At 37.1% G+C, this 1,057,716-nt stretch overlaps 1 protein-coding gene, 1 long non-coding RNA gene and 1 pseudogene across 2 annotated transcripts; 2 read left to right on the top strand and 1 right to left on the bottom strand.

The window, feature by feature from the left end:
* The first annotated feature begins 24,648 nt into the window (after positions 1-24,648).
* On the top strand, positions 24,649-34,923 carry LOC150096626 (uncharacterized). Its single transcript, XR_016549789.1, has 3 exons — positions 24,649-24,669; positions 31,267-31,445; positions 34,655-34,923. It is a non-coding gene; the product is annotated as an uncharacterized LOC150096626 (long non-coding RNA).
* A 72,195-nt stretch (positions 34,924-107,118) lies between these two features.
* Positions 107,119-1,037,900, top strand: LOC150096624 (CD109 antigen-like). Its single transcript, XM_090407963.1, has 35 exons — positions 107,119-107,153; positions 165,228-165,306; positions 193,720-193,901; positions 227,900-227,925; positions 274,293-274,443; positions 292,720-292,793; positions 313,143-313,194; positions 331,493-331,566; positions 350,521-350,560; positions 391,066-391,150; positions 401,880-401,991; positions 414,871-415,092; positions 428,598-428,945; positions 477,681-477,875; positions 490,289-490,438; positions 495,708-495,830; positions 515,547-515,601; positions 547,830-547,986; positions 559,375-559,492; positions 580,628-580,741; positions 604,240-604,344; positions 642,644-642,772; positions 696,681-696,825; positions 725,910-726,086; positions 775,181-775,262; positions 835,781-835,937; positions 876,119-876,181; positions 885,533-885,707; positions 922,355-922,563; positions 953,779-953,937; positions 967,795-967,857; positions 985,204-985,316; positions 1,013,276-1,013,441; positions 1,030,829-1,030,931; positions 1,036,448-1,037,900. The coding sequence occupies exons 2-35, from the start codon at positions 165,248-165,250 to the stop codon at positions 1,036,639-1,036,641; spliced, it is 4,377 nt and encodes a 1,458-aa protein (XP_090264089.1). The 5' UTR covers positions 107,119-107,153; positions 165,228-165,247; the 3' UTR covers positions 1,036,642-1,037,900.
* Positions 828,996-829,104, bottom strand: LOC150096625 (U2 spliceosomal RNA; annotated as a pseudogene).
* Positions 1,037,901-1,057,716: the final 19,816 nt, after the last annotated feature.

Below are 1,057,716 nucleotides of genomic sequence, written 5' to 3'. Positions count from 1 at the left end.
CTGAAATACCCCAGAGTTTTGTGCTTTCTGACTTTGATCCTATTCATAGTTATTCCTCCTCTTCATTCGAGAAATCCTGTGATACTCTGATGATTGAGTATTACAAATTGCCAATAAGTAAGTAAGAGAAGTAATTCTAATACTAGAGGGATAGAGCAGGTTCAAGGTTTTTAGAGGTGCAAGAGGAGAGTGTGTTCCAAATACTGAGTACCCTGAATGGCAGTAAAGCTGTGGGACTGGCTGGTATTTCACCATGGATTTTGAGAGAATGTGCTAAAGAACTGTGACAGCTCCATTGACCTGGCTTTTCAATGAAAGTCTGGCTACGGAGAAGGTATCCAAGGAATAGAAGGAAGGTAAGATAGTGCCATTGCATAAGGGTGGTAGCAGACTAGATGTGTCTAACTATAGGCCAGTTTGTGTTTCATCGGTAGTTAAAATCTTGGAGAAAGAAATTATTGAGGGAGGGACCATATACAGCATTGGGAAGATGAGGGTATTATTTGTGAAAGTCGACATGGATTTGTTAAGGGGTGCTCTTGCTTTAGTAATATGATTGCCTTTTATAATAGAGGGAAAAGCATATACTGTCATTTTTTTGGATTTTGCAAAGGCATTTGATAGCGTACCACATGATAAGCTGATACTTAAGTTGCAGCACATGGGTTTAGATGTCGGGTTAGTCAACTGGATTCAGGTTTAGCTGTCTGATAGGTATCAAAGAGTTGTGTATGGCGGGGCAGTATCAAGGAGGCAGAAGGTAACAAGTGGGGTCTCACAGGGCTCAGTGCTGGGACCTGTATTGTTTAACCTTTATATCAATGTCATTGACATGACATGATTGCAGGGTGATATTCAATTGTTTGCAAATGATGTGAAGCTGGGAAGAGTTATTAGTAATAGTGCAGAAGATTTGAATAAACTAGACAGATAGGTAGGTGAATGGGAATGTCGGTTTAATGCAGCAAAGTGTAAAGTCTTGAAGTTTGGGATACATCGATGGGAGGCTGCATACTCGATTGGAGGAGCTGTACTGGAGGAAGTAGGGGAGATGAGAGATCTGGGGATGATGATTGATAGAAAACTGAAATTCAGGAAACATATTGTATAGGTGGTGAGGTAATGCAGAGGTTACTGCAATACTAAGAAGGATGCTGACCTGCAGAGATAAGCGTTATCGTTCCATTGTATAAGACCCTTATCAGACCACACTTAGACTATTGTTCTCAAATTTGGTCCCCAGAATTTGAAGGAGATAAATTAACTGTGAAATGGGTCCAGAGGCAGATAACGAAGATGGTTTCAGGGCTGTACAATGTTAGTTATGAGGAATATGGACTGCAGAGTTTGGTAGATAGAAGGAGGAGAGATGATATGATTGAGACTTTTAAACTATTGAGAGGTATTTACAGGGTTGATACTTCTTTCGCTTGGTGGAACAGTGGGAAGGAGCAATGACAAGGGACCATCCCTGGAAGTTGCAAAAAGCTCTGAACAAGAGGGTGAGGAGTGGTTTCTTTGCATGGAGGGTGGTTGAACCGTGGAATGCATTCTCTGATAGAGTGTTGAGAGAGCAAGAACGGTCAATGAGTTCAAGGTGGTATGATGGACTTTGTGTTTCCTAGGAAGGACCTCCTACGATGAGTATTTTGACTCCATGGAGGGCTGAATAATAATAATCAATGACTGAAATACTGATCTCCTTGCCATTCTTGAGTAGAATGAAGACAAATTAGTGAATTTCAATGTTGTTGAAACTCAGTCCTATCTTACTACCCACAAGAAAGATCCTACTTCACTCCCGGTTACTTTTTTGATAATGGTCTGATATCCTTTCAAGATTACTTTCTCTTCTTAGACTGATTATCACATCTAGCTTATCCTGGCACAAACATATTGCATTAGTAGTCTCTTAGTCTCTGAAAAACTTGCTCTTTTTTGTTCCAAACATTATTTCTCTCCTGCTCAACTCCTAACACTTTATAATTCTTGGATCCAACCAACCTTGGAATATTGTTTTCACATTTGGAATGGTGCACCCAAAATTTCCATAATAATTCTTGATGATATAGAACAGGGCAAGTCACTTAAAAGGTGATTCCCTCTCTCTCACAGTTTCCCTTAGGTTCTGTTTCCACATTCTGCTTTTCTGTAGGTGCTTTCTTGAGCGTTAATCTGCTGAATGGCCATCATCCTCTACTTTCTTCTAATCATGTAACTAGAGCAGCTACTGGTTTGAATGTCTTGAATTCAGTAATTTTGGAGATTGCACTTGCTGAGAAAAACAGTATGAGGGAGATTGTTCCAAAGAAAAAAGCATATGAATAGAATGTTCAGTAGTTTTGGAAAGAATTACATTCTTTCTTTCTTTTTTTTTTTTTTTACTCCAGTTTTGGAGAGAATGTAATTCTCTCCAAAACTACTGAACATACTTATCATCTTCCTTCATTCCATTCATATGCTTTTGTTCTTCGGAACAATCTCCCCCATACTGTTTTTCTCAGAAAGTGCAGTCTAATAGATGACTTCTTTCTTAATCACTTGCTTACACATTGCACAGTTGTATTATAGGTCTTAGTCTCTCATGTGTGGGTCATTATTTAAAAAAATTGCTGCTTCCATTAAAAGTCAATATGTGTGCAGTTTTACTGATCTACATGTTGATGACTTCCAGAGGCATTTTAAGATATCACCCACCCTCTATTAAAGGCATGAAATATAATTTTTTTTCTTTAATTAGAACTGAATAGGAGATAGAATCCAAATTGATCACCAGGTGGTAGATGACCATCATTCAGTGAACTACCATAACCCTGCTTATTGGAGGTGTGATTTTTGCATATGCCATGTTTGGTCTCCAGAGCAGGGATTTCGGTTTCTTTCCATCCCCCCACCCCACCCTTCTCTGTGCAGCAAGAGCAAAACCCTTCAAGGCCATGAGATCCATAACCTCCTCCATATCAAGGGTATGTAAGTTAAAATGGTGGTAGAGCAGGCCTGCTGCTGCATCCTCTACCAAGTCATGCCTGAAGAGGGAGTCTGAGTAGTGGTATGCAGGAGGCACTATTGAGGCCATGTTGCAAAGGTACTAGTTGCTCTTTGTATTGGTGTCATGTCCAAAAGTCTATCTACTTTCACTGCACATCTCTCCACTCCATTCTTCTATCTAACCATGAACGAACTAATGATGAACCTTACAATTACAGTGACACTGCCACAAAAAAGGAATCTCACTCATAAACTAATTCCAATAAAAAAATACACAGTGCAGCAGCTACTTACATACAAACCATGCCAGAATCTCCTCATTAAAAACTCACTTTCACATCCATGGAATTAACATTAATAAATGTTATTCGCTATCATTTACTGTCATCGAAAAGGCACAGGTGGCACCTGTGCCTTTGTGAGATCAGATGTTGCATGACAAAGAGTGGCTAATTTAGAATCCCCTGATTTTGACCACCTCTGGCTCAAGGTTTCCTTGCCCCCATCAAGTAATATTCATCTGCTGAATTTACCATCCTCCAAGATCCGATAACTACTTGCACTTCACATTCCTCTCTATGAAATTCAACCACTTGCAGTCCAGCCATCCGAATAGTGAGGCCATCTTCCTTGGCAATCTCAACATCCATAATTAGAACTGGCTACCCTTTTCTAGCACCACCAACCAAGCTGAACAAGAGGCAGAAATCTTTCCCTTAAACAGTGACCTAATGCAAATCTTACATGCTTATGCTTATATGAATTCCTGATTCATTAGCATGTTAAGAGGGTTATATAAGAATAACCTTATAACTCGCTCAATACTCTGAATCTCATTTTAACCAGTTCTCCCTCCAAATATGTCATAGATTTCATCTCACTTCTGGCTCAGACCATAATGTTGTGCAAGTCTCCTCCGACAGAATGCTCTTCCTCAAGCCACTCCATATCTCTCATCCTCTGGCACTACGAAGATGCCAAATGGGATGAACTTCATAACTTCTGCTGCTCCTTTCCCATTCTACCCAGATTCCTTGTTTACTTTCCAAGCCAACCAACTCTTAACTAAATATGAATCTCAAATCTGCCTCTGCTTAGAATACTGCTCACATATTTAGGGTGAAGCACCTAAAACTTCTCAAAAATTATTGATGCTATCCAGAGAAGATGCAATTTGGCTCATAGAGGGTCGTCCTCTTACCGATTCAATTCAACATCCTATCTCATACACACAGTGTTTCGACAGTGCATCTATTCTAATAGATTACTTCAGTGGTCATTGCTCCGCTGAACTGGCAACTATCATTTCTCCACTTTCTTTTCTAACCCTTTATTGTGCAACTCCAAACCAAACCTACTTTTCTTTCTTCTCTTTTATTTCATATACTTTTATCATCTGGAACAGCCTACTGCAATAAGTATTTCCAAACAACTACTACCTGTAACTCTTCAAAAAAAAAAAAAAAAAAAAAAAGTCAGTAAATTTCAATCTCAGTTTTCACTTATTTCTCAGACACTGCACTGATGTGCTTATAGATACTTCTACCTCTTGTGTATGGGATCAATATATGTAACAAATTAATCATACAACATTAACAAATTTTTGAGCATTCAGATTTTCTTTCTGGTCTAACACAGTTGAATACTCTTTCCTTATGTTCCTTTGCTTTAATTTTACTTTACCTAATCCTCCCTCTTCTACTTTTTTTTTTTTTTTACAGTGTTGAGGTTATTTTTAGACTTCGCAACTGTATCAATGATAAGGTGGTTTACCCTATACCTCCCAGTGTGTCTTATGTCTGTAGATGTGTGTGTGTTCGTTCACGGGGCTAATTTGCGTGTTCTGGCGGACGAAAAACCTCAGTTTCCGGGTGAAAAACCCTTCCCCCTACATCCATATGAGACCGGCTAACTCGCCTTTCATCGACAAAGACTAGATAAAGTTCCTCGCATCATGGATGGGAATTGAATCCAGGTCGTTCCCAACCGAAGGGCTTCCACCGTACCGACTGAGCTATAGAGGCTCTGTTTTAATTCTAAATAACTGAATTCTTTGCATGCTAGGATTGTCTCTGCATTTATGCCCTTACTCATCAGTGTAATGTACAATATGCCAATTATTCAGTTCACACACTGAATTTGTGATTCAATTTCTATATTTACCGTGCAGGTTCTTTTTTTATTTTATTTTATTTTTTTTAGATCAGGATGGGAACTTTATTTCATTAAAGACCAAAAGGTCTTTAATGAAATAAATTGCATGTGAAGTTCGCATGCAATTTATTTACACTTACTTAATTTGCTTACACTTGGATAAAGGATTAAACCAAGAATATAATTTCTGGGAATGAATCTTTAATTTATCATTATGACTTATAAGTCATCTTTTGCAGGTTCCATGAAAATTCATTGAAAGACAGTTTATCGAACGATAATTCAATACAAGCTATTGTTTAAAAGTGTTCGGTAACAATGCCTAACATTACTCAAGCATTCCATTTTCCCAATTCACCTGTCTCCCTGTTATAACTAGATTGCTAATCCACAATTTTCCTTTAGTAAACCCATGCTATTCATCAAAGAGAATATTACCATCGACCTAATTTTGAATTCTGGTCCTCACTAGCCTCTCTAATAAATTAAAAACTACCCAAGAAAAACAGATTGGCCTGTAATTCAAAGCCAAGTCTTATCGTCCACTTCATGAAGAGGAACAATTTTCTCCTCTATCCCCTCCTCTGGAACCTGATAAAATCTGACTCATGTTAAAGAAAGCTGTTAACTCTTCGAAACATTGACTCATGACACACTGTGATGTATAAACAAGTCCTACATCCTGATTGACATTGAGTTTACTCAGTTCCTCACATACCTCCAATTCACTCACCAGTGTTCCTCCTCCTCCCTCCCTACTGATTTCAAGTTTGCAGGATATTATTTTCATGAGAATGAAATACCTTTATGAAATGTTCATTTAACATCTCTACTATATCTGCCTTTGGTTACCATTCACTGTAACCAGTATAGCCTGTTAATGATCCTTTATATCGAAAACAAAAAATTGCCACACATACTTCACTTCACATGGCTTATAATTCATTTTTCAGTTAACTATTTTTGGTGAATTGTTTTTCGATTTACTGCTGATTGGTGAATTGATTTTCAGTACATTGTTTTTTGTGAACTTTCCTGTACACCCCTTGAGGGTACATGGCAGGAATTTGATGATGATGATGTTTTTTGTGAATTATCCAGATGCCAAGGGTTGCGTATCTTGATGACTCTGTAGCTTAACTATTTTTCATGGCGAAAATTCCTGCATTAGGTTACTAAAGATGTTTTTGGCATTAATATGAAGGCAGACAACCCTTTTTTTTTTCACATTTGACATCCATAGATGCTCTATGGTCACTGCCATACCTCACATGGTTTTGGCAATGATGTCTTCTGCTAGAATAAGTGGTAGGGTCGCAGATTCCCTTTCCACACAAAGTTTGTAGGAAAATCACAAACATCCATGCCCATGGCAGGATTCGAACGCACTGCCTCTTGGCTGGAGAGCGGACAGGCTAACCATGCGGCCAACCATGCCAGCAATTGACAACCATCATGGTCTTAAAAGGTCAAAAAGAAATTGTTATATTGTTATATGCCAAGTAAGTGGCGAGAAAACAAAGCAAGTGTTAGTAAGACAGTATCGACAGTAAAAAAAGGCAATATTAAACTCGTAATTAATATTGAACATGCTGTGGTGGAAATACAGGAGAACACAATGGAAGAGAAAGCTCTTATTTGGTGGTAGCAGGGATTTTTTTCCTGGAAACTTAGGTTTTTCATTCTGCTTACAGACGAATCGGCCTTCAGAACACACAATTTATGGACAAATACTGTTGATGATGATGAGCGGTTAATGGTAGTTGGAGAATTAAGTAGTGGAGAGGGAGTAGCGTGCCCTCCCATGATGAATCGGATGCCCTGGAGGTGCCACATAACTAAATAACCAAATATTGTGCTTGCATGTTTTCCATCAGAGAACAAAGTGCGAAGTCGAAAACTTTGCAGAAACAAAAGTACATTAGCAGGATTGAGAAGAGAAAGAAGCAAGTGGTCAGAAATAACAGTAGACATGTGAAGAAACAAGATCAGTGTATCAGAGGAGTAATTAATAAAATTATAAAAAATTTGTTTCCATAGAGCAAAAATTAACGATATTAGTCATGCCATCTGGATGCAGAAAACTAAGGCGAAAGATCTAATCGTCTTGGTTGCACTAATGATCTCAAAAAAAAATCGGCTAACTCCTTTTATTCCCGGAGTAGGCGAGGCCGCTTTAGCCCTATCTAACTTTTGTGGAGACAGTTCAGTCTCAACTTGTACCCAATCATAGACAGCTGGACCAAAACTCTCTAATTAAGTGGCAAGCATTGAAGAGACGGCTCAACAAGTGCTGCCATCTCGTGGTCCCTAACACTATGTTTAATGTCTGAAAATAGTGTGGATTCTAAGTTGATTTTCTTGAGTTTAATGATCTGAATGATGAAACGTATTCTATGAGGGAGGATGGTGACGAAGTTGTTGGATGAAGCAAAAATGAAGGGTGAGAAGTACAGGCATCAGGCAAGAAAGATAACGTATGTCGCCCATCGCAGCCATGCTATGATAGAAGAGAATTGAGGAGGAGGGGTTGATACCAAACGAGTCAATATGAAGGTAGTGCAGAAGGAATGATATAGGATTTGGGGAGCTACGGTCTGATTTTGTATAAAGGATTTGTGTATAAAGCTAACAGACTGCAGCTAAATGGTTTTGGTGTTAGGTTCATAGAGAAATCTTTCTTCACCAAACATTGTAATGTGCAAATTCAAGAAAACGAGCAATTAGGTTCTTACAGGTGGGGTGTGGGGAGAAGAGACAAGTGATTGTGAGAATGATCAGCAAGTGCAGAATCTAGTTTCTCAAGCAAAAATATTGAATAGAATAGTCAATTTTCAGGAAATGAGAGTGATTGAGGTCCTAAAGGAATGTTGCAATATCTACATTAATGCCACAATATCGGGAATAGGGCAGGGGGTTGGCAATGGTCAGTAAAACCTCGCCAAAAGTCATAGGTATTAGTGAGGCTTAGCTAACAGCAGATGATACAGTTGCAAGGATGGAATTTGAAGTGTTTAGTAGTTTCAGGGAGGATAGAATGGGGAAGAGTACTGCTGATATGATAGATGAAATGCAGCCAAAACGAATAAGTGATAGGCGGAATTGTGTCCTTACGTTTTAAGCAGACTAAATATATAGTTCTTTGGCTGCTATAGGCTGGGCAGTTCCAGAGATGATCTGGATGATGTATCAGAAAATTAATACAAGTGCAGGTTGAGTGATTATTATGGAAGTCTTCAACTATGGAGACATAGATTAGAAGGAAGAAAGATTGCATGGCAGGGAGAAATGGAATGTATAACTAGTTCACCTAGAATCAGCAGCGTTCCTTTGGTTTTTTGCCGCCCCTCTCAATACACACCAAAAATACTACAAAAAGTCGAAACGACGTATAGGGTAAGGTTCAGGGTGCTTTCCGGGGCGTACTCCCCCCCCCCAGCTACACCACTGCATAGAATGACCTGGTCATAGGATCAGAAGAGATATCAATAACCGAGGTGACCAGATTCTCACTGATTGTGGAAAGTGACCAAATTGTCTTGACTTGAGAAATTATAAAACATGAGGAATATTCTGTCAAGAAGAGGTATATTAATTATTATTATACGGACACCTCCATGGAGTCTGAAGATCATTGCTGGAGACACAAGCTATCATACCTCTCGTTGAACCTATTACAGGCAAAGCACTCACAACTGACTCTGGCAACTCATTCACAACTCTCCAAGCAATAAATCTAGTCCACACTCCTACTGACCACCCCTTTATTCAATTTCCAGGGATGATCGCTTGTTCTGGTCCCTCTGTCCAAGTGCTGAAGCATTTCCCCTGTATCTATCCTATAAAACCCTTCAGGCAAGTTAAATATTTCCATCGAATTCCCTCTTTTTCTCCAATCAACCAACTTCTGCCATCCACACACCTTCAATCTATTCCCTATGAGTAACGAGGCCTTATAAAGAGGAATAACCACCTGTGTTTTTCAATAGTCAAGTAATCTTATGGACTACCTTAGCAATACGTCCTCTAAACTTTAACTCTGTCTACGACCACCACCCCTAAATCTCTAGCTTTATCTGTTTCCTGGAGTAAAGTATCATCAATGTGATACACGGCTGTAATCCCAAAATGCATAAATTTATATTCTCGACATTAAACTGACACCCATTATTTTTGCCTTTTCGCCTATTTTTGACAGCCTATTTAAATCGTTCTGCAAGCTCTACACATTGCCTTGATTAATTGTTCTACATAATTCGCATGATCAGCAAACAACGGAATGTTTCCTTTCATATTATTTCCGTTTATGTACAAATTAAACAGCAATGGTCCCAGCACTGAACCTTGCTGAACCTAGTCTGTTTTCGCCTCGATTCTTCCCCTCCATATACTGCTTTTTGATATCTGTCCAGCAGCCACTCTCTTCACTTAACCAGTATCATATCCATTCTTATTCGTTTTAATTTGTGTAACAGAGTTCCATGTGGTATTATGTCAGATGCTTTACAAATGCCAGCAAAATCATAGTACAGCCTTTCCTTTATCCAATTCTGCTGTTACTCTATTTTTAAAAGTTAGTAAATCACTAAGGCATGACAAACCCTACATGCAGGCGTGTTGCCCCACATACAGTATCGTATTTTCATCCACCCATTCTTGAATTCTCTATTTAACAATTTTTCCAGTACTTTTGCCTGAGATACTGATTGGTCTATAATTTGCTACTGCAGTCTTAGAACTTCCCTTATGCAAAGAAATTATTTTGCCCTCTTTCAACTCCCTTTGAACTCTACCAGAGCTGAGACTTAAATTAAAGGGCATAACCCCTCAATCATATGCTGCCATTTCCCCTTGCAAATTGTTGCAGAACCCGTTCGGATATCGAATCTAATCCCACAGCTGTATTTACATTGAAATTCTGCAATATCCTAAGAAACTTCAATTCATCCACCTCTGTTCCCACATTAAGGTCTGTCACATTTGTTAAAGAACCAACATTACTGTTATGATATACCTTTGCAAAGTGGTCACTGAGTAATTCAACAATTTATATGCTTCTGTCCCCCTTGTAACCATCATCACTCATTAAGGTTAATCTTCCATAGTCATTCGTCCTTTTACTTCCACATAATGGAAGAACCCTTTTGGATTTCCTTTAGCCTGCTGAACTAGATTCGTTCCATGTTTTTTTTTTTTTAATATGTTGGAACCATATACAGGAGGTTGGCTGGTCAACCTGTAGTACGTTAGTACCGTACATGTGGTGGGTTGGAAAGGAGAAACTTGTTTATGTTAGATTTGAACGCCTGTATGTTGTATTTCTTGGGAAATACGTCTGGGATTATGGGAAAATACGTTTCATAATCTTATTTTGCCTTCCTTGCCATGCTGGTTACCTTTCTTACCTGAGTTTTGTACTGTTCACGAGTTCGCTGGTCAGGTTTCTTTTTATATGCCATTCACAGCATATTCTTCTTCCGTAATTTGTGTTTAATGATATTACTCATCCATCTAACTCCTACCCGATTAACCCTCCTTACCTTAGGTATACAATTTAATACCGCTCTTCCTCTACATGGCCCTTAACAATCTGATGCACTACTAATGTCCTTACCCTGTAAGGATGCTAGTAAGGTGAGTTTAGGTACTTAAGCAGGGGGCGAATGCTGGGCTTGAAATTCACACTTCCTCTTCTTATCATTCAGGGAGTGAGAGGTGTGATTGAAGTCTGATTAGCGGAATAATAAATTACTAACCATTTACAACTACTTATTTAGAAATTTATGTACATTTAATCATACAAAAACAACATTTATCTTACAAATAATATTCTATTTTTCTCAATTTAGCTACTTGAATACAAACTGTACCCTATGGTTCTTCTTTATGAACTGGTCAATAACATCGTCATAAAAAGTTTCCATTGCAAATTATTGCAGAACCTGTTCGGATATCTCATCTAATCCCACAGCTGTATTTACATTGAAATTCTGCAACATCCTAAGAAGCTTCGATTCATCAACCTCTATTCCCACATCAATGTCTGTCACATTTGTTAAAGAACCAACAAGTTCTAACTTAATTTTCCCAAGCAACACGCACACTTGTAAAGGCTGGCTGAAGCTCACTGGCTAGAGCTGCGTTGACTGATATATCCTGTGTTTAAGCAACAGAGTGAGACGACGTGAAATGGCTAGGCGCACGCATGAAATCACAGTGCTGCTGCGAGGACGTGGAAGCTCCTACAACCGAGCAAACCAAGGTAGCTTTGACTAGACGAGCAAGCATCGGCCTTCGATACACAACGCAAAGCTCAATTATTGCCGCGAAAGCGTAAGATGTCTTCTGTCTACAAAAATAAAAGCCTAAATGGAATGCTTATAAATGCATGCATTTATTAACAAATAAATAATACTTCTTTCTCAATTAATGAGCTTGCGCAGCAAGCATAGAAGCATGGAGAATTCTCCCCCGTTCCTAAGCATGTCATAATCACTTGCTTTATAGTTCCACAAATCCCCCTTCTTGATAGTAAGTTACTAGTGCATCGGTTATAGTTAAGGGCTATGCCATGCAGAGGAGAGCAGTATTAATTTGTATACCTAGGGTAAGGAGGGTTAATCAAGTAAAAGTTAGATGGAGGAGTAATATCATTCCTTATGTTTTACAATCTCCCTAGTAAAGATTGCATAGTACTTTTGCCAATTGGAGGCAATGTTGTCACCTTGGTTATGGAGAGCTTTTTTGATCCTATGACCAGGTCCAATAATCTCTCACCATTAGTCCCCTCTATCACATGCTGCCTCAAGTAGTTATCTCTCGGCAGGTGTATAAATTGCATTTCCTTCCTGCCATGTGATCGATTTTCCTTGCACTCTATATCTCCTAAGTCCCCCATAATAACACTTGACCTGTTCTGATTGTACTAATTTGGCGATGCATGTCTTCCAAATCATCTGTGGAACTCCCTGGCCTATAGCGACAACCAACTGTATACATCCTCTGTCGAAAAAGAAACCAAACTTTTCGAAAATAGGAGAAACTAGTGGCGCTACCTGTTGTATCTTTTTGTTGTCGAAAGCGGCAACCTTTATGTGTCAACTGTTTATGACATTTTTCATTAGAAGCCGAGTTATAGTGCCAAGAGTGACAGTGTGTTTTGACGAACGGTCGGAAAATGAGTTTCAAACAGAGCTGCGATTGACTTTTGTGTTAAATTCGGTAAACGTTTTACCGAAATGCATCAAATGTTTCAAAAAGCATACGGTGATGAATGCTTATCCCATACTCAAGTTTACTAGTGGTTTAAGCGATTTTAAAGTGGTCGTGAGACCTTCGAGGACAAAGGAAAATCGGGCAGTCCAAAAACTGGACTGAAGAAAGTTAACATCCAGAAAGTGCGTGATATCATCAAAGAAAACCTGAAATTATCCGTGGGATTGACTGAAGATGAATTAGGGATTCCAAAATCAACTGTGCACAACATTTTGACAGAGTGTTTGGTGATGAAACGTGATGTTTTGAGTATGAGCCCGAAACAAAGCGCCAGAGTGCTGAGTGGAATCCACCAGAAGAAGGGTATTCGAAAAAAAAAAGTCAAAAGTTAAGACAATGCTGATTTCTTTCTACTATTCCAAGGGCATTATCCACAAAGAATTCGTTCCGCCTGGCCAAACGGTCAATGATGAGTTTTATCTCGAAGTTTTGAAGCGATTAATAGCGGGAATTCGTCGCGTACGGCATCAATATCGTGATGCAGGCTGCTGGTCAATTTTGCAAGAAAATGCACCATTTCATCGTTCGAACATTGTGAGTCAGTTTTTGAACAAAAAACCAAGTTTGTGTATTGAATCACTCGCTGTATTCATCTGATTTAGTACTTTGTGACTTCTTTCTGTTCCCCCGACTTCATTTACCGATGAAAGGAAGGCGATTCGACACCATTGAAAACGTATTTAAGCGCCAGTAACCACGATCTCAACAGTATCCCAAAAACCGATATAAAAAACTCATTTAACGAATTAATTGACCGTGCCAAATGCTGTATCGAAGCTGATGGAGAGTATATTGATTGAAATAAATAATTTTAATATGTATGTTTAGGCTGGGTTTTATTTTCTATCAATAGTTCGGTTTGTTTTTTGGATAGAGGGTGTATTTTGTCTCACTGGCCTTAATCTGACACCAGATTGATTCAAATGAACAGCCACCCTCCTGCCTGTCTCCTATTCTTTTTGATTTGAATTAATCTGCTATCATCAGCAGTACCTCTCCCATCCTATCTTCTCTATCTTTCCTGAAAATACTAAACCCTTCATATTCAATTATTTTTAACTACATCTGCTGTTAGCCAAGTCTCACTATTGCCTATAACTTTTGAAGACGTTGCACTAACCATTGCCAAAAACTCCTCCCTCTTAATCCTGATACTTCTGATATTAGTATATAGAAACTGCAGCATATGTATAACAAGGCAGGTGATTATGGCAATCTTCGTAGGAATCTCGAAGCTGTGTCTTGGTATTAAAAGTTACATGGGAAGTAACATAATAGCTCATTGGAGATAAAAGGCATGTAGAGGAAGCAAATTGTATCCCTAAGTTGAAGAGGGTAAATCAGGTTGGAGTTACATGGATGAGTAGTAAGTATGAGATGCAAAGAAAAAGAAAAAAGCAATTGTTGTTGAGGATTTATAAGGATAAAGGTAACCAGCAATCTCTAGAACTTTACAAGGACAGAAAAGTGAAGTGCCACCAAATTAAGAAAGGCAAAATCATATTATGAGAAGAATCTAGCCGAGCAAGCCAAAGGAAATCCCAAAGGGTTCTTTTGTTACGTGACAAACGAGAGAAAGAATGACTTTGAAAGAATAACCTTAATGACTGCAAATTGTGAAGAGGTGACAGAAATAGATAATATAGTTGAATCATATAGTAAACACTTTGTGATGATATATCATCCAAGTGAGGTTACATCTCTGACATACGTGACTCAGACTGATATGTGAACAGAGGCGGTTGAATTGGAGATTTTTAGGATATTGCAGAATTGCAATTTAAATACAGGTGTGGGATTAGATAAGATATCACCTCTCGTTTTAAGAGAATATGCAAGCAACATTTAATACCTCTTGCTAGCTTCTTTAGTTTAATCCTCTGGGCTAGTAGAGTTCCAATGGGCGAAAAGAGAGCGAAACATTCCTTTGCATAAAGGAGGATCTATATCTGGGTAGAAAATGAGAGACCAATCAGATTCTTCATTTCTTTTTGGGCTTCTTCTTCTAGATGTTGAGTTGGAGCTTGTTCCAATAGCTAACTTTTCACTCGTCTGATTCCCTGACGAAAGTAGCAGGGAAATTGTTTAGCCGGGTGACCCGCCCAATCGGCGTGAAATCTTATCTCGTTGTACCATCATATGCATTTGTGATTTAAGCCAATAGAGAGTACAGTTTGGCAGGGGCGCGCAGGCCATATGTGCAATGTGTGCGATGCACACAGGCGCCAGGATAGCGTTTCCTACTCCAAAGAGTAGGAAACACTTTAAAAAAAAGTTTTTTTAAGTGATTTTTTTTATTTGAGGGGGGATAGGGGCGCCAACTAAAATTTTGCACACAGGCGCCAGACACTACTGGCATGTTACTGGGTATAGGGGGTGCCAACTGAAGTTTTGCACACAGGTGCCAGACACTACTGGCGGGCCCCTGCAGTTTGGTCGGCCTTTTTCCAAATTGGCAGCCCATCCTCATTCGTTTAGTAACCAGTATATACCTACTAACAGGGTGCACCACGTAAAGGTGAGGATTGGATATTAGGTCAAAAGCACCAGCCGATTCTCCACATTCCTGAAATCACCGTGAAGGGCACCTCCCAGTTATTTGGCTTTGACCCTTAAGTGACCTTACACTTCCATATATTTGCTCTATTTTCGTAAAGCGCGCAAAAATATTTAAGCAATATATGTGATCAAAGTAGTATTTACTCCCTTTATCAAGATTAGATCTTGATAAAGTTAGTCTGAAATCCACAAAACCTCGACATATCCCACTTTAATATCATTGTGTTTATCAGCTATGATGCGATAACCGGTCATCTTGCTGTGGACTGACAGAAAAATCATATTAAAGTGGGCTATGCAGAGGTTTTGTGGATTGCAGATTAATTCTATGCTTACACCTGAAGAAATCCTGTGCAATTAGGATGAAACGCTATGTTGTCAATTAAAATAAATTTCTTTCATCTTATTCCAGTGTTCTGCCTTATATAAACTGTTAATTATAAGTCATGCTGGAAGTTTATGTATATATATATATATATATATATATATATAGAGAGAGAGAGAGAGAGAGAGAGAGAGAGAAAGAGAAAGAGAGAGAGAGAGAGAGCTGCAGTAAGTTCGCAGGTGGTTTCACATCAGGCGATGAAATTCATTTACCACCTAAAGTCAATTACAATCATCCATGCTCATTGCGGGATTCGAACCCGCAACCTGTTGGTTGAAGAGCGGATTCGCTAATCACTAGGCCAACCGGTAAGGCAGGATTAAACCTAGGAAATAATTCCCTGTCAAGCATAGATATCGTGCTGATCTGTTTCACAGTTTGTTTAACATGTTGCAGAACTAATATCAAAATTTTTCTTTAAGTGTATGAGTTTATAATAAAAACTATAATTATCCATGTGAGGTCCATTTTTATCTGTTCCAACATGTTGCTGTCGTCCTTAAACCTGCATTCTTTGGTGTTTATATTTGAGTATAACTTAATGCATTTCCATGATCCTGTCTTAAAGCGTTTGAAGAAATGCTTGCCATAGAAATTATTATTATCATTAAGAGATATCTCCAGGGAGTCAGAGACTCATCGAGGGAGGCCACATACTACACACCCCAGCTATAATACTTATTCTTGAATTCATTCACACTGCTTGCGCTCACAACATCCAATGGCAATCCGTTCCAATCGCGCACCACCCTATGAGATAAAAATCTAGCCCTCACCCCCTGCTTAACGGCATTCATTCGTTTCAGCATTGCAATTATGTTTTCAGTTATGCAATTATGCCCTCTTGTCCTTTTCACACCCTCTATATACTGAAAAAGTCCATCAATTGAAATACTGTATGATCCTTTCAGAAGTTTGTATCTCAATCATATCACCCCCTCTTTCTCCTGTTTGCAACTGTCTGCTCTCTACAAATTCTCGATCTCTCTTCATAATCAGTATTCCACAATCCTAATATTGATTTTAACACTCTCCTTCGTACTCTCTTCTCAATATCAGAATCACAATGGAAACCAGGAGACCAGACCTGTGCACAATAGTTGAAGTGAGGTCTTATCAAGGTCTTGTAAAGAAGCAAAATGACATCCTTATTTTTACATATGAACGTTCGTTTCAGCATTGCAATTACGTTTTCAGTTGTATATGCAATCTTTGCTACATGGCCCCTAAACTTCAACTTCCTATCTACTAACATCCCAAGAACCCTAGGCTCATCAGTTTCTTCAAGCATAATCCCACCAATATAATATGACACTGGATATCTAATTACACTGAAGTGAATGACATTACATTTACTGACATTGAACTGACATCCATTTTTCCGTGCTCAGGATTACAGCCTATTCAAATCATTCTGCAAAAACTGCATATCAGCAGCATTTCTGATTACCTTTCCTATCTTTGTATCATCGCTTCGTAATGCTTCTTGAATTTTACTACGTGACCAGTGATTCCTTTATAGGCTGACCATATTTCCTTGAGACAAAAACAGGACATAATGATGCAAAAACGTGACGTATGTTATGTAATGTATTCAAGAAATAGTAAGACGAAAGAAAAGTTTTATTACATAAACATATTGAGCTTGCTATTATTCTTCAGTGATTCTTCAGTGACAGAAGCATGCAAAAATTTAAGTAGACGTAGAGGAGGACAGTATTTCATCACGATCGTACCAGGAATATTTCTCCAATGAGGTGAACTTAGGCAGCAAATTTCGGTCTTTCAACAGCTTATTATAAAACTTATGACATTCCATGACACAATTTTGTCCTACAACTAACATAGCCCTCATTGTCTCAACACTTAATCTAGATTTCTCCTTTGATCCCAGACTGTTCATAACAGAAAATATTCTCTCAATAGGTGCTGTTCTTACTGGAAGACAAAGAATAAACTACAGTATTACATAAGTCTTGAAAATGTAGGCGTTTTTCGTTCATTTCAGAAAAAATCTGTACCTATCTACCAGACACAGGAATGTGATTCTTTATTCCATTTATCCAACTGCATCACAATTAAAGATTTTATGAGGGTCTGCTGATCGGATACATGAGTTTTTTCCGTGTGTGTGTGTGTGTGTGTGTGTGTGTGATGAGTTCCTCGTTCAGGCTGTCATGTATTTATTTCCATTCAGGTGTCTTCCTTAGTAGCACCCACTTGAAGTTCTCAGTGTTTCCTTAACTACACTTCCTCTTGTTGATATATTCTAAGCTGGTTTCATAGAAATTCTCAACTACCTAAAAAACATATCCTCATTAATTTATCCTGAATCTACTAACAATTTAAGTAGTTACAAACACTTCACTTATTCTGGGCTCTAAATTGTTTACAAGATTTTCAATGTTCATTTTTACTTCTGTTGCTGGAATATTATCTTTTTTATTAAGATAATGTATGTTTGGAACGTAGACACTTGATCTATTGCAAATGACAACCACAATTTCAAACAGGATCATCAAACGATTTTCGCAATATAACAGGCCATTTTTCTTGAGAAAGAAAAATAAGAACGAAGCCTATCAAACTTGCTTGAAATTCTATCAAATGATGGACTCAATGGCAAAAATCTTGTATTTCCATGCTCTACCAATTTAGCGTAATTGTTTCCTGCAAAGTCACAAAAGTTTTTTAGTTCTTCAACTCTGATTGTGTATATACTGAAGTATTTGTATACTTTCGCTGCAAAACATTCAATATCAATTGAGAAAAGTCGACAGCACACTGGTGACATTTGTGTAACGTGTGCCCCACAGCCAATATCCGGTAATCTGCCCTTCAGTTCAGTTTCAAGTTTTTGTTACAAATTATTTTTGCAAAGTCTTTTTCAACCACCTAAAATTTGTGTTCCTGTTTTCTGCACACAAAGCAACAATTTTGTTTTGTAAGGCAAATTGTCACTTAGTTCCTTCAACATAGTACACTGTAGGTCGGCTGTCTTGAACACCACAATTACCGCACTACGATTGGAAAATGTTTGATGTCTTTTTTGTTTGATTCTAAACTGACTGTAATACTTTTTGTTTTATTCAAATCCTCCATTACTTCGTCAAATATGTATGGTGATAAAACGTTGGAAAGTATTGCTTCTGATATGATACGTGCAGAAGAAAATTTTGGTTCATAAATTTTATTTATCAGTGTCGGCAAGCAGTCACCATCATGTCTCACCATAAACGAGCTGATGTTTTTAACTGGAGCCAGTCTTTTCAGCATCTTTATGTCTCTGGCTACGTAGATGTTGGTTGATGTCGCTTCTGCCTCCATGAGCAAGGGGAAAATGAACATTACAATGTTGGCATAACAATTTTCTTCTATCACTACACAGCTTCTCCAGTTTAATAAATTTGAATTTTTTCTGGAGATCGTCGTTAAAACTGCAGTTCCGCCTCTGACAGTGAAAGCATAGACTTATTATTATTATTATTATTATTTTTATTATTATTATTATTATTATTATTATTCCTGACACGAGCCTCTGTAGCTCAGTAGAAATGGCGTTTGCACTCTATGGCGCTTGACCGCCCGAAGAAAGGATTTGGTGGTTTAAATCTAGTCGCCGATTAGAGAAATTTTTCCTAAGCCTTTTTTCGGCCGGTTCCCGAGTTAGTCAATCTCTGGCACGGGCTAGCGTGTTTTTTCTCCCGGAAACTCAAGAAAATCGACCGTCGAACCCACAATATTTTCAGACATTAAAAATATTGCATTAGGGATAGAGACAATAAGATGGCGGCACTAGCTTGCCGCCTTCTTCACTGCGTACCGATGAATCAGTGATAGCCCTGGGACAGCTATCTCTCTGATTGGCTACCAGTGGAGATTGAACTACCCACTCAGTCTCCATAAGTTAGATATGGTAAATGGCCCCGCCTACTCCCTATATACGGGAACAACACAGGCGCTAGCTGATAGCTGAGCTATTCCTGACACCTCCAAGGAGTCCGAAGACTCATCGCGGGAGGACATCTACAACTGTCTCAACTACTACACCGAAATTCTACTACGAATCATCTCCATCATCGCCATCTACCGCCCACCTCCACCACGACTGTTATTCTATGTCTGTAAATTGCGTGTGTTCTGAAGAGCGATTTGTCTGTATGCGGGATGAAAAACCCGAGTTTCCAGGAGGAAAACTCTGCTACCTCCGTATGAGATCGACTAACTCACCTAGACTTAATGCTTTAAAATTTAATACTTAAAACTTTAAAAAAATATGAAATTTAAACCACAGGCATTGAATAACAAAATCACTGGTTAGCATACAGGCAAAACAAAAATTAATGTTACAGTAAATCAGATGCCGCATCTGAGACGCAGAAGTGTTACCAACATCTATTTTTTTATTTTCTCTGAATAAATAACGATATTTAGTATCGAACAATGCGACTCTATGGTTATAAATTACTGGTATCCATGATATTAATATACGATTATAGGTTATGAATAATAATTTATGAGTGACCAATATTTAAGTATATTTATAGTTTTTACTGAAAACGGGACGACCGGGAAATAAAAAAAAAAAAACTGTATTTTCCAGTTCAAAACGGTACGTATGGTCAGCCTATTTATACTTCGAATCATTGTATCTCCAGGAACGGGGAGAGCGCTTAAAGAGTTGTGCCTATCATAATATAAATAATATTTTTCATGAATGAGACAGATTTTTTTAGGTCAACGTTATGAATGTGCTTTTGATCCATAAAACAGTGTTAATGGATTCTGCTTTTCTTTATCGTAAGAGTCGTAAGAATTTTTTGACAAGTGTATGCGTGTTGAAAAAGTGCCGATGGTTACTGAAACTAACCACTCACAGGTAAGTGATCTGTATTTATATTAGGCCAATTCGCTAGGCCTAACCGGCATTGCTGACTTATTGTTCTAAATATCTCACAATGTGTGAGGAAGAGGATGATGATGCTTATATTAACTCGCTCAGCACCAAAGGTCGTCTAATTAATATACTCAAAAAGACACTGATAAAAGCTGAAAATGATTGGCCCGGAATTCTTAATTTCTACTAATTGCCAAATGAAATTGAAGAGTGCGAAGACCGTCCCCAGACTGAAGAGAAACTCGATTTTTTGATTTTCCCTACTACAGACTTCGACGAAACTTGGGCTCGTAAGAAACGTAAAACTCTGACATTGAACCTCTCATGGATTTAGGTATGGAAGAGGACACCCCAGCCTTGGTCACACTGCCTCCCTTAAAGAGAGGGTACCTCCGAGTGTCCTACGGGAAAAAAGGAAGTGGACACAACTGAGATCCATCATGTCAAACCTTCAGATACAGTATATCTCGGCTAAAAATACTGATGATGATGGCCTTAGTATTCAGCCTACTGCTGTGTTAGACTTTAGAAAACTAACTAAAGAGCTGGATTCAAACAATATCCAATACCATACATTCTCTCTTGGCTCGGAACGAAATTTGAAGGTAGTTCTAAGGGGTCTCTCTGAGGATATAACCTCTGACGAAATAGAGGCTGACCTTCGTCTTCAGGACCTACCACCTATCAAAGACAGCAGGATGACTAGAGCAGACAAAACACCCATGCCTCTAGTTTTAATAGAGATACATCAAGTCTACAAAAATATCTATGACCTCAAATCAGTATGTGGTCTTTGAATGAGCCCAGAGCCTTTGAGAAAGAAGGCTTCTACTGGACGATGCCAAAGATTCGGTCATATGCAGAGACTTTGCAAGGCAGAGTTCAAATGCTTGAAGTGTGCCAAAAGCCACCCTACCAACACATGAACAAAGCCAAAAACTACTCTGGCAAAATGTGCCAGCTGCGGCCGCCCTACCAATTATAGAGGTTGCATCTATAATTGGTAGGTTGCATCTACTGCCAATTATAGAGGTTGCATCCAAAACCCGAAAAACAAGCAGACGGAAGCAGGCAGTCTCTCCTCTCCCCCATAGCAGACCTATCCCAGAGATCACAACTCCACAATCCCGACGGACATCCAAAAACGCTCAAAAACTCATCCCCTGCAACCAGATATCTCTAAAAGATCATCTCAACGGAATCAGACAAAGACATATGCAGACGTAGTTCGTGTAAAAAAGTTAACCCAGGAAAAGATTCAACCAGCTCCACTGTCCAATTTGACAGCTATCAAAACTGCCTCTCTAGCAAATATGCTGCTGGATTTTAGTAGATCCAACCCCTCACCTTCTTTCTCCAAAAGCTTCCTAAAGGATACACAAACTATCATCTCAGTACTCACTAATGAACATTAACAAATTAAAACCAGACTCTCTAGAAATCATCGCGTGGAATGCGAACGGCATGAGGAGTAAGATTTTAAAACTTCAGGATTTCTCACAAAGACATCAGCGATATGTCTTTTTACTAAACGAGATGCACCTAAGACCTTCAGACAACCACAAAATTTGCGGATATCAACTGTACAGAGCTGATAGACCATCCCACAGAGGAGGAGGCATGCCCATTTTCATTAAACATTTCATCTCTCATCACTCTATAAACATCCCTCCTGCCACCAACCTCGAGGTCACCAGCACTGAGATTCTCACGAGTTCTGCTGGCAAATTAAAAATCTTCGCAGCATATAATCCTCCACAAAAAATATTACTGTTCTCTGATTTGACCGCCTTATTCGATACTGAAGAGCCTATCATTGTGGCAGGTGACTTAAATGCCAAGCATTCTATCTGGAATAGCCATTCCACCAAAAAAAATGGACACATACTACAAAACTATGCTAGATTCAACAACTTGTTTGTGATAGGTCCCGCCGACCCCACCCATCACAACACATGGTCGGGCTGATGTTTTGCACATAGCCGCACACATAGCCATTTGCAGCACATTAGACTCCAATACAGTTTAATGACGATTAATGATCTATTATCAGATCACAATCCAATACCATTAAAATTGGGAAACCTTGAAAAATTATCTTCCCCCGCCCTCACTCATTCATTCCTTGGAAATGCTCTCCAAGGTACTTCCGAAATATATTGGTCCTGTTTCCATCATAAAATCAAAAGATGAAATTGAAACAGCCGTTAAAAATCTAAAAGAACAGATTAAAGCAGCCTGTGCAATAGTTACTACCCCCACAACTACCCGCAAATCCAACCACTTGGCAGAAGATATTATGAATCTGATCAGAGGAAAAAACAAAGCAAAGAAAAACCAGGGCGCCGCAAGACAAACGGATCTTGAACAGGTTCAATTCTGCACTGAGAGATACCCTCTCAGCCCATAGATGTCAACTCTGGGAAGAAAAATTGACTCCATCTCTCCTGATAACCACTTCATATGGAATCTCATCCGAAAGATTAAAAACAGAAATAAACATCTTCCCTCCCTCCAAACAGATTCAGGTCTCATCCACACTGACGCTGATGAAGCTGAGACAATAGCAAATCAACCAAAAAAAAAAAAAAAAAACAATGTAAACCTGCATACGATCGCCTGGATTTTAACCATATATACAAGATCCAACGTAACGTCAGATGTTCATTCAAATCTTCTGTTACATATTCCACTCAAATTGCACCCACCTCACTTGCTGAAATATATGATATTATTAAAAAGTTTAAGAACAAAAAGGCTCTTGGATCTGACGGTATCTCTAACAAGGTGATAAAGCTTCTACCACGTAAAGCTGTTGTCCATCTGACAAAAATAATTAATTCCAACCTTCACTACAAAAATTTCCCTTCCTACTGAAAACTGGATGGCATAATTCCAATCCATAAACCTGGAAAAGACCCTAGATTGCCTCAAAGTTACAGACCAATCAGCCTCATCTCAAATTTTGGCAAAATTGCCAAGAAGGTAATTCTTACCAGACTCCAAGATTCAGTACACCCACTAAATATCCTGCCTGAAGAGTAGTTTGGCTTCTGCCAATCTCATAGCACCACACAACAAATACACAGATTAGCAGAATATATCATCACGGGTTTTAACTGGCGTCAATGCACTGGGGCTATTTTCCTTGATATAGCCAGTGCATTTGACAAGGTTTGGCATTATGGTTTGCTATACAAACTGATATCATCTGGTATTCCAATGGGAATCATTCATCTAATAAAGGCATACCTCTACGATAGGCACATGCAACTCAGGATGTGTGTGGTAGTTTCGACACAAAAACGCATCTTGGCTGGAGTTCCACAAGGATCCTTACTAGCACCGATTGTATTTTCCTTATACTTGTGTGATATGTCGCACAACCTATTGTCTTCAATCAAAGTTCTATACGCAGATGATAGAGCGATATTGGCCAGATATTTAAAGCCGCACCTAGCCATCAAGAAACTACAAGAAAACCTATCACAAATTGAACAATGTTTCGCCAATTGGCGGCTCCAAGCGAATCCCCAGAAAAGCGTTGCCGTCCTATTCTCTAGAAGATCTTTGCTTCCTAAAGAATATATCCTCCTATTCAACAAAAAAATCCCACAGCTAACTGAGATCAAATATCTTGGAGTAGTATTAGACAGAAAACTGACTTTCTGCTCCCATATCAAGACTCTCTGTGCAAACACATCAAAAACCATCTCTATCCGCTAATTAACAGAAACAGCAAGCTGAGCACCAGAATCAAACGACTCATATATAAACTGATGGTTCGCCCAATACTCATCTACGCTTCACCAGCCTGGAGTCATACCGCTAATACTAATATTCTTAAGTTACAACGTGTGCAAAATAAATGTCTCAGAATGATCTTGAACGCCCCATGGTTCATACTTACTGTGCAACTTCATCGGGACACAAATGTCCCCTATATTTACACTTTCATGCAGACTATAGCAATCAAATTCTTCTCAAAAGCATCTGTGCATCCTAACAAACTGATCCATCTAGCTGCAGATTATGACACAATGGATTATTTCAAACATAAAAAGCCTAAAGCCATCCTAAACTTCAAGACTGAGGACTAATCTCCAATCCCACTCAGGGCGAGCAATTAACTCATAAACTTTCTCCACTCACAGTTTCTCTTAAGATAGCAGGGAATATGAAAAGCTTTTGCTTCACCCCGTATGTCAGTACAGTTTAAAGTTGAAAATCTCCAAGAACGTATTGTTTTTATTTCAACTCTATGAATAATATCTGCTGTTAGTTAAGTTTTTTCCTGCTTGTCAATAGGTGGCGAGCTGTTCCAAAAATCCCTTGCTCAAAATTTGTGTTGGAAGGAATCGTTCTTTCTTTCAGTGGATGTTGTGAGTGTTGGATGTTTTCTCTTGCTGTGGTGTGTTCATATCATTTCAAGTATCATGCATATGTAGATTAATTTAATTAGCCGCTTATTTCCTTTATATTATATTTATATATTTTCTTTTGATAATCGTTATTTGTTTAAAAATATCGATGTCGGGAGAAAATTCGTTATTTAAAGTGGAAAAGAGAAAGAAAGAACTTTATATAAGAATTTACAGAAATTTTTGATTTTATTTTATATGTATATTTTATATATATGTATATTTTATATATATGTATATTTTATATATATGTATATTTTATATATATGTATATTTTATATATATGTATATTTTATATATATGTATATTTTATATATATGTATATTTTATATATATATATATGTATATTGTATTATAGCTACGTAGCAAAATGTTTTCCTTTGTGAGTTGCTGTTACATTTTTATATAAATATAAATACTTAATGTAGGTTTTTTGCCACTTGGCTATAAACGAAGATATTACTAGACGTTAAAGAGGATAGAGACGTGTTAGACAGTATATTTTTTAAAATAACAGCCTCGTGCATTAATAAAAAAAAAAAAAAAAAAAAAAAGGAATCTATCACTATATATTTCGCTCAATAGGTCATGAGCTTCATGACCTATTGAGCTAGAAGTGATAGATTCCATTCAGTTTTTGTCTTTTTTTTTTAAGCGGTTTTGGCCGTGAAGGGTAATAAGTGCTTTAATGATGATACCTTTATTGTCAGTTCTGCTGCTGAAGTAGTTCCTGATGTAAATTCGTGAAGGCTGAAAAGCACTAAGGGGTAATCCTAAAATGTGCATTTTTACCTTGAGTTTCAGATAATACTTATTTTTTAGATTTTTATTATTTTTTTTTTTTTGCTGAAGTTAAAAATGTCAAACAAGTTACTGGATTGTACAATGAGTAATTTAATCGCAAGAATCTGTTTCAGTGGACTAAATAATCAAATTTTGTAATTCTCGTCTATACCTACTTAAAAATTAATGTAGTAACTCTGATCTAATATGATAACACAATAACTTAACCATATTTCTAATCGGATCTTAACCAAATTCCCCTGCACATTTGTTTCTGGATTTTCCATTGAGATGCACTGATAACTACTGGTCTGGTATTTTGTCACTGCATGCTGTAATTTTTTTGCATTTCTCCAGATTATATTTCAAGCACATTTTTGAAAACAAGTTATATTGGCATGCAGTACAAAAGATAGTTGCAGAATCAATAATATATCATTTCCATGTTAGTTGGTTAAAACAACTAGATCAAAAATATCATAGCTTTAAACACTTGCATGAGGGTGTAGAGCCATGTGTAGCTAGCATACTCTTGAATTTCTTCTGCACCTCCACTTCAGAAGAAAGCCATGAGATTACAAGTTTTGGCTGATTTTGTAATTGGCAGTAAAGCACTGCTGAAACATGGTCTGTGTAAAAGCTTGAGTGCCAGGAGACTTATTAAAGGCTTAATGGAATAGAACAATCCTTTCTGTGCTATTTTTATCAAATATTCTTCCTATATTGCCTATTGCAACATCAGGGTATAATGACACTGGTAATATCTAAAGGCAACAACTGAAATATGTGAATGAGACTACTAACTAGCTGGGATCTTGTTTCTCATATTTGAAGAAGTTCGCAACCTATGGGCTGCTTTTTGAGAGCAACTGCAGATTCTAAAGTCTTGCTTCTAAATTTACTGTGGAGCATGGTCTTTCTTCAATTGATTCTGAGTTGTATTCAAAACATGGTCTGAAATGCTTTTAATACATGATGCTGACTGGTCTTCCTATCTGTCCATAGTTTCCTGTTCCTAACTTGCAGGAATAGGGAACATTAATTTATCAGATTTGGTGAGATTGTAATCTAAAGTTCTGTATGTGGAGCATTTTCTGAGAAATGGCTGGTTTTCTATTTTATTCACTACATTAAGAATAACAATAGTACTTCCCTTATCAGCTCTGGTGTTGACTACTCTTATCAAATAGCTTCTTGAGGGTTGGTCAGTTGGCAAGATGGTGATTTCTTTTAGGAGGGAAATATCTAGAAAGAATGCTGGCAACATCCAGCCTAATGTTCTGGAGCTAAGCTAGTGTTGGCCATTAGGTCTAGTGCTTCTACTTGCTTCAGAGCAATGGTTGCTTTGTTAAGACTTCTAAACCATCACTAGAAGCATAGGTTTAGAATCCAAAAGATTATACATTTTATGTATTATTTCCAAGAATACTTTCTAAGCAGAGGCTTCTGAAATATTAGAATGATATTTCAGAATATTTCTAGTATTCTATTCAGTGTTCAGAATGCAGTGCTGATGCTGCATTATAGTAGGAAGGACAATGCATAAATTTCATGCAGCTGGGCAATATTTCTGCATCTTTATCTGCATAGATATGGTCATGCACATTGAGTGTAAACTGAAATTTAAAAAAATTCTATTGAATTTCTTTATCCTGTCACTGTTTGTCAATGTTCTCTTAACACTATATTGCTTATAAAAAAAAAATTTTTCCTCCTGATATTTCATGTAGTTCAGCAATAGTTGTCTATCTTGACATCTTCATAGATATGGTCATACATTGTGTAAACTACAACTTAAAAAAATTCTATTGAATTTCTTTATCCTGTCACTGTTTGTCAATGTTCTCTTAACACTATATTGCTTATAAAAAAAAAATTTTTCCTCCTGATATTTCATGTAGTTCAGCAATAGTTGTCTATCTTGACATCTTCATAGATATGGTCATACATTGTGTAAACTACAACTTAAAAAAATTCTATTAAATTTATATTTATCACATCACTGTTTGCCAATATTCCCTTAACACTATTATAAAAACTTTTTCCTCCTGATATTGCAGATCTCTTTTCCTTTGCTATTCATTCTGGATATATTTTGGTATAAATAGTGTCTGTTCTGTGCTTGCCAAATTTTTTTATGGAATATTTTGAAAAACTAGCTCTTGACTGCCCATCTCAAACCTATCTGGTAAAGATGTTTTTTGTTTGACCTCAGAACCCAGAAGCATTGCTCTTTCATCTTAAGTCTTCATCCTAGAATCTAGTTTACTTATAGAAAAGGAAACTAATAGTTTGGTTCTGGACAGGTCTTCCCAGTGGTAACCTGCTCTTAAACCCACTGACATAGGCAGATAAATTTCACTTTCCCCCACCTCAGTGACATACAATCAGTAAAACAATGTAAGGTTCTGAGATTTGGTAAGCAACGATGGGATGCAAAGTATACACTTGGTAGGGAAACTTTAATGGAACTAGAAATGAGAGATCTAGAACTGATGGTGGACAGGCACCTGAAATTCAGAGGTCACATCGCAAAAGTTGAAGACATCACATTGCATAATGGCAATAATGTAGAAATAGAGGTTATGATTCCATTGTATAAGGCCTCATGGATTATTGTGCTCAGATTTGGTCACTGGGTTTTCATTGTGACGAGGATGTGTTGGGAAGGGTCCAGAGAAGATTCACCAAGGTGGTCTTTGGAATGTGGAGTATGAGGACAGAGAATGTATGTTGCAGAGCATCAAATAGAAGGATAAAAGCTAGTCAGGTTATTTATCGAATCGACGTGGAAGAAATTTTTCATAGAATGAGAAGGGAGTAGAACTAGGGACCATCACTGGAAACTGTATAATAGAGGATGTAAACAGAGGAGTAGGTTGCATGGAAGGTGATTGGAATGCATTGAGTGTAGACACATTGAATCAGTTTAAGGCACGGTTGGATGTGCAATAGTGAGACTTCCCACAATGTGTCTGACACCATGGAGGTCAAATGTTAATAAAACACTAATCAATATCATATTACCTTTGCTTCAGAGACCTCTCTTGCAGAACTTATTTACTCCTCACCTTGGCTATAGCTCTCACAATATATAAAAAAAAATGTTTCTCTGCAATCCTTGATCTCTTCAGAAAGATTTTAGTAATGTTATCATCCCATATATCTGAGGCACTTAGCATCTTTTGCTTTCAAGTCTCACTTGAAGCTATCTACCTTTCTAACTATCCCACCAAAAGCCAAATCCCTCATGTTGTGGATTTGGCTTTTGGTGGGATAATTCCCTGTTCCTTCAAGTTACCCTACTATGAACACAGGAAGAATCTGCAGCTCTCAGAAATCAGAAATTGGCTTAATTTGAATAAATAGGGTTTCATCTAACTTCCCAAAATATGGAAAATGCTACATGGAGATTCCCAGTTTACATCCTGGGATGCTAATAGGCACTCTAGTCTTTCGTTCATATGCACTTTCTTTTCTGTTGCCTTTGTGTATGTATTATGTCTATTCTACTCCCTGATAAATCATAGTGACAATGAAATGTTGGGAGAATTATACTTTTAATCTTTCTTCTCGACTGTTTTATTCCATTAAGCCACTAACATGAGAAACAAGTGTAGTTGCATTAAAAGACCAGCCCTAACCAAACAGTAGTAAATACGGGCGGGGGGGGGACTTGGAAGTAATGATAAACACCTAGAACAAAAATTATATTCAAGCAACTAGAACGAACAGTTGCCTTCATAACTACTAGTATGTTCTTTCTTGTGGTTATATCAGTTGCTTTAATTTAATATAATTTTTGTTCTAGGTGTTTATCAGAACTTCCTAGTCCCCCAGTATCAAACTGATGTGTATCATTGTTTACATTACCAACTTCCTCTCAATTTCTTCTAAATTAGTCTGTCTCCTTATCTTAGTGTTCAAAAGGATCCATGTGAAGATAGATCTAAGCAAATTAACCATCTAGATCTTGCTTTTTCCTGCCATGCTGGTATCACCCGTCTGATTTGTAGTTCACCTGTTATATGCAGTGCTAATCTAGTGAACTAGAAATGCAACTTTCTTGGTCATTCTCTTATAGGTGATTAAGCCTCTCCAGTGCAGGAGTGACTTATGGTTAAAAACTTTATCTACTGTCATATACACTTCTTGGAAAAAGTCAGTGGACACTATAGTGTGAGGAACAAACAGCCTTGGTGCACCCTTAAGATGTAGGACCTCTTTGCAGTGATGACTGCAGCAATCCTATGGGGAATGTTTTGGCTGTTGAGGACCATATTGTGGAAAGAATACAATATTGATCAGTGGGAATTGAGGATTCTTCCTGTAGTCATGTAATGAGGTCCTGGACTGGACCTCACATGACTAGTTCACCCCACAGATGATTGATGTGCATTGAGTTGAGATCAAGGGTGTATGTAGGCCAGTCATTTTCTTTTAGATTTAGAAATGCAGTGCATTGGCTATCTCTAAAAGAGATAATGTCAGTTTTGTAGAAATTCTACAAAATGAGCATTACATTATTCAGAATGTTCAGATACCTCTGAGCACAATTTTTTTCTGGCATCACAGAGGTCAGACCAAACCAGCAAAAACAGGACCATCACACCTCCAAATTTCATAGTTGGGGTTACACTCTGGTAAGATGTTCATCAGGCATCCTCCACACCACATCCCATCTATCTGCCTTTTAGAGTAGCATGATTTGGTGCTTACCAAGCTTCTATGACCTACTGTACGTGATCTTTGAACAACTCAAGATTACGCATTGGCTCAGATAAGGCTTTCATATTAGTCCTAGAATGAAAACCTGTGTTGAGCCATAGTTCTGAATGGTTTTATGCAGAATTGTGTTCTAGTCAATGCCTGGAACCCCACATTCAGCATGTCTATTGACAAATTGTGGTTTTTACATTTCCTTTGTAGCACCCCATGGTAATGTTCAGTAAGTGTCGTGGGTCGTCCATTGCGTGTAGCACCGATTGTTGACCTGAGATGGTTCAGTTTGCTGAACAGATAGGCCTACAACATTGAATTCTATCATGCCTTGCAAAATCTTCCAGTTCCTTTATATTACATTTCACCCAAATAGTTGCACTGATTTTGGAGCACCATATTCTAACTTATACTGGCTACAAACATAACTAGTTTCATTATGATTCACCTTGCCCATAGGTGTGTCCATTGAATTCTTTCCAAGTAGTGTATATAAATCACTTGCCATTAATCCTATCTACAACTTTGGTGGTACACTTTGTCCTATTCATTTGAAATAGTAGTTTTCAGGTGTCTCCAACTTCAAGATTTAAAACCGTTGTTCTCTATACTATCATTCAGTTGGTCAAGGTTAACCTGGAGACTCACTGCTACCAAAATAGTTTTCTTAAATATTTCAATTTTCCGACTTTTACTCAGTGATATTAATTACTGGACAGATTGGTCTTGCTGCCCTTTGGACAAAAAAGTTAACAGTTTCTGCAAGACACTTTGCCTAGGATAAGTTTAATTTTTTTTATTTATACACACAGCAAAGTGATCAGCCAGTTATAAGTCTTGTATATGTGAATGTTGTCTGGCTAGGCAGTTGCCTTTTGAGAGATGTAATGGATTTTTACTTATCTCAATATTTTAACAGGTTTATTTTGCTGGATTTCAAATAAGCTTCTTCAGAGTATAAGTATTAATATAGGGAAAAAACATTTGAAATTCTAATTAGGTGCCTTTTGGTCTTAAGATGTTCTCTACAATTTTGGCAGATTAGTGCAGTCACTTATTAATATTTTTCCATCTCTTAAAAATAGCTTCTGCCATGTAATATTTTCTACATGATACACTAATTTCCATCTGATCCTGTGATATTTGAAGCATGGGCTGCCTTCCTAGCTTGTCTTAATGGATTGGTGAATGTGATTGTTTTTCAAGATAGATATATGCTGTCCCCAGGACTTCAGAAATCCACCCGCCACGGAGTAAACAAATGGTAAGTGAATTTTTGGCCTCATTGTAAATGCTTTTCCCCTCCATAGTTTATACTTTTTTTTAACATTAATTTGCTGTCAGGTTATTTGATCACAGGTGGCTGCTGACAAATTCATTGGGAGTTTTATCTCCAGAGTTGCAAGTAAAACTTCTGGATCTGAAATCCTTAATTAGAACACATTATTTTTCTTCTAAAGAATGTCTGAAACTGTTGCAAGTTTAGTTCACAGTTTTCTAAGTCATGACATGAGCCAGTCATTGCTTTTTTTCCCTCCTTTATGGTTCAGAATGTTATTTTTCTTATGAATTTTTTTTATTGGTAGTTAAGCTTGATCTGTTTTATCTCCCCCTCCCCCAGAGTACCAAATCCCTTCTCACTGCAATATTGCAGGGTTTTCACTCTGCATAGACTTACTGTTTAGTTATAGCACTTATAACAGTAAAGTAGTTTAGTTATAGCAGTTATAACAGTAAATCTCACCTGCTTGGTGAGCAAGGAATGCAAGTTTTTCATATCATTAATGCATTTAAATAAAATTAGTTATTTCCTGTAGTTTTAATAAAATCAGTGCATTAGTTTAGTTTAATATTAACTCTAGATGTGTATAGTACCCATGATGTGAAATAGGCAATATTTTTTTTTTAATTCATTGTACTCTTCTAACAGTTTCATTAACAAAATAAACTAGTTATCTCAATAACATCTATGAATGTTCTTCCAATTCCTTTACCTTTGAAGGTAGGTATGCAGTTATAATATTAATTATCCTGAGCTTCACAAGATGAATTGGTTCACTGCAATTAAATGCATGAACATGATTAAATGATTGTTAGTGTTATTTTTTTAAAAAAAATTATCTGTCAAGCAGTGTTGGCTCGTGGCTTGAAATCGTGGGGGTGCCGCAACGTTCGAAACATGCATACTAAGTAAAGTGTAACAAGAACAGAAAGAAAATTTAAAACATTTGTTTATAAACCTAGACTTAAATGACACAGATATACAATGGCTATATGAACAAAGAATTAATCAATATCTAGATAAAGTAAAACAAAATGAAGAAATAGAATTGCTTAATATAAAAACGATACTAAATGCAGCAGCAAATGAAAGCTTAGGAAATACCAAAAAATTCAATAAAAGGAAAAAACTGAAGATATGGGGTGATACAACCAAAGAAATAATCAAAATGAAAAAAGAAGCCTATCATAAATGGTTAAGTAGTAAAAGATTAGAAGATGAAATATAATATAAAAGAATAAGCCATAGCTAAAAGAGAAGTCAGAAAAAGACAATCATGGAACAAATTCGTTTCTAATTTAGAACATGATTTATAAGATTTTGAAACATCTAAATGCAGATACTACAGAAAACAAAAACACTATATTGAAATTAGAATTTATAAATTTCTACGCTGAGTTGCGGACAGATAAATATTTTAAAAAAGACTGACAAACACTTAATGAAAAGGAAATAATTAAAGAATTAGAAATCAGCCTAAAAGAAACAAACCAAAAATTATCTGGAGAAGGTAAGCAAGGTTCAGAACTATAAATATGCAGGGACAAGATTCAAAGAAAGCCTATTATTTTTAAAATTTATACAACTGGTAACCACCCCAATAGAATGGAAAAAAGCAATTGTGATTCCTACTTTAAAAAAAGGTAATAAAGAGAGTATACTAAATTCCTGTTACAAAATATATATCAGAATTTTAAATAGCAAACTAATGAAATATTCTGAAAGCTTTATTTTAGAAGTACGGAATGGATTTAGAAAAGGACGATCATGTATAGACCCAGCCTTTTGCCTAAAAATAAAAGAGAATACAATTTAGAAACACATTGCATTTGACAAAGTTAAAAGAAGCATTTTATTTAACATATTAAATGAAAGACATACCAACGAATATCCTAAAAGTGTATATATATATACACTTTTATATATATATATAAAATATATATATTATTTTCATATATATATATATGAAAATAATAAAATACAAAAAAAAAAAAAAATCAGCTAACGCCGTTTTATTCCCTTATACGGGAAGTAGGCGAGGCCATTTAGCCCTATCTAACTTTTGGAGACTGGGCAGTTCAATCTCCACTGGTACCCAATCAGAGATAGATGGCCCAAGGCTATCACTAATTAAGCGGTACACAGTGAAGAGAGATGGCTCAAATGTGCCGCCATCTCGTGGTCCCTAACACAATATATTTAATGTCTGAAATAATGTGGGTTCTACGGTCGATTTTCTTGAGTTTACGGGACGAAAAACCCGAGTTTCGGGGAGGAAAAACCCGCTTGCCCGTGCCAGAGATCGACTAACTCGGGAACCGGTCGAAAAAAGGCTTAGAAAAATTTCCTCTAGTCGCCGGCTAGACTCGAAAATGAGTAAACAAATTTCAAGACTGATACTCAGTCTTTAAATTTGTTTACTCATATCGTGAGTAAATATAATCGTGTTTAATCAGTCGCTGAGTAAACCCGATAAGCTCTACTACTGGTGCATACTGCATATAAACAGTGGAACTGCGCGACGGACAGTGCCGCATTACGCTAATAGCTCGCATCTCGCTATGACGTGCATATGCTTGCTAGCGTGCTACAAGATGTTTATTATTTTTTATTTTTATACAAAATAAGAGAGTTATATAGGATTGTTGATAAAATTTAAATATTACAAGCAAATATAAATATATCGAGAAAAATTAGGGTTGCTGCAGTTCCGCGGTGCCTATGCACGAGCCGCTTCTGCTGTTAAGACAAGTCAGACCAGATGTTACTGGATACATCGCGCATGTGAATGTTAAATTATTGTTCATGGATAACATAAATTCATCCTTCATTGTGAATAATACACGAAAGAAACTGTGTGTATCTTAAACCCACCTTATAAGAAAACTTTCTGCATAGATTTGTAATATAATATATATTGCGACTTAAAGAATGTATTATTACTTTGTTTTGTAAACACGCTTAGTTTATCACCCATAACAATATTTAAAGACCAATACCTCGGGTGGTTAAATTTGTTTTAACTAGTAAACAACTCTCCCTGTCCAAGTAAACCATGTTAGTTGTTGGCTTAAAGTGCTGTTTTGAAAGCTATATTTCTTTGTTACTTGTATATATATTCAAATGTACGCTAGATATTACATGGATAATAGTATTGTTTGAGGAATTGGGCATGTTATCTGTTTTTATAGGTGTTGTAATCATTGGTCAAGTGTTGCAAAGGTAGTGGTGCATCACTTAGAGCAAATAGCCCAGGCCAAGAGTTAACATAGAGCAGCATTTGAAAAGTGACTAACAGAAGACAGCTCATGTGAAATGAATTTAAAAAATTTTTAAAAATTGTCCAAAGAAAAGAGAAGTCATTGCACTGTTAATTTTTATTTTTTTCCTTTTTTGATTTCATTAAATCATATTAGTAGTACCTAAGCAAATAAAATACAAAATGTGTCATTGAGGTTAACCATGGCTGGAAGAATTTTTTAGTTACTAAACATGTAAATGGAGGAGGAAATGACTGGCTTTAGGGCCGGGGGTTGAGTTTGTGAATATTCATGATCTCATTAATAAGGGATGGTTCCACTGGTGGCTCGTCCATCAGGGCTGCAGACCCTCCAGTATAAAAAAAAAAAAAAATTAAAAGTTCCCGTTTTATTATCGATGTGCTTAAATTATTATATTTATCTAAAACTGTTATTTTCTTGTTTGTAATGTAATACAATACCACTCGATAGTATATAATTCATTTTGTAGCAATAGTTGTATATGTATATTTTGCAATAGTCAACGTGCTGTGCAGGCTAGTATATTCAACACGAGCTGCATCCAATGTAGATCGCATCAGACCGATTAACGTCGTTATCGCAGGTAAATATTGTGGGGATTTTCTTTTTCTATATAATATTTAATTTATTTAATTTGCATCTTTGTATGAATGAGCGAAGAGAATAGTTGTTAGTTTTATTAATGATATAATTTTTTCAATCCATGGACTTTGTTTTACTTATTGTTGTTACAGCGCCACCACTACAAATTCTTACGAGCCGCCACTGGATGGTTAAAAAAAAAAAAAAAAAATCAGCTAACGCCTATTTGTTCCCGTATAGGGAGTAGGCGAGGCCGTTTACCCAATGGTTAAACAATGTATTTCTTCGAACCAAGTAATAAATTCATTTGATTATTTTCTGATGAGCAGTGACATTGATCGATAATATTGAAAACATCTGGAACCTCCCATGTCTTGTGGTATTCATCTTGATTCTGAACTTTCATTATCCTTAACATTGGTTGTTTTGCTCTTATATAATTTTAAGCCAGCTATTTTAGGTGGTTTGGATTTGGTCATGATCCAAACCATCTAAAATCAATACTGCAGTCCAAAGAAAACTCAATTCCATCTGGATGACTGAACTGGAATAGAAACAATTATGCAGATATACATAAACATGCAGCATATACGCAAAAAAAATGGCCATATTAGGATTTTTCGTAATTTTTCAAACAGCATCACTTCTAGTTAATTATTATTATGCGACACCTCCAGGAAGTATGAAGACTCATCGAGGGTGAGTCTTCTATAGCTGTCACCGACAAAAAGGCCATCTACCGCCCGCCACTAGTATTTTCAGACAATCTCAAACATTCATGCCTACGGCGGAGTTCGAACTTGCAACCTTTTCGCTGGAGAGCAGATACACTAACCACTCGGCCAACCAGGTCGACAGTTATGAACTGAATACTGAATTTGGGTGAAAGGACTTCCACATGCATGGACTACAATTGCATGGTTTTTGAGTTAGATCTTTGAAGAAATATCTTTACATGTGAATGTTCGTTTCAGCATTGCAATTATCTTTTGAGTTGTTTGCAATCTTTGCTACATGGCCCCTGATCTTCTAGCATAATCCCACCAATACAAAACTACATTAGATATCTAATCTGACTTAGTGTGAGTTGACAAGACAACTTAATATTGAATTGACAGCTATTTTCACAGGCCCAGAATTCCAACCTATTCAAATCAATGTGCAAGTACTGCATACCAGCTGCATTCCTGATTAACCTTCCTGCTTTGCATCAACAAGTCATTAATATAAATATTGAATAACAGTGGAGTAACCCTTGTGGTACACCAGTGGTTACCTTAAATCTAGCAGACTTGCATTCCCCATATATGTGTATATAATTTTGATTTCAGCATCTTATCCATATTAATATGGATAAATATTAATATTTGTAATCCAAAATCATACTCCAATTTCAGCAAGTGTTGAATCTTAACCCCCTTTGATGTATGCCAGTCTTCTGTTCTGTGACATCATTTTTTGCATTACTGTATCCTTTATAATTTCATCCTGTTTCACTTAGAGAATTTGAATTATTGAAGATTCCTTTGAACTAGTCTCATAGCTACAACCAAAGCAAGCACCTGCCGTGCGACTGATTTTGTAATTCACGTTTTTGAACGTAATAATTTACATTCTCCCTGATGTGTATGTGACATTCATCCATCTGTTCATTGATTGGGTACTCAGATGCTCAGTGATGTGCATCTGAGTGCCCAATATGCTTTTCTAGAAGATGCTTCTCTGAAGATCAGTTACTCCAGACACCATCCATCTCACTTCCTATTTTTCATGGAACGTTACCTTCTATTACTCTTCTGAGAAGTCATTGCAATGTATCCGAAGTATTTAAGCTTTCTTGTCAATATCCTTAAGGAGCCTTAAAGTTCTGCTGATCCTTTTAGCAGTCATCCATTTGTGTGCCTATCAGTATATGGTATCCTAAACGGCTTTTTGTAACACCATCTCAAAAGCAGCTGTCCTTTTCCAAAGAATTCTTTAGGTTCCAAGTCTCATCCATAAGTCGCTGTTGGAAAAACTGCTGCATCTAAAATCCCCAACTTTCTTACTGTGGGGGAGAGGAAGATCCAGATTTTAGAACAGTACTAGCCATTCCTAATCTTATGACATCTTTTGAACAGCAATCCTTCACATTATTAATGGATTCCAGGCACTCGAACTTGCTGACTTAATTCTTTCTCTATTAAGGTACACTTATTTTTCAGGAGCTTCCTATCTGTATTTCATTTGAGAACCACAATCGTGTTGCTAGGATTCGGTTGAAGTCCTCTGTTTTTACTGATGTCGTTAACTTTATTAAAAATTTGTCCTAGTTCTACCTTGACATTAGTGGAATACTGTATCAACATGCCCCCAAATTATTGATCAATCTGTAACCTATCCTAATTCTTGTCTTGAGCTCATCCAGTGCTACACACATGGTGTCTTTGCCTAACTCCCTTTCTAGCTTGGAGTCAATCAGTTAATCCAACACCTGTTCTTACCGTGGCTTCTTGCTTCCTTTACAAGTTAGCTATCAGCCTTAGTGCATTGAGGAAAACTCATCCTTTTTATTACTTCTCAGTTTCATATGCTGAACAGTTAAAAGCTTTAGTCTATGAAACTACTATAGGGAGACTAAATTCTTTATACTTTTTCTATGATCTGTTGTACCCGTTACCTTTCTTAAAACCTACTTGTTCCTCAAGCATATCTGCAGCAACTTTGGCCTCAATCCTATTTAGAATGATATTTAATAAAATCTTGCTTGTATGAAAGATTAAATTATTGTTCTATGCAGACCGCATTAAGGTTTTCGTAGGTCTAGGCATTCTTGCTTTCGACTCCCTGCCTCCTCCCGACGTACCCCTAGACAGACATTCCAAAAACTGTCATATCGACTTCGTAACGTGCAAATCCATTGGTCGTAAATTTTTATGATTCCGGTTTTATGTAAAACCGGAAGTCGTAAATTTTTATGATTCCTAAGCTTTCGCCCGTACTCCCCTCATATAATATATATTATGGTATGTAAGGTGGGAAAGGGCGCAAAGGAGAATGTATTGTAGATGAGAAAATTGCATGATTTAATTGTATGCTTAAAATGATGTGATATATATTATATATATTGTGATTTTTGAAAAATCGCCGAATTAAATTTCGAATTAAAGTGTTATATCCAATATCCAATTATAGATTAACAAAAGGAGCTTGATAAAAGAGGAGCTGCCTATAATTCTTCGACTTTTGACTTATTGATAATTCAATGTCAGAAGCGAAAATGTTTCCAAAGCAAAGACTACTCCATATATAAGATTCTTTTATGCACCAATTCTTATTTTCAAAATTTCCGGAGTGCCAAACAGTATTCGAATTTTCTTCGAACCAATCTTGGGAACGAATGCAGAAGGTGGACGAGCATTTTTAACATTAAATCGTATAAAAAATCATTTGGGATTTGGATTATCTCAGTCAGTTATCTTCATCAGCATTTTCTATACAAAGTGAAATACAGCAATCCGTCGATTAATGCATTCTTTAAAACAGGCGCATTAATCGAATATAATAACCTATGAGAAAGTATAATTCGTTCCTCAACTTCGTTTTTGATTTAATTTTTTTATTAAAAAATTTAAGTTCAAAAAAAGACATTGAAACATTTTGAATATGAATTTATTATTCTACTTAAAAAAAAAAGAATTGGGCTAGCGTAGTTTCTCTGGCAGTTTCGTAGTTTCTTCTGTTTCTTTTTTCATACAACAGAGTATGGCCCTATTGCTTCTACTGCTTCTCTCGTCATCATGGTCAACCTCTAAGTATTGCTACTTAAAAACTTCGATTGTACGAAAAATATTTTCAAAATGTTTCTGGGAAATCTCTTTGGGCTTGTCAAGGATTGTGCATCTGAATTTAGTAGATTGGAATCATTGTTTCTCAGAATGAGATTTAATTAACTTAGACTCAAGTCTAAAATCATTTGCACAATGTGGAAGAATGCTTCCAAACGGCTCGCATATTGCTAACAATTTCATTCGACTTTGTGACTTGATGGCTGAGATTTCTCTGATTTGGCCAGAAAAGTCCCTCAAGGCATTCGCTTCCAAACGGCCGGTTTCATCGACACCTCTTCTTTCACAATTTTCTTTCTTCACTCTGGATAATTTGCAGCCAACTCCCTATCTGCACTTGCAGCTTCGCCCGTGATTAGAACAATATGTAGGCTATTTCTCTTTTTGAAACGCTCAAACCACGCAGCAGTAGCATGGAATTCTTTTCTGTCATTGATAGCCCTTTCTTTCAAGGTTGCAAACAGACATTGCTTTTGAATTAATAAAGTCAGTGTTTAGTCGGAACCGTTTTTGGTTACAATCTTCGATCTATGTAGAAAGAAGTCTCTAATTCAATCATTATAATACTTTGATTTCGAGTGCATGCATAATGAACTTGAAGCTGCCTTACTTTTTGTATTCAGCAGCTTTGCTGAAAATTGCTCTTATAATTGATTCAACCTTTTTTGTTGTCCTATCTTTGCTTTGTACTCGCATTAATTTTCCTTTATTTCAAATTTTTCTTTCAATGAGATTACTTTTAGATTAATTTTCACACTTCCAATATTTTTGCTCACTAATTCTTGTACTCATGATGAAAGGTTGGGCAAAATATTGTAAAATTAAAAAAAAAGTAAAGAAAACAATTGCAAAGGAGGCATGAGATATGATCAGCAAAACGTTGTAATTAGCAGACGACAACTTTTGGCGGTAAATTTGGAACATAGTGTACATGGAAATAGTATGGTATGCTGTTAAATAATCTTATGAAATGTTTTTAATCAGTGACCAAATTATTTCATCCTGGTGGCTGATTATTTTAAAATAGCCATAAAAATGTGTGCGAGCATAAATTTTTAAATCTAACGTACTTCTAAGATGTATAGGCACACTAATCGAATTTGGGTATAGAAAAAAAAATGCCTCGTTAATCGAAAATGCACTAATCAGAGGCGCATTGATCGAGGGATTGCTGTAATAAAACTGACCGTCGAAATTAAGAGAATTTTCCAATAAATGCGGTAAAGCAAATATACCTTAACCATCTTATGTTGCATGTGATTCATGATTTGTTTTCAAGAATTTTTGAATAAACATTTTTTTTTTTTTAAAACTGATATTTGTGAATGGAAATATAAAATCTTTTGAAAATTTTGTTTTTCTGTAAAAGTTTTGTAAATCCTGTTTTTGTATGCTCTAGCCACTGTGCCTAATGGATAATGTGGCCCTGGTTCTATAGTTTTTGCGATCCTTATCTCTATTCTTGTGTAGTGATAAGAAACTGACTTTTTTTCAAGTCTCTATGCCATGAACCTGTCTCCCACATCCTTGTAACAATATGAAGCACTCTTATCCCTCCATCTCCTGTGGCCTTAACCATACTGTGATTCTGTCTTCATCTGGGGCTGTTTAACTGCTCTTGCAACTTCAATAAGTGGAGGAGATTCTGAATCAAAATTTTCCTGATGAAAGGGCTTCTCCACATTTTCCCAGTATTCTTTCCATCTGTTTGTGATTTCCTGTATTTCTCTTAGTATTGTTCTATTCCTGTCATTTACATTCAATTTGGACTCAGTGAGACAGGGCCTGACTTGAAAGATTGGTCTCTTTTGACTTACTAGTGCATGGTCAGTGCCAGTCTGCTCCACAAGTATGCACATTACGTGCTTGTCTTCCATCGTTTGATAATCAGGATGTAATCAATCTACTTTTGTTAGATGTCCCACATTGGTCTGGCGTGGGTGTTTTTGGAAGCCACCATTGGTAATTAATCTGTTAGCATGGTCAAATTCCAACAGTTTCCCAAAAGGTGATACCTTCATCCAGATCAAATATGCCACACTCAGGCCTTTCCCTCATACTATTTCCCAGTTTTGCATTAGTCCCCTCAGATGTCAAGTTAATCTCTCCTTGGTGGGTAGTCAAATTAAATTCATTGAATTCCTTACTCTTAATCATGTTTATCTGCATGGGGTTATTAAACTACCACAATTGATAGGGGCGTTACGTCAAATACAAAGTATCCTGTCATTAATGGGATTATAAATAAGGATTCTTGCCTGAACTGTCTTCAATATAATTACCCATGATGCTTTGATTCACTTGAATAAACAATAGCACTTACTCCTGTCTTGAAGTGACCTGCATTCCATCTGCTCTGTAATTCCCAGGATATCAATTCTATAGCCTTACATATCTTTACAGACAATATCAAGAGTATCCGACCTATGGACTCTGAGCATTCCATGTGGCTATATAAAGTTCCCCCTCTAAAGATTAATCCATACCTTTTTGTATTCCCCATTCGCAATGTTACTGAATTTTGTTGGGGACTAATGTACTTCTTGAACAGACCCTCTGCCTAAACCCTGTAAGTGGTTCTTATTAGTCTGTGACAACCGATGTTGCTTGAGATGTATTATAAGGCACAACAATATTAGCATTTTGGAGTGAAGTTGCTGCAAGAAAAAAGTAAGGTTGTAGAGATCCTTTCCACATCTGGAATGTTTTGTTCCCTATTCATCCCACATTGGTCAAGTTGCGTGAGACTTCCTCCTAAGTGAGGCATAGTCCCACTGCATAAATGAAATAGCAAAATAGGAAAGATTAACCCCTAGCCTCCAATACTCTAATAGCATTGGGAGTGGGAGGCGAGAGAGAGATTGATCTCCAGACAATATAACAGATGTATATTACAAGAAGTAAGGCATGGTCCAGCATCCAGTACCTTGAATTTGCCACTCTGTACTCACTAAAGTGAAGCCCTTGATGTATATGTAACATTGCACCAAATATATTGCAGTTTTTAATGAATCTTCCATCCTAAAATATCTTGTTTCCTTAAAACAATTACTAGACTATGTGCAGAATATTGGAAGGCTATACGAAATTTGATATTCTGCATTTGAAAAGTGCTAACTTTGATGCTTTGATAATTTCTTGCTATGCTTTATTGTTCTTTAACCTTGTTTAAAATCAATGAGACAATCAAACTGTATATTGCATATAATTTAGCAACGAAATTTTTTTTATATACAAATAACACAATTTTTCAATACAACATAACATGCTTATGGCCTCTAGCTCAGTGTAGTGACTTTTGCATCTCCTGCGCTAGGCTGCCCAACGATACTGGAGGAACTTTTTCGAGCAGTTTCCAAGCTAGTCGTTCTGGCACAGGCAAGCCGGTTTTATATCCTGCAAACTCAAAGAAAATCGACCCTAGAACACATTTCAGACAGTAACCTTATAGCTGGCAGCACTTGTTTGCCAGTCTCTTCATTGGTGGCCGCCTATAACTAGTAATAGTCATGGGCCAGCTGTCTGGTTGGCTATTGGTGGAGACAACTCCCCACTCTGTTGCCAAAAGCTAGATAGGGTTAAAAAAGCTTTAGCTTATTGGAGTCTGGTAAAACTAATAATTGGTATGAGACCTAACACAATCGGAGAAAGTAAATTATAAAGGGAGGAATGGTGTGAATGCGAGTCTAAGAGCGACAATGGTATATAACTTAATGATGGGAATGGGCTTTATCATGGAAAGGTTGAAGAGGCGAGAACGATTTCCGGTTAAGATAGTCTGGTTTGGACCAATCATATGTGTGCAAAGAAAAGAAAAGTAAGGCACTAGAGAAGAATAGAGATCTGCAAGTTGTCCAACTGTGTCAGGCAGACTGCAAACAAGAGTATACAAAAGAACATGCAGGTAGATTATTATGTCTGTACACGAATGCTAGGAGTATCAGAAACAAAGGGGTAGAGTTTGCCTTAGTCAATATGTTGCAACCTCTGATTGTAGGAATTAGACCTGGCTATCAGAATGAGACAACTGGTATCGAGTATTTTTAAGGATAGAGTGGATAGGAGAGGAGGGGGCATGCTGCTAATGATATTGGATGACCTACATCCAGTTAGAGTTGAGACTTATGAATGTAGTAATACAATACTACTAACAATAATTCATGTGGCAGTGAGTTTGAAGCCATCTGGTGTGAGGTGGAATCTAACAAGACAAATTACATGTTACAGGGGTTGTTACAGACCTATTGGATCGGTTGCTGGTGATTAAGAAATGCATTACCAAATAGAAAAGATCAGCGCGAAATGAGTAATCATAATGGGAGAATTTAATTATCCAAATCTTGATTGGGTAACAGTAGAATCTCATGAGAAGAATGAAAAATGCATTTATTGAGCTGTTGTGGGACAACTTCCTCAAGCAGCATGTGACAAGGAACTTGAGGTCGAAGAGTTAGATTTGATTATAATGTCAGCGCGTTTCAGTTAAAGGAAAACAACTGTCAACAACGAAAGGCAGAATAGTTATTGTAACTATTCTGCCTTCCGTTGGTGACTGCGATAATGCGGTACTCACTTGGGAAGTGACTAAATTTATGAATGTTCCATTCAGAAAATTACATGCTGAACTACAAAGTGGGAAATTATGACCAACTGAGGAGTATACTGAGTTCAGTGGAATGGGATCGGTTGCTGGATTGATAGAATATCGACAGTGCATGGGAAGCTTTTAAACAATACTTAAATAATGCGATATCAGAATGTGTTCTGAGAGTTCGAAGAATAAAGAGTAGGAATCAAATGGAAGTGTAATCTTTATTAAGCAAGAGGTTCATAAGAAAAGGACGATGTAGAACGAATACTGTTTGCATAACAATGACGTCCCTTATGAACACAAGCAGCAGGCTAGAACAGACAACTTGTATGGAAAGCAAAGTCTGATTATGAAAAGAAACTGGCTCTGCATGCTAAAGGCAGCCCGCAAGAACTATCGATATGCTGCAAGTAAAAGAAAGAATGAATATGAAAATAACTTCTAAATCCAGATGGTGTGAGCGTTAAAGATGCACAAGAGTTTCAGTTAATGAGTGGCCATTTCGTTAAAAGCTATCAACCTGGTGAGCACAACATTGAACTCGCTGTTACCTCTTCACTAGATGAAGAAACGCAGATGTGTGAGGCTGGGGTATTAGAGCTGTTGCGCAAACTGAATAAGAATTCAGCAATAGGGACTGGTGGAATATCAGCATGCATGTGTGCTAAAAGTGTTCAGCTGAACTAGCATTGAACTGGTCATTACTTTGACCCAGGATGTTTAATGAGTCTCAGAACAGAGAAGATTCTGCAGGAATGGAAGGAATTTATGATAATTCCATTGCATAAGGGTGGTGCAAAGACTGGTGTATCCAACTATCGACCCATTAGTATCAGGAGTGGTGAAGATATTGGAAAAATTGGTTAGGGCCTGCTGTCAGAAATGGATTGACAGTGAATCTCTACTTTGCAATGAACAACATGGGTTTACTAAGGGAAGGTCATGTTTTAGCAACTTGCTCACATTCTATAACGATGTTACCATTGAACTAGACAAGGGGGATAGATACAATGATACTTTTGGATTTTGCTAAGGCGTTTGATAGAATACAGCATGGCAGACTGCTGCATAATTTGGAGAAAATGGGTTTGGGTTATATTAGCAGGGATAAGTGGATGGCAGACTGACATCAAAAAGTGGTATATGGGGGATCTGAGTCTGCAAGGTTTAAGGTAACAAGTGTACCACAAGGACCAGTGTTTGGTCTGCTGTTATTCAATCTGTACATTAATGATATTGGGAAGGATTTGACAAACGACATACAGTTATTTGCTGCTGATGCAAAGATAGGTAGAGTAATCAGGAATGCTGCTGATATGCAGTGCAGTCTTTGCAGAACGATTTGAATAGGCTGGAATTGTGGGCACATGGGAAAATGGGTGTCAGTAAATGTAGTCATTCACTTGAGTATGATTGGATATTCAATGTCATATTATATTGGTGTGATTAGACTAGAAGAAACAGGCTGGGGATCTTGGAGTGTTAATAGATAAGTTGTAGGTAGGAGCCATGTTGCAAAGATTGAAAATACAACTCAAAAAATAATTGCAATGCTGGAACATATTCATATGTAAAGATGTCATTTTGCCTCTTCACAAGACGTTGATAAGATCTCACTTGGACTGCTGTGCGCAGGTCTGGTGTCTATTGCGATTCTGATATATTGGAGAGTGTTAAAAGTGATATCAGTATTGTGGAATATGCAGACAGATTGAGAATTTATAGACTGCAGACACTAGCAAACAGGAGAAAGAAGGGTGATATGATTGAGACTTTCAGACTTCTGAAAGGGTCACATAGGATTTCAATTGATGGAAATTTTCAATTTTTGGAGGGTTGGGAAAGGATGGAATTTTTTAGCACTCAGCGAGAGCGTACACGCAAATTACAAAGAATGATTTTTAGTTACGTATTTTGCCATACCTCAGTGGTTACCTTAATCCAGCTTTGTCCTTTGGCAATAGTGGGGGGGGGAACTTCTATTCTTCCTTTTCCTTGGTCTATTCTTATGTTTCTGATTCACACCTATTCAGATTGCTTTATCGAAATCTTTACTGGCAGGAAACCTATCCATTCTATTCAAAATTCTGTTCTGCTTACCTTAGTAAGCCTAGGGTTCAACGGACGTACCTGCAGTCGTAGAACTTATGGTAGGGATGGCATGCAATATCCTCAGCTTTTCATACTGAACCTGTGCTTGAGAATGCCAAACCACTGGCAAATCCAGATGGCTTCATCTATGGTTGAAATGCAGTCTACACTTTCCGATCCCTTACAAAGGAGACGCTCAACTACGCTTCCTCTCTCATCCAGTAACTACTTTTTCAGTACCTAAACACTGAACTCATCACCCTTTTCTTCCAACTCCTGCAGAGATGACCCAAATCGCACTACATTGCAAGCAACTGAGCACCAGATATTGTCCAATTTTAGCAAAAAAAAAAAAAAAAGATTGGACACTTCTCTTCAATTGCATTCCCGAATAACCTGTCCTCCACATCACCTATTTCACCACAAATGTATAGATTTAGCCAGCACTTATCCCAATGCACGAAAAAAAAAAAAAAAATCAGCTAACGCCTTTTATTCCCGTATAGGAAGTAAGCGATGCCGTTTTAACCCTACTAACTTTTGGAGACTGACTGGACAGTTCAATCTCCACTGGTACCCAATCAGAGATAGTTGATCCAAGGCTATCACTAAGTGGTATGCAGTGAGGAAAGATGGCTCAACAAGTACCGCCATCTCGTGGTCTCTAATCCTAACAATATGTTTAATGTTCTAGAATAGTGTTTAATATTTAATGTTCTACAATATATTCTAGAATTGTGTAGGTTCTACAGTCGATTTTCTTCAGTCTATGGGACGAAAAACCTGAGGTTCCAAGAGAAAAAAATCCCCTTGCCCATGCCAGAGGTCGACTAACTCGGTAACCGGTCGAAAAAAGCCTAGAAAAGTAGAAAAATATAGTTTGCCCACCAATTAGAGATCCTTCGACACTTCTGTGCATGTTAGAAAAAAAGAGAATCTATTCCGATAATAGGGTAATCAGTCCGCATTGTGGGATGAGTTGTTTATTATTATCGGTCGGAAAATTAACTTCTCTTTTATGATTATTGTAGTCAACTATGTTGCTTGTATAACAGTTGGAAAATTTTACCTATAAAGCACGTGATTTCGTGTGGTGGCGACCAATTCGGACGTCCTTCTCTTCCTTTCAGCATGAATCGATTATTTTTGGTAATACGCGAAGCAGAGACCTACAAACGGTGGGCAAACTATACCTCTAGTTGCTGACTAGATTCGAAACCAAGAAGTCTTCCTTCATACGGTCAAGCGCTGTGGTGTGCAAATGCTACACCCACTGAGCTACACAGGTACGAAAGTAAGCATAATCGAATAAAGATAATTGCCAACCTTTCTGTCATCTCATTCCTCCGAAATCAGAAAATTAACTTTATGTAGTTTCTCCAAGTAATCAGCAACTGCAAACAGATTTCACGAAATTAGATCCATGGATGATCTTTTAGCCTACATCACTTACTACTGGATACATCTTATGGAAAGATTCAGAGAAACATGCTTACTGAGATTTTCAGGGCTATGGTCATGTAGCATCGAAACCTGCTAATCAAGTTGCCTCCCTTCAATCTACCTGTCATACTAATTGGATAGCTGGCTTTCCCTCTTGTCATTCACTGCATATCATGGATGGCGTCTTCGAGTTTTTCCGCCGAAGTAGGAATACATCAGGGCTGTTATTGCCTAGTCTTATATATACATAAAGTATTCTCGATCACTTGTAGTCCTATTGACATCTTTCTGACAGTATAGTATGTTCTAGTCTTTCTGTAACAGAGCTCAGACCAAGCTTTCAAGCTAATTTACTACCAGTGCCTTGGGCAGTGATCTCTTACCATACTTCATTGGTGACCAGCACATATGAGAAAGTGTCACGAAAGCAATAGGCTCCAAAAATGAGTTTCAAACATGGTGTGGACTTTTTCTGCATGAAACAGTGATGTACTTAGGGTAGCCATTTGTAGGAGTTGTTCAACTTTAGACCTCGGCAAACAGTGGTCAATTGCAGGCATTGTGTATTTAGTACTGCTCATGAGCATGTGACTATCTTGCTGTTAAATTTCTTCAATGTTTCTTTTTTTTTAACTCCTGCTTAATGGAGGGCTCATCTTAATTTACCTTACATGATATTAATCTCCTGAGCTGGGCCTGGGTGGGTAGTCTGATTCAGCATCTTCAGTTTGCTATAGTTAGTACTTACCTTTTGCTGCTTAGAGCCACTTTGAGTTTGGCAAATCACCTGCATTCAAATTCTACATATTTACCACTTATGAACTGAAAATTCGATAGGCTTGACAACCTTCAAGGAGAGTATTACATAGTCACTTTCATCCCACCTCGAGGTAAAGCGACAGTCATGGATGGATCATCTATCACCATTCCTGTACAAACTACTAATTGCCTACACCATGTGCTTTCGTGTAATCTCTCAATGGTTGCATCAACTCTCACGTAGTTATGCAATATGAACGCAATAATTCTGTGAGAAAATTAGCATTATACTAACTGCACGTGCTCTCCAATGGATTATTTTCATATTTTATATATAAATGCATGCTAGTATAGCCTTGTCATGGGGTATGGCATACTGTTGGACCGTCAGTTTCCAACCAGAGGAACTTTTTCTAGCAATTTTTATTCAGCATAATGCCTAGTTATTCGAATCTTTGACACAAGCAAGTTATATATTTCCCTGAAATTTAATTTTTAATCCTGCATCTGAAAGTCAACGATATAAATTCCTATTTCAGATAATGGTCGGGACCATTATCTGAAATAGGAGATGGCGGCAGTTACCTGCTGCACTTTCCTCAGATGGCTGAAGAAATCGCTGCTGACTTTCGGCCAGCTGTTAGTACTAACGGTGAAGGATAGCTATCCACAGGGGTCTTTAAAACACTAATTATTCTTAAACAGTCTTCATCGATCCCTTTGAGAAATAAACTGCAATAGTGGACATTTGTTACAAAATTAATAACCATCCAAGTCGGTTTTGAGACTGGAATGAAACAAAGTGGCACTTACTGCCTTTTTTTGTTTTGTGTGTTTGTTTGTTCATTGACAGCTAGAGTTTACTCTCAGTAAAGGATAGATAGACTTTGAAAACGTCGGATTAAAGAACATCTTACTTCCTTATGTATCCTATATATATAAAAGTTCTTATGACAACGAGAATCGAATTAGATGTTTTATAGTCAATGGGTGCTATGTCCATTGTTCTTTCAGCTGTGCTATGTGAAGTTGTCAAACGCCATGTCATACGTGAACTTCCTAATCTGCAAAGAAACCGAAAGACTTGTGAAAGATTAAGTTTAAAAGAGTAACTGTCTCTGACAATAGGAGTAGGTGAACGAAATATTTACATTTATAACAAAAGTTATAAATGTAAAACAGAATTTTTTCACCTTAGCCCTGAATTAGAAGCATTTCTTTACATTTTTATAAAATGTAAGGAAAGCAAGAACTAAACTTGACAAGTTAAAGAAACTTGTACAAATACTTTTCCAGTAATTAATGGAAGCAGTTTGCCTGCACACGCTTTATTATCATAATCCCACACAAGGTAGAAATCCTTGAACTGTAATTCTGTGGAAGGGTGCATCTTAACGAGAAAGCTTGCGCAATGAATAAAACATGGACCTTTTCAAGTCGTTAGCTCTTCATTAAGAAGAGCTGTGATCACTGGGTAATGAAATTCATGAACATTCTGAAGACATTCAGATATTCCACTCCCATAGTGGGATTCGAAACCCTTCCTGGGAGAGGAACTACATTATTCAATCCTTCAACCACCCTAGATGAAATTCTGTCAGCATTAGTATTTGAACCCCTGCCCATATTTGCCTACAATTCAAGCAAATTGCATTAACCAAAGGTCTTATTTCATTTTCTGATTTTGAAATTTTTTTATCCCTTATCTCATTCTCAACCAATATTCCGGGTAAAAATAATGCTGATGTTTCCCTGTTTGTAAGAATTCGCTACCAAATTTAAATGAAACGAGGACCAAAGACTATTTACGGTTTGATTGTCAGTGCTGAGAAAATTTCTGCTCCTCTCCCCCAGAAAACTGTTCTGTTGTCCTTAACAGGCGAATAAGATTTCTCCTAGAAGAAACTAGTATTTCATCCTATAGCACTGCTAACTTCATTGTAAACCACTAGGATGTACAAATAACTTAAAATGAACCCTCACACGAAAGATTGGTTATTTGACACTCGTTTTAAAGCCTTAAATGTCTGTGTGGAAAATTGCATTGAGAAGGAAATATTCATTTTGTTAGAAAGAATATTGTAAAATGAATTCCTAACCATGTGGAATGAAGAGTGAGAAGTCGCTTTGAATTTGGAGTAGAACTGCATTGGTGGATGTTGGCCAGCAGCTGCCTATTTTTGTACCTGAATAAGTTAAGGAATTGTGATAGCCAAATCAGAAATCCATTCATCCATCAGTAGCTTTAACATGCACTTAAACAGCCTTCAAAGTATCCTTGGATTTCTTAACCGTATTACGAGGATAAGGCGATTACTCCTTGCCTCTAAGTATTGTCTGTAAATTACGTGTGTCCTACTGGTCTCTGTCTGTTTTGAGGGACGAAAAACCCGAGTTTACAGGAGGAAAAAACACTCCACTTTATAAGATTGGCTAACTCAGCTTTAGTCGAAAGAGACCAGATAAAGTTCCTCCCATCATGGACCACAATTGAACTCGGGTCCGACTAAAGGCTTCGTCTATACCGACTGAGCGATGGAGGCTCCCATATAAGGAATAGCATCCATAAAATACCTATGGATATGCCTGAGGTAATGTGAATAGCACTCTTGTAGATATAATCGATTATTTCAAGGAGAATTGGGTGCATCCCTCCCAAAATTCCCAAGTTTACTGAGGTTTGGCATATTTGGTATTTAAAAAGTGCAGCTCTGTGGAAGTGGTGCTTGCATTCTAGGATGCAAGGCACTAGGCCACCCAAAGATACTTAGTTTCTAGTTGCCGACGGGAGGAACTTATAAGCCTTTCTTCGGCCTGTTCCCAAGTTAGTCGATCTCTGGCATGAGCAAGAGTTTTTTCTTCCCCCCCTCCCCCGAAACTTGAGTTTTTCGTCCCGTAAACTCAAGAACGTAGAGCCGACATTATTTCAGATTGACATCTTAAGGTTAAATACCAAGAGATGGCAGCACCTGTTTGCAGGTCCTTTCATTGCTTGCTGCCTATAATTAGTGATAGTCATGGGCCAGGTATCGCTGATTGGCTACTGGTGGCGATTGAACTGACCACTCGTTAAAAGGTTAAAAGGCTAAAAGGCTCCTATAAGGGGAAAAAACGCTTTCGTTTATTGTAATAGAAACTTCTAGTGATAATTCAGGATGATAAAGAGATAATAAAGTACTCCCTATAAGAGTAAAAAAAAAAAAAAAACGCGTTCGCTTATTATAATAGAAACTTCTAGTGAGACAAAGATAATTCAGGACGATAATAGATAAAGTTCTCCCTATAAGGGAAAAACGCGTTCGCTTATTATTATAATAGAAACTTCTAGTGAGACAGAAAAGATAATTCGGGACGAGAAAGAATACCAAGGTTTTTGATATTCACATCATACCTTGATGCGAGAAAATATACAGCAGTGAACAAATTAATCCAAACAAGTCTGATTTTCATGAAGTTTTTGTTTCATTTCAGTTTTGGTTTTAGTTCACTGTTTTGGTTGAGTATTTCGTGTTTTAAGTTTCTCTAAGATGTTGTGCGTTTTTAATAGTGTAAACAAGCTGATATTCGTAGTGTTTTATTCATTTTGTGTAACTGTAAAGGAAATGCATCTCCAAGAAAGCATTCAAAAATATGCACTTTCTCACTACACATCATGACTCAATGACAAATGGCCAATTAGTGGTGTTGGTTTGGGTAATGTTAACGCGATTTTAAAGAGGTTTAGGGAGACGATTACATTTTTCTCCTGACAAAAGGAAAATAGGGACGAACAAGGAAACTTACACTTGAGATTGTTTACTAGTTAAAAAAAAAAATCAATAAATTCAAGATTATCTGCTATAGTCTTACGCTTGGCAGCTAGTGAGATTAACGTTTCTGCATAATGATCAGAAGACTCTTGGAAGCAGGAAGATTACTCAAAGACCAAAAAACAACTTATGACTGTAGAAAAAAGTATATTGCGCAAAACTCTACAAAGATTGGACTCGAAGTGGAAAACGGCCATATTCTCAGATGAGAGCCATTTTTATCCAAGCAGAGAGTATGCCCTATGTTTGCAAATCAATGACTGAGAAGATATCTCTCACCCACCTTGAAGCTCCTAAACACACAGCTCAAAAGGTTTACACGTTATGGTCCAGGATCGCCTGTGACTGTATGATTAATGACAATACATAAAAATATTGGAGAAGTGCTTCCACAGATCCAGAAAGTCATCTTCCAACAGGATCTCTCTTCATGCCACACTTGAAAAAGTGAAACACTACTTAAAATACCACATCCAATTGCTTCAGAGGACAGGTATCTCCTGACATTAACCCAATAGAAAATTTGCCGGTCATTTTGAAAAATACACTTTGGAAATTAAATTGTAATATAAAAGATCACTTAATACAATCCATTATAAAAGTACCGCGAGTACTTACTGATGAATTTGCCGAGACAATGAGTCAGTGTTAACGGCATCAGTCATACTTCCCTCAATCTCATAATCCTGCGTAGGCCACATGTAGGAAATGACGTAGGGGGAAAGGAACTGCAAAGGGCTTCTAAATATATGTAGTCGTGGATGATTATATGGGTTCATATACGAGATTAGCGCCCAAATGCTGCAAGTCATTGAAGTATGCGCCACTCGACAGCTTAGTCATTGTTAGTTTGGTTTAATAATTCGCTCGCATTCTTAAATTTAACAAGCAGCTCGCTCAAGCTAGCAGACTACTGCAATTAACCTTCAGCTTAAAATCCCTATAACAGCTGTCTCCTCAACGCAATTCAAACCACGTTTGCTCAGAAGGTAACCTTATTGACTGAGAATGCATCACTTGTTGTAGCCTTGTCAACGTCTTTAGTTCAATAACGCTTGATCACCAGTAGGAAGAGAATTTTAATGATTCTAGTAATCAATTGTTTTCTACTTTTCAGCAACAGGGTTTTCTCTGGCTGGGATAAATCACAAACTCGCTGATTTATGACACTAAAGTAAATTTAGTGCTCATTTACTATACTTTTTTTTAAATATTTTAAAAATTATAGTAAATATTTTAAAAAAAAAATAAGATTATTTTAAAAATTATAGTAAATATTTAAAAAAAAAAATAAGATTTTTTTTAAAATATAATATAGAGAATGAAAGGTGTTAGCTGATACACATTTCCCCACTTAAGTAAGGGTTACGTTCCGCATACTTAAAGTAACTCGGATTTTACCATTCCCACCTTAATCATATCCTATTCAATTGCTTACTGATTTACTGTTCATGTACGAGGTATTCTATTAAGGTGTTTTAAAGGTTATTTGTTAGTTTTATTCACGGAATTCAAACCCAATAATGATTACATTTTTAAATCCAGTATAATATAATACGGTATAAACAAAGAGAAAATATTTTGGTTTTATTTGGCAGTTCAACCTTATTTATGAAATTTTCAAGAGTAAGGTACAGTGGTATAGTTCTTCTCTTCATAAATCTCTGGATAACAGGCTAATACCTCATCTATTTTTCTTTACAATGAGACATTAGTATCCACACGAACACTAAAAACGATAGGGCTCGCACTATAAATATGCTGCTTTAAAGCAAGATCTGTTGAAAGATGGGGCATGTGCTATGAGGGCTGCCTGTCTTACAGAACACTGCCGTTAGATGAAAAGCATAGGCGGGTCAAGCGAACTTTTTGTAAATTAAGACTGTTCCAGCCAGTTATACTGTAACTCTAAGGAAATTTATGTATGTCGAATTCACTTAAGTCGGGGATTGGCTATATATCTCAAGCTGAAAGAATTGACACAATTTTGAGCACGTTTTATTCCAGTGAGCTAGATGGGGGGTATCATATTAAAATATGCAGTTAATTCACTTGTCTTTGTGTTAGTGGAATATTCTATCTCTAGTGATTATTGTAAACAACATGTTCATTTCGTTTATGATTATACTGTGGACGAAAGCTAATATCCTATAGAAAGTGAGCAGCAAATTTCCATAATTTTAAGGAAACAAATGATTAAAATATCTCCCTTCTTATTGCTGAAAGGCCTTTGGAAGAATGATCAGCAGGTAGTCTTTACTCTTATCCATCACTGGTCATGACTCACTTTGAGTCAACTTTAAGTTGACTCAAAGGCATCAGCACAGTATGGAAAACTCCAGCTGCCCACTTGTAATCCTGAACCATAAATGGCTAAAATAAAGTAATCGATATTTGCTCGAGCTCCCGAGTTTTTTTTTTTTTTAAAAAGATCGAATATCCTTAACTACTTAGCCAAACATTGGCTATCTTAAGAAAACTATTTTAACGAGCTGCTATCTTAAGAAACAGATGAAAAAATTCCTCTCGCCAATTTAGAATTGAAGAGTGTAGAACTATGGGAACTAATGCTATTTCCCCCTGTGGAAATAGCATTAGTTTCGTGAAGTACAAAAAGCATTTCGTGAAGCAAAAAGCACTTGTACTTAACGAAACACACACATCACTATCGTCTTCCCTTGGATTATAGAACAAGAATTCCCCTATGTGGTGACATGAGATAAAAGAATGCTAGCCTTATTCCAACTTTTCGACCACTGCAGACATTCTTAACATATGGGTGATTTATGCAGCGTGTTAAATGCATAGCCGCTTACGTTTTGTGAATAAAATCTGAAAACAGTCACGATGTAAACTTGAACCCGTATATGCATTATGGACGCGCTTATTAACGAAAGTTACACAACGCATCTAGATTTAAAACACTGAAATTTCTCAACTTGGTCATAAGAAAATAATTAAAAACTAAAATTTCATCAGTCGTGAAGTTTTGTCCATATCTTGCTGCATACTGAAATTTGTGTCATGATGTAAATGAAAGGAAGCAAAAAACTGAACTATTTCATCCCACATAGCTGCAGTTAGACTACAAAACATTAGTGGGTAGTAGATAATGGAGAGTGCAAATGGTAAATAGCGTGGGTCGAAGTACCGTTCTCTGTCGAGTCGGAATGCTTGAAGGTGTTATTTAACAACAGTATTACTGGATGTAAAATTCAATCTAATTTTCCACTGTATCTATTGGAGATTGAATTGGATATTAAGCTTATAATAGCAGAATACTGTCACTGAGTCAGTTGAGAGAGACTCGTGTGTCAAAGAGGGAGTGTGACTGACAGTTATCGAAATTAACACGAAAAAAAAACACAAACCTATGAATTTGCCAAGAGTACATAAATCCTAACTAAGCTACTGCGTATGTGTTTCAGGGATCTATTATTAAAACCAGAATCAAAAAATTATTAAATACAAAACATCCAGAATTTTTTTTTTCTGGATCTGAAGGACTAGAAATAATTCCTTTTGAATTAACATTCACTGCATCTGTAAACGGGAAAAAAAGTTGTAGAAATGGGCAGAACAGACTAGATTGAAATATAAGAAAATAGCCTGGTGGTAATTATCATACACAAATGCCAGGAAAATCGAGAACAAATGTTTTGAATTCTTCGCTTTACTGAAATCTGGTTATCAAAGTCCATTGTAACTGTGATTGATTCAAGTGAATCGTATTTCAAGGAACGACAGACAGGAGAGCTATAACGATATCAAATGAGTCCTGCTAGTGTAGAAACTCATAAAAGCCGAAATGATAATGTCCCATGATACAGTGAGTTTGAGGCTATTTGTTGAAGTGGAGACTAACATAAAATATATGGTGTTGCTACTGCCGTGACGGATTCAGATGCTAGCGACGACAAAATGCATCGCAAATTATCCTGATGGATACTAAACGAGTTATCATTATGAGTGACTTTAAATAAATTTATCCAAATATCCATTCTGAAGAAGGGAAATTCGCATAAGGATGGCGAATTTATTGAGTTCTTCCAGACACATTTAGCTGCATGTGGAAGTCGGAACAGAAGTCAAAATGCATTACACTGGAACACAGCATCAGGTGTCTCAGTGAAGAATTTACTGGCAGCTGATGATAGCAATGATGCCTTTATTTCCCGGTAAGTAGCTAAATATACAATGTTCCAATTAGGTAGGCTGACCATGCGTACCGTTTTTTTTTTTTTCATATTTCCAGGCAGTCCCGTCGTTTTAATAAAAATGTAAATTTTGTCCCGTTTTTAATAAAAACTATAAATATACTTTAATATTGGTCAATCATAAATTATTATTCATAAGTTATAATCATATCAATATCATGGATACCAGTAATTTGTATAACCGTGGAGTCGCATTGTTCGATACTAAATATCGAACGAGAAATACTAAATAACGAGAAATCTAGATTAAGTGTTGACAATGAGGGCTATGTTAGTGGTAAGACAAAATTGTGTCATGGAGTGCGACAAGTTTTATGATAAGGTGTTGAAAGACGGAAATTGCTGCGTAAGATCACTTCATCGGAGAAATATTAAGGGTACGATCGCGGGGAAATACCGTCCCCCCTCTACATCTACATAAATTTTTGTATGGGTTCTGTCACTGAAGAATAATGGGAATCTCAATATGTTTATGTAACAACTTTTTTTTCATTGTCTTACTTTTTCATGAATACAGAATATTACATAATCCCCGTCCCGTTTTTGCCATTCTAATGTCCCGTTTTTGTCTCAAGGAAATATGGTCAGCCTACAATTAGGACAATTTCCATGTCGAACTACAAACCTGGAAATTATGACCATCTCCGAGGAATATTATACTGGATCCTATGGTGCGAGTTGCTGACTCGGAAATATCTGAGTAATGTATGGGAATTTTTGAAAACACTTAAATGAGGCAGTATGTGAACATACGCGCACAATTCGAAGAACAAATAGTGAGTGAAATCGACATGTAACAGTAATAAACAAGAGAATAATAAAATGTGTAAAGCGCCGAAAGGGTATTGTGCAGAAAGCTAAGGCGAAAGGCAATCTAAAAGAAATTTACTATTATATTATACTCTAAATGAAAGGAAAGAATTGAACGTCGAAGAACAAATAACTTTAGGGAATTTGTGTAGTTAGGCAATGCATTTAACTGCCAACTCATCGCTATCTGTGGAACGGTGGTCGAGAATATCGAGAAGTTGGTAAGCACTGACCAAAAAAAAAGATTGATAAACTGTCGTCTGTGAGGAATAGCATGTGTTAACAAAAGTGAGGTCATATTTGAGCAGTTAGCTCATGTTTTATAACAATGTTATTCTTGTGATAAAGGAATCAGATATACTACTACTGTTGGCCTCTGCTAAGGCATTGGATAGAACACCACATGAAATTGTTCTGTTCATACACTGGAAAATAGGGGATTGGAATATGAACTCCTGCCTTCCATAAATGGATGGTTGATGAATAATTATCAGAAAGTGGTATAAGCAGGCAATGAATTCACAGACCTAAGGTGACTAGTGATGTTCCCTAGGGATCAGTCTTTGGATCATTCTTGTTCAGTATACATATTAATGATATTAGGAAAGGATGGGAGATGATCGACTCTTTGCTGATGCAAAGATAGGAAGGATAAAATACTATTGATATTCAGCACTCAGAAAGATTGAACACACTGGATTTGTGGGGAAATCATCTCTGTCAATTCGATTTTAAGTACAAAGTTGTGCAACTTGGCGAGAATATCAAACGACATTGTATTGGCAGGGTTATGTTACATGAAGCTGCTGAGGCTATGAATTGAAGTTATGGTGGATAGGAATTTGAAATACAAAGTTGACAGACAGCAGAAATTGCAAATACATCTCTCAATAATTGAGACGTTTAAACGAGCCTTGACATTTAAGTAAAAGTCGATTTGCTTATTTAATGGACTACTGTGCAGATTTGCATTCTGGGTTGGTTGGAGACAAAGCTGTGGCAATGGTGCACAATATTTGGGGATATCCATGGAAGTTTGTTTGCAGTTAAAGGGATAAGGCACAATTTTTCTCAAAGGGCAGTGAATGTGTGTACCAGTCTGCCTGTTTAATTGATTAGAAAATCTAGTGTGAAATGCAATTAGAAGCGAGATATGACAGCTGGCGTGGGTGATGTATTGTCTCTCTCATAATCCTCGACTCCTTGGTGGTCTCGCAATAACTGCCTTTCTCACAAAATATAAACCATACCATCGGAGGAATGACTTATGAACATAGTACTGACTAAAATTTTAATCTGATTAACCTTCAAGATTACCGAACTTCTCGTCATAGAGATAATATTCCTTCTCTGGAATGATGAGAGGATACATATTAAAGCTGAATCTGAAAAGAAGATATTCAGTGGTTTAAATGTTCAGGAAAACTGTTTTCAGCTGCTAAGCTTTATAACACTTACATTTTTCTAAAAACAATGCAAGACTGATAACTGAAACAAGGAAAAGAATGCAGGCTTGTGTAGCTCAGTGGAAGTAGTGCTTGCATCCTTTGCGCTTGGCAGCAGGAAGGTAGACTTAAGTTCGAGTCTAGTCGCCCACTGTTTCTAAGCCTTTCTTCGACTGGTTCTGGAGTTAGTCGATCTCTGGCACAGGCACACAGATTTTTTCTTCCCCCGAAACTCGGGTTTTTCATCTTGCAAACTCAAGAAAATCGACCATAGAACCCACATTATTTCAGACAGTAACATATCCTGTTAGGGTTACTTACCAAGAGATGGCAGCACTTGTTTGCTCGTCTCTTCATCGGTGCGCCTATAATCAGTGATAGGCATTAGCCAGCTATCTTTGATTGGCTATCGGTGGAGATTGAACTGCCCATTCAGTCTCCAAAAGCTAGACAGGATTTAAAGGCCTTGTCTACTCCATATAAGGAAATTAAAGGCATTGGCTTATTTTTATTTATAGGAAAAGAATGCAGCTTGGAACGATTTTACACTTCGAGATTGTTTAGCTGTTCTAATGATACAGACGTTTGTAATACCACTACTATACATACTGTATTACAGTATCAGATCATGGAAGAATTCTGAACAGAATAGACGATGTAAATAAATCATATGCCTATTCAAGAGAATGTCAATCTTATTAGTCCTTTTTATTTATTTAAGAAAAAAAAAACTAAGTGATGCATTTGCATTCTTCCATTACAATGGTAACTGAAGATGACAATCTCAGAAGTTGCGAACGTAATGAAATTAATTAAGCAAGGAAAGATACAATGAAACTTAACTTTAATGGAGGCTTTTTGCATTAGAGGAAGTTTATTTGTCTGGAGACGATAACTCTATCTTCATTTAATAAAGAGCAATCAAAAAATTTACCGAATATATATGGCAGATTAGAGTCTGTTATATATATATATATATATATATATATATATTAGTAATAAAATAATGGCGTCTCTTTTTAAGAGGAATCTCAGGGATAGCTAGATTTCTTAAGAGAACATCATCATAGTATATAAGTTACTTATTAGGGGACTGAAGAAATTCCAAAATTTGAAACTATTTTGTAATGGAACAAAACATTCCATATATGAGAAACCTACATCGTTCATAGAATATTCTATAAGAGAATTTCACATTTGACTCGCCAACATTCTTGACATTTATGGAAATACTTGGCAATCTCCACATGAATCTTATCTGTTATTGCTTGCAGAACGTTAATCTCTATCATCCAGCTACCTTCTACATCATTCCTTCTGTACGAATAGTAATATATTATATTACTATTCGTATTGCAAGATCCCCCTTTTTTTTTAGCTCTCCTGAACACTCATTTGGGACTGTCCCGTTTTTTTTTTTTAAACAAACTGATTGTTCTGACAAATTTGAAATTTTTACAGTTTCACAATCTTTTAAATTCGAATAGTTAAATACTTCATATGCCGAATGCATCATTCACACCTAAATCGGAACGACTATTTGTTTACCAACAGTTTCGAAGATATATATATATATATATATATATATATATAAAAACTCATTTTAGCACCAAATTCCAACTTCCAATCTGGTGATTTTGAATATTTCTCTCTCAACGATGATTTCTTAAGCTGATGAAAGTGATAATCTCTTTGGAGAACCCAAACTTCATAATTGAAATTTTTTCTCAGCTAGGAGGGAGCTTAGCTTGATCTGTATCGATGATGCCCTTTCCTTGGAAGTACCTCGATTCATATTTTAACACGTGAAGATCATTTATGAGGAGTTTTACCACAGCTGAGTTGGTTAGTCTTATGTAGTGGTAGAATAAACTTTCTCCCAGAAACTTGGATTTTTCATGAAACAAAATGAAAAAACGCGAAAATAACATGCAATAGGAATAAAAAAAAATAAGTGACCTAATAGCAACTTAGCTTCTTTAGACATAATCCCAACTAACTTTTTTCTAAAACTGCAGAAAATATACAAAATTATTTGCAGTTGGTTATGATTTCTGAGAGCCTGTGTAGCCCAGTAGAAGTGGCGTTTGCACTCTACAGCGCTTGACCGCACGAAGAAAGGATTTGGTGGCTCAAATCTAGTCGCCGACTAGAGGAAATTTTTCTAAGCCTTTTTCCGACCGGTTCCCGAGTTAGTTGATCTCTGGCATGGGCTAGCCGGTTTTTTCTCCAGGAAACTCGGGTTTTTTGTCCCGTAAACTCAAGAAAATCGACCGTCGAACCCACACTATTTTCAGACATTAAACATATTGTATTAGGGTTAGGGACCACGAGATGGCGACACTTGCTTGCCGCCGCCTTCACTGCATACCAATGAATCTGATAGCCTTGAGCCAGCTATCTCTCTGATTGACTACCAGTGGAGACTGAACTGCCTACTCAGTCTCCAAAAGTTAGATAGGGTAAACGGCCCTGCCTACTCCCTATACGGGAACAAATAGGTGTTAGTTGATTTTTTGTATATTTTTTTATTATGATATCTCTAGTTACCACTTTGTTCCTGTAAAAAATTAGGCAGGGCAGAACATCTTTTTGTTTTAAGATTTGAAATAAGCTTCCTCCAATCTTTAGAAATGAGCTCCAATTAGCAATGTATCTGGTCTTTCAAGGGAAGAATTGCAGCAACCCCACTATCTCGATGCCCTAAACTGTAAGAAGTACATAAAAAAAAAAAAAAAAAAAAAATCGGCAATCGCATTTTATTCCAGTATAGGGAGTAGGCGAGGCAGTTTTAGTGCTATCTGACTTTTGGAGACAGTGGGCAGTTCAATCATTGTTACCCAATAAGAGATAGCTGGCCCAATGCTATCACTAATTAAGTGGCACGCAATGAAGAGATGCTCAACAAGTGCCGCCATCTAGTGGTCCCTAACACAATATATTTTTAATGTCTGAAATAGTGTGGGTTCTACAGTCGATTTTCTTGAGTTCGGGACGAAAAATCCGAGTTTCCAGGTTGTAGTGTGTAGTTGTAGTCAACAGTGTGGTGTGCAAATGCCGCATCCATTGAGCTGCACATGCTCTAAGTAGTAATTTTACTTTGCTTGTGCTAAAAAACTTAGAAAATCCAGTTGAATTACATACAAAATGTCCTGTATTCGGCGACTAGAAGTGAACCTCTGGACTTTTGAAATGATTCTTTGGACAGAATGATCAGTAGCTGCAAATAAGAGTAGTATTTCCAGATGGTTACACAGGCAATCGTTTGTAATGATCTGACAGCGCAGACTTTTTTAACTAGCTAGCTAACTTCACTGTCATCTGAAGGTGAGTGATTTTCTCGAATATATGCTGTAGATATCAGCTGTTATAGTAAATTAGACTATCAGGTCGTCCAGACATTTCTTGCTGTGAATAAACTGTCACCGATGTCAGGATTGTATCCTTTGATACAACAACAATAGTATCAAATGGAATCATTTTAGTGATTTCTACACTTCTCTTTCATGGACTGTCTATACTCTTTACCTAATGAAAGACATCCACTGGAATTGAGGACCTTTAAACCTCACCCAACACAACTTTCAGTCATTGTGTACTCCTGGTTCCCAACTAACAATTGTAAAGCAGTCCTACATCAAAATTCGGCATATTTCACGTCAAAACCTTGCCTCCGTTTACCCAACAGTATAGCTTCAAAATATCTAGTAAATAATTTAATTCATTGTTAAACTATATTTGGTCACTCAATTAGATAATTTAAACTGAATTAATTAATTGATATTGATTTTTAATTGACCAGTGATTTATAAACATACAATGTCAGCATGTTTCGCCAAAGGAGCTGTTTGGCTTCTTCAGGTCTTATAACAATAAGAGAACTAAAAGTGGCTCGTCAGAGAAAATGGAGTAACACTATCGTATAAATTAAGAAATTGAAATAGACGCGTAATTTTACAAGCAATAATACTGCATTAGGTCACAAGATGGTAGTCGCTGCTTTCTATATGCACATACACTCTCTCCCCTAATGGTATTGATATATTAAGTTCAGTATCAGTAGTTTTACAGGTAAAACTAACTTCCCTTCTGTCTTCAAAAAGTAGGTTGGAGCTAAAAGAGTTCTAGCAGGTCTGGCGATTAACAAGAGTTTTATTTATGTTTTAAATCGATTAACACCTTTTATTCTCTGTATAAGTAGTAGGCCCTAATGTTTCAGCCCTGTCTAATTTTGAACTCAGGTGTTCAGTCCGCACTAGTAGCCGATCAAAGATAGGCAGTCCAAGATCATCACAAATTATAAACGGCATTCGGCAAAGAGGGAGACAATGGCTTGATTTTATTATATAATTGTTCTGAAATAGTGGGTTCTACGGTCGATTTTTTACCTGAAAAAAAAAGTTTTTGTTTTCAACAAACTGATTTTTCTGACAAATTTGAACTTTTTACAGTTCACAATCTTTTTAAATTCGAACAGTTAAATAAATATTCCAAATGCATCGTTCAAACCTAAATCGGAACGACTATATTTGTTTACCAAAAGTATCGAAGATTCATCATCATCATGCCTATCAACTTCCACAAGACTACACAGGCTCTGTTAATATTCCTGAAATTTTACAGTTGATATTTTATAATTAAAGCAATGTCATTAGATGTAGCATAAACCCTAAAAATCCTGCCCAAAAGGGAGTAGTAGCGAAACTACTTTAGCTCTTGTCTTATTTGTAGCCAGAATATGATAGTGAGCTCAAGCTATTGATGAATTATGGCCTTTTAGGAAGATAAAGGAGAAAACTAGCACAGCATTAATTGAATGGATATTAATTTATACATTGCATAAAATTTATCATGCTTTTAACATCTTTCAGTTTTGCAGTGGATATGCTGACCATCTGAGTTCAATCATGCTCCCTGGCGATTAGCAGTAGTAACCGAATCCATCTTTCAGTCAACTGTGAAACAATTTTAAAATGCGGAATATGAAAGGTCACAGTACTGCTTAAATGCTAAGAAATTTAAGGAGAACAGTAGGTGCATGTAGCCTAGAAAATATCCCCTGTTGTCACCGACTAGGACTATTTATTCACTATAGGGACACCTACCGGTTGGTAGCTTATGTGCAAAATGGCATTAGGACAGTTGCGAAAAATGCCAGTTGCTGACATTGCCACGACGGGAAGAAAAAACAAATTCATCCCTATGAATTTGCTATGGACGCCAAAAGAAATTAGATACGCTGCCGTCAGAAGTACTCGTTTCCTTTTTAAAAGCCTTTCACAAGCGACCAGCGAATATTAACTTCGTTATGTCAGTATAGAATTAATTAACTAATTTCGAAATACTATTTAAGACAGCTTAAGGAAAAAATTGTTGGAATTTTTATTTTTCTCAAAATCGGAAAAAAATAATTATCCCTCTTTGGTAGAAATGGTTCTCATTAGGCGAAATTAGTTCATCTAATGAAGCATTTCTACCAGAATAGACATCATATTAGGTGACACCTGCAAGGAGTCCAAAGACTCATCGAGGGAGGGCACCTACTCTACAAATTCCCGTCACCATCACTTAATCCGGCAACTACAGCAAACCACCACTACCATTATCACCTACACCAACGCTATCTACTACCCACCACCACTAGTATTTTTGTGTGTAAGTTGCGTATGTTCTCGAGGCCGATTTGCCTGTATGCGGGATGAAAAACCCGAATTCCTAAAAAAAAAAAAAAAAAAAAAAAAAAACTACTTTTGTTTGAGATCGGCTAACTCACCATCTATATCAATTGAAACAAAAAAAATTCCTCTCATCACAACGAGAATCTGTCCAGAAAGCACAGGTTTTGATCCCATAACTCAAAAAATAAAGCGACTGCAGAACTTATACTATTTCAGGCAAATAATATAGTGTGCAAGGGTTGGGAATATGAGATGGCGGCTGTTGTCTCCTGTCATACTAAAATTTATACTTATTGGTTATAAAATGGACGGGAAGAAAGATAGGCAGAAGATTTTATTCTCATGATTCTTAATGTCTTCTGAAGTATGTGGGAAATAAAAAAGTAGTTTAAGCTGCATGATCCTTTTAATAGCTTTAGTTCTTGTAGGTTGTGGTTGGAAAAGGTGAACTGCTAAGTCGGCTTGACGGTGCCATTTCGACTCCCCTTTCTTCCCTTGCAAAGTATGTAGAATTCTGGTGAATTCTTGCGATATACACAATTGAATAGAATGCTAAAAAAGGCTACTTGTATACCATATTTTTATCTTTTCGTATTGAATTTAACATCGGGACGTACATCGCTAATTTGTGGAAAGGGAGCAGAGATTGTAAAATTATAGGTAGGAAAAGTGATGCCGAACAATAGTATGAATGCAGCCTACTTACTAACGGATCAACCCGCAGTCTTACTAAAAGCCAAAATAACCTGCACTCATTACCTGATGAAGCCATAGCCGAGACAATAATACCTTTAAGAAATCGAAAACTTAATGTGATAGAACCCCCATTGTTCCTGTGGTCTACCTCCACCCACCCTCACCAAAGAAGATATTCCCACCTCTCGTATTGCAAGATCCCCCTTTTTTTTAGCTCTCCTGAACACTCATTTGGGACTGTCCCGTTTTTTTTTTTTAAACAAACTGATTGTTCTGACAAATTTGAAATTTTTACAGTTTCACAATCTTTTAAATTCGAATAGTTAAATACTTCATATGCCGAATGCATCATTCACACCTAAATCGGAACGACTATTTGTTTACCAACAGTTTCGAAGATTCATCATCATGCCTATCAAGTCTTTAGACCTAGAGTGGCCTGTTCCGGCCTTAGACGTCATCGTTGAATCTTTTAAGAGGACGTTCAGGTTTTCTTTTTCCTAATGGCTTGTACTTTAAGCAGTGGCGGCCCGTTCATAAGCACTGCGACACTGAAGCACCCCGAAGGAAAAAATGAAAAATTTAAATTTTGTTTGTGTTTATAAATAATAACAATGCTTACAACATTGAATAATTAATAATTTGAATTGTTCGATTAAAGCTTTAGCTTATGAAACAAATACACTGCGATCTAACGCAGTGTCGGAATTATCCCGTTCGACCAATCGCAGCCAGTCTCGCCGATATTCGTTTGCGCTTGTGATTGCATGTTACAAGTCATTCCGACACTGCTCGGTTGGGCAGTGTATCGTATGATTGCGCGTTATTTCTGTGAGATACGAAACTTTTATTATTGGTGTTTGTTAGTGGTGAGGGTGAAATATTTTTAATATGTAAATTTATTTGTTAATAAATTGGTTACTGATTAGGAAAATGAATTATTTTATTTTATATGCAGCATCCCCCACTAAAAATAGAGTATACTTTGCAGTTTTTCTCAAACTTCATTTCAGCTTTTTTGTTATTAATCTTTGTTTGCCTTTTTGTTTTATTGTCCAGATTTCACTTCCATACAATAAGACTGGTAGGGCTAATGCATTGTATACTTTTAGTCTGGTTCGTTTTTGAACTGGGTTTGATTTAAATATAAAATTAATTACGCCTGTTATTTTTAAATATTTTGCAATTTTTAGGTTTCTTTTTTCATTTTCATAAGTAATCATACATCCTAAGTAGTTAAATGAATTCACCTGTTCTAAAATCTAGTTATCTATTACTATTTTAGTTCTTATATATTTGTTCTGCTATATATTTTGTAACAGGAATTTAGTATACTTTTACCTCTATAGTTTTTAGGGTCATCTCTACAAACTTCTTTAAAGACAGGAATCACAATTGCTTTTTTCCATCCTATTGGGGGGGGGGGTACCAGTGGAATAGATTTTATTTAAAATAATAGGAGTCTTTCTTTGAACCTTGTTCCTGCATATTTATATAACTCTTAACCTAGCTTATCTTCAGGTGATTTCTAATTCTTCTTTAGTTATTTCCTTTTCATTTTCATTAAATGTTTGCCAGTTATCTTTTTTAAAATATTTCTGTCTACAATTCTGTATAGAAATTTTGAAACTATTAATTTCAATTCAGTGTTTAAGTTTGTTTTCTTTAGTATCTGTATTTCAAAATCTTACATACATTCGGTCTTATTTTACATAAATTATATTCTAAATTAGAAACAAATTTGTTCCATGATTGTCTTTTTCTGACTTCTCTTAGCTATGACTCTTATTCTTTTGTATTCTATTTCATCTTCTAATCTTTTACTGCTTAACCATTTATGACAGGTTTAATTTTTCATTTTGATTATTTCTTTGATAGCAATCAGAGCACTTAGCACACACAAAATGCCCTAAGGAGCGGAGGGGAGTCGAGTGCCTCGGGTCAACCTTTTTGACTCGCGGAGCCCTTTTTAGAATCAATTTCTATGGCGGAGCCCCTTAGGTCCATACAATAAACTCAGTTCCTCCAATTTAATCATTACATCCAATTCAATTCAAATACATATTCGTTCATTACTTGTTATTCGAAATTTTTATTAAGACGATTCCTATTTAATTTTACTAACTACAGTGCAACTAGAGTGCACTGTAGTGCAACAGTAGGCCTAAATTAAGATATAACTTAAAATAACGTATAAACCTTTAATGAGACACCTGTGGTTGCATTTTTTTGCACAGTTTCTTTATTTTAGATTCAATTGATAATTGCAGGGAATGTCTGGTTCCGCATTTAAGCGGCTTCTGTATTTTGTTTTGGCACCTGTATACGCGGAGAATCCCGCTTCACAGAGATATGTAATTGAGAAATTCAGCAATAGTAATTTTGCTTTCTCAGACAAGATTTTGAATTCATCTTGTAAATGCAGCCAAAACTCCGGTAGACTTTGGTTTTGAAACGCGATTTTTAGTTCGCTGTGAGATGTCAAATTTATGAGGACCTCGTATTCCGCTGAGCTTAAGCTGGGTGTTTTTTTGTTCACGCTGAACATATTCAGTACCCATTTAAAGTCATCAAGCACCGTCTCTTGAGCCGTCGGAAAATAATGTTCAAACGGAAAATAATGTTTGAATAATCTTTCAAAGCTTCGAGATGAGCCTGAATATTTTTCTCTATTTTTTCTTGAATCTTGATGTTATTTTCATTCAAGAAGCTTTTTGTAAGAGGGAAGCAATCAACATCTTCCTTTTCCACGCACTCCAACCAATAAATAAGTTTCCTCTTAAAAGAAGACACTTTGGCGTTTGCATCAAAAACTGTGGCAGTTTTCCCTTGCAATGATAGATTCATTTCGTTCATTTTGCTAAAAATGTTGGCCAAATTCGCCAGTTTGCACACCCCGTCATCATTTAAAACCGTCGTCAATAGAGCGTTGTGGTTCATCAAAAATGCTGCTACCTCTGCACTCAGTTCCATCAAACGTGTCAATGCTTTTCCTCGAGACAACCACCTTACTTCAGTGTGCAGCAGGAGGGACTCATGGTGGCTTCCCATATCTTCACAAATTAGTTTGAAGAGCCTGCTTTTAAGAGGTCGCGATTTTATATAGTTCATTATCTTTTGGCATCATTCAACACTATCATAAGCTCAAAAGGCATTTTTCTCGAGGCTAGCGCGTGTCTATGAAGAACACAATGGCTTTCTTCATTTCCTTATCTTTAATTTTGGCAATGGCTTCAGCATTGTGACCCATCATTGCCTTTGTACCATCAGTGCATATATCTGCACAGTTTTCCCACGGTATTTCATTTGGTGAGAAGAATTCATCCAAAAGATTAAATATTTCACCCCCTGATGTGTCGTTTGGTAGTGGTTTTATAAACAAATGTTTTAAATTTTCTTTCTGTTGATATTTGTAGCCATTTAGGTGGCAATCTTAATTTTATTTTAACGAGGAAGTCGTCACTACTTATTTCATATCCTCTGTGAACTCTAACATCTAAAGAGAACTTGGTCTTTTAATTTAAAATAAAATAATCTAATATTGAAGATTCTGATTCTGATTGAAGTTTCGAAGATTCTGATTCCTAATTATTTGTTAGTTTTCTATCATTAGCAATGCTATAGTACTAGGTGTTGGTTTGTGCTGTTAATGAAATCCATTGTTTGGTTTTAACTCTTGAACTTATGCCACTTCACTGATAATGGTTGTCCATTTTCAGTAAGTATTTTTCCATATTAATTATTTTGCTATTTGTTATAATTTATACCTATTCTGAAAGTTGAGTGAAATTTATATTTACGGGAGTCGTGAGATATAAATGCTTGAGAGCCCCTGAAACAGTTGCTCGAGCAGTTGCATGCACTAAAAACAACAAAATAAATACTGTCCTTCTCGATAGATGGCAGCACCAACATCACAATATACTACTAGTTTCTACCTGTTTCGATACAACTCATTTTTTGTTCCTTTTATTTTCTTGGTTTACTTCTTTGCTTTTTTTAACGTTTACAGATAGGAACAGTTCAGATGTGTATCGTTTTTGCCAAGGTATTGCTACTAAGAACGTAAGTGAAATTTTTCAATTTGCAATACATCAACCCATACTCTTTAAAAGTTGGGTTGAGATTATTAGGAGAAACTAATGTAATAATAAATTTAAGTGACCCAGTTACAACTTTTATTTAGGCCAGTATTTTATTGTATATATTTGACATACACGTGAAAAATTCTCGTAACAAAGTAAATATTGTGTGTGTGTATGTATGTATGTATGTGTATATATATATATATATATATATATATATATATATATTATGGTATGACATAATTTTTTAGATGTTTTTAGCATAACCCCCAACTTTCAGCAAGTGATAGTATAGCAAAGTATAAGATAATACACTAAGGAAAAACATCTGTCAGATGCCATAAATTACAGATAGAATACTTCCAGTTTCATGTTTCCACAAAATGAGTGACTTCATATTATAATATATAAAGTGTTTCCATGTAGTTCCAATAAATTTTCTTCTGTAGGCGTGTCATTTTAGTATAAGATTTCTTTGGAAAGTATGATAAACAAGAATATATATTTTTTGTGAATTTATGATTCATATAAGCAGTGTATTTTTAACTTGTAATACTGCGTTCTGTATTACGTTATTTCCATCATTTTAATGTTATTTTAAATGTCATGAGTAGGACTGTCACAAATATTTTGGTGCGCTAACACAGCGCTTCCCAAACTGTGCCGCGACCCCCTTGGGGTCCGTGAAATAATGAAAACAAATGTAAAATGTTTTAAAACAAACTCGTACGAAATAAGATTTTTTTTATCTTAAAAGAAACGTATTTAATTATTATTTATTAGTTGTTGTTTTTTTATATTTTAATGAAAAAAATCACACATTGGTGTTGGTTCACAAATTTTGCTTCCTTCGTATTTCGGCGCTTAATGAATATTAGTAAATATATGCTTATTCATATAAGTTTCATTTACTTGGAATGCAGGGCGACTGCGCTGATAGCACAGATCACATGCATCAGAACTATAAACACCGGGGATTCCCTTATTCACGTAATTCACTAGTTTCATCTTGTTAGTCTGTGGTGTGCCGGTATCGGTACTATTATTTGATATATTCTACATTAAAAATTTAACCCTGAGATGGATAAGTGGCTAGTAAAAATTTTTTTTGCAATATTCCCTGTGTACATTTTGTATTGAATATAAATACAATAAATATTATAATAATGTCTGTATTATTTTTTTTTTCGATGGGGGTGAAATATTTTAATTTTTCCAAAGGGGCCTTTACATCCATAAGTTTGGGAAGCACTGCTCTAACAGATGTGGAGGGAGAGAAACAAGGTCCTCCCCCTAAAAACAATCAGAGCACTTAGCACACAAAATGTCCTAAGGAGCGGAGGGGAGTAGAGTAGTCTCTAGAGCAGGGGTTTCCAAACTACGACCCGTCGGTCACATGCGGCCCGCGATATGATTTTATCCGGCCCGCCAATTGGAGTAATTTTTCAATAAGAATCCGCAAAAAAAACAAAAAACAAAAAAAAAAAACAACTGGGTGTTGATAGATTTTAAATTCATTCATTAAAATTGTGTTCAAAATATATTCCCGAATAGCAAAAAGTAAACGTAATCCAAGTTACGGTCTTTCTGATTGTAAAAGGCCGGTTAAAATGGACTAACAAAGAAAAAAAAAATTAAAGAATTCAAAACGAAATAGTTACATCCGAATAAACTTTTTTATCAACAAAAAAAATTTATCTCGTACGAAATGAGACCACTTAAAAAAAGTAGGTATTAACGAGCTAAAAACGAAATAAAAACAATTTCCCGATCTGTATTCATTGAGAAAAATCTCGAAGTTATACGAGTTTTTTGAAGCACTTCAAAATTTGAACCTGAGTTTAATAAGATTTTAAAAACACACAGTTACATCATTCACATTAATGGTTTTATTATAATTTGTGATTAAAAATATGAGAATTTGCTGATAGTGTTCGTTGTCATTAATATACTATAATTTAATCTCACATACTCTGTAATCAGTTTTTATATGCTTTCAATAAAACTCATATCTAGTTCTAGAGTTTTTTTTTACTGAACAGTGCTGAAGTACCCAATGTGCCTCTCACGGCAAAAAGTTTGGAGACCACTGCCCTAGAGTATTCTTCTGAGAGAGGCGTGGGTTTCTATGGGGAAGGGGTTGGTCCGACATACCTAATTAATACATAAATGCTGCCTATGAAGATTAAGCAAATATATTTTTTAAAAAAATGGTATTTTTAATCCACTCTCTTTGCTTTCCCTCCAAAATGTTTGTTTCTAATATTAAAACTTGGATAGCCACTCAGGAGACAATGTTTGGCGAAAATACTGAACTTTAGTAAGATGACGCATGTTACAAGCGGCGCTTATTATTATGTGACACCTCCAGGGAATCCAAAGACTCATCGAGGGAGAGTGTGCCAACAGCATCGAAGGATTGATCTCCTTACAACTACTAACCGCGTTCAAACTTAACTTTTTGCGAGCCATTAGTAGCAGAGGGTCTACCAATCAACCAACCAACCTTCTCTAGCTCTGACATGTTAGTTTCGCTAGAGGTGCAGTTTTGATAACTAAATTTAGTTGCAAAGTAGAGATAATCCTGATATCTCAGGTGATCGTGTTATCTTAAAGAAATCAGAATAAATATTGTGAATATTCGCTTAGTAACAAAAACGAAGGCTGTGTGTGTGTGTATTCTTAATACATAAAAAAATCCACTGATGCCTTTTATTTCCCAAGTGAAATTGGCGACACCATTTAGCTCAAAACAACCCTTTTGAAGAATGGCAGTCAGTTAGTCTCCACCCTTAACTATAACTAAGCTAATTTAATGCTATCAATGATTTTCTTAGTTATTCAAGAGGATACAGCAGCTGCCATCTCACATTCCCCAATCCAAGCACACTGTATATTATTGCCTAAAATAGTGCAAGTTCTATGGTTTTTTATTTTTATTTTATTTTTTGAGTTGTGGGTTAAAAACTGAGCTTGCTGGCCAGAAAGTTATACATAGCTGTATTTAAAAACTGAGTAACTGGAAAATTACCAAAAAAAAAAAAAGAAAAAACATCTAGTTGGCGACTGGATGCATGCTTATTAGTCTTTTCTTCTGGCTGTCTATGATTTCACTATGAAAGAAAATGTCATTTCCTCAGTGATACACAGGTACTATATGGGTTTTAAAAAATAATATTATTATTATTATTATTATTATAAAAGTGTCTCAATGGAGTCAAAAGACTCGTTGTGGGAGTCCTTACATTGATACACTAACCATTATTTACACAATACCTATCATACCTCTCCTTAAATTCATTCATAAACGAAGCATTCACATGGCAGTGCATTCCACCCATTTACAACCCTCCAAGCAAAAAATCTAGTCCTAACATCCTTGTTAACCACACTCTTACATAATCTCCAGGGATGGCCCCTCATTCTCTCTTCCTGCACTGGTCTTAAAAATGTCATCAGTATCAATCCTATAAAATTCCTTTAATAATTTATATGCCTCTATCGTATCTCCTCTCCTATGTCTATTAGCTAGTTTTTGGAGTCCACAGATCTTCAATCTATCCTCGTAGGGAACATCCCACAGACCTGCAACAATCTTTGTAACTTGCCTCTGAATCCTTTCCACCATTTCTTCATCACCAAGAAATCCAGGTGACCAGATCTGTGCACAATACTCCAAATGCGGTCTTATTAATGCCTTATAAAGTGGAACAATAACTTCCTTATCCCTACTTGTTAGTGTGTTCTTCAACAACCATTAATTTGATGTGATTTTTCGGCAATCTTTGCAATATGCTCTTAAAACTTAAGTTCTCTCTCCACAATAACTCCCAAGTCCCTTGCCTCATCAACTTCTTGCAGTTCAGTTCCATCAATATAGTAAACAGCATGTGTGATCAACCTCCCGAAGTGCATCACCTTACAATTAGCCACATTGCACTGACAGCCTTTTACCTTAGTCCATACTGTCAGCCTATCTAAGTCATCCTGCAAAAATCTACATCTGAATTGACTATTGCTCTTCCTAATTTTACATCATCAGCAAACAAGTGGATATTTCCTTTTAAAGTATTCCCAATATCATTGATGTACAAATTAAACAATAGATGACTGAGCCCTGAGGTACACCACTAGTCACCTGCCTTCTCCTGGACTCAGTTCCTCCATAAACTACTCTTTGATATCTATCTACCAGCCACCCTCTAATCCAAATCACTAGCTTTGGATCCATACCCATTTGCTCTAATTTATGCAACTGAGTTCTGTGTGGAATCCTGTCAAATGCCTTTGCAAAGTCCAGCAGTATCACTGAGTAAGGATTTCCTTTATCCACTGTTACTTTATTATAGAAAGTAAGCAAGTTACTGAGGCAAGACCTACCCTTCACAGAACCATGTTGTTCCTTATAAAGTATCATATTGCTGTCCACCCAGTCCTGAATTCTAATTTTTACCAATTTCTTCAAAACCTTAACCACCATTTCAGATATATGGATTGATCTATAATTTGCAACCTCTGTCTTGGAGCCTTATGCAGTGGAATTATTTTCCCCGCTATTGGTACTTTACCAGAACTGAGGCTTAACACATTGACTGCAGTATGCAACAAGTGTGCCTCACACAAACAATTTCTGCTTGCACCATGTGATACGTATTAGTTTCACGGGTTAACTTATTATTCACAGTGGCCTGTGAAGCTGGAAAAAAAAATTAGTATCGCAGCAGTTAACGTATTAAATTAAACAGCCTGGTTAGAGGATGTTCTAATTCTCTTGCACATTCTTGTAACACATGGGCCGATATGCCATCTAACCCAATGGCAATGTTAGCATTAAGGTTCTGTAATATATTATGCACCTCTATTTCATCTATCTCTAGATCCTGATCACTCAATGACACATTTGACACTACAACATCACAACCAAGATGGTACTCTTTTGTACAATGATCGCTAAGCAATTCAACTATTTGATTTGCTTCTGTAATTTCCCTACCATCAACACTTTTTAAAGTAATCTTTCCATGGTTATTCTTCCCATTACATGCCACATAGCAAAAGAACTCCTTAGGGTTTCTTTTGGATTCATCAGCTAGCTTCCTCTCATAATTAGCTTTGGCTTTCCTTACCATACAGGTTACTCTTTGCCTATACCTTGTACTGCTCATGGGAACCTGATCACCTTTTCTTCATACTTCCTCCACAACCTTTTCTTTATCTGTAACTCCTGCTTAATAATATTATTATTCATCCATCTTACTCCTACTTGATTTCTCCTTCTGACTCTGGGAATACAGTCTGATACAGTTTTCTTTAAATACTCCTTGACAATATCCCATGCACCGTCATCTCTCCCCTTCAAATTCTCATTGCTGAAAGCTGACTTCTCAGCTTGTCATAATCACCAGCCTCATAATTCCACATATACCCTTTCTTAACAGAATATTCAGCACATCTTACAATCTCCCAGGTCAAGACCACATGATTGCTTTTCCCAAGTGGAGACAGTGTAACTAAATTACTTATTGATATGTTGTTTGATGTTATGACCAGATCACACTCTCGAATCTCTTGTTCCTTCCATTACATACTGTCTCAGGTAGTTATCTCTTAACAACTGTATAAACTCCATTTCCTTTGTTCCTTGTGACCATTCCTTCTTGCAATCTATGTCCCCAAAGTTAAAATCCCCCATAATGATTACTCGACCTTCACTCATTGTGCTAATTTGCCAATACATACTGTCTACATTCTCCCTTATACCTCTTGGATTATAACAACAACCGATTACATATTTCATCCTGTTGATCTCTATCTCACACCAAACAGCCTCGATCGAACTGCCCTCTACATACTTATCACCTTGAGGCACTTCTACCTTTTTTGGCTTCAATGCTTCGTCTATCATTAGTAAAACCCTTTCTCCCCTATTCTGTCATCTCTGTCCTGCCTGAAAATACTGTACCCCTTACATTCAATCCCTATAACTATATCATTCTTAGTTAACCATGTCTCACTCATTCCTATAATTTTTGGCCAAGTTTCACTAAGTAATGACAAAAATTCTTTGTACTTATTCCAAATACTTCGAGCATTAGTATACATAAACTGCAATACTCCCTTCCTCCCATAATCTCCCTGTGTGTGAGTTAGCCCACTCTGTATACTGTTAATTTTGTGCAAACAATTAATCCCAAATTCACAGCGATTAATGACCTTAATACTATTTACAGCTGACTATCACCTGCTTCCCTAGTAATTCCCATTTCCCTGTTTTTGACCATTTACTCTATCCTTTATCAATAAACGTTCTAAATGCCAAGCGTCCAATCAATTTAAGTGCAAACCATCTCTCTTAAAATACTACTTCCTTTTATCAAACTCATCCCAGACAATCATAAAATGAATATTCAGTTTAATTTCTTTGCAAAAAGCTTTTAAGCAATCTTGACATCATTCCATTTACTATAATTGCTCTTCTTTTAATTCATCACTATCAAATCTTGGTAGCACACTCATGATCTTTCCAATCTCGCTCTTTGCATTCATTGCTATCATTAAATCCTTCAAATCCTGTCTCACAGAAAATCTTTCGCTACCTAGATCATTCGTCCCTATAACTGCAATAATCTCACTCGCTCTCTTTCTGCAATTTCACAGCCTCAGTTATATCCTTAATCTTTGATCGTGGATAACACGCTTTAATTACTCTATCATCCTTCACACCCTTAATTATAGAATTCTCATACAGCACAATATCTTTTTTGCTCCTTTTTCATTTGACATCCTTTACCCCCACTGATGCTTGTTTTTGTCCCTGATCTTCTCTCATATTCTTTTGTATATCGCCCAGCAATCTCTGTATATGTATTTCTGCACTATTTATTCCATGCACACACTCACTTAATCCGTTACTAAATAATCTGTCATTCTCATTCCTTGTCATTCTTAATCCCTCCATACTTTCAATTCCATAAAAAAACATTAGAACATATTGGAATGCTGCAAGATAGATATGAAAAAAAAAGAAGCCAAGTACTGAAGAAAAAGAGGATTCCGTTGCACTTTAGAAGCAGCTTTATTGGCATTATTTTTAAATTCACATTGTTGTTGCTGAGGTAATTAGGGCTTACTCCAATTTCAGAGGAAAGTTAAATTCTGAATAATTAAAACAGTTGAATCCAGTTAGCTGCTTCTGCATTAATCTAATTACTGCTTGTTCACTACTTGGCTCACTTTTTTAATGAGATATCACTAATTTTTTATTTATTGTTAGATGTATGTAAAACATTTGACAAATAACCAATCATAATTCTGTTGAATATTCAATGTTTGTTTGAGCTTTTATTTGTTCCTATCCTTAAATCCTGCCATTCAACTATATGGGACACTTCACACAACTGAACCGAATCATGAGAAATAGTAACTTAAGAAATACAGGTTATTCCAAATTTTGTTGAAAATTTGCAAAAGCTTTTACACAATCTTGACATCGTTCCATTTACTATAATTGGGTGAGTGATACGATCTATACATGTGTCAGAAGGAAGATAATCTTCCAACAATCTCCAACCACTTACATTTTAGCCCAGTTAGGCAGAATTTCTATGCAGATCATTACCAAAGGAACAGGTATATTCTAAATTGTCTCCACATCTGTCCAAGAACACAAATTTTCCCATTACAACTGTCTTTTATATTTGTTCAAAAGGATTGAAATTCTCATGGGAAATTAAATAGCAAGCAATATCAATTTTCTAAATTTGATCAAAATCAGTTAAGTGATGTGGTCTGTCAAGGGAGTTCTCTTCATTTTAGTCCAGTTAGGCTGAATTTCTTTTATTCAGCAATAAAAAATATTCATTGATCATAAGTGATCAATGAATTGAAACTAATTCATTATTCAACTGATTATTTGATCATAAGCAGTGAATAAATGTTAAACATATTGATAGAAGAGAAAAAAAATCATGTATCTGTGGTTATGCTATTTTCTGAGTACCCTAGTTCTTTTTTTCCATTAATTGGATTTAGCATTTCAAATTCTTATGCTGTGTCCTGTTGAATACCTTTGTTGGATAAAATTGACAGACTAATAATTTCCTATATAGAACCAGAGGTAAAGCAGGTCAGTTTTGGTCCTGTTGATTTTTGTATTAAGAGTCAGTGATTTGCTACTGTAATTGACTTAAGAGTCACTGCTTCTTTGGAATGGCCTCCATCTCAATGGAATTATGGCACTTGTTTGCTTTGATTGGAAAAGGTTTGATATTTGTCAAATGGTGTTGTAGAGAACCATTCATCTTTAAAAAAAAAGGGGGAGGAGGGCTCTAGCAGAACTGAATGAATTGGCCTTCATTTCATATGGAGATGAAGAGAAACACTGAACATTTTCTTAAAACTTATTTTTTCATTCTGTAAACAAACTAATCTGAGAATACACCCTGTTTAAAAAAAAAACAAAACAAGCCTAACAGAGATACAATAGTATTGAGTAGAGGTGCCTCCTGCAATAACACTTGAAACTACAAAGTGTTGGGGCCAAAAAATAATTATAATATTAATAAAATAATTTTTCAAACATTGAAATTTTGAAGTGATATCAGCCTATATATTAAGAGAATGTAAAAAGAAACTGGCAGCTTCTCTGACCAGCCTATTTAAGTCTCATTTCTGGAATTTTCCAATGAGTAGAAAGAGGGAAATAGTGCCATTGAATAAAGAATGGTGGGAAATTAGACTTGTATCTTGGGAGGAGTGGTTAAGGTATATTGGTAAAAGGTAAACTTCAGAAATGGGTGGATTGGAATGTGATACTATATGGGCAGTGAGTAAGTTTTGCGAAAGGTAGGTCTTACCTAAGCAATTGCTCACTTTTATAAAGTGACAATTGAGTTGGATAAAGGAAATAGTTATATAGTGATACTGCTTGAATTTGTGACAATATTGGACAAAGATACTACATGGAGCTTTGTTACATAAACTGAAGTAAAGGTCAGATATGCAGCTGGTGAAGTACTACATGGGGAATTGAATTCAGGAGAAGGTGAGTGAGAAATTGTATACAGTAGAACTTTGTGCTCAGGCTGCTGCTACTTAATTTGTACATTAATGATGTAGGAAATGATTGAAGGGAAAATATCTAGTTTGCTGACTGCACAAAACTGGAATCCGTGATAGTCAATGAATACGACATAGACATATTTCAGGATGACTGAAATAGACTAGTATTATTGGCAAAGGATAATAGCTGCCATTTTAATGTGGTTAAAAGTGTAAAGTAATGCACTTTGGAAAAAAGATCACAAGTTGCTGCATTGATGTAACTGAACTGAAGGGAATTGAAGCTAGGGATTTGGGAGTGATTGTACATGGAGTTTTTTTTAGAAAGTATACTGCAAATGTGACAGAAGACAGCTCATCAGTATTGAAGCCTTATAAAGCTTTTATTAGGCAAAGATCTGGTCATCTGGATTCCTTGGAGATAGGAGGGTGGGGGAGGGAATCCAGGGGCAAGCAACTAAGATCATGACAGATCTACGGAATACTTGCCACCGTCTATACTGTTTTGTTTTAATTTATCTGTGAGCAATTATGTGAGAGCACATTGCTTTTTTTGTTTATATTAAACTGAAGTTTTACTATAATTACACTTGGTGGGAAAACTTTAAATGAAGTAGAGGAGATGAGAGATGTAGGAGTGATGGAAGACAAGGACCTGAAATTCAGGAGCCACATTTCACAAGTCGTGAAGACGTCACATCAGGTAATGGCAATGATGCAGAGGACCTTGACATGCAGAAATAGAGAGGTTACGATGCCATTGTATAAGGCCTTGATCAGACCTCATAGATTATTGTGCACAGATTTGGTTGCATAGCTGGAAACTGCATAAGGAGGGTGTGAACAGAGGATTGAGGAGCAGGTTCTTTTCAAGTGGTTGGTGAGTGGAATGTGTTGCCTGAGTGTGTCGTGAATGTAGACACATTGAATGAGTTTAAGGCACTAAAAAAAAGACACATGTTGGATGAGCATTGTGTGCAATACTGTGTACCTCCCACGATGAGCCTCTGACTCCATGGAGGTCAGATAATACTAATATGGTTATTTCCATAATTCTTAATAAAGAATGCTAATATGGATATGGGATAAAAACAAGAATGTAATTTCCTATTTATAATTTGGAATAGTTACACAGGTCTATGGAATGTTTTTTGTGAGGACAGATTGAAGTTCCATGGGTTACAAAGGCAAACTGATAGCTTGAAATGAGGGAATATTGTAGACACATTAAGGTTATTAAAGGGATTTTATAGGATTGACACAAAATAATGTTTTTAATATATATAGAAATAAGAGAAAGGGTGACCCCTATAAAATGTGTAAGAGTGTTTAGCAAGGGTGTGCAGACTAGATTTTTGTTTGAGGATAGCAAATACGGTGGGATTTGTTTGCAGACAATGAGTTTCATCAAGGAGATATATATATGGTATTGTGTGAAAAACAGTTAGTACAGGTCTCTCTCTCTGCTGATTGTTTGACTCCATGGAGATGCCAAGAAGGAAAAAAAAATCTTCGACATCCTGGTTGCTTGATTGGTTAGTATATCCAACCAACCCAATTACTGAAGTGGCTTGAAAAGGTTTGTTTTGGTCTCCAGAACAGGGTTAATAGACTATGTAAAAATAATAATATATCATCATCAGCCATTGTCGATCCACTGCTGGATGAAGGCCTTTCCAAGATTACTCCAAAACTGTCCATGGCTCTCCTTTTCCATGTCGCTCCTGCAAATCTGATATCATCAATCCACTGTGATTTAGGTCAGCGTCGTGGTCATTTTTCCTCTAACTGGATTAGATTCCTCTTGGAATCTAATCCAGTACTTATGTCCATCATTGCTCTTGTTTTCGAGCAATATTCCCAGCCCATTGCCACTTCAGATGTTTCACTCTTCCTACGATGTCAGAGACTTTGGTTTGATTTCTTATCCATATTCCTTTTGTGATCCAGTCTTGTGATACCAAGCATACTTCTTTCCATACTAAATTGTGTTGTTCTTAATTTTTGAATTTCCTTTATATTCATCCTTGGTTAAAAGTTTTTAACCAAGAATACACTGGTTAAAAACTTTTCTCTTCAGGCATAATGGTAGTTGGCTTTTGAATATTGAATGTAATTTTCCAAAAGCTTTCCACCCCAAGCATCATGTGCCTTTTAATTTCGTCCATGATATTTTGTTCCATTGATATCTGTTGTCCTAAGTATACGTAATGATCTACTTGTTTAATTTCCTCAATATTGAATTTTATTATTTCTGGTTGGACATTGTTATTGAACATCACTTGGGTCTTCTTTAGGTTTACCACCACATAAGCGTGGTGGTGGAATACTGCTTATGATAAGTGACGACTTATGATCTCTGGGAGTGGGGGCTTTGGAAGACAGTGACAATAAGGATTTTGAAAGCATATGGTGTGAGGTAGAGGTGGGCAGAACAGGATATTTAGTGGGGTGTTGCTACAGATGAAGGAGCACAGAGGGTGGGGACCAGGAGATGTTTAGACAGTTGAGCTTGGCAAGTGCAAGAAGAATGATTGTTATGGGAGATTTTAACTACAGCAGTATAAATTGGGGAGAGGAAGATGCATGTAGCAATAAGGGAATGGAATTTCTAGAATTCTTGAGGGACAAATGTCTTAGACAACATGTAATAGAGGGAACAAGAGGTTCAAGAGTTTTGGATTAGGTCATAGCATCAGAAAAGTTGATAACTGAGATGACATCTCTCCCACCAGCTGGAGAGAGTGACTATGTGGTTTTGACTTGGAAGATGAATAGACATGCAGGAGTATCAGAGAGATGGGAATGTATGAGGAATTATAAGGTAGGTGATTATAATAGTCTTAGAAATCAACTTGGGGAAGTTTCATGCAGGGAGGAATTGGAAGGCTGGGATATCATTGCTGTTTGGGAAATTGTGAAGGAATATTTGTTAGCAGCAATAGTAAGCTGTATTCCACAAGTGAAAAAGAGGACACAATTTGGTGTAAAGTGGATGACAAACAATATTAAACAGGAACTTCAGGTGAAAAAGAAGTTATGCAAGAGATATAAGGAGAGGGGTGGAGAGCAGATGCATGAAGAATATAAGACACAGGCCAGGAGAGTGACTAGTATGGTAAGGAATGCGAAACTGGAATGCGAGAAGAGATTGGCCCTAAGATCCTAGGGAATTTTTTAGCTATGTGGCCAGTAGGAGGAGAAATGAGTGTGGGAGATTGACATTGTGCAATGAAAACTGGAATAGAGTGACTGATGCAGAGGACATAGTAGAATTGTTCAATGAATACTTTATTGGAGTATTTCATCCTGGAGGAGTAAATTTTAATACTAGAGGGATAGGGCAGGTTCGAGATTTAGAAGTGCAGGAGAAGTGTGTTCCAGATGCTGAGTACTCTGGATGTCAGTAAAGCTGTGGGACTGGGTGGTATTTCACCATGAGTTTTGAGAGAATGTGCTAAAGAACTAACAGCTCCTTTGACCTGGCTTTTCAATGAAAGTCTGGCTGCAGGAAAGGTGCCCAGGGAATGGAAGGAAGGTAAGATAGTGCCATTGCATAAGGGTGGTAGCAGACTGGAAGTGTCTAATTATAGGCCAGTTTGTGTGTCATCAGTAGTTAAGATCTTGGAGAAATTAGTGAGGGTAATATTATCTGTGAGAGTCAACATGGATATGTGAAGGGGGCACTCTTGTTTTAGTAATATGCTAGCCTTTTATAATAAAGTTACAAGAGCAATAGATGAGGGAAAGGCATATACTGCCATTTTCTTGGATTTAGCGAAGGCATTTAACAGGGTGCCACATGATAAGCTGATATTTAAATTGCAGCACATGGGTCTGGATGTCAGGTTGGTCAACTGGATTCAGGATTGGCTGTCTGATAGGTATCAGAGAGTTGTGTATGGTGGGGCAGTTTCAAGGAGGCAGTGGGTTACAAGTGGGGTCCCACAGGGCTCAGCACTGGGACCTATACTGTTTAACCTTTATATCAATGACATTGTCAGTGGATTGCAAGGGGATAGTCAGTTGTCTGTGGATGATAAAAAAAAAAAATTCTGTGTGATGATACAGCGTCCCCCCTTTTTACGGGAGTTCATGGTACCATCTATTCCCCCCAAATTTTATCCGGGTTCCAGAACCGGCATAGGCTGATGAATCAGACTGTAATTCCTGACTGTAATCGGACCGGTTTGCCTGCTTGTGGGATGAAAAACGGCAGATAAACTGGTAGAAAAAACCCTGCTGTCCATGTCCAACTGCTAACTTGGCTATGGCTGTGAGGAGCCTTGAGCTCCTCACGTCGTTGACGGGAATTTAACCTAGGACACTCCTTCCTGTTTGCGAAGTGCAAAGCCACTAGGCTAACCGCACGGACTCTGCGGATGATGTGAAGCTGGGAAGAGTTATTAGTACTAGTGCAGATATGGTTGCCCTGCAACTGGATTTGAATAAGCTAGACAGATGGGCAAATTAATGGGGTTGTAGGTTTAATCCAGCAAAAGCAAAATGTAAGGTCTGGAGGTTTGGGATACATCGATGGAATGTTGCATTCTGTATTGGAGGACTGGAAGAAGTAGGGGAGACGAGATCTGGGGTTGATGATTGATAGAAACCTGAAATTTAGGGGACATATTGCAAAGGTGTTGAAGGTAACACAGAGGATTGCTGCAATAATGAGAAAGACACTGACCTGCAGAGATAAAACAGTTATCATTCCGTTGTATAAGACCCTGATCAGACCACACTTGGACTATTGTTCTCAGATTTGGTTCCCAGGATTTGAAGGGGATAAATTAACTGTGGAAAGGGTGCAAAAGCAGATAACAAAGATTCTTTCAGGACTGTACAATGTTAGTTATGACGATTGGCTGAGGGAATGTGGACTACAGAGTTTGGTGGATAGAAGGATATGATTAACCAAGGGTGGAGTTGATTCCCCAAAAAAGTAATTTAGTTATAAACAGCCTAACTCTTTGAAGAATAAAAGGCCTAATTCCCTTTTTCAAAATGAATAGCAGTAGCTGAATTTTTTTTAGATTAAATTTATAATAAGAGGTGATAAAATTAAAACGTAGAATGCATTTTATATATTTTCATTTTATTTACATTCCATTTTATTGGATTGCATTGCATTTTCATGTTATGTCAAAATCCAAACAGGGATTTTGCTTGTAAATTTCTTAAATTTACATAGATACAAGTGATCATTGTGCCAACACTTAATGTATATACATTAATCTGTGGAATACTGGACCTTCAGCAACATGCCCATTTTGTAGTTTTTTCTAGAAAACATGAAGATTTTGTTTTGATATAAAAAAAAAAAAAAAAAAAAAAAAAAAAAAAAGATAAAATGAAGTGATTTGTTGATGTTTATGATGAGCTGCTTGATTGCTGATAATACTAAATTGGGGATTTTAACTTCAGAGGGAGCCTCCATATCTGATTCAGTAATGATGGATTTGAGGGAAATGAGTCAGTATTAATGGAAAGATCAGGATTTGAATTCTCTGAAGAACCTTAATCGGATCTGGAGGTGGCAGAACTTTTCTCCCTGAACTCAGGTTCTCCATTCCACAAACATTGAAACTTGCTCCATAGCCCACATATCAAGGCATAATGCATTTGCCCTGATGCTACACAAAAATGGCAAGCATTTATTAAAAATGCTGTAAACCTCTAACACGGTGATAATCCATTCTTGGATTGAAGAGCGACGTCAGTTCTAACGTGATACTACTGCAAGAATTGAATAGATTGCCACTTTTGGTAAGATAAATGGAGATATTGGTTCTAAGATTACTAAATGTAAAGGTGGGATGAGACATGTTATTATTATTGTTCAGGCCTCCATGAAGTCGAGACTCATCATGGGAAGTCTTTCCTAGAAAACAGTCTATCATACCACTCATTGACTGCTCGTGCTCTCACTATTATCAGCCAATGCATTCCACAGTTCAACGACCCTCACCATCTTGCTCACAGCTTCCTTTTGTAACTTCCACGGATGGCCCCTTGTCCTTGCTTCTTTTCCCAGTTCCACCAAGCAAAAAAATTCCCCAGTGTCAACCCTGTAACTACCTCTCAACAGTTTAAGCTATCATATCACCTCTCCTTCTTTCTACCAAACTCTGCAGTTCACATTCTCATAGCTGATCCTCATAACTAATTGTACAGTCCAGAAACCATCTTTGTTATCCACCTCTGTACCCCTTTCCACAGTTAATTTATCCCTTTCAAATCCTGGGGCCCAAATTTGAGAACAATAGGTGGTCTGAGCATGGTCTGATTAGGGCTTTATAATGGAATGACAACTCTTTTATCTCTGCAGCTCAGCATCTTTCTCAGTATTGCAGCAATCCTCTGGGTTACCTGAAGGTATGTTTATTGCATATTGCAATTGTTTATTGCACTTTAGGGTACATATTGCAAAGGTACGCCTCTGCAATATGTTCCCTAAATTTCAGGTATTTATCAATCGTCACCCCCCAGATCTCTTGTCTCCCCTACTTCCTCCAGTATAGCTCATCCATTGAGTATGCATCCTCTGATCGATGGATCCCAAACTTTAAGACTTTACATTTTGCTGCATTAAACCGACATCCCCATTCATTTGCCTATCTGTCCAGTTTATTCAAATCTGCTTGCAGGGCTACCACATCTGCACTATTATTAATAACCCTTCTTAGCTTCACATCTACAAACAATATCCCCTGCAATCTACTGACATTGTCATTGATATACAGGTTAAATAATACAGGTCCCTGTGGGATCCCACTTGTAACCTTCCTCTTTCATATTGCTCTACCATTACACAACTCTCTGGTACCTATCACATAGTCAATCTTGAATCCAGTTAACTAACCTGACATCTAAACCCATGTGCTGCAACTTAAATATCAACTTATCATGTGGCACCCTGGCAAATGCCTTTTGCAAAATTCAAAAAAAAAATGGTAGACTATGCCTTTCCCTCATTAACTGCTCTTCTCATGTTATTCTTGTCATGATATATCTCATCCCTCAGCTTCATTGACATCCAGAGTACTTTATTGAAATACTCAAATAAGTTGTTCATTGAACAACTCCACTATGCCCTTTGCATCAGTCGCTCTATTCCCATTTTTATCCCATAATGTCATTCTTCCACAATCATTTTTCCTCCTACTGGTCAAATAAAAAATTCTCTAGGATTTTCTTTGGGTCTTAGGGCCAATCTCTTACATATTCCAGTTTTGCCTTCCTTACCATACTAGTCACTCTCCTGGCCTCAGTCTTGTATTCTTCATGCATCTGCTCTCCACCCCTCTCCTTATCTCTTCGATAACCTCTTTTTCTCCTGCAGTTCCTGCTGGATATTGTTTGTCATCCACTTTACACCAAACTTTGTCTGCTTCTTCACTCATGGAATACAGCTTACTATTGTTGCTAACAAATATTCCTTCACAATTTCCCAAGCACTAATGATATCTCACCCTTCCAATTTCTCCCTTCATGGAACTGCCTCAAGTTGATATATTATTATGTAATACCTCCAGGGAGTCCAAAGACTCATCAAGGGAGGGCACCTCCTCTACAGCTCTCTATCTCAACCACTCCAGTAACCTCAACTACCTTCATCATCTACCCCAATGATCTACCGCCGACCATCACCATTAGTATTTTCACAGACAATCAGAAACATCCATGGCCATGTTGGGATTCGAACCTGCAGCCTTTTGGATGGAAAGCAGATATGCTAACCACTCGGCCAACCAGGCTGGCTTTTACCACTCTGTTCCTTGATTGCTCATCTGCCTCCCTCACTCTCTTCTCCAACACTTTCTCTCTGCATTCCCCTACTTATCTGCCATCTCTCTATCCTTGGTTACAGCACTCCCTTGCATTCTTCTCATTCCCTCTCTTCTACTCTTTCTATTCTCTCCCCCCTCTTCTATCATTCCCACAACTCTCATTTCCCCTCTTCTACTGTTTCTATTCTCTCCTCTTCTATCATTCCCATAACTCTCTCTCTCTCTCTCTCTCATTCCCTCTCTTCTACTCTATTACCTCTCTACTACATATTCCAATGGAGTTTTGCTTTAGGAAGCAGAGAAGACAGGATCTAGAAGAATTTGCATTGCAGATAATAAATTTAATTTCAGGTGACATATTGCAAAAATTGAATTGTGACGTTTAGTGAGAAATGTTTCCTTATGCAAAGGATACTAACAAGTAGAGAAAATGACATACTATCGCTTCATGATGCACTGATTAGACCATATGTAGATTTCTGTGTTCAGATCTGGTCATTAGGATGTTTGGATGAATGACAATATACATTAGAGAAAAATCCAAAGGCAACTGACACTGTTTTTCAGGACTGTGAAACATTGAGTATGAGGAATAGATTGAGAGAATGTGCTCTGCAGAGCTTGGCAAATAGGAAACAAAACAGACTATATGATCAGAACCAGCTCTTGGTTTTCCTCCTTCAACCAAAAATTTTTTGCTTCTTTTTTGTTCACGTTTTGCTTTTTTTTTTATACTTTAATTAAAAAAAATGAAAATAGAAAACTTGTATTTCATGAAATTAAAAATAAATGTTTTCTTACATTCAATAAATACATGCTTATTTATTTTAATATAATCAGTTACAGGAATCAAGATTAAAAAAAAAAAAAAATTGTTTTGATATATTGATGAATGCCTCTCTTGTAAATGGGTCGTCCCAAGCATGCCTTTGCTTTTCTGGTGCCTAGAGCTGGTTCCTGGATATGATTTAGACATAAGTTTGTGACAGTAGTCTAGAAGGTGGAAGAATGAAGTTTTGTTCCAGGAAGTTGAGTAAGGGTCATGAAAGTGTTTAGTGTTTTTTTTTGCATGGAGGGTTGTTCTTGTACCAGGACTAAGTGACAGCCATTTCTTGGACCCCTGAACTTTAGGAGTTTCATGAGCCAAATCAATGTCTCCTGATAAGTGTTTTTTCAAGTAATTATCTTCATTTTCCCCATTGAAAACAAAACATACTACTGGTATCCTTATAAGTGTGATCCTATTTCCATCTTTCTTCCCCCCCTCTCTCGAAACTCTTAATAACTGGCGCCAGATTAGATCGCGCCCTCAGGCAAACAATTAAATATCTCCCATGATGGATTATACGACAAAAATATAAGAAAATCTCCAATTGCTATTTTGTTTTTATTACAAGAGAAACATTAATGCAAAACGATTACATATACTATCAATTAAATGGTTACCCTACGGAGATATAGCACAATAAAACTGTTTATAAGCTTTTCTAAATTTAAATTATAAGTTATGTCCGCCTCTAACGATATAGCTGCTAGACCAACCAATCTTTCTTAGGTGATTGCTATTCACAAATATTTAATCAGTATAAGCTTGGAAAAACTTCTTACATCGCCCCGCAAATAGAAATTGTTAGCGTAGCGACGTCGTCTACCGCAATATGGCTGAGCGCCCTTAGTAAGCTGCGTCGTGAGGCAGGTTGCCTCTATGCTACACCCTAGTACTGACTGGCATTATTGTATTTGTATTTAATAAAATGAACTTATTTTATTAAACTTGTTAATATTAAAATGAGTACTGTTAAAGTAAATTGAATGAGGAGATATAACGAATCTGATTAAATTTAAAAAATAAAACTTGTGCAAATCTTAATCAAAGTATACTGGCGTATGAATTTGATCGCTGCTGTGACACTTCTACTCTGCTTACTCGGCACGAAAAAAGAAAAGTTCTATTCTATGTTAAATTATATAAATCAAGTGGATATTAATCCAGCATTATTTCAAATCCGAATGCAGAAACTATAAAAGTTTCGTACGAAATTTGACCAGAGAGCTTACGGGTATACACTCACCGGCACTTAAGAGTTGCCCTGGCGCGTCTCTGGTCAAATTTCGTACGAAACTTTTATAGTTTCTCCATTCGGCTTTGAAATAATGCTGGGTTTAATATCCACTTGATTTATATAATTTTGCATCGCTGAAATGAAGCCTTTTGGCTCTTTATTTTAGTAAATACTTTATACGCCGCCCGAGAGTTCGCTTACGAAAAACACACCTCTGAAACTTCGCGGTTCCTTAGCACTGGGAAGGAGAGATTGGTCGACTGTGAGATGCGGTGATCAATACCCTTGGAGGGTAATGGATGGCAATGCTGTAGTCAATGAAGTTCTAACTGAGGTTCGGCTATTGCTGTTACTCTCTTGCCATGATCAGAGCTTTAATAATAGCTCAATAACACCTTATCCCTACACTGTCCTCTACAGATAACGGGGAAGATGAAAAGCATTCTTGCTTCGCCCCTTTAAGCCAGTCCTTATAAGGACAATAAGGTCCTTAGCACCGGATACTTACTTGAATGATTAGTGACGCGTTTTGATCAGTGCGATAGTTTTGAATGATATTTATAGAGGTAAGCGTTCATTTTCTGAAATTTCATATACTATTGCTTTGCGCATTTAGCTAATCGCTCGATATTGCTGGCAATCCTTTTAATCTGCAATATCCGCTACCAAATTTCTGCTGGCAGGTCTCAAGACCTGCGGGATTTCTAATTGCGATCATAAGCAATTTTAAAAGCTAGATATAACAACGAATAAAACAGACATGAATAATATTACTGATCTTCTAGAGCATCTAAACAAAGAGCAAGCACTAAAACTGTTTAAATTATTGCTTAAAAAATTTGATACGGAATGGCCAGGTTTCCTAAACCTGTACACACAACCAGAAGAATCCGAAGATATAGAGGACGAAGTGGAAGAGATCAACGATACGACCATCTCCCTACGCGAGAGCCACAATCAGACAGTCCTCACAGAAGAACAAACGAATAAAAGACGAAGAAGCGAGGATGATCATATAGAAAACGAAACACCCTCACAAACAATGCCGGAAAAAAGGGAAAAGGTTCCCCCCGGTAATTCTCCGTGAAAAGGAAAAATGGACCACAGTTGCAAGAAACCTGAGAGAACATCAAATTGGATACTCCTAGGCCAGAAACACCGACGAAGGAGTAAAAATTCAACCAACAACAGTCACAGACTACAGAAGGATAACAAAAATGATGGACAACAACAAACTGCAGTACCACACCTTCGGACTAAGCAGCGAAAGAAATCTAAAGGTTGTACGGTGAGGTGTCACCGAAGGCATTACCTCTAAGGAGATCGCGGCAGACCTTACCATGCAGGGCCTAACACCAATCAAAGTCAGCCGGATGTACAGATCCGATAAACAACCGATGCCATTAGTATTGGTCGAGATCCAGAACACACAAAGACGAATTTATGACATAACTGTGGTCTGTGGACTTAAGATAACAACAGAACCACTCAGGAAAAGGACATCAGCAGGGCAATGCCATCGTTGCCAAAAGTTTGGCCATGCCCAAAGACTGTGTAAAGCCGAGTTCAGATGCCTGAAATGTGGCGAGAAACATCAAACCATTACATGCACAAAACCAAGAACCATACCAGCCCAGCCAAATGTGCTAACTGTGGAGGTCCCCACCCAGCAAACTACAAAGGATGCAACTACCACCTCAGAAATCACGGAACTACAAGACCTGTCCAACCTCCCCCAATCTGGAGCACTCAAAGCATCTCTGCTGCACAGTCATCAAACCAACAAAACCCTATCCATAAAAGTCAGGAAAGGGCTCAACCTTCCACCAAGACCTATGCAGGATGCATGCCCAAAGGACAATACAAAGCAATCAAATAGGCTCCAATATTACAGCAATACTGACTGCCTCGCTAGCCACTATGCTGCAGGAATTCAGCAGAACAAACCCAACTCCATCCTCCACAAAGAGATTCCTGCATGGAACCCATTCCATACTCACAGCACTGAATTATGAATAAAACAAAGATAAAACCGCACTCGCTTCTAATTGCAGCCTGGAATGCCAATGGCCTCACCAACAAGACACTAGAACTACAGGAATTCACACAAAGACACAATCCGGACATAATGCTGATCAACGAGACCCACCTAAGACCTGCCAACAACCCAACAGTGAGAGGATACACAACATACCGTACGGATAGACTCATCACCAGAGGGGGAGGCACTGCCATCTACATCAAACCGTACCTCCACCACAATGCCATATCCAACCCACAGACCTGGAGACCACAGGAATACAAGTCCACACAAACAATGCTGGAAGCCTCAAGATATTTGCTGCCTACAACTCGCCAAGCAACCCTCTACTGACAACAGACCTGGATGCAGTCCTTGGCACCACAGACCCCACCATCATAGCAGGAGACTTGAACGACAAACACACAGCATGGTTCAGCACCACCAACAACAGCAGTGGATGCATACTACACAACTATTCAACACTTAACTCAGTTGTGGTAGTAGGACCTGCTGAGCACGCTCATTACAGCCCTCATGGCAGATTCGATGTACTTGACATAGCTATCCTTAGAAACATCAGTTATCAATACAAACTAGAGACGATCAGTGAACTCTCATCTGACCACTACCCAGTCCTGATCAAACTTGGCACGCAAGACCAACTGGCCCACCAGCACACTTTCATATCATGGGATAGGCTAGCTAAAATCCTACCAGAATACATCGGTCCTGTACCCATCATACACAAAAAAGAAGAAATAGATGAAGTAGTAAGCAATCTAACAAGCCAAATTAAAAAAGCACTAGAAGCAGTCACCAAAACCACAACCAACCACCCAACCAGTCGGCTCCCAGAAAACATCATGGATCTCATCAGAACAAAAAACAAAGCCAGGAAAAGATACCACAACACAAGAGCCCCACAGGACAAGAAAATACTGAACAAGTTGAACAACCAAGTCTGAAAAGCACTTCAAATTCACAGGAATCAGGATTGGGACAATAAACTATCATCACTCAACCCAGAAGATCAGATCACTCAATATGGAAATTTCTGAAGATTCTGCACACCAAACACAACCCCCTACCGCCCATGCAAACTGCTCATGGAATGGCGCACACTGATAAAGAAAAAGCAGAAGCAATAGCAGAAAACTTAGAAAAACAATGCAGTCCATCATATGACAATATAAACATCACCCACATAAAGTCCACCCGCAGGTCAAGCGTACCTTAAGACAGTTCGAAGACAAACCAGCCAGCATCACCCCCACTACTCCAGTTGAAATAACCAACATCATAAAACATCTAAACAACAAAAAAGCTCCAGGTCCAGATGGAATTACTAACAGTATCATCAAATTACTTCCTAGAAAGGCTATTATACACCTGGTTAATAACCAATGCAATAGTGAGGATACAACACTTCCCCACTGCGTGGAAAACAGCCGACATCATACCAATAAAAAAGCCAGGAAACAATTCACAACTCCTGCAAAGCTAGCGTCCAATAAGTCTGCTTTCCAACCTAGGAAAGATTGCCGAAAAAAATTATCTTTTCAAGACTACAAGAAAAATCAGACCAATTAGGAATAATTCCAAACGAACAATTTGGCTTCTGCTGTATGCACAGCACAGTGCAACAAAAACACCGACTAATGGAGCATATCACTCAAGGATACAACTGGAACCTTCACACAGCTGCAGTTTTTCTGGATATTGCCAAGGCCTTTAATAAGGTATCAAGGATTACTCTACAAACTCATTCAAGCCAACATTCCAATAAACCTTACCTGTCTAATAAAATCATACCTCACTGACAGATCCATTCAGATAAAAATAAATGGCACCATCTCAACTAGGCACCAAATCCTGGCAGGAATACCACAGGGATCTCTATTGGCTCCTTTACTTTTCACAATCTACGTGGCTGACATTCCTCAGAACCTAAGGACTACTATCACAGCCATAATGACAAGATCTCTCCGCCCACACCTGGCGATCAGTCGTCTCCAGGATGCCATCACAAACTAGAGAAATGGTTCTCTGACTGGAGGCTACAAGTAAACCCCATCAAAAGCTCAGCTATACTATTCACCAGACGCAAAGCCTTCATCCAAGATGATATTCATCTCCTCGGTAAAAAGATACTATGGCAGACAGAAACCAAATACCTTGGAGTACAGCTAGACAAAAAGCTAAATTTCTACAGCCATATCAAGCTCATAGGCACAAAGACATCCAGAACCATAGCCCAACTCTATCCCCTAATCAATCGCAACAGCAAATTGGATAAATGCAACAAGCTGTTTTTATATCAGATGGTAATACGACCAGTAATCACATATGCATCCCCGGCATGGACTCGCACATCCAAATCTAACATCCGGAAACTACAGAGGTTACAAAACAAATGCCTGCGGATGATCTTGGACGCCCCATGGTTCGTCAGAAACAGGCAGATCCACAGAGAAACTGGAACCCCTGACATCCGTTCTCTCCTTCATGACCATGTGGAAAAGTTCTTCAGCGAGGCACATTCTCATCCCAACCCACTAATCAGACAAGCTTCCAGTTATAGTGCACATACTATCACAAACATAAAAGACCTAAGGCAATCCTGCTTTCAGCAGAACAGAGCTAACTCCATAGTTCACAAAGTGCGAGCATAAGACTCACAACCTCCCCCCATCAAGCTTCTCGACACATAAAGGGGAAAATAAAAAGCATTTTATGCTTCACCCAGCAAGCCAGTAACGTTGTTGTTGTTGTTGGTTCCTTAGCACTGGCATTGAATTATTCTGGGAGTGATGAAGATGGCGGCTCGCTTGTTAGTGTTGTAATTACGATAAGACGGTTTCAGTTTTGATTCTAGGTAGCTATCGCGGATTAGGAGTTAAGATTAGGATTAGCTGAGTCGTATAAAGCCTAGTGAATGTAATATCCTTTAATTTGACTAATAATGTCTGAGTTTTGGTTTAGATTCGGAATCAAGTAGCAAAAGTATGTATAAATGAAGTGTTTTGGTAAGTAGTTTTGTTCAGAAAACTTTTTTAAGTGCAAAATTTTGCTACCTATGCTGGTAGATCGATTTGATCTACGGGATATTTACATTGGGCTCTAGGACCCATTTCTCAAACTTTATTCTAACAGAGTTATTACCTCCTATCAGACATGTCAAAACCTCTCAATGAAAGCATATTCGAAGAAGTTTACAGAGAATTTCTAAGATTAGAAAAACTATTGAGCAACAACTGGCCAGGGAAAGTAAAGTTAGATACATTCCCCCCCTACAGCAGTCACACAGGATAGAATGGATGATTTAAATGATGGAAGTATGTTGACTGAACAAGAATTAGGACACTCCATGAATATAGAGGATGCTGCATCGCTAGATAATACTCAACAGTTTTTGGAAACCAACACAGAATTCCAAACAGTCAAAAAGAAAAGGAAAATCTCCTCTACTGCAGATGCACCCAAAACAGCAGAGATAGAACTAGATAATGAACTTAAAGAAAGAGTACCCCAGTTGTCCTAAGGGCCAAGGAGCACTGGACGTCCCATTGCGTCTGCACTGAAATCTTCAGATATCACCTTCATGAAAGCCACAAACATAAATGAAGGGATATGTATACAACCTAAGACGTCGTCAGACTACAGAAAAATAACGATACGTCTAGACAACAACTTCCTGCCATACCACACTATTGTACTCAACAGTGAGAAATATCTAAAAGTGGTATTAAGGGGAATAACTGAAACATTACAAATAGAAGACCTCACTGCAGCCCTCCAGTTTAAGGAATTTAGCAGAATTAAAGTCAGCTGAATGCAGGGAGCTGATAAAACACCTTATCCCCTAATTCTGGTGGAAATAAGTAAAGACCAAAAACATATATAAAATCTCTAAACCATCTGTGATCTAGTCATAAACGTTGAGTCATTGAAACATAAATCAACTACAACCCGGTGTCATAGATGCCAGAAGATTGGGCCCGCACAACGATGCTGCAAGGCTGAATTTCGTTGTGTGAAATGTGGTGGCAAACATGCATCAAATGAATGCCAAAAATCCTGCACACTTCCAGTAAAGTGTGCAAACTGCAGAGGACCACACCCTGCAAACTATAGGGGCTGTATAGCATTTCCCCAAAACCAAATAATCACCCAAATCAGCTATTTCGACAAGCAGCGAACTACAAACCCTCAGATCGTTTCAAACATATAAAAAACCAAAACCTCCATCGCAAGAGAAAGCTGATACAGCCTCGATGCTCAGAATGAGCGGGTAAATTACCCACAATAATCTCATCACGCACAAACTAAAATCCAGATGAAGGGATAATGAGCCAAGGACCCAGTCCATCAACCAATTAAGTTCAAAGTTCCTTAGCACTGGATTATGTTGATGATTCTGAATTGTGATTTTGATGAGATCAGACGTGTTATTTTAGGCTGTGCCTGATTGAATTTTATACAAGGTTTTTCGAGAAACTTTCATTGCACTGGCGCTAACACAGTTCGACACCTACTGTCTCCCCCTCTTCATGAAAAATGCATGAGGTCTGATGGCTATATAGGCCCCACCCGCTATGAGGGCCAGTGGTGGACGAATGGTATATTAGGGAGGTAGGTTTTCACTCTGTGTGTGGCCACGTGCGTTCTTGACACTCCTTTTCCCCTTTATTAGGACATTACAATTTAAAAAATTGCTGCTATTTCGCGCGTTTTTCCAATGCTCGGTTTTGCTGGACGGTCCTTTGCGGCTGCGGGATTCTCTCTGCGGATAGAACATTGAGGAGTTTTATGTGGACTTAAGGAACCACTTTCTTAAACAGTGCTGTTACACCTCATTTTCTCATAATGAGTGAAGTTGACGCTGATGCCCTGGTAGAGTCCCCTTGACAGAGGGTTGGACATAAACATACTTAAAAAGATGCTTAAACAATTGAAATCAATTTCTACTCTGTCAGGGCATGACAAAGAGGATGAAGGCAATGCTCCCACAGAAGAGAGGCTGAAGTTGGTGATCTCCACCCTCTCAGACTTCACAGAGGTCCGAGTGCGTAAGAAGCGAAAAACCGCGGCCTCTGAACCACCGAAAGAGGATGGAATGGAAGAAGATCGTCCAGTTTCAAACTCCTCTGGCTCCACTAGAAAAAAGATACCTCCGATCAGACTCCGCGAAAAACAAAGATGGATGTCGCTTACAGCCACCATGTCCAATCTACAGATCTCTTATATCACCGCCAAAAATGTAAGGCATCAGGATTCAGCCCACCACAGTGATTGACTACCGAAAATTGATAGGAGAAATGAATGCCAGATGCATTCAGTATCACACATTCTCTCTCTCAGCTCAGAGAACAATCAGAAGGTGGTGGTCACAGGAGTGTCTGAAGACGTATTCACAGAAGTGGCTACTGATTTACGCCATCAGGACCTGCCATGCATCAAGGTCAGCAGAATGACCAAAAAAAAAAAAAAAAGACTCAGATGTCACTAGTATTAGTTGAGATCCATCAATCTTACAAACAGATTTGAGCTGACCTCAATCTGTGGACTTAAAATGAGTCCAGAACCCTTAAGGAAAAGGGCTTCAACAGGTCAGTGCCACAGATGTCAAAAGTTTGGTCATGCCCAGAAAATGTAAGGCTGAGTTTAAATGTCTAAAATGCAGGGATAGTCACCCTACCAATATCAGTACAAAGCCGAAAACCACCCGGGTTGAATGTGGGCCACTGCGGTTGGCACACAGCCAACTACAGAGGATGCATTCAAAACCCAAAAAAATAGAAGATCGGAGATAAACAGCATTCCTCCCCCAGTAGATGCATTCCAGAGGCCTCAGCTCCACAGCCTCTCAAAGACCAGCAAAAATTGTCAGAAGCCCATCTGCCGCAGACAGAGGCCTTTAAAAGAACACCTCAACAACCACAGACAAGAACATATACTGATGTAGTCCATTCTAAACAGATAACTCATGAATCAGCAGTACGACACACAAATCTGACAGTTATCACCTACTCCTCTCTGGCAGATTCAACTCTATGCCATCCTTTACTCGGGTCTACAGATTCCTAAAGTATACACAAACTATCCTCATAGCGCTCAATCATGAACAGGAATAAACTAAATCTAGACTCTCTGCAGATTATCTCGTGGAACACGAACAGCCTCAGAAATAGGGTCATGGAGCTCCACGATTTCACCCAAAGATATCAGTGAGATGCAGTTTTGATAAGTGAAACGCATATGAGACCATCGGACAACCCCAAAATTAGGGGATATCATCTGTACAGAACCGAGAGGTTGACCCACAGAGGTGGCAGCACTGCCATTTTCATCAAAAATTATATTAATCATCACTCTGTAAACATCCCACTTACCACTAATCTTGAGGTTACAGGTGTGGAGGTTCTGACGAGCTCGGCTGGTAGACTAAAAATCTATGCAGCATACAATCCTCCATTAAAATCATTACTATCCTCGGATTTGGATTCCATCTTGGTCATCAGAGCCTGTCATCATTGCCGGTGATTTAAACGCCAAGCATCCCGTCTGGAACAGTCGAACTACCATATAAGAATGGCCATATACTTGCTAACTATATAGGATCCGACAATGCGGTTGTTACAGGTCCCACTGAACCTACTGATCATAATATGTATGGCACTGCTCATGTTTTGGACATAGTCATACTGCAGAACGTGAGGCTCCAGCACAGTTTAATGACACTAAATGACCTTTCATCTGACCGTAATCCAATACTGCTGCAGTTGGGAAACCAAGAAACCCCCCCCTCCCTGCACACACTTATTCATGTCACAGGAAAGGTTATCCAAAGTACTGCCGAAATATATTGGTCCTTTTCCGCTTATAAAATCCAAAGGAGAAATTGAAACAGCTGTTAAAGACATTACCCAATATACACAGCCCTCATGGCAGTCGCTACTTCCACAACTGCCCTCAGGCCCAACCACTTGCCAGAAGATATGAACCTGATCAAGGAAAAAAATAAGGCTAGAAAAAGGTTTCATAATACCCACGTTCCACAAGACAAACGAATCCTGAATAGGCTCCATTCTACAGTGAGAGATGCCCTTAAAGCATATGGAAGTCAACTTTGGGAAGAAAAATTGACTTCTCTCCTGGCAATCACTCCATTTGGAATCTAATAAGAAAGATCAAAAACAAATCTCCTTCCCCCCCCTCTCCAAACAGATCTGGGCCTCATCCACAGATATAGCTGAAGCAATAACAGAAAACTTTGACAAGCAATGTAAACCCTTATGAACATCTAGACTTCAATGACATCTACAAGATTCATCGACAAGTCAGATGTTCATTAAAATCTTCTGTAACCTGCTCCAATCAAATTGCTCCCACATCACCAGCAGAAATATATGATATAATCAAGAAATTAAAAAACAAAAAGGCTCCTGGATCTGATGGCATCATCAACAAGGTGATCAAGTCTCTGCCTCATATAGCTATTGTACATCTGACCAATATAATTAATTCCATCCTCCGTTTCAAACACTTCCCTTCCTGTTGGAAGGTGGTGGATATAATTTCAATCTATAAGTCCAGAAAAGACCCGCACCTGCCTCAAAATTATCGGCCCATCAACCTCATCTCAAATTTGGATAAAATCGCAGAAAAAGTTATTCTCACCAGACTCCAAGCCTCCGTACACAAATTAAATATTCTTCCTAAAGAGCAGTTTGGATTTCTTCAAGCCCATAGTACCACCCAACAGATACATAGACTAGTGGAATAAATCTCCATTGGATACAATTGGCATTAATGCACTGGGATTGTTTTCCTTAACATAGCCAGTGCATTTGATAAAATTTGGCATTTCGGATTATTGCATAAACTGATCTCACCTGGAAGGCCATTGGAAATGGTTCACCTAATTAAATCACACCTTTTTGACAGGCATATGCAAATCAAGATCAACGGTACAGTATCAGCCCAGGAACGTATCTTGGCTTGAGTCCCACAAGGATCCTTACTAGCTCCGATTCTGTTTTCCTATACATAGCTGATATCCTGCACAATCCATTTTCATCCATCATGACCCTCTACACAGATGATACATCAATATTATTAGCCAGATCTTACAGCCACATCTTGCCATCAAAAAAACTTCAAGAAAACATACTACAGATTGAGAAATGGTTCTCTAAATGGAGAATGCAAGTAAACTCCCAGAAAAGCATAGCCACACTATATCGATGCTTTCTAAAGATGACATCTTCCTGTTTAATACAAAAATCCTGTGGCAAACAGAAGTCAAATACCTTGGTGTACTACTAGACAGAAGCCTAACTTTCAGCTGTCATACCAAGACTCTTTGTACAAAGGCATCAAAAGCCATTGCGCAACTCTATCCTCTAATCAACAGGAACAGTAAACTAAACACTAGAATCAAACTACTTATCTAGAAACTGATGGTTCGTCCTGTACTCACTTGCGCTTCTTCAGCCTGGAGCCATACCTCTGATACTAATATTCTCAAATTACAACGAGTGTCTAAGACATTTGGCATTTTTTTTTAAATAGTACGATGTAGAAAATGATCTACTTTCAACATTCTTAACGAATGCGTCTTGATGTTGTTTGGGTCCAGTTTTAACACAAAATAATCTAAATTTATCAGTTATAATATTTGGCCACAAACCTGGATCATTTATATTCACTTGATCACCATCGTTGTTATTGTTTTCATCGTTATTTGCTGTATCTAAAACGTTTGTATAATCAGACGCGTCTTTTTCGACGAATCCCGCAGTTTCTACATTTTCGTTGAAAAGTTGTGTACTTGTTTGGAGTTTTCTTCAGTTGTAGCAATTTCGTTGTCAGATTTCTTTTGTAGCCATGAAAACAAATCTGTTTGTGACTTTTTGAGATTTTGCTTTTTTCTTTTCTGCTGATTTCCTTTTTTGATACCCAGAGGGATACTTTCTTGGCATGGACATTATGGGTTAGGCTTTGCCTGTCGAATAAGTAAATAATATTAAATATTTTTATTCCATTAATTAACAAAAAGTTAAATATATACATACTATTTACAATATTACAAAATTTTAGAAACACTCAAGGAATGTGTATTTTTTCGTTTGTTTACTTCAGTACATCAGTTTCATCCTTATCTATCACTATTAACTGAGTTGAAATTAGCGTAGTTGAGATCTAATCACGTGCAGACAACACTTCATAATCCTGAATATTGATAATACATTTCACATAGCTTTAAAAATAACTTACTGTATTTACTGGAATATAACTGGTCCTCGCGTATGACTCGCACCCCTGATATTACTTTGCGAAATAAAGAAATTGAAAAGTTTCGCGTAACCTCGCACAGAAAACAAAAGTTTAATCACGTTCACCTCATGGCAATAGTGACTCGCTTCCCGTGGCAAACCATGCCCTCCATACTAGCCAATACATCTGCAGACGCAAATAAAAGCAGGTCGTTTTATTATATCACTGAATAAGGTACAAACATTTGCAGTCTGTGTAATATATTTCTCAACACATAGTGCAATTAGAGACAGCTGGGATAAAAATGGCACTAACTAATGAATCGCATGTCCCTTCCCCCCAAAACTATGCTATTTAGTGGCAAGCAAAACCATATGCTGCACTGGCAAACACTAAAAACTAGATGTGTGGGAGGCTGCCCCCCCCCCCCCCCCCCACACACACAGCTCAAATGCAGAGCAACAATAAAAATCAACAGAAAGTGTTAAAATTCGTAAACGTGTTAAAGCTAGGAAATATATAGTGAATATTGTTTATGCCACTTTCAGATATTGAATTTGGTTGAAGAGAATTAGTATTTCAATTCAAAAATTGTCTGCTGACTTTTATCTTTGACTCGCGCGATCTTTTGTTAATACCGCACCAATCATATGCACATATCTTTACTGGCCTAGTACCATGGGTGTCTGCTCATTAGTCATTCGTGAAGGATTGTTCATTAAGTATTTTACGTGTTACTTTATTATTTAATTACTATGCTACAGGTTCCACTAAAAATTTAAAAAAAAATAAGTGTTTTAAGTCTTGTAAATTATTGCTAATTTTTGCCTGAAATAATGGGAAAGCAGATGGTGCTATTTGGGTAGGATGCACACAAGGAAACTGCTCTCTAGGCAGGAAATAGCAATTGCAATATATGCGGGGATTTTACGAAAAAAACTGAAAACTTTAGTTTCCGAAAATCAATGTAAAGAAAATTTGCTTTTATATCTATTAAGTTTAACATATTAATTGACAATAAATACTTTTATCCATATTTTAATGACTTACGATATACATATTTTAATGACTTACGATTTAATAAAATACAAATACACTTTAGAAAACGGATACGTTCTTTACAAAACATGAAAAGATATATCAAATAATGGTCAAGGAGGCACGCTACGTCTGGATGCCTGACGAATAATGCAACAACTGAACTGGACAAAACATGTACATCAGTATATCGCGGAGATATATCGATGGCTTGGAAATGGGATGTTCATTTCTAATTTTCTTATTACTTATTATTATGAAATAGTTAGTAGAGTTTAATTAATTATTGCATTTTTATTTGGTATAGCTGTACTTAATAAAATTGTATTATATTAAGTTAAAATATGTGTCAGCGAAGATGTTTGAAATGTATTTTTTTATTTAATTATTTTTTAAGATGAGCCCTGGGTTGCTTGCCGGAAAAAAGTCATTGGCGTGCCACGTTTGGCAGGCATGTTACGGGTTGTCCACCCCTGCTCTGGACTAACCATATATAAAGAATATAATAAATATTTTTTCAACGGTTTCAATAACGAGCCAAATGATATAAATGTGTAACAGATTAGAAAAAAAACTAATAATGAATCAGGTATTTTAGCATTTTAGGGTAAAAACGAAATCATGTTTGTTAATTTTTATACACTGCATCAAAAGTGTTAAGCAAAAACCTTAATATAATAGAGAAACACAAATATTATTATTACCGGGGGCCCTAAAATCCTGTCGATGAAATCCCTTTAGTTATAAGCAAAATTAGAAGGAAAAAAAAATAAAATAAAAAATACGTTTCCGCAAATGTGTACTGACTGTGCCCACTCGATCGTGTGGCCCGGGTGCATTGCACCCATCGCATCCCCCGAAATGGCGGGCCCTGGCTGCAGTGCTCTGTGATTGAAGCACTGCTGTTTAATTTGTACATAAATGATGTGGGAAAACATTTAGGAGGGAGATCTTCAATTGTTTGCTGCTGATGCAGAGTTAGGTAGGTAGGGTAATAGTTAATCAAGATGTAAAAAGCTTGTAGGATGATTTGAATAGGCTGACAGTATGGGAAAAACATAATGGATGTTAATTTAATGCGAAAAATTGTAAACTTATGCATTTTGGGATACAAATATTACAAGCTGCGTATCACATTGAGGGAACTGCACTTCAAGAAATTGAACCCACAGATTTTGGGACAGTAGTAGATAAAAAGCTGAAATTCAGAATGGGCTTACTGCTGAAGTAGCAGTGTAGCTCACAGGATTACTTCGCTATTGAAGAACACACTAATAAGCAGAGATAAGGGAGTTATCATTCTTCTTCTTCTTCTGCAGCTTCTCCCACTTAAGTGGGGTCACTGTTGATGATGAATCTCCTCCACATCCACCTGTCTTGGGCTGTCACCACATCCAAGTTCTTCATCCTCAAGTCCTCTTCTACCAGCTCCCTCCATCCCTTCATTGGCCGCCCACGCTTCCTCCTTCCTTGCACATCCATCTGCATGACCCTTCTTCTCACATATTCGTCCTCCCTCCTCATCACATGACCAAACCATCTTAACCTTGCCTGCTGTATTTTCGCTCCTAAGTTCGTAACTTTCACTGTTCCCCTCACATAGTTATTTCTCAGACGATCATTTCTGGTCGCACCGCACATCCACCTAAGCATTCTCATCTCTGCTACTTCCATCCTGCTGATGTTATTTTTCCCCAGGGCCTCAGTTTCTATAGCATACGTCATAGCTGGCCTCACTACTGTCCTATAGATTTTGCTTTTCAGATTGATCGGCACCCTCTTATCGCATAACACTCCAGCCATCTCCCTCCAGTTCCTCCAATCTGCTTGTATCCTGCATCCCACTTCCTTCTCAGCTCCTCCATCTTCTTCCACTGTTGGACCTAAGTATCTAAAGTCCCTCACCTTCCTGATGACATTTCCTTCCAGCTGCAGGTCTGTCTCCTGGCCGCCGCCCACTGTGCAACACATATACTCTGTCTTACTTCTGCTCAGTCTCATACCTCTCTCTCTCTCTTCCAGTACTTTTCTCCATCTTTCCAGTTTAGTTCCCGCTTCTTCTCTTGAATCTGCACACAGCAAGATGTCATCTGCATACAACATTGTCCAAGGCGCATCTTCTCTCACTTCCTCCGTCACCACCTCCTTCACAATGTTAAACAGAAACGGACTTAATACTGATCCTTGATGCAAGCCAACTGTTACTTGAAAACTTTCTGTCTGTCCCAGGCAGGTCCGAACACTTGTTTTCACATTTCTGTACATTTCCCGCACCAACCTAACATATTTCTCCGGAACCTTCTTCTCCTTCAGACACCTCCAGACTTCTTGCCTTGGCACTCTATCGTATGCTTTCTCCAGATCAATAAACACCAGATGTAGCTCCCGTTGTTTCTCTCGAAACTTTTCCATCATCTGCCGTAACCCAAAGATAGCATCTGCTGTTTTCATCATTCCTTTCTATAAATCCTTGAAATGACCACATCTGAATTACTGTGCTCAGGTCTGGTCACCTGGGTTTCTTGGGGATGAGGAAGTGGTGGAGAGGATCCACCACTTCATCGAATACTCCCAATGAGGATTGATTGAGGGTTTGTGGATTGCAAAAATTGATTGATAGGCGAAAAAGGGCGATATGTAGAAACATTTAAGTTACTTATAGGATTGATGCAGGGAAAATGTTTCAGCACTTGGTTAGATGGGGAAGAACAAGAGGTCATTCCTGGAAGTTGGGTAAGAGTGTGGTCAGCAAGGGCATGAGAACTTGATTTTTCAGTTGGAGAGTGGTAAATGAATGAATGGAATGGGTTGCCTGAGTCAGGTGTGAGTACTTTGTCTGTTAATGGTTTCAACGAGAGGTGTGATAAATATTGTGTTGATAGTTTAGGTCTCCCATGATGAATCTTAGGACTCCATGGAAGTGCCATGAAATAATAAGCAGGACGGGGAAGAACAACTAGCCAAATAGTGGAATTGTCTTATTAACCCACTCACTGCTGTACAGCAGTTTTCAAATTTTTATAGACTTCCCCCCCTTTTTTTTGTAAAAAAAAAAAAAAAAAAATAACAATTCTCGCATCCCATAACATGATGTATTTTATTTGACATGTATTTATTTATCAAAAAACTGTACTAGTTAAGATGTTTATAAATTTTTGATAGTGCATAACTATACTTCAAACCAAGCTAAAAACTAAAATAGTACACACATATTTAATTTAAAAATTAGATTTTTTAAATGTCTAACGGAATATATTAATGTTGAAAAGTGGCGCGAGTATTTTTAATGGTATATTATATCAAAAAAAAAAATCAGCTAACGCCTTTTTATTCCCGTATATATAGGGAGTAGGCGAGGCCGTTTTTAGCCCTATCTAACTTTTGGAGACTGAGTGGGCAGTTCAATCTCCACTGGTATCCAATCAGAGATAGCTGGCCCAAGGCTATCATTAATTAAGCTGCACGTAGTGAAGAGTGACGGCTCAACAAGTGCCGCCATCTCGTGGTCCCTAACCCAACACTCGTATTTAATGTCTGAAATAATGTGGGTTCTACGGTCGATTTTCTTGAGTTTTACGGGACGAAAAACCCGAGTTTCCAGGAGAAAAAACCCGCTTGCCCGTGCCAGAGATCGACTAACTCGGGAACCGGTCGAAAAAAGACTTAGAGAAATTTCCTCTAGTCGCCGACTAGACTCGAAATCAAGTCTTCTTTCGTGCGGCCAAGCGCCGTGGTGTGCAAACGCCACATCCACTAAGCTACACAGGCTCTTATATTATATTACAATTATAATCATTTTATTAATTATAAAAATTAATTATATAAGTATATTATATTATAATTTATGGAGAGTGGGGAAGAACGAGAGGGCATCCTCGGAAGCTGAGAATGAATGCCTCTAAGAAGGGGGTGATGGCTAGATTTTTCTCTCAGAGGGTAGTGCGGGATTGGAATGGATTGCCATTGGATGTTGTGAGTGCAAGCAGTGTGAATGAATTCGAGAATAAGTATGATAGCTGGTGTGTGTAGTATGTGGCCTCCCTCGATGAGTAGTCTCTGACTCCCTGGAAATCTCTCTTAATAATAATATTATTATTAAAATAAGAGGATCGAATGTCGAGCACATGTTCGAAAATAAACAATATTGACCATTTTTCGCCTCACCATCCCCTTGGGGACCTCTCTCCAACATTTGAAAAGCACTATAGTGGAACTGAGGACTAATGTTGTACCATCAGTGATGTACGTAAAAGCTTTGTTTCGCCCGAATCGAAAGAAACATTGGACGGGACACTTTCTTACCCCCCCCCCCCGTAATATCTCAGTAAGAAATGCTGCCTTAGATTTTGAAACATTTAAAATTAAATGTTGGATACTTCACGTGCAGTCTTTCTTTGCTTACACTTGAATAAAGGATAAACCAAGAATATAATTTCTTGTCATATTTAATTTAAAATTAACGAAAACTTTAAATGTAAAGGAGCTTACTAGTTTTTTTGATATGCAATGTACAAAGAAGTGAATTTTTTTTTTATCAGCATATTATTATTATGCGGCACCTTCAGGGAGTCCAAAGATTCATCGAGGGAGAGCGTGCCAACAGCATCGAACGATTAATCCCTTTCAACTACTACCCACACTCAAACTTGCTTAACTTTTTGCGAGTCATTAGTAGCAGAGGCGCGACCAACCTTTGCTGGTTATTTAAATAACAGTAGTGATATTTATTTGCTACATGTATTTGTTGTCGTTCATGGAATATGAAGATGTGAAACAAACATAATAATGTAAAGAACTGCATTACCGTACCATCGTGTGCAATATATTTCGTCACAGTCTCCACAAATTTTTAGACCATTCCCCCCACCACCCCATCGAATGCTTACACTGCACCCTACGGTGCATCACTGGTTAATTATGACATGTTAATATTATTCAGTGATGTCTTAGTGATTCAGTAACGCGTGGGAAATGTCAATCCCATATTTATTTTTGTAGAGGGAACGGCGTTCTCTTATCTGATTAATATCTAAATCTTCTGTTTATTTTTTTAACTTCAATGTTCCAACTTAGTGACAGCTACACTTAAATTAAAGCTGTGCACAATAAGAAAAATAAACATAAAAAAATGGATAAGGTATGTGTAAGCTAAAAATGAATGAAATAAGTTTTTTTTTCTTACGATGAAACACGAAAAATCGATTTCAAACTTAGTCTGAGAAATTAGAAAGGAGAAAACTCAGAAGACTTATAAGGAAAAATTTTACGACAGTGTATACAAAGTAATAAGAGCCTGTTTAGGTACTAAGAAAGGAGGTGAGAGTTATCGAACAATACCATGAACTCAAGAAAGAAAGGCCTATAATAAACTCTGAGATGCTAGGTCTCAGAAAATTAAAGAAATTCAAAAATTATGAAAGAATGATTAGTTGAAAAATTGGCAGGAGAAGAGAAATCGTGTGTGACAGAATGGCCGAAGAAGCCCAGAAAGATGAAGAGTCAGGCTATTATATAAAATTGTGTGAAGTAACAAGGAAAATGTGCTCTGCAAGGAAGAAGCAAGAATATACAATGCAATTTAAAATGCGAGATTTAAATTAAATGTGGAAATCAATATAAGTGATTTAATCAGTAGTAGAATAAGTTTGGGTTTGAATATTATGTTAGAACCAGTGTCTAAAACTAAAATAACGTAATAAAGAAGATGAAAAATGGAAAATTAATGATATTATAGCAAAAGAAATGCTTAAGACACCTGAATAATTGCAGCTGATAAACTGTAAGTTATTCAAGTGCTTGAGACTGAAAAGTAGTCAGATAATGGCAAGAAGCAATGATACCATAATTCCAAAGAAAGATGAATTATTCTAATATCAGTACCCACAAAAAAATTTTAAGATTTCGATAAATCGAAGTTAAAAAATGAAATGGAAAACCAAACTAAAGCATGAGCAGTTTGATTTTAGAACACGTGGAGTGTGCATAATTTTTTGCTTGAAGGAATATAATCGAGTCTAGAATTTATAACCTCATAATTTTATTGATTTTGCCAGTTTCAAGACAGTATTGATAAACATTATGGATAATTAATAAATGCTATAGAATTGCTAAAAAACTGTGAGAATCATACAAGAAGTGTATAATGAAAGTAAATTTTATGCTGTTGCACAGCAAATAATATTAGAATGGTTTGGTATGAGAAGCTGCTCCTCTTCAGCATACTGAAGAGAGCGGATACAGTGTTGATTTGGTCGACCAGACAGGGATTTCTAAGTAGAGTAATCCCAAGGAAATTCTGAATATTGTATTCTCTCTCTCTCTCTCTCTGGTCAGTTTCAAAATGCTCATTGGTTATGAAAGAATAACATGCATTTAATATCATTTTTTTGAATAACCTTGAGCTAAAAGAATGCTTTGATTTAAGATTAAGAAAATTTAAAAATCTCGTTGGTTTTAAAAATAATCGAATCAAAGTAATGGAAAATGTCTTTAACAAAATTTTGGAGGTAGTGATAGAATTACATTTAATGGTTGAAATAGTTAAAAATTAATTATTGTAGGAGACATGCTGTTTTCTTAACATAATAAATAAAACTGATAAGATTTCTTTTGCGATTGTGATTAATATCTTGGAAAAATTATTCAATCAGCGATCGTAATATTTCCACATCTTGGTGTCTGCAATACTTCGAAACAGGTGTTGGCTACTATGCCTTTCCTCTGGTTAGGAAAAGTAGGGTGGGGGTTGGAACGTGTGTTACGCACTTACCTTGAACTGCCACTCTTGCTTCACAACATACCTTTTAAGAACAGTAATACCTGACTATATCCCGCCTTTCGCCGAGTTCGCCAATCGGATAGTAGCATACGGATGACGAATGTATTACAAGGATCATGTGGGAATTCATGTGGGTGAAGGATTAGTTCACACTTTATTAGAAATGACAACACAGTTGGAATATTTAATACGTGTTAGAAAGCTGGCATCCTCTTTTCTTGGCAATTATAAAAAGAAAGGCAACAAACCGTGACCTTCAGTCGATGCAGTGATGATATCGATGTATTAGTAAACACTTTTTTTTTTTTTTAAGTTTTAGAGTTTATCGAAACTTCATCCAAGGTAAGCTTATACTTCCCTTTCTTTTTTTTTTGCCATTGATGTTTTTACAAATTTTTGTATGTAGGGTTCAACATTATTTGGGATATCCTGCTAAATTAAATATATGAATACCTTATTATAATGATCAATTACAACGATTGTTTTATTTCATGAGCTCTTAAAATTGGGTATTTTTGGTAGTGTTTTCGTTTGGCATCTCTCTCTCTCTCTCTCTCTCTCTCGCGCGCGCGCTAATACATTATTCCTTGAAACAAATTAAAAATTTTAAATGTGTTATGAGTACAAAATTATAATTAAAAGAAATTTTTAAGTAGTGATCATTACTACTTGCTCTTCAAATATTTCTCGTCCTGTCTCCACCCAATAGGATGTACCTTGGTTGGTTATGAAAATTCTTTGTTAGACTAATTTCGCCTCACGCTTTGTGACCACTAACCAGCAGCGTTGCTAGGTTTTTAGCGCCATTGACAAATTCATAGCAAAGCGCCTTTTATAGTGTGACAATTTCGATAATTGATAAAATAACCTGACACCAGAGTTCTTGGCAACAACTGCCCCAATGCCAAAGCGTTCCTACTCCACTGTCATCATCCTTCTTATTTGAAGATTCTGAAGTGCCTTGAAAAAGATTTATTTTGGTCTCTAGAAACAGAGGAGCCAGATTATAAAGTTGCTAATAATTCCTGCTGTATTTCTGTTCAGGACATGGATTAGTTATGACTAGCACAATGTTCCAACATAAAAATGTGCACAAATTCACATGGAGAGAAGATGAAAGAAATAAGTCTCATTGACTGTTATAGTTGATGGCAATGTTTTCCCACTGGTACAGAATACGAGTATACAGAGGATTCGAAATAGGTAGTAATCACTATTTACTTTTGAGCAGGATAAAATTGAATTGTCCATTAAAAAGAAGTATGAAGAAAGTTTTAAAACGAATCAAAGTTTAGCAGCTCTCAAAGGTGCAATGTAACATGAAGTACACAAACATCATTGAAGAAAAAATCCGTTCGAAAACAGGAACTGAACCTTGGAGATGCATTGGCAAACCCTGAAGAAAACATTGATTCAGTCAAAGGATGATGGGATGTTGGAGAGAGAGTCCAGAGTCGACTGACGGAGTTGGTTTCTGGAATGTGGAATATGATGATTGAGAGAATGCAAATTACAGTCTAGTGAATAGGAAGAGGGAAGACATGATTGAGAGAAAAGTTTGTAAGGGATAATTACCAGATTAACGTGGATGAGATTTTTCCTAGGATATCTGGAGACGGGGTTAGAACGAGAGGTCATCCCTGGTATATGGTGGATGTGTGCAAGGGCGTGAGGAGCAGATTTTTTTTTTTGCATGGAGAGTGGTGTGTGACTGGAATGCATTGCCTGAGTGTGGTGAGTGCAGAAACAGTGAATGCATTGAAGTCGAGGCGTGATGAGTTGTGTATGTTAGAGTTGGACCTCCCACAGTGAGTCTGATGGCTCCCTGGAGATTGGTTGACAATAATAATATTCTGGAAGCTACTGAAAAAATTTAGAAATGTGGAAATATGGAAAAAATACAGTAAAAGGAATCAGAAATGATAAAGGTGACATAAAAACTGAAGATAAAGATATTCTAGATTTCTGGAATAATTAGTTTGAAAAATTGCTAAATGAAACAGATAGTGTCAGTACAGTGGTAGAACTCCCAACAGGAATACATATTCATATTTGAAGTTGAAAAGTCAAACACCTTAAATATGGACAGGCAACTGGAGTAGCTGAAATTTGACCATTTATCTGGATATATTCGACAATTTATCCAGAAATGCTCAAATATGGAGGTATGAAAGTTTTACAGTGGCTGCATTCAGAAGGCCTTGTCAGAGGGTCGAATTCCGGATGACTGGAGCAGATCTCCCATAGTATCCATCTATAAAGGATATAAAACTGAATGTGAGAATTACAGAGGCATATCACTTGAATTGAATAACACTTACCAGGAACACTCATTCAAGTATGCAAAATTGCGCAAGGGAAGCTTGGTGCAGAACGAGCTGGGTTCAGGCCAAATAAAGGTTGTCAGGATTAGATTTTCACTTTAAGACCAATAGTTAAGAAATCTTGGGAATACAAAAAGGATATGTATTTAAGTTTTGTTGATTTGGAAAAGGCTTATGACAAGGTACCAATAGATAAGCTCTACAAAACGCTATGGTTATATGATTCAAATGGGACATTATATCCAGCAATACATAGTCTCTATTTAAGCTTGTAAGCAAGCAGTTAGAATTGATGGAAGTACAGGAAAATGGTAATGTTAAATCAGGTGTGCGACAAGGGTGCACATGATCTCTATGGAACACATTATGAAGGAAGTGGTATTAAATCTTTGTTAAAATTGGCTATGCTAATCTCAGCCCTTTACTTCATGCAGATAATGTTATACTTCTAAATAAATCCAGTACAAGTCTGCAAGATTTTTTCACTAAACTGAATAACATTGTAATAAATTTGGTATGAAAACCAGCAATCAAAAGACAAAGACGATGATAATAGGCAGAAACATTGAAGGCACGAACTGTATCCTGAATGGTGAACCTATAGAACAAGTAAAATATTTCAACCGTTTTAGCACGATTTTTAGTGATGATGGTAAATTAAAAATGGAAATATAGGAAAGAATTAGTAAAGCTGGTATGGTAGTAAGTCAGCTGAATAAATGTATAATGGAATAAAAAAGAAATTAGTTAAAACACTAATAGAAGAAAAACTAAACAATTATAAACAAAAATGGATTGAACATGTAAACCGAATGGCCAACACCCGACATCCTAAACAAATACTAAAATATTAACCAATTGGAGAGAGAAGACCTCAAAAAAGGATATTGGATGGATAATGAGACCGGAACAGACCAATATGGTCTATACCCGTAATTAGTGTTATGATGATGATGACTAAATTAGTTGCATGCAAGAGTGTTCAGTTTTAATTTATGGGTCTGAGGACTTGGTCAGAAATAAAACACTCGATCAGAGATTGGAGAGCTCTGAAATGAGAGTTCTGAGAAAGATCAGTGGTGTGAACAGATGGCATCAATCAATGTTAGTATCATATTAAAAATAAGGAAATTGAAAGAACTTGCCATTGTTTATCATTCAGGAATGTGTTAATATAGCTAATCTCAGGTATGGTGACTTAAACAGAATAGGAGACGAAAGTTATCGAAACATGTTTTCTTTAGCAGGGAAAAAGACTCCAAGAAGATATAGTTGGATTGATACAGTAAAAAGTGCCCTAAAAGACAGAAATATAAGATCTGATAATGTTGGAGTCTTGACTGATACCAGGTTACTTTATTTTTCCGTGTATAAGACGAACCCTACTTTTTTGAACCCAAAGTTAAAAAATCAATATTTTAAACATAATTGATATTTTTTTAAAATATTCAAAGTATATTTAGTAATTAGGTAATATTTTTAAGATACATGCTAAGATGCATTTTTAGGGATGCATTTTCTGGGCTAACTTGGTTCGTGTTCTCATGGCCAACCCTTCTCTCCTCATGAAGTTGAATCACCATTTTGCCTTTCCTATGAAATAAACGATGCTCCTTTCTCCTCTTGCAAACCTTTTGGCCTCATATTGAATAAACTTGGTTGACACACATATCCCACTCTTGCGCTGCTCCATAATCCAAGTCTTAAGCTTCTGCTCCAAGTTTGGCCATTTTGCTGGTTTTCCTCTTAAGGCCCTTTTCTTTTTTGGCATCTTGAGTAATTGTTCTTCCTGTTTCTCCACTTTTTAACAGTGGCGGCTCGTGGCTTGAAATCGTGGGGGTGCTGCAACTTTCGAAATATATATACACACTGTAAGTACAGTGTATACGTGTTTGGATAAAATATCAAAATCATGGTAAAAATTAAAAAAAAATTGAACATGAAAAAATATTGTTTATTATCGATAAAATTATACAGTTTGGTATAATTCAAAATTACTTAAAAATAATATATATTCTTCTTGTTTTGTTTCATGAAAAAAATATTGTTTATTATCGATAAGATTATAGTTTAGTATAATTCAAAATTACTTAAAAATAAAATCCATTCCTTTAATTACAATTAAAGGAATGCATTTACAATTTTTGGACATTTTCTCTCTGAAACTCGGGTTTTTCGTCCCGTAAACTCAAGAAAATCGACCGTCGAACCTACATTATTTCAGACATTAATTATATTGTGTTAGGTTTAGGGAGCATGAGATGGCATCACTTGTTGAGCTGTCTCCCTTCATTGCATGCCGCTTAATTGGTGATAGCCTTGGGCCAGCTATCTCTGATTGGCTGCCAGTGGAAATTGAACTGCCCACTCAGTCTCCAAAAGTTAGATAGGGCTAAACGGCCCCTCGCCTACTCCCTATACGGGAATAAAAAGGCATTAGCTGGTTTTTATTTTTTTTGGACATTACAATTAAATCCTTTAATTGCAATGTCCAAATATTTAAAGAGACGAAGTAAACACGATAAGCACTACGAACACTACTTCTGATGCAAACTGTATATAAACAACAGTGGAACTGCGCGACGGACAGTGCCGTATTACACTAAATAGCTCGCATCTCGCTATGACGTGCATATGCTTGTGCGCATAGCAATATGACACTGTGGTAAACACAGTGCTGCCAGCGTCCTTCACCCTCTTAAGTTCTACAAGATGAATTTTTATTATTTTTTATACAAAATAAGAGAATTGCATAGGATTGTTGATGATCAAATTAAATATTACAAGCAAATATAAATAAATTAATAAATATATTTATACATCGAGAAAAATTAGGGGTGCTGCAGTTCCAGCCACTTATGCCCATGCTGTCTAATCATACACTCAGTGGGAGGAGGTCCAAACGGTCTCTCTCAAGCTTTATTTCCATGTTCTTTTGCGGTTAATTGATGACTTAACTTGAATTTTGAAGAATATGACAATCGATTTTTATTTGCAGACATTTTTATGGGCTAGTGCTCAAAATATTGTTAATGCATTAACTTACCCCGCCAATGAGTTGCAGACGTATGAATGCTTTCAGAGTTCTGATTGGTTAATTCAGAATCAGCCATTAGTGAGGTATCGACAGAATTGACAAGGGTTAGTGATTGGCTGAAATTGGCTGATTGGTTAGTGAAGTCTGTTCGCGGAGACAAGATACTCTTAGCGTCGCTAGAGCAACCTCAGGTCTCTCAACTGGTTACCCCCCCCCGTGTATAAGACGACCACCAAATTTTGTTCTAAAAATTTTAGATAAAAGTATCGTCTTATATACGGAAAAATACGGTAATTTGGAGAAAAATTATCGATCGGAAGTAATAGGATCGTTAATTCCGATCAACGGTAACTTTCATGTAGTGCTATCATAATTATCCTGTACACCCCTTGAGGGTACAAACCAGGAATATGATGGTGACGACCTATGTTTTTCACCAAGTTAAAAATGAGTGACCTGGACGACTTCGCAATCATTTCCATGTTTAATATGCTTGCTTGCCATTATCGCTGCAGTGTTTTGCCAGTTTTGCTATTATACTGACCGTCTTCAGAATGTTCATATTTAGCTTAATTTGCATAATAACTGAAAGGGTTTACTGCTGTGTTTTTTGCTAAAGCAGTAAGTGTTATCATTGAGCTTTCTATCTCACTCGGCTAACACAGCCTTTTCGTACATTTTTTGAAGAAAAATTCGGATTCGAACTCGTCAAGGATGCAAAAAATATTTTCAGTCTTCTTAAGATGATGAACAATGGAGTAACTGCAGTCCCCCCCACCATATTTACCCTCAGAGCTTTTAAAGGGGAGGGGGGAATCTAAGATGTGCGTTCTCCGCATTGTTGCTAGCCCAGATAATTCACTTGGACAGTTAGTCTCAGACAGAGATGAATTCGTCTGTTTCGCAGTTCGAAAGCTGTTCATCTATCCCCTCTCTCCACCGATAGTAATCCTTGAAATACAGTAATATATAAAAAAAGCATAATTGGAAAGAAATGAATCACACAGCTTGGCATATACAAGTGTGCGTAGTAATAAGAATTGAAACTTACTAGCATATCCGATGACCATAAAGGATATTTTACGAAGTTCAGTAAGTGAACGGAAGAACAAGTCTTTAAAATGTATATATTTCTGATGTCAATTCCACTCATGAAAGGTCATTGTAAAAATAGCACATTATTACAAATGGGCTGAGGATTAATCAATGCAGAAACCTTTCTCTTAACGACTTAAAATTATGTGCACCACCACTTACAGACATAAGTGGTGATGCATATCGTTTTAAAATGCTGAGATCGCATTTTTTATCAGAACTTGAACTGGAAGCCACAACCACTACTGTTAATTTCAACTTAACAAGCTACACACTTCTTGACTTCTGTCACAAAAATTAACGTGTGCATTTGTCGAATCTGACACTTCTTGTTAGAGAATAACGAATTTTTAATTCCCTCTTTAAGGTGTGCTTTGGGTTCAATATTTCATTGATCCCATTTAGTTGCATTCATTTGCTATCTCTATCAGTTTACAAATTCTGGTAACCCCTCTGACTCTCTTTATTTGTCTTCGATGCTTGATTAATCTACAGCCCAAATACCCAAATGATGTTGCGATTGGTTTCCGTGTAGATTTCAGTGTGTATATTTTTGACTGACTTCCCTTTTCCAGTCCACTGATCAAACTACTAACCCTGATCATTCTACTAACGCTCATGATCTCTTAACTATTTCTCTTGACCAATATACTGTATCTCTCCTCTTGGTAGATCATAATCTTACTCAGGTCTCCTTTGCAGAACGCCCTCCACCAGTTACTCTGCTTTGTCCTATGGTACTGCAGTAGTGCCAAATGGAATGATCGGAATTTTCCTGCCATCTGTTTTTACTGTTTTGATGCAAACATCAACCAAACAACTAAAATAAATTTTATTGGGATGGAGTTCCCTATACTGCTATCTAAAGTCTGTTTCCCAACAATCATCTTAAAATAGCTCGCGAAAACATTTCAGCATCTCACAAATGCCTCTAAACCGAAACTCCATCGTACATTGCATTGCGCAACAAGCAAAAAAGACCATCGGTAAGTTCAGAGAGAGAGGAAGTAAAGTTTTCTGGTTACTCGCTAAGAACATCAGGTTCAACTTCTGTCCATCCATATTTCCATCTCTCTCACATCCAGTTGTTATTATAACATCACTCAAAGACAATTAATTTCCTGGCATCATTGTTTTTCACCTTCTGCATAGACGACCAAAGTATCTCCCGCCGATATGACGAACTGCTCACTGCATTTCTCTATTGACCTACCAGAAAGAAATCGGAAGAATCCTGAACAACTTCGATACTAACAAGTTTCATGGTCCTCATGGTATCCTTTCAATTGTACCTGAAAACTTTGCTCCAGAATTAATGCTTGACATCAACTTTATGGAATGAATCTGGGCTTGCTTTCAGGCTTATTTACATGCATTTATCTGTGTCGTATCAAAAATAATAGAGAAAGTCATCAACAGTTAATTCAACTGCAAGAAGCCAACCAATTAATCACTGAATGACCTCCTGTGTGGTTCCACCACAGTCGATTTGCTGGCCAGCATCACCTATCCATAGACACAAGTTTTTAAAAGGTTTATTGAGACCCTTATTGCCCTTCTAGACGTTTATAGGCCTTTTTAGGTCTGCTTACCAAATTACCATCTTATGGTCTGCCAATCACTCTCTTGAATCGAATCTCCAATTTAATCTCTAGTTATTTACTATATGTCACAATTGGCTGCTTCCTTTCAATTTTCCCTAATAGTTCTGGAGTAGCCAAGAACTCTGGACTTTTTGCACAAGCTTTTTGTCCTATTCATAAATAAAACTAATCTCAATTCCTATTGCATTTGTGTGTGTGTTTTGCTACAAAAAGTTTTTTGTAATCCCTGAAGATGTCTCTGTGATGGAGACGAAATATTGGAAGTATTAAAATTAGTTTTAATCCTTTCTCAGTGCTGATAATCCCTTAAACCTCCAACATGAATTCTTCACAGCACTTAAACCTCAACACACGGATAGAATAGAATGACTAATGAAGAAGAAGAGTTATCAGTTGTCCCAGGTTTCTGTCCTAGGACTACTGACTGTTTACTTTAGCCTATTTGCTAATGATATTGCATGTGGCTTGCAGTTTGATATTCAGCTCTTTTGTACATGATGCAAACTTGAACAGAACCATTAAGATTCATGTTAATGCTGGTGCTTCAGAACGATTTGAATAGACGCCATGAGGACATCACTTCAACAACAATAAATGGAAAGCTTTGCATTTTGGAACTTTCAAATGTAACGCTTTATCTTATACTGGTTTGATTTTAAAATTACAGAGGTAAATGAAATGCAAAGGAAATATTGCAAAAGTGATAAAACAGCACGAAAATGCTACTAGTATTCACACCTAAAGATAAGGAGATGATCCTTCCACTGTGCTAGGCTTTGATTAAATTTTGCGTTAGTGTGCATTGTGATTTAGTTGCCTGATTTGTTAGAGTAGAGCAAGCCTTGGAAAATGTTCATAGGCGGATAGAAAAAGTTGTATCTGACTTGTGGAATATTAGCCATGATGAAAAGTCAAAGGAATATACTGTAATTTAGGATCTAGTAAATAGGCAAATAAGGGATTATATGACTGAAATAAATTAAGACAAGCTTACCTGCTAGATAATTGAGATTCTTAAAAGGGTTGAAGGGAAAGAAAGAAAAGGAACAGGGACAAGAGATCGTTTCTGAAATTGTATAAATGTACTATATATAACTTGATTGCATTGCGTGTGGCTTTTGGATAGAATGTGTTGCCGAGTGAGATGTTAAAGGTGCAGACATTGAATCAATTTAAGATTAGATAAAACAGATTTTTCGAAACTTGTTCTAAGCGTAATATCAGCTTCACACACACACACACACACACACACACACACACACACACACACACACACACACACACACACACACACACACACACACACACACACACACACACACACACACGCGATATCTAGGAATTTGATGCTACATCACTGAACTGGAAACCTATGCTATTATATTGCTTTGTATTAAGTCTGTGCAGGTGTGCGTGTTCCTCTTTCACGGTGTAAACTAAGGGCTCGTTTTTGAGTACTGTCGTCTCCAAGGTTCCTGTTTTAATGGCAGTTTATTTAAGATATCTGGAATGTAAATTTTCTGGGTAGCTCTTCCATAATAATATTCAATATAAATCATTGGCGAACAATATTTTGTTATAAATATATTAAGCATTGTCAAAAAGAGGATAGTTGTTTGAAGCACATCGTTTATTTGTAAGAACTTTTGCTATATTATTATTATTATTATTATTATTATTATTATTATTATACAGGCATCTGCATGGAGTCAGAAGACTCATCACGGGAGACCCAAAATATCCACACAATATCTGTCATACCTTTTCTTGAACTCATTGTCAGCCGAAGCATTCACAGTTGAGTCAGGCAACGCATTCTATTCACTCACCACTCTCCAAGCGAAAAATAAAAATCTAATTCTCGCACCCTTGCTATCTATACTCTTACTTAATTTCTCGGGATAACCTCTTGTTGTTCACCACTATCCTTCTGCTGAACTATATTCCCTTCATCAATCTTATGAAACATTTCAATAACTTGAATGTTTCTGACATATTATTAATGTATGGAGCATTCTTTATATCACTCACCAACCTGGTCATTTGCTTCTGAATCTATTCGACCACTTCATCTCGAAGGAATCCAGTCGACCAGACCTGAGCACAGTAATCCAAATGTGGATGTATCAACACTTCATAAAGAAGAATATTAACTTCTTCATCCTTGCATGTCAGGTGTTCTTCAATAACCAAGTAATCACATGAGCTATCTTGGACACCTTAGCAATACGCCCTCTGAACTTCAACTTTCTATCCACTAACACTCCTCTAGTCCCTAGCCTCATCAATCTCTTGGAGTACAGTTCCACCAATGTGGTACACAGCTTGTAATCTTTTAATCCCAAAATGCAAAACTTTACACTTTTCCACATTGAACTGACATCCACTATTTTTTGCCCATATTGTCAGCTTATTTAAATCCTGCAAAATCTTGATATCAGCTTGATTAATTGTTGTGCCAACCAACTTAGAATCATCAACAAACAACTGAATGTCTCCCTTCAAGTCATTTCCTATATCACGTATGTACAAATTAACAATAATGGTCCAAAGACAGCCTTGTGGTGCACCACTGGTCACCTGCTTCATCCTGGACTCTGCTCCTCCATACACTACTTTTTGGTATCTGTCCATGAGCCATTCTCTTATCCATATCAGCAGTTTAATATCATTTCCATTTGTTCTAATCTGCTTAACAGTATTCCATGGAGAATCCTGTCAAAAGCCTTAGTAAATTCCAGCAGTATCACTGTGTGGCTTTCCCTCGTCCAACTCAGCTGCCATTCTCTCAAGACCGAACTTTAATAAAACTTTATTGACCCTCATTGAGTATCTTATACTTATCCACCCCTTCCTGAATTCTGTCTTTAACCGATTTTTCCAATACTATTACCACCACTCTCGAGATGGTGGTAAAATAATGGTGTATAATTTTCTACCGCATATAGACTGTAGAAATTAAAAACAAAACTATATATAAAATAAATTTGATAATGTCTTTTATTTCATAACTTTATTTTTATTTCATAACTTTAGTCTTATGACTTTAGGAGACCCGGAGGTAGGGACAGTTTAATTTCCACCAGTACCAATCAGAGTTAGAAGGTCCAACGAATTATAAATGGCATCCGACAAAGTGAGGCTCACGCACGCAATAAAATACGAATAAGTCAATATAGTTATGAAAGTGAAATCACTAAAAGCAGAAAATACTTTTAAACGATAAAATTAAAATATAAGAATGTTTTCACTTTACGTGAATGAGATGAACACTTGTTAAACGATAACATGAACTTCGATGATAAATATGGAAAACTTTTTATGGCTAATATATTTTTCTAGGAAATATTTACCAATCTCTCTAATCACTTCGAGTGGTCACTCGATAACGCGATGGAGTATTTAGTAACTTTAACAATTTCTTCTTTGTAGCTTTACTTTCTCACGCTATATGTAAAGGATAATGTGAAATATTTAATATTCGTATATGCAAAACTTGAATGGAATTAATGAATTCAGAAGTAATTTAATCAAACATGATACCACAAAAGCTTAGTTGAAGACATTTATCAAAAGCATATTTATACATTGGTGTCCAAAATCTAAGGATATAGTACATTTTTTCTGCATACGAAAATATTTTCTTGAATAACTGCCAAATTTGCACATAAATGTATTCCTAGTATACTAGCAAATTATATTATATAAAAATGTGTTAGAAATTTCGTACAAATTAAATTGTAATACGTTTTTGGCAAAGTTACAAATTTTCTAAGGATGTCATTAAGGAATTAATATACAATCCATAAAGATAACTATGTGGAGAGACATTTCATCAAGGATAAGGCTTTGTTTGTTTTCTGAGGGGTATTTCGAACAGCAATGTGTCTCCCTATTGCATCTGAAACGTGTTCTATGGGATTTAGGTCTTAGGAGCATGCTGGCCACTCGATTCGATTAATATCCCCAGTCTCCAGAAATATTTCCACTGCTCGGGTACGATGTGGTGTGGCACTGTCATCCATACGAACGAATTCTTCGCCTACAGCACCGCAGAACAATCGAACATGACGTTGAAGAGCTTCCTTGCAATATCGGTCATCAGTCATAGTCCCTTTTTCCAGCACTGTAGCTAGGTGCGTCCATTAAGAATAATGCCTCCCCACATCATGACCTCTGCACTGCCATAGATATCCCTTTCAAGAACATTCTCGCGATGATAAACGGTAACAATTTCACACTAGATCAAGTATCAGCCAGAATCAGAAGAATGACTAAAACGACTCATCTCTAAAGACATTAGCCCATTGGTGTTTTGTCCAATTTTTATGGCTATGACACCATAATACCTGGATAAAGGGATGCAGACTATGGGCCTTTAGACGTATATGCCTACTTGTTGCAGACGTCTTGCCACAGAGTGTCGAGATACTCTGTGGCAAGACGTCTGCGACAAAGTGTCGAGATATCTGCGTACCTGTGCTTGAATTGAGCCGACTTGCAAGCTGACCTACCATGGTGCATCGATTACCTTTTGCTTTTCTGTTCGTGCTCTGTAGTAGAGCTAGCATAAACTCTTATCAAATGTTTGGAACACATTCCATTTTTTTGAAACTGCCTAGAGTCTGGATAAGATTCAAAACTATCTGGCATTATCAGTAATTCTGCTGCATTCTTGAAGCTTTTCAATAGTTCACCATGTGAGATCATCTAGCTAATATTTTTAAGACATTGCCAGACATCCAAGTTTGGAACTTTATCCCTTCACTTAAAGAGCTTCCTTAAAACACAAATCGCTTAGCTCAGCCTTTTATTCTTCTGAGTGCTAGCGATCCTTTTGCACAGTTAGAAAATTTTGAATATGTATCCACTTTCTATGCCACAATTTGTCTCATTCGTCTGAATTTGCGGTTATAATCTTCAAAAAGTGTTCATCCTTAGGTTTTGGACACCAGTGTACAATTGTGTATACTTGATACGAAAGGCAATGCATTTTATACACAAACAGGTACCATTTTTCTGCCCTCTCTTCTCTCAATCTCAGGATATTGACTTGTCGATGAATTACTTTCTCATAAGTATTGGGGTGTATTACTAAAACGGAAATAACTTCCTTAACGTTTTGTTTCCAAAGGGAGCAGACAAAACCGTTTTAACTGTGATTTTTGGAAATCAATAGGCAGTATTAAATTTATTAAATTCATGGCTAATGCAGGTTCGTAGATTTTATAAGTAAGCAGAAAATGGTGGACCACTCCTGCAGTTTTGTGTACCTAATATTAACTCATATTATTGTCTGAAAGAGAGTTCTGTCGGTTTTTCTGAGTGACGAGATTAAAAATCAGAAATTTCAAGATAAAATCCTACTTGTTTATGTCACTTCGTTCAGTCAACAACTAGAAGGGGACCTGTAGCGGTCTTTACTCTGGCCATTTCGTATTATGGAAATGCTACGACAGTACTTAAAACTTGTGTATATAACAACAAATACTAAATTAAGAACCAAACAATGAATAACAACAACACATGAGAATTGCTATTTTATGATATGCAAAACAGACTTGAGAATTTTGTAAACTATATTCAAATTCAATGGCAATATTTAATTTCTTTATTTTTTTTTATTTTAGAAAAGAGTGATTACATAAGCTGAAATTATCATGGAAGTAGAACAATAAGCCTTAAACTTTTCATAAAAGAAGTCCTGAGTTAGTCCATCTCTGGCAAGGGCAGACAATTTTATTCTCCCGGAAACTCGGGTTTTTCGTCCCGTAATTTCAACAAAATCGACCGTAGAACCCACATTCTTTTCAGACACTAAACGTAGTGCTAGGATTATGGACCACTTGATGGCGCACTTTTCAGCCGCTTCTCTTCACCAGACGCCATGCATAATTAGTGATAGTCTTGGGCCAGCTCTCTCAGATTGGCTACCAGTGGCGATTGAACTCCCCCCCCCCCTCAGTCTCCAAAAGTTAGATACGGCTGAAACGGCCTCGCTTACTCCTATTTGGGTATAAAAGTCAGCTGAATTTTTTTAAAAAGATGGATCTGTGTAAGCGAATGCACAAACCTATATATATATCTTCTTTTGCAACTGTTTTTATTATTATCCCATTAAAGGAGAATGCCAATGTCCCTCATAAAATATTTTTCTTTTATCAAAGCATGTTCTGAAGAAATATCCAAAAATACTCATATTTTCCTTAATGCAAATGCAAGTTTTAATGCTAATGACTGTTCTCGAACTATAACGAATAATTTACTCGTAGCCTTATAATTCGTGTTAGGAGACATTTCGAGTTAGCATTCAGCTCAGTACTCACATAGCACATCAGTTTATAACAACAGTTCTCAAACTTGGTCTCAGAACCCCTTTACACAAATTTTGGACCACAGAGATTTTGTTTATGTGGGTAATGTCTACGATTTTACCTCAGAAACTAAAAGTGACAAATTTTGAAATATTCATTAATTCATTTAAAAATAGCATTAACAAATCCATTGCTTGTTAATAAATAACTTTTTTATGAAAAATAAATATATTTTCCAAAACAAACGAAATTAAAGAGCCTGTGTAGCTCAGTAGAGATGGCGTTTGCGCTCGACCGCACGAAGAAAGGATTTCGTGGTTCAAATCTAGTCGCCGACTAGAGGAAATTTTTCTAAACCTTTAATCGGCCGGTTCCCGAGTTAGTCGATCTCTGGCACGGGCTAAAGATCTACTTTTTTCCCGCTAGCACGGGTTTCGAGAAACCCGTGCCAGCGGGTTTTTCGTCTCGTAAACTCAAGAAAATCGACCGTAGAACCCATACTATTTTCAGACATTAAAAATATTGTGTTAGGGTTAGAGACCACGAGATAGCGGCACTAGCTTGCCGCCTTCTTCACTGCATACCGATGAATCAGTGATAGCCTTGGGCCAGCTATCTCTCTGATTGGCTACCAGTGGAGATTGAACTGCCCACTCAGTATCCAAAAGTTAGTAGCGTGAACGGCCCCGCCTACTCCCTATACGGGAACAACATAGGCGTTAGCTGATTTTTTTTTTTTTTTTACAAAAAATTAGTTGCAGCAGTGTTTATATTTTTATTATTATTTTTTACATTTACATTTTTGCAAATCTTTAATGTCTGGCTTAACGGAAGAACGTTGGATTCTCATACCCGTTTTTGTATTCAATCTGTTGATTGATATGTTGTTTTTGTAGGTATATGGAGAAACCTCCGCTGTACACTCGTGAAAAAATGAGAGAAAACAACAAATGAGATGTCTTAATATTATTATAAAAATTGCTTTGACCTCACCAACTCTATAAAAGGGTCTCAAGCATCTCCAGGAATACGTGGACCACACTTTGAGGAACTGGGGTATACTATAAGTTGTGTAATCATGGAGAGTAGCATATTATGGCACATAGGAATCATGGATGGTGGTGTGAATGGAGGACCTTGATTTTTATTAATGAAAAAAAAAAAAAAATTCAGCTAACGCCTTTTTATTCCCGTATGGGAAGTAGGCGAGGCCGTTTTAACCCTATCTAACTTTTGGAGACTGAGTGGGTAGTTCAATCTTCACTACTATCCAGTCAGAGATAGCTAGCTCAAGGCTATCACCAATTAAGCAGCACAGACAGACGTCTCAACAAATGCCGCCATCTCGTGGTCTCTAACCCTAACACAATATATTTAATGTCTGAAATAGTGTGGGTTCTACGGTCGATTTTCTTGAGTTTACGGTACGAAAAACCCGCTTGCTCGTGTCAGAGATCGACTAACTCATGAACCGATCAAAAAAAGCTTAGAAAAATACCTCTAGTCGCTGGCTATATTCGAAACCAGGAAGTTTTCCTTCGTGCGATCGCCACATCCACTGAGTTTATTTGTATCAACAACAGCAGCTGTGTGCATTTAAAAATAAATATATATACAGCTATTTACAATTTGTACATAGGCTGCTAATTCTATTAGGCATTTTCATTTACTCGTTACAATATACTTATGACACCTGTTTTACAATCACTGTTTAAATACGATACAACATGTCACATGCTCAATTTCTATTTTCCTTATTGTCCTATTGAATTATTTGAGCTGTTATTTTGTTGGTATATGTTACATAGTGATTTCAGTCTATTTATAAGGTCCATTATCAGATCAGTCTATTCACGTTTATATATACATATATATATACATATACATCCACATACATATATACATATATATATATATATACATATACATCCACATACATATATACATATATATACCTACATATACATACATATATATGTTAGCATTGACATTTTCCATATGTACAGTTCGTTATACATATATCTTCATTCTATATCTTTGTTTACATATTTTGGATGATTATTTTATTAACTTAATTTAAATGCACATCTTATTCTTAAAATACATACATTGCTTATGTTTTTATTTACATTTATATATGCATATATTTTGGTAGTATCTCTATACCTCATGCAGATTTTTTTTTGTAGGCACTCTTATTTTTTACAAAATGAATTCCATATTGCTTTAACATTATATTGTTTGCTTAACTTAAGAGGTAAATCTGTAATTTCTTATATACAAAAGTTTTCTGAATTGCAGAATTAGTTACAGGTCTATAAATGGATAACATATCCTATTTACATTTTGGGTTATTATCATGTTATGAACTTATGTTATCTGCATTTCTTACAATTGACATTTTTACCGTACATGTGTCTGTATATACAATAACATATACATATTTCTGGTAATATATCTTAATCTACATATTTATTACTCGAATAATATTGACTTATCTTAAGGAGTAATTGCTATTTACATTTACATTTCCCCCCCCCCCCCCCCTTACACAATTATATATACATATATATAACATTCTTATCCCTTATATATAGGCGTACCTATATATTATTATTAATATTTTTATTATTTTTTTAAACTTTTATTTATATATATTTTTTTCAATTTATTTATTTTTATTTTATTTTATTTTATTAGATTTGATATCTTGTTGTCATTATTCCTCTCATTGTGGCGAATGGGCCTACGTTAACAGCACCTTTGTCTGGGATTATGCTTTTTGTTCAGATAGTGGGGTTATCATTTTTGTTTACCACTAACTGCGGGGGTTCCATTATCGGTATAAGTTTTATTTTTCCTTCTTCTTCTTCTCTTTCTTCAATTAGGCCGAGTTTCCTCCATTGCTGTGTTGTTATGCTTTTGGTTTGTGTAGTGTTTATGATAATTTCCTTTAAATAATTGTTAATTTTTGCTAGTATGTCTGGTCTGGTGTCTCTTCCGTGTATTTTGTCACATCTGTGGGACCATATTGCATACATTGTTATTATTATGATTATTAGTTCTGTTTTTTTTTTCATTTTTTGGTCTTCCAATCAAAATAATGTGTTTTCAGAGAATGGTTGTGTCTTATGTAGGAATTTCTGTATGGTGTTCCATACTGTGGACGTTTTGCTACAGAACATCATAATATGATATATTGTTTCTGGGTCGGGACAGAAATGACACTTCGCTGGGCCTTGTAATGGGATTTTTTTTGCTACACACCACATTTTTGTGGGGAGACAGGCATGATGTACTTTATAGAAGAATGTTTTGTATTTTGGTGATATTGGAAGTCGGAAAACTTTGCTAAGCACCGGACTTAGCCTAATTTCTCCTTTTCTTATTTCCCTGTGTTGAGGAGGTGGGAATGTCACTTGACTTAACGTTTTATATAGTTTTCTTGGTTTGATTGTCAGTAAGGTTTCGGTATCTGAGTGTTTCATTATATATGTGTACCCTTCGGCTATTTCTTTGAACATTCTCGGGCTTGGTTTTTTTATATCTGGAAGTGAGCTTATAAACCTATGCGGCAAACACTTTTGTAAGAATGTTGCCGCATAGGCATGATAGGTTTTTGTGTGTGCTCGGGCTGCTGTTATTGCCCTGCTGATGAGAGTTTTCAGATGGATGTTTAGCAATGCTAAACCTCCATCTTCAACTTCATGGAAGAGTGTTGATCTGCGTATGGGTTCATACTGAGAGCCCCAGATGTATGTTGCGCAGAGCCTGTGTATTTTTTCGGCCCACCTTCCGTGATACGGGAGTGTTGTGTATCTTGTACCACAGGCGAGATGTTAGGTAGATGTTGCAAACCCGGGCCCTTCCTCTGACGGACAGCTGTCTAGGGCGCATTGCATTAATTTTTTTCTTTATGCCGTCATGGAGTTCTTTCCACTGTTCTTCGTGTGATTCTGAGCTTCCGATGTTGATGCCCAGAACCGGTATGTAATTATTCACGTGTATTCCTGAAGGAATCCTCGGTTGGTTTTCCCACTTTCCAATTATTTTGCAGTGGGATTTTGCCAGATTCACATTCAGTTCCGAGGCTTTGCTGAAGTCTCTTGTTATTTTGAGTGCTGTGTCCAAGGATTTTTGTGTTCCTAGTGTTAAAGTGAAGTCATCAGCATATGCCAAAATTTTGGCGTCACTTTCTCCGTGTATATGTGTTCCTTTGATATTGTTGTTTGTGTTAATGGCTATGAGTGGTTCTAGGGCTAGAACAAATAGAGCCATGGATAGTGGGTCTCCTTGCCGGATGGAACATTTTATTGGGAAAGAGGCTGAGAGATTTTTATTAATGATCAGCCTACTTTCCGCGTTTCTGTACAAAAGCTTAATCATTTCTTTCCAGAGTACTCCAACTCCTATTCGGTCTAGTGTTTCAAACAGGTATTGGTGGCTAACTGTGTCAAATGCCTTTTGAATATCTAGCTCCATTACAATACATGGATTTTCTGTGAGGCTGTAATAATCGCAAATGAATTGGAGGTGCATTATTGTGTCAAGAATATTTCTTCCTTTCACTGCACATGATTGTGCTGGTGAGATAAGTTTATGGAGGTGCTTTTGTATTCGGTTTGTAAGTATTTTAGATATTATTTTGTAATCAGTATTCAGTAGGGTTATGCCTCTCCAGTTTTTTATGTCTTGTAACTTCTGTTGATCCCCAACCTTTGGTAGTAGTACAATGTGTCCTGTATTGAATTTTGCTGGCGTTGTCTGTGTTGTAATCATCGTGTTGATCATTTTAATAAAAATATGTTCAAATTTTGTGAAGTATTCTTTATAGAATTCGCCTGTTAGTCCGTCTTCACCTGGTGATTTGTTATCCGGGAGCTGTTTCAATATAAGACGGCATTCTGCTAAGGTGATTGGTGTGTCGATCTCCTCAGCCTCCTGCTGGATGATTTTGGGGAGGAGTGAAAGGAATTTTTCTCTTTCTTCCTGACAGCTGGGTTTTTCTTGAAATAGTGAAGAAAAGTATTTTTGAACACCATGAATTATTTCGGAGTCTTTGTTTAGAGTCTAGCTTTCGTATGTTATGGTTTTTATTCTCTGTTTTGCGTTCCGTTGTTTCTCAAACAGCCATGCTGTCGAGGTCTTCCCTTCATCATTTTCAATTATTTTGAGACCAGCATGTAGCCACGCTCCTTCTATTTCCTGAAACTGTTTCGCTGTTATGCGGTTTTTAATTTCTTCTATTTCTGTTCTGATGTTTTCATTATTTCTGTCATGGCGGTGATACAATTTTGATAATTTCTTCGTGTCAGCGTTCTGTTGTTCCTTTGTTGCTGCTTTTTTATTCTACTAATTTTGATTGCTGTTTGTTTTGTCATGTGTTCAAATTTCTCCCAGGCTGTTACAGCATTTTCTATGGATTCTATTTCCTCAGCTATTTTTCTCTATGTTATTGTTGAATTCATCGTCATCTTTAAGGTGTTTATTAAATTTCCTTAGGGGGAAATATCTGTTTGTAAACTTATCAGCTGTTTCTGTTTGTTGATATTGTAGTTCAGCCATCACCATATGGTGATCGCTGAACATGACAGGTGTGTGTTGTACAGTTTTGACCTTTATATTTCTGAATGTTTGGATGTATATGCGGTCTATTCTAGAGGCGTTTCCGGGTGCAAAATATGTGAATTCCTTCTTTTGGGGATGCAAGATTCTGAAGGCATCTGATAGGCCATAGTGGGTGAAAGCTCTTGTGAAATTTTTCTGCGGAAGTAAGTTTGGGTGTTCTTGATCCTTTTGTGGTTGTTCTGTAAAGTTCATATCTCCTGCTATTATTGGGTTATTTTTTTTGTTGAATATAGTGTCGCACTTCCTCCCAGAAGGTGGTCTTATGATTATGTGTGGCTGGTCCATATATGTTAATTATGTTGTGTATTTTTTTCTCCCAAAGGAGCTCGACCTCCAGAACTCTATGCCTGATTACGACATTATGGGATAATATTTGGAGGTTACCCGATTTTTTTATTAGTGTAGTAACTCCACCTATTCCATTGGTCTGAGCCTCTTTGGCAACGATATGGTACATTGTTTGTAACTTGTATTTGAAGCTGTTTGATGGGTCAGTGTTGTTGTGTAGTCTAGTGTCTTGTATCATAAGTATATCGGGTCTGTGTTGAAAGATTAAATTAACTGTTAGTTGAATCGATGTTTTATTATTTAGCCCGTTTACATGTAGTGTAATGATTTTTAGATTGTGAGTCATAGTTAGAAAGTTGAAAGTTTTCTAGAGCCTTTTCTTTCCGGACTCTTAGCTAATTTTTTTTCTTTGGGTTTTGACTTCCGGCTTTTGGTGATGTTAGGCGTAAACTTCATTTTTGCACGCATCCACTGAGCTACACAGGCTCTTTTTATTAATGAAATAAAAATAAAATATTTAATTTTTAAGGAATTATTTTATACATTTTTATAGAATTCCTAGGAAATTTGTTGCTCTACGGGGGTCACCTATGGGATAATACATGTCTGATCGCAATAATGCATTTTAAAGCTCTTTTGGGTTGATATATTATATATATGTATTATATTATTTTATATATGTTTATTTTTATTTTAAGGCGACCTGATTTATAGTTATCCATTCTCCCAAATGTTTAGTAGTATCAACTGTGTTACCTTTTATATTTTGGCTAAGTGGTTCCCGGTATGTTAAAACTTTTTCTGATTCATCTGAAATGCCTCTTAAATGTATGAATATAGTCTGAATTTAGATGATATAGTGAAGTGTACCATCAATTTTTGAGCACTGTTCTCTGGTATTATCAAATACTCTTAATATATTGTTTTGCGTGGTGCTTTATATTTGCCCTAATATCGAAGTGCAATTAATGTTAGTCGATGAGGTCATCCCCCCCCCCTCATCCTCGAACATGTAACTGAATTCGCATTCGTTTCAGAGTGTCGCCTAGCCGAGTGATTAGCGTATCTGCTCTCCAGCCAAAAGACTGAGAGTTCAAATTCCGCTGTGGGCATGGATGTTTGTGATTGCGTGTGAAAATACTAGTGGTGGTGTTGGGCAGTAGATGGCGTTGGTGTAGATGATACGGTTCGCTGTGGTTGGTGGAAACGGAGAGTTTCCACCAACCACATTATTACGTGACATCTGCCGGTAGTTCAAGCACTCATCGAGGAAGGTGAAGACTCTATAACTGTCTCCACCACTCAATTCACCAACTACAACGAACCGCACCTACCATCTACACCACCGCCATCTACCACTACAACGAGTATTTTCACAGACAATCACAAACATGCATGCCCACGGCGGGATTCGAACCTGCAGTCTTTAGGCTGGACAGCGGATACGCTAACCACTCGGCCAATCAGGCCGGCATATAAATGCTTAATTTATAACATTTATGCACATAACTATATAACTGCTTTAAAAAAGCTATTAAACCATTACATGCATTTACAAGTCCGGGAAAAAAAAACGGCAATGATTCGCTATAGGACGGTGGTCTGGAACCCAACATGTTGTGTGACTTGGGTATTTCTCTAGTTCCATTTCTCTAGTTCCAGAGCTTATTCCTGGAGAATAGTTAAACTGTTTTCCAGTTTTAAAGAACAGTCGTTTAGTGACGAGGAAGGAACATCTAAAAGGATTCGTTTATGATGAATACTATCATAATATTCAAAAGAAAGTGATGATGAATGAGGAGATCATAATATGACATGCTCTGGGAAATAATATTATTAGCTAATTGTATAACTTTCTAAAGGAGCTAATAAAGCAGCAAAAAAATAATAAAATAAAATAAAAATAATTTTTTTTTGGTGTTATTATGAAAAATCAACTTATGCGTTTTCATAACTGTTGATACATTTAAGAATGAATACAAAATGTTGGCAGACGATATGTTTAAGGAAACCAAATTTCCTAATGGCTAATAAAATTGAACAGGAATTGAACACCAACAAATACTCGTTTTCCCCATACAGTTTTCCCCAATGATTATAATCCTCAGGTCTTTAAGATACATCAACAAATTCCTTTCTTCTTTCTAGCCCCTATGACATGACAGAGTGCCTACACACGGCACTGTCATGTCATAGGTCTTTTGACCTTTCGTGTGTGTGGGTGGGGGGAGGCACTCATTTATAAATAAATATATAAATATATATTAGGGCACTGCTTTGACTTAAATTTTAATATTTCAACATTATCCAAAACATATTTACCAAAAATGTAAGTTTGCTCCAGTTACAAAATCTATAAAGATTGTGTCTTGAAGATATGAGAATTAACGATATTGGGAAAACCATATGAGGAAGACTGTTCCAAAGAGCTGAGGTTTACAGTATGAAAGCGGGAGATGAGAAGCTTGGTGGATGAGTTTGCAGTTGAACTGTATATGGGTGTATACTAGCATTTTCTCCTGTTCTTACATGATGAGGAAAGTGGAGAGATGTGGTAGCCAGTTCATTGGAGTAGAACCCATGGAAATACCTATAATGAGACAATACATTAGCAGAGCATCTATGGAAAAGCGACAGGAGGCAGTCGATGAGGAAGGAGCACTAATTAAGCGAATTGCTCGCTTCAGAATATAATCAAGCATTCTGAGAGAGGGTTTTGGTGCACCACACCAAATGAGAGAACAGCATTCTAAGATCGAGCGGATGTGAGCTTTGTAAAGTGTCAAGAATTGGGCAAGAGAAGTACTGTCTGTTCAGAACGAATACAATATCATACTTATTCGGAGACTAAAGAGGCTATGGATCTGACGTGCTTTTGTCAGGATAAGTAGATTAGATGTGATAATTAATAACAGTTAATCCAAGAAGAGAGAACTGGTCCTAATTGGCAGGCAGAATATTGTCGAAAGTGAGGAAGATTGAGGCATTGTCTTTCTTCCTGGAAATAAGATAGGGCGGCTGCATTTTGGTGGCATTAATGTTCGCCATGTTATTTTCATCTCATTTGAGGTTGGTAGCGAGATCAGTGTTTAGGGCATTGGTTAAAGAAAATCTCGAGTCACTAATTATCAGCATTACTAGAATTAGAAAATGAGTAAGAGGAATTGAGAGTACTGTTGTCAGCAAATGAAAAATTTGATTGAAAAATCTCCATCATCCACCATGACGCTCAGTGCGACCGGATTCGAAGTTGGCAATTCATTCATAGAGGTAGCCAGGAATATCATAATATGGTATCATGGTAAAATGCCATCATTCGATCAAATAAATGCCTTGGAAGTATCAAGTGCAACCACTTGAGCTTCTCCAAACTTTTCCATGGCCTGCATCAAATGGTGGGTGAGCTTAGCTAGATCTGTTGTGGAAGGAGAATGGCGGAATCCATATTAAGGTCACTAAGTAGTTGGTGAGTTTTAATAGTGAAGAATTGACTGTTGATTATTTTTCCCATTATTTTAGGGACTGTTGTGGTTAGAGCAATAGGCAATGATTGGAAATAATTGTTTGACTTTTATCTCCCTGTTTTGGGAACAGGTTAGATAGGAGCTTGTTTCCAAGCTGCCATATAAGTACTTGATGAGTATGACATCTTGGAAAGACGATATAGGATGGGTATAAGTTTTCGAGCACAAGTTTTAGTACAACTGGAGGAATACTATCAAGGCTAGGAGATGTTGCAGAGCACTTTTCTGTGTCTTTCTTGCGAAATTTCACAGGAGGCATCCTATTGATAATTTGCCCTTTATACAACAGTTAAATGAGAAAACTCATACCAAGAAGTTTTTAGGAGATGCTATCATTGTAGCATCAGGATGTGTATGTGTGTGTGTGTGTGTGTGTGTGAGAGAGAGAGAGAGAGAGGTGAAATATAAGGACAGAAGCTGCTTGGCAGAAGGTGGCTTGCATCTACGAGGGTGAGCTTGAAAATTATGATAAACACCTAGAACAAAAATGATATTAAAGCAACTAATATAACCACAAGAAAGAACATACTAGTAGCAGAGTTATGAAGGTAACTTATATTCTTATATATTCTCGTACAGTAGCGCACTCAGGATTTAATCTTGGGAAAGAGGGCCCGCGTTGAGTAGACTATTTGAGAATACACACTAAGCATGGCATATGACTTATGACTGAGCATCTGTAATGATCGCTAATTCATAAGTAGTATAGAAATAGAAGACATGACACAACATAAAAAAAAAAAGAATTTTAGTTAGGAAAAGATTTTTGGGAAATTTTCTACTGCTTTTTCCCCTTTTTCTTTCGGAAGAAGGGCCCTTGGCTCCCCTCTGGGTGCGCCACTGTCCTCGTATGTTCTTTCTAGTGGTTATATCAGTTGCTTTAATAATATTTTTGTTCTAAGTGTTTATCAGAACTTTCCAGACCCCCTTCTTTGCAGTTAACTACTGATTTCTATTTAAGGTGTCTTTTGAATGAATGATCTCTGAGGACTCCTTGAACAACCTGTCGACGTAATTCTGTTCTAAGTAAGGCACTGAGAAAAGTTCTTGCCAATTTACCATGTGATGTTCTTTGACGATGTGTGCTATGAGTCCGCTTTTGTCCTCCCATTTGTGTTCAACATCGGCTATATGTTTTTTGTTATGGATTTCGAAACTTCTCCCAGTTTGACCTATGTACATCTTTCCACAAGAACATTGAATCTTGTATACATTTCGATTTTATAAAATGGAACTTTGTTTTTAGGGGACTGTAGAAAACTTCACAAGGTGTTGATTAGTTGGAAGGCTGTTCTGATGTTGACTGTCTTTAATCTTTTGGGTATTTTCTTAATGCATTGCCAATATATGGTTCGAATATTGTGCCATTCTAATTAATTTCTGGATTATCACGGGATAGTTCATCAAAAAAAATGTTTCTTTAGTATCTTTTTGGAGTGGCTATTTTGGAGGAAGTGATTAAACATGATACACGAATCGGAATAAGAACGAAAAAGTTTTTATTTTCGTTAGATTTCACCCTAATTTTTTGTTGAGGATGATGGAATGAGCTTGCTTGTAGGCCTACCTATGTGGGTTTCTTTGCTGGAGGATTATCATTATTATTATAAACCATACCAGCTGAGACAGAGATCAGAACTGAAATTAAAAAAAGTTCTATGATACCAAATGGCGTCCCTTCGGAAATTGCGCCTCAGGCAGGATTGCTCTGCTCCCAACCTACACAACGACTCTGCACCTAGCTCAAAATATTACTGTATAAACAGTTTTTTTTTTTTATCCACGCGATATCTCACACTGGATGATGAAATTCATCTCCAAATTTGATTACCAAATCAAAGCAGTTTAAAATTTCTTATTACAATTCTTGATTCATATGATTTTGTGCATAAGGTATTCCATACAAGGTTGGTCGATTGGTAGAGCCTCTGCTACTAATAGCTCGCAAAAAGTTAAGCAAGTTTAATCGCGCTTAGTAGTTAGAAGGGACAATCGTTCGATGCGGTTGGCACACTCTCCTTCGATGAGTCTTTGGACTACCTGGAGGTGTAACATAATAATTTTTTTTTTTTTTTTAAAAACAATTTATTGTCTCAGTATAAGTTACATACAATAATAATATTTACAATAATTACTATAAGGATTATACAGAATTTTTGATTTTAGAATATACATAATAATAATAATAATAATAATTTTTTTTTTTTTTATTATGTCTCAGTATAAGTTACATACAATAATAATATTTACAGTATTTACAATAAGGATTATACAGAATTTTTTTTTTTTTTTTATGTCTCAGATGAATTGCATACATAGTTGCTGTAGTAATTATATGTATATAATATTTATAACGCATTACAGGTGTGTATAACAGATACTTGCAAGTTAGTAATTTTCTTCCTCGAAGCTTAGCAGAGCTTATCTGAGGAAGATAATAGATGACAGAGGGTGGTGGTTTCATGGTTGTGTTCCTATAGTGGTCACAAGCCAGGTGTTGATTTTACTGTTTGTTGGTACGTGCTTGAAAGACTTCGACTGCTATTACAGTTTAACTTTTTTTTTCTTTCTTTTTTTTTTTGTGCAAATAGGGTTGGATTTAGACATGGTGTGTTCTTGTAGTAGTAGTAGTAATAATAATAATAATAATAATAATAATAATAATAATAATATATATACACAATATATATATATATATATATATGTTAAAGATACCAAGTTATTTTAAACCTGGTTTTACTCCATTATATATCAGTGGCATCGCGTGCCCATTTCGGTTGGGTGTGCTGTTGTGCGACTCATGCAGCCCGCGCTACGAACTTCACGTCAATTTGACCGTATGATTGCATTTTTTATTGATGTATGAAAGTTTTAAGAGTGCGTAGCGCATCTTTTAAAACTTTCATTGATCAATAAAAATGCAATTGGTTCATTGCAATTAATTGTAGGATAACTCTGAATACTTTAATTGTAACCACATATGCGTAGAATTGGGTAAAATGTGTTTGTTTTAAGATATATCAGCAAACAATAATGAAGGAGAATATCTGAAAAAGAGAGTCAAAAGGCTTCACTTCGGCAATGCAAAATTATTCAAATTAAGTGGATATTGAATCCAACATTATTTCAAAGCGGAATAGAGAAACTACAAGAGTTTCATGCCGAATATAGATAGAAACTATAAAAGTTTCGGCTGATCCAAGCTTGAGCAAACTTTTCATGACAAGGGAAACTCATAGTAAAGGTGGAATAAGATGTGATCACTATCCTTAGTATTTCCCATGGATAGTGATCAGAGCTTACTCCACCTTTATTACGAGTTGTCCCTGTCATGAAAGGTTTGCTTACGCTTGGATCCGCTGAAACTTTTATAGTTTCTATCTATATTCGGCATGAAACTCTTGTAGTTTCACTGAAACTCTTGTAGTTTCTCTATTCGGCTTTGAAATAATGTTGGATTCAATATCCACTTAATTTGAATAATGAAGGAGAATGCTCTTTTTGGTTGGTATATTATTTGAAATACTTAAAGGTATAAATATAATAGTTAATTGAAGAGGAGGACGAGGCTTATCTCCTTTGTCTACAATTATATTAACCACAAAAGCTCTGGCAGAAATTGGCACATTCAGTAGATAGTAAACACTGTTTCCCATTGTAAATATGGGCATAAAAGTTATGAATTATTTATAGGAAATTATATATTAAAAACCAGTGCCTTAGACCTGAGTTTGACTGAGTGGTCAGTGTATTCGTTCTCCAGCCAAAGGCTGTGGGTTTGAATCCTGCCATGGGCATGAATGTTTGTGAAAATACTAGTGGTGGTGGGCAGTAGATGGCGTTGGTGTAGATCATAGGTCGGCATAGGGGTCGACATTGACCCCTGGGGTCGATGTGGCTATTCAAGGGGGTTAATAAATGTCTAGAGGGTCAATAAACCACTAAAACGATTTTGAGTAACAACTAGTAAACATGCAATGCAAACCGACTGATCGGCTGAGCCAACGAGGGAGAAGCGCACGCTCTCCCCGATGAAGACAACTTGAACAGAGACAAATCAAGGTTTCCTTATTTATCTCCCATAGCTATAAGAGTGATGTTCAGTGGTCTGATAACTTTGAATTACTGTTGAAATTACTGTGTAATTTTTTTAAAGTTATAGTGCCCATAATGACCTCCCCCAATAGTAAGAAGTGCCGTCAGTATTTGCAAGAGTATTTAAAATTTGAATTTATACCATTGTAAATATGGGAATAACATGCCCATATTTACTATGGTATAAAATGGTATAAAATGAAACAATGTCTATGTGCCTATTATGTGAAAATATTTTCAGTAATGATGCCATGAAGCTTGCAAAGATGAAAGACCATCTGAAAGAGGTTTGCTCTAATAAGAAAATCAAGTAGATCGTAAACACTGTTTCCCCATTGTAAATATGGGCATGAAAGTTATGAATTATTTATAGGAAATTATATATTAAAAACCAGTGCCTTAGACATGAGTTGCGTCTTAGGACATAACTGAAGTCTAAGGCACTGAAAGAAAAGATCATAAAAGATCACTCAAAGAAAAGATCATAAAACGACCAAATTTAAAGACATTTTTAAAAGCACCTACCAGTGGAAATTATGAAAGAGGACTGAAGGCATCATACAGTATCTCTCTTAATGTAGCAAAGAAAGGAAAACCACATACCATTGGTGAGGAAATCATCATACAGCCATTAAAGATATGTTGAAACCGTTATGAAGAGAGACTGTCAACTCGTTTTTAAAAATGTATACCTTTAACCACAAAGACAGTGCGGTGGCATATTGATGAAATGCGGGTCGATGAGAGATCAAGGATTCCATGAAGGGGTCAACAGTACAAAAGGTTTGCCGACCCCCTTGTAGATGATGCAATTCACTGTAATTGGTGGATTGAGTGGTGGAGACAGAGAATTGTAGAGTAGGTGCCCTCCCTCAATGGGTTCTTCAGACTCTTTGTAGGTGTCACATAATAATAATAATAATAATAATAATAACAAATCAGCTAACGCCTTTTTAGTATAGGGAGTAAGCGAGGCCGTTTAGCCCTATCTAACTTTTGGAGACTGAGTGGGCAGTTCAATGTCCACTGGTAGCCAATCAGAGATAGCTGGCCAAGGCTATCACTAATTAAGCAGCACACAGTGAAGAGAGACGGCTCAACAAATGCCGTCATCTCGTGGTCTCTGACCCTAACACAATATATTTAATGTCTGAAATAATGTGGGTTCTTTCGGTAGATTTTCTTGAGTTTATGGGACGAAAAATCAGAGTTTCCAGTAGAAAAATCCCGCTTGCCCGTGCCAGAGATCGACTAACTCGGGAACCAGTCGAAAAAAGGCTTAGAAAAATTTCCTCTAATCTACAACTAGATTCGAAACAAAGTCTTCTTTTGTGCGGTCAAGCGCCGTGGTGTGCAAACGTCACATCCACTGAGCTATACAGGCTCAGTAGCTCAGTGTAAGTGGCGTTTGCACTTCACATCACTTGATTGCTCGAAGGAAAACCTAGGTTAAAATCTTCTTGCCGACTAGAGGAACATTTTTTAAGCCTTTCTTCGACCGGTTCCCAAGTTAGTCGATCTCTGGCATGAACAAACAGGTTTTTCCTCCTGGAAACTTGGACTTTTCATTCTATAAACTCAAGAAAATCTACCGTAGAACCCACACTATCTCAGACAATAAATATATTGTGTTAGGATTAGGGATTATGAGATGGCAGCACTTGCCAGCTGCTTCTCTTCACTGCATGCCATATGATGTTAGTGATAGTCTTGGGCCAGGTATCTCTAATTGGCCTCCAGTACAGATTGAACTGACCCCCTCTGTCTCCAAAAAGTTATATATATTGCCAAACTCTCTCTCCTACTCCCTACAAGGGAATCAAAGGTGTTAGTGGTTTCTCTGTATATTACTTTATATATATATATATATATATATATATATATATATATATATATATATATATATATATATATATATATATATATATATATATATATATATATATATATATATATATATTAATATTAATTTACTTTTATATAACCACTCTGCCAGCCAAGATGGCCGAGTGGTTAGCGTATGCGCTCTTCAGCCACAAGGCTGTGGGTTCGAATCTGCCATGTGCATGATATTTCTGTTTGTCTGTGGAAATACTAGTGATAGATGGCGTTGGTGTAGTGCGGTCAGTTGGTGGATTGTGGTGGAGACAGAGTTGTAGAGTAGGTTCCCTCCCTCGATGAGTCTTTTGACTCCCTGGAAGTGTCAAATAATAATAATAATAATAATAATAATAATTAAAAACTTGTCTATATTGGTGTCCTAATAAACACATCAGTTCACAATTCATGCACTCAAAACAGATGAAACTCAGAAAACAAAAACAGCAAGGCATGCAAATAACAAGGTTCAATTGGATTGGTCGACATCATAACCAATCACAGCCATTTCTAGGTGCTATTGTCTCAGTGCACAACTTGCCTCGCCTTCTTGGTGGTTTAAAGCTATCTGGATTGCTAATAATTTGACCTAATGCATCATCTGTACGTCTATTCAAAGGGCTCAAAGATGTTTGTATTTGTGACCACATACCCTGGCTATTAATGCGAATATAATGCAATATTTACATGTCGAAGAGTGTCCTCTTCATTATTATTATTATTATTATTATCAACATATGACCTCCATGGAGTCAGAGACTCATCGTGGGAGTTACTCACTATTGCATACAATGCTCATCCAACTGCGTCTTTAACTGATTCAGTGTGTCCACATCCACAACACACTCAGGTAATGCATTCCACTCACCAACCACCCTCCATGCAAAGAACCTGCTTCTCACTCCTTTGCTCACACCCTCCTTATACAGTTTCCAGCAATGACCTCTTGTTCTACTCCACTCTCCCATTCTATGAAAAATCTCTTCCCTTTTCACCTGATAACAACCCCTGACCAGCTTATATATCTAAATCATATCCCCTCTTCCTTCTATTCACGAGGCTCTTCAACTTACATCCTCTCAATCTGTCCTCGTACCCCACATTCCAAAGACCACTGACTACCTTTGTGAATCTTTTCTGCACCTTCTCCAACATATCGTCATCACCACGAAAACGTCTAGTGACCAAATCTGTACACAATAATCCACATGAGGCCTGATCAAGGTCTTATACAATGGAATCATAATCTCTATTTTTCTGCATGTCAGGGTTCTCCGCATTATTGCCATTATTTGATGTGATGTCTTCACAACTTGCAATGTGCAATGTGGCCGCTGAATTTCAGGTCCTTGTTCACCATCACTCCTAGATCTTTCATCTCCTCTACTTCTGTTAAAGTTTCCCCACCAAGTGTTTACTTTGCATCCAATCGTTGCTTACCAAATCTCAAAACCTTACACTTGGCAACATTGAACTGATAGTTCCACTTGCGTGCCCATTCATGCAATCTATTTAAGTCCTCTTGTAAGGCATTAACTTCAGCCTGACTGTGCATTGCTCTCCTCAGTTTTGAATCATCCGCAAACAGCTGGATATCACTAGTTAAATCCGACCCCATATCATTAACATACAAATTGAACAACAATAGCCCCAAAACTGACCCCTGTAGCACAACACAACACTGGTGACCTTTCTCTTTCGAGATACTGCACCCCATATACAACTTTCTGATATCTATGTGACAGCCAACCACTGATCCAACACAGAAGTCTGTTATGCAATCACATCTGCTTCAATTTATTTAAGAACTTGTCGTGTGCCAGTCTATCAAAAGCCTTTGCAAAATCCAAGTACACCACTGCATATGCATCCCCTCTGTCCAAGGTATTTGTCACCTTGTTATAGTATATAAGTAAGTTAGTGAAACATGATCTCCCCTTAACAAACCCATGCTTATAACCACAGAGAATACTGCTGTTATCAACCATTTCTCTATCCTACTTCTCACCAATCTCTCCAGGACCTTCGCCACAACTCCAGATATACAGACTGGCCTATAATTTGAAGCTACAGCTTTATCACTGCCTTTATGCAGTTTAACAATTTTACTCTCCTTCCACTCCCATTGGAACCTGCTGTTGCAAAACTCTTATTAAACAGGCATGCCAATGCTACTGCCAGTTTCCTGGAACATTCCCTTAAGATGCGTGGTAATATGTCATCAAATCCTATCGCCTTATTAACATCAAGGTTATTTATTTCCTCAAAAACCTCCTGCTCACTCACAATTAAGCTATTCTCTCCTATGTTTTGTACACTTAAGTTCTTCATGATCCCACCCTGATCAAGATGAAACACACTTATAAATTGATTACTGAACACCTCAACAATGTCTCACCATTCTACCACCTTCATCCCTTAATTTCATCTTTCCATGATCATTCTTCCTTCTACTTGCCACATATCTAAAAAACTCTCTAGGGTTTTTCTTAGCCTGATGTGCCAATTTCTGTTCATACTCTACTTTTGTTTTCCATATACTAACTGAATCACTCTCGTGGCTTATTCTTTCTATTTAGAGGAGGTGGAGAGAAAATGCAGAGATGAGCGACCAAGATGATAGCAGGTCTATGGAATGAACCTTATGAGTACAGGTTGAAGATTTGTGGGTTGCAGAAATTGGTTAATAGGCAGAAGAGGGAGTGATATGATTGAGACATTCAAATTACTGAAGGGTTTCTATAAGATTAATTCAGAAGATATTTTTGAGAACAGGACTGGTAGTGGGAGGACTAGGGGCCATCCATGAAAACTGGGCGAGAGCTAGGTTTTTACTTGGAGAGTGATGAATGAGTAGAATAAGTTTCCAGAGTCTCTTGTTGGTGCCATGACTATGAATGAGTTCAAGGCGAAGTATGATAGATACTGTGTGAATGTGGAATAGTTGTTCTTGACATGATGTTAGGCCTCCTTGGAGTTGCCCGTTATAATAATAATAATAATGTTACTGATTACCATTATTCATCTTGTACTTCCGCCAAAGTACTTTCTTTTTCCAGATTTCATGCTTAAGCTCCACATTCATCCATTTTACACCTACCTTATTCAGCCATTTGGCCTTTGGGATACATTCGTACATTGATGCTGTTATGTATTTCTTTCCAATGCAGCATTTATCTCCTTACCGCTCAACTCCTCATTCCATCTTATAGCTTGAAGTTGTCCCCTAAGCTTGTCATAATCACCAGCCTTATAATTCCACATATATCCTTTCCTCGCAAAACCCTGTATATGAGTAGCCACAACACAGGTGATTACTTCATGATCATGAAGCATATCGTGTTTAATTTTAAGAATCACGTGAAACCAGGAAACAAATAGGGAAGTCTTTAACAGGAATAAATGCAAAAATATAATATTAGTGATGTTGGTATTCTGTGGATCTGCACAGCAAACCTAGCACACATTGAATATACATCCCTGATGTATATATACACCCTCTGTCCAAAAATAAACCTAACTTTTCGAAAATAGAAGAAACTAGTGGCGCCTCCTGTTGTATCTTTTTGTTGTCGAAAGCGGCAACCTTCATTAGCGTTGTGTCAACTGTTTATGATTTGTTTCATTAGAAGCCCAGTTATAGTGCCAAGAGTGACAGTGTGTTTTGACGAACGGTCGGTCGTCACGATATTGATGCCGTACGCGATGAATTCTCGCTATCAGTCGCTTCAAAACTTCGAGATAAAACTCACCATTGACCGTTTGGCCAGGCCGAACGAATTATTTGTGGATAATACCCTTAGAATCGTAGAAATAAATTAGCATTTTTATGACCTTTTTCTTGACCACTAGTATTAATAAATTAAAGACTTAATTCTGTATGTTAGTCAAGTAAATAATAGTTTAATATTCGACATGTTTCACTGACTAATATCTGTCATAATATCTAATGGCTACCTTACAAGAATCATCAACAAGATTCTCTTTAATGACATACCGCAAAGACAACGAGATGAAACCCAATACATCAGCTCTATAACAATTCCATTTGTTAGTTTTCCATATCCAAAAAATTAGCTCTTCTTCTAAAACTATATATAATATCAGAGTAATCTTCAAACTTATTGAGACCATTCAAAAGTTTATAAGATCCCGAAAGATAGCCATCCTTTCTACAAATATTCTGGAGTTTACAGCTTACCCTGTTCATGCGGTATCAATTACATCAAACAGACATCTAGAAGTTTTGAAATAAGAAAGAAAGAACACATAGGCTATGTAAGGAATAACAGACAAGATATATCAGGCCTTTCTTCCCACTTCGCCTCTACCAACCATAATATTGAATGGGATATGAGTCATATGCCCTACATAGAAGAGAACTACCATTCCAGAACATCCAAAGAAGCTGCTACAGTCGCCCGTTCAACAGGTAACTCAAATAAGAATCAAGGCCTAATCTTAACAGATATATGGAAAACTCTAAATAGATCATTTAACCAACAAGAAATGAACTTTCATGAAAATTACAATAAATATCTCAACAAATAAAACGTTGTACTTGCGACACGCGTATTGTATTACGCACAGTGATAACTTTATATAATTTTTAGAATTGTCGGTTAGTTTCCTTGTTTTTGTTACTTTCCATTGCTTACCAGTGTATCCTTGAAAATGTTAACAGATAGTAGTCCGTGAAACATATCGGATATTAAACTATTATTTACTTGACTAACATACATAATTAAGTCTAATTTATTAAATTAGCATTGTCTTTACTTTTGACTTCTCCAGGCGACGTTTTTTCGGATGCCCCTCTTCTGGTGGTCTCCACTCAGCACTCTGGCGCTTTGTTTCGGGCTCATACTCAAAACACCACGTTTCGTCACCAGTAACGATCATTTCAAGGAAGTTCGAGTCCTTACGAGCGGTTTTAATGAAGGCCTTACAATGTTCAATTCGATACATTTTTTGGTCGTCGGTCAACTTGTGGGGAACAAATTGCGAATTCAATTTACGAAGACCCCAAACTCTCGGTCAAAATGTTGTGCACAGTTGATTTTGGAATCCCCAATTCATCTTCAATCAATCTCACGGGCGATTTCTGGTTTTCTTCGATGAAAGCACGCACTTTTTGGATATTAACTTCGCTGAGTCCAGTTTTTGGACGCCCCGGCTTTTCGTCATCCTCAAGCGTCTCACGACCACTTTGAAATCGCTTAAACTACTCGTAAACTTGAGCACAGGATAAGCTTTTATCACCGTATTCTTTTTGAAGCATTTGATGCGTTTCGGTAAAACTTTTATCAAGTTTAACACAAAAGTCAATCGCAGCTCTCTGTTTGAAACTCATTTTCCGACCGTTTGTCAAAACATACTGTCACTCTTGGCACTATAACTCGGCTTCTAATGAAGCAGTTGACACAATACTAAGGAAAGTTGCCGCTTTTGACAACACAAAGATGCAACAGGTGTCGCCACTAGTTTCTTGTATTTTCGAGAAGTTCGGTTTCTTTTTTGGACAGAGGTATATATAGTTAAGAGAATCTCTTAACTGGCCTATTGGAGAGATGAATGCCCTAGATACTCGCCTGTTTAATTTGGATGAAACATATCAGTCTAAGAATGGTTGAATATTTCATCGACCATTGTTAATTTGGTAGTGGGGATTGACTCTAATTTATGATTGATGCTCGTACATCATGGGTTGTAGAATGGTTAACAGAAAACTCTAGATGGCATTAATTTTACCCTGTGCAATACCTAGTAAATATGTATTTTTTTGTTGAGGTTACTGTCAATTTTTAGTCCTTAATAATTTATAGTATTCACATTGCTGATTGTAATGCAGTGTAATTTAAGTTCATTTTGCAATTTCAGTTTTATATAGAAATATATGAATTAAAAAAAAAAGTTTTACTGATGAGTGTATTTCTCATTTAAAAATGATAATTTTTTTTTTCAGCACTAAGAATACGTGTATTATAACATTTTATAATGTGGAATAAATACCTCAAAGAGTCGCTGACTCCTTGGAGGTCCCTCTTAATAATAATCTTAGCAGAACTAGTTTGTCACAGTTTTCAGATCTCTGTTTGCCATATTTTGCATTTCACTTACAACAGTGGAGTTAATTTCAGTCTTAAATGCAAAGATTTTATTATACTAGATCAGGTTAATTCACAGAAAAAAGTTGATATAGATCATAAACTTGGTGATATCATCTCAGAATGTTATAATAAATGTTCTATTATTGCAATAATAAATATTTTAGGTGTTAGAGGATTTTTTGTTGCCTTGTGTGGGATTATTGCCTTGGTTATTGGAGGCCTGAGAGTTGGGAAACTGTAACCCTTTAGTCCACACAGATATATTAAATGTAGAATAAATTTATAACATTTCATGGATGGGATTCACATTTAAAAAAGTATCTGTAATGCCTACAGGAAAAAGATGGCTAGGTATGTATTAGGTTATAATCCAGTGAGTGACAGAATCATTTTTCTCAGAGTGAGTGGACATCCAATGAATATGACTATCATTCAGGTTTATGCACCAACTACAGAGGCACCAGAAGAAAACATTGAAGAATTTTATGGCAAGTTACAAGAAGTGATAGATGCAACACCCAAAAAGCGTGATTTATAGCTACTTATCGGAGATTGGAATGCAAAAGTGGGAGAGACACTGAGGAACAAGGGGTAACAGGTCGTTTTGGTTTAGGTATTCGTAACACTGCAGGGAAGAGACTAGTTGAGTCTTGTGCAGAGAATTCTTAATTTGTTGCTAACACCTGTTAGCAACAAACTGTCCAGCTGCAGACTGTGGAACAGACCATGAGTTATTAGTGGCTACGATATATGTGAAATTATGGAAATTGAAAACAGCACAAATGTCGATCAGATATGATCTTGGAAATATACCAGCTGAATACAATATTAGTATACAGAACAAATTCAACACACTCAATTTGTGTAAAAGAGAACCAGATGAACTATGGGAAGAGATTAAAGATATAATTAAAACAGAAGCAAAGAAGAATATTCCAACTGTTTGTAAGAAGAAGTTTAAATGGCTGTCAGAAGATGCCATCAAAACTGCTCATGAAAGGAGGAAAATGAAGGCCACAGGAAATTTGCAGGAGGTATGGCATTTGAATGCAGAGTTTCAACGACAAGCCAGAAGAGACAAGAAAAAATACTTTCCAACAAATAGAAAACAAGAAAGGAAAAACAAGAGATCTTTTCAAAATGATCAGAGAACTAACAGGGAAGTTTAGTGCCAAGGTGACAATATTGAAAAGTAAACACAAAGGATATTTTACAGAAACTTCACAGACATCAAAGAAAGATGGGAAGAGTATACAGAAGCCCTTTACAGAAGGACTCCAAAATTACTGAGAAATTGAAGAGCAGGATTATACACAGGAACCAGTACCACTGGAGAGTGAAGTGAGGTGGGCATTGCAACAGTTATCCACTAAGAAGGCACCAGGAGGAGATGGAATACCTTTTGAGCTGCTCAAAGCCCTGGGAGAAGAGGCAGTTAAAATTTTTACAGCTCTATGCCAGCAAATTTGGATCACAACTAAATGGCTTAGGGAATGGAAAAAATCAGTTTATATACCTTTATTGAAGAAAGGCGATGCAAGAGAGAGAGTGCGAAAATTACAGAACTATAGCACTGATTTCTCACGCAAGTAAAGTTTTACTTAAGATCATTCAGAAAAGAACCATTTTCGAAAAAGCAGAGGAACAAGAGATCAAATCGCCACTGTGAGATGGATAATTTGCCTAGGTATGACTGTGGTGAAATGAGGCGGAGAGCAAGAATTCTGAATGATATGCTGGCTGAAATGTGTGAGGAGATGGGAGTACAGTTTGTTAATGTGTGGAATAAGTTTGAGGGACAAAGTGGGCTGTATGGGCGCGATGGACTGCATTTGAGTGGTTATGGTGTGAGTCACTTGGAGAGACTGCTGCTGGAAGGTAGAGAAGTGAGTAGAGTGAGAGAGAATGAATCAGATCGAGAGAGGAGTGATGTGGAAGAGCAGGAGAGTAAGACAGGAGAGATTGAAGAAGTGGATATGAATGGGGAAGTGAGTGGTATGAGTATAGAAAATCAGAGAATGGGTGTGCAAGAGGAGCAGGGAAAAGAGGAGGCTCAGGGTGTATGGGTACACAGTGTGAGAAAGGTGGATGCTCCAAGAGGAGATGAGAGCATGTGTCGGCAGGAAAGGAATGGGATGACCAAGGATAAAGAGGAAACAGTTGGAATTGAAAAGGCTTCTAAAATGAATAAGCAGAAAGGGAAATGGCTCCAGTCGAGCATGGAGAAATCACATTGAGTGAGTGGTATCAGTGGAACTAGCTGTAGATCTAGAAATGAGCTGTTGTGTTTGTATACCAATGCTAGAAGTATAAGAAACAAGGCAGATGAAATGGTTGCACTAATTGCGTCTGTTCACCCAAAGATTGTCGAAATAAGTGAGACATGGTTAGAAGAGAATGACATCCTGACAGGAATAGAGATGGAAGAGTATGATGTGTTTCGTGAGGATAGAAGGGGTAAAAAGGGAGGGGGAGAGCTATTGATGATAGAGAAAGAGTTATGTCCATACAAAGTAGAGATGCAAGACGGAAATAGAGCCAGTGGTTTTGAGGCAGTATGGTGTGAGATAGAGGTGAATGGAATCAAATACTTGGTGGGATGTTGTTATAGACCAGGTAATGTGGATGGTGGTGATGGTGAAATGTATAGTCGAATTAGCCAAGCAAATAAGAAAAGGGGGAGCATTATGGGTGATTTTAATTATGGCAATATAGACTGGAATGATAAGATAGCAACTGGAAGTAAAGAAAATGAGTTTCTTGAGTTTTTGAGGGATAACTACCTCAGACAATATGTAACAGAGGGCACACGAGGATTAAGGGTCTTGGATTTGGTCATCTCATCAGAGGATGTAATTATAAATGAGGTGTCAAATCATCCACCAATTGGTGAGAGTGACCATGAGGTGATTACCTGGATGGTAGCCAGCAGTGTGAGGACCTCTGTGAGAAAAGGGTATATGTGGAACTACAAGGGGGGGGGGTGATTATGAAGAGCTCAGGAGACAGCTTGCTGGTATAATGTGGAATGAGGAGTTAGCTGGAAAAGAGATCAATGCAGCTTGGGGGATTTTCCAAAACTGTCTAGTAGATGCAATGTCTAAATGTATTCCAAGGTGAGAAGGGTAAATAAGGTAGGTGTATGATCGATGAATAAAGAGATTAAGCATGCGATACAGAGAAAAAGGGCATTGTGGAGGCAGCATAAGAGAAGTGGTAATAACCAATTTCATGAGGTCTACAAAGACTAGGCAAGGAGGCTGACTTGGTTGGTGAGAGTAGCTAAAGAGAGGTATGAACAGCAGTTAGCTAATGAAGCCAAAACGAATCCTAGGGAGTTTTTTCAATATGTAGCCAGCAAAAGAAAGAATGATTATGGAAGGATGACATTGATTGGAGAAAATGGTATAAAGACAGCTGATGCAGAATTTGTGGTGGAGATACTTAATGAGGAGTTCATAAAGATCTTTCAATCTTGTGAATGTGACTTCATGGAGAGATTGAGAGCAGTTGATAATGGGGAGGAGAGACTGACTGTAAGTGAGCAAGAGGTGTTTGGGAAGTTGAGGAAACTAGATGTAAATAAGGCTGTGGGACTTTATAATATATCACCACGTATTCTGAAGAAATGTGCCAGGGAGTTGACACCTGCCTTGACATATTTTTTAAATACGAGTCTTCCACTTGGTCAAGTTTCTAAGGAATGGAAGGATGGCAAAATTGTGCCACTTAATAAAGGAGGTGATCGAACTCAAGCATCAAACTATAGGCCTATCTGTGTGTCAGGTGTTGTGGTTAAGTTGTTGGAGAAGCTTGTGAGAACTAGGATCCAGAATTGGGTTGACAACAATGGTATTATCTTTGATGGACAGCATGGATTTGCTAAAGGGAGGTCATGTTTTAGTAATCTACTTACTTATTACAATAAAGTGACTGCTTCCTTGGACAGAAGACTTGAATAAATTGAGTGATTGGGCACGGAAATGGGAATGTGAGTTTAATGTTGCAAAATGTAAGTTTTAAAATTTGGAAAACAAAGATGGGATGCAGAATTTATGCTTGGTGAGAATATATTGTTGGAGGTAGAGGAAATAAGAGATCTGGGGGCGATAGTGGATAAGGATCTAAAATTTAGGGGACACATTGCCAAAATTGTGAAGACTACACAAAGGCTTCTGGGAATAATGTGGAGGACACTGACGTGTAGAAGTAGGGAGATTCTTGTTCCGTTGTATAAGGCTTTGATTAGGCCACACATGGACTATTGTGCCCAGATTTGGTCACCGGGTTTTCAGAAGGATGAAGAGATGTTGGAAAGTGTCCAAAGGCGACTGACTAAGGTAGTTTCTGACCTCTGGAATGTCGAGTATGAGAAAAGATTGAGACGATGTAATTTGCAGAGTCTGGTGGACAGGAGGAAGAGGGGAGATATGATCGAAACCTACAAGTTGGTAAGGGGTTGTTATAGGATCAATGGTGGAGAAGTTCTACAGAGAATAGCGGGAGATCAGTGGAGAACCAGAGGTCATCCCTGGAAACTATATTAAGAGCTTGTGAGTAGGGTAGTGAGGGGCAGGTTTTTTTCGTGCAGAGTTGTGAATGATTGGAATGCCTTGCATGAGAGTGTGGTGTCTGCAAGGAATTTCAGTGTGTTTAAGACACTGTATGATGAAATGTGTGTGTGTGATAAAAGGACCTCCCAGATGAGTCTTTGACTCCATGGGGTCTTGTGGTAATAATAATAGAAAGAGCACAGGAATATCAAAAGAATGTCTACCTTTGTTTCCTTGACTATAGCAAGGCTTTTGACTTTGTAGATCATATGAAACTATTGAATGTGTTAAGAAAAATGGGAGTACCAAAGCATTTCATTATCCTTCTGAGGAATCTGTCTGAACAGATCTTGGAGAAACTGAGTATTTCACAATAGGTAAAGGGGTGCAACAAGGATGTATTTTATCTCCATACCTGTTTGACTTGTACAGCAAATACATTTTAAGAATAGCAGGGCTGGAGGAGTCTTCAGTTGGAATTAAAATTGGTGGAAAAAATTTTAATAATTTGAGGTATGCAGATGATATCACCTTGCTAGCAGAATGCAAAGAAGATTTGGAGGAACTTATTATGCAATTTAAAGAAGAAAGTGTAAAATATGGTCTTAAACTTAACCTCAAAAAGACAAAAGTTATAGCAACATGTGAAATTAATGATTTTGAAGTAGATGGGGAGAAAATGGAATCAGTTAACAATTTTGTGCTTCTAGGATCCTGAATTGATCAATATGGTTATTGTACTAAAGAAGTTAGAAGAAGATTATTACTTAGAAAGAAAGCAATGACAAAGTTAAGCAAGATCTTTAAAGATAAAGATATTAGTCTCGTAACAAAAATCAGAATCGTGAAAGCAGTGGTATTCCCTGTGGTACTGTATGGATGTGAAAGTTGGACTCCGAGAAAGAATGAAAGAAGGAAGATAGATGCATTTGAATTATGGGTTTGGAGACACTTACTAAGAATACCATGGACTGCAAAGCAAACCAATAAATCAGTGATAGACAGAATAAAGCCAGATTGCTCCCTTGAAGCTATGATCATCAAGCAAAAATTGTCATACTTCGGACATATGCAAGCAAATGACAGTCTGGAGAAGATGATGATGCTTGCTAAAGTTAATTGAAGCAGGAGAAGAGGAAGACGAAGAATTAGATAGTAGATGGAGTTAAAGAAGCAACTGGAATGCGCTTGGAAATTCTGAAAGATATGGCCAGGGACAGATCTGAATAGAGAATATATGTTCATAGAATCACCAGGAGTCAAAAACGACTCGATGGAATATAACAACAACAACGCCTACAGTCAATGAAAGTAATCATTTAATGTTGCAGTGGGTGATCACCATGATTCACTAAGTGAGAAGGCAGGTATGTGAATTAAAAGATTGAAATAATTATATCTAGATACAGCATAGCATGTCATTGAATAATTAGAGGATTTGACTGGTTTGAATTATGGGTGAATCAACTAAGCCTGTGAGACTATTATATTATGTCTGTTCATTGCCTGTTTTCTCTAGTCAGTTTGTCTGTTTTGCAAATGTAAAATCTAATTTTGGTGGAAATACCCTACTTCTTGTGCAGTAGGAATGGTGTAATTGTGAAAGTAGCAAATTATATGCCATTTTGTATCACAGGAGTGTTCGTTAATGTATTGGAGAACTTAGTGAAAGACAGAATTCAGGACTGGGTGGATAGGAATATGGATAGAAATGTGGAGGGATTATAAAGATAAAGGTGATCTGTATGTCCATGAGCACTGGCAAAAATGCTGCCTGTATGGTAAGGAAGGCCAAAGCTAATTATGAGTGAAAGCTAGTTGAGGCCAAAAGAAACCCTAAGGTGTTCTTTCCCTATGTGGCATGTAAAAGCAGAAATTACTATGGAAGGATGACTTTTAAAAGTGCTGATGGTGGAGAGGTAACAGAACCAAATCAAATAGCTGAATTACTGAGTGAGCATTTTCCAGGGGTGTACCATCTAGGTGATGATATTGCAATGCCAGGTGTGATATTGACTGATAGGAGAATAGAGAGAGAAGAAATGGAGGTGTTTAAAATATTGCAGAACCTCAATATGAACACAAGCCATGGGATAAGATGGCATATTGGCCCATGTATTATGAGAATGTGTGAGGGAATTATCAGCTCCTCTGACCAAGCTGTTTAATTTAAGCATTAGTACTGGAAAGGTGCCAATGGAGTGGAAAGAAGGCAAAATAGTTCCATTGCCTAAAGGAGGCTTCAAGACAGAAGTAGGCAAATTATAGGCCAATCATCATCTCAGGAGTGGTTGTTAAGGTATTGGAGAAGTTGGTGAAAAACAAAATTCATGACTGGGTGGATAGGAATATGTTACTCTGTTAGGGACAACATGGTTTTGTGAAGGTCTTGCCTTAGTAATTTGCTTATTTTTTATAATAAAGTGATGAAGTTGGTTAAGGGAAATGGCTACTTAGTGATATTCCTAGACCTGTGCAAAGCCATTCTAAAAGATTCCACATAGAATTGTTGCATAAAATATATCAAATGGGTATGGATATGAATCTGGTGATTTGGATTAGAGGGTGGCTGATGGACAGATATCAAAGAGTGGTTTATGGAGGAGTCGAGTCGAGAAGAAGGTAAGTGACTTGTGGAATACCATAGGGCTCAGACTTGGTCCTTTGTTGTTTAATTTGTATATCAATAATATAGAGAATTATTTGACAGGAAATATTCAGTTGTTTGCTGATGATGCTAAACTGGGAAGAGCAAAGGGGTAAATGAAGGTGATGCAGAGATTCTGCAGCAAGACTTATACAGACTAGCACTATGGGCAAAGGTAAACGGCTGCCAGTTGAATGTGGCCAAGTGTAAGGTAATTCCCTTTTTCATTGAGATCAGAAGCTGTATACAATATTGATGGAACGGAACTGCAGGAACCTGATGAGGCTAGGGACTAGGTGTGATTATGGACAGGGAGTTGAAGTTTAGAGGGCATATTGCAAAGAGAACCAAAACAGCACATCAGATTATGTGGTTGTTGAAGAATACACTAACAAACAGAGATAGAGGTGATTGTTCCCCTATATAAGCTTTAATAAGGCAACATCTGGACTAATGCACACAGCATCTGGACACCCAGATTTCGTGGTGAAGTTATGGAGAGGATCCAGAGGCGAGTGAAAAAGATTGAGGCAGATCTGTGGAATGGTTCTTACGAGAATAGATTGAAGGTCTGTAGGCTTCAAAAATTGTCTGATAGATGAAAAAAGAGGAGACATGATAGAAGCATTTAAGTTATTAAAGGGCTTTTATAGGATTAACACTGAAGACTTTTTTCAGTACATGGCAGGAAGGGAAGAGAACAAGGGATCCCCAGTGGAAGTCGTATAAGAATGTGGTTAGCAAGTGTGTTAGGACTAGGCTTTTTTGCTTGTAGAGGTGGTTGTGATGCTTCATCAGTGAATGAGTTTAAGATATTGTGTGAATGATGGCTAGTGTGTGGATAAATGCATTCCCGAATGAGGCTGGAGTATGGATTGAAAGTGATAGTGGTGGGAGAATGTGTAGAAAGTGTATGCAAAGTGAGGAGTCGAAGTATGTGTCAGGTTGTGAGACAGTTATGGTTGAAGAAAGCCAGAATGCGAGTGAAAATAGTGGATCGATAGGGAATTGCGGTGTACAAGATGGCAATGTGAGCGGTGATCTAAGAAAGAGCGAGAGCAATTATATAGAAAGAGAAAATGGTTTGAATGATAAAAAAAATGAGGAATTATTTGTAGGAAGTGAGATCGCTAGGCTGCGCGCAGTGATACAAGATGCACAGCGGCAATTAGAGCACCTGCAAAACTCTTTCCAGAGTGATTCGGCTAACGTAAATAAACAGCGTGGGTGAGTTTCCGAAATGAAGGAGAGAGTGTTGTATGGTGACTCGTTATTAAGAGGAGTAATAGATGGGAGTGTAACTAAATCGTACTTACCGGGTGCGAAATTTAAGGATGTAAGTGAGAGCATTAGAGTGCAAAAACAGAGGGTGAAAGAAATAACAATTGTGGCTGGTACGAATGAATTGAAAGGTGATAAATTTTTTATGAGAGAGGACTTGAAAGTATTGTTAAAGGTAGCGAAAGAAAAGAGTGACAGAGTTAGAATGGTGAGTCTGTTACTGCGGTATGACAGAGAGGAGTTTAGAAGGAGGGCCATAATCGCAAATGATATTATACGCAGGTTATGCGGACGGCGTGGTGTGGAATTTGTGGACGTGTGGAATGAGTTTGATGGGCGAAAGGACTTATACAAGATGGATGGCCTGCATTTGAATGGACTTGGGGTGCGGAGACTGGAAAAAGTGTTGCTGAATGAAGTGAAAATGGATGTGCAGAACCAGGGAAACTAGAACTACCAAGGAGGGGGGGAAGTGGATATCCAGACATCAGTGAGACAGTTGAGTGTAAAAATGTATATAATGTACCTGAGCCAGCAAAAAGGACAAAAAATGGGAATGGGATATTTAGAATAACGCATCAAGATAGGGGTGGGACAAAGGGAACACTGCAATTCATGTATACTAATGCCAGGAGTATTAGGAACAAGAAGGAAGAATTTTTGGCCTTGATTGGCTCTTCCTGGCCACAGGTTATTGGCATTAGTGAAACATGGCTGACGGAAGATGATATAGTTAGTGGGATAGAATGTGTAGGTTATAGTATGTTTAGGAGGGACAGAGAGAATAAAATTGGGGGAGGGGTGTTATTGATGATAGCTGATGAACTGCAGCCAAGGAGAATTGAAGTATTGCAGGATAGTGAAAGGAGCTCATTTGAGGCTATTTGGTGTGAGATTGATACTGGCAGAATAAAATATACAGTTGGGTGCTGCTATAGACTAGGTGATGGAATAGATGGTGGAGATGGTATGCATAAACAAATTGATGAAATGAGTGGAAGGAGGGTAATTATTATGGGGGATTTCAACTATGGTAACATTGATTGGAAGGAGGAGAGGACACACGTGAGGAAGGAAATGGATTTTATTCAATTATTAAGGGATAACTATCTGAAACAGCATGTAATTGAAAATACTAGGGGTGTGAGAGTGCTTGACCTGGTAATAGTATCTGAGAATTTGACTGTAATGAATATGACCATGTTGCCACCTATTGGTGAGAGTGATCATAAGGTCTTGACCTGGGAGGTGGCTAAAGGTGTGAAATTTGTGATTAAGACAGGTTTATGTGGAATTACCGTGCTGGCAAGTATGACAAGCTTAGGAGATTGCTTGGATCAGTGCCATGGCATGTACAACTGCAAGGGCTGGACGTCGATAGAGCATGGGAAGTGATCAAAGAGCATTTACAGGAGGTTATGGCTGATTGTATACCTAAGGTCCGAATAGTGAAACAAGGAGGGGTTAAATGGATGAATAACACCATTATGCTTGAGCTGCAAAAAAAGAAACAACTATGGAGGGAATTTAAAGAAAGGGGTGACCTGCAGGCACACGAACGGTATAAAGTACAGGCCAGAAGGGTAACGAGTGTGGTAAAAACAGCAAAAGCCGATTATGAAAGGAAACTAGCTATGCAAGCAAAAGAGAATCCCAAACAGTTCTTTCAATATGCTGCAAGCAAGAAAAAACTGTACATGGCAAAATGATTTTAAGGAATGACGATGGTAAAGAGTTCACTGAACCAGTCGATATAGTGGAGTTACTGAGCGCGCACTTTGCAAAAGTATATCATCCAGGTGGTGACGTTGAAAAAATGAAGGAACCATTAGTTTATATGGGAATTGTGATGAATGAAGTGGAGGTGAATAGTCTATTACAGAACTTTAATGTGAATACATCTGTGGGATTGGATGGTATACCGGCACGGGTCTTGCATGAAGCGGCTAATGAATTATCAGTGCCCTTGACCATGTTGTTTAATCTGAGTCTCAGGTCTGGCTTAGACCCGAAGGCGTGGAAAGAGGGGAAAATAGTTTCACTGCATAAAGGAGGATCCAAGACTATGGTTGCAAATTACCGACCGATCAGCATATCAGGAGTCGTTGTCAAGGTCTTGGAGAAAGTAGTCAAGGGAAAAATACAGGAATGGATTGATGAAAATGAGATACTGTACAGAGGACAGCATGGCTTTGTGAAGGGTAGATCATGCCTCAGTAACTTGCTCAAGTTTTATAACAAGGTGACGGCTGAACTGGATAAGGGAAATGGGTTTACAGTGATACTGCTGGACCTGGCAAAGGCGTTTGACAGGATACCACATGGAATTCTAATCCGTAAACTACAACATATGGGAATGGATATAGGGTTGGTGAGATGGATAGCTGGGTGGTTGATGGAGAGATATCAAAGAGTAGTTTATTCAGGAGTAGAGTCCAAAAAACGGCCTGTGACTAGTGGTGTGCCACAGGGTTCTGTTCTTGGACCACTGCTGTTTAATCTGTTCATTAACGATATAGGGAAGGGTCTAAGTGGGACAGTTCATTTGTTCGCTGATGATACAAAGTTGGGTAGGGCGATAGTGAATGCAGAAGATGTCAAAGTCTTGCAAGATGACTTAGATAGATTGGAGTTCTGGACTAAGGAGAATGGATGTCAATTTAATGTGACAAAATGTAAGGTTATGCATTTTGGAGTGAAAAGATTAGCAGCAGTATACCACATTGGTGGAACTGTACTCCAAGAGATTGATGAGGCCAGGGACTTGGGAGTGTTGGTGGATAGGGAGATGAAGTTTAGGGGGCACATTGCGAAAGTAGCTAAATCAGCTCATCAACTCACTTGGTTGTTGAAAAATACGTTGACGAGCAGAGAAAAACAAGTTATTGTACCTCTGTACCGAGCCTTGATAAGACCTCATCTCGATTACTGTGGCCAGATTTGGTCACCTCGGTTCCTTCTTGATGGGGAGGAGGTTGAGAGGATCCAGAGGCGAGTGACTAAGATGATAGCAGGTCTATGGAATGAACCATATGAGAACAGGTTGAAGATTTGTGGGTTGCAGAAACTAGTTGATAGGCGGAAAAGGGGAGACATGATTGAGACATTCAAATTGCTAAAAGGATTCTATAGGATTAATTCAGATGATATTTTTGAGATCAGGACTGGTGGTGGAGAACTAGGGGATACCCATGGAAGCTGGGCAAGAGCGTGGTTAGCAGGGGTGTTAGAGCTGGGTTCTTTACTTTTAGAGTGGTAAATGAGTGGAATAAGCTGCCAGAGTCTGTTGTGGGTGCTATGACAGTGAGCGAGTTCAAGGCAAGGTATGATAGATACTGTGAGAATGTTGAACAGCTGCGTGAACATGATGTTTAGGGCCTCCCTCGATGAGTCTAAGGACTCCTGGAGTAGCCTGTGGTAATAATAATAATAATAATAATAAATGGATCTCATAATGAGTCTTCTGACTTCTGAATAATAATAATAATAATTATTATTATTCTTCGATACGAGACCAACCAACTTACCTTTAATTGCCAAACCTTAAAAAAGGTCCTCTTCATTCTAGACTTGAACCCATATCTCACTGGACAAAAGGCAAATATCGTGTCTTTGGTAAGCCAAACCAGATAGGAAGGAGATTAGAGTTCAAGCCCATTTAAAAGCAGGTATGTTTGATTGCCTTCCAAGAGTTAGGAGGAATAACCAGTTTTATGAAGTGGATGAATAATGCTATTAAGAAGAAAGTGCAAAGGGGAAAAAATGCTGTTGATTTGTTGTAAGTAGGAAATTGTATGTGGAGTATAAAGTAGAAACACACAAAAAAGTAAGAAAGAAAGAAAGGAGAAAGAAAGTAGTAAGAAAAGAGAAAACAAAATAAGTAGTTAATGAAGCTAAGTGTAATTATAGGTCACTGTCATTCACATTACATTCACTGTCACTGCACTTATTTCAAGCACAGGCAGTGCATTCCTATTACCCACCACTCTCCATGCAAAAATTAACCCCATGCTCACAACCTCCTTATACAGCTTTCAGGGATGGTCTCTAGTTCTCCCCACTGTCTTCAGATATTCTATGAAAAATCTCATTCACGTTAATCTGGTAATTAACTCTTAACAACTTATACGTTTCTTCCTTTTATCCATTAGGCTCGTAATTTTTATCCTCTCAATCTGGCCTAATATTCCACACTTCAGAGACCAGAAACCAACTTAGCCAATCTTTTCTCCACCCTCTCCAATATCTCATTATCCTTTTGAAAATCAGGTGACCAAATCTGTACTGTATGCAAAACACAGTAATGCATATGTAGCCTGATCAAGTCCTTCTACAGTGAAATCCAAACATCCTTCTACATGTCATTGTTCTCCACATAATTCCCATAATCCTCTGTGTTATTCTCACAGTTTTAGCAAAATGTCCATAAAATTTGAAGTCCATCACCCCCCCCCCCAGATCTTTCATCTCCTCCACCTCCTCTAAAATATCCTCACCAATCCTATACTCCACATCCTATCTTTGCTTCCCAAATTTAAGACCTTACACTTTGTAACATTAAACTGACATTCCCCCATACACTTGCCCATTCAGACAGTGTATTTAAGTCATCTTGCAAAACTGCGACATCTGCTCTACTTCTCATAACTCTCCCCAACTTTGCATCATCTATAAACAACTGAATATCACCATTTAAGCCCTTTCCAGTATCATTTATATACAAATTAAACAACAATGGCTCCAAAGATCACTGGGGCACAGCACTAGTGATTTTCCTCTTCTGAGATATCACCCCCCCCCCATACACAACTTGCTGATACCTATCAAATGGCCAATCTCCAATCCAGTGCACTAATCTACTATCCAAACCCTACTATTTTGTTCCAATTTAACTACTAGTTTTTTATGTGGCAATCTATCGAAAGCCTTTGCAAAATCTAAATATGCTACTGTATATGCATCCACCTTGTCTAATGCATTCATCACCTAGTTATAATAAGTAGCAGACTGCTAAAACACAGTCTTTCTTTAGCAAACCCATGCTACCTATTAAAGAGAATTCTGCTGCTGTTAGCCCAGTTCTGAATCCAGTTCTGAATCCTTGTTCTCACTAGCTTTTCCAACACTTTGATCACAACTCCAGACAAGCTGATTTGGCCTACAATTTAAATCTTTACTGTTTTCAACCCCTGCACGAAGTGGAACCATTTTGCCATCTTTCCACTCCTTTGGAACTTGGACTAATCTAAGACTCATGTTAAAAATGTAAGTTAAAGCTGTTGTTAATTTCCTGGAACATTCCCTCAAGACACACGGTGATATACCATCAAATCCCTTGGCCTTGTTGACACCATTTACTCAACTCCTCATATACCTCCTGCTCACTCACCATCATTAGTTCCTCCCCCATTCGCACTGCTCTCAAGTTGTAGATGATCTTGTAGCCTGGGATGTCAGAATACTGCATGGTTTGTCAAATGAGTAGGATGAATGCAGAGTATTTATATAAATAAATACATTTATATAAATAAATATATATATATGTGTGTGTGTGTGTGTGTGTGTGTGTGTGTGTGTGTGTGTGTGTATATATATATATATGAGACAGCATGTAATGGAAGGGACAAGAGATTCAAGAGTGTTAGATCTGGTCATAGCAATGGAGAACATATTAGTAAGTAATTTAGTTACACTGTCTCCACTTGGAGAAAGTCATCGTGTGGTCTTGATCTAGGAGATTGTAAGATGTGCTGAATATTCTGTTAAGAAGGGGTATATGTGGATTACAAGGCTGATGATTATGACAAGTTGAGACGTCAGCTTTCAGCGGTGTTATGGCATGAAAATTTGAAGGGGAGAGATGTTGATGGTGTATGTGTGGGAGATTATGAAGGAGTATTTAAGGAAATATGTATCAGACTATTCCCAGAGTCAGGAGGAGAAATCAAGTAGGAGTAAGATGGATGAATAATATTATTAAGCAGGAGTTGCAGATAAAGAAAAGGTTGTGGAAGAAGTATGAAGAAAAAGGTGATCAGGTTCCCATGAGCAGTACAAGGTACAGTCAAAGAGAGTAACCTGTATGGTAAGGAAAGCCAAAACTAATTATGAGAGGAAGCTAGCTGATGAATCCAAAAGTAACCCCAAGGAGTTCTTTCGCTATGTGGCAAGTAAAAGGAAGAATAACCATGGAAGCATGACTTCAAAAAGTGTTGATGGTAGTTAAATTACAGAAGCAAATCAAATAGTTGAGTTATTTAGTGATCATTTTGCAAAAGTGTACCATCTTGGTTGTGATATTGCAGTGCCGAAGGTATCATTGACTGATGAGGGTCTAGAGATAGACGATATAGAGGTGCATAGTATATTATAGAACCTTAATGCCAACACTGCCATTGGGTTAGATGGCATATCGGCCCATGTGTTATGAGAATGTGCAATAGAATTAGTGCCTCCTCTAACCAGACTACAGCTGCAATCAGACTGTTTAATTTAAGCCTCAGTTCTGGTAAAGTTCCAATAGAGTGGAAAATACTTCCACTGCATAAGGGAGACTCCAAGACAGAGGTCTATCTATAATTTGCTCCTCTTTCCAGAGGTAGCAAATTATAGACTAATCAGTATATCTGGAGTTGTAGTTAAGGATTAGAATTCAGGACTGGGTGGACAGAAATTTGATACTTTATAAGGGGGGCATCATGGTTTTGTGAAGGGTACGTCTTGTCTTAGTAACTTGCTTACTTTCTATAATAAAGTAACAGTAGAGTTGGATAAAGGAAATCCTTACTCAGTGATACTGCTGGACTTTGCAAAGCATTTGACAGGATTCCACATGAAACTCTGTTGCATAAATTGGAGCAAATGCGTATGGATCTGAAGCTGGTGATTTGGATTAGAGGGTGGCTGATGGATAGATATCAAATAGTGGTTTATGGAGGAGCTGAGTCCAGGAGAAGGCAGGTGACTAGTGGTGTACCTCAGGGCTCAATGCCTGGTCCTCTGTTATTTAATTTGTACATTAATGATATTGGAAATAATTTGATAGGAAATATCCACTTGTTTGCTGATGATGCAAAATTAGAAAGAACAATAGTCAATTCAGACGATGTAGATATCTTGCAGAATGACTTACGAGGGTGGTCTGAAAAGTTATCAGCCTAACAATGAAAAAAAAACCGAATTTATAATTTCAAAATTATTTATATATTTCAATGTAATCTCCCTTAAGACTAATACATTTATTCCAGCGATGCTCCAGCACAATTATCCTGTCCCTGTAGTGGTTCTCAGTAAGATCTGCAAAACATCCCTCTACAGCTGCAATCAGCTCTTGATTCGAAGAAAAACGCGACCAGCGAGGAAGAGTTTTAGTTTTGGGATGAGATAGAAGTCAGAGGGAGCCAAATCTGGGGAATAGGGTGGATGTTCCAACAATTCATAGTGCAGATCCCTTAATTTTCCCATTGCCAAAACAACTTTGTGGGCAGATGCATTGTCCTGATGAAAGATGCTTTTTTTCTTCTGCAAACCAGGTCTTTTCTCACAGATTTTTTCGTCTAGTCTGGTTAAAAGATCAGAATAACATTTCGTGGTTATTGTTTTACCCTTTTCAAGAGAATTAATAAACAAAATGCCTTTAGCATCCCAAAACACCAATGCCATGACCTTTCCTGCTGATGGAACCGACTTTCTCTTCTTTGTCGCTGAACAACCGGCTTCTGTCCACTGTTTTGACTGCTGTTTGGATTCTGGTGAATACAAGTCTCATCCACAGTAATAAATTGATGCACAAAATCAGTTTTATTCTTGTTAAAATGCTCCAAGCACTGTTCAGAGATTTTCATGCGAGTGTGTTTTTGATCTGCTGTGAGCAAGCAATGCACCGATCTTGCGCAAAGCTTTTTCATTTGCAAATCTTCATGCAAAATATATCCTACACTTTCTTTTGAAATGCCTATAGTCTCAGCAATTTCATGCACTTTGACTCGCCAGTCATCCAATACCATATTGTTCACTTGATCAATGATTTCTGGTGTTACACTTTTTGGACGTCCTTCATGTGGATCATCTTCAAGGCTGGTACAGTCATGTTTAAACTCTGCAGCCCATTTCTTTATTTTTGAAAATGAAGGAAGAGTGTCCATAAACTTTTATGAACTTCGAATGAATTTCTTTTGGCGTTAAGCCTTCTTTTACAAAGAATTTTATAACTGGACAGTACTCAATTTTATCCATTTCAAGGAATACAGACAACACTTTTATTTCAGACAGCTGTATAAAACAAACTATTTGATAGAATGACTTGCAATTTCAAATGGATGCTTATGACAGATATACCAACTTAGAAAAAAAAAAATCTTGCCAATAGCAGTCTATGTCGAGGCCGAGAACTAATCAGTCCACTCTCGTAAATAGGCTGACGATATGGACTAAGGTGAATGGCTTTGAAAGTATTTTACCTTCGGTATTATAAATGTTAAAGATACCAAGCTATTTTAAACCTGGTTTTACTCCATTTCCCAAGTAAGCAAACAGACAAATAAGTCAAGTTTGCACCTGCACGTAATGCAAGTCTAGCTGACCCTGCAGGTAGTGCAAGACCAAGGTAACTCATGGTAAAAGTAAAATAAGCTCTGATCACTAATCTTAATATTTACCCATAATGTAAAGCACATCTCCTGGAGGAGATGTATGATGCTTTGTATTAAAGGCAAGGGGCCACTACCCAGACCGGTTTCGACCTTTATTGAGGTCTCATCGGTGGGAGCCAGGCTAGAAATCTTGAATAATGGTTTACCAGAACCTTCTACATTTATATCTCCTCCTGAGATTTTTATTTAATAAGGTTAAAACACCTTATGGTAACTTGTTCTGGTAAAATACTTATAAGCTCTGTATTACTAAAATCTTGATATTTCTAGCCTGGCTCCCACTGATGAGACCTCAGTAAAGGTCGAAACCGGTCTGGGTAGTGGCCCCTTGCCTTTAATACAAAGCATCATACATCTCCTCCAGGAGATGTGCTTTGCATTATGGGTAAATATTAAGATTAGTGATCAGAGCTTATTCTACTTTTACCATGAGTTACCTTGGTTTTGCACTACCTGCAGGGTCAGCTAGACTTGCATTACATGCAGGCGCAAACTTGACTTATTTGTCTGTTTGCTTACTTGGGAAATGGAGTAAAACCAGGTTTAAAATAGCTTGGTATCTTTAACATTCATGAATGGCTTTGAGTTTAATGTGGCTAAGTGTAAGGTGATGCACTTAAGGAGGATGAGATCATATACTGTTTATTATATTAATGGAACTGAACTGCAAGAAGTTGATGAGGCAAGGGACTTGGAGGTATTGTAGACAGAGAACTCTAGTTTAGAGGGCATATTACCAAGGTTGCCAAAACATCACATCAAATGACATGGTTGTTGAAGAACACACTGACAAGCAGGGATAAGGAAGTGATTGTCCCACTTTATAAGGCATTAATAAGATCGCATTTGGACTATTGTCCCATATCTGGTCACCTGGATTTCTTGGTGATGAAGGTGGAGAGGATTCAGAGGCGAGTTATGATTGCTGCAGGTCTGTGGGATGTTTCCTACTTGGGTAGATTGAAAGTCGGTAGGCTCCAAAAACTAGCTGATAATCATAGGAGAGAAGATATGATAGAGGCAAATAAATTATTAAAGGGTTTTATTGGATTGATGCTGATGACTTTTTTTTTTTTAAGACCAGTGTAGGAAGGGTGAGAATGAGGACCATTCCTGGAAATTGTGTAAGAGTGTAGTTAACAAGGGTGTTATGAGATTTTTTTTAGATTTTTTGCTTGGAGGGTTGTGAATGGGTGAAATGTATTGCCAGAGGTGGTTGTGAATGCTTCATCTGTGAATGAATTTAAAGAGAAGTATGATAGTTATTGTGTGAATAATGGTTAGTGTGTCAGTGTAGGTAGGATCTCCTGCGATGAGTCTTTTGACTCCATGGAGACACCGTTATAATAACAATAATAATAATAATAATGTGTGTGTATATATATATATATGTATAATTAAATTGACTGGCTATATAAGATATGAGTGGGACTTCCAATTCATTGCTGTTAAGTCTAAAGTTTTGAAATTTGGAAGGCAACATTGGCATGCTGTGTGTTAGATTGTTGGTGAAGTATTAAAGAATATGAAGGAGATAAGGGATTGAGGGGAATTATGATAGACAAGGATTTCATATATAGGTGCTGCATGGTTGTGACTGTGAGGTTAACACAGTGGGATATGGCAATAATAAGGAAGCCATTGACATATAGAACTAAAGAGGTTCTACTGTACAAAAGCTTTGGTCATATTGACCACTGTTTACAGGTTTTGGCAACTTGGTTTTTGAGAAGATAAGATTTTGGAAAGGGTCGAAAAAGCGTAACTATGGTGGTGGTGGTAGTGTAAGTGTTTTGGAATATTGGGTATCAAAACATATTGAGGGAAGGCCATCTGTACAGAGATTTTTCATAAAAATCTGTCAAATCTCTGTTAAGGTGACAGAAAATGAGGTAATTTCTGGAAGTTATCTAAGGAAAGTGTGTGCAGGGAAGTGAAAATTTTTAACTTGTAGATTATGGATGAAAGGAATGCATTTTCTGAGATTGTGGCAAGTGTAGAAATAGCAAATGAGCATTGTGTTTGATAAGTGAGTACCTCACGTAATGAGTTTTGAATCCATAGAAGTATCATGATGGCAATAATGATGATAATAATAATTATTATTATGGACTTTAATAGTCACGAGATGCATTGTGAGAGGTTCATGTTAGATAATGTCTGTGATGAATTTTTTAAACACATTTGCTGTCAACACACTCATTACCATCTCAGGTACTTTCCATGTAAGCAAGCAAGCAAAAAAAAAAAAAAAAAAAAAAAAATAGAGTTTCTTACCCTCTTACTTATTGGGTCCTGTCCTTGTCCTTATTTTATCCTTGTTCTACTGTGTGAGAATCCTCCCTAGTATCATTGTGGTAGATTACTCTCAACAGCTTAAATATCATAATCATACCACCCCTTTTTCTTTCTACCAAACTTTGTCTCTTGAACTTCAAATTTCTGTTGATTGATCATCACTCCAAAATCCCATGCCTCATTCACCTCCTATTATGCAGCCTCCCATCTGTAGATCCCAAATTTCAAGACCTTTCATTTAGTTGCATAAACTGATATCTCCACTCATTTACTCACGTTTTTCACTTATTCAGATTCTCTTGAATAACCAGAACATTGGCCCTATTCCTAATAACATTCAGCTTTTCATGATCTGAAGCAGTTTAATATCAATCTAATGACAGTATTGTTGATATGAAGGTTTAAAAAAAAAGGTAAAAAAAGGTTTGAAGCAGTGACATAAAGGTTGAATAATAAAAATCTGAGAACTAAGCCCTCTGGAAACCCTCCCCAAATTCATTGATATATTTGAGTGAGTATATATATATATATATATATATACACACATACACACACACCTTTTGTAGGTGGGAGCAAGATATAAAAAAATATATTTTCATTGATATAATTTCATCTCTTTATCTTTAGATAAACACTGAGTGTATCATTTCACAAATTCATTCCTTTTATTTCTGATATTCCTGGCATTTGTATTTAAAAAATCTAGTACGTTATCAGTATTCCATACTTCTCTATACATTCTCACTATCAGGTCATCCATTATTCTACTCTTCCACCCAACTCCAGATTATCATATAGATGCTTAATGTCTTTCTGCTCACACTTTTCTACTGAAGGGTCTAATATCAATCTCAAATCTTTTGCTATATGATCAGCACTGCCTCTCAGGTCATTTGTACCATCCATCACTGTCATGCCATCCACATTTTCAACTTACTATTTCATTTCACCTTGCATTAATAATAATAATTTAATCAAAATTAAATTTTGTAACACCAAAAAACATAATAATAGAAAACAGTTTCTTGGAAAGAGTCTCTTCATATATACTTAGGTCATCTCATTGATCTAAACTATGGACTCCAAAAGGAAATAAATAGAAGAGTTCAACTTGCCTAGAGTGCATTCATAAAATTGAAAAACATTTTTCAAAACAATGATGTCCCACTCCGTTTAAAAAAGGAAGATATTTAACCAGTGTATACCTCCACTCATCACATATGGTTGTGAAACTTTGTCTCTAACAAAAGCACTGACAAATAAACTAGCAACAACTCAAAGAAAAATGGAGAGGCTGATGCTAGGCATCACATTAAAAGATAAGAAGTGAAACACCTGGATAAGAATCTAGACTCATATTACTGCCATCATTCTTTACCACAAGCGACTAAAATGGAAATTATTATTATTATTACCACCACAAGACCTCATGGAGTCAAAGACTCATCTGGGAGGGCCTTTTATCACACACACAGCTCATCATATCATGTTTTAAACACATTGCAGACACCACATTCTCAGGCAAGGCATTCCAATCATTCACAACTCTGCACGAAAAAAACCTGCCTCTCACTCCCCTACTCATACCCTTTTTATACAGTTTCCTGGGATGACCTCTGGTTCTCCCCTGATCTCCCAATATTCTCTGTAAAACTTCTCCAGCATTGATCCTATACAACCCCTTACCAACTTGTAGGTTTCTATCATATCTCTCCTCTTCCTCCTGTCCACCAGACTCTGCAAATTTCAATCTTTCCTCATACTCGACATTCCAGAGGTCAGAAAATACCTTAGTCAGTCTCCTTTAGACCCTTTCCAACATCTCTTCATCCTTCTGAAAACCCGGTGACCAAATCTGGGCACAATAGTCAATGCGTGGCCTAATCAAAGCCTTATACAACAGAACAAGAATCTCCCTACTTCTACATGTCAGTGTCCTCCGCATCATTCCCAGAAGCCTTTGTGTTGTCTTCACAATTTTGGCTATGTGTCCCCTAAATTTTAGATTCTTATCCACTATCACCCCCAGATCTCTTATTTCCTCTACTTCCAACAGTATATTCTCACCAAGCATAAATTCTGCATCCTATCTTTGTTTTCCAAATTTTAAAACCTTACATTTTGCAACATTGAATTTACATCCCCATTTCCGTGCCCAATCACTCAATCTATTCAAGTCTTCCTGTAAGGCCACAACATCTTCACTACACTTCATGGTTTGTCCCAACTTTGTCTCATCTGCAAACAACTGAATATCTCCATCTAAATCTTCACCTATATCATTAATATACAAGTTAAACAGTAATGGACCTAAAACAGACCCCTGAGGCACTCCACTAGTGACTTTCCTTTTCCTGGATATCGCTCCCCCACACACAACTTGTTGATACCTATCAGATAGCCAGTCTCCAATCCAATGCACCAATCTAATATCCAACCCCATCTGCTCTAGTCTGACTGTCAACCTATCATGAGGTACTCTATCAAAAGCCTTTGTGAAATGCAAGTATATTACCGTGTATCCTTCTTCTGTCCAAGGAAGCAGTCACTTTATTGTAATAAGTAAGTAGATTACTAAAACATGACCTCCCTTTAGCAAATCCATGCTGTTCATCAAAGATAATATCATTGTTATCAATCCAACTCTGGATCCTAGTTCTCACAAGCTTCTCCAACAACTTAACCACCCTTAACAACAACTTAAATGGACCAGACATCTATCCAGAAGAGAAGATGAGCGATGGGCCACCGTACTAATGAATTGGGTTCCAAAAGAAGGGAAATGTAGCCGAGGATGACCTAAAAGAAGGTGGAGTGATGAACTGTCAAATTTTGCTGGGAAAAAATTGGTCAACCATTGCCAAGCACAGAGAATGGTGGAAGGAATTGGAGGAGGCCTTCGTCCAGCAGTGTACAGAAAATGACTGAAAAGAAGAAGAAGAAGAATCAGAATTAAAGTTTGGAGACTTGCTCTTTAGAATCTTCTTTTAAAATACTGGATTTCAGATTAATTGTGCAGTTTATGTTATAATACTTACTAATATTAATAAATTTGATATTCATCATCATTTTTTTTATATCTCCTTCAGGAAATAAATATCAATTGAAGATGTTTATCCTTTTGCTGTTAGTGGTGTTTTGCTCATTTTTGCCTTTATGGACTCAAAAGTAAGTCACTACTGCATTATTTTGCTTTAGCCAATTTATAAATGGTAATGAATTGGTCTTTTAGCCAATCTTGTTTTATAAATGGTATTTGTAATTTAAATAGATACTTTAACATATATATTTTTATGGATGGGCAATCAGTGCCACCAAGAAGGAAAAAATGAATAATTTTGTTTGTTTGTTTGTTTGTTTGTTCGTTCGTTCGTTCGTTGCTCTAAACAATTAGGGAATATTTTGGTTTTCTTGAAAATTATAAAGTTATAAAAAGAATGTAACACAATTTGTAATAAATATCGATTATTTAAACAATATATCATCAGTAACACCCTATCCATAAGTAAGAAATATTTATTCATCTATAAAATACCCCTGGTTGGCTGAGTGGTTCCATTTGAATTCCACTATGGGCCTGGATGTTGGTGATTGTGTCTAGATGAGAGATGAATTTTATCACTTGGTATGAGATCATCGTCCTGCTTATTGTAGGCCTGAAGTGGCTTGGAAAAAAGTTTCATGTTTTCTCTCTAGAGCAGGGTTTCCAAACTGTGTAAAAAAAAAAAGAAATGGAAAAAAAATGAAAATCAATAAAAAATAGAAAAAAAATCTTTAACCCATCCACGTTACGAATGTACCAAAGGTTTACAAGTAAACCTTTCATAGGTGGACGCCACAATAAAAAAAAGAAAGAAAAAAAAGTAACCTGTTATATATTACCAGTACCTGTTAGGTAAATATTGACATAATACTTTGTGCCAGATATAGTTTATAATAATAGTCAAGAAAATTTTATTCTTGCACATGACTGTCAAAATAAGTTTACACAGGTCACCATTTGTGTAGGTCTGATTCAGCAGAATTTTATGAGCTTGGAATATGAATGAAGAACCTACTTCATTCATAACGCGATATATAGGGCGAATTGGCAGCTGGAGCATTGGCAAAATTGTTTACCGAGCATACCATCTAATAAACAGCAAAAGTGTGATAAGAAAAAAAAGAGTATGACCGTGAGTGTAAACAAAATGAAAGAGCAAGTGTTGTATGGAGATTCTTTAGTAAGAGGTGTGATAGATGAGAGTTTGACAAAGTTATATCAACCTGGTACGAATGTTAAGGATGTGAGCAAGTCAATTAGAATGCAAAAGCAGAGGGTGAAAGAATTGATTGATAGTAGTAGCAGGAACGAATGATTTGAAAGGAGTCAAAATGGCTATGAGAGACGATTTGAAGGAATTATATAATGAAGGGTTAAAAGAGAAGAGTGAGAGAGTTAGGATGGTGAGTATGTTGCCGCGGTATGACAGTGAAGAGTATAGTAGGAGGGCCATAATTGCTAATGACTTTATGCATGGATCATGCAGGAGTGGTGTGGAATTTGTGGATGTGTGGAGTGAGTTCGATGGGCAAAAGGATTTATATAAGATGGATGGTTTGCATTTGAATGGATATGGTGTACGGAGACTTGAAAAGGTGTTGTTGAATGAAGTGGAAGTGGATGTGCAGATTCAGAGAAACTAGAGTTATTAAGGGGGGGGGGGGGGGAGTAGATATGCAGACTTTAGGGAGAGAGTTGAATATATGAATGTGTGTAATATGCCCGAGCGAGTATGAAGGACAACAAATCAGAATGGGATAGTTAGTATAAGGCATCAAAATAGGGATGGGACAAATGGGCTTCTGCAATTCATGTATACTAATGCCAGAAGTATTAGGAACAAGAAGGAAGAATTTTTGGCCCTGGTTGGCACTCCCAGGTCACAGGTTATTGGTAGTGAAACATGGCTGACAGAAGATGATATAGCTAGTGGGATTGAATGTGCGGGGTATGGTGTGTTCAGGAGTGACAGGGAGAATAAAGTGGGGTGTTAAATTGCAATTAATAAAGTTCTTAAGAGAATTTATTCCTTCATAATTTAACAAGCAATGACCCTATAAAAGAAAATTGCTTGCATCAAAGTGGGTAAATGATATATGTGAAAAAATTAGGATCTTTTAAGCAAAGAGAAAATAATTGTGAAAATGTATAAGATAAGATTGTTATCCCATTATATAAATAGGATATTTGAGCTAGTTGAATTGGTTGTGAATTTTCTAGGAAAATAACGTTAATGTATAATTGAAATAGTATAATATTCCTAAAATTTAGATAGACAAAGCATGGCAAAATGACTCATATTTTGTTAGCGAGAATTAGGGCTTGATTCAGGCCAAAGCACAGGATTAAAAGAAGATGCCGTAAGCATATTGTGTGCACATGGCACACGATGAATGAGCAAAAATGGAAGAAAACCACCACCAAAGGACACCACATTGAGCGCTGTCTATACGTCGGGGGGGGGGGGGGTTACAGACGGTGCTGATAGGGTGAGGTGATAAAAGGGTTAGGAATCCTTTCCCACCAGGCCTTTTGAGTTTTTTTCTTCGGTGTGTGGACTTCGTGAGTGGAGGTACAGTTCCAGAACGGGAGGGGAATCTTTGCCCCGATTCCTGGCAGAAGAGAATGGAAAGTGCTACATATCTATAGGGAAGGTTATGTATTGCAAACCCGAGGAGAATAATATTATTCCAGAAAAGACAAGGTAGTCTGTGGAAAGGCTCAGAGTCTATGTAGAATGCTTCACGTCGAAGGAGTTACTTTAACCTAAGTATCTCCCTGAAAATAAAAAAGGGTGCATGACCTACTGGAAACGAGTAGGCCTATACATGATCGAGAAATCCCAGATACTTTTCCCAGCAAGAAGAAATCATTTAGAGGATCCCGAGACGAGTAAAGAAAGAAACAAGCGCAGGAACCTACTGTAAACCAGTATCGTGAAATTTTCTTGTTAATTAATGTGAATGAATGATATGTAATTCAAGATCTGAGGACTTAAGCAGAGATAGAATAGGACTGAAGCATATTATAAATTGTGAAAGGAAATGAGTGTAAATTTTGGAGTACAGTCATACCCCGACTTACGCTACCCCAACTTATGCGAATCCTGAGTTACGCGGTTTCTTATATGTACGTATTCCTGTCCCACTTCATTCCTCACCACTAGTTGTATCTTTCAAGTGCTGGCCGCATTCGCCAGTGTCGCACATGCTGTGAACAAGCACTGATGTCTTTTGCGGTCTCCATTCATACACGATTTTTATAGTCTACAAACCTTGCAATTGTTTAATATTATGTTCTTGATAAAAATTTTATCACATAAAAAATAATAATGTCATCCACAAGAAGCAAGTCCGATTCTTCTACGGCTAGCAAGAAAAGAAAAACATTGACTTTGGAAACAAAACTCAACATTATTAAGTATTTTGAAGGTGGAATGAAAATTTGTGAGCTGGCAAAGAAGTTCGATCTACAGGAATCCACAGTAAGAACAATCATAAAAGAAAGGTTTACAGATTTTGGAGGACATAAATTCTAACGAGGAATGAATTGTAGCCACAAGGCAAGGAATAAAAAAATCATTAGCTTGCTATGAAGAAATTTTGCGTGACAAGAAAAAAACATTATGCCATAAGACGAATCTATTAGATTTTATGAAACCATCGACATCGAAATAACTTTTTTTTTTATGTACGAAAAACTACAATTATGATTATATTTCTTAAAAAATATAGGTGTTTTTGTAAACCTTGAGTCCCAATTGTAAGTTTGTATATATAAATTACATGCAAAATTATACCCCGAGTTACGCGAATTCGACTTACGTGCTTTTTGTTGGTTGCACCTACCGCATAACTTCGGGGTTTTACTGTATTAAACTAAGGATGTGTGTTTATAAGGAGCTAATGCATGATAACTAGATTTTATTAGAGAGGAATTTGAAGAATTTATGTGTGATATCATTTGGAGCAGCACAATTGTCAATTCTATATGAGTTACATGACTTAAATCTCACATTTGCTGATAATATTTGCACAATATTTTGTAGTATTGAATTGAATTTTACCAAATTTCCATGCACTGTATAAATGTTAGTATGTTGAATAAACCTTTTGCTTCTTCTAATTCAGTAGTCTGTGTGCACTATCCGATGCACCGCTTGTTAAATATATGAACCTGGGCTGGAGATAAGTAGTGAATTTATGGTCACGATTGCAAAGTTGTTAATCATTGAGGTATAATCTGAGTATCCTCTTCTTGTTTAAGATTTCCTCTTTTAAACTAATTGTCCTAAGTGGCGCAGCATTAACAAATAAATGTCTTAGGACTTTAAGAGAAGAAGAAGAACCTCAGAAGCTTTGTTGCAGTTGGATTGGCTCAACCCCAAGGCAAATCCTTTGTACTTAGACAGTACCACACGACACCATAGGGTGAACATAATATAGAGAACATAATTAACAAAGTAATTAATGAAAAAGGGACACAACAGGGGGAGGGGAGTGTTATTGATGATAGCTGATGAGCTGCAGCCAAGGAGAATAGAAGTTGAACTTCAGGATAGAGAAAAGAGCTCATTTAAGGCTATTTGGTGTGAGATTGAGACTAGCAGAACAAAATATACAGTTGGATGCTGCTATAGATCAAGTGATGGAATAGATGGTGGAGATAGTATGCATAAGCAAATAGAAGAAATGAGTGGAAGGAGGGTAATTATTATGGGAGATTTCAACTATGGTAACATTGATTGGAAGGAGTAGAGGACACATGGAGGGAAGGAATTGGATTTTACATGGTTATTAAGGGATAACTGTCTGCGACAGCATGTAATGGAAAATACTAGGTATCAGAGAGTGCTTAGCCTAGTAATTGCATCTGAGAATTTGGCTGTAACGAATATGACCACGTTGCCACCAATTGGTGAGAGTGATCATTGGGTCTTGACTTGGGAGGTGGCTAAAGGTGTAGAATTTACAATTAAGACAGGGTACATGTGGAATTATCGGGCTGGTAAGTATTACAAGCTTAGGAGATTGATTGGTACAGTACCATGGCATGTACAACTGCAAGGGCTAGAAGTTGACAGTGCATGGGAAGCGGTTAAAAAGTGTTTGCAGGAGGCAATGGCTGACTGTATACCTAGAGTCCGAATAATAAATCAAGTAGGGGTTAAATGGATGAATTGCACCATGAAGCTTGAGCCGCAAAAAAAGAAACAACTGTGGAGGGAATTTAAGGAGAAAGATGACTGGCAGGCACATGAATGGTATAAAGTGCAGGCCAGAAGGGTAACGAGTGTAGTAAGAAAAGCAAAAGTGGATTATGAAAGAACACTAGCCATGCAAGCTAAGGAGAATCCCAAACAGTTTTTTAGATATGTTACAAGTAAAAGAAAAAATGTATACGGCAGAATGATTTTAAAGAATGCCGATGGTAGGGAGGTAACCGAATCAGTTGATATAGTGGAATTACCGAGCAAGCACTTTGCAAGAGTATCCCATCCAGGTGATTACATTGCAGAAATGAAAGAACCAACAGCTTATCCGGGAATTGTGGTGAATGAAGTGGAGGTGAATAGCCTATTACAAAACCTCAATGTCAATACATCTGTGGGATTGGATGGTATACCAGCTCATGTCGTACGTGAAGCAGCTAAAGAATTGTCAGTGCCCTTGACCATTTTGTTTAATTCGAGTCTTAGGACTGGGTTAGTCATCCCAAGGGGATGGAAAGAGGGGGAAATAGTTCCACTGCATAAAGGAGGTTTTGGAAGGATAGATAATGCCTCAGTAACTTGCTCACATTTTATAACACAGTGACGGCTGAACTGGAAAAGGGTAATGGGTTTACAGTGATTCTACTGGACCTTGCTAAGGCCTTTGACAATATACCACATGGAATTCTAATCAGTAAACTGCAGCATATGGGGATGGATATAGGGTTGATGAGATGGATAGGAGGGTGGTTGGAAATGGAGATGGATATGGAGAGATATCAGAGAGTAGTTTATTCAGGAGTAGAGTCCAAAAGATGGCCTGTGACTAGTGGTGTGGTGTGCTGCAGGGTTCTGTTCTTGGACTACTACTGTTCCATTTATTCATTAACAATATAGGAATGGATCTGAGAGGAAGTGTTCATTTGGTTGCTGATGATGCAAAGTTGAGTAGAGCAATAGTGAGTGCATAGGATGTCAAAATTTTGCAGGATGATTTGGATAGTTTGGAGGACTGGGCTAAGGAGAATGGATGTCAATTTAATGTGGCAAAATCTAAGGTTATGCATTTTGGAGTGAAAAGATTAGCAGCAGTATATCACATTGGTGGAACTGTACTCCAGGAGTTTGACGAGGCCAGGGATTTGGGAGTGTTGGTGGATAGGGAGTTGAAGTTTAGGGGGCACATCACAAAAGTGACTAAATTAGCTCATCCAATCACTTGGTTGCTGAAAAATACTTTAACAAGCAGAGACAAACAGGTTATTGTTCCTCTGTATCGAGTATTGATACGACCCCATCTGGACTACTGTGCCCAGATATGGGCACCAGGGTTTCTTATGGATGGGGAGGAGGTGGAGAGGATCCAGACACGAGTGATCAAGATGATAGTAGGTCTATGGAATGAACCTTATGAGAACAGGTTGAAGATTTGTGGGTTGCAGAAATTGTTTGATAGGTGGAAAAGGGGTAATATGATTGAGACATTCAAATTACTGAAGGGTTTCTATAAGATTAATTCAGAAGATATTTTTGAGAATAGGATGTTGGTGGGAGGACTATAGGCCATACATGGAAGGTGGGCAAGAACGTGGTTAGCAGGGGTGTTAGAGCTAGGTTTTTTACTTTGAGAGTGGTGAATGAGTGGAATAAGCTGCCAGAGTCTGTTGTGGGTGCCATGACTGTGAATCATTTCAAGGCGAGTTATGATAGATACTGTGTGAATGTCGAATAGTTGTTCTTCATGTTAGGGCCTCCTTCGATGAGGCTATGGACTCCTTGGAGTTGCCCATAATAATAATAATAATAATATCCTTCTGGTGAAATTTTAGAAGTGGATAAATATTGTGAATAGTTTGTGGTATAGTGGGAGCAGATTTTCCTTGGTTATCTCTACAGTTCTAGGAGAACTAATGCCAGGATGCCTTCTTTATCTTTAGTTGTTACCGTTGAACCATCAGGATGTAAGAAAGGTGGAATGTGGAAGGGTATAAGTTGTATTTGAGACAAGCTTTCTATAAGATTAATTCAGAAGTTATTTTTGAGAATAGGATTGGTGGTGGGAGGACTAGGGGCCATACATGGAAGTTGGGCAAGAACGTGGTTAGCAGGGGTGTTAGAGCTAGGTTTTAATTGGAGAGTGGTGAATGAGTGGAATAAGCTGCCAGAGTCTGTTGTGGGTACCATGACTGTGAATCAGTTCAAGGCGAGTTATGATAGATACTGTGTGAATGTCGAATAGTTGTTCTTCACGTTAGGGCCTCCTTCGATGAGGCTATGGACTCCTTGGAGTTGCCCGTAATAATAATATCCTTCTGGTGAAATTTTAGAAGTGGATACATATTGTGAATAGTTTGTGGTATAGTGGGAGCAGATTTTTCTTGGTTATCTATACAAGAGTTCTAGGAGAACTAATGCCAGGAGGCCTTCCTTATCTTTAGTTATTACCATTGAACCATCAGGATGCAAGAAAGGTGGAATGTGGAAGGGTATAAGTTGTATTTGAGACAAGCTTTCTATAAGATTAATTCAGAAGTTATTTTTGAGAATAGGATTGGTGGTGGGAGGACTAGGGGCCATACATGGAAGTTGGGCAAGAGCGTGGTTAGCAGGGGTGTTAGAGCTAGGTTTTAATTGGAGAGTGGTGAATGAGTGGAATAAGCTGCCAGAGTCTGTTGTCGGTGCCCATTTTAATTTGCCCATTATAAAGTCATCTTTAGATTTGATGATTCTTTTTTGCAGTTATAAAAGCTCTGTAGCATAAATTATTTGAAAGACTGAAGTTTTTGCTTTGAGCCATTGAGCATGTGCTGAATTTTTTTGGCTTGGACTACTTTGACACAGTTGTTGAATCACAGTTGTTGACATGGTTTGAAAAGGGTTGGGGGTTTTGATTGGAGGAGGGATAAAAGCACTCCTCCCAGTGACAGTGATTTCTGTTAATAGATCAGAGCTGGAGCTAACACAAGAGTGCTAAAGCAATAAATCTGATCACGGAAACTAGGCATAGAAACACTGAAGGTCATCTCAATTGGTACCAGTGTAGCACTACAGGATGCAAGGCTGAGAATGACTGGGAGAAGGATGAACTGTGTTAATCCAAACATAGACACGGTTATGATCAGACTGCCAAGAGGAGAGCTAACGTCAGCAGTATATTTGGAGTGAGAGCTAGTTAAGAAGAGGTCAGGGTGTTGGGAGAATAATGAGGATTATCAGGCATTCTGGTGGATTGATGAACGATTTGTGTTAAATCATTACTGATAGCAAACAGTTCAGCTTATCTTCCAGCTTGGTCTGTAAAGTTAGAGAATGGAAGCCATTCTGAATTTTGGATGTTGAAATCACCTAGAAAGAATATCTCACTGTTGGGGTAATTAAATTGTATGAAATTGACTTTTTTATGCAATTATAAAGAGAATGGTAGAGGCAACAAATGAGGCCAAGAAAGTGAGGTAAAGATATATTGAGCCAAAGTAGATTACATAAAGGGGATTCCCAGTCTGATAACCTTACGAATGAGTTATTAGAGCTGACCAATGTTGAGTCCCACTCTTCTTACGAAAGATTTCATGGAGGATATAGTTGAAGTGAGATGTTGCAGAAGATGCCAGTCATGGTTCAGTGATAAACATCATTGATATTAGGTTGAGACCTCAAATATTGGTGAATTCAATCTTGAAGTTTTTTATTATATGGATTTGTGATATTTATTTGATTTTTGGGGGTATATTTTTGCAATTTTTTAGAACATTTTTGGTATTTTTTGAGATTTTTTTGATGATTTTTGTATTTTTTTTTTCTGTTTGTCATGGTAGCAGGTAAATTAATGGGAAAATTTATAAAGATGGTTATGCAATAGGAATGAATGAAATCACTACTCCTACATAGGGATTACCTACACCCCAATTCAACTGTAGTCTTGGATAGTGTCCCCCCCCCCCCTCACTGCAAGCTGCTATGGTTGGACTCCTTTTAGGCACAACTTAGCAATGTAAGCAGCAGCAGGATTATTTGCCAGTTGATTGGGAAGCCTCCCAAAGAGTTACCTACAGATTTGGTTCCATGTGCTATCTGGCAGATGGCCTGCAGAAACTGCTTTACTGTTGTACCCTCAAATGTAGCATGCACTGTCTCCCTTGTGAAATATTTATGGTGTGAACCAGGTCTTCAACTACACTTCATGTAGGAAGAAAGGGAGGGGTGTGGAACTGGAAACCCTATTCTAGTGATAAAACATGGCAACACCACTTTGCATCTCCTGTAAGCAAGGTAGCAGTTCTGTTTCACCTGGCAATGAAAGACATCTGCTGCCCAGATGTAATTTGTTATATTAAAGTTACTATAAAACCAAAATTCAATAAATTATTTTTTATTTATTTGTAATGTGAATGCTATCCATGAAAGGTTAGATATCTGGTTTCCCTGTTGTAGAGACCAAACATGGTTTTCTTCAGATGATCACTTTAGACCTTCAGTATTGTGGTAGTATCATATACTAGCTGACAAATATTGAAGGTCTAAAGTGATCATTTAAAAGCATTTGCAGACATACATGCCCATTATGGCATTTGAACCCACAGTCTGTTGGCTGGAAAGTAGTAAAGCTGTCTACTCGACCAACCTGAAAAAATAATCCAAGTTAAGTTGTGAGTTACGAATGTCCAGTGAACCTACTATTCTAGATGGCATTTCAAACAAAATTTTACATTTTATTGTGGTCGGCTAGGGTTGGGATAATCTGGTTATTATTATTATTATTATTTATGGCTTCTCCATGGAGTCCAGAGACTCAAATCAACCATCATACACACAAATCCTATCATACATCTCCTTGAATCCATTCACTGTCAGGGAGTTTACCAGTTCTGGCTATCCATTCCACTCACTACTATCCACGCAAAAAATCTGGTCCTACTAACCACACCCTTACACAGCATTAATGGATGGCCCCCTAGTTCTCTGACTATTTGTCATATATTGAAAAATTGCTGTTTTTTTATTTTGCTTCTCACACCAAACATGACACTTTTTCAAGCCTTTAATAAATATTCTGGTGTTATTGCACATATAGTCTGTTCAAGAACATCCATACCTATATGGAATTTGAATAGCCTTGTTGAGTGGAGTGTGGTGATGCTAGCCAATTGTCCAACCCAAACAGATAATCAAAGTTCATTTGTCAGTTATTAATGGACAATGAACTTATAGTCCTAGATGGAAATTCAAATAAAATGGTAACATTGACATAATATATCCAATCAGTCAATATGTATTAATACTTCAACAAATGGTTAGGTTGTCATTTATTGATAGCTAATGAATCCATACTCCTTGCATACTACATTAATTAGTCGTATGTCTCACTAGAGTTTCTAATTTATTAGGAGATCAATGTTTGATTTCAGTATAATAAGTATGAATTCTTAGTATCTGCTGTATAGATCTTCTATGGCTCAGTGAGTAAGCCCTTTTCATATGAAAAGCCATTTATAAGGGCTTTTCACCTGAAGACTAGTTAGCTGGTCTCTTATTGGGGTGGTAAGGTTTTTTCCTTCATGGATACTTACATTTTTTAATCCTATATATGACATGTCAGGTATATATATACACACTGTTTTGGAATGAAGTCAACTGACACTATAGTGTGAGGAACAAATAGCCATGGTGCCCACTTTAATAAGATGTAGGACCTCCTTTCACTGTGATGACTGCAGCAATCCTACGGGGCATACTTTCCATAAGCATACACCCTCTATCCAAAAAGAAACCGAACTTTTCGAAAATAGAAGAAACTTGTGGCGCCACCTGTTGTATCGTTTTGTTGTCGAAAGCAACAACCTTCATTAGTGTTGTATCAACTGTTTTATGACATTTGTTTCGTTAGAAGTTGAGTTATAATGCCAAGAGTGACAGTGTGTTTTGACAAACGGTCGGAAAATGAATTTCAAACAGAGAGCTGCGATTGACTTTTGTGTTAAACTTGGTAAAAGTTTTACCAAAATGCATCAAATGCTTCAAAAAGCATACAGTGATGAATGCTTATCGTGTAGTCAAGTTTACGGTTTAAGTGAGTTCAAAGTGGTTGTGAGATGCTCAAGGATGACGAAAAGCTGGGCTGTTCAAAAACTGGACTGAGCAAAGTTAACATCCAAAAAGTACGTGATTTCATTCAAAGAAAACCCGAAATCGTCCATGAGATTGATTAAAGATGAATTATGCATTCCAAAATCAACTGTGCACAACATTTTGACAGAGTTTGGGCCTTCGTAAATTGAATTCGCGATTTGTTCCCCACAAGTTGACCAACGACCAAATAAGTATTGAATTGAACACTGTAAGGACTCAGACTTCCTTGAAATGATCGTTACTGGTGAGGAAACGTGTTTTGAGTATGAGCCCGAAACAAAGTGCTGAGTTGAGACCACCAGAAGAGAGGCATCCGAAAAAAAGTTGCTTGGAGAAGTCAGAAGTAAAGACAATGCTTCATCATTCTACGATTCCAAGGAATTCGTTCTGCCTGCCCAAACGGTCAATGGTGAGTTTTATCTTGAAATTTTGAAGCGATTGATAGTGAGAATTCATCACGTACAGCATGAATATCGTGATGCAGGCAGCTGGTCACTTTTGCAAGATAATGAGCCATCTTGTTTGAACATTGTGAAGCAGTTTTTGAGCAAAAACCAAGTTTGTGTGTTGGATTACTCGCCTTATTCACCTGATTTAACACCCTGTGACTTCTTTCTCTTCCCCTGACTTCATTTGCCGATGAAAGGAAAATGATATACGACACCATTGAAAACGTTCAAGCATCAGTAACCAGGATCCTCAACAGTATCCCAAAAACCAATATAAAAAAACTAATTTAACGAATTAATTAACTATGCCAAACACTGTATCGAAGCTGAGGGAGAGTATGTTGATTGAAATAAATGATTTGAATAATTATAATTGGCCTGTGTTTTATTTTCTATCAAAAGTTCGGTTTCTTTTTGGACAGAGGGCGTATGATAGGAATCAATGGGAATTTTGGGCCATTCTTCCTGTAGGCACAATGAGGTCCTAGACCATTGTGGGGCAGACCTCCCTCGACCTCACCTAATGCTCTACTTCATCATACAGATGTTCATTAGGTTTGAGATCAGGGCTCTTTGGAGGCCAGGCAAGTGTGGCAACATTAATGTCCACAAACCACACAGTTACAGCCTTATGACACAGTGCATTGTTTTGCTGAAAGATACAGTGGTCACTTCCATAGAAATGCCACAAAGTAGGAAGCATTGCATTGTCCTAAATGTTCAGATATCTCTTGGAGGTTAGTGTTCATGGCACCACAAACAGAGGTCCAAGCCAAACCAGCAAAAACAGGACCATACCATCACACTGTATTTCTGAATTGCATAGTTGGTTATGCACTCTGGTAAGAGACATTCACTGGGCATCTTCCACACTCACACCCACCCATCTGTTGAGAGTGCAGCATGGTTCACCATTCTATAACACTGCTTTCCAAGCTTGCACATCCCACTTTATTGCACCACTGAAGACTATGCTGCATGTTGGTTCAGGTAATGTGCAGTTTGCATATTGCAGTCTTGCCATGGAAACTCATGTTGTCAGCCTTGGTTCTGAATGTTTTTGCACAGATTCATGTTCCAGTTGATGGAAGCCCGGAAATCTGTATTCAGTATGTTGGCCGACGAATGGCACTTTTTATATATTATCCTTCGTAGCACACTATGGTCGTGTTTGGTGAGTGTCGTGGATCATCCACTGTGGGTAACACTTGCAGTTGACTCCCTAAACTTGTAAGGTATCACTGATTGTTGATCTAGGATGTCCCAGTTTTCATCAATTTGCTGAACAGATAGCCCTGCAACATGGCATTCTATCACAATGCTTTTTTCAAACTTCATCAATTCCTTTCTCATAGCCATTTAACCCAGACACAGTTGCACTGACTTGAGAGCATCATATTCCTTCAATTTATACAAACACATGACTCGTTGCATAGCACAATGCACTTGTCCACAGGGGTGTCTGTTGACTTCTTTCCAAGCAGTGTGTGTGTGTGTGTGTGTGTGCATATATATATATATATATATATATATATATATATATCAGTGGCGGTCTGTACATAAGCACTGCAACACTGCAGCACCCCAAAGGAAAAAATGAAAAAATTAAATTTTGTTTGTGTTTATAAATAATAACAGTGCTTACAACATTATATAAATGCAGTACAACATGTTAAAGGTTACAGCTTATGTTTTGACATTGATTGAATAGTTAATAATTGGAATTGTTCAATTAACGCTTTAAATTACGAAACAAATGCATTGCGATCTAACGCCGATATTCGTTTGCTCTTGTCGTTGCATGTTACATCATTCCCAACTGTAACTGCTCAAAGGGCAGTGTATTATTAGTATGCTTACGTGCCTTATTTCTGTGAGATATGAAACGTTTATTATTGGTGCATGTGCCTGGCGAACTATTTTTTGTAAATCTTATTTTATTTTGTTAAAATAACATATAATTATTTATTTATTATAGATACAAGGCTGAATTATGACGAGGGTCACTGTCGAAAATATGAAAAGAATATTTTTTCAATTATCGTTACACGAAACAAATGCACTGCGATTTAATGCCGATATTCGTTTGCTGTCGTTGCACGTTATGTCATTAGATACTCTGCCGTTTGGGCAGTGTATCTTATGCCTGCGCTCATTATTTCTGTGAGATATGAAATGTTTATTATTATTGGCGCGTGTTCGTGGTGAACTACTTTTTTGTAAATCTTATTTTATTTTGTTAAAATAACATATAATTATTTATTTATTATAGATACAAGGCTGAATTATGACGAGTGTCACTGTTGAATATATGAAAAGAATTATATTTTTTCAATTATCGTTACACAAAACAAATGTACTGCGATCTAATGCCGATATTTGTTTGCACTTGTCATTGCTATTGATACGAAACTTTTATTATTGGTGTTTGTTCGTGGTGAGGATGAAATATTTTTAATAAAGCAATTTTTAATATGTAAATTTATTTATTAATAAATTCGTTACTGATTAGGAAAAAAAAGTTTTTTTTTTTTTTTTGTATATGCAGCACCGCCACTTAAAATTTTCACCGGCCGCCACTGATATATATATATATATATATATCTGTGTAGCTACAGTACTGTTCTAACAGAAATTCATAACAACTTATCCACTATAAGAAATAAACTTCTGAGATAGGAAAGTATCTTACATCATCAGAAAGTGATATATGGAGGTGCTAAGAGGAGGGAGACTAGTAGTTACTATAGGCTCTTTACTTGGGTCATTGTTGTTTGACTTGTACATTAATAATATTGTCGCCGGTCTAGATTGTGATATCCAATTATTTGCTAATGATGTTAAGTCAGGAGGGATGTCTGAGATTCGCTATCTTTTGCCCATTTATATGGTCAAATGATCATGAATATTACATCTACCTTGATAAGACCTACCATTCCCAAGCATGATGATTTCTTCCTCCATAGAGTACTACTATTTTTATTAATTTACTCCTGAATTCTGCTTTGACCAACTTTCCCAACACTTTAACCATCATTCCTGAGATAAATACTGATCATATTTAGGGTTTAGCAAGTTTTGAAGAGTATGATAACAATGGAATTTAATGATTTTTAAAAGTTGTTTACATGCATTATAGTAGTGGAGTTTGCAATATTCAAACTATGGTTATTATAAATATTCAAACAAAGTATGGTTATCTATATTTAATATTATTGCACAGATCTAGGTTGGTCACATATTTCATGGATGGTTTTCACATAGTTCATGAATGGCAAATAATTGTCTTCCATTAGTGTGAAATAAATGTAGACCAGAATTATTGTTTTGAATATCTTTGCCAATAACAGTGGTTCAGTTATTCCTTTATAACAGAAAAAAATATTATTTTATCATATTATCATTTCAGATCATTTTGATTATAACCATGAAATTGTAACATAAACAAAAAACAAACAAAAAATGGCATCCAAGAATCCTTCAGCAATCAGCTTGACCATAAGATTTTTTAAACACCAAAAATTTCTGCATCATTACATGACAAAAGACAAGCTTAACTGCCTCTGAGCAATTTCTGCAACTTAATTGTTTCGAAATGAATTTTCATTTGTCGATATTTTCATAATTTTCATGAAAAAAAAAAAGCCTATTGTGAGATCTGAGACACAATGCATGTTATTCAAAGAGATCTATCATGAGTGTGAAGAGGTAAAAATCAGAATATATCAAAAGTTATAGCACATTTATGAAATGCTAACCTGATGAGCTGCAGACATGATTTTGTAATTTTATTTTGTCTAATTTTGCCACTACAAATAGGCTGATTCAAATCAAATTTGAAATGATGTCACACATTTTCAGAGATCTTAAGTACCAATTTCATCAAGTTCTCTTCAACCAATGCCAAATTATTATGTCAGTTCAAATCATTTTGTCAATAAAAGTGATACACTTAAAACAACAATTTGAAGCATAGACACCAACAGCATCCATTTGCTTCAAAGTTTCTTTCAAATCTTTTGATGAATAGGAACATGCTTAGGCATCTTACATTTTCATGAAAGGAATAAACAGAGAAATTATGTGATAGTGTTTATCATAAAATATTTACCAAGCATCAGTTTCCAGTCTGAAAGATCTGGAGCAGAACAGTCTGATCCTAGAGAGCATGCATGCATGCATGTTATCATGCATGCTCTCTTAAAACAATGTTTTCTGGAAAAAAGCTTATAATCTTACATAAAAGCCATTTCGTTTTTGGAGCAGTTATACATGAAAGCTGCAAAGCATTGTTACATTACTCAAATATCAATAGTTATTGATATTGGAGCAGTGTAACAGTTTATAGTTAGGGTAACTATAAATAGAATTATAAATAGATGAGAAGATCAAATACATGATCCTTGCTTCTCATTTGCTCAACATTCCAGAGGCCACAAACCACCTTAATCAATCATCTCTGAAGCCCTTTCCAGTATCTCTTTATCCTTTTGAAAAATGGGTGACTAAATTTGTGCACAGTAATCCATATGTGGCCTTATCAAGTCCTTATACAATGGAACCATGACATCCTTACTTCTGTCAGTGTCCTCCTTATCATTGCCATATTCTCCACTCTGCTATTCTCACAATTTTAGCAGTGCCCCTGGAAATTTAGGTTCTTGTCCACGATCACTTCCATATCTCTCTTATATTCTCTATCTCCTCCAAGATATATCCACCAATTGTATACTCTACATCCCATCTTTGTTTCCAAAATTTAAAAACCTGGAAGCTTTGCAACACTAAACTGACAGCTCACTCACTCACACATTCAGCACATGCATTGAAGTCTCTTCTTGAAAGCCATGAGATCCATTCTACTCCTCATAGTTTTCCCTAACTTTGAAAATATTATTGACATACAAGTTAAACAGAATTAAAGAGAATGCTGCTGTTGTCAACCCATTTCAGAATCATGGTCCAAACTTGTTTTTGTAGTGCTTTAATGACAACTCCAGAACACACATAGATTGGCCCATATTTCAGTCTTTAAAAACTAGAATTTTCATAAAAGAAAAGCTAATTTTCCGACTAATATAAGAACACTGGGCGCACAGTATGCGTGAACTAGTAATCACCTCCCTTATGAAGAAGAATTTTGCCCTCTTTTGACTCCTTTGGAAGTTGGCCCAGTGCAAGTCTCATGTTGAAAAGGTAAATATCACAGCCATTGTTAACTCCCTGGAACATTCCTTCAAAACATGGTGATTGGGTTACAAGTGGGATCCTACAGGACTCAGTACTGGGACCTATATTGTTTAACCTTTATATCAATGACATTGTCAGTGGATTGCAAGGGGATATTCAGTTGTTTGCAGATGATACGAAGCTGGGAAGGATTATTAATAATAGTGCAGATGGGGCAGCCCTGCAAGAGGATTTGAATAAGCTAGATAGATGGGCAAATGAATGGGGGGTGTCAGTTTAATGCAGCAAAATGTAAGGTCTTGAGGTTTGGGAAACATCGATGGGACACTGCATACTCTATGGGAGGAGTTATACTGGAGGAAGTAGGGGAGACAAGAGATCTGGGGTTGATGATTGATAGAAACCTGAAATTTAGGGGACATATTGCAAAGGTGGTGAAGGTAACACAGAGGATTGCTGCAATAATGAGAAAGACACTGACCTGCAGAGATAAAACAGTTATCATTCCGTTGTATAAGACCCTGATCAGACCACACTTGGACTATTGTTCTCAGATTTGGTCCCCAGGATTTGAAGGGGATAAATTAACTGTGGAAAGGGTAGAAAGGCGGATAACAAAGATGGTTTCAGGACTGTACAATGATAGTTATGAGGATCAGCTGAGGGAATGTGGACTGTAGAGTTTGGTGGATAGAAGAAGGAGAGGTGATATGATTGAGACTTTTAAACTGTTGAGAGGTGGTTACAGGGTTGACAGTGGAGAGTTCTTTCGCTTGGTTGAACAGCGGGAAGGAGTGATGACAAGGGCCATCCCTGGAAGTTACGAAAGGAAACTGTGAGCAAAAGGGTGAGGGGTGGTTTCTTTGCATGGAGGGTGGTTGAACAGTGAAATGCATTGCCTGATGGAGTGGTGAGAGTGAGAACGGTCAATGAGTTTAAGGAGTGGTATGATAGACTTTGTGTTTCTTAGGGGGGGGGGGGGAACTCCCATCGAAGAGTCTTGATAGACTTTGTGTTTCTTAGGACCTCCCGCGATGAGTCTTTTGACTCCATGGAGGCCTGAATAATAATAATAATGTCATTCAAACCTTATAGCCTTATGAAATTGAAGTTTACTTAGTTTCTCATATATCTCCTGTTCCCTCACCATCAATGACTCATCCTCTCTTCCCAATGCATTCAAGTTCTGCATGATGTCACATTCACTAGAATGAAATACAATTATGAATTGATCATTAAATATCCCAATTATATCCTCTGCAGTGGTTATCATTCTGTCATTTTCACCAACCAGTGTTATCCTTCCATAATCATTCTTTCTTCTACTGGCCACTATATCAAAAAAAAAAAAAAAAAACTCCCTGGAATTTTTGTTAGCCTTATTTGCTCATACCTTACCAAACAAGTCGCTTGTCAGCTCTTTGAATTCCACATGCAGCTAGTTAGTACCACTCATCTTGTGCTGCCTATATAATAATACTCTCTTCTTTCAGATTCTATGCCTTACCCCTTAATTCATTCGTTTCACCCCTGTTCTATTTAACCTTTTAACTTTTGGAATACATTTTGACATTGTCCCCACTAGATAGTGTTTGAGTAGGTCCAATCAGCATTGATCTCCTTTCCAACCAGTACCTCATTTCATGATATTACTGTACGTTTTCTCCTCAGTTTTCATCATCACTAGCCTTACAGTTACATATATCCCCTTTTAACAGAAGTTCCTCACGTGGCTGGCCATTGTCCAGGTGATCACCTCCTAGTCACTCTCATCTATTTATAATAATGTTATCTGATGAGAAGATCAAATACATGATCCTTGCTTCTCATTTGCCATCAACTCCTAAAGTAGTTGTCTTAAAAACTCAAGAAATTCTTTCTCTTTTTGTGTAAATGCATCTCTTCAATTCAAATGTATATTACCATAATTTAAGTCACCCATAATGATCATTTTTTCTTGTTTACTAAGCTTATTTGCCTATACATTTCCTTCTCACTACCTTCCACATTACCAGGTATTTAGCAACATCCATGTAAATATTTTATTCTATCCACCTCCAATTCTACCTCATAATCAAATTTTATATATATTAATTGTCTTATTGCATCAGTTTTAAAAATATTATTATTATTATTATTATTACCCTAAGACCCCATGGAGGTAATGACTCATCTAGGAGGTCCCTTTGTCATACACACACTCATCATGCTGTGTTTTAAACACATTCAAATTCTCTGCATACACCACACTCTCAGGCAGGGCATTCCAATCATTCACAACTCTGCATGCAAAAAACCTACTACTTCCTTCTCTCTCTCACTACCTTCTATATTACCAGGTATACAGCAACATCCATGTAATTATTTTATTCTATCCACCTCCAATTCTACCTCATAATCAAAATTTATATATATTTATTGTCTTATTGCATCAGTTTTAACAATATTATTATTATTATTACCCTAAGACCCCCATGGAGGCAATGACTCATCTAGGAGGTCCCTTTGTCATACACACACATCTCATCATACTGCGTCTTAAACACATTCAAATTCTCTGCACACACCACACTCTCAGGCAGGGCATTCCAGTCATTCACAATTGTGCATGCAGAAAACCTGTTTTTCTGCATGCACAATTGTTCATTCCCTTGCTCACATCCTTATACAGCTTCCAGGAATGATCTCGTTTTCCCCTAATTTCCCACCATTTTATGAAAAACCTCTTCAATGTTAATCCTATAACAACCCCTTACCCAACTTGTACATCTCGACATATCAGCCCTCCTATTCACTAGACTCTGTAAATTGCATCTTCTCAACCTTTCCTCATATTCAACATTCCAGAGATCAGAAACTGCAATTTGGAATCAGAAACTGCAATCAGAAACTGGACTCTTTTCAACATCTCTTCATCCTTTTGAAAACCAGGTCACCAAATTCTGTGCACAATATATGTACAGATTTGGTCACCTGGTTTTCAAATGGATGAAGTGGCCTAATGATTAGACCACATGTGTGGCCTAATCAGAGCCTTGTACAATGGAACAAGAATCTCCTTACTTCTACAAGTCAGTGTCCTCTGCATCGTTCCCAGAATTTATTGTGTTGTCCTCACAATTTTGGCAATGTATCCTCTAAATTTTAGATCCTTATCAACAATCCCTACCATATTCCAAATTTATTCCAAAATTAAATCATAATATTCCAAATTTTAAAACCTTATGTTTTGTAACACTGAACTGACATCCCCACTACTGTGCCCATTCACTCAGCCTGTTCAAGTCTTCTTATAACATCTGCTGTACTCTTCATAATTTGTCTCAACTTTGCATCATCAGCAAACAACCATATATCCCCAATTCACATCATCCCCAGTATCATTAATATACAAGTTAAACAGCAAGGACCCCTAAAACAGATCCCTGAGATGCACCACTAGTGACTTTCCTCTTCTGGAATATTGCTCAACCTACAGGAATTTTCGACACCTATCAGACATTCAATCTCTAATTTTTATTTTTTTAATTTTATCTTTTTTTACCTTTTGATTTTTATTTTAATCTTTAGTTTATTTTTATTTTATTTTACTTTTCTCTTCTTATTTATTACTCTTATTTTATTTTATTATTATTATTATTATTATTATTATTATTATTATTATTCAGGCCTCCAAGGAGTCAAAAGACTCATCGAGGGAGGTCCTTTCTAAGACATAAAGTCTGTCAAGACTCATCGAGGGGAGGTCCCCCCCTGAGAAACACACAAAGTCTGTCATACCACTCTTTAAACTCGCTGACCGTTCTTGCTCCCACCACTCCATCAGGCAATGCATTCCACGGCTCAACCACCCTCCACACAAAGAAACCACTCCTTACCCTCTTGCTCACAGTTTCCTTTCGTAACTTCCAGGGATGGCCTCTTGTCATCACTCCTTCCCGCTGTTCAACCAAGCGAAAGAACTCCCCAGTGTCAACCCTGTAACCACCTCTCAACAGTTTAAAAGTCTCAATCATGTCACCTCTCCTTCTTCTATCCACCAAACTCTGCAGTCCACATTCTCTCAGCTGATCCTCATAACTATCCTTGTACAGTCCTGAAACCATCTTTGTCATCCATCTTTGTATCCTTTCCACAGTTAATTTATCCCCTTCAAATCCTGGGGAACAAATCTGAGAACAATAGTCCAAGTGTGGTCTGATCAGAGACTTATACAACGGAATGATAACCCTCTTATCTCTGCAGGTCAGTGTCCTTCTCATAATAGCAGCAATCCTCTATGTTACCTTCACCACCTTTGCAATATGTCCCCTAAACTTCAGGTTTCTATCAATCATCAACCCCAGATCTCTTGTCTCCCCTACTTCCTCCAGTATAACTCCTCCCATAGAGTATGCAGCATCCCATCGATGTTTCCCAAACCTCAAGACCTTACATTTTGCTGCATTAAACTGACACCCCCCATTCATTTGCCCATATATCTAGCTTATTTAAATCCTCTTGCAGGGCTACCACATCTACAATATTACTAATAATCCTTCCCAGCTTCGCATCATCTGCAAACAACTGAATATCCCCCTACAATTTACTGGCAATGTCATTGATATAAAAGTTAAATAATATAGGTCCTAGTACTGAGCCCTGTGGGACCCCACTTGTAACCCTCTGCCTCCTGGAAACTGCTCCACCATACACAACTCTCTGATACCTATCAGACAGCCAATCCTGAATCCAGTTGACCAATCTGACATCCAGACCCATGTGCTGCAACTTAAATATCAGCTTATCACATGGCACCCTGTCAAATGCCTTCGCCAAGTCTAAGAAAATTGCAGTATATGCCTTTCCCTCATCTAATGCTCTTGTAACTTTATTATAAAAGGCTAGCATATTGCTAAAACGAGAGCGTCCTTTCACAAATCCATGTTGATTCTCACTGATAACATTACCCTCATCTGCCCAATGCTGTACACGGTCCCTCACTACTTTCTCCAAGATCTTAACAACTACTGATGACACACAGACTGGCCTATAATTAGACACTTCCAGTCTGTTACCACCCTTATGCAATGGCACTATCTTACCTTCCTTCCATTCCCTGGGCACCTTTGCCAAAGCCAGACTTTCATTGAAAAGCCACGTTAAAGGTATTGTCAATTCCCTAGCACATTCTCTCAAAACTCGTGGCGAAATACCATCCAGTCCCACAGCTTTACTGACATCCAGAGTACTCAGTATCTGAAACACACTCTCCTCCTGTACCTCCAGACCTCGTACCAGTCCTATCCCTCTAGCATTAAAACTGACTCCTCTAGGATGAAATACTCCAATAAAGTGTTCATTGAACAATTCCACTATGTCCTCTGCATCAGTCACTCTATTCCCATTTTTATCCCACAATATCATTCTTCCACAGTCATTTCTCCTCCTACTGGCCACATATCTAAAAAATTCCCTAGGATTTTCTTTGGATCTTAGGGCCAATCTCTCATATTCCAGTTTCGCTTTCCTTACCACACGGGTCACTCTTCTGGCCTGTGTCTTTTATTCCTCATGCATCTCTTCACCTGTCTCCTTATATCTCTTCCATAGCCTCTTTTTCGCATGCAATTCCTGTTTAATATTGTTTGTCATCCACTTTACTCCAAATTGCGCCCTCTTCTTCACTCGTGGTATACAACTTACCATTGCTGATAACAAATATTCTTTCACAATTTCCCATGCACTGGTGATATCCCGGCCTTCCAATTCCTCCCTCCATGAAACTTCCCGAAGTTGACGTCTAAGACTATTATAATCACCTGCCTTATAATTCCACATCAGTTCCCGTCTCTTTGATACTCCTGCATGTCTATTCATTTTCCAAGTCAAAACCATATGGTCACTCTCTCCAACTGGTGGGAGAGACGTCAACTCAGTTATTATTAACTCTTCTGATGCTATAACCAAATCCAAAATTTTTGAACCTCTTGTTCCCTCTGTTACATGTTGCCTAAGACATTTGTCCCTCAAGAATTCTAGAAATTCCATTCCCCTATTGTTACATGCATCTTCCTCTCTCCAATTTATACTACTGAAGTTAAAATCTCCCATAACAATCATTCTTCTTGCACTTGCCAAACTTAGCTGTCTAAACATCTCCTGGTCCCCATCCTCTGTGCTCCTGGGTCTGTAGCAACACCCCACTAAATATCCTGTCTTGCCTACCTCTACCTCACACCATACGCTCTCAAAATCATTTGTCTCACTACCTTCCAAATTGTCCACTCTTAGAGGACATAGGTCATCACTTATCATAAGCAGCACCCCACCACCACGCTTTCCCCTCCTATCCTGGCGAAAAATGCTATACCCAGCGACTTCTATTCCTGTTTTCTATATCCCCTTCTGTCAACCACGTCTCAGTGAAACACTCAGTAGGGAAATACCTCTGTAATCTCACATTCAGTTTTATTTCCCTTTTTATAAAAGGATACTATGAGAGCTCTACTCCAATCATCAGGAATTCGTCCCTCTGTCCAAGCATTCTGAACTATGCAGTGCAGCCACTGTAAGACTCTTATACCACTATACTTCAGCCCTTTTTCCTTTTATTTCTTACTTCCTGATTATCTTTTCTAATCCCTTTATTTTATCTGTTTAACAAGTCACTACCGCTAACATTTCGGACATGCAATGTACTCTTATTCTTTTAACCTACAGAAACACTATGAGAGAAGCCTTCTTTTCCTTAAGGCTTGTATTCCCACTAAAGTTTCCTTTATCTGTTTTTTTCTTTCTAGGAAATAAAAAATATTAAGCATTTAGTAGATATCATTTGAAAATAAAAACACCAGCAAAGGCAACAACATCCTAATGCATCCAAGCCAGCAAATAAGGTGGGACATCTTTTGGTTACTCGTATATGAAAATATGACGTCTGCATTACTTCAACATTAGTATCATCTCTGCTTCTGGCTCCCACTGATGAGACCACAATAAAGGTTGAAACTGATCTGGATGGCGGCCCTTACCTTAACGCATAGCATAGCCAGCAAAGGTTGGTCGATTGGTAGAGCCTCCACTACTAAAGATTCACGCAAAAAGTTAAGCAAGTTTGAGCATGGTTAGTAGTTAGAAGGGGTGAAGTCATTCGATGCTGTTGGCACACTCTCCCTCGATGAGTCTTTGGACTCCCTGGAGGTGTCACATAATAATAATAATTATACATGTCCATAAGGATATGTGCAATTTGGGATAGTAAGGCAAGTGATGTGAAGTCATTAGCTTCTATATACAAGCTGCTCAGTACTTAAATTACTTAAGGCGCAAACTTTGTTTGCTTACACTTGGATAAAGGATTAAACCAAGAATATACATGACTTATTTTTTAATGGTATTAACAACACCAAATAATTTTATCAAAAATATGTTTTATTAATTGCTTATATTTTGCTGAATTTCAAATCGGCATCATCAGAGCACAACACGCTAGTACACGTGACAGTGAAAGTGAAACAATACAATTGCAATGGACAAAAGATCTAAAGACCTATTTTGGCACCTTCTAATGTTAAGAAAAAAGAAAAAAACATTACATTTCAGCTATGTGGGAGCTGCTCTTTGGATAACAGTTTTGCAAATTTTTGACTTCGTCACAACTTTGCATCATCTGCAAACAACTGAATATCTCCATCCAAATCTTCACCAATATCATTAATATATAAATTAAACAGTAATGGCCCTAAAACAGACCCTTGAGGAACTCCACTAGTGACTTTCCTTTTCCTGGATATCGCTCCTCCATACACAACTTGTTGATACGTATCAGAGAGCTAGTCTCCAATCCAATGCACTAATCTAATATCCAACCCCATCTGCTCTAGTTTGACTGTCAACCTATCATGAGGTACTCTATCAAAAGCCTTTGTGAAATGCAAGTATATTACTACGTATCCTTCTTCTGTCCAAGGAAGCAGTCACTTTATTGTAATAAGTAAGTAGATTACTAAAGCATGACCTCCCTTTAGCAAATCCATGCTGTCCATCAAAGATAATACCATTGTTGTCAACCCAATTCTGGATCCTAGTTCTCACAAGCTTCTCCAACAACTTAACCACAACACCTGACTCACAGATAGGCCTGTAGTTTAATGCTTGATTTCGATCACCTCCCTTATGAAGTGGCACAATCTTGCCCTCCTTCCACTCCTTAGGAACTTGACCGAGTGCAACCCTCTTATTAAAAAATATGTCAAGGCAGGTGTCATCAACTCCCTGGCACATTCCTTAAGAATACGCAGTGATATATTATCAAGTCCCACAGCCTTATTAATATCTAGTTTGCTCAACTCCCCATACACCTCTTGTTCACTTACAGTCAGTCTCCCCTCCCCTTCATCTACTGCTCTCAATCTCTCCATGAAGTCACATTCACAAGATTGAAAGACCTTTATGAATTGCTCATTAAGTATCTCCACCACACATTCTGCAACAACTATCTTTATACCATTTTCTCCTATCAATGCCATAATTATTCTTTCTTTTGCTGGCTACATATCGAAAGAACTCCTTAGGATTCTTTTTGGCTTCATTAGCTAACTGCTGTTCATACCTCTCTTTAGCTACCCTCACCAACCAAGTCATCCTCCTTGCCTGGTCTTTGTAGACCTCATGAAATTGGTTATTTTCACTTCTCTAATGTTGCCTCCACAATGCCCTCTTTCTCTGTGTCGCATGCTTAATCTCTTTATTCATCCATCTCACACCAACCTTATTTAACTCATCCTTGGAATACACTAAGACATTGCATCTACTAGATAGTTTTTGAAAATCCCCCAAGCTGCATTGATCTCTTTTCCAGCTAACTCCTCATTCCATGCTACACCTGCAAGCTGTCTCCTGACCTCTTCATAATCACCCCCCCCCCCCTTGTTGTTCCACATATACCGTTTTCTCACAGAGGTCCTCACACTGCTGGCTACCATCCAGGTAATCACCTCATAGTCACTCTCACCTATTGATGGATGATTTGACACCTCATTTATAATTACATCCTCTGATGAAATGACCAAATCCAAAACCCTTAATCCTCGTGTGCCCTCTGTTACATACTGTCTGAGGTAGTTATCCCTCAAAAACTCAAGAAACTCATTTTCTTTACTTCCAGTTGCTATCTCATCATTCCAGTCTATATTGCCATAATTAAAATCACCTATAATGCTCCCCCTTTTCTTATTTGCTTGGCTAATTTGACTATACATTTTACTATCACCACCATCCACATTACCTGGTCTATAACAACATCCCACCAAGTATTTGATTCCATTCACTTCTATCTCACACCATACTGCCTCAAAACCACTGGCATTATTTCCATCTTGCATCTCTACTTTGTATGGACAGAACTCTTTCTCTATCATCAATAGCACTCCCCCCTCCCTTTTTACACCTTCTATCCTCACGAAACAGATCATACCCTTCCATCTCTATTCCTGTCAGGATGTCATCCTCTTCCAACCATGTCTCACTTTTTCCAAAAATCTTTGGGTGAACAGACGCAATTAGTGCAACCATTTCATCTGCCTTGTTTCTTATATGTATGGCACAGATATTTGAGTTCTGTGGTCAGAGCTGTATCGTTGGAACAAATGGCTCTGGCTCTGTGTCTAAGTGTTTTTAAAATGCCATGCTGTTGGACTGGATGAAGATGTGATTGTTTTTGTAGGTATCTTTCTGTGTATGTTGGCTTTCTGTAGATGGAAAAAGATAGTGATCCATCTGAAAGGCAGGTGACTAATATGTCAAGAAATGGTAAATAATTGTTTGATTCTTTTTCTACTGTGAAGTGGATTTTGGGGTGCTGACTGTTGAGGTAGGTGACAATCACATCCAAATATATCTTGTCCATGGGGCCAAATGGCAAATACATTATCTACATAGCATAACCACACTTGTATGTGACTGTAGTAAATACTTTGTTTTCAAAGTCTTCCATGTACAAATTTACTAAAGGAGGGGACAAGGGGGGGAACCCATAGCAGTATCATTAATCTGTTTGTAGATTCCTCCTCATGTTAAGTACCCTACATACATATTAAATTTAAATAATTCAAAAATATCAGGAAGAAATTTAGACTTGATTAAATCAAGTGTCTATAAGTGGTACATTGGTAAATATAGAGGTGACATCAAAGCTAACTAACCATTATGTCTGAAGTTTTTAGGATAAGATTTTTAACTAGTGTTTTAAAATGGACTGAAATTTTTACAAAAGTAGAGGAGTTGCTAATAAGGGGAGCAAGTGACTTGACTAACTGTTGGGCCAGTTTATACATGGGACTGTCAACTATGGGAGATAAGGATATATTAGATTTGTGTATTTTTGATAATTCATAAATCCGGGGTGGTTTAACATGAACTGGTTTTATTTTTTTAATGATTTCTTTGGGCCAGGAGGTCACTTTTTTCAGTAATTTTTGGACTTTTTTCTTTTGCGACATAGTGAGGTCCCGATGTATAATTTGGTACATGGAACTATCACATAGGAGATCGTGACTGGCAGACCATGCTTTCGACACTCCTTCACACAGGATTAGATGGAAGAAAATATGTGCTATTTAGGAGTCGTACAGATCTGAAAGATTATTTTTTGAGTCAGCAATGGCTTTGAAGAATTCTCCCAACCTTAACAAATATGGTTGCATTAATTTGCCAAAAATTTGGGATACTTTTATCCAAAGAACAACTCCTACATAGCTACAATGTAATGTTTTTTTTTATCAACATTAGAGGGCACCAAAATAGAACTTTAGATCTTTTGTTCATTGCAGTTGTATTGTTTCACTTTCACTGTCGCGTGTACTAGTGTGTTGTGCTCTGATGATGCTGATTTGAAATTCACCGAAATATGAGCAATTAATAAAGCATCTTTTTGATAAAATTATTTGGTGTTGTTAATACCATCAAAAAATAAGTCATGAATAACCATCAACACCTAAGCTTATCTGTTAAACCAAGAATATAATTTCTTGGCATCTTTAATTTATAGTATAACCAAGTGGAAAAATTCCAATATCTATCTCTAATCCATAGTATTTTAATAATAAGGTGTGACTCCTTTTGGCTACTAGTATATAGAAATATATTGATGATCATCTATAATCAATATAGAAATATTGATTATAGATGACTCCTTTTGGCTACTAGTATATAGAAATATGACTTCAGCATTACTTCAACCTTGGTATCACTTCTGGGTCTGGCTCCCACTGATCAGACTTCAATAAAGGTCAAAACCAGCCTGTGTAATAGCCCTTACCATAATGCATAGTATTATACATTATGTGTCTGTAAGCATATATATGCTTTCCATTATAGGCTGCTAAAGGCAAGTGATGTGAAGTCATTAGCTTCTATATACAAGTTGCCCAGTTCTGAAATTAATTCATGCTCAAAGTTTGTTTGATTACACTTGGATAAAGGGTTAAACCAAGAATATAATTTCTTGGCATCTAGAAAATAAGAAATTGGTGAAAATAGATATCCATTATTATTTATTTATTATTATTATTTTTTAATAGTGCACATCTCCAAGATATGTACACCGTAGTTGCACCAAAGAAAATACGCCCAAAAATGGAATATCATGTTAGTGTAACAATATTTGATGCACCCGCACCAGTAGAGGTCTCTTTAGTTATATTTGATCATTCCGGCAGCACTTCAAATGATAATCATGTAATGATTGGACAGATTCAACCAAGTAAGTGTTTGTTTTTGTTTTTTCTATAGGGCCTTTCTAATCATTCAGCATAAGATTATTTTCTTTCTATGACTACTGACCATATATATACTAACTTGAATGTGGATTGTGCATTTGTGATGTAATGTGGGGTTTGAATTAATTTGCAGAATTCTTTACTTTCTCATTTACCACTAGGTCATGAAGTGCCATGGTACAATATTTTAGTATATTGTGATATTCTGATGTATAAAAATATACTTTCATATTCTGAAATATTTTGCATGATAATGAACTTTATTTCATAATCCTGGACAGAAAGAGAGGAAAAGAACTGAAGCAATTACAGCTGAGATATATTTCTGAGATGATGAGAATTCTTGACTCTGTGGAAGTTCAGAATATTGATAATATTATAATGATACAGTTGAAATAACAAATTTTAATAGTGATCCTTGTTATCTTTTAGATGGCCACACACCTCACAGTAATGAGATGTAAGTTTAGACTCGGTAAAGACAGTTGTTAGCATTTAACAGTTTAATTAATTATATATATATATTATTATTATTATTATTATGGGTATCTCCATGTCATCAGTAGACTCATCGCAGGAGACCCAAACTATCAAAACAATATCTACCATACCTCTTCTTGAATTCATTTACAGACGAAGAACTCACAATTGAGTCAGGCAATGCATTCCACTCATAACCCCCCCCCCCCTGCCTTCAAGCAAAAAATCTAGTTCTCACACCCTTGTTAACCTCACTTTTCCTTAAAAGAGGTCATCCCCAAGTCCCAGGGATGACCTCTTTTTCTTCCATCACCATCACACAGCTGAAATATTTCCCATGCATCATTTTCTTATAAAAACCTTTTAGTAATTTAAATGTTTCTATCATATCCCCTCTTCTCTGCCTATCAACCAACCTCTGTAATCCACAAGCTCTCAATCTATCAATGTAGGGAGCATTTTTTACATCACTCATCAACTTAGTCACTCTCTTCTGGAACCTCTCCACGACCTCCTCATCTCCAAGGAATCCAGGTGACCAGGCTTCAGCACAGTAATCCAAATGTGGAAGTATCAATGCCTTATAAAGGGGAATAATAACCTCTTTATCTCTGGATGTTAGTGTGTTCTTCAATAACCAAGTAATCCTATGTGCAATCTTGGACACCTTTGCAATGCGCCCTCTGAACTTCATCTCCCTATCCACCGACATCCCCAAGTCCCTAGCCTCATCAATCTCTTGGAGTACTGTTCCATCAATGTGGTACACAGCTGGTAATCTTTTAATCCCAAAATGCATGACTTTACACTTTTCCACATTGAACTGACATCCATTACCTTTTGCCCATTTTGCCAGCTTATTTAAATCATCTTGCAAACTCTCAACATTAGCTTGATTTTTTATTGCGCTATCCAACTTTGCATCATCAGCAAACAACTGACTATCTCCCTTCAAGCCATTTCCTATATCATTTATGTACAAATTAAACAATGGCCCAAGCACAGAGCCCTGAGGCACACCACTGGTCACCTGCCTCATCCTGCATTCTGCTCCTCCATACACTGGTATCTCTCCATGAGCCATTCTCTTATCCATATCACCAGTTTAGTATCCATCCCCATCTCTAATTTGTGCAACCATATTCCATGGGGTATCCTGTCAAAAGCCTTAGCAAAATTAGAAGTATCACTGTGTAGCCATTCCCCTTGTCCAACTCAGATGTCATTCTATTATATTAGATATATATATATATATATGCCTCCGGGGCTCACTTTAGTGAGTACGGGCGTGGCAAACCAGAGGTACCTGATGCTGGACCATGCATTACTTCATGTAATATACATCTGTTATATTATCTGTAGACTGATCCCTCCTCTTCCTTCCTTGCATCTTTCTTTCTTCTCTTCTTGCTCCTTCCCCCGAATGCTATTAGAGTATTCGAGGGGAATCTTTCCTATTTTGCTGTGTCATTTCATCTTGTGCTAACAGAACATTATCAAACACTGTAACATGATCAGGCCATCAAAAAATGTTCACATCGCATCATCCGTCGTGCGAGTTATCAAGGGACGTGTTCGGGTTTTGGGCAGAGGGACCTGTTCGAAAAATATGTTACAGTCTCCCTTAGACACCACTCCTCGGCACTTTGCTAGAGGAAACTCCATCAATGGGCCTGCCGCCCGTTTGGGGAGGTGTTTAGGGGCAGCGCAAAGAAATGGTTCTGCAAAAGGACGTAAATGGCAATGACAACGGCACCAGACTATGGCTTTAGGCAACTGGAACATCTTCTCTCTGACAGGGAAGGAGTTGGATCTGGTCGAGGAAGCCAAGCGCTACCAGCTAGACTTAGTCGGGCTTTCTTCAACCAAGAGGAGAGGCTCTGGAACTGTCGACCTAGATAAGGGGTGGAAGCTCTATTACTCTGGTGTGAGCCTGACAATGTCTGCTCAGGCGGGTGTGGGGATACTCACAAGCCCCCAGCTGTCAGACTGTGTTGCTGAGTGGATCCCATTGGAGGGACAGGTGTGTGTGTTAAGGCTTCAGATGAAAAACCATGATTTGGCTGTGGTGCAAGCCTATGCATCTAATCTGGAGTTAGAATACTCTTCCTTCCTAGAGGAAGTGGATGCTGCTTTTGACAGGGTGGCAGACATGGAATCAGTCCTGCTAATGGGTGACTTCAATGCACATGTTGGAACAGATGACCAGACATAGATGGGTGTGGTTGGGAGGAACGGCGCCCCTGACCTTAACACGAATGGGTTGAAATTATTGGACTTCTACTGTACTAACAGCTTGTCCATAATGAATATCTTCTTCCAGCACCGAGAAGTCCATAAGTAACCCGGTACATGGATACACTAGAACAAAGGTCTCTGATTGACTTCTTTATAGTCTCAGCAGACCTATTTTCCTCAGTGTTGGAAGTTTATGTGAGAAGAGGGGCAGAACTGTCTACTGACCACCGCCTTGTTGTGTGCACTCTACGGCTTCAGAAACCAGATGCTACCATCATTGCTGGTAGGCCTAAGCGGCTATACTGCGTGAAATGGGAGGCATTGGAAAATGAGGCTGTGAGGAGGAATTTTGAAGATGATATTTCCTCCAGGTTCAAAGAGATTCCCAAGCATACTGCAGATGTTGAGGAGGAGCGGAAGCTGTTCAGAACAGCTGTCACTGCCTCTGCACTCTCATGCTGTGGCAGAAAGCGGCTCGGTGTGACAACAGGCAGTAAGAAAAGGACACCTTGGTGGAACCAAGAAGTCCAAAAAACTGTCCGGGCAAAAAAGGAGTCCTACCTAACATGGCTTAGAGTCAGGTCACTTGAGATGCGTTTGCGGTATGCTGAGGCACGAAAAGCTGTTGCGAGGCAGTAAAGACAGCAAAGCAGAAGGCTTGGGAATCCTTTGGAGAAAAATTAGACTCATCCTATGATGAGTCTAATCTTTCTCCAAACAAAGTATTCTGGCAGACCATCTGCCACCTTCGAGGGAGGAAATTGTGCACAGCAAGGGCAATTAAGGCCTCTGATGGTGCACTTTTAACAACCGAGCTGGATATCCTCCATCCTGGATTCTGCTCCTCCATACAAAATGGAGGGAATACTCTGAGAGCCTTCTTAACCCAGGTGGCCCAGCAGTTGTGGACATCCAAGAGGTGCAGATCAGGGCAATGACTAGTCTCACAGCAGAAGAGGTCCATTTAGCAATAAAATTGCTAAAATCGGGCAAGGCTGCTGGCGATGATGAAATTCGGCCCGAAATGCTACAAGCATTAAATCGAGACGTGTTCTCTGGCTGACTCGAGTGTGTCAGGCCGTTTGGATATCTGGGCGAGCAACAAAGCAATGGCAGACAGGCATAATAATACCAGTCTTCAAGAACGGAGACCAGAAGGATTGTAGTAACTATCGTGGCATCTCTCTGCTCAGCCTGCCTGGGAAAGTGTATGCTAGGTGCTTGGAAAGACGATGCAGGAGCATAGTTGAGTCAAAGTTCCAGGAAGAACAATGTGGCTTTCATCCTGGTAGAAGCACAACTGACGAAATCTTCACTTTAAGGCAAGTCTTTGAGAAATCTTGGGAATATGCCAAGAATGTCTACACATGTTTTGTGGACTTGGAGAAGGCATATGACTGGGTTCCTCGGGATAAGCTTTGGCAAGTAGTACAGGAGTATGGAGTGGATGGCCAACTATTAGCTGCCATCAAGTCCCTGTATGAATGCCCAGAGTTTTGTGTCAGGGTAAAAGCACGAAATCTGAACCTTTCACAGTCTCCGTTGGCCTCCGCCAAGGGTGTGTATGTTCTGTCACCCCTCCTTTTCATAATATTTATGGACTGGATTGATAGGCACAGCCGAGGCAATGAGTATGTCAGAATTGGGAGATGTAGCATTGGACGTCTGCTTTTTGCAGATGACCTAGTTCTGCTTAGCGCTCCCACAAGTGACCTCCAGCAGACCCTGGATAGGTTTGTAGCTGTTTGTGCAGATGCCAGAATGAAGATCAATGTGGCCAAAACTGAAATATTTGTGGTCTCAAGACAACCATCCCAGTGCACTCTACATGTAAGTGGAGTCCCAATGAAGCAGGTGGAGAAGTTTAAATACCTTGGGTCCATATTCACGGATGATGGAAAATGGGATGTAGAGCTATGATACTCGAATTGGCTTAGCAAGCTCAATATTGCTGGAGCTTGGCCGTTCGCTAGTATTGAAGCGGGAGTTAAGCCAGAAGGCAAAGCTGGCTATCTTCAATACAGTCTATGTCCCCATCCTCACCTATGGTCACGAGAGTTGGGTAATGATCGAAAGAATGCGGACACGAATCCAAGCAGCCGAAATGAGGTTCCTTCGAGGGGTTGCAGGGCTGACAAGACTCGACAGAGTCAGAAGCTCTGCAATTCTGGAAACCCTCAATACTCAACCGCTGCTTCTCTGTGTTGAGAGATCACAGTTACGTTGGTACGGGCACCTTATCAGAATGCCACAAGAGAGGCTTCCTCAGCAGGCCCTCTTTGTCAATCCAGAGGGTGGGAGGTCATGTGGAAGGCCAAGGACTCACTGGATAGATTATATCCAAAACCTTGGGTGGACATGTTTGGGAATCCCACCAGAACACCCGAACTTGGTGGCAGAGGATCGTGACCATTGGAAGTTCCTCTTGCAGCTGTTGCCCCCACAACCCAATTAGGAAAGGTGGGCCTTGAAGATGTATATATGTATGTATAGATATATATACACAAGTGACTAGGCTTACTATTTATTATTACTTCCAAACCTCCATGAAGTCCAAAGGCTTATTATAGGAGGTCAAATACTCACAGACCGCAATAACTATTGTACCTCGCACCAACTTGGTGCGAGGTACAATAGTTGAATGCTCCAACATTCAGTGTTGGAGCATTCACCACCCATTCCAGCAGTGCATTCCACTCATTTACCACATCTAGGGATGACCTCAAGGTCTTACATCATCCATTATCCTATACAATAATTCCCCTCTGTCTATTTGGTAGGCTCCTCCTCTCACTAGCTTATATGTCTCTATCATGTCATCCTTCTGTCTGCACAGCTTTGAAGACCACATTGCCTCAGTCTGGCCTCATATTCAATATATAGTATTAGAATACTATAATTATAATATTACTACGATATTCAATATATACACTAATGTTTATAGAAACTGCATCACCTTACATAAATATAGCTTTTAGTAGTTAAATAGTTATTTTCATTGAATATCATGAAATACAATGAAATATTATTAGATATTTCATTATATTGCATCATCTATCATTCCCACAGATTTCTGTATAATGTAATAGTTGCTACTATTATATCAGAATATTTTTTTTATGCTATAAATAGACAGCAAAAGTTAGTTTTTGCATTTTTTTGCTTAAATTGTTATAGCTAGTTATGTGCTGTTAAGACCTTGCAGAAAAAGTGTAATTCAAATTTTGAATAGAGAAAGCTATTCCTCTCGTGTAGTCAATCTATTGTGGTATGGCTGCTGTTGAAAGTGAAGGAAACCGGATCTGCTGAAAGGAAGTGGACAGGAAGAAAGCCACTGTCTACACCATGCCAAGATCAAGTTATAACGTAGTTTAGAATGGGAGTTGTGTCAAGCTCTGTAACTGTCAGGAGAAGACTCATTAGATAGGAACTGAGAGCCAGGCAGCCTAAAAAGAAGCCATTGTTAACCAAAAAATGAGATTGGCTTGGTTAAATTGGTGCAAATAGCATGCCAAATGGAGCATGATCAGTGGAAAAGGGATTTTTTCTGACAAGAAAAAGTTTAACCTGCAAGATGCCAACAGCAGATAGACAGTTCAAAGATGATCAAGGGAAAAATGCAACCCTGATTGTCTGAGGTCAACAGTCAAATTTCAGCCAGTCAGATGATCTGGGGGCTACATGTCATATTATTGTGTTGGTTGCTTGCATTTCACAAAAGGTTCAGTGAAGGCACAAGTGTTCCAGAAAATTTTAAAATCATAATTGCAGTCTACTATCAGAGATCACTTTACCATAAACACGAACTACATCTTTCAGGATGACTCTGCCTCTTGTCATAGGACAAAAAGTGTAAGTAATGCTATAATAATAATAATCCTAAAACATACGATACAAATTGAGTTTAGTACTTACAAAAGCTTTAATTTTTGTTGCAGGTTAATAAGTAATCCAATGAACACTCAATGTAGTGATTACTTTGGCCAGGATGCAGCCCAGATCTCAACTCCATTTAGAATTTGTGATACCAAACGGATACTGAAATACACAAGAAGAAGCCAAAAACACTTTGGGAACTACAAGAAGCCATTATAAGGGTATGGAACCATGAATTGGCAGTTGCATCCATCAGGAAATTGATTTTGTCAATGCCCTACCAATGCCAAGCTGCAACATAGGCAAGAGGAAGACCCACAAAGTACTAAACAGCCGAGTCATAACTGTCATATAGTCGAGTAAATCCATTGCATCAAATATATATATATATATATATATATCAAATATTTACTTATGTACAACTTTTCACTATAATACGTTACATACTTCATGCTTAGTGCATTTTTCTTTTTAACATTATTTCTTTTAGACTTAGTATAAAGTAATTTATCTAAGTTAGCCTACCTCTAATCAGCTCACTAGTAGAATGCATAAATTTCTTTGTGCACAAAGCCATAGTTATACACAGTTGCACATACGTAAACAGATATATATGATGATGAAACATTAAGGGGAGGTAAGTTCTTAAGTGAGCACAATTTCAAGAAACAAGAATCAGGAACATTTAACCATAGGAGTTTACCAGGTAGGTGCTTTGAATAATTCTCTCACCATGTTTCTTTAGCTGTTGAAGAAACAAAAGAAAGTGTTTCTTCTGCTGTTGCAAACTATTCTTGTTTTCTCAGTCTATGGCATGTACTACTTTCTGTGGTGACTTTCTTTGTATGCAGGGATAGTTACTTTTATTCTTACATGGCTGCTTTCTATCCAGTATCTCTTTTCCATTTTTGTCATGACCTTTGCCTGCTGTGCTTGTTTGTTTCTTTCTATCCTTCTTTTTTCTTCTCCATTATGTTGCACAGTGCTGAGTAATGTCCTTTCATTTCATTTCCCTAGGCTCTCCTTGTACTGATTGTACTTGCTGATATGTTGGTGACAGAAGGCTCTATGTTCTATTTCATCAGAAAAAATTAGATATCATTGGAGAATTCCATCACTGTGGTGTTATTAAAATGGTCAAGTAGAAATAAAAAAATACATTAGTGATCCTAAATACCAAACTGCATGAAATTCAATCAAATTGTTAAGAAGTTATAATTTCAGATTATTTTGCATATTAAAAAGAGATTATAATGGGAGATGGAAGGAAAAAAAATCTTTTGTTAATAAGTCTTAAACCCCAGACTGGGTGAACACTTTCTAAAGTAATCCCCCAAACTTTGAGCAAATTATGACTCCCATAGTTGTTGAAATTATGCAGTTGTTGCTGAATGAAAATATCTCTCAGATTTGTAACAGTTTCTGAATCTGATGGGTGCTCAGAATGTGGTCTACTTGTTATGACCTTGCCACAGTGATAGTAATGTATGCAATTTTTATGCAGATCAAAGACTGAAGTCTTCCCATGAAAATAGCTAATAAAAAGTCATGGGAAGACTTATTATTATTACATGACCCCTCCAGGGAGTCCAAAGACCCATAGAGGGAGAGCACCTACTGTACAACTTTCCACCAACTACAATGAATCACAACTACCACCATCATCTACATGAACGCCCACCATCACCACTAGTATTTTCAAAGACAATCACAAACATCCATACTCACAGCAGGATTCAAACCCACAGCCTCTTTCAAACCCACAGAAGGCTGAATTCCAGATGATTGGGGTGGAGCTCTCATAGTTCCTATTTATAAAAAATGGAATAAAGCTGAATGTGAAAATTACAGAGAAATTTCTCAGCTAAGTGTCACAGGTAAGATTTATGCAATCATACTTTAAAAGAGATTGAGAACTTGTGGAACAGAAACTTGCAGAAGAACAAGCTGGATTCAAGCCATATAGAGGTTGTCAAGATACGATTTTCATTCTATGACAAATAGTTGAGAAATCATAGGAATATTTCAAGGATCCATTCTTAAGTTCTGTAGATCTGGAAAAGATGTAGGACAAGGTGTGCCTGAGAAAAGCTTTTCAAAACACTACAATTATTATTATTATTATTATTATTATTTTTGGGCTACTCCAGGGAGTCCTTAGACTCATCGAGGGAGGCCCTAAACATCATGTCCACACAACTATACAACATTCTCACAGTATCTATCATACCTTGCCTTTAACTCGCTCACTGTCATAGCACCCACAACAGACTCTGGCAGCTTATTCCACTCATTTACCACTCTAAAAGTAAAGAACCCAGCTCTAACACCACTGCTAACCACACTCTTGCCCAGCTTCCATAGGTGTCCCCTAGTTCTCCCACCACCAGTCCTGATCTCAAAAATATCCTCTCAATTAATCTTATAGAATCCTTTTAGCAATTTGAATGTCTCAATCATATCTCCCCTTTTCCGCCTATCAACCAGTTTCTGCAACCCACAAATCTTCAACCTGTTCTCATATGGTTCATTCCATAGACCTGCTATCATCTTAGTCACTCGCCTCTGGATCCTCTCCACCTTCTCCCCATCAAGAAGGAACCGAGGTGACCAAATCTGGGCACAGTAGTCAAGATGAGGTCTTATCAAGGCTCGGTACAGAGGTGTAATAACTTGCTTGTCTCTGCTCGTTAAGGTATTTTTCAACAACCAAGTGAGTTGATGAGCTGATTTAGCTACTTTCGCAATGTGCCCCCTAAACTTCATCTCCCTATCCACCAACACTCCCAGTCCCTGGCCTCATCAATCTCTTGGAGTACAGTTCCACCCATGTGGTATACTGCTGCTAATCTTTTCATCCCAAAATGCATAACCTTACATTTTGTCACATTAAATTGACATCCATTCTCCTTAGCCCAGAACTCCAATCTATCTAAGTCATCCTGCAAGACTTTGACATTTTCTGTATTCACTATCGCCCTCCCCAACTTTGCATCATCAGCGAACAAATGAACTGTTCCACTTAGATCCTTCCCTATATCGTTAATGAACAGATTAAACAGCAGTGGTCCAAGTACAGAACCCTGCGGCACCCCACTAGTCACAGGCCGTCTTTTGGACTCCACTCCTGAATAAACCACTCTTTGATATCTCTCCATCAACCACCCACCTATCCATCTCACCAACCCTATATCCATTCCCATATCTTGTAGTTTACGGATTAGAATTCCATGCGGTATCCTGTCAAGCGCCTTTGCCAGGTCCAGCAGTATCACTGTAAACCCATTTCCCTTATCCAGTTCAGCCGTCACCTTGTTATAAAAACTTGAGCAAGTTACTCAGGCATGATCTACCCTTTACAAAGCCATGCTGTTCCCTGTACAGTATCTCATTTTTCTCTTGACTACTTTCTCCAAGACCTTGACAATAACTCCTGATATGCTGATCGGTCGGTAATTTGCAACCATAGTCTTGGATCCTCCTTTATGCAGTGAAACTATTTTCCCCTCTTTCCATGCCTTCGGGACTAAACCAGACCTGAGACTCAGATTAAACAACATGGTCAAGGGCACTGATAATTCCTTAGCCTCTTCACGCAAGACCCGTGCCAGTATACCATCCAATCCCACAGATGTATTCACATTAAGGTTCTGTAATAGACTATTCACCTCCACTTCATTCATCACAATTCCCGTATAAACTAATGGCTCCTTCATTTTTTCAATTACACCACCTGGATGATACACCTTTGCAAAGTGCATGCTCAGCAACTCCACTATATCGACTGGTTCAGTGAACTCCTTATCATCGTCATTCCTTAAAATCATTTTGCCATGTACAGTTTTTTTCTTGCTTGCAGCATATTGAAAGAACTGTTTGGGATTCTCTTTTGCTTGCATTGCTAGTTTCCTTTCATAATCGGCTTTTGCTGTTTTTACCACACTCGTTACCCTTCTGGCCTGCACTTTATACCGTTCGTGTGCCTGCAGGTCACCCCTTTCTTTAAATTCCCTCCACAGTTGTTTCTTTTTTTGCAGCTCAAGCTTAATGGTGTTATTCATCCATTTAACCTCTACTTGTTTTACTATTCCGACCCTAGGTATACAATCAGCCATAATCTCCTGTAAATGCTCCTTGACCTCTTCCCATGCTCTATCGACGTCCAGCCCGTGCAGTTGTACATGCCATGGCACTGATTCAAGCAATCTCCTAAGCTTGTCATACTTGCCAGCATGGTAATTCCACATATACCCTGTCTTAATCAAAAATTCCACACCTTTAGCCACTTCCCAGGTCAAGACCTTATGATCACTCTCACCAATAGGTGGCAACATGGTCATATTCATTACAGTCAAATTCTCAGATGCTGTTACCAGGTCAAGCACTCTCTCACCCCTAGTATTTTCAATTACATGCTGTCTCAGATAGTTATCCCTTAATAATTGAATAAAATCCATTTCCTTCCTCACCTGTGTCCTCTCCTCCTTCCAATCAATGTTACCATAATTAAAATCCCCCATAATAATTACCCTCCTTCCACTCATTTCATCAATTTGTTTATGCATACTATCTCCACCATCTATTCCATCACCTGGTCTATAGCAGCACCCAACTGTATATTTTCTTCTGCCAGTCTCAATCTCACACCAAATAGCCTCAAATGAGCTCCTTTCACTATCCTGCAATACAACTTCAATTCTCCTTGGCTGCAGTTCATCAGCTATCATCAATAACACCGCTCCCTCCATTTTATTCTCTCTGTCCTCCTAAACACACTATAACCTACACATTCTATCCCACTAACTATATCATCTTTCATCAGCCATGTTTCACTAATGCCAATAACCTGTGGCCAGGAAGAGCCTATCAAGACCAAAAATTCTTCCTTCTTGTTCCTAATATTCCTGGCATTAGTATACATGAAATGCAGTGATCCCTTTGTCCCACCCCTATCTTGATGCGTTATTCTAAATGTCCCATTCCCATTTTTTTCCTTAGTGCTGGCTCAGGTACATTATATCCATTTTTACACTCAACTGTCTCACTGATGTCTGCATATCCACTCCCCCCCCGTCCTTGGTAGTTCTAGTTTCCCTGGTTCTGCACATCCATTTTCACTTCATTCAGCAACACTTTTTCCAATCTTCGCACACCAAGTCCATTCAAATGCAGGCCATCCATCTTGTATAAGTCCTTTCGCCCATCAAACTCATTCCACACGTCCACGAATTCCACACCACACCATCTGCATAACCTGCACATAATGTCATTTGCGATTATGGCCCTCCTTCTAAACTCCTCTCTGTCATACTGTGGCAACAGACTCACCATTCTAACTCTGTCACTCTTTTCTTTCGCTACCTTTAACAATACTTTCAAGTGCTCTCTCATAAAAAATTTATCACTTTTCAATTCATTCGTACCCGCCACAATTATTAATTCTTTCACCCTCTGTTTTTGCACTCTAATACTCTCACTTACATCCTTAAATTTCGCACCCGGTAAGTACGATTTAGTTACACTCCCATCTATCCCTCCTCTTAATAACAAGTCACCATACAACACTCTTTCCTTCATTTCAGAAACTCGCCCATTCTTACGCTGGTTATTTACGTTAGCCGAATCACTCTGGAAAGAGTTTTGCAGGTGCTCTAATTGCCGCTGCGCATTTTGTATCACTGCGCGCAACCTAGCGATCTCACTTCCTACAAATAATTGCTCATTTTTTTTATCATTCAAACCATTTTCTCTCTCTGTTTAGTTGCTCTCACTGTTTCTTAGATAATTGCTCTCGTTGCCATCTTGTACATCGCAATTCCCTATCAAGCACTATTTTCACTCACATTCTGGCTTTCTTCAACCATAGCTGTCTCACAACCTGAAACATAATTCAACTCCTCACTTTACTTACACTTTCTGCACATTCTCCCACCACTATCACTTTCAATCCAAACTCCAGCCTCATTCGGGAATGCATACATTCCACCAGTGGTGCACTTATGATTTAATCTTGGAGGGGGCCGAGCGCTCAGGATTTAACCTTTGGGAGGGGGAGGGGGGCGAGTTGAGTAGATGTTTTGTGAATACACACTACACATCGCATATGACCTATAACTGAGCATCTGCAGTGATCGCTAATTCATAAGTAGCACACAACATAAATAAAAGAATGAATTTTAATTAGGAAAAGATTTTTGGAAAATTTTCTAGTGTTTTTTCCTTTTCTTTGGGGGGTACCCAGGCCCCTTGCCCCCCCCCCTCTGGGTGCGCCACTGCATTCCACACACATCACATTGGACAAATTCTCTCACATTATAGTTTTTGAACAATGGCGTCGTATTTTTGGACGCCATTATCTTACGTCGCATTGGCGCCATATTCAAATCTATGAAACGTATCGTTAAATACTAAATTAAATAACGGAATTTACACCAAAATCACACAGACACCACAAGCTACCAAAATTAGACAATATTACGTTATGATTTTAACCTATATTCTAATTTTCATTCAAAATTATACTTAGCTTTCGGGAGCTCCCTGAAAACATGACCAACCGTCTGGCCCTCTAGTGGCCAAAATCCAAAATCTCTGTATAATGTTCCATTTATCCCATATAATGGGATAAATGGAACATTATACAGAGCAATATATATAGCCTACATTTAAGTTGTTAGTCAGCAGTTAGAAATAAAGGAAATAAATACAGGAAGATTGTTTGATGTAAAATCAGGTGTAAGTTGAGGATGAACATTATTTTCACTATTATTCATCATTTATATGAATCACATTATGAAATAAAATGGCATTAAATCTAATATCTCACATTAATATTTAACATTAAACCGAAAAGGACTTGTACAAGAAGGATGGTTTGCATCTGAATGGATTTGGGAGTCTGGAAAAAGTGTTGTTAAATGAAAGTGGATGTGCACAATCAGGGAAACTAGAGGTTTTAGTGGGGAAACTGTTGAGTGGGTACAGATGATTGTGATGCAGCTGAGTGTAAGAACGCACACAAAATGCTTAAGTTAGTAATGCAGGTAACAAATCAGAATGAGATAGTTAATATAAAGCAGCAGGACAGCAGTGGGCTTTTGCACTTTATGTACACTAATGTCAGAAGCATTCAGAACAAGGGGAAGGAGTTTTTCGCATCATTTAGTTCATCCTGGCCAAAGGTTATTGGCATTAGTGAGACATGGCTAATAGAAGATTGTATAGTGTGTGTTTAGTGAGGATTGAGAGAGAGAGAGAGAGAGAGAGAGAGAGAGAGAGAGAGAGAGAGAGAGAAAAGAATGGGGGAGGGGAAGGAGTATTACTGATGAGAGCCAATGAACTGTAACCAACGAGAGTTTAACTGCATTCCAGTGAAAATAGCACATTTGAGGCCATCTGGTATGAGATAGTGGCCAGCAGAACAAAATATACAGTTGGATGTTTCTATAGACCAGGGGATGTAAAAGATGATGGGGATAGTGTACATCAGAAGATAAGCTCAATGAATGCAAAGGGGTAATAATTATGGAGGACATCTACTATGGAAACACAGATTAGAAAGAGGAGAGGATCTTGGGAGGAAGGAAATGGAATTTAAGTAGTTACTAAGGAATAATTACCTGAGACAGCATGTGATGGAATATACTAGGGGTTTGAGAGTGCTAGATCTAGTGATTGCCGCTGAGAATTTGACTATAACTAATATGAGCATGTTGCCACGAGTTGGTGAGTGATCATATGGTCTTGACCTGGGAGTCAAGGGCTGGTATGACAAGCTTAGGAAATTGCTTGAATCAATGGCATTGCTTGTGAAACTGCAAGGGCTGGATGTTGATTGTGCATGGGAAGTGATAAGGGAGTGTTTACAGGGAAGTAATAGCAGACTGGGTACCTAGAGTTAGGAGAATAAATCAAGTGGTAGTTAAATGGATCCATCATTAAGTTGGATCTATAAAAACAGAAAAATTTGTAGAGAAAAATCAAGAAATGTCAAAAAAATGTAGAGGGAAATCAAGGAGAAAGGTGACTAGCAGGTATATGTGCAATATAATGCACAGGCTAGAAGGTTAAGAAGTGTGCTAAGAAAGGCAAAAAGCAGAGCATGGAAAGAAATTAACGGTGCAAACAAAAAGATAATCCCAAAGAGTTCTTTTGGCATGTCAAGTAAAAGAAAGAATGTTTATAGAAGAATGATTTTAATGAATACATGGGATTTGGGGATGTTAGTGGATAGGGAATTAAATTTTAGAGTGCATATTGCAAAAGCAGCTACAGCAGTTCATCAGATTACTTGGTTACTGAAGGATACCATGATGAGCAGAGACTAGCAGGTTATTATACCTCTTTATACAGACTTGATAAGATCCCATTTTAACTACTGTACACAGATATGGTCACCTGGGTTTCTCAGGGATGAGGAGATGGAGGGGATCCAGAGGCTAGTGACAAATGGTGGTCAGGACTATGGAATCAACCTTATGAGGACAAGTTGAAAATTTGTGGCTTACAGAAATTGATTGGCAGATGGAAAAGGGGTGATATGATTGTGACATTCATATTATTGAAATGTTTTTACAAAATTAATAGGGGAAATTTTTCAGAACAAGTCTGGCATTGGGAGAACTAGTGGCCATCCTTGGAAACTGAGCAGTAGTCTTGTTAGCAAGGCTGTCTAGACTAGATTTATTGTTTGGAGAGTGGTGAATGAGTGGATTATGTTGCCAGAGTCTGTTGTGGGTGCCATGACTGAATGAGTTAGAAGCAATCTATAATAGATACTGCACGATTGTTGGCCAGTGCTTGACATGATGTTTAGGGCCTTTCTCCATGAAAACTGAGCAAGAGTGTTGTTAGTAGGGATGTCTGAACTAGATTTTTTACTTGGAGAATGGTTGCTGGAGTCTGTTGTGGGTGCCATGACTGTGAATGAGTTCAAAGCAATGTATGATAGATACTACTGCACAGATGTCAGGCAGTGCTTGGCATGATGTTTAGGACCTCCTTCATTGGGTCTAAGGACTCCATGAAGTAGCCCATAATAATAATAGAATAAGCGATATCAAACTTGACTCCTTGCTTTTTGCAGGTGATGTTGTACTCACAAACACATCCAGTGCAAGTCTCCAAGATTCTCTAACTAAATCGAATAACAACTGTAACAAATTTTCTTCAACTGTAACAACAAAATGACAAAAGTTGTGAAAATAAGTAGAAACACGGAAAACTTCAGCGATATTCTCAATGGAGAACTTATAGAGTATGTAAAGTATTTCAGCTATTTAGGTATAGTTTTTAGTGAAGAGATGACAAATTAAATATAGAAATAGACAACAGAATAAGCAAATCTGATATGATGGGGAACCAGTTCAGTAAACTTGTATTGAATGAGAGAGAAATTAGCCAAAACTCCAAACTAGCAATATACTAGACAGTGTTCAAACCAGTTTTAAGTTATGGATCTGAGAGTTGGGTTAGAAATAAAGGTCTTTATCAGAGACTAGAGACCACAGATATGAGGGTTCCGAGAAAAATTAGGGGAATGAACTGATTGCATCAGTGGCACAATCATATTAAAAACAAGGGTATTAGGAAGAAACTTGACATTATTAGCATTCAAGAATTTGTGAGCAAGGCTAATCTAAGATAGTATGGTCACTTAAACAGAATGAGAGAAGAAAGGTTAGCGAAAACAGGTGTTTGTTGCTAAGATGGCAGGAAAAAAGACTGAGAAAGACCAAAGTTAGGTGGTTCAGTTGATTCAGTCAGAAGAGTAAAATGTTAGATATGACAACATTGGAGCCCTGACAAGTTATAGACCAAGTTTGAGGAAAATTTTTGTCAGGAGGTTAATAATAAGGTAAACTTAATCACGTAGTGCTGTCACAGTAGCTTGAATACTCCTTTGAAAGTACATATTAGGAAATTGACGATGACGATTTTTTATGTAGGTGGATATTAACAGTTTTTTCTATCTCGCTTTCTAAAGTAGACAATTGTCAAGTGCATGGCATTTCATGTTTCTGGATGTGTCATAGGATGAGTGCTTATTCTTAGAAGAATGGATAAGAGTTTGCTGATTTGATATGTGGTTTAAAGATGTCACACAGATCATATATTTATAAACATTTTTAATTATACTTTACATAGAAGTGTTTCAGTGTGGAAGAAATCCATTACTGCTGAATACTCTACTTACTTGTATTATAATCCACTGCACTACACCATATTATCATGAGCAAATTTTCTTTTGTGCCATACTATTACTCCCATTCACCTCTAAGGCTGTCCTTGAGCATCATTTTTGGAGAATGCATTTCACTATGCTGCCATTCATGAAAGCTGTATGGTCAGCTAACTCTCAACTAGTTCACTGGCATTTGAAAAGTCCTTATACCTGTTTCTTGCATCCTAGAGGACTTTAACTTAAGTCCTTCCAACCAAATTATGTTATCACCACCGATAATGCTATGGAGATTTTTTCTACTTTTTTATAATTTTCAAATTTTATAAAATAAACAAACTTGAATATCTCTTTCTTCGCAAGAAAAGGATATTAAATCTGATGTTAACATGGGAAATATTGGATTCTCTGCTGTCAAATGATGGTTCTACATGTTTTCGATATTCATTAATGAAATTGAAGTTTGGAGCATAATTAAATTAAAAAAATCAGCTAATGCCTTTTATTCCCCTTATAGGGGTAGGCTAGGCCATTTTAGCACTCTAACTTTTGGAGACTGAGTGGGCAGTTGCAATCTCCACTGGTAGCCATTCAGAGATAGCTGGCTCAAGACTATCACTAATTTTAAGTAGCATCTGATGAAGAGATAATCGCACCATCTTGTGGTCTGTAACCCTAACACGATATTTTATTATCTTTAATAGCGTGAGTTCTGTGGTCGATTTTCTTGAGTTTATGGGATGAAAAACCTGAGTTTCCTGGAGAAAAAATCCAATTACCTGTGCTAGAGATCGACTAACTCCAGAACCAGTCAAAGAAAGGCTTAGAAAAAGTTCCTCTTGTTGGTGACTAGAATTGAACCTAAGCCTTTCTTTGGGTGGCCTAGTGCTGAGGAAGCAAATACCACTTCTACTGAGCTACACAGGCCTTGCATAATTAAATGCATTATTTAATTTCAAAACATTATAGAGCATAATGAGCTGACTATACACATAAATTATGTAAGGACATGAATAGTGTTTAATATAAAACTTAAGCATTTTGTATTAAATACTATTTTTATCCTTATATAATTTATAGAGTGAGCACTTAAGAAATCAACCATTAGGTAAAAATTGGAAGTGTAAAAAGAATGTTCTTTCTAAACTTCTGACACCAGTAAAACAGTACTGATGGTAATCCGAGGAACAAGTTATATAAAACCAAATTTAAAGAAAACAATAGAGCACAAGGCTCACCAGAAATCTGTATTGTAAAAGAAACTTTTTTTATACAAAAAACAGGATTATATTTGGACTGGGAGCCTGTGTAGCTCAGTGGATGTGGCGTTTGCATACCACGGTGCTTGGCCGCACGAAGGAAGACTTGGTTTCGAGTCTAGCCGGCGACTAGAGGAAATTTTTCTAAGCCTTTTTTCAGCCGGTTCCCGAGTTAGTTGATCTCTGGCATGGGCAAGCAGGTTTTTCCTCCCGGAAACTCGGGTTTTATGTCCTGTATACGCAAGAAAATCGACTGTAGAACCCACATTATTTCAGACATTAAATATATATTGTGTTAGGGTTAGGGACCATGAGATGGTGGCACATTTGAGCCGTCTCTCTCCACTGTGTACCGCTTAATTAGTGATAGCCTTGGGCCATCTATCTCTGATTGGTACCAGTGGAGATTGAACTGCCCACTCAGTCTCCAAAAGTTAGATAGGGCTAAATGGCCTCGCCTACTCCCCGTATACAGGAATAAAAAGCCGTTGGCTGTTTTTTTATATTTGGACTGGAGATGTAAAAGTTTTGGTGAATGGCATTAATTTTGTTGGTAAATGTTGAGTGAAGGCAGGAGAGGAAAATAGAGAAATTGAGAGAGGAATTAAAAGACATGAAACTGATTTGGGAAAGGTGGAGGGAGAGATTAGAAGACTTGAGAGATTAACTGGTGCAAGGTGAACAAGAGTAGAAGTGAGAGAACATGATAGTGGGGAGAGAATGGAAGAGGACAATGGAAAAAGGAAATGTCTTGGTACTGGAACCTAGTTAAGAAATATTTGTTAGTAACAATGGCAGATTGCATATTTCAAGTGAAAAAGATAAAGCAATGTGGAATAAAATGGATGATTAAGAATATCAATCAGGAACTGCAGAAAAAAGAGGTTATGCAATAATTATAAAGAGAAAGAGATGGAGAGCAGTAGTGTGAGAATTATGTAGTGTTAGAATAATGTGAGAAGGTGACAAGTGTAGTAAGGAAGATAAAATAAAAATATGAGGGCAGTTAGTGATGAGATTTAAGGAAAATCCAAAGAAATTCTTTCATTATATAGCCTGTGGAAGGAGAAATAATTGTGGACAAATGGCCTTAGTAAATGGAGATGATGGTTGAATGATCATAACAGAACTTCTTTAAAAAAAAAAAAAAAAAAAATTAATGGCATTTGTGACATAGTAATAATGATTAAAATATGCATTCACAAGAATTAATAATAAAAAAATTTATTATTGAAAATACGGCCTGAAACTAACAGGCCATCATCAGGGCCCAAGCAGATTCACAATTGAAACACGAACAATACATTGTTATTCCCTTTTTACTGATCTGAGTCACGTGTTGGAGTGCCACCATACATCAGGTGTTTACAAAATAAAAATGATTAAAATTAACACTAAACATAAAAATAAATTAAAATAACATGAAATAAACACTATAAAATAACAGTAATAAATTACATAAATTACGAAGGTGATCTGAAAAGTTCTCGGCCTCAACTATAGATGGCAACACTATCGGCAAGATTTTTTTTTCTAAGTTGGTACACCTGTCATAAGCATCCATGTGAAATTATTCTTATTATTATCAACATTTGACCTCCATGGAGTCAGAGGCTCATCATGGGAGGTACTCACCATTGCATACAATGCTCATCCAACCACGTCTTAAACTTATTCAATGTGTCCACATCCACAACACACTCAGGCAATGCATTCCACTCACCATCCACCCTTCATGCTAAGAACCTGTTTCTCACTCCTTTTCTCACACCCTCCTTACACAGTTTCCAGCAATGGCCTCTTGTTCTACTCCCCTCTTCCATTCTATGAAAAATCTCTTCCATGTCTACCTGATAACAACCTCTGACCAGCTTATATGTCTCAAATTGTCCGGACACTAGTAATTTACAATTGAGACTAGCAGGCGAACCCTAGTTGATGGAGGCTTTCCACCAATGTGTGGCAGACATCAGGTGGAATTTGTCTCCATTCCTTAATCAAAGCATCACTGAGTTCAGCGATGGCTGAGTGGTTAGCGTATCCACTCTCCAGCCAAAAGGTTGCGGGTTCGAATCCCACCGTGGGCACGAATGTTTGTGATTGTCTGTGAAATTGCTAGTAGCGGTAGATGGCATTGGTGCAGTGGCGGTTCGTTGTCACGTAATAATAATAATAATGATGTCTCAATTGCAAGTCATTCTATCAAGTAGTTTGATTTATACAGCTGTCTGAAGCAAAAGTGTTGTCTGTATCCCTTGAAATGAATAAAACTGAAAACTTTTTTTTGTAAAAGAAATTTTAACGCCAAAAGAAATTCATTCGAAGTTAATAAAAGATTATGGGCACTCTTCCCCCTTCATTTTCGATAATTAGGAAATGGGTTGCCGAGTTTAAATGTGGCCATACCAGCCTTGAAGATAATCCACGTGAAGGACGTCTAAAAAGTGTAACAACATCAGAAATCATTGATCTAGTGCACAATATGGTATTGGATGACCGGTGAGTCAAAGCGCGTGAAATTGCTGAAACTATAGGCATTTCAAAAGAACGCGTAGGATATATTTTGCATGAAGAATTGCAAATGAAAAAACTTTGCGCAAGCTGGGTGCAGTGCTTGTTCATAGCAGATCAAAAATGCGCTCGCATGAAAACGAACTGTGCTTGGAGCATTTTAATACCATTACACACCAGAATCTAAACAGCAGTGAAAACAGTGGACAGAAGCCAGTTGTTCAGCACTAAAGAAGACAAAGTCAGTTCCATCAGCAGTAAAGGTCATGTCATTGGCGTTTTGGGATGCTAAAGGCATTTTGTTTACTAATTATATTGAAAAGGATAAAACAATAACTGGGGAATGTTATTCCGATTTTTTAACCAGACTAGATGAAAAAATTTGTCATGAAAGACCTGGTTTGCAGAATAAAAAAATCATCTTTCATCAGGACAATGCACCTGCCCACAAAGGTGTTTTGGCAATGGGAAAATTAAGGGATTTGCACTATGAATTGTTGGAACATCCACCCTATTTCCCAGATTTGGCTCCCTCTGCCTTCCATCTCTTCCCCAAAACTAAAACTCTTCCTTGCTGGTCAGCGTTTTTCTTCAAATCAAGAGGTGATTGTAGCTGTAGAGGGGTATTTTGCAGATCTTACTGAGAACCACTACAGAGATGGCATAATGGCACTGGAGCATTGCTGGAATAAACGTATTAGTCTTAAGGGAGATTATGTTGAAAAATAAAAATTATTTTGAAATTATAAATTCGTTTTTTCATTCTTAGGCCGAGAACTTTTCAGACTGCCCTCATACATGAGGAAAAAAAAGAGGGGAGTTGATTTGGAAATCAGGTTTTTAACCCTGCATCTTAAAAAATCAACCATACAACTTGCACTATTACAACAATAATATCAGTGCTAGGGCGTAGTGCCTATGATGTCAGCAACTGTCTGCTACAATCTCTCTCTCTCTCTCTCTCTCTCTCCCTCTCTCCCCTGAAAAACCTTGATGGATATTCTTGGATAGTGATAGCTTGGGCTTGCTATTTGTGACGGACTTGAAGGATGGAGACTGGCTTCTCACCTGTCTTCAAAAAAAGTTATTACTGTAGTTGTAAGGTCATTATAACAGACTACACTGACAGTTAGAAGTAAGGAAGTTAGTGTTCCATTGTATAAGGGTTTGATTAATTCACATGTGGATTACTATGTGCAGATTTGGATACCTGTTTTCAAACAATACGGATGTCTTGTGAAGGGGTCTAAAGTCATTTGATTAAGGTGGTTTCAGGTCTCTGGAGTGTTGGTTATGAAGTTAGTGTTCAAGTTCCATTTGCAGAGCCTCATAGATGCATGCTAATTTCTTTGAAACTTTCTGAATTCAATTCCAACTTATTCCACAGATATGGCTGCTCTCTCTCTCTCATTTGGTAAGCACATTACAAGTAACTAGGGGTAATGGAAATTGGGAACCATCTACACAACTGTGAAATTTCAGTTGTTTTGATTTGAAAAAATTGATGGTTGAACTTAAATTTATTTAATTTAATCAATTTATTTATTTTCATTATTATTATTATTAATGGTATATAATAATGGTCACCATGAGAGACCTATGCTAACCATTATTCATACAATAACCATCATAATTCTCCTTAAACTCATTCAACATTGGGTCACTTACAATTGCTTCTAGCAGTCCATTCCACTTATTCACCACTTTCCAAGCAAAAAACTAGTTTGCACTTCCATACTAACCATGCTGTTAAACAATTTTCAAGTGTCATCCCTTGTTATCTCCCTGCTCATCTCATCTATTGAAAAGTTTCTTTTGTGCCAGTCTTATACAGCCCATATAGTAATTTGTGGTATTTATACATGGAGTGGCCATTGATCGGGTCATTGTCTCTTTGGTGTGCTGTGTAAAATGTGGTATAGCTTGTCTCTGTGTATGTGTGTGCTCCGGATGATGACCTTGATATGAGGGTCGAGGTGTTGGGAGGGTGGAATAATTGTTTCTAACACAGTTGTGGTATCCATTATTTGTCTGAAATGAACAGGTTCTGAGGTAGAGATAAAACATGATCAAAGACTGGAGATAACTGAGAAAGATTAGGTGTCTGAACAGATGGCATCAGTGGCAGTATCATATTAAAAAAAAAAAAGAGGATATTAGGAAGGAACTTCACATTGGTAGCATTGCAAAATGGGTGAGCAGAGCAAATCTGATGGTGGTATAGTCACTTAAACAGAATGGGAGAGGAAAGATTAGCAAAACAATCATTTTTGCTAAGATGGCAGTAAAAAGACCCAGAGGAAGACCAAGATCTAGGTGGATCGATACAGTAAAAAGTTCCTTAGAAGAGAGAAATATTGAGATGATATTATTTTGAAGTTAGTATTGTGTGTAAAAGTTACATCATTACTGTCTTAATATTCTATATGCTATGTATTCTGTGATGATATTTGTATATTTGAGTCTACAGTTTACTTTTGAAAGATGCTCAACTCAGATTTTTTTTAAAACTGTACATATTTTCCTTTTCTGTATAATATTTATTTTTTTCTCTTCAAATTCATTGGTAATCACTCCCCATTTCACATACTAGATACACATTTGTATATACAGAATGTGAAATCATAAAATAAAACAGTGAATAAAACATTTCTTGTGTTTTCCCCATGTGAATTAATGCACATCCTGATGTTGGTACAAGATTGTCAGTAGTGACAAGTTCATGTCCTTGAACTGAAATCCTGCAGATAGTTATTTATTATCTTAGTATACTCCATTTTTTTTCCTAAATATTTTAGTATTAATTTCCTATTTGGCCTGGTGCGAAGTGGTTTGTGTATCCACTCTCCAGCCAAAAGGCTGCGGGTTTGAATCCTGCCATGGGCATGGATGTTTGTGATTGTCTGTGGAAATACTAGTGGTGATGGTGGGCGGTAGATGGTTTTGGTGTGGTCTCTGAATCCTTTTCACCACTTCCTGATCCTAAAATAATCCAGGTGACCAAATCTCTGTCAAGATGCGGATCATAGTCTTATAAAGAAGGGTAATAACTTCCTGATCTTTATTTGTCAGTATATTCTTATTCTTCAATATCCAGATAATCCTTTGAGCTGTTTTGCCAACTTTTGCAATATGCTGCTTGAACTTCAAATCTCAATCATTTACAAAACTTCAATTAAAACTTGACCATTACCTCCAAATCCTTAGCGTCATTAACTTGCTGTAATTCAGTATCATCACTATGATGCAAAGTATGTAATATTTTCATCTCAAAGCACATAACCTTTTATTTTGCAATATTAAATTGACACACATCTTTTGTTCATAATGCCAATTTGTTTAAATCTACATCACCTTCCTATTGCCATCCCTAGTATTTCATTCATGTGCATCCATTTTAAAACTTCTACCATTAAATAATACAGATATTTAGGTTAACTCTGATATCTCCCCACTGTTCACCAATATTCCCTTAAATGACACCTTATCATTTATGAAGTTTTCCCTCCTGAGATTACTGATCTGTTTTCCTTTGCTATCCTTTTTCGATATTTCTCTTGGAAGCACAAAATGTATAAACAAAGGATACCTCTGTGGATTCTCCCCCTCCCCCCCGCTTTGCAATTTTTTATGGAACATTTTTAAAAAATAAGCTCTTGACTCAGTCCCTCTCAAGCCTTCTATCTGGTTAAGATATGTGGATGATGTGTTCTCTATTTGGCATTATGGCCTAGACATGTTAGACTGTTTCCTCTCTCACCTCAATAGTCTTCATCCTAGAATCTGGTTTACCATTGAAAAAGAAACTAAAAGTTTAGCCTTTCTTGGTAACACACCTACCCAATTGATGAGGTTATCTTAGGCCTCCTCCCCTTCCATTGGAAGATGGCTTCAAGATCAGAATTGAGGTCAGTGGTGGTTGATGTTCTGTAGGTTGAGGTGAGTTGTGTAGAGTAAGGTTTATCAAATGAAAGGGAGTGCAAAGTGCTGTCATCTGCAAAACTGTGTATTGGGTTGGAGGTCAACTGAAATAGGTCATTGATATATAGAAGGAAGAGGGTTGGTGAGACAACAGAACCTTGTGGAACCCTGTCATTAGTTGGATGGTGAGAAGATAAGGAACCATCTACCATTACACATAGTGTGCATTTAGACAGAAAGCTGGCAATCCAACTGCAGAAGTCCTGAGACAGTCCAAATGATGGAAGTTTGCTTAGCATACCTTTGTGACAGACTCAGTCAAAAGTTTTGGGGATATCAAATGCAACCACTTGAGATTCACCATATTTCTCCATGGCATTGCCCAGAGATGGGTGGTATATGAGAGTAGATCTTCTGTTGATCCTCAGCGACGGAATCCATACTGGTGATCACTTAATAGCTGGGTGCCTTCAAGGTTGTGTAGGATTTGGGATTTGGGGTTTTCTCCATCACTTTAGATAGGAGTGAGATGAGTGAGATAGGGTGGTAGTTAGATGGTTGTCGCCCTTCTTGGGAATTGGTTGAATTCCCAAGAAGGCCAATTTCCAGGGTGTGGGATAAATACTAGTGAAGTAAGAGAGTATGTACAAGTGTCATAGGATTTAATTCTGGTGCAGAAACCTTCAGGACAATTGGAGGAATGCCATCGGGGCTAGGAGATTTTTTTTTTCTAATAGATTAGAAACGTATTAGACAATAGGTTTCTAATCTCTTTCTGGCAAAAAGGATATAGGGGCATTGTATGTTGAGTAGCTGGAATGGTTGGGGGCATTTACCGTTGTCAGTTATGTGTGAATTGGAAGCAAAGTGTGAAGCCAGAAGATTGGCTTTTTCTGTGGGTGATGATGCAATAGAACCATCTGGGCATGATAGGAATGGTAATAGTGTTGGGTAAAAGTTACAACCAGATACTTCGGCAAGAGACCAACCTATAACAACCTATAAGAGAACCTATAACCTTTGTTCCACTGAGTCCTTCCTTACAGCAGAACTTAATCATACACACCATATCTTCTTATCTAATGGCTACAATTCCCACAGTATCAAAAAATAATCAATCCTTCCCCCCAATCCTTGACTTTCTCTTAAGAAAAATTTTAGTAATGCTATCATCATCCGCTATGTCCAAGGCACTTCATAAAAAAATAGCCTGAGTCGTAAAGAAATATTCGCTGGTATAGTGGATAGTAGCAGTGCTAATGATACGAGTAACATTCAAGAGCACATTCGGTTCGAGGGAGTTGCAGGGATGAGATTTGCCTTGCTGAGGCACTTTTTTGCCAGCCTGGTTGGCCGAATGGATAGCATATCCACTCTCCAACCAAAAGGCTGTGGATTTGAATCCTGCCGTGGACATGGATGTTTGTGATTGTCTGTGGAAATACCATTGGTGGTGGTTGGCGGTAGATGGCATTGGTGTAGCTGTGGTCAGTTGGTGATTGAATGGTGGAGGCAGAGTTGTAGAGCAGGTACCCTCCCTCGATGAGTCCTTGGACTCCCTGGAGGTGTCAAATAATAATAATACTAATCTCTGCATGGCTTTCAAGTCCACTGAAAGCTTTCTAACCTTATATGTTCCACTAAAAATCAGTTCCCTCTTCTTGCTCTGTGAGCCTGGAAATTGGCCTATTATGGACAGACAGGAAGATCAGTCTACATCCGTATGAAAGAACAAAAAATACATCTACAGTCATGACTATGGTCATTCAGGCCTTGTCAACCATCCTTTAGATATAGCTCATAAAATCAGTTTGAAAATGACCACCATGCTCCATCACAGTAAATTTAGAAGAGAAAGACTATATTTGGAATTCTGCAGCAGCTCTCAGAAATAGGCCTAATTTAAATAAATCTCTTCTACTTCTTCCTAGCATTATATCCTGCTTAGTGCAGGGTCTACTGTTTTGCATTTGGCTCTCTATTTCATTTGGTTTGCAGAATCAGTAGGGCAGACATCCATGGCCTACATGTCTTTTTTAGGCTGTCCATCCATCACTTTTTCGGGTGTCCTTTAGATCGTCTGCCATCTGGGCTAAGTGTAAGGGAGCCTAATTTAAAAAAATATGGTTGCATAAAACTTCCCAAAAGTTTTACATCTTAGGCCATCAACAGGTGCACATGGAAGATGCCCCACCTAGTTAGGACTCTAGTCTTTCATCCATGTGTTTCACTTATTTTTGTGTTTCATTTGTGTGTGTGTGTGGGTGGGTGGGTGGGCGTTATAATTCTCATATTGTACTTCCTGACAGTGTCTCAATGACTGAGACAAAATATTGGAAGAATTAAATAATATTTTAATACTTTTTCAGTGCTGTTTCACTCCATTAAGCTTCTAACACCAGTATTGCATCATTAGCAACTGAATGTACCCCCCCATCAATCATTCCCTATCATTAATATACATATTAAAGAGTAATGGCTCTAGTACAGTGCCCCGAGGCATTCCACTAATCATTCTTGTTCGCAATGATTCAACTTCACCATATATATCATTTTGTGATGTCTATCTAAGCTCCCCCCCCCCACCAACACCCATATCCATGCTACCAGATTAATAACTATAACCATTGTTCTAATTTATGTAATAATTTTCCATGCTGGTCAGCAGTATTATGGTGTAACCATTTCCTTTATCCACTTCCACTGTCACATTTATTATACAATGTGAATAAATTATGACAGACCTACCTTTTACAAAGTCATGCTGCCAACCATAGAGTATCGTATTCTTATTTCCCAGTTCCTGAATTTTTCCTTTAACTAACTATTCTGATACTTTAATCACTCATTTATTACCTACTACTTCTTAGATACTAAATACTAATTGATGTATAATTTGCTACTTGTGTCTTGGAGTCCTTTTTATGTAAAGGAACTATCTCAGTGTCTTTCAATTTCCTTGGAACCTTGCCAGAGCTGAGACAGATGATACATCTTCATCAGAGCCCTTGCTAATTCTCTTGCACCTTGTAGCACACAGGAAAACATGCTGTCCAATCCATTGTTGTATTAATGTTGATATTTTACAATATGCTGAGCACCTTCAGGTTATCTGCCTGAATTCTCACATTAGTCTCTGTCACATCAGTAATTGCACAGTCTCCACCTGGATGATACACCTTTGCAAAGTGATTGCTTAGTAGAGCAACTATTTCTTCCGCTTCTGTCACTTTCCTGTTCTCAGTTCACTTACTTGCTAGTTAGTGAAAAAACTCTTGACTTTGGCCTGCTTAGCTAATCTCTCTCTCTCTCATACGGTGAATCCTTCTGTGCCATACTAGTCACTTTTCTTACCTGCCCTTTGTATTACTCATGAGCATCTGATCAACTGTTTCTTTGTATTCCCTGCACAATGTTTTATATTTTTTTGCAGCTCCTGTTTTATATTGCTGCTTATCTGTTTAATACTTACTTGTTTTTTTGTTGAAAGTTTTTCACTTGGTTATACTATAAATTAAAGATGTCAAGAGATTATATTCTTGGTTTCATCCTTTATCAAGTGCAAGCAAACAAAGTTTGTGCTTGAAGTAACTTCACGACTGGGCTCTTTGTATATAGAGGCTAATGACATCACAAAGTTTGTGCATGAAGTTACTTCACATGCAAACTTTGTTTGCTTATACACTTGGATAAAGGATGAAACCAAGAATATAACCACTTGGTTTATCTTCTTGACTCTGGGTATGCTAATACTGCTTCTCTCAAACAATCTCTGACCATTTCCCATGCTCTACTGATGTAGCTTCTTAAGCCATGGCCCTGCTCCATGCTGCCACCTAAGTCTGTCATAATTACTAGCTTTATAGTTCAGCATAAATCCTTTCTCTACATAGAATTCCACATGTTGAGCGACCTCCCAGAACAAGACTTGCATGGCAGCTTTCTCCAACTGGAGATGAAGTGTCTGTGTTGGTTACACATCTTTTGATGCTGTTACCAGATCCAGCACTCTTAAACACCTAATCTTCTCCACGATATTGTGTTTTATGTAATTATATAACCTGATAACTATATAAATTCCACTTCTATTTTGCCATACCCCTTCCCCCCCCCTCCAGTTTATATCTCCATAGTTGAAGTCCCACATAATAATTTCTCAGCATGCACTCATGCTAATCTGCTGATGCATGGCATCCACATCTTCCTGTGGTTCCTCTTGTCTATAGCTGCAATCAACAATATATTTTGTCCTGTTGGCCTCTATCTCACATCACATAGCATCAAATAAACCATCCCCCTGAAATCTAAAATCCTCCTTAACTTCTATTTTTCTTGGTTGAAGTTCCCCAGCACTCATTAGTAATACCTCTCCTCCTATCCTATTCCCTTTATCCTCTCTGAAAATTCAATATCCCTTCATTTCCTGATGCTAATAATTTTTTGGCCATATCAAGCTTAACAGTGCCAAAACTCTTCTTTATTTGTGATAATTCTGACATTTGTGTACATGCATTTCAGCATCCCCTTGTGCCCACAGTTACCCTTGCTTAATGTCATTACTGGCCCATTTAGATTCAATATCTGGAAAACTCCATCTGGCCATTCATGATCATTTTTGCAGTCACACTGCCAGGCAATTGAGCATGTGGCTAGACTCATGCTCAATCACTCCCCAAACCCTCCAGTAATATCTCTCGTTTCTCTGAATGTGCGCATCTCACTGAACAAAACTTTCTCTAAACATCTAACTTCAAAACTATTCAAATGTAGTTCATCAGGCACATACAATGCCTTTTGTCCATCACTGGATACATCTATAAACTATACACCACTCCTTCTGTACAGTCTTCTAATTTACTCATTAGCAATCACGGCCCTTCTTCTCACTTCTGTCATGACAAATTTTAAGTAGAACTTGTGTGATTATAATATTTATTATATACACGTATTCACAAGGATATAGTAATTTTATAGTAATAAAATTTTATTATTATTATTTTGGTAACCACCATGGAGTCAACAGACTCATCGTGGGAGGCCCACTCAAACAGCAACATATCTATCATAATGAGCTTTGAAGTTATTTACACTAACTGCATTCACAGTGCACTCTGGCAATGCATTCCACTCACCAACAATTCTCCACGCAAAAAAAAAAAAGAAAAAAAACTCCTCACACCCTTCTTCACGACATCTTTATACAACTTCAAGGGATGACCTCTTGTTCTTCCCATCTTAACATCTTAGCAATTTTATAGTAATAAAATCACTATATTCTTGTGAATACATATGTATAGTAAACATTTTTATCTATCATACTGAAGCCACAGATTCAGAATCTTTCCTTTTTCACTCATCATTTTCACTTCTTTCACATTCTCTCCCTCATTGCATATTTCTGACCTCTCAAATAATTTGTGCTTACCAAAACAAACATCTCTTTCACTTCTCCCTTCTACAAACTAACAACTTCATTAACATCCCTTATCTTCATACTTGGGAAACATGCTTTGTCACTTTTTCGTTAAGTACATCTCTCATTTTCATACTTTTTCCATTCACTTTTTCTTTCATTCTCCATCCTGCTATAACACATACTAAATATTTGTCCAGTCATTCAACCTCAATTTTTCTTTTCTGAAGACACTGTGTAAATGTGCTGTTTCTCTCCTAACTGTCCTCTCATCATTCATCCACATTACTTTCAGCCACTTCTTTGATACTTTCATTCGTATTTCATACACTATCATTCACATCTTCCACTACATTGTACTTTTACTATCCTGCTTACATTGTTAGTACCAGTTATTTCATTCTCCCACTTTCAACATAACTCACGTTTTTTTTTGCATTTACTTACAAAACATTTCCAACATTCTCTCTCACTTTCATACCACAAACCATTCGCTCTCAGCAATGAATATGTTGAATGCATGCTACATCACATGAAATTCCTCCTATTGAAAATCATTGAAAAAGATTCACAATTAAACAAACACATTCAACTACACAGTCAAAAATAAAGAAAAATTCAGTAACAATGATTAGTGATATCATGAATATATACTAAAAATAAAGACTTATCTGAAAAACATGCAATCCTACTGTTTTAAAGGATGATGCTAGCAACCTCTCTATCTCTTAGCCCACACATGCTACATTATTAACATGGATGGGATTACAGAATATTTAATTTTTTTTTAAAATTTATTTTAATAATTAATTTATTGTGTCTTTTACGTAATCCAGAAATCCTCCTTTAAAGAACATACGTGAAACTTTTTAAGCCATTTCAGGTTTCCAATAAACAGGACATGGTCTCACATCATACACTGAAATTTATTGCTCATCTAAAAACATTCATTCCCCGACACTGATTTCCATTGATATAATTCAAACCTAAGTCTGTTGTTTGGAGAGCGAGTAAACTAACCACTTGGCCAACCAGGCCAGCAATGCAGAATATGGGAAGTAGTGTCAAGTATCTTACTACCATGCTACACATGGCTCACCTAATTTGTTCCTGATGATATATTGCTACAGAAATATTGAAACATTACATCATGTCTGGCTTAAATCGACAAACTGAGTTATTACATAGACATATCTGATAGAACCTTTAATTTTTAATTTTTTGTTCAGTACAGTTGGGACAGAGATTTGGTCATCTGGAATGAGTGTTTGGATTCCCCACAGTTGAAAATAAAGAAAAATCCAATAATAATGATTATTGGAAATATACTGTTTTGTAAAATGAAGATGCCTTAATTTCATCAGAGACAGCGTGTGTGTGTGTGATTTTATTCAAATCAATTGTCATTATATGATGAAATTATCTGTCATGAAGAGAAATAGTGAAATTTGTATAAAATATGCTGATGAATTTCTGGCAATTAAATAGGAAGTATTCTATTTAAAACTAACATGCACTTAATATTCATATTTATGAAATTAGGGACAGACCCAAAACACACTTGTTGAAATGATTATTTTACTAATTATTAATAAAATAACACTTGATGTTTTGACCCCTGTATTTAGTCATCATCAGAAGGATAGATGTGTATAAGGAACCAAGCTACATGCTCTTGCACTCTATAAAGGTAAATTAAATCTATGCTGTTAATTAATCTGTTTCTTAGCCTGACCGCTGGTGATAATTAAATAAGATAAAATAAAAAAAAAATAATGAATAAATAAAAATTAAATAAATATATAAAAATAAATAAATAAAAATTTAAAAAAAAGTAAATAAATATATAAAAGATTGTTATACTGTGATTTTCTTCAGGACTTGTACAGTTCAAGTTGCTATTGAATGTTAAGGGGGAAAAAAAAAAAAAAAAAACACTTCACCAAGTCTTCTTATAGTGGGATTTTTATTTGGCTTGTTCTGGTTCGGTCCTCCAGATTCTTGGAATGGTTAGGCCATCATTTTTGTTCAGATTTGGATTATGTTTGAGCATTTCACATGCTTCTTTAAATTTCCTCTCTAACCAGGTTTTGGTGCAGTGTAGGGACTTGGTATTTTTCCAATCGATTCTGTGGTATGTTTGGAGTGCGTCGTCAGAAAGGCCTGTTTTTCTAAAATGGAGGTATTTAATGTGTCGCTTGTGTTCATCCTTCCTAATTGGGGTGGTTTGCCCTGTTTCCCCTATGTATGGTAGGTTACATGTGCATTGTATTTTGTAAACCCCTGGGTGGGCTAGGTGTGGAAGAGGATGTTTGGAAGAACTGAGTAGGTGTCTTAATTTTGTCGGGAGTTTAAAGGTGTTTTTGATGTTGTATTTGTGTAGTGTTCTGTCTATATTTTCAGAAATGCCTAATAGCATTCTTGAAATCTTTTTTGTTTTTACTAGTATCTTTGTGGTGGATCTTGTGAATAGTTTTTTTACTATCCATTTTTTATAAATGTATGGTTGATGATCTTGTATTCCTGGTTTAGAGCTTGTTCATTTGAACAAATAGTTTGAGCTCTGTGTTTAAGGGTGCTTATGACACCTAGTTTTTTGTGTTGGGTGGTGATACGAATTTTTGTGTATATACTTGCCTCTGTGTGTAAGTTTGGAACGGAAGAGAGTTGTTCTTTTTCTATTTTGATGGTGAATTGGATACGTTTGTGTTGTTTGTTCAGGTGGCTAAGGAATGTATTTAGTGGTTCGTGGCCGTGGGGCCAAATGGCGAAAATATCGTTGACGTATCTGAGCCGTATTTTGGGCTTTAGACATGTTGATTCTAGAGCTCGTTGCTCAAAGTCTTCCATATAAAAGTTAGCTATTGGGGTGAAAAGTGGTGAGCCCATGCCTGTACCCTTTTTTTGAAGGTAAAAATTGTTTTGCCACATGAAATATCCGAGCAGAGCACGCGGGCAAAGAGGGCCATGATGTCATGTGGAAATATGTTCTGTAGGAGCAAGATAGTATCATTGATTGGGACATTGGTGAAAAGGGAAGTTATGTGAAAGCTGACTAATAAATCTTGGTTGTTGAGTGTAATATTTTTAATTTTGTTTATGAAATGTTGTGTATTTTTTATAGGAAGGGGACTTACCTACCAATTCCTTGAGTGTGGCCACTAATTTTTTGGTTAGGTGGTAATTTGGGCTGGCAATTCCTTCAACAATCGAACGTTGTGGTGTGTCTGCTTTGTGTATTTTTTTTGGCAGACATAAATTCTGGGCACTCGGGCATAATGAGGTATTAGTTTTTTTTTTGTTGTTTCTTCTGGCCATGTGTTAATAGATTTAATTAATTCGGTTGTTTTTTTTGCATCCCCATTTGCAGCCAGAACAAGCCAAAGAAAAATCCCACTGTAGAAGACTTGGTGAAGTGTTTTTTTTTTTTTTTTTTTTTCCCTAAACATTCAATAGCAACTTGAACTGTACAAATCCATAAGAATCTTAGTACACACTTTAGCAGAGTTTATTGTAGTTATTTATTTATTTTATTTATTAATTTTTTTATTATTTTATTTTATTTTATTTTATTAAATTTTTTTTTATATATTTGTTTAATTTTTTTAAATTTTTATTTATTTATTATTTATTTTTTATTTTATTTTATCTTATTTAATTATCACTAGAGGTCAGGCTAAGAAACAGATTAATTAACAGCATAGATTTAATTTACCTTTATAGAGTGCAAGAGCATGTAGCTTGGTTCTCTATACACATCTATCCTTCTGATAATGAGTTCAATACAGGGGTCGAAATGTGAAGTGTTATTTTATTAATAATTAGTAAAATAATAATTTCACCACGTGCGTTTTGTGTCCATAATTTCGTAAATATGAAGGCTGATCACCATGTAACCTTAAAAGAAAGATGCACTTAATATATTGTTCTGTTATTATGAAACATTATTTATTTGAAAATAGGTATATGAAACAGCATTTTAGTTAACATTTACTGTTTTCATAAGCTTATGTTCCTGAAAATGTATGCAATTTTCTTTCAAATTTTTATTGAAGGATTCTTTTTATATCATCTTAGCCAGTGTCTATATTTTTTTTCTTGCAGAAAGTACTGAAGTATTTACCTTTAAGGTAAGTATATCTAGTAAACTATACAGTATATTTGGCTTGCATCATTGTCATTATCATAATTTTCTGATATGTACCATTAAAGGTGGTGTGTGGAATAGATGCTAGGATAATCAATAATAATAACTGCAGTTATTAACTTACAGATCCTGTAAGTTAATAACTTACAGGATCCTAAGATTCAGAATGACTTAAGTATAACTTATGTTTATGCTTAAATATATATATATTATATGTAAATTGCATGTGTTCTCCTGCTGATTTGCTGGTTGCACGATGATAAAACTTCATGTGAACTGACTTGCATCCTAAATGCCCTGATAAAGGATCTTTGCATTCTAGATGGGACTTGAATGTAGGAGGCTCTGAAAGGTCCTGAAACTAAGTGAGCTACTAAAGCTCTGATACTATGATAGGAATGTGTAAGTTTACAATATTACTAGCATCCTGTCAGTAATTTTATTTGAAACTAATCAGGTTTTCAGTAAGTTAGATCCTATATTTCAGTCTTTTAAGACACAACTAACTGCATCCGTCCACCTATCCCATGAGCTTTCAGTTTTCATATCATGTTTGATGCCACTTTTTTTTCAAGATGTGGCCCTTTGATGATGACATTATACACCTGACTTGACAACAGCATAACAACAACATTCAGTTCAAACTGTTGACTTACAGTGTATAATTCTAGGATTTTGAGGTTACTTGGCACCCTTATCATATGATTTTTCAGCATCTGTAATTTTTAATTACAGATCCTTGTTTTATCCCATGACTCTGACTGTTTGTCCTAAGTATAAATCTGTAATCCTGATAGCATATTTGACTTGAACACAACTCAATCTTCCCCAAGTTTCTTTTCAATGATATTTTTAGCATTTCCCTCAAGAATTCAGGTAAATTACTGTGTAAATCTTACCTAGAAAATTATTCAGCAAGGAAATATCCTTTTCTAGTTCTCACATTTATTTTTATGTATATTTTCCTTGTACATAGGTACTATGAAAGTTCCACTTCGATCATCCAGAATTTAACATTTTGACAGGTGTTTTGAATTATTATTATTATTATTCTTTCACTTCATGGAATTTCATGCAGTCAAAGGCTCATTGCAACTTACTCTAACCATTGTTCAAGCAATACCTATCGTACCTCTCTTTGAACTCATTCACAAGTGATGCATTCACGATCACCTCTGGCAACCCATTCCACCTATTCATCACTCCCTGGCTACAAGTAAAAAAAAAAAAACTATTTTAACATTCTTGCTAACTACACTTTTACATAATTTCAAGTATCCCCTTGTTCTTTCCCTTAATGCCACCATGTATTTTAAAAAAGAAACTTTAGTGTCAATAAAATAACCCTTTAATAGCTGGTCAGGCAGATTTGTGATTTTTATAGGATTAAGAGCTGTTCAGAGTTGTTATTATTATTATTTTACAGCAAATCCATGGAGTTTGGAGACTCATTGTGGGAAACCCAAATTAATTAATTAATTATTGTATGATGATACACCGGCCATGAGTTCCCTTTACGGGAATGTACGACACCATCTCAGTCCCCCCCCCCCCCCAAATTTTATCCAGGCTCTGAAAACCGGAATAGCTGACGAATCAAGCCTAAGGCTGGGTCAGTATTCCTGACTGTAATCTGTGTGTGTCCACAGGCCAGTTTTCCTGCTTGTGGGTTGCCCAGATAAACTTGTGGAAAAAACTGTGCTGTCCACGCCCAAGACTGGCTAACTTGGCTATGGTTGAGACAGATCCTTAAGCTCCTCATGTTGTCGACAGGAATTGAAACTAGGACACTCCTTCCCCAGGCATATGGTTGCGAAGCGCAAAGGCTTGCCGTGTGGAAGTGGGAGACCCAAATCAACCCTCATACACACACACACATTTATCATATCTCCCCCCCCCCCTTGAATCCATTCACCATCAGGGAACTCACACCCAATATAGGCAATGCAGTCCACTCACTCGCTACTCTCCATGCAAAAAATCTGGTCCACACACCTCTACTGACAACACTCTCATACACAACTTCGAGGAGTTAAAGTGACTCATCAAGTGGAAGAAAAAGCCTAATTCAGAGGAAGCAATAGTTGTGATATGTTTGTGTCAAGAGAGAATAGCACTTAGAGTTATTCCAAGAAGTTGAATCTCAACTTGAATCTCAACAAAAAAGAAACCTTGGTAGAACAGGTTTCTTTTTTGTGGGAAATAATGCAGAGCTGTGTTTGCCAGTATTGAAATTGACAATATTATCCAATCCCATTGATAAATGCTTAGATGGAGTGTAATGTGCTATTATCAGCAAAACTGTGTACTGGATTGGCAGTCAGCTGGAGTGGATCATTTATGTTTAGGAGGAGAGGGGACAAGACAACATAGCCTTGTGGGACCCCCAGCATTAGTTATATAGATAGAAGATAAGGAGCCATCCACCATCACTCAAAGTAAACATCTAGACAGAAAGCTAGCTACCCACTTGCAGAAGTCAGGGGACTGACCAAATGATCGGAGTTTTCCTAATAGGCCTTTATGCCAAACTCAGTCAGAAGCTTTGGAACTATAAAGAATAACCACTTGAGATTTACCAAATCTTTCCGAAGTGTTTGTATGAAGATGTGTGTTAGTTTAATAGATTCCTGTTGATCAACAGTGATGGAATCCATACTGTTGGTCATTTATTAGATGAAAATCTTCAAGGTAGTGTAGGAGTTGGCCATTGATGGTTTTCTTGATTTCTTTAGAAAGAAATGAGAGAAATTGTAAACTAGTTTGAAGGTAAGAATTTGTTACTTTTTTTAGGAATAAGTTGTACGAGGATAGTCTGAAAAGTTCTCGGCTTAACAATGAAAAACGAATTTATAATTTCAAAATTATTTTTATTTTTCAATATAATCTCCCTTAAGACTAATACATTTATTCCAATGATGCTCCAGCGCCATTGTCCCATCCCTGTAGTGGTTCTCAGTAAGATCTGCAAAATACCCCTCTACAGCTGCAATCACCTCTTGATTCGAAGAAAAACGCTGATCAGCGAGGAAGAGTTTTAGTTTTGGGAAGAGATAGATGTCAGAGGGAGCCAAATCTGTGCAGTAGTCTGGATGTTCCAACAATTCATAGTGCAGATCCCTTAATTTTCCCATTGCCAAAACACCTTTGTGGGCAGGTGCATTGTCCTGATGAAAGATGATTTTTTCCTTCTGCTGCAAACCGGGTCTTTTCTCACGAATTTTTTCGTCTAGTCTGGTTAAAAGATTGGAATAATATTCCCTGGTTATTGCTTTACCCTTTTCAAGATAATTAATAAACAAAATGCCTTTAGCATCCCCAAACACCGATGCCATGACCTTTCCTGCTGATGGAACCGACTTTGTCTTCTTTGGCGCTGAACAACCGGCTTCTGTCCACTGTCTTGACTGCTGTTTGGATTCTAGTGTGTAATGGTGAATCCAAGTCTCATCCATAGTAATAAATTGATGCACAAAATCAGTTTTATTCTTGTTAAAACACTCCAAACACTGTTTTCAGAGATTTTCATGCAAGTGCGTTTTGATCTGCTGTGAACAAATGTGGCACCCATCTTGCGCAAAGCTTTTTCATTTGCAATTCTTTTGAAATGCCTATAATCTCTGCAATTTTACTCACTTTGACTCGCCGGTCATCCACTACCATATCATGCACTTGATCAATGATTTCTGTGTTGTTACACTTTATGGATGTCCTACATGTGGATCATCCTCAAGGCTGGTATGGCCACATTTTAACTTGGCAACCCATTTCTTAACTAACTAGAGGAGTGCCCAATCACGTTTATAAACTTTGAATGAATTTCTTTTGGCATTAAATCTTCTTTTACAAAGAATTTTATACCCACACGATACTAAATTTTATCCATTTCAAGGGATACAGACAACACATTTGCTTCAGACAGCTGTATAAAAGAAACTAATTAATAGAATGACTTGCAATTTCACATGGATACTTATGACAGATGTACCAACTTAGAAAAAAAAAATCTTGTTGCCATCTATGGTCGAGGCCGAGAATTCTTCAGACCACCCTCGTATATGGGCTAATTTCCAGACCGCAGGATAGATGCTGGCAGAATAAGAAAGTATAAATAGGCAGCATAAAGTAGAAGTCAGTTCTGGAGCAAAGATCTTTAGAACAATTGGAATGATGCCATCAGGGCCGGGAGTTTTTTTGGTATCCAGTTTGAGCAAAATTTTAGAAATTTTTCTGATCTCTTTCTGGTGAAAGATCAAACATGACATCAAGTGTTGGGTGCATGGAATAGTTGGGGGGACATTTACTCTGATCTGCTATGCAAGAGTTGGAGGATTTTTCTTATTCTTAAAATCTAGTTTGCAGCTTCGGCATTTTAAAGCTTTGAGAGTTCTGTCTGTGGCAGCGAGACTCTTAGCACTTTGTTGTCACTCTACATAGCTACACGTTCACTGCTAATTCTTGCTGTGGCTGATATTAAAGTATGAGAAAACTTTTTTTGAAATGCTTGGAGTACTTACGGTTGATTTAGCAATCTTTAGTCCCTTGATAACTATTGCTGTACTTTCTTATGGGGCAGAAGATAAAGTTAAATCACTTTTGAAACACGTTATAATAATAGCACAATTTCCAAGTAACAATTCAAAATGCTATAGACTATAAACTGGGCAGAGGAAGCAGCATACATTACCAAGAGAGCTGAATTGTTTGCATTAAATTGGTGTGGGTGACAAAATAGTGCTGACTAGGAGGATGAATAGGCATATAGAAGAATCAGGGTGGAAAGAATTTATCTGGAATTATAAGGCAGGCAACTATCAGAGACTTAGCAACCAACTTGGAGCAGTACAGTGGATTTGAAGGAAGAGAGGCCAGTAGTAAATTGGAGATATTTAAGAAAAATCTGTTGATTCCAGTTGTAGGTTGTATACCTTGAATGAAGAGGATAAAGCAATTTGAGGTCAAATAGTTGTCTAGAAAAATTAAACAGAAATTACAGATGAAAAAGAGAGATTACAGAAGACATAAAGAGGGAGGTGGAGAACAGTTGCATGTGGAATATAAGGTCAGGTTAGGAATGTGACTAGTAGAGAGGACAGACAAATTAGAATACGAGAGGAGATCAGGGTTGAAATCCAAAGAGAATCACAAAAAGCTTTTTTATTTTGCTATGTGTTCGGTAGGAGGAAAAATGGTCATGGGGCAGATTACCTTCTTGGATGAAGAAGGGACTTATGTGACCAAGCCAGATGACAGTTGAGTTATTTACTGATCACTTTATAGAGCATTCCATACAGTTAAAGCAGGCTTTATTCCCAGAGGAATAAGGACAGTGAAGTGTTAGAAGTAAACGAAGAGGGTGTATTCCAAATACCAAGTGTACTAAATATCCATAAGGCATGGGAGTAGATGGAATTTGGTCACATGTTTTAAAGGAATATGCTGTGAAACTGACTATGCCATTAATCTGGGTGTCTAATGAAAATGTTGTAATGGGCCAAGTTCCTGCAGTCAAAGGTGGGTATTATTATTATTACCCAAGACCCAATGGAGTCAAAGACTCATCTAGGAGGTCCTTTTATCAAACACACAGCTAATCATACTGTGCTTTAAACACACTCAAATTCTCTGCAGACACCACACTCTCAGGTAAGGCATTCCAATCATTCACAACTCTTCATGAAAAAAACCTGCTTCTCACTCCCCTACTCACACCCTCCTTATACAGTTTCCAGGGATGACCTCTTTTCCGCTGATCTCCCACTATTTTCTGTAGAACCTCTCCAGCATTGATCCTATAACAACCCCTTAATAACTTGTAGGTTTCTATCATATCTCCCCTCTTCCTCCTGTCCACCAGACTCTGCAAATTACATCTCCTCAATTGTTCCTCATACTCTACATTCCAGAGGTCAGAAACTACCTTAGTCAGTCGCCTCTGGATTCTCTCTAACATCTCTTCATCCTTCTGAAAACCAGGTGACCAAATCTTGGTATAGTCCATGTGTGACCTAATCAAAGCCTTACACAATGGAACAAGAATCTCCCTACTTCTACAAGTGTCCTCAGCATCATTCCCAGAAGCTTTTGTGTTGTCTTCACAGTTTTGGCGATGTGTCCCCTAAATTTTGCTCCTTATCCACTCCCATCCCCAGATCTCTTATTTCCTCCACCTCCGACAATACATCCTCATCAAGCATAAATTCTGCACCCCAGTTTTGTTTTCCAAATTTTAAAACCTTACATTTTGCAACATTGAACTCACATCCCCATTCCCAATCACTCAATTTATTCAAGTCTTCTTGTAAGGCCACAACATTCTCTCTGCTCATCATGGTTTGTCCGAACTTTGCATCATCTGCAAACAACTGAATATCTCTATCCAAATCTTCACCAATATCATTAATATACAAGTTAAACAGCAATGGCCCTAAAACAGACTCCTGAGGCACACCACTAGTAACTTTCCTTTTCCTGGACGTTGTTTCCCCGTACACAACTTGTTGATACCTGTAGATAGCCGGTCTCCAATCCAATGCACCAATCTAATATCCAGCCCCATCCATTCCAGATTGACTATCAATATATCATGTAATAACCTTTGCAATCTAAGTATATTACTGTGTATCCTTCTCCTCTGTCCATAGAAGCAGTCACCTTATTGTAATAAGTAAGTAGATTACTAAAACATGACCTCCCTTTAGCAAATCCATGCTGTCCATCAAAGATAATACCATTGTTGTCAACCCAATTCTGGATCCTAGTTCTCACAAGATTCTCCAACAACTTAACTGCAACATCTGACACACAGATAGACCTATAGTTTGATGCTTGAGTTCTATCACCTTCTTTATGAAGTGACACAATCTTGTCTTCCTTCCACTCCCTAGGAACTTGACCAAGTACAAAACTTGTATTAAAAAAATATGTCAAGGAAGGTGTCATCTCTCTCTCTGGCACATTCCTTCAGAATACGTGGTGATATATTATCAAATCCCACAGCCTTATTTACATCTACTTTGCTCAACTCCCCATACACCTCTTGCTCACTTACAGTCAATCTCTCCTCCCCATCATCAACTGCTCTCAATCTCTCCATGAAGTCGCATTCACAAGATTGAAAGAGCTTTATGAACTGCTCATTAAGTATCTCTACCACACTTTCTGCAACATCTGATTTTATACCATTTTTTCCCATCAGTGTCATCCTTCCATAATCATTCTTTCTTTAGCCGGCTAAATGTCGAAAGAACTCCTTAGGATTCTTTTTGGCTTCATTAGCTAACTGCTGTTCATACCTCTCTTTAGCTGCTGTTATGTCTTCGTAGTAGCCCTGTTATTATTAGTTATATTATTTACTTATCTTACTTATTCTCAGCTATTTTGTTGCTGACAAATTTATATTCTTTTAAGTCGACTGCACCAGCCGGCAACTGAATTCTGACACACAATTTAAAACTGCTGAAAAAACAATATAGGGATCAAGTGATTTACAGTCGTGGTTCCCCTTTCTTAGTTGCTAATGGATTCCCCTATTACTTATGCATGGTCCGAAATTTAACAAGTGGTAACTCAATTCTCAGAACAATGACAGACTTATGAAGTTTGAATTAAAGAAATACATTTATTTAGACAAATACATATATACACTTTAGTTAGAAATTCCAATTCTAAAGAGCCTGAACTCCCCCCCCCCTTTTTAAGTTAATGTATCCAAAAGGTTTACTCTAAAATCTTATACTAGCAATCTCATACTCTTCTTTATGTTCAGGCTCGGTTCCCATATATATAGGAATAACACATACATAGATACATTCTACATTCCTAGTATGGAGCATATCAGAGGTTCTCCGTCTTGCAAATTTCACATGGGCCAATATTCTATCTTATGCTCCGGCTTTATCCTCCCCCAAAATTCATTTAATATTCAAATTTAAATTTAACACAATGATATAAATGTTTCTTCCAACATAAACAGTTCGAAATCTTGGTTCCCAGCTCAGCTTAAGCTTAGGGTGTCACTTGCTCTTTAGACGTAGACAGAAATGTCCAAAAAGAACAGTTCTTTAGATACAAAGTGGAAGTTGACTATATGGAGCTCCTTAACCCTCTGGTTCCTATACCCTCTTTGGTTATTATTCAATTTTAATACGAAAACTTGCACCTTACCGTTCTTGCTTTTCTGGTAGTTGTTGGGATTTCCTTAATTAGACTTCCGGGTTTCCTCACCGTATATTTCTTATGGCATCTGCGACATACTTCTATTCAAAACATCGAAAAGATCACCTCTTCGATGATTTATACGTTGGCATGACTAACCAACAGCTGTTTTCTGGAACTCTGGCCGCATTCCTCAGTTGTGACTATGGTCGACACGGCATGCACAGCAACGGGAGAATGTTGCTGGGTATGGCAGCAAGCTTCACAGCTATCCAGCACTTGGATCAGGAACCAGGAACAGAAAAATAAGAGAGCGATTGAATTACGCGCCGAAACCTATATAGTCAATGTGAGCGCCCTCTCTTGGTGACTACGTCATGCACATAGTGGCGGCCGATTGGTCACTGCAACTCTGAACTGTTTTTGACATGACTCAATACGTATCTTATATACATCTTTCAGCATTTATACATAATTTTCCTTTGTTAAATAATTTACAAACATTATCCATTTAAATTATGGGTTTCTCAAAAATCACTTAATATCTACTAGAAAAATGGTTAGACACAGTTCTGAGTTACCAAAATGCACATTTTCTTCTGGAGGTATGAGCATGTCCATATCCATGGTTTTTAATGTTACCTTATGTTAGGTCGGAAATAGGATGACTCATTAAAAGTGAATCGGCACTTTTTCCGACACAACACTACCCTCACCAACCAAGTCACCTGCCTTTTCTGGCCTTTGTAGTCGACATGGAATTGGTTATTACCACTTCTCTTATGTGGCTTCCATAATGCCCTTTTTCTCTGTATCGCATGCTTAATCTATTTATTCATCCATTTCACACCTACCCTTATTTAACCTTCTCACCCTTGGAATACATTTAGAGATTGCATCTACTGGATAGTTTTTGAAAATCCCCCAAACTGCATTGATCTCTTTTCCAGCTATCTCCTCATTCGATGCTACACCCACAAACTGTCTCCTGAACCTATAATCACCAACCTTAGAGTTCCACATATACTCTTTCCTCACAGAGGCCCCTTACTCTGCTGGCAACCTCCCATCACTGCATGGTCACTCTCACCAACTGGAGGATGATTTGACACCTCATTTATGATTACATCCTCTGATGAGATGACCAAATCCAAGACACTTGAACGTAGTGTTCTTTCTGTTACATGCTGTCTGAGGTAGTTATCTATCAAAAACTCAAGAAACTCATTTTCTTTACTTCCATTTGCTATTTTATCATTCCAGTCTATATTGCCATAATTAAAATCACCCATAATGATCACTCTTTTCTTATTTGCTTGACTAATTTGATTATACATTTCGTAGTCACTATCATCCAGATTTCCTGGTGTATAACAACATCCAACCGAGTATTTGATTCCATTCACCTCTATCTCACACCATAGTGCCTCAAAACCACTTGTACTATTTCCCTCTTACATCTCATTACTTTGTATGGACACAACTCTTTCTCTATCATCAATCACACTCCCCCTCCCTTTTAACCCCTTCTATCCTCACGAAACACATCATATCCTTCCATCTCTATTCCTGTCAGGGTCATCCTCATCTAATCATGTCTCACTTATTCCAACAATTTTTGGCTGAACAGACTCAATTAGTGCAACCATTTCATCTGCCTTGTTTCTTATACTTCTTGCATTTGTATATAAACACAACAGCTCATTCCTGGATCTTCAGCTAGTTCCACCGATAACACTCAGTGTTCGCTATTTGGCCACATGGCTCTGATGCACTCCTCTTCTTCTTAACACACTTAAACAACCAACACCCCAGAATCAAGTTCACCCTGGAAAAAGAGGAAAACAATAGCCTCCCTTTCCTAGACATACTAGTCACCCACCAGCCTGATGGAATCTTGGTTTTCTCAGTTTATAGAAAACCCACCCATACAGGCAGATACATTCACCAACAATTCCCCCCCCTCTCACAACAATATGGAGTTATTTAAGACACTATACAACAGGGCTAAACTAATCTGTTCAAATGACAATGCCCTAACCACCGAACTAATTCACATCCTTAACACAAAACCAATACCCCCCTCCCTCTTTCACAACAAAGATTACTGTAAATCCATCACCATTCCCTACATTTGGGGCACCTCAGAAAAAATTACCAAAATACTAAAAAAACATGACTTGACCTCTTGTTACAGACAATATAGAAAATTGGCATCCCTTATCAGCTCAACTAAAGACCAGCCACTTCCCCTAGACCTACCTGGTGTATACTAGGTCCCTTGCAGCTGTAAGCTGTTCTACCTTGGCCAAACAGGCAGGACAGAGAATATAAGAATTTCAGAACACAAGGACTACATCCGGTTTCACCAGTTCAGCCACTCTGGGCTGCAGACCATGCTCTGGATACACACCACAGAATACGGTGGAAGAAAACCACAATAATACACCGCAGCAAGTTCAAATTTGAAAGACTATTCATGGACTCAGTGTCAGCCCTAAGAAAAATGCCAAACATCAATAAATTTGGATGCGTGAGACTGCCACAAATTTGGGAGACGTTCATCAGGAGAACTTCAGCCCAGCAGTCAAGAATACCTAATATAGCTCTCTAGGGGGGCACCATCAGGACTTTAGGAAAAACAGTAGCTTCCTCATTTCTTCCTCATTTGCTGTTTGTAGTGCCTGTGTGCACATGTCTTCATTTTAAGTTCCCAAGAAGATGGCAGCGTGACGTTGCCGAAATATTGGAAATATATATTAAAGTTTAATTTAATTTATATTCTGGTATACATTGTGAATTCCTTAAGTTATTTAGTAATCATGTATAACCAACGTATAAGCCTTTCTACAAGAATCATTAAATCATAATGAGAAGATGAGTGGATGGGAAGCAGCTTTACAATAGACAGAAAAGTGAATGTTACCATTGGAAATATTATTATTATTACATGACACCTCCAGGGAGTCCAAGGGACTCATCGAGGGAGGGCACCTACTCTGCAACTCTCTGTCTCCACAACTCAGTCTACCCAATGCCATCTACCATTCACCACCACTGGTATTTTCACAGACAATTTACAAACATCCATGCCGACGGCAGGATTTGAACCTGCAGCCTTTTGGGTGGAGAGTGGATGTGCTAACCACTCGGCTAGCTAGGTCTGCAATATGGACTACTAAAGTATCTAGGAAGCAAAGGCAATTGTTTGATTCATGTTGAATGATGAACTTGTATATGAATTACTACAGTTTTATTTAAAAATTGTAATTTAGTCTCTGAGTGTGACCACACTCAAAGATATCATCTGTAATAAGAAGCCAGATAATGGAATATGGGAGTGGAAAGTTGACTCTCTAATGTTCCATAAATTAGTTTGCTAATGCAGAAGAGATAGGATTACCCACAGCAGCTCCTTCAGTTTATCTGTATCATGTATTTTTCAAATGGAAATACAGACCATTGATAATTTCAATAAATTAACATTATCTGCAGGAAAATCTTGTAAGAAAAGAAATTTTGTAAGAAGTTTCATGGCATGTTGGTGAACAAGGAAGCTTTGTGTTAGGTCTCTGAAACTTTCTCTGCAAATTTATTCCTGAGAAAAATTTTAATTTGTTATTGTACTCTGTAATATTCATGAGCACTTATACATTACCTTTTCAGTTCTTGTAATTGTAATATTGTTATCACAGCATTAAGAGTGTCACAGTCATACTTCTGAACAGGAAAGATTTGCTGATGGAAGTTTTGATTTGTATAAAATTTGGGCAGCCTCAACCTTAATTTGTTGGCTTCATCTTTCCTGCTCCATTCCATTCGTTCACCACTCACCATCCAGAATATTTCCTTTTCACTTCCTTACTCATATGACCTTTGTACAGTTGCCAGGGATGATCTCTCATTTTCTAACCACCTATCACTTTGTGCAATAATTTCCTCTATATCTTTTGATGGGCTTCTCTAACCAACTTATGTGTTTTATTCATATCACCTCTTCTCCTCTTATCCACTAAGCCAGGCCACAATTCCTTTAATCTGTCCTCATATTCAGCATTTGAGAGTACTAAGATGGTCTTAGTCACTCACCTCTGCACACACACACACTCTCTCTCTCTCTCTGTTTTCTTATCACTGACATAACCAGGTAACTAGATCTGTGCACAGAAATCAAAATATGCCTTATTATATTGCCTTATACAATAGATTGTCACATTCTTATCTGTATTTGTCAGGATTCTTTGCATTATAGCAGCAGTTTCTGGGTAACCTTTACAACTTCTGAAATGTGTCCCCAAACTTAGCTTTCTACCTATCAAAAACTCTGGATTCCTTGCCTACTCCACAGCTTTCTAGATCAAATTTCTTTCAGTATAGTAAACCTTGTTTCATCTTCTCTGGCAAAGTACTTGATGAGCAACCAAGATTAAGGGCACTTCTGGCTTCTTTGTACATTCCTTAATTTTTCCTTCACCAGTGACTTGCATCAGTACATGCCTGCTTCGGTTATCTAAATTCTTTTTGGCTCTTTTCATCCTTAATTCCCTTTGATGTGTGCATTGCCAATATAATGCAGTTTCATCAGCTACAAGCTTATCAGATTTATCCATGTACTCGGTAGTTACTTCATGGCTTATAGCCATTTTGTGACAATTTTTATCATACACTTTATTTATGGAAATTTCTGGGTAACCTTTACAACTTCTGAAATGTGTCCCCAAACTTAGCTTTCTACCTATCAAAAACTCTGGATTCCTTGCCTACTCCACAGCTTTCTAGATCAAATTTCTTTCAGTATAGTAAACCTTGTTTCATCTTCTCTGGCAAAGTACTTGATGAGCAACCAAGATTAAGGGCACTTCTGGCTTCTTTGTACATTCCTTAATTTTTCCTTCACCAGTGACTTGCATCACTACATGCCTGCTTCGGTTATCTAAATTCTTTTTGGCTCTTTTCATCCTTAATTCCCTTTGATGTGTGCATTGCCAATATAATGCAGTTTCATCAGCTACAAGCTTATCAGATTTATCCATGTACTCGGTAGTTACTTCATGGCTTATGGCCATTTTGTGACAATTTTTATCATACACTTTATTTATGGAAATTTCATGATGCTTCTTAAACCTTCAAAGCTGTCCTAATCTCTTTGTGGAATAATATAGCTTGTTCCATTAACATGCTATTCAAACAAGTCTATCCCACCACTATGAAACTATTACATCGTCACTTGATTGTTCTTTCAGTACGCTTATCATTTTTGTGGTGTTTTCTAACACTCATTTTATTATTATTATTATTATTATTATTATTATTCAGGCCTCCAAGGAGTCAAAAGACTCATCGAGGGAGGTCCTTCCTAAGACATAAAGTCTGTCAAGACTCATCGAGGGGAGGTCCCCCCCTGAGAAACACAAAGTTTATCATACCACTCTTTAAAGTCACTGACCGTTCTCGCTCCCACCACTCCATCAGGCAATGCATTCCACGGCTCAACCACCCTCCACACAAAGAAACCACTCCTTACCCTCTTGCTCACAGTTTCCTTTCGTAACTTCCAGGGATGGCCTCTTGTCATCACTCCTTCCCGCTGATCAACCAAGCAAAAGAACTCCCCAGTGTCAACCCTGTAACCACCTCTCAACAGTTTAAAAGTCTCAATCATATCACCTCTCCTTCTTCTATCCGCCAAACTCTGCAGTCCACATTCTCTCAGCCGATCCTCATAACTATCATTGTACAGTCCTGAAACCATCTTTGTCATCCGTCTTTGTATCCTTTCCACAGTTAATTTATCCCCTTCAAATCCTGGGGACTAAATCTGAGAACAATAGTCCAAGTGTGGTCTGATCAGAGACTTATACAACGGAATGATAACCCTCTTATCTCTGCAGGTCAGTGTCCTTCTCATAATAGCAGCAATCCTCTGTTTTACCTTCACCACCTTTGCAATATGTCCCCTAAACTTCAGGTTTCTATCAATCATCAACCCCAGATCTCTTGTCTCCCCTACTTCCTCCAGTATAACTCCTCCCATAGAGTATGCAGCATCCCATCGATGTTTCCCAAACCTCAAGACCTTACATTTTGCTGCATTAAACTGACACTGCCATTCATTTGCCCATCTATCTAGCTTATTTAAATCCTCTTGCAGGGCTACCACATCTGCGCTATTACTAATAATCCTTCCCAGCTTCGCATCATCCGCAAACAACTGAATATCCCCCTGCAATCCACTGGCTATGTCATTGATATAAAGGTTAAACAATATAGGTCCTAGTACTGAGCCCTGTGGGACCCCACTTGTAACCCTCTGCCTCCTGGAAACTGCTCCACCATACACAACTCTCTGATACCTATCGGACAGCCAATCCTGAATCCAGTTGACCAATCTGACATCCAGACCCATGTGCTGCAACTTAAATATCAGCTTATCATGTGGCACCCTGTCAAATGCCTTCGCCAAGTCTAAGAAAATTGCAGTATATGCCTTTCCCTCATCTAATGCTCTTGTAACTTTATTATAAAAGGCTAGCATATTGCTAAAACGAGAGCGTCCTTTCACAAATCCATGTTGATTCTCACAGATAACATTACCCTCATCTGCCCAATGCTGTACACGGTCCCTCACTACTTTCTCCAAGATCTTAACAACTACTGATGACACACAGACTGGCCTATAATTAGACACTTCCAGTCTGTTACCACCCTTATGCAATGGCACTATCTTACCTTCCTTCCATTCCCTGGGCACCTTTGCCAAAGCCAGACTTTCATTGTAAAGCCACGTTAAAGGTATTGTCAATTCGCTAGCACATTCTCTCAAAACTCGTGGCGAAATACCATCCAGTCCCACAGCTTTACTGACATCCAGAGTACTCAGTGTCTGAAACACACTCTCCTCCTGTACCTCCAGACCTCGTACCAGTCCTATCCCTCTAGCATTAAAACTGACTCCTCTAGGATGAAATACTCCAATAAAGTGTTCATTGAACAATTCCACTATGTCCTCTGCATCAGTCACTCTATTCCCATTTTTATCCCACAATATCATTCTTCCACAGTCATTTCTCCTCCTACTGGCCACATAGCTAAAAAATTCCCTAGGATTTTCTTTGGATCTTAGGGCCAATCTCCTCTCATATTCCAGTTTCGCTTTCCTTACCACACGAGTCACTCTTCTGGCCTGTGTCTTATATTCTTCACCCATCCTCTCTTCACCTGTCTCCTTATATCTCTTCCATAGCCTCTTTTTCGCATGCAGTTCCTGTTTAATGTTGTTTGTCATCCACTTTACTCCAAATTGCGCCCTCTTCTTCACTCGTGGTATACAACATACCATTGCTGATAACAAATATTCTTTCACAATTTCCCACGCACTTTCCAGCGCCCAACTAGCGCTCATTTGCCTCTTAGAATCACTGTCTGCAAAGAATTTCAGTATTTTGTTCATTTGCTTGTTCATATCATAAACAGCAGATGAACCAGTACTGTATGATACATATGGTATCATACAGAACACCATGGTCAAGTTGTTTCAACACTTCTTCCTTATTTTATATTATCGATATGGACTTGTGCTTGACACCACCACTGAACTTCAAGTTGCTTAGGAATAATAGCTAGGATAAAATGTAAGCAAAATAAGTGTAGAATCACTCAAAATCAAGGAATCATCACCAATTGCAGATGTAAGTAGTTGATTACTGTCACACATAGTACCATCTGTAGTGACCCAGTGAACTAGTCGAGTGGTTGCTGGAATTTCAAATGTCCTCTTGTAATTTTGTCTGGACTAAAGAGCTGCTGGACCATCAGTTTCTGGATAATCGGTGGTGAATCTGTATTATGATTCATCATGGATCAAAAGACTCATCATGGAAGGCCTCTCCTTGACTCTTCCCTTTTTTTTGCTATATGAAAGAACTCCCATTGTCAACTCTGTAACTCTCTCAACAATTTAGACTTTTCAGTCATATCACCTCTCCATCTACTTTCAACCAAGACTTGCAGTCCATATGCCCTCATAGCTCTTGTTATATAGTCCTAATATCATTTTTGTTATCTGCCTCCGCACCCTTTCCATAATTAATTTATCCACTTCAAATACCAGTCTCCAAATTTGCACAATAATCCATCTAGATGTGGTCTAACCAGGGCTTTATACAATTAAACGAATCACCATTTCTGTCTTTGCTAATCAGTATCCTTCTCAGTATTGCAACATTCCTCTTGATTACTCTCCCCACTTTTGTGATATGTCTCCTAAACTTTAGGTTTCTTGATCAGTCATCAACCCCAAGTCCCTTGCCTCCTCCACTTTTTCTAGTACAGTTCCACTAATGGAGTATCAGCATCCTATCAATGAATCCCAAACCAAGAGTGTGCCGCCTCCTACTAATGAATCCCAAACTTCAAGATATCACATTTAGTTGAATTAAACTGAATTCCCATTCATTTGTCCATCTTTCCAGTTTATTCAAATCTTCCTGAAAGACAAATACATCTGCACTATTACTAATAACCCTTCCCAACTTCACATCAGCAAATAACTGAATATTCCCTTGTATTCCATTAACAGTGTCATTGATATTCAAGTTAAACAACACAGTTCCCAGTACTGAGCTACTGTTCAACACCACTTTTAACCCTCTGTTTACTTCTGATCTTGATACTACTTCCTCATACTCAACTCTCTGATATCTGTTAGACAGTCAATCACCAATCCAGTTTGCTAACTTGATATCCAAACATATATGCTGGAACTTAAATATCAATTTATCGCATGGCAGCCTGTCAGATGCTTTTGTAAAGTTAAAAAAAGGCAGTGTATGCCTTTCCCTCATCAACTGCTCTTGTTACTTTATTATAAAAAGCAATCAGATTACAAAAACTGGAGCAACCCTTAACAAATCCATGCTGACTCTCACAGATAATATTACCCTCATCAGCCCAACGATGTATACAATCTCTCACTAATTTATCCAAAATTTTAACAAGCACAGAAAAAATACAAACTGGTCTATAGTTTGACACTTCCATTCTACCACCACCTTTATACAATGTCACATTGTTTAATGATCCAGTTCTTGGGCACCTTTCTTATAGAGATCCACATTGAAAAGTCAAGTCAGTGTAACTATCACTTTATCCTATTCTCTCAAAACACTTATGAAATACCATCCACTTCTATTGCTTTATTGACATCCAGGGTACTTAGAATTTGAAACACATTCTCTTCATGCTCTTCTAAACCTTGAACCCTCCTCATCCATCTAGTAACTACACATCAAGGTGAAGTATCAGTAAACAACTGCACTATATCTTCTGCATCAGTTGCTCTACTTCCATTTTGTCCAACAATGTAATTCTTCCACAATCATTTTTTCTCTTGTTGCCCATATAGGGGAGAATTCCTTTCGATTTTCATTGGATGTCAGGGCTAATTCTTTTCTCATATTCAAATTTTGTTTTCCTTACATGCTAGTCACTTTCCTATCCTGAGTCTTATATTGTTCATGCAATCCCTCCCCACCCTCTCTCTCTTTATACTTCTTCAATAACCTCTTTTTGATCTACAGTGCCTTTTTGATATTGTTTGTCATCCACCTTACACCAAACTATGTTCTCTTTTTCACTTGAGGTATACAACTTTCCATTGCTGCTAATAAATATTTCTTCGCTAGTTCCCATGCACTGGTGATATCTTGCCCTTCCAAAGGAATTCTTCAATCCACAAAACTGCCCCAAGCTGATTTCTAAAATTATTATAATCACCTGCATTATAATTCCACATAAATTCCTTTCTCCTAGTTCTGCATGTCTATTCATCCCCTAATTCAGAACCACATGGGCTCTCTCTTTCCAACCCGGGTACAGATGTGTCATCTCAGTTACAGTTAGATCCTTTGATGCTGTGACCAAATCCAAAGCTTTTGAACATTGTTCCTTCTACCACATGTTTCCTAAGATATTTGTCCCTAAGAATTCCAGAAATTCCATTATCCTACTACTGCATTTTGTTTCTTCTTCTTAATTTATATTGCTGTAGTTTAAATCTCTCATAATGATCACTTGTTTTGCAGTTGCCAAACTGAACTGCCTAAACATCATCTGATCTTTGCCCTCTTATAGCAGTATTCCATTAAATACACTGTCTTACCCACCTTCATCTCACACCATATGCTTTCAAAACCATTAGTGCCATTTTTCTCAAATCCTCCACCCTCGAAGGCACCCACCACTTATCATAATAATACTGCACTACTGCATCTTCCCATCCTACCCTGTTGCTTCTACTCCTGTCAGTATATATTATCTTTTGTCTGCCATATTTCACTGATTCCAATAATCTTTGGACAGGCTGGGGCTACCAATGCCACCAATTCATCTCCTTTCTTCCTATTACTCCTGGCATTTGTATAAAGAAACATCAAAGCATTGACAGTATTTCTATTCCTTTAATTATTATCCCCCCCCATTAGAATCTGCATTACACCATACATTTTCCTCTTTCTCCCAAGTGGCTATACCCACATGAGGCCATCCACCCACTACCATCCACTATGAAAACTCTAGTTTCCCTGCACTAAACTTCTCGCTTGTCCAGAGAATTAGATATTCTCTCCAGGTTCCCAGGTCCTTATTCATATTCAGTCCATCTCTTGCATACTCTTCAATTCTCAAATACACTCCAGACATCTACGGAATTCAAGACTTTGTTTTGACTCATTCTCACTATTATGCCATTCATTATGGATGCTCATCTCCTCAACTCTGCACTATCATGCTTACTATCCTCTGCTCACACACTTCTGCTGACATACAAACTCAAGCATTATTTTCAGGTCTCTAGCTACCCGATTCACACTACCTCTCAGGTTATTCACCTAACAACAATCATATTATTCACTTTACATCACCTTGCTTAATTGCCATCGTCACACTATCATTTATCCAGGCAAGCATCACCTTGCTTAATTGCCATCGTCACACTCCAGGCAAGCACTCCTCTGGCATTCTATTTTGACTCTTGAGACATGATGTTTCTCTACAGCTTTGAGATCTTGATACAGCTTTGAATACCTGTTTACAGATATTCAAATATTCAGATATGTCTGTTTATCTGTATACCATTTTTGTGCAGTGAAATTATTTTTCCTTCTTACTACTCTTAAGAGGACCCTCCGTATTGCATGACCGTCATTAAACAGTCAAGTTCAGAGTACTTTCTTTTGCACATTCCCTAAAAGTGTTTGGTGATATATCATTCAACTGTATTCTTCCTTGTAACTTTTGTCTCCAATGAAGGTGTTCAATATCATCATTCACATATACACTGACATACAATGACAGAGGGTTCATTAAATAATTTCAGTTCATTTTCTCTCTCACTCTCAAGATCAATTTGTTATAATCACCATCCAACAGTATCCCTTATATAAGCTCTTCATAACTGACATCTGCATCTGTTTGTGGTAGAGGAGATTTCTCAGTAATGGTACTGGCTTTTTTCATTCTTCCACCTTTCTTCCTGTGTTGTTTATTCTACTTCTCCCGAGTCTCTCTTTTTTTTTTTTCTTTTTCTATTCTCTAAACCACCCATTATGGGGATCCATTACCTGCTTTTATATTTGCTAACCTTTGGATTCTAATAAAGGGAAGATCCTGATGATGTTCATGCACTGATTTAGCAAGTGGGTTGTCTTGGACCTGGCCAGAATCAATGGGTAAGCATGCTTTTCTGCAAGGATCACTAGTGTTACTGTAAAATCTCCTTCCTCGTAGCCCAGGGAACAGGACTACGAGGCTCCAAGCCTTGCTGTAGTGCAGGCATAGCATTTTACATAGTGCTGGCATTCCACTTTTGAGTGCAGTCACTGCACTCGAAAGGCAAAAATATTTGACATGCCTGTTTTGTACTTTCAACTCTGGTGCTAAATGTTTCTCTCCTTTGAGTATGAATCCTTAATTAAAGCATTTAAAAGGCTCCAGCCATATGCAGGAAATGATATAGACCAGTGGTTCTTAACCTTTTAGTAGTTGCACCCCCCCCCCCCCCCTAAGTAACCTAAAATATTTTTGCAGCCCCATACTTTGTAGTAACATAATAATAATAATAATAATAATTAAACTTTTAAAAATAGTGGTTTTACTTTCTGATTATCATGACAAAAAAAATCAGAAAACAGAAATCAACTTTTCTTAAATATTACTGTAAAAACTTGACTGTATTTATATTTAGAAAATCAAATAATGTTCTTTGTTTGCTCATTTTTATAAGGGCGTAAATTTTAAGTCAGTATTACAGCACTGAAAGTTTCGAAAAGTATATGCATTCAAGCAACACCTAACAACGTTAAGTTCTATGCATTCTTATTAGTATTGTTTAAAACTTCAGAGAATCGCTTCTATCACACATCCAGTAAGCAGATGTCATGACTTGCAGTGTTGCCAGCAGCAAAAAGTCGACATGGCACCATCACAAAAGAAACTACTGCATTAAACTGCATAATTCTGATTATTAATACAAAATGATACTTTGTATCATTTTGTATTAATATACTTTGTGTTATTCAAATATTATACAAATTATACAAATAAACTTTGTATTTACAAAGTTTGAAACAAAGTAAAATACGGAGAAAAATAATTATTTTAAGAGATTTCAAAATTTTAAAAACTAGAAGCATTCTATAAATTTTCTGTGGCCCCTAGGGGGAGCCACTGCCCATTGGTTAAGAATCACTGATATAGACAACAAATAATACAAAGCATAAGAAACAAAGAAAACAATATATATATATATATATATATATATATACACACCTCTATCACTGTATCATATTTTCTAATAATTCATTCAACAAGGGAACATCCTATTGGGAAAGTGCCATTTCATTATGCTGAAAGGTTTGGAAGGTTTGCCATTGTCTCCAAAATCAGTGACAGAAACTAGATTCAGAAGAATCAGATTCGTATTTTGTAGAAACATAAAAATAAACAACAACAAAACATTCAGAACAACTCTTTCATGCCATATTAACATTAAACTATTCCAGAGGTGTGATATTCAAGTGGTACTTCCTTGATGTATGCTCTGAACTGAAAGATTAAAGAATGACAGCCATAAGATGAATATTGATATATGGGGATGATAATTTTATTAATGAGTAATATCATCCTTGTGTTTAATCCCTCTAAATCTTCAACTTTAATGAAGGCTATCTTAACTATCCATAAGACTACACCCTGAATTCTTTTTTATAAGTGCTAGAGGAGTGGTCATGTTCAAACTGCCTCTCATGGCTCTGCCATTTGTATCTGATTGCAAAGCAGGAAAACAAAGATTGCACTCGTGAAACACCTAAATCTGCTAACTCTGAGAGAGAAAACATCTAGCTTACTCCTTAGCATATCAAAGGTGAAAGGATGAAAGAGATTCAAAGGATGAAGATATAGTAGACATGCCATATCAGTAGGCAAAGAAGAAAAATTTACCACAAGAATGTCTAAAGATAACAGTAAAAAAAGTATCTAAGACATTAACATGCATGACTACTGTACCTTGTCATAATTGCATAATTCTTGAATGTTATGGTCTAATTTGCTTTTCATTAAAACTGATCAAGGGATATATTTAATATGGCCTCACTCCAGAAAATTTGCCTAAAATGGTACCATTATATGAAAACTTTTAATTAACAGAAGTAATGGCAAGAACACCACCATTCAAGGGAAAACCTCCAGATATCCCAGCATAAAAAGAAATACTTCTGGTATCCACAGAGGAATCATCCAAGTATAATGGAATGAAATGGAATTAAAATTCCAAAAATTCCAGTTATAATGGCTGACGTTCAGTTCGATGATTGCTTTAATATTTTTTCTGGGAAAGAAGATATGACCATTCATAATTCCTTCAAAGGAAAAATCCAAAATAGATGAAAACAAGACCCCACAAAATCAAAACTGTAAGAACAGATGGATTCATTGAAAATAAGTATTAATACATTGTTATGATAGAATTATTTTGGATTCTTACATAGCATCTGTGACTTTGAAGCTTGTGTACTTTTACTTGTAGGAAACTTATTCAAAACCCAAGGAGCCTATATTATGTAATGTCACTACCATTTGTAAGGACAGGAGAGGGATGGACTTGCTTAACAGAAGAGTTACCATTCTCACGAGCAACTATATCCAATTCCATCAGGTCCTGCTTAGCACCAGAGCAAAGAGACAGTTGCCATCCATCTCTAGGATCTCTTGTTACATTTTGATGCATCTATTTTTCCAGGTGCAGATATTTTCCAGGATGATCTTAATGCCTTCATCTTACATTTCCCATTTCCCATCATTCTTATAGTAGTTGAAAATGGCCAGAATGCTAGAGGAGTGCACATACAAGCATCAGAGAGAGTGAGTTTCACAGTGAATATATGCAACCTTTCCATCTTGAACAAAAAGAGAAGTAGAAAAATCTCTATGGGCATGATCATTTTCCAGTTATATCCAGTCTTTTACATGGACAACCATGTACTCTATCAAGGATATCACAATGGAAAATAAATCTGAATGAAACAATTCACATCTTTGGCAGAATTTGATTCAGCAGTGGCCAGCTACTCTTCTCTCAGCAATCACATGATAGAATGTATGATACAAACTGACACAACTACCATACCCAAGACACAGAGTTGGTTTACATTTTTCCCTAAACTGTGATGGAGCACAGCACCCAAGAAAGCTCAAAACAAAGCTTAGTGTATGTTCTTTAGATACTAGCATCTTCTCTTGCTTTCAAATACACTCGTGCCTATGCACAATACACTGCTTTTGGAGACAACAATGACTCTTGGATTCAATTTATATTTTTGATAGCTAGATCAGTCAACACCAGAATGATTTGGGATAAAATTCAGAAAAATGAAGAGCAAATATATCACCCACCTATTCTCTCTCTCTCTCTCTCACACACACACACACACATGAAACACAATGGATGTATAATTGCTGACCTAAAAGCATTTCAGATACTCTCTCTGGGAGAGCTTTGCAGAAAGTTGGCAGCATCTTAGTGTCAGTTTTCTGTGAAATGGAAAAAAAATAACATATGATATAGCTTGGAGATGTTCACTTTAAAAGACCCACACAACTTCCGTAATAGATGGAATCGCCCTTCTTTTGTGTTAAGTGTCATGTTATTTACTGTCAGAGTTCACTCACTACAGTTTCCTCTTGCCTTCTGCATATGTCAAGAGATACTCGATTGTCATTCTTGCTAGTCATAGGTCATAGAAAGACAGCAAGTCACTAACCATCTTTCCACTTGGGTGCTTTCAAACAAGTTTAGATTTTTACCACAGAACACCATTTGTGTGCATTTCTGTTGCAAATATAGTCTTCATTTGACCTACAGTTATGACATGTACAAAGAATAATTACAGTTGTTGTAGAGAATAAGTACTTGGGACTCATATTCTATGTCTTTCTTTGTCCAACTACAAGTTAAGTTCCAGAGTGCAATGAACATCCTCTGCATTTTGTTTTCCACTTCTAGGGGGTGGTGCAGGTAACTGCTTTTTTGCTCCTTCTACACCAAACATTTATTCTTTCAAGAGTTTATTATGGATATCACAGCTTTGCCTTTGCCAGAAACAGAATGCTTAGATGATTGGATCCTATTATTATTATTATTATTATTATTTGACACCTCCAGGGAGTCCAAAGACTCGTCGAGGCAGAGTGTGCCAACAGCATTGAACGATTGTCCCCTTCCAACTACTAACCGTGCTCTCAAACTTACTTAACTGAGCCATTAGTAGCAGAGGCTCTACCATTCGACCAACCTTTGCCGGCAAATTCACCATTAACCACATCAGAACTGTAACTGATGCATGCCAGATGTCACCTATCTACATCAAAGTGAATGAATCATCACTTTCATTTTGATGACAGTGGCTGTCTTTGTGATATGCAATTAAAATAAAATGTTCTGAGATATCATGTTGACAAGTATTTTTTATCCATTTGAGATCTGTAGTATACAAGTTTTCCCATGTACGATAGGGGCTGGAAAGATTCTGATATCCCATAACAAAAATGATATTAAAGCAACTGATATAACCACAAGAAAGAACATACTAATAGCAGAGTTCTGAAGGTAACTTATGTTCTTATATTCTTATATCCTTGTATATTCTTTCTTGTGGGTATATCAGTTGCTTTAATATCATTTTTGTTCTAGGTGTTGATCAGAAATTTCCAGCCCCTTCCCCCCCTCTGTATAATACATGTTTTCCCATGCTCTTCTTTGGGATACATTATAAAGGAATTATTACAAGCTGTCAGCTATCACATCATTGCAGATAATACTGTATGAACACCACAGACACCGCACTTCCACCTTAGCCTGGCTTCATTTCATTATGCAGTTCTGTTTGTTCTTAGAGAACAAACTACCCTTTCCTTTGTCTAACAGCAGCTTTTTAAAATACAGAGGCTGTTCAATAAGTAATTAGACTATATTTATACAGAAAACAGATTACCTTTAATCGTCATCATTTACGTGGTCTTTTTCGAAGTAACTACCGTGAGACGCGATGCATTTGTCCCAACGTTGCGCCCAGTTCTTAAACACATGTGAAAGTCTGTTTTTTGAGAGTTCTTTCAAAACCGCCTCCGCAGCTTTTACACATGCTTTGTTGCTTTTGAAATGGCGGCCTCTTAGTGGTTTCTTGAGCTGAGGAAACAGCCAGAAATTGCACAGTGCGAGATCAGGACTGTATGGAGGGTGTGGTAGGATATCTATGTTGTTCTTCTGCAAAACGTCCACCACACAACCAGCAATATGTGGCCTTGCATTATTGTGGTGCAATAAGAAGCCATTCTTCAGCAATGGACGCTTCCTTTTGATGTGCTGCACCAATGTCCGTAAAACATCCGCATAGTATGAGCCATTTACAGTATTCCCGGGTTCTACAGCGTGTTGGTAAACAATGCCTTCGTAGTCAAAAAAACATTATGGTCATAATGCATTTTTGGAAATTATGGAGACAACTACCGTGTTTGAATAAAAACTTTAGTTTAATATTACTAAAATTTTACAATTCGACGTTTCGACCTTTATGTCAAGGTCATCTTCTGGAGCGTACAAAAAATATACACAAGAAACAAGCTATACTACAATCATACTGGTTCGTTAAAGACACTGACTAACCGCTACCACAATTGTTGGCATGACCTCTGGTGGAAAAAAAAAAAAAAAAAATTATACATCAACGCTAGAGTCCTATTATTTGTGTTGTCTACTATATACATATATTAACATCATTCCAGCCAGTTGGAGTGGAATGGTTTCTAATACTAGCGGATTGGCTAGAGTCCTGATTTATGTTGAATCTTTCATATTAGGTTGGCTGAATGTGTGCCATCCAGATCCTTGGAATTTTCATACCATCTTTATTGTTGATATTTGGGTGGTTTATCAGGATTTCGCAGGATTCTTTCGTACCATGTTTTTGTGCGGTGTAAGGAGCAGGTGCTTTTCCAGTTGATTTGGTGTAAGGTGTTAAGTGCATGGTCTGAGAGGCCTGCTTCACCATAATGGTTATATTTAATGTGTCTAATGTGTTCTTTCTTCCCAAGTATTAGTGGTAAAGTTTGAAGATTAAGATCTATTCACTGTTTAATATATATGTGTAACTTGAGGGAAAGCTGACAGTTCAGCCACATAGGGATTGCACTTTAATTCTCACAAAATTTTGTTAAAATTTATTTAACAATTTTTTTACTTAGTTTTAAGACTATGAAGTATAGTAGAAAATGATTGAAAGATAATATTTATAAAAAGATAATAAAAAGAAAGATAATAGCTGATGCGCTACCCACTCGGTCAGCCAGGCTGGCAAAGTAGATAATGCATCCTCTCTCTCTCTCTCTCTCTCCAGCCAAAGGCTGCGGGTTCAAATACTGTCATGGGCATGGATGTTTGTGATTGTCTTTAAAAATGCTAGTGGTGGTGGTTGGTAGTAGATGGTGTTGGTGTAGTTGCGGTCATTGGTTGATTGAGTGGCAGAGACAGAGTTGTACAGCAGGTGCTCTCCCTCGATGAGTCTTTGGACTCCCTGGAGGTGTCAAATAATAATAATAATAATAATATTTTATAATTATAGAGACTTTATTTCAATCATATTAGGAAATACAGGGCTAGTAGTTTTATTAAATAATAAACTAACTTCAAAAATATTAACAATTAAATATTATTATTATTAATAATATTTAATTTTACAATTAAATATTTATAAAAATAAATATTTAATTGTAAAAATTTATATTTATAAAAAGACCTCCAGGGAGTCATGAGATCTTTGTGGACAGCCCATGTTAAACAGCACGAAGTCATTCATAACATTCCTTAAATTGATTCAATGTTTGTGCTCTCACTACCTTATCAGGCAATGCATGCCATGGTTCAACCACCCTGAATGTAAAAAATGTCACTTCTCACCCTCTTCCTCATCATTTCCATTCATAACTTCTAGGAATGGTCCCTTGTTCTTGCTCCATCCTCTTGATGTACCATATGAAAGAAATTCCCAGTGTCAACTTTGTAACTATTTCCTCTCAACAGTTTAAATGTCTCAATCATATTATCACCTCTCCATCTTCTATTGACTAAACTCTGCTGTCTGCATGTCCTCATCCCATAATCTAACATTGTACGGTCCTGATATAATTTTTTTTATACACCTTTGTACCTTCTTTAACGTTAATTTGTCCCCTTGAAATCCCAGTGACCAAATATGAGCACAGTAATCTAGATGTGGTCTTTGATCAGGTCTTTATACAATGGAATGAATCAGCACTCTGTCTTTGCTGGTCATTGTCCATCTCAGTATTGCAGCAATCCTCTGTTGTTATCTTCATCACCTTTGTGATATGTTTTCCTAAACGTTAAATTTCTATCATTAATTACTCCAGTTCCATCAACAGAGTATGCTGTCGTCCATCGATGGATGCCATACTTCAAGACATAATCATTTAATTGTTAGGGCTTGTTTAATATTTTAACTGCACTGAGATTATATCTGAGTTTGTCGTGCTTTTAAGAGGTGCAGAGAAAATGAGCAGGTGAACATGCATTGGGAGAAGGTGCTCTTAAATGTGTCATGCATACAGAGAGCATCCAGTCTCCATGTCCAGGTCCTCCCCCCCTCCCCCATATACCACTACACAGCCTCCTTTCAGGCATGATCTGGCAGTGGGATTATTCACAAGCTGATTGGAAAGTCTCCTAAACTCATTACAGATCTGAATCTGACTGCTTTACTTTACCTTTGAGAATAAAGGGAGGATTCTGGATGTCTGCAGTGTTTGGCATGCCATTGAAGGTTGTAATTTATAATGCATGTTAGCAAATTCGAAGGATAAATCAAGAATCTTTGCATTGGGGACAAAACGTAACTTAGTGGGGCCACTTCTGACCCCCCATTAAGCAAAATAGCGGGATTTCACTGTGCATTTATCACCTAGAAATGCTGCCTCGTGTATCATGTTTCATGTTTTTGTAAATGATCTTATTTTGGCCAAATGGGAATGTCAGTTGCTAAATGCATTTCAGTTGTATTTTGTAGTCATGTTCAACTTAAGCTTTATAAATCTGGATTGGCAGTCAGCATGAAATTGATAGTAGCCATGGTATTGTTTGGAATGATATCAAATTGCTACTTATTTATAAATATATCAATCCAGATTTATGAAGGTTAAGTTGAACATGACTCCAAAATACAACTGAAATGCATTTATCAACTGACATTCCCATTTGGCCAAAATAAGATAATAATAATAATTATTATTATTACTAAGACAGACCTCGCTCGATGAGTCTCTGACTCATCGAGCGAGGCCACATACTACACACACCAGCTATAATACTTCTTGAATTCTTTCACACTACTTGCACTCACAATATCCAATGACAGTCCATTCCAATCGCACACCACCCTATGAGAGAAAAATCTAGCCTCACCCCTTTGTAGCAGCATTCATTCTCAGCTTGCAAGGATGCCTTCTTGTCCTTTCCCCACTCTCCATAAATTGAAAAATTCCATCAGTTGAAATCCTCTATGACCCTTTTAGAAGTTTGTAAGTCTCAATTATATCATCCCTCTTTCTCATGTTTGCTAGTGTCTGCAGTCTACAAATTCTCAATCTGTCTTCGTAATCAGTATTCCACAATCCTGATATCATTTTTAGCACTCTCCTTTGTACTCTCTTCAATATATCAGAATCACAATGAAACCAGGAGACCAGACCTCTGCACAGCAGTCCAAGTGAGATCTTATTAAGGCCTTGTAAACAGGCAAAATAACATTATCTTTACATGTGAACGTTCCTTTCAGCATTACTGTTATCTTTTGAGCAGTATTTGCAATCTTTGCCACATGGCCCCTGAACTTTAACTTCCTATCTATTAACACTCCAAGATCCTTAGTGTCATCAGTTTCTTCTAGAATAATCCCACCAATATAATACAATAGTGGATATCTAATCACACCAAAATGAATAACTTTACATATACTGACAATGAAATGACACCCATTTTCCCATGCCCATAATTCCAGCCTATTCAAATTATTCTGCAAGTACTGCATATCTGCAGCATTCCTGATTAACCTAATCTATCTTTGCATCATCAGCAAATAGCTGAATGTTGCTTGTCAAATCCTTCCCAATATCATTAATGTACAGATAGTGGACCAAGCACTGATCCTTGCGGTACACCACTTGCTACCTTAAAACTTGCTCACATTCTATAACATTGTTATAGAATGTGAGCAAGTTGCTAAAACATGACCTTCTCTTAGTAAACCCGTGTTCATTGCAAAGTAAAGATTGACTGTCAACCCATTTCTGAATGCGAGCCCTAACCAATTTTTCCAAAATCTTCACCATCACTCCTGAGATACTAATTGGTTGATAGTTGGATACATTGGTCTTTGCAACACCCTTGTGCAGTGAATTACCATACATTCCTTCCATTCCTGTGGAATATTTCCTGTTCTGAGACTCTTATTAAACAGCCTGGTGAAAAGAATAGCCAGTTCAACTGAACACTCTTTTAGCACCCGTTCTGGTACCCCATCAGTCTCTATTGCTGAATTCCTGTTCAGTTTGTGGAACAGCTCTAATACCTCCTCTTCAAACACCTGAGTTTCTTCAGAAGAAGAAATCAGTATTGCATATACCAGGTTGATAGCTTTTAACAAAATGAGCACTCATTAGCTGAGCAACCCCTTCTGCAACCCCATCTGTAACCCTCATGCCATCTGGATTTAGAAGAGTTATCCTTTCATATTCATTCATTCATTCTTTTACTTGCAGCATATCAATAGAATTCTTGTGGGTTGTCTTTAGCATGCAGAGCCAGTTTCTTTTCATACTCAGACTTTGCTTTCGTACAACACTTGTTACTAATCTAGCTTGCTGTTTATAATGTCCATAACTGATGTCAATGATATTCCTTGAATATCATTGACATCAGTTATGTCAATGATATTCAAGATATTCAGGAACAATGGTATTCCTTCCACATCCTCCTTTTCTTATGAATCTCTTGTTTAATAAGATTACACATCCATTTGACATCCTTTTCTTATGAATCTCTTGTTTAATAAGATTACATATCCATTTGACTTCTACCCTATTTATTCTTCTAACACTTGGGACACATTCTGATATTGCATTTTTGAGTATTGTTTAAATGCTTTCCATGCACTGTTGATATTCTTTCCATCTAGCAACCGATTCCATTCCACTGAACTCTACTCCTGAGTTGGTCATAATTTCCTGCTTTGTAGTTAAGCATATAACCTTTCCTGAATGGAACATTCATAAATTTAGTCACTTCCCAAGTGAGTAGAGCATGATTACTGTCACCAACCGGAGGCAGAACAGTTACATCTTCAACTGAAACGCCCACTGACACTATAAACAAATCTAACACTCTTTCACCTCAAGTTCTTTCTGTCATATGCTGCTTGAGGAAGTTGTCCTGCAACAGCTCAATAAATGCATTTTCATTCTACTCATGAGATTCTACTGCTATCCAATGAATATTTGGATAGCTGGCCTGGTTGGATAAGTGGATAGCGTATCTACTCTCCAGCCAAAAGGCTGTGGGTTCGAATCCTGCCATGGGCATGGATGTTTTTGATTGTCTGTGGAAATACCACTGGTGGTTGGCGGTAGATGGTGTTGGTGTCGTTGCAGTCAGTTGGTGATTGCATGGTGGAGACGGAGCTGTAGAGCAGGTGTCAAATAATAATAAAAGTCTCCCATTATGATTACTCTTTTCGTGCTCATGTTTTCTATTTGGTGATGCATTTCTTCATCACTAGCAACTGATCCACCAGGTTTGTAACAACACCACACTATGTAATTAATCTTGTTAGATTCCACCTCACACCAGATGGCTTCAAACTCACTGCCACATGAAATATTGTTAGTAGTAGTAGTACTATAATCATAGGTCTCAACTCTAACTGGATTCAAGTCATCCGATATCATTAGCAGCACATCTTCTCCTCCTCTCCTATCCTCTCTATCCTTCTTGAAAATACTGTACCCTTGACAATCGATTCCAGTTAGTATGTCTGATTCTGATAGCCTGGTCTCACAAATGCCTACAATCTGAGTTTGCAACATATTGATTAAGGCAACAAACTCTACCCGTTTGTTTCTAATGCTCCTAGCATTCGTGTACAGATATAATAATCTATCTGTTTGTTCTTTTATATAATCTTGTCTGCCTGACATAATTGGAAATACCACTAGTGGTATTTCCAATTGTATACAGATCTCAATTCTTCTCTAATGCCTTATAACATGTAGACATCTTTGCATATGTTTGATGGGTGTGAACCGGACAAACACAAAGCCGAAATTGTTCTCTCGTCGTCAACATTACCATGACAAAGCCCATTCGCATCATTAACACAGTTATATAGCATTGTCGCTCTTACACTCACATTCATGCCATTTCTCCCTTTATAATTTAGTTTCTCCTGACTCTCTTTATTAGGTCTAATACCAGTTATTAGTTTTTCTAGACTCCTTATACCAAACTCATTCAGGTGTAGGCTGGTCCTCTTATACAAATCCAATCCTCCCCAAAATTCACTCCACACATCCAAAAACTTGCATCCATTCCTTCTACACAGCCTATGCATAGAATCATTTGCCATCAAAGCCCTTCTTCTTAATTCATTTTTATTACAGCGAGGTAAAATATTGACGATTTTCACTTTCTCACCCTTCACTCTCGCCTCATCCAACAACCCTTTCATAATCTCTCTCTCATACTGAACTTATCGCCAGTTAAGTTGTTAGTACCCAGTACTGTCGACAGAGTGTAGCATAGAAGCAGCCTGCCTCATGGCACGGCTTAATAAGGACGCTCGTTCAGCCATACTGAGGAAGTTTTTCCAAGATTAAACCTATTAAATATTTGCGAACAGCAATGACTGACCCAAGAAAGATTGGTTGGTCTAACAGCTATATTAATAGAGGCTGACATAGCTTATAATTTAAATTTAACAGAGTTTATAAACAGTTTTATTGTGCGATATCCCCGTAGAGCAAACATATAATTAATATTATTATGTGATAATTTTGCATTAATGTTTCTCTTGTAATATAAACAAAACAAAACAAAAAAACAGCAATTCGAGAATTTCTTATATTTTTGTCTTATAATCCATCAGGGGTGGTGTTTAATTGTTTGCCTCAGGGCATGATCTAATCTGGTGACGGCTGTGTTAGTACATACTACAACTATGATTTCGTTTACTTTTCTTTTCTGTTTATGAATTGCTTTCTTTATATTATTAATTTTTCTCCAGGAAAACTGGAAGTTATAACTCGCTTATCAATAGCATGTTTTATTATAGAGTCACCATACCAAATAGCTTCTTTCTTTTTATTAACACTTACCTGATTTCAGTTATTTTCTGACTTACTTGTTTCCTATTTTCCTGTTCATTATCATCATCAAATTCCTGATATATACCCTCAAGGGGTGTACAGGATATGATAGTACTACATGAGCAATTACATCATTACTAACTTCCTATTTACAATTTTTCTCCAAATCAGTGTGTTACCTGTCCAACATTATCAGATCTTACATTTCTATCTTCTAAGGCACTTTTTACTGTATCAAACCACCTATATCTTGGTCTTCCTCTAGATTTTTTTCCTGGCAACCTGGCATAGAACACTTGTTTTGCTAATCTTTCCTCTCCATTCTGTTTAAGTGGCCATACCACTTGAGATTAGCTCTGCTAACGCATTCCTGGATGCTGATAATGTCAAGTTCTTTCCTAATATCCTTGTTATTAATATGATATTGCCATCAATGCCATCTGTTCATGTCCCTAATCTTTCTTAGGACTCTCATATCTGTGGTCTCTAGCCTTTGGTCAAGTTTTTTAGCTCTCAGATCCATAAGTTAAAATTGGCTTGAATTAACACCGTCACTTACCTGATTTCTGATTAGCTGTCTTGTATACAACTAATTTCTCTCTTATTCCAGATACATTTATTCAGTTGACTTCCTACCATACCAGCTTTGTTGATTCTGTTGTCTATTTCCATATTTAATTTATCATCTTCACTAAAAATTGTGCCTAAGTAGCTGAAATGTTTTACTTGTTCTATAGGTTCTCTATTCACAATGCAGTTGATATTTCAATGTTTCTGCCTATTTTCATTGTCTTTGTCTTTATATGTCTGTGCGGTTAGCCTAGTGACTGTGCACTTTGCAACCATATGCCTGGGTAAGGCGTGTCCTAGGTTCGATTCCCATCGGAGACATTAGGAGCTGAAGGATCTTCCTCAGCCATAGCCAAGTTAGCCGGTCTTTGGCGTGGACAGCAGGTTTTTTCAAAACCCAGTTTATCTTTGGGTTTTTCATCCTCAAGCAGGCAAACCGGATGTGAACATACAGGATGCAGCCATAGGACATATATACGAAGACAGAAGAGGAGATTGGCACCATCTGTCTTAATTCACTGCCTATTAGACATTCATGGCTCAGCCATGGGTGACCCAACAGTCCATTAAGGGCTATGGGAGAGGATAGGATTATCTTTATAATGCTGACCTTCATACCATATATATTGCAACAGTCATTCACTTTAGTCAGGGAATCTTGCAGACTTGTAGCAGATTTATTTAGAAATATAACATTATCTGCATAAAGCAAAGAGTTGAGATTAACATCTCCAGTTTTGATATCAGGTTTAATACAACTTTCCTTCATAATGTGATCCGTATAGATAATGAATAACAAAGGGGATAACGTATATCCTTGTCTGACACCAGATTTAACATTAAACCACCTTCTGACTTACACTCAAATAAAGACTAAGTATTGCTTGATATAATGCCCCATTGACACCATATAATTCTAGCGTTTTTTAATAGTTTATCTTTTGGCACCTTGTCATATGCATTTTCCAGATCTACAAAATTTAAATACAGATTATTCAAAATTAAGTGGATAGTGAATTATTGGATTATTCGGCTAAGAAATTACATTATTTCTTAGCCGAATAAGAAAATCAAAGATAAGAAATCTAATCAAAGAGTTTCATGCCGAATATAGAAAACTATATATAAATAAATAAATAAAGATCGGCGAGTCCAAGCGTAAGCCAACATCTGGTAGTGCAATGCTAGGGTAACTCGTAGTAAAGGTGGAGTAAGCTTTGATCACTGTTCTTAGTATTTTCCCATAATGTAAAAACACAGCTCCTAGGAGATGTATTACTGTTCTACATTATGAGAGAAGGTCATTACCCGGACCGGTTTCGACCTTATTTGAGGTCTCATCAGTGAGTAGGTAGACCTAGATGTAATACTAAGATTTCAATGGTCGGAACTTATATCTTTACTGTACAAGTTGCCAAAAAAAGATGCACAAATACAATTACTATAACAAGGGCCAACAGACCACGTCAGCAAAGTAAATTATTCAAAAATTATTTCGAAAATGAAACTCTTTGATTAGATTTCCTATCTTTGAGTTTCTTATTCGGCTAAGAAATAATGTGGTATTCAATATCCACTTCATTTTGAATAATTTTATATTCCAGCCATACCAACTGGCTGGAATGTACATTTGTAATCATGATGTTAATATATGTATATAGATAGATAAATAAACTTGTTGTTGTGCCCAATGTATTTCTACAACCAACAGATAATTGTATTTCTACAGCCAACAATTGTTGTAGCGGTTGGTCAGTAACTTTAACAAACCAGTTTGATTGTAGTGTAGCTTGTTTTCTGTGTATAGTTGTATGCTCCAGAAGATGACCTTGACATAAAGGTCGAAACGTCGAATGTGGATTTTAGTTATATTAAACTAAAGTTTTTATTCAAACACAGTAGTTGTCTCCATAATTTTCAAAAATGTATTCGGATCACCGTGTAAGATTAAAAGAAAGGATTGAATAATTTTACTTCACCGAAGTGATGCCTGTTCGCTCTTATTTCAGTAATTAAATACAGATCTTTGTTATTATTATTATTATTATTATTATTATTATTATTATTTCCCAAGACCTCATGGAGTCAAAGACTCGTCTGGGAGGTCCTTTTACCACACACACATCTCATTATACTGTGTCTTAAACACACTCAAACTCCTTGCAGACAATACACTCTCAGGCAAGGCATTCCAATCATTCACAACTCTGCACGGAAAAAACCGGCCTCTCACTCCCCTACTCACACCCTCTTCATACAGTTTCCAGGGATGACCCCTCTGGTTCTCCCCTAATCTCCCACTATTCTCTGTAGAACTTCTCCACCATTGATCTTATAACAACCCCTTACCAACTTGTAGGTCTTTATCATATCTCCCCTCTTCCTTCTCTCCACCAGACTCTGCAAATTACATCTTCTCAATCTTTCCTCATACTCAATATTCCAGAGGTCAGAAACTACCTTAGTCAGTCGCCTTTGGACCCTTTCCAACATCTCTTCATCCTTCTGAAAACCCGGTGACCAAATCTGGGCACAATAGTCCATGTGTGGCCTAATCAAAGCCTTATACAATTGAAAAAGAATCTCCCTACTTCTACACGTCAGTGTCCTCTGCATCATTCCCAGAAGTCTTTGTGTTGTCTTTACAATTTTAGCGATGTGTCCCCTAAATTTTAGATCCTTATCCACTATCACCCCCAGATCTCTTATTTCCTCTACCTCCAACAATATATTCTCACCAAGCATAAATTCTGCATCCCATCTTTGTTTTCCAAATTTTAAAACCTTATGTTTTGCAACATTGAACTCACATCCCCATTTGCTTGCCCAATCGCTCAATTTATTCAGGTCTTCTTGCAAGGCCACAACATCTTCCCTACTCTTTATGGTTTGTCCCAACTTTGCATTATCTGCAAACAACTGAATATCTCCATCCAAATCTTCACCTATATCGTTAATATACAAGTTAAACAGTAATGGCCCCAAAACAGACCACTGAGGCACTCCACTAGTGACTTTCCTTTTCCTGGATTATTGCACCCCATACACAACTTGTTGATACCTATCAGATAGCCAGTCTCCAATCCAATGCACTAATCTAATATCCAACCCCATCTGCTCTAGTTTGACTGTCAACTTATCAAAATCCAAGTATATTACTGTGTATCCTTCTCCTCTGTCCAAGGAAGCAGTCACTTTATTGTAATAAGTAAGTAGATTACTAAAACATGACCTCCCTTTAGCAAATCCATGCTATCCATCAAAGATTATACTATTGTTGTCAACCCAACTCTGGATCCTAGTTCTCACAAGCTTCTCCAACAACTTAACCACAACACCTGACACAGAGATAGGCGTATAGTTTGATGCTCGAGTTCAATCACCTCCTTTATGAAGTGGCACAATCTTGCCCTCCTTCCACTCTTTAGGAACTTGACCAAGTGCAAGACTCGTATTAAAAAAATATGTCAAGGCAGGTGTCAACTCTCTGGCACATTCCTTCGGAATATGCAGTGATATATTATCAAGTCACACAGCCTTATTTACATCTAGTTTCCTCAACTCCCCAAACACCTCTTGCTCACTTACAGTCTTAGTCTCTCCTCCCCATCATCAACTGCTCTCAATCTCTCCATGAAGTGACATTCACAAGATTAAAAGATCTTTATGAACTCCTCATTAAGTATCTCCACCACACATTCTGCAACAGCTGACTTTATACCATTTCCTCCAATCAATGTCATCCTTCCATAATCATTCTTTCTTTTGCTGGCTACATATCGAAAGAACACCCCAGGATTCTTTTTGGCTTCATTAGCTAACTGCTGTTCATACCTCTCTTTAGCTACTCTCACCAACCAAGTCACCCTCCTTGCCTGGTCTTTGTAGACCTCATGAAATTGGTTACTTCCACTTCTCTTATGCTGCTTCCACAATGCCCTTTTTCTCTGTATCGCATGCTTAATCTCTTTATTCATCCATCTCACACCTACCTTATTTAACCTTCTCACCCTTGGAATACATTTAGACATTGCATCTACTAAATAGTTTTTGAAAATCCCCCAAGCTGCATTGACTCTTTTCCAGCTAACTCCTCATTCCATGCTACACCCGCAAGCTGTCTCCTGAGCTCTTCATAATCACTCCTCTTGTAGGTCCACATATACCCTTTTTTTCACAGGGGTCCTTGCACTGCTGGCAACCGCCTCTATCTCACACCATACTGCCTCAAAACCACTGGCCCTATTTCCCTCTTGCATCTCTACCTTGTATGGACATAACTCTTTCTCTATCATCAATAGCACTCCCCCTCCCTTTTTACCCCTTCTATCCTCACGAAACATATCATACCCTTCCATCTCTATTCCTGTCAGGATGTCGTCCTCATCTAACCATGTCTCACTTATTCCGACAATCTTTGGGTGAACAGACGCAATTAGTGCAACCATTTCATCCACCTTGTTTCTTATACTTCTAGCATTGGTATTCAAACACGAGAGCTCATTTCTGGATCTACAGCTAGTTCCACTGATACCACTCACTCGATGTGATCTCGCCATGCTGGACTGGGGCCATTTCCCTTTCTGCTTCTTCATTTTAGAACCCTTTTCAATTTCATCTGTTTCCACTTGATCCCTGGTTATCCCATTTCTTTCCTGCCTACACATGCTCTCACTTCCTCTTGTAGCATCCACCTTTCTTCTCTATCTTTCATCCTCACTCTTTCATCCTCTATATTCCCATTTCTCAGCTATCTGTGGTAAAGTGAAAATCTGATCCTGACAGCCTCTATTTGGGCTGAATCCAGCTTGTTCTTCTCCAAGCTTCTCTTGCACAATTCTTCTCAACTGTTTCTCAAGGGTACTTCCATATATCTTACCAGGAACACTCAGTAGAGAAATACCTCTGTAATTATCACATTCAGTTTTATTTCCCTTTTTATATATATGGGTACTATGAGAGCTCTATTCCAATCATCTGGAATTCGTCCCTGTGTCCAGGCCTTCTGAACTATGTGGTGCAGCCACTGTAAGACTTTTATACCTCCATACTTGAGCATTTCTGGTTGAATATCATCTACTCCTGCTGCCCTTCCACATTTCAGGCTTTTTCTACTTCAAGTATGGATATGTATTCCTGACTGCATGACTGGTCAGTGGTTTTTTTTTACCACTGTGCTGTTATCACTGCTTTTTTCATTTAGCAATTTTTCAAAGTAATTACTCCATACTTCAAGGATATCTTTTTCACCTTTTGATGTCACCTTTATCATCTTAATTTCTTTTACAGCACTCTTTCCTCCATTTTTGAACTTCTTCAATAACCTCCAGAATATCTTGCCATCTTCTTGATATTTATCTTCTATATTCTTACCAAGGTTCTACCATAATCTCCCTACTTCTACACGTTGGAACATTGTGTTAGTAATAACCAGTCCATGTCCTGAGCAGAAATCCAACAGGTATTTGCCATTATTATTAGCTTTGCTCTTTTCTCAAAATTTTCCCAATACTTGTTCCTGTTTAATTTTCTTTTTCTCCCTCTGTTCATTTAAACACCTCTCGATTTTTTGCAATTCCCATGTCGTCTCTCTGATGAGCTGCAAATTTTGCTATTTTGGAGTTTAATTCATTTTCATTAACCTCCTCAACATCACTAATAACATAACCTCATTAACAAGGCTAAGCTTTTTGCCTGCGGTGCTTTTTTTAGCATTACAATTCTTGCCCTTTGTTGCTGCCATTTTAAATGTATATTAATTATTGAAATATCTTAATAAAAATATGTGGTTAAATACTAAATACAATAAAATCTATTCTAATATACTATAAAACACTAATTTTCTAAGGGAAAAACACAATAAAACAGACAAAAATCACTAATTTTACAGGAGCACATTTATTACAGGAGCATATTTTTAAATATGAATGTTAATTTAAAGAAAGTGCTGAAGTCCTAGTATATTGGCTGAACCTAAATACGAAACTTTAAATTCTGAAAGTTATGGAAATTGTGATCCTTAACTGCCATGAAACAATTTCTTTAATAATTCTAGGTTAAAAATATTTTAACCTAGCAGTTTCATGAATGCACATGTCAAAAAGATTTCTGTTGTTATCCCATGCATTTCACTGTTGAGTTGTATTCAAATTATTATTACTATTCTTTTACCCACACTATTTTGTGAAACATAAAAGAAAATATTTGGAAATATTTCTTTAAGAAATTTATTTATAGTGGTGTACTATTTCATATAACTACAATATGAAACAGTAGCTACTATACGAGATCTGAAAAGTTCTCGAATTCAACCATAGATGGCAACACTATCGGCAAGTTTTTTTTTTCTTAAGTTGTTACATCTGTCATAAGCATCCATGTGAAATTGCAAGTCATTCTATCAAGCAGTTTGTTTTATACAGCTGTCTGAAACAAAAATGTTGTCTGTATCCTTTGAAATGGATAAAATTGAGTATCGTGTGGTTATAAAATTCTTTGAAAAATAAGGCTTAACGGCAAAAGAAATTCATGTGAAGACCACAAACATTTATGTGCACTCTTCTCCTTTGCTTTTGACAAGAAATGAGCTGCCGAGTTTAAACGTGGCCATACCAGTCTTGAAGATGATCCACGTGAAGGACTTACAAAAAAGTGTAACACCAGAAATCATTATTCAAGTGCATGTGGATGACTGGCGAGTCAAAGTTGCGTGAAATTGCTGAGGCTATAGGCATTTCAAAAGAATGAGTAGAATATATTTTGCATGAAAAGTTGCATATGAAAAAGCTTTGCGCACGATGGGTGCTGTGCTTGCTCACAGCAGATCAAAAACGCACTCACATTAAAATCTCTGAACAATGCTTAGAGCATTTTAACAAGAATAAAACTGATCCTGTGCATCGATTTATTACTACGGATAAAACTTGGATTCACCATTATACACCAGAGTCAAAACAGTGGACAGAAGCTGGCTGTTCAGTGCCAAAGTATACTATCAGTTCCATCAGCAGGAAAGATGATGGCATCGTTGTTTTGGGATGCTAAAGACATTTTGTTTATTAATTATCTTGAAAAGGGTAAAACAATAACTGGGGAATGTTATTCCGATCTTTTAACCAGACTAGATGAAAGAATTCCTGAGAAAAGACCTAGTTTGCAGAAGAAAAAAATAATTTTTCATCAGGACAATGCACCTGCCCACAAAGGTGTTTTGACAATGGGAAAATTAAGGGATCTGCACTATGAATTGTTTGAACATCCAACCTGTTCCCCAGATTTGGCTCCTTCTGACTTCTATTTCTTCCCCAAAACTAAAATTCTTCCTCACTGGTCAGCATTTTTCTTCGAATCAAGAGGTGATTGTATCTGTAGAGGGATATTTTGCAGATCTTACTGAGAACTGCTACAGGGATGGGATAATGGCGCTGGAGCATCGCTGGAATAAATGTATTAGTCTTAATGGAGATTATGTTGAAAAATAAAAATAATTTTGAAATTATAAATTCGTTTTTTCATTGTTAGGCCAAGAACTTTTCAGACCACCCTCGTAAGTATGAGCGAATACTTTTTGTTAATTTTCCTTAACTTCAATGTAAGTTACACCTTTAGCTATTATTATTATTATTATACAGGTATCTTCATGGAGTTGGAAGATTCATTATGAGAATACTTTTTGTTAATTTTCCTTAACTTCAATGTAAGTTACACCTTTAGCTATTATTATTATTATTATACAGGTATCTTCATGGAGTTGGAAGATTCATTATGAGATACCCACACTAACTTTTATACATATGATACCTATCATATCTCTTCTTAAACTCTTTCACCGTGATTGTGCTAACAACTACCTGTGGCAATCTATTCCACTCATTCACCACTCTCCATGCAAAAAATCTAGTGTGCACAACCTTAATAGCCACACTCTAATGCATTTTCCAGGGATGATCTCTATTTTTTCTATTTCTCAAGTATTGAAAATTTTCCTTTGTGTCTATCTTATAGAACCCTTTTAATAACTTATAAATTTCTGTCATGTCTCCTCTTTTCCACCTGTCAAGTAAACTTTGCAACTCACACAACTCCAACTTGTCTTCATAGGATGCTTTCCACAAACCTGTCATCAGCTTGGTCCCTCATCTCTGAATTCTTTCCACCACCTCCTAACCCTCAAGAAACTCGTGATCAAATCTGTGCACAGTAGTCAAGATGCAGGGAGATTGTTATTTCCCTGCCTTTATGTAATCTTACGTAGGACGATTGTTATCACCCTGCCTAAGAATGTCTTTCAACATCCAAGTAATCCTTCCATTCAAATCTAAATTCATTCAAATGAAACCATCAATCATGTATAAGTACTTTCATAAGTACAAACTCACTTCACACATCCTCAAACACCATGTCATTCCTTCTGCATAACCTATGCGTTGAGTCATTTGCAATCCTGGCTCTTCTCAATTTAACTCAGTCATATTGTCACATTTGTCTCAATCATTCCAAAATTGCTGGAATAAGTGAGACATGGTTGTATGAGGATGACATCCTGACAGGAATAGAGATGGAAGGGTATGATGTGTTTTGTGAGGATGGAAAGGGTAAAAAAGGAGGAGGAGTCTATTGATGATAGAGAAAGAATTAAGACCATACAAAGTAGAGATGCAAGAAGGAAATAGTGCCAGTGGTTTTGAGGCAGTATGGTGTGAGATAGAGGTGAATGGAATCAAATACTTGGTGGGATGTTGTTATAGACCAGGTAATGTGGATGGTGGTGATAGTGAAGTGTATAGTGAAATTAACCAAGCAAATAAGAAAAGGGGGAGCATTATGGGCAATTTTAACAATGGCAATATAGACTGAGATGATGATAGCAACTGAAAATAAAGAAAATGAGTTTCTTCAGTTTTTGAAGGACTACTAAATCAGACAGTATCTAACAGAGGGCATGCAAGGATGGAGGATCTTGTATTTGGTCATCTCCTCAGAGAATGTAATTATAAATGAGATGTCAAATCCCCCTCCAGTTGGTGAGAGTGACCATAAAGTGATTACCTGGGTGGTTGCCAGCAGTGTGAGGACCTCTGTGAGAAAAGGGTATATATGGAACTACAAGGCTGGTAATTATGAAGAGCTCAGGAGACAGCTTGCAGGTGTAGCATGGAATAAGGAGTTAACTGGAAAAGAAATCAATGCAGCTTGGGGGATATTCAAAAACTATCTAGTAGAAGCAGTGTCTAAATGTATCCCAAGGGTCAGAAGGTTAAATAAGGTAGGTATGAAATGGTTGAATGAAGAGAATAAGCATGCGATACAGAGAAAAAAGTGTTAAGGAAGTAGCATAAGAGAAGTTGTAATAACCAATTCCATGAGGATTACAAAGACCAGGCAAGAAGATGACTTGGTTTGTAAGGGTAGCAAAAGTAAAGTATAAGCAGCAATTAGCTAATGAAGCCAAAAAAAATCCTAGCGAGTTCTTTTGATATGTAGCCAGCAGGGGAAAAAAAAAAAAAAAGAATGATTATGGAAAGATGACGTTGATTGGAGAAAATGGTATGAGGACAACTACTGTAGAAGATATAGTGGAGATACTTGATGAGCAGTTCATAAAGTCTTTCATTCTTGTGAATGTGACATCATGGGGAGATTGAGAGTGGTTGATGATGGGGAGGAGAGAATGGCATTTTGTTTATTAATTCTCTTGAAATGGGTAAAACAATAACCGGTAAATATTATTCCGAACTTTTAACCTGACTAGACAAAAATTTCATGAGAAAAGATCTGGATTGCAGAATAAAAAAATCGTCTTTCATCAGGACAATGTACCTGCCCACAAAGGTGTTTTGACAATGGGAAAATTAAGGGATCTGCACTATGAATTGTTGGAACATCCACCCTATTCCCTAGATTTGGCTCCCTCTGATCTTCCCAAAACTAAAACTCTTCCTCGCTTGTCAGTGTTTTTCTTCAAATCAAGAGGTCATTGCAGCTGTAAGTGAGCAAGAGATGTATGGGGAATTGAGTAAACTTATTGTTAATAAGGCTGTCGGACTTGATAATATGAGGGTGGTCTGAAGAGTTCTCAGCCTCTACCATAGATGGCAACACTATCAGCACGATTTTTTTTTTCTACGTTAGTACAGCTATCATAAGCATCCATGTGAAATTGCATGGATGCTTATGATATCTATCAAGTAGTTTGTTTTATACAGCTGTCTGAAGAGTTGTCTGTATCCCTTGAAATGGATAAAATTTAGTATCGTGCGGTTATAAAATTCTTTGTAAAAGAAGATTTAACCACAAAAGAAATTCATTCTAAGTTCATAAAAGTTTATGAGCGCTCTTCTCCTTCATTTTCGACAATTAAGAAATGGGCTGCTGAGTTTAAATGTGGCTGTACCAGCCTTGATGATGATCCACATGAAGGACTTCCAAGAAATGTAACACCAGAAATCATTATTCAAGTGCACGATATGGTATTAGATGACTGGTGAGTCAAAGTGCATGAAATTGCTGAGGCTATAGGCATTTCAAAAGAATGTGTAGGTTATATTTTGCATGAAGAGTTGCATATGAAAAAGCTTTGTGCAAGATGGGTGCCGTGCTCGCTCATAGCAGTTCAAAAACGCACTCGCATGAAAATCTCTGAACAGTGCTTGGAGCATTTTAACAAGAATAAAACTGATCCTGTGCATCGATTTATTACTATGGATGAGACTTGGATTCACCATTACACATCAGAATCCAAACAGCAGTCAAAACAGTGGACAGAAGCTGGCTGTTCAGTGCCAAAGAAGACAGAGTCGGTTTCATCAGCAGAAAAGGTCATGGCATCGGTGTTTTGGGATGCTAAAGGCATTTTGTTTATTAATTCTCTTGAAAAGGGTAAAACAATAACCGGGGAATGTTAATCCGAACTTTTAACCTGACTTGACAAAAATTTCGTGAGAAAAGACCTGGTTTGCAGAATAAAAAAATCATCTTTCATCAGGACAATGCATCTTCTCACAAAGGTGTTTTGACAATGGGAAAATTAAGGGATCTGCACTATGAATTGTTGGAACATCCATCCTGTTCCCCAGATTTGGCTCCCTCTGACATTTTTTCTATTCCCAAAATTAAAATTCTTCCTCGCTGGTAAGCATTTTTCTTCAAATCAAGAGGTGATTGCAGCTGTATAGAGGTATTTTGTAGATCTTACTGAGAACCATTTCAGTGATGGGATAATGTGCGCTGGAGTATCGCTGGAATAAATGTATTAGTCTTAATTGAGATTATGTTGAGAAATAAAAAAAATTTTGAAATTATAAATTTGTTTTTTCATTGTAAGGTCTAGAACTTTTCAGACTACCCTCGTATATCACCACATATTCTAATGGAATGTGCCATGAAGTTGACATCTACCTTGACATTGTTTTTAATATGAGTCTTGCATTGGGTCGAGTTCCAAAGGAGTGGAAGGAGGGCAAGATTGTGCCGCTTCATAATGGAGGTGATAGCACTCAAATTATAGGCCTATGTGTGTGTCAGGTGTTGTGGTCAAGTTGTTGGAGAAGTTGGTGAGAACTTGGATTCGGAACTGGGTTGACAACAATGGTATCTTTGATGGACAACGTGGATTTGGTAAAGGGAGATCATGTTTAGTAATCTACAGGTGATGACTTCCTTGAATAGAGGAGAGGATATACACAAAAGTATACTAAGATTTTACAAATGCTTTTGATAGATTACACATGATAAGTTGTTTGTCAAACTAGAATGGGTAGGGTTGGATATTAGATTAGTGCATTGGATCGAAGACTGGCTATCTGATAGGTATCAGAAAGTTGTGTATGGAGGAGTAATATCCAGGAAGAGGAAAGTCAGTATGGTGTGCCTCAGGCATTATCTGTTTTAGTGCCATTGCTGTTTAACTTGTATGTTAATGATATATTGGCAAAGATTTGGATGGGGATATTCAGTTGTTTGCAGATGGTGCAAAGTTGGGACAAATTATGAAGAATAGAGAAGATGTTGTGGTCTTACAAGAAGACTTGGCTACATTGAGTGAATCGGCACTGAAATGGGGATGTGAGTTCAATGTTGCAAAATGTAAGGTTTTAAAATTTGGGAAACAAAGATGGGATGTAGAATTTATGCTTGTTGGAGATATATTGTTGGAGAGGAAATAAGGGACCTTGGGGTGATAGCAGATAAGGATCTGAAATCTCTGAATAATAATTAGTCCACACATGGACTACTGTGCACAGATTTGGTCACCTGGTTTTCAAAAGGATGAAGATATGTTGGAAAGGTTGTCCAGAGGCGACTGACTAAGGTAGTTTTTGATCTCTGGAATGTCGAATATGAGGAAAGGTTGAGAAGATGCAATTTGCAGAGTCTAGTGGATAGGAGGAGAAGGGGTGATATGATAGAGACCTACAAGTTGGTAAGGGGTTGTTATAGGATCAGTGTTGGAGAGGTTTTACAGCAAATGGTGGGAGATCAGGGAAGAACTAGAGGTCATCCCAGGAAGCTGTGTAAGGAGGGTGTGAGCAGAGGGCTGAGAAGCAGGTTTTTTGCATTCAGAGTTGTGAATGATTGGAATGCCTTGCTGGAGAATATGATCTCTGCAGATAATTTGAGTGTGTTTAATGCATGGTATGATGAGCTGTGTGTATGATAAAAAGGCTCCTAGATGAGTCTTTGATTTCATGGGGTCTTGGGATAATAATAATAATATATCATAGTAAGAGACTCACAATCTTTTCTCTTTCTCACTTTTCTTATAAGCTTGTCCAGCAATTCTTTCATATCTTCTTGCATACCACCACCCTTGTCTGCCTGCCTGATCATTTGTATCTGCCATGGAGTGTCCATACAAAAGTCTCTTCTTACATTCCCTCTTTCGGTTCTGTATTTTTTGCTTTCTCTTCCTCTCTCGTCTTATGCTTCTCTCCCAAACCAGTGTACTGAGCTATTATATTAAGATATACTATACAGTGTTATCAAAAAAAAAAAAAAAAAAAAAAGAGATATCTATATTTGCCAAAATAATTCACTTAATAATTGTTCTAATATATATAATATTAATGAAGCATGGGACAGTTTCTTAGACGCCTTTTCAGTATGTCTGTTCAGTAGATCAGATGTCTGTTGAAATTTTCCCATCTGAACTTTTTTTTTCTCCACTGATACCCTTCACATCTCCCAAATGGAATATTCCTGTATAAATTCTCTTTAAGCAATACCCATAAGAAATAATTATTCAAACAAATATATTACTATGTAGTCAGCTGAGTTGAATATATATGTCACTATATACTCAACTGATTTGAACAAATTCAAATCAATTGATTCAAATCAGTTGACAAGAGTTATCCTCTTCCAAAGTAAAGTGATGGCTACTTGAACAATTCTAGGATTTCTCCTGACTTGTAATATACTCAAGTTAAAAAAAAAAGTTATAAATCAGGAATAAAAAATAAACTCCAAATAATTCATTTCTGTAGCAAAATGTTTAACATAGACAATTCAAAGTAGTACATCTGTTTTAAATGATTGACATTTCATTGGGTGTTGGCATATATGCATCTGTATCTGTGCATGCTTCTTTATACACATAGATATGTCTATATATAATTTCTGTATATATATTTCTCATAGGGACAGGATTGGAAGCCAGGAAATTATACACTGAAAGTCGAAGGAAGGGGAGGTCTGACTTTTGAAAATTCATCTCAAATAGAATATCAACTAAAAAGTTACTCTGTGTTCATTCAGACAGACAGAGCTGTTTATAAATCTGAACAGATGGGTAAATATTTTAGTTTCTTGATGTATATCCTTGTGAAATATCTTTTGCATGTGTGCAAACATAGTGATATATGTAGGATTATTTTAAGGGAGAGGATGTTCACAGACTGTGGTACGATGCTCCCATTGATAAAAAATCAATAAAATGAGAGTTAACTAAGATAAATAATTATTTTGGTGAATTCTAATCTATGGGCAGTTTTTCAGTGGTATTAAAGCGAGAGTAGAGAGAGAGAGAGAGAGAGAGAGAGAGAGAGAGAGCATGGCAGAATGCAAATTGTGTAGAAAGTTGGGAGAATGTATAACAGGATAGTGAAAGTCTTGTAGTGAATATAGTAGAAGGAGTGAACAGTAGTGGACAAAATATGAATGACAATACTCTGAGAGTAATGTGGATGATGAGTTCTCAGTGAGGAGAGAAACAATGTTTATGTGGGGGGGGTCCATATAAAATTAAACAGGGATGTTAATGAAGCTGTTAATTTGTAGAGGAGTGAAGTGAAAGAATTGAGTATTTTGGCAGGCACAAATGATTTGAAAGGTTAAAAATATGCAATGAGAGAGGATATGAAAGAAGTTAAAATGAAAAGTGAGAAAGTGAAGACAGTGAGTCTACTACCTCAGTATGATAGGATTGAATTGAGAAGGGCCATAACAGGAATCATTATCAAGGTCATAGAGAAAATAGTCAAGAGGAAAATACAAGATTGGATAGAAGAAAATGGGATACTGTATCACTGTATCGGGGACAGCATGGTTTTGTGAAGGGTAGGTCATGCCTCAGTAACTTGCTCACGTATTATAACACAGTGACGGCTGAACTGGATAAGGGTAATGGGTTTACAGTGATTCTACTGGACCTTGCTAAGGCCTTTGACAGGATACCACATGGAATTCTAATCAGTAAATTGCAGCATATGGGGATGGACATAGGGTTGGTGAGATGGATAGGAGGGTGGTTGATGGAGAGATATCAGAGAGTGGTTTACTCAGGAGTAGAGTCCACAAGACGGCCTGTGACTAGTGGTGTGCCACAAGGATCTGTTCTTGGACCACTGCTGTTTAATTTGTTCATTAATGATATAGGAAAGGATCTGAGAGGAACAGTTCATTTGTTTGCGGATGATGCGAAGTTGGGTAGGGCAATAGTGAATGCAGATGACGTCAAAATTTTGCAGGATGATTTGGATAGATTGGAGGTCTGGGCTAAGGAGAATGGATGCCAATTTAATGTGGCAAAATGTAAGGTTATGCATTTTGGGGTGAAAAGATTGTGCGGCAGTTTACTGCATTGGTGGAACTGTGCTCCAAGAAATTGATGAGGCACGAGATTTAGGAGCGTTGGTGGATAAGGAATTGAAATTTAGGGGACACATTGCAAAAGTGGCCAAAACAGCTCATCAAATCACTTGGTAGCTGAAGAATACTCTGACAAGCAGAGACAAGCAGGTTATTGTTCCTCTGTATCGAGCCTTGATAAGACCCCATCTCGACTACTGTGCCCAGATTTGGTCACCTAGGTTTCTTCTTGATGGGGAGGAGGTGGAGAGGATCCAGAGGCAAGTGACCAAGATGATAGCAGGTCTGTGGAATGAACGTTATGAGAACAGGTTGAGGATTTGTGGGTTGCAAAAATTGGTTGATAGGTGGAGGAGGGGAGATATGATTGAGACATTCAAATTACTGAAGGGTTTCTATAAAATTAATTCAGAAGATATTTTTGAGAACAGGGCTGGTTGTGGGAGGACTAGGGGATATCCATGGAAACTGGGCAAAAGTGTGGTTAGTAAAGGTGTTAGAGCTGGGTTCTTTACTTTTAGAGTAGTGAATGAGTGGAATGCGCTCCCTGAGTCTGTGGTGGATGCTATGACAGTGAATGAGTTTAAGGCGAGGTATGATAGATACTGTATGAATGTTGAATAGTTGTGATGAATATGATTTGGGGCCTCCCTCGATGAGTCTAATGACTCCCTGGAGTTGCCCGTAATAATAGTAATAGTTATAATAAAACATGAGCTAGTGACTTGAGAAATGATTGGTGTGTGGCACAGCAGAAGGGGAAATGAAAGAAAAAGTGAATGGGAAAAAGTATGGAAGAACAGGAATTAGTGATTAGGGAGAAGCTATTGTAGGAAGATTTGATGATGAAAAGTGTACTTAATGAGAATGTCACAAAAGCATATTTCCCAATGCAAAGATCAGGGATGTTAATGAAGCTGTTAATTTGTAGAGGAGTGAAGTGTGAAAGAATTGAGTATTTTGGCAGGCACAAATGATTTGAAAGGTTAAAAATATGCAATGAGAGAGGATATGAAAGAAGTGAAAATGAAAAGTGAGAAAGTGAAGATAGTGAGTCTACTACCTCAATATGATAGGATTGAATTGAGAAGGACCATAATTGCTAATAAGTAAATGAAAAGAGTGTGCAAGAGGAATGAGACATGGTACCCCCATGGCTCTGTGCTTTCTGAGACACTCTTCTTCCTTTACATTAATGACCTTTTCTCATTGACCTAAAATCCTATCCATTTGATTTGCTATGTTGTACATTTCTCTTGTTCTTCATTTGAAAGATTTGCAGTCCCCAAATGATTCAAGATTTAAGATCTTTGATAGCCATTGTCCTTAAACACTGATCCATTCTCCAGTTGAGAGGCAAGAATAATCTAACAAAGTTCAGTGCTGCCAAACGCAGTCCTGTCTTATTTCTTACAAGGAAAAATCTCACTTCACTTCCTCCTTTGCTTTTCATAATAATCAGATTTCTAGTAACTCTTCTTGGACTGACTTATACCTGTAGCCTTTCTTGGCTGAAACTCATCACATCACATCATGGCCTACTCAAAAAAAAAAAAAAAAAAAAAGAGTCCTCTTCTGTTCTATAACTCTTAATACAACACTGTATAAATCCCAGATATGTGTAATCTTAGAATACTTGAATACTGTTCACTCTATTGCAATGCTTAGTTAGTTAGTTTGTTGTTCGCATGTGACGTCATTTTGAAGTTGTATGGTCACTTCCACCATCCCTTATTAGGAGTGAAGCTTTTTGCTAAAAGAAGTGGTAGGTTTGCAGATGCCCTTTCCATAAAGAGTTAGTATGATAATCAAAAACATCCATGCTCTAGGTGGGATTTGAACCTGCAGCCTTTTTGCTGGGGAGCAGATATGCTAACCACTCAGCCATCCAGACCAGCTTGCATTGCATAAGAGATTATTATTATTAGGTAATAATACCTTCAAGGCGTCTGAGGACTTGTTGCAGGAAGACACTCTACTCTACTCTGCTACATACAAGATGTGTGTAATGTTGCATACAGCTACACAAATAGCACACACTACAACATGTAGCACACTCCACTACACAAATATGTGTGCCATGATGATGAACTGCCTGTTCATAAACTCAAAGATAAATGAAACAAATAGAAATAAAATGAAAGTAAAAACTTTTATTGGCCAGATATTTCAATTTGAAAATAACAGGTCATTCTGATTGGAGAAAGGCTTATGTGTATAAGGTGAAACACTATCAATGGATTTCTTAAAAAACAGTATGAGACACATATAAGGAACAACGGATTATGGGCAAGATGTAGTAATTGATATATAGCTAAAAAAAATAAAGAAATCTATTGATATTTGCTTATTCTCCCTTCTCAAATGGAGAATGGATCAGTGTTTGATAAGAATGAGATTTCCCCAGATTTTTGCCAAGGAGAGGCAGTTGTTCCAATTCATATTAGGATGATGAATAGGGCTTCATTGCTCTGCTTATAGAAATGTTTAAATTTAAATGCCATTGGCATAGGTACTTTCTAGACCAGAAATTCTGTAGTCACTGCTATCTATACCATGCAAGGTCAGATTTTTTTTATTGATATTGTAAGATTGGTATTCTTGTAATCTCTTCTGTACAGAATGTCTGATTGTTCTGAAATAGGAGAGGTGATAATTGTAGGCAACTTATCAGAATCCAGGAAAGCAGAGAGTAGAGATCATTCATCTTTAGAAGATTGTTGCCACTTAGAGAGTTTGTTTATCGGAAAGAAAGCAGGCACAAAGTTGTTGTTCTTGAGGATTCTTAAAATTGGTTTGGAGATACCTGAAATATATGGAATTAGAACTGTTTTTATTGGTCGAAAGCTGTTGGAAGTAAGCTTGTAAGAAGCAAAAACATGATGTATAGTCTGTAAAGAGATAGAGAGAGAGAGAGAGAGAGAAGCATTCAACTGCATAATACATTGGATATTAAGAAGTTCTAGTTTGAGATTTTAAGGCTAGACCATACAGTGTGGAGCAAGATTTTCATTATTTCAATTTAAAGATTCAAATTATGATTCAAATGTAAAGTCATAAGCACTGTTGGTCGATATTCATGCGCAGTTCAGTCCAGAGATTGTCTCTCTCTGTTATTGGAAAAGCTCTCCATGCTGTTTTCTGAAATGACTGATTTAACAGCTGTTCAAGATTAGTGCATTAAATTTCTTCTTGTCCACCTTACTCATGCATACATACATCACTGTTATAGGTTTTGCAACACTTTGTGTGTGTGTGTGTGTGTGTATATATATATATATAGGGATGGAACAAGTTGGCTTCTGCAATTCATGTATACAAATGCCAGAAGTATTAGGAACAAGAGGGAAGAATTTTTGGCCTTGGTTGGCACTTCCAGACCACAAGTTATTGGCATTAGTGAAACATGGCTGACAGAAGATGACACAACTAGTGGGATTGAATGTGAGGGGTATGGTGTGTTCTGGAGAGACACGGAGAATAAAATGGGGGGAGGCGTGTTATTGATGATAGCGGATGAGCTACAGCCAAGGAGAATAGAAGTTGAATTGCAGGATAGAGAAAACAGCACATTTGAGGCCATTTGGTGTGAGATTGTGGCTAGCAGAACTAAATATACAATTGGGTGCTGCTATAGACCAGGTGATGGAAAAGATGGTGGTGATAGTATGCATAAGCAAATAGAAGAAATAAGTGGAAGGAGAGTAATTATTATGGAAGATTTCAACTATGATAACATTGATTGGAAGGAGGAGAGGACACATGGGAGGAAGGAATTGGATTTTATGCGGCTATTAAGGGATAACTATCTGCGACAGTGTAATGGAAAATACTAGGGATCAGAGAGTGCTTGACCTGGTAATTGCATCTGAGAATTTGGCTGTAACGAATATGACCACGTTGCCACCAATTGGTGAGAGTGATCATGGGGTCTTGAGGTGGGTAAAGGTGTGGAATTTACAGTTAATACAGGGTACATGTGGAATTATCGGGCTGGTAAGTATGACAAGCTTAGGAGGATTGGTACAGTACCATGGCATGTACAACTGCCAGGGCTAGAAGTTGACAGTGCATTGGAGGCGGTTAAAAAGTGTTTGCATGAAGCAAAGGCTGGCTCTATACCTAGAGTCTGAATAATAAATCAAGTAGGAGTTAAATGGATGAATAACACCATTAAGCTTGAGCTGCAAAAAAAAGAAACAACTATGGAGGGAATTTAAGGAGAAAGGTGACTGGCAGGCACATGAGCAGTATAAAGCCCAGGCCAGAAGGGTAACGAGTGTCGTAAGAAAAGCAAAAAAGGATTACGAAAGAACATTGGCCATGCAGGCTAAGGATAATCCCAAACAGTTTTTTAGATATGTTGTAAGTAAAAGAAAAAATGTATATGGCAGAATGATTTTAAAGAATGCCGATGGTAGGGAGGTAACCGAATCAGTTGATATAGTGGAATTACTGAGCGAGCACTTTGCAAGAGTATATCATCTAGGTGGTGACATTGCAGAAATGAATGAACCAATAGATTATATGGGAATTGTGGTGAATGAGGAAGAGGTGAGTAGTCTATTGCAAAACCTCAATTTCAACACATCTGTGGGATTGGATGGTATACCAGCTGATGTCGTACATGAAGCGGCTAAAGAATTGTCAGTACCCTTGACCATTTTGTTTAATCTGAGTCTCGGGTCTGGGTTAGTCCCGAGGGGGGTGGAAAGAGAGGAAAATAGTTCCACTGCATAAAGGAGGTTCCAAGATTACTGTTGTAAATTACCGCCCGATTAGCATATCAGGAATCGTTGTCAAGGTCTTGGCGAAACTAGTCAAGAGAAGAATACAGGATTGGATAGATGAAAATGGGATACGAATGGGGGGGGGGCAACATGGTTTTATGAAGGGTAGATCATGCCTCAGTAACTTGCTCACGTTTTATACCACAGTGATGGCTGAACTAGATAAGGGCAATGGGTATCTCTCCATCATTCTACTGGACCTTGTCAAGGCCTTTGCAAGGTCCAGTAGAATGATGGAGAGATACCAGAGAGTGGTTTATTCAGGGGTGGAGTCCAAAAGATGGCTTGTGAATAGTGGTGTGCCGCAGGGTTCTGTTCTTGGACCACTACTTTTCAATTTGTTCATTAACGATATAGGAAAAGATCTGAGAGGAAGTGTTCACTTGTTTGTTGATGATGCAAAGTTGGGTAGAGCAATTGTGAGTGCACAGGATGTCAAAATTTTGCAGGATGATTTTGGATAGTTTGAAGGACTGGGCTAGGGAAATTGGATGCCAATTTAATGTTACAAAGTTTAAGGTTATGCATTTTGGGATGAAAAGATTAGCAGCAGTATATCACATTGGTGGAACTGTACTCCAGGAGATTGATGAGGCCAGGGATTTGGGAGTGTTGGTATATAGGGAGTTGAAGTTTAGGGGGCACATTGCAAAAGTGGCTAAATCAGCACATCAAATCAATTGGTTACTGAAAAATACTTTAACAAGCAGAGACAAACAAGTTATTGTTCCTCTATATTGAGCCCTGATAAGACCCAATCTGGACTACTGTGCCCAGATATGGGCACCAGAGTTTCTTCTGGATGGGGAGGAGGTGGAGAGGATCCAGAGATGAGTGACCAAGATGGTGGCAGGTCTTTGGAATGAACCTTATGAGAACAGATTGAAGATTTGTGGGTTGCAAAAATTGGTTGATAGGCGGAAAAGGGGTGATATGATTGAGACATTCAAATTACTGAAGGGTTTCTATAAGATTAATCCAGAAGATATTTTTGAGAATAGGACTGGTGGTGTGAGGACTAGGGGCCATACATGGAAGCTGAGCAAGAATGTGGTTAACAAGGGTGTTAGAGCTAGGTTTTTTACTTGGAGAGTGGTAAATGAGTGGAATAAGCTGCCAGAGTCTGTTGTGGGTGCTATGACCGTGAATGAGTTCAAGGCGAGGTATGATAAATACTGTGTGAATGTCAAATAGTTGTTCTTTACATGATGTTAGTGCCTCCCTCGATGAGTCTGTCGACTCTTTGGAGTTGCCCAAAATTATAATAATAATAATAATACGTTGCTGGCCTCGTTGGCCAAGAGGTCAGTGTATCTGCTCTCCAGCTAAAAGGCTGCAGGTTCGAATCCCACCATGGGCATGGATGTTTGTGATTGTCTGTGAAAATACCAGTGGTGGTGGGCAGTAGACAGTGTTGTAATTGGTGGATTGAGTGGTTGGGATGGAGAGGTGTAGAGTGGGTGCCTTCCCTCGATGAGTCTTTGGACTCCCTGGAGGTGTCACTTAATAATAATAATGTGTGTGTGTGTGTTGTGGGGGGGGGGGAGGTTGATATATTTATAAGAAATAGTTGGGGAATTCTGACATATGATTAGATAAGTTTTCTTTCCTTTTTCAAAGGGAAAGATTTTGCCTGTTGTTACTCTGTCATTAGCCACTGATGAATTATTGAAACATATATATTGTACAGGAGACACAATAATTAGTTCTTGTTTTTAGAAAATAGAAAAGCTTCTATTTGAATGGCTACAAAGTGTATATTTATGGTTGAAAAAATACATGTTCAAAAGAAAATTTCACTGAATCTGTTTGCTAAGACAATATTCTCCCATCTTCTGGAGTAGATTGAGTCAGACATTTTTTCTATTTCCTCTTGATTTTTCCTGTTTATCATGCCACACTGTGAATATATTCATATCAAATCATCTGCTAACATATTTTTATAATGAAGATATCTTAAATATCTTCATTATTATTATTATTATCATCAGAGACCTCTAGGGAGTGAAGGACTCATCGAGAGAGAGATCACAGATCATCCACCCCAGATGTCATACTTTCTCTTTAATTCATTTACACTAAATGCTCTCACACTTCAGCAGGCAAATTGTTCCACTTGCTTACTGCTCTGTGAGAGAAAAATCTAGCTCTCACCCTTTTCTTAACCACACAAAAATTTAATTTCCATGAATGTCCCCTTGTCCTCTCCCCACTTTCCATATAACAAAAAATTTCATCAGTTGATAACCTATAGCACCCTTTCAGAAGTTTATAGACCAGGGATGGGCAAGTTCTTTGGTAATAAGAGCCAGATATAAAACTTTTCATACATTTTGAATGTTCAAGAGCTGCAGAAAATATTATTTTCTGCAACAGAGGCAGTGGGTAATGCAGTGATCATAGTAGTCACTTTTGCAACTAATTTTAGCGAGAGTGACACAGGCCATCAAATGTCAAAACACTTTTTACCAACCAAATATGATAATAAAATCAACGTTAACAACCCTTTTGACCAGTACCATTTAAATGCTAAAAATTTAAAGTTTCAAAATATCTGTTTTTTACTTATCTTTAAAGCATTTATGAAATAAAATATTCTAATATTGGTACATACTATACTACTATAGATTATTAATATAAAAGTTTAGGAAAAATGGCAATGAAATGAAAACCAATATTGTCTCAGGAGCTGCACAAAGTAGCTTTGGGAGCCGCAGTTTTCCCACAGTGGTTATAAACCTTTATCAGATCATTGCCCTTTTTTTCCTGTTCATCACTTAGAGGATAATTACAATGTTGAAATAAACGTTGACATGTGAGGATAAAGGAAGTGATATTGTCTCACTACAAAATCTTGATATGACTGCATCTGGGCTACTGTGCACAGATATAGTCTCTTGAGTTCAGAGGGGGGGATAAAGAAGATATGGAAAGGATGCAAAGAAGAGTATCAAAGATGATATCAAAATTATCAAATATAGATTATGAGAACAGAGAGCATATGAGAGCATTTGGGCCGCAAACGCCATTGCATAAGGGTGGTAACAGACTGGAAGTGTCTAATTATAGGCCAGTCTGTGTGTCATCAGTAGTTGTTAAGATCTTGGAGAAAGTAGTGAGGGACCGTATACAGCATTGGGCAGATGAGGGTAATGTTATCTGTGAGAGTCAACATGGATTTGTGTAAGGGCGTTCTTGTTTTAGCAATATGCTAGCCTTTTATAATAAAGTTACAAGAACATTAGATGAGGGAAAGGCATATACTGCAATTTTCTTAGACTTAGCGAAGGTATTTGACAGGGTGCCACATGATAAGCTGATATTTAAGTTGCAGCACATGGGTCTGGATGTCAGATTGGTCAACTGGATTCAGGATTGGCTGTCTGATAGGTATCAGAGAGTTGCGTATGGTGGAGCAGTTTCAAGGAGGCAGAGGGTTACAAGTGGGGTCTCACAGTACTAGGACCTGTATTGTTTAACCTTTATATCAATGACATTGCCAGTGGATTGCAAGGGGATATTCAGTTGTTTGCGGATGATGCAAAGCTGGGAAGGATTATTAGTAATAGTGCAGATGTGGTAGCCTTGCAAGAGGATTTAAATAAGCTAGATAGATGGGCAAATGAATGGCAGTGTCAGTTTAATGCAGCAAAATGTAAGGTCTTGAGGTTTGGGAAACATCGATGGGATGCTGCATACTCTATGGGAGGAGTTATACTGGAGGAAGTAGGGAAGACAAGAGATCTGGGGTTGATGATTGATAGAAACCTGAAGTTTAGGGTACATATTGCAAAGGTGGTGAAGGTAACACAGAGGATTGCTGCAGTTATGAGAAGGACACTGACCTGCAGAGATAAGAGGGTTATCATTCCATTGTATAAGTCTCTAATCAGACCACACTTGGACTATTGTTCTCAGATTTGGTCCCCAGGATTTGAAGGGGATAAATTAGCTGTGGAAAGGATACAAAGATGGATGACAAAGATGGTTTCAGGACTGTACAAGCATAGTTATGAGGATCGGCTGAGGGAATGTGGACTGCAGAGTTTGGTGGATAGAAGAAGGAGAGGTGATATGATTGATACTTTTAAACTGTTGAGAGGTGGTTACAGGGTTGACACTGGGGAGCTCTTTCGCTTGGTTGAACAGCGGGAAGGAGTGATGACAAGAGGCCATCCCTGGAAGTTACGAAAGGAAACTGTGAGCAAGAGGGTAAGGAGTGGTTTCTTTGTGTGGAGGGTGGTTGAACCGTGGAATGCATTGCCTGATGGAGTGGTGGGAGCGAGAACGGTCAATGAGTTTAAGGAGTGGTATGATAGACTTTGTGTTTCTTAGGGGGGACCTCCCTTCAATGAGTCTTGACAGACTATGTTCTTAGGAAGGACCTCCCACGATGAGTCTTTTGACTCCATGGAGGCCTGAATAATAATAATAATAATAATAATAATAATAATCTGTGTTTGCAGCCCACATGCTCTCATATGCTCTCTGTTCTCATAATCTATATTTGATAATTTTGATATCATCTTTGATACTCTTCTTTGCATCCTTTCCATATCTTCTTTATCCCCCTCTAAACTCAAGAGACCATATCTGTGCACTGTAGCCCAGATGCAGTCATATCAAGATTTTGTAATGAGACAATATCACGTCCTTGTCCTCACATGTCAACGTTTATTTCAACATTGCAATTATCCTGTAAGTGTATTTTCAGTTTTTACAATGTGACCTTTGAACTTCAGTTTCCCATCCACCATAATGCCACGATCCCTAGCCTCATCAGTTTCTTCTAGTATAACCCTGCTGATATAATTATGCAGTTGAAAATCTCATCATACCAAAGTTCATAACATTACGCTTAATAACATTGAATTGATGACCATTATCATTTGCTCACTGCCAGCTTATTCAAATCATTCTGTAAGTTCTATATATTAGCAACATCCTCTCTGATTGCCTTGCCTGTCTGTCTTTGCATCATCATCAAATAATTAAACAACTCCTGTCAGCTCCTTCCCAATATCATTAATGTATAGACTGAATAACAGTGTTCCAGAACTGATCCCTAGGGAATACCACCCCCAATATACCAATTTCTGATACCTCACTTTCAGCCACTCACTTATTCAAGTAATAGTTATTCTAGTCCCATGTTCTCCAGTTTATGCAACAGCCTTTCAGTGGTATCCTATTGAGTCCATAGCAAAGTCTAACAGTATTACAGTAACATGACCTGCCTTTTTAAACCCATTAAAAAAATAGCTTATCTGTCAACCCATTTCTTTATGTGAGTTCTTACCAACTTCTATAACATCTTCACCACCACTCCAAAGATATTGATAGGTCAGTAGTTAGACATATCAGTTTTTGCACACCCTTGTACAATGGAACTGTTACATTCTTCTTTCCTTTCCTTGTGGGATATTTCCTCAGCCAAGATTTAAGTTATACTTAGCATGTCAAGGGCAAAGTCATTTTGGTTGATATCCCATCTACCCTATTGCTTAACTGATGTCCAGGTAATGCAACAGCTTGAACCTCATTCTCGTGCACATCTCACTCTTTATCCAGTGTAGTGGTAGTAACTTTTTATTTTTCTTGTATCATAATGATAAAATTCTTTCAGATTGCCTTTAGCCTGCACTATTAATTTCTTTTCATAGTCTGATTTAGCTTTCTGTACTATACTCATAACTTTTCTAGCCTGGGTTTTATTTATTTCATAATTCCTCACTCTTATTTTCAAGATATTCTTGCCACATCATCATCCTCTTTTGTGTATCTTGCTTAATCAAGTTGCAAATACAATTCACTCTTTTCTTTTAACCCTATGGACACATTAAGATACTGCCTCATTTAAGCAACTTTTCAAAGTTTCCCATGCATTGCATATATCCTTCCTATTCAGTAATTGATACCATGGGATCAGTGATACTATTCTCCTGAGTTTGTCATCACGTAGGTCAGCATGTATGCTGACATATAAAGCTGGAAATTATGTAGCCTGTCCTAATTGGAATATCCATATAGTTAGCTACCTCCCAGAAGAGTACAATCCTGATCACTGCTGCCAACTTGTAGCAAAACAGGCACATTATTAACTGAGACCCCCTTCTGATGCTATGATCGAAACTAACACTGTTCAGCCTGGAGTTCTTTCTTTACATGCTACTTGAGAATGTTGTTTTTCAACAGCTCAATAAATTCAGCTTCATTCTTATCATGAGATTTCTCTTCTACCCAATCAATCTTTGGATAATTCAAATCATCCACAGTAATTACTCACTTAGTACCTATCAGCATAAATTAGCGATGCATTTTATCTTCCTTAGCACCTGAACCACCAGGTCTGTAACAACAATCCCACCACATATCCCATTAATTTGACTTCACATCAGATAGCCTCAAACTCACTGCTACATGGGACATTATTATTTGTTTCATGACTTTCTACCCTAACTGGGCATAAATCATTTGATCTCATTAATAGTATTCCCCTCCCATTCTATTTCTTCTTTCCTTTCTAAAAATACTATACCTTTTACACTCAATTCCAGTTAATACATCTGACTCTGATAGCTAGGTTTCACTAATGGCAATAATCTTAGGCCAAACCATATTCACCAAGGCAATGAACTCTGCCTCTTTGTTTTTGATTCTCCTGGCATATGTGTATAGCATAACCAGTTACCTCCTAGCTTTTTATATACTTATATCTACAATCTACATTGTCTAGTTAGGTAACTTTCTCTTTTCTCTTCACAGACACACTCAAAAAGTCTGAATTTAAAGTATAAATTTTCATTCCTTCAGGTTAAATATACTCAATGATATTCATAGTATAGTATATGATAAAGTCTACCCTGCAATAGATACCATAGTGTGAGGAACAAACAGCCATGGCACTCACTTTAATAAGATGTAGGACCTCCTTTTGCTGCAGTGATTGCAGCAATCCTACAGGGCATACTTTCCACAAACATACTATAGCGGTCATTTGGGGGATCATTCTTCCTGTAGGCATGTAATTATGTCCTGGACTGTTGTGGACATTTCTTGACCTTACCCATTGCTCCAGTTATCCCACAGATGTTCAACAAGGAGATCAGGGCTTTTTGGAAGCCATTTAAGCATGGGATGTTCATGTCCACAAACCAACAGTTACATCTGCAGCCTTATGGATGGTGCATTGTCTTGCTGAAAGAGACAGTGGTCAGTTCTGTAGAAACACTACAGAGTAGGAAGCATTTCATTGCCCAGAATGTTCAGATATATGTTGGAGTTCAGTGTTTGTTGCACCACAAACAGAGGTCCATATCCAAACCAGGAAAAACAGGAACATTCTATCATATTGTCACCTCTGAATTTTGTAGTTGGGGGGTTATGCACTCTGGTAAGAAACATTCACTGGACATCTTCCACACCCATCCATCTGCTCAGTAGCAGGTATAGCATACACCCTTTGTCCAAAAAGAAACCTAACTTTTGATAGAAAATAAAACACAGGCCAATTATAATTATTGAAATCGTTTATTTCAATCAGTATACTCTCCCTCAGCTTCGAGGGAGAGTATATTGATTGACAATAGTTGACAATGATTGACAATTGACAGCGTTTGGCACAGTCAATTAATTCATCAAATGAGTTTTGTATATTGGTTTTTGGCATACTGAGGGTCGTGGTTACTGCCACTTGAACGTTTTCAATGGTGTCGTATCACTTTGCTTTCATTGGCAAATAAAGTTGGGGGAAGAGAAAGAAGTCACAGGGTGCTAAATCTGGTGAATATGGCGAGTGATCCAACACTAAAACTTGGTTTTTGCTCAAAAACTCACAAAATTCGAACGATGAGATGGTGCATTATCGTGCAAAAGTGACCAGTTGCCTGCATCATGATATTCATGCTGTACGCGACGAATTTTCGCTATCAATAGCTTCAAAACTTTGAGATAAAACTCACCATTGATCGTTTGGCTAAGCGGTACGAATTCTTTGTGGATAATGCCCTTGGAATCATAGAAACAAATCAGCATTGTCTTTACTTTTGATCTCTCCAAGCAGCTTTCTTTCGGATGCCCCTCTTCTGGTGGGCTCCACTTAGCACTCTGGCTTTATTTCGGGCTCATACTCAAAACACGTTTCGTCACCAGTAACACTCGTTTCAAGGAAGTTTAAGTCCTTATGAGCAGACCAGATTTTGGAATTCCCAATTCATCTTTAATCAATCTCACGGACGATTTCGGGTTTTCTTTGCTGAAATCACGTACTTTTTGGATGATAACTTTGCTCAGTCCAATTTTTGGATGGCCCAGCTTTTCGTCGTCCTCGAGCATCTCATGACCACTTTGAACTTGCTTAAACCACTCGTAAACTTGAGTATGGAATAAGCATTCATCACTGTATGTTTTTTGAAGCATTTGATGCTTTTCGGTAAAACTTTTACCAAGTTTAACACAAAAGTCAATCACAGCTCTCTGTTTGAAACTCATTTTCTGACTGTTCGTCAAAACACACTGTCACTCTTGGCACTCTAACTTGGCTTCTAATGAAACACATGTCATAAACAGTTGACATGACACTAATGAATGTTGTCGCTTTCGACAACAAAAAGATACAACAGGTACAATATGGTAGGGCCACAATATTCATCAAAAACATTCAGATCCTTGGTTCTGAATGTTTTTGTGCAGATTCATGTTCCAGTCAATGCCCAGAATTCTGCATTCAGCATGTCTGTTGACAAATGGTGTTTTTTTAAATATATTTTTATAACACCCTACAGTCACATTTGGTGAGTGTGGTGGAGTGTCCACTGCAGGTAGCACTTGCAGTTGACTCCCTGTGCTTCCATCTCAGTATGGTATCACTGATTGTTGACCTGGGATAGCCTAATTTTTCAACAATTTGCTGAATAGGTAGCCCTCAACATGACATCCTAGCATAACGCCTCTTTCAAACTATCAGTTCTTTTCTCACCTGGATGCAGTTGCACTGACTTGGGAGCATCATATTCCTCTAAGTCATAAAATCTTTATTTCAATGTGCTAGCACTATTTGTTTTACTCCTCATCAATTATAGGAAGAACTCTTAACAATAATATGAAATTAAATGGCTTCTCAGAAACGACTACACAACATCTGTTTGACTCCTACAAACCTAACCTAAATAACAGCATGTCGAGTTCCAATCCCCTACATTTCAGGTATTTCAGAACTGATTTACAGAATTCTGCAAAATACAGTTTGGGAGCATCAATAAACTATCAACTTGTTTCCCCCTCTTCAAAAGAAGATAAATACTTACTGATGTCTCTCCCTGGTGTATATCAAGTTCCCTATGACTGCCACCTGTCCTACTTTGGCTAAAATGGATGCTCTCCAAAAGAGAATACAAGAACATTATTCATATATTTACTACAGGAAATCTGATAAATCTGACTTGACTCAACATGGGATAGAGATAGGCAACAATATTCTTTGGTCTGAAACACATCTACTACATCATTGTTGGTACAAATTTGAGCATTTCTTTAAAAAGAGTTCTGAGTCCTTGTTTCACTGCCTGAACTTGAATTGGAATGACTGCCTATTTTTATCTAAAATTTAGGAAAGTCTTATTAGAATAACACATCATTAAATGCTTTTTTTTTACTGTTAGGATTAACCTGTGTTTCCTCATTTATAACATTACACTGTTGTACGTATAACATCACGTGGCTCTTTCTGTTTTCAAGTCAATCCATTGTTTGCATTCTACCTTGTAGTCAACTGTCACTGCCACCAAAGATGGTCTGTAAGTTTTAGACTGAAATATCTGGCCTTCTAAACAAATAAATAGTACTACCTATGCATTGTGTTTTCATGTAAATAAGTAATGTAACTATGGCACAAGTTTCTCTAAAAGAAAGATTGCTTATGATAAATATGACTGAAAGGAGTCTGTGAGAGTGGATCACCTATTAGGCAGACTGCCCTCTTCTGTTATACAATTGAGAATTATAAGGAGGTTTTGGGTGCACCAACCTATATGTGAGAGTAATATTCCAAGATCAGTCAGAATTGAGATTAATTGAAGTATCGTAAGTTGAGCAGGAGAGAAGTAGTGCTTTGAATGAAATATAATAGTACATTTTTTGGATGCTGAGGAGGTTATTGATGTAATATCTTTATGCCAGGATAATCTGGATGTCAAAGTTATCCCAAGAAGGGGAAACTGATCTTGAAAGGATATCAAAACATTATTAAAAGTAAGAGGGAGGGAAGTAGAATCTTTCTTGTGACAGGACTGTATTTTAAGAGCACTGAAATTCACTAAATTGTCTTCACTCCCATGTGAGAACGATGATGATGTCTGTGTTTAAGATATTAGTTATGGAAGGTCATCTTGAAGCTTCAGTTGTTTGAGTACTGTAGGGTTTTCAACTGAAGAAGTGGAATGGAGAGTAAGTACTGCAAAGATATGAAATAGAATTTGAAGTTAAAGAGAGAAAAAGAAAGTTTATTGATGTATACATCAATGAATAGGTGAGAGTAGTACTAACCCTGTGCCACTCGAGTAATGATAGAAATCTGATGAGAGAGAGACATGGACCATGGCAGAAAGGTGTGAAACACAATGAATGACCATAGAGGAATATAGAAATGCAATTACAAAGGCATGAGGGAGACCATAAGGTATCCGTGGTGAGAAGACCTCAATGTCATATGTGATCAGATGCTTCAGAAATATCAAGAGCTACCACACAAGTTTCTCCAAATCTGTCCATGACCTGTGTCCTTTTAAATGTGGATGAGGTTAGTGAGGAAGTCACCTTGAGAATGAGAATGGCAGAACAGAATCCATATTGGTGTTTAGTTGAAAAATCTCTAGACAGTGAAGGAGCAAGTTGTTGATGACCTTCTGCATCACTTTTGAGAGTAAGGAGGCAAATGCAATCGAATGACAACTGTGATGGTTGATTTTATCATCCTTTTTAAACAGGATGGATAGAGGCATACTTCCATGCTTATGGGTGGATGCTAGAGGAATACAAGATTATATATTGAATAGATTATATTGAATGTAAGATATGAGATTATAGATTGAATATGAGATTAGTTTTATGGGTAAATGCAATAAATAAATGTCACTTCAATGTTGCTATGCATAAGGTTATGCATTTTGGATAGAGTACATTACAGGCAGTGTATTATATTAATGGAAATTTGTTGGAAGTAGTCAGTGAAGCTAGAGATTTGGGTGTTAGTGCAGACAGCGAGTTAAACATTAGGAGCCAGACCACTAAGGTAGTTAAGACTTGCACTAGATAAGTACTGTTAAAGAGAATGCTAACATGTAGAAATAAGGAATTGATAAGACCATAACTTTGTAGCCGAAGAACCTAATTGTTTATTTATATCTAAATAAGCCTGCAGTCTTGTTTTCTGCATACAGTTAACTCTAAACAATTTCCTTTGAAATTGTTCAGAGTTGAAATTTTGATTACTGACGTTATTTTTGTTGTTTTTCTGAAAAGTAGTATCATGATGTCATGACAAATTTACATTATTCAGAAAAACTGTTGAGCGTTTTTTTTTTTTTTTTTTTAAGTCCAATGACCATGTTATTAACATATTTTTGACATGGACCAATTTTTTGGTTTATGTATAAACATAAATTTTTGCTTTGCTTGATTTTGATACTGCAAATGGTCCATTTGAAACTAGAAATGAAACAATTTCACAAATTTCAGTGAAGATTCTGAACACCATAGCTTACTGAATTTCATCAAGCCATTTTCATTTCAAATCATTTTGCCAATAAAAATGATCCAATGGTAATCAACATTGAACTAGAGATATTATCATTCATTGTCTTATGAAATTCCATATAGCCTGAGTAGAGATATATATATATAAATTCATATATAAATTCAGCACTTTTTTATTTTCCTTTGTCCCTGTAAATGATCCACTTAAAATTGAGGTGGTACACCAAATCAGTTGAATATTTCTCACTAGAGTCCTAGAATACTAGCATATGGACTAACTGATAAAATGAATCTTATAGATATGTAAGCATTTTGCAAAACATACCTAAAAAAGTTGTATAATGTACAATTGATATCCTTTTATTTGCTTATGTTAATATTTCAATTATATGAATGATATCACATTCTGAACTTATTTAATAAATGTTTAATTACAGTACATATAAGGATTATTGTTGTTGATCCTTACCTTCTTCCATTTGTGCCAAAAGTAATTGATGTGTTTGTTGCTGTAAGTATTCCCTATTCATATGTTTATTATTTTAACTCTGTGTGCATGCGTGCATTGTGTATACATATATACGTGTGTGTGTATCAGTGGCATCACGTGCCCATTTAGGTTGGGCATGCTGTCAGGTGGCTTATGCAACTTGTACTACAAAATTCGTCAATTTGATGGTACAATTGCACTTTTATCGACGTATGAAAGTTATAAAAGTGCATAGTGCATTTGCACTCATCTTAATTAGTCCAATGCAATCAATTGTAGGATAACTTTAATTTATCATTTAATATAATTTTAATTATGGAAAGCATAAAGATCAAATGAACAGGAGCAATTCTTCATGCACAGTGTTTATGTGAGAACCACCAATGGTGGTTCTCACATAAACTCAAAAGTCACTAGTGGTGTGCCCCAGGGTTTTGATTTTGTTCAATTTGTATGTAAATGACAAACAGTTGATTGCATCTGTTGGAACCTGGACTTGAATAGACCGTCTAAATGAGAGAGTGTGTAGGGGATGTCAGTTTAATGTAGCAAAGTATATAGTTTTAAAATTTGGGAAACAAAGATGAGATACAGAGTATAGGATTGGTGGGGATATCTTAGATTAGGTAGAGGTGATGAAAGATCTGAGAGTGATGGTGGATTTCATGGATGTTTTGGCTAAAATGATGAGGGCAACACAGAAGATTGTGATTATTATTATTATCTGACTTCCATGGAGTCAGAGACTCATTATGTGTGCAATAGTGTATATGAGATATACACTATTGCACACAAAGTCTCATCCAATTCCACTCACCAACCACTCTCAATGCAAAGAACCTGCTACTCACTCTGCTGCTCACACTCTTCTTATACAGTTTCCAGCGATGGCCTCTTGTTCTACCCCGCCCCTCTCCCATTCTATGAAAAATCTCTTCCATGTCAACCTGATAACAATCCCTGACTAGCTTATATGTCTCAATCATATCCTTCCTATTCACGAGGCTTTGCAACTTACATTCTCTTAATCTGCCCTTGTACTCTACATTCCAAAGACGACTGACCACCTTTGGAATCTTCTCTGGATCCTTTCCAGCATATCCTCGTCACCATGAAAACTCAGTGTCCAAATCTGGGTACAATAATCCATACCTTATACAATGACAGAATAACCTCTCCATTATTGTCATAATCCAATATGATGGCTTTACAGCTTGTGCAGTGTGGTCCCTAAATTATAAAACCTTATATTTTGCAACATTGAATTGACAGTTCCACCTACCTGCCCATTCATGCAATCTATTCAAGTCATACTGTAAGACCATAAACCTGCTTGACTCTTCATTTGCTCTCCTGAATTTTGCATCATCTGCAAACAGCTGCATATCACCAATTAAACCCATCCCATATGGTTCGCCCACCGTTTGTAGATCTCTCCTTGGCGTTTTGCCAAGAATAGTCAATTCATGCTGAAGGGGAGAAAGAAATGAAGGATGTATGAATTGGTTGCCAACATGCGAAATCACGTTCTTTCTTGTCTATCGCTGTACTAGTACTAGCTTGATTTTTGTTGTTGCTTTTTTGCATTATTTTTTTATTATTAATTTGTATGATGGATCCAGTACAGTCAACAAGTTCTGTTGTTAAATGTTTCAGTAGCTCTTGCAAAAGAATATTGAATAATGTGCTGACATTCTGCGAAAAAAAGAATCGTCTCCTTGTTCCCCTTTCTCAAGTCATAAAATGTGCAAGTGCAATTGCAGGCGTATCAGGGTCGACTGTTAAAAGAATTCGTAGGGAATCAAAAGATGAAGGTAAGCCAAAATTTAAATCTCCTAAAAAAAAGCGCCAGAGTAAAGAAAACCATCGAAACATAGCTTTGAATGATTTTGATGTAGACGTTTAAAAAGAACTATTCACGAATTTTACGTGGTCGAGAAAAGAGTGCCAACTGTTCCGAAATTGATTCCTGTGCTTAAAGAAAAAATTAATTTTCCTTGGAAAAGAGAAACTTGAAGGAAAATACTTCATGAAATTGGATTTTGTTTTAAAAAGTCCCAGAATAAAAGGAAACTTATCATGGAGTGAAGTGACATTGTTTTTTCTAGAACGCAGTATTTGAGAGCAATAAGACGTTTCAGGGAGGAGAAAAGACCGATTGTGTATCTAGATGAAACTTGGATTGATAGTAATTTAACTTATGGAAAATGTTGGCAGTCTAAAGAAGAATGTGGAGTGCTACAAACCGGAAATGCCTCGCGGCACATAATAATTTTGTGTGCAGGTGGAGAAATGGGTTTTTTTACTGAATTCAAACTTACTATACAAAGCCAATTACCATAGACAAATAAAGGAATTCTACGATCTTCGAAAAGTGGGCAGAAGAAAAAAACTGATTCCAAACCTTGCTAAAAATGCTGTTGTTATAATTGATAACGCTTCATATCACTCTATTCGATTAAACAAAGTTCCAAATTGGTCTAATAAGAAGCAAGTTCTTATGGATTGACTCTCTGCAAATAACATTTCTCATTCCCCAGATATGCGAAAAATTTAATTGCTTAATTTGGTCAAAAGAAGCTCGCCCACAACTAAACTATTTAAATTCGACACGATGCTTAAAGAGCATGGATTTCTAGCTTTGAGGCTACCATCATATCATTGCGATATTAATGCTATTGAGTATGTTTGGGCAGAAGTGAAAAGTTTCGTTCACTATCGCAACGTAACTGGAGATATTGACATGTCGAAACTTTTTAAGCTTTCAGAACAGGCGATTGAAAGTATTACAGTTCAAATCTGGGGAAAATATTGCTTTCATGCCACCTCATTGGAAAATATGTATTGGGACAGAGTTGGAATTATCGAAGAATTATGCGAACCTTTGGTGATCAGTTTAAGTGAAAGTGATGGCAATTCAGACACCGATTCAGATGACTATGAAGATTAAAAGGATTTGATAATGGTATTTTTTTCCAACCTTTTTTTGCATGGGTTTGTTAAAAGAGTCACAACAAGTCATAAATAATTAATCGGTTTAGGACATTAAAGTATCTCAGTTCTCTAAACTGTAAGTTTAGAATATCTAAGTTCATTTGAAAAAATTTCTGTTTTTCTGTATAATTATTTTTATTTTATAGAAAACTTTCTTAAAAATAAACTTAGTTAAATTTTTGTTTTATGCTATACCTTTTTTAATTTTGTTAATACTCTACATACATTTTTCCAACTGTTATACAAGCAAAATAGTTACACCAAAAACTTCAATGTTCTTAAAAGAAAAGCTAAATTTTCCAACCTGTAATAATAAACAAACACATCCCAGAAGACAGATTGATTACCCTATTATCGGGTAATCAATCTGTCTTCTCCTTTTTCATGGATTCTCCTTTTTCTGACATGTGCAGAAGTGTCGAGGGACCTCTAATCGGTGGGCAAACTATATCATTAATATACAAATTGAACAGCAATAGTCCCTATACTGACTCTTGTGATACACCACCAATGTCCTTCTTCTTTTGTGATACTGCACCCCTATATACTACTTTCTGATATCCATCTGACAACCACAGAGAATATTGCTATTATCAACCCATCAGTCTCTCCAGTACTTCAACCACAACTCTAGATATATGCCTGTAATTTCTAGCCACAGCCTTATCACCTTTATGCAGTGGAACAATTTTACCTTCTTTCCACTCTTGGAACCAGTGCTGTTGTAAAACTCTTATTAAACAGGCATGCCAATGCTACTGTCAATTCCATGGAACATTCCCGTAAAACATGTGGTGATATGTTATCAAATTTTATGACCTTATTGACATCAAGCTTATTTACTTCCTCATATACCTATTGCTCACTAACAGTTAAGATATCTTCTCCTATGTTCTTAGAGTGAAATCATGAGTGTGCGTCATGATTTCACCCTGATGAGGATGAAACACTTATAAATTGTTTACTGAATATCTCAACAATGTCTTCTGCAGCAGTTACAGTTCTACCATTTTCATCCATTAACATCATCTTACCATAATCATTTTTCTTTCTACTTGCCACAAATGAGTCACCTTCCTGGCCTGCTCTTTATTCTCCTCATGTAATTGATTGCTGCTATTATTCATCTTGTGTTGTTTCCACAGTATCCTCTTCTTCCAAATTTCTTGCTTACTCCCTTTATTCATCATTTGACACCTTTTATTCTGTCTTTTGACATTTGGAATGCATTTGCACATCTATGTTGTGAAATATGTTTTGGTCAGTTCCCATGCAGCATTTTTCTCTCTCTTGCTTAACACCTTATGCCATTCTATAGCTTTGAACTGTCTCCTAAGTTTTTCATAATCACCAGGCTTGTAATTTCACATATATGCTTTCCTCACAGAAGTCTTCATATGGCTGTCCACAGCCCAGGTGATCTCTTCATGATCATTCTTACGAACTGGAGGAAAGTGCAAAACTTTATTCATAATCATATCCTATGATGAAATGATCAGATCTAAAACTCTCGTTCCTTATGCTAACTCATTTATATACTGTCTAAAATAGTTGTCTCTCATGAACTCAAATCATTTTCCTTATTCCCAGATGTTATCTCTTCATTCCAATCTATACTACCTTAATTAAAATCATCCATAATAATCATCCTTCCCTTGTTTACTAACTGAATTGGCCTATTCATTTCTTTATCCCCATGCTACACATTCCTCAGCCTATAGCAACATCCAATTAAATATCTATTTCTGTTGACCTCCATTTCACATTATACTGACTCAAAAATATTTGCATCATTTACATCTCACAACTCTATTTGGTGCAGTCATAATTTGTTTCCTGTCATCCCCCCCCCCCCCTTCTTGTCCTTTCTATACTCATGGAAAGCATCATATCTTTCCATTTCTATTCTATTCCCATCAAGATATTATCCTTATTCAACTAAATTTTTCCATTATTCCAACAATTTGGTTGAATGAACTCAATCACTGAAACCATTTCATCTCTGTTATTTCTAATGCTGCTGTTGTAAATACGAGCATAATAGTTCATTTTTAGGTCTGTAACCAGTTCTGCTCATGCCACTTGTAGGTTGTGATTGTCCCACAGCTAACCATTCTCGATTGCTATTATCACCACTTACCCTACTATCTCTTCAGACTCAATTACACCCCCATACATTCCAGACCATCCCATTCCTATACCGACCATCTTCATATACACATTCAATACTAATTTCAACATCAACTCTCCTTATACCGTGTCTCCCTGTCCATCCTGACTTCCCCATTTCTCTGTCCATCTTGCATTATCTTTCTATCATTATAACTCACAGTACTACTATTCTCATTTACAATCACTTTAGTCTCTCACTAGTTCCTCTCTTCTGATCTTTTCTTCATCTTTTACTTACTTGCTCTCTTGCGTACATCACTCATTGTTCCTCCTTGTAGCAATAGTTGCTCTGACTCACACCAAATCCATTTGAATGCAACCCCTCACTTTTGTACATTTCCATCCTTCCCCCAAATGCCTCACACATTCACAATTTCCACACCCTTTCCTCACCAGCTTTGCCAATGTACCATTCATTATTCCTGCTCTCCATCTCAACTCACCATTATCATACCTAGACAACACACTGATCACCTTTCCAACCACACCATTAGCTATCACTTTCCTGAACAACCTTCTGATATCCATTCTTACATGCCCTTTATGTCCAACTAAGTCATTTTTTCACCACCACCATCACTAGCTTGTTTTCTTCTCTTATCTAATGCATCATTTATCTTGCTAATTCTCTCTCCTGGAAAACAATGCTCTCATTTACCACATCTCTAATAATGGAATCTCCATACATCACTATTCTTGAATCCTTTGTCACCTCTTTTTCTCTGCTTTCCTTTGTCCTAACCTTTTGTACTCGTCCATTATTATCCACCATTCTCATCTCACTATGCATATTTTTCATTTCACTTATCATTCTGATCAACACATCTTTCAAGTGGCCTTTCATTCTGGCAATTACTCTATCTGTGAGTTTATCATGTGTTTCTTTCATTTCATTATTCTGAATTTCCTTTACTTCTCCATATCATTTGCTTTCGTTGTTTTCAGCTATACTTTCTTTTGCTTCTGTAGTCCTGTTTGCTTCCATTCTGTAATTTATTCAATCATTTGCTCTTGCAGCTGCTTCCATTCCATTATTCATGCAGTAATTTTCTCTTGCAATCAGTTATTCTTTCATTCCACCCACCAGTTTCACATTTACTGATAATGCATAGTCCAAAAATATCATACTTTGATACATCCATACCTTCTCTCATTTCCTGTTCAGTCTCTCCAGAAACAGACGCTAATTCTGTTAATAATTCCACAATTAATATTGGAATAACCTGGAAGGAAGAATCAGACAATGGGAATTATTCCTCTCAGGATTACACAGTGGTCAGCATTAATTGTGTAGAATTTATGGAGACAAAAACACTCATGTTAGAGCAATTACTTTACTTAGAACTAAGAAATAATGCTTCATGTTTCGACTTTTGTATCAAGGTCATCATCAGAAATACACATATCCGACACTAGAACATAAGCTTCATCATAATACACATAAGTAAGCTATAATATAACTGCTTTTTTTTTACCATTTACATTATCCTGAGCTCTGAAAGAAAGAAAGAGGGGGGGAGGGGAGTAAAATTTAATATTAAAAAAATTAAATAAATTAAATAATCAAAAAAGCTAAAATAAAATAAAAATAATACAAAAAAAATAAAAAGTTGAACTACTTTAATTGCTACTCTGCAGACCTGTTATCTATAGATTCTGTCAACTGATCCTGTTTTCTTGTTGGGGTTCTGCTATCTTTTTTTCTGATGTTTCATATCTGAATGCTATATGGGTATCAGATGGATCTTGTAGACTCTTAGAATTGCTAATCATCATTCTTATTGAGACTGCGATGATGAATCAGCATCTCCCAAAATTCTTTGATTTTCTTTCAAGCCATGTTTTGGTGCAGTGCACCCTTCCAGTTAATTCTTTGACATGTTTGGAGTGCATGATCAGCAAGTTGCAGGTGCATAGGATTTTGTAAACTCTTGGATGGGCAAAAAAAGTTACAAAAATGCCATAGCCATACTGTACATTAGGGGAATATCAGAAAAATAGATAGAATACTGCATAAATACAATATTAAGCAACTTACCCGATGCAGGGGAAGCAGGATGCACAGTCCCAATAAGAAAAGATTAACACAAATGCATATTAAATTCTTTCATTATGGTAAAACAGCACCTTTCCAATAATGCACTCCAAACCTTTTTCTTCTCATTATTCAAAAGCGGTTTAATTAAAGATGGTCCCCATTCTGGCTAGAGAGAGAGAGAGAGAGAGAGGACTATCAGAATAGACTCTGGTTGTTAAGAGTTGAGACAAGTCACCAAAGTACTTAAAGAGATAGTCTGAGCTGAAAACATTTTTCCTTCATGCCCTATGGGGGTGGGGAGAATACATGATGGTTGTCAAAGATGTCAAAACAGTAGTCAAGCTTTAGAAGGTTTTATTTTTCAGGACAAAATAGTACCCATAATGATAGGAAGTCAGGTAAAGATGATAAAAATAGAAAGATTTCTGATGCAATAGAGTGGATTCTGGTTTGGGCTACATTGGGAATAGCATAATTTGGCCCAATTAATCAAATTTGCACATCAAGAGTGTAAAAGGTGTATGCACATAAGACAAAATACAAGTTTAGACAAGTTTTCATTTATTGTGTAGCAAAATTACTAACTTAAAGATAAAACCACTGGCTTTAATTAAAATATAGTTTGACTGCATGAAGGTTTTTTATAATAATAATAATTATTATTATTAATAATAATAATTATTATTATTATTATTCTCTCACTCTCTATATTCATGCCACTCGCTTCTTCATTCATAACCACTTCTTCAATCTCTCCTCTCTTACTTTCTCATTCTTCCACATTGCTTCCCACTTGATCAGATTCATTCTCTGCACTCACTTCTCTACCTCCCAGCAGCAATCTCCCCAAGTGATTCACACTAAAACTATATAAATGTAGTCCATCACTCTTATACAGTTCACTTATACAGTTCATGGTATGTGTAAACTGCCAGTTTACACATACCATGTTCTATGCCGGGCATAATTTTGCATTCACGCCCATAAAAGTACCATTTTTAAAAATTATGACCAGCATAAAACATGGTATGTGTAAACTTGCACCAACTGTGACTAATAATATTCAAGTTGGATGTGGCTAGTATTCTAAGTGAATCCAAACTTCCAAAGAATAACATTCCACCAAAAGAAATATCAGCACGTAGAAAGTTATGTAAGAATAAACAAATTATTGTAACTAAAGTCAATAAAGGTAATGCCACTGTCATTATGAACCAAGCAGAGTAAAACAGAAAAATTAATCAACTTCTTAAATACTCCTCCAGTTATTAGACCATAGATAGGGATCCTACAAAATGCCAAAAAAGTTATGTCCTGCCCTAAAGAAATTACCAAGAAACTTAAACCTTATCATGTCCAACCACCCCGGAGATATATGGGGTCTCTAAAATTCACAAATCCAATATCCTTTTGTCCATGTACAGGCAACTCCCCCACATCTGTTAAAAATTCTTCATCATCATCATCAAATTCCTGCCGTGTACCCTTAAGGGGCGTACAGGATATGACAGTACTACATGAAAAAAATTACATCACTACTAACTTCCTATCTACAATTTTCCTCCAAATCAGTCTGTTACTTGTCAAGACTCCAACATTTTCAGATCTTATATTTCTATCGTCTAAGGCACTTTGTACCGTATCAATCCACCTATATCTTGGCCTTCCTCTGGGTCAATTTCCTGCCAACCTGGCAGAGAACACTTGTTTTGCTAATCTTTCTTCGCCCATTCTGTTTAAGTGACCATACCACCTGAGATTAGCTCTGCTAACACACACATTCCTGGATGTGTGTGTTAGCAGAGTCGTCAAGTTCCTTCCTAACATCCTCATTTTTAATATGATATTGGCATTGATGCCATCTGCTCACACCTATAATCTTTCTCAGGACTCTCATATCTGCAGTCTCTAGTCTTTGGTCAAGTGTTTTACTTCTGATCCAGCTCTCAGATCCATAAGTTAAAACTGGTTTGAACACTGTCTTGTATATAGCTAATTTAGTGTTCCGACTAATTTCTCTCTTATTCCATATGAATTTATTCAGTTGACTTCCTACCATACCAGCTTTGCTGATTCTGTTGTCTATTTCTATATTTAATTTACCATCTTCAGTAAAAATCGTGCCTAAGTAGCTGAAATGTTTCACTTGTTCCTCAGGTTCTCCATTCACAACACAGTTGACATTTTCAATGATCAGCTGTGTTGTGAATGGAGTCAGAGAATCTTGCAGACTTGTAGCAGATTTATTTAGAAGTATAACATCATCCGCATAAAGCAAAGAGCTGACATTAACATCTCCAATTTTGATATCATGTTTAATACCACTTTCCTTCATAATGTGATCCATATAGATAATGAACAACAGAGGGGATAATGTACATCCTTGTCTCACACCAGTTTTAACATTAAACCATCTTCCTGTACTTCCTTCAATTCTAACTGTTGACTTACAACTCAAATAAAGACTAGGTATTGCTTGATATAATGCCCCATTGACACCATATAACTGTAGCATATTGAATAGCTTCTCTCTTGGCACCTTGTCATATGCCTTTTCCAAATCGACAAAACTTAAATACAGATCTCTAAATACACCGAAATGTACGCTTTGCGGAGTGCGGTCGGAGTGTGGTTAGATGATGATAAAGGAGTGAATGTGTGTAGAAAATGTAGGGAGAATGAGAAATTGAGGAGTATTTCGGATCGCAAGTGTGATATTTTGAAACTTCAGAATGAAGAAAATAGGGATATGACAAGAAACGGCAAGGTTGTACTAGAGAATTGTGAGAGTGTGAATGTAGAAAGTGTGAATGATAGTATTAATGGTTTTACTGAGAATAAAAAAGATGAGATAGACGCAAAGAGCGAGATCGCGTTGTTGAATGGTGCGATACAAAGGGCAAAACAGCAGCTAGAGCGTATGAGCAAAAGTCGACTGAATGAACCAGCCAATAATAAAAAGTATGACAGGAAAAATAGACATATGAGTGTTAACATGAACAAAATGAAGGATAGAGTGCTGTATGGAGACTCGTTAGTACGAGGTGTGATAGTAGAGAATTTGACAAAATCGTACCAACCTGGTGCGACCATAAAGGATGTAACTGAGTCTATTAGAGATCAAAAGGAAAGGGTGAGAGAAATGATTGTTGTGGCAGGTATGAATGATTTGAAAGGAGACAAAATGGAAATGATAGAAGACCTGAATGAATTGTTTGAGGTAGCAAAAGAAAAGAGTGAGAGAGTTAGAATGATTAGTCTTTTGCCACGGTATGACAGTGAAATGTTTAAAAGGAGGGCCATAATAGCGAATGACTTTATGCGTGGGTTATGTATGACAAGTGGTGTGGAATTTGTGGACGTGTAGGGTGAGTTCAATGGGCGAAAGGATCTATATAAGATGGATGGCTTGCATTTGAATGGTTACGGTGTAAGAAGACTTGAGAAATTGTTGCTGAATGTAGTGGATGTGCAAATTCAGGGAAACTAGATTTATTAAGGGGGGGGGAGTAGATATACAGTCCTTATGGAGGCAGTTGAATATAAGAATGAATATAATATGCCCGAGCAAATAAGGACAACAAATCAGAGTGGGATAGTTAATATAAGGCATCAAGGTAGGGTTGGGGCTAATGGAGGTCTTAAATTCATGTACACTAATGATAGGAGTATTAGGAACAAGAAGGAAGAGTTTTTGGCCATGGTTGGCACTTCCAGACCACAGGTTATTGGTATTAGTGAAACATAGCTGACTGTAGATGATATAGCTAGTGAGATTGAATGTGATGGGTATAGTGTGTTCAGGAATGACAGGGAGAATAAAATGGGAGGAGGAGTATTGTTGATGATAGCTGATGAGCTGCAGCCAAGGAGAATAGAAGTTGAATTGCAGGATAGAGAAAAGAGCACATTTGAGGCCATTTGGTGTGAGATTGTGGCTAGCAGAACTAAATATACAATTGGGTGCTGCTATAGACCAGGTGATGGAAAAGATGGTGGTGACAGGATGCACAAGCAAATAGAAGAAATGGGTGGAAGGAGGGTGATTATTATGGGAGATTTCAACTATGGTCGCATTGATTGGAGTGAGGAGAGGAAACACGGGAGGAAGGAATTGGATTTTATGCAGTTATTAAGGGATAACTATCTGCGACAGCATGTCATGGAAAATACTAGGGGTCAGAGAGAGTGCTTGACCTAGTAGTTACATCTGAGGATTTGGCTGTAACAAATATGACCACATTGCCACCAATCGGTGAGAGTGATCATAGGGTCTTGACTTGGGAGGTGGCTAAAGGTGTAGAATTTTCAATTACGACAGTGTACATGTGGAATTATTGGGCTGGAAAGTATGACAAGCTTAGGAGTTTTGATTGGTTCAGTGCCATGGCATGTACAACTGCAAGGACTAGAAGTCGATAGTGCATGGGAGGTAGTTAAGAAGTGTTTGCATGAAGAAATGGCTAACTTTATACCTAGAGTCCGAATAATAAATCAACTAGGGGTTAAATAGATGAATAACACCATTAAGCTTGAGCTGCAAAAAAAGAAACAACTATGGAGGGAATTTAAGGAGAAAGGTGACCGGCAGGCACATGAACGGTATAAAGCGCAGGCCAGAAGGGTAACGAGTGTGGTAAGAAAAGCAAAAAAGGATTACGAAAGAACATTGGCCATGCAGGCTAAAGAGAATCCTAAATAGGTTTTTAGATATGTAGCAAGTAAAAGGAAAAATGTACATGGCAGAATGATTTTAAAGAATGCTGATGGTAGGGAGGTAACTGAATGAGTTGATATAGTTGAGTTACTGAGTGAGCACTTTGCAAGAATATATCATCCAGGTGGTGACATTGCAGAAACGAATGTATCAGTAGATTATACGGGAATTGTGGTGAATGAAGTGGAGGTGAGTAGTCTATTGCATAACCTCAATGTCAATACATCTGTGCGATTGGATGGTATACCAGCTCGTGTTGTACGAGAAGCAGCTAAAGAATTGTCAGTACCCTTGACCACTTTGTTTAATTTGAGTCTCGGGTCTGGGTTAGTCCTGAGGGGGTGGAAAGAGGGGAAAATAGTTCCACTGCATAAAGGTGGTTCCAAGACTGCTGTTGTAAATTACTAACTGATTAGCATATCAGGAATCATTGTCAAAGTCTTAGAGAAATTAGTCAAGAAAAGAATTCAGGATTGGATAGATGAAAATGGGATATTGTATGGGAGACAACATGGTTTTGTGAAGGGTAGATCATGCCTCAGTAACTTGCTCACGTTTTATAACACAGTGACGGCTGAACTGGATAGGGGTAATGGGTTTACAGTAATACTACTGGACCTTGCCAAGGCTTTTGATAGGATACCACATAGAACTCTAATTGGTAAACTGGAGCAGATGGGGATAGATATCGGGTTGGTGAAATGGATAGGAGGGTGGTTGAAGGAGAGATACCAGAGAGTGGTTTATTCAGGAGTGGAGTCTAAAAGACGGCTTGTGACTAGTGGAGTGCCACAGGGCTCTGTTCTTGGACCACTGCTTTTCAATTTGTTCATCAATGATATAGGAAAGGATTTGAGAGTAAGAGTTCACTTGTTTGCTGATGATGCAAAGTTGGATAGAGCAATTATGAGTGCACAGGATTTCAAAATTTTACAGGGTGATTTGGATAGTTTAGAGGATGGGCTAGGAAAAATGGATGTCAATTTAATGTGCCAAAGTGTAAGGTTATGCACTTTGGGGTGAAAAGAATAGCAGCAGTATATCGCATTGGTGGAACCATACTCCAGGAGATTGATGAGGCCAGGGATTTCAGAGTGTTGGTGGATAGGGAATTGAAGTTTAGGGGGCACATTGAAGAAGTGACTAAAACAGCTCACCAAATCACTTGGCTTTTGAAAAATACTTTAACATGCAGAGACAAACAAGTTGTTGTTCCTCTGTATCGAGCCTTGATAAGACCCCATCTGGGCTACTGTGCCCAGTTATAGGCACCAGGGTTTCTTCGTGATGGGGAGGAAGTGGAAAGGATCCGGAGACGAGTGACCAAGATGATAGCAGGTCTGTGGAATGAACCTTATGAGAATAGGTTGAAGATTTGTGGGTTGCAGAAATTGGTCGATAGGCGAAGGAGGGGTGATATGATTGAGACATTCAAATTACTGAAGGGTTTCTATAAGATTGATCCAGAAGATATTTTTGAAAATTTGATTGGTGGTGGAAGGACTAGGGGCCATGAATGGAAGCTGGGCAAGAGCGCGGTTGACAAGGTTGTTAGAGCTAGGTTTTTTATTTGGAGAGTAGTGAATGAGTGGAATAAGCTTCCAGAGTCTGTTGTGGGTGCTACGACCATGAATGAGTTCAAGGCAAGGTATGATAGATACTGTGTGAATGTCGAATAGTTGTTCTTGACATCATGTTAGTGCCTCCCTCGATGAGTCTGTCGACTTCTTGGAGTTGCCCGGAACAATAACAATAATAATAATCTCTATTATATTCCCATGCTTTCTCGACTATTTGTTGTAAAGTGAAGATCTGATCCTGACAGCCTCTATTTAGCCTGAATCCAGCTTGTTCTTCACCAAGCTTTTCTTCCACAATTCTTCTCAACCGTTTCTCAAGTATACTTGCATAGATCTTGCCTGGAACACTCAGTAGGGAAATACCTCTGTAATTCTCACATTCAGTTTTATTTCCCTTTTTATATATGGGTGCTATGAGAGCTCTACTCCAATCATCAGGAATTCGTCCCTCTGTCCAGGCTTTCTGAACTACGTAGTGCAGCCACTGTAAGACTTTTATACCGCCATACTTCAGCATTTCTGGTCGAATATCATCTACTCCTGCTGCCTTTCCACATTTCAAGCCTCTGATGGCTTTTTCTACTTCAAATATGGATATGTATTCCTGACTGCATGCCTGGTCAGTGTTTTTTACCTCTGTGCTGTCATCACTGCTTGTTTCATTTAACAGTTTTTCAAAGTAATTACTTCATACTTCAAGGATATCTTTTTCTCCCATTTTCATGTAACCTTTATCATCTCTAACTCCTTTTCCAGCCCTCTTTCCTCCATTCCTAAGCTTCTTCAACAACCTCCAGAATATTTTGCCACCTTGTTGATATTTATTTTCTGTATTCTTGCCGAAGTCCTCCCATCACTTTTGTTTTGCTAGTTTTACACAGTGTTTAGCATTCTTGCATTTGTCTCTGTATTCTCTAAGAGCACAAGCTGACTTATTTGTCAGGAACTTTTGATATGCTTTCTTCTTTTCCTTCACTTCCTCTTTAACTTCCTGTGTCCACCACGGAGTTCTGATTTTTTTTTATCCTTGCAGACAACCTCACCACATGCCTTTCTGGCAGAATCAATCAATATTTTCTTCAGATGTTGAAAGTTTATTTTCCACTTGGTTAGAGTATAATAAATTTAGTTTAATCCTTTATCCAAGTGTGAGCAAACAAAGTTTGCGCCTGAAAGTATCTTCAGGACTGGGGTGAGGTGGTACAACACCAGGGCACTCCTTGCAAATGGCCTGGTGTTGTACCACCTAACTCCAGTCCTGAAGATACTTTCAGGTGCAAACTTTGTTTGCTCACACTTGGATAAAGGATTAAACTAAATTTATTATACTCTAACCAAGTGAAAAATAAACTTTCAACATCTTTCTCTAAATCCAGAGTAATTTATTGAAAAAGGGTGGCACACCAATTGGCAACTCCTGTAGGTAGAGATGACCTGCTAATGCTTCTGCCTGGTATCTCCACTTGGGCCTGGCTCCCACTGAAGAGAGCTCAATAACGTTCGAAACTAGTCTGGGTAGCGGCCCTTCCCTTAATGCATAACATTAGACATATCCGCAAGGAGATGTGTTTTGCATTATGGGAGATACTGAGATAGGAGAGTTGGTAGCTTGCTCCACTTTTGCAAGGAGTGTGCTGGTGTTGTACCACCTTACCCCAGTCCTGAAGATACTTTCAGGTGCAAACTTTGTTTGCTCACACTTGGATAAAGGATTAAACTAAATTTATTATGATTTCTTCAGAGTTTGCCACTGAATCTCCAAGGTTTGATTCCTGTTCTCAAACTCTTTCAATTTTTCTTCAATAATCTTTGTATATTTTAGTCTACAGTTCACAACTGATAGCTGCTCAACTTTTATTCGCTTTAAAACTTTCTTACATGTTATTCTTTTCAATATGAAATTCAATTTTATCCTGCACAAGACTAAATAGTGATCGCTTCCAGTTTCAAATCCTCTGTACACTCTGGTGTCCTCCACAGGGAGAAATCATCACTATCAACAATAACATAGTCAGTGAGACTTTTCTTATTCCTTGCCTCTTCTCTCCATGTGAATTTGTGCACATTTTTATGTTGGAACATGGTGTTAGTAATAACCAGTCCATGTCCTGAGCAGAAATCCAACAGATATTTGCCATTATTATTATCTTTGCTTTTTTCTCCAAATCTTCCCAAAATCTTTTTGTATGTCTCACAATCATTTCCTACTCTGCTATTTAGATCCCCAACAAGGACCAACTTTTCCTTTTTCATTGTGTCAGTAGCTTTCTCTTGAACCTCAAAAAATTCCTCCACTTCTACAGTAGAACTTTCTGTGGGACCATAGGCACAAATAAGTCTCATTGTCCAGTTCCCCATTCTAATATTTGCCCAAATCACTCTACTTGACACTGCCTGCCATTCAAGAAGATGAGCCTCGTATTTTTTTTTTTTTTTTTTGTTGAAAACTATAGCTACTCCTTCTTTTCCTTAATTGTCATTTCCTGAATATAACATTTTGTATTTATTGCTCAGAAAGATCACACCAGTTTTTGTCTTTTTTGTGTCAGTCACCCCTATTATGTCGATCTGGTACTTATCTAATTCCTCTGCTAGCTCCATTTCTTTGGGATTCAGGCTTCTTATGTTGATAGTACTGATCTTTAACTCTGGTGATGTTGAGTTGGGGTTTGTTTTCAGATTTGTTCCAGTAGCTGACTTTTTGCTGTTCGCCCTGGTTCCCTGGCGAAAACAATGGGGGGGGGGGGGCTTGTTTAACCGGACGATGCCCCAGCCGGCATGAAATTTTTGTCATGTCGTACCATCATTAAAATTCTTTTACACTTAAATTCTTTTACACAGTTAAAAATTCTTTACACTTTAAAACATGTATAGAAAATTTAACTATGACAGATTCTGATATCATGGTCAGTTTTGATATCACCTCACTTTTCACTAATGTACCTTTGATTGAGACCCTTGACCTTATTAACCCCCCTCCCCCGACATAATTGATTTATTCAGATTCACTATACAAGCAGGTTATTTCATGTGTAAAGGAAAAATATACAAGCAGCTAGATGGGACTGCTATGGGTTCCCCTGTAGCAAACTTCTATATGGAACATTTTGAAAACCAAACATTTTGCTGTTTGGCCTTATGGTCTAGATACATTTTTGGCACATATTAATAGCCAATATCCTAAAATAGACTTCATCATAGAAAAAGAAAGCAACAATAGTCTTCCCTAAGACTATTACACTTTTTTTATAATCTTTGTCAAGTTGCTCTATTTTATCCTCCTACATGTTTCGCCAATCTTTTTCTATTGGCATCCTCAGGGGAATACAAACTAGTAAGCTAAAATGAAGGTTACAGACTAGGTTATAACTGATAGTTCTAATTCATACAAAAAATTGGTATTGTGCGTGACAATGTGCGTGTCTCGTTAACGTGATTTATTCGTTATGGCTCATTACGTAATTGTTATGAAAGTTCATTTCTTTGATGTTTAATGATCTGATAAAAGTTTTCCAAATGTCTGGTAAAATTAGACCTTGATTCTTGTTTAGGTTTTCAGTTTTATGGGCGACTATAGCTGCTTCTTTGAAGGTTCTTGAATGGTAGTTATCTTCTATGTATGGCATAAGGCTCTTATCCCACTCAATGTGATGGTTAGTAAAGGCAAAGTGGCATGAAAGGCCTGAAATGTCTTGTCTGTTATTTCTGACATATCCTATGTGTTCTTTCTTTCTCGTTTCAAAGCTTCTAGAGGTCTGACTTACGTAACTAATACCACATGAGCAAGGTATATTATATACTCCAGAGTACTTGTAGAATGGGTGAGGATCTTTCGGTGATCTTAAAAATTTCCGAATAGTGTTGATTGGTTTGAAAGCCACTCTGATCTTATGTGGTTTTAAAAGGTTAGCTAATTTTTTGGAAAGGTTGCTGACAAAAGGAATCGTAATTGTACTGATGTATTGGACGTCATCACGTTGTCGATGTGGTATATCAGTAAAGAGAATCTTGTTATAGAGTCTTTTTGGGTAACCATTTAAAGAAAGTTCTCTGGATATTGTGGTTAATTCCATTAGTAGGTCATCCTTGTCTGTCGTATATTGTATAGCTCTTTTCTTGAGACTATGAATAATGCTAAGTTTCTGAGCTATGTGATGAGCTGAATTGAAATGGAGGTAACGTCCAGTATTTGTAGGTTTTCTGTATACAGATAGGTTGATACTATTATTGGATTGTTTCTTTATTAAAATGTCAAGGAATGGCAGTTTTTTATCTTTTTCCATTTCTAATGTGAATTTGATGGTATTGTGGAAACTATTGATTTGGTTGAGGTAATTCATTAGTTCTTCTTTCGTATGATCCCAAATGATAAAGATGTCATCTACATATCTGTACCAAATTTTCGGTTTTGGAATGATCTGGGTTAAGATTTTTTTCTCTAGATCTTCCATGAATAAGTCAGCACAAGGAGGTGATAGGGGGCTACCCAGAGCTAATCCAGTGAGTTGTTTGTAGATCGTTTTTTGCCAAATAAAATAGTTAGAAGTTAAACAGTGATTGAACAAAGTAGTGATGTTTTTTGGGAACAAGTTGTCTAAGATGTTGATGACTTCAACCACTGGAATGTTAGTAAACAGAGATGTAATGTCCAGGCTTGCTAGTATATCCTCTTCAAAAATAGGGATGTTTTTTATTTTTTCTATAAAATGTTTTGAGTTTTTAATATAAGTATCCGAGACGTGAATGTGTTGTTGTAAAATCTTCGCAAGATACTTTGACAGTTGGTAAGTGGGAGAATAGATTCCATCAACTATTGGACGTAATGGTACACCTTCTTTATGAATTTTTGGAAGGCCATACAATCTAGGAGTAAGTGGGTGCATAGATTTTAATTTTTTTATAATTTCTATAGGCCAGTTATTCATTCCACGTAATAATTCATTGGTGTCATTATGGTTTTTTGTGGTAGGATCTCTACTGAGAATTTCATATACAGACCTGTCAGATAATAGATTTTTAATTTTTTCTTCATAATCTGAAGTATTTAATATAACTGTATTATTACCTTTGTCGGCTTTGAGTATGATGATATCTTTATTATTCTTTTATTTGAGAAACGTTCTTCTTTCCATTTCATCTGCAACTTAGAAAAAGCCTTCTCATTACTACCAGTTCCAATAGCTAATGACTTACGATTAAAAAGCAGCATAATGCTTTCAGCTCAGTCAAGATCTCCTAACACCAACTCTAACCAAATGGAAAGAAGAACGCTTCTTTCCATTTGGTTAGACATCATTAAACATCAAAGAAATGAACTTTCATAACAATTACGTAATGAGCCATAACGAATAAATCACGTTAACGAGACACACACATTGTCACGCACAATACCAATTTTTTGTATGAATTAGAACTATCAGTTATAACCTAGTCTGTAACCTTCATTTTAGCTTACTAGTTTGTATTCCCCTGAGGATGCCAATAGAAAAAGATTGGCAAAACATGTAGGAGGATAAAATAAAGCTACTTGACAAAGATTATAAAAAAAGTGTAATAGTCTTATGAATAATTGTCAAGAAAAAATTCAGCATAATAGTCTTCCCTTTTTAGATAGATATGCTAGTGACACAATTTCCTAATAGGTCATTATCCTTCTCTATCTACAAAAAAAAACCACTCATGCTGGTAAGTATTTACATAAACAGTCGCATCACCACCCTTCCCAACAATATAGCATCCTCAAAACTCTTACTCACCGAGCCAGGGCCATTTGTTCAGATGACATATAGACCTTGAAACTGAGCTTAGAGACCTTTGCAACACCTTTTTTAGCCAATGGCTACATCCCATATAAAATAAATAAAATATTGCATGCCCCCCCCCCCCCCCATTCGTCCTACACCCAGCACACAGGACCACAGCAAAACTATTCCCATTCCATATGTTAAGGGTTCATTAGGAAAAAATAGCCAAAGTTCTTTGCAAATATGCTCTACATACCACTTTTAAACCTTTCATTCAACTGGCTACTTTTATATGTTCTCCTAAAGATTGACTACATCCTCTTGAACATCTGGGAGTATATAAAGTTCCTCATGCCTGGAAGTTAGTCTACTTTGGACAGACTGATAAATCTTTAATTATGGCTTGAAGAACATAAATATTACATCCGAGATCATCTGTATGGCAAGTTGGGATTGTCAGACCATGCCTTGGATACTCCTTCACATAGGGTCAGATGGAGAAAAACATCTTTATTACATAGAAGTCGTTACAGGTCTGAGAGGCTATTCTTAGAATCAGCATTGTTTCATTATGTTCTGATGATGCTAGGTAGAAACTAGTCAAATGTTATGAGTTTAATAAATGTATTTTTTCCTCTTGGTGTTAATTATACTGTTAAGCTTTATTATGCTATAAATAAATATCGAGTTGCACTGTTTCCAATCCCTGAATAAGTAATTAAATTCTTTGTTGATGCACATGTCCAATGAATTTCCAAACACACAGATAAGCGTTATTATGGATAATGAACAACACCTAAGCCTTTCTGTAAAAAATTATTTATAGCATTTTACTGATATTATCTATGAAACTACTTTGTATTCCTGGTAAACTACACTGAATGAAAGCTGTTATAAATTTGGTATGAAAATCAACAATAAAAAAGTCAATTCGCTTTGACTTCTCAAAGAAGGTTTTACTTTAAATTTTTAATGTGTTAACTAATACATGATTTCACTGCTTTCTCATGGAAATTGAAAGAATTTTTTCTTTTAGTATGTTTGTGGTAAACTTGACTCCATATAAAAGAATTGTTATTGGCAAAGGACATTTTTTCCCTCTCAGTTATTTTTTTTTTCCTGCAGGATTCAGATGGTAATATGATACAACAGTGGAATAAATATCCCATATCAAATGGTAAAAAATAAATCTTTAAGTATTTAATTTTTTATGCCATAATATATATATATAGATAGATACATAAAAGCATGGAGATTAGTTTTGATTATTAGTCTGATTTTGCATAGATTATTGTAATACCTCTTCATGCTATTCTGTTGGCACATGCACAATGCACATTTGTTTTACTTCAGTTAACTAGATTTTTTGTTTTATTTATTTATTTGTTTATTATTTTTTATAACAGCCTCACATACAGAAGGTCACAAATCTGTGATGTAGCAGTATGCCAGGTATGGATAATGTGAACAACCAATGTGAGAAGAGTATTCCAAGCTTGGATAAATTACATATCATTATCATCATTATCAAATTCCTGCCATGTACCCTCAAGGGGTGTACAAGATATGATAGTACTACATGAAAAAAAAATTACATCATTACTAACTTCCTATCTACAATTTTCCTCCAAATTAGTCTGTTACTTGTCAAGACTCCAACATTATCAGATCTTATATTTCTATCGTCTAAGGCACTTTGTACCATATCAATCCACCTATATATTGGTCTTCCTCTGGGTCGTTTTGCTGCCAACCTGGCAGAGAACACTTGTTTTGCTAATCTTTCTTCACCCATTCTGTTTAAGTGACCATACCACCTGAGATTAGCTCTGCTAACGCATTCCTGGATGCTGACAATATCAAAGTTCTTTCCTAATTTCTCGTTTTTAATATGATATTGCCATTGATACCATCTGATCACGCGTCTAATCTTTCTCAGGACTCTCATATCTGCGGTCTCTAGTCTTTAGTCAAGTGTTTTACTTCTGACCCAGCTCTCAGATCCATAAGTTAAAACTGGTTTGAACACTGTCTTGTATACAGCTAATTTAGTGTTCTGACTAATTTCTCTCTTATTCCATATGAATTTATTCATTTGACTTCCTGCCATACCAGCTTTGCTGATTCTGTTGTCTATTTCTATATTTAATTTACCATCTTCACTAAAAATCGTGCCTAAGTAGCTGAAATGTTTTACTTGTTCCACATGTTTTCCATTCACAACACGGTTGACATTTTCAATGATTCTGCCTATTTTTATTGTCTTTGTCTTTTTATTGCTGACCTTCATACCATATCTATTACAACAGTTATTCAATTTAGTCAGAGAATCTTGCAGACTTGCAGCAGATTTATTTAGAAGTATAACATCATCCGCATAAAGCAAAGAGCTGAGATTAACATCTCCAATTTTGATATCATGTTTAATACCACTTTCCTTCATAATGTGATCCATATAGATAATGAATAACAGAGGGGATAATGTACATCCTTGCTTCACACCAGATTTAACATTAAACCATCTTCCTGTACTTCCTTCAATTCTAACTGTTGACTTACAACTCAAATAAAGACTAAGTATTGCTTGATATAATGCCCCATTGACACCATATAACTGTAGTGTATTGAATAACTTCTCTCTTGGCACCTTGTCATATGCTTTTTCCAAATCGACTAAACTTAAATACAGATCTTTGTTATATTCTCATACTTTCTCGACTATTTGTCATAAAGTGAAGATCTGGTCCTGATAGCCTCTATTTGGCCTGAATCCAGCTTGTTCTTCACCCAACTTTTCTTCCACAATTCTTCTCAACTGTTTCTCAAGTATACTTGCATAGATCTTGCCTGGAACACTCAGTAGCAAAATACCTCTGTAATTCTCACATTCAGTTTTATTTCCCTTTTTATATATGGGTACTATGAGAGCTCTACTCCAATCACCAGGAATTCGTCCCTCTGTCCAGGCTTTCTGAACTATGCAGTGCAGCCACTGTAAGACTTTTATACCACCATACTTCAGCATTTCTGGTCGAATATCATCTACTCCTGTTGCCTTTCCACATTTCAAGCCTCTGATGGCTTTTTCTACTTCAAGTATGGATATGTATTCCTGACTGCATGCCTGTTGAGTGTTTTTTTTACCACTGTGCTGTCATCACTGCTTGTTTCATTTAGCAGTTTTTCAAAGTAATTACTCCATACTTCAAGGATATCTTTTTCTCCTGTTTTCATGTCACCTTTTTCATCTCTAACTCCTTTTACAGCACTCTTTCCTCCATTCCTAAGCTTCTTCAACAACCTTCAGAATATTTTGCCACCTTCTTGATATTTATTTTGGCATGGGAGGACTTCTTGCCGAAGTCCTCCCATGACTTTTGTTTAGCTAGTTTTACACACTGTTTAGCATTCTTGCATTTGTCTCTGTATTCTCTAAGAGCACAAGCCGACTTATTTGACAGGAACTTTTGATATGCTTTCTTCTTTTCCTTCACTGCCTCTTTAACTTCCTGTGTCCACCATGGAGTTCTAATTTTTCTATCCTTGCAAACAACTTCACCACATGCCTCTGTAGCTGAATCAATCAGGGTTTTCTTGAAGGCTTGCCACTGAATCTCCATGGTTTGATTCCTGTTCTCAAACTCTTTCATTTTTTCTTCAATAATCTTTGTGTATTTTAGTCTACAATGCACATCTGAGAGCTACTCAACTTTTATTCGCTTTAAAACTTTCTTACATGTTGTTCTTTTCAATATGAAATTAAATTTTATCCTGCTCAAGACTAAATAGTGATCACTACCAATTTCAAATCCTCTGTACATTCTGGTGTTCTGTGCCAGGGAGAAAACATCACTATCAACAATCACAAATATCATAAAAGTCAATGCGACTTTTTTCATTTCTTGCCTCTTCTGTCCATGTGAATTTGTGCACATTTTTATACTGGAACGTGGTGTTGGTAATAACAAGTCCATGTGCTGAGCAGAAATCCAACAGATATTTGCCGTTATTATTAGCTTTGCTCTTTTCTCCAAATTTTCCCAAAATATTTTTGTATGTCTCATAATCATTTCCTACTCTGCTATTTAGATCCCCAACAAGGACCAACTGTTCCTTTTTCATCATGTCAGTTGCTTTCTCTAAAGCCTCAAAAAATTCCTCCACTTCTACCTTAGTGGAACCTTCTGTGGGACCATAGGCACAAATAAGTCTCATTGTCCAGTTCCCTATTATGATATTTGCCCACATCACTCTACTCGAGACTGACCGCCATTCAAGAAGATTAGCCCCATATTTTGTGTTGAATACCATGGCTATTCCTTCTTTTCCTTGATTGTCATTGCCTGAATATAGCATTTTGTATTTATTGCCCAGAAAGATCTCACCAGTTTTTGTCTTTTTTGTTTCAATCACCCTTATTATGTCGATCTGGTACTTATCTAATTCCTCAGCTAGCTCCATTTCTTTGCCATTGAGGCTTCTTATGTCGATAGTACCAATCTTTAACTCTGGTGATGTTGAATTGGGGTGTGTTTTCAGATTTGTTCCAGTAGCTGACTTTTTGCTGTTCGCCCTGGTTCCCTGGCGAAAAGTGAAAAAAGAAGGAGTCTGTTGATGTTTTTCTTCAACTGTTGATGGTTACAATTCTTGGGGAAAACTGTTCCAAAAATAAAGGTAGATGAAATGAAGGAGGAGAATAAAAAGTTGGTTTGGGGAGTGTTTAGCTATGCATAATGCTTACTAGAAACTGTTCATATTTTTACAAGTCAATAGGAAATATGGGGTTCAAGATAGCAGAGCAGTAGCCATCAATGAAAATACACATGGAAAAGATCTAAACCAGAAACAAAATGATTATGTGAAAATCACTCGACTGAGTGATTTTCTCATAATCAGTCATCTGTTATGTGGAGTGCAAACTTCTAGACAGTGTCAAGCATTTTTAGGGATGTTTTTGATGAAGCATCCAATGAGAACAATATTCTAAGCTTTGATGAATTAGTTTTTTGGATATTGAGGAGACTAGAAGTGTGATGTGCTTTTTCCAGGAAAGTCAACCTGATTAGAGAAAATTGATCATAACAGGAGATTTGAATATTATCCAAAGTAAAGGGGAAGTGAAGTAGGATCAGTTTTATTTGAAATAAGACAAGACTGTATTTTAGTAGTCATTTGTTTGGGCATAATTCACTACATTTGCTTCACTCCTGGATCAGTGAGGGAGATGAATTTAAGATATTAGTTATCGAAAATCTTGAAGCATGGATTGTTTGAATACCATAATTGCCCAGGAGAAGATGATTGTGAGAGAGTTATTTTAAGATCCCAGCCAGATAACTATAATTTTTAAATTTTGTTTTATATTTATTATTAATATTAACATCTGACCTCCATGGAGTCAGAGACTCATTGTGAGAGGTACACACTGTTGCACACAATGCTCATCCAACCATGCCTTAAACTAATTCAGTGTGTCTACATTCACAACACACTCAGCAGTGCATTGCAATCACCAGCCACTCTCCATGCAAAGAACGTTCTCCTCACTCTTCTGCTCACACCCCTCCTTATACAGTTTCCAGCTATGGCTTGGTGTTTAACCCCCCCCCCCCCATCTCCTCCTCCTATTCACAAAGCTTTGCATTTACATTCTCTCAATCTGTCCTCGTACTCCACATTCCAGAGACCACTGACTACCCTTGTGAATCTTCTCTGGACCCTTTCAAACATATCCTCATCACCATGAAAACCTGGCAACCAAATCTGTGCACAATAATCCATATGAGGCCTGAACAAGGCCTTATACAATGGCATCATAACCTCTTTATTTCGACACTCAGGGTCCTCCACATCATTGCCATTATCTGATGTGATCGTTACAACTTGTGCAGTGTGGCCCATGAATTTCAGGTCCTTGTATCTCTCATCTGCTCATCAAAATTTGTATACCAAAATTCAAAACCATACATTTTGCAACATTGAACTGATAGTTTCACTTACCCTACCCTTTCATGCAATCTATTCAAGCCCTCCTGTAAGAACAAAACATCCACTTGCTTCTGCATTGCTCTCCCAAATTTTCCATCATTTGCATATTATGATAGTTGGATTTGATATGCCATGTCTCATTGAAATTTTTATTATTCATTAGGCTAATTTGATTAGTGTGTGTGTGTGTGTGTGTGTGTGTGTGTGTGTGTGTGTGTGTGTGTGTGTGTGTGTGTGTGTGTGTGTGTTCTTTATTCATTGTGATTCAAGAAAATATGTCAATGATGTCACTGGGTCAATCAACACATAAGGCATGTAACATTAGTAATGTGCATTATTATGATTCATTTCCTTGATTGTATTATGTGTGCATGGGAAGAATCTGTAGGATGTGTATGTGGAGAGAATGAGTAATAGAAGTGAGTGAGTATGGTTGGTAGAAAGTGTTATTGTAATGGACTATAAGATTTCCTTGAATAAGAGTAGGAAATGTGGAGAAAATGATGGACAAATTGTGGAAGCAGTGTGGAGAGTAAGAATGTGAGGTAGTGGACAGAGCGGTAAATAGTGCAGGAGTGACTGATTTCAGGATAATGAGCCTGAATCATGGTGAGAAAATGATGCAAGACTTAAGAGGTAAGTTGGAGAAGATGAACAAGAGATTAAGTGTATGTGGAAGAGTACAGAAGAATTGAAAGGAAGATAGTCCATTGAAAAGAGATAATGAATAATTTGAGAGTGACACTGTAAAGGATTCTGTTATTAGAAGTATGGTGAATGAAAAAGTGCACAAGGTTTGCTTTCCAAGAAGGAGAATTAGCTGGGTTATTGAGGGTTTAGATATGCAAAGTAAATGTGCAAGAGATAATTAGCAATGATAGTGCAACTAGTGATTTGACTGGACTAAAGGAGAATGTGAGAATGAATATCAGAAGCTTATTGAGAAGAGTAAATGATATCTGATAGGAAAAGTAGTCAGTATGTTGCTCTGCTATGAGTTGAAAAATAAAATGATGAGCAGAAGTCATGAATGGTATGTTGCCAAGCCTGTGTGAGGAGAAAGAGGTGCAGTTTGTGACCATATGAGATAAATTTGAAAGATGTAATTGTATAAGAGTGATAGACTGTCTTTAAATAGATTTGGTGTGCATCATCTGGAGAGGCTGTTATGGTAATGACAGATGAATATGAGATCTTACTAATTAATAGGTGAGGTGCTTATTGGGGACTTGATGTGGTAAATGCTATGTTTGGCCTCCAGAGCAGGGGTTCTGGCCTCTCTCCTGCCTCTTCTCCATGCAGTGTGAATGATACCTCTTCAAGGGCATGATCAACATACTTAGAGACCCAGATCCACCTCCATTTCGATGATACACAGACTGGCCTCTAGATAGTATATGGGCCCAAACCAGCCGGTAATGAGGCAGGAGGCTTACAGGTCAACTGGTGCACAATTCTACTGCCTCATCTTCTGCCAGGTCATGTCTGGTAAGGGAGTCCAAGTAGTGGTATGTGGGAAGCACTGTCAAGGCCATGGAACTTCAATGAGACTGGTCACTCTCTGCAGTGGTGTCATGTTCACGAGTCTATCTCCCCCACTGCATGTCCAAACTCTTTCCTTTTGTCAAATAATAAATGAAAAATGATACAGACAAACAACGAGGGCAACACTGCAAACATAATAAATCTCCCTCCAAAAGATTCAAATCAAACAAAATATTCCAAACTTATCAGGATTCCTACCAAAAAAAATAATTTCTATATCCACTTTACAACATCTGCAGCATAAATTCCAATATTAACACTGTTCAACTAACGAGACCTCCTTCTCTTAACAGAAACTCAAATTAGAGCTACGTCAACCACAGTTCACCTTCAATGCTCAAATTATACTTTTCATCATTCATTTCACCACAAAGGTGGAACCTGTGCCTTTGTACATTGTAATGTTGCCTGCAAGAGAATTTGGTTCTCAGAGAATGCCAAAATTAGAATTCCCTGCTTTTGACCTACTTTGGCTAAAGGTTTCCTTTCTCCACTTAGTAACATTCATCTGCTGCATTTACTAGTCTCCAAACTCTGAAAACCACACAGACCTCTTCACCTTCCTCTCTCTGGAGCTCGACCATCTACAGTCCAGTTACCCAAACAGTGAAGTCATCAATCTTAGGTGACCTGAACATCCACAACTCCAACTGACTCCACTTCTCCAACACTACAGATCAAGCCAGATGGATTTGATATGGAAGTTTTTGCTATACAATGATCTAACACAAATCGTGCAGCTACCTACCTGAATTCCAGATAACCCTTATACTCTCCCAATGTAGAATTTACTATTTCCTCTCAGTAACTCAGAATCTAGTGCAAACATCTAGTCTCACTAGATGTTTGCACTAGTACAAAGTGGGTTGATCTCTGGAACTACTACTCTTCTTTCTCATGGCATGACTATTCCTTCTTCTCTTCTTGCCCAGACGCCTGCACTGAGCAAATCACAGAAACCATCCTCAGTGGCATGAAGGTACCATCCCTTATTCCATTCAAAATTCCCATCTACTTTCCAAGTCCTGGTTCAACAGGAGATGTAAAAGCATTTGAAGAAAAAACTCAGCTTACCACAGGTGGCTTGCATCAGATACTCAGCCTATGCAGAAATGCACAATAAATGTAAATCAGCTATCAGCAAATCCAACTTCATAAAACCACTAGCAGAAAACGTCTCTCATCCAAATGGTGGCCATGCCTTCTGATCCCTCACAAAAGCCATTGGACACAACTTCTGCTCACCTGCGCTCCCATTGCTCTTTCTCATCTAGATGGCACAACTGTTACAGCACCCAAAGAAAAACCTGACCTCCTAACATCACTCTTTTCCTCTTGCATAGACAACAAAGGCAAATCTTCTCCTTCCATACTAGAAACTGAGCATCATATGCCTCCTGTGGCCTTTTGGCAGAAAGACATAAGAAGAATATTAAACGACTTGAATGCTACGAAGTCAACTGGTCCCGATGGCATCTCTCCTATTATATTCAAATGGTGTGCTCCAGAGCTAACCCCTGTCCTCTATCCTCACTTCAATCTTGTATACTCAGTTGGCACCTATTTCATCTCATAGAAACTAACATATATCCAAGCCATTTCAAAAAAAGGGAGACAAAAACCTACCATCCAACTACCAACCAGTTGCCATCATCTCAGTCCTCTCCAAAATAATGGAGAAAGTTATCAGTAGTTCACTTCTTCACTACCTAGAAGCTCACCAGTTAATCAGTGACCACCAGTATGGATTCAATAATCCACATCTATATCTATGATGATATCTTAGCTTGTAGGTGAAGATATCATCACTCACCACTGGACATGTGCCATGGAAAGGTTTGGAGAAACGTGCTATTATCCTTGACATTTCCAATGCCGTTGATTGTGTTTAGCATCAAGGCCTGCTTTGGAAACTGCCTTCCTTTGGTCTACTTGCCACTTCTGTAACTGGATAGCCAGCTTTCTCTCTGGTTGTTCACTCCATGTTATGGTGGGCAGCATAACATGGAGTGAACTTTACCACCATTGCAGGAGGACCTCAGGATTCCGTTCTATCACCTGTCCTCTTTCTCTTATACATTAATGATCTACTCTCAGTCACTAGAAATCCTATCCATAGCTTTGCCAGTGATAGCACTCATGCTATTCCTTTGACAAACCATGTGGTTCCTAGCCATCCCTTACATCAAGATCATCTGCAACTAGTGCCTTAAATATTGATCTTCATGCCATCCTTCAGTGGGGCAAGAATAACCTAGTCATCTTCAATGCCACCAAAATGCATTCCTGCCTTTTCTGTCACAAAAGGAATCGCAGTTCACCTTCCCTTCTAGTAGCACACACAACACCAGACAGGATGAACTGTCTCTTTCTTTGGACTGACATTTCCCTCCAGCCTCTCTTGGCATAATCACAGCACGTCGATAGCTTCTAAAAAAGTATGCATTTTTTAGAAGCAATTTCTGCTTAAGAAGCTATTTTCTCCCACCCAACTACTAACCAAATATAAATCCTAAATCTGCCCATCCTTAGAATATTCTTTACACATTTGGGAGTGGTGCACCTAAAATCTCCTTAAACTTTTTTGATGCTGTCCAGAGGTGAGCAATTCGACTCTTAGATGACTCTTCCCTCACAGGCTCACTTCAACCTCTATCTCTCACACACACACTGTTACAGTAGCTGTCCCGTGACAGGCCTAACACAGCAAGTGGAGGAATGATGTTAGCCAATTCACTGGAGCAGTGACCATGGAATTACATGTAGAAGAGACACAGAGCTAGTGAATTGGCTAACATCATTCCTCCACTTGCTGTGTTAGGCCTGTTACAGGACAGCTACTGTCCAACACCCCTTTACAGTACAACTGAAAACTCAGCAAACCTAGTTCCTAATTTAATTTATTCTTCCTAATTTATTCCATATACCTCTGTCCTCTGGAACAGCTAGAGGACAGAGGTAGATGGAATAAATTCCCAACCCTTCCTCATAAACAATTTCAATCTATAGCTCTTTAAGAAGAATGTTAATAGGTTTCTTCTTTCTCATCCCTCATCTACAACTCATACACAGTTCTGATGTGGTATAGGTACTTGTACCTCTTGTGTGTGGGATACAATATATATATATATATATATCAACCAGGGTAGGAGTGCTTACAAATGGTGAGGTCAATATTCTTTGAGAAAGAGTGAGATTAGGAATGTAAAATGAATAAAAGAAACTGAAGTGGGTGATGTTGAAGATTCGAGATGCTGTGTGAAAAGGGTGGTTGTTAGAAGCAGTATGTATATGTGTGAGTGGGGGGGGGGGGTATATGGGCAGACAATAAAGGAATGAGATGGTCCTTTGATGATGTTAGGTTAGTACTTGAATCTAGGGAAATTTATGGGATAAGTAATGAGAGAGAGAGAGAGATCAATAGCAAAGGGTAGCTTTGGGGAATGGGGAGTCACATGTGAGGAGTGGCATGGTAGTGCTGTTACAGACCCTGAAACAAATTCTGATTTGTGTAAGAATGCGAGGAGTATCAGTAATAAGGGGAGCACTCATACTCAGATCTACTGTTGCATTGATAATGTTCATTCAAATGAAAATTGTTGGAATTTTTTTTTTTAATATCTGATTCACACACATAAGGTCATAAAACCTATAGCACATTAGCACCGTATGTGGGCAAGAGTAATAGAATAAAGGGGGCACTCTGATCACATTGAGGATATTTGGGGAAGGCAGTGTGGGAGGAGACTGTTCGAAAGAACAGAAGTAGATGAAATGAAAGAGGAGGCAGTGAAGTTGTTCAGTGAGTTTCAAGATGGACTTGAAAATGGTTGTTAGTTAGCAGTGGCAATTGTTTTAACAATTTTGGATATGAGTAGAGGAATAATAGTTAGCCAATTCAGCAGAGTCCATTGTCCATGAAAGTATCTGTAGAAGAGGCACGAGACAGAAACTGAACATCTGTGTGAGAGAGGGATTGAAGTGGATGTATGTGAGAGAGGGATCATTGATTAACCAGATTTCCCTCTTCTGGGTAGAATCTAGCAACCTTAGAGAGGATTTTGGTGCACCACTCCAACTGTCAGAGCAATATTCCACGACTGGACAGATTTGGGTTTTGTATAGAGTTAGCAGCTGTGAAGGTATGAAGAAGAGTCTTGCACAAAAAAAACACCAAGTTTTTTTTTGTGGCTGCAGAAGCTACAGTTGAAATGTGGTTGTGCCAGGTCGGAGGTGCAGGTCAGTCAAAGAAGGGAAATCTGATTGCATTGGGATATTTCAATGTTACTGACAGTAGGGGGGGTGATGAAAGCTCTTTCTTGGTTGTTCTTGCCCCACTGGCATATAGCTAGGAGATGTGAGTTCAGTCACTAGTCATGGTGATAGCCAAGTAGATCTTGAGAATTCTAATACTTGAGCACTGCAATGTTTGTTAAATGAAATGGAGAAATGAAGTTTGCTGTTATAGGCGAAGCTGTGGATAAGATTGGAAGTCAGTGAGAGCAGGTAATTTATACACGAGAGGAATAAAGGGTGAAAGAACAGAACCCTGGGGTACTCCTGCATTGGTGGGGAAATCTGAGGAGTGTAACCCATCCACCATGACATGTAGTGAGTGCTCAGTGAAAAAGTTGGCGATCCAGTTAAGTAGGCCCCTGTGCTAAACCTAATCAAATGCCTTTGAAATGTTGAGGGAAACCATGTGAGTTTCTCCATGGCTTGAGTCCAGATGTAGGTGGTGAAAGCAAGAAGATCAGCTGTAGATTGCGAGTGGCTGAATCCATACTGGTTTTCACTGATTAGTTGGTTTGTTTCTAGGTGGCTCAAGAGTTGGTTGTCAATGATCTTCTCCATAACTTTAGAGAGAACAGAAGGGAGAGCAATTGGATGGCAGTTCATTGGTTGACTTTTATCACCTTTCTTTGGGGGATGAGCTGGATGTGGACTTGTTTCATGTTGTAGGGTAGATGCCAATTGAATAGAATAAAGTAGAGGCTGGATCGTAGCTTCTGCTCAATCAAGTTTTATCGTCTTATAGTTCTCTCTCATTCGTATTTAATTGGTTGTAGGCTGATATATCATCCGAACATAAAGAAAATTTGTATTATACTGTGCCACTCTGTGTTCTGAATTGCATGAGCAACTTTGATAAATCAACCTTCAACTGTACCAGGTGATTTTATATTAAAGCTGATTTTAGGCCAAGGTTCTCACTATTAAGCAAAGCCCCCGCTTTTGGTTCGAAATATTTAAAGAGCGGTTCAGTGAAAGAAAATTGGGCAAACTCTAGATTGACAAAAGGTAAAAGAGGGAAAAAGGAAGAAGAAATGGAACGTTGACTCTCCCTCCCTGCTAAAAGTGACTGTGAAGTGATCACCTGGATGGTAACAAAACATATTATTATTATTAAGAGAGGCCTCCAGGAAGTCAGGAACGCTATATGCACACACAACATCTAACAGCAATCCATTCCATCACATAGCACTCTATGAGAGAAAATGTAGTTCTCAGCCCTTCTTGACAGCATTCATCCTCATCTTCCAAGGATGCCCTTGCATCCTTTCCCCATCCTCCATAGTCTCAATCATATCACCCCTCTTTTTCCTGTTTGCTTGTGTCTGCAGCCTCCAAATTCTCAATCTGTCTTCATAATCAGTATTCCACAATCACGATATTATTTTTTGACATTCTCCTTTTACATTCTCTCCACTATATCAGAATCACCATGGAAACCAGAAAACTAGACCCGCGCACAATAGTACTGAGGCCTTATGTAGACCTTATAAAGAGCAAACTGACTCCCTTATCTTTACATGTCAAGGTTCGTTCAGCATTCCAATTATTTTCTAAGTTGTATTTACAATCTTTGCTATATGACTCTTGAACTTCAACTTCCTGTTTACTAAATCTACAAGATTCCTATCCTCATCAATTTCTTCTCGCATAATCCTACCAGTATAATACGACATCGGATATCTAATCACACTAAAGTGATAATCATTTTCACATGTCCACAATTCCAGTGTGTTGAAATCATTCTGCAAGTACTGCATATCAGCAGCACTCCTGATTAACCTACCTATCTTTGCATCATCAAAAAAACTGATGATGATAGATAGCTGTATGTCACATGTCAAATCCTTCCCAGTGTTATTAATGTACAGATTGAATAACAATGGGCCGAGGACTGATCCTTGAGGCACACTACTGGTTACCTTGAATTTTGCAGATTCACATCCCCCATATACCATTTTTTGATATCTGTCAGTTAGCTGTCCTGTTATCCATGCCAATATTTTATAATCCAATTCCATATTCTCTAATTTATGTAACAGACTTTTGTGCTGTATTCTGTCAAAAGCCGTAGAAAAATCCAAAAGTATCATTGTTTATCCATTCCTCATGTCTAGCTCAATGGTAACATTATTATAGAATGTGATGAAGTTGCTAAAACATGACCTTTCCTTAGTAAACCATGCTATGAATTGCAAAGCAGAGATTCTCTGTCAACTCATTTCTGAACCTGAGCCTTAACCAACTTTTCCAAAATCTTCGCCATCACTCCTGAGATACTGATTGGTTGATAGTTGGATACATTGGTCTTTGCACCACCCATGCAATAGGATTACCATACATTCTTTCTGCTCCTGTGGAATCTTCCCTTTTGAGACTCATATTATATAGCCCGGTTAAAGGAATAGCCAGTTCAGCTGATCACTCTTTTAACATCTGTGCTGATCTTTCATCAATTCCTATTGCAGAATTCTTATTCAGTTTGTGCAGTCTAGTACTTCCTCTTCATACACATGAGTTATTCATACATGTAAGTGGTAGCAATGAGTTCAATGTTGCATATACCAGGTTGATAGTTTTTAGCAAAATGGCTACTCATTAGTTGAACAATCTCTTCTATTTCTTCAGTCATATGCATACCATCTGTATTTAGTAGAGTTATTCTTTCAAAATCATTCTTTGTTTTACTTGCAGCATAAAGATAAAATTCTTTTGGGCTGTCTTTAACTTTCAAGGCCAGTTTCTTTTCATACTCAGACTTAACTTTCCATATAACACTTGTTACTCTTCTGGCCTATGATTTCTTTTAATTATCATAACTGGCATCATCCTTATGCACACAATATTCCTTCCACATCATCTTTTTCTTATGAATATCTTGCTTAATTAGATTACACATCCATTTCACTCCTACTCTATTTATTCTTCGAACTCTAGGGACACATTCTGATATTCTAATACTATAATCAGATCTAACACTCTTTGACTAAGAGCTCCTTCTGTCACATATTGCTTATGGAAGTTGTCTTGCAACAGCTCAATAAATTCAGTTTCATGTCTCATGCAATTTGACAGCCACCCAATCAGTGTTCAGATAATTAAAGTCTCCCATTATGATTACTCTTCTTGCACCCCATTGCCTTCATTTGGTGATGTGTTTCTTCATCACTAGCAACCAATCCACCAGGTCTGTAACAACACAGACATCTTTAAGGAAATTACAGAATCATACATGTAACACAGTAAAAATTAATTTATTATGCATGTCATATATTGTAGGACATCTTCATCAATGTGAGCAGAGTATAACAATAAGGAATATGGATAAAAGAAACAGTAGAACTTATGCATTATGCTGGAATCCCTCTATATGCACAGTTGCATGTTGATTAGTTAAAAGCTACTGGGCTGAAAATAAATTTAAAGTAGGTAATTTAAGTTAAAAAAAACTCTTGAATATAAATTTATTAATACAGTTTAAAATGGCAATTTCCCACACTTAAGAATGGTAAGGCAGTCATTATGATTGAGGTTAGGTCGATGAAGTAGGGTTTCAGCAAGCACTTTCTTTGTATAAATGTTCATATGTTTTTAATCCCATGTTGTGTGGTGCGATTTGTGCAGTTTGATGAGTCAGATATGACAAGGAAGTTTATTGTCAGATCTTCCTGTTTGTTCATAGTAAGATAAGTTGCATGAACACAGTAGTACTTTGTACAAGCTCTCACCAGATAGTATCTTTGGTGAGAGCTTGTCCTTCTCTAGAAGACAGCACATAATTTATTGAAGGAAATGTTTTAGTAAGCTGCTTACTTATTACAATTAAGGTGACAGGTGCATTTGACAAGGGAGATGGGTACACAGTGGTATACTTAGATTTTGCAAAGGATTTTGATTGATTTCTAAATGATAAGTTAATAGTTAAACTAGAATAGATGCGGTTGGTTATTAGATTAGTGCATTGTTCTGAAGATTGTCTATAACCAGTTTGGGGGAGCAATAGCATGAAAGAGGAATGTCACTAGTGGAGAGCTTCAAGGAGTCCCTCTGCTAGTATTTTCAGTCCATTGCTGTTTAATTTTTATGTTATTGATATTGGGGAAGGTTTAAATGGGGATATTCAGTTGTTGTAGATGATGCAAAGTTGAGAGGAACTATGAGGAGCAGTATATAAGTTCCAGGAAAAAGAGGAAGGGGTAGACCATCAATGAGATGGATGGATCTTCAGAGAGTTGAGGCCGCCAGAAAAGCAAACAACAGGACTACATGGCAAAGCCTGGTGTGGCACATCACCAAGCATCAGAGTGACCATACGGCATCTGTAGATGCCCAGTGAACATAGAGAGAGAGAGAGAGAGAGAGAGAGAATGTTGAATGATTGAATGCATTCCCTGAGAGTATAGTATCTGCAGAGAATGTGAATGTATTTAAGGAATGGCATGATAAGCTGTGTGTGTTATTATTTTTGTTATTATTATTATTATTATTATTATAAACAAAATATGATTTCTAAGAATGAAAAATTTAATTTTCAATAATGAAGTACTTTAAAAACAAAATACTTCACCAACTTAAATATGAATTTCTTGAAACTTTACCGAACATGTGTAACTAACAACACCAGATTTTGAAGGTTATGAAAATATACAAGCTCTACTTGTCTATTAATGTTTTATTTAAATATTTTAATAAGTCTGTTATAATTAAATTTCTCATCACCTTTATTACAATTATTATATTATAAATATATAAATTTTTATACTTTTTATGTCCACTTTATTTATCACCTCTGTGTTCCATATCTTTTTTTTTTTAATGTATAGTTATATATAATAAATAAATAAATAAATATATATATATCTACCCTATATATATAAAATGATAAGCTTTTTTATGTCACGTTTTTTGAAACGTTTTGAAGCTCAGGGGCTACCCTGAGTGTCGAGTCTTCAAAATTCGAGTCATCAGAATTCAAGGAGAACTGGCCTACCAGTCCAGAACTCGGGGGAAGCATCGTAGGTGCAAGGGGGGTTGGCCCCCTTTCTAATCTTTATAATTTGAGTCATCAGAATTCAAGGAGAACCGGCCTACCAGTCCGGAAAACTCGAGGGGGGGGGTGGCACTGTAGGCGTCAGGGGGGCATAGCCCCCCTAGTGTGTGTGTGTGTGTGTATATATATATATATATATTTGGTCTGCAATGAAAACATGTTTGGCCCAACCTAAAAAAGGTTTTGTGCATCTAAACTACATGATGATACTGCTAGGATTTGCAGAAGAAATTCATGGAATCCTATCCTATCCTTCTCATCTGTCTAGGATGGGTCGAGTCCTCTCCTAATGAGGGGGGGGGGTTACTGGTGTGTTAATGCAGCCGGTTTGCCACTCCTCTTCTGCATACCCTAAGGGGTGATATTCATGGGGCCGGTTTGCCTGCTTGCAGGATGAAAAACCTCAGATAAACTGGCAGAAAAAAACCCTGCTGTCGATGCCCAAGACCAAAGCTAACTTGGCTATGGCCGAGGAAGATCCTTAAGTTGCTCACGTTGTCAATGGGAATCGAACCCTGGACATTCCTTCCCACAGGCATACGGTTGCGAAGTGCATTGCGACTAGGCTAACCGCATGGACATTCATGGGTTACCATATTATTATTATTATTATTATTATTATTATTGTACAGGCATCTCCATGGAGTTTGAAGATTCATCACAGGAGATTCAAACTATCCACACAGTATCTATAATACCTCTCCTTGAATCCATTAACAGATAAAGCACTCATAGCTCTCTCAGGCAAACTTTTTCATTCATTCACCTCACCAAGCGAAAAATCTAGTCCTCATAACCTTACTAACTGCACTGTCACTAAACTTCCAGAAATGATCTCTTGTTCTGTCCCATAGGGTACCATATTATTATTATTATTATTATTGTACAGGCACCTCCATGGAATTTGAAGATTCATCACAGGAGATTCAAACTATTCACGCAGTATCTATAATACTGTGTGGATAGTATCCTTGAACCCATTAACAGACAAAGCACGCATAGCTCTCTCAGGCAAACTATTTCATTCATTCACCTCACCAAGCGAAAAATCTAGTCCTCATAACCCTACTAACTGCACTGTTACTAAACTTCCAGAAATGACCTCTTGTTCCGTCCCCTGTAGTGCTGAAATACTTCCCCTGCATTAAATCTATAAAACCCTTTAAGGAACAGATGTTTCTATCATATCCCCTCTTTTTCATCTATCAACCAGTATGGATCCTCTACTGCTTCCTCATCCCAGGTGGCCAGACCTGAGAATAGTAATTCAGATGTTGATATATCAAGGCCTTGTAAAGAGGGTTAACAACTTCGCTGTCTCTACTTGTTACTGTGTTCTTCAATAGCCAAGTAATCCTATGAGTTCTCTTGCAGCCTTAGCAATATGCCTTCTAAACTTCATCTGTCTACTACCACTCCTAAATTACTACTTTAATCTATTTCCTGGAATACAGATCCATCCATTATCTTTAGCCTATACTGACAACTTATTTAAATCATTCTGCAAGCCCTCTGTGACACCTTGATTAACGATTACTCTGCCCAGTTCCAGGCAGAATAATAGTTAACAACTGAATATTTCCCTTCTTATTACTTCCTATGTCATTTATTTACAAATTAAACAGTAATGGCCCTAGCACAGAACCTTGTGGCACACCACTAGTCACTTGCATTTTCCTGGATTCTGCTTCCCCACATACCACTTTTTGGTATCTATCCATCAGACACCCTCTTATCCATATAACCAATGTCATAATCATTGCCATTTCTTCTAATTTGCATAACAGAGTACCATTTGGTATTCTGTTGAATGTGTTTGCAAATTCCAACAGAATCATAGTGTAGCCATTCCCTTTATCCAACTCAGTTGTAACTGTATTATAGAAAGTTAGTAAACGACTAAGGCATGACTGACCCTTCACAAAGCCATGTTGCCCCTCATAGAATATCATATTTTTATCCATCCATTTCTGAATTCTCTTTTTTTGGCCAGATTTTCCAGCACTTTTACCACCACTTCTGAGATGTGATTGGTCTATAATTTTCTACTGCAGTCTTAAAGCTCCCTTATGCAAAGGAATTATTTTGCCCTCTTCTCTTTCCACTCCCTTGGAACTCTGCCAGAGCTGAGACTTAAAGTAAAGACACTAGTTAGAGGCATTGCAGTTCCCTTGCTCCTCCTCATAAAACACACATTGATATCCCATTTAATCCCATGGCTGTATATACATTGAAATTCTGTAATATCCTAAGAGCTTCAGATTCATCCATCTCCATTTCCACACCAGTCCCTATCATGTATATCACAGCAGTAACTTCACTTGCAAAGTTGTCACTCAGGTATTCAATTATTTTGTCTGCTTCTGTTGCCTCACTGCCATCAGCACTCTTAAGCTTATCCTTACATGGTCATTCTTCCTCTTACTTGCCCCATTTAACTAGACAGTATGTGAATAGGAGTAATATTTTTTTTTACGAACTTCTTATTTTTCTAGTGTGCTGCAAAAGTGGTTTGGATAACTTATTCAAATCTGATATTTCTCTGAATACTGCACATTAAATTTTGTCATAAAATTTTATTTTTCTATGTATTGTTCAGGTGTAGCAGCTGTGCAGTTGAAGTTGGCTGATAAACCAGTACTTGGAGAATGGACTATTCATGTTGATGTTAATGTAAGCATGTTTGTTTTCTGTTAGTGTAAGCAAGTTTATTTCTTGTTTTTGTAAGCATATTTACCATATTTTTCCATATGTATAATACAAACCCTACTTTTGCGAACCCAAAATTAAGAAATCAATATTTTAAACATAAAACAGAACACATTTGATATTTTTTTAAATATTCAAAGTATATTAGTAATTAGGTAATATTTTTAAGATATATACTAAGATACATTTTTAGGGATGCATTTAAGATGCATTTTTAGGGATGCATTTAAATGCATTTTCTGGGCTAACTTGGTTTGTGTTCTCATGGCCAACCCTTCTCTCCTCATGAAGATGAAGCACTATTTTGCCTTCCCTGGGAAATTAACAATGTTTGTTTCTCTTGCAAACCTTTTTGCCTCATATTGAATAAGCTTGGTTGACTGACATATCCTACTCTGGCGCTGCTCCATAATCCAAGTCTTAAGCCTCTGCTCCAAGCTTGGCCATTTTGCTGGTTTTCCTCTGAAGGCCCTCTTCTTTTTTGGCATCTTGAGTAGTTGTTGTTCCTGTTTTCTCTACTGTGTAATCATACACTCAGTGGGAGGAGGTCTAAACTGTCTCTCTGAAGCTTTATTTCAATGTACTTTTGCTTAATTATGACAATCGTTTTTTATTTTTGGACATTTTTATAGGCTAGTGCTCAAAATATTGTTAATGCATTAACTTGCAGTTGCAGACGTATTAATGCTTTCAGAGTTCTGATTGCTTTATACAGAATCGGCTGTTAATGATGTCAGTCGATAGAGTGAACAAAGGCTAGTGATTGGCAGAAGCCTGTTTGCGGAGACAAGGTACCGGCAGTTTCACCATGGCAACTGCAGGTCTCTCAACCGGTTACCCCCCCCCCCCCCGTGTATAAGACAACCTCCAATTTTTGGTCTAAAAATTTTAGAAAAAAATATCGTCTTATACATGGAAAAATACGGTATTTCGTTTTAGCTTTCAAAAGAAAATCAGTGATGAGATAAGATTTAAAATTATTTTTTAAATCTTGTCTCATTAAATTAGTAGAATTATTGTTCTTTATGGCTGTTCATAAGACAAAACATTCAGTTATTCAATATATAGTGTACTTTCAGTTTGAATATCTGTAAGTAGAAAGGTTTAAGAAATTTATTTGAAGGAAGGTTGTTTCGCAGGAGTTGATTAAGTGAAAGAAAAGTCAGATCAGTGAGTGTAGATTCAAATCGGAGATTATAGTTGCCTATTGTTATTATCAACTCTTCTTTGGAATTAGAAGATTCATTATAAGAGGTTTTCCCTACTCATTCACCATTTATTCACTCATCAAAAAATGCATTCCACTTTCCAACCATCCTTTAGATCACACATTAACTAAGTGCACTCCTCTCTTTTGCTTTGTCTGCCAGCCTGCATACGATTCTTGATTTTGCTTGCATCACCTCATCATTGTCATACCTGAGCAGCATGAATTGTGTTCACATGGTTAGCCTAGTGGCTATGTGCTTCACAACCATGTGCTGCCTGGGGAAGGAGTGTCCTAGGTTCGATCCTCGTCGACGACGTGAGGAGCTTAAGGATCTTCTTCAGCCATAGCCAAGCTATCCGGTCTTGGGCGTGGACAGCAGGGTTTTCCTCCAGTTTATCTGGGATTTTTCATCCCGCAAGCAGGCAAACTGGCCCCGTGAACACACATGGATACAGTCAGGAATACTTAAGACAATCCTTCCAACCATGGGTCTGAATTGTCAGCTATGCCAGTCCTGAGCCCGGATAAAAATAGGGGGGATTGAGATGGTGCTGTACCTCCCCGTAAAAAGGGCTCACGGCCATTGAATCACCATACGAAATGAAATATGAATTGTGTCTTTCCTACCATGCTGGTTTCTTGATATCCACCTCACATTATTCCCTCTATTCAACTAAATCAGTAGTTCTCTTCCACCACTAATTATTGCTGTTTTTTTATATTTATATATATCTTCCACCCATGAAAGGATTTAAACCTACAGTACATCAGTGCCATAATTTTTTATGTAATTTCATGCTTCCAATAAGCTCGGTGGTGGTGGTGTTAACCAGAAAATGAAATTCATTTCCCATCTAAAGACAATCACAAATATTCATGCCTATGGCAGGATTTGAACCTGTTGCTTATTGGTTGGACAGTGGGCATGTCAGCTATTCATCCAACCAGTCTGACAGTTACTTCTCACGAGTAAAAGACAGCCTGGTTCCAAAGAATTAAATACTTTGCTTGTCCTCCATCCATGCAGCACCTGTTTGGGTCATATGTCACCTGCTTTTCTTGATTATTTTTCCTTCAGTCTTCTAATTTCATTAGAATACACATCATTTCATTTCTCATCTTGAATGAAATCAGTTTTCAAATATTGCATTCCATTCACTTCACATGCACTCCCTTGTATTTCAGCAATTATAATCTCAACTCCTTGTGTATTGAGACAATACTTGCTTTTCCTTTCCCAATTTTACTCTTCTTATACTCACCATCATGCTTGTTTGGTATATTTTGTTCCATGAGTCACACTAGTTTTTGTACTCTTGCTCATATTGTCTCTCTCAGTTTTCGTTAATTGTTTTAATTGTGTTTAAATTGAAATCAAAAATTTGCAAAAGGTGTGTTATAATTTATCTGCTTTGTTCTACTTAATCATCTTCAAAAAAAAAAAACATAATTATAATAGAAAAAGAAAAAAGATATATTGATTATATGTGTTCCTTTGAAATAATCTTAGTTGGTAAAAAACTTTGTATGCTATATTGATTGTTTAGCTGGATAAAGTAATTTTAATTTATGATGATTTATTCAAGATTATATTATAGTCCAGTTTTTTAATAGCTGTCTTAATTATTAAATATGAATTTTATTTAATAGACAGATATATCTGTAGGCCAGAAATGTCTAACTTCCTTAAACCATAGTTAAACCTGCCTTTTTTTTTTTTTTTTTTTTGAAGATGATTAAGTAGAACAAAGCAGCACAGAAAAATTATAACACACCATTTTGCAAATTTTATATCTGGTCCACATACAAAAACACCAGAAGACCTATAGCATATTAGTGCCATATGGGGGCAAGAGGAATAGAAGAAAGGAGGAATCTGTTCACATCTTGCTTGAACAGCTGATGGTTGTAATCAAAATATTGAAATGAACAGCTGATGGTTGTAATCAAAGTATTGAATCTTTGGGGAAGGCAGAGTGGGGGGGGGAGACTGTTTCCAAGGACAGTCTCTCTCCCACTCTGTTTGGTGAGTTTCCAGATGGACTGTAAAAGTGTTGGTTAGCAATGGCTCTTGTTTTAATGATTTGGAGGAGAGTGGAGGAATAATAGTGGCCAATTCAGCAGAGCACTGTCCATGAAAGTGTCTGTAGAAGAGACACAAAGCAGAAACTGAACAACTCTGAGAGAGAGAGAGAGAGATTGAAGTGGATATGCATCAGTGGAATATACTAGGAGATCTGAGTTCAGGTCACTGGTCATGGTAGATCTTGAGGATTCTAATACTTGTGCAATACAAGGTTTGTCAAATGAAGAGGAGGTGGCATTCATATGAAGGTGGATGGGTTTTTTCATCCAACAAAATGGGCTAACCAACCAGAAGCACATATAAGTAACAGAAATAGTACACTGGCTTCACAGACAAAATTTCTTTAATTATTTAAATAAGATAACTAAAATTGGGTTTATTGATCGGAATTTGATACAGCTAGTAACCGACTAGTTTCACCATGAAAACTAGTGGCTTCTACTGGGTTTGATGAACATACAAATGCAAACTTAAAACAACAAGTTTTGATTATGAATCATTGCATAACTGAAAAAATTATACCGAATGCATAGGAACCGTTAGACAATATAAATATGTGGATGCTAGCACATGGTCAGTCATTGTTCAGCAGGCACGCCCTATAGTTAGCCGCAAAATTAAATTCTGATGTGTGGAGAGATCTTATAAGTGATTTCCAAATGTCACATAGGATCATTCCTTGGTATCTGTTCAGGGTACCTTGTGAGCGGATTATCACTGCAGCTTCTTTTATGTTGTGGGAGCTGTAGTCATCTTCTGTGTATGGCATAGAGCTTCTGTCCTATTCAATGTTGTGATGAGTGTTGGAAAAATGGAATGCCAATCCTGTACTGTCCTCTCTGTAGTTGTCTTATTTGTCTGTTGTAATAAGGCCGCAAGAACATGGAATATTGTAAACTCCAGGGTGTTTATTGAAAGTGTTGTGATCTTTAGGTGAGCGTAACATGTTCCATACTATCCTAGTCGGTTTGAGGGCTACTCTAATGTCGTTAGACCTTAGGAAATTGGCAGTTTTTTGTTGAAGAATGCCAAGAAAAGGAATGGAATTTAAAGTCCTGTAATGAATGTCCTGGATTTCCCGTGGAGAGGGATTGGAGAATGGTATTGTTTTTGTTATTTTTTTTAGGATATCCACTGCTGGTTAATATTTGGAGAATAAAATCTAATTATTCTGTTAATATTCTTTCACCTTGACTCTATATTATTTTCTACCATCTAATGAATGCAAGAAATTAACATAAACTGGGTTGTATATTGTCCAAAGGATTTTAATAATTGATACTAAGTAAAAAACCAACAAGTTTTGCCAACTTAGCTGTCTGGCTTCGTCAGGGTGTATAAAAGAAATACAAAACAACTTAAACTGTTCGTGAAGGAATGAACCGAATACAATTGTATTTTTTTACAAATACAGAAGAATGCGTACATCAAATGCATGGAGCGTGTATGATATCAATTGTTATGCAGGAATGTTCTGTAATTAGCAGCAAAATTTAACTCTGGCATGCTTAATGATCTTATGAGGGTCTTCCAAATATCAGCTAGAATTAAACTTTGATTTCTATTGAGGTTGCATTTAGAACGGATGACTGCTATAGCTTCTTTTATGTTTCTGGAATGGAAATCTTCTAAATAGGGCATGGAACTTTTGTCTCATTCGATGGTATGGTTTGTCCTCAAGAAATGAAGGGCTAACTAGAGTTGTCTTCTCTGTTGTTGTTTACATCTCTGATTTGTTCTCTTATTTCCAAACTTCTTGAGGTCTGACCAACATAATTTAATCCACATGAACAGGGGATGTTATAGACACCGGCGTATTTGAAGTAGGCATAACTGTCTTTCAGAGATCTTAAAAAGTAGTGGATAGTCTTTAAAGATTTAAAAGTCACTCATATTTCATGTGGCTTGAGGAGTGTAGCAATCTTTTTAGAAACTGTCCCAGCATAAGGAATGGCAATGGTGGATTTGTAATGTGTTTCCTTAGATTGTTGTTGTGGGAGGTCGCAGAGAAGTATCTTATGGATCAGTGTTTTTGGATAACCATTGTCTATCAAGGTTTTTGATATATGGGATAATTCATCTTTGAGATCAAAGATGAATTATCTATGAACCATCTATAAAGTACTATGCTTCATCACAGCAAACATAAACCTCAATGACTTTTCAGAATCAGCAATAGATTTTAAAAAACAGCCTAATCTAAATAAATGTAGTTGTGTTAAACTTCTCAAGATTTGCAAAACTTTAATTCCTAGGCTTCCAACCCAACAGCATCCATAAAGAACACCTCCTCATAAGATTTTAGATTTAAATAGTCTTATTTCTTCCATTTACTCCCATGTATGTGTTATTACAATTTTAATATTGTATTCTGAATATGTTATGGATATATCATCTTCAGAATACAATATTAAAATATTGTAAAATATTAAAATGATATATATATATATATATATATATATATATATATATACACAATGGATATATCATTGTCTCTATGAGAGAGACAAAATATTGGAAAGTTTAAACCTATTGTTTAATTATTTCTCTTTGTGATATGTTCATTCCATTAAATTTTATTTTGAGTTATCACCAGAACGTAAGCTTAAATACATATTCACTAGTGCCTTTCCTCTTCAGGGATATTGGTTTATCCTCCCACAATACACAACTTGCTTACACCTATCAGATAAACACTCCCCAATCCACTGTCCGACCACATCCATTCCAACAGAACTCTCAACTCGTCATGTGCAATTTATCAAAAATCTTTTGCAAAAATAAAGGATACCATTGTATTTGCATCTTGTCCAGCACACCTGTCATCATATTGTAATAATAAGCAACTAGTATTTTCACTAACACACAGAATGACCAATAATTTGAAGCTTGAGTCTTCAGCACCCCTTATGAAATGGTACAGTCTTGAGGGAATTTTTCAGTATTGAGACCACATTATGATGTAAATAAAGAATTTAATAAAAATAAGTTCATGACTCTTTATATATTAAAGTTGTGAAGTTATCATAACATCTAATATGTGTAATTAATTGTTTATAGTCTTTTGTTATGTAACTCTTTTTTGTACCAGCACCCTTGATAATAGGGGTGCTGGTACAAATAATGCAATGTAAGTTTTACAACTTGCAAAACTTGTCAGGTTTTAATTTCTTATTTTTATTAAACTCTTTATTTACATCATAATGTGGTCTCAATACTGAAAACTTCCAACAGAACTGCTGAACCACAAAAACTTAAATTGTCATGGTACAATCTTGTCTTCTTATTTTTTAACTTGGCTGAATGTAAGACTCGCATTAAACGAGTTAACATCTACCTTGACAAGCATGTCAAGGTAGATGTTAACTCCCTGGCAAGTTCATTTATAACATGAGATGATATAGATTGCTTAGAAAGAGGTCAATGACACCATAGTGTGAGAGGAACAAACAACCATGACACCCACCTTAATAAAATGAATACCTTTTTTTGCTATGATGACTGCAGCAATTCTACGGGGTATAATTTCCACAAGCTTATCCATGATAGTGATCAATGGGAATTTTGGGCCATTCTTCCTGTCGGCATGTAATGAGGTCCTGGACTGTTGTGGGAGAGACATTCCTTTGCCTCACCCTACACTCCAGTTCATCCCACAGATGTTCAATAGGGTTGAGATCAGGTCTCTGCAGAGGCAAGTCAAACGTGGTGACATTCATGTCAACAAACCAAGCAGTTGCATCGGCCTTATGACACAGTGCATTGTCTTGGTGAAAGAGACAATGGTCAGTTCCACAGAAACACCACAAAGTAGGAAGCATTGCATTGTCAAGAATGTTCAGATACCTCTCAGAGTTCAACATTCGTGGAACCATGAACAGAAGTCCAAGGCCAAACCAGGAAATACAGAACCATACCATCACACTTCCACCTCCGAATTTCATAGCTGGGTTATGCACAACATTCTCTCCATGCAAACATATTATACTCACAGTACACCATTCTTGAAATAACCACAGAGTTCATTTTATTTGTTTTCTGTGCTGACCTTCACACTTCCACCTCCAAATTTCATAGCTGGGTTATGCACAACATTCTCTCCATGCAAACATATTATACTCACAGTACACCATTCTTGAAATATCTTCTGTGCTGACCTACACAATGATCGCTCTCTCATTCCTTTTTTATCTCAGAGTACTAAACAAGAAACACAGAATTTAAAATAATACTATTTAAAAAAGTTAACTAAAACTGCATACTAATCACAAATAACACACAGTAAAACTCAATCTAAAAATTACACAATGTCATCACGCAATAAATATAAAATTAACTTATTTTGCTACAGCCTATACAATTGATGTCCTTCATACACTTGCCACCAAGCTATTTTTGATAAAAATTAATTAAGATATACCTATTAATAAACCATGATGCTTGATTGCATTCAATTATGTTGCTTACCATTGCTGTCATGTATCACAGTTCTTCAGTAATTGGATCAAACTGATTTCAATCAATGGTAAATTGAGAAAAAATAAATAAAATCTTATTCTGCTGTAGAAATTCATTAGAACATCTAATTATGAGATGAAGAATTTTTTTTTCTCTCTTTCAGTGTACACCATTTATCTAGTCAAATGAGTGAATCAGAGTGTATTTTGTGTATCATAATTTATCAAATAAAACAGGTTTGATGACATCCAAATGGATAGCATATCTGTTCTCCAATTCACAGCCTGTTGGCTGGAGAGCAAGTGCGCTATTTACTTGGCCAACTGAACAAGGTAAAATTTGCTTCCTTACCACTAACAATAGTGAAGAAAGCTTTTTTTTCTTTTTTTTTTCTGCTTGGATCCATTGTATATTATACTCAACAAGAAATTATATTACAATTTTTTAAATAATGGTTTCACACATGTAAAAGAAAAACTAGAAATTATTAAATACTCTTATATAATTTGCTCAATATATCATGAACAACAATCAGAGAGAAACCAGAAGAACTGACTAAAACATTCAAATTATGAACAGAAGAACGAGTCATACAACATGTGCATACTTCCACATGTCTTTGTCACAGACGCATGAGTAGGAGGAAACACTATAAATTTCCAGGGAAACAGGTATGGTTATGCAATTTAAAATTATAAAAATTAATAGAAATTATCTCCCAAAACTTAGAGATTGGCATACAGTGTTTGTTTAAGATTAGGACAGTGGCATAGGGCTTCACACAATTCAAGAAATTCAAGACTCGCAATTCAAGAAATTTAACCCTATTGTAGTGCAACATCTATGATTCTATTGAGCTCTCTGTCTTTCCATTGCAAGGTCCAAAATTGTAGATTTGTAGATGTATAGAGTGGGAGGTATCTCGAAGAAACAGATTATAAGAGCCATAACTTCATTCACCGGGACATTTGTAAATAAAGACACGACATCTAATATAGCTAGAATGTCTGTTCTTGAGGTGAAGATTTCTCTTAACTTTTCTATAAAGTGGTGCGTATTTTTGATATATGCACCTGTGTGTCTAATGTGTGCTTTTAGTAGATGTGTGAGATGTGAAAAGAGCCTCTGCAATCCTACCACTTTCTTCTTGCAGTAACTTCACTCCAAAATGCTAATTTGGCTGTTCTGTTTTCTGCTTGGATCCATTGTATATTATACTCGACAAGAAATTATATTACAATTTTTTAAATAATGGTTTCACACATGTAAAAGAAACTAGAAATTATTAAATACTTTTATATAATTTGCTCAATATATCATGAACAACAATAAAACATATGAGGCCTGATCAAGGCCTTATACAGTGGCATCATAACCTCTTTATTTCTGCATGTCAGGGTCCTCTCTTCATCTCTTGCTTTTGATCTCTTCAATGCATTACACACTTTACTTCCATCCAGCAATACTTTCTCCATTGCACTCACTCCAAAGTCATTTAAATGCACCCCATCATGTCTGTACGATATCGTTCTTCCCCCAAACACATGCCATACATCTACAAACTGTACTCCCTTCTCCTCACACAGCTCCACTACCATACCGTTCATGATTTTGACTCTTTGTCGCAACTCATCATTGTCATACCTCGGGAACACACTGACAACCTTTCCTTCTACACTGTTATCTTTCACTTTTCTCAATAGTCTCCTGATGTTCGTCCTCACATGCTCCTTTTGTCCACTTAGATCATTTGTTCCCACAATCACCACTAACTCTCTTGCTTGTTTCTACCTCATATCCAACCTGAATTATCCTACTCATTCTCCCTTTTGCTATCTTTTCAGATGTATCTCCAACATAGGAAATAGGAATATTGATGCTTTGTTCTTGTGTGTTTGAGGAGGTGAAAGTAAGAGGCCCATGTAGTATTTTATCTTTTTGTAGGAGCTGTAGCCATTGGCCAGGAAAGTATGTCGGAGATATTTAAGTTCAGTTGAAAAAGCTGCATCATTAGAACAAATAACCCTAGCCCTTACTTTGTGTGTTTTGGTTTTATATAAATGGAAAATGATAGTAAAGCATCTGAAAGTGGGTGACTAATGTGTCAAGAAAAGGCAAACAGTTATTTGCTTCTTTTTCTACTGTGACGTGAATTTTGAAATGTTTTCTGTTTAGGTAGGTAGCAAAAGAATCCTAGGTGTCCTGTCCAAGGGAACAAATGGCAAACACATCACAGCAAAACATAACCACACTAAGGACTTGTATTATGTTCTTACTATTCCTAAAGTATGGGAAATTATTATTATTATTATTCAGGCCTCCATGGAGTCAAAAGACTCATCATGGGAGGTCCTTCCTAAGAAACACAAAGTCTATCAAGAATCATCGAGGGGAGGTCCCCCCCCCCATCATACCCAAGGAGTGGTATGATAGACTTTGTGTTTCTTCCTAAGAAACACAAAGTCTATCATACTACTCCTTGAACTCATTGACCGTTCTCGCTCTCACCACTCCATTAGGCAATGCATTCCATGGTTCAACCTTCCATGCAAAGAAACCACTCAATTGTCAAATTGTCATACAAAATTGTGTAAAATAATTATTATTATTATTTTTTTTTATTTAAAAAATTTTTTTTTTTTACTTCTGTAACACGTTACGCACATTTAATGAGATTCTATTGTAATCATGCGCCCTAACTGTATGTTATTCCTATTATTGTTTAAACTACTGTACTGATGATGTCCTAAGATACTTAGGATGAAATATTTACAAGTAAATAATTTTCACTGTGGCTAATACGTGTATTTCTTTTAATTATGATCTCACCACAGGTTTCGTTATTTAAAAAATTAGTAAATATTTACTAATATAAGTTAGAAGTTATGAACAATGTTCAACATCTAAGCTTGTATAGTAGATTGATAAAGAAAAAGTGCCATTGGGCAGATTGATTAGAATATCTAAAAAAAGCAAGCTGTTATTTTCTTTTTCTATACTGAACTGTTTACTGGCTGTTTCTGTGGATGATGAAAGAGTCTAATGTGTCTGAGCCATGTTGTGAATTAGAGAATGCATCTCCAATATATCTTATCCAAATAGGTTTGAGAATGGCAGTTTAAAGAGTATGTTTTTCAAAATACTTCATATTAAAATTATCCAGAAGAGAGAAGTGCAGTATGGATGCCAAAATGAAAGAGATTAATAATGTTGGGCTAATGTTGATCAGGTGATTCATCTACGTTTGGCTATTTTTCTGATGACTTCGGCTTTGGATTAGATAGTCCTATGTTTAAGGAACAATTCTTGAGAGAGTGTTGTTTAGGGGACTGTAACATATTTTTCGAAGCTTGTCCTCCTCCCAAACAAGCAACGCGATCCTTGTTATTCCGGGTGACGATCGACTCAGCATGAATTTCTTTGAGTTGTGTTTTTATCATTGTCGTTGCAATTGTTCCAGGAGGCTTGGTACAGGAGGCTTGGATGCCTGGTTTGAGACATTAGCTTAATGTTACCAATGTTACATCTCTGGGGCTTCTTGTGTTGAAGTAGCACTACTGGTGTGGTGTGTGTGTGTGGGGGGGCACACACCAGCTCAAGCAAATATGTATATGCCAATGATCTCGCTATCCTACACCAGTCTACCTCCTTTGCGAACCTAGAAACAACCTTGAACACAGACCTGAACATCCTGGAGGTGTACTTTAAGCAGTGGTACCTGAAGCCAAACCCAACAAAAACTGTGTCCACAGCATTCCACCTGAATAATGCAGAGGCAAATCGACACTTCAACCTCTCTTTCTGTGACAAAAATGGTAGAACATGAGCCTTACCCGAAATACCTTGGAGTGAACCTGGACAGAAGCCTAACCTAAAAAGGCACATCACCAACCTGTCCAACAAAGTTAAAACAAGAAATAATATCATCTCACAGCTTGCTGGAACATCCTGGAGTTGTGGTGCTGATGTCTTAAGGTCATCTGCACTATCCCTTGCATTCTCTGCAGCAGAATACTGTGCTCCTGTCTGGGAAAGAAGCACCCCTTTCCCCTGGCTGCCTATCTTATCTAACATTTCTCCACCAAATATACAGAGAAGACAAGCCTCGATTAAAGCATTTAATAAAGGAACGAGCAACCAGCTCCTGCCCCTGCAGGAGCAGGTTGCTCATTCCTTTATTAAATGCTCATAAATCCACCTAGTATTTGCCTTAAATCATGAAACCCTTTCTGGTCCATGGACGAACTCTCTTCAGCTGCCTTACGATCAAAACCTGAAAAGTGGAGAGAACAATGGTCCAACAATTCAGCAAAAGGTCAGGGGTGGCCTTTTCTCATCGATCCTTCCTCTTCCCCAAAAAATAGTTTCTATTTTCAAATCCTTCTCTCACCCTTTCTTCCCAAATGCTCTCTACCCACCCTTAATAATAATATTATACATATAAAAACACCTGGGATTTTTCAAATAATTCCCCCACATTACTTTATCCATACTTTCCCAAACCCCCTTCCTTTAACAGCTTAACAGCAGATGTATGCGTATCACCAGGATAAGGAGACATCCAACAACATCCAAAAAAGGTATGTCAGAATTTTCCTCCTATATTATTCAAGATATATTAGTTTTATAACACATCAGTAATGCCCTAAGATTTGAGTAAAAGAGCCAATCACATTGTAAAAAGGGGACACTCCTAAACGAAAGTAGGCTATATTAGCCTTAAAAATAATAGTTTATCTTAGAGGAGTAACATTGGAATTTTCCCAGAAATAATACCTATGTGCTTTGCATTATGGGATACTAAGACAAGTCATCAGCTTCTATATATGAGTTGCCCCAGTCCTGAAAATATTTCAGGTGCAAACTTTTTTGCTTACTTGGATAAAGGATTAAGCCAAGTATATAATTTCTTGGTATCTTTAATTTATGGTATAACCAAGTGGAAAAACTTCCAACAATTTTTCAAATAAAATTCATTGGAAAAAGTTGCAACTAGTATGCTGTATAAGGTTTGTGAAAGTTCGACTAGCTGATGCAGAAACAGCATATATATAGTGTAAAGCTAGTTCCCACTGGCATTTTCTGTACACTTTCTGGCATCAATGTCAAAGCTATTGTCTTAGGCCTCCTGCCAAATAGCTAAGGCTAGCCAACAGTATCCCTAGAGGGCGTCCTCATCAGACTTTATGTTGTTATTAAATAGTCTTAATTCTTCCATTTATTGTTTTGTGTGTTATTACAATTTTAATATTATTATTATTATTATTATTTGACTCCTCCAGGGAGTCCAAAACCCATCGAAGGAGGGCACCTACTCTACAGCTCTCTGTCTCCACCACCCGTCATCCACCAATTACATCATCTACACTAACGCCATCTACTGTCCACCATCACCACTAGTATTTTCACAGACAATCACAAACATCCATGCCTACGGCAGGATTTGAACCCACACTCTTTTGGCTGGAGAGCAGATACACTAACCACTTGGCCAACCAGAATTATATTTCTGAAGATTCTCTTTGACAGAGATGAAATATCTGAATGACTGAACCTGCTGTTTAATTATTTCTCTTTGTTCTGTATTCATTTCATTAAATTTTATTATGAAAATTACTAGTGATGTGCCTCAAGGGTATGTTTTAGGGTCATTGTTGTTTAACTTATATGTTAATGATGTTGACCAAGGTTTAAATGGGGGATATTCAGTTGTTTGTAGATGATGCAAAGTTGGTAATAATTATTAGGAGTAGAGTGGATGCTAGTGACTTTACAAGACTTGAATATACCGAATGAATGGGCATGTGAGCGAGTGAACAGTTCAGTGTTGCAAAGTATAAGGTTTTAAGATTTGGAACTTGGTGGGAATATGTTGAAGAAGGTAGAGGAAATAAGAAATCTTGGGAATGATGTTGGATAGGAACTTAAAATTTGAGGATACATTGCTAAAATTGTGAGGACTGCACAGTGATCTTTGGTAATGTTGCAGAGATCACTGACTTGAAGTAAGGAGATTATAGTTTCATTATATAAGGCCTTGATTATACCACATATGTACTGCTTTGCACAAAATTTGATCAACTGGTTTTTAAAAGGATTAAGAGATATTGAAAAGAAGCCAGAGGCAATTAATTAAAGTAGTTTTTTTTATTTCTGGAAATTGCATCTTTTCAACCTTTTTCAGACTCTGGAATGTTGAGTTTGAAAAAGGTTGAAAAGATGCACTTTACAGAGTCTAGTAGATAGGAGTTGGAGGAGTGATATGATAGACACATTTGTAAGGAGTTGTTATAAGGTTAATGTTGAAGAGGTTTTTCATAGAATGATGTGAGATGACGGGAGAAGAAGAGATCATCTGTGGAAATTGTAGTATAAGGATGGTGTGGACAAATTACTGAGAAGCAAGTTTTTTTTTTTTGCATGGAGAGTTGTGAATGATTATAATGAATTGCCTGAGAGTTTAATGACTGCAGAGAACGTGAATATATTTAAGACATTTTATGATGAGCTGTATGTGTGTGATAGAGGAAACCTTCCACAATGAGTCTTTTACTCCATAGTGTCTGAAGATAATAATAATAATAATAAAACCTATGATAGACACTAAATTCATGATACTGCCATTAATTTCAGTGGTTTTTCACTTGTATACAGTCATATTCAGATGATATTATACATTTTAATTTAATTCTTTTTGGATTTTCAATTATAAATTTATTAATTTTATGAAAGCCCAAGTATCCTATATTTATTTTGTCATTCTATGTTATTGCTTTTACTAAAAGTTATATTATTTTACCATTTAATAAAATGAAACAAAACAAGAGAACTAATATTATGGAATGCTGTGAATCTTGTTTAATAAATTTCAGCTGATTTTATATATATATATATATATATCAGGTGTCCATATATATATTACCTCAAAGGCTCATTTTAGTGAGCTGGAGTGGCAAACCCATGGTACCTGATGCTAGACAATGCCTTACTTCATGTCATATACATCTGTTATATTATCTGTAGACTGGTCTCCTCCCTCTTTTCTTCTTGCTCCTTCCTCCCACTTCTGTTAGAGTATTCAACGGATAGAAGTGAATCATTCATATTTCACTGTATCTTATGCAGTGGAAGTCTGCCTCACCTAGTAGGCAGAAGTCCCAACCCACCTGGCTATACAGATAGGTCTGATGAAGAGAGAGTGAGAAATTCTATGAAAACTTAGTTGTTTTGGACTGTTTACCAAGGAGAGATGTACTTGACATCTTTGGGAACGTTAATACAAAAGTGAATAAATTGGGGAACAAAACGTCTCAGATATGTGGAAAGGGCCTCTGCAGCCCTACCACTTTTTTTTTCTTGTATTTTAATCCAAATTAAAATACAAGAAAAGTGATTTTAATCCAAAATGCTAATATGGTTGTGCCTTATAATACATCTCATGCTGCATCAGTTATCATGCAAAATAATCAGAGTCGTGTTTTTGTGCAGGTATATGGAATGTTTGGGGTCTACAGATGGGCACTCTTGATATTGTCTGTAAAGAGATGAAGGGCTGTAAAATTGACATCCTGGAGACCGGATAGAATGGAGAAGGTCACTTCAAAAGGCAGTAGGGTAAGCTAGTAGTTTATTCAGGAGGTGACTCAGAGCATCATGGGGTAGTTGTAATACTGAGGACAGTTCAGGCAAGAACCCTTCTTGATTATAATCCTGTTAATTACAGCATAAATTTACTTTGTATTAGACTTAAGGCTTACCCTACCAATGTGTCAATTGTGGTAGCTTATGCCCCTTCCACAGATAGGCCTGATGAAGGGAGTGAGGAATTCTTTGAAAAACTTAGATTGTTTTGGACTGCCTATGAAGGAGAGACCTTAGAGGACTTTAATGCAAAAGTGGAAGAGAGTATGAAGGTTAGGCCTGAGTGTGGTACTTTTGGTCTGGGTGACGTAACACCTGTGGTGAAAGACTTTTGGAATTTGCCCATGCCTAACAGATTAGTTATTACCTGCTTCAAGAAACACCCATAGTGCATCTATATTTGTACAACTAATATTGATAAGTCAAAGTACCAGATGGATTACATCCTGGCTCTCCAACAAGCATTTCTGATGTGCCTACTTGTCCTGGAGCAACTGTAGTTACAGATCATCAGCTAGTAAGAGCCAAAGTAAGACTAAGAATCTGAAACCTTCCAAGTCAGGCACATCACACTAGAGTAGATATTAGAGTAATTCCAAGTGGGTTCACAAAAGAAACATCAACTCAGTTGGATGATTTTTTTGGAGACTACTGAGAAGAACTCACCAGAAATGCTTTGGGAAGGAGTCAAGGTATAATACAGGATACAGCCAAGAAGTATCTAAGCCCAATAAGAAGAGCAAGAGACCCATGGATATCAGATTCCATGTGGGATCTAATTGAAAGAAGGCAATTAGAAAAACAGAGACATAGGGACTGAAGAATGTAAGCAATTACATAGAGAGGCCAGAAGAGTCATCAGGCAGGACAAGGAAATTTTTTTATATATGTGAAGAGATAGAGTTTCAGATGAGGAGGCACAATAATAAAAGGATGTTTTGTTTAGTTTGTGACCTAAAACACAAGTTTAAGCACAAATTGAATGTCATTCAAAAACAGGAATGGAACAGCACTAACAGAAGAAATGAAAATCAAAAAAACAGATGGAAAGGATGAGGAACTGTACAACAGAGAGGATAAAGAAAATTTGGAGGAGCCTTCTCATCAGGAAAATTTTGATTTGGAACCTCCATCACTTAGGCATGATATTAAAAGAGCAGTTCAGCTTAATAGCAATAAGGTCCCCACTGCAGATGGAATCTCAGAAGAGTTAATCTACAGAGAGAGGATCATGGCCTAGAGACTGGAAGAAGTCGGTTTTCATACCACTACATAAGAAGGAAGATATGAAGGATTGCAAAAACTTTAGAACTATTAGTATAATATCTCTTGAAGCAAGATTTTATTAAAGATAGTTCTAAATATGATTGAGACTAAAGTTGAGGCAGAGATGCCTTAGGAACAAGCAGGTTTTAGGAAAGGTAAGGGTACCAGAGATCAGATCACTTGCCTTAGACAGATCATAGAAAAAGTATAAAGAATTTAGATTCCGTATGGTAATGTGTTTCATACACTATGCTAAAGCTTTTGACTGTGTTGAGCATGTGAAACCATGGGAAGTAATGAAAAGAATGGGTTTTCCTCAACATAATATCAGCCAATTTGTACAGGGAGAAAGAAGCCATGGTAAGAACAGGTGGTGGATTAACTGATTGACATCGGGTTGGAAAAGGAGTTAGGCAACGATGTCTACTTTCTCCTCACTTGTTTAGTTATCTATGCTGAGGAAATCATGAGTGTAGCACTGGATGAGCTTAAGACTGGAATTAGGATTGCTGGTAAATTGATCAGTAATTGGAGGTATGCTGTTGGTACAGTACTCCTTTCTAATGATATGGAAGAACTAGGATAAATTCTTGAAAATTAACAAGATCAATAAGAACAGAGGACTTCAGCTCAAAGACAAAGATTATGGTTCTCAAAGGAAATACAGAGAGGAAAGTTCCTGAGAAACAAGTGTACCTTAATGGAGAAAGAATTGAGGAAGTCAGCAAGTTCAAGTATCTTCGATTCATTATAAATGTGAAGATTGCTGTTCAGAAGAAGATTAGGAATGGCTAAAATAACAGTCAGAGACTTTTCTAAAATCTGGAAGGATGGATATATCTCCACTAGAATAAAGTTGAAGATTTTTATGCAGCTGTTTTTCCAACAGCAACTTATGGATATGAGACTTAGAACCTAAAATAGCCTTGCTGTTCAGAAGAAAAGGATAGCTACTTTTGCAATGTGGTGTTACAGCGGGCTGTTGACGATATCATATACTGAAAGGCATACGAATAGAACTTTATTAGGTTCCATAAGGATATTGACAAGGATGGAAGGAATAGGACTTTTCAGAACAGTCATAAAAGGTAAAGTTCCTGGAAAAAGAGGAAGGGTTAAACTGTCAGTAAGATGGATGGATGGTGTGTCTGGAGTGACTGATCTTAAGAGAGTTGAAGCCTCCAGAAAAGCATACAACAGGACCACATGTGGACTGGTGTGGCACATCACCAAGCATCTATTGATGTCCAATGAACAGATGGATGAACCATTTATATCTGATCTGATCCTGTGGTTTCCTCTCTTTAAGAGGGTTGCAGCTGATTACTAGGGAGATAATGATGCAAGGTGGTTTCCCGTTACCTTCCTTTCCGTATTTTTTATGACTGTAGCCTGTGTGTTCACGGGTCTGGTTTGCCTGCTTGCAGGATGAAAACCCACAGATAAACTGGCGGAAAAAACCGTGCTGTCCACGCCCAAGACCGGCTAAGTTGCCTATGGCTGAGGAAGATCGTTAAGCTCCTCACGTCATCGACGGGAATCGAACCTAGGACACTCCTTCCCCAGGCATATGGTTGCAAAGCCACTAGGCTAACTGCATGGATGAGCCATTTATATATATATATATATATATATATATATATATATATATATTTTTTTTTTTTTTTTTAAATTTATCGGCTCAAGAGATATTGGAGTGTTGCAAAGATATTCTGTTGTGATTATGATTTTCTGTTTATTTGGTAAATAAGTATTCTTAAAAGTTTGAAGCCAGATGATATGGCTAACTCTAATTTTGGTTTAAGTAACCACATTTCACCTTCATTTGCATTTTGTAGTTATTATGCAGATAAGTCTTTTTTTTTTTTTTTATTCCTATTGTCTAGTTCAACTGATTTTGGTACTTGACTTATTCATTAGGTTTATGAATGAGTACAAATAGATTTTTTTTCCAGTTTAATCTTATAACCATTTCCATCATAGCTGTTGGTGTTTATCAGCACTTATCCATAAATTCTCCATTTTTAATTCCATTTCAAAGAATTTTGAAAAAAAAATGATATATATACATATATATTTGTATATATTAAATTATTGCACATCGTTGAATATATGTATATATTGTCCTTTTGATTAGTAATTTTGGTGAGTGCTTGGGTTAGGAGCTTACCAATCTTGGATTAATCAGATAGCAATTGGTCACATAAAAAAGTCTATCATAATTATGTGTAAATTCACAAAACTGTTTTTGTTTCAGGGACAGAAATTTCAGAAGCCATTCATTGTTGCTGAGTACAGTAAGCATATTATTATTATCTTATTATGTAGTGTAATATTTGTGTGTAGCATAGTGTGAGAGAATAATGAGCGAACAAGAATTAAGATGGATAGGAAAATGGAAAGTATCAGAATGTCAAAGTGGACAAAGATATAGTAAGAAAAGTGAGTGTGGAAATAGTTCTGTACATTTGTATGGGAATAACTGGGGATAGGAATAGAATAACATTATTATTACTACTTGACACCTCTAGGGAGTCCATAGACCCATTGAGGGAGGGCACCTGCTCTACAACTCTGTTTCCACCAACTGACCACAATTACATCTACGCCTACCGCTGACGGCCACCACTGGTATTTCCACGGACTATCACATAACATCCATGTCCATGGTGGGATTCGAACCCGAAGCCTTTTTGGCTCGAGAGCGGATACGCTCTACAACTCTGTCTCCACCAACTGACCACAATTACACCAACGCCATCTACCACCGACGACCACCACTGGTATTTCTACAGGCTATCACAAAAGATCCATGCCTACAGTGGGATTTGAACCCAAAGCCTTTTGGCTCAAGAGCGGATATGCTAACCACTCGGCCGGCCAGGCTGGCATAGGATAACATAGGATAAAGGGTGGGGGATGATTAGGTTTATAGAAAATATGAGGTACATGGTGATGAAGGTTGCGTATCCAGGTGTGAGTAAATAGCAGTAATGGCATAGAGTGTCAGAAATTTATTGCTATATTTATTTATAAATGCATTGACTATCAGAAATAAGAAATTATTGCATTGATAAATTTTTTGCAATGCAAATTATTGGAATAAGTGAAACAGGGTTGGTGGGTACAGAAATGGAAGAATATGTTTTTCTCATGAGGATAGAAAAAGCAAGAAGGAGAAGATGCTTAAAAACAGAAATTATGCTCATATAAGGTGGTGATGGAAGGGAGAAATAGTGACAATGGTTTTGCGACAGTATAATGTGAAGTTGAGCTAGAGAGAGGATGAGATATTTAATTGGATGTAGGTATAGGCTGAAGAATGTGGAGGATGGTAACAAGGATAGATATATGTATATTAGGCAAATGATTTAGTTTACTTAATGGTTTTAATTTACAACACAAGAATAATAAGAAACAATTAATATTTATTTACTTACTTGCTGGTCTTCAGAGCACAAAGAACAATTTATCACAATATGCAAACAGCAACAATCAGTTAATAGTAGGAACAGTTTAAAATTGTAACGGACAACACAAGGAACTAAAGTCCTAATTGGCATCATCTATTGATGAATAAGGAGAGAGTTAACAAATATTAAAATTTGATCTTCAAATCACTTAAAAAAAAAATAATCCAACCTGGTTGGTCGAGTGTTTATTGTATCTGCTCTCCAGCCAAACGGCTGTGGGTTCGAATCCTGCTGTTGGCACAGATGTTTGTGATTGTCTGTGAAAATACTAGTGGTGGTGGGCAGTAGATGGCATTAGTGTAGATGACAGTGGTTTGCTGTAGTTGTTTTAGGTTGAGTGGTGGAGATGGAGAGTTGTAGAGTAGGTGCCCTCCCTCGATGAGTCACTAGATCCCCTGGAGGTGTCACATCATAACTGGTCCATTTAATAATAATAATAATAATAATAACTATCTCCCAGATTTTTGGTAAATTGATACAGCCATACTTGTCGAGATTTTGCACAATGTTTTAAAGCTGCTGCTTATAGTGACTTCTGCATAGCACTTGTAAACCCAATTCTGGCTCTGAAAGGGCCAACAGCAGAGATCTCATTTCATATCCAATTGGCATTCAGGTCTTCTGGATGTAACGGTTTTTAGATGAAACTTTTGCCCACCTATACTTCCACTGCTCTTTCTCATCCAAATGGCATCACTGTTGCAGCACCTAAAGATAAAGCTGGTCTCCTTCCTGGCATCATTCTTTTCCTCCAACTCACACATTGATGACCAATGCAAATCACCTCCTACCATACCAGAAACAGTGGATCATATACCTCCTGTGGCCTTTTTGGTATTATGATTATCAGAAGAATCTTAAATAACTTAGATATAAAAAAGTGTACTGGTATTAATGGTATCACCCCAAAATGGTGTGCTCCAGAACTAGCACCTATGCAATAACATCTCTAAAATCTGTTATACTAGCTGGCACCTATCTTAATACATGAAAACAATCACATATCTGATCTATTCCAAAAAAAAAAAAAAAAAGGAAGATAATAGTTTGTCATCAAATTACTGATCAGTTATGCTCACTTCGTCTCGCTCTCTTTCTTTCTCAGGAGGAATAATGCAGTGGATGGAGTATGTTTCTAGGGGGGGGGGGGAGTCATTAACAGTTGACTTCTTCACTACTTAGAAGCCCACCAGTTAATCACTGGCTATCAATGGAATCTGTTATGAATTCCAAATTCTGCTAGTGCAACTCCATGGCAGATCTCATATCCTATATCACTGACCACTGAGCATGCTGCCATAGAAAGGTTTGGGGTAAATAAATGCTGTTTTTTCATTGATCGTGTCTGGCATCATGGCTTTCTCAGTAAATTGCCATCCTCTGGTCTACCTTTCAGCCTGTGTAATTGGGTAGCCATGATGGCTTCCTCTCTCTCTCTCTCTCACACACACAGCTTCTCTACCAACAGGAGTGCCTCAGAGCTTTGTTTTATTACCTTTTCAGCTGCAGCTTTTTAAGAAAAATGTGTTCCTTCTTTCCCAAATCTTGCCTATATCTGTACATGGCACTAATGTGCTATAATTTCTTCTGATTCTTTGTGTGGGTTGATACAAAGAATCATTAGAGGATGTGTTTGTGAATAGTGTCAAATATCTGTCCATTTGAGTTCCCAGATGGGTCTTTCCATTCCCAGATGAGTCTTTGACTCCATGAGGTCTTGGGGTAATAATAATAATAATATTAATAATAATTTGGCAAGGGTGATATTGAGATTATCATCTGAATGGTGGCCAGCTGTATGAAGATTTCTGTGATGAAAGTGAAAGGCATATGTGGAACTATATGGATGGTGATTATGAAAGCTTAGGATATATTTTGGAACTATAGCATAGAATGAGGAGTTAAGCAGAAAACAGGTCACTGCTGCTTGGACACTGATCATGAACTAATTAACAGTAGTAATATCTGTATGTATTCTGAAGATCAGGAGGTTAAATAAGGGATGTAAAATGAATGGATAAATAGGGAGATTAAGCATGCACTCTAGAAGAAGGTATTATGGAAGTATCATAAAGCAAATAGTAATAATCAGTTACATGAGAACTATACTGCAGAGGCTAAGAAGTTGTTGATTTGCTAGTCAAACCAAGAAAAACCTACAGAGTTTATTTCTATGTGATAAATAGAAGAAAGATTGATTATGGGAGGATGATGATGTTACTGGATGAAAATTATCATAGTTGAGGTATTTAGTGAGCAATTGACAAAGGTTCATCCTCATAACCTAATGAGGGGCTTAAATGTGGAAGATGTGATGTAAGAGATTGATGATGAATGAGTAGGAAGTGTATGAGAAATTAAGTAAACTTGATATATTTTTTGTCAGTCCCACACATGATATGTCAAAAAAAACAATAACGCAATAGTGCCATGTGTGGGCTAATTATGAAGAAAGAAAAAATCCATTGATGAGTTTCTTGAACAACTGGAGGTGAAATACCTCAAATGTGAGAACGGTATTCTAAGGCTGGGTAGATTTCAGATTTATTAAGTGCTTGGAGTTGTGTAAGGAAGATGTGTTTCGAATGTAAGAGGACATTGAATTTTTTGTGCCAGAATTGGCTAGATGTGAAATTCAGCCTAAGAAGAGAATATTGCTCATTCTCAGGTACAGGAATATTATCAAAAAAGTAATGGGGAAGAGTAGTGAAGTAAGATCTTTCTTCTGAGAAATAACACAAGATTGTATTTTGAAACATTAAAATTCACTAAATTTTCTTCATCCCATTTGAGAATGGTGAAGTAATCAGTGTTTGCAAATCGCTTCACCATTTTCAAGTTTACAGATCAATGAAGATCTGTAAACTTGAATCACTTGAGCTCTATGGTGTTTCTTGAATGAAGAAGAAGAATGGAGAGTTTATCATTGACAAAATTATGGATAGTGTTTAAGGCCAATCAGAGAAGTCATTAATGTCCTGGGTTACACAGCATTGATAGGAAAACCTGATGGGAGGAAATCAACCACCAAAGGAGACCAAATCAAGATTGGTCTAGCATTCTTTTAGGAAAGTTTTTGTACATCACCCCAATTGTGAGAACTATTCTCATGTAATTAATAAGTGGAATTATTTTACCACATCCCCCCCCCACTCCCAAAGGTGGGGAAAGAGGATAAAATAGTTCCACTTTACAAAGGAAATGATGTGATTGATATTTCATATATGTCAGTCTGTTTGTCTGAAGTTTTGGTGCAGGTGTTTACGAGATTTGTAAGGGTTAAGATACAGAATTGGATTGATAGTATTATCTCTGATGGTGAGCATAGGTTTGTTAAGGGGAGATAATATTTTAGCAGTCTACTTATTGTTCTTATTGTCATAACCATCATTTCTTGGATACTCTGATGGTATCCAAAATATACAGTTCATGGCTAAATTTTGAAGGAGGAAGAGAAGATAACAGAGAGAGAGAGAGAGAGACTTGAATTTTAGGGATCTTCCTGCCAAATTCTGAGGACATCGTAATGGATTATGGAAGTGATGTCACTTCCATAATCCATTACGATGTCAAATTCATGTAGATGTAAAGAGGTTTTGCTCTCTTGTGTGGTGTCTTATCAGTCCACTACATATGGATTACTATACACAGGTCCGATTTCCTGATGTTCAAATGAATAATAGAAAGGGCTTTGATAAGGTTGATTATGACAGTGTTAGGCAATTTTGAATATTGGATATGAGGCAGATTAAGGAAATGTCACTTGCAAAGTCACAGGAATAGAGGAAGAATGGCAATTTGATTGAGATGCATAAGATGGCAATGGATTGTTATTGTTAAGTGTTAGAGATTTTTCATAAAATGGAGGGAGTTATAGAACAGGAGGGAATTCCTGGAAGCTGTATATGTGAGTGAGTTGTAGATTCCTTGTATGAAGAGTGGATAGTGAGTGGAATGCATTGCCTGAGAGTATGGTGAATGAGTTTAACACAAGGTTAAATAAACAATATGTGTAATATTAAACTCTATGCAGTCAAAAGTTATTAATAATTATTATTTTATTTAATTATTTATCATTTCATTTGATTTTAATTTAAACTTTAGATTTAATATGAAATAGTACTATTAGAGCCTCCGTAGCCCAGTTAGTATAGATGAAGCCCTTTGATCAGAAAGACCTGGGTTCAATTCCCATCAGTGATGTGAGGAACCTTTATCTGGTCTCTTTAGGCTAAAGGTGAGTTAGCCAGTCTCATATGGAGGTAGGGGGTTTTTTCACCATGGAAACTTGGGTTTTTCGTTCCCCAGAACAGGCAAACCTGCCTGTGACACACACTTCTACAGACATAGGACACCTACAGGAATACGGAGTGACCTAAGTATAACGTAGGATTCCGGTCCCGAATACCTACATGCTGAAATGTGTAGGTCTTAGCATGAGTGTAAATTAGGATAGGATAGTATCTATTACTTATTTTTAATTAACAGTATTCATAGTTTTGTTGAATTCAGAAGTACTGCTATCACATTACAAAATATATATCCTCCTGAATAAATAGAAGTGTTACATCTGGATTTTGCTAAGGCTTTTGACAGGATACCCCCATGGAATACTGTTGTGCAAATTGGAGCAGATGGGGATGGATACTAAACTAGTGATATGGATAGGAGAATGGCTCAGGGAGAGATACCAGAAGGTGGTGTATGGAGGAGGAGAGTCCAGGATGAGGCAGGTGACTAGTGGTGTGCCTCAATGCTCTGTGCTTGGGCCGTTGTTGTTTAATTTGTACATAAATGATATAGGAAATGGCTTAAAGGGAGATATTCAGTTTTTGCTGATGATGCAAAGTTGGTAGCACAATAAAAAATCAAGCTGATGTTGAGAGTTTGCAGGATGATTTAAAATAAGCTGGTAAGATGGCAAAAGGAAATGGATGTCAGTTCAATGTAGAAAAGTGTAAAGTTATGCATTTTGGGATTAAAAGATTACCAGCTGTGTACTACATTGATGGAACGGTACTCCAAGAGATTGATGAGGCTAGGGACTTAGGGGTGTTGGTAGATAGGGAAATGAAGTTCAGGGGACACATTGCTAAGGTGTCCAAGATTGCACATTGGATTACTTGGTTATTGAGGAAAACACTAACATCCAGAGATAAAGAGGTTATTATTCCCCTTTATAAGGCGTTGATACTTCCACATTTGGATTACTGTGCTCAGTCTGGTCACCTGGATTCCTTGGAGATGATGAGGAGGCTGTGGAAAGGGTTCAGAGGAGATTGACTAAGTTGGTGAGTGATATAAAAAATCCTCCCTACACCTTAGGGCTGTTGGCAGATAGGGAGATGAAGTTCAGGGGACACATTGCTAAGGTGTCCAAGATTGCACATAGGATTACTTGGTTATTGAGGAACACACTAACATCCAGAGATAAAGAGGTTATTATTCCCTCTGTGGTGAGTGATGTAAAAAATACTCCCTACATTGATTGAATGAGAGCTTGTGGATTGCAGAGGTTGGTTGATAGGTGGAGAAGAGAGGGATATGATAGAAACATTTAAATTACTAAAAGGTTTTTATAAGATTGATTCAGGGGTAATGTTTCAGCTGTGTGATAGTGATGAAAGAACAAGAGATCATCCCTGGATATTAAGGAAAAGTTGGTTAACAAAGGTGTGAGAATGAGGATTTTCACCTGGAGGGTGGTGAATGAGTGGAATGCATTGCCTGACTCAGTTGTGAGTTCTTCGTCGGTAAATGAATTCACAGACAGATATTGTTTTGATAGTTTGGGTCTCCTGCGATGAGTCTACTGACTTCATGGAGATACCTGTAATAATAATAAAAATAATAAATGAGAGTTGAGAAAGTGCACTTTTAAGCTCATGGAACATCATAAATCCTTGAATTTCTGTTGCATGTCTTCCACAATCATTTTATATTTGGGGTCCTTGTGGTTTCCTGAAAATTTGGTCACCACCTCCTTCAAAGCTTTCCACAATTCTTTTTCAACAGTTGCCATTTTTTCTTCAAGCAGTTAATCCTTCATAAGTTTCCTGATGGCTGGACCGATAAACATATTTTCTTTCAATTTTGCTGTAGATAATCCCGGAAATTTTGCAGATGTATTTAAAACACTCTCCTCTTTCGACAAAGCCTTGACAAATTGCTTCATCAATCCCAGCTTTATGTGAAGCGGGGATAAAAGGATTTTTTTCCGAGCAATCAAAGTTTCGTGTGAAACATTTTTACTTCCAGGTTCTAATGTGACTTTTTCTGGCCATTCCTTCTGATCACTGCTTAAGTTTGCTGAGAATGAATGCTAAATTTTCGTATCGTTCTTTCAAATGCATGGAATGTGCCACTGGTACTGAAGCATACTTATTGTAATTATGGTGAAGCACAGCTTTGAGGTTTCTTTTTGAGGAATCGATAAACAACCTCCAATCGATAACTTCATATTTTACATTGAATTTGCTTATCAGTCCGGGAATATCGTTACAGTAAACTAAATCACCTTCCTCTGAATAGTAAGGATATCTGTATTTCTCCCTCCCTCTCCTTATATCTTAAGAACGAGAAGTTTTGTGGAAATTTCTTAATTTTCCATAAAAAAGCACTTCAAAAAAGCACTTATACAACTAATTAGCTGTAAATAAAGGAGAATGAAAATAAATACCAATGCGCTGAATTTAAATCCAAATATGCGAATAAAAACGATAAAATTAGAAATTGGATAAAATTGGTGAGTGATGGCATTTTTTTACTATTTTTTCTGAACTCACCACCTAAAAATATATAAGAATCAATTATTACTTCTCAGACAACTTTTCCATCGCAGGCCTGTGTTATCAGAACATGTTAATGCAGAGAGTGTTAAGGTTCAGGATGATACAGGTGTTGTCAATTGAATGAACTTCCCACAGTGAGTCTTCTGACTCCATGGAGGGTGCAATAATAATAGTAATTTTGGAGAAATTTATGTAATTGCTCTTAGAATTCAGAATCATTTTATTAGACCTGACATACTATTCTTCACAGCAAACTATCATCTAATTGTTTTTTCCTCAGCCATGATTAGATTGCAGGTTTCCTTTCTGTCTTCTTGTTGATGGCTTTCTTTCTTCACATATTCTTATTAATTCATAAATTCCCCAGGGTTTTGTAATTTATTTTTTTCTTTTACTTATACCCCCTGTCCAAAAAGAAACTGAACTTTTTGAAAATTGAAGAAACTTGTGGTGCCACCTGCTGTATCTTTTTGTTGTTGAAAGTGGCAACCTTCATTAGTGTTGTGTCAACTGTTTATGACATTTGTTTCATCAGAAGCCAAGTTCTAGCGCCAAGAGTGAGAGTGTGTTTTGAGGAACGGTCGGAAAATGAGTTTCAAACAGAGAGCTGCGATTGACTTTTGTGGTAAACTTGGTAAAAGTTTTACTGAAAAGCATGAAATGCTTATACCGTACTCAAGTTTATGAGTGGTTTAAGCGAGTTCAAAGTGGTCATGAGACGCTTGAGGATGATGAAAAGCTGGGCCATCCAAAAACTGGACTGAGCAAAGTTAACATCCAAAAAGTACATGATTTCATCAAAGAAAACCCGAAATCATCCATGAAATTGATTAAAAATGGATTGAGGATTCCAAAATCAACTGTGCACAACATTTTGACCGAGAGTTTGGGCCTTCGTAAATTGAATTTGTGATTTGTTCCCCACAAGTTGACCGATGACCAAAAAATGTATCGAATTGAATACTGTAAGGACCTCATTAAAACCGCTCGTAAGAACTCAGACTTCCTTGAAACAATCGTTACTGGTGACAAAATGTGGTGTTTTGAGTATGAGCCCGAAACAAAGTGTTGAGTGGAGACCACCAGAAGAGGGGCATCTGAAAAAACAGTCGCTTGGAGGTCAAAAGTAAAGACAATGCTGATTTGTTTCTACGATTCCAAGGGCATTATTCACATAGAATTCGTTTTGTCTGGCCAGACGGTCAATGGTGAGTTTTATCTCGAAGTTTTGAAGCTATTGATAGCGAGAATTCGTCGTGTACGGCATGAATATCGTGATGCAGGTAGCTGGTCACTTTTGCACAATAATGCACCATCTCATCGTTCGAACATTATGAGACAGTTTTTGAGCAAAAACCAAGTTTTTGTGTTGGATCACTCTCCATATTCTCCTGATTTAGCACCCTGTGACTTCTTTCTCTTCCCCCGACTTCATTTGCTGATGAAAAGAAAGCGATACAACACGATTGAAAACGTTCAAGCTGCAGTAACCATGACCCTCAACAGTATCCGAAAAACCAATATAAAGAACTCATTTAACAAATTAATTGACCATGCCAAATGCTGTTTCGAAGCTGAGGGAGAGTATATTGATTGAAATAAATGATTTAAATAATTATATTTGGCCTGTGTTTTATTTTCTATCAAAAGTTCAGTTTCTCTTTGGACAGAGGGTGTATATATGAACATACTATAGCAGAGTTATGAAGATAACTTATGTTCTTATATTCTTTCTTGTGGTTATATCAGTTGCTTTAATATCATTTTTGTTCTTGGTGCTTATGAGATCTTTCCAGAATCTGCCCCCCCCCCCATGTATATCAGTCTCTCTCAATCTCTCTCCTATCCCATTCATCTTCAATCCTGTCAATACTTTCTGGCAGTAACATATACATACCTTGCACTTCTCAGGCATTTTCAGCTTATCAGTAATCCCATAACTAATGCATTAACTGATAAGCTTCTTGCTGTTCATGAAAATGGTAATAAGGTAATCATCATCACTTCATCATCATCATCATTAAACTATCAAGGATTTAGGCCTAGCATAGCCTGTTCCGGCCTTAGAAGTCATCGTTTAAGAGGACGTCCTGGTTTTCTTTTTTCCTAATGGTTGTACTTTAAGGCTTCTTTTGGTAATCTTTCTGTTTTCATTCTTTGAACGTGTTCCATCCATTTATGTTTATGTTTTTTAATTTTTTCTATTACTGCTTCTTGGTTTAATTCTTTCATAATTTCTTCTTTTCTTTTGTGATCAAATAGGGTATACTTGGCAGTTTTTCTCATAAACTTCATTTCTGCTGTTATTAATCTTTGTTTGTCTTTTTGTTTTATTGTCCAGATTTCGCTTCCATACATTAAGACTGGCAAGGCTAACGTATTGTATACTTTTAGTCTGGCTTGTTTTTGAACTAGGTTTGGTTTAAATATAGAGTTAATTACACCTGTTATTTTTAAATATTTTTCAATTTTTACATTTATATCTTTTTCATTTTCATATGTGATCGTACATCCTAGGTAATTAAATGAATTCACCTGTTCTAAGATCTTGTTATCTATTACTATTTTAGTTCTTGCTGGATCTTGTCCTTTAAAGGCCATAGTTTTTGATTTTTCTGTTGATATTATCATACCATAATCTTTGGCTATTTCATTTAGATCTAAAATAGCTTTCTGTAAGTTATCTTCAGAATTTGAAATTATTATTTGATCGTCGGCAAAAAGGAGAGTGTTTAAGTTCACTGTAGGAGAAAGTTTAATTCCTTGATGTAAATTTTTATTCTATTTTATCATCATTACTTTAAAAACTAAAATACAACCTTGTTCATATTTATTGTGAAAAAGAATCTCACTTTGGACGGTCATAAGAAACAGATTTCCTGTTCTTATGTAACACTTACTCCTAATCTTTCATGAAAAATTTGAAGCTTTGTTGGTTCAAAAATAAAATAAAAATAATAATAAAACAAATGAAATGAAATAACACGTGCGCGCGCGCGCGCACACACACACACAAGGGATGTCCAGAACCTACCTAAGGATGAACACTATTTCTGAAGATTACAACTGCAAATTGCAAATTCAGGCTTGTGACCATTTGCATAAGTGACGATTTCATGTAAAAGGCTGATATGCATTCAAATTTTCGAATTACACAAAAAAGGTGTCTTGTGGTAGCACTCAACAGGAAAATAGGTCAAGTGTGCACTAAATGAATTGCATTTGAAGGAATCTCTTTTTGTGAAGGAATAAAGTTGCAAACTTAGATGTCTTGTAATGTCTGAAAGATCTTGATGATTTCACGTGGGGAAGAATTATTGGAAGTTTGAAGAAGAAAAGCTTACTGATATTGCCAGAGTTTGGAATCTCGCACAGCATTGCATTCAGGCTCTGGGCAGCCTTTCAAACTAAAGGAATGTGTTCCAGATGTTTGCTAAGAAGTCGCCCTCGCTATACCACAGAGCATGAAGACAGATTTTTGGTTATAACTGCAAAGCATAATTGACTCACCATGGCAGGTCAGCTTGTAAGTTGGCTCCATTGAAGCACAGGTACCGGATATCTTGACAAACTGCGGTAAAGCGTCTGCAACAAGTAGGCCTATATACTCAAATGCCTGAAGTCTGCATCCCTTTATCCATAACTCATCATACAACACATTTTCAGTGGTGTCATATCCATAAAAATTGGACAAGACACCAATGGGCTAATGTACTCTTTACAGATGAGTCATTTTAGTCATACCTCCGATTCTAGACAACACATGATCTGCCGTGAAAGTGGCACTGTTTACCATCGTGAGAATGTTCTTGAAAGGGATATCTACAGTAGTGCGTGGGTCTGTTATGGGGGAGCATTATGCTTAATTAATGCACTGAGCTATAAAAAGAAACTATGACTGGTGAACGATATTGCAATGAAGTTCTTCAACATCGATTTCGATTGTTTCGTGATCTGTAGGTGAAGCATTCATTTTTATGGATGCCAATGCCACACCACATTGTATACTAGCAATGGAGATACTTATGGAGATTAATTATGCTTTTAATCAAATCAGGTGGCCAGCATGCTCCCCAGACCTTAAACCCCCATAGGACACATTCCAGACGTAGTAGGGAGACCTCAAATTGTAGGCATTAGTGAGACCTGGCTATCAGAATCAGACATTCTAACTGATATCGAGTGTAAAGGGTACAGTATTTTTAGGAAGGATACAGAATATTAGAGAGGAGGGGATGTGCTGCTAATGATATCGGATCACTTCAATCCAATTAGAGTTCGGACTTATGATTGTAGTACTATTACTAACAGTATTTTCATGTGGCAGTGAGTTTGAAGCCATCTGGTGTGAGCTGGAATCTAACAAAATCAATTACATAGTGGTGTGTTGTTACAGACCTGGTGGATCAGTTGATAGTGATGAAGAAATGCATCATCAAATAGAAGAGATGAGCACGAAAATAGTAATCACAATGGGAGACTGTAATTTTCCAATTATTGATTGGGTAGAAGTAGAATCTCATGTGAGGAATGAAAACGAATTTATTGAGCTATTGTGGGACAACGTTTTCAAGCAGCAAGTGACAGAAGGAACTCGAGGCTAAAGAGTGTTAGATTTGATTATAGTGTCAGAGGATGTTTCATTTAAAGAAGTAACTATTCTGCCTCCAGTTGATGACAGTGATCATGCTCTACTCACTTGGGAAGTGTTATCTTTGTTTTTTCTATATTTTACCTTGTTCTACCTCGAAATAGCCTGCTTTCTAATCTACTGTTGCGCCTTTAAGATATTAATTCAGTACTATTTCCTTTTCGGATATTGGCAAAATTTATTTTTTGCTGTGCCAGCCAATATACTATAACAGAAGAGACTCTTGTTCAGGGAAACAATTCTAAATTCAAAAGGGATACATACAATACTTAATCTTACGGCAGTGCTGTGCAGATTCAGTTAGCAGTCGTGACCTGAATCTCACTTAAGCAATAATATCTAATTCCTTCCTGCCAAAAGGTTCTATTTCATAAGTGGTGGTTTGAATTCGTAATCAGGCATAAACTCAGGTATAAGGTACAAAACATGTTTATTGGAAAAACACAAAACATTTACAGTTAAGAAATTTCAAATACTCAATAGAAAAAAATTCACTCTAAGTTAAGGTTCATACTAAATCACAACAATGAAATTGAGTAAGCTAAATCCTTCAATTACGAAAAGATAAGATTAAGTGTAAGCATAACATTACTAGGGTATAATTCCTTTCACAAGTTATTCACAGTACCTGCATTGAACACTTTTTATTATTCTTATTATTTCGGGCGACTCCAGGAGTCCTTAGACTCATCGAAGGAGGCCCTAAACATCATGTCCACACAACTATGCGATTACATTCTCAGAGTATCTATCATACCTTGTTTTGAACTCGTTCACCATCATAGCACCCACAACAGACTCTGGCAACTTATTCCACTCATTTACCACTCTAAAAGTAAAGAAACCAGCTCTAACAGCCCTGCTAACCACACTCTTGCCCAGCTTCCATAGGTGTCTCCTAGTTCTCCCACCACCAGTCCTGATCTCAAAAATATCCTCTGAATTAATCCTATAGAATCCCTTTAGCAATTTGAATGTCTCAATCATATCTCCCCTCCTCCGCCTATCAACTAGTTTCTGCAACCAACGAATCTTCCACCTGTTCTCATATGGTTCATTCCATAGACCCGTTATCATCTTAGTCACTCGCCTCTGGATCCTCTCCACCTCCTCCCCATCAAGAAGGAACCAAAGTGACCAAATCTGCTCACAGTAGTCGAGATGAGGTCTTATCAAGCCTCGGTACAGAGGTACAATAACTTGCTTGTCTCTGCTCGTCAAGGTATTTTTCAACAACCAAGTGAGTTGATGAGCTGATTTAACTACTTTTGCAATGTGCCCCCTAAACTTCATCTCCCCTATCCACCAACACTCCCAAGTCCCTGGCCTCATCAATCTCTTGGAGTACAGTTCCACCAATGTGGTATACTGCTGCTAATCTTTTCACCCGAAAATGCATAACCTTACATTTTGTCACATTAAATTGACATCCATTCTCCTTAGCCCAGAACTCCAATCTATCTAAGTCATCCTGCAAGACTTTGACATCTTCTGAATTCACTATTGCCCTACCCAACTTTGCATCATCAGCGAACAAATGAACTGTCCCACTTAGACCCTTCCCTATATCGTTAATGAACAGATTAAACAGCAGTGGTCCAAGAACAGAACCCTGCGGCACACCACTAGTCACAGGCCGTCTTTTGGACTCTACTCCTGAATAAACTACTCTTTGATATCTCTCCATCAACCAACCACCTATCCATCTCACCAATCCCCTATCCATTCCCATATGTTGTAGTTTACGGATTAGTATTCCATGTGGTATCCTGTCAAACGTTTTTGCCAGGTCCAGCAGTATCACTGTAAACCCATTTCCCTTATCCAGTTCAGCCGTCACCTTGTTATAAAACTTGAGGAAGTTACTGAAGCATGATCTACCCTTCACAAAGCCATGCTGTCCCCTGTACAGTATCTCGTTTTCATCAATCCATTCCTGTATTTTTCTCTTGACTACTTTCTCTAAGACCTTGACAACGACTCCTGATATGCTGATCGGTCGGTAATTTGCAACTGTAGTCTTGGATCCTCCTTAATGCAGTGAAACTATTTTCCCCTCTTTCCAGACCTTCGGAACTAAACCAGACCTGAGACTCAGATTAAACAACATGGTCAAGGGCACTGATAATTCTTTAGCCGCTTCACGCAAGACCCGTGCCGGTATACCATCCAATCCCACAGATGTGTTCACATTAAGGTTCTGTAATAGACTAGTCACCTCCACTTCATTCATCACTATTCCCGTATAAACTAATGGTTCCTTCATTTTTTCAATGTCACCACCTGGATGATATGCTTTTGCAAAGTGCTCACTCAGTAACTCCACTATATCGACTGATTCAGTGACCTCCTTACCATCGTCATTCCTTAAAATCATTTTGCCGTGTACAGTTTTTTTCTTGCTTGCAGCATATTGAAAGAACTGTTTGGGATTCTCTTTTGCTTGCAAAGCTAGTTTCCTTTCATAATCCGCTTTTCCTTTTTTTACCACACTCGTTACCTTTCTGGCCTGCACTTTATACCGTTCATGTGCCTGCAGATCACCCCTTTCTTTAAATTCCCCCCACAGTTGTTTCTTTTTTTGCAGCTCAAGCTTAATGGTGTTATTCATCCATTTAACCCCTACTTGTTTTACTATTCGGACCCTAGGTATACAATCAGCCATTACCTCCTGTAAATGCTCCTTTACCACTTCCCATGCTCTATCGACGTCCAGCCCTTGCAGTTGTACATGCCATGGCACTGATCCAAGCAGTCTCCTAAGCTTGTCATACTTGCCGGCACGGTAATTTCACATATACCCTGTCTTAATCGAAAATTCCACCTTTAGCCACTTCCCAGGTCAAGACCTTATGATCACTGTCACCAATAGGTGGCAACATGGTCATATTCATTACAGTCAAATTCTCAGATGCTATTACCAGGTCAAGCACTCTCTCACCCCTATTATTTTCAATTACATGCTGTCTCAGATAGTTATCCCATAATAATTGAATAAAATCCATTTCCTTCCTCACCTGTGTCCTCTCCTCCTTCCAATCAATGTTACCATAATTAAAATCCCCCATAATAATTACCCTCCTTCCACTCATTTCATCAATTTGTTTATGCATACTATCTCCACCATCTATTCCATCACCTGGTCTATAGCAGCACCCAACTGTATATTTTCTTCTGCCAGTCTCAATCTCATACCAAATAGCCTCAAATGAGCTCCTTTCACTATCCTGCGATACAACTTCAATTCTCCTTGGCTGCAGTTCATCAGCTATCATCAATAACACCGCTCCCTCCATTTTATTCTCTCTGTCCTCCTAAACACACTATAACCTACACATTCTATCCCACTAACTATATCATCTTTCGTCAGCCATGTTTCACTAATGCCAATAACCTGTGGCCAGGAAGAGCCAATCAAGACCAAAAATTCTTCCTTCTTGTTCCTAATACTCCTGGCATTAGTATACATGAAATGCAGTGATCGCTTTGTCCCACCCCTATCTTGATGCGTTATTCTAAATGTCCCATTCCCATTTTTTGTCCTTAGTGCTGGCTCAGGTACATTATATACATTTTTACACTCAACTGTCTCACTGATGTCTGCATATCCACTCCCCCCCCCCCCTCCTTGGTAGTTCTAGTTTCCCTGGTTTTGCACATCCATTTTCACTTCATTCAGCAACACTCTTTCCAGTCTCCGCACACCAAGTCCATTCAAATGCAGGCCATCCATCTTGTATAAGTCCTTTCGCCCTTCAAACTCATTCCACACCACACCGTCTGCATAACCTACGCATAATGTCATTTGCGATTATGGCCCTCCTCCTAAACTCTTCTCTGTCATACCGCGGCAACAGACTAACCATTCTAACTCTGTCACTCTTTTCTTTTGCTACCTTTAACAATACTTTCAAGTCCTCTCTCATAAAAAATTTATTACCTTTCAATTCATTCGTACCCGCCACAATTATTAATTCTTTCACCCTCTGTTTTTGCACTCTAATACTCTCACTTACATCCTTAAATTACGCACCCGGTAAGTACGATTTAGTTACACTGCCATCTATCACACCTCTTAATAACGAGTCACCATTCAACACTCTTTCCTTCATTTCAGAAACTCTCTCATTCTTGCACTGTTTTTTTACGTTAGCCGAATCACTCTGGAAAGAGTTTTGCAGATGCTCTAATTGCCGCTGCGCATTTTGTATCACTGTCCGCAACCTAGCGATCTCACTTCCTACAAATAATTCCTCATTATTTTTATCATTTAAACCATTTTCTCTCTCAGTATGGTTGCTTTCACTCTTTCTTAGATCACCGCTCTCGTTGCCATCTTGTACATCGCAATTCTCTATCAAGCCACTATTTTCATTCACATTCTGGCAATTCTGGCTTTCTTCAACCATAACTATCTCACTACCTGACACATACTTCAACTCCTCACTTTGCTTACACTTTCTGCACATTCTCCCACCACTATCACTTTCAATCCAAATTCCAGCCTCATTCGGGAATGCATACATCCCACACACACACATCACATTGGACAAACTCTCTCACATTATAGTTTTTGAACAATGCCGTCGTATTTTTGGATGCCATTATCTTACGTCGCATTGCCGCCATATTCAAATCTATGAAACGTAATGTTATATACTAAATTAAATAACGTAATTCACACCAAAATCCCACAGACACAACAAGCTACCAAAATTAGGCAATATTACATTATGATTTTAACCTATATTCTAATTGTTACTCAAAATTGTACTTAGCTTTCGGGAGCTCTCTGAAAACACAACCATCTGTCTGGCCCTCTAGCAGGCAAACTGAGAGAGAGCGGGCACTTTCATTAATACTCTATCAATAACTATCTTGATTCTAAATTTCATTAGTCAAGCCTAGCCATTCTCAATCAGAATACTGCCTATAAACAATTCTTTGTTCCACGGGGTCTTAACCAATTCAATCAAATTCTCACTTAAAAGTTCTCTATTAGTGTTCCTTAGTTTACAGTATACACAAAATTCTTATTCTTCTAAGCGATTTTTTAACATAGAATGAAATTCTTTACATTACCGGATCCTTTCTGATTTCATGCTGCCATCTCATGTAGATCTGGATTACTTTACTGTATAGTTATCAGCCGTCTCTGCACTTGGTGATGCACTATGCTTTTCTTTGAATCATTTCTGGACTGTGGCTTGCTTTCTACTGCTCCGCAGGAAATTTTCTCTGTTCTCTTCAATGGGACTTTATTCGAAGGCTTGATTTTGCATAGGCCATCGTAACACGATCAGCTTCGCTTGGAAATCCTCAAGCATTCTCAGGAATAGATCTCTTCATCCGGCATCACTGTAGTCGACCCACCGCTCTCTCTCACAAATCACCCGACAAACCTCCTAAAGCTGGAATCCAGGAACCGAAGAAGAAAAAAGATGGCAGATATCTCGCGCCTCGTCTTTTATTCACGCTTTTGTGCACCCTCTATTCGATCTTCTTTACCGCATGAACCTCACAGTTCATGCCCTTTGAGTGATGCCACACTCTCCCCAATCTGTTAGGTCACCATATTCCAGGTAGCTGTTCTGATGTCATTTTCCGTGTAGGTACAGCCTCCGCCTCTACGCTCAACTCATAGAGATTACATACGATTATTTTGGATTACTACTTATTATCTGTTTGGAAATTTCGTAATGTACTAGACAGCTTAATGGGATTTACAAATAATTTAACAATTCCTTTACACAATTCTCACTATTCTAACACAAAGTTCTCTGCTTCTGAATTCAGTTATACAGGAATAAGCTCAGTATATAGAACATATATTATCACAGAACACAGGGAAATCTTCATAATTATATGCTGATGTGCAGGTATCTCCTTAATTAGTAATATTTAGTATGTTAAATCCTGAATAAAGAATTTGCTTGTTAAAGTTCTCCATTCAGGATCTAACAGAAGTGACTAAGTTTTTGATGCTGAACTACAAAGCAGGAAATTATGACCAAATCAGGAGTAGAGTTCAGTGGAATGGGATCGGATGCTGGATGGGAAGCATTTAAGCAATACTTAAATGATGCGATATCAGAATGTGTCCGTGAGAGTTTGAAGAATAAATGGGGTAGCAGTCAAATGGACGTGTAATCTTACTAAGTAGGAGATTTGTGAGAAAAGGATGATGTGGAAGGATTACTGTGTGCATAAGGATGATGTCCGTTATGAAAATTATAAGCAAGGCTAGAATAGTTACAATAGTTATGTGGAAAGTGAGTCTGAGTGTGAAAAGAAACTGGCTCTGCGTGCTAAAGGCAACAAACAAGAATTCTATCAATATGTTGCAAGTAAAAGAAAGAATGAATATGAAAGAATAACTCTTCTAAATGTGGATGCTGTGAGGGTAACAGATGTAGAAGAAGTTGTTCATTAATGGGTGCCCATTTTGTTAAAAGCTATCAACCTGGTGTATGAAACATTGAGCTCACTGCTATTTCTTCACTAGATAAAGAAAGTCAGGTGTACGAGGATGAGTTCTTAGAGCTTTTGCACAAACTGAATATGAATTCAGCATTAGGGACTGATGGGATATCAGTGTGTGTGTGTGTGTGTGCTAAAGGAGTGTTCAGCTGAACTGGCTATTTCTTTCAACAGGCTGTTTAATATGAGTCTCAGAACAGGGAAGATTCCACAGGAATGGAAAGAATTTATGGTAATTCCATTGTATGAGGGTAGTTCAAAGATTGAGGTATCCAGCTATCGCCAATTAGTATCTTAGGAGTTGTGGTAAAGATTTTGGAAAAATTGGTTGGGGCTTGCATTCAGAAATAGGTTGACAGTGAATCTCTACTTTCCGATGAACAATATGGGTTTACTAAGGGAAGGTCATGTTTTAGCAATTTGCTCACATTTTATAACAATGTTACCATTGAACTAGATGAGGGGAATGGATACACCATGATAATTTTGGATTTTGCTAAGGCTTTTGACAGAATAAACCATGGTTGACTGTTGCATAAATTAGAGAATATGAGTTTGGATTATAGAATATGATCTTGGATATGCAGATTGCTGACTGACAGATATCAAAAAGTGCTCTATGGGAGATGTGAGTCTGCAAGATTTAATTTAGGTAACCAGTGGTGTACCACAAGGATTGGGGGGGGGATTGAGATGCCCCCCCCCCAACAGTGGTGTTACCTTGTAGTACATTGCTGGTGCTTCAAACAAAAGAAGCCCCAGAGATGAATCAGGTGATACGAAGCTAATGTCTCAAACAAGGTGTCCAAAGGTACCAAGCCTCCTGAACCACTTACAGCAACTATGATGAATATAAAACTTAAAAAGCTCCATGTCAGCTCGATCGTTACCTGGAATAATGAGGATCGCGTTGCTTGTTTGGGTGTAGGGCAAGCTTTGAAAAATAAGTTACAGTCCCCTAAACAACACTCTCTCTCAAGATATGTTCCCTAAACATAGAAGGACTATCTAAATCCAAAGTCGAAGTCATCGGCAAAATAGCCAAAGACAAAGCAATTGACATCTTGGCTCTCCAGGAAACCCATGTGCCTGACACAGCCCTCAATAGACTAAAGATCCAAGGCCTAATTCTCGTGTCGTATAACTGCCATCCCAAGCATGGCCTGGCAACCTACATCCTCAAGAACATAACCCAATGTGTACCTGATGCAGAATACTCCATAGGTATTAAAGTTCAAAATACCACCATCTACAATGTAATCCTGGCCCAATCAGATGGACCGATCACCATCACCTCACTCTGCTATCTATGTTGGTGACTTCAACTCTCATCACACCATGTGGAGCTATTCCTCTAACAACTGGGACGGTAATAATCTAGTTAACTGGATGGATACATATAACATGTCTTTGATTTACGATGACAAGCAGGAAGGCACCACTCCGCCAGATGGAACAGAACCTACACCCTAGATCTGTGCATAGTCTCTAAAGACTCTGAAGACTACCCTCTACCAACAATCAGAACAATCGTCAACAGATTCCTAATAGTCAGCATTGTCCTACACTAATAGAGACAGACGCATCAATCGCTGTCATCAGCGGAACACTAATTGCTAAATGGAATCTTCGCAGGTCTAACTGGAATGCATTTCAGAAACAAATCGAGCAAACCATTAGAACAATTCCACCCACTCCTAATTGCTATCCAAGATTGAAAACAATACATTCCATGCTGGAGTAGAGAAACTGAGGAGCTTTTAGCCAAATATGAAAAAACTGAAGACCCAACTGTTGCTAAGGAGCTCATAGCAGTGCTGGATAAAAACAGACAAGAAAGATTCTCAACCATTTCACCACATCTAGCCGGGAAAGCTGGTCGCTTCTGAGAAAATTAGGTGGAGCAGAACCAACAACACACGAAACAACAGAGATATCTCCTGATCAAATGACTAATCATTTATTGAAAACCTCCAAGATACGTCCCAGCTCTATCAGGAAAATTACTGTGCAATCTTCCATCAGACAAATCCTGAAGAGGGGCCCGAGCTTCCTGAACTTGTACACTCATTATCTCGGGAGAGGTACAGGTAGCCTTAAAACTCACCAAGAATGGCAAGGCTGCAGGAGTGGATGTTATCCTCCCTGAGTTTCTTAAACATCTCAGTCAACAAGGCCAAACATGGCTGGCTGCCATTTTCTCAAAAATTATAATGACTGGTAAACTACCAAAGCCAAAATAATTGTTGTGCCCAAACCAGGGAAAGATCCAAATGATGTGAAAAATCTATGACCTCCATCTTTAAGCTCTTTGAAAGAATTCTCCTTAAAAGAATTTCACCACTCATCAAAAAGTGCAAAAAACTTTCCAGCTTTTTGAATCCATTCTCTCCAACAAAAAGATCCAGGTCCATATTGGCAGAAAAAAGAGCAGGCCCAGATTCCTTCACAGCGGTCTCCCTCAAGGCTCTGTGTTATCCCCTTTACTTTTTAACATCTACATGTACGACTTACCACATACCATCTCATGCAAGTATGTGTACGCTGATGACCTAGCGATCCTACATTAATCTACTTCCTTTGCCAACCTGGAATCAACCTTGAACACAGACCTGATCATCCTGGAAGAGTACTTCAAGCAGTGGTACTTGAAACCAAATCCAATAAAAACTGTGTCCATGGTATTTCACCTGATCAATGCAGAGCCGAATCGACACCTCAACCTTTCTTGCTGTGGAAAAATGGTAGAACACGAGCCTCATCTGAAATACCTTGGCTTGAGCCTGGACAGAAGCCTAACCTATAAAAGGCACATCACCAACCTGTCCAACAAAATTAAAACGAGAAACAATATCATTTCAAGGCTTGCTGCAACAACCTGGGGGTTGTGGTGCAGAAGTCCTAAGGTCGTTTGCACTAGCCCTTGCATTCTCTGCAGCAGAATATTGTGCCCCTGTCTAGGAAAGAAGTGCACACACACTAACGTTATAGACATCCAGCTAAACTCTATCACGCACAATTACCGGGACAGTGAGAAACACTCCTCTCTCCTGGTTTCCTGTCCTATCTAACATTGCTCAACCAAATATATGGAGAAGACAAGCCTCGATTAAAGAATTTAATAAAGCAATGAGCAACCCACTCTTGCCCCTGCACGAGACTCTCATAAATCCACCTAGTCTTCGCCTAAAATCTAGAAAACCTTTCTGGTCCATGGACAAACTCTCTTCAGCTGCCCTGCCATCAACACCTGACATGTGGAGAGGATACCGGTCGAACAATCTCTCAAGAAACGGATTCCTAGTAGAAGATCCCTGTGCTCTACAGCCTGGTTTTGCTCTTCCTAGGAAGATTTGGTCATCAATCAACAGGATCAGAACTAACCAGGGCAGATGTGGCTACCTACTACATAAATGGGGGCTGTTAGACCACCCTTATTGTGATTGTTCTTCCATGGCTCAGACAATTACTCATATTAAGATGAAAAGCCAAACGGCTATCTTTTTCAGGCGAGGTTGATATAAGTTAAGGGGATAAAAATCCCTTATTGTTTTTCAGCCAGTAAGCGAAACTAAGATCGAAAACTACGATCTGTAACGTTTCATGCCGACGAACTGTCAGCGTATCCAAGCGTAAGTGACCACTTGGTAGTGCCACACCACGGCAACTCGTTGCAAAGGTGGAGCAAGATCCCTCACTGTTCTTGATATTTTCTCATAATGTAAACCACACAGTTCTTAAGAGATGTAGTACTGTTTTACATTATGAGGAAAGGTCACTACCCAGACCGGTTTCAACCTTTTTTGATGTCTCATCAGTGAGTAGCTAGACCTAGGATATCAGAGTTTAAGTGAAAAAAACTTACATACTTTTGCTATACGATTGCCTGAAAGGTGTGTCACTATATTATATTATAACATAGTATAACTAAGATGAAAAGCCAAACGGCTCTTTTTTTCTGGCGAGGTTGATAATATATAGCCGTTTGGCTTTTCATCTTAGTTATACTATGTTATAATATAATATAGTGACACACCTTTCGGGTAATCGTATAGCAAAAGTATGTAAGTTTTCTTCACTTAAACTCTGATATTCTAGGTCTAGCTACTCACTGATGAGACCTCAAAAAAGGTTGAAACCGGTCTGGGTAGTGACCTTTCCTCATAATGTAAAACAGTACTACATCTCTTAAGAGCTGTGTGTTTTACATTATGAGAAAATATCAAGAACAATGAGGGAGCTTGCTCCACCTTTGCAACGAGTTGCCGTGGTGTGGCACTACCAAGTGGTCACTTACGCTTGGATACGCTGACAGTTCGCAAGCATGAAACATTACAGATCCTAGTTTTCGATCTTAGTTTTGCTTACTGGCTGAAAAACAATAAGGGATTTTTATCCCCTTAACTTAAAATTACTCATATTGTTAATGACTGCCCAAGGTGCCAATTTCACGGTGGTGGTCTACGGGACATCCACAAGGATTGGGCCTTGTGGATGTCCTTGGATGGCTTTCTAGACTGGATATTGACCTGTAGCTATTCTGTATTCCTTTTGCCATAAGAATAAATAAATAAGTGCTTGGTCCACTGTTATTCAATCTGTACATTAATGATATTGGGAAGGATTTGACTAGTGACATACAGCTATTTGCTGATGATGCAAAGCTAGGTAGGGTAATCAGAAATTCTCTGATATGCAATACTTGCAGAATGATTTGAATAGTTTAGAATTGTGGGCATGGGAAAATGGATGTCAGTTCAATGTCAGTAAATGTAAAGTTATTCACTTTGGCATGATGAGATATCCAATGTTGTATTATATTGGTGGGATTATGCTAGAAGAAACTGATGAGTCTAGAGTTTTTGGAGTGTTAGTAGATGGGAAGTTTAGGGAACCATATAGTGAAGATTGCATATATACAACTGAAAAGATAATTGCAATGCTGAAGTGAAACGTTCATATGTAAAAATAAGGATGTCATTTTGCCTGTTTACTAGGTCTTGATAAAACCTCACTTGGACTATTCTGCACAGATCTGATCTCCTAGTTTCCATTGAGATTCTGATGTATTGGAGAGAGTACAAAGGAGAGTGTTAAAAATGATACCAGGATTGTGGAATACTAATTATGAAGAGAGATTGAGAATTTGTAGACTGCAGACACTAGCAAACAGGAGAAGGAAGGATGATATGTTTGAGACTTACAAACTTCTGAAAGGATCATACAGGATTTCAATTGATGAAATTTTTCAATTTATGGAGAATGGAGAAAGGACAAGACGGCATCCATGGAAGCTGAGAATGAATGCTGCTAAGAAGGCGGTGAAGGCTAGATTTTTCTCTCATAGGATGGTGCGTGATTGGAATGAATTGCCATTGGATGCTGGAGTGTAAGTGTGAATAAATTCAAGAATAAATATGATAGCTGATGCATGTGGCCTCCCTTGATGAGTCCCTGACTCCCTGGAGGTCTCTCATAATAATAATAATACTAATTCCCCCTCCAGAAAAAACAAGGTCTTATCCTTGCTCTGAAGAGTGGGCCAGTTTTCCTCAAGAACTCCTGAATTGCTTGGTGCTAAGCTTGATACAATATCGTAAGAGCTGCATTACAGTTCAGGGTGGATATATTCTATACTGAAATGTCTCTCTGCATTGTCTTCTTTCAGCACTGTACATTCGTTCCTTAACTACATCCTTAGGAAATTTGTCAAAAACATACTGCAATTTGTTCAAAATTTATAACACATTTTTTATGTAATGTAATTTATTAGTATATGCTAGCAATAAATTTCTGTCCACATTTGGTTGTAGTCATGAAACTTTTTTCATATACAGATGAAAATGTAGTTCATCCTTAGCTCTTGGACACCATTCTGTGTATGTGTGTATATACATATATATTTTAAAACATAGATTTAATGACTTAAAAAACCGAGATAACTTATAAAGATTTTAATGAGAATAATACAACTAGTTTCAGCTTATAACAGCCTTCCTCAGGTATTCATAAAGGAAAAGAATAGTAATAAACATTGAAGTATCTAAAAACTGGAAATTATAGGTAAAAATTGCCACACATAATTGATATATAAAAAACGTTGTATTTTTTCAAGTTGTTCCAACAGGCGTGCCATTGTTTATTGCAAGTGTGCATGCAGGCTCATGTGAAAGCCAATATTGAATAACTGCAGCATGGCTATCTGGGATGTTATAACTCAAATTGTTGTTTAAGTGGACAGGGTTCAGCAGGATTTCCCTTGATTCTACAATTTTTCTCTCAAACTCATCATTCTGATAGATCAGAATGATCAATCTGGGATAGATCATTCTGATCTATCCCAGCAAACGGAGTGGCTTTGTTGATCATCATTAGGATTATTTGAAAAAAGAACATGACTAGATAACGCAGTTGCATGACATCTTTTGTAATAGATGTGTCTCTTATGCTCTTCTATACGTTGTTCAAACTAACAACAGTTAGTGTGTCCAAAATATGGGATATTGCAACAATCGCACCATAATTTATATACACCTGGATATTTTAGGTTGTGATGAGTAGGCTTTGGATGGCTGATTAGAGAACGGATTTTAGGAAGTGTGGTGAAGAACGTCCTGATATTGTATTTTTTAAGGACTTTAGCTAATTTTTTAGAGACTGTGCTAATGTATGGAATGGAGATGCTACCTTTAAAATTAATAGTTTCTGTTGTGCACTGCCTAGGAGGATCCAGAAGAAATTTCTTGATCTTTTTTTCAAAGTATCCATTTTGTTTAAAGATAAGAGTGAGGTGATTTATTTCTTTTTGTAGTTCATCTGGTTCATTCAAGAAAGAGTGTGCTCTGTGTCCTAAGGTAGATATAGTTCCAAGTTTTTGTGGTGGAAAATGATGAGAAAGATTATGCAGATATCTATTGGTATGAATAGGTTTTCTGTATATAGAGATTTTTAATCTTTCAGAGCATCGTGTAAGCATGACATCCAGGAAAGGTAAGGAGTTATTATTTTCTAGATCAGCAGTAAATTTTATATTAGGTTGTTGGATGTCTAGATGATGAAGAAAATCTATGAGAGATGTGTGCCTGTGATTCCAAATAATGAAAATATCATCAACATATCGTTTCCAAACTTTTGGGTTTAAATGAGAAGGAAGATATGGCTTTTGTTTCCAAATCTTGAAGGAAGATGTTAGCTAGAACTGGGGACAAAGGATTTCCCATTGCCAGGCCTTGTTTTTGTTGGTAAACGGAGTCCTGATATCTGAAGTAACCAGAATGAATGCAATGTTTTAATAAAGCAAACATTTTTTTGGATAATTTGTCCTTTAGTAATGTAAGTACCTCATCTGTAGGAACGTTAGTAAATAAAGATATAATGTCAGAACTTGCTAGAATGTCATTTTCATTGATGGGAATATCTTTTATATGAGAAACAAAATCTGTGGTGTTTTTGATGAAAGATGAAGATTTATTGGAGAAACACTTGAGGTACTTTGCTAGATATTTGGAAAGTTTATACGTAGGTAAGTCAATTCCTTCCACAATTGGGTGAAGTGGGATGTTTTCTTTATGTGTTTTGGGAACTCCATAGATGCGTGGGATAAGAGGGTGTAGAGAGCGTAAAGAGACTACGAGTCTCTTTACTACGAAAGAACTACGAGTGAACTTCCTCATAATGTTCGCCTGTCTTTATGCTCTCTACATCCTCTTATCCCACACATCTATGGAGTTCTCAAAATACAAAAAGAAAACATCCCTCTTCACCCAATTGTGGAAGGAATTGACTCACCACATATTAACTTTCCAAATATCTAGCAAAGTACCTCAAGTGTTTCTCCAATAAATTCTTCATCTTTCATCAAAAACACCACAGATTTTGTTTCTCATATAAAAGATATTCCCATCAATGAAAATTACATTCTAGCAAGTTTTGACATTATATCTTTATTTACTCATGTTCCTACAGATGAGGTACTTACATTACTAAAGGACAAATTATCCAAAAAAATGTTTGCTTTATTAAAACATTGCATTCATTCTGGTTACTTCAGATATCAGGACTCCATTTACCAACAAAAACAAGGCCTGACAATGGGAAATCCTTTGTCCCCAGTTCTAGCTAACATCTTCCTTGAAGATTTGGAAACGAAAGCCATATCTTCCTTCTCATTTAAACCAAAAATTTGGAAACGATATGTTGATGATATTTCCATTATTTGGAATCACAGGCACACATCTCTCATAGATTTTCTTCATCATCTAAACATCCAACATCCTAATATAAAATTTACTGCTGATCTAGAAAATAATAACTCCTTACCTTTCCTGGATGTCATGCTTACACGATGCTCTGAAAGATTAAAAATCTCTATATACAGAAAACCTACTCGTACCAATAGATATCTGCATAATCTTTCTTATCATTTTCCACCACAAAAACTTGGAACTATATTTACCTTAGGACACAGAGCACACTTTCTCTTGAATGAACTAGATGAATCACCTTATTCTTATCTTTAAACAAAATGGATACTCTGAAAAAAATGATTAAGAAATTTCTTCTGGATCCTCCTAGGCAGTGCACAACAGAAACTATTAATTTTAAAGGTAGCATCTCCATTCCATACAATATCAGGACGTTCTTCACCACACTTCCTAAAATCCGTTCTCTAATCAGCCATCCAAAGCCTACTCATCACAACCTAAAATATCCAGGTGTATATAAATTATGGTGCGATTGTTGCAATATCCCTTATTTTGGACAAACTAACTGTTGTTAGTTTGAACAACGTATAGAACAGCATAAGAGACACATCTCTTACAAAATATGTCATGCAACTGCGTTATCTAGTCATGTTCTTTTTTCAAATAATCCTAATGATGATCATCAAAGCCACTCCGTTTGCTGGGATAGATCAGAATGATCTATCCCAGATTGATCATTCTGATCTATCAGAATGATGAGTTTGAGAGAAAAATTGTAGAATCAAGGGAAATCCTGCTGAACCCTGTCCACTTAAACAACAATTTGAGTTATAACATCCCAGATAGCCATTCTGCAGTTATTCAATATTGGCGTTCACATGAGCCTGCAATCACACTTGCAATAAACAATGGCCTGTTGGAACAACTTGAAAAAATACAACGTTTTTTATGTATCAATTATGTGTGGCAATTTTTACCTGTAATTTCCAGTTTTTAAATACTTCAATGTTTATTACTATTCTTTTCCTTTATGAATACCTGAGGAAGGCTGTTATAAGCCGAAACTAGTTGTATTATTCTCATTAAAATCTTTATAAGTTATCTCGGTTTTTTAAGTCATTAAATCTATGTTTTAAAATGTATCACAACAACCGAGTAAAAGCCTGTGATCATATATATATATATATATTAACTTATTTAGCACCTAAAAAGCACATTTAAATGAAAAATGCAATATTTGCATTTTGGTTGATAAGTACCTTTGTTCATGTGCAACACAGGGAAACCTTCATATGGACTTTTCAATTGAAGATATGGAGGTTCAAAAATTTTTCCCTCCCAGAAAAGTGCAATGAATGCCAGAAGGTATAGTGAATGTGTTTATAAGAGTGATCATTGTAAGAAGTGGATGCAATTGGAAATGTATTAGTTGAATCTAAGGAGGATAAAAAAAAAAATAAATAAAAATAAAACCAGGATATATTGTGGTAGAACTGAAGTCAGGTGTGGTGGACAGCTGATAGCACATGGATAGAATAAATCCAAAAATGAGACTGTATTGGTTTAAAAATTATAGGTGTATCAGAAATAAGGAGAATGAATTTCTTGTATCTATTGCCTGAAAATCATTGATGTAAGTAAAATATGGGATTGGTTTGATATGATGCTGATAGAATAGAGATATAGGAATATGGTGTGGTATTTTTTATGAGGATGGAAAGGAGAAGAAATAATGATAGGAAAAAACAATGTTTGCTCAAATTGAAATTGTAACATGGAAATAATGGCAAGAGTTTCCAGAGTTCTCACACAGTATAGTGGAGTTACATGTTGAGAAGATTTACATAGATTATTATGAATTAAGCAATGGTTAGTAGATGTAAAAATTATAAAATATTTTAACTCCTGTGTACTTCCTTGTTGCAAAGCCATCATCAGTGAGAGAAGAAAAGATCTGTTAATAATATTCAAAACTGAAACTTGTCACAAATAACTAACCATATGACACTGCATTATGTTTTTACCTGAATTGAATCATTAATTGGCATTGCAATAAGGTTACAAAGCTTGCCAGTATTTTCAGTAGTAGATATGTTATTGTCAAGGTGCATGAATCACTTCGGTTCTTTTGATCTAGTTTTACAGGAGAAAGTCCTTGTACCTTTGGGGCACTGACAAGTCTGCAAATACTGGACGATGGCCTTTTAAAGATCACCTGTGCCAAGTTTTTGGAACATGAATTGTTTTGAACATGTTCCTGTCTATATATTGTACTCATGTGTTTTTGGAAGTGAAATGTCTTTTTCCCAGCTGCAAAGAATTTTCATTTTAGAAAGTTATTTCTCTAATGTTCTTATGCAAGCATTACTGGGGAATTTTGTGAGAAATATCCGGGTACAGCAGTCCCTCAGAAGCCAACAATAATGAAATTAGCATCCTAGTTACAGTTCAGTCAACAGAGAACACACTATTAGAGTTCAAAGGAAACAAATCTTACTATTTTGTAATTTAAGTACAGGATCACATTATTATCATCAAACCTCCACAGAGACAAACAACTTATTGTGAATGGTTCCGCTAATGCACAACTCATATCACTATAGCAATATAGAATGTTGTAAATAGGTAATGTCAACCTTTATGTGCATGAAATCTGGAATGGCCAAGATGGCAGAAGAATCAACGTAGATTAATCAATGACACCAAGGGCATAACAGCTAGATGTACAGCACATCAAGGGCATGCTCTTGACATCTAAGTGATTTGTGGCCAGCCACTGTGGAAGAGATTGGAGCCTCATCATGTATTTATCCATAGTCAACCATGAACATGCCATGTCACAATATGAAGTTAAAGATGTGGTTGAGCCACCCGCAACAATCAGCTTTTATAGCTACAGGAAAGAAGAGCTTGAAACTTGGAATTGTAAGACAAGACCTCCAAGGTTGTATATGAAGATGATATCCCAAACCTTCCAGGGAGGATATTCTCAGATACCCCTTGTTTGAAAATCAGGGGTAATCTCTTGAAACTAGTAATGTGGAACTCAGAACACTGTGAGGCAGGCAAATTAGACAACTTAATCCATAATTAGAAGTGATGAAGGCAGATATTGCAGGTATCAGCGAAGTGAGGTGGACAGATACTGGCATAATAAGAATTAAAAAATCATACTATAATTTACTCTGGCAGTGGCTTATGTCTTAATGGAGTAGCACTCATTCTAAGTAATAGAATTGCAAAATCTCTCCAAGGATATTGGCTCATAAACAACAGAATCATAATAATCGTAATAACTTCACAGCCATTTAGCTTACATATTATCCAAGCATATGACACTGGGTACAGCAGTCCCTCAGAAGCCAACAATAATGAAATTAGCATCCCAGTTACACCCAGACGAGGAGTTGGAACAGTTTTATGAATACATGCAAATAATCTCTAGTGCTAAGTCAGATAATATTAGTTTTTTTTTCCAGCCCATTGCTAGGGTAAAGGCCTCTCCCATTGCAGGAGGGTTGGGTCTACTTCTCCCATGGTGACCCACTCCATCTTTGGAGAGTGTTTATTCACTTGTATGAATGAATGTATGTATGAAGGTGGAAGACAATTACCAACCATGCCTTGGCAGGATTCAAATCCACAGCCTCTTGGCTGAAAAACGGATACACTAACCACTCAGTTAGTGTACCGATTTTGGAATTAAAAATGAAAGATTGACCAGTTCTTTGAAATCAGTGACTTAATAATTGCAAACATATTATTTAAACATCCTCTCAGAGGATTAGCCAATCTGGTTGGCTGAGTGGTTAGCATATCTGCTCTCCATCCAGAAGGCTACGGGTTCAAATCCTGCCACGGGCATGAATGTTTGTGATTGTCTGTGAAAATACTAGTGGAGGTGTTGGTGGTCAGTAGATGGCATTGGTGTAGATGATGTGGTTCGCCGTAGTTTGTGGATTGACTGGTGGAGATGGAGAGTTGTAGAGTAGGTGCCCACCCTCGATGAATCTTTGGACTCCTTGGAGGTGTCACATAATAATAAATTTTATTTATTATTATGTGACATGTATATAATTAGTTTTTCCATGTATATAATTAATAAATTATATACATGGGAAAGCCCTGGAGACATCTATAGAAATCAAATTGCCTATATAATAATAAGCAAAAGATTCTGAAATGCAACAACAACAAGAACAAAAACATATCCTGGAGCAGATGTAGAATCTAACCATAATCCAGTGATTGCAAAAATCAAAATAAAACTTAAGATACCAAACCAACCATTCATAAGAGAAACGTATAACCCAGACTCACTTAACCGAGAAGTTAAAGACTGCTTTATAAAAGAATTTATGAAGTCCCTTAAGTCTGGCACCACAACTCGCACAGAAATTAGAACAGTTGATGAAATTAACATGAACTAGCAAACATTCAAAAATAGCATTAATGAAGCATCTAAAAGTATGCTTTAACAATCAAATAGGAAAAAGAATAAACCCTGGATAAATGAAATAAACTTTAAAGTTAATGGAAGAAAGAAAACAGTTAAAGAACAAACCTGAATATAAAAGCACGAATAAAGAAATAAAAAAAGAATGCAGGAAAGCCAAGGAGGACTGGATTAAGTATAAATGCACACACATAGAAAACCATGATAGAAAACACGGAACCAAATGCATGAAACATTCAGAGAAATGACAAACAGGACAAATAAAGTAAATCACGCAAATGTTATTATAGATTCAAAAGACTAATTGATAAAAAAGAAATCATGGAAAGATGGGTTGAATATACAAGGAAATTATATGAACAACAAAGAAATAATATTCCTGAAGAGACAGATGTAGAAGGACCATCCATTTTACTTTACAAAGTTGAAAATGATATCAGAAAACTAAAACCACAAAAAGCTGCAGGAATAGATAATACCTTGACAGAATGGTTGAGGGTTCTAGATGAAGAAGAACTGAAATTCCAAATGGCTCATATCTTATTGCATAATTTTATGCAATAAGATATGAGACAGAATTTCTACCCAGAGATATATTAACTACTCAACTTACGTTCTGATCCCCATGAAAACCAAAAGAGTTCAGCGAACTGTTCAGTGAAGAGTTCAGGATAATTAGCCTTATTGGTCAAGTATCAAAAGTTCTCTTATATATTATTCTTGAAAGAAATAAAAGAAAAATAAATATAGAAATAAATGATACACAAAGTGGCTTTATGGAAAATGCAGGTACAAGAGAAGGTATTTTCGACATCAGAACCATCATAGAAAGATATTTAGGAAAACAAAAAGATCTGTATCTCTGTTTCTTAGATTTCAAAAAGGCATTTGACAGTGTTCAACATGAGCAATTAATTGAAATTCTTTCAAAAATGGGCAGGGACAGAAAAGACATTAGGCTAATAACTAATCTTTACTGGGAATGGACTGCATCTTTGAGAATAAAAGGAGAGACTGACCTCAGAAGAATTCCCAGTTCAGGAAGATGAGAGACAAGGCTGTGTCTTGTCTCCGATTCTCTTTAACCTATACACAGAAGAAATATTTAATAAAATTAGTAACCTGAAAGGAATCGATGTAGGGGACAGAAATATTAATAACCTAAGATTCACAGATGACTTGGTCCTTCTAGCTGAAAACAGATATGACCTCAAGATTCTTATAGATGTAACCCTCAATTACAGTGAACAGTATGGACGCAATTTCAACTTTTAAAAGACAAAAGTCGTGATAATTTCAAGAGAAAAGGAAATATCAAAAATATATATTGATATAAAAGGAAATAAACTAGAATAAGTGCAAACACACACACACACATACACACACACACACACATATATATATATATACACACACACACACACACCTCAGACACTTGAACACAGAGTGGAAGGACTGAAGATGAAATTAGAAGGATTGAAATAGCAAGGTCAACCTTCAATAATATGAAAAGCCCACTGACATCTAGAGAACTAAATTTGAAAACAAGACTAAGAATCTCCAAATGTTACTTAGTCCACATTTGGAGATTCACCCCCAATCTGAGTGCGAAAATAATAGAAGCATTTGAATTGTGGATGCTGCAAAGAATTCTGAGGATATCATGGAAAGATGAAGAAGACAAATGAAGAAGTACTAGAAATGGTAGGTGAAAACAGAAGCCTGATAAAAGACATTAAATAGAAAAGTCAGCTATTTTGAACATATTCTTAGACAAAATTGCCTATAAAGGACACTTCTTGAAGGAACAGAGGAGGAGAGGAAGACCAAGACTGGAGTTGATGAAAAATATAGAAGAATGGACTTATCTCTCATATGAGGAATGCAGCAGAGAGGCACAGCACAGGATATGGCAGAGACATCATAGTCGAGCTCCTGGAGAGGACAAGACAAGATATATGCACATAGCATTTCCATCTCTCAGGTAATCATTCTATTCACCCCCCTACTCTCCATGCAGAAAAACTTACTTTTTTTACTTCTTCCAGAGATAGCCTGTTACTTTTCCACTCCTTAAAAACTTTTTTGCATTAATCTGACAGTAATGCCTTACTAACTTATAGGTGTAAACATATCATATCCCCCAGCCTTCTGATATCCAGTAGATTCAGCAAATTGCATTTCTTTAATCTTTCTTCATGCTCAACATTCTGAGGACCAGCAACCGTCTTAGTCAGTCATCTCAAGATAATTCACCCTTTCCATTATTTCCTCATCCTTTTAAAACACAGCTGATCATATCTGCAAGGATACTGACAGAAGAAAGTTGAAATACTTTGGATACATTTAAAGAATGGAAGGTGGACTTCTCAAAACAGGAATAGAAGGTAAAGTCATGGAAAAAGAGGAAGGGGTACACCATTAATGAGATGGATGGGTAGATGGATTTTGATCTTCAAAGAGTTGAAGTCTCCAGAAAAGCATACAACAGGACCACCTGGTGAAATTGGTGTGGCACATCACCAAGCATCTCAGTGATCATATGGTATCTGATAATGTCAGGATACCTTACAGAAGAAAGTTGAAATACTTTGGACACATTTAAAGAATGGAAGGTGGACTTCTCAAAACAGGAATAGAAGGTAAAGTCATGGAAAAAGAGGAAGGGGTGCACCATTAATGAGATGGATGGGTAGATGGATTTTGATCTTCAAAGAGTTGAAGTCTCCAGAAAAGCATACAACAGGACCACCTGGTGAAATTGGTGTGGCACATCACCAAGCATCTCAGTGATCATATGGTATCTGATAATGTCAGGATACCTTACAGAAGAAAGTTGAAATACTTTGGACACATTTAAAGAATGGAAGGTGGACTTCTCAAAACAGGAATAGAAAGTAAAGTCATGGAAAAGAGGAAGGGTACACCATTAACGAGATGGATGGAGTCTGATCTTCAAAGAGTTGAAGTCTCTAGAAAAGCATACAACAGGACCACCTGGTGAGATTGGTGTGGCACATCACCAAGCATCTCAGTGATCATATGGTATCTGATAATGTCCAATGAACAGACAGATCCTCATTTGACCCTAAGATTTTTTTACCTAATTAGCTAATTTCTGCTACTACACTTTTGTTCGCTTTGCCAAGTACCTTCCTCACCTCCTCTTTATACTCCTAATGCAACTGATTATTATTGCCACTCATCTTATACTACTTATGTAATGCCTTCTTCAAGACGGCATGCTTAACCTCTTAATTTATCCATTTCACACTGCTTTATTTAACCTCCTGACCCTTCAGTACATTAATGCATGAATTGTATTTGCTGGATAGTACTTGAGCAGGACCCAAATAGCAAATGATCACTTTTTTCATCTAGTTCGTCATTCTGTGATATAGCTGCAGTCTGTATTTTTAGCCTTTAATAATCAACAGCCTTATTATTATTATTATTATTAACATATTAACATAATTATTAACGTACCTTAAACTGATTCAATGTGTCTACATTCACAACTCACTCAGGCAATGCATTCCACTTGCCAACCACTCTCTCTATGCAAAGAACTTTCTCTTCACTCCTCTGCTCACATCCTCCTTATACAGTTTCCAGCAATGGCCTCTTGTTCTACCCCCTCTCCAGTTGTATGAAAAATCTCTTCCATGTCAACCCGATAACAACCCCTGACTAGCTAATATGTCTCAATCATATGTCCTCCCCTCCCTTCCTCCTATTCATGAGCATTGCAACTTATATTCTCTCAATCTGTCCTCATACTGCACATTTCAAATACCACTGACTACCTTTGTGAATCTTCTCTGGACCCTTTCTAACATATCCTTGTCACCATGAAACCCTGCTACCAAATCTGTTAAACCTGGCAACCAAATCTTATAGTTCTGCATATAGCATTTCCTCACAGAAGTCCTCATATAGCTAGCTACCACCCAAGTGATCCCCTCACTCATAATAACTGCCTCCATCTAGAGAGAGGGAGCTTTGATACCCCATTTACAATAATATTCTCTGACAAGATGATCACATTCAAGACTCTTGTCCTCTGTTACATACTGTCTTCCTCACAGAAGTCCTCATGTGGCTGGCTGCCACCAAGGTAATCACTCCGTGTCACTCTCATTAGCTGGAGGGAGATTTCACATCCTATTTATAATAACATCCTCTGATGAGGTGATCAAATCCAAGAGTCTTAATCTTCACATCATCTCTGTTGCGAGCTAATTAACATGATTTTCGCTCAAAAAACTGGAGAGAATCATTTTATCCCATCCCATATGCAATCTCATCATTCCACACTATATTAGCATAATTAAAATCACCCATAATGATTACTCTCTTTGTATGTGTATAGACAATTTATTTTATAAATTGTCTATACACCTCCTTGTCACTGTTCAGATTTCCAGGCTCTATTGCAACATTCAACTAAACTAAATGTTTCATCCTACCTATCTCTACCTTATACCATAATATGTAAAACTACTGCTACCATCCACAGCATACTTTCTCCCTTTCTGACCTTTCTATCTTCATGAAATACAGAATTTTTTTTATGTTGCCCCCACCCATGAAAGGTTATTTGCAAACCTATAGTACATTTTGTACTGTAGATGGTCTATGGAGTTTTTCCCCCCGATTTTATCAGTTTTATATATTTTTTTTGTATTTTTAATTTGTTTTTTACATCATCCAGAAACCCTGCTCGAGAGACCAAACTTTGAACTTTTTCAAGACATTTCAGGCCTCCAGTAGGTGGGAGGTGGTCTCAAACTGGGCAATGAAATTCATCTTCCATCTAAAGACAATCATCCATGCCCATGGCAGGATTTGAACTCACAGTCTGTTGGTTGGAGAGTAGGTATGCTGACCACTCAGCCAACCAGGCCTGCAAGGGATATGCTATCATGCCCCTGCATCTCTAATTCTGTCATGATGTTATCCTCATCAACCACATCTCACATTCTAACAAGCTTTGAGCAAATGCACTCATTCAGTGCAGTTTTGTTCCCCTTATTTCTTATACTTTTGGCCTTCTTAAACATAGTATTTCATTTCTGGGTCTATAACAAGTCATACTGATTCTAGTTATCTGATGTGGGCTCTCCACACCTTCCCTTGACCATTCCTCTCTATCACTGACTCTCCTGTTATTTTCTCCAGATTAAAATGTTCTCCTTGCATCCCAGGCCATCCTATTTCCTTTCTTGTCTGCTCACATAATCGCTTCTGCTTTCATTATTCCCTTCTCATGGGATGTCTTTCTGTTCGCCTTGACTCCTCCTCATTTCCTTCTTCTGCTCATTTTCTCTTCTCTTATTTTCCTTACTCACACTGCTGTCCTCTCTCTCTCCATTCACAAGCACTTCTTTGATTTATCCTTTCCTATTTTCCTGTTCTTTCATATCACATGACTGTTACGTTCTCAGAACTTATATTCACTGTAGTCATTACTCTCTCTCTCCCCCTTAATGCAACACAGTTGGCTCTCTAATTTACTCACACAAAATGATTTAAATGCAGTCCATTACTTTTATCTGGTTCCATCTATATCACATACCTATCCCACATTTTCATATACTGTCTTTCCCCTCATGCCATTCTGCTGACCTACCATTGATGATCTTTGCCCTTTGCCTCAACTCATCTCTTTCATAACTGGGTATCATGCTGACTATCTTTCTTCCATATTGTTATCTTTCATTTCATTCTCACATTCTTCTTGTTCCCTATCAAATCATTTGTTCCTACTACCACTACCAACTCTTTTGCTCATGTACTCCTCGTATCCCATGCCTGAATTGCTATGCTCATTCTATTTCCAGAAAAATTAACCACATGTGCCTTCTCATCCCCCTCACCTCCCACTTCCCTTTCTCATATTGTTTGTTACCTCTTTTATACAGCCATTTTTCATTCTACATCCTCAACATCTCCCATTGCCTCTATATGTTACATTAGTGGCAATGTTCTATTCTTGGAAAATCCACACCAGTGGATTTTTTAAATTATTCTTAAAAAAACAACAACGAATAGTTAATTGTGATTACTTCCCAATATTTTGAGATAGGCATGATTATAGATTGCTGAAAATGGTAAACGTATGTAGAGAGTTTTTTTCACATGGTTGGAAATTAAATTAAACCTTCCCAAGAAATGATATTCTTGTTGTATCCTTTATCCAAGTGTAAGCAAATAAAGTTTGTGCATAAAAACATTCATGACTAGGCTACTTATATGTAGAAGCTAATGGCATCACATTAATTGCATTTGTATCCCATAATGCAAAGCAGACACACCCTTTCGGACATGTATAATGTTATACATTATGGGAAGAGCCACTACTTCGTGGCCCTTCCCATAATCCTTTACCCAGGGAGGATGAAACAAAAATATAATTTCTTGGCAAGTTTAATTTATGGTAAACAGATAATTGCTACAGAGTGTGATGTGGTTTATGAACATCATGATTTTATAAGAAAATTTATCAATTTATTTCATCCTTGAAGGTATGACATCATGCTGAATTTAAGTGAGGAGGGAATGGTAGACGAGAAATTAGAATTGAATGAACAGTAGTTATATAACAAATTTGAATAAACTCAAGGTATAAAGGAAATTATGTAAACTTGAATCTCTCCAGCTAATAATGCAATAGGACTTAAGTGGATATCACCAAGTGTGTTAAGGAAATGCTGGTAGGAAGTTAATGGCAGTGTTCATATTTTTATCATGGGTTTGCAATGGGGACAGTCCCAAAAGAGAAGAAGCACAATCTTACCTTGTGCTTCTGCTCCTTTTTTCCACTTCACAAAAGTAGTGATAAGACTGATGCCTCAAATTATTGTGTTATCTGAAGTTGTATATGGTGTTAGGAGAGAGAAATGGATTGATGAGCCAGAATTGGGTTCATAAGAGTAGAATTTTCTATGAGTGTGTGGCAACACAGGCTTGTCAAGCAGTCATGTTTTAGCACTCCACTTAGATATTTCAACAAGGTGAGAAACATATTAGACAATGAGATGCATGTGCATTTGTAGTTAATGGCCTTTGATAGATTGCCATAATACAAGTTGATATTTAAATTGGTATCAGTGGGATTAAATAATAGGTCAGTTAGTTGGATATGAGATTAGTTGTCTGCAATATTCCTTATAATATTTCAATAGAGACAAAACTAGTTAGCATTTAAACTACTAGGTTAAAAATATAAATGCAAGATTCATCATCACATGTTGTATTCATGCTGTGATAATGAACACACACACACACACACACACACTGAAAACTACATTTGAACTGCTGCGTGCAAATTTGGTCACCTATTTTCTGTCGTGATGAGGACACTCTAGAGAGAATTCAGAAACGGAAAGTTATCACAGTAATATCTAGAATGATACTTGATATCCAGAGAAGAGGTGATATGATAGAGGCTTAAATTAGTGAGGTTTTTGCAGATTAATATACAAGTGATTATGTATAGAATGGAAAGAGAGAGAGAGAGAAGAAGACCAAGCAGTTCTCTTTGTAAGTTGTTTGTATTAGTGTGTTGAATATGGGGGTGAAGAAATTTTTACCTGAAAAGTGGCTGATGAGTAGAAATGTGTTGCCAGGATGCATTTTGAATTTGAAGGGCATGAATCAATTTAAGACACAGTATGATTCTATGTTGCTGGTTGCCTGTTATGAGTTTGTTGATTCCATTGGGGTTTGTTAATAATAATAATGCTGTTAGATGGTGTATTGTGTGTGTAGAGTGTTTATTAGTGCTCCTGAAGGATAATTAACTTTTTCATATTTTAGATGATAATATTAGGTTAACTTACTGTAGTTTTTGTTTTAAAACAGGTATGTGATTGACTGATTTATTTTGTTTGTAAGTAAACCTTGAATTTTTTTATGTTAAATATGATATTGTCAGTATGGCACCACTGTGTGGTAGAGCAATGACAGCAAAGACCACGTTATTGGGTGATTTGAATTTGCAGAATTTTGTGCAGTGCAGTGTGCATGAAATGTATTCATTGCAAAAATTAATGGATGTGTGAAGGCAATTGCAACTGGAGAGAGAGAGAGGGTGTATTAAATGCTTCAAAAGTGTGAGTGCCTATTTGGTGACGAGAATTCAGCAAATGTTAGTAGAGTTGACAGTATTGATGTAGGATGGAAAATGTCAGAATTAATGTGGAACATGCAACCATGGAAATAGACGAGAACAAAATGGACTTAAATAAAAAATAAATAGCATGCTTTAATGTTATCCTTCATAGAACAAAGTGCAAAATTGAAAAACTGCAGAAGTGCCAAGAGATTAGCAGGACTGAGAAGAGAAAGAAGCAGGTGATCTGAAGTAATAATAAAGACCAAGCGAGCAAACAAGAAAAACAAGTTAAGGAGAAACTTATGTATAACCACTCATTGATCAGGGGAGTACTCAATGAAAAGTGTGACAAAATCGTGTTTCTGTGGTGCAAAAATTCACGATATTAGTCATGCCATCTAGGTGCAAAATAGTAAGGTGAAAGAATTAATTGTTTTGATTGGCATAAATGATTTGAGAAATGAGAAGTATTCTAAGTATTCAGTGACAGTGTAAGAAATATTACTTTCTCTTCAGTATAATATAAGTCCACCAAAGAATTACAGGAGTTAATCAACAAATGTAATTTAATATAAGTAATGTTTGTTACTTTTTAATTTTATTTTTAATGTTTACTTTTTAATTTTAGTTCTTCCAACGTATGAAGTGTGGATTGATTTACCATCATATGCTACTTACAATAAGTCTGATGTTGTTGTGTCAGTGAATGCAGTGTAAGTATTTTTATGTATCTGTGTTTTAAGGCTTAAATGCTGGGAAAACTCATGATATAAGTTTAATGGAGTGAAACAGCACTAGAAAATGATTAAAATTAGTATTTAATGCTTCCAATATTTCAGGTTAAAAAAAAAAGCTCACAGAATCAAATGGAAAAAAGACCATCATACTCTGTCCTAGTAAATTTAGAAGAGAAAGACTGTTTTTAGAATCTGCCTGCTGCAACTTAAAAATCAGCCTAATTAAATAAATATGGCTGCATAAAACTTTCCAAAATATTGGAAACACTAATACTTCAAGATCCCATTTTACATCCTAGGGTACACCTCCTAGTTAGGATTCTAGTCTTGTCCACGTGTTTCAGTTAGCTTGTTCTGCCTTTGTGCATGTGTTACAAGTCTCATTTTGTACTCCCTGATGATGATGATGTCTCCATAACTGAAATAAAATATTGGAAGCATTAAATACTATTTTTAAGTTTCGTAGTGGTGTTTCACTCCATTAAATTTTTATCATGAGTGTTTTTATATGTTTATTCTTTTAAGAATTAATGATTGCTGTTTTCATAAACATTCTAAACTTTTGCTGAAAAAAATGGTCTTATACTTTTCCCTTTTGTTCTTTTAGAGATACTTGTGTCATAAAGTTTCTTAAAAATTCACAAACTAACACAAGGAAAGGAATGTATAATAATATTTATTTAAAGGCCATATTATTTTGGGCTGAAAATTACAGGTCATCATCAGTGGCAATGGGAAGTAAAATACAAAGAACTAGAACAATATACTGATTTAAAATAGTGAGAGCTGTGTTACATTATACATAAAGCAAATGCAATTACTGAGGAAACATTGTATTATTAATTATTAAGTAATTATATTATTAAATTAAAAATCTTCATGTGTGATTAGAATAAGATTTTTCCATGTTTTTGATAATGAGAGGCTATCATTCTGATTGAAGTTTGGACAATAGAGTACGGCTTTGGTACATTCTTTAAATAAATGTTCACACTTATTGGTCCAATGGAGTAATTGCATTTTTTTAGACCATTAGGCACAGTGGTTGGTATCTATTCCATGTTGTTCAAGGTTAGATTTCTTAGGTTTCCTATTCACAATGTAAGACTGGTGTTCTTGCATTCTTTTCTCCACTGAATGTCCAGTTTGTCCAAGTAAGAGAGGTGACAGTCACATGGAACTTGGTAGATGACAGGAAGAGCAGGAGGGCAGAATTTATCTTTTATTTAAAAAAGTAGTCGTTCTGAACTTGTATTGGAATGACTGCCTTTCAACATCCAAAATATGGGAAAGCCATAATTATTCTAATTGCACTCTGGAGAGAATTCAGAAATGAACAGTTATTACAGTAATATGTAGAATGAATTAGTGAGAGGATTTTTCCAGAATAATACAGAAGGAATTATGCATAGAATGGAAAGAGAGAGAGAGTTTTTTTTTAATTTAATAATAATAGAATTAATTAATAATTAATAACACCTTATTTATTGCTTTGAAGTGATTTATGTATGACATCAGTGAGAGGATTTTTCCAGAATAATACAGAAGGAATTATGCATAGAATGGAATTTTTTTTTAAATTTAATAATAATATAATTAATTAATAATTAATAACACCTTAGTTATTGCTTCGAAGTGATTTATGTTGTCACTGATGATGACCTGTAATTTTCAGATCAAAATATATAGCATTTGAATAAATATTTACTCCTTTCCTTGTGTTATCATGAATTCTACTTTTCTATTAAATTTACCGCCTCTGTTAAAAAATATTAGCCTATGTTGTAAACCTTCCACCAATTTTCATGAGTTTAATTTTTGTGTAGGAAGGGTAGTCAGCATGTTGCCTAGGTATGACTGTGGTGAGATGAGGCGGAGAGCAATGATTATGAATGATATTCTGTGAGGAAATGAAATGTGTGAGAAGACAGGAGTACAGTTTGTTAATGTGTGGAATGAGTTTGAAGGAAGAAGTGAACTGTATGGGAGCAATGGATTGGATTTGAGTGGTTATGGTGTGAGTCGCTTGAAGAGACTGCTGCTGGAAGGTAGAGAAGTGAGTAGAGAGAGAGAGAATTAATCAGATCAAGTGGGAAGTGATGTGGAAGAGCAGGAGAGTAAGATAGGAGAGATTGAAGAGGTGGTTATGAATGAGGAAGTGAGCGGTATGAGTATAGAAAATTAGAGAATGGGTGTGCAAGAGGAGCAGGGAAACGGAGAGGCTCAGTGTGGACAGGAGTACACAGCGTGAGAAAGGTGGATGCTCCAAGAGGAGGTGAGAGCATGTGTGGGCAGGAAAGGAATGGGATGACCAGGGATCAAGTGGAAACAGATGAAATTAAAAAGAGTTCTAAAATAAAGAAGCAGAAAGGGAAATGGCCACAGTCGAGCATGGAGAGATCACATAGAGTGAGTAGTATCAGTGGAACTAGCTGTAGATCCAGAAATGACCTGTTGGGTTTGTATACAAATGCTAGAAGTATAAGAAAAAAGGCAGATGAAATGGTTGACTTAATTGCATCTGTTCACCCAAAGATTTTTGCAATAAGTGAGACATGGTTGGAAGAGGGCGACATCCTGACAGCAATAGAGATGGAAGGTTATGATGTGTTTCGTGAGGATAAAAGGGTCAAAAGGGGAGGGGGAGTGCTATTGATGAGAGAGAAAGAGTTATGTCCATACAAAGTAGAGATGCAAGAGGAAATAGGGCCAGTGGTTTTGATGCACTATGGTGCGAGATAGAGGTGAATGGAATCAAATACTCGGTTGGATGTTGTTATATACCAGGAAATCTGGATGATAGTGACTATGAAATGTATAACCAATTAGTCAAGCAAATAAGAAAAGAGTTATCATTGTGGATGATTTTAATTATGGTAATATAGGCTGGAATGATAAAATAGCAACTGTAATTAAAGGAGTTTCTTGAGTTTTTGATAGATAACTACCTCAGACAGTATGTAACAGAGGGCACGCAAGGATTGAGGGTCTTGGATTTGGTCATCTCATCAGAAGATGTAATTATAAATGAGGTGTCAAAATCCACCAATTAGTGAAAGTGACCATGAGGTGATTACCTGGGTGGCTGCCAGCAGCGTGAGGACCCCTGTGAGAAAAGGGTATATGTGGAACTACAAGGGGGGGTGATTATGAAGAGCTCAGGAGACAGCTTGCAGGTGTAGCATGGAATGAGGAGTTAGCTTGAAAAGAGATCAATGCAGCTTGGGGGATTTTCAAAAACTATCTAGTAGATGCAATGTCAAAGTGTATTCCAAGGGTGAGAAGGTTAAATAAGGTAGGTGTGAGATGGGTGAATAAAGAGATTAAGCATGCGATACAGAGAAAAAGGCATTGTGGAGACAGCATAAGAGAAGTGAAAATAACCAATTTCATGAGGTCTACAAAGACCAGGCAAGGAGGGTAACTTGGTTGGCGAGAGTAGCTAATGTGAGGTATGAACAGCAGTTAGCTAATGAAGCCAAAAAGAAACCTAGGGTGTTCTTTCGATATGTATCCAGCAAAAGAAAGCATGATTATGGCATTGATAGGAGAAAATGGTATAAAGATAGTTGTTGCAGAATGTGTGGTGGAGATACTTAATGAGCAATTCATAAAGGTCTTTCAATCTTGTGAATGTGACTTCATGGAGAGATTGAGAGCAGTAGATGATGGGGAGGAGAGACTGACTGTAAGTGAGCAAGAGGTGTATGGGGAGTTGAGCAAACTAGATATTAATAAGGCTGTGGGACTTGATAATATATCACCGTGTATTCTGAAGGAATGTGCCAGAGAGTTGACACCTGTCTCGACATTTTTTTAATACGAGTCTTGCACTTGGTCAAGTTCCTAAGGAGTGGAAGGAGGGCAAGATTATGCCATTTCATAAAGGAGGTGATCGAACCCAAGCATCAAACTTAACGCCTATCTGTGTGTGTGTGTGTGTGTCAAGTGTTGTGGTTAAGTTGTTGGAGAAGATTGTGAGAACTAGGATCCAGAGTTGGGTTGACAACAATGGTATTATCTTTGATGGACAGCATGGATTTGCTAAAGGGAGGTCATGTTTTAGTAATCTACTTACTTATTACAATAAAGTGACTGCTTCCTTGGACAGAGGAGAAGGATACACAGTAATATACTTTGATTTTGCAAAGGCTTTTGATGGAGTACCTCATGATGAATTGATAGTCAAACTAGAGCAGATGGGGTTGGATATTAGATTAGTGCATTGGATTGGAGACTGGCTATCTGATAGGTATCAACAAGTTGTGTATGGGCGAGCGATATCCAGGAAAAGGAAAGTCACTAGTGGAGTGCCTCAGGGGTCTGTTTTGAGGCCATTACTGTTTAACTTATATATTAATGATATAGGTTAAGATTTGGATGGAGATATTCAGTTGTTTGCAGATAATGCAAAGTTGGGATGAACTGTGAAGAGTAGTGAAGATGTTGTGGCCTTACAAGAAGACTTGAATAAATTGAGTGATTGGGCACGGAAATGGAGATGTGAGTTCAAAGTTGCAAAATGCAAGGTTTTAAAATTTGGAAAACAAAAATGGGATGCAGAATTTATGCTTGGTGAGGATATATTGTTGAGGGTGGAAGAAATAAGAGATCTGGGGGTGATAGTGGATAAGGATCTGAAATTTATGGGACACTGACATGTAGAAGCAGGGAGATTCTTGTTCCGTTGTATAATGCTTTGATTAGGCCACACATGGACTATTATGCCCAGATTTGATCACCTGGTTTTCAGAAGGATGAAGAGATGTTGGAAATGGTCCTGAGGCGATTGACTAAGATAGTTTCTGACCTCTGGAATGTTGAGTATGAGGAAAGATTGAGAAGATGGAATTTGTAAAGCCAAGTCTGGTGGGCAGGAGGAAAAGGGGAGATATGATAGACCTGCAAGTTGGTAAGGGGTTGTTATAGGATCAATGCTGAAGAAGTTCTACAGAAAATATTGGAGATCGGGGGGGGGGGGGGAGAACCAGAGGTCATCCCTGGAAACTGTATAAAGAGGGTGTGAGTAGGGGAGTGAGAGACAAAGTTGTAAGTGATTGGAATGCCTTCCCTGAGAGTGTGGTGTCTGCAAGCAGTTTGAATGTGTTCAAGGCACGGTATGATGAACTGTGTGTGTGTGATAAAAGGACCTCCCAGATGAGTCTTTGAATCCATGAGGTCTTGCGATAATAATAATATGAAGTCAACCTCTCTTCTTTTTCTTCTTCCAACAAGTCCTAAAAGAGGTGTGTTCTGTTATGTAATATTGGTTTCTAGCTAGGCTATTCATATGCCATTTCACTTTATTCTGTGACTGTTCATTTGGGTTTAGATAAGGGCTCTGATTTAGTCATGCCATTAGAAGTTTTTCTCAAACCCATAGTGAATTTTCCTGTGCAACTCTGGGGATATTGTTCTTTTTGCTGGAACAAGTATGGTCCTGCACCACAGAATTCCATTAGTGCAGTGCTGTCCAGATTGTAGAGTTATATTTCACATTCATGCTGGTACTGATAGAATTCAGTTCCATGCTACAACCTTTCAGCCCAAATTATCCCATCTTCTGTCACCATAATTTACAGTTAGGACAAATCCTGCTCATAACATCTGCTTGACTATCAAATTAAAACCATATTTTACCATTTGATGAAAAGATTGATTGTATGGTTTATATGTTGGCTATTCATAACTGTATTTTTTAATGAAATTATAATTTGGTCTAATTTATTAACCAAATTAAAATTAAGTAATAGTTGCAGTGTTTCAGGAAAGGCAAATTGCCATCATTATTGAACATGGTATAATATGATATGTGCATGCCCACACCACACTAAGTAAAATGTGGCTGAAGTTTGTCTCATAAAATCCTAAAAAATACCCTCTGGTGGTTGTTGGGCTCAAGTACACAGGATGTTTCTCAATTTGGGACAGTTTCATGCAACCAAATATGTTGAGGTTTGGATAGTTTCTTAATACAGAAGCAGGTTCAAGGAAAAGTGTTTCATATTTATATTTGCAGCAGTGGAGAAGATTTTCCTGCCTGTTTGGCCATAGTAGGATAGTTTACGACTGCAAGGGACCTGGTAAACACTTGGCAAGTCTAGAGTCTGTGGCGTTGGTGAAGCAGATAAGGCAGAGGTGGCCAACCTTTTATGTTCCATGCATCAATTTTTACACACATGAGTTCAGATGCACCATACAACTCTTGTACCCTTAAAAGCTCCCAGCAAAAATATGTTAATATAGACGTATTTAATATAAATATGATATATTGATATTGAGGTACATGAGTATCATTTGTAAACTGACTGACAAAGACCTGCGACACACCACTGTTGCTAAAGAGATCAAACAAATGAATATGAAAAAAATGTGCACGAAACAACGAAATCGCTAAAAATAATCACTAAGTTTTAGCTTTTTTTCTACAAATCGGTTTTTGGTTAATACTTTTTGCATAAACAGGCTTACTTTTTTTATTATTATCGTTAGGTTCCAATGTGCCATTCTAATCATTCAATGTGCCACTTTTGGCACATATGCCATAGTCTGGACATTCCTCAGATAAGGAACCCTAATTTTTTATATGGTCTGTAAGTGGTGGAAAGGTTGTATTTTAGGATTTTAGTTAGTGTCTTGGATAGGCAGGACAACCAACATCAGAATTGCTGAACATAAGGATATCCGTTTCCACCACTATGATTACTTAGTACTAGCTGACCATGCTTTGGACACCTGACATAGGATACTCTGAAAGAAAGCCATTTTATTCCATCACGGCAGATACAAATATGAAAGATTTTTCCTTGAATCTGCTTCTGCCTTAAGAAATTACCCAAACCTCAACAAATGTGGTTATTATTATTATTTGTCACCTCCAGGGAGTCCAGAGACTCATTGAGGGAGGGCATCTACTCTACAACTCTGCTTCCACCATTCGCAATCCACCAACTTACCGCAACTACACCAACGCCATATACCACCGACCACCACTAGTATTTCCACAGACAATCACAAACATCCGTTTGTGATTGTCTGTGGAAAATGTGAGTTCGAATGTGAGTTCGAATCCCGCTGTGGGCGGGATTCAAACTCACAGCCTCTTGACTGGAGAGCAGACAATCTAACCACTCGGCCAGCCAGGCTGGCATATGAAACTTAGGTTATACGAAATTGCCCCAAATTTGGGCTGCTCTCTTCCACTGTATTTCAATCCAACAGCAAAGGATGCTCATTTTAGCCCACTGTGGCATTATTTAGGACTTTAGGCTTACTCTCAGTTGACATACTTCAGCCTCGTTACTCAGTGTAGTGCTTACTTGCACATATCATGCTATATTGTGTTCCCTGATGATGATAATTTGACTTTACCGAGATATAGGAAGTATTAATTACATTTATTTTAGGTAACATATTAGTCTACATTGTAATTTCCTTAAACAATACAATTATAAATAGCCAACTACCAGACTTAATATAATCCATGAAGATTCCATAGTACTCAAGGCTCATCATTACAGTAAGCCGAAACCGAAGTTCTACAGACAACTGAATAGATTTAGCTTTTCTGAAACACTGACAGGATAATAACATTATCCCTTAATGTGTTAAATTCAAACACTGCTTTAATTCACGAGAGGCTCCTCATATAGAGATACACTAGCTTTGCCGTTATATGTGAACAGATTGGCACTGCGCTCATTCTACTTGCCAACGCCAGTGAAGCTTTTTTTTTGTGTAGCAGAAGAGAATCTTGCTACAGTGTTGAACTTTGGATGTTCCTTTCAGACATCTCTAATGCTTCAACAGCCAAAGTTGAAAGCCTTTCAAGAAGACTTGAATATATTGAGTGATTGGGAATGGGGATGCGAGTTCAATATTGCAAAATGTAAGGTTTTAAAATTTGTGCTTGGTGGGGATTATATTTTCAGAGGTGGAGGAATTTATGCTTGGTGGGGATTATATTGTCAGAGGTGGAGGAATTAAGAGATCTTGGGGTGATATTGGATAAGGATCTGAAATTTAGGGAATACATTGCTAAAATTGTGAAGACAACACAAAGACTTCTGGGAATGATGTGGAGGATACTAACTTGTAGAGGTAGGGAGATTCTTGTTCCATTGTATAAGGCTTTGATTAGGCCACACATGGACTACTGTGCCCAGATTTGGTCACCTGGTTTTCAAAAGGATGAAGAGATGTTGGAAAGCTGGAATGTCAAATATGAGGAAAGATTGAGAAGATACAATTTACAGAGTCTAGTGGATAGGAGGAAGAGGGGAGATATGATAGAGACCTACAAGTTAGTAAGGGGTTGTTATAGGATCAATATTGGAGAGGTCCTACAGAAAACAGTGGGAGATCAGGGAAGAACCAGAGGTCATCCCTGGAAACTGTATAAAGAGGGTGTTAGCAGGGGAGTGAGAAAGGTTTTTTTGCGTGCAGAGTTGTGAATGATTGAAATGCCTTGCCTGAGAGTGTATTTAAGACATGTACGATGTGCTGTGTCATGATAAAAGAACCTCCTAAATCAATCTTTGACTTCATGGGGTCTTGGGGTAATAATAATAATAATAAAAGTTGGTCAGGAGTTGTTACCAGGTTAATCAAAAATATTTTTCATAGAATGGGGGAGGGGAGTAGAGCAAGAGAACATCCCTGGCCTGTATAAGGAGGGGTATGAGCAAAGGAGTAAGGAGAAGGTTCTCTCCATAGAGAGTGATTGGTGAGTTTAATAGATTGCCTTAGTGTGTTGTGAATGCAGACTGAATGAGTTTAAAGCAGTGGTTGCCAAAGGGGTCGATATTGACCCCCTGGGGTTGATATGATATTGTTAGGGGTCGATTCGGGCTCAGGGGTCGATTGGGGGTTGACAGAAAAATATAAGACATTATTGTATGGGTAATATTTAATTCGGTTAACTTGGATTACCTCCATGACAAAAGACATGGAGGTAATGACAACGCAATTAAGAGTGAATCGTGGGATCAGTACCTCCATCTTTCAGGTCCATGAATAGGACCTATAAGATGGAGTAAGGTCATGAAAATAGTTACTGAGGCCAATAAAGTAGGCCAAAATGACATATTTACCAATAAACGGAAGTTGGTGGTTCCTGCTGGCCGGCGCAGTGGGAGCGAGATTGCAACACGTGCGTGGTTCTTATTTACTGATACTTACAAGTATTCGATCCCAGTCTCATTTTTGCACATCTACATACAAGTGACCGTTAATGTTCTAAAATTCATCAACATACATATTATAATTCAATCGTTATTCATTCACGAACTAAACTTCTCTGTGTTGATGAGTTGAGCAGCGCTGGTAGTAATACCAGTGATATTAATACCAGTAGTTTATTAATATCACTAGTAATACCAGTGATATTACTAGCGATAGTAGTAGTAATAGTAATATAATAATATATACTATACTATACATACAATAAACACTGTAACTATAAAATGAACAATCTAAAAACTCACATAAGCGTCTTTTTTTGCTTGTCCTATTATAATTACGTAATAGTAAAATATAGCGGGTTGATAAAAAGTCAAGAAACGCTTGAAGGGGTCGATGGGCAAATGACTTTCGCGACCCTTGGTTTAAAGCATGGTTTGATGAGCTTTGTGTACTGCATAGGATGGGTCTCTGACTCCATGGAGGTCTGATGTTAATAATAATGATACATCAGAAAGGAAGTTTGCTTTGCATTGTAGGATACTAAAGCAGTTGATGTGAAATCATCTGCCTCTATACATCTGTAGCATAATTGTAAAGATACTTTATGTGCAGACTTTGTTTGCTTACACTTGGGTAAAGGATTAAACAAGAATATAATTTCTTCTCAAGTATAATGAATATTGATGTGTAAAGATAAGGTGATCCTTTTGTCTCATTAAATCATGGCCATAATGTAACTCCACCTGGACTGCTGCACACAGATTTGGTCTCTTGGGTTCAAAAGTGATGAAAAAGCTGTGAAGAGGATGAAAAGAGGAATTACAAAGATGATGTTGAGATTATGGAATATAATGATGATGATGATGAGAAATTGAGAGCATATTGAATGTAGATGATGATGAGAAATTGAGAATATATGGAATGCAGACACCTATAAGCTGGTGAATTAGGGGGCAATGTGATAGAAACAAACTTCTGAAAGCAGGTGTTATGGGATGCCAGTTATAACATTTTTCATTATATGGAAGGTGGGGAGATGACATTTGGGCATCTGTGGAATTTGAGTTCGTATGCCCTTAAGGAAGAGGCAAGAGCTAGATTTTTCTCTCACATAGCAGTGAGTGAATGAGTGGAAAAACTTGTGTGTTGAAGTGGTGACTGATGAATGTGAATGAGTGGTGAGTGGTGAATGAGCTTAAGAGAAAGTATGCTAGCTGGTGTGGTTGATGTTTGGCCTTCCATGATTAGGTCTTGATTCCCCCTGAAATTTCCGATAATAATCAGAATGTAATCTTTAAATACTTTAATGGTGGGATGGAAGTGCGGTGCCTGCCATAATGGAAGGACAGAAATTCAGAATATTTTACACCTCACTGGCCCTTGGAACAGAGTTTCATATTCAGCCTGAATGAGCTTGTAAACTAGTAAAGTTGAGACTGGATTATGATAGATTATAAGCTTACTGTAGATTTTATATGTAGCTTGCTTGTGAATTTAGTGATGCATTAATTTTTTAAACTAGATATCCTTTTGGAAAACCTGTAAAAGGAGAAGTTACTCTTACAGTTGCTCCTAGGACAAGGTATAATAAATTGACTGTACGCCCATATGAATCTTTTCAAAGAAAAATGAAGGTATTTTTTGAGTTGTTAGCATATTTATTAAATAAGTGCTATACATAAGGAATTCATAACATTCATACTTGAGTCACTAACAAGAATTGTTAGAACCTTCTCCCTTCCCAATAACTGCTCTGTTATTCTATGTAGCAATACATTATAGGTGTCAGTTAACTGCATGCTCGATCATTCATATCTGTTATCACTGTAGATTATAATAAATATAGTCTACAGTGATAACAGATAAATTAAATAAATATGAATCTTTTGTATAACTCCTTTTATAACTTTCCTGTATAACTCCCTTTTAATTTAAGTTCCTTTGTGAGTTTAGTATTTTTTCATGTGAATCTGTCATAGCCTTCAAGGATGTAATAAATTTCATTTCTTTCTCTGAATTAATTACATAAAATGGATGTAATGGTAGTGTCTCATCTCATCTTCCTTTTACCCTCTTTTACCTTGCACTGTCGAGGCTTTATTAATGATCAGACCTCAAACTGTTCACAGGATAAGGTGGGCAGCCCTAAGCTCTGGTGTATCCTATGTCCTGTAGTGTCGAGTTCTCAAGGCCGGTTTGCTCGCTTTGTGGGATGAAAAACCCCAGGATAAAGTGGGGAAAAAACCCTATGCCCAAGACTGGCTAACTTGGCTATGGCTGAGGAAGATCCTTCAGCTCCTCACGTCACCAACGAGAATCGAACCTAGAACACTCCTTCCCCAGGCATATGGTTGCAAAGCGCACAGCCACTAGGCTAACTGTGTGGACGATGGTAGTGTCTAAAGGTTTTAATTCACAGTTATTAAATTATGTTAAAAGCAAATATCCAAGTGAGGAAACTAAATGCATTATGAACATATTGCTGATTTCAGCATAATTAACATAATTGGTTGCTGGGCTAAAAGCACAAGCATTTATTTATTTTTTATGCAATATGTGAGAAGAGGGGATAATATGATCAAGACATAAGTTACTGAGGGGATGAGATCTTACCAGACAGATAACAGAGGAATTTTTAAAAATGCAAACAGTTCACATGGAACTTCATACACCACAGGATATGCTAGGGGTGGGCAGACTTCAAAATCGGAAATGGAGAATGAAACGTATTTGTGCCTATGGATCCACATATTCTTTCTCCTAAGAAAGAAGCAGAGGAAATTTTTTTTGAGTCACTAGAGCAATCATCTGACATAAAAAAAAAATGGAAAAAGTGATTCTGGTTGGAGATCTGAACAGCAGAGTAGGAAATGAATCTCAATAGGCATATAAAAACATTTTTGGAGAATTTGGAGTGTAAGGCTAATAATAATGGTAAGTATCTGTTAGATTTTTACTAGGGATATGGGCTAGTAATTACTAACACCATATTCCAACATAAAGATGTGCATAAGTTCATGTGGAGAGAAGATGCAAAAAATAAGAAAATTCTCATTAACTATGTCATTGTTGATAGTGATATTTTCACTCTGTACACTACTGCATCCTGTATATGCATCAAGTTCAGGAAGCGTGGAAGCCATCTTCAGATTTTTTCTGATGGAAGATTGCATAGTTATTTTCCTGGAAGAGCTGCAGCTTATCTTGGAGGTTTTCAGTAAATGATTAGCCACTTGATCAGGAGTTACCTCTGGTGGTTTGTATGTTGTTGGTTCTGCTCCCCCCCCCCCTAATTTTCTCAGAAGTGTCCAGCTTTTCCAGCTAGATTTGGTGAAGTCAAGTTCATGGATGGTTGAGATCCATCTTTCCTTTCTGTTTTTGTCAAGCATTGCTATGAGCTCCTTAGCAATAGTTGGGTCTTCAGTTTTTTCATATTTGGCTAAAAGTTCCTTGGTATCCCTATTCCAGCATGGGATGTATTATTTTCTGTAGCCTCTAGGAATAGAGGCTTTGGCTGCAGTTTCGATTAGTTTGAGAAATCTGGGATATCAATTAGGGGTGGGTGGTATTACTCTAATGATTTGCTCAGTTTGCTTTTCAAATATATTCCAGTTGGATCTGTGAAGGTTCCATCTGGTGATTGGTGTTCCACTGATGATTGGGATTGATGTACCTATTTCTATTAGTAGGACAATGCTGGGAATCTGTTGAGGATGGTTCTAGTTGTTGGCAGAGGGTGGTCTTCAGAGTCTGTAGAGACTATGCACAGATTGGTGGGTGAGGGTTCTGTTCCATTTGGCCAACTGAAGAGTGCCTTCTTGCTTGGTGTCATAGATCAAATACAGGTTGTATGTATCCATCCAGTTAACTAGATTATCACCATCCTGGTTATTAGAGGAATTGAAGTGTTTTGAAAAGCTTTTCTCTGGGAATCTTGTCACTTTATGCCAAATTGTTGAATATCATGGGAGTATGACAAGGATCTGTACTTACGTTTTGTAGGTCTGGAAAGGGCATATGACAAGATGCCCAGAGAAAAGCTTTTCAAAACACTTCAATGATATCAGTAAATGGAACATTATATGTTCCATTATCAGAAACCTGATATTAGAATTGGAGATATCAACTTAGATCTTTTCTTCATCCAAATGATATCATATCATATCATCTGGATGAAAAAAACACACATCTAGTGCAAGTCTAATGGATTCTATAACTAAACTGAATAACAGCTCTAATATACAAGGCTGGTCTGAAAAGTTCTCGGCCTCGACCATAGATGGCAATACTATTGGCAAGATTTTTTTTTCTAAGTTGATACATCTGTCATAAACATCTATGTGAAATTACGTCATTCTATCAGGTAGTTGTTTTATATAGAGCTGTCTGAAGCAAAAGTGTTGTCTATATCCCTTGAAATTGATAAAATTGAGTATCGTGCAGTTATAAAATTCTTTGTAAAAGAAGATTTAACACTGAAAGAAATTCATTCGACGTTCATAAAAGTTTATAGACACTCTTCTCCTTCGTTTTCTAAAATTAAGAAATGGGCTACCAAGTTTAAACATGGCTGTACCAGCCTTGTAGATGATCCATGTGAAGGACATTCAAAAAGTGTAACAACACCAGAAATCATTGATCAAGTGCACGATATGGTATTGGATGACCAGCAAGTCAAAGTGCATGAAATTGCTGAGACTATAGTCGTTTCAATAGAACGTGTAGGATATATTTTGCACGAAGAATTGCAAATGAAAAAGCTTTGTGCAAGATGGATGTCATGATTGCTCACAGCAGATCAAAAACGCACTCGCATGAAAATCTCTGAACAGTGCTTGGAGTGTTTTAACAAGAATAACATTGATTTTGTGCATCGATTTATTACTATGGATGAGACTTAGATTCACCATTACACACCAGAATCCAAACAGCAGTCAAAACAGTGGACAGAAGCCGGTTGTTCAGCGCCAATGAAGACAAAGTCAGTTCCATCTCCAGGAAAGGTCATGGCATTGGTGTTTTGAGATGCTAAAGCATTTTGTTTATTAATTATCTTGAAAAAGGTAAACAATAACCAGGGAATATTATTCTGATCTTTTAACCAGACTAGACGAAAAAATTCGTGAGAAAAGGCCCAGTTCGCAGAAGAAAATAATCATCTTTCATCAGAACAATGCACTTGCCCACAAAGGTGTTTTGGCAAAGGGAAAATTAAGGGATCTGCATTATTATTCTTGGGACATCCACCCTATTCCCCAGATTTGGCTCCCTCTGACTTCTATCTCTTCCCAAAACTAAAACTCTTCCTTGCTAGTCAGCATTTTTCTTCGAATCAAGAGGTGATTGCGGCTGTGTGTGTGGGGGGTAATTTGTAGATCTTACTGAGAACCACTACAGGAATAGGATAATGGCAATGGAGCATCGCTGGAATAAATGTATTAGTCTTAAGGGAGATTATGTTGAAAAATAAAAATTATATTTGAAATTAAAAATTCTTTTTTATTGTAAAGCCAAGAACTTTTCAGACTACCCTCATATTTGGCATGAAAATCAGCAATAACAAGACCAAAACTATGAAAATAGGTGGGAACATAGAAAACTTCAGCTGTATTCTCAGTGGAGAAGCTATAAAAAAAGTAAAATATTTCAGCTATTTAGGGCACAGTTTTTTTTAGTGAATATGGCAAATTAAATCTGGAAATAGACATTTGAATAAGTAAAGCTATAATGCTCAGGAGCGAGTTAAATAATTTATATGGAATAAGAGAGAAACTAGCCAGAATACTAAATTAGCAGTATACAAGATGGATTCCAATCAGCATTGAGCTATGGATCAGAGTTGGGTTAGAAATAAAGCACTTGAACAAAGATTAGAGACCATAGATACAACAGTTCTGAGAAAAATTAGGGGTCTAAACAGGTGACATCAGTGACAGAATCATATTAAATATAAAGACATTAGGAAGGAACTTGATATTGTTTGCTTTCAAGAATCTATAAGAAGGGCTACTCTAAGGTGGTATGTTTACTTAAACAGAATGGGAGAAGAAAGGTTAGCACAACAGGTGTTTGATGAAGGAAAAAGACCAAGATCTAGGTGGATTGATTTAGTCAGAAGTGTCTTAGAAGAATAAAATGTTATATATGACAATATTGGAGTGCTGGCAAGTAATAGACTAACTAATTTGGAGGAAAATTGTTGATATGAGATTAATAATAATGTAAACTTAATTATGTAATGCTGTCATAGTAGCCCGAAAATCCCTTGTATCATGAAATTGTGAATGACGATGATAATCTGCTTCAGGTTGAGTAGACATAGCATTGACTGTTGCTAGTAGCTATAGTTTTTTGTTTTTCACTTATGGATCCAGCAAATCACAATTAATTAATGAACATTTTGAATTATGTCATACTTATCTGGATGATTATGATGTTTTATGAATTTTTTCATTGCTTTGATTTTTTTTCAGCCATCATTTTTCAAACTAACACTGAGTTCATAGGTCACAATTTTTAACAATTAATATTGTTAAGGATTGCGACCTATTTTCATATCAATAACAACATTCAGTGTTATACTATAAAACAAAATAGTGATACATATGATATATAGTATGGTATAAACATATGATATATAATGATAAATAGTGATACGGATGTTAAAAGGGACAAAAGTGAGGCGAGAGTGGCGGAAAGAAACGGAATTAAGAGAACCAATGAAAGTAGAAATGGCGTGATGCAGATATCGCAAGTGAAAAAAATCGAAAGAATAAATGATAGCGAAAAAAGTTGGACGTATGTTGGACCGAAAGTACGGAGATGAATGAGAGGGAAAGTGAGAAGAGGGGGTCGAGAGTTAGAAAGTTCGAAATATTTAATGATAGAGAGAATGTGTCGCGAGATTTGGAAAGTGAATTGGATTGGATGAGGCAAGAAATGAAATGGATGCAGAATGAAATTAAGAGAATTCAGGTCAAAACTATTAAAATAAATCATGATGGCATGAAAGAGTTAACGAAAGATGAGTGAGTGGCACTGTATGGCGACTCCATTATTAAAGGTGTGCTAGAGGATAAAATGCACAAGGTATGTTTTCCAGGCGGTAAAATGAGTAGAGTGATTGAGGTATTGCATATGAGGCGGGAGTGAGCAAAAGAGTTAATTGTATCAATTGGTACAAATGATTTGAGAGAGAACAAAGAGCATGTCAGAATGAATGTCAGGAGGCTGCTTGGAAAGATAAAAGAGAATAGTGTGACAGGAAGGGTAGTCAGTGTGTTGCCTAGGTATGATTGTGGTGAAATGAGGCAGAGAGAAAGGATTATGAATGATATTCTGGCTGAAATGTGTGAGGATATGGGAGTACAGTTTGTTAATGTGTGGAATGAGTTTGAGGGACGAAGTGAGCTGTATGGGAGTGATGGACTGCATTTGAGTGGTTATGGTGTGAGTCGCTTGGAGAGACTGCTGCTGGAAGGTAGAGAAGTGAATAGAGAGAATGAATCAGATCGAGAGGGGAGTGATGTGGAAAAGCAGGAGAGTAAGACAGGAGAGATTGAAGAAGTGGAAATGAATGGGGAAGTGAGTGGTATGAGTATAGAAAATGAGAGAATGGGTGTGCAAAAGAAGCAGGGAAACGGGGAGGCCCAGGGTGGACAGGGGTACACAGCGTGAGAAAGATGGATGCTCCAAGAGGAGGTGAGAGCATGTGTAGGCAGGAAAGAAATGGGTTGACCAGGGATCAAGAGGAAACAGTTGGAATTGAAAAGGGTTCTAAAATGAAGAAGCAGAAAGGGAAATGGCCCCAGCCCAGTCACATCGAGTGCATGGTATCAGTGGAACTAGCTGTAGATCCAGAAATGAGCTGTCGTGTTTGTATACCAATGCTAGAAGTATAAGAAACAAGATGGATGAAATGGTTGCACTAATTGCATCTGTTCACCCAAAGATTGTCGGAATAAGTGAGACATGGTTAGATGAGGACGGCATCCTGACATGAATAGAGATGGAAGGGTATGATCTGTTTCGTGAGGATAGAAGGGGTAAAAAGGGAGGAGGAGTGCTATTGATGATAGAGAAAGAGTTATGTCCATACAAGGTAGCGATACAAGAGGGAAATAGGGCCAGTGGTTTTGAGGCAGTATGGTGTGAGATAGAGGTGAATAGAATCAAATACTTGGTGGGATGTTGTTATAGACCTGGTAATGTGAATGGTGGTGATAGTGAAATGTATAGTCAAATAAGCCAAGTAAATAAGAAAAAGGGTGATCATTGTGGGTGATTTTAATTATGGCAATATAGACTGGAATGAAGAGATAGCAACCAGAAGTAAACAAAATGAGTTTCTTGGGTTTTTGAGGGATAACTACCTCAGACAGTATGTAACAGAGGGCACACGAGGATTAAGGATCTTGGATTTGGTCATCTCATTAGAGGATGTAATTATAAATGAGGTGTCAAATCATCCACCAATTGGTGAAAGTGACCATGAGGTGATTACCTGGGTGGTTGCCAGCAGTGCAAGGACCCCTGTGAAAAAAAGGTATATGTGGAACTACAAGGGAGGTGATTATGAAGAGCTCAGGAGACCGCTTGCAGGTGTAGCATGGAACGAGGAGTTAGCTGGAAAAGAGATCAATGCAACTTGGGGGTTTTTCAAAAACTATTTAGTAGATGCAATGTCTAAATGTATTCCAAGGGTGAGAAGGTTAAATAAGGTAGGTGTGAGATGGATGAATAAAGAGAGTAAGCATGCGATATAGAGAAAAAGGGTATTGTGGAGGCAGCATGAGAGAAGTGGATGTAACCAATTTCATGAGGTCTACAAAGACCAGGCAAGGAGGGTTACTTGGTTGATGAGAGTAGCTAAAGAGAGGTATGAACAGCAGTTAGCTAATGAAGCCAAAAAGAATCGTAGGGAGTTCTTTCGATATGTAGCCAGCAAAAGAAAGAATGATTATGGAAGGATGACATTGATTGGAGGAAATGGTATAAAGACAGTTGTTGCAGAATGTATGGCAGAGATACTTAATGAGCAGTTCATAAAGATCTTTCAATCTTGTGAATGTGACTTCATGGAGAGATTGAGAGCAGTTGATGATGGGGAGGAGAGACTGACTGTAAGTGAGCAAGAGGTGTTTGGGGAGTTGAGTAAACTAGATATAAATAAGGCTTTGGGACTTGATAATATATCACTGCGTATTCGGAAGGAATGTGCCAGAGAGTTGACATCTGCCTTGACATATTTTTTTAATACAAGTCTTGCACTTGGTCAAGTTCCTAAAGAGTGGAAGGAGGGCACGATTGTGCCACTTCATAAACTAAGTGATCGAACTCACGCATCAAACTATTGGCCTATCTCTGTGTCAGGTGTTGTGGTTAAGTTGTTGGAGAACTAGTGAGAACTAGTATCCAGAGTTAGGTTGACAACAATGGTGTAATCTTTGATGGACAGCATGGATTTGCTAAAGGGAGGTCATGTTTTAGTAATCTACTTACTTATTACAATAAAGTGACTGCTTCCTTGGACAGAGGAGAAGGATACACAATAATATACTTGGATTTCGCAAAGGATTTTGATAGAGTACCTCATGATAGAGTACCTCATGAAACTAGAGCAGATGGGGTTGGATATTAGATTAGTGCATTGGATTGGAGATTGGCTGTCTGATAGGTATCAACAAGTTGTGTATGGGGGGTGCAATATCCAGGAAAAGGAACGCCACTAATGGAGTGCCTCAGGGGTCTGTTTTAGGGACATTACTGTTTAACTTATATATTAATGATATAGGTGAAGATTTGGATGGAGATATTCAGTTGTTTGCAGATGATGCAAAGTTGGGACGAACCATAAAGAGTAGTGAAGATGTTGTGGCCTTGCAAGAAGACTTGAATAAGTTGAGTGATTGGGCAAGCAAATGGGGATGTGAATTCAATGTTGCAAAACGTAAGGTTTTAAAATTTGGAAAACAAAGATGATATGCAGAATTTATGCTTGGTGAGAATATATTGTTGGAGGTAGAGGAAATAAGAGATCTGGGGGTGATAGTGGATATCTAAAATTTAGGGGACACATCGCCAAAATTGTGAAGACAACACAAAGACTTCTGGGAATGATGCGGAGGACACTGACGTGTAGGAGTAGGGAGATTCTTGTTCCATTGTATAAGGCTTTGATTAGGCCACACATGGACTATTGTGCCCAGATTTGGTCACCGGGTTTTCAAAAGGATGAAGAGATGTTGGAAAGGGTCCAAAGGCAACTGACTAAGGTAGTTTCTGACCTCTGGAATGTTAAGTATGAGGAAAGATTGAGAAAATGTAATTTGCAGAGTCTGTGGAGAGAAGGAAGAGGGGGAGATATGATAGAGACCTACAAGTTGCTAAGGGGTTGTTATAAGATCAATGGTGGAGAAGTTCTACAGAGAATAGTGGGAGATCAGGGGAGAACCAGAGGTCATCACTGGAAATTGTATAAAGAGGGTGTGAGTAGGGGAGTGAGAGGCAGGTTTTTTTCGTGCAGAGTTGTGAATGATTGAAATGCCTTGCCTGAGAGTGTGGTGTCTGCAAGGAGTTTGAGTGTGTTTAAGACACGGTATGATGAGATGTGTGTGTGATAAAAGGACCTCCCAGTTGAGTCTTTGACTCCATGAGGTCTTGGGAAATAATAATAATAATATGATTATGCAGATACTGAAGAGATGTATATGAAAATTTGAAATATTGCTATACAAGGTGGTGCCGGTTTGTTTTGTATGTGTTAATAAATAATGTTATGTGGATTAATGCTATGTTAAGAAAAAATATTTTATTTAATAATCAGAAAAGTCTTATACAAGATTTATACTTGATATCAAAAAAGTTATTTTTAATATCCTATACATATAATACATTTGTGATTCACAGCAAGAATGATTCAAAAGATATATTTTTTTTACAGTTTTTCCTGATATGTTTCCCTATGATTCATGCTTGCGGTTGTACAAAAGAAAATGCAGAGAGGAAAGATAGTGTGTGTGTGTGTGTGTGTGTGTGTGTGTGTGTGTGTGTGTGTGTGTGTGTGTGTGTGTGTGTGTGTGTGTGTGTGTGTGTGTGTGTTATCCAGTTATAATAATGAATAGCATAATAGCCAGAATGTGTCAGAAGAGAGAATTGTAATATGTGGATGCTTGGAGGGCATTTGAGGACAGAAAGGAAGCGTATGCGAGTGACTGCTTGCATTTGAATGAGGAAGGACATAGGCATCTGGACAGATTGCTGTTTTTTGAACAAGTCGGTGTGTCAATGCAGAGAAACTAGAATTCCCAGGGTGGAAGGTAGCAGGGGTGGCTTCTTGTGAGACGACATCAGGTAACACTGAGTCCAGTGGAGTCGGGAGGGGATAATGATAGGTATAGAAGCAGTGACATTTTTATCCTTTATACCAATGCTAGGAGTATCTGGAATAAAGCAGATGAATTGGCAACACTGATAGCATTAGCTTGGCTAAAGATTATTGGGATCTCTGAGACATGGTTGATGGAAGATGATATAATAACAGGAATAGAAGTAGCAGGGTACAGCATTTTTCAGCAGGAAAACTGCTGAAATATGAAGAAATATGGAGTACTGCTTATGATAGGTGATGACTTATGTCCTCTAAGAGTGTAGGCTTTTGAAGGCAGTGATATTAATGGTTTTGAAAGCATATGGTGTAAGATAGAGGTGGGCAAGACAGGATATTTAGTGGGGTGTTGCTACAAGCCAAGGGGCACAGAGGGTGGGGACCAGGAGATGTTTCAGTTGAGTTTGGCAAGTGCAAGAAGAATGATTGTTATGGGAGATTTTAACTGCAGCAGTATAAGTTGGGAAGAGGAAAATGCATGTAGTAATAATGGAATTTATGGAATTCTTGAGGGACAGATGTCTTAGGCAACATGTAATTGAGGGAACAAGAGGGTCAAGGGTTTTGGATTTGGTCATAGCATTAGAAGAGTGATAAAAACTGAGATGATGCCTCTCGTCCAGTTGGAGTGAGTGACCATTTGGTTTTGACTTGGAAGATGAACAGACGTGCAGGAGTATCAAAGAAAAGGGAACGTATGTGAAATTGTAAGGCAGGTGATTATATTAGTCTTAGATATCAACTTGGGGCAATTCCATGGAGGGCAGAATTGGAAGACCAGGATATCATTAGTGCTTAGGAAATTGTGAAGGAATATTTGTTAGCAGCAATAGTAAGCTGTATTTCACAAGTGAAGAAGCGGACACAATTTGGTATAAAATGGATGACAAACATTATCAAAGAGGAACTGCAGGGTTATGGAAGAGATATAATGAGAGGGGGTTGAGAGAGCAGATGCATGAAGAATATAAGACTCAGGCCAGGAGAGTGACTAGTATGGTAAGGAAGGCGAAACTGGAATATGAGAAGAGATTGATACTAAGATCCAAAGAAAATCCTAGGGAATTTTTTAGCTATGTGGCCAGTAGAAGGAGAAATGATTGTGGAAGAATGGCATTGTGGGATAAAAATGGGAATAGAGTGACTGATGCAGAGGACATAGTGGAGTTGTTCAATAAACACTTTATTGGAGTATTTCATCCTGGAGAAGTAAGTTTTAATACTAGAGGGATAGGGCAGGTGCGAGGTTTAGAAGTGCAAGAGGAGAGTGTGTTCCAAATACTGAACAATTACCTCCAATTGTGATAGTGCTGTTGCATAAGGGTGGTAGTAGACTGGGTGGGTCTAAACTATAGGCCAGTTTGTGTTTCATCAGTAGTTGTTAAGATCTTGGAGAAATTAGTGAGGGACCATATACAGCATTGGGCAAATGAGGGTAATGTTAGCTGTGAGTGTCAACATAAATTTTTTAAGGGGTGCTCTTGCTTTAGTAATATGGTTGCCTTTTATAATAAAGTGACAAGAGCAGTTGATGAGGGAAAGGCATATACAGCCTTTTTTTGGATTTTGCAAATGTATTTGACAGAGTGCCACATAATAAGCTGATATTTAAGTTGCAGTACATGGGTTCAGATGTTTGGTTAGTCAACTGGATTCAGGATTGGCTGTCTGATAGGTATCAGAGAGTTGTGTATGGTGGCACAATATCAAGGAGGCAGAAGATTACAAGTGGGATCCCACAGGCTCAGTATTAGGACCTGTATTGTTTAATATTTATATCAATGACATTGTTAGTGGATTGCAGGGGGATTTCAGTTGTTTGCAGATGATGTGAAGCTGGGAAGGGTTATTATTAATAGTGCAGCTCTGCAAGTGGATAAACTAGACAGATGGGCAAATGAGTGGGGATGTCGATTTAATGCAGCAAAATGTAAAGTCTTGAAGTTTGGGATACATCAATGGGAGGCTGCATACTCGATTGGAGGAGCTGTACTGGTGGAAGTAGGGGAGACTGGAGATCTGGGGATGATAATTGATAGAAAACTGAAATTCAGGGAACTTATTGCAAAGGTAGCGAAGGTAACCCTGAGGATTGCTGCAATATTGAGAAGGACAATGACCTGCAGAGATAAAAGCGTTATTGTTCCATTATGTAAGACCCACACTTACTGTTATTCTCAAATTTGGTACACAGGATATAAAGGGGATAAATTAACTGTGGAAAGGGTACAGAGGTGGATAGCAAAGATGGTTTCAGGACTGTACAATGTTAGTTATGAGGATCGGCTGAGGGAATGTGGAACTGCAGAGTTTTGGTAGATAGAAGAAGGAGAGGTGATATGATTGAGACTTTTAAACTGTTGAGAGGTAGTTACAGGATTGACACTGGGGAGTCCTTTTACTTTTTGGAACAGCTGGAAGGAGTGATGACAAGGGGCCATCCCTGGAAGTTGCAAAAGGAAGCAGTGAGCAAGAGGGTAAGGAGTGGTTTCTTTGCATGGAGGGTGGTTGAACTGTGGAATGCATTGCCTGATAAAATTGTGAGAACAAGAACAGTCAATGAGTTTAAGGAGTGGTATGATGGACTTTGTGTTTCTTTGGAAGGATCTCCCACGATGAGTCTTTTGACTCCATGGAAGTCTGAATAAAAATAACAAGAAGAAGAAAATGGAAAAACTCAAAATTGAAAAGAAAGTCATACTTCTTTTCTTTCCATTTTAGCATCAAACTAAACATTTATAAATGTGACCTGCCTGTTTATGCTTTGTGCACATAAATATAAATTAATACATAATGTAAAAGGCTAATTATCTTTTGTGAGTGAGATTCATATTTAAGAAAAAAATATAAACATCTAAGAATGATCTAATACTTTATATTTGATTACATACATCATAATCGAGAGTTTCATATGCATGTGGTCTGTATATGTATAGGTGCATTCTAAAATATTTGAAATTTTGTTTTAATTAAAATTTATTAGTTGATAAAAATCAACTTATATAGGTTAATCAAGTTTATAAATGCTTCTCTTAATAAAATAAAGAAAGCAACTCTTATGTATAGAATCCTTTATAAATTTAAACTACATGTGTGTGTGTATTTATTTATTTTCATATATTTCAAGATTGATGGCAGCATTGAGATTTATGTAAATTTGCTTCAAGATTTATCTCTGAGGACAGATTTCTTTAAACGTGAGATAGAATTCTTTGCTCTTGTTGAAGAAGAAGAAACCAAACGCAAGTATAATACTACTAATACTATGTGGATTTATGATAAAGAGATAAAAGTGGAGCTTATTAAAACTTCAGAGACCTTTAAACCAGGGCTAAGATATACGGCATTTGTAAGTAGTAATTTTGTTAGCATTTTGCAATCTTAATAAATGCTTTTTTTTTTTTTTACAATGATTTGAGCAATATTATGGTTTCTATTAATTTATTTTAAAGTTATTTATAAGAACATATCATAATGCATAGATTTACATTTAAATACATTTAAATGTGTTTCAATAATAACTAATAATTTGCTATGTAATTATGCCTTTTTTAAAAATTACATAGCATTTCTCATTATTAGTTGAAATTCTAATACAATCATCAGTTTTTTAATTCGTTGAACATGTAGATTTGTTAGCATGCAATTGGAATGTGAGCATATGCAAGAACGTCGAGGTGCAGAACATGCAAAAATCATAAATCTGAAATTATATACATTGCCAATAAAATGTCTAATTAGAAAAATGTATGGATTTTTTAATTAAATTAAATCTAATTATAAAAAAGATAAAGGAACTGATATAATGGACTTGTGTTTGAATGGACTTTTGTGAATGATAGAAAAAAATAACAATGAACATTGAAGATGTAGAAGCAGATCAACAACAAAAAAGGAAATGATGATAACAAGCTAAATAATCCTACAAATAAATGAAAATTGATTTGTAGGATGAGGACATGAACAAGATTCTAAGATCATCTCATGCTTTTTGAAGGACAAAATAGAGATTAGTAAATGCAGTAATGGAATTTCATACAAAGAACAGATAAAAGAAACAAAGATTTTAGAGAGTAGAAACCTAAGGTTGATTCTTGTCGTGATGAGAGGAATCTTTATTTGAGAATTTTTCATTCGAAGATGCATTAGCTGATCTTATATGGAAGTAACAGGTTTTTTCCTCCTGGAAACTTGGATTTTTCATTCCACATACAGAAAAAATCGGCCTTCAGAACACACACAATTTACAGACAAAAAATACTAGTGGTAGTGGTGGGCAGTAGGTGGTGTTGGTGGAGATGATGATGGTAGTGGTGGTTTGGTGTAGTTGGTGGATTAAGTGGTGGAAATGGAGAGTTGTTGAGTAGGTGTTCTCCCTCGATGAGTTTTTGGACTCCTCGGAGGTGTCATGAAATAATAATAATAATAACCAAATTGAAAGATATCGAATAAAGCATGAATGAGAAATGTAAAACATTCTATGAGAATATGGTATTAGTGATATTCTGAATGATCAAGTAAAATATTTCATTTGCTAGGATTGAAGATCTAGAAGGTCACTGAAAATGTTAAAATAAGAGTAAAGAGATAAATAATTGTTCATTATTTTAGATGCAAATGATTGCAAAGCAAATAGAAGATATATGGAGAGGAGAAAGATGAGTCTTTAGGTATGGAAAAATTTATTATAGTGCACTTTCTTTACTTTACAATGAATATTTTTCTCCATGTGTATGCAGAAAATTCACCATCCATTCTGTGTCCTACAAACTACATCTTAGGCAAAACTTTCTTGAAAATGTTAAAGAGAAGAAATAGACCGTATGCAGGAAAAAAAAAATGCAGACCTTTTGTGAAACCTTACAGATCTATTTCAAAAATATGCATAATCTCAGTTTCAATTTTAGTTTTGATCAGTTACATGTACAACTTCAAAATTACATCTACTCCTCTTCCGTACTGAAATCCAACTATTACACACCTCTTATTCTTCTTTGCTCTATATATATCTTTATCTCTATTGCACTCCTGATGCTATCAGTCATTCCAAAATTTTCATCTTTAAATTTTGTCTTCATGCAGTCGATCTTTTCTAATATTAAAGTGATCCTCCTTGTATAATTTAATATTCACATCTGTGTTAAAAATACCAAGGAATTTTAAACCTGGTTTTACTCCATTTCCCAAGTAAGCAAACAGACAAACAAGTCAAGTTTGCGCCTGCAAGTGATGCAAGTCTAGCTGATCCTATACATAGTGCAAGACCAAGGCAACTCGTGGTAAAGGTGGCATAAGCTCTGATCACTCTTAATATTTACCCTTAATGCCAAAACACATCTCCAAGAAGGGGATGCATGATGTTTTGTATTAAAGGCAAGAGGCCACTACCCAGACCGGTTTCGACCTTTATTGAGGGCTCATCAGTGGGAGCTAGGCTAGAAATACCAAGATTTAGTAATACAGAGCTTATATAAGTATAAGTATTTTACAGAACAAGTTGCCATAAGGTGTTCTAACCTTATTAAATAAAAATCTCTGGAGGAGATATAAATGTAGAAAGTATTTTACCTTGGGTATAATAAATGTTAAAAATACCAAGCAATTTTAAACCTGGTTTTACTCCATTTCCCAAGTAAGCAAACAGACAAACAAGTCAAGTTTGCGCCTGCAAGTGATGCAAGTCTAGCTGATCCTACACGTAGTGCAAGACCACGACAACTCGTGGTAAAGGTGGCATAAGCTCTGATCACTAATCTTAATATTTACCCTTAATGCCAAAACACATCTCCAAGAAGGGGATGCATGATGTTTTGTATTAAAGGCATGAGGCCACCACCCAGACCGGTTTCGACCTTCATTGAGGTCTCATTAGTGGGAGCTAGGCTAGAAATACCAAGATTTAGTAATACAGAGCTTATATAAGTATAAGTATTTTACCAGAACAAGTTGCCATAAGGTGTTCTAACCTTATTAAATAAAAATCTCTGGAGGAGATATAAATGTAGAAAGTATTTTACCTTGGGTATAATAAACGTTAAAAATACCAAGCAATTTTAAACCTGGTTTTACTCCATTTCCCAAGTAAGCAAACAGACAAACAAGTCAAGTTTGTGCCTGCAAGTGATGCAAGTCTAGCTGATCCTATACATAGTGCAAGACCACGGCAACTCGTGGTAAAGGTGGCATAAGCTCTGATCACTAATCTTAATATTTATCCTTAATGCCAAAACACATCTCCAAGAAGGGGATGCATGATGTTTTGTATTAAAGGCAAGAGGCCACCACCCAGACCAGTTTCGACCTTCACTGAGGTCTCATCAGTGGGAGCTAGGCTAGAAATACCAAGATTTAGTAATACAGAGCTTATATAAGTATAAGTATTTTACCAGAACAAGTTGCCATAAGGTGTTCTAACCTTATTAAATAAAAATCTCTGGAGGAGATATAAATGTAGAAAGTATTTTACCTTGGGTATAATAAATGTTAAAAATACCAAGCAATTTTAAACCTGGTTTTACTCCATTTCCCAAGTAAGCAAACAGACAAACAAGTCAAGTTTGCACCTGCAAGTGATGCAAGTCTAGCTGATCCTACACGTAGTGCAAGACATAATTTTATTTAATAAGGTTAGAACACCTTATGGCAACTTGTTCTGGTAAAATACTTATACTTATATAAGTTCTGTATTACTAAATCTTGGTATTTCTAGCCTAGCTCCCGCTGATGAGACCTTTTTTCAGCAGCCCTGAGAGAAAGCTCCATGTTCCAGTCCTTCTTCAAACCTGTTCCAGCAGATTCCAGCAACAGTTTAGGAGAACCGAAAAGAGAGCTCCAATTGAAGTCCTGCCTTGGTAAGATTCCTTTGTTCTTTTTGTGGTTTTCTTTAGGCCTATACACGACATTCCGCTATTTTATAGGAATAGACTATCCTTGGAAAGTCTTCTTCCTTTCTTTCCTTAAATAATGTGTTCGGTTTTACCGAGGGTAAGAACCCTCGGGTTCGAAATAGATACTGGTATTCACCAGAGGATGTTTGCGAGGGCTATTATTGACTGCGTTGGGGCAGACAATATTTCCGGTTTCACCCCTTATGGGGGGGGGGAAGGTTTCAAGTTGTATGCAAAGACGCTGCAACTAGAGAATAACCTATGAAAGGAGTTGAGTGCGAGGCAAAAATTTTTCAACCTTTTGTGGTAGGAAGCTTTGTCAAAAGAGTAAGAATAGATCGTTTTCCGCTTGAATACTTAGAAGAAGACAATGACATCATAACTAAAGTATTCTCGAAATGGGGAGCTGTTCGGGATATCGAAATTGGCACGGACGCTGAGATCCCACAATGGAAATCTGGTGAAGTCACCTTTTCCATCATGATGAAGGCAGAAATTCCGAATTTCGTCAAGATAGGATCGGCCAGGGTAATGGTGAGTTACCCGGGAGTAAAGAGGCAATGCTTTAGATGCAGAGCCCTCACTCATCTAGGGGCCCAGTGCCCGAAGTTAATATGCAAGAACTGCCTAACAGCGGGCCATACAGTAACACAGTGCCAGTCAGCATGCCTAAAATGCGGCACTAACGGCCATAAGGTGGACACCTGTCCGGACAGAAACCTGGCCGAAAAATTGGGAGGCAGTATTATGCCCAGCACGGAAGCAACAGCCAAAAATGTCATTGGCGCAGAACCGAATGAGTTCCCTACCCTGAAGGCCGCGCATGAGGGAACAACAAGAAAGAATCATGCCGCTACGTCTGAAACACTGCCGAATACACCAATAGAGAAACCTACAACCAGGAAAGACAAAAAGCAGAAAGAACCAGCCACCGAGCAAACCGCCACTACAAATGTAGCAACCAAAAATAACCAGCAGCACCAACAAAAAGGAACTCTCACTGCAGTCACAATAGACGAAGACACGGAGGCACTAGATATTATTATTATTACTACGGGCTACTCCAGGAGTTGTTAGACTCATCGAGGGAGGCCCTAAACATCATGTTCACACAACTGTTCAACATTCTCACAGTATCTATCATACCTTGATTTGAACTCGCTCACTGTCATAGCACCCACAACAGACTCTGGCAGCTTATTCCACTCATTTACCACTCTAAAAGTAAATAACCCAGCTCTAACACCCTTGCTAACCACGCTCTTGCCCAGCTTCCATGGGTGTCCCCTAGTTCTCCCACCACCAGTCCTGATCTCAAAAATATCATCTGAATTAATCTTATAGAATCCTTTTAGCAATTTGAATGTCTCAATCATATCTCCCCTCTTCCGCCTATCAACTAGTTTCTGCAACCCACAAATCTTCAACCTGTTCTCATATGGTTCATTCCATAGACCTGCTATCATCTTAGTCATTCGCCTCTGGATCCTCTCCACCTCCTCCCCATCAAGAAGGAACCGAGGTGACCAAATCTGGGCACAGTAGTCGAGATGAGGTCTTATCAGGGCTCGGTACAGAGGTACAATAACTTGCTTGTCTCTGCTCGTCAAGGTATTTTTCAACAACCAAGTGAGTTGATGAGCTGATTTAGCTACTTTCGCAATGTGCCCCCTAAACTTCATCTCCCTATCCACCAACACTCCCAAGTCCCTGACCTCATCAATCTCTAGGAGTAGCAGAAGATGTCAAAGTCATCTTGCAAGACTTTGACATCTTCTGCGTTTACTATCGCCCTACCCAACTTTGCATCATCAGCGAACAAATGAACTGTCCCACTTAGACCCTTCCCTATATCGTTAATGAACAGATTAAACAGCAGTGGTCCAAGAACAGAACCCTGTGGCACACCACTTGTCACAGGCCGTCTTTTGGACTCTACTCCTGAATAAACTACTCTTTGATATCTCTCCATCAACCACCCAGCTATCCATCTCACCAACCCTATATCCATTCCCATATGTTGTAGTTTACGGATTAGAATTCCATGTGGTATCCTGTCAAACGCCTTTGCCAGGTCCAGCAGTATCACTGTAAACCCATTTCCCTTATCCAGTTCAGCCGTCACTCACCTTGTTATAAAACTTGAGCAAGTTACTGAGGCATGATCTACCCTTCACAAAGCCATGATGTCCTCTGTACAGTATCTCATTTTCATCAATCCATTCCTGTATTTTTCCCTTGACTATTTCTCCAAGACCTTGACAACGACTCCTGATATGCTGATCGGTCGGTAATTTGCAACCATAGTCTTGGATCCTTCTTTATGCAGTGAAACTATTTTCCCCTCTTTCCACGCCTTCGGGACTAAGCCAGTCCCGAGACTCAGATTAAAGAACATGGTCAAGGGCACTGATAATTCATTAGCCGCTTCATGCAAGACCATTGCCGGTATACCATCCAATCCCACAGATGTATTCACATTAAGGTTCTGTAATAGACTATTCACCTCCACTTCATTCATCACAATTCCCATATAAACTAATGGTTCCTTCATTTTTTCAACGTCACCACCTGGATGATGCATGGAAGCTGGGCAAGAGCGTGGTTGACAAGGGTGTTAGAGCTAGGTTCTTTACTTGGAGAGTATTAAATGAGTGGAATAAGCTTCCAGAGTCTGTTGTGGGTGCTACGACCGTGAATGAGTTCAAGGCAAGGTATGATAGATACTGTGTGAATGTTGAATAGTTGTTCTTGACATGATGTTAGGGCCTCCCTCGATGAGTCTGTCGACTCCTTGGAGTTTCCCGGAACAATAATAATAATAATACTTTTGCAAAGTGCACGCTCAGTAACTCCACTATATCGACTGATTCAGTGAACTCTTTACCATCGTCATTCCTTAAAATCATTTTGCCATGTACAGTTTTTTTTCTTGCTTGCAGCATATTGAAAGAACTGTTTGGGATTCTCTTTTGCCTGCATAGCTAGTTTCCTTTCACAATCGGCTTTTGCTGTTTTTACCACACTCTTTACCCTTCTGGCCTGCACTTTATACCAAATTATAGATATGGAAATCAACAATGCAGAAAGCACACAAAAGAGGCCAGCCAGCCCTGAAGAAGTAAATATAAAAAAACCAAAACCAGCTGAAATTGGAAAAATAAAGTCAACTTCAGAACCCACAAAGTTCCATCATGCAAAGGCCAATGCACCTATATTGCATCTCTTAAAAGATTTCCCTGAGGAGGAGGCGAGACTACGAAAAGCAATAGAAACATTCGGAGACATTCAACTGATACTCACAGGACAAAACGGGCCAAGAGTCGTCAGTGCAGAATGGAACGACGTGTTTGTCGAGAATATAGATGAAATCACTCCTGAAAAGATCGTTGGTCTTATCTATGCAGAGGACGACGTGGGACTAGCACTGCACAGAGGCCTCTACATGCTACACCACGTCCGTGGAAACAAATTAGCAGATCTCATCATTAAAACCCACAACAATAGACAGCAGGAGGATTTAAACCTCGCCTAACAAGTCAGTCGACTCGTAGTATCGATCTGCCAGAGAGGGAAAAAAAAAAAAAAAAAAAAAAAAGAAAATCTGGTTTGTTTTTTCTTCTTTTTGTCCTCTTTCAGATTAGAATTTTTGTTGTAAAAAAGGTCTATATCTATTTTACACAGGAGGGGTATCCTGAGAACCTGGGCTGCGAAGGCTTACACCGAGGCGGTGCAGCTCCTTGTGGGCTGCATCACCCAGGCCAGGCTCTGCCCCCGCTCTTCTCAGTATTAAACTGGTCATTCAGGTTGAAATTTCAGAATTTACCTAGTTTCTTACAAATTGTCATATGTAATTTTTAACGTTATTTACTAGTTCCTCTTTTTCATGTGGTGCTTCTTTCATTTGTTTTTCCCCACTTTCCTCAGGCAGACACCTGAAGAGGTGACTGACCGGGGAAAGCTGAAAAGAACGGATGGAGGGAGAGAATGTCGGAGATCTGCTTGGTGCTGACATTTAAGTCAGGCCAAGTAGATCGACTGAGGCCTCTTTTAACTATCTACTACTATCCACTCTATCTTTTCTCCTCCTCTCTGACTATCAAGCTGACTCTCAGCACAACTTTTTTTTAAATCTAAAGAGGCCAGTGATGAAAGGCACGAACTCCCATTCTACCTCAATAAAGGTCGAAACTGGTCTGGGTGGTGGCCTCTTGCCTTTAATACAAAACATCATGCATCCCCTTCTTGGAGATGTGTTTTGGCATTAAGGGTAAATATTAAGATTAGTGATCAGCTAGACTTGCATCACTTGCAGGTGCAAACTTGACTTGTTTGTCTGTTTGCTTACTTGGGAAATGGAGTAAAACCAGGTTTAAAATTGCTTGGTATTTTTAACATTTATTATACCCAAGGTAAAATACTTTCTACATTTATATCTCCTCCAGAGATTTTTATTTAATAAGGTTAGAACACCTTATGGCAACTTGTTCTGGTAAAATACTTATACTTATATAAGCTCTGTATTACTAAATCTTGGTATTTCTAGCCTAGCTCCCACTGATGAGACCTCAGTGAAGGTTGAAACCGGTCTGGGTGGTGGCCTCTTGCCTTTAATACAAAACATCATGCATCCCCTTCTTGGAGATGTGTTTTGGCATTAAGGATAAATATTAAGATTAGTGATCAGAGCTTATGCTACCTTTACCACGAGTTGCCGTGGTCTTGCACTATGTGTAGGATCAGCTAGACTTGCATCACTTGCAGGCGCAAACTTGACTTGTTTGTCTGTTTGCTTACTTGGGAAATGTAGTAAAACCAGGTTTAAAATTGCTTGGTATTTTTAACATTTATTATACCCAAGGTAAAATACTTTCTAATTCACATCTGTACTGGCTTCTCTACTGTAATCTCTACTGGCTTCCTTTTACCAGCTGCTGATTTAACAAACAGATGTGTTTAGGCATTAATTGCTCTCAATATGGCTCACTCAGATTGTTAACATGGCTTCTTATACACCAGATAGTTTACTCTTTAGATACTTTTAAAAAAGTTTTTTTTTTTTAAATTAAAATAAAAACAACAGACCAGAATTAACTATTGTTAACTTTTGAATTTATTTATGTTTGTTCTGCACACACTTCCTTCTTCAGCGATATTCTTAGTTTCTTATTCAGTGAGAGTTCTCTAAACATTAAATCCATTATTAACTGTGAAGTTTCAACAGAAATTTGATGTTAAATAGCACACATTTTTTTTTATGCTGCATGTAATCAATTCCATTAATATTAAGGCATACAAAGCTTTATATTATATTAATTTTACTTATTTTAATATATATATCTGATCCACACATGAAAGGCTACAAGACTTATAGCATATTAGTGCCATGTGTGGGCAAGAAGAAAGGAGGAATCTGTTCACATTTTGCTTGAACAGCTGAGAGTTGTAATCTTTGGGGAAGGTAGAGTAGGGAGACTGTTTGAAAGGAGACAGAATGAAAGAGGAGGCAGTGAAGTTGGTTCGGTTCAGTTTCAAGATGGATTGTGAAAGGGTGTTGGTTAGCAGTGGCTCTTGTTTTAATGATTTTGTAGGAGAGTGAAAGAATAACAGTGGCCAGTTCAGCAGAGGACTGTCCATGAAAGTATCTGTATAAGGGGTACAAGGCAGAAACTGAACATCTGTGTGTGTGTGTGTGTGTGTGTGTGTGTGTGTGTGTGTGTGTGTGTGTGTGTGTGTGTGTGTGAGTGAGTGAGAAAGAGAGAGAGAGGGGGGGATTGAAATGGGTTTGTGAGAGAGGAATCATTAATTAGCTGGATTACCCTCTTCTGAATAGAATCAAACGATCTTAGAGAGGATTTTGGTGCTCCACCCCAAATATGGACAATATTCCATGGCTGGGCAGATTTGGGCTTTATATAGAGTTTGTAGCTGTGAAATGTTGAAGTAATGTCATGTTTGAAAAAGAACACCAAATTTTTTGGAAGCTGTAGAAGCTATAGTTGAAATGTGGTTGTGACAGGAAAGATCAGAGGTGCAAGTCAGTCCATGTGAAGAAATCTGATTGTGCTTGGATATCTCAGTATAACTGAAGGTAAGGGGGAGTGATGTGAGCTCTTTCTTGCAAGAGATCAGATAGAACTGAGTTTTGGTGGCATGAAGTTTGCAAGGTTGTCCTTGCCCCACTGGATTGTCATACTGCTAGTTTTTTTCTTTTTCTTTTTTTTTTTTTTTTTGTCTGCAGGAGCACATATGGCCATGCTGTAACACACTGTCACCAGGTATTGTATTCTTTCATATAATAACAAATTATAGCTTGCAGTGTTATTATGTAAACATGGGATTTAGTTGTTTATTATATTCTGGGATTTTCAAAATGAATAATATGAAATGAAAATATTGAAATATAAGTTTTGCTTTACAATTGTAAAAACTACTTTAGAAGCCTCTGAAATATTATTATTTTATTTTTAAATTTAAATTTTTATTATTCTTATAAGGACATTTTGATGGAGTCAGAAGACTCATTATGGATACACACAATACCTATCATAACCTCTTCTTAAACTCATTCACTGTAAGGGCACTCAGAACTAATTCTGGCAATTCTATTCCATTCAAGTCTATTCCACTCTCCAAGCAAAAAAATCTAGTCTGCATACATATTTACTGACCATGCGCTTACCGTGCTCAGGACTGGTCATCTGGATTTCTGTGGGATGAAGAAGAAGTGGTGGAGAGAACGAAACAGATGGGATATATTACAAATGTTTAATTACAAGGGGTCATCCCTGAAAATTGAGTAAGAGTGTGGTTAGCAAGATGTAAAGACTAGATTTTTCACTTGCATAGTGGTGAATGAATGAAATAGGTTTGCCGACTATTGAGAGTGCTTTTTCAGTCCATGCATTCAAGGAGAGGTATGATAGTGTGTGGATTTCTGTGATGAATCTTCAGACTCCATGTAGCTTCCATGTAATAATAATAAAAATAATGAATAGATATAGTTGTAGGTCAGAGGTATTCCTTGCTAGGGTAATGAAAATAACTAGAGGACTGCTGCAGTGATGAGAATAATGTAGTGTTTCCATTATGTAAAGCTCTAATCAGACCATGTTATTTGGACACAAAATAACAAAAAAAAAAAAACCCACAAAATCTTACTGAAATCTTTTTACCTCAATTTCACCAACATTCATGGCATAAATGCAAACATAAATGATATACATCACCACTTACAAATTTCTGAGACCTTGCCTTCTATTTCTGATTAAACCTCAGTGCAATGAATTCTGGTCTCCAACCACTCTCCATGATAACCTGCTTCTCACTTTCCCCTTCTCACACCCTTATACAGTTTCTGTTAATGGCTTCTAGTTCTACTCTTGCCTTTCTCTACTCTATGAAATATCTTCTCCATGTTAATCTGTCACCTTTAATATGTTGACATTAACATGTTGGTGACATGTTAATGTCACCAACTTATGTGTCTCAATCATATCCACTCTTCTTCTATTCACAAGGCTCTGTAAATTTCATTCCTTCATATCTGACATTCCATAAACCTAACACTAACTTAGTAAATCTTCTATGGACTTTCTCCACTACATCCTTATCCCCCTTGTAAACTAGGTGACCAAATCTGCACGTAGTAGTTCATATGTTGCCTGATCAAAGCCTTATACAAGAGAACCGTAACCTCTTTGTTTCTGCGCTTTGTTTCTCTCTTTAATTTATGAAAGCTCCACTTATATGTCCACTCATATAGTCTATTCAGATCCTCCTGCAAGGCCACAATTTCTACTCTCCCTTTCATAGCCTTTTCCTACTTTGCATCATCAGCAAATAGCTGCACATCTCCAATTAAGCTGGTCTCAATTTCATTAATGTTCCTAATCTGGTTTAGGAACATTAAACAAGAATGTTCCTAAACCAGATCCCTCTGGCATTCTACTAGTGACCTTCCTCTTTTGGGATACTATTCCACCATACACAACCTGTTGATACTTGTTCAACAGCCAATCAACTATGCAACTTACTAATCTGTTATCTAATCCCATTTGTTTCAGTTTAGCTACTAGCTTGTCATGTGGCAGTCTATCAAAGGCCTTTGAAAAATCCAAGTACACCACTGTATTGGGATGCTCTTACAATTTTCCTTTACAATACATTTCCTTTATCAAGTAAATTTGTCACCTTGTTGCTGACATTTCCAGTAATGTATATCCAGACTTTGAATCTCAAATATCAACCTGGGTAACCATTGTACATCTCATCTGACATCACCACTTACAGAATCCAGACCTGACTTGTAACTAAAAAAAAACTCAATTACTAACCTCAATGACTATTGCATATTTCAACTGTCTGGCACTATACTATACGTGATTCCATTCACAACAAAAGTTGCATCACAATTCTTTGCCACTGGGTTGCCTTTATGCAGTTCAAGTCTCCAAAGTCTTATACCAGAGAAGGCCAAATATAGACTCCTGTTTTTGATCTTCTTCAGCTTAAAGGTTAATTATTCCATTAAGTTACATTTCTCTATTTTTCTTAATGACTCACTGAATTCTGGAAATTGTTCTGATTTCTTTGGCTGTTTATCTCAGAAGCAAAATTACCACTTTAGATCCATTAAAGATCAACCAGCTTAGATTATCTACCTCTAAATACATGCTATCAAAAGTCATGAAGAAACCTATGCTGTTGCTCTTGCTCTCAACATCTTCAGAGCATTTGACTAGATCTGGTATTGAGACCTTCTGATGGTCAGTTAATAGAAGACAGAATTAAAAAAAAAAAAGAAGCAGATTTAGTCGGTCTGATGAAAAAGTATGTTGATGTTACTGGTTATGTTTTAACCATTTCAGTAGAGAATACCGATAAAAATACCTGTAGAAAGTGAAATATAACCAGTATTATACTGCTCCTTCCAACTTCAGATCCACTGAACTTGTTTTGTTTTGCTTTTTTTATCCAATTGCCTCTATTCTCTAGTACATTTTTCCTCAATACAGACTCTTCCCAAAAAAAAATTAATAATAAATAAATAAAAATAAAATAAATAAAATAAATATATATACACACACACACACACATATCAATAGATTCCTTCTTCCTTAACTTTTGCCTGCACATGGCACCAGTGTGCTATAGATTCTACAATACCATGTGTGTGTGTGTAAAATTGACTTGGATACAGTTTGTTGAAGAGCATATGTTGGATTGAAATTGGGGTGTTTTTTTTTTTAACGGATTACACAAGCAGAGACAATAAGGCCCATCCCTGTAAGTTACACAAGGGAGGAGAAATTATAATTAGTAGTAATGTATTGCCTGAAAGGTTGAGAACTTATATTAGTATTTTTGTAGCCAGGTCAGATAATACAAATCTTGCTCAAGATATGATACGTTGTTTCTAAGGTTCTTGAAGTCTCCAGTTTGTAAGGTAATGGTCTAATGCAGATAATGAACATTATTATTACTATTACTATTATTATCTGACACCTTCAGGGAGTCCAATGAGTCATCAAGGGAGGGCACCTGCTCTACAACTCTTTTGTCTCCACCAACCAATTCACTAACTACAACGAACCGCAACTACCATCATCTACACCAATGCCATCTACCACCCACCACTAGTATTTTCACAATCACAAACATTCATGCTCATGGCAGGATTTGAACGCACAGCCTTTTGGCTGGAATCAGATATGCTAACCACTCAGCGAATCAGGCCAATAAATATGTTATAGCTCTTTAATTATTGATTTAATCTCTCTCCCCCTTCACCTCTCTCTCTCTCTTTCTGTCATGTTATTATAGGACCGTTTTTCATGAGTATGTGTGAGTGATTGAACACATATGCTTGGCTGGTGCTATGAATGGATAAATTGTTCTCTTTGTAAACTTGATTTGGAATTTTAGTTAAATGCATTTTTATTTTTATTATTTCTATTTTTATTAGATGAAAGTAGCTTATCAAGATAACCTGCCTGTTCAAGATAGCACTCATATGCTGAAGTTGAAATCTGGATACAGTTTAGCTTCAGAAGATTGGAGTACTGAATATTATTCTGTACCGAGAAATGGACTTATAAAGCTAGATTTTTATACACCTCATGATGATATAAATGTTTTATCCATGAGAGCTGAATTTTTAGGACAGACATATTACATTCCAACAATAGAAGCTGCTGTATCTCCCAGTAATAATTTTATTCAAGCAGTTTTGTTGACTGCAAATCCTAAAGCTCATGGGAGTATTGAAATTGAAGTAAATGCAACTGAGTCCTTGAATCACATTGTATATGAGGTTTGTGTTAATATTTAATATAATTATTAAGAATTACAAAAATACCTTAATATAAATTTATTTAAGGGCTTTTCCTCTATTTATTTGGAGTATGTTTTTAACAATTCTTTATTAGTTAATATTCTACAAATTCTATAAAAATTCTACAAACAGATAGAGGGCACAGCCATGGGTTCACCACTTTCCCCACCCTTGGCCAACTTCTTTATGGAGACTTTTGAAGAGAAAGCCTTAAACTCAGCCCCACAAAAACCTACCATATGGCTTCGCTACTTTGATGATGTGTTTGCTATTTGGCCACATGACCCAGATTCACTCCTCTCTTTCCTAACACACTTAAACAACCAACACCCTAGAATCAAGTTCACCCTGGAAAAAGAGGAAAACAATAACCTCCCCTTCCTAGACACACTAGTCACCCGCCAACCTGATGGAACCTTGGTTTTCTCAGTTTATAGAAAACCCACCCATACAGGCAGATACATTCACCAACAATCCCATCACCCCCCCCCCCTCACAACAATATGGAGTTATTAAGACACTATTCAACAGGGCAAAAATAATCTGTTCAAATGATCAAGCCCTAACCACTGAACTAAATCACATCCATGACACTTTCTCACCCAATGGCTACCCCCCCCAAAAAAATCCAGAGAATACTCACAACCCACCACCCCCTCCCCTTCACAAAAAAGATTACTCTAAATCCATCACCATTCCCTACATCCGAGGCACCTCTGAAAAAATCAACAAAATCTTAAGAAAACACGACTTAACCACTTGTTATAGACCACATAGAAAATTGGCATCCCTTATCCGGTCCACTAAAGACCAACCACTTCCCCTAGACCTACCTGGTGTGTACCAGGTCCCTTGCAGCTGTAAATTGTCTTACTTTGGCCAAACAGGCAGGACAGCAAATATCAGAATCTCAGAACACAAGGATTACATCCAATTTCACCAGTACAGCCACTCTGGGCTTGCAGACCACGCTCTGGATACTCGTCACAGAATAAGATGGAAGAAAGCCACAGTCATACACCGCAGCAAGTTCAAGTATGAAAGACTATTCATGGAATCAGCCTCAGCCCTTAGGAATATGCCAAACCTCAACAAATTTGGATGCATGAGACTGCCCCAAATTTGGGAAACAATTATCAGAAGAACTTTAGCCCAAAGGCCAAGAACCACCAATATAGCCTGCCAGGGGGCACCACCAGGACTTTAGGAAAACGTTAGCTTCCTACCTTCAGTTCTCATTTGCTGTTATGTAGTACTTGTGTGCACGTGCCTTTGTATTAAGTTCCCAAGAAGATGGCAACGTGACGTTTGCCGAAATATCGGAAAGTATATATTAAAGTTTATTTAATTTATATTTCTAGTATACGCTATCAATTCCTTAAATATTAGTTATCATGTTTAACCAGCGTATAAGCCTCTCAACAAGAATAATGATCATCCATGGAGATTCCTTCGCATGCAAGGCCTGCCATTACGGCAAACTGAAGCTTAAATTATCCAGACAACTTAACCGTCTGGCATTCCTAAAACGCTGCCGGGATAATCGAGTTATCCCAAACTGTGTAAAATTTAAACACCGCTTCGTCTCACAGAAAGCTCTCCGTATCTACAACAGGCAAGCCAGGCTTTACTTTGGGAGCAAATTACCGCTACACGCGGTTCCCTAGCCGACATAAACAGAGCTATTTTAGTGCTAGAGAATGAGATTTCACATACGCTTAATCACGAGCTTTGGTCAGTCCTACATGACGTCTCGTGTACAGCAGCTAACAAAGAATTCGATCGAATACGGAACCGACATATCAACAAGTTTGATAAATTAATAAAGAACTCGGCGTCCAAACCTAAACTACAAACCAACACTGTAGTTAACCTTTCTTCAGTTATCTTGAAGCCTGAAGCACTCAATGCTCTATCACGTGGTCACAACTTCGCCATTGCTCCTAAGAAATTACCGGCCGAGGAATTAATGATCCAAATTGAACACGGAATTCGCCAACTTCCAAACCACATTGCCAACGATATTCGACTGGATGTAGCCTGTGTTCTCAAAAAAGCAAAACCTCCAAAATCCAACATATCTGTTAATGAATACAAGTCACTACAAGAATTGAAGAGAAACAAAGAAATAGTGATCACCAAAGCGGATAAGGGGAACGCCACTGTGGTACTCAACTTTAATGACTACACAGTTAAGCTCAAGGCTTTGCTATTAGATCGATCCACTTACCTCCCCATTAATTACTATCCACCAACTCACAAATTAGAAAACTCCATAGGCTCCTTAAGAAGGTTACTTCTTGGCCTGTGGAGGTTACCAACAGACTAAAACCATATAACTCTAGACCCCCCCCCCCCGCATATATGGGCTCCCTAAAATACATAAAGAAAATGTGCCATTACGTCCCATAGTGGATGGCATTGATTCCCCCACTTACAAACTAGCCAAGCATTTAGCCAAAGCGCTCTCACACTATACTGGCAACACACCATCACACATAAAAAACTCAGCCCACTTCAAAGCCAGTATAGAAAACCTTACAGTGCAACACAATGACATAATGGTCAGTTTTGATGTCTCCTCCCTATTCATGAATGTACCTCTCAAAGAAACCTAGAGCTAATCCAAGCTAAATTTCCTCCTGATATCTCAGCCCTATTTCAGTTTACAATAAACTCAGGCTATTTCGTTTGGCAGGAAAAATTCTACAAACAGATAGAGGGGACAGCCATGGGTTCACCACTTTCTCCACCCTTGGCCAACTTCTTTATGGAGACTTGAAGAGAAAGCCTTAAACTCAGCCCCACAAAAACCTACCATATGGCTTCGCTACGTTGATGATGTGTTTGCTATTTGGCCACATGACCCGGATTCACTCCTCTCCTTCCTAACACACTTAAACAACCAACACCCTAGAATCAAGTTCACCCTGGAAAAAGAGGAAAACAATAACCTCCCCTTCCTAGACACACTAGTCACCCGCCAACCTGATGGAACCTTGGTTTTCTCAGTTTATAGAAAACCCACCCATACAGGCAGATACATTCACCAACAATCCCATCACCCCCCCCCCCCTCACAACAATATGGAGTTATTAAGACACTATTCAACAGGGCAAAAATAATCTGTTCAAATGATCAAGCCCTAACCACTGAACTAAATCACATCCATGACACTTTCTCACCCAATGGCTACCCCCCCAAAAAAAATCCAGAGAATACTCACAACCCACCACCCCCTCCCCTTCACAAAAAAGATTACTCTAAATCCATCACCATTCCCTACATCCGAGGCACCTCTGAAAAAATCAACAAAATCTTAAGAAAACACGACTTAACCACTTGTTATAGACCACATAGAAAATTGGCATCCCTTATCCGGTCCACTAAAGACCAACCACTTCCCCTAGACCTACCTGGTGTGTACCAGGTCCCTTGCAGCTGTAAATTGTCTTACTTTGGCCAAACAGGCAGGACAGCAAATATCAGAATCTCAGAACACAAGGATTACATCCAATTTCACCAGTACAGCCACTCTGGGCTTGCAGACCACGCTCTGGATACTCGTCACAGAATAAGATGGAAGAAAGCCACAGTCATACACCGCAGCAAGTTCAAGTATGAAAGACTATTCATGGAATCAGCCTCAGCCCTTAGGAATATGCCAAACCTCAACAAATTTGGATGCATGAGACTGCCCCAAATTTGGGAAACAATTATCAGAAGAACTTTAGCCCAAAGGCCAAGAACCACCAATATAGCCTGCCAGGGGGCACCACCAGGACTTTAGGAAAACGTTAGCTTCCTAGCTTCAGTTCTCATTTGCTGTTATGTAGTACTTGTGTGCACATGCCTTTGTATTAAGTTCCCAAGAAGATGGCAATGTGACGTTTGCCGAAATATCGGAAAGTATATATTAAAGTTTATTTAATTTATATTTCTAGTATACGCTGTCAATTCCTTAAATATTAGTTATCATGTTTAACCAGCGTATAAGCCTCTCAACAAGAATCTTTATTAATTAATTCTTTTAACATGAAACGGAAGGTGTAATTAGATAATTTTTGGTAAAATTGAGCAACTACAAATTACTGGTTAAACATAATGTATAAATGCATTGATTTTGTTTAATCTCTTTTTTTTTTGTTTAATAAAAATGTTATCATTATTATTATCTTAAGGCCCCATGGAGTCAAAGACAACTGATTTAAGTGGTTCCTTTGTTATACACACAACTTATCATACCTGGCCTTAAACACAATCAAATTCCCTGCAGATACCATATTTTCATGAAATGCATTCAAATCATTCTCAACTCTCCCTGCAATAACCAACTTCTCACTCCTTTGCTCACATCCTCCTTATAAAGCTTCCAGGAATGACCTCTTGTTCTCCTCTAATCTCCCATCATTTTATGAAAAACCTCTTAAACATTAATCCTATAGCAACCCCTTACCAACTTGTACATGTCTATCAAATCACCCCTTTTCCTTCTATCCACCAGACCGTAAATTGCATCTTCTCAATCTTTATTTCATACTCAACATTACAGAGATCAGAAACTACCTTAGTTTTCAAAAGGTTTTCATCCTTTTGAAAGCCAGGTGACCAAATCTGTGCACAGTAGTCCATATGTGACCTAATCAAGGCCTTATACAATGGAACCAGAATCTACTTACTTCTACAAGTCGGTGTGCTCCTCATCATTGCAAGAATTCATTGTGTTGTCCTCACAATTTTGGCAATATGTACTCTATATTTTAGATTCTTTTCCACCATTACCCCAAGATCTCTTATATCCTCCACCTCCAACAATATAGCCCCACCAAGAGTAAAGTGTACATCCCATCTTTGTTTTCCAAATTTTAAAATGTTAAATTTCACAATATTCAACTGGTATCCTCACTCCCATACCCATTTACTCAATCTATTCAGGTCTTCTTGTAATCCCAGACCATCTGATCTACTTCTGATAGTTCATCCCAAATTCGGATCATCTGCAAATAACTGAATATTCACATCTAAATCTTCCCCAATACCATTAACATATAGGTTAAACAGCAATGGGCCTAAAACAGAACATTGATTGCACAAAGGTAAACCACTAGTGACTTTCCTCTTCCGGGATATTGCTTCCCTATACAGAACTTACCAATACCTATCAGATAGCCAATCTCCAATTCAATGCACTAGTCTAATATCCACCCTGCACTACTCTAGTTTGACTATCAACTTATCATGTAGTAATCTATGAAAAGGCTTTGAAAATCTAAGTATGCTACTGTGTCTCCATCTCCTTTGGCCTATCAAGCTGTCACTTTATTGTAATAAGTAAGTAGATTTCTAAAACATGACCTCCCTTTAACAAATCCATGCTGTCCATCAAAGAGAATGCCACTGTTGTGTTACCCAATTCTGGATTCTGTTTCTCACTCTTCAACATTTAACTACAACTGACACACACACACACACACACACACACACACACACACACACACACACACACACACACACACACACACACACACACACACACACACACAGTGGCGTAATGAGGGTATGAAGCACCTGTGGCAAGTGTCTAACTTGCTCCCCACCCTGCAACCCAGAAATGACAAAAATGTTATACGTTTTGCACCCCAAACCTAGTTGTGCCTGTGCCAGGTGCCTCTTTCGCCATGCCCTCGTTACGGCACTGCACACAGGCCTATAATTTGCTGCTTGAGTTTTATCACCTCCCTTATGAAGCAACACAATCCTGCCTTCCTTTCACTCCTTTAGAACTTTTTCTAATGTAAGACTCATTATATATAACTATATCAAGGCAAATGACATCTCCCAGACAAGTTCAAAATACATGGTGATATTTATTCAAGTCCCACAGCATTGTTAACATCATGTTTGCATAATTCCCCATATAACTCATGGCCCATTTACAGTCAGTCTCTTCTCCTCATCCACTGCGCTTAAACTCTCCATGCTGTCACATTCACAAGAATGAAAATCCATTATGAACTGCTCATTAATATCTCAACTATATCCTCTACATCAGTTGTTCTCACACCATTTTCTCCAATCAGTGTCATCCTTCCATAATCATTCTTTTTCTCCTGGCTACATATCATAAGAACTCCTTTGGATTTTTTTGGCTCTGTTAGCTGTGTGCAGCACTTAGCTAATGAAGCTAAGTGCTGCACTTTTGTTACCCTTACCAACTGAGTTACCCTCCTTGCCTGTTTCTAATCACCATGGAGTTGATTATTACCACTCATATTATGTTGCCTCCATAATGCCTTTTTCCTCTGTCACATGCTTAATCTCTTCATTCGTCCATTTCACACCTACCTTACTTAGCCTTCTGACGTTTGGAATACATTGCTTCTACTAGATAGTTGTTGAATATCATCTAGGCAGCATTGATCTTCTTCTTCCTCATTTCATGCCAAACCTGCAGGCTGTCTCCTGAACTTTCATAATTACCAGACTTGTAATAAATTTAGTTTAATTCTTTATCCAGGTGTGAGCAAACAAAGTTTGCACCTGAAAATATCTTCAGGACTGAAGCAAGGTGGTGCAACTGTTGGCAACTAGGAGCAAAGGTGGACCAAGCTCTCATCACTCCTTGTCTCAGTATCTCCCACCATGCAAATATGAGACCATGCAGATACTGAGACAAGGAGTGATGAGAGCTTGGTCCACCTTTGCTCTGAGTTTTCAACAGTTGCACCACCTTGCTTCAGTCCTGAAGATATTTTCAGGCACAAACTTTGTTTGCTCACACTTGGATAAAGGATTAAACTAAATTTATTATAGTCTAACCAAGTGCAAAATAAACTTCCAATACCAGACTTGTAGTTTCACGTATACTCTTTCCTCATAGAGGACCTCAGACTGGTGACACCCACCGAGGTAATCACCTAATGGTCACTTCCACTAACTGGAGGGTGATTTGATGCCTCATTTAAAATAACATCCTGCGATGAGATGATCAAATCCAAGATCCACCCTCAATGCTTGTGTGCCCTCTGTTACATACTCCCTGTGGTAGTTTTCTCTCAAAAACTTGAGAAACTCATTTTCTTTACTTCTGGTTGTATCTCATCATTCCAGTCTATATTTCCATAATTAAAATCACTCATAATGATCACTCTTCTTATTATTAGCTTGGCTGATTTGATTATACATTTCATGGTCATCACAATCCACATTACCAGGTCTATAGCAACATCTGACTTATATTATTATTATTACATGACACCTCCAAAGAGTCCAAAACTCATCGAGGGAGGGCACCTACTCTACAACTCTGTCTGCACCACTCAATCCACCAACTACAGTGAACCACCAAGTATTTCAAGTATTTTATCTGATTTATATCAAGTATCACTTAAGTATTTCATTCTGTTCACCTCTTTTTCACACCATACTGCCTCAAACCACTGCCACTATTTCCCTCTTACATCTCTACCTTGTATGGACATAACTCTTTCTTTTTTATCATCAATAGCACTCCATCTCTCTATTTACTCTTTCTATCTTCATGAAATATGTCATATTCTTCTATCTCTAGGATGTCATCCTCATCCAAAATGTCTTACTTATTCCAACAATTTTTGGGTGAACATATTCAATCATTGCAACCATTTCATTTGCCTTGTTTCTTCGAGTACAAACATAACAGCTCATTCCTGGATCTATAACAAGTTTCACTGTTACCACTTATTAGATGTGATGTCTCCATACTTTCCTTGCACCATTTCTTTTTCTCATTATTCATCTCGGAGCCTTCTTCAAATCCAGCTGTTTTCCTTAGATCCCAGGTCATCCCCTTTCCTTTTTGTCTACCCATGCATTCACATCCTCTTGTCCTCTTGGAGCATCAGTCTTTCTCATGCTGTGTTCACCTGTCCACCCTGAATTTCCCCATTTCCCTCTTTGTCTTGCACACTTGTTTTCTCATTCTCTACATTCATGCTACCTGCTTCTTCATTCCAATGCACTACTTCAATCTCTCCTTCCTTACTCTCCCTCTGTTTCACATTGCTTCTTACTTGATCAGATTCATTCTCTGTGCTCCTTATATTCCCTTCAAGCAGCAATCTCTCCAAATGACTCACACCAAAACCTTTCAAATACAGTTATACAGTTCAGTTCATTCTTCAAACTCATTCCACACATTAATAAACTGCACTCTTTTCTTCTCACACATTTCTACTATCTTTTCTCCTCACACATTTCTGCTAACATATCATTCACAATCTTTTCTCTGCGCCTAATCTCATCACTGTCATACCTGGACAACACACTGACTTCTTTTCCTATCACACTATTATCCAATGCCACTTAAGTCATTTGTCCCAAATTACCACTACCAACTCTTTTGCTCACTTACTCCTTATATCTAATGCCTCAATCACTCTATTCATTTTACCTCCAGGAAAACAAACCTTACATCTGCTTGTTTACCACACCTTTAATAATCACATCCCCATACATTGCCACTCGTGGGTCTTTTGTTACCCCTTTCATGCCAATGTCATGCATTTCAATCTTCATCACTCTTCCATACATATCTACAATTTTCTTCATTTCATTCACCAACTCAGCTTGCAAATCATTTTTTCACTATTGTTCACTCTCTGTTTTGAAAGTGTAAGAAAGCTTTAAAATGAATCAAAGATGAGCAGGTTTCATAAGTGAAAGCTGTAGATTCAAATAGACAAATTTTATTTGATGAAAACATGAAAAAGTTTGAATACAAACCCCAAACATCAGAGATTCAGTGGCATACCTGGAAGAAAACATTGATTGATTCCACCAGAGAGGTGGTGGGGTTATCTGAAAGGATAGAAAAATCAAAGCTCCATGGTTGACTCAGAAAGTTAAAGAGGCAGTCAAAGAAAAGAAGCATGTTGAAAGTTCCTGGCAAGTAAGTCAGTTTATGCTATCAGAGAACACAAATAAAAATTTAATAAAGCAAAGAAGTTTGTAAAACTAGCTAAACAAAAGTTTCTATGTTCTTATCAAGAGAACATTTTGACAAATCACTTTGGCAAGGTGGTGATGATGATATTGACAGAAAGATTGAGAACACAATTGGAAGCATACCTTACAGATGAGCAAGCAGGATTTTGGAAAGATTGAACTACAATTCAACAGATTTTGACAATGCGGTTGATTGATAGCAGAGAAAGCTAGGAAAAAAAACAAAAACATATATACTTTGTTGATTTTCAGAAGGCATTTGGCAGTATTGATCAGAAAGTGACATTAGCAGTGCTAGAATCCTATGGAATTGATAGAAAACTAATAGCTATATTAAAAAATGTTTATAAGAATGCAGTTGCAGCAGTTAGAATAGGTGATGATTTGGATAAATGGTTTATTGGAGAACAAGGTACTAGATGGGGGGGGGGGGGGACCCAATATTACCAAACATGTTCATCGCACATTTAGAAAGAGCAATGGATAAAATGAAGGGAGATGCAAAAGGATATCATCTCATTAGTATATGGGATGAGAATTAACAATCTGAGATTTGCAGATGACATTGTTATTATTGAAGAAGACAAAAGAGAACTACAAAAAACACTAAAACTGTTAAATGAGGAAGGGAAGAGATTTGGATTTGTTATGAACTTGGAAAAAACAAAGACACTGGTATTTGGTGAGAAGAACATGAAACAAAAGATACAAGTGGATGCAACTGATATAGAAAATGTAGAACAATTCACATATTTGGGAAGTAAAATGACATATGATTTGGAGACTGTAAAAAAGAAATAAAGATCAGGATTGCAAAGGGAAGAACAAATATGAAGGCCATGGATAACACTTGGAAAAGTAAAGTGATCAGCCTGCAAACAAAAAAGAGTACTGGAAACATGCATCTTTAGCAGTGTACTGTATGAATCTGAAACTTGGGTAATAAATAAGGAATCAAGAAAAAGAATTTTGACATTTGAAAGAACTTGTTACAGGAAGATTCTAAGAATAGGATGGGTACAGAAAATCACAAATGAAGAGCTCTATTGGAAGATACAACCAAAGGAGAATCTAGTGCAGAAGATTATACAATGGAAGCTGCAATTATTTGGACACCTCTGCAGAATGAGTGAGACGGAAGATTCATATTTTGTATTATGGATGGTGTAAACAAAAGAGGTAGACCATACAGAGAATGGATAGATGACATAAAGGACTGGTATGGAATGGGTTTACAGAAACTGTGACACTGTGCACTGGACAAAGAAAGGTGGAAGAAGATAGTAAAGGAAGCATTGGACACCAATGGACAGTGAACCCATGATTCGTGATGATGAAAGTGTCAATGCTGTTTGCTGTTTCTATGGTTTGGAGGGAGCCAAGCAATTTTGCAAGTGACTGATACTTCTGCATGGTACCACCTATTTTGGGAGGTATCATGAGAAAAAAGAAGTGGACAGTAGTGTACCCGAATATATTATTTGCGCTCTGACCATTTCCACAAGGTGAAGGACTTCCCATTCCCCAGCCTCCGAAAGAATTTTATTATTATTATTATTATTACGGGCAACTCCAAGGAGTCGACAGACTCATTGAGGGAGGCCATAACATCATGTCAGGAACAATTATTTGTCTTTCACACAGTATCTGTCATACCTCGCCTTAAACTCATTCACGGTCCATAGCACCCACAACAGACTCTGACAGCTTATTCCACTCATTTACCACTCTCCAAGTAAAGAACCTAGCTCTAACACCCCTGTTAACCACATTTTTGCCCAGCTTCCATGTATGACCCCTAGTCCTCCCACCACGAAATTTTTCATTGATTCAAAGGACGATGAGAATGGAGGTGAACCGATGTCAGGTTCTCTTGAGCCTTCAGCATCTAATGATGATCTGTATGTGAGCCATGGTGTTTCATCTTCACCACACATTCTCACACAAGAAGAACTGAACAATTTTGTTCGTGATCTGGAGCTGTCCAAAGCCAAAGTGGAGTTACAGGTCAAAACTTCTACAATGTAATCTTCTCAAGGAAATTGTCTATGCTACTTTATTTCACACTTGTCATAGCAGTTTGTGCCTTACTTCTGAAAGGAAGATGACCTTGTGTTTTGCTGCAATGTAGATCACCTGATGAATGCTCTTCAAATCAAATATGACCTACATGAATGGCAACTATTCATAGACTAGTCAAAATTGAGTCTCAAGGTTGTTGCTGCATAATGGAAACCATCCATTTCAGTTGGACATGCTGTCTACATGAAGGAAACCTACGACAACCTAAAACACAGCTGTTGGACCAGTAAATACTGCTGGCATCTCTGTGATGACTTGAAGGTAGTGCCTGTGTTGATGGGGTCTTCAGCTGGGATATATGAAGTACTGCTGTTTTTTGTGTGAATGGGACAGCTTAGCAAGGACTTTGCACTATGTGAAGAGAGACTGGCATGCGAGGAAATCTCTGAAGGTCAAAGAGAAGAATGTGCAACATCCAGCACTGGCAGAAACACACAAAATACTGGTACCACCTCTGCACATCAACTTGGTATGGTAAGAAACTTTATAAAAACCATGGAATGGACTTGATCAGCTTTGAAGCACCTGGCTGAGAAATTCCTTCTAATCAGTGAAGCAAAAATTAAAGAGGGAGTTTTCATCTGTCCTCAGATTCGAGTGCTCTTCATTGATGAGACATTTTACAATCTGCTACTGTGTGATGTGAAAAAAACTTGGGATGCATTTCGTCTGGTGTCAACTAACTTCCTCTGAAATATTATTATTATTATGTGACACCTCCAGGGAGTCTAAAGACTCATCGAGGGAGGGCTTACTCTACAACTCTCTGTCCTCACCGCTCAATCCACCAACTACAACGAACTGGAACTACACCAACGCGTCTTCCGCCCACTACCACCACTAGTATTTTCACAGACAATCACAAACGTCCATGCCCACGGTGGGATTCGAACTAGCAGCCTTTTGGCTGGAGAGCGGATATTCTAACCACTCGGCCAGCTAGGCCAGCAAATATCAGGGCAGAAAACTACAAGGAGCTGGTTGAGGACTTCTCTTTATCACGAACTTGGCTGCAATATGTCCTTAAAAAAAGAAGACTTGTTCTGTTCCCACTTGGATTTCTTCTCTGACAACTGCAGCAGGATTAGTGATGAGCATGGTGACCATTTCCATCAGGAAATTGTAACGATGGAGAATCCATGTTGGTTGGCTTCTATTGGATGCTCACTAGAGATAATCCTGAGCAGATATACAAGGCAAAGCAATGTCAGGCATAGCAGCAGTCATTTACCAGTATATGTGATAAGTACATATTACTCTATTATATAAGACATTATTGCAGATCTTTCATAAACCATAACAAACTTTGCATTTTCATTGTCATATTCGTGTTTTGCATCTCAGAATCTATAAGAAATGGGGACATGACTTCTTAAAATTTTGTTGCCCAGTTATATAGAAGAATTTCCTTACTAGGTTATTCTAGCTAAGATTTATAAGGCATACTTGAGAAACAAAGAAAAATTGTGGAGGGAAGCTTGGAGAAGAACAAGCTGGGTTTGGGTGAAATAGAGGTGGTCAGAATCAGATTTTCACTTTAAGACAAATAGTTGAGAAATTATGGGAATATTACAGGGATCTGTATCTTATTTTTGTAATCTGGAAAAGGCTTTCATCTTTCTTTCTTTTTTTCTTTTTTTTTTTTTTTAATATGGCTCCTACCCACAAGGTTTCTTTAAACCCATAGTACATTTGTAGCATAGGTAGCTAAGGATTTTTTTCTGTTTTTTTTATTAATTTATTATTATTTTTTAGAGGAAGTAGTGGAGAGGATTCAGAGTCTAGTACCCAAGATAGGGAGAGGTCTGTGGAATGTTCCCTATAGGGATAGATTGAGGGTGTGCGGATTGCAGAAGTTATTTGATTGGAAAAAAAGACAGAATATGATAGAAACATTTAAGTTGCTTAAAGGGTTTTATAGGATAGATGCAGGGGATATGTTTCAGCACTTGGCTAGATGGACCAGAACAAGGGGTCATCTCTGGAAGTCGAATAAAGGTGTGGTCAGTAGGAGTATGAGGACTAGATTTTTTGCTTGGAGAGTGATGAATGAGTGAAATGGGGTTGCCTGAGTCAGTTGTGAGTGCTATGTCTGTTAATGGGTTCAAAGAGAGGTATGATACATTGTGTGGATAGATTGGATCTCCCACGATGAGCCTTCAGACTCCATGGAGGTTCTCATATAATAATAATAATAATAAATATATGAGCACCACCATGGAGTCCGAAGACTCATCATGGTAGATCCAATCTATCCACATGAGGTTAAGATTATCTTTGAACGATACATTAGTTAACAGTGAAGTATTATTATTATAGCTTATCATAATATTAGGATTTAAGGATTAGATTTTTTTATTAGTGTCTGAAAGTGAAGAGAATTTTTAATATATGAGGGGAGTAGATTGTGATGAGAAAGAAAGTGATTTCACTGTTTGTTCAGTTTGTAGGTGAGGCTTTCTGTGCTGGCATCTATTGGATGGGGGAAGGGGGTATTAGGATTGTGAATTCTGGGGACCTCATCTCTTCCAGGTAATTTGATATGTTAAGGTTTTAGGTTTTTGGTAATTTCATCAGACATCAACCCTGATGCCACTGATGATGACCTGTGATTTTCTGGCAAAAATATTTGGTTGTTAAATATATTATTCACTCTTTCCTTGTGTTATTGTATCAATTTGTGAAATGGTATGCATTCTTCACAGCTCCCATTTATTCTTCTATCACTGACATTCCTCTCTCTCTCTCTCTTCCCCCCCCCTTCTAACTTTTCCCTTCTTCTCATTTCTCTCTCTCTCTCACACCCTCTTTCTCTCGTTTCTCATTGTTACCCCTTTCTCTCATATAGCTGCTCTTGCACTCATAGCACCAGTTAACCCCTCAAGTATTAATCTATGTGGATACTTTTCTCCAGTTGTCAATTATGATATGATCTCTTGTTGGTTAATTTTAACAGTATAGATGAAAACACAGACTGATAAAAAAATATCTATTTATTAACTTATTGCTGATGTTTCACTGGTATTTTCTATCCAGCATCTTCAGAGCACAAAAAACAGTTCACGGTGTGCTTGTCTTGCATACTTGTAGTAAACTGTTTTTTGTGCTCTGAAGATGCTGGATAGAATACCAGTGAAATATCAGCAATAAGTTAATAAATAGATATTTTTTTATCAGTCTGTGTTCTCATCTGTACCGTTAAAATTAACCAACATGTACAACGAACACATAAGCCTTCCCACATGTTTGGTATGATCTCTGTTAGGGACAATAAAATACCAGGCTTCATTGTAAAGTTCTGTCCCTGGACTAGCTGATTCTGATAATTTCCTTTTCTGTCATTTTTCATAAGCTATAGTAATTTCACCTGTCATAATAGGTCTGTCAAGTCTAGCTTGGATACGAACAGGAAAGCATTAATTTTTTTTATTTAAAGTCATAAAAGGGTAGCACGTGGCAGTGAATTTGAGCTGTCTTGAAGAAAGTGAGTTTTTTACATTTTTGAGTGTTGAATTGTTTCTCTGGAATACGAGTATACTATAGTGGTTGTTTTTTTGAAGTTAGTCCTGTCGCGATATTGTGTATTTTGTTTACCGAGAAGACGGGGCAGATGCATAACAGTGGAAGACAAGATGGAGCTAAGTTTTCATTACTCTATTTAGTTTTATTTCATTTTATTTAGTGTACTTAATGTTTTGTTTTGTTTGTAATTGTTTACTTATTTAGCGTTTATTTATTTTTGATTTTGAATAATTAACGATTACTCTAGTAGTCCCTCGGCAGTAACGAATGATGGCAGATTCAGCTGCAGTCATAAATGGCGTGTCTCCAATGCCTCTGCCATTTGGGCACTCTATTATAAGCAATATAATAAGGGAGTTTGTGGCATGCAGTATTTGCGGCATGTATGCGTCTCGGGAATTGGATATCTAGCTTGTGAGAGAGGATGGTGTGTGTGTGTTTAAAGTGCAGGCAGTGGGAGGAAATAAATGCAGTAGATATCTCAATAACCGACCTTGTTGCTCCAGGAATGGGAAATGAATACAGGAAGATGAGTAGTGTGATAGGAGAGAATGAAGAAAAAAATGTGAACGAGAAAATAATAGTTGATAGTGTAGAAGGCGTGAGTGACTGAAAGTTTAGATGGTTTTTGTTTAGGAGAGTGAATTTCGATTTAGAGTGACTGACCTACAGAGGGAGATAGAGGAGCTGAAAGATGAGGTGGAATGTCTTGGGAGAAGTATAAGTATGAAAGATGAGATTAGAAGAATGGAAGAGATAAATGCAAGGGAAATTGGAGTAGGGGAGAGAGAGCGTTTTGGGAATGATAGGAGAGGAGAGAAATTTGTGAATGATAAAAGAGGAGAGAATGGAATTGGATATGGAAATGGAAACGGGAGAGAGAGGTATGGAAGTGCTAGAAGAGGAGAGAATGGAAACGGTAGGAGAGACAGAATGAGAGAGAGGTATGGGAATGCTAGAGGAGGAGAGACAGAATGAGAGAGAGATGGCAGTGCTAGAAGAGGAGAGAATGGAATGAGAGAGAGGTATGGGAGTGCTAGAAGAGGAGAAAATGGAAACAGTAGGAGAGAGAGGAGAGAGGGAATGCTAGAAGAGGAGAGAATGGAAACAGTAGGAGAGACGGAATGAGAGAGAGAGAGAGGTATGGGAGTGCTAGAGGAGGAGAGACAGAATGAGAGAGAGGTATGACAGTGCTAGAAGAGGAGAAAATGAAAACAGTAGGAGAGAGGGAATGAGAGAGAGAGGTATGGGAATGAAAGAAGAGGAGAAAATGGAAACAATAGGAGAGAGGGAATGGTAAGAGGTATAATATATGGGGACTCAATGATCCATAGTGTTCAAGATAGGGTGCGTGAAGAGTGTTTGCGAGGAACCATAGAAAGGATGGCTTTGGCAGTTAAGAGAGGTGAAAGGGTGGATGAGATGATTGTGATGGTGGGAACAAATGACTTGAGTGGTGGTGTAAATAGGGCAGCGAGAGATATCAGATTCTTGCTTGAGTTGGTACGAAAGAAGACAGAGAGGAAAGATATCGTGTGTGTGTTGCCTAGGTATGATAATGACGAACTGAGCAGAAGAGCGGTAATATTGAATGACATAATAGCTAGAATGTGTGATAAGAGAGGACTGGAATATGTGGATGCTTGGAGTGCATTTAAGGACAGAGAGGAATTGTATGCAAGAGACCACTTACATTTGAATGAGGAAGGACGTAGGCATCTGGAGAGATTGCTGTTCTGAAAAAGTCAGTGTGTCTCAGGGAGGATGGTAGCAGGGGTGGCCTCTTGTGGGGAATGGGTACTTGAGAAAAGGGGGATGACATCAGGTAACACTGAGCTCAGTGCAGTCTAGAGGGGATAATGCTGGGTATAGAAACAACGGCATTTATATGCTATAAACTAATGTCAGGAGTATCCGGAATAAGGGAGAGGAATTGGTGGCGCAGATAGCATCAGCCGGGCCAAAAATTATTGGGATCACTGAGATGTAGGTGACAGAAGAGGATATAATAACAGGAATAGAAGTCGCTGGGTACAGCATTTTTCAGCAGGATAGGAAGGGAAAGCGTGGTGGTGGAGTACTGCTTATGATAAGTGACGACCTATGTCCTCTAAGAGTGGAGACTTTGGAAGGCATTGACACTAATGATTTTGAAAGCATATGGTGTGAGGTAGAGGTGGGCAAGACAGGATATTTAGTGGGGTATTGCTACAGACCCAGGAGTACAGAGGGTGGGGACCAGGAAATGTTTAGACAGTTGAGTTTGGCAAGCGCAAGAAGAATGATTGTTATGGGAGATTTTAACTACAGTAGTATAAACTGGGGAGAGGAAGATGCATATAGCAATAAGGGAATGGAATTTCTAGAATTCTTAAGGGACAAATGTCTTAGGCAACATGTACTAGAGGGAACAAGAGGTTCAAGAGTTTTGGATTTGGTTATAGCATCAGAAGAGTTGATAATAATCGAGATGACATCTTTCCCACCAGTTTTCCCCATCATTTTCCAAGTGAAAACCATATGGTTTTGACTTGGAAAATGAATAGACATGCAGGAGACTCAAAGAGTACGGGAACGTATGTGGAATTATAAGGCAGGTGATTAAATTAGTCTAATACGTCAACTTGGGGAAGTTTCATGGTGGGAGGAATTGGATGGCCGGGATATCATTAGTGCGTGGGAAATTATGAAAGAATATTTGTTAGCAGCAATGGTAAGTTGTATACCACGAGTGAACAAGAGGACACAATTTGGAGTAAAGTGGATGACAAACAATATTAAACAGGAATTGCATGTGAAAAAGAGGCTGTGGAAGAGATATAAGGAGACAAGAGAAGAGAAGATGCATGAAGAGTATAAGACACAGGCCAGAAGAGTGACTAGTATGGTAAGGAAGACGAAACTGGAATATGAGAGGAGATTAGCCCTAAGATCCAAAGAAAATCCTAGGGAATTTTTTAGATATGTGGCCAGTAGGAGGAGAAATGACTGTGGAAGAATGATATTGTGGGATAAAAATGGGAATAGAGTGACTGATGTAGAGGACATAGTAGAATTGTTCAATGACCACTTTATTGGAGTATTTCATCCTGGAGGAGTCAGTTTTAATGCTACAGGGATAGGGCAGGTTCAAGGTTTATAAGTACAGGAGGAGAGTGTGTTTCAAATACTGAGTACTCTGGTTGTCAGTAAAGCTGTGGGACTGGATGGTATTTCACCATGAGTTTTGAGAGAATGTGCTAGGGAACTGACAGTGCCTTTGACCTGGCTTTTCAATGAAAGTCTGGCCACAGGAAAGGTGCCCATGGAATGGAAGGAAGTTAAGATAGTGCCATTGCATAAGGGTGGTAGCAGACTGGAAGTGTCTAATTATAGACCAGTTCGTGTGTCATTAGTAGTAAGTAAGATCTTGGAGAAAGTAGTGAAGGACTGTGTACAGCATTGGGCAGATGAGGGTAATGTTATCTGTGAGAGTCAACATGGATTTGTGAAGGGGCACTGTTGTTTTAGCAATATGCTAGCCTTTTATGATAAAGTTACAAGAGCATTACTTGAGGGAAAGGCATATACTGCCATTTTCTTAGACTTAGCAAAGGAATTTGACAGGGTGCCACATGATAAGCTGATATTTTAGTTGCAGCACAACTGGATTCAGGTTTGGCTGTCCGATAGGTATCAGAGAGTTGTGTATGGTGGAGCAGTTTCAAGGAAGCAGAGGGTTACAAGTAGGTTCCCACAAGGCTCAGTGCTGGGACCTATATTGTTTAACCTTTATATCAATGACATTGTCAGTGGATTGCAGGGGGATGTTCAGTTGTTTGCAGATGATGCAAAGCTGGGAAGGATTATTAGTAATAGTGTAGATGCAGCAGTCCTGCAAGAGGATTTGAATAAGCTAGATAGATGGGCAAATGAATGGGGATGTCAGTTTAATGCAGCAAAATGTAAGGTCTTGAGGTTTGGAAAACATCAGTGGGACACTGCATACTCTATGGGAGGAGTTATACTGGAGAAAGTAGGGGAGACAAGAGATCTGGGATTGATGATTGATAGAAACCTGAAATTTAGGGGACATATTGCAAAGGTGGCAAAGGTAACGCAGAGGATTGCTGGAATAATGAGAAGGACCCTGACCTGCAGAGATAAAACAGTTATCATTCCGTTCTATAAGACCCTGATCAGACCACACTTGGACTATTGTTCTCAGATTTGGTCCCCAGGATTTGAAGGGGATAAATTAACTGTGGAAAGGGTACAAAGGCAGATAACAAAGATGGTTTCAGGACTGTACAATGATAGTTATGAGGATCAGCTGAGGGAATGTGGACTGCAGAGTTTGGTGGATAGAAGAAGGAGAGGTGATATGATTGAGACTTTTAAGCTGTTGAGAGGTGGTTACAGGGTTGACACTGGGGAGTTCTTTTGCTTGGTTGAACAGCGGGAAGGAGTGTTGACATGAGGCCATCCCTGGAAGTTACGAAAGGAAACTATGAGCAAGAGGGTGAGGTGTGGTTTCTTTGCATGGAGGGTGGTTGAATCATGGAATGCATTGCCTGATGGAGTGGTGAGAGTGAGAACGGTCAATGAGTTCAAGAAGTGGTATGATAGAGTTTGTTTCTTAGGGGAGGAAGCTCCCCTCGATGAGTCTTGATAGACTTTGTGTTTCTTAGGAAGGACCTCCCACTATGAGTCTTTTGACTCCATGGAGGTCTGAATAATAATAATAATAATAATTTTTTATGGTACCATTTCTTCAAACAAGTGATAGTTTCTGAAATGAGCTGAGGTCGTTATTTTTTCTTCTTCCAACAGATTTGGGTGAGAGTCCTTTATTATTTTTCTTGGAATTTGGTGAACTGTCTGTTCATGAATGCAGCTGGAGCAATATTTGCTGAGTGATATTGCATTCTTATTTTAAAATTTCTTTCTCCTACTCATTTTTGCCTTACCAGTTATATCTCTGTATTGATATTTCTGATGACATCAGGACATTCATGGTTTATTATGAATCAGCTTCTCTCTTTATATGGATTTCTTAACTTTTCATAATTAAAGATACCAAGAAATTATATTCTTGGTTTATATTTTTATTAATCCTTTATCCAAGTGTAAGCATACAATATTTGCACGTGAAGTATCTTCACAACCGGGATTCTTGTATATAGAGGTAACTTCACATTAGTTGCCTTAGTATCCCATAATGCAAAGCACACGCACACTCTGTCAGACGTGTATAATGCTATGCATTATGGGAAGGACCATTACCCAGACTAGTTTTCGACCATTATTGAGGTATCATCAGTGGGAATCAGACCCAGAAACAATACCTAGGTTGAAGTAATGCATAAGTCATATATTTTCCATATACAAGTAGTCAAAAGATGTCACACCTTATTCTTAAAATTCTCTAAATGTTGAAAGTTTTTTTCACTTGGAAATGCTATAAATTAAAGATCTCCCACCTACTGCACTCCCAGAAGACATCATAGTTGAAATAGAGGATCTGGAATTTAGCTGAAAATAAAATATCAATAGGAGGCAAAAGTTTAGTTTTCATGGGCAAGTACTGATTCTTGTCTGTTCTATAGTGCAATTTAAGAAGGACTGACATACAATTATTATTATTATTATTATTATTTGACACCTCCAGGGAGTCCAAAGACTCATCGAGGGAGAGTGTGCCAACAGCATTGAACGATTGGTCCCCTTCCAACTACTAACTGCACTCAAACTTACTTAACTGAGCCATTAATAGCAGAGGCTCTACCAATCGACCAACCTTTGCTGGGGAAGATATCTTGATGCAATCTGACTTGTGTGCATCAAGATATAGTATAAGTATTACTTCCAAGCCTCCATTGAGTTCAAAGACTCATTGCAAGAAGTCGAATACTCACAGACCACAATAACTACTTTACCTTGCTTTGAACACATTCATTGTTGGAATACTCACTACCCATTTTGGCAATGCATTCCACTCGTTCAGCATGCACCAAGCTTATTTATCTAAATTACTCTGCTCATGAGAGAGGAGAAGAAGTAAATTTAATCTTGCCAGAAACTAATATCTTGATTCGTCCAAGTGAAAATGTGGCAGTACCTCTGGAGATACTGAGATTAATGGAGAAAGCCACATTTCTATCTACAAGTAGCTAAGTAGTGTACTATGTTATTACAGTACTTTGAATGAGAGTTAGTTGTAGCAAGTTTTTTTCACTGGGTCAGAGAGCAAATTATATTTAACAAGAAATTATATTTTTGTTTTCCTTCTTAACCTAAGCATAAGCAAATGAAAGTTGCATACAGCATCTTCCTTATTCTATATGATTATCATATCCCACTATGATATTACGTTACTTTATTATTTTTTATATATATATATTTTTTTATGTTGGGCCCATATACAGGAGGTTGGTTAGTCAACCTATAGTACATTAGTATCGTATATGGGTGATGGATTGTGAAAGGAGAAACTTGTTTACATTTGATTTGAATGCCTGTATATTGTATTCCTTGGGAAATACGTCAGGGGGGAAGACTATTCCACAGTACTGCAGTAGCAGGGATTAACGAGGAGGAGAAGAAGAAACTTGTTCTGTGGGTTTCGAGGTGTACTGTAAAAGGATCTTGGGCGGCAGCTGTACGTGTTCCAATGGGCTTGGTACAGGGTGGGGGGAAATTATTGATGCTGTTTCAGATGAACCTTTCCCGTGAAAGTATTTATAGAATATACAGATTGCAGAGACCAAGCATGTATGTGAAAGTGGGGGGAGCGAGTTGGTGAGGGATGGGTCATTTATTAGTCTAATTGCTCTCCTCTGTATATTGAGTCAGGCATTTTGAGGGAGCTTTTTGGAGCCCTACTCCAGATGTGAGAGCAGTATTCGAGAGCTGGGAGGATTTGTGACCTGTATAGTGTTAACAGCTGTTTAGAGGTGAAGTAGCATCTTGAGCGAAAGAGAAAACCTAGTGTTTTGGAAGCTGAGGATGCAATGGTTGTGATGTGTTTATGCCAGGAGAGCCTTGATGTCAAGGTAATTCTGAGAAGAGAAATTTCGTCTTGTCCGTGAAGTATTACTTTAGAGTATTATAATAATATGCTCCTAGTCTAGTCTATCTTCCTAATCAGGAAGATAGCTCCTAGTCTAGTCTATCTTCCTAATCAGGAAGATAGCTCCTAGTCTAGATTACAAGTGGCATTTAATTAAATAATTAAACACCACTTATAATCTAGACTAGGAGCTATTAACACGTTCGCTGCCAACTACGAGTATAATCGTAGTTGGTATATGAGCCTGACAAGCCAGCTACGAATATACTCGTATGACGCTTACCGCCGGCAACGAGAATACCCGTACTGACCTTGAAGAAATGAAAATGCTTGGCTTGTGGAGCTAGCAGCAAAAGTGTGTATACTGGTAGATGGTATATAAGCCACACAAGCCAACTACGAATATACTTGTATGTCGATTACCGCCGGCAACGAGATTACCTGTAAGTGAAATTGCTTGGAGTACAGGAACAAACTATGCCCGAGTAGCATGTCAGTGAACGTCAAATATTAATAGTGGGAGGTTGATAATTAAAACCATCAACCAACGATATGCAATCCGATGTGAGGGATGCAAAAAAACGGCGTAGCTGATAGCCCTTTTCTTATGGTTGGGAAAAATTTCTAAACCATCAGCCATGTTCATTACTCTTTTTTCAGGAAGTGATAGATTAGTCTTGAAATAAAACAAGAAAATCCATTATATCCCAATTTAGAGAAGACAGTCATCGCCGTTTTTTTTGCATCCCTCACATCAGATTGCATATCGTTGGTTGATGGTTTTAATTATCAACCTCCCACTATTAATATTTGATGAGATAGTGAGACAATTTGATGTAAAGTCAACTGCTTTCTGTCTACATACAAGAAGCCTAATCATGAAGATGCATAATGCTGCATGGGTAAAAAGATGAAAACAGTGATATAATTTCTTTTCAAGTAAAGCTGTGTCATTAGGATTTCCTATATATAGTTCTGCATTAGTCTCCATGGGGCATTGTATACAGGTCAAAAAAGGGGTACTTTCTTTTGAAATGTTAATTTTCATTAAGTAAAGTGTTGAAAAATAGGAAAAAATGTTTTTCTTTCAGTTAATCCTATATGACAATCTCTCTAAAGGTGTTTATAATACAGAACTCATCTACCAAGTTCACACTTGAGGAAATCTAATTCTCTGGTACTGAAGAGAAAAGTAAGTCAAGTTGGTTGACTGAACCCTGCTATATTTTATTTTTCCTCTGTCCCTTTCCAGGGGAGATAGATATGAATTTTTATTCCAGAGTGAAAAAAAGAATGCAGTCAATTTAACAGTATGCAATATTGCCAAAAAAAAAAAAAAAAACCTTCACCATATAATTAAACAGTTTTTAACTTTTGTTGTCTTTCATTCAGTATTTGCAAGAGCAGAATCAGTGTTGTCCTAAAATTTAGTCTATTTTATTGGATCAGAAGATTAGATTCGGGCTTCTTTTAATTTTCAACATATAAGTTGAAATAAGCCAAAAACAGTTCATTAATATGCCACAAATAGTGCATTATGTTATATCAGCTAATGGAATATTCTAGTTACTCCATGCATGAGCATTAAGCTTTGTATTGGCCCATATAAAGCAGAGGGGGTGATCTCAATAATTATCTTATTTCAAATAATGTTTTTACTTTTTTTTTTATATATATTTTTGTCACTGTTATGAACTTGCTTTTCATGCCATTTAGGCACAATAACAATAATGATATAGCCTAAAAGACTTCATTTTGAAATCTTTTATTAGGTTTAGGTTAATTTGAAGTTTAGGGAGCACATTGCAAAAGTGGCCAAATCAGCTCATCATATCACTTGGTTGCTGAAGAATACGTTGACAAGCAGGTTATTGTTCCTCTGTATCGAGCCTTGATAAAACCTCATCTCGACTACTGTGCCCAGATTTGGTCACCTAGGTTTCTTCTTGATGGGAAGGAGGTGGAGAGGATCCAGAGGCGAGTGACTAAGATGATAGCAGGTCTGTGGAATGAACCTTATGAGAACAGGTTGAGGATTTGTGGGTTGCAAAATTGGTTGATAGGCGGAGGAGGGGAGATATGATTGAGACATTCAAATTGCTGAAGGGTTTCTATAAAATTAATTCAGAAGATATTTTTGAGAACAGGGCTGGTTGTGGGAGGACTAGGAGACATCCATGGAAACTGGGCAAAAGTGTGGTTAGTAAAGGTGTTAGAGCCAGAGTCTGTGGTGGATGCTGTGACAGTGAATGAGTTTAAGGCGAGGTATGATAGATACTGTATGAATGTCGAATAGTTGTGATGAATATGATTTGGGGCCTCCCTCGATGAGTCTAATGACTCCCTGGAGTTGCCCGTAATAATAATAATAATTTTGTACATGTATCTGAAACCATTAAAAGAAACAATAACACTTACACATTATTTTTTATCTAAATACCAAAACAGTGTTTGTCTTCAACACAAAGTTCTGAAAGTGACTAAGAGCCTACTGCAATACAATCTTCATAGGATTTCTCCTGTTTTCTGGTGATCTAACAGACAAGTTTGAAACATGTCAGGTCACTGATTCGTGTATTTTGAGTATTGCAACATCAAGGTAACTCTGATGGTATAGGTATTTGTTGTTTTTTTTTTAACGGTATATATTAGAATACGGAAAAATAAGTAAATAATTAATTTATTAACTTATTGCTGATATTTTGCTGGTGTTATAACCAGTGTCGTGACGTTCTATTTTCATGTTATGTTCTAAATCCGCCATCTTGCTAAAAGTCACTTTCATAAAATTAAAGGAAAACTAATTGCAAATTAATCACTGATCTAAGGGTAGAGAAATTTCTATTATACTGCGCCACTCTATCCTTAGATAAGTCTATATGAATTAGTAAGATTAATTCAAAATTAGTTAGCAGTCTTTTCACTCATTCAGGCCGATGGTATTTATTTTCTTTCCTTCTGGGATTCCCGCTAGATCCGAATTTTTGTGAACGGTGCAGTAAAAAGAAATTCAGGCAAACACAATATTTAAATTAACAAACAAAACATTTAATATATGGTTATATAACAAATACATGCATTCCACTTTTAAATATGATAACTCAGTCAAGCTAGTACATCAGGTCAAGTCATTCACAATAAATCAATCTTCCAAACTTTCACATACAATTTCACAGTTTCAGAATCACAAAGTTCCTATACTCAACTTATTACAATAGAAATTCTTATTTAAACAGTTTCCTTGTATCTCTCAGCTACACTCTACGATTAACTCATAACAGGCACTAACCACGGTAGATATCACTTCAATGTCTATATTTTCAACTCTCAGCCTCAATGGTAAGCTACAGTTAAATTTTAGAAACAGCGCAACGGAACTAATACTTAAATCTGCATACACTGAAATAAACTAATATGACTGTCCTTACCAGAAATAATCTTCAGTACTTCCAATATTTTGTGAGCACACTTTCAAATTGTATTTATCACACTTGCGAAACATTAAATAACTAAAACATTACTAATCGCTCTTCAAAAATCCAGATAACAACTATAAGGTACATTAATTATTCTTATTTATCATTCATCAACTAGTTTAACTTCGTACAATTCCCTTTCTTGGTAGTATAGAAATAAGTCGTAATTGTAGACTGACTGGATTTATTCAGTATTCTTCTTTGAATGTCCAGCTCTCTAATTATCCGATTACGGCAATAATTTCCTTTATTACTACGGCTGACTTTGCTTTCAGCCAACTATAAGATTCACTTATGAAAAAAATATCTACTCAATTCTTCCCTAAGAACCTTTTAATTACATCTACTTCTTTTGTTTACTTCCTTGCTACCTTATAGTTCCAAAGTTCCGTTCCGACTCTCACTTACAACTACTTATCTATTTTCTCTCTTCTCCACCAACGCTCCCTTCACACGCGCCCGTTTATTTTCACGCGTCTCCATGACAACCGATAGACGTAAACATTCTCGCGAATGTTACATTACGCTATACAACTATATTGAGTTATTACATAACATTAAGCTTTCACAAAAGGAATAAATAGAATGATCGCATTTCAATAAATGCGTAGTTAAATCACAAATATAAATTCTTAGAATATTGACAAAACAATAAATAAAACAGCTTAATAACACTTAATACAGAATCTATTTTCCATTAACACATTTCTTTGATTAAGCAATTAAATATTTGACATAATTAAGGTAGTTATATAATATCAATTATAATTTATGTTATTTACATTAAATAATATCTACAAATATAGTTCTTATGACGGAAAATCATGTTGGATTCTGAATCAAACAACATTTATTCTATTTTCTACATAATTAGAATCCAACACCAGCATCTTCACAGCACAAAAACACAGTTTGTCACAATACGCGAGACTATAACAACATGGTGTAATCAACAGACTAGTTAAACAAAACTGTAGCAGCAACACAAAGACTAGAGTCCTGATTTTGGCACCCTCTATCTGAAAAAAAAAAAAAAAAAAATGCAGCTATCACATAAGATTAGAGTCCTAAATAGAGAAAAAAACCAGTACTAGTTTTTTCTTAAGATGACTGTCTCCTAGATTTTTGGCAAATTTATACAGCCATATTTGTTGAGATTTGGAGTGTGTTTCAGGGCTTCAGTTGCCTCTAAGAACAATGTCTCTGACTTGTAAGAGCTTCTGTGCAGTACATTTGTGTTCTTCCAGTTGATCCTGTGTGCAGGGGTATCCAGAATATGGTCTGCTAGGCCCAACTTGCCATAGTGATAATGCCGGATGTATCTTTTGTGTTCATTGATGCGGATGTTCACAGTTCTTCCTGTTTGACCGTAGTAGGCTTGATTACATGAGCAGGGTACTTCGTAGACTCCTGGATGTGATAAAGGGGGAATGCTGTCCTTGGGTGAGCAGATAAGGGTTGCCAATTTACACCACGGTCTGAATGTGGTGCATAGTTCGCGTTTATTAAGAATTCTTGAAATCTTTTCAGATGTGCCTTTTAACGTATGGGATGGTGACTGTTTTGTTGTAGTTCTCTGTGGTGGATAGTGGGAGGGGTTTCTTAGTTTAACTACTCCGTTAAACTAAGACTATAACAGCATTACACCATGTTGTTATAGTCTCAAGTATTGTGACAAACTATGTTTTTGTGCTCTGAAGATGCTGGTTATAACTCCAACGAAATATTAGCAATAAGTTAATAAATTAATTATTTACTTATTTTTCTGTGTTCTAATATACACTGTTAAAAAATAAACAACATGTATGATGAACACATAAGTCTGTCCACACGTTGATGGTACAAGTAGTATTTTCATAAGTTTTTCTTCCAAACTTCAATTTCAAAGGCGGGTTTTATTTTGTTACTTGGCTATGAAATAATAAGGGAGATTTATTATTCTAACTTTATAATAAGTAGAGGCAAGGAAAAGAGTACTGTTGTGTTTGAACACAGATTTGATTTCTTGAATAATTGAATAACAGTAGTGAAATACAAGGTGTGGCTATTAAATAACAAGACAAAGTGTGCTGCGAATCGTGTACTCGTAGTAATGGGATGTGCTTGCGCTGTGAATGACCTTGAAGGTTCTAGAAGCAGTTGAGATAAGCATTGTTTGCTGTCACTCGTAGTTAGTCTGTAGGCAGTTATAAAAGAAATATGTGTAAGGTCACTTTGTTGGAATAATGTCTAATGTTAAACTCGAGCAGCGCATTAATCTCAAATTCTTTGTGAACTTGAAGAAATCGGCGAACGAGTGTTTGAAACTGTTGCAGTAGGTGTACGGTGATAATGTAATGTCAGGCGTGTGAATGTTTGAATGGCACAAACGCTTTGTTGAGGGTCGAGAAAATGTTGAAGATGACGAACAACTGGGTCACCCTTTCACGACAGCAACCAAACAAAACATTGCAAAAATTAATGAAATTGTCCGCGATCGCCGATTAAGCATTCAGATGATAGCAAACATGGTGCACATCGATAAGGAGACTGTATGACAAATTTTACATGAGCAATTGAACATGAACAAAGTCTGCCCTGAAATGGTTCCCAAAAATTTGTGTCAGGAGCAGAAAGACATCTGGAAACAATGCATTTTTGGAAATTATGGAGACAACTACCGTGTTTGAATAAAAACTTTAGTTTACTATTACTAAAATTTTACAATTCGACGTTCCACTAAACTTAAAACCATATTCAGCTCCTCTAAGGATCCTCTCCTCCCATTAGCACATCCTGGAGTCTATTGCATCCGCTGCACCTGTAACTTACCGTACATTGGTGAAACAGGATGGACAATCCCTATACGCAAAAAAGAACACATTAGACACATTAAATATAACCATTATGGTGAAGCAGGCCTCTCAGACCACGCACTCAACACCTTACACCAAATCAACTGGAAAAGCACCTGCTCCTTACACCGCACAAAAACATGGTACGAAAGAAAATTTAAAGAATCCTGCGAAATCCTGATAAACCACCCAAATATCAACAATAAAGATGGTATGAAAATTCCAAGGATCTGGATGGCACACATTCAGCCAAACTAATTTGAAAGATTCAACATAAGTCAGGACTCTAGCCAATCTGCTATTATTAGAAACCATTCCACTCCAACTGGCTGGAATGATGTTAATATATGTATATAGTAGACAACACAAATAATAGGACTCTAGCGTTGATGTATAATTTATTTATTTATTTATTTATTTTTTTTTTTTTTCACCAGAGGTCAGGCCAACAATTGTGGTAGCGGTTAGTCAGTGTCTTTAACGAACAGTATGATTGTAGTATAGCTTGTTTCCTGTGTATATTTGTACGCTCCAGAAGATCACCTTGACATAAAGGTCGAAACGTCGAATTGTAAAATTTTAGTAATAGTAAACTAAAGTTTTTATTCAAACACGGTAGTTGTCTCCATAATTTCCAAAAATGCATTCGGATCACCGTGCAAGCCTAAAAGAAAGGACATCTGGAAACAAATTTGCACTGATATTATGGAATGGCTTAATCCAGAGCTGGACTTGCAGCAGATCATCACATGTGATGAGATATGGATTTTCCAGTACAATCCAGAAACATAGAGTCAATCGATGCACTGGAAAACTCCCACGTCATTGAGAATGAAAAAAGCAAGAACGAGGAAGTCAAAACTGAAGGCAATGGTGATCATTTTTTTTTTTTTTTATATCAATGGCGTGGTAATGGTTGAATGGGTACCAGAGGGTCAGACAGTTAACCAACATTATTACCTTGAGGTTCTGGCTAAGCTGAGAGAATGAGTGAGGAAGAAGAAACCCGATCTGTGGAAGAACAATGCTTGGATTCTCCATCAGGACAATGCTCCAGCCCACAGTGCACTGTCTGTAAAGCAGTATCTGGCTTATAAGAAGATCCCAGTGTTGGACCATCCACCTTACTTGCCAGACTTAGCTCCATGCGACTTTTACCTTTCTCCAAAGTTGAAATCTGCATTGAAGGGCACTCATTTTCAGTCAGTGGATTAAAAGAGAAAATGACAGTGCTACTGAAGCAGATAACACCTGATGACTTGCAGCACTGCTTCCAACAGTGGAAAATTTGTATGCAGCAGTGTATAGATAGAGGAGGGGAGTATGTTGAAGGGGATAACAAGTACATTGTACAATTGTAATAATAAACCACATTTTTGCAACCAGTCTCGCTATTTAATAGTCACACCTCATATGCTAAAACCTATAGCATATATAAATAATCTGAATTGGGAAATTTAATAAACCCAAAAACCTCCTCTTTTGGAGCTTCACTATAGTCTCTTCATTCAACCATTTCAGTAAGCAAATAGTGATTTACCATCCATACTACAGTGGAATTTGCACTCACATCTCAGTTGCAAATTGAAGACACTATTAACTTGACCACCCAAACTAACAACAGTATAATATAATGCTGAACCCAAAAAACAATAACTTTCAGCAACTATTAGGGAGTAAGAAATATGCTCAGTTGAAAATATATTTAATTAGATTTATTATTATTATTATTATCTGAGACCTCCAGGGAGTCAAGGTCTCATCAAAGGAGGCTATAAATCACCCAAACCAGCTGTCATACCTTCCCTTAAATTCATTGAAAATAGATGCACTCACTACCACTAAAGGCAAACTAATTCACTCACTCACTGCTCTGTGAGAGAAAAACCTTTTCTTACCCCCTTTCTTGACTGTGAACAAACTTAATTTTCATGAATGTCCCTGTGTTCTCCCCCCCACCTTCCATATAATGAAAAATTTCATCAGATGATATCCTATATAGTTTATAGACCTCTATCCTATCATCCCTCTTTTTCCCGGTAACCAGAGTCTGTGCTCCACATACCCCCAATCTGTCCTCATAATCTAAATCCCATAATCCAGATATAATCTTTGTAACTCTTCTTTGCACCTTTTCCACAGCTTCTTTATCCCCTTGGAATCTGGGAGACCAAATCCGCACACAATAATTCAGGTGTGGTCTTATCAAAACTTTATAAAGAGGCAAAATGACTTACTTATCCTTAGATTCAAGGTTCACTTCAACATTGCAATTATCCTCTGAATTGTATCTTCATCTTTTGGTATGTGACCTTTGAACTTCAAATTCATATCCACCAAAATGCCAAGATCCCTCAGTTTCTTGTAGCGTTATCCCTCTAATATAATATGCCGCTGGAAATCTAATTGTGCCAAAGTTTCTAACTTTACACTTACTAACATTAAACTGATAGCCATTTTCATTTTCCCAAATTTCCAGCCTATTCAAATCATTTTGCAAGTGCTGAATATCAGTAACATTCCTGATTGCTCTGCCTATTTTCACATCATCGGCAAACAATTGCCCATCTGATGTTAGACCCTGCCTGATGTTATTAATGTATAGATTGAACAATGTATAGATTGAAAAAATGGCCCAGGGACTGAACCCTGAGGTACATCCCTGCTCTAGAAGTTTTGATTTGTTATCTGACAGCATCTTCAGGAGAAAACACCAGAAAGCACATGTAAAAATTAAACTCTGAAGACTCATTGAAAGTTTTTTTTATTAAATTTTTTATTTTAACAATCCACAGAGATGAGAGTAAAGTAATATACATGAACATCTAGCATGTTTCCTTTATTATTATTATGTAACACCTCCAGGGAGACCAAAGACTCATCGAGGGAGAGTGTGCCAGCAGCATTGAACAATTGAACCCCTTCCAACTACTAATCACGCTCAAGCTTGCTTAACTTTGCCGAGCCATTAGTAGCAGAGGCTCTACTACTATTTAGTAGAGCCTCTGCTGTCCATTGTTTTGTAATTCTAATTGATTATTACCATTTAAGAGATATACTGCATGTGTGGGTGACTGACTTAGAATATTGTGCAAAATGAGGTTTTGGTTCTTGTTTATGTTGTCATTCAGGGATATTTGCTAGTTTGGTTGGCCAAGTGGTTAGTGTATGCTCTCCACCCAACAAGCTACAAGTTTTAATCTCATTGTGGGCATGAATGTTTGTGATTGTCATTACCAGTTCATGTGATGCCATTGCCTTACTTATTGGAGGTTTGAAGTGGCTTGCAAAAAAGTTCCATGCTTGGTCTCTCCAGAGCATGGTTTCTGGAATAGGTAATAAATAAATAAAAAATACAAAAATTATAAAAATTAATAAAAATAGAAAAACAGAATCCTTACTCCACCCATAGTACTAATGGTTTACAATATTTTTTGTGAGTAAAAGTTTTATATATCTATATATAAAAGGTTGAAGGTTGATACCAAGGCTCTCACTAATGAGACCTCAATAAAGGTCGAAACCAGTCTGGATAGTGACCCTTCTCATAATGCATAGCATTATACATCTCTGCAAGGAGATGTGCTTTGCATCATGGGATACTAAGACAAGTGTTGTGAAGTCATACCACCTCTACCACGAGTTTCCCCAGTTCTGAAAATACTTCAGCTGCAAACTTTGTTTGCTTACCCTTGGATAAAGGATTAAACTAAGTATATAATTTCTTGGTATCTTTAATTTAAACTAAGAGGAAAAATAACTATGGTGGAATAACTTTAAACAATGATCATGGTAGAAAGATGACTGAACCAATAGAAATAGTTTGAGTGATGATTTTTCAAAAGTGGTGATTTTACAGTTGCTGAACAGGAGGTGTTCAGCATATTAAAAATTATGAATGTGAGCACAGCAGTGAGACTGGATGGCATATTAGCCCATGTGCTGCATAAATGTGCAAGAGAATTGGCATTGCTTGAGATGAAGTTATTTAATTTGTCTCAGCTCTGGCAGAGTTCTAATGGAGTGGAAAGAGGGTAAGATAGCACCATTGTATAAAGGTGGCTCAAAGACAGAAGTAGCAAACTACAAATACCAATTAATATATCGGGAGTGGTTGTTAAAGTATTGGAAAAGTTGGTGAAAGGTAAAATACAACAGTGGGTGGATAGGAATGCGATACTCTATAGTGGTTACCAAGAGTGGTATATGGTGGAGTAGAATCTAGGAGAATGACAGTGACTAGTGGAGTACCTCAGGGTTCAGTACTAGGGCTGCTACTCTTTTAATTTGTATATCACTGACATAGGGAAAGATTTAAGAGGGAATATTTAGATTTTTGCTGATGATGGGAAGAGCAATGATTGATAATGATTGATTTTGCCAGCCTGACTGGCTGAGTGGTTAGCGTATCCGCTCCCCAGCCAAACGGCTGTGAGTTTGAATCCCGCCATGGGCATGGATATTTGTGATTGTCCGTGGAAATACCAGTCATGGTGGTTGGCGATAGATGGCATTGGTGTAGTTGTGAGTAGTGGAGACAGAGTTGTAGAGCGGATGCCCTCCCTCGATGAGTCTTTGGACTCCCTTGAGGTGACAAATAATGATAATAATAATAATGACTTTGTAAAGGGTAGCACTGTCTTGGTAATTTATTCACATTTTATAATAAACTGACAGCAGAATTGGATAAAGGTAATGGCTACACCATGATATACTGCTGGACTTTGCCATGGCATTTAACAGAATATCACATTGTAAACTATTAAAAACTGGACAAATGGGACGGGATAAGAGGCTAGTAGCATCGGTGTGTGTGTGTGTGTGGGGGGGGGGGGGGTTGGCTGACAGACAGACACCAGAGAGTAGTATATGGTGGAGTAGAATCTAGGAGAATGACGGTGACTAGTGGAGTACCTCAGGGTTCAGTACTAGGTCCACTACTCTTTTAATTTGTATATCAATGACATGTGGAAAGATTTAAGAGGGAATATTTAGATTTTTGCTGATGATGGGAAGAGCAATGATTGATAATAGTGATGTAGATATCCTGTAGGATGACTTAAATAAATTGGCATTGTGGTCAAAGGATATCGATTATTAGTTTAATGTTGCAAAACATAAGGTCATGCACTTTGGGTTGAAAAAGTTGCATATGGTGTATCATATTGGTGCTATTGGATTGCAGGAAATTGATGAGGCTAGTGACTTGGGAATAATGGTGGATCACGATTTGAAGTTCAGAGGGCATATTGCAAAAGTTGGTAAATAGTTCAACAAATTACTTGGATGTTGAAAACCACATTAAGCAAAGATAAGGAAGTTATTATCCCTCTTTATAAGGCGAAAGGTAAACTACAACAGTGCAAGTGATTCAGCCACATCTTGACTTGCACTCAGATTTGGTCAACTGGATTTCTTGGGGAAAGAAATCTTGTGGAAGGGTTCACATCTCTGAATCCTGTCGATCAGGAGGTGGTTGACAGGATTCAGAGATGAGTGAACAAGATGGTGACAGGTCTGTGGAATTTTCTCTATGAGGATGGGTTGAAGGTTTGTGGATTACAAAGTTTAGTTGATAGGCAGAAAAGAGGAGAAATGATAGAAACTTTTACGATATTAAAGGGGTTTTATAAAATTGATGCAAGTGAAAATTTTCAATATATGACAAATAATCAGAGAATCTGAGGCTATCCGAGGAAGTTGTGTATGAGTGTGGTTAGCAGGGATGTGTGGGCCAAATTTTTTGCATAGAGAGTGGTATGTGAGCGAAATGGATTGCCAGAATTGGTTGTGAGCTACTTGACAGTGAATGAATTCGAGGAGGGGTATGATAGGATTTGTATATAATTACTGTTATTAATATATGACCTCCATGAAGTCAAAGACTCATCGTGGAGGTCAGATGTTAATAATATGTCCTTTTCCATCACCACTCCCAGAGTTCTCATCTCCTCTACCTCCTTTAATGTTTCCCTACCAAGTGTATAAATTAAATCCCATCGTTCCTTATCACATTACAAAAGCTTATGTTTTGTAACATTGTTTTGACAGTTCCACTCACATGCTGATTCATGCAATCTATTTAAGTCATGCTGTAAGACATCTGCTTGTCTCTGCATTGCTCTCCCCAATTTTGCATCATCTGCAAACTGCTGCATGTCACTAGTTAACTCCATCCCAATATCATTAACATACGAATTGAACAACAATTTTACCAAAACTTACCCTTGCGGTACACCATTAGTGACCTTCTCCTACAGGATACTGCACCCCCATGTGCAACTTTGGCAGTTTATTTACCAGCTTCTCGTGTGACAGTCTACCAAAAGCTTTTGCAAAATCCAACTACACCATTGTATATGCAAACCCCCTGTCCAATATATTAGTCACCTTGTAATAGTACATAAGTAAGTTAACGAAACATGATTTCCCCTTAACAAACCCATGCTGATAAACACAGAGAATACTGCTGTTATCAACCCATTCCTATATCCTACTTCTCACCAGTCTCCCCACTACCATCAACATACCTCCTGATATACAGATTGGCCTATAATTTGAAACTACAGCCTTATCACCACCTTTATGTAGTGGAACAATTTTACCTTCTTTCCACTCCCTTGGAACCTGTGCTGTTGTAAGACTCTTATTAAACAAGCAAGCCAATGCTACTGCCAATTCCCTGGAACATTCCCTTAAGACGCGTGGTGATATGTCATCAAATCCTATTGCCTTATTGACATAAGGTTATTTATTTCCTCAAAAACCTCCTGTTCGCTCACAGTTAAGCCATCCTCTCCTATGTCCTTAAGTGTAGAGGACATAGAAGAGGATGGCCTAATTGTGAGTGAACAGGAGGTTTTTGAGGAAATAAATAACCTTATGTCAATAAGGTTATTGATCAGTTTATAAGGATGTTTCATCCTGATCAGAGTGGAATCCTGAGGAAGATGAAACATCCTTATAAATTGATCACTGAATACTTCAACAATATCATCTGCAGAACTTACCATTCTACCATTTTCTTCCATTAACCTCATCTTACCATAATCATTCTTCCTTCTACTTGCCACATATCTAAAAAACACTCCAGGATTTTTCTGCATATGATTTGCCACTTTCTTCATACTGCAGTTTTGTTTTTCTTACTAACTGAGTCACTCTCCTGGCTTGTTCTTTATACTCTTCATGTAACTGATTATTACCATTATTCATCTTATATCTCCTCCAAAGTACTTTCTTTTTCCAGATTTCATGCTTGAGCTCTACATTCATCCATTTTACACCTACCTTATTCATCCCTTTGGCCTTCGGAATGCATTCGCACATTGATGCTGTAATGTATTTCTTTGTCAGTTCCCAAACAGCATTTATTTCCTTACTGCTCAACTCCTCATTCCATGCTATAGCTCCAAGCTGTCTCCTAAGCTTGTCATAATCACCAGCCTTATAATTCAACATATATCCTTTCCTCACAAAATTCTGCATGTGACTAGCCACAACATAGCTGATTATTTCATGATCACGTTCACCAACTGAAGGAAAGTGTGAAACCCCTCTCACAATTAAATCCTCTGATGCAATTATCAGATCTAGAACTCTCAATCCTCGCGTGCCTTTCTTTACATGCTGCCTATGATGTAACGTGCAACTGTCATGTTACACCACAATGCCTCATAACCATTGCCACTATTTCTCCCTTTTCATGTCTACCTTATGTGGATTCAATTCCCCAGCTATCATCAGCAGCACTCCCTTCTTTCCCTTTCTTTCCTCATGAAAAATACACTGTCCTTCCATTTCTATTCCCGTTACGATATTGTCTTCATTCAACCGTGTTTCACTTATTCCGATGATTTTGGGATGAATAAACTCACTCACTGAAACCATTTCATTCCCTTTATTTCTGGTACTTCTGGCATTTTTAAACAAACACAGCAGTTCAATTTTAGGTCTATAACCAGTCTTATCCACCTCATGTGTTGGTTGTGATTTTCCCACCACACATGCCCAATCACCTTTATCATCATTTACCATATTTAACTGCTCAGTCTCAACTTCCCCACACACTTTGAAACATACTCCATCTTCATAAACACATTCACTGCCACACATTTCAACATCCACTCTCCTGAAGCCATGTCTCTCCCAGTCCACCTGAGCTTTTCCCATTTCCCTGTTCCTCTTGCATTCCCATTCTCTCTTCATCTTTTACACTACTACTGTTTCTGCTGCTGCCATGCACTTGTTTCTCTTCTCTACTCATTTTTCCTTTCATCTTTCTTCTGATCTCTTGCATACAACACTCATTGTACTTCCATACACTATACCTCCATTCAGCAACACTTACTCCAAAGCCATTTAAATGCAGTCCATCATTCTGTGTAATTTCATTCTTCTCTCAAACACATGCCATATATATCCACAAACTGCACTCTCTTCTCCTCACACAGCTCCACTAGCATACCATTCATGATTTTGGCTTTCTGTGGCAACTCATCATTGTCATACCTTGACAACACACTGATAACCTTTCCTATTACACTCTTATCTTTCACTCTTCTCAATAGTTTCCTTCTTATGTCCACTTAGATAATTCGTTCCCACAATCACAACTAACTCTCCTGATCCTCTCTTCCTCCTTGCCTTTCCTCACTTAATTAGCCTCCTCATTCTTCCACCTGGCTGGCAGACCTCGTGGACTCTCTCAGTAGCTAGTCATCTAATTATGGAGTCTCCATATACTGCTATCCTGGATTCACTTGTCACCTCTTTTACTCTTTTTTCTTTCATTCTGTTCTCTTGCACTCTGGCGATGTGTTAACATCAATTATCTGGAAAATAACAATAATAATATATTAAAAGAAATAACCTCACTAGACTCCTCACAAACAGATGATCTTTGAGATAAGATCATCTCAAAAATCTCAAATATCATCTTATCTTTGCCTTTCAGAAAAGCAAAGATAAGGTCGGGACTAACCTTAACATCCTTGCATTTGTGGGCTAGGACATACATGGTCACCCTCCTGAATTTCATAACTTTTCTCAGTCTGAACTGTGTAAACCCTGTCACAGGAATACAGGAATAAGGATCTTATAGAACCATATCTTTGGAATGAATATTACCTTCTTGAGACTGTAAAGAGACTTTAAAATATCTACACTTGTTTAAAGGAGATTCTGACATCCTGTTGCGTAGAAGCTATATGTGAGGAAGACCCACTGAAGCATGTTAAAGACTAGAATTGGTTATAGAGATGTTTTAAACTCTTTCATCTTTTTATCAACTTAATATGTTAATAATATGTTGTTGTCTTCTTTTTTTTTTTACATCTTTCCTAGGTTGTTTATGCTATCAGATAGTTGACAGAGAAAGATGTGTGATTAAGCCAGAAACTTCCGAGTGTTAGTGGATAGGAAGTTAACGTTTAGGGAGCACATAGTAAAAGTGGCTAAAGCAGCTCATCAGATCACTTGGTTACTGAAGAATACTTTGACATATTTATCGAGCCTTGATAAGACCCCCATCTTGACTACTGTGTACAGATCTGGGTACCAGGGTTTCTTGGTGATGAGGAGGAGGAGGAGGGGAGAGGATCCAGAGGCGAGTGACCAAGATGGTAGCAAATCTATGGAATGAATCTTATGAGAACAGGTTGAAGATTTGTGGTTGCAGAAATTGGTTGATAGGCGGAAAAGGGGTGATATGATTGAGATATTCAAATTACTGAAGGGTTTCTATAAGATTAATTCAGAAGATATTTTTGAGAATAGGACTGGTGGTGGGAGGACTAGGGGCCATACATGGAAGCTGGGCAAGAATGTGGTTAGCAAGGGTGTTAGAGCTAGGTTTTTTTACTTGGAGAGTGGTGAATGAGTGGAATAAGCTGCCAGAGTCTGTTGTGGGTACCATGACTGTGAATGAGTTCAAGGCGAGGTATGATAGATACTGTGCAAATGCCAAATAGTTTTTGACATGATATTTAGGACCTCCCTCGATGAGTCCTCCAAGGACTCCTTGGAGTTGCTCGTAATAATAATAATAATATGTAGGTGTTTTTCTCTTCAATTCTTAAGCCTTTACATCATTAATTTACTCTCCCTCTCTATTTACATACTAGATGTCACTTATCATGGTTACTCTCAGACTGAAATGTAATCCTTTCTTGACCAGCGTAATGTGTTAGCATCAGTTAGTCCATATTTAAGAAGTACGCACTAACTATATATGCCAAAGTAGAGGAGGAGGAGCTCTAACATTGGAATGGATGCTAACATTTTAAATAATGTGTTACTTATCAAATATGATAGTAAAAGCATAATTTTATTTTATTTATTTATTTTTTTTTTATGTTCATACATGAGATACATGAGTCCATACATGAGAGGTTGGTTGAGCAACTTATAATACATTAGTACCCTGTATGGGTAGTGGGTTGGGAAAGGAGGAACTTGTTTACATTTGATTTATTATTAATAATATTATTATTATTATTATTATATGGTAACTCCATGGAGTCTGGAGACTCATTGTGAGAGAACCAAACTAACTAATATACACACAAAACCCATGTATCTCTCCTTAAGCTTATTCACTGTGAGGAAACTCACAACTAATTCTGGGTAATCCATTCCACTCATTCACCACTCTCCAAGCAAAACATCTAGTCAACACACACACACACACACCACCTACTAACCACCATATTCTTACACAAACTTCCATGGATCCCTCCTAGTTCAGTATAGGACTATTTGTCATGTAGTGAAATTTTTCATTGATTATATAATAATGCAGGGTTTCCACACTGGACTTCCCTAATTTCAAAGAACAGTAAAAAATCGAAATGCAGAAATATGTAAGGTTTGGGTTGTTCAAATGTTCCAGAGACTCTACAAGTTTCGTCCAGAATTTTATCCTGCATCGCAGTGCACTGGCTCTGCTGGACAGGGCTGTCAAAGTTTTGTCGTGGTTTTAAATATGGAATCAGGGGCAGAGAAAGTGCAAGTTGTGTGATGGTTAGCTGAGCTGAAATCAATCAAGCAGTGCAGAATAAATTCCATCAGGGGTACAAAAAGGCAGCACCCGATCCCAAGAGTATCCATTTGTGGGAAGAAAATTTCCTAATGACCTGAAGCGATTTGAAACAATATGGAGGAGGTAACAGCGAAAAATGGAAGAGAAGAGAGAGAGGATTCACATGACCTTTGTGCAAAGTCTGACAAATCCGTTAGGAGATCATCACATGAACTGCAAATACCCTGCTCCATTGTTTAAACTAAGCATATTTGTTTGTTTTATAATTAAAATACAAACTTATTTAATACTGACCATTTACAAACAAACTTACATTATAGCCTACCAGTTTTGCCAGCAAACTGGCTTTTTCAAGGTGTTTACAGAAAGACATAAAAACAAGTAAATGCAAATTGAAAGGAACATAAAAAACGTAAACCAACTAGTTGCTAAGGTTACACGTTCGCGTGACAGAGAGGACATTGTTCTTATTCATTATCACGCATGCATGTTTGTTGTAAACGTGTAATGTGATTACTGGCTAGCTGTAGTTCAGATTGATTTAGAGAGAGGATCAGGTTTTTCTATGAGCTGTTTAGGATTGCACCCTGATTTCTGTTGAGGTTTCCACCAGTTATTAACACTATTGTGGCTTCCTTGAATAAACGATGTCTGTAGTCATCATCCGGATATGGCATGGAGCTGTTTTGCCACTCTATCGTGTGGTTAGACGTACAGAAATGATGTGCTAATCCAGAAGAGATACTTCTGTTGTGGTTTACATCACCAACATGTTCTTTTTGTCTGATTTCTAAACTCCGTGAAGTTTATCCGATGTAGGCAAGACCACAGGAGCAAGGAATGCAATATACTCCTGGATATTTGTAGAATGGCTCTTTATTTTTTGGGGATCCTAAAACTTGTCTGATGCTGGTGGTTGGTTTGAAGACCACTCTGATGTTGTATGCTCTTAGTATTTTGGCTATTTAATAAGAAATTGAATTGATGAAAGGGATCACTACAATAGAAATGTGCTGGGAGCGTGATTCTTCTTGTCTGGGTTGTCACCGTATAGATATTTTTTGATGATGTTTGGAGGATATCCATTTTGTGATAATGTGTTGGCTATTATTGAGAGTTCAGTCTGTGTATCTTCCTCTTCTGATATAAACTTTGTTGCCCTATATTTCAACATGTGGATAATGCTCAGTTTGTGTGTCTTGTGATGGTTTGAAATATAATGAAGGTATCTTCCAGTATCTGTGGGCTTTCTGTAAATAGATAATTTGACATCATTTGATTGTTTCTTTATCAAGATGTCTAAAAAATGCAGTTGGCTGTTGTTTTCCACTTTCAGAGTGAATTTTATCTTGTTATGTATTGTGTTGATTTTATCCACAAACGATTTTAGGTTTTCTAAGCTGTCTTGCCATATAATGAAGATATCATCAACATATCTCCACATATAGATGGTCTAGGGGATATTGTGGAGAGAATTTCTTTTTCAAGTTTTTCCATGAAAAGGTCTGCACAAGATGGTGATAGTGGGCTTCCCATTGCTAGGCCTTCTAATTGTTGGTATATGGTGTTGTTACCCTTGAAGAAATTAGATTGAAGGCAGTGTCTAAACATCTGTGTGATGTCTAGAGGAAAGAGATCTTGGATGATGTTTATTACCTCTTCTATTGGTACATTGGTGAAAAGGGATACAACATCTAGACTGGCTAGCATGTCTGTTGGTGCAATCTTCATGGCTTGGAGTTTATTTACAAAATGTTGACTATTCTTGATATAGGATTCTGTTGATCTTATTTTATTATTTAATAAGTTTGCAAGATGCTTTGCCAAAAGGTAGGTTGGTGATGATCTTCCATCAACGATTGGACGGAGAGGTATATCCTCTTTGTGTATTTTAGGTGTCCCATATAGTTTTGGAGTGATAGGATGTGAGGATTTTAGTGTTCTCTTCACTTCTTCTGGCCAAATGTCACAATTTCTGATTAGTTGGTTTGTTTCATTATGATTTTTTATTGTGGGGTCTCTGTCTGGGATCTTATAGGTGGTGTTGTCTAATAGTAATACGTTTAACTTATCATAATAATCTTAAGGATAACTGTAGAATTTCCTTTATCAGTCTTTGTAATAATGATATCTTTGTTTTTCTTCAAGTTGAGAATTGCCTTTCTATCATAAGGAGATGTGTTGAGAATAGGTTGTTTAGCTTTGGCTAGGATTATCGTACTTTTGAATCTAATAGTGTTTGCTATGTTTTGCGTAGTGGATATAGGCCTTTTTCAATTCCACACATGAAATCCATTTTAGGAATGTGTTTGGGCATAATCGCAAAGTTAAAACCTTTTTTGAGAGTGTCGGATTCATTTTTTGTGAGACTATGATTTGACAAATTAAAAATCACTTTGTCATCCGGGAGGTTGTCTTGTGTTCGATATTTTTTCTTGTAAAGTTCATTTAATTTCCTAATTTGTTTGTCCTTATAAAGTTTGAAAATTTTTTCATAACTGCATTGTATCATTTGATCTAATTGATTCCATATGGTATATTCTAAATTATTAGAAATGTTATCAAACAACTTGCAGCAATTAATATCACTTTTATTTAGTTCGTATCTCGTGTGTTGAATCCTTTTTCTTATAAGTGCCAATGAAGTGTGTAGATAAATTTTTTTAGCTAATATAGAGTTGATATGACCTCTGACTATGAGGAACTTTGGAATGATGGAGAATTCCCTACAACGTTTAAGGAACGTTAGGTGGTTCAAAAGTTTGGCCTTTCTGCGTTTTTCTCTTTCCATGCACTGAACTTTGTGTTTCATTAAACACAAAGTTGAACTGTTTAAAACTAGACTGTTTAAACTGAACATATTTAAACTAAACAGGCTATAATGTAGGTTTGTTTGTAAATGGTCAGTATTAAATAAGTTTGTATTTTATTTTGTATTCAAACTTGTGTTTCATTAAACACAAAGTTGAACTGTTTAAACTGAACATATTTAAACTAAACAGGCTATAATGTAAGTTTGTTTGTAAATGGTCAGTATTAAATAAGTTTGTATTTTAATTATAAAAACGACCAAATATGTTTAATAAATTAAAGACTTAATTCTGTATATTAGTCAAGTAAATAATAATTTAATATCTGACGTTTCAATGAGTAATGTCTGTCAGCATTTTCAAAGGATACACTGGTAAGCAATAGAAAGTAACAAAAACTAGGAAACTAACCAACAATTCTAAAAATTATATAAAGTGTGTATCCTTTGAAAATGCTGACAGACATTAGTCAGTGAAACGTCAGATATTAAACTATTATTTACTTGACTAACATACAGAATTAAGTCTTTAATTTATTAAGACTAGTGGTCAAGAAAAAGGTCATAATACAAATATGTTTAGTTTAAACAGTTTAATGAAGCACAAAGTTCGGTGCATGGAAAGAGAAAAATGCAGAAAGGCCAAACTTTTGAACCACCTAATGTTATAATAATATCCGACATTTCACTGAATAATGTCTGTCAGCATTTTCAAAGGATACACACTTTATATAATTTTTAGAATTGTCGGTTAGTTTCCTAGTTTTTGTTACTTTGTATTGCTTGCCAGTGTATCCTTTGAAAATGCTGACAGACATTAGTCAGTGAAATGTCGGATATTAAATTATTATTTACTTGTCTAACATACAGAATTAAGTCTTTAATTTATTAAACATATTTGGTCGTTATAGCCTGTTTAGTTTAAATATGTTCAGTTTAAACAGTTTAATGAAACACAAAGTTCGGTGCATGGAAAGAGAAAAATGCAGAAAGGCCAAACTTTTGAACCACCTAATGTTCCTTAAACGTTGTAGGGAATTCTCCATCATTCCAAAGTTCCTCATCGTCGGAGGTCATATCAACTCTATATCAGCTAAAAAAATTTATCTATGCACTTCACTGGCGCTTGTAAGAGAAAGGATTCAACACACGAGATACGAACTAAATAAAAGTGATATTAATTGTTGCAAGTTCAAAGTGTACACATACAAAGTAAGTGTACACATATAAAAAATGTACAAAGTGTACACATACAAAGTGCAGGTGTTGCAGGAAATCAAGCAAAATGATAAGCCACAATGGGTAATGTTATATTATTATTATTATTATTATTACCCAAGACCCCATTGAGTCAAAGACTCACCTGGGAGGTCCTTTTATCTCTCTCACACACACACACACACACACACACACACACACACACACACACACACACACACACACACACACACACACACACACACACACACACACACACACACACACACACACAGCTCATCATAACATGCTTTAAACACACTAATATTCTCTGCAGACACCACACTCTCAGGCAAGGCATTCCAATCATTCACAACTCTGCATGAAAAAAAACCTGATTCTCACTCCCTTACTCACACCCTCTTTATACAGTTTCCAGGGATGACCTCTGGTTCTCCCAGAAGTCATCCCTGGAAATTCCTCCTGTCCACCAGACTCTGCAAGTTGCATCTTCTCAATCTTTCCTCATACTTGACATTCCAGAGGTTGTAAACTACCTTAGTCAGTCGCCTCTGGACCTATTCCAACATCTCTTCGTCCTTCTGAAAACCAGGTGACCAAATTTGAAAGACTGTATATCGTATTCCTTAGGAAACACAATGGGAGGGGGGGGGAGACTGTTCTACAATACAGCAGTTGCTGGGATATAGGAAGAGGAAAAGAAACTTGTTCTGTTTGTTTCAAGGTGCACTGTGAAGGGATGTTGAGCAATAGCTTCACGAATTCCAATGAGCTTAGTACTAAGTGCAAGAATTATTGATGTTATTTCAGATGATCATTTCCCATGGAAATATTTGTAGAATATACATATTCTGGAAACCCAACGTCTGTGCAAAAGTGGGGGGAGTGAGTTGGTAAGAGATGGGTCATTAATAAGGGTAATTGCTCTCCTCTGTTTTGAGTCAAGCATTTTGAGGGAGCTTTTAGAGCACTCCATATGTGAGAGCAGTATTCAATAGTTGGTCAGATTTGTGATTTGTATAATATTAACAGCTGTTCAGTGGTGAAGTAACATCTGGAGCGAAAGAGAAATCCTAGTTTTTTTTGAAGCTGAGGATGCAATGGTTGTGATGTGTTTATGCCAGGAGGGGTTTGATGTCAAGGTAATTCCAAGAAGAGAAATCTCAAATTGTCTGGAAATTTGGGTATTGTCAGAAAAGAATACAGGGGGAAAAATGATTATTTTTTTATGAGAAATAGGACAGAACTGGATTTTATTAGCATTGAAATTGATGATGTTATCTGAACCCCATTGGAGGATAGCTTGGAGATCAGAAATGAGGGTGGTGGTGGTGGTTGATGTTCTGTAGGTTGAGGTGAGTTGTGTAGAGTAAGGCTTATCAAATGAAACGAAGGAGTGTAATGTGCTGTTGTCTTCAAAACTGTCTATTGGGTTGGAGGTCAACTGAAGTTGGTCATTGATATATAGCAGGAAGAGGATTGGTGAGAGGACAGAACATAGTAGAACCCTGGCATTAGTTAAATGGTGAGAGGATAAGGAACCATCCACCATCACACAGTGTGCATCCAGACAGAAAGCTGGCAATCCAACTACAGAAGTCCTGAGACAGACCAAATGATGGAAGTTTGCTTAGTAAGCCTTTGTGCAGATTTGGTCAGAAGCTTTGGAGATATCAAGACAACCACTTGAGATTCGCCAAACTTCTCCATGGCATTTGTCCAGAGATGAGTGACATATGTGAGCAGATCTTCTGTTGATTATCAGTGATGGAATCCATACTGGCAGTCTTTTATTAGGTGGGTGCCTTCAAGTTACTGTTGGAGTTGGGAATTGATGATTTTTTCCATTACTTTAGACAGAATTGAGTTAAGTGATATAGGACAGTAGGTGGACAGCAGTGACTTGTTGCCCTTCTTGGGAATGGATTGAATATAGACCAATTTCCAGGTTCTGGGATAGATACCAGTGGAGTTAGAGAGTATATATATGTGACATAGGATAGGAGTCAATTCTGGTGCACAAGCTTTCAGGATAATTAGAGAAATGCCACCAGAGCCAGGAGACTTCTTTTTTGTGTCTAATTTGAACAGTATTTTTCCGATCTCTAGCAGGAAAAAGGATATAGGGGGAATTGTATGTTGAGCATCTGGAATGGTTGGGGGATCATTTACCATTGTTAGTTATGCATGCATTGGAAGCATATTGAGCTTGCCATGGGGTAGAGCCAACACTGAGAGTTCTCAGTGGCAGGGTGAGCCTGTTACTGAGGGGAACAATGCTGAGTTTTTGGAGTTTGACCAGAAGATTGCTTTTTCTGTGGGTGATGATGCAATAGAGCCATCTGGATATGATAGGGGTGGAAATAGTGTTGGGCAGAAGTTATGGCCAATTACTTTGGCAAGAGACCAAAAGGCTTGGCTATTGGAAGTTTTTTCCCACTTGGTTGGACTATAAATTATATATTTAGTTTAATCCTTTATTCAAGTGTAAGCAAACAAAGTTTGTGCCTGAAGTATCTTCAGGACTGTGGCAACTCATGGCAAAGGTGGACTAAGTTCTCATCACTTTCCTTAATATCCCACAATGCAAATCACATCTCCTTGTGGGCATGTGTAATGCTATGCATTTGGGAAAGGTCACTACCCAGACCCTTTTCGACCTTTATAGTCTAACCAAGTGGGATAAAATTTCCGTCTTTCTCTAATCCAGAGTAAGTTAATAATAAGGTGTGACACCTTTTGGCAACTGGCATTATGGAAATATGAGTTCTGCATTGCTTCAACCTTGGTATCACCTATGAAGTTAACTGAGACACAGCTGTTGCTGATACCCATCAGATGACATATGAGCAAATGAGTGGCTCTACTCGGTGGTGGAGTGAGCTTGCCATGGGGTAGAGCCAACACTGAGTTCTTCTCAGTGGCAGGGTGAGCCTGTTACTGAGGGGAACAATGCTGAGTTTTTGGAGTTTGACCTGTACTTGAACATTCAATAAAGGTCGAAACTGGTCTGGGTAGTGACCCTTGCCATAATGCATAGCATTATACATGTCCACATGGAGATGTGCTTTGCACTGTGGGATACTAAGGAAAGCGATGAGAACTTAGTCCACCTTTGCCATGAGTTGCCGCAGTCCTGAAGATACTTCAGGCTCAAACTTTGTTTGCTTACACTTGGATAAAGGATTAAACGAAATATATAATTTACAGTCTAACCAAGTGTAAAAAAATTCCCACAACTTTCTCTAATCCAGAGTAATTTAATAATAAGGTGTGACACTTTTTGGCAACTGGCATGTGGAAATATGAGTTCTGTATTGCTTCAACCTTGGTGTAACCTCTGGGTCTGGCTCCCACCGAAAAGACCTCAATAAAGGTCGAAACCGGTCTGCATAGTGACACTTCCCCCTTGCGAGCATGTATAATGCATAGCATCTCGTAAAGAGATGTGCTTTGTATTGTGGAATATTAAGGAAAGTGATGAGAACTTAGTCCACCTTTGCCACGAGTTGCCCCAGTCCTGAAGATACTTCAGGTGCAAACTTTGTTTGCTTACACTTGGATAAAGGATTAAACTAAATATATTTAGTTTATAATTTATAGGCTTTGCTATTATTTGGACAAGCTGCTAATTTCCTGCTTTTTGCTCATTTGAATTCTGTTTTGGAAGCATTGATTGTTGTTTTTTTTTTTTGCATCTGTTTTGAGCTTCAGTATAAGCTCTAAAAGAGGATGGGGTTCTTGATTTGAGCCAGTTACAGTTCTCCAGTTGGAGAACCAGGATTTAGTTAGGGAATGACAATTCAGAGTAGTGTGGGGAATGTATGTTTCCATGCCAATGAGGATTACTTTGGTGATAAGTTCGGTGCATATGTTTGGGTTGGAAGGCCAGAGGCAGTAGTCCAACCAATGGAATCCGGCATAGAAGTTGCAGAGGCTGTCCCACTTGGCACTGTTATAATGTAAAACTACTCTTGTATTGGTGTGACTTTGTAGGCATTGTTGCATGGGGGGAGGAGATTACTACTAGATTGTGGTCAGAATTACCTAAGGGGCCCATTACTTTCACTTTGTATTTGGAAGGGTCATTGGTGAGGAAGAGATCTAGGGTGTTTGGGGAGTGGTTTGGGTTATCTGATATTCTGGTTAGCATTTGAACAAATTGTGTAAGGTCATTAGTAATGGGAAATTTTTCAGCATCTCTGTCTGAAAGACCTGTACGACTGGAGGATGATAATCAGCTGATATGGATATTTTAAAATCTCCTAGGAGGATAATTTTGCTGTTGGAAAGTGGCACTGGAGAAAATCAATTTTTAAGGAGAGGAAGTTAAAGAGCTCAGAGTGGTTGGTTGCATTGGGGGAGTGATAGAGACAGCAAATGAATTTGACTGAGTGGGGAAGGGATATTTTCAACCAAAGAAGGTCAAAGTTGGGCGATTCCAGGTTGGGTTCTTTCTCGCTGGCAAGGTATGTCAGAGCAGATGTATGCGCAGATGCTGCCCTTGGGTCGAAAGGAGTTAAAGAGTGTGTAGTTTGGAAGGTCAAGAAAAATAGGGCGTGGGGGCAAGATTTGAGTTTCTGCCAGAAAGAGTAGGTGGAGTTGGTAGACTGAAGGTGATTGTGGACACTATTAAGGTTGGAGTTTAGGCCACAGATGTTAGTGAAGTGGATATGCAAGGTTCTCTGAGGCATATATTTGACTGCATGGGTTTTGCACATTTCCTATGCAGTGTTTGCATACTGGTTTCCATCATGGCTGCTAATGGTGTCACTTGATTTTTGCACCAGTTTAACTTGCTTGTAGTCGATGATCCAACTGGTGTCTCCATTTTGACATTTTTCTTCAAGTTCTCTTTGAAGATGGCATCCTTGTTCAGTCTGTACAAATGTTAGGTCTGGTCGAGTACATATGTACAGTTGGGGGGCAAGTGTCTTTGAACTTGTTGTTGATTGTTTATCATTAATTTAGATGTGCTTGTCAGAGTGTCACAAGTCACTTTTACGAGGAGTGGAAAGTTTGTTCAAATCCTTTCTTTTATGGGCCCAAAACCATGGCAAATGACGATATTTTTAGAATCAATGTTTCATTCTTCTGCTAATTTGTTGATGTCTTCTTTTAATGATTTTCCATTTTCTGCCAGAAAGTTCAAAAGAACAGTGTTGAATGTTTTGTTTTTGGCCTCTATCGAGCCGTATGCCATTGATGCGATTAGGTTGTGAGTTCATTCACAGGCAAAGGTGAAGTTGCTTTGTGGCTCTGGTTGTCAACTCCTTCGAGCTTAGCTTAGCTAATAATTAAACCAGTATTAATTATATTATATTTTGATTATTATTTATATAATTTATATATTTATAATTATTATACATTTATTATTATCGTCTACTATCATTCAGCCTCTGCATGAATTATAATCTTCACTCTTGCCTAAAAATGTATATTGTATTTTACTAATTTTGTTGATTTAACATATTTGCACTTTGGTTGTTAGGTTAAGCTCAAACAAAATCATGTCATATTATGACAAATAAAATTGTCTCTTATATGAACTAAAAAAAATATCAATGCTGTAAATTTTAATATATTAGTTGTTTTTTAAATTTTTTAAATTTGATTTTTGCTTGAATTCTGTTCAAACTCTGAATAAGTTTAGTTTTCTTTCATTCGTTTAAGAAAAAAAAAATGAATTTTTATAGGTTATAGGACATGGAGACATTCTTTTATCTCGTACCATTCCAGTACCTGATCTTAAAGTTTATAGATTTAGTTTTCAAGCTCCACATGATTTACCACCTAAGGGTCGTGTAGTTGTCTACTATATCAGAACTGTAAATAAAGAAGTTGTTGCAGATTCAGTCAGCTTTCATGTGGAAGGAGCTTTTAGATCATCAGTAAGTACAATGATGCTGAATGTTTTAATATAGAATTAACTACATAGCATGCAGTCTGCTATCAACCCTTCTACTGATTCAACTGACCATTGAACTTAGTTTTCACTATTGCTTACCATTTTATTTGTCTGTGATTCTAAGCAAATTTATAACTGCATATATTTACATTTTTAAAATATACCATTTTTAATTCCTTTTTGTTGATTAAAAAAAAAAAGCAATTCTTATTATTATTATGATTCAGGCCTCCATGGAGTCACAAGACTCATTGTGGGAAATCCTCCCTGGAAAACACACTCTGTCATACCACCCCTTGAACCCATTGACCATTTGTGTGCTCTCACCACTCTATCAGGCAATGCATTCCATGATTCAGCCACCGTCCATGCAAAGAAACCATTCCTTACCCTCTTGCTCACAAATTCCTTTTTTAACTTCCAGGGATGGTGCTTTGTCCTCGCTCCTTCCCCACGGTTCCACTAAACAAAATAATTTCCTAGTGTCAACCCTGAAACTACCTCTGAACAGTTTAAAAGTCTCAATCATATCACCTCTTCTTCTATCTACAAAACTCGTCCTGATATCATCTTTGTTTTCCGACTCTGCACTCTTTTCTTGATCAGTTTATCCCTTCCACACCCTGAGAACCAAATTTGGATCCTGATCAGACCAAACCTAGCTAGTCCAGATTTGGTCTGATCAGGGCTTTTATACAATGGAATGACAACTCTTTTATCTTTGCAGATCAGCGTCCTCAGTATTGCAACAATCCTCTGATTAACTTACTACCGCATTTATGTTTCTATAAACCCCGAGATCTCTTGCTTCTCCCACTTCCTTCAGTACAGTTCCTCCAACAGAGTATGCTGCCTACCATCGATGTTTCCCAAACTTCAAGAATTTACATTTAGCTGCATTAAACTGAAATCCCCATTCATTTACCCATCTGTTCAGTTCATTTAAATCATCTTTCAAGGCTACCACATCTGCACTATAACTAATAATACTTCCCAGCTTTGCATCATCTGCAAACAACTGAATATCCACCAGAAATCCATTGACAATGTCATTAATATACAGGTCCCACTACTGAGCCCCATGGGACCTCACTTGTAACCTTCTGCTCAGCGGCGTTGCTATAGCTTTTGCTGCCCCTCTAAATACAAAAATACCAAAAATACTACAAAAAGTCAAAACGATGTATAGGGTAAGGTTCAAAGTGCTGCCTAGGGCAGACTGTCTCCCCCTCCCAGCTACACCACTGCTTCAGCTTCCTTGATTTCCTCCCCCCCCCCATACACAACAATCTAATACCTATCAGATAGCCAATCCTGAATTCATTTCACTAACCTAATATCTGAGCCCATGTGATGCAACTGAAATATCAGCTTATCATTTGGCACCCAGTCAAATAACTTAATAAAATGCAAAAAAAAAAAAAAATGGCAGAATGTGCCTTTCCCCTCATCAATCACTCTTGTCACCTTATTATAAAAGGCAATCATATTACTAAAACTAGAGCAATGCTTAAACAAATTCATCCTGACTCTCATAGATACAATACCCTCATCTGTCCAATGCTGTAAATGATTTCATTATTTCTCCAAAATCTTAACTATTGATGAAATACAAATGGGTCTATAGTTTTATACTTCCAGTCTGTTGCTACCCTTATACAATGGCACTATCTTACTCTCCTTCCACTCCTTGGACACCTTTCTCGTGGCCAGACTTTCAATGAAAAGCTAGGTCAATATATCTCAATTCCTTAGCACAATCTCTCCAAACACATGGCAAAATCCCATCTAGTCCTCTTGCTTTATTGAAATCCAGAGTACTTAGTATTTGAAACACACTCTCTCTTCTTGCATTTCTAAACCTCAAACCTGCCCTATCCCTCCCTGTAGTATTAAAACCTACTTCTCCAGGATGAAATACCATGATAAAGTATTCATTGAATGACTCCACTATGTACTTTGCATCAGTCACTCCATTCCCATTTTTATCCAGCAGTTTCATTCTTCTACAATAATTTCTCCTCCTACCGGCCACATAATTATTATTATTATTATTACTTGACACCTCCTGGGAGTCCTGTACTCATCGAGGGAGGACATCTACTCTACAACTCCATCTCCACCTCTCAATCCATGAACTACAGCGAACCGCATCATCTACACCAACACCATCTACTGTCCACCATCACTAGTATTTTTCACAGACAATCACAAACATTCATGCTCATGACAGGATTCGAACCCATAGCCTTTTGGCTGGAGAGTGGATACGCTAACCACTCGGCCAACCAGGCCTGCATGAAAAGAACTCCATAGGATTTTCTTTCGATCTTAGGGCCAATCTCTTCATATTCCAGTTTTGCTTTCCATACCATACTGGTCACTCTCCTGGCTTGATTCTTTTATTATTCATGCATCTACTCTCTACCCCTCTCCTTATATCTCTTCCATAACTCCTTTTTCACCTGCAGTTCACGTTTGATAGTGTTGGTCATCCACTTTACACCAGATTGTGTTGTTTCCTTCTCTCGAAGCATACAACTTGCTCTGCTAGTAAATATTTCTTCACAAATTCCCAAACACTGATAATATCTCACCATTTCAATTCCTCCAGCCATGGAACTGTCCCAAGCTGATATCTAAGACTGTGATAATTACTTTCCTTATGATTCCGCATACATTTCTTCCAAGTCAAAACTATATAGTCACTCTCTGTGAGCAAAGATGTTATCTCAGTTATCATCAGCTCCTCAGAGGCTATAACCAAATCATAAATGCTTGAACCTTGTGTCCCTTCTACTACATGTTGTCTAAGACATTTGTCCCTCAAGAATTCCAGAAATTCCATTCCCTTACTTCTGCACATAGTTTTTCTCTTCCCATTTTATACTTCTGTAGTTAAAATCTCATAACAATAATTCTTTTTGTACCTGCCAAGCTCAACTACCTAAACATTTTCTCCTCTTTACCCTTTATGTTTTTTGGCTTATAGCAACACTCCACTAAATATCCTTTCCTGTCTACCTCTAGCTCACACCATATCCTTTCAAAACCATTAGTGCCATTGTTTTCCTAATCCTTCACTCTGAGAGGAGGACATAAGTCATCACTTATCATGAGCAGTACTCCACCACCACATTTACCCTTACTATTTTGTTAAAATGATGCTATATACTGCTAATTTTATTCCTGTCAGTATATCATCTTCTGTCAACTATGTCTCAGGAATCCAATAATCTTTGGACAGCCTGAATGCTTTCAGTGCTACCAATTTAGCTCCTTTATTCCCAATACTCCTGGCATTAGTATAAAGAATCGACGTTGTTACCATTTCTATATTATTATTATTATTATTGTGCGACACCTACAAGGAGTCCAAAGACTTGTTAAGGGAGGGCACCTACTCTACAATTCTGTCTCCACCACTCAATCCATCAACTACAGAGAATTGCAACTGCCATCATCATCATCTACACCAATGCCATCTACTGGTCACCTTCTAGTATTTTCACAGACAATCACAAACATCCATGCCCATGGCAGGATTCGAACCTGCATCCTTTTGGCTACACTCGGTCAACCAGGCCAAATATACCTATCATTATTCACTGGATTTTGCATTATCTGATGTATTCCTCTTCTTCCAAGTGCCTATTCCCACATGGGCCCACTCCTGTTGCCATTCATCCTGATAATTCTAGTTCCCCCCTGCACTGACACACTAACTTGTTCAGAGAATAACATTCTCTCCAGATGCCTATCTACTTCCTCATTCAAATGCAAGCCATCTCTCTCTCGCATACAGTTCTCCTCAGATTCTCTCCAAGCCTCTCTTTTGGCACATTCATCTATTATATTATTCATTACTGATGCTCTTCTCTGCAGCTCTGCATTATCATACCTGAGCAAAACACTCACTGTCTTCCCTCTCTTAGTCTTCTTCTGTACAATCCCAAGAATGAACCTTGGATCTTTTGCCACCCTTTTCACACTGGAAGTCATTTGTGACCACAATGACAGTCATCTCATCCACCATTTCATTTTGCTAAATTGCCATAGTCACACTATCTATCTTTCCTCCAGGCAAACACTCCTCTGGCATATCATCAAGTCTCCATACATCACACCTATTACCACTCTGTTTCTTCCTTGCTCACCTGCATCCCTCTCTCTCTCTCTCTCTCTCTCTCTCTCTCCTTTAATGCTTTCTTTCTTTGTTCCCTCACTTACTTTTTGTCTCATCTCTCCATATCTGGTTCCAGCACTGTCTTACCTTTCTCTCATTCCCTTTCCTTTGCTGGTTCTCCTATTCTCTTCCTTCTTATCATTTCCATAATTCTTTCTCACTCCTACTCTGATTCACTTTGCATTCATTGTTTCTACTCACTTCATCTTGTCTTTCACGCTTTTCAGCTCGTTCCTGATACTTTCCACTTCTTTCAGTGCATCTCTCTCGCTCTGTAAACTACCTACTCTTGCTCAACATTTATCCTCCCAGTTAACACCATCTTTGAAAACTTCATGATGTTTCAAACCTACTACACTACCTACTTTTCATTCACATTCTGCTCGATTTCTTTGCTCTCGATTATGCTACTTGTAATAAATTTGTTTCTAATTTAGAACATGATTTATATAAAATAAGACATGTTCTAAATTAGAAACAAATTTATTCCATGATTCTCTGTCTTTTTCTGACTTCTCTTTTAGCTATGGCTCTTATTCTTTTATATTCTATTTCATCTTCTAATCTTTTACTGCTTAACCATTTGTGATAGGCTTCTTTTTTCTTTTTAATTATTTCTTTGATTGTATCATCCCAGATCTTCAGTTTTTTTCTTTCATTGAATTTTTTGGTCTTTCCTAAGCTTTCATTTGCTGCTGCATTTAGTATCGTTTTTATATTAAGCCATTCTATTTCTATTTCTTCGTTTTGTTTTATTTTATCTAGATATTGGTTAATTCTTTGTTCATATAGCCATTGTACATTTGTGTCATTCAATAGTCTAGTTTTATAAACAAATGTTTCAATTTTTCTTTCTGTTCTTGTTACTTGTAGCCATTTAGGTGGTAATCTTAATTTTATCTTAACAAGGAAGTGGTCACTGCTTATTTCATATCCTCTGTGAACTCTAACATCTGGTGAAAATTTTGATGTCTTTTCATTTAATATGAAGTAATCTAATATTGATTTCCATCCTCTTGCTGCCCAAGTATATTTATGTATGTCTTTATGTTTATAGAAGGAATTCATTATATTTAGGTTATTATAAACTACAAAGTCAATCAATTTTTTACCATTTCTGTTTAGAGTGTGTTCTCCATGTATTCCTATATTATTATTAATTTTCTTGTTTCCAATTCTTGCATTTCAGTCTCCTGCTAAAATTATGTAGTCATTTTTATTTATTTTATTATATATGTGTTGTAGCTGAATATAAAAATCAATATTATCCTGTTCTCTTCCTTCTTCTGGGGCATATAAACCAATTATTGTTAAATAGCCTCTATCTATTTTTATTCTAGCTTCTATTATTCTTTCATTCCATAATTTATAATGTTTTAACTGTTTTGATGTATCCATATCATGACTCCTGCTTGTGCTCCTTGGTCTCTGTCGACTCCACTGTATATCACATTAAAATTTTCAGTTCTCATAGTTCCTTTTAATTTCTTTTTTGTTTCAGTGATTACTGCTATTTTAAAATTTCTTTCAAATAGTAACTGGTCTAATCCTATTTCTTTATATGCTATTCCTCTTACATTCCAGTTTGCTATGTGTATTATATTTTGTCGTTTCCATTTTCGTTTTCCCTTTTCCATTCCAGGGTCGTTTCCCATAGATTCAATCCGATTATCTTTTTCTGTCAGCTTACAAGTAGGATTATGTTCTCCATGTCAGGGGACTAGCCTGACGATGGAATAGTTCAGTGGTAGGGCTGCTACTTTAAGGCTTCTGAACTAGCCTTCTTCCGAATTTAAACCCATAGGAGGAATAGGGTATAATGAAGGGGAAAGAGTAGATTATAGAAGAAATATAGTAAGGTTTATAGAGAGGGCATAGTTGTAAGGCCAGAAATGAAAAGACCCATGACCCTCGAGTACTCTAATAGCATAAGGGTCATAGAGTAAGAAGAGTTGGCTGATAAGGCCTTATAGGAAAGATTAAAGTAAGTGGATCTTCCTCAAAGTAGAAGGAGGAAAGGATAGATTCAGCTAGGGGTCCATGGGAGTGCCGCTTCCCTTACAATCAAGATGATTGCCCCTTATGGCCCTGTTGGTCCACGAGTCCTTATTCAGTATATTCGGACCACCCCACTATATATACACACACACACACACACACACACACGTGCGCGCGCATGTACACACACACACACATGGTGGGCTCCCCTATCCGCCACCCAGTGGACGCGCTCTCTAGGGGTTACAGGGTCCCCTGAGAGGTTCTAAAAGAATGTGAAGTATAATTAATGAAAACAAAATGGAAATATGAGAGGGGAGACTGACAGAAACAGCCAAAAGAGATTTATGAAAATTTTTTTATTGTGTCTAGATGTGGGAAAGTGACTATGGTAGAATGATATTTAGTTATTTCTTATGCATACTTTATTGTTGTTTTTTTTTCACTAGGATAAAATTCTAAGAACACACACACACACATGCACCCTACCAACATTGATTGGGTCATCATGGGAGAATAGGTCTAATCTGCCTGAATAAAGTCAAAATACAATTCATCAATCTTATCATATTGGTTTTACTAACATACAGTATGTGGATCATGTGAGTTTCTTAGATAGATGGCCAGGAAAATACGCTACTGCCTCTAAACTCGAGAACACACTTACCTAAAATTGCTAATGCAAAATCTTTTCAAAATCTTTGAAAATATTTATGCCAACTCTAAATGTAAGAATGCTCAAACTGATGACAGACTAGATCTGGAGATAATGAAATGAGACAGCTTAGAGAAGTAAGGAGAAACTCAAAGCAGATAATTGACTTGATGAATGGAAACGTGTTTTATCATATTGGAGAAACTACTGTGTGGGATTCTTGATCAAACACAAATAGAAACCAAACAGATACTCTAAACACATACACCATTTTTGAAAATTAAAACATCAGAAGGTACATTAATGGCCATCAAGCTGTCGTATTGATATTGAAGTTGATGACTTCTACAGCATAGTAGATTCTGTAATAAATGAAGGCATTCACAATGAATTAGTTATTGGGACTTCAGTGCCTTGATAGGCAGTAAGCATCCATTTGAAGAACTGATTGGACAATATGGCTTTAGATCTCAAAACTCCTGCAGGAGAAAATTAGTTAGACCAATTAGACCAACCACCTGCAAGCAAGAACCATGTGATCAACCTATCAAGCCACACCCTGAACAACGGCGAACTTACGCTACTGAATAAAGGACTTAACTACGCAATATTACCTAAAAAGGTAAACAAATTGGATTTTATCTACCACATAGAAAGAGGCATCAGGTCCTACCTAACAATATAGCAGATAAAATATGACTAGAAACTAGTAATGTCCTGAACACTAAGAAAACCATACAGAACAACCTCACAAAAACAGAACTAGCAGCAATTAAGTCATTAAAAGCCAAACAAAACATAATAATAACGAAATCGAATAAAGGCAGTGCCACTGTCATCTTTGATAAGTCAACATATGTACTTCAAATGAATCAACTAGTAGCTGATAACAACACATATAAGCTGGTAAATTATAACCCAACAAAAAGGATAAAACAGAGAAACTACTCAAGTCCCTCACTTCTTGGCCACCAGACATGGTTAAAAAACTCAAACCCCACTACGCCCCCCCCCCAGAATATATGGGGTCCCGAAAATACACAAACAAAATGTGCCCCTTCTACCAATCGTGGAAGGAATAGACAGTCCCAATTACCACTTAGCCAAGAAATTAGCGGCAACACTCAAGGAGTTGGTAGGTCATTCCCCCTCCTACATAAAAAACACACAACACTTTATAAACAAAATTAAAAACATAACACTCGACAAAGATGACTTATTAGTCAGTTTCGGCGTTTCTGCCCTTTTCACTAATGTCCCCATCAATGACACAATTCTACTACTACAGAACAAATTTCCACATTACGGCCCTCTTTGCCCACGTGCTACAGTCCGGTTACTTCATGTGGCAAAACAAATTTTACCTACAGAAAGAAGGTACAGCCATGGGCTCACCACTATCTCCCCCCCCCCCCCAATCGCCAATTTGTACATGGAAACCTTTGAGCAAAGGGCTCTTGATTCTGCCACACTAAGACCGACAGTCTGGCTTAGATACGTTGACGACATGCTCGCGATCTGGCCGCATGGGCGACAAACACTAAACACATTCCTTAGACACCTGAACAAACAATACGAACGCATACAATTTACCATCGAAATCGAAAATCAAAATTCGCTTCTGTTCCTAGACACACTAGTCACACGTCTTCCTTCAGGCAGTCTATCCTTCACGGTCTACCGAAAACCGACACACACTGGCCAATATATACATGCTAATTCATACCACCACCCATGACAAAAATATGGAGTCATTAACACCCTTAAAAACAGAGCTACAACAATTTGCTCTAACCAGCAAGCCCTGAAACAAGAACTAAAAATCATCAGCGACACATTCATAAATAATGGCTATAACAAAAATACTATTAATAAAATACTCCATAAAACAACAACAAAAACGAATCTAGATTACAGTAAAACCATAGCCATCCCATACATTAAAGGGTTATCAGAAAAAATCAACAGAATCCTACAACATTATAACCTTAATGCCACCTTTAAACCACCCACTAAACTTAAAACCATATTCAACTCCTCTAAGGATCCTCTCCTCCCATTAGCACATCCTGGAGTCTATTGCATCTGCTGCACCTGTAACTTACCATACATTGGTGAAACAGGATGGACAATCCCTATACGCAAGAAAGAACACATTAGACACATTAAATATAACCATTATGGTGAAGCAGTCCTCTCAGACCACGCGCTCAACCTTACATCAAATCAACTGGAAAAGCACCTGCTCTTTACGCCACACAAAAACCTGGTATGAAAGGAAATTTAAGGAAGCCTGCAAAATCCTGATAAACCACCCAAATATCAACAACGAAGATGGCATGAAAATTCCAAGGATCTGGATGGCACACATTCAGCCTACCTAATATATAAGATCCAGCATAAGTCAGGACTCTAGCCAATCTTCAGCTAGTATTAGAAACCATTCCATACCAACTGGCTGGAATGTACAAGTATAATCATGATGTTAATATATGTATATAGATAGATACTTGTTGTTGCACCCAATGTATTTCTACAACCAACAGATAACACTAATAATAGGACTTTAGCATTGATGTATAATTTTTTTTTTTCACCAGAGGTCAGGCCAACAATTGTTATAGCAGTTGGTCAGTATCTTTAACAAACCATTTTGATTGTAGTGTAGCTTGTTTTCTGTGTATAGTTGTGTGCTCCAGAAGATGACCTTGACATAAAGGTCGAAACGTCGAATGTTGATTTTAGTTATATTAAACTAAAGTTTTTATTCAAACACGGTAGTTGTCTCCATAATTTTCAAAAATGCATTCGGATCACCGTGTAAGCTTAAAAGAAAAGAAAATTAGTTAATTTCATACTAAATAGATCCCTGGCAGTGACAAACTCCTTCAAGGGTAAACTTAAAGGAGTTTTGTTTACCAAATTCTGATGATATGGTGTTTTCCAAATAACAATAGCTGAAATAGATTACACATACCAGACACTGAATTAGAAACCTCTATGCAGATGTACATAAACATCACTTATGCAGCATATATGCAAAATACTTGGTCACTGGCATCATCACATGTTCTAGGTAACTATTTAGGAATGCTGCTGGTCAGTAATTGTCAGGTAGTGTTGATCACAATGGGAAAAGCAAAGGATCTTTTGGAGTTTGATAAAGAATTTATTGTGGATGCCCATCTGGCTGAAGCCCTGATTTTGAAAACAGCAGAGCTGGCCAGTTTCTCAAAAGCTAAGATATCCCAGGTATTTAATAAGTGGGGGGGGGGGAACTCGCATTGCTTGTCAAAGAGACATAACTGAAGTCCTAAGACAGTCTGTCAGAAACAAGCTCACTGTTGTATGAGAGGCTTCTGTTTGTGTACTGAACTTCTGCAGTAGTGCGCAGTGTGTGTGTGTGCACACTACTGTGTGCAGTAATTGATTGCTGCACTGCGACACCGATTGCTGCACACACTGTAGCAATCAGTGTTGGCAGTCACATGCCTATACAGAAACCACTCAATAAAATAAAAGCTTCTGATTCAGTGGATGGTGTGTGTGTGTGTATACGAGGGTGGTCTGAAGAGTTCTCGGCCTCAGCCATAGATGGCAACACTATCAGCAAGATTTTTGTTTTCTAAGTTGGTACATTTGTAATTGCTCACAGCAGTCTTCCCAAAACTAAAACTCTTCTTCGCTGGTCACCTTTTTCTTCGAATCAAGAGGTGATTTCAGCTGTAGAGGGGTATTTTGCAGATCTTACTAAGAATCACTTCTCGGAGCATCGCTGGAATAAATGTATTAGTCTTATGGGAGGTTATGTTGAAAAATAAAAATAATTTTGAAATTATAAATTTGTTTTTTCATTGTTAGGCAGAGAACTTTTCAACCACCCTCATATATATATATTTTACTTAGGAAATGGAGTAAAACCAGGTTAAAAATTGCTTGGTATCTTTAACATATATATACATATATATATATATATATATACACACACACACATATACAGGTGATCAAAATTAAAGTATCCCTGTGTTTAAGATATTGGGGAGCTCCAACCAGTGATCCAAATGCTGCAAAACTTTGTAGGAATGCATTGCCTATAATGAATGCAATACCACATGTTCTAGGCAGCTATTAAAGAATGCTGCTGGTCAGTAATTGTCAGTAGTGTTGATCACAATGGCAAAAACAAAGGATTTTTCAGAATTCAATAAAGGGCTTATTGTGAGTGCCCATCTGGCTGCAGCCATGATTTTGAAAACAGCAGAGCTGACCGATTCCTCGAAAGGTGTGATATCCGAGGTGTTTAATCAGTCGGAAAATAACCCACATTGCTTGTCTAAGAGTGCAACTGTGGCCCTAAGACAGTCTGTCAGGAATGAAATTGCTCTCATCTGAGAAAACTTGCACAGACAGATTTCCTGTGTGCAGTAATTGACTGAAGCACATAATGAAGGCTTTTCTTGACCCATACCTCACCAAACTATGTGCAGGGAATTGAAGAGGATCTGTATTGGCAGTTTCATGTCTATACCGAAACCACTAATTTCTGCAGAGTTTCTAATTCAGTGGCTGGTATTACTTCAAAATGCAAACACTGTCCAGAAGACAGAGATGATAAATTACTTTAACCTTCAATACAGATTTCATAGATTAGCTAAATGCAACATTTCAAACTGCCTTTAGAAAAACAGAATGAAAGAAGAAAGAAGATACAAAGTTTTATTGACTTTGTGTTATTTTTTGTTATTGTTGAAAGTGATATCTTCCTAATGATTCAAGATACAAGAGTATACAAGGATTTAGTTTTGAAAGTTTTAAACAGGATGGAAATGAATATTATGTTGATAAGAAAAATAAATCAGAAAGTTTAAAAAAATCAAAATTAAAATTGAAGTGGTGACATTCAGACTCAAATATCGAATATTATTGAAGAAAAAAAATGCATGGGTTGGAAAACAAAAACCAAATCTTGAAGTCTCAGTGGGAAATGCTTCAGAAAACATTGATCAGCTTGGGAGACATGTTGGAAAGCTGCTTTCTAAGGATAGAAAAATCAGAACTTCATGGTAGACCAACAAGTTACAGGCAGTCTGGAAAAGAAGAAAGCATATCAAAACTTTCTAGCAAGGTAATTAGCAGATACCTTAAGAAAATATAAGTATTCTGATATTTATCTTCCACATCCTTACCAAATCTTCCTTTAGTAAGAATGCAACACAGATATTTAACGTTAAAATGTTCTGAAGGTTATTAAAAACAGCTTAGAAATAGAGGAAAGAGTATTGTAAAAGGAATCACTGATGATAAAGGTATTCTGGATATTTGAGGTAATTATTTTGAAAGATTGCTAAATGAAAGTGATTGAAGCAGTTGTGAGTAATATATTGATGAATACAATGAATGATAGGTATTGTGTGTACAACGCAACTTTCATGCCATGAGTCTTTGACTGCATGAAGATTCTCAAGCAATTTTAATAAAAATAATAATTTTTTAAAAAAAGTCTTTTCATAAACTTATATATATATATATATATGGCTGTTTCATATTTAAATTTCAGATAACTATTGAAACTAATACTAAGGAAGCAAAACCTGGAACACGTATTAATTTTAAGATGAAAACACTTCCAAAGTCATTTGTTGCGATATTGGGTATGGATCAAAAGAGTATAGAACTAAAGAAGGGCAATGATGTTACTCAGAAAGATGTAAGTATTTTTGAAAACAACATTTATTAAAACTGGTTGTTGTTGTTCTTAAATAAATCTGGACTGTTTTATTTGTTATTAATAAGATAAATGAAATTCTAATTTAGTGTATCTCAACTTAATGTTTTTCTACATTTATTGCTTATTTTCTCTTCTCAGCCAAAATCAACAGCAAAATTTACATTTAATTTCAAATATAAAGTGCCTATGCTAGTTCCCCTTACCTTCTATTCCAGGAAAACCAGGATTGAACATAAGCAATCCACTGATACGATATTACTTTTCTCATAGTCTTAGCTGTTTAGTGTTACATGCTTCAACAATTATTTCATTGATTGAGTATATCTGCCCCAAAATTATTATTATTATGTGACACCTCCAAGGAGTCCAATGACTCATCAAAGGAGGGAACCCACTCCACAACTCTCTGTCTTCAGCACTCAATCCACCAACTACAACAAAATGCAACTGCCCACCACCACCTAGTATTTTCACATACAGTCACAAACATCCATGGCCACGGCTTGGATTCAAACCTGCAACCTTTTAGCTGGAGAGTGGATATGCTAACCACTCGGCCAACCAGGCTGCCTGGCCTTGACTTATACCAACAAAATTGTTGGAATAAGTCAAGTATGTTAGATGATATCCTAATTCCTAATTCTGTAGGAATATATAGGAGAATAGGAAGGACAAAAAGGGATAAGGGGGAGGGGTGCTGTTGATAGGAAAGGAATTATGTCTGTTCAAGGTGTGGATGCAATCAGGGAAAACAGTGATAATGATTTAGAGACAATATAGTGTGAAGTCAAGGTTAATAGGAATAAATATTTAGTTGGATGTTGCAGTGTGCCAGGGTTGTGATGAACATGCAGTATGTATAGACAAACTCTATACAGAAAGGATTTATATGTATGTATAGACAAATTCACAGACCCAGTACCAAAAGGTTTTGGTTAGTGAAAAATCTAAAGGTAATCATTAGGAGTGATTTTAATTCTGTAATATAGATATGGAATGAAAAGATAGCATTTCTGAATAAGGAAAATGAGTTTCTTGAGTTCTTTAGAGATAATTATCTTAGGCAGTATATAGCAGAGCACACATGAGGATCAAGAGTCTTAGATCTGATCATATCATCAGAAGATGTGTTTGTAAATGGGTGTCATATTTCTCTTCAGTTGCCGAGATAGATCATGAGGTGATTACCTGCATTATAGCCAACCTTATGAAGACTTCCTTAAGGAAATAATATATATGTAACTGCAAGAACATTGATTATGAGAAGTTTGAAAGACATGTTGTAGCATTGTGCAGAAAGAGGAGTTAAGCAGAAGAGAGATTAATGATGCTTGAATACTAACTAGGGCTGTTAAACAGCATTATTCTCTGAATGTATTCTGAAGGTTAAAAGACTGAATAAGGTAGGTGTCAAATTGACGAATGAAGGGATTAAGCATGAAACCTGGAAGGACCAGGAACTGGAAGCAGCGCATGATGAATAAAGGCAATAATCTGTAATGACAATAATAATAATGCTAATTAAAATGATGGTCAAGATTGCCAACCAGGAAGGTAAGGACAGCAAAAGAGTAATTATTGTCAGAAATTGGCAAATAAGACCAAGAAAACTCCTGACAAGTAGAAGAAATATTAATTATAGCAAGATGATGGTAATGGTGATGATATGATAATAATTAACTGCTGAGGAGAACATAGTCAAGGTGTTCAGTGAGCAGTTTATAAGCATGTTTAATTCTTATGAGTGTGATATCATTAAAAGTGAGGATGAACTGTTAGTAAGCAAAGAAGAGGCATATGAGGAATTAAGTAAACGATCTCAATAATGCTGTAGGACTTAACATATCACTGCATGTCTTAAGAGAATATTCTAGGGAGATGAACAATGGCCTTTGCATACCTGTTTAACAACTCTTGCTACATCATGAGTTCCATATGAATGGAAAGAGGGTAAAAGTTTCTCCACTTCCCAAAAAAAGTTGTGATTAGGTTGAGGATATAAATTATACGCCAACCTCTGTATCTAGAAGTGTTGTGTTAAGGTATCAAAGAGGTTGGCAAGAGCTAGAATACAAAAATGGGTTAATAACAGCAGCATTCTATTGAATTGAGTTCGATCACCTCCTTTATGAAGTGCCACAATCTTGCCCTCCTTCCACCCCTTAAGAACTTGACCGAATGCAAGACTCTTATTAAAAAATAAGTCAAGGAAGGTGTCAACTCCCTGTCACATTCCTTCAGAATACTTGGTGATATATTATCAAGTTCCACAGCCTTATTAATATCTAGTTTACTCAACTCCCCAAACACCTCTTGCTCACTTACAGTCAATCTCTCCTCGCCATCATCAACTGCTCTCAGTCTCTCCGTGAAGTCACATTCACAAGATTGAAAGATCTTTATGAACTCCTCATTAAGTATCTCCACCACACATTCTGCAACAGCTGTCTTTATACCATTTTTTCCTATCAATGTCATCCTTCCATAATCATTCTTTCTTTTGCTGGCTACATATCGAAAGAAATCCCTAGGATTCTTTTTGACTTCATTAGCTAACTGCTGTTCATACCTCTCTTTAGCTGCTCTCACTAACCAAGTCACCCTCCTTGCCTGGTCTTTGTAGACCTCATGAAATTGGTTATTTCCACTTCTCTTATGCTGCCTCCACAATGCCCTTTTTCTCTGTATCGCATGCTTAATCTCTTTATTCATCCATCTCACATCTACCTTATTTAACCTTCTCACCCTTGGAATACATTTAGATATGGCATTGCATCTACTAGATAGTTTTTGAAAATCCCCCAACCTGCATTGATCTCTTTTCCAGCTAACTCCTCATTCCGTGCTACACCCGCAAGCCGTCTCCTGAGCTCTTCATGATCGCCCCCCCCCCCCTTGTAATTCCACATATACCCTTTTCTCACCAGGGTCTTTGCACTTCTGTCAAACACCCAGGTAATCACCTCATGATCACTCTCACCAATTGGTGGATGATTTGACACCTCATTTATAATTACATCCTCTGATGAGATAACCAAATCCAAGACCCTTAATCCTCGTGTGCCCTCTGTTGCATAAAGTCTGAAGTAGTTATCCCTCAAAAACTCAAGAAACTCATTTTCGTTACTTCCAGTTGCTATCTCATCATTCCAGTTTATATTGCCATAATTAAAATCACCCATAATGATCACCCTTTTCTTATTTGCTTGGCTAATTTGACTATACGTTTCACTATCACCACCATCCACATTACCTGGTCTATAACAACATCCCACCAAGTATTTGATTCCATTCACCTCTATCTCGCACCATACTGCCTCAAACCACTAGCACTCTATCTCTACTTTGTATGGACATAACTCTTTCTCTGTCATCAATAGCACTCCCCCCCTCCCCTTTTACCCCTTCTATTCTCATGAAACACATCATACCCTTCCATCTCTATTCCTGTCAGGATGTCATCCTCTTCCAACCATGTCTCACTTATTCCGACAATCTTTGGGTGAACAGACGCAGTTTATGCAACCATTTCATCTGCCTTGTTTCTTATACTTCTAGCATTTGTATACAAACACAACAGGTCATTTCTGGATCTACAGCTAGTTCCACTGATACTACTCACTCGATGTGATCTCTCCAAGCTCGACTGGGGCCATTTCCCTTTCTGCTTCTTCATTTTAGAACCCTTTTCAATTCCAACTGTTTCCTCTTGATCCCTGGTCATCCCATTCCTTTCCTGCCCACACATGCTCTCACCTCCTCTTGGAGCATCCACCTTTCTCATGCTGTGTACTCCTGTCCACCCTGAGCCTCCCCGTTTCCCTGCTCCTCTTGCACACCCATTCTCTCATTTTCTATACTCATACCTCTCACTTCCCCATTCATATCCACTTCTTCAATCTCTCCTGTCTTACTCTCCTGCTTTTCCACCTCACTCCCCTCTCGATCTCATTCATTCTCTCTATTCACTTCTCTACTTTCCAGCAGCAGTCTCTCCAAGCGACTCACACCATAACCACTCAAATACAGTCCATCGCTCCCATACAGCTCACTCCTTCCTTCAAACTCATTCCACACACATTAACAAACTGTACTCCCATCTCCTCACACATTTCAGCCAGCGTATCATTCATAATCTTTGCTCTCCGCCTCATTTCACCACAGTCATACCTAGGCAACACACTGACTACCCTTCCTGTCACACTATTCTCTTTTATCCTTCCAAGCAGCCTAATTTGAAATCATAAGTGTCTGTAATTTGGATGGCAAGGATGGAATGCAAAGTATACATTTGTTGGTGAATTTTGAAGCAGGTAGGGGAAGATGAGAAACGTCAGAGTGAAATGATGGTAGTAGTAAACATGAACCTGAAGTTTAAGGTTGTACTGCATTCTTGTAAAGTGAATTGGAATGATGTGGAGAATTTTGGTATGGAGGAAAAAATAGGTTATGGTTCCATTGTGTAAGGGATTTTGATCATTTGTTATATGGATTATTGTGTATGAATTTGGTCACTTGGTTTTCATGAGAATGAGGATATATTAGAAAAGATCTTGAGATGATTGACTAAGTCAGTATATGGTCTTTGGAATTGGATATGAAGGCAAATTGAGGGAATGCAATTTTCAGAGCCTTGTGAATAGGAGGGGAAGGAGGGATATATTTGAGACATGAGTTGGTAAGGAGTGTTATCATGATATTCGGAAGAATTTTTTTTTAGAATGTGAGAAGATAGAACAAGTGGCCATCCCTGAAAACTGAATAAGGAAAGTATGAGCAAATGTGTGAGGAGCAGATTTATTGCTAAGAGAGTGGAATGTATTGCCTAACAGTGTGGTGAATGCAGATATGACATTTTGAATGAGTTTAAAGTGCTTCTTTATTTGTGACAGTGTGTACCTTTCATAATGAGTCTTTTGACTCAGTGGAGTTCTTGTGTTAATAATAATGATAATATTTGAACAGCTCATTCCATCCTAATGATGTCAACCTATACATGTGCAAAAATATGTTAATGAGTTCATATAGTAACATGTGGGATTTATATAAAAGAATAAATTATAGATAAACCTAAATTAAAGATACCAAGAAACTATATACTTCGTGAATGGATTAAACCAAGTATATAATTTCTTGTTATCTTTAATTTATAGCATAACCAAGTGGAAAAACTTCCAAAATAAACCTAAAGTTGTTTTTGCTTACACTTTGATCCAGAATTCATTTTGAATTTTTAAAAACTATGCAGGTTACAGAAGAGCTTGAAAGTTATGACAATGTGAATGAAACCAACTATCGTCCTCCATGGTATAATCGTAAAAAGCGATCTCTCTGGTGGACAGGCTCCAGATCAGCAGCACATGTTTTTCAGGTATATGTATTTATTTTTAGATTTTTACATAATGATGCAAACTTTATTAGATGGTGTTTACATGTCAGAGTCGAAACTTCATTATCCATGCATTTCACAGTGCATAAGCATCTATTAAGATGACTTTTTAATGCTTCTAGATGATGCTGTTTCTCTGATTAGGTAATGCAGTATATTTATGATCTTTATTAATTTAAGAGTAAAATGATTTGATTATGCAGGATGATCATTTAGGCCAAGATTTCCTAAACATCTTGCTAAAGCGAAGTCCTAAAGCAAGCAAAATTTTTTTTGCGAAGCCCTCACAACTCAATATTTATAATAAACATGAGAAAAAGAAAGAAATCAATAAACACTCACCATTTTACAATTTAGTGCTCTGTAAATTAATGTAAATTTTAATGACTACAATGCAGTTGTTGTTTTGAACTGCAGATTCAAAATCTGACATGATGGACGTAACTTATAGCATCATATGATCGATTCATTAATTTAAAAAAATAAAAAAAAAAAGTTTGTAAACAAGATTCATGGAGTCCTAGAATTTCAGTTGTGGAGTCCGCTTTGGGAAACCCTGATTTAGGCTATAAGGTATGTTGAATACACGAGTTACCCATCCAGACCTGTGGCTTTAGTGCTTGTTGATGTGTGTATGTGTGTATTGGAGGGGATTTGTGCTTTTGTTATTATTATTCTCATCATTATTATTATTATTATGTAACACCCCCAGGGAGTCCAAAGACTCATTGAGGGAGGGCACCTGCTTTACAACTCTCCTTCTCCACCACTCCACCAATCGCAACTTTCTTCATCATCTACACCAACACCATCTACTGCCGACCACCACCAACCCTAGTATTTTCACAGATAGTCACAAACATCCATGCTCATGGTTGGATTCGAACCTGCAGCCTTTTGCCTGGAGAGCAGATATGCTAACCACTCGACCAACCAAGCTGGTTGCTACTAATACCTTATTTTGGGATACTAATAATAATTTATAAATATAATAATTTGTTTAATTAATATAATACAATTTATTATTCCTAGAAATCCTAGTTGCAATAGAAGAAAAAAGAGATGCCAAGATACTTGTAAACCAACAAAACAATGAAGAGAATAGAGAAAAATACAGAATACTAAAAAATAAAGTTGATAACCTGTGCAAAAAAACCCAAGAAAAATGGTTAGAAGAAAAAGCTAAGAAATGCCAAGAAGCATACCAACAAAACAACGTAAAAGTCTTCCATGACACTATAAGAGAAATTACAAAGGAATTCTCAGCAAAAGCAGTAACAATGATAAACAAGATGACTGAAACTGGGAATATTGAAGATATAAGAAAAATCTGGTCAAACCATTTTAAGACTATCTTTTACCAAGGAAACAAAACTACGCAGGTTCTAATGCCAACAATAGAAGAAAATAATGACCACCCGAAAATTTTGTAAGAAATTTTGTTTTTCATCTGTTTTGCAATAAAACAGATGAAAAACAATAAAGCACCAGACATTGATACTATCCCAGCTAAACTGTGGTCATATGGAGACAGCATATCAATAGAATATTTGACAACCCTATTCAATAAAATACTACAAACAGGAGAGATCCTAGATGACTGGAGAACTGGAAAGATCATCCCAGTATACAAGAAAGGAGACATAAGAGACTGCAGAAATTACAGACCAATCAATTTAATCTCCCACACCTATAAAATATTCATAAGAATTATACAAATTAGATTAAAAAACACCTATGAAGAACTGATAGGCATAGAACGATCTGGTTTCCGAGGAAATTATTCAACAATAGACCAAATTTTCACATTGCACCAACTAGCAGAGCTCATCTGGGAAGACCATACAGAACTATATTGTTGTTTTGTGGACTTTAAACAAGCTTTCCATAGTATCAACAGAGAAATCCTTCTTAAAGTTCTACTAGCAAAAGCAATAGGTAAATATATAATACAGTTTCTGATAAAATATTACTCTAAGACAAATGCAATAATTAAAAAGGACACACTCATAACAGAACCCATAGAGATCCAAAAAGGAGTAATGCAAGGATGCTCATTATCCCCATGCCTATTCAACATATATCTAGATGAAGTTGTCAAGAAGGCAACAGGCAATGAGCCTGGAATCAATGTCAATGGTTTAAACATAAATAATATCAAATATGCAGATGATATCTTCTTTATCTCAAGAACCTCAAATGAACTACAGAGGTTGATAAACAAGCTAAACGAAACCTGTAAAACATATGACATGACAATAAATATACAAAAGACAAAAGTGATGAAAATAGGGAGGAACAGAACTACCATCTCAGCCACCCTAAATGAAGAACAAATAGAACAAGTAGACAACTTCATATATCTTGGATCAAAACTAACAGAAACAATAGATGAACTCAAAATAATCAAACACAGAATAGCGATAGGATGGACCACCATGGGAAAATTACAGAAAATCTGGAAACCAAACAAGATATCTAAGCAAGCCAAAATCAAATTATATGAATCAATAATTATACTAACAGTCATCTATGGAGCAGAAGCATGGACAGTTAAGAAAAGAGAGGAGACTGCTGGAATTTGAAATGAAATGCTTAAGAAAAATAAATAGAACAAGTTGGATAGAAAAGAAAACAAACAGTACAGGCAGACAAGAATTATTGTATAAAAAGACAATAATAGAAAATATTAGAAAACAACAACTGAGATAGTTTGGGCACACTGTATGCATGGATGCAGACAGACTTCCTAACATTCTAATCAATACTTTTTCAACTGAAAAAAGAAGACCCAGAAGACCAAGAATTACCTGGCCGAAATTAATAAAGAATATTTCGGGATGCAGAACATATAAGGAACATTTTAGAACAGTAAGGAATAGAGGAGACTGGAAGATCCTGCTCAAGGGAAGACTCAACCCATCTTAGACCGAAGAGAAGAAGCAGAAGAATAATTTATTATTTCAGTTAATGAATGCATTTATTATAAATTACTTATGGACCTGGTTGGATAAGTGGATAGCATTTTCCTGCCTCCAGTCAGTAGGTCATGAGTTCAAATCTCAGTGCATGCATTGATGTTTATGAATATGATCAGATGGTAGATGAATTTCATTGCCTGGTGTTAGGATACCATCTTATTTAATGAAGGTCTTAAGTGGCTTGAAAATTCCACTTTTGATTTTAGAGTGAGGTTTCTGGATTATTCTAACCTATAGCCTACTCACCGTGATACTGTGCAGAGTAATGCTAGATAACTGGGAGTAGATCTCCCAGTTATCCTGAGATGGTTTGGCCACAGTGTGTATGCATGAATGCAGAGAGACTTCCTAACATCCTAATCAATACTTTTCCAACTGAAAAAAAGAAGACCCGGAAGACCAAGAATTACCTAGCTGAAATTAATAAAGAACATTTTGGGATGCAGAACATATAAGGAACTTTTTAGAACAGCAAGGAATAGAGAAGACTGGAAGATATCCAAGTTGGAATGTTTACCATGTTTGGTGCAACTGCAACATGCCTTATTTTTGCCAGACTGAAAAATCCATTGAGTTAAGTCTAGAAGAACATAAGAGAGACATCGCATATCGCAGAACTAGAGCCAGTGCTCTATCTAATCATGTCCTCAATTCTGCTGATACTAATGACAAAAACTTTATCACTCACCCAGTCATATGGAACAAAGTGGAAAACATCTTTTAATGCTGTGATGAACTGGAAAGAAAAATTGTGGAATCGAAAGAAATAATCCTCAGTTCAGTACATCTCAACACTAACCTCACTTATAATCTTCCAGATTGTCACTATGCTGCTATCCAACTATCAATGAAGGCATGCACATGCCAACAATGAAGTGAGACAAATGTCAATACGTTGGCTCTTTAATGTTTAGACATTTTCTCGCAAAGTTTATATTTCTCTTATCTAATGCACCTGATGAAGTTTTCTAAGAGGAAGAAACTAGTTGTACGGTTTATTTAAAATAAAATATAGTGTGTCTATTTTTATCTCTCAGTATCTAGTCATTTAATCTGCTTCATATATATGAATAACATCTGGAAAAGTTTGGAAAAAGAAAACAATTCTAATCTAAGAGTGAAAGGAGTAATGAAGGCAACAGAAGATGCAGTTGAAAAAATAGTACCAGAAGAAGAGAAGATCAAGAAGAAGTGGATTAGACAGGAAACACTGAAGTTAGTACAGCAGAAGAGAATGTTGAGGATAAGAAGGGATACATCAGAACAAAGAGAGGAGCAACATAGAAGAAAGTGAAAGCTTCATATATATGAATAACATCTGGAAAAGTTTGGAAAAAGAAAACAATTCTAATCTAAGAGTGAAAGGAGTAATGAAGGCAACAGAAGATGCAGTTGAAAAAATAGTACCAGAAGAAGAGAAGATCAAGAAGTGGATTAGACAGGAAACACTGAAGTTAGTACAGCAGAAGAGAATGTTGAGGATAAGAAGGGATACATCAGAACAAAGAGAGGCGCAACATAGAAGAAAGTGTAAAATGAAGTGAGAAAAAAGCATTCAGAATGGATAAGATGAAATGATTAGAAGCTCAATGCAATAATATAGAGCAGCGCTATGGAGAGCATAAAACTAGGGAGGTGTACAAAATTATTAGTATGTACAATAATAGAAGGTGGCAACCAAATCAGATCTCAATTAAAGATGAAAAAGGCAAAGTATTGATGAATAAAGATAAAATTGTACAGCAGTGGACAAGATACTGTAGTGAGCTATATGAAGAAACACAAGATTTAGATGGAGTTGGGAAACTAATTGTAGAATTGAAGCAGATATCACCACCAGGCAATGAGTATGACATGGACATTTTAAGAGGAGAGGGCTAAAACACAAGAGTCCTGGTAATGAAAACGTCACTGGAGAAGTGATTAAATATGGTGGCAGAAGTATGCAAAATTCAATATTGAAATATTACAGAAATGTGCCAACTATGTAATATGGTATGGAAGGGAAAATGCCAGAAGAGTGGATGAAATTGATATTAGTGACATTATACGAGAAGGGAAATAAGCTGGAATGTAAAAATTATAGAACAATTGCTTTCACAACTCGCCTTGGTAAGGTGATGATGATGATGATATTGACACAAAGATTGAGAACACAGTTCAAAGCATACCTTGCAGACAAGCAAGCAGGATTTAGGAAAGATAAAAATACAGTTCAACAGATTTTGATAATGCGGTGAATAGCAGAGAAAGCCAGGAGAAAAAAACAAAAATATACTTCTTGCTTTGTTGATTTTTAGAAGGCATTTGACAGCATTGACCATAAAATGACCTTAGCAGTGCTAGAATCCTAAAAATAAAAATAAAAAAAAAAGATGTTTATAAGAATGCAATGGCAGTAGTTAGAATAGGTGATGCCAGCCTGGTTGGCCGAGTGGTTAGCTTATCTGCTCTCCAGCCAAAACGCAGTGGGTTCAAATCCTGCTGTGGGCATGGGTGTTTGAAAAACTAGTGGTGGTGGTGGTGGTGAGTATTAGATAGCTTTGGTTATAGATGATGTGGTTCGCTGTAGTTGGTGGATTAAGTGATGGAGACGGAGAGTTGTGGAGTGGGTGCTCTCCCTTGATGAGTCTTTAGACTCCCTGGAGGTGTCAAGCAATAATAATAATAATATTTGGGAAATGGTTTAGAACAAGCATAGGTACTAGACAGGGGGACCCAATATGATGAAGCATTTTCATCGCACATTTAGAAAGATCAGTGGACAAAATGAAGGAAGATGTAAAAGGAATATTAGTAAACAGGATGAGAAGTAACAATCTGCGATTTGCAGATGACATTGTTATTATTGAAGAAGACAAAAGAGAACTACAGAAAACAGTGAAATGAGGAAGGGAAGAGATTTGGACTTGTTATGAACTTGGGAAAAAACAAAGACAATGATATTTGGTGAGAAGAACATGAAACAAAAGATATAAGTGGATGCAACTGATATAGAAAATGCAGAACAATTTACATATTTGGGAAGTAAAATGACATATGATTTGGAGACTGTAAAAAAGAAATAAAGATCAGGATTGCAAAGGGAAGAACAAATATGAAGGCCATGGATAACACTTGGAAAAGTAAAGTGATCAGCCTGCAAACAAAAAAGAGTACTGGAAACATGCATCTTTAGCAGTGTACTGTATGAATCTGAAACTTGGGTAATAAATAAGGAATCAAGAAAAAGAATTTTGGCATTTGAAAGAACTTGTTACAGGAAAATTCTAAGAATAGGATGGGTACAGAAAATCACGAATAAAGATCTCTCTCGGAAGACACAACCAAAGGAGAATCTAATGCAGAAAATTATACAATGGAAGCTGCAATTATTTGGACGCATCTCAGTGTCCCCCCCCCCCAGTAATTTTTACTTTTACCAGCTGGGTGGAATGAAGCATTAGCCAGGCATACAAAAATTTTGAATGAGTTAAAAAAGACCCTTTTTCATAACAAATTAAAATAGTAATTTTATTAGAAATTACTTCAAACAAGGATAATATTTTATATAGTAATGAGAACAAACAAGACTAGGATTTTTCTTATTTTCTCATTAAGTAATGAAAAATCTTGTAATGCTCACAGCTTAAAATTCTATACATTAATTCTTTTCTTCTTAGAAGCCCAGTTGTCAGCAGCTTTTTCGTAATTAATATGTGTTGGATCTGGTCCCTCCAGCAAAATCAGCATCAGATTATTTAGAGTGTTCTGACTGATGCAATTCCTCATACAGGTTTTTATCCTTTTTAATGCAGAGAAACCACTTTCACTTTCAGCTGTGCGCACAGGTATAGCCAGTCCAACAGCAGCTAGTTTTGCTAAATTTGGAAAAGACTCTTTGAGCTCAGATGTTGTTGCTAATTTCAGCAGTATTTGTCTCGGATCTAGATTTTTGTATGACTGTCCATTAATCATTTTTGATTCAACTGCCCGTTCTAGTTTAGTATTTTCATAGTTTAAAGCTGCAAGACTTCCATTTCTAGAATAATAATCAAAATGAATCTCAGAAGCCTCACAATGATCATGACTTTCTGCATTGAAAAGTCTTGAAAAGCAAGAAATGATTGGCATATCTGGAAATCTTGCTTCTAGGTGTTTAATAACCGTTGCCTATGTATTTATCATATATTGTAGTCTAAAACGTAATAACATTATAATTTGAATAATCAATGTGAAGATGCTGATGAAGATTTTGAAAATGACTGCCAGGAGTGACTTTTAATTCCATGATGGATAGTTTTCTGTCTTCTAAGACTGGCTCTATTTCAGTTAAGTCAACATCTTACCTTTGTCATGATGTGAAGCTATGAAATTATATGTTCTGGTATATTTACTTAAACCTTCAGCTGTGATATCATTTTGTTTGGTGGCCTCTCTTTCCAATGCAGCTATAACACTCACCATGCATTCTCTTAGAGACTGTATTGCAGAATCATGAGACAGCCATCTAGTGTCACTAGCCATTTTAAGTTTAATCTGAGGACTGTTCAGTCCTCAGATTAAACAGTCCTCAGATTAATCTGAGGACTGTTCAGTATATTTTGGATTTGGGTTAAACCAGCCATCCTGATGGAGGAATTTTGAAGAAGAAAAACATTTGCCTTAAGATATCATTAAACATGGCTAAATAAGGGCCCAGCAGCTGCTTGGGCACTAGCAAGAGCCAGTGGGTGATTTACACAATGACAGTTGACCATGAGTCCATCTGTTTGAGCAGTTTTACAACTCCCTTTTGCTTTCCAATCATGACAGCTGTTCCATCAGATCCTAGACCCACCAGATTACAAGTTTTTAAGCCTAGACTGTCAAGGGTTTCAATTACTTTGTTAGTTATAGTCTCAACTTTGCCATCAATGATATTGCAAGTTGATACAAAACTAACCCTGACCTCTTTTCTAAGTTCACAAACATATTTAATGTACACAATCAGCTGTTTTAAAACTGAGATGTCTCTAGTTTCATCACATAAAACACTGAAATAATCTGCAGAATGTATATTTTTCAGTATTTCAGATCAGATTTCTGATGCTAAAATATTAATCAACTCTTGCATTATTCTTTCTGAGGTATAATATGCATTTTTACCAAAGTTAAGATGTTCTAAGTAGGAACAGTCCATACCTTTGCAATGCTCGAGCAATTTTTCAAATAATGTAGTATGTGGTAACTCATTTTTCGCTAATCAATACATAGATCTTAAAGCTCTTAGAAAAGCATCTCTCTGCAAGTTATTCAAAATTGAAATTGATTTTTCAATTTGCCCTATTCCAGTTTCTTCTAGTATGCATTTTTCAGTTATATCTGAACAAGAATCAGTGTGTAACTTGCTTTGTTCATGGTCAACCAAGCTTTCTTTTCGAAGTCTTGTGCATGGCATAGTTACCCAAGTAACTTCCTTGTTTGTGGGTCATCTCTTTCCTTATTTCATACATGTAGAACACATCATTCCATTATCTTTCACCACTTACCAATGGAATTTTTAAACCACTTACTGTTAATACCCCATGAACAGTGTTTAGACGCACATTTTACATTTGAAAGGGACTCTGAAGAAATCGATGATTCTGTTGTTGGTTTGGTGTCTTCACTACTATGCTTACTGGTTTCATCTTTCTTAAAATAACTTAAGAGTGTGGTTTTCTGACTTGACTTTTTACTCATTATGGGGTAATTTAATAAATACAAAATATCATTGTTATTAAAGTAATCAGAAAAAATTACTGAATTGTGCACTGACAGTAATATCCAAGACACATAACACGGGTTATGTCGCAATTTGATTATTTATAAGTATTAATTACTAGGAATGGGAATTGGTATCACTTGAGACTGTCTTCGTAGTCCTCGAGAGTTTTGAGAATTCCACGTGATCACAACTATATTTGATGCGCAGGCCTATTTTTTTTTACAAAATAAAATATTAGATACTTGACTCACAATCTTCGGACAAAAACCATTATTAAGAAAAATAAATGTAGATTTTTAACATCGATTTTTGCCTTCGATTCGAATTTGCTCAATTTTCACAATTTATTTCTTTCAAACATCAAAATTATGTCTCTTTCATAAAAGATCTTCTTTGCAACCAATACTGTTATATTCGAGATCCCGATTTTTGTCTTCTTCCACTTACGGATTGGTGTGTATCAAAGTGAATATCCGAAGCTCTCGAGATTAGCTTGCAATGCAAGAAATTAAGCTAGTCTCACGAGTATCAAAGTATCAAGACTCTCTGGTTCGATTTCTCATCACTATTAATTAAAAAATGTCTTAAATTATTTTTCCGTTCTTGCTCATTATTTAGCCATGTCAATTCACAACATTAATTAGCCGGGCGGTCAGTAAAACCAGCCAGGTGGTTTGTCCATTCAAAAGGTCCTGTGGAGAACATAGCATCTGCAGAATGGGTGAAACTAAAAGATAAAGACATTCATGTTTGGTATTATGGATGGTGTATACAGAAAAGGTAGACCATGCAGGAAATGGATAGACGACATAAAGGACTGTTGTGGAATGGGCTTACTGAAACTGCAACACTGTGCACTGGACAAAGAAAGGTGGAAGAAGATAGTGAAGTTGGCATCTAAAAGAAAGTTGGCAGGTTTGGTACTTTCTTTAAGTTGCAAACCTGCCACACATTAGTACCATGATTGGACTAAGGTTTTGACATTCCGAAGCTCTGCTCTACAAATCAAACATGGAATTTGTGTAAGCCCCTTCATGCCTCCAATAAGCAGGATAGTGATGAAATTCTTATCTACCTGAACACATTCACAAATACTTATTCCTGAAATGGGATTCCTGCAGTGGAATTCAACCAATATGGCTTATTCATCAGAAAGAGCAATCAACTTAGCCAATCATGCTGGCAGCCATATTAGGTTAAACTGCATATACAGGGTGTTCGGGATAAATTTGACATATTTATAATTAATTATATTTTTCCGTAAGTTACATGTATTAACACACACTTCTCTTCATTTAAAAGTTTGGACCCTTCTTCATTCATATACAAGATGTCAGAAAGGATGGATAGCTGGAACTCACCTGAATCATGGAAGAGAATAACTTGTATCATGATGATTCGTGCCCGCCATCAAAATAAGGATATTACGACTGCTGCCCAATGCTCCCTGAATACAGTAAAAACAATCAGGCATGAACTAGAGACTTGCAATGGTGACTACGAGGATGTAGCAAGAAGAAAGATCCCTAGCAGACGATCTGATTGCGTTCGTACAGCAGAATTCCTCGCAAATCTGCAGGAACAGGTGTTGAAGAACCCTGGCATTGGAATTCGGGCTTTGTTCGTGGAGTTGCTAACTGTAGTCAAGCCCTGGATAACAAGGGTAGCCAATGGTAGGCCGTATGTATGGCAGCAGGATTCGGCCCCTTGCCACACCTCTGGGAAAAGTCAAAAATGGTTGTCTGAAAATTTCTACGACTTCACCAGTCCAAATGTTTGGCCTCCAAACTCCCCAGACCTTAACCCCATGGATTATTTTGTATGGGGCGCAGTTGAAAAAGACACCAATCGCACTTCCAGTAATACAAAAGCCCAGTTAATGGATAAAATTAAAACAGTTTTTGCGGCCCTTCCCAGGGAGACTGTAGCATCAGCTTGTTCGAGGTTCCGAAGCAGAATTGAAGCTGTGATCGATGCTAATGGTGGTTATTTTGAGTAAATCTTGTTGATAGTATTGTAATTAACTCTGCCTGTAATGTTTTTTTGTCAATTCATTAAATTTAATAGATACAAAGAAGATTTTCTTTTTCCTTACGAAACTGTCAAATTTATCCCGAACACCCTGTATATCATTAATTGAAAAGAAGTGTAGAGCAATTGCAAAAGGAAATGTTGGCATAATGGTTAAATACTAAACTAAGAAGATTGAAAGAGATGATGTCATTCCAACTAATAAGGTGTTTTTTTTTTTTCATTCATAAGGGATCAGGGAAAGGAAGGAATAGCTATTGTATACAACACTAAATATAAAGTTAACACTTCTTGAATGGGAGGGAATTTCAAATAGAGTGATGTGGTCACATTTCAAAATGGAAAATGTGTTTAAAGGAATGAGTTTAAACTGGAAACTTTTAAAGTTTACAATTTTCCAGTTTAAAGGAAAAGAAAGCTGATGTATTCAACAAGGTAAAGCTGTTCTTGTTGGAGAGCTGAACAGTACTTTGTGAAATGAATCACATGGACTTAGAAATTGTAATCAATTTCCTGATATGTACCCTCAAGAGATGTCCATGCTACTATGAAAGCACTACATGATTAACCCTTTCTTTCATAATGTACTACATGATTAAGTTTGCATTATTATTAATCCCATATCAACAATTTTCTTACAAATTAATCTATTACTTGTCAGCACTTCAATGTTGTAGCATTTAAAATTTTGTTAAATACTACATTCATTCATGACCACGTAAGACACACAGAAATCAGAAAGAAGTCTGGACTCAAAGATGTCATAAAATCAATCTACAACAGCAAAAGTAGATGGGCAGGACATCTTGTCAGAATGAGAGACAACAGATGGACAGTCTGTCCATCTGTTGTTGACAGAGTAACAGATTGATATCCGAGAGATACCAAAAGGAAACATGGAAGACTGGCCTTAAGGTGGAAAGACCCAATGATTAAGAAAGTTGGAAGAAAATGGAGAAGAAAGGGCCAAGACAGGAATATCTGGACCCTTTATGACCTACAGTCATGGAGAAATCCTGACTGAAATCACAGGTCCATCAAGGTAACTACATTCATTTGTGCAAAATATATACAGTAATATGAAAAGAGAAACCGAACAGTATATTGTAGACGACAAACTACTAGAAGATTAGAATGGATTCTAAAAAGGCCAATCTTGCAGAGACTCTTTTTTTTTTTTTTTGCTGAAATTCAAGGGATTTTTATAGAGAGAGACTCAATTTTTAATCTCTTCCAGAGACTCAAGTTCTACCAATGTAGTACACAGCTTGTAATATATTTATTACAATATGCATAACTTTACATTTATCCACATTAAAATGACACCCATTATATTTTGCCTATATTGACAGCCTATTTAAATTGACTTGCAAGCTCTCTCCATCGCCTTGATTAACTATTACTCGACCTAATTTTGCTTCATCAGCAAAACACTGAATACTTCCTTTCAGGCCATTTCCTATATCATTTATATACAAATTAAACAGGTGGTCTCAGCATTGAACCTTGTGACACACTAGTCACCTATTTTTGCCTTGATTCTGATCCTCCACATATCACTTTTTGATACCTGTCCAGCAACCACCCTCTTATCCTCATAACCACTGTCATATCCATCCCAATTTGTTCTAATGTGCATAACAGAGTTCCATGCAGTATTCTGTCCAAAAATCCAAAAGAATCATCGTGTAGCCATTTTCTTTATCAACTCAGCTGTTACTCTATTATAAAAAAGTTAGTAAATTACTAAACCATGACAGACCCTTCAGAAAGCCACATTGCCCCCTCATAGAGCATCATATTTTTATCAACCCATTCTTGAATTCTCTTTTTGACCAATTTTTTCCAGTACTTTTACCACCACGAATGAGATACTGATTGGTACTTAATTTACTACTGCAGTCTTAGAACCTCTCTTATTCAAGGGAATTATTTTGCCCTCTTTCCCACTCCCTTGGAACTCTATCATGTCTGAGACTTAAATTAACAAGCCTAGTCAGAGGCATTGCTAGTTCCCTTGCACATTCTCAAAACCAGAGCTGATATCCCATCTAATCCCACAGCTGTATTTACCTAGTCTAGAGATAAATACTATTACAACTTGAACAGTGAATAAATAAACCTTTAATCTATCAGTAAATCATTTACAGTTTCCAGCATATACCAGCCTGGCTGGCCGAGTGGTTAGCATATCTGCTCTCCAGCCAAAAGGCTGTGGGTTCGAATCCTGCCGTGGGCATGGATGTTTGTGATTGTCTTTGGAAATACTAGTGGTGGTGGTCGACGGTCAGTTGGTAGATTGAGTGGTGGAGATGGCTGTAGAGCAGGTGCCCTCCTTCGATGAGTCTTCGATGAACTCCCTGAAGGTGTCTAATAATAATAATAATAATAATAATAATAATAATATACAAACCACGTGTATAATGTGCATATAGCATCATTCAATGTTTGAAATGTTCCCCTTTTGCCTTCACACACATGCCTGAAATCTATAAGGCCACATATCGATAATGGCATGTACAACATCCAACAGAAATGCTGCCACTGCTCACTTCAAATCCACCTTCAGGCTGGCAGTGCTGGGGGGTGTTATTTTGTGCAAACTGCTCTCTTAAGCTCTGACTGCAATTTGGAGTCCAACAGATTCAGATCGGAAATTCTCAATGGCCAATCAGATGGTGATATGTTGTCAGGCACATTCCCCTCTGTTGCCATCTACAAAAGACAAACTGTCACCTCTATCATTAGCTGGCGTTTACCAGATACCTTGTGAATGTAGTCTAAGATACTTTGGGCAGACAGGCCGTTCGGTGGAAAAAAGAATTGATGAACATCAGTATTATATTGAATACATGAAACCTTAAAAGACTTGGTCTGGCACAACATAGTATTGACACTAAACATAGTATCTAGTGGGATGAAGCTCATCTTCTCCATAGAAGCAGGTTTAAATATGAATGCCTTTTCAAAGAAAGTTGTGAAGCCCTTTTTTACATTGGCCGAATCTGAATGGAAATAATTGTCTGTCTCTCCCAAAAGTTTGGGAAATTCTTATTTTATATAATTATCAAAAATAGTTGTTAATAATATTATTTATTAATATTAATTTCTAGCACAATCCAACGGTTTTTAATTGGTAAACCACTGACTTCTGTATGTACCTTGTATTCCCGTTTCTTCGATTTGCTTGTTTCTATCCACTGGTGATGTACTGTTATTTTCAGTACAAAATAAATATCTGTACCTTCATTTCATTAATTACTGTGGTTATCATGTAAAGATTAGATGTGAAACAAGGTGCCGTTCATGGGCTGTACCTCAGGTTACTGTGGTGTCTTGGTGGAGGATTTGACCCCATTCTCACAGAAATTCAACTTAGATACCCCCAATATGTCACCCCCCACACACACACACCAAACCATCACTGATGTGCAGTGATGACCTCTCTGAATCTTGGGTGCTATGGTACATGCTGTGCAATCATCTGAGGTATATTTCCAGTTGTTTTGGCAGTTAAACAACTGTTCAATGTGAAAATCTTCTCATCTGTGAAGAGAATATCTTTGTGTCTGTTATTTGTTCACTGTTGGAAAAGTGCCTTTGATATTATCATCCTCTGCCACATAAGTTGTGTTGTTAGGATATGTCCAGTAGAATGGCAATAAACTCTCACTCTTTGGTCATCAGTTAGTACAAGTGACATCATTCTCTGTGAAATGTTCATCTCTTACTACACCAATTTTTTGCAGTCTCACAAGATTACAGCAGAGGTGTGCCTTCACAAACTGTTGTGTCTTAATGCAGCATGGTTGACCTGTTCTTTGCCATTTAGATATGTCTTCTGTGTTATTATAACTGTTAATAGTCAGATATACAAACATCCTACTGATCCCAAGAGTTTTTAGCTAGTTGAAAATAACTGGTGGCTGCATTCTAACCTTGTGAAGTGCTATTACAGCTATATGGTTCTCATAATCTCTTCACTGTGTTAACCTGTACAGATAGATGACTCTCTCTCTCTCTACTGATAAACACACGAATGTTGGCCATGCACAGCACCACTAGCAGAACCGGACTCATGCAATTCTGTAGGAAGCATGGCAGTCTGCAAAAGTTGTGATAGTATTTATAGCAAGACTGCGTACATTGAGATTCTGCATTATCCTAAGAATCTCCAATTCAGCATCCCTGTTTCCACATCAGTCTCTGTTACATATGTTACAGGAGTAACCTCACTTGATGATTACTCTTGCAAAATGGTCACTCAATAACTTAACTATTTTATCTGCTTCTGTTACCTAGTCACCTTCTGCACTCATTAAGGATCATCTTCCATGTTCATTCTTCTTCTTATTTGCCACATAATGAAAGAACTATTTTGGATTTCCTTTGGCCTGCTTGACTAGATTCTTCTTATAACATGATTATGCCTTCCTTACCATGCTGATCACCTTTTTTGCCTGAACTTTGTACTGTTCGTGAATTTCCTGATTACCATTCTAATTATATACTCTCCACAGCATTTTCTTCTTCCACAGCTCATTCATAATGATATTACTCATCCATTTAACTCCTACCTGATTCACCCTCCTTACCTTAGGTATACAATTTAATATTGTTTCCTGTAGTTGCACCTTAACTATCTACCATGCACTGATAACATCCTTTCCCTTAGTGTTTTATACCATGGCCCATATTCAAGCTTCATCCTAAGCTTGTCATAATCACTTGCCTTGTAGTTCCACATATATCCCTTCTTGACAGAATATTCTTCATGATTTCCAATCTCCCAAGTCAAGACCGTGTGGTCACTTTCACCAATCACAGGCAATGTGGTCACCTTGGTTATGGATAGTTTTTCTGATTCTGTGATCAGGTCTAATACTCTCACACTCCTAGTCACCTCCATTGCATGCTGCCTCAAGTAATTATCTCTCAGTAAGTGTATAAATTCCATTTCTTTCCTGTCATGTGATCTTTATTCCTTCCAGTCTGTATCTCCATAGTTAAAGTTCCCCATATAATCATTCGCCTTGCACTCGTACTAATTTGCCAATGCATGTTTTTCCAGATCATCCATGGAACCCCCCCCCTTGTCTATAGCAACAACCAACTGTATATTTTGTTGTACTGCCCTTCATCTCACACCAGACCACTTCATTTCAACAGCCACCTTTTCGCCTCTCTCCTATTGTTTTTGGCTGCAATTCATCTGCTATCATCAGCAGTACCTCTCCCCCACCATCCTATCTTCTCTATCTTCCCTGAAAATACTAACTCTTCACATTCTATTTCTGTAACTATATCATCTGCTGTTAGCCAAGTCTCACTAATGCCTATAACTTCTGGCAAAGTTGCACTAATCAATATCAAAAACTCCTCCCTTTTGTTCCTGATAAGTTTTGCTAAAAATTTGGCTATGTGATACATAGGTGAATCAATGCAGTCTACAATTGAACAGAGAGGAATGTCTTTCTTATGGATCTTTGGTAGACCATAGAACCTCAGTGTTCTTGCAAAATATGGTTTTAACTTTTCTATGGTGTCTGCATCTAAACTTATAACTTCATCTAGAAGGGAATTTCATTTCCTAAGTTGCCTGTTAGTGCGGGTTATGATGCAGTTCCTGGTAAGTTGAACGATCTTGTAGTAAAAGAGAAATTTTTCTTTTATAATTTACAGAATCCATAACTACTGTAGCTTTTCCCTTGTTTGCTTTGGTAATAACAAGGTGATTGATGCATCTTAGGGAATGTAAAGCATTCTTTTCAGAAGGAGATATGTTAGATGGTTGAAGCTTGGGTGCAAGCTGGATGCAACTTCTAAAGTGAAGATTATTAGCCTCTTCACTGGAAAGGTTAAATAAGTTTCATTCAATATAAATAGAGTATTTTTTTTTTTGGAACAGTGGAGAATTCATGTCCTTTTGAAAGAATAAGTGTTTTACTGTCAGTTAAACTGCTTTACGACTACTTTCTGAAATATTCTCACAAGATATAGTAAAACCGTTTAAATCCATTATGAAATGTTCCGCAAATTAGTAGGGCATGTAAAAAGGTGATCCTAATGGGTGATTTTAATTACAGGAATATAGAATGGAAGGAGGAGATAGTGAATGGGAACAAGGAGAGTGACTGTGGAGTTTCTGAGAAGTAGTATCTTAAGCAGCATGTGATTGAAGCAACTAGAGTTGTTAATATTTTGGATTTGTAATAACTTCACAAGTTGTATGTGTTAACGAGGTGCTGACACTATCACCAGTTGGTGAGAGTGATCATGAGGTGCTTGTTTGGGACGTGATCAAACAAGAAAAGGTTACTACCAAAAATGTATATATGTGGAAGTATAAAGTGGGTGATTATAGGAACCTCTGTATTCAGTTAGCATCAGTATGTTTTGTAGATGAGCTGAGCTGAGTGGAAAAGATACAAGGGTATCTGACCAAAGCGATGCATAACTGCATACCAAGGATTAAAGAGGTAAATAGAATAGAATTGAAATGAATGAACAGTGAAATCAAGCAAGCTGTGTTGAAAAAGAAAATATTATGGAGGAGGTACAAGTCAGTTTATGGTGATTGGATCCATGTAAAGAAAGAAAAAGTGTAGTATGAGAGGAGATTGGCTGGTCAGGCCAAGGTTAGCTCAAGGGAATTTTTCTGCTATATGGCAAGAAAGAGAAAGAATAATTATGGCAGATTAACATTGGTGGATAGTCATGGCAGCAGAATAACAGTTGGAATTTATGAAGTAGCACTTTATCAGCATATATCATACTGGTGTAAATGTGGTGCAATATATAGAAGAGAGGCAAGTATTAGGAAAATTGGAAGCGATAGAATCAGAGGTGTATCATTTCGTTGATCTAGTTCTTAATTAGGCTGTGGGAATGGATGACACAGCACCACATATTCTTAAGGAATGTGCACCACAGTTGGCTATGTCCTTGCCCTGGTTATTTAATGGAGTTCTTGCAGTGGGTAGGGTTTCTAAGGAGTGGAAAGAATGCAAAATAGTACCACTCCACAAGCATGGTTCTAGGACCGAAATCTCCAACTATAGACCAATCTGTATAACTGCAGTTGTGATCAAGATGTTAGAAAGATTGGTTAGGAATAGAATACAGGATTGGGTTGATGGACATAGCATACTTTATGATAGTCAGCATGGATTTGTAAAGGGTAGGTCCTGTTTTAGCAATTTACTTGCATTTTATAATAAGTTAAGAAGTGTGTTAGATGAGGGAGAATCATATACAGTAATATTCTTGGACTTTGCAAAAGCGTTTGATAGATTGCCACATGATAAGTGGTGTACAAGCTGTATTGGAACAGAATAGCATATTGGTTAGATGTGTATCGGAGATTGGCTATCTGAACGAGACCAGCAAGTTGTGTATAATGGAGCAGTGTCTCAAAAAAGGAAGGTAATCAGTGGCACTCCCCAGGGTTCTGTTCTTGGTGTGTAACTTGTTTGTAAACGATATACCATGCCGACTAACTGGGGATCTTCAGTTGTTTGCTGTTGATGCAAAGTTGGGAAGAATTATAAGTAGCACTGCTGATGTTAATTCCCTTCAGGAAGATTTGAATAGACTGTTTACTTGGACAAAGGAGTGGGGGTTGTAGTTTTAATATCAATAAGTGCAAGGTGTTGCATTTTGGAGTGCAGAAATACAAAGCTGTGTACTATACTGATGGTGTCATACTACAGAAAGTAGATGAGATAGAGATTTGGGAGTGATGGTTGACAGTAGAATGAAGTTTAGAGGGCATATTGCTAGTGTTGCAAAGGTTACATGTTGTAGTGCTGCTATGACAAGAAATACTCCAACCTGTAGGGATAAGGAAGTGGTTGTGCCACTGTATAAAGCACTGGTCAGACCACACTTGGACTGTTGTGCTCAAATCTGGTCACCTGGTTTTCTGATTGATGTGGAGACATTGGAGAGGTTCCTGAGGTGAGTGACTAAGACAATATCAGGAGTTTGGACTGCTGGCTCTGGAGAGAAGTTGAAAAAATGTTGATTGCAGAGTTTGGTGGATAAGAGGAAAAGTGGTGATATGATAGAGACATTTAAGTTAATGAGACGATTTTATCAGATTAATCCAGATGAGATTATAAAAAGAGTAAAAGGCTAGAGGAGAAAAATCATAGATCATCCCTGGAAGTTATGTAAGAGTGTGGTGAAGAGGGGTGTGATCAGTCAATTTTTTATATTGAGAATTGTCAATGAATGGAACACTTTACCTGAATGTGTTGTTAATGCAAAGAGTGTTAAGGATTTTATGATTCGGTATGATAAATATGTTGTTAGTTGAATGAACCTCCCACGATGAGTCTGCCGACTCCATGGAGGATGCAATATAATAATTATAATTATTATTATTATAATTCACCACACCTGAGTAATTGTGTCTCCATAGCAGAGCCATTTTCAAATCATTTGTTACCTCTTTCGCATAGCCATCTTACATTTTATTCTTCCTCGTTCCTCCATGAATATTCACAGTTCTCCCCACTTTACTTCATATGCAGTTCATCTCTTCCTTCACCTTTATCAACACCACTTTCAATCCTTGAGTTACTTTTTTTTACAGCCATTTATACTTGCCTTGCCCTCAGTCACACTCTCATTCTCAGTGTCATTCATGTCCACTGTTTTACTATCTTCATACTATGTTTTTCACTGTCATTATATATGATTCTTAGGAATATGTTACTTTAAAGTTTATTTCATGATTAATTTTATCCCATATTGTAATTAATAATAAAAAAAATTACAAAAAATGTTTTTTGTGTTCTAATTTAACTACCCTATCTTTATACATAAGTATATACAAATATACAAATAGAACCATATTGGTTTCCAAATTTTTATATTTGAAATAATTATAAAATGCGTTCTTTTTTTTTCTAAGCTTTACTTACTACTGATACTTTTCATTCTGAATTTCAGGATTCTGGTATCATAATGATGACTAACAGCTTATTGCATCATGTAAAAGAAGAAGGTGAGATAATGGTTCATTAACTTATTATAACTTTGTTGTTTTTATGAATATTTTTCTAAACTAGTCACAATTTTTAAAATAGCTTGAAAGCCAGTTAATATATAGAGAGTATCAGAAAAATGTAAAATGATAATGAATAGCTTAAATGCACGAGGTTATTATTATCATTATTATTACTAACATCTGACCTCCATGGAGTCCGAGACTCATCATGGGAGGTACACACCATAATATGAAAAACTCATCCAGCTGTGCCTTATACCGATACAGTGTGTCTACATCACAATACACTCAGGCAGTGCATTCTCTGACCAACCACTTTCCATCAAAGAACCTTCTCCTCACTCCTTTGCTGACATCCTCCTTATACACTTTCCAGGGATGGCCTCTTGTTTTACTCTTCTCTCCTATTCTATGAAAAATCTCTTCCATGTCAACACAATACAATCCCTGACTAGCTATATGCTAGTCAGGGTGCTTAAGGGTCAAAGCTGTATAACTGAGAGGAGACCTCCACATAGCCTTTAAAGGAATGCGGAGAACCGACCAGGGCTTCTAAAATAATGTCCAATCCTCACCTTCTCGTGTTGCACTCTGTTAAGTATCTACCTGGATACTGAACGAACGAGGATGGGCTGGCAATTTGGGATTTGGCCAACCAAATTTTATTCTTATTGGCTTAAACCACCATATTAAATGATGGTACAACATGACAGAATTTCATGCCGGCTGGGGCTTCGCCCATTGCCAAAACATGGCCCCCCTTGTTTTCGCCAGGGAACTAGGGCAAACAGTGAAAAGTCAGCCACTGAAACAAATCCCTAAAACACACCCCAACTCAACATCACCAGAGTTCAAGATTGATACTCTCAACATAAGAAGCCTGAATGGCAAAGAAATGGAGTTAGCTGAGGAATTGGATAAGTATCGGATCGATATAATAGGGGTGAAAGAAACAAAAAAGACAAAAACTGGCGAAATCTTTCTGAGCAATAAATGCAAAATGTTATATTCAGGCAATGACAATCAAGGAAAAGAAGGAGTAGCCATATTATTCAACACTAAATACGAGGCTAATCTTCTTGAATGGCAGGCATGAAATAGAGTGATGGGGGAAAATATCAGAATGGGGGAACTGGACAATGAGACTTATTTGTGCCTGTGATCTCACAGAAGGTTCTGCTAAGGCAGACTGGAGGAATTTTTTGAGACTTTAGAGAAAGCAACTGGCAATGAAAAATGAAAACTTGGTACTTGTTGGGGATCTAAATAGCAGAGTAGGAAATGATTGTCAGACATACAAAAATATTTTGGGAAAATTTGGAGAAAAGAGCAAAGCTAATAATAATGGCAAATACTTGTTGGGTTTCTGCTCAGGACATGAACTGGTTATTACTAATGCCATGTTGCATCATAAAAATGTGCACAAATTCACATGGAGAGAAGAGGCAAGGAATAAGAAAAGTCTCATTGACTATGTTATTGTTGATAGTGATGTTTTCTCTCTAGTGCAGGATACTAGAGTGTACACAGGATTTGAAATTGGAAGTGATCACCATTTAGTCTTGAGCAGGATAAAATTGAATTTCATATTGAAAAGAAGAACATGTAAAAATGTTAAGTTGATCAGCTCTCAGATGTGAGCTGTAGACTGAAATATACAAACATTATTCAAGAAAAATGCAAGTGTTTGAGAGATATGTGGTGAGGTTGTCTGCAGAGATAGAAAAATCAGAACTCCTTGGTGGACACAGAAAGTTAAAGAGGCAGTGAAGGAAAAGAAGTTGTTGTTGCATATCAAAAGTTTCCTGGCAAATAAGTCAGCTTGTGCTCTTAGACAATTGACGAGCAGAGACAAGCAAGTTATTGTTCCTCTGTATCGAGGAACAATAACTTGATAAGACCCCATCTTGAATACTGTGCCCAGATCTGGGTGCCAGGGTTTCTTCTTGATGGGGAGGAGGTGGAGAGGATCCAGAGGCAAGTGACCAAAATGATAGCAGGTCTATGGAATGAACCGTATGAGAACAGGTTGAAGATTTGTGGGTTGCAGAAATTGGTTGATAGGCGGGAAAAGGGGTGATATGATTGAGACATTCAAACTATTGAAGGGATTCTATAAGATTAATTCAGAGTATATTTTTCAGGACAGGACTGGTGGTGTGAGGACTAGGGACCATCCATGGAACTGAGCAAGAGTGTGGTTAGTAAGGGTGTTAGAACTAAGTCTTTTACTTGGAGAGAGGTGAATGAGTGGAATAAGCTGCCAGAGTCTGTTGTGGGTGCCATGACTGTGAATGAGTTCAAGGCAAAGTATGACAGATACTGTGTGGATGTTGAATAGTTTTTCTTGACATGATGTTTAGGGCCTCCCTCGATGAGTCTAAGGACTCCTTGGAGTTGCCCGTAATAATAATGATACAGAGACAAATATAACAAAGCTAAACACTGTGTAAAATAGCTAAACAAAAGTAATGGGAAGACTTTTGTAAGAACATAGAAAATAAATATCAAGAAGGTGGCAAGATATTCTGGAGGTTGTTGAAGAAGCTCAGAATGCTGTAAAAGGAATTAGAAATGATAAAGGTAATATGAAAACTGGAGAAAAAGATATCCTTGAAGTATTGAGTAATTACTTTGAAAAATTGTTAAATGAAACCAGCAGTGATGACAGTACAGTGATAAGAAACACTGACAAGGCATGCAATCAGGAATACATATCCATACAAGAGAGAAGACATGGTGCCAAGAGAGAAGTAGAAAAAGCCATCGAAAGTCTGAAATGTGAAGGGCAGCTGGAGTAGATGATATTCGACCAGAAATGCTCAAGTATGGAGGTATAAAAGTCTTACAGTGGCTGCACTTCATAGTTCAGAGGGCCTAGACAGAGGGATGAATTCCAGATGATTGGAATAGAGCTCCCATAGTACCCATATATAAAAAAGGGAAATAAAACTGAATGTGAGAATTACAGAGGTATTTCTCTATTGCGTGTTCCTGGTAAGATTTATGCTAGTAGATTTTAGAAACAGTAGAGAAGGATCATGGAAAAGAAGCTCGGTGAAGAACAAGCTGGATTCATGGTAGATAAAGGCTTTCGGGATCAGATTTTCAGTTTACGACAAATAGTTGAGAAATGATGGGAATATAATAAAGATCTATATTTAAGTTTTGTAGATCTGGAAAAAGCATATGACAAGGTGCCAAGAGAGAAGCTATTCAAAATGCTACTATGGTGTCAGTGGGTCATTATATCAATCAATACTTAGTCTTTATTTGAGTTGTAAGGCAGCAGTTAGAATTGAAGGAAGTATAGGAAGATGGTTTAATGATAAATCTGGTGTCAGACAAGAGTGTACATTATCTCCTCTGTTATTCGTTATCTATATGGATTACATTATGAAGGAAATTTGTATTAAACCTGATATCAAAATTGGAGATGTTAATCTCAGCTCTTTGCTTTATGTTGACTGTGTTACTTCTTTATAAATCAGTTAGAAGTCTGCAAGATTCCCTGACTAAATTGAATAACTGTTGTAATAGATATGGTATGAAGGTCAGCAATAACAAGACAAAGACAATGAAAATAGCAGATGTATTGAAAATATCAACTGCATTGAGAATGGAGAACCTGTAGAACAAGTGAAACATTTCAGCTACTTTGGCACGATTTTTAGTGAAGATGGTAAATTAAATATGGAAATAGAATCAACAAAGCTGGTATGGCAGGAAGCCAACTGAATAAATTTATATGGAATAAGAGAAAAATTGGTCAAAACACTAAATTAGCTGTATATAAGACAAACCAGTTCAAACCAGTTTTAACTTATGGAGCTGAGAGCTGGGTTAGAAGTAAAACATTTGACCAGAGACTAGAGACCACATATATGAGAGTCCTGAGAAAGATTAAGAGTTTGAATAGATGGCATCAATGGAAATATCATATTAAAAATGAGGATATTAGGAAAGAACTTGACATTGTTAGCATCCAGGAATGTGTTAGCAGAGCTAATCTCAGGTGGTATGGTCACCTTAAACAGAATGGGAGAGGAAAGTCTTAGAAATATAAGACGTTGAAGACTTGACAGGTAATAGATTGATTTGGAGGAAAATTGCAGATAGGAAGTTAGTAATGATGTAAATTTTTCATGTAGTACTATCATATCCTGTACACCCCTTGAGGATAAATGTCAAGAATTTGATGATGATGATGACTAGCTTATATATCTCAGTCATATCCCCCCCTTTTCCTCGTATTCATGACCCTTTGCAATTTACATTCTCTCAATCTGTTTTTGTATTCCACATTCCAATGATCATTGACCACCTTTGTGAATCTTCAATGGATCCTTTCTAACAAATCTTCATCATCATGAAAGCTGTGACCAAATCTGTGTACAGAAATTCATATGTGGACTTGGTCCTCCACATCATTGCCATTATCTGATGTGACATCTTCACAATTTGTGCAATGTGGCCCTTGAATTTCAGGTCCTTGTCCACTTGGTAACTTGAATTTCAAGTCCTTGTCCAATGGTAACTGCAACAGCGTCTTCTGCAACAGTTACCATTCTAACATTTTCATCCTTTAACCTCATCTTACTATAATCATTCTTCCTTCTGCTTTCCACAATCTGAGAAACCCTCTAGGATGTTTCCTGGGTACCATCCCCTCTCCCTTCTTGCCTTTCTGTCCCCAGAAAAGCCTCACTCATCTCTGTTTCTATCCCATCATCAAGAATTCCCATTTAACTACAATTTTTTGAATGAACACAAGCAATACAATAATTCTACCCCTCTTATTTCTGCTTTTCTGGTGTTCATTCCTGGGTTTATAACTAGTTCCCATGCCACCTCTCTGTTCTAAACCCCTCTACCCAAGTCTTTGTATATTCCTCTCTAACACCAACTGTTCCATATTTTTCTCTTGCCTGAACTGTTTACTTTCACTCACAGGCCATCCCATTCCTTTGGTGATCATCCTCATACACACACATTGAGTATACTGCTTCTAGCATCCACCTGCATTATGCCATTTTTCTCTGTCCTATCTTATCCTCCCCTTAATTTTCCTGTCCTTCTCATATCTCACTCTGCTGTCTTCATTAAATACATTTTCAGATTCACTTTACCCACTCTCCTGCTTTTTCTTATCACCTTTTATTTCCTCTCATCTGTTATTCTTTGTCATTACTGCTGATTCTCAAATTCATATATTTACAAAATGCATTCCTTTCTTCTCATATAACTCTGCAAATATATCATTGATGATGTCATACCTGATTAATATTCTGACTACCTTTCTGTCTATACTGTTATCTTTTGATCTTCTCAATAATATATTGATATCTAAACTCACAGTCTTTTCTGCACAACAAAATCACTTCTTCTTCTTACAATTACTACCAAATTTCTTATTCACTTACTCCTCATATTCAAAATATTCAATATTCTACTCATCTTTCCTCCTGGGAAGTGAACCTTACTCATCCTCTCATTCATGCCTCTAATAGTGGAATCTCTGTATATTTCAGTTATTCATGATGCCAGGGCCCATCTTGATGAACATTTCACAAACTATTACATGGGTTGAAGAGGGAGGATTGATTGACTGTCTATCACATTTGCCTGATTTAATCCTTCATGATTTCTGCTTCTGGACTCACCTGAAAGTTGTATATAATAGAAAACCAGCGACATTAATGAACATCTCCTCCTCTTCCTTAGAACTGTAGACAATGGACAATCTTACTTGCAAAATGTCCTTACACCACTCTCTTTTCCTTTGGTATTTGGTTTCCATTTTTTCTATTTTTCTAATTAATCTTTCTCTTCGCATTCTATTAATATGCATCTGCAATACCTTTTCTCAACTGGTAATTAGTTTACGGAATTAACAACACATATAAAGTATATTAATTAAAGGTAACTTTAATGAATAACTTCTATATTTTGGCAACGTCACGTTGCCATCTTCAGGAACATAAAGATATGGTATGTGCACGCAGGCACTAACAAAAGCAAATGAGGAAGAAAGCAAGAAACAAATATTGTTTGTAAAGTCCTAATGGTGCCCTCTGGCAGGCTAATTTGGTAGTCTTGGCAGTTGGGCCGAAGTTCTCATAATGTAAGTCTCCCAAATTTGGGATAGTTTCATACACCCAAATTTGCTGAGGTTAGGAACGTTTTTTAGAGCTGCTGATGATTCCTTGAATAATCTTTCTTATTTAAACTTGCTGTGGTGTATTATTTTTGTTTTCTTCCAATGAATTCTATGGTGGGTATCTAAGGCATGGTCTGCAAGCCCAGAGCGGCTGTACTGGTGAAACTGGATGTAGTCTTTGTGTTCTGAAATCCTGATATTTGCTGTTCTGCCTGTTTGGCCAAAGTAGGACAATTTGCAGCTGCAAGGGACCTGGTATACACCAGGTAGGTCTAGGGGAAGTGGTTGGTCTTTGGTAGTGCCTGCGTGCACATACCATATCTTTATGTTCCTGAAGATGGCAACGTGACGTTGCCCAAATATAGAAGTTATTCATTAAAGTTACCTTTAATTAATATACTTTATATGCGTTGTTAATTCCGTAAACTAATTACCAGTTATGTATGACCAATGTATAAACCTTTTCTCAGTTTGCTATCAATTCATTTATTGGTTGTAAGGCACACGTTTTGTATATATATCTTCATTGTAGTGGCATTTAACTGTTTGAACTTAACCTGTTTCCTCTCATTTCAGATGCATAAGCTAAAACTGGTCTTATTATACTGTTATACATACTTGTCTCTTAGATACAATATTTAAATTTTTATTTCCATATTATTCTGTTTAAGCATTCAGAAATTTTTTTTGTTTGTCTGAAGTTACTTCTTCTTTCTTTTATTTAAATTTCTGTTATTTGTGTGTTCATGTGAATTCCTAAGGATTTAAAACTCATCACAAATTCTGTTATTTTCTGTTTATTTCTAATGTACACCTGATTGTTTGCATATTAATTCAAGTGTCTTCAGTTATTCTGTTGATATTTCCATTCCTAAGGATTTAAAACTCATCACAGATTCTGTTATTTTCTGTTTATATCTAATGTACATCTGATTGTTTGCATATTAATTCAAGTGTCTTCAGTTATTCTGTTGATATTTCCATATTATGCCTTAACAAATCTGTTGAAATGAAATACTTCTCTGTGTAAAATAATCTTCTGTGTCTTCTACCATCACTACCTCATCTGCATACCAGATTATATTTACTATATTCTTATCAATTTTTATTCCATTTAAATCATTATCTTTTAGTTCATTTGTTATTTCACACATTAAAATATTGAATAGTAATGGGCTTAATCATGCTGTCTCATTTGAATATTCATTTCAGCTTCTTTTGTTTCATTGTTTATACCTTATTACACATTTATTGTCTACATAAATCTTCTCCTTTTTTTCAGCCATTTTCTGTCCACTGCTGGATGAAGGCCTCCTTCAGTTCCTTCTACCCTTCTCTGTTCTTGGCAATGGTTGACAATTTTTCTCAACAAAATTTGACAATTCATCACCTCCATCTTCTTTTAGGACGTCCTCAGCCTTGTTTCCCTTCTTTTGGAATCCAGTTCATTAGTATGGTGGTCCATTGCCATGGATAGATGTCTGGCCCATTTCCATTTTCGTTGAATTTGGTGAGAATGATGTCAGTGATATGAGTCTGGCTTCTTATCCAGGTGTTTCACTTATCTTTTACTGTGATGGCATCAACTTCTCCATTTTTCTTTGAGTTGTTGCTATGTAAAACTCGATTGTAGCTTAAAAATATCAAAGCACTTTACATCGATTTTTATATAGGTCAAGTCCCACGAGAACTGTAAATAACCTCGTTTGTGTCTCTGTATATTTTGTGCTAGATATTATTGTAAATTACCCTTTGGAAATTAACTGTATATACTCCTTTAACAAGAAATATTTTAGAGTGTTAAAAACAAAGGCAATGTTTTGCTGCCAAAACCCAGTAGCTCTCTAGAGGGCATAAGAAAGGTTTTTTACGACTTTTGTGTATGAGAAAGTGCTTACAAGCTCTGTGCGTAAACACCTCCAAAGTCAGTCTAAAAGGTTCAAACAACTTTCCGCTGGCCAGCAACTTACGATCAAAAGGGTGCATGGACGAGAACAAAAAGCAGGTTGAACTTAAAAGAAAATGAAAGAGTCTTAGGGGGTTACAACCCTTCGTGCAAGGTCTCAGAGAACGCATAATATGGGGGTTGACGACTGGAAGCCCCCTTGCCGAGCAGAGGGGGCTTCTAGTCGTCAGCAGAGAGTCGTCAGAACCAGAGCGGAGGCGAACTGCAGATCATAAATGGAGTCCGAACCAGAGCAGTGGCGGCAGAGAAAAGAGGTGAGGGAAGACCCCAGTCACTAAAGAGGAGAGCCGAGATCCAGGTGCCGAGAGAGCAAATTGCGAAGCACTGCTACCAAAAAGAGCCATATCAATCATTGGCGGTTGGCAGTTACAGTCATCACTGATTAGTAGCAGAAGTGGCGGCAATTAGAAGCAGAAGTTTCCGAAGTAAGGATCCAGAGAATTTTCCCCTATATTTGCTATTCGAGTACCGCAGATTGCAGTCAAAAAGCCCGCTAATATCCCAAAGTGATACTGCTGTAGCAAGATACTCCTGAAGGAAGCCTAAAATTCAAGATGAAAGAAAAGCCATAAAGACTTTAGTAAAAGACTGTTGACTGAATGTGCGATACAGAGCCTCTGTAAGTTACTTCCCTTTGTATATTTTCTCTTAGAATCTAGGAGATATGTTGTATATGGACTGTTAAGAATTAGTTTAATAGTATTAAGAAGTGTCCATAAGAGAGTCAATTGGCATGTTAGAAGTTGATATCTAATTTGTAAAAATAACCTCTTTGCAAGTAAACTAGAAGTTTAATAAGTTGAATTTGTAAGCAGAGAGTAAATAAGTTTTGGAGTTAAAGAGATTATTTTGTTTTGAAGTGAAAGGGTTCTAATTTTATATTAAAGATTTTTTAGATGGGTAGAGAAAGCAATCTCTCTGTCATTTGATTCATGTATAGTTCATATTAATGTAAATAAATGTGTTTTAATTATTTGTTAAAAGAGTGCTGCCTGATCCTTTATTTTTATTTATATTTATTTTACAACTGCACTGTTCCTAAATAAAGCGGACTTGTGAGCGGGAAACAACTAAGGCATTAAAAACGCAGTTTTATTACTTAAGAACCACAACTGTTTATATAAACTTTGTTGACAGAATTTACCCTAGTAAGAAAGAGAGAGAGATCTTCTGGATGTTTTATTGAGTTTTATGCTGAATATTGATATATTGGATGGCGCAGTCTTACAAATAAATTTTCCAGTGTTCATAGGCATATGACTAGTAAATACGGAAGGTGGATCAACATAACAGGCAGTAGAATAAGTGAGAAAGGTTACGAGAGAGAAAGTGCACAAGCTAATTAGTAATATAGAATGAAGATAAAGCTAAAGAATAGAGATATAAGAGAAAAGAAGATATTACAATACAAGTATAGGAAAACAACACATATTGTTACTGCTAGTTTATTTGCCAGTGCTTTTGTTAGATATGGTTGTGAAGACAACACAACAATATGTGATGACTGGAAGTATACACTGGTTAAATGTCATCCTTTTTAAACAGAGTGGGATATAATTGTTTTGAAAAATGTTTTGAAATTTTCTGAATGCACTCCAGGCAAGTTGAACTCTTCTATTTATTTCCTTTTGAAGTCCTCAGTTTAGATCAATGAGATGACCTAAGTATGTATATGAAGAGACTCTTTCCAAGAAATTGTTTTCTATTATTATGTTTTTTGGTGTTACAAAATGATTAAACATGATTTTAGTTTTTTCTCTGTTTATTTTTAGACCAACGTTTCTGCTTTCATGATATAGGTCTTCTATCAGTATATTAAGGTCTTCTGGAGTGGTTGCAGAAATTTTGATATCATCTGTATATCTTAGGTGCGTTAAGTTTCTGTTATTAATTTTTATACCTAGGTTGGTTCAGTTTATATTATTAGAGAGTCTCCTTGTCGGACACCTTTCTCAGTTGATTTTTATCACTACTTGTGTGAAGGCTCGGATTGTTGCTGTTGCAATGTGGTAGATTTCCTGGAGGAGGTCCATATATTCTCCAGGAACTCACGGATATTCTGGAGTGCTTTGATTATTGCATTAGTTTTGATGGAATCAAATGCTTTTTCATAATCAGTAAAGGCTAAACAGAGAGGCAATTGGTTTTCTTCTGCTTTTTCTATTATTTGTTTTACTGCATGAATATGATTAATTGTGTTAAACCCTTTATGGAATTCTGCTTGTTCTGCTAGTTGATTTGAGTCTAGAAGAGGGATTTACCTGTTTGTTATTACTTTAGTGAGAATTTTGTATAGATTAGAGAGAAAATACTAATTGGTCTATAGTTCTTTACTTCTTCTTTGTCTCCTTTTTTAAATAACAGTATCAGAAGAACATTTTTCCAGTTTACTGGTATCTTCCCTTCTTGTAGGCATAGATTTAGTAAGTTTGTGACGTGGTGATTTATGTTGTTTCCTCCCCATTTAATTAATTCTATGTGAATTAGGTCTTCTTTAGGACATTTTCCATTTTTCATTTGTTTTAATGCTTGTTTTATTTCATCTGAGTTGAATGGGGGGGGGGGATGAATTCCATATGTGATTGGGAAGAGTTATTTATATTTGATTTATCTATTGAAGCATCACTATAGAGTTCTTTATAAAATTCTTCTAGTCTGCTCAGGATATGTTCTTGGTTCCTTATTGTAGTTCCATTCTTATCTTTTATTGCAGTTATTTGACTTTTACCAATTGATAAATGTTTTCTTAGTATTTTCATATTTTTATTGTTTTCAATTATTTCTTTTATTTTTGTAGTGTTATAAGATCTTATTTCATTTCTCTACATAAATATCCTCGATAAATTTTAATATTTATTTTTTATTTCACTATTTTGTTTAAAATATATTGTAATTTTATACTATTATATGTTTTATGTAAATCTATAGAACATATTAAAATAGTGTTATATTCTATTAATTTTTCTTGTTTATTATTATTATTATTATTATTATATCACACCTCCAGGGAGTCCAAAGACTCATCGAGAGAGGGCATCAACTCTACAACTCTTTATCTCACTACTCCACCAACTTTCATCAACTAACACCAATGCCATCTATCACCACTAGTGCTTTCACAGACAATCACAAATATCCATGCCCACGGTGGGATTCGAACTCGCAGCCTTTTGGCTGGAGAACGGATACCCTAACCACTCGGCCAACCAGGCCAGCCAGGCTTCACCACCTTTCATTTATTTCATGTTGTACTGTAGGCAGCTGAGTATGAAAGAGTGCAAAGAGAGAGAGAGAGAGAGAGAGAGAGAGAGATGTGCAGGATGGTTGTTAGTTAGATAGAACATCTTTTGAGTACATTTGGAGAAATGCTACCAGGCTCAGAACATTATTTAGTAACTAGGTTATTTAAGATGCTTCTAATTCTTCCTGATGAAAGATCATAGGAGGCATGTTGATGTATGTGTTTTTAGTATAGTAGAAAGAGGTCTGTCTTGGTGATCTGTACAGGACTTCAAAAAGAAGAATGGTGTCATAAGGACAACTTTATCTATCTTTAGGTATTGTTCAGCATTTCTATCTCTATGTGTGCATGCATGCATGCACATGCAAGAGAGAGAGAGAGAGAGAGAGAGAGAGGCAGAAGCACAGAAAAGCAGGTGTGCTCAATGACTTTTTGCAAGGGACCAGAAGACATCTTGCCATTTATATAAGAGGATAGGTTTCTGCATTTGGATCTTTCAAAGTTGGATTTCAGATTTTATTACTATTATTATTATTATCATCTAAGACCTCCAGGTAATCAAGGAGTCGAGTGAGGCTATATTTTACCCAAACCAGCTGTCATACCTTCCCATTTAAGGGAAGGTATGACAGCTGGGCATGGCTAACCCAGGGTCCCAGAGCTAAGTATGATCTATTTCAAAGCTTTTGGTCATACTTTTCTCTACCTCTTCCACTTCCTGCTTCTACCCTCATACTAACATTCTTCCTAAGGAGGATTCTTTACTTAAAACTTTCTGTCTGTCTCTTTTCTTGCTTACTAACCCCAGGAGGAGGTCCTCCATTCTCCCTGAAGCTATTAGAGTACTCAAGGACTAGGGGCATTTCCTCCTCTTTCAACTAACCACTAATAGTTATAGTAGTGGGCAGCAGCACTACTTGTATTAACCTCCTGTAGCATACATGTTACAATACTGCGATGTGGAAGCCAAGGGGGAACCACCACATTACATTCCCATATAAAAGCAGCAATGGAAGTTAAAAATGAAGTCAAGATTGGCGATGAAGCCTTCACTGAAGGAGTCATGCCCGGCAGGAGAAGTAACCAGGCTTCTCAGGTCAAAAGCCAACGAAATCCTGGTACTTATTCAAAAATTAAGACAAGAAATAAGCTGAATATTGGAACATGGAATTCAAGAACACTGCTAGAACCAGTTAAAATAGAATTTGTGAAAAAAGAAATGGAAAGACTTGAAATAGACATTCTGGGCATTAGTGAGACGAGATGGGAGGGACAAGGTGATTTCTGGAGTGGAGAATTTCGGATAATATATTCAGGACAAAAGAAGGGCGAGTCAGGTGTTGCAATAATGCTTCATAAAAAAGTTGGAACGTTAATCACTACAATAATTAACCATAGTGACAGAATCATGGCGATAAGCATTCAAAATGAACCAGTAAACCTCAATATTATAATGGTCTACATACCAACATCACAACATAGCGATGAAGAAATAGAAGAAATTTATGAACAAATAGAAGAAATCTGGAGCAGCTTTAAAGACAGAGACAATATAATAATAATGGGAGATTGGAATGCTATAGTGGGAGAAGAGAGCAATGATAATGTTTCAGGAAGATTTGGTCTTGGACGTAGGAATGAAAGAGGAAAGCAATTAATAGAATTTTGTACACAAAAACAGTTAGTTATAGCAAATACACTATTTCAAGTTCCAAAAAGAAGAAGATACACCTGGAAAGTGCCTGGGGATTCAAATAGATATCAAATAGATTATATATTGGTCAAGAAAAGATACAGAAACCAAATAAAAAATTGCTAAAGCTATCCAGGTGCCAACATTAGTAGTGACCATAACCTTGTCTTAATGGAAACAGAACTGAAACATAGAAAACAAATCCAAAGATACAAACCAATAAGATTGAACCTGGAAATATTAAAGAGTAAGAAGTAAAGAGAGGTTACCAAGAGGCAACTGATCATATCATTCCAGAAAACATAAATAGTCAGAATAATATTGAAAACCAATGGAATATGATTAAAGAGTTAATTACAAATTCATCAAATCAATTATTAAAAAATGCAGAAAAAGAAAAAAGAAAACATTGGATAACAGATGAAATACTTGGCCTTATAGATGAAAGAAGAAAATATAAAAATGCTGTTAAAGAAGAAGATGTGGCCAAATATAAATATCTTAAAAATCAAATTACAAGAAAATGTAGACAAGCAAAAAAAAGAATACCTAGAAGAACAGTGTAATAACATAGATGAATTATTTAAAAAAGAAACCATAGAGAAAGCCTATAAAGTAATTAACAAACTGACTTTCAAATTTAATAAGAATATTAAATTCCATTAATAATATATTAATGGAATGGAAGAATTATCTTGAAAATCTCTATAATGGCAATGAACTTGATGTTGATATCAGCGTAGAAAATCAAAATGAAGATAATCTAGGACCCCCCCAGTAATGCGAGAAGAATTTGATAAAGCACTGTCCGAAATTAGTAACGGAAAAAGTCCAGGTGCAGACAATATCCTATAGAACTGCTACAAAATCTAGGTGATGAGACAAAAACCCTATTCTATCAATTAATAGCCCAAATCTATGATAGAAGAGAAATACCAAAGGACTTTATGAAATCAACCATAATACCAATACCAAAAAAGAATAATGCAAACAAATGCAGCCAATTTAGAACAATAGCTTTAATCCCACATGTTAGCAAAATTCTGCTAAAAATTATTCAAAATAGAATTTATTCAAAAATAGATTGTCTATTGGATGAAGACCAATTTGAATTCAGAAAGAATAAAGGAACAAGAGAGGCAATACTCTGTTTAAGAACAATAATAGAGAGAAGATTAGACCTTAGTCGAAATACTTACATTTGCTTCCTTAATTTAGAGAAAGCGTTTGATAAAGTAAACCAGCAAATACTCCTAAATTGTCTAACTAATATCGGCATAGATTTGAGGGATAGGAAAATAATTTATCAAATTTACAAAAATCAAAATGGACGGATTAAAATCAATGATAAGGAGAAAATACTAAAAATTAGGAGTGGAGTAAGACAAGGATGTATACTTTCACCACTTTTATTTAATTTATATATTGAAAAGGCCATTCAGGAAACTAAAGATAAAATAAATAGTGGCATAAAGATAAATGGTGAGCAAATCATGTGTATGAGATTTGCTGATAACATAACCCTTATAGCAGAAAACAGAAGAACGTTAAAAACAATGCTAGAATTACTAAATAATAACCTTGAAAAATATAAAATGAAAATCAACACAGATATGACTAAAATCATTGTTACAGGCAAAATCCCTATCAATGTAGAGCATATAGACATTAACGTGAAACAAATAAAACAAATGAAAAGCTTTAAATATTTAAGAAACCTAATAGCAGATCAAGAATAAGATCAAGAATAAACAATGCAAAAGCCCAATTCTCTAAGATGAAAAGCATTTAAACAGAAAACCTCAACCTAACTGTATGGATGTGAAACCTGAATTCTGGGCAGAGAAGATGTAAGAAGATTGGATGCTTTTGAAATGTGGTGCTGGCGCCACGTGAACAAAATAAAATGGACAGAAAAAAAATCAAACGAACAAGTTCTGAGAGAGAGAAACGAAACAAGAACTCTAATTGAATCGATCAAAATTAGAAGGGATAGGTAGTTTGGACATATATTTCAACATGATGGACTTGTGAAAAGAATAACTGAAGGCAAAATAAAGGGGAAAAGAAGAAGAGGCTGACCAAGGAAAAGCTTTCTTGACCAAGTCAAAGACAGCACGGGTTTGAGGAGTTACAAGGAGGTTAAGAAGAAAGCCAACGACAGAGCGGAATGGAGGAAATTGCTGCTGAGCTACCAGTCCCAAGACTGATGCAACTGATGATGATGAGATGCACTCACTACCCCTAAAGTCAAACTAATCCACTCACTCACTCACTACTCTTGGGGAAGAAAAACCTAGCTCTTACCCCTTCCTTGACTGTGAACAAATTTAACTTCCATGGATACATCTGGGTTCTCTCCCTTCCTTTCATATAACAAAAAATTTCATCAGACAATAGTTATAAAATATCATATAACACCCATTCAAACGTTTATAGATCTCTATCATATCACCCCTCTTTCTCCTGTTAACCAGAGTCTGTCCTCATAATCTAAATCCCATAATCCAGATATAATCTTTGTAACTTTTCTTTGCACCCTATCCACAGCTTCTTTATCCCCTTGCAATCTGGAAGACCAAATCTGCACACAATTATCCAGGTGTGGTCTTATCTGACTTCCTTTTCCTTACATGTCAAAGTTTTCTTCAACATTGCAATTATCCTCTGAGTTATATTTGCAACTTTTGCTATGTGATCTTTGAACTTCAAATTCCTATCCACCAATACACCCAGATCCCTTGCCTCCTCAGTTTCTTGTAACATAACCTAATATAATATACTGATGGAAATCTAATCACACCAGAGTGCATAACTTACTAACATTAAACTCGCATCCATTTTTGTTTGACCAAATTTCCAGCCTCTTCGACTCATTTTGTAAGTGCTGAGTATCAGTTTCATCCCTGATTGCCCTGGATCGTCAGAAAACAATTGCACATCTGATGTTAGACCTTGCCTGATGTCATTAATGTATAGATTGAATAATAATGGACTAAAGACTGAACCCTGAGGTACACCACTGGTCACCATAAAATCTGTCAAATTCACACCCACCATATACCACTTTTTGAATATATGTCTGTCAACCATTCTCTGATCCTGGTCAACAGTTTATATTCTTATCCCATATTCTCCATTTTATACAACAGCCTTTTGTGTGGTATCCTATCAAATACCTTGGAAAAATCCAACTTGTTCTAAATACATTGTTATAGTGTATCCATTTCCTTTATCCAACTTGGTTGTAACATTGTCATAAAATACGAGCAAATTGCTAAAACATGACCTTTGTTTAATAAAGACATGCTGCTCCTTGCAGAGTATAGCTTGTTTGTCTACCCATTTCTGTATGCGAGTTCTTACCAACTTTTCTAAAATCTTCACTACCACACCAGAGATACTGATAGGTCGGTAGTTAGATGCATCAGTATTTGCACCACCCTTGTACAATGTAACTATCATACATTCCTTCCATTCCTGTGGTATCATTCCTGAGCTAAAACTCAAGTTGTACAAACATGTGAAAGGCCTAGTCAATTCGGCTGAACATTTCTTTAGGAAACAGGCTGATATTCCATCTGTCCCTATAGACAAATTCTTATCCAGGTTATGCAACAGCTCTTCAACCACTTTTTCATGAACATATACATTCAATAAAGTTATTCTTTCACATTCATTCTTTCTTTGGCTTGCGGCATAACGATAAAATTTTTTTGAATTGTCTTTAGCTTACATGGCAAATTTATTTTCATACTCCTCTTTAGTTTTCAGCACAATACTCATTACTTTTCTAGCCTGAGCTTTATACATTCATACATTCCTTCCATTCCTGTGGTATCATTCCTGAGCTAAGACTCAAGTTATACAAACATGTGAAAGGCCTAGTCAATTCGGCTGAACATTTCTTTAGGAAACAGGCTGATATTCCATCTGTCCCTATAGACAAATACTCATTACTTTTCTAGCCTGAGCTTTATATATTTCATAACTCCTCTCAATCTTATTCTCATGATATTCTTTCCACATCATCTATTTCTTGTGGATCTCTTGCTTAATAAGGTTTCACATTTCACTCCCTACTTATTTATTCTTCGAACACCAGGGATACATTCAGCTACCACCTCATTTAAGCACTTTCTCAAAGATTTCCATGCATTGCTGACATTTTTCCCATTCACTAACTAATACTAAGGTGACCAAATATAGTATTTTCCTAAGTTGGTCATAATTTCCAGATTGTTCAGCATGTAACCTGTTCTAATTAGAGCATCAATAAAATTAGATACTTCCTAAGAAAGCACAGCATGACCACTGTTACCAACGGGGTGGCAAAATAGCCATATTCTTGACAGAGTCCCTTCTGATGCTATGAGCAAATCCAACACTTTAACCTCGAGTTTCTTCTTTCACATGCTGCTTGAGAAAGTTGTCTTGCAACAATTCAATAAATTCCTTTCATGCTTATCATGAGATTTATCTTTTATGTAATCAATGTTTGGATAATTGAAGTCACCCATAATGATTGATACCCATAAGGCTAAACTGGCGATGCATTTCTTTGTCCCCTGCAACTGAGCTGCCAGGTCTGTAGCAACACTCCACTATATATTTCATGCTGTTAACCTCCGCTTCACCATCATTGCTTTCTTGCATTTCTATACTAACTGGATTTAAGTCATCTGTTATCATTAGCAGTATTCCTTCTTCTCTCCCATCTCTTTTGTCATTCCTAAAAATAGTATACCCATTACACTCGATTCCAGTTACCATATATGCTTCTGATAGCCAGGTTTCACTAATGACAGCAATCTTAAGCCACATCACATTCTATAAAGCAATGAACTCAGCCCCTTTGTTTCTGACACTCCTGGCATTTGTGTATAGATATAATAAATTACCACCTAGCTTATTCTTATAATTAGATATCAATCTATTTGGTCTTATTCTAGAACTTTCTCTTTTCTCTCCCCAGACATACCGAAAAGGTGCCAACCCAAAGACATTCATATCTTTATGATGTTTGCATAAAGATATGAATTTTCATATCTTTATGCAAACCACATATCCACAAATCTGAAATCTCGGATCCATTTCTTCTACACAGGCTGCACTTGAAATCATTTGCTATTGCAATGATAGCACTTCCTTCTTACCTCGGTACTGTCATATCTGGATAGCAATCCTACAATTTTTACTCACTAACATTTCTTTCCCACTTCTTCCAACAGGCCTTTCATATCTTCTCATATACTATATTTGTCACTACTTAAATGTCTGCGCGAAGCGCAGACATTTAAGTAGTGACAGGTTGTGAAGCGCAAAGCCACTAGGCTTTGCGCTTCACAACCATATGCCTGGGGAAGGAGTGTCCTAGATTCGATTCCCATCAATGACGTGAGAAGCTGAAGGATCTTCCTCAGCCATAGCCAAGTTAGCCGGTCTTGGGCGTGGACAGCAGGGTTTTTTCTGCCAGTTTATCTGGTGTTTTTTTTTCATCCCGCTAGCAGGCAAACCGGTCTGAGGACACACGGATTACAGTCAGGAATACTGACCCAGCCATAGGTCTGATTCGTCAGCCTATGCCGGTTCCGGAGCCCGGATAAAATTTGGGGGGACTAGATGGTACCGCGAACTCCCATAAAAAGAAAGGGGGGAGGGGAGGAATGCAGTATCATCACACGAAATTTATTTTTACTACTTAAATTATTAATAAGTACCAGAATTACCATTTCTTCTTCTTTTCTTTTTTGATTTTCAGTTATGTTTGTCATATCTTTAATTTTCACTCCCGGGACACTAGAAGTGGTGACTCCCTCTGCAAGCACAAATTTTAAGATTGAATCACCATACCATATGACCTCTTTTTTCTTAGATTTTAACTTATTTACCTTGTTGTTATTAATATTATGATTACCAAGTGCAGGGTTTTTCTTCCTGTTCTGATCCTTTTTCTTACCCTAAGTTCAAGTAAGCATTTTTCCACTTTTTCGAACTCTGGTCGATTTTCTAATAATTTCTTTTAATTGAGATATTTCTAATGTTAGCTTATCCTCAGGTAAATTATCATCATCACTGTATCAGCACTTTTGTTCATCAGGATGCTCTCCTCAATAGTAACAGCTTGAGCTTTAGACACTGCCCTGTTGGGACGAGTTTTTGGTGCCATTCTTAAGAGTAGTAAGAACTAATAATATTTTTGAAATTATGTTATAAAATGCTCTAGTACAATAATTACATTAAAAACTGCAATAATATGTTAAAAATACACCATTAAATCTAAGAAAATACTTAATAAATCAACTAAAATCAAGCAGCTTTCTAACTTCTAACAGCACGTCTTTTCACTAAATAGCCCCGAACTTTTCACTAGATTTGCTGATAGTTGTTTTGAATTTGTGGTCTGCTTCAGTGTAGTCTGAAAATGAGGCTAGAATTCTAGTTTCAAGTCTTGCAATGTTGAATTTTTTTACATGGACTATCTTACCACATGTTGTTAGACTGTAGTTTGGATAGTTTGCAAGAATTTTCAATGAATTGGAAATGAAGACCTTCATTCTATCAAGAATGATTTCTGTAATACACTTTGAGGAAGTGTTTAGATCAAGAGTGGAAGTAGTAATATGAATATGGAAAGAAACAGTAGAAGTCCTTCAGGTCATTCTGCTTAGTGCTCTTCTAGCACCAGAGGACACAAGGTTGAGAATGACTGTGGAGTGGTTTAGCTTCATTTACCTATGGGAGAGGAAATCTCTACAGTATACTCGAAGAGAGAAAGAACTGGCTAAGAGAGTATAACAGGTTATTTGGTATTGTGGTGGTCAGATGGATGATTTTTTACTAGATCATTGCTTATAACAAATATTTCTGCTATACTCTCTTAGTCAGTGGAATTGGAAAACGGAAGCTAGGACTTAATTGGACATTACAGTCTCATAGCATCATAAATTCACTCTTTGGCTAATTGTCTGTAATTAATGATATGGATTGTTTACATTGTGTTTATTCTTTGAATGGTTTTCTTTTCCCTATTTCCATCTACAATAAAAGGTTGTAAACCTTTTGTACATTAGAATTAGTGCTGTAGGTAGTCGAGAGAATAAATAATCTGAAAACTCTGCTGTGCGACGAAGCATGGAACATTTTTTAAACCACTTCAAAACTTCACTAAGTAAGACGGACTTCTCACACTGAGTGATGGAATTCATCTATCACCTAAAGGCATTCATGAACATCCATGTTTATGCTGGAATTGCAGTCCCACAGCTGTTGGGATTGGAGATGATTATCCTCTTGGTTGACTATGTCAGCAAATCGTTTACAGTTATGTCATTATGTCAATAATGATATGGCAGATTTTATACCAAGATAATTACTAATCTTTTTCTTCTTCTTCTCTCATCCACCATCTATGTGGATGATGATGAGGCCAAATGAACTCTTTCCATTTCTGTCTGTCCCGGGAGAGTCCGAACGATTCTGTCCAGTTTGGTGTCGCTTGTTGTGATTTGGTTTTCAGGTCCTCTTTTATTTTGTCTATCAATCAAATTCTGGGCCGTCCTTTGGATCTTTTACCTTCCATCATTGTATTCAGGGCTTTAGATGGTAGTATTTCTGTTCCCATTCTGGTCACATGGCCAAACCATCGCAGTCTTCTTTCTTGGAATTTGTCTATTATTGTTATTTCTTGTTTTAGTCATTTCCCTATGTCTTCGTTTCTTAGTCGATCCAGCAGAGATACTCCAAGTAATCTTCTTAGCTAATCCATTTCAGTAACTAATAATTTTTTCTCTTCAGCCTTTTTTGAGATTCCAGCATTCACTTCCATAGAGGAGTATTGGAAGGACCGTTGTTTCATAAAGTTGTCCAAAAGTTTGGGATGCTTAACTGATTCGTCTGTTTATATCTTTTGTAATTTCACCATTGTACTCAATAACTCCTCCAAGGTAGGTGAAGTTTTCTACCTGCTCTACATTCTTATTTGCATAATTTTTGTTTTGTCTATATTTATGTTTAATCCAGATTTTATACACTTCTTCGTTATTTTGTCAGAAATGTGCTGTAGATTTTCTTCTGCGCTTGCAAGTAATGCAGTGTTGTCTGCAAATTTTAAATTTGTTACATTTTTCCCATATATTTTGATTCTGGAGTCTTCATTGTTTAAGGCCTTATTGTTTGCTTCTTCCAGTGTAAGATTGAACAGTTCTGGTGAGAGATTGCATCCCTTTCTTACTCCGCTCTCTGTGTGGAACCAGTTGATTAAGGTGTCCTCCATTCGTACTGCACTTTCAGATTTCTCATACAGATTCTTTATTATTCTTATTGTTTTGTTGGAAATTCCAAATTCTTCCATAGTTTTCCATAGTTCTCTTCTACGGATTGAATCAAATGCCTGACGAAAGGCTATGAAATTTATGTAGCAACTTTGGTTGTACTCTAGTGTCTTTTCTATTAGCTGTCTTAAAGTTGATCAATTGTGCTTTGTCTTGGTCTGAAACCTGCTTGTTCTTCTCCTGGTGCTAGTTCTATATATGGCTTAATTTGTTTTTGGAGTACTTTCGTAAAAACCTTACTTGAAATACTGAGGAGGCTAATGCCTCTGTAATTACTGCATTCTGTTTTATCTCCTTTTTTATATATAGGAGTTATAACTGATTTGGTCCAATCAGTAGACACTGCTTCATTTTTGTAGATCCTTTCAAATAATGTTTTTAATGGTTCCAAAAGTTGTTCCTTTCCTGCTTTTAAGAATTCTATGTGTATTTGATCAATGCCAGGTGCTTTCCTAGTTTTGAGTTTTTCTATGCTGTGTGCTATTTTCTTTGGTAAAGATATTTGTTTCCTCTTCCATTTCAGTGGTTGGAATAGTAATATCCTGGGAGCTGTTTTTATTCTATAAATCTCTGAAGTATTCTTCCCATCTGGCCATTCTTTTTGTTTTACTTCCAATTAGTTGTCCCTCTCTGTTTTTGATCATTATAATTTTTGTTGTCCATGTCTTACTAATTTGGTCTATTTGTTTATATAATCCATGAAGGTTATTTTCTTTTGATAGCTTCTCTGCCATTTTGCATTTTTCTTCTAACCAGTTATTCTTGTCTCTTTTAACTAGTTTTCTAATTTCTCTGGTTAATCTATTATATTCATTTCTGTTATAGTTCTGTTTTAGTTTCATGCTTTTCCTTTGATTGCTTAACCTTTTTACTTCATTCGAGATCCAATCCTTTTTACTTTCTCCTTCTGTGTAACCTATTGTATTTTCTGCCCATTTTAATATTATTTCCTTTAATTTGCACCAATGTTCTTCGATGTTTATGTTCTGTTTTGGTAGTTCCTTCAGGTTTTTATCTAGTTCTAGTTGATATTTTCTTAGAATATTGTTGTCTTGTAGTTTTTTTACATTTAGTCTCCTTTTGACTCTAAAAGTGCTTTCAGATTTTAACTTTATTCTTAGGTTTGCTAATACTATCTTATAGTCTGATCCACAATCTGCAGAAAAGGATCTGCAATTTAGGATACTTGATTTCCATCTTTGGTTTACAATAATATAGTCTATCATATTCTTGGTTTGTCTGTCTGGTGATATCCATGTCCATTTTCTTTGGGGTTTTGGTTGTTTAAAGAGAGTGTTGGTTATTGTTAATCTATTATTTGAGCAGAAGTTTAGCAGTCTTTCGCCACGTTCATTGCTTTCTCTGTACCCGAACTTTCCGATTACTCTCGGCCAGATATCCCAGTCTTTGCCTACTTTTGCATTTAAGTCCCCCATTACAATTAGGAGATCTTGACTTGATGTCTGCTGTACTGCTTTTTGCAAATATATATAGAACTCCTCAATGTCTTCTTCTGATGATGTCGAAGTTGGTGAGTAAACTTGAATAATAGTCAGTGATCTGATTGATGTTTTAAATCTTGCTTTAATTATCCTAGGCAAGATAAGATTGTAAGACAATAGAGAGTTTTGAGCCTTTGGTTTTAATATAAGTACTACTCCTTGGTGCTTGTTGTCCTCCCTGCCTGAGATTAAGATTTTGTACTGTCTATGGTGGAATTCTCCTTTTCCAGTCCATCTGGTTTCGCAGAGTCCAATCCACTTCCCATTGGTAGTTGTCTAATTTATGCAGTAGTATTTCCAATGCTCCTTCCTGGTGAAGAGTTCTTACATTCCATGTTCCTATGCTTGTTATGTTTTTCCTGTCTACTAGGTGATGTTTTGTTCCAATGGCATATTTTTCGCCTTCACTATCTTGGTTCCCTAATAGTGGGCGCGACCCTTGTTTGACCAGGCGATGGTTGAGCCGGCATGTATCTTTAGGTTGGTTAGAGTTCATTCAGTTTCAATGGTTAAGCTTTGTCGTCAACCACCACTCCTTGACTTGAATTCAGCCACTCCTAACATGGAGTACAGACGCTGTTTGCAGCCGATTCACCGAATACAGTCGCTGCTTGAGATTGCCATATCTGGCTATCCTCACTTAGTTTAGCCTGTGGGTCGACACAGTTTACCGGGTGCTACTAGTTTACGGTAGCTTCTTGGAGCCATAAGTGAGAGTTGGGTGTCCAGTGAGAACCAATCCATCTGAATCACAATTATGTGCGACCGTCCAAGTGGAGAGGTACTATCTCTCCTCGACACCCCATACACTCCATAATTACTAATAAACTTATAAAATTGTTCTCTTTCTCAAGCGAGCTTCTTTCAGGATAAATTATAGCACAGTAGGTTATATTCATATAATACAGTTGTTATTATTATTATTATTATTATTATTATTATTATTCAGGCCTCCATGGTGTCAAAAGACTCATCATGGGAGGTCCTTCCTAGGAAACACAAAGTCTATCAAGACTCATCATGGGAGGTCCCTCTTAGGAAACACAAAGTCTATCATACCACTCCTTAAAAACTAATTAAGAAAGAGAGAGAGGAAAAACAGTTGTTTTAATGGTTTTTAAAACAAGTAATGAATATTAAAAATTATGCTAGGACCAGAGAAAGTATTTGATTCCATTAAAATAGTTCCATTATTGGAAGCCTCAAAGAAACAGAAAATTTAAAACATGTATATAAACATCAAATTAAACATGCTAAGAAATTATATTCTTGTTTAATTTTTCATCCAAGTGTAAACAAAGTTTGTAGTTTGTGCTTGAAGTATCTTCAAAACTAGTTTACACAGAGGCTGATGGCTTCACATCAATGTATCTATAAACATTCTTAATATATATGCTTAAATGCTTTGCTTGGCTCTAAATATGTGGAAGCAGCTATAGTACTTACTTTAAATAAAATAAGGAACACTTTTAAAATATAAATAACTCTTTATTTTGCTTTGAAAGAGATCCTATTCTCCTTTATCCTATTTTATAGAATTAAAATGGGATAAAGAAGATATAATCCTACAGAAAAAAATTATAAAAATGGAGGAAAACTCACTGACGTAAAAAAAACTATTAATGTAAAATTTTTGCCTAAATATCATAGGCATGATCAATTCCAGATAACTGAATGGAAATTAAACAATAACAGACAATTTTAAAAAGCATCACATAAGTAGCTAATGTAAGATAACTAAGAAAAGGGCAATAATTTCCTAACTTATTTAAATAAATAAATAAATAAAAATTTCTCTATGAATGACATGCATCAGCAGATTAGCACAATGAGTGTAAGCCAAGCAATTATCATGGGAGACTTCGACTATGGTAATATAGATTGGAAGGAGAAAAGGGCACATGGCACAATTAAAATGGAATGTACACAGTTACTAAGGGATAATTACCTATAACATCATATGATGGAAGGGACTAGGAGTTTTTGGGTGTTGGATCTGGTAATATCATCAGAAGATCTGTCTATAACTGTAGTAGCAACTCTACGTCTGATTGGGGAAAGTGACCATGCTGTCTTGTCCTCGGAGGTTGTTCAACATGTGGAAATTTCAGTCAAGAAAGGATTTATGTGGAACTACAAAGCTGGTGATTATTCAAACTTAGGAAGCAACTTAGAGCAGTGCCTTGGCATAAGGAACTGCATTCTTCTTCTTATTATTATTATACGAGCACCTCCATGGAGTCCAAAGACTCATCGCGGGAGACTTAATCTATCATACCTCTCCTTGATCCCATTAACAGACAAAGCACTCACAACTGACTCTGGCAACCCATTCCACTCATTCACAACTCTCAAGGTCTAGTCCTCACCCCTACTAACCAAACCTTTATTCAATTTCCAAGGATGACCCCTTGTTCTGGTACCTCTAGCCAAGTGCTGAAACAGTATGATAGAAAAAATAAGAGTATGATAGCGAGTGTCAACAAAATGAAAGAGCGAGTGTTGTATGGAGATTCCTTAGTAAGAGGTGTGTTAGTTGAGAGTTTAACAAAATCGTATCAACCTGATGCGAACGTTAAGGATGTAAGCGTATCAATTAGAATTCAAAAGCAGCAAGTGAAAGAATTGATAGTGGTAGCAGGTACAAACGATTTGAAAGGAGACAAAATGGCTATGAGTAAGGATGTGAAGGAATTGCGTGAGGAAGCAAAAGAGAAGAGTGAGAGAGTTAGGATGGTGAGGCTGTTGCCACGGTATGACAGTGAAGAGTATAGAAGGAGGGCCATAATTACAAATGACTTTATGCGTGAATTATGCAAGACGAGTGGTGTGGAATTTGTGGATGTGTGGAGTGAGTTCGATGGGCGAAAGGATTTATATAAGATGGATGGTTTACATTTGAATGGATTTAGTGTATGGAGACTTGAAAAGGTGTTGTCAAATGTAGTGGAAGTGGATGTGCAGAATCAGGGAAACTAGAGTTGTTGGGGGGGGGGATATGCAGACTTTAGGGAGACAGTTGAGTGTATGAATGTGTGTAATATGCCAAAGCGAGTACGAAAGACTACGAATCAGAATGGGATAGTTAGTATAAGGCATCAAAATAGGGATGGGACAAATGGGCTTCTGCAATTCATGTATACTAATGTCAGAAGTATTAGGAACAAGAAGGAAGAATATTTGGTATTGGTTGGCATTTCCAGGCCACAGGTTATTGGCATTAGTGAAACATGGCTGACAGAAGATGATATAGCTAGAAGGATTGATTGTGAGGGGTATGGTGTGTTCAGGAGTGACAGGGAGAATAAAATGGGGGGGGGGGGAGGAGTGTTATTGATGATAGCTGATGAGCTATAGCCAAGGAGAATAGAAGTGGAACTGCAGGATAGAGAAAAGAGCACATTTGAGGCTATTTGGTGTGAGATTGAAACTAGCAGAACAAAATATACAGTTGGGTGCTGCTATAGACCAGGTGATGGAATAGATGGTGGTGATATTATGCATAAGCAAATACAAGAAATGAGTGGAAGGAGGGTAATTATTATGGGTGATTTCAACTATGGTAACATTGATTGGAAGGAGGAGAGGACACATGAGAGGAAGGAATTGGATTTTATGCGGTTATTAAGGGATAACTATCTGCGACAGCATGTAATAAAAAATACTAGGGGTCAGAGAGTGCTTGACCTAGTAATTGCATCTGAGAATTTGGCTGTAATGAATATGACCACGTTGCCACCAATTGGTGGGAGTGATCATAGGGTCTTGACTTGGGAGGTGGCTGAAGGTGTGGAATTTACAATTAAGACAGGGTACATGTGGAATTATCGGGCTGGTAAGTATGACAAGCTTAAGAGTTTGATTGGTTCAGTGCCATGGCATGTAAAACTGCAAGGGCTAGATGTTGATAGTGCATAGGAGGCGGTTGGGAAGTGTTTGTTTGCATGAGGCAATGGCTGACTGTATACCTAGAGTCCGAATAATAAATCAAGTAGGGTGAATGGATGAATAACACCATTAAGCTGGAGCTGCAAAAAAAGAAACAACTATGGAGAGGATTTAAGGAGAAAGGTGACTGGCAGGCACATGAATGGTATAAAGCGCGGGCCAGAAGGGTAACGAGTGTGGTAAGAAAAGCAAAAACGGATTATGAAAGAACATTAGCCATGCAGGCTAAAGAGAATCCCAAAAAAGTTTTTTTGATATGTTGCAAGTAAGAGAAAATATGTATATGGCAGAATGATTTTAAAGAATGCCGATGGTAGGGAGGTAACCGAATCAGTTGATATAGTTGAATTACTGAGTGAGCACTTTGCAAAAATATATCATCCAGGTGGTGACATTGCAGGAATGAATGAACCAATAGATTATATGGGAATTGTGGTGAATGAAGTGGAGGTGAGTAGTCTATTACAAAACCTCAATGTCAATACATCTGCGGGATTGGATGGTATACCAGCTCATGTCGTACGTGAAGTGGCTAAAGAATTATCAGCGCCCTTGACCATTTTGTTTAATTTGAGTCTCGGGTCTGGGTTAGTACGGAAGGGGTGGAAAGAGGGGAAAATAGTTCCACTGCATAAAGGAGATTCCAAGACTGCTGTTGTAAATTACTGACCGATTAGCATATCAGGAATCGTTGTCAAGGTCTTGGAGAAATTAGTCAAGAGAAAAATACAGGATTGGATAGATGAAAATGAGATACTGTATGGGGGGCAACATGGTTTTGTGAAGGGTAGATCATGCCTCATAACTTGCTCATATTTTATAACACAGTGACGGCTGAACTGGATAAGGGTAATGGGTTTACAGTGATTCTTCTGGACCTTGCTAAGGCCTTTGACAGGATACCACATGGAATTCTAATTCCATGTGGTAAAACTGATTAAACTGCAGCATATGGGGATGGATATAGAGTTGGTGAGATGGATAGGAGAGTGGTTGATGGAGAGATATCGGAGAGTGGTTTATTCATGAGTGGAGTCCAAAAGATGGCTTGTGACTAGTGGTGTGCCACAGGGTTCTGTCCTTGGAACACTACTTTTCAATTTGTTCATTAACGATATACGAAAGGATCTGAGAGGAAGTGTTCACTTGTTTGCTGATGATGCAAAGTTGGGTAGAGCAATAGTGAGTGCACAGGATATCAAAATTTTGCAAGATGATTTGGATAGTTTCGAAGACTGGGCTAAGGAAAATGGATGTCGCTTTAATGTGGCAAAGTGTAAGGTTATGTATTTTGGGGCGAAAAGATTAGCAGCAGTATATCACATTGGTGGAACCGTACTCCAGGAGATTGATGAGGCCAGGGATTTGGGAGTGTTGGTGGATAGGGAGTTGAAGTTTAGGGGCACATCGCAAAAGTGGCTAAATCAGCTCATCAAATCACTTGGTTACTGAAAAATACTTTAACAAGCAGAGACAAACAAGTTATTATTCCCCTGTATCGAGCCTTGGTAAGACCCCATCTAGACTACTGTGCCCAGATATGGGCACCAGGGTTTCTTCTTGATGGGGAAGAGGTGGAGAGAATCCAGAGATGAGGAATACAAACATGGTAATCAGCATGCCCATGAGCAGTGTATAGCACAAGCAAGGAGGGTAATTAGTATGGTAAGGAAGACTAAATCAGATTTAGAAAAAAAATTAGCTAAGCAGTCCAAAGTAAGTCATCCAAAAGGGTTTTTTCACTACATAGCAAGTAAGGGAAAGAATGATTATGGAAAGATAACTTTACTCAGTGCTGATGCTAGGAAAGTGACAGAAGCAAAAGAAATAGTTCAGTTACTAAGTGATCACTTAGTATATCATGAGTATATCATCCAGGTGGGGACTTTGTAGTTACTGAGATGACAGAGACTGATGTGAGCATTGAGATTGATGAACTGGAGGTACTCACTCAGCATGGTGGTGATAGTGAAATGTATAGTCAAATTAGCCAAGCAAATAAGAAAAGGGTGATCATTATGGGTGATTTTAATTATGGCACTATAGACTGGAATGATGAGATAGCAACTGGAAGTAAAGAAAATGAGTTTTTGAGGGATAACTTCTTCAGACAGTATGTAACAGAGGGCACACGAGAATTATGGGTCTTGGATTTGGTCATCTCATCAGAGGATGTAATTATAAATGAGGTGTCAAATCATCCACCAATTGGTGAGAGTGACCATGAGGTGATTACCTAAGTGGTTGCCAGCAGTGTAAGGACCCCTGTGAGAAAAGGGTATATGTGGAAATACAAGGGAGGTGATTATGAAGAGCTCAGGAGACAGCTTGCGGGTGTAGCATGGAATGAGGAGTTGGCTGGAAAAGAGATCAATGCAGCTTGGGGAATTTTCAAAAACTATCTAGCAGATGCAATGTCTGAATGTATTCCAAGGGTGAGAAGGTTAAATAAGATAGGTATGAGATGGATGAATAAAGAGATTAAGCATGTGATACAGAGAAAAAGGGCATTGTGGAGGCAGCATAAGAGAAGTTGAAATAACCAATTTCATGAGCTTATGAAATTGGTTATTTCATATTAATGTCAATATGAAATAATATATTTCATGTTGAAATATATTATTTGAATATATATTCAAATATATTAAATTATATTATTTAATATATTAAATAATATAATATTTATTATATTAAATTACCTCCAGGCAAGGAGGGTGACTTGGTTGGTGAGAGTAGCTAAAGAGAGGTATTAACAGCAGTTAGCTGATGAAGCCAAAAAGAATTCTAGGCAGCCAGCAAAAGAAAGAATGATTATGGAAGGATGACATTGATTGGAGAAAATGGTATAAAAAAAGCTGTTGCAGAATGTGTGGTGGAGATACTTAATGAGCAATTCCTAAAGATTTTTCAATCTTGTGAATGTGATTTCATGGAGAGATTGAGAGCAGTTGATGATGGGGAGGAGAGACTGACTGTAAGTGAGCAAGAGGTGTTTGGGGAGTTGAGTAAACTAGATGTAAATAAGGCTGTGGGACTTGATAATATATCACCGCGTGTTCTGAAGGAATGTGCCAGGGAGTTGAGACCTACCTTGACATATTTTTTTAATACAAGTCTTGCAATTGGTCGAGTTCCTAAGCAGTGGAAGGAGGGCAAGATTATGCCATTTCACAAAGGAGGTGATCGAACTGAAGCATCAAACTATAGGCCTATCTGTGTGTCAGGTGTTGTGGTTAAGTTGTTGGAGAAGCTTGTGAGAACTAGAATCCAGAGTTAGGTAGACAACAATGGTATAATCTTTGATGGACAGCATGGATTTGCTAAAGGGAGGTCATGTTTTGGTAATCTACTTACTTATTACAATAAAGTGACTGCTTCTTTGAACAGAGGAGAAGGATACACAGTAATATACTTGGATTTCGTAAAAGCTTTTGATAGAATACCTCATGATAAGTTGACAGTCAAACTAGAGCAGATGGGATTGGATATTAGATTAGTGCATTGGATCGGAGACTGGCTATCTGATAGGTATCAACAAGTTGTGTATGGGGGTGCATTATCTAGAAAAAGGAAAGTCTCTGGTGGAGTGCCTCACGGGTCTGTTTTAGGGCCATTGCGAAGGACACTGACATGTAGAAGTAGGGAGATTCTTCTTCTGTTGTATCAGGCTTTGATTAGGCCACACATGGACTATTGTGCCCAGATTTGGTCACCGGGTTTTCAGAAGGATGAAGAGATGTTGGAAAGGGTCCAAAAGGCGACTGACTAAGGTAGTTTCTGACCTCTGGAATGTTGAGTATGAGGAAAGATAGAGAAGATGTAATTTGCAGAGTCTGGTGGATAGGAGGAAGGGGGGGGGAGATATGATGGAGACCTACAAGTTGGTAAGGGGTTGTTATAAAATCAATGGTGGAGAAGTTATCCAGAGAATAGTGGGAGATCAGGGGAGAACCAGAGGTCATCCCTGGAAACTGTATAAAGAGGGTGTGAGTAGGGGAGTGAGAGACAGGTTTTTTTCTGTGCAGAGTTGTGAATGATTGGAATGCCTTGCCTGAGAGTGTGGTGTCTGCAAGGAATTTGAGTGTGTTTAAGGCTTGGTATGATGAGATGTGTGTGTGTGGTAAAAGGACCTCCCAGATGAGTCTTTGACTCCATTAGGTCTTGGGGTAATAATAATAATATTGAAAAATATCAATGTGAATACAGCCATGGGCCTAGATGGCATGTCTGCTCATGTGCTACAAGAATGTGCAAGCAAACTGGCAGTGCCCCTCACAGAGTTGTTTAATCTGTTTCAGCTCTGGCAAGGTTCCAAGAGACTGGAAAGAGAGTGAGATAGGTGTATTACATAAAGGTGTCTCCACCTTTATGTAATATATCTTTATGTAATATCAGAATGGGTGGATAGGAATATGATACTTTATTGGGGGGGGGGGAAGCATGGCTTTGTATATTTATCTTAATATACATGTAAATATACATGGCCATATTTATTTATTATTATTATAATGTCTTCTACTTACATCTCAATTTTCAAATCTATAAAATCAAATGTAAGATTTACATAATCTAAAAATCTTGCTCTAAAAAAATTTGACATTGTAAGCTACTATTAAGCGTGTTAGTAGTCTCATACCAGCTAATGAAATTCATCCACCACCTGAAGATATTTACAAACAGTCATGCCTGAATGAGATTTAAACTCATGATGCATTGGTTGGATAGTGGATTTACTACTTGTTCAGCCAGTTAGGCCAGAAAATTGAGGGAATGTGCATTTCAATGATGACTAAATGATTTAGAGGAGTTATAATGGAAAGATATAAATTAGTAAAGGCATTTTATATTACAGATACAGTAGAAATTTTTTTGATTCATGGTAGTTGGAGGAAAGAACAAAATCTTAACACTGTGACAGATGAATATAGATTAGTTAACAAGTGTACAAGATCCTTTTTTTTTCCCTCATGGTAAGTGGTAAGCTAGCAGGTTTACCAGAAGGAGATGAATGTTTGTATTCAAGATGAGATGAGGGGCAAGATCTGTATAATAATATTGTAATACTTTTACACATATTCTTAATTATTCCAATGATATTAATATAATTTAATAGATATTTAAAATTGGAATTTCAGAAAACTTTGGACTTGGTGTTTATTTTTTGTTATCTATTCAGTTAAAAAATATTTTGCTCAAGATTAACTTTTTTTCTACTTACTCTTCTTGCCTTGCTATAATGAATCACTGCTTAATTATAATAATAATAAGAAGAAAAGTCATTTTATACATATCAAAATTAATTAAACAAATACTGATTCTTTATATTAAAAATAACTTTGAAATATGTTTTGGTTTAATTCTCTATTACAATTACATTTCCAGATCGATTTACTGGTAATGCTATATATTTGGATGACAGAGTATTATCGGCTCCTATCCAGCCACCTACAGAGTTGCCTGAAGTTTCTTTGGTACCAAACAGAATCATACTCAGAAAGGATTATCCAGAAACTTGGCTTTGGAGTAATACTACAGCAGGGTAATATTATTATTATTATTACTACCCCAAGACCTCATGGAGTCAAAGACTCATCTGGGAAGTCCTTTTATCACACATGCACAGCTCATCATAGTGTGCCTTGAATACATTCAAACATCTTGCAGACACCACACTCTCAGGCAAGGCATTCCAAACATTCACAACTCTGCTCGAAAAAAACCTGCCTCTCACTCCCCTACTCACACCCTCTTTATACAGTTTCCAGGAATGACCTCTGGTTCTTCCCCGATCTCCCACTATTTTCTGTAGAACTTCTCCAGCATTGATCCTATAATGACCCCTTACCAACTTGTAGGTCTCCATCATATCTCCCCCCTCTTCTTACTGTACACCAGACTCTGCAAATTACATCCTCTCAATCTTTCCTCATACTCGACATTCCAGAGATCAGAAACTACCTTAGTCAGTCGCCTTTTGGACCCTTTCCAACATCTCTTCATCCTTCTGAAAGCCAGGTGACCAAATCTGGGCACAATAGTCCACGTGTGGCCTAATCAAAGCCTTATACAACGGAACAAGAATCTCCCTACTTCTACAAGTCGGTGTCCTCTGCATCACTTCAGATCCTATAACAACCCCTAAATTTCAGATCCTTATCAACAATCACCCCAAGATCTCTTATTTCTTCCACCTCCAACAATATATCCTCACCAAGCTTAAATTCTGCATCCCATTTTTGTTTTCCACATTTTAAAACCTTACATTTTGCAACATTGAACTCACATCTCCATTTCTGTGCCCAATCACTCAGTTTATTCAAGTCTTCTTGTAAGGCCACAACAACTTCACTACTCTTCATGGTTCGTCCAAACTTTGCATCATCTGCAAAAAACTGAATATCTCCATCCAAATCTTCGCCAATATCATTAATATACAAGTTAAACAGTAATAGCCCCAAAACAGACCCCTGAGGCATTCCACTAGCGACTTTCCTTTTCCTGGATATCGCTCCCCAATGCACAACTTGTTGATACCTATCGGATAGCCAGTCTCCAATCGAATGCACTAATCTAATATCCAACCCCATCTGCTCTAGTTTGACTATCAATTTATCATGAGGTACTCTATCAAAAGCCTTTGCAAAATCGAAGTGTATTACTGTGTATCCTTCTCCTCTGTCCAAGGAAGCAGTCACTTTATTGTAATAAGTAAGTAGATTACTAAAACATGACCTCCCTTTAGCAAATCCATGCTTTCTATCAAAGATAATACCATTGTTGTCAACCCAACTCTGGATCCTAGTTCTCACAAGCTTCTTCACAAACTTAACCACAACACCTGACACACAGATAGGCCTATACTTTGATGCTTGAGTTCGATCACCTCCTTTATGAAGTTTCACAATCTTGCCCTCCTTCACACCTTAGGCACTTGACCGAGTGCAAGACTCGTATTAATAAAATATGTCAACAGAGGTGTCAACTCCCTGGTTGACACCTCTCTTGACACCTTGGTTGACACATTCTTTCAGAATACGTGCCAATATTTTATCAAGTCCCGCAGCCTTATTAACATCTAGTTTACTCACCTCCCCATACACCTCTTGCTCACTTACAGTCAGTTTCTCCTCCGCATCATCTACTGCTCTCAATCTCTCCACGAAGTGACATTCACAAGATTGAAAGACCTTTATGAATTGCTCAATAAGTATCTCCACCACACATTCTCCAACATCTGTCTTTATACCATTTTTTCCTATCAGTGTCATCCTTCCATCATCATTCTTTCTTTCTTTTGATAGCTACGCTTGTGAACCACCTAGGTAATCACCATATGGTCACTCTCATCAATTGGTGGATGATTTGACACCTCATTTATAATTACATCCTCTGATGAAATGACCAAATCCAACACACTCAATCCTCATGTGCCCTCTGTTACATAATGTCTGAGGTAGTTATCCCTCAAAAACTCAAGAAACTCATTTTCTTTACTTCCAGTTGCTATCTCATCATTCCAGTCTATATTGCCATAATTAAAATAGCCCATAATGATCACCCTTTTCTTATTTGCTTGACTAATTTTATTATATATTTCATTATGTGCAGGCCTGGTTACCCGAGTGGTTAGTGTATCCTCTCTTCAGCCAAAAGCCTGTGAGTTCGATTCCTTACGTGGGCATGGATGTTTGTGATTGTCTGTGAAAATAATAGTGGTGATGGTGTATAGTAAATGGCATTGGTGTAGATGAGGCGGTTTATGGATAAAGTTGAGTGATGGAAACAGAGAGTTGTAGAGTAGGTCCCCACCCTCGATGAGTCTTAGGACTCCCTGGAGGTGTTAAAATAATAATAATAATTATCGCCACCATCCACATTACCTGGTCTATAACAACATCCCACCAAGTATTTGATTCCATTCACCTGTATCTCGCACCATACTACCTCAAACCACTAGCACTATTTCCGTTTTGCATCTCTACTTTGTATGGACATAACTCTTTCTCTATCATCAATAGCACTCCTCCTCCCTTTTTACCCCTTCTATCCTCACGAAACAGATCATACCCTTCCTTCTCTATTCCTATCAGGATGTCGTCCTCTTCCAACCATGTCTCACTTATTCCGACAATCTTTGTGTGAACAGACGCGATTAATGCAACCTTTTATCTGCCTTGTTTCTTATACTTCTAGCATTTGTATATAAACACAACAGCTCATTTCTGGATCTTCAGCTAGTTCCACTGATACCACTCACTCAATGTGATCTCTCCATGCTCGACTAGGGCCATTTCCCTTTCTTCTTATTCATTTTAAAACCCTTTTCAATTCCAACTGTTTCCTCTTGATCCCAGGTAATCCCATTTCTTTCCTGTCTACACATGCTCTCACCTTCTCTCGGAGCATCCACCTTTCTCACACTGTGTACACCCTGTCCACCCTGAGCCTCCCCGTTTCCCTGCTTCTCTTGCACACCCATTCTCTCATTTTCTATACTCATACCAGTCACTTCCTCATTCATAACCACCTCTTCAATCTCATCTGTCTTACTCTCCTGCTTTTCCACATCACTTCCCACTTGAACTGATTCATTCTCTCTCGCTCTACTCACTTCTCTACATTCCAGCAGCAGTCTCTCCAAGAGACTCACATCATCACCACTCAAATGCAGTCCATCGCTCCCATACAATTCCCTCCTTCCTTCAAACTCATTCCACACATTAACAAACTGTTCTCCCATCTCCTCACACATTTCAGCCAGCATATCATTCATAATCCTTGATCTCCGCCTTATCTCACGACAGTCATACCTAGGCAACACGCTGACTACTCTTCCTGTCACACTATTCTCTTTTATCCTTCTAAGCAGCCTCCTGACATCCATTCTGACTTGTTTTTTGTCCTCTGTCAAATCATTCGTGCCGATTAAATCCATCAACTCCTTTGCTTGGTCCCTCCTCATATGCAATGCCTCCATCACTCTACTCATTTTACCGCCTGGAAAACATACCTTGTGCATTCTATCATCCAGCACACCTTTAATAATGGAGTCACCATATAACGCCACTCACTCATCTTTCGTTAACTCTTTTGTGCCATCATGATTAATTAGTTTTAATGGTTTTTTCCCGAATTTTTTTCTTAATTTCATTCTGCATCCATTTCATCTCTTTCCTCATTCAATCCAATTCAACTTCCGAATCTTCCGTCACATTCTCTCTATCATTCATTCTTTCTAATTTTCTAACTCTCGACACCCTCTTCTCACTTTCACTCTCATTCATCCTTTTGTGCTTTTGTACTTTCGGTATCATTCATTCTTTTGATTTTTTCCACTTTCGATTTCTGCATCACGCCATTTCCAGTTTCATTCATTCTCTCAATTTTGTTTCCTTCCGCCACTCTTGCCTCGCTTTTGTCCTTATTAACATCTGTTATGATTTTTAAATCACTAATTTTCTTTTTTTACTGATTTTTTAACATTCTTTCTCCTCTCTTTCACACCATCCTTCTCTTTCGAATGTGCACTCATTTTCCCCGCGACATTCTCGCTACTAATACTTTCTGTCACAATTTCATATTTGCATTCATCAATTCCTCGTTCAGGTCACACTTCGCCCTCCTTCCATCTGCCCTAAACATCCACAAATCATTTATGTAATCGAAAGAATACATATAACACACCTCACACTTAACGAAACGACTGAAATCTAAGTTAAAGTCATGGAATGACAAAGCCCTGCCCTGTTTAATCTGCCTGTTACCACTCTAAAGTCTAATAATAACAACGAATTCGTAATTAAGTTTAAGCAAAACAAAATCCCCCACACTGATAATAATGGTAGTGCAAAACATTTACAGCATTTCTTACTGAAGCAAACTCTGATATATACTTAATTATTCCAAGAATACGTATCTCAATCTGGAGCTCTTCTTACACACATGCGCCACGTTTGACTCACGAGCATTAAATATTGCCAAACTGAGTAGCTAATCTTGTCCTCATGACTACATAATATACATGGTTTTCCTTAGGCCTGTGGACAAATACATGTAGCAATTGATTATGCACAATTTACAAAAGATTATTAAGAATATATTGAAATTGTTAAAAAATGAGAGATATATCAAATCATATCATTACTCATAATGTTATGAGAGTGCTAAAGTGCAAATTCAGAAAATGTAAGCAATTAGGGTGGAATGCAGGTGAATGTGTGCTTTTGCACACATTCACCTGCATTCCACAGTCACACTCACTCCTTAGTCACACTTAATCACACTCATGTCCTTAGTCACACTCACTCGCCTCATGGGCTTTGCCCATGAGGTGAGTGAGTGTGACTAAGGCCATTTATCAACAAGACTGCTCTTTTCTGAACAGCATAAAGAATTTTTAGGGAGGTCTTAGGTTCACCACCCTATACACGAAAGCAGTATTCCAATGTTGGTTGAATTTAGGATTTGTACAGAGTGAGTAACTGTTCGGCAGAGAAGTACTGTCTTCACTGGAAAAGGATGCCAAGTTTTTTGGAAACTATTGATGCTATAGAAGTGATGTGATTGTGCCAGGAAAGGTTTGGTGCAGGAGAAGAGAGATTTGGTCTTGACTGTTGAGCTCGGCATTATCAAAAGTAAGCAGAGAGGATCTGAGGTCTCTTTTATGGGTGAGTGAGTGAGTGTGAGCATTGGTATGATGCTTTTAGCAAGGATAGGAAGGGTTCGGTGGGAGGGGGGAGTGCTACTGATGATTTTTGGGAGGATTCCCTTTGTATCTCAACCAACAACTGCATTTTGGAAACATTGAAGATGACTAGGGTTGCTTTCATCCCCATCAAGGATACTTTGAAAATCAGTGTTCAGGACACGTATTATAGATGATCTTGAACTATGAGATGTTTGAGCACTGCAAGGACTGTCATATGAGTAGGATAAGTGGAGTGTGCTATCATCAGCAAAACTATGAAAAGAGTTTGCAGTGAATTAGAGCAGGTCATTTATATAAATCAGGAAGATGATGGGTGAAGTGATAGAGCTCTGAGGGATACCAGCATTGACAGAAAGGTCTGAGGAGAGAACACCCATCCACCATTACACATAGGGATCGATCTGAGAGAAAACTAGTGATCCATTTCCACAAGGATGAAGGCAGTCCAAATGATGGTAACTTGTTGAGGAAGCTCTTGATGTCAGACTCTATCAAGAGCCTTGGAGATGTCAAGAACAACAGCACAGGTTTCTCCAAACCTTTCCGTGGAATTTGTCTCCAGATGTGAGTGATGTAGGCAAAGGCCAGGAGATCTCCTGTGGATCTGAAATGGCAAAATCCATACTGGTGGTCACTAACTAGATAGCAGTTCTCAAGGTGTTGAATAAGCTGACTATTGATAACCTTCTCCATTAGCACACCTTTTGGAGAACCATAGTTTAGATATGGATTGGGTAATTTGAACAGAGTGAGGAATGAAAGTTTCCATTCCAATATGGATTATTTCTGTAACAAGATCACAACATGTATCTGGATCTGAAGAATGAAAACAGCAGTCTAACTGTGGAAAACAGGAGTAAAAGTCATACCAGTCCTTTCACTTAGCATTGTTGTAATGCCAGAGCATGTGAAGTTGTAAATAGCTGAAAGAAGGATGTTCTACCAGATACAAAACTTGGATAAGATTGTGGTCTGAATTGCCAAAAGGAGCAGTCATTTGAGCAAGTACTGGAAGGAGAACTAGTTAAGAAAAGATCTAGAGTGTTGGATGAGTGAACAAGATAGTCAGGAATTCAAATATGGAGATGAATGATCTGTTTTAAGTCATTGCTTACAGCAAAAATCTCTGCCTCTCTCTCTCTCTCTCTTTCTCTCTCTCTTCTGAGCTTGATCAGTGAAATTTGAAAAAAAGTGAACCAGTTAGAATTATGGAGATTGAAATCACCAAGAAGGATGACTTCACTCTTTGGAAATTTTGAATATATGAATTCGTGCTTTAAAGATAGAAGATTTAAAGTTATTGATTAAAGTAAGCTGGGCTTTAGAACCCATGCCTATACAAATGTAATAATAATAGTAATAATCAGAGTATCAGAAATCAGTGAGATGAAATTGTTGCATTGATTTTGTTGGCCCAAAAATAGAATTGAGAGGTGGAATAAGTAAAATGTGGTTAGATGAGAATGATCCTAATGGGAATAGAAATGGAAAGTTATGATGCTTTTAGCAAGGATAGGAAGGGTGAGGTGGGATGGGGGGGAGTGCTACTGATGATATTTGGGAGGATTCCCCTTGTATCCCAATCCACTGCCACTATTTTGTGAAAATAGTGGCAGTGGTTTTTGAAGCATATGATGTAAGGTGGAGTTATGAGACATAAAGTTTGGGTTGCTATAGGCTAGAGAATGTTGAGAGTGGAGACAAATGTTTAGGAAACTTGGCTTATTGAGCAAGAGATGGGTGATCATTATGGGTGATTTTAATTATCATGATATTGATTGGAATGAACAGTTAGTATCGAGGAATAGGAATAAGGGAAATGAATCAACGTCTTTCTGTATGATAAAAAATACGGACGACTTATTCTGGAAAATAAATAACACTACTCCATCCCATGATGACATCCTCACCTCACTAGATGCAACTTCTTTATACACCAACGTGGATGTCCCCAGAACATTAGACATCATACACACTTCTCACTGAGGACCACATCCTACACACATGCACAAAATTAACACCAAATGACATCATTAGCTTGATCAAACTCACAATATCCGCCAACTTCTTTAAATTCAACAACTCCTTATATGTTCAAATTTTCGGTCTCCCAATGGGCCAAAACATCAGTGGACATCTAGCAGAATTATTCCTGGCACACATTGAATCACTTCTACTCCACCTGTCCCTCCCCCCTGACATCACCTTTTATGGCAGATACGTAGACGATATTCTATGCATTGGCAAACACCCTCACGCATCTTTGCCTTACAAATATCCCTCAACGATTATAGCAACAGACTAAAATTCACCATGGAAACAGAACAAATCCATCAATTTCTTAAACCTGACTTTAATCAGGAGCCATAACAGGATAGCTACAAAGATATTCCACAAACCCACATATATCGGAAACTACCTCCATTTCAATTCATACCACCCATATTCCGTCAAAAAATCAGTCATCCTATCACAATTTATCAATGCTTACAAATTCTCGACCAACAGCAATTATCTTAACATGGAATTAAAGTATTTAACACAGGTTTTTAAAAATCACAACTACCCTACACATCTAATAAATTACGTGAACAAAACTGCAAAATCCCGTCTTAACAATAATACTACCAAAACAGACTTCCCGACACGTATGGTCATCAAATTGCCATACATCCAAAACATATACAAAGCCTACAAATACATTTTCAAAAACACGGACTATACGCTAGTATTCACCACGAACCAAAAATTAGTAACTCTTCTAAAACCTACTAAATCTCTCACTCACAAAGAAATATTCGAACACCACAACATAGTCTACAAATTTCCTTATCAAAAAGACTGTGATGTCACCTACACTGGCTCTACAATTAGATCTTTATGGACTAGACTACAATAGCACTTCAGGGATTGCAATATTCCCATTCCGGAATATCTGAACACAAAAAAACATCACAACATCAAAAAGAAAAACAAAACACAGAGTACAGAGAAGACAGAAATTGCAGCTCACTCCCTTGAACTAAAACATATCCCCCAAATCGACAAGGCCATAATCATAGACAAACAAGACAACAAAACAATGCTTAGAATATCCGAAACTGTTGCCATAAAATGCAATGGAAATTCTATCAACGTCCACCGCCCCTACCTAATTTCCGAATGTTGGATGATCCAGAACTTACAAATTAAGCCATGCCTCCGGCCATTCAGCGACCACAAATGCCCTAATTTGGCAGATGCAACTTGCAGCCTTGACATAGCCCTACACTCATTCCCACAAGGTTCCGATGACAGTCAGACGACGTCCAAAATGGTCCACACCCCGTTAACCCCTGTCCCAGTTTCCACATAAGGATATTCTTCCCCTTTGTTCCCCCCCCCCCCCACAAAATGCAGCCCTAAACAAAATAATGTATATATATATATATATGTTATTAATAGTAACCCGGGTTTTTAATCTTATTTCCCGCATCAAAACGCACCCCCTCCTCGTTTATAAACAACCTTCAGCAAGATCTTGGAATGGAAGGCATCATAGAACCAAAAACAAGGTATGTACAAAATTTTTTCCACCTCTTTTATTCTGCCATATTGCCTTCTATACTCACCCATAATGCCCTAAAAATATATATATACCCCTTTTTTTGAGTAATGTTAGCCAATGTATTAAAATAAGGGACACTCCTAAACAAAAACAGGTTATAATAGCCATAATTATATTAATAGTGTTTAAGAGGAGTAACATGGGAATTTTCCCAGAAACTATACTTAAGGGAAATGAATTTCTTGAGTTCTTAAGGGGCAGCTATCTTAGGCAATATATAATGGAGGGCACACACACTGGTTGAGAGTGTCATATGTGATCACGTCAACAGAGAAGGTAACTGGGAAAGGAACTTCTAATCTTTCTCCATTTGTCAGTACTGCCCAGGAAGTGATCATCTGACTTGTTGCCATTAATATGAAACCTTCTATAATATGAAGGTTTCATATCATATGAAGAAGATATATTTGTGAAACTACAAGGATGGTAATTCTGAAAAGGTTAGGAACTGTAGCATGGAAGGTGGAGTTGAGTTGAAAGGGGACAGATGCCACTTGGACATTGATCAATAGCTTTGTGACTGCAGCGATGTCTGAGTGTTTTCCAGTGGTGAAAAGGCTAAATAAAGTAAGAGTAAAATGGATGAATGAACGAATAAAGCATGAAATCTGAAAGAAGAAGGCACTGTAGAGGCAACTGTATCTTCTGGATAACTTATCCAGAGGATACTGTTGTAGTATTCACTGAACACTTTATCAGAGTATGTCATTCATCTGAAGGTAACATCATAAGAATATGGAGGTAAGAGTATAATGGAGGAAATGGTGAGTGATCAGGAGGTATATGAGGAATTAAGTAAACTGATGTTAATAAGGAAGTAGGAGTTGATATTAAATCACTGCGTGTTTTGAAGGAATATTATAGGGAATTAATGACACACCTGTTTAACATGATTCTTGTATCAGGGCAGGTCCCATAGGAGTGAAAAGTGGGAAAAATTGTTCCACTTCACAAAGGGAGGGAAGGGAGTTATGGCTGAGGTACAAATTATGGGCCAACCTGTGTGTTTGGAGTTGTTGTTAAGGTGTTAGGCAGGTTGGTGAGGACTAGGATTCAGAATTGGGTAGATAATAACAGTACTCTCTCTATAATGTTCATCATTGGTTTGTTAAGAGGAGATCACATTTAAGCAATCTGTTTATGTGTTACTTCATGTCGATGAATTCACTGAATAAGGGAGATGCATATTTGGTGTTATATTGGATTTTTCACAGGCTTTGATAGATTGTCACATGAAATGTTGGTCATTAAATTGAAATAGATTAGATTGGATAAGAGACTAGCGACTTGGATATGCATTTTGCTGTCAGTAGGTATCAGCCAGTTGTACATAAGTGAGCAGTATCTCAAAAGAAAAAGTTTACTATTGGAGTACTGCAAGGGTCTGATGTTGTGGCCTTGAGGGAGGATCTCAATAAACTATGTGAGTGGAGTTATCAGTTTAATGTTGCAAAGTGCAAGGTCTTGAAACTTGGTAGGCATAGTTGCAATATAGAGTGTATAGTTAATTGGGAAATGAAATTTTAAAGGAAGTGGAAGAGTTGAGAGATCTGGGAGTAATGGTGGATAGAGACTTGAAGTTGTCACATTGCTAAAATTGTAAGAACATCGGAATGGATTATGGTAATGATGAGGAGGACTTTGACATATAGAAGTAAAGAGGTTATGGTTTCCATTGTATAAAACCTTGATCAGACCACATATTGACTACTGTGCACAGATTATTCTCTGGTTTTCATCAGGATTATGATATATTAGAAAGGATCCATAGAAGATTCACTAAGTCAGTTTCAGGTCGACAGATGTGAGCAAGCAATGAGGACAGGTTGAGGGAGCTTGCAGAGCCTTGTGAATAGGAAACAGAGAGGAGGTATGATTGAGACATGAATTGGTTTGGCTTGTTACCAAATTAATATGGAAAAGATTTTTTTCATAAAGAAGTGGTAGACAAGCCTAGAACAAGAGGATATCCCTGAAAGCTGTATAAAGAGAATGTGAGTAGGGGAATAAAGTGTAGGTTTTTTGTGGAGAGTGGTTGGTGAGTGGAGTGCATCACTATTATAAAAATTATTATTATCAAGACTGTTATTATAAAAAAGGTTTGACACTGAAGACTTTTTTTCTGTACATGGCAAAAAGGGAGAGAACAAGGGGTCACTGGATTTTTTGCTTGGAGGGTAATGAATGGGTGGAATAGGTTTCCAGAGGTTGCTGTTGTGAGTGCTTCATCATTCATCATACCACTCCTTAAGCTCATCATGATTGAGCTTAAGGAGTGGTATGGATAATTATTGTGTGAATAACAAATTTTCCACGATGAGTCTTCCGACTACATGGAAACACCTGTATAATAATAATAATAATAATAACCTGAAAGTATGGGTTCTCAGAAACTTTTAATAGATTTAATGTTAGACATATCTTTGCATGATAGTATGCACCTCCCACCATGAGTCTTTTGACTTCATGGAGGCTGATATTAATTATAATAATTATAATATCCAGTATTCTACCAGATACAGAAATATATCTATTCATTGTTTTTTTTTATCAATAACTTGTTATATATTTTAATTTTCATTCATGATTTTGAAGTCAGTATAATTTCATAGAGAAGATGGCATCGCTACAATATCTAGTCCTCTGCCAGAAACACTTACATCATGGGTTATTAGTGCTTTTGCAGTTCATCCTGTTAGAGGTCTGACTATTTCTCCTTCAACTGTACAGGTAAATAATATTGCATATTTATATAATTTCATAATTTGTGTTCACTAAAACTTTTACATTATTTTTTTCACTCATTTAACAATTTATTTCCAGATATTGTGAAGGGTGGTGCACCAACCTTAAAAGTTTTACTGCTTTTTTTTTTTTTTATTATTATTATGTAAGTACAAAGTACAAATCCACTATGCCTCAGTGAAAAGCATAAAAGGCAGTCTAGTGTAGTCAACAGTAATTTTCAGCAAAACTTCTTATTTTCCTTCTTATTAACATCATCACACATACAAGCACAAAAAAAAAATCCCATTCTTCTGTTAATATGAAATATACTGAATGCTTCTTAATTCAGTTGCTAATTAAATTGGTACTCATGATGAAAGACAACTAAAAGTGTCATGAATAAGGCACTTCTAATTTAATTTCCATATAATCTCACCCTTTTTGCACATTCTACTTGAATTTGTTCTCCAAATAATAATATTAATAATAATAATAATAATAATAATAATATTAATATTAATTAATAATATATATTTTTAGAGAATATTTTTCTTTTATTTTTAGAGGTCACCAAATCAAAAAATATCTATTATAATTCATAATTATAATCAATATTTTGATGCTTTTAGAGTATCAGTCAGTCATAGCGATAAGTAAGTAAATTGAGATCTGAACCAAGTTGAATTTCATTGTATGATAGCTAGGATGGTGGATAGATATGCAGTGTTCAGTTGAATTTTTAGATTCTTTATTAGGTTAAATTTCTGTGTTCCTGTCATTAATACAAGACAAAGTGGCAGGGAGAGTTGAGGTTGTTATATAGATTAGTGAGAAAGGAATAGCCTGGTTGGTGTATATGTTTATAGGTAGATGTTTGTAGATGATACATTGCCTTGAATGCAATATGTGTGCTTAGGGAGATGTTGAGGATGTGTATGTTGAGAGGTTGAATGAGAGAAGTGAATGTTGGGGTAGATGTGCAGGAACTGTGTGCTAATGGATTATTGGGCTTCCAAGAATCAGAGTGGTGAGCTTGGAGTAAGTGATGTTGAACAAAGGGTAAGAAGAGTTGAAGTGTAAGAATGTGAATTATAGCAGGCAGAAGGGAGAATGAGAGACTGTGAGTGAAGGTACTGAAGTAAGTAAGACTGACAGTAAGAAAGAGAAAGTAGTGGTAAGATAGTGTGTGAGAAAGAAAGTACAGTGACAATTAGTTGGCATGTGAGAAAGAGTTCAACTCATAGTAAGGCAAGGCGAGAAGGAAAGGGTGTCTGATATGAAGATAGTAAGTGTGAATGACAGTGAAAAAAATTATGCAAGATCTGAAAGTGGAGTTGCTGAAGATGAGGCAAGAAATGATGCATATGACTGTGGTATAAAATCAGAAGAATTGTGGATATGAATTGAAGAGTGAGGAAGAATAAGAGTTGAGTGTGTAGATGAAACAAATAATTTGAAAAGGGGGTTGTATGGCAGTTCTAGTATTCAAAGTGTTGAATGACAAAGTGTACAAGATTTGTTTTTCAGGAAGGAGAATGAGTAGAATGATTGAGGCATTAGATATGAGAAGAAAGCAAGCACGAGAATTGGTAGTAGAAACCGATAGCAGATGTGAGAATGGATGTCACGAAGTCACTGGAAAGAGCAAAAACTAACTGTGGTAGGAAAGATAGTCAGTGTTTTGCCCAGGTATCACAGTCACAAGACAATGAGCAATGACAGATAGAGCAATGAGCAATAGAATGTTAGCACAGCTGTGTGATGAGAAAGGGTACCATTTTGGAATGTATGAGAGGAATCTGAAGAAGAGATTAAATTGTATAAGAATGATAGAATGCATTTAAATGGTTTTCATATGAGTCAACTGTAAAGTCTGTCATTGGGATAGTAATGAGATGGTGAACAGGAGATCTGAGGAAGTAAGAGGTGATGTAACAGAGTAGACGATGAATAGTACCTGAAGTACTTGTAAATGGAGAGATAAGCAGAATAGTGACAAGAATGAGAGAACAGAAATGAAAAATGGGCAAAGGGATCTGGGCACACAGATAATAGATTCAAATATAGGGGAACATTTAAATCTGGATCAGATTATAGAATTCTTTTATACAATTATACAATTCTTTGCTGTCTCTTCTATCCCCTATAGGGGATAGAAGAGACAGCAAAGAATTGCCATTGTTTCAAGGATACTTGCGACATAAGGCTGAATGATATAATCACGTAATTACAAGAAAGATATTTATTTAGCCAAATATTTCGGTCTGGAAATAGCAGACCATCATCAATGGTAATACAAGAACAGTTTAAAAAATGCAAGCTAGAATACTAACAATAGATCGTTAAAATTATAACACGCCACGTGACGTTAAATCACTAAGTATGAAACGGAATATTTTGAAGTACAAACATGATTGAATTTGCTATTTAAAAAAAAAATAATAAAATAAAAAAAAATAAATAAATAATGAGTAATCTTGATTAGACTTTCCCAGATTTTTGATATAGATATACAGTCATTACGATTCAGGTTGGGGCGATGGAGCAAGGCCTCCACGCTTTCCTTGAACAAACGTTCAAACCTATAACGGGATCTATGTAAGAGGCGAGTTTTGGCCCAAAGAATGCTGTGGTTAGTTTCAATCCTGTGTTGAGCCAATCTAGACTTTTCAGGTTTGTTGTGAAGAATGGATGATTGATGTTCTTGGATTCTTTTTTCAAGAGAACGTCCAGTTTGTCCAAAATAAAAGAGATCACAGTTGCATGGAATTTGATAAACTCCAGGAAGAGATAAAGTTGAGCGTTTGTCTTTAGGAGAAGGAAAATGAGAAGACAATTTGTTAATAGGTGAATACGTAGTTGTTAAATCATATTTCTTTAAAATTCTTGCGATAGGTTCTGAAATACCGGATATATAAGGAATAGGCACTCGACGTGTTGAAACTTTGTTGTTTTGTATTGAATTCAACGTCTTCTCAATTGAATAAGAATTGAGAAGACGTTGAGTACTTTTTTCAGAAAAGCCATTGAGTTTCATGTGTTGTTGGATAGTAGAAAGTTCTTTCTGTAGATAATCAAAAGTAGAACAATTAGTTTTGGCTCTTCTGATGAGGCATTTTAAAATTCCTGTTTTTTGACATGGATGATGGGCTGATTCTTTAAGAATATAACGACCTGTGAATGTTGGTTTCCTGTATACTGTAGTTGTAAGAATATTTGAAGGTGATCGGATGAGGAGAACATCTAAAAAAGATAACTGATACAAAAAGATACTTTTTTTTTTTAAATAGCAAATTCAGTCATGTTTGTACTTCAAAATATTCCGTTTCATACTTAGTGATTTAACATCACGCGGCATGTTATAATTTTAAATCTATTGTTAGTATTCTAGCTTGTATTTTTTAAACTGTTCTTGTATTACCACTGACGATGGTCTGCTATTTCCAGACCGAAATATTTGGTTAAATAAATATCTTTCTTGTGATTACGTGATTATATCATTCAAAGAATTGCTAAACACAGACATGTAAAAGTCATATTTGAGACATAGTGTCAGCAGGACTTGTTATAGACCCAGAAGTGAACTACTACATTTACTAATGTCAGAAGTATCAGAAATAAGAGGAACAAAATCATTTCACTGATTGGGGGAACAATTTTGAAAGATTGAAAGATTCAGAATAAGTGAGACATTGTTGAATGAGGATGACACCATAAGAATAAAGATAGAACTATATGATGTTTTACGAGAAGATAGAAAGGACAGAAAAAGAGGGAAATGTGCCGTTGTTGATAGAGAGGAGTTATGACCATGCAAAGAGGAAATAGTGGCAGTGGATTTGAGACAGTATGGTGTGAAGTAGACGTAGACAGGAATTTTTTTTTTTTTTTTTTTTTTTTTTTAGTATTGATTCTATACATGAGAGATGACCTATAAAATTACAGTGCACTGTGTGGACAAGTAGTTGAGGAGAACTATTAATAAGTTTCTTGAAAACTGTGGATTGCATTCATTGGGAAAAACAGTATGGAAAGATTGTTCCAAAGAACAGAGGGAATGAAGGAGTAAGATGATAGATGCTGTCCTAGTATGATCAGAGTCAGATATATTTTATGCCGACTAGTGGCTGTTCTAGTTCTTATATGATTCGAGGATAGCAGAAGAATGATAGTTGCCATTTCTGTGGATTGTTGCTTTAAATATATTTTTAGTTAGACAGATATTCAGTTAGACCTTAAGTGAGATTTTGCTATACATATGCAATATGGAGGTCATTAACAAGAAAATTAATAGGCAAATTAGCCTAGAAAATGAGAAAAGGGTGATCATTATGGGTAATTTTAATTATGGTAATATAGATTGGAATGACAAGATGGCATCTGGGACAGAGAGAATGAATTTCTGGTTTATTATTATCATTATTATTAACATTTAACCTATGTGGAGTCAGAGATTCATCATGGGAGGTACACACTTCCACAGACAAACATCATCCAGTCATAAATTAAAGATATCAAGAAATTATATACTTGGTTAAATCCTTTATCCACTTGGATGAAGTCATTAGCTTCTATATATGAGTTGACCCAGTCCTGAAAATACTTCAAGGCAAACTTTGTTTGCTTACACTTGGATAAGGGATTAAACCAAGTAGTCATCCCTTGACTTAACCCTAATAAGTATACGTAATAAGTAAAATTAAATATCATTTTAATTTTTAAACCTTATTAAACTGTACTGTGTGTTTACTGCCACTATAAAACAGGAGAATAATCACCAAAATCTTCCAACACAATCATATTACCTTCATTCATTCAATTCATTACCTTCCCTATGTGAAGGACCATACTTCAGCTCTTCTTGTGTAGCCTTTTTTTTTTTTTTTTTTGATGAAAATGTCCAATGTGATTTGCATATTCCTCTTCTTTTCATCATAAATTCGTTTATAGCAAGCAAAGACATTGTGTACTTTCCTTTCTACTAATAAGTAGCGTTCAACATTGGGATCCATGTCTTCAGCCATTTTGAGAACATCGCTAACTGCAGAGAACATTTCTTCAAGACCCTTCACTCTGAATTGTTTAACTACTTCTTCTTGTTTCTCTTTTTTCTCTTCCTTTTCTCGTTCTTCCTCTTCTGCAACACATTGTTTCTCAGTTTGACCAATTCTTCATTGATCAACTCTTCAGAGGCAATTTCTACGAGTTGAACTATGTCATCATCATTCACTTCGAGATTCAGATTGTTTGCTAGATCCACTATTTCTTCCATCTTAAAAAAGTCTTCATTTTTTTCAAAACTGCCAAAATCATGAACAAACTTTTTAATGTTGTTTTGCATATGCCACTCATACATTGAGAGGTCACTTCGTCCCAAGCCACAGTAATATTTTTAATAGCATGATAAATATTGAATGCTTTCCAGAATTGCATGAGAGTCTGATCATTTCCATCAGTGGCAGAAATGGCTTGTGAAAAGGTTCTCTGTAGATAATAAGCCTTAAACACTTCAAGAACTCCCTGATCCATTGGTTGGATCAATGAAGTAGTGTTTGGAGGGAGAAACATGACCTTGATCTTGGGGTGAAGATCATCCGATGACATTGACAGGATTACCAGCTTCGTGTTGCTTTATAACTTACAACTTCATTTCAAGATCAATCTGTGATTCTTCACTAGGTTTTTTGATCGGGCATGTAGGGGCCATGTTGCACAAAATATCGCGATATTGAACGATGTAAGAAGGATGACCTGGAGCATTATCTAGAATTAATAAAATTTTGAGTTCTACATTTTCTTTCACAGAATAGCTTTCCATTTCACTCGTAACAGTTGATTAAGGAATCCTCAAACAATTTTTGAGTCATCCACGACTTATTGCTCTGATAATGAACTTGAAGAATATGTTTCCTAATGTTTTTGAAGGATCGTCGAGCCTCGCTGTGCCACGGTGAGTCTCACAGCATATCACAAATAGTTTCAGTTTATATCCAGCCACATTACCCCCTAACAGAATCGTAATACGGTCTGTAAGAGCTTTGAAACCAGCCATAGATTTTAGCTTTCTGTGGATGAATGTCTGCTTGGGCATTTTTTTCCAAAACAAGAAGTCTCATCCATATTAAATATTTGCTGTGGCAAATAATTTTCCTCTGTAATAATTTTATCCAATTGCTCCACAAACTCCTTGGCAGCCTTCTCATTGGCACGTACAGATTCACCATACATTTTCACATGATGCAGTGCAAAATCTGCTTGAATCTTATGAACCAACCAGAAGAAGCGTTGAATTCGTAATAATAATCAGGCCATGCTTTCTCCTTTATGTTGAAGAGACTTACTGCCTTAGCAATTATGGTGCTATTGCTGAGGGTTATGTGCTTTTGGTTCAGGTCCTCTATCCATGATGCAAGTAGATTTTCTATATCACCGATCAGATCTTGCTGTTGCTTCATCACTATCATCGATTTAATGGAAGCAGATCCTTTCACAGCCTCTACAATTTTATCCTTATTTTTCAAAATGGTCATCACTGTAGAATGAGGCCATCCAAAGTCATGTCCGATGACATTGACAGGATTACCAGCTTCGTGTTGCTTTATAACTTACAACTTCATTTCAAGATCAATCTGTGATTCTTCACTAGGTTTTTTGATCGGGCATGTAGGGGCCATGTTGCACAAAATATCGCGATATTGAACGATAAATACAGAAATAACCTATTTCTCAAACACAAAATCAATAGAGGAACTGTTATAGACATGTGCTTATTGCTGACTGCCGAGGAAGGTTGCCGTTGAATCACGCTGTTGCCACTGTGCAAGCTGCATTGTTGCTAAATAAAAACCTTTTTACTTTATGCTCACTTGCGTCTTGTTTGAAAGTATAGTCGAAAATGGACGTAATTATCTTCGAATGGACATAATTTGAGAGATGACTGTATATAATTTCTTGGTATCTTTAATTTATAGTATAACCAAGTGGAAAAACTTCCAACAATCATCCAGTCATATTTTAAACTGATTTGATCTGTCTGCATTTACAACACACTCAGGCAATGCATTCCACTCACCAATCATTCCCCATGCAAAGAACCTGCCCCCATTGCTTTGCTCACATTCTCCTTATACAGCTTCGAGGGATGGCCTCCTGTTCTACCTACTCCTTTCTCATTCTATGAAAATTTATACCATGTTAACCTGGTAACAGCCTCTGATCAACTTATGCCTCAATCATATCCTCTCCCCCCTCCTAATCACAGGGCTTTGCAAATTATATTCTTTCAATTTGTTTCCATACTCATTCTAAAAGACCAGTTACCACCTTTCTGACTCACTCTTCTTTAGACCTTCTCTTACATATTCTCATCACCATGAAAACCAGGTGAGGTGACTAAATCTGTGCCCAATTATCCATATGAGGCCTAATGAAGACCTTATTTGGAATCATAACCTCTTTATGATTCCAAATCTACACATCACGGTACTCCTCATCATTTCCATTATCCAATGTGATGACTTTGCAAATTAAGTGTGGTACATGAATTTTGGGCCCTTGTTCACTACCACTCCCAGATCTCTCATCTCCTCTATCTCCTTCAAAGTTTCTGCATGAAGTGTATACTTCGCATCCCATTGTTGCTTACTAAATTTCAGAACCTTACACTTTACAACATTGAACCGATATCCACTTATTTCCCCATTTATACAATGTATTCCAGTTCTTCCATAAGGGTGTAACATCTGCTTGATTCTGCATTGTTCTCCCCAATTTTGCTTCATCTGCAAACAGTTGCATATCATCACTTAAACAAAAAGGTGATGTTAAAGAAGCAGGTTTATTTTGGGCGCATTGAATTTAAAGCGGACTGTTGTGACCATTGAAGATCAACATCGAGTGGGCAGACCTTCATCAAGCAAGACAGAAGACAGCATTTTGAGCATTAAAGGTATCGTTCTTGAAGACTAGTGAGTGAAACTGCATGAAATTGGACAAGTGGTGAACTTGAGTAAGTCCACTGTTTATGAAATTGTTATGATGTCCTTGGCTTTTGCAAGTGTGGCTGCCCTGACAATTGTCAGAGGAGCACAAGGTAACACCTTTGGGGATGTATCTGAAGAATCTGTTGCAATACAGTGACAAAGGTGAGGATTTTCTTATTTTCTTGCTCGCCTAGTCACAAGAGACAAAACGTAGGTCCATCGCTTGACCCTGAAGAGAAAACAAGACTCCATGACTTGAAAACATTCAAAATCTCCTGTATGCAAAAAATTCAAAACTGTTCCCACTGTCTGAAAACTCATGGCCACAGTGTTCTAAGATCGGCGAGGTGTTCTGTTGGTGGACTTCTTGCCAAAGGGAGGAACAGTCAATGCAGAGCTTTACTGTGCAACATTGGACAAACTGAAAACCAACTCCATACATTGTGCACATCACCGCTTGGGGGTGGTTGTGCTGTAATCATTGAGAAACTCTGACACATCCCCCCCCCCGCTCCCTGAGCCCAGACTTAATGCCATCAGACTTCCATTTGTTTGGCCCCCCCCTCAAGAAACACCTTTCCAGATGGCATTTCACTATGGGTTAGGAAGTCCATGTTAGTTACTGGATGCGGGCACAGATTTCTCGAGTACTGGTATTAATAAATTGATCTATCTGGTATGAATAAATTAATCCGTTAGGACATGTGCATCAATAAATTTACAGACTTTGTGCAGAAGCAGTGCATGTTCACTTATTTCTTGGTCTATAATTTTAACTTCCTATTTCTAAGCTTCCTAGAGAAAAAACATGTGTTATCTTACTTTTCAGGAACCCCTCATACCTAAGTAAGTTGGGAAAACATGCTTTCTCTTTAACAAACCCTGGCTGAAAATCACCAAGAATACTGCTGTTATCAACCCATTTCTGTATTCTTCTTCCCCCTAATCTCTCCATTACCTTAACCACAACTCCAGATATACATATTGACTTATAATTTGTAACTACAGCCATTGGAACAATTTTACCTTCTTTCCATTCCCTTGGAATCTGAGCTGTTGTAAGACTCTTATTAAATAGCTATACCATTGCTACTACCAATTCCCTGAAGCATTCTCTGAAGACACATGATGATATGTCATCGAATCTTACTGCCTTATTGACAATATTTAATTTTACATATACTTCCTGGTCTCGCTCTCATAATTAAGTCATCTCTCATACTTACTTATTACGATAAGGTGACTGCTTCCATGGACAGAGGAGAAGGATACACAGTAGTATACTTAGATTTTGCAAAGGCTTTTAATAGATTACCGCATGATAAGGTTGATAGTCAAACTGGAGTGGAGGTTGGATATTAGATTAGTGCATTGGATTGGAGACTGGCTATCTGATAGGTATCAACAAGTTGTGTATGGGGAACGATATCCAGGAAAAGGAAAGTTACTGGTGGTGTGCCTCCAGGTTCTGTTTTAGGGACATTGTTGTTTAACTTGTATATTAATGATATTAGTGAAGATTTAGATGGAGATATTCAGTTGTTTGTAGATGATGCAAAGTTGGTACGAACCACGAGGAGTAGAGAGGATGGTGTGGCCTTACAAGAAGACTTGAATAAATTGAGTGATTGGGCACCGAATTGGGGATGTGAGTTTAATGTTGCAAAATGTAAGGCTTTAAAATTTGGAAAACAAAAATGGGATGCAGAATTTATGTTTGGTGAGGATATATTTTCGGAGGTGGAGGAAATAAGAGATCTGGGAGTGATAGTCGATAAAGATCTGAAATTTAGGGGGCACATAGCCAAAATTTTGAAGACAACACTAAGACTTCTGGGAATGATGCAGAGGACACTGACTTGTAGAAGTAGGGAGATTCTTGTTCCATTGTATAAGGCTTTGATTAGGCCACACATGGACTATTGTGCCCAGATTTGGTCACCTGGTTTTCAGAAGGATGAAGAGATGTTGGAGAGAGTCCAGAGGCGACTGACTAATTTAGTTTCTGACCTCTGGAATGTTGAGTATGAGGAAAGATTGAGAAGATGCAACTCACAGAGTCTGGTGCACAGGAAGAGGAGGGGGAGATATGATAGAGACCGACAAGTTATTATGGGGTTGTTATAGGATTAATGCTGGAGAGGTTCTACAGAAAATAGTGGGAGATCATGAGAGAACCATAGGTCATCCCTGGAAGCTGTATAAGGAGGATGTGAGTAGGGGAGTGAGAAGCAGGTTTTTTTCATGCAGAGTTGTGAATGATTGGAATGCCTTGCCTGAGAGTGTGGTGTTTGCAGAGAATTTGAGTGTGTATAAAGCACGGTATGATGGCTGTGTGTTTGATAAAAGGACCTCCTAGATGAGTCTTTGACTCCATGGGGTCTTGGGTAGTAGTAGTAATAATAATAATAATAATCATAATATTTCTTCTACACTTGAGGTTCTCATGATTTCACACCGATGAGGATGAAACATCCTTATAAATTGTTGACTGAATAAATCAACTATGTCCTCTGTAGCTGTTACTTTTCCACCATCTTCATCCATTAACATCATCTTACTGTAATCATTCTTCCTTCTACTTGCCACATACATATCTAAAAACCTCTAAGGTTTTTCTTTGTCTGATTTGCTAATTTCTGCTCATACTGAACTTTCATTGTCCTTACCAACTGAGTCATCTTTCTATTAATATTCATCATACATTTGACTGCTACCATTATTCATCTTGTCCTTCCTCCATAATATCCTCTTCTTCCAGATTTTGTACTTAATTCCTTCACTCATCCATTTGACATATACTGTATTTACTATTTTGACCTTTGGAATAAATTTCCAAATGGATGTTGTAAATATCTCTGTCAGTTTCAATGCAACATTTATCTCTCTTCTGCTTAACATCTCGTTCCATTCTAAGCTCCAAACCGTCTCCTCAGCTTTTCATAATTACCTGCCTTCTAATTCCACATATATCCTTTCCTCACAGAAGTTTTCGTATGGCTAGCCACAACCCAGGTGATCACTTTATGATCTCTCTCTCACCAACTAGAGAAGGTTGAAACCCCACTCACAATCGCACCCTTAGATGAAATGATCAAATCTAAAACTCTCCTTCCTTGTATGCCCTCCTTTACATACTGAGATGATGTTTCTCAAGAACTCAAGAAATTAATGTTCCTTATTCCTAACCCAAGTTGCTTATACATTTCTTCATCACCACTCTCCATATTCCCTGGCTGTAAAGAAGCATCTGACTAAATATCTCCATTGGTCTCCATCTCACACCATACTGACTCTAAACCATTTCTACTATTTACATCTCACATCTCCACTTTGTGTAGATATAATTTGCCTGCTGTCACCGACAGCAGCCCCACCTCCCTTCTTGTCCTTTCTGTCATCATGAAAAACATCATATCCTTACATTTCATCTTCTGTCAAGATATCATCCATATCAATGCTATTTCACTTATTCCAACAAGTTTTGGGAGAATAAACCCAATCAGCAGAACCATTTCATCTTTCTTATTTCTTATGCTCCTAGCATTTGTAAATAAACATGGTAATTCACTTTTAGATCTATATCCAGACCTCCCCCATTCTACTTGCTGGTTGCAATTTCACAACACCTATTCCCATTGCTTTTATCATCACTTATCCTATCTTCTCAGACCCAACTACCCCATGCATCCCAGCCCATCCCATTCTAATATTGACTATCCTCATACACAAATTTACTACTACTACTTTCAACATCCGTTCTTCTTATACATACTGTGTCTCCTTCTCCATCCCAACTCCCCCCCTCACATACACACACACAGTTTCCTTCTCCATCTTGCATTCTCATTCTCTCATAATTATCTGTCGCACTACTACTATTTTTATTTACAACCAATTCAGTCCAGTTCCTCACTTTCTGCTTCACTTTTTTACTTTCTCTGCTCTCTTGCTCACATCACTCAAAGCTGCTCCTTGCAGCAACCTTCTCTCTGAATTGCCCCAAAGCCATTTAAATGCAGTCTGTCACTTTTGTACCATTTCATCACTTCCTTAATTGCATATTTACAAACTCCACTTCTTTCTCCTTACACGGCTTTGCTAATATAACATTTATAATCCCTGCACTCCATCTCAGTTATCATTATCATACTTCAGCAACACACTGACTACCTTTCAAACTACACTATTATCTTTCACTCTCTTCAAAAACCTCTTGATATCCATTCTCACATTCTTCTGAAATCCAGACAAGTTATTTGCTCCACCAAGTCGCTCACCCATCTGCTTCTCATATGTAACACATCAATTATCCTGCTAATTCTCCCTCCTAGAAAACACCCCTTAGGAATCTCTTCTTCATCACACTTCTAATAATGGAATCACTAATCTCAAGTCATTCATCACCTCTTCTTTTTCTCTGCTTTCCTTCATCTCATCCTTTTGCACTCTTCCATTCTTATCCACCAAACTTCTCATCTCACTACGTATATTTTTTTCATTTCACTTTTCATTCTGATTAACTCATTTTTCAAGTCTTGCATACTGGCAATTTACACCATATGTCAGGCTTTCATTTCCTCATTCCTGTCTTCCTTCACTTTCACAGTGTCACCTACTTTCACTTCATCAGCTATACTTTCTTTCACTTCCATAGTCTTGCTTGCATTTGTTCTGTGATTCATATAGTCATTTGCTCCCTCAGTTATGCTTGCTTCTTCCATGATTGCATGAGTCATTTACTCCTGCAATTAAGCATTTTAATTCTTTCATTCAATTTTGCATTTACCAACAACTTGTTCAACAGAATATCAGACTTTTACCATATCGATATCCTCTCTTATCTCTTGTTCAGTCCCTCCACAAACACAGTCTTCATATTCTGCCATGTATACATGTTACATTCAAAATAATGAACCATTCTCTAAAGGTCCACGCTATTAATGACATTTGTATTTTGCATTGTAAAATTCACACAAAGGCACATGAGGCTCCACAATCACACATTTACTCTCTGCTATGAAAAATAGACAACACTACACCAAAACAAAATTCAAATTGCTGTTTTACTACAAAAATAAGACTTGTCTTTTCAACTTTCATTGCTAAATAACTAAATTGGCCTTTTGCTAAATAACTTTTTTTTTTTTGGAGGAGGGGGGGGGGACAATGGCCTCATACACTATGGCCTCTGTAGCACAATTGGAAGAACAGCAGAACAACATTGCGTCCTTCGACTGGAAAAAATGTAGGTTTGATTCTCATCATGATGAGGGGAATCCTTATATGGGCTGTTTCAATTGAAGATGAGTTAGCCATCTCATACAGAGGTAGCAGGGTTTTTTTCCCTCCTAGAAACTCAGGTTTTTCATCCTGTGTACAGACAAATAGGCCTTTAGAATACACGCAGTTTACAGATAAAAAATAATGTCGTTGGTGGTGATGGGCAGTAGATGGCATTGATGGTAGTAGTAGTGTTGTAGTAGGAGAATTAAGTAGTAGTGGAGATGATGAGATGTATTTAGCGAAGTAGAGTAGATTACCCTCCCACGATGAGTCCTTGGACTCCCTGGAGGTGTCATGTAATAATAATAATATATTAACAGAGAATGTGCAAGGATCTATGATTTGATCATGTTGTCAGAGGAATGTTTTTCTAAAGGGGTATCAAATCTCCCTTTAGCTAGCGAGAGTAACCTTTGTCAGGCTACCCTTTGCCTGGTAGCCTGTCATAAGGCGTCTGAGAAAAAGTGATACATATTGAACTAAAATTCTGATAATTATGCAGAGGTTAGGAGACAGCTTAAAGTTATATGATGTGAAGAATAATTGGGTGGGTGAAAGATAATGCTGCTTGAGCAGTCTGTATTCTAGAACCATTCAGCAGAAGCAATGTCTCAGAGCATTTCAAAGATCCAAAGATAGGTGTGAAATTAATGAAGAGGATGAGCATGCGATCTGAAAGATGAGGGTATACGGAGGCATCATAAGGTGAGTGCAATAATCAGTTACATGAGGAGTACAGAAAAAAAAAGCAGGTGAAGAAAGTGACTCTTTGTAAAGAGAACAAAAGTGCAATAGCAGTAATGATCCAATTAGGTAAAAAAAATCCAGGAAGTTTTCTTTCAGTATGTCATCACTAGAAGAAAAATGGTTATTGAAGTATGATATTGGTTGATGAAAATGATAGAATGGTAACACTGCAGATTATATAGTTCAGATAATAAATTAGCAAGCATTACCTCTTGCTTGATCACTATCAGTGAGCAAGGTTATATATTTATTAGAAATTAAATAAACTTAATGTTATTATTATAATTATTTTCCTGACCTCCATGGAGTCACAAGACTCATCGTGAAAGGTCAACACAAAGTCTATCATACTACCCCTTAAACTCATCCACCATCTGCATATTCACCACCCTTTCAGGCAATGCATTCCATGCCCCTATCACTCTTCATGCAAAAAACTTACTTCTTACCCTTTTATTCCCTACCTCTTTTGCAACTTCCAGGGATGGCCCCCTTGTCTTTGTTCCTTCCTCTCATTCTACCATTACCATATGAAAAACCTCCTCAGCATTAACAGGATAACTTGATAATAATAACAACTTAAGCCAGCCTGTTTGGCTAGCATATCCACTCTCCAGCCAAGAGGCTGTGGGTTCAAATCCTGCCTAGGAATGAATGTTTGTGATTGTCTTTCGCCTTCCTACATTCATACATACACGTGAATACCCCCCCCCCCCCCAACTTGGACTGGTTCACCATGGGGGGGGGGTTGTTCAACCCTCCCACAATGGGAGAGGCCTTCACCCTGTAGTGGACAGAAAATGACCTTTTTGTCTTTTGTGAACCGACGGGAACCGACTTTTGTGAAGGACTCTTTTCTTGTTCCAATGAACTCTATGTCTAGTGTTGATGGCATGCTCTGCAAGTCCAGACTGTTCAGGTTCAAGGTATTCAATATAAGACTTGTGTTCTTCTAGCTGAATAAAAGCAGATCTTCCTGTTTGTCCAAAATAAGATAACCCACAAGAGCAAGGAATCTGGTAGACACCCGGATTATTGAGATGTGGAAGCTTGTCCTTTGGAGAAGTGAGAAACGTGGAGATTTTTCTGATTGGGCAAAAAGCAACAAAAATATTTAGTGGTTTTAAAACTTTTGCTGTGTGTTCACTAATGCCTGGCACATAAGGAATAAGAATACGAACTATTTCTTCTGTTGGATTTCTGCTCAGGACATGGACTGGTTATTACTAACACCATGTTCCAACATAAAAATGTGCACAAATTCACATGGAGAGAAGAGGCTAGGAATAAGAAAAGTCTCATTGACTATGTTATTATTGATAGTGATGTTTTCTCCCTGGTGCAGGACACCAGAGTGTACAGAGGATTTGAAATTGGAAGTGATCACTATTTAGTCTTGAGCAGGATAAAATTGAATTTCATATTGAAAAGAATAACATGTAAGCAAGTTTTAAAGCGAATAAAAGTTGAGCAGCTCTCAGATGTGAACTGTAGACTAAAATACAGAAAGATTATTGAAAAGAAAATGAAAGAGTTTGAGAACAGGAATAAAACCCTGGAGATTCAGTGGCATACTCTGAAGAAAACATTGATTGATTCTGCCAGAGAGGCATGTGGTGAGGTTGTGTGCAAGGATAAAAAAATCAGAACTCCCTGGTCGACACAGGAAGTTAAAGAAGCAGTGAAGGAAAAGAAGAAAGCATATCAAAAGTTCCTGGCAAATAAGTCAGCTTTTACTCTTACAGAATACAGAGACAAATGTAAGAAAGCTAAACATTGTGTAAAACTAGCTAAACAAAAGTCATGGGAGGACTTTGGCAAGAATATAGAAAATAAATATCAAGAAGGTGGCAAAATATTCTGGAGGTTGTTGAAGAAGCTTAGGAATGGAGGAAAGAGTGCTGTAAAAGGAGTTAGAGATGATAAAGGTGACATGAAAACAGGAGAAAAAGATATCCTTGAAGTATGGAGTAATTACTTTGAAAAACTGCTAAATGAAACAAGCAGTGATGACAGCATAGTGATAAAAAACACTGACCAGGCATGCAGTCAGGAATACATATCCATACTTGAAGTAGAAAAAGCCATCAAAGGCTTGAAATGTGGAAAGGCAGCAGGAGTAGATAATATTCGACCAGTAATGCTGAAGTATGGTGGTATAAGAGTCTTACAGTGGCTGCACTGGATAGTTCAGAAAGCCTGGACAGAGGGACGGATTCCCGATGATTGGAGTAGAGCTCTCATAGTACACATATATAAAAAGGGAAATAAAATTGAATGTGAGAATTACAGAGGTATTTCCCTACTAAGTGTTCCTGGCAAGATCTATGCAAGTATACTTGAGAAACGGTTGAGAAGAATTGTGGAAGAAAAGCTTGGTGAAGAACAAGCTGGATTCAGGCCAAATAGAAGCTGTCAGGATCAGATCTTCACTTTACGACAAATAGTCGAGAAAGCATGGGAATATAACAAAGATCTGTATTTAAGTTTTGTCGATTTGGAAAGGGCATATGACAAGGTGCCAAGAGAGAAGCTATTCAATACGCTGCAGTTATATGGTGTCAATGGGGCATTATATCAAGCAATACTTAGTCTTTATTTGAGTTGTAAGTCAGCAGTTAGAATTGAAGGCTGTATAGGAAGATGGTTTAATGTTAAATCTGGTGTGAGACAAGGATGTACATTATCCCCTCTGTTATTCATTATCTATATGGATGACATGAAGGAAAGTGGTATTAAACCTGATATCAAAATTGGAGATATTAATGTCAGCTCTTTGCTTTATGCGGATGATGTTATACTTCTAAATAAATCCGCTACAAGTTTACAAGATTTCCTGACTAAATTGAATAACTATTGTAATAGATATGGTATGAAGGTCAGCATTAAAAAGACAAAGACAATGAAAATAGGTAGAATCATTGAAAATGTCAACTGTGTTGTGAAAGGAGAACCTGTGGAACAAGTAAAACATTTCAGCTACTTAGGCACGATTTTTACTGAAGATGGTAAATTTAATATAGAAATAGACAACAGAATCAGCAAAGCTGTTATGGTGGGAAGTCAATTGAATAAATTCATATGGAATAAGAGAGAAATTAGTCGGAACACTAAATTAGCTGTATACAAGACAGTGTTCAAACCAGTTTTAACTTATGGATCTGAGAGCTGGGTCAGAAGTAAAACACTTGACCAAAGACAAGAGACCGCAGATATGAGAGTCCTGAGAAAGATTAGAGGTGTGAACAGATGGCATCAATGGCAATATCATATTAAAAATGAGGATATTAGGAAAGAACTTGACATTGTCAGCATCCAGGAATGCGTTAGCAGAGCTAATCTCAGGTGGTATGGTCACTTAAATAGAATGGGAGAGGAAAAATTAGCAAAACAAGTGTTTTCTGCCAGGTTGGCAGGAAAACGACCCAGAGGAAGACCAAGATATAGGTGGATTGATACGGTACAAAGTGCCTTAGACGATAGAAATATAAGATCTGATAATGTTGGAGTCTTGACAAGTAACAGACTGATTTGGAGGAAAATTGTAGATAGGAAGTTAGTAATGATGTAATTTTTTCATGTAGTACTGTCATATCCTGTACACCCCTTGAGGGTACATGGCAGGAATTTGATGATGATGACTATTTCTTCTGTATTTGAAGAGGTAGCGATACCAAAACTGCTAAAAGCTCTTTTGATGAAAGAATTCTTATAGCCATTAGATAAAAAAGTTGAAAAAAAATGTTCCAATTCTTTCTGTAATAACTCATTTGAAGAACATAAGGAGTGGGCCCGATGAACCAGTGTTTTAATAATTCCAGCCTTTTGACTTGGATGGTGATAAGATTCAGCATGGATATAATGGCCTGTATGAGACTTCTTCCTAAAATCAGAGAAATGTAGGCTACCATCTGGTTGGCAAAGAATTAAAAGATCTAAAAAGGCTAACTGTTTATTTACTTCTTACTCTAGGGTGAATTTGATCCTTGGATGAAGTTCATTTAATCTAGAGAGAAACTGTTGTAATTCATGAGAAGAGATTCCAGATAGCAAAAATATCACCTGCATATCTGAACCAATGAGTAGGTCTAAGTGAAATGTTGTCAAAAATACGTTGTTCAAAATGACCATAAAGAAATTGGTGACAGCAGGATAAAGAGGATTGTCCATTGCTGTTCCTTTGATTTCTTGATATAACTTGTTTTTAAAGGAAAAATAACCAGCATGTATTGCAAAATCAAATATCTCAACAATGTCTGAAGGAAATTCTTGTTTTAGTAGTTCAATGCTGTCAGATAAAGGAACATTAGTAAATAATGAAACATCTAAACTAATCATAATATCCGAAACGTTCAAATGAAGATATGAAATTTTATTTTTGAAATCGAAAGGATTTTTATATAAGTAGCAGGTGAAAGTTTTTTACCTTTGGGTATATTCTATGTTAAAGGTACCAAGCAATTTTATGAGCTTAGTTTTAATCCTTTTTCCCAAGTAAGCAAACAGACAAGTAAGTCAAGTTTGCTCCTGAACATAGTTCAGGTATGAGGCAACTTGTGGTAAAGGTGGCGTAAGCTCTGATCACTTTCCTTACTATTTTCTCCTAATGCAAAGCACATCCCCTTGCGGAGATATATGATGTTATGCATTAAAGGCAAGGGCCACTACCCAGACCGGTTTCGACCTTTATTGAGGTCTCGTCAGTGGGAGCCAGACGCAAAAAATGCCAAGGTTGAAGTAATGCAGAGCTTATAAATTTTACCTAAACAAGTTGCCACAGGGTGCCTTATTACTCCACCTTTACCACGAGTTGCCTCAGACTTGAACTATGTTCAGGCTCAAACTTGACTTGCTTGTCTGTTTGCTTACTTGGGAAAAAGGATTAAAACCTAGCTTATAAAATTGCTTGGTATCTTTAACATAGTATATACCCATGGTAAAAACTTTCTGTATCTTACTCTCATCCTGAGATTTTTATTTAATAAGGTCAAAGCACCTTGTGGCAACTTGTTTAGGTAAAATTTATAAGCTCTACATTACTTCAACCTTGACATTTCTTCAAGATAGAAGAGAATTTGAGAGAAAAATCTCTATTACTCCGAGGTATTCTACTTACAGGTCCTCACATCGTATCCGACCAGTAGTCAATTGAAAAGACTGTGAGGTGAGGACCTGTCTTTACTTACAGGTCCTCATATCGGATCCTACCAGTAGTCAATTGAAAAGACTTAATTCTCTTATAGATAATGTGTCTACATTGGATGAAAATCAAAAAGAAAATACTTAAAACCTTCTTTGGTCATCCACCTAGATTGTATGATTTCCCAAAAGTTCATAAGCCAGGTATTCCATTAAAACCAGTTGTAGACTGTATAGGTTGTCCCACTTACAAAATTCGAAAATTTTTATCAAATTTACTCACTTCTTCAAGTAGAAGAACTGCTACTTATGTAAAAAATACTTTGGATTTCAAATATAAAATTTCAGATCTTCATTTGAAGGCTTCGGATATTATGATTAGTTTAGATGTTGTTTTATTATTTACTAATGTTCCTTTATCTGACAGCATTGAATTACTACAACAAGAATTTCCTTCATATGAATATATATACATATGTTCATGTGTGTGTGTGTGTGTGTGTGTGTGTGTATATATATATATATGCAAATATTATTTTATTTAATTATTTATTTTTATTTTTTTTATTTTTTAATTTTATTATTTTTAATATTATTTTTTAATAAGTTAGGAAATTTAATGACCTTTTTTAGTTATCTTACATTAGTTACTTAGGTGGCGAATTTGGAACTGTCAGTTATTGTTCTATCAGCTTTGTACTAAAGATGCCTGTGATTACTCAGGAGAAAATTATATTAATAAATAATATTTTACGTGAGTTAATTCTGCTATTATAATTATTTAAAAACCTGGGATGAATTTGGACAGGGAACTGAAATTTAGAAGATATTGAAAGAATTGTGATGGCAATACATTATGGCTATGATAAGGAATATAAATGACATGGACAGATAAAGGAAATCTTGATTATGCTATAGTTGGGCTACTGCTGTATGCAGATTTGATCGCCTGGAAGCATTGTTGAAGCATTAAAGAGATTTTGAAAAGAATCTAGAGAAGAGTCAATGAAGTAGTGTTAGAGAATGCAATTTGCATACCCAAGTGTAGAAGAGAGAGAGATGCATGGGGGGTGGGGGCAAATGAGGAGCTATCTTTGTAAGTTGCATAGCAAAAGGAACAAAGAGAAGGAGATTTTTTATTTATAAATGGTGAGTGTGTAGAAGTGATAGATATATTTTAAGAAGAGAAACAATAAATGAGTTTTAAAGTGCAGGATGATGAAAATTGTATTAGCTAATGAAGACCACATGTAATGATGCTTGTAACTCGTCGATGATGTGTTGCTCATAATAATGAAATTGTAATAATAATAATAATGAGTTCATCCATTGAATAGAATAAAGAAAACCACAGACAGGGGTTTAACAAAATATATCCCCAAGAATAAACTAAACTTGAGGATATATTTTGTTATAACTTATTTACCAAGTTCATGATAACACTTCATGGTATTAAAATACATACAGAAATTATATATACACAACTAATACGTATATATGCATACAAATTATTCATCAAGTTTATTCCACTCGTGTTTATGAAATCATCACTGTGAAGAAAAATATTGTAGTTTATATGAAAGATGGCTTTTATTTTAAAAACTTTTGAAAAATTATTTCATTTGAAACAGTTTTCATGTTATCATAAGTTTAAAATTATAATCTCTTATACAGTAGTTCTAGGAATTCCAGTGCAGGGAGATTTTAGCCTGGTATATATTATTTGTTTGTTTATGCACTCATGCAAATATATCCTATGCATTCTCACAAATTCATCAGATTTAGGTGTAAAGTTGAGTTCAGTAGTCATTTCTAGTGTGCATCTATTATATTTTGAATGCAAGGTGTTAATTACTTTATTATCCAGTATTTAGTTGAGTGACTTTACTTTATGAATGTGCTACTCTGCAAACATCACATTTTGTGAAAGTACAAATTATTATATTGGTATATGATAATTAGTTACCTTCAATTTATTTTACAGGTTACAACTTTCCGGCCGTTTTTCATCACTATGAGTCTTCCTTATGCAGTATTAATGGGAGAGTCACTTGCCATCCAAGTTGTTGTATTTAATTATAATAAAAAATCAATTCAAGTAAGTAAAAAACAGATTATTAATTCTATTCTTTCTTGTATCATTAAGTATTGCAGAATTGTTTACTTTATGTATAGAAATCAAAGTTTCTCATATTTTTTCCCGTAAGTGGGTCTTCACTGTTTTATAAAGTCACTAGTTTTTTCCAACCACTATAAATTTTTTATAAAACTTGTTTTTATTTTCAGAATAATGGATTCAGTGGTGCCTATCAGAGTAATGACATTTTCAGAGGATTGCAAGGGGATATTCAGTTGTTTGCGGATGATGCGAAGCTGGGAAGGATTATTAGTAATAGTGCAGATGTGCTAGCCCTGCAAGAGGATTTGAATATGGTTTTGACTTGGAAAATTAATAGACATGCAGGAGTATCAAAGAGACGGGAACGTATGTAGAATTATAAGGCAGGTGATTATAATAGTCTAAGATGTCAACTTGGGGAAGTTTCATCGAGGGAGGAATTGGAAGGCTGTGATATCATTAGTGCTTATGAAATTGTGAAAGAATATTTGTTAGCAGCAATGGTAAGTTGTACCACGAGTGAAGAAGAGGACACCATTTAGAGTAAATTGGATGACAAACAATATTAAGCAGGAATTGCATGCGAAAAAGAGGCTATGGAAGAGATATAAGGAGACAGGTGAAGAGAAGATGCATGAAGAATATAAGACACAGGCCAGGAGAGTGACTAGTATGGTAAAGAAGGCAAAACTGGAATATGAGAAGAGATTGGCCCTAAAATCCAAAGAAAATCCTAGGAAATTTTTTAGCTCTGTGACCAGTAGGAGGAGAAATGATTGTGGAAGAATGACATTGTGGAATAAAAATGGGAATAGAGTGACTGATGCAGAGGACATAGTGGAATTGTTCAATGAACACTTTATTGGAGTATTTCATCCTGGAGGAGTCAGTTTTAATACTAGAGGGATAGAGCAGGTTCGAGGTTTAGAGATACAGGAGGAGAGTGTGTTTCAAATACTGAGTACTCTGGATGTCAGTAAAGCTGTGGGACTGGATGGTATTTCACCATGAGTTTTGAGAGAATGTGCTAGGGAACTGACAGTGCCTTTGACCTGGCTTTTCAATGAAAGTCTGGCTGTGGGAAAGATGCCCATGGAATGGAAGTAAGGTAAGATAGTGCCATTGCATAAGTGTGGTAGCAGACTGGAAGTGTCTAATTATAGGCCAATTTGCGTGTGTCTTCAGTAGTTAAGATCATGAAGAAAGTAGTGAGGGACCGTATACAGCATTGGGCAGATGAGTGAGGTTTATCCGTAAGAGTCAACATGGATTTGTGAAGGGGCGCTCTTGCTTTAGCAATATGCTAGCCTTTTATAATAAAGTTACAAGAGCATTAGATGAGGGAAAGGCATATACTGCCATTTTCTTAGACTTAGCGAAAGCATTTGACAGGGTGCCACATGATAAGCTGATATTCAGGTTGCAGCACATGGGTCTGGATGTCAGATTGGTCAACGGGATTCAGGATTGGCTGTTCGATCGGTATCAGAGAGTTGTGTATGGTGGGACAGTTTCCAGGAGGCAGAGGGTTACAATTGGGGTCCCACAGGGCTCAGTACTGGGACTTATATTGTTTAACCTTTATATCAATGACATTGTCAGTGGATTGCAGGGGGATATTCAGTTGTTTCCGGATGATGTGAATGTGGGAAGGGTGATTAGTAATAGTGCAGATGTGGTTGCCCTACAAGAGGATTTGAATAAGCTAGATAGATGAGCAAATGAATGGGAGTCGGTTTAATTCAGCAAAATATAAGGTCTTGAGGTTTGGGAAACATCGATGGGACGCTGCATACTCAATGGGAGGAGTTATACTGGAGGATGTAGGGGAGACAAGATATCTGGGATTGATGATTGATAGAAGCTGAAATTTAGGGGACACAATGCAAAGATGGTGAAGGTAACACATAGGATTGCTGCAATAATGAGAAGGACACTGACCTGCAGAAATAAAAGGGTTATCATTCCATTGTATAAGTCTCTGATCACACCACGCTTAGACTATTGTTCTCAGATTTGGTCCCCAGGATTTAAAGGGGATAAGTTAACTGTGGGAAGGGTACAAAGGTAGATAACAAAGATGGTTTCAGGACTGGACCATGTTAGTTATGAGGATCAGCTGAGGGAATGTGGACTGCAGAGTTTGGTGGATAGAAGGAGAGGTGATATGATTGAGACTTTTAAACTGTTGAGAGGTGGTTACAGGGTTGACACTGGGGTGTTCTTTTGCTTGGTTGAACAGCGGGAAGGAGTGATGAGGCCATCCCTGGAAGTTACGAAAGGAAACTGTTTGCAAGAGGGTGAGGAGTGGTTTCTTTGCATGGAGGGTGGTTGAACCATGGAATGCATTGCTTGATGGAGTGGTGAGAGCGAGAATGGTCAATGAATTTAAGGAGTGGCATGATAGACTTTGTTTTTCCTAGGAAGGACCTCCCACAATGAGTCTTTTGACTCCATCATAATCATGATCAAATTCCTGCCATGTACCCTCAAGGGGTGTACAGGATATGATAGTACTACATGACAAATTGACATCATTACTAACTTCCTATCTACAATTTTCCTCCAGATCAGTCTGTTACTTGTCAAGACTCCAATATTATCAGATCTTATATTTCTTTCCTCTAAGACACTTTGTACCATATCAATCCACCTATATCTTGGTCTTCCTCTGGGTTGTTTTCCTGCCAACAGTGAACACCTGTTTTGCCAATCTTTCCTTGCCCATTCTGTTTAAATGACCATACCACCTGAGATTAGCTCTGCTAACGCATTCCTGGATGCTGACAATGACCTTCATACCATATCTATTACAACAGTTATTCACTTTAGGCAAGGAATCTTGCAGACTCGTAGCAGATTTATTGATAAGTATAACATCGTCCTCATAAAGCAAAGAGCTGACATTAACATCACCAATTTTGATATCATGTTTAATACCACTTTCCTTCATAATGTGATCCATATAAATAACGAATAACAGAGGGGATAATGTACATCCTTGTCTCACACCAGATTTAACATTAAACCATCTTCCTGTACTTCCTTCAATTCTAACTGCTGACTTACAACTCAAATAAAGACTAAGTGTTGCTTGATATAATGCCCCATTGACACCATATAACTGTAGCGTATTGAATAGCTTCTCTCTTGGCACCTTATCATATGCCTTTTCCAGATCTACAAAACTCAAATAGAGATCTTTGTTATATTCCCATGATTTCTCCACTATTTGTCATAAAATGAAGATCTGATCCTGACAGCTTCTATTTGGCCTGAATCCAGCTTGTTCTTCACCAAGCTTTTCTTCTACAATTCTTCTCAGCCGTTTCTCAAGTATACTTGCATATATCTTACCAGGAACACTCAGTAGGGAAATACCTCTGTAATTCTCACATTCAGTTTTATTTCCATTTTTATATATGGGTACTATGAGAACTCTGCTGCAATCATTGGGAATTCATCCCTCTGTCTGGGCCTTCTCAGTCTATGCAGTGCAGCCACTGTAAGACTTTTATACCTCCATACTTGAGCATTTCTGGTCGAATATCATCTACCCCTGCTGCCTTTCCACATTTTAATCCTCTGATGGCTTTTTCTACTTCAAGTATGGATATGTATTCCTGACTGCATGCCTGGTCAGTGTTTTTTATCACTGTGCTGTCATCACTGCTTGTTTCATTTAGCAGTTTTTCAAAGTAATTACTCCATACTTCAAGGATATCTTTTTCTCCCGTTTTCATGTCACCTTTATCATCTCTAACTCCTTTTACAGCACTCTTTCCTCTATTCCTAAGCTTCTTCAACAACCTCCAGAATATTTTGCCACCTTCTTGATATTTATTTTCTATGTTCTTGCCAAAGTCCTCCCATGACTTTTGTTTAGTTAGTTTTACACAGTGTTTAGCTTTCTTACATTTGTCTCTGTATTCTCTAAGAGCACAAGCTGACTTATTTTCCAGGAATGTTTGATATGCCTTCTTCTTTTCCTTCACTGCCTCTTTAACTTCCTGTGTCCATCATGGAGTTCTGATTTTTCTATCCTTGCAGACAACCTCACCACATGCCTCTCTGGCTGAATCAATCAAGGTTTTCTTCAAGGCTTGCCACTGAATCTCCAGGGTTTTATTCCTGTTCTCAAACTCTTTCATTTTGTCTTCAATAATCTTTGTGTATTTTAGTCTACAGTTCACATCTCAGAGCTGCTCAACTTTTATTCGCTTTGAAACTTTCTTACATGTTATTCTTTTCAATATGAAATTCAATTTTATCCATGGACTTTTTTATCTTTTGACTCCGTGGAGGCCTGAATAATAATAATAATAATAAGCTAGATAGGTGGGCAAATGAATGGGGGGGATTGGTTTAATGCAGCAAAATGTAAGGTCTTGAGGTTTGTAAAACATCTATGGGAGGAGTTATACTGGATATACTGGATAGGAGAGACAAGAGATCTGGGGTTGATGTTTGATAGAAACCTGAAATTTAGGGGACATATTGCAAAGCTGGTGAAGGTAACACAGAGGATTGCTGCAATAATGAGAAGGACACTGACCTGCAGAGATAAAAGGGTTATCATTCCATTGTTTAAGTTTCTGATCAGACCACACTTGTACTATTGTTCTCAGATTTGGTCCCCAGGATTTGAAGGGGATAAATTAACTGTGGAAAAGGGTACAAAGGTGGATAACAAAGATGGTTTCAGGACTGTACCATGTTAGTTATGAGAATCAGCTGAGGGATTGTGGACTGCAGAGTTTGGCAGATAGGAACTAAACTATTCACCAAAGGTGGTTACAGGGCTGACATTGGGTAGTTCTTTAACTTGGTTGAACAGCAGGAAGGAGAAGGATTGATGACAAGAGGCCATCCCTGGAAGTTATGAAAGGAAACTGTTTGCAAGAGGGTGAGGAGTGGGTTTCTTTGCATGAAGGGTGATTGAACCATGGAATGCATTAGCTGATTGAGTGATGAGAGCAAGAACAGTCAATGAGTTCAAGGAGTGGTATGATAGACTTTGTGTTTCCTAGGAGGAACCTCCCACAATATGTCTTGATAGATTTGTGTTTCCCACGAAGGACCTCCCGCAATGAGTCTTTTAACTCATTGGAGGCCTAAATAATAATAATATTATTATTATTATTCAGGTCAAAGAGATCGGTCAATGAGTTTAAGGAGTGGTATGATAGACTTTGTGTTTCTCAGGGGAGTGACCTCCCCTTGATGAGTCCTGATAGACTTTGTGTTTCTTAGGAAGGAACTTCCACGATGAGTCTCTTGACTCCATGGAGGCCTGAATAATAATAATAGTGGTTGGAAGCCTTTTTTTTTTTTTCATTTATAGAGTACTATGGGGGCTACCCCCTCGAGTTCTGGATTGGTAGGCTGGTTCTCCTTGAATTCTGATGACTTTGAATTTTGAAGACTTGACTCAGGGTAGCCCCTAAGTTTCAAAACTTTTCAAAAAATGTGACATAAAAAGGCTTATCATTTTATATATATATATATATATATATATATATATAGGGTAGATATAGCATACTCTCTTTTTTTATTATTAATTTTGCATAATTCAAAGTAATTGTATTAAATTAATAAAAAAAAGACTGTTTATACTGTACACTATCAAAACAGAGTTTTCAAAGGTATTAATTGCTTACACTTACTGATGTAATTTTATAATTTAATTGACACATTTAATTCTGATCTCAGAAGATTGTATAATGATCTCATTTAAAGTCGCCTCTGCATAATGAAAATTGTCATAGATTCAATATATTATCAGGACAGTAGTGAGGCCAGCTATGACGTATGTTATAGAAACTGTGGCCCTGAGGAAAAATAACATCAGCAGGATGGAAGTAGCAGAGATGAGAATGCTTAGGTGGATGTGCTTTGTGACCAGAAAGGATCGTCTGAGAAATGACTATGTGAGGGGAACATCGAAAGTTACGAACTTAGGAGCAAAGATACAGGAGGCAAGGTTCAGATGGTTTGGTCATGTGATGAGGAGGGAGGATGAATATGTGGGAAGAAGGGTCATGCAGATGGATATGCAAGGAAGGAGGAGGCATTGGTGGCCAAAGAAGAGATGGAGGGAGCTGGTTGAAGAGGACTTCAGGATGAAGAACTTGGATGTAGTGACAGTCCAAGATAGGAGGATGTGGAGGAGAATCATCATCAACAGTGACCCCACTTGAGTGGGAGAAGCTGCAGAAGAAGAAAAGATCAGTTTCACATTCACAAATAACTTTCCTTACCTTAGATTATAACTACATTTTCAAATTCAGTGACACAAAGACACACAACAGAAAAATAAATAAATAATGCATTTATGTCAAGATAGAAACTACCTTAAAAATGAATGGAATAATATAAATCTCAGGACACCATTTTGGTATATTCAAAACCTGTTACTGAATTAAATATGCCATTTCTTATAATGGTACATTGTTAAATAGTACATTATTCGTTCTCAGCCAAATTAATATTGAGATCTTTCTGGAATGTTATATTAAGTTTTGTCAAACATTTCAAGAAACTTAAGACATTAAAGGTTAGATATAATACAGATCTGGTGTATTCAGAAGACCTTTTATTGTCAACTTTTCTGGTAAAGCATGCTGTAAAATGATTTCAGAGTACTAGGACTTAGGATTTAAGAAAAATTGGATTTCTGTTATTTAAAGGAATAGAAGTGGCAGGATAGGAAGGGAAAGTGTGGTGGTGGTGGAGTACTACTTACGATTAGTGACGACTTATGTCCTCTAAGAGTGGAGGCTTTGGAAGGCAGTGACCTTAATGATTTTAGCATATAAGCATATAGTGTGAGGTAGAGGTGGGAAAGACAGGATATTTAGCAGGATGTTGCTACAAACCAAGGCACACAGAGGGTGAGGACCAGGAGATGTTTAAACAGTGGAGCTTGGCAAGTGCAAGACGAATGGTTGTTATGAGAGATTTTAACTACTGCAATGTAAACTGGGAAGAGGAAGTTGCATGTAGCAATGGAATTTGTAGAATTCTTGCAGGACAAATGTCTTAGAAGATGAATAGACTTGTAGGAGTGTCAAAGACGGGAACTTATGTGGAATTATAAGACAGGTGATTATAATAGTCTTAGACGTCAACTTGGGGAAGTTTCATGGAGGGAGGAATTGGAGGGTCGGGATATGATTAGTGATTGGGAAATTGTGGGGGAATATTTGTTAGCAGCAATAGTAATTTGTATTCCACAAGTGAAGAAGTGGACACAATTTGGAGTAAAGTGGATGTCAAACAATATTAAACAACAACTGAATGCAAAAAAGAGGATATGGAAGAGATATAAGGAAACAGGTGAAGAGCAGATGCATGAAGAATGTAAGACATAGGCCAGGAGAGTATGGTAAAGAAGACAAAACTAGAATATGAGAAGAGATTAGCCCTAAAATCCAAAGAAAATCCTAAGGAATTTTTTAGCTCTGTGACCAGTAGGAGGAGAAATGATTGTGGAAGAATGACATTGTGGAATAAAAATGAGAATAGAGTGACTGATGCAGAGGACATAGTGGAATTGTTCAATGAACACTTTATTGGAGTATTTTGTCCTGGAGGAGCGAAATTTAATACTACAGGGATAGGGCAGGTTCGAGGTTTAGAGGTGCAGGAGGAGTGTGTGTTCCAAATACTGAGTACTCTGGATGTCAGTACAGCTGTGGGACTGGATGGTATTTCACCACAAGTTTTGAGAATATGTGCTAAAAAACTGACAGCTCCTTTGACCTGGCTTTTCACTGAAAGTCTGGTTATGGGAAAGGTGCCCAGAGAATGGATGGAAGTAAGATAGTGCCATTGCATAGGGTGGAAGCAGACTGGAAGTGTCTAATTATAGGCCAGTCTGTGTGTCATCAGTAGTTGTTAAGATCTTTGAGAAATTAGTGATTGACTATGTACAGTGTTGGGGAGATGAGGGTAATTTTATCTCTGAGAGTCAACATGGATTTGTAAAGGGGCACTCTTGTTTTAGTAATATGCTAGCCTTTTATAATAAAGTTATGAGAGCAGTAGATGAGGGAAAGGCATATACCTCCATTTTCTTGGATTTAGCAAAGGCATTTGACAGGGTGTCACATGAAAAGCTGATATGTAAGTTGCAGCACATGCGTTTGGATGTCAGGTTGGTCAACTGGATTCAGGATTGGCTGACCGATGGTATGAGAGAGTTGTGTATGATGGGGCAGTTTCAAGGAGGGAGAGGGTTACAAGTGGGGGTTACACAGGGCTCAGTACTAGGACCTATATTGTTTAACCTTTATATCAATGGCATTGTCAGTGGATTGCAGGGGGATATTCAGTTGTTTCCGGATGATGTGAATGTGGGAAGGGTGATTAGTAATAGTGCAGATGTGGTTGCCCTGCAAGAGGATTTGAATATGGGCATATGAATGGAGATGTTGGGTTAATGCAGCAAAATGTAAGGTCTTGAGGTTTGGGACACACCAATGGGGCGCTGCATAGTCTATTGGAGGAGCTATACTGGAGGAAGTAGGGGAGACAGGATCTGGGGTTGATGATTGATAGGAACCTGAAATTTAGAGGACATATTGCAAAGGTGGTGAAGGTAACACAGAGGATTGCTGCAATAATGAGAAGGACGCTGACCTGCAGAAATAAAAGGGTTATCATTCCATTGTATAAGTCTCTGATCTCACCACACTTAGACTATTGTTCTCAGATTTGGTCCCCAGGATTTAAAGGGGATAAGTTAACTGTGGAAAGGGTACAAAGGCAGATAACAAAGATGGTTTCAGGACTGGACCATGTTAGTTATGAGGATTGGCTGAGGGAATGTGGACTGCAGAGTTTGGTGGAGATAAAAGAAGGTGATATGATTGAGACTTTTAAACTGTTAAGAGGTGGTTACAGGGTTGTCACTGGGGAGTTCTTTTGCTTGGTTGACAGCAGGAAGGAGTGATGACAAGAAGCCATCCCTGGAAGTTACGAAAGGAAACTGTGCAAGAGGGTGAGGAGTGATTTCTTTGCATATAGGGTGGTTGAACCATGGAATGCATTGCCTGATAGAGTGCTGAGAGTGAGAACGGTCAATGAGTTTAAGGAGTGATATGATAGACTTTGTGTTTCCTAGGACGGACCTCCCACGATGAGTCTTTTCACTCCATGGAGGCCTGAATAATAATAATAATAATAAAAAGTAATATATACTGCAGTGTTCAATTAGTGTAAGCAATCTGTGAATTTTTTTTTTAATGTTGAGCCCATACGGGGAATTTGGTTGATCAACCTGTTTCCTAAGTATAATACAGCAATCCCTCAATTACTGCACCTAATGCATTCTTTAAAACAGACGCATTAATCAAAAACACTAATTGAATATAATAACCTATAGGAAAAGTATAATTCATTCCTCTAATTTCTTTTTTGATCCTTAATTTTTTTTATAAAAGAATTAGGGTATAATCAGGGCCTAGTTGAATGAAAACTATGAAGCTGAAAGACAATAAATTTATTATTCTACTTTCTATTTCTTAACAAAGAATTGAGCTAATGTAGTTTTGCAGGCATTCTGTTTTTTTTTTTCATACAACTGAGAGTATGGCCCTATTACCTCTTCTACTACTTTGCAAATTTTACTGCTTCTCTCTTCATCAGGGTCAGTCTCTAAGCATTGCTGCTTAAAAACTTCAATTGTATGAAAAATATTTTCAAATTGTTTCTGTGAAATCTCTTTGGGCTTGTCAGTGATTAAATTTTCTTCATATTCTTCAGGATCTTCCTACTGTGCATCTAAATTTAGCAGGTCGGAATCACTCAGTTTCTCAGAATGAGATTTAATTAACTTAGATTCATTTGAAAAGCCTCTAAAGTCATTTGCACAATGTGGAAGAATGTGCTTCCAAATGGCTCACATATTGCTAGCAGTAATTTCATTCAACTTGGCAACTTTATAACCAGGCTGAGATTTCTCTGATTTGAAAGGCATTCGCTTCTAAAAAAAGGCTGGTTTCATCGACATTAAATATTTGTTGGTTACAATAGTTCCCTTCTTTCACAATTTTCTTCAAAATCTCTGGATAATTTGCAGTCACCTCCTTATGTGCACTTGCAGCTTCGCCTGTAATTAGAACATTATGTAGGCTCTCTTTTTGAAATGTTCACACCACCCAGCACTGTCATGGAATTCTTCATCTTTTCCATCATTGATAAATTCTTTCATGATTGCAAAGAGATTTAATGCTTTTGATTTAATAAGGTCAGTGCTTAGCAGGATCCATTTTCGATTACAATCTTCTATCCATGTAGAAATAAGTCTCTCTAATTTAGTCATTATATCACTTTGATTTCGAGTGCATGCATGATGAACATGAAGCAGCCTTACCTTTCTTTTTGTACTCAGCAACTCTTAAAATTGCTCTTATAGGTGATTCAGCAATTTTTGTGTTCTTGTCCTGTCTTTGCTCTGGACTTGCCTTGTTCGTTTTTCTTTATTATTTGAAGTTTTTCTTCCAATGAGATTACTTTTTGAATCATTTTCACAGTTTTACTTTTTTGCTCACTAATTCTTTTACTAATGATGAAAGGTTGGTAAAATACTTTAAAATAAAAAAAAAGAAGTAAGGAAAACAATTGCAAAGGAGACATGAGATATGATCATCAAAATGCTATCTAATTAGCAGACGACATAAATTTTGGTGGTAAATTTGGAACATAGTGTACATGGAAATAGTGTAGTATGCCATTAAAATATAACTTTATAAAATGTTTTAAATCAGTAACTAAATTATTTCATCCTGGTGAGTGATTTTTTAAAATAGTCAGCCATAAAAAATGTATAGATAGAAAATTTTTAAATCTGGAGCATTTATTTTGAAGATATATTTAGGTGCACTAATTGAATTTGGATATAGAAAAAAATGATGCACTAATCAGAGGCACATTAATTGAGAGATTGCTGTATCTCCACAAATTAATAATAATAATAATAAAAGAACAAGATTGTTTTTGTGGATATGAATAATTGGAAAGATAACAAGGATGGAATGACAGAAGATTGGAAAACAGTTACTGCACATTGAAAAAAAAAGTTATGGTTTTTATTATTACCCTAAGACCCCCATGGAGTCAGACTCATCTAGGAGGTCCTTTTGTCTTACACACACACAGCTCATTATGCTGCACCTTAAACACTCAAATTCTCTGCAGACACCACCCTCTCAGGCAAGGCATTCTAATCATTCACAACTCTGCATGCAAAAAGCCTGCTTCTCAATCCCTCCTCACTCTCCTCATATAGTTTCCACAGATGAACTCTGATTCTCTCCTTATCTCCTACCATTTTCTGTAAAACCTCTTCAACATCGATCCTATAACAATTCTTTACTAACTTGTATGTCTCTATCATATCATCCCTCTTTCTCCTATCCACTAGACTCTGTAAATGGCATCTTCTCAACCTTTCCTCATATTTGACATTCCAGAAATCAAAAACTATCTTAGTTAGTCATGCCTGGACCTTTACCGACATCTCTTCATCCTTTTGAAAACCAGGTGATCAAATCTGTACAGAGTAGTTCATGTGTGGCCTATCAGAGCCTTATAAAATGGAACAAAAATTTCCTTACTTCTACAAATCAGTGTCCTCCACATCATTTCCAGAATTCATTGTGTGGTTATCGCAGTTTTGCCAATGTGTCCTCTAAATTTTAGAACCTTATCTACTATAAGGAGGGTGTGAGCAGGGGAGTGAGAAGCAGGTTTTTTTGCATGCAGAGTTGTTTGTTGCCAAGGTTTGATAGGAGCAAATTTAGAAGTGCAACGATTACAATGCAATGCATAGGTAGTGCAGAAAGAATAGTTTCCAGATGTATATAGTGAATATTTATATGTGACTTACATATGAAAGGACTTCTATATGTCTGATAGGAGGAAATCTGAATGGTGTTTTGAGTCAGGTGTCCAGAGAAGGTGTTTTCAGTGAGAGTTTGAGAGTGCAAAATCTGGATAACTAGATCTGGTGGTGGAGAGTGGGGGGGGGGTATGCAAATGAGTGTGTGCAAGCATCATTCAGGCAGGTGAGTGTTAAAATAGGAATGAATAAAAATACTAAATATAATTTCCTATATCTCGAATTTGAACGAGAACAATTTTTACAATATGTGAATTTAAGGAAATATTTCAGTTCATATATGTATCAGCATATATGAACTGAAAAACAAAAGTTTCAGGAATAAGGGTAATGAGTTTTTGGTGATAATTAGTTCATCTTTGGTTGGTGGAGGATGATATAGGACAGAATGTCAAAGGAATTGAATTTTCCATGGGATATTGGGCTGTGTGTTACAATTGGTTCAAGGCAATTGGCATTGTTCATTTAAGCTGATATCATGGCAAGTTTTGACATCACAAGCCTGTTTACCAACATGTCAAGAAAAAACACCATACTCATGTTAGAAGATATTTTTCCACCTGATGTTGTCCAACTGTTCAGACATTGTCTGGACAAACAGACCTTTACTGTGAATAAACAGACGGCTTAGCCAATGGAGCATCGATTTCCCCACATTTTGCAAATATTTGAGGCGTCATTTGAATAAACAGCTCTCTTTACCACACAAAACCCAGACTATGGCTTAGAAACATGGATGACATCTTCATCATCTGGCCAGACTTCAAAGAATTCCCTCACAGTTTCACAGACTTTCTAAACAGCTAAACCACAAAATCCAGTTCACAGTGGAAGTCAAAAGAAACAGGTTACATGTTCTTATTTCATTTGTGAACCAACTTACATTTGAAGTCTATAGAAAAAGTTGCACACCAGAAGATAATCAAAAGCTATGTCATGTCATCATACTACCAAAAAACGAAGAATCATTAAAAGACTGAGACTGAGCATACACAATATCCAGTGATGACAAGAAAAGGCAACAAGAAATAACATATCTCATAGAAGTATTTCAAAAAAAGACTACATTTCTTAAAATGATCAGTAACATCCTAAATAGACTATTACATATTCCAGCAAGTTTACAGGAGCAAGACAACTATGAAGGTATGGTTTCTTTGTCCTACATTAAAAATATTACAGATAAAACAGCAACAGCAAAAATACTCACGCAATAGAGCTTAAAAAATCGCCTTCACACCACTACAAAAAAAAGTGTCCATGATCTTATAATTGCAAAAACAGCTTTACTATCCTCTCATACAACTGGGCATATATAAAAATTTTCTGTGAATGCAGCATCTGCCATGTTGGACAGACAAATCAACTTGGAGAAATCTGTCTCAAACAATGCATCAAAGATGTAGAGAAAAAAGGAAGAAGAACTGACCAACCCTTTACTCAAAATGTAATCCATGACATCTGGGAATGAGGAAATTTAACTGTATTCTTCAGTCTAGGTAAACAGCTTCATTAGGCTACTTTTTACATTTAATTCTACATCTAACTGAATTCCATCAAATCATGCAAGTTAAAACTTCATGTCATCCAGAAAAAATGCAGTGCTCCTCTGATCTGAATTCCGCATTTCTGCATTTTAAGTATGCATCATGCATGTTTTTAATTGAAATGTTTATGTGATGGTAAACTTTCAAGTTGCGATCCACTGACTGATATCTAAATATAGCACCTATTTAATGTGATTCTGCACCATCGGTCCACTGACATTTCATTTCATGTGATATAGCTTTATAATTTTGTAATGAAGATTGATTCAAGTAATGGTTTCTTTTCCCCAGACATCCTCTTTCTTCCTGGTTTCTTCTTCTTTTTTTCTTGAAAAAGATGTTATACCATTGATTGATGGCAGTTCAGTGTTTTGCTAATCTCACATTTTAGCATTTTGATGTATAAGATTGGTTATGATATTACTTATCTGATTCCATGTATGTATATACAGTGGAACATGCAGATGTTATCTGAAGTAAGGCGAGGATCTGTGAGGTTTAATTTTCCTGTAGTGGTGAAAAAAGTGTTCGGGTCCTCTTTACTTAATATGTATTATCCACTAATATGGTATGAATTAGTGACAAAAATTTAATACTGTTAAAAAGAAGTTATTATTATTATCCTAAGACCCAATGGAGACAAAGACTCATCTAGGAGGTCCATTTGTTATACACAGCTCATCATACCTTGTTTTAAACAGATTCAAATTCTTTGCAGACTCCACATTCTCAAGCAAGACATTCCAATCATTCCCAACTCTCCATGCAAAAAATCTGTTGCTTATACCCTCCATATATAGCTTTCAGGAATGATCTCTTGTTCTCCCCTGATCTCCCACTGTCTTACTCAATTGCCTCTGGACCTTTTCCCACCATCATCAATATTTTTTCAGCCTTTTGAAAACCAGGTAACCAAATCTGTGCACGGTAGTTAATATGTGGCCTAATCAAGGCCTTATACAATGATACAGGAATCTCCTTACTTCTACAAGTTAGTGTCCTCTGAATCATTCCTAGAATTCCTTGTGTTGTCCTCACAATTTGGGCACCTAAGGTGATAGTGGATATTTTAAATCATTATCCACTCATCATCCCAAGATCTCTTCTTTCCTCCACCTCCAACAATATATCCCCGCCAAGTGTAAATTCTACATCCCATTTTTGTTTTCCCAAAATTTTAAAATTTTCCCAAATTTTAAAACCTTACATTTTGCAGCATTAAACTGGTATCTCCATTCCTGTGCCCATTCAGTCAATCTATTCAAGCCTTCTTGTAAGGTCACAACATCTTTACTCTTCATAGTTTGTCTCAACTTTGCATCATCTGCAAACAACTGAATATTCCCATCGAAATCTTCGTCAATATCATTAACATGTAGGTTATGATACTGGTGAAGATTTTGATCTTCATCAATGAATAGGGACTTTCCCCTTCCAGGATATTGCTCCCCTATACACAACTATCCAATTCACTAATCTAATATCCAACCCCATCCATTCTAGTTTGACTATCAACTTATCATGTGGTAATCTTGATAGATTACCACATGGTAAGATGGAACATATATCCATCTCCTCTGTCCAATGAAGCCTTCACCTTATTGTAATAAATAAGTAGATTACTAAAACATGACCTCCCTTTAGCAAATCCATGCTGTCCATCAAAGATTATACCATTGTTGTCAACACAGATCTGAATCCTGTTTCTCACCAGACTCTCCAGCACCTTAACCACAACATCTAACACACAGATAGGCCTATAATTTGATGCTCGAGTTCTATCACCTCACTTATGAAGTGGCACAATCTTGCTCTCCTTCCATTCCTTTGGAACTCAACCCAGTGCAAGACTCATATTAAAAAAATATGGCAAAGCAGATGCCAACTGTCTGGCACATTCCTTCAAAATAAGTGATGATATATTATCAAGTCCCACAGACTTTTCTGATTTGGGAAGAGGGCTCCTCCAAATTTTCTTTATCCCCTCTATTGTACAGTTCCTCACAGTATTCTTTCCATCTGTGTTTGATTTCCAATTCTTCTGTTAGTAATACTCCATTCCTGTCTTTGATGACATTCAATTTGGCCTTAAACTTGTGCTTTTAGGCCTAAAACTGAAATGCTAATTAGCTTCGACATCATCTCTCTCTTCACCAGTATCCCCCATAAAGAAACTGTAGACCTGTTAAATCAAAAATTTTCGTCGGATATTGTTGAACTTTTCAAATTTGTTATCACTTCCGGTTACTTCACATTGAAATGAAAAATCTACAAGCAAGAGGAGGGAACAGCAATGGGGTCTCCCCTTGTCACCCAACTTGGCAGACCTGTTTATAGAACATTTTGAAGAAAACATTCTTGCATTTAAACCCAAACCAAAACTCTGGCTTCGATATGTCGATGATATCTTCGCAGTCTGGAGTCATTCCGAACAAGACCTACTTCAGTTTTTAGGAAAAATCAACCTTCTTCATCCACACATCAAATTTACATTAGAAAAAGAATCCCCACAGGGCATCCCCTTTCTGGATTTACATCCAAAGGAAGGAAGACGGTTCCATCTTCACCTCTGTCTATCGCAAACCGACCTTTTTAAGTCGTTACATTCGCCATACTTCTGGTCACCATCTCTCTCAAAAATTTGGCATCGTTAAATCATTGGTAACCAGAGCACACAGATTTTGTTCCTCCGAGGATTCTCTAAAACAAGAATTGGAAATAATCAAAAACACAGCCACTCTAAATGGATACAATCTCAAAACAACTCAAAAAATCATCAGCAACTTCTCTACACATCAACCTAGACAAGAACAAGCCCATAGGATTCCCATACCTTATATCAAAGGCATCTCCGAACGGCTCTCAAAAATTATAAAGAAATACAATCTTACTGCTACCTACAAACCCATCAACCAGATCCACAACCTGTTACCTTCACCCAAAGACAAACTTTCACTTATGCTACTACCTGGTGTATACGAGGTTCCATGCTCCTGTAAACTCTCTTATTATGGACAGACAGGCAGATCAGTTTTTAAACGCATTTCGCAACATCAAGACTATATCCGCCTCATCAAACTGCAAAAATCAGGCCTCGCTCAACACAGAGTTGAAAACCCAAACCACAAGATCCACTGGGAAAAGACAAAACTTCTACACAGATCGAACCAATACATATAGTGCACCTTACATTTCATGAAACGACTGTAATCAAAATTAAATTCCTGCATGAACAATGCTTCCACCATCTCTCCTTTGCAAGTACTATACTAAGCTCTAATGTTACAAATCCATCAACAAACTTAAAGAAGCTCACACTCTGAAAATACTGTAAGCTCACAACTTTTACAGCAACTCTTCCTCATAAACACACCCTTATTTACAATTAATTATTCCAAAAAACTTTTCTGGAATGGGAGCCTTCTTTACACACTGCTACATCTCTCACGACAATAGCAACATCATGCACTGACAGTTAATTTTCAGACACTGACAGTTAATTTTCTTCCATTCGGTCGAAGAAAATTAAGTGTCAGTGTCTGCTCATGATAGCATCTCACAAGTCCTGTTGTTCTGGCTCATGAAACTTAACATAGTTCCATGATGTTTAGCCGAAATACGATAATCCAAACTGGCAAGGAATTTGACGCACTCCTGGGTAGGCCAAAGGTAGAGGCTTATCTTTAGCTTAGCATAGAAAAAGTAGATATTTTGTTGATAGGGTGGAAGGACACTTGTAGATCAACAGATCTAAATAGTTTATCTATACCTTCTGAGACACCTTTAACACGAAGAATGGTGACATGACAGTTAACCTCTCTATCACTATTTGAATGTACCAGTTTCTGCAGTTGTATAATTTGAAAGTAATGCTAAGGATGCCCTTGATACTACGGTGAAAATTTTATGCCAATAAAATATTTATGTAAGTTAAATCTGTATTATGTTTAACTAATTATCATGTATTATGTTTGAATTGATCAAGTTATTTCAGAGCTTTACAGCAAGCTAGCTTTGAATCAATGTAATAGCTATGGAATATTTTTAATTAAATGGGCTAAATATGTAAACTGGATCAGATTACTAAAAACATGTAGTGCAATCCAGGTAATACCTACCTGCTGCAGGTTTAGAGAAACCTTCCCAAAGCTCATAAAAATCTATGCATGGGCCAATAAATTGCTACTTATCTTGCAGCTGTGAGAGGCCAAAAAATACTTAGCCTTGTTAAATATGTTAACAATAGACTAGTTGCAACTCTGTTCCCAGATTTATTTGAACACAGGAAAAGCTTATACAAAAATTCAATTATTGTATCAGTTATCAGCCTTCTTTATCATCCACTGGAAATCCTTAAAAGATAATTATTATTATTTCAGGGTGGCTTCTTTCTATTGAGGAATTAAATGCACTTTCTTAAGATCCAGATTTTGCATTAGCACCAAAAGTCATTCCAGTAATGGATTTTTTTTCTGGTGGTTGAGAATGTGCTATTTGATATTTCTTCAGCCTGTTAGTGACAAGAACAAGTTCAACCCCCCCCTCAGAATTTGTCTCAGAAATGAAGAAATTACTCCCCCCCTCTCTCTCTCTCTACAGAAGTAAATTTATTCTTACAAAGGCAATATTTTTAAAAAAAATTTCTAAACTATGTCTTAAACAATTCATAAACAATATAATATATAAACGATACTAAGACAAATAGTGATGAAAACTTGGTCCACCTTCCTTTACCACAAGTTGCCTCAGTCCTGAAGATACTTCAGGCGCAAACTTTGTTTGCTTACACTTGGATAAGGGATTAAACTAAATTATTATAGTCTAACCACGTGGGAAAAAAGTTCCAACATCTTTCTCTAAATCCAGAGTAATTTAATAATAAGGTGAGACACCTTTTGGCAACTCGTATAGGTAAATAAGACTTCTCCATTGCTTCCATCTTAGTATCACCACTTCTGGGGTCTAGCTCCCACTGACAAGACCTCAATAAAGGTTGAAACCGGTTGGAATCTTGGGTAATGAATAGTAATGCTGTAGCTCATGAAGTTAACTGAGACACGACTGTTGCTGTTACCCCTTAGATGACATATGAACAAATGAGTGGCTCTGTTCGGTGGTGGAGTGAGCTTGCCACAGGGTAGAGCCAGTGCTGAGAGTTCTTCTCAGTGGCAGGGTGAGCCTGTTACTGAGAGGGAACAATGCTGAGTTTTTGGAGTTTGACCTATACTTGAACAGTCAATAAAGGTCGAAACCAGTCTTGGTAGTGGCCCTTCCCTTAATGCATAGCATTATACATGTCCGCAAGGAGATGTGCTTTGCATTATGGGAGATACTAAGACAAGTAGTGATGAGAGCTTGGTCCACCTTTACCACGAGTTGCCTCAGTTCTGAAGATACTTCAGTTGCAAACTTTGTTTGCTTACACTTGAATAAAGGATTTAAACTAAATTTATTATAGTCTAACCAAGTGGGAAAAAACTTCCAACACCAACAAAATATTACTATTATTTTTGGAATAAATGATATCTTTTCAAAGCACTTTAATTCGAAATGTCTACCATATGCCACATATCAACTATTTGTGATGAATTACTTGAATTACCGAGTTGACACACACACACACACACACACACACACACACACACACACACACACACACACACACACACACACACACATATACAGGGTGTTCGGGATAAATTTGACATATTTATAATTAATTATATTTTTCCGTAAGTTACATGTATTAACACACACTTCTCTTCATTTAAAAGTTTGGACCCTTCTTCATTCATATACAAGATGTCAGAAAGGATGGATAGCTGGAACCCACCTGAATCATGGAAGAGAATAACTTGTATCATGATGATTCGTGCCCGCCATCAAAATAAGGATATTACGACTGCTGCCCAATGCTCCCTGAATACAGTAAAAACAATCAGGCATGAACTAGAGACTTGCAATGGTGACTACGAGGATGTAGCAAGAAGAAAGATCCCTAGCAGACGATCTGATTGCGTTCGTACAGCAGAATTCCTCGCAAATCTGCAGGAACAGGTGTTGAAGAACCCTGGCATTGGAATTCGGGCTTTGTTCGTGGAGTTGCTAACTGTAGTCAAGCCCTGGATAACAAGGGTAGCCAATGGTAGGCCGTATGTATGGCAGCAGGATTCGGCCCCTTGCCACACCTCTGGGAAAAGTCAAAAATGGTTGTCTGAAAATTTCTACGACTTCACCAGTCCAAATGTTTGGCCTCCAAACTCCCCAGACCTTAACCCCATGGATTATTTTGTATGGGGCGCAGTTGAAAAAGACACCAATCGCACTTCCAGTAATACAAAAGCCCAGTTAATGGATAAAATTAAAACAGTTTTTGCGGCCCTTCCCAGGGAGACTGTAGCATCAGCTTGTTCGAGGTTCCGAAGCAGAATTGAAGCTGTGATCGATGCTAATGGTGGTTATTTTGAGTAAATCTTGTTGATAGTATTGTAATTAACTCTGCCTGTAATGTTTTTTTGTCAATTCATTAAATTTAATAGATACAAAGAAGATTTTCTTTTTCCTTACGAAACTGTCAAATTTATCCCGAACACCCTGTATATACAGGTAACCCCATATAACACAGTTGTTAGGTTCCTAAAAAATGCCGTGTTATGCAATTTCGTATTATACAAAACAAAGAACTAGTACAAAGCCAGACAGCTAAGTTGGCAAAACTTGTTGGTGTTTTTTACTTAGTATCAATTATTAAAATCCTTTGGCCAATATACAACCCAGTTTATATTAATTTCTTGTATACTATTTTCTTTTTATAACTAAGAGAAATGTATGTTTATAAAAGCAATAATTGATCAAAAGTATTATATTACATAATATTTACATAATGTTACATAATGTTTTCTTCGTCATCACTACTAAGCAGCATTAAATTAGGGTGTTTTCTTTCTAGTAAAATATCCTCATCTTCTGAGCTTTCTTCAGCAGCATCTTGAGATTTATGCTCTACTTTTTGCAAAAAATCTGTTATTTTCGATTGTTTGCTTTTAGCTGAAAGATCTTTATAAATTTCATCATATGGTGCTATGCACTTGTGAAGTTCTCTCTTAAATTTTGTGTGTCTGTCAGTGGAAGGATCTTCATTTAGAAAATATAACTCCAATTGTTTGGCTAAGTCTAGGCCTTTCTTTATGCTTTTTAGGGTAAAATGTTTAACTTCATCGTTTCCATCTGTGCTATCGTCCTCTGAATTAATTTGGTTTATCCCATATACCATTTCCACCAAATTTGCTTCATCAGTCTCTTCTTCCACCAGTAATTCTTGAATATCTTCGAGATTCATATCGTCAAAACCTTCCCCTCCTAGAAACTTAGCAAGTTCTATTATTGCATCCCTTCTGTTTTCTGCTGGCTCACTTAGATTTTTGCTCTGAACTGACTCTGTCCATATATTTTTGCAACAGGCATTTAACATTGTCGGTTTTATTTCTTTGATGGACGAAGTTATGAGATTAATACAGTCCAAAATTGTAAAAAGTTTCCATGACTTTGATGGATTCGTTGTCGACTTTATTCAGAACCTATTGTAACAATTTCCCGATGTAATTAATTTTTAATGTAGCTATAATTCCCTGATCTAATGGTTGAAGTAGTTAACTTGTATTTGGTGGTAAGAAAATTATTTTGACATTTGGGTGATTTAAATCTTTCAGATGGCTGGGTGCATTATCCAATATCAGTAGAACTTTAAAATCTAGATTTTTCTGCTTTAAGTAGTTTTCCGCACTTGGTACAAAACAGTTTAGAAACCATTTTTTAAATAAATCAGTAGTTACCCAAGCTTTCTTATTTGTCATCCAATATACTGGTAAAACACTCTAATTTAGTTTTCTCATTGCATGAGGATTGAGGGATTTATAAACTAGCATGGGTTTTACCATGTGATCACCTGAAGCATTACTAAACATAAGTATTGTTACATGGTCTTTTGATGCTTTAAAACTTGGTGCAACATTTTCATTTTTTGAAATAAATGTTCTCTTTGGCATTTTTTTCTACCAATGCTCAATTTCATTGGCATTAAAACCTGATGTGTTGTATATCCACCCTGTTGAATAATTTTTTGCAATTCCTTTGGATAAGTTTTGGCAGCTTTATTATCAGTAATATGATGCACTTACCCCTTGTATTTATAATGTTTTATAATGAATAAATCTGCTATTAACCCCGATAAAGTTGGGGTTAATAGCAGATTCTCCATTTTCTTTTAAGTAGTTGTAAATTTTTAAAGCTTTATGTTTAATAACATTGGTGTCCAGTGGGATCCGTTTTTTTGAGCAGTCATCAATCCAAATACTAAGAGTTTTTTCCATTTTTTCAAGTATTGGTGTTCTGGGACGAGTTGTCATATTTGCAGAGATAGAACAACCTGCAGCAACGGAAGCTCTAATTTTCTGTTCATTTTTCTGTATGGTATGGATTGTTGCTTCATTTAAATCCAAGGTTTTTGTAACATATGATACTTTTCCCCCCTTTTTAAAACGATCCAAAATCTGTATTTTTAATTCTAGTGAGATGAAATATCTTTTAAGAGGTACTTTTTTTACTTCTGACAGACATTGTTCAGGGCTACAAATTAATTCACAAAAAAAAAAAAAAAAAATTAACTCTTCTTTAAAAAAGGTTTAATAATACATACAAAAAAGGTTCAATAGTACATACAAAGAATAGTACAAAGAAGAAAACAGTGAAAGTCTTAAAATATGTTTAATACTCCACGAACAAAACGAATTTAAAATTCTAATAAATTCTATTAGAATTTATTAGAATTCATAATTTTCTTCCAATTTGTCGTTCGTCGTTCTTCCAATTGCGCCTCCGTAGTGCAATTGGAAAAACGACGGTATTTTGCGCCCTTCGATTAGAAAAGGCCTGAGTTCGATTCTCGTCATGATGGGAGGAATCTTTATATGGACTTTTTCAATTGAAGGTGAGTTAGCCAATGTCATACAGAAGTAGCAGGGTTTTTTTCTCCTGGAAATTCGGGTTTTTCATCCTGAATACAGACAAATCGGCCCTTCAGAACACATGCAATTTACAGATAAAAAATACTAGCTGTGGTGGTGGTGGTGGTTGTGGGCAGTAGATGGCGTTGATGTAGGTGATTGGTAGTAGAGGTTCTATGTAGTAGTGGAGATGAAGAGTTGTACAGTAGGTGTCCTCCCACGATGAGTGTTCAGACTCCTTGGAGGTTTCACGAATAATAATAATAATAATAATAAATTCTAAAATTCTGTACCCAAATTTGACACAACATACACGCTCGACTGAAAAATATCGAATGAGATGGTACTTGCTCTTAAAAGCTCTCATCACATCCCGTGTTGTATGGAGATTTCTCCAGTTCTCAAACCGACTTAGAGCGAAACCGTGTTGTAGGAATGCCATGTTATATGGGTGTTACCTGTATATGTATATAACCTTAGTGAGATTAAACTAGCATAATATCTGAATGTTTGGTAAATGCTGGTCAAAAAAGGTGACATTTAATTTAAGGAATGAAAATTTAACCATGACTTACACATTTTACCCATTGCAATGTTTGCAAAACATATTATCCCATTGTTAGAATATTCTGTGTGTTCATAAACATAGTTCTCTGTGTCTCATTTCTTTTCCCTTAGCTTGGTATCCAAATGCTTATTATCCAAAAAAATTATACTCATACCTTTAATAATGTAATGGAGTGGTAATGATAATGGAGTGGTATTACTAGAAACTGTACAGTGAGTTGCCAGTAGAAAATAGAACATATTCTTATATGTCTACTTAAGCAATGGTTAAACTTGGATTTGGTGGTAAGTACAATTGTGTTTAGGTTTTCTGAACTTCATTTTCAAAATATTTTGATGAGACCTCATATTTAATAAGGCTATAAATTGAAGAACAGTTTAATTCAACATGTTATAACATGTTGAATAAGTAATTATATATAACACACATCTCTCTCTCTCTTTCTCTGTAAATAGGCAGAAGTGTCAATGGAAAATAGAAATAGGGAATTTGAATTTACTGCTGCTGACCAAGATTTAGGTGATATCCGTCAACGAGAACAACAAACACGGATTGTTAGTGTGAGTATAAAGAATTCTTTAGTTGTTGTTTTTTAATGGTGTATTTAAAAAAAAAATATGCAGCGATGTTCTGAACTGAGTGATAAGTTTTTTTTTTTTTTTTTTGAAAATAAATGGTGATATTTCATTAGTTCATTTATACTGGATTGATATTTTTGTGAATGTTTGCCTATCTGATAGAAAAAAGAGTAATTTTCTTGTTTCCTTTGATTCTGAGAGCGATATGCATTTTATGTTTATAATGTGTACTGTTTGTCATGCCACTGATGTGAAATAGAACAATGGCAGTTACTTTCAGTATGCAGGATTTGTTCAGTTCAGCATGCACAAAATAGATTTGCTTCATAGGGTTAAAGATTTGTGGAAGGTGAAACTGGTGATCTCATGTGTAGGAAGTATTTTGAGACCATACCAGAAGTGTAGAAAGGGTAAGAAGTATAATGTAATGGAGTGGTATTACTAGAAACTGTACAGTGAGTTGTGAAGCAAAGAAGTGAATGATGAAAGGCGAGAAAATGCAATTGTGAATATTAGTGTGGTTGCTGGTTTAATGGCGGAGATGAGCCAAGGTGCACACAGTGCAAGTGATAGCAGGAATGGAACAATATAAAATAAAGAGAATAACTAGATTGTATTGAGATAGACAGATTGCTTAAAATGTGAGATAAAATGATAAGACAAACCCCTGGCATGTGATATGGCAGAGAAGCAAAATAAAGGAAAGATGCAAGGAAAGAAAGCAGAATAAGAAAGAGTGAGAAGTCGGGTAGGTTTTGTATGGAGATGCCATATATGCAGAATGCTTGATAAGAGAATAACTGTTGGATCGTCCTTCCTGTCTTTTGATCTACCATCTTGCTTTAACGTTGTTCTTATTAAAGTTAATTAATGTATGTTGATTACTAGTCCAAATATAGGGAAATTTCTATTATACTGTGCCACCCTATATTCAGATTAGTCTATGCAGAATAGTGAAATCAAGTATTAATTAACTTTAGCCGTCTGTGTTTATATATAGGCCGAATTTTACATTAACATTTGAGGTTCCCGCTAGGTTTGATAATTTTATGAACGGTGCACTGGGAAAGAATCAGGCTAACAACAAATTGAAATCAATAAAGCAAAACTTTAATGCAAGGTTATATAATATATACATAAACATACTTTGGATACAAGATAATGCAAAATTAACTCTGTTCAACAACTCATAACATTCATTCAACTCTTGGTATTAAACACTGAGCTTCAAAATCTAATTTCTCCCTAATAGGCAAAGATAGTTCTAAAGTTTATTACCAATGAAATTCACAGCAAATATTTTAACAATTGTATTCTTTATCTATCCCTTAGTCAGAAATCACATAGCTCAGTCAAGAGATAGCTATCACTTTAAGTGGGGGAGGAGACTATTAATCTTCTAACTTCGGCTAATTTCAGCATAAACACCACAGTTAATGTTAGGATTTAACAGAAGGAGATAATTGTTATAACTTCACTCTAAAATGCTATAAAGTACAACTGTTCTTTCCGGAATAAATCTTTGCACATATTATTCACTGAGGCATACTTAAAACTTTAGTTAATTATCACACTGGAGCTACACATTTCAAAAGTAATCTTCTTTAAATTAACTTAATCTTTAATTTCAGCACATTACATATGCAGACACACTTGCACTAGAAAATCTACTTATTCCCCATATACTACTTTACAATAGAATCGGCTTTCTACTAATCTTCCTCGAAAGCTCTGGAATACAACATTAACTTCAGAATTCCATATCAATATTCTGAGTTGTCAATTTACATCTCGATCCTTCGTAATCTGATTACAGCACTTAATTCTTTGTACTACAACCTCTTACTTAACTCCGTGCTGCTAATAAATTATTTCCTCATCTCTATTGTACTGTTCTGAGTGCCGTTACTGTGCTGAGTGCTCCAATTGTACTCAGTCCCTGGTTCCCTAGTTCTAGTGCTGACTGACTGCCGACCAACTGCTTTGACCAACTCCTGACCCACTGCTTTTGTTTACTCTCGCTTTCCGTTTATATATTTTCACTCCGTTTTTCCCGCCAAAACTTGTTCTCACCGTCTAGCTCATATCAATTCCATCTCACATCCATAACTCATGCACTACTATGCTTGGCTTTCTATTTTTAACTCCGTCTCTATGGCAACGATTAGAGCAGTACATAAGCATAAGCATAAGCATTACATAACATTATACCTTTACATACAGAAATTAAATAAAAGGATATTTTTCAATTCAAATAATATATAATTAAATATGATGAACACAAATTCTTCTACTATTAATATAGGAATAAATAAAATAATCTGAACGTTATTTTTATACAGAGTCCTTTCCATTATTAATACATATCCTAGATTAAATAATTAAATAAAAAAACTCAAAGGTAATTATATGAATAATAGTTTATAACAAGAGATTTACATTAAATAATATCTATAAATGTAGCCTTTGATATGGTGGATTATGTTGGATTCTGAAGGGAGTATTAATAATTTTATTTTCTCTTCATCCTGAATCCAACAATAACAAAAGGTATTTCCTTTAGGCAGAGATTAAGAATATTAGCAATGTAAGAATGTAGAAAGGAAAAGTAAAAGAAATGATTATTAATTTTGCAGGTGCAGATAATCTCGAAAGAGACAAGTGATTATGCAAGATGATACAGAAAAGCGAATAAGAAGACTTGAATGTAAACATCATGAGTCTGCTTCCTTGTTGTGATGTAGGCGAGCCGAGAAGAACTGCTGTGACTGTGAATGAGTCTATGTAGAGGTTGTGCAGGAGGAATGGTATGGAGTGTGGATGTGTGAAGTGAGTTTGATGGATAATGACTTATATAAGGGATATACTGTACATTTGAATGGACAGAATTAGGTATCTTAAGAAAGTATTATTCACTGAGAGTTTGGAAGTGCAGACTCAGAGAAACTAGAGTATTCAGGGGATGCAGGTATCCTAGAGGTGAGTGAGTAAAAGAATAATCACTTGATGTTGAATGCAACTCCTCATGAACTTTAATAGGATAATAGGATTTTGGATATAGGGTTGGTGAGATGGATAGGAGGGTGGTAGATGGAGAGATACCAGAGAGTGGTTTATTCAGAAGTGGAGTCCAAAAGACGGCTTGTGACTAGTGGCGTGCCGCAGGGTTCTGTTCTTGGACCACTACTATTTAATTTATTAATTAACGATATAGGAAAGGATCTGAGAGGAACTGTTCATTTGTTTGCTGATGATGCAAAGTTGGGTAGAGCAATTGTGAGTGCACAGGATGTCAAAATTTTGCAGGATGACTTGGATAGTTTGGAGGACTGGGCTAGGGAAAATGGATGTCAGTTTAATGTGGCAAAGTGTAAGGTTATGCATTTTGGAGTGAAAAGATTAGCAGCAGTATATCACATTGTTGGAACCGTACTCCAGGAGATTGATGAGGCCAGTGATTTGGGAGTGTTGGTGGATAGAGAGTTGAAGTTTAGGGGCACATTGCAAAAGTGGCTAAATCATCTCATCAAATCATTTGGTTACTGAAAAATACTTTAACAAGCAGAGACAAACAAGTTATTGTTCGTCTATATCGAGCCCTGATAAGACCCCATCTGGACTACTGTGCCCAGATATGGGTGCCAGGGTTTTTTTGATGGGGAGGAGGTGGAGAGGATCTAGAGATGAGTGATCAAGATGGTGGCAGGTCTTTGGAATGAACCTTATGAGAACAGATTGAAGATTTGTGGGTTTCAAAAATTGATTGATAAGCGGAAAAGGGGAGATATGATTGAGACATTCAAATTACTGAAGGGTTTCTATAAGATCAATCCAGAAGATATTTTTGAGAATAGGACTGGTGGTGGGAGCACTAGGGGCCATACTTGGAAGCTGGGCAAGAATGTGGTTAACAAGGGTGTTAGAGCTAGGTTTTTTACTTAGAGAGTGGTAAATGAGTGGAATAAGCTGCTAGAGTCTGTTGTGGGTGCTATGACCGTGAATGAGTTCAAGGCGAGGTATGATAGATACTGTGTGAATGTCGAATAGTTGTTCTCGACATGATGTTAGGGCCTCCCTCGATGAGTCTGTTGACTCCATGGAGTTGCCCGAAATAACAATAATAATGATAATCAACAGAAGGTGTGAGGGAAGTTGTGGAATGAAAGGATACTGTAGTTTATGTACAGTAATGCCAGAAGTATTCAAAATAAGTGTAAGGAGTTTTTGGCATTGATTAGTTCAACTTGGCCAGAAGTTATAGGCATTAGTGAGACTTAGTTAACAAAGGATGATATATTCAAAGGGATAGTATGCAATGTGTATATCATTTTCAGAGAGAAAGAGGGAGAGAGCAGAGGAAACAAGACAGAAAAAGGGAGTTTTAAATGATAGTAAAAGAATCGAAGCCAAAAAAAGAGTGGGAGAGTACCTCAGAAGGATAGTGATCAGCAATGCAAAGAGCAGTTCATATGAACCATCTGGTGTGAATAGGGACCAACAGAAATAATATATAGTTGCTTTTTGTTATAGGCCAGGAATATAAAGGAGAATGTGAGCTGCATGCATCAACAAATTAGCACAACGAGTATAGGTTGAGTAATTAATTACTATGGAGGTTTTCAGCTATGGGGATATAGGTTGGAAGGAGGAATGGTAACAGGGAGGGGAAAAAATGGAATTTATACAGCTGCTAAGAGATAATTACCTATGACAATATGTAACGATGGGAACTTAAAGTTTGAAGAGTAGGAAGGTTGGTATATGTGGAATTACAAAGCAAGTAATTATAACACACTGTGGAGCTATCTTTGAGCAATGTTGCTATTACATAAAAGTCCAGAAGCAGAAGATGTAAGCATTGCACAGGATGGTATTTCTCAAACTGTGTTCTGCTGATGATGAGGCAGAAGTAATGTATGCCACAAATAGGTAAAACAAAAGGAAAAAAAAAGCAATTTTGCTAATTTGTAGCATACATTACTTCTGCCTTGTCATTATTATTTTTTGTTATTAATATAACAAAATAGAAATATAACTGGCATAGAGTAATAATGAAATATACAGTGGAACACTTTATTTTTGTGGGCTTTGCATAGAGAAATACATAGAGGTAATGACATCTACGAAAAAGTAACAATGTACTGATCTAATGTGCCATTCATATGTGATTTAGCTTGGAGTATATGGTTTGAAGGAATGATGGAGTGAACCAATATCATGAATTATTCAGGTGGATGAAACAAAATAGCCTTCCACTGACACATTCATTCATGTTTACACAGTGCTGGTGGGTCAGAAAATATAAGTGTTTCATAAATATAATGTGAGATGAAAGGGTTCAATGACTAAAAAAGCTTGGGAATCATTGGCCTAGGGCATGGTTCAAGCCATGAGATTAAATGGGGTATTAGCATGAATTAGAAGATTTTGCCAAGAAAATAACAGCTCCTCTGACCGAGCTTTGGCATTTGAGATAGATAAAGGAAATTACAACAAATAATATTGTTGGATCTTGTGAAAGAGTTCAGCAGGATACCACTCATAACTCTACATAAATTGGAACAAGTGGAGATGGATATGAAGTTTGTGATATGGATAATAGAGTGACTGATGGATTGATATCAAAAAGTAGTGTATGGGTAAATTAAATTCAGGAGATGATCGGTGATTTGCGATGTACTGTATATTCTGTACTTGTCATCATCATCATTGGCTCCACAGCCCTATGTGAGCCCTATTTTTTTCAGAAACTTATCTGCCAGCCTTCCTTATTCATATTAAGTTCTTCCAGTATTTAACTCCCAGAGCCTTAATATCCTGGATCATTCATTTTCCCATCTCAATTTGGGTCTTCTAGTTTTCCTTTTCCCTTCTGGTGTGGCACTGAATATCTTCTTAACAACTCTATTATTATCCATGCATATAATATGCCTTGCCCAAAATTCATAATTGTAACTTTTTCTACACATCCCATTCTCTTGCACTGCTTATTATCATCATACATCTATTATCATCATACAGAGTATTTACATATGTACAATTAAGACATATTACATTTTCTGCTCTGTACAAAATTCTGTACACAGTTTAAAGTACCTTATTTCTTTTAATATTTTTTCTTTATATATAAATACACTTTTTTTCATAACAGTACCATCATTTATTATTATACATGTTATTGACATATACATTACAATAATTTGCAGTCTATGATTATGAGGATTAGATTATGATTATGATTATGTATGCTTCAGATGATGATCTTAATAAAGATCGAAACATCGGGATATTAAAAGAGTTATTTATAACACTGTTGTAAAGTCCATAATTTCTATAACTTGATGTTGCATTCTTATCACCTCCCTTGAGCAAGGGATTCATTTCATCTGCTTTCTACTCCCTTGGAACTCTACCAGAGATGAGACTTAAATTAAACAGCCTAGTTCAGAGGTATTGCCAGTTCTCTTACATATTCCTGCAACATATGAGCTGATACCCAATCTAATCTCACTGCTGTATTTACATTGAGATTCTGCAGTATCCTAAGAACTTCTGATTCATCTGCCTCCATTCCCACATAAGTTTCTGTGGAGTACCTCAGAGTTCTGTACTAAGGCCACCACTCTTTAATTTGCATATTAATGATATAGGGAAAGATTTAAGAGGGAATATTTAGTTGTTTGCTGATGATGGGAAGAGCAATAATTGATAATGGTGATGCAGATATTCTGCAGGATGATTTAAATGAATTGGCATTGTGGCAAAGGATAATGATTGTCAATTCAATGTTGCGAAATGTAAAGGTGTGCACTTTGGGTTGAAAAGGTTGCAACAGCTTATCATATTGATGGTACTGGGTTGCATGAAATTGATGATGCTAGGGAGTTGGGGATAACAGTGGACAGAGAGTCAAAGTTCAGAGGGAATATTTCAAAAGTTGGTAAAATAGCTCAGACAATTACTTGGATGTTGAAAAACAAGCTAACAAATAAAGAGGGAAGTTATTATCCTTCTTGATAGTGGCCATGATTTGGCTACATCTTGATTACTGTGCACAGACTTGGTTATCTCGGTTTCTTGGGGACCAGGAGGTGGTAGAGAAGATTCAGAAATGAGTGACTATGCTGATGACAGGTCTGTGGAATGCTCCCTCTGAGGATAGCTTGACATTTGTGGGTTACAAAGTTTAGTTGATAGACAGAAAAGAGGGGGACATGATAGAAAGTTTTTAAGATATTAAAGGGGTTTTATAAAATTGAGGCAAAAAAAATATATGACAATTAGAGAAATAGAGGCTATCTGTGGAAGTTGTGTAAGAGTGTGGTTAGTAAGAGGTATGCAAACCAGATTTTTTTGAATCAGTGGAATGGATTGCTAGAATTAGTTGTGAGTTCCCTGACAGTGAATGAGTTTAAGGAGAGGTATGATAGATTTTGTGTGTATATTAATTAGTTTGGGGCTCCCACGATGAGTCTCCGGACTTCATGGAGATACTATATAATAATAATATTGTCCTATGCTTCTTTGGCTTATACCAGCAACTTACTATATATTATTATTTACATCAGACTTCTATGGAGTTGAAAGATGAATCACACCCTCACACTAAAAGATCTTCAAATGAAATACAGTACTTAAATAAATTTCTCATGGAATATCTCAAATATATCTTCCACAGCCACTTTCCACTCAAATATATCCTCCACACTTTACGCTCTAACACATTTCATGAGAAATTTATCAGGGTATTTCATTCTTATGAATATGAGAATGAAAGAAATACCTTCTTTTGTAAAGAAATAAATAAAGAATGAAATGAAACACTTTCTGCACCCAAGCTCCTCATGATGAGAAACTTGAGTACAGAAGGTATGGTAGAGGAGTGATGATAGTGGATGAGTAAGAGATATATGAGGAATTAAGTACACTCCATGTTAATAATGCAGGAGTTGACACATATCATTATGAGTCAAAAAAAGAATGTATAAGGGAAGTAATGGAACCTAGAGACAAGTCCTAAAGGACTTCGGTGATGGTAATGAATACCTAGGGATAAGTCCCAAAGGAACAGAAAGAAGGTAAAATTGTTCAACTTCACAGAAGGAATGATAAGATTGAGGTTTCAAGTTATAAGGCAATTTGCATGTCTAGGTTTTGGTTAAAGTGTTGGAGAAATTAGTGAGGGCTGGAATTCAGAATTGGGTTGATAATAGCAGTATTATCTGTAATGACCAGCATAGCTTTTTTAAAGGAAGGTTATTATTATTATTTTTTATCAATCTGCTTACATACTACAACAAGATGACAAATTCTTTCAGAAGGTGAGATGCATGTACAGTAGAATATTTGGATTTTTGAAAGGACTTTAATTAGCTTTCCACATGACAAGCTAGTAACTAAATTGGACTGGATGGGGGTGGGATACTAGATTGATTATTTGGTGACTGACTAGCAGATAGGCATCAGTAGGTTGTGTGTATGTGTGAGGAATGATATATCAAAAGAGGAACATCAGAAGTGTCTGTTATGGGACCATTATTGTTTAACTTGTACATTAATATCACTGGTGGGATAGGTTTACTAGAGATATTCAGTTGTTTGCAAGTGGGGAGTGATCATATTTAAAAGCAGTAATATTTGTGTATATTCCCAAGGTGAAAAGCCTAAATCAGGTAGGATTGGAATGGATGAAAGAAGAGATTAAGCATGCAATCTGGAAAAAGAAGGCTTTATGGAAGCAGAATTCTACTATGGTATCATCCTCTGATCATTATGAGAATGATGATTTTGGATCATACTGCACTTCTGCTGTCCTTATCAACTGAGCCTGGTCTGCACTTTGTGCTCCTCATGAAACTGATTATTATTCTTCATCTTCTCTGTCTCCATAAAGCCTTCTTTTTCCAGATACATGGTTAATCTCTTCTTTCAGCCATTTCATTCCTATCTGATTTTAGCTTTTCACTTGTGGAATATACTCACACATTGCTGCTTTTAAATAGCTTTTGATCTGTTCCCTAGCAGTATTTATCTCCTTTCCACCCAATTCCTCGTTTCATGCTATAGCCCCCAGTCTCCTTAGATTTTTTTTATAATCACTACTTTCGGGTTGTGCATATATCCTTTCTTCATAGAAGTTTTCATGTGACCTGCTATAACCCAGATGATCAATTCATCATCACTCTAGCCAACTAAGGGAGTATGCGACACCTCATTAACAGTCACATCCTCTATGACATGATCAAAGACTTATCTCTTGTGTGTTCCTTCTGTTGCATATTGCTTAATATAGATATCATCATCATCATCATCATGCATATCAAGGATTTAGGCCTGTTCTGGCCTTAGAAGTCATCGTTGAATCGTTTAAGAGGACGTCCTGGTTTTCTTTTTCCTAACGGCTTGTACTTCAAGGCTTGTTTTGATAATCTTTCTGTTTTCATTCTTTGAACATGTTCATCCATTTATGTTTATATTTTTTAATTTTTTCTATTACTAGTTCTTGGTTTAATTCTTTCATAATTTCTTCATTTCTTTTGTGATCAAATAGGGTATACTTTGCAGTTTTTCTCATAAGCTTCATTTCTGCTGTTGTTAATCTTTGTTTGTCTTTTTGTTTTATTGTCCAGATTTCGCTTCCATACATCCTAGGTAATTAAATGAATTCACCTGTTCTAAGATCTTGTTATCTATTACTATTTTTGTTCTTGCTGGATCTTGTCCTTTAAAGGCCATAGTTTCCATTCTTTTTTCCATTCTATTGGGGGGGATACCAGTTGAATAAATTTTATTTAAAAATAATAAGAGTCTTTCTTTGAATCTAGTTCCTGCATATTTATATAGTTCTGAACCTAGTTTATCTTCTCCAGGTGATTTTCCATTTCTTGTTTCTTTCAGGCTGATTTCTAATTCTTCTTTAGTTATTTCCTTTTCATTTTCGTTAATTGTTCGCCAATTGTCTTTTTTTAAAATATTTGTCTGTCCACAATTCTGTGTAGTAATTTAGAAATTCTTCTAATTTCAATTCAGTGTTTAATTTTATGTTTTTCTTTGGTATCTGCATTTAAGTGTTTCAAAATTTTATATACATTGGATCTTATTTTATATAAATCATGTTCTAAATTAGAAACAAATTTGTTCCATGATTCTCTGTCTTTTTTTGACTTCTCTTTTAGCTATGGCTCTTATTCTTTTACATTCTATTTCATCTTCTAATCTTTTACGGCTTTGTGATAGGCTTCTTTTTTCTTTTTGATTATTTCTTTCATTGTATCATCCCAGATCTTCAGTTTTTTCCTTTTATTGAATTTTTTGGTCTTTCCTAAGCTTTCATTTGCTGCTGCATTTAGTATTGTTTTTATATTAAGCCATTCTATTTCTTCATTTTGTTTTATTTTGTTTAGATATTGGTTAATTCTTTGTTCATATAGCCATTGTACATTTGTGTCATTCAATAGTCTAGTTTTATAAACAAATGTTTCAATTTTTCTTTCTGTTCTTGTTACTTGTAGCCATTTAGGTGGTAATCTTAATTTTATTTTAACAAGGAAGTGGTCACTGCTTATTTCATATCCTCTGTGAACTCTTGCTGCCCAAGTATATTTATGTATGTCTTTATGTTTATAGAAGGAATTCATTATTTTTAGGTTATTATAAATTATAAAGTCAATCAATTTTTTACCATTCCTGTTTAGAGTATGTTCTCCATGTATTCCTATATTATTATTAATTTTCGTGTTTCCAATTCTTGCATTTAAGTCTCCTGCTAAAATTATGTAATCATTTTTATTTATGATATTATATATGTTTTGTAGTTGATTATAAAAATCGATATTATCTGTTCTCTTCCCCTCTTCTGGGGCATATAAACCAATTATTGTTAAATAGCCTCTATCTATTTTTATTCTAGCTTCTATTATTCTTTCATTCCATAATTTATAATGTTTTAACTGTTTTGAAAGGGAGTTATGAATCCAAATCATGACTCCTGCTTGTGCTCTTTGGTCTCTGTCAACTCCACCGTATATCACATTAAAATTTTCAGTTCTCATGGTTCCTTTTAATTTCTTTTTTGTTTCAGTGATTACTGCTATTTTAAAATTTCTTTCATTTAATAATTGGTCTAATTCTATTTCTTTATATGCTATCCTCTTACATTCCAGTTTGTTATGTGTATTATATTTTGTTGTTTCCATTTTTGTTTTACCTTTTCCATTCCAGGGTCGTTTCCTATAGATTCAATCCGATTATCTTTTTCTGTCAGCTTACTAGTAGAATTATGTTCTCCATGTCAGGGGCCTAGCCTTAATATAGATATCCTTAGGGAAACTCAAAAAATTAATTTCCTTATTCCCAGATGCTGTCTCTGCATTCTAACCAATATTACCATAATTAAAATCACCCACAATGATCGCCCTTCCTTGCAATAAACCAGTTTATCTTTATATTTCTGTGTCTCCACTTTCATAGGTCTATAGCAGTGGTTCCCAAACTTATATGGCTTATTGCCCCCTTTCCCCCAAAAAATTTATTCACCCCCCCCCCCCCAGAAACTACTTTCTAAGACCTGACTAGCTCCACCTAATAGATATAAATCATATGAAAATCAGATCAGCAGTTCTCGAGTTTTAAGCAAACAAACAGATAGATAGAGAAACAAATTTGCATTTTATTATATATCTAGTAGAGATTTTTTTTTCTCTGTTCTCTGTAGAGACTGTTCTCTCTATCTTCCCTGAAAATGCAATATCGCCTACATTGATCAGTTCCAAAAACACTTCACAAATGCTTTCATTATGGCCACCTCACCATTTTGCTTATCTTTCGCCACCTGTTTCATATTATATTTCTTCTGACTTGCTCTTCCAACATTCATATTTCTTCTCCTTCATTTATTTCTACAACTGCTTGTATTTCTGCATTCCGTTTGTATTCATTCTGATGCATTTTTATGCCTTATGCCATTAACATTTACTCACACTGCTCTCTTGCTTTTAATGCATCACACACTTATACCATTCTCTTTCAGAACACTTCCAACATTCTTGTACCAAGGTTGTATTACTTCAACCTTGGTATCATTTCTGGGTCTGGCTCCTACTGATTAGACCTCATTAAAGTGGATATGCTAACCGCTGGCCTGGTTGGCCGAGTGGTTAGTGTATCTACTCTCCAGCCAAAAGGCTGCGAGTTTGATCCTGCCATGTGCATGGATGTTTGTGATTGTGAAAATACTAGTGGCGGTGGTGGTCGGCAGTAGATGGCATTGGTATAGATCAGGGATCTTCAATGCATGGCCCACAGGCCACCTGCGGCCTGCAGAGCTCTTTGCCGTGGCCCACCAACCCTTTTGAAAAAATAACCACTTAACATTAAAATGCGATAAAATAAAAATAATTTCAATGAAGCCCGCTGGCCACTAAGCTATGCTGCGGTATTTAGATTTGTAAGATGGTTTTCATATTCACAAGGAACTCTGTGCATTTGATACTTTACATAAAATCCTATAAAAATAAATATTAAATAGACATGCTTCTTCAGCCATCTACCAGCACCAAGTGGTACTTAAGTACTAGTACTAATAAATACAAAATTAATAACGGAAAACTTACTAGTACTAATGTTGCAGGTAGATGGCTGAAGCCATAGTTCATTCAAGTGCACTGTTTAGTGCTTTCCAGATACATCTCGAAGGTTCTCGATACGTTGTTATTTTCATATAAATACAAGAGGATCTCATCCACAGTCAGTCAGTCATGAACAGTGTCATATTCGTGTATATGCGCACGTAGGTTCGTCGTGTCAGCCATAGCCTATTGGGGTTTTATATTTCCAGACTTCTTTTATTAGTGTGAGACAGTAGCGCACTCAGGATTTAATCTTTGAGGCGGCCCGAGTTGAGTAGACAATTTGAGAATACACACTACGCATCGCATACGACCTATGACCTAGTATCTGCAATGATTGCTAATTCATAAGTAGTATAGAAGTAGAAGACATGACACGACATAAATAAATAAATGAATTTTAATTAGGAAAAGATTTTTGGAAAATTTTCTGGTGTTTTGTTTTCCTTTTTCTTTTGGGGGGAACCAGGGACCCTTCTGGGTTCACCTCTGGTGTGAGACATATTTAGTGGTAATAACCATTACATGGCCATTTTTGATCATTTTTTGGGTTCACCTTCCATCACTATTATTGTCAGGTTTTTAATGAAAAGTGGACCAATTTGTACTTTTTTGTGCCGATTGACGATAAGCCAGTGTGTTTAATTTTTTCGTGAGTCAATGTCAATATCAAAAGAATACAATATAAAATGACACTACGAGACAAAGCATGCATCCAATTTCGATCACCTTCAAGGGCAGTTTCGTGTGGACAAAGTGAACCGTCTCCAAATTGATTTAAAATGCCAGCAGGGTGCATTTAAAAGACAGCAGGAAGAAAGCGAAGCTATTACATAACTTACTTTAACTTACGTCAAAGTAAGTTATGTAATAGCTGAAAAAATTGCTAAAAAATCCAAAGCCTTCTTGGACGGTGAGTTTGTGAAAGATTGTCTCATCGCTGCTGGGGATATTCTGTAGAGTTCTAATCTGAGAGCTGGTAGGATTATATTCAATAGGGACGATTCAATTTCACGTGGCCACAATTTTGCCCTAGCTCCTAAAAGAGAATAACTGCCGAGGAAATCATGATCCAAATAGAACGTGGGATTCGCAACCTTCCTAACCATATCGCCAACAAAGTCAGACTGGATGTAGCCGGTGTACTCACCAATGCAAAACCTCCAAAAACCAACTTATCTGAAGACGAATATGCAGCTCTACTAGAAATGAAGAAAAACGAAAAAATAGTAATTACCAAAGCGGATAAGGGAAACACCACTGTGGTGCTCAATCAAAAGGACTACAAAGGTAAGCTTAATGCTTTAGTACTAGACCGCACTACCTACCTCCCTATTGAATATAATCCTACCAGCTCTCAGATTAGAACTCTCCACAGACTCCTTAACAAAGTCACTTCTTGTCCTGTGGAAGTCGCTAACAAACTAAAACCTTATAACTCTAGATCCCCCTCGATTATATGGACTCCCAAAAATACATAAACAAAATGTGCCATTATGTCCCATAGTGAATGGCATTGATTCCCCCACATATAAATTAGCTAAAACGCTCACACATTATACTGGCAGCACACCATCACACATAAAAAACTCAGCCCACTTTAAAGCCAGTATAGAAAACCTTTCATTCCAATACACTGACATAATGGTCAGTTTTGACGTCTCCTCCCTAATGTCCTCAAAGAAACCCTAGAGCTCATCCAAGCCAAGTTTCCTCCCGATATCTCAGCCCTATTTCAGTTCACAATGAACTCAGGCTATTCATTTGGCAAGGAAAATTCTACAAACAGATAGAGGGGACATCCATGGGTTCACCACTTTCCCCACCCTTGGCCAGTTTCTTTATGGAGACTTTTGAAGAGAAAGCCTTAAACTCTGCCCCACAAAAACCCACTATTTGGCTTCAATACGTGGATGATGTGTTCGCTATTTGGCCACATGGCTCAGATACACTCCACTCCTTCCTAACACACTTAAACAACCAACACCCCAGAGTCCAGTTCACCTTAGAAAAAGAGGAAAACAACACCTTCCCTTCCTAGACACTTTAATCACTTGCCAGCTTGATGGATCTTTGGTTTTCTCTGTTTACAGAAAACCCACCCATACAGGCAGATACATTCACGAGAAATTCCCCCCCCCCCCCCCCCTGCACAACAATACGGGGTTATAAAAACACTGTATAACAGGGTAAAATTAATCTGCTCAGATGATGATGCCCTAACCACTGAACTAAACCACATCCTCAACACTTTCTTAGCCAATGGCTATAACCCCCAAAAAATCCAAAAAATACTAAAACCAGTAAACCACAACCCCCTTCCCCCCTCCACAATAAAGATTACACCAAATCTATCACCATCCCCTACATCCAGGGCACCTCTGAGAAAATAACCAATATCCTCAAAAAATATGACCTGACTTCTTGTTAGGCATCCCTTATCTGCTCTGCCAAAGACCAACCACTTCCCCTAAACCTACCTGGTGTATACAGGTCTCTTGCAGCTGCAAATTGTCCTACTTTGGCCAAACAGGCAGGACAGCAAATATCAGGATTTCAGAACACAAAGACTACATCCAGTTTCACCAGTACAGCCACTCTGGGCTGGCAGACCATGCCTTAGATACCCACCATAGAATTCGTTGGAAGAAAACTAAAATAATACACAGCAGCAAGTTTAAGTACGAAAGATTATTCAAGGAATCATCAGCAGCTCTAAAAAAAACGTTCCAAACCTCAACAAATTTGGGTGTGTGAAACTACCCCAAAATTGGGAGACTTACATTATGAGAACTTCAGCCCAAAGGCCAAGACAACCAAATTAGCCCACCAGAGGACACCATTAGGACTTTAGGAACAATATTATTTTCTTGCTTTCTTCCTCATTTGCTTTTGTTAGTGCCTGCGTGCACAAACCATATTTTTATGTTCTTGAAGATGGCAACGTGACATTGCCGAAATATTGAAGTAATTCATTAAAGTTGTCTTTAATTAATGTGCTTTATATGCGTTGTTAATTCCATAAGCTAATTGACAGTTATGTATGACCAACGTATAAGCCTTGCTACTAGAAAAAGATCAATTGGTGCACACTGTTCGATCACATCAAAGTTTTTGTGGCCAAGCTCAAACTTTGGGAGGCACAACTCGCAGAAAAAGACTTAACTCATTTTCAGCTTCTCGCTGAGTTCAACTGTTTGTCTCTTGATGAATATGCTACAAAATTAGCCATATTGTGAAGTAAATTCAAAGAGAGATTTAGTGATTTAGGTCGTAACCAACAGTTTTCTTTAGATTTATTTTCAATGTTATTCTGTGTCAATGCTGGTGAAATGCCAGGCTCAGTACAAATAGAGCTGCTTGAACTCCAAAACAACTCTTCTTTGAGAGAAAAATTATTCAATATGCCCTTCCTTACATTTTACAAAGACTACATTTCTGAAGACACATTCCCTATCTTTGTCAGCATGCTCTGAAGGTGTGTGCTTTGTTAGTATGCATATATTTATGTGAGCAATTCTTCTCCAGAATGAAGCATGTGAAGTCCAAGACAAGAACTCAGATTATCAACATTTCGAGAATACTCTGCGCATAGCGACTTCCAACTAAGCTACCGGGCAAGACGTCTATAGACGTCAAAGTTATCATGGATGCAAAATGCATATTAAAGTTGTAATATACCATTGATCATTCATTTTTATTCATTCATCTTCAAGGCCCACCTTTCCTAACTGTGGGGGCAGCAGCTGCAAGAGGAACTTCTAAAGGCCACGATCCTCCGCCACCAAGCTCAGGTGTTCTGGTGGGACTCCCAAACGTGTCCACCCAAGGCTTTCGATATAATCTATCCAGTGAGTCCTTGGCCTTCCACATGGCCTCCCACCCTCTGGCTTAGCAAAGAGGGTCTGCTGGGGGAGCTTCTCTTGTGGCATCCTGACCAGGTGCCCGTACCAGAGCTTCTGACTCTGTCGGGTCTTGTCAGCCTCACAACCCGTCAAAGGATCCTCATTTCAGCCGCTTGGATTTGTGTCTGCATTCTTTCGGTCATTACCCAACTCTTATGACCATAGGTGAGGATGGGGACATAGACCTGTATTGAAGACTGCCAGCTGTGCCTTCTGGCTTCACTCCCGCTTCAATAGTACCGAATGGCCAAGCTCCAGTAATATTGCACTTGCTAAGCCAATTCGAGTATCTATCTCTGCATCTCACTTTCCATCACTCGTGAATATGGACCCAAGGTATTTAAACTTCTCCAGCTGCCTCAGTGGGACTCCACTCACATGTAGAGTGCACTGGGATGGTTGTCTTGAAACAACAAATGTTTCAGTTTTGGCCACACTGATCTTCATTTTGGCTTCTGCACAAACAGCTACAAACCTATCCATGGTCTGCTGGAGGTCACTTGTGGGAGAGCTAAGCAGAACTAGGTCATCTGCAAAAAGCAGACGTCCAATGCTACATCTCCCAATTCTGACATACTCACTGCCTCGGCTGTGCCTATCAATCCAGTCCATAAATATTATGAAAAGGAGGGGGGTGACGGAACACAACCTTGGCAGAGGCCAACAGAGACTGTGAAAGGTTCAGACTTTGTGCTGTTTACCCTGACACAAAACTCTGGGCATTCATACAGGGACTTGATGGCAGCTAATAGTTGGCCATCCACTCCATACACCTGTACCACTTGCCAAAGCTTATCCCGAGGAACCCAGTCATATGCCTTCTCCAAGTCCACAAAACCTATGTAGACATTCTTGGCATATTCCCAAGATTTCTCAAAGACTTGCCTTAAAGTGAAGATCTGGTCAGTTGTGCTGTGCTTCTACCAGGACAAAAGCCACATTGTTCTTCCTGGAACTTTGATTCAACTATGCTCCTGCACATTCTTTCCAAGCACCTAGCATATACTTTTCCAGGCAGGCTGAGCAGAGAGATGCCACAATAGTTGCTGCAGTCTCCCTGGTCTCCCTTATTGAAGACTGGTATTATTATCCCTGTCTGCCATTGCTTTGGTGGTCGTCCAGATATCCAAGCAGCCTGACACACTCGAGTCAGCCAGAGAACACCATCTCGATTTAAGGCTTTTAGCATTTTGGGCCGAATTTCATCATCGCCAGCAGCCTTGCCCGATTTTAGCGATTTTATTGCTAAATGGACCTCTTCTGCTGTGAGACTAGTCATTGCCCCGATCTGCACCTCTTGGATGTCCACAACTGCTGGGCCACCCGGGTTAAGAAGGCTCTCAAAGTATTCCCTCCATCTGTGGAGGATATCCTTCTTGGTTGTTAAAAGTGCACCATCAGAGGCTTTAATTGCCCTTGCTGTGCACGATTTCCTCCCTCGAAGGCAGCAGATGGTCTGCCAGAATACTTTGTTTGCATAGGATGAGTCTAATCTTTCTTCAAAGGATTCCCAAGCCTTCTGCATTGCTGTCTGTACTGCCTCAGCAGCAGCTTTTCGTGCCTCAGTGTACCAGAAATGCGTCTCAGGTGACCTGACCCTAAGCCATGTTAGGTAGGCCTCCTTTTTTGCCCGAACAGCTTTTTGGACCTCTTGGTTCCACCAAGGTGTCCTTTTCTCACTGCCCATCACCACGGTGAGCCGCTTTCTCCCACAACATGAGAGTGTAGAGGCAGTGACAGCAGTTCTGAACAGCTGTCACTGCCTCTACATTGAAATATATGATGGATACGAAGCATGTGAAGATGTGTATTTGATCCATAATGGCCGGGAAGGTGGTTAAATTATCTTTTTTTGAGTATTGATTGTATTTACTTATCATGAACTCGACTCTTACCTATGCTCTTAAAGCTGAATTTGTTTATTTTTATAGGATTTTATGTAAAGTATCAAATGCACAGTGTTCCTTGTGAATCTGGAAAGCATCTTACAATTCTAAATACTGCAGTATAGCTTAGTGGCCTGTGGGCTTCATTGAAATTTTTAATGCGGCCTGCACTGTCTGAAAGATTGAAGACCCCTGGTATAGATGATGAAGGTAGTTGCGGTTTGCTGTATTTGGTGAATTGAATGGTAGAGACAGAGTTGTAGAGTAGGTACCCTCCCTCAATGAGTCTTTGGACTTCCTGGAGGTGTCATGTAATAATAATAATAAAGATCGAAAGCAGTCCGAGTAGTTACCCTTTTCCATAATGCATAGCATTATACATGTCTAAGGATATGTGCATTGCATTATAGAACACTCAACCCAAATATAGTACAAAAAGAAACACTCTTGAAAATATACAATACTTTAGAAGTGCCCATATTATTATATGGCAGTGAAATTTGGGCAATAAACAAAGAATAAAAACAAGTGAAATGAGATTTATGAAAAGAATACACATTATTAGATCAAAAAAGGAACGAAGACATTTTAAAAGAACTAAAAACAAAATCAATAGAAGAAAAACTAAACAATTATAAACAACAATGGATTGAACATGTAATCTGAATAGCCAACACCCGACATCCTAAACAAATACTAAAATATAAGCCACTTGGAAAGAGAAGGCAGGGCAGACCTCAAAAAAGGATATTGGATGGATAATGAAACCGGAACAGACTAATATGGTCTATACCCATAATTAGTGTTATGATGATGCATTATGGGATACTAAGGCAATTGATGTGATGTGATGTCATTAACTTCTATATACCAGTTGCCCTGTCATGATGCCATTCATGTGCAAACATTGTTTGCTTACACTTGGATAAAAGATGAAACCAAGAATATCATTTCTTGGCATCTTTATTTTATAATATAACCAAGTGGAAAAACTTTAAACATTCTTGTACAATTCTTGCCTTCCACAGACAAACCTTTCACCATCATGAATATAATACTCATTCACTGATTCTCATAGAAGTCTCTCCTGTTAAATTCCTTAAGCAAGAGCATATTAGTTATTATTGCTTAATAACAACCAGCGATGCCAAAGCATGTTATCTTTGCTACAGTCTGGTTAGTATAGAATAAAGAACATTGTAATAGTAATATTTTCAAAAACAACCTATGAACTTTGTCTATGCAGTATTTGACAATGTGCAAAATTTTTCATTTTGCTTTGCCATTATTGATAAGTAAAGCTAAATGTGTAATGGGTATACTATTTTTAGGAATGACAGAAGAGATAGGAGAAGGGGGGAGGTACTACTAATGATATCAGATGACTTAAGTCCAGTTAGGGTAGAAATGCAAGAAAACAATGATGGTATCAATGTCCCATGTAGCAGTGAATTTGAGTCTATTTGGTTTGAAGTGGAAGCTAACAAAATAAAATATATGGTGGGATTTTGCTACAGACCAGGCAGCTCATTTGCAGAGGACAAAGAAATGCATCACCAATTTAGCTTTATGGGTACCAAACAAGTAATCATTATGAGTGACTTTAATTTTTGAAAGATTGATTGGGTAGATTGAGAAATCTCATAAATAAGAAAGAAGAGTAATTTATTGAATTGTTCCGAGACAACTTTCTCAAGCAGCATGTGAAAGAAGGAACTCGAGGTCAAAGAGTGTTGGATTTTCTCATAGCGTCAGAAGGATTCTCTGTTAAGAGTATGGCTATTTTACCACTAGTTGGTAAACAGTGATGATGCTAACTGGTAATTAATTTATGGAATTAACAACGCATATAAAGTATATTAATTAAAGATAACTTTAATGAATCACTTCTATATTTCGGCAATGTCACATTGCCATCTTCAGGAACATAAAGATATGGTATGTGCACTAAGGAACTAACAAAGCAAATGAGGAAGAAAGTAAGAAACTAATTTTGTTCCTAAAGTCCTAATGATGCCCTCTTGCGGGCTAATTTGGTAGTCTTGGCAGTTGGGCTGAAGTTCTCATAATGAAAGGCTCCCAAATTTGGGGCAGTTTCATGCACCCAAATTTGTTGAGGTTAGGAACGTTTTTTAGAGCTGCTGAAGATTCTTTGAATAATCTTTCGTATTTAAACTTGCTGCGATGGATTATTTTTGTTTTCTTCCAACGAATTTTATGGTGGGTATCTAAGGCATGGTCTGCCAGCCCAGAGCGGCTGTACTGGTGAAACCGGATGTAGTCTTGGTGTTCTGAAATCCTGATATTTGTTGTTCTGCCTGTTTGGCCAAAGTAGGACAATTTGCAGCTGCAAGGGACCTGGTATACACCAGGTAGGTCTAGGGGAAGTGGTTGGTCTTTGGTAGAGCGGATAAGGGATGCCACCTTTTTATATGGTCTGTAACAGGAAGTAAGGTCATATTTTTTGAGGATATTAGTTATTTTTTCAGAGGTGCCCTGGATGTAGGGGATAGTGATAGACTTGGTGTAGTCTTTATTGTGGAGGGGGGGAGGGGGGTTGTGGTTTACAGGTTTTAGTATTTTTTGGATTTTTTTGGGGTTATAGCCATTGGCTAAGAAAGTGTTGACGATGTGGTTTAGTTCCATAGTCAGGGCCTTGTCATCTGAGCAGATTAATTTTGCCCTGTTATATAGTGTTTTTATCACCCCATATTGTTGTGAGGGGGGGGGGATTGCTGGTGAATGTATCTGCCAGTGTGGGTGGGTTTTCTGTAAACAGAGAAAACCAAAGATCGATCAAGCTGGTGGGTGATTAAAGTGTCTAGGAAGGGGAGGGTGTTGTTTTCCTCTTTTTCTAAGGTGAACTGGACTCTGGGATGTTGGTTGTTTAAGTGTGTTAGGAAGGAGTGGAGTGTGTCTGAGCCATGTGGCCAAATAGCAAACACATCATCCACATAACGATATCTTCAACCTCAATACGGCAAATTGAAGTTGAAGATATCGAGGCAAATAAATCGTCTGACGTTCCTAAAACGCTGCCGGGATAACAAAGTGATCCCCAACTGTGTCAAATTGAAGCACCGTTTTACTTCTGAGAAAGCCCTACGTATTTATAACCGCACTAGCTTCGCCCTGTTAAGAGAACAAATTACTGCGACGCGCGTTCTCCTTGCCGACGAAAACAAAACCTTACGGGCGCTAGAGGAAGAGCTTTCTAACACACTCGGCCTTGATCTGTGGTCTATACTTCATGACATCTCATGCACATCGGCAAGAAAGGAATTCGAAAAAATACGTAGTCGGCACTTGAAAAAATACGAAAACCTGACAAAGACTTCTACTTCTGTACCCCAGCCACCACTTAACACAGTAGTCAACCTCTCGTCGGCAGTTTTAAAGCCTGAAGCACTCACCGCACTTTCACGTGGTCACAATTTCGCCCTAGCTCCTAAAAGGATACCTGCTGAAGAAATCATGATCCAAATAGAGAGTGGAATTCGCAACCTGCCTAACCATATCGCCAACAACGTGAGACTGTATGTAGTCGGTGTTCTCACTAAAGCCAAACCTCCAAAATCCAACTTATCCAAAAACGAATATACAGCCCTACAAGAATTAAAAAAACAACAAAAAAATAGTAATCACCAAAGCTGATAAGGGAAGCGCCACTGTGGTACTCAATCAAAAAGACTACAAAGGTAAGCTAAATTCTTTAATACGAGACCGTACTACTTACCTCCCCATTGAATATAATCCGACCAGCTCTCAGATTAGAACTATCCACAGACTCCTTAAGAAAGTCACTTCTTGGCCTGTGGAAGTCAACAACAAACTTAGACCTTATAACTCTAGACCCCCCCGATTATATGGACTCCCAAAAATACATAAACAAAATGTGCCATTGCGTCCCATAGTGGATGGCATTGATTCCCCCACATATAAATTAGCCAAACATTTAGCCAAAACGCTCACACACTACACTGGCAACACACCATCACACATAAAAAACTCGGCCCACTTTAAAGCCAGTATAGAAAACCTCACACTCCAACACACTGACATAATGGTCAGTTTTGACGTCTCCTCCCTATTCACTAATGTCTCACTCAAAGAAACCCTTGAGCTCATCCAAGCCAAGTTTCCTCCCGATATCTCAGCCCTATTTCAGTTCACAATGAACTCAGGCTATTTCGTTTGGCAAGGAAAGTTCTACAAACAGATAGAGGGGACAGCCATGGGTTCACCACTTTCCCCACCCTTGGCCAATTTCTTTATGGAGACATTTGAAGAGAAATCCTTAAACTCCGCCCCACAAAAACCCACTATTTGGCTTCGTTATGTGGATGATGTGTTTGCTATTTGGCCACATGGCTCAGACACACTCCACTCCTTCCTAACACACTTAAACAATCAACATCCCAGAGTCCAGTTCACCTTAGAAAAAGAGGAAAACAACACCTTCCCTTCCTAGACACTTTAATCACTTGCCAGCTTGATGGATCTTTGGTTTTCTCTGTTTACAGAAAACCTACCCACACTGGCAGATACATTCACCAGCAATTCCCCCCCCCTCACAACAATATGGGGTGATAAAAACACTATATAACAGGGCAAAATTAATCTGCTCAGATGACAAGGCCCTGACTATGGAACTAAACCACATCGTCAACACTTTCTTAGCCAATGGCTATAACCCCAAAAAAATCCAAAAAATACTAAAACCTGTAAACCACAACCCCCCTCCCCCCCTCCACAATAAAGACTACACCAAGTCTATCACTATCCCCTACATCCAGGGCACCTCTGAAAAAATAACTAATATCCTCAAAAAATATGACCTTACTTCCTGTTACAGACCATATAAAAAGGTGGCATCCCTTATCCGCTCTACCAAAGACCAACCACTTCCCCTAGACCTACCTGGTGTATACCAGGTCCCTTGCAGCTGCAAATTGTCCTACTTTGGCCAAACAGGCAGAACAACAAATATCAGAATTTCAGAACACCAAGACTACATCCGGTTTCACCAGTACAGCCGCTCTGGGCTGGCAGACCATGCCTTAGATACCCACCATAAAATTCGTTGGAAGAAAACAAAAATAATCCATCGCAGCAAGTTTAAATACGAAAGATTATTCAAAGAATCTTCAGCAGCTCTAAAAAACGTTCCTAACCTCAACAAATTTGGGTGCATGAAACTGCCCCAAATTTGGGAGCCTTTCATTATGAGAACTTCAGCCCAACTGCCAAGACTACCAAATTAGCCCGCAAGAGGGCACCATTAGGACTTTAGGAACAAAATTAGTTTCTTACTTTCTTCCTCATTTGCTTTGTTAGTTCCTTAGTGCACATACCATATCTTTATGTTCCTGAAGATGGCAATGTGACATTGCCGAAATATAGAAGTGATTCATTAAAGTTATCTTTAATTAATATACTTTATATGCGTTGTTAATTCCATAAATTAATTACCAGTTATGTCTAACCAACGTATAAGTCTTACTACTAGAATAGTGATGATGCTATGCTTTCTTGGGAAGAAACCAATTGTATTGATGATAAAGGTGGCTCTAAAACTGCGGTAGTTAATTACAGACCAATCACCATCTCAGGAGTGGTAGTAAAAGTATTGGAAAAGTTGGTTAAAGGCAAAATTCAAGAATGGGTGGATCAGGATATGATAATCTATAGGGGCCAACATAGTTTTGTTACAGGTCGATCTTGCCTTAGCACTTTATTAACTTTTTATAATAGAATGACATCTCAGTTGGACAAAGGATGGCTACACAGTGGTACTTTCTGAATTTTGAAATAATAATAATAATAATAATAATAATAATAATATTTAACACTTACAAAATGATTTGAATAGGCAGGAAATTTGGGCAAACAAAAATGGCTGTCAGTTTAATGTTAGTAAGTGTAAAGTTATGCACTTTGACATGATGAGATATCTAGCGGTACATTATATTAGCAGGGTTATGCTATAAGAAACTGAGGAGGCAAAGGATCTTGGTGTATTGGAGGACAGGATACCCCATGGAATACTGTTGTGCAAATTGGAGCGTGGATACTAAACTGGTGATATGGATAGGAGAATGGCTCAGGGAGAGATACCAGAAGGTGGTGTATGGAAGAGCAGAGTCCAGGATGAGGCAGGTGACCAGTGATGTGCCTCAGGGCTCTGTGTTTGGACCATTGTTGTTTAATTTGTACATAAATGATATAGGAAATGGCTTAAAGGGAGATATTCAGTTGTTTGTTGATGATGCAAAGTTGAGTAGCACAATAAAAAATCAAGCGATTATTTAAATCATCCTGCAAACTCTGTTGAAAGTTTGCAGGATGATTTAAATAAGCTGGCAAAATGGGCAAAAGGTAATGGATGTCAGTTCAATGTGGTGTGAAGTTATGCATTTGGGGATTAAAAGATTACCATCTGTGTACTACATTGATGGTAAAGGTACTCCAAGAGATTATTGATGAGGCTAGGGACTTTGGGGTGTTGGTGGATAGGGAGATGAAGTTCAGGGGAAAACATTGCTAAGGTGTCCAAGATTGCACATAGGATTACTTGGTTATTGAGGAACACACTAACATCCAGAGATAAAGAGGTTATTATTCCCCTTCATAAGGTGTTGTTATTTACTCATTTGGATTACTGTGCCCAGGTCTGGTCACCTGTATTCCTTGGAAATGAGGAGGTTGTGGAGAGGGTTCAGAGGAGAGTAACTAAGTTGGTGAGTGGTGTAAAAAATGCTCCCTACATTGATAGATTGAGAGCTTGTGGATTGCAGAGGTTGGTTGATAGGCGGAGAAGAGGGAATATGATAGAAACATTTAAATTACTAAAAGGTTTATATAAGATTGATGGTGGGAAAATGTTTCAGTTATGTGATAGTGATTGAAGAACATGAGGTCATCTCTGGAAATTAAGGAAAAGTGTGATTATAAGGGTGTGAGAACGAGGTTTTTTGCCTGGAGGGTGGTGAATGAGTGGAATGCATTGCCTGACTCAGTTGTGAGTTCTTCATCTGTAAATTAATTCAAGAAGAGATATGATAGATATTGTTTTGATAGTTTGGGTCTCCCGTGTTGAGTCTACTGACTCCATGGAGATACCCGTAATAATAATAATAATATTTAACACTTATAAAATGATTTGAATAGGCAGGAAATTTGGGCAAACAAAAATGGCTGTCAGTTTAATGTTAGTAAGTGTAAAGTTATGCACTTTGACAAGATGAGATATCTAGCAGTACATTATATTAGCAGGCTTATGCTATAAGAAAGTGAGGAGGCATGGGATCTTGGTGTATCGGTGGATAGAAATTTGAAGTTCAAAGATCACATAGCAAAAGTTACAAATACAACTCAGAGGATCGTTGTGATATTGAAGCGATCCCTGACATGTAAAGAGAAGGAAGTCATTTTGCCTCTTTATAATAATAATAATTATTATTATTATTATTATTATTACTGTAAACCCATTACCCATAAAAATAATAATAATTATTATTATTATGAGCGACTCTAGGGAGTCCTTAGACTCATCGAGGGAGGCCCTAAACATCCTGTCCACACAACTATACGACATTCTCACAGTATCTACCATACCTTGAACTCACTCACTGTCATAGCACCCACAACAGACTCTGGCAACTTATTTCACTCATTTACCACTCTAAAAGTAAAGAACCCAGCACTAACACCCTTGCTAACCACATTCTTGCCCAGCTTCCATAGATATCCCTTGTTCTCTGTCCTGATCTCAAAAATATCCTCTGAATTAATCCTATAGAAACCCTTTAGCAATTTGAATTTCTCATTCATATCTCCCCTTTTCCGCCTATCAACCAATTTCTGCAACCCACAAATCTTCAACCTGTTCTCATAAGGTTCATTCCATATAACTGCTATCATCTTGGTCACTCGTCTCTGGATCATCTCCACCTCCTCCCCATCAAGAAGAAACCTAGGTGACCAAATCTGGGCACAGTAGTCGAGATGAGGTCTTATCGAGGCTCAGTACAGAGGAACAATAACTTGCTTGTCTCTGCTCGTCAAAGTATTTTTCAACAACCAAGTGATTTGATGAGCTGATTTAGCCACTTTTGCAATGTGCCCCCTAAACCTCATCTCCCTATCCACCAACACTCCCAAGTCCTTGGCCTCATCAATCTCCGGGAGTACAGTTCCATCAATGTAGTATACTGCTGCTAATCTTTTCACCCCAAAATGCATAACCTTACATTTTGTCACATTAAATTGACATCCATTCTCCTTAGCCCAGAACTCCAATCTATCCAAATCGTCCTGCAAGTTGATATCTGCATTCACTATTGCCCTACCCAACTTTGCATCATCAGCAAACAAATGAACTGTTCCTCTTAGATCCTTCCCTATATCGTTAATGAACAAAATAAACAGCAGTGGTCCAAGAACAGAACCTTGCGGCACACCACTAGCCACAGGCCGTCTATTGGACTCTACTCCTGAGTAAGAGTCCAATAGACAACTACTCTCTGATACCTCTCCATCAACCACCCTCCTATCCATCTCACCAACCCTATATCCATTCCCATATGTTGCAGTTTACGGATTAGATTCCATGTGGTATCCTGTCAAATGCCTTTGCCAGGTCCAGCAGTATCACTGTAAACCCATTACCCTTATCCAGTTCAGCCGTCACTGTGTTATAAAACTTGAGCAAGTTACTGAGGCATGATCTACCCTTCACAAAGCCATGCTGTCCCCCATACAATATCTCATTTTCATCAATCCATTCCTGTATTTTTCCCTTGACTACTTTCTCCAAGACCTTGACAACAACTCCTGATATGCTTATCGATACAAAATTAATAACGGAAAAAAATCACGTACAAAGATTATTTAATAGTATAATTTTCACCTGTATGTCACAGGCATCTTCAGTACATTAAGCTCAAATTAAACATTAACTGACAATTCCAAAAAGCGCCACCTAAGTAGCTGGTGTAAGATAACTAAAAAGGTCAATAACTTTCCTAAAAATAAAAAAATAAATAAAAATTTTTTAAAATAATAATAATAATAATAATAAAATAAAATAAAAATAAATAAATAAAAAATAATAAAAAAAATCAATACAATAAAAAGTTAGCAAAGATTAGCTGATTTGTAAAGTACTATCTCCCATAAAGGGGATAGACGTAAGCCGTCGGATCTGTTTAAGTTAGGAGAATGAAGTAGAGTTTCACATGTTTCTTTATAAAGGCGTTCCACGGAAACTGACTTTTGTAAAGAACTCTTGTCTTTCTCCAATGAACTCTGTGTCTAGTGAAGATGGCATGTTCTGCAAGTCCAGACTTTTCAGGTTTAAAATATTCAATATAAGATTGGTGTTCTTCTAGCCAAATAGAGGCAGATCTTCCCGTTTGTCTGAAATATGATAATCCACAAGAGCATGGAATCTGGTAGACACCTGGATGATTAAGATGTGGAAGCTTGTCCTTAGGAGAAGTGAGAAAGGTGGAGATTTTTCTAAACGGTCGAAAGGCAACAAAAATATTCAGTGGTTTTAAAACTTTTGCTATACGTTCACTGATGCCTTGTACATAAGGGATAGTAATGCACGTTATTTCCTCTGTGTTTGAAGAGGAAGACATATTAAAACTACTCAAAGTTCTTTTATTGAAGCAATTCTTATAACCATTAGATAGAAAGGAAGAAGTTATATATTGTAGTTCTTTCTGTAAAAGATCGTCTGAAGAACAAAAGGGGTGGGCCCGATGAACCAGTGTTTTAATAGTTCCTGCCTTTTGACTGGGATGGTGATGAGATTCTGCATGGATATAATGGCCTGTATGAGTCTTCTTTCTATAAACTGAGAAATGTAGGTTACCATCTGGTTGGCGAAGAATTAGAAGATCTAAAAAGGCTAACTGCTTATTTGATTCTACTTCTAGGGTAAACTTGATCCTAGGATGAAATGCGTTTAACTTAGTGAGAAATTGTTGAAGTTCATACAATATATAACTTCTTCAATTGAAGAAGTTATATATTGTAGTTCTTTCTGTAAAAGATCGTCTGAAGAACAAAAGGGGTGGGCCCGATGAACCAGTGTTTTAATAGTTCCTGCCTTTTGACTGGGATGGTGATGAGATTCTGCATGGATATAATGGCCTGTATGAGTCTTCTTTCTATAAACTGAGAAATGTAGGTTACCATCTGGTTGGCGAAGAATTAGAAGATCTAAAAAGGCTAACTGCTTATTTGATTCTACTTCTAGGGTAAACTTGATCCTAGGATGAAATGCGTTTAACTTAGTGAGAAATTGTTGAAGTTCATCCGAAGAGCCATTCCATAGCAAAAATGTCATCAACATATCGGAACCAATGAGTAGGCCTGATATGCTGATCGGTCGGTAATTTGCAACAGTAGTCTTGGATACTCCTTTATCCAGTGGAACTATTTTCCCCTCTTTCCACACCTTCGGGACTAAACCAGACCCGAGACTCAGATTAAACAACATGGTCAAGGGAACTGATAATTCTTTAGCCGCTTCACGTAAGACCCATGCCGGTATACCATCCAATCCCATAGATGTATTCACATTAAGGTGAATACATCTGTTGGATTGTATGGTATATTGGATGTGGGTTCTGTTAATAGACTATTCACCTCCACTTCATTCATCACAATTCCCGTATAAACTAATGGTTCCTTCATTTTGCTTACCCAATTTTCTTTTATTTTTTTAAGACTCATAAATAATTTGTCATTGTTATTGTATTCATTAATTTTGTCACCACATTTGCTAATGATTATTATTACTATTATTCTTGACTTCCATTGAGTCATAAAATGCATCATGTGAGGTCCAACTCAGAGAATACTAAGTCTGTATTAGCACTCCTTACTCAGCAACTGTTTATCCTCTCAGGCAATGCATCATTCCATGCTCCTTGCACCCTTCTTACCCTCTTGTTTACTACTTCCATTTGCAATTTCTATGGATGGATGAGTGTCCATCTGGTAAATACCTTTCAAAAGCTTAAATGTCTCAATTATGTTCTCCCTTCATCTTCTGGCCACAAAACTACTCTGTAGTTTACATATGCTCAATCTGTCCTAAACAACATTATATATTCCTGATATGATTTTCATTATCCACTGAAGTTACTTCATCATCTTCAAAAATCCTGATAACTAGATCTGAACACAATAATCCAGATGTGATCTGATCAGAGTTTTATACATTGAATCCATCACCCTTGTTTTGTTCTCATATGCTCTTCTCAGTATTGTAGCAGTTCGCTGTGTTGTCTTAACAATCATTGCAATATATTGCAAAATGAAGTGATATTCCTTCATTTTTCCACATTTCCAGCCTATTTGAATCCTCTTGAAGAATCACAACATCAGCACTATTAATAATAACCACCTAAACTTCACATCATCTGCAACCAACTGAATATCTCCCTGTAATCTGCAAACAGTCCTAATAATTGGATTACAACTGTTTGCAGATGGTGCAAAGTTGGAAAAACTATGAGGACTAGAATAGAAGTTGTAGTTTAAGAGAAGTATGAGAATAGACTGTGTGAGCAAGCCAGTTGGTGGAGCTGCCAGTCTTGCAAAATGTAGTTTCTTGAAATCTGATGGGCAAGGATTGGATGCAGGCTAAACAGAGGGGAAATTTTTAAGGAAGTAGAGGAGTTGAAAGCTCTGGGAGTGGTGGTAGACAGAGACTTGATGTTTAGGGGTCAGATTGCTAAAATTACGAGAACATCACAACAGATTATGGTAATGACGAGAAAGACATATTATGTAGAAGCAAAGAGGTTATGACTGTCTTGTATACAGACCATTTGTGAATTACTGTACCAGATTTGGTCACCTTATTTTCAAGGAGATGAGAAAATTTTAGAGTTCAGAAAAGATTCACTAATTAGATTTCATATCGATATCTAAAATCTGTGTTATTCAAACACAGATTGAGAGAAGGCAATTTGCAGAACTTGCCTTGTGAAAAAAGAAGAAGTAAAGGGAATATGACTGAAACATATAAGTAGTTATTGTCAGATTGACTTGGAGAAAATTTTTCATAGAGTAAAGGGAGACAAAGTTAGAATAAGAGGCCACCCTTGGAAACTGTATAAGGATACTGTGAAGAAGAGAGATATGACTTCTTTTGTGTTGTCTAAGATGAGCCTCCTGCTATAAGTCATTTGATTCCAAGGAGATCCTAAATAGTAATAATAATAATAAGCATGCATACCAGATCTGTGCACTATAGTCTAGATGTTGCAATATCTAATCCTTGAAGTCACTTTGCCTGTTTCTGAAATATGAGCTCTGAACTTCATATTCCTGTCCAGAATCATCCCCCATATCCTTAGCCTTGTCAATTTTCCTCAGTGCACTCCAGTTCCATCAATGTTATATGTAGCTTGTAATCTTCTGTTCTCCAATTCCAAAACCTCCCACTTTTGAATATTTAATCTGGAACTACTTTACTCATATTCTCAGTTTATTCACATCCTCCTGTATGATCTCTATATCACCAGTTGTCTGCAGTTACAACTGTTTGCCAATCATGTTTTACATGATTGGAAAACAGATAAGTAGTTATTATAAGACATCATTAATGCACAAATTAAATAACAATAGCTCAAGTGCAGGCACACCCCGGGTTGCTTGCTTGCTGTCTTTTAAATTCTGCTTTGTCCATTCATCAGCCATGCTCTTATCTATGCTACCGGCTTTATATCATCCTCAAAATTTTAATAGTAGAGTTGTTTTATTATATCCTGCCCACAAAAGGTTATAAACATATAGTACATCAGTGCATGGGCACGCTAAGGAATTTCAATTTTCTATTCTTTTTATTACTTTTTCTATTGTATGGAAATCATGCTCTAAAAATCACACATGGAATTTTTTTCAAGCCACTTCGTGCGTCCAGTAAGCAGAAGAATCATCTCACATTAGATGCTTAAATTTATCCAAACCTAATAGAGTATCCATAACTGTTGTAAAAACTAGCAAAGTTATTTAAAATGAAATAGAGCCTGCTCTTATGTATCCAGAGGTTAGTTACATGTTAATATCTTGTTACAGAATATAAATTACAACTAATGAAAGTCATTAATTTGAATTTTATATATTAGAAGTATGAAGCTAGAAGATACCCAAATTTTGGGGGATAAGGATTATGCTATATTTGGTAGAGAATTTGACAATGGTGCTGAAAATAGGATTAGATTGGAAATAATGTGAAGATATAAAACCAATAAATAAGAACATAAAATGCCAAGATTTAAACATAAATAAATGAAAATGATAAAAGTTCAGTAAATCTAATAATAATAATAAATAAATATATATATATATATATTGATTTTAAAAAGATAAGAATTAAAAAATTATGAAATCTGTAGTAATACATGACAAGCCAGTAGTATAATGGCATGCTGGCCATTTCAGGGAAATTCTGAAACACGTTTCTCTGAAATAGAGGGATGCTTGCCTGAAGGAATGACAGAGAGAGAGAGAGAGAGAGAGAGAGTACTAATGGCAATGAATCATATCAAAATTATATCTATTGGATTATGTAAAGACATTTTATAGGGTGCTACATGACATGGCAAGTTATTTAAGATGAAAAATATGGATTGAGATATGAAATTAGTGGAAGGGACTAGGAAAGGGCTTTCTGGCAGATATCAGAGAGTTATATATGGGGGAGGGGCAGTATCAGGAAGTACAGTAGTGAACAAATTAATCCAAACAAGCCAAATGTTCAAGTTTTGGTTTTTTTGGTTTGTTTTTTCAGTGCATAATAATAGTTTACTATTTTCTATGTTGGTTTTAGTTCACTATTTTGGTTGAATGCTGCATGTTTTAGCTGTTTTAACTCTCTCTACAATATTTAATAATAGTGTTGTACATTTTTAATAGTGTAAACTATTAAAAATGACAACACTATTATTAAATATTGTTTAATAATAAATTGACATTCATAGCATCTTGTTCATTTGTGTAGCTATAAAATTGCTACATCTCCAAGAAAGCATTCAAAAATATGTACTCTTTTTTCAGTACACATCCATGACTCAAAGACAAATTGAATTGCCAATGATTGTGGTGTTGGTTTGGGTACTGTTAGTGAGATTTTAAAGAGGTTTAAGGAGACAGGTACCTTTTCTCCTGACAAAAAGGAAAATGCAGGAAAAAAGAAAAACTACACTTACTCAAGATCATTTACTAGTTAGAAAAAGCAAAATGAATCCAAGATTGTCTGCTGTAGACTTAAATAGAGACAGGCAGCTAGTGGGATTAATGTTTCTGACATGATAGTCCATTGAAGATTGTTGGAAGAAGGGAGGACTGCCCACAGTGTGCAAAAGTGTACAAAGATCGGACTGTTGAGAAGCAGAAGGTCATATTCTCAGATGAGAGCCATTTTTTTTTTGTTCAAGGATAGCAAGTACCTTATTGCAAATCAGCAGCTGAGAAGATTTCTCCCACCCATCTTCAATAAGTTCCTAAACATCCAGCTAAAAAGATGTTCTGGGGTTGTTTTACGCATGACTGTCTGGGACAGAGGGCGCTATGAGCCAAGCGCTGTGGATGTGTCTAAGAAGCACTCCTGATTGAGATAAGTTATTCTAGGAATAATTAAGTATACATGCATAATTGTTTAAGTAAGAGCAGCTGTAAACGTTGTGTGTTACCATTATTATTAGTGTGGGGGATTTTTCTTGCTTAAACTTAATTACGAAATCTTTATTATTAGACCTAGTAACCTGCAGGGGAAAAAAAAAAAAGGAAAAAAAAATGGCAGCGGCATTGTCATTCCATGACTTTAATTTAGATTTCAGTCGTTTCATTAAGTGTGAGGTCTGTTATATGTATTCTTTCGATTACATAAATGATTTTTGGATGTTTAGAGCGGATGGAAGAAGGATGTGCGCGAAGTGTGACCTGAACAAGGAACTGATGAATGCAAATATGAAATTGATGACAGAAAGTGTCAGTAGTGAGAATGTCACGGGGAAAATGAGTGCACGTTTGAAAGAGAAGGATGGAGAGTAAGAGGTGAAAAATGTTAAAAAATCACTACAAAAGAAAAAGAGAGATTTGAAAACCGTAACGGATGTTAAAAGGGAGGTGAGAAAGTGAGGCGAGAGTGGCAGAAGGAAACGAAATTGAGAGAATGAATGAAACTAGAAATGGCGTAACGCAGAAATCGAAAGTGAAAAAAATTGAAAGAATGAATGATAACGAAAAAAGAATGAATGATGGCGAAAGTTGGATGCATGTTGGACTGAAAGTACGGAAACAAAGAAGGATGAATGAGAGTGAAAGTGAGAAGAGGGGGTTGAGAGTTAGAAAGTTAGAAAGATTGAATGATAGAGAGAATGTGTTGCGAGATTCGGAAGTTGAATTGGATTGGATGAGGCAAGAAATGAAATGGATGAGGAATGAAATTAAGAGAATTCAGGTCAAAACTATTCAAATAAATCATGATGGCATGAAAGAGTTAATGAAAGATGAACGAGTTGCGTTGTATGGAGAGTCCATTATGAAAGGTGTGCTAGAGGATAGAATGCACAAGGTATGTTTTCCAGACGGTAAAATGAGTAGAATGATTGAGGCATTGGATATGAGGCAAGAGCAAGCAAAGAGTTAATAGTATTAATTGGTACAAATGATTTGAGAGAGAGGCAGCCTCCTGATATCCATTCTGGCACAAAGAGTGTGTCAGAATGGATATCAGGAGGCTGCTTGGAAGGATAAAAGAGAATAGTGTGACAGAAGGGTAGTCAGTCTGTTGCCTAGGTATGACTGTGGTGAAATGAGGTGGAGAGCAAGGATTATGAATGATATGCTGGCTGAAATGTGTGAGGAGATGGGAGTACAGTTTGTTAATGTGTGGAATGAGTTTGAGGGACTAAGTGAGCTGTATGGGAGCGATGGACAGCATTTGAGTGGTTGTGGTGTGAGTCGCTTGCAGAGACTGCTGCTACTGGAAGGTAGAGAAGTGAATAGAGAGAATGAATCAGATTGAGAGGGGAGTGATGTGGAAGAGCAGGAAAGTAAGACAGGAGAGATTGAAGAGGTGGATATGAATGGGGAAGTGAGTGGTATGAGTATAGAAAATGAGAGAATGGGTGTGCAAGAGGAGCAGGGAAACAGGGAGGCTCAGAGTGGACAGGGTACACAGCACGAGAAAGGTGGATGCTCCAAAAGGAGGTGAGAGCATGTGTAGGCAGGAAAGAAATGGGATGACCAGGGATCAAGAGGAAACAGATGGAATTGCAAAGGGTTCTAAAATGAAGAAACAGAAAGGGAAATGGTCCCAGTCCAGCATGGAGAGATCACATCGAGTGAGTGGTATCAGTGGAACTAGCTGTAGATCCAGAAATGAGCTGTTGTATACCAATGCTAGAAGTATAAGAAACAAGGCGGATGAAATGGTTGTACTAATTGTGTCTGTCCACCCAAAGATTGTCGGAATAAGTGAGACATGGTTAGGTGAGGACGACATCCTGACAGGAATAGAGATGGAAAGGTATGATGTGTTTCGTGAGGATAGAAGGGGTAAAAAGGGAGGGGGGAGTGCTATTGATGATAGAGAAAGAGTTATGTCCATACAAGGTAGAGATGCAAGAGGGAAATAGGGCTAGTGGTTTTGAGGCAGTATGGTGTGATATAGAGGTGAATAGAATCAAATACTTGGTAGGAAGTTGTTATAGACCAGGTAATGTGGATGGTGGTGATAGTGAAATGTATAGTCAAATTAGTCAAGCAAATAAGAAAAGGGTGATCATTATGGGTGATTTTAATTATGGTAGTATAGGAATGATGAGATAGCAACTGGAGGTAAAGAAAATGAGTTTCTTGTGTTTTTGAGGGATAACTACCTCATACAGTATGTAACAGAAGGCACACAAGGATTAAGGGTCTTGCATTTGGTCATCTCATCAGAGGATGTAATTATAAATGAGGTCTCAAATCATCCACCAATTGGTGAGAGTGACCATGAGGTGATTACCTTGGTGTTTGACAGAAGTGTAAAGACCCCTCTGAGAAAAGGGTATATGTGGAACTACAAGGGGGGTGATTATGAAGAGCTCAGGAGACAGCTTGAGGTGTAGCGTGGAATGAGGAGTTAGCTGGAAAATAGATCAATGCAGCTTGATCTCTTTTAAGGTAGGTGTGAGATGGATGAATAAAGAGATTAAGCATGCGATACAGAGAAAAAGGGCATTGTGGAGACAGCATAAGAGAAGTGGAAATAACTAATTTCATGAGGTCTGCAAAGACCAGGCAAGGAGGGTGACTTGGTTGGTGAGAGTAGCTAAAGTGAGGTATTAACAGCAGTTAGCTAATGAAGCCAAAAAGAAACCTATGGAGTTCTTTCGATATGTAGCCAGCAAAAGAAAGAATGATTATGGAAGGACGACATTGATTGGAGAAAATGGTATAAAGACAGTTGTTGCAGAATGTGTGGTGGAGATACTTAATGAGCAGTTCATTAAGATCTTTCAATCTTGTGAATGTGACTTCATGGAGAGATTGAGAGCAGTTGATGATGGGGAGGAGAGACCGACTATAAGTGAGCAAGAGGTGTTTGGGTAGTTGAGTAAACTAGATGTAAATAAGGCTGTGGGACTTGATAATATATCACCGCGTGTTCTGAAGGAATGTGCCAGGGAATTGAGACCTACCTTGACATTTTTTTAATACAAGTCTTACACTTGGTCGAGTTCCTAAGCAGTGGAAGGAGGGCAAGATTATGCCATTTCACAAAGGAGGTGATCGAACTGAAGCATCAAACTATAGGCCTATCTGTGTGTCAGGTGTTGTGGTTAAGTTGTTGGAGAAACTTGTGAGAACTAGGATCCAGAGTTGGGTTGACAACAAAGGCATTATCTTTGATGGACAGCATGGATTTGCTAAAGGGAGGTCATGTTTTAGTAATCTACTTACTTATTACAATAAAGTGAATGCTTCCTTGGACAGAGGAGAAGGATACACGGTAATATACTTAGATTTCACAAAGGCTTTTCATAGAGTACCTCATTATAAGTTGACAGTCTAACTAGAGCAGATGGGGTTGGATATTAGATTAGTGCATTGGATTTGAGACTGGCTATCTGATAGGTATCAACAATTTGTGTATTGTGGGGCGAAATCCAGGAAAAGGAATGTCACTGGTGGAATGCCTCAGGGGTCTGTTTTTTGGCCATTACTGTTTAACTTGTATATTAATGATGTTGGCGAAGATTTGGATGGAGATATTCAGTGGTTTGCAGATGATGCAAAGTTGGGACGAACCATAAAGAGTAGTGAAGATGTTGTGGCCTTGCAAGAAGACTTGAATAAATTGAATGATTGGGCACGGAAATGGGGATGTGAGTGCAATTCAAAAGATTTTTAAAATTTGGAAAACAAAAATGGGATTTAGAATTTATGCTTGGTGAGAATATATGGTTGGAGGTAGAGGAAATAAGATATCTGGGGATGACAGTGGATAAGGATCTAAAATTTCGGGGACACATCGCCAAAATTGTGAAGACAAAACAAAGGCTTCTGGGAATGATGCGGAGGACACTGACGTGTAGAAGTAGGGAGATTGTTGTTCCGTTGTATAAGTCTTTGATTAGGCCACACATGGACTATTGTGCCCAGATTTGGTCACCGGATTTGCAGAAGAATGAAGAGATGTTGGAAAGGGTCCAAAGGCGACTGACTAAGGTAGTTTCTGACCTCTGGAATATCGAGTATGAGGAAAGATTGAGAAGATGTAATTTGCAGAGTCTGGTGGACAGGAGTAAGAGGGAAGATATTATAGAGACCTACAAGTTGGTAAGGGATTGTTATAGGATCAATGGTGGAGAAGTTCTACAGAGAATAGTGGGAGATCAGGGGAGAACCAGAGATCATCCCTAGAAACTGTATAAAGAGGGTGTGAGTAGGGGAGTGAGAGGCAGGTTTTCTTTGTGCAGAGTTGTGAGTGATTGGAATGCCTTGCCTGAGAGTGTGGTGTCTGCAAGGAGTTTGAGTGTGTTTAAGACACGATATGATGAGATGTGTGTGTGATAAAAGGACCTCCCAGATGAGTCTTTGACTCCATGAGGTCTTGGGGTAATAATAATAATGATAATAATAACTTGTGGCTGTTGATGGTATGATGAAAATTCGCTGATACATGAAGATATTGGAGAAAAGAATGGTCCTATAGATCCAGAAAGAGAATGAACTCATCTTCCAACAAGATCTCGCTCCATGTCACATTTCATAAAAATTGAAAGAGTTCCTCAAAAATCACATCCAGTTGCTTCAGTGGCCAGGTAACTCTCCTGATATTATTCCAATAGAAAATATGTGGGCCATAGTGAAAAAGAGACTTGGAAAATTAAATGGTTATACAAAGGATAACTTAATTCAATCCATCATAAAAGTATGGTTTGAGATGCAGAAATAAGAAAAACATGTTCTGCATTGGAAGAGTCCATGCATATGTGAATTAATGACCTTCTTAGGAACAAAGGAGCACTTATAAATTATTAGGTAAAGTTGAAGCTTAATTTTTGTGCTTATTATCTTGTGAAATTAAATTTTTTCTTTAAAATGTGGTGTTCAGATTAATTTGTTCACTGCTGTAGGAAATTTACAAGTAGAATTCCACAGGGTTCATTACTGGTGCCACTGCTGTTTAATCTTTATGTCAGTAATGAATTCTGTGATGAAATGATGTTTCAGGAAAATCCTGAGACATCATGATTTCCCTGAAACTCCCATAAAATATACAATGCTGTATATTGCAGAAAGAGTAGTAATTACTTATTAATTTATTTTTTCATATCAGATTCCATCTCAGGATGGTACGCCAGTATCATTTCTTATTACCCCTCTGAAACTTGGCTATATCACTATAAAAGTGACAGCGACTTCTTCACTAGCTGTAGATTCTTTGTCTAAGAAGTTACTCATTAAAGTAAGATTTTGATTTATTTTTTTAAATTTGGTAATTTGATAAATTTGATTTATTTTAGTTAATGTTAACATAGGTCATCTCTGTCATCATCATTATCTCTGGATTTTTATTAATCAAAATTTATTACTGTTTTTTGCTGTTGTTGTTATTATTATCGTGATTATTCAGGACTTCCATGGAGGCATGAGACTCTTTTTGGGAAATCTACTTAACACAAATTCTATCATATCTCTTCATAAACTCATTTGCATCTGCAGTCTCACTACTCTTACTTCTTTTTTTCTGCAAGCAGAAATTCTTATTTGCTTACTTATCACTCCTTTGCATGGTTGCTCTTATCCCTTCCACCTTGTTCCAACATATGAAAAATCTCTCCGTATCTCATCCAATAAATACCTCTTGGTAACTTTGCTTATCTCAGTTACATCACTCCATCTCCTGTCCAGCAAATTCTGCATACTGCATTCTCTCAGACTCTCCTTATTAACCAATGTTCACCAGTCCGATTATAATTTTTGTTAGCTTTTTTCTACTCCCTGTAAGATTTCTTCATTCCTTTTGGCACTAATGACCACATCTGAGCACAGTAATCCAGACGATCTGATCTGATCAGGACAATATGCAATGAAACCATACTTTTCTTATTTCTTTTTATTTATTTCCCTTCTCATTATCTCCAAGGGTAAATTTCATAATAATTCTGGAGTTTGCTGGATGACTCATTCAGTTTTTCAAGAAATATGTTTTAATAAAAAGCAGTGAAAAGAATATTAATCTAATATATTAAGTATGATAGATATAAGCAACAAATAGCATTAACTGGTAATTGAAGATTGTAAAGATTTGTCTTACAATCTTTAAGATTAATAAAAAAAAAAAAAACTTTTGCAGATATGTAAAAAATGGGTAAGGATAATAAAATAAATTAAGCATAACCAATTCATCTGGAATGATTTTTGAATGCTGCGGTTGCAAAACAATTTAATAATTTTTCAGAAGCAAATCTGGACACTTGTTAGTTTCAGGTAGGCAGTTTTAGCAGAGAAATTAGGAAGAACAAGATTTATTGAATGTCATAATACAGGAAGAGAAAATATTTGTTATCTTAAATCACTTGGCAGTTGATGACATTGGAGGTAGGGATGATATCTTTCTCTTCCTTTCTCTCTTTTGGTAGTAAATAGATGTGTTACAAGTAATTAATTTACTTTTGATCATCTTTAATTAATGAGTTGCTAAGAATAGTTCCATCTGATTGGAAATTTGTATGGATTATTCCAGTTCACAAGGGTAAGGCATCACATAAAGTGGAGAATTGTATATTATTATTATACAATTCTCCACTTTATCATTATATAATATAATAATAAAGTGGAGAATTTATATAATAATAATAATAATACATATTATTATTATTATTATTATTATTATTATATAATAATAATTATTATTATTATTAAACAAGACCTCATGGAGTCAAAGACTCATCTGGGAGGTCCTTTTATCACACACACACACACACACATATCATCATACCGTGTCTTAAACACACACAAACTCCTTGCAGACATCACACTCTCAAGGCATTCCAATCATTCACAACTCTGCACGAAAAAAACCTGCCTCTCGCTCCCTTACTCACACCCTCTTTATACAGTTTCCAGGGATGACCTCTGGTTCTCCCCTGAACTCCCACTATTCTCTGTAGAACTTCTCCACCATTGATCTTATAACAACCCCTTACCAACTTGTAGGTCTCTATCATATCTCCCCTCTTCCTTCTCTCCACTAGAACCCACTATTCTCACGCTGTGTACCCCTGTCCACCCTGAGCTGCCCCGTTTCCCTGCTCCTCTTGCACACCCATTCTCTCATTTTCTATACTCATACCACTCACTTTCCCATTCATTTCCACTTCTTCAATCTCTCCTGTCTTACTCTCCTGCTCTTCCACATCACTCCCCTCTCGATCTGATTTAGTCTCTCTATTCACATCTCTTCCTTCCAGCAGCAGTCTCTCCAAGTGACTCACACCATAACCACTCAAATGCAGTCCATCGCTCCCATACAGCTCACTTCGTCCCTCAAACTCATACCACACATTAACAAACTGTACTCCCATCTCCTCACACATTTCTGCCAGAATATCATTCATAATCCTTGCTCTCTGCCTCATTTCACCACAATCATACCTAGGCAACACACTGACTACCCTTCCTATCACACTATTGTCTTTTATCCTTCTAAGCAGTGTCTTGACAGTCATTTTGACATGCTTTTTGTTCTCTCTCAAATCATTTGTACCAATTAATACAATTAACTCTTTTGCTCGCTCCCGCCTCATATCCAATGACTCAATCACTCTACTCATTTTACCGCCTGGAAAATATACTTTGTGTATTTTATCCTCTAGCACACCTTTAATAATGGAGTCGCCATACAATGCAACTCGCTCATCTTTCGTTAACTCTTTCATGCCATCATGATTTATTTTAATAGCTTTGTCCAACTTTCGCCATCATTCATTCTTTTTTCGTATATTATTCTTTCGATTTTTTTTTTACTTGCGCTTTCTGCATCACGCCATTTCTACTTTCATTCGTTCTCTCAATTTCGTTTCTTTCCGCCTCACTTTCGTCCCTTTTAACATCCGTTACGGTTTTCAAATCGCTCTTTTTCTTTTTTCCTGAGTTTTTAACATTTTTTCGCCTCTCTTCCTCACCATCCTTCTCTTTCAAACGTGCACTCGTGACACAATTGGTACTAACACTTTCTGTCATCAATTTCATATTTGCATTCATCAGTTCCTCGTTCAGGTCATACTTCGCACACACACACACCCTTCTGCCATCCGCACTAAACATCCACAAATCATTTATGTAATCAAAGGAATACATATAATAGACCTCACACTTAACAAAATGACTGAAATCTAAATTAAAATCATGGAATGACAATGCCGACGCCATTTTTTTCCTCTCTGCAGGTTACTAGGTCTAATAATAATGATTTCTTAATTTAGTTTAGGCAAGAAAAATCCCCCACACTAATAATACCGGTAGCGTACAACATTTACAGCCGCTCTTACTCAAATAATTACTCATATATACTTAATTATTTCTAGTAAAACTTATCTGAATCAGGAGCTCTTCAAATCACATCCACAGTGCTTGGCTCACTAGCGCCCTCTCAACATACAATTAATTATCCTTATTAAGGATAATTAATTTTATGTTAAATACTAATACAAATATAGGGAAATTTCTATTATACTGCACCACCCTATATTCAGATTAGTCTATGCAAAATAGTGTAATCAAATATTAATTAACTTTAGTAGTCTAATGTTTACATATAGGTCAAATTTTGCATTAACATTTAAGGTTCCCGCTAGGTCCAATAATTTTATGAACAGTTCAGTGGGAAAGAATCAGGCTAACAACAAATTGAAATCAATAAAAGAAAACATTTAATGCAAAGTTATCTAATATGTACATAAGCATACTTTGGATACAAGATAATGCAAAATTAACTCTGTTCAACTACACATAACATTCACTTAACTTTTGGTATTAAACTCTGAGCTTCAAAATCTAATTTCTCCCTAATAGGCAAAGATAGTTCTAAAGTTCATTACCACTGAAATTCACAGCAAATATTTTAACAATTGTGTTCTTTATCTATCCGTTAGTCAGAAATCACATAGTTCAGTTCAGAGATAGCTATCACATTAAGGGGGAAAGACTATTAATCTTCTAGCTTCGGCTAATTTCAGCATAAACACCACAGTTAATGTTAGGATTTAACAGAAGAAGATAATTCTTATAACTTCGCTCAAAAATGCTATAAAGTATAACTGTTCTTACCGGAATAAATCTTTGCACATATTATTCACTGAGGTACACTTAAAACTTTAGTTAATTATCTCACTGGAGCTACACATTTCAAAAGTAATCTTCTTTAAATTAACTTAATCTTTAATTTCAGCACATCACAAATGCAGACACACTTGCACTAGAAAATTCACTTATTCCTCATATACTACTTTGCAATAGAATCAGCTTTCCACTAATCTTCCTTGAAAGCTCTGGAATACAACATTAACTTCAGAATTCCATGTCAATATTCACTGAGGTACACTTAAAACTTTAGTTAATTATCTCACTGGAGCTACACATTTCAAAAGTAATCTTCTTTAAATTAACTTAATCTTTAATTTCAGCACATCACAAATGCAGACACACTTGCACTAGAAAATTCACTTATTCCTCATATACTACTTTGCAATAGAATCAGCTTTCCACTGATCTTCCTTGAAAGCTCTGGAATACAACATTAACTTCAGAATTCCATGTCAATATTGTGAGTTGCCAATTTACATCTCGATCCTTCGTAATCTGATTACAGCACTTAATTCTTTGTACTACAACCTCTTACTTAACTCCGTACTGCTAATAAATTATTTCCTCATCTCTATTGTACTGTTCTGAGTGCTGTTCTTGTGCTAGTGCTCCAACTGTACTCAGTCCCTGGTTCCCTGGTTCTAGTGCTGACTGACTGCCGACCAACTGCTCCTGTTTCCTCTCGCTTTCCATTTTTATACCTTCACTCCTTTTTCCTGCCAAAACTTGTTCTCACCATCTAGCTCATATCAATTCCATCACACCTCCATAACTCGCGCGCTACCACGCTCGTGCTTTCTACTTTTAACTCCGTCTCCATGACAACAATTAGAGCAGTGCATAAGCATTACATAACATTATACCTTTACATACAGAAACTAAATAAAAGGATATTTTTCAATTCAAATAATATATAATTAAATATAATGAACACAAATTCTTCTACTATTAACATAGGAATAAAGAAAATAATGTGAATGTTATTTTTACACAGAGTCCTTTCCATTATTAATACATATCCTAGATTAAATAATTAAATAAAAAAACTCAAAGGTAATTATATGAATAATAGTTTATAATAAGAGATTTACATTAAATAATATCTACAAATGTAGCCTTTGATATGGTGGATTATGTTGGATTCTGAAGGGAGTATTAATAACTTTAATTTCTCTTCATTCAGAATCCAACACTATGGCAAGTCAGGACTGGCAGACCACGCTTTGGATACGCCTTCACACAGGATTAAATGGAAGAAAACAAATGTGCTATTTAAGAGCTTTTACAGATCTGAAAGATTATTTTTTGAGTCAGCAATGGCTTTGAAGAATTCTCCTAACCTGAACAAGTATGGTTGCATTAATTTTCCAAAAAATTGGGGGCTGTCATCCTAAGAGCAACTCCCACATAGCTGTAATGATTTTTTTTTTCAACATTAGATGGCATCATAAATAGGACTTTAGATCTTTTGTACACTGCAAGTTTATTGTTTCACTTACTCACAGTCGCATGTACAAGTGTTGTGCCCTGATGATGCTGATTTGAAATTCAGTGAAAGATAAGCAGTTATTAAACATCTTTTGATTGAATTGTTTCATGTTGTTAATACCGTTAAAAACTTAAGCCATGAATAACCGTCAACACCTAAGCTTATCTGTTAGATTGATGATTCTGCAAGGAGAAGATATTATGTACAAAACGCAATGGTTCGGTAAGTTGTAACTGAAATTGTCCAGAAAAGTGAACAGGTTGGCCTTCCTGAAACGATGCCATGACAGCGATATGATTCCAACTTTTCTCATATTTAAACAAAAGTTATATTCGGAAAAGGCACATCGTATTTATCAACGGGCGAGTTTAGTGTTTCTCCGAGAACAAATTGCTACTACTCGCATAGAGCTTTAGTAAGTTAAACAGCTCTATTGCCACTCTACAAGAAAAAGTAATCAACATCTTAAATCCTGAAATGTAGACTGTCCTACATCGGATCTCCAAAATTGCAGCAAAAAAAGAATTTACAAAAGTTAAATGCAGACACCTAAAAAATATGAACCCCTACAGCAGCGCCAACATATGAAGTTCTGACAACTTCAGCGAGATTGTGTGGTTGTAAATCTATCATCAGAAATACTCACTGAAGAAGCCATTGTTAAACTGTGAATGAAATTATTTTGTATGTTTTTATTCTTCATTCACATTTAGCATAATCTACCATATACTAAGCAAGACTTGTTTAAATATCATTTGTTAGGCCCTTACTTAAGATTTATTATTCATGTATTTTCCTTGAATTTTATCAGTTACTATTTAATTATATAATTTTAATATATGTTATGCTAATGAAAGGACTCTGTAGTAAATAACATTTATTTTATTACTTTATTCCTTCAATAATATTATGAGAAATTCTATGTATGTAACTTTTATGTGCCTTATATAAACTGTAACATATGTTTTATTTATTATTATTTGTAAATGAAAGTGAAGGAGAAATTAAGTAACAATAATATTTTTATTATTATTTTTCATTACTGAGGATAAAGGTATAATCTTATGTAATGCTTATGTTTATGTTTTGTTTTGATCGTTGCCATGGAGACAGAAATAAAATAGAAGGCGCGAGCTGCAATAATTGGGAGTAAAGAATTAATATGAATTGGACGAGTGAACAAGTTTAGGCAGGAAGAAGGAAGGTATATGAACAGAAGGTGAAAGTAAACAAGGACACTCAAGGGCAGAACATTCAGGGGCAGGAACATAGAGAAGCACTGCGTAGAGTACAGAGACTAGGAGAAAACTTATAGGCAGCTGAGAGTAAAGTCAGTGGCGGCAGTAATAGGAATTTAGTGCCGAAATAGGATTAACTAAAGACTAGAAGATTAATAGGAAATTCAGAATAATTTCACTAAGTTCTAGAATTACTACTTATTCCTATATCGCTTTGAAGAAGGATTATGCAAATCTCAATTTGTTATGCAGTAGTAAACATGGAATAATTATTCTGCCTTATAGCAAGTCCATCAAGATTTGTGCAGCGTGATAAATAATAATTCAGTTATCTCTGTGAAGAATTCTTATGAATAGTGTTGCTTCAGAGTAATAAGTGAATATAGTTTTGAAATGTGCTCACATTGAATCTGATGTGCTAAGGATTTAATCCCGGTAAGAACAGTCCTACTTTATTTTATTACAGTGCGAAGATTTTAGTGATGGCTCCGTCTTGAATATCCTAACATTTACTGTGGTGTTTTGCTGAGTTTAGCCAAGTCAGAAGCTTAAGAGTAATTCCCCTTGAAGTAATAACTGCTGCCATTAATAATTCAATAAGTGCTTGCTGACTAAGTGTTAAATTATAGAATGCAACTGAGTGATACTAGTAAATTTATTTACTAAGAAGCACTGAAGTTTTGAACTGTACGAACAAATTTTATTATTAGGAGAACTATGAATTTAGTGTCTGAAGATCTGATGTTTGATTCTATATGAATGTTTTGACCTGAAGAACTAAGTTATTTGTATTATCTTATTTTCGGAGTTGTAATTTTATGTACTTGTCATATAACCTTGTATTAAGTGTTTTGTTTTATTGGTTTCAATATTGTGTGTGCCCGATTCTTTTTCATTGCATCATTCATAAAAAGTTCGGATCTTGCGGGAGCCTTAAGTGTAAAATATTAAATCCGGCCTATATGATTAATGAGACTGCTAAATTAATTGAAGATTGATTCTACTATTTTACATAGGCTAATCTAAATATAGGGTGGTGCAGTATAAATATAAATTCCCTTTATTTTGATTAGTGATCAACCAGCAATTAATTGATTTTATTAAGAACAACTTTACATCAAGATGGCAGATTCAAAACTAGGATGTACGTTCCAACACCAAGAACGCTCATAGTCTAGGCTATAATTTTGGCGTGGATATAATTCACACCTAAACCTAAACAAATTCCAAAATTAGAAATCATGCTGAAAGTAGAATGGGGCATCTACGTTCTTCCGCCGGCAATGGCCAATAATGTGCACTTAGATATCGCAAATATTCTAAACAAAGCTAAACCACCAAAATACAATATAATATATCATGTAATGAAATAACTGCCTTAAAATAGTTATATAAGAATAAAAATATCATTACTAAAGCCGATAAAGGAAATGCTACAGTTATCATGGGTCAAGAAGATTATAACAAAATAATGCAAGATCTCCTATGCGATGGTTCCATGTACCAAATTTTAGATCAAGACCCCACTTTGTCTCAAAGAAAAAAGTCCGAAAATTACTAAAAAAAGTGACTTCCTGGCCCAAAGAAATGATCAAAAAAAATAAAACCAATTCATGTTAGACCACCCAGTATTTATGGATTACCAAAAATCCACAAATCTAATAACCCCCTATGTCCCCCCATAGTCGATAGCATAGATAGTCCCACGTATAAACTGGCCCAACAGTTAGCCAAGTCGCTTGCTCCTCTTACTGGCAACTCCTCTACTTTTGTAAAAATTCAGTCCATTTCAAAACACTAGTTATAAGTTGTATCCTAAAATTGTATCCTTCAGACATAATGGTTAGTTTTGATGTCATCTCTTTATTTAACAATGTACTACTTATAGACACTCTGGATTTGATCAAGTCTAAATTTCCCCCTGATATTTTTGAATTATTCAAATTTACTATGTATGCAGGTTACTTTAGACAGAAAGGAAAAATCTACAAACAGGTTAATGGTACTGCTATGGATTCCTCCCCTTTAGCAAACTTTTACATGGAACACTTTGAAAAAAAAGTACTTACCACAGTTACATACAAGTCACCAGTTTGGTTGCCCTATGTAGATGATGTATTGCCATTTGGCCCCATGGAAGACACTTTGGATGCATTTGTCACCTATTTAAACAGTGAGCACCCCAAAATCCACTTTACAGTAGAAAAAAGAATCTAATAACTGTTTACCATTTCTTGACACATTACTCACCTTATTTCAGATGGAACACTATCTTTTTCCATTTACAGAACGCCAACATACACAGGAATATACATATATAAACAATCACATCATCATCCAGTTAAACAGTATGATATTTTAAAAACACTCACACACAGAGCCAGAGCCATTTGTTCTTACGATACAGCTCTGACCGCAGAACTCAAATATCTGCACCATACGTTCTTGGCCAACGGCTACAATCCCTACAAAATAGAGTCCCAAAGTACTGATGAAACATGGCCTTCACACCACTTTCAAACCGCATGTAAAACTAGCAACTCTGATCTGCTCGCCTAAGGATACACTTCACCCTTTAGCACACCCAGGAGTGTATGAAGTTCCCTGTGACTTGGCCTACTATGGACAAACAGGAAGATCAGTTAACATCCACCTGGAAGAACACTTAAAAAATACATTCGCTAATATTACTATGGCAAGTCAAGACTGGCATACCACACTTTGGATACGTCTTCATGCAGGATTAGATGGAAGAAAACAAATGTGCTATTTAATACTGTTAAAAACTTAAGTCATGAACCTTACCATTTATTCAAATCGTCCTAAATTTAGAGCCTGAGCATCTGTACTATCATTAATAAACCTCCTCCACCTTCACATCATCTTCATACAGTTGAATATTACTCTACATTCCAGTGACAATCATTGACTTGAAGGTGGAAGACTAATCATCCCCATCCTTCATACTGCTGCACTATACACAACTCTTTGATATCTGTAAGATCACCACTTTGTTCCACTAATCCAGTATCTAATTCCATATGTCACAACTTAAATATCAACTTGTCATGTAGCATCCTATGAAACGACTTTGCAAAATTCAGAAAAATTATAGCATATGTTTTTTCCTATCAACTACTCTAGTGCCCTTAAAAAATATATATAATAAAAAAATAATATTAATATTCATTTTTTTTATTATTATTTTTTTTTTATTATTATTATTATTATTACGGGCGACTCCAGGAGTCCTTGGACTCATCGAGGGAGGCCCTAAACATCATGTCCACACAACTATGCGATTACATTCTCACAGTAGCTATCATACCTTGTCTTGAACTCGTTCACCGTCATAGCACTCACAACTTCCACTCATTCACCACTCTAAAAGTAAAGAACCCAGCTCTAACACCCCTGCTAACCACACTCTTGCCCAGCTTCCATAGGTGTCCCCTAGTTCTCCCACCACCAGTCCTGATCTCAAAAATATCCTCTGAATTAATCCTATAGAATCCCTTTAGCAATTTGAATGTCTCAATCATATCTCCCCTCCTCCGCCTATCAACTAGTTTCTGCAACCCACAAATCTTCAACCTGTTCTCATATGGTTCATTCCATAGACCTGTTATCATCTTAGTCACTTGCCTCTGGATCCTCTCCATCAAGAAGGAACCGAGGTGACCAAATCTGGGCACAGTAATCGAGATGAGGTCTTATCAAGGCTCAGTACAGAGGTACAATAACTTGCTTGTCTCTGCTCGTCAAGGTATTTTTCAACAACCAAGTGAGTTGATGAGCTGATTTAGCTACTTTTGCAGTGTGCCCCTAAACTTCATCTCCTTATCCACAAACACTCCCAAGTCCCTGGCCTCATCAATCTCTTGGAGTACAGTTCCACCAATGTGGTATACTGTTGCTAATCTTTTCACCCCAAAATGCATAACCTTACATTTTGTCACATTAAATTGACATCCATTCTCCTTAGCCCAGAACTCCAATCTATCTAAGTCATCCTGCAAGACTTTGACATCTTCTGCTTTCACTATTGCCCTACCCAACTTTGCATCATCAGCGAACAAATGAACTGTTCCACTTAGATCCTTCCCTATATCGTTAATGAACAGATTAAACAGCAGTGGTCCAAGAACAGAACCCTGTGGCACACCACTAGTCACACGCCGTCTTTTGGACTCTACTCCTGAATAAACCACTCTTTGATATCTCTCCATCAACCAACCACCTATCCATCTCACCAATCCTATATCCATTCCCATATGTTGTAGTTTATGGATTAGTATTCCATGTGGTATCCTGTCAAATGCCTTTGCCAGGTCCAGCAGTATCACTGTAAACCCATTTCCCTTATCCAGTTCAGCCGTCACCTTGTTATAAAACTCGAGCAAGTTACTGAAGCATGATCTACCCTTCACAAAGCCATGCTGTCCCCTGTACAGTATCTTGTTTTCATCAATCCATTGCTGTATTTTTCCCTTGACTACTTTCTCTAAGACCTTGACAACGACTCCTGATATACTGATCGGTCGGTAATTTGCAACCGTAGTCTTGGATCCTCCTTTATGCAGTGAAACTATTTTCCCCTCTTTCCACACCTTCGGGACTAAGCCAGACCTGAGACTCAGATTAAGCAACATGGTCAAGGGCACTGATAATTCTTTAGCCACTTCACGTAAGACCCGTGCTGGTATACCATCCAATCCCACAGATGTGTTCACATTAAGGTTCTGTAATAGATTAGTCACCTCCACTTCATTCATCACTATTCCTGTATAAACTAATGGTTCCTTCATTTTTTCAATGTCACCACCTGGATGATATGCTTTTGCAAAGTGCGCGCTCAGTAACTCCACTATATCGACTGATTTAGTGACCTCCTTACCATCGTCATTCCTTAAAATCATTTTGCCGTGTACAGTTTTTTTCTTGCTTGCAGCATATTGAAAGAACTGTTTTGGATTCTCTTTTGCTTGCAAAGCTAGTTTCCTTTCATAATCCGCTTTTGCTTTTTTTACCACACCTTTCGTTACCTTTCTGGCCTGCACTTTATACCGTTCGTGTGCCTGCAGGTCACCCCTTTCTTTAAATTCCCTCCACAGTTGTTTCTTTCTTTGCAGCTCAAGCTTAATGGTGTTATTCATCCATTTAACCCCTACTTGTTTTACTATTCAGACCGTAGGTATACAATCAGCCATTACCTCCTGTAAATGCTCCTTGACCACTTCCCATGCTCTATCGACGTCCAGCCCTTGCAGTTGTACATGCCATGGCACTGATCCAAGCAATCTCCTAAGCTTGTCATACTTGCCAGCACGGTAATTCCACATATACCCTGTCTTAATCGAAAATTCCACACTTTTAACCACCTCCCAGGTCAAGACCTTATGATCACTCTCACCAATAGGTGGCAACATGGTCATATTCATTACAGTCAAATTGTGAGATGCTATTACCAGGTCAAGCACTCTCACACCCCTAGTATTTTCAATTACATGCTGTCTCAGATAGTTATCCCTTAATAATTGAATAAAATCCTTTTCCTTCCTCGCATGTGTCCTCTCCTCCTTCCAATCAATGTTACCATAGTTGAAATCCCCCATAATAATTACCCTCCTTCCACTCATTTCATCAATTTCCCTATGCATACTATCTACACCATCTATTCCATCACCTGGTCTATAGCAGCACCCAACTGTATATTTTATTCTGCCAGTCTCAATCTCACACCAAATAGCCTCAAATGAGCTCCTTTCACTATCCTGCGATACAACTTCAATTCTCCTTGGCTGCAGTTCGTCAGCTATCATCAACAATACCCCACCCCCCATTTTATTCTCTCTGTCCCTCCTAAACACACTATAACCTACACATTCTATCCCACTAACTATATCTTCTTCCGTCAGCCATGTTTCACTAATGCCAATAAGCTGTGGCCAGGAAGAGCCAGTCAAGGCCAAAAATTCTTCCTTCTTGTTCCTAATACTCCTGGCATTAGTATACATGAAATGCAGTGATCCCTTAGTCCCACCCCTATATTGATACGTTATTCTAAATGACCCATTCCCATTTTTTGTCCTTAGTGCTGGCTCGGGTACATTATATACATTCTTACACTCATCTGTCTCACTGATGTCTGCATATCCGTTCCCCCCCTCCTTGGTTGTTCTAGTTTCCCTGGTTTTGCACATCCATTTTCACTTCATTCAGCAACACTCTTTCCAGTCTCCGCACACCAAGTCCATTCAAATGCAGGCCATCCATCTTGTATAAGTCCTTTCACCCTTCAAACTCATTCCACACCACACCGTCTGCATAACCTACGCATAATGTCATTTGCGATTATGGCCCTCCTCCTAAACTCCTCTCTGTCATACCGCGGCAACAGACTAACCATTCTAACTCTGTCACTCTTTTCTTTCGCTACCTTTAACAATACTTTCAAGTCCTCTCTCATAAAAAATTTATCACCTCTCAATTCATTCGTACCCGCTACAATTATTAATTCTTTCACCCTCTGTTTTTGCACTCTAATACTCTCACTTACATACTTAAATTTCGCACCCGGTAAGTACGATTTAGTTACACTGCCATCTATCACACCTCTTAATAAAGAGTCACCATACAACACTCTTTCCTTCATTTCAGAAACTCTCTCATTCTTGCACTGTTTTTTTACGTTAGCCGAATCACTCTGGAAAGAGTTTTGCAGGTGCTCTAATTGCCGCTGTGCATTTTGTATCACTGCCCGCAACCTAGCGATCTCACTTCCTACAATAATTCCTCATTATTTTTATCATTTAAACCATTTTCTCTCTCAGTATGGTTGCTTTCACTCTTTCTTAGATCACTGCTCTCATTGCCATCTTGTACATCGCAATTCTCTATCAAGCCACTATTTTCACTCACATTCTGGCAATTCTGGCTTTCTTCAACCATAACTATCTCACTACCTGACACATACTTCAACTCCTCACTTTGCTTACACTTTCTGCACATTCTCCCACCACTATCACTTTCAATCCAAATTCCAGCCTCATTCGGGAATGCATACATCCCACACACATCACATTGGACAAACTCTCTCACATTATAGTTTTTGTACAATGGCATCGTATTTTTGGACGCCATTATCTTACGTCGCATTGGCGCCATATTCAAATCTATGAAACGTAACGTTATATACTAAATTAAATAACGTAATTCACACCAAAAACCAACAGACACAACAAGCTACCAAAATTAGTCAATATTACATTATGATTTTAACCTATATTCTAATTTTTACTCAAAATTGTACTTAGCTTTCGGGAGCTCTCTGAAAACACAACCATTCGTCTGGCCCTCTCATTTCATCATGTATTTATATATTCATATTATATACTCACTTTCCCTGCATGAAGACCATATAACTCATGCCAAAAAGTGACTAGTGTAATCAGGAAGGCCAAAATGGAATACCAAAAGAGACTAGCACTATAGCTGAAGGAATCCTAATGAATTCTTTCGTTAGTGGCCGGTAGGAAGAGAAGGAGAAATAACTGTGGCTGAATAGCATTGCTAGATGGAATTGGAGATCTTGCAGCTAGTGCAGATGACATTAATGGAGCTGTTTATTGATCACTATATTAGGGTATTTCATTCCTGGAAAGCAGGTAATATTCATAGAGGGGTGGATAGGGTTGGCATTTTAGAAATGCACAAAGAGAAGATTATTATTATTATTACACCCTCCATGGAGTCGACAGACCCATTGCAGGAGGTTCATTCAACTGACAACATATTTAGCATATAGAATCTTAAAATCCTTAACACCCCTTGCATTAACAACACATTCTGGTGATGCATTCCATTCCTTGACAGTTCTTCATGTAAAATATCTACTCTTCACCACACTTTTACATAACTTCCAGGAATGACCTCTGGTTCTTCCCCCTCTCACCTTATATTCTTTTTATAATCCTTCTGAATTCTTCTTCTTCTTTGGCACTACAGCCCCATGTAGGGCTTGGCCTCCCATTTTTGGATTTCATAACTCACTATGAGGTGGGATTGTTACCCCCCCCCCACGCTCAACCATGCGTAATTGTCTGTGAAGCGTTGTGTTCTTAAGACTTCCTGCTTTGTGGGAGGAAAAATCCTGCAGCCCAAGACCGGCTAACTTTGCTATATCTGAGAAAGATCCTTAGCTCCTCACATCAGCAACGAGAATCGAACACAGGACACTCATTTCCCAAGCATATGGTTGCAGATCATGTAACCACTTGGCTAACCATGTGAACAATCCCCTCTGAATTAATCTGATAAAATCTCACTAACTTAATCGTCTCTATCATATTACCTCTCTTCCTCCTATCCACCAAACTTTGCAATCCACATCTTTTCAATTGCTCTCCATAGCCAGCATTATAAACTATTGATATTGTCTTAGTCTCATCTCTGGACCCTCTCCAATGTCTCCAGAACACAGTGAAAACCAGGTGACCAGATCTGAGCATAATAGTCCAAGTGTAGTCTGACCAGTGCCTTATACAGTGGCACAACCACTTCCTTATTCTTGCATGTTAGAGTACTTCTTATCATAGCAGCACTACAATGTGCAACCTTTGCAACACTAGCAATATGCCCTCTAAAGTTCAGTCTATTATCAACCACCATTCCCAGATCTCTAATCTCATCCACTTCCTGCAGTACGGCACCATTGATATAGTACACAGCTTTATATTTCTGCACTCCAAAATGCAACACCTTGCACTTATTCATATGAAAACTACAACCCCACTCTTTTGTCCAAGTAAAAGTCTATTCAGATCTTCCTGAAGGAATTCAGCATCAGCTGTGCTACTTATAATTCTTCCCAACTTTGCATCATGAGCAAACAACTGAAGATCCCCAGTCAGTCCATATCATATATTGTTTACAAACAAGTCAAACTACAGGGGGCCCAAGATCTGATGGGCCTGGTTACCTTTCTTTTTTGAGACACTGCTCCATCATACACAACCTGCTAGTATCATTCATAGAGGCAATCTCTGATTCATCTATCCAATATACTATCTATTGCCATCCTCTGCAACTTGTACACCAACTTATCATGTGGTAATCTATCAAACGCTTTTGCAAAGTCTAAGAATATCACTGTATATGATTCTCCCTTATCTAACACACTCGTCACCTTATCATAAAATGCAATAAATTACTAAAACAGGACCTACTCTTTACAAATCCATGCTGACCATCATGAAGAATGCTATGTCCATCAACCCAATTCTGCATTCTATTCCTAACCTATCTCTCTAACACTATGACCACAACTGCTGTTATTTGGGAATTTCTGTCTTAGAACCATGCTTGTGGAGTGGTACTAATTTGTCATCTTTCCACTCCTTAGGAACTTCACTTCCAATTCTCCTAATACTGCCTCTCATCTATATATTTTGTACTAGATATTTATACCAGTATGATATGTGCTGATAAAGTGCTCGTTCAATAATTCCACTATATGCTTTGCATCTGTTAGTCTGCTGCCATGACTATCCGCCAATGTTAGTCTGCCATAATTATTCTTCCTCTTACTTGCCATGTAGTGGAAAAATTCCCTTGAGTTAACCTTGGCCTGATCAGCCAATCTCCTCTCATACTGCACCTTTTCTTTCTTCACCATGCTCATCACCTTTCTAGCTGCACTTTATACACTTCATGGATCTGATCACCCCCATCTGTCTTGTACCTCCTCCATAACATTTTCTTTTCCAGCACAGCTTGCTTAATTTTGCTGTTCATCCATTTCACTCCTACTCTATATACTCACTTAACCCTCAATTAAGTGAGATGTACAACTTCAATGTATGCAGTTGTACATTGCTTTTGTCAGATACTGCCTTGTGAGTTTCCATGTATTGTTAATATCTTTTTTGCTCATCTACCGAACGTACTGGTGCTAATTGACTACAGAGCTTCCTATAATCACCTACTTTATACATCCACATGTATCCATTTTTGGCAGTGGCCTTTTCTTGTTTCATCACTTCCCAAAAAGTACCTCATGATCATGCTCACCAACCGGCGGCATTCAATTAACATTTCATTAAGAACTATAGCTTGTGAGTTATCACTAAATATCCAAAACATTAAAGCCTCTAGTTGCTTCAGTCAGGTGCTGCTTATGATGCTCATCTCTCAGAAATTCCACAAACTTGCTCTCCTTGATCCCATGCACTATATCTGTCTTCCAATCCCTGTAATTAAAGTCTTCCACCAGGATCACCTTCTTTTTACAAGCCCAAATAATTTACCTAAACATTTGACAATCAGTATTCTCTGCATTCCCTGGCCTATAACATCATCCTATCAGATATAATAACCTGTTTATTTCAACTTCGCACCACACAGATTCAAAATCTGTCCATGCACTATCAACTTCCACACTTTGTAGACACAATTCCTTTGCAAACATTAACAGCACCACACTCTCCTCCTCTTTTCACATCTCTATCCTTCTGAAAAATTACATATCCTTCTAATTCTATTCCCGACATCACATCCTCCTCAGAGAACCAAGTTTCACTTATTCTAATTACTTTTGGGCATACCGTCTCAATCAGTGGCACAAACTCAGCTCTCTTGTTTTGAATACTCCTTATATTTGTGTATAAACATAACGATCGCTGTGTGTTTGAGGCCATTCTACCAGCACCAACATTCTTTGTTCTAGCTGCTATACTACACCCCTCTCTTTGGTTTGACCACTGCTGTTTCTATGATCCTGACTGTGATTTCCATTCTTACCTGTCTCATCCTCACCTTTATGTATTCCATCACCTTGTGCTGCTGCAACCACATCTTCACCCTTATATAAATCTTCCTCCTGCTGTACAAGCTGTGATTTGTGCTATCCTGTTTTCACTGGTAGACTCTGATCATTTGCTATAAGTTTTAGTTGATATAATGCCCCATTGACACCATACAACTATAGTGTTTTGAATAGCATCTCTCTTGGCACCTTATCATATGCCTTTTCCAGATCTACAAAACTTAAATACAGATCCTTGTTATATTCCCATGGTTTCTCAACTATTTGTCGTAAATTAAAAAGCTGATAGTGACAGCCTTTATTTGGCCTGAATCCAGCTTATTCTTCACCAAGCTTCCCTTCCACAGTCCTTCTCAACTGTTTCTCAAGCATACTTGCATAACTCTTACCAGGAATGCTCTGTAGATAAATATCTCTGTACTTCTCACATTGAGTTTTATTTCCCTTTTTATATATGTATACTATGAGAGCTCTAATCCAATCATCTAGAATTCATCCCTCTGTCAGAACATCTGAACTATACAGTGCAGCTACTGTAAGACTTTTATACTTCCATACTTTAGCATTTCTAGTCGAATATCATCAACTCCAGCTGCCTTTCCACATTTCAGGCTTTGATGACTTTTTCTACTTCAAGTATGGATATATTCCTGATTGCATGCCTGTTGAGTGTTTTTTACCATTGTGCTGTTACTGATTATTTCGTTTAGTAATTTTTCAAAGTAATTACTTCATACTTCAAGGAGATCTTTTTCTCCAGTTTTTTTGTCACCCTTTATCATCTCTAATTCTTTTTGAGCTTCTTCACCAACCTCCAGAATATTTTGCCACCTTCTTGATATTTATTTTCTATGTTCTTATCAAAGTATTCCCATGACTTTTGTTTAACTAGTTTTACATAGTGTTTAGCTTTCTTACATTTGTCTCTGTATGCTCTAAGAGCACAAGCTGACTTATTCACCAGGAACTTTTGATATACTTTACTCTTTTCCTTCACCACCTCTTTAACTTCCTGCATCCACCATGGAGTTCTGATTTTTCTATGTTTGCAGACAACTTTACTACATTCCTCTCTGGCTGAATCAGTCAATGTTTTCTTTAGGGCTTGTCACTGAATCTCTGAGGTTTGGTTCCTGTTCTTAAACGCTTTCATTTTTTCTTGAATAATGTTTGTGTATTTTTGTCTACAGTTCACATCTGATAGCTGCTCAACTTTTATTTGCTTTAAAACTTTCTTACATGTTCTTCTTTTCAACATGAAATTCGATTTTATCATGCTCAAGACTAAATGGTGATCACTTTCAATTTCAAATCCTCTGTACACTCTAGTGTCCTGCACCATGGAGAAAACATCACTATCAACAGTAACATAGTCAATGAGGCTTTTCTTCTTATTATTATTTAACACCTCCAGGGAGTCCAAAGACTCATCGAGGGAGAGTGTGCCAACAGCATCGAATGATTGGTTCCCTTCCAACTACTAACCGTGCTCAAACTTACTTAACTGAGCCATTAGTAGCAGAGGCTCTACCAACCTTAGCTGGCAAAGGTTGCATTCTTTATTCCTTGCCTCTTCTCTCCATGTGAATTTGTGCACATGTTTATGTTGGATCATTTTGTTAGTAATAACCAGTTTATGTCCTGAAGAGAAATCCAACAGGTATTTGCCATTATTATTAGCTTTGCTCTTTTCTTATAATTTTCACAAAATATTTTTATGTGTCTGATAACCATTTCCTAGTCTATTTAGATCCCCCAACAAGGATCAACTTTTCCTTTTTCATCGTGTTAGTTGATTTATCTAACGGGTCAAAAAATTCCTCCACTTCTACCTTAGTAGATCCTTCTGTGGGACCCATAGGCATAAATAAGTCTGTTTGTCCAGTTCCCCATTCTGATATTTGCCCCCATCATTCTACTTGATGATGCCTGCCATTCAAGAAGTTAGCCTTGTGTTTAGTGTGGAATACTATGGCTACTCCTTGATTGTCATTGCCTGAATATAACATTTTGTATTTATTGCTTAGAAAGATCTTACAAGTTTTTGTCTTTTTTGTTTCAGTCACCGTATTATGTTGATCTGGTACTTATCCAATTCCTCAGCTAGCTCCATTTCTTTGCCATTCATGCGTCTTATGTTGATAGTACCATTCTTGACTCTGGTTATGTTGTGTTGGAGTGTGTTTCTGGATTTTTTCCAGTAGCTAACATTTTGCTGTTCACCCTGCTTCCCTGGTGAAAACAGTAGAGTCCTTGTTTAAACAAGCGACTCTCCAGCTGGCATGAAATTCTGTCATGTTGTACCATCATTTTATTTGTGGTTTAAGCTAATACTAATTTGGTCGGCTAAATCCCAAATTGCCAGCCCATCCTCGTTCATTCAGTATCCAGGTAGATACCTAACAGGATGCACCACGAGAAGGTGAGGATTGGACATCAGGTCAGAAGCCCTGGTTGATTCTCCGCATTCCTTTAAAGGCTCTGTGGAGGTCTCCTTTCAGTTATACAGCTTTGACCCATAAGCAGCCAATGGGGAGCTAGCTTAAGGGTCAAAGTTTAATGTTTATGTCCCTTGTATGGTCACTGAATTGCAAGAGGTGGTCCAACTTTTCAGGCTATATTACCAATGTCATAAGCTCTAATTTTGCCATTCTTCAGTGCATGAGGACAACCTCATGAATTTTATGCTACTGAAAATCACAGTCCTGTCTTATTTGTGCAAAGATGTCTACATGTGTAAGGTTAGAGACGAATAGAGATCTGCAAGTTGTTCAACTGTGTCAGGCAGACTGCAAACAAGAGTATACAAAAGAACATGCAGGTAGATTATTATGTCTGTACACGAATGCTAGGAGTATCAGAAACAAAAGGGTAGAGTTTGTTGCCTTAGTCAATATATTGCTACCTCAGATTGTAGGAATTAGTGAGACCTGGCTATCAGAATCGGACCGACTAACTGGTATCGAGTGTCATGGGTACAGGGCGTGCTGCTAATGATATTGGATGACTTAAATCCAGTTAAAGTTGAGACCTATGAATGTAGTAATACTACTAACAATGTTTCATGTGGCAGTGAGTTTGAAGCCATCTGGTGTGAGGTAGAATCTAACAAGACAAATTACATATTGGGGGTGTTGTTACAGACCTGGTGGATCAGTTTCTGGTGTTGAAGAAATGCATCACCAAATAGAAAAGGTGAACGTGAAAAGAGTAATCATAATGGGAGACTAATTATCCAAATGTTGATTGGGTAGCAGTAGAATCTAATGAAAAGAATGAAAATGCATTTATTGAGCTGTTGTGGGACAACTTCCTCAAGCAGCATGTGACAGAAGGAACTCGAAGTCAAAGAGTGATAGATTTGATTATAGTGTCAGAGGGGCGTTTCAGTTAAAGACGTAACTATTCTGCCTCCAGTTGGTGACAGTGATCATGTGGTACTCACTTGGGAAGTGACTAAGTTTATGAATGTTCTATTCAGAAAAGGTTACATGCTGATCTACAAAGTAGGAACTTATGACCATCTGAGGAGTATACTGAGTTCAGTGGAATGGGATCGGTTGCTGGATGGAAAGAATATTGACAGTGCGTTGGAAGCATTTAAACAATACTTAAATGATGCAATATCAGAATGTGTTTTGAGAGTTCCAAGAATAAATAGAGTAGGAGTCAAATGGATGTGTAATCTTGTTAAGCAAGAGATTTGTAAAAAAAGGATGATTGGGAAGGAATACTGTTATGAACCTTATAAGTAGCAGGCTAGAATAGTCACAACCTGTTGTACGGAAAGCAAAGTCTGATTATGAAAAGAAACTGGCTCTGTATGCTAAAGACACCCCACAAGAATTCTTTCAATATGCTGCAAGTAAAAGAAAGAATGAATATGAAAGAATAATCTTCTAAATCCAGATGCTGTGAGGGTTACAGATGCAGAAGGGGTTGTTCAGTTAATGAGTGCCCATTTCGTTAAACGCTATCAACCTGGTGAACGCAACATTCTGCTCATTGTTACCTCTTCACTAGATGAAGAAACGCAGGTGTGTGAGGCTGAGGTATTAGAGCTGTTGCACAAACTGAATAAGAATTCAGTGATAGCGACTGATGGAATATTAGCACGTGTGCTAAAAGAGTGTTCAGCTGAACTGGCCATTCCTTTGACCAGGATGTTTAATATGAGTCTCAGAACAGGGAAGATTCCACAGGAATGGAAGGAATGTATGGTAATTCCATTGCACAAGGGTGGTACAAAGACCGATGTATCCAACTATCGACCAATTAGTATCTCAGGAGTGGTGGTGAAGATTTTGGAAAAATTGGTTAGGGCCCTCATTCAGAAATGGGTTGACAGTGAATCTCTCCTTTGCAATGAACAACATGGGTTTACTAAGGGAAGGTCATGTTTTAGCAACCTGCTCACATTCTATAACAATTAACATTGAACTAGACAAGGGGAGTGGATACACCATCATACTTTTGGATTTTGCTAAGGCTTTTGACAGAATACAGCAATGAACTCATGCATAAATTGGAGAAAATAGGTTTGGGTTATAGAATATTAGCATGGATAAGAGGATGGCTGACTGACAGACATCAAAAAGTGGTATTTGGGGGATGTGAGTCTGCAAGATTTAAGGTTGCAAGTGGTGTATCACAAGGATCAGTGCTTGGTCCACTATCTGTACATTAATGATATTGGGAAGGATTTGACAAACAACATTCAGTTATTTGCTGATGATGCAAAGATTGTTGGGTAATCAGGAATGCTGCTGCTGATATGCAGTCTTTGCAGATTGATTTGAATAGGTGGAATTGTAGCATGGGAAAATGTTTGTCAGTTCAGTGTCAGTAAAATTAAAGTCATTCACTTCGACATGATTACATATCCAATGTCATATCATATTGGTGGGATTAGGCTAGAATGAGGCTAAGGATCTTGGAGTGTTAATAGATAGAAAGTTGAAGTTTAGGAGCCATGTGGCAAAGATTGCAAATATAACTCAAAAGATAATTGCAATGCTGAAATGAACGTTCACATGTAAAGATAAGGATGTTATTTTGCCTCTTTACAAGGCCTTGATAAGACCTTACTTGGACTATTGTGCGCAGATCTGGTCTGGTTTCCATTGTGATTCTGATATATTAGAGAGAGTACAAAGGAGAGTGTTAAAATTGATATCAGGATTGTGGAATACTGATTATAAAGACAGATTGAGAATTTGTAGACTGCAGGCACTAGCAAACAGGAGAAAGAGGGATTATATGATTGAGACTTACAAACTTCTGAAAGGGTCATACAGGATTTCAATTGATGGAATTTTTCATCAGCCCGTACCAGCGTAACTGTGATCTCTCAACACGGAGAAGCAGCGGTTGAGTATTGAGGGTTTCCCGAATTGCAGAGCTTCTGACTCTGTTGAGTTTTGTCAGCCCCGCAACCCCTCGAAGGAGCCTCATTTCAGCCGCTTGGATTCGTGTTCGCATTCTTTCGGTCATTACCCAACTCTTATGACCATAGGTGAGGATGGGGACATAGACTGTATTGAAGACGGCCAGCTTTGCCTTCTGGCTTAACTCCCGCTTCAATACTACTGAACGGCCAAGCTCCCGCAATATTGAGCTTGCTAAGCCAATCCGAGTATCTATCTCTGCATCTCACTTTCCATCACTCGTGAATATGTACCCCAAGGTATTTAAACTTCTCCAGCTGCCTCAGTGGGACTCCACTCACATGTAGAGTGCACTGGGATGGTTGTCTTGAGACAACAAATGTTTCAGTTTTGGCCACACTGATCTTCATTTTGGCTTCTGCACAAACAGCTACAAACCTATCCATTGTCTGCTGGAGGTCACTTGTGGGAGAGCTAAGCAGAACTAGGTCATCTGCAAAAAGCAGACGTCCAATGCTACATCTCCCAATTCTGACATACTCACTGCCTCGGCTGTGCCTATCAATCCAGTCCATAAATATTATCAAAAGGAAGGGGTGACGGAACACAACCTTGGCAGAGGCCAACAGAGACTGTGAAAGGTTCAGACTTTGTGCTGTTTACCCTGACACAAAACTCTGGGCATTCATACAGGGACTTGATGGCAGCTAATAGTTGGCCATCCACTCCATACACCTGTACCACTTGCCAAAGCTTATCCCGAGGAACCCAGTCATATGCCTTCTCCAAGTCCACAAAACCTATGTAGACATTCTTGGCATATTCCCAAGATTTCTCAAAGACTTGCCTTAAAGTGAAGATCTGGTCAGTTGTGCTGTGCTTCTACCAGGACAAAAGCCACATTGTTCTTCCTGGAACTTTGATTCAACTATGCTCCTGCACATTCTTTCCAAGCACCTAGCATATGCTTTTCCAGGCAGGCTGAGCGGAGAGATGCCACAATAGTTGCTGCAGTCTCCCTGGTCTCCCTTATTGAAGACTGGTATTATTATCCCTGTCTGCCATTGCTTTGGTGGTCGTCCAGATATCCAAGCAGCCTGACACACTCGAGTCAGCCAGAGAACACCATCTCGATTTAAGGCTTTTAGCATTTTGGGCCGAATTTCATCATCGCCAGCAGCCTTGCCCGATTTTAGCGATTTTATTGCTAAATGGACCTCTTCTGCTGTGAGACTAGTCATTGCCCCGATCTGCACCTCTTGGATGTCCACAACTGCTGGGCCACCCGGGTTAAGAAGGCTCTCAAAGTATTCCCTCCATCTGTGGAGGATATCCTTCTTGGTTGTTAAAAGTGCACCATCAGAGGCCTTAATTACCCTTGCTGTGCACGATTTCCTCCCTCGAAGGCTGCGGATGGTCTGCCAGAATACTTTGTTTGCATTTGCATAGGATGAATCTAATCTTTCTCCAAAGGATTTCCAAGTCTTCTGCTTTGCTGTCTTTACTGCCTTAGCAGCAGCTTTTCGTGCCTCAGCATACTGCAAACGCATCTCAGGTGACGTGACTCTAAGCCATGTTAGGTAGGACTCCTTTTTTGCCCGGACAGTTTTTTGGACTTCTTGGTTCCACCAAGGTGTCCTTTTCTCACTGCCCGTTGCCACGCCGAGCCGCTTTCTGCCACACCATGAGAGTGCAGAGGCAGTGACAGCTGTTCTGAACAGCTTCCATTCCTTCTCAACATCTGCAGTATGTTTGGGAATCTCTTTGAACCTGGAGGAAATGTCATCTGCAAAATTCTTCCTCACAGCCCCCATTTTCCAATGTCTCCCATTTCACGCGGTATAGCTGCTTAGGCCTACCAGTGTTGATGGTAATATCTGGTTTCTGAAGCCGTAGAGTGCACACAACAAGGTGGTGGTCAGTTGACAATTCTGCCCCTCTTCTCACACGAACATCCAACACTGAGGAAAATAGGTCTGCTGAGACTATAAAGAAGTCAATCAGAGACCTTTGTTCTAGTGTATCCCTGTACCAGGTATACTTATGGACTTCTCGGTGCTGGAAGAAGGTATTCATTATGGACAAGCTATTAATACAGCAGAAGTCCAATAATTTCAACCCATTCGCATTAAGGTCAGGGGCACCGTTCCTCCCAACCACACCCCTCCATGTCTGGTCATCTGTTCCAACATGTGCATTGAAGTCACCCATTAGCAGGACTGATTCCATGTCTGCCACCCTGTCAAAAGCAGCATCCACTTCCTCTAGGAAGGCAAAGTATTCTGACTCCAGATTAGGTGCATAGGCTTGCACCACAGCCAAATCATGGTTTTTCATCTGAAGCCTTAATACACATTCAGCCTTCCCTTAGTTTTGATAATACCTAGATTACTAAGATTAAATTTATCTTCTTGGACTGACTTACTTGTTTCACTGTTCTTATCAAGAAAACATCATTCCCTCAAAGAAATTTGATATACCATATGTCGCACACAAAGCCAACTGAAGTATATGATAACCAAAACATTTTCTTTTCAAAATGTTTATTTTGTATTACATTTGCCATATAAGATGACCACAAATTTTACACTCACTGCAGCTTTTTACATATTATTTTTACTTTAATGTAATGTGTATAGAAATCACAGCAGGTGTTTTCTTTACTATAATTTACTGTACCATTCTTTGATTTCATATATTACAATTCATATGATCATCATGCCAATAAAATCTTAAGTTTCGTTAGGATTTAAATGGGCGGGGGAAAAAAATAAACTACCTGCATACCTTAACGAATATATTTATTAAATATAAATATTGATATATAAAATATAGTAAATATACTAATATATCAGTATATTAATATTCTAATTAACATAGCACAGTATTTTTTTGTTCAAGACGTACTTCTCACCTGTACAACATCTAACATAATTTGACCAATAATTATCAAAATTAGTGAGACCTGGTAGACAGAAGATGATATAATTATAAGGATAAAATGTAAGGAGTATTATATTTTCAGGAAGGATAAGAAGAGGAGGAGGATTGGTACTGATGATAGCTGAACAACATTAACCAAAATAAAAATAGATATTACGTAGATTATAGATCTCAGGAATATGTTTCATTTGAGCCTATGTTGTGTGAGATGGAGGCCAACAGTTAAAAATATATTGTTGGTTGATGCTATAAATCAGGGATTGCACTGAAAAATGTTGATGCTATGTATCAAGAGATTAGCAGAATGAGTGCAGGCCAAGCAATTCTTCGACTGTAGAAACATAGCTTGGATGGAGGAAAGTCATTAATGTTTGGATAGAAGAGTGTGTACAAAAGTGCATAGTCCTGGAGTACTCCATCTTAATGCTGAAATCTGAGAAAAGGAAAGCATCCACCATAATATTGAATGAGTAGAGGAGAAACTAATCATTCCAATCACAATGGTTTTAAGTAGTAGACCATAAGATAGATGGTAGCTTGATAAGTAGGTTCTATGTCAGACTTGATCATCAAATTTTTTTGGAAATGTCAAGAGCAACTGCATGATGTACTCCAAACTTTCTGAAGTTAGTATCCAAAGATAGGCTTTTATCTCGTTTATGGGGAGGGAGGATTGGGCAGAATATAGGCTTGCTTTGATACTATTTGGGCAGATGCCATAAAAGTATGACAGATGTAAGAGTATGGACCTGATAATATCTTCCATTCTAAAATTGGTGGAATACCATCAGGTCCAGAATACCTGTTGGTACTCAAGCTGTTAAGGATTTGTTCTGATTTTCTGGTGAAAGATCAGAGGATGCTTGTAGTTAGATGTTCTTGCTAGTGGAAGTTGATTTCTCTGAGTTCTTCTGAACAACAATAGGAAGAGAATAATGATGCCAGAAAGTTCACCTTATCTTTGGATTATGCTGGTACCATCTAGATGTCAGAGAGGTTGCTTTGGATCATAGAATTGCAGAAGTCATACACAATAGCCTTGGCATTTGAGATATGCAGAATTTTTATCTTAGACTGCTTTGACACATATCTTGGAGAACCAAGGTTTGAATAGTAATCAGGATTTTGGTTGGATTGAGGGATAAAGTTAATTCTTCCATCAAAGATTGTTGTGGTTATTTGGAAGAGCAGTCAGGAGAGTGGAAACACCTGCCAATCAGACACTGGAAAGGAGCACTAGAAATCAGCATAATTATCTCTCTTCACATCACTGTAGTGCCAAAGCACAGAAGATACAATGGTCAGTTGTAGGATGTCCATAGAAAGGAAAATATGGAAGAGCTTAAGTCTGAGTTCCAAAGAGGTTTTGCTGATGTCAGCACTATATTTGGGAGTAGAGCTGGTAGACAGACAGACAGTTTTAATCAGATCATCACTAATAGCCAATACTTCAGTATTTCTTCTAACTTGACCAGGGGAAATTATAGAAAAGAATCCAGGATTTGTTGTGAATATCGAGTCCTAAAGGAAGAGAACTTCACAGTTTGGGTATTTAGACAGAAAATCAAGCTTAAGTGATAAGTAGTCGGAGTCAAAATATGACAATAACATGTGACAAGAAGATTTTGCCTCAGACCAGATCATAAAGTGAGGATTAGAATTCTCTTAATATTCAAAATTGGCATTCCCTAAATGTCAGAGCTGACAAATGCATGTATTGCCCTTGTGACAGATGAATGATTTTAAATGCACTTGGGATAGATGGAGTAGAAAATGGTTCCCGTGGCTATCATTTGGTATTCCGTAAGAATATAACAGGCCTGTTTTAGATACATTTATTATGATAGTGGTGGTGCACAAATGTTTGAGTTAAGGTTAGAAACATTGGTGAAATGGATAGGAAGTAATTTTTATGGATTTTTGTTGGTTTGGGTTATACATACTGTATATTCTTGTTGTGTTTTGTGATTTTTGTATTCTTGTGAGAGATTTATCGTGATCTGCAGTGTTGCCATATTTTTTTAATAGTATTGTTAATGGTTGCCAGCAACATGAATATTTGGAGTTGTCTAAAATGTTCATGGAGCCTCCATAGTTTAGTCAGTATTGACGAATCCCTTTGGTTGGAAAGACCTGGGTTTGATTCCCATCCATGACGTGAGGAACATTTATCTGGTCTATCAACTGAAGGTGAGTTAACCAGTCTCGTATGGAAGTGGAGGGTTTTTCCTCCCAGTAGCTCATGTTTTTCATCCCTCAAAACAGGCAAAGGCCTGTGTAGCTCAGTGCAAGTGGCGCTTGGCCACACGAAGATAGAATTATAAGTTCGAGTTTAGTCACTGGCTGGAGGAACTTTTTCTAAGCCTTTCTTTGACTGGTTCCCGAGTAAGTCGATCTCTTGCACAGGCAAGGGGTTTTTTCTCCTGGAAACTCGGGTTTTTCATCCCATAAACTCAAGAAAATCGAACATAGAACACACATTATTTTTTTAGACAGTAACATATCCTGTTAGGGTTAGGTACCAAGAGATGGCAGCACTTGTTTGCTCGTCTCTTCATAGGTGCGGCTATAATTAGTGATAGACATGGGCCAGCTATCGGCTGATTGGCTGCTGGTGAAAATTGAACTGCTCACTCAGTCCCCAAAAAAGTTAGATAAGGTTTAAAGACCTCTTTATAAGGGAATAAAAAGGCATTAGTTTTTTTTTTTTTTTTTTTTTTTTTTTTTTTTTTTTTTTTTCAAAACAGGCAAACTGGTCCCATGAACACACATGGCTACAGTCATAAATATACTTACGGCAAGGAAGGCAACGGGAAACCACCTTGCTTCATAATCATCTCCCTGGTATAGTAGTGTATTGCTGCTTCACCGGCCATAAGGCTGAAGGAAAAATATCAAATATTCATGACTTCTATATGGGAATAATAAATAATTGATAAGAAAGTTTATTTTTATTTTTTTATTTATTATTATTATTATTTTTATTATTATTATTTTTTTTTGAAGTAGCCTTTTAATTTCAAATTCTGAAACAGTCTTGTTTAAATCATCAGAAGAAAATGTTTAAAAACATAACTTGGGTAATTCCTGGTTTTATTATTATTATTATGATTATTATTATTACAGCAACCTCCACGGAGTCAGCAGATTTATGGGGACAATCGGAGGCCCACAATATGTAGTATGTCAATCATATTTAACCTTGAACTCATTTACCATATTCACAACACATTCTACAAATGTATTCCACTCATTCACCACTTTTCATGTAAATAATCACCACATCTTTCAACTTCCGGGGATGGACTCTTGTTCTTTCTCTCTCATCTTTCACTCTTTTTATAATTACTTGGGAAATAGACAATATTCATTTGTTTCAGTGGTATGTTGATTCAGTAATAATTACCAAATTGCAGTTGACAGCACTGGTTTGAATTTTAGTGCTTAATTGGGCTTAGAAATTTTCCTCAGGATCCCCCACAAAATTGTAAATCTTGGTAAAATGTAGAAGTAGGACAGTGAACAAACAAAATCAGTGGCAGAATCATATAAATGAATATGTTAGAAAATTACTTGATATTATGAATATTCAAAAAGATCTAGTCAAAAAAGAATGGAAGATGAAAGATTACCAAAATAGACACTTGATAGTTTCAGCAAAAATGGCAGGTAAAAGAGATCCAGGAGTGGTGTGAACAAGAACCGGAAATTCAGGGGCTACATTTCACAAGTTGCAAACACTTCACATTAGATAATGGTAATGACATGGAGAACCTGACAGCCTGGTTGGCCGAGCGTTTAGAGTATCTGCTCACCAGCCAAAAGGCTGCATGTTCGAATCCTGCCATGGGCATTGATGTTTGCAATTGTCTGTGAAAGTACTAGTGGTGGTAGTCGGCAGTAGATGGCATTGGTGTTAGGTGATGAAGGTTGATGGAGTAGCGACATGAAGAGTTGTAGAGTAGATGCCCTCCCTCGATGAGTCTTTGGACTCCCTGGAGGTGTGATGTAATAATAATAATAATGATGCCATTTTATAAGGCCTTGATCAGGCCTCATGTGGTAGGGCACAGATTTAGTCACCAGGTTTTCATGGTGACAGGGATATATTAGAAAGGGTCCAGAGAAGATTCACAAAGGTTGTCAGTGGTCTTTGGAATGTGTAGTATGAGGACAGATTGAGAGAATGTAAATTGCAGAGCCCCGTGAATAGGAGAAAGAGGGGGGGAGAGGATATGATTGAGACATATCAGCTAGTCAGGGATTGTTATCAGGCTGAGATGGAAAAGATTTTTCATAGAATAGGAGGGGAGGTAGAACAAGAAGCCATCTATGGAAGCTGTATAAGGAGTGTGTGAGCAGAGGAGTCATGAAAAGGTTCTTTGCATGGAGAGTGGTTGGTGAGTGGAATGCATTGTCTGAGTGAGTTGTGAATGTAGACACATTGAATCCATTTAAGGAACAGTTGGATGAGCATTGTGTGCAATAGTGAGTATGATGAGTCTCTGACTCCATGGAGGGCAGATGTTAATAATAATAATAAAAAGGCCTAGAGGAAGTTCATTATAGATTCATATATTCAGTGCAGGTGCTTTAGAACCAAAAAAAAAAAAAAAAAAAAGTAAGAGATGATCAGATACTAGACCTATTTGGAAGAAAAATGCTACCAGACAAATCTAATAATGAAATGTTAACTGCGTTGTTCTGTTAAAATATCCAGGATACTATTTAAGGTCACATACCAGAAAATCGTGATGATTCTAAAATATGTGCTGTACTTGGTTACCATAAGAGGTACTTAATTACCATAAGAACTAGAGGTCATCCCTGGAAACTGTATAAAGAGGGTGTGAGTAGGGGAGTGAGAGGCAGGTTTTTTCGTGCACAGTTGTGAATGATTGGAATGCCTTGCCTGAGAGTGTGGTGTTTGCAAGGAGTTTGAGTGTGTTTAAGGCTCAGTATGATGAGATGTGTGTGTGATAAAAGGACCTCCTAGATGAGTCTTTGACTCCATGAGGTCTTGGGGTAATAATAATAATAATAATAATAATAATAATAATAATGAAATTGATAGCTTAGAATAGTTTTTGTTGATAGCTGGCATTTGGACTATGAATCATCTTTTGCAGTTTTCGATTTTAATTTTTTCGATTTTATCGATTTTAAAAAAAAAAAAAAATTTTTTTTTTTTTTTTTTAAGAGTTTGAACTAAGTTTTACTTGAAAGGTCGAAAACAGTTAGTTAGTATGAAGTCCAGTATAATCATTGTATATATTTAGTATTAAGTTATTTGTATATTATCTTTGATTAAATGCATGATGCTTCAGTATTAGGTTAATAATACTAAAGTCATCAGTTCCACAAATGATACAACATTTGTAATTTGATTATAAAGACCCAGATGGTTCAAATCCTTTCTGGGATTTAAAGAAGTTTTGTAATGGCTTTTAAGTTCTTCAAAATTATACGTAGATAGTAACATGCTTCCTTGAAAAATTTTGGATTTTTTTCATCATATAAAATATATTCTCTAGTAATGTATCTAGAGAATATACACAATTAACAGCCTTTTAATACTGATATTATTGTTATTACGGATTACTCCATAGAGTCCTTAGACTCGTCGAGAGAGGCCCTAAATATCATACCAAACACTATCCAACATTTGTGCAGTATCTGTCATACTTTGCTTTTAGCTCATTCACATTCATGGCACCCACAACAGATTATAATAACCTATTCCACACATTCACCACCTCTCCAAACAAAAGATCTACTTCTAATACCCGTGCTCAGTTTAGAAGGATGGCCCTAGTTCTCCCACCATCAGATTTGTTCTGTAAACGTTTGTCTGTATTATTCTTGTAAAAATGCTTCAGTAATTTGTGTCAATCATATCACCTTTTTTCTGCCTATTAACTAATTTATGTAACCCACAAATCTCCAACCTGTTCTTGTAAGGTTCATTCCATTGACTTGCTACCATCTTGGTTACTCACCTCTTCCTCATAGCCAAGACACCTAGGTAACTAGATCTGCACATAGCACTCAAGACGGGGTCTTATCAAGGCTCAATAAAAAGGAATAACTTATTTGTCTGCTTGTCAGAGTATTCTTCAGTAACCAAGTAATCCAATAAGCTGCTTTAGCCACTTTTGTTATTTTCCCTCTTAACTTCAACTCCCTATGCACCAACACACTCCCAAATCTCTGGCTTCATCAATTTCCTGGAGTACAGTTCCATCAATGTGGTACACAGCTGTTAATCTTTTCACTCCAAAATCCATAACCTTACACTTTGCCACATTAAACTGACATCCATTCTCCTTTGTCCATACTGCCAGTCTATCCAAATCATTCTGTAAAATTTTACATCATCTGTATTAACTATTGCCCTACCCAATTCTGCATCATCAGCAAACTGCTGAGCAACAGTTCCTTTCCTATATCATTAATATACAGATCAAATAAGCAACCAAGAACAGAGCCCTGTGGTACACCATTAGTCATAAGCCTTCTTCTGGACTCTACCTCTGATTAAACTACTCTCTGATATCTCTCCATCAACTACCCACTTATCCACCTCGTGAACCATATATATCCATTCCCATGTACTGCAGTTTATTGATTAGAATTTTATGTGATATCCTGTCAAAGGTTTTCGCAAAGTCCAGCAGTATCACAGTAAATTGATTACTTTTATGCAGATCAGCTGTCACTGTATTATAAAACATGAGCAAGTTACTGAGGAATGACCTACCCTTCACAAAATTATTTTCCCCCATACAGTATCTGATATCTGTCTATCCATGCCTGTATGTTGATCAGTGAGTAATTTGCTGCATCAGTCTTGGAATCTCCTTTCCCCTCTTTTCATCACCTTGGGATTAACCCAAAGCCAAGACTTAGATTAAAGAATGTGGTTAAAGGTATTGGAAGTTTTTTTTCCCCCCACTTGGTTAGATTATAATATATTTAGTTTAATCTTTTATCCAAGTGTAAGCAAACAAAGTTTACGCCTGAAGTATCTTCACGACTGAGGCAACTCGTAGTAAAGGAGGACCAAGCTCTCATCACGCCTTGTCTTAGTATCTCCCATAATGCAAAGCGCATCTCCTTGCAGACATGTATAATGCTATGCATTAAGGGAAGGGCCAATACCCAGACTGGTTTCGACCTTTATTGAGGTCTCATCTGTGGGAACCAGATCCAGAGGTGGTGATACTAAGGTGGGAGCAATGGAGAAGTCATATTTACTTATACGAGTTGCCAAAAGGTGTCTCACCTTATTATTAAATTACTCTGGATTTAGAGAAAGTTGTTGGAAGTTTTTTTCCCTCCCCATTTGGTTAGACAATAATATATTTAGTTTAATCCTTTATCCAAGTGTAAGCAAACATAGTTTGCACCTGAAGCATCTTCTTCAGGACTGAGGCAACTCGTGGTAAAGGAGGACCAAGCTCTCATCGCTCCTTGTCTTAGTATCTCCCATAATGCAAAGCACATCTCAGTCCTGAAGAAGAAGGCACAAACTTTGTGCCTTCTTCTTCAGGACTGAGATGTGCCCCCATTCTTTTCTCTCTATCCTGAATACACTATACCCTTCACGTTCTATCCTACTAACTACATCATCTTCTGTCAGCCAAGTCTCACTAATGCCAATACCCTTTGGCCAGGATGAACTAACCAATGCCAAAATCTCCTTCTCCCTGTCCCAAATGCTCCTGGCAATCCTGACACTTTATACTAACTATCCCATTCTGGTTAGTTACCAGTTATGCTAACTCAGGCATTTTATTATTATTATTATTATTACGGGCGACTCCAGGGAGTCCTTAGACTCATCAAGGGAGGCCCTAAACATCATGTCCACACAATTAAACGACATTCCGACAGTATCTATCATACCTTGCCTTGAACTCACTCACTATCATAGCACCCACAACAGACTCTGACAGCTTATTCCACTCATTTACCACTCTAAAAGTAAAGAACCCAGCTCTAACACCCTTGCTAACCACACTCTTGCCTAGCTTCCGTAGATGTCCCCTAGTTCTCCGTCCTAATCTCAAAAATATCCTCTGAATTAATCCTATAGAAACCCTTTAGCAATTTGAATGTCTCAATCATATCTCCCCTTTTCCGCCTATCAACCAATTTCTGCAACCCACAAATCTTCAACTTGTTCTCATAAGGTTCATTCCACAGACCTGCTATCATCTTGGTCACTCGCCTCTGGATCCTCTCCACCTCCTCCCCATCAAGAAGAAACCTAGGTGACCAAAGCTGGGCTCAGTAGTCGAGATGAGGTCTTATCAAGGCTCGGTACAGAGGAACAATAACTTGCTTGTCTCTGCTTGTCAAAGTATTTTTCAACAACCAAGTGAGTTGATGAGCTGATTTAGCTACTTTTGCAATGCGCCCACTAAACTTCATCTCCCTGTCCACCAACACTCCCAAGTCCCTGGCCTCATCAATCTCTTGGAGTACAGTTCCACCAATGTGGTATACTGTTGCTAATCTTTTCACCCCAAAATGCATAACCTTACATTTTGTCACATTAAATTGACATCCATTCTCCTTAGCCCAGAACTCCAATCTATCCAAATCGTCCTGCAAGTAGACATCTGCATTCACTATTGCCCTACCCAACTTTGCATCGTCAGCAACCAAATGAACTGTTCCTCTTAGATCCTTCCCTATATCATTAATGAACAAAATAAACAGCAGTGGTCTAAGAACAGAACCCTGCGGCACACCACTAGTCACAAGCCGTCTATTGTACTCTACTCCTGAGTAAACTACTCTCTGATATCTCTCCATCAACCACCCACCTATCCATCTCACCAACCCTATATCCATTCCCATATGTTGCAGTTTACGGATTAGAATTCCATGTGGTATCCTGTCAAATGCCTTAGCCAGGTCCAGCAGTATCACTGTAAACCCATTACCCTTATCCAGTTCGGCCATCACTGTGTTATAAAACTTTAGCAAGTTATTGAGGCATGATCTACCCTTCACAAAGCCATGCTGTCCCCCCATACAGTATCTTATTTTCATCAATCCATTCTTGTATTTTTCCCTTGACCAAATAGAATAGAAATACAACTGCAGGCTAGTGAAAATAGTACATTTGAGGCTATCTGGTTATCTTATGCACATTCTTACACTCAACTGCCCCACTGATATCTGCATATCTATTTAACCGCTTCCACCCTAAAAGCTCTAGTTTCTTTGATTTTACACATATCTAATATCTAATCACACCTCTTATGATAGAATTACCATACTTTATTTTTCTTTCTATCTTAGACAAGCATTCATTTCTCTTTTCTTGCCCTTCTTTCTTTCTGATTTCAGCTGACCTTCCTGCCAGTCACCAGAAATTTCATCATTCTATGCTGCTCGTGCTTTGTCCTCTGTATCACTCCACATAACTTAGCTATCTCCCTCATTAAGCTAACTGTTCATTCTAATTATATAGGTGCTTCCAGGGAACTTAGACCATGCATTGCTAAAGTGCCTATCATACCTCTCCTGGAAAACTTGCACAAAAAGATGTATGTGTGATATCCACTGATAGCTTATTCCATTCACTTACCACACATCATAAAAAGAACCTGCTATTTCAAATGCTTTCTATTCATACCCATTCAGCTTTTAGAGATTATCACACGTTTTCTTTATAAAATGTTCACTTTATGTATGTATACCATAAGATTCCCTTATGAACTTAGATGTTTCTATCACATCTTTCTATTTCTCAGACTTTGAAAACCACATTCCTGTCTGTCCTTGTATACAAAATTTCACAGGCCAGATATTATCTTAGTTACCTGATCACTGAAGTGTGAATGAGGTAGCATGTGATTTGTGTAGGGATCCCAGATACATTGGAAAAAATATGGGACACTTATTACTGAGGGTGAAAATTTAGTATTCGCATCCGTCACATACGTCAGTCTTACAAAATGATTCTAACTTTCCAAGTGTGTGCATGGTAAGGTTTACTATAACACACTGTACTAAGTATAAGTAAACAAATAGTAAATCCAATTGTTAGGCTGCATAGTTTCATTAAGCCACTTTAAGTGGCCTTCAAATGGTTTTTTGCTTACTATTATACATACAGAATAGATTGCTAATACAGTAATGCTCTTCTCACCTAACAATATTCTTATTAATCAATCAGTCTTGCTCACTCTTGCAATACTTTTCTGAAGAGTGAATTTCACTTAACAATTGTTTGTTTTTAAGAATCATGTCATTTCTACACAATCCTCACTGAAGGATGATTTTACAATAAGCATTGATTTTACAGTTTTTACAGACAATTTGTTTTTTTTATCAGTCCACAGTGCATTCATGCGAGAAAAGAATCTTTCGACACATGCATTTGTTCCAGTGATACAGGACAAAAAGCTATCCCGGAGAGTTTACTCGGGACAACGGGACGCATTAGCCAAAAACAGGACGATCCTGTATTTTATGGGACATCTGTGATCCCTAGATTTGTGAGTGTTTCCAAAGTCATTGAATCAAAAGTGTAAAGGGTAGAATTGTGAGTGTGTTACCAAAGTATGTTAGTGGGGAGCTAAGGATAATAGCAGTGATCATGAATAGCATGGTAACTAAAATGTGCAGGAAGACTTCAGTTTGTTGTTGTTGTGTAAGGTGAATTTGAAGGCAGGAGAGAGCTGTTTGCTACAAATAGTCTGCATTTGAGTGAGAGCGGAAGTGAGAAGGTGGGGAAATTGTTGATGAGAGGAGCTGTACATGTAGCCAGTCAGGGAAACAGAAACTAGACAGTGGGACTGTGAATGCAAGATATCAAAACTGTAAGATAAGGGAAACAGGAAGACAGTATAGGGATGGCTTCAGTGGGATAAACAGAATCAGGTTACTGGAATGATGAGATAAGGTTTTATGGGAAGGAAATGGAACCAGGCAAAATCTAATGTGCTTATACACCAATGCAAGGAATTTTAGGAATAAGGATGCAGAATTTGTAACCTTGATACAGTTAATCAGCCCACAAATCATTGGTGTCAGTGAAACATGGTTAAAAGAGGATTATATATTTATGAGAATAGAAAGTGTTTGGTATAGCATTTTTGGAAAAGACAGAGAAGGTAAAAGAAGAGGTGGGGTATTACTGATGAATTCAGAACAATTATGTCCTCTCAAGTTAGAACTTGAAGAAAGTAATAATCACAGTGTCTTTGATGCCATTTAGTGTGAGGCTGAGTTTAGCACAAATTATTATTATTATTACCATTAAGAACCCATGGAGTCAAAAACTCATCTAGGAAGTTCTTTTGTCATACACACAGTTCATCATACCATGCCTTAAAAACAATCAAATTCTCTGTAGGCACCACCTTCTCAGGTAAGGCATTCCAATCATTCACAACTCTGCTTGCAAATAACACTAATTCTCAATCTTCTGCTCACACCCTCCTTATACAGATTCGAGGAAGGACCTTGGATTATAGAACTTTCTTTTACAGAAAAAGGTGGGAGATTTCCCATCTTTTTCTATAAAAACATGTTCAACATTGATCCTATAACAACCCCTTGCCAACTTGTACTTCTCTATCATATCACTCCTCTTCCCCTTATCCACTAGACTCTGTAAATTGCATATTCTCAACCTTTCTCATAATTGACATTCCAGAGATCGTAAACTACCTTAGTCAGTGACCTCTGGACCCTTTCCAACATCTTTTCGTCCTTTTGAAAACAGGTGACCAAATCTGTGTTTGAGTAGTGCATGTGTGGCCTAATCAGAGCCTTATGCAATAGATCAAGAATCTCATTACTTCTACAAGAAAGTGGTCCTCTGCATCATTTCCAGAATTCATTGTGTTGTCCTCACAATTTTGGCAATGTGTCCTCTAAATTTTAGATCCTTATCCAATATCACCCTAAGATCTCTTATTTCCTCCACCTCCAACAATATATCTCCACTGGGTAAATTCTACATTCCATCTTTATTTTCCAAATTTTAAAAACTTACATTTTGCAACATTAAACTGGTATTTCCATTCCCATGCCCATTCAATCAATCTGTTGAAGTCTTCTTGTAAGTCCACAACATCTTCTCTACTTGTGTTGAATTTTTTCTTGACAATTATTCATAAGACTATTACACTTTTTTTATATTGTCAAGTAGCTTTATTTTATCCTCCTACATGTTTCGCCAATTTTTTCTATTGGCATCCTCAGGGAATACAAACTAGTAAGCTAAAATGAAGGTTACAGAATAGGTTATAACTGATGGTTCTAATTCATACAAAAAATTGGTATTGTGCATGTCTCGTTAACGTGATTTATTCGTTATGGTTCATGACGTAATTGTTATGAAAGTTCATTTGATTGATTGTTATGAAAATTCATTTGAGTGAATTTGATGTTTAATGATCTGATAAAAGTTTTCCAAATTTCTGGTAAAATTAGACCTTGATTCTTGTTTAGGTTTTCAGTTTTATGGGCGACTGTAGCTGCTTCTTTAAAGATTCTTGAATGGTAGTTATCTTCCATGTATGGCATAAGGCTCTTATCCCACTCAATGTGATGGTTAGTAGAGGCAAAGTGGCATGAAAGGCTTGAAATGTCTTGTCTGTTATTTCTGACATATCCTATGTGTTCTTTCTTTCTCATTTCAAAGCTTCTAGAGGTCTGACCTACGTAACTAATACCAAGGTATATTATATACTCCAGAGTACTTGTAGAATGGGTGAGGATCTTTTGATGATCTTAAAAATTTCCGAATAGTGTTGATTGGTTTGAATGTCACTCTGATCTTATGTGGTTTTAAAAGGTTAACTAATTTTTTGGAAAGGTTGCTGACAAAAGGAATCGTAATTGTACTGATGTATTGGACGTCATCACATTGTCGATGTGGTATATCAGTAAAGAGAATCTTGTTGTAGCGTCTTTTTGGGTAACCATTTAAAGAAAGTTCTCTGGATATTGTGGTTAATTCCGTTAGTAGGTCATCCTTGTCTGTCATATACTGTATAGCTCTTTTCTTGAGACTATGGATAATGCTAAGTTTCTGAGCTATGTGATGAGCTGAGTTGAAATGGAGGTAACGTCCAGTATTTGTAGGTTTTCTGTATAGAGATAGGTTGATACTATTATTGGTTTGTTTCTTTATTAAAATGTCAAGGAATGGCAGTGTTTTATCTTTTTCCATTTCTAATGTGAATTTGATGGTATTGTGAAAACTATTGATTTGGTTGAGGTAATTCATTAATTCTTCTTTCGTATGATCCCAAATGATAAAGATATCATATACATATCTGTACCAAATTTTCGGTTTTGGAATGATCTGGGTTCCAATAGTTGATGGAATCTATTCTCCCACTTACCAACTGTCCAAGTATCTTGCGAAGATTTTACAACAAGACATTCACATCTCGGATACTTATATTAAAAACTCAAAACATTTTATAGATAAAATAAAAAACATCCCTATTTTTGAAGAGGATATACTAGCAAGCCTGGACATTACATCTCTGTTTACTAACATTCCAGTGGTTGAAGTCATCAACATCTTAGACAACTTGTTCCCAAGAAACATCACTACTTTGTTCAATCACTGTTTAACTTCTAACTATTTTATTTGGCAAAAAACGATATACAAACAACTCACTGGATTAGCTATGGGTAGCCCCCTCTCACCTCCTTGTGCTGACTTATTCATGGAAGATCTAGAGAAAAAAATCTTAACCCAGATCATTCCAAAACCGAAAATTTGGTACAGATTGGTAGCTTGCTCCACCTTTGCCACGAGTTGCCTTGGTGTTGCACTACTTACTGGATAAGATAGTACAACACCATATTTAGTCCTGAAGATATTTTCAGGCGCAAACTTTGTTTGCTCTCACTGGGATAAAGGATTAAACTAAATCTATTATAGTCTAACCTAGTGATAAATAAATTTTCAACATCTTTCTCTAAATCCAGAGTAATTTTTAAAAAAGGTGATAAACCTTTTGGCAACTCCCATAGGCACAGATGACTTGCTACTGCTTCTGCCTGGTATCTCCAGCTCTGGGCCTGGCTCCCACTGAAGAGACCTCAATAAAGGTCGAAACTAGTCTGGGTAGATGGCCAATCCCTTTAATGCATAACAGTATACATATCCACATAGGAAATGTGTTTTGCATTATGGGAGATACTGGGTTAGAAGTGCCTGGTAGCTTGCTCCACCTTTGCCACGAGTTGCCTTGGTGTTGCACTACTTACTGGATAAGATAGTACAACACCATATTTAGTCCTGAAGATATTTTCAGGCGCAAACTTTGTTTGCTCTCACTGGGATAAAGGATTAAACTAAATCTATTATAGTCTAACCTAGTGATAAATAAATTTTCAACATCTTTCTCTAAATCCAGAGTAATTTTTAAAAAAGGTGATAAACCTTTTGGCAACTCCCATAGGCACAGATGACTTGCTACTGCTTCTGCCTGGTATCTCCAGCTCTGGGCCTGGCTCCCACTGAAGAGACCTCAATAAAGGTCGAAACTAGTCTGGGTAGATGGCCAATCCCTTTAATGCATAACAGTATACATATCCACATAGGAAATGTGTTTTGCATTATGGGAGATACTGGGTTAGAAGTGCCTGGTAGCTTGCTCCACCTTTGCCACGAGTTGCCTTGGTGTTGCACTACTTACTGGATAAGATAGTACAACACCATATTTAGTCCTGAAGATATTTTCAGGCGCAAACTTTGTTTGCTCTCACTGGGATAAAGGATTAAACTAAATCTATTATAGTCTAACCTAGTGATAAATAAATTTTCAACATGTAGATGACATCTTTATCATTTGGGATCATACGAAAGAAGAACTAATGAATTACCTCAACCAAATTAATAGTTTCCACAATACCATCAAATTCACATTAGAAATGGAAAAAGATAAAACACTGCCATTCCTTGACATTTTAATAAAGAAACAAACCAATAATAGTATCAACCTATCTCTATACAGAAAACCTACAAATACTGGACGTTACCTCCATTTCAACTCAGCTCATCACATAGCTCAGAAACTTAGCATTATCCATAGTTTCAAGAAAAGAGCTATACAGTATGCAACAGACAAGGATGACCTACTAACGGAATTAACCACAATATCCAGAGAACTTTCTTTAAATGGTTACCCAAAAAGACTCTACAACAAGATTCTCTTTACTGATATACCACATCGACAACGTGATGATGTCCAGTACATCAGTACAATTACGATTCCTTTTTATTATGTTGGAGGTTTAATGGATTTTTTACAACACTCAAAAAGAATTAAAATAGAATTTAATACTTCCTATATTTCGTCCTAGTCACTAGGACATCTACGGGGATTACAAACACAATTAATGTAACATGCACACAAAAACTTACAATACTAAGCCCAACCACGTGGGTGACACTAAAGTCCTATCTAGGTGGAGCGCCCTCTAAGGGCGGTAGTAGGTGGCCTGGAATGTAAGGTGGGACCTCTAGTGATGAGTGTTTTCCAAATCTTCGGAAGCTTAATGCAACCGTATTTGTTAAGATTTGGTTGGTTTCTGAGAGCAGCAGCAGCTCTCAGAAATTTTTTTTTCATAAAAAAAGAAAAAAGAGCACTGTTGTGTGAACAAAAGATACCCGGTCTGGTTGGCCAAGTGGTTAGCACATCCACTCTCCAGCCAAAAGGCTTTGGTTTTGAATCCCACCATGGTCATGGATGTTTGTAATTGTTGTGAAAATACCAGGGGTGGTGGGCAGTAGATGGCGTTGGTGTAGATGATCCAGTTTACTTAGTTGGTGGATTGAGTGATGGAGACAGAGAGTTGTAGAGTGGGTGCTCTCTCTCTGCCTCGATGATTCTTTGGACTCCTTGGAGGCGTCACATAATAATAATAATAATGATAATTATATAATTGAACGAATACATGTAGCACACCTCACATTTCATGAAATTGACTGAAATCAAAATTAAATTTTAGATATCTCTTGACATCATAAATAAAAATTTTAGATATTTAGTGGGATATTGTTGCCACAGGCCAGGGAAAGCAGAGAGAGATGATTCTGAAATGTTCAGACAGATAAGACTGGCAAGGAACAGGAGGGTTATAATTATGGGTGACTTTAATTATGGATATTGACTCAAAGCAGGAAATATCTGTGAATAAGAGATCAACTTTCTTGAGCTACTCAGGGACAATTATCAGTTGAGGCAACATGTGGAACTCAAGTATTAGATTTAATAATAGCATCTCATGCAGTGATAATAGGATCTCAATGATGCTACCAGTTAGGGAGTGTAATCATGTGGTTTTGATGTGGGGAGTGGCTGTACTCTTAATTTGGTTGTTCAACAGAAGTCAGGCAACAGGAACAATTCCAGAAGAGAAAGAAAGAAACATAGTGCCACTACATAAGGAAGAATGCGAGTCAGTAGTGTCAAACAATTGGCCAGCGTGTATATCAGGTGTAGTAATGAAGGTATTAGAGAGACTAGTTACAGACAGAATACAAACATGGATTGATGAGAATGGGAAGCTTTCAAGAGAGAAGCATGGATTTGTTAGGGGTGGGGGAGGTCATGCTTTAGTAATTTGGTTACATTTTATAATTGTGATCATGCCAAATTACATATCTTTACACTTATTAATGTTGAATTGATATTCCTTTTTATTTGCCCACAGATCCAGCCTGTTCAAAACATACTGTAAATGCTTTGTCATTAGCATCCTTGATACCCTGTCTATCTTTATATCATAGCAAACAACTGAGATCTTTAATGTATAGATTGAATTGAAGAACAGTGATCCAAGGACTGATCCTTAGGATACATCATTGATCACCTTAAATCTGGCCGATTCACCCCTCCCTCACCCCTGTATACTGCTGATACTTTCTGTCAGCCACCCACTTATTCAAGTCAGTAGTTATATTCCTGTATCATATTCTCCAATTATGTAGTATCCTATCAAATGCCTTAGAAGTGTCCAAAAGTATCATAGCGTATCTTTTCCCTTTATCATCTCAGCTCATCCATAACATTATTATAAAATATATTAGCAAATTGCTCAGACATGATATTCCTTTAGTAAACCCATGCTGTTCCTTGCAAATTATAGCTGTTTTGTCAACCCATTTATGTATGTGAACTCTTACCATCTTTTCTAAGATATTTCCAACCACTCCAGAGATACTGATAGGTTGATAGTTAGACACATCAGTTTTTGCACCAACCTTGTACAACAGGATTATCATATATTCCTGTGAGTGTCTTTCCTGAGTTGAGCTGAGATTGAAATTATACAACCAAGTCAAAGCCTAGCCAGTTTGGTTGAAGATTTCTTTAGCATATGTGCTTGTATCCCATCTATCACTATTGCTGAATTCTTATCCAGGTTATGCAACAGCTCTTAGATCTCATTCTCATATACCTCTATGTCATATCCAATGTAGTGGTAAACACTCTGTGCCATGTTACATATACATCAGGTTGATAGACATCTGACACAAGGGTACCATCTGCATTCAGTTAAGTTATTTTTCCTCTCCTTTTTTTTTTTTACCTGCGGCATAAAGATAAAATTCTTTTTGGATTACCTTTATACCTGTAGAGCCTATTTCTTTTCATACTCTGACTTATCTTTCCTAAAATATTTTACTTTATATACTGTATTTCATAACCCCTCTCACCCTTATTCTCACAATATTCCTTTTACATCATTCCCTTCTTATGAATTCCTTGCTTAATAAGGTTGCACATTCATTTCACTCCCACCCTGTTCATTCTTTGGATTCTAGGGACACATTCAGGTATTGCAATATTTAAGAATATTTTCAAAGCTTTCTATGCACTGCTGATACCCTTTTCATTCAGTAACTGATACCATGTGAGCTAACCTTAACCTAGCATTCCTCTGTGTTTGTCATAATTTCCATCTTTTAGCATGTAACCTGTTATAATTGGAACATCCAAATACTTAGCTACTTTCTAGGTTAGTACAGCATGATCTGTCGCTAACTGGTGTAAAACAGTCAAATCCTTAACTGAGACCTATTTTTGATGCTATGATCAAATCTTTGACCTCAAGTTCTTTCTTTCACATTCTGCTTGAGAAAGTTGTCTTGCAATACTCTTTACTTTTCCTTCATTCTTATCAAGAGTTTTTTCTGCTATCCAATCAATGTTCAGGTAATTCAAGTCACCCATAATAATTACTTATAGTACCCATCAGTGTAATTTGGTGATGTAGTTCATAGTCTCCAGCAACTGATCTACCAGGTTTGTATCAACATTCTGCCATGTATTTTACCATTTAACCTTCACTTCACACCAGATAGTTTCAAGCTCACTGCTACATGGGATATTATTACTTTCATGAATTTCTACCCTAACTGGGCTCAAATCATCTAATGTCAATGTCATTGCTCTATCCTTCTCTTCTATCTCATCTGTCAATTCCTAAAAATACTTGGACATTGGCACTTGATTCCAGGTTTCATTAATGCCAACAATCTTAGACCAGAGCATATTCATCATGGATAGAACCTCGACTCCTTTGTTCCTGATGATTTTGGAAAGACATAACAAATTACCACCTAGCTTTTTCATATGTTTACATCTTGAGTCTGCTTGGCCCAGTTGAGCAATTTTCTATTTTCCATCCTCTTTCATACTGAAAGAGTTGTTCTGCATAGGTATGCTTTATTGATATAGTTATCCTATGATTAATTGCATTAGACTGATTAAAATGAGCACTGATGTGCTATACACTTTTAAAACTTTCATACATCGATAAAAATGCAATGATACGATCAAACTGATCTGAATTTTATAGTGTGGGTTGCATAACCCACGACAGCACACCCAACTGAAATGTTTACGTGACACCACTGATATTTATATATATAATTTATAATATCATACTAAACAGATCATCAGATAGATGTAGTATCTAGGTGGTTTCTTAAGACCTTGTTATTCGAATCAAACTTTCCCATATTTTTGATAAGGATAGGCAGTCATTCTGATTCAAGTTAGGGTGGTAAAGCATGGCCTCAGCACTCTCCTTAAATAGGTATTCAAATTTGTACCGACATCTATGTAGAATGCATGTTTCAGACCAAAGAATGTTGTGGTCTTCCTCTATTCTATATTGAGCTAATCCAGACCTGTCGAATTTTTTGTGGAAAATATATGATTGATGTTCTTGTATTCTTTTTTCTGAGCATCAAGTTTGTTTGAAGTAGGAAAGATGGCAGTCACATGGAATTTAGCATGCACCTGGAAGAGATATAGGAGAGCATTTATCTTTAGAAGAGGAGAAATACATTGAGAGTTTATTAATAGAAATCAAAGTCACTACTAAATCATACTTCTTCAGAATTCCTGAAATCGATTCTGAAATGCTGGAGATGTATGGGTATTTCATTTATTGTTTGATTCGATATCCTTTGTTGTCCTTGTTGCTAGACAGATCAAGCCTCTCTCTCTCTCTCTTTCTCTTCCAGATAATTGAGTTATCAATGCTTCCAGATGCCCTTTAACCTATAGTGAAACATTTATTCTTTCAAAAGGACCTGAATCTCCATAGTTTCAAAAAAGATACCCTATTTAGATTTCCTTTTTAGCATCGAATGAAACTTCTTTAACCTTTCTGTGAAGAGGCTAATAATATTCTCTTTGAAATTGCATCCATCCTACTTAAATCTAACCTTCCACTATCTAACATATCCCCTTCTGAAAAGAAAGCTTTACATTCCCTAAGATGCAACAGTCACCTTGTTATCACCAAAGCAGACACGGGAAAAGCTACAGTAGTTATGGATTCTGCAAATAGGTAGACTCAGTAATGATCGAGTGACCATGTATCATTATTATTACATCACACCTCCAGGGAGTCCAAAGACTCATCGAAGGAGGGTATCTACTCTACAACTCTTCATCTCACTACTCCACCAACCTTCATCGTCTACCACCAACACCATTTATCGCCGACTACCACCACTAGTACTTTCACAGACATCCATGCCCAAGGCAGGATCATTTAAATAATTATTGAAATGATCATTTAAATAATTATTGAATAACCATAATACACTAACTTTCATCAGAAACCATGATAAATTGATAATAAATGAATGGAATTGTTCCATGTGAGTGCTCAAGAGATGTGAAATGAACTTTGTAATATGATGGTGGAAGAAATTATGTAATTTACAATAGATCTCATAGAAACATCTTTGTTATATAATTTTGGTAGGCCATAGAAGTGTCTTCTATGGCCTACCAAAAATATATAACAAAGATGTCCTGAGATGAGGGGTTCTATGATACTTAGACTATTATATAAAGACATCCTGAGATGAGGGGTTCTATGATACTTAGAATCTCCTCACTTCTGTGGCTGTCCATGTGGATATACATGTGTGGACTACAACAATGATATCATAAAAAAATCAAAAACCTAGCCGATCATTTCATCTGGTAATGAGTTCAGTTTCTTGATTTGGCTTTAAGTAAGATTGTAGTCAATGTCTTGGTAAATGGCTCTGTCTTGTAAGGGAAGAGTCATTTTTTCCTTTTTTATTCAGCAGCATCTATGATAACTATTGCTCTCTCTCTCTCTCTCTCCCTTTGTCTGTTTTTGTAATTGTCAGATGGCTATTCTCTCTTAAGTATTTTAAAACATTACATTGAGAAGTAGACAGATACAGCTGCCATTTTGAAATGTTTCTTGGCTTTTTTTTTTTTTATTTGAAAGAGACTGGAGGTTGCATTTGACATTCAAGAAGAAGCCTAGATAAGGAAAAATACTTCTGAGCCTCCATGAAGTCTAAAGACTCGTCATGGGAATGTCTTTAGGCAATATGTAGAAGTCATGCTCTTTAGAGAGCAGGAGTCTCATTAGACAGGAGACATCCTGAGATGTGAACCACCCATATGTTTATGGCTGGGTTATTGACAGCTTTATTTATAGCAGAAGGAAAAACAGAGAGAACACAGTCTCTCACCTGCCTTGACAAATTACTATTTAGAATACATGGAAAACTCTTTGTTTTCCATCCACTGTGAACTTTCATTTTGGATATAATATTCAACTTACTACATCAATGCTAGAGTCCTGTTAGGATTATCTATTTAGTTACAAATCATTAAGAGATATATTAGGTTAGAGAACAACATGCTCTTACATAATTACTCACACAAATTATCTGAGTAATTCTTCTTCTTCTTATAATTATTATTACCCAAGATCCCATGGAGTCAAAGACTCATCTAAGAGGTCCTTTTATCATACATGCAGCTCATCATACTGCACTTTAAACACACTCAACTCGACATTACATCCTCTTTATTATACAGTTTCCAGGAATGACCTCTGGTTCTCCCCTGATCTGCCACTATTTTCTGTAGAACCTCTCCAGCATTGATCGTATAAAAACCCCTTACTAACTTGTAGGTCTCTATAATATCTCCCCTCTTCCTCCTGTCCACCAGACTCGGCAAGTTACATTTTCTCAATCTTTCTTCATACTTGACTTTCCAGAGGTCAGAAACTACCTTAGTTGGTTCGTCCCAACTTTGCATCATCTGCAAACAACTGAATATCTCCATCCAAATCTTCAACAATATCATTAATATACAAGTTAAACAGCAATGGTCCTAAAAAAGACCCCCGAGGCACACCATCAGTAACTTTCCTTTTCCTGGATGTCGCTCTCCCCATACACAACTTGTTGATACCTATCAGGTAGCCAGTCTCCAATCCAATGCACCAATTTAATATCCAACCCCATCTGCTCTAGTTTGACTATCAATGTATCATGCAGTAATCTATCAAAAGCCTTTGTGAAATCTAAGTATATTACTGTGTATCCTTCTCCTCTGTCCATGGAAGCAGTCACCTTTGTAATAAGTAAGTAAGTAGATTACTAAAACATGACATCCCTTTAGCAAATCCATGCTGTCCATCAAAGATAATACCATTGTCGTCAACCCAATTCTGGATCCTAGTTCTCACAAGCTTCTCCAACAACTTAACTACTACACCTGACACACAGATAGGCCTATAGTTTGATGCTCGAGTTCTATCACCTTCTTTATGAAGTTGCACAATCTTGCCCTCCTTCCCCTCCTTAGGAACTTGACAAAGTGCAAGACTCCTATGAAAAAAAATGTCAAGGCTGGCATCGACTTCCTGGTACATTCCTTCATAATACGTGGTGATATGTTATCAAGTCCCACAGCCTTATTTCACAACTCTGCAAACACCTCTTGCTCACGTACAGTCAGTCTCTCTTCTCCATCATCGATTGCTCTCGATCTCTCTATGAAGTCACATTCAAGATTGAAAGACCTTTATGAACTACTCATTAAGTATCTCCACCACACCTTCTGCAACAGCTGTCTTTATACCATTTTCTCCAATCAGTGCCATCCTTCCATAATCATTCTTTCTTTTGCTGTCTACATATCGAAAGAACTCAACTCCTTAGGATTCTTTTTGGATTCGTTAGATAACTGCTGTGCATATCTCTCTTTAGCTACCCTCACCATCCAAGTTACCTGCCTTGCTTGGTCTTTGTGTTCCTCATGGAATTGGTTACTTCCACTTCTCTTATGCTGCCTCCATAATGCCCTTTTTCTCTGTATTGAAAGATTAATCTCTTTAGTTATCCGTTTCACACCCACATTATTTGACCTTCTCACCCTTGGAACATATTCAGACATTGCATCTGCTAGATAGTTTTTGAAAATCCCCCAAGTTGCATTGATCTCTTTCCCAATTAACTCCTCATTCCATGCTACACCTGCAAGCTGCTTCCTGAGCCCATAACCCATAACCATAACCCTGAACAACCTTGTAGTTCCACATATGCTCTTTCCTTGCAGAGGCCCTTACGCTGCATGGTCACTCTCACCAACTGAAGGGTGATTTGACACCTCATTTATGATTACATTCTCTGATGAGATAACCAAATCCAAGATCCTCGATCCTCGTGTGCCCTCTGTTACATACTGTCTGAGGTAATTATCTCTCAAAACTCAAGAAACTAATTTTCTTTACTTCCAGTTGCTATCTCATCATTCCAGTCTATATTGCCATAATTAAAATTGCCCATAATGATCACTCTTTTCTTATTTGCTTGGCTAATTTGATTATACATTTCGTTATCACCACCATCCACATTTCCTGGTCTATAACAACATCCAACCAAGTATTTCATTCCATTCACCTCTATCTCACACCATTCTGCCTCAAAACGACTGGTACTATTTCCCTCTTGCATCTCATTACTTTGTATGGACACAACTCTTTCTCTATCATCAGTAGCATTCCCCCTCTCCCTTTTTACCCCTTCTATCCTCACGAAACACATCATACCCTTCCATCTCTATTCCTGTCAGGATGTTTTCCTCATCCAACCATTCTAGCATTTGTATACAAACACAACAGCTCATTCCTGGATCTACAGCTAGTTCCACTGATACCACTCATTCGATGTGATTTCTCCATGCTCAACTGGGGCCATTTCCCTTTCTGCTTATTCATTTCAGAACCCTTTTCAATTCCAACTGTTTCCTCTTGATCCCTGGTCATCCCAATCCTTTCCTGCCTACACGTGCTCTCACCTCCTTTTGGAGCATCCACCTTTCTCATACTGTGTACCCTGTCCACTCTGAGCCTCCCTGTTTCCCTGCTCCTCTTGCACACCCATTCTCTCATTTTTTATACTCATACCATTCACTTCCCCATTCATATCCACCTCTTCAATCTCTCCTGTCTTACTCTCCTGCTCTTCCACATCACTCCCCTCTCAATCTGATTCATTCTCTGTACTCACTTCTCTACCTTCCAGCAGCAGTCTCTGCAAGTGACTCACACCATAACCACTCAAATGCAGTCCATCACTCCCATACATTTCACTTCGTCCTTCAAACTCATTCTACACATTAACAAACTGTACTTTCCTATCCTCACACATTTCTGCAACATATCATTCATAATCCTTGCTCTCCGCATCATCTCACCACAGTCATACCTAGGCACCACTCTTACTACCCTTCCTGTCGCACTGTTTTTTTTTTTCCATATAAGCAGTCTTCTGATATCCATTCTGATGTGTTCTTTGTCCTCTGTCCTCAAGTCATTTGTACCTATTAAAACTATGAACTGCTTTGCCGCTCCCTCCTCATATCCCATGCCTCAATCACTGTACTCATTTTACTGCCTGGAAAACATACCTTGTGCATCCTCTCATGCAGCACTCCTTTAATAATGGAGTAGCCATACAATGCCACTTGCTCGTCTTTCATTAATTCTTTCATATCAACATCGTTTGACCCGAATTTTCTTAATTTTATGCCGCATCCATTTCATCTCTTGCCTCATCCAACCCAATTCAACTTTTGAATCTCGCGTCACATTCTCTCTATCATTTAGTCTTTCTAATTTTTGAACTCTGAACTCCTGCTTCACACTTTCACTCTTATTCATCCTTTTTGAGTTTCCGTACTTTTGGTCCATGCGTCCAACTTTTGCTTTAATTTCTTTATATTTTTCCTGCTTTTCCACCTTGCTTCACACTATTTTCAGATTCACTTTGCACATACCCTCCTTCCATCAGCCCTAAATGTTTACAAATCATCTATGTAATCAAAAGAATACATGTAGCACACCTCACACTTCATGAAATGACTGAAGTCTAAGTTAAATTAATGCACTGACAAAGCCACCACCATCTTTCCTCTGCTGGTTACTACTCTAAGGTCTAATAACAACATTTGTAATTAAGTTTAAGCAAAATATCCCACACACTAATAATACAAGTAGTGCAGAACTTTTATAGTAGTCTTACTTAAACAATCACTCGTATACAATTAATTATTTCAAGAATAGCTTATCTGAATCCGGAACTCTTCTTACACACCGTCATTACTGTTGCCTCACGAGTCCCCTTATGTGAATAAAACAGTTTAGGTGGTTGCCAATAAGAACTGCAATTATTACTTAGAGTCCTGAAATAGGGTTTGCTGGAAAACTGAAGATCTTAAGTGGACTGAATGTGTGCCGTCCAAATTTTTGGGATTTTTATGCCACCATTACTGTTAAGATTAGGATGGTTGATCAAAATTTCACAGGCTTTTTTAAATTTATGTTCATACCAAGTTTTTGTATGATGTAAGCAACAGATACTTTTCAAATCAATTTGGTGTAGGGTGTTAAGAGCATGATCTGAGAGGCCTGCTTCACCAAAATTGTTAAATTTAATGTTTTTTTGTTTTTTTATTTTTTATTATGGTATGGTATATGCCAGGATTGGCCAGTTGGAGGATTCTTGGAGGAGTTGAATATGTTTTTTTTTAATTTTATAGGTGTTTTAAAATAGCATTAAGATTGTAGTAGTGTAGAATTCTATTTATTAGCTATAATATGTTGACAGCACCATTGTTGTGAATATAGCATACCTATGCAAGACACTTTGGTTCCCTTCCTAGGGAACCACATTAAAAGATGGTAAGTTAACCTTCGCATTTTCTTCCCTGCCTGCCATCTGCCATTCTGTCCACTTCAGTATGCATTCAAATAACATTCACTGCTTGATATATTATTATTATTACATAATACCTCCAGGAAGTCCAATGACTCATCAAAGGAGGGCACCTACTCTACAATTCACAATTAACCGCAACTACACCAATGCCATCTACTGCCTACCACCACCACTGGTATTTCCACAGACAATCACAAACATCCATGCCCACGGCAAGATTCGAACCCACAGTGTTTTGGCTGGAGAGCAGATATGCTAACCACTTGGCCAACCAGGCCGGCATGGATCATGCAGCTTATTGAAGTCCCAGCATTGAATACAGGGTTCTTATCCTCTACATTACTGGCATCTTAAGACCAGTATGACAAAGCCTTGAGAAAATACATGTGCTTACCTTCTTTCCCAGCAAAACCTCCTTATTATCATCTACCAAGGTTGAACTTTCACCACTGTATTCCACATGAATGTCATCTTGCACATTAGGGAAAAGTTGGGCTTTCGATTGAGAAGAGATTCAAGAACACCAGTACACTAAAAAAATCCTATAAGTTAGGTCTTGTGCAAAATGGAGCTGATACAGATTAGCAAATTGTATCAAAGAAACATTTTATTCACAGATGTCATTTTAAATAGTCATTCATGTTTAAAATGACACTTGCATATTAGCCTTTTCTTTGACCAAAGTATTCTAGAAGTTTTGAGGTCTTCTTGAATTGCTTAACCCTATAAATAGAATACTCTTTTTTTTTTTTTAATTGAAACATTGGGATATTATCTCAATGACTGTACACATTTTTTTTTTAAACCACACAAAATATCATAAGTAATGTCCTATTACCATTAATAACTTGTTGCTCATACCACAAATGTGAAATCCATTGTTGTTTGTTGGTTCTTCCTTTTGAACTTGTCATGGTTAACGATAGATTGTTATTTTCAGATTAAAATATTTGAGATATTTTGATATTTATTTTCATTAAACTGTTCTTGTGTTTTTATATTTTAGAAGTTATTAATCTGTATTAATCTAAATGCTAAAATAAGAACAAGTGGCAATTCCATTATCGCTCTTTTTTATTTTAGGATCATTTTTAGGAGTATGGTAGTTTCTCTCTCAATTATTGCTGGCCTGGTTGGCTGAGTGGTTAGCATATCTGCTCTCCAGCCAAAAGGCTGTGGGTTTGAATCCCGCCATGGGCATGGATGTTTGTGATTGTCTTTGAAAATACTAGTGGTGATGTGGTTGGTGGAGATGGAGAGTTGTAGAGTAGGTGCCCTCCTCGATGAGTCTTGGACTCCCTGGAGGTGTCAAATAATAATAATAATAATAATAAATAATAATAATAATTATTATTATTATTATTATCTGATCTTCAAAGAACTGAACTTTGATTAACCAACCTTTGAATGAGTTAGTGTATTATTCAATTGAAGGTACAGCACCATGCAAATATACCTTCAGTTAACTGACCCTTCAGTTATCTGTCAAGCAAATTGCTTTCTGAAGTTGGTAAGATAATTGAGAAATTACTGTAAATATATATATCATGTAATCATGAGATCTACTAAAGCACAATGATATAGTTAAGTTGTAAATGCAATTGCCTTTGGTATTAGGTTTGAGTAATGTGCTAAAAAACATGTCTAGTTTTTATTTTAATTTTATTTTTTATTAAAATTTTAAATAAAACTTTATTTAAGTATGACAGGCTAAATGCTATCTGCAGCAAAAGTCTTATTTTGGTGTAATGTGCTGAACACTGGTATTACTTATTAAAGATATAGAGCACAATGGAAGATAATTTCAGGATATGCATGCATTAATGTGAGTTAACCAAATACGCTTTATTTCCTATCTGTGTATTGGCAGACCTTCTTGAGAAAACCATAGCAAAATGAAATATACTTACTGGATCGAAGGGCAATTAAAAATTAGTTTAGGACATGGTGGCCAGGAATCTTTTAATATAAGTTGAATGATCTTAAATCTATATATATCAGGTGGTTTATTTCCTGTGAGCAACTTATGTGGTGTTGGATTGGATGACAAATGAGTTCTGGTAATCAGAAACAATATTGTAATTAGCTAACTTCTCATTCAAGTGGGAGATGAATTTTATTACCAGTTTGAGACCACCACTCCACTTTTGAAAACCACTCTAAGCCTCCTATTGGTGGCTCAGAGTGGTTTGTGCCTTTACAAACTTTTGTGGTGGGAGTCACATAACTAAATAAAATACTTGATCTAATGAAGTATCTCATTTATTTATTTTTCCTCTGAGTTTTAGTACCAAAATTGAAGCAGAAATTGGAATAAAAGTGTAACTGCTTTAATTGACAGTTTACTATTTCTGGTAATTACTTTAGTTTATATACCACATTTATATTTATGTTAATAATAATAATAATAATAATAATAATAAGATATGCAAAGTAGTCTTATAATTATTGAATATATTCATTTATTTAGTTATTTCTCTCATTGTAATAGCAAGATTTTAAAAAAATAAATAAATTCTTACCAATAATTTTTATTGTATAGCCAGAGGGATCACCCCAACATTTTACTAAGACTCTCCTGTTAGACTTTCGAAATGGTAATGAATCTCCACGAAAAACTAATGTTTCAGTTCTAATTCCTCATAATGCAGTTAAAGAGTCAGCAAAAATTATGGCTTCTGCTTCAGGTAGGAAATCAGTTGTATCAAAGCATATAAGTATTTTTAATTATGCTGCATTAGGCTTAAAGTTATTTCATTTCTTGTACTTGACTGTCTTCATCTTTACATATTTTATTATTATCCTTAATAACTGATCCTCTATAACTCATTGTTGGTAATAATGATGACCTATGGTTGGAAAGACAATTCAGACTCAAAGATTCATTTTATTCATTAAATTCACATCTAGGATGTGAAGAATTATTATAAGGGATTTTCAAGAGGTGTTTTAGTCAGTGTCATATGAAAGTGGAATGGTTGTTCCACCTGCAAGTTCAGCTTATTCTTCTCACAAAACGGCCAGAAGTGACTTAAGCTATATGGAAAAGTCACTTCAGCTGTAACTCTTGATAATCTCATCCAATCTTAATAACTTCTTTAGAACTCCTTTACTCTTGCTTTCTTAATATTCATATACTTTTGTATGCCATTATTTAAAACACATGGACTTCTTACACTGTTCAGAACAGTATGTGGAATACATTGTGCTCACTCTGCACATAGCAAAAATTTCAGTGGTTTCAGTTTTTTTTTTTTTTTCATTATTATTTCTTCCACTTTTTTATGAGGTACATGTTATTTTTCATTGCCATATTTCCAAAAATAAATTGAAAGATTCTTATCATATGCCATGAACTGCATTGAAGTGCCGCTGTCAGTATAAATTAAAGAAGATTGTTAGCAAACAGCTTATAGGGAGACTTTTAGTGAATTTCAAACACAGAAACTTTAAACAGATACTTGAACACATTTTTTGGTAATAAAAATTCTAGTTTCATTTTTTGAGATGTTGTCAGAGCATCAACAGCTTAGCAAGTATTACAAAGTTTCTATATATAGAGATTAGAGGAAATTTTTCTTGTTTTCAGTAATACTGAGAGTAATATTTATTACTCTTGATTCTTTATTAATATTATTATTAACATCTGACCTCCATGGAGTCAGAGACTCATCGTGGGAGGTACACACTATCCACAATGCTCATCCAAGCGTGCTCTAAACTGATTCAATGTGTCTACATTCACAACACACTCAGGCAATGCATTCCACTCATCAACCACTCTCCATGCATTTATTCATTTTATTCATTAATATTAATTACTATTGAGAGTAATTTCAGTACTGTTCACAGGCTTGAATAGAGATTCTTGAACATAAACTCCTACAAGACTCAAAACCATTTCATTATGATTATAAATGAAATGAAAATAAACGAAAATGAAATTAAAATAACCACTCAAAATTAAATGTTCAAGGAGTTGATATTTATTCCCTTCCCCCTCCCATATCTTCCATATGAAAACACACAACACTTTATAAACAAAATTAAGAACATAACACTTGGCAAAGATTACTTAGTAATCAGTTTTGATGTCATTCCTTTTAAAAATTTTCTGATAGATAAATACTGTAACAACTTGAACAGTGCATAAACCTTTTACCTATCAGAAATCATTTACAGCTTTTGGCCCATACAAACACATGTATAATATGCATATAGCAGTGCTCAGTGTTCAAAATATCTCCCTTTTGACTTCAGGCATGCCCGAAGTCTGTGAGGCCACATATCAATGGTGACACACACAACATCCAACAGAAATGCTGCCACTACTCACTTCAAATCCACCTTCAGGCTGGTGATGCTGGGCCGTCATTTCTTTCAGGCTACTCTTTCAAGCTCTGACTGCAATTGGAAGTTAAATGAATTCAGATCAGGACTTCCAGATAACCAATCAGATGGTGATATATGGTCCAGCGCATTCACCTCCAACCACTGTTGTGCTTTCCCTGCCTTGTGTGCAGCAGCAGAGTTCTTTTGGAAGGTCCACTGCCTACTATGAAACAAAGTGTTGTTCAGGGACTGTACCAGAGGTTCCAGCATGACGTCTTGATAAACTGTGGCACCAGTTTATCCCCTTTCTTGCAGAAATGCAATTGGATAACCCTCCCCCAATATGTTGCTTCCTACAACCATTACTGACGTGGGATGGTGTCTTCTTTGATGAATCCTGGGTGCTATGGCATGTGCTGTGCCACCATCCAGGACATTTACCTGATCATTGTTGCAGTTAAATGACTCTTCAGTGGTGAAAATCTTCTCATCTGTGAATAGGATATCTTTGTGTCTGTAGTTCACATACCGCCAGAGAAGTGCCTTTGATTTTATCACCCTCCGCCTCATAAGTTGTGGTGTTAAGAAGTATCCAATAGAATGACGATAATCTCTCATGCCCATGTCATCATTTAGTATACGTGACATCGTACTCTATGCAATGTTCATCTCTAATGAAATCACTATGTTCTCACAGGATCACGGCAGAGGCATGCCTTCACAGTCCTCACAATCTGTTGCATCCTAACGCAGCATGGTCAACCTTTTCTTTGGCAGTCAGATGCATTTTCTGAATTGATATAATGGCTAATATGCCAATACAGAAACATTCTACTGATCCCGAGTGTTTTTAGCATGTTGAATATAACAGGTGGCTTCATTCCAACACCTGTGAAGTGCTGTTACAGCTACATGGATCTCATAATCTCTTCACTGCATGTTAATCTACACAGCTAGTTAACTCTCTCTCTCTCTTTACTGATAAACACATCAACGTTGGCTGTGCATATTACCACTAATGGAACTGGGCTTGTGCAATTCTGTGGTAGTGTGGGACTGTGCAGAAGTTGTAACAATATTTATAGCAACACTCTGTATTCATCAGTGGCATGATTCCTATTTTACAGGACTAATTTTCAGACTGATATCACAGCCCTCTCCCCCCCCCCCACATACTGTGTTCTACTTCTATTAACAAAATAATTTTTACCTACAAAAAGAAAATAATCCATGGACTCGGCACTATCTCATCCCAGTACCAACTTTTATACAGAAGAAGCATTTGAGCAATGCACTCTACATTCCTTTACTTCCAAATCCAAAATTAGGCTCAGATACATTGACATTATTTTCGTTATCTGACCCCACAGCTACCCAATTTTAAACACCTTTCTCAACTGCCTGAACAAACGATACAAGTCCATAACATTTACCATTGAAACTGAAAAACAAGAACATGGGTTTCATTTTTGAATATGATTGTTGGGCAGTCTATCCTTTACTATCTACTGTAAGCCTACACATACTAGCAATACATACAGTTAGACTCTTACTACCATTCAACTAGGAGTCATTAACACCCTCAAATACAGAGCAATACCAGTTTTCTGAGGTTAACAAGTTGAATTAGAAATTAACAGCAATATTTTTATAGACAATGACTTTAGGAAACTACTGTTATCAAAATTCTTTACAAGACTACACCTAAAAATAAAGAAGATTATGGTAAAACCTTGCCATTTCATACATTAAAGGGATATCAGAAAAAATAAACAGAATACTACACAAATACAAACTTAATGTTATCTTTGAAATCCCTCCAAAACTAAAAAGCTTATTCAATTCCTCCAAAGATATGCTTCCCCATCCTGGGATATATACCGAATCTGATGCAACTGTAACTTACCATATATACATGAAATAGGATGTACAGTTCTAGTCCAGAAAAAGGGAATATGAAGTTATATTACTGTATAAATTATATTATATTATATTATATTAATAATATATTATATAATGATAAGTGTGTATATATATATATAATTCTTAGTGCAATTTGATCTTTAACTGCTTCAAAAGTATCACAGTTACAGAGTTGCAATAAATATCATTTGAAAGTATAACTCTGCATTAGAATTTTTTATGGATGAATATTATTATTTCATTACATTTTTCTTATTTTTTTTTTTTAAACTGGTGTGATTGAAGATGGCAAATGTTGAAGAAAAAGTCAATTGTGTCTTGTGGCTTGCTGAACTCTAGTCCATAACAGCAGTAAGAAGAAAATTCTCTGTCCATTAAAACAAGGATGCTCCACACAGAAATTTAATTAATAAATTAATAAATGCCTCCGTAGTGCAGTTGGAAGAACGATGGTACGTTGCGCCCTTCAATTAGAAAAGGCGTAAGTTCGATTCTCGTCATGATGGGAGGAATCTTTATATAGACTTTTTCAATTGAAGGTGAGTTAGCCGATCTCATACGGAGGTAGCAGGGTTTTTTCTCCCGGAAACTCGGGTTTTTCATCCTGCATACAGACAAATCAGCCCTTTTGAACACACGCAATTTACAGAACAAAAAATTACTAGCTGTGGTGGTGGTGGTTGTGGGCAGTAGATGGCGTTGATGTAGGTGATTGGTAGTAGTGGAGACAGTGTATTGTATAGTAGATGTCCTCCCACGATGAGTCTTCGGACTCCTTGGAGGTGTCACGAATAATAATAATAACTGGATGAAAAAATTCAAAGAAACTGGAGGCATTCAGGGAGGCATTCATCAAGGGAAGTGAATGTCACTGAAATCAAAAGGGCATTTAATAAGAGTCCCAAGAAATCAGTGTGACATGCTGCTGCTGAGTTAAATGTACCGAAAACCACAGTGCACAGAATTCTAACCAGACAACTCCATAAACATGCTTACAAAATTACGACTGTTCAAATGCTACAAGAAGAGGATTATCATGCCAGGTTGGATTTCTGTCAACTGATGAAGACACAAATGAAAAATGACAGAGATGTTATTGGCATGTTGACTTTTTCTCTGATGAAGCAACATTCCACTTAAGTGAGAAAGTGAATGGTCACAATTGCCACATTTAGGGTACAGAGAAGCCTCAGGAAATGTGGCAGCACAAAAGAGACTCACCAAAAGTTAATGTGTGGTGCGCATTTAGGAGGTGTTGCATTACCCAGCCATTCTTTTTCGATGAGCTAACTGTTAGGGGTGAATCTTATTTAGCAGTGCTTCAGAATTGTTTTATTCTTGAATTAAAGAGATTAAATCTTATGAATGAAACCATTTTCCAACAGGATGGGGCATCCTCTCACTATGAGACACAGGTACAAGACTTTCGCAGACATGGATCTGCATGGTGGCCACGCAAGAGCACCTGCTCTTGCGTGGACACCTCAGTCACCTGACCTGACCTGACTTGATTAGACTTTTTCTTATGGGGTCACATCAAAACAGTCGTGTATGCTTCAAAACCTGCTTCTCTTGATGACTTTAAGACTAAAATTACAAACTCAATCAATGCAGTCACTGCTCAGCAACTACTAAACGTTTTCCGGAACTTTGAAAATTTCCTGGTTACATGCATTGCACAAGATGGTGGTCATGGCACTAATAAGAAACAAATCATTATAGATAAAACTTAATTACATACTCTTTAAGCTATTATATACTATAAATAAATCTGTTACTTTTATAATGTTGGACCTGTTGAAGTTTAAAACTGCATTCAGAATTATGGGACACCATGGATATAATGAAAAGTAAACAAGATCGTAACTGTAGTAGGTACTAATGACTTAACTAGTGATAAGTTCAGTATGAGAGAGAGGACATGAAAGGATAGTTGGAAGAAGTGATAGTGAAGAGTGAGAAAGTGAAAATAGTAAGTATATTACCTTGATATGATAAAAATTAATTAAGGACTATAATGGCAAACAATTCAGTGCATAGGCTGCCTGGAAGAAATGGATGCTAGGTTCTGAATGTGTGGAGTGAGTTTGAGTGTAGATTAGATTTGCATAAGAGGAATGGCCTACACCTGAATGTATTTGATATCAGGAATCTTGAAAAACTAATGACTGGTAGGAGACTTAACACAGAGAGTCAGGGAAACTAAATTATAATGAGAGGAATGGTCAGAATATGAATGTAATAGCATTGTATAATGGACATTGTTATATACTTGATGAGGAGAATAGGCATGGAAATGATTACAAGAAGAAATGATTACAAGATTTTGATTTTGTGTTCTGGTTCAGACCCATCAAATGTCTGCAAAAATGGCTATATGTAGTGCCTGCTACATCTATATGCAAAGATATAGCAGGCAGTCGTGGCCGAGTGGTTAAGGCGGCGAATTAGAAATCCGTTGGGGTTTTCCCGCACAGATTCGAATCCTGCTTTCTTATTAATTATTTTTTTAATATTGAATCACAAAATAGCTAGAATGTGTGACAAGAGAGGACTGGAATATGTGGATGCTTGGAGTGCATTTGAGGACAGAGAGGAATTGTATGCAAGAGATCACTTACATTTGAATGAGGAAGGATGTAGGCATCTGGAGAGATTGCTGTTCTGAAAAAGTCAGTGTGTCCCAGGGAGGATGGTAGCAGGGGTGGCCTCTTGTGGGAATGGGTACTTGGGAGAAGGGAGGGCGACATCAGGTAACACTGAGCCCAGTGGAGTCTAGAGGGGATAATGCTGGGTATAGAAACAATGGCATTTATATGCTATATACTAATGCCAGGAGTATCCAGAATAAGGGAGAGGAATTGGTGGCACAAATAGCATCAGCCTGGCCAAAAATTATTGGGATCACTGAGACGTGGTTGACAGAAGAGGATATAATAACAGGAATAGAAGTCACTGGGTACAGAGGGAGAGGACCAGGAAATGTTTAGACAGTTGAGTTTGGCAAGTGCAAGAAGAATGATTGTTATAGGAGATTTTAACTACAGTAGTATAAACTGGGGAGAGGAAGATGCATGTAGCAATAAAATGGAATTTCTAGAATTCTTGAGGGACAAATGTCTTAAGCAACATGTAATAGAGGAAACAAGAGGTTCAAGAGTTTTGGATTTGGTTCTGGCATCAGAAGAGTTGATGATAACTGAGATGACATCTCTCCCACCAGTTGGAGAGAGTGACCATATGGTTTTGACTTGGAAAATGAATAGACATGCAGGAGTATCAAAGAGACGGCAACGTATGTGGAATTATAAGGCAGGTGATTATAATAGTCTTAGACGTCAACTTGGGGAAGTATCATGGAGGGAGGAATTGAAAGGCCAGGATTATTAGTGTGTGGGATATTATGAAAGAATATTTGTTAGCAGCAATGGTAAGTTGTATACCACGAGTGAACAAGAGGACACAATTTGGAGTGAAGTGGATGACAAATAATATTAAACAGGAATTGCATGTGAAAAAGAGGTTGTGGAAGAGATATAAGGAGACAGGAGAAGAGAAGATGCAAGAAGCGTATAAGACACAGGCCAGAAGAATGACTAGTATGGTAAAGAAGGCAAAACTGGAATATGAGAAGAGATTGGCCCTAAAATCCAAAGAAAATCCTAGGAAATTTTTTAGATATGTGGCCAGTAGGAGGAGAAATGACTGTGGAAGAATGATATTGTGGGATAAAAATGGGAATAGAGTGACTGATGCAGCAGACATAATAGAATTGTTCAATGAACACTTTATTGGAGTATTTCATCCTGGAGCAGTTAGTTTTAATGCTAGAGGGATAGGCAGGTTCAAGGTTTAGAGGTACAGGAGGAGAGTGTGTTTCAAATACTGAGTACTCTGGATGTCAGTAAAGCTGTGGGACTGGATGGTATTTCACCACGAGTTTTGAGAGAATGTGCTAGGGAACTGACAGTGCCTTTGACCTAGCTTTTCAATGAAAGTCTGGCTGCTGGAAAGGTGCTTATGGAATGGAAGGAAGGTAAGATTGTGCCATTGCATAAGGGCAGTAGCAGACTGGAAGTGTCTAATTATAGACCAGTTAGTAAGATCATGGAGAAAGTAGTGAAGGACCGTGTACAGCATTGGGCAGATGAGGGTAATGTTATCTGTGAGAGTCAACATGGATTTGTGAAGGGGCGCTCTTGCTTTAGCAATATGCTAGCCTTTTATAATAAAGTTACAAGAGCATTAGATGAGGGAAAGGCATATACTGCCATTTTCTTAGACTTAGCGAAGGCATTTGACAGGGTGCCACATGATAAGCTGATATTTAAGTTGCAGCGCATGGGTCTGGATGTCAGATTGGTCAACTGGATTCAGGATTGGCTGTCCGATAGGTATCAGAGAGTTGTGTATGGTGGGGCAGTTTCAAGGAAGCAGAGGGTTGCAAGTGGGGTCCCACAGGGCTCAGTACTGGGACCTGTATTGTTTAACCTTTATATCAATGACATTGTTAGTAGATTGCAAGGGGATATTCAGTTGTTTGCAGATGATGAAAAGCTGGGAAGGGTTATTAGTAATAGTGCAGATGTGGTAGCCCTGCAAGAGGATTTGAATAAGCTAGATAGATGGGCAGATGAATGGGGGTGTCAGTTTAATGCAGCAAAATGTAAGGTCTTGAGGTTTGGGACACTGCATACTCTATGGGAGGAGTTATACTGGAGGAAGTAGGTGAGACAAGAGATCTGGGTTTGATGATTGATAGAAACTGAAATTTAGGGGACATATTGCAAAGGTGGCAAAGGTAACACAGAGGATTGCTGCAATAATGAAAAGGACACTGACCTGCAGAGATAAAACAGTTATCATTCCGTTGTATAAGACCCTGGACTTATACAATGGAATGATAACTTGGACTGTTGTTCTCAGATTTGGTCCACAGGATTTGAAGGGGATAAATTAACTGTGGAAAGGGTACAAAGGCAGATAACAAAGATGGTTTCAGGATTGTACAATGATAGTTATGAGGATCGCCTGAGGAAATGTGGACTACAGAATTTGGTGGATAGAAGAAGGAGAGGTGATAGTAATGAGACTTTTAAACTGTTGAGAGGTGGTTACAGGGTTGACATTGGGGAGTTCTTTCTCTTGATTGAACAGCGGGAAGGAGTGATAACAAGAGGCCATCCCTGGAAGTTATGAAAGGAAACTGTGAGCAAGATTGCGAGGAGTGGTTTCTTTGCATGGAGGGTGGTTGAACCATGGAATGCATTGCCTGATGGAGTGGTGAGAGCGAGAATGGTCAATGAGTTCAAGGAGTGGTATGATAGACTTTGTGTTTCTTAGTGGGGGGGCCTCCCCTCGATGAGTCTTGATAGACTTTGTGTTTCTTAGGAAGGACCTTCCACGTAGAGTCTTTTGACTCCATAGAGGCCTGAATAATAATAATAAAAATAATAATAATCTATAAGACAATAGAGAAGAATAGAGATCTGCAAGTTGGCCAACTGTGTCTTGCAGGCTGCAAACAAGAGTATACAAAAAAATCATGCAAGTAGATTATTATGTCTGTAAACGAATGCTAGAAGTATCAGAAACAAAGGAGTCGCGTTTCTTGCCTTGATTAATATGTTGGGACCTCAGATTGTAGGCATTAGTGAAACCTGGCTATCAAAATCAAACATACCAATTGGTATTGAAAAGGGTACAGTATTTTTAGGAAGGAAGGAAAGAGAAGACAGGAGAGGACGGGACATGCTGCTAACGACGTCAGATTACTTGAATCCAGTTAGTGTTGAGACCTATGATTGTAGTACTAGTAACAGTATCTCATGTGGCAATGAATTTGAAGCCATCTGGTGTGAGGTGGAATCTAACAAGATCAATTAAATAGTGGGGTGTTCTTACTGACCTGGTATATCGGTTGGTAGTGATGAAGAAATGCATCACCAAATAGAGGTGATGAGTGCAGAAAGAGTAATCATAATTGGTGAATTTAATTATCCAAATATTGATTGGGTAGCAGTAAAATCTCATGAGAAGAATGAAACTGAATTTATTGAGCTGTTGCAAGATAACTTCCTCAAGTGGCATCTGACAGAAAGAACTTGAGGTCAAAAAGTGTTAGACTTGATTTTAGTGTCAGAGGGCGTTTCATTTAAAGATGTAACTATTTTGCATCCAGTTAGTGACAGTGATCATCCAGTACTCGCTTAGGAAGTGATTAAGTTTATGAATGTTCTATTTCAGAAAAGGTTACATGCTGAACTATAAATCAGTAAATTATGACCAACTGAAGAGTATACTAAGTTCATCGGAATGGTATCGGTTGCTGGATGGGAAGAATATCGACAATGCATTGGGAATCTTTTAAAAGATATTTAAATGATGCAATATCAGATTGTGTCCCAAGAGTTTGAAGAATAAATAGAATAGGAGTCAAATGGATGTCTAATCATATTAAGCAAGAGAGTCATCAGCAACAGATGATATGGATGGAATTGAAGCAGGAACGGCCAATGGGTTCAAGGAGTTGTTTATTATTTTAACGGTATAATAGAACACAGAAACTAAGTAAATAATTAATTTATTAACTTGATGCTGATATTTCGCTGGTATTATAACCAGCATCTTCAGAGCACAAAAACACTGTTTGTCACAATACGCGAGACTAAAACAACATGGTGTACTTAAACAAAATTGTAGCAGCAACACAAAGACTAAAGTCCTGATTTTGGCGACCTCTATCTGAAAAAAAAAAAAAAAAAAAAAAGAACCATCCTATATTACTAGAATCCTAGAAAAGTGCTAGTTTTTTCTTAATATGACTGTCTACCAGATCTTCGGCAAGTTAATACAGCCATATTTATTGAGATTTGGAGTGTGTTTTAGGGATTCTGTCGCCTCTAAGAACAATCTCTCTGATTTATACGGGTTTCTGTGTAGTACTTTTGTGTTTTTCCAGTTGATCCTGTGTGCAGTGGTATCCAGAGCATGGTCTGCTAGGCCCGACTTCCCATAATGATAATTCCGGACGTATTGTTTATGTTTGCTGATGCGGATATTCACAGTTCTTCCTGTTTGACCGTAGTAGGCTTGATTGCATGAGCAGGGTACTTGGTAGACTCCTGGATGTGATAAAGGAGGAATGCTGTCCTTGGGTGAGCGGATGAGGGTGGCTAATTTGCTACATGGTCTGAATGTAGTGCGTAGTTTATGTTTATTGAGAATTCTTGAGATCTTTTCGGATGTGCCTTTAATGTAAGGGATGGTGACTGTTTTGTTGTAGTTCTCTGTGGTGGATGGTGGGAGGGGTTTCTTAGGAGTGTTTAGTATTTTGTTTATTTTATGTGGATTGTAGCCGTTGGCCAAGAAGGTTGGCATAAGTGAGTCAGTTCAGCAGTAAGAGCCTTGTCATTGGAACAGATTGCTCTCGCTCTATGGGTTAGCGTTTTTAATATGCCATATTGTTGAGAAGGATGATGGTGTGATTGTTTGTGTAAGTATCTGCCTGTATGTGGGTTTTCTAAAAACTGAAAATGATAAGGAACCATCTGGGAGACGTGTGATGAGTGTATCCAGGAAGGGCAGACAGTTGTTGGCTTCCAGTTCCATAGTAAAGTGGATTTTTGGATGTTGGTTATTTAAATGTGCTAAGAATGTTTTCAATGTCTCAGGGCCATGTGGCCAAATAGCAAGCACATCATCAACATAGCGTAGCCAAAGTGTTGGTTTGAGAGTGGCTGTATTGATTGCTTGTTTTTCCAGGTGTTCTATGTAAAAGTTGGCTGGGGGGGGAAGGGGGGAGCCCATGGCTGTCCCATCAATTTGTTTGTATATTTTCCTTTCCATGTGAAATATCCTGCATGTATTGTGAATTTGAATAGTTCAAATATATCAGGGGGGAAGTGTGACTTCAGTAGATTGAGGGTTTCTATTAGTGGTACATTTGTGAATAGTGAAGTGATGTCAAAGCTTACTATTAAGTCTGAGCTTTTTAGGGTAAGGTGTTGTAAGATGCTTTTTAGGTGTGCTGAATTTTTGACAAAGGAGGGAGAATTGTTAGTGAGAGTGGCTAGTAGCTTCGCTAAATGTCTAGCCAGTTTGTATGTGGGACTATTTATACTGTCCACAATTGGGTGTAGGGGTCATATTAAGAAAAGTTAAGACAGTCATATTAAGAAAAAACTAGCACTTTTCTAGGACTCTAGTAATATATGATATTTTTTTTTTTTTTTTTTTTTTCAGATAGAGGGTGCCAAAATCAGGACTTTAGTCTTTGTGTTGCTGCTACAATTTTGTTTAAGTACACCATGTTGTTTTAGTCTTGCGTATTGTGACAAACAGTGTTTTTGTGCTCTGAAGATGCTGGTTATAATACCAGCGAAATATCAGCATCAAGTTAATAAATTAATTATTTACTTAGTTTCTGTGTTCTATTATACCGTTAAAATAATAAACAACATGTTCGACGAACACATAAGTCTGTCCACACGTTTAAGGGTTCAAGGAGTGGTTTGATAAACTTTGTGTTTCCTAAAAAAAGACCTCCCATGATGAGTCTTTTGACTCCATGGAAGCCTTGATAATAATAATAATACCACATGCAAGAGGATGATGACTTTTATGAAAATTATAAGCAGCAGGCTAGAATGGAATGCTTAGTCTGGGTATGAAAAGAAACCGGCTCTTCAAGCTGAAGCCAACTCACAAGAAAAAAATAACTCTTCTGAAAGCAGATGGTGTCAGGATGATAGATGCAGAACAGGATGTTGAACTTATGAGTGCCCTACTATCAACCTGGTGTATGCAACATTGAGTTCACAGCTACCTCTTCACTGAAGAAACTCAGATGTACGAAGAGGAAATATTAGAGCTGTTGCACAAACTGAATAACAGTTCAGAAATAGGGACTGATGGGATATCAGCACTGGTGCTAAAAGAGTGTTCAGCTGACTGGCTATTCCTTTGCCCAAGCTATATAATTTCAGTCTCAGATGGAAGATTCCACAGAAATGGAAAGAATGTATGATAATTCCATTGCACAAGGGTGTTGCAAAGACCGATGTATCCAACTATTGACCATTCAGTATCTCTCAGGAGTGGTGGTGAAGATTTTGGAAAAATTGGTTAGGTCTTGCATTCAGAAATTAGTTGACAGTAAGTCTCTACTTTACAATGAATAGAATGGGTTTACTAAGAGAAGGTCATGTTTTAGCAACTTAAATACATTCTATAATAATTTTACCATTGAACTAGACAAGGGAAATAGATACACCATGATACGTTTACATTTTTGCTAAGGCTTTTGTCAGAATACAGCATGGAAGACTGTTGCATAAATTGAAGAATATGGGTTCGGATTAGAAAATATTAGCACGGTTAAGAGATTGCTGACTGACAAATATCGAAAAGTGGTATTCGGGGATTTGTGTCTGCAAGATTTAAGGTAACTAGTGGTGTACCCCAAGGATCGGCCTTGGTCCACTGTTATTCATCTGTACAATAATGATATTGGAAAGGATTTCACAGGCAACATACAGCTATTTACTGATGATGCAGAGATAGGGGGTAATCAGGAATGCTGCTGATATTCAGTACTTGCAGAATGATTTGAACAGGTTGGAGTTGTGGGCATGGGAAAATGAATGTCAGTTCAATATCAGGAAATGTAAAGTCACATTAGATATCCAATGTTGTATTATATTGGTGGGATTATGCTAGAAGAACCTGATGAGGCTAGGGATCTCAGAATGTTAGTAGACAGCAAGTTGAAGTTCAGGGACCATGTAGCAAAGATTGCAAATACAACTCAAAAGATAATTGCAATGCTAAAACGAACTTTAACATGTAAAGGTAATGATGTCTTTTTTGCCTCTTTACAAATTCTTGATATGACCTCACTTCGACTATTGTATGTAGGTCTGGTCTCCTGGTTTCTGTTGTGATTCTGATACAGTGTATACAGTACAAAAGACAGTGTTAAAAATAATATCAGGATTTTGGAATACTGATTATGAAGAGAGATTGAGAATTTTCAGACTGCAGCAAACAGGAGAAAGAGGAGTCATATGATTGAGACTTATAAACTTCTGAATGGATTCAGGATTTCAGTTAATGGAATTTTTCATTTTATGGAGAGTGGGGAAAGAACAAGATGGCATCCTTGGAATCTGAGAATGAATGCTGCTAAGAAGGCGGTGAGGTATAGATTTTTCTTTCATAGGGTGGTACATGATTGGAATCTATTGACATTTCATCTGGTGTCTGCAAGCAGCGTGAATGAATTCAAGAATAAGTATGACCATCGGTGCATGTAGTATGTGGCCTCCCTCAATGAGTCCCTGACTCTCTGGAGGTCTCTCTTAATAATAATAATAATATTTGTTTTAATAAATTATGGAGACAACTACAGTGTTATTATAATAACATCAGTTTAATATAAACCAAAGTAATTACTTGATGTTTCACTCCATCCTGGCTGGCTGAGTTTTTAGCATATCTGCTCTCCAGGCAAAAGGCTGTGGGTTCAAATCCTGCCGTGGGCATGGATGTTTGTGTAGTCTGTGGAAATACTAGTGGTGGTAAATGGTGTGTTGGTGTAGTTGCGGTCCATTGGTGGATTGAGTGGTTGAGACAGAGTTGTAGAGCAGGTGCACTCCCTCGATGAGTCTTTGGACTCCCTGGAGGTGTCAAATAATAATAATAATATGTACAAAGAGACAAGTTACGTTACAATACACTTATTATGATAAAGTCCACACTCATTTGGTCAACTTGTAACTCTGCTATCCTGACCTCTGGTGGGAAAAAAAAAAAGTTGTTTCTAGTCTCTGGACGAATACTGAGTATGAAGAAAGGTTGAAAAGATATGATTTGCAGAGTCGAGTGAATAGGAGGAAAGTGGGTATTATTACTATTATTATAAATAAATTAACAATACCAAGAAATTATATACAAGAAGTCCTCGGTTTATGCCTCACTTCTGTTCCTGAAAAAACTGTTGTAAAACGAACCCAATTTTAATGGGAGCTACAAAGTTATGTTCTGCACAGTCAAAAAATATGCACATGAAGTATGTGTAACATTATTATATTTAAAGCTTTGATAATACATACATATATATTTGTTAAAATAAAATTATTAATAACGAAAACAAAACAAAATTATATACAAAAAATATGAAACTTCGAAAAGATATTTCATATTTCTATGTTGAAGTTCCTGGTTTCGGATCACCTGCATTTTTTTTGAAAAAGTATCCAGTGTTAACTGCCTAGATTTTATTTTTCTTTCTTTAAGGAGTTCAGTGTAAGGTCAAATAGATGCGATTACACTCCTATTTACGTTCGCACTCTATTCCCAATTGTGGTCCATTTCTCACAGTTCATCAGTCAATGTCTCTATGCTTGCAAGGATACTCTGTAAATCGGCTGTTTTTATCTCTCAGAGGACCTTCTTCGTTTTCTTTCTCCTCCTTTGGATGTTGACTTAATTGTTTGGCTAATTCTTTTAAGTCTTCATTGGAAAGCGGTTCAGACTTCTATCACATCTTCAGCTGTAATATCGTCCAATCCCACCTCTCACGCAAGCTTGATGACATCTTCAATAACATTCTCCTCTTGCTCTAATTCCTCGAAATCATGTATAAATGCTGGAAGAAGTTTTTGCCATGCTCCTTTTAAACACTTTGCTGACACTTCATTCCAAGCTGCCTTGATGTGGTTAATGCCCTTCAAAATATCAAATGACAGCCAATAGTCTTTAATAGTTTTTCCTGAAGTGTCCAAGACGTTTACCATTTCCATAAATGTTATACGGAAGTAATAGGCATTGAAGGTTGATATAATCCCCTGATCCATCGGTTACAAAAGCGATGTTGTGTTTTGGGGGGGGGGGGGGGCATGTAAACAATCTTGACATCCAATTTCTTACTTCAGCAAGGTTTTGAGGATGTCCAGGGCATTATCCAAAAGAAGCAATGCCTTGGCTGTGTTCGATCCTACTTTTTACTCCGATATATATTCTAACTGTTGATTGACTCCTCATTCAAACACAGAGAATATTTATTTTTAACTGTGCCACCCTATGTTCAAATTTGCATGATCAACGTTGAGGAATCAACCATCAACCAATCTATATTGTTACTAACTTAATTTTAGGCCGAGGTTCTCTTTATTATATAAGGTTCCCGCTAAGATTCGAATTATTTTAATGAGTGGTGCAATGAGGGAAGTCAGGCAAATACAAGATTCAATTCAAATAAAAATATTTAATGCAGTGTCACATGAATTTACATTAAACAAAGATTTCTACTTGGGAAAATACATTTAAACAATAATTAAGTTTTCATTGAGATACTAACAAACTACTCAGCTGAGTATAATAATTACGATTAGAACTTATGCTTACAGATTCTATTCTTCTTATTATCATGGATTCCTATCACAACTTCACTCTGATCAAAGTTATCATTCAATATAGTTTAAATATCAGCTCAGTTTAACTATTCAGAACAGTTATAAAATTTAAACCATCAGACATTCATTTGAAGAATTCAATGTTCTATCAACCTAGCAAAATAGTTCACAGAAATTTCGGTTTCTGATATTACATTAAGTTTTCTTACAACAGGCTTCTCTATATCACACTTTTAGTCTTGAACCATTAATCCAAATGGTACAATATTTGGCACGTCAAGAAGGAAATGTCTCACCACATCACACATTCAATCTCGAACAGTTAAATACAGCAATAAGGATTAAATTATGTTCACTGGAAATAAGTTTGCTACTTCACACTAGGCATAGAAAAGATAATCTTACCGGCATATCCTATGAACACACTTCAATTCTTGTTGACTTTCACTTTGAAACTACACAAACTTAAAGAAATCTTCTGTTTTCATAAATGATTAATAGACTCGGGAGAATATATCCTTTTGCACTGGTTCAACTTAACTTCCAATTTCTCTCTTTTCTTATTCTTATTATCCTTTGTCCTGCATTAATTCACTGCAAGACGATAGGAAATTATCATAGAATTAGAACTCTGAAAAAGGTAAGTCAAAGTGCCAACCGATTCTCCGTCCTTCCTATTCCGTTCATGCCATGTCATTCGGCCACCTTCCTTGCCTGTTTCCCTACTGTTCTGTCTCACTTCTTTTTCATTTCCCTCCAAAATCTGGTTCTAACTGGTTTAGTTGATATTAAACTCGCTTCTTGCATCCTGTATAGTAACACGCGCTAAGGCACGCGCTAGCTAAAATAACATAATCTCTCATAGCAGCCGATCAAGTGTTATCTTAAGGAATTTCCTGGATACATCAAAATTGCACATATTACAGTTTTTAACATTATATTAAAGGAATTAAATTCACAAAATAAATGATATTTTAATACATAGCTTTTCATAACCGTAATTTATCCCCAAAATATATAAATAAATAAATATTAATTAACATAACTTGAATGAAATTACATAAATAATATGTTATGAGTGTGAGACTATTTGTTTAAAAAAAACAAATTTTGCTCAGGGATTGGTAGATTATGTTGGACTCTGAATGAAGTATTAACATTTCCATTTCTCTTCATTCAGAATCCAACAGCTGGCAAATCATTTTCTTTACAGAAGCGAAGCATGGTAGGACAAAAATAATTTGTATACCAATCTATAAAAACATCTTGTGTAACCCAAGCTTTCTTGTTCCATTTCCAATAGACTGGCAGCATGGCTTTTAGACTCTTGAAGGCACGTGGTGTCTGTGAATGGTACACCAACATTGGTTTTAGCTTCAGAGGTCTGGAGACATTTACATCCAACAAAAGCGTAAGTCTATCTTTTGCAGCTTTAAAACCTGGAGCAGAATGTTCTTCACAGGAAATGAAAGTGCATGATGGCAATTTTTTCTAGTAGAGCCCAGTCTCATCAACATTAAAAATGTGATCAGGAGGATAACTTCTTTGTTCTACACAGTCTTGAAATTCTTTAGGAAAAGCAGCTGCTGCCTCACCACATAATTTGACACTGTGGCACTTACTTTGAGACTTAAATGTCATGACCCAACCTTTGCTTCCTAAAAATGTTTCTATGCTTCCATCTGTCTTTTTAAGATCCTCAAAAATTGTTTTTGCTTTCTCACTTTATCTCACTTACTTTCTCACTTATGCCTGCGTCAGAGGAATGTTTTTCTGATTCAAGTCATCCAGCCATAATGATAATAATTTTTCCATTTTTTTCATGAAGTTTACCCCTTCTATAACTTGCATGTTTTGCATTTAGTACTGCCGTAGATTGTTGTGCAGATTGTTGTGTACTGTTTTATTCTATCTGCATTTTTCATAATTGTAGTAACAGTTGATAGAGGTAAGTTCATACTTCTACAGACATTAGCATGTGTCTGCCCATCCTCCATTCTTCGAATCACATCCATCTTCTTTTCAAGTGTGATTGATTTCCACGCCTTCTTAACACCAAGTTCTGCTAACTTTTCTGCACTTCTTTTATCAGACATAGTATGTAATTACGTACTTTATCAATTTAAATACGTATGTATGTAAAAAAATTAAATAGAACAATTAGGTAGATTCAACAGTAAAACTAGGTTTGATACATATATGTTGTAGTAACTCGGTAAACATTCAAATACTAGAGTGCCTGCTAGCATCATTTCTTAGTCAGACCACACTACAGTAAGAAAGCATGTGCAGGCATCCGGCGTCATTGTGAATCAGTGTAAATTGAACCGTCGTAAACTGAAGGCTGCCTGTACTTGGTTTAATCCTTTATCCAAGTGTAAGCAAACAAAGTTTGCCTGAGATATTTTCGGGACTGAGGCAACTCGTATATACAAGCTAATGACTTCACATCACTTGCCTTAGTATCCCATTATGCAAAATGCATATCCTTACAGACATATATAATGCTATGCATTATGGGAAGGGTCACTACTAAGGCAAGTGATGTATTCATTAGCCTCTATATATGAATTAGTTCAGTCCTGAAAATACTTCAGGCACAAACTTTGTTTGCTTACACCTGGATAAAGGATTAAACCAAATATATAATTTCTTGGTATCTTTAATTTATAGTATAACCAAGTGGAAAAACTTCCAACAACTATCTCTAATCCAGAGTATATTAGTGTTTATTATCTTAAGACCCCATGGAGTTCCAGACTCATTTAGGAGGTCCCTTTAGTCATACACATAGATCATCATACCATGCCTTAAAAACATTCAAATGTTCTGTAGATGCCACTCTCTCTGGCAGTGCATTCAAATCATTCACAACTCTCCATGAAAAAACCTACTTCTCATTCCCTTGCTCACATTCTCATTATACAGGTTTAGGAATGATGTTTTATTCTCCCCAGTTTCCCAACAAACTGCATTATCTCAAAATTTTTTCATATTCAACCTTCCAGAGATCAGAAACAAACTTGAAAACCACGTGACCAAATCAGTACAAGTAGTCCATATTTGGACTAATCGGAGCCTTATACAATGGAACAAGAATCTCATTACTTCTACAAGTCAGTGTCCTCTGCATAATTGTCAGAATTCATTATGTTGTCCTCACAATTTTGGCAGTATGCCCTTGGAATTTTAGATTGTTACTCACCAGCATCCCAAGATCTCTTATTTCTTTCGCCTCCAACAATATATCTTCACCAAGAGTAAGTTCTACATCCCATCTTTGTTTCTCAAATTTTAAAACGTTATATTTCACAATATTGAACTGGCATTCTCCCTCCCATGCCCATTCACTCAGTCTGTTCAAGTCCTTGTATGACCACAACATCTGCTCTACTCCTTATAGTTCCTCCCAACTTTGCATCATCTTCAAACAATTTAATAACTCATTCAAATTTTCCACAACATCCATAACATGTAGGTTAAACATTAATGTCTGTTTAAGGGACATTAATTCTTGTAGACAGGCTTATACGTTGGTTATGCATTTCTAAATCACTTAGGGAATTGAAACAACGTAGGTCCGAATATAAATTAAATTATACTTTAATAAATATTTCTGATATTTTGGCAATGTCACATTGCCATTTTCAAAAGGAACTTACAAAAAGGCAGTTGCACACAGGCACTAAGAATACAGTAACTGAGAATGAAGATATGAAACTATCGTTCTCCTAGAAGTCCTGATGGTGCCCTCTGGTGGGCTAAGTAGGCGTTCTTGGCCGTTGGGCTGAAGGTCTGCTGATGTATGCCTCCCAAATTTGGGGCAGTCGCATACAACCAAATTTGTTGAGGTTTGGAGAGTTTCTTAGGGCAGAGGCTGATTCCATAAATAATCTTTCGAATTTATATTTGCTCCGGTGTATTACTGTAGCTTTTTTCCACCGTATTCTGTGGCGAGTATCCAGAGCATGGTCTGCAAGACCAGAATGGCTGTATTTGTAAAACCGGATGTAGTCCTTGTGTTCAGAAATTCTGATATTCGCTGTCCTGCCTGTTTGGCCAAAGTACGACAGTTTACAACTGCAAGGGACCTGGTATACACCAGGTAGGTCTAGGGGAAGTGGTTGGTCTTTGGTAGAGTAGATAAGGGATGCCAATTTTCTGTAAGGCCTGTAACAGGAGGTGAGGTCATGTTTTTTTAGAATTTTGGTAATTTTTTCTGAGGTGCCTCGGATGTAGAGAATGGTAATAGATTTAGAGTAATCTTTTTTGTGGAGGGGGGGAGGAGGGGGGGCTGTGGTTTGTAGGTTTTTAAAAACTTCTAGGAGAACGATAGCTTCATATCTTCATTCTCAGTTACTGTATTGTTAGTGCCTGTGTGCAACTGCCTTTTTGTAAGTTCCTTTTGAAAATGGCAATGTGACATTGCCGAAATATCGGAAATATTTATTAAAGTATAATTTAATTTATATTCGGATCTACGTTGTTTCAATTCCCTAAGTGATTTAGAAAAGGGACATTAATGCAAACCCTGATGCAAACCACTAGTGACTTTCCTCTTCCAGGATATTGCCCCCCCCCCCATACACAACTTGTTGATATCTATTAGACATTGAATCGCTAATCCAATGCACTGGTCTAATATCCTGCCCTAACTACTCTAGTTTGACTATCAACGCATTATGCAGTAATCTATCAAAAGCCTTTGCAAGGTCTAAATATACTACTGTGTATCCATCTCCCATGTACAATGATGCTGTCATCTTATTATAATAGGTAAGTAGATTACAAAAATATTACCTTCCTTTAGCAAATCTCTGCTATACAACAAAGATAATACCATTGTTTGAATGCTAATTCTCACCAGCCTTTCCAGCACTTTAACTACAACACCTGACACTCATGAGATGCTTGTTTGAGAAGTCATGAAACAAAAGGTTACTTCCAAAAATGGATGCATGTGGAAGTATAAAGCGAGTTATTATAGGAAGCTCTGTAGTTAGTTAGCATCAGTACATTGGTTAGATGAGCTGAGCAGAAAAGATGTTGACAATACATGGAAACTCATAAGGCAGTATCCGACAAAAGCAATTATAACTGCATACAAGAGTTAAGTGGGTAAATAGAGTAAGAGTGAAATGGATGAACAGTGAAATCAAGCAAGCTGTGCTGGAAAAGAAAGTGTTATGGAGGAGGTACAAGACAGTTGGTGGTGATCAGATCCATGGAGTATAAAGTGCAGGCTAGAAAGGTGTGGAAAGTTTATTTTTCACTTGGTTAGACTATAATAAATTTAGTTTAATCCTTTATCCAAGCGTGAGCAAACAATGTTTACGCCTGAAAGTATCTTCAGGACGGGGGGTACTTTCAGGTGGTACTTTCGGGCGCAAACTTTGTTTGCTCACACTTCGATAAAGGATTAAACTAAACTTATTATAGTCTAACCAAGTGAAAAATAAACTTTCAACATCTTTCTCTAAATCCAGAGTAATTTAATAAAAATGTGGCACACCTTTTGGAAACTCCTATAGGTAGAGATGACCTTGCTATTGCTTCTGCCTGGTATCTCCACGTCTGGGCCTGGCTCCCACTGAAGAGACCTCAATAAAGGTCAAAACTAGTCTGGATAGTGGCCCTTCCCTTAATGCATAACATTATACATACCTGCAAGGAGATGTGTTTTGCATTATGGGAGATACTGAGATAGGAGTGATGTAAGCTTGCTCCACCTTTGCAACGAGTTGCCCGGTGTTGTACCACCTTACCCTGAAGATACTTTCAGGCGCAAACTTTGTTTGCTCACATTTGGATAAAGGATTAAACTAAATTTATTATAGGCTAGAAAGGTGACGATCATGGTAAAGAAAGAAAAGTTCAGTATGAGAGGAGATTGGCTAGTTAGGCCAATGTTAACTCGAGGGAATTTTTCCGCTATATGGCAAGCAATGGAAAGAATAATTATGGCAGGCTAACACTGGTGGATAGTCATGGCAGCAGAATGATAGCTGCAAAGGATATAGTGGAATTATTGAACAAGCATTTATCAGCGTATATCATACTGGTGTAAATGATGCCATTCAATATATAGAAGGGAGAGAAGTATTAGGAGAACTGCAAGTGAAATAATCAGAGGTGTATCAGGTGTTGATTAAATTAGATGTTAATAAGGTTGTTGGAATGCATAACATATCACCATGTATTCTTAAGGGATATGTACCACAGTTGGCTATGCCCTTGACCTGGTTTTTTAATGAGAGTCTTGCAGTGGGTAGGGTTCCTAAGGTGTAGAAAGAAGGCAAAATAGTACCACTCCACAAGCATGGTTCTAAGACATGGTATTATAGACCAGTCTGTATAATTGTAGTTGTGATCAAAGTGTTAGAGAGAGAGAGAGAGAGAGAGAGATTGATAAGGAAGTGAATACAGGATTGGGTTGAAGGACATAGCATTCTTTATGATGATCAACATGGATTTGTAAAGAATTGGTCCTATTTTAGTAATTTACTTGCATTTTATGATAAGGTAACAAGTGTGTTAAATAAGGGAAAATCATATACAGTGATATTCTTGGGCTTTGCAAAAGCGTTTGATAGATTACCACATGATAAGTTGGTGTACAAGCTCCTGAGGATGGGAATAGATAGTATGTTGGTTAGATGGATTGGAACGATACCAGTAGGTTGTGTGATAGAGCAGTGTCTCAAAAAAGGAGGGTAATCAGTGGTGTGCCCCAGGGTTCTCTTCTAGGGTCCCTGCTGTTTAACTTGTTTGTAAACGATATATCATGGGGACTGACTGGGAATCTTCAGTTGATTGCTGATGATGCAAAGTTGGGAAGAATTATAAGTAGCACTGCTGATGTTAATTTCCTTCAGGAAGATTTGAATAGACTTACTAAAATAAAGGGCCAAAAGATTTCAGTTCGGCAATGCAAAATTATATAAATCAAGTGGAATATTAAATTCAGCTTTATTTCAAATCCAAGTAGAAACTATGAAAGTTTTATAAAAAAAAGTTGACCAGATTGCTTATGGGAATACACCATATTTCGCATATTTCGGCTTTGAAATAATGCTGGATTTAATATCCACTTAATTTATATAATTTTGCATCGCTGAACTAAAGCCCTTTGGCTCTTTGTCTTAGTCAGTACTTTATGCACCAACCGAGAGTTCACTTATGAAAAATACACCTCTCCGACACTTCAAGTTCCTTAGTACTGAATGAGAGTTTTTGCTCTCTTAAGGTTTCTGCCTGTTATTTCTGAAATTTGTCGACTGTGCCATTGTTATATCCTTACTTTCATATAATGTTATTTCGTAAGTCATAAGTTCAATCTTATTATACATTAATTTACTGTCTCTAGAATCTATCCTTTTGCTTACTCAAAACTGTGTACAATCAAAGGCCTACCGGCTACTCTATTATTATGGCGCTATCTCTCTATATTATATCTTATTCTACCTCTATAATAACTCTCCTTCTAATTTATTGTCGTGTTCCTAAAATACTAATTCAGATTTATTTCCTCTTCGGATATTGGCAAAATTTATATTTCGCTGTGCCAGCCAATATCCTATAACAGAAGAGACTCTTGTTCAGGGAAATAATTCAAAACTTAAAAGGATGCACACAATAATTTATCTCACGCTAGCGCTGTGCAGATTCAGTTAGCAGTCGTAGACCGAATCTCACTTAAACAATTATATCTAAATTCCTTCCCGCCTAAAAGGTTCAATTATATAAGTGGTGGTTTGAATTCGTAATCAGGCATAATTCAGGTATAAGGTACAAAGCAAACATGTTTATTGGAAAAACATAAAACATTTTACAGTTATTTAAGTTTAAATACTCAATGGATCAAAATTCACTCTAAGTTAAGGGTTATACTAAATCACAATGAATCAGAGCAAATTAAATCCTTCAATTATGAAAGGATTAGGTTTAAGCACAATATTACTACTTTCACAAATTACTCACAGAATACTTATTGAACACTTTCATTAATACTCTATCAATGATTACCTTAATTCTAAATTTCATTTTAAGCAAGTCTAGTCATTCACAAATTACTGCCTATTTAACAACTCCTCTTTGCTCCACAAGGGCTTAATTAATTCAGTCAAATTCTCACTAAAAGTTCTCTACTAGTGTCCTTTAGTTACAACACACACAAATTTCCTTTTCTTCTAAACAAATTTGTAACATAGAACGAAAACTCTTACATTACCGGATCTTTCAGATTTCATGCCGCCATCTCATGTAGGTCTGGATTACCATACTGCATATTCTTCGGCTGTCTTTGCGCCTGGCGATGTACCACGCTTTTTCTTCTAATCGTTTCCGACTGTTGCATGCTGTCTACCGCTTTGCAGGAAACTTTCTCCAATGGGGCATTCTGCTAAGGCTCGATTCCACATGAGCCGTCATATCGCGATCAGCTCTGCTTGAAAATCTTCGAGCATTCTCAAGAAAAGAACCTGCTGTCCGTCATTACCGTAGAGGACCCACCACTCTCTCACGATTCCTCCGACCAACTCCCCCTAAAACTCGAATCCGGCACTCCAAGATCAAAAGGTCAAAAGGCCACTTAAAACGGTGTGCTTCGTCTTTTTTTCACCCTATTCGGGTGCCCTCTATTCAATGCAGTTTTCACCCACGAACCCCATCGTTCATGCCCCTTGGGTGATCCTACACTCTCGCTAACCTGTCCGGTTACATTATTCTAGGAAGGCGCTCTGACGTCATATTTCCGCGTAGGTATAGCCTCCATCGCTACGCTCGACTCATACCGATTATACGCGATTATTCCGGATTACTATTATAAACTTTTCTCAGAATTTCGCAAGGTACTAGACAGCTTACTTGGGAATTACAAATAACCTAACAATAACTCTCACTATATGGCACACATGGACTACAATTATTACAAAACATAAAATAATACTTTATAATTATTAGCTGATGTGCAGATATCTCCTTAACAAGTAGTAGTTTGTCATGTTAAATCCTGAATAAAGAATTTACTTGTAAAGCTCTGCATTCAGGATCTAACAATATCCACTTAATTTATATAATTTTGCATCGCTGAACTAAAGCCCTTTGGCTCTTTGTCTTAGTCAGTACTTTATGCACCAACCGAGAGTTCACTCATGAAAAATACACCTCTCCGACACTTCAAGTTCCTTAGTACTGAATGAGAGTTTTTGCTCTCTGAAGGTTTCTGCCTGGTCTCTGAAGAGAACAACCAGTTCGAAACAGCTGTCAGGCCAGTGAAACCTTATCAAAATGGATCAGTAAAAGGCAAATATCTGGATGCTTGGGCAAGCACTCATGTCTTCTATGTGGTACACTCTAGGACAACTTGTGAATTTTGGTGATTGTATTCCTGTAAGCTCTCTGGTTTTTTTAAGAAACTTTCATAGTTTCTGCTTTTGGCTTTGAAATAATGCTGGATTTAATATCCACTTGATTTATATAATTTTGAATAGACTTTTTACTTGGACAAAAGAGTGGAGTTGTTGTTTAATATCAATAAGTGCAAAGTGTTGCGTTTTGGAGTGAAGAAATATAAGGCTGTGTACTATATTGTTTTGCTGTACTACACGAAGTGGATGAGATTCAAGAATTGGGAGTAATGGATGACAGTAGACTGAAGTTTAGAGGGAATATTGCTAATGTTGCAAAGGCTGCACATCATACTGCTGCTATGATAAGAAGTACTCTAACATGTAGGGATAAGGAAGTGATTGTTTACTATATAAGGCACTGTCAGACCACACTTGACTATTGTGTTCAAATTTGGTCACCTGATTTTCAATATGATGTGGAGACATTGGAGAGGTTCCAGAGGTGAGTGACTAAGACAATTTCAGAACTTTGGAATGCTGGCTATGGAGAGAGGTTGAAGAAATGTGGAATGCAGAGTTTGGCTTATAGGAGGAAAAGGGATAATATGATAGATACATTTAAGTTAGTGAGGGGATTTTATCAGCTTAATCCAGAGGGGATTATAAAAAGAGTAGAAGGTGAGAGAGGAAGAACCAGAGGTCATTCCTGGAAGTTATGTAAAACTGTGGTGAAGAAAGGTGTGGGGAGTATATTTTTTTCATGGAGGATTGACAGTGAATGGAATGCATTACTGGACTGGATTGCTAATGCAAGGAGTGTTAAAGAATTTAAAATTCTATATGATAAATATGTTGTCAGTTGAATGAACTTCCCATGATGAGTCTGCTGACTCTGTGGAGGGTGTAATAATTATTATTATTATTAGTTTGACACTTCAAACTAATAAGGGATCCAAGGACTCATTGAGGGAGGGTACCTGCTCTACAGCTCAGTCTTCACCATTCAATCACCAACTGACCGCAACTACACCAACGCCATCTATCTCCAACCATCAGCACTGGTATTTCCACAGACAATCACAAACATCCATGCCCACGAGTGGGATTCGAACCTGCAGCCTTTTGGCTGGAGAGTGGATACACTATCCACTCGGCCAACCAGGCCAGCATAATAATAATAATCATTTGATGCTTGAATTCTCTCACCTCCTATATGAAGAAGCAGTATGATCTCTGCTTCCTTCAACTCCTGGGGAACTTTATTCAGTGTTATTTCACTCATATTAAACAAATTTGTCAAACCAGATGTCGTCTCCCTAGCACATTCCTTTAAAATATGCAGTGAGATATTATCAAGTTCCACATCCTGATTAATATCAAGTTTGCTTAATTCACCATATACCTCTTGCTCACTCATAGGCATTCTCTCCTCCTAATCCACTGATCTCAAACTTGACATGTCGCATTCACAAGGATGAAAGACCTTTATGAACTGCGCATTAAATATCTGAACTGTATCCTCCAATTTCTCCAATGAATTCCATCCTACTATAATCATTCTTATTTTTGTTAACTATATATTGAAAGAACTCCCTGGGATTTTTTTGACTTCATTATCTAACTTCTGCCATACTGATCTTTTGCTACCTTTACGAATCGAGTTACCCTTGCTGCCCATTCTTTGTAATCCTCATGGAATTGATTATTACCACTCCCCTTATGATATCGCTTCATCTCTTCGTAGTATGCTTAATCTCTCCATTCATCCATTTCATACACAGACCTTATTTAACCTTTTGACCTTTGGATTACATTTAGACATTGCTTCTACTATATAGTTGTTGAATATCACCCACTCAGGCATTGATCTCCTTTCTACTGAGCTCTTCATCCCATGCTACATCTGCAAGCTGTCTCCTGAGCTTCTTATAATCACCATCATTGTAGTTCCATGTATACCCTTTCCTCATGGAAGTCTTTGCATGGTTGGCAACCACCCAGGTAATCATTTCATGTCACTTTCATTAGTTGGAGCGAGATTCGAAATCTCCTATTATAATAATAGGAGATTTCGTCCTCTAAGATCAAATCTAAGATCCAAAATTGTCATGTGCCTTCTGTTACATACTGCTTAAGGTAGTTGTTCCACAGAAAATCAAGAAACTCATTTTTAATCTTTTAGACTTTACTCTCATGCACTTTCACTTCTTTCAGTAGTAGCTGTTAAATATCCTCTTTCATTCTTTACTGCCAACTTTTAAATCATTTAGACCTGCCAAATTTAGGATACGATAAATTAATTCTTATTAGAAAATGTGAAATTTAATGTTATTATGAGGGATTATTATTTTTATTATTATGATTCATGCTTCCATGGAGTCAAAAGACTCATCCTGGGAGGCCCACTCTAGAAAACACAAAGTCTATCATACCACTCCTTGAACTTATTGACTGTTTGTGCTCTCCCCACTCTATCAGGCAGTGCATTCTGTGGTTCATTCACTCTCCATGCAAAGAAACCACTCCTCACCCTTTTGCTCACAGCTTCATTTTGTAACTTCCAGGGATGGCCCCTTATTTTTCCTTCTTTCCCCCATTCCACCAAATGAAAGAAATCCCCAGTGTCAATCCTATAACTACTGTCAATAGTTTAAAAGTATCAATCATATCACCTCTCCTTCTTCTATCTACCAAACTCTGCAGTCCACATTCCCTCAGCCGATCCTCATAACTAACATTGTACAGTCCTGATACCATCCTTGTTATCTGCCTCTGCACCCTTCCCACAGTTCATTTATCCCCTTCAAATCCTAAGGAATTCTAATCCAAATTTGAGAAAAATAGTCCAAGTGTGGTCTGATCAAGGCTTTATACAACAAAATGATAACCTTTTATCTCTGCAGGTCAGTGTCCTTCTCAGGATTGCAGTAATCCTCTGGGTTACCTTCACCATCTTTGCAATATGTTCTCTGGATTTCAGGTTTCTATCAATCATCACTCCCAGATCCATTGCCTCCTCTACTTCCTCCAGTTGGAGGCACCTCCAACAGAGTATGCGGCCTCCCATCAATGTATCCCAAACTTCAAGACTTTACATTTTGCTGCATTTAACCGAAGTCCCCATTCATTTGCCCATCTGTCCAATTTCACATTGGATTGACAATATTTTAAAAGGTATGTAAGGAAATATTCAAATGTTTGCTAATGATTCAAAGTTAGAAGTAAGATTATGATGGATTAATATGATGAATATGTAAGTTTCTGTGGTATAGAAGATTTGTAGAAAATTTTTGGTATTGAGACTGCATGTTTGTATACATATAACAAGTTTAATAAAATGAGCAATATAACCCTACAAGACTTATGAAACTTGAAGCGTTATATTGTTCATATTAAACTTGTTATATGTCTACAAGCATGTGGTCTCAATACTGAAAATATTCTACAGATTCATCTGACATCTGACAAACAGTAAACAGTTGAATCGAGATTCCAGTTCACTGCTGCTAAGTGTGAAGTTTTATAGTCTCCATTGATTGGTGCTATTTTCTGTATACTTCTTTTACTTCAGTGTTTATTCTGTAATACTGAATTCCCCTTAATACATTGTGTTACTTTTTCATATTTGCATTATTATGTAGCTTTTTTTTTTCAATATTTAATATACATATTGTGTTAAAAATTTGTTAGTGATTTATAGTTGTTTCTTGGATATAAAATGTTTCAGTCAGAATGTAATTTTTATTCCAGGTAATCTTCTAGGGCTCAGTATGAACAATCTTGGTAGTCTGTTAAAACGACCATCAGGTTCTGGAGAACAAAACTTGCTTTCCATTGTGCCTAGTGTTATTATAATTGAATATTTAAAGAAGATTAATCAGTTAACTGTAGATATTAAGAACAAGGCAATCAAATTATTGCAGGATGGTAAGTTTTCTCTAAAATTTACTTGCACTTTTTCACATTTTGGGAGAAATTCTTCATCTAAATCTATCCAGAGTTATATTTTAATGATTTCAAAGAATACCTGATTACTTAATAAAACTGACCAACAACATGAATCACTCTTTTAAATTAAAAAACAAAACAAAACAAAAAAAACATAATAATAATAACACGGCATTATTGAAATGAAATATAAATGAGATAATATACATATCAGAACCTTACTGCACTACTTGACTAAAAAAAACTCTGAAAACACAAATAATGATTTTAAATTAAGGGGATATTAAATCCCACATTGTTTTAAAACCGAATACGAAACTCGAAGATTGGAATCGGAGAGTTTCAGATTTTCAGATTACTTTATATTTAAGTAACAAATAATAATAATTACCAAATGATACGAAGGTCCCAAGACTGTTGTAATTTCCTTTCATACCAGGTTTTGCATGATGTAGCGAGCAAGTACTTTTCCAATCAATTTGGTGTAGGGTGTTAAGAGCATGATCTGAGAGGCTTGCTTCACCAAAATCATACAAAAACCTGGTATGAACAGAAATTTAAAGAAGCCTGTGAAATTTTGATTAACCACCCTAATCTTAACAATAATGGTGGCATAAAAATCCCAAGAATTTGGATGGTACACTTTCAGCCCAGAGTTTCTTGCAAACCCTGACTTTAGGACTCTGAGCAATTTTTCAGCTTTTATTGGCCACTATCCATGTCAGTTGGTTGTCATTTATATGTATACTTATATAAGTAATCTTTTATTTTATTTATTATTTATTAATTTTTTCCTTTTTGTAAACATGTTGCTCTCTAACTTAATTTAATTTTGAAACCTAATAGAATACAACAATAATAATAGGACTCTAGCTTTGATGTAGTAAAGTTTTTTTTTTTCCTTTCACTAGAGGTCAGGCCAATAGTTGTAACAGTTGGTCAGTAACTTTAACATGCCATGTAGATTGTAGTGCAGCTTGTTTTTTTGTATATATATGTGTATACTCCAGATGATGGCCTTAATGTGAAGGTCGAAATGTCGAGTGTTTATTTTGGTTTATATTAAACAAAAGTTTTACTCTAACATGGTAGTTGTTTCTATAATTCTGATCACCGTGCAAGCATGAAGAAAAGGTTTTTGTAATCTACTTACCTATTACAATAAAATGACAGCAGGATTGGACATGGGAGATTGATACACAGTAGTTTACTTAGACTTTAAAAAAAGCTTTTGATAGAATACTGCATGATAAGTTGATAGTCAGGATGGGGTTTGATATTAGACTAGTGTATTGAATGGAGATTGGCTGTGTGATAGGTATCAGCAAGTTTTGAGGGGGTGGGCCCTAAGAGAGGAAAGCGACTAGTGTTATGTCTTGGAGTCTGTTTTGAGTCATTATTGCTTATCCAGTCCAGTATGTTAATGATATTGCGTAAGATTAGAATGGGGATATTCAGTTGTTTGCAGATGATGCAAAGTTGGGATGAACTATGAGAAGTAGAGCAGATGTTGTGCCCCCCCCACTCTTATAAGAAGGCTTCAATAGACTGAGTGAATGGATGCAGGAGTGGGAATGCCAGTTCAATATTGCAAATTGGAAAGTTTTAAAATCTGGAAAACAAAGATGGGATGTAGAATTTACTCTTGGTGGGTATATATTGTTGGAGATGGAGGAAATAAGAGATTTTGAGGTGATAGTGGATAAGGATCTAAAATTTAGAGGACACATTTCCAAAATGGTGAGGACAATGCAATAAATTATGGCAATGATGATGATGAGGACACTGACTTGTAGAAGTAAGAAGACTCTGTAAGAGATATTTGTTCACTTGGTTTTCAAAAGGATGAAGAAATGTTGGATAAGGTCCAGAGGTGATTGGCTGAAATAGTTAGTTTCTGATCACTGAAACGTTGAATATGAAGAAATGTTGAGGATGCAATTTACAGGGTCTGGTGGATAGGAGAAAGACGTTTGATAAGATAGAGACATACAAGTTTGTAAGGGATTGTTATAGGATTAACGTTGAAGAGGTTTTTCATAAAATGGTGGAAGATTTGGGGAGAACAAGAGATCATCCCTTGTAGTTGTATAAGATGTAAGCAAAGGAGTGAGAAGCAGATTTTTTGAATGGAGAGTTGTGAATCATTGGAATGCATTGCCTGAGAGCATAGTGTCTACAGAGAATTTGAATGTGTTGAAGGCATGGTATGATGAGCTGTGTGTGTATGAGAAAAAGGACCTCCTAAATGAGTTTGTGATTCCATGGCATCTTAGGATTATAATATTAATAGTATTTTGTGAAGGGTTGTGCCTAAGTAATTTGCTCAGTTTTTATAATATAGGGAAATGGTTAATGAAATGGTAGCTATCTGTGTGGATAATTAACAAATGAGAATGGGCTGGAATTTTTTGATTTAGCCAACTACATTTTTTTATTGGCTTAAATCAGTGATTTTTAAACTCTGGGGCACACCACAGCATATAGGTGTGAGACCCTTTCTCGGGGAAGAGGGGGCACAAAGCAATATTCGATACTATTGTTTATTTTTATTAAACATTTTAATGAAATATTTTTATTCTCATTAATATACTAATATACCCTTTTGAAGACTCTCATGTTTAACCTGAGTCTTGCTACTGGGTAAGTCCCTGTAGGATGGGAAGCAGAAAAAGAAGATGAAGGTGGAAAAAATTGTTCTGTTACATAAAGGTAGAGGATAAGACTGAGGCTGCAAATTATGCCAATCTTTGTGTGTCTGGAGTTGTGAATGTGTTAGAGAGATTGGTGAGGAAAAGGATTCAGAAATGGGTTGGTTATAGGCTTTGATCAGGCTACATAAAGACTACTGTGCACAAATTTTGTTGCCTGATTTTCAAGGAAATGAGGATGAATTGGAGAGTGTCCATAGAAGGTTTACTAATTCAGTGTCAGGTCTGTGGAATGTCATACACGAGGAGAGATTGAGGGTGTGCCACTTGCAGAGCCTTGTGAATTGAAGAAGAAGAGGGAATTTGATTGAGACATAAAAGTTGGTGAGGGATTGTTACCAGATTAATATGGAGGAGATTTTTCAGAGAGTTCTGAAAAATCTCCTCCATATTAATCTGGAACAAGAATTAATCCTCTAGAACAAGAGGCCTCCCTGGAAGCTGTATAAGGAGGTTGTGAGCAGTGGAGTGGGAAACAGTTCTTTGCTTGGAGAATGATTGGTGGTATGGAATGCATTGCCTGAAAGTGTGATGTCTGCAGAAACTGTGAATGGGTTTAAGGTTTGATTACCTTTTTTGCATGAAAGAGTACAGACCTCCTGTGATGAGTTCTTTAACTCTATGAAGTCATATATTAATAATAATAATAATTGTGTACTATCAAAACTGTAAGAACATCTTAGTTTTACTAGTATAAAATATACTAAGAAAGCTATAAGTCAGCATTGTTTTATTAAAAGTGTAGGGGATATCTTCTTCTTCTTTGGTCATCAATCTGAAGATTGGTTAGTTATAGCAGCACATCATAACATTCTGTCTTGTGACCTCCTTTTTATCTCTTCATAACTCTTAGCGCCAGGTAGCACCATTATGTTATTTATATATGAAATTCTTGGTTTGCCTCATAGCCTCTTTCCTTCTACAGTCCGCTCCATTATTTCTGTAATCAGTCCCCCATGCCTCAGATGGTATCCAATTAGGCTTTTTCTTCTCTTATTGATGTGTTTCATTAGTGACTGCTCTTCATGAACTATATTTAGAACTTCTTCATTACTTTTTTCTTTATGTCCAACTAATTTTCATCATCTTTCTCCAGCACCAAATTTCAAATGCCTCCAACTTTTTTATGTCTTGTTTTGCTAGCATCCAGGCCTCACAAGCATATAATGCAATGCTCCATATGTATGTTTTCATTAGCCTTTTTTTTGAGCTTGGTGCTAAGTCCTTTACTAGTAAAAATGTTTCTTCTGTTGTAGAATGGCTTTTTTGACCAAGATTATTCATGCTTTAATATCTGATTGGTTTCTTCCATCTTCTGTGATAAGATTTCCAAGATATTTAAAAGAGGATACCTGTTGTATTAGGTTATTATTTATTTCCAGGTTTATATTCATTGGATTTCCTTTACTTGTAATTAATAGTTTTGTTTTTTTATAATTAAATTTTAGGCTATTGTGTGAAAAATTCTTCCATCTTTGTCAGGGTGTATTTCAATTTGTCTTCATTATCAACTATAACTGCTGTATCATCTGCAAACCGTAGCCAGTTAATATCGGTTCTATTTATCTTAATTCCTGTTTCTATTCTTTCAATTTATTTATTGCATCTTCAATATAGAGATTAAACAGTATGGGTGAAAGAGAGCACCCTTGTCTTACACTTCTGTGTATTCTTGCTATTGCGGTTTTTGTTTTATTGCTGACTGTTTCTATTAGGGCTTCTTGATGCTTGTAAAGATTAAGTATGAGCCTTCTATCTCTCCAATCTACCTTTATTGTTTTTAGGATGTGAAACATTTAGTTCTAGTCAATACTATCGAAGGCTTTTTTTCCAAGTCAAGAAAGACTATCAAAGTATTTTGATTCTTCTCAAATCTTCTTTTGATAACTGTTTTTAGAGCTAGAATTGCTTCTCTTGTCCCCTGCTGTTTCCTGAATTCAAACTGGTAATTGCCAATATACTCTTCAGCCTTCTTTGTTAGTCTTTTCTGTATAATTTTTAGTAGTATTTTCAAAGCATGTGATATTAAGCTTATTGTTTGATGATTTTCACACTTGTTTGCATTATTTATTTTAGGAATGGGTATGATGGAGCATTGTGTAAAATCTTTGGGAATGATCGTCGTTTCATATATATCTTTATGATCTTGAAAACGTATGACCTAGTTATGTTTCCTGAATATTTTATTAATTCTGAGGGGATGTTATCAACGCCTGGTGGCTTGTTAGCCAACAATTCATTTAGTTCCTATTCAAATTCTTCTTTTAATATAGTTGGACAGATTTCTTCTACATCAAGTCTTGTTTCATCTTCTACAGCCTTCGCATCTGGATCTTTTCGCTATATAGATCTTCTAAGTACTCCTTCCATCTTTTTGGAATTTGTTCCTTATCTATAAGTATGTTCCCCTGTTTATTTTTGATAATTGTAATTTTTGTCTTTTTTTTTTGCTGGCTTATTCCTTTTATAATTAATTATCCCCCATGCCTCAGATGGTATCCAATTAGGCTTTTTCTTCTCTTATTGATGTGTTTCATTAGTGACTGCTCTTCATGAACTATATTTAGAACTTCTTCATTACTTTTTTCTTTATGTCCAACTAATTTTCATCATCTTTCTCCAGCACCAAATTTGAAAAAAGGTAAAAAAGGGTATATGTGGAAAAAGGGTATATGTGGAACTACAAGGGGGGTGATTATGAAGAGCTCAGGAGACAGCTTGCAGGTGTAGCATGGAATGAGGAGTTAGCTGGAAAAGAGATCAAAGTTTTACTAGGAATAATTAAGTATATATGCGTAATTGTTTAAGTAAGAGCGGCTGTAAACGTTGTACGCTACCGATAGTATTAGTGTGGGTTTTTTTTTCTTGCTTAAACTAAATACGAAAACGTTAATATTAGACCTAGTAACCTGCAGAGAAAAAAAAATGGCGGCTGCATTGTCATTCCATGATTTTAATTTGGATTTCAGTAGGTTCGTTAAGTGTGAGGTCTGTTATATGTATTCCTTCGATTACATAAATGATTTGTGGATGTTTAGTGCGGATGGAAGAAGGGTGTGTGCGAAATGTGACCTGAACGAGGAATTGATGAATGCGAATATGAAGTTGATGACAGAAAGTGCTAGTACCGATTGTGTCGTGAGTGCACGTTTGAAAGAGAATGGCGAGAAAGACAGGCGAAAAAATGTTAAAAAATCAGGAAAAAAGAAAAAGAGCGATTTGACAACCGTAACGGATGTTAAAAGGGACGAAAGTGAGGCGGAAAGAAACGAAATTGAGAGAACGAATGAAAGTAGAAATGGCGTGGTGCAGAAACCGCAAGTAAAAAAAATCGAAAGAATGAATGATAGCAAAAAAAGAATGACTGATGGCGAAAGTTGGACGCATGTTGGAACGAAAGTACTAAACCAAAGAAAGATGAATGACAGTAAAAGTGAAAAGAATGATAGCGAAAGTTGGACACATGTTAGTCCGAAAGTACGGAAACAAAGAAAGATATGTGAGAGTGAAAGTGAGAAGAATGACAGTGAAAGTTGGACGTATGTTGGACCGAAAGTACGGAAACAAAGAAGGATGAATGAGAGGGAAAGTGAGAAGAGAGGGTCGAGAGTTAGAAAGTTAGAAAGATTTAATGATAGAGTGAATGTGTCGCGAGGTTCAGAAGGTGAATTGGATTGGATGAAGCAAGAAATGAAATGGATGCGGAATGAAATTAAGAGAATGCAGGTCAAAACTATTAAAATAAATCATGATGGCATGAAAGAGTTAACAAAAGATGAGCGAGTGGCATTGTATGGCGACTCCATTATTAAAGGTGTGCTAGAGGATAAAATGCACAAGGTATGTTTTCCAGGCGGTAAAATGAGTAGAGTGATTGAGGCATTGAACATGAGGCGGGAACGAGCAAAAGAGTTAATTGTATTAATTGGAACAAATGATTTGAGAGAGAACAAAGAGCATGTCAAAATGAATGTCAGGAGACTGCTTGGAAAGATAAAGGAGAATAGTGTGACAGGAAGGGTGGTCAGTGTGTTGCCTAGGTATGATTGTGGTGAAATGAGGCGGAGAGCAAGGATTATGAATGATATTCTGGCTGAAATGTGTGAGGAGATGGGAGTACAGTTTGTTAATGTGTGGAATGAGTTTGAGGGACGAAGTGAGCTGTATGGGAGCGATGGACTGCATTTGAGTGGTTATGGTGTGAGTCGCTTGGAGAGACTGCTGCTGGAAGGTAGAGAAGTGAATAGAGAGAATGAATCAGATCAAGAGGGGAGTGATGTGGAAGAGCAGGAGAGTAAGACAGGAGAGATTGAAGGAGTGGAAATGAATGTGGAAGTGAGTGGTATGAGTATAGATAATGAGAGAATGGGTGTGCAAGAGGAGCAGGGAAACGGGGAGGCTCAGGGTGGACAGGGATACACAGCGTGAGAAAGGTGGATGCTCCAAGAGGAGGTGAGAGAATGTGTAGGCAGGAAAGTAATGGGATGATCAGGGATCAAAAGGAAACAGATGGAATTGCAAAGGGTTCTAAAATGAAGAAGCAGAAAGGGAAATGGCCCCAGTCCAGCATGGAGAGATCACATCGAGTGAGTGGTATCAGTGGAACTAGCTGTAGATCCAAAAATGAGTTGTTGTGTTTGTATACCAATGCTAGAAGTATAAGAAACAAGGCGGATGAAATGGTTGCACTAATTGCGTCTGTGCACCCAGAGATTGTCGGAATAAGTGAGACATGGTTAGATGAGGATGACATCCTGACAGGAATAGAGATGGAAAGGTATGATGTGTTTCGTGAGGATAGAAGGGGTAAAAAGGGAGGGGGAGTGCTATTGATGATAGAGAAAGAGTTATGTCCATACAAGGTAGAGATGCAAGGGGGAAATGGGGCCAGTGGTTTTGAGGCAGTATGGTGTGAGATAGAGGTGAATAGAATCAAATACTTGGTGGGATGTTGTTATAGACCTGGTAATGTGGATGGTGGTGATAGTGAAATGTATAGTCAAATAAGCCAAGCAAATAAGAAAAGGGTGATCATTATGGGTGATTTTAATTATGGCAATATAGACTGGAATGAAGAGATAGCAACTGGAAGTAAAGAAAATGAGTTTCTTGAGTTTTTGAGGGATAACTACCTCAGACAGTATGTAACAGAGGGCACAAGAGGATTAAGGGTCTTGGATTTGGTCATCTCATCGGAGGATGTAATTATCAATGAGGTATCAAATCATCCACCAATTGGTGAAAGTGACCATGAGGTGATTACTTGGGTGGTTGCCAGCAGTGCAAGGACCCCTGTGAAAAAAGGGTATATGTGGAACTACAAGGGGGGTGATTATGAAGAGCTCAGGAGACAGCTTGCAGGTGTAGCATGGAATGAGGAGTTAGCTGGAAAAGAGATCAATGCAGCTTGGGGGATTTTCAAAAAATATTTAGTGGATGCAATGTCTAAATGTATACTACGGGTGAGAAGGTTAAATAAGTTAGGTGTGAGATGGATGAATAAAGAGATTAAGCATGCAATACAGAGAAAAAGGGCATTGTGGAGGCAGCATAAGAGAAGTGGAAGTAACCAATTTCATGAGTTCTACAAAGACCAGGCAAGGAGAGTGACTTGGTTGGTGAGAGTAGCTAAAGAGAGGTATGAACAGCAGTTAGCTAATGAAGCTAAAAAGAATCCTAGGGAGTTCTTTCGATATGTAGCCAGCAAAAGAAAGAATGATTATGGAAGGATGACATTGATTGGAGGAAATGGTATAAAGACAGCTGTTGCAGAATGTGTGGTGGAGATACTTAATGAGCAGTTCATAAAGATCTTTCAATCTTGTGAATGTGACTTCATGGAGAGATTAAGAGCAGTTGATGATGGGGAGGAGAGACTGACTGTAAGTGAGCAAGAGGTGTTTGGGGAGTTGAGTAAACTAGATGTAAATAAGGCTGTGGGACTTGATAATATATCACCACGTATTCTGAAGGAATGTGCCAGAGAGTTGACACCTGCCTTGACATATTTTTTTAATACGAGTCTTGCACTTGGTCAAGTCCCTAAAGAGTGGAAGGAGGGCAAGATTGTGCCACTTCATAAAGGAGGTGATCGAACTCAAGCATCAAACTATAGGCCTATCTGTGTGTCGGGTGTTGTGGTTAAGTTGTTGGAGAAGCTTGTGAGAGCTAGAATCCAGAGTTGGGTTGACAACAATGGTATAATCTTTGATGGACAGCATGGATTTGCTAAAGGGAGGTCGTGTTTTAGTAATCTACTTACTTATTACAATAAAGTGACTGCTTCCTTGGACAGAGGAGAAGGATACACAGTAATATACTTGGATTTCGCAAAAGCTTTTGATAGAGTGCCTCATGATAAGTTGACAGTCAAACTAGAGCAGATGGGGTTGGATATTAGATTAGTGCATTGGATTGGAGACTGGCTATCTGATAGGTATCAACAAGTTGTGTATGGGGGTGCAATATCCAGGAAAAGGAAAGTCACTAGTGGAGTGCCTCAGGGATCTGTTTTAGGGCCATTACTATTTAACTTGTATATTAATGATATTGGCGAAGATTTGGATGGAGATATTCAGTTGTTTGCAGATGATGCAAAGTTGGGAAGAACCATAAAGAGTAGTGAAGATGTTGTGGCCTTGCAAGAAGACTTGAATAAATTGAGTGATTGGGCAAGCAAATGGGGGTGTGAGTTCAATGTTGCAAAATGTAAGGTTTTAAAATTTGGAAAACAAAGATGGGATGCAGAATTTATGCTTGGTAAGAATATATTGTTGGAAGTAGAGGAAATAAGAGATCTGGGAGTGATAGTGGATAAAGATCTAAAATTTAGGGGTCACATCGCCAAAATTGTGAAGACAACACAAAGACTTCTGGGAATGATGAGGAGAACACTGACGTGTAGAAGTAGGGAGATTCTTGTTCCATTGTATAAGGCTTTGATTAGGCCACACATGGACTATTGTGCCCAGATTTGGTCACCTGGTTTTCAGAAGGATGAGGAGATGTTGGAAAGGGTCCAAAGGCGACTGACTAAGGTAGTTTCTGACCTCTGGAATGTCGAGTATGAGGAAAGATTGAAAAGATGTAATTTGCAGAGACTAGTGGAGAGAAGGAAGAGGGGAGATATGATAGAGACCTACAAGTTGGTAAGGGGTTGCTATAGGATCAATGGTGGAGAAGTTCTACAGCGAATAGTGGGAGATCAGGGGAGAACCAGAGGTCATCCCTGGAAACTGTATAAAGAGGGTGTGAGTAGGGGAGTGAGAGGCAGGTTTTTTTCGTGCAGAGTTGTGAATGATTGGAATGCCTTGCCTGAGAGTGTGGTGTCTGCAAGGGGTTTGAATGTGTTTAAGACCCGGTATGATGAGATGTGTGTGAGATAAAAGGACCTCCTAGATGAGTCTTTGACTCCATGAGGTCTTGTTTAATAATAATAATAATAATAATAATAATAATAATGTTATAAACTTTATCGATTCTCCCAGTCTTTGTTAGATCTTCTATTTCTTTACATTTCTCTGTATACTATTGTTCTTTGGCTTCTTTATACTTTCTATTTATCTGTTCTATATGTTTATATTTGTCTTTGCTCTCTTCATGTAGGAAGGTTTTGTATTTTCTTCTTTCATCTGTTAGATCTAGAATGTCCTGGGTGATTCATGGCTTTTTTATTTGCTTGTTCCTTAATCCTATGCAGTCATTGGCAGCCTTGATGATTGTATCCTTCAAGTGAGTTCATTTTTCCTCTATTCATGACTTATTTTTCACGGTATTAACAACACCACAAACACTTTTATCAACAAGGATGTTTTATTAACGCTAATATTTCGCTGATTTTCAACTCAGCATCATCAGAGCACAACACACATGTAAACGCGACAGTGAGTGAGTGAAACAATATAATTGCAAAAGACAAAAGATCTAAAGTCCTATTTTTGGCGCCCTCTAACGAAAAAAAAAAAAAAAGCAGCAATTATCCAGGAGTTTTTCTTAGGATAACCGTCTCCCAAATTTTTGGCAAATTAATGCAACCATATTTGTTAAGGTTGGGAGAATTCTTCAAAGCCATTGCTGACTCAAAAAATAATTTTTCAGATCTATAACGGCTCCTAAATAGCACATTCGTTTTCCTCCATCTAATCCTGTGTGAAGGAGTGTCCAAAGCGTGGTCTGCCAGTCCCGACTTGCCATAGTCATAGTAGCGAATGTATCTTTCATGTTCTTCCAGACGGATGTTCACTGATCTTCCTGTTTGCCCATAATAGGCCAAGTCACAGTCACATGGAACTTCATACACTCCTGGGTGTGCTAAAGGGTGAAGTTTATCCTTTGGCGAGCGGATCAGAGTTGCCAGCTTGACACGAGGCTTGAAGGTGGTGCGAAGGCCATGTTTCAACAATACTTTGGCTATCTTTTCTGAAAGATAGCCAAATATTGTAAAAAAAAAGGATCTAAAGTCCTGTTTTTGGTGCCCTCTTCGTTAGAGGGCGCCAAAAATAGGACTTTAGATCTTTTGTCTTTTGCAGTTATATTGTTTCACTCACTCACTGTCGCGTTTACATGTGTGTTGTGCTCTGATGATGCTGAGTTGAAAATCAGCGAAATATTAGCGTTAATAAAACATCGTTGTTGATAAAAGTGTTTGTGGTGTTGTTAATACCGTGAAAAATAAGTCATGAATAACCATCAACGCCTAAGCTTATCTGTTAGATTTTTCCTCTATGTTTTTCTTTTCCCTCTCTCCAGTTTTAATGCTTTCATCAATTTGCTGTTAATAGTTTCTATGGTTTCCCTCTGTTTTCAGGTTATTTATGTTCCATTTGGGCCTTTTCCTTGGTTGTGACAACTTTTTAAATTTCAGATTGCATTTCAATAAAACCTAATTGTGGTCACTGTCAACATCAGCTCCCGGGTAACTTTTGTATGATTTTACTTGATCTTTAAATCCATTTCTTGTCATAATATAATCTGTTTGGTACCTTCCTATATCCCCTGGCATTTGCTAAGTATACCTTCTTCTTTTTGGTACCTCATACCAGGTATTAGTAATGATCAGATTGAATTAGTGGCAGAACTACAAAAGTCTGTCTCCTCTTTCATTTTGGCATCCAAGTCCATACTTCCCACCTCTCTACCATCTTTGCTTTCACCAAAGATTGCATTCCAATTACCCATGACAATAAGATTATCTTCCTTTTTGGTGAATTTGATTAGCTTCTCATTCAGGTATTGAATATGATTTTCTGTTGCTGCTTATCTCATTTAAGTCTTTCAATATACTCTCTCAACTTCATCATCACTGTGGTCGCTAGTAGGCATGTAAGCTTGTATTATTATAATATTTGCCGGTTTTGCTTCTAGTTTTATCATTATCAATCTGTTACTACATTTTACTGAATTGATTACTCTTCTTCCCCATTCCTTCCACGGCTCCATTTCTTGCTGTCTTGTCACCTGAATAAATGATTCTGTAATCACCACTCCAAAAAGTCTCCAATTCCATTCCATCTTATTTCACTAATTTCCAATATGGCTATTTTTATCTATCCATTTCTCTCTTCAAATTTTCCAATTTTCAAATTTGTAGGAACATTCTCATATTCCACATCACAATGAATGTACAAGGTTACACGGCATGGCTATCTCTATAAAAAGCCACACATTTCCACTGATGGGGATATGACATGGCAAGATGTAACCCCCATTCAATAAGTTATAGCCTGCTGGAAGTTGGGGCAGCAACAACTTTCATCCTGATCAGTGGGAGATCACCATAATTGACAATGGTGTAAAAGATATTGTGATAGGCAGACAATCATGAGGAATGAGAAACGGCTAGCACACTTGAGCCTCTTTAGAAGGCTATTGCTGGACAAGAAAGGCAACAGGATACCACCTTGTCTATTTTTGTCCTAGTAAGATAGCAGTATGGATGGACATTCTAAGAGATAGTAGAAGATATATGAATTTTTTTTACAAAAAAAGGGAAATCACTTTAAAAAATTTGAAAGCCACTGGCTTAAACCCAAAAAAGCCTACTTCCTCCCCCACTCCCATTTTACTATTTTTATCAGAGAACCTGAGCAAACAGTTAAAACTCCTAGTAGAAATCCCAACTCAGTATCAGTAGAGTTCAGGATTGACAGCCAACATAACAAGCATCAGCTGGTAGGAAATGGAACTAGCAGAAAAATTGGATAGGTACCAGAAACACAAAATCAGCATTGCCAAAACAAATATAACAGAAACTGGTGAGTTTCTTCTGAGCTACATATACCATATGATATAGTCAGCCAATAATGAGCAGGGAAATATGAGGATAATCTTCTTGAATGTCAGATATAAATCAGGTGGAGTGATATAGGCAAATATCATAGGAAATGGGACACTAAGAATTATTTGATTCTTTGGTGCTACAGATGGTTCCACTATGGAAAAAGCGGAGAAATTTTTCAAAGCTTTAGAGAAGGCAACTGACACAAAGGAAAGGATGGTTCTTGTTGGAGATCTCAACAGCAGAGTAGAAAATGATTACCAGGCAATAAAAATGTTTTGTGAAAATTTGGAAAAAACATCAAAGCTAATAATAATGATAAGTACCGCTGGATTTCTATTCAGAACATTGCCTAGTCATTACTAATACTACATACAACATAAAGATGTTCACAAATTCACATAGAGAGAAGAAATAAGAAATATCTCATGGATTGTGTTGTTGCTGATGTGATAATTCACACTGGTTCAGGACACAGGCATATACAGAGGATCTGAAGTAGGAAGTGATCACCATTTAGTTTCAAGCAGGATAAAATTGAATATCATACTGAAAAGAAAAGTATGTAAGAAAGTTTTACAAAGAAATTGAGCAACTTTCAGAGGTGAAAACTGTAGATTCAAATACACAAACGTTATTCAAAAAAAATTGAAACAGATTGAAAATAAGAACCAAACATGAAGATTCACTGGTGGACCATGACAGAAATATTGATTGATTGATGAGTCAGTCATGGCCCACGAGATAATCCTATATGTGGTAAGATTATTTGCAGTATAGAAATATGAGGACTGCAATGCAGATTGAGAAAGTTAAAAAAGGCAATTCAAGAAAAAGAAGAGTGTGCATTGAAAGTTCCTGGCAAGCAATCCCAATTTTCTCAATTGGGAAAACTGATTTTCCCAATTAGTTTGTGCTCTGAGAGTGTAAAGAAAAACATAAGAAAGCAAAGCCATGTTTAACACTAGCTAAACAAAGTCATGCAGACTTTGGTAAGAACATAAACATGTTCTTATTCTTTTCTTTTTGATTCTTATATTTCCCTCTCTTCCTTTTTTGTTGTTAATTGGCTTATTTCATTTATGTAATTTTTTATTACTATTTTATTGAATTCATTTAATTTTACTTTCAATTTTATATTATTTTATGTTTAGTTTTTTTTTTCTTTTTAATTTTAATTTCATTTTATTTTGTAACCATTCATTGCATGGGAGCATCCCATCATCTGACTCAGATCTTTAAAAATGCAGGTAACCCTCGTATAACGCGTTATTTATACAATGCAGTTTTGATATAACGCGGTCTACAAATTGCAGTAATCCTTTATCTTTTCATATATTTTTCACCGTGTGACTTAAAAATCAAATTTTATCTTCATTAAACTTTTGCCTGTCCGTATCGCGCGTAGTTATAAGTTGCGAATTTTAGGGGAAATACCCTTTAGCATGCATGTACATCAATTGTTTACCATGTAAAGCAAGCATGACAAACTCAAAGGTTAACACATGCCAAATAAACGAGGTTTAAGTTTATGTGGGCCGCAAAAAACAAAAACTTCAATTTTCATAAAAATGCAGGTTTATTTTGAAACGTACAGTATAAAAAAAGAACAAGACAATGATAAAATTAATGTGTTTCTCCCTGACACTTGGCATCTCTTCTCTGCTACTATCTTTTCAACTTCGGGGGAAATCTTGTTCGGAGTGATTACTTTCAAAACTGATCCAAGGTGAATGTCAGTAATTCTGGATCTGACAGGAGACTTATTTCTCTTCATAATTGTAAATAACTGCTCACGCTGATAAGTACTTCCAAACATGGATATAATTTCATAAGCGAATTTTCGAGTATTTTTAAACCTGGCATGTAAATATTGTAAAATCCAGGCATGCCAACATCACTGAATTTTGCCTTCAAATCTGAATCGCACTGGATCTCAATTACCTCCATTTGCATTTGATTAGGTACTGATTCAATATTTATTGAAAAAATCGAAGAAAACAAAGAATACTTGTCTTCCAAAAATTTAAAATCTGCAAACCTTGTTTCAAATTTAGTTCTAAGTTCTAAGGCTTACAATTTTTTCTGCGTATTTTTGATACGATGCAGTTTCACTTAAACTTGATTTGTTCATGTTGCATGTCGGAAAGTGCATTAAATCTTCATTTTCAACTGCTTTTTCCAAAGAACTAGTTTACATTTGAATGCCTTAACGTGGTCACACATGTTCGTAATGATCTGATCTTTTCCTTGCAGTTTCAAATTTAAATCATATAAGTGTTTTGTTATATCAGCCATGAAGGATAAATCTTGCAACCACACTGTGTCAAAAAACAGGCTTGTGTCTTGATTTTTAGTTATTAAGAACTGACATATTTCTTCTTTCAAGTCCCAAAATTGTTTAAGAATCTTGGAGCAAGATAGCCAACGTACCTCGGTATAGTAGGACAAACCAGAATATTCGCTGTCTAATTCACTTAAGAAAGCAGAGAACTGTCGCTGATTTAAGCCTCGAGATTTTATGAAATTAATGATTTTTTTTGATAGATGTCAACACATTTTCCATGTTTATTACTTTCGTGCATAATACTTCTTGATGTATAATGCAATGCGTATGATGAATCTTGGATCCATCATAAATTTCACTTTGTTTTTTTTTGCAGTAATGCCACGAAACCATTGTTTTTTTCCGGTCACAGAGGGGCTCCATCTGTAGCTACAGAAGTTAATTTTGACAGAGGTAGATTGTATTTTTGCAGAAGTTCAAAAACACAATTAAATATAATTTGTCCTGTACTAGTATTATGCATTGGTACTAGTTCCAATAATTCCTCAAAAATGTTGAAATCCATGTTGCAAGCATGAAGAAACACAGCTAATTGAGCTATGCCCCCAATGTCCATACTCTCGTCACAGGCAATGGAAAAAGTTTCGAAACTAGATGATTTTGCTTTGATCTGAACACTTAAATTGTCAGCCAAATCAGTAATTCTCTCCACAGCTGTATTTCGAGATAAAGAGATTATTTGAAAAGCCTTCATATTTTCAGGACAAATAATTTCTGCAGCTTTAATTAGACATTCCTTAATGAAATCACCTTCAGTAAAAGGTTTCGAGTGTTTAGCTATCAACTCTGACAAGACGTAGTTTGCATTCACTGCCGCTTCACTCTCTGGTGACACTTTAGCAAACATGAACTGTTGTTTTTTCAGTCCTGACTTTAGCTCTTTCAACTTTTCTTGTCTCATTAATCCTCGTAATTATCATATTTTGATTTATGTTGTTCATAGTGACGATTAATGTTGTATAACTTTGGTACGCTGATAACATTATTACATTTTAAGCAGATTATTTTATTTTTTACTTCACAGCAGAAATACTCCAATTCCCACTTTTCTTGGAAATTTCGATGTTCGTCAGCAATTTTTCGTTTATTACTGTCACTTAGTTTCGATAGAGACATGCCGAATACAAAGGACTGATAAAAATTAATAATCGTTAACATAAAATAATAGAATATTTTAATAAAAACTGGTATTTTTTCTTGAACATCAACTTACCAGACACTAAATAACTGCACAAATTAATAAGCGTAAAGTAAATAAACTTATTTTTCTTGTTCACCAAAAGCGAAATATTTCCTGTTACGCACACCAAACAAGTCAGTTCCAACAAGACTGATGACTAGACGTGGGCGTGGCACTGGCACGTGATAGTAGGTATATAATCGGCTGGTAGAAATAGTGAGGGGAAATGGTTCGCCTGTGTGTAAAGGAAATGCATGCAACATGGCTATATGTAGTAATCACTTTCATTGGCAAACGTTTGGCTGGGCTGCAAAAATATTCGTTGCGGGCTGCATGCGGCCCGCAAGTTTGACACCCATGATGTAAAGTGTTAATTATTGTTGAAAGTTGTCTTCATTTTCTGCCAGGAAAGTGCATTCAAAATGATAAGTGTGTTCATCTCAAGCTGAGCACTTTATTTCCTGGTGAGTTACATACAATATGTAATGCTTTTTTTTTATTAAAAGAATTATTTCTATAGTAATGACCACTTAGAGAGCTTTTGCAATATGGTGGAAAACGAAATTAGTGAATTAATTGATGAGGAAATGAATTTAAATTTGGAGGAACTAGTACAATTAATAGATGACGTCGAACCAAATAGCAAGGAAAGTTCTGTTGAAGATTCTGATTGTGATGAATTCATTAAAAAAACTCAGTTTAAAGAAATTAGCAGAAGGATTGGACTTGGCAAGAAAGTTAGGACGCTATTTTACGGATAATAATCCCTCAACGAGGGCTCCAGAAAATTCACAAGAAAATTGGATATTTGTTTAGTTCCATATTATGAACTTAATAAAAAAACTGCCACATAGTGGTAAGTAAGGTCTTATTACTGACTTCTTGATAACTAAACCAGCTGAAGTATGCAATGAGAATTATACAAATGATGTCCCAGAGATTTCAAGTGATGACGACTTCCGGCCACTCATAAATAAAGAACATCTATGAAATGTTTGTTTTGAAGACAGTGATGACGATTAAAATATGCACTTTATTATGTGCAATGAAGTTTATGTACAATTTGTAATTTTATAAGTTTATACTATGTATTTGTTTCATAGTTTATATGTTTTCTTAATTTACATGAATTACAAGAATTAAATAAAAATATATTTTTGTTGGGTATGTCATTGTTGTTTATATAATTAAAAAAAAACGATTTTGGAACCTAACCCTACTTTTTCTATGTAATCTGAGTCTCTCATAATGCAATTTATATAACGCGGCATTTCTATGGAACCTAACATCCGCATTATATGAGGGTTACCTGTATATAACATTCCATTGTCTGTGTTTCAATTTGTGAATGTGCTGGTGCACTGATGATGGCATGTTAATTTTAGGTTGAAATATTTACAATAATAAAATTACTATTAATATTCATGTGGATATGTCTTTCTCATAACTACGTCAGAAGTGCTATTAAAAACTATTAAAAAATTAGGCAAATAATTTGGACAACTTTAAAAGTTAAAACAGAAGATATTTATGAGTATATGCATGCACTGATAAAATGCTTGTGCATTACCAGTTATGTTAAGGAAAAGAAAAAAGTAGAATATCAGAGGAAATAATGTGCTAGGCCAAAAGAAATTCAGGAGACTTCTTTTCTGTGCAGCAAGCAAAAGGAAGAATAGGTACTGAAGTGTGACTTTAGTGTATGTAATAGTTTCAATGTGACCACTGAGGGGGGGGGGGGGCATTATTATTATTAATATCCGACCTCCATGGAGTCACAGCCTCATTGTGGGAGGTACACACTATTGCACACAATGCTCATCCAACTGTACCTTAAAATGATCCAATGTGTCTATATTCACATCACACACAGTTTCCGGTGCATGCATTTTTTTAAACAGTTTCCAGTGATGGTCTCTTGTTCTACTCCACTCTCATTCTATAAAAAATCTCTTCCATGTCAACCTGATAACAACCCCTGACTAGTTCATATGTCTCAATCATATCCCCCCCCACACCCTCTTCCTCCTATTCACGAGGCTTTACAATCCCTCTTCTTGCTTACCGCATTGCTCTCCCCAATTTTGCATCATCTGCAAACAGCTCCATGTCACTAGTTAAACCCATCCCAATATCATTAACATACGAATTAAACAACAATTTTACCAAAACTGACCCTTGCAGTACACCATTAGTGACCTTCCTCTTACGGGATACTGCACCCCATATGCAATTTTCTGATACCTATCTGACAGCCGGTCACTGATTCATCTCAGAAGTCTGTTATCCAATCCCATCTGTTTCAATTTATTCAACAGCTTCTCATGTGGCAGTCTACCAAAAGCTTTTGCAAAATCCAAGTACACCACTGTATATGCAAACCCCCTGTCCAATATATTCGTCACCTTGTTATAGTACATAAGTAAGTTAACGAAACATGATCTCCCCTTAACAAACCCATCCTGATAAACACAAAGAATACTGCTGTTATCAACCCATTCCTATATCCTACTTCTCACCAATCTCCCCACTACCTTCAGCATAACTCCAAATATACAGATTGGCCTATAAGTTGAAGCTACAGCCTTATCACTACCTTTATGCAGTGAAACAATTTTACCTTTTTTTCACGTTCTTGGAACCTGTGCTGTTGTAAGACTCTTAATTAACAAGCAAGCCAATGCTACTGCCAATTCCTTGGAACATTCCCTTAAGACGTGTGGTGATATGTCATCAAATCCTATTGCCTTATTGACATCAAGGTTATTTATTTCCTCAAAAACCTCCTTATCACTCACAGTTAAGCCATCCTCTCCTATGTCCACTTAAGTTCTTCATGATTCCATCCTGACTAGGATGAAACACTCGTATAAATCGAGCTCTTTCGTAGGGATTTCACGGTGATTTCCTGAATGGCGAAATAGGGGTTATATCTGCGACGTCATAACATGGAAACGAAAGTGAGCGGAATCTCGGTTCCTATGTGAGAAGTGAAGCATGCCATATAGTCGAGGAAAAGAAAGCATATTATTTGTGTTCCAACTTCAGTGACAACTACGAAGAACGGAGAGCTGTAAAGAAATCGATATCCGCATGGCGAGTTGCACAGTCGATATATAGATGATTCAGAGTGTGGCTAAGCATAGTTCAACTCAAAAAAGTAACGTAGGAGTAGCAGATTATCGGAGAAGTTACACCAAGCTAGTTCAATCAGAAGAAGGTAAAGGCCCATATGAAAAACCCAAGAAAGAAAGGTACTGTAAAATATCTCTAATGTTAACTAAAAATGTGTCTGTGATAAGTATCATTATTCTAATACGGAACTGTTAAAGTGACCAAGGAAAATTTATACTAGGACTTTAGTATCTGACAGAATATATTAAAAGTAAGCTGGCTAGTGTTAATGTTATGTGAATAATTAAGTGTCCTGAGAATTTTGCATGTCTATTGTAATGTATTGGAAAGTTAAAATGTCATAGTTGTGTGTTAGTGCAGAAAATGGTTTAGTTAATCTGCTTAAGTTTGAATAGTTAAATAGTGTGAATTAATCTTATTTGTCCATGTCAAGTGAATTTATGTGTTGAATTGTTATGGCGTCATGATCGTAATACTCATTATAGGATCATAGCCTAATTGCTTGTAATAAGATAATGTTAGTTTGTAAGTATTTAGTTTAGCATTAAATTGAGTAATCAAAAAAGTTGAATTGCACCATGTTAAGGAATTTAATAAACCTTTGTTCAATGATAAAAGAGTTGTCTGAAATTGCTGTCCAATGCACCACTTAAAAAAAATTACGAACCTAATCACGCGGGAAATTAATGTTAAGAAACGAGATAAAGTGTCACGACTGCAACATAGTTACACTTTCAGACATATTTTAGTTCTTTCTCCTTGTTTTTATATATAATATCTTAAACTAATTATCCCAAAAGGCGCAGTATAAATACAAATATTAGGGGTACTAAGGGGAGAAATAACTTAGATATAAGTATAAGTTTTGGTGATATCTCATGCGTAGATAATAGAAAAACATAGATAAGCGGGAATTGTTAGATAGAATAAAAATCGTAAAATGGGACACAACATAAATAGCGCAGCCGGTAGGATATAAAGTATAAGGAGGTTAATAGAATAGAATAGAATAAGAAGAATAGGTCACAACATAAATGGTGCAGTCGGCAGGATGTAATTTAGCTAATTAAATCTTAATTATGAGCTATTTACAACAAGTTGGTTTTGGTAGCAGATCAGACAACTAAGAGGTAGAAATTTAGTAAAGTTTTGTTGAAAATTGTAGAGAGTAAATTAGTGTAAATTGGATGCAAGTATGACTGAACCCTCCAGTAATTTAGGCATGGATAACAGCGAATTGTTTCGCTACATTAACCCACAGCAGGTGTTCCAACAATTTTCGGGTGAGGAGACTGATGACGTCCTAAATTTTTTTAGTTACATAGAAGAGCTTAGAAGAGTTGGAGGATGGACTGATTTTCAGTTGCTAGTCCTACTCCAAAGTAAACTGGTGGGAAAGGCTAAAGCTTTCCTGTATTCTTCCCCCATTCTCAAGGAAACCCTGGATTACTCCCGATTTAAGTCAATCCTAATTTCTGAGTTCTCAAAACTAGGAAGTTTAGGACCTAACTTATGGAAGCTCCAGAGGTGCTCTCAGAAGGAAAAGGAAAGTATGGCTGAGTTCCATAACAGGTTACTGACGATAGCTAGTACCCTAAATGTCCTTAGTGAAGAAAAACCTCACTTGGACTGGGCCATTTTCCAACAATTCAGACAGGGAGTCAAATCTGAATTGAAGGAGACAGCATTCGATAAGAAATTATCCAATTTAAGAGAATGTTGCGATGCTGTAAAAAAATGTGAACAATTGCTCGGAGACCTTCGTCCCGCATATGTTCATGGGTCAGTAAATATAATTGAGGAGAGGGAAAATTCTGAAAAGGGGCAAGGACATAATAAAGAGAATAAGGAAAGGAGAGAAAGATCAAGGACAAGAGAGAGAGACTAGAAAAGGACAATAAGCAAGAGATAAACAATTTGAAAGAGGCTTATATTGATTCAGATAAAATCAGGGATATTGTTAAACAAGAGATAGAAATACTCCAAAAACCCATTATGAATAGGTTAGATGAAGTAATGAAACAATTAGGAACATAATCTGTAAGAACCCCAGGGCCTAATTGTAGCAGAACTGAGGAAACCATTAAGTTGGTTAAAGAGGAAGTTGAGCGTCTGCAAAGACCCCTTCTAGATAGATTAGACTCAGTTATGCAGAGACTATCCGAAGTCGTACCACAACAAGAGACAGTTATTTCTCAAAATCAAGGGAGAGTTAATGACCAAAGAGGCAGTAGAGAGCCCCCAAGATGTTTCAATTGTAACAAACTGGGACATTTTGCACAAAACGGTTACTTTAACAAGAAGAGTTTTGGTAGAGTTCATGTCAGAGACTCAGATTCACATACATATACTAACAGAGTATGGAAAAAGGGACAAGGAGGAAAGGAGCATCCTTACGAGATGGAGGTGAGGGCGAGTGCATATGGAAAATACTGCAATGCTTTGCTAGACACTGGGGCCCAAGCATCCATCCTATCGGAGGATTACTTTAAAATAATAGAATCTCATGCCAAGGATAATATCACTCACCTTAAACAACGAGTGAGAGTGTCAGGTGTCACAACTTCCATGACTCGTGCTTCTAGGTCTGTGAATCTAAAGTTATACCTGCCTAAGTTCAAATTATGTGTTTGGCAGGAGTTTTTGATCCTACCAGGATCCTCTCTTCCACACACCAAGCTGATCCTAGGCACAGATTTCCTATCAAGGTATGACTTTAAATGTGATTACATGAGGAAAGAAACATACTTATTGGGAAGGAGACAATTTACAAGGAAAGGAAAAATTCCAGAGTTACTTAAGGAAGAGAGAAATGAGTCTCAAGAGAGGAATCATGAGTCCCACGTAAATAAAGTGAAGAAATCATCACATGAGGAGGTAGTCTGTGAAAGGAAATCACAAGTAGTTAAGGTTAAATCAGAGGTAAATTTCTGCAAGGTTAAAAAGGGGAAGAGAAATAAAAACAAAAGAAATTAAGTACATCAGTTATGAGCATACTGATAATGAATACAAAGAAAAAGGGGAAAGGAGAAGGAAAGTACAAAAAAAGGGGGGGGAACCCCGTATATAAGAGAAAAGGAACACTTCAAAAAAAAGAAAAATTTCTCTTAAAGAAATTTTTTTGTTTAAAGGGGGGACCTTTGTTACACCCTGATATCTTAAGAATGTAAAATTCTCAGTTATCATGGTGTAATATGAAGAATAAATAAAATAAATTAAAATCCCTGCATAAAAGATAATAGTTGAATTAATTAAAAGAAAAGGAAAGATTCTTGCATCCAATAAAATATATAAAAAAATAAAGGTTTTGTTAAACTAACTAACAAAGGAAAGAATATATTAATATTGTGATATGATTTAAATGAGAAAAGTTAAATAAATAAGACAGAAAAGGATTAGTCATAAGAGATGGTATGTGAGAGGCTAGAGATTAAGTTATTAAGTAAGTTCAGGGCCGATTCCCGGATTGAGACATCGTTACGGGCTCGCCGATCAAAGGACGTTTGGCAGAAAAACGCCACCCTAATTGGTCGGTGAAGTAAAAACAAGTATGGGGCGGAGAAAAGAAGTTAGAAAAAGTGACGTTAGGAAAACAGGTATAAAAGGGTTGGACCCCCCCCCCCCACGAGGCTTTTTTGGTTTTGGTTTTGATTCTGTTCCAAAGGAGTCCTTCGCAAGCTCTTTTGTAGGGATTTCACAGTGATTTCCTGACTGGCGAAATAGGGGTTATATCTGCGACGTCATAACATGGAAACAAAAGTGAGCGGAATCTCGGTTCCATATTTCCTATGTGAGAAGCGAAGAATGCCTTATAGTCGAGGAAAAGAAAGCATATTATTTGTGTTCCAACTTCAGTGACAACTACGAAGAACGGAGAGCTGTAAAGAAATCGATATCCACGTGGCGAGTTGCACAGTCGATATATAGATGATTCAGAGTGTGGCTAAGCATAGTTCAACTCAAAAAAGGAACGTAGGAGTATCAGATTATTGGAGAAGTTACACCAAGCTAGTTCAATCAGAAGAAGGTAAAGGCCCATATGTTTTGTGGTCCCACTTGGTATATCCAGCTGTTTTTCTGAGGAACTTCATTTCTGCTGTTTGAATTCGTTTTTCATCTTTCCTTTTCATGGTCCATGTTTCGCTTCCGTATAGTAGAGTTGGTTTTGACAAGACATTATATAGTCTGATTCTAGTGTGTTTTTGTACCAGGGATGGCTTAAATATACTATTTATTATGCCATTTACTTTGACAAAGTTTGATATTTTAGTGTCTATGTCTTTTTCTTCTTCGTATGATAGATCACATCCCAAGTATCTGAAAGTGTTTACTTGTTCTAGTATTGTATTATCTATCACTATTTTACTTCTGATTGGGTTTTCTCCTTTGAATGCCATTATTTTTGTTTTTTCTTTGGATATTGTCATATTATATTGCTTTGAGATATCATTTAATGATTTTAATGATCTTTGTAAGTCATCTTCTGATGTAGCTAATACTATTTGATCATCTGCAAATAGTATTGTATCTATCTTCATTTGCGGGGTCATTTGTATACCAAATGGGTTATGCTGTTTCCAGATTGTTAATATTTCATTTATATATATATTGAAAAGCAGAGGTGAGAGGGTACATCCTTGTCGTACTCCTCTTGATATGTCTTTCCATTCTGAGGTGTGTTCTAATTTAACTGCTATTTTATTTCCTGTATATGTTTCTTGAATAGATTGTAAAAGTTGGTTTGGTATGTTTAAATTGGTTAATATTTTAAATAATTTTTGTCGACTAATTTTGTCAAATGCTTTTTCATAATCAATAAACGCCACATGTGTTTCTTTTTGAAATTCTCTTCTCTTTTCTATTAATAATTTTAAAGTAAAAATTGGATCTATGCAGGATCGGCCTTTTCGGAAGCCATTTTGTTCTTCTAGTAATTTGTTTTCTACAATACTGCTTAGTTTCTCTTTTAATATTCCTGCATATATTTTATATCCTGTATTCAGCAAGCTAATTCCCCTATAATTATTGCAATTGTCTTTATTTCCTTTTTTATAGATTGGGATACCAGTGCTTTTTTCCAAGAGTTAGGGGTTTTTCCGGACATCCAAACCTTATTAAAAAATTTCAAAAGTCTTTCATTAAATTTTTCATCTGCATTTTTGTGTAGTTCTATATTTATATTGTCTTCTCCTGGCGTTTTCCTATTTTTCATCTTTATTATATTTTTCAGTTCTAACATTGTGATATTTTCTATTAAGTCATTCTTTGTCTTATAAAATTTTAATTCATTGTTCTCATCTGTCCAGAGATTTTGGAAATAGGTCACCCATTTTTCTAAATCTATTGTTTGTATTTTTATCTTTTCTTTTATTTCTTTATTCATGTATTTTATTACTTTATAGGTTTTGGGTTGTGGCTTAAATAAATCCTTTTCTAGTTCTGTTACGAAATTGTTCCATCTTTCTCTATGTTTTTTCCTTACTTCTCGTTTTGCAATTGCACTATTTCTTTTATACTCTATTTCTGCTTCTATTGTTTTGGAATTTAGCCATTTCTGGTAACTGTCCTTTTTGGTTTTTATTATATTTTCTATTTCTTTGTTCCAGTCTCGTAGTCCTCTTTTTCTAATCCATTTGTGCTTTATTCCTAAGGTTTCTGTTGCTGCTTTTGTGAGAATTTGTTTCAAATTTTCCCATTCATCTTCTATGTCACTTGATTCATGTGTGGTTTCTGTTTTTAAGTTTGTGCATTTTTGATATTGTAGTCTAACTTGAGGATCCTGTAATGAAGAAATTTTGTAGCTCGGCTGGTAAGAATTTTCAATTCTATGTGTTTTTAGCCACTTTGGTTTAAAACGAATTTTTGCTGATACCATATAATGATCAGAGTTTAATTCAAAGCCTCGATATGCTCTTACGTCTAAAATTAACTCCGCTAATTTAAAATTTGTGATAACGTAGTCAATTACTGATTTGTATCCTCTGGCTGACCAAGTATATTTATGTATTTCCTTGTGTTTAAACATTGAATTCGTTATTCTCATATTATTATAAATGACAAAATCGCGCAATCTGCGACCATTTTGATTACACGTATCTTCGCCAAATTTACCTATGTTTGTTTTGTATTTTTTGTTTCCTATTCTGGCATTTAAATCTCCTGCTAGCAGTAAATAGTCAGTTTTGTTTGTTTTATCTATGGCATTCTGTAATTCTTTATAAAATATATTACTGTCTTCTTCTTTTCCCTCTTCTGGTGCATATGCACCAATTATTGTTATGTGGCCTCTTAATGTCTTGAGTCTAATTTCTATTAGTCTTTCATTCAAATAGTTGTAATATACAATATTGTTCTTTAGGGATTTATGTACCATAATCATTATACGTGCTTTTGCTCTTTCTTCTTTTTTTACCCCACTGTAGATTTGTATATAGTTGTTTGTTTCTTTTGTACCTTTTTGTTTTTTCTTTGTTTCTGTTACTATACATATCTTTATGTTAGCTTGGTTTAGTTGTTTATCAAGTTCTTCTTTGTGTGCAATGCTTCTCACATTCCATGTTGCAATCTTCATTATGTGTTCCTTTTTCCAATTTCGTTTACCGTTTCCTGGGTTGTGGTCTTTTCTTTGCATGAAACTTGAAAGTATTTTGAATTTCCCCAGGGCAGGTTACTAACCTGTCGCTGGGTAAGTCCAGTGGTAGGGCTGCTACCTAACGCCTCTGGACAGGCAGATCTAACAGCATTTACTCTGTTAGGGTGTTAAGGTTATACCGCCCATACTCGGTCGCCAGTGCCTCGTTTGTACTTTTAGAACAGGATGGACCACGGGAAGGTGAGGTTGACATTTGAGTGGGAGAGGTTATGTATTGCGCTTCACCACCCCTTCTACCCCCTTGGAGAACTTAAAAAATATATTCACCACTATCGTTATGGCAAGTTGGGACTACCAGACCCTGCTTTGGATATCCCCCCTCCACACACACACACACACACACACACACATGCACACACAGGATCAAAGGGACAAAAACAAAAGTACTACACAGAAGTCATTATAAATCAGAGATACTGTTTTTGGAATCAACAGCAGCTTTAAAACATTCCCCTAACTTCAACAAGTATGGCAGTATCAATTTACCAAAAATCTGGGAGACAGTTATTTTAAGATCTGATTAATACTTTCTCTCTCTCTCTCTTTACCAATAGATGGTGGCAATTATGGCTTTCTTGATCCCACTGCTAACCAAATTGTTGCTGGTTGTGTACTGCGACAAACAGTTTTTGTTCTCTGAAGATGCTCGATATAATATCAGAAAATAAATACTAATGATTTTCTTATTATTCTGTATTGTAAATTAACACAATCAAATAAATTTACAATAACATTTCTTGTTTTCATTTCATAATGTAATCATCTTTACTTAGGTTACCAAAGAGAGCTTAATTACAAACGAGATGATGGCTCCTTTAGTAATTTTGGCAGAAGGGACAGAGATGGAAGTACATGGTGAGAAATTTATGTTGTGTCTTTTGCTTTAGTTTTAACTGCTGTATGCTTTGTTAATTCATATATTTGAGAAGAAATAAATGTTTTATCCATGTTTTGTTCTAATCTAAGCAAACAATAAAAGTTTGTATTAGAAGTATCTTCATTTTGAGAGGACAGTTAACTCCATAACAAGTCATAAGTATTCTTTTAATATAATGCATGCTTCAGAGATTTGCATTACATTTTAGTGGGTCTGCTGATAAGTCCCTTCATAGAACAAACAGAAGAATGATGGGACATTATGCTTTTCTATTGGAAAATTCCTAAGTTCAGTTCTCATCATGATGAGCAGGATCTTTATATGACTTCATCAGTTGAAGGTGAGGTAGCCAATCTCATGCAGAAGCAACATGTTTTTTTTTCCCCTCCTGGAATCTTTCGTTTTTTTAAATGCAAATCAGCATAACATACCTTACAGATAAAAAATACTATTAGTGGTTAGTAGATGACATTGTAAGTAAATAGTGGACAGTTCTGTTGTGTGTGCAGATGGAGGATTAAGTAGTACAGTGTGGAGTAGACTGTCCTCCCGTGATGAGTCTTATGACTTCTTTAAGGTCTCACATAAATAATAATAACAACAATTAGTATTATTATTATTATTAACATCTGACCTCCATGGAATCAGAGACTCATCGTGGCAGATATACAACCATTGCACACAATGCACATCCAACCGTACTTTAAATTGATTCAATGTTGATTCAATTCAATGAGAGGGTGCTAGTGGGTCAAGCGCTACGAACGTGTTTTGAAGAGCTCCTGATTCAGATAAGTTTTACTAGGAATAATTAAGTATATATGCGTAATTGTTTAAGTAAGAGCGGCTGTAAACGTTGTACGCTACCGATATTATTAGTGTGGGGTTTTTTTTCTTGCTTAAAATAAATACGAAAACGTTAATATTAGACCTAGTAACCTGCAGAGAAAAAAAAAAAAAAAAATGGCGGCGGCATTGTCATTCCATGATTTTAATTTGGATTTCAGTCGGTTCGTTAAGTGTGAGGTCTGTTATATGTATTCCTTCGATTACATAAATGATTTGTGGATGTTTAGTGCGGATGGAAGAAGGGTGTGTGCGAAATGTGACCTGAACGAGGAATTGATAAATGCGAATATGAAGTTGATGACAGAAAGTGCTAGTACTGATTGTGTTGCAAGTGCACGTTTGAAAGAGAAGGATGGCGAGAAAGACAGGCGAAAAAATGTTAAAAAATCAGGAAAAAAGAAAAAGAGCGATTTAACAACCGTAACGGATGTTAAAAGGGATGAAAGTAAGGCGGAAAGAAACGAAATTGAGAGAACGAATGAAAGTAGAAATGGCGTGGTGCAGAAATCGCAAGTAAAAAAAATCGAAAGAATGAATGATAGCGAAAAAAGAATGACTGATGGCGAAAGTTGGACGCATTTTGGAACGAAAGTACTGAACCAAAGAAAGATGAATGACAGTAAAAGTGAGAAGAATGATAGCGAAAGTTGGACGCATGTTAGTCCGAAAGTACGGAAACAAAGAAAGATATGTGAGAGTGAAAGTGAGAAGAATGATAGTGAAAGTTGGACGTATGTTGGACCGAAAGTACGGAAACAAAGAAGGATGAATGAGAGGGAAAGTGAGAAGAGGGGGTCGAGAGTTAGAAAGTTAGAAAGATTTAATGATAGAGTGAATGCGTCGCGAGGTTCAGAAGGTGAATTGGATTGGATGAAGCAAGAAATGAAATGGATGTGGAATGAAATTAAGAGAATTCAGGTCAAAACTATTAAAATAAATCATGATGGCATGAAAGAGTTAACAAAAGATGAGCGAGTGGCGTTGTATGGCGACTCCATTATTAAAGGTGTGCTAGAGGATACAATGCACAAGGTATGTTTTCCAGGCGGTAAAATGAGTAGAGTGATTGAGGCATTGAATATGAGGCGGGAACGAGCAAAAGAGTTAATTGTATTAATTGGTACGAATGATTTGAGAGAGAACAAAGAACATGTCAAAATGAATGTCAGGAGACTGCTTGGAAAGATAAAGGAGAATAGTGTGACAGGAAGGGTGGTCAGTGTGTTGCCTAGGTATGATTGTGGTGAAATGAGGTGGAGAGCAAGGATTATGAATGATATTCTGGCTGAAATGTGTGAGGAGATGGGAGTACAGTTTGTTAATGTGTGGAATGAGTTTGAGGGACGAAGTGAGCTGTATGGGAGCGATGGACTGCATTTGAGTGGTTATGGTGTGAGTCGCTTGGAGAGACTGCTGCTGGAAGGTAGAGAAGTGAATAGAGAGAATGAATCAGATCGAGAGGGGAGTGATGTGGAAGAGCAGGAGAGATTGAAGGAGTGGAAATGAATGTGGAAGTGAGTGGTATGAGTATAGAAAATGAGAGAATGGGTGTGCAAGAGGAGCAGGGAAACGGGGAGGCTCAAGGTGGACAGGGATACACAGCGTGAGAAAGGTGGATGCTCCAAGAGGATGTGAGAGAATGTGTAGGCAGGAAAGTAATGGGATGATTAGGGATCAAAAGGAAACAGATGGAATTGCAAAGGGTTCTAAAATGAAGAAGAACAAAGGGAAATGGCCCCAGTCCAGCATGGAGAGATCACATCGAGTGAGTGGTATTAGTGGAACTAGCTGTAGATCCAGAAATGAGTTGTTGTGTTTGTATACCAATGCTAGAAGTATAAGAAACAAGGCGGATGAAATGGTTGCACTAATTGCGTCTGTGCACCCAGAGATTGTCGGAATAAGTGAGACATGGTTAGATGAGGATGACATTCTGACAGGAATAGAGATGGAACGGTATGATGTGTTTCGTGAGGATAGAAGGGGTAAAAAGGGAGGGGGAGCGCTATTGATGATAGAGAAAGAGTTATGTCCATACAAGGTAGAGATGCAAGAGGGAAATGGGGCCAGTGGTTTTGAGACAGTATGGTGTGAGATAGAGGTGAATAGAATCAAATACTTGGTGGGATGTTGTTATAGACCTGGTAATGTGGATGGTGGTGATAGTGAAATGTATAGTCAAATAAGCCAAGTAAATAAGAAAAGGGTGATCATTATGGGTGATTTTAATTATGGCAATATAGACTGGAATGAAGAGATAGCAACTGGAAGTAAAGAAAATGAGTTTCTTGAGTTTTTGAGGGATAACTACCTCAGACAGTATGTAACAGAGGGCACAAGAGGATTAAGGGTCTTGGATTTGGTCATCTCATCGGAGGATGTAATTATCAATGAGGTATCAAATCATCCACCAATTGGTGAAAGTGACCATGAGGTGATTACTTGGGTGGTTGCCAGCAGTGCAAGGACCCCTGTGAAAAAAGGGTATATGTGGAACTACAAGGGGGTGATTATGAAGAGCTCAGGTGACAGCTTGCAGGTGTATGAGGAGTTAGCTGGAAAAGAGATCAATGCAGCTTGGGGGATTTTCAAAAAATATTTAGTGGATGCATTGTCTAAATGTATACCATGGGTGAGAAGGTTAAATTAGTTAGGTGTGAGATGGATGAATAAAGAGATTAAGAATGCAATACAGAGAAAAAGGGCATTGTGGAGGCAGCATAAGAGAAGTGGAAGTAACCAATTTCATGAGTTCTACAAAGACCAGGCAAGGAGAGTGACTTGGTTGGTGAGAGTAGCTAAAGAGAGGTATGAACAGCAGTTAGCTAATGAAGCTAAAAAGAATCCTAGGGAGTTCTTTCGATATGTAGCCAGCAAAAGAAAGAATGATTATGGAAGGATGACATTGATTGGAGGAAATGGTATAAAGACAGCTGTTGCAGAATGTGTGGTGGAGATACTTAATGAGCAGTTCATAAAGATCTTTCAATCTTGTGAATGTGACTTCATGGAGAGATTGAGAGCAGTTGATGATGGGGAGGAGAGACTGACTGTAAGTGAGCAAGAGGTGTTTGGGGAGTTGAGTAAACTAGATGTAAATAAGGCTGTGGGACTTGATAATATATCACCGCGTATTCTGAAGGAATGTGCCAGAGAGTTGACACCTGCCTCGACATATTTTTTTAATACGAGTCTTGCACTTGGTCAAGTCCCTAAAGAGTGGAAGGAGGGCAAGATTGTGCCACTTCATAAAGGAGGTGATCGAACTCAAGCATCAAACTATAGGCCTATCTGTGTGTCAGGTGTTGTGGTTAAGTTGTTGGAGAAGCTTGTGAGAACTAGGATCCAGAGTTGGGTTGACAACAGTTGTATAATCTTTGATGGACAGCATGGATTTGCTAAAGGGAGGTCATGTTTTAGTAATCTACTTACTTATTACAATAAAGTGACTGCTTCCTTGGACAGAGGAGAAGGATACACAGTAATATACTTGGATTTCGCAAAAGCTTTTGATAGAGTACCTCATGATAAGTTGACAGTCAAACTAGAGCAGATGGGGTTGGATATTAGATTAGTGCATTGGATTGGAGACTGGCTATCTGATAGGTATCAACAAGTTGTGTATGGGGGTGCAATATCCAGGAAAAGGAAAGTCACTAGTGGAGTGCCTCAGGGATCTGTTTTAGGGCCATTACTATTTAACTTGTATATTAATGATATTGGCAAAGATTTGGATGGAGATATTCAGTTGTTTGCAGATGATGCAAAGTTGGGACGAACCATAAAGAGTAGTGAAGATGTTGTGGCTCTGCAAGAAGACTTGAATAAATTGAGTGATTGGGCAAGCAAATGGGGATGTGAGTTCAATGTTGCAAAATGTAAGGTTTTAAAATTTGGAAAACAAAGATGGGATGCAGAATTTATGCTTGGTGAGAATATATTGTTGGAAGTAGAGGAAATAAGAGATCTGGGAGTGATAGTGGATAAGGATCTAAAATTTAGGGGACACATCGCCAAAATTGTGAAGACAACACAAAGACTTCTGTGAATGATGAGGAGGACACTGACGTGTAGAAGTAGGGAAATTCTTGTTCCATTTTATAAGGCTTTGATTAGGCCACACATAGACTATTGTGCCCAGATTTGGTCACCTGGTTTTCAGAAGGATGAAGAGATGTTGGAAAGGGTCCAAAGGCGACTGACTAAGGTAGTTTCTGACCTCTGGAATGTCGAGTATGAGGAAAGATTGAAAAGATGTAATTTGCAGAGTCTAGTGGAGAGAAGGAAGAGGGGAGATATGATAGAGACCTACAAGTTGGTAAGGGGTTGTTATAGGATCAATGGTGGAGAAGTTCTACAGCGAATAGTGGGAGATCAGGGGAGAACCAGAGGTCATCCCTGGAAACTGTATAAAGAGGGTGCGAGTAGGGGAGTGAGAGGCAGGTTTTTTTCGTGCAGAGTTGTGAATGATTGGAATGCCTTGCCTGAGAGTGTGGTGTCTGCAAGGAGTTTGAATGTGTTTAAGACCCGGTATGATGAGATGTGTGTGAGATAAAAGGACCTCCTAGATGAGTCTTTGACTCCATGAGGTCTTGTTTAATAATAATAATAATGTGTCTACACTCACAACACACACACTCAGGCAATGCATTCCACTCACCAACACTCTCCATGCAAATAACCAGCTCCCTGTTCTTCTGCTCACACCCTCCTTATACGGTTTACAGCAATGGCCTCTTGTTCTACTCCCTTCTCACATTCTATGAAAAATCTCTTCCACGTCAACCTGAAAACAACCTTTGACTAGCTTATATGTCTCAATGATACCCCCCCCCCACTTCCTCCTATTCACAAGCTCTGCAACTTATATTCTCTCATAAGTATAAGAAATATCCTTGTACTCTACATTCCAAAGACCACTGACCGCCTCTGTGAATCTTCTCTGGACCCTTTCAACATATCCTCATGACCATAAAAACCTGGTGACCAAATCTGCAATCATTAATCAATATAAGGCCTGATCAAAACAGCATAACCTCTCTATTTCTGCATATCAGAGTTCTCCGCATCATTGCCATTATCTGATGTGATGTCTTTACAACTTGTGCAATGAGGTCCTTGAATTTTAAGTCCTTGTACACCAGCACTGCTAGATCTCTCATCTCCTCTACTTCCTTTAAAGTTTCTCCCAAGTGTATACATGCATCCCATGATTGCTTACCAGATCTCAAACCTTACGCTTTGCCACATGGAACTGGCAGTTCCATTCATTCAATCTATTCGAGTCCTCTTGTAAGGCCATAATATCCACTTGGCTCTACATTGCTCTCCCCAGTTTTATATCATCCACAAACAACTACATATCAGTTAAACCCATCCCAATATCATTAACATACAAGTTGAACAACAATGCTCCCAAAACTGATCCCTGTGGTACACCACTAGTGACCTTTCTCTTTAGGGATACCACACGCCCATATACAACTTTCTGATATCTATCTGAGAGCCAGTCAGTCATTGATGCAACTCAGAAGTCTGTTATCCAATCCCATGTTGCCAATGTTTTTACCAGCTTCTCGTGTGGCAGTCTATCAAAACCTTTTGCAAAATCCAAGTACACCACTGTATATGCATATCCCTGACCAAGGTATTTGTCACCTTGTTATAGTACATTCTATTGACTAGGATGAAATATCCTTTTAAAGTGATCACTAAATACTTCAACCAGGGCCAGCAGAAGCGGGCATGCAGTGCATGCGTGCGCCGCTATGATGCGGGCACCGCTGCCAGGGAATGGTTCGTAAGTTAATTTTTAAGAAACAAAATTTTTATCATAAAAACAAAAAAATTCTTAGAATGATCAGTATTAAAATAAATGAGGCCGTATACACTGAATAAAAAATTTTAAAAAATGTATATTGCCGCCTCTTTGATTAGCCGGCTGTTTACAATTTTCAGCTAAAGCAGGCTAAATGCTTGCCTGCAGAATGTTGTGTCTACTGCAGTCTATCTAAAGTGAAAGTGAACAGTTTTTATGCGCGGAAACGAATTTTCGTACAAAACATTTGTTGCTAGTTAACCAGTAATATGGTACTCATCTCAGTAGGCTACTGACAGTAGCGCAGTGCGGACTATTATTTCGTCTCTGAGTCGTGTTGTGTAATAATTTCTTGTGGGTATAAAATAGAAATGGAATCAAAAATTTAAAAAAAAGTTATCCGGTGCACAAAATCATAAGTGTCACGCTGCGAAACAAGCAGATATTAAGAAACAAACTGGGGCTCTTAATAAATTTGTTTAAAATATTAAAATATTCTGATGCTATTGTAACCTACTCGATACATTAGAAATCAGAGTTGAAGAACCGTGCACATCATCCAGTTTGCATGAGGGTACTATTGCAACTATTGAACAAGATAATTGAACATGATTTAAGTGAATAATAGTTAGGATTTAGTCATCTACAACAAGATTTAGTTGTAGTTGACCACGAAACTAACACATTGTTAGTCTGTGAATTTAGAAGATCCAGGTGAATGGGGAAATATTGATGAAAAATTACGAGTTGTTTTAATTGAAATGGGGCTTGTTCAAAATAAAAATATAATATATCCCGGATATACATATTGGTCATAAATTTGGCGACACGTATTATAATAGAAAAATTGAAAACATGGCTCATTTATTCCGAAACTTTAAATTCTGTTTTTTGCTTTTGATGCAAACTTGTCGCACCTACTGAATCAACTGAATCATCCACTGAGTCTTGTAGACGGTTATAACGATTGGAGAAATGTAAGTACAATTTTACATACACATGAGACTAGTTTAACTCACATGAAAAATTTCTTAAAATGGAAGGAACTTGATAAAAATTTAAATAAACAAAACTACTATTGATTTCATTATGTTGGAGGTTTAATGGATTTTTTACAACACTCAAAAAGAATTAAAATAGAATTTAATACTTCCTATATTTCGTTCTAGTCACTAGGACATCTACGGGGATTACAAAAACAATTAATGTAACATGCACACAAAAACTTACAATACTAAGCCCAACTACGTGGGTGACACTAAAGTCCTATCTAGGTGGAGCGCCCTCTAAGGGCGGTAGTAGGTGGCCTGGAATGTAAGGTGGGACCTCTGGTGATGAGTGTTTCCCAAATCTTAGGAAGCTTAATGCAACCGTATTTGTTAAGATTTGGTTGGTTTCTGAGAGCAGCAGCAGCTCTCACAAGTGACACTTTATCTCTCTTAGAAAACGTTTTTCCCTCTGACATCTTAGATCTCTTTTCCTTTGCCATCAACTCTGGGTATTTCTCTTGGAAGAACAAAATCTACAAGCAGAGGGAACTGCCATGGGTCTCACCCCCCCCCCCTTGCCAATTTTTATATGGAAGATTTTGAAAAACGAGCCATAGACTCAGCCCCACTCAAACCTTCTATCTGGCTAAGATATGTAGATGATGTGTTCTCTATTTGGCCTCATGGCCCAGACATGTTAGACTCCTTCCTCAGTCATCTCAATAGCCTACATCCAAGAATCCAGTTTACTATGGAAAAGGAAAAGAACAATTGTTTACCCTTCCTAGACACCTTAGTCACACGCCTGCCTAATGATACACTTGCCTTCACTGTATACAGAAAACCCACACACACAGGCAGATACATTCACAAACTCTCCCACCACCACCCCTCGCAACAATATGGCATCATTAAAACTCTTACCAAGAGAGCCCACAATCTTTGTTCCAGTGGAACCGCCCTCACTACTGAGCTTAACCACATACACAGAACTTTCCACTCCAATGGCTACAGCGAACACAGTATCAAAAAAATAATCAATTCCTCCCCCATTCCCCGTCCCTCTCGTCAACAAGATTTTAAAAATGCCATCACCATACCCTACATCCATGGTACTTCGGAAAAAATACCAAGATACTAAAAAAGTATAACCTACACACAGCATATAAGCCCTACCGCAAACTTGCTACCCTTATCTGTTCTACAAAAGATCAGCTCCCTCCTCTCTCTCTGCCTGGAGTTTACAAAGTACCCTGTTCCTGTAAGCTTGCATACTTTGGACAGACAGGCATATCAGCATCCATCCACCTGGAGGAACACAAGTCGTACATCATTAAACACAACTATGGCATTCAGGCTTGGCTGACCATGTTTTGGACACCACCCACAGAGTATCATGAAAGAAAACCACCATGCTCCACCACAGCAAATTCAAGAAAGAGAGACTTTTCTTAGAAGCAGCAGCAGCTCTCAGAAACGTTACATTAATTGTGTTTGTAATCCCCGTAGATGTCCTAGTGACTAGGACGAAATATAGGAAGTATTAAATTCTATTTTAATTCTTTTTGAGTGTTGTAAAAAATCCATTAAACCTCCAACATAATGTCCTCACAGCACTTAAGCCTCTACACAAGAGTACTATTGATTTCCAGACTCAAAGCATGTATGAAATGGAATAGAAACATTGGATGAGTGTTTTAGAACGCTTGATTGAAATTATAAAATTCGTTCGTAGCCAAAATTTAACTTTTCACGGATCATCTGATAAATTATATGAAAGAAATAACTGCAATTTTTTAAAATTAGTCTAACTGTTTGGGAGGTTTGATCCCGTTATGGAAAATCATGTTGAAAGAGCCCTACAACAAATCAGTAGAGTACACTATTTGAGTAAAGACAGTCAAAATGAAATATTGGAAACTTTAAGTAATGCAATTAGGGATACAATTTTATTATCAATTCGAAAATCTAAATATTATTCCATAATTTTAGGCTGCACACCTGATGGAAGTAAAACAGAACAAATTACCATTATTATTCGCTTTGTTTCCTGTGACAATGGAATTGTCAAGATCAGGGAAAACGTTTTAGGTTTTGCAGATATATCAGATTCCACAGGATGTGCTTTATGTGCAACAATAATGGAACAACTGGAAAAATGGAACATTCCCATTGAAGACATGCGAGGTCAAGGGGGGGCAAATATGGGCTCCAAAATTTGCTTTTGAACAAAAATCCTCTAGCTTTTTATGTGCCATGTGCTGCTCATACTCTAAATTTAATCATTAACAATGCAGCCAAAGTGAATGCAGATGGAATTAGTTTCTTTGCAGTTATTCAAGAAATATACAATTCTTTTCATTCTCTTACAAACGTTGGGCAATACTTTTATGGGGGGTGGGGGGGGGGGGGGGTGGGGGGGGGGGGGGGTGGGGGGGGGGGGGGGTGGGGGGGGGGGGGGGTGGGGGGGGGGGGGGGTGGGGGGGGGGGGGGGTGGGGGGGGGGGGGGGTGGGGGGGGGGGGGGGTGGGGGGGGGGGGGGGTGGGGGGGGGGGGGGGTGGGGGGGGGGGGGGGTGGGGGGGGGGGGGGGTGGGGGGGGGGGGGGGTGGGGGGGGGGGGGGGTGGGGGGGGGGGGGGGTGGGGGGGGGGGGGGGTGGGGGGGGGGGGGGGTGGGGGGGGGGGGGGGTGGGGGGGGGGGGGGGTGGGGGGGGGGGGGGGTGGGGGGGGGGGGGGGTGGGGGGGGGGGGGGGTGGGGGGGGGGGGGGGTGGGGGGGGGGGGGGGTGGGGGGGGGGGGGGGTGGGGGGGGGGGGGGGTGGGGGGGGGGGGGGGTGGGGGGGGGGGGGGGTGGGGGGGGGGGGGGGTGGGGGGGGGGGGGGGTGGGGGGGGGGGGAGTTCAAAAACACAATTAAATATAATTTGTCCTGTACTAGTATTATGCATTGGTACTAGTTCCAATAATTCCTCAAAAATGTTGAAATCCATGTTGCAAGCATGAAGAAACACAGCTAATTGAGCTATCCCCCCCAATGTCCATACTCTCGTCACAGGCAAGGGAAAAAAAGTTTCGAAACTAGATGATTTTGCTTTGATCTGAACACTTAAATTGTCAGCCAAATCAGTAATTCTCTCCACAGCTGTATTTCGAGATAAAGAGATTATTTGAAAAGCCTTCATATTTTCAGGACAAATAATTTCTGCAGCTTTAATTAGACATTCCTTAATGAAATCACCTTCAGTAAAAGGTTTCGAGTGTTTAGCTATCAACTCTGACAAGACGTAGTTTGCATTCACTGCCGCTTCACTCTCTGGTGACACTTTAGCAAACATGAACTGTTGTTTTTTCAGTCCTGACTTTAGCTCTTTCAACTTTTCTTGTCTCATTAATCCTCGTAATTATCATATTTTGATTTATGTTGTTCATAGTGACGATTAATGTTGTATAACTTTGGTACGCTGATAACATTATTACATTTTAAGCAGATTATTTTATTTTTTACTTCACAGCAGAAATACTCCAATTCCCACTTTTCTTGGAAATTTCGATGTTCGTCAGCAATTTTTCGTTTATTACTGTCACTTAGTTTCGATAGAGACATGCCGAATACAAAGGACTGATAAAAATTAATAATCGTTAACATAAAATAATAGAATATTTTAATAAAAACTGGTATTTTTTCTTGAACATCAACTTACCAGACACTAAATAACTGCACAAATTAATAAGCGTAAAGTAAATAAACTTATTTTTCTTGTTCACCAAAAGCGAAATATTTCCTGTTACGCACACCAAACAAGTCAGTTCCAACAAGACTGATGACTAGACGGGGGCGTGGCACTGGCACGTGATAGTAGGTATATAATCGGCTGGTAGAAATAGTGAGGGGAAATGGTTCGCCTGTGTGTAAAGGAAATGCATGCAACATGGCTATATGTAGTAATCACTTTCATTGGCAAACGTTTGGCTGGGCTGCAAAAATATTCGTTGCGGGCTGCATGCGGCCCGCAAGTTTGACACCCATGATGTAAAGTGTTAATTATTGTTGAAAGTTGTCTTCATTTTCTGCCAGGAAAGTGCATTCAAAATGATAAGTGTGTTCATCTCAAGCTGAGCACTTTATTTCCTGGTGAGTTACATACAATATGTAATGCTTTTTTTTTTTTAAAAAGAATTATTTCTATAGTAATGACCACTTAGAGAGCTTTTGCAATATGGTGGAAAACGAAATTAGTGAATTAATTGATGAGGAAATAAATTTTAAAATTTTGGAGGAACTAGTACAATTAATAGATGACGTCGAACCAAATAGCAAGGAAAGTTCTGTTGAAGATTCTGATTGTGATGAATTCATTAAAAAAACTCAGTTTAAAGAAATTAGCAGAAGGATTGGACTTGGCAAGAAAGTTAGGACGCTATTTTACGGATAATAATCCCTCAACGAGGGCTCCAGAAAATTCACAAGAAAATTGGATATTTGTTTAGTTCCATATTATGAACTTAAAAAAAAAAACTGCCACATAGTGGTAAGTAAGGTCTTATTACTGACTTCTTGATAACTAAACCAGCTGAAGTATGCAATGAGAATTATACAAATGATGTCCCAGAGATTTCAAGTGATGACGACTTCCGGCCACTCATAAATAAAGAACATCTATGAAATGTTTGTTTTGAAGACAGTGATGACGATTAAAATATGCACTTTATTATGTGCAATGAAGTTTATGTAAAATTTTGTAATTTTATAAGTTTATACTATGTATTTGTTTCATAGTTTATATGTTTTCTTAATTTACATGAATTACAAGAATTAAATAAAAATAATTTTTGTTGGGTATGTCATTGTTGTTTATATAATTAAAAAAAAACGATTTTGGAACCAAACCCCTACTTTTTCTATGTAATCTGAGTCTCTCATAATGCAATTTATATAACGCGGCATTTCTATGGAACCTAACATCCGCATTATATGAGGGTTACCTGTATATAACATTCCATTGTCTGTGTTTCAATTTGTGAATGTGCTGGTGCACTGATGATGGCATGTTAATTTTAGGTTGAAATATTTACAATAATAAAATTACTATTAATATTCATGTGGATATGTCTTTCTCATAACTACGTCAGAAGTGCTATTAAAAACTATTAAAAAATTAGGCAAATAATTTGGACAACTTTAAAAATTAAAACAGAAGATATTTATGAGTATATGCATGCACTGATAAAATGCTTGTGCATTACCAGTTATGTTAAGGAAAAGAAAAAAATAGAATATCAGAGGAAATAATGTGCTAGGCCAAAAGAAATTCAGGAGACTTCTTTTCTGTGCAGCAAGCAAAAGGAAGAATAGGTACTGAAGTGTGACTTTAGTGTATGTAATAGTTTCAATGTGACCACTGAGGGGGGGGGGGGGATTATTATTATTAATATCCGACCTCCATGGAGTCACAGCCTCATTGTGGGAGGTACACACTATTGCACACAATGCTCATCCAACTGTACCTTAAAATGATCCAATGTGTCTATATTCACATCACACACAGTTTCCGGTGCATGCATTTTTTTAAACAGTTTCCAGTGATGGTCTCTTGTTCTACTCCACTCTCATTCTATAAAAAAACTCTTCCATGTCAACCTGATAACAACCCCCGACTAGTTCATATGTCTCAATCATATCCCCCCCCACACCCTCTTCCTCCTATTCACGAGGCTTTACAATCCCTCTTCTTGCTTACCGCATTGCTCTCCCCAATTTTGCATCATCTGCAAACAGCTCCATGTCACTAGTTAAACCCATCCCAATATCATTAACATACGAATTAAACAACAATTTTACCAAAACTGACCCTTGCAGTACACCATTAGTGACCTTCCTCTTACGGGATACTGCACCCCATATGCAATTTTCTGATACCTATCTGACAGCCGGTCACTGATTCATCTCAGAAGTCTGTTATCCAATCCCATCTGTTTCAATTTATTCAACAGCTTCTCATGTGGCAGTCTACCAAAAGCTTTTGCAAAATCCAAGTACACCACTGTATATGCAAACCCCCTGTCCAATATATTCGTCACCTTGTTATAGTACATAAGTAAGTTAACGAAACATGATCTCCCCTTAACAAACCCATCCTGATAAACACAAAGAATACTGCTGTTATCAACCCATTCCTATATCCTACTTCTCACCAATCTCCCCACTACCTTCAGCATAACTCCAAATATACAGATTGGCCTATAAGTTGAAGCTACAGCCTTATCACTACCTTTATGCAGTGAAACAATTTTACCTTTTTTTCACGTTCTTGGAACCTGTGCTGTTGTAAGACTCTTAATTAACAAGCAAGCCAATGCTACTGCCAATTCCCTTTGGGAACATTCCCTTAAGACGTGTGGTGATATGTCATCAAATCCTATTGCCTTATTGACATCAAGGTTATTTATTTCCTCAAAAACCTCCTTATCACTCACAGTTAAGCCATCCTCTCCTATGTCCACTTAAGTTCTTCATGATTCCATCCTGACTAGGATGAAACACTCGTATAAATCGAGCTCTTTCGTAGGGATTTCACGGTGATTTCCTGAATGGCGAAATAGGGGTTATATCTGCGACGTCATAACATGGAAACGAAAGTGAGCGGAATCTCGGTTCCTATGTGAGAAGTGAAGCATCCCATATAGTCGAGGAAAAGAAAGCATATTATTTGTGTTCCAACTTCAGTGACAACTACGAAGAACGGAGAGCTGTAAAGAAATCGATATCCGCATGGCGAGTTGCACAGTCGATATATAGATGATTCAGAGTGTGGCTAAGCATAGTTCAACTCAAAAAAGTAACGTAGGAGTAGCAGATTATCGGAGAAGTTACACCAAGCTAGTTCAATCAGAAGAAGGTAAAGGCCCATATGAAAAACCCAAGAAAGAAAGGTACTGTAAAATATCTCTAATGTTAACAAAAAAATGTGTCTGTGATAAGTATCATTATTCTAATACGGAACTGTTAAAGTGACCAAGGAAAATTTATACTAGGACTTTAGTATCTGACAGAATATATTAAAAGTAAGCTGGCTAGTGTTAATGTTATGTGAATAATTAAGTGTCCTGAGAATTTTGCATGTCTATTGTAATGTATTGGAAAGTTAAAATGTCATAGTTGTGTGTTAGTGCAGAAAATGGTTTAGTTAATCTGCTTAAGTTTGAATAGTTAAATAGTGTGAATTAATCTTATTTGTCCATGTCAAGTGAATTTATGTGTTGAATTGTTATGGCGTCATGATCGTAATACTCATTATAGGATCATAGCCTAATTGCTTGTAATAAGATAATGTTAGTTTGTAAGTATTTAGTTTAGCATTAAATTGAGTAATCAAAAAAAGTTGAATTGCACCATGTTAAGGAATTTAATAAACCTTTGTTCAATGATAAAAGAGTTGTCTGAAATTGCTGTCCAATGCACCACTTAAAAAAAATTACGAACCTAATCACGCGGGAAATTAATGTTAAGAAACGAGATAAAGTGTCACGACTGCAACATAGTTACACTTTCAGACATATTTTAGTTCTTTCTCCTTGTTTTTATATATAATATCTTAAACTAATTATCCCAAAAGGCGCAGTATAAATACAAATATTAGGGGTACTAAGGGGAGAAATAACTTAGATATAAGTATAAGTTTTGGTGATATCTCATGCGTAGATAATAGAAAAACATAGATAAGCGGGAATTGTTAGATAGAATAAAAATCGTAAAATGGGGACACAACATAAATAGCGCAGCCGGGTAGGATATAAAGTTATAAGGAGGTTAATAGAATAGAATAGAATAAGAAGAATAGGTCACAACATAAATGGTGCAGTCGGCAGGAATGTAATTTAGCTAATTAAAATCTTAATTATGAGCTATTTACAACAAGTTGGTTTTGGTAGCAGATCAGACAACTAAGAGGTAGAAATTTAGTAAAGTTTTGTTGAAAATTGTAGAGAGTAAATTAGTGTAAATTGGATGCAAGTATGACTGAACCCTCCAGTAATTTAGGCATGGATAACAGCGAATTGTTTCGCTACATTAACCCCACAGCAGGTGTTCCAACAATTTTCGGGTGAGGAGACTGATGACGTCCTAAATTTTTTTAGTTACATAGAAGAGCTTAGAAGAGTTGGAGGATGGACTGATTTTCAGTTGCTAGTCCTACTCCAAAGTAAACTGGTGGGAAAGGCTAAAGCTTTCCTGTATTCTTCCCCCATTCTCAAGGAAACCCTGGATTACTCCCGATTTAAGTCAATCCTAATTTCTGAGTTCTCAAAACTAGGAAGTTTAGGACCTAACTTATGGAAGCTCCAGAGGTGCTCTCAGAAGGAAAAGGAAAGTATGGCTGAGTTCCATAACAGGTTACTGACGATAGCTAGTACCCTAAATGTCCTTAGTGAAGAAAAACCTCACTTGGACTGGGCCATTTTCCAACAATTCAGACAGGGAGTCAAATCTGAATTGAAGGAGACAGCATTCGATAAGAAATTATCCAATTTAAGAGAATGTTGCGATGCTGTAAAAAAATGTGAACAATTGCTCGGAGACCTTCGTCCCGCATATGTTCATGGGTCAGTAAATATAATTGAGGAGAGGGAAAATTCTGAAAAGGGGCAAGGACATAATAAAGAGAATAAGGAAAGGAGAGAAAGATCAAGGACAAGAGAGAGAGACTAGAAAAGGACAATAAGCAAGAGATAAACAATTTGAAAGAGGCTTATATTGATTCAGATAAAATCAGGGATATTGTTAAACAAGAGATAGAAATACTCCAAAAACCCATTATGAATAGGTTAGATGAAGTAATGAAACAATTAGGAACATAATCTGTAAGAACCCCAGGGCCTAATTGTAGCAGAACTGAGGAAACCATTAAGTTGGTTAAAGAGGAAGTTGAGCGTCTGCAAAGACCCCTTCTAGATAGATTAGACTCAGTTATGCAGAGACTATCCGAAGTCGTACCACAACAAGAGACAGTTATTTCTCAAAATCAAGGGAGAGTTAATGACCAAAGAGGCAGTAGAGAGCCCCCAAGATGTTTCAATTGTAACAAACTGGGACATTTTGCACAAAACGGTTACTTTAACAAGAAGAGTTTTGGTAGAGTTCATGTCAGAGACTCAGATTCACATACATATACTAACAGAGTATGGAAAAAGGGACAAGGAGGAAAGGAGCATCCTTACGAGATGGAGGTGAGGGCGAGTGCATATGGAAAATACTGCAATGCTTTGCTAGACACTGGGGCCCAAGCATCCATCCTATCGGAGGATTACTTTAAAATAATAGAATCTCATGCCAAGGATAATATCACTCACCTTAAACAACGAGTGAGAGTGTCAGGTGTCACAACTTCCATGACTCGTGCTTCTAGGTCTGTGAATCTAAAGTTATACCTGCCTAAGTTCAAATTATGTGTTTGGCAGGAGTTTTTGATCCTACCAGGATCCTCTCTTCCACACACCAAGCTGATCCTAGGCACAGATTTCCTATCAAGGTATGACTTTAAATGTGATTACATGAGGAAAGAAACATACTTATTGGGAAGGAGACAATTTACAAGGAAAGGAAAAATTCCAGAGTTACTTAAGGAAGAGAGAAATGAGTCTCAAGAGAGGAATCATGAGTCCCACGTAAATAAAGTGAAGAAATCATCACATGAGGAGGTAGTCTGTGAAAGGAAATCACAAGTAGTTAAGGTTAAATCAGAGGTAAATTTCTGCAAGGTTAAAAAGGGGAAGAGAAATAAAAACAAAAGAAATTAAGTACATCAGTTATGAGCATACTGATAATGAATACAAAGAAAAAGGGGAAAGGAGAAGGAAAGTACAAAAAAAGGGGGGGGAACCCCGTATATAAGAGAAAAGGAACACTTCAAAAAAAAGAAAAATTTCTCTTAAAGAAATTTTTTTGTTTAAAGGGGGGACCTTTGTTACACCCTGATATCTTAAGAATGTAAAATTCTCAGTTATCATGGTGTAATATGAAGAATAAATAAAATAAATTAAAATCCCTGCATAAAAGATAATAGTTGAATTAATTAAAAGAAAAGGAAAGATTCTTGCATCCAATAAAATATATAAAAAAATAAAGGTTTTGTTAAACTAACTAACAAAGGAAAGAATATATTAATATTGTGATATGATTTAAATGAGAAAAGTTAAATAAATAAGACAGAAAAGGATTAGTCATAAGAGATGGTATGTGAGAGGCTAGAGATTAAGTTATTAAGTAAGTTCAGGGCCGATTCCCGGATTGAGACATCGTTACGGGCTCGCCGATCAAAGGACGTTTGGCAGAAAAACGCCACCCTAATTGGTCGGTGAAGTAAAAACAAGTATGGGGCGGAGAAAAGAAGTTAGAAAAAGTGACGTTAGGAAAACAGGTATAAAAGGGTTGGACCCCCCCCCCCCACGAGGCTTTTTTGGTTTTGGTTTTGATTCTGTTCCAAAGGAGTCCTTCGCAAGCTCTTTTGTAGGGATTTCACAGTGATTTCCTGACTGGCGAAATAGGGGTTATATCTGCGACGTCATAACATGGAAACAAAAGTGAGCGGAATCTCGGTTCCATATTTCCTATGTGAGAAGCGAAGAATGCCTTATAGTCGAGGAAAAGAAAGCATATTATTTGTGTTCCAACTTCAGTGACAACTACGAAGAACGGAGAGCTGTAAAGAAATCGATATCCACGTGGCGAGTTGCACAGTCGATATATAGATGATTCAGAGTGTGGCTAAGCATAGTTCAACTCAAAAAAGGAACGTAGGAGTATCAGATTATTGGAGAAGTTACACCAAGCTAGTTCAATCAGAAGAAGGTAAAGGCCCATATGTTTTGTGGTCCCACTTGGTATATCCAGCTGTTTTTCTGAGGAACTTCATTTCTGCTGTTTGAATTCGTTTTTCATCTTTCCTTTTCATGGTCCATGTTTCGCTTCCGTATAGTAGAGTTGGTTTTGACAAGACATTATATAGTCTGATTCTAGTGTGTTTTTGTACCAGGGATGGCTTAAATATACTATTTATTATGCCATTTACTTTGACAAAGTTTGATATTTTAGTGTCTATGTCTTTTTCTTCTTCGTATGATAGATCACATCCCAAGTATCTGAAAGTGTTTACTTGTTCTAGTATTGTATTATCTATCACTATTTTACTTCTGATTGGGTTTTCTCCTTTGAATGCCATTATTTTTGTTTTTTCTTTGGATATTGTCATATTATATTGCTTTGAGATATCATTTAATGATTTTAATGATCTTTGTAAGTCATCTTCTGATGTAGCTAATACTATTTGATCATCTGCAAATAGTATTGTATCTATCTTCATTTGCGGGGTCATTTGTATACCAAATGGGTTATGCTGTTTCCAGATTGTTAATATTTCATTTATATATATATTGAAAAGCAGAGGTGAGAGGGTACATCCTTGTCGTACTCCTCTTGATATGTCTTTCCATTCTGAGGTGTGTTCTAATTTAACTGCTATTTTATTTCCTGTATATGTTTCTTGAATAGATTGTAAAAGTTGGTTTGGTATGTTTAAATTGGTTAATATTTTAAATAATTTTTGTCGACTAATTTTGTCAAATGCTTTTTCATAATCAATAAACGCCACATGTGTTTCTTTTTGAAATTCTCTTCTCTTTTCTATTAATAATTTTAAAGTAAAAATTGGATCTATGCAGGATCGGCCTTTTCGGAAGCCATTTTGTTCTTCTAGTAATTTGTTTTCTACAATACTGCTTAGTTTCTCTTTTAATATTCCTGCATATATTTTATATCCTGTATTCAGCAGGCTAATTCCCCTATAATTATTGCAATTGTCTTTATTTCCTTTTTTATAGATTGGGATACCAGTGCTTTTTTCCAAGAGTTAGGGGTTTTTCCGGACATCCAAACCTTATTAAAAAATTTCAAAAGTCTTTCATTAAATTTTTCATCTGCATTTTTGTGTAGTTCTATATTTATATTGTCTTCTCCTGGCGTTTTCCTATTTTTCATCTTTATTATATTTTTCAGTTCTAACATTGTGATATTTTCTATTAAGTCATTCTTTGTCTTATAAAATTTTAATTCATTGTTCTCATCTGTCCAGAGATTTTGGAAATAGGTCACCCATTTTTCTAAATCTATTGTTTGTATTTTTATCTTTTCTTTTATTTCTTTATTCATGTATTTTATTACTTTATAGGTTTTGGGTTGTGGCTTAAATAAATCCTTTTCTAGTTCTGTTACGAAATTGTTCCATCTTTCTCTATGTTTTTTCCTTACTTCTCGTTTTGCAATTGCACTATTTCTTTTATACTCTATTTCTGCTTCTATTGTTTTGGAATTTAGCCATTTCTGGTAACTGTCCTTTTTGGTTTTTATTATATTTTCTATTTCTTTGTTCCAGTCTCGTAGTCCTCTTTTTCTAATCCATTTGTGCTTTATTCCTAAGGTTTCTGTTGCTGCTTTTGTGAGAATTTGTTTCAAATTTTCCCATTCATCTTCTATGTCACTTGATTCATGTGTGGTTTCTGTTTTTAAGTTTGTGCATTTTTGATATTGTAGTCTAACTTGAGGATCCTGTAATGAAGAAATTTTGTAGCTCGGCTGGTAAGAATTTTCAATTCTATGTGTTTTTAGCCACTTTGGTTTAAAACGAATTTTTGCTGATACCATATAATGATCAGAGTTTAATTCAAAGCCTCGATATGCTCTTACGTCTAAAATTAACTCCGCTAATTTAAAATTTGTGATAACGTAGTCAATTACTGATTTGTATCCTCTGGCTGACCAAGTATATTTATGTATTTCCTTGTGTTTAAACATTGAATTCGTTATTCTCATATTATTATAAATGACAAAATCGCGCAATCTGCGACCATTTTGATTACACGTATCTTCGCCAAATTTACCTATGTTTGTTTTGTATTTTTTGTTTCCTATTCTGGCATTTAAATCTCCTGCTAGCAGTAAATAGTCAGTTTTGTTTGTTTTATCTATGGCATTCTGTAATTCTTTATAAAATATATTACTGTCTTCTTCTTTTCCCTCTTCTGGTGCATATGCACCAATTATTGTTATGTGGCCTCTTAATGTCTTGAGTCTAATTTCTATTAGTCTTTCATTCAAATAGTTGTAATATACAATATTGTTCTTTAGGGATTTATGTACCATAATCATTATACGTGCTTTTGCTCTTTCTTCTTTTTTTACCCCACTGTAGATTTGTATATAGTTGTTTGTTTCTTTTGTACCTTTTTGTTTTTTCTTTGTTTCTGTTACTATACATATCTTTATGTTAGCTTGGTTTAGTTGTTTATCAAGTTCTTCTTTGTGTGCAATGCTTCTCACATTCCATGTTGCAATCTTCATTATGTGTTCCTTTTTCCAATTTCGTTTACCGTTTCCTGGGTTGTGGTCTTTTCTTTGCATGAAACTTGAAAGTATTTTGAATTTCCCCAGGGCAGGTTACTAACCTGTCGCTGGGTAAGTCCAGTGGTAGGGCTGCTACCTAACGCCTCTGGACAGGCAGATCTAACAGCATTTACTCTGTTAGGGTGTTAAGGTTATACCGCCCATACTCGGTCGCCAGTGCCTCGTTTGTACTTTTAGAACAGGATGGACCACGGGAAGGTGAGGTTGACATTTGAGTGGGAGAGGTTATGTATTGCGCTTCACCACCCCTTCTACCCCCTTGGAGAACTTAAAAAATATATTCACCACTATCGTTATGGCAAGTTGGGACTACCAGACCCTGCTTTGGATATCCCCCCTCCACACACACACACACACACACACACACACATGCACACACAGGATCAAAGGGACAAAAACAAAAGTACTACACAGAAGTCATTATAAATCAGAGATACTGTTTTTGGAATCAACAGCAGCTTTAAAACATTCCCCTAACTTCAACAAGTATGGCAGTATCAATTTACCAAAAATCTGGGAGACAGTTATTTTAAGATCTGATTAATACTTTCTCTCTCTCTCTCTTTACCAATAGATGGTGGCAATTATGGCTTTCTTGATCCCACTGCTAACCAAATTGTTGCTGGTTGTGTACTGCGACAAACAGTTTTTGTTCTCTGAAGATGCTCGATATAATATCAGAAAATAAATACTAATGATTTTCTTATTATTCTGTATTGTAAATTAACACAATCAAATAAATTTACAATAACATTTCTTGTTTTCATTTCATAATGTAATCATCTTTACTTAGGTTACCAAAGAGAGCTTAATTACAAACGAGATGATGGCTCCTTTAGTAATTTTGGCAGAAGGGACAGAGATGGAAGTACATGGTGAGAAATTTATGTTGTGTCTTTTGCTTTAGTTTTAACTGCTGTATGCTTTGTTAATTCATATATTTGAGAAGAAATAAATGTTTTATCCATGTTTTGTTCTAATCTAAGCAAACAATAAAAGTTTGTATTAGAAGTATCTTCATTTTGAGAGGACAGTTAACTCCATAACAAGTCATAAGTATTCTTTTAATATAATGCATGCTTCAGAGATTTGCATTACATTTTAGTGGGTCTGCTGATAAGTCCCTTCATAGAACAAACAGAAGAATGATGGGACATTATGCTTTTCTATTGGAAAATTCCTAAGTTCAGTTCTCATCATGATGAGCAGGATCTTTATATGACTTCATCAGTTGAAGGTGAGGTAGCCAATCTCATGCAGAAGCAACATGTTTTTTTTTCCCCCTCCTGGAATCTTTCGTTTTTTTAAATGCAAATCAGCATAACATACCTTACAGATAAAAAATACTATTAGTGGTTAGTAGATGACATTGTAAGTAAATAGTGGACAGTTCTGTTGTGTGTGCAGATGGAGGATTAAGTAGTACAGTGTGGAGTAGACTGTCCTCCCGTGATGAGTCTTATGACTTCTTTAAGGTCTCACATAAATAATAATAACAACAATTAGTATTATTATTATTATTAACATCTGACCTCCATGGAATCAGAGACTCATCGTGGCAGATATACAACCATTGCACACAATGCACATCCAACCGTACTTTAAATTGATTCAATGTTGATTCAATTCAATGAGAGGGTGCTAGTGGGTCAAGCGCTACGAACGTGTTTTGAAGAGCTCCTGATTCAGATAAGTTTTACTAGGAATAATTAAGTATATATGCGTAATTGTTTAAGTAAGAGCGGCTGTAAACGTTGTACGCTACCGATATTATTAGTGTGGGGTTTTTTTTCTTGCTTAAAATAAATACGAAAACGTTAATATTAGACCTAGTAACCTGCAGAGAAAAAAAAAAAAAAAAAATGGCGGCGGCATTGTCATTCCATGATTTTAATTTGGATTTCAGTCGGTTCGTTAAGTGTGAGGTCTGTTATATGTATTCCTTCGATTACATAAATGATTTGTGGATGTTTAGTGCGGATGGAAGAAGGGTGTGTGCGAAATGTGACCTGAACGAGGAATTGATAAATGCGAATATGAAGTTGATGACAGAAAGTGCTAGTACTGATTGTGTTGCAAGTGCACGTTTGAAAGAGAAGGATGGCGAGAAAGACAGGCGAAAAAATGTTAAAAAATCAGGAAAAAAGAAAAAGAGCGATTTAACAACCGCAACGGATGTTAAAAGGGATGAAAGTAAGGCGGAAAGAAACGAAATTGAGAGAACGAATGAAAGTAGAAATGGCGTGGTGCAGAAATCGCAAGTAAAAAAAATCGAAAGAATGAATGATAGCGAAAAAAGAATGACTGATGGCGAAAGTTGGACGCATTTTGGAACGAAAGTACTGAACCAAAGAAAGATGAATGACAGTAAAAGTGAGAAGAATGATAGCGAAAGTTGGACGCATGTTAGTCCGAAAGTACGGAAACAAAGAAAGATATGTGAGAGTGAAAGTGAGAAGAATGATAGTGAAAGTTGGACGTATGTTGGACCGAAAGTACGGAAACAAAGAAGGATGAATGAGAGGGAAAGTGAGAAGAGGGGGTCGAGAGTTAGAAAGTTAGAAAGATTTAATGATAGAGTGAATGCGTCGCGAGGTTCAGAAGGTGAATTGGATTGGATGAAGCAAGAAATGAAATGGATGTGGAATGAAATTAAGAGAATTCAGGTCAAAACTATTAAAATAAATCATGATGGCATGAAAGAGTTAACAAAAGATGAGCGAGTGGCGTTGTATGGCGACTCCATTATTAAAGGTGTGCTAGAGGATACAATGCACAAGGTATGTTTTCCAGGCGGTAAAATGAGTAGAGTGATTGAGGCATTGAATATGAGGCGGGAACGAGCAAAAGAGTTAATTGTATTAATTGGTACGAATGATTTGAGAGAGAACAAAGAACATGTCAAAATGAATGTCAGGAGACTGCTTGGAAAGATAAAGGAGAATAGTGTGACAGGAAGGGTGGTCAGTGTGTTGCCTAGGTATGATTGTGGTGAAATGAGGTGGAGAGCAAGGATTATGAATGATATTCTGGCTGAAATGTGTGAGGAGATGGGAGTACAGTTTGTTAATGTGTGGAATGAGTTTGAGGGACGAAGTGAGCTGTATGGGAGCGATGGACTGCATTTGAGTGGTTATGGTGTGAGTCGCTTGGAGAGACTGCTGCTGGAAGGTAGAGAAGTGAATAGAGAGAATGAATCAGATCGAGAGGGGAGTGATGTGGAAGAGCAGGAGAGATTGAAGGAGTGGAAATGAATGTGGAAGTGAGTGGTATGAGTATAGAAAATGAGAGAATGGGTGTGCAAGAGGAGCAGGGAAACGGGGAGGCTCAAGGTGGACAGGGATACACAGCGTGAGAAAGGTGGATGCTCCAAGAGGATGTGAGAGAATGTGTAGGCAGGAAAGTAATGGGATGATTAGGGATCAAAAGGAAACAGATGGAATTGCAAAGGGTTCTAAAATGAAGAAGAACAAAGGGAAATGGCCCCCAGTCCAGCATGGAGAGATCACATCGAGTGAGTGGTATTAGTGGAACTAGCTGTAGATCCAGAAATGAGTTGTTGTGTTTGTATACCAATGCTAGAAGTATAAGAAACAAGGCGGATGAAATGGTTGCACTAATTGCGTCTGTGCACCCAGAGATTGTCGGAATAAGTGAGACATGGTTAGATGAGGATGACATTCTGACAGGAATAGAGATGGAACGGTATGATGTGTTTCGTGAGGATAGAAGGGGTAAAAAGGGAGGGGGAGCGCTATTGATGATAGAGAAAGAGTTATGTCCATACAAGGTAGAGATGCAAGAGGGAAATGGGGCCAGTGGTTTTGAGACAGTATGGTGTGAGATAGAGGTGAATAGAATCAAATACTTGGTGGGATGTTGTTATAGACCTGGTAATGTGGATGGTGGTGATAGTGAAATGTATAGTCAAATAAGCCAAGTAAATAAGAAAAGGGTGATCATTATGGGTGATTTTAATTATGGCAATATAGACTGGAATGAAGAGATAGCAACTGGAAGTAAAGAAAATGAGTTTCTTGAGTTTTTGAGGGATAACTACCTCAGACAGTATGTAACAGAGGGCACAAGAGGATTAAGGGTCTTGGATTTGGTCATCTCATCGGAGGATGTAATTATCAATGAGGTATCAAATCATCCACCAATTGGTGAAAGTGACCATGAGGTGATTACTTGGGTGGTTGCCAGCAGTGCAAGGACCCCTGTGAAAAAAGGGTATATGTGGAACTACAAGGGGGTGATTATGAAGAGCTCAGGTGACAGCTTGCAGGTGTATGAGGAGTTAGCTGGAAAAGAGATCAATGCAGCTTGGGGGATTTTCAAAAAATATTTAGTGGATGCATTGTCTAAATGTATACCATGGGTGAGAAGGTTAAATTAGTTAGGTGTGAGATGGATGAATAAAGAGATTAAGAATGCAATACAGAGAAAAAGGGCATTGTGGAGGCAGCATAAGAGAAGTGGAAGTAACCAATTTCATGAGTTCTACAAAGACCAGGCAAGGAGAGTGACTTGGTTGGTGAGAGTAGCTAAAGAGAGGTATGAACAGCAGTTAGCTAATGAAGCTAAAAAGAATCCTAGGGAGTTCTTTCGATATGTAGCCAGCAAAAGAAAGAATGATTATGGAAGGATGACATTGATTGGAGGAAATGGTATAAAGACAGCTGTTGCAGAATGTGTGGTGGAGATACTTAATGAGCAGTTCATAAAGATCTTTCAATCTTGTGAATGTGACTTCATGGAGAGATTGAGAGCAGTTGATGATGGGGAGGAGAGACTGACTGTAAGTGAGCAAGAGGTGTTTGGGGAGTTGAGTAAACTAGATGTAAATAAGGCTGTGGGACTTGATAATATATCACCGCGTATTCTGAAGGAATGTGCCAGAGAGTTGACACCTGCCTCGACATATTTTTTTAATACGAGTCTTGCACTTGGTCAAGTCCCTAAAGAGTGGAAGGAGGGCAAGATTGTGCCACTTCATAAAGGAGGTGATCGAACTCAAGCATCAAACTATAGGCCTATCTGTGTGTCAGGTGTTGTGGTTAAGTTGTTGGAGAAGCTTGTGAGAACTAGGATCCAGAGTTGGGTTGACAACAGTTGTATAATCTTTGATGGACAGCATGGATTTGCTAAAGGGAGGTCATGTTTTAGTAATCTACTTACTTATTACAATAAAGTGACTGCTTCCTTGGACAGAGGAGAAGGATACACAGTAATATACTTGGATTTCGCAAAAGCTTTTGATAGAGTACCTCATGATAAGTTGACAGTCAAACTAGAGCAGATGGGGTTGGATATTAGATTAGTGCATTGGATTGGAGACTGGCTATCTGATAGGTATCAACAAGTTGTGTATGGGGGTGCAATATCCAGGAAAAGGAAAGTCACTAGTGGAGTGCCTCAGGGATCTGTTTTAGGGCCATTACTATTTAACTTGTATATTAATGATATTGGCAAAGATTTGGATGGAGATATTCAGTTGTTTGCAGATGATGCAAAGTTGGGACGAACCATAAAGAGTAGTGAAGATGTTGTGGCTCTGCAAGAAGACTTGAATAAATTGAGTGATTGGGCAAGCAAATGGGGATGTGAGTTCAATGTTGCAAAATGTAAGGTTTTAAAATTTGGAAAACAAAGATGGGATGCAGAATTTATGCTTGGTGAGAATATATTGTTGGAAGTAGAGGAAATAAGAGATCTGGGAGTGATAGTGGATAAGGATCTAAAATTTAGGGGACACATCGCCAAAATTGTGAAGACAACACAAAGACTTCTGTGAATGATGAGGAGGACACTGACGTGTAGAAGTAGGGAAATTCTTGTTCCATTTTATAAGGCTTTGATTAGGCCACACATAGACTATTGTGCCCAGATTTGGTCACCTGGTTTTCAGAAGGATGAAGAGATGTTGGAAAGGGTCCAAAGGCGACTGACTAAGGTAGTTTCTGACCTCTGGAATGTCGAGTATGAGGAAAGATTGAAAAGATGTAATTTGCAGAGTCTAGTGGAGAGAAGGAAGAGGGGAGATATGATAGAGACCTACAAGTTGGTAAGGGGTTGTTATAGGATCAATGGTGGAGAAGTTCTACAGCGAATAGTGGGAGATCAGGGGAGAACCAGAGGTCATCCCTGGAAACTGTATAAAGAGGGTGCGAGTAGGGGAGTGAGAGGCAGGTTTTTTTCGTGCAGAGTTGTGAATGATTGGAATGCCTTGCCTGAGAGTGTGGTGTCTGCAAGGAGTTTGAATGTGTTTAAGACCCGGTATGATGAGATGTGTGTGAGATAAAAGGACCTCCTAGATGAGTCTTTGACTCCATGAGGTCTTGTTTAATAATAATAATAATGTGTCTACACTCACAACACACACACTCAGGCAATGCATTCCACTCACCAACACTCTCCATGCAAATAACCAGCTCCCTGTTCTTCTGCTCACACCCTCCTTATACGGTTTACAGCAATGGCCTCTTGTTCTACTCCCTTCTCACATTCTATGAAAAATCTCTTCCACGTCAACCTGAAAACAACCTTTGACTAGCTTATATGTCTCAATGATACCCCCCCCCCCACTTCCTCCTATTCACAAGCTCTGCAACTTATATTCTCTCATAAGTATAAGAAATATCCTTGTACTCTACATTCCAAAGACCACTGACCGCCTCTGTGAATCTTCTCTGGACCCTTTCAACATATCCTCATGACCATAAAAACCTGGTGACCAAATCTGCAATCATTAATCAATATAAGGCCTGATCAAAACAGCATAACCTCTCTATTTCTGCATATCAGAGTTCTCCGCATCATTGCCATTATCTGATGTGATGTCTTTACAACTTGTGCAATGAGGTCCTTGAATTTTAAGTCCTTGTACACCAGCACTGCTAGATCTCTCATCTCCTCTACTTCCTTTAAAGTTTCTCCCAAGTGTATACATGCATCCCATGATTGCTTACCAGATCTCAAACCTTACGCTTTGCCACATGGAACTGGCAGTTCCATTCATTCAATCTATTCGAGTCCTCTTGTAAGGCCATAATATCCACTTGGCTCTACATTGCTCTCCCCAGTTTTATATCATCCACAAACAACTACATATCAGTTAAACCCATCCCAATATCATTAACATACAAGTTGAACAACAATGCTCCCAAAACTGATCCCTGTGGTACACCACTAGTGACCTTTCTCTTTAGGGATACCACACGCCCATATACAACTTTCTGATATCTATCTGAGAGCCAGTCAGTCATTGATGCAACTCAGAAGTCTGTTATCCAATCCCATGTTGCCAATGTTTTTACCAGCTTCTCGTGTGGCAGTCTATCAAAACCTTTTGCAAAATCCAAGTACACCACTGTATATGCATATCCCTGACCAAGGTATTTGTCACCTTGTTATAGTACATTCTATTGACTAGGATGAAATATCCTTTTAAAGTGATCACTAAATACTTCAACCAGGGCCAGCAGAAGCGGGCATGCAGTGCATGCGTGCGCCGCTATGATGCGGGCACCGCTGCCAGGGAATGGTTCGTAAGTTAATTTTTAAGAAACAAAATTTTTATCATAAAAACAAAAAAATTCTTAGAATGATCAGTATTAAAATAAATGAGGCCGTATACACTGAATAAAAAATTTTAAAAAATGTATATTGCCGCCTCTTTGATTAGCCGGCTGTTTACAATTTTCAGCTAAAGCAGGCTAAATGCTTGCCTGCAGAATGTTGTGTCTACTGCAGTCTATCTAAAGTGAAAGTGAACAGTTTTTATGCGCGGAAACGAATTTTCGTACAAAACATTTGTTGCTAGTTAACCAGTAATATGGTACTCATCTCAGTAGGCTACTGACAGTAGCGCAGTGCGGACTATTATTTCGTCTCTGAGTCGTGTTGTGTAATAATTTCTTGTGGGTATAAAATAGAAATGGAATCAAAAATTTAAAAAAAAGTTATCCGGTGCACAAAATCATAAGTGTCACGCTGCGAAACAAGCAGATATTAAGAAACAAACTGGGGCTCTTAATAAATTTGTTTAAAATATTAAAATATTCTGATGCTATTGTAACCTACTCGATACATTAGAAATCAGAGTTGAAGAACCGTGCACATCATCCAGTTTGCATGAGGGTACTATTGCAACTATTGAACAAGATAATTGAACATGATTTAAGTGAATAATAGTTAGGATTTAGTCATCTACAACAAGATTTAGTTGTAGTTGACCACGAAACTAACACATTGTTAGTCTGTGAATTTAGAAGATCCAGGTGAATGGGGAAATATTGATGAAAAATTACGAGTTGTTTTAATTGAAATGGGGCTTGTTCAAAATAAAAATATAATATATCCCGGATATACATATTGGTCATAAATTTGGCGACACGTATTATAATAGAAAAATTGAAAACATGGCTCATTTATTCCGAAACTTTAAATTCTGTTTTTTGCTTTTGATGCAAACTTGTCGCACCTACTGAATCAACTGAATCATCCACTGAGTCTTGTAGACGGTTATAACGATTGGAGAAATGTAAGTACAATTTTACATACACATGAGACTAGTTTAACTCACATGAAAAATTTCTTAAAATGGAAGGAACTTGATAAAAATTTAAATAAACAAAACTACTATTGATTTCATTATGTTGGAGGTTTAATGGATTTTTTACAACACTCAAAAAGAATTAAAATAGAATTTAATACTTCCTATATTTCGTTCTAGTCACTAGGACATCTACGGGGATTACAAAAACAATTAATGTAACATGCACACAAAAACTTACAATACTAAGCCCAACTACGTGGGTGACACTAAAGTCCTATCTAGGTGGAGCGCCCTCTAAGGGCGGTAGTAGGTGGCCTGGAATGTAAGGTGGGACCTCTGGTGATGAGTGTTTCCCAAATCTTAGGAAGCTTAATGCAACCGTATTTGTTAAGATTTGGTTGGTTTCTGAGAGCAGCAGCAGCTCTCACAAGTGACACTTTATCTCTCTTAGAAAACGTTTTTCCCTCTGACATCTTAGATCTCTTTTCCTTTGCCATCAACTCTGGGTATTTCTCTTGGAAGAACAAAATCTACAAGCAGAGGGAACTGCCATGGGTCTCACCCCCCCCCCCTTGCCAATTTTTATATGGAAGATTTTGAAAAACGAGCCATAGACTCAGCCCCACTCAAACCTTCTATCTGGCTAAGATATGTAGATGATGTGTTCTCTATTTGGCCTCATGGCCCAGACATGTTAGACTCCTTCCTCAGTCATCTCAATAGCCTACATCCAAGAATCCAGTTTACTATGGAAAAGGAAAAGAACAATTGTTTACCCTTCCTAGACACCTTAGTCACACGCCTGCCTAATGATACACTTGCCTTCACTGTATACAGAAAACCCACACACACAGGCAGATACATTCACAAACTCTCCCACCACCACCCCTCGCAACAATATGGCATCATTAAAACTCTTACCAAGAGAGCCCACAATCTTTGTTCCAGTGGAACCGCCCTCACTACTGAGCTTAACCACATACACAGAACTTTCCACTCCAATGGCTACAGCGAACACAGTATCAAAAAAATAATCAATTCCTCCCCCATTCCCCGTCCCTCTCGTCAACAAGATTTTAAAAATGCCATCACCATACCCTACATCCATGGTACTTCGGAAAAAATACCAAGATACTAAAAAAGTATAACCTACACACAGCATATAAGCCCTACCGCAAACTTGCTACCCTTATCTGTTCTACAAAAGATCAGCTCCCTCCTCTCTCTCTGCCTGGAGTTTACAAAGTACCCTGTTCCTGTAAGCTTGCATACTTTGGACAGACAGGCATATCAGCATCCATCCACCTGGAGGAACACAAGTCGTACATCATTAAACACAACTATGGCATTCAGGCTTGGCTGACCATGTTTTGGACACCACCCACAGAGTATCATGAAAGAAAACCACCATGCTCCACCACAGCAAATTCAAGAAAGAGAGACTTTTCTTAGAAGCAGCAGCAGCTCTCAGAAACGTTACATTAATTGTGTTTGTAATCCCCGTAGATGTCCTAGTGACTAGGACGAAATATAGGAAGTATTAAATTCTATTTTAATTCTTTTTGAGTGTTGTAAAAAATCCATTAAACCTCCAACATAATGTCCTCACAGCACTTAAGCCTCTACACAAGAGTACTATTGATTTCCAGACTCAAAGCATGTATGAAATGGAATAGAAACATTGGATGAGTGTTTTAGAACGCTTGATTGAAATTATAAAATTCGTTCGTAGCCAAAATTTAACTTTTCACGGATCATCTGATAAATTATATGAAAGAAATAACTGCAATTTTTTAAAATTAGTCTAACTGTTTGGGAGGTTTGATCCCGTTATGGAAAATCATGTTGAAAGAGCCCTACAACAAATCAGTAGAGTACACTATTTGAGTAAAGACAGTCAAAATGAAATATTGGAAACTTTAAGTAATGCAATTAGGGATACAATTTTATTATCAATTCGAAAATCTAAATATTATTCCATAATTTTAGGCTGCACACCTGATGGAAGTAAAACAGAACAAATTACCATTATTATTCGCTTTGTTTCCTGTGACAATGGAATTGTCAAGATCAGGGAAAACGTTTTAGGTTTTGCAGATATATCAGATTCCACAGGATGTGCTTTATGTGCAACAATAATGGAACAACTGGAAAAATGGAACATTCCCATTGAAGACATGCGAGGTCAAGGGGGGCAAATATGGGCTCCAAAATTTGCTTTTGAACAAAAATCCTCTAGCTTTTTATGTGCCATGTGCTGCTCATACTCTAAATTTAATCATTAACAATGCAGCCAAAGTGAATGCAGATGGAATTAGTTTCTTTGCAGTTATTCAAGAAATATACAATTCTTTTCATTCTCTTACAAACGTTGGGCAATACTTTTAAAGTTCGTAAAAAAAATTAACATTGAAACAGCCATCAGAAACGCGATGGGATAGTAACATTAATGCAATCCGCCCTCTACGATATCAGTTAGGAGAAATTTATAATGCACTTTTTTGAAATTTTAAATAATGAAAATTTTAATAAAGAAACTCAAGCATGAAGCACAAACATTATGTGCTAAAATAAAGGACTACAAATTTATTTGCTTTCTTATAACTTGGTACGATTTACTTAACAGAATAAACCCTGTGAGTAAAATGCTTCAAGACAAAAATATGAACATTACGCTTGATTTAGAATCTATCGAAAACTTAAAAATATTCTTACAAGAGTATCTATCAGATACAAATTTTAAAGAAGTTCTAAAAACGGCAAAATAACTGAGTGAAGAGGTGAATGGAGAACAAGAATTTAAAACTGGTACAGAAGTTCGATGGCGAAAGAAGACACAACAATTTGACTACGAGCATCATGACAAAAAGCCACAATCGCCAGAAGATAAATTTAGAGTGAATGTGTTTTATATGCTTCTAGACGTTGCAATGTGTTCGTTAATAGAACGTTTTGAACAACTAAAAGATATGATAATTTCAATTTCTTGTATAGATTACTACAAATTAATAATGAAGATTTACGAAAAATTTGTGACGATTTAGAGATTCTCTTGAAGGACTGCGACAATAAAAACGTAACTGCAATAGAACTATATGACGAGTTATGTGCTTTCCGGGATATTTTTCGGATGGATAATTTAAATATTCAAAAGCCCTTTCGATATTCTTAATTTTATTGTGTCCAATAATTTATCTTTCCCTAACTTTTCAATTGCTTTAAGAATACTGTTAACTCCTTAACTGTTAGTGTAGCGAGCGGTGAACGTTCCTTTTTCCAAGTTGAAATTGATTAAAACCTACTTAAGAACAAGTATGTCACAAAAAAGGCTTGTTAGTTTGGCGTTAACAGCTATTGAAAATGATATATGTGCGGAATTAGACGTTAAGATCGTTATTTCTAATTTTGTGAATATGAAATCAAAAACCTTAAAATTTTAATTTAAAAAATTTCAAGTATATTTATGTAATTATTATTTAAATTAAGGGGATATTAAATCCTACATTGTTTCAAAACCGATTAAGAAACTCAAAGATTGGAATCAGAGAGTTTCATGCTGAATATAGTAAACCATAAAGTATCGGCGATCACTAGCGTGAGCTAACGTAAGTGACCCTAGTACGTAGTACAATACCGGACAACTCGTAGCAAAGGTGGTAAAGTTCTGATTGCTATTAGGTATTTTCCATAATGAAAAAACACATTTCCTAGGAAATGTATGCTGTTATTACATTATGGTGGGAGGTCACTACTCAGACCGGTTTCAGCCTTTTTTGAGGCTTCATCAGTGAGTAGCTAGACCAAATTAATACCAAAGTGTATAGCGAAAAGAACTTATACTCTGCTATATGAGTTTCCAAATAGGTGCAACCATTAAGTTACTTAAATATAAAGAGCTAATAAGCTTCATTTCGGTGATGTAAACATTATTTAAATTAAGGGGATATTAATTCAGTAAATTAAGGGGATATAAATTCAGCCCGGTCACTACCCAGACCGGGCTGAAACCGGTCTGGGTAGTGACCTCCCAGCATAATGTAATAACAGCATACATTTCCTAGGAAATGTGTTTTTACATTATGGAAAATACCTAAGAATAGCGATCAGAACTTTACCACCTTTGCTACGAGTTGTCCGGTATTGTACTTACGTACTAGGGTCACTTGCATTAGCTCACGCTAGTGATCACCGATACTTTATGGTTTACTATATTCGGCATGAAACTCTCTGATTCCAATCTTTGAGTTTCTTATTCGGTTTTGAAACAATGTGGGATTTAATATCCCCTTAATTCAAATGTTTACATTGCCAAAATGAAGCTTATTAGCTCTTTATATTTAAGTAATATTGATGTAATTTAATTTATTTTCTGTTATTCTGTAAAGATATTATTTTTTGAATACTTATATTAAATGTTCTAATTATTTCTGGATTCTTTTATTATTTTCTCATCTATCTTGAGTTTCTTTTAATCTCCTAAAAGATAGTTCCACTTATAAAATTATTACAAGTCACTAACAATTTAGTAACTTGTAAAATGCAAGAATTTTTTAAACTTTAGTTCAAATAAATTTTAACTTTAATTAAAATTCATTTTAATTTTGTTAGCGATTCGGGTCAGTGAGAAGGCTATAATCCCTGTATCATTATATTCAATGATTAAAGTGAAGTGGCTTTATCAAAATTTGCTTTAATTTTTGAGAATTTTTTGAATATATGGGTTTTTAACGATTATCCTGCCTAGTCAACACTCCCGGTTTGTTACATTTAGCGAACTAACGTGTGGCTGTTCTGCCAAAATTTATTTAAGAAATTTCAAATAATTAAAATTTTTATTATCGTAAAAGAACCACACACTCCTGGATCATTACAGGGGCACTGAGATAGAAATTGCATGCGGGCGTCAAAGACCCTAGCGCTGGCTCTGAACTCAACAATGTCTTCTGCAGCAGTTACCATTCTACCACTTTCATTCATTAACATCATCTTACCGTGACCATTCTTCCCTCTACTTCCCACATATCTAAAAAAAAACTCTCTAAGTTTTTTCTTCACCTGGTTTGCCAATTTCTGGTCATACTGTACTTTTGATTTCCTTACCAACTGAGTCACTCTCCTAACTTGTTCTTTATACTCTTCATGTAACTAATTATTAGCATTATTCATCTTGTACTTCCTCCAAAATACCTTCTATTTCTGGATTTCATGCAATTCATCCATTTTACACCTACCTAATTCAGCCTTTTGGCCTTTGGAATACATTCACACATTGATGTGCTGTTATGTAAACATCTGCAAACAACTGCATATCAGTTAAACCCATCCCAATATCATTAACATACAAATTGAGCAACAATGCTCCCAAAACTGATCCTTGTGGTATACACCACTAGTGACCTTTCTCTTTAGGGATACCACACCCCCCATATACAAATTTCTGATACCTATCTGACAGCCAGTCAGTCACTGATCCAACTCAGAAGTCTGTTTCTTTGTCAATTCCAATGCAGCATTTATTTACTTCGTGCTCAACTATAACATTCCATGTTATAGCTTCAAGCTGTCTCCTAATCTTGTCATAATCACCAGCCTTATAATTCCACATATATTCTTTCCTCGCAAAACTGTACATATCACTAGTCTTAACACAAGTGATCACTTCATGATCACTATTAATCACCTGGAGGAAAGTGTGAAACCCCTCTCACTGTTACATCCTCTGATTAAATGATCAGATCTAGAACTCTTGATCCTTGCCTGCCCTCATTTACGCGCTGCCTGAGATAGTTATCTTTCAAGAACTCGAGAAATTCATTTTCCTTATTCCCAAAGGATATCTCTTCATTCCAATCTATATCTACCATAATTAAAATCATCCATAATAATTACCCTTCTTTGTTCACTAATTTAATTGTTTATACATTTCTTCATCACCACCCTCTACATTCCCAGGCCTATAGCAACATCCAACCACATATGTCCTCCTCTCAACCTCCACATTACACCACACTGTCTCATAACCATTGTCACTATTTCCCTTTATATGGACTTAATTCCCTGCTATCATCAGCAGCATTCTCCCCCCCCTCCCTTCTTGCTCTTTCTATTCTTGTGAAAAATACTGTATCCTTCCATTTCTATTCCCATGATGATATCGTCTTCATTCAACCATGTTTCACTTATTCCATTGATTTTGGGGCAAGTAAACTCAATCACTGAAACCATCTCATCCCCTCCCCTATTTCTGATACTTCTAGCATTTATAAACAAAGAGAACAGTTCATTTTTAGGTCTATAACCGCCTATCCAAGCCACTTGTTGGTTGTGATTTCTCCACCACACCTGCCCATTCACCTTTTTTCACCACTTACTACATATATCTGTTCAGTCTCAAAATCTACTCTCCCTATGCCATGTCTCCCTATCCACCCAGGCTCTCCCCCCTCCCATATTCCTGTTCTTCCTCTTGCATTCCCATTCTCTCTTCATCTCTCACACCACTACTGTTTTCACTGCCAAGCCCTTCATCTCTTTCTTCTAATCTCTTGCATGCATCACACACTGTACTTCCATCCAGCAACAATCTTCTCAATAACGTCCTGATAATTGCCTTCATATACTCCTTATGTCCACTTAGATCATTCATCCTAAAAATCACAACTTACTCTCTTGCTCATTTCTTCCACATGTCCAACACTGTAATTATTCTACTCTTTCTCCCCTTGGATAGCAGACCTGATGGATTCTCTCTCAGTAACTAGTCCTCTAATTATGGAGTTCCCATATTCTGCTATCCTGGAGTCACTCGTCACCTTTTTAACTCTTTTTTTATTTCATTCTGTTCTTTTGCACACTTCCATTAGTTTCCACTAAACATCTAATATCACTCTGCATATTCCTCATTTCATTTTTCATTTTCAATAACTGTTTCATTGAATCTTTTATTCTGATAATTTCACTCGCTATCGCTTCTGCAGTCTTGCTACCTCTTCTTCTGCCACATCTTGCTTCCGTTTTCTCAGTCATACTTTCTTTCCCTCCCTTATCACTAACTTTCGATTCTACATCCGTGCATTCTTTCACTCCCTCAGTTTCTCTTAGCTTTTGTTTCATTTCTGTTTCTTTCATGCACAATCTTCTATCTTTTCAGTCAGTTTCACATTCTTTACCTTATAGTCTAATAATATATCACACTTCCAACAAATCCATACTTTCTCTCGTCTCTCGTTCATTTTCTCTCTCTCTCTCTCCACAAACACATTTCTTATGCTCTGCCATGCATACATATAATAATAATTGAAAATAAATTTTAAACGTTAAAATATTGTTTCAGTTGCTTTTTATAGATGGTAATTTTTTATAAAGAATATTCTAAGTAGTGTAAGTTTGGCTAATAATACTACTATATTAAGATCTAGTAATATGAATGAAAGGAAAAAGGATCTATAATAAATTTAGTTTAATCCTTTATCCAAGTGTGAGCAAACAAAGTTTGCACCTGAAAGTATCTTCAGGACTTGGGTAAGGTAGTACAACACCGGGCAACTCGTTGCAAAGGTGGACCAAGCTAACATCACTCCTATCTCAGTATCTCCCATAATGCAAAACACATCTCTTTGCAGATATGTATAATGTTATGCATTAAGGGAAGGGGCCACTACCTAGACTAGTTTCAACCTTTATTGAGGTCTCTTCAGTGGGAGCCAGGCCCATACGTGGAGATACCAGGCAGAAGCAATAGCAAGGTCATCTGTACCTATAGGAGTTGCCAAAAGGTGTGCCACTGTTTTATTAAATTACTCTGGATTTAGAGAAAGATGTTGAAAGTTTATTTTTCACTTAGTTAGACTATAATAAATTTAGTTTAATCCTTTATCCATTAAGTTTGTGCCCGAAAGTATCTTCAGGACTTCCCTTAATGCATAACATTATACATATCCGCAAGGAGATATGTTTTGCATTATGGGAGATACTGAGATAAGAGTGATGTTAGCATGGTCCACCTTTGCAATGAGTTGCCTGTTGTTGTACTACTTTACCCCAGTCTTGAGGATACTTTAAGGTGCAAACTTTGTTTGCTCACACTTGGATAAATGATTAAACTAAATTTATTATTATTATTATTATTATTATTATTATTATTATTATTATTATTATTATTATTACGGGTATCTCCATGGAGTCAGTAGACTCATCGCAGGAGACCCAAACTAGCAAAACAATATCTGTCATATCTCTTCTTGAATTCATTTACAGACGAAGAGCTCACAACTAAGTCAGGCAATGAATTCCACTCATTCACCACCCTCCAGGCAAAAAACCTTGTTCTAACACCTTTGTTAACCACACTCTTCTTTAATTTCCAGAGATGACCTCTTGTTCTTCCATCACTATCACACAGCTGAAACATTTCCCCTGCATCAATCCTATAAAAACCTTTTAGTAATTTGAATGTTTCTATCATATTCCCTATTCTTCGCCTATCAACCAATCTCTGCAATCCATAAGCTCTCAATCTATCAATGTAGGGAGCATTTTTTATATCACTCACCAACTTGGTCACTCTTCTCTGAACCCTCTCCACAGCCTCCTCATCTCCAAGGAATCCAGGTGACCAGACCTGAGCACAGTAATCCAAATGTGGAAGTATCAATGCTTTATAAAGGGGAATAATAACCTCTTTATCTCTGGATGTCAGTGTGTTCCTCAACAACCAAGTAATCCTATGTGCAATCTTGGACACCTTAGCAATGTGTCCTCTGAACTTCATCTCCCTATCTACCAATACCCCTAAGTCCCTAGCCTCATCAATCTCTTGGAGTACCTTTCCATCGATGTAGTACACAGCTGGTAATCTTTTAATCCCAAAATGCATGACTTTACACTTTTCCACATTGAACTGACATCCATTTTCTTTTGCCCATTTTACCAGCTTATTTAAATCCTCCTGCAAACTTTCAACATCAGCTTGATTTTTTATTGCACTACACAACTTTGCATCATCAGCAAACAACTGAATATCTCCCTTTAAGCCGTTTCCTATATCATTTATATACAAATTAAACAACATTGGCCCAAGCACAGAGCCCTGAGGCACACCACTTGTCACCTGCCTCATTCTGGACTCGGCTCCTCCATACACCACCTTATGGTATCTCTCCCTGAGCCATTCTCCTATCCATATCACCAATTTAATATCCATTCCCATCTGCTCCAATTTGCGTAACAGTGTTCTATGGGGTATCCTGTCAAAAGCCTTAGCAAAATCCAGAAGTACCACTGTGTAGCCAGTTCCTTTGTCCAACTCAGATGTTATTCTATTATGAATAGTTAATAGATTGCTAAGGCAGGATCTACCTTTAACAAAACCATGTTGGCCTCTATAGAGTATCATGTCCTGATCCACCCATTCTTGAATTTTGTCTTTAACCAACTTTTCCAATACTTTTACCACTACTCCTGAGATGGTGATTGGTCTGTAATTCAATACTGCAGTTTTAGAGCCACCCTTATGCAAAGGAACCACTTTGCCTAACTTCCACCCCCTAGGGACCATACCAGAGTTCAAACTTAAGTTAAATATCCAGGTGAGAGGGGTTGACAATTCATTTGCACATTCACGCAACACCCGAGCTGATATTCCATCTAAGCCTACAGCAGTGTTTGCATTTAAGTTTTGCAATATATTTAATACCTCTGATTCTTTAGCTTCAATTCTCACATTAGGTATTGCTGTAGGTATAGAGATATCCTCACTTGGGTGATAGACTTTTGAAAAGTGATCACTCAGTAACTCGACTATTACATCTGATTTTGTCACCTCAATACCATCAGCACCCACTAAGGTTATCCTTCCGAAGTCATTCTTCCTCTTACTTGCCACATAACGGAAGAACTCTTTGGGATTACTCTTGATCTCTTTGGCTAAGGTCTTCTCATAATCTGATTTAGCTTTTCTTACTATGCTGGTAACCTTCCTAGCTTGAGCCTTGTACTGCTCATGGGTGTCCTGATCGCCTTTCTCCTTGTAAATTCTCCATAACATTTTCTTTTTTTGCAGTTCAAGCTTGATACTACTGCTCATCCATCTAATGCCTGCCTTGTTTGACCTCCTAACCATGGGGACACAATCTGATAATATTGCTTTCCTCAGATACCCGCTGATTTTATCCCAAGCACTGCTAACATCTTTCCCTTGCAATATGTTCTGCCATGGGATGGCTGCAAGCTCACTCCAAAGCTTGTTATAATTGCCTAACCTGTAGTTCCGTACATACCCCTTCTTAATAGAAAAATCCACAGATTTTGCAACCTCCCAAGTCAATACCACATGATCGCTTTCACCAACTGGAGGTAACGAGGACACCTTACTTATGCATATAACCTCTGAACCAATAACCAGGTCCAACACTCTCACACCACTTGTCCCTTCAGTTACGTGCTGTTTCAAGTAATTATCTCGTAGAAGATGTATGAATTCCATTTCCTTTTTGCTACGTGATATTTCCTCCTTCCAATTGATATCACCGTAATTAAAATCCCCCATAATAATCACCAAGCCTTCACTCATTGCACTAAGTTGCTGATGCATGAATTCAATATCTCCCCCCGTACTCCCTGGCCTATGGCAGCATCCAACTGTATATTTGGTTGCGTTGGTCACTATTTCGCACCAGACTGCCTCAAATGAACTCTCATTCACATGTCTATCATCATGATATACTACTTTCTTTGGCTGCAACACATCAGGTATCATCAACAGTACTCCTCCTCCTGTTCTATCTTCTCTATCCTCCCTGAAAATACTGTACCCATCACATTCAATTCCAGTGACCACATCTTCTGCTGACAGCCAAGTTTCACTAATGCCTACAACTTTTGGTGAGATTTCACTGACTAATGCCAAAAATTCTTCTCTCTTATTTCAAATGCTTCTAGCATTGGTATACAAAAATTGCAGATTCCCTCTAGATCTTGTACCGGCTTTAGAACTGATATATAAGTCACTAACTACCGTAGTCCTATGCCGATTTTTATCCCCTCTCTTCTGCAATTTATTCAGCCTATAAGGATCAATAAATACACAATCAGTGCTAAAGTTTCTCTCTCTTACACTCAACCTTTTCAATATTAGTTTCCCTGCCCAATAACTTCAACCTGTTCAGAAAACAATAACTTCTTCAATCGCTTATGTCCTTCCATGTTAAGATGCAGTCCATCTCTAGCATACAACTGCCTTTTTCCTTCAAACACACTCCAAACATCAACAAACTCCAGACCTCTTTTTCTGCACATTCTTGCAATCATATCATTCATTATCATTGCTCGTCTACTTAACTCGTAATTGTCAAAACGAGGCAGCACACACACTATTCTCCCATTGACACTTTTCCTCTTCACAATATCTAATAATGTTCTTAAATCTTTTCCTACCCGATTTATACTACCTCTCAGGTCATTCGTACCCACCATAACTATCATCTTGTCTGCTTCATGCCCTCTCTTTATTGCTAAAGCCACTCTTTCTATTGTCCCATCAGCCAAGCACTCCTCATGCATACCACTCTCCATACCCTTAATCATAGAATCACCATATATTTTACCACTCTTAACTTCATTCAAGTCCACACTCATGGACTCATTCTCTACACTATTCAGCATGACTCTCCCAGCTTCATTACTCAACTCTCTATTACTTACCCCCCCACTCTCACTACATCTCATTTCTTCTAGGCCACTTGTGGTTTTATTATGTTGACTCCCAATCACTCCCATACTATTTATTACTGAATCATTCACCAAAGACTCACCCATATGTAATCCTGTTCTAGTTACTTCAGCTAAAGTAATCTCTATAGTCCTAATTTCTCTGTTTAACACATTAAACTCAGCTTTAACTTCCAGTATCTCCTTACCGATCACTTCCACTTCCTCATGAAGAAGATGAAGGTCATTTTTCATTTTCATAAACTCCCGTTGAAGTTCTTCCGCTACGGTCCCGATGTCAGCTTCCATTCCTAAACGCTCCAGCCTATCCCGACACTTCTCACATACGTCGACATTTTCGTTCTTCTCATTTTGCCAGACCGACCACAGATCCTTCACATTTTTCGGTGCATACATATAGCAGTTTCCGCAACGCATTATAGTCTAACCAAGGGGAAAATGATCTGTAATCTTCTGCTTATACCCAAATAACCTTTTCTCACTAACCTCCTATTCATAGTTTTGCTGATGACAGTATATTCTTTTTTTTTTATTTGGCAGACACTTTGTAGTTCTCAAACACCCCATCCTTTAACAGAGTAAAGCTTTCCTGAATGGCTTGCTAATAATAAGAAAGTTATAGGCAGTTATGTCTTAATTTATGTGAGATTTGTTTTAATTATGACCATCGCATTAGAAAACCAGATTTCCGTGTCAAATTTCACATTCACAGAAATTATTTAATACTTTTTGTTTTGAGAAAAATGGCTTGAGTTTTCCCTTTTTCACAACTGTACTATTCAGCGACTGACGTAGAAAGTTTTCTTTCTTTGTTCCAAATTAAATTAAACTTAAGTTTATTTGCATTGATATGCAATCTATTGGATTGCATATCAATGGTTATAGAGTTTGGAGAAAGTATTGTTCATTCAGAGATTGCATATGCAAAATCATGGCAACTAGCATTGTTGGGGGATGTTATCAAGTGTGAGTTCATATATCCCTGAGACAAATGAGTATGTATAGAAATGATCATACAGTACTGAGTGCAGTTTCCCAGGTTTTGAAATTGAACAGGTTGATAATTACATGGATCAATAATTGCAGCATGCAAGGATAATTGTTGGTACAAAGCGATGCTGAAATGAATGTATATGAATGCCTGATGCTTCAGAAATAAATGGGAAAATTTTTGTCGTTGGTGAGCACAACTTGACAAAGAATTATCAGCATCAATAAGTTTTGGTTGACAGAAGCTTATTTAGTTATTGGGATAGAACCAAAGGGTGTTATATTTTCAGGGAGGATGGTGTGTGGGTGGGGGGGGGGGGGGAAGACAGGTATTACTGACGATAGCCAACTGCAACCAGCAAATGTAGATGTTGAGGAGGATTTTAGATTGAGGACGATGGTTCATTTCAGGCTATCTATTGTGAGATGGGGTTAACAGCACAAAATATATTCTTTCTTCTATAAACAAGGGGGGGGCAGTACTTCATTGGCTACAGCATTGCCATCCATTACCATCCCAGGGTTACATGCTTCTATTCTTAAGTCCTTAAAAGGACTGGCTTCAAGGGGCGAAGCAAGAATGCTTTTCATATTCCTCATTATCTGTAGAGGACAGTGTAAAGATAAGGTGTTATTGAGCTATATAAATAAAGCTCTGATCATTGCAGGAGGGTAACAGCAATGGCCAAGCCTCAGTTAGAACTTCATTGGCTACAGCATTGCCATCCATTACCCTCCAAGGGTATTGATCAAGTGCTCACTTTAATGAGTACAGGAGTGGCAAATCCACGTTACATGATGCTGGACCATGCTTTACTTCATGTAATATACATGTATTATATTATCTATAGAGATTGGTCCCTCTACCTTCTTTCTTTCTTCCTTGTCCTTCTCTCCTTCCTCCATTCCTATTGGAGTATTCAAGGGCCTAAGGGGTGAATCTTTCCTATTTTGTTATTTCATTTTGTCTTGTGCGGTGGTGTGAATTTGCCTTCTTTTCTAGGTACTGGCCTCATCTAGTAGGCTGAAAACCCAACCCATCTGGCCAATATGGAATGAATAGGAATCAAAACCTCCCAGATATGTGGAAAGGACCTCTGCAACCTTGCCACTTTTTTTCTTGCAATGACACCGCTTCCAAATGCAAATATTGTTGTGTCTTATAATGCATCTCATGCTGTGTCCATTGTCGCACAGAGTAATCGGTCATGTTCAGGGCTTAGGCAGAGGGTCCTGTTCGAGAAGTATATTACAGTCTCCAACACAAGTTAGTGATATTGTGAATGAGGAATACAGAAAGTGTTGGATTAATCTTAGAAGATTGGTTGGTTGTTTGGTTTATGGTTTATTGGTGCATGAACAGCAAAGGTTACAGCAATACACACGGTCAAAGGTTACAGCAGTACATAAATAGTCAAAGACAAACTAGTAAACAATATAAACAGTACAACAATCAAACCAAGAAAAGCAGCATATACACATAACGAAAATTACAACAATGGTTTCAGCAGTGCATAAATAGTTAAAGAGAAATTAATAAACCATATGCATGCATAAAATTAAGTTTAACAATGCAGTATCTACATATAAAAATTATTGCAAAGGTTACAGCAATACACAAAATCAAAAGTTATAGCAGTATATAAATAGTCAAAGACAAACTAGTAAGCAATATGTATGTACAAAAACCAAGCCAAGTGCGGTATCTTCATATAAACACAATTACAGTCAAATGTGTTTATACACATTAATTCTTTGTAGAAGGTTAAAAACATCATGCAATCTGTCTGGAGTCTGATAACATCTGCCTGAGTGTATATGGTTTGGCTAAGTAGGTAAAAATTTCATTCCTCTCTCATGTAAAATGCTGGCACTCCACCAGAATATGACAAATAATAAGATGCATATTGCATTTTACACACATGGGAGGGTCATCACTTTTCAGTAAATAAGAATGTGTAAGATGACTGTGACCTGTGTCAAACCTAGCAAGAACAACTTTCTCTCTTCTCTTTCTACATTGACTAGAATGTCAATACTTTTTGTCAATGCAATTAAAGATCATTCTAAATAGGATTGAGTGTTTGCACGAGAGATTAAAGTAATAGTTCCATAGTTCTTGCAATCCTTCGTATCTCTCTTATGTAGTGGTATGAAAACCATATTCTTCCATTTCAGTCTCTTGGCCATGATCCTGATTCCCATATCCTTTTAATCAATCCATGAAACAGTCTTATTCATCCATCCCCTGTGGCCTTAATTGACTCTAGGATTCCATCTGCATCTGGGCCCTTATTACTGTTTCGTTGTTTAACTGATCTTTCAATCTCATGCCTAAGTGGAGGATGTTCCAAATTGAAATTTTCTTGGTTAGAGAGCCCCCTCCAAATTTTCCTTATCCTCTTTGCTGTACAGTTCCTCACAGTATTCTTTTCATCTGGTTTTGATTTCCAGTTCTGTTAGTACTGATCCATTCCTGTCTTTGATGGCATTCGATTTGAATTTAAACTTGTGCTTTAGGTCACACTTTAAGTCACAAACTAAATGAAACAACCTTTTATAATCGTGCCTCCTGATCTGGAACAAACTCTCTTCACATTTATTAGTATAAAAATTTTCCTTGGCCTGCCTGATGGCTCTTCTTGACTTCTCTTATGTAATTTCTTATATTCTTCAGTCCCTGTATCTCTTTGTTTCTCCAAAAGCCTTCTTTCAATGATTAGATCCCATGTTGATCTGATATCTATGGGTTCCTTGGTCCTCTAATTGGATTAAGATACTTTCTGGCTGTATCTTGTATTATAACCTTGACTCCTTCATAAAGCATTTCAGATGAGTTCTCCTCACTAGTCTCCAAAAGATCATCCAACTGAGAGTTGATGTTTTTCAGTGAGTCCACTAGGAATTACTCTGACATCTAGTCTAGTGGAACATGCCTGACTTGGAAAGTTTCAGAATCTTAGTCTTACTCTGATGGTCTGTACCATAGTCTGCTCCAGGACAAGTATGCACATCAGAGATGCTTGTCTTCCAATGTTGGAGAGCCAAGATGTAATAAATCTGGTGCCCTGACTTATCAATGTTAGATGTCCAAGTCTGTTATGGGTTTTTCTGGAAGCGTGGGGAAATTGCAACAGTCTTTCACCATGGGTGTTATTACATTCACCAGACCAAACATGCCACATTCAAGCCTAACTCTCATACTCTTTCCCAATTTTGCATTAAAGTTTCTTAAGATGTAAAATATATATATCTCCTTGGTAGGCAGTCCAAAACAGTCTGTAAGTTTTCATAGAATTCCTCACTCTCTTCATCAAGCCCCTCTATGTGAGGTGGATAAATTACCATAACTGGCACATTGGGCAGGATGAGCCTTAAGTCTAATAAAAAAGTATCCTGTCATTAATGGGATTATAACCAAGAAGGGCCCTTGCCTGAACTGTTCTGTATCACAGGTAACCCCCATGATGGTTTGAGTCACCTCCTGAATAAACAACTAGCTTACCATCACCTGTCTGTTGAGGTGACCTTCTCTATTCCATTTGATCTCTATAATTCCCATCATATCAATTTTATACCTCTCCATCTATTTACAGACAATATCAATAGTACCCATCTGTAGATCCCAAACATTCTATGTGCCTATGTCAAGTTTTTCTTCTAAGACTCCACTTACTATTTGACAGTACCATATGCAGACTACAGACAGTTTATAAGATTAAAATTTATTGCTCAATGGAAGTCATCATGACAGGAAGGATTAACAAACAAATTATATGGCATTCTAAATAGGATTGAGACCAAAGTTGAGGTAGAAATACCTGGGGAACAATCAGGTTTTAGGAAAAGTAAGGGTACCAGAGATCAGATCCTTTGCATTACACCAATCATGGAAAATTAAAAAGAATTTAGACTCTATATAGTAATGTGTTTCTGCAATGAAAATAATGGGTATTGAAATGAAATAAAATGAAAGTAATGAAAATAACAAGCTATCAACCTGGTATACACGACATTAAACTCAACCCTTCACTGAATGAAGAAACTCAGGTGTATGAGGATGAGGTATTAGAGCTGTTGCACAAAGTGAATAAGAATTCAGCAATAGCGACTGATGAGATATCAGCACGTGTGCTAAAAGAGTGTTCAGCTGAACTGGCTATTCCTTTGACCAGGCTGTTTAATATGAGTCTCAGAACAGGGAAGATTCTGAAGGAATGGAAAGAATGTATGGTAATTCCATTGCACAAGGGTGGTGCAAAGACCGATGTATCTAACTATCAACCAATTAGCATATCAGGAATGGTGGTGAAGATTCTGGAAAAATTGGTTAGGGCTCGCATTCAACAATGGGTTGACAGTGAATTCCTACTTTGCAATGAACAACTTGGGTTTACTAAGGGAAAGTCATGTTTTTCAACTTGCTCACATTATATAACAATGTTACCATTGAACTAGACAAGGGGAATGAATACACCATGATACTTTTGGATTTTGCTAAGGATTTTGACAGAATACAGCATGGTAGATTGTTGCATAAATTAAAGAATATAGGTTTGGATTATGGAATATTAGCATGGATAAGAGGATGGCTGACTGACAGATATCAAAAAGTGGTATGCGGGGAATGTGAGTCTGCAAGATTTAAGGTAACCAGTGGTGTACCACAAGGATTACTGCTTGGTCCACTGTTATTCCTCTGTACATTGTGATATTGGGAAGGATTTGACAAGTGACATACATCTATTTGCTGATGATGCAAAGTTTATAGGGTAATCAGGAATGCTACTGATATGCATTACTTTCAGGATGATTTGAGTAGGTTGGAATTATGGGCATGGGAAAATGGATGTTAGTTCAATGTCAGTAAATGTAAAGTCATTCACTTCAATGTGATTAGATATCCAATGTCGTATTATATTGGTGGAATTATGCTTGAAGAAACTGATGAGGCTAGAGAACTTGGAGTGTTAATAGATAGGAAGTTGAAGTTCAGAGGCCATGTAGCAAAGATTGCAAACACGACTCAGAAGATAATTGCAATGCTGAAACGAATGTTCGCATGTAAGGATGTCATTTTGCCTCTTTACAAGGTGTTGATAACACCTCACTTGGACTATTGTGCACAGGTCTGGTCTCCTGGTTTCTGTGGTGATTCTGATACAGTGTATACAGTGCAATGGAGACAGTGTTAAAAATTATATCAGGATTATGGAAAACTGATTATGAAGACAGACTCAGGATTTGTAGACTGCAGACACTAGCAAACAGGAGAAAGAGGGATGATATGATTGAGACTTACAAACTTCTGAAAGGGTCATTCAGGATTTCAATTGATGGAATTTTTCAATTTATGGAGGGTGGGAAAAGGACAAGAGGGCATCCTTGGAAACTGAGAATGAATGGCACTAAAAAAGGGGATGAGGGCTAGATTTTTCTCTCATAGGGTGGTGAGTGATTGAAATGGATTGCTATTGGATGTTGAGTGCAAGCAGTGTGAATGAATTCAAGAATAAGTATGATAGCTGGTGCATGGTGTAGTATGTGGCCTCCCTCGATGAGTCCCTGACTCCCTAGAGGTCTCTGTTAATAATAATAATAATAATAATAATAATAATAATAATAATATTTAACAGTTGTTGCAGTGTTTGCTTCTTCCAATGAAGAAAATGATGAATTTTAGAAACATTTGCAAGGAATATATGAAAAATTAAATAAAACAGACAATATAATTATAGCTAGAGCATATCAGAATAGGAATGAAAAAATTAATAATAATACAGAAAAATGTGGAGAACCAATTTGATAGATTGCCACATAATAAGTAGATAGTCAAACTAGAGAAGATGAGATTGGATATTAGATTAGTGTATTGAACTGGAGATTGGGTGTGAGATAGGTATCGACAGGTTTTGTATGGGGGAGCAATATCCTGGAAGAGGAAAGTCACTAGTGGTGTGCCTCAAGGGTCTGTTTTAGGGCCATTGCTGTTTAACCAAAGGCCCTAAAACTTTGGAAGTTTAGATGGGGATATTCAGCTGTGTGTAGATGATGTAAAGTTGGATCAGACTATGAGGAGTAGAGCAGATGTTGTGGCCTTACAAGAAGACTTGAATAGATTGAGTCAATGGGCACAGGAGTGGGTATATGTTCTATGTTAAAAAATGTAAGGTTTTAATATTTGGAAACAAAGAGGGAATGTAAAATTTATGCTTGGTGGTTCAAGATATATTGTTGTATGTTGAGGGAAAAAAGAGATCTTGAGGTGATGGTGAATATGGTTCTAAAATTTAGAGGACACGTTGTTAAAATTCTGAGGAAAACACATGGTGCATAAATTCTATTTCCTTCACCCCCATGTGATCTTTCTTCCTTCCAGTCTATATCTCCATAGTTGAAGTCCCCCATACCAATCACTTGAGCTGTATTCATTGTACTAATTTGGTGATGCATGTCTTCCAGATCATCTGTGGAACTCCCTGGCCTATAGCAACAACCAACTTTATATTTTGTCCTACTGGACTTATAGGGTGGTGCAATCACACCAGACTGTGCTTCAAATGAACAGCCACCCTCCCCCTATCTCTTATTCTTTTTGGCTGCAATTTATCCACTATCATCAGTAGTACCCCCAAAAAAGTATATATACCCCATCACTAGTCCTGTCCAAAGTGATGGATGGGACTAGTGGTGGTAGAGTACTGGAACTGGTCATAGGATCAGAAAAGCTATCCATAACCAAGGTGACCACATTGCCTTCAATTGGTGAAAGTGATCATGCTGGGTTGGGAGATTGTAAAACATGAAGAATATTTTCTCAAGAAGGAGTGTATGTGGAACTACAAGGCAGGTGATTATGACAAGCTTAACACGTTCGCTGCCATGCTCCTTGGGCATAGTTTGTATCTTGTATCATCCCCCCCCCCCTCCCAACCTATGCCTTACATGCGCTGACGACTGTGTAACTTGAGTTCAGAGTCAGTGATGTTCAGCATTCAGTGCAGTAAGTTTTATTGCATCTAGTCTTACAATTATGTAAAAGTATATAAATAAAAACCGTCAATTATGCCAGCCAGTAAAAGAAAGCTTACTGATGAAGAATTAGAAGCTTATGCTAATATGAGTGATGATGAATGGAATGAATTATTTGGTTCCAATTCCGAAGATGATTATAATCCTACAGATGACTCTAGTGATGACTTAGATGATGATATATAGTATATAAATATATGTATATGTTGAAAAAACTTCAAAAAATAAAAATTGTTTTATTTGCATTAATAAATACACAATTTACGCAACAATACCTCTTATAATATACTATACTTTTGGTGAAATTATTTTCCTTCTGCCAAGCCCCAGACGTGCTCTCTGCTTTATTCACAAGCCAAGGGTCCAAATTTACATACTTATACTACAGGTTAACTACTTGTGCTTGGCATAGGAGATCAGTAATCGACATACGAGTGTATTCGTAGTTGGCTTGTGAGGCTCATATACCAACTACAAATATACTCATAGTTGGCAGCGAACATGTTAATAAGTGTTAATAAGAAGTTTAAATCTGTGCCATGGTGTAAAACAGTGTTTCCCAAACTGTGGTCTGTGAACCCCTGGAGGTCCACGAGTAATTCAAAGGGGGTCCGCGGGATAGTTTGTTTTCATTAAACTTTATCTTATCATGTTGCTCACACCTGGCCTAATTGATATGTTCATATTCTTCCGAATATCTCCATTTATAACAGTATTGCATTGTCATAAATGACACATTTAGTGTTGTAAAATTGTAATTTATTACTTCATCTTTATGATATGTAAAATATAAAAAATTTCCATTTTGGATTTTATGGGGGCTGCGGTGAATTAACATTCGCTACAGGGGTAGGGGGGGTCTGTGACATCAAAAAGTTTGGAAACACTGGTGTAAAACACTGCAGGATAAGGATGTTAGTGTTGCATGGGATATAGTTAAGGGTCATCTAGAGGAAGCAGTATTAAATTGTATACCTAAGGTAGGGAGGGTTAATCAGGTAGGAATTAGATGGATGAGTAATATTATTAAGCATGGTTAACATGGGCTGCAGAAGAAGAAAATGCTGTGGAGGATATATAAAGAGAAAGGTGACCAGCAAACTCATGAACAGTGCAAGGCTTAGGCAAGAAAGGTGACCACATGGCAAAGAATGCAAATTCAGATTATGAGAGGAATCTAGCTGAGCAGGCTAAAAGAAATCCCAAAGAGTTCTTTCATTATGTGGCAAGTTAGAAGAAGAATGACTATGGAAGATTAACCTTAATGTGTCATGATGGTCACAAGGAGAAAGAAGTGGATAAAATAGTTGAGTTACAGATTGATCACTTTGAAAGGGGATATAATCCAAGTGAGGTTGCTGCTGTGACATATGTGACTGACACTAATGTGAGAACAGAGGTGGATGAATTGGAGGTTCTTAGGATAATGAAGAATCTCAAAATGTAAATACAGCTGTGGAATTAGATGGGAAATCAGCTAGGGTTTTGCGAGGATGTACAAGTGAACTGTCAATGCCTTTGACTAGACTCTTTAATTTAAGTCTCCATTCTGGTAGAATTCCAAGAGACTGGAAAGAGAGCAAAATAACATGACACTGGGTAATGTGGATAAGAAGGTAGCTGCTGGACAGATATCAAAAAGTGGTATATGGAAGAGCAGAATCCAATCAAAAGCAAGTGACTAGTGGTGTCCTGCAAGGTTCAGCGCTAGGACCACTACTGTGTAATTTATACATAAATCATAATAGGACATACACTGAAAGAAAATATTCAGTTGTTTGCTGATGATGTGAAATTAGATAGAGTAATAGTTAATCAAGGTGATTTGAAGAGCCTGCAGAATGATTTACATAGGTTGTCAGTATGAGCAAAAGATAATGGGTGTCAGTTTAATGTAGAGAAATATGAAGTTATGCCTTTTGGAATAAATAGATTACAAGTGATGTATCACTGTACTCCAGGAAATAGATGAAGCTGGAGATTTAGGGATGTTAGTGGAAGTTTAGAGGACAAATTGCTAAGGTAGCCCATGAGATTACTTGACTATTGAAGAACACATTAACAAGTAGTGAAGGAAGTTGTTATTCCTATTTATAAGACCTTGATATGCTCACATCTGGATTACTGTGCTCAAGTCTGGCCCCTGGATTTCTTGGTGATGAGATAGCATTGAAGAGGATTTGCAGGCAAGTGACCAAGATGGTGACTGTCTGTAGAATGTTCCCTAGGATAGGTTGAGGGTGTGTGGATTGCAGAAGTTGGTTTATAGGAGAAAAAGAAGGGATATGATAGAGACATTTAAACTGCATAAAGGTTTTATAGTATAGATGCAGGGGAAATATTTCAGCACTTGGCTGCAGGGACCAGAACAAGGGGTCATCCCAGGAATTTGAATGAAGATATCATTAGTAGGAGTATGAGGACTAGACTTTTTGCTTGGAGAGTTGGGAATGAGTGGAATGGATTGCCAGAGGCATTTGTGAGTGCTTTGTCTGTTAATGGTTCAACGCAAGGTATGATAGATTGTGTGGATAGATTGGGTCTCCTTGATTCCAGGGAGATAAATAACCTGTCAAAAGGATGCAAAGAAGAGTTTCAAAGATTATATCCAGATTATGAGGACAGATTGCATATATGTGGATTACAGACTCTGGTTAACAGGAGAAACAGGGGTGATATGATAGAGTTCTATAAAGTTTTGAATGGGTGTTATAGGATATCGTCCAGTGAAATTTTTTGTTATATGGAAGGTGAGCAGAGAACATGGGGGCATCCATGGAAGTTAAGTCTGTTCACAGTCAGTAAAGGGGTAAGAGCTAGGTTTTTCAATCACAGAGAGTGAGTGGAATAGTTTGCCTTTAGGGGTAGTGAGTGCATCTGGCAATGAATTTAAGGGAAGGTATGACAGCTGGTTGTGATGAATTATAGCAGTGGTGTTCAACCTTTTTTACTGCGCGAGCTACTTTTCTATAAAAAGTTATTCAGCGATCTACTCTCGTATATAGATCATGTTCCCCCAACCTGATATCTGATTACCCACAAATAAACAACTAAAAAAAAAATACACAACTAAAAACTTTATTTGTGTATTTAAAAATTTATTTATCACTTTTAATTATTTTAATACAACAAATATTTTAATGTAACAAAAAAAAAAAAAAAAAAAATATTGGAATAAAATATTTATTTCTCTATTTTGGAAAACCAAAGTTAGAAAAAACAACAGATTGATTACAAACTCACAAGTTGCAGGAAATGCTGGTTGATTAAAAAAAAAAAAGGTAATGTGAAATTTGACATTGTTTGGACCTCGCAATATTTTCATAGTCAAGTTGATATGAAGAAGTGGCCAATCACAGACAATCATCCAAATGATCATTTGTAATTTGGTTTCTTAATTGATTTTTTAAGACTGTCATATTTGAAAAAGCGGATTCTGACAAATATGTTGATCCGAAACACGACTTGCGCAATATCAGTTAATACTGGGAATTTTTCATGTGCATACTTCCAAATGACTTCATTGTGTATTGATTTTAAATGTAAACTATTCTGAATGTTTATTATCTCAAGTTCTACTTCAGCTTGGTTTATATCAAACAGCCCACTAATTTTATTTGAAATTTCTGTGATGTTCAAGTTTTCTTGAAATGGATTATCGATAAAAGATACAATCATTTCACTTTTTCCGGGAGAAAAAACAGGGTTTTTTCTCCCAGAAACTCGGGTTTTTCATCTCGCATACATACAAATCGGCCCTTCAGAACACACGCAATTTACAGACAAAAATTACTAGTTGTGGTGGCGTTGGAGGTGGGCGGTAGATGGCGTTGATTCGTAGTAGAGGTAAGGTGTAGAGACAGTTGAAGATGTCCTCCCACGATGAGTCTTCGGACTCCTTGGAGGTATCAGGAATAATAATAATAATATTAAAATCTTTAAATCTTGAATTTATTTCTTCCTCAATTAATTCTATTTCACGAATAAATTCTTTTAAATCATAGCGAACCATTTCTTGATTTTGTTCAAAAAATTTTAATAAATATGGGAGATGTCTAAATTCGCAGTCATTTACATGTCAATTAAATTTTTATCTCTACCTTGTAACTCTAAGTTTAAATTGCTTAATTTCAAACAGAAACCAATAAAAATGATAAGTGTAACAACCATCTTTTATCACTCAATTGCGGATAAATATCTCCTTTTTCATCAAGAAAATTTTTTATATCATTAATTAATACAAGAAATCTTTCTAAAAATTGACTTCTGCTGAGCCAGCGAACATTATTGTACAACAGAAGTTCCCTGTCATCATCTTCCTGTAATTTAAATAACCACCGTTGCAGGGCTTTTCCCCGAACAGAATTTATAATTTTAAATGTAATATCCAAAACATCTTTTGTTTTAATCTTTTACTACACAGTACTTGTTGGTGAATAATACAGTGGTACATTAAAAAATCTGGATATTTGTCATTGTTTTTACATAATGAAATGAAGCCTGATTTATTACCTATCATTGCAGGAGCACCATCAGTAGTAATAGACACAAATTTAAAAAGCAGAAATTTGTGTTGTTTCACAAATTCATCAAATTCCGAAAAAATGTCTTCTACCCTAGTCCTTCCCAATAATGGTATAATTTTCAAAAGTTCTTTACTTGAATAATCTTGAAATACCATGCGAATAAATACCATTACCTGAGCAATATCAGTGAAGTCGTTTGATTCATCAAATTGTAATGAAAATGCAACACACTGGTGAATGTCTGACATTAACCTGGCCTGGAAACTTTTCTCTGGCAATTGGAACTCTTCCTTTCGGCAATTTGAAACCTTGTCTGCGGCCTAGAAGTAGTCTCTCTCTAGTGACATTTCGAACTGAGAAGCTCCTTTCTGGAAATGGGAAACTCCTCTCTCAAGCAATGTGGATCCAAGCAGTCTCTCTGACAGTGACTCTGGACCGGGCAACCTCCTCTCTGACAGCAATTCTGGAAACGGGACCCCTTCTGCTTGTTTCAGTCCCTTTTTATTAGGCCTCCTCTGAGACCTTGCATGAAGTTTGTCAACCCCCAAAGAATCGGTATGAGTCTTTCATCTTATGTTTCAAGTTCGGCACACCTTTTGTTCTCCTCCGCTTTCTTTTGATTGCATGTTGCCGGCCATCGGAAAGTTGTTTGAATTCTTTCTGACTGACTTCGGAGATGTTTACACTTAGAGCCTGCAAGCCTTTCTCATACATATAAGTTTCAATAACAATCTTTCTAATGCCTCCATGTACAGCTTCAGCAACAAAAACATTGCCTTTGTTTTTAACACTCTAACATATTCTTATTAAAGCAGTATATACAGTTTGCTTCAAAAGAGTTATTTACAAAAACATCCAATACAAACTATACCGAGACAAACAAAGTTTATTTTTTTACAATATTCACATGGGACTTAACCTAAGTAAAAAATCGATGTAATGTGCTTTGGAATATTTAATATTTAAGCTATAATCGAGTTTTTACACTTTGCTTATAATCATATTTACTCGGCTCGCTCTTTGACTTCCACTGATCCAAATTAATTCACTTACCCAGACTTATAAGAAAATTACTGATTTGACAATTTTAACGAAAAATAAATAAACAATAGCAATACACTTAAAGCGAATTAAAAATAATATAAAATAATGATAAATAAAATATTATGTTTTCAGTTTTGATTAAATTTGTAAGGAGGAATACACAAGAGATCAACCAAAAATCGCTCCGCTATTGACGGGTTGAACACCCCTGATTTATAGCCTCCATCGTTGAGTCCTTGACTCCCTGGGAGTCTCAGATAATAGTAATAATAATAATAATAGATTGTGTGGATAGAATGGGGTCTCCAGTGATGAGTCTTCGAACTCCATGGAGGTCCACGTATAACAATAATAAAAATATATTACCAAGAATAAATATACCTAATATTTTACTACATGCAATATTGAATATATACAAAGATAATGAAATAAAAATAAAAGTAAATGACTTCTTCTTCTTCCTATCATGGAATATAGGCCATGTGGCCTGTTCCGGTCTCATGCCATCTCTTATGTCTAAAAAACAATCTGGAAACCAAGGAGTAAGGCAGGGATGTCCACTGTCTGCAACACATTTTAATATTTATATAAATGCAATATTAATACGGTATAACACCTTAAATAACCCCGGTTTAAAAATTTCTTGGATAACAAAATAATTATGCTTCTATTTGCAGATGATCAGGTAATAATATCAGATAAGTAAGACAATTTTCAAAGAGCAATATATAATTTAAACATTATCCACAGATAAAACTAACATGATCTGCACGGTTAGTCTAGTGGCTATGTGCTTTGCAACCTAGGGAAGGCGTGTCCTAGTTTTGATTCCCGTTGACGATGTGAGGAGCTCAAAGATCTTCCTCAGCCATAGCCAAGTGAGCTGGTTTTGGGTTTTCCCCCCTTCCCCCAGTTTATTTGGGATTTTTCATCCCACAAGCAGGCAAATCGGCCCCGTGAACACACACAAATTACAGTCATGAATATCGCCCTTAGGGGAGGCAGCAGAGGAGTAACAAACCGGCTGCATTAATATGCCAGTAACCCTCATTAGGAGAGGACTCAACTCATCATAGGATGGACGAGAAGGATAGATAGGAAAACTAACACAATGGCATTTTGTAGGCCAACTCCAGCTAGAAGTGAAATAGCTATTAATCATAAAATAATAGAACAGCTAAATACTTTCAATTATCTTGGATGTGAAATAATATGTGAAGGAGAAAAAGACATAAATTGATAACTTCAAAATGTTTACACATCATAGGCCTGATAAATTATTATTATTATTATTATTGCACCCTCCATGGAGTCTGCAGATTCATTGTGGGAGGTTCATTCAACTAACAACATATTTATCATACTGAATCTTAAAATCCTTAACACTCCTTGATTAACAAGACATTCTGGTAATGCATTCCATTCACTGACAATTCTCCATGTAAAATAATCTACTCCTCACACCCCCTCTTCGCTACACTTTACATAACTTCCAGGGGTGACCTCTAGTTCTTCTCTCACCTTCTACTCCTTTTATAATCCCCCTCTGGATTAAGCTGATAAAATCCTCTCACTAACTTAAACATATCTATCATATCACCTCTCTTCCTCCTATCCACCAAACTCTGCAATCCACATTTCTTCAATGCCTCTCCTTAGCCAGCACTTGGACCCTCTCCAATGTCTCCAGAACACAGTGAAAACCAGGTGACCAGATCTGAGCACAATAGTCCAAGTGTGGTCTGACCAGTGCCGTATAGTGGCACAACCACTTCCTTATCCTTGCATGTTAGAGTACTTCTTATCAAAGCAGCACTACAATGTGCAACCTTTGCAAAACTAGCAATATGTCCTCTAAACTTCAGTCTATTATCAACCACCATTCCCAGATCTCTAATCTCATCCACTTCCTGCAGTACGGCACCATTGATATAGTACACAGCTTTATATTTCTGCACTCCAAAATGCAACACCTTGCACTTATTCATATGAAAACTACAACCCCACTCTTTTGTCCAAGTAAAAGTCTATTCAGATCTTCCTGAAGGAATTCAGCATCAGCAGTGTTACTTATATTTCTTCCCAACTTTGCATCATGCAAATAACTAAAGATCCCCAATCAGTCCACATGATATATCGTGTACAAACAAGTTAAATATCAGGGGCCAAGAACAGAACCCTTAGACACTTCATTGATTACCCTCCTGTTTTTGAGGCACTGCTCCATCACACACAACCCATTGGTATTGTTTGGAGAGCCAATCTCTGATCCATCTAACCAGGGCCGTAGCCAGATTAGATCGTACCCTGAGGCAAACAATTAAAATCACTGATGGATTATAAGACAACAATATAAGAAAATCTCCAATTCCTGTTTTGTTTTAATACAAAATAAACATTAATGCAAAATGATTACATAATAATATTAATTGTTTGCTCTATGGGGATATCACACAATAAAACTGTTTTAATAACTTTTTTAAAAAACTGTTTTAATGAAATAAAAACTTTCAATAAAACTGTTTATAAGCTTTTCTAAATTTAAATTATAAGCTATGTCTACCTCTATCAATACAGTTGCTAGACCAACCAATCTTTCTTGGGTCATTGCTGTTCTCAAATAATTTTAAATCAGTTTACGCTTGGAAAAACGTCTTTCCGCACTTGCTATGAAATGTTAGCACAGTGACGGCACCTACCGCAATATGGCTGAATGAGCACCCTTATTATGCTGCGCCATGAGGCAGGCTGCCTCTATGCTACACCCTGTCAACGGTACTGCATCTAACCAATATGCTATCTATTCCTATCCTCTGTAGCTTGTACACTTATCATGTGGTAGTCTATCAAATGCTTTTGCACAGTCCAAGAATATTACTGTATGTGATTCTCCCTTATCTAACACACTTGTTGCCTATCATAAAATGCAAGTAAATTTGCTAAAACAAGACCTACCCTTTACAAATCCACGTAGGTCATCATAAAGAATGCTGTGTCCATCAACCCAGTCCTATTCTATTCCTAGCCAATCTCTCCAATACCTTGACCACAACTGCAGTTATACAACCTGGTCTGTAATTGGAAACTTCTGTGCTAGAACCATGCTTGTGGAGTGGTACTATTTTGCATTTTTCCCCTCCTTAGAAACCCTACCCCACTGAAAAACTTTCATTAAATAACCAGGTCAAGGGCATAGCCAACTGTGGTGCACACACATCCATTTCCACAGCCTTATTAACATCTAACACAAACATCTTCTGATACACCTCTGATTGAGTCAGTGTGCCCAAAGTTAATTGGAGTAAGTGAAACTTGGTTGTCTGAGGAGGTTGTGAAGTCGGGAATAGAAATAGAAGGATACATAATTTTTTGTAAGGATAGAAATATGAAAAGAGGTGGGAGAATGCTGTTAATGATAGCAGAGGATTGTTTCCACAAAGTTTGGAAGTTGATGGTGCATGCACAGATTTTGAATCTGTGTGGTGTGAAGTTGAAAGAAACAGGTTAGTATATCTGATAGGATGCTGTTATAGGGCAGGAAATGCAGAGAATGCTGGTTGCGAAATGTTTAGGCAAATTAATTGAGCAAGCAAAAAGAAGGTGATTCCATTCCAAGTCTCCTAATACTTGTCTCCCTTCTATATATTGCACCACATCATTTACACCAGTATGATATACACTCATAAAGTGCTTGTTCAATATTTCCACTATATTCATTGCATCTGTTATTTTGCTGCCATGACTATTTACCAGCATCAACCTAACATAATTATTCTTTCTTTTGCTTGTTATAAAGCAGAAAAATTCCCTTGAGTTAACCTTGATCTCCCTCTATGAGGGGGGGAGGGGGTCAGGGTTAACTCAAGGGAATTAGACCAGCCAATTGCCTCTCCTACAGCAATTTTACTTACTTTAACATGCTCGTCACCTTTCTAGCCTGCACTTTATACTCTTCATAGATGTGATCACCATCAACTCTCTCAACTGTATTGTATCTCCTCCATAGCATTTTCTTTTCCAGCACAGCTTACTTGATTTCACTATTCATCCATTTTACTCCTCTATTTACTCGCTTAACACTTGATATGCAGTTAGATTAATTTTTTCAGATAGTTCATTGTGAGTTTCCATGCATTGTCAACATCTTTTCTGCTCAGCTCATCTACCCAACGTAGTGATGCTACCTGACTACAGAGCTTCTTATAATCACCTGCTTTATACTTCCACATGTATCCATTTTTAGCAGTAACCTTTTCTTTTCATCACTTCCCACTCTCACCAGTCTCATCAACCAGCAGCATTGTCAAAATCTCAATAACAACAATATCTTGTGGAGTTATCACCAAATTTAAAATATTAAAGACTATTTGTTTCAATCATAGGGGTAATGGGTTTACAGTGATACTACTGGACCTTGCCAAGGCCTTTGACAGGTTACCACATGGAACCCTAATCAGTAAACTGGATCAGATGGGGATAGATATAGGGTTGGTGAGATGGATAGAAGGGGGGTTGAAGGAGAGATACCAGAGAGTGGTTTATGCAGGAGTGGAGTCTAAAAGACGGCTTGTGACTAATGGTGTGTCGCAGGGCTCTGTTCTTGGACCACTGCTTTTCAATTTGTTCATCAATGATATAGGAAAGGATTTGAGAGGAAGTGTTCACTTGTTTGCTGATGATGCAAAGTTGGGTAGAGCAATTGTGAGTGCACAGGATGTCAAAATTTTACAGGATGATTTGGATAGTTTGGAGGACTGGGCTAGGAAAAATAGATGTCAATTTAATGTGGCAAAGTGTAAGGTATGCACTTTGGGGTGAAAAGAATAGCAGTAGTATATCGCATTGGTGGAACCATACTCCAGGAGATTGATGAAGCCAGGGATTTGGGAGTGTTGGTGGATAGGGAATTGAAGTTTAGGGGGAACATTGCAAAAGTGACTAAATCAGCTCATCAAATCACTTGGCTTCTGAAAAATACTTTAACATGCATAGACAAACAAGTTGTTGTTCCTCTGTATCGAGCCTTGATAAGACCCCATCTGGACTACTGTGCCCAGTTATGGGCACCAGGGTTTCTTCGTGATGGGGAGGAAGTGGAGAGGATCCAGAGACGAGTGACCAAGATGACAGAAGGTCTGTGGAATGAACCTTATGAGAATAGGTTGAAGATTTGTGGGTTGCGGAGATTGGACGATAGGCGAAGGAGGGGTGATATGATTGAGACATTCAAATTACTGAAGGGTTTCTATAAGATTGATCCAGGAGATATTTTGAAATATGACTGGTGGTGGGAGGACTAGGGGCCATGCATGGAAGCTGGGCAAGAGCGTGGTTGACAAGGGAGTTAGAGCTAGATTTTTTACTTGGAGAGTGGTGAATGAGTGGAATAAGCTTCCAGAGTCTGTTGTGGGTGCTATGACCGTAAATGAGTTCAAGGCAAGGTTTGATAGATACTGTGTCAATGTCGAATAGTTGTTCTTGACATGATGTTAGGGCCTCCCTCGATGAGTCTGTCGACTCCTTGGAGTTTCCCGGAACAATAATAATAATAATAATCACATGTTGCTTAAGATATTTATCTCTCAGCAATTCAACAAATTCACTCTCCTTGTTTCCATACACTATCTTCTCCTTCCATTCTGTATTCCTATTATTTAAGTATGCCAGCAGGATCACCTTCTTTTTGCTTGCTCAACTAATTTGCCTGAACATCTCACAATCAACATTCTTTGCATTTCCTGTGCTATAACAACATCCTATGAGATATACTAATGTGTTTATTTCAACTTCACACCACACAGATTCAAAATCTGTGCATCCACTCTCAACTTCCACACTTTGTGCAAACAATTCCTCTGCTATCGTTAACAGCACTCTCCTTCCTTTTTTCACATTTATGTCCTTCCAGAAAAGTATATATCTTATTTCTATTCCCGACATCACATCCTCTTCAGACAACCAAGTTACACCTCCTCCAATTAACTTTGGGCATACTGACTGAATTAATGCAAAAAACTCAGCTCTCTTGTTTGTTGTGTACATACATAACAATCCCTGTGTCTTTGAGGCCTTTCTACCAGCACCAACAATCTATCTCTATTCTAGCTGCTATACCACATCTCTCTCTCCTCGGTCTGACCACTGCTGTTTCCCTGATCCTGACTCTGAATTAAATTCCTACCTGTCTCATCCTCACCTTTATGCATTCCATCATCTTGTGCTGCTGCAATCACATCTCCAACCTCACATCCATCTTCCTCCTGTCGTATAATTGTTTAGTTGTGCTATCGTGCTTCACAATTGGACTATATTCAACATCATCGTCGTCGTCATCAAATTCCTGCCATGTACCCACAAGGGGTGTACAGGATATGATAGTACTACACGAAAAATTTACATCATTACTAACTTCCTATATACAATTTTCCTCCAAATCAGTCTGTAAGACTCCAACATTACCAGATCTTATATTTCTATCGTCTAAGGCACTTTGAACCATATCAATCAACCTATATCTTGGTCTTCCTCTGGGTCATTTTATTGCCAACCTGGCTGAGAACACTTATTTTTATTGTTATCATTATTATTATTACTCCAAGACCTCATGGAGTGAAAGACTCATCTGGGAGGTCTTTTTATCACACACACACATCTCATCATACTGTGTCTTAAACACACTCAAACTCCTTGCAGACACCACACTCTCAGGCAAGGCATTCCAATCATTCACAACTCTGCACCAAAAAAACCTGCCCCTCACACCCTCTTTATACATTTTCAATGGGATGACCTCTGGTTCTCCCCTGATCTCCCACTATTCTCTGTAGAACTTCTCCACCATTGATCCTATAACAACCCCTTACCAACTTGTAGGTCTCTATCATATCTCCCCTCTTCCTTCTCTCCACTAGACTCTGCATATTACATCTTCTCAATCTTTCCTCATACTCGACATTCCAGAGGTCAGAAACAATCTTAGTCAGTCACCATTGGATGCTTTCCAACATCTCTTCATCCTTCTGAAAACCCGGTGACCAAATCTGGGCACAATAGTCCATGTGTGGCCTAATCAAAGCCTTATACAAAGGAACAACAATCTCCCTACTTCTACACGTCAGTGTCCTCTGTATCATTGCCAGAAGCCTTTGTGTTGTCTTCACAATTTTGGCGCTGTGTCCCCTAAATTTTAGATCCTTATCCACTATCATCCCCAGATTTCTTATTTCCTCTACCTCCAACAATATATTCTCACCAAGCATAAATTCTGAATCCCATCTTTGCTTTCCAAATTTTAAAACCTTACATTTTGCAACATTGAACTCACATCCTCATTTGCTTGCCCAATCACTCAATTTATTCAAGTCTTTTTGCAATGCCACAACATCTTCACTACTGTTTATGGTTCGTCCCAACTTTGCATCATCTGCAAACAACTGAATATCTCCATCCAAATCTTCACCAATATCATTAATATACAAGTTAAACAGAATGGCCCTAAAACAGACCCCTGAGGCACTCCACTAATGACTTTCCTTTTCCTGGATATTGCAACCCCATACACAACTTGTTGATACCTATCAGATAGCCAGTCTCCAATCCAATGCACTAATCTAATATCCAACTCCATCTGCTCTAGTTTGACTGTCAACTTATCATAATGTACTATATCAAAAACCTTTGCAAAATCCATGTATATTACTGTGTATCCTTCTCCTCTGTCCAAGGAAGCAGTCACTTTATCGTAATAAGTAAGTAGATTACTAAAACATGACCACCCTTTAGCAAATCCATGCTGTCCATCAATGATTATACCATTGTTGTCAACCCAACTCTGAATCCTGGTTCTCACAAGCTTCTCCAACAACTTAAAAACAGCACCTGACACACAGATAGGCCTATAGTTTGATGCTTGAGTTCTGTTACCTCCTTTATAAAGTGGCACAATCTTGCCCTCCTTCCACTCCTTAGGAACTTGACCAAGTGCAAGACTCATATTAAAATAATATGTCAAGGCAGGTGTCAACTCCCTGGCACATTCCTTCAGAATACGCAGTGATATATTATCAAGTCCCACAGCCTTATTTACATCTAGTTTACTCAACTCCCCCAACACCTCTTGCTCACTTACAGTCAGTATCTCCTCCCCATCATTAACTGCTCTCAATCTCTCCATGAAATCACATTTACAAGATTGAAAGATTTTTATGAACTGCTCATTAAGTATCTCCACCAGACATTCTGCAACAGCTGTTTTATACCATTTTCTCCAATCAGTGCCATCCTTCCATAATCATTCTTTCTTTTGCTGTCTACATATCGAAAGAACTCCTTAGGATTATTTTTGGCTTCATTATCTAACTGCCGTTCATACCTCTCTTTAGCTACTCTTACCAACCAAGACATCCTCCTTGCCTGGCCTTTGTAGACCTCATGAAATTGGTTATTTCCACTTCTCTTATGCTGCCTCCACAATGCTCTTTTTCTCTGTATCGCATGCTTAATCTCTTTATTCGTCCATCTCACACCTACCTTATTTAACCTTCTCACCCTTGGAATACATTTAGGCATTGCATCTACTAGATAGTTTTTGAAAATCCCCCAAGCTGCATTGATCTCTTTTCCAGCTAACTCCTCATTCCATGCTACACCCGCAAGCTGTCTCCTGAGCTCTTCATAATAACCCCCCCCCCCTTGTAGTTCCACATATACCCTTTTCTCACAGGAGTCCTCACACTGGTGGCAACCACCCAGATAATCACATCAGGGTCACTCTCACCAATTGGTGGATGATTTGACACCGCATTTATTATTACATCCTCTGATGAGATGACCAAATCCAAGATCATCAATCCTTGTGTGCCCTCTGTTACATACTGTCTGAGGTAGTTATCCCTCAAAAACTCATTTTCTTTACTTCCAGTTGCTATCTCATCATTCCAGTCTATATCGCCATAATTAAAACCACCCATAATGATCACCGTTTTCTTATTTGCTTGACTAATTTGACTATACATTTCACTATCACCATCATCCACATTACCTGGTCTATAACAACATCCCACCGAGTAGTTGATTTCATTCACCTCTATCTCACACCATACTGCCTCAAAACCACTGGCACAATTTCTGTCTTGCATCTCTAATTTTTATGGACATAACACTTTCTCTATCATCAATAGCACTCCCCCCTCCCTTTTTACCCCTTCTATCACACAAAATGCATCATACCTTCCATCTCCATTCCTGTCAGGATGTCATCCTCTTCCAAGCATGTCTCACTTATTCCGACAATCTTTGGGTGAACAAATGCAATTAGTGCAACCATTTCATCTGCCTTGTTTCTTATACTTCTGGCATTTGTATACAAACACAACAGCTCATTTCTGAATCTACAGCTAGTTCCACTGATACCACTCACTCGATATGATCTCTCCATGCTCGACTGGGGCCATTTCCCTTTGTGCTTCTTCCTTTTAGAACCCTGTTCAATTCCAACTGTTTCCTCTTGATCCCTGGTCATCCCATTCCTTTCCTGCCTACACATGCTCTCACCTTCTCTTGGAGCATCCACCTTTCTCATGCTGTGTACCCCTGTCCACCCTGAGCCTCACTGTTTCCCTGCTCCACTTGCACACCCATTCTCTCATTTTCTATACTCATACCACTCACTTCCCCATTCATATCCACCTCTTCAATCTCTCCTCTCTTACTCTCCTGCTCTTCCACATCACTCCCTCTCTCGATCTGATTCATTTTCTCTATTCACTTCTCTACTTTCCAGCAGCAGTCTCTCCAAGCGACTCACACCATAACCACTCAAATGCAGTCCATCGTTCCCATAAGCTCACTTTGTCCCTCAAACTCATTCCACACATTAACAAACTGTTCTCCCATTTCCTAAATTTGAATTATTTGCTAATCTTTCCTTGCTCATTCTGTTTAAGTGACCATATCACCTGAGATTCTGACAATGTCAAGTTTTTTCCTAATATGCTTGTTTTTAATATGATATTGCCATTGATGCCATTTGTTCACACCTCTAATCTTTCTCATGATTCTCATATCTGCAGTCTCTAGTCTTTGGTCAAGTGTTTTACTTCTGACCCAGCTCTCAGATCCATGAGTTAAAACTGGTTTGAACACTGTCTTGTATACAGCTAATTTAGTGTTGCGACTAATTTCTCTCTTATTCCATATGAATTTATTCAGTTGTCTTCCAAATATACCAGCTTTGTGGATTCTGTTGTCTATTTCCATATTTAATTTACCATCTTCACTGAAAATCGTGCCTAAGTAGCTGAAATGTTTTACTTGTTCCACAGGTATTCAGTTCACAATGCAGTTTGCATTTTCAAAGATTCTACCTATTTTCATTGTCTTTGTCTTTTTATTGCTGACCTTCGTACCATATCTATAATGACAGTTATTCAATTTAGTCAGGGAATCTTGCAGACTTGTTGCTGATTTATTTAGAAGTATAACATCTTCCGCATAGAGCAAAGATCTGACTCATTAACATCTTCAATTTTGGTATCAGGTTTAATACCACTTTCCTTCATAATATGATTCATATAGATAATGTGCATCCTTGTCTCACACCAGATTTAACATTAAACCATCTTCCTGTACTTCCCTTAATTCTAACTGCTGACTTACACCTCAAATAAAGACTAAGTATTGCTTGATATAATGCCCCATTGACACCACATAACTGCAGCGTATTGAATAGCTTCTCTCTTGGCACCTTATCATATGCCTTTTCCAAATCGACAAAACTTAAATACAGATCTTTGTTATCCCATGCTTTCTCGACTATTTGTCGTAAAGTGAAAATCTGATCCTGATAGCCTCTGTTTGGCCTGAATCCAGCTTGTTCTTCACCAAGCTTCTCTTCCACAATTCTTCTCAACCGTTTCTCAAGTATACTTGCATATATCTTACCAGGAACACTCAGTAGAGAAATACCTCTGTAATTCTCACATGCAGTTTTATTTCGCTTTTTATATATCGGTACTATGAGAACTCTATTCCAATCATCTGGAATTCATCCCTTTGTCCAGGCCTTCTGAACTATGCAGTGCAGCCACTGTAAGACTTTTATACCTCCACACTTGAGCATTTCTGGTCGAATATCATCTACTCCTGCTGCATTTCCACATTTCAGGATTTCTTGCCAGAACTTTTGATATGCTTTCTTCTTTTCCTTCACTGCCTCTTTAACTTCCTGTGTCCACCATGGAGTTCTGATTTTTCTATCCTTTTTCTATGACTTTTTCTACTTCAAGTATGGATATGTATTCCTGACTGCATGGACTGTCAGTGTTTTTTTTACCACTGTGCTGTCTTCACTGCTTGTTTCGTTTAGCAATTTTTTAAAGTATATCCTCCATACTTTAAGGATATCTTTTTCTCCTGTTTTCATGTCACCTTTATCATCTTAATTCCTTTTACAGCACTCTTTCCTCCATTTTTGAGCTTTTTCAACAACCTCCAGAATAATTATCCACCTTCTTGATATTTATTTTCTATGTTCTTGCCAAAGTCCTCCCATGACTTTTGTTTAGCTAGTTTTACATGTTTAGCTTTCTTATATTTGTCTCTGTATTCTCTAGGAGCAAAAGGTGACTTATTTGCCAGGAACTTTTGATATGCTTTCTTCTTTTCCTTCACTGCCTCTTTAACTTCCTGTGTCCACCGTGGAGTTCTGATTTTTCTATCCTTGCAGACAACCTCACCACATGCCTCTCTGGCTGAATCAGTCAGGGTTTTCTTCAAGGCTAGCCACTGAATCTCCAAGGTTTGGTTCCTGTAGATTCAGTGGCTTGCCTTGAAGAAAACCCTGATTGATTCAGCTAGAGAGGCATTTGCTGAGGTCTGTTCATTTACTACATTAACTTTTTGACTCTGTGCATTCTCAGAAAACAGTAGCCTTTCTAGATGCCCAACTCTAAACCCATTTAAATGCAATTCATCAACTTTAAACCATTGCAACTCTCCTTCAGATTCACTCCACATATTTACAAATTGTGAACCCCCTTTTCCTCACACAACTCAGCCATCTTACTATTCGTTATCTCTGCTCTCCTTCTCAATTCACTGTTGTCATATGTGGGCAATGCGCCTATGACTTTTCTAACAACACTGTTATTCTTTACTTGCTGCAACAACTTGCTAAAATCTCTATCAACATTTTTTTTTCCGTAAGTCATTTTTGTCCCCAATTACTACCAATTTTGATGCGTGGTCTTTCGTTGTCTGCAATGCTTCCGTTATTTGCTTCATTTTTCCACCTGGAAAGCATATTTTGTGCACTTTATTAGTCATCACACGTCTAATGATCACGCCCGCATACAATGATATATGACTATCCTTTGACTCTTTCTTCGTAATACTAACTTCTCCTTCTCATTCTCACAATCTGATTTCTTCTTTAAATGTTTAATATCCTCCTCCAGATGTTTCTTTTCGCTTTTCATTTTCACTAACTTTCCTAAGCTCTTCTACTACAGTTGGCACTTGCTCCCATTTCTAATCACTCTAATCTATCAAGACACTTTTCACATATATTAATGCTTTCCTTCTTCTCATTTACCTAAAAAATCCACAAATCTTTCACATTTTTTAGTGCATATAGCAATTTTCACAATGGATCCAGACAAAAAAAAGGAACAAATATATTTTAAAAGAACTAAAAATAAAATCAATAGAAGAAAATCTATACAGTTACAAACAAAATGAAAAATTGGATAGCACATGTAAAGCAAAACATGTAAAGGTCATACCACTAGAGACTGCTCTTTATTCAAAGAGCAGTCTCTAGTGGTATGACCTTCTTGTTTGCATCTACTACACAGCCTGGTCATTCCCTGATAGTTGACCATAACTGTGTAGTTACAGATATTTACAAAATTTGGAATGGCTTTGTTCATTTTCATTTTTAAGTATATTTTATCACCCTGTTCAATCTGTGGATATTTCTGGAAATGGGGACGGATCACAGATAATACCGGCCCAAACTCTTCAAAAACTTTTTTAAGTGTTTCGTCGTTAATTTCAGCCAGAAGTTTCCTTAAGTAAATGAATTTCACACCACTGCCGCCAACGGTAGTGGGGAAAAACCTTTCACATGCTAAAACAATATCTTCTTCCATAAGTTTTTCTTTAATGTTGTAAGACTTGGAAGTAACTTCATATAAGCCTTTCAGAAAATCCCAACAGTTAATATTCTTAAGATTTTTAAGATTGTCATCTCCAATAACATTTACTATAGCATCAGCAATTAAATCCGGCTGGAATTTCTTTTTAAAAGAGAATCTGATGGTTAAGTCTCTATTTAGTTTGCTGTTTGCCATGACTTGTTAAAAGGTAGTCAAAACAGATACTACTTGTTAGTCTTAACTGCTTTATAGAAGACAGCAACTTCAAAGAACAGATACTACAAGTTTAGAGCAGTGTAGGGCAGTCCAACCTTATAATAGGCGGTGGTACTTTAGATGTTATGGTGGGATGTGATGAAGTCTCACTTGGTCTGAGCTTTGTAGACCTTTGGCCCTAACTGTGTAGATCACACGGCCACCACTGGTCCTCATTGCAGGTGGAGCCTGCCAGCTATATCCTCTAACACGAATTGTGCAGAGGGGGTAAAGGTAACAAGCTGGAAGACCAGTGCAATGTGAGAACTTCGATCACCTCTGGAATAAAATAGAGTTTATCTTTGCCCCAGTCCGGGGTTTGGTCCTAAAGGACCCTGTAGAGACTGTTAAATAACAGATACTACACTTTCTATTAGTCTCTCAGCTTTAAAATATCTTGGTTCCCATAGGGACCCACACAGATATCAAAACTGATCAGAACTGAAAAATCACAGATTTTGTTTGAGTACCTTGATTGTTCAAAATCTAACCCTCGTTAGACGTCCTCCGTGACCAGGGCATTGCTTAGCCAAGGCCGTTTGGAGGACATACTCATTGATAAAGTACAGCTAGTCGAAGTTTTCGGCCTTCTCAAACTATACTTTATACCTTTTGTAAATTACCATCTTGGATCTATAAAACTCCCATTGGTCTGTTTTCGTCCTTGCCCGCTCTGGCCACTGTATGAATCAGAGGGGTTTTTAGACTTTGCAGGCCTGGGAGTCCTGGTGAAACTTATGGTCTTGAAGGTAGGAGGCAGAAAGGAAAGTGAAGAAAAAACTGGTCTTGAAGAGGGTGGGAGTGGTGGGTTACAATTAAAACATTTGGATCGAGGATCTAACTAGCAAAGGTGCCAGTCCCTTATCTAGTTTCTGTTCACCGTGCAATCTACCCCACTTACGTGGGTTTGCCTGTAGAGTGTCCAGTGAACAGGAGTTACAAAAAATAATACTTTTTTTAATTATTATTATATCTAATGTTAGTTAATTCTAAGTCTATATATATATATATACTCACTTATTAGCTTTCAATTAGTCATTTCATTAATAAACTATAAACTATTCCTCAGTTATTTCTGGGTAAGGTTACTAACATGCCTACACTAATACGATTTTTTTTTGTACTTTTTTTATTTTATACTTTTTTTTGTTAGTTTTTTATTCTATCATATTCACATATACACATACGTACACATATATAAATATATATACGCACACATATACATATATATAACATTTTTTTTTTTTTTTTCCATGCACATATTCTATAATAAGCTAATAAGTAAGGTTAGTAGGGTTAGTAAAAGGTTCCAAAATCATACCTTTAGAGCACTTGGTGGCTTTGTAGTTCTTTCATCCCAGAGGCTATTTTCATGGCCGCCCGAAGGTGGTCCCTTCCCCCGCGATGTAGGGTCCCAAAGTCCTCCATACTCTAAAGTCCCTGCAAGAAAAGCTTTTCAAGATCTGTTAATTCCAATGTGTATTGTATTGTATGTTTTTGTATATTAAAAATAACATCTCAATTGTCCCTCGTGTATGTTCGTTAAAATTTTTTTGGTGAAATTATACTCTGCCATTAGCGTGAGGTTCGTGTGAAATTAGTTTCTGATTGAGCACCTTGCCAAAGCCAGGATGTCTAGTAGACCAAGTTGGTGGATCGAGTGTGCTCTAGCTTTTCTAATTTTCCATATGTGGTATCGTAGTTCTTTGATTGTGAAGAGGAGGAGTAAGTTCTTTATTGGTTTTGTGTCTATGTTTAAGTATACTATGGCCTCCTTTGAGGGAAGAGGGATGTTGAATTTGTTTCCCACATAATTCCACACTCCTTGTGCAACTGGGCAATCATACAGTACGTGTTCCACTGTCTCTTCCCCAGGGCAAAAGACACATGTTTCATGTGGGGCTTTTCCTCTTCTGTGTAGTTTGTGCCGCGTCGGGAAGAAGGTATGGGCCATTCTCCACGCAAGAGCACTTCTTGATGGATAGGTGTCACAGTGTTTGTGTATGTTTCCCCACGTTTTTTCCGTGGTTTGTCGCGGATGTTGTTGTAATGTGTATGGTGTTATTTTGTTTGTTATTTGGAGAAGGCTATCTGATGATAGATTAATATCTTCCCCTTTGTTTTTTAGGTTTTGTAGTTCGTTTATTATTTCTGTATAGAATTGCGTTGTGTTTAATGTTATTGGTCCTGGTGTTTTGGTTTCGCCGAATAGTGGGATTTTTATTCCAAGCCAATATCTGGTGAACCATTTAGCTTGGTGTTGTTCGTGTTGAAGTACTTTTTTAATCGTTTTCATGGATGCCGCTAATATTTTCAATTTAAAATGTGGGAAACCGTACCCCCCTTGTGTTTTGGGGGGGTACGTCTCTGGCTACCTCTTCCGCTTGGTAATACCAAAAATAACGGAATGCCATCGACTGCCATTTTTTAATTGTTTTCGTTGTGATTGGTTGTATCTGTGCTGTGTATAATATTGAGGGTAGGAATATTGTATTGATTATCCGAGCTCGCGCTTGTAGCGAAAACATGCTCGGATGCCAATTTTTCATTTTTGTTTGTATTGTTTGCGTTATGTCGTTTGCAGAGAGTTTTCTTTCTTCATGTGTGAATGGGACTCCTAGAATTTTAAGGGGTCCCGTAACTATGTTCCATCCATGTGGCGGAGTCTCGTTTGTGTTGTTTATGTGTTTCAAGGCAGTTTTTGCTTGATTTAAATTTAATCCTGATAGTTTACTGAATTGTTCTGTAATTTTAATGAGTGCATGTAATGATTCCTTTTGTGTTATGATTGCCGTGATGTCGTCTGCATGGCAGATCGCTTTGCATTCTTCATGCGATCTGCCAGGCAAACTCATCCCAGCAATACTTTTGTTTGTCTATATGGCTTGCAATAACGGTTCCATACATAACGTGAAAAGGGTTGGGCTAAGTGGGCAGCCCTGTCTCACCCCTCTCTATATTGTAATAGGATCCGTAATTTGGCCGTTTATTTGTAATTGTGTAGTGCTGTCTTGGTAGATTTTCTGTATACATTTTATTAGTTTCGGGCTAATTCCGAATTTTGTTAGTGTGTCGAACATATATTCATGTTTGACGGAATCGAAGGCTTTGGCTAAGTCTAGGTTTACAAGATAAAGATTTGTTTCTTTCTTGTTTGCATAATTTATAACATCGCGTATTAGATTTAAGTTTAAGTGTAAGCTTCGATTGGGTATGCCGCTTGTTTGATTTGACTTTATTAAGTATGTCATTATAATTTTAATTCTATTGTCTATTATTTTTGTGAATATTTTGTAGTCGGTATTTGTTAGTGTGATTGGTCGCCAATTTGTAATTTCGTTTGTGTTTTCGCTTGTTTTTGGAATAAAGATGGTCAGGCCTCTTTTGAAATCCGCGTATATCTGGTTTGTATTTAGGAAGGTGTTGAATAAATCTGTTAATTTAGGCCCTACAATGTGAAGGAAAGTTTTATAGTATTCAATTGGTATGCCATCAATGCCGGGTGTTTTTTTGTTACTGAAGGATTTAATAGCTTCAGTCACTTCGTTTAGTGTAATTTGTTTCTCTTGGTATGTTTGATGGTGTTCCAGTGTTTGCGGTAAGTTAGTATTTTCCCATTCGATTGTTCCCTGCGTTTCTGCTGTTGTTTGTGTAAATAAGTCTGTGTAGTGTTGGTGAAAAGCCTGGGTTATTTCCGGAGTAGTGTTTGCGATCTTGTCATTTTCGTATTTTATGTTTCTGATTAAGTTAGTGGAATGGTTTTTGCTTAATCTTTCATAAAAAGCCGCATTGTCTGTTTCTTGGAGGAGCCACTGGGCTCTAATTTTCCATTTGAATGTACGTGTTTCTTGTATATCTAGTGCCCTAATGTTTTCTTGTGTTTTCTTGATTATGTGGTGGTTCAGTGACCCTGGTGGTTTGTGACGTGAGAATAAGGTGAGTTCTCGGTATAGTTGTCTTCGTTTTTCTTTTTGTTCTGCCCTTTTTCGTTTTTCTGTGTTTTGGAAGAAAATCGCGGTGAGGTTTTTCAGTTTGGGCCACCAATTTTGGATTTCTTCCTGTTCTGTGTGTGTTTCATTCCATAGTAGTTCATACTCTGTTTTTGTATCCAAATCCTGGAGAAGGCTGGTGTTCAGTTTCCAATATCCTGGTCCTGTTTCCATACACACTACCAAAGGTATTTTGGCTTCAACCATCTTGTGGTCTGACACGTGCTCGGTGACGTTCATGTTAACATGTTTTATGCTGCCGTCACCTGTTGCTAAGGTTGTTGTAGTGTAGATTCTGTCTATTCTTGTGTATATGTCTTTGCTTGTATTGCTCCAGGTTGCGGAGAAAGTATTACCTTTTTTTGCGACCCAGTAGTCTGTTATGTCTGTTTCTCGGCACGTTCTTACTATTTCAGCAGCGCCCGAGTTCCCTGTGAGATTGTTTCCTCCCTGTTTATCCCTATCAAGTACCTCTACGCAGTTCCAATCTCCTCCGATTATGAGGTAATCATGTCCTGTGAGGTAGGTATGAAGTCTTGATAAGAAAGTGTGTCGTTCGGCTTCTCGATTTGGTGCGTATATGTTAACTATTTTGTATGTTATGTTGTCGAGGGTCCAGTCAATTGTGATGACTCTTCCTTTGGTGTCTCTGCGTATGTTTGTTATGTTTCCTGTTATGGGGGTTTTAACTATGATGCCTACTCCTCTTGCCCTATCTATGCCAAAGCTACAGAAGCTTTGGACGTGGTATCTTTGTTCGATGTTTTTGATTTCTTTTAAGGTGTTAATGTGTGTTTCTTGTATGAGCAGGACTTGTATGTTCCTCTGTTGCATTATTGTTAGTACGTGTTCCTGTTTTCTGGGGTTTTCTAAAACCCTGTGTGTTGATGGTAGCGATGTTTATGTGTGCTCTCATTTTTTGAGGGGTTTCCAGGCCTCCCTTACCATATTTTCGCCCATCACTATTGCTTTAACCATGTCTGGGTGTTTTCTGATGCCCCAATTTCGGCATGCTGCATCAAGTTTATTGTCGAAATCGGGGTCTATGCCGATTTTTAGTGTGTCCCATTCAAATTGGGACTTTGCCCCTCCTCTGTAATGTCCTTGCGTTAGTGTTATGTAAGTGGGCTCTGTGATTCTCTCTTTTGCCTCGTTGAAGCTTTTATGTTCGAGAGTGTACATGATTTTGTTTCCGGCTGTTTTGCTTCTTGTTGTTGCTGTTGGGCTTTTGACCTTATGAATTTTTGGGGGGGTTATTGCTTCTTCTGTTTTTTGGGTCTCTATGGTGGGATTGGTGGAATCGATAGCTTGTTCAGCACTCACGCTGGGACATTCTATATCGACGGTTGTTTCCTGAGGTTCCATGTTGGGATTTGCTTCATCTGTTGCAGTGATCCCAGTTGTTTCTTCGTTGTTTGTCAGGACGATATCGTCAAAACTGACCTCTTTTGGTTCCTGAGGTTCTTCTGCAGTTTGATTGGGGCTTGCAGTGGTCCCAGTTGTTTCCTGATTTTCAGGTGTGCTCAGGATGGGGAACTCTGTTTCTTTGATCTCGTTTGTTTCCACATTCTCTGTTGTGGGGTTTGCTGTAGTTGTTCTGTTATTTTTTTGCACTCCCAACTTTTGTGATGAATGGAGTAGCATCTGGTACATTGTTGTTGCACGCCGGAGTAGTTCACCAGTCCCAAAAATATTTGGGACTGGTGATTCCATTATCATGCTAATGGTAATGTTTCCGGATTGTGCAGCCGGGAAGTCTTTATAGACATGTCATGTGATTTGTACTTCTTTTCCGTAATAGAATAACCTTGATTGTATCCATTCGTCCTTAAGTTCTATAGGTACTCTTTGCACCCTAATTGTTTTTCTTTGGATACCTACTGATTGTGGTTTTATCTCCACGCCATTAATGCTAAACCCATCGAGAAGGATATCACGAGAGCTTTCTGATTTTAAAGTAATTTGAAAACGGTTCCCGGGGTACGAAGTAATCCACGTTATTTCGTTGTTGTTTTTAAAAGTACTAGAGATTCCTTTAAGAACATCTCGTGGGTTGATTTGATCTTCGGAGGGGATTTGAAACTGTAGTGTGTTCGGTCGTTCAAAGTTGTTGGGTATACCGGGAATGTTTAAGGGGTGTGTAACAGGTGTAGAGTTCAGGTGCTCGGAAGAATTGTGTATCCCTTTTGCAAGTTTCTGGGCATAAGATGCCATTTTCCTAGTCAGGGGAGTGTTGGAATTAGTTTAAAATAACTCGGGTGTGTGTGTGGGGGGGTGTTCCTCTATGGTGTTGTGGGGGTGTACTGTTCCCGCCAAAACAAAGTTAAAGGAAAAACTTATACCCAATGAGATAACAAAGTATACCCAAGGTATACTTCGTTATCTCACTTTGTGGCTGTGCCACGATGATAGCAGCTTCCGGGCTGTTTCCCTTCCACTTGATCTGGAAACCTGGAGCTGGAACACTGGATCTGGTATTCTGGGACTGGAACTGGCCAAACTCCTCAGGAACAGATACTACTATTTCGAATAGCCTTGGAGCTCTCCCTCTGGTCCGCGACGACGAAAAGGCGTAATCCGGAAAATCACAGATTTTGTTTGAGTACCTTGATTGTTCAAAACCTAACCCATCATTAGACGTCCTCCATGACCAGGGCATTGCTTAGCCAAGGCCGTTTGGAGGACATACCCATTGATAAAGTACAGCTAGTCGAAGTTTTCGGCCTCCGCCTCCACTTCTCAAACTATACTTTATACCTTTTGTAAATTACCATCTTGGATCTATAAAACTCCCATTGGTCTGTTTTCGTCCTTGCCCGCTCTGGCCACTGTATGAATCAGAGGGGTTTTTAGACTTTGCAGGCCTGGGAGTCCTGATGAAACTTATGGTCTTGAAGGTAGGAGGCAGAAAGGAAAGTGAAGAAAAAACTGGTCTTGAAGAGGGTGGGAGTGGTGGGTTACAATTAAAACATTTGGGTCGAGGATCTAACTAGCAAAGGTGCCAGTCCCTTATCTAGTTTCTGTTCACCGTGCAATCTATCCCACTTACGTGGGTTTGCCTGTAGAGTGTCCGGTGAACAGGAGTTACAAAAAAAAATACTTTTTTTTAATTATTATTATATCTAATGTTAGTTAATTCTAAGTCTATATATATATATACTCACTTATTAGCTTTCAATTAGTCATTTCATTAATAAACAATAAACTATAAGCTATTCCTCAGTTACTTCTCGGTAAGGTTTCTAACATGCCTACAGTAATACGATTTTTTTTTTTTTTACTTTTTTATTTTATAATTTTTTTGTACTTTTTTATTTTATACTTTTTTGTTAGTTTTTTTATTCTATCATATACACATATACACCAGAAATATCACAGATACTCCGTAAAATCACAGATGCTACACTTTGATCTTAGCCAAAAGGCCGAGAAGTGATGGCGGCCATTGCTTGGAAAAAAGGGGGTCGTCACCAGGAATGACCGCACGTTTGTGGTGTGGACTGCTTCTGTCAGAAATACCAGGCCTCACCTCCAGAAGATGGTTCTTTCGTTGCTGTGATCAGTAGAGGAAGCAGGCTCGACCCGGGTCCTAAAGTTGCATCTGCGTGGAAGCCTGCGGCTTCTTTCGTTGCTCCGATCTGTAGAGGTGGTGATGCAAGTGAAGCCTTTCTTATTAGAAGCCATTCGTTCAGGAACAGATACTACACTATATCTATAGCAAAACACAACTTTGCGGACACCAACTCAACCCTCATGACACTCCTCCCCCCCCTAATCGTTTTCCCGTCCAGTAGAGGAAGCGGGCTCGACCTGAGGCCTAAATCTCCCAACACGCGTTTTTCAATCCAAAGGCTCTCTTATCAGTAGAGGAAGCAGGCTCGATCTGGGTCCTAATGTTCCACCCATGTGGAAAACTGCGGCTTCTTTTGTTGCTCTGATCTGTTGACGTGGGGGTGCAATAGAAGCCCTTCTTATTAGAAGCCAACAGATATTACACTACAGCAACACAAAACAAGGACTATAGAAGTGCAATAGAAGCCTTTCTTATTAGAAGCCAACAGATATTACACTACAGCAAAACAAAAAAGACTATAGAAGTGCAATAGAAGCCCTTTTATTAGAAGCCAACAGATATTATTACACTACAGCAAAATAAGGACTATAGAAGTACAATAGAAGCCAACAGATATTACACTACAGCAAAACAAAACAAGGACTATAGAAGTGAAATAGAAGCCTTTCTTATTAGAAGCCAATTTCTGGATCTACAGCTAGTTCCACTGATACCACTCACTCGATGTGATCTCTCCATTTCAACTGGGGCCATTTCCCTTTCTGCTTATCATTTTAGAACCCTTTTCAATTCCAACTGTTTCCTCTTGATCCCAGGTCATCCCATTCCTTTCCTGTCTACACATGCTCTCACCTCCTATTGGAGCATTCACCTTTCTCGTGCTGTGTACCCCTGCCCACCCTGAGCCTCCCCATTTCCCTACTCCTCTTGCACACCCATTTAGGAAACAGAAAATTTACTCACAAATCCAGCATTTAGGGAATTTTGCCTGAAACTTCTCATATAATCATGCAGTGAATTTTAAATGTGATTTGAGTACATTGTAAATGCATTTCATCGGTCAGAGCGAGACCAAACCCAGCTTAATGGAAACTTAAAGATGCTTAAAAAAGTTCCACTTTTTAGATATTCTAAAAGAAATTTAGTACAACCCATGATGCTAAGTATGATAAGTATGCAACCTTTCATTAGTATCCTAATGAAAAGTTTCATTAGCATCCTAATCAAAAATCATCATAATGATAATTTTCTATAATGGATTGCTGGTCTGGATTGTGAAGTAACTGGCTGATAAATTCATGACTTATTTTTAACAGTATTAACAACACCAAACAAACTGTATTATAAAAAATGTTTTTATTAACTTGCTTATATTTTGCTGAATTTCAAATCAGCATCATCAGAGCACAACACAGCATGTATATGTGACACTGTCGCATATACATGCTGTGTTGTGTTCTGATGATGCTGATTTGAAATTCAGAGAAATATTATGAGCAAGTTAATAAAAACATCTTGTTATAAAATAGTTCATTTTGGTGTTGTTGATACCATTAAAATTAAGTCATGAATAATATCGACACCTAAGCTTATCTGTTAGATTGACTGATAAATATCAGCAAATTGTTTCTTATATAGTTTTGTATCCTGAGTTGAGTTGAAAATATTACTCTCAATATTTGACAGTAATATTGAAACAAAATCAATCAATCTTCATCCTTCTGAAAACCAGGTGACCAAATCTGGGCACAATAGTCCATGTGTGGCCTAATCAAAGCCTTATATAAAGGAACAACAATCTCCCTACTTCTACACGTCAGTGTCCTCTGCATCATTCCCAGAAGCCTTTGTGTTGTCTTCACAATTTTGGCGATGTGTCCCCTAAATTTTAGATCCTGATCCACTATCATCCCCAGATTTCTTATTTCCTCTACCTCCAACAATATATTCCCACTAAACATAAATTCTGTCAATCAAAAAATCAAAATCAATATTACTGTCAACACATAAAACTTTTTTTTACTACTCGTGTTCTCTCAAGCTCATTTATTATTGTTATTATTAAACAAGACCTCATTTAGTCAAAGACTCATCTAGGAGGTCCTTTTATCTCACACACATCTCATCATACCGTGTCTTAAACGCATTCATACTCCTTGCAGACACCACACTCTCAGGCAAGGCATTCCAATCACTCACAACTGTGCACGAAAAAAACCTACCTCTCACTCCCCTACTCACACCCTCTTTATACAGTTTCCAGGGATGACCTCTGGTTCTCCCCTGATCTCCCACTGTTCTCTGTAGAACTTCTCCACCATTGATCCTATAACAACCCCTTACCAACTTGTAGGTCTCTATCATATCTCCCCCTCTTCCTTCTCTCCACTAGACTCTGCAAATTACATCTTTTAAATCTTTCCTCATACTCGACATTCCAGAGGTCAGAAACTACCTTAGTCAGTCGCCTTTGAACCCTTTCCAACATCTCTTCATCCTTCTGAAAACCAGGTGACCAAATCTGGGCACAATAGTCCATGTGTGGCCTAATCAAAGCCTTATATAAAGGAACAACAATCTCCCTACTTCTACATGTCAGTGTCCTCTGCATCATTCCCAGAAGCCTTTGTATTGTCTTCACAATTTTGGCGATGTGTCCCCTAAATTTTAGATCCTGATCCACTATCATCCCCAGATTTCTTATTTCCTCTACCTCCAACAATATATTCCCACCAAGCATAAATTCTGCATCCCATCTTTGTTTTCCAAATTTTAAAACCTTACATTTTGCAACATTGAACTCACATCCCCAATCACTCAATTTATTCAAGTCTTCTTGCAGAGCCACAACATCTTCACTACTCTTTATGGTTCGTCCCAACTTTGCATCATCTGCAAACAACTGAATATCTCCATCCAAATCTTCGCCAATATCATTAATTTACAAGTTAAATAGTAATGGCCCTAAAACAGACCCCTGAGGCACTCCACTAGTGACTTTCCTTTTCCTGGATATTGCACCCCCCATACACAACTTGTTGATACTATCAGATAGCCAGTCTCCAATCCAATGCACTAATCTAATATCCAACCCCATCTGCTCTAGTTTGACTGTCAACTTATCATGAGGTAGTCTATCAAAAGCTTTTGCGAAATCCAAGTATATTACTGTGTATCCTTCTCCTCTGTCCAAGGAAGCAGTCACTTTATTGTAATAAGTAAGTAGATTACTAAAACATGACCTCCCTTTAGCAAATCCATGCTGTCCATCAAAGATTATACCATTGTTGTTAACCCAACTCTGGATTCTAGTTCTCACAAGCTTCTCCAACAACTTAACCACAACACCTGACACACAGATAGGCCTATAGTTTGATGCTTGAGTTCGATCACCTCCTTTATAAAGTAGCACAATCTTGCCCTCCTTCCACTCTTTAGGAACTTGACCAAGTGCAAGACTCATATTAAAAAAATATGTCAAGGCAGGTGTCAACTCTCTGGCACATTCCTTCAGAATATGCAGTGATATATTATCAAGTCCCACAGCCTTATTTACATCTAGTTTACTCAACTCCCCAAACACCTCTTGCTCACTTACAGTCAGTCTCTCCTCCCCATCATCAACTGCTCTTAATCTCTCCATGAAGTCACATTCACAAGATTGAAAGATCTATATTTATACACATCTTTATATTGGAACATTATATTAATATCAAATAGTCTATGTCCTAAATAGAAATCCATCATGTACTTACTATTAACTTTTTTTTCCCTCTTGATTTTCTCAAAACATTTCTATGAATCTAGGATTTATTTCTTACTCTTCTCTTTAAGTTTTGAATAGGAAACAGCTTTTCCTTTTTCTCTAAGTGAACTGTTCTTTCTCTAATGACTCAGAAATTTCCTCTGTTACTTCTTATATAGTAGAATCTTTCGCAGGACTTCTTCTTCTTCTTTCACTCTGCCTTATCCCATGTTAAACGGGGTCGGCGCACGAATCTTTAACCTTCCTCTTCCAAGTTCTCTGGTCCAGGGCATCCTCCATCCTTTCTCCCTAGATCCTCTGTCATCTTATCCCTCCACCTGAGGTGGAGGGATAAGATGACATATTCAACATATTCCTCACCCTTCCTCTCAACATGTCCAAACCACCTCAGCCTACTTTCTTGTATCTTCTTGCCAATTGGTCCCGCCTTAACCGTCCCTCTGATGTAGTCATTCCTTATCCTGTCCTTCTTTGTCACACCACTCATCCATCTCAACATCCGCATCACCGCTACCTCCATCTTCCTCTCCTGTGCCTTGGTTATAGGCCACGTAAATCCCTGGCATAAATCCAAACTGCATCGCCAGCCTCACCACCATCTTATAGAGCTTTCCTTTCCTCTTACAACTCACTCTCTTGTTGCACAGGACCCCGCTCATCTTCCTCCAATTCATCCAACCGCATGTTATTCGGTGCTGTATTTCCTCATCCAGGTCACCTTTCCTCTTGACAACCGACCCAAGGTACTTGAATTTCTTCCCTGAAATTAGCCTTTCACCCTGGAGTCGTATGACGATATCATCGTCACTCCCCGTTGACATATATTCAGTCTTCACCTGGTTAATTCTCATGCTGCTCTCCTCCAATGCCTTTCTCCACTCTTCCAGGGTATTTTCAAGCTTCTCTCGGCATGATTCACATAGAACAATGTCATCGGCAAACAGCATGCTCCATGGTGCCTCCGTCTTGACATCCTCCACTAGTACATCCATGACCAGTTCAAAGAGGTAGGGGCTCAGAGCTGACCTTTGGTGTAGCCCTACGACAATAGGGAACCCTTCTGTCATGCCGACACTAGACCTGACCTGAGTTTCTATTCCCTCATACATCTCCTTCACCAACCTCACGTACTTCTCCGACATCCCCTTCTTCCTCATACACCTCCATACCTTCTGCCTGACCACTCTATCGTATGCCTTGTGCGGATCCACTTGCATCTTTGTATATTTCTCCATCAATCTCCTTAGTGCAAATATTGCATCCGTTGTTCCTCTTCCTGGCATAAATCCAAACTGCTCCTCACCAATTTTCATTTCCTGCCGTAACCTTGCTTCAATTACACTTTCCCATATTTTTAATGTGTGTGACATCAGCTTGATTCCTCTATAGTTGCCACAGTCTTGAACATCTCCTCTTCCTTTGTAGAGTGGGACGAGAATACTTTTCCTCCATTCCTCTGGTATCTTTTCCTGTTGGGCTATTTTACACATCAGATCCCATAACATATCCACGCCATCACTGCCCAAACTTTTCCATACTTCCCCAGGTATCTGGTCTGCTCCCACAGCCTTTCCATTCTTCATTTTTCTCAGTACCCAAACCACTTCCTCTCTACTTATGTCTTGCACCGGTCTCTCATTTACCTCTCGCAGGACTAATAGGCACAAATAAGCCTCGTTGTCCAATTATCTATTCTGAAACTAGCTCACATCACTCTTTCTGGAAATCCACACCATTGAAGAAATTTCAACTTTCCACATTCAACTTTTTGTTTAATGTTGAATAGTATAGCTACTTCTTCCTTATTCTGATCACTATTTACCCAAATATAAAATTTTATAGTTATTCTGTTGAAGAATCTCACTTGTTTTAGTATTCTTTATCTCATTAAAACTAGTTGTGTTGACATGGTATTTCATAGTTTCTCTACCACGTCATGGCTTTTCCATTGATGCTTCTAGTATTGTTGATGCCTGTCATCAATTTTGTTGGGTTTGAAGTTGTTCTAGTAGCTGACACACACACACACACACTAGCGCACACACATACACATTGAATTGAGAGAGAGAGAATAAAAAGGATATAAAAACAACAGAGTCTGTTGCAAACCATTAAGTAATTCAGATAATTGCTCCTTTTTTTTTTTTTTTTTTGTATAAAGTGGTGTGTTTGTGTACACATGCACTTTTATGTGATGTCCACCCTTGAAATGTTGTAATGCTATAGTATATTAGTACTGTGATTGGCTAAGGATTTCATTATTATTTTTAAAATATTTTTATTTTATTATTATTACTTTTTTTTTTTTTTTGCATAATCCAGAAATCCTACTCTAGAGACCAAACACGGAACTTTTTCAACCCACTTCAGGCATCCAGGAAGTGGGGTGGTGGTCTCGCACTGGATGATAAAATTCATCTACCACCTTAAAGCAATCACAGACATCCACACCTACAGGAGAATTCAAACCTGCAGCCTGATTGTTGGAGATTGGGTACCTTGATCAGTCAGCCAATTTAGCCAGGAGGTAATGAATGCCTAAAAATTAACTGAATTTGAAGTAAGGTATATTAAGTGTAGTGACAATAAGAGGAACCCTGCAATGAATGTGACTTTGTGAATCATTGGTAATAATAATAAAGTATGATATGCATAGTAACAATAAGAAGAACCTTGCAATGAATTTTGTGTCTTTGTGAATGATTGGTAATAATAATTATAGCTAACTTTGAGATATGATCATTTCCATTTATTTTTTTTTTATTTATTTTAGGCTGACTGCATATGTTGCTAGATCATTTCAACAAGCCCAATCACATATTGATATTGATTCAAAAGTCATTGACTCAGCACTTCATTGGTTAATTCAGAGACAAAATAATGATGGATCATTTAATGAACCAGGAGAAATACACCATAAGGCTTTGCAGGTATTTCCCATTGTATTGATTTAAATTATTATATTCACTCACACAGATGCAAGGGAAACAACTTATTTTTATACATTAATTTCACTATCCATAAGTAATATCTTCTTGAAAATATGAGAGATCAAAATTTTAAGAAAATTGTTAAAAAATAAATGTACAGTTTTATATTTTACATCAGAGCCTGTCTTTATTCAGTTAGTAATGATAATGTCCCTTGTAAATTATATTTTTGTTTTTATATTTTACCCAAGCATAAGCACATGAAGTAACATCACAATAAGGTTCCTTAGAGGCAGATGACCTCATTAGATTGCCATAGTATTTCATAATATACAGCACACGCTACCTTTCAGATGCATACATTGTTGTACATTAAATTTCACCTTTTATTAATGTGAAATTTCCACTGATAAGTATCCTCATGTGAAAATTCCACTGATAAGACCTTACATTTAACAATGTAAGGTCTTATCAGTGGAATTTATACACATGAGGATACTGAGAGCAGCAGAACGTTACTGGTTTGATGGGTGAAGCATATATGCTTTTCATATTCCCCTTTGTCTGAGAGGGAAGTTCTTTGAGTGGAGAGTTATTGAGCTTTAAGCTTGTCCTGAATGGGCACCGAGATTAGCTATGTTCAGCTGAGCATAGAATTGACTTGGGTCTTTTGTATTTGCAGAATTCTGCTTCATTGTAATCTGAAGCTAGGTCATGAAGGAAGGATGTGATGTAGGGAATGTTGACTTCTCTGTGAATATGAGAGTTTCTAATGAACCATGGGGTGTTCAGGATCATTCTCAGGCACTTGTTTTGTATCCTCTGCAGTTTTAGAATATTTGTATGCAAGGTGTGGCTCCATGCAGGAGATGCGTAAGTGATGACTGGGCATATCACCATCTTGTATATGAGTATTTTGTTCAGGATGTCCAGTTTGCTTCTTCTGTTGATCACGGGGTAGAGTTGTGCGATTACTTTCGATGTCTTGGAACTCACGTGTTTTATGTGATTATTGAACTGAAGTTTTTTGTCAAGCATCACACCGAGATATTTTACTTTGCTCTGCCATGGAATCTTGACTCCTAGCAGGTGTATGTCTTCATTAGTCTGAAATTTCTTCCTAGAGAACAGTATGGTGGAACTCTTCAGTGGGTTTGCTTGGATCCTCCAGTCCATCAGCCATTTCTCCAATATATGGATATTGTTTTGAAGTCTACTGATAGCTAGTTTGGGGCTGCAAGATCTTGCTAATAAAGCAGTATCATCTGCATACAATGCAGTGATTGTTGAATTAGGATTTTTAGGGATATCAGCTATGTAGATAGAAAATAGCAGGGGGGCCAGAAGTGAACCCTGTGGCACTCCTGCCAAGATCTTGCGTCTGGTTGAAAGAGTTTCATTTATTTTGACTTGTATGAATCTGTCTTTCAGATAAGAGTTAATTATTTTAACAAGGTTAATTGGCACATTGAATTTGATGAGTTTGTAGAGAAGACCCTGATGCCACACCTTGTCGAAAGCCTTTGCAGCATCTAAAAAGACTGCAGCTGTGTGGAGATTCCAGCTGAAACCTTTTGTAATGTGTTCCACCAGTCGGTGTATTTGTTGAGTAGTACTGTGATTTTTTCTGAAACCAAACTGCTCATCTGGAATAATTCCTAACTTATCAGTTGCTGTTTGAAGCCTTGTGAAGATGACTTTTTTTCTGCCACCTTTCCAAGGCCGGGTAGAAGACTGATAGGTCTGTAGCTTTCGGGGAGTTGAGAGTTTTTCCAATCTTTTTGATTGGCATGATGTCTGCCATTTTCCAACTTATAGGAAAATGCTCGAGTCTGAGGATGGCATTGATTATGTTGACTAGCTGAACAATGGCTCTTCTGGGGAGTAGTTTGATTATTCTGTTCAAGATGCCATCTGGACCTGGCATCTCTGCTGGAGAGGTGGGGGTGACGAGTTCTGAGTTATCCTTTTGTTGTTATAACACCTGCTTCACTCGACGGTGAATCTTGTAGATAAGATTGATATTCAGGTTTTCGTAAGAGAGAGATTACATTGAATTTCCAGGTTGTCAGTTAGAGCTTCTGCTTTTTCATTATCAGTGTGAGCTACTCCCTTATTAGTCTGAATTAGAGGTATAATTTGCCTTTTGGTGTAGAGGGCTTTCAAGAATTTCCAGGTGGATCTGTCCTCTGGGTTTAAGTTAGATAGCTTAGTTTCCCAATCATGGTTTCAATGTTTTTGCAGGGCTTGTTTGTTTAAATTATTCAGAGTTGTTTTGTCTTGAGGAGCTCTTGTATTATGGTGCCTCTTCCTGGCTTTGTTTTTTAACCTGATTAGGTGCATTATTTCTTCAGGAATCCGATCGCTAGGGTGAAAGACTGTGCTTTTAATGACCGATGTTATTGCTTTTTTGATTTGACTGGTTAGGTTGTTTACAGCAAGGTCTATCTCTTCTTTATCGCAAATAATAATAGGGACTGGGCCAATGTGCTCTGGGAGAATTCTGGAGAGCTTGTCCCAAGATATGAAAATGTGCAGAGGAGAGAATTGCTCTTGTGTACAGAGTTTAAGCAGAATGGGGTTGTGGTTGGAAGAGAGTTTGTTTAATGTTTCCAATTGATATTGATATCCAATGTTTCTGAGGATGACAATGTCAAGTACGTCTGAGCTTCCAGTTGGGCTGTGATGGGTGGGGTCTGTGGGTCCTGCTATGACAATAGAATTTTGCGTTAAGTAATGGTTAAGGGTTCAACCTTTATCATTGATTGTGGAGCTATACCAAGCTCACAATCTTGGCTTGGCATTAAAGTCACCAGCCATGATGATGGAGTCTGTAGAGCCAAGTATGGAGTCCAAGTCAGCTACCAGTAATGGGATGCTGGGTGGATTGTATATAGCATAGATTTTGATACTACCAGCATTTTTAGTATAAACTTCAATGCCTGTTATCTCTAGATTCTTGGTTTGTGGATTGGTCAGGACGTTGTGGCTTAGGTAGTTTTTAATGTAAACAGCTGTCCCTCCTCCACTGCTGGTGAGTCTATCTGTTTTGTACAAAATGTAGTTCCGTAATTTAGGGTTATTAGCTGGCCTGAAATGTGTTTCATTAACTAATACTATGTCAGGATTGTGTCTCTGAGTGAACTCTTGCAATTCCAGAATTTTGTTGCTCAGTCCATTTGCATTCTATGCAGTAATCATGAGCGAGTTAGGCTGATACTTTCTTTTATTCATTGTTGAGGGCTGTCAAAATTGAGTGGGTACCTTGTAGGAATCTTTTTGTGGAGGATGGTGAAGGATTTGTCATGCTGAATTCTTGTAGCATGGTAGCTAGTGAGGCAGTTAACACAGAAGTTAGATTAGAGCTTGTTTGTTCATGGGATGGGATAGCCTTTGTTCGTGCTGCCTCAGCATAAGTTTTGGTCATTGCTACAGCTTGATTTATTTCCTGAGTTGTCGGACTGGAAATTGTTTGGACCAGTGGCCGACCTGCATGGCTGCCATGAGCATCTCTGTAGAGTGTGGTAGGGGCAGCTTTTGCTGACCCGTGGTTATTTGGGTGTGCAATGCACCCCTTGTAGTTGGCAGGGTGAGGTCCTCCACAGTTGGCGCATTTAGCTGGCGTGGATCTTGGCTTGGTGCAAATGATAGTCTAGTGGTCCTTGGCCTTGCAAAGTTTTTGGGCATGGCCAAACCTTTTTTGGCATTAGTTTTTGCCAAAACATCTATGTCAAAACGTTTTTGGCATAGATGTTAATAATATTATTATTAACATCTATGGCACTGCCCAGCTGACAACTTTTTCCTTAGCGGCTCAGTGGAGATTCTGAGGCCACAGATGGTGGTCATATATTCATATATATTTTTCTGCATCTTGTCAATCTCTATCAGCACTAGTGGCATTGGCCGTTTATCTGACCTGAGCATCCTACTAACTTTGACTGGGGTCAGGCCCCGACTCATAAGGTCAGCAGTGATTTCTTTAGAGGTGACACCTTCGGTTACCCCGCGAAGTACTACCTTGAGATTCTTTTCACTGGGTAAATCAAAGGTGTGATAAGGAAGACTTTTGTTATCCATTAGTTTTGTCATTTGTCTGTAGTCAGTGACTGAGGCTGGCTGGATTTTGACTCCTTCATCTTGATTTTTAGCCCAGGAATATGAGATTTGATGTTCCCTAAGGGCTGATGTGACAGTGGTCAATTTGTTCTTGTCCCTTAGTATAACAGGTGGAACCTTTTTGGTGTTCTTCGAGACATCTGGTGTATGTGAGTCTTCATTCATTCGGTCCTCTGTAGTTCTTCATCTTTTGTTAGAATGCTCCCCCTGTGAGTTGTTTTGCCAGGGGGATTTTGGTGGCAGAGCAGTAATGAGTTCTTCTTGTGATATCTCAACCTCCTCCTCCTCTCCTTCCTGATCGTTAGTTTGAATGTACTGCTTTATAAAATCCGGCCAGTCAGATTCAAGCTTGCCTATTAAGTTTCAGTATCTCTAGGGACTGCTCCTTATTAAGGATCTGGATCTGCTCCTTGATGTTTTCCATAACCAGGCAGTGATCACCTGCCGACAGAAATTGTTTGACAGCAATATACGTAATCCCACAGGGCTAGGGGCCTGCCAGCAAAGAATCCTGTAGACCAAGGTGGTCTACTAGCAATATAAAATCCCGCAGGGCTAGGGGCCTGCCAGCAGAAAGTCCTGTAGACTGAGTTGGTCTACTAGCAATATATAGACTTGTAGCATTTACTAAATGGGGAACAGAGTATCAGTATCTCACTTGGCCACAGATTGGAAACCTACCTCCCTATAAAACCTTAAATCCACCACTGGTCCTCATTGCGGGTAGGGCCTGCCGGCCATTTGACCTCTTGTATGTTTCATGCAGAGGGGGAGACAGTAGGAATTAAACTATGTCAGCATCAGTGCAATGTGAGATTTCTGAGAAACCTTGTATGCGATCTAATCAGGCTCAGTCTAAAATAATACATTCGTTCACATCAAAAGTCCCCTCCGCCTCAGGATACTGAGAACTAAATCAATAGTATAAGTCATGATTCCATATACAAGACACAAAATGGTGTCTCACCACTGTTTTGGTGAGGCACCATTTTCCTTTGTTTGGAAAGATCTCAGTCTAAATCCTGTTAATAGCTTATATAAGGTCTTTTCAACTGAATTCATATTAACCAGTCTCATATGGAAGTGGCAAGGTTTTTCATCCTGCAAGACATATACAGTGCCAGATAATACGACAGACATACTACATCAGGTAGACAGAATTAAACACCGTGCTAGAGCATTAATCAGGTTAATACGAAGCTAAGTTACTTGGTCATGGCAGGAAGGTGAGGTAATATTTTGTATCTTATCATAATCGTGATTATTTCTTGTAGTGACCATTCAGGTAAATTATTGGATACTAAGCATGCTGATCACAATAAAAACTTTATTAGTAGTATCCAGTTAGTCACATTCCTAATATTTTGATTTTTGGTTCACATTTCGAATTTCATCCATCTTTTATTCTTCTGTCTTCTAAACTCTGAACTGTAGTAGTTAATCTATATCTTGGTCTTTTTTGGCCTATTTTTCCTGCTATTTTTGCTTTACATAATTGTATGGTTAAGCTTCATCCACCTGTTCAATTATTATTATTATTATTATAGGAGTCAGAAGACTTATTTTGGGATTTGCCTTAAACATAATCACAGTTTCTGTACTCGCCACGCTCTCAAGCAATGCATTTGACTAATCAACCACTCTTCATGCAAAAACGTGCTCAACTCTCCCTTCACTCATGCTCTCCTTATTCTCTGTAGAGGAAGACAAGAGTAGAACTCCTTGTTCCTCCCTTGTATCCTTTTAGTCTATGAAATATCTCCACAACATTAATCTGGTAACAACTCACCAACTTTTTCATCTCAATCATATCCCCTCTCTTTCTTTTATTTCCGAGACTCTGCAAGTTGCATTCCCTTAATCCATTTTCATATTCCACATTCCATGACCTGAAACCAACTTAGTGAACCTACTCTAATATATCCTCCCCTTTGAAAACTGGGTGACCAAATCTGCACACAGCGGTCCATGTGAGTCTTGATCAAGGTCTTATCCAAGGGAACCATAACCTCTTTGTTTTTATATGTCAGAGACCTCCTCATCATTGCCATAATCCATTGTTGATGTTCTTGCAATTTTACCAGTGTGATCCCTAAACTTCAATTCTCTGTCCACCATCACTCTCAGATCTTTCATCTCTTCCACATCATTGACTACCAAATTTCAAACAACATCTAATAGATAGCTCCACTCATTTGCCATTCACATAGTCTATTAAGATCCTTCTGCAAAGCCACAACATTCGCTTTGTTCCTCATAGTTCTTTCCAACTTTGCATCATCAGCAAACAGCTGCATATCACCAGTTCTGCCTGTCTCCCAGTATCATTAACATACAAGTTAAACAATAATGGTCCCCAAGATAGATCCTGAAGGTACCCCCACTGGTGACATCCCCCCCCCATACAGAACCTGCTGATACCTATGTGACAATCAATTACCTATCCAACTCACTAATCTGTTATCCAATCCCATCCACTTCAGTTTAGTTACCAGTTTTTCATGTGGCAAAAGACTTACTCCATTCTAGTGTGAAGATAATTTAAATTTTTTTATCATCATCATCTTTTATAAGGAAAGGGAATATGTGGAACTATAAGGCTGATGATTATGAGAAGCTCAAGAGACAGCTTGCAGCTGTAGCATGGAATGAGAAGTTGGATAAAAAGAAGATAAATGCTGCTAGGGTGATATTCAAGAACTGTTGAGTAGAAGCAGTGTCTAAATGTATTCCAAAGGTGAGAAGGTTAAATAAAGTAGGTGTGAAATGGAGGTATGCAAGAGATTAAGCATGCAAAACAGATAAAAAGGCATTATGGAGGCAACAGGAGTGGTAATAATCAATTTCATGAGATATACAAAGAACAGGCAAGAAGAGTGACTCATTTGGTAAGGGAAGCAAAAGTTCAGTATGAGCAACAGTTAGCTAATTAAGCCAAAAAAAAATTCTGTCAAGTTCATTTCAAATGTAGCCATCAGAAAAAAAAAGAGTGATTATGGTAGGATGGCATTGACTGGAAAAAATGGTATAAGGACGACTGTTGTGGAGGATATAGTTCAGATATTTAATGAGCAGTTCATAAAGGCCTTTCATCCTTGTGAATACGACATCATGGTGAGTTTGAGAGCAGTGAATGATTAGGATGAAAGACTGAGTGTGAGTGAGGAAGAGGTATATGGTGAATTAAGCAAACTTGATATTTATAAGGCCGTGGGACTTGATGATATATCACTGTGTGTTTTGAAAGAATATGCCAGGGAATTGACATCTCATTTCACATATTTGTTTAATATGAGTCTTACATTAGGTCAAGTTCCAAAGGAGTGGAATTTTGTAATCTACTTATCTATTACAAAAAAATGATAGCAGCATTGGACATGGGAGATGGATACACAGCATACTTAGACTTTGCAAAGACTTTTGATAGATTACAGCATGATAAGTTGATAGTCAAACGAGCAGATGGGGTTGGATATTAGACTAGTGTATTGAACATGTATCACACAGCCAGTCTCCAGTTCGTATTGAACTGGAGATTGGCTGTGTGATAGGTATCAGCAAGTTTTGTATGGGGGATGCAATATCCTATAAGAGGAAAGTCACTAGTGTTTTTTCCCTCAGGGGTATATTTTAGGGCCATTGCTGCTTAACCAATATGTTAATGATATTGGAGAAGATTTGAATGGGGATATTCAGTTGTTTGCAGATGATGCGAAGTTGGGGGATGAACTATGAGGAGTAGAGCAGATGTTGTGCCCCTTACAAGACTTCAATGGACTGAGTGAATGGCATGGGTGAGGTGGGGATGCCAGTTCAAAGTTGCAAAATGTAAGGTTTTAAAATATGGAAAAGAAAGATAGGATATAGAATTTACTCTTGCTGGAGGTGGAAGAAATAAGAGAATTTGGGGTAATGGTGGATAAGAATCTAAAATTTAGAGGACATATTGCCAAAAATGTGAGGACAACACAATGAATTTTGGCAATGATGCAGAATAGAAGTAAGAAGATTCTAGTTACATTTTTTAAGGCTCTGATTAGGCCACATATGGACTAATGTGTGCACAGATTTGATCACCTGGTTTTCACAAGGATGAAGAGATGTTGGTTAGTATCCAGAGGCAATTGACTAAAATAGTTTCTAATCACTGGAATGTTGAATATGAAGAAAAGTTGAGACAATGCAATTTGCAGGGTCTAGTAGATAGGAGGAAGAGGGTTGATACGATAGAGATGTACAGGTTGGTAAGGGATTGTTGTAGGATTAACATCGAAAATGTTTTTCATAAAATGGTGGAATATTTGGGTTGAACAAGAGGTCATCCCTGCACAAGGCTGTTTAAGGAATGGAAGTTTTTTTCACTTGACTACGCTACCAATTATATATTTGGTTTAATCCTTTATCCAAGTGTAAGCAAACAGAGTTTGTGCCTGAAGTATTTTCAGGACTGGGGCAACTCGTGGTAAAGATGGTATAAGTTCTGATCACTTGCCTTAGTATCCCATAATGCAAAGCACATATCTTTGCATTATGGAAAGGGTCACTATTCAGACCGGTTTCGACCTTTATTGAGGTCTCGTTAGTCCAACACCTTATTATTAAAATTCTCTGGATTAGAGATAGTTGATGGAAGTTTTTTCACTTGGCTATGCTACCAATTATATATTTGGTTTAATCCTTTATCCAATCCTTTATTATTCATTCCATTCTCCATTTGACTCTTCATGACACTACACATTCCCCAATCGCCCCAGTATCTATTCTCACAACAAGCAACCAGAAGTCATATCACCATATACCAGTTGCCAAAAGGTGTCAACCTTTTGGCAACTGGTATATGGTGATATGACTTCTGCATTACTTCCAGCCTAGTATCACTACCTCTGGGTCTGGCTCCCACTGACGAGACCTCAATAAAGGTCGAAACCAGCCTGGTAGTGACCTTTCCATAATGCATAGCATTATACATACCCATAAGGATATGTGCTTTGCATTGTGGGATACTAAGGCAAGTGATCAGAACTTATACCACCTTTACCACGAGTTTCCCCAGTCCTGAAAATACTTCAGGCACAAACTCTGTTTGCTTACACTTGGATAAAGGATTAAACCAAATATATAATTGGCTGTATAAGGAAGGTGTGAGCAAGGAAGTGAGAAGTAGGTTTTTTTGTATTGAGAATTGTAAATGATTGGAATGCATTGCCTGAGAGCGTGGTGTCTGCAGAAATTTAGGTTAATAATAACGAACAGCATGATAGTGAGAATGTGTCAAAAGAAAGGCTTGGATTATGTAGATGCTTGAACTGCATTTGAGGATAGAAGAGAGCTGTATGCAAGAAATGGAATGCATTTGAATGATGGATATCTGCAGAGAATGTTGTTCTTTGGGAAAGTGAGAGTATTAGTTCAGGGAAACTGGAGTTGTCAGGTTGGATTCCCACAAGAAGCAGGGGTTGCTTCTTGTGGGAATAGATACTGGGAAGATTGGGGAATGCGTAGTGTCATGAAGAGTCAAATGGAGAATGGAATGAATAATAATAGGTATAGAAATACTGACAATACATTCATGTTTCTCTGTAAAATGCAGGCATATTAGGAACAACGAAGATGAATTAGTGACATTGATTATGATTGGGATCACTGAAACATGGTTGACAGAAGATGATATACTGACAGGAATAGAAGTAGATGGGTATAGCATATTTTGGCAGATTAGCAAGAGCAAGCATAGTGGTGTAGTGCTGCTTTTGATAAGTGATGCATTGTGTCCTCTCAAAGTGGAGATATAGAGGGAAATGCTGCTGATGGTTTTGAGAGTATATGGTATTAGATGGGGTGGGCAGGACAAGATATTTAGTGACGTGTTATTTAAGATGGACCTCCCATGATCATTCTTATGACTGAAATGGTGATCCTGAATAAAAATAATAATCATTATCGAATTTCTGATATGTATACTAAAGCAGTGTACAGGACCATAATATGCACTAATGAAAAGTTTAAATTATTACTAATATAATAGGATCATAAGAAAACATTCATATTATTATTTCTAAGTTACTGTAACCAATTTAACTCCAAATTAGTCTGTTATCTGTTGGGACTTCAGTATTGTCAGATCTTATATTTTGGCTTCGGAACTTCTAATTGCATCATTCATAACTTATTTTAATGTTATCACAAAACCAAACCAACTAAACCAGTGGTTCCCAAACTTTTTTGATTCTCGGTGCCTTTGCTGAATCCAGGTTTTCCTAAGGTCCCCTATGTCAAATTCTAACAAGTACACTTTGTGAAATAGGGAATAATTTTTTTTAATTAAATGGTTAGGTAAAATAAATAAAACACGTATTTAAGATCACAAAAAATTCAACAAATTCAACTAATTATCATTAGTGGGATGGATGAGCCTGTTGATCACCACACATTTTCTCAAATCTTGGAATCAAACTGAACAGAGCCACTGTCATTTCCTTCTCCACATTGATTTTCGCATGATACTTAGTTTTTATCACAGCAATCACCGAAAATCCAGCTTCTCACAAATAAGAAGTCACAAATGAATTAAAATTCTCTGAGCTTTTTCACTCAGAAGGGGGATATTCGTCTTTTACTGATATCCAAAATTCAATTAATTCCATGCTGCTAAATCTTGTTTTCAACGTGTTGTCGCAAAACAACTCAATAAGATTCTCTTATTCTGCAGCAGTAAATTCAGATCGAGCACTGGCATTAAATGGATCTTGAATCCATGCAAATTTATCAATATTATCATTTTGAAAATATTTCTCAAACCAGGTGATAAGCTCTAATTAATGTTCTTCAAAAATGGATTTCATACCTCGAGAGAAATCAACTCCATTGGAGGTCAAAAACTGTCGCAACAAGGGGAAACATTCTTTGCCTCCATCTTCATTCATTTTTCTTTTCCATAGTTTTAGTTTTTTTTTTATAAAAGCTGAAATTTTCTCGATCAACTTTAAAAGGTGCATGTTGCATCCCTGCAGCGAGAGATTCAAAGCATTCATCTTTTCAAAAATATCACATAAGTATGCTAGTTTTACCAAAAAATCTTCATTCACAAAATTTTCGGTATACTTGTGGTCTTCCTCTTTAAGAAAAATATAAATTTCCTATTGAAGTTCAAACATACGAGACAAAACATTACCACAAGAGCCATCACAAAGTGCTGTAGTACAACAAAGACGTGTGATCAGATCCCATATCCTCACATAGTTTTTTGAAAAGCCTTGCCTTCAACAGCCGAGTTTTTATAACATTTACTACATTCACTACATATTCTAAGACCTGGTTCAATGTAGGACTCAGATATTTTGATGCGGGTGCTTCCCTGTGAATAACGCAATGGGTTCACAGTGCATCAGGGGCTTTGCTTCGAATAAGTGCTTGCAATCCTCCATAACAGCCGGACATAGAATGAGCACCATCAGTACAGACACCAACGCACTTAGTTCACTTCAAATTATTTACCGATATAAAAGTATCAAGGATCTCGAACAAGTCTTGATCCTTCGCACCAGCAGTGATACTTTTACAAAAGAGAAGTTCTTCTACAATGTTTTTACCATCTATAAACCGTACATATCAAATCAAGTGAGCCTCATTATTATTATTATCTGTGGCCTCATACCTGCAACCCAAATTCCTTCCCTTTTATTTTTTCAATTAATTGATCATTGAGGTCTCTGCTATGTGCTGTATTCTGTGACTGATGGTGTTAGGACAAAGGCGCTTTTGAAAGCAGCTTCCCAGCAGACTCACCGATCATAATGTTCACCATATCTACAGCAGCCAGTAGGATGAGTTCTTCTGCGATGGTATGAGACTTCTTATATTTTGCAATTCTATGTGCCACCTTGTAAGATGCTAGCAAAGCATTGCTTAGTATTGATGCCTGCTTATAAAAACTACCTTTTTGTTGATTTAACTTTCTGGTAAAGTAGTCACGAGATGTACTAACCATGCTGGGATGATTGGTTTCTAAATAGCGTTTCAACTTACTTGGTAGCATGCACTCTGGTGCCAAAAACTGTCATACACAGTACACACGGCAGCCTCCCTTCACCATTGACTTCTGTTGATGTAAAACCAAAGTCCAAATAACTGTCATCATATTTTCGATATTTACGCTTCTTCACACTCTTGCCACTATTTGACGGTGTGCCCTCTTTATTTTCTCTCTCACAACGCTTATTACTGTTTAGTAAAAACCGATCCATTTTTAAAAATACATATATACGAACACAAAGTACCAAGAAAGTTTGAGAAACTACTAAAACAATCGAGAAACTTAATTATTGTAGAGCGCCATCTAGTAACCATTTGTAGAGGCGTCTGCAAACAGTTATTACTAAGTGAGTTACTGGTTTGCACCAGGTCCGCCAGATGTCGCATCCTATCACATTGAATTGAAAATGGAAATAAAATAATGAAAATTTTGTAATCGCGGTGCCCCTGTGAGGAAGATGCAGCTCCCCAGGGCTGCGCGCTGCACACTTTGGGAACCACTGAACTAAACTATAAAAGAAGAGTTTATTAACTAGCTTGTATTTTGCTGGATTTCCAACCAGTGTCTTCAGAGAGCATTACATGTTTCAATTAACATGTAACAATGAGTAAGTGAAACGGTTCAAATTATAATGGACAATAGATGTGATGTCCTATTTTGGCACCATCTAATGTTGTGAAAAAAAGAAGTATTACAACTATTTTGGAGTTGATCCTAAGATAACAGTCTTACAAATTTTTGGCAAATTAATGCAACCATACTTGTTCAGGTTAGGAGAATGTTTCATAGCCATGGTTGATTCTAAAAATAATCTTTCTGCCCTGTAAAGACTACTACAAAGCACACTGGTTTTCTTCCATCTAATCCTGTGTGAAGGGATCTCCAAAGCATGGTCATCCAGCCGCAACAATGATAGTGAATGTATTTTTTATGTTTTCCAAGGTGGATGTTAATAGATCTTCCTGTTAAATTAGTATACATTAAATTACCAACTCTAATCCTCATTTCCAAGGATTTACTCCATCCCCTGGCATATCCTGAAGAATTGAAGTTCCATATGACTGTGACTTGGCCTACTCTGGATAGGCAGGAAGATCTGTCTGTCCATAGTTATGAGTATAATAATAATAATTAAAAAAAAAAATATATATATATATATAATCATATAAATATATATACAACTTTAATATAGGACCTCCATAGCACATTCAGAAGAACAATGGTACATGTGTGCCCTTCGATGAAAAGACTTGAGTTCAATTGCTGTCGTGATGAGAGGAATATCAAGTGTAAGCAACAAGCAATATTAGCCGCTATACAAGTGTGGTCTACTTGTATAGAGTCTAATGACTTCACATCAATTATCATATTACAATTATCTCTGATCCAGAGTATTTTATCCATAAGGTGATACACCTTTTTTTAATACTTGTATATGGAAAATATGACTTCTGCATTGGTTCAACCTGGGTATCTCCTCTTGGTCTGGTTCCCACTGATGAGACCTCAATAAAAGTTGAAACTATTCTGGGTGGTCACCATCTCGTAATGCATAGCATTATGAAAATTAGCATCTTATATACAAGTGGCTTAGCCATGAAGATATGTCGCATGCAAATCTTATTTTTTTACACGCACAATAATATAATTTCTTGGCAAGTTTAATTTAATTTATAATTAACTGGAAAAGCTTTCTAAAACTAAATTATGATTATCTATTGATACTATGTTTGGAAGTTAGTTGCTTGATAAAAGTTTACTGTTTTTAAATTTTAGTGATTGAGAAATATCTTATATTTTTTAATTGTTCAAATAGTATTAATTTCCTTTTTATAACAAAATTACTCTGAATACTTAATCTGTTCTATGAGAACTTTCTTAAATTTTTGTTTCACTGCTGACTGTAAAATTTGAAACATCTTGGGAAATATTTTTGACTACAACAGCATATCTTAGTGGTTTCCAACAAAATTAAAACAATTTCCAGAAATGAAATGTAAACCATTGAAAGGAGAACTTAAAAATTTTGATATGGTGACGAAGTTAATGAATATAGTTCATTTTGTTGTCTGTATAGCAACATCTTCTGTGCAGCTTGGTTTACATAAGTAACTGCAAAACAGAAAATCATTGCATTATTGAAGTGGTTTGGATTAGAGATAGTTGTAGAAGGCTTTTTTGTTTGGTTACAAAGTAGATTGTTTGCTCACACTTGGGTAAAGATTAAAACATGACTATTTCTTGTTTGTTAGGCTTGCAGATGAAAAACCATTAATTATAGTTGTATAAAGCTTTTTTCTTGGTTACAAAGTAATTTATACTAGACAAGGAATTATAATCTTGTTTTAATCCTTTATTGTAAGTGTGAGCAAACATAATTTGTTTTGTGACCAAGTGATAATAAAATTTTCTGCAACTATCTCTAGTCCGAACTGTTTTGGTGGTGTGATGATTTTCTGTTTTGCTACTTCTGTATGGAAAATATGATTTCTACATTGATTGTCCTCAGTATCTCCACAGGTCTAGCTTACACTGATGAGACTTCTCTAAAGGTTGAAACTCTCAGTACTGTGCATTAGAGCAATTTGATGTAAAGTCATCTGCTTCCATTTAAAGTTAGTCTCATTCTGAAGATACTTCATGCAGAAATTTTTGTGTGTCCATGCTTGGGTAAAGAAAAAAAAAGAATATCAGGTTAGTGAACTGGATTTGGAATCGGCTATCTGATAGGTATCAGAGAGTTGTGTTTTGCAGAGCAGTATCAGCCCACACCTGGACTATTGTGCTCAAATTTAGTTTCTGGGATTTGAAGGTGATAAATTAACCATCGAAAGGGTGCAGAGGCAGATAACAAAGATGATATCATAATTATACAATGTTATGAGGATAGGCCAAGGGAATGTGGGCTGCAGAGTTTGATAGATAGGAGAGGGGATGTGATAGAGACTTTTAAACTGTTGAGAGGTAGTTACAGGGTTGACGAAAGTTACGAAAGGAAGTTGTGAGTGAGAGGGTAAGGAGTGGTTTCTTTGCATGGAGGGTGATTGAACTGTAGAATGGTACGAGATGGATTCACAGAATGGTATGATAGACTTTGTTGTCTAGGGCTGGCCTCCCACGATGAGTCTTGACTCCATGGAGGCCTGAATCATAATAATAATAATAATATGTTTATGCACTTTTTCATTTGAAGGTGAGTTAGCCAATCTCATATGGAGGTAGCAAGGTTTTTTCTCTCCTGGAAACTCGGGTTTTTCATCCCACATACAGGCCAATCCATCAGAACACACATAATTTACAGACAAAAAATGATGTTGTTGTTAGTGGTGGTGATAGGCAGTAGATAGTGTTGATTGTATTTGTATGCAGTGGAAGAATTAAGTATTAGGGCAAACAGGGAGATGGTGTAACGGTATGGATTAGTTGTAATAGATTTCACCGTATGATATGAACACAGATGGATAAGAAAATAACTATTTATTAACTTAGAAGCTAATATTTCAATGGTATTATATCCAGCATCTTCAGAGCACACAACACAAAGTTTGTTACAAAAGCAAGACAATCACAATCAGGTGTTACAGTGGGGCTAGTATAAGTAATTGCAGCGTGCAGTTACTTAAATTAGCAACTCTCATCCGTTCACCTAAGGACAAATGCACTCCTTTATCAAATTCAGGAGTCTATGAAGTGTCCTGTTCTTGCCATCAAACCTACTACGGACAGACAGGAAGAACTGTGGACATCCACCTCAGTTAACACAAAAAATATATCCGACACTTTCACTATGGCAAGTTGGGTCTGGCAGACCATGCTTTGGATACCCCTGCACACAGGATCAATTGGAAAGAAACAAAAGTAATGCACAGAAGCTTCTACAAGTCAGAAAGGTTGTTCCTGGAATCAACAGAAGCCTTAAAACACTCTCCAAACCTTAACAAGTATGGCTGTATAAATCTACCAAAGATTTGGGAGACAGTCATCCTATGACCAAATTAATATTTATTATTTTTATTTTATTTTATTTTTTAAAACTTTCTAAGACTATCATTTGGACTACTATTTCAAAATTTTGAATTTTTTTTTTTTTCCCTAGATGGCGTCATATTAGGACTTTAGTCTTGTATTGCACGCTGCAATTACTTATACTAGCCCCACTGTTACACCTGATTGTGGTTGTCTTGCTTTTGTAACAAACTTTGTGTTGTGTGCTCTGAAGATGCTGGATATAATACCAGTGAAATATTAGCTTCTAAGTTAATAAATAGTTATTTTCTTATCCATCTGTGTTCATATCATACCGTGAAATCTATTACAACATGTCTGACGAACACATAAGCCTATCCACGGTATGGATTAGTGTTCCTTCCCTCAATGATTCCTTGTAGGTGTCATGTAATAATAATAATAAAAATACAGTCAGTACTCGACAAAAAGATTGTAAATCAGAAATCTGTATCTTGAACCAAAAAGATATGTTAACAACTAACATGCCTGAATAATAAAATGTGTTAAAATGTATAGGTCTGTTTTGTTATGTGTTTAATTGATTTTACTCTTGTTTATTGTGAGATAATATCGTATACAAGTTATTATCATTATTATTATCCCAAAATCCAATGGAGTCAAAGTCCCATCATGGGAGGTCCCTTTATCATACACACAGCTCATCACACCATGCCTTCAACACATTCAAATTCTATGCAGACACCATACTCTCAGTTATTGCATTCCATTCATTCACAACTCTCTCCATGCAAAAATCTCTGCTAGTTAATGTTCTCCTCGACACTGCTTCAATTCTCTGAGCTGTCTTTACAACTTTTGCAATATGTCCTTGGAACTTCAAATCTCTATTCACTGTCACCCCAAGATTCCAAAAAGTGGTGTTGTCATGAAATAAACACAATAATATCTTTCCTTACACGTTACATCCCTCTTCACATGCTAGCAGCACTCTCTTTTATAATTTGTAATTATAATTATGCTTTATAGTTAATTTATAATTTTTGTTATAATAATTTGCTTGTTAACAAACACTAGTTCAAACTAAAAGCTTATTTTAACTGAAATTAAACAATTTGAGTGTATTTCATTGAATCCAAATATGCAGGATTATTTTATCAGAAAAATGTTCATAGGTTTTGAAATATTTCTCATGAATCAGTCACTGAAATGGTGATCCCTCAGTTATCCAACCTTAAAGTGATCTTACCTTCAGTTAACTGATCCATGAATTGGGTTAGCATCACCTGACTACAGTGCTATGTAACTTCATCTTCATTTTATTATTATTATTATTCAGGCTTCCATGGAGTCGAAAGACTCATCGTGGGAGGTCCTTCCTAAGAACATAAAGTCTGTCAAGACTCATCAAGGGGAGATCCCCCCTAAGAAACACAAAGTCTATCATACCGCTCCTTAAACTCATTGACTGTTCTCGCTCTCACCACTCCATCAGGCAATGCATTCCATGGTTCAACCACCCTCCACGCAAAGAAACCACTCCTCACCCTCTTGCTCACAGTTTCCTTTCGTAACTTCCAGGGATGGTCTCTTGTCATCACTCCTTCCTGCTGTTCAACCTTTCAATTTTCCTCAAAAATTTCATTCCTACTGTAATTGGATAGAAATAGTAAATTTTCCTAAAATAGTAAAAATTCCATTATTATCACTTTATTGCTGTGACTCTAAAAGGATGTAGCAGTATGGGGGTACTGCTTGAGATATTCAAACATTTAAACTCAATGTGTTCAAGTTCTCTCGTTTTGAAAGCGAGTGTCTTTCATTATTTATTATTGGACTCCAATTAATTTATTATTATGCTATATTTCATAATTACAGGCAATAAACAAGTGTGAACTTCTTTTTTTATGAAAGTATACTGTAAAGACCTCATATTTTTACTTTTATTACTTTGTGGAATAGGGAATGGGATAAAACATGAACTGCTCATTATTGCTGCCTGTTTTGTAAAGTTAATTTTGCAAATGGATTCAGGAGAAAGTCTGATTTGTGAATTAGGGGTGCCAATGATTTGAACAGAACCAAAAGATCATGTAACAGATTGTTTCTTTTGTTTAATTAATGCATCTGGATTTTCTGTGAAAAATAATGAAATACTCTGTGGTATTTCATGACTATATACCATAGAGTTGCCATAACCCCAGTGCCTAAATCTTTAGATCTTTGAATACCTGCTCCACCATCACTGCTAGATATCGTGGCACAAATGAATTAGAAACTTTCTTCCGCTGTGGATAAAAAATCATCATAACCTGATGAAAGCATGTATAAAGTTGTCTACAAACACCATCTCATTCAACAAAAGGAATTAAATTATCTCATTAGAGATTTGAATTTATCTAAATAATAATAATTATTATTATCATATAATTATTATATGATATCGCTCCTTCCTGCTGTTCCATCAAGCAAAAGAGCTCCCCAGTGTCAACCCTGTAACTACCTCTCAACAGTTTAAAAGTCTCAATCATATCACCTCTCCTTCTTTTTTCTAAACTCTGTGGTCCACATTCCCTCAGCTGATCCTCATAACTAACATTGTACAGTCCTGAAACCATCTTTGTTATCTGCCTGTGTATGAAGGAGATAAATTAACTACTTTCCATAGTTAATTTATCCCCTTCATATCCTGAGGACCAAATTTCAGAACAGTAGTCTAAGCGTGGTCTGATAAGGGTCTTATACAATGGAACAATAATTCTTTTATCTTTGCAGGTCAGCGTCCTTCTCAGATTTGCAGCAATCCTCTGAGTTACCTTCACCACCTTTGCAGTATGTTCTCTGAATTTCAGTTTTCTGTCAATCATCACCCGCAGAGATCTTGTCTCCCCTACTTCTGCCAATAAAGCTCCTCCAACTGAGTATGCAGGCTCCCATCGATGTATCCCAAACTTCAAGACTTTACATTTTGCTGTATTAAACTGAAAACCACCATTTATTTACCCATCTGCCTAGTTTATTGAAATCCTCTTGCAGGGCTGCCACATCTCCACTATTACTAATAACCCTTCCCAGCTTCACATCATCTGCAAACAACTGAATATCTCCTCAATCCATTGACAATGTAATTGATATAAGAGTTATACTATACTATACAGGTCCCAGTACTGAGCTTTGTGGGACCCCACTTGTAACTTCTGCCTCCTTGATATTTCCTCACCATACACAACTCTCTGATACCTATCATACAGCCAATCTTGAACCCAGTTGACTAACCCGACATCTAAACCCATGTGCTGCAACTTAAATATCAGCTTATCATGTAGCACCCTATCAAATGCCTTTCCAAAATCAAAAAAAAACGGCAGTATATGCCTTTCCCTCATCAACTGCTCTTGTCCCTTGATTATAAAAGGCAATCATATTACTAAAGCAAGAGCGTCCCTTAACAAACCCATGTTGACTTTCACATGTAATATTACCCTCATCTGCCCAATGCTGTATATGGTCACTCACTAATTATTATTATTATTACCCAAAGACCTCATGGAGTCAAAGACTCATCTGGGAGGTCCTTTTATCTCTCACACACATCTCATCATACCGTGTCTTAAACACACTCAAACTCCTTGCAGACATCACACTCTCAGGCAAGGCATTCCAATCATTCACAACTCAGCACGAAAAAAACCTGCCTCTCACTCCCCTACTCACACCTTCTTTATACAGTTTCCAGGGATGACCTCTGGTTCTCCCCCTGATCTCGCACTATTCTCTATTGAACTTCTCCACCATTGATCCTTTGACAACCCCTTACCAACTTGTAGGTCTCTATCATATCTTCCCTCTTCCTCCTGTCCACCAGACTCTGCAAATTACATCTTCTCAATCTTTACTCATACTCGACATTCCAGAAGTCAGAAACTACCTTAGTCAGTCACCTTTGGACCCTTTCCAACATCTCTTCATCCTTCTGAAAACCCGGTGACCTAATTTCTTCACAACTACTGATGAAACACAAACTGGCCTATAATTAGACACTTCATCTGCTACTGCCCTTGTTCAATGGTACTATCTTATCTTCCTTTCATTCCTTCGGCATCTTTCCCATAGCCAGAGTTTCATTGAAAAGCATGTTAGTGGAGCTGTTAGTCTTTAGCACATTTTCTCAAAACCCATGGTGAAATACCATCTAGTCCCACAGCTTTACTGACATCCAAAATACTCAGTATTTGGAACACACTCTCCTCTTGCACCTCTAAACCTTGAACCAGCCCTATCCTTCTAGTACGAGGGTTGTCTGAAAAGTTCTCGGTCATAGATGGAAACACTGTCGGCAAGATTTTTTTTCTAAGTTGGTACATCTGTCATAAGCATCCATGTGAAATTGCAAGTCATTTTGTTAAGTAGTTTGTTTTATACAGCTGTCTGAAGCAAAAGTGTTGTCTGTATCACTTGAAATGGATAAAACTGAGTATGGTGCGCTTATAAAATTCTTTGTAAAAGAACATTTAATGGCAAAAGAAATTCATTCGAAGTTCATAGAAGTTCATGGGCACTCTTCTCCTTCATTTTCAACAATTAAGAAATGGGCTGCCAAGTTTAATTGTGGGCGTACCAGCCTTGAAGATGATCCACATGAAGGACTTCCAAAAAGTGTAACAACACCAAAAATTATTCATCAATTGTGCGGAATGGTATTGGATGACCGGCGAGTCAAAGTGCATAAAATTGTTGAGACTATAGGCATTTCAGAAGAATGTGTAGGATATATTTTGCATGAAGAATTGCAAACGAAAAATCTTTGTGCAAAATAGGTGCCACACTTGCTCACAGCAGATTAAAAACGCACTTGCATGAAAATATCTCAACAGTGCTTGGAGCGTTTTAACAAGAATAAAACTGATTTTGTGCATCGATTTATTACTATGGATGAGACTTAGATTCACCATTACACACCAGTATCCAAACAGCAGTCAAAACAGTGGACAGAAGCCGGTTGTTCAGCGCTGAGGAAGATGAAGTTAGTTTCATCAGCAGGAAAGGTCATGTCATCGCTGTTTTGGGATGCTAAAGGCATTTTGTTTATTAATTATCTTGAAGATGGTGAAACAATAACCGGGGAATATTATTTCGATCTTTTAACCAGACTGGACGAAAAAATTTGTGAGAAAAGACCTAGTTTTGTAGAAGAAAAAATCATCTTTCATCAGGACAATGTGCCTGTCCACAGAAGTGTTTTGGCAATGGGAAAATTAAAGGATCTGCACTATGAATTGTTGGAACATCCACCCTTTTCCCCAGATTTGACTCAATCTGACTTCTGTCTCTTCCCAAAATGAAAAATCTTCCTCGCTCGTCAGCGTTTTTCTTCAAATCAAGAGGTGATTGTAGCATAGAGGGGTATTTTGTAGATCTTACTGAGAACCACTACAGGGACGGGATAATGGTGCTGGGGCATTGCTGGAATAAATGTATTAGTCTTAAGGGAGATTATGTTGAAAAATAAAAATAATTTTGAAATTATAAATTCGTAATGATAAAATCAAGGCCTTATACTTTCATGTAAGGCCTTCATATGAATTATTGTGCACACATTTTGTCACCAGGTTTTCATGATGATGAGGATATGTTGGAAGGTGTCCAGAGATGATTTGCAAAGATGGTCAATTGTCTTTGGAATGTGGATTATGAGGACAGATTGAGAGAATGTAAGTTGTTAAGCCTCATGAATGCGAGGAAGAGGGGGCGGGGAAATATGATTGAGACATATAAGCTAGTCAGGGGTTGTTGTTGTCAGGTTGACATGTAAGAGATTTTTAATACAGTAGGAGAGAGTGATAGTACAGGAATCCATTTCTGGAAACTATAAGGAGTGTGAGCAGAGGAGTGAGGAAAAGGTTTTTTGCTTAGAGAGTGGAATGTATTGCCTGAGTGTGTTGTGAATGTAGACACATTGAATCAGTTTAAGGCATGGTTGGTTGATCATTGTGTGCAATAGTGTGTACCTACCATGATAAGTGTCTGACTCCATGGAGGTCAGATGTTAATATTAATAATAATAATAATAATAATATGCTAATTTTGCATGCGGAATATCTTTAAACCAGGTTACTTATATATTGTTCTGCATTCCTTAATGAAAAATAATACTTCCTTCTTCCTACACATATCCTTTTGATGCATTATGAGATGCCGAGCAGCTTGATGTGACGTCATGACAATATTTCAGTTTAAAACTTTTTTTTTTTAGATATGGTTAAAACAAAGATGAATGCAATAATATCCTATTTTATGAAGTATGGTATACTTTCCATAGTAACAAAAAAATGTACAATCTCTTGTTCCCCTCTTGTCATCTGTTTAAAAATGTATTCTACATCTGTCCTATGAAATCCTGTTTGTAGCTCCCAAGTTTCTATGAGATCTCATTCCTTCACCTTCACATAAACCATCAAACTTTCATCTTTTCTCATAGAAACATTTCTCAGACCTGTCTTTATCTTAACACCTCCTTCTGAATTCAATTCAGTTCGTTTCCCATCCTCTATGAAATGAAGAAACCCAATCTAGTTCCTTGGCTTTCATAACATATAATCACATCTGGACCACTTCAATCAGATTTGTTTTTTTGGGGTTTGATAGGAGATGACAAAAGTGGTGGAGAGGATTCAGCTGTCTTAATCCTCTTGATCACATTTTCCTTCCCTATGAAACCCAAGCAATCAGATCACAATGGTCAAGATATGCTCATATAAAGAGAAACAATAATTTCCTTATTCCTACTTGTCAGTGTACCTAACAATGACAGAGTGATCCTTTGTACTATTTGACCCACATTTGCAATATTCCTTCTGAACTTTGGCTCACTCTATCATCATGCTCAAATCTTTAGTCATTGCTTTCTATAATAAAGTGACAGTTGGATAAAGCTAATGGCTATATGATGACACTGCTGCACTTTGCAAAGGCATTTGATATGATACACTCAAGGAAGTTAATGTTCAATAAATTGGGACAATGAGACAGTTATGAAGCTAGTGAGAGAATTTGCTGGTAGAGGGCATTCTATTCATTCTCCTGTGACATATGATCTGCAAAAAGAAGACAAGTTTAGATTTTAATTATAAGCAGTCTGCAAAAAGAAGACAAGTTTAGATTTTAATTATAAGCAGTCTGCAAAATGAAGACATATTTAGATATTAATTATAAGCAAAATGTTATAACATTAGCATAATTTTAATCTGGTTTAGTTGTGATTCAGTGGCATATTTGCATTTGGAAGTTATTTAGTTTGAAGCACTTTTTCAGAATAACAGCTAACCGAGGGAAAAATGGCAGTAAGAACTAGGTCTTCCAGATGCATGACACTGAAATCAAGTGTTTTGAATAATCTAGATTTTACCAAGATGGTTCATTGTTGGGAGTGTAATATGTATGCATTAGTGAATGTGGCATATATGTTGCTGAGAGATTAAACAAGAGAAGTGAGAGAGTAGGGATCTGATGGATGGCAGTGATGAATGTAAGACTAAGAATGATAGCCAGAACAGTGAGCGTGAGAATATTAGTGTGGAAAATGTGATTGGGAATAAAGAAATTATTAAAAAAGGAAAACCAAGCGTAATTATGGAAGCAAAAGTGTGTTTGACTGACCGAGCAAGATGTGGCATGACTATTCGGACAAAAGATAGGCTGATTGATAAAGCAATAGCAGGAACAATTGCTGGAATCTAAGAATTGAAGAATGAAATTATTATGATGAGGAATGAAATGAGGCATCTACAGAATGAAATTAAACATAAGGTGGATATGAACAAAAGAGTGCAAAAGAATAAAATGAAAGTGTAGTGGAGAGTAAGAAGCAGTGAATGACTCAAGAATAGAACAATATGGAGATGCTTTCATAAAAGTGTGGTGGATGAGAGGGTGCACAAGGTGTGCTTTCCAGGAGGGAAGAATGAACAGAGTGACATTGAAGTACTGGAAATGAGAAATAAGCATGCAAGGGAGTTATTGGTTGTGGTTGGATTGAATGATTTGGTTGGAGATAGGAATAATGTGAGAACGGATATCAGGAGGTTATTGAGGAGAGTGAAAGACAACAGTATGGCAGGAGGGATAGTTTGTGTGTTGTCTAGGTGTGATAATAATGAGTTGAGCCAGAGAGCAACAATCTTGAATGGATGGTTAGTGGAAATGTATGAAGAGAAAGGAGTGGAGTTTGTGAATGTGTGTGGGATAAGTTTGAGGGATGAATAGAACTGTATAGGAGCAATGGACTACATCTGAATCATTTTAGAGTGAATCAATTCAAAAGGTTGCTGTTGGAAGGAAGTGTAATAAGTGACGGAAGCAAGGCATCAGTGAAAGTCAGATATGATATGAATGAACAGGAAAGTGGACTACATGAGATAGATGTGGTTGCAAATAAATGGAGAGGAGAATGTGAGAACAGGAATGAAGTAGGGTAAGGAAAGGGGGGGGGCAGGAAATTCAGGGAGACACAGTGTAAGGAGAGTATTCTGTAAGTAGTATGAATGCATGGTTGTGGATGGTCATCATAGGAATGGGATGGCCCTGAATATATTTGGAGGGGGGGGAGTAGTATATGAGGCAGAAGGTGAGCAGACAGCAGGTGTGGAGAAGTCACAGATAGAAGCCAGCATGAGTACGACTAGTTACAGACCAAGAAATTAATTTTTATGTTCATTTATTATTGCCAGGGGTATCAGAAATAAGGAAGATAAAATTGTTCTGTTGATTGAAAATGATTTCTTGACAGGAATGGAAATGATCAAATGGAAGTATATGATGTTTTCATTGAGGACAGGAAGAGCAAGGAGGGATGGGGGACTGCTGATGATAGGAGGGAAGTCATGTCCACGCATGTGGAAAAAAGTGGCAGACATTTTGAATTTGAAGTAGTATAATGTGAGTTTTTTTGGGGGGGGGGGGGTGACGATGTACTGGAGAGGGTCCAGAGAAGGTTTACTAAGTTAGTATGAAGTAGGTGGAATGTCAGATATGAGGAGAAATTGAGGGAATGCAACTTACAGAGCCTTGTGGGGAAAAAAAAAAAAAGAAGAAATGATTGAGACATATAAGTTGATGAGAAGTTGTTACCAGATTAATGTGGAGTAAATTTTTCATAGCATAGAGGGATGCAAAGATAGAACTAGAGACCATCTCTGGAAGTAGGGGGTGAGTTGGGAAGGGAAGTGAGAAACATGTTCTTTGAATGGAGAGTGATTGGTGAGTGGAATGCATTGCCTGAAACTGTGGTGAGTGTGGAAATTGTGAATGGGTTTAAGACATAGTTCGATGAACTTTTTGCATGAGTACAAACCTCCATCAAGGAGTCCTTCGAGTCATTGGAACCTGGTTATTTTCATTGCCTTCCTCCGTAGTACAGTTGGAAGATGACAGTATATTGCATCCTTCAATTGGAAAAGGCCTAAGTTTGATTCTCATTGTTACAAGAGATATCTTTATATGGACTTTTTATTTGAAGGTGAGTTAACCAATCTCAAATGGAGGTAGTAAGGTTTTTCCTGTCGGAAAGTTGGGTTTTTCTTCCCATGTGCAGACAAATCGGCTTTCAGAACAAACACAATTTACAGACAAAAAATACTATTGGTTGTGATGATGGGCAGTAGATGGTAGTTGTGCATAGGAGGAGAATTAAGTAATAGGGGAAATGGTTGAATGTGTTTAGCAGAGTAGAGTAGAGTGCCCTCCTGCAATGAGTCCCTGGACTCCTTGTAGGTTTCATGCAATAATAATAATAATAACAACTCCATAGAGGTCACATATTAATAATAATGATGATGATAAAGGGACTGAGGAAGATGGACAGACATCAAAGAATAGAATATAGAAGAGTATAATTCAGGAAAAAGGTAGGTGACTAGCATTGTTGCATGACTGCACTTGGTCGTTCTATTGAATAATAGATTAATAATACAGGAAATGATTTGAAGTGAGGTATATCCAGTTTGCTTGTAATTCAAAACTTTGTAAAGTAATAGTTAATAAAGTTGATGATTTAAATCATGTACAGACAGAATGGGCAAATAACAGTAGTTGTAATTTTAATGTGGTAAAGCATAAAACATAATGACTGCACTTGGAATGAAATATATGCCCGTGTATGTTGCATTGACAGGACTGCAGAAATTTGAGAATGCTAGGAATTGCAGATGGTGGTGGAATGAAAGTTGAGGTTAATAGAGCATGTTGCAAAAGCAGCCAAATTTGCACATTGGATTTTCTAGTTGTTAAGGTACACACTGACAAGCAGAAGGTGGATATTATCTATTTTATAAGCTTTTTATATGATAATGTCACAGAGATTTAGTCATCTAAGTTCGTTGGGGGATAAGGAAGTGGTTAGAAGGAACATAACTAGGAATCACCTCTGGAAATTGATTTCTGTGTGTGTGTGGATTAACAAAGGCATCTGGACTAGATTTTTTGCTTGAAAAGTGGTGAATGAGGGATGAATTTTGAGAGTTTGATTGTGAATGTTTTGTCAGTGAATTAGTTTATGGAGATCTCTATTATTATTATTATTAACATTATCCTTATTCTTATTCAATATTATTAACATTACTTCAGTCCAACCTACAGAGTAATCAGAACAACATATCAGATAACAAGACCAGAGTCAACAAACTGCATAACATATAAGTATAATAATCACTATGGAAAAGCCACCTGAAGCTTCTACATACCTGACGTGATCAACAAACTGCTATTAGAAAAGAGAAACCTAGGGAGCTACAGAGAACTGAAACAGGCACTATATAGATATTATAACGAGACTAAAAATGAGAGGGAAATTGCATGCACACACACACACACAAACCTATAACAAATTCCTCTCAAAAACCAATACAAGGACACAAACACACCATATCCAAATCCAACTCCCCCCCCCCCTCCTTCCTTTAAAAAAGTTAAGCAGTGCTCATGCAGTGATCATTTGAGGGGCATACTCACCTCTGATGTTAACCTGAAAAAAAGCATTTATATATATATATATATATATTCGTTGTCCGGTAGCATCCTCTAAAAAGAGGGTTGCAGCAGATGAGCAGCTCTTCTCCATTTCTCTCTGTCTGTCGCTTCCATTATTCTTAAACCAGTCCATTCCATGATGTCATTAAACCACTCTCTAGTTGGTCTTCTGCGTCTTCTCTTCCCCTCAACTTTCCCCTTGTAATATAGTTCTTGTCAAATGTCCTGAGGAACCTATCAGAAGATGTCCTGCAAATCTGGTCTTTCTTTGCATAATTATAATGTTCTAATGCAGTGTTCTTTCCATCCCAACTCTTCTTAAAACTTCTTGATATGATATTCTCTCTGTATAGCTAATCTTTCCATCCTTCTATAACACTACATTTCCAATACGTTAATTCTTTCCATATCTCTCTTTCTAAGTGTCCATGACTCACTTCCATAACTTGCAATGCTCCAGATTGTTGCTTTAACTATTCCAATTCTCACACCTATTTTAATATTCTTATTTATTAAAATTCTCTTCATTTCCATAAATGCTGATTTAGCTTTACCTATTCTATTTCTAATGTCTAACTCGACAGTTTCTTTCTATGAGATCCAACTATATAAATATTGAAATCTTTCCACTTCTAAATTCTTTCCTCCACATCTTATCTTTGTATTGTCTCCTATTTTTCTGCCCATTATCATTATCTTGGTCTTCTTTGTATTAATCCTTAGTCCATACTCTTTGCAGGCATTTTCAATTCTTTGAACAGTTTGTTGTAATCCATTTTCGCTTTCTGCCATTACCACTACATCATCCACATACCTTAAGTTATTGATGATTCTTCCATTTATTTTTATTCCTTCTTCTTCATCCTCAAGTGCCTCTCTAAGCATCTGTTCACTATAAAGGTTAAATAATAATGGTGATAACTTACATCCTTGTCTAACTCCTCTCTCCATTTGGAATTCTCCTGTTTCCTCTCCATTTACACATACTGATGCTGTTTGTGTCCAATATATTCTCTTTAAGATTTCCAAGTCATACGAGTCAATATCAATATTTTCTAGAATATCAAAAAGCGTTTTATGTTTCACTGTATCAAATGCCTTTTCAAAATCTAGAAACCCCAAAAACACCTTTCCACCATGGTTTAGTGTTTTCTCCCCAATAATTCTTAGACAAGTTATAGCCTCTGTTGGTTCGAAAACCAAACTGTTCTTCATTCATTTCTTTTTCTATTTTGCTCTTAATTCTCTCTAAAATTATTTGCACCAGAATTTTTGCTGTGTGAGTTATAAGACTTATCATTCTAAAATTATTACAGTCTAAAACTTCCGTCTTTTTTGGAATGGGGATAAAAATTGATCTTCTAAACTCCTCTGGTAATTCTTGTCCCTCATAAATTCCTTTAATAATTTGCCATAACTCTTCCATATCTTTTTTATCTATATTTCTTATAAGTTCTATCTGTATACCATCTATTCTGGGGGATTTTCCTTCTTTCATCTTTTGAATTGCTAGATTCAGTTCCTCCCTCATGATGTATAACCTCTGCCCACTATACTCTTTCGTTTGATTTTCTCCTCTTTCTCTGTCTTCATACAGTTTGTCTGTCTTCATATACATTCCTCCCATCTCTGTAATATCTTCTCTTTTTCTATCAGGATTTCACCTCTTTCATTCTTGACTGCTCCAGTCTTTTGTATCTTTCTTCTTCCTGTCATCATATTAATGTTTCTATAAACACCTTTTATGTCATTTCTTTCTACCTTTGCAGTTGTGTCTTTACTCATTTTATCTAACCACTCTTCCTTTTTCCTTCTTATCTCTCTTTGTAGCTCCCTATTCAAGTCTTTATACTGCTTTTTTTCCTCCTCTGTTTTACTATTAACTAGCTTTCTTCTTTTTGTTATTTTTCTCGAAATATTTTCTGCCATCCATGGTTTTTTCTTTTCTCTCTTATCTCCTTTTTTTTTTTTTTTTGGCTAAATGTAATTCTGTAGCAGTAATTATGCTTTCCTTCAGAATCTTCCATTTTTCACTTACATTATCACTTCCTTGTATATTTCTCTCCTTCATTTCTTCCTCACCATATATGGCGAATAAATTCACCAAATAAGGTGAATTTATTTGCCATATTTGGTATTTTCAGCTGCTCTATATTCCATGATTTATTTTGTTACTTTGTAATTACTTTTTTAAAATTAATTTTTATCTTAGTTGATAACAATATATGATCTGTATTACAGCCTGTTCCTGGATATGTTGTAACATCTTTTATATTATTTCTATATCTTTTGTTTATCAAAACATAATCTATCTGATTTCTTCTGCTATTTATATCCTCCCCTGGGGCTTTCCATGTATACAATCTTCTTGGATGTTTTTTAAACCAAGTGTCCATAACTGTCAAACCTTTTTTGCTACAGAAATCCAACAACATATCTCCTCTTTCATTTCTCACTCCCAGTCAATATAGCCCAACAATATCTTCCTCCTTTGCTACGAGTTGCCTGGTGTTGTACTACCTACCCCGGTAAGATAGTACAACACCATATTCAGTCCTGAAGATATTTTCAGGCGCAAACTTTGTTTCCTCACACTTGGATAAAGGATTAAACTAAATTTATTATTAATATCTTCCTCCCTTCCTCTTTCGATTTTTGCATTCATATCACCCTGTATTATAATTATATCTTTTGTGTCTTTACATTTCAAACCCTTTTCTATATCACCATAAACTCTCTCTACCTCCTCATCCTTCCGATTTTTGCATTCATATCACCCTGTATTATAATTATATCTTTTGTGTCTTTACATTTCAAACCCTTTTCTATATCACCATAAACTCTCTCTACCTCCTCATCCTCATAATCACAAGTAGGTAAATGAATAAGTAAAATATTTCTTGGTTTTGCTTTCTACCAAAACTCTGTCTGAGATTTGCCAGTAGCCTTCCACACATCCTGCCACTTGTTTATTCAATATTATACCTACACCTGCTTGATGTTTCTCCTCTTCTCCTGAGTAAATTACTCTCTTTCCATCCTCTGTTCTAAAATCTCCTTTTCCTTTCCATTTCACCTCAGCCATTCCCAGAACATCTATTTTCAATCTTAACATCTCCATCTTTACAATCTCCAATCTTCCAATTTGAAGTAAGGTTTTCACATTCCAAGTTCCACTATGAAATTTACCTTTAGTCTCTTTTCCATATGTATATTTTCCTTTTTCCTCTTCTCCAACTCCCACAGGCTTTAGTAGAGATGATTTATATGATTGACATGCAATCTTGTCAATATCCATACTGGAATAAGTGACCTCCCTGGTAGCCAATTGCACATTTCCAGACCCAGGTGTCCCATCCTGAACTGTGCATCACTCGTCATTTTAATCCTTGCTGTTCATCCAAACTAGGGAAAAGTAGAAGCATAGTGTAGTGGTGTCCTGTTGCCTTCTATGCATGAACAAATGAAAAAGTAGAAACATAGAAAGATTCACCCCTAGCCCTCGAATACGCTAATAAATAGCAATGGGGGGAAGAAACTAGAAGAAGAAAATAAGAATAGGGACCATCCTATAGATAATATACAGATGTATATTACATGAAGTAAGGTATGATCCAGCATCAGGTACCTCGGGTTCGCCACTCCCGTACTCACTAAGGTGAGCCCTTGAGAAATTATATATATATATATATATTTCCAAGCATATACATATATACATTAAATCTACACCTGGATTGCGATGGGTGCTGAAACGAAACCACCGCCATCTATTATCTTCCTCAGATAAGCTCTGCAGAAGTTTTGAGAAAGACTGCAGAAATGCCACCCAAACAAACAAGTATATCAAAAAAGAATGTACTCAGTAACTTTTGTAGAAAAATAAAACAATAATAAAAATTATTATTATTAAAAATATCTGTATTAAAACTATCTCTATTAAATACAGAATGTATAAAAAAATATTGAAAGAAAAATTCAAATGCCAATCCATATGTACATACGATGGATAAATATTTATCTAGTTTAAAAAAAGTTATATTTATAAAAATTTAAATATTCTGCATTTTATACTGAATCTTTGTACACTATAGAAAATATAATAATACATCTCATTATATTTATATGCAAATATTCTGTTTGATAATTAACCTTGTCATTGTCAAAAAAAAAAAAAAAAAAACATTTGACCTCCATGGAATCAGAGACACATCATGGAAAGTACAACTATCATCCATAAAGCTCCTCCAATCATACCTTAAACTGGTTCAAAGAGTCTGTATTCACAACACACTCAAGCTATATATTCCGCCCACTAACCAATCACCATGCAAAGAACCTGCTCCATTCCTCACACCCTACTTATACAGTTTCCAGAGACATCCTCTTGTTCTACACCCTCCCATTCTATGAAAATTTCTACATGTTAACCTGGTAACAACTTCTAACCAAATTATATGTATCAATCATACCCCCCTCCATCTCCTCCAATTCAAGAAGCTTTGCAAATTACTTACATTCTTTCAATCAATTATCATATTCCACATTCCAAAGAGCAGTTACCACATTTGTGAATCTTATCTGGACACTTTGTAATATATTCTCATCATCATGAAAACCATTTGACCAAATCTGATTAAGACCTTATGCAATGGAATTGTAACCGCTTTATTTCTGCACGTCAAGATCCTCACATCATTACTATTATCCAATGTGACGATTCACAACTTTTGCAATGTGGCTCATGAATTTCAGGTCTTTGTCCACAATTACTCCAGATCTCTCATCTCCTTCAAAGTTTTTCCCACCAAGTGTATACTTTGTATCTCATCATTTCTTACTGAATTTCAAAACCTTACACTTTGCAACATTAAACTGATAGTTCCACTTATCTACCCATTCATACAATCTATTGAAGTCCTCCTGTAAACTGTAACATCTACTTGACTCTGTATTTTTTAACCCAACTTTGTATCATCTGCAAACAATTGCATATTACCAGTAAAACCCATCCCGATAACATCAATATATGAGTTAAACAACAGTGACCCCAATACAGATCCCTGCAGCACACCACTAGAGACTTGACTCTTTCGAGATATGGCAGTCCCATATACAACTTGCTGATAGCTATCTGAGAGCCGGTTTCTGATACAACTCAGTAGTCAGTTATTCGATTTCATCTTTTTCAATTAATTTAACAGCTTGTCATGTGGCCTATCAAAAGCCTTTGCAGAATCTTAGTTTACTACTCTATATACATAATCTCCCTTGTTCAATACATTTGTGACCTTGTTATAGAACATTAGTAGTTGTTAAAACATGATATCCCTTTAACAAACCCATACTGACAATCACAGAGAATACTGCTCTTATCAATTCATTTCTGGATCCTAGTTCTCATTAATCTCTGTGATACTTATCCACAACTCAAGTTATACAGATAGATCTATAATTTGTAGCTGTAGCTTTATCACCACCTTTATGTAGAGGAACAAGTTTACCTTCTACATTAAAGATACCAAGAAATTATATATTTGGTTTTAATCCTTTACCAAAGGAAACAAATGATGTATATAATTTATTGGTATCTTTAATGTATAGTAGAAACAAAGTAAAAAAACTTTCAACATCTTTCTCTCATCCTGAGATTTTTATTAATAAATTCTAGCACCTTTTGGCTACTTGTATATATATATATATAACTTCAACCATGGTATCTCTTCCAGGTCTGACTGCTGCTGATGGTTTGACCTCCAGGCCTTTGTGTAGAAGTGGTTGCAGTGCTGAAATATGAAAGGCTCTGCTCAGGGTTGAGCTTTTGCCTGCCTCTAAGTGGGGCCACTGCTGAACCTATGGCTCTGCTTGGTGTTGGGGATGAGCATGATACTTTGCAATCCACTGCTGAGTAAAATGATTCTTCAGGGCACTCGCACTTGCTGAGTTTAGAGTGATCTGGGGAATTGCCTGAGTTTTTGGAGACTTCCTTTCACTCATATAGGGAGACCTGAATAAATGTTGAAACTAGTCTGGGTAGTGGTCCTTCTCGTTATGCATATCATTTTACAAAGTATGTCCAAAAGGGTGTGGTGCTTTGCATTATGGGATTCATACAAAGGCAAGTTATGTGAAATCATTAGCCTCTATATACAAGACTCGATTAATCCAACCATTTCATTTGCCTTGTATCCAAACATAGAAGCTCATTCTTGGATCTATAGGAAGTTCTACCTATTAGATGTGACTTCTCCATGCTTAACTCAAGCTATTTCTGTTTCTTCTTATTTATCTTAAAACCTTCTTCAAATCCAGCTGTTTTACTTTATTTCAGTTCAGTTCATTCCTTTCCTTTTTGCCTACACACACACATACACATCCTTAGGGCCGGCGGAAGTGGGCATGTGGTGCATGCGGGCACCGCTACGATGGGGGCGCTGCCGCCAGGGAACAGTTCATAAGTTAATTTTTAAGAAACAAAATTTTTATCATAAAAACAAAAAAATTCTTAGAATGATCAATATTAAAATAAATGAGGCTGTATACACTGAATAAAAATTTTTAAAAAAATGTATATTGCCGTCTCTTTGATCAGCCGGCTGTTTCAATTTTGCAGCTAGAGCAGGCTAAATGCTTGCCTGCAGAATGTTGTGTCTACTGCAGTCTATTAAAGTGAAATGGTGAACAGTTTTTATGCGCAGAAACGAATTTTCGTACAAAACATTTGTTGCTAGTTAACCAGTCATATGGTATGCATCTCAGTAGGCTACTGACAGTAGTGCAGTGCGGACTATTATTTCGTCTCTGTGTCATGTTGTGTAATAATTTCTCGTGGGTATAAAATAGAAATCGAATCAAAAATTTTAAAAAAAAGTTATCCGGTGCACAAAATCATAAGCGTCACACTGCAAAAGAAGCAGATATTAAGAAACAAACTGGGGCTGTTAATAAATTTGTTAAAATATTAAAATATTCTGATGCAGATTGTAACCAACTCGATACATCAGAAATCAGAGTTGAAGAACTGTGCACATCATCCAGTTTGCATGAAGGTACTATTGCAACTATTGAACAAGATAATTGAACATGATTTAAGTGAATAATAGTTAGGATTTAGTCAACTACAACACGATTTAGTTGTAGATGACCACGAAACTAACACATTATTATTCTCTGTAAATTTAGAAGATCCAGGTGAATGGGGAAATATTGATGAAAAATTACGAGTTGTTTTAATTGAAATGGGGCCTGTTCAAAATAATAATATAATATATCCCAGATATACATATTGGTCATAAATTTGGCGACACGTATTATAATAGAAAAATTGAAAATGGGAGCTCGTGCCAAGAACATGGCTCATTTATTCAGAAACTTTAAATTCTGTTTTTTGCTTTTGATGCAAACTTGTCGCACCTACTGAATCACCCACTGAGTCTTGTAGACGGTTATAACGATTGGAGAAATGTAAGTACAATTTTACATACACATGAGACTAGTTTAACTCACATGAAAAATTTCTTAAAATGGAAGGAACTTGATAAAAATTTAAATAAACAAAACTACTATTGATTTCCAGACTCAAAGCATGTATGAAATGGAAAAGAAACATTGAACGAGCGTTTTAGAATGCTTGATTGAAATTATAAAATTTGTTAGTAGCCGAAATTTAGCTTTTCGCAGATCATCTGATAAATTATATGAAAGAAATAGCGGCAATTTTTTAAAATTAGTCAAACTGTTTGGGAAGTTTGATCCTGTTATGGAAAATCATGTTGAAAGGGCCGTACAACGAAACAATAGAATACACTATTTGAGTAAAGACAGTCAAAATGAAATATTGGAAACTTTAAGTAACGCAATCAGGGATACAATTTTATTATCAATTCGAAAATCTAAACATTATTCCTTAATTTTAGACTGCACACCTGATGCATGCAAGTAAAACAGAACAAATGACCATTATTAGTCGCTTTGTTTCCTGTAACAATGGAATTGTCAAGATCAGGGAAAACGTTTTAGGTTTGGCAGATATATCAGATTCCACAGGACGTGGTTTATGTGCGACAATAATGGAACATTCCCATTGATAACATGCAAGGTCAAGCGTATGACAATGGGGCAAATATGGGCTCCAAAATTTGCTTTTGAACAAAAATCCTCTAGCTTTTTACATGCCATGTGCTGCTCATACTCTAAATTTAATCATTAATGATGCAGCCAAAGTGAATGCAGATACAATTAGTTTCTTTGCAATTATTCAAGAAATATACAATTCTTTTCATTCTCTTACAAACGTTGGCCAATCCTTTTAAAGTTCGTAAAAAAAATTAACTTTGAAACAGCCATCAGAAACGCGATGGGATAGTAAAATTAATGCAATCTGCCCTCTACGATATCAGTTAGGAGATATTTATGATGCACTTTTTGAAATTTTAAATAATGAAAATTTTAATAAAGAAGCACAAACATTATGTGCTAAAATAAAGGTCTACAAATTTATTTGCTCTCTTATAACTTGGTACGATTTACTTAACAGAATAAACCCTGTGAGTAAAATGCTTCAAGACAAAAATATGAACATTACGCTTGCTTTAGAATCTATCGAAAACTTAAAAATATTCTTACAAGAGTATCTATCAGATACAAATTTTAAAGAAGATCTAAAAACGGCAAAATAACTGAGTGAAGAGGTGGATGGAGAACAAGAATTTAAAACTGGTACAGAAGTTCGATGACGAAAGAAGACACAACAGTTTGACTACGAGCATCATGACAAAACGCCACAATTGCCAGAAGATAAATTTAGAGTGAATGTGTTTTATACACTTCTAGATGTTGCAATGTGTTCGTTAATAGAACGTTTTGAACAACTAAAAGATATGATAATTTCAATTTCTTGTATAGATTACTACAAATTAATAACGAAGATTTACGAAAAATTTGTGACGATTTAGAGATTCTCTTGAAGGACTGCGACAATAAAAACGTAACTGCAATAGAACTATATGACGAGTTATGTGCTTTCCGGGATATGTTTTGGATGGATAATTTAAATATTCAAAAGCCCTTTCAATATTCTTAATTTCATTGTGTCCAATAATTTATCTTTCCCTAACTTTTCAATTGCTTTAAGAATACTATTAACCTTAACTGTTAGTGTAGCGAGTGGTGAACGTTCCTTTTCCGAGTTGAAATTGATTAAAACCTACTTAAGAACAATTATGTCACAAAAAAAAGCTTGTTAGTTTGGCGTTATAGCTATTGAAAATGATATATGTGCGGAATTAGACGTTAAGACCATGATTTCTAATTTTGTGAATATGAAATCAAAAACCTTAAAATTTTAATTTAAAAAATTTCAAGTATATTTATGTAATTTAATTTATTTTCTGTTATTCTGTAAAGATATTGTTTTTTGAATACTTATATTAAATGTTCTAATTATTTCTGAATTTTTTTATTATTTTCTCATCTATCTTGAGTTTCTTTTAATTTCCTAAAAGATAGTTCCACTTATAAAAATTATTACAAGTTACTAAGAATTTAGTAACTTGTAAAATGCAAGAATTTTTTAAACTTTAGTTCAAATAAATTTTAACTTTAATTAAAATTCATTTTAATTTTGTTAGCAATTCGAGTCGGTGGAAGGCTATAATCCCTGTATCATTATATTCAACGATTAAAGTGAAGTGGCTTTATCAAAATTTGCTTTAACTTTTGAGAATTTTTTGATATACGGGTTTTTAATGATTTTCCTGCCTAATCAACACTCCCGGTTCGTTACATTTAGCGAACCGTGTGGCTGTTCTGTCAAAATTTATTTAAGAAATTTCAAATAATTTAAATTTTTATTATCGTAAAAGAACCACACACTCCCGGATTGTTACAGGGGCGTTTAGATAGAAATTGCATGTGGGCGTCAAAAACCCTAGCGCCGAATCTGCACATTCTCTTGGAGCATCAACCGTGAACCTTCCCATTTCCCTGTTCGTCTTGTACACTTTTTCTCTCATTTTCTATACTCATGCTACTCACTTCTTCATTCATAACCACTTTATTCATACTCTCCCACTCTCTCACATTGCTTCTCACTTGATCACATTCATTCTCTGCACTCATTTCTCTACCTTCCAGCAGCAGTTTCTCCAAGTGACTCACGCCAAAATCAATCAAATGCAGTACATCACTCTTATACTGTTCAATTCGTTCTTCAAACTCATTCCAACGATAAAAAAACTGCACTCCTTTGTCCTCACATATTTCTGCTAACATGTTATTATTATTATTACGGGCAACTCCAGGAGTCCTTAGACTCATCGAGGGAGGCCCTAAACATCATGTCAAGAACTATTTAGTATTTGCACAGTATCTGTCATACTTTGCTTTGAATTCATTCACAGCCATGGCACCCACAACAGATTCTGGCACACTGTGCTTTGAACTCATTCACAGCCATGGCACCCACAACAGATTCTAGCACCTATTTCACTCATTCACCACTTTCCAAGTAAAAAAGCTATTTTAACACTCTTGCTCAGTTTTCCCACCACCAGACCTGTTCTGAAAAATTTCCTCTGAATTAATCTTGTAAAAATCCCTGAGTGATTTGTGTCTAAATCATATCATCCCTTTTCCTCCTATCAACTTCAACCTATTCTCATAAGGTTCATTCTATGGACCTACTACCATCTTGGTCACTCACTTCTGGATCCTCTCTACTACCTCCCTATCACCAAGAAACCCTGGCGCCCAGATCTCCTTGCAGTAGTCAAGATGAGGTCTTATCAAGGCTTGATAAAGAGGAACAATAACCTGCTTGTCTTTGCTCATCAAAGTATTTTTCAGTAACCAAGTGATCTGATGATCTGCTTTAGCCACTTGTGCTATGTGTCCCCTAAACTTTAACTCCCTATCCACTAACACTCCCGAGTCTCTGGCTTCTTCAATTTCCTGGAGGAGTACCATTCCACCAATGTGGTATACTGCTGATAATCTTTTCACCCCAAAATCCATAACCTTACACTTTGCCACATTAAACTGACATCCATTCTCCTTAGCCCAGTCTGCCAAACTATCCAAATCATCCTGCAAAATTTTCACACGTGTATTCACTATTGCTCTACCCAACTCTGCATCATCGGCAAATAACTGAACAGTTCCTCTCAGATCTTTTCCTATATCATTAATAACAAATTAAATAGCAGTGGTCCAAGAACAGAAACCTGTGGCACGCCACTAGTCACAGGCCTTCTTTTGGACTCTACTCCTGAATAAACTACTCTATAATACCTCTCCATCAACCACTCTCCTATCCATCTCACCAACTCTATACCCATCCCTATGTGTTGCAATTTACTGATTAGAATTCCATGTGGTATCCTGTCAGAGGCCTTTGCAAAGTCAGCAGTATCATTGTAAACCCATTACCCTTAACCAGTTCAACCATCACTGTATTATAAAACGTGAGCAAGTTAATATTGAGGCAATATAAGAAACTGCCTATGAATTAATATTTTTCTATAGAATTACTCTATGTCCCTTAGCATCTTCCCCAACTTAATATTACCCACAAATAACTGGATATCACCTTTTAGACTATTATCAGTCTCATTATTATTATTATTATTATTCCTGACACCTCCAAGGAGTCCGAAGACTCATCACGGGAGGACACCTACAACTGTCTCGACCACTACACCGAATTTCTACTACGAATCATCTCCATCAACGCCATCTACCGCCCACCTCCACCACAACTAGTATTTTTTGTCTGTAAGTTGCGTGTGTTCTGAAGGGCCGATTTGTCTGTATGTGGTATGAAAAACCCGAATTTCTGGGAGAAAAAACCCTGCTACCTCCGTATGAGATTGGCTAACTCACCTTCGAATGAAATTGTCCAAATAAAGATTTCTCCCATCGCGACGAGAATCGAACGTAGGCCTATTCCAATCGAAGGGCGCAATGTACCATCGTTCTTCCAATTATTATTATACAAGTTAATCAACAATGGCTAAGTATAGAACTTAGTCTTTTGATACACCACTGGTCATCTTACTTCTCTTAGTCTCAGCACCTATATATATATTACTTTCCTATACTTGCAAGTCAGCCACTTTTCCTATCCATGTCACAGTTCTATTTTGTATACTTGCTCCAGCAAGTTTGTATGACAACCTTGCATGTGGAATCCTGAATTTTGCATTGGCAAAATCCAAAAGTATAACGGTATATCCATCTCTACTTACCTTTGGCTGCAATTCTTTACCATCCTTTTCAATACCTTAACAATCATACCAGAAATACCGATTGGTCTATAATTCCTTGGATCATTCCACCTGTGTATAATGACGTTATCTTGTTTTCCTTCCACTCATTAGAGTGTGCATTTGTGATAAATTAAAAATATCTATGCTAAATTAAAATTATACATTTAGTGTTATTGGCAGAGCCTGCACTCTATTTAAATGAAAACAAATAATTAGCATCTTTTTTTTTTGTGTCATAAGCAATATAAAAAACTGCCTATAAAGTAAATTTAAAATTCCATTTCATTCAGCAGTATAAACGAATTCTTCAAAAGAAGTTTATAATTATCAATGTTATTTTATCTATTTAAATTAAGGGCATATTTAATCCCACATTATTTCAAAGCTGAATAAGAAAACTCTATAAGATAGCAATCAAAGAGTTTCATGTCGAATATAGCAAACTATAAAAGTTCGGTTATGGCATGAGCAAACACCTGGGTGGTACAATACCGGGCAACTCGTTGTAAAGGTGGATAAAGCTAGGATCGCTATTCTTATATACAACTAGTTGCCCAGTTATTGTACCACCCAGGTGTTTGCTCATGCTTGTACATCGCTGGACTTTTATAGTTTGTTATATTCGGCATGAAACTCTTTGATTTCTATCTTAGAGTTTTCATATTCGGCTTTGAAATAATGTGGGATTAAATATACCCTTAATTTAAATAATTTTAACTTCGCCAAAGTGAAAGCCTTTTGGCTCTTTATTTCATTATTTTATTTATTTTGTATTATAGGAAGGCTTAGCAGGTCAAGTAGCATTAACTGCATTTGTACTGATGACCCTTCTTCCTAACAAGGTAATAAAATTGCATTCTTATCATTAATTGTAATCAAGTAATGGATTTTAAAGTATTTATTTTTAATCAGTTATATGTATATATATATATATATATATATATATATATATATATATTTGATAAGTTGATATTTCAGCTCCAATGAATGGATTTAGATACTACGCTAGAGAGCTGTATTGATGGTTGACTGCATATTATATGTGTAAGGTGGGGGTCATACTATGAAGGAGTAGAAAGTTACAAGTATAGTTCCACATGACTCAATATTGCACTATTTACCTGTTCACTATTGGTGGCAACAATATTGCCATTGCAGTGCAGGTAACGGCATTGTTTGTGGATGATCTGAAGTTCAGAAGAGTTAGTAGAATGTGCCAATGTCAGGGATATTAAGAGGATTTGAATAGGCTGAAAATGTAGGCAAATGATTAAGAATTCCAATTTCTTGCATAGCTAAGTATAAGTTTTGAATTTTGAACTCCCTAGAGGAAAGGTTACATACGCTGTTGATGAAACTTAATGAGAAAGCGAGAAATCTTGGAGTAACGATGCAGACTTTGTGGTTCAGTTGCTGGGGACAATGAAATGCATCACCAAATTACTCTTGATGGGTACTAAGCAAGTAATTGTTATGGGTGAGGTAAATTATCCAAACATTAACTGTGTAGAAGAAAAATCACATAATAAGAATGAAGGAGATTTTATTGAGGTGTTGTGAGACAACTTTCTCAATCAGCATATGAAAGTTAGAACTCAAGATAGCATCCAAAGGCAGTCTCAGTTAAGTTCAAGTTCCATATTGAACTAAAAAGCTGGAAATTATGACACACTTAGAGAAATACTATATTTAGTCCAATGGTATTAGTTAATGAATGAGGAGGATAAATTAAAGATGCCAAGAAATTATTTTCTTGGTTTAATCCTTTATCCAATTGTAAGCAAACAAAGTTTGTGCATGAACTATTATCAGGAACCGAACAACTTGTATAAAGAAGCTAATGACTTCACATCACTTGCCTTAGTATCCCATAATGCACACCACATATCCTTACGGACATGTATAATGCTATGCATTATGGGAAGAGTTGCTACCCATAATGAGAAGGATAGTAGCAATACATGGGATACTTTGAAAAGCTGTTTAAATTATGATTATTATTATTATTACAGGCTACTTCAAGGTGTCATTAGACTCATCAATGGAGGCCTTAAACATCATGTCAAGAACTATCCAATATTGCACAGTATCTATAATACTTTGCTTTGAACTCATTCACAGTCATCGTACCTACAACAGATCCTTCCAACCTATTCCACTCATTCACTACTCTCCAAGCAAAAAATTTAGTTCTAACACCTTTCCTAACTACACGCTTACTCAGTTTACATGGATGGCCCCTAGTTCTCGAACCACTAGACCTGTTCTGAAAAATTTCCTCTGAATTAATCTTGTAAAAACTCCTCAGTAATTTGTATGTCTCAATCATATCATCCCTTTTACACCTATCAACCAGTTTCTGTAACCCACAAATCTTCAACCTGTTCTCGTAAGGTTCATCTGTAGAGCTACTATCATCTTGGTCACTTGCCTGTGGATCCTCTCCATCTACTCCTTATCACAAAGAAACCCTGGCACCCAGATCTGTGTACTCTTCATGACTCTTCATCGAGCCTTGAAAAGCCCCCATCTTGACTAGATGAAGAGGAACAATAACCTGCTTGTCTCTGCTTCTCAAAATATTCTTCAGTCACCAAGTAATCTGATGATCTGCTTTAGCCACTTTTGCTATGTGCTTCCTAAACTTTATCTTCCTATCCACTAACACTGCTAAGTCTGTATAGTTCCACCAATGTGGAATACAGTTGGTAATCTTTTCACCCCAAAAATGCATACCCTTATACTTGGCCATATTAAACTGACATCCATTCTCCTTTGCTCAGTCTGCCAATCTATCCAAATCATCCTGCAAAATCCTTTCCTATATCGTTAATGTACAAATTAAACAGTAGTGGTCATAGAACAAAACCCTGCAGCATGCCACTAGTCACAGGCCTTCTCTTGGACTCTGCTCCTGAATAAACTACTCTCTGATATCTCTCAATCAACCCTATATCCATCCCAATGTGCTGCAGTTTTATGATTAAAATTCCAGGTGGTATCTTGTCAAAGGCTTTTGCAAATTCTAGCAGTATCACTGTAAACCCATTACCTTTATCCAACTCAGCTGTCACTGTATTATAAAACATGAGCAAGTTACTGAGGCATGACCTATCCTTCACAAAACCATGCCCCCCACCCACACACACACACCGTATCTCATTTCTATCTATCCATTCCTGTATTTGCTCTTGACCAACTTCTCAATACTTTGACAACAACTCTTAATATGCTGATTGGTCAGTAATTTGTAACAGGTCTTGGAGCCTCCTTTATGCAATGGCACTATTTTCTCCTCTTCCCACCCCACAGACTAACCCAGAGCTGAGATTCAGATTAAACAATATGGTCAAAGGCACTGACAATTCGTTTGCCACTTCACATAAGACTCGAGCTGGTATACCATCCAATCCCACAAATGTATTCACATTAAGGTTCTGTAATATGCTATTCACCTCCATTTCATTCACCTCAGTTCCTGTATAAGCCATCGGTTCCTGCAGTATCGCCACCTGGATGTATGCTCTTGCAAAGTGTTGACTTAGTAATTCTACTATTTCGACTAATTCAGTTACCTTCCTACCATCGGCATTCCTTAAAATCTTGGAAGTTTTTTTTTTCCCAATTGGTTAGACTATAATAAATTTAGTTTAATCCTTTATCCAAGTGTAAGCAAACAATGTTTGCACCTGTAGTATCTTCAGGGCTGAGGCAACTCGTGGTAAAGGTAGACCAAGCTCTCATCACTCCTTGTCTTAGTATCTCCCATAATGCAAAGCACATCTCCTTGTAGACATGTATAATGCTATGCATTAAGGGAAGGGCCATTACCCAGACCGGTTTCAACCTTTATTGAGGTCTTGTCAGTGGGAGCCACACCCAGAGGTGGTGATACCAAGGTGGAAGCAATGGAGAAGTTATATTTACCTATATGAGTTGCCAAAAGGTGTCTCACCTTATTATTAAATTACTCTGGATTTAGAGAAAGATGTTGGAAGTTTTTTTTTTCCACTTGATTAGACTATAATAAATTTAGTTTAATCCTTTATCGAAGTGTAAGCAAACAGTGTTTTTGCCTGAAGTATCTTCAGAGCTGAGACTCGTGGTAAAGGAGGACCAAGCTCTCATCACTCCTTGTCTTAGTATCTCCCATAATGCAAAGTGCATCTCCTTGCAGACATGTATAATGCTATGCATTAAGGGAAGGGCCACTATCCAGACCAGTTTTGACCTAAATTGAGGTCTCGTCAGTGGGAGCCACCTTTACCACGAGTTGCCTCAGCCCTGAAGATACTTCAGGTACAAACATTGTTTGCTTACACTTTGATAAAGGATTAAACTAAATTATTATTCCTTAAAATCATTCTACCATATACATTTTTTCTTTTACTTACAGCATATCGAAAGAACTGTTTGGGATTCTCTTTCACCTTTGTTGCTAATTTCCTTTCATACTCTGCTTTTGCCTTTCTTACTACACTACTTACCCTTCTGCCCTGTGCCTTGTACTGTTCATGTGCCTGGTGGTCAACTTTCTCTTTTAATTCTTTCCACAATTGTTTCTTTTTTTGCAGCTCCAGCTTATTGGTGTTATTCATTCATATATATTTAATGTTCCATTTAAATCCCACTTGATTTACTCTTTTGACTCTAGGTATGCACTCAGTCATTGCCTCCCTCAAACACTCCTTCCACTTCCCATGCACTATCAACATCCAGCCCTTGCAGTTTTACATGCATGCCACTGATCCAAGCAATCTCCTAAGCATGCCATACTTACCAGCCCTGTAATTTTACATATAAATGAGGCAGTATCTGAATGTTCGAAGAACTAATATGGTAGGAATGAAATCGATAGTTAGTTGTTATTCATATTTGACATCACTGAATGCCATATGTTCACTTCCATACCTCATAAGGTTTGGCGAAATCTTTCTGCTAGAATACTTCACTGCCAAAACCTTATGAAGGTTGCAGATTCCCTTTCCACACAGACAATCACAATGATTTATTTTCCAAGCAGTTAAAGCTTGGAAAATAAATCATTAATGTATTTGATTCCTGCCTTAACAAAGACTTAATATATCTGAAGTGATGTAAAGTACAGCTATTTATTGCCTTTTATTTATATGGAATTGTGTGTAAGGAAATTTCCTGCTGCTACTTGTTGTTCCCATTGGGGAAACTACCATTAATTCAGGTTGCTCAAGAATTGCTTTGGAAAACATGCATTATAAAGTTGAAGAACAAAATTGATCAAAATTTTTGAAACTATTGACTATTTAGGTATACTTGATTCATTGATTGACTGTGTTATTTTTTGTTTCTGCAGACACTTTCTAACTAATGTCAGTAGAAACAGTCAGATACTTATATATGTAGGAAAAATATAGAATTTTATATTTCTGTTTATAGGATTTATATAGAATTTTATATATTCAAAAACTCTGATATATTTCATCTGGTGTAAAATGGACATCATCAGGTAGAAAGATTGCTAACTACACACAAAACATGAATCATAAGAATCAGTGATGTACACTGGTGTCCAAAACCTAAGGATGAACACTATTTCTGAAAATTACATCCGAAAATTCACACAAATCAGCCTGGAGCAATTTGTATCACTGATAATTTTGAATTTCGAGTAGAAAGTGGGTATACACTTCATATTTTGGAATTGCACACTAAAGGGTCGTGTGGTAGCACTCAACAGGCTAAAAGGTTGCGCTAAGCAAATTGTGTTTGAAGTAAGCTCTTTTCATGAAGGAATAATGTTGCAAACTTGGATATCCTGTAATGTCTCAAAGACATCATCCAGATGATTTCATGTTGAAAGTTTTTCTACTTGGTTATACTATAAATTACAGATGTCAAGAAATTATATTCTTGGTTTAATCCTTTATCCAAGTGTAAGCAAACAAAATTAGCACGTGAAGTTACTTCACGACTCGGCAACTTATATAGAGACTAATGATTTCATATCACTCACCTTAGTATCCCATAATGCAAGGCACATATCCTTATGGACTTATAAGTAAACAGAGGTCTCCAAAAACTCAGGAAATCCCCCAGATCACTCTAAACTCAGCAAGTGTGAGCGATCCGAAGGATCATTTTACTCAGCAGTGGTTCCACTCAGTGACAGCCCCCCCCCCCCTCCTGCCATGGAGAAGAACCCTCAGCTCTGCCCAATGGCAGGCTCACCCCCCACCACCAAGCAGACCCATAGGCTGAGGGTTCCTCTCTGTGGCTGTCACTGAGTGGAACCACCACTGAGTAAAATGATTCTTCGGATCATTTTACTCAGCATCCAACTCAATGTTGGTTCCACTCAGTGACAGGCTCAACCTACCACTGAGCAGCACAACTCATATTCCAGGGAAAAGCACTCACCGACACAACCCCTGATAGAGGCCCTGCCAGAAAATGCCAATCCCCAGAGACTCAAGTTGCTCTCTCAAGGCAGAACCCTTCCAAAATCTTAAGCCCCCCCCCCCAGTAGTAGCTAGATCCAGAAGAAACTTTAAGAGAACAAAAGCTCATATCAAAGGGAAAGCAACCACTACTGCACAAAAGCACATCAGTGGGAGACTGATCCAGGAAAGGTATAAGATTGTAGAAATGCAGAAGTCATATTTCCATATACAAACAGCCAAAAGGTGTCATAGCTTATTACTAAAATACTCTGAATTAGAAATAGATGTTGAAAGTTGTTCCACATGATTCTACTATAAATTAAAGATGCCAAGAAATTATATTCTTGATGCAAACTTTGTTTGCATCAAGAATATAATTTCTTATAATCAAGAATATAATTTCTTATAATCAAGAATATAAGAATAAAGGATTAAACCAAGAATTTAAGTTTTAATAATGGAATACCGTGAGCGGACATATAAATACAAAATTAATAATGGAAAAACTCATGTAAAAACATTATTTAAATTTAAATTTAAATTTAAAAATTATTAAATAATCTTTTTATGTGAGTTTTTCCGTTATTAATTTTGTATTTAAACCAAGAATTTAATTTCTTGGCATCTTTAATTTATAGTATAACCCAATGGTAAAACTTTCAACATCTCTCTCTCTCTCTCTCTCTCTCTCTCTCTCTCTGTAATCCAGAGTATTTTACAATGAGCTGTGGCATATTTTAATAAATAATAAAGTGTGACACCTTTTAGCTACTTTATATGGAAATATGACTTTGCATTACTTGAACCTTGGTATCACTTCTGGGTCTGGCTCCCACTGATGAGACCTTAATAAAGGTCAAAACGAGTTTGGGTAGTGACCCTTCCCACAATGCACAGCATTATATATGTCCATAAGGATATGTGCTTTTGCATTATGGGATACTAAGGCAAGCGATGTGAAATCATTAGCCTCTATATATGAGTTGCCCAGTCACAAAGTTACTTCACACACAAACATTGTATGCTTACACCTGGATAAAGGATTAAACTAAGAATGTGATTTCTTGGTATCTTTAACTTATTGATGATTTCATGTGGGGAAGAATTATTGGAAAGCTTTAAGAAGGCTACAGAATTACTGATATTGCCCAGAGTTTGGAATTTCACATTGCATTGTATACTGCTACTGGGCAGCATTTCAAGCCAATTGAATGTGTTCCAGACATATGATAAAGGGGTGCCCTCACTCTGCCATGGAGCATGAAGACAGTTTTTTTGTTTTAACAGGAAAACATAATCAACACACCAAAGCAGATCAGCTTGTAATTCAGCTCCATTCAAGCACAAGTATGTGGATATCTTGACAAACTGTGACAAGTAGGTCTATACACCTGAAGACCTGTAGTCTGCATCTCTTTATCCACAGCTCATTGTTGAGCATGTTTTCAATTGTGTTGTGTCCATAAAAATTGAAGAAGACATCAATAGGCTAATGTATTCTTTACAGATGAAAGTCATTTTAGTCTTTCATCCAATTCTAGATGATATTTGATCATCTTGAAAGTGGTACTACTCACTATCGCAAGAATGTTCTTGCAAGCGAGAGATACAGTGGTGCTTGGGTCATGGTGTGTGTGTGTGTGTGTGTGTGTGGATGGGGGGGGGACATTATGTTTAATGGACATACCAGGCTACAAGTGCTGGAAAAAGGGGCTATGACTAATGAATGATGTTGCAGTGAAGTTCCTCAATATCATGTTCGATTGTTCCATGATGCTATATAGGCGAAGAATTTATTTTTTATGGATGACAACATCACACCACATTGTACACAAACTCTGAGGATATTAATCTAATCGAGTGGCCAGCACACTCTCCAGATCTCAACTCCATAGGATACGTTTGGGATGCAGTAAGAAGATTACTGCTTGAAATTTCCCTCCAGAAAATAAACAAGACCTTATTTTTGCTCTGAATGAGGAGGGGGCCAGTTTGCCTCAAGAACTCCTGAATCACTTGGTGGAGCCATGCATAGTACAACGTTGTGAGAGCTGCATTGCTGCACTGGGTGGACATATTCCATACTGAAATGCCTCTTCGCATAGTTTTCTACAAGCACTGTGCATTAATTCCTTAACTACGTCCTTAGGAAATTGGAAAGTTTGCCAAAAACACATTGCAATTTAATTTGTACAAAATTTATAACATTTTTGGTGTAATATAATTTATTAGTATGCTGGCAATAAATTTACTTCTGCATTTGGCTGTAGTCAGGAAAAGTTTTTCAATATGTAAAAATATAGTTAATCTTTAGCTCTTGGGCCGGTGGTATATGTTTACTAGCTCGTGTCGGTCGCTGATGATTTGATGGCATTGCACTATTACAGTTCAAAAGGAATAACTATAAATGTTAGTGTAGATTAAAACAAAGTTAAATCAGCAAAAAAAAAATATGAACTGTTAACAGTAATCACTCCTAAAAATTGGAGATTGGAGTACGAAATCATCCTTACACTTGGAACTTGTTGCTGGAACAACCTGGAGTTGTGCACAGTATATGTCTTAAAGTCATATACTGTGCCCCTGTCTGAGAAAGAAGTGCATACACTAACATTATAGACACCCAGCTGAACTCTACCATGCGCACAATTAGTAGAACACTGAGAAGCACCCCCTCTTCCCTGACTGCCTGTCCTAACATTGCTCCACCAAATATACAGAGAAGACAGGCCTCGATTAAAGTATTCAATAAAGTAATGAGCAATCTGCTCATGCCCCTGCACCAGACTCTCATAAATTCGCTTAAAATCACGAAACCTTTTCTGGTCCATAGACAAACTCTCTTCAGCTGCCTTACCATCAACACCTGACATGTGGAGAGAACACTGGTCCAACAATCTTCCAACAAACAGTTTCCTGGTTGAAGATCTCTGTGCTCTGTAGCCTGGTTTTGCCCTTCCTAGGAAGATTTGGTCATCTATCAACAGGATCAGAACCAACCAAGGCAGATGTGGCTACCTACTGCATAAATGGAGACTATCAGACCACCCTTATTGTGACTGTTTCCCCCTGTGGCCCACTCATATTATGAATGACTGCCCAAGGTGCTGATTTCATGGTGGTGACCTCCAAGACATCCACGAGGTGACAAATGAGGCCCTGGATTGGCTTTCTGGTCTGAACTTGACATGTAGCTGCTTTTGCCATAAGAATAAATAAATAAATAAGGAAAAGATGATGAAATCTGTAACTGCTGGAATGAAGAATGTTTGTCTGGTTCCAAAGAACTCTCTGCCTAGTGTTAATAGCATGAGAAGCAAGGTCAGACTTGATGGATTCCAGATATGCATTATTCTTAATGTTCTTGGATTCAAATCAAAGCAGAACAGTTAGTCTGTCCAAAGTAGCAAAGATAACATGAGCGGGGTACATGATAGATACCTGGTAAGGAAAGAGGTGCTAATGTATATTTGTAAATGGTAAGAAAGAAGTCAGTTTCTGAGCTAGTTTCAAGGAAGTATATAAATTGAATTTATGAAGAATCCATGCGATTTGTTCAGGGTTTCTTTTAAAGCGGAGTATCAAAATTCTTTTCCCATGGGATTGTAATCTGGTCAATGGATGATAATTATCAAAATAATTAATGCATATTCTCTTGCATGTATGTGTTTTATCTGTGGGAAAAGTCATATCAGAGATGAGATATGACTTTTCTATCAACATGTTACTATGTCACAATTTCTATTAAAAACTCATTGCTTTTTGTTTTATAAGGTACACGCAGAGTTTTCCAGATCAGTGTCATTGGCACAGCGGTACTTAGAACAAGAAATCCAAATAAATGACGATCCTTATACAGTTGCTGTGGTAACATATGTGCTGCATTTAGTTGACAGTTCAGCTAAAAATGCAGGATTTCAAAAACTTATCAGCTTAGCACAACAGTCAGGTAAGCATGACCAAAAGAAGATCAGATATCTAATGGGTTCAATTATAAAAGCATAGGTTTGCAGATAAGTAAACCATGGAGTTAAGACAAGAATGTCCAGTATCTAAAACTGTATTTAATTTATATTTAAAGGAAACAACAACCATAATAATAACATGGTATATAAAAATATCATCAAACTCTCCTCAAATGTGATTTTTTTTTACAGTGACCAGGTGATAATTGCAGATTCTGAAGACAATCTTCAGAAAGCTATTCTAAACCTAAAACAAATAAAAATGTAAATCAAAATATTAGCTTAAAAAAGTCAAGATCCAACTAAAAGTAAAATAGTAATAAATAACAAAATTTGTAACTAGTTTAATTTTTTTTTAATAATAATATTTTTTAACACTTTCTTTTGTTTGCATACATATAATAATTACATTATAGAATTAGAGAAATTATAAAATTTAAAGATCATACAAATTACATTGCTTTCTGAAATATTTTTTACACAATTACAATCATCGTCTTTAATGACATTCCAGCTTGTAATTTTTACGAATTTTAGCACCAAGTGCTGCATATGTGATTCATTTTCTACATTGCATTTCAATTAAAATTTTGATAATAATACTTTTTTGCATCTATATTTACAACACATGTTCTTCTAATTTTAACAATGAAGATTACATGGCATTTTTAAATAATGGATAATAATAATAATAGTATGATAATGTCTCAGATAAATTACATATGATTATTACAGATTTTTTTTTGCATGTTTACACATTATGTATAAAATAACAATTTTTCTAGTTTCGTCGTACAGAGTATTTACATATTTACAATTAATGAATATTACACTCTGTACATTATACTGTACGCAGTTTAAGGCACTTATTTCTTTTCAGTATTTTTTCTTTGGATACAAATTCATATACTTTTTTTTTAATATCTGTATCTTCATTATTATTATTATTATACACCGTACTGACTGTTTTGTAACATAATTTGCAGTTTTTGATTATGAAGATTACATGTGGATGAGTGAGGCAGATTAATCCCATCTACTTTGAAGCTTGGGTTAGCTTTTATGAAGAGAGTGGGTTTACCCTTCACTATTTATGTTGTTGTTACTGTTTATGGATGGGATGTAGGCATTGGATCCTGGTGATTTGTGATGTGTATATTAGTGTTAATGGTATATTAACTTTGTTGGTATATTGTCCAGAGTTTGTGTTTTAATGTTCTGTAGTTGTCTAAATTGAACATGACATACTACTCACCAAATTATACTCAGTAGGTATAAGAGGAACACTGTTCTGTGTTTTAAATTACTCGGTAGGTTGTTGAGTAGCATGTGTATCTGATGTGATCTCACCAAAGAACCCTATGAGTTGTTGAAGGGTGTAGGGATGTAGAGTTATTGTGGGTTATGTTATACAATATGCGTTTCTGTTGTTTTGATAAGTGATGTTGAAGTAATTCCTTAGTAATATTATATAGTGTTTCAGATTTTTAATGCTCAGGATTCTGTGTATCGCCATGTGCTGGTCAGATATTGGCTGTTGTGTATAAGGTGTCCAAATTACTGTTGACACAATTTTCCTATGTAATATTTCTAATTTTGTTAGATGGCTGTTTGATGTGTTTGCATAGAGTGTTATACCATATCTAAGTAGGGATTTGCAGATGCCATGATATAGGAGTTTTTTTTTATGTTAGTTGGAATAATGTCTTTTACTTGGAAGAGTTGTTGATGATGCGGAGTTTAGTGTTTTGGTAATCTATGTGTTTTGTCCATTTAAGGTGGCAATCTATGTAAAGACCAAGGTATTTTGCATGTGTTACAGGTTTGATTTTGGGACATTGGCAGGTTTTTTTGTCGTTAATGCAGCGGTATGTGTGACAGTGTATCGATAGTGGTGCGGGGCGCATGATTCTCGGGTTGTGTATTATTAACATCTGTGTGTTTTGGTGCTATTGATTACAATTGCATTTTGGTAGAAGTAAGTTGTGATTTCATTTAGGTAGTGTTGAGCTTTGGAGAGAGCTGTGTTAATGTCTGTGTGGATTGCTAGTAGTGCGGTGTCATCTGCATATTGAAATATTTGACTTCTTATGACCAGGTTATGAACATTGTTAATGTATATGTTGAACAGAGTGGGTGATAATATGGCGCCTTGAGGGACATCGTGTTTTATTGTATACCCCAGCTGTGACATGTACCTATTTTTGTTACTTGTGTTCTGTTTGAGAGAGAGTTCCTGAACCAGGTATGCAGTGTTCCTCTTATACCTACTGAGTATAGTTTGGTGAATAGTAGTATGTCATGTTCAAGTGTATCAAAATGCTTTGGTTAAGTCAAGCAGTATAAGGACAGCGTACTTGTTTTTGTCAAGAGCTTTGTTTATTGTGTCGGCAATGTCTTCTAATAAAGTGATGGTGCTTTTTGTTTTCTGAAAGTTGTATTGGTTTTGTGAGATTATGTTGTACTTCTGTAGATAGTTCTGCAGTCTGGTGTGTGTTATTTTTTCTAGAATTTTTGAAATGACTGGTAGGGTAGCTATTGGTCTGTAGTTCTGAGCATCGTTTCTTTTACCATGTTTGTAAATTGGTGTGATTATTGCAGTTTTTAGTTGTTGTGGTATAATGCCAGTGTCAAATATTGTGTTCACGAGTTTCAAAAGTATTGGATTTATTTGTTCAAAGTGTATTAACAGGTCTGTGAGTCTTATTTTGTCTATTCCTGGAGTGGTCTTTGGTTTTAGCTGTAAGAGTGCTTCTTTCAGTTCCTATTTTGTTAGGTGGAAAATATATAGTTTGTTGTTGACTTTGTGTCGGTAGTTTTTTGTTGATTGTTAGTAATTTGTCTTTTTTTAGTTGTGTGATATTGTTTGTGAAGGCATGGTTGAATGAATCTGCTAGTTCCTCTTGGTTTGTATCCTGACCGAAACTTTTTGCAATAAAATCTTGTGCTGAAGTTTTCTTTTTTCGAGTTACTAACTCATTGAGTGTAGCCCATGTTTGCTTCATGTTGTCGTTATATTCCATGAATTTTTGGAAGTAATAGTGTCTTTTTGCCTTACGAATTCTTGCTGTTAGTTGATTTCTTGTGTTTTTGTATAATGTTTGTAAATGTGTGTTACTGGTGACTTTTTTAGTTTTTTCCATAGATTTTCTTTTACGGTAGTACTATATAGTATATCACCATTTATCCATGGATTATTGTTACCTCGTTTGTGTAGGCTTTGTCTATATTTCTGTGAACTTTAGTTGGAAATTCTCGTATATTACAGGAGTAATAATAATAAACAGGATCATTTATTTTTAGTAGGCAATTCCAGTCTGTATTTGTTACATGGTTGTTGACAATGCTCTTTATTATGATCAAGTTTTGTTGACTTTTGTGGTGGTGAGAAGGTGGGGATAGGTAACATAATAAAATGAAGTTGAGACAAAGTAGTGATCGGCAATTTTGACTTTAATTACTGATGATGTATATCTCTATGGATGGGAGTCCATATGTTGATATGATCAATGCATGATTGTGTTAGTGGCTTGTTAAGTATTTCTTCTAATGTTGGGGAGTTAATGGTAGGATTTATGTTGTACTGACTTAGTATATCAAGGTATGTGTTAGTGGTTGAAGAGGTGTGGTCAAGAGTATTTATATTAATGTCTCCTATTAGGATGAGCCTATAATTCTTTTACTTATTTAGGATATATGATTTCATATTATTATTATTATTATTATTATTATTATTCCTCTAAAAGATATTATTATTATTATTATTATTACTCCAAAAGAAGGATCCGAGAGGAACTGTTCAGATATTTTCCGATGATGAAAAGTTGGGTAGAGCAATAGTTAATACACATGATATCAAAATTTTGCAGGATGATTTGGATAGATCGGCAGACTGGGCTAAGGAAAATGGATGTCATTTTAATGTGGAAAAGTGTAAGGTTATGCATTTTGGGGTGAAAAGATTATAAGCAGTATACCACATTGGTGGAGCCATACTTCAGGAAATTGAAGAAGCCAGAGACTTGGGAGTGTTAGTGGATAGGGAGTTAAAGTTTAGGGAGCACGTAGCAAAAGTGGCTAAAGCAGCTCATCAGAACACTTGTTTACTGAAGAATAGTTTTATGAGCAGAGACAAGCAGGTTATTGTTCCTCTTTATTGAGCCTTGATAAGACCCCATCTTGACTACTGCGCTCAGATCTGGGTGCCCGGGTTTCTTGGTGATGTGGAGGTGGTAGAGAGGATCCAGAAGCAAGTGGCCAAGATGGTAGCAGGTCTGTGGAATGAACCTGATGAGAACAGATTGAAGTTTTGTGAGTTACAGAAACTGACTGATAGACAGAAAAAGGGTGATATGATTGAGACATTCAAATTACTGAGAGGTTTTTACAAGATTAATTCAGATGAAATTTTCAGAACAGGTGTGGTGGTGGGAGAACTAGGGACCATTCATGGAAACTGAGCAAGAGTGTGGTTAGTAAGGGTGTTAACAGGTTTTCTACTTGGATAGTGGTGAATGAGTGGAATAGGTTGCCAGAGTCTGTTATGGCTGCCATGACTGTGAATGAGTTTAAAGCAAAGTATGATAGATACTGTGCAGATGCTGAATAGTTCTTGACATGATGTTTAGGGCCCTCTCGATGAGTCTAAGGACTCCTTGGAGTTGGCCATAATAATAATAATAATAATAATAATTTATTATTATTATTATTATTTCACCCTCCATGCAGTCGTCAGACTCATTGTGGGAGGTTAATTCAACTGACAACATATTTATCATATTAAATCTTTATCGCTCCCTGCATTAACAACACATTCTTGTAATGCATTCCATTCACTGACAATTCTCCAAGTAAGAAATCTACTCCTCATACCCCTCTTCACAACTCTTACAAAAAATTCCAGGCATGGCCTCTGGTTTTTCCCCTCTTGCCTACTACTCGTTTTATAATCTCATCTGGATTAATCCAATAAATTCCTATCGTTAAATTAAATGTCTCTATCATCTCCTGTCCACCAAACTTTGCAATCCACATTTTTCACCTTCTCTCTTTCCATGGCCAGCATTCCAAAGTTCCGACATGATCTTAGTCTCTGGACCCTCTCCAATGTCTCCACATCCCATAAAAAACCAGGTGACCAGATCTGAGCACGATAGTCCAAGTGCAGCATGAGCAGTGCCTTATAAAGTGGCCCAACCACTTTCTTATCAATATATTACAGCACTTCTTATCATAGCAGCACTACGATGTGCAGTCTTTGCAACACTAGCAATATGTCCTCTAAACTTCAGTCTACTGTCAACCATCACTTCCAAATCTTTAATCTCATCCACTTCCTGCAGTACAACACCATTAATATAGTACACAGTCTATATTTCTGCACTCCAAAATGCAACACCTTGTGTTTATCAATATTAAAACTACAACCCTACTCCATTATCTGCGTAAAATGTCTATTGAAATCTTCCTGAAGGAAATTAACATCAACAGTGCTACTTCTAATTCTTCCCAGCTTTGCATCATGAGCAAACAACTGAAGATCCCATGTCACTCCACATGATATATCATTTACAAACAAGTTAAACAGCTGGGGCCCAAGAATAGAATCATGGGAGGCATGCTACTGGTTACCTTTTTTTTTGAGAAACTGCTCCATCATACACAACCTGCTGGTATTGTTCAAAGAGCCAATCTCTGATCCATCTAACCAATATGCAATCTATTCCCATCATCTGCAGCTTGTACACCTATTTATCATGTAGTAATCTATGAGACACTTTTGCAAAGTCCAAGAATATCACTGTATATGATTCTCCCTTATCTAACACACTCACTACCCAATCATAAAATGCAGTAAATTGCTGAAGCAGGAGCTACCCTTTACAAACGCATGCTGATCATCATAAAGAATGGTATATCCATCAACCCAAAAGGATATAAATAAGAAATTGACAACATTCAGGCATTCCTTGATCATACAACAGGTTAAAGGTTAGGTTCCAGACCACTGTTGTACTACCAGTGAATCACTGCTTTTTTTTTTTTTTTTTTACATGTAGATGCAGGTAAAGTTTTAATAACATTATTAGCAATCATATACAGTATGCATGTAACTAAAGTAGATAAAGTATCATAGTCTCCCCTTATCCCTTTCAGTTATTCCACAGTCAACCACTGCATCCACTAGTTGCCCTAACTTGTACTACTTGACTTAAGTAGCTAACGCAACTCGGAGATGCTGAGGAATGTATTCTCGTAAGCTGTCAGGTCAACTTATGAAACTTTCATAGTTTCTACAAACATTCGGCTTTGAAATAATGTTGGATCTAATATCCACTTTGCCTATGTAATTTTCATTGGTAAAGTGAAGCCATATGATTCTTTCTTTTAGTAATAGACAGTTTGTGAGTTTTAAATTGTCTGCTGTTCTGAGTAGTTCTTGGTTATCAGATCGCTTGTTGTGGTATTATTATTATTATTATTATTATTATTATTATTATTCAGGCCTCCATGGAGTCAAAAGACTCATCGTGAGCAGTCCTTCCTAAGAACATAAAGTTTGTCAAGACTCATCGAGGGGAGGTCCTCCCCCCCTAAGAAACACAAAGTCTATCATACCAATCCTTAGACTCATTGACCGTTCTCACTCTCACCACTCCATCAGGCAATGCATTCCACGGTTCAACCACCCTCCACGCAAAGAAATCACTCCTCACCCTCTTGCTCACAGTTTCCTTTCGTAACTTCCAGGGATGGCCTCTTGTCATCACTCCTTCCTGCTGTTCAACCAAGCGAAAGAACTCCCCAGTGTCAACCCTGTAACCACCTCTCAACAGTTTAAATGTCTCAATCATATCACCTCTCCTTCTTCTATCCACCAAACTCTGCAGTCCACATTCCCTCAGCCGATCCTCATAACTATCCTTGGACAGTCCTGAAACCATCTTTGTCATCCGTCTTTGTATCCTTTCCACAGTTAATTTATCCCCTTCAAATCCTTGGACCAAATCTGAGAACAATAGTCCAAGTGTGGTCTGATCAGAGACTTATACAACGGAATGATAACCCTCTTATCTCTGCAGGTCAGTGTCCTTCTCATAATTGCAGCAATCCTCTGTGTTACCTTCACCACCTTTGCAATATGTCCCCTAAACTTCAGGTTTCTATCAATCATCAACCATAGATCTCTTGTCTTCCCTACTTCCTCCAGTATAACTCCTCCCATAGAGTATGCAGCATCCCATTGATGTTTTACATAGAATTGACTGGAAAAGCACCAGTTGTTTACATCACACCAAAACATGGTATGAACGCAAATTTTCATAGTGCTAATGTTCAAGGAATCATTATTTTACTTAATAATGGTCCCAAGAGAAGCAATGCTGGCAATTCAGACATGCCAAAGAGAAGCCCTAAAGAGCTTCCTTTTAAGAGAAAAGGTGAAAGTTCTCGACTTCATAAAATAATAAATAAATAAGAAAAAAAATATATGCTGAGGTTGTTAAGATTCCATTCACATTTAGATATTTATATTTGAATGTGAATTTATATTTATTTATATTTGATTTTTATCTGCCATTATTAGCAACAGTATAAAAAAAAAATTTTTTTAAATAAATAAAAAAAAAACCACTAGGTATAAACAGTTTATAGTTCACAGCAAAACACAGAGCAGTGACATCATATTGTCAAAACTGTTATGTGAGTGGATGCTCTCTCAGATAAATGTGTATTAGTAAAGTAATTGAAAATTGTCATATAAGTGGATTGTTGTAAAGTGAAATGTCATAATTCATTTTAGAAATTATGGTGTTATTAATAACTATTTTAATTTCACGACGTTTCAACCTTCATATTAAGTTAATCATTTGGATTATCTACAAATATACAAGGACAAGCTGAGTTACATTTCACACAGTAAGCTAAAGAAACAATGATTTGATCACCAGTTATTCTACTGGCATGACCTCTAGTGAAAAAAACAAAATACAGATAAAATTACAAATTAATTAATTATTTAGAAACTACATCAAAGCTAAATTATATTTAGGAAAACATGAGAGAAACATTCTTTCTTATAGATAGTTTTCTTACAGTAACAATGATGCCCTATTTTGACATTACAATTGTATTAGATTTAGGATTCTGGATTATCTACAGTCCTGTTTATAGTTAACTCTTAGTGAGAAAGGTTCCGTAGGTGAAATATGTGCCTTCCATATGCTTGGGATTTTTAGACCATCATTATTGTTCAGATTGGGGTGGTTGATGAGAATCTCACAGGCTTCCTTAAATTTGCGTTCATACCATGTTTTGGTGTGATGTAAACAACTGGTGCTTTTCCAGTCAATTCTATGTAAAGTGTTCAGGGCATGATCAGAAAGGCCAGTTTTACCATAGTTATTATACTTAATGTGCCATTTATGTTCCTTTTGTCTGATAGGAATTGTGCATCCTGTTTCCCCTATATATGGTAGATTACAGGTGCAATAAATACAGTATACTCCAGGGTGAGCCAGCAGAGGGAGTGGATCTTTGGATGAGTTGAGTACGCTTTTTAATTTTGCAGGAAGTTTAAAAGTGGTTTTGAGGTTGTATTCCTGTAATATTTTGTTTATTTTATCTGATGTCCCTTTAATGTAAGGAATCGTTATAGTTTAATTGTAGTCTGGTTTATCTTTGTTATTTATTGAAGTCTTGTGGAGAATTTTGTTAATATTGTTTTGGCTGTAACCAATTTTTAGAAATGTATTGCTGATAACTTTAAATTCGTTTTTCAGCACTTGTTTATTGGAGAAGATCTTCAAAGCTCTGTTTTTTAGAGTATTAATGACACCTAGTTTTTGTGTTGGGTGGTGGTAGGAGTTTATATGTATATATTGGACAGTATGTGTCCTTTTCCAGTAAACAGTAAAAGAAAGATTGCCAGAAGGAAGACGTGTGACAAGTGTATCTAGAAACGGAAGTGCGTTCTGTTTTTCAATCTCAATTGTGAACTGTATGTGTTTGTGTTGTTTAGGTAGCTAAAGAAAGTGTCTAGTGTCTGGTGGCCATGGGGCCAGATCGGGAAAACATCGTCAATGTATCTAAGGCAGACTTTGGGTTTTAAAGGAGAGGAATCTAGAGCATGTTGCTCAAAATGTTCCATATAAAAGTTAGCAATGGGGGAGAGGGAAGGTGGTGAGCCCATGGCTGTGCCTTCTTTTTGTAAATAGAAAGCAGCCATACAAAATAACCAGAATGTAATACATGTGCAAAGAGTGCTGTGATATCTGGAGGGAATTTGTTCTGTAAAAGAAGGATTGTATCATTGATTGGGACATTCGTAAAGAGGTCAGAGACATCAAAACTGACTAATAAATCATCTTTTTCTAATGTAATGTCTTTGATTATGTTTATGAAGTGTTGTGTGTTTCTGATATCTGACAGTCTTTCCTTCACTGTTTACTGGAAACTGACATATATATACATAAACTCCTACCACCATCCAACACAAAAACTAGGTGTCATTAATACTCTAAAAAATAGGGCTTTGAAGATCTGTTCCAATGAACAAGTGCTGAAAGATGAATTTAAAGTTATCAGAAATACTTTTCTAAAAAATGGTTATAGCCAAAACACTATTAACAGAATTCTCTGCAAGACCTCATTAAAAAAAAAAAAGATAAACCAGACTACAATAAAACTATAACCATTCCTTACATTAAAGGGACATCAGATAAAATAAACAGAATACTACAGAAAAACAACCTCAAAGCCACCTTTAAATCTCCTGCAAAATTAAAAAGCTTGCTCAACTCATCCAAAAACCCATCCCCTCTGCTGCCCACCCTGGAGTATACCATATTTATTGCACCTGTAATCTACCATATATAAGGGGAAACAGGATGCACAATTCCTATCAGATAAAGGGAACATAAAACGACACATTAAATATAATAACTATGGTAAAGCTGGCCTTTCTGATCATGTCCTGAACACTTAAAAAAAAATTGACTAGAAAAGCACCAGTTGTTTACATCACATCAAAACATGGTACGAACGCAAATTTATGGAAGCCTGTGAGATTCTCATCAACCATCCCAATCTGAACAATAATGATGGTCTAAAAATCCCAAGCATATGGAAGGCACATATTCTACCCACAGAACTTTTCTCCCTAAGAGTTAAATATGAACAGGACTATAGATAATCCAGAATCCTAAATCTGATATAACAATTGTAATGTTAAAATAGGACATCATTGGTACTGTAAGAAAACAATCTATAAGAAAGAATGCTTCTCTCGTGTTATCTTAAATAAAATTTAGCTTTGATGTAGTTTCTAAATAATTAATTAATTTGTAATTTTATCTGTAATTTTTATTTAATTATTTATTTTTTCCCTAGAGGTCATGCCAGTAGAATAACCGGTGATCAAATCATTGTTTCTTTAGCTTACTGTGTGAAATGTAACTCAGCTTGTCCTTCTATATTTGTATATACTCCAGATGATGACTTTCATATGAAGGTGAAATGTCGGGAAATTAAAATAGTTATTTATAACACGGTTGTAAAGTCCATAATTTCTAAAATGAATGCTGATCACCGTGCAACACTAAAAGAAAGGACGAAATGTCATAAGGTGGGTCCTTACTGTACCTAAAAATTATGGGTATAATAAATTCTGTGCATAAACCTGACCTGGTTAAAATGGCAGACTAGATTAGAAGTTTGGACAATAAAATAAAAATATGAGCATAGCTTAATTGCATTTAAAATAAAATTTATGAGAAAAACAGCAAAATATACATAATATTATTATTTTATTCACATAATTGATACACAGTCAAACCAAGATATCATATAAATAAAATTTGACTGGTGATCCAGAACAATTCAGATTCTACCCAAGAATCTAAGAATAGTCCGTCAGGTAGCGTTGTAAAATATGGACTGTTCCAAGTAATGCTGTTTTTTGTAGGTCATATTTTTTGTAGGAAGGTGAGTTAGCTGATCTCATATGGAGGTAGCAGTTTTTCTCCCAGAAACGTGTTTTTCATCTTGCATACAGACAAATCGACCCTTCAGAACACGCAATTTACAGACAAAAAATACTAACTGTGGTGTTGGTGGTAGTGGGCAGTAGATGGCATTGATGTAGGTGATTGGTAGTAGAGGTTCTGTGTAGTACTGGAGATGGAGAGTTGTACAGTGGGTGTCCTCCCACACTGAGTCTTCGGACTCCTTGGAGGTGTCACGAATAATAATAATAATATGGGGTCCCTACATTGATTTTTAATTGCTGTAAATAGTTGGATAGCTTCTTTGAAGTTGCACCAAGTGCACCGATAACTATCAGGATGAGTTTAAGCCACAGTCAGCCAACTTCGATTGCCAGATCTTGATATTTAGTAATTTTTTCCAGTTCTTTGTTGTTATCACTGGGTACTGCGATATCAATAATTAAAACTTGTCGATGTTCGATAATTGTGATGTCAGGTCTATTGTGTTCCAAAGTCCCAGAGAATTTTTGCAGTTTCGTTTTCCACTACAGTCTCTATTTTATGCTGCCACCAGTTATCAGAAGTAGGAAACCATATTTTTTGCATACATACCAATGAACTATTTTGGCCACTTGATCATGGCAGTATTTATAGTCAGTTTGAACTATTTTGCTGCAGGCACTAATTAGATGTTCTACAGTCTCATCTTTCTGATCACATAATCTGCATTTGCTGTTATTATTGATGTTCAAAATTTTTGCTTTGATTGCATTAGTTTGTAATGCCTGTTCTTGAGCTGCTAGAATAAACCCTTCTGTTTCTTTTTTAATGTATCCGTGTTGTAGCCATTGCCATGTCTTGTTCACCTCAATTTTGTTCTCAGTATCTCAAAGAAATTGGCCATGCAAGGGTTTATTTTTCCAGCGCACATATCGGATATTTTGTTGTTCCTTTTTGTAATCGGATTTGTTCCTGTTGCTTTTAGGTCCTCTTGTGTAATTGCTTGAAGCATTGGCTCAGAGCTATTGTCGATGAAATTTCTTAAACCAATTTCTTCTTCTTGCACAGTCTATCTCACTTGCAGCAGACCCCGTCCACCTATTCTCCTTGGTAGGTACAACCGGTCAACATCACTTCGTGGATATGATCACTTCGTGGATATGATGCATAGTCATTAGTTTTCATGTTTTGTGGTCCAGTTTGTCCAGGTCTTATTTTGTTCAATCTATTATGCCAGCTGTATATCGGATCACTGGTATAGCCCAAGAATTCATTGCTCGAATTGTGTTTAATCCATTTAGTTTTTTTTTTTCAGAATATTTCTAACTATTTTGATGTATTCTGATGCTGCCTGTTGTTTAACTTTCGAGTGGAGAATATCATTAGCTTCTAATATTCCTATGTATTTATAGTGTTCGTCAGCTGAAATTGCTTTTATATATTTCTCTTGATCAAAATTAAAACTGCTAGTGTCATTAATTTTTCCTCATTTAATAGATAAAATTTCGCATTTATCTAAACCAAATTCCATTGTGATGTCCTGACTGAAAGTACGAACTGTGTTCAATAAAGAATCTATTTGCTGGGCCGATTTTCCATATAAGTTCAAGTCATCCATATACAACAGATGGGAAATTTTAATATTACATTTAGGAATTTCATATCCAAGTTTTATTTTCTTCAGAATCATAGACAAAGGTATCAAAGAAATGTTGGAGAACAATGGTGACAAGGAATCACCTTGGATAATTCTACGTTTAATGCTGATATCTCCAAATCATTCATTATTCACTAATGTTGTTTTCCATGATTTCATAGCAGCAGCCAGAAACGAACATATGTTTTTGCTAATTCCAAATATTTTATGCCATCTTCGAAAACTTCACAATGTTTCAAAGTTACCTTACTCCCTACTTTTATTTTTACATTCAGATTCTGCTCGTTATTCTCACCCTTGATCACACTACTCATCTCTCTTGGTTGGTATTCTCCTGTTTCTTACGTAATGCTGCCGAGGTCTATTATACTAATATCTAAATCACAAAGTTCTTTCCATTTTATATATATATTATTATTATTATTAGACAAGACCTCATGGAGTCAAAGACTCATCTAGGAGGTCCTTTTATCTCACACACATCTCATCATACCGTGTCTTAAACACATTCAAACTCCTTGCATACACCACACTCTCAGGCAAGGCATTCCAATCACTCACAACTCTGCACGAAAAAAACCTGCCTCTCACTCCCCAACTCACACCCTCTTTATACAGTTTCCAGGGATGACCTCTGGTTCTCCCCTGATCTCCCACTATTCTCTGTAGAATTTCTCCACCATTGATCCTATAACAACCCCTTACCAACTTGTAGGTCTCTATCATATCTCCCCTCATCCTTCTCTCCACTAGACTCTGCAAATTACATCTTTTCAATCTTTCCTCATACTCGACATTCCAGAGGCCAGAAACTACCTTAGTCAGTCACCTTTGGACCCTTTCCAACATATCTTCATCCTTCTGAAAACCAGGTGACCAAATCTGGGCACAATAGTCCATGTGTGGCCTAATCAAAGCCTTATACAATGAAACAAGAATCTCCCTACTTCTACACGTCAGTGTCCTCTGCATCATTCCCAGAAGTCTTTGTGTTGTCTTCACAATTTTGGCGATGTGTCCCCTAAATTTTAGATCCTTATCCACTATCACCCTCAGATCTCTTATTTCCTCTACTTCCAACAATACATTCTCACCAAGCATAAATTCTGCATCCCATCTTTGTTTTCCAAATTTTAAAACCTTACATTTTGCAACATTGAACTCACATCCTCATTTGCTTGCCCAATCACTCAATTTATTCAAGTCTTTTTGCAATGCCATAACATCTTCACTACTCTTTATGGTTCGTCCCAACTTTGCATCATCTGCAAACAACTGAATATCTCCATCCAAATCTTCACCAATATCATTAATATACAAGTTAAATAGTAATGGCCCCAAAACAGACCCCTGAGGCACTCCACTAGTGACTTTCCTTTTCTTGGATATTGCACCCCCATACACAACTTGTTGATACCTATCAGTTAGCCAGTCTCCAATCCAATGCACTAATCTATTATTCAACCCCATCTGCTCTAGTTTGACTGTCAACTTATCATGAGGTACTCTATCAAAAGCTTTTGCGAAATCCAAGTATATTACTGTGTATCCTTCTCCTCTGTCCAAGGAAGCAGTCACTTTATTGTAATAAGTAAGTAGATTACTAAAACATGACCTCCATTTAGCAAATCCATGCTGTCCATCAAAGATTATACCATTGTTGTCAACCCAACTCTGGATTCTAGTTCTCACAAGCTTCTCCAACAACTTAACCACAACACCTGACACACAGATAGGCCTTTAGTTTGATGCTTGAGTTCGATCACCTCCTTTATGAAGTGGCACAATCTTGCCCTCCTTCCACTCTTTAGGAACTTGACCAAGTGCAAGACTCGTATTAAAAAAAATGTCAAGGCAGGTGTCAACTCTCTGGCACATTTCTTCAGAATACGCGGTGATATATTATCAAGTCCCACAGCCTTATTTACATCTAGTTTACTCAAATCCCCAAACACCTCTTGCTCACTTACAGTCAGTCTCTCCTCCCCATCATCAACTGCTCTCTCCATGAAGTCACATTCACAAGATTGAAAGATCTTTATGAACTGCTCATTAAGTATCTCCACCACACATTCTGCAATAGCTGTCTTTATACCATTTCCTCCAATCAATGTCATCCTTCTATAATCATTCTTTCTTTTGCTGGCTACATATCGAAAGAACTCCCTAGGATTCTTTTTGGCTTCATTGTCTCCTGAGCTCTTCATAATCACCCCCCCCTTGTAGTTCCACATATACCCTTTTTTCGCAGGGGTCTTTGCACTACTGGAAACCACCCAGGTAATCACCTCATGGTCACTTTCACCAATTGGTGGATGATTTGACACCTCATTGATAATTACATCTTCCGATGAGATGCCAAAATACATACTGTCTGAGGTAGTTATCCCTCAAAAACTCAAGAAACTCATTTTCTCTACTTCTGGTTGCTATCTCTTCATTCCAGTCTATATTGCCATAATTAAAATCACCCATAATGATCACCCTTTTCTTATTTGCTTGGCTTATTTGACTATACATTTCACTATCACCACCATCCACATTACCAGGTCTATAACAACATCCCACCTAGTATTTGATTCTATTCACCTCTATCTCACACCGTACTGCCTCAAAACCACTGGCCCTATTTCCCTCTTGCATCTCTACCTTGTATGGACATAACTCTTTCTCTATCATCAGTAGCACTCCCCTCTCCCTTTTTACCCCTTCTATCCTCATGAAACACATCATACCTTTCCATCTCTATTCCTGTCAGGATGTCGTCCTCATCTAACCATGTCTCACTTATTCCGACAATCTCTGGGTGCACAGACGCAATTAGTGCAACCATTTCATCCGGCTTGTTTCTTATACTTCTATCTTTGGTATACAAACACAACAACTCATTTCTGGATCTACAGCTAGTTCTACTGATACCACTCACTCGATGTGATCTCTTCATGCTGGACTGGGGCCATTTCCCTTTCTACTTCTTCATTTTAGAACCTTTTGCAATTCCATCTGTTTCCTCTTGATCCCTGGTCATCCCATTACTTTCCTGCCTACACATGCTCTCACCTCCTCTTGGAGCATCCACCTTTCTCACACTGTGTACCCCTGTACACCCTGAGCCTCCCCGTTTCCATGCTCCTCTTCTTGCACACCCATTCTCTCATTTTCTATACTCATACCTCTCACTTCCGCATTCATTTCCACTTCTTCATTCTCTCCTGTCTTACTCTCCTGCTCTTCCACATCACTCTCCTCTTGATCTGATTCATTCTCTATATTCACTTCTCTACTTTCCAGCAGCAGTCTCTCCAAGCGACTCACACCATAACCACTCAAATGCAGTCCATCGCTGCCATACAGCTCACTTCATCCCTCAAACTCATTCCACACATTAACAAACTGTACTCCCATCTCCTCACACATTTCAGTCAGAATATCATTCATAATCCTTGCTCTCTGCCTCATTTCACCACAATCATACCTAGGCAACACACTGACTACTCTTCCTGTCACACTATTCTCTTTTATCTTTCCAAGCAGTCTCCTGACATTCATTTTGACATGCTCTTTGTTCTCTCTCAAATCATTTGTAACAATTAATACAATTAACTCTTTTGCTCGCTCTCACCTCATATTCAATGCCTCAATCACTCTACTCATTTTACCACCTGGAAAACATACCTTGTGCATTTTATCTTCTAGCACACCTTTTATAATGGAGTCGCCATACAACGCCACTCGCTCATCTCTCGTTAACTCTTTCATGCCATCATGATTTATTTTAATAGTTTTGACCTGAATTCTCTTAATTTCATTCCACACCCATTTCATTTCTTGCTTCATCCAATCCAGTTCACCTTCCGAACCTCACATTCTCTCTATCATTAAATCTTTCTGACTTTCTAACTCTCGAACCCCTCTTCTCACTTTCCCTCTCATTCATCCTTCTTTGTTTCCGTACTTTCGGCCCAACATACGTCCAACTTTTACTATCATTCTTTTCACTTTCACTCTCATTTATCTTTCTTTGTTTCCGTACTTTCCGACTAACATGCATCCAACTTTCGCTATCATTCTTCTCACTTTTACTGTCATTCATCTTTCTTTGGTTCAGTACTTTCGTTCCAACATGCGTCCAACTTTTGCCATCATTCATTCTTTTTTCGCTATCATTTATTCTTTTGATTTTTTTTACTTGCGATTTCTGCATCACGCCATTTCTGCTTTCATTCATTCTCTCAATTTCGTTTCTTTCCGCCTCACTTTCGTCCCTTTTAACATCCGTTACAGTTGTCAAATCGCTCTTTTTTTTTTTTTTCCTGATTTAACATTTTTTCACCTCTCTTTCAAACGTGCACTCGCAACACAATCGGTACTAGCACTGTCTGTCATCAATTTCATATTCTCATTCATCAGTTCCTCGTTCAGGTCACACTTTGCACACACCCTTCTTCCATCCGCACTAAACATCCACAAATCATTTATGTAATCGAAGGAATACATATAACAGACCTCACACTTAACGAAACGATGAAATCTAAATTAAAATCATGTAATGACAATGCTGCCGCCATTTTTTTTTTTTTTTTCTGCAGGTTACTAGGTCTAATAATAACGATTTCGTAATTTAGTTTAGGCAAGAAAAAAATCTCCACACTAATAATATCGGTAGCATACAACGTTTACAGCCGCTCTTACTTAAACAATTACGCATATATACTTAATTATTCCTAGTAAAACTTATCTGAATCAGGAGCTCTTCAAATCGCGTCCGCAGTGCTTGGCCCAATAGCACCCTCCAATATTATTGTTTTTATATTATTTATTGTACTTATTGTATATTATACTTATTGTACATTATTGTATACTTATTGTATATTGTACTTATTGTATATATTGTACTTATATTATTTTTTATATATGTACTCCCCAATCTCCTACCCGCTACATATCTAACTGATGGGATGCATGCATTCTTCAAACACTGCATACCACAAAATCCCATAGTATGCTGTTATTATTATTATTATTATGCGACTCCTTCAGGGAGTCCAAAGACTCATCGAGGGAGAGTGTACCAACAGCATCGAACGATTTTAACCCCTTCCACTACTAACCGCGCTCAAACTTGCTTAACTTTTTGCGAACCTTTAGTAGCAGAGGTGCTACCAATTGAGCAACCTTTGCTGGCAAAATGCTGTGTAAAATAACATTCAGTTTTTTGCATTTTTAACATTTAGTTTGGAAATCTTCTTTTACTGATAGATGCATTCATCTATTCTCAATCATCATCTATTGCAGAAAATAAGCATTATCAACACTGTGCCCTCACTGATCTATTGATTCTCTGCTATTGGAAGAACTAAAAAACAATAAAATCACTATTGGATGTGACAAGCCTGTGTGTGAAGAATCCTACTTGAAAGGGAAAATAAACAATTGCATGTGTTGTTCACAACTACACACTTCCTTTCCAACCATTCTGGAAACTGTCTTCTTTACTACCCTTCTACCAAGGTTAAATTACCTCTCCTAGCCTGGTGCCTTATTCTTGTCAGCTATGTTATTTTGGACTAGTGTGACTGATCTGCTGAAATTAGAATAAAGGAATATGAAGATTATATCAAATCCTTGGAATGTGATAAATCTGGCTTTGCATCCCATGCCACTGACACTAGTCAGAGAGTTTATTGGAATTAATCTCAATTGCTCTACTCGTGTAGATTTAAATTTGACTTTACCCTTTGCCTTCCCGTAAAATGGTGTCATAAAGTTTTGTATTTACACACAAAACTTTATGGCATCATTTAAATCTCAGTTGTTCTAATGTTATACCCATATAAGTTCAGGGAAGTAATCACTATTAGTTGTCCATTTTCCATAATTAATTTAAAGATATATGTAATATATATATATATATATAACCAATATGTTTAATTTACAAAACTTTTTGTTGTTTTCTTTGATTTTTTTTTTTTTTTTTTTGCTCACACAGCTATGACATTTATCAGTTTGAATGATGTTTTATCATTTTCCTTTTCATTCTCCTTGAGATAAGGAAAAAAAGAATGTGATTGCCTAGGATGCAACTGAAATAATGCAGGAGTGATATCTGAGAAGTAGTATCTCTTTAGTACTTGTTATAGACCCAGAAGTGAACTACTGTGTTTGCTTATGAATGCCAGGAGTAACAGAAATAATGGAACTAAATTTTTGCACTGATTGAGTACATTTGCCCAAAAATTGTTGGAATATGTGATTTAGTTGGATGATCTGCTGACAGAAATAGAGATGGAATGGTAATAACATTTTTTGTGGGAAGATAATAAAGATAGAACAGAGTGGAGGGGGGGGTGGAGATTTTATTGGTGATAGCAAGAAGTTATTCCAATAGAAGGGGAAAATAGTAGCAGGGCTTTTGAGGTGTTGTGGTGTTAACTAACACCATAAAGGCAGACATCATCCAACTAAAAAAATATTTAGTTGGATGTTATTACAGCCTGGTAATGATAAGGAAAATTATTAGAAAATTAGCCATGAAAATAATAAAAGTGTTATCTTTGCAGGTTATTTTAATTGTGCAGTATAAATTGGAATGAAGAGATGTCAGCTGGGAGCAAAGAAAATTAAGTTCTTGAGTTTTTGAGAGCAACTATCTTAGACTACATAACAGTCCGTGCATTGGATTTGATCATCGTATGGGGCGAGAAATCTCTGTTCAGTCATGAGAGTGACCATGAGGTGATCACTTGGTTGGTTGCCAGCCATAATGAGGTCTTCTGTGAATAAAGCATATATTGTAGAACTACATGGTTTGTGATTATGTAAAACTCAGAAGACATCTTGGAGCTATAGCATGGAATGAGGAATTGAGTTGGAAGGAGATTAGTGCCTAGGGCACTATTCCAGAACTATTTATCAGAAGCAATGTTGGAATGTATTCCAAGGATTGTAAGGTTAAATAAGGCAGGAGGGAAATGGATGAATGAAGAGGTTAAGTATGCAATCTGGAAGATAAGAGGTAATAATCAGTTGTGTGAGGAATACAAAGATCAAGCCAGGAAGGTGACTTGCTTAGTAATGATAGCAGAAGTGCAGTATGAGCAGCAGTTAACTATTGGTGCCAAAAACATCAGAGAGAAAGAGAGAGAGATTTTGATATGTGGACAAGAGAAGAAAGAATGATACTGGTTGGTGAAAAATGGTAGAATGATAACTACTGCAGATTATATAATGAAATATTAAATGAACAATTCATAAAGTTATTTCATCCTCATCATGAGAGCAGTTGGTAAGGAGGAAGAGGGACTGATGGATGCTCACCAGTAGGTATATGAAAAATTATGTAAACTTGATGTTAACAAAGTGATTGTACTTAATGACATATTACACTTGTTTTGAGGGAATGTTCTGGTGACATAACAACATTATATTGGCATACTTATTTCACTTGATTCTTATGGGTCAAGTTCCAAAGAAATGGAAACAGAATAGAATTGTTCTGTTTCATAAAATAGGTAAGAAGAATGAGGCTGTGAATCTAATCTGTGGATCAGAAGTATGGTTAAAGTGTTAGAGAGGTTACTGAGCAAAGATCCAGAATTGAGTTGATAAGAGCAGAGCTCTTTGATGGATAGCATGGATTTGCTAAAAGAAGATCATATTTTAGCAGTCATCTTACTTATTACAAGTTGGTAAATGCACTTAAAAGAAAATATACATATACCATATTTATTTATTTAGATTTTGCAGTTTTTGATAGATTGCTACATGACACTTTGGATAATGGATAGAGTTGGATTATTAATAAACATTAGTGTGTTGGATTGGAAATTGGCTGTCTGATATGCATAACTGAGTTATGTATGGAGGAGCAGTATTCTGTAAGTAAAAAGTCAATAATGGTGTGCCCCGAGGGTCTGTTTATCCATTTCTGTTTAACTTGTATGTTGATGACATTGGGAAGGATTGAATAGTGCTATGCATTCTTTCCTTTGGAGATAATGCAAAGTTTGAAAGAACTATGAAGAGCATAGAAGATGTGGCTTTACAAGAGAAACTTGAATAGACTGGAAGAGTGGATAAGTGAGTGGGGATATAAATTCATTGTGATGTGCAAGATTTTTAAATTTTGGAAAACAAGATGGGATGCAGAGTATACATTTGGTGAGAATTTCTTACAGGATGTGAAGGAGATAAGGTATTTATGGTTCAGTGGCTGAGGGTTTAAAATTTAGGAAGCACATTGGAATTAGATCTCTGAGCTATCAAGTAATTTGTGTCTGTTGTGATCATCCACATTTCGATATTCAAAGAAGTCATGCAGATAGTTCTTTCCTAAATAATGATTACCTTCATCCCAAAAAATTATGTTCTCTGCATTCAGTAAGTGGGCAAAACAAATGCTCCTCCTTAACCATCCATTTTTCTGGAACTCATGTTATCATTGTGAAAGGCCCTGTGGATCATGCATTGGTCTAATCAGAAATCTATTGACTCACCAGGGGGATCATTTGTTGTTGTTGTTTTTTTGAAAGACAAATATTTTGCTGACTAGGTTGGCTGAGTGGATACAATACCGCTCTCCCTCTACCAGGTTGTCAGTTTGTATCCTGTTGTAAGCATGGATATTTGTAAAACCCTGCCATGGATTAGCTTGTATAACTGGTTACAAGTATTCCGCCGGTGAAAGATGTCACATGACAGAGTTTATTATTATTATATCACACCTCCAGGGAGTCCAAAGACTCATTGAGGGAGGGCATCTACTCTACAACTTTTCGTGTTACTACTCCATCAACCTTCATCTCTGCAAATCTGCAAAAAAAGAAAATGTTATGGAGAATTTATAAGGAGAAAGGCGATCAGTACACCCATGAGTAGTACAAGGGTCAAGCTAGGAAGGCTACCAGCATAATAAGAAAAGCTAATTCAGATTATGAGAAGACCTTAAGCCAAGATGATCAAGGGTAATCCCAAAGAATTCTTCCAGTATGTGGCAAGTAAAAGGAAGAATGACTTTGGAAGGATAACCTTAGTGGGTGCTGATGGTATCGAGGTGACCAGTTCAGATGTAATAGTAGAGTTACTGAGTGATCACTTTTCAAAAGTCTATCACCCAAGTGAGTATATCTCTGTACCTGTAGCAATAACTAATGTGAGAATTGAAGTTAAGAAATCAGAGGTACTTGGTATATTGCAAAATTTAAATGCAAACACTGCTGTAGGTTTAGAATATCAGCTCGGGTGTTGCATGAATGTGCAAAGGAAGTGTCATCACCTCTTACTTGGTTATTTAACTTAAGTTTGAACTCTGGTATGGTCCCTAGGGAGTGGAAGGAAGGCAAAGTAGCACCTTTGCATAAAGGTGACTCTAAAACTGCGGTAGTTAATTACAGACCAATCACCATCTCGGGAGTGGTGGTAAAAGTATTGGAAAAGTTGGTTAAAGACAAAATTCAAGAATGGGTGGATCAGGATATGATACTCTATAGGAGCCAACATGGTTTTGTTAAAGGTCGATCCTGCCTTAGCAATTTATTAGCTTTTTATAATAGAATGACATCTGAGTTGGACAAAGGAAATGACTACACAGTGGTACTTCTGGATTTTGCTAAGGCTTTTGACAGGATACCCCATGGAATACTGTTGCGTAAATTGGAGCAGATGGGGATGGATGCTAAACTGGTGATATGGATAGGAGAATGGCTCAGGGAGAGATACCAGAAGGTGGTATATGGAGGAGTAGAGTCCAGGATGAGGCAGGTGACCAGTGGTATGCCTCAGAGCTCTGTGCTTGGGCCATTGTTGTTTAATTTGTACATAAATGATATAGGAAATGGCTTAAAGGGAGATATTCAGTTGTTTGCTGATGATCAAAGTTGGGTAGCACAATAAAAAATCAAGCTGATGTTGAGAGTTTGCAGGATGATTTAAATAAGCTGGTAAAATGGGCGAAAAGAAATGGTATCAGTTCAATGTAGAAAAGTGTAAAGGTATGCATTTCGGGATTAAAAGATTACCAGCTGTGTACTACATTGATGGAACGGTACTCCAAGAGATTGATGAGGCTAGGAACTTAGGGGTGTTGGTAGATAGGGAGATGAAGTTCAGGGGACACATTTCTAAGGTGTCCAAGATTGCACATAGGATTACTTGATTATTGAGGAACACACTAACATCCAGAGATAAAGAGGTTATTATTCCCCTTTATAAAGCATTGATACTTCCACATTTGGATTACTATGCTCAGGTCTGGTCACCTGGATTCCTTGGAGATGAGGAGGCTGTGGAAAGGATTCAGAGGAGAGTGGCTAAGTTGGTGAGTGATGTAAAAAATGCTCCCTATATTGATAGATTGAGAGCTTGTAGATTGCAGAGGTTGATCGATAGGCAGAGAGGAGAGATGTGATAGAAACATTTAAATTACTGAAAGGTTCTTATAAGATTGATGCAGGGGTAATGTTTCAGCTGTGTTGATAGTGATGGAAGAACAAGAGGTTATCCCTGAAATTAAGGAAAAGTGTGGTTAACAAAGGCATGAGAACGAGGTTTTTCACCAGAAGGGTGGTGAATGAGTGGAATGCATTGCCTGACTCAGTTGTGAGTTCTTCATCGGTAAATGAATTCAAGAACAGATATGATAGATATTGTTTTGATAGTTTGGGTCTCCCACGATGAGTCTACTGACTCCATGGAGATACACGTAATAATAATAATAATAATCTCCTATCACCAACGCCATCTACCGCTGACTACCACCACTGATACTTTCACCTACAATCACAAACATCCATGCCCATGGCAGGATTTGAACCCGCAGCCTTTTGGCTGGAGAATGGATAGTCTAACCACTTGGCCAACCAGGCGTGATTGTAATTGGCTACTCTGAATAAAAATGTCAAGGGAATTATTTCCGTTATTACAGAACAATTAACAATATTAGAAGAAAATATTTCGAGTTACTTTCCTTCCTTAAATACACACAATTATGACTGGATACGAAATCCATTTGGCACAGTTAATACATTGAGTTGTGAATTTTCATTACAAGAAGAAGAAGAATTAGTTACCTTGTCAACCGATCATACTCTAACAATGAAATTCTCTGAAATAACTCTTAAGGAATTTTGGATTTTTGTCCAAGTCGAATAACCAGCTCTCTCCACAAGGGCACTGAAAATTTTGTTACAGTTTTCAACATCATATTTGTATGAGCTCAGTTTCTCAACATTAACGAATATAAAAACTAAAAAGCGTGAAAGACTTACTAATACAGACAAAGAGATAAGGTAGCTATATCACATATTAGACTTGATATTGCTGAAATCTGCAAAAGCTGAGAAGCTGAAGTATCAAATTAAAATCAGTTCCATTTTTATAAAAGGTAAGTCCATTTTATTGTTAGTTTTATGATCCTGATGCTTTTGGTGTTCCCCAAATTTTTCTTATAATCAAAAGTGTTCCGTGACTTTGAAAAGGTTAAGAATCACTGGTTTAGATTTATTTAAGTTAAGGGATATTACATCCCATATTGTTTCATAGCCAAATAAGAAACTCAAAGAGTTTCATGCCAAATATAGTAAATATATAAAGTTCGGCGAGTCCAAGCGTAAGCAAATACCTGGATAGTGTTACAACTGACCCTTTAGGGAGTGCAACACTGAGGCAACTCATGGTAAGGGTGGAGCAAGCTCCGATCACTATTCTTGATATTTCCCCATAATGTGAAACCCAGCTCCTAGGAGCTGTATTACTGTTCTACATTATGAGTGAGAGAAGGTCACGACCCAGACCGGTTTCAACCTTTATTGAGGTCTCATCAGTGAGTAGGTAGACCTAGAAACACCAAGTTTGTAGCGAACAGAACTTACATATTCCCTACTGTGAGAATTGCCAAGAAGGTGTCCTAATAAATTATTAGTTATATGAAGAGCCAAAGGCTTCAATTCGGCGACACATAAAGTTATTTAAGTTAAGGGATATTACATCCCATATTGCAATATGGGATGTAATATATAAAGGATATTACATCCCATATTACATCCCATATTGTAATATATAAAGGATATTACATCCCATATTGCAATATGGGATGTAATATTCCTTAACTTAAATAACTTTATGTGTCGCCGAATTGAAGCCTTTGGCTCTTCATATAATTAATAATTTATTAGGACACCTTCTTGGCAATTCTCATAGTAGGATATATGTAAGTTCTATTCGCTACAAACTTGGTGTTTCTAGGTCTACCTACTCACTGATGAGAACTTAAATAAGTTTATATGTCGCCGAATTGAAGCCTTTGGCTCTTCATATAATTAATAACTGGGTTAGATTGATTGGTTTGTTCAGTTTTGTAATGATGATCATCAAAGTATCTTTTTTGTTTTGTTTTATTTTACACGAATCCCCCCCATGAAAGGTTGTATACATATGATTAGTATTAGTGCTGTGGATGATTTAAGTCTAGATCAGCGTTTTCCAAACTTTTCCTATAACGGAACACTTCACAAATCCTGAAATTTTCATGGAACACCTTGGTTATTTTGTAATGTATTAATTAATAATTAATTGTTAATTTAGCTGATTTTTTATTCTTAATAATCAATAATTAATTGATCATTAATTAATAATTATTAATTAAATAAACATCAATTGAACATAAATATCATTAAATTAATTTCTGCTGATTTTCATCCCATTCTGATCACCAAAAATTTATAATATTATTATAAATACTTACGAGTGAGTGCAGACTTTTTCTCCTGTGTGCAAGTAGTTTTCCCCTCCTTTTGTACATCCTGGAGATCGCTTTGTAGGCTGCTGGTGGATGACTCACTATCTGTTGCATCACAAACACCTTCAATAAGAGATTTCTTAATGCCAAAATTAAACAAAGTCCCTTGTCTCTTATTCATATTAAAATTTAAATCTGCAGGCCTATTACTTTTAAAAAATCACGGCACTACAGTTTCAAAACTTTCACCCTACAATACGAACTTGCGAAGAAAGTATTCAATATTACTAGATTTGAGAACCGGATACAGACTACCTTGATCTTCAATTTTAATGGAAAAATTTTCTTTATACTTGCTGATTGGTCACTAACATTTGCAACACAGATGTTATTTCTTTCAGTTTTGAGAGCAGAGGATACGCCGCCCATTGTTGTAATCGGCTTGCAGGCAATTTTTCTGACGGTCATAAACAGCGGTATTCCTTTTCCCAAATGTTCAAAGGTTTCGATGTGTGAAAATTAACGATAATTCATAAATACTTCTACGTTTAAAAATACAAGGCTTGGTCACTAACATTTGCTACACAGATGTTATTAGGTGTTCTGGTTCGGAGCTTTTTGACATATTCATGAATATTATTCTCATCAGAATATTTCCACTATAAAATATTTATTCATGAAAAATGTTAGAAAACTAAAATGACAAATTCCAGGAGAATTTGTCATTATCTCGCAGAACACTTATTCACCTTCTGCAGAACACAGTTTGGGAAACCTTGGTCTAGATAATCTAGAAAATTTACTCTGTAGACCAAACATGAAAAATAACAGAATCAAGAACTAATTGCTTGAATGTTTCCAAGTAAAAGTTAGCAATGAAAAGTGAAGTGTGGAGAATCCATGGCCATACTTTCATTTTACAGGTAAATGTTAATTTGTTATGTAACATGTCCTGAACAGAAGATGTAAACAAATGATATGAGGCTGGAATTTCTCTTATTACAGGAACATTGTCTTGTGGATTGGTACATTAGTGAAGCGGGTAAATATTTCATGTTGACTAATTAATTGTCTATAGAGACCATGCTCTATATTGTTTTTTTTTTTTCCTGTAAAGTATTGATATTTTTATAGAGTAGCTAGGGGAGGGGCAAAAGACCCACCTGATACACTGTAGCAAATTTTTTGGCTAGATAATCAAGTTATCTGTACCTTCCACTACCAGTCTAAGGGGTACATTTTCTTGAATTTTTGGGAGGGCAAAATGGGGATGATATTAATGTCCAAATAATTTCAAGAAGATGAGGATATATCAGAGAAGGACCAGAGAAGATTCACTCAGTTTCAGGTCTGGGAAATGTGGGATATGAGGACAGATTGAGGGAATTCAACTTTCAGAGCTTTGTGAATAGACGAATAAGACGGATATGGTTGACACATTTGTTCATGAAGAGGCTGTTACCAGATAAATGTGGAAGATATTTTTCATAGAGTGGAGAGAAACAAGGGTAGAAAAAAGAAATAATCCCTGGAAACTGTATAAGGAGGGTGTGAGCAATGAACTAAGGAGCAGGTTCTTTGTGTGGAGGGTGGTTGGTGAGTGGAATGCATTGCCTGAAAATGTGTTGAGTGCAGATACCGTAAATGAGTAAGGCATGGTTAGATGATTTCTTTTCATGAAAGTGTGGGCTTGTTGCAAAAACAACTCTTTTGACTCCATGTAGGTCTCATATTAATAATAATAATAATTTTAGATGGCCAAGATATGTTTCCTCTTTCAATAATGTAATCTCTTTCAATAAAATACTGTGTATACAATAATAACTCCTTAGTTTCTTCTTCATGCACTACGATTTTCGACTTTTTTTTTTTTTTTGAATTGCTTCAGGAAAAATACAAGAATATTGAAAGGAACACAGGATATATATATTATTATTATTATACAGGTATCTCCATGGAGTCAGAAGTCGTTGCAGGAGATCCATTATTCACACATTAGCCACACACGTTATTCCCAAAATACTTATCATACCTCTCCTTTAACTCATTCATTGGCAAAGCACTTGAGCCCATCCTCTAAGAAAAAAAAAATCTAGTACTAACCCCCCCCCCCCTTTGTTAACCACACTCTTACACAATTTCCATGGCAGATCCCTCATTCTCTCCCTTTCTGCCATCTACTGAAAAAAAGCCTTCAGTGCCAAACCTTTAAAACCCCTTCAATAACTTATATACTTCTGTCATGTCTCATCCTTTTTGCTTATAAGCTAGGTCGTATCTGTGCAATTGTGGCCTTATAGAGGGGAGGGCTGGAAAGTTCTGATAAACACCTAGAACCAAAATGATATTAAAGCAACTGATATAACCAAGAAAGAACATACTGGTAGCAGAGTTATGAAGGTAACTTATGTTCTTATATTCTTATATCCTCATATGTTCTTTCTCATGGTTATATCAGTTGCTTTATTATCATTTTTGTTCTAGGTGTTTATCAGAACTTTCCAGACCCCTCCCCTCATACAGGAGAACAATTACTTCTCTATGGCTACTTGTTAATGTGTGTTTCAAACCACATAATCTGATGTGCTGTTTTAGCTACTTTTGCAACTTCATCTCCCTTCCACATTGACCCCACCCCCAAGTGTCTAGCCTGTAGTTTCCTGTAGTTTAGTTTCATCAATATAATGCATTGCTTCTGATATCTTCTTCCTGTCACCTTACACTTGGTCACATTAAACCATCCAGCATTAACTTGACCATGCTGAGATTTTATTTAAGTCTTCCTGCAGGATCTCTACATTTTACCTTAATTTACCATCTGGCTTCCCAGTTTGGCATCATCATCATCAAACAACTGAATATTTCCTGTCAAATGATTTTATATATCATTGATGTTAAACAAAGTAACCTGGTCACCTGCCTTCTCCTGAATGCAATTCCTCCATAAATCACTCTTTGGCATCTGTCCATCATCTACCCTCTGGTCCAAATCACCATATTCATATCGATCTCCATTTGTCTCCAATTTATGCAATAGAGTTCTTTGTGGAATCCTGTCTAATGCCTTTGCAAAGTCTAGCAATATCACTGAGTAGCCGTTTCCTTTATCCAACTCCATTCTCACTTTATTATAAAATGGAAGTATATTACTAAGCAAGACCTACCTTTTGCAAAACAATGTTGTCCCTTATATAGTATCATGTTCCTATCCACCGAGTCCTGAATTCTCTCTTTCACAAATTCTGAGATGCTTATTAGCCTATAATTTGTTACTTCTATCTTGGAGTCTCTTTTATGCAGTGGAACTGTTTTCCCCTCTTTCCACTCCATTGGCACTTTTCCAGTATTGATGCTGAAATTAAAGAGCTTGGTCAGAGGAGCTAATAATTCTCTTGCACATTCTCATTATACACAGGCTGATGTGCTATCTAATCTTATGGCTGCATTCACATTGAGGTTCTGCAATATTTTAAGCATCTTCATTTCTTCAACCTTTGTTCTCCCATCAGTCAATGTTGCAATTTGCATTGCAACATCACCACCTAGATGGTACACCCCTGCAGAATGCTCACTGATTAATTCAACTATTTGGTTTGCTTCTATTATCTTCCTACCATCAGCTCTTTTTAAAGTCATCTTTCCATAGCAATTCCTCCTTTTACTTGCCACATATCGAAAGAACTCTTTAGGATGTCATTTTGATGATAAAAGGTGATCAGCATGCCTATGAGCAGTAAAAGGCACAGGCAAGCTGATAACCTTTTCTTTATATTCCTTACACAACTTTTTCTTTGCATGCAACTTCTTAACGATGCTATTAATTCATCTAACTCCTACCTGCTTATCCTTCTAACTCTGGTTATACAGTCTGAGTCTGATACTTTTTTTCTTCAAACACTCCTGGACCACAAATATAGATAGATAGATAAACAAGCTGTTATTTAAATTTTATTGAATAAATAGATAAGTGGGACAGACAGCACTATTTGAAAGTCATCAGAAATGGATTCAGTTTTAGGAACATTATTCTTCACTAGTTAAATAGAGATAATATGTGCTTTTCACAGATCATGTAAAGTTAGAGAGCGCTACACAGAGTGAAACTGATCCACTGCTGGCCATGTAGGAAGATGGATGTGCCTAACAATTATTGCTGCAAAAAAGTAAGGTCTTGAAATTTGGAAAGCTTGGATAAGATTCTACTGTGTATTCAGTTGTTAAGGATGTATCAAAGGTGGAGGAGATAAGTAATTTCTGAGTAGGACAAGGACTTAGGACCATATTCCAAACATTATGAAACTATGTAAGTGATTATGGCAGATAATATAAATAAATAAAAGGTTACAACTAGTGAGCACAGAATTGATTTCCTGATTTTTGAGGGGATGAAGAGATTTTGGAAGGATCCAAAAGAAGATTCAGTTCCAGAGAAGACTGTCTAATGCATATCTAGTCTGGAATGTTGGATTTGAATTAAAAATGGGAGAATGCCATTGGCAGAACTTAGCTTGGTGGATAGGAGGAGGGCTGTATGATTGAGTCATATAAGTTGGCAAGCAGTTTATATTAAGGTATCACAGATTTTTCATAGAAGAGAGAAGACAAAAGGCCACTCCTGGAAGTTGCCATTTAAATTGCATAGATTAGCGACAGGTCATCTCTGACTCATTGTGAGAGACCCACACTATCCATCAGTATATATATCGTACCTCTCCTTGAATACACTGATTGACAAAGCACTCACAATTGACTGCAGCCCATTCCACTCATTCAGCACTCTCCTGGTGAAAAATCTAGTTCTTACTTCCTTGCTAAAAATCTTTTTTAGTAACTTAAATGTTTCTATCACATTCCTTTTTTTTCCCACCAGTCAACCAACAAGTTTGCAACCGATTAACTCTTAGTCTGTCATAATAGGCATTCCACAGAATAATGATTATTTTGATAACTCGCCTCCAGATCATCTCCCCTACCTCCTCTCTCCCCAAGAAACATCGGTGACTAGGTCTGTGCATGATAATCCATGTGAAGGCCCTTAAGAAGAGGAATGATAACTTCCTTGTCCCTGCTTGTTGGTGTGTTCTTCATTAACCAAGTATTCTTCTTGGAGGATGGTAGGTTTGTGGATTGTATTGTGCCATAGCGAGATAAGTCAAAAAACAGTAACCACATTTAAGGCAAAGTTTGATAGTTAATCCTTCTCATGGTGATGAATGAGGTTACGATATCAAGACTGGAAATAAAAATCATAACCATAAGTTTGCAAGTACTTTATATGTTATGCTTTTTTTTAATGGGCTATGAATCTGCAGTATACCTATATTTTCTCTTGTCATCTGCATTTTTGCATCATACAGTGATGTTTTATGATTGCACTCTCTTTCTTTACCTGGCCTGGTTGTCTGTATCTGCTTTCCAACCAACAAGCTGCCGGTTCAAATCCTGCCATAGGCATGGATGTCTGTGATTGTCTTTAGGTGGGAGATGAATTTTATCACTTAATGTGAGACCACTGCCTCACTTATTTGAGGCCTGAATGGCTTGAAAAAGTTTAGCGTTTGGTCTCTAGAGTAGGGTTTCTGAAATATGTAAAAAATAAATACAAATACAGAAAAAAATATAATTAATAAAAATAGGGAATGCTTAGCTCTCTTGCAGTGTGAATGTGATATAGGTTTACAAAACATTTTGTGAATGGAAGCCATAAAGAAAATAATAATAATAATAATAAATTACCTATGTGCTAATATTACGGCCTTTGAGTTTTTTTTTTTTTTGTGGCTAGTAGGTGGGTGTGTAAGTAGAATATTTTGGATAAGAAGTAAACATATTGTACACCCGCAGTTCATAGAACCAGGGCTGGCAGATTGCCAAGAATAGTCAATTCGTGCTTAAGGGGAGAAAGAAATAAAGGATGTACAAATTGATCACTAGCACACGAAATCACGTGCTTTATACATAAAATTTTCTATAAAATATACATAAAAACTGTTATACTAGCAAAATAGTTACCACTTTAAAAACTACATTGTTCATAGAAGAAAAGTTAATTTTACAACATGTAATAATAAACAACTCATCCCATAAGGCGGATTGATTACCCTATTATCGGAATAGATTCTCCTTCTTCTGACATGTGCAGAAGTGTTGAAGGGTCTCACACCTGTGGGCATACACGTCATTATACACACACACAGTAACCCTAAATTATCCAAGTGAAACAAAAAATGATCATACTGGTCAGAAAATGGAAGGGTCTGCCTACTTTAGACAGACTGGTAGATCAGTTAGCATCTGCCTTGGAAAACATAAAAATTACATTTGAGATCATCTGTATGGCAAGTCGAGATTGGCAGACCTTGCTCTGGATACTCTTCACATGGAGAAAAACATCTATATTACATAGAGGCCATTACAGGTCTGAAAGGCCATACTTAGCATCAGCTACGAAGCACTCTCCCAACCTCCTCAATGTTGTTGTTGTTATTATTATTATTATCCCAAGACCTCATGGAGCCAAAGACTCATCTGGGAGGTCCTTTAATCACACACACAGCTCATCATACCATGCCTTGAACACATTCAAACTCCTTGCAGACACCACACTCTCAGGCAAGGCATTTCCAATCATTCACAACTCTGAACGAAAAAATCCTTCCTCTCACTCCTCTACTCACACCCTCTTTATACGGTTTCCAGGGATGACCTCTGGTTTTCCCCAGATCTCCCACTATTTTCTGTAGAACTTCTCCAGCATTGATCCTATAACCCCTTACCAACTTGTAGGTCTCTATCATATCTCCCCTCTTCCTCCTGTCCACCAGACTCTGCAAATTGCATCTCCTCATACTTGACATTCCAGAGGTCAGAAACTACCTTAGTCAGTCGCCTTTGGACCCTTTCCAACATCTCTTCATCCTTCTGAAAACTCAGTGACCAAATCTGGGCACAATAGTCCTTTTGTGGCCTAATCAAAGCCTTATACAACGGAACAAGAATCTCCCTACTTCTACACGTCAGTGTCCTCCACATCATTCCCAGAAGCCTTTGTGTTGTCTTCACAATTTTGGCAATGTTATTAATTTACCAAAGATCTGGGAATTTATCATTTTAAGACATAACACTAGATTTATCTGAATTAATTTCTCTGAATTTGTAGTTATTCAACCCACAGAGGGCACCATGTAAGGACAGTTATCATCATAATTTCAGAGAATTTCAATTCTCTATCTACCATCACCTCCAGATCCCTAGCCTCAGTTACAATTTAAACTGTTTTTACAGTTACTTAGTTTAGTGCTGTGTGTCTGTCATAGTTTTCATTGTGCTCTGATGATGCTGGGTAGAAAACCAGCAGAGTGTCCAAACAGTGAAATCTATTCACTGTTTGACACTCACAACCACCTCTGGCAATCCATTCCAGTCATTCACCACTCTCCAAGAAAATAATCTAGTATGCACACACTAACCACACTCTTAGACAGCTTCCAATTGTGACCCCTTGTTTCCCCCCTGCTTCCCATATATTGAAAAATTTCTTCTGTGTCAGTCTTATAGTATCCTTTTAGTAACTTATAAGTTTCTATCATATTTCCTCTCCTCTGCCTGCCAGCTGAACTCTGCAGCCTACATACCCTCAATCTCTCCTCACAAAAAGTCACTGGTTTCTGAATCCTCTCCACTACCTCCTGATTCCCAAGAAATGCAGGTGACCAAATCTATACACAGTAGACTGACCAAATCATAGCCTTATAAAGAGGAATAATAACCTCCCTATCTTACTTGTCAATGTCATTTTGCCAACTCTTGCAGTATGTTCTCTGAATTTCAAGTCTCTATCCCCCAAATCCCTAGCCTCATCAATTTTCTGTAAACTAGTATCATCAATATGATATGAAGTGTGCAATCTTCTCATCCCAAAGTGCATTACATTACATTTTACAACATTGAATTGACAACCATTGTCCTGTGCCAACACTGCCAATTTATTTAAATCATCTTGTAAGATATCTACATCATCTTTATCAACTACTGCCCTCCCTAGTTTTGCATCATTGCAAACAACTGAATGTCCCCTTTCAAATCTTCTGCTATATCATTAATATATAAATTAAAGAGTAGTGGTTTTAGTTCAGAGCTCTGGGCACTCCGCTAGCCACCCTCATTGGCCTTGATTCCACTTCACCATACAATACCCTCTGATGTCTGTCTATCAGCCATTCCCCATTCCCGACACCAGCTTCATATCCATTCCCATTTGCTCCAACATATGTAATAGTTTTCCATGTGGTATTCTGTCAAATGCCTTGGCAAATTTGAGCAGTATCATTGTGTAGCCATTACCTTTATCCAATTCTACTGTCACTTTATTATAAAATGTGAATAAGTTACTAAGACAGGACCTACCCTTTACAAAGCCATGCTACCCACTATAGAGTATCGCTATATAGTTTCTATTTGAATGGTAGCTACACATAAGTTTATCCTAAAATCATCCATAATACTCAATAGCACAGACTATACTAGAGTATAGGATGTTATGATTGGTCTATAGAGCATTAGATATGCAGTGGATATGTATAGGTGTGGCAGGTGCCTAGAAATGCCTAATGCTAAATATATTATCCCAACTATGAAGTTTGGAGGTGAATAGTCTTCAGCTATTTCTCCTGTATGGATGAATTCCTTTGTTTGTAGTGCTTAGAATTATGCAACTTGCACGTATGTCAGCATTACAGTACTTCAATAAAGGTAGAAACCAGGTCTGTAGTGGTGCTTTCCATAATGCTATGTATTATGGGAAGGGTCATAATGCAAAGCACATACTCAGAAAGGATGTGCGCTTTGCATTATGGGACACTAAGGCAATTGATGTAAAGTCACTAACCTCTATATACAAGTAGCCTAGTCATAAGACACTTTACACACACAAACTTTGTTTGCTTATACTTGGATAAAGGATTAAACAAGAATATAATTTCTTGGCATCTTTAATTTGATTTCTGTTTGGTTCTTGGCATGATGCTAATATCATCTGCTAAGATAAGTTAAAAACTATTGGAGCTAGAATATCACCTTGTTTTAATCCTTGAGTCATTGGAACTGTTAAATCATGTTGTACTTTAACCTGTGCTTCTGAATTTTCCATTGTTAACTTGATTAGTCTTACTAGCTGATCTGGTATTCCAAAGTTATCATGATGTCATATAATTTTACTCAGTTAACATCATGATTAATTTGAAATCTCAATGCTGTCCTTTTCTTTGTGCAGTGTAACAATTTACCTGCTTTTGTGTCATTTTGAGTAATTTTATATTGTAAGAGTCTTGTTAAACAAACAAGTAAAAGTGCTGTTAACTCTCTGGAATATTTATTTAATACAAATGCCAGTATGTCATCCAAGTGTTATTACTTTATTACCATTGAGTTTTTCTTAATTCATTATATGAGGTGCTATCCAAACGTTTCAGGAAATTTGAATAGCTTGCATGAATTAGTTGTATTACTACTCGATAAGGAACAAGCAATACTTTGTGAATTGGTATGCCAACTTATGGCAAGCTGAGAGGCCATGTTCTTGGTTTATTGGGCAAAAATGCACATAGCAGTTTTGTAATGTCATGATTTAGTGGTTAGGCAATTTTCTTCCAACTCAAATGGCAAATTTTAAGAAGGAAAGAATCTGCATAAAAATTTGCTTCAACCTAAAAAAAAAAACTGCTGCAGAAACCCAGTGAATGCTTAAGGAATCATTTGATGATGATACAAAACTTTTTTTGTGGTACAAACACTTGAAGGAAAGATGAATGTCTCTCGACGACGACGAAGTGTGTACTGACCGCCCATCGACAACACACCAAATCAGAAAACATGCTAAACGTGCATGAGACTGTCCTTACAGATCATAGGCACACTATACATGATGTTTTTGAGATCATAGGCACACTATACATGATGTTTGTGAGATCATAGGACTGTCATATAAAACTATTCAATGTATTTTCTTGGACATTTTGAGCATGAGATACATTGCTGTGAAATTTGTGCTGAGATTGCTGAGTAACAACCAGAAAGAATATTGCATTGCTGTCTGCAGAAAGCTCAAAGATCAGTCCAGAGATAATCCCAGCTTCATCTCCAGTCATAATCAGTGATAAATCATGGGTTTATGGTTATGGCTCTGAGACAAAGCAGCAATATTCACAGTGAAAGTTACCAAATTCACTGTAGCTGAAAAATAAGCACATCAAGTTCGCAGCATGTCAAGTCAATGTTGATCATTTTTGACATCTAAGGTATTATCCCCTCCTGGTGAAACTGCAAATAACAAGTTTACTATGAGGATTATACACAATAATCCTCATATGGATTATTGTGCACAGATTTGGTCACTGAGTTTTCATGGTGAAGATATTTTAGAAAGTATCTAGAAAAGATTCACAAAGGTGGTCAGTGGTCTTTGGAATGTGGAGTATGAAGACAGATTGAAAGAATGTAAATTGTAAAACCTAATGAATAGGAGGGAGGGGGAATTATGATTGAGACATATAAGTTATTCAGGGGTTGTTATCAGGTTGACATGGAAGAAATTTTTCATAGAATGGGAGAGGGGTAGAACAAGAGGTCATGAAGCCATCCCTGAAAATTGTATAAGAAGGATGTCATGTGTTATTGTTATATCTATTGTTACATTATTGTTATTGCCAGTCTGATTGGCTGGGCGATAGCATCTCTACTCTTCAGCCAACAAAATGTGGTTCAAAATCCCTCTATGGCATGGATGTTTGTGAATGTCTTTAGGTGGTAGATGATTTTCATTATCTGGGATAAGTACCCATCTTTTTTTGGAGGTCTGCAGTGTGGCTTAAATAAGTTTCATATTTTCTCTCTAGAATAGAATTCTAAATCGTTTAACCCTTAGTATACCCACCCACAATTATAAGTTATCAGCATTTTTTGTGAATGAGATTTCTATAAAAAAAAAGTGCCTCAAATTTTTAATTATAAAATATAATTTTAATTAAACTATAATTAATTAAACTATAAAAATATCTCTGTCTGACCATTTTATTTATTCTTATATTAATTAGTTGCTTTATTTAACTAAGAATTTTAAAAGAAAATGTTAATGTTAATTAGATATATAATTATCATACAGTTATCAAAGTGTTTTCTTTTAATATCTTTATACACATACAAATATTATATATTTATTTATTATTTATTATTATTTTTTTTTTTTTTTCATTTTATCAGATGATGGAATGCATTGGACAAATAATGAGACATTAAACACCACTGATAAACAGTCTGACTATTTCTTTATGGCGTCTTCATTGGATATTGAAGCCACAGGATATGCTTTATTAACATGCACTTTACGGTCTGATACATCTAGAGGAATGCCAATATTTCAATGGCTCGTTGCACAGCAGAATGAAAATGGAGGTTTTTCCTCATCACATGTAAGCTATGAAACAAGTGATCTGTTTTGAACTGCATTTGTAGTAAGAATAAACCAGTACAAATTTCTGAATTAACCGAATTAAAAATATAATTCGTATTTCCCATTTATAATGTTGATTTTTGTTGTTGCTGTTGTTCTTAAACAGGTAATGTAGTTGTCCATTATAACGAGTTAGCAAAGGTTGAAAAGATATGCATTTCTAAATAATCATCTTATTATTGCCATCTTTCTGTTTACATGGTATTAAAATGGAAAATTAATCCATTACAGTGAACGACTATCAAACTTTGGCTGTATAGGATGAACAAATGAAAGAATAAAATGAATGATCAGTCAAAAATAAACACTATAGTATAATATAATATAGTATTTCATATTCACTTTCATTGTTATTTAATGCTGTTCTCACCAGTCAGTGAAATTGGTAAACAGTTGCTGGCTTTATCCTCTCTGCTCTTACATGTGTATTGTTGTACGAGGATGGTCTAAAGTCCTTGGCCTAATAATGAAAAAACAAATTTATAATTTCAAAATTATTTTTATTTTTCAACATAATCTCTCTTAAGACTAATGCATTTATTCAAGTGAAGCTCTAGTGCCATTATCTCATCCCTATAGTGGTTCTCAGGGATGAGATAATGATAAAGATCTGCAAAATACCCCTTTACAGCTGCAATCACCTCTTGATTCTATGAAAAATGTTGACCAGCGAGGAAGAGTTTTAGTTTTGGGAAGAGACAGAAGTCAGAGTGAGCCAAATTCAGGGAATAAGGTGGATGTTCCAATAATTCATAGTGCAGATTTCTTAATTTTCCCATTGCGAAAACACCTTTGTGGACAGGTGCATTGTCCTGATGAAAGATGATTTTTTTCTTCTGCAAACTGGATCTTTTCTCATGAATTTTTTCATCTAGTCTGGTTAAAAGATCGGAATAATATTCCCCGGTTATTGTTTTACCTTTTTCAAGATAATTAATAAACAAAATGCCTTTAGCATCCCAAAACACTGATGTCGTGACCTTTCCTGCTTGTGGAACCGACTTTGTCTTCTTTGGCACTGAACAACTTGCTTCTGTCCACTGTTTTGACTGCTGTTTGGATTCTGGTGTTAATGGTGAATCCAAATCTTATCCACAGTAATAAATTGACGCACAAAATCAGTTTTATTCTTGTTAAAACACTTCAAGCACTGTTCCGAGATTTTCATGCGAATGCGTTTTTGATCTGCTGTGAAGCATGGCACCCATCTTGCGCAAAGCCTTTTCATTTGCAATTCTTCATGCAGAATATATCCTACACTTTCTTTTGAAATGCCTATAGTCTCAGCATTTCACACACTTTGACTCACCAGTCATCCGATACCATATCGTGCACTTGATCAATGATTTCTGATGTTGTTACACTTTTTGGACGTCCTTCACGTGGATCATCTTCAAGGCTGGTACGGCCACATTTAAACTCAGCAACCCATTTCTTAATTTTCATAAATGAAGGAGAAGAGTGCCCATAAACTTTTATGAACTTCTAATGAATTGTCATTACACCTTCACTTTTTGGATGTCCTTCACATGGATCATCTTCAAGGCTGGTATGGCCACATATAAACTCGGCAGCTCGTTTGTTAATTGTCGAAAACGAAGGAGAAGAGTGCCCCGAAACTTTTATGAACTTCAAATGAATTTCTTTTGTTGTTACACCTTCTTTTACAAAGAATTTTATAACCACACGATACTCAATTTTATCCATTTCAAAGGATACAGACAACACTTTTGCTTCACACAGCTGTATAAAACAAACTACTTGATAGAATGACTTGCAATTTCACATGGATGCTTATAGCAGATGTACCAACTTAGGAAAAAAAAAAAAATCTTCCTGATAGTGTTGGCCATTTATGATCGAGGCCGAGAACGTTTCAGATCCCCCCCCCTCGTATATTATTATTATTTATCACCTCCAGGGAGTCCAAAGACTCATCGAGGGAGGGCATTTACTCTACAACTCTGCTTCCACCACTCACAATCCACCAACTGACCTCAACTACACCAATGCTATCTACTGCCGACCACTACCATAATGTGCCTATGTGTGTATAAACTTTAATAATATCAAGAATAAAATTAAATACTGATACCGCATTAAATTATTATTTATTTGCAGCTAGATTTCATAGCCATTATCAGTATAGTTGAAAAGAGATAAACATAAAAAAGAACATCACTTAAATTGCAAGCCCTTGACAATAAAAACGTGGAAGAGAATATTAAACATCTACAGATGAAACTGACTGATGAAAATGAAAAGATGGAAGTTAGTATTGCAAAGAAAGAGTCAAAGAATAGTCATATATCATTGTATAGGAACTCAGTTAGAGGTGTGATAACCAATAAACTGCACAAAACATGCTTCCCTGGAAAAACAATGAAACAAATAACTGATGCATTGCAGAAAAGGAAAATCAAATCATCAAAATTATTGGTAATGGTGGGCACAAATGACTTAGTTGGGGAAAAAAGAATGTTGATAGAGACTTGAGGAAGTTTTTGGAGCAGGTAAAAAATAATAGTGTTATTGGAAAAGTTGTTAGAGTGTTGTCTAGATATGACAACAGTGAATTGAGGAGAGCAGAGATAATGAATAATAAGATGGCTGAGTTGTGTGATGCAAAGGGACAATTTTTCCCTTTGCCTCAATTTGTTCAATTTGTAAATCTATGGAGTGAATTTGAAGGAAAGCAGAATGGTTTAAACTTGATGGATTGCATTTGAATGGGTTTAGTGTTGGGCATTTAGAAAGGCTATTGTTTTCTCAGAAGATAGAGTGAGTCAAGAGTTAATGTAGTAAAGGATCAGAGTGTACTTGTGAAGCAGGATAGTGCAGCAAAATAAATTGAACGACAAGAGGAAGATGGATACAAGGTTGAAGATGTGGTTGCAGCAGCACAAGGTGATGGAATGTATAATCGGCCAAGTGGTTAGCATGTCCGTTCTCCAGCCAAAAGGCTGCAGGTTCGAATCCCGCCTTGGACATGGATGTTTGTGGTTGTCTGTGGAAATACTAGTATTAGTAGTGGGCAGTAGATGGCATTGGTGTAGTTGGATTGAGTGTTGGAGAAAGAGAGCTGTAGAGTAGGTGCCCTCCCTTGATGAGTCTTTGGACTCCCTGGAGGTGTCACGTAATAATAATAATAAATAATAATAATAAAGGTGAGTACGAGATGGGTATGAATAGAAATCAGAGTCTGGATCAGGGAGATGAGAGTGGTCAACCATAGAGAGAGAGATGTGATATAGCAGCTAGAATAGAGAATGTTAGTGCTGGTAGAATGGCCTCAAAGGCATAGGCATTGTTATGTTGTGCTACTTTTATGTTGTGTTTGTTCATTAATTTGGCTAGCTTATCTGTAACATTTTTTATATAAAAACCATCAAGAGAATCCTTAAAATGCCTCCAACTAACAACACAATAAAACAGGATTACAAAAACGCAATCTCGCTTCCTTATATCAAAAATGTTACAGATAAGTTAGCCAAATTAATGAACAAACACAACATAAAAGTAGCCTTCCTTCCTATGGAAAAAATCTCAAGATTCCTACATCCACCAAAACCACCTCATCATCCTCTTAAAAAAACAGGAGTCTACAAAATCCATTGCTCTTGCAGGATTTGCTACATAGGACAGACAGGAAGATCTGGAGAAATACGCATGGCTGAACACCAAAAAGACGTACATACAACAAAAAACGGGTCTTGCTTTCCATACCACTTCCACTGGACACGATGATGTCATACATAGAAAACAACAGTTATATAAGAAAATTTAAAGAAGCTGCTAATATGCTAAAAAACCCAACCCAATGCAATAAAAATCAAGGTTTAATTCTACATCAAGTGTGGTCAGCTCTAATAAAAAATCTACCTCAATCTGAGCTCGGACTGTATGAACAAGAACATGTGACATCGTCCAGTATTGTTCAACGTCAATAACGTTTTATATCTGCATTCTGTTATTTGAGTTTATGAATAGCCAGATGGTTATGATTTGTATTTATTAATTCTCTTGTTTAAACTATAAGTTATACTATTTACCCCCTGAAGATGTAAATCCTATGATTTATGAAACTTGTCGGGAACTATTATTTCAGTATTTTGTATAACTGAATAATAAAAAATGTGGTGCAATCACTGAAATATATCTTTTGAACCAATTAGCCACAGACGCCTGCAAGAATGATAGCTATTTTATCTCTTCAGGTCAACGTCCTTCTCATTATTGCAACAATCCTTTATGTTACCTTCACCACCTTTGCAATATGTCGATCAATATCAATAATGAACATAGTTTATCTTTTGTGTTGAAAATATTTACATTTTAGATAAACTATTAAATAGAGCTCAAAAACTAATTTTATTGGAGAACCCCAAAAGTCAGCATGGATTTTTGAAGGATAGGTCCTAGTTTAGCAATTTACTTTCATTTTATGATAGAGTAACAGGTTTGCTAGATAAGGGAGATTCATATACAGTGATATTCTTGGACTTTGCAAAAGCGTTTGATAGATTATCACATGATAAGTTGATATACAAGCTGCAGAGAATGAGAATAGACCATATATTGGCTAGATGGATTGGAGATTGGCTCTCTGACTGATACCCATAGGTTGTGTATGATGGAGCAGTGTCTCAAAAACAGGAGAGTAACCAGTGGCATGCACCAGGGTTCTGTTCTGTTCTTGGATTCCCTGCTGTTTAACTTGTTTTGTAAATGATATATCATGTGGACTGACTGTGGATATTGAGTTATATTCTAATGATGCAAAGTTAGGAAGAATTATAATGTTAATTCCCTTCAGGAAGATTTGAATAGACTTTTGACATGGACAAAGGAGTTGGATTGTAGTTTAATAATAAGTACAAGGTGTTGCATTTTGGAGTGCAGAAATGTAAGATTGTTTACTATATTGATGGTTGCTGTACTGCAGGAAGTGGATGAGATTTGGGAGTGGGGAGTGATAAGTTAGAGGATATATTGCAAGTGTTTCAAAGACTGCACATCGTAGTGTTGCTATGATAAGAAGTACTCTAACATGTAGGAATAAGGAAGTGGTTGTGCCACTGTATAAAGCACTGGTCAGACCATACTTGGATTATTGTGCTCAAATTTGGTCATCTGGTTTACATTGTGATGTGGAAACATAGTAGAGTGCCCAGAGATGAGCGACTAACACAGTATAAGGATCGTTGGAAGTTTATTTTTCACTTGGTTAGACTATAATAAATTTAGTTTAATCCTTTATCCAAGTGTAAGCAAACAAAGTTTGTCCCTGAAAATATCTTCAGGACTGAGGTAAGGTAGTGCAACACCAGGCAACTCCGAGCAAAGGTGGACCAAGCTCTCATCACTCCTTGTCTCAGTATCTCCCATAATGCAAAGCACATCTCCTTGCGGACATGTATACTGCTATGCATTAAGGGAAGAGCCACTACCCAGACCAGTTTCAACCTTTATTGAGGTGTATTTAAGTAACGACCTCTCTAAAAATTAGATGATCCCGAAAGATCACCCAACTCAGCTTTGTTCCACTCAGTGACAGGCTCACCCTATCACCAAGAAGAACTTCGGAGCGTTGGCTCTACCCAGTGGCAGGCTCACCTCACCACCAGATAGAGCCATAATCTCAGCAGTGGCTCTACTCAAAGACAGGCAAAAACCTACGCCAAGCAGAGCCTCTCATATATGTCCAGCATGGGAGGCAGACCAAACGTAGAGATACTAAGGCAGAAGCAATAGAAGAGGTCATATTTACCTATAGGAGTTGCTAACAGGTGTACCACCTTATTATTGAATTACTCTGGATTTAGAGAAAGATGTTGGAAGTTTATTTTTCACTTGGTTAGAGTATAATAATTTAGTTTAATCCTTTATCCAAGTGTAAGCAAACAAAGTTTGCACTTGAAAATATCTTCAGGACTGAGGTAAGTTAGTGCAACACCAGACAACTCCAAGAAAAGGTGTACCAAGCTCTTATCACTCCTTGTCTCAGTATACATGTCTGCAAGGAGATGTGCTTTGCATTATGGGAGATACTGAGACAAGGAGTGATGAGAGCTTGGTCCACCTTTGCTCGGAGTTGCCTGGTGTTGCCCTACATCAGTCCTGAAGATATTTTCAGGTGCAAACTTTGTTTGATTACACTTGGATAAAGGATTAAACTAAATTTATTATATTCTAACCAAGTGAAAAATAAACTTCCAACATATTTCTCTAAATCCAGAGTAATTCATTAATAAGGTGGTACACCTGTTGGCAACTCCTATAGGTAAATATGACCTCTCCTATTGCTTCTGCCTTAGTATCTCCACGTTTGGGTCTGCCTCCCACTGATGAAACCTCAATAAATGTTGAAACCGGTTGGAAACTTGGGTGATGAATGGCAATGCTGTAGCCCGTGAAGTTTTAACTGAGACATGGCTGTTGCTGTTACCCTTCCGGATGAGCAAATGAGCATTTCTGACTTTCTGATCCTGCAGGATCAGAAAGTCAGAAATCACCCAATAATGAGCGACCAGAAAGGTCACTCATTATTGGGTGATTTTATGGGTTTTTAGATCCGGTGGATTTTACGAGTTTTTGGAATGGTATCATCCCACTTAAACAAAGGGAAACCGGGAAGGGCCACTACCCAGACTCAGTATCTCCCATAATGCAAAGCATTATGGGAGATACTGAGACAAGGAGTGATGAGAGCTTGGCCCACCTTTGTTCGGAGTTGCCTGGTGTTGCACTACCTTACCTCAGTCCTGAAGATATTTTCAGGTGCAAACTTTGTTTGCTTACACTTGGATAAAGGATTAAACTAAATTTATTACAATATGAAGACTTTCAAATGCTGGCTATGGAAAGAGATTGAAGAAATGTGAATTGCAGAGTTTGGTGGATAGGAGGAAAAGAGGAGGATAGAGACATTTAAGCCAATCAGAAGATTTTAACAGATTAATCCAGATGGGATGATACAAAGAGCGGAAGGCAAGAGAGGAAAAACTAGAGGCCATTCTGGAAGTTATGTAAGAGTGTAGTGAAGAGGGGTGAGAAGGGTAGATTTTTTATGTGGATAATTGTCAGTGATTGGAATGCATTAGCAGAATGTATTGTTAATGCAAAAAGTGTTAAGGATTTTAAGATTGAGTATGATAAATATGTTGTCAGTTGAATGAACCTCCCACGATGAGTGTGCAGACTCCATGGAGGGTGCAATACTACTAATAATAATATATGTGCTATCAACTGCAGAAAGATAACGCCATATACAAATAGTAGCATTCAAACAATAAATAAAATTTAAATAATTAATTATAATTTTATAAAATACATGAATGAGGAGTATTATTTAGGATGGGTCTAAAATTGAGAAATTTTAATGATATCTTGTTAAGGTTAGGATTCTGAATGTGTGCTTTGCAGCTTTCTTTGTATAATAAGACCTGGGTTAAATTCTCTTCATGATGAGGAGAATCCTTATTTCGGCTTTTTAAATTGAAGGTGATTTAGCCAATAGTAAGTTGGTACGGAGGTAGCAGGGGCTTTTTCTCTCAGAAACTCAGGTTTTTCATCCCGTGTACAGACAAATTGGCTTTCAGGACACATGCAATTTACAAACAATGGATCCAAAACTAACCCCTGCGGTACACCACTAGTGAATCTCTTTTGTGATACTGCACCCCCACATACAACTTTCTGATACCTATTTGACAGCCAGTCACTGATCCAACTCAGAAGTCTCTTATCTAATCCCATCCATTTCAATTTATTTAACAACTTTCTTGTGGCAGTCTATCAAAAGCATTTGCAAAATCAAAGTATACACTGTATATGCATCTCCCTTGTCTTAGGCATTTGCCACCTTGTTATAGTACATAAGTAAGTTAGTTAAACATGATCTCCCTTTAACAAATCCATGCTGACAACCACAGACAATACTGCTGTTATCAACCCATTTCTGTATCCTAATTCTCAAAAATCTCTCTCTACCTTCAACACAACTCCAGATATACAGAATTGGACTATAATTTGTAGCCACAGCCTTATTATCACTTTTATGTAGTGGAACAATTTTGCCTTCTTTCCACTTCCTTGGAACCTGTGCTGTTCTATAACTCGTTAAACTGGCATGCCTATGCTACTTCCAATTCCCTGGAACATTTGCTAAAGCCGCAGGGTGATATGTCATCAAATCCATGGGATTTGATGACATATCACCCTACCTAATGGATGTATTGACGCAAAGGCTATTTATTTCCTTAAATACCTCATGCTCAATCACAACTAAGCCATTCTCTGCTATGTCCTCTACACTTGAGTTTCTCATGATTTCATGATGAGGATGAAACGACCTGATAAATTGATCACCAAATACCTGAACAATGTCTTCTGCAGCATTCTACCATTTCCATCTTTTAACATAATCTTACCATAATCATTCTTCCTTCTACTTGCCACATACCTAAAACACTCTCTAGGATTTATTTTTTGTGTGACATGCTAATTCTGCTCATACTGTACTTTTGTTATCCTTACTAAGTCACTCTCTTGGCTTGCTCTTTATATTCTTCATGAAACTGACTATTACCATTATTTATCTTGTACTGCCTTCGAAGTCCCTTGTTCTTCCAGAATTCCACTCGCAATTACATACTCTAATGAAATAATCAGATCTGAAACTCTCGATCCTTGCATGTCCTACTTTATTTGCTGTCCTACTATATTTATCTCTCAAGAACTCAAGAAATTCATTTTCCTTATTCTCATAATAATTACCCTTCCTTTGTTCACTAATCCAAGTTATTTATACATTTTTTCATCACTACCCTCCACATTCCCTGGCCTATAGCAACATCCAATTAAATACGTCTATGTCCACTTTACACCACACTGATTTATAACAACTGCCACTATTTCCCTCATTCATGTCTAATTTTGGGGACATAATTACCCTGCTATCATCATCAGCACTCCTCTTCCCTTAGTGTCCTTTTTATCCTCACGAAAAATACTGTATCCTTCCATTTCTGTTTCAGTTAGGATATCATCTTCATTAAATAATTGGATGAATGGCGAGCAAGAGTGGCTAACTTGTGGAGAGAGAGAACTGAAAGAGGAGGGGTGGATTGTCTCGGGAATGAGATGAGAAATGTCGAAGATGAGATTAGGCAAATAGAAGAGATGAATGCAAGGCGAATCAGAGTAGGAATAAGAGAGAGTTATGGGAAATATAGAAAAGGAGAAAATAGAAACAGGAGAAGAGAGGGAATGAGAGAGAGTTATGGGAATGATAGAAGAGGAGAACGGAAACAGTTGGGGAGAGGGAATGAGAAGAATGTGAGAGAGTGCTGGAACCAGGGATAGAGTGATCCCAGGACATCAGGTAAGTATTGAACACAGAGAGAAAGGGTTAGAGGAGAGAGAGAGTGAGGGATGCAGGTGAGCAATCAAGGAACAGAGTGGTTAGAGATGTGATGAATGGAGAATCGATGCTCCGTGGTGTACATGATAGGCTGCCAGAGGAGTGTTTGCCTGGAGGAACGATAGAAAGTGTGGCTATGGCAATTAAGCAGGGCGGATGAGATGATTGCGATGGTGGGCATGAATGACTTGAGAGGCAGTGTAAATCGGGTAGCAAGAGATCTGAGATTCATGCTTGAGGTTGTATAAAAGAAAATGCAGAGAAGAAAGATGCTGTGTGTGTTACCTAGGTATGTTAATGACGAGCTGAGCAGAAGACCAGTAATAATGAATAGCATAATAGCCAGAATGTGTCAGAAGAGAAGATTGGAATATGTGAATGCTTGGAGGGCATTTGAGGACAGAAAGAAGCTGTATACGACAGAACACTTGCATTTGAATGAGGAAGGACATATGCATCTGGAGAGAGATTGCTGTTTTCTGAACCAGTTGATGTGTCAATGCAGGAGGAACTAGAATTCCCAGGGTGAATGGTAGCAGGGGGGGTGGCCTCTTGTCGGAATGGGTGCTTGGAGGAAGGGGGACGACATCAGGTAACACTGAGTCCAGTGGAGTCTGGAGGGAGATAATGATAGGTATAGAAGCGGTGATGTTTTTATGCTCTGTACTAATGCCAGGAGAATTCAAAATAAAGGAGAAATTGGTGGCACTGATAGCATCACCTTGGCCAAAGATTATTGGGATCTCTGAGAGTTGGTTGATGGAAGATGATATAATAACAGGAATAGAGTAGCAGGTACAGCATTTTTTGGCAGTATGGGAAGGGAAAATGCAGTGGTGGAGTACTGCTTATGATGAGTGATGACTTATGTCCTAGAGTGGAGGCTTTCGAAGGCAGTGACACTAATGTTTTGAAAGCATATGGTGTGAGGTAGAGGTGGGCAAGACAGGATATTTAGTGGGGTGTTGCTACAGGCTAAGGAACATGGAGTGATGGGTGCAGGAGATGTTTAGGCAGTTGAGCTTGGCAAGTGCAAGAAGAATGATTGTTATGGGAGATTTTAACTACAGCAGTATAAGTTGGAAAGAGAAAAATGCATATAGTAATAAGGGAATGGAATTTCTAGAATTCTTTAGGGACAAATGTCTTAGACAACATGTAATAGAGGGAACAAGAAGTTCAAGAGATTTAGATTTGGTCATAGCATCAGAAGAGCTGATAATAACTGAGATAACATCTTTCTCCTCCCCCAGTTAGAGAAAGTGACCTTGTGAATTTGACTTGGAAGATGAATAGACATGCAGGATTATCAAAGAAAAGGGAACATGTGGAATTATAAGGCAGGTGATTATAATAGTCTTAGATATCAACTTGGGGCAGTTCCATTGATGGTGGAATTGGAAGGCCGGGATATCATTAGTGCTTGGGAAATTATGAAGAAATATTTGATAGCAGCAAAAGTGAGCTGTATTCCAAGAGTGAAGAAGAGGAGACTGTTTGGTGTAATGTGGATGACAAACAATATCAATAAGAAACTTTTCATTTCTCCTCCTACTGTGGCCAGTAGGAGGAGAAATGATTGTGAAGAATGACATTGTGGGATAACAATGGGAATACAGTGACTGATGTGGAAGGCATAGTGGGGTTGTTCAATGAACACTTTATTGGAGTATTTCATCCTGGAGAAGTAAGTTTTAATGCTACAGGGATAGGGCAGGTTCGAGATTTAGAGGTGCAGTAGGAGAGTGTGTTCCAAATACTGAGTTCTCTGGATGTCAGTAAAGCTGTGGGACTAGATGGTATTTCGCCACGGATTTTGAGAGAATATGGTAAAGAACTGACAGCTCTGTTGACCTGGCATTTCAGTGAAAGTCTAGCTATGGGAAAGGTACCCAAGAAATGAAAGGAAGGTAAGATAGTGCCATTGCATAAGGGAGATAGCAGACTGGATGTGTTTAATTATAGGTCAGTTTGTGTTTCATCAGTAGTTGTTAAGATCTTGGAGAAATTAGTGAGGGACCATATACAGCAATGGGAAGATGAGGGTAATTTTTATCTGTGAGAGTCAACATGGATTTGTTAAGTGGTGCTCTTGCTTTATTAATATGATTGCCTTTTATAATAAAGTGACAAGAGCAGTTGATGAGGTAAAGGTATATACTACCATTTTTTTGGATTTTGGAAAGGCATTTGATAGGGTGTCACATGATAAGCTGATATTGAAGTTGCAGCACATGGGTTTAGATGTCAGGTTGGTCAGTTGAATTCAGGATTGGCTGTCTGATAGGTATCAGAGAGTTGTGTATGGTGGGGTAGTATCAAAGAGGCAGAAGGTTACAAGTGGGGTCACGCAGGGCTCAGTACTAGGACCTGTATTGCTTAACCTTTATATCAATGACATTGTCAATGGATTGCAGGGGAATATTCAGTTGTTTGCAGATGATGTGAAGCTGGGAAGGGTTATTAGTAATTGTGCAGATGCGTCAGCACTCCAAGAGGATTTGAATTAACTAGACAGATAGGCAAATGAATGGAGTGTCGGTTTAATGCAGCAAAATGTAAAGTCTTGAAATTTGGAATACATCAATGGGAGGCTGCATACTCCATTGGAGAAGCTGTACTGGAGGAGGTAGGGGAGCAAAAGATCTGCAGGTGATGATTGATAGAAAACTGAAATTCTGGGAACATATTGCAAAGGTAGTGAAGGTAACCCAAAGGATTGCTGCAATACCGAGAAGTACGCTGACCTACAGAGATAAAAGACTTATTGTTCCATTGTATTTGTATAAGATCCTGATCAGACCACTCTTAGACTATTGTTCTCGAATTTGGTCCCGAGGATTTGAAGGGGATAAATTAACTGTGGAAACGATACAGAGGCGGATAACAAAGATGGTTTCAGAACTGTACAATGTCAGTTACGAGGGTCGACTGATGGAATGTGGACTGCAGAGTTTAGTGGATAGAAGAAGGAGAGGAGATATGATCAAGATTTTTAAACTGTTGAGGGGCAGTTATAGGGTATACATTGGGGAGTTCTTTCACTTGGTGGAATGGCGGGAAGGAGCGATGACAAGGGGCCATCCCTGGAGGTTACAAAAGGAAGCTGTGAGCAAGAGGATGAGGAGTGGCTTCTTTGATTGGAGGGTGTTGAATCATGAAATGCATTGCATGATAGAGTGGTGAGAGAGCAAGACGAGTCTTTTGACTCCATGGAGGCTTGAATAATAATGATAATAATAATAATAATAAATAATGTTTCTCTTATTCCAATGATTTTGGAGCAAATAAACTCAAGCAGTGAAACCATTTCATCTCCCTCATTTCTGATACTTGTGACATTTGTAAACAAACACAGCAATTCATTTTTAGGTCGTCTATAACCAGTCCTATCTAAGCCACTTCTTTGGATGTGATTTTCTCACCACACCTGTTCTTGCACAATCACTTTTATGTCCACTTACCACATATATCTATTCAGTCTCAACTTCCCTGCCCACATCATAATATCCATACATCTCCATGCACACATTCACTGCTACTTTCAATATTCATTCTCTGTATGCTATGTCTCTCTGTCCACCCAGGCTCTCCCCATTTCCCTGTTCCTCTTGCATTCTAGTTCTTTCTCCTTCTCTTCATCCCTCATACCACTACTGTTTCTACTGCCAAGCACTTCTGTATCTTCAATACCAGTTACAACATACACTGGTCTCCTGATCTTTCACTTCATTTCTTATTTCTGATCTCTTGCTTGCATCACACATTGCACTTCCATCTGACAACACTTTCTCCAGTGCACTCACTCCAAAGGTTTTCAAATGCAATGCATCACAGCTGTATAATTTCATTCTTTCCTCAAACACATATCATACATCCACAAACTGTACTCCCTTCTCCTCACACAGCTCTGATAGCATATCATTCATGATTTTGGCTCTTCATTGCAACTCATCATTGTTATATCTTAGCAACACACTGACAAACTTTCCTGCTATGCTGTTATCTTTCACTCTTCTCAATAATCTCCTGATATTCGCCCTCACATGCTCCTTATTTCCACTTAGATAATTTTTTCCCAAAAATACAACTAACTCTGTTGCTCTATTCCTCGTGTCCAACACCTCAATTCTCCTACTCATTCCTACTCATTCTCCCTCCTGGATATTAGATAATGAGAAAGTCCTCTACCTGTGGAATCTCCATATACTGCTATCCTGGAATCACTCATCACCTCTTTTACTCATTTTTTTTCATTCAATTCTCTTGCACAGATTTTAATTAATTTCCACTAAACATATAACATCACTCCTTACATTCCTCATTTCGCTTTTCATTTTCAATAACTGTTTCATGAAATATTTTTTTCCAGCAATTTCACTCTGTGTCACTCCTGCAGTCCTCTTTTCTGTTTTGCATTCATTGCCTCATGGTCTAATTATATATCTCACTTCCTACAAATTCATACCTTCTCTCGTTCATTCTCTCTCTCCACAAAAACATCTCTTACACTTAGTCAAGTATATATATTACACTCACAATATTGAATCATTTTTGAAAAGTTTATGTTGTTAATGCCACTTGATTTTGATGGTGCTCACCTGGTCACACCGGTCACTGCACTTGTTGACCTCGTAGGTACTCCCATTGTGTTATATTTATAGAAGATGATTTTCAACTAATAAATCACGCAAAAGTCATACCAAATATCATGCAGACACACTATGCTTAATATAGTACTGCTAGTAAGAAATCTGAATAGGACAGTTATTATAAAATCTAAAGGTAGTTGTGAGCGTAGAGAGCCACTGCACTTCATGTGCACTAATGCTGGCAGGATTCTGAACTAGGCGAGAAATTTTTTTGCATTGATTTCTTCTTCTCACCCAAAAATTATTGGCATTAGTGAGACTTGGTTGACAGAAGATGATATAGTTAGTGGTGTAGAACATGAGAGATAGTCTTTTCAGGGAGGATAGAAAATGAATGGTCGGGGAATTGCTGATGCTCCCTTTCCTATTCATATAGTTCAGGGGATGTAAAAGTTGATGTGGTGGATGGTATGCATCAGCGTCATTAGACTGGAAGGAGGAAAGTATGCTGATGCATACTTTCCTCCTTCCGGTCTATGTTCCCATAGATTAGAAGGAGAAGGTGCATGAGCAGTAGGAAATAGAATTTATGCAATTACCAAGGCAATTGTCTTAGGCAGCATGTGAATAGACAGTACAAGAGGGGTGAGAGTGCTAGATTTATTAATTGCATCTTAAGATTTGTCTGTAACCATGATGACTACATTTCCACCATTCGGTGAAAGTGGTCATGCTGTCTTGAAATGGCATGTGGCTAAATGTGTGGAATTTTCAGTTAAGAAGGAATATACATGGAGTTACACAGTTAATAATTATGACAAACTCATGATACTCATGACAAACTCATAAGAGTCTTCCTTTGAACAAGATTCAAAGGAAGACTCTTAAAATAAAATTTACTCAACTGGTATCCCCCCAATAGAATGGAAAAAAGCAATTGTGATTCCTATCTTTAAGAAAGGTAATAGAGATGACCCTAAAAACTATAGAGGTATCAGTATACTAAATTCATGTTACAAAATATACAGCAGAATCTTAAATAACAAACTAATGAAATATTCCGAAAACTTTATTCTAGAGGTACAAAATGGATTTAGAAAAGGACGATCATGTATAGACCCAGCCTTCTGCCTAAAATTAATAATAGAGAAAAGAAGAGAATATAATTTAGAAACACATATTGCATTTATTGACTTTGAAAAAGCATTTGACAAAGTTAAAAGAAACATATTATTTAACATATTAAAAGAAAGACAAATACCAAATAATATCCTAAAAGCTGTCACAAGTATATATGAAAATAATCAAATACAAATAAGATTAAATCATGAGCTATCATATACAAGAGAGATAAACCAAGGGGTCCGACAGGGATGTCCCCTCTCAGCAACTCTTTTTAATATCTACTTAAATGAAATAATAATAAAATGGAGTAAAAATTTACATCAAGGAATTAAACTTTCACCTACAGTTAACTTAAACACTCTCCTCTTTGCAGACAACCAAATAATAATTACAAATTCTGAAGATAACTTACAGAAAGCTATTTTAAATCTAAATGAGATATCCAAAGATTATGGTATGATAATATAAACGGAAAAATCAAAAACCATGGCCTTTAAAGGACAAGATCCAGCAAGAACTAAAATAGTATTAGATAACAAGATCTTAGAACAGGTGAATTCATTTAACTACCTAGGATGTATGATCACTTATGAAAATTAAAAAGATATAAACATAAAAATTGCAAAATATTTAAAAATAACAGGAGTAATTAACTCTATATTTAAACCAAACCTAGTTCAAAAACATACCAGGCTAAAAGTATACAATACATTAGCCCTACCGGTCTTAATGTATGGAAGCGAAATCTGGACAATAAAACAAAAAGACAAACAAAGATTAACAACAGCAGAAATGAAGTTTATGAGAAAAACTGCAAAGTATACCCTATTTGATCACAAAAGAAATGAAGATATTATGAAAGAATTAAGCCAAGAACCAGTAATTGAAAAAAATTAAAAAAATATAAACATAGATGGATGGAACACGTTCAAAGAATGAAAACAGAAAGATTACCAAAACAAGCCTTAAAGTACAAGCCATTAGGAAAAAGAAAACCAGGACGTCCTCTTAAACGATTCAACGATGACTTCTAAGGCCGGAACAGGCCATACTAGGCCTAAATCCTTGATACGTATGATGATGATGACAAACTCATGATATTGTTAGGAACAATACAATGGCAGAAGAAACTGTATCACTATCAAAATTCAACCTACAAACATTGAATTTGGATAGTGATTTGAAATGGTAAATGGATACTTAAGGAGGTATTTGAATACTGCATGCATAGAGTCAGGAGAATAAATCAAGTGGGAGTTAAATGGATGAGTGGCGTCATTAAGCAGGAGCTGAAAGAGAGAGAGAGAAAGAAAAATTTTCCTGGCCTTCATGCAGTGACAAGACTCAATCAACACAAAGTCTATCATACTTCTCCTGAAACTCATCCACAGACTTCACGTTCACCACCCTCTCATCAAAAAATGCATTCCATGCTCCTATCACTCTCCATGCAAAAAATTACTTCTTCTTATCCTTTTACTCACCACCTTCTTTTGAGGCCGTGATCAGATCTCATATGGATTATTGTGTACAGATCTGATCACCAGGTTTTTGTGGTGTTGTGGATATGCTAGAAAGGGTCCAGAGAAGGTTCACAAAGTGGTCAGTGGTCTTTGGAACCCAGAGTACAAGGAGGGGGATATGATCGAGACATATAAGCTAGTCAGGGGTTGTTATCGCACTGTATACCTATATGTCATGGAAGAGATTTTAGAATGGGAGAGGGGTAGAATGAGAGGCCATCACTGTAAACTGTATAAAGAGGTTGTGAGCAGAGGAGTGAGGAGCAGGTTCCTTGCATAGAGAGCAGTTGGCGAGCGGAATGCATTGCCTGAGTGTGTTGTGAATGTAGACATTGAATCAGTTAAAAGAACAGTTGGATGAGCATTGTGTGCAATAGTGTGTACCTCCCATGATGAGCCTCTGACTCAGTGGAGGTCAGATGTTAATAATAATATCTTGTCTTATCAACATCTGTCTCACACCATATACTCTCAAAGCCATTGGTGTTCTTTCCACTGAAATTCTCCACCCTGAGAGCAACAATTCATCTCTTGTCATGAGTAACATTCCACCACCACAGTTGCCTTCCCTATCTTGCCAAAACATGCTATTCCTTTCAGTTTCTATCTGTGTTAGAACATCTCCCTCAGTTAACCAAGTTTCACTGATACCAACAAACTTTGGATAGACTGAGTCCATCAATGCCACAAACTCATCCCATTTATTCATAATGCTCCTAGCATTTGTATGCAGAAAATCCAGTATATTGCCAGTATTTTTATAACCGTTATTACTCCCTTCATACTCCTCCTGGCTCTGTAATATAGTATACATACCTTCATTTCTCAAGCCACTATCCCCATAAGGCCATCCCTGCAACATTCCACCTGTGCAATTTAGTTTTCCTGTCTCAACACACTCACTTGCCCGGAAAACAGCAGTCTTTCCAAATGCTTACACACTTCTTCATTCAAATGTGATCCATCTCTTGCATACAGCTGCCTTCTATCATCAAAGTACTCCACGCATCCGCATATTCCAGACCTCTTTTCTTGCACATTCTCGCTATCATCTCATCTCATTCTTCATCACTGCTCTGTAGAAGAAATTTAAAGAGAAAGATAATCACTAAATACAGTCCAGAATGGTGCTGACTGGTATTGTAATGAACACAAAATCAGAGTATGAGAGGGAAACACATTCATCACTATGCAAACCAAAGGTAATTCCAAAGTGTTCTTTCCGTATGTAGGAAGTAAAAGGAAGAATGATTACAGTATGTATCAAGGAAAAATTATTAGAGTAGAATGACTTTGAAAACTTGCTGATAAGGAGATAATTGAAGGAGATAAAATAGTTGAATTACTGAGTGATCATTTTGCAAAAGTATATCATCCATGTGGATATATTTCTAGTTACAAAAGTGCCAGAGACCGATGTGAAAAGCTGAAAATGATCAATACATCCAGAAGTAATTTTGAAAGGGTCAAAATCAGGACGCTTTCATCACTTCCAAATGTCTTTTGTCAATGCTGTTTTTCAATTCTTCTATCTCATTTGTATTTGGATGGTCCTTGATCATGAAAAAAAGATCTCTTGGCTTCTAACTTTGCCTCCAAATATCATGAATTGATTATCACTGTAAATATCATCCTACTTTTAAATTGTGAATGAAACTATGTTGTGTAATTTATTTTTTTCATTCACATTTAACATTACTTATTATATATTAATCATAATTTGTATAAGAATTATTTATTGTTCCTTAATTAAGGATTACTATTTAAATATTTATTCTAAACTTAACCTACTATTAATTTATTAAATAATAATATGTGTAGAAATTTATGATAACTGAAATATATATGTAAAGTAACGAAAAGTGTTATTATAAATAATTGTATACGTAATGAAAGAGCTGATTAAGTAGCTCAAATATTCTGTTTATTCTTATTTGTGAAAATTTAATGTTATGTAATTACTTATGTAAGAGTAGAGCGTTGTATTACATTAGCGAAATGTTTGCGTTCATGCGTTGTCATGGAGACGCATGAAATAAACAAGCACGAGTCGAAGAGTGCGTGACCTTGGAACCAAAAGGGAGAGAATAGGAATTTTAATGAGAGATAAGTAAGAGTTTTGCGCAGCCTGAAGGAAGGTAGGATACAAGCAAGGAAGTGAAAGAAAATTGTAAATTCTTTAGGGCAGAAATTCAAGAGCATAGTCTTTAGAAGTAAGCAAGAAACGTAGTGAATCTTATACTCAGCTGCAAGTGAAATCAGCTGTTATTATACAGAAAAATTGATATCGTAATCGGATAAATAAAGAACTGGACATTCAATGGGAAATTCTGATTAGTTCCAGTTAGTCTAGGATTACGTCTTAATTCTATGTTGCCCTGAGAAGAATTATAATGAATTTAACTAATTGCAGGAAAGTAAACAAGGAAGGATATCAGTACCTTATCGCTGTTGTTTAGAGTAGTGAAGCGTGATTAACAGTAGTTCAGTTAAAGCGTTGGAGAATTTTATTTAATGTGTTCCGCTGGCTCAAATGAGTTAATTCATAAGTGTGCTCGCAATAAATTGATGTATTGAAGATTGTATCTGGTAAGAGTAGTCATACATGTTCATTCATTCTAACATTAACTATAGCGTATCTTACTATTACTATTATTACTATTATTACGGGCAACTCCAGGGAGTCATTGGACTCATCGAGGGAGGCCCCAAATCATATTCATCACAACTATTTGACATTCATACAGTATCTATCATACCTCGCCTTAAACTCATTCACTGTCACAGCATCCACCACAGACTCAGGGAGCGCATTCCACTCATTCACTACTCTAAAAGTAAAGAACCCAGCTCTAACACCTTTACTAACCACACTTTTGCCCAGTTTCCATGGATGTCCCCTAGTCCTCCCACAACCAGCCCTGTTCTCAAAAATATCTTCTGAATTAATTTTATAGAAACCCTTCAGTAATTTGAATGTCTCAATCATATCTCCCCTCCTCCGCCTGTCAACCAGTTTTTGCAACCCACAAATCCTCAACCTGTTCTCATACGGTTCATTCCACAGACCTGCTCATCTTCTTGGTCACTCGCCTCTGGATCCTCTCCACCTCCTCCCCATCAAGAAGAAACCTAGGTGACCAAATCTGAGCACAGTAGTCTAGATGGGGTCTTATCAAGGCTCGATACAGAGGAACAATAACCTGCTTGTCTCTGCTTGTCAACGTATTCTTTAGCAACCAAGTGATTTGATGAGCTGTTTTGGTCACTTTTGCAATGTGTCCCCTAAATTTCAATTCCTTATCTACCAACACTCCTAAATCTCGTGCCTCATCAATTTCCTGGAGCACGGTTCCACCAATGCAGTAAACTGCCGCCAATCTTTTCACCCCAAAATGCATAACCTTACATTTTGCCACATTAAACTGACATCCATTCTCCTTAGCCCAGACCTCCAATCTATCCAAATCATCCTGCAAAATTTTGACGTCATCTGCATTCACTATTGCCCTACCCAACTTCGCATCATCCGCAAACAAATGAACTGTTCCTCTCAGATCATTTCCTATATCATTTATGAACAAATTAAACAGCAGTGGTCCAAGAACAGATCCTTGTGGCACACCACTAGTCACAGGCCGTCTTGTGGAGTCTACTCCCGAATAAACCACTCTCTGATATCTCTCCGTCAACCACCCTCCTATCCATCTCACCAACCCTATGTCCATTCCCATATGCTGCAATTTACTGATTAGAATTCCATGTGGAATCCTGTCAAAGGCCTTGGCAAGGTCCAGTAGATCACCGTAAAGCCATTACCCTTATCCAGTTCAGCCGTCACTGTGTTATAATACGTGAGCAAGTTACTGAGGCATGACCTACCCTTCACAAAACCATGCTGTCCCCGATACAGTATCCCATTTTCTTCTATCCAATCTTGTATTTTCCTCTTGACTATTTTCTCTAAGACCTTGACAATGATTCCTGATATGCTAATCGGTCGGTAATTTACAACAGCAGTCTTGGAACCACCTTTATGCAGTGGAACTATTTTCCCCTCTTTCCACCCGCTCGGGACTAACCCAGACCCGAGACTCAAATTAAACAAAATGGTCAAGGGTACTGACAATTCTTTAGCTGCTTCTCGTACAACACGAGCTGGTATACCATCCAATCCCACAGATGTATTGACATTGAGGTTATGCAATAGACTACTCACCTCCACTTCATTAACCACAATTCCCGTATAATCTACTGGTTTATTCGTTTCTGCAATGTCACCACCTGGATGATATACTTTTGCAAAGTGCTCACTCAGTAACTCAACTATCTCAACTGATTCAGTTACCTCCCTACCATCGGCATTCTTTAAAATCAATCTGCCATGTACATTTTTCCTTTTACTTGCTACATATCTAAAAAACTGTTTAGGATTCTCTTTAGCCTGCATGGCTAATGTTCTTTCGTAATCCTTTTTTGCTTTTCTTACCACACTCGTCACCCTTCTGGCCTGCGCTTTATACCGTTCATGTGCCTGCCGGTCACCCTTCTCCTTAAATTCCCTCCATAGTTGTTTCTTTTTTTGCAACTCAAGCTTAATGGTGTTATTCATCCATTTAACCCCTACTTGATTTATTATTCGGACTCTAGGTATACAGTCAGCCATTGCTTCATGCAAGCACTTCTTAACTACCTCCCATGCACTATCAACTTCTAGGCCTTGCAGTTGTACATGCCATGGCACTGAACCAATCAAACTCCTAAGCTTGTCATACTTTCCAGCCCGATAATTCCACATGTACCCTGTCTTAATTGAAAATTCTACACCTTTAGCCACCTCCCAAGTTAAGACCCTATGATCACTCTCACCGATTGGTGGCAATGTGGTCATATTTGTTACATCCAAATCCTCAGATGTAATTACTAGGTCAAGCACTCTCTGACCCCTAGTATTTTCCATTAAATGCTGTCGCAGATAGTTATCCCTTAATAACCGCATAAAATCCAGTTCCTTCCTCCCGTGTGTCCTTTCCTCACTCCAATCCAAAAGTGACCAAATTTCTTCTATTTGCTTGTGCATACTGTCACCACCATCTTTTCCATCACCTGGTCTATAGCAGCACCCAATTGTATATTTAGTTCTGCTAGCCACAATCTCACACCAAATGGCCTCAAATATGCTCTTTTCTCTATCCTGCAATTCAACTTCTATTCTCCTTGGCTGGAGCTCATCAGCTATCATCAACAATACTCCTCCCCCCATTTTATTCTCTCTGTCATTCCTGAACACACTATACCCATCACATTCAATCCCACTAGTTATATCATCTACAGTCAGCCATGTTTCACTAATACCTATAACCTGTGGTCTGGAAGTGCCAACCATGGCCAAAAACTCTTCCTTCTTGTTCCTAATACTCCTAGTGTTAGTGTACATGAATTTAAGACCCCCATTAGCCCCAACCCTACCTTGATGCCTTATATTAACTATCCCACTCAGATTTGTTGTCCTTATTTGCTCTCGCATATTATATTCATTCTTACATTCAACTGCCTCCATAAGGACTGTATCTCTATTCCCCCCCCCCTAACAAATCTAGTTTCCCTGAATTTGCACATCCACTACATTCAGCAACACTTTCTCAAGTCTTCTTACACCGTAACCATTCAAATGCAAGCCATCCATCTTATATAGATCCTTTCGCCCATCAAACTCACTCCACACATCCACAAATTCCACACCACTCGTCATACATAACCCACGCATAAAGTCATTTGCAATTATAGCCCTCCTTTTAAACATTTCACTGTCATACCGTGGCAAAAGACTAATCATTCTAACTCTCTCACTCTTTTCTTTTGCTACCTCAAACAATTCATTCAGGTCTTCTATCATTTCCATTTTATCTCCTTTCAAATCATTCGTACCTGCCACAACAATCATTTCTTTCATCCTTTCCTTTTGCTCTCTAATAGATGCAGTTACGTCCTTTATGGTCGCACCAGGTTGGTACGATTTTGTCAAATCCTCTACTAACACACCTCGTACTAACGAGTCTCCATACAGCACTCTATCCTTCATTTTGTTCATGTTCACATTCATACGTCTATTTTTCCTGTCATACCTTTTATTATTGGTTGGTTCATTCAGTCTACTTTTGTTCATGCACTCTAGCTGCTGTTTTGCTCTTTCTGTCGCACTATTCAACAACGCGATCTCACTCAATGCATCTATCTCATCTTTTTTGTTCTCTGAGAAACCATTTATACTATCATTCACACTTTCTACATTCACACTCTCACAATTTTCATGTACAACCTTGCCGTTTCTTGTCATATCCCTATTTCCTTCATTCTGAAGGTTGACAAAAATATCACACTCACGATCCGAAATACACTTCAATTCCGCATTCTCCCTACATTTTCTACACACATTCAATCCTTTATTATCATCTAACCACACTCCGACCGCACTCCGCAAAGCGTACATTTCACAGCTAGTACACTGACTCATTTCTTTTATGCTACCGTTCTTTGATAACGATGGCGAATCTTCATTACTGGCCGCCATTTTCCTTCGCACAGGTGCCATACTTATCTGTAACGTGTTTTGTCAAATTATACAAATTATCTTATCTAATCAAATTATCTTAGAAGTTCAAGGTCCAAAATAAGATTGCTTGGAACAATGCCTACCTTGATTAGTGCCTGCTGTGAATTTAAACATTAAGTACTACTGATAGATGTGTGTAAACTGATCAAATGAGAAGTTTTGTTTTATTAACTTGAGTTAAGAGAATTTATAGTTTTGAAGCAGTGAATTGTATGTTAAAGTTTAGAACATTGAATTGTAATGAGTGACTTAGCAAGATGTATTAAGTTATTTGTATTGTTTCATTTAAAAGTAGAATTCTTGTATTTGCTATATATCGTATATTAAATGTTTTATTTTGTTAATCTAAATATTGTGTTTGTCTGAACTCCCTTTTATTGCACCGTTCATAAAAAATTCGAATCTTGCGGGTGCCCCAAGTAGAATAATAAATAATTCGGCCTAATGAGAAGACTGCTAACTTAATTAAGAATTGATCCTACTATTTTATATAGACTAATCTAAAAATAGGGTGGCGCAGTATAATTATAAATTTCCCTACTTTTGGATCGGTGATCCATTCGCAATTAGTTGTTTTATTTATAAGAGTGACTCGAAACAAGATGGTAAATTAGAACACAACATGAAAATAGAACGTCACGACACTACCATTTCAAACCCACAACATTCAAGACCTCCTTTTATTTTTTTTGCCAGAAAAAAAAAATTTGAAAAATCTTATCAAATATGGATATCAAACATCTCTTAGTCCTTATGTTATTTCTCCAGCTGTTCTAAAGATTTGTGTTGCCTTCTTAATTTGTCCTGTTTCACTGGTATTTATTGTGCAATCTGGAAATTAGCATATATTCAGTCTACTCCAAGAAGGGCAACAAGTCTTTACTGTCTTTATCATTCTTTACCAGTTACGATCTAGTTGCTCTTGCTTCAGTTATTTCTCAATTAATAGAGATATCTATGAACAGTCAGTCAAATTCTGTTCGTAGATATTCATAAATGATTACTGTGTATTTTGTCACAGTCAGTCCATAGGTGATCATATTGGTTATGGCACTTTCCTTTTGACAAATGCCATGGAGACATTGAAATTTAAAGCTTTTGATACCATTAAGGCATATGATCAAGTTTTGTATCAAGGCCTGACAAAATTTAAGTCAACTCTGATCTTAAAATTTCTCTTCTGACTTCTGCAACTGAGATACTAGCTTTCTTTCTAGTTACATATTACATGTTATAATGGATAGGTGTTTATTTTCTGAGTACAATGAAAGCTGAGGAACCACAAGACTTTGTTGTTTTGTATACTCTTTTTCCTTTGGTATATCATTAATCATCTCTGTTTAACTGCAAATGCAGTCCAAAGATTTCTGATGATAGCATGTTGCAGTCCTTTGTCTTATCTGACACACACACACTGCTTTACAGAATCACTGAAACCTCTAAAAAGATATAAACTTCTACAACCTTAAGTTTGGATCTCCAAACCATATTTCAATGGAATTCTGACAGCATCGACAACTTCAGTGCTTGCAAAACTCATTCTTTTTTTTTCTTTTTTCTTTTTTTTTTTGCCGAGGAGAAAAAAAAAACAACTTCCAGTAGTTTAATATTGAGAACCAAAATAAATCTTTGGGGAAAAACATGTTGCTCTCTTGAGAAATTTGGAGAAAAGAGCAAAGCATATAATAAGGGAGAGTTCCTGCTGGATTTCTGTATCAAAGATGAACTTGTCATTATTAATACCATGATTCAAAATAAAGTTGTGCGCACATTCACGTGGAGACAAGATACAAGAAAAGTCTCATTGACTATGTTATTGTCAATAATGATATTGTCAAGCTGGTTCAAGACACTAGATTATGCAATAGATTTGAAATAGGAATTTATCATCATTTAGTTTTGAGCAGGATAAAAATAAATATCGTATTATTATTATTATTATTCAGGCCTCCATGGAATCAAGAGACTCATCGTGGGAGGTTCTTCCTAGGAAACACAATCTATTATACCACTCCTTGAACTCATTGACCGTTCTTGCTCTCACCACTCTATCAGGCAATTCATTCCATGGTTCAACCACCCTCCATGCAAAGAAACCACTCCTCACCCTCTTGCTCACAGCTTCCTTTCGTAACTTCCAGGGATGGAGTTTCTTTTCCTTTCCGTTGCTCCACCAAGTGAAAGAATCCAGTGTCCACCCTGTAACTGCCTCTCAACAGTTTCAAGCTGAAAACACCAACTTTCATCACCAGTGACAATTTTTTGTGACACATCATGATCTTGATCAACTTCATGGATGAAATTTTGACAACATGCAACCCAGTGCTCTCTCAGTTTGCGTGTCAACATGGCACAAACCTTGAACAAATCTTCCTCTCTGGAAAGAGATTTGCAGAAGAGGATTAGAAGATTAATTGGGCTGTTTTGTAACCAACACCAAGCTGTACAGCAAATAGCCTAGTGGTTAGTCGCCTGTCATGGTCAACAATTTCCCAAGTTTTTCCCACATTTTCATTTGTCCATGCAGAAACTGACCATCCACAGCATGGTTCATCCTTCAGGGACTCCCTCCCTTCTTTAAATGTTGAAAACCAGTGGAACACTTGTGCACAGCTCAAACAATCATTACTGTAATTTTTTTTTTTTGGTCTTGGTACACTTCTGTAGAAGTTTTTCCTAATTTAAAGTAAAATTTTATCACAGCTCTTTGCTTTATAATGCAACTTCTTACAATCTTACTGTGGTCTATATACTGAGGTCACTGATTAATTTGATATGTCTCTAGGTGGTTCAAGAGTTGGTTGTTGATGACCTTCTCCATAATGTTTGAGAGAAAAGAAGTGAGAGCAATTGGACTGTAGTTCATTGGCTGACTTTTATCACCTTTCTTTGAAATGGGCTGGATGTAGACCTGTTTCCATGTTGTAGGGTAGATGTCAGTTGAATACGATAGATTGAAGAGCCAACACAGGATAGGTTTTAGTTCTGGGGCATAATTTTTTAACACAATAGGTGGAATACAATCAGGCTAGATGTCTTGATTGTGTTCAGGTTATTAAGGATACTAAGGATTCAGATTTCTTTTTGTTGGAAGACATGAAGAGATCCGTTCTGTGGAGTGGAGGGAACTTTCCTCAGGTCATCAATGCAGGAAATGGAAATTGAAAAGAGAAGAGTGATGCCAGTAAGTTGGCCTTCTCTTTTGGTGAGGTGATTAGAGTACCATTGGGATGTAAGAGTGATGGACACCTGGGTGGGCAAAAGTTGGGTACAATGGCCTTGGCAAGGGACCAAATGGCAGTCGCTCCTTATTGCGACTGCCATTTGGGTAGGAGGGGAGTTTGCAGCTTTGGTTCTTTCAAAGTGTGATTTGGACTTATTGATTATTCTTTTACAACAGTGTGAGCAGCAGTGTAGGCAGCTGGAATTCTGGTCTTGAGCCATTCATGGTAAGCAGAGGATTTTTCTTTTACATTTTGGCACACTTTTTTTGGGAACCAAGGCTTGCTTGGTGGCTGAGAATTTGGAGTGGAATTTCTGTTATTTGGTCTGAGCAGCTGTTTGGATTAGAAGAACTACATGACTTCTTTTCCTCCTTTTCATGGTCCGACTACTGCTTCAGTTCTTCTAATCCGAACAGCTACTCAGAACACGAGACCATGAACTAGTGGGTTAAGGTTGTTCTGTGGCAAAAGAAACTTGTATGAGGTTGTGTTCCAAGTTTCCAAGAGGAGAACCAACAACCATAGTATACCTGAAAGGGAGCTTGTTAGGAAGAGGTCAAGTGTGTTAGCAAATTAAAGGGGGATTGTCTGGTATTCTGGTAAGATTGATGATCTGATAGGTCATTGCTGATGGCGAACACCTCAACATCCCTGCCTGCTTGATTGGTGAAACTGGAGAAAGTAATCCAATATGATTCATCATAAATCATCATTAAAATTATGGAAAAAAACTCCAGATGATGACCTTAATGTGAAGGTTGAAACGTCAAGTGATTATTTTGGTTTATATTAAACTGAAGTTTTACTCTAACACGGTAGTTGTTTCCATATTTTTATTGATTTATTCTGATAACCGTATAGCCATGAAGGATAGGACGCCAATACGAGTTGTGGACATTGAAGTCCCCCAAGAAGGATGACCTCAGTATTGGGGTATTTAGAGTGCAGAAAGTCAAAACTTAGAGGGAAAAAGTTGAAGACTTCAGAGTGGTTAACGGAGTTAGGAGAGCAATAGAGTGAGCATATGAAAAAGACAGGTTGATTTGGTAAAGAAATTTTGAGGCAAAGAAGATCAAACAGTGGAGATTGAAGGATTTGCAGACTCTGGCATGGTAGTATATCGGGTCTGATGAATACACAAGTGCCACCCTGTGGCAGAAAGAGCTATTTAATGTGTACTTTGGGCTTGAGGTATACAATGGCAGTTGAGTTTGCTAGTTGGGGTTCTGAAAGGAATAGTATTTCTGGTTTAGATGACTGTAGGTGGTGGTGGTGGTGCACATCATTTATATTGCTGTTTATGCCATGGATGTTTGTGAAGTGGATTTTTTTTTTTTTTTTTTTGTTAAGAATTACTATTGGTGGGGTGTTTGGTTGGATTTCTGTTGTCTTTTATGATTTTTTTTTGGTTAGATTTTTAATATTTTTACATGTTTTTAGTATACATATGGAGATGTAACAAATGCATTGTTAACATATCATCAAGGTAGATATCAGGAAAAAGGAAAAGTGGATGACCCAATATACACTGGTGTTCATAGCCTAAGGACAAACTACATTCTTACCTGTATATGAAAAAAAAAAAAAAAAATTTCATGACTTCAGCCAAATGCAGACACACATTTATTGCTAGTATACTTATAAATTATATTACACAAAAAATGTGTTATAAATTTCATACAAATTAAATTACAATACTTTTTTTGCAAAAGTTAGAAATTTCCTAAGGACATTAATATACTGCGCTTATGGAAAACTATGCAAGAGACATTTCGGTATGGAATATGTGTACCCCGAACTGCAATGCAGCTCTCACAACATCATACCATGCATAGCACCAAGTGATTCAGGAGTTCTTGAAGCAAACTGGTCCACTCCTATTTCAGAGCAAGGATAAAGTCTTATTTGTTTGCTGGAGTGAAATTTCGAGCATCGGTGTGTCTCCCTATTGCATCCCAAACCCGTTCTATGGGGTTGAGATCTTGAGTGTGTGTGCTTCCCTCTCTAATTGATTAACATCCTTGGTCTTCAGAAGTATCCCCACTATGGTGTAGCATTGTCACCCATAAAAATAAATTCTTGCCTACAGCACCATAGATCAATGGAATATGGTGTTAAAGAACTTTGTTGCAATATCATTCATCAGTCATAGTCCCTTTTTCCAGCACTTGTAGCTTGCTTCATCCATTAATCATAATGCCTCCCCACACCATGACTCCAGCACTGCAGTACCTATCCCTTTCAAGAACATTCTTGTGATGGTGAGCAGTACCAGTTTCATGCCATATCAGGGGTTACACTTTGGGATACCAAGTTATAAGGCTACATACTGTATTGGTGGAGCTGTACTTTTGGAATTGGATGAGATTCAGGATCTTGGGGTAATGGTGGACAGCAAACTAAAGTTCTGAGGCCATGTTGGAAGTATTGTGATGGTGAGCTGTAGCATGCTGTAGCTGCAATACAATGTGCAGAAGACAGCATATCGTATTGCTGCTATGATAAAAAGTACATTGGCACGTAGGGATGAGGAGATGGTGGTATCTCTATATAAGGCATTGGTCAGACCACACACATGGACTGTTGTGCTCAAATTTGGTTACTAGTTTTCATTGTGACGTGGAAACAGTAGGAAGGGTCCAAAGACAAATGACCAAAATGATATCAGGTCTCTGGTGTGTTGGTTATACATAGTGGTTGAGCAGATGGAAATGGTGGATAGGAAGAAAAGAGAAGATATGATAGAGGCCCTCAAGTTAGTTAAGGGATTCTACCAGATTAATATTGAAGGAGTTATAAAAATAGTGAATGTTATAAGATGGGATGAACAAGAGGCCTTCCCTGAAAATTGTATAAATATGTGGTGAAGAAGGGTGTGAGGAGTAGATTTTTTATATATATATATATAGAGGGCTGTTGGTGAGTGTAATGCATTGCCAGAGCACATTGTGAATATTATTATTATTATTATTATTATTATTTTACACCTCCAAGGAGTCCAAAGACTCATCTGGGGAGGGCACCAGCTCTACAGCTCCATCTCCAACACTCAATTACCAACTAACCGCAACTATGCTAATGCCATCTACCGCCGACCACCACTGGTATTTCCACAGACAATAACAAACATCCATGCCCACGGCAGGATTCGAACCCACAGCCTTTTGGCTGGAGATGTCGATATGATACCCACTCGGCCAACCAGGTTGACGAATTATTCTAATTTTTTTTTGCATAAGCTGATGTATATTATTATTACGTGACATCTCCCGGGAGTCCAAACACTCATCGAGGAAGGTGGAGACTCTACAACTGTCTCCACCACTCAGTTTTCCGACTACAACGAACCGCACCTACCATCTACACCACCGCCTTGTACCATTCACCAATACAACTAGTATTTCCACAGACAATCACAAACATGCATGCCCATGGCGGGATTCAAACATGCAGCCTTTCGACTGGAGAGCGGATACGGTAACCACTCTGCCAACCAGACCAAAATAATGATGATGAACAGCTTATTTTTCTACCCACTACAGGGTGAAGGCCTCTCCCAGTACTTGGGTGAACGAATGTATTAAAGTGAAAGACAATCACAAACATCCATGCCTACGTGGAATTTGAACCCGCAACTTCTTGGCTGAAGAGATATGTTAACCTCTCGGCCAACCAGGCTGGCAATATAGGGCGGGGATGTAAATAATTTGAAAGTTATTATGATCATTATGATAGACACGTTGCTGGTTGAGTGAGCCTCCCATGATGACTCCATGATGGCTACTGTAATAATAATAATAATAATAATACAGAATTTCTCATGGTCACAGTGATGCCTTGACTGCTGTTTTTTTTTTCTTGTCACATTACTCTTATATAAAAAACACTAGGTAAATAGCATACATGTAACAAAAATCAATTACATGTTCTTAAACACAAATAAAAACTACCAAGTCTCTAAAAATAATCACTTGTTTGTGTGCCACATGCTCCTTGTAACATTAAATACAATTCAAAAATAAATATGGAAATAGACAACAGAATAAGCAAAGATGGTAGTATAATGAGCAGTTAATTCTATAAATTTGTATAGCTTAAGAGAGAAATTACTCAAGATACTGAAGTGGCTGTATAGAAGACAGTGTTCAAATTAGTTTTAACTTATGGATTTGAGAGTTTGGTAGAAATTAACAGGTGATCAAAGACTAGAGAACACAGATATGAGAGCTCTGAGAAAAATTAGGCATGTAAAATTTATCATCAGTTTACAAATCCTATTAAACATGAATCACTTGAATCAGGAAGAAATTTTATCATTGTCAGCATCCAGGAATGATGTGTGAGCACAATGAACCACTACTACCATCCTCATCTACACAAGCACCATCTACTGCCCACCACTAGTATTTTCACAGACAATCACAAACATCCATGTCCACGGCAGGATTCGAACCTGCAGCCTTTTGGCTGGAGAGCAGATACACTAATCACTCAGCCAACCAGGCTTGTATTCCTATACTAGTTTTGTTAACATAACATTGTAAAATAATATTTAGATAAAATTCCCACTGTTCACATATTTTCATTCATTCAGCTTTAGTGCAAAATCTTAGAATTTATAATGTATTAGAAAATATTGTAAAATATTTTATTGTCTTTAATTTTTTCAATAGGACACAGTTGTAGCCTTACAAGCACTTGCAGATATGGCAACATTATTAATGTCACAGTCGTCATTTATTAATATTAATGCCAATTTTAAATATGGGGATGCTGGAAGCATGGCTGTTCGAATTACAGATCAGAATATGGAGAATATTCAGAAATTAATGGTAATATGCAAATATTAACCAACTGAATTTAGACAAGAACTTTATAATTTTTTTTTTCAAAATAGATAATTTAAAAAATCTTTAAAATTATAACATAGATAAATATTGAATAACTAACATTCATATTTTATGTGTATGGATGTTACAATAAAGCAAGACAGTACAAATAACCTTACATAAATGTTTGACCAAACTAACACATTAGAAGTCTATGTACATTTCAGTGTATTTTATTATTTTTTGGTATCCTTAGGTCCAATAAATTATAAAGAATTATATAGAAACAACTAACAAAGATGTAAGAGTAGTTAAACCATATATGAAATAAATACTTCTGTATAAAGAGTAATTTCTAAACTTGCAACATTTAATTTTCAGTGCAGTTCTCATCATGTGTCAGCCATTTGAGGACTTAATGTGGCTATTATTTCTCAGATGGTCTAGTGTAGCTATCTCTAGAGTCAGTGTTGAATCACTTCTTTTCACAAATCATGAAGCTTCATGTCCTGGTTACATTTAAGAGTTTCATGGATAAGAATAATTTGCATCAACTTAATAAAGTCTGTCTCTCATTATAATAGTCTTCTCAGAATAGGAACAGATATTCTAATTCATTTCATGGCCTTCTACCATAGAATTTTGTCTATACTTGTATATTTCATCCTCTGGTAACCAGTAATGATTGGAACTTATAACAGGCTTAAATTACTTTAAAGTTATGTTCTTTCAATATGTTACCATATCGCTGGAAACTAAACCAACACCTGGAATCATAGCTGTTTAATTTTTTTTATTATATAAAATGCCATTAAATCTTTAATAATAAAAGAAGAGTATATTTATCTAAATATTAGAATTCTTCCAACTGATCTCTTATTCAGCTTGGAAATCACAACATTTTTACCAATTGTGTCTAGGAAAATATTACAAACTATTAAGAGATTCATTTCACCATATATTACAAGGATGGTCTAAAATGTTCTCGGCCTAACAATGAAAAAACAAATTTATAATTTCAAAATTATTTTTATTTTTCAACATAATTTCCCTTAAGACTAATACATTTATTCCAGCGATGCTCCAGCACCATTATCCTGATCCTGTAGTGGTTCTCAATAAGATCTGCAAAATACCCCTCTACAGTTGCAATCACCTCTGGATTCGAAGAAAAATGCTGCCCAGCAAGGAAGAGTTTTAGTTTTGGAAAGAGACAGAAGTCAGAGGGAACCAAATCTGGGGAATAGGGTGGGTTTTCCAACAATTTATAGTGCAGATCCCTTAATTTTCCCATTGCCAAAACACTTTTGTGGACAGGTACATTGTCCTGATGAAAGATAATTTTTTCTTCTGCAAAACCAGGTCTTTTCTCATTAATTTTTTTCGTCTAGTCTGGTTAAAAGATCGAAATAATATTCCCTGGTTATTGTCTTTGTTTATTAACATAATTGTTAATAAACAAAATGCCTTTAGCATCACAAAACACCAATGCCATGACCTTTCCTGTGGTTGATGGAACCGACTTTGTTTTCTTCAGTGCTGAACAACCGGCTTCTGTCCACTGTTTTGATTGCTGTTTGGATACTGGTGTGTAATGGTGAATCCAAGTCTAATCCATAGTAATAAATCGATGCACAAAATCAGTTTTATTCTTATTAAAACACTACAAGCACTGTTCAAAGATTTTCATGCGAGTGCGTTTTTGATCTGCTGTGAGCGAGTGTGGCACCCATCTTGTGCAAAGCTTTTTCTTTTGCAATTCTTTATGCAAAATATATCCTACACGTTCTTTTGAAATGCCTATAGTCTCAGCCATTTCACTCACTTTGACTCGCCGGTCATCCAATACCATGTTGTGCACTTGATCAATGATTTCTGGTGTTGTTACACTTTTTGGATGTCCTTCACATGGATCATCTTCAAGGCTGGTATGGCCACATATAAACTCGGCAGCTCGTTTGTTAATTGTCGAAAACGAAGGAGAAGAGTGCCCAGAAACTTCTATGAACTTCAAATGAATTTCTTTTGTTGTTACACCTTCTTTTACAAAGAATTTTATAACCCCACAATACTCGATTTTATCCATTTCAAGGGATACAGACAACACTTTTGCTTCAGACAGCTGTATAAAACAAACTACTACGTAGAATGACTTGCAATTTCACATGGATGCTTATGGTAGATGTACCAACTTAGAAAAAAAAAACTTGCCAATAGTGTTGCCATCTATGGACAATGCTGAAAACTTTTCAGACCACCCTCGTATAAAGCTTTTTAAACACTGCCTTGGCATGAATTACTTGTAATGAATAGTTGTTCATTACAAGTACCATGTTTGCCGGCGTATAAGACACGTCCCTTTTTTTGTACACATTTTTTAGGAAAAACACTTTATCACTGAATATTATAATGAATTTACAGTATTTCAAATATAAAGTAATAAGTAGGTCTACTTTCAACAAATACCTAATCTAACTAGGAAGGAGTAACAGTAATTGAAGAGACACTTGAAACCTCTTCTAAATCAGAATCTGTGTCCTTCCTCATACAACAAATTGTCCTCTGTACCATCCAGTGCATTACTAATGCCAAAATGAATTAACCACTGTCTCAGTTTTTGCAGCATCCCATAAAGCTTTGACCCACTCACAAACTTGCGAAATGCTAGGCCTCTTCCTTCTTCCTGATGGCATAACCTCAAAATCTGAAGACTGCAGCCACTTCTCCTACATAAATCCCTTAAATGGTTTATTAATCCAGACATCTAAAGGTTGAAGCTGACTAGTTAGACCTCCTGGAATTACAGCTAACTGAGTTTTCAATTCCTTGAGTTTATTTTTAACATCTTCTGTTCTGTGAGAACGAAACTGATCCCATACTAGCAGGGCAGGCTTCTTCAGCAGTCCTGCAGGGTGCCTAGACCAAATTTTATTCTGGAACCTTGTCCATGTTTCCTATTTGCGCAAGTTCAAAATTTTCTCGTTTCCTTGCATTAATGACGAGTCGATGAAATTCAATTTGTAGACACTGAAAGTCCCGCTTTTCTGTGGTCTAAAATCCAAGTATTCAGTTCTACCTCAAGTTCTGGCCATTTTGCAGTTCCACTTCGTAGGTTATGTTTACTGTGAATTGCTTTTTTTTTAATCCTCTTCCTGATTCCGTTAAGTTCTTATCATTTTCTCAGTTGCGGGTGGCTTGAAATGCCTCTCTGCAGCCCTGTTTCCATGTTCTTTAGCATATGCAATCACACGTAGCTTGTATTCAATATTGTAGCAATGCTGACGTTTTTCAGCCATAATTTGTCAAGAAATGTAGAGAAAATTTAATGGCAGAAATTTATCACCGTTGACAACAACCGCGACAATTGGAAAGTTTAAACAAACAGGAACACAGCTGTGATCGTCAATGACAGCGCATGCACATCCACTGAACTTATGTAACTGGAATGCTCTCACACACCCCAAGGAAGCTGAAAAGAAATCGTGTAAATCGGAACAGAGAAAATTTACAGAAATGAAAGTAATAAAAAACTGAGTTTTGGCGTATAAGACGCACTCTGTTTTTCAGACTTATTTTCAGAGAAAAAAAGGGCATCTTATATGCCGACAAATACGGTAATTCATGAACTTGTTGGAATAGTTGTTCTAGGTAGAAAAAATGTCCTCTGCTGGAAGACTTTGACACACAACTATTCCAACAAGTTTAATAACAAAGTTACTTTTTGGTTATTAATGGCCTAAGTAGCTTGAAAAGTTCTGTTCTTGGTCTTTAAAGCAGAGGAACCTGATTATTTAAACCCTTAGCTGGCCCATAGTACTAATGATTGATAGGTTTATAACAACAGTACTAATGATAGGTTTGCAGTCCATAATCTCTATAGTCTTACACTATCTTGTAGATGGAATGAACATCATGTTCATTTATAGTTTGCATGTATGAATAGGGAAAGTATATACAGAAATATGGATATTAATGAAAGTAAGCCATATTACCATATTGTATTCATAACTGGTATTACCAAAAGAAAGAGAACAAAAATATTTGAGATTCTTCTAAATAAAAATACAAGGTGTCATATTTAGATAATAATGAATGGTGAAAGGAAGGAGTAGCAAAGCATTACTTGAAAAATTTCTTCTTCATCTGTCACACACCATCTACATTTAATAGAATTGTTCATTCATGTTACATTTTGGAAAATTATGGAGACAACTACCGTGTTTGATGTGTGTAGATTTGTGTAGATTTTTGTGTTTCGATTTTGTAAGTGTAGACTTTGGTTTATATTAAACTAAAGTTTTACTCAAACATGGTAGTTGTCTCCATAATTTTCCAAAATGTATTCTGATCACTGTGTAAACTTAAAAGAAAGGGTTCATTCATGTTCATTCTTTCTCTTACTTGCAGCATAACAATAGAATTATTTTTCGTTGTCTTTAGCTTGAAGTGCCAGTTTCTTTTCATACTCATACTTAGCTCTTTGTACAACAGTTGTAACTCTTCTGGCCTACTCCTTATAATTTTCATAATTACATCATCCTTATACACATGGTGTTCCTTCTACATAATTTTTTTTTAATTTTTATGAATCTCTTTCTTCATAAGTTTACACATCCATTTCACTCCTATTCTATTTATTCTGCAAACTCTAGGGACATATTAAAATAACTTTCATGGCTTACACACAGTGGCGCACCCAGAGGGGGGGGGGGGGGGCAAGGGGCCTGGGCACCCCCCCCCAAAAAAAAAAAGGAAAGGAAAAAACACTAGAAAATTTTCCAAAAATCTTTTCCTAATTAAGTTGAAAGTTTATTTTTCACTAGGTTAGACTATAATAAATTTAGTTTAATCCCTTATCCCAGTGAGAGCAAACAAAGTTTGCGCTTGAAAATATCTTCAGGACTGAATATAGTGTACTATCTTACCTGGGTAAGTAGTACAACAGTGGGAGCCTGGCTCCCACTGAAGAGACCTCAATAAAGGTCGAAACTAGTCTGGGTAGTGGCCAATAACTTAATGCATAACAGTATACATATCCACAAGGAGATGTGTTTTGCATTATGGGAGATACTGGGATAGGATTGTTGGTATCTTGCTCCACCTTTGCTACGAGTTGCCTTGGTGTTGTACTACTTACCCAGGCAGTCCTAAAGATATTTTCAGGCACAAACTTTGTTTGCTCTCACTGGGATAAAGGATTAAACTAAATTTATTATTTCCTAATTAAAATTCATTTTTTTTATTTATGTTGTGTCGTGTCTTCTATTTCTATACTACTTATGAATTAGCGATCACTGCAGATGCTCAGTCATAGGTCGTATGCGATGCGTAGTGTGTATTCGCAAATCATCTACTCAACTTGCACCCCCCCTCCCCAGGTTAAATCCTGAGCGCTCAGCCCCCTCCAAGATTAAATCTTGAGTTCGCCACTGCTTACACATGTAACAAAATGTTTATAGAATCTTATTCAAAAAATTTTAATTGGAACATATTCCGATATTACATCATTTAAGTGGGTTTTTTAAAGGTTTTCCATGCACTGTTGATATCTTTCAACTGATACCATGGTGCAGAACCCAGCATACTTCTCAGTTGGTCATAATTTCTTGTTTTATAGGTCAGCATATAACCTTTTTTAAATGGAACATTCATAAACTTAGCCACTTCTCGAGTCATTACCACATGATCACTGTCACCAACCAGCAGCAGTATAGTTACATTTTTAACTGAAACACCCTATGATATTATAATCAGATATGCTGCTTGAGGAAATTATCTCATAACAGCTCAATAGATTATTTTATTCTTCTCATGAGATTTCACTGCTACCCAATCAATACTCAGATAATTTAAGTCTCCAATTATGATTACTCATTTCACAGCATCATCTTTATTTGATGATGTATTTCTTCATCACTAGCAAAAATTCCATAAGTCTGTAACAACACCCAACTATGTATTTCATCTTGTTAGACTCCACCTCACACAAATTGGCTTCAAACTCATTGCCACATGGAAAACTGTTACTAGTATTGCAGTCATAGTTCTCACTCTAACTGGATTTAAGTGAATCAATCTCATTAACAGCATACCCCTTTCTCTTCTATCCTGTCTTCCATCTTTCCTAAAAATACTCTACCCTTTACACTACATACCAGTTAGTATGTCTGCCTCTGATAGCCAAATCTCACTAATGCCTACAATCTGAGGTCCCAAGGTATTCACCAAGGCAGCAAACTCTGTTTTTGATAATCCTAGTTATGAATAGACAAGTTACTGCATGCTTTTTTGTATACTCTTCTCTGTAGTCAGTGTGAAACAGTTAAGACAACTTGCAAAGCCCTGTTCTTATCTGGACTCAAATATTTTTATATTTGAGTCTACCTTTCACCTCTGAAAGCTGCACAACTTGCATTATTTTTAAAGTATTTGTGTGTATATATATATATATATACACACAAATAGAAGATATCACTCTCAGCAATAACATAGTCAGTGAAAGTTTTCTTAATCTCTGTATATTTTTTGCCACACAAATTTTTTACAACCGTCGTTGAAATATGGTATTAGTAATATCTAGGTATTATGGTACCATGGTATTAGTAATATCTAGGTCATGTCTAGAACAGCAGTCAAGCAGGTACTCACAATTATTAGTTTTGCTATTTTCTCCAGATTTTCCCAAAACCTTTCTTTATGTCTGATATTCATTGGACTTTTCAAAGACATTTAGGGTACATCATGAAAATCTGTTAACTAAATTGGAGAAAATGGGGATTGATAGGAACCTAGTGCCATGAATAAAAGTGTGGCTAACAAAAATATGTCAGAGAGTAGTATGTGGTAAAGTAGTATCAGAGATGGCAGGTGATTAGTGATGATACAAAGCTCTGTGCCTGGTCCACTGCTGTAAAATTTGTGCATTAATGATACTAGGAATAAATTTTCATCCTTTCTTTTAGGCTTGCACGGTGATCTGAATGCATTTTGAAAATTATGGAGACAACTACCATGTTTGAATAAAAACTTTAGTTTAATATAACTAAAATCTACAATTCGACGTTTCGACCTTTATGTCAAGGTCATCTTCTGGAACGTACAAATATGCACAGGAACAAGCTATACTACAATCAAACTGGTTCGTTAAAGACATTGACCAACCGCTACCACAATTGTTGGTAGCGGTTGGTCAATGACTCTGGTGAAAAAAATAAAATAAACATAAAAATTGTACATCAACGCTAGAGTCCTATTATTTGTGTTGTCTACTACTGAATTGTAGATTTTAGTTATATTAAACTAAAGTTTTTATTCAAACACGGTAGTTGTCTCCATAATTTTCAAAATGCAATAAATTTCATGTTTCTCCTTAATGTTCTAGTTTCCTGATTTTTCACTTCTGCTCTCTTACTGATCAACAGTTATTATTATTACCCAAGACCCCATGGAGTCAAAGACTCATCTGGGAGGTCCTTTTATCATACACACAGCTCATCATATCGTGCTTTAAACACACTCAAATTATCTGCAGACACCACACTCTCAGGCAAGACATTCCAATCATTCACAACTCTGCATCTTAAAAACCTGCTTCTCACACCCTCTTTATACAGTTTTCATGGATGACCTCTGGTTCTCCCCTGATTTCCCATTATTTTCTGTAGAACCTCTTTAGCATTGATCCTATAACAACCACTTAATAACTTGTAGGTCTCTATCATATCTCCCATCTTCCTCCTGTCCACCAGACTCTGCAAGTTGCATCTTCTCAATCTTTCCTCATACTTGACATTCCAAAGGTTAGAAAAACTACCTTAGTCAGTCATCTCTGGACCCTTTTGAACATCGCTTCATCCTTCTGAAAGCCATGTGACCAAATCTGGGCATAATAGTCCACGTGTGGTCTAATCAAAGCCTTATACAACGGAACAAGAATCTCCCTACGTCTACTGGGAATGATGCAGAGGACACTGACTTCTACAAGTCAGTGTCCTCTGCATCATTCCCAGAAGTCTTTGTGTTGTCTTCACAATTTTGGCTGTGTGTCCCCTAAATTTCAGATCCTTATCCACAATCACCCCAAGATCTCTTATTTCCTCCACCTCTGACAATATATCCTCACAAAGCATAAATTCTGCATCCCATCTTTGTTTTTCAAAATTTCAAACCTTATATTTTTCAACATTGAACTCACATCTCCATTCCCATGCCCAATCACTCAATTTATTCAAGTCTCCTTGTAAGGCCACAACATCCTCTCTACTCTTCATTGTTCATCCCAACTTTGTATCGTCTGCAAACAACTGTATATCTCCATCCAAATCTTCACCAATATCATTAATATACAAGTTAAACAGCAATGGCCCTAAAACAGCCTCCTGAGGTACACCACTAGTGAATTTTCTTTTCCTGTCGCTCCCACATACATAACTTCTTGATACCTATCAGATAGCCAGTCTCCAATCCAATGCACTAATCTAATATCCAACCCCATCCACTCTAGTTTGACTATCAACTCATCATGCAGTAATCTATCAAAAGCTGTTGAAAAATCTAAGTATATTACTGTGTATCCCTCTCCTCTGTCCAAGGAAGCAGTCACTTTATTGTAATAAGTAAGTAGATTACTAAAACATGACCTCCCTTTAGCAAATCCATGCTGTCCATCAATGTTAATACTGATGTTGTCAACCCAATTCTGGATCCTAGTTCTCACAAGCTTCTTCAACAACTTAACTACAACACCTGACACACAGATAGGCCTAGAGTTTTATGCTTGAGTTCTATCACCTCCTTTATGAAGTGGCACAATCTTGTCCTCCTTCCACTCCTTAGGAATTTGACTCAGTGCAAGACTTGTATAAAAAATATGTCAAGGCTGGCATCAACTTCCTGGTATATTCCTTCAGAATACGTGGTGATGTGTTATCAAGTCCCACAGCCTTATTTACATCTAGTTTGCTCAACTCCCCACACACCTCATGCTCGCTTACTGTCAGTCTCTCTTCCCCATCATCGATTGCTCTCAATCTCTTCATGAAGTCACATTCACAAGATTGAAAGACTTTTATGAACTGCTCATTAAGTATCTCCACCACACCTTCTGCAACAGCTGTTTTATACCATTTTCTCCAATCAGTGCCATCCTTCCATAATCATTCTTTCTTTTGCTGTCTACATATCGAAAGAACTCCTTAGGATTCTTTTTGGCTTCATTAGATAACTGCTGTTTATATCGCTCTTTACCTATCCTCACCATTCAATCTTTGTAGTCCTCATGGAATTGGTTATTTCCAATTCTCTTATGCTGCCTCCATAATGCCCTTTTTCTCTGTATCGCATGTTTAATCTCTTTATTCCTCCATTTCACACCTACCTACTTTAACCCTCTCACCCTGGGAATACATGTAGACATTGCATCTGCTTTTGAAAATCCCCCAAGTTGCATTGATCTCTTTTCCAGCTAACTCTTCACTCCATGCTACACCTGCAAGCTGCTTCCTGAGCCCATAATCACCAACCTTGTAATTCCACATATACTCTTTCCTCACAGAGGCCCTTACACTGCTGGCAACCACCCATGTAATCACTGCATGGTCACTCTCACCAACTGGATGGTTATGTGACACCTTATTTATGATTACATCCTCTGATGAAATGACTATATCCAAGACCCTTAATCCTCGTGTGCCCTCTGTTACATAAAGTCTGAAGTAGTTATCCCTCAAAAACTCAAGAAACTCATTTTCTTTACTTCAAGTTGCTATCTCATCATTCCAGTTTATATTGCCATAATTAAAATCACCCATAATGATCACCCTTTTCTTATTTGCTTGGCTAATTTGACTATACATTTCACTATCACCACCATCCACATTACCTGGTCTATAACAACATCCCACCGAGTATTTGATTCCATTCACCTCTATCTCGCACCATACTGGCTCAAACCACTAGCACTATTTCCGTCTTGCATCTCTACTTTGTAGGGACATAACTCTTTCTCTATCATCAATAACACTCCCCTTTTACCCCTTCTATTCTCACGAAACACATCATACCCTTCCATCTCTATTCCTGTCAGGATGTCATTCTCATCTAACCATGTCTCACTTATTCCAACAATTTTTGAGTGAACAGACTCAATTAGTGCAACCATTTCATCTTCCTTGTTTCTTACACTTGTAGCATTTGTATACAAACACAACAGCTCATTCCTGGATCTACACCTAATTCCACTGATACACTCATTCGATGTTGTCTCTCCATCCTTGACTGGGGCCATTTCCCTTTATGCTTATTCATTTTAGAACCCTTTTCAATTCCAACTGTTTCCTCTTGATCCCAGGTCATCCCATTCCTTTCCTGTCTGCATATGCTCTCACCTCCTCTCAGATCATCCACCTTTCTCATGCTATGTATCTCTGTCCACCCTGAGCCTCCCCATTTCCCTGTTCCTCTTGCACACCCATTCTCTCATTTTCCATACTCATGCCACTCACTTCCTCATTCATAACCACCTCTTCAATCTCTACTGTCTTACTCTCCTGCTCTTCCACATCACTTCCCACTTGATCTGATTCATTCTCTACCTTCCTGCAGCAGTCTCTCCAAGCGACTCGCACCATTATCACTCAAATGCAGTCCATCTCTCTTATATAGTTCACTTTGTTCTTCAAACTCATTCCACACATTAACAAACTGCACTCCTTTCTCCTCACACATTTCAGCTAACATATCATTCATAATTCTTGCTCTCTGCCTCATCTCACCACAGTCATACCTGGGCAACACGCTTACTACACTTCCTCTCTCACTATTCTCTTTTATCCATCTAAGCAGCCTCATGATATCCTTTCTGACGTGCTCTTTGTCCTCTGTCAAGTCATTCGTATCTATTAAAACCATTAACTCCTTTTCTCCCTTCCTCCTCATATCTAATGCCTCAATCACTCCATTTAACTCCCTGAGAAACATACCTTGTGCATCCTCTCATCCAGCACACCTTTAATAATGGAGTCACATACAACGCCATTTACTCTTTCACATTAACTTTTTCACATCAACATGATTTGTTTTAATCGTTTTCACCCGAATTTTCTTAATTTCATTTTACATCCATTTCATCTCTTGTCTCATCCAACGCAATTCAACTTTTGAATCTTGCGTCACATTCTCTCTATCATTCAGTCTTTCTAATTTTTGAACTCTTGGCCCCTGCTTCACACTTTCACTCTCATTCATCCTTTTGAGTTTCCATACTTTCGGTCCATGCATCCAACTTTTGCTATCATTCATTCCTTCAATTTTTCCCACTTTCAAACCTAACCTATGTTACTATAATCAGATCTGCTGCTTGAGGAAATTATCTTACAACAGCTCAATAGATTCAGTTTTCAATCAATACTCATTTCTAATACTTCCAATCAATAATCAGTTGTTTCAAATATGTATAGAAAGGCTTAGGTTGTTGGTTATTCGTAATAGTTCTTCATGGTATGAACAACACCAAGTTTAAAAAAAATATGTAATTAATTTATTGAACTCATTAAGATTTCACTGGTTTTTCTAACCAGCATCTTCACAGCACAAATTACAACTGTAACAAGCATGCTGGTAATTTGTACCAAACTATTGGTTTAAATGTACATTGAAACCAATAATTTGACTATGCTGTGTTGATGATGTGTTTGCTATTTGCCATCATGGCTTAAACACATTGGAGTCATTTTTATGCGTCTTAATTGCCAGCATCTGGATATAAAATATATTTCTACTTGTCTCTACTTTCTAAACATACTGGTGAGATGACTACCTAATGGTTCATTATCCCTTTCCATTTATAGAAAACCCACACATATGGGAAGACATTTACATAAGCAGTTATACCACCACACATCCCAACAGTATGAGATCCTCAAAATGCTTACAGACAGAGCCAGGGCTATTTATTCAAATAACACTTCTCTTGAAACTGAGCTCAGGTTCCCTCACAATGCTTTTTAGCCAATGGCTGCAGCCCCTACAAAATATATCAAATACTGCATGCATGTCCTAACAGATGTCCCTGCAGCATTTTTCAGATTGACTGCGAGGTCTGCTGCTGATGATGAGCAGGATGCTCAAACATTCTGAGACAGAGCATGTTAATCTAAGTCACCAAGTTTTTCAGTTTTGTGGTAGCACCATCAACTTTCCATCTATGAATGACATAAGCAGTAGTGAATTTCAGCATACTGAGATGGGAGGAATTTCACAGACAGAAAGACCAATGATGACACCCAACTACTATCTCATGTTCATATTCTGTCAGTTCAGCTGAATGGCATCAAGTGTATGCAAAACATGCAGCACATCCCACCTCTTATTACCAGACTCATGCAGACACTCCCTGATTATTTGCATGTGGTAGAATCCAAAATTTGCATGTACATAAGGTATCAAAATACTTTTGTCAACATACTGTATTTTCAGATTAACAGCTTTATTTTTCTAAATTAAAATTTATGTTAAAAAGAAAATAATGGAGTCTGTCCTTGATACCCTTGTAAAGTGGAAAATTGATGACTCTCTCACATTCAATGTTTATAAGAAGGCTGTGTTTAGTGGAAGATACTGGATTCATCACATCACCTTTGAGAAAAATTCAGATTTTTTACCCTTAAGGTACATGAAATCTAATCTTCTGAGTCTTATGTTAGACAAAAATTACAAATTATTGCAGGTAGATGATATTCAATGATTATATTCCATGCATCTCTAGGCTTCTAAAATTTTGCTTTCCAGATAACCTTTAAGCCAATAAACAAGATGTCTTCTGTTCTTTCATCCATTAATGATAAAATTCCTCTCCTAGTTCACCCAGTAGTTAATCAGATTCTCTGTGGTCTCTCCCTGATTTTGGCCAGATCAGTTGTGGTGTACTACATATGAATTACATGCATTTTTCTCCAACCTGAAAAAAGTCTTGCAGAACATGGAGTTTCTTCTAGTCACTGGAACCTTTAGAATAACACAAAAATTCTTCAAGCAAATCCTTTCAAATTTGAGAAACTCTTTAAAGAATTTCCAAATTTTGGGAAATGGTGACTTTGAACTCTCACTAAGCTAACTGGAGGAACTTTTTCAAAGCCTTTCTTCAACTGGTTCCTGAGTTAGTCTATCTCTGGCATTGAGATAGACTAACTCAGCAGGTCTTTTCTCCCAGAAACTTCAGTTTTTCATCCCATAAACTCAAGAAAATTGACCGTAGGACCCATATTATTTCAGACAATAACATATCCTGTTAGGATTAGGTACCAAGAGATGGCAGCACTTGTTTTCCAGTCTCTTCAGCAGTTGCTGCTTAATTAGTGATAGTCTTGGGCTAGCTATCTCTGATTGGCTTCCCGTGGAGATTGAACTGCCCACTCAGTCTCCTAAAACTAGATAAGGTTAGACAGACTTGCGTACTCCCTATAAGGGAATAAAAGGCATTAGTTGATTTTTTTTAACATAAGTGTTTTTATTTAATGTACCTTTTTACTCCACTGCTTATTGGCTATTTATATTTGTTCTATGTTTCCTGATAGTATCATATTACTAGCCAGATAGTGTTAGAAAGAATGCATGGTTTTCCTCTGTTGATGTGATTATATACACATCATACAATAAAAGTGTTTTTATGGTAAATACTTTATTTTATCTGTACATAATTTACATGTATAATAAGTTCCCAATGGTGAACAAATATTTTAGTCGAATTTAAGTTCAGCAACATTCTATTGTTTTATATTTATTTAATGTATATTTGTTACAGTAAAATAAAAATGTGTTTGGTTTTACTATTTTCACTTATTTTTTCATGAATACTTTATGTAGCTTCCTTCTTCTTCTCAATATGTAGAAGTAGATGCAAGTGGTTCTGGTATTGCAGTCATACAGGTAAATTTTGTATCTTAAAAGTATATAAACTAAATTAAAGAAATACAATGAATTCTTGCTATACCAAACCTCTCTCTCTCTCTCTCACTTATCAGTTTATTATAGCAAGTTAACTAAATTAGAAATATCATAATTATGATTATTTTTTATTTGCTATAATTTAGAATATGATATGTCAAGATTTGCTAGGTGACACTGTCTCTAATATCTGAAGTCAGTTCAGTTGATTGATTGATTGTATAGATTACACCTAAGTATATAAGGTTATGCCAAGTGTATTATGCCTGTAAGCCATGCAAAATTATGCTAATTCATTCATTTTGCGAGAGAAACAATTAAGAGTTTCTTGATGGGGGGGGGGTCTACTTTTGAATGAAATCAGCTAAATTACCTCTTCATTAGAAAAGTTCTTATACGGATTCCTCTGTATTTTAGACAAAATTCAAATCAAAATATTTCTAGTTTCATTTCTTCTCTACTATGATAGCACCATTTGGTTCATTAAAAACTGGAAACCTGAATTTCCAGAAATAAAAAAAACTACATGCATGCACCAAAGATTGATCAATGTGAGAACAGTATTAAGAAAAGTCTAGTAAAGATTTCTCTCTGTGACAACTGCAACTGAGCCTATAATGGTCTAGAATTATTATTATTATTATTATTATTATTAACATCTGACCTCCATGGAGTCAGAGACTCTCGTGGGAGGTACACACTATTGCATGTAATGCTTATCCAACCATGCTTTAAACTGATTCAATGTGTCTACATTCACAACACACACACACTCAGGCAATGATTCCACTCACCAACCACTCTCCATGCAAAGAACTTGCTCTTCACACTTCTGCTCACACCTTTCTTATACAGTTTCTAGCAATGGAACAAACAATATTCCCACAAGGCTACTATTTATAAATATGTAATAAAATATAAAGAACACAACTTTTACTCATATCAAAATCGCCAGGGAAGTCAAGTCAAAAATCTGTAGTGCTGACATTGCTGAAATCAGAAGAACAGTAATGTAATTGAACTGTGGTTGTTTCTTTTCAAAACCTTATTTAGGTGTGCAGAGTTTTTCACTCAAACTTGAAACCTCAAAAACCATGGGGACATGGAATATTTTTTTAAAACAAAAAGATTAAATAATTGAAAAGATGTGAACATTAAAGCAGATGGAGCATTGCAAATATCAACATTTTCGGTAGTACTTAATCATAGTTTTATTTCAGTGTTTATCATATCCAAGTAAAAATTTCAGAAGCTTCTCTTCTTCTTCTGATGTGTGTATGTGTGAGAACAGGTTATAACCTATAAAAAGTTGCTGTGACCTCTAAGCTACAATAGGTTTATGAAGCTGTGTTTTGCATTAGTACCCTTTGGTAGTATAATAGTTATATCATCCAGAAACCATGTTCTAGAGATCAAACATGGACCTTTCTTTTTTTAAGTATCCAATAAGCAGGGTAGTAGTAGTTTATGATAGGGTTCAAAACTATATCATATTGGTTGGAAAATGAAAGCACTATCTACTCAGCCATCCAGGCTGGTATATAGATTTAAATTGATCTAAATGAAAGGTGTCAGTGTGGCATTTTAAAAATGGTGTTTGCTTCCTCAGCAAATAGCAGTTTGCCAGGAAAAAGATCTTTATAAGTTCACTTTTGGTTCCCAACTAGAGAAACATTTTCTAGGCTTTTTTTTCAGCTGGTTCTCAAGTTATAACCAGCTGAAAATCCTACATTTTCTTCTAGAAACTTGGGTTTCTAACTTCACAACTCAAGAAAATTGACTCCAGAATTCAAACTATTTCAGATAATAATATATAGCTTTTTTTCATAGTCCTTAATAATAATATTAAGGACTATGAAATGATGGCAGTTGTCTGTAGCACTCTTTAGGAAATCACTGATAATCTTGAGTCAGCTCTCAGTGATGGCTAAGTCTGGATATTGGCTGCATACCACTCTTCAAAATGCTAGTTAAGTCTAAAATGGCCTCACTTACTCCCTTAAAGGAACAGAGGGCATTACAGGATTTATTTATATTTTAATTAATAGATTAGTATATAGACAGATGAAGTGGGGTCACTATTTTAATATCATTAAGTGTAAGAGTTGAAACTTTGGACTGCAGAAGTATAGTACTATTTACTGTACTGGTGGAGCTGTTTTAGAAAATGGATGAGATTTGCGATCCTGGGGGGGGGGGGGGGGGGGAGTGCTAGTTGATGGATTCATTAATTTCACAGGACACATGGCAAGAACCATAGTGATCACACTGCATGTTGCATTGATAGTAAAGAAGATTTAATGCTGACAGGTAGGTAGGTAGGAGGTAGTTGTTCACTGCATAATATACATAGTCATTGGTAAAGAGCTCTCGAAAAGATAAGTTCCATTTTGTATAATAATTGGTGATATTGCTTGCATTTTAGCATAATATTGTTTATTTTTGATAGCTTAGTCTACGTGTGTGATTGTTGGGTTTTGCAGATTTGTTACTGACTTTCTTTTTCTGAATTTTTTAATGATGTTGACTTTTAAAAAATAATTCGAAGTCATGAGGGCAACATGTATGAGTGGAGAAATTAGAAAGGTGCATTTGTAGAGAGACTCAACAGGAGACAAGAGAAGGTGTGGATTTGTAGAAACTGGGATATTTTGTTAAATTATGGCTTATCAGCAAATGGAAAACAGCCTGAGGAAACTTAGCAAAATTGTGGGTGCAGTAGTGCGATCACATCTGTGAATAGGCATTGAGGAATAGCCAGGTCAACATAACCAAACCCAGTTCTTTTCGATTGGAGGCTGCATACTTGATTGGAGGAGCTGTACTAGAGGAAGTAGGGGAGACGAGATCTGGGGGGTGATGATTGATAGAAAACTGAAATTCAGGGAACATATTGCAAAGGTGGTGAAAGTAACCCAGAGGATTGCTGCAATACTGAGAAGGACGTTGACCTGTAGAGATAAAAGAGTTATCATTCCATTGTATAAGATCCTGATCAGACCACGCTTAGACTATTGTTCTCAAATTTGGTCCCCAGGATTTGAAGCAGATAAATTAACTGTGGAAAGGGTACAGAGGCAGATAACAAAGATGGTTTCAGGACTATACAATGTTAGTTATGAGAATTGGCTGAGGGAATGTGGACTGCAGAGTTTGGTAGATAGAAGAAGGAGAGGTGATATGATTGAGACTTTTAAACTGTTGAGAGGTAGTTACAGGGTTGACACTGGGGAGTTCTCTCGCTTAGTAGAACAACAGGAAGGAGTGATGACAAGGGGCCATCCATGGAAGTTATGAAAGGAAGCTGTGAGCAAGAGGGTGAGGAATAGTTTCTTTGCATGGAGGGTGGTTGAACCATGGAATGCCTTGCCTAATAGAGTGGTGAGAGCAAGAACAGTCATTGAGTTCAAGGAGTGGTATGATAGACTTTGTGTTTCCTAGGAAGGACCTCCCATGATGAGTCTTTTGACTCCATGGAGGCCTGAATAATAATAATTATAATAAAAAGACCATGTGAATAGCAGAACAAAAACTAGTGAGACTGAAGAAGTGAAAGAACATAAGAATGAAGAAACATAAGTGATATGGAAGTGAAAGGAAGTAAGAATGAGGAATGGAAGAATGGTGCAACAGAACAAGAGATAGCAAGATTATGGGAGCAGCGGTGAGTGAAATTGCGGGAATACAAGATTTGAAGAAAGAGTTGTACAGAAATAAAAAATGAAATAAGGAACATGTGAAGTGATATTAGATGCTTGGTGTAAACAAATGAAAGAGTGCAAAAGAATAGAATGAAAGAAAAAAGAGAAAAAGAGATGATAATGATTCAAGAATGGCAGTATATGGAGATTCCATTATTAGAGGATTGGTTAATGAGAAAGTCCCTGAGGTCTGCTTTCTAGAGAATGCTTTAGACATGAGGAGGAAACAATCAAGAGCAGTGGTGGTTCTGGGAACAAATGATTTAGTTGGCCATAAGGAGAATGTAAGGATGGTTATCAGGAGGTTATTGAGGAAATGAAAAATAATAGTACAGTGGGAAAGGTGGTCAGTATGTTGCGGAGGTATGACAATGATGAGTTGAGATGGAGAGCAAGAATCGTGAATGGTATGCTGACAGAGCTGTGTGAGAAGAGGGAGTGCAGTTTATCTCAGCAACACACTGATAACCTTTCCCACTGTACTGTTATTTTTCATTTCCTCAATAACCTCCTGTAATTGTACAAAATTGATGGATTGCATTTGAAAGGCTTTGGAGTGATTGAACTGGAGAAAATGTTGCTAGTTCGAAATGCAGCGTGTGATGCAAGCCAAAAGATCAGAGGAAGTAAGAGGTAAAGTGAAAAATCAGGAATGAGATTGAACAAATGAGACTGAAGTGTTTGCTAATGGAAATAGTAATAGTGTGAGAGATGAAGAGGGAATGCAAATCGAACAAGGAAATTGGTATATGTTGGGGGGGGGGGCAGACCTGGAGACGTGGCATATGGAAAGTGATTATTCGAAGCAGCAGTGAATGTGTGTGTGGGGGGGGGATAATCAGTTAGTGATCAAGGGAAGGGTTATTTTAATTATGGAGGTATAGGTTGAAAAGAAGAGATAGCATAAGAAAAATGAATGTCTTGAGAGACAGCTGTCTTAGGCAGTATGTAAAGGAGGGCATGGAAGGAATAAGAGTTTTAGATCTGATAATTTCATCACAGGATCTGATTGAGTGGAGTATCGCATATCCTCCAGTTGGCAAGAGTTATCATAAAAGATTACATGGGTTGTGGCTAGCCATATGAAGACTTCTGCAAGAAAAGATCTAAGTGGAATTACAAGGCTCTTAATTACGAAAAGCTTAGCAGACAGCTTGGAACTATAAGCATGGAATTAGCAGTTGAGTGGAAAAGAAATAAATGCTGCTTTGGCACTGACAAAGAAATACTTAACAGCATCAATGAAAGAAAATATTCCAAAGGTCAAAAGACTGAATAAGATAAGTGTCAAACGGATGAATGAGGGGATGAAGCATGAAATAGGAAAATAGAAGGTGCTTTGGAGCAGCACAAGATAATAATGGTAATAATCGTTTGACAAAGAGTATAAAGAATAAGCCAGGAGAGTGACTCAGTTAGTAAAGACAGAAAAAGTGTAGAAGCAGAAATTCAGAAATCAGGCCAAGAAAAACTCTAGGGAGTTTTTTCAATATCTGGCAAGCAGAAAGAGAATGACTATGGAAAGATTATGTTAATGGATGAAAGTGGTAGATTGGTAACTGCTGCAGAGAACCTAGTCAAGGTGTCCTTGAGCAGTCCACCCAGGTGTTTCATCCTTGTGTGAAAGCAGAAGCTCAAGTGGAAGGAATGTAATGAGAAAACTTAATTGTGAGTGGAGTGAGCAAGAGGTATATGAGGAATTAAGTAAGCTAGATGTCAATGAGGCAATGGAACTTGATGATATATCACAATGAGTCTTAAGGGAATGTTCCAATGAGATAGCATCAGACTTGGCCTACCTGTTTAACAAAAGTCTTGCAACAGCACAAATCCCAAAGGAGGGAAAGGAAGGTAAAATTGTTCCACTTCACAAAGGTGGATAAGGCTACAAATTATAGGCTTATCTGTATATCTACATTGTAGATGAGGTAACGGAGTAGTTAGAGATAGGATACAAAAGTTCATTGATGACAGTGGTATTCTTTGTGCTTGTCAGCATGGGTTTGTTAAAGGGAGATCATGTTTTACCAACTTGTTTATGTACTATAACAAGGTTCTGAATGTATTGGACGAGAGAGAGAGAGAGAGAGCATTTAGATTTTGCAAAGGCTTTTGATAGATTGCGACCACAAATTGGTAGGTAAACTGGACCAGATGGGATTAAATGATAGGTTGGATAGACAACTGGTTTACAGATAGGTGTCAGCAAGTACACTGGTGTCCAAAACTTAAGAATGAACACTATTTCTGAAAATTACAAATTCAGCTGAATCAGCTTGTATCAATTGTTATAACTAACAATTTTGAGTAGAAAGCAAGTACACAATCAAATTTCTAATCACACAAAAAGAGGTCATGTGGTAGCACTCAACAGGATAAAAAGCTGCTCTAAGCTAATTGTGTTTGAAGGAAGCTATTTTCGTAAAGGAATAAAGTTACAAACTTGGATGTCTTGTAATGTCTCAAAGAGATCATGTAGATGATTTCATGTTTGGAAGAATTATTGGAAAGCTTGAAGAAGGCTACAGAATTACTGATATACCAGAGAGTTTGGAATCCCATATAGCTTTGTATCTAGTCTCTTAACAGCATTTCAAACCAAAGGAATGTGTTTGAAAGAAAGTGGTACTGCTTACTATCACATGCCTGCTCTACTATGGAGCAGCATGAAATCAGATTTTTGGATTATAACAGCTAAAAGTAATCGATACACCACAGCAGGTCAGTTTGCAACTCAGCTCCATTCAAGTACAAGTATGTGGATATCTCGATAAACTGTTGCAAGACGTCAGTGACAAGTAGGCCTATACACCTGAAGGCCTGTAGTTTGCATTCCTTTATCCAGCTCATCGTAGAGCATGTTTTCAGTGGTGTTGTACCCATAAAAACTGGACACGACATCAGTGGGTTAATGTTCTCTTTACAGATGAAAGTTGTTTTAGTGTTTCCTCTGATTCTAGATGACACTTGGTCGGCATGAAAGTGGTTCTGCTTACCATCACAAGAATGTTCTTGAAAGGAATAGATACACAGTACTGTGATCATTTTGTGGGGGAGACATTATGCTTAATGGATGCACCGAGCTACAAGTGCCAAAAGAAGGATTATGACTGTTGAACAATATTATAATGAAGTTCTTCAATGTTATGTTCAATTTTTCCATGTTGCTGTAGGCAAAGAATTCGTTTTTATGGATGACAGTGCCACACCACATAGGCCTTATCTTTGCTCTGAAGAAAGAGTAGACCAGTTTGCCTCGAACTCCTGAATGACTTGGTGCTGGTATGGTTCGACGTTGTGAGAGCTGCATCACATTCAGGGTGATCATATTCCATACTGAAATGACTCTGTGTATAATTTTCTGTAAGCACTGTACATTAATTCCTTAACTGTATCCTTGGGAAATTTGTAACTTTTTCCAAAAACATATTGCAATTAAATTTGTATGAAATTTATGACATTTTTTGTTTAATATAATTTATTAGTATGCTGGGAATAAATTTATGTCCACATTTGACTGTATTCATGAAAATTTTTTCATGCAGTAAAACTGTAGTTCATCCTTAGCTCTTGGACACTAGTGCAGTATATGGGGTTGCAGTATCCCAGAAGAGGAAAGTCAGTAGTGGAGTGCCACATGGGTCTGTGATGGGGCTATTGTTATTTAATTTGTATATTATTGATATTAGGATAAGTTTCACTGAGGGATATGCAACTGTTTGTAGTTGATGCAAAACTGGGAGAGTGATGAGGAATCAAGCAAATGTCCTTACAGGAGGAACTTGAATAGATCATATGAGTGGACAACAGTATGAAACTGTCAATTCAGTGTTACAACATGTATGATTCTGAAATTCATTAAGCAAATCAGATGTAAAGTATACACTTAGTGCAAAAATTTTGGAGGAAGCTTAAGAGATAAGAGACCTTGGAGTGGTGGTGTATAAGGATCTGAAATTCAGAAGTCACTCTGCACAAGTTGTGAAGACATCACATCGGATTACAGTGATGATGCAGATGATCTTAGCTTGCAGAAATAAAGAGGTTCTGATTCCGTTGTATGAGGCTTTGATCAGGCCTGATATGCATTATTGTACACAGATTTGGTCTCCTGGTTTTCATAGTGGAGGATATATCGGAAAGGTTCCTGAGAAAACCGACTCGGGTTGTAATTGGTCTTTGGAATGTGGCATATAAGAACAGGTTAAGGAAATACAATATATTTGTATTTCCTTAACCTGTATTCTTGTGAATAGGAGGAAGAGAGGAGATATCATTGAGACATGTAAGTTGGTAAATTCTTTCTTTCAAGGTTACATAGTGGACAGCATTCATTGTATAGAATTTATGGAGACAAAACCACTCGTGTTGGAGTAATTACTTTACTTAAATTTAATACAATAACACTCGATGTTTCGACCTCTATATCGACGACATCATCAGGAAAACCTATTTATGCACAGGACACAAGCTACAAGACACTACACAAAAGTAAGCTAAATGTAAATGTTTTATTTTGTTTACACTAGCCTGACCTCTGGTGAAAAAATAATAATAATAAATTAAAAAAAAAATATATCATCATCATCATCAAATTCCTGCCATGTACCCTCAAGGAGTATACAGGATATGATAGTACTACATGAAAAAAATTACATCATTACTAACTTCCTATCTACAATTTTCCTCCAAATCAGTCTGTTACTTGTCAAGACTCCAACATTATCAGATCTTATATTTCTATCGTCTAAGGCACTTTGTACTGTATCAATCCACCTATATCTTGGTCTTCCTCTGGGTCGTTTTCCTACTAACCTGGCAGAGAACACTTGTTTTGCTAATCTTTCTTCGCCCATTCTGTTTAAGTGACCATACCACCTGAGATTAGCTCTGCTAACGCATTCCTGGATGTTGACAATGTCAAGTTCTTTCCTAATATCCTCGTTTTTAATATGATATTGCCATTGATGCCATCTGTTCACGCCTATAATCTTTCTCAGGACTTTCATATCTGCGGTCTCTAGTCTTTGGTCAAGTGTTTTACTTCTGACCCAGCTCTCAGATCCATAAGTTAAAACTGGTTTGAACACTGTCTTGTATACAGCTAATTTAGTGTTCTGACTAATTTCTCTCTTATTCCATATGAATTTATTCAGTTGACTTCCTACTATACCAGCTTTGCTGATTCTGTTGTCTATTTCTATATTTAATTTACCACCTTCACTAAAAATTGTGCCTAAGTAGCTGAAATGTTTTACTTGTTCCACAGGTTCTCCATTCACAACACAGTTGACATTTTCAATGATTCTGCCTATTTTCATTGTCTTTGTATTTTTATTGCTGACCTTCATACCATATCTATTACAACAGCTATTCAATTTAGTCAGACAATCTTGCAGACTTGTAGCGGATTTATTTAGAGGTATAACATCATCTGCATAAAGCAAAGAGCTGACATTAACATCTCCAATTTTGATATCATGTTTAATACCACTTTCCTTCATAATGTGATCCATATAGATAATGAATAACAGAGGGGATAATGTACATCCTTGTCTCACACCAGATTTAACATTAAACCATCTTCCTGTACTTCAATTCTAACTGCTGACTTACAACTCAAATAAAGACTAAGCATTGCTTGATATAATGCCCCATTGACACCATATAACTGCAGTGTATTGAATAGCTTCTCTCTTGGCACCTTGTCATATGCCTTTTCCAAATCGACAAAACTTAAATACAGATCTCTGTTATATTCCCATGCTTTCTCGACTGTTTGTCGTAAAGTGAAGATCTGATCCTGACAGCCTTTATTTGGCCTGAATCCAGTTTGTTCTTCACCAAGCTTTTCTTCCACAATTCTTCTCCGTTTCTCAAGTATACTTGCATAGATCCTTGCCAGGAACACTCAGTAGGGAAATACCTCTGTAATTCTCACATTCAGTTTTATTTCCCTTTTTATATACGGGTACTATGAGAGCTCTACTCCAATCATCGGGAATTCGTTCCTCTGTCCAGGCTTTCTGAACTATGCAGTGCAGCCACTGTAAGACTCTTATACCACCATACTTCAACATTTCTGGTTGAATATCATCTACTCCTGCTGCCTTTCCACATTTCAAGCCTTTGATGGCTTTTTCTACTTCAAGTATGGATATGTGTTCCTGACTGCATGCCTAGTCAGTATATTTTACCACTGTGCTGTCATCACTGCTTGTTTCATTTAGCAGTTTTTCAAAGTAATTACTCCATACTTCAAGGATATCTTTTTCTCCCGTTTTCATGTCACCTTTATCATCTCTAACTCCTTTTACAGCACTCTTTCCTCCATTCCTAAGCTTCTTCAACAACCTCCAGAATATTTTGCCACCTTCTTGATATTTATTTTCAAAATTCTTGCCAAATTCCTCCCATGACTTTTGTTTAGCTAGTTTTACACAGTGTTTAGCTTTCTTACATTTGTCTCTGTATTCTCTAAGAGAACAAGCTGACTTATTTGCCAGGAACTTTTGATATGCTTTCTTCTTTTCCTTCACTGCCTCTTTAACTTCCTGTGTCCACTAGGGAGTTCTGATTTTTTTTATCCTTGCAGACAACCTCACCACATGGCTCTCTGGCAGAATCAATCAATGTTTTCTTCAGAGTTTGCCACTGAATCTCCAAGGTTTGATTCCTGTTCTCAAACCCTTTCATTTTTTCTTCAATAATCTTTGTGTATTTTAGTCTACAGTTCACATCTGAGAGCTGCTCAACTTTTATTCACTTTAAAGCTTTCTTACATGTTATTCTTTTCAATATGAAATTCAATTTTATCCTGCTCAAGACTAAATAGTGATCACTTTCAATTTCAAATCCTCTGTACACTCTGGTGTCCTGCACCAGGGAGAAAACATCACTATCAACAATAACATAGTCATTGAGACTGTTCTTATTCCTTGCCTCTTCTCTCCATGTGAATTTGTGCACATTTTTATGTTGGAACATGGTGTTAGTAATAACCAGTCCATGTCCTGAGCAGAAATCCAACAGATATTTGCCATTATTATTAGCTTTGCTCTTTTCTCCAAATTTTCCCAAAATATTTTGTATGTCTCACAATCATTTCCTACTCTGCTATTTAGATCCCCAACAAGGACCAACTTTTCCTTTTTCATTGTGTCAGTTGCTTTTACTAAAGTCTCAAAAAATTCCTCCACTTCTACCTTAGTAGAACCTTCTGTGGGACCATAGGCACAAATAAGTCTCATTGTCCAGTTCCCCATTCTCATATTTGCCCACATTACTCTACTTGAGACTGCCTGCCATTCAAGAAGATTATCCTCGTATTTTGTGTTGAATACTATGGCTACTCCTTCTTTTCCTTGATTGTCATTGCCTGAATATAACATTTTGTATTTATTGCTCAGAAAGATCTCACCAGTTTTTGTCTTTTTTGTTTCAGTCACCCCTATTATGTCGATCTGGTACTTATCTAGTTCCTCAGCTAGCTCCATTTCTTTGCCAGGCTTCTTATGTTGATAGTACCGATCTTTAACTCTGGTGATGTTGAGTTGGGGTTTGTCTTCAGATTTGTCCTGACTTTTCGCTGTTCGCCCTGGTTCTCTGGCGAAAACAAAAGGGCTTTTGTTTAACCGGGCGACGCCCCAGCTGGCATATAATTTTGTCATGTCATACCATGATTTTTTATTTTGGTTTAACCAATAAGAATACAATTTGGTCGGCTAAATCCCAAATTGCCAGCCTATCCTTGTTCGTTCAGTATCCAAGTAGATACCCAACAGGGTGCACCACGAGAAGGTGAGGATTGGCAATTAGGTCAGAAGCCCTGGTCAGTTCTCTGCATTAAAGGGTATGTGGAGGTCTCCTCTCAGTTATGCAGTTTTGGCCCTTAAGCACCCCAAAACAATTTTTATACATAATAATATAATATTATATTAGTATGATGTAATAAAAGTATAATAGAATAAAAGTATAATATACAAATAATTTTTAAATATTAAAAATAAACTTAATGTCAATTAAGCAATAGGATTTGATGTTATATCACCATGTCATATCTTAAGGGAATGTTCCAGGGAATTGGCAGTAGCATTGGCATTAACAAACAGCAACCTGTGCTGTTGTAAGAGTCTTACAACAGCACAGGTTCCAAGTTAGTGGAAGGAGGGTAAAATTGTTTCACTGCATGAAGGTAGATAAGGCTGTAGCTTCAAATTATAGGCCAATCTGTATATCTGGAGTCGTGATGAAGGTACTGGAGAGAGAGAGAGAGAGAGATTGGTGAGAAGTAGGATATAGAAATGGGTTGATAACAGCATTATTTTCTGTGGTTATCAGCATGGGTTTTATTAAAGAAAGATCATGTTTTACTAACTTACTTATGTACTATAACAAGGTGACAAATACCTTGGACAAGAAAGTTCTGTTTCTGATCAAGCCCTCTGAATTATGCAGTTAATCACTGCCAATGTTTTATACTTCCATATTTGAGCATTGTTGTTCGAATATCATCTACTCCAACTGCCTTTGAACATTTCTAGTTTTTACAGCTTTTTTTTACCTCAAGTATTGATATGTACTTGTGTTTGTATTCCTCTTGAATATTTTCTACTACTGTTCTGTCACTACTTGTTTCATTTAGCAATATTTCAAAGTAATTATTATTAACATCTAACCTCCACGGAGTCAGAGACTCATCGTGGGAGGTAGACATCGTTGCACACAATGCTCATCCAACTGTGCCTAAAAATGATTCAGTGTGCCTACATTTACAGCACACTCAGGCAATGAATTTCACTCATCACTCTCCATGTAAAGATTATGATATGTCCCTATCAATCAATCTTCAGTTTTCATATCATCTTTATCATCTTTAATTCCTTTTTACAGTACTCTCTCCTCCATTTCTAAACTTTTTCAATAGTCTCAAAACTTTTTCTACCTTCCTGATATTTATCATCTGTTTTCTTGCTGAAGTCTTCTCATGACTTCGTGTAGCTATTTTTGCATATAGCTTACTGGTATTGTACTCTGTACTCTGGAAAAGAAGAAGGTCCTGTATGTAAAAGGACCTTCTTCTTTTCCAGGACTGATTCTTTAACTTCTTGTGTCCACCATGTTGTTCTTAATTTTCTATCCTTTCAGACAACTTCACCACATGCCTCCCTAGCTGAATCAATCAATCAATGATCTCTTCAGAATTTTCCACTAAAACTCCAAGGTTTCGTTCTTTTTTTTTTTTTTTTTACTTGTTTCATTTTTTTTTTTCTTGGATAATACTTGTATATTTTTTTTTTAAGGTTACACAGTGATCAGCACTCATATTTGTAAATTTAGGGACACAAAAACACATGTGTTGAACAGATTATTTTATTAATTACTAATAAAATAAAACTTGACGTTTCGACCCCTATATCGAGGTCATCATCGGAAGAATACAACTATATAAGGAACCAAGCTACATGGTCATGCCCTGTATACCGGTAAACTAAATATACATAGTTAATAAATCCTTTTTCCTAGCCTGACCTCTAGTGATAAAAAAATAAATAAATAATAAAATAAAATAAATAAATAAATAAATAAAATAAAATTAATTAATTAAAAAAAAAAAAAAAATATATATATATATATATATATATATATATATATATAAATAAATACAACTACAATAAACTGCTAAACTCCTCATGTATTAATATTCTTCTGGATAGTTCTGATTGTTATAAAATGATTTCTTTCAGTTGTTGTTGAATGTTACAAACACTTCACCAGGTTGTCTCCTTGTAGTGGGATTTTTCTATGGCTAGTTTAGGTTGTTATACAGGTTGTAGATGGGTCCTCCACATTCTTGAAATGGTTAGGCCATCATTTTTGTTGAGATTTGGGTTGTGTTTGAGCATTTCACATGACTCTTTAAATTTTCTCTCAAGCCAGGTTTTGGTGTGGTGTAGGGACTTGGTATTTTTCCAGTCAATTCTGTGGTATGTTTGGAGTGCGTGGTCAGAAAGGCCGGTTTTACCAAAATGGAGGTATTTAATGTGTTGTTTGTGTTCGTCTTGTCTGATTGGGATAGTTCGCCCTGTTTCCCCAATGTATGGTATGTTACATGTGCATTGTATTTTGTATACCCCTGGGTGTGCTAGGTGTGGAAGAGGATCTTTAGAAGAACTGAGTAGGTGTCATAATTTATTTGGGGGTTTAAAGGTGGTTTTAATGTTGTATTTGCGAAGCGTTCTGTCTATTTTTTCAGAAATGCCTTTAACATAAGGAATGGCAATAGCATTCTTGAAATCTTTTTTGTTCTTACTTTTTTGTTCCATTACGAAAGGAACAGCCAATCACAAACCGACATCATAAGGAGCAGCCAATCGCCCACAAACAATGTTAGGAGCAACCAACCACCATCGGATCACTGCTTGGTTATCAACCAATCAAACCACAATCTCACCCAAGGTGAACTCTCACTGCTAAAGAAAGGTTTGAAGTATGCCATTGCTCCGAGGTCAGTAAACAAACTTGATATCGTGTATCATATCGAGAGAGGTTTAAGATCCCTTCCCACCATTCTGGCTGATAAAATATGAATGGAAAGATTGTGTATACTAAATTCAAACAAAAAACTAAGCACCAACTGTAACAAAACCGAAAATCTAGCCCTTAAATCCTTAAAAAATAACCAAGACATTATAATCACGAAAGCAGATAAAGGCAATGCCACTGTTCTTTTAGACCGTACGACATACATTGAAAAAATGAACCATTTAATATTGGACCACAACACCTACCAAATGGTAAACTACAACCCCACAAAACGTAACAAAAAGAAAATAACTGAATTAATCAAATCCGTCCACACATGGCCCGAAGAAACAACAAAAAAATTAATACCGCAGTATGCCTGTGTGCCCAGAATTTATGGCCTGTCAAAAATGCACAAACCAGGCACACTGCTTCGTCTGATTGTTGAAGGAATTGACAGCCCAAATTATCACTTAGCCAAAAAATTAGCTGCCACACTCAAGGAATTGGTAGGTCAGTCCCCTTCCTACATAAAAAATACACAACATTTCATTAATAAAATTAAAAACATTACACTCAACAACCAAGATTTATTAATCAGCTTTGACATAACTTCCCTTTTCACCAATGTCCCGATCAATGACACAATCTTGCTCCTACAGAACATATTTCCACATGACATCACGGCCCTCTTTGCCCACATACTCCGCTCTGGATATTTCGTGTTTCAAAACAATTTTTACCTTCAAAAAGAAGGTACAGCCATGGACTTACCACTTTCTCCCCCAATAGCTAATTTTTATATGGAAGACTTTGAGCAACGCGCTCTAGAGACAGCATGTCTAAAGCCCAAAATTTGGCTCAGATACGTCGACAATATTTTCGCCATTTGGCCCCATGGCTGCGAAGCTCTAAATACATTACTTAGCCACCTAAACAAACAACACAAACGTATCCAATTCACCATTGAAATGGAAAAAAACAAATCTCTTCCTTTCCTAGACACACTTGTCACACGTCTTCCCTCTGGCTGTCTCTCCTTCTCAGTTTACCGCAAACCTACACACACACACAAGCCAATACATACACAAAAATTCTTACCACCACCCAACACAAAAACTAAGTGTCATAAGCACCCTAAAACACAGACCCCTAACTATTTGTTCTAATGAACAGGCTCTAAACCAGGAATACAAGATCATCAACCAAACATTTATTAAAAATGGATACAGTAAAAAAACTATTCACAAGATCCTCCATAAAGATACCAGTAAGAACAAAAAAGATTTCAAGAATGCTATTGCCATTCCTTATGTTAGAGGCATTTCTGAAAAAATAGACAGAACACTTCGCAAATATAACATTAAAACCACACACTCCAAACATACCACAGAATTGACTGGAAAAATACCAAGTCCCTATACTGCACCAAAACCTAGCTTGAGAGAAAATTTAAAGAGTCATGTGAAATGCTCAAACACAACCCAAATCTCAACAAAAATGATGGCCTAACCATTTCAAGAATGTGGAGGACCCATCTACAACCTGTATAACAACCTAAACTAGCCATAGAAAAATCCCACTACAAGAAGACAACCTGGTGAAGTGTTTGTAACATTCAACAGCAACTGAAAGAAATCATTTTATAACAATCAGAACTATCCAGAAGAATATTAATACATGAGGACTTTAGCAGTTTATTGTAGTTGTATTTATTTATTTATATATATATATATTTTTTTAATTAATTTAATTTATTTTATTTTATTTTATTTTTATTTATTTATTTATTTTATTTTATTATTTTTTTTTTTTTTGTATCACTAGGGGTCAGGCTAGGAAAAAGGATTTGTTAACTACATAGATTTAGTTTACCTTTACACAGGGCATGAGCATGTAGCTTGGTTCCTTATACAGTTGTATTCTACCGATGATGACCTCGATATAGGGGTCGAAACGTCAAGTTTTATTTTATTAGTAATTAATAAAATAATCTGTTCAACATGTGTGTTTTTGTGTCCCTAAATTTACAATTATAATACTTGTATAGTTTACCTGTAAAAGCTGCTCAACTTTAATTCTTTTTAAAAATTTCTTACCTGCTGTTCTTTTCAATGCGATAGTTATTTTTATCCTAATTAAAATTAAGTAACAATCACTTCCATTTTCAAAGTCTCGGTATACTTTTATATCCTAAGCCCACATGATGATCACCATCAACAATGATATTGAATGGGACTGTTCTTGTTGCTTGTGTCATCTCTCATGAGAACTTTTATGCATCTTTATGTGAACATATGCTGAGCAGAAATTCAGCATATACTATTATTATAGCCATGTCCTTTTCTCATTTTCCCAAAACATTTCTATATGTCTTGTGGGATTCATTTCCTACTCTGCTGTTTGGATCTTCAACAAGGATCACGTTTTTCATTTTCTTTATGTCAGCTACCTTCTGTAGTGACTTGAAAAATTTTTGCACCATTTCCTTAGGAGAACCTTCATGGGGCTATAGGCACTAATAATTTTCATTGTCCATCTTCCCATTTTGAAGTGGCCTACATAACTGTACTTGAAACTGTCTTCAAATCTAGAGGTTTATCTTGACGTTTAGTGTTGAATGCTGTCACTGTAGTCCTTCCTTTACTACTTGATTGTTATTTCCCAAATATACCTTATACTTAATGTGTAGTGGGATCCCACCTGTTTTTGTCCTCTTTGTCTCACTAGTGCCACTTATGTCCAAGTTCAAATTCCTTTCCATTAATACTCCTTACTTTAATGGTTCCTATCTTCAGTTCTTCTGACACTGGATTTTTCTTCTTCTTGATGTTGAGTTGGAGTTTATTCCAAAAGCTGAATTTTCAATGTTTTACCTGATTCCCTGATGAAAACAGCAATATTATTATTATTATGTTTGAAATATGACATATTTCATCTCAATGCATCTGCTCAGGAAAATTGCCTTCTCAGACTCAGATGATGTTAAAAGTGCTATTAAAATTATATTAAAAATTGATATTAAATGTAGTTGCTTGTCTAATTGCTGAATCCATTATCTCTTGTTTATTATTATTTTTTTTTTAACATAAACATGACTCAGATTTCTTGGTCCTTTAATTTGGCTGTATCTGGTGAATCTCCAGCTTTCTTCCTTAATGCCCTACTGGATAAAACCTCAACAGAAAGTTATTTGCAGTTGAGCATCTGTACTCAGTAAGTGTTTTTGATTATTGGACAGCAAATTATTAATAACTTATGTAATTAATCAGAAAAATTGTGAACATTTTGATAGTAAAATTTGTTATTTAATTATAGTTTATGAGAGTAATTTAATTAACTGGTGGAATTTTATTTCTATGTTGCAACACATTTTTAAAATATTATTATTATTATTCAGGCCTCCTTGGAGTCAAAAAGGCTCATTGTGCAAGGTCCTTCCTAGGAAACACAAAGTTTATCATACCACTACTTGAACTCATTGACAGTTCTTGCTCTCACCCTCTTGCTCATAGCTTCCTTTCGTAAATTCCAGGGATGGATCCTTCCATCGCTCCTTCCTGCTGTTCCACCAAGCAAAAGAAATCTCCAGTGCCAACCCTGTAACTACCTCTCAACAGTTTCAAAGTCTCAATCATATTACATCTCCTTCTATCTACCAAACTCTGCAGTCCACATTCCCTCAGCGCCAATCCTCATAACTAATGTACATCCTGAAACCATCTGTGTTATCTGCCTCTGTGCCCTTTTCACAGTTAATTTATCTGCTCCAAATCCTGGGGACCACATTTGAGAACAATAGTCTATGTGTGGTCTGATCAGGGTCTTATACAATGGAACAATAAATCTTTTATCTCTGCAAGTCAGCATCCTTATCAGTATTGCAGCAATCCTCTGGAATGTGTTCTGTGAATTCTATCAATCATCACCCCCAGATCTCTTGATTCTCTCCACTTCCTCCAGTACTGCTCCTCCAATTGAGTATGCAGCCTCCCATTGCATTTCAGTGTTGTATTCGAAACTCGACACTTTGCATTTTGCTGCATTAAACCAATATCCCCCATTCATTTGCTCATCTGTCTAGTTTATTCAAATCCTCTTGCAGGGCTTCTGCATCTGCACTGTTACTAATAACCCTTCCCAGTTTCACATCATCTGCAAAGAACTGAATATCCCCCTACAATCCATTGACAATGTCATTGATATAAAGGTTAAGCAATATAGTTCCCAGTACTGAGTCCTGTGGGACCCCACTTGTGATCTTCTACCTCCTTGATACTCCCCCCCCCCATTCCATACATACACAAATCTCTGATACCTATCAGACAGCCAATCCTAAATCCATTTGACTAACACGACATTTAAACTCATGTGCTGCAACTTAAATATCAGCTTATCATGTGGCACCTTGTCAAATGCCTTTTGCAAAATCCAAAAAAATGACCGTATATGCCTTTCTCTCATCAACTGCTCTTGTCACTTTATTATAAAAGGCAATCATAGTGCTAAAGCAAGAGTGCCCCTTAACAAATCCATATTGACTCTTGCATATAACATTACCCTCATCTGCCCATTGCTGTATATAGTCCCTCACTAATTTCTACAAGATCTTAACAACTACTAATGATGCACAAACTGGCCTATAGTTAGACACATCCAGTCTGCTACCACCCCTATGCAATGGCACTATCTTACCTTCCTTCCCTTCCTTTGGTAATAACTTTCCCGTAGCCAGATTTTCATTGAAAAACCAGCTCAACAGAGCTGTCAGTTCTTTAGCACATTCTCTCAAAATCCATGGTGAAATGCCATCCTGTCCCACAACTTTACTGAAATCGAGGGTACTCAATATTTGGAACACACTCTCCTATTGCACCTCTAAACCTCAAAGCTGTCCTATCCCTCTAGTATTAAAACTTATTTCTCCAGGATGAAATAGTCCAATAAAATGTTTATAGAACAACTCCACTATCTCCTCTGTATCAGTCACGCTATTCCCATTTTTATCCCACAATGTCATTCTTCTACAATCATTTCTCCTCTTACTGGCCGCATAGCTAAAACATTTCCTAGGATTATCTTTGGTCTTAGTGCCAATCTCTTCTCATATTCCACTTTTGCCTTCCTTACCATATCAGTCACACTCCTGTCCTGAGTCTTATATTCTTCATGTATCTGCTCTCCACTCCTCCCCTTATATCTCTTCCATAACCTCTTTTTTACCTGCAGTTCCTGTTTGATATTGTTTGTCATCCACTTCACACCAAATTGTATACTCTTCTTCTTCACTCGTGAAATTTCAGCTTACTCTTGTGGCCAACAAATATTCCTTCACAATTTCCCAAGCACTAATCATATCCCGGCCTTCCAATTCTGCCCTCCATGGAACTGACCCAAGTTATTGATATCTAAGACTATTATAATCACCTGCCTTATAATTCCACATACGTTCCTTTTTCTTTAATACTCCTGCATGTCTATTCATCTTCCAAGTCAGAACCACATGGTCACTCTCTCCAACATGGGGGAAAGAAGTCATCTCAGTTATTATCAGCTCTTCTGATGCTATGACCAAATCCAAAACTCTTGAACTTCTTGTTCTCGCTATTACATGTTTTCTAAGGCATCTGTCCCTCAAGAATTCCAGAAATTCCATTCCCTTATTACTACATGCGATTTCCTCTCCCAACTTACGAGGGTGGTCTGAAAAGTTTTCGGCCTCGACCATAAATGGCAACACTATCAGAGATTTTTTTTTCTCAGTTGGTACATGTCTCGTAATCATCCATGTGAAATTGCATGCCATTCTATCAAGTAGTTTGTTTTATACAGCTGTATGAACCAAAAGTGTTTTCTGTATCCCTTGAAATGGATAAAATTGTATCATGCGGTTATAAAATTCTTTGTAAAAGAAGGTTTAACACCAATAGAAATTCATTCGAAGTTCTTAAAAGTTTATGGGCACTCTTCTCCTTCATTTATGAAAATTAAGAAATGGGTTGCTGAGTTTAAATGTGGCCATACCAGTCTTGAAGATGATCCACGTGAAGGATGTCCAAAAAGTGTAACAACACCAGAAATCATTAATCAAGTGCACGATATGGTATTGGATGACCAGCGAGTCAAAGTGCATGAAATTGCTGAGACTACAGGCATTTTAAAAGAACGTGTAGCATATATTTTGCATGAAGAACTGAAAATGAAAAAGCATTTCGCAAGATAGGTACCTCGCTTGCTCACATTATATCAAAAACGCACTCACATGAAAATCTCTACACAGTGCTCGGAGTGTTTTAACATGAATAAAACTGATTTTATGTGTCGATTTATTACTATGGATGAGACTTGGATTCACCATTACACACCAGAATCCAAACAGTAGTCAAAACAGTGGGCAGAAGCCGGTTGTTCAGCACCAAAGAAAAGAGACTCGGTTCCATCAGCAGGAAAGGTCATGGCATTGCCGTTTTGGGATGCTAAAGGCATTGTGTTTATCACTTATCTTGAAAAAGGTAAAACAATAACCGGGGAATATTATTCCGATCTTTTAACCAGACTAGATGAAAAAATTCATGAGAAAAGACCCAGTTTGCAGAAGAAAAAAATCATCTTTCATCAGGACAATGCAGCTGTCCACAAAGGTGTTTTCACAATGGGAAAATTAAGAAATCTGCACTATGAATTGTTGCAACATCCACCCTATTCCCCCAGATTTGGCTCCCTCTGACTGCTCTATCTCTTCCCAAAACTAAAACTCTTCCTCACTGGTCAGCGTTTTTCTTCGAATCCATAGGTGAGTGCTGCTCTGGAGGGGTATTTTGCAGATCTTACTGAGAACCACTACAGTGACGGATAATGGCACTGGAGCGTCTCTGGAATAAATGTATTACTCTTAAGGGAGATTATTTTAAAAAAAAAGAAATAATATTGAAATAATAAATTTGTTTTTTCATTGTTAGGCCGAGAACTTTTCAGACCACCCTCGTATACTGCTGTAGTTAAAACCTCCCATAATAATCTTTCTTCTTGCAATTGCCAAGCTCAACTGCCTAAATATCTCTTGCTCTCCACCCTTTGTGCTTCTTGGCTTGTAGCAACATCCGACTAAATATCCTGTCTTGTCCACCTCTATCTCACACCATATGCTTTCAAAACCATTAATGTTTTGAAATGCCTTCCAGTGCTTCCGCTCTTAGATGACATAAGTCATCTGAGAGTGGAACGGTTGCCAGCCTGGTTGGCTGAATGGTTAGCATATCCGCTCTCCAGCCAAAAGGCAACCAGTTTGAATCCCACTTGGACATGGATGTGTGTGATTGTTTGTGAAAGTACTAGGTAGTAGTCAGCAGTAGATGGCTTTAGTGTTAGATAATGAAGGTTAGTGGAGTAGTGAGACGAAGAGTTGTAGAGTAGATGCCCTCCCTCTATGAGTCTTTGGACTCCCTGAAGGTGTGATGTAATAATAATAATGTCTTCACTTATCATAAGCAGTATGCCACCACGTGTTTTCTCTTCCTATCCTGCCAAAAAAATGCTATACTCTGCTACTTCTATTGCTCTTATTATATCATCTTCCGTCAACCTGAAAGATCCCAATAATCTTTGGCCAGACTGATGCTTTCAATGGCACCAATTCATCTCCTTTATTCCATATACTCCTGGCTTGTGTGGTATAAACAAATACTTATTGAAATGCCCACTAGTCATTGGAATGGTGAATGTATGTATTTTGAACTCTCTGCTTAATTTTTTTTTTTTTTTAGCTGTGAGCTGAAGATTTATATATATTCAGTGCACAATTAGTGGTAAGAATTTTTTAAAATGACACCCATAAGTCAGCATATGCCATTCTCAGTGAGTTTTTGAACTTTATGAAGATGTCCATATAACAATGATAATAAACAAATCAGCAATAAGAAAAGTTAAATCTAATTTTTGGCTTGACTGAACTCTTTTCAGTGGCTATCCTGCAAATTTATTTTATGAATATGTTTCAAAAATTTGAAAGAGCTTTTGAATGTGAGGATGAATGAAACAAATGCAGATATAATATGGTTTGATAAATGTAATGCTAGACTGGAATCTTTGAAGAAATTAACAGAATGATATGCAATGCATGGGCATTTTTGAAAAAGTGCTTAATCTGAATGTATGCCTGGTGTGCAAAGAATAAATATGTTGGGAGTGAAATGGATGTTCAACCTTATGAAAGTAAGAGTGAGAGGAGTTATGAAATATGTGTAAGGCTCAAGGCAGAAAAGTAATAAGAATTTGTGCAGAAAGCTAATTTGAAGAATGAAAAGAAATTGGCCATGCAAGCTAAAGGCGATCCAAAAGAATTTTATTGTTGTTCCACTAGCAAAAGACAGAATGAATGAATGAATGCGAAAGAATAACTTTATTGAATGCAGATGTTACTCGACTGTCAGAAGCTAATGAAATTGTTCAGTTAATGGGTGCTCACTTTGCTAAGATATATCAACCAAGTGTGTAACATGGTGCCCAGTGCTACTGCTACATTGGATGAAGAGTTAGAGGTTCATGAAAATGAGGTTTAAGAGCTTATCATAACCTGGATAAGAATTTGTCTATAGGGCCAGATGGAATATCAATCCATTTGCTAAAGGAATGTTCAGCCGAATTGGCTAGGCCTTTCACATGTTTGTATAACTTGAGTCTCAGCTCAGAAATGATACCACAGGAATGGAAGGAATGTGTGATAGTTCCATTGTACAAGGGTGGTGCAAAAACTGATGTGTCTAACTACTGACCTATCAGTATCTTTGGTGTGGTAGTGAAGATTTTAGAGAAGTTGGTAAGAACTCGCATACAGAAATGGGTAGACAAACATGCTATACTCTGCATGGAGCAGCATGGTTTTACTAAAGTAAGGTCACATTTTAGCAATTTGCTCATATTTTATAACAATGTTACGACCGAGTTGAATAAAAGGAATAGATACACTCTGATAATGTTGGATTTTTCTAAAGCATTTGATAGGATACCACATGAAAGACTGTTGCATAAACTGGAGAATATGGGTTGGAATATAAACTCTTGACTTGGATCTGGGGATGGTTGACAGACAGATATCAAAAAGTGGTATACAGTGGGTGTGAATCTACCAGATTTAAGGTGACCAGTGGTGTAGCTCAGGGTTCAGTCCTTGGACCATTATTGTTCAATCTATACATTAATGACATCAGGAAGGGTCTAACATCAGATGTGAAGTTGTTTGCCGATGATGCAAAGATGGGCAGGGCAATCAGTAATGCTACTGATATTCGGCACTTACAAAATGATTTGAATAGGCAGGATATTTGAGCAAATGAAAATGGCTGTCAGTTTAATGTTAGTAAGTGTAAAGTTATGCACTTTTGCATGATTAGAGTTCTAGTGGCATATTATATTAGTAGGGTTAGGCTACAAGAAACTGAGGAGGCAAGATATCTTCGTGTATTGGTGGATAGCAATTTGAAGTTCAAAGGTCACATAGCAAAAGTTGCAAATACAACTCAGAGGCTCATTGCGATGTTGAAGAGATCAACATGTAAAGATAAGGAGATCATTTTGCCTCTTTATAAGGCTTTGATAAGACCACACCTGGATTACTGTGTGCAGATTTGGTCTTCCAGGTTCCAAGGGGATAAAGAAGCTGTGGAAAGGTGCAAAGAGTATATATCCAGATTATGGGATTTAGATTATGAGGACAGATTGCTAGTATATGGATTGCAGACTCTGGTTAACAGGAGAGAGAGGGGTGATATGATAGAGGTCTATAAACTTTTGATTGGGTGCTATAGAATATCATCTGTGAAATTTTTCATTATATAAAAGATGGGGAGAGAACACGGGGGCATCCATGGAAGTTACATTTGTTCACAGTCAAGAAAAAGGTAAGTGCTAGGTTTTTCTCCCAGAGAGCAGTGGATTGGAATAGTTTGCCTTTAGGGGGTAGTGAATGCATCTAGTGTGAATGAATTTAAGGGATGGTATGACAGCTGGTTTGGGTGATTTATAGCCTCCCTCGATGAGTCCTTGATTCCCTGGAGATCTCAGATAATAATAATATGGCTGGGAATGAGTCAGAAAAAAAAGGGGGGGGGGGACAAAATGGTGGTAATGGTTATGAATGCAGAATGGAAAAACTTAGGCAAGAGTTAGAAGAAGACATTTGAAGACACAGTTGAATGCTTATGAGAGGAATGAATGTCAAAGAATGATCATTTAACATTGTATGGAGATTTGATCATCAGATGTGCAGTAAATCATAGAGCATATAAGACATATTTTCTGGTTGGCACACTAAGACAAATAACTGATTCTTTGCAAGGAATGAACTGATTTCAAAGAGCTAGTGGGAATTGCAGGTACAAATGATTTGGAAATTTGGAAGCTGAGATTGTTGGAACAAGTGTAGAACAGTTGTGTAGTTCAGAATGTTGTTAGTATGTGTAGCCAGGTATGAAAAAATAGGTTGAAAAGGAGTGTGGAGATGATGAATGGTGTGATGGCTGAGCTGCCTGAAGCAAAAGTTGTGCAGTTCATTTATGTGTAAGTTGAATGTGAAGAGAAATTTGAATAGAATAGTAAATTCAGCCCTCTCTCACCTACTTGTTGTTGGATATATGTGTGCATGTGTGTGTGTGTGTGTGTAAGAGAGAGAGAGTACATTAATGCATATAAGATGAATTGAATGTGGATATTCAGAGAGAAAAAATGGCAGGGCAGAGTGAGGAAGTGGATGAAAGTAAAAAAGAGGGAAACAAGAGTGTGAGGGAGGAGGAGAGAGATGGGGATAGTATAAAGTGTATAACAAGTAGAGCAGATAGACATAATGTTGGAGAATTGGCTCCTATCATGTCATGTCATCTGTATAGAAGTGTGGTGATAGGGAGGGAAGGTTTGAGAATCGGGGAACTGATAAGATAATGCAAAGTAGTAACAACACAACCACGTCTTATGGGACTTCACATGGACTGCTATGTTCATATACTGAATGAGTCCTTTTGGCCAAGGATAATTAGAATAAGTGAAATTAAAATTGTTATATACGCAACAATAGAAATGGCAGAATATCGAATTATTAGGAAGGAGGGGGGGGGGGATACTGTTAATAATAGCAGAGGAGTAGTGCCTGTTCAAAATAAATGTGGTAATTGGAAGTATATGTGATGCTTTGAAGCTATGTAGTGCGAGGTTGAAATAAATAGAATAGTATATCTAACAGCTTGTTGTTATAAACTTGTGAATGCTGAGAGCAGTATTGCAACATGCTTAGACAAATTGGCTGGACGAGTAAAAACAGGATGATCCTGATGAGGAATATTAATTATGGTAATATGGAATTGGGAATAGGAGATATCATATGGAAGTGCAGATTTGCTACACTACAAATTTCTAGCTTTAGAAGGGTAAATGCTTTTATCATGCTACTTTATGCAGTTTGTAATGGAAGAAATGAGATTTCAGATTATTGGTGTTTGGTGAGAGCCTTGTTCATAATCACATCCTCTGGTATCAATGTTGCTGTCAGTTGGTGAGAGTAATTGTGAGATTCTGACTTAAAAGGTGGATAGATGTGGAAAGGTTATGATCATAAAGGGATGTATATGCAGAATTCCAAGGTTGGTGATTATGAAAAACTGTAGTCAACTAACATTGATATCATTGGATGATAAGCTGCATGGAAGAGATTAATAAAATATAGGAATTCATTATGCCATATATGACATATGTATGGGTATCCTCCTGAATACTGAATAAACTATTCTGTATTGGCAGTTTGCTATTTAGCTCACCAAAACCAAATTATATATATATATATAAGTCACCAGTTAAGCAAGTTTCTTAGAGAAGAGAGCAAAGTTAATAATAATAGTAAAGCACCTCTGCTACTTTTGTAAGGTAATTAGGATGAACAGTGAAAAATCAGCCTCCTGCATAAATTCAAGCTCAGTAAAAATTAAAATAAGCATGATCAGTGTAAGAAGTATCAATGATAAAGAAGTGAATCTAGCAGAAGAATTAGAGAAGTATTCTGCAATTGAGCAGGTTCTTCTTTTAGTAGCAGAAACTTTCCTTCCACTCTCTTCTCTTCTGAGCATTCTCTTTCAAGGTTGTGTACCTGTCTCCATTAAGCATGTCATCTAGCATTGTTTTCCTTACTCTTCCTCTGGGTCTTTTTCCATCTAATTTTCCTTCGACGGCATCTCTGATGATTCCATTCCCTTTCAGAATATGTCCGATCCAGTTTCCCCTTGCTTCTTTTTATCCTCCTTAACAGACTTTTTTCTTCTTCTACTCAATAACACCAATCAGTGACCAGAGAAAGGAAGGTGTAGCTATATTATTCAACACTAAACATTAAGATAAACTTCTTGAATTACAGTCATTCTCAAGTAGAGTGATGTGTGCAAATTTCAAAAGGACAGTGAGACATATTTGTACCTATGTTCCCACCTAAGGAAGAAGCAGAGGAATTCTTCCAAGTTATTAAAGAAAGCAGCTTATATATATAAAAAAAAAGACAGCTCCTTGCTGGAGATTTTATCAGTAGCATGTGAAAAGAATATCAGACATGCAAAGGATTTTCAAATTTGGAGAAGAGAGCAAAGATAATAATAATGGTAAGCAGCTTTGCTGTTCAGGACATGGAGAAGTTAATAACTTCATTTTACAGCATTAAGATGTACAAAAATTCATATGGAGAGAACTCATAAGAAATAAGAAAAATCTTGCCGAATATGTTACTGTGGTTAGTGGTATATCTTCACACTTCAAGATACAAGAGTATGTACAGGATTTGAAATAGGAAGTGATTGCCATTTAGTTTTGAACAGGATAAAAATTAATATCATATTGAAAAGAAAAATAGGATACAAAATTTTAAAAATGAAAAAGTTGAGCAACTATCAGAAGTAAACTTGTAGACTCAAATATACAAATATTATTATTATTATTATTATTATTCTCCCTCTCTTTATAATTTTATTATACCCACTCTCTTCATAAAAGCTAACCCTAGCTTCAAAGTAGGTGGGATTAGCCTGCCTCAATCAACTAATTTTGATAATCATAGTCTGCAAATTATTGTAATGTATATGTAAATATGGTGTATAGTAATAAATGATGATACTGATATGAAAAAAAAAATTATATGTGCATTTATATTCAAAGAAAAAAAATATTTAAAAGAAATTAAGGTACTCTAAAATATATACAGAATTTTGAAAATCGAATGTTTTAATTGTATATATGTAAATACTATGTTGTTGTCTTGTCTTTTGAAGAGTCTTAGATGTTTCTATTGTGCTCCTTGAACTGCTTTGGCTATGTGGATGGTTTTATTTGTATAGAGCTGTTGTTCAGGATGAGGTCTATTGCTTGCAAGGCTGCTGTAATTGCTGGACAGGTAAAAATGTGAGTGGGTGTCTCTTCAGTATTAGGGCAGTTGTTGCAGTTTCTATATGTTCTCGAATCATCTGTATTGATCTTCATTCCTCTATAATGTCCTGTTCGTAGTCTTGCTATCATGGTGGAGGTCTTTCTGTCAGCAGTGATTTCAGGAATTTGATGTTGTAGCACTGATTTCAGTGGAATTAGTTTAGCTTTGGCTAGTGTGTTAGCACCAGCAAGAGTTATCATGTCAGTTTCTTGGTTGAGTTCTCTGGCCTCTTTTGTTAATTTATCAGCTGCTTCAATGTAATCAATGCCTACATGAGCAGGAATCCATTGTAAAATGCAACTTTTTCCTAAACACTCTAGTTGATTTAAGAGTTTATGGGTGTCTTGTATGAACTTGATATTGGTATTATGTGAGCTTTGCAGCATTTTTGATTGCCTCCATAGCTGATCTTGAGTTACTGTAAATTATTTTTCCCTCTGATTGTTTAGATGATAATTTTAAGTAGGCTTCAAATGCTTTATTTATTGCATAAAGCTCGCTGGTAAAATTGGAAGCAATTCTCCCAGATCCAACTTTTATTGAAAGTTTTTCACCTTTCGGGAGTAGAAAGAGAACACCAGTGCCTCCATTAATCATATTGGTGTCTGATGATCCATCGGTATAACAAATAACCTTTTTCGAGAATGAAAGGAGGTTGATAGTATTTTGGCCTTTTTCTTTGAGCATTTCTTTTGGTTCTTTTTTTGTAGAGGTTGGTAAGGTTTAGATTTATGGAGGTATTTGGAGGTAAAGGACTGGAAAATAGAGGTTATTTTCCATGTGGGCATTTAGCTGATCAAGACCTATTTCCTTCATAATGTCATCATATTGTAAAGTTGATGATGTGCATTTTTGTCAGGTTTCAGGATGGGTACAATAACTGATTTTTTCTGTTCTTTTGGAAGTTTGCCTGTTCGCCAAGAAGTATTGAGAATGTCCAGAAGTCGTTCTTTGGCATTTTTGTCCAAGTGTTTGACCATATGACCAAAAATACGATCATTACCAGGATTAGGTGCAGTTTTCTCGATTGGTGAATTTAGTTCATGTAAATACTATGTATGATAATAATAAAAAAAATTTAAATAATAACATATTGTTTTTTTTTGTATGATAATAATAAAAAATATTATTATTTAAAAAAATTATCGATTTAAATATAGCATTGTGGGTGGCTAGTGTGTTAGCACCAGCAAGAGTTATCATGTCAGTTTCTTGGTTGAGTTCTCTGGCCTCTTTTGTTAATTTATCAGCTGCTTCAATGTAATCAGTGCCTACATGAGCAGGAATCCATTGTAAAAAGCAACTTTTTCCTAAACACTCTAGTTGATTTAAGAGTTTATGGGTGTGTTGTATGAACTTGGTATTGGTATTATGTGAGCTTTGCAGCATTTTTGATTGCCTCCATAGGGGTGCTTAAGGGTCAAAGCTGTATAACTGAGAGGAGACCTCCACATAGCCTTTAAAGGAATGCGGAGAACCGACCAGGGCTTCTGACCTAATGTCCAATCCTCACCTTCTCGTGGTGCACCCTGTTGGGTATCTACTTGGATACTGAATGGACGAGGATGGGCTGGCAATTTGGGATTTAGCCGACCAAATTGTATTCTTATTGGTTAAACCAAAATATAGAATGATGGTACAACATGACAAAATTTCATGCCGGCTGGGGTGTCGCCCGGTTAAACAAGGCCCCCGTTGTTTTCGCCAGGGAACCAGGGCGAACAGCGAAAAGTCAGCTACTGGAACAAATCTGAAAACAAACCCCAACTCAACATCACCAGAGTTAAAGATCGGTACTATCAACGTAAGAAGCCTGAATGGCAAAGAAATGGAGCTAGCTGAGGAATTAGATAAGTACCAGATCGACATAATAGGGGTGACTGAAACAAAAAAGACCAAAACTGGTGAGATCTTTCTGAGCAATAAATACAAAATGTTATATTCAGGCAATGAAAATCAAGGAAAAGAAGGAGTAGCCATAGTATTCAACACAAAATACGAGGATAATCTTCTTGAATGGCAGGCAGTCTTAAGTAGAGTAATGTGGGCAAATATGAGAATGGGGAACTGGACAATGAGACTTATTTGTGCCTATGGTCTCACAGAAGGTTCTACTAAGGTAGAAGTGGAGGAATTTTTTGACGCTTTAGAAAAAGCAACTGACACAATGAAAAATGAAAAGTTGGTCCTTGTTGGGGATCTAAATAGCAGAGTAGGAAATGATTGTGAGACATACAAAAATATTTTGGGAAAATTTGGAGAAAAGAGCAAAGCTAATAATAATGGCAAATATCTGTTGGATTTCTGCTCAGGACATGGACTGGTTATTACTAACACCATGTTCCAACATAAAAATGTGCACAAATTCACATGGAGAGAAGAGGCTAGGAATAAGAAAAGTCTCATTGACTATGTTATTGTTGATAGTGATGTTTTCTCCCTAGTGCAGGACACCAGAGTGTACAGAGGATTTGAAATTGAAAGTGATCACTATTTAGTCTTGAGCAGGATAAAATTGAATTTCATATTGAAAAGAATAACATGTAAGAAAGTTTTAAAGCGAATAAAAGTTGAGCAGCTCTCAGATGTGAACTGTAGACTAAAATACACAAAGATTATTGAAGAAAAAATGAAAGAGTTTGAGAACAGGAATCAAACCTTGGAGGTTCAGTGGCAAACTCTGAAGAAAACATTGATTGATTCTGCCAGAGAGGCATGTGGTGAGGTTGTCTGTAAGGATAAAAAAATCAGAACTGCCTGGTGGACACAGAAAGTTAAAGAGGCAGTGAAGGAAAAGAAGAAAGCATACCAAAAGTTCCTGTCAAATAAGTCAGCTTGTGCTCTTAGAGAATACAGAGACAAATGCAAGAATGCTAAACACTGTGTAAAAGTAGCTAAACAAAAGTCATGGGAGGACTTTGGCAAGAATATGGAAAATAAATATCAAGAAGGTGGCAAAATATTCTGGAGGTTGTTGAAGAAGCTTAAGAATGGAGGAAAGAGTGCTATAAAAGGAATTAGAGATGATAAAGGTGACATGAAAACGGGAGAAAAAGATATCCTTGAAGTATGGAGTAATTACTTTGAAAAACTGCTAAATGAAACAAGCAGTGATGACAGCACAGTAGTAAAAAACACTGACCAGGCATGCAGTCAGGAATACATATCCATACTTGAAGTAGAAAAAGCCATCAAAGGCTTGAAATGTGGAAAGGCAGCAGGAGTAGATGATATTCAACCAGAAATGCTGAAGTATGGTGGTATAAGAGTCTTACAGTGGCTGCATTGCATAGTTCAGAAAGCCTGGACAGAGGGACGAATTCCTGATGATTGGAGTAGAGCTCTCATAGTACCCATATATAAAAAGGGAAATAAAACTGCATATGAGAATTACAGAGGTATTTCCCTACTGAGTGTTCCTGGCAAGATCTATGCAAGTATACTTGAGAAACGGTTGAGAAGAATTGTGGAAGAAAAGCTTGGTGAAGAACAAGCTGGATTCAGGCCAAATAGAGGCTGTCAGGATCAGATCTTCACTTTACGACAAATAGTCGAGAAAGCATGGGAATATAACAAAGATCTGTATTTAAGTTTTGTCGATTTGGAAAAGGCATATGACAAGGTGCCAAGAGAGAAGCTATTCAATACACTGCAGTTATATGGTATCAATGGGGCATTATATCAAGCAATGCTTAGTCTTTATTTGAGTTGTAAGTCAGCAGTTAGAATTGAAGGAAGTACAGGAAGATGGTTTAATGTTAAATCTGGTGTGAGACAGGGTTGTACATTATCCCCTCTGTTATTCATTATCTATATGGATCACATTATGAAGGAAAGTGGTATTAAACATGATATCAAAATTGGAGATGTTAATGTTAGTTCTTTGCTTTATGCGGATGATGTTATACTTCTAAATAAATCCGCTACAAGTCTGCAAGCTTCTCTGACTAAATTGAATAGCTGTTGTAATAGATATGGTATGAAGGTCAGCAATAAAAAGACAAAGACAATGAAAATAGGCAGAATCATTGAAAATGTCAACTGTGTTGTGAATGGAGAACCTGTGGAACAAGTAAAACATTTCAGCTATTTAGGCACAATTTTTACTGAAGATGGTAAATTAAATATAGAAATAGACAACAGAATCAGCAAGGCTGGTATGGTGGGAAGTCAATTGAATAAATTCATATGGAATAAGAGAGAAATTAGTCGGAACACTAAATTAGCTGTATACAAGACAGTGTTCAAACCAGTTTTAACTTATGGATATGAGAGCTGGGTCAGAAGTAAAACACTTGACCAAAGACTAGAGACCACAGATATGAGAGTCTTGAGGAAGATTATAGGCGTGAACAGATGGCATCAATGGCAGTATCATATTAAAAACGAGGATATTAGGAAAGAACTTGACATTGTCAGCATCCAGGAATGTGTTTGCAGAGCTAATCTCAGGTGGTATGGTCACTTAAACAGAATGGGAGAGGAAAGATTAGCAAAACAAGTGTTCTCTGCCAAGTTGGCAGCAAAACGACCCAAAGGAAGACCAAGATACAGGTGGATTGATACAGTACAAAGTGCTTTAGACGATAGAAATATAAGATCTGATAATGTTGGAGTGTTGACAAGTAACAGACTGATTTGGAGGAAAAGTGTAGATAGGAAATTAATAATGATGTAATTTTTTTCATGTAGTACTATCATATCCTGTACACCCCTTGAGGGTACATGGCAGGAATTTGATGATGATGATATAGCATTGTGAAAAAGTGAAATGAATGCATTCAGTACTGCTGCTGCATGTTAACAGAAAAGAAACAGATAATGTAAATTGTAAATCAAAATAAACTGAAATTGAAATAAAAAAAAAAAAAAATATATATATATATATATATATATATATGTGTGTGTGTGTGTGTGTGTGTGTGTTAAAGATACCTAGCTATTTTAAACCTGGTTTTACTCCATTTCCCAAGTAAGCAAACAGACAAACAAGTCAAGTTTGCGCCGGCAAGTGTTGCAAGTCTAGCTGACCCTTATTTGCTTACTTGGGAAATGGAGTAAAACCAGGTTTAAAATAGCTTGGTATCTTTAACATTTATTTTACCCAAGGTAAAATGCTTTCTACATTTCTACATTTATATCTCCTCCTGAGATTTTTATTTAATAAGGTTAAAACACCTTATGGTAACTTGTTCTGGTAAAATACTTATAAGCTCTGTATTACTAAAATCTTGGTATTTCTAGTCTAGCTCTCACTGATGAGATCTCAATAATGGTCGAAACCGGTCTGGGTAGTGGCCCCTTGCCTTTAATACAAAGCATCATACATCTCCTCCAGGAGATGTGCTTTGCATTAAGGGTAAATATTAAGATTAGTGATCAGAGCTTATTCTACTTTTTACCATGAGTTGCCTTGGTCTTGCTCTACGTGCAGGGTCAGCTAGACTTACAACTTGCAGGTGAAAACTTGACTTGTTTGTCTGTTTGCTTACTTGGGAAATGGAATAAAACCAGGTTTAAAATAGCTTGGTATCTTTAGCATTTATTATACCCAAGGAAGCATGATCATTAACTCAGTTAACATACATATTTTTATAAAGAATTGAATGACTAGAACCGAGATTTAAGTAAAAAGGTTTTAATATAAAAACATGACTAGTTTCGGCTTGTAACAGCCTTCATCAGGTGACATTATAAAAAAAAGAAAAAACACTAAAACACTGAAGCTTAAATAAACTATGAACATCATAGGGTCTCTATACATAATTGACATTAAATCATTGTGGTTATATTTAAAGCTGTTCTTTCGTTAGTTGTATTGTGGGGAAAGTGCGTGCTAGTAGCATCTCGTGAACGCCAGTACATGATTACAGCTGAATGACAATCTGGGAGGTTGTAGCTCAAGTTATTATTTATATGAACAGGATTGAAGATGATTTCTCTAGATTCCACATTTTTCTCTCTAGTTCATCATTGCAACGGAAGATGTTAGTAGATTTTTCCCAGCAGACTTTGTGACTTTGGTTTTCATCATTAGGATTAGCCGTGAAAAGGATATGACTTGATAATGCACTGGCTCGCTGTCTCTTGTAAGTAATGTCTCTCATGTGTTCTTCCATATGCAATTCGACAGATTTGTCTGTCTGCCCAAAATAAGGAATATCACAATCACACAATATTTTATATACACCAGGGTATTTGAGTTGATGATGGCAAGGTTTTGGGTGGCTTATTAAGAAACGGATCTTTGGAAGTGGAGTGAACAAGGTTCTGATATTGTATTTTCTTAGAACTTTTGCTAATTTATCTGAAACTGTACTTATGTAAGGAATAGATATATTGCCTTTGAATCTATTTGTTTCTTCTGAGTGATGTCTAGGAGGACTTATTTTGGGCAGACAGACAAATCTGTCGAATTGCATATGGAAGAACACATGAGGGACAATTACTTACAAGAGACAGCGAGCCAGTGCATTATCAAGTCATATCCTTTTCTTGGCTAATCCTAATGATGAAAACCAAAGTCACAAAGTGTGCTGGGAAAAATCTACTAACATCTTCCGTTGCAATGATGAACTAGAGAGAAAAATCATGGAATCTAGAAAAATCATGGAATCTAGAGAAATCATCTTCAATCCTGTTCATCTAAATAATAACTTGAGCTACAACCTCCCAGATTGTCATTCAGCTGTAATCATGTACTGGCATTCACGAGATGCTACTAGCACGCATTTTCCCAACAATACAACTAACGAAAGAACAGCTTTAAATACAACCACAATGATTTAATGTCAATTATGTATAGAGACTCTATGATGTTCATAGTTTATTTAAGCTTCAGTGTTTTAGTGTTTTTTCTTTCTTTTATAATGTAACTTGATGAAGGCTGTCACAAGCTGAAACTAGTCGTGTTTTTATATTAAAATCTTTTTACTTAAATCTCGGTTCTAGTCATGCAATTCTTTATAAATATATATATATATATATATATAAAGATAAGATGAAGTTTGAAACATTTTTATGTCGTTATTTGTTATCTGTTCTATATAAAATAAAAAGGTGTTAGAAGATTTATTTAGTTTATTTATGATTATGCAGGATTATAAATGTCTACTCTATATATTCATGAAATTATTTTTTCTTTATTTATTTTTTCTTACTTTATTTATCTTTTTTTCCATTAAAGTTACTTTAATTAGAGGTTTCCAGGAATTTAAGATAAGCTGAAATTTGAAACGTTTTTATATCACGGATATGACATAAAATTTGAAATGGTGACATCAGCTTGGTAGGTCATGACTTTTGGAAGGCGACGAAATGCGTGATTCTTCCTCCACCTTTGCTACGAGTTGCCCTTGTGTTTCACTACCATTGGGTAGGTAGCTCTCTCCTAAAGGTAGTGCAACACAAGGGCAACCGCATATGATCAGTCATGACCTACCAGCCCGGAAATCGGGGGGTTGGGTGCCGTGGGTGCCAGGGGGGGATACCCCCCTACTATATATACATATATTATTATTATTATTATTGATTTTAAAAAAATAGAAATGTTAAAAAGTGAAATGAATCCTTTCAGCATTCCCTACTGATAACAAAAAAATAAACTAAATATAATTTGTTAATTAAAATGAACTGCAGATTGAAATATAAATGTCATCATTGTCATTGTCATCGTATGTTACGCTTTCGAGCAGGCCCTAGCACATTTTACTGCATAAGCATCCGTAACCGATAATCCCACAGAATTGGTTGGTTGCTCCTTATTCCCATTAGTATTCCATGTCTGTCGAATCGTGTGTTCACAGGGCCAGTTTGCCTGCTTTGCAGCAGAAAAAAACCCTGCTGTCCACGCCTAAGACTGGCTAACTTGGCTATGGATGAGGAAGATCCTTAAGATCTTCACGTCAGTGATGGGAATCGAACCTAAGACACTCCTTCCCTAGGCATATGGTTGCAAATCACATGGCCACTCGGCTAATCACACGGACAATATAAATGTAAATGACAAAATGCAGAAAAGAATTATGTATATATTTATATAAAATTATTCCACAACCAATATCATTAATATGAAAACTCTCTCTCTCTCTCTTAACACATTAAACGAATCATTGTACAATAAATATATAAAACATGTTCATAAAAAGACCAAACTTGTGCTATAAAAATACTTTATTGCTCATTTTAAGCACTGTCCCCTTCAAAGTAATCCCCTTTACTGGTGATACACTGTTCCCAACATTTCTTCCATTGTTGGAATGCTTCCTGGAATGCACTTTCTGTGATGGCATGCAGTTCTCTTATCACATTTTCCTGAATCTCCTCTGTGGTTTGGAAATGACATCCTTTCAAAGTGGTTTTCAGTTTGGGAAGGAGGAAAAAGTCTGCTGGGGCTAAGTTCGGAGAATAGGGTGGATGGGGGAACAACGGATGTCTGATGTGTTGCCATATAACTGCGGATGAGGAGTGACGTGCATTGTCATGGTGCAACTTCTAAGTCAGGTGTTCCCACAATTCAGGCCTCTTCCTGTGCACAGCATCCCTCAAACACGCTAAAACTTCCTGGTACAACTTTTTGTTTACCATTTGACCATGTGGTACAAATTCATAATGGACAATGCCTTTCCAATCAAAAAACACAACCAACCAACGTCACCTTGATCCTTGGCCGACTCATCCATTGATGCTTAAACCACTCATAGCACTGTGTTTAGCTCACCCAGTCCTCTCTGTATGCTTGGTTAAGCAATTCAAATGTCTCTATTAAATTTTTACCAAGTTTGCAGCAAAATTTCACACACACACACACATTGTTCTTCAAGCTCTTTCATTGTCACCTTATTACTAATCCAACATAAAGCTTGTGCACTGCTCGTTTCAGCGGATGTAACTCAACGACTAATACTCATAGCAGAACAGGTCAAATGGCAGTTTGTTGTCAAAACCTGCTGCTAGGTGCACTCAATAGACACAGCATACTCTCTGTGCCGATTGGTGTGCTATTTAAAAAGTTCAGTCTTTTTTTGAACACGCCTCATATATGTGAAAAAAAATTTTAAATACATTGTTAGTATTATTATCTATACACATTTAAATAAGATATTTACTTAACATTATGTGCTGAATTTGTGTAACATTATATACAAGCTCATCATACTGTACCATTCAAAAACACAAACACATTCAAATTCTCTGCTGACGCCGATGATCTTAGGTAATGCATTCCAATCATTCACAACTCTCCATAAAAAACTTGCTTCTCTCAACTTATACGACTTCCAGGGATGACCTGTTGTTCTACCCCAGTCTCCAACCATTTTATTATTATTATTGTTATTATTAACATCTAACCTCCACAGTCAGAGACTCATCGTGGAAGATACACACTATTGCACAGAAAATTCATCCAAATGTTCCTTTAATGATTCAATGCACTTACATTCACAACACACTCAGGTAATGAATTCCACTCACCAACCACGCTCCATGCAAAGATCCTGCTCCTTACTGCTCTGCTCGCACCCTCTTTATACAGTTTCCAGTGATGGCCTCGTTACAATGCCCCCCCCTCCCATTCTTTGAAAAATCTCTTCCATGTCAACCTGATAATGACCCCTGACTTGCTTATATATCTCAATCATATCTCCCCCTCTTCTTCGTATTCATGGGGCTCTGCAATTTACATTCTATCAATCTGTTCTCATACTCCACATTCCAAAGACCACTGACCACCTTTGTGAATCTTCTCTGGACCCTTTCCAACATATCCTCATCACCATGAACACCCAGTGACCAAATCTGTGCACAGTACTCTATACAAGGACTAATCAAGGTCTTATACAATGGCATCATGATCTCTTTATTTCTGCATGTCAGCGGTCCTCTGCATCATTACCATTATCCAATGTGACAGCTTCACAACTTGTGCAATGGGGTCACTGAATTTTATGTCCTTGTATGCCAGCACTGCCATATATCTCAGCTCCTCTACTTCCTTTAAAGTTTTGCCACCAAGTAGATACTTTGCATCTCATCATTGCTTACCAAATATCAAAACCTTACATTTTGCAACACAGAACTTTGCTCTCCCCAATTTTGCAACATTGCAAAATTGGGGAGGGAAATGCAGAGTCAAGTGGACGTTATGGCCTTACAGGAAGACTTGAATAGATTGCATGAATGGGCAGGTAAGTGGAACTATAATGTCCACTTGACTCTGCATTGCTCTCCCCAATTTTGCATCATGTAAACAGCTGCATATCACTAGTTAATCCCATCCCAATATCATTAACATACAAATGGAACAACAATCGTTCCAAAACTGACCCCTGCAGTACACTGCTAGTGACCTTCCTCTTTTGGGATACTACACCTGCATATCTGACAGCTAGTTACTAATCGAACTCAGAAGTCTGTTATCCAATCCCATCTATTTCAATTTATTTAACAGCTTGTCATGTGGCAGTCTATCAAAAGCTTTTGCAAAATCCAAGTACACCACTATATATGCATCTCCCCTGTCCAAGGTATTTGTCACCTTGTTATAGTACATAAGTTAGTAAAATAATAAAATCTTTCCAGTATATTTCTTTCCACTACCTTTGTCACATCTCCAGATATACAGATTGGCCTATAATTTGAAGCTACAGCCTTATCGCCACCTTTATGCAGTGGAACAATTTTATCCTACTTCCACTCCCTTGGAACCTGTGCTGCTGTAAGACTTTTTAAGCAGGCATGTCAATGCTACTGCCTATTCCCTGGAACATTCCCTTAAGATGCATGGTGATATGTCAACACCATGCTATTGACTTATTGACATGAAGGTTATTTATTTCTTGAAATACCTCCTGCTCACTCATAATTAAGCCATCCTCTCTCATGTCCTCTACACTAAAGTTCCTCATGATCCCATGCTAATTAGGATGAAACACCCTTATAAATTGGTCACTGAATATCTGAACAGTGTCTTCTGTAGCAGTTACCATTCTACCATTTTCATCATTAACATCATCTTACCTTGGTCATTCTTCCTTCTACTTGCCACATATATAAAAAAACTCTAGGGTTTTCCTTTGCCTGATTTGCCAATTTCTGCTCATACTGCACTTTTGTTTTCCTTACTGAGTCACTCTATACTTCTTTAATTGGTAATAATCATGAAGAGTATAAAGAGTATAGTTCTTTATACTCTTCATGATTATTACCAATATTCATCTTGTATCTCCTCCAAAGCACCTTCTTCATTCAGATTTCATTCTTAAACTCCTCTTTCATCCATTTTTACAAATGGATGAAAGAGGAGTTTATTTAAGGGCCAAAAGGCTGAATAAAGCCTTTTGGCCCTTAGAATACATTCACACATTGATGATATATTTCTTTGTCAGTTCCCAAGCATCATTTATTTCATTACCACTCAACTCCTCTTTCCATGCTATAGCTCAAAGCTGCTTCCTATGCTTGTCATAATCATCAGCCTTATAATTCCACATAGATTATTTCCTCATAAAGTCTTCATATGGCCACCCACAACCCAGGTGATCACTTTATGATCATTCTAATCAACTGGAGGAAAGAGTGAAACTCACTCACAATTATATCCTCTGATTAAATTATCAGATCTAAAACCCTCGATCCCCGCATGCTCTCCTTTATGTGCTGCCTGAGACAGTTATATCTTCATTCTAGTCTGTACCATAATTAAAATCACCCATAATAATTACCTTTCCTTTGTTCATTAATCCAAGTTATTTATACATTTCTTGATCACCGCCCTCCACATTCCTTGGCCTTTAGAAACATCCAACTAAACATATCTTCCTCTCAACCTCCACATTTCCCTCTTTCCTGTCTATCTTATGTGGACATAATTCCCTTGCTATCATCAGCAGCACTCCCGAATTCGTAAAAAAAGTGTTTTCACAAAAAATACCATATTCTTCCATTTCTATTCCTGTTAAAATATCATCTTCATTCAACCATGTTTCACTTATTCCTGTGTACTATTTCTGGCATTTGTAAACCAACACAGTAATTCATTTTTAGGTCAATACCCAGTCCTATCCAAACCACTTGTTGGATGTGATTTTCTCACCCCCTCTGCCCTTGCCCAATCACTTTTATCTCCACTTACTGCATATATCTGTTCATTCTCAACTTCCCTGCCCATATCACAGTATCCATACATCACCATCTCCTTACACACATTCACTGCTACTTTCAATATTCATTCTCCGTCCACCCAGGCTCTCCCCACTTCCCTGTTCCACTTGCATTCTAGTTCTCTCTCCTTCTCTTCATCTCTCATACCACTACTGTTTCCACTGCCAAGCACTTCTGTATCCTCAATATCAGTTACAACATACACTGGTCTCCTGATCTTTCACTTCATTTCTTATTTCTTGCTTGCATCACACATTGCACTTCCATCTGACAACACTTTCTCTAGTGCACTCACTCCAAAGGTATTCAAATGCAATGCATCACGCCTGTATAATTTCATTCTTTCCTCAAACACATACCATACATCCACAAACTGTACTCCCTTCTCCTCACACAACTCTGAAAGCATACCATTCCATGGATGGAAAAAAGAACTAATACTAGCATTATTTTACAACTGGACATCAAAAAATGGCTGAGCAATATTTTTGATAAGAGAATACTTCAAAACTTTGGCCACATATTTTGAAGGAAGAATGATAATCTGGAAAAGATGATAATGCAGGCAAGGAGGAAACAGAAAAAGAGGACATCTCTTGTCAAGATGGCTGGATCAAATCTCAAAAATATCTGGATTTCACTGGAGAAAGCTTCAGCTTCAATAACAGAAAGAAGAAGATGGAGGAACATTGTTAACAAGGTCATGAGTCCTTAGATATAAGGAGACCAAAGAAGAAGAAGTCTTGCTATCCAACCCCCAGATTGGGTTGGATATTACTGTTGTTGTATTGTTGATATTGTCAGAGAAAAATGATAGAATTTGGAAAAAAAAAAAAAAAAGAATCACAACTTGGAGACCCAGTGACAGACTCTGAAGAAAATCACTGATTAATTTAGCCAGGGAAGCATGTGGTAAAACTGTTTGTAAGGATAGAAATGTGAACTTCATGGTGTATTCATGTCCTGGAAGAGAATAAATTAAATAAAGTGAAAAAAATAAGAAAAAATTAAATTAATTAAAATAAAGAGAATGATAAGAGCAAAAATCATGGAGAATCCTTGGTTAGAATGTAAAACATAAACCATGAAACTAGCAAAATTTTCTGTAGGCTGCAGAAAGAAAATGAAAAAAAAAAATCAAAATGGTACTTTAAAAGGAATTAAAGATGTGGTTTATATTTACCATCAGATATGGCTACAGTGAGACCTTGATACAGAAAATATTGACTCATTATCATTCATCTTCCAGATTGCTGTCTGATGATAAAAGGATCTGCATATCCTACCTTAAAGGAACGTCTGAACAAATAGCAAGGACCCTTCGCAGATATAATTTGTATAGCCGTCAAACCAGCTGGGAAGTTGTCATCTTTCTTACCACCTATCAAAGATATATTATCATCTCTATCTTTGCCTGGTGTTTATGAAATACTCTGTTATGGTTATTTTGTACAGACTGACCATTCTGCTACTATTAGAATCCAAGAACATTAAGATTATATAAGATTTTTGGAATCTGAAGGTTTAGTCCTTGCTTCTCATGCCATTGAAACTAGACATACAGTTCACTGGAACAATACCAAGATGCTACAATACAGTAGGTTATAATTTGATCATCTATTTTTTGAATCATATGAGGTACTACATCACTATCCTAATCTTATAGGCATACAGTCTATATGCCTATTTCTAAATTTCGGGAAGTGATTGCTAATAATTGTTTACAATTTTTTTAATCTATACCCATATCTCATGAAATTTTAATCTATTCCATTATCACATGAAATTAGAATTTAGAGTTCTGACTTCTCCCTGAATGAAGCTCATGACATATTGAGTAAAATATATAGAAGTAATAAATTCTATTTCTCTTACATGTGTAAAGTCGTTATTTAAAATATTATAATGTTGTTAAATGAAATAAAGTAACAGAACAGTGGTATAAAATATTCAAGAGGAATGAAATCTGGAGCATATATGTATATTTGAGATTATAAAACCTGTCAGAAACCTTAAATATAGAAAGACACTTGTTGTAGATAATATACTGTACAACCAGAAATGCTCAGATATGAAGATATAAAGGTTATTATAGTGATTTCACTTGTCTCTGCATAATTCAAAAGGCCTGCTGAGAAAGTTGAATTCCTAGTGACAGTGGCTGAGCATTCATAGTACCTGTCTATAAAAAAAGGGAAATAAAACTGAATGTAAGAATTATATTCTGAAAGTTTTCCCACTTGGTTATACTATAAATTAAAGAAGCCAAGAAGTTCTCTTCTTGTTTAATCCTTTATCCAAGTGTAAGCAAACAAAGTTTGCATGTGAACTGGGCTACTTGTATATTTAGGATAATGACTTCACATCAATTGCATTAGTATCCCATAATGCAATACACATATCTTTGCAGACATGTAAAATGCTATGCATTATGGGAAGGACCACTAACCAGACTGGTTTTGATCTTTATTGAGGTGTCATCACTGGGTGAGCAAAATTGGAAACTTTAATTTATAGTATTACCAAGTGGAAAAACTTTCAGCATCTATCTTCCAGAGTATTTTAGTAATAAGGTGTGACACCTTTTCACTGCTTGTATATGGAAAATGACTTATGCATTACTTCAACTGTGGTATCAGTTCTGGATCTGGCTCCCATTGATGAGACCTCAATAAAGATCAAAACTTGTCTGAGTAGTGGCCCTTCCCATAATTATACATGTCCACAAGAATATGTACATTACATTATGGGATAATACTAAGGCAACTGATGTGAAGTCATTAGCCTCTATATACAAGTAGCCTAGTCATGAAGTAACTTCACATGCAAACTTTGTTTGCATACACGTGGATAAAGGATTAAACCAAGAATATAACTTCTTGGCATCTTTAATTTATAGTATAATCAAGGAGAAAAACTTTTAATATCTATCTCTAATCCAGAGTATTTTAGTAATAAGGTATGACACTTTTTGACTACTTGTAAATGGAATTATGACTTCTGCATTACTTCAACCTTGGTATCAAGTAATGCAGAAGTCATAATTACTTCATTCTTGGTATCAAGGTTGAAGTAATGCAGAATATCACTTCTGGGTAGTGGCCCGTCCCATAATGCATACCATTATATATGTACACAAGGATATGTGCATTTCATTATGCAATACTAAGGCAATTGGTGTGAAGTCATTAGCCTCTAAATACAAGTAGCCCAGTCATGAAGTAACTTCATGTGAAAACTTTGTTTGCATACATTTGGATAAAGGATTAAACGGAGAATATAACTTCTTGGCTTCTTTAATTTATAGAATTATATTCAAATTGCCTTAACTGGGAGTTCTAGGTAAAATTTATACAAGAATACTTGAGAATAGGCTAAGAAAAATTGTGGAAGAATAAGGTGATTTTAGGATACCATACAGTTGTGACTGTTTTTGCAAATATCTCTGGTATGTGTGGGTTTTCTATAAACAGAAAAAGATAATGAACCATCAGGAAGCTGTGTCATTAGGGTATCCAGGAAGAGCAGACAGTTATTATTTCCTAATGACTGTATATAAAAACTATCAGGAAGCTACTTCACAATCTTTTTCTATTTATAGAAAATCCACACATACAGGGAGATATTTGCACAAACAGTCACACTGTCATGCACAACAGTCACACTCAATAATATGGCATCCAATGACAATGCTCTTATCACTGAACTTACTCACTTTCATCAAACTTTCTTAGTCAATGGCTATAATTCCCATAGGATAGAAAAAATACTAAATGCTCCCCAGAAATCTAATAAATATGAGCTATGCACTATACTGTCGAATTAGCAACTCTCATCCATTCACCTAAGGATGAACTCTCTTCCTTATCACTTCCAGAAGTTTATGAAGTGCCCTGTTTTTTGTGACCTGGCTAACTATGGACAGGCAGGAAGAACTGTTGACATCCACCTTGGTGAACATAAAAGATGCATCTGACACTATCGTTATGACAAGTTAGGTCTAGCAGACTATGCCTTAGATAACCCTTCATACAGGATCAAATGGAAGAAAACAATAGTGCTACACAGAAGTCATTATAAATCAGAGAGATTGTTTTTGGAATCAACAGCAGCTTCAAAACATACTCCAAACCTCAACAAGTATAGCTGTATAAATTTACGAAAAATCTGGAAACAGTCATTGTAAGATCTAATTAATACTTGTTTTCTCTCTTTTTCCGACATTGACAGATAGTGCCAAATTAGGACTTTAGTTCCTTGTGTTGTTTGTTACAATTTTTTTAAATCTAGTCCCAATGTTATACCAAATTGTTGTTGTTGTTTCTTATACTGTAACAAATGGTTCTTATGCTCTGAAAATGCTGGATATAATACCAGCAAAATATTAGTTAATAAGTTAATCATATTAATTATTTTCTTATCACTCTTTGTTGTAATCGATACCATGAAAATAAATTAACATAGAATCCAAATGTTATTTTAGTTTGAATACTATTCATGTATTCATTGATGTGTAAACATGTCATGCCTGGTACAATGGTTAAAGAATGCTTTGATATTTTCAAATCCACTGAAAATAACACATTACTGTATAAAAAACAATAAAAACTTTTTTGTATAAACTGTCTAATAAAGGCATAAAGAAGAAGAGGTATCAGGTATTATTTCTTCTTTATACCTCTTCTTACTGGAATATGTATGTGAGAGAGGAAAAGGTCACCAATTAACTGGATGTCTCCTTTTGGACAACTATATGTGTTTTTAGAGATTTTTAGGAAAAAGTCAGGGATGGAAGTAACTGGGTGTGAGCCGTTTCGACAACTGTCGTCTTTGGAACTCGTGGGGAAAGTGGATGCTATGTCATGTTGATTAGGTGTTTGTTGGTTAGGTGAGAGAACGATCTGAAGATAGAAATTTTTTTAGGGGGAGGGGAAGAGGAGGGATTTAAGGGAAAAAGTCAGAGGTGGAAGAAACTGGGTGTGAGCCGTTTCGACAACCGTCGTCTTTGGAACTCGTGGGGGAAGTGGATGCTATGTCATGTTGGTTAGGTGTTTCTGTCTTTGGTGTACTTGTGTTGTCTCCTATTGGTCGGAGTTGTGACATAATAAGACATAATAACATTTTTATGTTATGGAGCTTCCAGCTCTCGAAGATTATGTAGGGTCGGTGGACATTTATCGAGTTTTCATCACATTTTATGGCTATCGTTTCCAATATTCTAAGCATTGTTTCATTGTATTGTAGGTCTAATATTATGACCTTGTCGATTTGTGGAGTATGTTTTTGTTCAAGGGCATGGACTACTATCTCAGTTTTTCCTGTACTTTGTATCCTGTTTTTCTTTTGGTTGGTGCATTTTTTATTGTTTAAATGTTCTGGAATATGTTCTGACTGTAACATCCCTATTCCAGAACATTTAAACAATAATATTGTAAAAAAAGGAGCACTCCTAAACAAAAGTAGGCTATATTAGCCATTAAATAATAGCAAATCATTTTTTTTTTCTTTAAGCTGCAAAAATTTTTTTTTCTAAAATATGAGAAAGTGCCATTTGTTCTTTACATAGCCAGACAGATCAGCAGGAAGCGACAAATATGGCAATAATGGAAATAGGACTACCCTCAGGCTATGTAGCTGATGTTGATGCCTTACCTAGCATTTTACAGATTCCCAAAGTAAAGCGGGTTGATGCAGGTGAAGAAGACACTGTTGTAATAATCTATTTTGACAGGGTATGAATAGCTAACTAAATTTCTCTCTTTCTCTCTCGTGTGTGTGTGTGTGTGCAAAATTAAGTTATGCATATATTGTGGAGTTTGTTCAACTTGTTTAATATGTATTTAAAATTCATAAATTTATAATAATCATTAAATCATTAAAATATTGAAATAATACTATGAAGGCAATAAACTACTTTATAATTTCCACAGTTGGGTTTATAGATGCAAAGATATTTGACCATAGCAGACTAGGTGTAATGTTGTTATCATTATTAATGTCAGCTCTCAGTGGAATCTTAGAATAATGGTCAGTCCATCATGCTCTTAAAAAAAGATTGCAGGAGTACGGTTCCACCAATGCGATGGTGGAACCGTACTCCAGGAGATCGATGTGGCCAGGGATTTGGGAGTGTTGGCGGATAGGGAATTGAAGTTTAGGTGGCACATTGCAAAAGTGGCTAAATCAGCTCATCAAATCACTTGGTTTCTGAAAAATACTTTAACATGCAGAGACAAATAAGTTGTTGTTCCTCTGTATCGAGCCTTGATAAGACCCCATCTGGACTACTGTGCCCAGTTATGGACACCAGAGTTTCTTCGTGATGGGGAGGAAGTGGAGAGGATCCAGAGACGAGTGACCAAGATGATAGCAGGTCTGTGGAATGAACCTTATGAGAATAGGTTGAAGATTTGTGGGTTGCAGAGATTGGACGATAGGCGAAGGAGGGGTGATATGATTGAGACATTCAAATTACTGAAGGGTTTCTATAAGATTGATCCAGAAGATATTTTTGAAAATATGCCTGGTGGTGGGAGAACTAGGGGCCATGCATGGAAGCTGGGCAAGAGCGTGGTTGACAAGGGTCTTAGAGCTAGGTTTTTTACTTGGAGAGTGGTGAATGAGTGGAATAAGCTTCCAGAGTCTGTTGTGGGTGCTATGACCGTGAATGAGTTCAAGGTAAGGTATGATGGATACTGTGTCAATGTCGAATAGTTGTTCTTGACATGATGTTAGGGCCTCCCTCGATGAGTCTGTCACCTCCTTGGAGTTGCCTGGAACAATAATAATAAATAGACCCCTCTGACATACCACTGGTGACATTCCTCTTTTGGATACCAGTCCCCTTACAACACAAACACTGATATTTATCTGACAGCCAATCACCTATCTGACTCACTAATATATTATCCAACCCCATCCATTCCACTTTAGTTACTATCTTGTGGTGTGGCAATCCAATCAAAAGTCTTTGAACAGTCTGTGTATGCCACTATATATATGGATCTCCCTTGTGTGATGAATTGGTCATATTGTTGTAGTACATAAGCAAGTTGCTAAAACACAACCTCCCTTTAATAAACACATGCTGAGCATTACAGAGAATACTGCTATTATCATCCAAGTGCTGAATCCTTGTTCTCACTAATCTATTGAACATGCTAACCACAACCCCAGACACACAGATTGGATTATAATTTGTAGCCTCAATCTTGTTTCCTTCTTTGTAAAATGGAACAATTTTTATTAACATCAAATTTACTTAATTCGTCATATACCTCCTGCTCACTCACTCACTATCTTATACCTAATCTGCTTACCATCAACCCTCAAGCTCCACATGATGTTAAGGAAAGACATAAAATTATCATTATTATTATTACCTCCAAGGAGTCCAAAGACCCATCGAGGGAGGGCACCTACTCTACAACTCTCTGTCTCCACCACTCAATCCACCAACTACAGCAAACCGCATCATCTACAGCAATGCCATCTGCTGACCACCAGTATTTTCACAGACAGTCACAAACGTCCATGCCCATGGTGGGATTCGAACCCACAGTCTTTTGGCTGCAGAGTGGATACACGAACCACTCGGCCAACCAGGCTGGCCCATGGAGTCAAAAGATTCATTGCAAGTGTCCCCTTCTGTCTCACACATACAAGCGTGCAAAGCTTATTGAACTATGACTTAAACTCATTCTCTTATTCCACACTCTTGGGCATTGGATTACACTCACCAACCATTTCTTGCAAAACCTGCTTCGCACTATCATTTCTCACACCTTTATACAGTTTATATATGCATTATACAGCTTCCAGGGAATCTGTTGTTCTACCCAGTTTCCATCCATTCTATGAAACTGCCTTTCACATTTTGCAAGTCTCTTGTTACACTGCTATTTCTTCTATTCTGTGAAACCACTTCCAAGTTTAAACAGTAACAGTCCCCTCAGAAACTTATATATCTCAGTCATATCACCCCTCCTCTTTCTTTCCTATTTTCATGGCTTTGCAAATGGCATTTCAAAAATGATTCGATGTTGTGAGTGTAATATGTATCCATGGCAGAGTGTAAGAGATGTGTTTCTGGAGAGAGAGAGAGAGAGAGAGAGAGAGAGAGAATGAACATGAGATGAGAGGAAGTATAGGTGAGGAAACAGAAGTAAGGCAGGGCAGAAGGAGAGGTAGTTAGACTGCAGAAGTGAAAGAGAGTGAAATTGTCAGAATGCAAGATTTGATGAAACAGTTATTGAAAATGAAAAATGAAATAAGGAATATGCGGATGATACTAGACATATAGTGGAAACTAATGAAAGTGTGCAAAAGAATAGAATGAAAGAAAAAGAGAGTGAAAGAGGTAACGAGTGATTCCAAGATATGGAGATTTCATAGTTAGAGAATTAATTAATGATAGAGTCCAGGAGGGAGAATGAGTAGGATAATTCAGGCATTGGACATGAAGAAACAAGCAAGAGAGTTAGTGTTGGGGACAAATGATCTAAGCGGACATAAGCATTTGAGGGCAAATATCAGGAGGTTATTGAGAAGATTAAAAGATAACAGTGTAGAGGGTTGTGGATGTTTGGTATGTGTTTGAGGGAAGAATAAAATTATACAGGCATAATGGGTTGCATTTGAATAACTTTGGAGTGATTGCATTTGGGGAAAGTATTGCTGGATGGAAGTACAGTGTGTAATGCATGCAAGAGATCAGAAGCAAGAGATGAAGTGAAAAATCAGGAGAGTGGTATTGAAGAGATGGAATGCTTCACAGTGGAAACAGTAGTAGTGTGAGAAATGAAAAGGGAATGAAAGAGGAACATGGAAATGGGAGAAGCCAAGGTGGACACTGAGCAGATATATTATTATTATTCAGGCCTCGATGGAGTCAAAAGATTCATCATGGGAGGTCTTTCCTAAGAAACACAAAGTCTATCAAGACTCATCGAGGGGAGGTCACCCCCCCTGAGAAACACAAAGTATCATACCACTCCTTAAACTCATTGATTGTTCTCGCTCTCACCACTCCATCAGGCAATGCATTCCATGGTTCAACCATCCTCCATGCAAAGAAACCACTCCTCACCCCTCTTGCTCACAGTTTCCTTTCATAACTTTCAGGGATGGCCTCTTGTCATCACTCCTTCCTGCCATTCAATCAAGCAAAAAAACTTCCCAGTGTCAACCCTGTAACCATCTCTCAACAGTTTAAAAATCTCAATCATATCACCTTTCCTTCTTCTATCCACCAAACTCTGCAGTCCACATTCCCTCAGCCGATCCTCATAACTAACATGATACAGTCCTGAAACCATCTTTGTTATCTGCCTTTGTACCCTTTCCACAGTTAATTTATTTCCTTCAAATCCTGGGGACCAAATCTGAGAAAGTGTGGTCTGATCAGAGACTTATACAATGGAATGATAACCCTTTTATCTCTGCAGGTCAGTGTCCTTCTTATTATTGCAGCAATCCTCTGTGTTATCTTCACCACCTTTGCAATATGTCCCGTAAATTTCAGTTTTCTATCAATCATCAACCCCCAGATCTCTTGTCTCCCCTACTTCCTCCGGTATAACTCCTCCCATAGCATATGCAACGTCCCATCGATGTTTTCCAAACCTCAAGACCTTGCATTTTACTGCATTAAACTGACACCCCCATTCATTTGCCCATCTATCTAGCTTATCCAAATCCTCTTGCAGGGCTACCGCATCTGCACTATTACTAATAATCCTTCCCAGCTTCGCATCATCTGCAAACAACTGAATATCCCCTTGCAATCCACTGACAATGTCATTGATATAAAGGTTAAACAATATAGGTCCCAGTACTGAGCCCTCTGGGACCCCACTTGTAACCCTCCTTGAAACTGTCCCACCATACACAACTCTCTGATACCTATCGGACAGCCAATCCTGAATCCAGTTGACCAATCTGACATCCAGACCCATTTACTGCAACTTAAATATCAGCTTATCATGTGGCACCCTGTCAAATGTTTTCACTAAGCCTAAGAAAATGGCAGTATATGCCTTTCTCTCATCTAATGCTCTTGTAACTTTATTATAAAAGGCTAGCATATTGCTAAAACAAGAGCGCCCCTTCACAAATCCATGTTGACTCTCACAGATAACATCACCTTCATCTGCCCAATGCTGTATATGGTCCCTCACTACTTTCTCCATGATCTTAACAACTACTGATGACATGTAAACTCGCCTATAATTAGACACTTCCAGTCTGCTACCACACTTATGCAATGGCACTATCTTACCTTCCTTCCATTCCATGGGCACCTTTCCCGCAGCCAGACTTTCATTGAAAAGCCAGGTCAAAGGCACTGTCAGTACCCTAGCACATTCTCTCAAAACTCTTGGTGAAATACCATCCAGTCCCACAGCTTTATTGACATCCATCTCCTCCTGTACCTCTAAACCTCGAACCTGCCCATCCCTCTAGTATTAAAACTGACTCCTCCAGGATGAAATACTCCAATAAAGTGTTCATTGAACAATTCCACTATGTCCTCTACATCAGTCACTCTATTCCCATTTTTATCCCACAATGTCATTCCTCCACAATCATTTCTCCTCCTACTGGCCACATAGCTAAAAAAATTCCCTAGGATTTTCTTTGGATCTTAGGGCCAATCTCCTCTCATATTCCAGTTTTGCCTTCCTTACCATACTAGTCACTCTTCTGGCCTGTGTCTTATATTCTTTATGCATCTTCTCTTCACCTGTCTCCTTATATCTCTTCCATATCCTCTTTTTTGCATGCAATTCCTGCTTAATATTGTTTGTCATCCACTTTACTCCAAATTGTGTCCTCTTGTTCACTCATGGTATACAACTTACCATTGCTGCTAACAAATATTCTTTCACAATTTCCCACGCTCTAATAATATCCTGCCCTTCCAAATCCTCCCCCCATGAAACTTCCCCAAGTTGACGCCTTAGACTGTTATAATCACCTGCCTTATAATTTCACATATGTTCCTGTCTCTTTGATACTCCTGCATGTCTATTCATTTTCCAAGTCAAAACCATATGGTCACTCTCTCCAACTGGTGGGAGAGAAGTCATCTCAGTTATCAACTCTTCTGATGCTGTAACCAAATCCAAAATTCTTGAACCTCCTGTTCCCTCTATAACATGTTGCCTAAGAAATTTATCCCTCAAGAATTCTAGAAATTCCATTCCCTTATTGCTGCATGCATCTTCCTCTCCCCAATTTATACTACTGTAGTTAAAATCTCCCATAACAATCATTCTTCTTGCACTTTCCAAACTTAACTGTCTAAACATCTCCTGATATGTGGTAAGTGATATAGGTGATTGGGCAGTTGTGGTTGGGAAATCACAACCAACAAGTGGCTTGGATAGGTCTGGTTTTAGACCTAAAAATGAACTGCTGTGTTTGTTTAAAAATGTAATAAATATCAGCAATAAGGGAGATGAAATGGTGTCACTGATTGAGTTTATTTATCCCGAAATCATTAGAATAAGTGAAACATGGTTGATTGATGATGATATTCTAATGGTAATACAAATGGAAGGATACAGTATTTTTCATGAGGATAGAAAGGACAAAAAGGGAGGTGTGGGGGGGGAGCACTGCTGATAATAGCAGAGAAATTATGTCCACATAAGGTAGACATGAAAGTGGGAAATAGTAGCGATGGTTATGAGGTTGACAGGGACACAGATGTAGTTGGATGCTGTTTTAGGACCGTGAAAGTGGAGGGTGATGAAGAAATGTATAAACAACTTGAATTAGTGAACAAATGAAGGGTAATTATTATGAGTAATATTAAGTATGGCTGTATAGATTGAAATGGAGAGATAGCATTTGGAAATAAGGAAAATTAATTTCTCGAGTTCTTGAGAGGTAACTATATCTGGCAGCATGTAAAGAAGGGCACACGAGGATCAAGAGTTTTAGATCTGATAATTTCATTTGAGGATGTAATTATGAGTGGGGTTTCACACTTTCCTCCAGCTGGTGAGATGGTGAGAGTGATCATGAAGTAATCATACAGCTTGGAGTTATAGCATGGAATGAGGAGTTGAGCAATAAGGAAATAAATGCTACTTGAGATCTGACAAGGAAATACATAACAGCATCAATGTGTGAATGTATTCTGAAGGACAAAAGGCTGAATATGTTAAAATGGATGAAAGAGGAGCTTAAACATGAAATCTGAATGAAGAAGGTACTTTGGAGGCAGTACAAGATTAATAATAGTAATAATCAATATTATTAATGAAGAGTATAAATAACAAGCTAAGAGATTGACTCAGTTAGTAAAGAAAACAAAAATGCAGTATGAGCACAAATTGGCAAAACAGGTGAAGAAAAACCCTAGAGGGTTTTTTAGATATGTGGCAAGTAGAAGGAAGAATGATCATGGTAAGATGATGTTAATGGATGAATGTGGTAGAAAGTAACTGCTTCCCAAGACATTCTTGAGGTATTCAGTGACAAATTTATGACAGTGTTTCATCCTGATTAGTGTGGGATCATGAGAACTTTAGTGTAGAGGACATAAGAGAGGATGGCATAATTGTGAGTGAGCAGGAGGCATTTGAAGAAATAAATAAACTTGATATCAATAAATCAATAGCATTTGATGACATATCACCATGCATCTTAAGGGAATTGGTATGTCTGTTTAATGAGAGTCTTACAACAACAACACAGGTTCAATGGTAGTGGAAGGAGTATAAAATTGTTGCATTGCATAAAAGCAGTGATAAAACTGTAACTTCAAATTATAGGCCAATCTTTATATCTGGAGTTGTGGTGAAGATATTGGAAAGATTGGTGAGAAGTAGGATACAGAAATGAGTTGGTAACAGCAGTATTCTCTGTGGTTATCAGCATGGGTTTGCTACAGGGAGATCATGTTTTACTATCTTGCTTATGTAATATAAGAAGGTGACAAATGCCTTGGACATGGGAGATGCATATACAGTGGTATACTTGGATTTTGCAAAAGCTTTTGATAGACTGCCACATGACTAGCTGTTAAATAAATTGATTCAGAAGGGATTGGATAGAAGATTTCTGAGTTGGATCAGTGATTGACTGTCAGAAAGTTTTATATATCAGGGTGCAGTATCCCAAAAGAGGAATCTGATTAGTGGTTCAGCAGGGAGTCAGTTTTGGGATCATTGTTGTTCAATTTGTATGTTAATGATATTAGGATGGGTTTAACTAATGATATGCAGAAGATTTAAAGGGGAGAGCAGTTCAGAGTCAATTGGACATTATGGCTTTACAGGCAGACTTGAATAGATTGTATGAATGGGTAGGTAAATGGAACAGTCAGTTCAATGTTGCAAAGAGTAAGGTTTTAGATTTGGTAAGCAATGATGGGATGCAAAATATACACTTGATGGAGAAATTTTAAAGGAAGTAGAGGAGATGAGAGATCTAGGAGATATGGTGGACAAGGACCTGAAATTTAGGGACCACATTGCAGAAGTTGTGAATATGTCACACTGTATAATAGCAATGATGCAGAGGAACCTGACATGCAAAATAAAGATGTTATGATGCCATTGTATATGACCTTGATCAGGCCTCATATGGATTATTGTGCACAGTTTTGGTCATTGGGTTTTCATGGTTATTAGGATATGTTGGAAAATGTCCAGAGAAGATTCACAGAGTTAGTCAGTGGTGTTTGAATTTTGGAGTATAAGGACAGATTGAGAGGATGTAAGTTGCAAAACATTGTGAATAGGAAGAAGGTGGGGGAATATGATTGAGACATATAAGCTAATCAGGGGTTATTATCAGGTTGACATGAAAGAGATTTTTCATAGATTGGGACAGAGGTCAGAACAAGATGCCCTCACTGGATGCTGTATAAGGCTGGTGTGAGCAGAGGACTGAGGAGCAGGTTCTTTGCATGCAGAGTGGTTTGTGATTGGAATGTAGATACATTGAATCAGTTTAATGCACGGCTGAATGAGCATTTTGTACAATAGTGTGTATCTCCAACGATGAGTCTCTGACTCCATGGAAGTCAGATGTTAATTATAATAATAATAATTTCCTTAATCTCTCTCTCTCTTCATAACCAACATTCTTGAGACGACACCACCTTAGTCAATCTTCTCTAAGGGCCTCTTCAATTATTCTCATCGTTTAAAAGCAAGGTGACCACAGTAATCCAATACACACATTTACACTCATATTGTATTATAAAGTATATTCCAAAATTGAAACCAATTTCTTGGCTTTACTTCAAAAAAATGCAATGGATACAGCAAGCTTTTACTGAAGGCTAAATATATTAGCAGAATAATATTTTTAAAATGTTGTAAGTTAATCCAGGTTATTCCTACCTACTATGGAATAAAAGAACTATTTTGGTCTCCAGAAGTACATCAGATTTATATGAGAGTTAGTCTCTTTTAATTTGATTGTCGGCCAGGTTGGCTGAGTTGTAGCATATCCGCTCTCAAGCTAAATGGCTTCAGGTTCGAATTCCACTTTGGGCATGAATGTTTGTGATTGTCTGTGAAAATACTAGTGGTGGTGATAGGCAGTAGATGGAGTTGGTGTAGATGATGTGGTTCACAGTAGTTGGTGGATTGAGTGGTGGAGATGGAAATTTGTAGAGTAGGTGCCCTCCCTCGATGAGTCTTTGGACTCCCTGGAGATGTCAGGTAATAATATGAATAGTAATGATAATAATTTATGAACTGAAAGAAGTAAAAAGTCTTTATTATTATTATTATTATTATTAACATCTGACCTCCATAGAGTTGGAGACTCATCATGAGATGTTCGCATTATTTCCCACAAAGCTCATCCAACCTCGTTTTAAAATCCTCCTCCAATTTATGAGTCTTTGCAATTTACGTTTTCTCAATCTGTCCTTGTTCTCCACACCCCAGACTACTGAAAATCTTTGAAAATCTTTTCTGGACCTTTCCAGATGACAAGAGGCCATCCCTGGAAGTTACAAAAGGAAACTGTGAGCAAGAGGGGTGAGGAGTGGTTTCTTTGCATGGAGGGTGGTTGAACCATGGAATGCATTGCCTGATGGAGTGGTGAGAGTGAGAACGGTCAATGAGTTCAAGGAGTGGTATGATAGACTTTGTGTTTCTTAGGGGGTGACCTCCCCTCGATGAGTCTTGATAGACTTTGTGTTTCTTAGGAAGGACCTCCCACGAAGAGTCTTTTGACTCCATGGAGGCCTGAATAATAATAATAATAAACTGATTCAGTGTGTCACACTCAGACAATGCATTCCACTCACCAACCACCCTCCATATAAAGAACCTACTCTTCACTCCACTGTTTCCATCCTCCTTGTTCTACCTATTCTATGAAAAATCTCTTCCATATCAATTTGATAACAATCCTGACTAGCTTATATGTCTTAGTCATATTCTTCTCCTGCTGCTCCTCCTCCAATTCATGAGTCTTCGCAATTTACGTTTTCTCAATCTGTCCTTGTTCTCCACACTCCAGACTACTGAAAATCTTTGTAAATCTTTTCTGGACCCTTTCCAACATATCCTGGTCACCATGAAAACCCAGTGACCAAATCTGTGCACTGATCCTCATGAGACCTTATACAATGGCATCATTACCTCTATTTCTGCATGGCAGGGTCCTCCACATGATTGCCATTATTCATTGTGACGTCTTCACTATTTGTGCAATGTAACACCTGAATCTCTGGTACATGTCCACCACCACTCCCAGATCTCTCATCTCTTCTACCTCTTTTAAAGTTTCTCCACCAAGTGTATACTTTGCATCTCATTGTTACTTACCAAATTTCAAAAGCTTACACTTTGCAACATTTTACTGACAGTTCCATTTACCTCCCCCCATTCATTGAATCTATTTAAGTCTTCCTGTAAGGCCATGACACCTGCTTAACTCTGCATTGCTCTTCCCAATTTTGCATCATCATCAGCTGTATATCACCATTTAAATCTATCCCAATATCATTAATATACAAATTGAACAACAGTGGTCCCAAAACTGACTTATATGGCTCACAACTAGTGACCCTCCTCTTTCAGGATACTGCGCTTCCCCCCATTTACAATGTTCTGATACCTATCCGACTGCTAGTCACTGATCCAACCCAGAAGTCTCTTATCCATTCCCATCTGTTTCAAATTATTTAACAGCTTTTCATGCAGCTATCTATCAAACGCTTTTATAAAATCTAACTATACCACTGTATATTCATCTCCCTTGTCCAAGACATTTGTCACCTTTGATAGTACATTAATAAGTTAGTAAAACATGATCTCCCTTTAACAACCCCATGCTGATGACCAGAGAATACTGTTGTTATCAGCCCATTTCTGTATCCTACTTCTCACTAATCTCTCTAATACCTTCACCATAACTCCCTTTAGCCCTGAGAAATACAGAAATCACCTTTACCAAGTACACTAAATGGACAAAACATTAGAGATACCTACCTAATAGTGTGTCAGTCCTTCTCTAGACTGATTAACAGCTTAGAGAAGGAATGATGTACTCCCTGAGACATTGATTTAACCAGATGCTGGAGGTTGTCAGAGGTAATTCCAGCTATGCTTGTTGCAGCATTGTTCACAACTGTGCCTCAGGCATCAGTCCTGGATACATGGATCTGAAGATTCAATTGAATTTAAATCTGGGGACCTTGGGGCCACCTGAAAGGTCCAAAACTGATATGTGTTCCTCAAGCCATTCCTGGGCATTTGCAGCCCAGTGGGGATTGGCACATTGGTTGCAGGATGTATGATGCCATAGTAGTGTATAGGTGATCAGCCAGCACATTCTGGTAGCTCACAGCATTTAAGGACCTCTCCAGATACACACTGAGGGACATAATGTGTCACAAGAGAAGGCTCCCCCAAACCAATCACATGCCCAATTACAAGTTATTAACAGCGGTACACGATTAGGACATCGGCTTCCATAGTGTATAGTATGCAGGACACACCATATTGTTGGCTAGCTGATGCTGCTTGGACCTCTGAAATTGGAATTGATTTGTGTTGCTGTTGGTCTATACAAACCTGGACAGTTAATATCGACCTCATTCCTCATTGGTGTGTGGTCAGCCACCACTTGCTTGCTGGGTGCTGGTATGTCCGTTGATGGTATACTGGTTTTAGATCTTTGATACAGTTGCCCTTGACAACTTTAGGGTTCTTACCACTTGAGCAAGAATGACCCATCTGTCTTTTGCACTGATAATACATCCACAATCAAAGTTGCTAAGATCACATCTACCCATGTTCATCAACTGCAATACACTGTTAGGAAGCCCCGATGTCTGCGCATTTAATGTCTGCATTCTGTTTAGGTACATTTCACTCTTCATGGGAGTTGCCATTGTCAGCTTCCCATCATCCCTGTCTCTAATGTTTTGCACATTGTTTTTAGTGACTGATTTTTTTTATATTATTCTTTGCATTTCATCAGCTTCATTCCTTCATGTTATTTCAGGTTGTGATAATTTAAAAAGCAAGTTTAACTTATTCTTAAGCCATCTTGGAACAATGGATATAATAACTCCTGTGTCATGGATAAACTTGTCACTAATATTTCAGGCCAGCCACTAATACAAGATTGACATTTTGTATTATCAAAAGAATATGATTTCACAGTTTCTCTTAGAAAGTTCTTGGAATGGACTTCTTTCACAGCGCAAAGTCTTTGTGCTGTGAAAGAAGACAGCTAACATAATTCAATTTGACTTCTCCTAAGACTGCTAACATAATTCAGTTTGAGAGTGCAAAAGTTCTTTTCAATGCTAAACCACTTCCTCCTAATTTACGAATTTATTAATAATAATAACTTATTATTAATTAAATAACAATTGATGTTTCGACTCCTGTATTGAGGTCATCATCAGAAAAATAAATGTGTATATGAAAACAAGCTACATGCTCTCGCACTCTACAAAGGTAAATTGAATCTATGCTGTTAATTGATCTTTTACTTAGCCTGACCTCTAGTGTTAAAAAAAAAAAACAATGAACTTTCTAAAATCCTCCCGTACTAAGCTTTTCTTCAGGTCTTGTACAGTTCAGTTGCTATACTAAGATTTTCTTCTGGACTTGTACCGTTCAGGTTGATATTGAATGTCTTAAAAAAAAAACAAAAAAAAAACAATTCACCAAGACTTCTTGTATTGATATTTTTCTTTGGCTTGTTCTGGTTGCTATAATGGTTGTAAATGGGTCCTCCACATTCTTGGAATGGTTAGATCATCATTTTTGTTCAGATTATGATTGTGTTTGAGCATCTCACGTGCTTCTTTAAATTTCTTCTCGAACCAGCGTTTGGTGCTGTGTAGGGACTTGATATCTTTCCAATCCATTCTGTGGTATGTCTGGAGTGCATGGTCTGAAAGGCCTCTTTTTCCAAAATGGAGATATTTAATGTGTCGTGTGTGTTTATCCTCCCTAACTGGGATGGTTTGTCCTGTTTCCCCTATATATGGTAGGTTACATGTGCATTGTATTTTGTAAACCCCTGGGTGGGCTAGGTGTGGAAGAGGATCTTTGGAAGAACTGAATAGGTGTCTTAATTTTGTCATGGGTTTAAAGATGGTTTTGATGTTGTATTTGTGTAGTGTTCTGTCTATTTTTTCAGAAATGCCTTTAACATAAGGAATGGCAATGGTATTCTTGAAATCTTTTTTTGTTTTTAGTGGTGTCTCTCTGCAGGACCTTGTGAATAGTTTTTTTATTGTATCAATTTTTTATAAATGTATAGTTGATGATCTCGTATTCCTGGTTTAGAGCTTGTTCATTTGAACAAATAGTTTGACCACTGTGTTTAAGGGTGCTTATGACTCCTAGTTTTTGTGTTGGGTCATAAGGGTGTAAGAATTTTTGTGTATGTACTGGACTGTGTGTATGGATTTGTGGTAGACTGAGGAGGAGAGACAGCCTGAGGGAAGACATGTAACAAGTGTGTCTAGGAAAGGAAAAGGAAGAGAGTTGTTTTTTTCTATTTCAATGATGAATTGGATATGTTTGTGTTGTTTGTTCGGGTGGCTATGGAATGTATTTAGTGCTTTGCGGCCGTGGGGCCAAAGGACGAAAATATCATCAAAGTATCTGAGCCAAATTTTGGCTTTAGGCCCACTGACTCTAGAGCTCGTTACTCAAAGTCTTCCATATAAAAGTTAGCTATTGGGGGGAAAGTGGTGAGCCCATGGCTGTACTTTCTTTTTGAAGGTAAAAATTGTTTTGCCACATGAAATATCTGGAGCGGAGTACGTGGGCAAAGAGGGTCATGATGTCGTGTAGAAATATGTTCTGTAGGAGCACAATAGTATCATTGATCGGGACATTGGTGAAAAGGACAGTTATGCCAAAGCTGACTAATAAATCTTGGTTGTTGGGTGTAATGTTTTTGATTTTGCTTATGAAATATTGTGTATTTTTTATGTAGCATTATAACAACCAGAACAAGCCAAAGAAAAATCTCAATACAAGAAGACTTGAAGTGTTTTTTTTTTTTTTTTAAATATTCAATATCAACCTGAACTGTACAGGCCCAGAAGAAAATCTTAGTATAGCAACTGAACTGTACAAGACCTGAAGAAAAGCTTAGTACAGGAGGACTTTAGTAGGATTTATTGTTTTTTTTTGTTTGTTTTTTTTACCGCTAGAGGTCAGGCTAAGTAAAAGATCAATTAATAGCATAAATTCAATTTATCTTTGTAGAGTGCAAGAGCATGTAGCTTGTTTTCATATATACATGTATTTTTCTGATGATGACTTCAATACAAGGGTCGAAATGTCAATTATTATTTTATTGATAATAAGTAAAATAATCATTTCAACACATGTGTTTTGTGTCCCTAAATTCGTAAATATAAATGCTCATCACTGTGTAACCTTAAAAGAAAGAGACACTTTGTCCTAATCTTTCATTTTCTGAATTTCAGAAATATCAAAAATTTTATTAATACTAAAGTGGATAGAGGAAGAGCTATTGTTATTGAGTTTTCCACTTTTTGTATTTTATTCTCTTTGTTCAGCTTTGGAACATAGACTGCATGTCTGCTAACTTTGCCATCTTCAAAAAAATGGGTAATAAATCTGACTATAAAAATTGTTAGGCCATCTGACTACTATCACTTTTTGCTTCTGTAACCTTTGTATTCTTGCTAATTGGCTGCTTCTTTTTTAAAAAAACTCATAAAAAATCTTGATGTGGTTTAAGGTCATCCCATGGAACAGCTGACATGATTTTCACTTCATGACTGCTCCAAGAGAAATATCATGAAAAAATCTCCCACTATTTGGGGTTTAGATCAGTTATGGTGGACAAGCTATCAAAGATTGGTTGTACATCATCATATTTCATTTCTGCTGTAGGAGTACTGTACAAAAACATGTTAGGAAGCATGTATCATCAGCAACAGGAAATTCATTTCTGGTAAAGATGCGCAAAAACAAGACTATAGATTAGCACCCATGTGTTGTTGTGTTCTTTGAAACAGTTCTTCATTGTATTGATGGCAGACTTGTTCCCACATTTGGCATAACCTATAGGATGCAACGAGGGAAACATTTTAACCTTAACAGACTCCAAAATCAAAGGCAACCAACATATCACTGGTGTGTATACGTTAGTGGTCTGACAACAGTGTAATTTTATTTAACTGAACTTCAAATCTTTTTTTAACATTTTCGAAGAAGCTTATGAAAAAACTAGCCTAAGTATAAAACATCATAATGATGATACGGTTGCTTCACCAACCTGTTCCAGCTGATTCAGATATATATATATATATGTGTGTGTTATTCAGGAGGCAGAATCCAAACATACGGAGGACAAGCCTCGATTAAAGAATTTAATAAAGCAATGAGCAACCCACTCTTGCCCCTGCACCAGACTCTCATAAATCCACCTAGTCTTTGCCTAAAATCTAGAAGCCTTTCTGGTTTATGGATGAACTCTCTTCAGCTGTCCTTCCATCAACACCTGACATGTGGAGAGAATACATCCAACAATCTTCCAACAAATGGCTTCCTGGTAGAAGATCCTTGTGCTCCGCAGCCTGGTTTTGCTCTTCCTAGGAAGATTTGGTCATCTATCAACAGGATCAGAACTAACCTACTACATAAATGGAGACTGTTAGACCACATTTATTGTGATTGTTCTCACATGGCTCAGACGATTACTCATATTGTGAACGACTGCCCAAGGCACCAATTTCACGGTGGTGGCCTACAAGACATCCACAAGGTGACAGATGGGGCCTTGGATTGGCTTTCCAGACTGGACATTGACCTGTAACTGTTCTGTATTCCTTTTGCCTTAAGAATAAATAAATAGAAAGGGGGTGGAATAACCCTATCTTGGTAGCCATTTCCCCCCACACAAATGCTGACATTAGTGAAAAAATTTGGTGTGGTTTGAAATGTGTTAGCAGCTTTTGGACATTTGGAGAAACAATTGTTTGATGACTGGGACCACGCTGGAAATGAACTTTTCATTTTATATGGCTGTTTATCTAGCTTTGCTGTGTGGTTATGCAACACAGACCAAAAGTCACAGGCACCTGAAAAACATAAAGAATATTAATCAAGATTGTGGGTAATTGGCTGGAGTAAACCTGACTCTCATGGAGGTGGACACTATTAGACATTTAATCACTAGTTGTACTGGTCAAATAAGCTAGCCAATTTAAAAAACCCTGTTGGAAGGGCAGGTGTAGCTTAAGTAGATATTCCCATAGAGAGATGCTGAATACTATATTCCAGAGGATCCTGTGGCTAATATTGTTATTCCATGTTCAGCAAACCAGATTCATAATGTGTTTTGAGTTCAATACAGAATTCATGTTTTGAAGTGCATTTTACAACTGATCAGCCTGCTTGCCCAAAGTAAGACAACTTGCAGTTACAAAGATTTTGATATGTTCTAAGTATTAAGGTTACATTTTATCTATTCGACATGGTAAAATAAAGAGTTAATGTGGTTGATAGGCCTAAACATGGCTGGAAGGTGAAATTTCTTTAGTATGCAAGCATCATGTTCAGAGGTGCCTCTGCACCTCTTAATAATATATGAGATGGATATTCTATGGAAGTCACCTCTTCATGTGGAATTAGGAAAAAAATGGCTGGTGATTTTTAATGATTTTTGGGTTGTAACTGTTGAGATAGGAGGTTCATTTGATGCCAGAAATTTCTTGTTGAAGATATTCAAAACTACTGTGTGGGCGCTTGAAAGTAGACATTTAGACATTTAATAATACCATATTTTTTGTGTGTGAGAGGGGGGGGGGTTTGATGCACTGATGTTTTTGTAGTAGAGACATCAGTCAAACATCTAAAAGAAAAAATTTCCAACATAAAATCGCTTGCCACTTAATGCACACTTCCTCTCAGGTCATTCATCTTAACTATTACTGTCATCCACATTTTCACCTCTCTTCATTGCCAAGTTACACTATTTGTTGTTCCTCCAAGCAAGTACCCCTTGAACATTCTACTCTGTACATGCAAATCATCAAATCACCATATGTCACAATAATCATAGCTCCATCCTTTTCTCACTTGCTGGCATTCCTGACACTCTCTTTCTCTCTCATTTTCTCTCATTTCCTGTTTTTCTGTGGTTTTTGCATTCTCTGTACTTCATGCCTTCCATTTTCTTTCTCTCTAAGCATCATTCTTTGCCTATTCCATTTAAATCCATTTACACGTCATGGAAATCTTGATCATACTACTCATATCTCTCTGTTAGCATTGACTCATTTCCAATGCACCACTTTCACTGTGACTTAAACCTGAGATACTAATATTAAAATAACCCACACTGAAAAATCAGCATTATGCTGATTCATTTTGTAATGTTGGTATTGTGATGCTTTATATTTAGCTTGGCTTTACTGAAAAACATAAGAAAAATTGGCATGAATAGCATATGCTATGAAAAGCTTGCCTACTTTCAGAAAAAAATTGTTTCTTGAATTTTTTATATTTCAGCTTGATTTAAAATTGTGAGCATATTACATTCCAGTAGATCAGGTCATTATTAAATTTTGTAAGAATTCTTTTAGTATTTTTCAAAATAGTTTTTTTTTTCCCTCTTCTCTCCATAGTTGGATAAAGAAGAATCGTGTGTGACAGTGCCAGCTCACAGAAACCATAAAGTTGCTGCTCAACGACGTGCACCGGTGAGGGTGTATGACTATTATAATCAAGGTACATAAAAGGATTTCTTATTCTACCTCATAATATAGAGTAGACATTACATGGTTAAAAGAAGCAACATTTTATTTCTCTAACATTCAGTTTCTCTGATATATAAAATAATTTCTGATTTTTTTCATAGCATCTTTATTGTTTCTGTTAAAGCATCATCATTGATGTTACTGTTATTATTATTATTACTACAGTGGTCTGCCATTTTTTTCAGCAAACAGATAACTAGAACCTCATTTTATCCATTTCTCCCTTCATAGCCAGGTTACACTATCTGTTGTTCCTCCAAGCAAGCAAGCACCCCCCCTCCCTCTAACATTCTACTCTGTGTATGCAAATCATCAAATCACAATACATGACATTAATCATAGCTTCATAAATTATTACTGTGCTTTAAATTTCTGCATAAATTATTACTGTGGGGAAACTAAAGGTTAATTAATCTTATTCTGCTTTGATATGCCAGCAAAGGTTGGTCAATTGGTAGAGCCTCTGCTACTAATGACTCACAAAAAAAGTTACTCAATTTTGAGCGTGGTTAGTAGTTGGAAGGGATCATTCGTTTGATGCTGTTGGCACACTTTCCCTCGATGAGTCTTTGGACTCCCTGGAGGTGTCACATAATAATAATAATATGGGTTAATAGCAGTGGTATTCTTTGTGCTTATCAGCATGGGTTTGTTAAAGGGAGATCATGTTTTAAAAACTTCCTTATGTATTACAAGGTTATGAATGCTCTTAGTATGTAGATTTTCTACCAAAAAACGAATATGACAAATGATAACTGACACTGGGTTTAATAGGTTGTGATAATATAGATAGTTAAATCGACTAGTTTCGCTACATATGCTAGTGACCTCTGGGTTAGGAAGAACAAAAAATACAATAAGCAATAAACATGAACCATTATATAACTAAAACTGAACATTCAGGAACCATTCCACAAAAGTAGAAAAAAAGAAACACTTGGAGTGTGGAAGCTGGCATGGGTCAGTCATTGCTCAGTAGGTATGCATGATAGTTGGTAGAAAAGTTAAGGTCTGGCATGGAAAGATCTAATAAGTGACTTCCAAATATCACATAAAATCATTCCCTGATTTTTGTTGAGTGTGCCTTGTGAGTGGATAACTATCATAGACTATTTGGTGTTGCAGGCACTAAATTTGTCTTCTATGTAAGGCATAGAGCTCTTGTCCCATTCAATATTGTTGTGAGTGTGGGAGAAGTGGAAAGCTAGGCCTGAGCTGTCTTCTTCTCTGTTTGTTAATAACAAAATAACTTTGTCATTAATGTCTCCGATATGCTCTTTTTGTCTAATTTCCAAACTTCTAGATGTTTTCCCAGCATAAGCAATATTGAATTCAACTTACCACAATATTCAGTGGGAAAAGAGCTCCATGCCTTATGTAGAAGACAACTTCAGTGCTCGCAACACCAAAGAGTCTATGATGGTTACTGACAAGGTACACTCAACAGAAACCAGGAAATGATTTTATGTGATATTTGGAAGTTGCTTATTAGATCTTTCTGCATATCAGACTTTAACCTATCCCAACTATCATGGGTAATAGAGAGAGAGGATATATAGTGGTATACTTAGATTTTGCAAAGACATTTGATAGATTGCCATGCCACAAGTGGTAACTGAACTGAAGCAGATAGGATAGGAAACTGGCTCTCGAATAGATATCAGCAAGTTGTGTATGTGGGTACAGTATCCCAGAAGAGAAAAGTCACTAGTGGTGTGCCACAGGAGTCTGTGGCACAAGGTCTGTTTTGGGACCAGACCATTGTTATTTGTATATTAATGATATTGGGAAGGGTCTAACTGGTGATATACAACTGTTTGCAGATGATGCAAAATTGGGGAGAGTGATTCAAGCATTGTGGCCTTACATGGGTACTTGAATAGATTGTATGAGTGGGCAACAGTATAGAACTGTCAGTTCAATGTTGCAAAAGTATACACTTGGTGGGGAAATTTTGGAGAAAATTGAGGAGATAAGAGACCTTGGAGTGATGGTGGAAAAGGATCTGGAGTTCAGAAGTCATATTGCATAAGTTGTGAAGTCATGACATCAGATTATGGCAATGATGCCATAATCTGATGTCAGCATGCAGAAATAAAGATGTTCTGGTTCTGTTGTATAAGGCCTTGATCAGGCCTCGTATGGATTATTGTGGACAGATTTGCCCCCCCCCATGGTTTTTATTATTATTATTATTATTTGACACCTCCAGGGAGTCCAAAGACTCATTGAGGGAGGGCACCTACTTTACAACTCCGTCTCCACCATTCAATCACCAACTGACCACAACCACACCAACCACCACTGATATTTCCACAGACAATCACAAACACCCATGCCCACGGTGGGATTCGAACCTGCAGCCTTTTGACTGGAGTGCGGCTACGCTATCCATTCAGCCAACCAGGCTGGTTTTTATAGTGATGAAGATATATTAGAAAGGGTCGAGGGGAAAACTGACTAAGGTGGTAACTGGTCTTTGGGATGTGAAGGCAGATTGTGGGAATGCGGTTTACAAAGCCTTGTGAATATGAGGAAAAGAAGGGATATGATTGAGACATTTAAGTTGGTCTCTTGACCAACTTAAATGTCTCAATCATATCCCATATCCCTGGGGGAAGTGGGAAGAACAATGGGACATCCTTGGAAGGTGTATAAGGAGGGTGTGGGCATGGAAATAAGGAGCAGGTTCTTTACATGGAGAGAGTGATTGGTGAATGGAATTCATTGCCTGACATTATGGCGAATGCTGATACATTGGATGAGTTTAAAGCATGGTTTGATGGGCTTGGTGTGTAACTTCTGTGATGAGTCTTTGACTCTGGGGGGGGGGGGGGTTGCTGTCATACATAAAAAAACTGTCAGCTCATATGGGACCATCTAACTCACCTTCAGTTGAAATGCCCTGATAACGGTTCTTCGCATTCTAGATGGCTTTCAAATCTAGTTCTTTCCAACCATAGTGCATTATTGAAACCAACTGAGCTACAGAGACTCAGGTTATCTATCATTTATCACTTTAATTCTGATATCTGTAAATTATTTAAGTATATCTCATCACTTGTATTATTGTGCATATCACATCATTTACATTATTATCAAACTTGAAATATTCTATTCTTCTTTGCTTGTTATGACATCTTTGTCACTTAATCATTTGCAGCAATTATGGACATGTAAGTTGGCAACAATAAAAATTTGTAAAACGTTTAAATTTTTACAAATGGATCCAGTAAATATTTTCATTGTTTCCTTAACTTATATTTAAGTAAATTTATATCATCTGATAATTAATATACATTTTTATCTCTAAATTCATTGAAAAACCATGCAGATAAAAAAAAAATAACTGCAACCTTGCTTTTTGTAGGCTTTTCCACTTGTCAGCAGCTGCCTGTACTCAGATTCCATTCTCTATAATTTTTCGAGTTCTCATTCTGTTAGCCTCTTTCCTCTATAGCTTTCAAAGATGGTGAGCTCCATGGAGGAAGAAGACCGGGGGGATGATAATTCATAATTCTCAATAGCTATCATTTTTCTCTCTTTCTCTGAACATGTTCATACCATTTCAAAGCACATGACTCCATCCTCTCCATAACAGACTGTTCAACTTCCATTTCTGCACATATACATAGGTAACTCTCATATTTCATCTGAAGCAAACCATCTCCATAACTTTGACTCGTGTGTTTTCTTTGGCACTTAGTAAGGGCGCAGCACTCACATCCATAGGTTAATATACTTTCTCTATACTCACCCAATACAGCATCTTCTTAATTTTTCTTGAGACCCAATACAGCATCTTAGTTTTCCTTGAGACCTTGTAACTCCATAAAATACATTCTGGATTCTAATAACTACTAATGCATGTCCTGTTCAAAAGGCTCTGTCCTTGTCATGTGAAGAATTATCTGTCATGGAGTCCAGATACTGGAAGGCATCCATTGATTTTATGATTCCCACTTCTAACTTGAGATCTCTTGCACTGTCACCTCCAGTTACTAGTAACTTTGTTTTTAGCAATTTGACTTTCAAGCCCCAACATCTCTCTGATATTCTGCATCCTCCCTGTCCTCTGTGTGTGTGTGTGTGCGTGTGTGTGTGTGTGTGCGTGTGTGTGTGTGTGTGTGTGTGTGTGTGTGTGTGTGTGTGTGTGTGTGTGTGTGTGTGTGTGTGTGTGTGTGTGTGTGTGTGTGTGTGTGGATCACCTGATCATTGGCAAAAAGAAGTAAATGTAACACTTGTTCTCCTATGGATACACCCATTTCATAGTATTGCTTGTTCCAGTCCTCCAAAGATGCATCTCAATTGGTCGTATACAATATTACTGACATACAGCATCCCTGAGCTCTTGCTAGTACAGTATTAAATTCCTCTGAAAGTTTGTCACCAATGTTTATGGCCAACCTGGATCCCTGGTACATCCTCTGCATCATCCCTACTCTTCCATCTTCTACTCCTGCTGTCTTGAGTGCCTACCACATTATCGTCCTTGAGGCAATATCATAAGCTTTCTCCAGACTACAAAAATCGAATGGAGTTCTTTATTCTTAACAACCATTTTTGGGGATGTTTGTCATAAGGAGTGCATTATCCATACAAGAGCTGTGAAACTAGACTGTTCTTTTGAATTCTGTCTCTCATGATTTGACTAAATATCCTGTTAAGTGAACATGCCACTTTATACTCTGTAATTCTTACAGATCCCTAAGAATTCCTTTATGAGTGGAACTTGTTATATATGTATCATTCATCTGTAAGAAAGGCAGTAAGAAAGACCTCTAAGAATTACATCACCTGCAATCACTTTGTTGAATATCATTGTCAAGAGACGTGTAATATTTTACTACCACCATACTTGGACATCTCTATTACCATTCCACCAGAGCCAGCTGCCTTTCCATTCTTTGATGCTTGAACAGTCTGCATCACCTCCTTTAGTGTCACTTCAAATTTAAGCATATCTTCATTTTCATCTTCCTTTTTTTTTGTGTTTAGGCTCAATCACCTGTCATAGCCTTGGCTTCATAATTTAACCCTACTTATGATGGGGGGAGGGGAGATAATCCTATTTGTATTGTGTACTATGAGTGTAAAATTGCATGTGTTCTTCTGTCCAGTTTTTCTGTTTTGTGGTATGAAAAACCTGAGTTTCCCAGAGGAAAATGCCCCTACCTCTGTATCAGACCAGTTTACTCACTTTCAGTTAAAAAAAGTTGTTTGCATCCTAGATGGATACGAACCCAGGTTTTTCCAACCAAAGGCCATTGACTATACTGACTGAACTATGGAGGCTGTCAATTTAAACATCTAATAATATAATAATTTAGCATATAACCATTAATACAATTAATTCTGCAAATATATATTGGTTTCTGTATTGTTCTCTTTTTAACAATATTTATTTTATGTTTGTGTTTTTATTCTATTTGCTTATCATTAAAAATAATAATTTTGTTAATGTGTTGCTGTTCTCATTTATTTAAGCTCAAAGTGCCAGAATGTTTTATCGACCTCATAGAACTACATTGTGTGATATATGTGAAGAAAGTGATTGTGGTGAGGAATGCATTAAAAAAAAAGAATTGAAAGAAGCTCAGCAAGCAGGAAATTGTGGGTGTAGATGTCTTTCTAACATTTTTTTGGCATATCTTATTTTAATTCTGAAATTATACTCATGATCTTTAATTCTGGACAAACAGAAAAATTCTCACACATCTGAGTTACTGGTAGAAACATAAATCATAAACCACATCGTCTTCTTCATTGTACATACCATCAGAAAGTGCTTTCATGAAGAATTTTCACTTACAATAAAGTAGTGCCATGAACAGAATATTTTTATTGAGAAATATTGTATATATGTTAATAAGGTGAACTTTATGACCACTAGTAGTTATTGAATGAATTAGGTTTTTACTGGTCATTAAGAATTTTTTTAAAAAATACCAAAGAATACGACTAATTTATTTCATCACAAGGGATGTGTGACTTCTTAATGATGAATCAACATAAAGATTATGAAAGAAATACAAATTATCATGAAAAAATGGAAAAAGAACTGAAAAGAAACCATTATAAACATTAATAACAAGCAAAAGGAAACAGTGAAGTGTGGTGCAAGTCATCTGTTTTCTAGCATTGTTTGGAGATGATTAGTCGAAAAGCTGAAGTCTGGTATGTTCAGCAGTCTAATCAATGATCTCCAGATATCATTTAGGATGTGACATTTTTTTTCTTTTTTTCTTTTTTTTTTTTGAGAGAACCTTGTGAATGAATAACATCTTTAATCCTTCAGGTTAAAAAATCCACAAACATTCAGTGGTCTACAGAACTCCTTGCTCTTGTCTTCTCTACATAGGGTTTGACTTGCAGAAGTTTCAAAATAAGAAAGGAGAACATCTTAATAACAGAGAAGAAAAATCACACATCATTGTATTGAAAGGGACAAAACTTCTCTGCCAATCTGGAAGTAAGCTTTCTTGCTTGTAGGATTAAAGAATTTAGCACTGTCATTTATTTAAATGGTTCTCTCGACATAAACCAAGGACTTATCTTAAATAATATCTAGAAATAATTCAGTAGATCTCTTAACATACCTGACTTCAACTTTTCCCCTGATCACCTTCAAATAATGCTAGAAAACAGATGACACGTGTCACACCTCACAAGCTCCTCATGCTTTAGATATTAATACTATAACTGTTTCTCCCAGGTTTTTTACAATAATTTATGTTTCTTTCTGCATCATCTTTATGTTTATTCACCATGATGCAACCCTTTAACCATTGTCGTGAAACTAGTTGGTGTTCTTTGTGTATTTTTTTATTCATTCATGACCAATAAAACCCAGTTCGTTTAGTGTATACTATTATTTTTATAAGAAACAATAACTTAAATTAGCTAGATGTAATAGTATAATAAAATACCAGTGTTTTTACACTGCTTTGTGTTTTATTTTGAATACTCTACATATCTTAACCATAGTGGACACCATTGTGTAACTCTTAGTAGTTAAAATGTGGCTGGTGGAAACATTTTTACAAATTTGGCAACTCAATGAGCAATTTTTTATTCTTCATATTTCTAAGCCAAAGATAAAAGGTAAAGGTATAAAAGGATAAAAACAATAATTATTGAGTATAATTTATTTTCTTCATGTTCCTGTCAGAAAACCTCATAAAATTTTGCAAGCCAAGTGATAGAACTATAATGTTTAACTCCACATCCCCCTACAATAAGCTTTTGGTGAGTCCTTAGATGGGAACATGTGGAATGTAATGCTTTCATTCTGGTAATACTCTCTCACACACCCTTGCTGCATTTCATCATTCTTTTAACATCGTATAAGCCACTATTCAAGTCGTGTGAGTGTGTGCGCGAGAAATGTGCACACGTACACAGTGATCATATGCTAGACCCTATATTTCTGAATATGAATCGTAGCATTCCTTGGTGAATGTATCCAAACTATAATTCTAGTGAGGTAAGCATGCACCACAATAGGCACATACACACAACTATTTTGATTAATCAGAATCCCACATTCATTTTAGAAATTATGGACTTTACAACCATGTTATAAATAACTACAGCAATCCCTCGATTAGTGTGCCTAATGTGTTCTTTAAAACATGAAGCTGAAAGACAATAAAACATTCAGAATATAAATTTATTATTCTGCTTCTTAACAAAGAATTGAGCTAACATAGTTTTGCGGGCATTCTGTTTCTTTTTTTTTCATACAACACGGTATGGCCCTATTGCCTCTTCTGCAAATTTTACTGGTTCTCTCTTCACCAGGGTCAGTTTCTAAGCATTGCTGCTTAAAAACTTCAATTGTATGAAAACTATTTTAAAATTGTTTCTATGAAACCTCTTTGGACTTGTCATTGATTAAATTTTCTTCATATTCTTCAGGATCTTCCCCCCTGCGTATCTAAATTTAGCAGGTCGTAATCACTCAACTTCTCAGAATGAGATTTAATTAATTTAGATTCATTTGAAAAGCCTCCACAATCATTTGCGCAATGTGAAAGAATGTGCTTCCAAACGGCTCGCATATTGCTAGCAGTCATTTCATTTGACTTTGTGACTTTATAACCAGGCTGAGATTTCTCTGATTTGGCTAGAAAAGTCTTGGAAGGCATTCACTGCCAAAAAAAGGCCGGTTTCATTGACATTAAATATTTGTTGATCACAATAGTCTCCTTATCTGCACTTGTAGCTTCTCCTGTGATTAGAACATTATGTAGGCTATTTCTCTTTTGGAAATGCTCAAATCACCCAGCACTAACGTGGAATTCTTCTTTTCCATCATTGATAGCCCTTTCTCTCCAGGTTACAAAGAGACAATGCTTTTAATTTAATAAGGCCAGTGTTTAGGGGTATCCATTTTTGGTTATAATCTTCAATCCATGTAAAAAGAAGTCTCTCTAATTCAATCATTATAATACTTTGATTTCGAGTGCATGCTTGATGAACTTGAAGCAGCCTTACCTTTCTCTTTGTATTCAGCAGTTGATTCACCCATTTTTGTGTTCTTGTCCTATCTCTGCTCTGGACTCGGCTTGTTCATTTGTCATTATTATTTCAAGTTTTTCTTCCAATGAGATTACTTTTCAAATCATTTTCACACTTCTATTTTATGCTCACTAATTCTGTTACTCATGATTAAAGGTTAGGAAAATAATTTAAAATAAAAAAGTAAGGAAAACAATTGCACGTGATATGATAGCAAAATGCTATGTAAAGTAGACGACATAAATTTGGAGCATAGTGTACATTGAAATAGTGTAGCATGCCATTAAAAATAATTTTGTAAAATGTTACCAATTATTTCATCCTGGTGAGTGATTTTTTAAATATTTTTTATAGTTAGCTATAAAAAATGTATAGATCGAAAATTTTTTAAATTTGTAACATTTATTTTTAAGATGTATATAGGCGAACTAATCGAATTTGGGTATAAAAAAAAATGACGCACTAATTGGTGGTGCATTAATTGAGGAATTGTTGTATTCCCCCACATTTTGGCCATTCATATTAAGGTCATCATCTGGAGTATATACAAGGACAAGCTGAGTTAATTTCACACAGTAAGCTAAAGAAACAATGATTTCATCATCATCATCACGAACCATGGGCTCACTGCCCGTTGATGTCTGATGCCTGTTTCACTACCTTCTTCCACCTTTCTTTGTCCAGTGAACAGTGTCGCAGTTTTTGTATACCCATTCCACACCAGTCTTTTATATCGTCTATCCATTCTCTGTATGGTCTACCTCTTCTGTTTAAACCATGCAAAATACCAAACATAAATGTCTTTATCTTCCGGACCTCACTCATTCTACAGATGTGTCCAAATAATTGCAGTTTCCGTTTTATAATCTTCAGCATTAGATTCTGTTTTGGTTGTATCTTCTGATAGAGCTCTTCATTGGTGATTTTCTGTGCCCATCTTATTCTTAGACTCTTCCTGTAACAAGTTCTTTCAAATGCCAAAATTCTTTTTCTTGATTCTTTATTTATTACCCACGTTTCAGATCCGTACAGTACACCGCTGAAGATGCATGTTTCCAGTACTCTTAGTTTTGTTTGCAGACTGATCACTTTACTTTTCCAGATGTTATCCATGGCCTTCAGATTTGTTCTTCCCTTTGCAATCCTGATCTTTATTTCTTTTTTACAGTCCAAGTCATATGTCAGTTTACTTCCCAAATATGTGAATTGTTCTACATTTTCTATATCAGTTCCATCCACTTGTATCTTTTGTTTCATGTTGTTCTCATCAAATACATTGTCTTTGTTTTTTCCAAGTTCATAACAAGTCCAAATCTCTTCCCTTCCTCATTTAACAGTTTCAGTGTTTTTTGTAGTTCTCTTTCGTCTTCTTCAATAATAACAATGTCATCTGCAAATCTCAGATTGTTAATTCTCATTCTGTGTACAGATATTCCTTTGGCATCTTCCTTCAATTTGTCCATTTCTCTTTCTAAATGTGTGATGAAAATGCTTGGTGATATTGGGTCTCCCTGTCTAGTACCTCTGCTTGTTTTAAACCATTTCCCCAAATCATCACCTATTCTAACTGCTGCAACTGCATTCTGATAAACATCTTTTAATATAGCTATTAGTTTTTTTTATCAATTCCATAGGATTCCAGAACTGCTAATGTCACTTTCTGGTCAATACTGTCAAATGCTTTCTGAAAATCAACAAATAGCTTTCTCTGCTATTAACCTCATTGTCAAAATCTGCTGAATTGTAGTTCTATCCTTCCTAAATCCTGCTTGCTCCTCTGTAAGGTATGCTTCCAATTGTGTTCTCAATCTTTCTGTCAATATAATCATCATCACTTTACCAAGTTGACTTATCAAGGCAATTGTTCTATAATTTTTACATTCTAGCTTATTTCCTTTCTTGTATAATGTTACTAATATTGATTTCACCCACTCCTCTAGAATTTTCCCTTCTTTCCATACCATATTACATAGTTGGTGCATTTCTGTAACCATACTTTCACCACCATATTTAATCATTTCTCCAGTAATATTATTGTTACCAGGACTCTTGTTGTGTTTTAGCCATCCTATTGCTTTTTCTACCTCTCCTCTTAAAATGTCCATATCGTGCTCATTACCTGGTGGTGATATCTGCTTCAATTCTTCAGTCAATTTCCCAATGCTATCTGAATGTAGTTTTTCTTCATATAACTCACTACAGTATCTTGTCCACCACTGTACAATTTTTTCTTTATTCATCAATACTTTGCCTTTTTCATCTTTAATTGTGGTCTGTTTTGGTTGCCACTTTCTATTAATGGTTCTGATCATTTTGTATACCTCCCTTGTTTTATGCTCTCCATAGTACTGTTCTATATTGTTGCATTGGGCTTCTAACCATTTCATCTTATCCATTCTCACTGCTTTTTTCACTTCATTACACTTTCTTCTATATTGCTCTTCTATTTGTTCTGATGTATCCCTTATCTTCAATATTCTCTTCTCCTGTACCAACTTTAGTGTTTCTTGTATAATCCATTTCTTCTTGATCTTCTCTTCTTCTGGTACTGTTTCTTCAACTGCATGTTCTATCGCCTTCATTACTCTTTTCACTCTTAAATTCGAGTTTTTTTCTTTCTCCACACTTTTAAGTTTCTCTTCTAACACTGTTCTGTACCTTCTTCCTATTTCTGCTTCACTTATTCGTGCTGTATCTCTTCTATTTTGATGTTGGGGTTTATATTTCTTTTTTAATTTCAACTTGATGTTTGCAATCACTAAACTATGGTCCAAGTCTATATCCGCTCCTTGAAAAGTTTGACATTGCTGTACTGATGTTATTCATCTTCTTTTAATCATAATCATGTCAATCATGTTTTTGGTTTTCCCATCATTTGATCACCACGTCCATTTTCTACACTCCTTTTGTTGGAATCTTGTGTTACAGATCATCATCTTGTGGTCCACAGCAAATTCTAACAATTTTTTAACTCGTTCATTTCTTTCTCCGAAACCATATTTTCCCATGACTCTTTCCAACCATCATTATCTATTCCAACTTTGGCATTTCAATCCCCTTCAATAATTAGCACATCTTGCTTTGGTATTGTTTCTATTGTCTCTGTCAGATCTTTGTAGAATAAGTCAATATCCTCATCTGTGCTGTCAGACGTGGGTGCATATATCTGGACTATTGATATGTTGAATGGCTTTGCCTGAAATCTTGCTACTATGATTCATTCATTAACTGGTTTGTAGCCCTAACGGTGCCTCTAGAGCTCTTTTGCTAAGAAGGAAACCAACTCCTGCTTCGTGCATGGTGTCATGTCCTGACCATATTACTTCGCATCCATTGATCTCTCCAGATGATGTCCATCTCATCTCTGCCAATCCTAGTATATCCCACCCAATATCTCTTCATTTCCTCACGAAGTAGTTCTAATTTTCCTGACATCCACAGTATCCGCACATTCCACGTTCCTACTGATAACAGTTCTGTTAGTTTCAGTTTCTATTTCTGTTTCCTTTCAGTATCCACTTTTCGATCTAACCCCGATCACTCGATTGGTATCACGGGCATTCTTTATCTGGGCGATGCCCGAGCCGGCATGTTGTAGCTGTTGATTGTATAGGAATCAAACAATGATTTGATCACCGGTTATTCTACTGGCATGACATCTAGTGAAAAAAAAATACAGATAAAATTAAAAATTAATTAAATATTTAGAAACTACATCAAAGCTAAATTCTATTTAAGATAACATGGGAGAAACATTCTTTCATATAGATAGTTTTCTTACAGTAACAATGATGTCCTATTTTTTTACCATGACAATTGTTATATTAGATTTAAAAATTCTGGATTATCTACAGTCCGTTTTTATAGTTAGCTCTTAGGGAAAAAAGGTTCTGTGGGTAGAATATGTGCCTTCCATATGCTTGGGAATTTTAGACCATAATGGTGAGCCCATGGCTGAGCCTTTGTTTTGTAGGTAGAAAGCATTTTGCTATACAAAATAACCAGAACGTAATACATGCGCAAAGAGCGCCGTGATATCTGGAGGGAATTTGTTCTGTAAAAGAAGGATTGTCATTGATTGCGACATTTGTAAAGAGGGCAGAGACATCAAAACTGACTAATAAATCATCCTTTTCTAATGTAATGTCTTTGATTATGTTTATGAAGTGTTCTGTGTTTCTGATATAAGAGGGATTGACCAACTCCTTGAGCTTTGCTGCTAATTTCTTGGCTAGACTACTAGAAAAAACTTGGCCGTTACTCAAACACAAGGTACAAAATGTAAAATCTGAACTTTCAAGTTACTCGAACGCAGATATTTAGACTATCCTTGAAAAGATTATGTACAACACGGTGAACCATATCCTTCAAACTAAGAAAGAAAATCTCATATCCAAAATTTCGTAGACTAAAAGATCGACAAAACTAACAGACATGTTTTAATTTTGCCCACAGTGAACGTTAAGAACCAACCAGACGCAAGAAACAACAGAAGCCACCAATCGCTTGCAGGTAACAGTAACGTAGTTAACCTATCCAACCATGCCTTAAACAATGATGAACTCTCGCTACTCAGCAAAGGTCTAAATTTTGCCGTAGCACCCAGATCGATGAACAAACTGGATTTTATTTGTAATATTGAAACAGGCTTAAGATTCATTCCAAATACCACAGCAGATAAAATACGTTTAGAAACCGCCAACATTTTAAATATAAATTATAAAAAAACAATAACAAGCAACTTAACGAAACATGAATTAACAGTGGTGAAATCATTAAAATCAAATCCGAACATCATAATAATTAGAGCTGATATAGGAAGGGCTACTGTTATTCTAAATCGAACCACATATTTAGAAAAAATTAATCTGCTAGTCCTGGACAATAGTACATACCAACTTGTTAACTACGACCCAACCAATAGAATAAAAAACAAAACAGAGAAACTACTTCAATCAATTACTACATGGCCCAAAGATACAGTCAAAAAATTACTTTTGCACTACACTCGTTCCCCGAGAATTTACGGTCTACCAAAGATACACAAACAAAACACACCACTCCGGCTGATAGTCGAAGGTATATGCATCCCGAATTATCACCTAGCCAAGAAATTAGCGGCAATACTCAAGGAGTTGGTAGGTCATTCCCCCTCTTATATCAGAAACACACAACACTTCATAAACATAATCAAAGATTAGAAAAGATGATTTATTAGTCGGATTTGACGTCTCTACCCTCTTTATGAATGTCCCAATCAATGACACAATCCTTCTTTTACAGAACAATTCCCTCCAGATATCATGGCACTCTTTGCGCTAGTATTATGTTCTGGTTATTTTGTATGGCAAAACGCTTTCTACCTACAAAAACAAGGCACAGCAATGGACTTGCCATTATCCCTCCCCCCCCATTGCTAACTTTTATATGGAACATTTTGAGCAACATGCTCTAGATTCCTCTCCTTTAAAACCCAAAGTCTGGCTTAGATACGTTGACAATGTTTTCGCGATCTGGCCCCATGGCTGCTAGACACTTTCCTTACCCACCTAAACAAACAACACAAACGCATACAGTTCACAATTGAGATTCAAAAACAGAACACACTTCCGTTTCTAGATACACTTGTCACATGTCTTCCTTCTGGCAGTCTTTCCTTCACTGTTTACTGGAAACTGACACATACTGTCCATTGTATACACATTAACTCCTACCACCACCCATCACAAAAACTAGGTGTCATTAATACTCTAAAAAAACAGAGCTTTGAAGATCTGCTCCAATGAACAAGTGCTGAAAGATGAATTTAAAATTATCAGCGATACTTTTTTAAAAAATGGTTACAGCCAAAAAACTATTAACAAAACTCTCTACAAGACCTCAATAAAAAACAAAGATAAACTAGACTAAAATAAAACTATAACCATTCCTTACATTAAAGGGACATCAGATAAAATAAACAGAATATTACAGAAATACAATCTCAAAGCTACCTTTAAATCTCCTGCAAAATTAAAAAGCTTACTCAATGCATCCAAAGATCCACTCCCTCTGCTGGCTCACCCTGGAGTATACCGTATTTATTGCACCTATAATCTACCATATATATGGGAAACGGGACTCACAAATCCTGTCAGACAAAAGGAACATAAACGACACATTAAATATAATAACTATGGTGAAGCTGGCATTTCTGATCATGCCCTGAACACTTTACATAGAACTGTTAGATCGTACTTTGGGGTGTTAATGTTACTTAATTCTGAATGTGCCTTATAACTACTTTCTCTGTGGTCAGGGATTGTAAGGTTTTTCCCTGGGTAACAAACCCTAACAAGTTTATATTTATACTGCGCCAGTTAGAGTTATTATACCTTAGATATGTTGGGGGGCTTTCCAAAATGTTGCAGTTGTGGACCCTTCTCTTTCTAATTTTTTTTATCTTTCTTTCCCTTTTATCACGGTTCGTGGTTTAGTGAGTGGCAAATGTCAGTCTCAAACACAAATTTAATACCAGAATTTCAAATGACAGATCATAAAGTTTTATTTTACACTAATAAAATTACATTAAACATGAAATAATCAATTCTTCGGTTATCTTAATTAGATTAAACCACATTCAAACAATATCACATGAAAATCTCACAAATTAATACATTTATCATTCCCTAAGAAAGGCATGCACTTGGGCAATTAATACAAATTTATCTAGACAAAATCTCAGGGAAAAGAGCTAAGGTAACATTTGCATACTAGATTGAGCAAGAATCACTTGACATGGCTCTTTGGACTACCAGTCCAATGTTCCTAAAGTTACTCTGACAAATAAATTAGTCTCGGTTTTCCTGTTAGCAACACTGCTTAACGTGTTTTCCTTCAGTGTTCTCACTTAACTTTAGAAAGGACAAAATTGTCTAACCGTTTCTGGCTGCTCACTGTTTCACTGAATCACCACGTGCGAGTCACGTGTGCATCCTGGTTGGATCCTTGTTCACACTGCAGATCCTTTTCCTTCCCATCTCATGGATTCTTGCACACTGAAATTTCGCCATTAGCTGGGAACATCTGAGGTGCTTGTCTGGGATTTCTGGATCCTTCAAGGGGAAACATCACGGTTCGGGTTTCACTTAGACCCAAGCTTTCCCTTTCTAGTCGGAGATCATCCTCACTTCCTCCTTTTCTTTCACCTACTTGCTCCTCTTGTGTCCCTCACTCTGTGTCTCCCACCTTTTTTCTCCTCATTTCTTTCAATCATTCACCGTTTTCTTCCAAGGAGCTTACATTCACGGTCGCATCAAATTGCTTCATTGCGAACCCATGAGAGAGCTCCTCTCGGAGAATTAGTTAATCCTTGTTTGTAAGGTTCCAATATGGGATTGTCAAGGTCATGCCCTTTAGGCTCTTAGTCATCACGCTTTCTTTGTTTGCTGTAGCTTACACATATCATTCTTTTATTTCGATTTATACACATTACTTTCCTTTATTAAAATTACACATATTAAATATTTCACAATCTCTCCCTTTCAATAAGTAAATGGATATACACTTAATAATTAGATACACACTCAATACACAATTATATGTTACACTTTACACTCGATATACAATTATATATTACACTTTACTTTATCTTCCCTTCCTTATTTCTTTCCAATAGAAATTTTGACCAGCAGTACAGGTATTTTCTCTAGTTTGAAGCTCCTTTCATTGTTAGATCATGAATGAGTATCTGTCTAGTAAAGGCAGGCCTCATTCACGATCTAACAGAACTGACTGGAAAAGCACCAGTTGTTTATATCACACCAAAACATGGTATGAACACAAATTTAAGGAAGCCTGTGAGATTCTTATCAACCACCCCAATCTGAACAATAATAATGGTCTAAAAATCCCAAGCATATGGAAGGCACATATTCTACCCACAGAACCTTTTTTCCTAAGAGCTAACTATAAACAGGACTTTAGATAATCCAGAATCTTAAATTATAGGACAAAAATAGGACATCAAAGATTAGATGAAAGAAATCATTGTTACTGTAAGAAAACTATTTATATGAAAGAATGTTTCTCCCATGTTATCTTAAATAGAATTTAGCTTTGGTGTAGTTTCTAAATATTTAATTAATTTTTAATTTTATCTGTATTTTTTTTTTTTCACTAGAGGTCATGCCAGTAGAATAACTGGTGATCAAATCATTGTTTCTTTAGCTTACTGTGTGAAACGTAACTCCGCTTATCCTTGTATATTTGTATATACTCCAGATGATGACCTTAATATGAAGATCGAAACGTCGGTGGAATTAAAATAGTTATTTATAACACGGTTGTAAAGTCCATAATTTCAATAATGAATGCTGATCACTGTGCAACACTAAAAGAAAGAACAGAATCCCACATAATATCATATTTGTTGATTGATGCCATATTATTGCTCTGCTCTTTGTATGTTTGCCTCTATATTTTTATGTTTCTAATATACCTGAAGAAGTCTTTTATAATAAGGATGAAACTAGTTGGCTGATAATTAAAAAATATTTTATAAAAATTTTTATAAATATTTTATATAAAAGTATATTTTATATTAATCTAATTTTTACTTTAGTTCATCATCATAGTTTATTCACAATATGATACAATGTGAAAAGGTAAAAGAAATTTAGATTAAAAATTAAATTTTGCAAATTATGGTCTTTCAAGTCTCTCTATCTTGAGCTAACTGGTTGATGTTAGGTGGAGTTTTACAGTTCAGCCTACTGATGGTTTCGCATATGTATTGCCAAAATTGTTTGCATGGTCTTCCTCTATTGTGATTGCTATCTTCTGGTGTGTACAGGATGAGGGATTCCAAAAAGGGTGAGACTTCAGGATGTCTGAGTTGTAGTTTTTTGACTATATTGACAAGTGGTTCTTGCTTAGCCAGATTTAGCACAGCAGAATTAGTGATATGGTCCATCCAAGTGTATCCGAGGATCAGTCTGAGATATGTAGTTCCAAAGAAATTAATTAGATCTGTAGTTTTTTTGGTGCTTATTGTCCAGGTTTGAGAACCATACAAGAAGTTAGATCTACTGGTTGCATGGTATAGTCTTAATTTTGTCTTGAATTATATCATTGATGATTTCCAGATTGGGCGGAGTTTGTTATGGAAGACTAGAGCCAGCTGTTTGCATTTTCTAATATCATTTTCTGTATTGCTGATGTACGATCCAAGGTATTGAAAGTCCTTGACTCTTTCTAAGGGTTTATTGTTGATATGAAGTGTAAAATTTTCATAACCTATTGAAAATACTTTGGACTTTTGGATGTTGATCTGCAGACCAATAAGTTTAGCCTGTGCCTCTAGTAGACTGAGATGTTTTTGTGCATTTGTTGGTTCTGTATCAATAAGTACAACATCGTCAGCAAAGCTAAGATCAGTTAATTGCATGGTGTGGGTGGATGTTCTAATGTTAAAACCACGATCTTCTGTGTTGATGGTCCGGAAGATGTAGTCCAAGCATACTAAGAACAAATAAAGTGCTTGTACATCACCTTGCAGGACTCCTGTTGTCACCGGAAAGGATTCAGATATTAGACGTTAGTTATATGAACTTTTTTCTGCATGTGCTATGCTGACAAAATTGACTTCTGATGTTGTTATTATTATTATCAGACCTCCATGGGATCAAAAGGCTTATTGCTGGAGGTTCCACTTTTTCTCCCTCTCTCTCTCTCACACACACACACACACACATAAATAGCTCTCAAGCTGTGTTTTAAACTTATTCACTGATTCTGCACTTACCACACCTCAGGTAATGCATTTCATTAACCAACCACTCTCCATGCAAAAAAAAAAAAAAAAACCTGACTCTCACTCCCTTGCTAACAGTTTCCAGGGATGCCACCAGTGGCAGCTCGTACATAAGCACTGCGACACTGCAGCACCCCCAAGGAAAAAATGAAAAAATTAAATTTTGTCTGTGTTTATAAATAATAACAATGCTTACAACATTATATAAATGCAATACAACATGTTAAAGGTTACAGCTTATGTTTTGACATTGATTGAATAGTTAATAATTGGAATTATTCGATTAACGCTTTAGATTACAAAACAAATGCACTGCGATCTAACACCGATATTCGTTTGTGCTTGTCATTTCTGTGGGATATGAAACGTTTATTATTGGTGCGTGTGCGTGGTGAACTATCTTTTGTAAATCTTTTTTTTTTGTTAAAATAACATATAATTATTTATTTATTATAGATACAAAGCTGAGTTATGACGAGTGTCACTGTTGAAAATATGAAAAGAGTTATATATTTTTAATTATCGTTACACGAAACAAATGCACTGCGATGAAACGCTGATATTTGTTTGCGCTTGTCATTGCACGTTACGTCATTAGGTACACTTCTGCTTGGGCAGTGTATCATAAGCTTGTGCCTGTTATTTCTGTGAGATATGAAACGTTTATTATTGGTGTGTGTTCGTGGTGAACTATTTTTTGTAAATCTTATTTTATTTTGTTAAAATAACATATAATTATTTATTTATTATAGATACAAGGCTGAATTATGATGAGTGTCACTGTTGAAAATATGAAAAGAATTATATTTTTTAAATTGCACTGCGATCTAATGCTGATATTCGTTTGCGCTTGTCATTGCTATTGATACGAAACTTTTATTATTGGTGTTTGTTTGTGGTGAAATATTTTTAATAAAGGAATTTTTTAATATGTAAATTTATTTATTAATAAATTCGTTATTGATTATGAAAAAAAGGGTTTTTTTTTTTTTTTTTTTTTGTATATGCAGCACCCCCACTTAAAATTTTCACCAGCTGCCACTGGATGCCACTCTTTGCAACACTCCATCTAAGTCAGGAACAAAATGTGCTAGTCTCCTGAGCAGCAGATGGATTGGCCAGGAAATCCCCAGGCTGGGGAGGGGACGGTGATTTTCAAAAAAGGGAAAAAAAAAAGTGCATAACATACTATACATTTCGTTCTCAAAATTATAAAAGCAAACAAAAAAGTTGCATATTTTTATTCAACTGAAAATATAATTGTACATAAAAGATACTTATACGTACTTGTATTATATACTTTGACTTTGGTGAGGAGGAGTAAAACCTAAGTCACATCTCTTAGTTGGTGCCTAGAAGGAAATGCTGGGTATACTTCCAGTAGGTTAACATGGGTGGTGAAGCATGTTAAGGCCAGTGACCCAATATGTGGATTTTTTTGGTAATTATGAAAAGAATATCAATACCATGTAGTGCAACCCCCATTCTTTTTTCTTGAAGAGAAGTTATGAAGCATGTTGATGAAAACCTTCAAGGAAGCTCACAAGCTAGAAGAGGTAGGCACTCAAAATATCATCTCTGAAAAACCCACTCATCATATTTATTTACAATGTTCATACCCTTGGAATCTTGAAATTTGGAAAATTTCATGGACTTTGCACTGAAGCAGAGTCAGCAAACCTTGATACAGTCCGCATCTAAGAATACAGTGGAGAACCGATTTTGAATGGAATAAACTTACATAATATTGTAAAAAATGGACTTTCATCTATACATCAGCAGACAAATCTGCTGATTAAGGAATCAGAATCCTAGTCAAAAGAATCTATAGTCACATCTCATCCGTCTTTAAAGTCTCCAACAGAATAACGGCCATATCTTTAAACTCAAACCCAAAAGCAACAGTAACTGTAAACCCACTGAGACTTCAGATGAAAACTCCAAAAATAATGCTTTCTACAGTCAACTGTCAGATTTTTTCTACACTGTCCCAACACACATCATAGATGGAGATTTTAATGCAGAAATAGAATCAGATGTTTCAGGAATCACAAAAAATATAGTGCCTTTCATGCAATACAACATACTTTAGCTAGAAAATGGATATTTTCTAGCCAAACTATGTCACAGTCATAACATTGTCAATCTACAGAGCAAATTTCCACACAAACCTGAAAAAAAATGGACCTGGGAACATCCAAATGGAACAAGATAACAAATTGATCATATTTTAATCGATGGAAAGTGGGTGAGATCAGCTCAGAATTGCAGAGCTTACAACAGTGCAGAAATAAACTCTGATAATAGAATATTATTACTATTTTTAAGGATGTCTCCATAGAGTCAGTAGGCTCATCGCAGGAGACCCAAACTATCAAAACAATATCTATCATACCTCTTCTTGAATTCATTTACAGACGAAGAACTCACAACTGAGACAGGCAATGCATTACACCTACTCACCACTCTCCAAGCAAAAAATCTAGTTCTCACACCCTTGTTAACCACACTTTTCCTTTATTTAAATTAAGGGGATATTAAATCCCACATTGTTTTAAAACCGAATAAGAAACTCAAAGATTGGAATCAGAGAGTTTCATGCTGATTATAGTAAACTATAAAAGTATCAGCGATTACTAGCGTGAGCTAATGCAAGTAGTCCTACTCCATAGTACAATCTCGGGCAACTCGCAGCAAAGGTGGTAAAGTTCTGATCCCTATTTTTGGTATTTTCCATAATGTAAAAACACATTTTCTAGGAAATGTGTTTTTATATTATGGAAAATACCAAGAATATAAATGTAATGTAAACATAATGTAAAAACAGATTTCCTAGGAAATGTGTTTTTACATTATGGAAAATACCAAGAATATAAATATAATGTAAACATACTGTAAACATATGTAAAAACACATTTCCTAGGAAATGTGTTTTTACATTATGGAAAATACCAAGAATAGGGATCAGAACTTTACCACCTTTGTTGCGAGTTGCCCGAGATTGTACTACGTACTAGGACTACTTGCATTAGCTCATACTAGTAATCGCCAATACTTTTATAGTTTACTATATTCGGCATGAAACTCTCTGATTCCAATCTTTGAGTTTCATATTCGGTTTTAAAACAATGTGGAATTTAATATCCCCTTAATTGAAATAATATTTATATCGCCGAAATGAAGCCTATTGGCTCTTTATATTTAAGTAAATTAATGGTTGCACCTTTTTGACAACTCATATAGCAGAGTATATAAGTTCTTTTCGCTATACCCTTTGGTCTATTTGGTCTAGCTACTTACTGATGAAGCCTCAAAAAAGGCTGAAACTGGTCTGGGTAGTGACCTCCCATCATAATGTAATAACAGCATACATTTCCTAGGAAATGTGTTTTTACATTATGGAAAATACCAAGAATAGCGATCAGAACTTTACCACCTTTGCTGCGAGTTGCCCGAGATTGTACTACGGAGTAGGACTACTTGCATTAGCTCACGATAGTAATCGCCGATACTTTTATAGTTTACTATATTCGGCATGAAACTCTCTGAGTTTCTTATTCGGTTTTAAAACAATGTGGGATTTAATATCCCCCTTAATTTAAATAGTGTTTATATCGCCAAAATGAAGCCTATTGGCTCTTTATATTTAAGTAACTTAATGGTTGCACCTTTTTGACAACTCATATAGCAGAGTATATAAGTTCTTTTCGCTATACTATTTGGTCTAGCTACTCACTGATGAAGCCTCAAAAAAGGCTGAAACCGGTCTGGGTAGTGACCTCCCACCATAATGTAATAACAGCATACATTTCCTAGGAAATGTGTTTTTACATTATGGAAAATACCAAGAATAGTGATCAGAACTTTGCCACCTTTGCTGTGAGTTGCCCGAGATTGTACTACATACTAGGACTACTTGCATTAGCTCACGCTAGTAATCGCCGATACTTTTATAGTTTACTATATTCGGCATGAAACTCTCTGATTCCTATCTTTGAGTTTCTTATTTAGTTTTAAAACAATGTGGAATTTAATATCCCCTTAATTTAAATAATGTTTATATCGCCGAAATGAAGCCTATTGGCTCTTTATATTTAAGTACACTTTTCCTTAATTTCCAGGAATGACCTCTTGTTCTTCCATCACTGTCACACAGCTGAAATATTTCCTCTGCATCAATCTTATAAAAACCTTTCAGTAATTTAAATGTTTCTATCATATCCTCTCTTCTCTGCCTATCAACCAACCTCTGCAATCCACAAGCTCTCAATCTATTAATGTAGGTGCATTTTTTACATAACTCACCAACTTAGTCACTCTCCTCTGAACCCTCTCCACAACCTCCTCATCTCCAAGGAATCAAGGTGACCAGACTTGAGCACAGTAATCCAAATGTGGAAGTATCAATGCCTTATAAAGGGGAATAATAACCTCTTTAGTAAGTGCAGATATAAAACTTGAATGAAATGAACTTGCACCATCATAAAAAATGGACTTTCATCTATACATCAGCAGACAAACCTGCTAATGTAATTTATATCTCTTCACTTTTAAACATAAAAAAAAATAAAGTAAATATCACTGGAATGACCTAGCTCTTCCTTTCATACAAACTCCATAATAAAAAAGCACCTCAAAACAAACTAATGGAAGATTTGGTGCCTGACTAACCATCCCAGAGGTTTACTCATATTATACAATCCATCCATGACGTAGCAGCAAAAACTTGGGTCACCAAGACTTTCATCTTCTCAAAGGAAATGAGCAACAAACACCACTTAAGAATTAATAAAGAAACACAATACAGAAATCAGAAGATATATCTACATACTCAGTTAAAAGAACTAAATGATCGAGTATATATGGACTTTCAAAATGACAAGGAAAACCATATCCAGGCTATCTTTCAAAAATTAGAACTATATCAAAATACCCATAAAACTATAGAAATGTACCATGTAGCTAATTCCTTATTCACCAGAGAAAGGAAGCCCAAAAAGACTTAAAAATGGCAAGATACCTGAAGACAAAAACAAAAAACTTTTAGTGTAGAAGAACCACTTCAAAAAACTATTGTATAATTCATCAATGAACTTCACTATATGCTTTCTCAGAAATAATAAGCTAAAAAATAACTTCCCATTATGTGTAACAATTTTTAATGCAAGAATTCAATACTACACTAAAAAATCCAAAAGAATGTGAAAGCACTTGGATTGGATGGTGTAACAGCAGAGGCTATTTAACATAAAGGTAAATAGCTTTGGTAACAACTGTTAAATATCTGTAATATAGCTTAAGCTACATCCAATATTCCAACACAATGGAGAGAAGGCCTAATAATATCAATACTCAAAAAAGGCAATCTAAACAATCCAGAACATTAGAAGAGTCACACTACTTCCTACCACACTGAAAATCTAAAACAGGATGCTTCTAAACCAAATTGAACCATATGCAACACCTCTACTACTCAAAAATCAAGTAGCTTTTTTGAATAACAGAAGGTGCTGTTGAACACATTCACTGTCTTAGAAGATTGCTAGAAGAAGCAAGAGATAAAAACCTTCTTTTAATCTTAAACTTCATAGATTTCTCAAGCACCTTTGATTCAATCAACAGACAGATGTTCAAACTTCTCAGTTGTTATGGCATAACCTTGAAAATAATCAAAGCAATAGCAGAACCATACCCGAAATATCATACAAGAGTAGTGGTTAATGGAGAGATAGCTGAGAGCATTCCTATTTCCACTGGAGTTCTTCAGGGAGACTCTTTGGCACCATATCATCTTTTTGTTATTATCCTTGATTATGTATTCAGACTCACAGGAAAGGGATACTGAATAACTCTCAAAGATTCAGGTAACCAAACCTACATAAGCAGTCTCTGTTATGCAGATGAGGATGTTGTACTGATTGACTTTAATTTCGAGATTGACGGAAGCCACTTTCAAACAAATACCAAAATTTGTGTATTTACATATTTACAAACACCATATTTACATACGGTGCCCAGATATGGAACATCACTATTCAAGCAGTTCATATCATCAACAGATTTGGGACAATATGGCTTCGAACAATACTAGGATATACATGGCAAGATTGCATTCTTAATACTGTCATTCTTGAAGAAAGCCACAAAGACCTCGAATAGAAATAATTCAAAAACGTTAACTGAGATGGTTGGGACATTAACCTAGATATTCACCTTCACCTACATTTAGTGCTCTCACTCTCTGCAGGCCCACTGATGAACACAGCGGAAGACCAAGAAAACAGTTTTGCAATGCATAAGCAAATTTCTTTTTTAAGCTCATGAACCATCTGACATTTACCATTTGGCACAAAACAGATCAATTTGCCTCACTTTCATCTTACAGACTTTATCTACATGAGCTTCTGTTATGTGAATATTTCTGTATATATTTCCTATTCATAAATGAATAAACGATGATGATACTTTGACATCTTGACAGGATCTTAAAACTTTTAAAAATCATACATCACTGCTGCATTACTACCATGATAACAAACTTACACTTTCATAGAATGTGTGTTTTTGTTGTAGCAGTTTTTCATAGAATGGGAGGGAACATTGCTCTCTTGTTATCCTCCCATTCTATGGAAAAACCTCCTCAATGTTGTTGTTGTTATTGTTGTTATTATTATTATTATTACCCCAAGACCTCATGGAGCCAAAGACTCATCTCATCTGGGAAGTCCTTTAATCACACACACAGCTCATCATACCATGCCTTGAACACATTCAAACTCCTTGCACACACCACACTCTCAGGCAAGGCATTCCAATCATTCACAACTCTGCACGAAAAAATCCTGCCTCTCACTCCTCTACTCTCACCCTCTTTATACAGTTTCCAGGGATGACCTCTGGTTTTCCCCCGATCTCCCACTATTTTCTGTAGAACTTCTCCAGCTTGATCCTATAACAATCCCTTACCAACTTGTAGGTCTCTATCATATCTCCCCTCTTCCTCCTTTCCACCAGACTCTGCAAATTACATCTTCTCAATCTTTCCTCATACTCGACATTCCAGAGGTCAGAAATTACCTTAGTCAGTCGCCTTTGGACCCTTTCCAACATCTCTTCATCCTGAAAACCAGGTGACCAAATCTGGGCACAATAGTCCATGTGTGGCCTAATCAAAGCCTTATACAACGGAACAAGAATCTCCCTACTTCTACACGTCAGTGTCCTCTGCATCATTCCCAGAAGCCTTTGTGTTGTCTTCACAATTTTGGCTATGGGTCCCCAAAATTTCAGATCCTTATCCAATATCACTCCCAGATCTCTTATTTCTTCCACCTCCAACAATATATCCTCACCAAGCATAAATTCTGCATCCCATCTTTATTTTCCAAATTTTAAAACCTTACATTTTGCAACATTGAACTCACATCTCCATTTCCATGCCCAATCACTCAATTTATTTAAGTCTTCTTGTAAGGCCACAACATCTTCACTACTCTTCATGGTTTATCCCAACTTTGCATCATCTGCAAACAACTGAATATCTCTATCGAAATCGTCACCTATATCGTTAATACATAAGTTAAACAGTAATGGCCACAAAACAGACCCTTGAGGCACTCCACTAGTGACTTTCCTTTTCTTGGATATTGCTTCCCCCCTTACACAACTTGTTGATACCTATTAAATAGCCAGTCTCCAATCCACTGCACTAATCTAATATCCAACCACATCTGCTCTAGTTTGACTATCAATTTATCATGAGGTACTTTATCAAAAGCCTTTGCGAAATCTAAGTATATTACTGTGTATCCTTCTCCTCTGTCCAAGGAAGCAGTCACTTTATTGTAATAAGTAAGGAGATTACTAAAACATGATCTCCCTTTAGCAATTCATGCTGTCCATCAAAGATAATATCATTGTTGTCAACCCTACTCTGGATCTTAGTTCTCACAAGCTTCTCCAACAACTTAACCACAACACCTGACACACAGATAGGCCTATAGTTTGATTCTTGAGTTTGATCACCTCCTTTATGAAGTTGCACAATCTTGCCCTCCTTCCACTTCTTAGGGACTTGACCGAGTGCAAGACTCATATTAAACAAATATGTCAAGACAGGTGTCAACTTCCTGGCACATACCTTCAGAATATGTGCCGATATATTATCAAGTCCAACAGCCTTATTAACATCTAGTTTACTCAACTCCCCAAACACCTCTTGCTCACTTACAGTCAGTCTCTCCTCCCCATCATCTACTGCTCTCAATCTCTCCATTAAGTCACATTCACAAGATTGAAAGATCTTTATGAATTGCTCATTAAGTATCTCCACCACACATTCTGCAACAGCTGTCTTTATACCATTTTCTCCTATCAATGCCATAATCATTCTTTCTTTTGCTGGCTGCATATCGAAAGAACTCCTTAGGATTCTTTTTGG

Source organism: Typopeltis vanoorti, chromosome 18 (assembly GCF_054136105.1).
Source record: "Typopeltis vanoorti isolate ZY-2024b chromosome 18, IOZ_Tvanoo_1.0, whole genome shotgun sequence".
Classification (NCBI taxonomy): domain Eukaryota; kingdom Metazoa; phylum Arthropoda; class Arachnida; order Uropygi; family Thelyphonidae; genus Typopeltis; species Typopeltis vanoorti.
The sequence above is the reverse complement of the archived record's forward strand: the minus strand, read 5'-3'. Positions and strand labels throughout refer to the sequence as shown.

Bases quoted from the DNA above. Each gene is read 5' to 3' on its own strand.
- LOC150096624 (XM_090407963.1), top strand. From the start codon at position 165,248: ATGTTTATCCTTTTGCTGTTAGTGGTGTTTTGCTCATTTTTGCCTTTA. The intron at 604,345-642,643 runs GTGAGTATAAAG...TTTTCATATCAG, and splicing joins AACAAACACGGATTGTTAGT to ATTCCATCTCAGGATGGTAC. The intron at 885,708-922,354 runs GTAAGCATGACC...TCATTTTATCAG, and splicing joins CAGCTTAGCACAACAGTCAG to ATGATGGAATGCATTGGACA.